The 1,153,433-nt window shown below is 40.0% G+C and overlaps 4 protein-coding genes, 1 long non-coding RNA gene, 2 other non-coding genes and 2 pseudogenes across 28 annotated transcripts; 8 read left to right on the top strand and 1 right to left on the bottom strand.

The window, feature by feature from the left end:
• Window positions 1–6,931: 6,931 nt before the first annotated feature.
• On the top strand, window positions 6,932–413,978 carry ESR1 (estrogen receptor 1). 4 transcript variants are annotated; one of them, XM_061428337.1, is made up of 9 exons: window positions 6,932–7,062; window positions 126,467–126,991; window positions 168,488–168,678; window positions 200,743–200,859; window positions 253,131–253,466; window positions 338,796–338,934; window positions 374,336–374,469; window positions 404,331–404,514; window positions 409,370–413,978. In XM_061428337.1, the coding sequence occupies exons 2-9, from the start codon at window positions 126,537–126,539 to the stop codon at window positions 409,602–409,604; spliced, it is 1,791 nt and encodes a 596-aa protein (XP_061284321.1). In that variant the 5' UTR covers window positions 6,932–7,062; window positions 126,467–126,536; the 3' UTR covers window positions 409,605–413,978. The 4 variants fall into 4 exon arrangements, with proteins under 4 accessions (XP_061284321.1, XP_061284319.1, XP_061284322.1 ...); XM_061428335.1 differs by lacking the exon at window positions 6,932–7,062 and adding an exon at window positions 124,246–124,456; XM_061428338.1 differs by lacking the exon at window positions 6,932–7,062 and adding an exon at window positions 125,266–125,990.
• A 16,466-nt stretch (window positions 413,979–430,444) lies between these two features.
• SYNE1 (spectrin repeat containing nuclear envelope protein 1) lies at window positions 430,445–928,407 on the bottom strand. 19 transcript variants are annotated; one of them, XM_061428348.1, is made up of 146 exons: window positions 927,775–928,407; window positions 917,497–917,771; window positions 838,966–839,027; window positions 817,343–817,438; window positions 812,088–812,171; window positions 805,593–805,685; window positions 804,319–804,497; window positions 800,789–800,985; window positions 797,655–797,764; window positions 793,920–793,970; window positions 790,593–790,700; window positions 787,380–787,517; window positions 786,216–786,380; window positions 771,193–771,305; window positions 770,472–770,640; window positions 764,176–764,272; window positions 763,270–763,472; window positions 761,232–761,396; window positions 760,610–760,762; window positions 759,440–759,583; window positions 756,918–757,091; window positions 753,856–754,014; window positions 753,398–753,562; window positions 751,580–751,714; window positions 746,737–746,895; window positions 746,348–746,556; window positions 745,249–745,357; window positions 743,020–743,184; window positions 741,292–741,459; window positions 739,687–739,857; window positions 738,735–738,875; window positions 734,781–734,941; window positions 732,677–732,827; window positions 729,332–729,559; window positions 728,849–728,947; window positions 726,829–727,016; window positions 726,310–726,433; window positions 723,942–724,108; window positions 721,299–721,452; window positions 718,505–719,133; window positions 715,376–715,555; window positions 713,199–713,349; window positions 712,726–712,884; window positions 711,182–711,364; window positions 707,015–707,116; window positions 704,558–704,761; window positions 703,497–703,704; window positions 702,567–702,679; window positions 700,864–701,069; window positions 699,714–699,869; window positions 695,560–695,851; window positions 694,352–694,524; window positions 691,782–692,091; window positions 689,237–689,401; window positions 686,382–686,738; window positions 681,437–681,573; window positions 681,042–681,219; window positions 680,030–680,212; window positions 677,093–677,236; window positions 676,637–676,792; window positions 674,961–675,125; window positions 673,174–673,346; window positions 672,057–672,210; window positions 669,633–669,776; window positions 668,481–668,645; window positions 664,061–664,378; window positions 662,991–663,146; window positions 662,666–662,836; window positions 661,657–661,983; window positions 660,079–660,231; window positions 659,611–659,778; window positions 655,504–655,680; window positions 653,381–653,527; window positions 648,965–649,090; window positions 647,424–647,600; window positions 646,123–646,388; window positions 641,681–643,841; window positions 639,961–640,298; window positions 639,173–639,317; window positions 638,287–638,505; window positions 637,247–637,506; window positions 635,650–635,815; window positions 635,184–635,339; window positions 630,660–630,812; window positions 629,596–629,778; window positions 628,720–628,857; window positions 624,615–624,800; window positions 622,911–623,033; window positions 622,139–622,321; window positions 619,592–619,735; window positions 614,569–614,763; window positions 613,349–613,489; window positions 606,076–606,243; window positions 605,634–605,795; window positions 596,871–597,077; window positions 595,178–595,351; window positions 590,873–591,064; window positions 583,638–583,772; window positions 582,554–582,663; window positions 576,882–577,038; window positions 572,888–573,019; window positions 572,555–572,710; window positions 571,622–571,831; window positions 565,443–565,544; window positions 560,707–560,826; window positions 558,970–559,170; window positions 556,461–556,634; window positions 555,458–555,589; window positions 554,674–554,870; window positions 553,852–553,984; window positions 553,289–553,471; window positions 551,071–551,220; window positions 549,726–549,902; window positions 549,126–549,281; window positions 543,984–544,139; window positions 540,533–540,703; window positions 538,430–538,563; window positions 537,598–537,802; window positions 535,754–535,936; window positions 535,058–535,204; window positions 532,787–532,941; window positions 531,904–532,051; window positions 530,578–530,672; window positions 526,551–526,785; window positions 524,248–524,442; window positions 519,854–519,979; window positions 516,289–516,444; window positions 504,136–504,294; window positions 500,980–501,146; window positions 481,492–481,654; window positions 470,449–470,636; window positions 469,406–469,556; window positions 465,591–465,773; window positions 465,196–465,333; window positions 459,989–460,180; window positions 458,731–459,064; window positions 456,232–456,300; window positions 454,349–454,491; window positions 452,112–452,238; window positions 451,154–451,365; window positions 447,683–447,883; window positions 446,131–446,259; window positions 444,049–444,261; window positions 441,311–441,403; window positions 439,834–439,892; window positions 430,445–431,425 (listed from the first exon to the last, which is right to left on the bottom strand). In XM_061428348.1, exons 2-146 carry the CDS (start codon window positions 917,561–917,563, stop codon window positions 431,185–431,187), a joined length of 26,481 nt encoding a protein of 8,826 aa, XP_061284332.1. In that variant the 5' UTR covers window positions 917,564–917,771; window positions 927,775–928,407; the 3' UTR covers window positions 430,445–431,184. The 19 variants fall into 19 exon arrangements, with proteins under 19 accessions (XP_061284332.1, XP_061284326.1, XP_061284325.1 ...); XM_061428342.1 differs by lacking the exons at window positions 917,497–917,771; window positions 927,775–928,407 and adding an exon at window positions 914,930–917,479 and having other exon boundaries at window positions 583,638–583,769; window positions 596,871–597,065; XM_061428341.1 differs by lacking the exons at window positions 917,497–917,771; window positions 927,775–928,407 and adding an exon at window positions 914,930–917,479 and having other exon boundaries at window positions 596,871–597,065.
• On the top strand, window positions 438,683–444,206 carry LOC133254197 (uncharacterized). Its single transcript, XR_009738595.1, has 2 exons — window positions 438,683–439,243; window positions 444,014–444,206. It is a non-coding gene; the product is annotated as an uncharacterized LOC133254197 (long non-coding RNA).
• LOC133254196 (ferritin light chain-like) lies at window positions 602,085–602,676 on the top strand (annotated as a pseudogene).
• On the top strand, window positions 888,047–888,118 carry TRNAS-GGA (transfer RNA serine (anticodon GGA)). Its single transcript has one exon. It is a non-coding gene; the product is annotated as a tRNA-Ser (tRNA).
• Window positions 924,316–924,387, top strand: TRNAC-ACA (transfer RNA cysteine (anticodon ACA)). Its single transcript has one exon. It is a non-coding gene; the product is annotated as a tRNA-Cys (tRNA).
• Window positions 928,408–971,183: 42,776 nt separating the features above from the next.
• MYCT1 (MYC target 1) lies at window positions 971,184–989,245 on the top strand. The gene is given in 3 exon segments (XM_061428358.1): window positions 971,184–971,284; window positions 971,286–971,362; window positions 986,624–989,245. Coding segments are annotated over 3 exon segments (690 nt in total). The 3' UTR covers window positions 987,136–989,245.
• Window positions 989,246–995,809: 6,564 nt separating this feature from the next.
• LOC133254377 (mitotic checkpoint protein BUB3-like) lies at window positions 995,810–1,009,663 on the top strand (annotated as a pseudogene).
• A 13,054-nt stretch (window positions 1,009,664–1,022,717) lies between these two features.
• Window positions 1,022,718–1,031,296, top strand: VIP (vasoactive intestinal peptide). The gene is made up of 7 exons (XM_061428359.1): window positions 1,022,718–1,022,912; window positions 1,024,122–1,024,236; window positions 1,026,005–1,026,127; window positions 1,027,052–1,027,156; window positions 1,027,906–1,028,037; window positions 1,028,858–1,028,946; window positions 1,030,446–1,031,296. Exons 2-6 carry the CDS (start codon window positions 1,024,130–1,024,132, stop codon window positions 1,028,901–1,028,903), a joined length of 513 nt encoding a protein of 170 aa, XP_061284343.1. The 5' UTR covers window positions 1,022,718–1,022,912; window positions 1,024,122–1,024,129; the 3' UTR covers window positions 1,028,904–1,028,946; window positions 1,030,446–1,031,296.
• The last annotated feature ends 122,137 nt before the right edge of the window (window positions 1,031,297–1,153,433 follow it).

Raw genomic sequence — 1,153,433 nt, forward strand, 5'->3', positions numbered from 1 at the left:
AAGACCTTAAAGGTATTAGGCCTTGAGGGAAAATAGTTTCTAGTACAGATTTTTATATTGTAGAGGAAGCTTTCCAAACCCCAACAGGCATGTCCTTGGGAGTTGAGACTACTCGGTACCCCTGTGCATAGTTAAGCTGTATGGTTTCTGCTGCTTGGAGAGCAAGGTGAATGTAGGTCTCCTAGGCCACTGGGGATGATGGAGGGTTGGGGAAATGAGGATAAACAGACCTTTATGTCTCTTCTACTCTAGTTGAAATTCACTTGAGTGAAAAAAAAAATGTGTCTGGTGCTGTGTGAATTACTGCCATGGATCTAGGTGGAGAAGACACATTCTCAGGTAACCTGCAATTGACTGCAATCAAGCAGTGGTAGGAAGGACCAGACTGAATTTCATTTCTCTGAGTCTTATCTAGTGTTCAGTGAGAGTGTATTTCAGTTCTGATGCATCAGTTATCATGTTGTCTTACAATTCATCTGTTGAAGTGTCTGTTCCTTCTAGACACAAACTCCTCAAGGTTCTGTCTATCCATCCTTGCCTGGCACACAGGAGGTGCTTCCTCTGGACCTGTTCCTGGAGGGGGAAAGTGCAGGAAATACACAGGGGGGATGCAGAGGTGGGTGAGAACAGGGCAATGGTGGGCAGTCAGGGAGGGCTCCATGGAGAAGGTGTCCTTTGAGATGAACTTTGAAGATGTGATGAGATCATAGCTAACCCAGATGGGGAGGAGGTCATTCCCGGGGAGCAGGGAATGAGGCCGCCTGATCTGAGCTTGAGTCTGGAGAGGTGTGCTGGCACCTGAGTAACAGGGAGATGGGGAGTGAATTGCAACTTAATTTGCATGACGGTGATGGTTAGTGAGGAAGGTAATCTGGTGAAGGAGTATTCAATGGATTAGAAATAGGAGAGGCTGGAGGCAGTCAGAAGAGATAGGATGCCATTGCATTTGTCCAGCTCAGAGTGGAAGAAATCTTGAGTAATAACATGGAGAAGGAGACAGAAGGGAGGGAGGCTAGGGGTATTTGGGAGATAGAGTTTGAAGTTCTTGTAGTCCATAGCTGATCTAGAATAAACCAGTCCAGGAAAGAAATGATGAAAACGGCAAAAAGCAACACTGTCTCACTCTGCTCTCCATCAACTCTTTTTTTCTTTTACAACCTGAAGGCCTTTCAAATTCTTCCTTCCTGTGTCCCCAGGTGAGTAAGCAGATGCTGTTGAACTTGCCCCAGGTGTTGAGAGTCACTGCAAGCCTGCTAAAGCCACCACTGTCTGCCAGAGATGCCAAGGAGGGCAGGGTTCACTTGCTGCTAAGTGGCCCGAATCCTTAGTTTGGGAGAGCTGCTCACTCCTGATGGTCATCTGGTTTAGGAATCAAGGCTTCCCTTTGTTCTGTTTTGCTTCCGCTGTTCTTTCACTGAAGTTGACAAACTTAGTGACAAAAATCTGCTCTGTATTTAAAAATTGTTTTTCTCTGGCACTTGCTCCTTGGCTTTGGGTGACATTTGTGGAGTTCTTTCTTCCCCCTACAGGTTCTCCTAATAGTCCATGAAAATCAACTCCTGGAAGGGCCCACCATCCAAATCCTGGTTCAGACCTTGCTTCCCACCAAGGGGAAGAGTGTGTGAGTTTGTGGAACCAGCAACTGAGATAGATGGAGTTGGGCAGTGGTTAGCGACTGGAGTTTTGGGGAAAGAGGGGAGGCGCAGGGTCTCGTGGGAATGAGGAGAATCACAGATTTTCTTCTCTCAGCAGAGTGACTAGCTTTGCCACTTTATTTTTTATTTACTTGTAAAGATGTATTTATTTTTTGCTGCATTGAGTCTTCGTTATTGGGCGAAGACTTTCTCTAGCTGCAGAGAGCAGGGACTACTCTCTAACTGGGGTGTGCAGGCTTCTCATTACGGTGGCTTCTCTTGTTTGGGTGCAAGGCTCTAGGGCGTGCAGGCGTCAGTGGTGGTGGAGTGCGGGCTTAGTAGTTCAGAGCGTGGGCTCAGTAGTTGCCGCGCATGGACTAAGATGCTCTGAGGCATGTGGGATCTTCCCAAACCAGGGATCAAACCTGTGTCCCCTGCCTTCGGAGGCAGATTCTTAACCACTAGACCACCAGAGCTTTACCACTTTAAATCATGGTATCCTTCAGATGTTACTCCCTTTGTCATCCTTATCAGTATGAAAACCCATTGATTCTCCTAGCAGAAGTCTTTTCAATAATTATTTCTTCATGTGGGATGTTTGTGTCTTGCTATATATCTTTTTCTGTATAAAGAAGAAGCATGTGATTTATGCAGGGAGGTTTTAAAGGCCTTTCTATAGATGAAGTGTAAGGTTTAATTGAATTGCTATCTTTTTGTATACATATTTTCTGCCTAACATCTTTGTTATCTGAAGGAAGTTAGTCCTTTCTTTTTTTTTAAAGAAAGAGACTATCTTTATCCCTGTAAGCTTCAACTGCTGCTGCTGCTAAGTCGCTTCAGTCGTGTCTGACTCTGTGCGACCCCATAGACGGCAGCCCACCAGGCTCCCCCGTCCCTGGGATTCTCCAGGCAAGAACACTGGAGTGGGCTGCCATTTCCTTCGCTGCCAAATCGCTCAGTCCTGTCCGACTCTTAGCGACCCCATGGACTGCAGCCTTCCAGGCTACAGAGTTTCAGTTGGAGTAACTAACACTGGGAAGAGTCACCAGATATTGCTGCTATCATGTTGAAGACAGGACTGCTGTGCATTGTGACTTCTGCTACAAGCTACCACTTGTGATCCAGGATGAGTGTTTTAGTTACAGTTTTTGATGACAAAGAACAGACTCCCTTAAATACCTGGTAATAGGGTTATGGGAGACTTGTGTGACTTCACATCTGCCCAGTGACCAGCGCAGCTGTGGCCGTATCCTGCCATGTGCTCATGGGTCCAGAGCCCCGTATTTGTTGATCTTGGCCATTCTCTGTCTTTACGTAACTTCCTTTCCAAAAAGCCTTTGCTTATGATGGCCTCCAGTCTATCCCAAGACATTCTTCCTCCCTGTGTGTCTCGATAGCTTGGTCTAGATTTCCAAAATTCACATTCCTGAGAGCTTGAACGTGATTGGTTATGTTCATCCTTTCATATTAGGCATGTCCTTGGTCCCTGCCTATCTGAGTTAAATGCCTATCCAATTAGCTCTGATCTGAGGTGGGGACTGAGGGTCCTATGGCTGCAACTTGGTTGTCTAGGCAACAGGAGCTGAGTGCAGGGCAATTTTCCTGAGAGAGATGAGTGAGTGGGTGCTCGGGCACTGACTGGTATCTCAAGGCAAGCAGAGTTTCAACTGTGATTGCTTTCAAGACACAAACAAAATGCAGAGCTGCCTTCATAAATGTGATGGAATCATATTTAAATTGGTGCCCAGAGGAAACATCTTTGCTAATAAGGACAAATAATTTGGGCAATTAACTGTGTAATTGAGTCACAAACTCTGCTATCGTCTGGGGCATCAGACAGAAACACTCCAAATCAAAAACTTGGGTTTTATTTTAACCCGAATCAGCCAGAACACAGCAAAATTTTGCTTGAATGACCCAGACAGATTGCATCAATTTTCTGCTTTACTTTGCTTGTGAAGACCAGGCTGTTAGTGATCACTTCTGGAATGAGAAAAGTACTAAAAAAAAAAAAAACAAAAAAACTTGGAACCTGGAAAGATTCTAGAATTTCCTTGTTCTGTGCTTCTGAATAAATAACATGCCACTATGAAAGAATGTGTGTGTTGATTTTTTAAAAAATAAAGATATTGTGGGTGGTATGATTTCAATGAAATAAAAGGCTTTATTTTTCATTAACAAAATGAGGGAATTAGACTTAAAGGTATGATACTACTGTTTGAATTATGAGATTAAATTTGCGCTGTGTTTGTTTCAATTACATTGTTTCACACTGCTTCACTTACTTTGTTGTTTCTATGTCAATCTGTAGAAACATAATCTTACCCATTCACTGATAACTTCTCAACTTTTCCTTCCAATGATACATGTAAAACATTTGTGTCCTACATGGATGGATCCAGAGATGGTCATACGGAGTGAAGAAAGTCAGACAGAAAAGGAGAACTATTGTATGATATCCCTTATATGTGAAATCTGGAAAGAAATGATACAAATAAGCTTATTTACAAAATAGAACAGATTCACAGACTTAAGAGATTGAATTTATGGTTGCCAGGGGGAAGGATGGGGATGAGATAGTTAGACGGTGGGATGGGCATGTACACGCTGCTGTAGTTAAAAGATAACCAGCAAGGGCCTACTGTGCCAGTACAGGGAACTCTGCTCAATGTGGTATGGCAGCCTGGTTGGAAGGGGTGGTTGAAAGAGAATGGATACATTAATATCTATGGCTGAGTCCCTTTGCTGTATACCTGAAACTATTGCAATATTGTTAATTGGCTATATTCCAATACAGAATAAAAAGTTAAAAAATGTGTGTTCCCAAAGTGTGCTCCTGGGTGCTGGTTTTGATTCTGTAGTGGAGTGTTAAAATTTTGGTGATTGAGTCACACCACCTGAGTTTGAACTGTGACTCCAGCTGTGAAATGTTGGGGTAGGTACTTAATCTTGGTAGCCCATGGTTTCCTCATCTGTAAAATGGGTTTTCAATAGCACTTACCTTGTGGAGTTGTTGTGAAAGTACATAGAATAATGTTGGCCTCTAGTACATACTTGGAAGGCAAAATAGTAAAAGCTATTATTTTCCCAGTTGAGAAAGCACATGTTGGGCTGCAAATAAATGTCAATTATAGTCTTTGAAGGAGGATTGATCCAATTTTTATTTTATCTGAATTGTATATTATACATTTATATTTCTAGTGTGTAGAAAATAATCTATAACTTTTCAGTTCTGAGTTCATTGGATGTCTTATTTTGAGAATTATTGGTCTAAATAATTTTCTTCTTTGTATTGATGTGCACAACTGATTTTGACAGGAAGCTAAATGCTAATTGAAAAGTGTACTTCACACATTCTGGCAAATCAAATAATTGAAAGATTTAATTAATTTAGAGAAAAATGTTTTGCTTTCAGAATGCTCTAAGTCTTCAAAACATTTTAGTAAATAATTTACCTTTTGCCACAAATCATAATAAAAATGATAAAAAGCTAATAAAACTGCCACAATGCATCAATATATATGATGGTTCTTTTTGTGAGTGAATCTTGTTGCCATTTTATGTTTCTTTAGTCAAAATGAAATACTTCACATATTAGCTAAAATATGTCCTGCTCTATGACCAACCTATACAACATATAAAAAGCAGAGACATTGCTTTGCAGACAAAGGTCTGTCTAGTCAAAACTATGTTTTTTCCAGTAGTCATGTATGGATGTGAGAGTTGGACTATAAAGAAAGCTGAGCACTGAAGAATTGATACTTTTGAACTGTGGTATTGGAGAAGACTCTTGAGAGTCCCTTGGACTGCAAGGAGATCCAACCAGTCCATCCTAAAGGAGATCAGTCCTGGGTGTTCATTGGAAGGACTGATGCTGAAGCTGAAACTCCAATAATTTGACCACCTGATGCGAAGAACTGAGTCATTTGAAAAGACCCTGATGCTGGGAAAGATTGAAGGTGGAAGGAGAAGGAGACGACAGAGGATGAGATGGTTGAATGGCATCACCGACGTGATGGACATGAGTTTGAGTAAATTCTGGGAGTTGGTGATGGACAGGGAAGCCTGGCGTGCTGCAGTCCATGGGGTCGCAAAGAATCAGACATGACTGAGCGACTGAACTGAACTGTCCTGCTCTATGTGGAAATTAATCTCAGACAATTTGCATATTCAAATGACTTTACCAGCTAACTCACAAGTATAGAGAAGATAGAAGGCAATCCTGTGTGTGCATGTGCGTGTGTATTCAGTCATGTCTGATTTTTTGTGACCCCATGGATAGTAGCCCACCAGACTCCTCTGTCCATGGGATTTACCAGGTAAGAATACTGGAATGGGTTTCCATTTCCCTCTCCAGGGGATCTTCCTGACCTAGGGATCAAACTCCTGCATCAGCAGGCAGATTCTTTGCCACTGAACCACATGAGGATGACCATTAAGAGCCTTTATTTCAAAATGTTTTAAAGCATGGACTATGAGAATTTTGATTTTCTTTCCTAAGCTGATTTTGAGATGCATGGGTTGCCCTACAGATGTCAACATGCACTTGGAGATTCTAGAAGGCCCAGGAACAAGACAGACTTTTCCTCTTACTTGTCCTCCACCATCCTCACTTGCAGAAAACCAGCCTCCTTCAGATTTGAGTAGAAAAAGCTAACGTGCTTTTAAAAGATCCTTTAAAATACATATTACATATGCAAATGAAAAAAAACCCCTCAAACCCTTAAATGGCTGGATGAAAAGCCAGATGGGTCATGGGATGATCAGATGGCAGAGGAACGGCTTCAGAGGCAGAGAGAAGCTAACCTCAGCAGGACACTGAAGTCAAGAACCTAACTGATCAGGGATCAGTAGTGCAGAGCTGTCGAACCAATGTTGAATGAGAAAGTTACCAAAACGCTCACTGACCATGCATCCTCACTCCTGCTCTGAGCTGTAACAAAATTTATGTGTCCAATGAATGCTTGATTATTATTTTTCCAACCCAAAATGCCTGTCTAGACTTTAACCTTTATTAGTAGTGAAGAGAAAGTGAGCTGGTATTCATTAAAAAAAAAAAAATTCAGGCAGATTAACAGATGACTTATACCCTTGTGAAATGTCTGTCTTGACCCAAGTGCTAGGACAGTGAGAATTAGGCCTGGTGTGGAGAAAGAAAGGCCACCCCCTCCTCTATTTTGTACAGAAGACTTTTCCACTCCTAGTCAAATGGTGGTGCTAGTTCTTTAGTTTTGAGTTTCTGCATTTCCTAATTTCATGGTCATAACAGCCTCTTGTCTACTGCCTCAGAACGGATTTCACCAAAACTGAAAATAAGGGCTCCATGCTCAGAAGTTCCCTAACGGACTCGAAAGGTTAATGTTCCTTTCCCTTGCCCTTCTATAGCATACGAAGACAGTCTTTCAGTGACATTCTTCTCCTCAAGCAGGTACTCCTATTTCTTCTTCTCAGTATATATGTATATATATACTCTTTTTCTTTTTGTTATATGTGCTACTATTTACAAACGTGATGTAACTTTACAGCTTCCCTCTCCTGTGAAAAGATGTTCATTTTTCTCTTAATGCTCCAGGGATATTTTGCAAAGTTTCTGGCAAGTATTAGTATGACGTTGAAATGTTAAGTCTAAACTTGGTACAGTGAAAATCCACTTTTTAAATGATATTCAGCTGAGTCAGAGGGCAACTCGACTACCCTTTTCTTAGCACTCACTGACAGGCTGTCTGCTTGCTCCAGATAACGCCTATTTATTTGATCCAGCTCTAGCTAGAAGGTTTTGGATTATCGAAATGTGGCAGAATTTCAAAAATTATTAATTGGACTGATCACGGGCTAGCGTGAACATGCTACCTGTTTTCGTCATCTTTGGGTGCCGTAACTTCTGTGAGTTGAAACTAAGCAATCTGAATAAGCCATTACTTGTTTCCTGAAGGCAGTCAAGTTTTCTGAAAAGCTACGCCATCTAGCAATCCAAAAGTCAGCCACCCTGTCTTTAAATTGCCTGTGATTTCAGGGCAAGTTCTCTTGGGTCTTTCTGCCTCAGTTTGCTCTCCTGTGGAAGACACTCCTGGGCACTTTTTACAGGGGGTTGGCGTGTACGTAAGTGTCTCCCTGCACCACAGAGTGCTACTTAAATAATGATGTGGCAGTCACAAAAGACAGGGCAGCATACTTTCATTTTGGTTAAAGGCATGCCACATGTTTCAGGAAATGCGTGTTACGTTCTAAGTTCTGTGCTGTGTTAAGAGGGTAACCAGTCTTCGCTCTCCCAGACATGCCCATAGTAGCCAACATAATTAAAAAAAAAAAATCTTAATGTAAGTATTGAGCTTTATCAGGACTTGGGATCATGGCACTGATTTCTGTTCAAAGATGCCAGATTTTTATTGGCTTTCTGGGCCAGATATAACAGACTTGCAAAGTTACTCCATGCACAAGATTGCTGGGAAACTCACCTGGTTTTGAATATTATATATATACACACATATATTTACATACATATGTAGGTATATATATATATATGTTTATTTCACATCTATGATGTATATATGATATATATATTAATGTTGAAAGTGAACTTATGAATATGAGGTTGCAGTGTTTGGATTTTATCTTAAAATACACTGAGAGACAAAAGAAATGAAATTAGATGAATCCTTATGAGATGTAGGCTTCAGAACCTGTTTCTACTCTATATAATCCTTTCCTCTTTCTCCAAAGCAAATGTTTGCTCCAATTTTGTTAATATCCTATGAAGATTGCCCCCTAGGATTTAATGCATGTGACTATACTATTCTAGTGGTTAGATATAACACTTACAGGGTATTAGGTTTCAAAGAAATTAGGAATAAAAATAACATAATCATCAGAGACAACAACATGGAGGGAAAAAAAGCAAAAATTTTGAATATGCATGTAAGTGCCATATATCCTAGCAGATATTATTTCTTAGACTCTTGGAGGTATTTGTTTTATTTTATGGCAATGACAGTCGAGGAAAGGGATTAAAGTTTATGTTCTCAAACTTGCAGCAAGAACGGAGTCAAACAATTATCTTTCATTTCAATTAACTCTGTATCTTTCATTCAGTTTAGGATTTAGAGTTATCGACTCTCTTCCTTTTTGCTAACACCCACTCTCAACCTCTGTACAATGTAAATATTTGCACTTCAGGTCTGCTAAACATTTTCATGTGGTTTTCTGTGGCTTCGCTCAGTATTTGTCCATATTCATTTAGTCCAGTTGATCAGTACAACCGCTGAGACTCAGGGCCTGGTACCTAGGCTTTAGTTTGCCCAAAACAGAGAACAGCACTGGTTCATGGTTGCAGGTTGGCTACAAAGATTAGGCAAATAATTGCCAAAGATAAGGCAAGAATGAGAGTGACCCAGCTCTGAGTAGATCATCCATATTGGTTGTAAAATGTTCATAGCATAAGTTTCCCTCATAGTGGTTGAGAAATGGCCCTGCCCATTCATGTCCATCATGGCTGTGTCTGTCCTTAATCCCCGTGTTGGGCTCCCTGCACAGAGTGTAATAAACTGCTAGTTTTAGAGCAAGGTACTTGTATGTGTTAGTTGCTCAGTCTTTGTGACCCCCATGGATGGTAGCCCGCCAGGCTCCTCTGTCCGTGGGATTCTCCAGGCAAGAATACTGCAGTGGATTGCCATACCCTTCTCCAGAGGATCTTCCCAAGGCAGGGACTGAACCCTGGCCTCCTGCACTGCAGGAAGATTCTTTACCGTTTGAGCTATAGGGAAGTCTTAGCAGGTGGCTTTTGATGAAGGTGATGGTGAGGAAGGTGATCTTGCCTTCTAGGCACCAATTCAGTCGACTTCCTCTGGATCGTTCCCACTGGACCCTGACAAAACCTTGCACATCAGTGAGTTTATCATTCTTTCTAAGGAGTGTAAATTTTTTTTCTTTCTCACTCTGAGATAGAGTCAGAATGCAGAGGCTTGCATTATCCCTGTGTGCGTGCTAAGTCGCTTCAGTTGTGTCTGACTCTATGAGACTCTATGGACTGTGGCCCACCAGGCTCCTCTGTCCATGGGATTCTCCAGGCAAGAATATTTGAGTAGGTTGCCATGCCGTTCCTCAGGGGATCTTCCTGGCCCAGGGATTGAACCTGCATCTCTTACATCTCCTGCATTGGTAGACAGATTCTTTACCACTAGCGCCACCTAGGAAGATCCTTGCATTATCCATTTGCCCCTAAAAATATGTTGCTGGAAAGCATCTGCTTCTGCTCGGGTCTCCCCTAGCAGACCTCTTTGGTGAGGATTCAGATGTTCAGCAATTTTGATTCAAAACCACAGGAGATGGCTGAGTCCAAACCAGCATGCCCATCACTTTCTAGTTGTATGATTTAACCTCTGGCCTCAAATTCCTCATCTGTAAAGTAGGGATAATAGGAGTGGCCCCTGGATTTAATTGTGTGGAGTAAACGAGATTAAACTACTTAATAAACCACTTGTAGTCTTCACATGTTAGAAACTCCATAGGATGAAGTCATTTTTATTCCAAGCCTAGTTACACTGCCTGATAGTAAATGTTGGTGGAATAAATGACTAAACCTCACGGTCAGTATCACAGCCACTAGGAGTTTGCATCCATTGGACCAAACAGGGAACTTGACCTGAAAAAAAAGAACAAAAGCAGTCAGCTGAGCCTACCATGGGTGCAATGCTGCTGTGTCTGTAATAAGCATAAAGTATTGGAAGAGAAGGTACAGAAATCCCTAACATCCTACCCTCCATTATGACTTCTCCTTTGTGACCCTAAGGGTAGTTACATCCATTTGTGATAAGAGGAGTAGGAAAGAAAATGGGCAAATTCTTGCTGAGACAAGGATGAATGAAACTTGGTACAAATGCTTCCCATTCATTTTGCTGTCCGGAGAAGTGTTCGGTTTGGCGGTTGGGCCAAGCCTGAGTCTGTACTTGTGTACAGTTGTACCCTGATTTCTCATTCAACGTGATGCCAGAGACCTGGGGTGATTTCACCCTCTGGCTCTATAACAAACACTTAATGCCCACGAGGCAGTAGGAACAGCAATCGTATTAGTATTTCCCTTTTAGGGAGCTCTGATTTTGTACCAAGCTTTTTATAAGCATGATCACATTTAATCCTTACAACCACTCCACATGGTAAACAACAGTATGGTTCCAGTTTTACAAATGAGGACACCAAGGCTTTGCAAACTTAGGTCATGTGCCCAATGTTAGATGTCTTTACAAAGGACAGTTCTAAGACTTGAAGATAAGCTTCTCTGTTTCCCAAGCCCCCACTTCCAGCCATTCCTTGATAGAACACTCATCTCTAAAGTTTCGGATCCATATGATCCTTGCCGAGGAGATCTAACCAGTCCATCCTAAAGGAAATCAGTCCTGAATGTTCATTGGAAGGACTGATGTTGAAGCTGAAACTCCAATACTTTGGTCACCTGATGCGAAGAGCTGACTCATTGGAAAAGACCCTGATGCTGGGAAAGATTGAAGGCGAGAGGAGAAGGGGATGACAGAGGATGAGATGGTTGGATGGCATCACGGACTCAATGGACATGGTTAGTGATGGACAGGGAGGCCTGGAGTGCTACAGTCCATGGGGTCACAAAGAGTCAGACACGACTGAGTGACTGAACTGAACTGAATTGATCCTTGCCTTGGAGGAGCAAGCTGAGCATCTAGGCTGATAAGAGATAAGAGAACAGTCTTTTGGACTCTGTGGGAGAGGGAAAGGGTGGGATGATTTGGGAGAATGGCATTGAAACATGTATAATATCATATACGAAATGAGTCGCCAGTCCAGGTTTGATGCACGATACTGGATGCTTGGGGCTGGTGCACTGGGACGACCCAGAGGAATGGTATGGGGAGGGAGAAGGGTTCAGGATGGGGAACACATGTATACCTGTGGCAGATTCATTTTGATACATGGCAAAACCAATACAATATTATAAAGTTAAAAAAATTTTTAAAAAAGGAAAAAAATTAAAAAAAAAAGAGATAAAAGCATACACCCTCAGGGTTTCAGTATCTTCATCTGTAAACTGGGAATAATATTATCTGACTCATAGAAGCTTTATGGCTCTTCATGGGGATTAAATTGAATAATGTAAGTAAAAGAACTTTGCAAAAAGTTCAGCCTTTTGAAACATAGGTGTTAGATGCAGAATGCATAAATAATGATTTAGTTACATGTCACCACATGAGTGAGAGTGGCTCTTGTGTGATGCTATGAAATGGGGATGAAAGGTGGGTTCATTTGTGCTCTAAAGGCCTGAGAGTGTGTGCAGTGGTGGAGGTGTGGGTGGAGAGGCTTGGGCCCCGAGGCAGGTGGGAAAGGTTGTAAGTAGGGCAGGCAGAGGGGTGGGGCTTTGGCGGGGTAGTGGCAGACAGGCTGGGAGTCAGCCAGCTCCCTCTCTGTAATCCTGTCCCTGGGGCATCCCAGTAGTCCTTGGGATGCTCTATGACTTGTCTGAGAAGACAAGCGGCCAGGAGCTGCCCTCGCAGTTCTGTTGTAAAAAACCACAAACACTGGTTCAGCTGCACACCTGGCACTTCATTTTACTAAGCCCGGCCATCAGGAGCTTGAATTGGCTTCTCTCTTCTATTTATAGTCATCAGCAACTCTCAGTTCTTTGAGGTTTCCTGCTACGAATGAATGCAGATGGAGGCACAGTCCTCCAGCTTCCCTTTCTCACTACCGTGAAGACAACGCACAGCCCCGGGTGGGAACTGGCAGTCATGAGCGGGGAGAGACAGGCCCTGACAAAAGGACCACCTAGGGAAATGGACAAGTCTATGCACTCACGGCCCCTGGTCTGGGTCCCTGTCCTTTGCTGGGACAGTAGATTGCCAGTGGGGTTTTGGCATTTCTTTTTTCTCTGCTGCTGCTGCTGCTGCTGCTAAGTTGCTTCAGTTGTGTCCGACTCTGTGCGACCCCATAGACGGCAGCCCACCAGGCTCCACTGTCTCTGGGATTCTCCAGGCGAGAACACTGGAGTGGGTTGCCATTTCCTTCTCCAATGCAGGAAAGTGAAAAGTGAAAGTGAAGTCGCTCAGTCGTGTCTGACTCTTCTCGACCACATGGACTGCAGCCTACCAGGCTCCTCCATCCATGGGATTTTCCAGGCAAGAGTACTGGAGTGGGTTGGCATTGCCTTCTCCTTCTTTTTCCTCGGATCCCATCAAACTGTACTCTGACCAAATAACCAGCAGCTGAGCTCTCTAAACACGCTTATTCCCCTAGATTGGTTCAGAAGACCTGAAAGCCCTTTTGCAAATGGATGAACTACATTTCTGAGACCCTTCTTCCCTCTGCTGTTCATAGAAATAGTCTCAGCGGGGTATTTCCTTTTCAGAAGTTCGAAAAAGGCATGAAGAAATCCACAAGAAACTTTGAGTTTATCTCACAGAAAGCTGTCTTTTATACTCTCATCTTTACTTACCATTGGGGCTTCCCTGGTGGCTCAGACGGTAAAGAATCTGTCTGCAGTGCAGGAGACCTGGATTCGATCCCTGGGTCGGGAAGATCCCTTGGAGAAGGGAATGGCTACCCACTCCAGTATTCTTGCCTGGATAATCCCATGGACAGGGGAGCTTGGTGGGCTACAATCCATGGGGTTGCAAGGAGTTGGACACGACTGAGCGACTAACATACACTTACTATAGCCAGTCATCTGTCAACATTCACTTCCTTAAAACCATGTGCTGTAAAGTAAGAGATGATCACATCATATATGACAATCCATTTGACTATATTGCACCTTAAAACTATGTGACAAATATAGATTTCTTTGAAATTTTGAAAATTCTACTTACATCATTTTTTTTTTGCTTATTTTTGTTTCTACAGTCACCATGTGAAATTGGTGGCACTCAAGACAAAAGGACACACACTGCTGCCTCTGCACCTTTTTAGCAAGAAACACAAAGCCCTTCCCCAAAGTCTCTACCCCTGTCCTGCCCCAGGCTTCCCTGCACCAAATTTTACTAAAGGATATTTAGAGATTACTTAGAATCTAATATAGTTCAATTTAACACACACTGTTCAGTTTTGTTTTTCCTGATTTTATTTAAGGAATGAGTAATATTTACAAAGGCCCTGCTGTGGTTTATTAACGTCTGTCCAGAGTCTCTGCTCCCAACCGGACTGAAAGTGTCTTAAGTACAATGACGGGTTTGTGCCCGCCTCACTCTAGCGCCGCGGGGGGACTGGGATGCACTGGATATTGTTGTTTAGTTACTCAGTGGTGTCTGACTCTTTGCTACCCCGTGGACAGTAGCCTGCCAGGCTTCTCTGTCCAAGGGGATTCTCCAGGCAAGAATACCGGAGTGGGTTGCTATTTCCTTCTCTAGGGGATATTCCCAGTCCAGGGATCCAACCTGCATCTTCTGTGTTGGCAAGCAGATTCTTCACCACTGAGTCACTTGGGAAGCCCTGCCCTGGGTGTTGGGGGCACAACTGTGTGTGATAGAGCCTGACCTGTTCCTCGATCCTGGGGTGTTCACTATCAGTTATGGTCACTAAGGCATATGGTAGGATATGTGATTATTACACAGTGACCATCATGTCACATATTACAATATGGCGAAGTAGAATGTGATGAGTGCTTCATGAAAAGTCAACATGTGGTGTGGAAGCAAGGAAGGGAATCTATTTCTGGGGGAGGGGTGATGGGAAGGAGGGATGGAGAGGGAGGAGATGGTTAGAGATGGTTTCACATAGGAAGTAACATTTGCCCATGGCCCTAATAGATGGGTAATGTTTACCTAGGAAGATTTAAGGAAAGACAAGAACATAAGTTAAGCATGGGGATAAAAGATCTGAGGACTCATTAGCCAGCTTGTGGAAACATGGATGAGAAGAGTGCAGGGGAATGGTGTGAGATTATTTTGTAATTGAGAGTTAACTGTCAGACTTCTGGACTGATGGTGTAGATACTCTAGAGTAGGGTTGGAATGAAATGAAAACTTAACCTTAGGAAAATGCTGTGTAAATTGTAATTCTCAGATGAAGAGTGAGCGTGTCGCTCTGGAGGTGATTAAACTAGTTCAAGAGAAAGTGAAAAGTGAAAGTGACTCAGTTGTGTCTGACTCTTTGTGACCCCATGGACTGTATATCCCATGGAATTCTCTAGGCCAGAACACTGGAGTGGGTAGCCTATCCCTTCTCCAGGGGATCTTCCCAACCCAGGAATCAAACTGGGGTCTCCTGCATTGTAGGCGGTTTCTTTACCAGGAAAGCCCCAGTTCAAGACAGGTGTGACACAATTTAAAAAGTCTTGATTGTTTATGGTTGTAAAGAATATTTTTGTTCCCAAAATAACTAGCATAAAAAGAAGTAGGTTAGGATTCAGAAGATATAACTCTGCCACTGATGAGCTGAATAATCTCAGCAAATAACTTGCATGCTCAAGGCTCTGTTTTCCCAACTGTAAAATGGGCATAACAACTACCAAACACTGATTAAAGATGCTCCTAGTGATGCAACGAAGATTAAGTGACAGAACTTGAAAAGTTATATATATGTGTTACTCATATATGTGTAAAATGCTATTAACTTGGAATATTTTTCTAGTGCAATTATTTTATTTAAACAAAATGTAGAATTAGAAGAGTACATGTTTCTATTAGATTAGATTAAGGCTGTTTTAATTTGTTTGTAGTTATTAAATACGTACTTTGTACTAGATGCTGAATAGTTTTTAAAAAAATATTTTATTGTGGTAAGAACACTTAACATGAGCTCTATTTTCTTAACAAATGGAAGGAAGCCCAAAAGGGAGGGATATATGTATATATATGGCTGATTTACTTTGCTGTACAGTAGAAACTAACACAATGTGGTAAAGCAACTCTACTTCAAAATAATTGATTAGCCGTACATACACACGTATCCATACGTATGGCTGAATCCCTTCACTGTTCACCTGAAACTATCCCAGCATGGTTAATTGGCTATACCCCAATACAAAACAGAAAGCTAAGAAATTAATTAAAAAACTGTTGTTAACTATAGATGTTGTTCAATAGATCTCTCAGTTCAGTTCATTTGTTCAGTCACTCAGTCGTGTCCAACTCTTTGCGACCCCATGAACTGCAGCATGCCAGGACTCCCTGTCCATCACCAACTCCCGGAGTCCACCCAAACCCATCTTCCTTAAGTCAGTGATGCCATCCAACCATCTTATCCTCTGTAGTCCCCTTCTCCTCCTGCCCTCAATCTTTCCCAGCATCAGGGTCTTTTCAAATGAGTCACTTCTTTGCATCAGCTGGCCAAAGGATTGGAGTTTCAGCTTCAGCATCAGTCCTTCCAATTAACACCCAGGACTGCTCTCCTTTGGGATGGACTGGTTGGATCTCCTTGCAGTCCAAGGGACTTTCAAGAGTCTTTTCCAGCACCACAGTTCAAAAGCATCAATTTTTCAGCGCTCAACTTTCTTTATAGTCCACCTCTCACATCCATACATAACTACTGGAAAAACCAAAGCCTTGACTAGATGGGCCTTGTTGACAAAGTAATGTCTCTGCTTTTTAATATGCTGTCTAGGTTGGTCATAACTTTCCTTCCAAGAAGTAAGCATCTTAATTTCATGGCTGCAATCACCATCTACAGTGATTTTTGAGCCCAGATAAGTAAAGTCAGACAACAGATCTCTCAGTTCAGTTCAGTTCAGTCTCTCAGTCATGTCCAACTCTTTGGACCCCATGAATCACAGCACGCCAGGCCTCCCTGTCCATCACCAACTCCCGGAGTTCACTCAAACTCATGTCTATCAAGTTGGTGATGCCATCCAGCCATCTCATCCTCTGTTGTCCTCTTTTCCTCCTGCCCCCAATCCCTCCAAGCATCAGAGTCTTCTCCAATGAGTCAACTCTTCGCATGAGGTGAAGTACTGGAGTTTCAGCTTTAGCATCATTCCTTCCAAAGTATACCCAGGAATGATCTCCTTTAGAATGGACTGGTTGGATCTCCTTGCAGTCCAAGGGACTCTCAAGAGTCTTCTCCAATACCACAGTTCAAAAGCATCACTTCTTTGGCACTCAGCTTTCTTCACAATCCAACTCCCACATCCATACATGACCACTGGAAAAACCATGCCTTGATTAGATGGATCTTTGTTGGCAAAGTAATGTTTCTGCTTTTGAATGTGCTATTGGAGGTGATAGAATTCCAGTTGAGCTATTCCAAATCCTGAAAGATGATGCTGTGAAAGTGCTGCACTCAATGTGCCAGCAAATTTGGAAAACTCAGCAGTGGCCACAGGACTGGAAAAGGTCAGTTTTCATTCCAAGCCCAAAGAAAGGCAATGCCAAAGAATGCTCAAACTACCGCACAATTGCACTCATCTTACATGCTAGTAAAGTAATGCTCAAAATTCTCCAAGCCAGGCTTCAGCAATATGTGAACCGTGAACTTCCTGATGTTCAGGCTGGTTTTAGAAAAGGCAGAGGAACCAGAGATCAAATTGCCAATATCCGCTGGATCATTGAAAAAACAAGAGAGTTCCAGAAAAAAAAACATCTATTTCTGCTTTATTGACTCTGCCAAAGCCTTTGACTGTGTGGATCACAATAAACTGTGGAAAATTCTGAAAGAGATGGGAATACCAGACCAGCTGATCTGCCTCTTGAGAAATTTGTATGCAGGTCAGGAAGCAACAGTTAGAACTGGACATGGAACAACAGACTGGTTCCAAATAGGAAAAGGAGTCCATCAAGGCTGTATTTGTCACGCTGCTTATTTATTTATATGTAGAGTACATCATGAGAAATGCTGGACTAGAAGAAACACAAGCTGGAATCAAGATTGCAGGGAGAAATATCAATAACCTCAGATATGCAGATGACACCACCCTTATGACAGAAAGTGAGGAGGAACTAAAAAGCCTCTTGATGAAAGTGAAAGTGGATAGTGAAAAAGTTGGCTTAAAGGTCAACATTCAGAAAACAATGATCATGGCATCCAGTCCCATCACTTCATGGGAAATAGATGGGGAAACAGTGGAAACAGTGTCAGACTATATTTTTGGGGGCTCCAAAATCACTGCAGATGGTGATTGCAGCCATGAAATTAAAAGATGCTTACTCCTTGGAAGGAAAGTTATGACCAACCTAGATAGCATATTCAAAAGCAGAGACATTACTTTGCCAACATAGGTTCGTCTAGTCAAGGCTATGGTTTTTCCTGTGGTCACGTATGGATGTGAGAGCTGGAGTGTGAAGAAGGCTGAGCGCCGAAGAACTGATGCTTTTGAACTGTGGTGTTGGAGAAGACTCTTGAGAGTCCCTTGGACTGCAAGGAGATCCAACCAGTCCATTCTGAAGGAGATCAGCCCTGGGATTTCTTTGGAAGGAATGATGCTAAAGCTGAAACTCCAGTACTTTGGCCACCTCATGTGAAGAGCTGACTCATTGGAAAAGACTCTGATACTGGGAGGGATTGAGGGCAGGCGGAGAAGGGGACGACAGAGGATGAGATGGCTGGATGGCATCACTGACTCGATGGACTGAGTCTGAGTGAACTCTGGGGGTTGGTGATGGACAGAGAGGCCTGGGGTGCTGCGATTCATGGGGTCACAAAGAGTCGGACACAACTGAGCGACTGATCTGATCTGATCTAGGTTGGTCATAACTTTTCTTCCAAGGAGTAAGCGTCTTTGAATTTCATGGCTGCAATCACCATCTGCAGTGATTTTGGAGCCCAAAAAAATAAAGTCTGACACTGTTACCACTGTTTCCCCATCTATTTGCCATGAAGTGATGGGACCAGATGCCATGATCTTAGTGTTCTGAATGTTGAGCTTTAAGCCAACTTTTTCACTCTCCTCTTTCACTTTCATCAACAGGCTCTTTAGTTCCTCTTCACTTTCTGCCATAAGGGGGTGTCATCTGCATATCTGAGGTTATTGATATTTTTCCTGGCAATCTTGATTCCAGCTTATGCTTCCTCCAGCCCAGCGTTTCTCATGATGTACTCTACATATAAGTTAAATAAGCAAGGTGACAATATACAGCCTTGACGTACTCCTTTTCCTATTTGGAACCAGTCTGTTGTTCCATGTCCAGTTCTAACTGTTGCTTCCTGACCTGCATATAGGTTTCTCAAGAGGCAGATCAGGTGGTCTGGTATTCCCATCTCTTGAAGAATTTTCCACAGTTTATTGTGATCCACACAGTCAAAGGCTTTGGCAGAGTCAATAAAGCAGAAATAGATGTTTTTCTGGAACTCTCTTGTTTTTTCAATGATCCAGTGGATGTTGGCAATTTGATCTCTGGTTCCTCTGCCTTTTCTAAAACCAGCTTGAACATCTGGAAGTTCACAGTTCACGTATTCCTGAGCCTGGCTTGGAGAATTTTGAGCATTACTTTACTAGTGTGTGAGATGAGTGCAATTGTGCAGTAGTTTGAGCATTCTTTGGCATGGCCTTTCTTTGGGATTGGAATGAAAACTGACCTTTTCCAGTCCTGTGGCCACTGCTGAGTTTTCCAAATTTGCTGTCATATTGAGTGCAGCACTTTCACAGCATCATCTTTCAGGATTTGAAATAGCTCAACTGGAATTCCATCACCTCCACGAGCTTTGTTTGTAGTGATGCTTTCTAAGGCCCACTTGACTTCACATTCCAGGATGTCTGGCTCTAGGTCAGTGATCATACCATCATGATTATCTTGGTCGTGAAGATCTTTTTTGTACAGTTCTTCTGTGTATTCTTGCCACCTCTTCTTAATAGCTTCTGCTTCTGTTAGGTCCATACCATTTCTGTCCTTTATCAAGCCCATCTTTGCATGAAATATTCCCTTGGTATCTCTAATTTTCTTGAGGAGATCTCTAGCCTTTCCCATTCTGTTGTTTTCCTCTATTTCTTTGCATTGATTGCTGAGGAAGGCTTTCTTATCTCTTCTTGCTATTCTTTGGAACTCTGCATTCAGATGCTTATATCTTTCCTTTTCTTCTTTGTTTTTCACTTCTCTTCTTTTCACAGCTATTTGTAAGGCCTCCCCAGACAGCCATTTTACTCTTTTGTATTTCTTTTCCATGGGGATGGTCTTGATCCCTGTCTCCTGTACAATGTCACGAACCTCATTCCGTAGTTCATCAGGCACTCTATCTGTCAGATCTAGGCCCTTAAATCTATTTCTCACTTCCACTGTATAATCATAAGGGATTTGATTTAGGTCATACCTGAATGGTCTAGTGGTTTTCCCCACTTTCTTCACTTTAAGTCTGAATTTGGCAATGAGGAGTTCATGATCTGAGCCACAGTCAGTTCCCGGTCTTGTTTTTGCTGACTGTATAGAGCTTCTCCATCTTTGTCTGCAAAGAATATAATCAATCTGATTTCGGTGTTGACCATCTGGTGATGTCCGTGTGTAGAGTCTTCTCTTGTGTTGTTGGAAGAGGGTGTTTGCTATGATCAGTGCGTTCTCTTGGCCAAACTCTATTAGCCTTTGCCCTGCTTCATTCCGTATTCCAAGGCTAAATTTGCCTGTTACCCCAGGTGTTTCTTGACTTCCTACTTTTGCATTCCAGTCCCCTATAATGAAAAAGACATCTTTTTTGGGTGTTAGTTCTAAAAGGTCTTGTAGGTCTTCATAGAACCGTTCAACTTCAACTTCTTCAGCATTACTGGTTGGGGCATAGACTTGGATTACTGTGATATTGAATGGTTTGCCTTGGAAACAAACAGAGATCATTCTGTCGTTTTGGAGATTGCATCCAAGTACTGCATTTTGGACTCTTTTGTTGACCATGATGGCTACTCCATTTCTTCTAAGGGATTCCTGCCCACAGTAGTAGATATAATGGTCATCTGAGTTCAATTCACCCATTCCAGTCCATTTTAGTTTGCTGATTCCTGGAATGTCGACATTCACTCTTGCCATCTCCTGTTTGACCACTTCCAATTTGTCCTGATTCATGGACCTGACATTCCAGGTTCCTATGCAATATTGCTCTTTACAGCATCGGACCTTGCTTCTATCACCAGTCACATCCACAGCTGGGTATTGTTTTTGCTTTGGCTCCATCCCTTCATTCTTTCTGGAGTTATTTCTCTATTGATCTCTAGTAGCATATTGGGCACCTACTGACCTGGGGATTTCCTCCTTCAGTATCCTATCATTTTGCCTTTTCATACTGTTCATGGGGTTCTCAAGGCAAGAATACTGAAGTGATTTGCCATTCCCTTCTCCAGTGGACCTCATTCTGTCAGACCTCTCCACCATGACCTGCCCGTCTTGGGTGGCCCCACAGGGCATGGCTTAGTTTCATTGAGTTAGACAAGGCTGTGGTCCTAGTGTGATTAGGTTGACTAGTTTTCTGTGATTATGGTTTCAGTGTGTCTGCCCTGTGATGCCCTCTTGCAACACCTACAGTCTTACTTGGGTTTCTCTTACCTTGGATGTGGGGTATCTCTTCACGGCTGCTCCAGCAAAGCGCAGCCGCTGCTCCTTACCTTGGATGAGGGGTATCTCCTCACTGACACCCCTCCTGACCTTGAACATGGAATAGCTCCTCTAGGCCCTCCTTCGCCTGCGCAGCCACCGCTCCTTGGACGTGGGGTTGCTCCTCTCGGCTGCCGCCCCTGGCCTTGGGCGTGAGGTAGCTCCTCCCGCACGCCACCCCTGACCTTGGATGTGGGTAGCTCCTCTCGGAGGCAAGGATACCAATTAAAAAAAAAAAAAAAAGAAAAGGCAAAGACTTGTTCAGGGTTGGGAGTTGGCGGGGGAAGGCCAAACACACTAAATAATTTAATTTCAGTTACAATAAATCTCAAGTGATAATACTCCACTCCTGAGGATGCTCCCTGGTGGGCAATGTTGGGGCATTTTATTTTAAGCAGAAAAGTACAGGGACAGGGTGACATCATAACATTCAGCATGAGGAACATTGCTCACATTGGTCTGTGGGCCTACCCCTCCAGATTATTTAGCCTTCACAAATCAAGCCAAGAGGTATTTCCAAATTTAGTTTGTGAGGGAAAGGTTTCATAGAAGAATGTTGTTTTCTAGGAAATGAAAAAGCAGAAAGCAAAGTCTCCTGCTTACTATGGCATTCATGTTGCATAAGGAATATTAATAGAGTTGAGTATTAATCATTCAGAGCAGCTCACAAATTATCTATGTTCAGATTACACAGGGCCCTTGCTTCACTTTCTTCTCACCATCTGGGGTCTGTCCATTTGACTCCTCCCTCGGCACTTGGAAGAGAAGCGAAACTGAAGTGCACCAATTTTCCACTTGATAACAGCCATGGTGAAAAGCTCAGTAGGGGAAGGGGTTTATACTGTTAAGCCGAAGAAAGTTTTTGGATTGCTTAAGGCTCCAATTTGTTGATGGGATTTCTAGAATTCACCAACACCGATATTTGAGAATTGAGTACTCTAGACAAGTTTGTAGATTTATGAAAGTGTAACTAACAAGGGCTGTCCTTAAATTTCTTATCCAGCTCTTCAGTTCTAAATTTATTGCCAATTTTGTTTATCAAACTTATTCTCAGAGGAGTGGTATTTGCTAGGGCCACAAGGAAACATCTGTGAGCTTAAACCTTAGAGGCAGATAGCCAATTAGAACATTTGGCATTTAAGGCTTAGATTGCAAAAGAGAAAAATTAATCAAGGAAACCCTTAAAAATATTGAGAAGGCAACTTAAAAAAAGTCTTATCACTGATGAACTGAAGTACTGAGTTCATGTTAATTAAGAAATGTCAGGATTTAATAATGAATCAATGAGGACTGTCATATTATGGCAAGGTTGGATGTTGATGTCAATCTCTGTTGCCAGGATTTATGGCAGATTATATAATAGAATCCTGAGCTCTGTAAGATCAAAGGAAAATGCTGGCTCTCTCTTCATCCATTCTCTTAGGTCAAGCCTACCCAGCAAGAAGCCAAGTTGAGAGTTGAGCAATTATCTGAAGTGGGCAGTAAAGACTGCCAAAACCAGATAATACATAACCAGAAAGTCACCATGGAGGGAAAATGTGGACTGAAAATAGAAGGGAAGGGGGTAAAATGTCAAACAGTTTGGTCAGTGTCCACAGTCCACAGTCACTGGATAACAGCCAACTCCTGGCTTCATGTAATTATCTAGAATGAGTATAAAGACTAGAGTTAAAAAAAAGATGAATTCATTACCAAGGTTGTTGTATATTTGTGCAAAATTTCTCTGTATCTGAATTACTATCTGTGACATGCTGATTTTTGAGTAGTCCCAGGGATTTTACTATTTTAGATTAGTATGTCGAGATGACTGAGGAAGCCCAAGCACTCTATTGTCTTACATGGAGAATACATTTTAGATTAATTGAACGTTATATTTAATTAACCTTTTCCACCTACAGCATAGGCTTACGAACTTTCCATTGAAAACTTTGATTCTCCCTTACCTTTATCATTTCCTTATATGGTAATTTCTGTATCTCCTTGATGTCCATAGAATTTATCAAGGAATAGTACAACCCACTGGAATAGGGTTTGTATTATCTTTGGTTAAAAGATAAAAAATAAAACTACCAAAGTCTTAGATCAATGTCATTTTTTTTCTTCTATTTGAAATGGAAACCATAAACTACTTACTCTGAGCAGATGTTTCCTAGACCTAAAATATAGTTGTCATTCCTTGACCCCTATAAATCTGTCATTGTGTACCTGCTAATCTTGAAAACTCCTTAATTCAACATTAAACTTTCCATTTGTTGTTTTTTTATTGAGAAAAAGTTCATAAATTAGATTCCCTGTTGCTTAGAATTAAGAAAAAACACAGTCAGGCTAGTATTACAGAGAGAAAAACAAGTTATGAAGTTAATATTTTTTCACTCTATCATGTCTTGTACTTTGAAAGCCATCGTATACAGCATTTGGGGAAAAAAAAACACCCAAAAAATAACCCAGGGCCTTTTTTCAATAGCTCAGGCTCATGTTTGAAATTCACAGTGAAAATTGCCCATGGAATATTCTTGAAGTACTGCTAGGGAGACCACTGGAAACCTTATATAAAGTAAAAATTCAAGAAGAATTTTGCATGAAGTAAGGATTAAGAAAGTTGTTTTGTAAATAATATGAACGTGTGTATTAAGTGGCATTGTTAAATTTCTCACTCACTCTGTGTAGGGACTGCTTTTCCTGTCATAGAGCAATGTCTGAATCTCTGTGATATACCCATATAACACAGCCACCAGAGGTTCAAGTCAGCTTCTGGTGAACTCATGTTTGGAGATGCTGTGGGCCAGCATTTTTTGCTCTAATAGCAAAATTGATCTACAAAAACAGAATTCATTCTATGGACCTGAGTTGGTAGGGTGGGTGGTGGTCTATGAATTTCGCGTGATTGCTTGCTCACGGCATCCATGGTAAATATCTTATGCCTTCCTTAGCTTTGTAAAAGACTATGATCAGGGAGTCATGTGCAGATGTGAGAGCTGGTCCATAAAGAAGGCTGAGCACCAAAGAATTGATACTTTCGAACTGTGGTGTTGGAGAAGACTCTTGAGGGTCCCTTAAACAGCAAGGAGATCAAACCAGTCAATCCTAAAAGAACCAACCCTGAATATTCATTGGAAGGACTGATGCTGAAGCTGAAGCTCTAGCACTTTGGCCACCTGATGTGAAGAGCCAACTCACTGGAAAAGAACCTGATGCTGGAAAGATTGAAGGAAGGAGGAAAAGGGGATGACAGAGGACAGCAGATGGTTGGATGGCACCACTGACTCGATGGACATGAGTTTGAGCAAGCTCTAGGACTTGGTGATGGACAGGGAAGCCTGGTGTCCTACACTGCAGTCCTTGGGGTCGCAAAGAGTCAGACACGACTGAGCAACTGAAGAACAACAACGACCAGGAAATTTTGAGCTGAACAGTTACATGAAACATCGATTCACCAAAACTTATTGATAATTGAGACTGCTTTATCTTCAACCACCTTGTTTAATTTATGCAAATAATCAAACCACTTTTAATTATGAAAATGTCTAGAAACCACCCACACAAGCTTTTCCCTCACCGTTAGAAACAAAACGAGGATGCAAACTAGGAGACTTAAGCATACAAACTTCTTCTCATTGTCTAGGATTGTAGCACCACATCTTAGCAAGCTCTTTTTGAGAAAGGATGTAGATATTAATCTGGATTTGGAATCACCACTGAGACATATGTGAATATTTTAGTTTTCTTTCTTTTTTTTTTTCTCTCCTGTCTTCTTCCGTAAATACGTTAGACCTAATTCAGCCATTCGGTTTGAAGGAGGGTTTTTCATTTAGTTTCTCTGATTATCAAATGTGTTTTGCCAGGGGCGGAGCAGTAACTGATCAGGGTAATTGATGTGTTTCTTGAGACCAGGTTCAGGATACAGTCTGTAAGCTACATCCTCTGTATGCACGGTGCGATCCAAGTTTCTTTATGTGTGATCAGGGATGTTAACCAATGTATCTACAATGCTCAGTAGTCCACTTCACATACAGAAAGCCCAAACTTTTTTTTTTAAAAGCTCTTTTATTTTACTCTTCTCCCCCTCAGAGCTCTACCATAGCTACTAGTAAGTAAGAACATTTCCTTATTTGAATTTCACAACCTCCTTTTTCTTTTGCCACTTGTGCTAATAGGAAGCAAAATGAGTGTGTGCTTAAGTGTTTTATAGAAGGATAAAACATTTACAATTTTGTGTTGTTTCAGGTGTATAGAGAATGATCCAGTTATACATGCAAATATATACATCAGTTCAGTTCAGTTCAGTCGCTCAGTCGTGTCCGACTCTTTGTGACCCCATGAATCGCAGCACGCCAGGCCTCCCTGTCCATCACCAACTCCGGGAGTTCACTCAGACTCACGTCCATTGAGTCGGTGATGCCATCCAGCCATCTCATCCTCTGTTGTCCCCTGCTCCTCCTGCCCCCAATCCCTCCCAGCATCAGAGTCTTTTCCTATGAGTCAACTCTTCGAATGAGGTGGCCAAAGTCCTGGAGTTTCAACTTTAGCATCATTCCTTCCAAAGAAATCCCAGGGCTGATCTCCTTCAGAATGGACTGGTTGGATTTCCTTGCAGTCCAAGGGACTCTCAAGAGTCTTCTCCAACACCACAATTCAAATGCATCAATTCTTCGGCACTCAGCTTTCTTCACAGTCCAACTCTCACATCCATACATGACCACTGGAAAAACCATAGCCTTGACTAGATGGACCTTTGTTGGCAAAGTAATGTCTCTGGTTTTCAATATGCTGTCTAGGTTGGTCATAACTTTCCTTCCAAGGAGTAAGCGTCTATTAATTTCATGGCTGCAGTCACGATCTGCAGTGATTTTGGCGCCCCAAAAAATAAAGTCTGCCACTGTTTCCACTGTTTCACCATCTATTATATATATATTCTTTTTCAGGTTCTTTTCCCTTATAGGTTATTGCAAAATACTGAGTTTAGTTCCCTGTGTTATACAGTAGGTCCTCATTGATTATCTGTTTTATATATAGTGGTATGTATATGATACTCTGAAACTCCTAATTTATACCATACCCTTTCCCTGTTGGTAACCATAGTTTTGTTTTCCATGTCTGTAGGTCAGTGTGTGTGTTTAACTTAACCCTAAAATAGGAGAACATCTTCCAAATATAACCTTCATTTATTCAATTACCTACCTCAAAACAGAGACATGATTCTTATATTCTCAGTCATTGAGAATCCTTTCTATTGAATACAGTTATTCAAAGTGTCAATTGGCAAGTTCATAAGGGGAAAAAAAGCTAATATTAGGTGGACAAGTAACCATTTCACTTTATTTGTTATCACCAAGTAATTGCATTGTTTTTTCTTAAAATTTAAAAGAGAAAATTACTGGCTTTCCAGTCCATTCCTCATTTTTTCCATGGAACATTTCTAAACTAGTTAGCAAAACTCTTGAAAAGCTGTGCATACATTACAGTGAAAATACAAATTGCCACCATTGCCTAGAAGCCAATCTGAGAGGCTATTTATTTAGCAGTTTGTGAATCCAGTTCAGTTCAGTTCAGTCGCTCAGTCACATCTGACTTTTTGCAACCCCATGGACTGCAGCACACCAGGCATCCCTGTCCAACACCAACTTCTGGAGTTTACTCAAACTCATGTCCATTGAGTTGGCGATGCCATCCAACAATCTCATCCTCTGTCATCCCCTTCTCCTCCTTCCCCTAATCCCTCCCAGCATCAGGGTCTTTTCCAGAGTCAACTCTTCACATGAGGTGGCCAAAGTATTGGAGCTTCAGCTTCAACATCAGTCCTTCCAATGAACACCCAGGACAGATCTCCTTTAGGATGGACTGGTTGGATTTCCTTGCAGTCCAAGGGACTCTCAAGAGTCTTCTCCAACACCACAGTTCAAAAGCATCAATTCTTCGGAGCTCAGCTTTCTTCACAGTCCAACTCTCACATCCATACATGACCACTGGAAAAACCATAGCCTTGACTAAATGGACCTTGTTGGCAAAGTAATGTCTCTGCTTTTTAATATGCTATCTAGGTTGGTCATAACTTACCTTCCAAGGAGTAAGCATCTTTTAATTTCATGGCTGCAATCACCATCTGCCGTGATTTTGGAGCCCCCAAAAGTAAAGTCTGACACTGTTACCACTGTTTCCCAATCTATTTCCCATGAAGTGATGGGACCAGATGCCATGGTCTTAGTGTTCTGAATGTTGAGCTTTAAGCCAACTTTTTCAGTCTCCTCTTTCACTTTCATCAAGAGGCTCTTTAGTTCCTCTTTATTTTCTGCCATAAGTGTGGTGTCATCTGCATATCTGAGGTGATTGATATTTCTCCTGGCAATCTTGATTCCAGCTTGTGCTTCTTCCAGCCCTGCATTTCTCATGATGTACTCTGCATAGACGTTAAATAAGCAGGGTGATAATATACAGCCTTGACGTATTCCTTTTCCTATTTGGAACCAGTCTGTTGTTCCACGTTCAGTTCTAACTGTTGCTTCCTGGCCAGCATACAGATTTCTCAAGAGCTTGGTCAGATGGTCTGGTATTCCCATCTCTTCTAGAATTTTCCACAGTTTGTTGTGTTCCACACAGTCAAAGGCTTTGGCATAGTCAATAAAGCAGAAATAGATGTTTTTCTGGAACTCTAATCCAGTACTAGCATGTGATATAAAAGATTAAAGCTCTTCAGGTCTGTAAATACCATGCTATCCTTCAAAATGTTTAAAACCACAGGAAGTCTGAGTCAATGGAGTAATACTGGAAGGTTTATTTTTATGTAACCTGCCCAAATTACAAGGGAGGGTTGGGGGGCAGAACCTAGGTTTGTCTGAAAATCAGCTAGAGATGCCAGTGGAGTAAACCCTGATTTCTCCAAGGATCAAACTGGCATATAACTACTCAGTGAGGTCACTTCTTCATTGTAGAACTGGCCTGCTTTAATGACGTATTTCAGGAAAATTTTCCATTAGACCGGCTGTATAGGAAATGGTTTCTTTATTTATAGGAAATGAAGGTTTCTTTATTTCGTGACTAACCAAAATGTTAACATCACCAATGCCAGGCTTGGCCACTGTCCTCAGAAGTGCAGCAGGACTGGTCAGGTCAGTCTTCTGAGAGTGGGGGTGCATTATTGTTCCTGGGTCCATGGAACCTACCGAGCCTGAATGCAAGGGGCTGGCTGTTTAGGTGCTGCTGCTCAGACACTCAATTATGTCAACTTTCTGCGACCTCATGGACTGTAGCTCTCCAGGCTCCTCTGTCCATAGGATTCTCCTGGCAAGAATAGTGGAGTGCCATTTCCTCCTCCAGGGGATCTTCCTGACCCAGGGATCAAACCCGAGTCTCCTGCATCACCTGCATTGGCAGGCAGATTCTTTACCACTAGCCCCATCTGGGAAGTCCACTGCCTATTTAGAAGCCCTGCAAAACCTCCTCTGGCTTTGGAATTCTAGACAGCTCTAGTTCTAATCCTGTATTAAGAGTCTGAGCACCTATGAAGGAACTCTCATGTGAATCAGAGAACTGAGAACAGGATGAACAGCTGGAGTCTCTTACTTCCAATGAGACAGTGCTCATAGCTACTCACCAGCCTAGTGCAGACATCTAGTTTGGAGAACAAGGAGATAGACAATGAGGAGGAAGAAAGAAAAAGGTTTTTAACCAAAAAATGAATCCTCTACTCACCTGGGACTGAAGAAAGTAGAGCTAATGCAAACCATTGGGTATTTGGTTCCTACACAATTTTCAAGGCTATTACTCCTTTCCCTCCCATAGTTTTCCAGATCTTCCCTGGTGGCTCAGATGTTAAAGAATTTGCCCACAATGCAGAAGACCTGGGTTCAGTCCCTGGGTTGGGAAGATCTCCTGTAGAAGCAAATGGCAACCCACTCCAGTATTCTTGCCTGGAGAACTCCATGGACAGAAAAGCCTGGACAGCTACAGTCCATGGGGTTGCAAAGAATTGGACATGACTTAGTGACTAACACACACACACACTCCTTTTCTCAACTGTTGGGTTTCTATACACTTGTCAGTCTCGGAATGATCTTGAATTTCTCTTCACTCTTTGAGGTCCTGGATCAGAAGCTGATTATCCTGAAAAGTCCTGAGAGTGTGCTTTTGCTGGGTCTATGAAAGAGGTCTGAACAAAACCACTGAGGTTCTACAGGCCATGAACCTGGGGCTTGTTATTCTTATATCTTGTGTCTCTTGGGTAATAACACCAAAATCACTCCTCCCCAATTTTTATTGCCTTTCTAGTTGTAAATAACACAGAGCATCAGTGTTTCTCCCTCTCTGAAAGTTATTTGGCTTTATGAACAGTAAATGTTGGTCTTGAAAGAATCTAAAGCCTAAGAATAAAATGCATAAAATATGTTAATAGGTTAGTGTAGTGCCCACACGTGGGGTTGTCTGCTACCATTGTTTCTTTCATTTTTAGAAATTTAAAATTTTTCTTTCTTTATTTTTGGCTGTGCTGGGTATTTGTTGCTGTGTGTGGGTTTTCTCTAGCTGCAGTGCTCCGGCTTCTCATTGCAGTGGCCTCTCGTTGCTGACCACAGGCTCTAAGGCATATGGGCTTCAGTAGTTGTGGTGCTCAGGCTTCGTTGCTCTGCTGTATGTGGAATCTTCCTGGACCAGAGATTGAATCTGTGTCCCCTGCATTGGCAGGCAAATTTCTAACCATTGGACCACCAGGGAAGTCTTCTTTCTTTTTCTTAAAGATCCAACTCTCTAATTTAAATAATCAATTCTTTAAAGGATTATTTCTTTTATGATCTTCTTTGCTCATCCCTGGGGTCAGTCAATCAGGTAATAGTAATATTGACAGCAATACTACCCATTCATGGATTGATCCCTTTTTCTGCCCATCATAGTGTTTGCACCTTACAGAGAATACCTTACTTAGTCATTACAACATCTCTAGGAATGGGTATCATTACCCCCAATTTCTAGGGAGGGCTCACTCAGTAATCAAGTGATTTGCTGAGGGTCACTCAGTTATTAACAAGAGTTGAACTTGGAAAAGTAACTTCAGATCTTGGCCACTATAAACATGAATTTTCAGATGATGCTTGCAGGCAAAGGGCTTCAATACTGAAGGAAGTACAGAGGCAGTATTTTAAAAAGTCCCTTCCCTTGAGAACCTTATAATCCACTGAAATGAGGAGCTCAAATTTGCACTGTAAAATATCTGTTTCCCTATTGCCTGGAAAAAATTCTTATGATTCCTTTTTTTTTTTTTTTTACTGTTTAGAACCCATCCACTCAAGTCAAGAGCTCTGAGTGTGAGCCTTTACAGACTTTGGGCAGTGACTTTTCTGGTTTTCATCAACCATCAGTATGCTTTCCTGCCTGTAAATAACACTTAATGGAGTTGACTGATTGTATCTGGGTCAATTTAACTTAGCAAAAAGACAATAGGCGAGGATTAGTTGACTGGTATCCTCATTTACCAAGTTCAATTCCCATTCTGACTTCTCTCTCATGAGTGAACATGTGTCATCAGATTTGATTTCTAGAGAGGTGAAGGGGGTGTTTGGTCAATAAACCACAGCCATACCATCAAGTTTGCTTTGCTAAGTGAGTTTGAAGTAGGTTAATGGTAAACATTATTTTGGGGTTCCCTGGACACATATGAATTAAAGATGGCAGGAGATTACTCAGATGCATGTATGAAGACTGGCAAAGGGAAGGATAATCCAAAAAATTGATAAATCACACATGAATAACCAAGAATTGAATACAATATAACAATATGTGCTCATTTTCACTATCAAATAAGCTACCTTTATCCTCTCTTCACTCTCCATTTGGGTCAAATTACTTTTCTGCTCTATTTCATTCTTACTGGTATCTATTTGCTATGATTTCTCCTGGTTTTGACTCTATCTTTTGGCTTTAATCTTGTCTCTAAGTAAATTGCAACCCAGTAAATATACTCTAGTATCATTTATTGTAATTCCTGGCTTTATGCCAGGAGCAAAGAGAAGGGACTTCTTTTATTAATTTATCTGTCTGGATATGTGCTAACAAGAGCCCTGAATACACACTTTGATTATGGTTGGTTAAGTCTAAAAGATTCAATTTGGTTCATTCAATTTATTTTGACCTGTCTACATTACAATCTTACACAGCTAATTATAGTAGTTTTCTATTCATATTGTTGACCTGACACACAGTAGCAAGATGGATTAGAATTTTCTATCCAGTATGAAGCTATATGTATACAACAGCAACATGTTCTCATAAGAAGTGAAAATCTTAGTCATATGGAAGTTTGGGTTCTATGATACCAAAGACAGTCAGATGCTGGGAGCTAGAATCAGCTGAGGAAATATTCATTTCCACATTTTCTTCCCATTAAAACATGTAGCCATTGTTTGGGCATCTATTTAAGTTCCCCCGGAGAAATGAATGGTTACTCACACCCATATGCTTGCCTAGAGAATTCCACGGACAGAGGAGCCTTGTGGGCTCAGTCCATGGGGTGGCAAAGAGTTGGACGTGACTGAGCGACTAACACTTTTTTTTTTTTTTTAAGTAGTGATGCTATTGCACACGAAAGTGTAAATAGTTTGGTGCTTTGTCGTTCAGTTGTTAAGTTGTGTCCAACTCTGTGATCCCATTAGCTGATTCCTAAGATGTTGATGTTCACTCCTGCCATCTCTAGCTTGACTACATCCAATTTATCTTGATTCATGGACCTAACATTCCAGGTTCCTAGGCAACGTTTTTCTTTACAGCATCAGACTTTACTTTCACCACTAGACACTCTGCAACTGAGCGCTGTTTCTGCTTTGGCCCAGCCACTTCATTCCTTCGGGAGCTATTACCAATCGCCCTCCACACTTTCTCAGTAGCATACTGGACACCTTCCAGACTAGGGGGCTCATCTTCTGGTGTCGTATCTTTCTGCCTTTTCATACTGTTCATGGGGTTCTCCCAGAAAGAATACTGGAGTGGTTTGCCATTTCTTCCTCCAGTGAACCATGCTTTGTCAGAACTCTCCAGTATGACCTGTGTATCTTGGGTGGCCCTGCACAGCATGGCTCATAGCTTCAGCTGAGTTACACAAGCCTCTTTACCATGACAAGGCAGTGATCCACGAAGAGGATTTTGCTACTAGTTGAGTACTAAAAAGATTTTTAAGAGTTTCTTGAATTTTGCTCAACACAAGTATGTCGAACACAGTTCTTCCAATTGCTTTGGCAATGGAAGAGATTGGCTGGTGTATTTTAAAGAAATCCACCTGTGTTTCTGTTAATCTTTCTTCAATCCCACTGGACCATGGGGACAAGATGTAGCCTGGAATCTTTGTCAGTGTCTTGGGTTGATGTTTACCTTGTTGGCCTGTTAGGGAAGGTTTTCTGGGATAAGAACAGAAAACCTGTTAATGGTTGTCCTTGCCGTGCCATGAGACCTCACTAGCTCCCTTTGCTACAGGCCTGTTTGTCTTAACACCAGTGCCTTCCCCTTACGATTCAGCTGAAATCTTTCTACCCAGGAGGAAAACCAATGGAGAAAGAACAGAGGAAGTGTTTCCAATTTTGAGAGCTCAGATCGAACTAGAGATATCTGCTCTAACTGGAAATCTGAAGAAATAAACTATGAATGTTATTCACTAGTGCCCAGTCCTGTCCAACTCTTTGTGACCCCATGGACTGTAGCCCACCAGGCTCCTTGGAGATCGAACCCACCTCTCTTGCAGCTCCTGCTCCAGCAGGTGGGTTCTTTACCACTGAGCCACCAGGGAAGCCCCCGTACTACATTTTATCTTAGCCAAAAGGCAGAGAGGTGAGAAGTTCAGTAAGGGTAGTATTAAAAAATGACTTTGCTGGTTTTCATAGGAAGGCTTTCTATGTAGCATCTCTGGGCACTGGCTATGTGTGTGATTCATCCTCAAAATTTGAGCATGTGTAGTATTCTCAAATCCTATAGATGCTATTTGAGGGACAAGTTGTTAATTTAGGAGATGCTGGGCTAATGTGTGTGTGCTAAGTTGCTTCAGTTACATTTGACTCTGTGCAACCCTAGGTACTTTAGCCTGCCAGACTCCTCTATCCATAGGATTCTCCAGGCAGTAATACTGGAGTGGGTTGCTGTGCCCTCCTCCAGGGGATCTTCCCAACCTAGGGATTGAGCCGGCCTCTGTTTTGTCTTCCTGCATTGGCAAGCAGGTTCTTTACCACCAGGGCCGCCTGGGAAGCTGCATAATGTTAACAAAACCCTAAAATATAACACAAATTTCCATTTGCAAAAAGCATACTTATTACATGTACATACAGAAAGTATATCTTTTATGGATTAAAATTATGTTGTATCTTGGATTTGGATTAAAATATTTGTATAGTATTTGTGAGAAATTTGTATGCAGGTCAGGAAGCAACAGTTAGAACTGGACATGGAACAACAGACTGGTTCCAAATAGGAAAAGGAGTACATCAAGGCTGTATATTGTCACACTGCTTATTTAACTTATATGCAGAGTACATCATGAGAAACGCTGGACTGGAAGAAACACAAGCTGAAATCAAGATTGCCAGGAGAAATATCAATCACCTCAGATATGCAGATGACACCACCCTTATGGCAGAAAATAAAGAGGAACTAAAAAGCCTCTTGATGAAAGTGAAAGTGGGTAGTGAAAAAGTTGGCTTAAAGCTCAACATTCAGAATACGAAGATCATGGCAACTGGTCCCATCACTTCACGGGAAATAGATGGGGAAACAGTGGAAACAGTGTCACACTTTATTTTTCGGGCTCCAAAATCACTGCAGATGGTGACTGCAGCCATGAAATTAATAGATGCTTACTCCTTGGAAGGAAAGTTATGACCAACCTAGATAGTATATTCAAAAGCAGAGACATTACTTTGCCAATAAAGGTTCGTCTAGTTAAGTCTATGTTTTTCCTGTGGTCATATATGGATGTGAGTTGGACTGTGAAGAAAGCTGAGCTCCGAAGAATTGATGCTTTTGAAGTGTGGTGTTGGAGAAGACTCTTGAGAGTCCCTTGGACTGCAAGGAGATCCAATCAGTCCATTCTAAAGGATATCAGCCCTGGGTGTTCTTTGGAAGGACTGATGCTAAAGCTGAAACTCCAATACTTTGGCCACCTCATGTGAAGAGTTGACTTATTGGAAAGGACTCTGATGCTGGGAGGGATTGAGGGCAGGAGGAGAAGGGGACAAAAGAGGATGAGATGGCTGGATGGCATCACCGAATTGATGGACGTGAGTCTGAGTGAACTCTGGGAGTTGGTGATGGACAGGGAGGCCTGGCGTGCTGTGATTCATGGGGTCACAAAGAGTTGGACACAACTGAGCAACTGATCTGATCCGATAGCATATATACAAAATCTGCACACATATGTATATACACATATGCACAGTATGGATTTTGCAAATTGAAATTATGTTTTATCTTGTAGAATTTATTAAATTAATCAGGTGTTGCAACACGCATTTTGTCTACAACTCTATTTCTCTCCTTAAAAATAATTTCTAAAGGTGAAAATATAGTGTCCAAAGTCAAAGATACTTTTAAGGTTCTTGAAAGGGTACTGCCAGATTTCTCTTATTTCCTTCTGAAATATTATATTTCAGAAACTCTCCTTAAAAACTCCAAGCAAAAATTGTCTTAATCCCACCTAGAAACCAAATTATTATTCTATTCGGTCACATCACTCCTGGACCCTGTCCACAAACTTACCCTGTTATTCATTGTTTCTATTAAGATAATGGATAGAGTTTTATTTCCTATATTTTCTTCTGTTGTTCTGTCATGTGTAGCTTCTATTATTTTTTGTCTTTCTTCTTCCTTTTTTCCTTCTTTTTTGCTTTGCCTACACTCCTTCAGAGAAACCAGTGAATACAGCTTGGTGTGTTCTATGTATTTCTCCATGGTCACACACTATAATATACACTATTGTACAAGGGAATGGTTCCTACTTATCTTAAAATGTGGGTCAGGCTATACATGCATGAGTGTGTATGTGTGTGTGTATTACTCTGTCTTGGTTTTCTCACTCTGAAATACATCTTGGAAATTCTGAGTCTGAGAAAGATCCCTTATTCTTTTCCATAGTTGTATGATGTACGAATTTGCTAAAATTTACTCAGGTATTCTGCTATTAATGGACATTCTGTTGTGAATAGTGTTCAACACATAAAAAATGTTTTTACTACAAGTATCTATAGACACATATTCTTAGCTCTTGGTGGTTTTATTTTTATGGTCTAATTCCCAGAAGTAAAATTACTGGTTCAAAGGATATGTGTATTTTTAAATTTTAATGGGTTTTCCCATATTATTTTCTAAAAATATAACAGCAAATCACATTCCCATTAGCAATGTTTGAGAATATAATTTTCCTCACATTTCCACCAAATCTCCTATTTCTCTACTTCCTAATTTTTGCTAGTCTAAGGAGTAGGCCTTATTAATTTAAATTTTCTAATGAGGTTGAGCATCTATTTATATTATTATGATTCCTATGGATATCCTTATCTATCAATTACCTGTGTATATCCTTGGCCCCTTATATGGTTGCTTTTTTACTTATTAATTTTTAAAGCCTCTTGAATATTATAGATTTTGAAGATTATGTTAGTTAGATCTTTCCCCTTCAACAATTTGTTCTTTGATTTTATTTTTTAATTTTATTCCTCCACAGAATTTTAAAAAATCTTTGATATCACATTTATCTCTCTCTACAGAATCTGGATTGCCTATCTTACTTTACAAGATCTTCCCACCAATTTTCTTAAATTTTCTTCTAATTTAAATTCTAAATTCTATTTTTTCTATTTTTAAATATTTTAGTATTTTCCCATCTGGAATTTATTTTTCTATAAAGCTTGCAGTTCTAACTGTATTTTCTTTTAGATGGATAGCCAATTGTTTAAGCACCACATAGCCAGTGAACTGTCTTTTCTCTAGTAAATTAAATTTTCACATATACTAATATCTGTTTAAAGTTTTTTCTCTGTTTATCTATTGCCAGGCCTTTGATTGCTTTGTATATAACTGCTTTGTGTAATTTGTTTTAATATCTGGCAGGTTAAAGCCTCTCCCCTATATTCTTCTTCTTCTTAATTTGGTCTAGTTTTCAACACTTAGAATTCCATATATATATATATATATATATATATATATGTAGTTCCATATGCATTTTAAAGGAATTTTATTAAAAATAATCAAATAAAAGCAAAGCATACTGGTTTTATGGTTATAATTAACTTAAATATGTGTTCTAATTTTCAGTGATTTTGTGGTCTTTACATTTGTTTAGATCTTGTGTTAGTTTCTTTGACAGGATTAATTTCTTTATACAGGTTTGGCCTCATATCTTTCTTGTTATATTTACTTTTAGAATAAAAGTAATCCAGTAAGAGGAATAAAACTGGAAGGAAATGTATCAAACCATTGACATTAGTTGATCCTGGTGGACTAGGATGAATAATTTTAGCTTCTACCACTTTTATTTCCCAACTTTTCCATGTTAATCATGCGTTATTTTCATAATGGTAAGAAGTCAATAAAATTTATTTTTTGAAAGGAATTGGAATAATAGTGTCTTGGAAAAAATCTCTTTGTTAGAAAGAGTTTTACAAGCTGGAATCAAGATTTCTGGGAGAAATATCAATAACTTCAGATATGCAGATGATACCACCCTTATGGCAGAAAATAAAGAGGAACTAAAGAGCCTCTTGATGAAAGTGAAAGAGGAGAGTGAAAAAGTTGGCTTAAAGCTCAACATTCAGAAAACGAAGATCATGGCATCTGGTCCCATCACTTCATGGGAAATAGATGGGAAACAGTGGAAACAGTGTCAGACTTTATTTTTTTGGGCTCCAAAATCACTGTAGATGATGATTGCAGCCATGAAATTAAAAGACGCTTACTCCTTGGAAGGAAAGTTGTGACCAACCTAGATAGCATATTCAAAAGCAGAGACATTACTTTGCCAACAAAGGTCCATCTAGTCAAGGCTATGGTTTTCCTGTGGTCATGTGTGGATGTGAGAGTCGGACTGTTAAGAAAGCTGAGCTCCGAAGAATTGATGCATTTGAAGTGTGGTGTTGGAGAAGACTCTTGAGAGTCCCTTGGACTGCAAGGAGATCCAACCAGTCCATTCTAAAGGAGATCAGCCCTGGGTGTTCTTTGAAAGGACTGATGCTAAAGCTGAAACTCCAATACTTTGGCCACCTCATGTGAAGAGTTGACTCATTGGAAAAGACTCTGATGCTGGGAGGGATTGAGGGCAGGAGGAGAAGGGAACGAAAGGGGATGAGATGGCTGGATGGCATCACTGACTCAATGGACGTGAGTCTGAGTGAACTCCGGGAGTTGGTGATGGACAGGGAGGCCTGGCACACTGTGATTCATGGGGTCACAAAGAGTCGGACACGACTGAGCGACTGAACTGAATTGAACTGAAGAAAACATTTTCCTTATCATTCACCATCTTAACCGTAGCATCTAACAGGTATCTAGAAGCACTCTGAATATTTGGTGAATGAATGAATTTTATAAAACGTTATAACAAAATGTTGTAACACCACATTTGCAGAAGAAATGAAAATGTATTGGTTTCACAGTATGAAAAGAGAAAATGAAATTCAACAAAAATGTCTTGGTGGTGGTGAGAATATACAAAGATACATCTCCACTTCTATGAATCAGTAATAAGATGTATAGAGGAGGCCAATTCTTTCCAGAGGGTTCTATCTGGAGAGGAAGCATGATATTGATCTCTTTATTCAAAAGATGAGAAACACAACTTTGAATTGCAACTAAAAGTCACATCTCATCATCTTACTGCTACAACACCTGACACAGAGACCAGCACTTAATAAGGGCTTATGGAGTACTAGCAGAGTAATTAAAAATATTGGATTGTTTTTGGTGAGCAAAGAACTGAGCATTATTAGGTTGCTGCTTAGTCGCTCAGTCATGTCTGACTCTTTGCGACCCCATGGACTGTAGCCCACCAGGCTCCTCTGTATATAGGATTTTCCAGGCAAGAATACTGGAATGGGTTGCCATTTCCTTCTCCAATTATTAGGCTTCTCATTTAAAAAACATTCATGAGGTTTCTATCTATTACTAATATATTATACTAGTGAGAAGTATTATTCAAGGACTGGGATAAAAAGTCCTCATCTGTCCTTGCCAGTGGGTTGAATGTGGAGGTGATGGAGTGGTTTTACTATCTAAATGACTGAAAAATAGGTTATGGTGCCCCAAAGACGTTTTTGTTGCTTGCTGACAGTTAGTAGTGTCTGTTTAAAACACATGGTTTTATTGGGCCTTAAAAATATCTTTCAGTTTCGTTCTCATCAGGACAAGAGATGAGCTGAGGAAGGTGGATTGCGGCTCACTATTTTGTTGGAAGATTTCAACTTCATTCCACCTCTCTCCAGATGAGTGCTCTTTGCAGTTTTTCCTTTTCTCTTTCTCATTCTACCATTTTGCTTCCCCCTTCTTCCTTATCTTCAAGCTTCTTTTCTTGTTCCTCATTTTTGGAAGGGTGAAGAAGCAGCCTGAATCAGGATGAGGTGGGAAAAAGAGAAAAGAACCCTAAACTTGCTAGTTCTTCATTCTTCCCTGTGTCACCTTCTTTTAATCAAGCTCTGCCTTTATCTACAGTCTCAGACAATCCAGTTTATAGTATTCAATCTTGCATTCAGTAAGTATTGAGCTCCTACTGTGCCGGGCGGTGTTTTGGAAGCTCAGCTTCAGGAGCGAGCAACATAGACAAAGATCTTGCTTTTATGGAGCTTACATTTTATGGCAGAGGGAAGCAGATGATAAACAATAAGCTTGACAAGTGGGTATAGACATCAGAGGTGGTAAGTACTCTGGCAAAGAGCAAAAAAGGAAGGTAGAGAGTGGAGGGGCTAGGTGGGTGTGGAGGCAGGATGTGGCAAGTTGGTTAAGGTAAACTTCACTGAGAAGGGAGCATTTGGACAAAGACATGGATGAGATAAGGAAGTAAGATAATGAGTATCCAGGGAAGAACTTCCCAGGCAGAGGGAAGAGCTGGTGCTAAGCCTTGAGGAGTAGCATTCTTCATCGGAGGCCAGTGGGCTTGGAGCCCATTAGGGGAGAGAAGGTCAAAGGAGGCAGGAGGGGATGGGGTAGGTAAACTGCTTTTCAACTGGGGAGTGGAAAGAGTAATGCTTTGGATAAATTTAAAGAAAAGCTTTCTTAAATTTATTTTCACATTATCTATAAAACGTACTTTCATGTAAAAACTTGGTTAGCAAGTAGATGGCTAGGTGGTTGACATTTCCTCAGAGCTCTTCTTGATGAAGGTGAAAGAGGAGAGTGAAAATCTGGCTTAAAACTCAACATTCAAAAAACGAAGATCATGGCATCTGGTCCCATCACTTCATGGCAAGTAGATGGGGGGAAAGTGGAAACAGTGACAGGTTTTATTTTCTTGGGCTCCAAAATCCCTGAGGACAGTGACTGCAGGCACAAATTTAAAAGACCTTTGCTCTTTGGAAGAAAGCTATGATAAACCTAGACAGCACATTAAAAAGCAGAGACATCACTTTGCTGACAAAGGTCTGTATAGTTAAAGCTTTTTCCATTAGTCATGAATGGTTGTGAGAGTTGAGCTATAAAGAAGGCTGAGAAAGAATTGATGCTTTTGAATTGTGGTGTTGGAGAAGACTCTTGAGAGTTCCTTGGACTGCAAGGAGATCCAACCAGTCAACCGTAAAGGAAATCAGTCCTGTGTATTCATTGGAAGGACTGATGTTGAAGCTGAAGCTCCAATACTTGGGCCACCTGATGTGAAGAGCTGACTCACTGGAAAAGATCCTGATGCTGGGAAAGAATGAAGGCAGGAGAAGGAGGCGACAGAGGATGAGATGGTTGGCATCACTGACTCGATGGACATGAGTTTGAGCAAATTCCAGGAGCTAGTGAAGGACAGAGAAGCCTGGAGTGCTTCAGTCCTTGGGGTCACAAAGAGTCAGACACAATTTAGCAACTGAACAGCAACAACAAAGCTCCAGGTAAACTTTGTTTTGTAAATTTCTCTTCCGTTTTTATTTACCAATAGAGAGAATTGTAAGGGAGTCACGAAAAACCAAAGCTGTGTTCTCCTAGAGCAGCTCAGATAAAAATATGTTCCAGTTATCACTGAGTTTTGTTCTGTATTTCTCTTTAATGTTTGAGGGGGTAGAAGTACAGGACCTAATGATTGTTTAGAAATGTGACTCAGCTAGTTTCATGACTCAACTGGTAGCTTTCAGGGAGAATATAAGGTCAGAATCTAGTGGTTGATAAGAGTACAGAAGAGAGCACGGATGCACACATGTCCAGCAGGAGGACCAGGGTAACATACCAGAGAAGAGGCAACAGGAAGCATGTCTGAGTAACAGCGTAGGATTTGGCATGATGAGGGGGCAAGTGGTTCATCACAGCTGGAGCTCAGGGTTCTGTGGACAGACTGGGAGGAAGCTGATCACTCGGGGGCTTGTGATGACCCAGGAGGTTACCAAAACTCAAATTAAGAAAAATCAGATACAAGTCTAGAAAGAGCACTCCACCTGGAGTATGAGCGTGAGGGAGTGGATAATTGATGGAGTGAGATTCTTGAGGGGACAGGAGAGATTGGACCATTTAAGTTCTGTGGATATTTTAAAACAGAATTTTCGGCAGCAAAACTGGGACAGACATACCAACCCTTTGGAAATGATGAAGCTAAAATGTTTGGAAAAGAAGTCAGATTATTAACTTGTTTATCGTCTATGCATTGAGTGTTTCTGCTCAGACCTAGGTGGCTGCCCAGTGCTCCGAGTACAAGTCAATGTGGAAAATGCTGGATTCCGACTCCCCTTCATAGAACCCCAGTTCAGCAGACTCAGTGGTTTAGAGTTGGAAATACGGGCTTTTGGTGTATCCATGATAACAGGAATGCACTCTTATTCAAAAGCGATTCATTCCTCCAACGAGTGTTCGTTAGATAAATGTATGTGGCACTGCGGTAGGTTTTCAAGGAGCTAGCTGTATATGCCAGGGATGTTTCACTTTATTTGAAGTGAGTCACAGATGTAAACTAGTCAAGTATAATTCCAGGCAAAGTCTGATTTGCTTTCCAAAAGACAGTGACACATTTGTTTCCTAAGAGATTGGCCTGCCCTGGTGGCATTGGGAGAGTCTTGTTTGGGAGATTGATTATAGTGAGGACCTTGGGAAATAATTGGGAATAACTGAGGCAGAGGAGGGGTACATCTGAGAGGATGGTGACAGCTCTTGAGCAGGAGATGAGTAGCTTTGGGGTGAGCACAGAGGGTGTAGGATGCTAGGAGGGCCGCGAGGAGTGAGGGCTTGTTCTGGAGCAAGTACATGGGCTCTGACTGTGGAAACTTTGACAGACCTGCCTGCTAAGACGTGTTGACTTCCTCTGTAGGTGACAGACTGTCATTAGGGCTCCTCAAACAAGAAAGTGACATGCCAAAGAGCCAGGATTTCCACTGAGTAGTCCCCAGATATAGGGAGGATTAGATTAGAAAGAGCCGGGCCTCAGGAGAAGGCAGGGACGATGCAGAGAAAGAGACAGATGTGGATGAAGACAGAAGAAAGAGCAAAGCTCTGTGAGTTGGGAAAGCCTTTGGTGGAAAAGAGAGAGGACATTTGAACGAGCATGGCTGAGAGGGAAGTGCATTCAGATGAAGCACTGTAGACCCTCCTCCAGTAATAGCTCCGGCACTAACACGCCCAAGTGTCTGTAAATCCCTTTCTGGGCTTGAGCAACTTCAGAGTCTTGCTGTATTGAAATGCAAACCTAGAATTCTCTAAACCCATCACCTTTCCATAAAGCAGTAATATCTCTTACAGGTATTGTGTATCTTTGCATGAAACCACTGAGCCAAAATCCTGTTGAAAATGAATTCGTTATCTGAGTGACATGTCATTTTATAGTTGATGTAAAGGAAGCTTGGGAGGCAGAGTGTTAGGACTTTTAGCAATGTACGTTGCATGACATTTATTATAGGCCATTCTCTACCCTGGAAAGCTCATATAAATGTGGCAGTAATATAAGCTACATGTCACACTAGTGTAGGAACATCTACAAAGTGTTAAAGGTTAGATCGTTCCAGGCTCTCGGTGATAAAGAACTATGCATGTGTGCATGCTCAGTCACTCAGTCGTGTCTGACTCTTTGCAACTCCATGGACTGTAGCCTGCCAGTCTCCTCTGTCCATGGGATTCTCCAGGCAAGAATACTGGAGTGGGTAGCCATTCCCTTCTCCAGGGGATCTTCCCAACACAGTGATCGAATCCACATTTCCTGCATCTCCTGCATTGGTAGGCGGATTCTTTACCACTGAGTTACCTGGGAGACAAAGAACTATGTAGTTCTTTGAAAAGTGCTTTTTTGCATCTTGCCAATATCATACATTTTTGATCTATGGATTAGGAAGGGGATGAGGTTGGGCATAAGGAGCTGTTTAGAGAGAAGCCCTTTAGATTACATAAAATGTAACTAGGAGTTTTTGGCTCAATTCAGAAAATCCACTTCTTGAGAAACTGCTAAAATGACAACAGAGGACTGAGAAAAAGGCACAAATCCATAAGAACAAAGATTACAAGAGAGGAGATAACAGCAAGCTGGAGTGATACATGAAATTCTAGGATGCGAAAGCTGGTAGATGACTGGTAACCCAGAAAGGGATTGGATTTGGAGGCAGCCATTCTCCCTGAAGATGAGGGTTGGGATGGGGCTGAAAATAGAACTCACTGAAAATCTTCAAAAGGAGAAATGAGAGCCACAGATGCCCTTCCAATTTCTGAATCATTTACAGTTTAGTGGAGAAGGTAAAAGTCTTCCTGAAAATAGAGTGAAGGCTGTCACACTGAATGTGAGACCCTCCACCCCTTGCATCTCAGTACTGACAGCAAGGCTTGTGCCATCCAGGCAACAGTTTGTAGGAGCTGTCTCTGAGGAAACAGTCTAAAAGAAAGGACCCTCAGAAACCGACATCAAGAGAAAGGACCCTTGGAAACTGACATTGAGTTTCTATGAAATGGTGAGGTCCCACCTGATTAGAGATGCACATGTAGGAATATGACTTGGATAATCAAGGAACACCAGACAACACTGGTAACATGAGAGATAGACACCCAAATACACAAATAAGTACATACACACACATGCACACACATACTCCAGTTCTGTTGGAAGAACTATGTAGGATGAATAAAGTCTTGTATCTTTCTTGAGCTACTCTATGCCCAGAGGAATGGTTGCATGTTTGTGGCCAAGCTAACTGTAAGACAGAGCTTTGTGAGGCAGAGAAAATCTGGTTGGTTTGAGCAGCATCAGTGCTTGGACTGGTTTCCTCCTGGTCTCTGTACCTGGCTCCTTCTCATCTTTAGATTTAAATCCAGAGTTGTTATGGGTGGTAACACCTGGAACAAATCTATGGATGTTTTTGTAATCCATTTTCCAGGAATCCCATAAAACCTAGGAGAAGGCATTTATTTTGTTATGCTAAAAACGAAATGTTCTGATTTTAAGTATTTTATTCTGTGTTGTCAACAAACGAAATGAGAGAACACATTGGCTGTCATCCTACGCGTTTGCCTCAAACTTTATCATTGTTATTCTGAGCATTTGCGTAATGGATCATATTCAGAATGAAGGATTTAGAAGGATGAGCTTTCATTTTGTGTGTGTGAGCCCATGGAAGGCTTTCTGCCATAAATTTATGGCCATTTCCCACTTCTGGCCACTGATTAAGGAATTGTAGGCTCTTCTCCATGACAATTCTTTGCTGAACAATATTGCTATACCACCATTCGTGTGTTTTGGGGTCACGTGGAGGTGGTACGCTTAATTGGATCCCTCTAGTATTATAAAACTCCAAGAACACAGAATTTATTCAAAAGTCTTGAGTCTTTTTGTTTGCTTTGCCAGGAAACCTTATGGTTATATCCTTTGATTTGGGACTATAGAATTTCTGGGTAAAGTCTCTAGTTCTTAGTTTCCTGGGTAAATTCTTGGGAGTTGGTAAGACTCCCAAGACTACTCTTTATTATACTTTTCCAATTAACAGGGGAAAAGTTATATAAATCTTAGATTTCTAAGACCTTGGGTTATTGCCTCTACTTGTCTATTTCTTATCCACTAATTGTGGCAACATGTCGTGTATAAAACAAATCACAGTTTTACATGTGCATCGAGCATTTCCTATGTGGAAGGCATTATAAAGAGAAAAGCAAAGAAATATAAATTATGAGTATTTGTTGTCTTAGAGTGAGTGTTCTAATTGGGGATATGAGTTGTGAAAAGTAAAATAACAAATCTTTACATAATACACACAGTTGGCAAGCATTATTGACTAATTATATGTCAAAAATATTATAGAATTCAAGGCAAGAGAAATGAACTTAAATTGAGTTGCATAAAGAGAAACTTATGAAAGCATGTAACTGTGTTGGAGGAGTGGATTTGGGTAGCAGGGGAAGGAAGGGTGGAGTAAAAATAAAGAGGTGGAAACCCTTGCAGTATATTTGAAGAACAGAGGGCAAGGAAGTCAGGTATATGCGGGAGGGGCACCCTCAATCCCAACCTTCTGGACCCTTCAGGGTGCTTGTGTCTTAAGAAGCTGAAACCAAATCTGACTCACTTGGGCAGAAAAGTAATTTACAATACTGGACCTTCCAACTCATGAAAATGATACATCTAAAGAAGGCTGAGCACTGAAAAATTGATGCTTTTGAATTGTGGTGTCAGAGAAGACTCTTGAGAGTCCCTTGCACAGCAAGAAGATCAAACCAATCAATACTTAAGGAAATCAACCCTGAGTATTCACTGGAAGGACTGATGCTGAAGCTGAAGCTCCAATACTTTGGCCACCTGATGTGAAGAGCTGACTCATTGGAAAAGACTCTGATGCTGGGAAAGACTGGGGGCAAGAGAGGATAAGATGATTGGATGGCATCATTGATTCAATGGACATGAGTTTGAGCAAACTTCGGAAGATACTGAAGGACAGGAAAGCCTGGTGTGCTGCAGTCCATGGGGTTGCAAAGAGCTGGATACTACTCAGTGACTGAACAGTAACAAATCATTTATTTAGGTCTCATTTAATCTCTCTTTAATATTTACAATTTGAATAGTTTTCTATAAACTAGAAGTTTTAAAATCTTTTAAATCCTTTTAAAATTTATTTTTATTGAGGTATAGTTGAATTGATGAAAGTGAAAGAGGAGACTGAAAAAGTTGACTTAAAGCTCAACATTCAGAAAACGATCATGGCATCTGGTCCTATCACTTCATGGCAAATAGATGGGGAAACAGTGTCAGACTTTATTTTTTTGGACTCCAAAATCACTGCAGATGGTGATTGCAGCCATGAAATTAAAAGACGCTTACTCCTTGGAAGAAAAGTTATGACCAACCTAAATAGCATATTCAAAAGTAGAGACATTACTTTGCCAACAAAGGTCTGTCTAGTCAAGGCTATGGTTTTTCCAGAGGTCATGTATGGATGTAAGAGTTGGACTGTGAAGAAGGCTGAGCACCGAAGAACTGATGCTTTTGAACTGTGGTGTTGGAGAAGACTCTTGAGAGTCCCTTGGACTGCAAGGAGATCCAATCAGTCCATTCTAAACGAGATCAGCCCTGGGTGTTCTTTGGAAGGCTGATGCTAAAGCTGAAACTCCAGTACTTTGGCCACCTCATGCGAAGAGTTGACTCATTGGAAAAGAGTCTGATGCTGGGAGGGATTGGGGGCAGGAGGAAAAGAGGACAACAGAGGATGAGATGGCTGGATGGCATCACCAACTCGATGGATGTGAGTTTGAGTGAACTCCGGGAGTTGGTGTTGGACAGGGAGGCCTAGCGTGCTGTGACTCATGGGGTCGCAAAGAGTCGGACACAACTGAGCGACCAAACTGAACTGAACTGATAGTTGAATTATATTGCTGTGTTAATACTGCTATACAGCAAAGTAACGGTTCTACATATATATATATTTCATATTCTTTTCAATTATGGTTTATCATATTGAATAAAGGATATTGAATATAGTTCCCTGTGTCATACAGTAGAACCTTGTTGTTTATTCATTCTAGATGTACCAGTTTGCATCTGCTAATCTCAGACTCTGACTTCTATCCTCTCCCACCCCACACCCTCTTGGTAACTGTCAGTCTATTCTCTGTGTCCCTGCTTTTGTTTCTGTTCATAGATGGGTTCATTTGTGTTATATTTTAGAGTCCACTTATAAATGATATCATATGGCATTTGTCTTTGTCTTTCTGAGCTACTTCATTTAGTATAATAATCTGTAGATGCATACATGTTGCTGAAAATGGCGCTATTTCATTCTTTTTAATGGCTGAGTAATATTCCAGTGTGTGTGTGTGTGTGTGTGTGTGTGTGTGTGTGTGTGTATGTGTGTATATATATGTATGTATATATATATATGTATATATATATACTATTTATACTTCTTTATCCACTTATCTGTTAGTAGACATTTAGGTTATTTCCGTGTCTTTGTAATGAATTCCTTCTTGATCCTCTGCTTTCCTGCTAGTCTAGTTTTTACATCCTGAGTTTTTGAGGACCCAGACATTGGGCTCCTGCCTTCTCCCTGTTCTTTTTCCTAGAGCCAGGGCCAGGCATGCTGGTCCCCAACTCTGTCACTGGAGCTTCTTTTCCTGCTCCCTTGGAGCCTTGATGCTAACCATCTGCTGGTTCTGCCCTGACTCCTGCTTCTTTCCTTGTTCTGCCTCTCAGATTCTGCCTGCTCATCACTCTTGACAGGAACTCCCTTCCTTGTTTTATTGGCCTGTTCTGGCCTGTTCCCAGGTCCTGCTCTCTCTGATCATCTTCTTTTATTCTGATCCAGCCTTTAATTATCCACACCTGATTTGTCCTCAAGGTCTACCTTCTCAGAGGGACTCAAGTTCCAGCTTCTTCAAGTCCTGTAGCTGGCGCCTGTCTCATGTACATCATCTGAAATCATCACTACTTCCTTTTTGGTATTTCTCGCCTTTCTTGATCTAGATTTGGACTTACTGCATGGATCATTAACAAATAAATATGTGTCTCCACAACTAATCACTTCCAATTTGGAGTTCAGTCTAGTGGATTACAAGGAAATAATAGCTCATATTGAATGACTTGACCTCACCAATAGGAACCAGGATCCCTGTGTTTCATGGACATGTGATAATATGATGTTTATTAGAATAACGTGTGGTACTTAAAACATTCCTACTTGTCTTCCCTGGTGAAATGTTCATCCTAATCTTTTCTTTTATCTCTGAGACCACTTTTACACAATTTTAATAGGTCATTAAATTAAATAGATTCAATTTTCTCTGTCTAGCCAAACTACAAATAGAAGAATCTCTGTATAAAACTAATAATGAAAGACATTTTGCCTGCCTCTTTTCTCTAGAAGGGTGTCTGCATGTCACCCATTAGCGAGGGGCACATTTTTGCTTTGTGCCCCTTTTCTTCTTTCTCTGTTTCAGGGAAATTGATTAGCAGACACAATTGTGGGTGTAGATGTGGTTTTTAATTTTTTTTTTTTTTTTAAGAAAGAATTGGGCTTGGCTGGCACCTGGAACTATGTGGAAATGGAACAGCTCTTGGCAGCATGCACATGGCAGCCTAGCACAGAGTCACACCAGAGGTGGTTTGCGATGTCGTCAGGTCTCTGCATCTTGGAGGCAGTGATTCCTGCCCCCTGTCCACTACAACACCCCCTCTTCCCCCCCACCCGCCTCCACCATCACAGTCTTTGTATAAACTCTCTGGGAGTTTACTCAGGACCAGCGCCTCAGTTAGGACTTAGCCATGATGGAATACTGACTATATTTTAGCTGGACTTCATGGGATGCTGGGCTTCCCAGGTGGCGCAGAGGTAAAAAACCTGCCTGCCAGTGCAGAAGACGCAGGAGACACAGGCTCGACTCCTGGGTTGGGAGGATCCCCTGCAGAAGGAAATGGCAACCCACTCCAGTATTCTTGCCTGGAGAATCCCATGGACAGAGGAGCCTGGCGGGCCACAGTCCATGGGGTTGCAAACAGCTGGACACTGAATACAGGCACACATGGGATACTAGTCAATAATCACTGTGAGATCGACTTGCAGGGTCTTTGGCTTTTAATAATCTTCATCATCTTCCTTCTTCCTTTATCAGGGAGATAACATAAGGTGTCTGTATTACCACTGCCATCATGCAACTTTAAGGATGGGATAGAAGTTAAATCTACAGTTGTGCTTTGATAGGCTATAGTGGGTATCTGTGGAAGATGCTGTTTTCCCACTCATCGGAAAAAGAAATCACCAGTCCTAGTGAAATGGGCCCTCTGTGAACTAGAAGACAGGAAGCAGACTGGTTATGTGGAATTTTGAGCAATGAGAGAGAACCACCCCCTTTATCCAATCATTAGACCAGTGTTATCAACCGGGCTGCTGTTTACTTTGAAAGCGAAAGTGTTAGTCGCTCAGGCTTGTCCGACTCTTTGCAACCTCATGGACCGTAGTCCCCCAGGTTTCTCTGTCCATGGGATCCTCCAGGCAAGAACACTGGAGTGGGTAGCCATTCCCTTCTTCAGGGGAGCTTCGAGACCCAGGAATTGAGCCTGGGCCTCCTGCATTGCAGATTGTTTACTTTGAGCTTTTTCACAATTTCTTTTTAGAAAGATAAAATCTGAAAATGTTTATATATGGTAACATTTTAGAGCAGAGTTTTAGAAAACTATGCTTTTCTAAGATAACATTTTTATTTCAATTATAATTGTCACTCTAAACAGCCAGTCAAGCTCATAGGTAATCAGTCTCATCAGGCAGTTGATTTACATTGTAAAAATATAAGAATCATTAACCTAAATTTAAAAAGTAACTGATATCTCCTTGTTACATATTGTATGTGATACCTTTTGTCAGAGAGGTTAAAAGTGGTTTCACAGCCTTGCCAATAAAATTCCAAAGAAGTAAGAACTTACTTATATTTGCTAATTGAAGTTATTCTGGTTATGATCAAGAAACCCTGGCTGTGTCTCTGATGAAAATAAAAGGATTTTTCACTTTCAAGATTTTCTTAAGGGTAAATAGGGCTCCCTTGATTTTTCTGGTGTGTAGATAATTATACAGGATATATACAACTCATGCTTTTATGCTGCTGCTGCTGCTGCTGCTGCTGTTGCTAAGTCGCTTCAGTTGTGTCTGACTCTGTGCGACCCCATAGACGGCTCCCTAGTGAGTGTTAATTCAATTTGGTTATCTTTTCGGTCTGCTTCTTGCATTTAAAGAGAATTTTTTCGTAGTGCCTTAACCCAGAAAATTAACTCCAATGATAAAAAAAGACTTGGGTTTTCACGGAGGTTAGCAGGGGGCATATTTTGGGAAAAGGATTTTTTTTTTAAAAGGCATCAGACCCAATTTTGCAGACTGTGGCTACTCTAAGCATGACCTGTGATGGACAGTATTAAACATGATACTGAGTTTGAAAGGGATGACTGCCTTTGGATAAGAGAAGAGCTACAAATTTTTGACCTTGTGAGTCTGACGTTCAAGCCCCATCTCCCAAGCCTGTCTGCCCACGTGCCCTGTGCTCCAGTCCACCTCCCTCCTCCTGTGAATGACACCCTTTGTTTCTCTCGTTCCTTCATCTTGGCAGTCTCATCTCCTCTGGACCCGTGAAAAGCCTAGATGAAAACAGCAGAGGACATTCACTTCTGAAGCACACTGTATATTGTGAGGTGTTCCAGGTCCTTGATACATACTGATTCTTGTAATCTTCACAATAACCCAGTGATAGAGGTTCTAGTCATACCCCCATTTTACAGTTGAGGGAGTTGGGACCTTAAGGGACTAAACAGTTTGTCCAAGATCACATGGTTAGCAAGTAGTGGAGCCAGGACTTGTACCCAGGAGTATAACGGAAGAACCCATGTTATTGGTCACCACACTATCGTGCACCTTGAACTCACATCAAATATATAGCACCATCATGGCATAATTAGCCAGCAGCATGTCGATCTCTTTGCTTAATTGTTGCTACTTATGATGAAGAATAGGCACCATTTCCAGTACCTGGAGTCACACACATAGTAGCTGCCCTATAACATTAATTATTGTCATCATTGTCATCCTCTTCATCTACCACTTATTAGGCACATTTATGTGTCAGGCACACTTCACATAAATTAGATTTAACTTTCACAATGATCATAATGAGGTTCATCTTATCCCTATTTTATTGTTGAAAAGACTTTGCCTTTAGGAAGTGGCAGAAATAGGAGTTTAAGAACCCTCTGGTGAGTTCCAGAATTCTTTCCCTTAACCATCGTACATTATATACTCAATAAATTAAGAAAATTAAAAAGGAACTGAATAGGTAAGAAAAAAGTCAACAATGTGACAAGTTTTGCTTCCCCAGGTTTTAGGATTTCTTCCTTACTTGTGTTAGATTCTAGAGCACTCAGATCATGTGTAGCTGTGTCCCTCAAGGTATGGGCGAGGGTGTTCACCCTGGCTTTCTTGGACTCATGATCCTTCTGTCCTCTGGATTCTTCCACCTTACACAATTATTTTCTTCCACACATTCTGTTGATTACATATTCACTTGAGATAGCTGGTTATCCCTTCTATTTTAAAAACTTTAAGGCAGTTTAGTTTCCTACTTAATATGGAACTTTTCAGTTAGACTGTTTTGCTTGTAACACCCTAGTTTAAATCAGTGCAGAAATGCAAATTTTCACTGGTTGTAGGATTAAGAAGTTATTTTGGAGCGTGGGCGTACTTTAAAAAAGACAAACTGGTATTTAAATAACGAAGCATTTCCTTGGGCTTCCTTGGACAGCCAGTTGGCCATGTAAGAAACCTGACTGCTTATGAGAGGGGTGATCACGTACAAGAGAGATGCAGAAAAAGAAGTAGGCACAATCCAAAGTCAAGTTCCATCTTCTTTGTGGTCCAGAGTGGCAGCTATGACTCCAAGGGCCACTGAAAGGCATTTTCCCCTGAAATGACTTCAGATGCCAAGTTGTGACCACCTCAGCAGCTATAACAAGGTTAACCTATGAGAACTGAAAAGGAATTGCCTTGCCTCTAGCTCTCCAAGTCCCACCTGCAGCTTGACGCTCCCCTGGTGTCTGAAGCAGTCTATCACTCCTGCCCTGCCAGGGGAGGACCTCAAGCTGGATGAGAAGGTCTGGGGCTTTTTGCTGCACTTTTGGCAGCTTGCTGCTCTCTATTTAGGGACAAAGCCAAGTCCTAAAAAAAATGAAAAAAAAAAAAAGAAAAGTGTAAACTGAATTGAAGTCTAGCTCTATAGGCCTTGGGAGGATATAACAAAAATTGCCTAAAATAAAAATGTATAAGGCAGACTGTGAACAGACACATTATCACCTTTGGCGGTTATTTCTTTAGAGGAGAGAATCCTAGTTTCCATGATTGTGTTATTTTTGGGATTACTGATAGCTAATAGAACCAATGTAACATCTACAGGATTTTTTTTTTTTTTTTTTTTTTAGAGTTCTGGACTAGGTTTCTTAGCATAATGTGTTGTGATGCTCGTGGTCTCTAATTCTTTTTTGCCAGGCCTATTTTATCAGTCCCCCGGTGTCCCACAGATTTCTCAGGCATTGGAATCCTAGCAACGGATTTTTCATTTAAGTAGGATCATCTTGATCACCAGCCTCCCACAGGTTGGTAAAAGTTTTGTGCTGCTTCCTAGCACTCACAGAGCATCCCTAGAGCATATTTTGTTGAGCCTGCTCTCCCACCAATTTAGCAGAAAAATATAACTTGCTTGTGAGTCTACAATCATGTGTCAAAACTAGATGGCCTTCTCCTCGGCGACAACACTGCCTTAGTGGGGAGCTGGTTTTTGCTGGTTCATTTGTTTGGGAGTTGATTTTCTATAAGGATATGAATAATAGAAAAGCTTTTAACCTTTTAAAATTGGGGAGGCCAAATTAATGGTAGTCTGTTCCATTCCAAGAATTTTCTGATTATTTTTTATTCATTGTCCCTCAAATTTATATATATATATATATAATTCTCAGCAACATGTAATCAAGTGAAAGTTGAAATGTATACTAAATCATACAGAATGAGTTTTTGAAAGATTTCCCCCTAATTCTAAAAGTAGAAATAATATTAAAATTATGTTCCACTTTCCCGTAGAAACAACACTATTAAAAGCTTAGAAAGCAGTTCACTTCGATTAGCTCACTGAAGTCCCAATAATGTTTTGCTGTGGTAACTATTATTATCTCCATTTTATAGACAGAAAAGTGAAGGACACTGAAGTACAGAGACGTTAGGCTCAAAATCTCAACACAAGTAACACTGGGCATCTGAATCCTGGGAAGTTAATTATTAGCCCACGTTGCTAACAACTGATCTGTGTTTAAAGCGGAGAACTTCAAAAGCTTGAAAAAACTGCCCATTTCACCACCATTTATAGATCTGGTGAGACTGAAAGTCACTCAGTTGAGTCTGACTCTGTAACCCCATAGACTGTTGCCCGCCAGGCTCCTCTGTCCACGGGATTCTCCAGGCAAGAATACTGGAGTGGGTTGCCATTCCCTTCTCCAGGGGATCTTCTTGACCTAGAGATTGAACACAGGTCTCAGGCGTGGCAGGAGGATTTTCTACCATCTGAGCCACCAGGGAATGGAAACAATTAAAGCTTAGCTATAGATACATGTATGAAACCATCATGTTGTATACAGTGAACTTGCACATTGTGGTCAATTGTATCTCAATAAAGCTGGTAAAAGACGGAGCTACATTTGCTTTCTGAATTTTCATGTGCATATAACTTTAAAAAAGAGTTTATTTGCACATACAGTTTTGTACCCCACCCATACCTCTCCATGTCAAAAATCATTCTTCCTGACTGTGAAATTTTGCTACATAATGCTCCATTTTATGTAAGTACATAATTTGCATAATTAAATTTCTTATTAAAAGACATATACTTAACTTATATAATAATTTGCATAATTAAATTTCATATGAAAAACATTTGTGCTATTTCTTCAGTGACCCTTTCTGTTTTTTGTGAGTGTATCTATTATAGGTTTGTGGTTTCCATGAGGTTCATATATAAACAACATCTATAAATATAAAGATTTTTTTAAAAATTGATGATCTCAAGTTTGAACACATTCTAACAACTCTGCTTTTTTCCTCTGCCTATCCCAAATTTAATGTTTTTGCCATAATATTTACATCTTTTTGTTTTGTGTTCCCTTAGCTACTTATTGATGATTTTACTATTTTTGTCTTTTTAACCTTCCTGCAAGCTTTATAAGGGATTAATCCATTACTTTTACTGTATGGTTGCCTTGATCAATGAATATTTCCCTTTCTTAATTTTCCCAACTCTACTTGTGGTCTTTTTGTTCTAAGAGAAGTCCCTTTAACTTTCTTTTTAAAAACATCTGTTTATTTTTAGCTGGAAGATAATTGCTTTACGATATTGTATTGGTTTCTGCCCTGGCTTCCCTGATGGCTCAGACAGTAAAGAATCTGCCCAGAGTGCGGGAGACCCAGGTTTGATCCCTGGGTCAGGAAGATCCTCTGGACAAGGGCATGGCAACCCACTCCAGTATTTTTGCCTGGAGAATTCCATGGACAGAGGAGCCTGGTGGGCTACAGTCATGGGGTGGCAAAGAGTCAAACACAACTGAGCAACTAACACTTTCACTTTCTATCATATATCAACATGAATCAGTCACACGCATACATATATCCCCTCCCTCTTAAACGTCCCTCCCACTTCCTACCCAATTCCGCCATAATATTCCAGGGTTTATATGTACCATAACTTCTTTATCCATTCATCTATTGATGGACATCTAGGTTAATTCCATGTCCTAGCTATTGCAAATTTCTTATAAAGCTAGCTCAGTCATACTGAACTGCTTTAGCTTTTGCTTGTCTGTAAACTCTATATTCCTCTTTCAAATCTGAGTGATAGCTTTGTTGGGTAGAGCATTCTTGGCAATACATGTTTTCCTTTTATCACTTTGAATGTATTGTGCCACTGCTCCCTGACGCAATGTTTGCTGCCAAGCCAGGTGATAGTCTTATGGGAGTTCCTTTTCATATGATTGGTTGCTTTTCCCTTGCTGCTTTTAAGATTCTTTATATTTAATTTTGCCATTTTAATTATAATGTATCTTGGTATGGTCCTCTTTGGGTTCATCTTTTTTGGGAGTCCTTGTGCTTCCTGAACAAAGTCTGTTTCTTTTCCCAGGTTAGTGAAGTTTATAGCTATTATTTCTTCCAGTAAGGTCTTTGAGCCTTTCTCTCTTCTCCTTGTGGGACACAAATGTGAACATTAGTATGCTTGATGTTGTCCCAGAGGTCGCTTAAGCTATCTTCATTTTTAAAAATTCTTTTTGCTTTTAAGCTTGGGTGATTTCCAGTACTCTTTCAGTTCATTGATCTGTTCTTTTGTATCATCCAATTTACTACTGACTTCTTCTTGTGCATCTTTAATTTCAGTTAATGTATTTTTTTTTTAGCTCTGTTCAGTTCTTTTCTGCATTTTCTTTGTTGTTTAGTCACCAAGTCGTGTCTGGCTCTTTTGAGACCCCCATGGAGACCCCCAGGCAGACTGTAGCCTGCCAGGCTCCACTGTCCATGGGATTTCCCAGGCAAGAATATTGGAGTGGGTTGCCATTTCCTTCTCCTGGGGATCTTCCTGACCCAGGGATTGAACCTGAGTCTCCTGCATCAGCAGGTGGAGTCTTTGCCACTGAGCCCCCAGGGAAGCCCCTGTGTTTTCTAACTCTTGGTTAAACCTCTCATGGCATTCATTCATTCTCCTGAGTTTGTTGAGCATCTTTATGATTAGTACCTTAAATTATATATTGGGTAGATTGCTTGTCTCCACTTCACTTAGTTCTTCTCTGAGTTTTTGTTTCATTCCTGTGTTTAGGACACATTCCTCTATCTCCTCCTTTACACTAATTCTCTGTGTTTATTTCTATGTAATATGTATGTCAGTTAACAGTACCTGATTTCGTGGAAATGGTCTTATGTAGGAGACATCCTGTCAGGTTCAGCAGCACACATCCCTCTAGTCACCAAAGCTATATGCTCTAGGGGTGTCCCTGTGTGCACTGCAGGGGTCCTTCTGTTGTGGTTGGGCTGCCTGCTGTGGGAGCACTTGTTGGCTGTCAGGCCCTACATCATGTGGTGCCTGCTGGACTGCTGGTAAGTGAGGCTGAGTCCCAGCATGGCTGTTTGCATGGCTTGGGAAATCCTAGGACTGTTACTGGCCTGGTGGTGGGCAAGACTGAGTCCAGGCATGACTGGGTGGGTGGGCAAGACTGGTGTTGGCTTGCTGGTGGGAGGAGGGGCAGCCCCCGGTGCTAGAGGGAAGACTCCAATATGGTGGCTGTTAGCACAAATGTCCTCGCGGTAGAATGAGCCCCCAAAATGGCTGCTTCCAGCTTCTGTGTCACCAGGGGAAGTCCCAGTTACCTCCTGACTGTCTGGATATTCTCTGAGACAAGCAGGTAGGTCTGACTCAAGTTTCTTTCAAATTAGCCTCTGCACTGGGACACAGAATGTGTGTGTGTGTGTGTGTGTGTGAGGTTTTTTGTGTGTCCTTACAGAACGGAGTCTCTCTTTCCTACAGTCCCTTGGCTCTCCCATATTCAAGTCCCACTGGCCTCAAAGCCAGTCATTTAGGGGCTTGTCTTCCCAGTGTAGGACCTGTGGACCTGTGGGCTGGGGAGCCCAATGTCTGGCTCTAACCTCTTGCTTCTTGGGACAAACCTCTGCAATTGTAATCATCTTCCCCTTTTATGGCTGGAGGTGTGGGTCTTGACTATTCTGCAACTCTGCCCCTCCTACCCATTTCATTGTGGATCCTTCTTATATCTTTAGTAGCAGAAAATCTTTTCTGCTAGTCTTCAGGTCATTCTCATAGGCAGTTGTTCTGTAAGTGTTTTTAATTTCAACGTACCTGTGGGAGGATGTAAGCTTAGGGTCTTTCTACTCTGTTGTCTTTGCCAAACCTCAGGATAGGCAAATTTTAAGTTTCTTGATTTGTATTGTCAATTACCCTCCAGAAAGATCGTCTCAAATTACATTAATCCTAGCAGCCAACAAGAGAGCATATTTGCCTGGACACTGGATACTTCTAGGCTATTATTCTCCCTATTCTTCTTATTTAATAGACAAAAAAAAAAAAAAAAAAAGAAAAAAATTTCTCATTTCAGTGTGTATTTTTTTGATTTGCAGAAAGTACAAAAATGAACAAACATTATTTATCCCTTGAACAAATATACATGGTTCAAGTGTTAAACAAACAAAGATTATTATGCAGATTGTGTACCTACAACACCTGCTTTCCAGACATCCATCAGTAACCCTCTCAAGGGGCAGCCACTCTAGCATTTCCTTGAGTAGCCTCCCCAAAATTATTACTCACATATAAGGAAAGGGGGGCTTCGCAGGTGGCTCAGTAGTATAGAATCTGCCTACCAAGCTGGAGACGCAGGAAGGTCAGGAAGATGCCCTGGAGACGCAGGAAGGTCAGGAAGATGCCCTGGAGAAGGAAATGGCAATCCACTTCAGTACTCTTGCCTGGGAAATTCCATGGACAGAGGAGCCTGGCGGGCTACAGTCCACGGGATCGCAAAGAGTCAGACATGACTTAGTGACTAAACAACAACAACCACCAGGAAACGAACATGAGAGCAAACACATGTGTACGTATATATGTGTGCCTATGTTTTCCTCCACAGACAGAAGCACATACCCTACACATTGTTTTTTTCCTTGTTTTTTTTTCACTTAGCATAATATCTTGGAGATTTTTCCATATTAGTAAGTGAAGAACTGCCTTACTACTTTCAATGTCTATATACTATTGCACTATAAGGAAAGAGCTGCAAATATTAACATTTTAAAAATTGTCTATAGGCATTTCTTCTTTTGCAATTGCCTGTCAATATTTTTGGAGGCTTCTGTTATTGTAGTTTTATTATTTTGGTTATTGCTAATGATTTGTAAAACTTCCATGCGTAATATGATTACCAGTCCATTTTCACCAAATGATGCAAATTTTATTTCACATTTCATTGTTGGCCTTTCAGTTTCATTTTGTGATTATGGGTTTTTTTATAGTTTGTTTTGTTTTTTGTTTTGGTGTGGATAGAGAGAATTGTTTTTATATAATCAAATCTATCAATCTTTTTGGTTTTGTTTGTGAATAATTTCCTGGGTGATCAAAACCTCCCACTGTCCCTTGGTTTACTTGAATTCTTTTGACATAGTATCATAGGATTTGAACTAGAAAGACCTAAGAGGTGATGGAGGAAAAATTTCCAGTCAATGCAAAAAAGCCCCAGAGCAATACTGATAGATAAAGGTCTTGCTATGCTTGAATGAATCAGTGACCCCAAACTTACCACCTAACAAAACACATTCCATTGGCCAGCTCTCATAAAACTCTTTATTGAATAAAGTTTTAAGGTCTCTCCTTGAATCTTTTGTCTAATTTTGTCTTAATAAACACAAAACAGATTTATTTTCTCTTCTACATATAGTCATTTTATCATTTTCTCATAATTTATTCCTTTTTATTATTTTTAAAGAATCTATATTTTAGGTGTATTGTTTAAAATCTGCAAGATAATGCTATAAGAAAAAAAACTCCAAATGGTATGGAAGGATTACCTTATGATAATGTATATGTGAGTTTTTACCATCTTAATAATTATTAAGTGTTCAGTTTGCTGGTTTTAAGGGCATTCACATTGTTGTGAAGCAGATCTCTAAAATTTTATCATCCTGTAAAGCAGAAACTCTGTGCACATTAAACAACTTACCTTTCCCCCCTCCACTCAACCCTTGGCAACTATCATTCTACTTTCTGTTTCTATGAATATGACTCCTTTGGACATATAATGTAAGTAGACTCATACAGTTTTTAAATTTTATGATTGGTTTATTTCACTTAGCATAATGCCTTCAAGGTTCATCTGTGTAGTAGCATGTGACAGAATTTCCATCTTTTCTGAGGTCACATAATAGGTCAGTAGGTGCCCAATATGCTACTGGAGATCAGTGGAGAAATAACTCCAGAAAGAATGAAGGGATGGAGCCAAAGCAAAAACAATACCCAGCTGTGGATGTGACTGGTGATAGAAGCAAGGTCCGATGCTGTAAAGAGCAATATTGCATAGGAACTGGAATGTCAGGTCCATGAATCAAGGCAAATTGGAAGTGGTCAAACAAGAGATGGCAAGAGTGAATGTCGACATTCTAGGAATCAGGGAACTAAAATGGACTGGAATGGGTGAATTGAACTCAGATGACCATTATATCTACTACTGTGGGCAGGAATCCCTTAGAAGAAATGGAGTGGCCATCATGGTCAACAAAAGAGTCCAAAATGCAGTACTTGGATGCAATCTCCAAAACGACAGAATGATCTCTGTTCGTTTCCAAGGCAAACCATTCAATATCACAGTAATCCAAGTCTATGCCCCAACCAGTAACACTGAAGAAGCTGAAGTTGAACGGTTCTATGAAGACCTACAAGAGTTTTTAGAACTAACACCCAGAAAATATGTCCTTTTCATTATAGGGGACTGGAATACAAAAGTAGGAAGTCAAGAAACACCTGGAGTAACAGGCAAATTTGGCCTTGGAATATGGAAAGAAGCAGGGCAAAAACTAATAGAGTTTTGCCAAGAGAATGCACTGATCATAACAAACACCCTCTTCCAACAACACAAGAGAAGACTCAACACATGGACATCACCAGATGGTCAACACCGAAATCAGACTGATTATATTCTTTGCAGCCAAAGATGGAGAAGCTCTATACAGTCAGCAAAAACAAGACCGGGAGCTGACTGTGGCTCAGATCATGAACTCCTTATTGCCAAATTCAGACTTAAATTGAAGAAAGTAGGGAAAACCACTAGACCATTCAGGTATGACCTAAACCAAATCCTTTATGATTATACAGTGGAAGTGAGAAATAGATTTAAGGGCCTAGATCTGATAGATAGAGTGCCTGATGAACTATGGAATGAGGTTCGTGACATTGTACAAGAGACAGGGATCAAGACCATCCCCATGGAAAAGAAATGCAAAAAGCAAAATGGCTCTCTGGGGAGGCCTTACAAATAGCTGTGAAAAGAAGAGAAGCGAAAAGCAAAGGAGAAAAGGAAAGATATAAACATATGAATGCAGAGTTCCAAAGAATAGAAAGAAGAGATAAGAAAGCCTTCTTCAATGATCAATGCAAAGAAACAGAGGAAAACAACAGAATGGGAAAGACTAGGGATCTCTTTAAGAAAATCAGAGATACCAAAGGAACATTTCATGCAAAGATGGGCTCGATAAAGGACAGAAATGGTATGGACCTAACAGAAGCAGAAGATATTAAGAAGAGATGGCAAGAATACACAGAAGAACTGTACAAAAAGATCTTCACGACCCAGATAATCACTGGTGTGATCACTGACCTAGAGCCAGACATCCTGGAATGTGAACTCAAGTGGGCCTTAGAAAGCATCACTACGAACAAAGCTAGTGGAGGTGATGGAATTCCAGTTGAGCTATTCCAAATCCTGAAAGATGATGCTGTGAAAGTGCTGCACTCAATATGCCAGCAAATTTGGAAAACTCAGCAGTGGCCACAGGACTGGAAAAGGTCAGTTTTCATTCCAAGCCCAAAGAAAGGCAATGCCAAAGAATGCTCAAACTACCGCACAATTGCACTCATCTCACACGCTAGTAAAGTAATGCTCAAAATTCTCCACGCCAGGCTTCAGCAATATGTGAACCGTGAACTTCCTGATGTTCAAGCTGGTTTTAGAAAAGGCAGAGGAACCAGAGATCAAATTGCCAACATCCGCTGGATCATGGAAAAAGCAAGAGAGTTCCAGAAAAACATCTATTTCTGCTTTATTGACTCTGCCAAAGCCTTTGACTGTGTGAATCACAATAAACTGTGGAAAATACTGAAAGAGATGGGAATACCAGACCACCTGACCTGCCTCTTGAGAAATTTGTATGCAGGTCAGGAAGCAACAGTTAGAACTGGACATGGAACAACAGACTGGTTCCAAATAGGAAAAGGAGTACGTCAAGGCTGTATATTGTCACCCTGCTTATTTAACTTATATTCAGAGTACATCATGAGAAACGCTGGACTGGAAGAAACATAAGCTGGAATCAAGATTGCTGGGAGAAATATCAATCACCTCAGATATGCAGATGATACCACCCTTATGGCAGAAAGTGAAGAGGAACTAAAAAGCCTCTTGATGAAAGTGAAAGAGGAGAGTGAAAAAGTTGGCTTAAAGCTCAACATTCAGTAAATGAAGATCATGGCATCCGTTCCCATCACTTCATGGGAAATAGATGGGGAAACAGTGGAAACAGTGTCAGACTTTATTTTTGGGGGCTCCAAAATCATTGCAGATGGTGACTGCAGCCATGAAATTAAAAGACGCTTACTCCTTGGAAGGAAAGTTATGACCAACCTAGATAGCATATTAAAAAGCAGAGACATTACTTTGCCAACAAAGGTTCGTCTAGTCAAGGCTATGGTTTTTCCAGTGGTCATGTATGGATGTGAGAGTTGGACTGTGAAGAAGGCTGAGCGCCGAAGAATTGATGCCTTTGAATTGTGGTGTTGGAGAAGACTCTTGAGAGTCCCTTGGACTGCAAGGAGATCCAACCAGTCCATTCTGAAGGAGATCAGCCCGGGGATTTCTTTGGAAGGAATGATGCTAAAGCTGAAACTCCAGTACTTTGGCCACCTCATGTGAAGAGTTGACTCACTGGAAAAGACTCTGATACTGGGAGGGATTGGGGGCGGGAGGAGAAGGGGACTACAGGGGATGAGATGGCTGGATGGCATCACTGACTTAATGGCCGTGAGTCTGAGTGAACTCCGGAAGTTGGTGATGGACAGGGAGGCCTGGCGTGCTGGGATTCATGGGGTCGCAGAGAGTCAGACATGACTGAGTGACTGAACTGAACTGAACTGAATATGTCATTGTCTGTCGACACTGCTGCTGCTGCTGCTGCTGCTGCTAAGTCGCTTCAGTCGTGTCCGACTCTGTGCGACCCCATAGATGGCAGCCCATCAGGCTCCACCGCCCCTGGGATTCTCCAGGCAAGAACACTGGAGTGGGTTGCCATTTCCTTCTCCAATGCATGAAGTGAAAAGTCAAAGTGAAGTCGCTTAGTCGTTCCCGACTCTTAGCAACCCCATGGACTGGAGCCTACCAGGCTCCTCCACCCATGGGATTTTCCAGGCAAGAGTACTGGAGTGGGGTGCCATTGCCTTCTCTTTCTGTGGACACTACATTTTGTTTATTCCATTGCATGTGAAAGGATACTCAGATTGCTTCTACCTCTTGGCTATTGTGAATAATGCTGCTATGAACATGGGTGTGCAAATATCCCTTTGAGATCCTGCTTTCAATTACTTTGGATATGTACTCAGAAGTAGGATTTCTAGATCATATAGTAATTCTAACTTTTTTGAACAACTACCATTCTATTTTCTACAGAAGTTACATCGTTTTACAACCCCACCAATGGTGACTAAAGGTTCCAGTATCTCACCAATACTTGATATTTTCTGGCTTTTTGGATAATAATCATCATAGCAGATGTGAGAAGCAATTGTTTTGAACATAACACATCTATCAGAATCTGTTTTGTTTTTTAATAGTGTTCAACTAGCAGTTCTCCAAATTCATGTATTTCATAAAAACAGTATCATAAATTAGAATGGGTCCATGAACATATATTGTTGGAGGACTTTTGTCTTTTATGGGTTAGTTTTACTTTATATATGCCTCACTTATACAATAATTTATATGTGCAGAAACTAAAGTTCAGTGTCTGTGGTCAAAGTGGGCTTGATTTGAATTGGAGTTGATTAAGATGAAATGACATAAGCTTCATATTGACTTGGGAGTTGGTGGTGGCTGAAGAAGGTCCTGGGGCGATGTTGAAACCTGATTTACCTCCTACCTCCGTTAAGTTGGAATATTAGTACTGCTTTCAGCACTCAGCAGGTATTTCCTAGCTTCTTTGAGCAGCAGGACACGTCCCACCATTTTCAAAATCAAGGAATAAAGACTGTTGGTAGAGCTTTCTCTATCCTCAATCCCGTCTAGTATTTCATGTTTTATCTTATTTGTAAGCTGAGGTTTCACTGAGTCCTGGCTTAACTGTCTTGACCTGAGGACTAGGTGATTGGGAGTCAGGTTTCTCAATCTTGGTAATTGTTAAATTTTTTTAACCTTCTAAATAAGGATAAAGATACTTGTACCTTATTCACAGAGTCGTTGTGAGATAAAGTGAGTCTTCACAGAGAGATAAAACATGGAAAGCATTTAGCAAAGTCCTTGGCATGTAAGTTTTACATAAACAGAATGACTGTTGATGTTTCCTGTATCTTGTAACCTTATTGTTAAGGCCAGTCAGCCTTTATTCTCAAGATAAAGGTCCACAACCATGAAGTGTCTCTTTCTTTAGGGTAATTTTGCTAGGTAGGATATCTTCTATTTATCTTCTGTGTAGAAGCTTTTTCTTTCTTGCTTCTCATGAACATGAAGGGATCCCCAGTCCAGTTTTAATTGCATATTATCAAACAAAGTGAGTAAGAGCTGTTTCGTCAGCAGAGTCAGGATTATAAAAGTCTTCAGTGTTGCCCTATGTGATGTATCTCAAGGATTTTTCACTGAGACACTTTCATTTATTCTCAAATGATAAGATGTCCTTATAGACTATAATCCCAAACCTCTTTGATCTCATTGGCCATGAGATCAAAATATGGCCATGCCACAGATTAAAGTAAATTATTTATTTCACCTTGTTGTTCATGCACTGACTTGATTTTTGAACATCTATCTTTATAGGCACCATAGTTCAATTTCTTGTGGCAGAAATCCTTTCCTCCTTATCCTTTCATTTCATCTGTTAACAATCTACCATAATCCCCCATGACGTGGTCCTCATTAGCTGTCTCTTCCCTCCCTTTCTCCTTCTTTCCCTTCATCCCTCTCCTTACCCCCGCTTTCTCCGTTCTCCATTCACACATTATTGTTGAGAAGCTGCTCGGTGCAAAGCACTGTTCTCCTTAAGATGTGGACCTGGGTACAGTCTTTGCTGGTTCTCTCACTGCAGATCTAACAGGTCAGTTGAAATTTATGGCCACATTATCACTAGATTGGGCTTCCCCTGCAGCTCAGCAATAAACAATCTGCCTTTAATGCCAGAGATGCAGAAGACGTGGGTTCCTTCCCTGGGTTGGGAAGATCCCCTGGAGAAGGGCATGGCAACCCACTCTAGTATTCTTGCCTGGGAAATCCCATGGACAGAATAAACCGGCAGGCTACAGCCCATAGCATTGCAAAGAGTTGGACACGATGGAAGTAATATTAGCATGCATGCATGTTTCACTAGGTCTCCTTGTACTTGTTGAAACAAATATTCTCTGAAGATAGATCTATTTTCTGCCTCGTATGGACAGGCTGTGTATTTGTGCCACTCCCCAGGCCCCTAATCCCCTGTACTGTCTCAGAGCTGATAAGATGGTCGCCTACCTCTAAACGCTCTCACCTCGGCCTTCACCTCTCTCTTGAACTTCCTCTTATTCTCCAGCAACTATTCTTCATATTTCGTATGGCCTCCTTAGTTATAAAGGAATAACTTTTGATGATTTTCTATTTTTAAAATGAAGCAAAGTGTCACGGGAACTTGTTTCTGGACTGTGCACGGTTGTAGCTGAGTGAACAGTTCTTTTGTAATTGGATGCCCGAACACTCAGAATTTGGTTCACCCTGAAAATTTCTCTTCAGTCATTTACTTAGCATTTCTACGTCTTTTCCTGAAAGCCTAGGCTTTATTTTGAAAATATCGAGGTCTGTGTTCTGCTTTCAGGTGGGTGAATATGGCTCAAGGTGCAGCAGCGGGTAAGGCTTTCCTCTCCTCTGCCCACTTTGACCACCTGTCACATCCCTAGAGGCCACTGGCAGCAGGCATGCGGCTGCTGCTATGGATTTGCCTGGCTGTGGCTGCGTTTGCCTCCAGCGAGCCGGGTCTCTTTATTGGGAGAAAAGTGTTCCATTTCTGATAGGGGCATGAGAGGTGGTCTGTCGCTCACCGCTGTTCCCTAGCAATCCACAGCAATGTCAATTTTCTCTCCTCTGTGCCCTGGTGGTAATCTTTCCATTATCACAGTCATTTCCTCCTCCTCGTCCCTTTCTCTTCCTTTTTCTCTTCTTACTCCTTTTCCTCCCGGGGCCTTTATCAAAGCTTACCTTTAATGTATCTCACTCTAAAGCCTTCCCATTTTTAGAATAAAATTCATTGAATCCTCTTCTGTGCTCTGACACTTACCTCTCTGGTATAGCACTTATCATTTCATATTATAGCTCTCTCTCTACGCTGCTCCCCCATTCAGGCCAAATGTGGGGTATTATTAATATCATTTCCCTTAAACTTAGCTGAGTAGTCATGCTGAGCAGATAGAGTAGTTATAAGCACTGACTTTGGAACAAGCCTGTGGAAATTGACATCTTATCCCTGCCAGTTCTTAACTGTGTAATCTTGGGCAAATTGTTTAACTTCTCTGTGCCTCAGTTTCTTGACTTACAAACTGGAGACAATAATAGTGATGCTTAGAGTAGTTCCTGCTGTACAGAGCCTCTTGATGAAAGTGAAAGAGGAGAGTGAAGAAGTTGGCTTAAAGCTCAACATTCAGAAAACGAAGATCATGGCATCTGGTCCCATCACTTCATGGCAAATAGATGGGGAAACAGTGTCAGACTTTATTTTTCGGGGCTCCAAAATCACTGCAGATGGTGATTGCAGCCATTAAATTAAAAGACACGTACTCCTTGGAAGGAAAGTTATGACCAACCTAGACAGCATATTAAAAAGCAGAGACATTATTTTGTCAACAAAGGTCCGTCTAGTCAAGGCTATGATTTTTCCAGTGGCCATGTATGGATGTGAGAGGTGGACTATAAAGAAAGCTGAGCACCAAAGAATTGATGCTTTTGAACTGTGGTGTTGGAGAAGACTCTTGAGAGTCCCTTGGACTGCAAGGAGATCCAACCAGTCCATCCTAAAGATCAGTCCTGGTCGTTCATTGGAAGGACTGATGTTGAAGCTGAAACTCCAATACTTTGGCCATCTGATGCAAAGGGCTGACTCATTTGAAAAGACCCTAATGCTGGGAAAGATTGAAGGCAGGAGGAGAAGGGAACTACAGAGGATGAGATGATTGGATGGCACCACCGACTCAATGGACATAGGTTTGGGTGGACTCCAGGAGTTGGTGATGGACAGGGAGGCCTGGCGTGCTGCAGTTCATGGGGTTGCAAAGAGTCGGATACGACTGAGTGACTGAACTGACTGACTGTGTGTTCAATTCAGTTTAATAGAATCATTATAATCAAGTTCACCAGTCATGTATTTAGTGACGGTATCTTTGTTGTATGCTGGTGATCATTACACCTAGAATAGGGCCAAGGATGTGGAGAAGACGATGGCACGCCACTCCAGTACTCTTGCCTGGAAAATCCCATGGGTGGAGGAGCCTGGTAGGCTGCAGTCCATGGGGTCGCAAAGAGTCGGATACGACTGAGCAACTTCACTTTCACTTTTCACTTTCATGCATTGGAGAAGGAAACGGCAACCCACTCCAGTGTTCTTGCCTGGAGAATCCCAGGGACGGGGGAGCCTGGTGGGCTGTCGTCTATGGGGTCGCACAGAGTCGGACATGACTGAAGCAACTTAGCAGCAGCAGCAGCAGCAGCAGGGCCAAGGATGTAGGCATTCAATCAATATTGTTGTGTAAATGCATGAATGTGCTGGGTGTTATAGATACAAAGAAATATAAGTCCTTATTTCTTTCCTTCAGGTCTCACAGACTGGGAATACAGAAAGGACATAAGACAGTAATTGAGTACTGCGTGAATGCACCACTTATCTGTCTATAGGTATTTGGGTTGCTTCTATCTCTTGGTTATTGTGGGGAATGCAAGTATGAACATGGGTATGCTAGTATCTCTATGAGACCCTGCTTTCAATTCTTTTGGATACATACCTAGAGTGGGATTGCTGGATCATATACTAATTCTATATATTTTGCTTCCTTTTAGACATATTCCATTAGGATAATCATGAACAAATTATTGATTCTACTTGAATTCCTGCCTGTGCTTTCTTTTTTAAACAGTGGAAGTGCTGAAGTTAATCAAACTTGTGGCCCTCCAAATACAAGTAGATCAATTGCTGTTCTTGCTGATAGGCTATTGGCTAATTCTTTATTACTCCAGAACACATTATTCAGTTAAAAATATATATATTATTTCGATGAAAAGGGAACAATGATCCCCTCTCCCTTTCTTTTCTCTTGAGAAGTACGTAGATGCAATGTCTGATTGATTTATTTTTTGCCTTTTAAACTTTGTGAGATTTGTATGATGGTAGACATAGTCTACAAAGAGGATGATAATTTAAAATTGTCACTGTACTTCCCTGGTGGTCCAGTGGTTAAGACTCCACACTTCCAGTGCAGGGGGTGAGGATTTGATCCCTGGTAGGAGAACTGAGATTCCACATGCTACGCTGTGTGGCCAAAAATTTAATTTTTTTAAATTAAAAAAAATTGTCCCCGTAACAACTATCCATATACAGGTTCCAATCAATTATTAAATGGTTCATGATGGTTTTGTGTTTTACTGTTGTTGTTCAGTCACTATGTCGTGTCTGACTCTTTGTGACCCCATGGACTGCAACATGCCAGACTTCCCTCCCTTCACTGTCTTCCGGAGTTTGCTCAAATTCTGCCCATTGAGTCAGTGATGCCATCCAACCATCTCATCCTCTGTCGTCCCCTTCTCCTCCTGCTCTCAATCTTTCCCAGCATCTGCATCTTTTCCAATGAGTTGGCTCTTCACATCAGGTGGCCAAAGTGTTGGAGCTTCAGCTGCAGTATCACCCCTTCCAGTGAACATCCAGGGTTGATTTTCTCCAGGATTGACTGGTTTGATCTCCTTGCAGTCCAAGGGACTCTCAATGGTCTTCTCCAGCAATACAGTGTTGTGTTTTATAACAAACACTGAACTGATATGGTAACTCAACTCAAGTGCTACATTCGACGTACATGAATCTGGTTGAGGAAGACTCAAGGTGATGAAAAGTACAAATTTGGGTTACTATATGAATTTGATTTTCAGTTTTATTTTGACTAAAAACATTATTAGAGAAAGCACAATATGTGGCAGATCTTTTCTATATCAAACCTGTATTTAGATGAGGAGTGGGTAGACTAGGTCAAGGACACAGTTTCTGGAGTCTGAGTGTTTGGTGCTGATCCAGTCTCTGCCCCACTTGTGAGCTGTGTGACACTGAGCAAGCTACTCAGAGCCTTGAATTCTCGTGTGTGAACTACAGTTAATAATGGGTTGTTGTGACATTTATTGGAATTAATATATGCAACTTTCTAGATCTATGCGTTATGGAGGAAGTGCTATGTCAGATTTTGCTATTGATTTTCTAGCATTGGCCACAAATTCTTAGGTTGTTCAACATTCCTCATATCTCAGGCATCAATGTTGTCATCTGCAAAAAATAAAAAAAAGTTTTTCTCTTTACTGAATGGCTGTAAAATGTAGACCAACCAAAGGTCTAATCCTTTTAGTCAATTAGTAGTGCATAAATTGAAAGAGTGATGGATGGAACATTTTGTTCCCTGAAAGCTCTTAGATGGTGGATGTGCTAGGAGAGTCAGCAAGCGCATCACAGATATATTCTGGGTGACTGCAAGAGTCTTTAATGAATGAATCACTGAACAGGCAGATGGGCTGTGGGAGGCAAACCCCTAGTAACTTTTTTCTTTTACTACAGAAATATTTCTGAGTGGTAAATACCCAGACTACTATTCATGACTACAGACTTTACATTTTAAAAGTAGTTGCTGTTTTTCTTTTCTGTGTTTTGTTGTATACAGTATCTCATCTGGTCTTTATAGCCATTGTTTCTGAGGATGCATTTGAAGATCCAATGTGATAATGTATGTGATAATGCGTTAAAATTTTTTTCACAGCTTTATAGAGATTTATATTATATTTATATAATTTATGTATATTTCACATAATTTTTATTGTATTTCACATAGTATAAAATTCACTCATTTAAAGTACATACAGTTCAGGAGTTTTTAGTATATTCCATGTTTTATGGCACCACCTAGCACATCCACAATCTAATCTTAGCACATTTTCAATTCCTTTATTTTTCTGTGGAGTTTTATTCTGGACATTTTATATAAATGAAACAGTATAATATCTGATCTTTTGTATCTTATTTCACTTACCATAATGTTTCCAAGGGTCATTCATGGTATAGCATGTATCAGCACTTCATTATTTATATTGACAAATAATATTCCATTGTATGGATAGAGTACATTTTGGTTTTCTACTTGTCAGCTGATAGATGTTTGGGTTTCCACTTTTTGGCTATTGTAAATAATGCCACTATGAATGTTTTTGTACAAGCTTTTTGTGTGGGTATATGTTTTTGATTCTCCTGGGTATGTACCTAAGAATGAAATTGCTGAGTCATGTGGTAGCTCTGTGCTCAGCATTTTGAGGAACTGCCAGATGGTTGCAGAATTTTACATTCCTACTGTATGACGATTCCAATTTATCCACATCCTGATCAACACTTGCTATTGTCTATCTTCTGCATTTTAGCCATCACAACTAATATGAAGTGGTGAAAATGTTTTTTTAATTGAAGAAAGTGATGGGATGGGGGCAAGGTGCTGTGGGTTTCTTCTCTTTACCTCCTTCCCAGGTTTGGGCCAATGTTCTCTAATAACCCTGATGAACATAGAGCTTTCAGTTTTATAGGTAGACTTGCTCTACTTCTAGGTATTTTAAAAGGGATATTTTGTCATTTTCCTTTAGAACCAGCAGAAAGATGTCTCAGATGAAGAACTTTTTCTGGGTTTCCACTGAAAACTTTTTTCATGATCAGCTGTAATTTTACCAAGCTTTTCAAAGAGCTTTTCCCTCAGAGTTAAGAGACAACCATCTTACCTTCTTGAAGTAGAAGCCCTTCCTTTGGAACTCTAACCCTAAAAGCAAGACCTCTCTGACAGGTGCTTTATTTTGGCATCAGATTAGAAGACATGGGATTTGAGAAGCCATTGAAGCAGGTCAGCTCTGGTCTGGAAATCAGGGCTAAATTTTAGGACTACTTTTTTTTTTTTTTTAAATCACATTCTCTCAGTTGGAAAGCAAAAGTCAGAGTTCAAACTGTTCATCCTGCCTCTAGGCAGGATGGAACCAAGATGTGTTCCAGGAACCCAAGAAATTTTGAGAAGAAATCTGGAAAACGAACCCAAGTGGAGAAAAAAATTTGCAGTAGAAACAGGCAATCTAGATGAACTGCAATATATTAGTATAAATGGTCTCAATACCAGTCTTCAGACACTTAAAACAAGGTCCAATAGGCAATTAAGTTTTTAAGGAAGCAGGATAATCTGCTTAGGTGTCAGCAATGAAAGTTATTAGTCATTCATCATACCTGATTCTTTGTGACCCCATGGACTGTAGCTCGCCAGGCTCCTCTGTCCATGGAATTCTCCAGGTAAGAATACTGGAATAGGTTGCTATTTCCTTCTCCAGGGGATCTTCCCAACCCAGGGATAGAGCCCGGGTCTCCCACACTGCAGGCAGATTCTTTACCATCTGAGCCACCAAGGAGTCAACATTAGTGAGCTCAATTTTTGGCTAACCCTGACTTCACCATATGACCGTGGGCAAATTTGCTTGAAATGATGATACTAACTACTTTAGGGAGAGGGTTGGAATTTCTTGTGAGTCATGGTCTATGGGGTCCCAGGTATGAAGCAGGAAGAAGCATAATATTTATTTGTGTAATATTTGTATGTGTTTGGTCCAAATCATACTGGCCATCTGAGAGTTAAAGTCTGATTATTTTAAAGTCACTACTCCTGGATTTTTCTCTCTTCACTTATTCACTTCCAATAACTCAGTTTATCCCTATAGACTGTGTCTAATGTAGACACTAAGACAAAGAGAGTCTTGGAATAAAAGAATGATGATGTACATAGGGTATTTTTATCTGACCTTGATGTTTCATGAAATTATTATTGGATAGCAGAACTGGTAGAATGTACTGAAGGTGTAAATTTAGAAAAAAAATGTAAAGCATTAATATTTAACCCAGGAAATTTATGTGGTACTGGTAAATGTGGTCCAATTTTCAAAATTTATTTTTAATTGGAAGATAATTCCTTTACAGTGTTGTGTTGGTTTCTGTCAAACAATGTGAAATAGCCATAAGTATACATATATTATTAAGAAGAGGTGGCAGGAATACACAGAAGAACTGTACAAAAAGATCTTCACGACCAAGATAATCATGATAGTGTGACCACTTACCTAGAGCCAGACATCCTAGAATGTGAAGTCAAGTGGGCCTTAGAAAGCATCACTACAAACAAAGCTGGTGGAGGTGGTGGAATTCCAGTTGAGCTATTCCAAATCCTGAAAGATGATGCTGTGAAAGTGCTACACTCAATATGCCAGCAAATTTGGAAAACTCAGCAGTGGCCACAGGACTGGAAAAGGTCAGTTTTCATTCCAAGCCCAAAGAAAGGCAATGCCAAAGAATGCTCAAACTACCGCACAATTGCACTCCTCTCACACGCTAGTAAAGTAATGCTCAAAATTCTCTAAGCCAGGCTTCAGCAATACGGGAACCATGAACTTCCAGATGTTCAAGCTGGTTTTAGAAAAGGCAGAGGAGCCAGAGATCAAATTGCCAACATCCGCTGGATCATGGAAAAAAAAAGAGAGTTCCAGAAAAACATGTATTTCTGCTTTATTGACTATGCCAACGCCTTTGACTGTGTGGATCACAATAAACTGTGGGCAATTCTGAAAGAGATGGGAATACCAGACCACCTGACCTGCCTCTTGAGAAATCTGTATGCGGGTCAGGAAGCAACAGTTAGAAATGGACATGGAACAACAGACTGGTTCCAAATAGGAAAAGGAGTACGTCAAGGCTATATATTGTCACCCTGCTTATTTAACTTGTATGCAGAGTACATCACGAGAAACGCTGGGCTGGAAGAAGCAGAAGCTGGAATCAAGATTGCCGGGAGAAATATCAATCACCTCAGATATGCAGATGACATCACCCTTATGGCAGAAAGTGAAGAGGAACTAAAAAGCCTCTTGATGAAAGTGAAAGAGGAGAGTGAAAAAGTTGGCTTAAAGCTCAACATTCAGAAAACGAAGATCATGGCATCTGGTCCCATCACTTCATAGGAAATAGGTGAGGAAACAGTTGGAACAGTGTCAGACTTTATTTTTGGGGGCTCCAAAATCACTGCAGATGGTGATTGCAGCCATGAAATTAAAAGACGCTTACTCCTTGGAAGGAAAGTTATGACCAACCTAGATAGCATATTCGAAAGCAGAGACATTACTTTGCCAACAAAGGTCTGTCTAGTCAAGGCTATGGTTTTTCCTGTGGTCATGTATGGACGTGAGAGTTGGACTGTGAAGAAAGCTGAGTGCTGAAGAATTGATGCTTTTGAACTGTGGTGTTGGAGAAGACTCTTGAGAGTCCCTTGGACTGCAAGGAGATCCAACCAGTCCATTCTGAAGGAGATCAGCCCTGGGTATTCTTTGGAAGGAATGATGCTGAAGCTGAAACTCCAGTACTTTGGCCACCTCATGCAAAGAGTTGACTCATTGGAAAAGACTCTGATGCTGGGAGGGATTGGGGGCAGGAGGAGAAGGGGACTACAGAGGATGAGATGGCTGGATGGCATCACCGACTCGATGGACGTGAGTCTGAGTAAACTCCGGGAGTTGGTGATGGACAGGGAGGCCTGGCGTGCTTCGATTCATGGGGTGGCAAAGAGTTGGACACGACTGAGCAACTGAACTGAACTGATACATATATCCCCTCCCTCTTGAACCTGCGGTTCAATATTTAACAAAGTAATTTTAGTCTTCTCAGAGCAAGCATCCTACGTATACACAAACGATGATATGAGACACAGGTATAACTTCACAATATTTTCCAGAACTCAAGTCTACCAGCCAGTTGGTACAGCACACTAGAGGGAAGATACTTAAGAAAATACTAATAGCATTTCCTTTTGTAGCCCACTCTACAAGGCATGAGACTTGAAAAAGCGTATCATAACAAGGAGATAATTTACTGTAATACTGTTTGAATAGGAATGTGTAATGTGCATTAAGAGGTTCACATGTTCCTGCAGTACCCTTGTAGGTGGCTCTTTATGATTTCTGTCTCTATGCATTCAAACGAAGGAGTTGGCTCGACATTTTGGTAGGCAGATTTTGCCGATATGCAGCATTGGCAGAGGAGAGAGGGATGGTGTTGATGAGGCAGCACTACGGCAACAGTAGCTTTTAGCAGCTACCAGATTTGCTAAAAGCAGCCACATCCAATTAGCAGTAAGTGCCATACACCTGCAGTTACTAGGAATTCAGCCTCTCCAGAGGCTGAATCTTAATATAGCTTTATTTTTTTAATAACAAAAACCTTACTCTCTGGGAGAATAAAGAAAAATCAGCAGTGGCAAAACGGAAGCAGTCTAAAAATGTTATTATTGATTTAGAATATAGAGGGAAATGTACAGATAATGATATTTTCCAAGCTGCTTTGCTTTAAAATATTGTTTTCCTAAAGATTACTTCCAAATTTTGAATTTCCTCTTCATATTAATACTGCAGTTGTTTCCTTAGAAATTTATAATGTTGTTGCAGGTCCCCCATGCATGTTTCCAAAATATTGTCACCAGGATAATAAAAATAACAGTTTCAAATTGCAAAGACAGGAAAAAAAAAAGATGTTCAATTTCTTTTCAAGGTGTCAAATTCACTGCAGTGGAAAAGACAACAATATACTATTAAAAAGCTATTTTAAACATGGTACTTTAAAATGTTTTCAGCATTTATTTCTTTGAACATTTGATATCCCTCCTTTTTTCCTGAAAATGTTTGTTTACATTCAGAAAATATTTCTGCAAGTTCTAACAGTATAATGTTTCTTCTGTGTGCTTCCCTGCTGTCTCTTTTTTAAAGGGTATCATAGGAAAAAAACATCTGTTGAGTTCAGCATTTTCTGGAACTGCTAGATTCTAGTAAGACTAATGGACTAATAAAGTAATTAATTCGTTGCAACTGGAGGGTGTACCTTTCCTTTATTTTCTTAATTCTTTTGACAGTGCCAAGAACACCAAAGTAATCAAATCTAATGTAGGGCATGGTAACTTTTATTTGCTGCTCATACTATGAGATTGACCATAATGAATAAATGAGAATGTTAAACTTGTACCTTTGTAACATACTCATTAACTACTTGACATCTTCAACTGCTGATGCGCTTTAAGATTTAGGATTGCAATAACATGGCAAGAAGGAAATGGCAACCCATTCCAGTGTTCTTGCCTGGAGAATACCAGGGAAGGGGGAGCCTGGTGGGCTGCCGTCTATGGGGTCACACAGAGTCGGACATGACTGAAGCGACTTAGCAGCAGCAACATGGCAAGAAGATCCTGCTATTGCTACTGCTAAGTCGCTTCAGTCGTGTCTGACTCTGTGCAACCCCACAGACGGCGGCCCACCAGGCTCCCCTGTCCCTGGGACTCTCCAGGCAAGAACACTGGAGTGGGTTGCCATTTCCTTCTCCAATGCATGAAAGGGAAAAAGTGAAGTCGCTCAGTTGTGTCCGACTCTTCGCGACCCCATGGTCTGCAGCCTACTAGGCTCCTCCGTCCATGGGATTTTCCAGGCAAGAGTACTGGAGTGGGGTGCCATTCTACAGACTCATTATCTTGGTTTGTACTGCCAACCCCTGAGAATGAGGCAATTTTACATAAATCAGTTTGAAAAAATTATGCAAATAGGAAGTGTTTTTCAAAATCGATTATTTGAGTGAATTTTTATGTTAGTTGCCAAACAATATCATTATTTGAGGTGCATAGATATTGTCATGCATGCATGCATGTTTAAATCGCTTTAGTCATGTCCGACTCTGGAGCCTACGGACTGGAGCCCGGCAGGTTCCTCTGTCCATGAGATTCTCCAGGCAAGAATACTGGAGTGCGCTGCCATACCCTTCTCCAGCAGATCTTCCTGACCTGGGGATTGAACCCACGTCTCTCATGTCTCCTGCATTGGCGGATGGGTTCTTTACCACTAGTGCTGCCTGGGAAGCCCTAGATATTGCCATAGTGTTTATTTTTAAATGTATGCAATTATTTAGTTTGTGTATGTGTGGTTGGACTTTATCAACATGGAATTTCTAAATCTTGCAGTTTCTGGTTTAACCAGTTTTTGTGGGAAATAATGAAAGCACGTGGTCAGTTTAGCCCACCTCCTCCAGTTTCTTCTCTCTTTTGCTCTTATTCGTTTTCCCCTCATCTGCCTTTCTTCTTGCTGTCCTGTTCTTTGAATTATCATATACTGTCAGTGACATCAATCTGCTGCTCTGAGAATATGCAGAATTTTATGATGCTCAAGATTAAATTGATTTTGATAGTGCAGAGGAATCAGAGATTGGGAAGGGATGAGAAAGGGGAGAAATCTGAGATGCTCACAAACCTTCAGAAAACCTTCAGAATTACCTGGAAGAAGAGAAAAATGGAAAAAAAAATCCCTCAAATCAAAACAGTCAAAGGAAATATACATTTTGTTTCATTCCAGGTATGATTTGGAAAAAATGGCAATTAAGGAAGAAAGCCATCTGTGATTTCCAAAGTCTAGGAGGCAAAAAAAAAATCTGTACTTCATGTGAAATGAAACCATCCATTGTGAGCTAGGCAGTTCTATGATTAAGTCTGACTGTCACTGTAGAGAGAATAAAGCTCTCCTTCTTAAGTAATATTTATGAAACAAAGGGCCACTGAAGATGATAAGGGTTTTTCCCCTGAAGTCTAATTAATAAGCCAAAAACTTGATCGATTTCTTTTGTTCAGGCTAGTGGCCATATTACAACAGCACTCAGTCCTCCTTGACCTGACTTGGCACAGTTGCTAAACCCAGTATCCATTTTCAGTCCTTATTTATTTGACTTGTCAGCGGAACTTCACCCAGTTAATCATCCCCTTCATCTGGAGACTTCCCTTCACTCCAGTATACTCCACTGTCCAAATTTTTTTCCTTCTAAACTGACTGCTCTTTCTTAGTATCCTTGGCTTGTTGCTCCTAATTTCTAGTCTCTCAAAGTTGCAGCTCCCCAGGGTCTGGTCCTTGAACTTCTCTTCTTGGTGTCAATCACATTTGGTGTCATGGCTTTAAATACCATCTATCACCTTCTCTCCCCTTGAACTCTAGACTTGTCCCTGCCTACTTGACCACTCCACCTGCATGCCTAAGAGGTTGCTCAAACTTATCATGTCTAAAAACAAACACACCTAAGGCTACTCATCTCACAGTGTGTCCTGTCTTAACTTAGAGCAAATTCTTCCTTCTGATCCTGTGCCAAATATCACGGAGTAATAGTTAACTCCCCTCTTCCACGCTCTCAGTCTAAACACCCGAGAATCCTGTTGCTGTTGTTCAGTCACTCAGTTGTGTCCAACTCATTATGATCCCATGAATGGCAACACTCCAGGCTTCCTTGTCCTTCACTATCTCCCAGAGTTTACTCAAACTCGTGTCCATTGAGTCGGTGATGCCATCCAACCATTTCATCCTCTGTCACCCCCTTCTCCTCCTGCCTTCAATCTTTCCCAGCATCAGGGTCATTTCCAATGAGTTGGCTCTTTGCATCAGGTGGCCAATATACTGGCGCTTCAGCTTCAGCATCAGTCCTTCCGGTGAATATTCAGGGTTAATTTCCTTTAGGATTGACTGGCTTGATGTCCTTTTGGGTTTAGGATAAAAGCATTTCTGAAATATAACCACTTCCTATCACTTTCATGCCCATTGCCTTGGGTCTATCTACCACCATTCTTATCTGGAGTGTTGGAGCAGCCTGGTAACTCATTTCCCTGCTTTTTTCTTTTCTGCTCATAATCTGTCAGTCCTACAACTTAAAACAGAAGTAACATAAGGTCATGACTTTGTTCAAAAGCTCCCAATAATTTCCATTTACACTTAGTAAAAGCCAAATTTGTGTCCCATCCATCCTTACCTCTTTGACTTCTAACTCTTGCTTATTCTGCTTCAGGCATACTGAGGTCAGTATTCCTTGAAAGATCTAGAACTTTGGCATTTGCTGTTTCCTCAATCACATGGCTCACTCTTCATTTTCTTGAGGACATTATCCAAACTTCTCTTGGGGAAAGGCCTTCCCTGACCACCCTATTTGACACTGCAGCCATCTCTGACTTCCTCCTCTTTTCTGCATGTAGTGCACTCTCCTCCTTACTTTATTTTTCCTCTGTATCACCTTCAAACCTACTGTGTACTTTACTGATTTATTTTCCTGTCTCCCTACACTAGACTGTAAGTTCTGGGAGGGCAGGGTTTCGTGTTCTGTCCATTGCTGTATCCCTAGTACTTAGCACAGTGTCAGATACATCGTAGGCATTCAATTAATGTGTTTTGAAAGAATCAAGAATAATAAATTATTATTGGGCAGAATCAGCTAGTGATCTCACAGTATAGTGTGCCTTGATTAGAGGAGAAGTTGGGGGTGTGTGGATGAAGATGCACAGAGCCTACTTGGCTTCAAGGTAAGAGTTCACATCAAAGTGATCTAACCTCCCTATTTGGTGGGTCCTATTTTCTCCTCCTGAGTCAAATCAAAAAGACTCTTGACTAGGCCTTTTACTAGTGCTGAGGCTATTTTAGCATTCCACTAAAAACCATTTAAAATACAAAAACATGGCTGTATTACTTTAACTCTGACCTTAGAAGACTCTCAGTTTTACAACTGTTTAGAGAAAATGTGGAAAGGTTGAATATGTTTGCTGGCCTCGATCTTTTTTATTACTCATCTCTATAAAGAGGCTTTTAGGGACATATTAAAAAGTTTCCATCCCTCTTGTCTCTTGCTTTGCTTCTCATCTTTCTTCAATGCACCCAGATGGTTGAAAGCAAGACCCTGAGAGTCTGGAGGAAGTGTGCTGTGGTCAGAGCAGATGGGGGTGAAGCTGGCCTAGAACCTTGGATCCTGCCCTCAGGTCAGCTACTCAAGTTGTTACTCTTGAACAGAGTGAGCTCACGTTATTACCAAGAACTCACTAAGCTGCTGTTTCCCCAGAAGGAGAAGTTCTCATCTGGAAGCTTCTCTTGTTTGTGTCTTCTCCCACATGTTTCTCTATGTCTGACTAGATCAAAGATGAAAGTTTTGGTTCTGAGATCAGGTGCCACACTAAGGAAGCAAAAAAAGAGATATGCTGGAGTGTGGTGTATTAAACTGAGAAAGTAGGTAGTTTTCTAGACAAACTGAAAGCCAGAAATGACATCATCTTGTAATAACTTTCCTATAATAAGGCAATGGTCTGACCTTGAGGAACCTATTAAAGTCTGCTTCAAAACACAGAGGCCACTTCTAGGGCTAGATGTAGGGTGGTTTTTACCCTCAATTCTATTTGGAAACAAGGCAGTTTATAAACTTTAAGGAAGCTTATAAAACCTTAGGAATAGAAAGCTGTATGCCATCTCTGAAATCATGGAGAGTTTTGAAGTTCAACGTTCACTCCCTGTGAATTCTTCTTCAAAAAATTTCTTTTACCAAAGTATTGTTGGTTTATAATATTGTATTAATTTCTGCTGTATAGCACAGTGAATCCATTTATACCTATATATACATTTTTCATATTCTTTTTATTCTGGTTTATCAGAGATATTGAATATAGTTCTTTGTGCTATACAGTAGGACTTTGCTGTTTATCCATTCTATTATATATAATAACTGGCATCTGCTAATCCCAAACTCTCAGTCCATCTCTCCCCAACCCATCTTCTCCCTTGGCAACCACAAGTCTGTCTCTATGTCTGTGAGTCTGTTTCATAGACAGCTAGTTTGAGTCATGTTTTAGATTCCACATATAAACGATATCATATGGCATGTCTCTCTCTTTATGACTTACTTCACTTAGTGTGAGAATCTCTAGGTTCCTCATGTTGCTTTAAATGGCAGTATTTCATTCTTATTTATGGCTTAGCAGTATTCTTTTGTATATATGTACTACATCCTTTTCCCCCCCATTTATCTCTCTTTTTTTAAATTTATTTTTTAATTTGAGGGAAACTGCTTTACAATGTGTCATTGGTTTCTGCCATATAACAAAGTGAATCAGCCATAATTATACATATATCCCCTCCCTCCCCTCCCCTCATCCCAGCCCTCTAGGTCATCACAGAACATCAGGCTGAGCTCCCTGTGTTATATAGCAACTTTTCACCAGCTATCTATTTCACGTATGGTAGTGTATATATGTTGATGCTATTTTTCTCCATTTGTCTCACTCTCTCCTTCCCCCACAGGCCACAAGTCTGTTCTCTATGTCTTCATCTCTATTCCTTCCCTACAAATGGGTTCACTGATACTATTTTTCTAGATTTCATATATATGCATTAATATGCAACATTAGTTTTTCTCTTTCTGACTTAATTCACTCTGTATCATAGGCTCTAGGCTCATCTACCTCACTAGAACAGACTCAAATTCATTCTTTTTTATGGCTGAGTAATATTCCATTGTATATACATATTACATCTTCTTTATCCATTTAGATTGTTTCCATTTCTTGGCTATTGGAAACAGTGCTGCTATGAAAGTAGGGGGTCATGCTATGTGAATTATTTGTAGTTTCATGTCTTGGCTATTTAGCATTCTGTAGAGATGCCTGGAGAATCCCAGGGACGGGGAGCCTGGTAGGCTGCCGTCTATGGGGTCGCACAGAGTCGGACACGACTGAAGCAACTTAGCAGCAGCAGCAGAAGCCGAGACACCTGCATGATAAAAATAGGGCAGGAATTTTTGGACAGTTTTGTTAGTTATGGGCTGGTTTGTTTTCATGATAGAGGTAGCAAAATAGATGCTAAGAAGCAAGCTACTTTCATTACTATATATGCCTCACAGGGCCTTCTTTCATCAGTGGAGCTCAAAAACAGTCTTATCTCTTCAGTTCTTTTTTATGCATTTCTTTAGTAGTCTTCAACCTGTTTGTTCTTCATAAATTATTCCATAATAATTGAACAGAAACAATAATAATCGTTCATTCAGAATCATAAAATGACAGTATGTTTAAGCTCCAGGGGGCTTAAGAGAAAGTCTAGCCCAATCCTTTATATTATAGAGGAAGAAAAGGGAAGATGGGGGAAGGGGTTGACTCACCCAAGGTCTTACACTGAACTACTGGCAGAATTGGGCGTTATAAAAGCTGTCTATACTAATTTCTCAGCTGTTCTCAATATTAAATCACAAAGAGGTAATTTTTCAAAATGAAAAAAAAATAACATAAGGTTACCTCTCAAAGTAGCCTTTCTGTATTTTTTGATCATATGGAAAAATAAAAACTATTATGTACTTTGGAGTAACAATAGCAACAATGAAAACTCAAAATAAAGCCAGAATATTCCTATGATTTCCATTGCATGAGATAGTATGATTCTATTAATATAATACATTAAAAATCTATTTACAAGTTAGATTCTTTTTATTGTATTTAAATATTCAAATATTTCCTTGGCATGGCCAGGCCTGAGCACCAAGCTATGGAGCTTTGCTCTGCAGAATACCACCCAGTGGCTGGATCTAAACAATGGATATCTTGGGACCCATTTTTGATAAAAATGGCACAACATGTGGTTCCACTTGGTAAATGTTTTTGATGATGTGAATCAGGTGACATACCTAGGTAGGAATGGTCCTTACTCAAGGATCCTTCTCAGTGACGTGCAACCTCATTCCTCCCATCATTAGGATGCTGGGTCCTTCTGGGACCTTTCTTTATCAGAACTGGAAAAGGTTGGTGTAAACCTGAAAATTATAAAATCAATAAAAGTTTAATCAAATGTGTCTGAATCTATGCTACAAGTCAAGCCATGTAGAGTTTACAAAAAGCTGTAACTGAAGCATATATGCCTATGTGTAAACTAAGCTGTGATCAGGGTTCATCGCACCATGTACCATCTAGGAAAGATTGGCACAACTCTCAGTTTGTAAAGACTAATTTCCCTATGTGTTCAACAGACACATATTCCCAGAAATCTTGTTCAGTTACTTCATTCCCTGCAGATCATTGCACTTCCTGCACCTCTTGTCCACTGAGTAGAGTCAGATGGAGAATTTATTCTCTTCCTTTGATTTCTACAAAAGGCCACCCAGGCAAGACCTTGTAGTTAATGCCAGATTTTACCAAAGAAAAAGTTTACAGCACAATAAACAAGCATCTTGAAATAGAATAGAATATTAAGTATCCCTCTTCTTAAGAAGTTCTTGAGCAATTCAGACTTCAACATTCCTGGTGCTCTCAGCTTTCCTATCTTCTTTTCTCCTTATTTCCATCTTGAGAACAATTCCAACCTCTGTAATATTGTGTTTGGGATTGTTATTTTATGAAAATATTCCAGCTCATCATTTGGTTTGTTTTCTGCTTCCTGGTCTTGCTTGAGTCTATGCATTTAAAAAAGCAAAACAACCCAATATGCCACTGAGTTATTTTTTTAAGTGAAGAAAATTTTCCTTCTACAAGGTGCCACGTGTTAAGATTTTATAAATAAATATGTAAATAAGTGATTTTACACAAATATACATGACTACAATTAATATACAGCCCCCCCCCCCCAAATTTCATAGTCCTGATGTTAATTCTAGTCCTGCTTCATTTAGAATTGATGAATGTTTTGGCTCCATGTGGCAAAGGGAAAATGAACTGCTGTATTTTAAATCTGGGTCCTATTCTTTTAATTGCCTAACTTCTACATCTTTAAATCAACCTCCTTTGGGTTTCAAATATTTTCTCTCATTTAGTACATTTCTTTTTTACTTTGATGATGGTGTTCTTTGCTATGCAAAAGCTTTTTACTTTGATGTAAACCCTACTTTTTTTCCCTGCTTTTGTTTCCTTTGCATATGGAGCCAGATCCATGAAACATCACCAGGACTTATGCCAGTGAGGTTCTTTCCTGTATTTTCATTGAGGAAGTTTATGGTTCAAAGTCATTAATTCATTTTGAATTAATTTTGTGTATGGTGCAACATAGTGGTCTAGTTTGCTTGTGGCAGACTCTTTGCTTGTGGCAGTCCAATCTTCCTAACATCAGCAATTGAAGAGAGTATTCTTTCTCTATTGTACATTCTTTATTCATTTATTGTAAATTAATTGTCCATATTAAAAGATGCTTGCTCCTTGGAAGAAAATCTATGACCAACCTAGACAGCATATTAAAAAGCAGAGACATTACTTTGCTAACAAAGGTCTGTCTAGTCAAAGCTATGGTTTTTCCAATAGTCATGTATGGATGTGAGAGTTGGACCATGAAGAAGGCTGAGCACTGAAGAACTGATGCTTTTGAACTGTGATGTTGGAGAAGACTCTTGAGGGTCCCTTGGACAGCAAGGAGATGAAACCAGTCAATCCTGAAGGAAATCAGTCCTGAATATTCATTGGAAGGACTGATGCTGAAGTTGAAGCTCCAATACTTTGGCCAGCTGATGTGAAGAGCTGACCCATTGGTAAAGACCCTGATGCTGGGAAAGATTGAAGGCCAGGAGAAGGGGACAACAGAGGATGAGATGGTTGGCTGGCATCACTGACTCAATGGACAAGGGTTTGAGCAAGCTCTAGGAGATGGTGAAGGACAGGGAAGCCTAGCATTCTGCAGTCCATGGGACTGCAAAGAGTCGGACATGACTGAGCAACTTAACAACAACAATTGCCCACATACGTGTGGGTTTATTTCTGGGCTCTCTATTCTGTTCCATTAGTCTATGAGTCTGTTTTGTGCTAACATTATACTGTTTTGATTACTATGTCACCAGGGAAGCCCAACTATAACTGTATAGTATAGTTAAAAATCAGGATATATGATACCTTCACCTTTGTTCTTTCTAGATATTATTTTGTCTATTCAAAATCATTTGAGGTACCACATAAATTTTAGTTTTAGTTCTGTGAAACATACCTTCGAAATTTTGATAGGAATTGCATTGAATTTCTAGATTTCTTTGTGTAGCATAGACATTTTAACAATATAAATTCTTCTAATCCATGAAAATGAAATTTCTTTCCATTTATTTATATCTTCTTTAATTTCTTTCATCAGAGTCTTCTTATTTTTAGTATACAAATCTTTTCCCTCCTTGATTAGATTTATTTCCAGGTACTTTATTCTTTCTGATGCAATTGTAAATGAGATTTTAAAATTTTTTCTCTTTTTGTTATTTCATTATTAGTGTACAGGAACACCACAAGTTTCTTTATATTGATTTTGTATCCCATGACATTACTGAATTCATTTATTAGTTTTAACAGTTTTTTTTTGTTTTTTTGGGGGGTGGTATCTTTATGGTGTTCTGTGGATAGCATAATGTCATTTTCAAATAGTGGACCCCAGACCAATTAAATTACAATCTCTGCAGGTGATAATCAAATCTTATTAGTTTTTAAAGTTCCCAAGTTTCTTATAATGAGCAGTCAAGGCTGAAAACCACTTCTAAGGTGACTTCCAAGTCAAAAATGATTATAATTCTAACTTAAAGGAATAAGAAATAAATGTCATAAAGACTATTCTTTACTCTTCCATGGATGAGTTTATTCCTCCAGAAATAACCATTTTTTAATTTATCTTTGGAGAATCCATTGGGACATATGTTGTGCATCTTGTGCCAAAACAGCATGGTATTTGCTGAAATATTGCTTTGGACTGCATGCTGCTGCTGCTGCTAAGTCACTTCAGCCGTGTCTGACTCTGTGTGACCCCATAGATGGCAGCCCACCAGGCTCCCCGTCCCTGGAATTCTCCAGGCAAGAACACTGGAGTGGGTTGCCATTTCCTTCTCCAGTGCATGAAAGTGAAAAGTGAAAGTGAAGTCGCTCAGTCGTGTCCGACTCTTAGAGACCCCATGGACTGCAGCCTACCAGGCTCCTCTGTCCCTGGGATTTTCCAGGCAAGAGTACTGGACTGCATAGATTTTCATACATTATTTTATAAGTTAGTTTTGCTGATATGTTACTTGATTTTTGGGGAGTAATGTGGACATCTTTCTTTGCAATCCAGGGGGTTGCTATCACATTTTTTAAAAAAATGGTGAATTCTACCAATTTATTAAAAATAATTTTTATAAACATTTTTAAATTGAAGTATAATTGATTAACAATGTTGTGTTAGTTTCAGGCATACAGCAAAGTGATTCAGTTATACATATACATGTATATATTTTATATATTTGTATTCTTTTTCTGGATTTTTTCCATTGTAGGTTATTACAAGATATTTAATACAGTTCCCTGTACTATATAGTAAGTCCTTGTTGTTTATCTGTTTCACATATAGTAGTGTGTACATGTTAACCCCAAACTCCTAATTTATCTCCCCCACCTCTTTCTCCCTTTGGTAAATTTGTTTTCTATGTCTGTGAGTCTATATCGGTTTTATAAATAAATTTATTTATATCACTTCATTTAATATGATCATCTCTAGGTCCATCCATGTGGTTGCAAATGGGCTATAGCTTTTAAAGTGTGATAAATCTCAAGTCCCAGCTCTTCCATTTACAAATTCTATGACCTTGGACTAATGTCCGTACTTTGCGCCAGTTTTCTCTGTAATTGGGATAATTATAAAACTAACTCCACAGGGTTTTGAGATTTATACAGCCAAAGTTATTTACGTAATTAGCACTCAACAACATTTACTTTCCAAATAACATGGAGTTTTAAAAATATGTTTGATATTGGTTTCTCATTTTGGTATTAATTTCTCATTTAAATGCTTTCTTCTCTGTGCAATCACTCTCTGTGTTTTTCAGTCTTTTAACTCTGTTGAAGCTTACAATGACTAAGTCAAAGATCTCTCTTGGTAAATGTTATATTTGCACTTGAAAATATGTGGGTTATTTTCAAATACTTTTGATATTGATTTCTAACATAATTCCAGTGATAGACCAGATGCTTTATGATTTCAATACCTTTAGACCATGAAATTTTTGCATCATGTTATATGTCCCTGGATATGTTCCAGTGTCTCCTGGTTTATAGAGTATTGGAACTTGAATAGAATTTGTATCCTGCTGTTTTGTGAAAATTGTAAAAATATTATTATGTTGAATTGGTTCATAGTGCTTTTCAGGTCTAGTATCCCTCTACTTTTCTGTCTATTCATTCTACTAATTTTTGAGGGTTTAATATTAAAACTCCAACTAAAAATCTTAATTTATCCACTTAAAAAGTATTGCAATATATTGTGGAACTATATGTAACTTAGTTCTGTATTTTTGAAGTCTCCTGTAAATGTGTTATCATACTTTCAAAATTTAAAAAATAAAAAAGAGAATAGAAAAGATTAGCACTCAAAAATGAGCACTGATAATCTAGTGTTTTAAAACCTGTTTAAAATGTATTTAAATACATTTTGAAATGTTGCTATATATAAAGGTATGCAAATTTGATTTTACTATATTAAAATGGATATGTTAAAGTACATCACAAAATAATACATTAACATATATTTAGCATATAAGTTATTTATGTATTTAATTTTTTTGTGTATTTCTAAAAGCAATTTATTTCCTTAAGTGTTATATATAGTACTTTGGTTCAGTTCAGTTCAGTTCAGTTGCTCGGTCATATCTGACTCTTTGCGACCCCATGGACTGCAGTACGCCAGGCCTCCCTATCCATCACCAACTCCCGGAGCTTATTCAAACTCATGTCCATTGAGTTGGTGATGCCATCCAACCATCTCATCCTCTGTCATCCCCTTCTCCTCCCACCTTCAATTTTTCTCAGCATCAGTGTCTTTTCAAATGAGTCAGCTCTTCGCATCAGCTGGCCAAAGTACTGGAGTTTCATCTTCAACATCAGTCCTTCCAATGACTATTCAGGACTGATTTCCTTTAGGATTGACTGGTTTGATCTCCTTGCTGTCCAAGGGACTCTCAAGTGTCTTCTCCATCACCACAGTTCAAAAGCATCAATTCTTTGGTGCTCAGCTTCCTCTATAGTCCAACTCTCACATCCATGCATGACTACTGGAAAAACCATAGCTTTGACTAGATGGACCTTTGTTGGCAAAGTAATGTCTCTGCTTTCTAATATGCTGTCTAGGTTGGTCATATCTTTTCTTCCAAGGAGCAAGCGTCTTTTAATTTCATGGCTGCAGTCAGCATCTGCAGTGATTTTGGAGCCCAAGAAAATAAAGTCTGTCAGTGTTTCCATATCTATTTGCCATGAAGTGACAAGACTGGATGCTATGATCTTTGTTTTTTGAATGTTGAGTTTTCAGCCACCTTTTTCACTCTCCTCTTTCACTTTCATCAAGAGGCTCTTCAGTTCCTCTTCTTTTTCTGCTATAAGGGTGGTGTCATCTGTGTATGTGAGGTTATTGATATTTCTTGCAGCAATCTTGATTCCAGCTTGTGCTTCAACCAGCCCAGAATTTTGCATGATGCACTCTGCAGAGAAATTAAATAAGCAGGGTGACAGTATACACCCTTGACGTACTCCTTTCCCAATTTGGAACCAGTCTGTTATTCCATGTCTGGAAATAAAGTTACAGATCTAGAAAACAAATGTATGGTTACCAAGGGGTAGGGGAGGTGAAGGGATAGATGGGATGATTGAGACTGACATATACACAGTATATAAAATAGATAACTATTAAAGACATACTGTAGAGCACGGGGAACTCTCCTTAATACTCTGTAATGGTCTATATGGGAAAAGAATCTAAAAAAAGAGTGGATATATGTTTATGTATAACGGATTCACTTTGATGTATACCTGAAACTAATAAAACATTGTAAACCAACTATACTCCAATAAACATTCAAGAAAAATAAATTACCCAAAGCTCAGGTCCCTTTCTAAAACACACCAACCTTCATCCACTCACAAATTCGGCTACAGGGTAAAGAGAAGACACAAATGGATGTCATATCTTGGTTCTGACTTCAAGCAGCTCACAGCTTATGAGGGCCCCAGGGGATGAGACAGAGGATTAAAATATAATGTTAACAATTTGCCTCAGCCTGGAGGAATAGGTAAAGAATTTGGAAGAGAAGTGATTGCCTGGAAGATTAACAGAAATCAGGCCAGTTAAGAGACTGGTAAGGAGAAAGGTGACTGTATGGTTAAGGAGAGGCGAGAAACTGCAGGAAACACAGGCAGTGGCGTATTCCTGGTGCACAAAGCTGACGCTTCCCTCTTTCTTGCTTTGCTGTCAACAGGTCAGATTGGCAAGTAGGGTGACCAACCGACCTGGTTTCCAGCAAGGTGAGACTTTCAATACTAAAATGGGACAGGCTTTGCATATCAGGAAGATTGAGCTGCGTATCTCTGTGTGAGTATCTGCCAGCTGAATCATGTACCTGTTGTTTTGTTTTTGTCTTCCGAGTAACAGAAGAACATGTTAAAGATAGGGCATGGAGAAGAAAGAGAGGGGAGGTATGATTTTTGTGGCTGGGAAGAAGATATCCTCCATGAAGGATAGGGTTAGGCTACGGGGGACTACTTCCCAGCTAAGGACAAAGAGAGGGACCATGGAGAACAGTCTGTGCCCTACACGTGTGAGAAGGAAGAACAGCAGAAGGTTGCTGTGGACCAGTGCTTGGAATGTATACACAGGAGACAGTTAATGGAAGAAATGGAACAGAGGACAAACTTCACTGAAATTTCTTTAAAAATGTGTGGTTTCGGTCATCAGTTCTTTCACCATGGTAGAGACGGTTCTGTAATTATACTCATCAAAGTCTACAGTGTCTGCCATGTGAAGATATTTATCACTCACAGTGAGGGTCATTGAAAGTGATGTTAGGTAAATTCCCCCAAAGTCGTGTTCTATTCATACATACAAGTATCAGTGTCTACTGCATGCTTTTTATTAATCTCAGGGCCAGACAAGAATTAAACCTTAGGACCTAAAAATACTTTAAAATACAGCATTTCATGTAATTCTGAACACATTTACTTTTTTAAAAATTTCCATCTGTAAATCAGAACAATGCTGTTCAGTAGCAGTATAATATGAGTCATATGTGTCACTTAAAATTTTCTAGTTATCAAACTAAAAAGTAAAAAGAAACCAATGAAATTAACTTTGACACTTTTAATCTAACATTTCTAAAATGTCATAATTTCAAACTGTTATCGATCTAAAAATTATTAATGAGATAGATTACATTCTTTTACTTTGTACCAAGTCTTCAAAATTTGGTGTGCGTTTTTCACTTACAGCACATCTCAATTCAAATGCTAAGTTTTTATCAGAAATATTTTACCTGTATGTAAATATCTTAAAATTTACACAGTTGAAAAGGTAGATTAATATACCTAAGTAGTCACAAGCATACTTAAAAGTTTTCCAATGATTGACTTGAATGTCAGTTTTAGAACTAAAGTCACTTGAGTTAATTAAAATGAAAAACAAAACAAAAACAAAAACACCCTTTGTTCCTCAAGTCACAGCAGCTACATTTCAAGTGCTTCCTAGCCCCAAATGGCTAGAAGCTGCTCTACTGGACAGCAAAGGAGGAGAATATATTTAGTAAAAGAATTGGAAAGTGGGGACGTTTTATTACTCTCCATTGTTATGCTTTCGCCGCCCCCCCCGCCCCGCCCCGCCCCGCCCTTTTTAGCTGTTTACAGCTATAAAAGCCAAAAGACTTTCTCCATCTTTTTTGTAAGGTTTAATTCCACGTACTTCCTGTAGATGGCAGCACTTTCTTCCCAAAACTCTAAGGGGGAGGAGTTGCTAGGACCTATCACTCAGATTCTGGCATTTTTCATAGAAAGAGTAAGTTCTTTGGAAAATTCCTTGGTGGCATAGGTTAGACTCTTTTCAGCTCTATTGTCATTCTGCATAGATGGCTGCTGATTATGAAAACAGTCTCTTAGCCTCTAATCTAGAAAATTGCACATTCCTCAAGCTGAGGAAAGAGAAAAGCAGCTTGAAGGTGAAAGGAGAAAGAGATGCAATTACGGGACTTTTATCAAAATGCTTTCATTTGCTCAAATCCATTCTGAAATCAAATTTCAGAAATGGTGGTTCCAAGTGCCGCTTAATAAGACTTTTCTAAGCAGACGAGAGGTAGATTTTGTTTTACAGACTGTTGGTAATGTTAATCTATTTTTTTTTTTGGAATGCATACGTTTCATATTTCTTTTCTATGGAAGACATTCACATCTACTATTAAAAGAACTTAACAAATACCATTTAGATAAAGTTATATATATATCTGTTTAAAGTTCATGGTTTAACATTTTAGCCTCCCTCTCCTCCTTTTCACAATGTGTTCGTGATAATGGACCACGAGATAAGAGGGGTTGGAGACATTCAACTTGAGTTTCTAAGGACTGGTGTGCATTTTTGTATAGCTCATGAGAATCTCCTGGTACAAAAGCCCAGCAAGTTGTGGTATGTTTTTTGATTCTCTTTGAGTGGCATTTAAAAATCATAGCCTCTATTTTCTGTAATTATTACTCGGTCTATTTCTCAAAGAGAATATCAAAGTATGGTTTGAATTAGCTTTATAGGTAGAATATCTGTAGTGTAACTAATATAATGCATGTAATATCTATACTTTTGATTAAAATTTTTATCATTTTTTAAATATGCTCTTTAATTCTCAAATTCTAACATAGCCTGTGAAATGGTAGAATAGAGAAGAAAGCAAGAGGACAGGAAAAGGCAACTTTATTTAGTGATAGGTGCATGTCGGAAGATGTGAAAGATTCATTTGCATGTGTTTGCTTATATTACCTTCTTTAATCTGAATAGCAGTTTTTTATGGGTAAAGAAACTAGACTTGGAGAAGTACCACACTTGTCATTTAGCAAATCTCTAGGTATAGTTCAGAAAACCTGCTGAAATAGTTACCTTTCTTATCTTTTTAGCTGAGACCACATATACAGACTTATTCCCTATGAAGACATCTGAGGAATTAAAACATGGTATCATTTACATAATTTATGTCATCATATATTTCTGATTATCGTTCTACTATTCCATTTCTCCTATTCCGTCTGCTTCCTTAACAGTTTTTCATCTTTTTCAAAATGTAATAATTACCCAAGTTCAGCACTTAGTTTCTTCTTCATTTTTCTTCTTCACTTACCATGTCCAGCCCCATGGCTTCAACTCTCTTTCTATGCATATTAATTTCCAAATTTGGGATTTCATTCTTTCTGTTAGTCAGAATAGGATAATTGCTGAACAAATAGCATCATAAATCTCGGTGGCTTGTTTCTCTCACACACAAGTTTTAATGCAAATATTCCCCACCTGCTGTCCTGTGGCTCCTCACCAAGTGGTGACTCAGAGATCAGTCCTGTCCTGCCCATTTTAGGTCTTGAAGCCCTTTAACAGATTGGTGATGCCTGTGGGCCTCCTCTTACTGATTTTGATCAGAGTACTGTGGTTAAGTAAAATAAAATAAACATTTTTGGGGGGATGTACATCCTGATGTTGACAACTTGCTCCCAAATGTCTCAGGAAAAAAGAATAAATAAGTAGATAGGTAGACAGATGACAGAATGATAGCAGATAGGTGATAGGATGAAAAAGTAAGTCTGATAAATTGTTAACATTTGAGGAATCTAGGTAAATCATACATGGGAATATTTTATATTTTTGTGAAATTTTACTTAAAATCTGAAATAATTTCAAAGTGAAAATATTGTTTAGACCTTATTCCTATAAAACCAAGAAGAAAGGTCCAAACTTTAGTTTGCCTTGTGCTTTTCTGTTTATTAAAGGACTTTATGTAGTGGCAAGCCAGGTTGGCCACTGGTATTTTAGTTAACATCAGAGTATAAGTCTAGGAGTTTCTGAGCCAAGTGGAAAGAATACAGTTCTGCATATTTTGATCCCTTTCTGCTAAGAAGAGAACACTGTTGTGCTTTAAAGTACGGATGTGTGTGCATGCATGCTATGTCGCTTCAGTCATGGCTGACTCTTTACGACCCTGTGGACCATATAACCTGTCAGGGTCTTCTGTCCACTGGGATTCTCCAGGCAAGAAAACTGCAGTGGGTTGTCATGCTCTCCTCCAGGGGATCTTTCTGACTCAGGGACTGAACCCATGTTGGCAGGCAGGTTCTTTACTGCTAGTGTCACCTGGATATCCCCTAATGCACGGATACTGTCTATTAATTTGCATCCCAATCCTGCAGATTCTGAAACATTTTATTATCTTGCTATCCTCTTACACGTTTGGGTAGATTTGAATGTCCAAATTGTCAATGGTTTTCCAAAACGTCATTGGAAAATCTGGTCTTGCAAGTTGACTTGCATGAGGCATCTCTCCAAGCATGTTTTCTTGAACCACAGAAGAAAAGATCTGATCAAATTAGTTTACTAACAAGAGCTTATAGTACTGAATGGAGCCTCTGGGAGGAAGTATCTACTTTCATTTCCTGAAAGTAAATGACTACCATTTTAATCGTTTAACATGTTCTGAAAGTGATGATTACTATTAAAGTAATTCTGATCCTTAGTATCACTGGTCTTGACTGACTGTGTGCATGTAGCCACTGTGTTTACACACACACTCACACACATACACATACACACACAGTGAGGTTACAGTAATGAAGAGATTAAAGTGGAGTAAAGATTCCTATAATTTTAAAAGATCATTTTGATGTCTCCAGGTGTTAGATTTGTTGGAACCAGTCTGACTGTCATTTGCCTTAGAAATCAGGTGCTGTGTCGTAGGAAAAGAGACATCCCTAACTAAAAAACCCTCATATATTTGTCAAGGCTCCAAAGCAAAATAAAATCAAGTTGAAGCTATGTGAACCTTATTAAGGTTAGATCCTCATATAAATCATTTGTCTGTTCAAAACATGTATTAAAATAAATGCCCTTGAAAAGTTTCAGGTTTATTTCTTCGATGCAGTGCTCAAGACTGTTTTAATATACTTGTTCTCAGGTGTTATTTCAAAAGGAATTATAAAGATATAAATTTCTATTGATGAATATTGATTGAACTCTGTAGCCTACTGGGGGTTCCTTTGATGAAAGCCAATTATATTTCGAAGCTAAGATGTGATCAGCTAGTTACTAGCAACTTAAAAATGTTTCAAGGAAATGGTTTGACCTTCAAATTGTTTTTAAAATCTGTTTGCAAAAAAATACAATATATTTGCAATAGTAGATCTCATATAAACGAAATAAGTTTAACTATAAACAACACTAAAGGAAAAAGAATTTAAACCCATGCAAAATCACACCATCTTTATTTTCTTTTGAACTTTTAATTTTGTACTGGAGTGTAGCCAAATAAGAAAGTGATAGCTTCAGGTGGACCGCGAAGGGACTTAGCCATACATATGTATGTATCCATTCTCCTCCAAATCCCTCTACCATCCAGGCTACCACAAAACATTGAGCAGAGTACCTTGTGCTGTACAATAGGTCCTTGTTGGTTATCCATTTAAAATACAGCAGCATGTACAATATGTACATTCCCAAACTCCCTAAAACTATCCGTTTCCCCTGGCAATCATAAGTTCATTTTAAAAGTCTGTGAGTCTCTTTCTGTTTTGTAAAATAAGTTCATTTCCATCATTTCTTTTTAGATTCTACATATAAGGGATGTCATACAATATTTCTCCTTCTCTGTCTGACTTACTTCACTCAGAATAACACTGTCTAGGTCCATCCATGTTGCTTCAAATAGCATTATTTCATTCTTTTTAATGGCTGAGCAATATTCCACTGTATCTGTTACCACATCTTCTTTATCCATTCCTTTGTCAATGGATGTTTAGGTTGCTTCTATGTCTTGGCTGTTGTAAACTGTACTGCAATGAACACTGGGGTACCTGTATCCTTTCGGATCATGTTTTTCTCCAGTTATATTCCCAGGAGTGGGATTGCAGGGTCATATGGTAACTCTATATTTAGTTTTTAAAGGAAACTCCATACTGTTCTCCATGGTGGCCAAAAAATTTAGGTCACAAGCCTATGGAATAATGTTTTCAAATTCACTTCAATAAGGGGACAGAGAAAAACTCTTTATAAAAGCATGGAATGTTAGTTGTTCCCTTCAATTTAAGCAACTCACCCCTGAACCAATGGATTGGCTTGGATTAATTGGAATCTACCTCTGAAGCTAGGATTGTTGGTGCTAAGGGTGGGGGAATACATAATTTAAATTGTGACTCCTTTAAACTGAAGGAAAAGGATTTTGACTTGGCATCAGCAGTTTTCACTGCAAAGAAAACATACATTTTGGACACATTAATCACTATTTGCCATGTTATGTGGAATTTATTGACTTGAAAATTTTGTCCAGAAAACTTAAAGCTATTCTCAATGCCCATTGATTTTTTTCCAATGGCTTTTGATTTCATTGCTAGAAATAATTATGATTCAAACTATTACCTTGATTTAGAATCATTAATGATCCTTTGGAGTTTGCATCACAATATAACCATAAAATGAAGAGACAATGGAGCTGTGCTTGCATGCATTCAAAAAATATTTACTACACTGTAATTACATGCTATGCTTGGTGTTAACTGCTAATGATGCAATGGGCAACAAGTCAGGGTCTTTGGTATTTCAAAATGTATAGTCTAGTGGACCAATAAGTTCCTATTTTCAGTGGTATCAGACAGCATTCTACTGACTTCTTCTTAAGCTTATGCTTGAACACTCTAGTTATAGTAATAAAAAAGTTTAAGTGTTGTGTCTAACTCTTTGTGACCCCATGGACTGTAGCCTACCAGGTTCCTCTGTCCATGGGATTCTCCAGGCAAGAATACTGGAGTGGGCTGCCATTTCCCCTTACTGCCATGCAGATGGCACATTCCATCTCGTTACAGGAAGTAGAGACAAGCCTGTGTTTTGGGCACTAGTGGTATAAATTTGTTTGTCTTGGCTAGGTATTTTGCCAAGAGGTGGTTGAACTCTAGCTAATTGTTATCAGAAGGAACAGTTCAGCACAAATTACCCAGACTTAAACTCTTAGTTTGGGGTAGACGTTCCCCAACATTTAAATGAACAATGCCCAACAGTCTAAGCCTACAAGTTAATTCATTTAGCTGCACTTATGGGTATTTCAGCAGGTAAAGAATCCACCTGCAATGCAGGAGACCCTGGTTCAATTCCTGGGTTGTAAAGATCCACTGGAGAAGGGCTAGGCTACCTGCTCCAGTATTCTTGGTCTTTCCTGGTGGCTCAGCTGGTAAAGAATCCTCCTGCAATGCAGGAGACCTGGGTTTGAACCCTTGGTTGGGAAGATCCTCTAGGGAAGGGAAAAGCTACCCACTCCAGTATTCTGGCCTGGAGAATTCCATGGACTGTATAGCCCATGGGGTCGCAAAGAGCCAGACACTACTGAGTGACTTTCACTTGGTAAACCTGATACTAATAATAGCCTCATCAATGGATAGTTTGTAACACAGACTGTTGCACAGAACTGTCTTTATTTCTCCATGGGTTGTTATAATGGCAGTTGAAATTGTGAGTAATGGAATAGTGGGGAGCATGTAGATTAGATCTATAATTGACAGGCGTGGTGACTGATTGAATGGACTGTGAGTTTCTACTTTGAAAACAATTGAAAGTGGGGGAGGGCATGTGAAAACACAGAGAATCCTGAAGGGAAAACAGACTGAGGTAGGCCGAAGGTAGATTATGAATTCAGCCCGGGATGTGCCAAGTTCGAGGTTTGTCTTTGTCACCTCAGGAGTGCCTATAGCAAAATCCCACAGACTGGGTGGCTTAAACACAGACATTTGTTGGATGGTTCTGGAGACCAGGAAGTCCAAGGTCAAGGTTCTGGCAGATTTGGTTCTTGGTGAAGCCCTCTTCCTGGATTGCTGATGGCCACCAACTTTCTCTGTCTTCACATGACCTCTCTGTGTTCTTCCTCTTCTTATAAGGGCACTGATCCCTTCATGAGGACACCACACTTATGACCTTAACTTCCCAAAGGCCCCACTTCCAAATGTCATCACATTGCCAGGTAAGACTTCAAAAGATGAACTTTCAGAAACATTCAGTCTGTAACAAGGTTTCTTTTCTTTTTTTTTTGTAACAAGGTTTCTATAAAATGTACATGTGAAGATGTCAAATGAGGAGTTGGCTATTTTTGTCTACATTCCCATTAATCAATAGGCTTCAGAGAAAATGAGCTTTTAAGACTCCTTAAAACAACAGAAAAATAAGATCTTAATAAGATATGGTGGCATAATTGGCTATGAAAAGTTTTAAAGAAAAACACTGAAGATAGGTGCCTGGATAAAATAGAAGGGTATAAGGACAGGGGCGTGATAGCTGAGTTAAGATGGAAATTCTTTACCTCAGCAACAAACTCTGATGGTTTGTGAACCTAAATTGTGTGGTGACATTCTAGTAGATCTAGGAAAAGTGACTTCAACATGCTATGGTCTTAATTTTTCCTTTATAAGTAATAAAAATGAAATAGCATCATGGACTTAATGGACATGAGTTTGAACAAGCTCTGGGAGATGGTTAAGTACAGGGAAACCTGGTGTGCTTACAGTCCATGGGGTTACAAAGAATAAGACACACCTGAGCAACTAAATGACAAAGTAATAAAATATTACACATTTGCTATCCTTTTCTAAGAGCTGAAATGAGAGTGTTAATGCAATTAAAATGGAAAAAAAAATCTGTTTTGCTTGGAAGAAATTTCATTATAATTATTTATTAAATTAGAGTATAATGCTCTGGAAATATTTATTATGCAGCATTAAAAATTTAATTATCACTAACAAAGGCAGAATTTTGACTGCATTATAACAGTCCAGTTGTTAAATATAATTGATAACTGTAACTAATATTTCATTTAACTATAACATTTAATTTAATATAAATGTGATGAAATATAATTGATAAGTAAAAAATGTTAAAAGTAAACTATCTGAAGAGTTTTAAAACTGACCAGTTCTTTCTAAGAAGTGATGATGATATGAGATTAATATGTACAAAACAAAGAAGAATTCAACCAATATAGATCGTCTCAGGCAGTGTTTTTTATATTATTGATTAGTTAGTATATAATTTTGCTATTATAAATTAGATCAAATCTATTTTTTTCACAAAGATTCTGCCATGAAAAGTGGAAGTGTTAGTTGCTCAGTCATGTCTGACTCTGGGTCACCCCATGGGTTGTAGCCCACCAGGTTTCTCTCTCCATGGATTTCTCCAGACAAGAATGCTGGAGTGGGTAGCCATGCCCTTCTCCAAGGGATCTTCCTGACCTGGGGATCAAACCCAGGTCTCCTGCATTGCAGATGGACTCTTTACCATCTGAGCCACTGGGGAAATCCAAGATCTCGCCGTAGCGGGAGGCAAAAAAAGGTTAGAGAGATAAAGCTCTAAAAGTTTCTTTGCACCTCAACTTAGATCTGAAGATGATTAACTTGCCTATTTTAGTTGTCTCTCTGAGCTTAAAGAAAGAAAAAAGGAAAAGTGTTCAGATCAAAGGGGGAAAAGTTTGAAGGGGGAAATAAAAGAAGAAACACAAAGGAAGCATCTGGATCAGTTAAAGATGCCAGATATGCACAAGCAGCATGGATTATACTAGAATTTTCTACGGAAGTCTTGTAAATCACTGAGAAATAGTGTACAACTTATTTGCTTAAAATTTTCAGTTAATGTACCTTTGGAGTATTTTGCAGGTAATGATCCTCACTCTCTACCTTATTACAGAGGCAGAGCTGTTTCTCTTTGTCCCATTCTCCATCTGTGATATACTTTTTATTGCTCAAGAGCTATAGAATCATGTCCATGCTATTGTTGTCTGCCTGATGGGAATTCATGTAATTGAAAGCATTTATCCTCTCTTAGTAGAAAAATTGGGCATTTGGAAGTAATGAAATCCCCCACCTTTGACAACAGCCCAGGAAATACTATTCACTCAGCTTTGTTCTAAAGTTTCCATTTTTTCCCAGTATAACCTGTTGAAAATTTAGTCCTGTAAAGAAATAAAGCTGGAATTTCTTGTGGCAGGCTAGCTGTCCACGTTCACGTAGTTACACCTTTGGTTGCTATTTCACCACTGATCAAAAACTAAAATGACATTCTTTGAAAAGAAACATGGAATGACATGAAGAAAATCCAGACTATATTGTAAAGTGAGAAAAAGCAACTCATAGTGCAAAAGTTGAATAAACTCTATTTTTTTGAGCAAGCAACTCTATACAAAACATTTAAGTATATATGTTCAGAGGTTTGCTTAATTAGAGAGTGATTACCTCTGGGGAGTGAGATGAGGAAACATAAGGAAAGATTTTCACTTTTTACATTATACTTTTTACTTTATTTGCTTTTGTATTTTTTGAATTTTTTAAAATGAGCAAGTGTTATGTTGTCATTAAAACCAAAACAACTGACAAAAAAACTCCAGGGAGTAAGAAATTACTTGGAATGGAATTTGTTTAAATAATTAATTTGTCAATACCGCTTGACTATTATTTTCTCTTACTAAATCAAAACTCCCCTGCTTTTCTCAGGAGGTTGCTTTTAAAAGGAAGGTAAATCTTTCTAATTAAATGAACAGCTCAACCTTCCCACCTCCAGCCTAAATTCCTCATTTTGGTTTTGTTAGTGACAAATCCTCCATGCAGATTTTTTTTGAAGGTAAATCAAGGAACGGGGGTGTTCAACAGGGCAGTGAACACCACCAGAGTCAATGGGAAACCATTTTGTAACTGCTGCTTTATCAGACTGGAGCAAGAAGGGAGATGTGGGGCAACAGGAAGCAAAGTCTCAGTAGGAGTCCCAACTGCTTAGCTGTACCGGGCACTGTGACATGCACCCACAAATCATGGAAGAGTGGCTCTTTGAGCTTATGCGCCAGTCTAATCTTAACTGTACCCCCAATTAATAAGGACAAATTAGTTGTTATGAACTTTTGTAGTAACTTTTACATTATATAGAAAGGATGGGTTGTATCTTGTGTGGCCATGTGCAAAACAAACAACCAAACAGAAAGCTAGAGGCTGATCTCTCTTTGGTTTTAACTTTTAAAGACCAGGTTTAGCAAAATACAGGCTTTCCTGGTGGCTCAGATGGTTAAGAATCTGCCTGCAATGGAGGAGACTTGGGTTGGGAAGATCCCTTGGAGAAGAGAATGGCTACCCACTCCAGTATTCTTGACTACAGAATTCCATGGACAGAAGAGCCTAGAGGGCTACAGTTCATGGAGATGACTGAGTGACTAACACTTTCACTTCACTTAGCAAAATATGTGGCCGATTCTCCGACTACTTGCCTAACAGACAGTATCTGCTTTTCAGGGGATTTACAGTAGAGGCCCCCTTTGAGGGAGTTGGGAGAGCAATGAAGCCAGAGAGACAAAAGTGTGAAAAGTGATGATTGCCCCATGATAATCTTCATACAGGCAAGATTCAAAACAGTTCTGCCAACTTGAAAATTCAGATTTGTAAATCAATGACTGCCAACTTTGTATTCTCATCAGATGGACAGTCTTAATGCCCAGTGATTGTAAAGTCACTCAGTTTGTGGTGCTTCATTATGATGGGCCTGGAAAACGAATATACTTTCTCCCCTGTGATGACACTCATTCTCTGGAACAATCCTTTCTCATTCTTCTATAGTAGCAGAAAGTCTTTTGATGAAGATGAATTACCTTTGCTCAAGAGTATGTTTGAAGGCCGCTACTGGGCAGCAACCAGGTGACTCTGGAAAGCTAGGGTTGTTTCCTTGCTTCATGGATCTTGCACAAACAGAAAGTGAGGCATTTTCTCCTTTTCACTGGTTTAGGGGGAGATCCTGCTTGTAAAGCCAAGAACAGAGTTTTCAGATAGAGTCCAATTGTCTTTTAAAAAAAGCTACAGGGATGCCTGGTGTGCTGCAGTCCATGGCGTTGCAAAGAGTTGGACACAACTGGGCAACTGAACAACAGCCACCTCTTATTTTCTCTGTTGGCAAATTATTGGGCTGTGGAGGTTCTAGTTGGAAAACTGATCCCTGGGTCAAGTCCAAAGGGTGAGCTGATTTTGGGGTTGTTATCAGTAGTGTTATGGTGTCGTGTGTGCATGTGTGCTAAGTTGCTTCAGTTGTGTCTGAGTCTTTGTGACCCTATGGACTGTAGCCTGCCAGTCTCCTCTGTCTATGGGATTCTCCAGGCAAGAATATTGGAGTATGTTGCCATGCCGTTCTCCATATGGTGTTATGGCTTTCAAATAAACATACCTAACATCGCTGGTAAAGAGAAAGCTTTCCACAATAAGAACGAGGAACTGATTTAAACACAATGCTTTGCACAAAGTAGGTATCTTATTGGATGGCTCAGTGGGTAAAGAATCTGCCTTCAATGCAGGAAATACAGGAGACGGGTTCAATCCCTGGATTGGGAAGATCCCCTGGAGTGGAAATGGCAACTCCCTCCAATATTCTTGCCTGAAAAATTCCATGTATCTAATAGCTATTTGTGGAGTTGGAATAAGTGAATTAAGCAGGGCTATTATAAGGAACATTGTCATTAGGGAGTTAGAGTAAGTTTCTGGAAAGGTTTGGTCAGTTTTGCATGGTCATGTTGCAATGGCGTTGTGTTGAAACCATTTCACTAGCCGGTAAAATTTATTAGCATCAAGAGGTAGAGACTTCCACTCACTTGTTCTTGTTTTACTTCCGTGAGGTTGCTTTGGTCACTCCGAATGGTGCCATTTTCAGAAGCACAGCATCTCAGAGGAAACAATGAAGTTGGGGTTGGTGGGGATGGTGAGAACAAAGGGCTGTTCTGCAATAATGAATAACTGACATTTTGTTTGAAGTTAAGTTGTGCTGTTTGAGCTTCTCTGCCTCTGAATAAAGCATCATATGCCAAGAACTGGTAATAGTTTCTGGATCACTGGGGTCATGGCTGCGGAGTGGCGGCACTGCATGGTGGTCTTCCTTCAGTTTCTAAAACCGTAGGCTGCTTGTGATGGACTCCCAGCTTAGTGTTTGCACAGTATTAGGAAGGCTGGATTGTCTTTGCTTTTTACCACTAAGGAGCATCTTTGGAGTCTGTGATGATTATAGAGGTTAGAGATGATCAGTTGAGTCTGTCTGTATTTAGGAAAAATGTCTTCCTATCTACATATTTTCAGGTGTTTAATATTTTCAGGTGTAACCAAAAGAAACCAATGTCTCTTTAGACATTTACTGGTACATTAACATAGTTAGCTGATTAGATGGGTAGAAAAAAACCTGAGCCTCAGTGAAGTCACTGGTAACCATTAAATGACTATAGATTGACCCAAACTGCTTTTTTCTTGGTTTGTCACTGACTTCATTTTAATGTCATTTAAATTGACTTTTCCTTCATCTTAACACAGGGAAATAAGTGAAATAATTAGGGTGGATCTTGAGCCAACATCTAGTCCAATGTTATCCCACTGACTTCAGGGAACGTCAAACCTCAAAATGTTACCTGCATGACTACTCTCTAGGCATCCATTTCTGTCACTGGACAAGGCCTGAAGTGTCAGGAGAGGTAAAAGGAAAAGTCAATGTCTACAAAAAGTAGACATTAAAAAGAATGCAATCTCTCATACAGAGCAGACATACCCGAAAACAACAGAACTGCTTATCGGTGGAGAAAAGTGCTAGCAAGTTAAAATAGCCCTGGAGGTTACAACGTAGAGCACCTGGCAAGGGAGGAACAAAATCTCCTGCAAGAGATGGATGTTCAAGGCCTGTTGGCTTAAAGTCTCAAATGACACCAGCACTAGGCAGGCCAAGGGAAGTCAGTCCCAGGCATCTGGTCCACCCTGAAGATGTGCTAAATTTTTATGATTTGGAGAGCAAGGGTGGGGGCAGGGAGTCAGTCACTTAAGAAAGGATATGTAAGGCCCTTAAATTCCAAAAAGGAGGCCAAATGAAGAGGATAAGGGATGGATGGGCATTTTTAGTTGTAAGTAGAGGGGCTCTGGCCTTCCCTTGTGGCTCAGCTGGTAAAGAATCCGCCTGCAGTTTGGGAGACCTGGATTCGATCCCTGGGTTGGGAAGATCCTCTGCAGAAGGGAAAGGCTACCCACTCCAGTATTCTGGCCTGGAGAATTAAATGGACTGTGTAGTCCCTGGGGTCGCAAAGAGTCAGACACGACGGAGCAACTTTCACAGAAGGGTTCTAGACTTTGGTGGCAGGGACGAACAGGTGATGCAAATTCAAGGAAGGAAGCTGGGTCAAAGTGGATTTGGCAGCAGGAATCAGATCCATTATTAGTAGGATGCCTGGAGAACATAGGGGAGGACTGGAGACTAGTTTGGGGAAATAGGCAGTGCCCTGGCTGACAGAAGCCAGCACAAGTAGTTGAAACCCCTACTGAAATATTAGGAAAAGGAGCCCTGGGAATTCAGTTCAGGGTGGAAAGGATTAGTAGGGGCAATACCAATGGTTACTGCAGCAATTTTACGATGAGAAATACCAAAACAGAGTCTTGTCTGTTCTTTGTCCTTCCTATGAACAGACTGGCAGGATTATTTGGCAGCTAAGGCAAACCATAGAGCTGTGGGTGCTGGTGGCTATTAACTGCAGGAGCAACAGCAATGAGTTCTCACTTACACAGATGGAGGGGAAAACGTGTTCTGACCACCGAGTGGGCTTGGCTGGAGAAGGAACTGTATACAGGGAGAAATAGGGAGTCGGGATGATGGATGGGCTAGCAGGTAAGTATTTGGGTTTTATATGAGAGGCAAAACAGTTATAATTTTTTTTTTTTTTTTTTTTTGGAGGATGAGAGTGGCATCTCAGAAAGGTTAATCTAGGCTTGTGGGGAAGCTAGTTTGGGGTATGAAAACCCAGAGAAAATCATGTGCAGCTCTGAGCTTTGTGTTTGTTTTTCCCTTTTATCTCAACTAACGGTGTTGGTGAGGATGAGAGGTGTGGAAACTGTGAAGAAGAGGTGAAACGAGCCCTGATGTGAAGAGCAAGAGGTTGTGGTCAGAATGGTGTTAATATGAGAATGGGCATGTGAAGATCAGGAATCCCTCTGATAAACAGAGGCCAGAGTGATGGGCGACCGTGTCTGCTTAAAATGCATAGTAGCTTATGCAAAGGGCTTCCCTGGTGCCTCAGATGGTAAAGTCTGCCTGTAATGCAGGAGACCCATGTTTGATCCCTGGGTTGAGAAGATTCCCTGGAGGAGGGCATGGCAACCCACTCCAGTATTCTTGCCTGGAAAATCCCCATGGACAGAGGAGCCTGGTGGGCTACAGTCCACGGGGTCTCAAAGAGTCGGACACGACTGAGTGACTAAGCATAGATTATGTAAAATCAGGAAACCCACGTGTTGGCATTCAGCTCCCCAAGACAGGATTCATTCCTGGTCTAATTTTTAAAAATAGTTTCCACTTTCCTCTAACATTCATGGACAACTGTCATTCTTGAATTCTACTTTTTTTGTCATGCAGGTTCCCATTTTTTTTTCCTTTCTTTGTGCACAGTTTATAAAAAAGCAAACACAACCAGTGCAACCCAGTACATTGCTGAGAAAAACCTATTCTTTTTCTTTTTTGAGTTTTGACAGTTCTCATTCCTTCCTTTTCCTCATACGATTCATTGTTTAACCCAGTGATTCTCAACTGGCAGTACATTGGAATCACTCTGATTCTAAAGACAATGCATACAGGCGACTCCCCAAGATTCTGACTTCATTCCCAAGAGGTGGGTTCTGGCCAGGAAAATGATTAAACATCTCCTGTCATGATTCTAAGGTGTAGCCAGGATTGAAAGCCACTGGACTTTCAAGTTTTCTGTTCTTCTGAAAAGGGGAAGCCCAGACTTGGGCAGAAGTCAGATGATTAGGCTGGCATTTGGTGCCATTTACTGTTCATGCTCAGTCCACCCAGTGCCTTCCAGGAGGGCATTTGCCATCAAAATCTTGAGACAAAACCACTGACCCCCCGGTCAGCATGTAACACTTAACAGTCCTAAAAGTGTTTTTGCTACTTTGTGTATATAATCATAGTGCAGTGGACATTTCCAACTGGATACTGTCTCACTTTTTAATGTGATTTTTAATCAAAATCTAATAAGAGAGTTCTTAAATATAAGTGGGTCATAAATATTCAGATTTTGCTTGTCATTGCTGTAGGAAGCAAATACTAGCAAAGCTAAGTCTTTGTATTCTTAAATTTATTTTTGCTTTTAAAGCTAGACATTTTCTTTCAAACTTCCTTTGAAGTAGAATTATATAGGTGAACAAATCCTTGAAGATTATTTTAAATTTATAGAGGAAGAGACTGAGAGCCCAAGAGCCGAAATGATTTCTCTCGGGCACACAGTCACTACGCCAGAACCCCGACGTGCTGGTCCCCAGTCGAGAATGTTCTTCCTCTGATACCCTGTCTTTCCCTTGTTTGCAGTCCTTTGTTTTCATCTATTTCAACATATATTTACTAATTGATATCTGCACAAATTGTGTAGACAGGTCAGAACAACTTTAGGATTTTTTTATTTTAGTGGAGAAAATAAAATGTTTTTCTAATAAATGGTGGCAAATATTTGTTTAAAAAGTATTGTGCAAGAGATACATATTCAGGATAGAATTTAATTTTCCAAATAAAATTTTAGTGGAAACAGCAGAACTCTTAAGAGGAGCTGATATAACTGATTTTATTGTTACTCTGCTTTTCTGTGAGAGTCTGAAGCAGAGGTGAGTAGTATTGAAGAAATAATAACAACTAAAATCCTAAAAGATTAGATACACATGGGCAGATTGTAATATGCTATATAAATGATATTATATGCTATATCATTAACTGTAATATGCTATAGAACTGTAATATGCTATAGAAATGTATATTATAGTCATGTAAATCATAAAAAAACTGAGGACTTGTATTATTGTGTTCAAACCCTTTGTTTTAAAAATGAGGACTTCAAAATTTCCTTGACTGAAGGTCAGTCAACAACCTGTTGGAACTGGAGTTTAAATCAATTCTCCATCCTTCTTGTTTAGGATATGAAAAAATGGAAGGAAGGAATTTATCAGTCACTGTTTTCCTTTTATTATAAAAGTAATATATGTTTGTGTAGAAATATGAATTTAGAAAATATTAAAGATTATAAAGAGGCAAGTATCATATGCATTTTTATAGTCTAATTTCTTCATTTTACATTAAGATTGCAAATCTATTTTTGAACAAATTATTTTTAAGAAAAGTATTATAATTCAATTTATAATTTTGTACTTAGGGATAATGATTTATTTAGCCAGCTCCTCATTAACAGATTTCTTTTTTTAGTCAACTTATAAGTTTTTAATATCTGTTTGTTATTGTAGTGCATATTTTAGATTAGTTCCTTAAGACAAATAATTTTTAAAGTAAAGTATAAATATATATACAGCTCTTGATAAATACTTCCAGATTTCCTTCTAGAAATGCACACACGAATTTAAGTGTGTGGAGTTGCCAATTTCACCACTCTCTATTATTCTGTTTGCCTTCTAGAAGTCAAGCTACCCAGCTGCTATGACTCTCTTCCTGTAATCTAATTATTTAAACACAAGAAGTATATGTGTGAATGAACAATTAAGTCCTGACCAAATGTGGAAAAGTATTAAATGTAAATCCAAGTCAACTGGATTTTCAATATGCCTCTAGTTTCACCACCCTGTCCATGTTCCTCCCAATATCCACTCACTGAAATTTGAAATAAAATTTAATCTTATTTTGTATGACACTTGAGATTTCTGAGCTAGTGGTTTTAACAAACCATGTAACAAACCATGTAAACTGGCTTCTGCTCCAGTGCCATGGCCTTCATTAGTCACCCAATAGCAGCCTACGTGTCACCCTGAGTCCCCCAAGGCCACCACAAAGATGCGGGCTGGGGGAAAGAGCAGAGGGTGGCTGACATCCAGCCGTCATCTGCAACCCAAACCGAAACACCTTTGCACCAGGCTGTGTGTGCCTGGAAGAAGAGGCACATTCTGCCAGTTTCTGCAAAGGAGCTGGCAGCTCCTTGCCCATTGCTCCCTTTCCTGGGGAGATGCTGGTTGTTTTTCTGGCTGGAACAGGAAGGGCATTTTGTTGCCAGGAGCCAAGTTCTTAAATGCCACTGGCCTTTGCAGGGCAATCAGGCAGAGGAAACCCTCTCGGGGCTTCAAGAACCTCGTAAACCCTGAGTGTAGACAACAACCAAAATGGAATGATTCCAGAATTGCCAAACAGAAAGTGGTGTTAGCAATTCTGTACATGTCTGTTTAGAAAGTAATTTCATATCTCCATGTTTTACTTTTTATAGAAGGTATCTGTGACTGTGTGTGTATTTAAACAGTTTTTGAGTCACAGAATAAGCTAGTAGGGCTTTCCTGTATACCCTACGCTCAGGTTCCTTTATTAGTAAGATCTTACATTAATACGGTCAATTTACTATGGTTAAAGAGGCAATACTGATACATTATTATTAACTAAACTCCATACTTTATAACAATTTTCATAATTGTTTCCCAATATCCTCTCTCTATTTCAATATCCAGGTTGCCATATTACATTTGTTGTTATGTCTTAGCTGTGAGAGTTTCTCAGATTTTCCTTGTTTCGGTATTCTTGACAGTTTGGGGGCTTACTGGCCAGGTATTTTGTAAGAATGTTCCTCATTTGGAATTTTTCTGGTGTTTTTCTCATGCCTAAAGGGGGGTTACAGGTTTTGGAGGAAAGAAGATCACAGAGGTGAGATGTTATTCGCCTTACATCTCATCAAGAGTATATACCATCAACATTTATGTTACTTATGACTTGACATTGACCTTGACCATCAGGCTGAGGTGGTTTTTGTCAGGTTTCTTCACTATAAAGTTATCATTTTTCAATACTGTATTCTTGGGAAGAAAATCACTATGCACAACTCATTCTTAGGGAGTTGGGAGTTAACCTCTGCTTCTGGAGGGCAGGATATGTATATAAATTATTGGAAATTCTTCAGCATGGGAAGTTTGTCTATTCTCCCCCATTTATTTTTTCAATCATGTATATCAGTATGGATTCATGGATATTTATTTTATGTTTTGGGTTATAATTCACTACTACATTACTTATTTTGTTGCTCAAATTGTTCCAACTTCAGAGGAAGATATATTTTTAAATATAAAAACACTCTATCAAAGAACTAAGTCAACTTCAGTAATAGGAGAAAAATTTTTTCCCCTTAACTGGTCTCATTTATACCATTCTCTAGCAAATAAAATTTTGATTGCTTATAATATAAAGATTAGTGTTTGTTTTCTAATGTGCTAAGATCAGAGAACATATGACAAGTTTTCAAGGATGAGGTAGGCAATATGTGACTCAATGTGATAAGCAGTACCTTCCCCAGGCCTCTCTCTAAATCTCCGTGGTGACCCTGTGGCTCTTGGGATAAAGGTAACACTCTCAACACGGTTATTCTTGGGCTATGTGATATGGCCACTGTCGCCTCCCTCACTGGGTTCCAGTTGCTAGGGCTTTTTAAAGTTCCTTTAACATATTATCATTCCCATGAAAAAACTTTGGCATATACTCATTTCTCTCTCTCTCTCTCTTTTTAAAAACGTCTCCTATCCCAAAGCCATGCCTTTTGCACAGATTTTCAGTAATATTTATCAGTTGGCTCACACAGTTGTGGTGGCTAGAAAGTCTTAAATTTATGGAGCAGGCTAGCAGTCTGGAAACTCAGACAGGAGTCAATGCTGTTATCTTCAGGTAGAATTTCTTCTCCAGGAAACGCCAGTTTTTGCTCTTTTGACCTTCAACTGATTGGGCGAGACCTACTCACATGATGAAAGGCAATTTTAAGTCACCTGACTATAGATGTTAATCATACCTACAGAATACCTTCACAGAAACACCTAGGCTAGTGTCAGATTCAATCACTGGGAACTGTAACTAACAGACACGTGGACAAGTAAGATCAACCATAACAGGGACTGAGACAGAAAAGTACAATGAGTGGAAAAACATCCTAATGATGGTTCAGTGAGAGGCTGGAATGGGGAAGAGGGAATGGAGGATGCATTTTAATTGGCGTGTTCATGGGGGGTGGGTGATGTCTGAGCCAAGAGATAGAAAAGTAAGGAAGGAAGAGGAATTTGTATTTGTACAAATTCCTAGATGATATTGATGAGGTTACCTTGGGGACCACACTTTGAGAACCACGGGTTTTAAGAGTTCACTTCTTACATTATGCAGTTAATCCTGGGAAGATCCCTTAACATTGCAGAATGTTTTTCCTCGAAATGCCTTCCTCACATGCCCTGAGAGTTTTGTTTGAGGAGGTGAAATCTTGAGAAGGAAGTTTTGAAAGATCCCAGGACTGCTAGGGCTGCTGTCAGAAAAAATAAAGGGCTGCTGCAGATAAGGACCAGGCTTCCCTGGTGGCTCAATGGTAAAGAATTCATCTGCTAAGCAGGAGACACTGGTTCGATCCCTGAGTCAGAAGGAAGTGGCTACCCACTCCAGCATTCTTATCTGGGAAATCCCATGCACAGAGGAGCTTGGCGGGCTACAGTCCATGGGGTCTCAGAAGAATTGGACATGACTGAGTGACTAAACAACAACAATAGGTAAGGACTGGCTTTCTTGGAAATGAAAAGAAACACAAGTTCCATCCACTTTTAATGAGTTATGAGACTGTGATTCTAGGTTATCACTCTGGGCAAGCGACTTAACCCTGTAGGAACTCAGTTCCCAATCGATACAAAGAAGAGGTTATAATGGGCAAGCAAGTCTGAAATGTACTGGGGTGAAATTCTGTGTAGTGAGATTGATTGGGAGGTGTGATTCAGGTCCTTTGTTATCAAATAGTGTATATGTGTTTTGTGCAAAGAAGAGGTTATTCCCATATTAATGTCCTTTTAATTCTCAAGTTTTTTTTTTTTTTTTTTTTTAGAGTGGTGTGTTGCATAGCACTTTATTTTTTAATTGGAGGAAAATTGCTTTACAATGTTGTGTTGGTTTTTGCTATACAACAATGCAAATCAGCCATCAAGTCTTCTTATACTGGAGAAAAGTCTTGGTGCAACAAGGGTTGCAGAGAACCTAGGATTGGACAGACATTCAAGCTTTTCAGTCTCTTCCTTCATGTGGGTTGGCAGCAGGGAAGAGATTGTGGTGCATTAACGTACGTGACCTCTAAGATCTTGTCCAGCCCTTACATCCTGGCTTGTCCCTATAGCCTGCTTACAATGCTCTTGATTTTGACCTAGTTTTATCATTAAAGTCACGAGACTGGTCCAGAGCACAGCTGCTACAGAGAAGTGGCTGGGAGTGGTCCATTTCCTGAGAGAATGTTCCTGATTCTCTGGAGCCAGGATCAATCTCCAAAGTCAGATGTTCTTTGCAAACCCCATGCGCCTGACTCTCCCATCCACTGCGCAGCCAAAAGTTGCCTTTCATGGCCTTGACACAGTTCCACGTGAGCTGCAGGTCAGGAAGCTGGGCTGGAGGGTGGAGGTCCCAGGAGCTTGAGACCTGGAGAAGTCTGGGGCTCTTTTAACTGAATACAACCTTTCTTCATCTCATCCGCACTGGACTTGTTTTAGAGAGCAGTTAATGAAAGAACATGCCCATTTTCTCCCAATTCTGTTTTTAAAACATCAACAACAAACAACCATTTATATACACAAATGTTGCTGAAGGAGACATTTGATATTTTACAAGGGCTAAACCTCTTTATTCAAGGATATAAACTGAACCTCTCAGAGAGCCTTTTGTTGACTTGTTTTAAAAATCTGTAATTTGACATATGAACAGTTATTAAGACATTTTATCCTGGTAGGCATCAAGTGTGTCCTTGAAAAGAAATAGTAGATATGTTGACTTACCTGGATCAGCAAATTTCACTCTTGTTAGTCTCAACTGTTATGGGAGCCTTTTTTTTTTTTTTTTGTATTTATTAAAGCAGTGCGGGGCAGAGTGCATGAGAAGCTTCAGTTCCTTAAAGGAAAATAGATGTTACCATTATGCTGAAAAGCAGGTCTCATGGAATAAGAGAGTATTCACTGTGACTTCAAATTTGTAGGCCAGTTGTTTCTTTGGATGAAATGTGAAGCAAATCTCAAGACTTTCTGATTACTTCAAGTAATAGAGGACCTCTGCTGCTGCTGCTGCTGCTGCTGCTGCTGCTGCTGAGTCACTTCAGTTGTGTCCGACTCTGTGCGACTACTCACCAGTTAATATACCCAGTCCCGTGTGAGGGGCTTCCCTGATGAATCTGCCTGCAATGCAGGAGACCTGGGTTCAATCCCTGGGTCAGGAAGATCCCCTGGAGAAGGAAATGGCAACCCACTCTAGTATTCTTGCCTGAAGAATTTAGTGGACGGAGGAGCCTGGCAGGCTAGAGTCCATGGCGTCGCAAAGAGCTGGATATGACTGAGCGACTAAACACACACACATATACATATTGCCGAGGATAGTGTTTTACGGGGGTAATTTTCAACTGATGGTTAAGACTGCCCATGCTCTCATTTGTTCACTTTGTTAATATCAATATTCGTATTTGAAAAACCTCATCAATTACTTAACTGTAATTGGCAAGGAAGAACACACAAGTCATGGTAAATCTGTTGAGGTACTTGATATGCTTTGGTTCTAGCTAACTTTTGAGAAAGACTCCCATGTGAATGTCAAATCATGTGAGTTTCACATAATATTCCATCTCCTGTCTTTCCCCAGTTCATGCTCGAATAAGTTTGCTATGTGCAGTGGGATAAAGGGCAGTTGGCTTCTTTTTCCTTCCTTACATTACTTTGTGCCGCTTGCCAGTTGAATTTCTGATCTCTCGAGGGTTGAAGGGCTTCCCTAGTGGCTCAGATAGTGAAGAATCTGCCCACAATGCAGGAGACACAGGTTTGAACCCTGGGTTGGGAAGACCCCCTGGAGAAGGGACTGGAAACCCACTCCAGTATTCTTGCTTGGAGAATTCCATGGACAGAAGAGCTTGGTGGGCTACAAGTCCATGGGGTTGCAAAGAGTCAGACACGACTGAGCAGCTAACACTCCCACTTTCAGGGTTGAAAGGGGTGGGTTAGAAGCAGAGGAAAGGGCCAGGAAATACTGTGGTGAGCTGGTGTTGTGATTTCTGGATCTGGCAGGTGTTTGAAGCTCGTGTATGGTGCTTCTGATTAACACCCTGTACCCCAGTTCTGGGGACCTCTCACCTGTGGATCCCTCCATGCAGGTAAGGTCACATTCTCTGGCTGGTAACAGATGGTTCCCCCTCAGCCTTGGGAATCAACATTGCTCTTGTTTCTGAGGTTACCTCTCCACTTTAGGCATTTCTTGTGGGCTAGATACAAATTGAAGCTGCAAGTGGTTCTCTCCTGCCTGTTGCCCATATTAGCTCCATCCTTTGCCTCCATAGACTTTGGGAGCACAGCCCAGTCCCAACACAGCCCGCTTTCCTTGCTTGCTATCAGAGCAGTGAGCCAAGGTCTTTTGTCCCTAAGATTTCCAGTGGATCAGACACATGAGGCCATTGTGTCTGCCAGTTCTCAAGAGATACTTATCTAATCTTTTTTATTTTTTTTTTAAGGTTTTTCTGATGTGGGCCATTTTTAAAGTCTTTGTTGAATTTGTTACAATATTGCTTCTGTTTTATGTTTTGGTTTGGGGGCCAGGAGGCATGTAGCATCTTAGCTTCCTGACCAGGCGCTAATGGAAAGCAAAGCCTTAACCACTGGACCACCAGGGAAGTGGTTTGTTGAATCTTCTAAAGGTGTGTTAAGGCTGCTTTCCCTGGGCTTAAGATGAGGGTGGACACATTCTGCCTCTTCCAGTTTAGGGAGAGGCACAGCAAACCACTTTCTCCCCAAATTCTCCCTTTTCTTGACTCCTTTCATATCTTGATGTGTGATAGGAAAGAGTAAAATCCTCTTTGCTAACTGCTTTGTTTTTCCAAACACTGCTTGGTGACTTAAACTTGCTGTTGGATTGAGCCATCTATTATTCACGGAGCTTGGCTCAACTCTGGGACTAAACAGCTCCATTTTAACATTTTGTTTGTAGATATATGCATAAAAGTGAAAACTGAAAGTGAAAGTTGCTCAGTCATGTCCGACTCTTTGCGACCCCAGGGACTATACAGTCCATGGAATTCTCCAGTCCAGAATAGTGGAGTGGGTAGCCTTTTCCTTCTCCAGGGGATCTTCCCAATCCAGGGATCCAACCCAGGTCTCCCATATGCAGGCAGATTCTTTACCAGCTGAACTACAAGGGAAACCAGATACATTTAACCAAATGAACATGGGGCGGTTTTTTCCTACTGACCATCCAATCACTTAATTCAGTTAATAAAGAGACTGAATTAATGAGGTCAAACTTTGTCCACCAGGAGTCTCCATCGTGTCATCCTGACTTGATTCCTGAACTTAATCTCCACCTTCAAGGAATATCTAACATTGTTTGGCAAAATTGGCCTTATAGTTGGAGTTTCTGGACTCGAATGAAAGACAGTATAGAGTTGGATATCATGAGATTTCCCAAAAGGACCATTAATAATAACTGCTATTTATGATCATGGGGATTTATGGTGATTGAGTAAAACAGTTGCTTCTGGTTATGCACAGAGAAAGCCAGCTGGCTGCTGCTGTGTATACGGTACTGGGCGGCCTCAGAGGCATTCTGTTCATTCCTCTTGACTTTGTCAGCAGTGTGGTAGACCTGGGGTCACTGGGCCACATTGTTACAGATATCCTAAAGGTCATTGAGAGAAGGCCATGGTGGACTGAGCTGAGATGCAAAGATCTCAGAGGTGACTCAGTGCAGCTACCACAAAGAGCCTTTCCTGAGCTGTAAGGCAGGGTGGGGACACTTGAAGACATGTGGTTCCCAGGGCATCTGTCGATCAGAACATCTCTTCTCACCCTATACTTCTTGAGGCAGAGATATTCCATATTTCAGATAGTAATAAACATCTGGTCAATGCTATATAGTCAAAGCTGTGGTTTTTTCTGCAGTCATGTACAGATGTGAGAGTTGGGCCACAAAAAAGGCTGAGTGCCGAAGAATTGATGCTTTTGAACTGTGGTACTGGAGAAGACTCTTGAGAGTCCGTTGGACTGCGAGGAGATCAAACCAGTCAATCCTAAGGAAAATCAACCCTGAATATTGATTGGAAGGACTGATGCTGAAGCTGAAGCTCCAATACTTTGGCTACCTGATGTCAAGAGCTGACTCATTGGAAAAGACCCTGATTGGGAACGATTGAAGGCAGGAGGAGAAGGGGGTGACAGAGGACAAGATGGTTGGATTGCATTATCAACTCAATGGACATAAGTTTGAGCAAACTTTGGGAGATGGTGAAGGACAGGAAAGCCTGGCGTGCTGCAGTCCATAGAGTCCCAAAGAGTCAGACACAACTTAGCAGCTGAACAATAACAACAATGCTGTATAACTCAAAACAACAGGCTTGTTGTTGTTATGCAGTCACTCAGTTGTGTCTGACTCTTCACAACCCCATGGACTGCAGCACATCAGGCTTCCCTGTCCTTCACCATCTCCTGGAGTTTGCTTGAACTCATGTCCATTGAGTCAGTGATGCCATCCAACCATCTCATCCTCTGTTGTTCCCTCTTCCTCCTGCCTTCAATCTTTCCCAGCATTAGGGTCTTTTCCACTGAGTCAGCTCTTGACATCGGGTGGCCAAAATATTGGAGCTTCAGCTTCAGCATCTGTCCTTTAAATGAATATTCAGGCTTGATTTCTTTAAGGTTTGATCTCTGATTTGATCTCCTTGCAATCCAAGGGACTCTCAAGAGTTTTATTCAACACCACAGTTTAAAAGCATCAATTCTTCGGCACTCAGCCTTCTTTATGGTCCAACTCTCAACATGCATAAATGTGCTCAGTTGCTCAGTTGTGTTCAACTCCTGCCATCCAAAGACTGAAGCCCGCCAGGCTCCTCTGTCCATGGGATTCTCCAGGCAAGAAAACTGGAGTGGGTTGCTATTTCCTTCTCCATCCATACATGACGACTGGAAAAACCATAGCTTTGACTCTGTGAACGCTTGTCGGCAAAGTGATGTCTCTGTTTTTTTATAAGAAAAATTTTTGCTTTATATTGGACTATATAGTTCTTCTACAATGTTGTGTTAGTTTCAAATGTGCTGCAAAGTGATTCAGTTATACACATATCTATTCTTTTTCAAATTCTTTTTCTATTTAGGTTATTAGAGAATATTAAGCAGCTCCCTGTGCTATATGCTATTTAATAGTTCCTTGTTGATTATCTATTAGTGTGTATGCGTCAATCCCAAACTCCCAGTCTATTCTTCCCACCCCAACCCTTCATTCCTGCTAACCAAAAATTCATTTTCTATGTCTGTCAGTTTGTGTTTCATTCGCATCATTTTTTTTTTGGATCCACAAATAAGCGATATTATATGATATTTGTCTTTCTCTGACTTACTTCACTTAGTATAACAATCTCCAGACACATCCATGTTGCTGCAAACAGCATTATTTCATGCTTTTTAATGGCTGAGTCTGCATTGTGTGTATGTACCACATCTTCTTTATCCATTTCTCTGTAGATGGAATGTCTTTGCTGTCTAGGTTTGTCATAGCTTTTCTTCCAAGGAGTAAGCATCTTTCAATTTCATGAATGCAGTCACTGATCACAGTGATTTTGGAGCCTAAGAAAATAAAGTCTGTCACTGTTTCCATTGCTTCCCCACCTATTTGCCATGATCAGATCCCATGAACCTAGTTTTTTGAAGGTTGAGTTAATTAATTCATTCATTCATGTATTCTTTTCCAATATATATAATGAGGAGCAAATATGTGCCAGGTGGTAAGCAAAGGACTCACAAGCTTCTCAACATCTAGTAAGAAACACAAAACAGAAACAATATGTGTAATTCAAAGTGACAAATCCTGTAATAGCAGGTCACCTACCTACTCCCCATGAAGAATTAGATCTGGTTCAGATGTTAATTTTAGATCATGTACTTGTGAGATAAAAACATTTTAAAAATATTAGGGGAATACAATGTTATCTTTAATGCTAGGTTGTTTAATTGTCTTTTAATTGATTTCTAAAAATTGGGAATGGAATGTATTTGACTGTGGAAAGAAGTCATATCAAATCTCCTTTGACATTTATGTGATGGATCAGAAAGCTTATGAATACATAGCAATAGAGTTTTCTTCTAATGTAAAAATAACTATTTGGCTTCTTTTGCAAAAATGAAAAATTAGTCATAAGTATAAAACCTCTTTTTTTTTCCATTAAAAATACATTGAAGGTCACAATGTATTCCTGTCTTTTATTGGTACCCACATTCTTCAGATTCACTGGTTGTATTTATTGATAGAACATAACTGGCAAGACTAAAACATGGTTTAAAAAATGGGTGGTTTGTGGTTTGAACTTAATTGATAATCTGTACATAAAGGGATTTCAAATTAGACTGTGAACACATTTGCCATTTGAGTCGCAAGCATTTTAGCTGTATATCAAAGCATCTTCATACCTGATACTTACAGTACTTCAAAATATTTCTTTTTATTTTTGTGAAAGCCACAGTCCTTTTCCTGTCATGGCAGCCAAGATTTTGTCAACAATCTACCACTTATTTACAGAGGTTTAAAATTTGATGAGGAGTATTTACTTGTCTGTACAATGCCTCCGGGGGAGCCGTAGAAGGTAGTTTTAGCAATGAGTCTGAAAACATTGTAAAATAGTTAAAACTGGCATTTCAACAATTCATTCCTCAAACACACTGGATTCATAAGTGAGTCTCTGTTTTTCAAGTTTACATAGCTTGCTTCTGGTGTTAATGCTCTATTCCACACCTAAGGTGCCACTATGCAGAGTTATTTTTCATCCTCAGAGAAGCAGTCCTGATTTGCGCCCAATTTCAATGAGGTTGTGCTAAGCAAACTGTCATTTTGGAATGGCAATAAGCAAGGAAGGCTGCAACAACAACTCTTTATTTCATCTAAAACCTTCTGGTACCACGACCCTGGCTTTTATCATGCTTTCTATTACTTTTAATACATCATTAGCTTTTATTTCTGGGGCCCCTGTAATTGTCAACTACTGGAAAAATAATGGTGGAAGCTGGCAAGAAGAACATGCATTTCCTACATCATTGCATTTAATCTTGCAACGATTCTTTGATCTCAAAAACTTTAATTTGTCCAAATTCACTCAGCCTCTGAGTGGTCAACCTAATATTCAGACTAAAACATATGAAAAGATGCTCATCCTCACTCATAGTAAAAAAAGTACAAATTAAAACTGAACAGAGATATTTTGAGAAATATCACAAGTTCAAAGATCCATCATATATGTGAGGGTGTAGGAGTTCAACCACTTATACAGAGGGCATTTAGGCAACACCTACTAAAATGTTGCTTCCAGGCTTCCCAGGTGGCTCAGTGGTAAAGAATCTGCCTGCCAATTCTGGAGATGTGGGTTTTATTCCTGGGTTGGGATGATCCCCTGGAGAGGGGAATAGCAGCCTGCTCCAGTATTCTTGCCTGGGAAATCCCATGGACAGAAGAGCTTGTGGGGTACAGTCCATGGAGTTGCCAGAGGTTGTACATGACTTAGCAACTAAGCACACACAAGCTAAGATGAATAATGCGCATATTAATCCTATAAGAATTGACTTATGTACAAGATTATTAATTGTAGCATTGTTGACAATTGCAAAAGACTGGGGACAAATTAATTGCCCTGAATGGGGAACTGGCAAAATAAATTATGATTCTTTTAAACAATGGAATATTATGCAGCCATAAAAATGAGGGATATATTTACATAGCAAAACAGGGAGATATATTGTTAATGAAAACAAACATGATACAAAATGGAGTATGTGTTACTATTTTTAAAAAAGGATGTGGAAATGTGTGTGTTCTATATGTATGGAATATCTTTGGAAGGAGTCTTTTAAAAACAGGTAACACCTGTTGCCTCTAGAAAGGGGAAATTGGCAGGTGGCACACAGGGGTGGGAGGAGATTCTGTCAAAATGGTTATGGAAATATCTATTGAAGATTAAAACACTGACTCCATTATGTACTCAAAAATGAAGGAAAAACAAATTTTAAATAAAATAATACCTGTAAAGCACATGCTAGATCCTCAATGAACAGTCATCAGGCTTTACCTTAGGCTTCTAGTAAGATATCAATAAAGAAATCAACTCTAGAGAAAGGCTGTTTTGGGATATCTTCATTGTAGTCAAACCAATCCAAAAGAAAAGTCTCCAAAACTGAGTATTAGCTCATGCTGCACTAGCCCACTGTGAACAGAAATAATCCCCACCCCCACCCCCCCAACAGCCGAGCTTATAGAAAGGCTAAGGCAATCTGATTTCTTTTGCCAACCTCTTTCCTCCACACATACAGACAAAGCCGGGGGAGGGGTGTGGGGTGGCAGATGATGAAACTTCCAAGAATATACACAAAGCTATTATAGCCATTGTGAGGCAACTACAGGCTCAGAGTCATGAGATTCTGGTTGAGTTTCTACAAAAACTTCTTTAAACAATGTGAAGAGTTTGAAACTGGAGTTGCAACTGACCAGTCAGCAAATGCTAGATTACCCAAAATGGTAATCGGGCTGGTGGGCAGAGATGGAAAAGTATGTTAAGTATAGAGTGAAGGGTGAATTTGGGCTGATTGGGAAACATTCATCTGAATGAATGCAGCATTTATTTTCAAGAATAAGCATGTCCAGATTCATGAGCAAGAGCTATATTTAGTTTAATTTTTCTTACGCCCATTCTGAAAAAGCTAAATTACCACGTCAGAAAGAGTCAAAGATCACATTTTACATGAAAGAGAAACCAATGGGAAAGGGACTGTTAGACCTAAATTTTCCCATGTTTTACACAAGCACTCAGAAAATGACCTTATTGCTTTTTATGGTCTTCTGCCTCTAGCATCTCAATGTACTGAGGGAGTAAATTTTAGGTATTTGGAATAGATTCACCTTCAGTTTTCCTTTGGGAAGTAACTGCAATGAAACATATCCTATGAAAGCCACAACTTTGCTCCCAGGCACTGTGTGGGCTTGTTTATTACAGAACATTAGTTGCTTACACAAAAACAAAGACCATCCAGGTGAGAATAAGGACATATCCCTGTTGAAATGTGAAGAACAGTTCATTCAGGCACCCTGGGGGTTAACCAAGAGATAGTTTGGAATTTTTGAAATCCTTGAGAAAGAAAAGGGCAGGATATGCTTTACTTACAGATAGCTCCTCCCAGGCCCTTTTACAATTCTACAAGTAGAGATTTCTCTAGTTTAATAAGATTTACCATTAAAAAAAAATTCAAATACCTGCATGTGAAGTGAGAGTGGAAATTAGTTCAATCAGATACATTCCTGTAAACTACAGGCTGAAGTTAAGACTTTGAACAAGCTAGAATTTGGATGAGATGGGGTTGGGAGAGTGGACAGTTGTACAACTTGAACTCTGGGCACCCTGCTCCAAATCAAGGTCTGAGAAGCTTGTGTTGAAGGAGTGTTGTGACTGGGACTGTTGAAAGGGGAGGCAAGGGAGTTGAGGCCACACATCACATGTGGGAGAGAAAAGAATGACTGGGCAGGATTTTTTTTTTTTTTTCTGAATTCTGATTAAAATTCTGGGTCTCACTGGGGTGATCTATGTTGATTAGGGCTGGTCTCAGAGAAGAGGCAGGCTTGATAGCAGATAGGGAAGAGGTAGATGTTTTAAGGACAGAAAATTGAGAAGGGCAGGATGGAGAACACGGGAAGAAAAAGATAATTTGTACATTTTAGCCGTTCATTAGCATTTGGCATAGAAGTTTGTGGAATTATTTTTTTCTTCACATTTATGTACAAAAGTTGCTGGAAAGTGTCACAAAAAATAATGTCTTTATTTGAGAATCAACGAAAAGTTTGCCACTCTATTTTTCTGAATCCAGTGTTTATAATGTTATACCCAACAATTTTTCCAGTTCTTTTAAGAAGCTTTGGTTTTTAGGAAGGTGAGCACTTTTGGATCATAATGTAATTCCCCTGATGAGTATGACAGCAAAATGGAAAGGTACTTGAGTGTCTTTCAAATTAGATTCTCTTGGAAATTGGAATGTGTCAAATACAGTGAAGCATTTTTTAGGTTAGGGATGCTCTATTTGCAAGTTTGTACAATTTACATGATACAGAAAGGATATAAAGTTTTTCTCCAGCTCCAGTTTTTCTCCAGTTTGATTCAAATGATAGATATATTAATAGGTATCAGGGTCAGACCTTAATAAACTCTATTCTAAGAGTAATGCATGAGAAGTCATTTCTTTATGTTTCACAAGACAAGTTATTTCTCTGAACACAAGTTGTTTCAATATTTTAAGCTTACATTCTCAAACCCCTTCTCCCCATTTCTTTATCAGTGTTTTGAGAATGTGAAGCAATCTTGCTGTGTTTTCCAGAGTTGGAAGATTTTAAGACTCTAAGAATAGCCCACTGAACCACTAAATTACATCTTAATTTGATTATGCAGATCACAGCCCACATAAAAAGAAAGAAGGCACTATCAACATGAAGAGAATAGGGGTGGGGTAGGATGGGTGATACACCCTAAATTTGGAGATCCAGATTCTAGTTCAGGTGTTCTGGACTAGACATTCAACAAAAATGATCTTTCTTTATGGAGACAATTCAGGTTTGGACTTGACAACCCATAAAGGGGCCATTAATTCTAATAGCCTATTTATATAAGATAAGAAATCTGAGTTGTTCTAGAAAATATGAATCTTCTTCCAGATTCTTCTCTAAGCTCTAGTTCTGAATTCTAGCCCTTAAAATCAGTTCTTTGGAATTAAGTTATTGAGGAATTGAGCTGGCAAAGCAAATGTGATATCAGGGAGAGGTTTAAACATTCATTATTAAAATAGTATTTATTGGGGCCAAATATTCATCAGAAATTTACTAAGCAATGGGCTCATGATTTGGAAAAAGACAGTCCCTGTGTGCCTTTTAAAAATTTATAGGTCAGTGGGAGGATACAGAGGAATACACAGGAAATTCCAACAGCATGATAAGAGCAATGACCAGGGATTTTTAGGGAGCAATGGGCATTCACGGTCAGGCACACGGTAGAAAATCAAGGAAGGCTTCCTGGTGGCTGTGATATCTGAAGGGAGACTTAAAGGATGCATAGGAGTAAGTCAGATGAAAAGGAATAGGAGGAAGATTCCAGGTAGAATGAATCAAAAATATGAATATTTAGATTCAGACAGAGTTGAGAGAGTCTGAAAAACTGGAAAATAATTCAGTATGGCAGGAGCGCAATATCTGTGGGAGAGAACTCTGGAGAAAGGAGAATAATAATTCAAGTTCCATTGCTCTTGAGATAGATTACTCTTTCCATAGTATGGTGAATGGACAGTGGTAGAAAAAGTCTGGAGGCATATCTTGGGAGAGAAGATAGTGGCCTGAAAATAATAATAGCAAGAAAATGCAATTGACTCAAAAGAGATCAAGGAGACAGAAATAAAAAAGATTTGTGAGAGATTAAACACAGGCAGGTCAAGGCTGAAGGCTGGATGTTTGTGGCTTGCACAATTACACGAATAGCAATGCTGTCTGCTGAGACAGGAAACAGAGGGAGGAATAGGTCTGGGGAAAAGAAACAGTAATTTTGAACAAAGTGAGCTGCTAATGGCAAGCACATAGTAGGTGCTCAAGAAGTCTTTATTGAATGAATGAACATGCAAGTAAAAATGTCTAAGAGGTATCTGGAATGGCTCCTGGCCAGCAGAGACCTTTTGGTCGGAGATTTCTATTTTAAAGTCTTCAATGTACAGGTGAAACTTAGAACTCTGGGAGTGGTGGAGACCCTTGAAAGGGAGAAGAATAGAGGGGCCAAGGGGGCCTGGAGCTGAACCCAGAGGAATATCAACAACTGTGGGCGGACAGAGGCAGGGATTCTCCTACGGGAGGCTGAGTAGGAGGGGCCGTTACTGCAGGACTAAATACAAAGGCCCTAGAAGTAAGCTCTTTGAGGGCACAGACATTTGTTGTTTATGTTTGGGTGGTGGCTGTGGACTTAATGTTGTCTTCCCTACATTCCTATGGTGAACCTAACCTCCCCTGTGATGGTATCTAGAGACAGAATCTTCAGGGAGTAATTAAGGTTAAATGAGGTCATGGGTGGAACCCTCATCCAACAGGACTGTGGCCTTCTGAGAAGAGAGAGCTCTGACCACGAGGGCAGAAAGCCAGAAAGTGGGTCTTCAATAGACTCGATGAAGGTAGCATTCTGATATTGGACTTCTGGTGACCAGCCCCGTGCGAAAATTAACTCCTGTTGTTTAAGCCATAAGGTCTATGGTCTTTTGTTACGGCAGCCTGAGCTGTCCAAGACAGGACCCAACATCTAGCAATGGTCCTGATAAATAGTAGGTAATCAGTATTTTTTGAGTGAACTGAATAAATGAGTTACTCTTTGGCATGTTCAATAAATATATCGCTCCTTTGAGACAGTAGGATTGTAATTGCGGGTCTTGAGAGATGGGGGAGAGAGTCCACTGGTTATAGCCATGGGTAGCCTGGGATCCTGGGACCTGAGGGAGCTGGTTATCTGGATGAGTGTGGTAACAAAATAGGAAGAAAGACCTGAAAAGATTCAAAATGCAAAAATCACCCCCCCTTTTTAAAAACCACTTGACTAAGGCTGGTTCTGAAATTTTGCCAGGTTTCTGGTTGGTTACTTGATGTGTGTGTGTGTGTGTGTGTGTGTGTGTGTGTCTATAAAGGTCATCCTTAACAGTGCATGATACTATTTGAATCAACTTGAATTTAGGCACAATCTGAATACTTCTCTCCACAGAGAAGTAATACCCTACTCTGGCAATGAGATTCCTCAAGTAAACAATAGATAAAGGGAGGGAGAGGGGCACAGTGTAATAATAATTGGAATAATTGGAATTCTTTCATCACTCATGGCACTTATAGAGAAAGTACTTTCTTAACTGTCTTATGCTACATGTCTTATAGTTAAATTACATTAACGGTTTTCTAAAAAAATATAACATGAAAAGTTACTAAATTTTTTTAAGCTGGTGAATTAAATCTGAACCACTCACTGATTCACAATAAAGAGTAGCCATTCTGCCTAACAACCAAAAATCCAAACTACCCCATTGAGTTTTGGGTAGAAAGACAGGGAATTGTATCTGAGGTCCTGACTTTCATGAGAATTAGGATTTGGGGTTTGATTCTAGGCTTAAAAATTATTAAATTAAAAAAAAATGTAGATGGTCTGTTTAAGAACATGGTAAAGAATCCTGATTTCATTTGGCTCCTCATCATTAACTCGTATCTTGGCAGGCTTATGTAACACCTGATCAAGGAAAGCCTGTTATAGTTAAAAAGGTCCCTGAATAGAGTGTAAGTAAAATTCTGGGGTTTTGAGGGAGCTGATCCCAGGCAGAGGGGTCTGACTGAGAGGATAGCTATGTACCTTGATGCCCTTACAATGCTGTGTGCCCAGCATCACGCTGTTGTGCCAGTGGATGGAAACGGGGTATATTATGTCCTCCGGTATGAAAGAGGTCACGGTCCACATTTTGGGCCAGAAGGTAAAATAAATCTATGATGATAGCAATCATAGCAGTGGTTGCCTGGAGGGGTTGCATGTTGGCTTGAACAAGGCGTCAAGTGAAATTTCCTGAGTTATGGAAATACCGTAGGATTTCATGGAGACGGTTGTCATGTGCGCGTGTCCAAACTCATCAAGATTGAACACACAAGATATGTGCATTTCCCTGCATATCAAATTTACCTCATAAGACAAAAATCAAATGTCAGTTGAAAAAAAAAATCTAGGAGCTAATAAAAAGTCCTTAAATAGTATGAACCATTTTTAAAGGTGGAAACCTAACAGGAAATTCTTTTTCTTCTACTTTAGAAAAAAATAAATGGTGTCAAATAAATGTGCAGAAAAACCTCCTAAACAGAGCATTTTTATCATCAAAATAATGATCAGTTTGAACAGAGCTGGAGCCCCACATCTCAGACTGAAGGAACCATTTCTAGGAGTGGAAGTTATTTTGGAAATATTTCCACATTTAGTTTCTTTCATGTTTCTGTTGGAGGAATAATGTTTTTGTAAATGTAAAAAGCTTTTAATGGAGCTAGAGAAGAAACTTTGTTTGGTCACAGTATTATCTGGTTACGAACTAAAAATTCAGAGCTTTCTCGTGAATTATGCTGCCAAGAATTGCAGGCTTAATCCTCAAGATTGTATGAATTTAAATTTTGACTTTATGGCCTCAGTCAGTATGAGTATACCAAGATAATCATTTAGGAAAAACAGTTTGAAGATGGTAGAACATTACATGGAAAGTTAGCTTTTAGAGAGGGTTTATCCAGATAAGTATAATATTATTTTATCCTTTTAAGTATCTGGATGAATAAATTAGCCAATATTTGGTGACCTAATATGACTAGGCACAGTGCTAGGGACTCAGAAAATACCCAAATAACTCTTTGCAGACCTTGTCCTCAAGGAACTTCTGAGCAGGAGGGGATATATAATCTATATATTAACACAAGGAAGAATGTAACACATGCATGAGAAATATCCCTGGTGTTCAGAGGAGAGGAAATTACCTTTGAATAAAGAATAAAGGAAGGCACTTTTGTTGTGATAGCATTTAGGCTGAATTTTAAAAAAGACCTTCCCCAACAAGCCAGCAAAGCGGGGTTCTAGGCAGAGGGGATGTCATCAGGAAAGCTTTGAGTGCTTGGAGCCTCAAGTTTTTTTTTTTTTTTTACTTTGACTGAAGCACAGGTTACACATCAGGGGGAGATACACTAGACAAGATATTATGGGAAGAAAGGAAGGCCTGAACTCTGGAGGAAGCTGTAATCTGGGTGAAGAATGGAGCCGATCATGAGAAAATGGATCTCAAAACTGTAAAAACCAACAAAATATAAAGCAGCAAGATCTAGGAAGAAGTGTGCAGGGGCAGATGTCCCTAGGAGATCGTTTTGCCAGGTGAGGTAATGCAGGCGGGGCACAGGAGTGTCGGGGGAAGGGATAAATGGCAAAGCTAGAATGCTCAGGCATGCCAAAGGCTACAGAAAGCCTACAGGAGTGCCCTAGGAGTGTCGGGGGAAGGGATAAATGGCAAAGCTAGAATGCTCAGGCATGCCAAAGGCTACAGAAAGCCTACAGGAGTGCCCTAGGCGACTGCAGGGATAATGATGCTAGTCACAGACTGGGGGGTTGGAGAGGAGCCCCATGTCTGGGGGAAGGGAGAATGATGACTCACATTTTCAACGAGCAGGCAATGCCCAGGAGACTGTTGGCAAAGTGGTCTGGAGATGCTCTCGATGGTGGAGCTACAGAAATAGACTTGACCCTAATTCCCCAGCAAATGCCAGGAAGTCAAGGATGGGAGTGTGAGCCTGTGCAGCTGGGGAGGGGAGAGGAGGGAACCAGGCTGCAAGGTTGTTTGCCAGAAGCACTAGAAGAAAACTGGCAAGGTTCGCTGTCCTTTCCCACCCACCATCATCAAGCCTGGGTGATGATTCTTACCAGGAATAGGAAGAGAATATGGGCAAGAGAGTGTTCTGGAAAACTGACTTTATCGGACATCTGGGACTAACTTTGATGGTTAGTTGTAGAATAATCAAAGTCTGTGAAGAGATAATGAGACTTCTTGTCCTTCCTATGTTCAAGGAGAACAGTTGCAAAGTTCTTTCCTCCCTCTTTCTCTCCTTTCTTTCTTCGTTCCCTTTTTTCCTCTCTGTCCTCCCCCTTCTTTCCCTTTCCTCTCCATTCTTTGCACATTCTTGGTTTTTTTTGGACTGGACTAGTGCATGCATGGCCATGGTTGGCCTAAAGGAGGAGTTAATATTCACAGCCATCGACAGCAAAGGGTTCTGTGCTCTAATATTGCAATATTTGGGGACTTTCAAAGCACAAAATACTATTTGTATTATGACATTATTAACATTTTGGTAACTTTTTTAAAAATAACTTTTTACTTCTTCCTTTGTACTGGTCTTAAGAGCCACTCATAAATCTCTCCCTAACTGCATGAGGTACCAGGGCGAGAGACTGGCCACTCCTGGCATTGTGATTAGAACCATTTAATACCCAAGGCAGTGACTAATGTCTGGCAACAAAGGCTCCAGTAGGCGTCACATGTCCTTAGACACTGGGTGAGGGCCACTAGGAGCTCTTTCCCTGTGTGTTAGTACCATGGTCAAGAGAAACGTTGAGAACCTGGAGGCTCTATGTGGGCATCATTGGGAAATAGACTCTCTACCCATGCTCAATGCCTCTACAACCAGAAAGCCTAAAGTCAGTGCCACACAAAGGTACCTACCTTTGTCTTATCTTCCTACTCTGGGACTTTAATGATATATTTTTTTCATGTTTACTGAAAGCAGTCAACTGAGCTATTCGTGGAAAGGTTTGTGGGTTTGGTTAAGGAGGTGGAGGAATATTACATTTCAGTTGGAAACACATCCCTAGAATGCCAAAACATTTATTCCAAAGTCTGGTTTCCTAGTGCAATGGGAGGCACGGCAACAGTGTGTCTGTTCAGAGACAGGGGGATGGTGAGGAGGGACAGGGCGGGCTGGGGCCAGCAAGGCATCTGATCCAAGTGGATCCCAGAAGGCTTTTATTGTTAAATTATATTCTTCAGGAAAAACCACCCGTGTCACATTTTGTAAACTTGATATCCACGCACTTTTGACTGGCATTCTATTTTAGCCATAAGCCTGTGATTTCCAGCAAGCCTGCTTTCCCTCTTGCCTTGGATGGCAGCAGAAAGCGTGGCACACTTGCTAGGCTTCAGGTAGAAACAGCAGAAAGGCTTGGGAGTGTTGGTTCCATCCAATAACACTGACTTGAGTGTGCCACCCTGCTCCCCGTGAGCAGACAGCAAGCCTCTCCTTACTCTCCACTGCCATTCATCCAGCTCTGTGCGGCAGCCCAGCTGCTCTGTCTGCCGGGAGGGGCTGCCAAGTGCCCTGCCTACTGGCTGCTTCCCGATTCCCTGCCATCCCACATGCAAACACATCCCCACACGCTCTGCCTTGCTCACACCCGGAGCCACAGGCACATGGGAGCGCAATCTTCCCTTCCTTCTAACTGTCTCAGCCCTTGACTTCTACAAGCCCATGGAACATTTCTGGAAAGACGCTCTTGATCCAGCAGGGTAGGACTGTTTTGATTTCTCTTTGCAGCTTTAGCATTTTGAGAAAGCAACTCACCTTTCTGACCAGTATCTGTATCCGAGCAGGGAGATAAGGATTTGCTGTTTTCCCTGGGTTTGTGTGTGCATCTCCTTCTGCTTTCAGGACCCGTAGGGTTCTTTGTGTAATTTGCATAGAATTCGGCAGGTTCAGATTTTTCAGAGTCCTCTGAAGTGCTGTGCATGGTGTTTTTTTTTTTTTCTTAAGATGTTTGAAAATTGAAAGTGTGATTTACGGAAACGAAGTCATCTGTAAAAAGATTGCTTTGGAAAGTAATGGTTGCTGGCCATAAAGAGAAATATCTGTGATTCATCTAATGTGTTTTTAACCCTTTCTTTGCTTATAATTCTAGTTATACTTATGGATGCTGAGCTCAGTTTTGGCTTCATAGTAAATCAGCTATATCTGCATATTATCCCCAAATGCTCTGTCTGTTCTTATAAGAATTAGGTAACCATGTACTTATTAGTATAAAGATATCCCCAGATATTACTGTCAGTGATGGCATCTTTGGCATTTATATATGACACAGAAATTTTGTCAGGTATTCCGTCAGGTGTTTGGGATAGCAATTAAAGCCAAGTAGCAGTTGTATCAGAGTTTATTAGACTGGGGACAAGGAAGTTTATTAAAAAGTATAAACTGTCCATGATTATAGGTGCACAATGTATTTACCATAATTTTTAAATATATATTTATACACATACATTATATATATACACATTATATATTATATAATTTATTCTAATATATTATATATACATATATAATGTACTTGAGCAGGTTTAACTTTTAATGCAGTACCAAACTTTTTCCTGTTTCTTTTTCAATCTGGATATTTGAATCTGCATATCCTAGTCCAAAGGAACAGAAAGGCATCACTGACTTTCAAAATTTGTTGCTGAGATCATCAGTACAACATAATTGCTAAAGATGTGGTTAATGACCTGAGGTTCTGTTTTTTTTTATGGAAGGGTCACATTTCATATTCAGTTTTCTGAAGTTCTGGTTGCATAGTCCGTGGAAAGCATGAAGACCCATGTCCTCCTAACGGAAAGGTTTTGGTAAATCGTCATTCACATTAGAATTCCTAATGGACACAAGTACAGTACTGTGGTCCAACACAGACAAAGCGGGCTGGGAGAATCTCGGAAGATCGCGGCTGGAGGCGACCACTTCGGGAGAATTTTTTAGACGAGGGAAACTGAGGTCAGGTAGCACTCTCCTGAAGGCAAAACTCGGCTCTTCCTATACGTACACCTTGAATCTCCGCCCTCTTTCCCCGGATGCCTGCGATCAGTCTCTGCAGCTGCTAAATATAGCTGTCTGCACGGGCAACCGCACACCCTACTCTATCTGCCATATCTCAGTTACAGAGTGGTCCTCCCCAGGGTCATTCTATGTACACACTACGTATTTCCAGCCAACGAGGAGCGTGAATCAAACAGCACGGGAGACAAACAGAGATAGATTGGAGCCTGGCACGGGGCACATAAGGTAGCACGTTAGAGAAAGCTGGCCCCGGGATGAGTCTTCCGAGTTGGTTTGAAACCCGTCTTCTCCGGGCCACCTTTAGGAGATCCCTCGGCGCCCCCGCCCTCCTGCCGTGAAATCCAGCCTCTATCCAGCAGCGGCAAGTAAAGTAAAGTTCAGGGAAGCTGCTCTTTGGGATCGCTCCAAAACGAGTTGCGCGCCTGGAGTGATGTTGAAGGCAACGTCAGGGCCAGGCAGCAGCCCCTGGCCGGGGGCCAGCACCTTTGTCATGCCTTTGAGCTCGGGAGAGCGGTACTTAAAGTTGGAGACCCGAGCCCGCGAGTTGGCAGAGCGCGCTCGCGCAGGGCTGCACTTGCTCGCCTCCGGCCGCCGCCGCGCTCCTCGGGACGGGGCCGGCTCGCTGGGGCCCAGCCGGCGCTCGCGTCGCGGCGGGACATGCGCTGCGCCGCCTCTAACCGCGGGCTGTGCTCTTCTTCCAGGTGGCCGGCCGGCTGCTGAGCCCTCTGCCGCGGGGGGAGACGGTCTGCGGCCGGCCCGCGGCCGCTCATCATGACCATGACCCTGCACACCAAAGCGTCCGGCATGGCCCTGCTGCACCAGATCCAAGCCAACGAGCTGGAGCCCCTGAACCGCCCGCAGCTCAAGATCCCCCTGGAGCGGCCCCTGGGCGAGGTGTACGTGGACAGCAGCAAGCCCGCCGTGTACAACTACCCCGAGGGCGCCGCGTACGACTTCAACGCCGCGGCCCCCGCCTCCGCGCCCGTCTACGGCCAGTCGGGCCTCCCCTACGGCCCCGGGTCCGAGGCGGCGGCGTTCGGCGCCAACGGCCTGGGGGCCTTCCCGCCGCTCAACAGCGTGTCTCCGAGCCCGCTGGTGCTGCTACACCCGCCTCCGCAGCCCCTCTCGCCCTTCCTGCACCCGCACGGCCAACAGGTGCCCTATTACCTGGAGAACGAGTCGAGCGGCTATGCGGTGCGCGAAGCCGGCCCTCCCGCCTACTACAGGTAACCCGCGCCGCCCGCCGCGCCCCGTCGGGGTGGTCGCCGCGCGCCCGGCGGCGGGAGGGAGCGGGGGCGAGGGGCCGCGAGGCGCGGAGGGAGGGGGGCCCGCAGGCCGCGGGGCTGGGCGCCCGGCCGCAGCCGCAGCCCGAGCCGGGGCCGCGCGACCCGAGGGCTAGCGCGCCGCCCGGCCTGGGATCTCGGGTGCATCTCGTGTTCTCGAGAGTCAAGTTCTCTGGCCCAGAAGCTTAAAAAAAAAAAAAAATTTTTTTTTAATTTTTAATTTTTTTCCTTCTCCACCGCCCCCCCCCCCACCCCCATGTCTGCCTGAGACGCAGATCTGAAACCCCGTGTGCTTCCTAATTAAACAAATATTGGAAAACCGTGCAAAGCAGAGGTTTTTTTTAGTTGGGGAGGGGGCCACCCCAGAGCCAATACACGTAAGGTGCTTTGAGTCCCTAGAAAAGGTCCCGCTTTGGTACTTAAGGCTAGAGGTGTTCGGGACTCGCTGAGCTCAGAATGTTATTTATTTATATTTGTAGTAGTATTTAACAATTTTGTTTTACTGTGCGTGCCAAATTTCCCTGCTGCTCGACTTTCGGGTTGGAAATACGCACGCTCTGAGAATGGTGACTATGGTGGTGGCAAAGGTAATTTCCTCGGGGAGCGATTCCTCGCAAGTCTTTCCCGCGTCCCACCTAGGAGGGCTGCGGGGCTGAAACGCGCCCCTCGGAAGACCCTAGAGTTGGATGGGTCTTAAGGAGTTTTCTGATTTCTGAGTTTCCCGGGCTGAGTCCATGTCAGAGCCCAGTGCTGGCAGAAGACTTCTGACATCCCGAGATTTATAAGTGTCCTGTGAGTTTGAAACATGCCACATCGAAGCATGAGTGTTTTGAAATACTTTCCTGCCAGCTAAGTTTCATTTCTGGCCTACGGGGCACAGAATGCCCCCGGGAGTGCTGTGCCCGAGTTCAGCCCGGTTCTGTGCTTTTCCTTCAGGGGAAGAAGCAGATGGTTCAGGGCACACAGGGACACTTTCGTGACTTAGAGGCAAATATGTTGTGTCTTCGTTTTTTTTCTTTTTTTCTTTTCTTTTTCGTAGAGATGACACTTTCCTTCTCCCTTCTTGCTCTCATTTTCCCTTTGACAATTTCTCCCTTCTTTTCCTGGTGGACTCCAAAAGGGCTTAGGCAGGTGATCCTGGGGAATACCAGTGCTCTAGGTGCTGCTGGACAGGGGTGCCCTGGAGTGGGTTGAGAGACCTCAGGGTACCCACGTGGCTGGGCACTGAGTTAGGCACTGCCTGATTGTACACTGGTGTCTGGACCTGCCTGTCATCCTTAACCCAGACCCTTCTATATTGCAAGCTGGGATGATTTTCCATTCAGTGTTCTATTTCCAGAGAGATTTATAGTAGAAGCAGTAGGAGGAAGGTGCCAGGTGGCCCCAGAAAATTTGAAGGGGGGATCATGGGCTATCTGAGCACACCCCACATCCTTTAGCCCCTCAAAAGACTTTAGAACACCCCACAGCCAGGCAGGTCCAGCCTGAGTTATTCCTTAGAAGACTCACTAGGATGAACAAAACTTTCACAAGTTGGTGTCTGTCAAATTCATTTAACTTGTTTTAATTCAGGGTTAAAATGGAAAATGAAAAAGAATTTATTCTGCCTGCTTTTTTTTTTTTTTTTTAAAGTGTTAGAACAAAATCTAACGATTAAGTCTGATTCACACCTTTTAAACTCCTTGATGTGAAGGAAGGCATTGGTATGATGTGAGTTCCATAACCTCCTGGTAGACTCCAGAAACTATTTTCTTTTCCATTTAATTTTCAGTTCTTTTATTGCAAATTAATGCCACTGAATTTCAATGGGCACTAATGAGACTGCTTCTCAGTGGATTATTTACTGCCTTGCCAGTAATTACAAAGTGAGCATGGTCAAATGAAGAGGGGATCACATTTTATTCAAAATTGTTCATCATCCCAGTGGCAAATAATATCCCTATAATATGCCCCATCTTAAACTTTTTGCATTAGATAATATTCTTGTACTTTTAAAAAAAGAAAAAGGGAACTTTCAAAAATAATAAAGATAAAAAACTCTGTATGGGATTCTGGATGGAAATTCATTTTTAGAATAATTTTTTCCTTTGGCATTTATTTTCCATAACATCCTTTTTTTGATGTTTGAATTTTGCCTTTTATTACCCATGGAGGAAAAGAAGACTCTATGAAATAGAATTATTTTAAATAGACAGACGTCACGTAATATTCTCCCCCTCTCAATTTTACTGTTTGAATGACTGGGTGAAAAGAAAAGAGCTGGTTAGATTCTTTTAGGAACCCTTAGTTTTCTTCAATAGTTATCAAAAGTTTTGGGGCCGTAAGCAAGTGTTTTTAGATGGCTTGTCATGATCCAGAGGATCATGAGATTAGTTTAGTGAGTCTAGAACATTTTTTTAAAGGAATGAAATATTAAAAAAAATAGAAAATACTCAAGTGGGTAATGTCTAATAAGAGCAGATTTTGTTCCCTGACTATTTTAATTATCCATGCTTAAGTGTGCTGGCTGTGATTAAAATGTATTTCTTACTCTGGTTTGAGGTAAAGAAGTTTGAAAGCTACTGACCTAAAATGTTGTGGTCAGTAGAAACCAGGTAAGTGCCTGGTTGTTTTATAGACACAAACCAAAAAAACAGTTTTGATTGTTTCTATTTTATTTTTTGCTTACAAATCAGCTGGTGACTTTAGGTCAGTTAGGTTACCCTTTATTACTTAAGTTTATTCTTAACTTTTCCATTTGTAAAATGCTATTGTGTGGATTGTCCAGCTAAATGTCCCACTGGGATGTTCAAAGAATTTATGTGAAGTTCACATCATTTTATCATTAAGATGCTACGGGTGGTTTCTTCTGTTGGCCATAATATGCAGCCATATCTACATATGAAGAAATGTAACAGATAAGACTGCCCTGGGCATATAGTAATGGGAGAAAGATGGTTATATATCCCAACGAATTGTTATTGAAAGGGAATGAATTTGTAAATAGGCAAGCGGTGACCTGCAAAATATGTCTTAGCTAAAATTTCATGATGAAGGCAAGTGGGAGTTACCTTATCCTGGGTTCCTTAGCATGTTTAAACATCTTAGAAGGTTTGAATAAAACTGAAGAAGAAAATTAATTATATCCACTATGTTTTAAAAATTCAAGTGAGGTATATAATACTCCATGCTGGTTTCAGTCTTATCAGTATTCTTAGAGGTGAAATATTGCCCTCTTTTGCAAAAAATTGACCAATATCCAAACTTTTACATCAAAGCCAAAGCCCTAGAAATTTGTCTTCTGGCTGTATGCATATTGTCAGTGCCTAGTTTGTGCATCGGTGAACATTTAAACTATTTTTCAACTTTAAGCAAGGCTCACTTCTAGAGAGAGGTTTGAATGGTTAAGTTTCAAGTTTTCAGTAATTGTTTCTTTGTAGTTAGGTAATATCTTAGCACCCTTTTTTCCTGGTCTTACTTTTTTTCAGTTATTTAAATTGTTACTGTGTACCTGATTATGTGGATCTACGAGTAGTTTAAGGAGCCACATATTGCTTCAAGAATGAATATATTTTAGATTGAAACAGGATCACATCTTAAAACCCCATTTCATTTTCACCTACTCTATGTGGCTTGTACCTGTTTGGTAGAAAGCCCCTGAAAGATAATTGTCACTTATTCTAGTCTTTCTCACACTCAGCTAATTTGGATCTCTGAATTGCTTTTGTGAATGTATTTAAGATGTAAAATTCATAATTTAGGAAAATTCAGGTTCAGCATTTTGGTTTCTTATAAATTTTAAGGATATGAAAGACAGGGGTAAGAAACTGACCATGGCAAGAACCGTAGATACAGGAAAAACTATAAAAGATATCAAACTTTTCAATAAGGGTAAGATAGTAGTACTTTTGTCAAGTGAGCTAGTATATGTAAAAGCAATGCATAAGCTATACAAGCGATTTTATTCACATGTTAATATTTGTTCTGGTGCTTTTATAAGCTCAAAAAATACTGTAGGAAAGAACTGACTTAAATGGTCAGGAGTTTCACTACAAATATAGATTGATGATAATATAAACTCATTTTCTGTGGAAGCCAAATTTAAATAAAATCTTTATTACCATCTGCAACATTTGTTTGCAGTCTGGGTTTTCATAAAGAACATCTATCTTATACATACATTTTTTAAAAAGTCAAAACCCTGATTATGTGAAAATAGTTTTATATAAGGAAGTATATGAATTATATTTTTTCTAAAATGTGTACTCAGCAAAAAAATAATAAATCTAAATCCTTCCAATGACTTCAGTATTATTTTTAATGTAACTTTAGAAGGACCCAGTAGAGAAGGCAGCGGTCTAAGTATGTTCCCTTCTTCTCTAGGTTACATTGAATGGGTAAAAGCAAATTACTCATTTTGTTTAATTCCAAGTCCCAGTTTGCTTATCGAAGAAAGGAAAACTGCCGTAACTGTTTAGAACCAAAATTCATACTCCAAAGAAAGTGCTATGTAAGTCCCCAGAATTCAGCCACTTGAACACAAACCAGCTAAAGTGAAAGTGTAGAGAATTTTATGAAACGGAGGCAGTCCACCAAAATCATCGAGTAGTTTTATTTTACATTTTAAACTCTGCTGATGAGTTAACCTGTAAAGTCAGTTTTTAAGAAGTGTGTCTGAGCTTCCCATACTCTATCTCTAAAACATATTCTCACAGTGTCATCTGAAATCTAAGGATTGAACTGGGCTGGAGGTGACTGCAAACACCTTTATGATATTCTTGACCTCATGAGAGAAGAAACGACTGCCGAGTTCTCATCTTTGAGAATATTAGTAGGCATTATGAGGGGGGGATGTTTAACATAAATCAACAACAGTTTTAATTATGTGTATATGTTTAGACCCTGGTAAAAATACAAAGGCTAGAAAGGCAACTATTTTGGTCCCAATTGACAAAATTTTATCTATTTTAACAAAGTGATAATTTAATCAGAAACACTAGGATTGACTCCACAGACATCAAGAATGATTGAGTAAAAGATTTATTTAGTAAGGTGTAGTAGCTAAGAGCAATGACTCTGGACTCAAACTGCTAGGCACCCAATCTCAGCTCGACAGTGGGCCACCTGTGAGAGCTCAACCAAATTGCCCAGTCCTCAGTTTCTCCCTTTTTTTAAAAAATGAGACAATCAAATTCTCTTCATTTAGGATGATTGTAAAGCTTAAACAAAATACTGCAGACTTTTTAAAAAAAAAATAGTGCCTAATCCATTGTAAACTCTCAGTGACTTAGATCTCAATGCTAGAAGAAAATTATTTCACAATTCTGTAGTCAGTCATTGTTTTGCACCTGGGTTAATGAGGAAGACTAGGATTTTAATCAAAATCGGTGTTTAATATTATGCAAAATAAATCTTATACAAAGTTTAGTTCGATCGTTTCAATTTACTGAGCTTCTGAGATTCTTAAATAGGTTCTTAATAGATACAGTGGTGTGACATGGAAGCCACGATGACGGTGGTGTTGGCAGAGGAAGGAGGGGATGGTGAAGATGATGGCGGTGGGTTAGCAGCAATGAGGTGCTGATGTCAACTTGGGTAGGCAGTGTTTCTAAATGTCCATCATGTAGCCTGGAGATACCTATCCAGACAGAAATCAAACATTTTTAACGTACTTTGCTCATTTCTATGGTGATATAATTTAGATACATAGTCAAAATTTTCCATAATAATACTGTCAATGACACGGATATCCTAAATCTATTAAGTGCCTCTCATTGCCATACAGAAATTCAAAAAGAACAATCCAAACAAGCCTGGATTGCTTTCTTTCTTTGTTTCTCTCCTGAACCTTTTAGGGGAACACAGTGCCTCCTTAGTATGTTCCCATGACATCTCCTTGAATCAAATGTGTCATCTTTCAGGCGGTAGTAGGCAACTCCGTCTTGTCATTTTCTGCTTTCTGAAACTCCGGTGGTTTAGGCTTGAGAAAATTAGAGTCATTCAATGAAACTTAATTAAGAAAATTTCAGAACTAGACATTTCCCAATGAGCCCTCAAAAGTTTCACATGGGGGTCCTTCTTTTTGAGGGTTCCCCCAAAGTATCACCTCCAAGAGGAGCCAGAGACCCCTGAGGGTTTCATGTTCAGAGTTGCAACTTCAGCTTGGCAGCTACAGAGCTGCCTGGCCAGAGGCTCCTGCTCTGTAGTTGAGGTTCTGTCTAGATTGCATCCCTCACCCTCTTTTCCTCTTGTCCCCAGCAGTGGTGGGTGCAGGGACACAACACCTGTCTTGTGTGTGCCTGCGAGGCACTACTTCCTGGGCAGTTTTCTTGGCAAATCAATTCACGACTCACTTCTCTCACATAAAGACTTGGAATTTCTTTTAAGACCCTGAAAGTAAAAGATAATTCTCTTTTGATTCCCTGCAACCAAATAATGTTAGAAATAACCATTTGTGCATTGGCATCCTTTCTCTTTCCTCCACTGATCTTTGTTTTAATAGTCCCTTCTCCTATTTTGTTTCTTTGCTCTGTTTTCTAACGTTCTTCCCTTTAAACATTTCTTGGCTTCTTTTCCGCTATCCAGCTTTCTTTCTCTCTTTTCTGTTTTAGTCACTCCATCTGTGTAGTCCCAGATTTTTCCTTCCATCTTTTCTGGTTTATTTCTTTATTGACCTGTGTCGTCTGTTATTTTAATAAAATTTGGAACAGGGCTCAGCAGAATTCCTCCCTAGCTTAGGAAGGCCGGTGGTGTAAGAATATGCCTTAATAACCTAGTCATGACGTTAAAAGTGGCATTAACAACAGTAATAGTTTCAAAAATGATTTTTTTTTCTTGTCTCTAAGGAGAGATGCTTAACAAAAATTCAGGACAAAAATTTCACTTCCGGCAGCTTATTCATTCATTCATTCATTTGGCTAACTACACACTTGTTCCAAAGTGTGTAAGTTCACCAGAGGCATAGATGGAATAAAACTTGTGTTTATATTCCTAGCAGTTCACACATCAGTGTTAGCACGGAGCAGCCAGGAGCCTTACCGCATGGATGGCTGCAATCCCAGGGCCACAGTCTTCTGCATGTGGATTTGTCAAGGAGGTGACAGAAAGTGCAGCCTTGGCTATTGTCTTCTGGCGGTCTACATTTCAGAAGCCTATATCCACATGAACTTACACTACCCATATACAGCCGATTATAATTTCCCACTTGTCAACAAAAACACTCTTTTTTTTTTTTAACAGTCATAGATCCGTCCATGATTCATTTTACTTGATGTTTTTTTAAGTGTTAGTTTTTTTTTTTTTTTGGCATAAATTTTGCTGTACAACATTGTCAGAAAAGTACTTGATTTTAAAGGCTGTTTTTGTTGTTTTGGTTGCTGAGCTGTTCTTTGCGACCCCATAGACTTTAGTCGTCAGGCTCCTCTGTCCATGGGATTTCCTAGGCAAGATACTGGAGTGGGTTGCCATTTCCTTCTCCAAGGGATCTTTCTGACCCAGGGATTGAACCTACGTCTTTTGCGTCTTATGCATTGCAGGTGGGTTCTTTACCCACTGAGCCACCTGGGAAGCTGCTAGTTTGACTTCTTTTTTTTTTTTTTTTGAAGACCTGTTTCTGCTGGACTATTTCAGGCACTTCAGAGAGAGAAGTGCATTCTAATCTTGCATTCTAATTTGAATGCAAGATTCAATTTAGTTATAATGAGAAGATATTTTCTTCAGTTATCTGACAAAACCTGAGAGGCCTCCAGAAGCTTCTTGGATTTCTAATGGGAAGAACCCCTGAGCTCTGGTCCGAACAGAAAGCCGATCTTATTCATCACAGTATTTCTCTGAGCCCTTAGCAAAGTGCATGGCACATGAAGTGCCTAGAAACGTGGTAGGCGGGAAGTACCAGTTACCCTGATGCCCTCTGGCCTCTTGCAGGGAGAAAGGCCTGTCAGGAAGAGATCTTTAGATGGGATTGGAAGAATGTGAGGAGTTTGAGAATTCCCTTTCCTTCACCAGGCATTTCAAGTTCATTGATTCCCATTATTCATGGACTGCACATTTACAAATTCACCTGCTCACTGACATTTTTTGTCACCTTCCAATCAGTCAGTACTCTCGGGCACTTTCTCGGTCATTCGCAGCAGCACGGGCCATGCACAAAGTAGTGAAAAATTTGAGTCATCCGACATGCACGTTCCCCGCTGAGGTCAAACCAGGCGAGCTCTGCCCGCTTGTTTCAGATCTCAGACTGTAAACAAGTATCCTGGTTGAGGTCTATTTACTGCCACTTTGTGTGTGTTTGCATTTTTGTGCTTTTCATTTAGTGATTTTGCTCTTTAGAAAGCCTAGTGCTGAAGTGCTGTCTAGCGTTCCTAAGTGCAAGAAGGCTGTGACATGCCTTATGGAGAAAGTACAGGTTAGATAAACTTCGCTCAGCATGGGTTATAGTGCGGTTGGCCATGATTTTATTGTCGACAAACCAGCCATGTATGTTAAATAAGATGTCTTTAAACAGAAACACACACAGAGACGAACCAAGGCTGTATATTGTTTGGTTGATGAAAATGTTACAACTAGAGGCTCTCAAGAACCTAACCCTGTATTTCCCCTAGGAGTGATGATTCAGTATCCACTAACTCAATGATTGTAGTGCCTTGATAGAAGGTAACTGCAAGAACTGAAATAAGATTGTATATAATAGAGTGATGAAGGCACTGGTTTGGGAGACAAGCACCTTCTCAATCCCTGTCTAGTTGTAATCTCTGACTCCACATGCCTCAGTTTACTCATCTGTAAAATGACAATCAAAATAGGCCCTACATCTTTTGGTAGTTGGGAAGATTAAACTAGTTCAGAGATGTCAAGGACTTTCAACATGCCCAGCACATAGCCAGCCACAATTTTTTATTACTTCTCTGATGGAGAATTGACTACTCTACACAGAAGAAGGTGAATATGAGAGCTCTTTAAGAGTCTGGAGTGTTTGTAACTTCCCTCTGTGTGTTTGTTTTGCCTTCAAGGGACCAGATTTAACACCCTGTTGCGATTAGAAGTTAAACTTTTCCAACCTAAAGGAAACAGGCAGCTAGGATTTTTCGAAATGCTTAGTATATGCCAGCTACTGTGTGAGCAAAATGAAACCAAGCAGCTGTAGTAAACCCCAAGTAAAAAAAAAAAAAAAGTAAATCAATTAAAAAAAAAAAAAAAGAGCGAAAGACGTAAAATACTCTGGACTGAAGCAATTCCAGAGAGGGAAGTAGTTGAAACTCAGGTAAACATGGGAAAGCTATGATGTATAAGGTAAGGAGAGGCTTTCTCTGTGATCTGGAAAGAAGGATGGAGAGACTAAAGAGGGATAGAAGCCAGAATGTACAGAGTATCTAGAAAAGTTGATTTTCAACCCGGCTGCACATTTGGATCAAGGGTGATTTCAGAATCACCCAGATGATTAAAAAAACTACAGAGACCTGGGCCATATCTCAGCAGTGTTGATGTCTGCTCTGGGAGTGAAGCGGAAATAAGCAATTAAGAGAACAAAACAAAACAGCAAAACTCCATGGGCTTTCCTCTTGGGTAGTCCGCTGATTCACGATCTCCCAGTATTTCTGAAAGCTTTATCACATTTAATCTTCCTAGACCTGTCCATCACAGCGGCCCCAGGCTGTGTTCTGACCCTGAGGAGAACTATTCAGACCCAGGACTGCCTGCTTTCCGAGTCTCCATTTCCCTGAGCCACTTGGGTTTCAGAAGCAGAGAGAGAAAGGAATGCCAAAGAGAAAAATGACAGTAACATTAATTTCTACTCCTCATCTTTCCAAAATAATGTATAAAGCACGCAGTTGCATTAAGACTATGAGGCTGCAGGCTTTTGCCACTGGATATGAAGAGGAAGTTGGGAAACGACCTAAAACAGGGATGTAAATACAGTTGACCCTCAAGCAACACAAGTTTGAACTGCTCATATTCATGCATAGGTGGATGGTTTCAGCATTAAGTTCTATAGTGCTACATAATCTTCTGTTGGCTGAATCCACAGATGCTGAACTAGGCATACAGAAGGAACCACAGATATGGAGGCAGACTATAAGTTATACTAGGAATATTTTTAATTAAATTGCAGTCGATTGGCACCCACAATCCCCATGTTGGTTCAAGAGTCAAGTGTACGTACCTATGCTGATTAGCGGGCATGATTTGGGTTTTTGTCAAAGGTTTAGACAGTTGAAGGTAACTGAAGTCTTTGAACCTTCCCCTCAGTAGGGTTCACTTCTCTTCAGTTCTTCTGATCGTTGCCACACACCCAGACTCTAGCATTGTTGATATAACCTCTAAATATCAATATCAGGATAACTGATTGATTGCGCCAGATTTCCGGTTGTGTTTTTGGAAAGTTCCTCGAACATTTTAATGTGGAGGGCTTAATTAAAACTCTCCCTGTGTACTCCTTTCTGTTGGGAAGTGTTTGCAGAATTCTTTCTGTAGATAGAATTAGAAGACTTATTCATTGATGAGGGAAACGGGCATCCAGGCACCTGACCTTGGCACATCAGCAGTTTGGGTTCAGCTTGGTAAAGTTCCCTTATTGCTCAATCTTCCCTGTGTGACTCTGCCCGGAATCTGCTGAAAGCAAGCCTTTGAAATCACAGAAACATGTATACCTGTAGATCCTCAGGTTAGAAGTGAGCACAGGGCTCCTCTGATGTCCACAAGATGATCTAGGTGCCACATAATGAAGCACCATCTGCCCACAGGCCCAGGGCTCTCTGGTTCTTTGTGTCTGAGGCTCAGTAGTTGAGATCAGTGAGATCAAAGTTGCTTTTCCATAACAAGCTCAACTCTCATGAGAGGAATCTGTGTTTGACATTAGAAAATGCTAGCCAAGATGTCAGGTGGCTGGTGGAAGCATTCACAGGTTCTGGTGTTTTTAAAGTTGGACAACTGTATATTTCACAGAAAGGTGGTACAAGGCATCCATTTGCAGGTCTTGAAAACACACAAAGACGCTCCTTCTCCAAGGCTTTTCACGTCCTTCTCTCCTTTCTCTGCACTCAACCAGCTCTCTGTTATGGCTGTAATAATTCTGTCCAGGTTTTGCAGATTTTGAGCTTACAAACTCAAATTTTCCAGTTTACCCGAGCTTCCTACCCAAAGTATGCATTTGACTGGGTCCTTCCTCTGCTTCAAAGCCTTCAGTAGCTTCTCCTCATCACAGAACACAGGCATGTTCTGTAGCGCAGCGTTCAAAGACCTTGTCATTTGATTCCAACTCATCTCCTCCACTCCACTCAGCTCAGCTCCACTCCATGAAGCTCTTATTCAAAACCAAGTCTGAACAGGCACATTTCCCACTTCTGTTGTTCAGTCATCTCCCTCATGTACCTTTCTTTCTTCTTGTCCCACCTATGTTAGACTGAGGGTACACAAAAGTCAGAGCTCAGTTCCAATGCCTCTTTTGCCAGATGAGTTTCCCCCTTGGCATTCTTTCAGTGTTATTGTGCAGGTGGAGCACCTTCTTGGGTATCTCTATTATGGAAATAACCATGGAATGCCTTTCACTATAGTCGTGGATAGATTTGTCTCCCCTATCTATTTAATTGTTACCAGTTAATTATAGGGGCTTCCCTGGTAGCTTAGGCAGCAAAGAATATGCCTGAAATGCAGGAGAACTGGGTTCAATCCCTGGGTCAGGAAGATTCCCTGGAGAAGGAAATTGGAACACACTCCAGCATTCTTACCTGGAGAAGCTCATGGACAGAGGAGCCTGGTGGGCTACAGTCTATGGGGTTGCAAAGAGCCAGACATGACTGAGCCACTAACATTTCAGACTTCAGAATTAATTATTAATAACAGTAATACTATATGGCAGAAATCAACACAACATGGTAAAGCGATTATCCTTCAATTAAAAAAAAAAAACAAAAAACTGTTCAGTTCAGTTCAGCTCAGTCACTCAGTTGTATCCGACTGTTTGCGACCCCATGGACTGCAGCATGCCAGGCCTCACTGTCCATCACCCACTCCCAGGGGTTGCTCAAATTCAAGTCCATTGAGTCGGTGATGCCATCCAACCATCTCATCCTCTGTTGTCCCCTTCTCCTCCTGCCTTCAATCTTTCCGAGCATCAGGGTCTTTTCAAATGAGTCAGTTCTTCACCTCAGGTGGACAAAGTATTGGAGTTTCAGCTTCAGCATCAGTCCTTCCAATGAATATTCAGGACTAATTTCCCAAGGATGGACTGGTTGGATCTCCTTGCAGTCCAAGGGGGACTCTTAAGAGTCTTCTCCAACACCACAGTTCAAAAGCATCAATTCTTCAGAACTAAGCTTTCTTTATAGTCCAATTCTCACATCCATACATGACCCCTGGAAAAACCATAGCCTGGACTAGATGGACCTTTGTCAGCAAAGTAATGTCTCTGCTTTTTAATATGCTGTCTAGGTCGGTCATAACTTCCTTCCAAGGAGTAAGCCTCTTTGAATTTCATGACTGCAATCACCATCTGCAGTGATTTTGGAGCTGCCTAAAATAAGTCAGCCACTGTTTCCACTGTTTCCCCTTCTATTTGCCATTAGGTGATGGGACCAGATGCCATGATCTTCATTTTCTGAATGTTGAGCTTTAAGCCAACTTTTTTACTTTACTTTTTCACTTTCATCAAGAGGCTCTTTAGTTCCTCTTCACTTTCTGCCATAAGGGTGGTGTCATCTGCATATCTGAGGTGATTGATATTTCTCCTGGCAGTCTTGATTCCAGCTTGTGCTTCATCCAGCCCAGCAGTTCTCATAATGTACTCTGCATATAAGTTAAATAAGCAGGGTGACAATATACAGCTTTGATGTACTCCTCTCCTGATTTGGAACCAGTCTGTTGTTCCATGTCCAGTTCTAACTGTTGCTTCCTGACCTGCATACGGATTTCTCAGAAGGCAGGTTAGGTGGTCTGGTATTTCCATCTCTTTCAGGATTTTCCACAGTTTGTGGTGATCCACACAGTCAAAGGCTTTGGCATAGTCAAGAAAGCAGAAATAGATGTTTTCTGGAACTCTCTTGCTTTTTCGATGATCAAAAAAACTGTTAAATATCCCCCCCAAATGACAATAATATTCAGTCATGTAGTATTAAGTCATTATTAAAATGAAATTATTGTTTTGTTAATTTTATGGATTCAGTTCAGTTCAGTCACTCAGTCCTGTCAGACTCTTTGTGACCCCATGAATCACACAGCATGCCAGGCCTCCCTGTCCATCACCAACTCCCGGAGTTCACTCAAACTCATGTCCATCGAGTCGGTGATGTGATCCATCCATCTCATCCTCTGTTTTCCCCTTCTCCTCCTGCCCCCAATCCCTCCCAGCATCCGGGTCTTTTCAAATGAGTCAGTTCTTCGCATCAGGTGGCCAAAGTATTAGAGTTTCAGCTTCAGCATCAGTCCTTCCAATGAACACCCAGGACTGATCTCCTTTAGGATGGACTGGTTGGATCTCCTTGCAGTCCAAGGGACTCTCAAGAGTCTTCTCCAACATCACAGTTCAAAAGCATCAATTCTTCTGTGCTCAGCTTTCTTCACAGTCCAACTCACATCCATACATGACCACTGGAAAAACCATAGCCTTGACTAGACGGACCTTTGTTGGCAAAGTAATATCTCTGCTTTTCAATGTGCTATCTAGGTTGGTCATAACTCTCCTTCCAAGGAGTAAGTGTCTTTTAATTTCATGGCTGCAATCACCATCTGCAGTGATTTTGGAGCCCCCAAAAATAAAGTCTGACACTGTTTCCACTGTTTCCCCATCTATTTCCCATGAAGTATTGGGACCAGATGCCACGATCTTAGTTTTCTGAATGTTGAGCTTTAAGCCAACTCTTTCACTCTCCTCTTTCACTTTCATCAAGAGGCTTTTGAGTTCCTCTTCACTTTCTGCCATAAGGGTGTTGTCATCTGCATATCTGAGGTGATTGATATTTCTCCCGGCAATCTTGATTCCAGCTTGTGCTTCATCCAGCCCAGTGTTTCTCATGATGTACTCTGCATAGAAGTTAAATAAGCAGGGTGACAATATACAGCCTTGACAGACTCCTTTTCCTATTTTGAACCAGTCTGTTGTTCCATGTCCAGTTCTAACTGTTGCTTCCTGACCTGCATATAGGTTTCTCAAGGGGCAGGTCAGGTGGTCTGGTATTCCCATCTCTTTCAGAGTTTTCCACAGTTTATTGTGATCCACACAGTCAAAGGCTTTGGCATAGTCAATAAAGCAGAAATAGATGTTTTTCTGGAACTCTCTTGCTTTTTCGATGATCCAGCAGATGTTGGCAATTTGATCTCCAGTTCCTCTGCCTTTTCTAAAACCAGCTTGAACATCAGGAAGTTCACGGTTCACGTATTGCTGAAGCCTGGCTTGGAGAATTTTGAGCATTACTTTACTAGTGTGTGAGATGAGTGCATTTGTGCGGTAGTTTGAGCATTCCTTGGCATTGCCTTTCTTTGGGATTGGAATGAAAACTGACCTTTTCCAGTCCTGTGGCCACTGCTGAGTTTTCCACATTTGCTGGCATATTGAGTGCAGCACTTTCATAGCATCATCTTTCAGGATTTGAAATAGCTCAATTGGAATTCTATCACCTCCACTAGCTTTGTTCGTAGTGATGCTTTCTAAGGCCCACTTGACTTCACATTCCAGGATATCTGGCTCTAGGTGAGTGATCACACCATTGTGATTATCTGGATCATGAAGCTCTTTTTTGTACAGTTCTTCTGTGTATTCTTGCCACCTCTTCTTAATATCTTCTGCTTCTCTTAGGTCTATACCATTTCTGTCCTTCATCGAGCCCATCTTTGCATGAAATGTTCCCTTGGTATTTCTAATTTTCTTGAAGAGATCTCTAGTCTTTCCCATTCTGTTGTTTTCCTCTATTTCTTTGCATTGATCGCTGAGGAAGGCTTTCTTATCTCTCCTTGCTATTGTTTGGAACTCTGCACTCAGATGCTTATATCTTTCCTTTTCTCCTTTGCTTTTCACTTCTCTTGTTTTCACAGCTATTTGTAAGGCCTCCCCAGACAGCCATTTTGCTTTTTTGCATTTCTTTTCCATGGGGATGGTCTTGATCCCTGTCTCCTGTACAATGTCATGAACCTCCATCCATAGTTCATCAGGCACTCTGTCAGATCTAGTCCCTTAAATCTATTTCTCACTTCCACTGTATAATCATAAGGGATTTGATTTAGGTCATACCTGAATGGTCTAGTGGTTTTCCCAACTTTCTTCACTTTAAGTCTGAATTTGTCAATAAGGAGTTCATGATCTGAGCCACAGTCAGCTCCTGGTCTTGGTTTTGCTGACTGTATAGGGCTTCTTCATCTTTGGCTGCAAAGAATATAATCAATCTGATTTCGGTGTTGACCATCTGGTGATGTCCATGTGTAGAGTCTTCTCTTGTGTTGTTGGAAGAGGGCGTTTGCTATGACCAGTGTGTTCTCTTGGCAAAACTCTATTACCTTTTGCCCTGCTTCATTCCACACTCCAAGGCCAAATTTTCCTGTTAGTCCAGGTGTTTCTTGACTTCCTACTTTTGCATTCCACTCCCCTATAATGAACAGGACATCTTTTTTGGGTGTTAGTTCTAAAAGGTCTTGTAGGTCTTCATAGAACCGTTCAACTTGAGCTTCTTCAGTATTACTGGTTGGGGCATAGGCTTGGATTACTGTGATATTGAGTGGTTTGCCTTGAAACAAACAGAGATCATTCTGTCATTTTTGAGATTGCATTCAAGTACTGCATTTTGGACTCTTTTGTTGACCATAATGGCTACTCCATTTCTTCTAAGGGATTCCTGCCCACAGTAGTAGATATAATGGTCATCTGAGTTAAATTCACCCATTCCAGTCCATTTTAGTTCGCTGATTCCTAGAATGTCAATGTTCACTCTTGCCATCTCCTGTTTGACCACTTCCAATTTTCCTAGGAACCTGGAATGTCAGGTCCATGAATCAAGGCAAATTTTATGGATTAATTTAGAGTAATTGAATAAAATTAATTAATGTGTATATTCACTCACTCAGCAAGCTTTATCCAGTGTCAACTGTATACTAATCCCTATGGTAGTTACAGAGATTGGACATGTTATCTGTCATTAAGTTGCTCACAGTCAAGTGGGGGAGATGACAAGTGACCAGATGACCAAAAACCAGTGGAGAAAGAATGGTGGTAGAGGAGGGACCACCAGAGGTACTGAGGAGGGGCACTTGGCCAGACGGAGGGCTCGTGTCTCCTGAGGAGGAGATCCAAGAAGGTGTGAAGGAGGGAGGGTTTAGGCAATGACAGAGGGTGGGGGAGGCTGGGAAGAGATGCCGAGTCTGGTTGGCTGGTCCTCCCTAGAGTTCCAGCCTGGTTCCTTGCATGGAATGAATGCTTAGTAATTTACAAAGCCAATCTCTTGAAGGAACCAAAAAGTAAATTGTTAAAAATAGGAGAAATAACTTTAATTACACCAGTGGCTAGTATTTTTCTGACTGTAGTGCACTAGGCACCCTGCTGAAAGCTTTAATGGATGATCTTGTTGAATCCTTATACCAACCATAAGAGGCTGATACTGCTATTATTTCTATTTTATGGAAGAAGAAACTAAGAGAAAGAAAGTGATTGCCCAGGGTCTCATAGCCAAGAATGGAGAAGTTTGTGTGTACTAGCTTCCCTAGTAACTCAGAGGGTAAAGCATTCACCTGCAATGCAGGAGACCTGGGTTTGATCCCTGGATTGGGAAGATCCTCTAGGGGAGGAAAAGGCAACCCACTCCAGCATTCTCACATAGAGAATCTCATGGACGAAGGAGCCTGGCGGGCTACAATCCATGGGGTTGCAGAGTCAGACACGACTGAGCACATGAATTCAGTTGCTCAGTTCTGTCTGACATTTTGTGACCCTCTGGACTGTAGTCTGCCAGACTCCGTTGTCTTCGGGATTCTCCAGGCGAGAATGCTGGAGTGGGTTGGTGTTTCCTCCCCTAGAGGATCTTCCCGATCTCAGGATCAAACTTGTGTCTCTGGTATCTCCTGCATTGGTAGGCAGGTTTTTTACCTCTGAAATACCTGGGCTGAGCCAAAGGAGAATTAAGGATTCCAAATCTAGAAGGTGAATTTTGGAACTCAAGTTTTAACCTGTTCTATTTTGCACAAAAATGGACAGAATGTCTTCTGTCACTGATTGATTTACTTGGCAGTTGATTTGTTGTGTCTTTATATTTAGTTGTGACAATGCTTTAATCTTAGACTATGTCCCAGAGCTGCTGCTTTTAGTTTTATGGGAAATGACTATTTTTATGCTGCTTGCTAAAAGTGTGTTTAAACATTTTTTTCCATTTAGTAGGGGAGTATTTTCCCTTCTGATATCAGAAGGAACCATTAAATAAAATCCCACAAACACTTCCTGATAGCAACCTTGTGCATTTCTCCACGTGAAACATACCCAAGGATTTAAAATCCAGACAAAATTATAGTATTCATTTGGTCCTGTCCTCTCTTTATGTAATTAGAATCATAGAATCACAGTATTTGAAATCTAGGAAGAATTTTAGGTGTGATGGATTCCCACCTCTTTATTTTCCAGTTGAGGAAATTCAAATCTAGAGATGTGACGTGACTTCCCTTAAGTTCCCCAGTTAGTGTGGGCAGAGCCAAGGCGAGAACCTATGTCTGCCTTCTGCCTGCAGCCCACCACTTCATGCTTAACCGCTGGAGGTGTGACCAGCTTCTGTTCACTGAGGACTTCAGGGCCATGCCCTACTCCTTGTAATTCCATCATGGAGAGTAGAAACTGAAGCAAAGTAGAATGAAGGAATGCCTGATGCTGATCATGACAAAACTGTAACAATGGCTTAAGTGAATGTACTAGCCATCCCTGGCTAGACAGGCCATCAGTTCAATTGGTGCTTGGTCCTTGTGAGAATTTTTAATCTTGGTTTGACACTACAGTTTTAAGAATCTGGGAGACTTTTATATTTAGATCATCCTGTCAGTTCTAATAATTATACAATCAGCCCTCTGTATCCTCGGGTTCTGAATCCAATTAACCACCCATGGAACATATTGGGGGAAAAAAAGTCCAGAAAGTTCTCAAAAGCATAACTTGGATTTGCTGTGCACAGGTAACTATTTCCTCGCATTTTATCGTATTCACAACTGTTTATTATAGTAGGTGTTATATATAGTCTAGAGATGATTTAAGGGTCTTTGGTAGCTCAGACCATAAAGAATCTGCCTACAATTCAAGAGACCAAAGTTCGATCCCTAGGTCAGGAAGATCTGCTGGAGAAGGGAATGACAACCCACTCCAGTATGTGCATAGGTTACATGCAAATACTATGCTATTTTATATGAGGGACTTGAGCATTCATGGATTTTAGGTGGGAGTCAGCATGGAGGTGCCCCCAAATCAATCCCCTGTGGTCGAATGTCAAGGGACAACTGTATCTTGTTACTTTGTGATGGAAGATTTCCTTTCTTGTTTTCCATTTTTCTTTTTCCCGAGCTTAAAGGTTCGAGATTACCTTACTGGACTTCTCTGGAGACTTCTGCTGACTCCTTTCAGATTTCTAAAGCAGTTGGATGCTATTTTTGTTCCATAATTACCACAGTGAAAATGGAACTTGAATTATTTCATAATAGATATTTCACCTCAGTATTGGCAAAATTAAAAAATAATTCAATCTGCACTTGATCCAGCAGCCTTGTTACAATAGACAATTTTTATAACAGGGTCCCATGTTGAAAATCTTGTGTCTTCTTTGGGACTAATTGCTAAACCCAATGTGGTTATACACTGTTTACTATTAAATTTTCCCCCCTGTAGTTAATATTGTTCCAGGAAATGAAATGTAAGATTAATAAGAATGGCTATTGATGGAACTGTATGTCCCAAGTATAATTAATGTTCCTGATAAATGTGTTAAAGAGAAGGGCATGGCTGAGGGTTATAACTATACTAAACCAAGATAATTTGAAACCACTTATTCTGTAGAAATTTCTATTTCTCAGGCTGCAATTTATAGCTAAACAAAACTATAATATTTTTTCAATTTATTTTTTAAATTAATTAAAGAACTGTTAAAATTGTCAATTATACTTACATTAGATTCAATGACTTTTTGTTTTCATGGAAAGGATGACTTTTATACATGTGAAAGAAGAAGAGCTTGAGGTGAGAGTAGTTCCTATAGACTTCTTGAGGTTACCTTTCCCATTTTTCTTCTCTCTTTTGTAAAAAATTGTAGACCACAATGTATTTTCTTCCATTTGTAAAAATGCTGTCAGCAGCCTCACGGCAAAAAGACTTTGACTGAGAAGTTGAAGATAAAGCTTCCATAGTGGTTTGTGGAGAGCTTTGGCCCTGCATTCTGATTTCTGGTGGCTCCTCGCAGCCTGGGGATGCTACATACAAAGGATGATTAGGTCAATGGTGACTGTTTCTAAGTCAATATTTCTCCCGAGAATATGATCATTTTAATCTTCTCAAGGTCTACGCTAAAACTCTCTAATTGGATCTACATGAAGGAGAACAGCAGCAGGCGGAGGGAAAGTGAGAATGATCAATTAATGCGAGGCCACACCTGATGGTGCGATGCGAGATCGTGCTCAGCACAGAGCGAGCGTCCCTTCGGTGGCCTAATCCACGTGAATCGGATGGTGCATTAGTCTTTTGAACTCCTAAATAATTTTAGTAAATGAGTGAGCATTAATTTAATGTGAAATCCCATTGGCTCAAGAGTTATAATACATGTTCAAAATTGCCTAATTTTGTCTAAAGCAGTCTTTTGTCTCTTGACAAGAAAAGCATGGTTAAGCCTGTGATGTAACCTTTCCCACTGTCCTGAACTCAACTCTGTCATTGCTGCCAAACTCGTGTATCTCTGCTGCCTGCTCTTAAAAGCTTTGTATTTTGGATTGTCCGGTGTATATAGGGTGCTCAAGTGAATTTGAATTTCAGATAACAAACAGAAAAACTTTTTTAGTATAACTATGTCCCACATGATGTTATACTAAAAGATTCTTTGTTGTTGATCTGAAATTCAGCTTAACTGGGTGTCTTGCATTTTTATTGGGTAAATCTGGCAGCCCTGGCCATGTTGCCTCACTGTTTACTGAGTTTCATTTTTGAAGCCTGAAGGTTATGTTTTATGGCTCTCTCTTCCAACTAGTACACAGATGTCTGCCTGTCTTTTCCTACCAGGAAAGGAGGCAGGCTGATGAGGAATCTGCACATTTAAATAGTTGTCATCATTCTTGATCATAATTAAGGACATAGGTTTACAGTAAACCCAGAATGACATAGCTGTTCATTCTGTTACTCAGAATGATAGAGTACAAGGGAAAATATTACAATACAGTATTACAGCATTATAATTCTTCATGAGGAGAAAACCAAGGATAAGGACCTAGTTTTAAAAAAGAGATCTGTCATCAGAATTATTGATTAGATAACTTTTGTGAGTAATATAGTGAGTGAACTTTTCTTGGTTGTTTGGAGGGAATTCTCTTGTTTTTACAGCATTATGATTCATTTCAGAAAACAGTGGATTAGAAAAATTATTCTTGGAAATTCTTTCCAGAGTGTCAAAGATTTAGAAGAAAAAAATACAGCTTCTATCTAGATAGAGCATTAAACATATCTGCACTCCCTTCTTCTCCATTTCTTCACTTTTTAGCACTTTGGGGTGGCTGACTCACTAGCAGAACTTGAGCTTGGTGGTGGTGGCTTGCTGCATGAGGGACCTCAATGCATGGCTGCAAACCAGCTTGTCGGGATGGCATGTGGCATGGGGACCTCCAGATGCATGGATACTAGGGGGCTTGTAAAGAAATCAAGGCTAAGGGGGGAAAAGAGATGCTTGGGAGGCAGTGAATTGAGGAAGTGATCTAGCCATCTTCTGTGTATGGCTGGATAATTGTATGTGTGTAATTTTCTGGATGGGGGGAGTCCTCTGAAGTCTTTTGGGTGAGACCATGGGGAACAAAGTGTGAGTGAGAAGCCACAAGCCTTTGGAAACATTTTCTTTTACTCTGCCCTAACTCAAGGACATTAAATAGCTCCCAGAGGCACATGCCAAGGCATAGCTGGGGTTGGTGGGGTGGAGTGGGGAGAGTTGGAGCAAGGTTCTCAGCTGCTTGGGAAACTTGTTGCTTGAGCTGGTGGCAGCTGAGGCCACTGGCTAACAGCTGAGTGATTTTGCCCCAACTGGATGTGAGCCAGGTTTGAGCAGAGCACTGGGGATGGGAGGGGAATAAATGGAAGGTTCATTTGATTGTTTCTGCCTCATAGCATGCTTATACTTTGCAGAACTATGGCAGAAGAATCAAGAGTATTTCAGAGCTAAATAGTATGAGTCATAAATACCACTTATAAGGGTAGTAAAGATGTGTAATATTGACTTCCCTCTGACCAATGCCAAGTCTTGCAGGAAGATTGAGCAAGTGGAGTAGAAACTGGGAATTTGAGCCCTTCCCCCAGAGATGTCATATTGCTTCTGACTGCACCTTCTAGAAAAAGCCATCAGAGGGTACTGTCTAGAAACTGAAGGAAGCTCAAGAGGCTGCTGTCTAGAAATGAGAGGAAACTGCAAATGCAAAGGCTAGAACACACCAGCCTGTGCCGGGAGGCCTGAGGCACTGATGTTTCCCAGGAGTTTCAGAGCAGCTGTTTTCTTTTTTCTTCATCTCATAGTGTTTCTTAATTCAATTTTCAGGATCAGGTCATATAAAAATCATCCAAAAATTCTTCTCTGATAAACAATATTCCTCTAATTTATGACTGTTATTTGATTATACAAATGAACCAAGTCTTTAAAAAGCAAATTCTGCCTAATTCTGAGCAGACGTATAGAGCAGATCCCTTCTGGAGAGTCGTTGTCACCTTAGAGCCCCAGCCCTGACCTTCTCAGCCGGAGGTGTTGGGGATCTGTAGTCTGAACTCTGCACGGAAGCCACTGTGGTGGTGAGGATACAGGACAGGCCCTTTGTGACCAGTCTGTAATCCTCAGGTTTGGCCTTCAGGAGTGTTGGGATGTTCTGGAAGGTGTGGGGTGCCTGCAGGCCCAGGGTGTCCATCACGTGATCAGGTAGTCGATGTCAGTGGCCAGCTGCTTGGTGGAGTGCAAGGCCCATCTCCATCTCCTGGGTACTTGAGACCCAGGCTCTAGGCAGCTGTGCTCTATTAACTTTGATGACTTCCTGAGCACCACGCTGGGCCATAGGTCCAAGGAGTATTTAAGTCGCTGTTTGCTATACTGATCGAGAGTCACCAATGTAGCCTGTCTGACATATCTTACTTCACTCTGGTGATGCTGTAGGACCTCCACCTGGGTGCACTGGATGGCTGACTCAGTTTGCCCATTCATTCATTCAGTCAGTATTTATTGGCCCTCTACCCTATGCCAGGCATTATTCTAGGCATTGGGAATAGGCCAGTGAACAAATCAGACCGACCAGGAAAGGTTCCAATATGAAGGCAACACATAAGCCAAGATTTGAAATAGGCAAGGGAATGGTAGCAGGAGAATATCTCAGGGAAGAGCATTTCAGGCTGAGGTCACAGCAGTGAAAAGACCCCGAGGCAGGAGTGTGCCTGCTGTGTATGAGACAGGGAGCCTGGGATGATGAAGTGGAGTACTAGGTCGGAGGTGAGGATGGAGAGGAGTGTAGGTCTCAGAGTGAACAGGGCCTTTGTAGGCCACTGATGGGATGCTGGCTTTTCCTCCAAATGAGTGGGAGATTCATCAGATGATTTCAAAGAGTGGAATGACCTAATCTGAGCTTTTATTGTGACTGTTTTAAAACCTTTACAAAAAGGGAAAAGCACAATGACCCTTCATGTTTTCATCACCCAGCTTTGGCCATTATAATATAGTTTGTCAATATTTCTGTATGCATTTCTAAAGTATGGGGACTGCTTTGTAAAAATGCAACTATACTATGATTATCATATTTAAAAGTTAACAATATTTCTTTAAATATCAAGAATTTGAATTGATTTATATTTTGAAAGTCAAACTGATAGGATTTCCTGACAGCTTTGATGCAGCTTGTGAGAGAGGAGTCAAGGATTAGATAGTAATTAAAATCCTTTTTAGTGTCATACATTTATTGGAATGCTACTATATGTGTACTTCAAACTAGGTCTTTTCAAACTTAATTTATTTTAATTAGAGGCTAATTACTTTACAATATTGTGGTGATTTTTGCCATACATCGACACGAATCAGCCATGGGTGTACATGTGTCCCCATCCCGAACCCCCTTCACCTCCCTCCCCATCCCATCCCTCTGGGTGGTCCCAGGGCACTGGCTTTGAGTGTCCTGTTTCATGCATCAAACTTGGACTGGTGATCTATTTCACAATGGTAATATACATGTTTCAATGCTATTTTCTCAAATCATCCCACCCTCGCCTTCTCCCACAGAGTCCAAAAGTCTGTTCTCTATATCTGTGTCTCTTTTGCTGTCTCACATATAGGGTCATCGTTACCATCTTTCTAAATTCTATATATATATGCATTAATATACTGTATTGGTGCTTTTCTTTCTGACTTCACTCTGTATAACAGGCTCCAGTTTCATCCACTTTATTAAAACTGACTCAAATGTGTTCTTTTTAATAGCTGAGTAATATTCCACTGTGCCTGTGTACCATGATTTTCTTATCCATTCATCTGCCGATGGACATCTAGGTTGCTCCCATGTCCTAGTTATTGTAAACAGTGCTGCAATGAACATTGGGGTACGTGTATCTTTCAATTCTGGTTTCCTTTAAAGATTAACATCAGCATCTGGCTTCAGGATTTTTAGTTTCTTTTTGTAAATATTATCCAATACCATCAATTCTTCAGCTAGAGAAAATATTGGTATTGCTATTTTCAAATGTGGAAAAGTAGCACAGAATTGCTCACTTGTTAAGTGACTTATTCTAAAGTCCCTTAAATGGTGGTTTAGAAAATCCTGGTAAACTGGGAATGACTTACCCAAACTTGAAGTTTCTTTTGCTCTATTATCTCTTCTTCTCTAGAATAAATTTGGGCAATCAGATATATATTTGGACAGATTTCCTAATCTCTCATGGTATTTTAAATTATTTAAAGAGCTGTCATGGATATAGTTCCATGTATTATAACTCAGCTGAATTATTAAATTGAATTTAAAGAAAATCAAAAGATTAATTGGCTGCCTCCTATGTACTGGATGTCATTTACAAGGATTTAAAGGTCTAACAGGCGTGAAACCTTGGAACTGTAATTGTGATCAGTGTAAATGGAGGCAGAGAGAATACCAGGTGTAGAGATAACAGAGGGAAGAAGTGAGTCTGGATGCGATCAGGAGTTCTTCTGGCTCGCAGGGGCTGGGCAAGGGTATTCTTGGCAGAAAACAACACGAGCAAAGGCATGAGAAGAGTGGAGGCATGGCAGGTTCGGAAGTGCACGCAGTTGGCTGCTGAAGTATGCGGTACCTGGCGCGTAGGCAAAGGAGCAGCAGGAGATGAGTCTGGAGACAGGGGTCAAGCTTTTGCAGAGAGCACTTTGCATCTTTTGCCCTCAGTCAAAGAGGTAACAACAGCATCTGAAAACTCCCAAACTCTCTGCAAGTTACAGAATCACTGCTCTCGATGGGATGTTTCCCGTGTACCTGCCCAATCTCGTCCGAGTTTGTCCACGAGACCGATGTCGTCTGTGGCTCTGTCAGTGTCCCATGCGTTCCTGGTGTCTTTGGATGACACTGTCATCAAATGCTGTCACCGCTACACCTCAGAGTGATCTACTGCGTCTTCTCAGAAGTAAGCAAAATATCAACAGCTAAGGAATAGACTGCTCGTTGAGCTTGCATCCTGTAGTGTGGGCATGCTAAGTTGATTCGGTTGAGTCCCACTCTTTCTGACCCTATGAACTGTAGCCCCCCATGTTCTTCTGTCTGTGGGATTCTCCAGGCAAGAATACTGGAGTGGGTTGCCATGCCCTACTCCAGGGGATATTCCCAATTCAAGGAACAAAACTGGGTTTCTCACCTGCATTGGCAGGTGGGTTCTTTATCTCTAGTGCCACCTGGGAAGCTTCCTGTAGAGTGGGTTGGAAAAAATCAAAGTAACCCTGCAGATTTATTTCTAGTTTCCCTTTCTAAGTGAATTCTTAGTCCCTACCCAGAGGTGTTGACATTTCTGGTCACTGATTATGTTGGACAATTTGGCCATTGAGGAAGGTTCTGTGCAAGAGAACCTCTGTTCTTTTTAAACCATATCCGAATTGTCTTCTATTCCAGGATGTTTCATTTGCTTGGGAACTCTCTCTCCAGCCATGTGTGCTAATCTAAACAGAGCCCCAGAAGATGAATTATGTGTCCTTTGTCATTGATTAGTTTAGTTCAGTTTAGTTGCTCAGTTGTGTCTGACTCTTTGCGACCCCATGAACTGCACCATGCCAGGCCTCCCTGTCCATCACCAACTCTCAGAGCCTAACCAAACCCATGTCCATTGAGTTGGTGATACCATCCAACCATCTCATCCTCTGTTGTCCCCTTCTCCTCCTGCCCTCAATCTTTCCCAGCATCAAGGTCTTTTCAAATGAGTCAGCTCTTCGCATCAGGTGGCCAAAGGATTGGAGTTTCAGCTTCAACATCAGTCCTTCCAAAGAACACCCAGGACTGATCTCCTTTAGGATGGACTGGTTGGATCTCCTTGCAGTCCAAGGGACTCTCAAGAGTCTTCTCCAACCCTACAGTTCAAAAGCATCAATTCTTCTGTGCTCAGCTTTCTTCACAGTCCAACTCTCAAATCCATACATGACTAGTGGAAAAACCATAGCCTTGACTAGACGGACCTTTGTTGACAAAATAATGTCTCTGCTTTTTAATATGCTGTCTAGGTTGGTCATAACTTTCCTTCCAAGGAGTAAGCATCTTTTAATTTCATGGCTGCAGTCACCTTCTGCAGTGATTTTGGAGCCCCCAAAATTAAAGTCAGCCACTGTTCCCACTGTCTCCCCATCTGTTTGCAAGAAGTGATGGGACCGGATGCCATGATCTTAGTTTTCGAAATGTTGAACTTTAAGCCAACGTTTTCCCTCTCCTCTTTCACTTTCTTCAAGAGGCTCTTTAGTTCCTCTTCACTTTCTGCCATAAGGGTGGTGTCATCTGCATATCTGAGGTTATTGATATTTCTCCCGGCAATCTTGATTCCAGCTTGTGCTTCTTCCAACACAGCGTTTCTCATGATGTACTCTGCATAGAAGTTAAATAAGCAGGGTGACAGTATACAGCCTTGACGGACTCCTTTTCCTACTTGGAACCGGTCTGTTGTCCTTGATAGCTCACTTATATTTTCTTCTACCCAGGTTCCCACCTCAATCATTGATAGAGGTCAGTGAAATAAGAATATGTCAAATATACAGATGTATTGAATATGTCCCTCTGTTTCTTTGTTTCTCTATTTCTTGTCTTTTTTCCCTCTAGTTTTTTTCCTTCCTGTTTTTTCATCCCTCATATTAGTGAGAAGTGACATTTCTGTGGGCAAGCCACTTTTATAGTTAGACACACAATGGCCATCACTGTCAGCTCTCTGATAGAATGGCTGTTTGTCATCTTTGATCGGTCATGGGACTGAGCACTGAGCAGGCTTAAATACAGTGCTAGGGCCTCTTACCAACTTATCTTTTACACATTTTATTACTCTTGGGAAACAGTTTTGAAAAATGGGCTGTGTACTGGCGAGACCCACTGAAGAAATCCTAGCTGCTTACAGATGTTATTGTTGGTTGGAAACATAGTCACCCAGCGTAGAGGCTGGAAAGCAGTTCAGAAAACACAGTTGAGACTTCTCATTTTACAGAGAAGAAACTGAGACCCAAAGAGGCTGGGGACTTGCTTAAGCCATGCAGCTGTTACTGGAAGCTTTTTATCTAGAACCCGAGAGTTCTGACTCAGGGTAGAATTTTTCCACCACAGTACCCTGCCTCCCTAATTGAAGTTTATTACATTTGCAGCTCTGTGATCCCTAATGACATGCAGATGACATACAGATTCCTAAATAATTTTTGTAAGGAAAACTTTCCATGTGCAACTCTAGACGTGTTTGTGTGGTCTTTTTATGTGATGATATAGTATTGTTCTAGCTCTTGGATGGGGTCATCAGTTTACAATTTATGGAGTATGGATCACATTCAGAAGCAAACCAGAGGCCAGTGGTGGAGCTCCAGGACTGTTTTTGGTGTTTTGTGCCTGGAGTCCTTTTCCCAAAAGTCCTAGGTCTGCTTTCCTAGGAAAAAACCTATCCTTCTTCTCTTCCTTCTATCCCTCTCTCCTTATTCCTTTTGAATCTGTCCTATGTCCTAGGACACTCTGTGGCTGGTAATAAGTAGACACTTTCCCAGTGCAATTGAATGAATGAATGAATGAATGGATGGATTTCTTAATGTTTCTGCCTGTGAGTAGATTAGTCCTCTGCTGACGTAGTGTCCTGTCTTCTGTGGAAATTAGTCTGGGAGTCAGACTTGTTTTAAGGAGTGAAAGTTGCTCAGTCCTGTCCAACTCTTTGAGACCCCATGGACTACAGAGTCCATGGAATTCTCCAGGCCAGAATACTGGAGTGGGTAGCCTTTCCCTTCTCCAGGGGATCTTCCCAACCCAGGAATTGAACCCAGGTCTCCCGCATTGCAGGTGGATTCTTTACCAGCTAAGCCACAAGGGAAGCCCTTGTTTTAGGAAGGTGTGGTGTCAAACCTCTCTCCTTAGTTACCTCCTTCGTGTCACCCGAGTTTCTCGTTCCCTGCTTCTTCTTTGGACTTCTCGTCCTTACTGTTCATTAGCACTTGCAACTGGTTCGTACAAGCAAAGAAGGGAGAGGTGATGAAACTCTGATCACATCGATGGGTGGCACATTAGTAACTGATAAAAGATAAAAACATATTGGCTAAATGGGTTTTCTTCAGGGAATTTTATGCCAGGTTTCTTGTTTCCCATTAGTGTGGAAAATCAACACTTGCTTGTATTGTGGGGGTGAAGATTTTTTTTAAGTGAGTGGGAAAACCTCTTGACATTTTACAGAGAGACTTAAGTTTTGAATGGCAAATGCTAATATTCTTTGTGCATAAAGAGTTTCAGGACTCTTGTATATGAGCACTAATAATACCTCACTTTTTCTTTGTTCGTGAGTTCAAATAGGCATTTTCTGAAATTGTGTTTTTAGGAGATATTAAAACTTTCGTCAAGATGTTCTTCTGTATGACTGTCAGCTCCATTAGCTCTGTTTTCATGGAACTCAACAGAGTTCTCAACCTTTGCACTACAAATTGAATTAGCATTTTCCCTTAAAAAAATGTTACTGGCCTTGTAATAAATAATTGTGGACAATTTCTAATGGGATTGCTATTTTTGAGTTTAGCGATGAGATATGAGGTAATGACTTTGTTCCTAGTTGTGACACTGTTGGCTTGGGTGAGTTGGGGTGGAGTTCTCAAGGATTCTCTTTTCTTTGGGGAGCGGGGCTCTGGGATCAGACTGCCTGGGTCCTTGACACCATCCTTTTCTGATTGGGTGACTTGAGCTAGCTAATCTCTCTGTATCTTGGTTACCTCATTTTAAAAACAACTGCAGTTATAATTGCATTGCTTGGGATAATTTTGAGTGCCAAACTATTTAATTCCATGAAAACACTTAACATAGTGCCTGCCATAACTATCAATGTTGTGTGAAATTTTGCTTGCCTACTCCTCCAGCTCCTCTTGTCTTGCTAGACCAAGGGTCACACTGGGTTTTCCAGAAGTCCAGGGTGTGGTCTGAACTTTTGGCTGAAGCTGAAATAGCAGCTATAACTCTCTCCCTGGATAATTTCATAGTGTTGAAGTGAACTGCATTTATCTCTAGTCATTTTTTAGAAGGAGTTTTCTTTTGTACTGTTTAGGGAAGGACATTATCTGCCTCTATTAACCAGAAGATACAACAAATACAAATAAAAATTATACTTATTAAATGGATAATATGCAGCAAGAGATAGAGTAACTTTTTAGATAAACAGTGTAAATCAGCTAGAGTCTTTTTCTGACAGAGTTGAAAAGACCTATATTTGTCATCAGAAAATAATTTTTAACTGGTGTGTGTATGTGGTCAGTTGCTCAGTTGTGTCCAACACTTTGCGACCCCATGGACTGTAGTCCACCAGGCTCCTCTGTCCATGGGATTTCCCAGGCAAGAATACTGGAGTGGGCTGCCCTTTCCTTCTCTAGGGATCAAACCCATGTCTCTTGTAGCTCCTGATTGGCAGGCAGGTTCCTTACCACTGAGCCACCTGAGAAGCTCCTTTACTTGTCTATCAGAACATAACTACCCCCTATTTTACTAGGCTGCCCAGATGTGACCTAGGACTTATTTAACTCTAGCTTTTCTAAAAATGAGATTCAGGGTTTTTGTTCTCTAGACTCTACCATTTTACATTGACTTGTCTATTCTTTTCAAGAACATATATGTACTGCCATGGAAAAGAAATGGAAATCATATTAAAATCCAAATATAAAATTGCCTAGAGAGTAGAAATACCCATAAGTTCTGGCCAAAGGCATGAACCACCTCTAGTTGATACCCATTTATGCTGATATTTAAAGCAGAGAGAGTTACATAAGAAACCATGTTCTGATTGATTTGTATGTTGGTGCACACACAGGCATCAATACTTGGCTTCTTGTTCTCTTGATACAGCATTCTCGTACTGCAATAGCTGTGTCTCTTGCATGCTGCTGCTGCTGCTAAGTCGCTTCAGTTGTGTCCGACTCTGTGTGACCCCATAGACGGCAGCCCACCAGGCTTTCCCGTCCCTGGGATTCTCCAGGCAAGAACACTGGAGTGGGTTGCCATTTCCTTCTCCAATGCATGAAAGTGAAAAGTGAAAGTGAAGTTGCTCAGTTGTGTCCGACTCTAGCGACCCCATGGACTGGAGCCTACCAGGCTCCTCCGTCCATGGGATTTTCCAGGCAAGGGTACTGGAGTGGGGTGCCATTGCCTTCTCCAGTCTCTTGCATAGTTTTTCTTAATTCTTTACTGATCAATTTGTCCAGTAAATTTTGTTAGATACGTTCTTGCAAAGTACCATACCAAGTGCTTTGGGAGGTGGAGATGAAAATACTTGGGCTTCCCTGGTAGCTCCCACTGGTAAAGAATCTGCCTGCGATGCAGGAGACCCCAGTTTGGGTCCTAGGTTGGGAAGATCCCCTGGAGAAGGGATAGGCTACCCACTCCAGTGTTCTTGGGCTTCACTGGTGGCTCGGATGGTAAAGAATCCACTTGCAGTGTGGGAAACCTGTGTTCAATCCCTGGGTTGGGAAGATGCCCTGGAGGAGGGCATGGCAACCCACTCCAGTATTCTTGCCTGGAGAATCCCCATGGACAGAGGAGCCTGATGATCTACAGTCCATGGGGTTGCAAAGAGCTGGACATGACTGAGTGACTAAGCACAGCACAGCACAGAAAATACTTAGAGTTTCCATATTGTTGAAAAGCTTACAGCCTAGTTGAGAAGGCAAGACATACAATATGAAACATGTAATCCTATTCATTCACAGTCAGCTATCAAATGCTTACTATTAGTTGTCATTACTTGGAGAAGGAAATGACAACCCACTCCAGTGTTCTTGCCTGGAGAATCCCAGGGATGGGGGAGCCTTGTGGGCTGCCATCTATGGGGTCGCACAGAGTCAGACACGACTGAAGCGACTTAGCAGCAGCAGCAGCAGCAGCAGCAGCAGCAGTTGTCATTACTACGCTGGAAACTAGGAAGCAAGGATGATACAATTAGGATCTCTTTCCTGGAGACTCACAGTGAATACATATAATGAGGAGGAAGATTTCAGAATAGTTATGGATGTGATACTCTAGGAGTGTATGTTGATTCTATGGAGAAATTCAGTGGTTGCTACCTGAGAAGGGGCAATTTTCAGTAAGGATATTTTTGCTATTTGGCCAAGATAGGAAGCAGTGTGGACAAAAGCTCAGATGTGTGCTAGTCTGTTTGGGGAAGTGAGACACTTAAAATTAGCTCAGGGAGGAATAGGGAGACTGGACAAGTCAGAATGGCTGATGCTAAGGAACCTGCGTTTCTCCCATAGACCTGGGGTGGGCACTGTTAGTCTAAAGTCTTTTAAGACCGATCATGGACTTACTGGTGAGTCTATTGGTGGCTCAGATGGTAAAGAATCCCCATGCAATGCAGGAGACCTGGGTTCGATCCCTGGATCAGAAAGATTCTCATGGAGAAGGGAATGGCAACCCACTTCAGTACTCTTGCCTGGAGAATTCCATAGACAGAGGAGCCTGGCAGGCTTTAGTCCATGGGTGGCAAAGACAAGACTGAGCAAGTAACACTTCCATTTTTCATGGACTTCAGCATGCCCATGAACACCCCAAAGATTATAAGCAAAATCTGTGTTTCTGGAAATAAGGGTGTTTTCCTGGAGTCCAGCCAGAGGAAGAAGGTTAAGAAGCCTTATGATAGATGCTGAAGAGATGTGATGGATTTCAAATCGAGGTCCATTTTGCTCTTGCTAGGATATGGAGGACAGGGTTGTGTTGTGGGGGTTACAGGCAGCAAGTTGGGAAAACTTTCCAGAAAAGTCACCGTGTCTGCACCTTAACTCAGATGACAGATGTTTGTCAGTCACTTACCTGTGTGTCAGACTGTGCTGAACGTGAGCAGGGAGAAACCACACAGAGTGAGGTCACTGCAGTTCTGCCAAGGAAGACGTTACAGTGTATGGGGTAAGAAAGATAATTAAACAGAGCACAACAAAAGTGTTGGCCCGTTGCCTCAATGATTTATTTATGTACTTGTTCATTCAGCAATTCTTTCTTTGCCAGGCTGTCTTCAAGGCTTTGGGGAAAGGAAGCTCATGTTCAGGGAAGACACATATTATGTTAATGTTAGCATTCGGTTTGGTATTAGGTAGCTGTAAAGAAAAACCAAACCATCATTAGGGTGAGCAGTAATAGGAGGCTTATGTTAGATCAGGAGAGGCTTTCTGAGGTGAGAAACCCTGATGGAGAGAGGAAGTATGTCAGGAAAAGAGTGCTGAGACGTGTATGCGCTTGGTGTTTGTGGAGCAGCAGTGATTTCAGGACTTGGAACTTGGTGAGTGAGAAAAGGAGTGTGAGGAGTCAGTGAGAGTGCAGCTGGGGGACAGAAGGTGCTGGGCCTTTGAATTTTATTCTCGGTATGCTGGGAAGCCATGAGGGTTTTTAATCAGTTCAGTTCAGTTGCTCAGTCTTGTCCAACTCTTTGTGACCCTATGCACTGCAGCACACCAGGCCTCCCTGTCCATCACCAACTCCCGGAATTTACTCAAACTCATGTCCATAGAGTCGGTGATGGCATCCAACCATCTCATCCTCTGTCGTCCCCTTCTCCTCCCACCTTCGATCTTTCCCAGCATCAGGGTCTTTTCCAATGAGTCAGTTCTTCGCATCAGGTGGCTAAAGTATTGGACTTTCAGCTTCAGCATCAGTCCTTCCAATGAATATTCAGGACTGATTTCCTTTAGGATGGACTGGTTGGATCTCCTTGCAGTCCAAGGGACTCCCAACACCACAGTTCAAAAGTGTGATTCTGACTCCACTCTGGATGTGCACGTGTTTTAGCACACCACCGATGCCATGAACTCAGTTTTGACACTCGTTCCCTGGAGGTGACATCAGATCCCATAGGTTAAGGGCTCCGTCTCATGAGATCCCCTCACTTTAAAAGCCGGTCAGAAGCAAGCCCTGGTCATCACCTGTGTTTCTGACCAACTGGCTTTAAATCCTAGTTTCTGCGTGGGTTTGATTAATTTGCTAGAAAGGCTCAAGAACTGAGAGAAACCTTTTGCTTGCTGAATTACTGGTTTATTATAAACATTTGACTCACTAGCTCAATAGCTAGAAGGAAGCGATGCATAGGGCAAGACATGGGGAAGGGGCACAGAGCTCCCATGCCTCTCCAGCTGCCCCACTCTCCCCAAATCTCCATGTGTTCACTTACCCAGAAGCTCTGAACCCTGTTCTTTTGGGGTTTTATGGAGGCTCCATTACATAGACACAACTGATTAAATCATTGGCCACTGGTGATATATACAACCTCCAGACCTTCCCCTTCCCCCTGAATCAGGCGGGTAGAACTGAAAGTTCCACCCCTCTAGGCTTGGCTGGTTCCCCTGGCAAACAACCCCCCTCCTTAGGTGGGGTGCAAAAGTCACTTCACTAACATAACAAGAGACATCTTTGTTGCTTTCATCACTTGGGGTTTTAGGAGCCCGGTGGCCTTGCACAGACCAAATATATATTTCTTATTAAAAAATCACAATATCATAGGAAGTGAAGACCTCTACTATAATTGGGGGAGTTTGGGGTCCATCTAACCTAGCTCATGAGGGTCAGCAAAGCCCCAGGGAGGAAGTTAAGTTTAAACTTTGAACTGGAGGATGAATATGAGTTCTTCAGCAGGTGAGGAAGAGACTGTTCTAGGCAGAGGGAACAGTATGCTTGAATGCCTCAGGTGGATTACTAGCCCAGGGGCCAAGACTGGGAATGCAAGGGTAAGAGCAACCTTTGGGGGAAAGATCCTGACTTCAGTTTTGTACACATTAAGGTTAAGGTTTCTTTGGGTAGATCAGTAGGAGCTGCAGAGTGGGTCGTTAGCATCTAGGTCTGCTGTCCAGGAGAAGAGTATGAGAAGGCAGTTTCGTGTGGCCACACACAGGGCTGAGATACCTACAAAGAGCTGTCAGCTGAGAAGGTGAGGGCTGGAGGCAGAGCTTCAAGGAATATTGACGTTTAGGAGCCTGGTGAGGGAAGGAAATGCATAGTAAATATCAATAGTGGTGGAGTAGTCGCCAGTGAGATCTAAGTTGGTGTCCAGAGAAGTGGTGAAGACTTTACCTGCTGTAAGAATTTAAAGCTAAGCCAATATGAGTTGGGATACATAAAATAAACCTTACGGAATGTGGGGAAGGAAGCTTGGTTTTATCTGATAGCTGAGATGTCTATATGATAGGCAGTGATTATGTGGGGAGCATAGTGTGAGCAGTCTCTCAGAGGTGGGTTTGATAAAATTTTGCTCAGGAAGCTACAAAGAGATCAGTACTGACTGGAGCAGGGAATTCAAGCATTTGGGCTTAATTTTATTTGCTGATGATTTTTTAACTAGAATTTCGCTGGTTTATGACTCCCCTAAAATTATATGTAGAAGTTTGAGAATTTGTTTGTGTGTGTTTTCTAGATAGTTTCAGAATTTTCATTAGATGATCAAACAGGTCCACGAGCCCCCAGAAGGTAATTATTTCTGGGTGTAGGCAATGAGAAGTCATTGAGAGATGAATGTTTTCTTTTATGACAGTTCTTTGGACATTGGTTGGCAGGGTGAGTTTGAGGAATGATGGGAAACTGAAACTGAGACTGTTAGTTGCCCAGGCATGTCTGACTCTTCGCGACCCCATGAACTGTAGCCTGCCAGGATCCTCTACCCATGGGATTTCCCAGGCAAGAATATTGGAGTGAGTTGCCATTTCCCTCTCCAGGGAATCTTCCCGACCCAGGGATGGAGCTCCAGTCTCCTTCATTGCAGGCAATTTTTTTATCTTCTGAGCCGCTAGCGGGAGACAGACATAAATTCTAGTAACCGAGACATGGAGTATTGTTTTCTCAGGCAAGAATGATGAAAACCAGAATGCAAAGAGGCATAGGCCTTGTGTTTTGCAGAAACGATGGACTAAATTTGATTATGGATTAGATGCAGGAGGTACATTTAGCAAATGTTTATTAAGGACCTACTGTGTGTCAGTTAAAATTGGGAGCAAGTGAGACATGGTCCCCACCTTCATGGACCTTCATGGCCTTCACAGGGAGCATATATTTGTCAATAATCACTCAAACATAGGGCTGGAAATTGTGGTAAATGCCATGAAAAGAAAGTTCAGGGAACTTGGCTCACAACAGTGGGAACTTGGTGAGGGAAGCTCACGAAGTTATTCCACTAGCACTCAATTACTCCCACATTTCTAGAGAGTGGGTATTTGTTGGTTCCTTTAATTTAACTTTGCAAAAATATTTCCTTTAGAAACCAAGGCTTTAAATTTTTTTCTTTCAGTGCTTGGCTAATCAGGGGAATAGAGCTTTTGGATGGCTGGTACCATGATTTATGGTTGGAAAATCAACGGTATTTGATTACATTGAGCTTCAAACTTTTCCTTTGATTAATGAAAATCTTCCCGGCAAATTCTTTTTATTAGGCTCTGTTTTTCACTTGGTCCAAGAAAGTGCACTCTCTGACCCCAATATGAATGCCTTCCAACATCTCTCTTAAATCATATCAAATATGTAATATCAGTGGGGCATCCATTTGGAAATATCAGGTTGGCCAAAACGTTTCTTTCCTTTGGTTTTTTAAGTAAAAACAAAAGACACGTATGCCGAATATGTTGCTTTTTTTTCTTTCATCTAAAATGGCTGCCCCCAAATTCATCAGTTCTAATAAAATTTTTTAAAAATGCTCACTGATATGACAGCTGTTGCATTACTGTCTAACAAAATTGTTTCAAATGATATTAAAGAAAACATCTAGAGCTGGCTAAAGGAAAAAAAATTGAACTTTTTAGCCAACCCAACATGTGGTTGTCAAACTGATGTAATAAAAATGGAACTAAATCTAAATCAGTTGGGTTCCCAGTTTCCATAGTTGCAGTGGTGGTGTCTTTTGTTATCTGATGCTCTCCAGCTTCTGCTTTTCCCCTGCCATTACTTTATTCCACTCCTTAGTCATTTATGTGCATCAGAGTTGCAACTTGTTAAGTCACTGATGCGAAACATCCCTCCATGTCTCACTCAAGCATCTACCCTACTTCTTTTCAGAGAATCCTTAAAGGTATTCTGTAGAGCTAAAGAACAGCCACAAGACTGGAAAAAGTCAGTTTTCTTTTCAATCCCAAAGAAAGGCAATGCCAAAGAATGCTCAAACTACTGCACAATTGCACTCATCTAACACACTAGCAAAGTAATGCTCAAACTTCTCCAAGCCAGACTTCAACAGTATGTGAACTGTGAACGTCCAGATGTTTAAGCTGGATTTAGGAAAGGCAGAGGAACCAAAGATCATATTGCCAACATCCGTTGGATCATTGAAAAAGCTAGAGAGTTCCAGAAAAACATCTATTTCTGCTTTATTGACTATGCCAAAGCCTTTGACTGTGTGGATCACCACAAACTCGAAAATTCTGAAAGAGATGGGAATACCAGACCCCCTGACCTGCCTCTTGAGAAATCTGTATGTAGGTCAGGAAGCAATAGTTAGAACTGGACATGGAACAACAGACTGGTTCAAAATAGGAAAAGGAGTACATCAAGGCTGTATGTTGTCATCCTACTTATTTAACTTATATGCAGAGTACTTCATGAGAAACGCTGGGCTGGAAGAAGCACAAGCTGGAATCAAGATTACCGGGAGAAATATCAATCACCTCAGATATGCAGATGACACCACCCTTATGGCAGAAAGTGAAGAGGAACTAAAAAAAGCCTCTTGATGAAAGTGAAAGAGGAGAGTGAAAAAGTTGGCTTAAAGCTCAACATTCAGAAAACGAAGATCATGGCATCTGGTCCCATCACTTCATGGCAAATAGATGGGGAAACAGTGGAAACAGTGTCAGACTTTATTTTTCGGGGCTCCAAAATCACTGCAGATGGTGACTGCAGCCATGAAATAAAAAGACGCTTACTCCTTAGAAGAAAAGTTATGACCAACCTGGATAGCATATTGAAAAGCAGAGGCATTACTTTGCCAACAAAGGTCCGTCTAGTCAAGGCTATGGTTTTTCCAGTGGTCATGTATGGATGTGAGAGTTGGACTGTGAAGAAAGCTGAGCACTGAAGAATTGATGCCTTTGAACTATGGTGTTGGAGAAGACTCTTGAGAGTCCCTTGGACTGCAAGGAGATCAAACCAGTCCATTCTGAAGGAGATCAGCCCTGGGATTTCTTTGGAAGGAATGATGCTAAAGTTGAAACTCCAGTACTTTGGCCACCTCATGCAAAGAGTTGACTCATTGGAAAAGACTCTGATGCTGGGTGGGGGGGGGGGCAGGGGTTGGGGGTAGGAGGAGAAGGGGACGACAGAGGATGAGATGGCTGGATGACATCACTGACTCGATGCACGTTGAGTCTGAGTGAACTCCGGGAGTTGGTGATGGCATGCTGCAATTCATGGGGTCACAAAGAGTTGGACATGACTGAGCGACTGATCTGAACTGAAATGAAAGAGAGTAGTTGATATTGGTCCTATGGAAATAAAAAAGCCCAAGGCAGATAGAGGAAGAAGAAGAAAGATTGCCCTAAGTGTAATAGAAGCACTTGCTACCGGTGAGGTGTGAGGTTAAGAGTTCTGGGTCTGTGATAGCTGCAGTCGGGCAAGACCAGGCAGAGGACAGCCGGAAGAGATGAGTCCAGGATCCGTAAGTAAGCTCATCCCTGGGGACTGTTCTCACCTTGGGTTGGTGCCTGGCCCACTCTTGTGTCTTGGTCTGAGTCCAGACCGGAGACCTCCCACTCTGTGTCTTTCCACTGCAGTTTACCTGGCCAAGTTCATCTGCATTCTGAGGACACAGATCTCTATCTGGATGCAGTTGGGCCAGATGAGCTTGGTTTAACTCAACAGCCTTGACTGTTGCATTTTAAGGTGTGACAGGGCTTCACAGCCTGTGAGAGGACCTCACTTGCCCTTTTACTTGATCTGGATTATATTATTATTATTTTTTTTCATGAAACCCTGGCTTGGGAGTCTTTGTAGAGCAGGGCTGAGCTCAAATGATGACTGACAGTGTTATTCACATGAGTTTCCCAATTGGATAAAAATGTTGCTTAATGGAGAGGAGATGTGGCCAATGTAATATCCCCCTCATCTTCTCCGAAGCCTTCTGATCTCACACCCTATGTCTACAGTGAATTTTCAGTACTCCAGGGCTATCTGAAAGATAAAGTGTAGATGAAAGGCACTTTGCTGACAGCACACCACTGTGCTGGGTCTGGGAAAAATGGGCTTTTGCTCTTACATCTTTTACCAATATTCTTAAAAACAGTATATGCATAGCCTATTATATTGTTTTGAAAATTGTTATATTATCAACTCAGCCATTGATTAATTCATTTGCTATCAATATTTATTGAGTTCCTATTCTGGAAGAGGCTTTGTGCTATGAACACTCAGAGTTCCAACGATGAATAAGACACAGGGAACCTAGTGGACAGCAATGAAGACGAGAATGTACAATTGAAGGAGTGATAATGTTGTAAGTAGCAGAAGAGAAATGAAGGCCGGCTATTGAATTCAAAACAAGGATATATTACCTCCAGTGTATGGGGATTAGGGGTAGCTGATAAGAGAGGAATTCATGCATAGATGATGCTAAGTGAAATAAGCCAGTCACAAAAAGACAAATACTGTGTGATTCTGCTTATGTGAAATATGTAGAGTATCCAATGTATAGAGACAGAATGTAGAATGGTGATTGCCAGGGGCTGGAGAAGAAGAAATGAGTTGTTGTTTAATGGGTAAAGAGTTTCAGTTTTGTGAGATGGAAAATTTCTGGAGATTGGTTGTACACCAATGTGAATATACTTATTGCTGAATAGCACATTTAAAAATGGTTAAGATGATCGATTTTATGTTATGTGTATCTTACCGCTATTTAAAAAAAAAATACAGTGTCTTATTATGCAGGGATGGGTGGAGGATACTTAATACCTTGGAACTTCTGTCCATGCACATACTATTCATTCATTCATTCATCAAATGTGTATTGAATGCTTCCTATGTGTTAGGTGCTAAGCTAGTTATTAATATAGGGCTTAATACTTAAAGCACTTCCCTCATAGCTCAGATGGTAAAGAATCTGCCCGCAATGCGGGAGATCCCGGTTTGATTCCTGGGTTGGGAAGATCTGCTGGAGAAGGGATAGGCTACCAATTCCAGTATTGTTGGGCTTCCTTTGTGGCTCAGCTGGTAAAAATCTGCCTGCAGTGCAGGAGATCTGGATTCAATCCTTGGGCTGAGAAGATCCCCTGGAGAAGGGAAAGGCTACCCACTCCAGTATTCTGGCCTGGAGAATTCCATGGACAGTATAGTCCATGGGGTAGCAAAGAGTTGGACACGACTGAGCGACTTTCACTTTCAGTACTTAAAAAGCTGTATAAGACACCAAGTTTGTGAATGTCACACTTGCTAACCACCCCTTCCCTCTCTAGATGCTAAGCTTCTATAGTGAAATATTCACAACTGCTATCTGCTGACTTGACTTGTGCATGAGATGTGAGTAAATAAACAGTAAAAAGATTTGAGGTTATGTAGGGGGGTGTGGATGGCATGGTGATGAAATGGAAAGAGATGGGTAAGAAATGAACTACAGGCAGTGCTTTCTGAGGATATTAAAAAACAAAGAACTCCTATTTGTGGCTGCCAACCCAAGAGCTAAGTCATTTAGAATGGAAAAAAATTGACTCAACCCAAGGAGCTAGTTGTCTTGTGAATATGGCAAATGTAGTTTGAGGACCACTGCCACAAGATTGTGGACAGTATTAATAAGTGACGAGAGCAGGGAAGGACTGCAAAATTTGAACTAAAAGGAAAGATATGCGTGCTAAGTTTAGTTGTGCCTGACTCTTTGAGACCCCAAGAACAGTAGCCTTCCAGGCTCCTCTGCCCATGGGATTTTCCAGGCAAGAGTACTGGAGTGGGTTGCCATTCCCTTCTCCAGGGGATCTTCCCAACCTGTGATTTGAACCCGGGTCTTCCACATTGCGGCCAGATTCTTTACCATCTGAGTCACCAGGGAAGCCCTAAAAGGAAGGTCAAGGCTTGTGAAAGGAAGGAATGGTGATGGGCAGGGTGGTCTGGTTATTTGGGCAGTCAGTGGAAAGCAGGAAGTGTGAGTTTCCTTAACCAAGAGACCCTGGAAGTTCTATCTTCAGTTCACTTTATCTCATCTTATTTTCTTTTTAAATGTCATAGGCTTCATTCCATTTCTCCTTCAAATAGTTTTCTACTTCTTTTTTTCCCCTATATACCCTGGACAACTGTTCATTCATTTCAAGATAGTATAGAGTGCCAGCCACATACCAGGCACTGTGCTGGGCTCCGGCCACACGCTCCCCAGCCTTCTACCTTTATTCTGTTGTGCATGCCCAGCAAATCCTGGGGTCAGGGTAATTTCTGCTCCTATACTTGGCTCCATGAGCGATACAAACCTAGTCTCATCTACTCCTTTCCTGATCTCGTTTCTCCCTGTCTTCTTCAAGGTATCTTCAGTGAGGCTGTTCCTTCTACCTGTGTCTTTAATCCCGACTGCTTTACTTTTCTTCCTGACTTTATTCTCTTTTCCCTTCCTTGTACCTTCCACCATTCCCTGCCTGCTGGCCCATTCAATCTGCGTGACTTCTCAAGTTCCCTCCAGGGAGAAAATCCTTTCTCATCTTTATATTCTTCAGTGACAACCCTATCTCTTTCTCTTCGCATTTGCATCAAGTTCTCAAAGAAATGGCCCTCATTTATTTTTATTTCCTTACATTCCATCCACTCTCCAGCCACTGGGTTGGCTTGTACTGTCTACTGAGACTCCTTGCCAAGTGTTCTTCATGTCAAATCCAACTTCACTTTATCAGTCTCTCCTTCTTAAAGCTTTCTACTTCTTTAAACTCTTTGCTTCCCCATTTCCTTGGATCTCCCAGAACTTTTGTTTGTACTTTCTCAGTTTCTTTTCTGAGATGTGCTTCCTCCCTAAAAATTTTCAAGGCTGGTGTAATGACTTGTGTTCTTCTGTTCTTCTCATTCTGCATGTTCTTGAAGAGGAATATTGAACATTGACTAGTATGCTCAAGTTATAGCCAAGTCTAAACAACTGATACCTAGGGTTATCTGATAACAGTGACATAAAAATTTGAATTATCTTTCTGCACTTGTTCTTCATGGCTCATTGGTTCATCTGAGTTTCAAATGTTCCTCTTTTTTATGCTTTGTCTCCACTTTCTAAAGACCCTTAGCATGGTCTAGAATTGGAATGAGCATTGGTCTCTAATGGTTCTGAGTTCATTGTGAACCCTTAAAAAGATGAATAAATCTAATAGAAACCAGCTAATTTCATTTTGTCATTTTCTGAATAATATATTCCGGTGTAGGCAGTCCATTTTTTAAGCAGATTTGCAATAAACAATTTCCCCTCAAGGTTAATATAATAGGCAAACACCTTTTGCTGCAACAGACAGTTGCAGAGGTAATGAAAGATTAGCTTACATTATGATTCATTATTTCAAAATGTCAGAATAAAGTGGATCTGCTACATCTTCCAAGCCTCTTATTCTTTAGAGGATAGTGCATGTTTTACTTTTCTAATGTTAATGGATTCACTGGTTTTTTTGTTTTGTTTTGTTTTGTTTTTTCTCCTATTTTTTTCCCCAGGCCAAATTCAGATAATCGACGCCAGGGTGGCAGAGAGAGATTGGCCAGTACCAGTGACAAGGGAAGCATGGCCATGGAATCTGCCAAGGAGACTCGCTACTGTGCAGTGTGCAATGACTATGCCTCAGGCTACCATTACGGAGTTTGGTCTTGCGAGGGCTGTAAGGCCTTCTTCAAGAGAAGTATTCAAGGTAATAGTGTGTTGCAAACAACTCATCCCATTTTTTAATCCTAAGAGGGGAAGCAACAGAGGAAGACATATGATCAGGAAACGCTAATACCTAGTGAGTGCACTAGCATCTATGATAGAAACATGGAGAAGAGATAAGGTCCCAGGAGAAGGAGTTGGCAAATGTCAGGGTAGTTGTGGCTGAGTAATTATGCTTCCTCCATCTGGCAAGATCCCAAGAGTCTTGAGCAACTCTACAGGAAGAGGATTTCAATAGCTGGTTCTCTGAGCCGTTGTCTGTGCCATGATTGGGGGATGGCAAGTGGATCTTTGTGTGTTGTAGGCAGCTAGACTTATGTGATGTTGTGTGATATTAATTATCCATACATAGTTATTTCTCCAACTTGGCTTTGTCTAGATAAGCATTGTGTTCTGATCTCTGCTCCAGACCAATTCTAATTTAACGCATTCTTCTCTTGTTCTTCTTCCACTTCTTTGTTGTCTCAATGGAGAACATGACCTTTTGCTAAAATGAGAAGACTCAGTAATAAGGGATGTATTATTTGTACCAAACAGTTATTAAGTATGCACCCGTAACATTTCATTCATTTCATTCGCAGTGTCTGCTTTGACCCTTTTCTTGTATATCGTTTTCCAAGTGCAGTTTCTCTGATAGACTGCCGGCTACATTTCATTTCTACTCCAGGAGTGTCTATACTTTTGCTATATTGTCTATAGGGGATGCCCTGGGGGTGGGCCACCAATCATTTTTACTACCTAAAATATCTATACGAAAGATCCTTTGAGAAGAACAGAGGTCTGACAGCAGTCTAGCTGGATTAATCTTTTGTCTTAATACTGGACCATTTTTCTCTGTTCTTATTCCTTTACCTTTTCAGCTTAAGCAAAGTTTAGTATATAAGCACTAAGAATATTTCCGATGGAGTTTTTATGTGATTCCCTGTATAGAAACTGAGACTGAAGTAACTTGTTAAAAACCGGACTCTACTAAATTAAGAGGTACTGATTGCAGACACTTTTGAATAGAGAATGAATCACTATTCTCACAGACTTTTTGCAGTAGCTCTTCACTGCCCTAATGTGGGGTGAAAGCTGGGGAATGATACACACTATTTATTTTTCCTTCCATTGCCAGTGGATGGATTTTTTAAAAGGCTATTCATATCTTAATAGAGCAGTGTGTGAGGTCAACTTGGTCCATTTACAAAGCACTTTTTTTGGACAGCTATTACTTTCTACATCTTTTAGAAATCTACTGTAAGGCTTGGACCTTTTTTTGTCAGCATTTTACTAAAATTTATAATATATGCAAGTAAATTTTTATATGAATATACGTATCAACATAGACTATTTAATTTTTACTAGCAGACACTATTTCATTTAGGAAAATTATATCTGTATTTTGGTTTAAGTTAGTATAAATCCTTAAAGGTCTTTTGACAGCCATCTTCATTTGTGGTCCTCCTTTTTATTTACTTTTATATAATCTAAGATATCATATTTTTTATCAGGCATTTAATCTGACATGGAGAAATCATCTGACAGAGGCAGATTTAGTGGATAGGTTCAACTGCAAACTTGGGCAAGTCATTTATCTGAGACTGAGTTCTCTTATCTATAAAAATGATTTAGAAGAGTGGTCAGCAAAGGTTTTCTGCAAAGAACCAGAGAGGAACTATTTCGGCTTTGCAGGTCATGCAGTCTGTAGCAGCTGTGCACCTTTGGCATTGCGGCAAGAAGTCACAGGCGCTATATAAATAAATGGATGTGTGCCAACAAAACTTTATATACACAAACAGGTAACTAAGTACAACTGGCCTGTGGGCCGTAATTCACTGACTCCTGATTTAATGTATGAAAAGAGAAATTGATGATTTCCAAATCTAATGTTTTATCTGTTCATGTTTATTGAGAACTTACTCTGTACCTGTGCTAGATGTTCTGAGAGAAATAAAAATATGTGTAAGACATAATCCATAATCCCACAAAATTTAGAATTTGTTTGGGGAGGAGGCAAAGGTATTTGTTCTCATGAGAGAATTAGAAAGTCGGTATAAAGAGCTATGCTATGATACAGATAGGGAAAACAATACATGAATATAGGGAAAATATTGGCAGTTATAGATGTAAAAAGACTGAGATTGAGGGTAGAAATGACCTTCCTCCAAGGAACAGTGACAGCATTTTCACATAGTTCTTTTTATCACAGAGGTTCAGCATTTAGGATTGTGCCGTGTAACGCCATGTTGCACTTAGTATTGTCTGTAGACATCAAGGCATCAGGACAGAAAACAGAAAAAAGACTGTTAAAGATGGGGGAACCTTATAAGTCATGAAGTCCCCTAATGGATTAGTTTGTTTATCGAATGCCCCTACTAGGCAAAGCACTATGTGAGGTCCTGGAGATATAGTTATAAGCAAGACATAGTCTTTATCCATATAGAGCTTAAAGGTAGTAGAAGAGATGAACAAATAAATCAGCAATTAAATTACAGTATAATAAGTACCAAGACAGGTTGAAATCAGGTCTTATAGGGTCCAAGCTTCACTCATTCCTGGTGGGGGTTTAGTCAGGCTCTCAAAGAATGTTTCCTGTTTTAAAATTGTCTGGAGGATTTTGCAAGTAAGCAAAAAGAAGGGCAGGATGAGTATATGAAAATAGAACTGAGTATGTGAGCAAAGACTAGGAGATAAGATAGAGTTTGGGGAGTTCTGTGAATAAAAATTAACAAAATTAATATACAATTTGATTAAACAAAGGCATTCCTGGGCCATGTATTTATTCTTAGGCTGTGTAAAAACAAAGTAATTTACTTCCTTTTTACTTTTGTGGCATTTCCATCTATTTGATTTGTTTGTGCACATAAAAGGAAAACACCAGAGCAATAGAGTCTTTCTCATCATAGTCTTATTAACTTGGAGCTAAAGAGTTTTGCTGAACTTCTATGACTCTTTATAAATCACACTGGCCCTCAAGCCTATTTAAGGACAGTGAAGGGTCTGACATGATGCAGGTAGAAAGTTCTGAAGATGCTGTAGCTCTCCCTGCTTTTCTTCTTACTTAAGAAAAGAGCTAGAAATGAGTATCCATCAGATTGCTCTAGTGTTCTAAGTGTTTAGTTGAAGAGGTAAAGTGTTTGACTTGAAAACATACAGAGTTTCATCCCCTACTTAGTGTGTGAGCTTGATCACTCAAGACATTTAGTAATGGCTTCCAGTCAAACGTACTTTTTTTTTTAAAGCAAAGTCAAGGACATGACTTAAGGGAGATGGGTGAAATTGGATATTCTGTGAATTTATTAATCATTGCAGGTAGAGAGGCAGTGTTCCTTAAGATGTGTTGTAGGCAGAGACCCTTGGATGAGTTGTATAAACTCATATGTATATATAGATATATATACTAAATAATAAATAAAATAAACTAAATACATATAAATAAATATGAATAACTATTATTATATATAAATATATGAATAACAAACATTATTTATATATAAATAATAAATATATTATATATATAAATAGGTTCAGCAGGCAGGTACTAGGGCTTCCCTGGTGGCTGCAGTGTGGAAGACCCAGGTTCTATCCCTAAGTCAGGAAGATCCCCTGGAGAAGGGCATGGCAACCCACTCCAGTATTCTTGCCTGGAGAATCTATGTGCAGAGGAGCCTGGTGGGCTGCAGTCCATGGGGTCGCAAAGAGTTGGACATGACTGAGCGACTAACACTTTCACTGTCACTTTCAGCAACCAGGTACTTCATCTGAATATTATTTGGAGGAAAAAGGACTCCACAGAACTTGCTGCTTGGTCATAGTATTACAAATAAATGTTATAAAGGCCCATATTATAAATGGTCATGAGGCACAGTGGAGGCTGAAACCTATTATACACCCCTAGCTATGCTGCCACTTTTTCTTTTCTTTCTAAGGGATCTATGGAAGATGCTTAACATGACACCAAATGGACATGGCCCAGGCACACATTGGGGCTTAAAGGTTAGCTAAGGCCAGAAGGACATGGTACCAATTTGCAACACAGCGGGGGTCCCACAAGGACAACAGATATTCTGACCCATCAGGCCTTAGAAAGCTTCAGGGTGAGAGTCCAGCACCCTGGATAGCTCCCTCAGCAGCAGGGGTGAGCAGAGACTGACTTTCCATGGAACCTCAGGCTTGTTCAGCTAGTCTGTGAAAAGATAACTTAGTTCCTTTGTCCTTAGGAACTCACTGTTGTTTGCCCAAGATGGTTTAGTTTTTATGTTTAGTTTCCCATTTCCAGTTGCCTTCTGTCTTGACATGTGCACTCCTGTCTAGAAAAGGCCAGAGGATGGGGTAGAAGTGGAGGCTGCTCTCTTGTTACAGAGCTGTCTTATCTCTGGAGTCCTTTCAGGGATATGGCTCAGAGTTGGTTCTGGCAGTACATTCACACAAAATTCCTGCATTTTTGGTCTCCATATTTCTCCACTTGCCCCTCCACAGTCTAGTCTCCACACTATAGCAGCAGAGGTATTTCAGATGCATTAATCAGGTCACATGCTCTTGTACTTCAAACGCTCACTGCTGTTAAAGTCCAGATCCCTTTCCATGACTTAAAGTACTCTGCATGGTTGTATCCCTGCTCACTTCTCTCCCTATCACTGTAATCCAACCAGGTTGGCCATACTTCTCTTCCCCCAACACACTGCATGCGTTCCTTCTTCAGCACATGTGGTTCCCTTTTATTTTTTTCTTCACTTTCAGCTCTCTACTTGGTTGGCTTCTTATCATTCAATTCCTGTTCAAGATCGTATTCTCAGAGAAGTGTCCCTTGATTATGTCACCAAAAATAACCCTACAAATCTTTGCCTTCAGTGTTTTTTTTGTTTGTTTTTAAAGTACTTTTTCTTTAAGGCCCTTAAACCCTTAATGAACTTTATTTATTTATTTTTCTTAATGAACTTTAAAATTTATTCACTTGATTGATGATTATCTGTCTGCAACAAGTGCCAGGCTTCCCTGATGGCTCAGTGGTAAAGAACCAACCTGCCAATGGAGATGATAAGGGTTCGATCCTAAATCAAGAAGATCCCCTGGAGAAGGGAATGGCTGCCCACTCCAGTATTCTTTCGTGGGAAACCCCATGTTCAGAGGAGCCTGGCGGGCTGCAGTACATGGGGTCACAGAAGAGTCGGACACGACTTAGCAACTGAGCACGCATGCGTGCAGCAGGTGCCATGGTCAAATACTCCTGCCCACACTTGGATGGAAGCTCAGTGAGAGCTGATTTCTGGCCTTGTTTGTTGCAATATCTCCCATGACTATAGTCATGTTGAGCACACATCTGTTAAATAAGAGAATATGGCAAGAAGTCAAAAGAATGACAGATAAAACCTATAGGAAGACCTCAGAAAAGGGAGTTATTTGATTAAGAGAAGTTAGCAAGAGAAGTGTTAATGCAAGTGGTATGTTTGATATAGGCCTGAAAAGAATGGAAGGATTTTCATAGGCATTAAGAAGTTTGGAGAAGAATTCCAGAAATGTGAAATAGCATAAACCAAGAAATGCACAGTGGAAATTGAGTAAATCGACTGTGAAAGAACCAAGGGCTTCTTGTCTTCTCCCTGACTCTTTGCTTTTCCTCTTCATCTCTCTACATGCAGGCATTCCCCAGAGTTTGCAGCCTCTGTTCCTTTCTCCTTCTCATCCGTGTATCTGCCCAGCTTCCTAAGCACTGTCATATATATCTGTTATGGTAGGGGTCTGCAACCCCTGGGCTATGGACCAGTACTACTCCACTCTGCAGGAGGTGAGTGGCGGGTGAGCGGCCAAGCTTCATCTGTATTAACAGTCGCTTCCCATCACTGACATTACCATCTGAGCTCAGGAAAAAAGTTCAGGGAGCCCACTGATTTTGCATTATGGTGAGCTGTATAATTATTTCATTATACATCCCAATGTAATAATAATAGAAATAAAATGCCCAATAAATGTAATGGGTTTGAATCATCCTGAAAATATCCCCCTCCCCTGGTCCATGGTAAAACTGTCTTTCACCAAAATGGTCCTGATGTCAGAAGGTTGAGGGCTGCTGTGTTATGGGTTGTATTGTGTCCCCCCAAAAGATATATTGAAGTTCTAAGCCCCCAGTACCTCAGCATGTCACCTTATTTGGAAATAGGGTCATTGCAGGTACAATTAGTTAAGGTGAGGCTCCACCATACTAGAGTGGGGTGGAGCTGTAATTCAAGAGGACTAGTGTTCTTATTGGAAGAGGAAACTTGGACAGAGATGATGGAGAGAGATATTGAAGTGATGCATCTACAAGCCATGGGATCATCAAGGATTGCTGGCAAATACCAGAAGGCAAGTAATTCTTGCAGGTTTCAGTAGGAGCATGGCTCTGCTGACACCTTGATTTCAGACTGTTAGCCTCCAGAAGTGTGAGGTAACACTTAATGCTGTTTTAACAATTTTGTGTTAGCAACCTTGCTACTTCGTGACTCCTGTGCGTCCCCAACACTAGCTCCTGCTGACCGCCTTTATATCAGTTCCCTCAACAGTCCCCTACGTGTCCAGACTTGGAAGCATGGAGCTTGTTATCCTCATCTTTTCAGTTTGCACTCCTTCCCTGATGGTTCCCATCAGAGGCGTTGTGTAATCCTGTTGAGTCTATCTCTTTAATGTCTATCCATTCAGCTCCCACTACCCAGAGTTTGCCCCATTAACTTTCATCATGATCATTGCAGTAATTTAATTTTTTTCTTCTGCCTTCTCCATTTAACTCATTTACTTCATTTGGTTTCCTCCTTCTAAACCTGTCTGCACACTCACAGTCTATTAACATTAGCAAATCACTAATCATATCAACACTTTGCACAGAATTCTCTAATGACTTTCAGGGCCCACAGAATAATCCTTTGACAACCAAGCATTCAAGGATTTCCACAGTCTTGCCCTAGCCTGTATTTTTAGTTGTTTTAAAGTCACCATTTCTACTTCTGAAATAGACTGTCTAGATTGGGCTACTTGCTGTTACTCAAACATAATCATCCCATTTCTTTGCTGGGACTTTCTTTCCAGATCTACCTGTACAATTTCTTTTTGTCAAAAGTGTTTGTATCAAACCCCTGATGTTAATGCAGAAGTTCTGTCTCTCCTATGACCCTCCATATTATAGTCAACACTTTGTATCTGTGGATTCAACTAACTCCAGATTGAAAATAGTAAAGAAAATTTCCAGAAAGTTCCAAAAAGCAAAACTTGAATTTTTCTTGTGCCAGCTAACTATTTACCTAGTATTGACATTGCATTTACAACTATTTGCATTTACATTATATTGGGTATGATAAGTAATCTGGAGATGATTCAAAAAATACTGGAGGATTTGTGTGGCATATATGCAAATGCTATGGCTATTTTATATAAGGCACTTGAACAGATTTTGGTATCCGAAGGGGTCCTGTAACCAATTTCCCAAGGATACTCTGGGATGACTGTATTTTGTTCCCATTGCCTGGGATGGCAGGTACAGACATATCAGGTTTTATTGCACTTTGATTTAGTGCTCTTTGCAAATACTGTGTTTTTACAAATTGAAGGTTTGTGGCAACCCTACATCAAGTGTCTTATCTGTGCCATTTTTTGAACAGCATTTGCTCACTTTATCTCGCTTTATTACATTTTGGCAATTCTCACAATATTTCAAACTTTTAAATTCTTATTATGTTTGTACAGTGATCTGTGATCAGTGGCCTTAGATGTTACTATTGTAATTTTGGGGGCATCATCAATTGAATCCATATATGATAACTGACTTAATTGATTAATGTCGTGTGTTCTGACTGCTCCAGTGATGACCTGTTCCCTACTCTCTGCCCTTCTGCTTGGGTCTCTCTATTAACTGAGACACAACACTATTAAAATTAGGCTAATTAATAACCATGCAGTGGCCTCTGATTGTTCAAGACGAAGGAAAATTCAATCGATGTTGCAAACTTTGTTGTCTTAAGAAATTGTCACTTTCAGCAGCCACTACCCTGATCAGTAATCAGCCATCAACATTGAGGCAAGACCCTCCACCAGCAAAATGACTGTGACTTGCTGAAGGCTCAGATGATGGTTAGCGTTTTCTAACAATAGAGTATTTTTTAACTGAGGCATGTACATTTTTTAGACATAATACTATTGTACACAATAGAAGACAGTATAGTATAAACATAACTTTTATATGTATTGGGAAACAAAAGCATTTGTGTGACTCCTTTTATTGTGATGATCACTTTATTGCAGTAGTCTGGAACCTGGCCCTTAAAATCTCCAAGGTCTGCTTATGTTTGTGTGTGTGTCTTTCTCTGTCTGTGAGTCTCCCAAAAGCAAGATCCAAATCAAGACTTCATATTACAGGAGTCACTCAATGAATAAATACAAGAATGAAAAGAAGGTTAGGATTAGGAAACACAAAACCATTCCATTTTTTTAAATCATGGGAGAGAGATGACAAAACAGTCTTTAATTAAGATTTATCTGCCAAAGGCATATAGGAGGGACCAGAGAAGGGAGCGACTGAAAAAGCATGAGGATGAATTTGGCTCTTATTCACAAACCTTAGACATACTTCATACTAAATCTCGACGTTGGTATTGTGAAATGGGAAAAGGAATAGCATGAAGAATATTATAAGTGAAAGAATAACCTTATTTTAAGATGATTCAATATGAAATATCTGGAAAAGAAGGAAGTTGAACAAGTTAAAAAACAGAGGGAAAATGATGGTGTCATTACCTGAACTGGGAAGATGAAGAGGAAGGCTGATTAGAAAAAACTAGCCCTCGTGGCACAGTGGTAGAGAACCTGCCTGCCAATGCTGGAGATGTGGGATCGATCCGTCAGTGGAGAAGATCCCCTGCAGAAGGAAATACAACCCACTCCAGTATTCTTGCCTGGGAAATCGCATGGACAGAGGAACCTGGTGAGCTACAGTCCATGGGGTCCCAAGAACAGTTGGGTGTGACTTAGTGACTCAACAAGAGAAAGTTACATTCCAGACATACTGAATTTGACATGATAATTGGATATCCGGATAGAATTATCCAGCAGCTACAGAGACAGAAGCAGTAATCTCTTCTGGTGGGAGTTGGAATCGATTTCCTCAATAAATTTTAAAGAAACTTGATGACATGAATGTTTTAAATACTTCCTCACGGTTGTCCATTAATAATGAAGAAGCAACTCCAGAAACACCCTCTTGATTCTCAGGATAATATGAGTTCCTGGATCTTACCAAAACCTTATAAGAAACATTCTCATTATTAAAAGTTTATGTTCAAGGCCCTTCTAAGTAGAAAAATCACAAATTAGCCCAATAGGACTAAATACTGCTCTCCAGGATCTTCCAGTTTGAGAACATGCTGGTACCAAAACATTAGCTATAAAAATAGTAAACAGCAGGAACAAATATAAGCATTTTTATGATGTTCAAATAAAAAGCAAGTTTTCCCCCACATTATGAATACTGTGGGAGTCCATAGACATCTTTTTTTTTAAATCCAGAAACATGCAGATTTTGCAAGAGAATTAAAACTACTGGGGCCAAAAGGCCAAAGAGTTTTGGTGTGTATACATATGAGTTATCATGTAATTTTCAAATGAAAGCATTTATAGTGAAACTTTCTAAAAGTCTTACCTCCAGCTATGGATAAATTTGCCAGATGCTTGGCTCCTTGTTCTGAACAGAGAAAAAGGAAGGCACAGCCCTAAAATTTAAGACCTAAAAACCTCCTTCAATGAGAATGCCATCCCTATTACCAGTTTTAAGTGCTAGTTACTCTTAAATGCTACAGTATGAAAATTAGAGGTGCGTGCACAAGTGCACGCATGCATTTGAAGACTGGCTCAGAAAAGCAAAATCATAGTCTTTCTACCTGTGAAATAACACTGGATTTTTTTTTTTTTATATCCTTCGGCCAAGAAATCTTTATCTTGGAGATAATTAAGACAAAATGCATTTGACAAATAAAATCAGTATAGAACCCCTATTTCTTGGCAGCTCTTGTGGACACAGCTGAAGCTTTCAGAGGTCTTTAAAAACCATGGCAACAAATGCCTTTGAAAGGTAAGCGAAGGTTCCAAATGTTTTTAATCGCTGGTGTTTTTTATGCTACCACTTCAAGCATTCTTTTTCATCTTTTTGTTCATCTGATTGAAATTAAATTTCCAATTTCCCTACTAAATGGTTCTGTCCTGGTCATGGCATTGACTGTTTCCATTAAAGGAGTAGACTTTATGCCCATATATAGTGATTAAGCTTATCATCAATTCCATTAGAAAGCCTTGTTTATGAGCGGCAATGATTTCACACTAAAATTATAGATAGCCATTAATAGGTACATTTTCAAAGGGCATTAACTAGCCCTCAAAATTATGTGCTACCTCTGCTGTTATAGTTCCTGCTGATGGTGGTCCATGGCCTAATGCTGCCTGAATTTCCCTCTCCTTCATACAAAGTTGCTGTTGACATCTTTAAAACGCTATTTCCTTTCAGGTCCTTTCAGAGAGAATGGCCTGATTCTCTCATGCTCATTCAGAGAAAAGTATACTTTGAGATATGTAGTCTGCTCATTTCTGATCTCTGTATTATACTTTGTCATTTCAGAACTGTGTATATAAGTTATACGATAACCTGCTTGCCTGACTTTTTTGACTGAAAAATAACAACATTCAAGAAAAATCTATTTCATAGATCTGCCATCCACTTTGTAAAGCTTTTTCTTGCAATTATGTTAATTCTCTGCTCATGTGTAAGTTTTAGAGCAGATTTAATGTTTTTGAAGAAAGGAAATGCTTTGCTTGAGAAAGAGTATAGTGGGGGAAGGATTTCTATTATTTTCTTCACATTTTCATCTTCCTTTAGCTGCAATAACAAGAGACTTCATTTTTTCCAGTTGTTAATAAATAAAGGGACAAAGAAGTAAACAATTTAGTTATTAAATTATAATTTCTCTCTGCCATAGGTACTGTTCTCTCTCTTTTCTTTGAGAAAGAGGATGTAGACTTTAAATTTTATCCAAACAAACATATTTATCTGCTTCATTTGGCAGTTTGAAAATCATGTATTAGAAAGTGTGGAGTGAATGAGTAAAGAAATTCTTAAATCGCCCCCCAGGAGTGAGTGGCTAGGTTACATTTATAAATATACATCTTTTTGTGATTCAAATTTAAGCAGAGTGATTTAAAAGAATTCTGCATACACTTTACTGCATTTCATTAAGTGAACTGAAATTCACTTAATGAATTTCACAATATTTTCCTTATACACCAGAGAAGATATTACAATTCGTTGGCATCACTGACTCAATGCACTTGAGTTTGAGCAAGCTCTGGGAGTTGGTGATGGACAGGGAAGCCTGGCGTGCTGCAGTCCATGAGGTTGCAAAGAGTCACACGACTGAGTGACTGAACTGAAAATAATAAAAGTTTATCATTCTTTTGTCCTTTTGACACAGCAGAATTCCTAATGAGAGATTTCATTTGAAAATTATGTAAAAGTGCACTTACCACCAGTGCTAACCAGTGACGCGATGGTTGATTGCAGTCACCTTGGAGATGGTTTTCCTCTCTGTTTTGTTTTTCTGATTGCTAGCATGTTGATCACTCTTCCCGCTACACCAGTGCCTGCAGACCAGCCCCGTGTCTGCTCTCTGGACAGACCTCATCATGTGCAATTCTTCGTACTCGCCTCTTTCTTATCAAGTTAATTTGGTGGATGTCTTCACCAACCCCTTGTGGAAGTTGTTTTCCCTCCGCCTGTGTTATCTGGTACAAGCCATTCTCTCCTCTCTTGCCACCCAACCTGACTTCTAAGAAGTGTCATCTCTCAAAGCAGACTCAATTCTTGCTTTGCCTTAATGCACTCTTCTTAGCTCATGTTTTCTTAGCCTACGGACCTCCCTGTCCAAGTTTCTCACAGCTTCTCCACCCAAGAGGGCTAGCTCTTTGAGCTCAGACACTTAGAACAAGATTTTTTATGCAACAGGTATTTCTTGAATGACCATTTTATTTTAACCCAAAATGCAAAAATATAAATGCCATAGACTCTAGATCCAATTAAAAACTCAGTTTGTACAAAAATGGAAAGATTATAATAATACATACTAAACCACAGAAGCATTAAACTCAGTGCCACAGGAGATGCCTCAAAGCAGTATAAAGAAATAAAGGGGTATCTGAGAAGGTAAGGTTCTGAGTTGAGAGGAAGGCATGGGCACTTTGCACTGGAGTGAACTTGAAAACATTTTGGTGTTTAAATTCGTCCTCTGCATCAGAGGATCAGGCTGAGTTCTACTTCATAGATTTACATTGTGATTGCATGGCTCACGTCTGCATATTTAATACTAAAGAGCATTATATAATATTTTAGGGGAGCATTATATAATATTTTAGGGGAGTATGAGTCTTTTTATTTTTTAAACTTTTTTGAAGTTTATCTGTAGTTTACTTTTAAAATTTTTATTGAAATGTAATTGATTTACAGTTTTATATTAGATTCAGGTGTACAGTAGATTGATTCAGTTATTTATATATATATGCATATATATATATATACACACACACATTCATACATATGGGTTTTTATTATTTGTAACATGTTTTAAAAACATATCCCATGTGTATATCTGTATAGCTGGCATTACCAGTAAGTCTGGCATGTATTCAGAAGTTGATAATACTTTACTCATTTCCAGGATAATGTGCTATTACAGTTTGCTTTTAAAGTTGGACATGGGAGTGATGTTAATAAAAATCTGAAGATGTTCCTCTGTAGTAATATATAACGTAGCTATTATACAGGCAAATGCATTTGATATTTGATGTAGAAGAAAACAATTGGTCCCAAGCTAAGATGTATTTAAGTAAGCTTAACTTAGATTCTGTAATTTTTATGCTTGAAAGCTTCTTTATGTTTTTTCCTGGTTTGAATTTAATGAGATGTTTATGAAAGGGTGTTTTTAAGACTTTCACTTCTAAGCCTTGGCATAAACTTCCCTATGATGTGAACCACTTCCAAGATGTATCCTTTAATTTTTAAAATTGTGACAGTAAACCGGATCTTAGAGAAGAAAAAAAAATGATTTGGTCACCTTTTATCAGTTTTGCACAGGGCATTTAAAGGATTTCAATTCCTCACTCCTCCATTCTTTCTATACAATACTTTATAGTATTGTATAAGATTAGTACTGTTGGTGCAACTGATGTAAAGACATGAGATGATATTAATATGTAAATTTAGATCCCAGAAATGGGGTTTAAAACAAACAAACAAACTCTGCCCCCTGTCTTTGCTGTGTTCCTTCCTGACTCTGCAATCCATGTGAAGACAGGAGGAGCAGACTGGCTGCTAGCTCAGCCCTGGGACTGAGGTACCCTGCTCCTTTTTCTTGCTTTTGTATTTCCTTCCTGATCCAAGTGAATGCATCAGAGTCACAATCCCTGATTTTGGATCCATTTTCCTAGAAATACAAGTACTGCTAAGGGCCCTGTGGACCATTCATGATTCATTAAATGCTTCTTGCTGCTGCTGCTGCTAAGTTGAGTCAGTCGTGTCCGACTCTGTGCGACTCCAGAGACGGCAGCCCAACAGGCTCCTCTGTCCCTGGGATTCTCCAGGCAAGAACACTGGAGTGGGTTGCCATTTCCTTCTCCAATGCATGAAAGTGAAAAGTGAAAGTGAAGTCGCTCAGTCGTATCCAACTTGTAGCGACCCCATGGACTGCAGCCTACCAGGCTCCTCCGTCCATGGGATTCTCCAGGCAAGAGTACTGGAGTGGGGTGCCATTGCCTTCTCCATGCTTCTTGCTGCTGCTGCTGCTGTCACGTCAGTCGTGTCCGACTCTGTGTGACCCCATAGACAGCCATGCTTCTTAGTGAGTCACTTTTTCTGAATATAAGGCAGGATAAAGTCTTGGCATCAGAGCTTTCTTGTAAATACTTCCTTTTGTCTGTGTGTGCGATGTGTGTGTATTCACATACATATGTCCATACACATGGCTGGCTGGCTTAGTCACTAAGTCATGTCTGACTGGTGCAACCGCATGGACTGTAGCCCACCAGGCTTCTCTGTCCATAGGATTTCCCAGGTAAGAATACTGGTGTGGGTTGCCATTTCCTTCCAGGAATCTTCCCGACCCAGGGATCAGACCCAGATCTCCTGCACTGCAGGCAGATTCTTTACCGACTGAGCCATGAGGGAAGCTCTCATGTACATACACATAGGTATATACATAAATATACATATTTACATGCACACATATATAGAGAGGGACAGAAGTACTTAACAGACTTTAGAAGTACTTACACAAAATATTAGCAGTGGCTATCTGTATGACTACATTTTAATCTTTTTGCTAATCTATATTTTAATTTTTCTAATAAGTATCTCTACATGTGTAATAAAAAATGTTTTAAAGATTGATGTTGTAGTCGATTCATTTCCCACTAGTAGAAAATTGTTCCTTCAAAATCGGCTTTGTTTTGGTGACCAATTAAGTAGGGTGAACTGTTACAGAAAAGGCCAATGAGCAGGTTGGAATAGCATTCTTTTAAGAAAATCTTTACAGGTGCAGCCATCATGGGGCTATCTGCCTCATACCTGCCAATGTAGCAGTGGCTCCAGAAGGGTCAGAGAAACGAAGCTATAGTATGGAATTGGAAGCAAACACTTTTCAAATTTATACTTGTTGGATGTGTAAATTATTGGGATCAACTTTCTTTTATGATTTGTTGAATTGGAATGGTCCATTTAAAATCTTACTATGTCCTCAGAGTGATACCAAAGAATATAACCTCTATGAGCACATTCCCAAAGAGTTCTGCCTCTAAACAGGCATTTTGCTCTAAAGTCAAAATGTTCAGTTGCTCAGTTGTGTCTGACTATTTGTGACCCCTTGGACTTTAGCCCACCAGGCTGCTCTGTCCATGGGATTTCCCAGGCAAGAACACTGGAGTGGGTTGTCATTTCCTTCTCCAGGGGATCTTTCCAACCCAAGGATTGAACCTGGATCTCCCACATTCCAGACTTTTTTACCTCTTGAGCCACCAAGGAAGCCCCATTTTGCACTAAAGTAGGAAAAAAAAAATCCACAGTAACCTTTGTATTAATAATTGCTGCTTCAAAATGGGAATTTGGTATGGCACCAAATTAGTAATCAGTTAGAATAGATTTCAAAAAAAGTGATTATACTAAATCTAGCACTTCTTGAAATATCTTCTGTTAAATGAAATGTAGTCCTTCATCTATGTTCTCATTTGTAAGCCATGAGGCTAATTCAGGAATCAGAGAATCAGGAATCAGAGTACCGATTGGCTTAGTAGTTTGGGGCTTACTAACTAGATGACTTTTGTCCTTTACCTTTTTGGACAGAAGAGGCAGCCATGTTCATTTTCAAGTCCAGAGGTGAATTACTTTTGAGTTTAGTTCTTTTCAGAGACATGTTATGACTTTTCTGCATTCTTGGACAGTTAGACTGTAATTCTTGGTTGTTTAAAAAGGTATTTGAATGTGTTTTGTTAAGAGGCTCAACTAAATAGCTATTTCTCTTACATTTTCAGTTGCTTTCTCAAGCCTTAGAATAGTTTCCAGCTCTGACAGTTGGCCTTATGCTGGCTGAAGTGAACTTTTGGATAGGATGAAGTGGATGAAGGATTCTGGATGATTTACACTTGACTGCATAAATGTAGCCTATCATGCTACATAATGTGAAGAGAATTACTTAAGGGTGAAAAAGATTTTTTTTAACTATTAGGAAATGATAGGTTATTACAAATTGGTTTGAAGATACTGTCATTTATATGCTGTCCCTACAAAGTTGAGCTCTCCTGGTCTGGAGACTGAGTTTTTAATAAGAATGGTGGTTCATATTTAATGAGTACCTGCCCTGCACCAGGCTTTATGTTAGGGTTTCATATCAAAGTATTAGTTGCTCAATAGTGCCCGACTCTTTGCAACCCTATGGACTGTGGCCCACCAGGCTCCTCTGTCCATGGAGTTCTCCAGGCAAAGTTTCCGTTTCCTACTCCAAGGGATCGTCTCGACCCAGGAGTCGAACCCAAGTCTTCTGTGTTGCAGGCAAATTCTGTAGGGTTTCATATGTATCATCTCTCCCTGGAGTAGGAAGTGGCAACCCACTCCAGTATTCTTGCTTGGAGAATCCATGGGCAGAGGAGCCTGGTGGGCTACAGGCCAAGGAGTCACAAAGAGTCAGACAGGACTGAGCGACTTAGCACACACAACACACGCATCATCCCATTTAATCCTCCACAAAAGTCTAGGAAATCAACACTAAAATTACTCTTGTTTATAGATGAGGAAACTGAGGTGTATAAGAAACAAAACCAGCATTGAACCCAGCTAGGGGACTGCAGAACTCATTGTGTTATATTAGCCACTGTATTCTTGTGCATCTCCCAAGGGAAGAAATGACTCTAAAGGGGATTCTGAAGGTGAGGATTGTCACTGACCATCACTGGCTTCTTTTCCCACTAGGTTAACAGGTAAGAAAAGCGAGGTAGAGTTGACTGGTGTTAGTCCTGTTTGCCAGGGAAAAATGGAGCTGTATTACTAGCCTCTATCTGCATGCCTGTGTGTGTGATTAGTTATGACTCTTTGCAACCCCATGGACTGTAGCTCACCAGGCTCTTCTATCCATGGGGTTTTCCAGGCAAGAATACTGGGTTAGGTTGCCATTCCCTTTTCCAGGGGATCCTCCCAACCCAGGGATCAAACCCAGGTCTCCTGCATTGCAGGCAGATTCTTTACCGCTGAGCCATCAGGGAGGACCACCCTCTGTGCCTACTTATTTCCTACTGGCATAAGATAAAAGTGAACGATGACGCTATGCTCAATATGGGGAGGGAACCCAAACCCTTTCGGGATAAAGGTTTGTGTCAGCAGAAAGCAAGGGGTGCTAACCCCAGGGAGGAGCAGAAGAGACAGATACTCAGGATGGCTTCAAAACAGGAGCGTCTGCCTGCGGTTTGGGCGTCTGCTACTCATTCTCTGCTGGAGCATCTAAAGAGCAAAACGCAGCTCACAATTAGCCTTTTCCCCATTCTTTATAAAAGAGATGTGATGTTTTCTCTTGCCTAGTGAGGTTCTGGTGGTTAAGTTTATTGCTTGGTGCATGAGTTGCTGAGTAGAGAGAAGTAACCACTGGATGGAAATCGTAGCAGAACCAGAAAAGAAATGAAGATTGTTGACGCCAGGCTGATGTTGGTTAGATATTTAAAAAATATTTTTTCTTTTTTGATTATTAAAAAAAAAACCAATGAATACACAAATACACATAGGTATATGTTACACAGTACATGGTGTATGATGAAAAGTTAAGGTCTTCCTCTGGTCCCATTCCAGAATCCATACTTCCTTTCTTGATAGGTAAACACTGTGTTAACAGCTTCTTCCAAAAATTACTTAAATGTGTGTACACATACACTTACTCACATACTATGTTTTGGTAACATATGTCTGTGCTCAGCTGTGTCTGACTCTTTGCGACCCTATGGACTGTAGCCCACCAGGCTCCTCTGTCCATGGGATTTCGCAGGCAAGACTACTGGAGTGGGTTGCCATTTCTTTCTCCAGGGGATCTTCCTGGCCCAGGGGTCGAACCCATACCTCTTGCACCTCTTGCATTGACAGACAGATTCTTAACCACTGCACTGCCTGGGAAGCCCCTTGCTGACATAAACGGTATTCTACTCTTCACATTATTTGGTGCCTAGTTTTCGTCACTGCATAAGGTATATTGGAGATTTGTCCACCTTACTATGTACTAGTTTCATTTTATTTGAAGGGCTGTGTATTAGTCCATAGTAGTGCCTTCCACTGGCACCGAGTTTTATGATTGATCAAGCATTTGCATATATTATCTTTCTGGGCCTCACAGAAGCCATGAGGGAGGGTATCAGATGGTCCAGAGGGGTTGCCAGGTTCACCCAGGATAGCATGGTGCCTGGGACTCAAGTAGGAGTTCTGTGCTCCTAACACTTTGACATTCCCTAAATATGCTCATATTCCTTCCATTTAGTTCCATGACCACCAGTGGAGGTCAACTCTTGGAAGCTGTAAAAAAAAAAAAAAAAATCTTCAATCTAGAACCTCAATAAGCCAGGTGACAAGGAAATGTAGAAGAAGAAAAGTGTTAGTTGCTCAGTCGTGTCCAATTCTTTGTGATTATAGTCTCCCAGGCTCCTCTATCCATGAGATTTCCCAGGTGAAAATATTGCAGTGGGTTGCCATTTCCTTCTCCAGGGGATCTTCCCAACCCAGGGATCAAACCCAGGCCTCCCGCATTGCAGGCAAATTCTTTACCATCTGAGTCATCAGGGAAGGCTAGACAAGGAAATGCATACCTCATTAAAGTGACAAAAGAGAATAAAAAGTTTAGTACTAGAATGGGCCCCCATGATCAACACATTCGGCCCGTTCGTCATACAGATGAGGATCTGAGGCCAGGACATCAGAGAGCTTGTTCATACCCTACAGCTATGCCATTTCCTTTCCTGAGGCTAGATCTGGAGAGCAGAGGGAAAGGAGATTATTTATTTTTCCAGGCTCTCTCATTCTCATCAGCCACAATGGGGCATGGACAGCAAATAGACCCCTGAGAAATGAGAAAACTTGACAAGCACAGTGAGGTGATTTGTCTAAGAGAATGCTGCCTCCGGGACAGTATGACCAAGTAGACTTTAACTATCTGGATGCCCAGGCAATGTGCATTTTAATACCACTTCTGCTTCCCACTCATGCATTTATGGAGTGTCTAATGTACACATAGCTCTTTGCCAGGTGGCAGGGCTCCTGAAGCATATGGTGAAGAAACTCCCCCATCACGAGGACCATAAAATGCATGAGATTGATTATCTGTGCTATTTTGGGTTAAATTTACCGTGCAAATAAGTACAGTTCAGTACAAAACAATTCTCCTTACGCGTAGGTTGTGTTTTGTTTTATCCAATAACCATCCTGCAAAGGTTCACTGGCAACACAGTGAATGAAAAGCAACATCCATTTATTTCTGTTTGTTAGGAGAAATTGTTATCCGATCTGAGACAGAAGACTAAGTCCAACAGATTGTCTTTTGGTTTACTTCCATGTTTTTGAACTGGACTTCAGTTTTTAAAAAAATGATTGAATTCGTCTGTGAAAGCATGCTAGAAGAGACCTCTGACCATGGATTCAGAAGCTTCTGCTTCTTCTTTGATTGCGTTTGCCAGGATGCCTGAGAGGAACTTCCCCCTGGGCAATCATTTTGGAGGCCTCCTGAAGATGGATGAAACTCCTTCTTTAGCAGTTTGATGGTCGGATGTCTACAAGGGAACATTCAGATATGGCAGCTTGAAGGATATTCCTATTCCACAGCCTACCAGATCTTAGTACACAGTGTTTCCTTTCTCTCCTTAAAGCACCACAATGACCCAGGGACAGGAGGGTAGGACAGTGCACTTTTTCGCGGTTCTAGACATCCCTGATGCTGGGAAAGATTGAGGGCAAGTGGAGAAGGGGGTGACAGAGGACGAGATGATTGGATAGCATCACTTGGCTCAATGGACATGAGTTCCAGCAAGCTCCTGGAGTTAGTTAATGACAGGGAAGCCTGGTGTGCTGCAGTTCATGGGATTGCAAAGAGTCAGACACGACTTAGCAACTGAACAACAAGACATCCAGGACCAGAAGCACAGCTCTGCTCAGGGTCTCTGAGTTTCACCCTCTTGCTCTGATTGCTTGTCTATTTTACTTGCTCTTCAGCTTGAGACCAGAACAGTTTGAAATTGTTTCTACTGCTTTTGGCCACCATTGTGTGGACTTTAAGTGAATGCAAATAGAAAGAAAGCTTAAAGAACTCTCTGGAAACAGTTGAACAGAGCCTAGTGAGTTTCTGGTGGTTAAGTTTATTGCTTGGCCTGTGGCTTGCTGAGGAGAGAAAAGTAGAGGAGAGGTGAGCTGAAGGCAGCCTGGCATGGAACTCTCTGCTTCAGTTGTCGCTCTGGTCTCCTGTTCATTTGATACTTGTCAGTTGTTCCAGGAGAAGCAATTTCAGAAGGTCCTCCTCTGGGCTGTGAAACAACACTTGCTTTTGTGTTGAGCCCTAGGAGGCATTCTGGAAAGTGGTTCATTGTCTCTGGACTATGACAGTGAGCTGGTGGTTATTGATTTCATTATGTTTTTCTTTATTACAGCTGTTGGTTTGATCCTGTGCCAAGGGCTTAAAACAATTGTGGTTTTGCACATCATACGCGAGGCTGGACAAGGAGATGGGTCGTGTTGCTACCCTGGCCGAAATTTTTAGAAGGTTGAGGTCTGACGAAGGCAAATAGATTGAAGAGTTTCCCTTACTTTATTTAGAAAAAGAAACGTTGCGGGACAATTATCTATCTTAGAATTCCTTTAAAAATTGTTTCTTCAAAAAAAAAATTGTTTCTTTTAAAGCTAGACTGAGATATAAATAATGCTTTTATTTAAAAATACTTTCATTAAAAATTAAAAGTAAAATGGCATTTGCAGGTGGTTGTTATCACTGATAAGATACACTAGAATTCATTAGCTATAAAAATATAATTTGGGGATGCGTATGAAGGCATACTGTTTTTATTTGCATGCCATTACATACAGATATTGTTTGTGAAATTTTTCAAATCATGGCACAGTGAATATCCTCACTGGATTTTTAGGAATGTGTTCACTGAGACAGCCAAGTTCTATTCCATTTTGTTTGGCTCATTGCATTGGCTGTAAATCACTAAATATTCCCTTTAATATCTGAGTCAAGCTTTAGTTCCAAACACAATACTTCAGTTGTTTTTTCACAGAATGTAAATTTTTTATTTACTTCCTCAACACTTGACTTCCTACTTTCTCTTTCTCTCTTTATTTTATGCTGGAGTCTGCTGAAAGGTTTCCCAAAAATATTTTTTTTTGTAATGTGTTATAACCTATCAATGAATGCATTTCATGTGATTAAGCTCGCATAGCTTTATCTGTGGAAATATTAGGAATGACAGATTTTATTTAATTTCATTGCTGCTTCTGAGATGCCCTCCCAAAGGCATAATAGTAATACCATGATTACATTAGATAATTATATTTTTATTACAGTGTCAATTGTAACAATAGGCATTCTGATTCAGTAGTTCTTGCATTTTTTCCATTTCTCCAACCCTATTATGGTGTTACTTGGGGAACCAGGATTTGTGAATGACACAGACCTGAATTTCAGCCAGGGTTCCTCCTGCTACCAGCTGAGTGACTTTCAGTAAGTAATCCAGTGTTTTGGAGTCTCAACTTCTGCTTCTATTACATGGGAAGTGCCTTACCTACATCCCCAGTTATGACGCTTAGATGAGATAAAGGGCTGAAGTCACTTAGCACAGCGCCTGGTTCATGGGGAGCACAGCTGGTTCTACTAGTCCTGCCCCCAGTCATGCGGAAGGAAATCTGAAAAGGCCAACTAAAAATACACAACTCTGATTCCTTTTCCTACCCTGCTTGCCTCATGTAGATGCTCTTTACACCTCCAACTTCTCATTTATTTATTTATCTTGTTGGTCTGCAACATGATATACGTTGCGTGTGTACAATACTACATTTCAGCTTCCATACGCACTGCATGTTCTCATCACCAGAAGTTTAGTTTCCATCTGCCACCAAACTGGTGACTCCTTGTACCCATTTTGCCTTCTCCCTTCCCCACTTGCCTGCTGGTAACCACGACTCTATTCTCTATATTTATGTGCTTGTTTTAGTTTAGTTTGGCTTAATTGATTAATGGATGGATATATACTCCACATATGGGTGAGATCAGGTTATATTTGTACTTCTGTCTGAATTATTTCACTTAGCATAATACCCTCAAGGTCTATACATGTTATCACAAATGGCAAGATTTCATCTTTCTATGGCTGAGTAATATTCCATTGTATATATACATCACCTCTTCTTTATACATTCACCCATTAATGGGCACTTAGCTTGTATCCATATCTTGGCTATTATAAATAATACTGCAGTCAGAGAAGAAAAATAAAAGGGATGCAAACTGGAAAATAAGAAGTAAAATTGTCACTGTTTGCAGATGACATGATACTATACATTGAAAATCCTAAAGATGCTAGCAGAAAACTACTAGAGCTCATTAATGCAGGATACAAAATTAGTACACAGAGATATGTTGAATTTCTGTACACTAACAAAGAAATATCAGAAAGAGAAATTAAGGAAACAGTTCCATTTACCATTGTATCAAAAAAAATACCTAGGAATAAATCTGCATAAGGAGACAAAAGACCTGTACTCTGAAAACTGTAAGAGCCTGATGAAAGAAATTGAAGATAACACAACAGATGGAAAGATATGCCATGTTCTTGCTTTGGAAGAATCAATATTGTCAAAATGACTATACTACTCAAGGCAATGTGCAGATTCAATATAATCACTGTCAAATTACCAATAGCTTTTTTTTTTTCAGGTGTACAATAAAAAAATATTAAAATTTGTATGGAAACACAAAACAGCCAGAATAGCCAAAGTAATTTTGAGAAAGAAAAGCAGAGTTGGAGGAATCAGGCTCCCTGACTATACTATAAAACTACAGTAAGAAAAACATTATGGTACTGGCATAATGACAGGCTTATAGATCAATAGAATAGGTTAGAAAGCCCAGAAGCAAACCCACACACCTATGGGTAATTAGTCTACAACAAAGGAGGCAGGAATATACAATGGAGAAAGGACAATCTCTTCAATAAATGGTGCTGGAAAAACTGGACAGACACATGTAAAAGAATTAGAACATTCTCTAACACTGTACACAAAGATAAACTCAAAATGAATTAAAGATCTAAATATAAGGCCAGATACTATATAAAACTCTTAGAGGAAAATATAGGCAGAAATCTTTGATGTAAATTGCAGCAATACCTTTTTGGATCTACCTCCTAGAGCAATGAAAATAAAAATATAAAATAAAAACAAAAAATTGGACCTAGTTAAACTCAAAAGCTTTTGTACAACAAGGGAAAACATAAACAAAATGGAAAGACAACACATAGAATGGGAGAAAATATATGCAAATGATGCAACTGACAAGGGATTAATTTCCAGAATACACAAACAGCTCATGCAGCTCAATATCAAAAAGAACAAAAAACCCAAGCGGAAAAAACAAAACAAACAAACAAACAAAAAAAAACAGGCAGAAGATCTAAATAGACTTTTCTCCATAGAAAACATACAGATGGCCAAAAAGTACATGGTAAGATGCTCAGCATTGTTAATTATAGAAATGCAAATCAAAACTATAATGAGGTATCACCTGACACCTGTCAGAATGGCCATCATCAAAAATCTGCGAACAGTAAATGCTGGAGAGGGTGTGGAGAAAAAGAAACCCTCCTACCTTGTTGGTGGAAATGCAAATTAGTGCAGCCACTATGGAAAACAATATGGAGGTTTCTTAAAAAAACTAAAAATAGAGTTGCAATATGATCTAGCAATCCCAATCCTGGGCATATATCCAGAGAAAATCATAAAAGAGACATACACTTCCATGTTCATTGCAGCACTATTTACAATAGCCAGGACATGGGAGCAACCTAAATGTCCAATAAATGATTGGGTAAAAAAGATGTAGTACATATAAACAATGAACTATTACTTGGCCATAAAATAAAAAGAAATAATGCCATTTGCAGCAACATAGATGTACCTAGGGATTATCATACTAAGTGAAGTAAGTCAGATAGAGGAAGACAAATATATGATACTGCTTATATATAGAATCTTAAAAAAAATAATACAGATGAATGTATTTACAAAATGGAAACAGACTTATAGACTTAGAAAACAAATTTATGGTTAGTAAAGGGGAAAGGTGTTAGGTAGGGATAGATTATGAGGTTGGGATTAACATATATACACTACTATATATAAAATTGATAATCAGCAGGGACCTGCTGTATAGCACAGGGAACTCTACTTAATTCTCTGTAATATGGAAAAAGAATCTGAAAAGGAATAGAATTTTATATATGTATACCTAAATAACTTTGCTATACACCACGAACTAACAACACTATAAATCAACTATATTCCAATATAAAATAAAAATTAAGGAAGTCTTCCTTTTTAAGCTTGAATATAATTCCATTCTATGTATAGTAGTCCCTCCTTATCTGCAATTTTACTTTCCTTGGTTTCAGATACCTCTGTGGTTAACCTTGGTCTGGAAACATTAAACAGAAAGTTCCAGAAATAAACAGTTCCTAAGTTTTAAGTTGTATGTAGTTATGAGTAATGAGATGAACTCTTTTGCTGTCCAGCTTTGTCCTGCTCAGTGATGTGAATCTTCCCTTTATCTAGTGTATCCCACTGTTAGTCGCTCAGTAGTCATCTGGTATATCAGGTTGACTGTCCAGGTACTGTGGTACTTGTATTCGAGTAACTCTAATTGAACCTAATAATGGTACCGAAGAGCAAGGGTATAGGTGCTAGCAATTTGGATATTCTCATACTGAGCCTAATTTATAAATTAAATTTTATCATAGATTTGAATGTATGTAAAAAAAAAAAAAAGCATGGTGTATATACTATCTGTGGTTCAGGCACCCGCTGGGGTTCTTGGAACTTACCCTCTGCGAATGGTGGGAGGAGTGCTGCATATACCACATTTTGTTTATCCATTTGTCTATTAATGGACTTCTGGATTGTTTCTGCTCATCGGTTGCAGTGAATCATGCTTCTGTGAACATGCATGTACAAATATCTCTTTGAGTCTGGTTTTACTTCTTTTGGGCACATACCTGAAAGTAGAATTTCTGGATCACATAACTTCCAGCTTCCTTTTGACTTGCCTCCCAAGCTTCAGTACTGCATTTGTTATAGCTTGCTTGGTAGTTGTTTATTGGTATGCTACTGAAATCGTAAATACAGTGTGTTTAAAATTGTTCTATATCTCTGTTTCCCACCTGCCTCCAAAATCAGATCCTCTTTCTAATTCATAGTTAGAATAGATTTCAAGACATACTGGCAGAAACCATGAGTATCTTTGACTTCTTCCTCCTCTTCTTTAGCCCTAAGAATTTGCAAAGCTATTTCAAACCTCTTCACTCTTCTCTCTGCTTCATCTACTTTACTACTCAGAGATGATTAGTGAATATTTTGGCATGATTTTTTTCCCTTGGTATAACTTTGAATAGTTTTAAATTCTTCATTTTTTAATGAAAATCATACACCCCTGTTTTCATGAAAAACTCTTTTGAACTCTCATTTTGACAACAGATTCCCTGCCAGTCTTCTTTTTCCCTTTGCTGGTAGATCCCAACAACATCAATGTTTGGACTGATTCTTCAGTGCTACCCAGCAACTCTTGTAACACTTCTTTCCTTTGGTCACAGTAAATGAGTGTGTGGGAGACTGCTAAGCAGAGATCAAGCTTCAGTCCTGAGTCAGGGTTGGAGTAGATGGGGATAATACAGGAAGTCAGTATTTTCCTTGGCATGTAAGGGACGGTTAGATTTCTCTTCCTCTGTACACTCATGTCCAAGGGAGTTGGACCATTCATTTCATCCGAGTCATCTAAGTCAAGTGTTATTGCCAAAAGAATTCAATATTGGTTTGGCCTTGCACAGTATTTTTTTTGCAGATACGTTAAATAGAAGACAATAACATTGGTTCTGTTAATTCCTCACTTTTCACTTTCTCATGCATGAGCTTCCTAAGAAGGAGAACACACAGAGCTCCACCAACTGCAGAGAATCCAATCATTATTGCCTCTGGAAAGTAGATATACAGTTCCCCAGTGAAGATCTTGCCCTTTTGGGATGTTGAGCTCTCCACGTATGCATGAGTTCAATCTCTGGAATAAGGAATACTTTGCTTCAAAACCCGTCTGTGCTGCTTGCTTGCTGTGTGGTTTTGAACAGACTTTATAACGTTTATCATGGTTTTGTGTCTGTAAAAGGGAGATGAATATAATCCCTTCCTCATAGAGTTGCTGGGGAATTGAATGAACTAATCCATGTGTATAACAGTGCCTGGTGCGTCATAGTACCAGTCTCCTGCATTGCAGGCGCATTCTTTACTGTCTGAGCCACCAAGGGAGCCCAGTCAGTACCCAAATGGGTCAGTTTTCTTAGTCACTAGGCTGTTTCATCCAGAGAAGGCGATGGCACCCCACTCCAGTACTCTTGCCCGGAAAATCCCATGGTTGGAGGAGCCTGGTAGGCTGCAGTCCATGGGGTCGCTAAGAGTCGGACACGACTGAGTGACTTCACTTTCACTTTTCACTGTCATGCATTGGAGAAGGAAATGGCAACCCGCTCCAGTGTTCTTGCCTGGAGAATCCCAGGGACGGGGAGCCTGGTGGGCTACCATCTGTGGGGTCGCACAGAGTCGGACACGACTGAAGTGACTTAGCAGCAGCAGGCTGTTTCATCAGACGATCTCATGCGTGAGTGTGAAATGAACAAAGTGAGGAGGGGCAGTACCTGGAGGCCCCCTCTCAGGTCTAAGTGGTTGCTTGTTTATATTCAGTGCTTTGAAAATTCATGGTCAAACTCTTATTTTCCCAGTGAAAAATCTCAAAAGTGTATTTTGACATGTTTTCTGTACCTGAACACCTCAAGAAAAATACCATCTTTCACTGATAAAATGAAAAGTTAGAGGCTTCCTTTGGGCCATACATGTATAACATTATGTGATTCCTATCAAATTTGAAACTGTATAAGTGCATGTTGATTCTTAGAAGGAGAAAGAAATACTGACTTTAGCATCTTATTTGGCACCTTAATTTGTGTATGGCTCTTGGATACTTCAGATTTTAATAAATGCTAGTTAATTTTATGCAAATAGCCAGTGAAAGCCTTTAATGAAAAGACTCTAAAGCTAACTAAGCTTTATAGATGTTAGCTAAATTTATGGATTAATCAGGTATAAAAGAACAGGACTTTGAAAATGAAATACTATTTTGTTGGAACCTTCCAATGAGGCTTTTAAATAGGATTAGCTTGATTTGGGCCTTTTTTGCATTTGTTGTTGCTTAAAGACTGGAGATTGTCTTTAATTTGAGAATTCATTTTCATGCCTTAAAAATATGAATAATTAGCTAAATGCTCATATGTGAGATAAAAAATGTTAAGTCCTTATTTCTTACCTTTCACTACCTTCCATACTTGAGTTTTTGCTTGACCTCATCAGAGTCTTCTTGATTTTAATGCATTGCCCCCTGCCTCTCCGCCAGAGTACTGTGTATATCTTATTGAGCTCATTTATTTAAAAAAATCATAAAATAAGAGTTGATATGTAATTTAAAGTTTTCTGGTTATGACTTAAATCCTGCAGCTCACATCATGGATTTGTCCTCTTGCATTTCATATTCTGTGCAAGAGGAACTTTTGGGCTGATTTGGTCATAGGTACACAGAGTTCTTCAGTCTCTTCAGCAAAGACACTGTATGTTTCATTAATGTAGTTGGTGTGAGTATTAAATGAACTCGGTTTCTGTAAGATTTTTCTCTTGCATTATTTTCACAGGCTCGGATAATAGCCTTTAAACAGAAATTTCTTCTTAAACAAACTTAAATAAGTTGCTTTTAAGAACCTTGACCAAATTATACTCACTAGGGAACAAAAAAAATTTTTTTTAATTTAATTTTACTTTTAAACTTTACAATATTGTATTAGTTTTGCCAAATATCGAAATGAATCCTTCACAGGTATACATATGTTCCCCATCCTGAACCCTCCTCCCTTCTCCCTCCCCATACCATCCCTCTGGGTCATCCCAGTGCACAAGCCCCAAGCATCCAGTATCGTGCATCAAACCTGGACTGGCAACTCGTTTCATACATGATATTATACATGTTTCAATGCTATTCTCCCAAATCTCCCCACCCTCTCCCTCTCCAACAGAGTCCATAAGACTGATCTATACATCAGTGTCTCTTTTGCTGTCTCGTACACAGGGTTATTGTTAGCATCTTTCTAAATTCCATATATATGCGTTAGTATACTGTATTGGTGTTTTTCTTTCTGGCTTACTTCACTCTGTATAATAGGCTCCAGTTTCATCCACCTCATTAGAACTGATTCAAATGTATTCTTTTTAATGGCTGAGTAATACTCCATTGTGTATATGTACCACAGCTTTCTTATCCATTCATTTGCTGATGGACATCTAGGTTGCTTCCATGTCCTGGCTATTATAAACAGTGCTGCGATGAACACTGGGGTACACGTGTCTCTTTCCCTTCTGGTTTCCTCAGTGTGTATGCCCAGCAGTGGGATTGCTGGATCATAAGGCAGTTCTATTTCCAGTTTTTTAAGGAATCTCCACACTGTTCTCCATAGTGGCTGTACTAGTTTGCATTCCCACCAACAGTGTAAGAGGGTTCCCTTTTCTCCACACCCTCTCCAGCATTTATTGCTTGTAGACTTGGATCACTGCCATTCTGACTGGCGTGAAATGGTACCTCATAGTGGTTTTGATTTGCATTTCTATGATAATGAGTGATGTTGAGCATCTTTTCGTGTGTTTGTTAGCCATCTGTATGTCTTCTTTGGAGAAATGTCTATTTAGTTCTTTGGCCCATTTTTTGATTGGGTCATTTATTTTTCTGGAGTTGAACTGTAGGAGTTGCTTGTATATTTTTGAGATTAGTTGTTTGTCAGTTGCTTCATTTGCTATTATTTTCTCCCATTCTGAAGGCTGCCTTTTCACCTTGCTAATAGTTTCCTTTGATGTGCAGAAGCTTTTAAGGTTAATTACGTCCCATTTGTTTATTTTTGCTTTTATTTCCAATATTCTGGGAGGTGGATCATAGAGGATCCTGCTGTGATGTATGTCAGAGAGTGTTTTGCCTATATTCTCCTCTAGGAGTTTTATAGTTTCTGGTCTTACGTTTAGATCTTTAATCCATTTTGAGTTTATTTTGTGTATGGTGTTAGAAAGTGTTCTAGTTTCATTCTTTTACAAGTGGTTGACCAGATTTCCCAGCACCACTTGTTAAAGAGATTGTCTTTAATCCATTGTATATTCTTGCCTCCTTTTTCAAAGATAAGGTGTCCATATGTGCGTGGATTTATCTCTGGGCTTTCTATTTTGTTCCATTGATCTATATTTCTGTCTTTGTGCCAGTACCATACTGTCTTGATAACTGTGGCTTTGTAGTAGAGCCTGAAGTCAGGTAGATTGATTCCTCCAGTTCCATTCTTCTTTCTCAAGATAGCTTTGGCTATTCAAGGTTTTTTGTATTTCCATACAAATTGTGAAATTATTTATTCTAGCTATTTGTTTTTCTTTTTTCTGATGTAAGTTGAAGACTGACAAATAGTGGTTAATGGTGTTTGGTTAAGAAAATTTTGTTTTAAATGTATAGATCAAAGACATACTTATTAATTGTTTCTTGTTGCCAATTTGTCAAGTCTAAATTTTAATGTAGTTCAGGCAGGAGAAAACCCAGCTTTGTCACAAAAGGTTGGCATTACAACCATGATTCTATTGTGCCTCTATTTTAATTCTTGTTAAGGAATGGATTTGATTGTACAAATCCAGCATGTTTTGTCTATTAAACACGTTAGTTCAAGAACTTCATTTGGTTTTATAAAGATACGCATCTATGACGACTGGCCAATCCAAACAAGATTTAACCAAGTGACTTCTAACCCAAGTTTTCCCATCTTCTGGCTTGCAAAACATCTGGCTTTTGGGAGGGAAACTGAATCAAAGTAATTTTTTTATTCAAGTGATTGTTGACTTCTAAGCCTTAATATAAACTTATTTTTAAGAGTTAAAATAGGTCAACATGTCCTGCACAAACATCATAGGAGATGAAACACTAAGAGTTTCTTTGATGTGTCAGAAGAATATTAGAGTTTTAATATTTTAAACTTTTAGTTAGAGTTTACATCTACCCAGGTAAATTTTATTTCTAGATCTATTATTTCTTCAATTTGTCCCTGTTAATAGGAAAGATTCTAAAGATAAATAACTATGCGTGGGTATTTGAGACAGTGTGTGGTCTTTTACTGAAGTTAAGAAATTTCAACTCTGTTGACTAGTTTGTTGTTTCATATTATGCAATAGAGGAATGCACATGTTAATTTAATCTGAAGCTTGTTTATACAATGGCTTTTATAATGTATATATAAAGACAGAGAACCAAGTTTTATGAGACCAGTATCTCTTGTCAATTCCCCACTCCACCCTACTCTAATTGGACTGACCCTTAAATTAAATAAAGGACAAAGAGGTCTGTAGTTTCACTACATGTTCTGGCTTGCCCTTAGTAAATGAGAAAATAGAAACTTAAAACAGAATCTGAATTAGAAGGTCACATATACACTTACCTTTTATGTGAATGGAAAACATTTTAAAACTGTACATATCATCTTTTTAGTCTAAATTCAGGTTGTTTTCCAAAGAGGTATAAGAATTTTAGACTTATATAAAAGGACTTCTTTATAAAACTATGCTAATGATACTTTTTGATTTGTAAAATTTAATATTCTGTATATTATCAACCAGACTTCTTTTGATGGGTAGAGGAATGGAGGTGACTTCCAAATCTTAGAGCAGAAACTTCATGTGGCCAGTTGGATATCTTTCCCCAAAACTCAGAGAAGAGGACTGGAATGGCAGTTTAAGTCTGTGAGTCATCTGCATTTAGTGGCGATGGAAGCCAAAGACGTGGGGCAGAATTTTCTGGTGGGAGAATTCAGGGTCACAGGAAGAGAAAAGGTCTGCATGTTGAGCCCCAGGTATCTCTGGATTATTAGGAGGAATAATATAAGGGAGGAAAATCTACAAAGTCTGGAAAGCCCCAGCCTGGGAGGTAAAGAGAGTGCTGGGAGCATTTTTTGTTACAAAAGCCCAGGGGGAAGCATGTTTCAAGAGGAAGGAGGAACTGTCAGATGCTTCTGATGGGTCAAGCGTGGGCTGAAAGTGGCTGTTGAACTCAGCCACTGAAGTCATGGGTGGTTTCTAGGAAGCTACGTTTGTGGAGCAACAAAAGTGGAAAGCAGATTGATGTGACTGAGGCAGGCAGGAGCAAAAGGAGGAAGAAGACCTCTGGTGTAGACATCTGTGAGGAGCTGAGCTTGGAAGGAGGGGCAGGATATCTGATAGAAGTTGGCGAGTGTTGTGGGTTAAGGGGGAACATTTTTGTGAGACAGACCTGCCTGATGTGATAAAAGCCAATGAGAAAGAAGCCTTTGAGTGGGAGAGATTCAGTAAACAAGAGAGAAAAGAAAGAGGATTTAGAGTGAAATAACAGCAGCAACAACAACTAAATATTCATTCAGTGTTTGCCAGACCCAGGGCGCTGGGCTAAAAATTAACTGTGACATGTGTTCTCATAGTATGTATCTTACATTATAATGTATATGACGTTATATAGTGGGTGCCTTTGTGTTTTCTAGATTAGAGCGGGGAAGTGTGATTTAGGGATGTTAACTAACCTGTTCAGCATCCTTCAGCTAGTAAGTGATGGACAAATTTATTAAAGGATAAACTTGGCCACTGCCCCAGTCTGCCATCCCTGACTTAAATTTAGGTGTTTTGTGCTGCATTTGGAGAGCTGCTTAAAGAATCTTTAAATTATATTTTAAAAAAGAGCATTTCGAAACTCTGAAGTTCTAATGACTGTATTGGGACAACAATTTTGATAAGTGACCTGCGTCAAAGAAACCAACCAAACAAACTGTTGTTTATCTACTAGGAAAGCTTAACTTTGTGAATATATATAAAACATTATGCCCCCAAATATAGGCTTTGTGAACCAAAATGGATTTTTGCAAAGAACTCTCAAAGCAAGTGGGAGAGGCGGAAATTCAGTCTAGGAGAGTTTTTTTTTTTTTTTTTTTTTTTTTAACACTTCAAGAAGGACACAAAAAGGACAGTGGGTTGAGGTAGCAACAAGGGAAAGTCAAGTAAGTGATGATGGAAAACCTCCTCTAGACAGCTTCCCTGTAGATTCCCTATAGATTCAGACAAGCTAAATTTCCTGAAATAATACTAATTCTGTCCTCTTGCTTTTCATAGGACATAATGACTACATGTGTCCGGCCACCAACCAGTGCACGATTGATAAAAACAGGAGGAAGAGCTGTCAGGCCTGCCGGCTACGCAAGTGCTATGAAGTGGGCATGATGAAAGGCGGTAGGTACCTTGGACCCAGGGCACCCACCTTCCCACCTGCCATGATGTCCTTGTCCATCACCCACTGCTGGCTGTTTCCATTCTGGTAACTGTGGGAATGGAGTGATTTCTCTTCTAATTAATTTTTTTCCTATTCGTATTTTTCTTTGCAATGAAAGTATTTTATAACACATTTCCTTAAAAAAATTAGAAATGTGAGCATGCCATTTTGTGTTTCATATTTTTAATATACATAATGATGCTTAAAATCAAGATGTGTGGGAGGTGGTGGTGGAAGAAAAGGAAAACTGCTCAATGAGTTTTTCTAGGAATATTTTTCAGTTACTGTTTTAGATTGTTAATGCTAGATCATGATATCTGGGAAGACACCTTCACTTCACTGAGACTTGTATATGTAAAAGCTAAAGAGCTAATTTATAATCTTTCAATCCCTTCATATTCCGTAGGGAATTTGAATTTCAATTGATGGGCAGCTTTCTCCTTTAGAAGTTGAGTTAGCCAGCTGCTCCCATGATCTCAGTGTCTAGCGTGGTGCTGGGGACGATGCAGTGATTTCCAAGCACTAACCATCACTAGGTGGCTGGGACTTGTGCTCGTGTGTTTGTGTCTCTCTGGCTGTGAGTATGTATATGTATGGCTTTCTGTCTCTTCATGTATGCAGTCTTCCAGTTTTCTTGTACAGGAATCCAGTGTCTTGTTCTGGGGGTATTAGGTGCTCCATAAATAGGGTTTCCTCATTGATTTCCTTGTATTCTTTGGAATCTACTTTTGAAGGGTACTTTTAGTCTTGAATAGCCTTCAGAACACCAGGAGAGAACAAAGAGGAAATGTGTAAATAAAAGAATGGGCGCAGCCAGTGTTTTAGGGTAATATAAGGCTTCGTAGGTGGCACTGGTGGTAAAGAGCCCGCCTGCCAATACAGGAGATGAAAGAGACATGGCTTCGATCCCTGGGTGGGGAAGATCCCCTGAAGGAGGAAATGGCAACCCACTCCAGTATTCTTACCTGGAGAATCCCATGGACAGAGGAGCCTGGCGGGCTACAGTCCATGGGGTCTTAGAGTCGGACATGACTGAGCGACTTAGCACAGCATGCGCAAAGAGAGACAGACCTATGATGGTGCTGCCTGCTGAGCATAATGGGGAAAAGCTTTCTGGAGAGGAGGCTTGAGATTAGTTAAGGAGAGCAAAGTTGCCATGACAAAGATTAGTGATTGTGTAAATAGAGGGCAGCTAACCTTTAACTCATTAATACTTGGACAAAGTGGGAGGCAGAGGAAAAACCAGCAATCATGCTTGATGATTATATAATTGAGCTTATAGGCAAAGATTCCTTAGTCAGTGGTCATAAATAAACCTACTGGGTTGAGATTTTTTTTTTTTTTTTGGGGGTTGAGATTTTTGAATACAACATTTGGAATAAATTCTCTTGATGAACAGATGAAATGTTGAATTTACACATTGTGTGAGCTATGACTATATGTCTTGAGAGTCTGAAAAAGCAACTTTAATTCAAAGGGTAATTAATTCCAAGAATTTAACAGTCACATTCAGAAAATGACACTTTGAGTCATAAAGGGATTAAATATTTAAGGAATTCATCTTTCTTTGTATTGTTGGAGAATTAGTCAGGCTTAATTAAACTCACAAAAAGCTTCTTAAAGTAACTTGATAAGTGACAGGAATATAACAGCTACATGTAAAAAGTTTAATTTGAAAGAGTGAGTCCAAGTTTGATATTCTTCTTTGGCAATTACAGGTAGATTAAGCCCAGCCTCTTAAATTCTCTCTAAAAGCTGGAATAATCAACTTGTAAATAGGTCCAAGACATTTTTTTTTCCTTTGAGGGTACCCATACATTGACCCCACTTCATAGAAACAATTCTGTTTTCCTAATTAACATCCAGATACAGTCTGACTGAATAAATATTAATTATTCATACTCATTTTTAATCTAACAAAAAATTTAACATGCAAAGACATAATAAAAATCTCCCCACTGTTTCCAAATGGGACTTTGGATAATTATTGCACATAGCCAATCTAAGTGCATATGCATATTCTTGTACATGTATATTTATGGCTGCAAAATATATACCTGTGTTAGTCTGCTACTATATTAGTTTTCTGAGCCTGCTATAACAAAATCTATAGACTGGTGGCTTAAACGTAGAAATTGATATCTCATGGCTCTGAAGACTGGAAGTCTAAGATGAAGCTGTTGGGAGGTTCAGTTTCACCCTAGACCTTTCCCCTTAGTTGAAGATGGTCCCCTTCTCTTTCTGCCTTCTCTGCGTGTGTATCCCTGGGGGGGGTGTGTGTGTGTGTATTTTCTCTTCTTTGAAGGACACCAGTCATGTTGGATTAGGACCCCATCCTTAGGGCCTCTTTTAACCTTTATTACATCTTTAAAGAGCCTATATCCAAATTTAGTACTGTTTTGAAGTACTAGGGTTAAGGCTTCAATTTGATTTTTTTGAGGACACACAATTCAGTCCATAACAATTTCCCATAAGATTCCTTAGCAGTTGTTAGTAGCCATCTGCATAAAATGAAAACATGTGTCTTTCTGGTGGTTTATCCACGTGTATAAGTTTTATGGCAAGCTTTAAAATTGTAAAACTATAGGCTGTGAGAACATCTCATTTTAATTATGTGTATAGTGCTTGCCATAAAGCAATGTAATTTATATTACATTTAAATTATGGGATAGCACACATAACCTTATAACACCTTATGTAACAACTCCCCAAATCCCACCCAATAAAGACTTAATTTACAGCTGAAAGTACAGTTATAACCAACTATAAAATCAGAAATTACTTGTAAAGAACAGCTGTGACTAAATAAATCTTTACAATGTTTTCCTACCGGTTTCACAAGAATCCAGTTTCTGAACCAGGCTAGAGACCACTTATAATATTGAATCTTAACATATGAAACAAAATGTTTCATTTCAGATAAAAGAGAGAGAACCACAAACTTACCCCTTACTTTTAGAGCAAGGCTGAATGTGTTTATTAAAGTATTCTAGAGATCCAAAAGAGTGCATGGTTTATCTACACAAAGAAATTATTTTAATCTCTTATGATACCTGCTGTACCCTGAAAATCCCAACATCATTGTTAGATTTGGTCCTGAGGCAAATTGGTTCAGTCGGATGCAGGATTTAAGACATGCTTTAGGGGATGCTCTTGCCCATCTTAGTACCAGTGCTGGTTTCCTCATTTTCCTGCCTAGCTTGCATTTTCCTTTTCATCTGTCTCCCTCCTCTTCAACCTTAAGTGGCAGATTAAACGTCTGTTCTTTAGGGAGAGCCTCTCTGTTGCCTTGGGCTTCCCTTGTGGCTCAGCTGGTAAAGAATCTGCCCTCAATGCAGGAGACCTGGATTCGATCCCTGGGTTGGGAAGACCCCCTGGAGTAGGGAAAGGCCACCCACTCCAGTATTCTGGCCTGGAGAATTCCATGGACTGTATAGTCCATGGGGTGGCAAAGAGCTGGACACAACTGAGCAACTTTCACTTTCTTTTTTTCCGCTGGTGCCTCACTCTACATTAGCCCCTTGTGTTCTCCCTCTCATAGCAGACACCTCTTCCCTGAATTCTCATTACTGTTATTGTTCATTGTTCAACATCTGTCCATGAACTCCACAGTGGTGAGGGCTCCTCTCTCTGTCCTGTTTACTGATCTAGCACTAAACAAGCCACAAAGTGAGTGTTCAAGAATTTCCTTCCCCATGAGTTAATGGCATAGTTCATTTAAATAGTTATTAGTTTAGGACTGCTTAGGGGTGAGCTACTACAGAGAGTGTAAAGATGAGTAAACACCCAGTCCCTTACATCAGTATCCTCACTGTACAAAGAGGATGTTTGCTCATCAAGTGACAACTAAAAGTCCTTAGGACAAGTTAAAGACCAGGATGGAAGATAGGATGAGAATGGAAGACCATTGGTCAGTGGAAGCTCAGAGCTTTGGCCAGTCACTACTGGGTTTAGTTCAACCCAGAGTGTTACTCAGACCATCTGACTTCCAAAGTGAATATTATTATCCAAGAACATGGAATTTCTATCTTGGGTTAATGAAAGGGGAAAACTTCAGAGATGGAATTCTTGGTCCAAATACTGGCTTCTCCTCAGACTTGCTGAGCAATCCTGTTACAGTCATTTTTATTGAGTTTCATTATCCTCAGATGTAAAATAAAAATAAACAATTTGTACTTAACAAGTTTCTTGTAAAGATCACAATTTATGTGAAGTATTTATTAAAGTACCACACAAGTGTTAGTGGTTACAGGCAGCCCTCGGAGACTCTGCAGGCTTGGTTCCAGACCACTACGATGAGGTAAATATCACAATAAAGCGAATCACAGAAAAAAATTTTTTTTGGTTTCCCAGTGCATGTAAAAGACATGTCTACACTACACTGTACTCTATTTTGTCTAAAATAATGTGCATACCTAGTTAAGAAATGTTTGTTGTTGTCTGGTTACTAAGTTGGAGAAGGCAATGGCACCCCACTCCAGTACTCTTGCCTGGAAAATCCCATGGACGGAGGAGCCTGGTGGGCTGCAGTCCATGGGGTCGCTAAGAGTCGGACATGACTGAGCGAGTTCACTTTTCACTTTCATGCACTGGAGAAGGAAATGGCAACCCACTCCAGTGTTCTTGCCTGGAGAATCCCAGGGACAGTGGAGCCTGGTGGGCTGCCATCTGTGGGGTCGCACAGAGTCGGGCACAACTGAAGCGACTTAGCAGCAGCAGCAGTTACTAAGTTGCGTCTGACTCTTCTGCAACCCCATAGACTGTAGCCTGTCAGGCATCTTCATCCTTGGGATTTCCCAGGCAGGAATACTGGAGTGGGTTGCCATTTCTTTGTCCAGGGGATCTTCCTGACCAAGATGTCTACTCCATGTCTCCTGCACTGCGGGCAGATTCTTTACCCACTGAGTCACCTGGAAAGCCCAATTAAGAAATACATTAGTGCTAAGAAGAAAAAAACAAAAACAAAAACAAAGCTAACCATCCACTGAGCCTTTCAGTTCAGTTCAGTTCAGTCACTCAGTCATGTCTGACTCTTTGTGACCCCATGGACTGCAGCACGCCAGGCTTCCGTGTCCATCACCAATTCCCGGAGCTTGCTCAAACTCATGTCCATCGAGTTGCTGATGCTATCCAACTGTTTCATCCTCTGTCATTTCCTTCTCCTGCCTTCAGTCTTTCCCAGCTCAGGGTCTTTTCCGATGAGTCATTTCTTCGCATCAGGTGGCCAAAGTATTGGAGCTGCAGCTTCAGCATCAGTCCTGCCAATGAATATTCAGGACTGATTTCCTTTAGGATAGACTGGTTGGATCTGGTGGTCCAAGGGACTCTCAGGAGTCTTCTCCAAGACCACAGTTCAAAAGCATCAATTCTTCAGCGCTCAACTTTCTTCATGGTCCAACTCTCACATCCATATATGACTATTAGAAAAACCATGGCTTTGACTAGATGGACCTTTGTTGGCAAAGTAATGTCTCTGTTTTTTAATGCTGTCTAGGTTGGTCGTAGCTTTTCTTCCAAGGAGCAAGCATCTTTTAATTTCATGGCTGCAATCACCATCTTCAGTGATTTTGGAGCCCCCCCCCCAAAAAAAAATCTCTCACTGTGTCCATTGTTTCCCCATCTATTTGCCATGAAGTGATGGGACCAGATGCCATGATCTTAGTTTTCTGAATGTTGAGTTTTAAGCCAACTTTTTCACTCTCCTCTTTCACTTTCATCAAGAGGCTTTTTAGTTCCTCTTCACTTTCTGCCATAAGGGTGGTGTCATCTGCATATCTGAGGTTATTGATATTTCTCCCAGTAATCTTAATTCCAGTTTGTGCTTCATCCAGCCCAGCATTTCATATGATGTACTCTGTATGTAAGTTAAATAAGCAAGGTGACAATATACAGCCTTGAACTACTCCTTTCCTAAATGGGGACCAGTCTGTTGTTCCATGTCCGGTTCTAACTGTTGCTTCTTGACCTGCATACATATTTCTCAGGAGGCTGGTTGGTGGTCTGGTATTTCCATCTCTTTCAGAATTTTCCACAGTTTGTTGTGCTCCACACAGTCAAAGGCTTTGGCATAGTCAATAAAGCAGAAGTAGATGTTTTTCTAGAACTCTCTTGCTTTTTTATTATCCAGTGGATGTTGGCAATTTGACCTGAGTCTTTAGTGAGCCATAAAAGTAACATCGCAGATCATTGATTACAGTTCACCATGATGAATATAATATTAAAGAAAAAACTTGAAATATTGTGAAAATTACTAAAAAGGAACACAGAGACAGAAAGTGAGTAAATACTGTTGAAAAAATGGCACTAATAGACTTGCTTTTGTTGCCACAAGTCTTTAACTTGTGAAAAATACAGTATCTTCAAAGTATAGCAAGATGAAGTATGCCTGTGTATCTTCCATCCTAAAAATAATCCCTATCACGGATGTGTTTTTTTGGGGGGGGGTGGGTGGCGAGGAAGAGAATGGCAATTTTATCACTAGTACTAGGTATAAATATCTAATTCTTTTGTAGAAAGTAGAACCCTGGCTAAGCTACATCTGCTTTTTCTTTTTGACTTTTTGGTGTCATATGCTGAGTATATCTTCATGAGTGGGATTTGTTTTTTTTTTATCATTTTATGATACCATAGATTTACACAAACTGGCTAAAATTCCTCACATAGACTCAGAAGTGTGTTGGTGTAAGGGTTTTCATTTTTCAGATGAGGAAATTGGCATCCGAAATTAATTGATGTGCAAGACTCATGCACTGCCCATCCTGGTTGTACTTCCTTTTTACATATTAAGAAGAAATTAAAGATGAAGTGATAATTGTCACTAACTGTTTACTTTGGTGACAATGTTGCAGTTTAATTTCGAGAAATACTCCCAAACAATAAATAAATTTAACTAACAGTACAGTCTTAAAGTGAGGAAATAAGATACTAATAATATTGATGGAGAAATGTATGTTATGTGTTTCAGATAACTGAGATGCCGAATGAAGAGCTGGAAAATAAAATGTTTCCTGTTTTTCTGAGCTTAATAATTATAGTTCTGAGTAACTATAATTAGTTTCATTGATAGGATGGGCTTCCAGTCCAGAAAATTAGGTTTCTTTTGATCCTACACTGGCTATTTTTCTTTACCAAAATAGTCAAGTGTTTATTAAAGTTAATGACCAGAGAACCAAATCACTGAATTAAAAATGTAAATGTGAATTTCTCCCTAGGGATAGTCCAACAATTCTTGTGAGAACTGTAGCTGCATGTGAATCCAAGCTTTTTCAGAAGGCAGGGTTGAGAATTCATGTTTAGGAATTGATTTAAGAAAAATGTTAAGGGAAAGCTAATTGCTCTTGACTAAGGAGATTCTGGTTGTTTTAAGAAGCAACTTAGATATTTATGATATTAAAAATATATTTTACTATTTTATATTATGAATAATTAATTCAAGCAAAACTTCTTCCTTATTATCATTTTTCGTTTTCAAACAAAGACATACACTGAATCACATATAGGACCTTCAGTTAAGTTCAGTTCACTCACTTAGTCATGTCTGACTCTTTGTGACCCCATGAATCACAGCATGCCAGGCCTCCCTGTCCATCACCAACTCCCAGAGTTCACTCAAACTCATGTCCATCAAGTCAGTGATGCCATCCAACCATCTCATCCTCTGTCATCCCCTTCTCCTCCTGCCCCCAATCCCTCCCAGCATCAGGGTCTTTTCCAATGAGTCAGTTCTTCACATCAGGTGGCCAAAGTACTGGAGTTTCAGCTTCAGCATCAGTCCTTCCAGTGAACACCCAGGGCTGATCTCCTTTGGGATGGACTGGTTGGATCTCCTTGCAGTCCAAGGGACTCTCAAGAGTCTTCTCCAACACCACAGTTTAAAAGCATCAGTTCTTTGGCGCTCAGCTTTCTTCACAGTCTAACTCTCACATCCATAACATGACCATTGGAAAAACCATAGCCTTGACTAGATGGACCTTTGTTGGCAAAGTAATGTCTCTGCTTTTCAATATGCTATCTAGGATGGTCATAACTTTCCTTCCAAGGAGTAAGTGTCTTTTAATTTCGTGGCTGCAGTCACCATCTGCAGTGATTTTAGAGCTCCCAGAAATAAAGTCTGACACTGTTTACCCATCTATTTCCCATGAAGTGATGGGACCAGATGCCATGATCTTAGTTTTCTGAATGTTGAGCTTTAAGCCAACTTTTTCACTCTCCTCTTTCACTTTCATCAAGAGGCTTTTTAGTTCCTTTTCACTTTCTGCCATAAGGGTGGTGTCATCTGCATATCTAAAGTTATTGATATTTCTCCCAGCAATCTTGATTCCAGCTTGTGGTTCTTCCAGCCCAGCGTTTCTCATGATGTACTCTGCATATAAGTTAAATAAGCAGGGTGACAATGTACAGCCTCGACGGACTCCTTTTCCTATTTGGAACCAGTCTGTTGTTCCATGTCCAGTTCTAACTGATGCTTCCTGACCTGCATACAGTTTTCTCAAGAGGCAGGTCAGGTGGTCTGGTATTCCCATCTCTTCCAGAATTTTCCACAGTTTATTGTGATCCACACAGTCAAAGGCTTTGGCATAGTTAATAAAGCAGAAATAGATGTTTTTCTGGAACTCTCTTGCTTTTCCCATGATCCAGCGGATGTTGGCAATTTGATCTCTGGTTCCTCTGCCTTTTCTAAAACCAGCTTGAACATCTGGAAGTTCACAGTACACGTACTGCTGAAGCCTGGCTTAGAGATGAATAAATTCAGGTGAATGAAACAATATAGCAGGCAGCCCAGGGTGTCCATCCTTCAGATCTTTTAATGTGCTGAGCAACTTTCTTAAAAATTTGGCAGAATATGATGGGATCATCTCATTTCAAAGACTGTTTCCTTACTTATTAGTGATTTCTTCCATCAGAGTTACCAATGACTTTCAATTTGTTAAATCCAGCAGTCAATTCTTAGTCCTCCGCTTGATAGATTAGCAGCATTGGACACAGTAGTTAATTTTCTCCTTAATGTGCTGATTGTACTTACCTCTCAGGACAATGTACTTCCCCCCCCCCCCCACCTGATTTGTCTCTTTCTCTAGATCTTCTCTGAGTGTTTCTCATCTTCTTTCCTGATTCTCAATGTTGGAGTGGCCCAGGATTCAGTCCAGGGAACACTTCTGTTCTCTGTTCGTTCTCACTCCATTTTGGTATTCCCTAGTCCCATGGCTCTAAATACCATGTATATGCTGATGACTGCCCAGTTTATGGGCTTCCCAGGTGGTGCTAGTGGTAAAGAATCTGCCTGACAATTCAGGAGATGTAAAAGACGTAAGTTAGATCCCTGGGTTGGGAAGATTCCCTGGAGGTGGGGATGGCCACCCGCTCCAGTATTCTTGCCTGGAGAATCCCATGGCGAGAGGAGCCTGAAGGGTTTCAGGCCATAGGTCGAAGAGTCAGACACGACTGAAGAGACTCAGCATGCACACGTGTCCAGTTTATACCTTTAGCTCAGACTTTCTCCCAAGTTTATGACTTCTATATACGGTTTCTAATGTGTGTTCCTCACTTGGGTGTCTAATAAATATCTCAAACTCAATTTGTTCAAACCCGAATTTCTTGTCTTTATCCTCCAATGTACTTTATCTGTGATCCTTCTCATCTTAGCTGATAATTTCATCTTTTGAATTGATCAGACCCCCCAAACTGAATTATCCTCAACTCTTTTCTTTCTCCCATACCTCACATTCGGAAAGTTCTGGTGGCTCTGCCTTCAAATATTTTCGGACTCTGACCACTTCTCCCCACCTTTATCGTTGCCACTCTGGTCTGAAATAACATCATGTTTCTCCCACTTTATTGCTGAAGTCCTACTTGATTTTTTCCTTGCTTCCCTGTAGTCTCCCCCCCTCCCCCACTAAAGATATGTTAAAAATGGAAAATAATCCAAGCACTTCTCAGAACCTTGCATTGCTTCCCAGTTCACTCAGCTGATGTCATTACAGAGGCCAGAAGACCCCGTCTCCTCCCTCTTCTTACTTCTTTCACCTTTTTTCCTATTACTCTCTATCCTGCTTCCTCCACTCCAACTTGTGGACATTCTTAAATGCCAGGTGCACTTCTGTCTTGAAGCATTTACTCTAATTTTTCCTTCTCCCTGGAATGCCATGCCCCCAAATGTTTGTGCACCTAACTCTAACCTCTCTCAAATTCTGCTGCATTATCAATTTATCAGTGAGATTTATCCTGCCCATTGTATTGATAGTTTGTTTCATCCACACATCCTGCAGTTCTCTCAGTTTTCCCACGTCCCCATCCTGCATTTCCACCTTTTAATACATCACATAATTAATTTCAGATGATTTATTATTTGATATCTGTCTCTATAAAACAGGCTCCAGATGGGAGCTTACAAACAAATCAAACATGCTTGTTTGTTCACTGATGACATTTCAAACACTTAGGTCAGTGCCTGCATCTAATAGACAATCAAGAAATAGTTGTAGCATACACGACTTATTAGAGTGAACGAGCACAACTGAAAGTGCATTGTTAAGTGTTGAGCTGTGAATAGGTTGAGTGTTAGGAGTCCTGTTTTTCTAATTAAGAACATATGCTTGGAAATTAAAACCTGTATAGGAGTTAGCTTTTATTGCAAAGCAGAACCTCACCTCAGTACCTCAATGGCAGTACAACAAGAAGCATCTCTTACTCACATGTCAAGGACATGGCCTAGATGCTGGCATTGGCTGGGTTCCCTCCAAGGTCTGGAGGTCAGCTGGCTGTTTTGGCTGGAGCACCTGGAATGACTCAGTTTTGCTTCACATGTCTCCCATTCTCCAGCAGGCTTGTCCGGGCATGTCCTCATGGTAGGTCTGAGGCATGGAAGAGAACAAGCCTCAGACCGCAAGCCCATTCCAAGCTTTTGCTTGCATTATCCATTGATGTCCAAGGCCCCAAGCCAGTCAGACGGCTGGGTCTTTGGCTTCGTGAGAGAGGCTTTCAGAGTTGTGTGGCAAAGGCTACAAAATTGGAACCATTTTTGTAATCTTATCACAACCAGAAATATGAACTTTTCAGATTTTGGACTCAAAAATAGAGAATCACGAACTCTTACACTTGGAAGGGACCTATGGTTCATTTATTCTTCTTCCATACTCAGTGTAGGAACCCTCATCTAGCATTGCTGACAGCTGTGTTGGGGTGCTGAATGCAGATGTCAATTTTGTGTTCACACCCCATACACATGATGAGTGGACACAATAGGGGGAAAAAAAAAAAACAACGCAGGAGTAGATATGAGCCAGTAATTCTGGAAAAATAGGGGCTTGTTTTATATATGCCATATTTCACTAATTCATTTAGATCTAGGTTTGGACTTCCCTCGTAACTCAGATGGTAACGAATCTGCCTGCAATGCAGGAGACCTGGGTTCAATCCCTGGGTCAGCAAGATCTGCTGGAGAAGGAAATGGCAACCCACTCCAGTGTTCTCTCTGGAAAATTCTGTGAACAGAGGAGGCTGGCAGGCTATCATCCATGGGGTTGTAAAGAATCAGACAAGACTGAGCAACTAACACTTTCACTTTTGTTTTTAAAGGACAGAAAGAGGGATCTTCATTTACCTTTTCAAGGATAACCATGTCTCACCTTGCTGCTGCTGCTAAGTCGCTTCAGTCGTGTCCGACTCTGTGTGACCCCATAGACGGCAGCCCACCAGGCTTCCCGTCCCTGGGATTCTCCAGGCAAGAACACTGGAGTGGGTTGCCATTTCCTTCTCCAGTGGATGAAAGTGAAAAGTGAAAGTGAAGTCGCTCAGTCGTGTCCGACTCCAGCGACCCCATGGACTGCAGCCTACCAGGCTTCTCCGTCCATGGGAGTTTCCAGGCAAAAGTACTGGAGTGGGGTGCCATTGCCTTCTCCGGTCTCACCTTGAATGAGACATAATTCAAAGACATGCTGACAGATATTTACAAAAATTCCAGAACTGGGTCATTCTTATATATTCCTATAATTTGCTTTTGCAAAAGCAAATCATTCTTGAGATGATGTAAGGACCCTTTCTGTGGATAGAACTTACAAGATGCAGAACTTTGGGGGCAGTAATTGTATGAATAAATTGCTACTTTTCAAGTTCTGTAAACCTAAAACCTCATAAATGTTCATGTGTTTACTTTTTATTTCAGTGATTGTGATTAGGATAATAAATGGTGCTTAGGGCTGAAAGAACTTAAAGATCACCTAGTCCATCGCTTTGTTTTTCAGCTCATTGTTCTTATCCAAGTTACACAGCTAGGTAGCTGCTCAGACTGGAGCCAAGACTCCTGACACCTAGTTCATGGCTCTTTTCATTGTCTAGCACTACCTCGCTGACCTAGAGGACTTAGAGCATCATGAAAAAAGACACATGCATGAGTAAGATACTAATATTACACAGACCAAAATTATGACTTAGGAAACCTTACTGTGGGCCCCAAATCCTGTTCTTCTTCAACAAAAATATTAACACATTTGGCTTAATTGCACAACAGAAGCACCAAAATAAATTTATATGGAGAGTGTGCTGGTTATTTGAAAAAGAATTACTTAATATTTAATTACTTCCTATTGCTTAATATAATTTTAAAAGGACATTTTCTCCTTCAGGCCAAGGGTTTTCACTGTTTTGAGATAACAACGGCAATATTTGTTGAAAGCCCATCTGTTTTCTTTTTAAAAATATTTAGACTATTCTAGTATAAAAAATGTTAATTTTGCCAAGTAAAAAGGAGGGCTGGCTAAGGGTCCAGTCTGAACCTGGTTCTTTCAAGGACTCTTGGGCAGATCATTTAATTTTTCTGAACTCAATTTTCACTTGTGAAAAATAGGAGCTTAGCACTGAGTGGTCCCTAGAGCATCTTTTGAACCTTAAATTTTATATTTTATGAAGACGGAGTCAGAATCTAAAGCTAAAGTTATGTATACGAGTGTCCCATTATGAAGAACATATTGGGAAGTAGCTATCATATCAATATTTATATTTCAAGCTAAATTTTCAAAGTAGCTAACAACTGGAAAAACCGGTTGGAATGGACAAAGCTATTCTCTTCATTGATTAGCATGAAAAGTGAATGTCTTCAGAGTGAAGAGTGTGATCAAAATGAGTGTGATGTTCTAGTGATAGGCGCAGATGGCTATAACATCACTACATCAAACAGATCAAGAATAAAGTTTGTTGAGATAGATAGGGCTTTGAGGAGATACTAACCTCTTTTTTTGGTATTCAGTTCAGTTCAGTTCAGTCGCTCAGTCATGTCTGACTCTGTGACCCCACGGACTGCAGCACACCAGGCCTTCCTGTCCATCATCAACTCCCGGAGTTTACCCCAAATCATGTCCATTGAGTCGGTGATGCCATCCAACCATCTCATCCTCTGTCGTCCCATTCTCCTCCTGCCCTCAATCTTTCCCCCAGCATCAGGGTCTTTTCAAATAAGTCAGCTCTTTGCATCAGGTGGCCAAAGTACTGGAGTTTCAGCTTCAACATCAGTCCTTCCAAAGAGCACTCAGGACTGATCTCTAGAGATGTATTAATTGTAGTTGGGCTTCCCCGGTGACACTGGTGGTAAAGAATCTGCCTGCCAATGCAGAGGTGGGTTCAGTCCTTGGGTTGGGCAGATCCCCTGGAGAAGAGAATGGCAACTCACTCCAGTATTCTTGCTGAGAAATCCCATGGAAAAGGAGGCTGGTGGGCTATAATCCATGGGGTCACAAAGAGTCAGACGTGACTGAGCAGCTAAACAGCAACAACAAAGTTATGCTTAAGACTTGAGTTCCAAGAGCTGGTGAAACTTTACAGTGCCTGCTTTGTGGAACAGAGAAAGGAAGAAGCTGAAAAGATAGTGTTTTGAGAAGTTCCTGATTAGATACCAGACAAATGAGTCTGGTGATTTTGGCTTGGAAAATTATCTAGTAGGTATAAACCAACACACACGAGATGAGATGTCTTAGAAATCTTGAAAATATATGCCAACCCTAAAAGAGATTTAAAGGTAAAGTGATGAGACATGTGGAAAGAAAGGTTCTGATTACATCTGGAGACAACACATGGTTTAGTTTAAGCTTGACTGAGCAAATAAAAGTAGTGAGAAATATGAAAATTATACTTAGGGGTTTGTATCTTTAAAAGTTTGCTAAGACTAGTTACTGTTGTATTTATTTTATATTAAATTTTTGGCAGTCCTACTTAGAAAATTTTTTTTTATATATTTTATTTATTTTTTAAATTAATTTTATTTTATTTTTAAACTTTACATAATTGTATTAGTTTTGCCAAATATCAAAATGAATCCACCACAGGTATACATGTGTTCCCCATCCTGAACCCTCCTCCCTCCTCCTTCCCCATACCATCCCTCTGGGTCGTCCCAGTGCACCAGCCCCAAGCATCCAGTATCGTGCATTGAACCTGGACTGAAAATTTTATATAACAAATGTCAGGCCAACTCCAAACTTCTTGCCAAATCATTTAAAATAAGGGTAACCTTTATTGAGCATTTACCGTGTGGGGGTGTTTGGAGACACAAGGGTAAAACACAATCGCTTAACACAGTGTCTAGGCAACCTTTTGATGCAAAGAGACCTTTCACTTAAAAGGTGACCAACCCTCTTCCTTACCTCAAAAGACCTGAAATTTAAGTTGGCCTAAATATTCCTGCTGTCTCAGTTATCCACCAGTTCCAACCTTAGTGATATCTATTATACTTTGTACTCCCAGGAATCAAGCTCAAGTTTGCTGGCTGACCTTTTGTATTTTGTGTTTTCAACTTCTGGCTGATATTCATGGGGATATGTCCTATTGCCAAGCTAAGTCCTGTCCATCCTATATTTATTTCCATCTCTTTGTGGGTCCCAGTCTCACAGAAAACATTCCTGTATGAATCCATTAACTGTGTCATCAGGCTCTCCCAAGAATCAAAGGCATGAATTATATTTTGGTAAGTAAAAGTTGGTACACAAAAGTTTAGCTTTTATTTTTCATATATGATGTTTATGTCTTTAGCTTTTAAAATCAGTCTCCTTGGCTTCAAAATTTAGCTCTGCCTGGAAATTAGTGACCATGAATGAGATACTTAACCTCTCTAGACCTCAGCGGACCATAATAATACCTACCTAAGATGGTTGTGCAAGAATTAATCTGTAGCTTTTATTATTGTATCTGGCCTGTAGTGAGCCCTCCATATAAGTTGGTTGCAACAGTAATAAGAGTACACTCAAAGTCAGAGTTTTCACCACCATGAGTTGCTGTTATAATGATGAGCTGCACTTCTTAGAAAAGATCAATAAAAACTGCTAGAGAATCAAGAAGGGCTTCATGCCCAACATGCAGGTTGAAGGAGTTTGCTGTGTGAATGATGCTTTGGAAAAATTAATGTTTGAAGAATTAAGGAATGCCTGTCGAGATGGTGGTGTTGGTACCTTTCTGCCAGCCATGAAACAAATTGGCACTGTGGCTGCCCCGCCTGGTATTGTTCATCGATCCATTGGTCTTCCTGATGTCCATTCAGCTTATGGGTTTGCTATTAGGAATAAGGCAGCCTTTAATATGAATGACCCTGAAGCAGTGGTATCTCCAGATGGTGTTGGATTTGACGTTAACTGTGGTGTCTGCTTGCTGAGAACCAATTTAGACGAAAGTGATGTTCAGCCTGGGAAGGAGAAACTCGTCTAAGCTATTTTGACCACAGTCCTGTTGGGGTGGGGTCAAAAGGTGTCATCCCAATGAATGCCAAAGACTTGGAGGAAGCCTTGGAGATGGGTATAGACTAATTCCTGAGAGAAGGCTATGCCTGGGCGGAGGACAAGGAGCATTGTGACGAGTACAGAAGGATGCTGCAAGCTGACCCCAATAAAGTCTCAGCGAGGACTAAGAAAAGAAGCCTTCCCCAGTTGGGGACTCTGGGAGCAGGCAACCACTATGTAGAAATCCAACTTGTTGCTGAGATTTTCAGTGAGTCTGTTGCTAAGAAAATGAGCATCAGCCATAAGAGACAGATGTGTGTGATGATCAAAAGTGGAAGCAGAAGCTTGGGCCACTAAGCCAGAGATGCTGTCATAGCTATGGGAAAAGCTATGAAGAGAGAGAGGATTATAGTCAATGATCATCAGTTGGCTTGTGCTCAAATTGCTTCCCCAAAGGGTCAGGACTACCTGAAGGCAATGGCAGCAGCTGAGAAAGAAAATCAGTCCTGCGTGTTCATTGGAAAGACTGATGCTGAAGCTGAAGCTCCAATACTTTGGCCACCTGGTGTGAAGAGCTGACTCCTTAGAAAAGACCCTGATGCTAGGAAAGATTGAAGGCAGGAAGAGAAGGGAATGACGGAGGATGAGATGGCTGGATGGCATCACCAACTCAATGGACAAGAGTTTAAGAAAGCTCTGGGAGGTGGTGATGGACAGGGAAGCCTGGCATGCTGCAGTCCATGGGCAAAGAGTTGGACACAACTGAGCAACTGAACTGAACTAAGAACCATGCCTGGGTCAACTGCTCTTCCATGACTTTCTTAACCTGTCAGGCTTTTGTCAAGGTCTTCAATGCAACCCCTGATGACTTGGACCTACATGTGATCTATGATGTTTCTCACAATATTGCCAAAGTAGAACAACATATAGTGGATGGGAAGGTGCGGACTCAGTACACAGGAAGGGGTCCACCTAAGCCTTCCCTCCTCACCATCCCCTCACTGCAGTTGATTACCAGCTCACTGGACAACCAGTGCTCATTGGTGGCACCATGGGAGCCTGCAGCTGTGTTCTTACTGGCACTGAGCAGGCCATGACTGAGACCTTTAGAACAACTTGTCATGGAGTGGGCCTTGCATTGTCCCAAGCAAATTCAAGACATAATTTAGATTTCCAGGATGTCTTAGACAAATTGGCAGATGTGGGAATTGCAATCCAAGTTGGCTCGCCCAGGCTGGTCACTGAAGAGGCACCTGAGTTCTCTACGAGCGTGACAGATGTGGTGAACACCTGCCATGATCCTGGAGTCAACAAGAAGGCCATTAATCTGAGGCCAATTGCTGTTCTCAAAGGATAGAATGCTGACTGCCACCACCGGACACCGCTGATCCTCACTGAAGTGGAAATGGACAAAAACACTCTTCAGACATTGGACTTGAGACCTGACAGGCTCCAGGGTGTGCTGCTCTAGCTGCCTGTTTTAGAATGGCTGGTGGGGCGGCTTCCAATTCTGGAGTCAATGTTGTAAACTTTCCTTCTGGAAGGAGTCACGTTGCCCCCATCTGGAAAGGAAGGCATATGCTTCCTCTCTGATTATCCCACAGATTTTTAGGAAAATCTGTTAGTGGGTGGGGCTAAATCAAAAAAATTGCCTTACTCAGTCACACAAGTCTTTCTTCACCAGAATGAAATTCTTTACATCAACCTCTTTTTCCGGCCCGAGAGGTGTTGTGAAGGCCATACCGTGAAATAGAAAGAGTTTGGAATGTTTCTTTTTTCTCTGTTTGTCACTTTGTTCACTTATCCACTCTTTCACCCCCTTGCCCTGCACTGAGAAAACCCTTAAAAACCATTTTTACTTGGTGCATACAAATGGGCTAAAGCAGGATGTTGAACAGATGGATAATGGTACAAGTTATAGAGGGGGGATGTGTGTGGAGATGTAGGGATGTTAACCTAACCCTAACCCAAAAGAGAAAATCACTCTTCCTAGACTTGTTACCTTTGTCTTTCTAAATAGAAGGCAGAGTTTTGACTTACCTGTAACAGTGGCATCAGCTGGTGTCTGTCATTAATTAGGCCTGGTCAGGGAGACTTTTCTTGAATAATAACTTGCACGGCTGCATCAGAGAACCCCCACAAAATACTGAGTATCTTTACATTTGTGACTGACATTATTATAAAACATCAAATGGCCACAACTGTGATGCTAATGGTTACTCTGTGTTGACAGGTTGACTAGTCTTGTGCTACCTAATCAGATGAGGTGCTATGTACTGTAATGCTCGAAGATGTTAAAGTTATAGGCTACTAAGGCCACAATTGAGTCCAAACACTAAAACAAAAAAACCTAATAAAGTTGTAATACATTGCCTATATGTCATCCTTAATATTTTATAGCTTAGGACAGTTAGTATTTCTACTTGATTCACTTTGGTCAGTGGTCCTGTTTTCTGATTTTCTCCCTGGTTACTTTCAGAGATGTACCTTAAAGATATTCTTTTCTAACACTTATTCCTCAAAGCCTGGCATGCTGAAGTCCATGCAGTCACAAAGAGTCAGACTTGACTGAGTGACTGAACTGAACTGATCTCTTAACTTATAATAGACCTCCCCTTCCCACTGGAGTATCTTCTAAATGCAGAGTATCTTCTAGAGGCTGGAATAAAGCTGACTTCCTCTGAAAAACATGTGACATGAAATAGCATGTCTTTACTCTGAAAACTCAGTGACTTTAATGATTTTGATGGTAGAGTTTGAAAGTTATCAACAAGTTGGTAATATTAATGCAACAATTTATAATTATTAATTGTATAGTATATAATCACTTACGCCTCTGGGTTGGACCAGTGACCACTATGCACAGGTGACTTAAGGATGCAGGTTACCTGTGAACACTGGAGGGCATTTGAAGATGAGAAACAGGCTTCTGGCAGGTGCTAGGTTCTCTAGAGATGAGGCAACACTGAGTATCTGTGTGGACTCCGTCTAACTGGGCTTTCCCGGTGATGTCATCTAGCAAAGTCCACTGTCCAAACTGCGATGTCAGTGTAAGAAATGCTGTTGACCATCCTAGGTGCATATGTTACGTCCTATTGGATGCTTTGAAAGTCACTCTTTGGGGAGGGGGTGGGGAGCAAATGAGGAAGAGAAATAAAGAGGAATGGTTTGTGCCATGGTGTTTCTGTATTATAAGCTTTTCTTATATGTAGCATTTCTCCCGGACTTGGCCCTTTTAATGACCTTGGGAAGTAATGGTTAATATTTTGAGTTCAAAAAGAAAACTGTAAACATTGTTTTCCTTGTTCTAAAGATGTTATTTTCCCAAAAAGCCATTTTAAAATGAATGTTCAAACGAAGTTGAAAAGATAGAGTACACTCAGTTTTTGCCTTATCTACTTAATCTAATCTCCATATAAAATGCAATTCCACTATACTATTATGATTAAGAATTATTTAGTAATCAATTATTATGTATTTAGTTCACTTTGGAAAATCAGTGATATGTAAAATGTAGTCGCCTCACCCCAAGGAACCTGTAATTTAACCTCCTGTCCACCTTGGCATTCACAGCTCTTATCTTCTCAGTTCAGTTCAGTCACTCAGTCATGTCCAACTCTTTGTGGACCCCAAGGACTACAGCACCAACTCCTGGAGTTTGCTCAGACTCATGTCCATCAAGTCGGTGATGCCATCCAGCCATCTCAACCTCTTGTCATCCCCTTCTCCTCCTGCCCTCAATCTTTCCCAGCATCAGGGTTTTTTCATATGAATCAGTTCTTTGCATCAGGAGGCCAAAGTATCGGAGTTTCAGCTTCAGCATCAGTCCTTCCAATGAATATTCAGGACTGATTTCCTTTAGGATTACTTCTTTGATCTCTTTGCAGTCCAAGGGACTCTCAAGAGTCTTCTCCAGCACCACGGTTAAAAAGCATCAGTTCTTTGGCTCTCAGCTTTCTTTATGGTCCAACTCTCACATCCATACATGACTACTGGAAAAACCATAGCTTTGACTATACAGACCTTTGTTGGTAAAGTCATGTCTCTACTTTTTAATATGCTGTCTAGGTTTGTCATAGCTTTCTTCCAAGGAGCAAGCATCTTTTAATTTCATGACTGCAGTCACCATCTTTAGTGATTCTGGAGCCCAAGTAAATAAAGTCTGTCCCTGTTTCCATTGTTTCCCCATATGTTTGTCTTGAAGTGATGGGACCAGATGCCATGATCTTTGTTTTTTGAATGTTGAGTTTTAAGCCAGCTTTTTCACTCTCCTCTTTCACTTTCATCAAGAGGTTCTTTAGTTCCTCTTAGCTTTCTGCCATAAGGGTTACCTTCTGAATCACATCTATTTTTTAAAATTTATTTTGATGTATTTCTTGGAGAATAATTGCTCTACAATGCTGTGTTGGTTTCTGCCTTACGAAAATATGAATTAGCCATAAATATACATATGTCCCCTCCTTTTGTGTCTCCATCTCACCCGCCTCCATCCCACCCCTCTGGTCATCAGAGAGCACTGAGCTGAGCCCCTTGTGTTGTACAGCAACTTCCCACTGGCTTTCTGTTTTACAGTAATTTATATATTTCAATGCTATTTTCCCAATTTGTTCCATCCTCTCCTTCCCCTACTGTGTCCATAAGTCTGTTCTCTATGTCTGCATCTCTATTCCCGCCCTGCAAATAGATTCATCAGTACCATTTTTCTAATTTCATGTTATTATACGATAGTTGTTTTTCTCTTCCTGACTTTCTTCCCTCTAACAGGCTCTATGTTCGTCCACCTGTGATCTGCTGTCAGAATTCTGGTGTTAAGCCAGGTACTGAACATCTTGAATCTTGCCAGTCTAAGGACAAGCTGAATACAGTGGTGGGCAGTCAGTTCCAACTGCAGGAGACCGGTTTCTGCCATCTTGGCACTTGACTGCTGCTTGGCCTCACTGCCTTTGACTTGAACATATGTTTACTTCATTGTCTACCTTCTGCCTCCTCACTTTCATTTTGACTCTTTGGCATAATCCCATCGACATAAAGCTTTGATTTTTGACTACTAGGTCACTTATCTGACTGATCATTTCTCATTGCTTGAATCATGTCTAGACTTTGCTGTCACTTAGCCATGGTTATGCATGCCACTCAGCCCTGGCCTCAATACTGTCTTGGAATCTTCTCCGGAGTGGCAGACTGTCCATGCCCCTTAGCTTTGGACCCTTTTTGATTGTGCTGTTCCCCAGTAGCCAGCCAGCTGCCTGGCACTGCACTTAATGTATCTTTGTTTATTAAACACTTAATTGAATAAGATATAGATTTCATCTTCTAGGTGCCAGGTTGAGTTGAGCCAAAAATACGTTCATCTCATATCTATGTGTGTGCTTAGTCACTCAGTTGTGTCTGACTCTTGTGACCCCATAGACTGTAACCTGCCAGGCTCCTCTATTCATGGGATTCTTCAGGCAAGAACACTGGAGTGGGTTGCCATTTCCTTCTCCAAGGGATCTTCCCAACCCAGAAATCGAATCCTGGTCTCCTGCATTGCAGGCATATCTATGCAGTTGGCTTTTTAATTTCTGGAAGCAGAGACTGTCATATTCTTGTTTCATTTGTAGCACAGTGACATCTTATAAATAGTTGTTATCGATGGTGAGTTTAATGATAATGGAAAAAGGAGGAGAGGTGGTTTATCTTAGTGCTTAGATAAGTCATTCTCTTGGCATTAGTCTGTTGTTCAGATCCCTAAGCATGACTGAAGTAACACCACTAATCATAAGGACCTTTCCTTCCCCTTCTTTCTCTCTCTCTCTTTTTGCCTAGTGCACAGACCTGTGAAAATTATTATGTAATTTTAGGCATAAAAATAATGACACCAAATATTATTTATTTGAAATTATCATGACAAATATATAAAACTATACATTGATTAAGTCAAAGAAAATAAATTTTTAGGAAGTAAAAAGAAGCCATTTACAAGTTTATTAAGTTACAATTTCCTCATTATGGGATTATTTTGGTAGTATTCAGTATCACAGGTATGAACTATTTTGTTGCTTGTTAAAACTTTTTATTGTTGTTTAGTTGCCAAGTTGTGACCCCATAGACTGTAGGCCACCAGGCTCCGCTGTCCATGGGAATTCCCAGGCAAGAATATTGGAGTGGATTGTCATTTCCTTCTCCAGGGGATCTTCCCAACCCAGGAGTTGAACCCATGTCTTCTGCATTGCAAGCCAATTCTTTACCTATGAGCCACCAGGAAACTTTTTATAGATATTTGTCTTGAGAAGTTCTAGGTATAGCATCTTTACTGTTGGATAATCCCTGTTTTTCCTTTAGCCAATACTTTTATGTTCATTATTTTGTTCCTTGAGGATTCAAAGTATACATTTTGCTATACATGGGAATTTTCTATAAAATATTAGTTATAGTATGTTGGCTTCATAATGAGATTTCCAGGTATTCTTTCTTGCAGGCAGATGTTAACTATATTTAAAACAAACAAACAAAAACAACCAGACTATATTTATGCACATTTTTATTGTCTCCCTCTCTCTTTCTCTTTCTCAATATGGTTTCAATTCATTAAATGAAAGATTTCTTTAAAAATAAGTTTTAAGCCTTTTCTTAATAATAATTGATTTTGGAATAACTTAGCTATGTTTGCTCCAGGGCTTCAGTTCACCACTTATTTACTCCAGCCCTTCCCAAAATTAAATGTTGCACATGTGGAACTGATTCCCTTCAAATGGATGTGCTGTTTACTCCCAAAGCAATGTCAGTTTTTGGCTTTTAGTAATGGTAATGGGTCAGAAAAGTACCCATCCACGTCTGTCAGATAATCGACATTATTGAAATGTAAGCCGCTGGGAAGGTAGGGAAGTAAGTACTCAGTGACTTATTTATTTAAATTAAGAGAAAACTTAGAGAATCATCTGATACAAAGATGGATTTCCCTGATAGCTAGTTGGTAAATAATTCGTCTGCAATGCAGGAAACCCAGGTTCTATTCCTGGGTCGGGAAGATCCCCTGGAGAAGGGAAAGGCTACTCACGCCACTATTCCTGGGCTTCCCTGGTGGCTCAGCTGGTAAAGAATCTGCCTGCAATGTGGGAGACTGGGTTCTATCCCTAGGTTGGGAAGATCTCCTGGAGAAGGGAAAGGCTACCCACTCCGACATTCTGGCCTGGGGAATTCCATGGACTGTATAGTCCATGGGGTCGCAAAGAGTCGGACACAACAGAGTGACTGTCACTTTCACTGATACAAAGACAAATAACAAGACAAACCAAACAGTTAAACTCTAGTAAGATAAATTTCAAACATACTAAGAATATTAAAAGAATAAGATTCAGTTGGTCCTTTGTATTGTGGGTTCCACATCCACAGATTCAACCAACTGTGGATGAAAAATATTTGGGAAAAAAATTCAGAAATTTCCAAAAAGCCAAAAGCATACAATTTTATTTTGTTTGCATTTGGATAATCACATTGTCCCAGAGCTACTAACTGAATAATACATTATTTCCCCATTGATTTGTAAAACTATTTCCTTTTTATATAAAGATCCTGCTCTGATTCTGAGAATCTGATTCTGAGAATCTATTCTGAGCTCTCTTTGCTATTTCTTTCCTCTGCTTGTCAATAAAATGATAGTTTTAATAACTATAACTTTATAACTGTTTTCACTTTTTGATTCTTCTGGAAGAAACTTTGTTCTACTTCAAAACTGTTTTGGCTATTTATGGCCACTTTTGCTTCCAAAGGAATTTTAAAATCAACTTTTAACGAAATCGCATAATTATGAATTAATTTAGGGAATTTTGACATCTTTATGACATCTTCTCACCCATTGACATATAATTAATTCTCCATTTATTTTAGATATTTTAAAATGATTTTTGATAAAATTTTAAAATTCTCTCCAAAAGATCTTACATATTAAAAAAATTTACTCCTAGCTATTTCATGCTAGTTATATTTTAAAGATGTATCTTTTTAAGCATTTTTCTTTATCTTATTGTTTTAGACATTAATTTTTAAAAAATTTACAAATTCAGAGTTGCATTGCTTATTCATGTAAAGATTTCTCATGTTATTAAGTATCCTTCAACATAAGATTTTTGGGGTCTCTGCATTAATATTCCAAAGTAGATATGCTATAATTTAATTATTTCCCTGATTATTGGTGTTTACATTGTTTCTCAGTTCAGTTCAGTTCAGTCGCTCAGTCGTATCCAACTCTTGTGACCCATGAATCACAGCATGCCAGGCCTCCCTCCATCACCAACTCCCGAATTCACCCAGACTCACGTCCATCAAGTCAGTGATGCCATCCAGCCATCTCATCCTCTGTCGTCCCCTTTTCCTCCTGCCCCCAATCCCTCCCAGCATCAGAGTCTTTTCCAAGGAGTCAACTCTTCTCATGAGGTGGCCAAAGTACTGGAGTCTCAGCTTTAGCATCATTCCTTCCAAAGAAATCCCAGGGCTGATCTCCTTCACAATGGATTGGTTGGATCTCCTTGTAGTCCAAGGGACTCTCAAGAGTCTTCTCCAACACCACATTTCAAAAGCATCAATTCTTTGGTGCTTAGCCTTCTTCACAGTCCAACTCTCACATCCATACAAGACCACAGGAAAAACCATAGCCTTGACTAGACGGACCTTTGTTGGCAAAGTAATGTCTCTGCTTTTGAATATGCTATCTAGGTTGGTCATAAGTTTCCTTCCAAGGAGTAAGCATCTTTGAATTTCATGGCTGCAGTCATCATCTGCAGTGATTTTGGAGCCCAAAAAAATAAAGTCTGACACTGTTTCCACTGTTTCCCCATCTGTTTCCCATGAAGTGATGGAACTGGATGCCATGATCTTCGTTTTCTAAATATTGAGCTTTAAGCCAACTTTTTCACTCTCCATTTTCACTTTCATCAAGAGGCTTTTTAGTTCCTCTTCACTTTCTGCCATAAGGGTGGTGTCACATTTGCAATTTTAAACAAGACTATAAACAACTTTCTTGATAAATCTTTGCACCCCACAATAATTATTTATTTAGGATTCATTCCTAGGACTCAAATTGCTGAGTTAAAAGGTATGCTCTTTTTCTTTGATTTTTGTTATAGTTAAAATCATCCAGCAGTGTTGGTTCAGAAATCATAATATCACATAAAAGAACATGGTATGAATTACAAAATAAAATATATTTATTGATGTGGACTGTGTCATGAAGAGAGCAAATTATAAATGATATTTAAGTATTTTATTTTACTTATGCTTATATTGAGCAATAAAAAGGAGAGTAAATAAGTGAATGAATACATGATTCTGGAAGGGTACTCAACAAGAAGCTAGTAATAGCCTTGGGTAAGGGAATTTGCAGGTTTTTATTTTCTACTTTTTTCTTCTCTTTCTTATTTTCAGCAATGCACATGAATTATTTATAAATAAAATAATTTTAAATTTTGATATCTTCATGTAGGTTTAGTGGAATAATATTTCTCCTTCATTTCTTTAATATTTGAGAGGTTTTCTTCATGGAAATTTTTTTTTCTTCATAGCAATTTTTAAAATGTGTTTCTTTTGCTCTTTTAAGAATGAGGTTGACCAGCTGTATTACTATAACAACCGTGTACATTATGATCATGGTCTTTAGTTGCTAAATTTCACAACTCTAATTATTTTATTCCCCATTAGACACTTAACTATATTTTAAGCGAGCTCAGAAGTATCATGGAATGAATTCATTCAACATCAGCATTATAATATTGAAATGTCAATGACCAATGGCTGTTTTGTATGTGTATATTAATATACTTCTTGGTTACAAAGGTAGCCACTATTACAAGTGAAAAGAATACATGAAATCCACTACTGCCTACTCTTTCCCCCTCTTTGCTTAAAACTGAAGCACAAATGACTAGTGTGATTCACTCATGAGGTACTTCATAAAGCTGTAGAGAAATAAGTTAATTTTTCCATTCCTTATCAGAATGTTTTCAATCCCTCTTGAAGGTAAACAACACAAAGAGATTTCGTGAACAATAAAAGCTTTCCAACAATTGAGAGAAAAGTTGTTCTGAGACAATAGCATGTGCCCCATCCTTTTATTTGAATGTGTTTTCTTAAGGCAATTACTGGCAGTTTGATGATTTTATGTTGAGAGTTATCTTTTTCTCAGCAAGGCATCACAGTAGCATCAGGTTTTCTTTCAGAGAGATTTGTAACTGACACCTGGTAGTTCATTCTGGCTGCTTGCTTCACGTTCGCTAAGCAGCACACCCCATTCTGAAAGATTGCAACGCTGAAATATGTTTATTTGGGCACCTTCTGCAGTCAAGGTAATTCACCCCATCTGCAAAGAATAAAATGGAAAAAGGCAACCCAATCTGTGTGACCTTAAGCTTTGACTGAAACCTAAGAGATGGGTTAGCTTATCTGAGGAGAGCTTGGTGTTAAAGACACCAAGGTTATGGGCTCGATCCCATTACGGGGTGGTGAAACTCAAAGGAAAAGCTCCATTGCCTTGACACAGACTCCTTAGGGCTCTGCTAGCCATTCAGAGTGGAGCAAAGGAGTGTGGATTTTTTTTTTAATTAATCATGTCATAATTGTTTTTTTTAAGTCCCTCAGTTGTGTCCAACTCTTTGCTACCCCATGGACTATACAGTCCATGGAATTCTCTAGGCCTGAATACTGGAGTGGGTAGCCTTTCCCTTCATGATTTAGGGAGTTTCCAACTTGAAGCTTCTTCCAGCCCAGCGTTTCTCATGATGTACTCTGCATAGAAGTTAAATAAGCAGGGTGACAATATACAGCCTTGACGGACTCCTCTTCGTGTTTGGAACCAGTCTGTTGTTCCATATCCAGTTCTAACTGTTGCTTCCTCACCTGCATATAGGTTTCTCAAGAGGGAGGTCAGGTGGTCTGGTATTCCCATCTCTTTCAGAATTTTCCACAGTTTATTGTGATCCCTACAGTCAAAGGCTTTGGTGTAGTCAATAAAACAGAAATAGATGTTTTTCTGGAACTCTCTTGCTTTTTCGATGATCCAGCAGATGTTGGCAATTTGATCTCTGGTTCCTCTGCCTTTTCTAAAACCAGCTTGAACATCTGGAAGTTCACGGTTCACGTATTGCTGAAGCCTGGCTTGGAGAATTTTGAGCATTACTTTACTAGCATGTGAGATAAATGCAATTATGTGATAGTTTGAGCATTCCTTGGCATTGCCTTTCTTTGGGATTGGAATGAAAACTGACCTTTTCCAGTCCTGTGGCCACTGCTGAGTTTTCCAAATTTGCTGGCATATTGAGTGCAGCACTTTCACAGCATCATCTTTCAGGATTTTAAAGAGCTCCACTGGAATTCCATCACCTCCACTAGCTTTGTTCGTAATGATGCTTTCTAAGGCCCACTTGACTTCACATTCCAGGATGTCTGGCTCTAGGTGAGTGATCACACCATCTTGATTTTCTGGGTCATGAAGCTCTTTTTTGTACAGTTCTTCTGTGTATTCTTGCCACCTCTTCTTAGTATCTTCTGCTTCTGTTAGGTCCATACCATTTCTGTCCTTTATTGAGCCCATCTTTGCATGAAATGTTCCCTTGGTATCTCTGATTTTCTTGAAGAGATCTCTAGTCTTTCCCATTCTGTTGTTTTCCTCTATTTCTTTGCATTGATCGCTGAAGAAGGCTTTATCTCTTCTTGCTATTCTTTAGAACTCTGCATTCAGATGCTTATATCTTTCCTTTTCTCCTTTGCTTTTTGCTTGTCTTCTTTTCACAGCTATTTGTAAGGCCTCCTCAAACAGCAATTTTTCTTTTTTGCATTTCTTTTCCATGGGGATGGTCTTGATCCCTGTCTCCTATACAATGTCACGAACCTCAATCCATAGTTCATCAGGCACTCTATCTATCAGATCTAGTCCCTTAAATCTGTTTCTCACTTCCACTGTATAATCATAAGGGATTTGATTTAGGTCATACCTGAATGGTCTAGTGGTCTTCCCTACTTTGTGGAATCAAGATTGCCTGGAGAAGTATCAATAACCTCAGATATGCAGATGACACCACCCTTATGGCAGAAAGTGAAGAGGAACTAAAAAGCTTCTTGATGAAAGTGAAAAAGGAGAGTGAAAAAGTTGGCTTAAAGCTCTACATTCAGAAAACAAAGATCATGGCATCTGGTCCCATCACTTCATGGGAAATAGATGGGGAAACAGTGGAAACAGTGTCAGACTTTATTTTTTTGGGCTCCAAAATCACTGCAGATGGTGATTGCAGCCATTAAATTAAAAGACGCTTACTCCTTGGAAGGAAAGTTATGACCAACCTAGACAGCATATTGAAAAGCAGAGACATTACTTTGCCGTCCGTCTAGTCAAGGCTATGGTTTTTCCAGTGGTCATGTATGGATGTGAGAGTTGGACTGTGAAGAAAGTTGAGTGCCGAAGAATTGATGCTTTTGAGCTGTGGTGTTGGAAAACACTCTTGAGAGTCCCTTGGACTGCAAGGAGATCCAACCAGTCTGTTCTAAAGGAGATCAGCCCTGGGTGTCCTTTGGAAGGAATGATGCTAAAGCTGAGACTCCAGTACTTTGGCCACCTCATGCGAAGAGTTGACTCATTGGAAAAGACTCTGATGCTGGGGGCAGGGGGGGTTGGGGGCAGGAGAAAAAGGGGACGACAGAGGATGAGATGGCTGGATGGCATCACCGACTCAATAGACGTGAGTCTGAGTGAAGTCCGGGAGTTGGTGATGGACAGGGAGGCTTGGCATGCTGCGATTCATGGGGTCACAAAGAGTTGGACACGACTGAGCGACTGAACTGAACAAGTTGAAGCTGGTTGTGGGATCAGGGAAGAGGACTAACTGAGGCTGGAAGAGAGGACCTAGAGTGCCTTGGGCCAGGGCACAGTGGAGGGGTAAGGAAAGCTACATAGGTTTCAGGAAGTGGATGTCAGTCCAGGCACTGTATTTAGTGGGTGAAGCAAAGAAAAGTGAGTTCAGCCACCAGGAATGTTTTCAGATGGAGTCACGGCATAAGCTGGTGTCAGGTCTGCCTGTAAGGAAGATAACCATGGCAGGTAAGGGCCAAGGTCCATGCTGGAAGATGCACTGGCAGTTGGCATAAATGGTTCGCCAGCCACCACTGAGTTCAGGGCTGAGGCTCGCTTCTGAAATGCTTGGGCAGAAGCCTGACATCTAGAATGTGATCAATCAAACCACCAGGGAGTAATGTAAGTGAGGAATAGAGGACGTTTGGTGAACTATACACCTGTCTTCTAAGGTCTTGGATGTGGATGTGGAATATATGCTGCTCTGTGTCTGGGAGCCCGATTTCACCACAAGCTTCATCAGACTGGCAGGTAGAAGTTCTGACGCACTGTCTCTGCCTGCAGTGGCTGGCTCGGGGCCAGGGAGAAACTGAACTGTAGGTGTGGGCCACAAACAAATCCAGCTGTGAGATGCTATGGAGGAGGAGACAGAGGACAAGAGAGGGGGTTGTGACCAGGTGTCATGACTGCAGAAACTAGGTGGAGAGAATGTTCCATTGGCAGTAACATCCTTTTCATCTCTGACATAGTTCCCAAAGGATTTCATGCAGACTGTTCAGGTATAAATTTCTGCAAAGATGGAAATGTTCAGTTCTGTCCATTTTGGTAGTCGCTAGCTACATGTAGGGGCTTCCCTGGTGGCTCAGACCATAAAGAATCTTCCTGCAATGCAGAAGACCCCTATTTGATCCCTGGGTTGGGAAGATCCCCTGGAGAAGGAAATGCTACACTTTCCAGTATTTTTGCCTAGGAAATCCCATGGACAGAGGAGCCTGGCGAGCTACAGTCCATGGGGTTGCAAAGAGTCAGACACAACTGAGTGAGCAACACATTAGCACACAGCTGAATGTAGCTGTTGAGTACTTGAAATGTTGCTAGCATGACTGAGGAACTTTTTAATTCAAGTTCAGTGTAGAGGGCAACATGTAGCTAGTGGCTGCTGGATTGGACAGAGCAGATTTAGATGCTAGGGTAAGTAGTAACAAACCCTATACTTAGAAGAGCAAACTGATAATTATAAATAAATGAGCAGGGCAAAGCCCAAATGGTTCTTTCCCTTTGGCCTTGGCTGTGCACCCAACCCCAAATAAGTAGCATTCATTTTTAAAATTTTTAGACTGTAAACTCATCTGTCTATAGTGATCAAATTCATCTTGTGGAGATTCTGCACAGAGAAGGTATTGAATTCATTTTCTAGACCTGTATTGTACCACAGTTGGTCTTTCTGTAATATGGTGATTAAAAATCATATTGGTATTTATCATAAGCAATAGGTAGTTAATGTATCAATTTCCAGATATTCCTGTCCAGTGGTATAGTCGTTTTCCAAGTAGTTTCCGGAGCAGACAACTCAAATCTATTCAAGTACAGGAAGAAAATAATGTGTTTTTTTTGTTCTCATTGCTGCTGCTGCTAAGTCGCTTCAGTTGTGTCTGACTCTGTGCGACCCCATAGACGGCAGCCCACCAGGCTTCTCTGTCCCTGGGATTCTCCAGGAAAGAATACTGGAATGGGTTGCCATTTCCTTCTCCATTGGTGTCCAATTGGTCTCATTAAGAAACTTGTATTTCAGCTTGTATGTTTTAGTCCCATAATATGTTAGTACAGTGGTATGTGCCTGCCTGCTCAGTCGTGTCCAACTCTGCGATCCCATGGACTGTAGCCCCCCAGGCTTTTCTGTCCATGGGATTTCACAGGCAAGAATACTGGAACCAGTTGCTATTTCCTCCTCCAGGGGATCTTCCTGACTCAGGAATCGAACCCGAATCTTCTGTGTCTCTGTAATTAAAATATATACATCCATTAGGGCTCCTTGCTCAAGTATTTTTTCCTAATAGAGATATGTGGTCAAAAAAATACACAGCTCTCTGCTCAACAGTATATCCTATAGACAAAACTAGTCCTGAGGCTAAACAATATGATTGAATATTGTTTAGGATCCATATTGCTGGATCCTAAACTCAGATATTTTGATAACAGAGTAACAGGGAAAGTATAGTTATGGAAAGCTTTTCTTTATAGGTTTTTCAATAACTCTGTTAACCAATTCCCTGATAGCTCAGTTGGTAAATAATCCACCTGCAATGCAGGAGACCCCAGTTTGATTCCTGGGTCAGGAAGATCCTCTAGAGAAGGGATAGGCTACCCACTCTAGTAATCTGGCCTGGAGAATTCTGTGGACTGTGTAGTCCATGGGGTTGAAATAATTGGACACGACTGAGCGACTTTCACTTCAATATTAACCGATTCACTTATTTTAAGTTTCATAGCTCTTTTATGCTCAGTGAATTTTCCTGTTTCTTCCCATGTCTGTATCTCTCCAAGGTTTCATTTCCTGTATCTTTATAGTGACCTCTAACAATATCTGAAAATCAATCAGAGGCTTTAAAATTGTTTCATCTCACTTTATAACCTGCTCTGACTTGGAAAGGACCTCTGTCACAGCTGCCTCCACAAGTGGTGTAAAATGAATAGTGTCACAAACTAGTCCTGGGAGCATCTTCTTCCTTAAGCATAGGTATCATTCTGATTTTGAGATAGCAATCTGTGCTTCTACTGCCTCTTTCCAAACCAATTAGGTGAGACACTCTGAGAGAGGCTACCAGAATTGTTTTCAAAACTCCCCACGTGATTCTAATACATGCTGTCTGTTTTCCTCTAGCACTGTTAAGCACCATCAGATATTGCATAGTTTTTGCACACGTGTTTACTGCGTAACCCAATAGTTACCCACTAATCACTTGTGGCCATCTAAACTTTGATGAATTAAAATTAAATAATGTTACAAATACCTCAGTTGCACCAGCCACATTCATGAGTGGCTAGTGGCTACCATATTGTCCAGCCCAGCAACATAACATTTCCACGATCACAGAGAAGTCCACTGAGTGAAGTTACCAACTGGGAAATGTCAGATTGGAGAAGTGAAGGAGGGAGCATACGATGCAATAGAAATACCAACCTTTCTGGGTGGTTGGTAGATGCTGGATCTTATACTACATTTGGAGCTTAGTTTATGAATCCCTTAATTTTTAGATTCAGTTGAAATGAGTTTTAGTTAATTTAAGTGAAGTACTGGTTTGATTTTATATGATTTGCTTAGCCTTGGAATTGGAAGTTTTAGTCACTCGGTCGTGTCTGACTGTTAGCGACCCTATGGGCTCACCAGGCTCTTCGGTCCATGGACTTCTCCAGCCAAGAATACTGGAGTGGGTATCCATTCCCTTCTTTCTCCGGGGGATTTTCCTGACCCAGGGATTGAACCTGTGTCTCTTGCATTGCAGGCAGACTCTTTACCATGTGAGCTACCAGGGATTCCAGTTGCTTAGCCTATCTTTGTTTAACTTATCTCCCTTGTTAGAGTGCTTTTAGCAGCATCTCAGTTAATCGCTGTCTCAGTTTTTGTTGCGTGTGTCATTTAGAAACAGTTGAATCACAGAAGTTATCCCCTCTGAAATCTGTATTGTTTTACGGAAAAGGTTAACAGCTGGTGAAAATAGCCCCAAGGTTTCTAATCCCACCAAAGGAAAATATGGTGCCAGTCACTGCCTTGTACTGTGACATTTGTGAAATCTAGGGATGGATTACTTGAAATCCCAATTTCAAATTACTTGAAATCCTATTCATGACCCGATGCTTCTATTCACACCATTGTGTAGATTTTCACCAGTATCTTGTGTTTCACTTTGTATACCCTCCTGCTGTTTCTCGGACACTTTCAAAAAGTCCCTTCCTTGCATATAAACAGAACACATCAGTCCATTAATGGAGCTCATTATGCTCATTTGTCTTTGCCAAGAACTCTTGGAAATGATCGCAAATGACTATGTAATTATAATTAAGATCACAGAGATGCATTCACTTTATTTTTAACAAGTTCATTCTGTTAAGTTTCACCCTATTTCAAATAATGACATTTGCTGGTACAAAGAAGAATTATTAAAATAACAGTTTAACTCATATTTTTGGTGGATAAGCTGGTTATTATATTTGATAATTGTAATGAGTAGCTGATAGTATGTAGGTAATAAATCGAGGGAGTTTATTCTCTTAGAATACCTATGAACAGCTTCTTCTGATAGGACCTGGTAACCAAAGTGATCTCTTTTTCCCATTTTTATCCACTTATCTTCAGTTTTAATTTTGTTCTCTCAAAGACGGCTGAGTCCTTCCAGTGTGATATTTTAGAAATTGTAACACTGTGAATAAGAATAACATATATCAGATCTTCTTTTCACTTACTGAGCTAAAAATTATAAGCATCACTCAATTACCAGAAAATTCTTTTAACAATCAGGTCCTTAGTTCAAAAATGATTCCTTTTTAAAAGTTGTGATAATCTTGTAATTTTCGAAGTAGCATCTTTAGAAACCCCCCATCTGCCCATTATTCTCCTTGTTTCCATTTAGGATATTTCATCAAAACTTAAATTTTTCTTTCTCCTGCTGCATGTGGTCTTTATGTGCTTTCACTGTGAAAAAATAAAATCTTTAGTTTCAGGAGCTCTGTGTTCTATTCCTTCACTTTAAAATCATGGGAAAAATAACTGTCATTTCCTTATCCCTGTCTTCAATTCCCTCATCATTTTCAAAGAGCCAATTTTCTCTCTTTTTTTCCTGTCTACTTTAAGGAACTTTTTGCTTTGCTCCATTCTCTGCAATTCAGGGCTCACAATTTCTTTGAGCTTCTCAGATTATCCTCTGTCCTTCCTTGTGTATACTTTTTTTTTTAATTAAAAAAATCCCTTCAACCTTCTTTGGACTTCATCATATGTACATTGCCATATTGAAAATTCATCTGCTTATTGACCAAAATTAACTTTCTGTCCTGCTTAATCATATTGGATGTGTATCTTCCAATATGAGTTAAAAAATCATCGTGTATCATGAAAGAATTTTCTGGCATATTCATATTATTGCATAATATGCAATGAAGTCAAAGTAAAATAACTCATAATGAATATTCTATCAAGAAACAATCATCGGAATCTGCATATCCTGAGGACTGAATCAACAAGCCCATAAGACAAATCATCATGACATTTGACAAATCATAGCAGTATTGGAGATGATATAATGAGACTCTAATGCTGGAAAAGGTTGAAGGCAGGAGAAGAAGGGGATGACAGAGGACAAGATGGTTGGATGGCATTACCAATTCACTGGACGTGAGTTTGAGTGAGCTCTGGGAGATGATGAGGCACAGAGAGGCCTGGCATGCTGCAGTCCCTGGGATCACAAAGAGTTGGACATGACTGAGTGACTAAATAACAACAATAGTGAGTAAAAGGACATGGACATTGAGATGAACAGTCTTGAGTTCTAATTTTTTGTCAGTTCCTAATTGTGTGCCTTTGGGTAAAGCCATCGTTACCTCCCTGAGCTCTTTCATTTGTAAAATCAGAATTAATATCTCAGATGCTCCAATGTGTATCTGAGTGCTGTGTAAAATGTCCTCTAGAGAACATAGTATAATTGCCCTCTGTAATGATAATTCTCTTCCTTCCAGAAAATGGACACTTCTGTTTCGAAATCAGGATAGGTGAACTTCAGCCTAGATAAAACCATTTCATTGTCATGACTTCCCTGGTGGCTCAGATGGTAAAGCTTCTACGTAAAATGCAGGAGACTTAGGTTCAATCCCTGGGTTGGGAAGATCTCCTGAAGAAGGAAATGGCAACCCACTCCAGTATTCTTGCCTGGAAAATCCCATGGACAGAGGAGCCTGGTAGGCTACAGTCCAAGGGGTTGCAAACAGACACGACTGAGCGACTTCACTTTCACTTTCATTGTGTAAATGTACTACAGGAGTAGCTACACTCCCTTTCATCTACCAGCTAAAGCCTTGGTATCAGCTCTTAAGAAAGTATTAGATGGAATATCCCATATGATCAAATCTCAAATAAATATTCTTTCTAGTTTTAAAAGTATCTCTTATTCAAGTTACAAAGCATGTCTATCACCTGACTTGAAATAATTTCTTCTACTTTTTCTCTAGTCAGACCATACAGGCAGTCATCACTACCTTAATGGTTTGTTGTTGGTTCCACCTTAATGGTTTGTTGTTGTTCTCCCTTCACTATCTCCTGGAGTTTGCTCAAACTCATGTCTATTGAACTGGTGATGTTATCCAACTATCATCATCCTCTGTCGCTCCCTTCTCCTCCTGTCTTTAATCTTTCCCAGAGTCAGGGTCTTTTCCAATGAGTCGGTTCTTTGCATCAGGTGGCCAAAGTATTGGAACTTCAACTTCAGCATCAATCCTTCCCATGAATATTCAGGACTGATTTCCTTTAGGATTGACTGATTTAATCTCCTCCAGCACCACAATTCTAAAGCATCAATTCTTCAGAGTGCAACCTTCTTTATGGTCCAGCTCTCACATCTGTACATGACTACAGGGAAAACCATTGCTTTGACTATACATACCTCTGTCGGCTAAGTGATACCTCTACTTTTTAATACCCTATCTAGCTTTGTCATAGCTTTCCTTAGTTCCTTTCAAGGAACTTAATGATTATGTAAGCCTTTTCTGGAAGACTGGAGGCCCTAGCCATGATATTTCCATGATAGACCTAAAAGTCCACGTGTTCAATTTTGATAACTTCTTTCTTAACTGAATCAAAGCCCTGCCAGCTTAAATAGGATAACTTCAGATTGTTTACTGAAAATTCTGGAATCACAATAAAAATATATTCACATATACTATAACCATTTCCAAAAGTAGAGTAAGCTTGAAAGAAGTATACACTTATCAGTTGTCAAGAATCAAAGAATTTGATGAAGTTGATTGTCTGTGTGGCACTACCCTTCATGAGAAAGAGCAGAAGTCCCCCTGTGTTCCCTCCAAAAGGGACAATATGCTTCTGGAGAAGCCCTTTCCTTACTGAGAAAGCTTGGAAATCTTCTATTAATTTTTCACCTATATCTTCCTTTGAAATATATCCCGATTACCTATAGTATCTTGAGCTACAAATAGTGCCTAGGAACTTTTCTCTGAAGTTGCAGCAGTAGGGTTTTTTTTTTTCCCCAATTTGGGCTACAATCTTCATTCTGATGCTCAACCCTTTATCCTTTATAAAAACTTTTAATTTGTGCTAACCATGGGCAAAAGGACTGGTGTTTAGAAATGATACAAGTGCAAATATGGACAAGGCCAGGGAACTGCCTAACTGTCCTCACAAAGTGTCAGGACTTCAAAGAATCACATGATGAAATGGACCTCGTTCTACAAGTTAGATTTATGATGGTTCTGTTAACCATGCTTGATGAATTATCCAAGTCTTCAGCTCTTTGTACAGATTTTTTTTTTTTTTAAGTTTGCACATGTATCTTATCTGGGTTTAAGAGTCTTTTGGCCAGCTTATTTTGGAATTTCTTCTACTATCCCAACTACTAAGTTTTTGCATTCTAACTGAGGACTTCATTCTTTTTCTCTCTCTTCTTCTATTCCCAGCTGTGAAAATCTAGGTTATGTAGGAAACCAATAGTTATGCCAGGTTGCTAAGTATCTTCCCACTGAAGGACAAGTATTCTGGAGAAGCATATATTTAGCATTTGATAGTTGATAAACAAGCTTGCTTAAGATATTTTCAATAGAATTTCAGCTCTGGCAATTGAAAGCAAAGGATACAGTTGATATTTGGTGAAGCAAACAGATGTGAACACACTTCCTGCATCGAGATGCATTAATTTTTTCCCCTGAAAAGTGGATAAGAGCTTGTGAGAGTAAATAATAGAATTCAAATCATATGGGGCAAAGTATTTTATATTCAGGAATAAATCACAGCAAAATAAATTTGTTACTTTGTTTGGATTGAATGCTGCTGCTGCTGTCACTTTAGTCATGTCCGACTGTGCGACCCCATAGACAGCAGCCCACCAGGCTCCCCCGTCCCTGGGATTCTCCAGGCAAGAACACTAGAGTGGGTTGCCATTTCCTTCTTCAAAGCAGGAAAGTGAAAAGTGCAAGTGAAGTTGCTCAGTCATGTCTGACTCTTTGTGACCCCATGGACTGCAGCCTACCAGGCTCCTCTGCCCAGGGGATTTTCCAGGCAAGAGTACTGGAGTGTGGATTGAATGAAGAGTTGCTAATACTGAAATACGGTCTAAGAAAAGGAAAATGGAGATTCTATAGAGGAGAGCCTGACCCGGGATGATGCTTCTACCCTCAGTGGAATGTTGTCTTCTTTGAAAGGCTTTGGTTCGGGTCAGTACATGAGACATTCATTGATCATTACCTAGGAAAGCTAGTTTATTTACAAGGCACAGAGTTAAGTCTGGTGGGAAATACAAAGAACTAGGTACAGTCCTTATCATTAAGAAGCTTTCAACTTGTGGCATGTTTCAGAGAGAGAGACTTCTGGCTTTGGGCAGTAAGCACCTCCTTTGGCTTAAGTATGGTGAGAAAGACTTGCTCCTGTTATACCAGTGATAAGAAATAAATATTTCCTTTTGCTATTGTTCAGTCACTAAGTTGTGTCCGATTCTTTATGACTTCATAGACTGCAGGACACCAAGCTCCTCTGTCCTTCACTATCTCCTGGAATTTGTTCCAGTTCATGTCCTTTTGCTGAGCTCTCTATTAATGTGGTGGTAGAATTTTGTGATCCTTAAGGCTGCTGAGAATTCTGTTGTCTCCTCCTCTAACATTAGTACTTGTTCAGATCAACATTTTAGGAAAGGACCCCAAGTGCTATCTGTTAGCTACCAGGTTAAGTAATAAATTCATCATTTAGGATATATTTGTTCAGTTCAGTCACTCAGTCGAGTCTGACTCTTTGCAACCCCATGGATTGCGGCACACCAGCTTCTCTGTCCATCATCAATTCCTGGAGTTTACTCAAACTCATGTCCATTGAGTTGGTGATGCCATCCAACCATCGCATCCTCTGTCGTCCCCTTCTCCTCCCACCTTCAATTGTTCCCAGCATCAGCGTCTTTTCAAATGAGTCAGTTCTTCGAATCAGGTGGCCAAAGTATTGGAGCTTCAGCATCAATCCTTCCAATGAATATTCAGGACTGATTTCCTTTAGGATAGACTGGTTGGATTTCCTTGCTGTCCAAGGGACTCTCAAGAGTCTTCTCCAACAGCACAGTTCAAAAGCATCAATTCTTTGGTGCTCAGCCTTCTTTATAGTCCAACTCTCACATCCATACATCACTACTGGAAAAACCATAGCTTTGACTATACAGACCTTTGTTGGCAAAGTAATGTCTCTGCTTTTTAATATGCTGTCTAGGTTGGCCATAACTTTCCTTCCAAGGAGCAAGCGTCTTTTAATTTCATGGCTGCAGTCATCATCTGCAGTGATTTTGGAGCACAAGAAAATTAAGTCTGCTACTGTTAACATTGTTTCCCCATATATTTGCCATGAAGTGATGAATGTTGAGTTTTATGCCAACTTTTTCACTCTTCTCTTTCACCCTCATCAAGAGGCTCTTTAGTTCTTCACTTTCTGCCATAAGGGTGATGTCATCTGCATATCTGAGTTATTGATTGATATTTCTCCCAGCAAACTTGATTCCAGTCTGTGCTTCATCCATTCTGGCATTTCTCATGATGTGCTCTGCATTTAAGTGAAATAAGCAGGGTGACAATATACAGCCTTGACGGACTCCTTTTCCTATTTGGAACCAGTCTGTTGTTCCATGTCCAGTTCTAACTGTTGCTTCCTGACCTGCATACAGATTTCTCAAAAGGCAGGTCAGGTGGTCTGGTATTCCCATCTTTTTCAGAATTTTCCACAGTTTATTGTGATCCACACAGTCAAAGGCTCTGGAATAGTCAATAAAGCAGAAGTAGATGTTTTTCTGGAACTCTCTTGCTTTTCCCATGATCCAGTGGATGTTGACAATTTGATCTCTGGTTCCTCTGCCTTTTCTAAATCCAGCTTGAACATCTGGAAGTTCACAGTTCACGTACTGTTGAAGCCTGGCTTGGAGAATTTTGAGCATCACTTTGCTAGCTCAATTTTGAGCTCACTTTGTGAGGTGGTTTGAGCATTCTTTGGCATCCTTTCTTTGGGATTGGAATGAAAACTGATGTTTTCCGGTCCTGGAAACTGCTGAGTTTTCCAAATTTGCTGACATATTGAGTGCAGCACTTTCACAGCATCATATTTTAGGATTTGCAATAGCTCAACTGGAATTCTATCCCCTCCACTAGCTTTGTTCATAGTGATGCTTCCTAAGGCATCACCAGTCTATGCCCAACCAGTAATGCTGAAGAAGCTGAAGTTGAACAGTTCTATGAAGACCTACAAGACCTTCTAGAACTAACACCCTAAAAAAATGTCCTTTTCATTATAAGGGACTGGAATGCAAAAGTAGGAAGTCAAGAGATACCTAGAGTAACAGGCAAATTTGGCCTTGGAGTACAGATGAAGCAGGGCAAAGGCTAACAGAGTTTTGCCAAAAGAATGCATTGGTCATAGCAAATACTCTCTTTCAACAACACAATAGTAGACTCTACACATGGACATTACCAGATGGTGAATACTGAAATCAGATTGATTATATTCTTTGCAGCCAAAGATAGAGAAACTCTATACAGTCGGCAAAAACAAGACCAGGAGCTGAGCTATGGCTCAGATCATGAACTCCTTATTGCCAAATTCAGACTTAAATGGAAGGAAGTAGGGAAAACCATTAGACCATTCAGGTATGACCTAAGTTAAATCCCTTATGATTATACAGTGGAAGTGACAAATAGATTCAAGGGATTAGATCTGATAGAGTGCCTGATGAACTATGGATGGAGGTTCATGACATTGTATAGGAAGCAGTGATCAAGACCATCCCAAGAAAAAGAAATACAAAAAGGCAAAATGGTTGTCTGAGGAGGCCTTAAAATAGCTGAGAAAAGGAGATAAGTGAAAGGCAAAGGAGAAAAGGAAAGAAATATCCATTTGAATGCAGAGTTCCAAAGAATAGCAAGAAGAGATAACGATATATTTATTGAGCCCCTGGTTTGCCCAGCTCTGGGCTGTTTGGCGTATCAAAGATTTCCAATATATTTAAGGTGATAGAGTTCACAAATGAGTTTATAGAAAGGAATAGACCCTTTTTAGCCTCAGGAAATATGATATGCACCCACTGGAGGATTTGTGAAATCACCAGTGAGGGTGAACTAGTTTGTTGATCCAATCATAGGATTGTTGTAAGATGACTGTCCCACTGGCAAGCACTTCTTGTCCAAGAGAATGTAATTGGGTGGTGGTGACTCAAGCGAGGCTGGGAAGACTTCCCCACGACCAAATTAAAGACAACGGGAACTCTACTTGTACCCAGCTCTGCACAGATCAGCATGAGACAGAGGACACCTATGGGGGAGGTGGGGAGACAAATTGTTTCTTTTTACAAGTTGAAGAAGGAAAACTGCAGGTCTGAGTAGCAGCCCTGCTAAGAAATGGGAGAAAAGCAAAGAGCTTCACAGGCTAAACCTTGGTGTCTTATTTATTCCTCTTGGCTACAGAATGCCTGCCAGCAGGAGACTCATCACTAAGATATTACAGGGAAATGAAGCCAGGCAAGAAAAATATGTATTGCTTTTCTCCTCACCCCATAAATTTTGTTATTAATAAATCAGATTCTTATAGAACAGCCTGCCACAGCTGTCTGTCTAGAAACAAGGTTTTATTAGCTGCATTTTTATTAAAATGCACAGTAGTTTTATGGGTGAACATTATGCTTTTAAGTCAAAATGGATGTCATTGAGAACACATGTGATCGGGACTTTCTCCATACACTTGGTTTTGTGGCTGGGATAAGGCAGCGTGATTTGACGTGCAACGAAAGGTATGGCAACCTTGATTGACTTCCCTTTCTTGGCAGTCTCTGCCTAGACCTTTGGGAAAATTCCAAAACAGTGCAATTCTTATATGAGGGCTACCTCTCTGGTCACTCCAGCTTCCAAAAGGGACATTTTAAAACCAATTCTACAACATGTCAGAGCAGGAAAAATGCAATCCGTTTTTAAGTTCAATTTCATCAAAGTAAATTTGATAAATTGTCAAATATCATCAAAGCCAGTTATGGTTTTCCAAGATGATTTGGTGAAGAGGGAGACATACTCTCTCCCCACTTGCTTTGCAGGAGGATTCCTTGTAAAAACAGTAGCATGTATGGGTTTTGTTTTCCAGATTGTAAATGTAAATACATGGTAATTGCAGAGAAGAATCACAGTGTACTTCTACCGTTGGTGTTTGTGAAGTGCTTTTCAGGCAGATAGCTCCAGCTTAACAGGGCAAAAACGTGTGTTGTTGTAAACTTCTGGGCACACACTCTGCAATGGAGCAGGCATGACCAGGCAGGGCTGACAGCATATTAATTAAGTTTTCTTCCATTGTAGAGCTGCAGCTGCTCCCTTCCGTCATTGCTGAGTCCTTACTGTCATAGCAGAGAAGAACCTCGCTCTATGGGACCTGGGAAGAAGGGTGAAGACTGGGATGGGGTAGCATGATTAACCACCATGGTGGGCTCTGATTACTCTTACGCAAATGAAATAATTAGAACAGGTACAAGTGGAGTCCTAGCTTAGAAGGAAAGGGGGGGAAATATGCTCTTTGCACCCACAGGAGGAAACACTGCTCATCTGTGCACAAGTTTACTCATCAAGGACAATTAGCCCACAATAGTTATTCACCCCAAAGGAGCCTACTGTTAGTAGAACTTGCCAGTTTATTTGAATTTGGGTGCTGGCAGACAGCGCCTTGGGATACTGTGATTCCTCCTGAGTACTGCAGTTTGTTAAGTTGATAGGCCCCTGGTCTGGAAGAGAAGGACAAAATGAGTTGGTGCACAGCACTTGGGACAGTTGAGGTTAACTGGTGGTGGTGACGGTAGTATAGTGGGAAAGTTGGAATTCACTACTTTCAAGGAAAACTGAACTAATTAACCAATCTTGTCTGAGTCATGTACATAACCCTCTCTCCACTACTGACAGAGTTATCCCAAAGTTATATAAGATAATGAAAAAAAAAAAAAAACAATGTGGGGAGGAGACAGAAGAATCAAGTCATGAGCTTAGACTGATCCCTACTTACTTGTTTTATTTAGCAATTTATTTAAGACTTTTGTTACTTAAATCGATTATAGAAAGTAAGTTGCCTTAATAGAAAGACCTATTTTTAAAACTGCTATAATAAAATTGCAACAACTGATGGTGGCCAAGATGTTTTAATATATCAAACTTGTGCTTTTAACATATTCAATGTGATTCTAGGTCATGCCAAGACTCATTTATGTATTCCACCAACACATCTATTGAAGTCTAGTAGATAATTATCTCTAATGACAGATACAGTCTCTGCCTTCATGTGGTTTGTAATTCAGTCATCATTGCTGCTTTGTTGTGAGGGTTATATGTCTTTAACAGGAGACTCTTAGAATTTTAACTTGTGCTAACACTGAACATAACTAACTCACTCTCTCTCTCTCATCTCTCTCTCTCTCTTTAGAGTGAAAGTGTAGTGGCCTGAAGTGACTTAGCATAGCATAGCATAGCATAGTGGCTCAGTCATGTCCAATTCTCTGCGACCTCATGGACTGTAGCCTGCCAGGCTCCTCTGTCTGTGGAATTCTCCAGGGAAGAATACTGGAGTGGGTTGCCCTTCCCTTCTCTAGGGCATCTTCCTAACCCAAGGATTGAACCTGGGCCTCCTGCATTGCAGGCAGACTGTTTACCATCTGAACCACCTGGGAAGCCCTATGTATATTTTAGAAACAGATAAAAACTACAACAGTGTTAAATTTATGTGCCCAATTACAAAGCTTATTCTGCATCCTGAAAACTTTTTAAGCAGCAAAGATATAACCTTTGTAGTTTTATTTATTTATTTATTTTTGGATATTCTGGAATTTATTTGTAAGCTAGGCAATAAGTTACTCTCATTAACACAGATTAACACAGATCAATACCCCCATAGTTTTAATTTATAGGCCAGTGTATCTGACAGCCTTAAAATTTCCTATTGATCAGCTCCATGGTCTTCTGCATGTACAATGCTATCATGAATGCAGAATTGTACTTTGACTCAAGCTCTTGGGTAAGATGATTCAGCTGTCCTCCTTTAACATAGCAATCTGAATGGCAGTGACTCGTTATTCCAGACAATCAAGGGGAAGTATAAAATTAAATTTCATATGATATAAAAACTGTTCTTGCTCAGGGTTTTGCACTTGACTTTTAAAAACTAAACTTTTCACTTTAGATCAGTTGTAAATTTACAGAATGCCTGCAAAGATGGCACAGGGAGTGCTCAGATGCTCTACACCCCGTTTCCTCTTTGACTGAGGGCTTGTGTTACTGTACAGTACTTTTATCACCATGAAGAAACAACATGGATATTTTATCATTAGCTGAAGTTTGTAATTATTTAGATTTCCTAAGTGATTACCTAATACTTTTCACCTGTTCTGGGCTCCCATCAGGATACATTGTATTTCGTATTTGTGCTTTCTTAGGCTGTCCTTGGCTGTGACATGTTCTGAGACTTTGTTTTTGATTACCCTGCCCGTTTTGAGGATCACTGGTCAGATATTTTGTGGAATATCTCTCAATTTGGATTTGTCTGATGCTTTTCTCATGGTTAGACTGGGGTTAATGAGTTTTGGGGAGGGAGACCACAGATGTAAAATGCCATTGCCATCACATCATTTCAAGGGCACACACAATCAGTATGGGTTATCGCGGTTAATGTTGACACTGATCATCTGCCTCGAGGCAGGATTTGTCGGCTTTCTATACTGTAAAGTTATTATTTTCTTCACCTTTTCCAAACATTTTGCTTTGGAAGGAAGTCCCTATCTACAGCTCATACTTAAAGAATGTGGGTTATGCCTTAAGGTATAACTTAAAAAGAGAGTACTAACATTAGTGGAGTCATCTATTCTCCATTAATTTATTTATTCAATCATGTATTTATGTTAGTGTAGATTCATGGATGTTTATGCTTTGGGGTGTAATCCACCTCATTTATTTTGCTTCTCACGTTGTTCCAGCCTTGGCACTGGCAAGTTTATGAGTTAAAAAAAGTATTCTTTTGACATATACATCATTATGCAATTTTTTTTTTATTTCTGAGCAAGTTCTTCCTTCTCTGTCACTACAAGATGGTTCAGACTCATTTTGTATATTTCCTGCTCCAGACCTAGAATAAGCCATTTTTCCATGGAGACATGGTTGTCTTATTGGGAACCAAGATCTGGGCAATAGATGTACTTGCTGTTCCTGGGAATATTGTTATTTCTAGAGCCTCTAAGCTGACAGTGTATGGAGATATATGTTTTTATACTACCCCAGGTGTATACACCTATTTATAAATATTTTATTTATGTTTTTTATGCAGCTTAACATCTGTATCTATTAACTTCACCATTGAATACACACTGATGTCTCCAACTCTAATGAATTGTAGCATGAATCATTCTAAACTTCTCTTACCTTCCACTTCTTACTCCAACAGTGTGAAACCTGGCTCTCACCTTGTGCCATTCAATTACTTCATTAATTCCAATATGCCTAACAGTGGTTTCACAGTTGTTATAACATTTAAAGGTAAAAGGAGCTATACATAAATTCCATACTCTAGTTAGTAAAGTTATAACAATTAAGGAAATTTTTATGGCCCAGAATATAGTCTGCCTTGGTGAATATTCCACTGGAGCTTGAGAATAATGTGTATTCATTTATTAGTTGGTGGAGTCTTCTATAAATATCTATTAGATCAAGTTGATTGATAGTCTTTTTGAGGTCAATTCCATTCATATTGATTTTCTGCATACTTAATCAGTTACTGACAAGGAGATAATGATGTTTCCAACTGTAACAGTAGATTTATCTGCTTTGCTTTTCAGCTCTAACCTTATTGCCTCCCTAAAGAAGTATCTTAAAAAATGGATATGATATATGAAACATATAATATATGTTTTAAACCTTAGATATCAGGCAGTGTGGGGCAGTGTTTCATGAGAAAGGGAAATAAATGAGATTAGTCCTGCTGCTGCTCCAGCTTCCTACCTAGAGAGAAATTCAAAGCCATAGCCAGGGAGGGGGAACTCAGGTATAATCAAACACAGAAATTAAAACATGATGGTTATCCAATGAATGACAAAGGAAAGAAAAACTATAAGAAGGAAGGAGCTAGAGCCAGTAGGCTGGGGTAGGGTCCAAGATTGACTATGGAGGAAATGAGCTTTTACTTGGGATTTGGTGGCCAATGTAAGAGGAGTAGAAATTGCTCATGGTGGTGATATTGGAAAGTATTATAAAAGTGGCATGGCCCAACCCTATTTCATTAAAAAAATAAAAAGTTTGTGGGGGGATTTGTAAAGAGAGCTTGGAAAAGCGCTTTAGGATTATTTGTGGAAATACATAAGTCAGTGTCATGTTTGGTTTTATTCCATAGGTTAGTGGCTTTTTAAATTTAAAATGCAACCAGTAAACTCCTTTAAAAATAAGTTATTTCTCAAATATATATATATGCTGTTGCTGTTGCTAAGTCGCTTCAGTCGTGTCCGACTCTGTGTGACCCCATAGACGGCAGCTCACCAGGCTCCCCCATCCCTGGGATTCTCCAGGCAAGAACACTGGAGTGGGCTGCCATTTCCTTCTCCAATGTACAAAAATGAAAAGCGAAGTCGCTCAGTCGTGTCCGATTCTTCATGACCCCATGGACTGAAGCCTACCAGGCTCCTCTGCCCATGGGATTTTCCAGGCATGAGTACTGGAGTGGGGTGCCATTGCCTTCTCCGAATATATATATATATATATACATACATATATATAAGCAACTGCTTTAGACTGATGGTGGGAGTGGGACAACCAGAAGCCCAACCACACTGCCTCTGATACCTGCTTAGAATTGCCAAGAGTTTTCAGAGAACAGTTAAACCACTCGAGGTTTTGAGAGCTTTCGATGGGCAATAAAAGGATATAGTATGTGTGTAAGGGAGATTAATTAACTGAAAGTTGATTTGATTGGAAGGGAGATTGAAGGTAGGCAAGGAGACAATTTAGAAGCTGCTGCATCAATCTAGGCAAAAAAGGAGAAAGGCGTGAACTAGGGTGGTGGCAGTGAAGACAGAGAGAAGGGGGGTAACAGAAGTCACCGTCCAGCTCAGTCAATGGAGGCAAAATGGGCTGCTTCCATTGTTGGCATGCATCTTTGTAAGTCCCACAGTTGAGCAGTGGGAACCAAGGGAGTGCCTGGGAGACTCTGATATCTCTCCCCATTGTTAGATATGTGAGGAAATACAGGTAGGGGTGATATGCTGGATACTAAAAGAGGAAGAGAAATAGCATTAAGCAGCTTTAAATGAACTAGGTAATTCATAGCCTCTATGTGTATCATCTTTTTGTCTTTTCATACTGTTCATGAGAGTTGGTGATGGACAGGTAAGCCTGGTCTGTTGCAGTCCATGGGATCGAAAAGAGTCAGACATGACTAAGTGACTGAACTGAACTGAAGTGTATCATTGATGGTGATATATCAATGATACACTTAGAGGCTATGATAATAATAATCTGTAATTGCATAATTCACCTGGGTTGAAATCTCTGTGATGCCCTTGGTATGACTTTGGGGCATGATAGTTACTGTAAATGTCTTTCTTCTGTTAAATGGGGACTCTAACAGTGCCTACTTTACAGGCTTCATTCCTAGTATTTGAAAGGAAAGCATTCAAATTGATGCAGGGGAGTTTCTCTGGCTGAAGTTTCATTAGTTATTAACATTATTTAATTCTTAACTAATCACCACTTCTGTTTTCTTCAACATGTTGAGTTAGAAAGCTTTTAGCGTGTTTCTCTGTCTGGCTTTTTAATACCTCATGAATAATGTGAAATTATTGAGAAACAAAAGAAAGGTGATTATGCAAATGCTTGAAATATTTAATAATACATTAAAGTAGTCTTGGGAAATTGGAGAAATAGCTTTACTGAAGTTATAGTAGCTTTTTGTAGAGGCAGAAGGTATTAAGGAGAAAAAAGATCATTTCAGGAAAAGAAAATTTAAAAAGCAGAATGCATTAGAAGCAAATGACCTAATAAATTCAATTAAGTAATGAATATTCAGATAGCATTCATTTTCCTGAGATATAATGGCCAAGCCAAAGAGTTTAAAGAATGAAAAAAAAAAAGGGTGATTGAGTAAACTCTAAAGTGTTAGAAGTAAGCCTTTCAAAACTCCTAGTTAGACACATTAGGACAGACATTTTTATTTTAGGGCCAGGGTGTAATTGTTTAAGCAGTGAATATGTCTTCAGACCTTTTCTCCCTGCCAGGACTTTACCGCTACACTGCCTTATGATGAACTTCCCCAAGCTCGGGCAGTCTTAAAATCCTTAGGGATCTTAAAGAGTGCCCTGGGCATCATCTTTCTCCCTTTCATTCCAATGATCTGTGCTTATTAGTTTAATAAATTCTCTTCAATTAATGCTTCTTTGTGGATTAGAATCACTCAAATTCACATTAAGTACTGCTATGTGAAAGTTTTATACTTGGCTTTGAAATCCTTAACAACAGTGCAACAAAGATATTAAAGAAAGGCTTAACCCAAGGGCATGCAGTTCAAAGTGGTGGCATTTCACATGTATGGTGGGCTTGCTGGACAAGAGAGTTTGTATCTCAAGCCTGAAGGTAATCCTTGAATTTTGCAAGTTAAAAATTTTTTTAAAGGAATGTAAAGAAATTTGCTGTGATATAACTCTTGTCTAATCAGTGACACAACTTGAGATCTAATAATGTTTGTCCACTAGCAAATCTGTTAACATGACATCTGTATTGCATTGCTAAATATTTTGTTCAGTCATTCTGGGAAGTGACATTTTGGGGTGCTGAATACATCTGCTTATATGGTGCTACAAGCCAAAGTGCTATCTGTTACAAATAAACATCTCAACTGTTAAGGAGTTTGTTTAATATTTGCACGATCTAAGCTAGTTGGTTTTTTTCCTCTCTGCTTTGTGAACTTTTTAAAAAATACCAAAATGGTTGAAATAACTTAGACAAGGGAAATGAGCTTAAGTAAAATACTTATTAATCTATGTTGTCTGGAAAAATCCTTGGTAGGGAACATAGAACGAGTTTTTTAACTTTATTTGGATTTCAGTTATGCATGCCACGCATATACCCTGTCGCTATATGTAATTAGGAACTGGCTGTATATTCCATTGTGACACAGGTTGTAATTATTGGTTGTGATCTGCAATTCTCATTTAACCTAGGTTAAAATAGAGCTGGAAATTTGTCCATTTTTCACCTATTGCACTCAATTCCAGTTTGAAATTTTTTAAACTACTGTAAATACGCATTATTTTCATTGGCATGTCACAGCTAATATGACCATTACTGCTTCCAAGTAGACACGGCGGCTTTCCTCTTTGACTTGTGCCCTGGGATCCGATCTTTGTGGTCAGGCACACAATATGTACAGCTTCCTAATTTTGCTCTGTTTGTACATCTTATAGAGCCTTTGACATTTGAAAAATATAGAGCATCTAGGGGTAAATTTAAGAAAATATTTGTCAATGCTAACTGAATCTACCTTACCATATTTGACTCTTTGATAATTTTATAAATATTCAGCTCTCATCTCCACCTCTCCAGTTGTGTTTAATTGTTCTGCATACCAAGTCTGTGGTCATTTTTGACTTGTGTTCAACAATGTGAATCAAATATTTGAGACTCAAAGAGGTGTGGTGGTTCAGCTCACTGCTGTAATAGTGCTGTACCTAAACCATCTGAAGAGTCTGCTTCTAAATTTCTCCAAGAAAGGAAATCTCATGTATTGGCCCAAATGTAACATTGTCTCCTAAAGATACCTTCTTTGTCTCCTCTTCTTAGCTTCACTTCCTCTCTTCCATTGCGTTTTGGGCAGTTCATTCATTCATTCCACAAATAATAGAACTTTTGATTCATGTCTTTCTCCCTCCAAGCCAAAAACTTCATGGAGGATAACATAATCTGTCTTCGTTTAGCATTGCATCATCTGTGAATATACATTGTTAGTATTGAACAAATGTTCACAAAATGAATACTTTAATAAGCAATTTCTAATAACTGTCACTTTTAGAAGCTAAATTGAATTTAAAATTATTCTAGAAAACAGATTCGTCTGTAGTATGACTGCTGGGACCTTTTAAAGTGTGGGGAATACTGTGTTTTGTTTTCCTTAATTTACCTTGTGTCTATTTGTCTTTATCTTGGAAATATTTTAAAATGAAGATAAATTGCAATGATAACAGAAAGCATCAACTTCATTTTTAAAAAGTAAAATGCATGTGTATAGTCATAACTTGATTACTTAGGTAACTTTGTTTCGTCTTAGCGTGAACAAAATCACCTTTATTTCTTCTTTGTTCAGATCACTTGCCTTTATCTTTCCATGTAGATCTGATATTAAAAGATTGTATTGTTTACATCTGTTTACATTCTCTATCTGTTTACATTCTCTCTCTCTTTCTAAAGTTATAGAGAGGAAGTCAAAGAGTATTTGAGTTATACGCATACACTGCCTAATATTGAAGAACAAAGCATTTTTTCACCCTAGTTGCCACCCAAAGTAGGTAAATAACAATGAGCATCATCCTCTCAAAAGTCTGACCTCAAAGTTTCTAAGAAATATGAATCTCTAGGAATTCTTTGCTTTTGATCTTCCTTTCCTGTTTTTCATCCAAGGCCACTGGTCTTACATTCTAACAGGGAAATCGTGGAGTCCTACACTCTCAGGAGAGAAAGTGCATTGAAAGTCATGTAGTACAAATACTGGGTAACTGAATGCCTTTGGTAACACCCTGTAAAGTCTTCATCTAGCCTATTCTTGGAAACCTCCAGTGATCCAGCACATCCTTTCCTGTGGCAGCAGATTCTATCTTTGCTGTCAGCGTTGAGTCTTTGTAGTGATCTCTGGCTTCTCATGATTTCCACATATTTCTTCTATTTTACTCTTTGGACTCGTAAAAAGCAAGTTGAACCCATCTCTCTTAGTCAGTTTAGGGTGCCGGAATAGAAATATCACAGACTTCATGGTTTAAACAGCAGACATTTCTCACAGTTCTGGAGCTCGGGAACTCCAAGCTTGCCAGCAGGTCTGGTGTCTGATGAGTGCCTGCATTCTGGCTTGTAGACAGCTGTCTTCTCATACCCTTACAGGGTGGAGAGAGCAAGTTGGAACCCTGGCCTCTATATATAAGGGCACTAATCCCATTCGTAAAGGCTCTACCCTCGTGACCTAATGACCTCCCAAAGGCTCATACCTTTGGGATGGTATTCAAAGTGTGAAAACCATCACACTGGGGATTAGATGTCAACATATGGATTTGGAGGGGAAACAGACATTCAGACCACAATGCCATTTTATAAGGTACAGCCCATGTGAAGGTGACACTCATGTTTCCTCTAAGTCTTTTTTCTCTTTGGCTAACCCCTCTTGGTTCCTCGGTGGTTCTCTGTGTGACCTGATTTCGCATCTCCTCAGCATCCTCGTTACTCTGAATGGGTTTGTTTTGCTTGTCTCTGCAGCATCCAGCACTGCGTGATAGTCCAGGTGCGCTCTGATGCGCTGAGAGTAGGCTGTGTTTCGCTTCCTTAATTCAGATATTATACTCACATTAGCACATCTAGTGATGAAAAGAATTGACCAAGGACAGCAACTGGCCAAATGCAATGATTACTCTCACTTGACCTATTTTATTTCTTTTTTGTTTTGTTTGTTTAGTCACTAAGTGATGTCTGACTCTTTTGCAACCCCATGGACTGTAGCCCTCCAAGCTCCTCTGTCCATGGGATTTCCCAGGCAAGAATACTGGAGTGGGTTGCCATTTCCTTCACCAGGGGATCTTCCTGATCCAGAGACTGAACCCATGTCTCCTGCATTGGCAGGTGGATTCTTTACCGCTGAGCCACCAGGGAAGCCCATTTTACTTGTAGATGTTCTTAAATTTGTCAACTGTGTGGGATACAATTTTGAAACTCTGGTAACTGGGGAAAAAACACAAACTTCATTTAGAAGCTTGGATCTTGGATCATACTTAATAGAGAATGGTCTTGGACCAGTTCATGAATCTTTCTAAAGGAGCAGTTTTCTGACATTTACCTTACAAGGTTATTGTGAGGACTAAATTAGTTGTAAAATGCATACATGTAAAGTGTATTTAAAGTGTTTAAGCACATGGTGAGTGATCAGTGTATGTTAGTGATAATAATCTTTTATGATTGTTACTTATTCCAAGAGTTCTGAGAAATGCTTATTTTGATACTGAACAAATAAGGAAGGGTCTGTGGCATCATTATATTTTTAATATCATGTAACATATCTAATCTAGATCTACAAGAATAAAAGCTATGCATAAAAACTCACCAGTGAACATTTGTCCAAACTCCTTGACAGAACAAAATAGAGCAAAATTCTGACATTAGTTATTCATTTGTTTTGGAATCAGAGGACAGGTGATCTGTTACAAAGAATTTTACTTCTCATGTCTTAAATATTAAAAATAATTGTGTTAGATTTTTACCAAAATAATTATTTCTTTTATACAAATCTAAGAAATGTTGCTTTCTGGTCTATTTTGGAGAGATTAAGAGTTTTTGAAAATATGGACCCTTGTGTTCACTTTTGTCCTTTAAAATATTTGTTTCTGCTGATGCATTTTAGTACTACAGCCTGGTGTTTTCTAGGTTAAGATGCTGAACCAAGACTCAAAGAATCTCTGGAGTCTCTCTCCTCCTTTAATTAGTTAGAGGGAACCACAGCTGGTAAATCTTTGGGGGAAGACTATTTTCAACTCTTTTAAAACTTTAATATTAGGAAAATAGAAAGACATTTGTGACATCTTAGAACCTAGTCAACAAGTTGAGGCTCTTGGGTTGATTACTCAGGTGATGAGGTACAGCTTAGTAGCAGTAAAAGACTGACTCAATAAAAGACTGACTCTGTGGAGGCTTGAGACTGTCAGATACATTTTGGATAAATCATTCCTCTTTAGTGTCTTCCATTAAGAGGTCTACTTGGGTGATAAGGACATTTATTAAATATTTTATAAAGATGCTTTTTAAATTTGCTGTTGAAAGAATATTCATAGCAGGAGCAATCTTTAATATGTCATATTTCAAGAGTAGCTAATTAATATGTTGTCTTTTTTTATAGCATCTGTTACACACACACACACACACATCCCGCAATGGTTTGTAAGAGCAGCTTGTACTGGCTTACAAAAGCCTATTGTTAAATTTGTAGGAGTTTTGTACACTGCTTGATCTCAGACAAGAAGCTTGAAATTTGCCATGGTGGGAGTCGTTACACCATGGAAATTGGTGAATGCTACAAATCAAAGCCTTTTTTTCCCTCTCGTGGACAGCTGGTTGTTAAACACTTAGAAGCACAACTGTGTCCCAAACTATTTCCTTAAATAAAATAAAAGGCTGTTAGCATTAAAAATGGTTTTCATGTGAAAGTTTATATGAGCAAAAGAATAAGCTATTTTTGTGTGTGTGTTCTCAGGGATACGGAAAGACCGAAGAGGAGGGAGAATGTTGAAGCACAAGCGCCAGAGAGATGATGGGGAGGGCAGGAACGAAGCGGTGCCCTCTGGAGACATGAGAGCTGCCAACCTTTGGCCAAGCCCCATCATGATTAAACACACTAAGAAGAACAGCCCGGTGTTGTCCCTGACAGCTGACCAGATGATCAGTGCCTTGCTGGAGGCTGAGCCCCCCATAATCTATTCTGAGTATGACCCTACCAGACCTTTCAGTGAGGCTTCAATGATGGGCTTGCTGACCAACCTTGCAGACAGGGAGCTGGTACACATGATCAACTGGGCAAAGAGGGTGCCAGGTAAGAAGACCAAGCTTGACTTTTATTTTGAAGAGCCATTCACTATTCATGAACAGGTTGCCATACATACCATGGGAGAGATAGTGGGACACAATAGCTTGTTATCTAGTTGATTTCAAGGTTATATCAGAACTGATTAATTTTCAGTAACTATACACTCTTAATTCTCCTGGAAATTAGGAAATAGTGTTTTGAAATAAAAATCTAGATGATTAAAGTCTTTAATCTGACATTATTTTTTTAACCCATCAATATTCACCCCACAAATCTGGGGTGAACACTACATAATAAATGCATTTAATATTATATGTTCACTGTGGCAGAAAATTTTAACACTAAATGATCTATGTCATATAAAATTTTAATGTTGAGGACTTTTGTTCAAAACACCTAAATTGTGAATCATCAATTTTGCTTTACAAGATTTTATTTTCAGGTATTTATGAGCTAAAGAAATAATAAGTTTTTTTTTTTTTTTTTTACTGAATGCCAAATATTCATTTAACCATCTATTAACATTTTAGGAACAAGGTAATGCAATAGAAAAATCAATTAGGTTCTCATCCCTGAGGGGAGCTTGTGGAAAGATAACAGTGGGTGAAGTTATACTTGATTCTTCAGCTGATATTTTCAGAACTGGTGTTCTTATAAAACATGACTGTTGCTCTATGTTCAGGCGGAAGAACTCTAGTTATTATGGAAACAAGACTAAAAATGACCTCCTCCATACCCCATAATATCCATTCAGGAGCTAACATAGATGAATCAAGGCAAGAGGAAGTTAAATCTTCTTTTCTGGGCATATAGATCAAATAAGTAATGAATTTAGATAGTGACTATCTTGTGAGTTTTCTTTTAGTTCAGTTCAGTTCAGTTCAGTCACTCAGTCGTGTCCGACTCTTTGCGACCCCATGAATCACAGCACGCCAGGCCTCCATGTCCATCACCAACTCCCAGAGTTCACTCAAACTCATGTCCATCGAGTTGGTGATGCCATCCAGCCATCTCATCCTCTGTCATCCCCTTCTCTTCCTGCCCCCAATCCCTCCCAGCATCAGGGTCTTTTCTAATGAGTCAACTCTTTGCATGAGGTGGCCAAAGTATTGGAGTTTCAGCCTCAGCATCAGTCCTTCCAATGAACACCCAGGACTGGTCTCCTTTAGGATGGACTGGTTTCTTTTAGTACATGAACTTATTATCTATGAAGCATGTTTTTTTTTTTATTATTAAACAAAATAAATGAGTTTTGTACTTACATTTTAGAGATTATAGGCCAAGTGAATATATATCTGGCCTTAGATTTGCATTTATTAACATGTAAGCATCTCATCCTTTGAATAAGGAGCCAGCAATGTTGTGATCCAAACTGGATAGAAGGCATCTATTTAGGTGGCAGAAGTTGGGTTACATGGAAACATGGGGATTCACAGGCATATTTAGATTTTGAGTCAGTCCAACTGGCAAATAAAGACTCCCAGCCATGTTTGGAATTAAGAGTTTTAATGAGCACTTCTCTACCTTAATATTTCTTTGTGAGGCAGATCCATAAAGTAAATATTGGAATTTAAATGTAATGTGGTTATTGGTTTTCTCTTTATATTTATTATTGCTTTCATTTTGTAGAAAGGTACTTCAGGAGAAGAACACAGACAAACAACTAATGGTCATATCCCTGAGAGCCAACTCTGAGTTGCTCTTAAGTTTTATTGTTGTATATAAGCCTGTAGTTTTGCTAATGAGTTTTGGTAATGTTAGTTCCAGAGCACTGCTGAAGTCAAATATATATCTTTCATACTTAGCAGTAGATTTCCATCTTGACATTTTTATAAATTTAAAAATTTGAAGGACACTTGAAACAATGGGTTCAGTTCAGTTCAGTCACTCAGTCTTTGCGACCCCATGAAGTGCAGCATGCCAGGCCTCCCTGTCCATCACCAACTCCCGGAGTTCACTCAGACTCACGTCCATCGAGTCATTGATGCCATCCAGCCATCTCATCCTCTGTCGTCCCCTTCTCCTCCTGTCCCCAATCACTCCAAGCATCAGTCTTTTCCAATGAGTCAACTCTTCGCATGAGGTGGCCAAAATCTTGGAGTTTCAGCTTTAGCATCATTCCTTCCAAAGAACACCCAGGGCTGATCTCCTTCAGAATGGACTGGTTTGATCTCCTTGCAGTCCAAGGGACTCTCAAGAGTCTTCTCCAACACCACAAAAAGTTCAAAAGCATCAATTCTTCAGCAATCAACTTTCTTCACAATCCAACTCTCACATCCATACATGACTACTGGAAAAACCATAGCCTTGACTAGATGGACCTTTGTTGGCAAAGTAATGTCTCTGCTTTGTAATATGTTATCTAGGTTGGTCATAACTTTCCTTCTAAGGAGTAAGCGTCTTTTAATTTCATGGCTGCAGTTACCATCTGCAGTGATTTTGGAGCCCAAAAAAATAAAGTCTGACAATGTTTCCCCATCTATTTCCCATGAAGTGATGGGACCAGATGCCATGATCTTCGTTTTCTGAAAGTTGAGCTTTAAGCCAACTTTTTCACTCTTCTCTTTCACTTTCATCAAGAGATTTTTAGTTCCTCTTCACTTTCTTCCATAAGGGTGGTATCATCTGCATATCTGAGGTGATGGATATTTCTCCTGGCAATCTTGATTCCAGCTTGTGCTTCTTCCAGTCCAGTGTTTCTCAATATGTACTCTGCATAGAAGTTAAATAAGCAGGGTGACAATATACAGCCTTGACATACTCCTTTTCCTATTTGGAACTAGTCTGTTGTTCCATGTCCAGTTCTAACTGTTGCTTCCTGACCTGCATATAGGTTTCTCAAGAGGCAGGTGGTCTGGTATTCCCATCTCTTTCAGTATTTTCCAGTTTATTGTGATCCACATAGTCAAAGGCTTTGGCATAGTCAAGAAAGCAGAAATAGATGTTTTTCTGGAACTCTCTTGCTTTTTCGATGATCCAGCAGATGTTGGCAATTTGATCTCTGGCTCCTCTGCCTTTTCTAAAACCAGCCTGAACATCAGGAAGTTCACGGTTCACGTATTGCTGAAGCCTGGCTTGGAGAATTCTGAGCATTACTTTACTAGCATGTGAGATGAGTGCAATTGTGCGGTAGTTTGAGCATTCTTTGGCATTGCCTTTCTTTGGGATTGGAATGAAAACTGACCTTTTCCAGTCCTGTGGCCACTGCTGAGTTTTCCAAATTTGCTGGCATATTGAGTGCAGCACTTTCATAGCATCATCTTTCAGGATTTGAAAGAACTCAACTGGAATTCCATCACCTCCACTAGATTTGTTCATAGTGACCCTTTCTAAGGCCCACTCAACTTCACATTCCAGGAAGTCTGGCTCTAGATGAGTGATCACACCATCGTGATTATCTGGGTCATGAAGATCTTTTTTGTACAGATCTTCTGTGTATTCCTGCCGCCTCTTCTTAATATCTTCTGCTTCTGTTGGGTCCATACCATTTCTGTCCTTTATCGAGCCCATCTTTGCATGAAATGTTCCCTTGGTATCTCTAATTTTCTTGAAGAGATCTCTAGTCTTTCCCATTCTGTTGTTTTCCTCTATTTCTTTGCATTGATCACTGAGAAAGGCTTTCTTATCTCTTCTTGCTATTCTTTGGAACTCTGCATTCAGATGCTTATATCTTTCCTTTTCTCCTTTGCTTTTCACTTCTCTTTTTTTCACAGCTATTTGTAAGGCCTCCCCAGACAGCCATTTTGCTTTTTTGCATTTCTTTTCCATGGGGATGGTCTTGATCCCTGTCTCCTGTACAATGTCACGAACCTCATTCCATAGTTCATCAGGCACTCTATCTATCAGATCTAGGCCCTTAAATCTATTTCTCATTTCCACTGTATAATCATAAGGGATTTGATTTAGGTCATACCTGAATGGTCTAGTGGTTTTCCCTACTTTCTTCAATTTAAGTCTGAATTTGGCAATAAGGAGTTCATGATCTGAGCCACAGTCAGCTCCAGGTCTTCTTTTTGTTGACTGTATAGAGCTTCTCCATCTTTGACTGCAAAGAAGATAATCAATCTGATTTCGGTGTTGACCGTCTGGTGATGTCCGTGTGTAGAGTCTTCTCTTGTGTTGTTGGAAGAGGGTGTTTGCTATGACCAGTGCATTTTCTTGGCAAAACTCTATTAGTCTTTGCCCTGCTTCATTCCATATTCCAAGACCAAATTTGCCTGTTACTCCAGTGTTTCTTCAGAGAAGGCAATGGCACCCCACTCCAGTACTCTTGCCTGGAAAATCCATGGATGGAGGAGCCTGGTAGGCTCCAGTCCATGGGGTTGCTAAGAGTTGGGAACAACTAAGCAACTTCACTTTGACTTTTCACTTTCATGCTTTGGAGAAGGAAATGGCAAACCACTCCAGTGTTCTTGCCTGGAGAATCCCAGGGACGGTCGAGCCTGATGGGCTGCCGTCTATGGGGTCGCACAGAGTCGGACACGCCTGAAGCGACTTAGCAGCAGCCAGGTGTTTCTTGACTTCCTACTTTTGCATTCCAGTCCCCTATAATGAAAAGGACATCTTTTTTGGGTATTAGTTCTAAAATGTCTTGTAGGTCTTTATAGAACCGTTCAACTTGAGCTTCTTCAGCGTTACTGATTGGGGCATAGACTTGGATTACTGTGATATTGAATGGTTTGCCTTGGAAACGAACAGAGATCATTCTGTTGTTTTTGAGATTGCATCCAAGTACTGCATTTTGGACTCTTTTGTTGACCATGATGGCTACTCCATTTCTTCTAAGGGATTCCTGCCCGCAGTAGTAGATATAATGGTCATCTGAGTTAAATTCACCCATTCCAGTCCATTTTAGTTCACTGATTCCTAGAATGCCGACGTTCACTCTTGCCATCTCTTGTTTGACCACTTCCAATTTGCCTTGATTCATGGACCTGACATCCAGGTTCCTATGCAATATTGCTCTTTACAGCATTGGACCTTGCTTCTGTCACCAGTCACATCCTCTACTGGGTATTGTTTTTGCTTTGGCTCTATCCCTTCATTCTTTCTGGGGTTATTTCTCCACTGATCTCCAGTAGCATATTGGGCCCCTACTGACTTGGGGAGTTCCTCTTTCAGTATCCTATCATTTTGCCTTTTCATACTGTTCATGGGGTTCTCAAGGCAAGAATACTGAAGTGGTTTGCCATTCCCTTCTCCATTGGACCACTTTCTGTCAGAAGGATGTGTTCCAGAAACAATGGGAATTAAAATTCAAATACAAAACCAGTGGGAGAAGGGCATGGTAACTCACACCAGTATTCTTGCCTAGAGAATCCCATGGACAGAGGAGCCTGGTGGGAAACCATCCCTAGGGTTGCAAAGAGTCCGACATGACTGAAGCAATAGCACGCATGCACATTACTAATGAATGAAGAATTCATGGCAATAATCATCTGTGAAAGTGAAAGTGTTAGTCACTCAGACGTGTCCAACTCTTTGAGACCCCGTGGTCTGTAACCCACCATGCTCCTCTGTCTATGGAATTCTCCAGACAAGAATATTGGAGTGGATTTCTATTCCCTTCCCTAGGGGATCTTCCCAACCCAGGGATTGAACCCGGGTCTCCCGCATTGCAGGCAGATTCTTATAACGTTTTAGAATCTTCTGTATTTAGGAATAAAATGGAGATGGAAACCAAGGGAAGGAAAATATGTCCATGCTTAGCCATTCCACTGTTAAACCCCAGAACTAAACACATTTATGGTAATGGGAAGTACAGAAAAACCACTTTATAACTTGATTTGTTTAGGAGACCTGAACGTTTCCAAAGTCCTTGGGCCAAACTATGTCTTTTTATTTGATGATTTAAAAAAAAAGAATTATAAAGGTGAAAATGAAATTATATATATGCTATGGTGATAAGATGAAAAATGAGGGAAAAATAGTCTTCTGGAATCATCTTTGAAGATGATTGTCAAGTTTTTCAGAGAATTTGACAAAGTCACATTTTGAAAAGTTTTTTTACATCCAGATACCATCTGTCATTAAAAAAAAAAAAAGCCAACTCACACGAGAAATCTGAAATCTAATATAGACAATACTATGTTTATATGGTCATAGTTTGAGATTAACAATAATATTAATCTAATATAGATTTACCTTATATAGATATACTTTTTGCCTGAGTATAAAGAGCAGTAGGAAAGCCAATTGTAGAGGTACCTGGAATTAGCTCTATGATACCTGCATGGAACATGTGGATATCCTCAGACGGCTATCAGTATAACAGATTGTGAAGTGACTTCATTTTTCAAATTTTCAGCGTTAATTGAGTATAGTTGACAGATGTAATATTTAAAGTATATGTTACAGTCATTTGATAGACATTGTAAAAGAATTCCCTACATCTAGTTAACTAAATATCCATCATTTTACCAATTTACCTTTTCTTTCTCTAATGAGACCCTTAAGTTCTTTCTTGGCAAATCAGTTATACAGTACAGTGTTTTATACTAGATCCTCAGACTTTTTTCATTATATAGCTGAGAAGTTATACTCTTATCAGTCTTTATTTGTCTCATCCTCCAAACCCTGGCAACCACTTGTATATTCTCTTTCTATGAATTTGACTTTTGTTTTTAGATTCCATGTATAAGTGATACCATGCAATATTTATCTTTTTCTCACTGGCTTGTTTTTAATCATAATACCCTCAAGGTCTGTTCATACTGTCGCAAATTGCAGGATTTCTTTCTTTCTCGTGGCTGAATAACATTCCATTTTGTATATTGTTGTAGATACAGATTTATCAGATCTTTTTCCATTCATCTGTTGATGGTCACTTAGTTTGTTTCTGTATCTTGGATACATGAGAGTACAAATACTTATTCTGATATTCTGTTTTCAAACCTTTTGGATGTATATTTAGAATTGGGATTGCTGGATCATATGGTAGTTCTGTTTTATTTTGGCAGGAGTAGGGATCTCTTCACTGTTTTCCACAGTGGTTGCACCAGATTACAGTCTCGCCAACAGTTTACAAGGATTCCCTCATCTCCAGATCCTTACCAACACTTATTATTTGCTGTCTGTTTGATGATAACCAGTGTAATAGGTATGAGGTGATATCTCGTTGTGATTTTGATTTTCATTTCCCTGATGATTGCTTGAGGACCTTTTCATGTATCCATTGGCAATTGTATATCTTCTTTGGAAAAAAAGGTCTATTCAGTTCCTCTGCCCATTTTTTAATGAGACTGGGTTTTTTCTTTCTTTTGCTGTTGAGATATATGTGTTCTTCATATACTTTGGATATTAACCTTTTGTCCAATAACATGATGTGCAAATATTTTCTCCCATTTGGTAGGCTGCCTCTTTGTTTTGTTGGTGGGCTCCTTTGCTATGCAACAGCTTCTTAATTTGATGAAGTCTCACTTATTTTTGCTTTTGTTGTTTTGCAAATAGAGACAATTTTATTTCTTCCTTTTTCAATTTGCATGTCATTTATTTCCTTTTCTTGCCTAATTACTATGTTAGGACTCCCAGTAAGTACTATGTTAATCAGGAGTCTTGAGACTGGATACCTTTGTCTTGTTGCTGATTTTAGACGGAAAAACTTTCTGTCTCTCACTGTTTGGCATGATACTAGCTGTGGACTTTTTATATATGACTTTTATTATGTTGAGGTATGTTTTCTCTATACCCATTTTATTGAGAGTTTTTATTAGGAATGGATGTTGAATTTTGCAAATGCTTTTTCTCTATTGTTTATATGGTCATATACTTTTTCTTCTTCATTTTGTTAATGTTCTATATTGATTGATTTGCAGATGTTGAACCGCCTTTTTATCCCTGAAATAAGTCCCACTTGATCATGGTGTGTGATTCTTTTAATATGTTGTTGAATTTGGTGTGCTACTGTTTTGTTGAGAGCTTTTGCATCTATGTGTATCAGGAATATTGGCCTGTAATTTTCTTTTCTTGTAGTGTCCTTGTCTAGTTTTGGTATCAGGGTAATTATGGCTTTATAAAATGATTTTGGGCATATTTTCTCTTCTTCCATTTTTTGAAACAATTTGAAATTCTTCTTTAAGTGTTTGGTAGAATTCACCAGTGAAGCAATCTGAGCTTGTCTTTGTTGGTATGTTTTTGATTACTGACTCTATCTCCTTACTAGTGATGGTCTGTTAGAATTTTCTGTTTTCATGATTCAGTCTTGGTAGCTTGTATATTTCCAGAAATTTATCAGCTTTTTTCCTGTTTGTCCAGCTTGTTGGCATATAACGATTCATAGTAGTTTCTTATGATCCTTTGTATTTGTGTTATATCAGTTATAATATTCTTCCTTTTCTGATTTTTTTTTTCTTGGTAAGTCTAGCTAAAAATTTGTCTGTTTTGTAGATATTTAAAAGAAAACTGTCTCTTAGTTTCAGTGATCTATTCTGGTGACTTTTTAATCTTGACTTCATATTTCCAATCTAATCTTTGTTATTTCCTTCCTTCTACTAACTTTTGACTTAGTTTGTTTTTCTTTTCTGCTTCCTTGCAGTATTAAATTTGTTGTTAATTTGAGCACCATTTTTTTCTTCAATGTAATGAGCACTTTTCTTTTTTTCCTAATGCAGCTGTAAACTTCCTTGTTAGACTGCCCTTCTGCATTTTGTAAGTTTTGGTTTTTATTTCAATTTTTATTTGTGTCCAAGTATTTTTTATTTCTTTTTTGATTTTTCTTTGACTCATCTGTGGTTCAGAAGCATGTTGTTTAATTTCCAAATATTTGTGAATTTTACAGTTTTCTTCTTGTACTTAATTTCTAGTTTCATATCATTGTGGTTGGGAAAGATACTTTATATTTCAGTCTTCTTAAATTTATTGTCTTGTTTTGTGGTCTAACATATGATTTATCCTGGAGAATGTTCCATGTGTGCTTGAGAAAAATGTTTTCTGCTGCTACCAGAAGTTCATCTGGTCTAATATGCAGTTTATACAGTTTAAGTCCAGTGTTTTCCTTATTGATTTTCTGTGTGGGTGACCTATCCTTTGTTTAAAGTGGAGTATTGAAGCCCCCTACTGTTATTGGATTGCTGCCCACTTTCTTAAGGTCTGTTAATATTTGTTTTATGTGTCTAGGTGGTCCTATGTTGGTTGCATAAATGTTTGCAAATATTATTGTATATCATCTTATTGGATTAACCCCTTTGTCATTTTAAAATGATTTTTTGTCTCTCTGTAAAGTCTTTTGCTTGAATTCTATTAATATTTGTCTGATATAAGTGTAGCTGTCCCATTTCCTTTTGGTTTCCACTTGTATGCCGTATCATCTTCCTATCATTTCACTTTCAAGCTGCGTGTCCTTAAACCTGAAGAGAGTAACTTGTAAGTAGCATATAGTTGGATCTTGTTTTATGATCCATTCAGCCTTTTGTCTGTCTTTTCGTTGGAAAAGGTAGTCCACTTACATTTAAAGGAATCATTGACAGACATTTACTTATTACCGTTTTGTTGATTTTTTTCTGACTGTTTTGAATTTCTCTGTTTCTTTTTCCTTCTTGTGCTCTTTTCCTTTGTGTCTTGGTGGTGTTCTTTAATGGTGTGCTTAGGTTTCTTTCTTATGATCTTTTGTGTATTTAGTACAGGTTTTTGCTTTGTAGTTACCATGAAACTTATATAACAACTTATAAGCCTATTTTAAGTTGTTAACAACTTCCAAAGCTATATATTTTTACTCTTCTTCAGTTTTATGGTTGAAGTTGTAATTTATATATTTTTACCTTGGGTATTCATTAGCAAATTACTGAAGTTATAGTGTTTCTTTTTTACCATTTTTCATACTAGATTTAAAAGTTAGTAAACACCTACCATGGTTACACATTTGGAGTATTCTGAATTTAACTCTATATTTACCTTATTATTGAGATTTATATTTTCTTTTTTTAACTGAAGGATAATTAATTGAAGGATTGTTGATTTACAGTGTTTCCAGCGTAATGTGATTCAGTTGTGTATGTGTATCTATCTATCCTATCTGTCAGATTCTTTTCCACTATAGGTTATTATGTTGAATATAGTTTCCTGTGCTATGCAGTAGGTCCTTGTTTATCTGTTTCTTAGATTTATACTTTGATATGTTTTCCTGTTACTAATTAACATCCTTTCATTTAAGGAATACCTTTAACATTTCTTTAAAGGCTAGTCTAGTGATGAGTCCCTTCGATTTTTGCTTATCTGGTAAACTCTTGATCTCTCCTTCAATACTGAAGGAAAACGGCTAGGTAGAGTATTCTTGGTTGGTGTTCTTTTTTTTTTCTTCAGTTCACTTCAGTCCAGTCGCTCAGTCATGTCTGACTCTTTGTGACCCCATGAACTGCAGCACGCCAGGCCTCCCTGTCCATCACCAACTCCATAGTTTACCCAAACTCATGTCTGTTGAGTCGGTGATGCCATCCAACCATCTCATCCTCTGTCGTTCCCTTCTTCTCTTGCCCTCGATCTATTTTTTCTTCAACACTCTGAATATATGATGCCCTGTAAAGTTTCTGTTGAAATATTGCTGATAGTCTTACCTATCTTGTATGTAACAAGTTGTTTTTTCTCTCGGTTCTTTTAAGATTATCTCCTTGTTTTTAACTTTTAATACTTTAATTTTAATGTGTCATGCTGTGAGTCTCCTTGGGCTCATCTTATTTGAAACTCTTTGAGAAGCCCAGATCTGGATATCTGTTTCTTTCTCCAGGTTAGGGAAATTTTCAGTGATTATTTCTTTAGCTTTCTACTCTTTTCACTTTCCTTTTTTTCTGAGACTTCTGTAATGTGAATGTTGGTTTACTTGATGTTGTCCTTATATAAATTCCTTAAACCATCTTCACTCTTTTTCATGTTTTTTTTTTTTTTTTTACTCTTCTGATTGGATGACTTCCACTACCCTGTTTTTTAATTTGCTGATCCTTTCTTCTGCTTGATCTAGCTGATATTGAACCCTTCTATTGAATTTTTCACTGTAGTTATTAATAGTGTATTCTTTTGTACTGTGGTTTCTGTTTTGTACTTATATTTCCTGTGTCTTTGTTGAATTTCTCACTTTCTTCTTGCCTTGTTCTTCTGATCTTGGTACACATCTTTGTGATCATAACTTTCAACTCTTTATTAGGTAAATCACTTATCTCCATTTAGTTAAAGTCTGTTTCTGAGATTTTATCTTGTTCTTTTGTTTGGAACATATTCCTCTGATTTTTCATTTTCCTTGACTCCCTTCATTGGTTTCTTTGCCTTAGATAAAACAATTACCTCTCCCAGTCTTGACAGAGTGATCTCATGTTGGAGATGAACCTTACTGATCAGCCTAGCCTGAGCTCTTGGTTGTCTCTCAGACCTTTGTGATTTTTCCAAGGTGACTTCTTTGTTTTAGAGGCTCCCAGTAGTTGAGAGTATGCCAAGACCTGTCAGTATCTGAAAGGGAAGGATCTCGGTGAGCATGTAGATACAAACTGATTAGAGCTGGACCTTCAGGTCCCAGCTTTTAATGTATACAAACAGATCTCTTTTAGGGGAAGACTGAGTGGTGGGATTTTGTTTGCTTCTTCTGTGCTGAGCCTTGGAAGGATAACCTCTTAAGAACCCTTTGTTTGCTAAAGACCTGTGGGGCTGATAAGTGCAAGCTCTGCTGGACACTACAGCCAGATGATAAAGTTATGTTTTCCTTAGGTGGCATCTGCAAAAGCTAGCATACCAAGTATATGTACAAGCTCCTTCCAGAGATATATTAGTGATTTGGAACAGGTTACAAGGAGAATGCAGAGATGGTATGTAATGCCTTCCCGGTTTCTGGGGGAGAATCAGTTATTCTCTGCTGCTGCTGCTGCTAAGTCACTTCAGTTGTGTCCGACTCTGTGCGACCCCAGAGACGACAGCCCAACAGGCTCCCCCGTCCCTGGGATTCTCCAGGCAAGAACACTGGAGTGGGTTGCCATTTCCTTCTCTAGTGCATGAAAGTGAAAAGTGAAAGGGAAGTCGCTCAGTCGTGTCCGACTCTAGCGACCCCATGGACTGCAGCCTTCCAGGCTCCTCCATCCATGGGATTTTCCAGGCAAAAGTACTGGAGTGGGGTGCCATTGCCTTCTCCCAGTCATTCTCTAGATGGTGCTAAACTAGAAACCTGACTCTCAGATAGCAGCTCTTAAGGTATGCAGATGGGCCTTTTTCAGGAAAAACTCGGAGATGAATGTATCTGTTTGCTTCTTTTGTACTGGACCCTGAGAAGATTGTGAGTCCTAGTGAGCCCATTAAGAACAATTTGTTTGCTTTAGTATTGTGAGTGTGGTAGATATAAGCCCTGTTGGCTTTCAGAGCAGTGTGTTTTGGGGGCATATCCCTGGGGTGCTAGATATTAGGATCAACCCTTCCCTCCTCAGGGAGAAGCTAGGAGTGGTGAGTTCCCTCCTAATTGTACAGTGCTGTACAAATTTTGAGTGTGTTTATGGTAAGAATATGTCTCAGTCTTTCCTACCCATTTAAATGTGAGTATTTTTTCATTTACCCAAAGTGAAGGAATCACTCAACTAGTTTCTGGATTTCTTTTAGGGGAAATCACTCTGCGTGTAATGGAGATATGTCCATGGGAGGTTATGAGTTCAAGGGTCTCCTACATCTCCATCTTGGACCATACCCCCCGTTGACTTCATTTTGCATGATGAATTTTAATTAAAAAAACAGTCAATTCATTGGACTATTTTATTCTAGAAGTATACTTTAGTAATAAAATACTGTCTGAATTTTCAAATGTTGGTGATTTTAAGTTGAATTTCCCTTTATCTTAATATCTAGGGCTTATTTTTGACTTGCAATGTCTCTCTACTCAGACTCAAGATATGAAGAGCATTATGATACATCATGCAAGGATGATAATCAAGTTCCTATCTGTAAAGTACTTATAGTTAACCTAGCTAAAGATCACATCATGACATTAATTTTTTTCCTCTCTGCAATTTAAGAAAGCAGCAGCAAGGAGAATGATAAAAACCTACCTACCTACTGCACTCCAGCAAGTTATGTTTTTTCATAACACATGTTACATACCTGCTCTTACTATAGAGAATGATTTTTCTCTTTATCGTTTCCACTGAATTTGTTAATCTTTAAGAAGCCCTTGGGTTTCCCAGGTGGTGCTAGTGGTAAAGAACCCACGTGCAAGGCAAGAAGCATAATGAGATGCGGGTTCAGTCCCGAGTCAGGAAGATCCCCTGGAGGAGGGCATGGCAGCCCACTCCAGTATTGTTGCCTGGAGAATCCCATGGACAGAGGAACCTGGCAGGGTGCGCTCCACAGGGTCTCAAAGAGTTGGACCCGACTGAAAGCAACTTAGCATATATGCAGGCAAGAAGCACTTTACATAATCTATCTGTGGATGGAGAATTAGTTTTAAGAGATTGTTAAATCTCAATTTATTATTATCATATACATGGTGAAATGTCAGCAAATGCAACATCATTATCTGAAGGTCAAAAAGGAAAAGAAGTATGACTGCAAAGTGGTTATGTTTTTAATTTCTGTGTCACACTCATTTGCATCTTTGACTGGCTGATTCTTAGTTTCAGTGTGAATCAAGTACATTTGATTTTTACCCCCAGAAGCTTGACTTGCACCATGAAACCATTCATTTGACTTATAAAAAATTATACATTTTCCAAAATTCACTATAATTTTGAATACCTGAAGGGCAATTTCATACTTCATGTTTATGTTCTAGTTCTGTCTAGTGGATATTTGGACAAATATCTAGCCCTGGGCTCTTCACTGCCTTTTAAAGGCTGATGAGTAGAAGCCTGACAGTCTCACTGACCCACAGGGACATCTGGGAGGGTTATGAGGATGCTGAGGGTTATGAGGAAGCTGCTGGCCCAGGAAGAATAATACAAAGGACATATGTCGACAGTTGAGCTCAATTTCATGGGAAACATATTACATTACCCACTTATTCTTTCTTTCAGTGGCAAACTAGATGACTTTTCTCCTCCTTTCCTGCCCAAGGCCCTTTCTACTCAATAACTAGAGAGTCCCCACCTCCTTCTGAGCCCTGACTCCCCATCATTTGGCTGTGCATTCCTTTCTTCTTCTGTTTGGTCCCAGGGGAAGGGGAGAGCTTCACTTTTTCTGGGTACACCCCCCATGAGCCCCAACCACAGGATTGTCTCTGGGGGTGCAAGTTTGTCTTAGCTGTGCCAGGGCTCAAGGCTGTGTCTGCCCCTGTGTTTACTAGGAGTCTAGTAATTAGCTTCCTGGACTGTAACTCATCCTCCTCACTCAAATTAGAAATGAACTGAGCTCAGAACATTCTTGTTGAGTGACTTAATAAATGAATGAATGAATGATGCTCTTTGAAATCCCTGATTTTTAAGAAATCTCTAAGCCCTGTTAGAATTCAGTTTTTCCACAAAGTCGATGCGATTTTTAAGGTAAGGGTGTTACTCTTTTTTTCCTTCCTTCAGAAACCACCTGCTGTTCTGACAGTCCTCTCACAGCTGCCTTCATGAGTCTCATTCCCAACCCTTCTTTTTAAAAAAATTAATGTATTTATTTTAATTGGAGGCTAATTATTTTACAATATTGTAGTTATTTTTGCCATACATTGACATGAATTAGCCATGGGTATATATGAGGGCCAAGAGCAGTATCCACAGGCATGGACAGAGCTTAGGCTGAGGACTTTAACAGGCTTCCTTGGCCAGCAGCAAGGTAGTTTCACTTCATGAGAGTGTAATTTAAACCTTAAAATGGATATGGCCAAGAGGAGAGCACAATACCTCAGTCTGGAAATTGGGAGCATCTTTAAGGGACACGTTTCTATTCTGGGAGGTGGATTCCAGGGACTTGGCAATCCTACCCTGTATTCTGATTCCCAACCTGTAATCAGACCAGTGGATCCTACTCTAAAGCTGTCCTAGTTTTTCAGCCTGTTTCAGCGTGGCACAGTGATGAATGATAACTTGGAAGTGACTTGGAAGCATAGGTGATGTCCCAGAGAGGCAACAGATACTTAGGTTTAAGGGTAAGATTTGTGGTTTAGATTTTGCAGCCTTTCTATAATAAGAGCCTTAGTATTTGGGTTAGAAACCCCCGCAGGAACGGTGGCAGCCCCCTGGGAGCTTTCACTGGAGTGTTCCATTTCCAAGTCAGTCTTGCCCAGGCTTTCACTGCTCCTCTGGAAGCTCTGGTTGAAATCCAAGGAAAGCAACTACTTACTTCATTTTTTTTCTTTCGCTTGAAACTTTGAAACCCCATAGAAGCTTGTTGGCCCAGATGCAGTTAAACCTTTAAAATCCTTTTCTCATCTTGAGAGTATATGGGGAAAACGCTCCATCTGGGCTTCTTTGCCCTGCCCTCCTCAGGGTTCTGTTTCATTGAGTCTGGGCTGGGACCCCTGGGTTCTCAAGCCACCCTATGGGGAGCTGTTGGCCTTTGGCTCTGCTACTTCTGGGGGAAATTTGGCATGGAGAATGTCAGGTTTTTTTTGTATCTATGGTTGGGAAGATGCCCTGGAGAAGGGAATGGCTCTGCACTCCAGTATTCTTACCTGGAGAATTCCCTGGACAGAGCTGCCTTGCAGGCTACAGCCCGTGGGGTCGCAGACTGAAGTGACTTAGCACACACACATACACACATATATATATGTGCTAAACAGATGTAATGCTGTTGAAATGTGTTGAAACAGGTGGAATTGTATCCCCCCAAAATATGTGTGGAAATTCTAACCCCTGTATCTCAGAATGTGCTCTTATTTGGAAATAGGGTCTTATAGGGTAGATAAAATTCAAGTGAGTTCATTAGAGTGAGCCTGAATACTTTTAAAAAGAGGAAATTTGGGAGAGAGACACACACAGCGGGAAGGTGATGTGAAGGCTCACAGAGAAAAGATGGCCTTGTAATTGGAGTGATGCATCTCCAGGCTAAGGAAAACCACAGACTGTCCGTAAACACCAAAGGCAGATGAGGTCAGAAAGGACCCTCCTTTAGAGCCCTCTGAGAGAGCAGCGCCCTGTCACCTTGATTTCAGACTCATTTCTGTTGTTATTTTATAGTTTGTATGAAAGTCCTAGCAATTGATTACCAAACATTTATTGATTCTTGGCTGTGCTAGGTCTTCATTGCTCGTGGGCTTTTTCTCTAGCTGTGACAAGTGGAAGCTACTCTCTACTTGCCGTCCACAGGCTTCTCATTGTGGTGGCTCCTCTTGTTAGGGAACAAGGACCCCAGGGCAAGTGGACTTCAGTAGCTGTGGCTCCCGGGCTCTAGAGCACAGGCTCAGTAGCTGCGGTACGTGGGCTTAGTCGCTCCTCAGCATGTGGGATCTTTGCAGACCAAGGATCGAACCCATGTCTCCTGTATAGGCCGGTGGATTCTTTACCACTGAGCCACTAGGGAAGCCCACCAACAGATATAAAAATAAAAAAGCCTGACTTTTAAGGCAAAAGAAAGAAGGACTTTTTGATTTAAAAGGATGTTGGGCTCATCTGATGGAGGCTTGGCTAATCATTTACTCTGTAGATTCTCTCCTTTGCCTGTCCAAGTGGTTCCCTGAACTTCTGACCTGGAAGTTGGTTTAGAGCTTCAACAGTTCTGTGCACCTACCTGGCAAATGCCTGGTAAAAATTTTTAACCAACAAAAGAATGTTTTCGTCTGTTCCTTTGGTAGTTTCCCTTTTTGCATTTATGTCTTCGATCCATTTGAATTCGTCCTGGTTTACACTGTGAGGTGTGCTCTAACATTTTTCTACACGTGGCCACACAGCTGTTTCGATTCCATTCATTGAACCACCTCCTACAGAAGTATTGTTAAGACTTCTTTTCTTGACCTTCCAAGTTTACTGTTTGTTAAAGAGCTTTTATTATTTATTTTTTTAAGCACTTTTAAAGTAGAGTGATAGATATGACCCCTTAGTTTACATGTTTCATTGTTTTTCCCCCAGTTCTGAAATTAAAAACACAAAGGACTTATTCACAAGCTAAAAATTTTGCTTAATTTATATTAGCTGAATATATAATGTGATTTGTGTATCTTGTGCAGATATATGTTGTAACATTCCATTGATTTTATAAATAAGGAGGAAAAGTTCATGAGATGTGACACATTTAGAAAAGATTACTGCTGATAAGAGGTAATCAATAGAATTATCATTTAATATTCACAGGACAGAAAAATTGTTCCCAGGAGAGAAAAAGAAGGCTGCACCAAGCTTCCCTTCTCTCTGGGGAAGGTGTTGCCCAGATTCTCCAGTACTGGGCCCTGAGCGCTTTGCTGCTTTTAACCAACTTGAAAAGCTAGTCTCCTCAGAGCCTCAGCTATTAATTTTTAGGCTCATGATTCCAGATTTCTTTCTGGAGGTTGGGACACCTAAATATTCAGTTCCCACTTTCAAATGCCCACATTGCTACCAATATATCTAAAATCAAACTAGTCATTTTCTCTTTCTGCCCTTGTAACAAACTCATTTGTTTCTCTTAATCCTCCCCATTTCTGCCAGGGGCTCCAGCCTTCTTCTCCATCTAACTTTGAATCCTGTTTGTGTCTGGTACTTCTTCACTGTGGATTATCACTTCTTCATCCTCAGCATCTCTAGATTTTGGCTCTGTTTTCATTCCACTGTCACCACCCTGGTCCGCATCCCCATTGTTTTGCAAGCCCAAATTACTATCATATCCTCCTAGCTGGTCTGTTTTTGATTCCAACCTCTCCTCCCTTCAATTCCTCCTGCTCGTCCCTGCCAGAGTAATTTCTATAAATCATCATTTCAAAATGCTCCACTCCCTGTGTTAGTTTCACAATGGCTGCCATAACAATGTTTCACAAACTGGATGGCTTAAAATGCTAGAAATCGATCCTCTCACAGTTCTAGAGGCCGCATGTCTGAAATCAAGATGTTAACAGTGTTGTGCTCTCTCTGAAGGCAGGGCAGCTCTTTCCTGGCATCTTCTTGGCTTCTAGAGGCTTCCGGCAACCCTTGACATCCCTTTGTTTACAGTACTTCTCTGCAATCTCTGTCCCTCGATTGTCACAAGATGTTCTTCTCGTGTGTCTGTAGCCAAGCTTCCCTCTTCTTATAAGGACACCTGGGCCCACCCTAATCCAGTGTGATCTCACCCTACTTGATTAAATCTGCAAAGACTATTTTTGAATAAGATCACATTCATAGGTTCTGGGTGAATATGTGTTTCAGGGGAGACAACTATTCAATTAAAAATTTGGCAGTAGACTTGACTGTCTAACTTAATAATGGCTTTAACAGAAAAGTGATGGTGTCCCTTGAAATTTAAAATGCAGAATTAGACTATGCCTCAGGACGCCAGATCCCAGGTTAATCTTTTACAGAGCCTTGGGAAGACCCACTGGCTCTCTCTCATCTTGTTTGATTTCTACTTTCCAACCCAATCTCCCTGCCTCACACTTCCTGCCAGTTTCTGCTCCACACGGTATATTCATTTTATTTTTCTTCTGCTTGAATACCTGCGTCTCCCTCTGTCTGTTTCAGTTCTATGCTCATTTTCCCCCCAAAGGGACATTTCAACTTCTACTTCCTTTCTGAAACTTCAAACTAGCTTAACCAGCATAATCTCGGATCGAGTTGGCCATCACAGGGTAACCAATCCATGGTCCAGGGTGCCTTGTCAGATGTATATACATCAACTAAATCAACCAGGGTCTAAAGCACAGTAAGAGCTTTTAAACTGTATTCTTATTTCACTAGTAGTAGATTTGAGGCTGGATCATTCATTTAATACTATGGTTGGATTTCCTCTTTTAAATGGAAAGTTGAAGTTTTTGTTGGCCACTGTCTCTTTTTGTCTAGGGAACTTTGTCAGAGGAAAAGTATTTTTACAATCTGGGTTGACTGGCTAAAGCCATGAACTTGTTCTTTAAGGGTTGTATATGTGCAAAATGAATGTATATTAAATTAATCATATTTTAACTGTAGGAAGTGTGTCTCACTTGTATAAAACCGGCTATAGGTACAGATACGTGAAGTGAGCCTTCCTTTGACAGACAAGTGTTTTCCTTTTTGTTGAAATACGCTTCTTCAGAAATTGAGATTTCTCAGTGTTCTGATCATTTGCTGTGTTCTCAGAAAGACCCTGAAACAGTACGTCTTCTCCAAGATACATGCGGTAACTTCCTGGGTTGAGAGCACTTATCTTTTGGCTTAATCGGTTCTCTATCTAGAACCCCAGAATCCATTTATTCCTTTGTTGCTGTTGTTCAGTTGCTAAATCGTGTTTGCCTCTTTGTGACCCCATGCGCTGTAGCCCTCCAGGCTCCTCTGTCCTTGGGAGTTCCCAGGCAAGAATACTGGAGTGGGCTGCCATTTCCTTCTCCAGGGGATCTTCCCAGTCCAGGGATTGAACCCATGTCTCCTGCATTGGCAGGCAGATTCTTTACTACTGAGCCACCTGGGAAGCTCCCTGCCCTTTTTCATTCCTAACAGGGGTGTTTTTAGAGCCACTGTGGGCTTAGCCTCTGTGCCCTGAGCATCACCATGCCAAACGAAAGTTTCAACTTCCCTACTACCCAGTGGAAGTTATACCTCAGTGATGTAAGATGTTAGTTTTCTTTAGGGGATTGAAGACTAGAAAACTGCAAAAAGGGGAGAAAAATCAGTATTGGCTCCAATGAAATCTAAGGAGGTGGAGCCATCAGCAATGATGAGAATCTTGGAAGCAGTAGGGGAGTAGAATTAAAAGAATTCACCTATTTCCTACATAACTCTGCTGCTGCTAAGTTGCTTCAGTTGTGTCCGACTCTGTGCCATCCCATAGATGGTAGCCCACCGGGCTCCCCCATCCCTGGGATTCTCCAGGCAAGAATACTGGAGTGGGTTGCCATTTCCTTCTCCAACCTAGTTTAACAAGCTAGTTGTTTTAAAATGCATATGCAAAAAGAACCGGTTTTATAGTTTCCAAGGAAAAGAAAATTTCATTTTAACCAGTTTTCTCCAGAGTGTAAAGAATATCAGGGCCATCCTGTGTCAAAAAGTTATCTTTCCTTTCTGTAGTCTTAGTTTTATAGCTAAAATATAGACCAAATAATGCTCAAATTGACTCTGATATCAGGGGTATTTCAGCTGATAAAAATTTTGGACTGTCCCTGTGGTGGGAAGTGAGGTCTGAAGAGTTAAGGGAATTTGAAGGACTGGGGGAAGCTTGGTCCTTGGCAGCCCTGAGAAACAGGAGTACTCAGAAGGGAATTCTTTAGGATGTTCAGGAGTGGGGGAAACTTGGTTCCCTTTCCACCTGAGAGATAAGCTTCCTTAGAAAGGGATTCTTTAGAATGTTAGGACAGTTTTTGATCCTTCAGGCTTTTGAATAAGAAGAAAGACCTGGACCAAAGGGAACCTTAGAATCCTTTCCTAGAGATCATGTAGATATGAAAGGTCACATAGAGGTCATCTAGGAAATCTGATGGAGAGGGACAGAGAGGGACAGGAGACAGGGAGGCAACAGAACGTAAGGAAATTCTGAGTCCTTTTCCTTCTTTTGAAAAAACCTAGTGTGCCACTCAGAGGCCATTTTTGGGGGGTCCCCCGTTTGTATTGGAGCCAGGCCTTCCGGAGGGTCAAAAGTCTCCAGTTTATGAGAATGTAGCCAAGGGTTGAGTATGAGAGAGCCTCCTGGGATGTAACAGAACCCACTCATAGCCTATCTACCATAGAATGGGAGTACTGAGAGTCACTGGCAGACAGAAAGGCATCCCTTTTTCCCCAGTGGTCTCTCCGTGTGACAGAGGGCACAGAATGGTCGAGCAGCCCAACAGTCATATCCAACAGTGAGAGGACATAACTCTATATAACCAATAATTTCTAGGCATGTCTCAATAAGTAGATTTGAAATTTGTTTCATGCCACCACTCTGTTATTTCATGGGAACCAGAGAGCTCTAATCAATAGATTTATGCTGCAGTCTTTATGTTAGACTATAGTCTAACCAGATTATTTGGGACACAATTATTCTCTCTCTCTCTCCTTATCTCCTCACACCCATATCTCTCAAACATTCATGTTAAGCGTTTCTCTTGCCAGCGTGAAAATAAATCCAGTGCCTATGGCAAGTACTTAAACATTGCAGTAGGTTGGAAAGTATTGGTATTAATCTAGCGATATTATATTAGCACTTATTTATAGCATGTTGTAAAGCCTAGTGACCTCTTAACTTTGGGGCTGAATGAACGACTGTCAGTAATGCCTAACGTGACAAACGACCTTCAGAGTCTTGGCATGGATGAAACAGCTTGATGCTGATCTCTGGACTACTGGAATCCAGAATGAAAGTTTGGTGGGTGTAGGGAGTTTGAATTGAATATCAAGAATAGACAGAGGTATTTGCTAAGGAGGTAGAGGGCTTCCCTGGTGACTCAGAGGGTAAAGAATCTGCTTACAATGCAAGCAGACCCAGATTCAATCCCTGGGTTGGGAAGATTCCCCAGAGAAGGAAATGGCAACCTGCTTCAGTATTCTTGCCTGGAGAATCCCATGAACACAGGAGCCTGGCAGGCTACAGTCTTATCGGATCGCAAAGAGTCGGACATGACTGAATGACTAAGCAGCAGCAGATACAGAAATGTGTTCCTTTTCTCTAATCAAATACTTTATTTCCCAGAGAAGGCAGTGTAACTGTTCTCTTAAGGTGATTCATAGTCATTAGGTAAATAGATGCTCGCTCTATACCTTGCTGCTACACAGAGGGTTCGGTTCAGTTTAGTTCAGTCCTTCAGTCGTGTCCAACTCTTTGCGATCCCATGAATCGCAGCATGCCAGGCCTCCCCGTCCATCACCAACTCCTGGAGTTCACTCAAACTCACGTCCATTGAGTCGGTGATGCTATCCAGCCATCTCACCCTCTGTCGTCCCCTTCTCCTCTTGCCCCCAATCCCTCCCACATCAGAGTCTTTTCCAATGAGTCAACTCTTCGCATGAGGTGGCCAAAGTACTGGAGTTTCAGCTTTAGCATCATTCCTTCCAAAGAACACCCAGGACTGATCTCCTTTAGGATGGACTGGTTGGATCTCCTCGCAGTCCAAGGGACTCTCAGGAGTCTTCTCCAACACCACAGTTCAAAAGCATCAATTCTTCGGCACTCAGCCTTCTTCACAGAGGGTGGAAATTAACAAAAGTGCTGTGGTAAAGTCCTTTTACTACTTGTGGTATTTTTAACATTAATAGTAAGGTTGATCCAATCTTGGGCTTATTTATATTTGATTTTTAACCTCACCTGAGCCACCACAAGCAGCTTAGTGTTAGTTCATCTTCTACAAAAGGATAAGTGACAAAATTAGCTGTTCCTGTTGGGAACCCCTGGTTCCCGGAAATCTTAGAGGTTCGATTCTGTTGCCTTGGTTACTCAACTGTTCCATGCAGGTTGCTCAACTTCATATGGGTACTTCTCTGAGGAACATTCTCCTTTGGAAGTCAGTTGCTGATGTGTTAAAATCTAATTTCTGCTTAAAAATTCTTGAGTCGAATTCACCATGATTTAGTTCAAAAAACAAATGGCCTTGTGGTTTTGGTCTAGGATTTTTCACCTAGTTGTACCTGGCAGAACCCCTAGCACAATAATATGAAAAATTAGAAGTGTGTTTGCTAAATGAAATCTAATAAAATGGAAGCAGTGCTCTTCTTTAGAGTGAACTGAGCTGTCTCTTTATGGTACAGCATGTGTTTATCATGTGGTCATTTTATAAACTTGAAATCTACTAAAATGGTGGGCAGTTTCTTTCTCTGGAGGGTATTAAAAGTGTATCTTCATAGAATAGCATGTCATGTAATAACATTTGGTTCTTTTTTACCCGATAAAGATGTTTGCTAAATTTGCTTAGGTGATTTGAAAGGCGTTTTTGAAAATTAGTGGATAAATGCCATGAACTTGAAAAATTGTTCAAGACCTTGAACTGTGGCCTTGAATATATGCATTTAAGTTGTATCTGGAGGGGTTTTTCTTCTTGTATCGATGAGGCAGAAATGGGATATAATCAGTTTTGTTTTTTTTTAGTTTATTGCTAAGCACAATTCAGAGGTATAAACTGGAAGAGGTATACCCTTCTTGTGTAGATCTGAAGTTCCCCAAACTATGATCCAGAAAAATGCTATCTTTAGATTGGATCTGTGAGAGTAATAGGCTCCACTGAGACTGATGATGAAAGATCTCAGATTTAAAAGGTTTACAAATGTGTAGCTATATAATCAATTAGCGTCAAACAAATGTGTATCAAAACACGTGACACACAATCTCATGAAATCAGAATGATCTACCTAAATGTCTTTTACTTTTCCGTCCTAATAACAGACCACTTTGGTTGAATCTTTAGTGTAAAAGTGACTGTTAGAACTGTAACATGGGACAATAGCCTTGTTAATCGTTTTCTGATTTGTCTTGATTATAGTAAATAGAACTTACGGTATCCTAGAAGCTACATTTTTATAAAAGATGTAGATTCTGAAGATGGGTAGTGGTGATGGTTGCACAGCAGTGTATTTAATGTCACCGAACGGTACACGTAAACATAGGTAAGTGGTAAATTTTATGTTGAGTATATTCGGCAACAATAAAAGAAGAGGTATAATACTTTTTGTAGGAAATATGAAATGGAAAGAGGCATTGCATGGCAAAAAGGTAATAGAGAAAAATGATACTAAATTCAGAGATCATTTGTCTTATTCATAACTTTGCATTTGGTTTTTAAATAATCATACAAGCACATTGTAAAAAAGATAAATTAATAAACCAATGAAGTGAAGTGCAATAGTGAACTGGAACAGTTTATATATTAGGCTCTTATAGAGTCTTCTAGAATAAGAGCACAGTTTTATTCGTTTTACAGTGATTTAATGAGTTCCTCCTTTATGTTCTAGGTGTGGGAATATTCTAGAGAGCTAAAGTGACAAAATCCCTGCTTTCAAAGAGCTTCTCTTTCACTCTTCTAGCTGTCACATGAGGAATGTGAATGCAGTTATTATGGTTTGCCCATTTTCCAGATGAAGAAGAAGTGGAGCTGACTTTATCAGTTTACCTGTTACAGAACAGTAGCCAACTAGGTGTCAGGCTCTGTTCTAAGCAGTTAACTGATATTAAAAGCTGAGTGATTTATTGTCCCCATTTTATAGGAGAGGAAACTGAGGGACAGAGAGGTAAATAAAGTTTAGTATTAGGGAAACAGCATTCTGGAATACTTTCCTGTGTGAAATTCTTAGAATAGGCTAAAAAAGTGATTATACAGTTTTAAAAAGTTGTACCATTTATCACTATTAGATTAAAAGAAAAACACCTTCTACTCCTCCTTCTGCTATTTAAGACATAGATATCATCAAGAGGGTTTGTATTAATATAATCAAAACTAATTGAGATTTGACTTTTCTTTGCCTTTGTTTTGTTTTTACATGTTACAATTAAGCAAAAAAAAAAAAAAATTCCTGAGTTATATCAGCTTCTGCCAGTTTTTCTGAGTTAATATTAACTGAGATTTTGGCTACATTTAAATGTGTTAAATTATCCTACAAGCTTGAAATATTGCAATTATTTACATGAAATTGGAAAGACTATGGGGTAAAAAAATAGTATCTATTTTAGAATAAATTCCTTTCAAATATAATTTTCTTTTTAGGATTAGAATCAACCACATATAACAGAAACCCTCCAGGTAATAGTGGCCTAATACACAAAGTTTATTTTTGTCTCACATAAAATAAATCTGGACTTCTTTACCAGTAGTATGGCAGCTCCAGAGTCAAAATTACCCCAACTCTTTCTGACTTTCTTTTTAGTCTAGCCTAGCCCAGGGCTTCCATTCAAGGTCAACTCTTAGTCCAGTGTGGCTACTGGAGCTTCAACCATCACAGCTGCAGTTGTGCCGACTCTCTGTGACAATGGACTAGCCCTCTAGGCTCCTCTGTCCAGGCCCACACGTCTCTTGGATCTCCTGCATTGGCAGGCAGATTCTTTACCACTTATGCCACCTGGGAAACCCCATAGGCAAGTGGGAGAGGGAAAAGTCAGTAATGTCACACTTCACTGAAACAGTTCCCTTTAAGGAGGTCTTGGAAGTCTTACCCAGCCCTTCCTCTTAGATCATATTGATGGCAACTTAGGCTCCATCTGCCTGCAAGAGACATTGGGAAATGTAATCTTTAAGCTACGCACATTGTGCCTGGAATAAAATCTGAGTCCTGTTAGTAATAGTAAGAGTTGAGTGGATATTTGGTAGACAAGTAGCAGCAGTCCCTATTATGAGTTATCTTCATATAATTTGAGAATTGGACATCCTCTTTAATGAATATTTTGACTTGCTGAGCATGAATATGTAACACAGACAGATCATCATTTTAAAAAAGAATCAGAATGTGAAAAAACAAAATTCATATGAAAGCCATATTGAGGAAAAGCTAATACTGAGTGTTTACCTAAGCATTGGGTAAACTGTTGTCACAATATTCCTATCTGTTACATACTATGATTGTGGCCATGTTAAAAAAAAGAAATATAAGCATCAAGATGATAAATAGCTTTTCCAAGCAGCATAAGCTAAGAAGTGGTAGAGCTTTGGGAAATCCGATTCCTAACAGTATATCTTCAATGCCATTGCTTCATTTTGTCAATCAGGATGTTGAAGTATTTCAGGACAGTGCAACTGGTCGTCATGAGCATTGATGATCATTCTATGGTCTGGTGAGAAATTCTGACCATTCAAATGATTTGACTACTGGGATTCTGTACCCCTGTGATTGTACTCTATGCATATTTTTAAAAATATGGGCAGTAGTTCAAAATACACACACTCACATTTACCCCAGAGAATGGTTCTTGAAAGATTTCCTGTATGTGAGGGAATGTTCTGAGCACAAATAGTGAACGGATATTACATCCTTGTCCTCAGAGGGCTTAAGATGCTGAGCCCTCGGATGCTGGGTCCCAGAACTCGGCGTCGGTGCTGGCTGAGAGCCAGCATCTGAAGTTTTTAGTTTTTGCATCACTTCTGCTTTTGCTTGTCTTTGAGATTCAAAGATGATACATTTGAAGTAGAGTTCTACGTCTTCCATTGGAGGAGGCAAAGTTTCTGCACCCGCATATGTGTGTGTGTGTGTTTGTAGAGTGTGTGTATGGTTAGAGAAATTTCAGGCATTTGCAAGGAGTGCTGCCATTCGCAAGGAGAGTGGCATGGAGTGGAGAGAAGGGTGAGGAGGGGCCAAAACGGGCATCTCCCTGGGCTCCAGAACCACTCACCTAATTATATGAATGCAAACACCCCCCAGTGTATGAGCTGGTCATCTCAGGACAGAAATTTTCAGCAGGAAATGCCCCCCTTCAGACCACACCTTTTCGGGGGTAGAACTTGGCTTCTTCTTCCATCTTTGTTTAAATCATCCCATTAATCAACTGTAGTGAAAGCTCCCTTAGTCATCTGTGAAAGTATAAACTCTTCATTGTTAGGAATCACTGGTGTGGCATACGTCTTTTTCTACTCATGAACAAATGCAAACTCAAAAGCTGATTTTTCTCATGACTTAAAAAAAAAATGTTTCTTTTGCTAAACAGTCACAGCCTCTTTTCTTTTGTCACCCCACCCCACTAATCATCCTTTCTCAGTCTCTGTACTCCAACATGTCTCAGGAGAGTCATGGCCCGTGCTTTGCCATGGGTGACTCCTGTCTAGGAACCAGCTTTTGAGAGACCTGCAGTTCTCAGAGGTCTACACATTATTGATCTGAGCATATTTTTATTACTAAGCATTTTGTAAATCGACACTCACTAAAAAGAGATTAATGTGTGTGCTTAGGGAAGGCGGATTGCAGATAGGTCTTCAAAGTCTACTGATGTTCCAGTGGAGTCCTGCATTTTAAAATGTGGAGAAATGCTAATGAACCCAGAGTAAGGTTGGAAATGGCAACTACTAGTTTACTCATAATTTTGTTCGTTTAGCGATTGTCGTTGAGTATGCTACAGGCCCGGCACTGTTCCGGGTGCTTACAGTCTAGTAGAGAGACAGAAGAAGCCCAACAGGGTGAACAAGCTATATGTGGAAGGTGACAGTGGGCAAAGGAAATGGAGACAGGGGAGCAGACAGTGAGATAGAAGGAGGAGGTGGCATGATTTTCCTCAGGCTGGTTGTAGAGTGTGAGAGAAAGAACAGTGTCAAGAATGGGTGCAGTTATTTTGGCCTGAATAATTGGAAGGTGGGGTTTCCAGCAACTGATGTGGAGAAGTCTACAGGTAGACATTTTCTGGGGGAAAAAAAATCAGTTCAGTTTTGAGGTGTTTTCAGACAGTTCAAGCAGAGATGTCCTGGGGTTTGGAAGTGATTCTAGACTTGATATAATGTCATGAGTCCTCAGCATAGAGCTGATTGAAGTCACCAAGAGTGTGAGTATACAAACAGAGAAGGAGACTAACGTTTTCATCTTCATCTTATGCATCTACTTTATTGTTAGATTATGTCACTTTTTCTTAACATCTAGAAATTTTCCAACATCTGAAAAAAAGTGGAGAAAATGGTACGGTTCCCTCCAATACACTTGTGAATATATGTGTATTTAAAAAAAAAAACAAAAATAAAACTTCAGATCTTATATTTTTGCACCCATAAATATTAACACCTTAGTGTATATCTCTACTAGGGAAAGACTTTTAAAAGTAGAGTGCTATATCATAACTATATTTAACAGGCAAAAATGATAATTTTTTAATATTGAATTCCTAGTTTTTGCCAGCCATCCCCAAAATGTCCCTTTACAGTTGCTTTGTTCCAGTCAGGATCCAATGTCCAAACCATGCATTTGGTCGGTATGATCCTCTAATTTTTTCCTCACCATTTATTTATGGAAAAAAAAAAACAAAAACAGGAAATATATCCTGTAAAGTGTTCTACAGTTTTGAGGCAGTCAGCTGAATCTTTACTATGACATTTAGCATAATCTCCTCTACTTTCTTCATTATCTGTTACCTTTTAATTGGACCTTAAGGCTTGATTAGATTCTTGTTCAGTATTTATAAGAAAAGAATGAAATTGCATCAGGAGGTGATAAGATCTGAAAACATCACTTTTAGAGCTGTTAATATTAATCAGCAATTCTAATATTAACAGTTTGTCTGTTATTAAGTTTCCTGTCAGCCTTTCATCCTAATAGTTTTGGTTACCACTAGTTGCCTAGATTCATCAAGGTTGAAAAGAAAGATCATTTTAACAAGGTTGAAAAAAAAAGGACACCAAAGGCCGAGGCCTTGGGACACTCAGACAGCAGGTCAGAGTGAAGGGAAGGACCTGGCCAAGGACATGGAGATGGAGTCCTCTGTGGCATCTTGAAGACAAATGAAGAAAATACAGGAAGTGATCAATTATATCACTCTTAGGTCAAGTACGCAGAGAATCGATAACTGGTCATTGGAATTAGCAACGTGGAGGTCACTGGTGGTCTTCTCAGGAGTTTTATAGAGTGCTCGGGGTGAAGGCCACTTGGAGTGAGTTCATGGAAACTGGGAGGAAAGGAATTGCAAACAGGAGAGAGGAGAGGGAGAGGCCCCCTCTTGGGAAGCTCCAGGAACAGAATTTCTGTGGTTGCTTGACACCGAAGTGGGCTACCTCAGCTTATACCAGATCCATACTGTGTTCCCTGTGAGGACACCCCACAGCCTCTTGAAATGGCTTTGCTGCTCTGATATCCTTCTTCCTGCTTTGATGTGATCGCAACCTTTAGCACCTATCTTCAGGTGCAATGTAGGGCTCTTAGTTGATCAAATTACTTTCCAAATAGTATCTTGTACTATAGCAATCTAGCAAGAATTAAACTGATTGAGTTTTCTTTCCCTTCATTTCAGTTCAGTGGCTCAGTCATGTCTGACTTTTTGCGACCCCATGAATCGTAGCACACCAGGCCTCCATGTCCATCACCAACTCACGGAGTTCACTTAAACTCATATCCATTGAGTCAGTGATGCCATCCAGCCATCTCATCCTCTATCATCCCCTTCTCTTCCTAACCCCCAATCCCTCCCAGCATCAGAGTCTTTTCCAATGAGTCAACTCTTCTCATGAGGTGGCCAAAGTACTGGAGTTTCAGCTTTAGCATCATTCCTTCCAAAGAACACCCAGGACTGATCTCCTTTAGGATGGACTGGTTGGATCTCCTTGCAGTCCAAGAGACTCTCAAGAGTCTTCTCCAACACCACAGCTCAAAAGCATCAATTTTTTGCACTCAGCTTTCTTCATAGTTCAACTCTCACATCCATACATGACCACTGGAAAAACCATAGCCTTGACTAGACGGACCTTTGTTGGCAAAGTAATGTCTCTGCTTTTCAATATGCTATCTAGGTTGGTCATAACTTTTCTTCCAAGGAGTAAGAGTCTTTTAATTTCATGGCTGCAATCACCATCTGCAGTGATTTTGGAGCCCGAAAAATAAAGTCTGACACTGTTTCCACTGTTTCCCCATCTATTTCCCATGAAGTGATGGGACCAGATGCCATGATCTTCGTTTTCTGAAAGTTGAGCTTTTAGCCAACTTTTACCCTCTCCTCTTTCACTTTCAAGAGGCTTTTGAGTTCCTCTTCACTTTCTGCCATAAGGGTGTTGTCATCTGCATATCTGAGGTGATTGATATTTCTCCCAGCAATCTTGATTACAGCTTATGCTTCTTCCAGCCCAGCGTTTCTCATGATGTACTCTGCATATAAGTTAAATAAGCATGGTGACAATATACAGCCTTGATGTACTCCTTTTCCTATTTGGAACCAGTCTGTTGTTCCATGTCCAGTTCTAACTGTTGCTTCCTGACCTGCACACAGGTTTCTCAAGAGGCAGATCAGGTGGTCTGGTATTCCCATCTCTTGAAGAATTTTCTACAGTTTATTGTGATTCATATAGTCAAAGGCTTTGGCATAGTCAATAAAGCAGAAATACATGTTTTTCTGGAACTCTCTTGATTTTTCGATGATCCAGCAGATGTTGGCAATTTGATCTCTGGTTCCTCTGCCCTTTCTAAAACCAGCTTGAACATCTGGAAGTTCACAGTTCACGTATTGCTGAAGCCTGGCTTGGAGAATTTTGAGCATTACTTTACTAGCATGTGAGATGAGTGCAATTGTGTGGTAGTTTGAGCATTCTTTGGCATTGCCTTTCTTTGGGATTGGAATGAAAACTGACCTTTTCCAGTCCTGTGGCCACTGCTGAGTTTTCCACATTTGCTGGCATATTGAGTGCAGCACTTTCACAGCATCATCTTTCAGGATTTGAAAGAGCTCAACTGGAATTCCATCACCTTCACTAGCTTTGTTCGTAGTGATGCTTTCTAAGGCCCACTTGACTTCACATTCCAAGATGTCTGGCTCTAGGTGAGTGATCACACCAACGTGATTATCTGGATCATGAAGCTCTTTTTTGTACAGTTCTTCTGTGTATTCTTGCCACCTCTTCTTAATATCTTCTGTTAGGTCCATACCATTTCTGTCCTTTATTGAGCCCATCTTTACATGAAATGTTCCCTTGGTATCTCTGATTTTCTTGAAGAGATCTCTAGTCTTTCCCATTCTGTTGTTTTCCTCTATTTCTTTGCATTGATTGCTGAGGAAGGCTTTCTTATCTCTTCTTGCTATTCTTTGGAACTCTGCATTCAGATGCTTATATCTTTCCTTTTCTCCTTTGCTTTTCGCTTCTCTTCTTTTCACAGGTATTTGTAAAGCCTCCCCAGACAACCATTTTGCTTTTTTGCATTTCTTTTCCATGGGGATGGTCTTGATCCCTGTCTCCTGTACAATGTCATGAACCTCATTCCATAGTTCATCAGGCACTCTATCTATCAGATCTAGTCCCTTAAATCTATTTCTCACTTCCACTGTGTAGTCATAAGGGATTTGATTTAGGTCATACCTGAATGGTCTTGGTTTTCCCTACTTTCTTCAATTTAAGTCTGAATTTGGCAATAAGGAACTCATGATCTGAGCCACAGTCAGCTCCAGGTCTTGTTGTTTTGCTGACCTCATAGAGCTTCTCCATCTTTGGCTGCAAAGAATATAATCAATCTGATTTCGGTGTTGACCATCTGGTGATGTCTGTGTGTAGAGTCTTCTCTTGTGTTGTTGGAAGAGGGTGTTTGCTATGACCAGTGCGTTCTCTTGGCAAAACTCTATTAGCCTTTGCCCTGCTTCATTCTTACTCCAAGGCTAAATTTACCTGTTACTCCAGGTGTTTCTTGACTTCCTACTTTTGCATTCCAGTCTCCTATGATGAATAGGACATCTTTTTTGGGTGTTAGTTCTAAAAGGTCTTGTAGGTCTTCATAGAACCGTTCAACTTGAGCTTCTTCAGTGTTACTGGTTGAGGCATAGGCTTGGATTACCATGATATTGAATGGTTTGCCTTGGAAATGAACAGAGATCATTCTGTCATTTTTGAGATTGCATCCAAGTACTGCATTTTGGACTCTTTTGTTGACCATAATGGCTACTCCATTTCTTCTAAGGGATTCCTGCCCGCAGTAGTAGATATAATGGTCATCTGAGTTAAATTCACTCATTCCAGTCCATTTTAGTTCGCTAATTCCTAGAATGTCGACGTTCACTCTCGCCATCTCTTGTTTGACCACTTCCAATTTGCCTTGATTCAGGGACCTAACATTCCAGGTTCCTATGTAGTATTGCTCTTTACAGCATCGGACCTTGCTTCTATCACCAGTCACATCCACAACTGGGTATTGTTTTTGCTTTGGCTCCATCCCTTCATTCTTTCTGGAGTTATTTCTCCACTGATCTCCTGTAGCATATTGGGCACCTATCGACCCGGGGAGTTCCTCTTTCAGTATCCTATCATTTTGGCTTTTCATACTGTTCATGGGGTTCTCAAGGCAAGAATAGTGAAGTGGGTTGTCACTCCCTTCTCCAGTGGACCACATTCTGTCAGACCTCTCCACCATGACCCGCTCATCTTAGGTGGCCCCACATGGCATGGCTTAGTTTCATTGAGTTAGACAAGGCTGTGGTCCATGTGATCAGATTGGCTAGTTTTCTGTGATTATGTTTTCAGTGTGTCTGCCCTCTGATGCCCTCTTGCAACACCTACCGTCTTACTTGGGTTTTTCTTACCTTGGATGTGGGGTATCTCTTCACGGCTGCTCCAGCAAAGTGCAGCCGCTGCTCCTTACCTTGGATGAGGGGTATCTCACAGCTGTCCCTCCTGACCTTAAATGTGGAGTAGCTCCTCTCGGCCCTCTTGCGCCTGCGCAGCCGCCGCTCCTTCAACATGGGGTTGCTCCTCTCGGCAGAAGAAAAGAAACCTGAAACAAGCAAAAGAAAAAGCCTAAAACATTTTAATGCCAAGAACCCTGAAATAATCCAGTCAATGCTTAAGACAAAGCACTTCACATTTATGATAAATAAAAATTCTGCAGCACGCATGCTCAAAAGCAGCTGCTAATGTAACTTTATTGTCTTTACTAAATCAAACCAGTAAAGTTTTACCCAGGGGACTCTTTGAGGCTACAGGATTTATTATTAGAAGGCAAAGGACAGGGTTTTAAATGAAGCTACATGATGATTTTCAATTTTCTGCAAGAGAAGATATGCGGAGAGCTTATTCTACCTCTAAACAGGAAAAAAAAAATGAGCATAGATAATTTTACTGTATATCTGTATTATTGACGAACTCTGTCATCACAAAATCATGTGACATTGGGAAGCATATCAAAATGGAGCTGGACAAATGATCCGTAGATTTGAGCAGAGAATTTGGGCAAAGCTTTTAGCTACTTACTGATAGTATTTGCCCAACAGTCCTTTCAGAGGTGGTCAGAAGCAGCCTGTCTGAAGCTGGTTGTTCGGTGGTGAAGCATTCAAACTTGTTGGTTAGACAGGTCCTGGATTAAAATCAATCTGTGCTCCTGAATAGCTGATTAACCTTGTTTGAATCAGTCTCTCAAAACTTCTATCATCTGTACTAGTATACCTGTTATAGGTTTGGAAGGGGTTGGAAGGATGGAAACAATACATATATTTAGTTTGGTACCATCATCTCAGGAACTACACATCAGAAACAAGTTTCTGCTGGTTTGCCATTTCCCTGCCATCACCAGCTACAGTGATACAGAGAATATTTGTTGTCATTCGTCGCTCAGTTGTGTCCAACTCTCTGTAACCCCACGGCTGCAGCACGCCGGGTTTCCTGTCCTTCACCGTCTCTTGGAGTTTGCTCGAAATCATGTTTGGACTCGTGTCCATTGAGTCGGTAATGCCACCCAACCATCTCATTCTCTGTCACTCTCTTCTCTTGCCCTCAATCTTTCCCAGCATCAAGATCTTTTCCAGCGAGTCGGCTCTTCACATCAGGTGGTCAAAAGTATTGAAATATTTCTTCTTTAAAAATTTTACTGATGTTTGATTGATTTACAAATGTAACACAGTTTCTGCTGTATAGCAAAGTGATTCAGTTATACATAAATAAACACATAGATATTCTTTTTCATATTCATTTCCATTATCCTTTGTCACAGGCTATGGAGTTTAATTCCCTGTGCTATATAATAGGACCTTGTTTATCCATCCCATATATAATAGTTTGCATCTGCTAATCCCAAACTCTCAATTCTTCCCTACCTCACCCCCCTCCCACTGGGGACCACAAATCTATTCTCTACATCTGTGCGTTTGTTTCTCTTTTGTAGGTATGTTCGTTTGTGTTGTATTCTGGATTCTACATTTTTAGCTCTTATGGGATGCAATGTGAGTTAGATACATTCGCTTGCAGCCTCTAACACTCTGAACATTGGAAAAGACTCTGATGCTGGGAGGGATTGGGGGCAGGAGGAGAAGGGGACGACAGAGGATGAGATAGCCGGATGGCATTACTGACTTGATGGATGTGAGTCTGAGTGAACTCCAGGAGTTGGTGATGGACAGGGAGGCCTGGTGTGCTGTGATTCATGGGGTCGCAAAGAGTTGGACACGACTGAGCGACTGAAGTGAACTGAACTGAACACACTGAACACACATATCAATTTAAACTAGTAATTTTATGTGATAAGACAAAAAGTGTGTAAATACCCTGCAAAGAAGATAACTACTTTACAGATACAGTTTAATTTTTTCATACTAAACAGAGTAGCTCATTACTTATGAAATTGTTAGGACTCTTGATAACATGCAATCAATGCTATCCATTTAGAAATAAATGTTGTTTTGCCAATCACTGGGTTGATGTTAACCTAGCAATTAAATCATACACTGTTGTAGTAATTTTCATACTAATATGGAGAACTTTCTTTGTTTAGGAGTAATAGATCCTATTCTCTATTTTCTTAATTATGTGGTACACGCTGGCCTGCTGAAGAAAATCTAAGTGATGAAAAAGTTTATAAATTAAGAAGCAAAAGATGTGTTGTTTTTTCTAAAACCACTCTCCAGTAGATAAACATTGTTAAATAGTGTTATGAAACTCTCTCCAGATATTTTCTATGCATTTTCACACATATACACACCTAATTAATTTTTATACAGTTGAGATCATGTACCATCTGATCTGCAACTTGCTGTTTTTCACTTAATATACTGTGACTGTCTTTCCAAACCGTGGCCTGTATCTCTAATTTTTTTTAAACTGCTATAGTTTTTAAGACTTTTAATATCTTCATATACTTGTGTGTGTGTAAATTGATTGCTTACTTATATCTTTGTTTATTTTTTCTTGTTTCTGTTGCTGTTTAGTTACTGAGTCATGGTGTGACTCTTTGCGACTCCATGGACTGTAACCCGGCTCCTCTGTCCATGAGGTTTCCCAGACAAAAATACTGGAGTGGGTTGCCATTTTCTTTCCAGGGGATCTTTCTAACCCAGGGACCGAACCCGAGTCTACTATGTCTCCTGCATTGACAGGTGGATGTTTTACCACTGAGCCACCAGGGAAGCTGTTTCTTTCTTTGTCGTTGTTGTTTAGCCACTAAGCCATGCCTGACTCTTTGTGACCCTGCGGACTGCAACATGCCAGGTTTCCCTGTCCGTCACCATCTCCCAGAGCTTGCACAAACTCCTGTCCATTGAGTTGATGATGCTATCCAACAATCTTATCCTCTGTCATCCCCTTCTCTTCCTGCTGCCCTCAATCTTTCCCAGCATCAGGGTCTTTTCCAGTGAGTCAACTCTCTGCATCAGATGGCCAAAGCATTGGAGCTTCAGCTTCAGCATCAGTTCTTCTGATGAATATACAGGGTTGATTTTCTTCAGGATTGACTAGTTTGATCTCCTGCTGTCCAAGGGACTCTCAAGAGTCTTCTCTAGCACCACAGTTTGAAAGCATCAGTTCTTTGGTGCTCAGCTTTCTTTATGGCCCAACTCTCACATCCATACATGACTACTAGAAAAACCATAGCTTTGACTATACAGAGCTTTGTCAGCAAAGTGATGTCTCTTCTTTTTAATACGCTGTTTAGGTTTGTTATCGCTTTGCTAGGTTCAAATTATTTCTCCCTCAGAACTTTGAAGATACTGCCCAAGTGTGTTTTAGAATCTGTTGCTGCTAATGAGAAATTTGGATGTCAGTCTGAGTCATTTCTTTTATATCACTTGACTTTTCCTTCTAGGAAACTATTATTTATCCTCTGAATGATGAAAATTTTCTGTCTCTAGATATGAGTATTTCTTTTGTTTAAGTTCTGTAAATCTTCAAAAGGTCTTTGAAATAAGGTCTCATCTTCAACTTGGAAAAAAATTTCTATTATGTTTTTTTTTTCTTCCCCTTACTGTCTGTCTTCTCTTTTGAATGCCTTTTTGATAGATATTGGATTCTGTCTTGGAGGTTATCTCATATTTTTAATATCTGTGTTTTCTTTTTACACTACATTCAGAATACTCTTTCACCTTGGCATACCACCTGTTAGATCTTTAGTCATGTCAATTTTATTAGAAATCTATCTTTGAATTTTTAATTTCAGTTATGGTTAACTATATTTTTAATTTCTAAGAATTTGTTGCTTGTATTCTACTTTTCCCTGAAACCTGCTTTTATATCCCACAATATCTGGAAAGGATTTATTCATAGGTAAGTAAGAGTACACTCTGAGTGCAGATATAATGGGGCAAGCATTTTATTAGTTTCCCTACCAATGTCCAAAAGTTATCGTGTCCCTCCAGATCCTTCTGTCTCTTTTTCTCTCTGTCTCGCCATCATCACTCTTTGTACTGGGACTAGTGGACTTCCGTTTGATGCTTTCCTCCCTCAAATCTTCATTGTCAGTACTGCTTTGCATTCCCTTATTTAGAGTGAGGTGAGAAAAACAGAGACTATGAAGGGAGATGACTTCAGTCCACTGCACTCCTTTTTCACTGTAGTCTTCGCCCATTTTATGAATGAAGCAACCTGTTTCAGATCTCTCTGAGGACAGAGAAGTCAATTTTAAAAGTACTGTTTTATTCCCAGAATCATCTCTATTTTATTTTTCATGCCTCATTAATTTCATCTGTTTGTCTTAGGTCCTCTCTTTTTTTGCTCTTGCTTTTCCTCAAACATCTGGTGGTCCATGGTGGTCTGTTTGTTGTGTTCCCATTTATTAGTTGGAGTCAGGGTTGGAACAGGCGGCTGGTCAGTGACTTCACTGCAGTTGTGGGAATCTGTTCCCCCACTGCACCTCTCCCCATTCTGGGCAAGCTGATCTGGTTCTGGGTCAGTGGATGGAGCATTTCCTCTTGTAGGCATACTTCAGGCTGATGGATGGGAACCTAGCAGGGAGACAGGCTGGAAAAATATCAAGTTAGAGAAGACTTCCTCCATGCATGGTCCTGGGCAGAGCTGCCTGCTTGATTTATTTTTTCTTCTTCCTGTCTACAGTTGATACTCTAGTTTCTTAGTCTTTCTCTGGTATCAAAACCTCTGGCAGGAATGTTCTTCAAACAAATCACCCACATATTTAGCAAACAGAGCTCAGTCTTTGGGTGGAGGCTTAAAGGCTCAGGTTTATTGGGTGAGAGGCAAGAAGAATATGGTTTTCCAAGATGTTCTGAATGCAGTTCTTAATGAACTATTCTGATAATTGCTCCAGGGTGCTTAGCATTTGTGAACTTCTAGCTCTCAGCAAGAGCCCCATTAGCTCTGGTGTGTTCAGTTCAGTTCAGTTCAGTCTCTCAATCGTGTCTGACTCTTTGCGACCCCATGAACCACAGCATGCCAGGCCTCCCTGTCCATCACCAACTCCCAGAGCCCACCCAAACCCATGTCCATTGAGTCGGTGATGCCATCCAACCATCTCATCCTCTGTCTTCCCCTTCACCTCCTTCCCTCTATCCCTCCCAGCATCAAGGTCTTTTCCAATGAGTCAGTTCTTCCCATCAGGTGGCCAAAGTATTGGAATTTCAGCTTCAACATCAGTTCTTCCAATGAACACCCAGGACTGATCTCCTTTAGGATGGACTGGTTGGATCTCCTTGCAGTCCAAGGGACTCTCAAGAGTCTTCTCCAACACCACAGTTCAAAAGTATCAATTCTTCTGCCCTCAGCTTTTTTTATAGTCCATCTCTCACATCCATACATGACCACAGGAAAAACCATAGGCTTGACTAGACGGACCTTTGTTGGCAAAGTAATGTCTCTGCTTTTGAATATGCTGTCTAGGTTGGTCATAACTTTCCTTCCAAGGAGCAAGCATTACCTCTGCTCTAATTTCTGTTCCAGTGCCTCTCACCTGCTTCTGACCTTGGAGAGAGGGCTCTGTCCCTTCCCCTGAACTGGAACCCCTTCTGATCTATTTTAAATAAGATTTTGCATTTTTACAGATTCATGAACTTTACTATTATAGCTTATTAGTGTTTGGGTCCAGATTCAAACCTTTATAATTCTGTAATTTAAAAAATCAGCTTTCATTTTCCTATGGAAGGAAGGAACAGACTGAAATGATGTTCTTCTGTATATTCCAAAATGTTTTGGAATGTTTTTCTAAATGAGTCATTCAGGTGTACAGCAGGCATGAGTCCCTGCAAAAGAGTGTGTACATGCAAGTGTGAACACACACACACACACCACCACCACCATTTCTCCATGTCTCCTCTCATCTCACCTTGCCAGGAGGCACAGGCAACTGAGGGGTGGCTGATGGTGGTAACTGCCATTTGCACTGCCAGTGGTGTGGTAGGAATTGTGCACGAGCCAGCCGTATGGACAATAGGAGTAACAAGTCATCAGGAAATGACTTTCTCTCCCACTTACCTCTTGTTTTGCACCTGACAACTCCCCCAAACAGTCATGAAAGCATTTGTGGTTGACTTGCTTAGCCTGTGTCCACTGGGAGCCACAAAAGCCTTAGAGAGTTTATTTCAGGATGCTGGAACTCATGAAATGCAATGAAACTCATGGCCTCTTCCAACTCCTCAAATCCTGTTATATCCCTCTTCGTAAGGGGTCCTTTCCCTCCCCACTTGACTCGCCTTTTGAAACATAGCCTAGTTTTCCCTAACTTTACTTTACTCATTGTCACCCTTGTGGATCTCCTCCTTTCTGGAGACAGTGCTATGGCACAGTCCCCGTAGTCTTGGACTCTTACACTAGTCTCTGCTGACCTTCTGCCTTCTAGTTGCTTCTCCTTCCCATGATTTCTGTCTTTGCCTCCACAGAAGCCCTTCTAATTCATGGCTCTGATGATGACCAGATGAGACCCTTTGCAAAGAGGACATCCCTGTCCCATACCCTTTTCATCCCGTGCAGGCTTACCACATGCTTGGCCTTCAGTCATTCAGGTTAGTGAGGATCAAGGGCACAGAGCTGGCACAGGATGGAGATTAATGAGGGTGTGCATTCTTCTGTTGCTATCCCTGCTCTATGCCTTCTTCACCACCGGCCCCTTGCACCTCCATCTTCCTATCACAACATGCCTGGCCAAGGACACTGATAAATGAGAAGCCCTCTCATGAACAAATGTCTATTTTATAGAAACAGACACAAATCTGTAAGGATCCAAATCCCTCTGGGGCTTCTTCTTTCTAGGCTCCTGAAGATAAGCCTAGTGATGGAGCAATCCCAGCCTTGGAACTTAGCTGAAGTGGGCTTCTTTCTCTCCTACTGTAGAAAGCAGAGCTGAGATAACGAAAGATGTTACCTCAGGCTGCTGTGGAATTCCTTGAATTTTTATTTTAAAGAGAATCATTCACAGTTTATTGCTAGTAACTGATTACATGGGGAAACCCTGGACGGCTGACCAGGCAACTCTGCACTTGAAGAAATGAAACGTCACACTTAGCAAGGTGGTCAGTCTTGTGCAGTGGCTCATCCACGCTTTCTGTTCTGCACAGCAGGGTGATTTCCTATCCTGCTGAACTCACTCCTTTTTCCTTTTCCTATATCTTTTCCACACCATCGTCTCCCTTTCAAGTGTGCACATGTGCATGCATGTTTAATCTATCAGTCTTGTCTGACTCTTTGTGACCTCATAGACTGTAGCCCGCCAGGCTCCACTGTCCTTGGGATTTTTCAGGCAAGAATACTGGAGTGGGTTGTCATTTCCTTCTCCAGGGGATCTTCCCAATCCAGGGATCGAACCTGTGTCTCCTGCATTGGCAGGCAGATTCTTTATCCACTGAGTCATCAGGGAAGCCATTAAGTGCACATAAGATGCTTCTAAACAAGCTGAAATGCTACTTTTTCCATGACATTCCTCACCCCTGTCCCAATTAAAAAAAACTTTTATCCATCTAGTTGTTTGTTTACATTTTTATTATAATATAGAATTTTATCAGAATTTTTAGTGGATATGCTTTATTTCTTTCAGACTCAGTGTATTTCATTCATTTTTGTACTCTCCATAGTGTCTAGCATACTACCTTTTACACCATAGATGAACAGTAGATATTGTGGAATGGATTTATATTAAATTGGCATCATTTGTTTGTCCTGGATGGTAGAGGTTTTAATCCAGAGGAGAATGTCTGTAGCTAATTTTTAATTGTTACTAGTAATCTACATATGGCACTAGTGGTAAAGAATCTGCCTGCAGTATAGGAGTCACAAGAGACCCGGGTTCGACCCCCGGATCAGAAAGATTCCCTGGAGGAGGGCATGGTGACACACTCCAGTGTTCTTGCCCGGAGAATTCCATGGACAGAGGAGCCTGGAGGGCTACAGTTCATAGGGTCACAAAGAGTCGGATATGACTGAAGCGACTGAGCATGCATGGAAAAATAGATAGTAATAACAACAATAAAATCTCATTTAATCCTTAGGACAACTTGGTGAAGTAGGTATTTATTTTCATTTTACTGAAAAGGAAACAGGCCTGGAGAAGTTCAGTAACTTGCCAAGGATACACTGCTGGTAGGAAAGAGTAGAGCCACTGTGTTCTGTGTTTGGGTGTGCACTAGTTTATTATTGTCTGAATTGTAAACAAACTAAAGAATATAGCTGGATTTTCAGTCTACTCCCATTTTGATAGCTTGGCTCACCGTACTATGAGGCCAAAAAGGGGGACTTTCCCCGGGTGACTTTCTGCACTGAGAGTTTGGGATGCCCAAAGCTGTTACTATGCTGTCCATGTATATCATCATTTCCTGGGTACGCATCGTGTTAGATGCTGGAGTTAAGAAAGTCGTGTAAGTTACCACAATTTGCCAGATGCTTTTGGAAATAAACACAAGTTCATCAGAGGGCCAGTGAGTGTGTCTTGTTGGTAGAAAGTAAAGCTTCATGTACTGTAAACACTCCGTGAATGTTTTCAGGGGAGAGAAAGTGTTAGTCACTCAGTCGTGTCTGACTCTTTGCAACACCATGGACTGTTAGCCCGCCAGGCTCCTCTGTCCATGGAATTCTCCAGGCAAAAATACTGGAGTGGGTTGCCATTTCCTTCTCCAGGGGAGCTTCCCAACCCAGGGATCAAACATGGGTCTCCTGCATTGCAGACAAAATCTTTACCATCTGAGACCAGGGTGAGGCAGGACAGGAAAACCTGGCTTTCTAGATTCACAGATGGTTCATAGACCCTTCCCATCTTTGTAATTCCCTCTATTTCCTGTCAGATACCTAGCAGAGTTATTTACTTGCTTTGTTTTGTTTGAATTTTCATTATTGAATGAAAGCAGAAGTTGGCAAACTTTTCTTGTAAAGGGCCAGATCATAAGTGCTTTCAGCTTTGTGGGCTGTTCAGTCTCTGTCACTCCCACTCAACTATGCCACAGACAGGAAAGCAACCGAGACAATCTGTGGACAAGGGGGCATGCCCTTGGTCAAATCTGACTTGATTGGGGAAAATGAGGGGATCGGCCTGGGTTGTGGCTTTTTCACCCCTGATTTGAAATGTGCTGTGTTTCTGGGATGCTTCCATGTTTGAGTCTGTGTTCTTTGCATTTTTCTAAAATTTCTTTGCATTTTTCTAAAATTTACCATGCAGGAAATAACTAAATTGATGACACAACTATCTAATTTCATCATTGAGATAATACCGACTCACACGTATTGAGTGTTTGCTAGTGGCAGGCACTTTGTGAAGCACTTTACAGGCTTCATATTATTTATAAAGCAAGTACTATTATTGTCTTCATTTACAGCCAAGAATAAGCAGCCTGGGTGGCTCAAATGGTAAACCATCTGCCTACAATGTGGGAGACCTGGGTTCGATCCCTGGGTTGGGAAGATCCTCTGGAGAAGGAAATGGCAACCCATTCCAGTACTCTTGCCTGGGAAATCTCATGGACAGAGGAGCTTGGTATGCTACAGTCCATGGGGTCGCAAAGAGTTGGACATGACTGAGCGACTTTGCTTTTGCTTTCACAACCAAGAAAACTGAGTCACAGAGCGCCTGCCAGGGGTTACATGTCGCCAGTCTGTTGATAGAGGCGGTCTGATTACAGGATTCATGAGCATCAATGCAGGAATCTGTATGCAGGTCAGGAAGCAACAGTTAGAACTGGACATGGAACAACAGACTGGTTCCAAATAGGAAAAGGAGTATGTCAAGGCTGTGTATTGTCACCCTGCTTATTTAACTTCTATGCAGAGTACATCATAAGAAACACTGGACTGGAAGAAACACAAGCTGGAATCAAGATTGCCGGGAGAAATATTAATAACCTCAGATATGCAGATGACACCACCCTTATGGCAGAAAGTGAAGAGGAACTCAAAAGCCTCTTGATGAAAGTGAAAGTAGAGACTCAAAAAGTTGGCTTAAAGCTCAACACTCAGAAAACGAAGATCATGGCATCTGGTCCCATCACTTCATGGGAAATAGATGGGGAAACAGTGGAAACAGTGTCAGGCTTTATTTTTCTGGGCTCCAAAATCACTGCAGATGGTGATTGCAGCCATGAAATTAAAAGACGCTTACTCCTTGGAAGGAAAGCTATCTAGCATATTCAAAAGCAGAGACATTACTTTGGCAACAAAGGTCCGTCTAATCAAGGCTATGGTTTTTCCTGTGGTCATGTACGGATGTGAGAGTTGGACTGTGAAGAAGGCTGAGCGCTGAAGAATTGATGCTTTTGAACTGTGGTGTTGGAGAAGACTCTTGAGAGTCCCTTGGACTTCAAGGAGGTCCAACCAGTCCATTCTGAAGATCAGCCCTGGGATTTCTTTGGAAGGAATGATGCTAAAGCTGAAACTCCAGTACTTTGGCCACCTCATGCGAAGAGTTGACTCATTGGAAAAGACCCTGATGCTGGGAGGGATTGGGGGCAGGAGGAGAAGGGGATGACAGAGGATGAGATGGCTGGATAGCATCACTGACTCAATGGACGTGAGTCTGAGTGAACTCCGGGAGTTGGTGATGGACAGGGAGGCCTGGCGTGCTGCAATTCATGGGGTTGCAGAGAGTCGGACACGACTGAGTGACTGAACTGAACTGAACTGAATGCAAATAACAATAATACTAAACTGAGAGGGAAAAGCATGGGACTTAACCGTTGGAAATGGGGTTTATATTCCAACTGGGTTCCGTGGCAAATTACGTTAGGGCCGAGCCTTCGTTTCCCCACCAATAAAAGGGGAACACTAATAGAAATTGTTCTTCTAACCTTAGAGACTCCTGGGAGGATAAGAAAGTATGTGAATGTTTTATAAACTGTAAACACTGTACCATTGTTAGTTACTAGTCTGTTATTTGGATAATTCTTAGTCTTTTTTATTGAAATATTAGCTTCAAGTGTACAGCAAAGTGATTTGGTTATAATATGTATTTATCTGTATTCTTTTGGGGATTCTTTTCCATTATAGTTTATTACAAGATATTGAATATAGTTCCCTGTGCTAATCAGTAATCTTTGTTATCTGTTTTATATATAATAGTAAGCATCTATTAATCCTATACTCCCAATTTATCCCTTTCCTCCCCCTACCGCCTCCCCCTCCACCGACCCTCCCCTGCAGAGAAAGACAAATACAATATCATTTACATGTGAAATCTAAAGAATTGTACAGATGGACTTATTTGCAAAACAGAAACAGACCCACAGACATAGAAAACAATCTTAGTCTTTTTTTTTTTTTAATGTGTAATAGCAAGTAAAGGTTTTTAAGAAAAGCTGTGAAATTCTTGAACTGTAAGGTTATCAGGGTGTTGACACCTAAAGCAGTCTTCATTGATTTTCTCCTTGATCTCTCCCAGCCCTGGAGCACTTACCTTTTCTAGGTGTCTGTGGTTATGCATCTAGCCTCCTCTCTGCTGTAAAGGAAAGCTGTACCATTCATTCTTTTTTAAAAAAAATTTTATTGGAGTATAGTTGCTTTACCATGTTGTGTTAGTTTCTGCTGTACAGCAAAGTGAACCCTCTATACATATGTCCCCTCTTTTTGGATTTCCTTCCTATTTAGATCACCACGGAGCATTGAGTAGAGTCCCCTGTGCTATGTAGTAGGTTCTCATTAGTTATTGCTTTTATGCATAGTAGTGTCAGACACGACTGAGCAACTTCACTTTCACTTTTCACTTTCATGCATTGGAGAAGGAAATGGCAACCCACTCCAATGTTCTTGCATGGAGAATCCCAGGGACGGGGGAGCCTGGTGGGCTGCCATCTATGGGGTTGCACAGAGTCGGACACGACTGAAGCGACTTAGCAGCAGCAGCAGCAGTGTGTATCCATGCTATGCATGCTAAGTAGCGTTAGTTGTGTCCTACTCTGTGAGATGCTATGGACTGTAACCTGCCAGGCTCCTCTGTCCATGGGATTCTCCAGGGAAGAATCCTGAAGTGGGTTGCCATGCCCTTTTCCAGAGGATATGTCAGTCCCAATCCCCCAGTTCATCCCACCCTCTTCTTCCCCTCTTGGTGTCCATACGTTTGTCCTCTACATCTGTTTCTGTTTCTACTGTGCATTCTTTCACTCCTTTTCTCTGTTGAGAAAGATTAAACTTTTTTCAAAGAGCATTTCCTAGATCACTTAGACTGGGTGGATGTAGGGTGTGTAGAGTGAGGCTGGAATGCAAAGAACGAGGTTCAAGGGCACAAAATATAGTTATGTTTTTATGGAGTTGAAATGTGTGATTCTCAGATAGCCATGTCTTGTTAAAGATTGTCTTGGCTGATGCAGTTCTGAGGCTTCTCTTTCCCAGTGCCTCCATCCCTCCTCCAGCCTCTGGCCAGATGTTAGTAGCTGACTCATGGGGATGCATGCATGCTACATTGCTTTAGTCATGTCCAGCTCTGTGTGATCCTGTGGACTGTAGCCTGCCAGGCTTCCCTGTCCATGGAGTTCTCCAGGCAAGAATACTAGAGTGGGTTGCCATTTCCTTCTCCAGGGGATCTTCCCGACCCAGAGATTGAACCCAGTCTCTTACGTTGCAGGCAGATTCTTTACCATCTGAGCCATCAGGGAAGCCCTGACTCACAGGGATGGAATGGTACATATCTCTCCATCTGGAAAAAAACAAACATACAAAGTAAAAGCGTTGGTATAATCTTAAATGCTACACCTTTTCCCACCCAAGCAAATCCTTCACAATATTGTGCTTAGTAAATCCCCCTTTAGTTTTCCTCAGGTCCCTTATCAGCTCTTTATGGAACAAATGTCCGTATCAATTTATTGTATTGGTCAAGAGTCTCCAGAGAAATCGGAGAGGGCGATGGCACCCCACTCCAGTGCTCTTGCCTGGAAAATCCCATGGACAGAGGAGCCTGGTAGGCTGCAGTCCATGGGGTCGCTAGAGTTGGACACGACTGAGCGACTTCACTTTCACTTTTCACTTTCATGCATTGGAGAAGGAAATGGCAACCCACTCCAGTGTTCTTGCCTGGAGAATCCCAGGGACGGGGAGCCTGGTGGGCTGCCGTCTATGGGGTCACACAGAGTCGGACACGACTGAAGCGACTTAGCAGCAGCAGCAGCAGCTCCAGAGAAATGAACCAATAGGATTTAGGTATCTTTCTATCTGTGTATCCATCATCCTATCATTTTGCCTTTTCGTACTGTTCATGGTGTTCTCAAGGCAAGAATACTGAAGTGGTTTGCCATTCCCTTCTCCAATGGACCACATTCTGTCAGACCTCCCCACCATGACCTGCTCATCTTTGGTTGCCCACGGGCATGGCTTAGTTTCACTGAGTTAGACAAGGCTGTGGTCCTAGTGTGATTAGGTTGACTAGTTTTCTGTGATTATGGTTTCAGTGTGTCTGCCCTCTGATGCCCTCTTGCAACACCTACTGTCTTACTTGGGTTTCTCTTACTTTGGACGTGGGGTATCTCTTCACGGCTGCTCCAGCAAAGCGCAGCTGCTGCTCCTTACCTTGGATGAGGGGTATCTTCTCACCGCCGCCCCTCCTGACCTTGAATGTGGAATAGCTCCTCTCGGCCCTCCTGCGCCCGTGTAGCCACCGTTCCTGGGACGTGGGGTTGCTGCTTCCGGCTGCCGCCCCTGACCTTGGGTGTGGGGTGGCTCCTCCCAGCCGCTGCCCCTGGCATGAACAGTATGAAAAGGCAAAATGATGGGATACTGAAAGAGGAACTCCCTAGGTCAGTAGGTGCCCTATATGCTACAGGAGATGACTGGAGAAATAACTCTAGAAAGAATGAAGGGATGGAGCCAAAGCAAAAACAATACCCAGCTGTGGATGTGACTGGTGATAGAAGCAAGGTCCGATGCTGTAAAGAGCAATATTGCATAGGAACCTGGAATGTCAGGTCCATGAATCAAAGCAAATTGGAAGTGGTCAAACAGGAGATGTCAAGAGTGAACATCGACATTCTAGGAATCAGCAAACTAAAATGGACTGGAATGGTGAATTTAACTCAGATGACCATTATATCTACTACTGCGGGCAGGAATCCCTTAGAAGAAATGGAGTAGCCGTCATGATCAACAAAAGAGTCCAAAATGCAGTACTTGGATGCAATCTCAAAAATGACAGAATGATCTCTGTTCGTTTCCAAGGCAAACCATTCAATATCACAGTAATCCAAGTCTATGCCCCAACGAGTAACACTGAAGAAGCTGAAGTTGAACGGTTCTATGAAGACCTACAAGACCTTTTAGAACTAACACCCAAAAAAGATGTCCTTTTCATTATAGGGGACTGGAATGCAAAAGTAGGAAGTCAAGAAACACCTGGAGTAACAGGCAAATTTGGCCTTGGAATATGGAATGAAGCAGGGCAAAGGCTAATAGAGTTTTGCCAAGAGAACACACTGGTCATAGCAAACACCCTCTTCCAACGACACAAGAGAAGATTCTACACACAGACATAACCAGATGGTCAACAGTGATATCAGATTGATTATATTCTTTGCAGCCAAAGATGGAGAAGCTCTATACAGTCAGCAAAAAGAAGACCTGGAGCTGACTGTGGCTCAGATCATGAACTCCTTATTGCCAAATTCAGACTTAAATTGAAGAAAGTAGGTCTACTACTAGACCATTCAGGTATGACCTAAATCAAATCCCTTATGATTATACACTGAAAGTGAGAAATAGATTTAAGAGACTAGATCTGATAGATAGAGTGCTTGATGAACTATGGACTGAGGTTTGTGACATTGTACAGGAGACAGGGATCAAGACCATCCCCATGGAAAAGAAATGCAAAAAAGCAAAATGGCTGTCTGCAGAGGCCTTACAAATAGCTGTGAAAAGAAGAGAAGCAAAAAAGCAAAGGAGAAAAGGAAAGATATAAGCATCTGGATGCAGAGTTCCAAAGAATAGCAAGAAGAGATAAGAAAGCCTTCCTCAGCGATCAATGCAAAGAAATAGAGGAAAACAACAGAATGGGAAAGACTAGAGATCTCTTCAAGAAAATTAGAGATACCAAGGGAACATTTCATGCAAAGATGGGCTCGATAAAGGACAGAAATGGTATGGACCTAACAGAAGCAGAAGATATTAAGAAGAGGTGGCAAGAATACACAGAAGAACTGTACAAAAAGGTCTTCATGACCAAGATAATCACGATGGTATGATTACTCACCCAGAGCCAGACATTCTGGAATGTGAAGTCAAGTGGGCCTTAGAAAGCATCACTACAAACAAAGGTAGTGGAGGTGATGGAATTCCAGTTGAGCTCTTTCAAATCCTGAAAGATGATGCTGTGAAAGTGCTGCACTCAATATGCCAGCAAATTTGGAAAGCTCAGCAGTAGCCACAGGACTGGAAAAGATCAGTTTTATTTCCAATCCCAAAGAAAGGCAATGCCAAAGAATGCTCAAACTACCGCACAATTGCACTCATCTCACACGCTGGTAAAGTAATGCTCAAAATTCTCCGAGCCAGGCTTCAGCAATACGTGAACTGTGAACTTCCAGATGTTCAAGCTGGTTTTAGAAAAGGCAGAGGAACCAGAGATCAAATTGCCAACATCCGCTGGATCATGGGAAAAGCAAGAGAGTTCCAGAAAAACATCTATTTCTGCTTTATTGACTATGCCAAAGCCTTTGACTGTGTGGGTCACAATATACTGTGGAAAATTCTGAAAGAGATGGGAATACCAGACCACCTGACCTGCCTCTTGAGAAACCTATATGCAGGTCAGGAAGCAACAGTTAGAACTGGACATGGAACAACAGACTGGTTCCAAATTGGAAAAGGAGTATGTCAAGGCTGTATATTGTCACCTTGCTTATTTAACTTATATGCAGAGTACATCATGACAAATGCTGGGCTGGAGGAAGCACAAGCTGGAATCAAGATTGCCAGGAGAAATATCAATCACCTCAGATATGCAGATGACACCACCCTTATGGCAGAAAGTGAAGAGGAACTAAAAAGCCTCCTGATGAAAGTGAAAGAGGAGAGTGAAAAAGTTGGCTTAAAGCTCAACATTCAGAAAACGAAGATCATGGCATCTGGTCCCATCACTTCATGGGAAATAGATGGGGAAACAGTGGAAACAGTGTCAGACTTTATTTTTGGGGCTCCAAAATCACTGCAGATGGTGATTGCAGCCATGAAATTAAAAGACGCTTACTCCTTGGAAGAAAAGTTATGACCAACCTAGATAGTATATTGAAAACCAGAGACATTACTTTGCCAACAAAGGTCTGTCTAGTCAAGGCTATAGATTTTCCAGTGGTCATGTATGGATGTGAGAGTTGGACTGTGAAGAAAGCTGAGCGCTGAATAATTGATGCTTTTGAACTGTGGTGTTGGAGAAGACTCTTGAGAGTCCCTTGAACTACAAGGAGATCTAACCAGTCCATTCTAAAGGAGATCAGACCTGGGTGTTCTTTGGAAGGAATGATGCTAAAGCTGAAACTCCAGTACTTTGGCCACCTCATGCGAAGAGTTGACTCATTGGAAAAGACTCTGATGCTGGGAGGGATTGGGGGCAGGAGGAGAAGGGGACGACAGAGGATGAGATGGCTGGATGGCATCACTGACTCGATGGGTGTGAGTTTGAGTGAACTCCGGGAGTTGGTGATGGACAGGGAGGCCTGGCGTGCAAAGAGTCGGACACAACTGAGCGACTGAACTGAACTGAACTGAACTGATCCATCATCCATGGGCTTCCCTGGTGGCTCAGATGGTAAAGAATCTGCCTGCAGTGTGGAAGACTTGGGTTCAATCCCTGAGTTGGGATGTTCCCCTGGAAGTGGGCATGGCAACCCACTCCAGTATTTTTGCTTGGAGAATTCCATGGATAGAGGAGTCTGTCCTACTACAGTCAATGGGGTTGCAAAGAATCAGACAAGACTGAGTGACTAAGCCCATCCATTGTCTATCTACCTATATACAGAGTGATACTTATTTTTAAATAATTGACTTTTGGGATTGTGGATGCTGGCAACTCCTGTAGTGCAGGCCAGCATAGTGGAAACTCAGGGAGGGTTGCAGTCTTGAGACAGAATGCCGTCTGTCAAGACCTTGCTCTTGTCTCTAGCTGATTGTGGACAAAGGCCTTCCAGGATAATCTAGAGGATAATCTGCTGTACTTAATTTTAAGTGGAGTCGCTCAGTCGTGTCCAACTCTTTGCGACCCCATGGACTATAGCCTACCAGGCTCCTCTGTCCATGGGATTTTCCAGGCAATAGTACTGGAGCGGGCTGCCATTTCCTTCTCCAGAGGATCTTCCCAACCCAGGGACAATGAAAAAACTTCACTCTTAAAAAAAAATGGGGAAAAAAGACAATGTACAGAAGTGCCTGCTTCTTGCCTGCTATTTGATAGCATTATAACTTTGTTTTCACCTATACTGTTCTGTTCTGCTTACGAGAAATCTTGGCCGAGTTCAGTTATTGTCTATGTTAGTTTCAAAATAAATAATAAGTTTATCAACCAGTTCCATTTTCATAGATGAGAGGAGTTTAACACAACAGTAAGCAAACAATTAACGTTTGCACAGAGACTTGATTTAATTGACCGCTAACTATGGCACCATAATTAGTTATAGAACCCTTCTTTTCTCTTATCTGAATTCTTTCTTTTAATGACCATAAAGTTGGAAGAGCATGATCTGATTGAAAAATTTTTTTATTATTATTTATTGAAAAATAAGAGGAGACAATGTTAACAAATGCTTTCCTAGTTATTGCAGAATAATAAACTGGTAACAGGATGTCCAATGGGAATTTACCCATTCTTAGATTTTTTGGGGGGTGGGGGAGGGGTTTCCCAATGGCTCAGTGTAAAGAATCCACATATAATGTAGAAGACGTGGGTTTGATCCCTGGGTTTGGAAGCCCCTGGAGGAGGAAATAGCACCCCACTCCAGTATTCTTAAGGCGGGAGGAGAAGGTGATGACAGAGGATGAGATGGTTGGATGGCATCATCAACTCAATGGACATGAGTTTGAGTAAATTCCGGGAGTTGGTGATGTATAGGGAGGCCTGGCGTGCTGCAGTCCATGGGGTCACAAAGAGTCAGACACAACTGAGTGACTGAACACACACAAGCACAGATTTTTTTTCTTTTTGTTCCCTCAGCATTTATAATGCATTCATAATGCATTCATTTATGCCACAACATAGCCTCTATAAATTCTGATAAATCTGGTCCAAAGTGCAAATTTGTTTCTTGAAATGTAACACCACATCAATTTAAAAGATTCTTTAGATTTTTACAAAGTGTGAAATTTATTCAAATATAATTTACATAGGTATTTTAATGTCTGTTTGATAATGGTTGCAGTGAAGCTCTTCATAGGTGTGTTAGGTAACATTTACATTAAGAGCTCTCTGCTGAAAATGTCATTAAAGTCTGCCTCTAAAAGCTATGATGGGGGCTATAGGTCCTGGTAAAAGTAACACAATATGCAATACCATTCTGTACACAATTCAAGCTTTTAATAAGCTTTTAAAATGTGTGCCCTTTCTGAGGTAAATAGACAATATGGATGCAGCGTGAATAACCATGAGAACTAGAAATGGACATAATCAAATATAATATCTCTGAAGAATAGAACTAGGAGGTTTTCACTTTTAATTTTGTACCTTCTGCACTCTTTGCATATTTCTGCATGCATAACTCCAACAATAATAGTTCCAACAGTAATAGCTAAAGGTTTGTCTTTTCAAATGTACAGTTGAGTGGAAAATAAAAGGCAATAATTTGAGACATAAAATTATGAAACTGTTCCAAGTGATTTTTATGTGAATGAAATTTCCACCCTTTTAAATGGCTCCAAAAAAGTCTAAAGCTTTCCCATCTTTTCCGCTAGCTTTATTAAGATATAATTGACATACAACATAGGGTAAGTTAAAAATACATAATGTGATGACTTGATACATGTATCTATTGTGAAATAATTACAACAATAAGGTTAATTAACACTTGTTGCCTTACATAATTACAATTTTTGTGGCGAGTACATTTAAGATCTATTGTCTTAGCAACTTTCAAGTATTGCTAACTGTAATCAGCATACTGTACATTAGATTCCTCGGAACTTATTCATCTTATAACTGGAAAATAATATTCTTCGACCAGTATTTCTTGATTTCCTCTACTCCTCAGCCCTGGTAGCCATTATTCTATTCTCTGTTTCTGAGTTCAACTTTTTCAGATTCCATGTGTAAGTGAAATCATACAGTATTTGTCTTTCCCTGACTTTTTTCATTTAATGTAATGCCTTCAAAATCCATCCAGTTTGTTGGATGTGTAGGTTTTTTCCCTTTTTCTGGCTAAATAGTATTCATATATATGGGTATATTTTTGTATATATACAAATATATGTTATTTAATCCATTTGAGTTAACTCTTCTGAGTGGTGTAAGATAGGGGTCCAGTTTTATTCTTTTGCACGTGGCAATCCAGTTTCCCAGAGCCATTAATCAAAGAACCATCCTTTCTTGGCTCCCTTGTCAATTTTAGTTGACATATATGCATAGATCCATTTCTTGGCTCCCAGTGCTATTCCATTGGTCTGTATGTCTGTTTTCATGCCAGTACCCTACCGTTTTGATTACCATAGATTTGTAATATGGTTTGAAACCATGAAGTATGATGCCTCCAACTTTGCTCTTATATCTTGGGATTGCTTGGGCTCTTTTGTGGTTCCATGTGAATTTTAGGATTCTTTGCTATGTTTTTGTAAAAAATGCCGTTGGCACATTGATAGGAATTGCATTGACTCTCTAGATGTTTGGGGGATACTATGGACATTTTAACACAGTATTATGATACATGAGAAAACAACTCTCTCTGCAGAAAGAACAGTAACAAAACTTGCCTGGCACAACTATGGTTCTGGATAGAGGAAAGGAAAATATCTTCCTTGTGAAATGATAACCACAAGCTGGCCCTCATGTGAGTGTTCAGCTAGGACTATAGTCCAGATGAACCACAAACAGACTGTGTTCTTTAATGTGGACCCAGGTTGATAGTGACCACAGGGCACTGGGAAAAGGAAACACAAATCCTCATGGGGGAATGGAATTTCAAGTTGGGCCTCAAAGAATTCCCACTAAAATGTTTCAAAGAATATGCACCCACACTCAGAAATCACCAAACACCCACCCCTGCCAAAAACAAACCACTATGAGTAAGCCATCAGGGGAAAAGAAAGACAGACAATAGAATTGGACTCAGAGACTTCAAATGTTGGAGATTTAGACACTTAATACAAAAGATATATGTTTAAGAAGTAAAGGGGCATTGAAAATATTTGCAAATAGTAAGAAGTTATAAAAATGATGATGCATATTTTAAAATAGAATAAAATAGCTTTTGGAAATAAAGATAATAATTATAGTGAAATAATTGCTGCTGCTGCTGCTGCGTCACTTCAGTCATGTCCGACTCTGTGCGACCCCAGAGATGACAGCCCACCAGGCTCCTCCGTCCCTGGGATTCTCCAGGCAAGAACACTGGAGTGGGTTGCCATTTCCTTCTCCAATGCATGAAAGTGAAAAGTGAAAGTGAAGTCGCTCAGTCGTGTCTGACTCTTAGCGACCCCATGTATTGCAGCCTACCAGGCTCCTCTGTCCATGGGATTTTCCAGGCAAGAGTACTGGAGTGGGGTGCCATTGCCTTCTCCAGAAATAATTGCTAGATGGGCTAAACAGTAGAAGGGCTATAGTAGACATTTAGTGAACTGAAAAATACATTCAGATAGTTGATCAGGAATGAAATTTAAGGAGATAAATAGATGACAGGTATGAACTTCAACTTAAGAGACATGGAGAACAGAATATGAAGGTGTAATAAATTCTAACAATGATTAGAGGAGATAGTGAAGGGAATGGAAACATATAATATTCAAGAAATATAATGGCTGGTAAGTGTCCAGAAATGTTAAAATCACTAATCTTCGGATTCAGAAACCTACAGTTTGCCACCTTAAGGAATAAAATTCTAGAAAGAGTGTTTGATATACAAGAAGAAATCATAAATAAAATATTAAGAAGAGTTGACTCATTGGAAAAGACTCTGATGCTGGGAGGGATTGGGGGCAAGAGGAGAAGGGGACGACAGAGGATGAGATGGCTGTATGGCATCACTGACTCATTGGACGTGAATCTCAGTGAACTCCGGGAGTTGGTGATGGACAGGGAGGCCTGGCGTGCTGCGATTCATGGGGTCGCAAAGAGTCAGACACAACTGAGCGACTGATCTGATCTGATCTGAGTAAATAAAAATAAGCATGGACTAATTAAGCAATGATAATGTCTAATTTGAAGGTTAAGTATAACTAAAATATGGAACCATAATAATATCTAAGTTGGAATGATGGGATTTGAAGTGGTCTATGAACCCCATGTCCCTGGTATCTCTTTTATGTCCAGGTTTCCTCTTCTTATAAGGAGAGGGGTCAGATCGGATTAGGTCCCATCCTAGTGGCCCCATTTTAACTTAATCACCACTTTAAAAGCATTATATCCCAAAGTAGTCATACTCTGAAGGACTTGCGCTCAGGACTAAAGCATAGGATTTTTGGGAGGGCTACCTCTCAGCCTGTAGCCACACAACTTTTGCAGTAAAATCCCATCTTCTGAAACAGGAAGAGACCAAAGTTATTTTGGAGGATTGAACTTGGCTATTTAACCTAAGATGATTTTTGAGAATATGGATATTAAATATGTCAGTTCTCTTTTTTGATTTTATTAACGATGTTGAAGCTGAAACTCCAATACTTTGGCCACCTGATGTGAAGAGCTGACTCATTTGAAAAGACCCTGATGCTGGGAGAGATTGAGGGCAGGAGGAGAAGGGGACGACAGAGGATGAGATGGTTGGATGGCATCACCGACTCAATGGATATGCGTTTGAGTGAACTCTGGAAGTTGGTGATGGACAGGGAGGCCTGGCGTGCTGCGATTCATGGGGTCACAAAGAGTCAGACACGACTGAGCAACTGAACTGGACTGAACTGAATGACTAGACATGTTTTTAAAATTCAAGAAAATAAGCAATAGTCTTATAATCATAACTCAGTTATGTGCTTCTTACTTTAGTCTTATAAAACTATCATTTCTAAGGAATAACATCATGAAAAATAGTATTTTAATTTATTTTCAAGCCTGTATGGTGACTCACATTAAGAAAGCAGATTGTGAAACCTCCTTTCAGGAGCAACTGATAATTAAATTAATTAATAATTCCAAACTTCTTGATAATAATCTGTTTAAACCACAGTGAATACTCCTCTTCTTCAGTATTGTTTGCAATATTGCATTTCTTGATTAATCTGGGTTTATTTCTAAATAATGGAACATAAATCTTGGACACATTTGCTTTCTAAATACCAAATCGCACGTGGAATTAAAGCTTACTGAGCTTTTAGGGCTGTACTTTCAACAAGCATAATCCAGAATCTCTGTTTGCTGCTGGTTTTTCAGTAAGAAATTTTTTGTGATATAATGAGAAGGGATTAATTGCTCAGTCCTGTCTGACTCTTTGTGACCCCATGGACGGTAGCCCGCCAGCTTCCTCTGTCCTTGGGATTTTTCAGGCAAGAATACTGGAGTGGGTTGCCATTTCTTTCTCCAGGGGATCTTCCCAACCCAGGGATCAAACCTATGTCTCCTGTTTTGGCAGGCAGATTCTTTACCACTGAGCCACCAATGAAGCCCTTTGTTGGGTAATAGAGTGGGTCATCTAAGAACTGTAAAAATAATCAGAAGGACAGATTTCCCAAGTTGTATAATGTTATTGCCTAGTTCATTGCACATGATTTTTTTAATGACAGCCATTTTACTCAATATTTGCGTGTCAGTAGTTGAAAGATTGAGGACTTCCCTGGTGGCTCAGACGGTAAAGCGTCTGCCTACAGTGTGAGAGACCCAGGTTCGATCCCTGGGTTGGGAAGATCCTCTGGAGAAGGAAATGGCAACCCACTCCAGTACTCTTGCCTGGAAAATCCCATGGATGGAGGAGCCTGGTAGGCTACAGTCCATGGGGTTGCAAAGAGTCAGACACGACTGAGTGACTTCACTTCACTTCAGTTGAAAGATTGAGACAAGCAGTGAATTTTTGGTTGTCACATTTTGGAAGGGTTCTTAGGAAAAATAATAGCTCTTTGGTTGGTTAGTAAGTGATGGGTTTCCTAGAATATATTGCTTGCTAATTTTATTAGACAAGCAAATAAATTCAAATGGTCAGCTAAATTCCAATTTGTATTCTTCTTCTAAAAGTCCTCCCCTTTTGCATTCTTGGATTTTGACACTCCTACACACAAGTTACTTGTTAGAGTGTTCAAAAGAAATTGTTGCAATTAATTTCCTGGTCTCTTCTCTCTTTGGTGTGTCACTATAATGCTTTGAATAATTTTCAGTGTCTGGCATTTGTCAAGGACAATTTCTTGTCTTGGAGGAGGGGAAGAAAAAATGAAGGAAAGAATGTATGTTCTTTCTTAAACAGGAGACAAAAATCATTTTTGTCTAAATAGCCTAAAGCATTTTGCTAGATAGGTGACAAAAAACAGATAACTATTTGGCCTAGTCAATTAGAAAAGATCTCTTTGGGATAGTCATGAAGGGCAGAATTAGACCAGCAGTTGGTAATATCTGACATGTCTAGGTTATCTTGCCCAAAAGAAATTCAGATAGATGAGCTTTGCAAACTGGAGCCATCTGAAGTTTTAAAATGGCTGCAGGTGTCTTAGTAGGAGACTCATTTTATTTTCTAATGATTAGAAAGAATGACCAGACCATAAACTCTAGGGTTATGCTTGGTCTCTCATGTCCTGCACAGGATGTTCTGAGCAGTTTCTATTTGTAATTGTACCGAGGGTCTACTCTTCCTGTTCACTCTGTATTGCATTTTAAGGTTTAGAGGTGTTCTATCTTTCCTTGCTTCTTTACAAACTTGTTTTATTTTTTCTTCCATACTGCCGTTCCTAAAGTAATGACAAATTTTCAGGAGTGGGTAAGAATGGAAAGAAATGATAAAACTATTGATCTGGAGGAGTTTCTTATTCATGGCCTTGTTCACTTAATAATCAATACCTAGCACCCAGGAGGTATTTGGTCAGTTTTTGTAGGGTTGGATTGAATTCTTTACAGAGTAAACGACAATAATGAAAATAGTATTACAGAAGCTTTTCATCTAAGGGAAACATCAAGACTAAAATTTCTATATATCCTTCTTCTTTTGGATCATGAGCTTTACCTTGTAAAACAAACTACATTTAAATGTAACACTTTCCTTAGTGACAGATCAAGGCCAACAGAATGAACTTGAGAAATATGTGTTGAATGTTTATTTAAAAGTCTGTTGTGAAGTATAAACCTAAGAATATAAGATTGTTCTTTTGTTCACATAAAGTTATTGCTGCTCTAGCTTGAGTAGGTTCAACTATATTGACCTTAAAAATTCAGATGTGTGAAAATTTAGTATCTCTTGCTTTCTTGGCAGACCTTTGCCCAACTTGGCTTCTCAGCAGCTTATCCATCTGCATTAGGGTCAACCTTTCATGTTCATAATGACCATGTTTTCCTCAGAAGGGTTGTATGTCTTTGGTCAAATGTAAACATCAACACTAAGAAGTTCTTCGGTGTTTCCAGGCAAATCAGATGTGTCTTCATCCTGTATATACTGTTAAACTTGAGTTTAACATTATGGAGATTCTTTTCATATGATACTAATATATTTACATAGATAATCCCATTTAATCCATTCACTTCGTGTTTCATTCAGCCAACAGGCATTCACTGGTTGCCTGCTGTGTAGAAATTGAGGAAGAGAAATACGATTAAGGCAGGGTCTCTGGAAGACCTCCCAGCTTAATGGACAGGCTAACATGTACTGGGTGTTCATTGGAAGGACTGATGGTGAAGCTGAAACTCCAATACTTTGGCCACCTGATGCGAAGAGCTGACTTATTTGAAAAGTCCATGTCATGTATGAAACGAGATGCCAGTCCAGGTTCAATGCACAATGCTGGATGCTTGGGACTGGTGCACTGGGACGACCCAGAGGGATGGTATGGGGAGGGAGGAGGGAGGAGGGTTCAGGATGGATTTTCTTTTAAAAAAAATAAAATAAAATAAAGAGAGGAAAAAATAAAAATAAAAAATTTATATGTATAACTGATTCACTTTGCTGTACAGCAGAAACTAACACAACATTGTAAAGCAACTATACTCCAATAAAAATTGATTTAAAGCAAAAAAAAAATAATAAATAAACATGGAGGTCTTAGGAAAAAAAAAAAAAAGAAAAGTCCCTGATGCTGGGAAAGATTGAGGGCAGAAGGAGAAGGGGATGACAAAGGACGAGATGGTTGGTGGCATTACTGACTCAATGGACATGGGTTTGGGTGGACTCTGGGAGTTGGTGATGGACAGGGAGGCCTGGTGTGTTGTGGTTCATGGGGTCGCAAAGAGTTGGACACAACTGAGCAACTGAACTGAACTGAACTGACCATGTACACACCAGAAACAAAGAGCAGGTGAGGGCTGGAACTCAGAAGCCGTGGAGACCTGGGTCAAATCCCACTCTAACTTTGCTCCAGGGGATGTTACATGACTTTTATTTAGGAGCCTCTGTTTCCTTATTGGTAAAACAGGCTTTACATATAAAATGCTTATCTTAGTGAAAAGCATTTAGGAAGTGTTCATAGAATAGTCTAGAGCAATGCTTATCCAATAGAAATGTAACCTAAGCCACATATGTAACTTAAATTTTTCTAGTAGCCACATTAAAAAGGTGAAGAGGCATCAGTGAAATTAATTTTAATGATATCTTTTATTTAATTCACTATGTCCAAAATATTCAGTCATGTCCAACTCTTTGGAACCCCATGGATCATAGCCTGCCAGGCTCCTCTGTCCATTGGGTTCTCCAGGCAAGAATACTGGAGTGGGTTGCCATGCCCTCCTCCAGGGGATCTTCCTGACCCAGGGACTGAGTCTTCTGTGTTGGCAGATGGGTTCTTTACCACTAGTGCCATCTGCTGCTGCTGCTAAGTCGCTTCAGTCGTGTCCGACTCTGTGTGACCCCATAGACGGCAGCCCACCAGGCTCCCCAGTCCCTGGGATTCTCCAGGCAAGAACACTGGAGTGGGTTGCCATTTCCTTCTCCAATGCAGGAAAGTGAAAAGTGAAAGTGAAGTCGCTCAGTCGTGTCTGACTCCTAGCGACCCCATGGACTGCAGCCCACCAGGCTCCTCCGTCCATGGGATTTTCCAGGCAAGAGAACTGGAGTGGGATGCCATTGCCTTCTCCAAGTACCACCTGGGAAACCCTTTATTTAATTCAGTATGTCCAAAATATTAGCTTTTCAACGTGCCATTAGTATAAAATATTATGAATCAGCTAGTTTGCATTCTTTGTTTTGTCTTTGAAATATGCTTTGAATTTTACACTTTTAGCATGGATGTTAACTTTTCATTGAGGGTATTTGAATCTGTATTTAGATTTCATAAATTTTAGGGTGGAAAAAAGTAGATTTACGTACCCAAGTAGATCCAAATAAAAGGTTTTTGCAAACTGAATTGAGCATCAGTTTTAAAATTGAGTCCAATTAAGATTAAGTTAAAAATTGTGGTCCTTATTCACACTAACCACGTTTTAAGTGCTCAACAACCTTAGGGGGCCAGTGGATATCATACCAGGTAGTGTAGTTCAAGCATGACAACTCAGTAAGATGAGTGCTATAGCAGAGGCATGAGCAAAGTGCTCTAGGGAGTTAAGGAAGGAATCTGTGAAGTGGATCTTGAAAACCCAATAGAAACTTACCAAGAAGAGAGGAGGAGGGAGAACACTTCCATCTGATCTCTTGGAAACATGTGAAGTAGCAACAGTAGACTCATTTAATCGTTTAACAGCGAGTCATCGAACACACATCATATGAGATGCAGGGGCTAGGTGTCGGGGCTTCAGTTAGCTAGACATGGCCCTTGAGCTTAAAGAGCTTAGAGATTAACTATGATTCTTGGGCCTGTTTTTCAGAGAGATAGATGTGGGTGTCATTTTGGGTGTGCCAAAATGCCTAGCCTCTGTAGCTCAGATTTCTAGCTTATCACCTTCAAAGGATCCTTATGAATAGGACTTTTTCGAGCTGTAAGCAAATTTACTTTGTTTATTCATTTCCAGTGAAAAAAGCTGTTTTGTTGTTGTTTTATTATGGCTTGTAATTGGTATGGCCTGTACTGAAGGTTTCCTGTGGCATCTAGCTCTAGTAGTCGTTTGCTTGTTGGCATTTCAACTGTCAGCTGTTGGGTTGAGCTAAATCTCATTCCTGTCTTTGGCTCTTTTAATACCTGGGCAGTGGTGGGAGTGGTTGCTGTTCTGTTAGCTGTGTCTGGGATATTGGACCTATCCCTGAAACAAACAGAAGATGACTTAGATTCAGATGAATCCTTTCTGCTGCTAGTGAAGACCCTCATAGAGTCTTCAGCACATTACTTAATTTTGCAACTCTGAGTCCTTAGTATGGATCAAGTCAACTCTCAAATTTGCAGATTTCTATCCAGTTGACTGTGTAGATTTTGCCTGTTGCTTTGTCTTCAACTTTCCCTGAACATTCGGCAAAACAAACAAAGACACCAGCAAAACAGACAAGAAACAGCTTGGTAATTCTAGAAAGATTCTCAAGAAAAACTATTTTCTACAAGATAATTGTCTACTCCTTAGAATATTCAGTAAAGGAGACTTCCATGGCATCCCTGATTATGTTTTTCAGTATCTCATAATCCTTCTGGTTACAGGAAGCTTTTTCTAAAATCTAATCCGTATGTCCATTTTCTCATTGGATGTCTTTAATAAGGCTGCTACTGCTAAGTCACTTCAGTCGTGTCCAACTCTGTGGGACCCCATAGACAGCAGCCTACCAGGCTCCCCCGTCCATGGGATTTTCCAGGCAAGAGTACTGGAGTGGGTTGCCATTGCCTTCTCCCTTAATAAGCCTTAATAAGGCTACTTCCCATCAGTAATAGAGCTCTCTTATCTTCTGAGAAATGGGCTGAGATGACATTCAAAACCAACTGTGAGAAATTAAAATATCTAAGTAGAATTCAATTTGGGAATCAAAACACTAGAAATAGCAAATTTGGTAATTGATTTTGGCATTGAAAACTAGGCTAAAGACAGCAGTTATAGCATCTATGTGTACAAATGCAAAGTTTTTTTTAAATTTTATTTTATTTTTAAACTTTACAAATTGTATTAGTTTTGCAAAATATCAAAATGAATCCGCCACAGGTATACATGTGTTCCCCATCCCGAACCCTCCTCCCTCCTCCCTCCCCATACCATCCCTCTGGGTCGTCCCAGTGCACCAGCCCCAAGCATCCAGTATTGTGCATCGAACCTGGACTGGCAACTCGTTTCATACATGATATTATACATGTTTCAATGCCATTCTCCCAAATCTTCCCACCCTCTCCCTCTCCAACAGAGTCCATAAGACTGTTCTATACATCAGTGTCTCTTTTGCTGTCTCGTACACAGGGTTATTGTTAGCATCTTTCTAAATTCCATATATATGCATTAGTATACTGTATTGGTGTTTTTCTTTCTGGCTTACTTCTCTCTGTATAATAGGCTCCAGTTTCATCCACCTCATTAGAACTGATTCAAATGAATTCTTTTTAATGGCTGAGTAATACTCCATTGTGTATATGTACCACAGCTTTCTTATCCATTCATCTGCTGATGGGCATCTAGGTTGCTTCCATGTCCTGGCTATTATAAACAGTGCTGCGATGAACATTGGGGTACACGTGTCTCTTTCCCTTCTGGTTTCCTCAGTGTGTATGCCCAGCAGTGGGATTGCTGGATCATAAGGCAGTTCTATTTCCAGTTTTTTAAGGAATCTCCACACTGTTCTCCATAGTGGCTGTACTAGTTTGCATTCCCACCAACAGTGTAAGAGGGTTCCCTTTTCTCCACACCCTCTCCAGCATTTATTGCTTGTAGACTTTTGGATCGCAGCCATTCTGACTGGTGTGAAATGGTACCTCATAGTGGTTTTGATTTGCATTTCTCTGATAATGAGTGATGTTGAGCATCTTTTCATGTGTTTGTTAGCCATCTGTATGTCTTCTTTGGAGGAATGTCTGTTTAGTTCTTTGGCAAATGCAAAGTTTTTTACACAAAGTAATTTTGACCTCTGTTGCTAAGCTCCAGCCATGCTTGAGCAGACGGTCAGATTCAGAACCTGTTGTCCACTCTTGGTTGTAATAATTTGAGCACTGAGGGGCTATGATTTTCAAGTATTGTTTCTATGATTAAAAATGATTTAAAATAGATAAATTGCACATTTCATGGGCTAAGTAGTTATTTTTAGAAAATCTATTTTTGAATACCTTGTTAGGTATAATGTAAAAGGCAAAAAATTAAAGTGCATGTGGGTATTATATTTTAGAAATGTAAGAGTCCCTACTTACCTTTTCTTCACTCCTTCATTAATCCACCAGTTCTCCTGGCAGCTATGAAAGTAAAAATGTCTATTGCTCAGTCATGTCTCTTTGGGACCCCATGGACTGTAGCCTGCCACGCTCCTCTGTCCATGGAATTCTCCAGGCAAGAATACTGGAGTGCTTTGTTATTTCTTTCTCTAGGGGATCTTCCCAACCCAGGATCGAACCCAGGTTGTAACCCAGTGGTTATGGCCATATTTTAAATGATTTTCTTGTGTCTTTCCCAGCAAACTCAGAGTGCTGACTTCCAGCTTTGGAAGATTAAGAATATAGGTCATTTATTCTATCCCTTCTCCCTTCCCCTTTCTCCACCCATCGATTTTTGTTTCATGCACAAGTATGTGCGCATGAGCTTGTGTGTGTGTGTGTTTGTTATATGCCTGCTCTTGAGTTTATTTTGTCTAGAAGATAGTTCAGGAAGAAGATAGGTCAGAGTTGCTGCCTGCCCATCTTCCTTATAGGGAAGGATTCTCATGCTGGAAACCTTGACCTTTTCCAGGAAGATCACTTACATTTCCTCGAAGATTGTTTCTCATCCTTCAGGCTAAATACTGGTGGGCTTTGTTGTGAGCAGTGGCCCAAGGATTTCAGATCTCTGCTGGGCTTCTGTTACCCTGCTTCATCTCATCCCACCCATCAGTCATTTGTCTTCCAGGAAATCTGTGAAAAGTGTTTGGTTGGTTAATATTATATTCCTCCAGTTGGCAGCACTTTTAAGAATGTGTCCCCCCCTGTATATCATTATCATTTTAATAGGCTCTTGGATTATTAGTATTAATTACAAAAACTATACCATATCTGTCTTTTAAGCATCTATTTCTTTGTTACTTGGGTGTCTCATAAATGCATATAGTAATTCTTTCCCTAAATAATGTGAAGAATGGAAATAAATGACTATATTCTTTGCTTGCTGTGCTGTGCTGGGTCACTCTGTCTTGTCTGACTCTTTGTGACCTCATGGACTGTAGCCCGCCAGACTCTTCTGTCCATGGGGATTCTCCAGGCAAGAATACTAGAGTGGATTGCCATGCCCTCCTCCAGGGGATCTTCCCAACCCAGGGATTGAACCCAGATCTCCCACATTACAGGCTGATTCTTTAGCGTCTGGGCCAGCAGGGAAGCCTAAGGATACTGGAGTGGGTAGCCTTCTCCGTATCTTCCTGACCCAGGAATCGAATTGGGGTCTCCTGCATTGCAGGCAGATTCTTTACCAGCTAACCTACCAGGGAAGCCCTCTTTGCTTGCTACTTGGGTTTAATTGTGAGGTCAATACAATTAAAGGCTCCAACTTCAAATAGTTGTAAAGAATATGCTTATATTTATATATGAATTTCCAAATATAATCTCTGGTCTCCTCTTTTTATTTTCTGGTGAGCACCAGAAACCGTGTGTGTGTGTGTGTGTGTGCGCGCACGCGCGTGCACGCTAAGTTGCTTCAGTTGTGTTTGACTCTTTGTAACCCTGTGGACTGTAGCCTGCCAGGCTCCTCTGTCCCTGGGATTCTCCAGGCAAGAATACTGAAGTGGGTTGCCATGCCCTCCTCTAGGGGATCTTCAAGACCCAGGGATCAAACCCATGTCTCATTATGTCTCCTACATTGGCAGGAGGATTCTTCACTACTAGTGCAACCTAGGAAGCCCACAAGAAATCCTAGGCACATATATACTCAATAAAAAGTTGTTAAATTAAGATGGAAAATAGTCCTCCCAATAAAGTGAAAGCAAAGCACAAGAGCCCGCTAAAGTCCTAACACACTCCTCAAGCTGCTGATCCAGGACCTGTGGGTTTTAAACTCCATCGCACTTATTATCTCATGTGCGACAGCAAGCAGCTTCAAAAGCCCTCCATCAAAAGTGAGTCCAGGAAACTATGTCAAAATAAGTAAAGAGGCTTTCTTGTTTTCTCTTTATGCAGTAAAGTACACTGTGACCAGTAGTGGAAAGCTTACTAAATCACATTTAAAAAAAATCTTTGTAACCAGGAGAGAGGTGCTCATTGAGAAAGAGGCAAGAGAGAGAACAGGAGAGAGACAGATTCATTAAGCCTGCCCATTTTTTGCTTAGGGTACATTTATTTGAGAATTTATCATTGAAAGGATCAATTTCCCCACTTTCCAAGGCAGGTTTCTTACCTTGACTTAAAATGAGTCTTTATAAATACTATTTAAATAATGTAATTTTCCCAGATGCAAAGAAGAAATCTTTAGGCCTTTCACGTGCCCTCACATACCCTCAGCATTTCACAAACTCCAGCATGGGGTCTTGTTGAGGGGATACACAAGTAGAGAAGGCACAGATGGGCACACGCTCGGAAGCTACAGTGTGCTCATGCATCACCTTCTGTGTTCTCAAGGTCAACATCTGCATGAAAATTAGCCCTTAGCAGCAGGGGTGTTTGCTCTAGATACCTAACTCCTGAGTCTGTCAAAGGATTTTTGACTTCCCATGCTGGAAAAGGAAATAACTCTTACCCTACTGATCAGCCTAACTGCTTGTCTTTCTTCCTTCTGACCATCTATCATCCATCCATCCATCCAGGATTTTTTGAGCACTTATGTGCCAGAGAAGGCAATGGCAACCCACTCCAGTGCTCTTGCCTGGAGAATCCCATGGATGGAGGAGCCTAGTGGGCTGCAGTCCATGGAGTTGCTAGGAGTCAGACATGACTGAGCGACTTCACTTTCACTTTTCACTTTCATGCATTGGAGAAGGAAATGGCAACCCACTCCAGTGCTCTTGCCTGGAGAATCTCAGGGACGGGGGAGCTTGGTGGGCTGCCGTCTATGGAGTCACACAGAGTCGGACACGACTGAAGTGACTTAGCAGCAGCAGTAGCAGTATGTGCCAGAAGGAGCCTAGGAAATAGAAAAGAGAATTGTATACACCTCTTCTAGGTGCATAAGCTCATAATTAACAGTTTCAAATGGGAAATGCTGTAAGGTTATGATTTCAAATGTATGTCTATTATTTGATGAGAGCATTTTGAAGTTCAGCATTGAAATTCTAAATATATTGTGCTCTTAATTTAATTTTTTTGGTCAAACCTTCACAAACTGAATCATCCATACTGTTACTTTATTGGATTTATTTCACCTAACTGGCAAGAATTGTAGGGGAAACTGAATACCTTCGCAACAAAATTACTTGCATGGCAAACTGATTCTCTCACCTTGAATCCTAGTGAGTACTAAGACTATTAATAAGCTCCTACTTAATGAATGATTACCAGACACTGGACAGTATTTAAACACTTTCTATTTATTGGCTTGTTTCTTCATCATGGCAACGCTATGAGGAAGAGGGTTTTTTTTTTATTCTCTTCTTTTCAGATGAAGAAACTGAGGCATGGAAAAGTTAAGTAGCTCTCTCAAAGTTTCTCCACTATGAAGTTGATGAGTCAATATTCTAGAGGTCACATTCTCAAGTGCTCACATCTGTGTCACACTGAATATTATCTACTCTACTGAAGTTTCCTCTGGGGAAAGACATTGCCTATCAAGCATATTAATATCTTCTCATAAACAGCTCATCGTATTAGTCCTTGCAGTATGCTTGAACCAATGTACTTGTCTATAAAAAATGAGGACATCATGACTGCTGGCCATGGTTACCACAGTGGTTACCACAGAATTGCATTAAAATTTCTCTGCACAGTATTGAGATGCTTCTTAGTTTGACTACACTCCCCTGGACAAATACTTCCTTCTCTCAGCACATACCCTCTGCTTTAGCCATAGCAGCCACCTCTCTGTCATCTAAATGTGTTACACTCATGCCCAGGCGCGAGTCTCTGCTTGTGTGGTTTCCATGTTGCTTCTTCTGCCCCATTGTCTTCATTTGCGTCTTCATGTTTTCATTTACGTCTCCATCATATCTGATGGGCTGCACCAACCCCCTCCGCTGAGTACACCCCTTCTCCATTGCTTTTCCGCTCCTCGAAATGCTTTAAGCTTGTAGGTTGTGCCTCAAGACTGGGTACCAAGTCTTGCAGTGCCTCATTTTGATCCTAAGAGACCATGTTACATATATAACTCTTTATAGATCATTTACTTTCTAGCAGTTGAATAATGAACGTGTCTGTAGAGGCAAAATTAGAACTTTGGAGTCTATCCCAATATGCAAAATAAAGTGCACTAATTTCAGTCCCTAATACATGCCTTGAACATAACAGATCGTCAGTGAATATTTGGGGGAATCACATTTGTTGTATTGGTTTTTGTGAACAAATCTCATAAGTGTCACAGTTGGAGTAAAGCACAGAGAAGCTGATCCTTTGAATCATCTTAAACAGGTGGGAAGCCACTGTCTCCTTAGTAAAGACGAAGGAGATTTGAGTGACAAGAAGGTTTTAAGCCCATCCGAAGGTATTTATTCTAATACTTGATCCCAGCTAGCCAAATGGAACAAATAATCTTCCATAAGCAGGCGCTTTTTCTCCCTACCTAATGCCCTTCCTCGTCCCGGCCAAAGGAAGAGCAAGATGGTAACATAAAACAAGAAGACAATGTGAAGAGCATCTCCCTGTTTATTGTTTTGCCCAATCTTAGTTAATAGGACTAGATTTGATCATTCTTTGGGGACAATCAGTATTAATATATATTTGGTTCCTTAGTTTTCTCATAATATACTCATTTATTTTTTTGCCCACTCAATTAACATATAATTACCAATCAACCAGTAAATGAAAAGATCTGTGGTAGCCCATTCAAGAAATAGATATTGAGACATCAAATGTCTGTAAACCCAAACTGTTGTGCTCAAATTCGACAATTGTTTTTTGTTAGTAACCTTAGGAAACTTAGAATGCTTTTACACTCTGATCCAAAAAAAAAAAAAGTTGTTTTCTTCTTTTCAGTCTTAGTCCCAGTGTTGTACAATGAGACAGAGGACATAAAGTATCCCAGGGGGTTAACACTGTAGCTCGTAAGAACTTCAAATGGACAAGTATAACCCATTACAAGCTCTAATACTGATGCATCAGAAGAAAAATGTCCCCTGAGAAGTAATGTGCAGAATACCTATGATTGCTGGAAGCTGATTGATCCAGGAATTTAAGTTATTTCTCAACAAACTATCGTTCCATTGTCTGCCCCCTTCTTGACACTGGCTGTGCTTTTAGCAGGGCAAAAGTGATTTGAAATTTTTGTTAGAATTCAAAATTCAAATCAAGCTCACTTTGCTAAAAGTCCATTGGATGGAGTAGCAGAAGAGAAAAACATAGAAATAAAAGAAAAGGGAATGGAAAAACTTTAGAAATGCTACCACCATCCTGAAAAGATTAACAAACAGGCCACTGAAAGCCAGGGGGAGGAAAAGGGCACTTGGAGGTGTTCCTGAAGTCTTCTGTAAGTGTTGAGGGGATCCCAGCCCTCCTTGGTATTTGCTAGGATTTTGTTGTTAGGAAGAGTATTTGCTTTCAGATTATTGCTTTCATATTTTCTGTGTAGTTAAGAGTGTTCTTTTTCTCGTTGTTATTTCTCTGAGTCATTCCAAAAGGGAGGTAGTAAATGGCTAGGCAAATTATATGTGTAAACATGCTATTTACATATAGCCACAAAGATATTGAGGCCTAGCCCAAGAGACTCTACCATTAGGATATTATAGTTGCCAATAAAATCAGCACTGTGTTTTTTAATTGATTCCTAGACCCTTGCAAGGGGAATTCCCTGGTGGTTCAGTTGTAAAGAATCAACCTGCCAATGCAGAAGATGTGAGTTCCATCCCTGGGTTGGGAAGATCTCCTAGAAAAGGAAATGGCAACCCACTCCAATATTCTTGCCTGGGAAATCCCATGGACAGAGGAGCCTGGCAGGCTGCAGTCCATGGGGTTGCAAAGAGTTGGACACGACTTAGTGACCAAACAACAGCAACAAGACCCTTGCAAACGTTTACTCAGAATCTTTTAGAATGTTAGTTTTGTGAAAAGCACTGTTCTGGGTTCTTTGGGGGAAACAAAGATGAGTGAGCCTGTATCTTCCTCTCCAGTAAGTTCATGCATTAGAGGGGTGGTATCTTCTAAAACTGGACAAAGGCTGACAGAAAGGATGAAAAACCTGATGTAAAATGAAAATCAGTTACATTTTTCTGAAGGCATGTCATTAATCACCACAGTTTTGCAAACTTCAGATAAAGATGACATCATTGGTCTACTTAGCCAAATATGATCAATTCTCCATATACTGAGAACTGTTTTTATGTCTTCATGTTTTTATGACTAAGAACTGTTATGCTTCCTGCCAGCTCACATTCTGAAGTTTAGGTATTCTTCACATTCTCATTGTATTTCAAGCAGAATCCTATCACACACCTGCATGTGTTTCAGATAATTTGGCCTCACTCTCAGTTTCTAGTCCTAAAATTTGAATTTTATTGGTGTCTAAGATGCCTTGGACAGAATATTAGAAGTCCTTCAAAGTGGACTGGGTGGCCATTTCTTACCTCATTTGTCCTGGCCACCCCTTACAATGGTTGTGGCAAAGTTAATGACCAAGTGGGTGGTCCTGTCCCCCTGGCCAATTCTCAGCTGGCCAGTTACATTTGGAGAAAAGCTCACATATCTGAGATGTCTCTATAAGAGATATGAAAGTTGAAGAGCATGTATTTTTGAGGTTTTGCCTATTTTGTGTATAACTTCATGGTCAGTTTTACTCTCTTAAAAATAAATAGAATGTGCTTTTTGATATCTCAAAGTCATTTTATAATTCACTAAATTGCCTCTTTATTTTAAGACCTGTCATTTACCTGTACTCTTCAAATCCTGATAAATTTTTCACAGACATTCTTTAGTTAAGTAAGTGTATAAATGGTTTCCCTTAGTATTAATAGCATATAAAGTAAGTCACTGAATGTGAGTCATTAAGGCCAATTCCTGTACATGCTTTTAAGTAGCAGTTTGTTTTTGTGTTTAATAGATCCATATGGACAGAGGAGCTTGTTAGGCTATAGTCCATGGGGTTGCAAAAGAGTCAGATATGACTTAGCAACTAAACAACATCTGTATTATAACTTGTTTCCTTATCTCTTTGTCTCTTATGCACATAGCATTCCAATAGTTTATAATCTTGCTCTTCAATAATGTTTTGAGAGCATTCCAAGAAAAGTGGAGGAAGAAAGAGAACTTCCCTGCTGTAATGTGATGTGCTTGAAATTATTAGCAGCCTCTGTGTATCTGGGAAGTGACTCACTGCAATCACTCCCCTACCAGGGGTTCTTAACCCAGGGTCCATGGGCCCACAGAGTTCTTAAAAAGAACTGAATGTCAGTATTGTTTTGTTGTTGAGTCCTTAAGTCGTGTCTGACTCTTTTGTGACTCCACAGACTGTAGCCTGCCAGGCTCCTCTGTCCATGGGATTTCCCAGGCAAGAATACTGGAGTGGGTTGCCATTGCCTTCTCCAGGGGAGCTTCCTAACCCAGGAATCAAACCCACTTCTCCTGCATTGGCAGGCAAATTCTTTACCATCCAGCTACTTGGGAAGCCCAATTTCAGTATAACAGGTTTTATTTTGTGATTTTTAAAATATCTTCTTTTATGTATTTAGAACTCTATTCTGAGAAGAGTCCATGGACTTCATCAGACTTCTAAATTGAGCAAAATGTTTAAGAATCTTGTCGTAAATGTATTTCAACCTACAAATTTAGATGATGGAATGCATGGGCATGGTGTAAAAAGAAAATATGTCATAATATTTGTGGCACATTTTTTATCATTCAAAAGGAACCAAAGCAATGATAGCTACTATTTATTTGTCAACGGCCAGTATTTTCCAGACAATGTCAAATATTTTAGTTTTAACCAAAACATACTGTAGGGATAGTATCATTCTCATTTTCTAGGTGAATTAAGTGAAGCCCAGAGCAATTCAGTTATTGAAACAATACATTAAAAGCAGACATTATGCTAGGTATAAGGGATGAAATAATTCACATAAAGTCACATCACTGGGAAGTGGCGAAGCTGAGCTCAACAAAGCCTATTGCCCCCACTCCCGCATCTCACGTTGCATCTTCATAGTTCTAATTCTGCCTTGGAAAAGTAAAAAGTCCTATTGAAACACACAGACCTCTAAGAAAGTAGCCAACAGATATTTTTTTCCTTTGTATAAATACGAAACATAATTAAATTATCCTGCAGAATATTAGTAATTCTGCATATACTTTTCTTCGTTCTAGCATTGCCTGAGCAAACCAGATCCAATTAGCAGTTGGAATAAGCTCGTTCTCTTTTAGGACCATCACTAGTCTGTCATCATGAGACGGAATGGTATGTCGTTTTCAGCGTTGGTATCTGTATAGCTGTGAATCCAAGAAAACCTTTCTACTCCTCTGCCTCACGAAATGGTCATAAACCTTGCCTCTGATTTGGCTCATGTGCCGTTGGTTTGTGTATGGTGGGGAGGGAAAGGTATGGAGGAGTGGTTTTGAATTTTTTAGTGATCCCATGATTTTCTCTTTGTCACCTGGAACAGTTAGAACAAGAGATTTTACAGTCTTGAAGACAGATTATATTTTCCTTGTGGAGTGTTATCCATGTTTATGATGATAAACACAATTTTTTGGAATCAAAAGAGCCACTCCATGCTCTTGTCCAACTCTGGCTCAACTCTTCTTTGTGTATTGGCGGCTGATTTGAGAAGCTGATCTTGACACCAACAGCAGTTGAAAATATGATGAAGAGTTTTAGCCCATTATAACCTAGAGGATACCCTAACTGCTTCATAGGTGGTAGGAAGAGAAAAAGGGAAAAAAATCCTTTCTTTGGGTTTATGACAGGGGGTTATAGATTGGACATCTGACTAATCCAGACTTAGTGGGCATGGATATTCTCTTTAATTTTAATTTGTAAAAATAAAGACAACATCTCCATAAAAGTGCTTCCCAGCTGGCTCAGTGGTAAAGAATCCACCTGTAATGCAGGAGACACAGGTTCAATCCCATGGACAGAGGGAGGAGCCTGGCAGGCTGCAGTCTGTGAGGTCACAAAAGAGTCGGACATGACTTAGCAACTAAACAACAGTCTCCACAAGAAGAAGAAATAGTTATGTTCAAAATATGTTTAGTTCCAAGAATTCAAAATAGACAAAGCAATTTCGAGTTTCATTTTCCTCAAACATCATTCCAGATTGATACCTTGGTTGCCAGGTGTGTAAGAAAGAAACCATCCGCATCAGCTCTGCCTGCTCCCCTCTGGGATGAGCAGTGGATGGCTCCAAGGCTGGTGGCGGTCAGACCATCTGTCTAGTCCCCAGAGAGGAAGCTGGTGCCGGGTCTGCTGGGAGGCAGGAGGTGACAAGATTGCATAGGCCGGGACTGCATTTGCAGTCTAAGCAGACTTTCCTAGGGTCCTGGGGGAGGGAGAACACAGCTGCAGTGGCTCCTTGAGGCTGGGGTCCTGTCTGCCCTCAGGATTCCCTTGGGATTAAAGAAAAAGACCACATGTGATCTTTTCATGCTCATCTCCTAATGGGAGAAAGTGAATGGAAGTATTGCCTCTCAGCCAGCCATGACCAGGCAGCAGTGTATTTTATGCTGTTTTCGAATTTGTATTATTGAAAGTATTTTGAGAAAAAGTCAAAAGCATGGCCAGAGTTGTTTTTTTTTTTTTTTCCAGAATCAGTAAATAACAGATGTTTATTTTTCCCTTTCTGGACATCTGTTTAACAACTTTGGATATAATGAGTACAAAGAAAAGAAAGCATATGCCAGTCCCATGCTGATTTTTATTTTCTTTTTTAAAGTTATCAAGTCATTGTTTTCAATATAGGGGAACAAACAGCTATCTTTTTGATGCACTGGCATTTTTCATGGCATCTTGGTGTCCTTTTCTCTGCACATCCTTTCTAATCAATACTATCAATCACATGATTTCACTTCTCACCTACTTTTTAATAAAACCCAAATTTATGATTTCAGGCTGCACCAGGCTTCTAAGCCTCAGACTCTTATTTCAGCAATCCACTAGACTTGATCCTTTCCTGGTGGCTCAGCAGTAAAGAATCTACCTGCAATGCAGGAGATGCAGGAGACCAGAGTTCGATCCCTGGGTCAGGAAGATCCCTTGGAGGAGGAAATGGCAACCCACTCCAGGATTCTTGCCTGAGAAATCCCATGGACAATCCCATGGAGACTGGCAGGCTATAGTCCATGGGGTCACAAAGAGTCAGACACAACTGAGAGACTGCCCACCAGTAGATTTTTCCACATGGTTGCGCCTTATGAAGCTTAGACTAAGTATGTTCCACCTGGCGCTTTACTGCCTTCCCCTGTGAACCTCCTCTTCCTTCTGTCTGCCCATCACATGGCCAACTCCACTATCTTGATCCTCCGGAGATGCTGGGCCCCTCCTCTCCCTCTTTTCATCTCATCAGTTGCTAATTCGTTTTATTCACCTTCCTTAGTATCTTCTCAGTGGGTCTCTTTCAGTTCATTCTCGTGGAATGAAGTCTTAACGAGTGAGGAAGACTCTTATTTTTAAAATCCTCCAGTGGCTCTTCTTTGCACCAGAGTGAAGCCTAAGCTCCGTGGCAACCATGTGGCCCTGTCTTCCTTCTCCAGCCCCATTTCTGACCACACCGCCCTCTCCTCTGTGCCCCGGCTTATCTGGTCTAGGGACACTTCCAGGAATGTTCCACCCCCTCTAGTGCCTCCGTAGGTTTGCCTCCCCTTTATCAAGTATGCCATCAAGACCTGAATCAGAAATACGAGGAAGGCTTGCCACTATGGATTAGCTGCCAGTCCTGTTGTGTCCAATGAACCCTTATTTTTAAAATCCTTATTTTTATTTTTAAAATACTCTTATTTTTAAAATCCTCCCTTGGCTCTTCTTTGCACCAGAGTGAAGCCTTAGCTCCGTGGCAACCATGTGGCCCTGTCTTCCTTCTCCAGCCCCGTTTCTGACCACACCGCCCTCTCCTCTGTGCCCCGGCTTATCTGGTCTAGGGACACTTCCAGGAATGTTCCACCCCCTCTAGTGCCTCTGTAGGTTTGCCTCCCCTTTATCAAGTATGCCATCAAGACCTGAATCAGAAATACGAGGAAGGCTTGCCACTATGGATTAGCTGCCAGTCCTGTTGTGTCCAGTGAACCCTGGACAGCCCTCTAATGTGATCTTAGATATTACTTTTGTATTTTATTTTTAACCATTTTATAATTGAGGTATAGTTAATTTACAAAGTTGTATTAGTTTCAGGTGTATAATAGCAAAGTGATCCAGTTTTATTCATATATTTATGTATAAATATTTATGCACATATATACTCTTTTTCAGATTCTTTTCCATTATAGATTGTTACAAGATATTGAATATAGTTCCTAGTTAAGTCCTTATTGTTTATCTATTTTATATATAGTAGTGATTGCAATCTTTTTAAAAATTGGACCGTCTTTCCTTTTAGCTTTGATGTCAGAGACCAAGACATTAAAATTTTTGTCCATAACATTAATATTGTGCCTGATACATGGTAGATGTTCAAAAAAGTGAAGAGATTCATTTTTCTGTAAATAATTTATGCTTGTAAGTACTCCAGAAATACTCTATGTGCAATGTGCATTGTTGTGTTTTTTTTTTTTTTTTTTTTTTAGTGGTTGGATTGGGTATTTAAATTTCACTTCTTGCTCCTTAAAAATGGGATTTGCGCAAAGATTTTATGGACGTTTTAAGACGTAAGCAACACTGTACTCAAAAGGACAGTTGCCCAATTAAAGGGAAAGATACATTTCTATTTTAATCCATGATCATGTTTAGACTTATTTGTAGAGATTGGAAGGTCTAACAGGTAAATTCTCCAGGTATTCTTCTTGTCTCTTTAGCGCGTTCTCTCTCCCTTTGTCTCGGTCTCTGTTTCTCTCACAATTCCTCCCGCTCTGCTTTCTGCCTATTCCACAGCAATTATTTCAGTCTCCTGCCTTTGCTACCATGACACTTTGTCATCTCCCTCTCGCCCCTAGAGACTAGTTCCCCTTCTTCTTCCCTGAGATACTGGATACCTTCTTACAGGAAGTCCTTCAGATTGCTATCCCTACTACTGGAAGATAATTCACTTCCGCTCATTATCTCATTCATTGACTTGTCTCCCCACCCCACTCCGATTCATTGGAGAAATGTTTATTAAGGGCCTTTTCTCACAGACACTGCATGAAGTACTGCAGGTAAAATGTCATCAAGACATAGTCCCTGTGTTCGATCTATTTCCATTCTGGTGAGTGATGCTAAAGAGCACAGGCATTCACACAGATAAGAGCAGCCCTAGGAATAAAAACTTAATCTCGATGCTGTGAGCACTGAAGTCCTTGGAAGAGTGTGCTGGGAGGAGGGGAAAGTGTATGCAGTAGCCCAAGGAGTAGCCTTCTCTCCAACCTCCAGAGATTAAGGTGTCTGAGTCTCAGATATTTTCCTATGTTTTAGTACTCGGCACCTGCTGTTATTATCATGTTCATTTTCTTTGCTTCCCCTGTAGACTAGGAGCTTTTTGAGAATGAGAACATTGTCCCATCTCTGTACCCACAGTACCCAGCCTCCTGCCAGGTTTATATATATTGGAGATGCTCAAGAAATATTTGGTGAATATTGAGCATAACCAGGTAAGAGGTAAACTATTACAGTTTCTTATTGCTGTGGGTTGAACTGCATCTTCCCCAAAAGATATGCTAAAGTCCTCACCCCCAGCACCTGTCAATATGACTTTATTTGAAAATAGTATTTTCAGATGGAATCAAGTTAGGATGGAGTCCTACTTGATTAATGTGGACCCTAATCTTATAAGACTGGTGTCCTTATAAAAAGAAAAAAGACACAGAGACAAACAGAGAAAACCATGTGATGGTGGGGGAAAGATGGGAGTGACCCGTCTTCAGGCCAAGGAATGCTAAGGATTGCCAGCAACACCAGAAGCTGAGAGAAAGGCCTGGAACACTGCTGCCCCAGAGTCTTCAGAGGGAGCACAGCCCTGCTGCAACTTTGATTTCAATTTCTTGTTTCCAGAACTCTAGTTTTCTGTGTTTTGATTTTAAGCCACCCAGTTTGTGGAACCGTGTAATTGCAGCCTTAGAAAACCAATGCAGCTTCTCTTTACTTTCACTGGAAAATACTATTGTAGTTCCTGTTGTAAACCTTAGGCAGTCAACATTATTGATGAGACCCAATACCAAGCCATGGGCTGTATTGAGTTAGCATAAACATGAAATCACTCTTGCTTTGAAGGTAACTGGTATTTAGAGAATCTCTCTTTCAGGTTTTCTTAGTTACCCACTTTATTTATAGACTGATTATTTAATGGAGTGGCAAGAACGGCTATGCCACTTGCCATAGGATCCACCGTGGATGAAGGGAATATAGTCTCTGACTTTCTATCTCCTTTTGGCCTCTCTGAACACTGGTGTAGCTAAGGTCAGTGTTCATTGACTTCAGATATGGCGTGGAAGACACTGAAATCCGTTCTTTCCCCTTTTTGTTGCTTGTTCTCTCTGGGGCTGAAATTTGTGTAGGATAATGGAAAGACGTGGGCTGTGGGCACTTTGAGAAGACCGGAGGAGAGGGAGCAATCTTGTCTAAATAAATCCCCCCCACATGCTTGTGAGACCCTCAGGCCTCCACATCGCCAGACTTGCAGCCCTGCCTCTTCTTGTTATGGGGCCCTGGACCTTGGCCTCTGATTTCTCAGCAGAGGTATTCTCCTGTGAATTGATACTCAGCAGTTCTTTTACTTCTTGAAGATTTGGGCTTGCAAAACTCCCATTCTAACCTTCCAACTTAAAGCAAAGGGAGAATAAGCCTTTTTTTTTTTTGCTCCTAATTCATTCATTCTAGAACTAGATGTCCTTGGGTAATTGGCAACAACAGGTGTTCCTCTAGCTTTTAAATCAAGTGTGTACGTGTGTATATGTATGAGGAAACACCCCCCTACAATGATCAGGGTCAATTTGGGTTTCACTGAGGGATTTGAGCAGGGTGGATGTAGAAGGAAATCATCATTTTTCATTTGTTTGGGGGCCTTGCCCTTAAAAGGAGATTGTCTGCTTCCCTCTCAGTCTTTGTATTGATGACATTTGTAGTGTTTACTGGGAGCCCACGGTTATCCGGAAAACTCAGACTGATGACAGTAGTATTTGAAATGCTTCTGTAGGTCTGCTTCGAGGTAGACAGGAAAAAAATGTATGTTCCAAGGTACAAGTGCTTGTTGACTTTTAAACGCAGCCAGCCCGTGCTCTTTGTCAGGGAACTCAGAATTGCTCCACAGCGCTGCCCTTCCTGTCCATTTGACAAGCATGTCAAAGGACAGTCTTAAGTACTTTATAGTTTATTAATTTTTTTCCTTCTTTAGTTTGCCATCTCCTCTCAGAAACTGGAAAATAATTTCTTTGACTCCGCCCCCTCCACCTTTCTCATTTAAGCTGAAATTGATTTCTTTCTGAGCTTGGAAGGGAAAAAAAAAAATTAAGCTGTAGTTAATACAATTGCTTGGCTGAATAAAAATAAAAGACCAGTTTACTTTCAAGCTGTGCTGTATCAGAGTAAAAAGCTGTTTTGTCCCTCCGAGGAGGATTTCGATATGAGAGAGTGCAAAATTTTATGGCATCACTATAGGATATGGTTTTGTAGCCAATACAAGAGGTAATAGAATTGTTTACTTGGAGGATGCGGGGGATGGGATTTTTGTGTGTGTTGGGAAAATTGGGAAGCTAGGAGACACTCTTAAATCCATCAGCTTCTCCAGAACTCTTCTCAAATGCTTATTGTCATGACAACCATCTCTTCATGAACCGAAGCTTCGAGTATAATACAGATGGGATTGGTAACAAGGTAGAGCCGCCATCTGCTTTGTTTTCTCTGAGGGACGTTTTTTTTTTTTTTGATCCCCAAGTATAATCCTCATATCTGAAAGTCTTGACTTATTTTTCTTTCTAGAGTCAGATATAGTTGTGAGATTAATTCTTTTCTCCTGATGAACAACTTATCATCACATACTTTACTTATTGTTAAAAATATGAAAAAAAAAAAAAGGATAATTATTGTCTTTGGATATTCTGTCTCAGTGAGTAATCTACTCATTGTATGTAAGATATTTTCAGAGGAAAGACAATCTTCTGCATTTAGCCTTTCCCTCATGTGTGCATTGTAAGAGAGACATCTGGGAAATATCTCAGGTCCTTCCAAGCGAGCTCTCTGTGGGTTCTCTTTCACTTAGATAAAAATGGGGAAGACGTGTAATAGAATAACCACAAACAGCACGGTTTGTTTTCCTTTTGGAGGTACCATAAACAGAAGCTTTGAATCTGTGCGTATAAAAAGAATTCTCAGCGTAAGATGCATTCAGCTCTGTTGTCCTGTTCTGGAGGAAGTAATAATTATGTCATAGTGTCTTCATCATGTATGTTAGCTTAAACACAGAACCCTTGTCAGGCTGCAGAGTCAAAATTGGAAAGTTCATGGATTTATATAGATACCTTGACTTCCATCAGGCTTCCCTGGTGGCTCAGTGGTAAAGAATCCACCTGCAATGCAAGAGATGCCAGTTCGATCCCTGGGTCGGAAGGATCCCCTGCAGGAGGAAATGTCAACCCACTCCAGTATTCTTGCCTGGCGAATGCATGGACAGAGGAGCCTGGTGGGCTGCAGTCCATGGGGTCACAAAGAGTCAGATATTGCTGAAGTGGCTGAGCATGCACACGACTTGCATCATCTCTAATTCTTTCAATGTATGGCAATCTATCTGAGTAAGGGGTGTCTGAAGGATGCACTAGTTTGAAAAGGCAGTACCTTTGTTTACCCTAAAATCTCTGGACTGAATTCTTTAATCTTTACTCAAATTAATTTGGCTGTCAACTATGCTGAATGTGACATATTTAAAAAATATCAACTTTGTCACATTCAATTCTTCACTTCCTACTGGTTTTTACTGCCTGGCATTGCCTTGAGAACACGACTTATTTCCCAAGGCAGGCAGTTACCGCAGGGTAAGATCCATTCTGTCTACCCCAAGGTGAATAAGGGGCAGTGCAGTGTGGTTTTCTGAGTTCAATAGAAAATCATCAGCCATTTATTTTGGGGGTGCACAAAGACAGCTGCATTCTGGATTTGCTAAACATCTTGAAATGCTTTGCATATAAAAAAACCCCAAACGTGCTTTTTTCCCCATTTTTTTCCACATACGTATTTTAGGAGAAATATAATCCACATGCTCTTGTTCCCTCCACTTTTAAATCATGAAAATATTGTTTCATAAGAGCCATTTGATGTCCAGGAAGTCTTTCATTCTTTTTATTAGTTTTTTTTTTTTTTTACATATAAACAGAAAAAAATAAACAAAAAACACAATGTGCATGACTTAGGATGTACACAAAGTGCTCAGTTGAATTTCAAAGTTCTAAATCTACAATATCTTAGAGCCTATCCCTTTTCTTGGTGCTTTGCAAAAGCAGTCTTCCCTTCTATTGGATTGGAAGTTCCAGAATGTCAGGATAAAGTAGGGAAGAGAACAAATGTTCATTGAGAAGCAACTGTGGTACTCGGGAACATCTGCTAACTCCTTAATATTAACAGTAGCCCCCAGTGGCCATTTTACAGTTGGGAAGAGCTTTCAGAGACCTTAAATAACTGGCTGTGTGCCAAGGAAGAATTTTAAGCTAGGTCTGTGACTTTTCACTTTATACCCTTAATTAGTTATGTCCTCCTCATTCTGTTGCAGAGCATTGAGGAGGTATAACTTCCAGAAAGTCCCGTCTTGGGAGGTGACTTGGAAATAACTAATAACCAGGCCTGAGGATAAGGATAACCTCTGGAAAGCGGCCACTTGGTATTGGCAAGGTGGATGTTTAGGACAGTGTTTGCATAAGGGCTTTGGATACATGATATTGTGCCAGATAGGCCTGGGCACCTTGTTTTTATTATAGAGGAGGAAAGCCAGAATACACATGGGATGGGAAGTGGGGCAGGCTCGGTAGGAGGCCCATTTCTTGCACTGTGATTCAGTATCAAAGTGATACTCGATTACTTCTTATTTTGTAACCGTGGTACGTATTTGGTAAGTGTGGTACATGACATTACTTAAATGGCTTAAACTCTTTTCTTTGAAAAGAATTTTTCAATGCTTACATCTTAAAGTATATAGGGTGAGGATCACAATTCTAATGAATCCTTCCATAATGAGGCCACATATAAAAGAGAAACCAAAATTTTATTTGGAGGGGGAAGATTATAGTCAGTGATACCGTGGGGTACATGATTCATAGTGTGGCATTAAGTTACTATCTTCTGGAGAAAAGGAAAAATAAAATTACAAAATGAAGGACGTGAAGACTGCTTAGGGTTTGACCTAGGATCTAGGTTCTTCTGATATTATCTGTTCTATCCCAGAAATCCTGTTTTATTCAATGTGGAGCTGTTTTGTGCTACAATCTCATGTTCCATTACTTCCTTTCTTTCTTTTTAACCTTATATTATTTTGGCATCAAGGGGAAAAGAGATGAATTATTTAAATCTTCTTTCATTGAGATAGGGCAATACAGAAAGAATGCAATGGGCAATTTTATAACTGACATTTTGGAGAACATTGGGGTCATCATATGACTGAGAACATGATTAATTTTTTGAAGGTCAGGACACTAATATTTTTTCCAGTGGATTTACTAAGGGAACCAACCACCTGGTTTCAAGTTTGGAGAGAACTGCTCCCCAGGAAAAAGTTGCTTTTTTCTTTCAGGGAGATTCTACTTTGTTTTGCATCTAAATAGAGTGTATCCCATGGAAATAAGAAATATAATTACTGTAGCATTCTTTTTTCTTTTTTCTCATGCCTCTACTGAAGAGCCACGCTGGTTTATCTTTTATACAACCGCAGTGCAGAACTTAACCGGCATTCATATCACATTAGTCATTTTGCCTTAGGCTCTCAGCACTTTCAATGTCTTGCCACACCCGGTAAGAGTGGGTAAGGCTTTAAATGTTTCTTGTGTGCCAAGGCAAATTAAGCAATTAGTATGGCACTCCTTAGCAGAGTGGGGAAGAGGATCTTATGAAGCCCAAGGGAGGGGATGGGGGAGACATGCCACGAGCTCTTTTCACAGTCAAAACTCAGTTAAAAATCTTGGAGCAAGAACAGTTACTTTGCAACCAAGAAAGAAGGCAGGAATATCTTTACTTGGTGATGAGGCTGGAAATAATAAGCTGGTTGACTGTACAGAGAGAGTTTTTTTTTCCTCTGAAAGAAGGCTCCCTCAGCTTCATCAGATCTATGTCCACATAGCAAGTGGGAAACGGGACTTGAGGCATTTCTGTTTCCAGTATATCCTATCTGTGGGTACTCTACAACTAGACCTGCGAGTGCAGACTAGAGGAAAAGGCCCTTGTTCACTGTCTTTTGAAATTTCATTTCATAAAATGAGATTTCCTTGCATATGACTTCACCTGCTCTCAATCAACCATTGTTATTACTCTTGACACGTGCATCTGTCCCACTGGTGTGGACTCCATAGCCCCAGGGGGCCCTTGTCACTGTCACTAAGATAAGGGTCCCCAAGTGACGGGTGTGAATCATAAGTGTCAACTGTAAGGAGCTCTGTCACTGACTCCTCTGTTTATATCCCGTAGATGCTACAAGCTCGCATTCATATTGGTAACACTTTCGAGTGTTCAAGAAAGGGATAGAAACCAATGCAGTACTCTAAAGCAATTATCCTTCAATTCAAAATAAAGAAATTGAAAAAAGCGACAGTAAAGCTCTTGGTATTCTACTACTTTTAAAAAAAGGCATTGTTGGATGTCTCTAAGTTATGATAGGAGATTTCGCTGAAGTTGCATATTAGATTATTCTTCCTTTTATAAGGAAAACAAGCCAAAGGATCAAAACTTGATGTCTATAGATAGTTGTTGTTTAGTCGCTGAGTCGTGTTCAACTCTTTTGAGCCCTGATGGACTATAGCCCACCAGGCTCCTCTGTCCATGGGATTTCCCAGACAAGAATACTGGAGTGGGTTTCCATTTCCTTTTCCAGGGGGTCTTTTCCAACCCAGGAACTGAACCTGCATTTCCTGCATTGGCAGGCAGATTCTTTACCCCTGAGCCACCTGGGAAGCCCCTTTAGATAAGTTGGCCCAGTACAATTTTGTGTGGGATTTATTAACATTATTTTTCTTCACTGGATATGAATTTAGAGTACTCAAGGACATTCATTCTACACCAAAAGAACATTTAGCTTCTGTGTGGTTAAAATAATATTGAGGTCAGTATATTGGAAGAAAGGAGACACTCCATCCAGTAACCCTCTTTGAAATCCCTCACGTTCATTGGGAAGGTTAATTGACAGTCCTTGCACACTTCCTGCAACCCTGCCCCTGGAACTTGCAGAGGATCCTTTGCAAGAGACACAGTAACCCTTGTCTGCAGGCAATATGCACAGCTGGGAAAGATAATTAAATCAACTATTTCTTTTTGAGAGATCTACATCATTTCAACAGAAGGACCCAGCAATTCTGCTGGATTCAGGCTGAACACTATTACTAGCAGACATACTTCAGACAGATTTCATAATCACCAGACTTCTGTGGTACAAATGATTATGGTGAGCTTCTGAGGCTCCCCAAAGGCCACTAAAACTGTCTGACTTAAATAGCACTGAATTTTTGATGTGAGAATTAGAAAGTATGGTTCAGTTTAATCTGTAAGGTTGGATACCAGAAAATGCTCCTTTGGTTTCCCAAAGTTGAGTGGTTCAATGGCTCCCATTCTCTTGTGAGATGGCCCCTAAATCTCATCCTGTGTGATTACTGGGGGCTCATGGAGGGTATCGAATAACATGGGTTGGGTTTCATTATGGGTGACATTATCACATGATTATTTTCCCCCACATCAATTATGGAATGTCATGAGAAAAGAGAAAATACCTTTTGAACGTTAACATTTCTGAAAGTGAGTTGGATTTACCGGGTAAATTTTTTTTTTTAATGTAAAATAGATAGCCAATGGGAATTTGCTGTATGGCTCAGGAAACCCAAACAGGGGCTCTGTATCAACCTAGAGGGGTGGGATGGGGAGGGAGGTGGGATGGAAGTTCAAAAGGGAGGGGATATATGTATACCTATGGCTGATTCATGTTGAGGTTTGACAGGAAGCAACAAAATTCTGTAGAGGAATTACCCTTCAATTAAAAAAAAAACAAACAAAAACTCCGAGAATTTACCCAGAAGATTGGGGTGAACTTTCGAAGAATTAAAACTTCCGTGTGAGCTTTCCTTTTAAGCATTGCTCACTAGAGTTCATTTATCCCATTAAATGTTGGGTACTGATAAAAAGTAGCCAACAGTATTCTTGTCTGGAAAATTCCATGGACGGAGGAGCCTGGTTGGCTACTGTCCACGGGGTCGCAAAATGTCAGACACGACTGAGCGACTTCACTGATAAAAAGAAGCATTCCTTGCTGCCCCAGACAGAGCTTCTTCCTAGCAAGTCTAGTCTATTTTGACCCAGTGCACACTGTGGGTGCAAGATTGCAGGGTGTAGGGGTTTGTTCCCCAGAGTCCTGAAACCCAGTCACAGTTTTTTAATCTTTTAGTTTTTCTTGTGAACAAGAAAGGCCCATATTCTCTCTGGTTACAAATCATAAATGAGTGAAACCCACTTTTTCCAGGGAGAAGACTTGGACTTGGCGTGGCTGAAATGATGTAGCAGAAGGGGTAATAAATGGAGACTTTAAAAAGGCATAATTTGATAGAATCATGCATTTTGTGCTTCTAATGAGTACATGGTCTAGCAGAATTTACAGATATATGCATAATTAATGTGAATATAGTATAAGATAATGACCTGTTAGAAGCACATGAAAAGATGTGCAATATCATTAATTTTTAGGGAAATGCTAATTCAAATCATAGTGCCAGTGTGAAACTTCTGTATATCTACTAGAATGACTAAAATGAAAAAGACTGCCCATATCAATTACTGGCTAAAGAGGTAGAGTAACTTACTCTCATCTATTGCTATTGACTGGGGGCAGGGGGAGGGGGAGCGGGGAGGCTTCCCAGGCGGCCCTAGTGGTAAGGAACCTAAGAGATGTGGGTTCGATCCCTGGGTTGGGAAGATCCCCTGGAGGAGGGCATGGCAACCCACTCCAGTATTCTTGCCTGGAGAATCCCATGGACAGAGGAACCTGGCAGACTACAGACTACAGTCCATAGGGTTGCACAGAGTTGGACATGCACTGCTGTTGGGGATGTAAAATGGAAGAATCACTTCTGAAAACAGTTTAACAGTTTCTTAAAAAGTTAAACATATACCTATCCCATACCTTCTACATACTCCAGTCATAGTACATTTAATATTTACCCAGAAGAAATGAACGCATACGTTCATACAAAAAAATTGCGCATAGACTGCTCACGGCAGTTTTATTTGTAATAACCCAAAGTAAACAAACCAAATGTCCAATGAAAAGATAACAAAATTGTATTTACTGATTGGCTGTATCCATACAATGAAATATTCAGCAACGAAAAGAGTCACCTACAGTGCTTCTATATTCAACAACATAGGGAAGTCTCAAAACAATCATGCTGAGTTAAAGAAGTCAGGCAAAAAGGTGAGAGCCTCTTGGGAATTAAATAGATAGAGTAGTGGTGGACATATAGATTGGAGAAAAAGAATTTTATCGTTATTTGAAAGATAAAATTTATGAGGCTTGGTTATGGAATAGTGGCTAGAGGGTCTTTCTCTAGTTTGGGTTTTTCTCTATGGAGCATCATCTATTTAGTGGTAAGGATTTCATGAAAGAGAATACTTAAGTATGAAAGAAATGGTGAGTTAATTGTTGAGTGCTGATTCTTTTAACTAACATCCCCAAGAGGAAACATTGAGTAGGCAAAACATCAATACTGCTGCTTAAAGAAAATGAGTTACACTTTGGCTTTTTAGTAAATACAAGCATAGATGACTAATAGAAGTATAATATTAGTGAGAAAAGAATAAAGAAGACAAAAAAAAATGGAAATCCTAGACCCAGTCTCATGGATGAGAGAGAACAAAAGAGCTGAGGGCAGAGAGGGAGAGGAAAGAGATGTGATGGGATGTCCCCGGGCAAAAGCATAGGGAACTGATTTGGAAAGCAGCAGACTTTATGGACATCTCGCTTATGCAATGCCCCGGTCACTCACTCTGGCATGTCTTAATGTGTGTGGTTAGGTTTATTTAGCCACTTGATCCAAAGTCTATAATCACTTGCAGCTCACAAGATGTGGTGGCCCTTGTGGTCAAGGACAAAGGTTCTGGAGACTATTCCTGTCTCTGACCTCAACAGGTATCTAAGCTCTCTGAACGTTTGTTTCCTATCTGTAAAATGGTATCCCCGTGGGTTCCTATCTCTAGAAATTATTGTATTAGTAAATACTTTTAAAAATTGGCGTGGTGGTACTTAGCATTGCTTCTAACCCATAGTGGAGGTTCAATGAATTAATCTTCCTCTTCTTTCTCCCTCTTCTCCTTCTCCTCCTCCTCCTCTTTCTCATTATTAGTAGGCATCCACCATATTGTCAGTGATGATTGGAAAAAGCTTTACTCTCCAATAAGCCATTAGAAAACAAGAAATCAGAATTTCCTTTTTTTCTTTTCATCTGATTCTTTCTCTCCCAAGTGATTTATGTACATATGCTATTTTATTAGTCTTTCTTTTACATGGTGTGAAAAAAAGAGCATGACTTAGTGATGCAGCAAAGAAGTAGAAATTGAGTGACTTTGGTCCTGCCTGTTCTTCAATACCTATTTGGTTTAGTGCAAGTAATTTAAATTTCTTACACCTAAATATCTTCAACTAAAACAGAAATGAAGTATAATAATCACATAAGGCTATTAGAAATGCCTAAGTAAAAAGCATACATATGTAAATACCATTTAAGTTCAGAACTTTATAGAAAGCTAAGTGGGTTACATCAGATCAGATCAGATCAGTCGCTCAGTTGTGTCTGACTCTTTGCGACCCCATGAATCGCAGCACGCCAGGCCTCCCTGTCCATCACCAACTCCCGGACTTCACTCAGACTCACGTCCATTGAGTCAGTGATGCCATCCAGCCATCTCATCCTCTGTCGTCCCCTTCTCCTCCTGCCCCTAATCCCTCCCAGCATCAGAGTCTTTTCCAATGAGTCAGCTCTTCGCATGAGGTGGCCAAAGTACTGGAGTTTCAGCTTTAGCATCATTCCTTCCAAAGAAATCCCAGGGCTGATCTCCTTCAGAATGGACTGGTTGGATCTCCTTGCAGTCCAAGGGACTCTCAAGAGTCTTCTCCAACACCACAGTTCAAAAGCATCAATTCTTCGGTGCTCAGCCTTCTTCACAGTCCAACTCTCACATCCATACATGACCACAGGAAAAACCATAGCCTTGACTAGACGAACCTTTGTTGGCAAAGTAATGTCTCTGCTTTTGAATATGCTATCTAGGTTGGTTACATAAGTTAGTATATTTTTGTAAAGGTAACACTAAGAAAATGCCACATTAATGTTCATTGATATACAATGCTTAAAAAATAGTTGTTTGATTTTCCTAAGTGTGCTTCTAGTTTATGTTTTAACATCTTATGAAAAATAGACCCTAACCATTCAAATCCCTGGTTGCATTCATTTCACCAGCAATTCCTTTTCATTTGAGTCAGGGGAGATTTCTTGTCTCATTTCAGGATTTGTGGATCTGGCCCTCCATGATCAAGTCCACCTTTTGGAATGTGCCTGGCTAGAGATCCTCATGATTGGTCTTGTCTGGCGCTCCATGGAGCATCCAGGGAAGCTCCTATTTGCTCCTAACCTTCTCCTGGACAGGTGAGTGACCTAGCTGTAGCTTGGGGAAAGTACATCCCTGAGAATCACCAGTTTTATACTGAATACTTGTTTATTCAGCATTCCATGAAACTTCCAAGAACTTTATCAGATATGTTTACAAATGGGTGAATTCGAGTGAGGTAGGGTAATTGAGTTCGCAGATAACTAAGGTTAACTGTCTGCCTGATGCCTCTGCAGGTTAGCTTTATCATTTCTAACATAGACATATGGATATTGTATATGTGTTTATAATATACATATATGGATTTACGTATACACATGTATTTGCTTGTATTTATAACATTATGAGGGTTTCTCAGGGGCTGCTAGGTAAAGAACCCGCCTACAAGTGCAGAAGGCCTAACAGACATGAGTTCAATCCCTGGGTTGGGAAGACCCCCTGGAGATGGCATGGCATGGCAACCCACTCCAGTATTCTTGCCTGGAGAATCTCATGGACAGAGGAGCCTGGTAGGCTGCAGTCCATAGCGTCGCACAGAGTCAGACACGACTGAAGTGACTTAGCGCGCATGCACATAACATTATGAACTGTCATTTTCTAACTCCGTCTTCACCTTGTGTTATATTAAAAAATGATGAGTAACTTTCCTGTAATTAAAATCTTTTTTTGGTTCATGTACATCCAAACCACAATAGTCTTTTCATTTCCTCTTCCAATTTTTCCATCATTAAATGAGGAAATTTGATCATAGTTCCAAAGGCCACTTCCAGTTTTATGAATTCATAAAAGTTAACTTGCTTAAATTTGAAAACGGAGAATTCAGTTTTCAAATGTGCTACCTTGTTTTATGTGTTTTATTTGGGTTGACTCGGAATGTGAGTCATTGTTCTTACGCAGTCATTACTTAGAGTAATTGGATTTAGGCATTATTTAACAGCAGCTACCCCTGACAGAGTTCCTACCCAGCACCAACTGCTGTGCTGACGGCTTTACAAACATGATCTCATGTAATCATCACGGCACTCCTGGGAAGCCTTATCACTCCCATTTTACCAGAAAGGAAGCTAAGTTTCAGACACATTCTGTAACTTGGGAAAGCATGGAACGAGCTGATGGTGGAGCCAGGATTGGAATTCAGGATCTGTCTGGCTCTGGCATAACACGTTGCCACGTGTTCTTCACATTCCCTCCTCATCAGTGATGCCATCTTTGGTCTGATGCTGTGACCTTTTCTTTCCAGGTATACCTTGTCTTTATGGATGCCATAAACATGTGAATGGGAAAGAGCCATTTTCTAAAGTTTCTTACTGACTTTGTATGCCTCTGCTCAGCAGTCCAAGGTCGCCAGGTTGCTCTCAATGCATCTCTGTGCTTTCCTTCCTTTCGGGGAACCAGACTGCCTCCCATCTCCTGTCATGCTCCGGCTTCCTTCCTTATACCTGCCAAACCCCCTGGAGCAGACTTCTGGCAACATTGATTTAACTCTGGAGAATTGCATAAGTATTGGTTACCATTTCATCATTTTGTATTATTATAGCTTTTAAAAAACAGTGATGATGCTATTCAAGAAGCAACTCGCTCTTTCCATTGAATATAATCCCATAGCACAATTTTTTGAAATGACTGAGGATGGCCACTGGTCCTGTTCCATAGAGCTCCTCATGCAGTGTCTGTCTACCTTAAAGGATGTCTCTGCAGTGCTTCTCACTTCTCCCATCTTCCTTTTCTTTCCTTTCCCTTCTCTTCTCTTCTCAAGTCTCCGTTCCACTTCTTTTCTCCTTCTTCCTTTGCTTTCCTCTTACCTTATTTTTTCACCTCTCTCTTCCTTCTTTTCTCCCTCCTCCTCTTCCTCCTTCTTCTTCTACTCTTAAAAAAGTTTTTTTTTTTCACCTGTTACAGTCATGTGGTTCTGTGACTGAATTATAATAAATTTGCAAATGCAAATCACAGACCGCGTATAATGTTTCCCCGCTATAGACTGGAAGGTATCTTGAAGGTTGAGGATTTGGGGGACATTCATGACTGAAGTGATCTGCCTCATGATTTCATGGTGACTACCTCGTCCGTGTTTATCTTCTTGGGTACACACTTCCTAAAAGCAATCATCAATTGTTGCATTTTAGGTGTGAAAGTGTTTTTGACATCACTTCATCCCAATGAACTCACTTTGCCATGAGGTGATATGCCTAGTTTTATCATGCACCTGCTTATCTCTCTTTTCTGCATATTCTCACTGTGGTTAATTTTCTCCCCTGTCTCTGATTGCAGTGTGAGTGACTAAGAGTTCTCATCTCTCTCCACTCCTACTTTCTCTTTCCAGATGTGCAGTTCCTACTACCTCTAGACCAGGATTTCTCAGCTTCTGCACTATTGACATTTTTGGTTGGATTGTTCTCTCTTGTGAGGAACTATCCTGTGTGTTTTAGGATGTTTAGGCGCATCCCTGGACTTGACCTGCTAGTTGCTGTCATAGCAGCATTCCTTTCCCTGGAGATAACAGCCCCAAACGTCTCTGCATGTGTGCTAAGTTGCTCAGTCGTGTCTGACTCTCTGGACCCCATGGACCACAGCCTACCAGGCTGTGGTAGGCTTGCCTGTGATTTCCCAGGCAAGAATACTGGAGTGGGTTTTTGTTTCCTTCTTCAAGAGCTCTCCCCAACCCAGGGATTGAACTCTTGTCTCTTATGTCTCCTGCACTGGCAGGTGGTTTCTTTGCCACTCGTGCCACCTGGGAAGCCCATCTAGACATTTCTAAATGTCCCCTGTGTGTGGCAGGAGAGGAGGCACAGAATTGTCCCTGGTTGAGAACCACTACTCTAGATTTTCCCATTTCAATATCCTTTAAACTCTTCAGACTCACAAGAACTCTCCCTGAATCGTCCTTATAAGCTTGTTCCTATTCTTTATTGCTTTCTATTAGTGGCATCAACATTCACCTAGACACTGAAGTTGTCAAGTTCAAATTAACCATGGATTCCACTCCCCCAACCCCCACCAGATTATCCAGTTAATTGTCAAGTCTTTCCTTCTCTGTTTCTGAAATCCACACTCCCCTTTGTCTCCATACCTCCCCTAGCACAGGTCCAAATCAGCCCTCCCTGAAGTGTGGCCTGGCCACCACTATGTCTCTTTCTCAGCCATCAGCCCTCTTTCCTTCAGTCTCTTCCCAGTGGGCTGCCAGACACTTCTTTGTAAGGCACAGCTGCGATCCTGATGCTTCCTGACTCAGCTTTCATTGGCTTTCTCTCTTCTTTAGAAAGTACTCTCTAGACTTTTTACCTTGGTAATCATGAATTCCTGTTGCACGTGTCATAGACACGAACATCTGCAGAGCCGGGCCAGTGACGTAATGGGGAAAGCCAGTGATTATGAGTCCGAAAAGGAGTTCTGGGGATTTAAGTGAGCCAGGTGAGCTCTTGTCCAGGCTGAAAACACCTGGACCCTGACTTCAGCCTGAGAGCCACGAACTTAATTTCACTCTTCAAGTATTTTTTTCCACTGCTTCTGAAAGGCCCTGGGCCTTTAGAATTGTCAGAATCTTGGGACCTTCTTTAAGGCTTTCTTTAGTTGCCACTCTTCTGGAGAAACCTTCCTTTAGAGTCTCTCCTTTTCAGCCAGAAAGTAGCCTTTCCTTTGTCTTAAGTTCTCACTAGGTTTGATTTCTGCTCCTCTTCTTCTCCTTCTGCCTGTAAGTTGTGATCATATGTCTTAACTTCTCTTCAAGCTCATGAACTGCTTGTGGGCAGGAACCAGATCTTGTTTGTCTTTTTTGCTCCCTCCAGTGAATAAAATCTTCATGATCCCCAATAAGTGTCTGTTAATTTCACTGGCCAAGGCCCCTCGGGTGGCTCATGTCAGAGTCAGGAGAAACCACATCTTCTGATGGTCGTTTCGACCGTTCACGTCATCATACTCGCTCACCTCTTGTTCAGAGCTACTCAGCAATTCCTGGCTTAGTCCCTCCTAGACTTTGAAGAAATTAAGATACATATGTTTTGAGAGGATTTTAAAAATTACTAAATGCATTTGGTTCATGCTTACACTTCTGCTTTTATTCCGCAGACCTGTTAAATTCTGAATGAGGATAAAAAAAGGATCTTACTTTTCTTCCATCACTAGACCCACCATCGAGTAAAATCCTCAAGATCTACATACATTTACATATATGTTACTGACTAGAAAAATATATAAGTAAATATAAATTATATGTGCACATGTGCTCAGTTGCTCAGTTGTGACTGAGACTCTTTGAGACCCCATGGACTGTAGCCCACCAGGCTCCTCTGTCCATGGAATTTTCCAGGCAAGAATACTGGAGCAGGTTGTCATTTCCTACTCCAGGAGATCTTCCTGACCCAGGGATTGAATCTAAGTCTCCTGTGTTTTCTACATTGGCAGGTGGATTCTTTACCACTGCACCACCCCCTGGGAAGCCTCATGAGTTATATAAATAATTAGTACTAAATATGTTAAAAATTATGGCCTATAGTATAAAAGTTTCTATACTTTTCTATTTATCATGTACCTAAATATGAAAAAAATTTCAATATTATTAAATTATTCCCTTGGTATTAGAAGATAACTCCTTTTGATGACATTGATATAGTCATAACAGTAAACAATATTGTAACCAGTAACTCACTTGAAATTTTATACATCTGGAAGATGGCTTTTGAGTGAAAGCTGAGAACACTGTTTATGTTTTTGACTTGCAGGCTCCCAACCCCTCCGATAACATTCAGCTCTCTGATTAGACTCAGTCATCCTGATCTCCCTTTTGTCCTTTTCCAATCCTTTCGCACATTGTAAACACTTTTTGGTAACAAGCTGTAGAAATCCATGAGTTTCAAAACCAAGTGTTCGAGAGCTGATAAGCGATGAGTGTTCAGTTCAGTTCAGTTCAGTCACTCAGTCATGCCCGACTCTTTGCGACCCCATGAATCGCAGCATGCCAGGCCTCCCTGTCCATCACCAACTCCTGGAGTTCACTCAGACTCACATCCATTGAGTCAGTGATGCCATCCAGCCATCTCCTCCTCTGTTGTCCCCTTCTCCTCCTGCCCCTAATCCCTCCCAGCGTCAGAGTCTTTTCCAATGAGTCAGCTCTTCGCATGAGGTGGCCAAAGTACTGGAGTTTCAGCTAAGATGAGTGTTAGCTTCATCATTTTTGTTTTCTCTCAAGCTTGGTGATACCACCTTTGCAAAGTCAATCTTCCTTGGGTGCTTACATCTTCACAGACACAGGGACAAGTGAAAGCCAGAAGTCCCAGGGAGTCTCGTCACCCTTGGATTACCAATGTTGCTAACTGGAGACAGGGATTTATCGCCATAGATCGTATTGATGTCCTGTTTTCTCAAACCTTCTTTGCAAATCCAGGCATTTGTGCTTTCCAAGGCTATCAAGAGGGTAGAATGTACCCCGGTCTTTCCTTGTATTACTCCAATGTTAGCACTGGTAAGTGGGGATTAGTGATTATAGGAGTATAAAAATCTGCTGGGTTGTCATCTCATGTTTGTGAGCAGAGGACATATTTCCTATCTTGCATCCATTTAAAGAGTTATTGCTTGATTTACTTCCTGATGACAGGCCATGATATCTTGATTCTGGTAGTTTGTAACTTTCCTGGTAGTCATATGCTCGAAGGCTAATTTTATCCTTGCCATGCTTAGCCTATCCACAATTTCCAGTTCTTCCCCCATAGTCTGCAGGAGTGAGTTCCAAACACTTAATGCAGTCATCTCTTTCTGTGAAAACTAAGAAATAAAGCTTATTATAAGGTATTAATAGAGAACCCAGTAATCTCTCTTTGTGTGTGTGTGTGTGTGTGTGTGTTTTACAAGAGGAGAGTTAAAGATAATAAGAACGCCTGTGAAAGTCATCAGGAAATGGAGAAAACTCATTTTCCATTCTAGCACCTAATCCTTTGGTGTGTTTTGGCACCAGAAAACACAAAATATGTCCTCTGTGTCAACTAGGAATGCGCCTCCTCATTGAGTCCTGTTTGAGCGCTCAACCTGGAAAAATAGAGACCAAAAACAGAAGCAAAAGCTTCAAGATATGTCATTCCTTGTGGGATCTCTTTGTTTTCGCAGGAGCAAAGTTTACTATCGCTGGAAGACAGATGTGATGTTAGAGGAAACAATGTGAATTGCCAGTTCAGTAAGACCATCCAGTTTGCAGAGCACTGTCTAATTCTGTTTTGCTGGCGCCATCCGTGCTAACAAATTCTGAGAAATATTTGTGGATTTCTCAGGGAGGCCAAAGCACTCTCTTTCAATTCCTATTCACTCTCAGGGAAAAAAAAAAAAAAACCCTATTCATCCATTTAAAAAGCAGAGTTTAATCCGACAAGCAGAATATTCTCTCTACCAAGTGTCTGGCCAGAAGGTTGTTGATCTGGCTGTTTCCATCACTCCTGAATCAAGAGGCTCTGCCTGTAGGAAATAATACTGGACAACAGAAAGTTCTTTGACTTGTAGGCATGGAATAGGAATAAGTTCTCTTCCTTAAGAGAAAAACAGGTTGCTGCCCTGGGAGAGGATATTTTGCTTCTTCTACTAAATAGCTGACTGTTTTCAGACCATAAATTCATTTTAAATAGAAAAACAAGCCATTTCTAGAAGCAAGAACATGCTCGAGTTATTTATTGTCAATATTTCAGAAAACAAAGCATGCAAATGAAACAGTGCTCCCAGCAACTTTTTTTTTTTTTTTTTGGCCTTTTAAAATTTTTTCCTGTGTAAAACTTGATGTAAATGCTTTGCAGATTTTTTTTTTTTTAAACTTGGAAGAGTGAAAAAAGAAAGTTCTGGAATAAGCTGATAAATTCAGAATGTAATTTGTTTAAAGGTTTCTTGGGTATAAAGAGGAGGACCTCTCTTTATACTCCTGTTTTAAGATTTCTCTTCTCTGAAAAATGTGTCCTCTACTGAAGGGGGATGTTGTAGTAGCAGAGGTAGCAAGTGGGTGGGGATGGCGGAGTGGTCGACTTAGCAGCAAAGTGAGTCCTGGGTTAGGGTTTTGGTTACTCCAGTGGCTTTGCTGGATTCCCTCATAACTTTCCAGGTGTGCAGTGGTTTGCATGCCTGTTTGGCCCATTCAGATCTCAAGGACTTAGTTCATAAATTTTTTTTTTTTTTTTTGCTCTACCTTGTAGAATTGGATGAAGAAAGAAAGGAAGCCAACATTTATGTAACTTCTTTAATCTGTACAGTAGTGTGTCTGGTTATCTTTTATATTGTAGTTTGTTCATGATATGAGAATACAGGGAGCAAGGGTTTTTACCGGTTTATATTCTGGCTCTGTATCCATTGGTTCTTTCCAGTTATGAGTCCTTCATTTACTCAACAGCAGATGCCACCAGGTTGACTTGTAAAAGTCTTTGGCGTAGCATTCTGACAAACTCTGGAAATATGAAACTGTAAACTGCAGAGAGAAAAATGGAGGCCAAAAGAAGAGAGAAATTAGAAAGGAATCAAAATATCTATTGGACTAAATCTCAGTTGCATTATACACTTTAGGTGGGTCAATTATGTGATATGTGAGTTATATCAATAAAAATATTAAACAAACACACATATTGGAGTTTTAGAAAAAATCAATTTTTCCAACAGGACCTTCAGTCATGAGAGCACATGGTAGGGGTTCTACTGGAGAAAGGTGAAAAACAGAATATTCAAATCATGATTGCTCCTTAAAAACAGAAGCACTTGAACAGAACAGTGTTATAAGCCTGCTAAGCCACAAGTCTTTAACTCCTCAAGAGGAATAAACCTAAAAAGAGCAAAGATCTGTTTAATATAAAATCGCTACAGAGGAAAAGGCAAAATTCCAGCCAAAGAATTAATCCTGTGTAAGAGGCTTGCTTTGACTTCTCTTATGTGTTTACCTACCACATTGTTTTTGTATTTGCCATATGTTGTTAACAGTTAACCATTGCTGATTGATCTAAAATGTGATCAGCATAACGTTTTTGACAGTTTAGTTCTAAAATATCTTGATGTTATTTAAGTCACACATGCTTCTTAGAGGTAATCATGTAATCCCCCTATCATATCTGTTTTAATCTCAGCTGCCTTTCTATAGTTGGCATTGAAAAGATCCTCATTTATTTGAATGAATGCAGTTAAAATCCAGTGACAAAAAGAGATAACACAGCTTCAACTCTGTTAGTTAGGAGTCAGTTTAAGTCAACTCAGTAGATACTTGTTGAGTTTGACCATGTCTCTAGGGTTCTGTCTGACACTGGAGGGTATGGAAAAAATGTGTAAGAGGCAGATCTGGCCTCAAGGAATTCACTGTCTGGTGGAGGAGTAATATTGGTGTACAAATGAATACAAGCAAAAGCAAGATGTTGTAAGCAAACCTCCACCACATCCCACATCATCCCTGTCTAGTTTATCCTCCTTCATCACTTTCTCTTTTCAACTGAGAGGTAAGTGACATGACATTGCATTGTATAGCATATGCATACAACATATGATTTGATATAAGTATATATTATAAAATGTTCACCATAATAAGTCTAGTTAACATTCCATCACCACAAATAGTTACAGTTTTTTTCCTATGATGAGAAATTTTACGTTCTACTCTCTTACCAACTTTCAACTATACAATAAAGTTTTATTAACGATAGTCACCATACTGTACATCGCTGTGCTTAGTCACTCAGTAGTGTCTGACTCTTTGCGACCCCATAGACTGTAGCCCACGTGGCTCTTCTGTCCATGAGATTCTCCAGGTAAGAATACTGGAGTGGGTTGCCATGCCCTCCTCCAGGGATCTTTCCAACCGAGGGATGGAACCCAGGTCTCCCATATTACAGGCGGATTCTTTAACATCTGAACCATCAGGGAACCTCAGGGATGGAATGCTGTACATTACCATCCCCAGAACTTATTTATCTTATAACTAAAAGTTTGTACCTTTTACCGTCTTCACTCAATTTGCCCACTCCCCACTTCTGGCAAATACCGATTTGTTCTCTGTATTGTTGAGCTTGGCAGATTTTTTTTTTTTTTAAATAAGATTCCACTGTGATGTGTCTCTCACTGTCTGACTTATTTCATTTAGCATAATGCCCTCAAAGTCCATCCATGTTATCACAAATGGTGGAATTGGATTTCCTCCTTTTTGTGGCTAAATAATATTTCATTATATATATACACGCACACACACACACACACACACACACATACTTTTTCTTTATCTGTTCATCCATTGATGGACACGTAGTTACTTCTGTATTTTGGCTATTGTAAATAATGCTACAATGAACATGGAGGTGCAGATATCTTTTCAAAGTGGTGTTTTCATTTTCTTTGGATAAATGCCCAGAAGAGGAATTAGTTGATCATATGGTAGTTCCATTTTTAAATTTCTGAGGAAACTCCATCCTGTGTTCCATAGTGGCTGCACCAATTTACATTCTCACTAACAGTGCACAAGAGGGTTCTCTCTTCTCCACAGCCTCACCAACACTTGTTATTCCTTCTCTTTTGGATAATAGCCGTTCTGACAGGTGTGAGATGGTAGCTCCAGGTTCTGATTTGTATTTCCCTGTCAGTTCATGGTGTTTGAGCGCCTTTTCATACACGTGTAGGGATATCTTCTTTGAGAAAATGTCTGTTTAGATCTTCTTCCTATTTTTAAATCAGATTTGTTTTTTTGCTATTGAATCGTATGAGTTGTTTACACATTTTGGATATTAACTCCATATCAGATATGTGATATGCAAATATTTTCTGCTGTTTGGTAGGTTGCTTTTTCATTTCGTTAATGGTTTTCATTGCTGTATGAAAGCTTTTTAAGTTGGCCCAGTCTCTCTTGTTTAGTTTTGCTTTTGCTGCCTTTGCTCTGGTGTCAAATCCAAAAAAAAATATTGCCAAGACCAATATCAAGGAGCTTACCACCTATGTTTGTACTTTCAGGTCTTATGTTCAAGTCTTTAATCCATTTTGAATTAATTTCTGTGTATGGTATAAGGTAGTGGTCCAGTTTAATTCTTTAGCATGTGGTTGTTCAGTTTTCTTAACACCATTGATTAAAGAGTGTCCTTTTCCTATTGTGTGTTGTTGGCTCCTTTGTCAGATTAATTGCCTGCATACGTGTGGGTTTGCTTCTGCACTGTCTCTTCTGTTCCCTTCATCTATGTGTCTGTTTTTATGCCAATACCGTACTATCTTGGTTACTATGGGTTTATAGTATAGTTTTAAATCGGGAAACATGATGCCTCCAGCTTTGTTCTTTCTCAAGATTGTTTTGGCTGCTTGGGATTTTTTTGTGGTTCAATACAAATTTTTGGACTGTTTGTTCTCTTTCTGTGAAAAATGCCATTGGAACTTTTATAGGGATTTCATTGCATCTGTGGATTGCTTTAGGTATTATGGACATTTTAACAGTATTAATTCTTCCAATCCATGAGCATGGATACGTTTCAACTTATTTGTGTCATCTTCAGTTTTATTCATCAGTGTCATAATTTTCAGTCCTTCACTTCCTTGGCTAAATTTAGTCATAGATATTTTATTGTTTTTGTTGCAATTGTAAATGGGATTATTTTCTTAATATCTCTTTCTAAATAGTTTAGGTCAACATAGAAGCTCAACTGATATATTGAGTTTGAAGATTGCAACTTTACAGAATTCATTTATTCTAACAGTTTTTTGGTCTTTAGGGTCTTCTAAATATAATATCAGGCTTCCCTGGTGGCTCAGATGATAAAGAATCTGCCTACAGTGTTGGAGACCCGGGTTCGACCCCTGGGTCAGGAAGATCCCCTGGAGAAGGGAATGGCTACCCACTCCAGTATTCTTCGGGATTATCATGTAATCTGAAAATAGTGTTATTCTTACTTCTTCCTTCCTGATTTGAATACTTTTTATTTCTTTTCCTTGTCTAATTGCTCTGGCAAGGACTTCCAATACTACCTTGTATAAAAGTGACGAAAGCATCCTTTTCTTATTACTGATCCTAGAGGAAAAGCTTCCACTTTTTCACCATTGGGTATGATTTTAGCTGTGGGCTTATTATGGGTGGCCTTTACTATGCTGAGATACTGCACCTACTTTGTTGAGAGGTTTAATCATAAATGAATATTGAATTTTATCAAAAGCTTTTCCTGCATTTATTGAGACGATCATGTAATTTGTGTCCTTCATTTTTTAATTATTTTATTTTTTAACTTTACAATATTGTATTGGTTTTGCCATATATCAACATGACTCTGCCACAGGTATACACGTGTTCCCCATCCTGAACCCTCCTACCTCCTCCCTCCCCATACCATCCCTCTGGGTCGTCCCTGTGCACCAGCCCCAAGCATCCAGTATCTTGCTTTGTGAATGTTGAACCGTTCTTGCATCCCTGGAATAAATCGCACTTGATCATGGTATATGATTCTTTTAATATGTTATTGAACTTGGTTTGCTAACATTTTGCTGAGGACTTTTGCATCTCTGTTCATCAGAGATCTAGCCTTGTAATTTTCTTTTCTTGAGTGTCTTTGGTTTGGGTACCAGAATGAAACTGGTCTTATAAAGTGAATTTGGAATTATTCCCTCCTCTTATATTTTTTGAAAGAGTTTGTGAGAATTTGGTATTAATCTGTCTTTAAATGCTTGGTAGAATTCACCAGTGAAGCCATCTGGTCCCATACCTCTGTTGGGATGTTTTTGATTACTGATTTATTCTCCTTAGTAGTAATTAATTTGCTCAGATTTACTATTTCTTCATGATTCAATGTTGGTACACTGTATACTTCTAGGAGTTTATCCATTTCTTCCAGATTGTCCTACTTGTTGGCATGTAATTATCCGCAGTAATCTCTTATGATTCTCCGTTTATCTGTTGTATCAGTTGTACCTCTATCACTGCCTAACAACTATGAATTCTAAGGGGAAAATCAAACCCTGATTTGCACTTACATTTATAAACTGATTCATTCTTGACATTTCCATGCCATTTTAACTCTACTCATTTTACATTTATCTTGCCTAAAAATGCATCCTAATATAGATAGCTCTAAAAGATCATTCCATATATTTGTCCTTTGGGACTGGTAGGAGGGCAACATGTGGTTTTAGCAGAGATTTGTCAAGTCTCTGTGCTTGATAATCACAATTTACACATTTTTGAAATATTACTTATGATAAGGTATTAATACTGCTAGGATATTTTTCTATGATTACAGCTTTTAGTTTTATGACTGGCTAAGGATTTAGAATTTTACTTCAAAGCAAATGAAGTTAGTATGCCTATTTCCATTTCTTAAAGTTGTAATTGTTTTTATCATTAGTGTCATGGTTATATGCCCTTATGATCTATAATTGAGTTCCAGTCTCTTCTTTGGTATTATTGACTTCTCCCTATGGGCTCCTAATCCAAAGATTAAGGGTTGTATTTCTCTTGTGATTCTTCAAGAGACACTTCTAAATCATTTTATATTCTTATTCATTATTTTTACCTGTGTTTCTATTTTATCAAACACAAGAGAGATGAAAAGCTCACTGTCAGTATTTTCTTTGGTCTTTTGCCACGGTAGAGCATCAGTTGCTTAATCTGCTATATATTGTGGGCTTCCCTGGTGGTTCAGATGATAAAAAAAAAATCTGCCTGCAATGCAGGAGACCCTAGTTCGACCCCTGGGTCGGGAAGTTCCCCTGAAGGGAATGCCTACACCCACTCCAGTCTTCTCTCTTGGAGAAGCCCATGAACAGAGAAGCCTGATGGGGTCGCAAAGAGTCAGACATGACTGGCGACAAACACCGCAGCAATATTGACCACTCTCCACTGGGACAGATTCTAAGATCGATCATGACTTCATCATTGGAAAATATGATGCCACGGACATATTACGATAATAAGGAAAGGTTACTCAAATCCCTGATAAGAAAGGGGCTTCTTCTGCATCTCCAGGTTTGATAGGACAAACTTAATACTGTGTGAAGTGGAGCCAGTGCCTGGTCCCTCTTAGCCTTTGAAGAGAGCAAAGCCTGAGGGAGAGCTTAATTTAGTGTGGGTGTGGTGGGAATTTTGGGGAATGAAGAAAGTTTCAACATATGTGGTCCTAGGAATTGAAAGGGTGGCTATGCTGTTGATATAAGACTGAAAAAGAATAGGTGTTGGAGAAATCTGATGAATTTTTCCTTATATATGTTGGACTTAAGATACAGGGAGGGTATACTGAAGGCTGTGTCCTTCAGAAAATTGGAGCTCAGAATAGAGATGGAGATTAAAAGCTGGAGATAAAAGATTTGAATCATCTCCTTAGTTGAAAGTGTGGAATGCATGAGACAAGTAGGCAAAATACTGGAGAAAGTAGTATCCAAAAGGTTGAGGAAAGACTTCTTAAAATGCTCAGCTTTAAGAGTTATAAGCGAAAAAGAATCCTAGCCTGGGGTTTGAAGCAGAGTTGTTTTAGAGGTAGGAGCCCAAAGTCTCTGATTCCAAGGGAAGGATGGCTTTCCAAAAAGGTTTTTAAATTTATTGCATTGAGTTGGACTAAGTAGTTTCTGATGATTTAGAAAATTTTTTTCTCTAGGTTGATGGTTACTTCCACCTTATAATTTATTTTGTATATTTATCTTTTTTTAGAACTTAGGTCAGCTAGTGGTTTCCCCATTTTGTCAATTCTTTTCCCCTTATTTTTTTTTTATTAGTTCTGCTGGTTTTCTACTTTCTAATTCAGTTATATTTTTAGATTACTGAGACCTTCCTTTTGCTTCCAGTCAGTTAACCTTGTAATTCTTTCTCTAGCTCTTTGAGTTGATATTTAACTCATTTATTTTCATTTCATAATATAGGTAATTAATGCAAAGAATTTTCCCAGAGCTCTAGTTTTGCCTTAATTATGTATAGATTCTGATATACTTACTCACATTTTTCTTAAGTAACTTTTAAATAATTTCTTCTTAATTTTTTTTTGTGTGGAAATGCTGTTGTCAAGAAGTTGGGTGGCAGTCTGACTTACTTTCCTTTATTAGGGATTTGGACTTTTATCTGAATGCTTAGATAAAGTTTGTTTTTTCATAGACTTAAATTTCAGTAGTATTTATTAAGATATATTTATTAAGTTTTATTAAGATACAGCCTCTTAATGGTCTCTGTGTTGACCATTTTAAGTTACTTATCCCAGGTACATGGTATGTCTTTTTGAATACATTGATTGAAATCTTATTTTACTTCTCAACTCTTGATTTATAGTTTTGAGTAACTTTTGCTATATTGCTTTTTCAGGGGCTCATTTATACATACAATGGGAATCCTTTACTGTACTCTATAATTAAGACTTTATTCTAAATATTTTTATTCTTTTTTTTTACTCTTTATCTTTCCATCCTTTATTCCCCTCACTGTGCTGTCCATGGTGTCTATTTCCTGTTATACCCTCCTTAATTTAGTCTATCTTTCTGAATGTTTTTCTTTTATTTTAAAATTTATTTTCAAAATGTCTCAGTTCTTGTTTATTTTTTTTCTGTTGCCTGATCCTATCATTTCTGCATTTTCTGTTTCTGAAATGTGCAACTCTTCCAAAGCTTTGATTATTGTCTCCAGTAGTTTTAATTTATCCTTAAAGATTAGGCTATAGTTTTCATCTGCTTTGTGGATACCAGTACCTAAATGTGCTGAATTGTCAAAGCAGACCCCAATGAATCGTAGATCTCAATCACACCAAGTTTTTACTAACAACTAGCAAAGATACACGGAGAAGGCAATGGCACCCCGCTCTGGTACTCTTGCCTGGAAAATCCCATGGACAGAGGAGCCTGGTGGGCTGCAGTCCATGGGGTCGCTACGAGTCAGATACGACTGAGCGACTTCACTTTCCCTTTTCACTTTCATGCATCAGAGAAGGAAACGGCAACCCACTCCAGTGTTCTTCCCTGGAGAATCCCAGGGACGGGGAGCCTGGTGGGCTGCCGTCTATGGGGTCACACAGAGTCGGACATGACTGAAGCGACTTCGCAAGAGCAGCAGCAGCAAAGATGCATGTTAAAAATGGGCATTAAACAAACATATCATCATCCTTCATTAGAAGGACTCTGAACCATCAGATGGAGCTTTCAAAAGACCCTTTTTCTTTTCTAAAATGTGTTGTAAATTTTGGAGCAATAGATGATTGCTATATGCATGGTAGAAGTTCACTCAGGAGAAGTCATTTAGATTTCAGGTTACTCGGTTTTTATATTTTGTTAGGCAGATAGAAAGCCTATGAGATTAACTTCTATTCTCTAGTAGCTGCCTCGCATAAAATTGAAAACTCCAGATTTTTTGTTTAGCCATGAGAAATTTAGACAGACTTGATTTATCTGGTTTAAAACATCCCTAGATAAGAACTTCCCATGCTATCTTTCTGCTGTTCAGTCCCATCAGAATGTTTACAAGAAGGTTTAGTTCAGTTCAGTCACTCAGTCCTGTCCAACTCTTTGTTACCCTATGGACTGCAGCACATCAGGCTTCCCTGTCCATCACTGACTCCCAGAGCTTGCTCAAACTCATGTCCATCAAGTCAGTGATGCCATCCAACAATCTCATCCTCTGTCATCCCCTTCTCCTCCTGCCTTCAATCTTTCCCAGCATCAGCATCTTTTCTAATGAGTCAGTTCTTCACACCTGGGGCCAAAGGATTGCAGCTTCAGCCTCAGCATCAGTCCTTCCAATGAATATTCAGGACTGATTTCCTTTAGGATTGACTGATTTGACCTCCTTGGAGTCCGAGGTACTTTCAAAAGTCTTCTCCAGCACCACAGTTTAGTTAATCAATATGAAAAACCCAAGTCAATTTGCATATACCAGCAATAAATATAAAATATAATTATATAGATATATAATTATATAAGCATTTAATATAATTATATATACTTTTTACAGTAATAATAGGATGTTTAATGTATTTTGGAATAAATTTCATTGAGAGATTTCAGGAGTTTTATAGACATAATTAGAAAATTCTGTTGAAATATACTGAAAACATAAAGCATTGAAACAATATACCATGTTTATGGCTAGGAAGATCCATTATTGAAAATATACCAGTTCTCCACAAATTATTATTATTATTATTAACTAAGTTATTAATTAAGTGAATTTATAATCAAAATTTCAAGTTACTTCTAAAATTTATATGGTAGAGGTCAAAGACCAAGTATAGCTAAATGTTTCTGAAGACTGAATTAAGGTGGGGGAGATTGGGTTAAAAATTATAATAATTGAGTTACAAAGTCATAAAGCTATTATAATTAAGACAATGTGGTACTGGCATGAAAATAAGCACACTGACTAATGAAATAGAAAAGGGTGTTCAGAAACTGACATTTATGAAAAATTGACATCAGATAGAGCATTGAGATTGGGAGGGAAAGCAAGAAAGCATTAATTGTTCTGAGACAATTGGTCATTTACACAGGAAAAAAAAAAAAGAAGGAAATCTGATTTGATTTCATAGCATGTGAACAAAAGAATTCCAGATGAATGAAGGATTTAATTGAGAGATAACATTTAAAGTTTTCTAGGAAAATGTAGGAAAATATCTATTTCAGATTTGAGAGTGAACTTGAGAACTCAAGAAGGACAGTCCTAAGTGTTCTGTCTAAGCAGGGCACAAAAACTACTATTGCTGGAAGAAATATTGCAATGTTGATCTCTCTAAAATGAGCAACTTTAAAAAGAAAATAAAAATAAGGTGGGTTGCTGGAGAAATGGGTATTTATTTTTTCAATATGTTTTACCAAACATATATGATCAAAATTCTGTTGTCTGAATCAAATATTAGGCTGAAAATGAAGTCAGGAAACAGAGAATAACCTAACAGCCCAGAATGAGCACCCCTTTACATCCATCACCAGCTCAGTCAGGAACCTGCGCCACTCTTCAGTTTTCTGAAATGTGAAATGGAAATCCTTGTGAAGGACCCTCACAGATGCATTTAGAAATGTATGTTCAGAAAATGGAATTGAAATGTTTTAGTAAGAGTCATGGGCTCAATCCTTGAAATAGATGATGGTTGAATTTCCTATAGTATGTAATTACAACACAATAAGACTCAAAAGCAGCTTCTATAAAAGGTGGGTGGAAGAGAAGCAGCCTGCTTCTAGGGCTTCATTAGCTTCTGCCGACTGGAGCTCTCCAGGCTATGGGGAGGAACCCTGTTTACCTTGGTTCAGAATCAATTTTAACCATCACTGAGGCCCTGGGGGTCAGAGTGCAGCACGGAGCCCTTGGGAATACACCAGGCCAGGAAAGAAAAGATGAAAATGGTTTTTGAAAAGCCCCGAGACGGGCTGCAGTTTTGTGGACCAGTTATTCCCAGAACAATGTGTTGTAGTGCCAGTCACTGATGAAATGATACTTAGACCCCTACTTTAGTTTCTTCAAGAAGTTTCTGGTAAATTAGAGCAATGCCATTGGCCTGATTTAGGCTATTCTGTCTAAATATAATTTCTACATATTCTGCAGCCCTGGGAATATTTAATAAGGGGAGAGAGGCAGCAAAAAAGAAAGGATCATAAAAACAAATGAACAACAGAATAAGAAACAAAACCTTGCCCTTTATGGTAAGGATGCTGAGAAAGACGCACTTATCCGTAAAGGACATGTAGATAATTTCTCATTTCTCTCCTGAGAATGCTAGCACACATTGCTCTGGTTGGAGTAGAATAGGTTCATCTGGCCTTTGAGGTCACACTGATGATGTTGTGCCTTGCTGTTAATGAAACTTTGTGAATTATTCTTAATTTTTATTTCAGTTTCTAATAAGCATTCATGAGCTATAACCTTTCCATCTCCTAGATTGCATGCTTCAAAAAAAATCCTTAGAACCATGCTTCTAGAAAATAAGGTTATGTTTTAAGTAATAATTATAATTCTACAGTGTGTCATACTTGTGGTTTCTAATGTGCTAACCTCCACATTCTCTCATTATCCCTGAAATAGCTCTTTGAGGATATTAAGATAGGCATTATAATGTTCACCTTTCCTCTGGGAAAATGAGGTTTATAGCTGTTAATGTATCTACTTACCGTTGTAAGGCTCTCTAGTGGCAGGAATCAAAACTCCTTACTCCAGCGTCAGTGTTTTTTGGTTGTTGTTCAGTCGCTCAGTCGTGTCTGATTCTTTGTGACCCCACGAACTGCAGCATGCCAGGCTTCCCTGTCCTTCGCCATTTCCCGGAGTTTGCTCAAACTTATGTCCATTGAGTTGATGATGCCATCCAACCATCTCATCTTCTGTCACTCCCTTCTCCTCTTGCCCTCAATCTTTCTTAGCATCAGGGTCTTTTCCAGTGAGTCAACTCTTCATATCAGGTGGCCAAAGTATTGGAGCTTCAGCTTCAGCATTAGGCTTTCCGATGTATTTTCAGGGTTGATTTCCTTTAGGATTGACTGGTTTGATCTCCTTGCTGTCCAAGGGATTCTCAAGAGTCTTCTGTAGCATCATATGGTGCCAGAATGTTTTTTCACTCTACTATTAATGATCTAGATTAATAAGATCAACATTTACCTGGGAATTAGAAATATAAGATACAACCCTGTCCTCTGATAGCGTATAATCTATTAGAGGTGTGGGGTGTAGTAGGACAGTTACATGAATATATATGGCTTAACATGAGTCAGTAACAAGTAGCTAAGTGCCAAATGAGGCTTCCCTGGTAAAGAATCTGCCTGCAATGCAGGTAACCCGGGGAGTCCCTTCTGGTATGTAAACTGGCCTGTAGGTGGAAAGTGTGAGAAACCTCCCCCAAGCCTGAGTTAGGAGAATCCCCTGGATCCCCTGGAGAAGGGAACAGCTACCCACTCATAGAGGAGGTAAGTGCTGTCTATGGGTATACACTTAGTTCAGAACTCATCTTGAGAGAACCGCTAGTGGGGAGTGGTAGATGGAGAAGCAGAAGGGATAGGTGCTGTAGGAAGATGCATGGTTCACTCCCCAGGAACAGGAAGAAGATGGAAGTGCAGTGGAACCTTCGGTCCACGAATTTGGTGCCAAGCTCCCGCGTCTTAGTCCCAGAGCTGACATGATGTCCTTGACACTGAACAAACCTTTGGAACCTGTTGAAAAGAGAGTTGTAGGAATTCGTGAAGTTTCAGAGCAACAGAAGCTTCTCCAGGCTCATGTTCAGATACATTGGTTCGAGGGGAGTCACAGAAAGGGAGGTCCCTCTGGGAAGGGTTGGATGTGGGCAGGGGTGCAGCAGAGATAAAGACATGTAAAAGTGAGCCTAACTGGAGAAGGGGATGGTCGGGGGTGGGGTGGGGCGTTGCTATTCAGTGTGCTGTTTGAGAGCCCAGGCTCTGGAGCTAGGTTGCAGGTTGACCACCCACCAACTGTGACTTTGGGTAGTCACTTAACTTCTCTGTGCTTCAGTTTCTTTCCATGGAGTTTTTGGGGTTTTTTTTTGTTTTTTGTTTTTAGATTTATTCATTTACTTGTTTGTTTATTTTGGCTGCACTGGGTCTTGGTTGCTGCACTCGGGCTTTCTCTGGTTGTGGTGAGTGGGGACTGCTCTCTAGCTGCTGTACACGGGCTCCTCATTGCAGTGGCTTCTCTTGTTGCAGAGCATGGGCTCTAGGCACGTGGGCTTTGGTAGTTGTGGCTCATGGGCTTAGTTGCTCTGCAGCATGTAGTGTCTTCCTGGAACGGGGATTGAACTGGTACCTCTGTGTTGCAAGGTAAACTCTTAACTGCTAGACCACTTAGGGAAGCCGTCCATGGAGTTTTATAAGGATTCAAGGTGGGAATGCCAAGTTTTTAGACCACGTTTATTATCACATGGTGAGAATGTGATTGTTAGGACTCGTAGTTGAGGTAAGTTACAACGTGGTCCAACCTAGGAGACTTCATTGGCGCCAAGAGTAGCTGTATTTTAAGACGTTTCATCACCAAAAGTGAAGCTTAGTATTATAATTAAAGGGCTGAGTGAACCCTTTTACTTTCTCATAGAGGTTAGTAAGTGTACAAAAGGTTGATTCTGTGAAGTATGATTTTGGAGACTTATCTTGTTTGCACTTGGAACTGAAGTAACATTTAAGACCTAGGGCACTGCTTTTCAAATTGCCCTCTGTGGGTCTTTCCAAGGAGGTAACTAAGAATTTGCCTTGGAGGAAGGAAGATGTGGTCTCCAGGGCACCTAGAGTTCTTCCAAAGAAGATGCACTTTGTTCTGCCTTATAATTGAAGTTCCACATAGTATTTCATATAAGAAGTTTGAATACTATTGATTCACTCCAGCCTCCTTGTTTAAAGTGAAGTCGCTCAGTCATGTCCGACTCTTTGTGACCCCATGGACTGTGGCCTACCAGGGTCCTCTGTCATGGGATTTCCCAGGCCAGAATATTGGAGTGGGTTACCATTTGCCTAAGGTTATACAGCCAGCTACTGCCAGAGGGTGGCCAGAAACACAAGGCCACTCTTTCTGGTACCGTGCTTGTCATTAGTTATATAATGCTACCTATTGCGTAATCAAAAGAAAACTTCAAAAAGAAATCAGCACCTATATGTAAGAGCTACACAAAACAACTCCAATCAAGAGCGCGTTAGTATTAGGACTTCCCTGGTAGTCCAGTGGTTAAGACTCTGCGCTTCTACTACCAGGGGCATGGGTTCAATCACTGGTGGAGGAACTAAGATGCTATATGCCACGTGGCATGGCCAAAATGTTTTTTCAAAAACTAGCATTTAACTCCACGCATACATATCCCAGCACGCTGGAAACAGCTCTCAGTGTCAATTTGTTGTTGTTGTTCAGTCACTCAGCTGCATCCGACTCTTTGTGACCCAAGAACTGTAGCCTGCCAGGCTCCTCTGTCCATGGGATTCCCCAGACAAGAATACAGGATTGAGTTGCCATTTCCTTCTCCATGGGATCTTCTCAAGCCAGGGATCAAACCTGCATCTCCTGCCTTGGCAGGCAGATTCTTTACTACTGAACCACATGAGTTCAGGGTCCATTCAGATCAGATCAGATCAGATCAGTTGCTCAGTTGTGTCCTACTCTTTGTGAGCCCATGAATCGCAGCACGCCAGGCCTCCCTGTCCATCACCAACTCCCAGAGTTCACTGAGACTCACGTCCATCAAGTCAGCAATGCCATCCAGCCGTCTCATCCTCTGTTGTCCCCTTCTCCTCCTGCCCCCAATCCCTCCCAGCATTAGAGTCTTTTCCAATGAGTCAACTTTTCACATGAGGTGGCCAAAGTACTGGAGTTTCAGCTTTAGCATCAGTCCTTCCAAAGAAATCCCAGGGCTGATCTCCTTCAGAATGGACTGGTTGGATCTCCTTGCAGTCCATTACCCTTCTTCAAATTAATGTTTTCTATCTGTATTTTTATTTGGCTAAACCTTAGATTGAAATACATGAAATGAAGTTAGAAAGTAGAAATTATATGGTGAAGTCAAGGCAAAGATCATCTGTAATAAAAGAAAAGATAAAATTTTTAAAATGAAGTAAACCAAAGAGCTCCACGTGAGTTGTCAACATTAAAGAAAGATGAATTGTATCAAACAGGATTGGTTCCAATGTGGGCTAAGAAGTACCACCGCCACCTCCTGTAGACTGTTAATGGGCTGAGTTTGTGAACTGGCTACCAGGGAAAACCATTGTTCTCCTAACAGTTGTAGGTTCAATTTTAGCGTGAAAAAGACTGGAACTTCTAAGAGGAAGGCAGTGTTCTGGCCACCTCTGATTCTCCTTTTTCAATTCCAGTTTCTTGGATTATTTGGCACAGTGCTTGGTCTGTGTAGATCTGCCTTATTGGGTTGCAAAGCCAGAATACTTTTTCCTAGCCTTAAAAACAACCATTAAAATGACTACCTTAATTCTTATCCTGATGAAAAACACTTGAAAATTTTCTCTTCTAAAATTAGAGTCTGGGTTATCTCAAAACATCTTGTCACTTGGGCCTCAGTCCAGATGTCACCGCCTGGAGAACAAGCTAGCTGGAGGTGGCCCTCTGCTATACTATCCCACTGCTCCCTGGTTTAGTTCCTGTGAAGGCACTTCTCACAGTTGGAATTATCCTGCCCATTATTTACTTCTCTTTATCTGCCTTTACCATGTGAATGGAAGCTCTTGGAAAGTGGGGACTTTGACTAACTTGCAGAGTGCCTGGGATCTAAGTAAGAGCTTGATAAATCCTAATGAAATGACTCCAGAATCCCCATGAGAATTCCTAGGTCATTAGTTTAGTTCTTGGCTTGTGTATTGAATATGTGTCATTTGTCTTAAAGGATAGTGAACAGATTAAGGTTTTCCATATAAGAAAGGCGAGGCCCTATAGCTCAGGGATTAGAGCACTGGTTTTGTAAACCAGGAGTTGCGAGTAAAAGACAGGATAAGAAAGGAATTGCTTTTTCTTCGGACATTTCAATGGCCGATTATGTTGCATTTAATTTCTGCACCATAAAGCAGCATTTGGTGGTGCATTTTGGTTTGGTTTTTTGTGTGTATGTGTGTGTGCTGCAATTAGAATGGTGAGGATAAGAAATATGAATTTTATATTCTTCTTGCCAAGAATCTGCTGCAATTCAGGAGACTTCGGTTCAATTCCTGGCTCGGGAAGATCTGCTGGAGAAGGGATAGGCATCCCACTCCAGTATTCTTGGGCTTCCCTTGTGGCTCAGCCAGTAAGGAATCCACCTGCAATGTGGGAGACCTGGGTTCAATCCCAGGGTTGGGAAGATCCCCGGGAGAAGGGAAAGGCTACTCACTCCAGTATTCTGGCCTAGAGAATTCCATGGACTGTATAGCCCGTGGGGTCACAAAGAATTAGACATGATTGAGAAGGCAATGGCACCCCACTCCAGTACTCTTGCCTGGAAAATCCCATGGATGGAGGAGCCTGGTAGGCTGTAGTCCATGGGGTCGCTAAGAGTCGGACAGGACTGAGCGACTTCCCTTTCACTTTTCACTTTCATGCATTGGAGAAGGAAATGGCAACCCACTCCAGTGTTCCTGCCTGGAGAATCCCAGGGACCGGGGAGCCTGGTGGACTTCTGTCTATGGGGTCGCACAGAGTCGGACACGACTGAAGCGACTTAGCCGTAGCAGCAGTAGAGCAACTTTCACTTTCACTTCATAGAGACTTGGGGCTTCCCTGGTGGCTTGGATGGTAAAGACTGTGCCTGCAATGCAGGAGACCTGGGTTTGATCCCTGGCTCAGGAAGCTCCCCTGGAGAAGGGAATGGCTACTCACACCAGTATTCTTGCCTGGAAAATCCCATGGAAAGAGGAGACTGGTGGGCTACAGTCCGTGGAGTCATAAAGAATCAGACATGGCTGAGCAATAACACTTTCACTTTCTTTTCATAGAGACTTGAGGAAATAATACCCCCGTGAGTCTGGTCTTTGAAAAACACAAATCTTGGTCACTCTTCTCTTAAGTTATCCTCGGAATTCTCTTAAAACTGCAATGGCCTCTCTTGGCCTGGGGCTGAAGATCACCCTCCTGCTCGAAGCCTGAAGGCCTTGTTTCTATGGCTGCCTCTTTAGTCTCCTCAGGACCACTGTGCTTGGGATCACAGTGAGTCCAGCATTCCAAAGTGCTGACCTTCTTTTTAGTGTTTCAAACTCATCAAGCACTTTGTTTTCGCTTCCTAAACCTATGTACACTTCTCTCTCTTTGATTCACTCTTCCCAAAGTTTTTCCTGACTAATTCCAAGTTCTGTAGGTTTCAGATTAAGTGTTACCTATTCAAAAAGGTCTTCTCTGAGACCCACCTTTCCTCTGAGTTAAGGCAGTCAGTCCTCTTGTCGCTGTCTCATAAGACCCTATACTCTTCCTTCTTGGAACTGATTGCAATTACTAGTTTTATTTTGTTGTTGCTGTTGTAGTTGTGTGTGTGTATGCACTTAATACCTGTCTACCTTACTAAATTGTACACTGCAGAAGCACAATGTTTCGCTTATTGTTAAACCCTCAACACTCAGCTCAGTGCACGGAGCATAGTAGATTCTGATGTAGTAAATATTCACTGAATGAATAAAGGAATGAATACATTTGATCTTTGAGTTCCTAGCACTGAATCCGACATATATAATAGACTTAAAAAATAGTGTATGACTAAAATCAAGTTAATGAAGAAGTGTTTATCATACACAAAGAAACAATTATTGGTTTATCAAAAATAGAAACCCTGCTCTCATACAAACCACATGTTCTCTGTTAATTTGTTTGCCTTCATTTCAATTAAATAAATCTGTTCATTGAAGTACATGCAAGAAAAACTACCTAACTTCTTTGTGTAATTACAGCGGTTCCAAATGAAAAGTGGATAACCAGGGAATTCTTCCCGATGTTTTACATACTTGATGTGGACGTCTTAAAAGATTTAAAAGATTGATCGACTCTCTTTTCAATAGGATATTTGAATAGACACAACCATTAGAGAATTTTCTTCTAGGAACTTACTTTAGCTCTTAAACTGTATACACTGAACAAGCAAACTCAAGTGGATCATTATCTATAGAAGTACAGAATTCCATCTCCCTTTGGGAAACCATTCAAACCCAGAAGTGTGTTTTACACATTCTGACAGAAGCACCTATAATAGCCAAGTGTAACCTTCTTTCTTGCTATGTTAGTACCCAAAAGTATATGAAAAGAGTGCACGTTAAGGCTTTTTCTGTTTATTAGAAAACATCTCTTGGCTTCAAAACTCTTTTGACTATCAACCTACTAATGTGAGAAAAGTAAATAAGCAACGAATTCCATAGAGTCTTACTCCTGTGTGAGAGGTGGCTTAATAAAGATAATTGGATATTAGATGACTAAGTGTGTGACGCTAATATACAGACACATCTTTCAGATAGGCCATTATAATGTTCCCTGTGTAATTTTCATGACTACCATTTGCACCAGTATGAATAGAAAGGGTCTGGATCTTTCTGGGTGAGTAATAGGCATGTCAATTATCTGTACTCTGTTTCCAGGATTAGAGGAAGGCTCACAGTGACTCTTTTGAGGCTGAAGTCCCCCCTTAATGACTGAAATGAAGGGAGAGGAGAGTCCTCTTGGCCTTGTGTCAGGGCATGATGTTGAGGGGGTGGGGTGGGGTGAGGAGCATGGGTAGAGTCTTCCTTCTGTAAAAGATTGGATATATGGTTAGATATGTGTGGCTGGCCAGTCATTCTAAGACTTCAGTCATCAATGAGTTAATGTCTCAGCAAGGCAAGTCTCTGAATGACAATGACTTTTCTCTTTTTAAAAATATTTATTTATTTGACTGCATGGGATCTTAATTGCAGCACATGGAATCTTTGTTGTGGCACAAAGGGCTCCGGAGCTCATGGGCTTGGTTTCTCCGTAGCATATGGGATCTTAGTTCCCCAACCAGGGGTCGAACCTGCGTCCCCTGCATTGGAAGGTGGATTCTTAACCACTGGACCACAAGGGGAATCCTAAAGAATTATTTTTTTCTTGAGCTGAATGTATCCTCCGGACACTGCTTGAAAGAAAGCCTCGTTGATTTTAATGAGCGTGGACTTCCTTATGCTGAAAGAATCTTTTTGGCATTTTTCCCAATTTATTGGAAGTCCATTTACTGGGCACCAAGGTTGACTGGCTTCTCTTAGTAGATCCTGTATGTTTCTAAGGAAATCAGCAATAGCAGCAAAGCTTAATATGGATTGAAACTGAGAAAAGCAGAGTCCTGAAAACCTTCTTCCTACTGTTAACCTCTCCTGCTTCTTCAGGAAGGTCTACTTGCAGTGTGCCTTCTGAGAACTTTACGTTTCTAGGATGTTCCCAAATAGTCCCATGCATTTAATCCTCCACCTCTCCATGAAGACAGCACTGGCTTTCAGTCTCATAGCAACTCTCCTCAAGGTAATGGACCACTTGAAATCCAGTTCTTTCAAATGAGTCATAGAACATAGTTTTTATCTTTGTTTTCTCAGAGTAACTCTAAGAAGATGATGCATTGGCCATATTCTTAAAATTTCCCCTATTGGTTTTTATCGTATTCCGCTTTTCCTTTCTCTGCCTAAACACTAGCCTTTCTAAGAGGAATGACGTTTTTGCTAGTTATCATTATGTGTTCTTAGCTTATTTGCCTTGACATATAGCCTGTGATCGGTAAAGTACACTCACATATAAAGCACGGACTTTGATCCAAAGCCACGTGGGTTACATGTTCTCAGGTGCACAGAGGGGTGGCTGAGCCCTGAGAGAGATATGCTCTCCTTCTAGTGAGTTTGTTCAGCACATCCTTGCAGACATCAGATTATTGCTTTTGTTCAGAATCATTTTCAGAAGAAAAGCCTTCAAACCAAGGAGGTCTTTGAAAAGTCAGAAACAAATGAGTCCTGGGTAATTTTTCAAAACACTCAGACCTTCGGTCAACTCTAATTGACCAGTGACCAGTCGCTTAATACTGGGCTTTGTTATAACGATAGGAACCTTGATCTCAGTGTTCATAAGATTCTTGTTGTTGTTGTTTAGTTTGCTAAGCTGTGTCTGATTCTTTGAGATTCCATGGACTTTAGCCCACTAGGCTCCTCTGTCCATGGGATTTCCCAGGCAAGAATTCTGCAATGGGTTGCCATTTCCTTCTCCGGGGGATCTTCCTGATCCAGGGATTAAACCCAAGTCTCCTGCTTGACAGGCAGATTCTCTACCACTGAGCCACCTGGGAAGTCCTTGTAAGATTCTACATTTCAGTTATTTGGTTTCTTCACTCCTTGAGTGGATGTCACCAGCAGTATCATATTTTGGAGGCTCCCTCTCCAGGAATACAGCCCCTGGAGCCTCAAATTTCTCCATCCCTTATGCCACATACTCATCAACCTCTTTCCTAACGATACCAGCTAGAAGTGTCTGGTTTCGCTAAAGCAAGATGTCACAGAGATGCACTCTTTATATCCCTTTGGTCAGTTATTAGTAGTCGCCGTGTCTCAGAAGAGCACATCTTTGCATCCTAAGTATTTGTGTGTCAGTGGTTGTGTCCCGAGTGGCTTGGAGCACAGAGGATGCATCTGTGCATCTATTCTGTGTCATGGGGTAGAGGCTAAATATTGTCACGGTTCTCCCTAAAATGTCTGCTGTTCAACACAGTGAAAATCTGTTTCTTACTCAGGTTGCCATCAATGCAGGCATCTTCCTTGGCGGGTGACCTTCCAACTCAAGGCCCCAGGGCCTTTCTGACCTCAGGCTCTGCCCTCTACTAGGTCTGTGGACTGCTGTGTATTCAGGCAGTAGGTGGGACAGGGACTGGAGAGGCATGTCTGTTTCTTTTCTCTCCACTTTATCACAGAAGTGGTCCCAGTTGCTTCCCCACACTTTTCACCAGCCAAAACCCAGTCCCATGTCCACTTTAACTTCCAGGGAACATTGGGAAATGTTTGTATGTCTAGGAGGAAGCCCAGGAGGGAAAGGAAATGTGTTGTGATCAATTCAGCAATCTTTCACTTCTGGTCACCAAATATCTACTCCCCCATACCCAAAATTCACACTGTTCCTCTCCAAGAGAGAGAATTCAGAGCTGCCTCCAGCCACGTGCTTGGTTCCAAGTCAGTCCTGCACACTGATTTCTCAGGAATGTGTGGTCCCCTCTGTCCAGCACAGATATGGCTTATCCTGGTTTGGTAACCTTGATCCACAAATATATTCATTATCGCACGGTGCAGTAGGGGCGAAAGAACAGCAATTAAAAGTCAATTGAGAAACAAAGAAGTAGGAATATCCTGTGTCATTTGTCAGACAATAGTCGATACCGAGACTGCAAAAAACCAAGAGCTTTATTTCACATCTTAAGAACTGCAATTCAGGAGATACGGATTCAGATAAAGCGGAGAGCGTTCTGGGGAAGAGAGTCAGGAATTTCTAAAGGCAGAAGTCACAAGAAAAGAAGTATTTATTTTTAAGGGATAGGCTGTCATGAGTTGCTTCAGAATAAGAATCTGATAAACATTTTGAGTTTCTGGCAAAGGTTCTGGATATCTTCCTTAGGATAGTGAGTAGTCAAATGTCAGGTTCCATCCAGGCTGAGATGTGCTCAAGTTCCACTTCCTTAGTGGCCTCCTGGCTCCATTGGTCTCTTAGCAATACTGGCTCCATTTTGATTTTCTTGTCACATACTCTTTCATACCAGTCATAACATCGTACTGGATAGAATGTGTATGCATACTAAGTCACTTCAGTCGTGTCTGACTCTTTGTAATGCTATGGGCTATAGCGTACCAGGCTCCTCTGTCCGTGGGATTCTCCAGGCAGCAATACTGGAGTGGATTGCCATGCCCTCCTCCAGGGAATCTTCTTGACCCTTTGATCAAGCCCATGTCTCTTAGGTCCTCCTGCACTGGCAGATGGTTCTTTACCACCAGTGCCACCTGGGAAGCCCACTAGACAGAATGTGGAGGTTTCTACTCTGAGGAGCCTGCAAGGAGTTTCTTTAATTAGTTCCTAAATTTGCTATCTGGGGAGAAGGAACTTTCCATTCTTCGAGAACCCTGACTTCACCTTCTGGGAGGTTCTTTCTTTCCATCCTACACACTGGCTACAGCTGAATGAGCGCGGGACTGCTTCTCCTTCCAGTGTGCTCTGCCCTGTTCATAGCACATCCTGTTGGCACATGTTCCGAGTCTTCCTGAGTCCTTTCTCCATCTCCTGTCTGAATGAAGAGCACTTCAAGGACCTCTACAGGGCAGAGCTAGAGGTTAGAGGGATCCCGAGTCCCTGCATGGGAAGTTCGTTTACCAAGGAAGATGCTTACATTGGACAATGACCTGAGACGGGAATGCACTTCTATTGTGTTGAGCAGCCTAAATTTTAGGGTTAGAGACTTGAACAATCAAAGGCTTTTGTTTATTAGTTCAGACTTGTGATTTCTTTGGTAGTACAGTTGTCTTAAAAAAAAAGAAGAAGAAGAAGAGTAGGCTTCTGTTCCATTTGCCCTTGTCAGTTTCATCTGCTTGTAACCACACCCGAAGTCTTTCCTCGACACATTTCTCAAGTCTGATGTTCTCATTTGCTTCTTTGTCCTTTGGCCTCTCATGATTTACTGGTGACAGCCTTGAGGCTATTTGAAACCACAGGCTTGGATAAAGAGGTAAGACCCACTTGATGTCACCCTTTACCACCTGAGGTGCTTTAAACACTCTAAAATCTAAACCTTGTAAATCAAAAAGTCTTACAGGGCCTTCCAAATACAGAATGCTTTTTGACTTCGCCTCTTTAATATTTCATAGCCAGGAACATTTGGTTTTTCCAAATTTGTAAGACTGTTTATCATTGGGATTTCCCCATTTCCTTCAGTTTCTGCTTCAGAACCACTTCATTCTTGCCTGAGTTCACTTCTTTTTTGTATGGACAGCCATATACCATTACTTGGACTCCTTCTATCCACTTCTCCAGGTGAGTGGTCTGCCTTCCAAGTTCTTTCAGACCATGGTTTTACCTGATAATTTGCTGACAGGGCTCTCTAGCTTGCTCTATCTGTTTCTTATTACTCAGTATCAAGGGGGTGCTATGCTATGCTAAGTCGCTTCAGTCGTGTCCGACTCTGTGCGACCCCATAGACGGCAGCCCACCAGGCTCCCCCGTCCCTGGGATTCTCCAGGCAAGAACACTGGAGTGGGCTGCCATTTCCTTCTCTAATGCATGAAAGTGAAAAGTGAAAGTGAAGTCGCTCAGTTGTGTCTGACTCTTAGCAACCCCATGGATTGCAGCCTAACAGGCTCCACCGTCCATGGGATTTTCCAAGCAAGAGTACTGGAGTGGGGTGCCATTGCCTTCTCAGATCAAGGGGGTAAATATTTCTATATCTATACCTCACTTCCAGGGCCAATTTCATTATTGATCCTCAGAAACCAACCACTATATCAAACAATAATATATTAATGACTTACTATTTCTTATTCAACCTACAGTCCACTGTGAGTATATACTCATTCAGGCACACAGAATTTAAGTAACTGGTTCAAGGTGACATAATTGGTAAATAATGGTCTCAAGATTTGGACCTGGCAGTCAGATTCCACAGTCTTAGCCACTTTCCTCTCAAGTAATCAGCTTTAAGATATGGCCATTCAAATGTTGTATCTCTCAAGATACCTTACAATTTGCCATCTTCAGTATTGTGTTCCATACATCAAAGCGTTGTATATGCAAACCTCTTGATCATACAAATATTTATGGAGTCATAGCATGTCAGAGCATGTGCTGAGAGATTTTGTAGCATCAAAGATACAGAAACTCTTTATTTTGTTATTGGAGTATAATTGCTTTACAATGTTGTGTTAGCATCTGCTGTACAATGAAGTGAACATATATCCCCTCCCTGTTGGAGCTCCCTCCTACCCCACCACCCCCACCCATCTAGGTCATCACAGAGCACCAGGCTGAGCTCTCTCTGCTTTACAGCAGGTTCCACTAGCTGTCTTACACGTGATAATGTATACATGTCAACCCTAATCTCCCAGTTCGTCCCACCCTCTTTCCCCTACTAGGCCCACATGTTCCTTCTCTACGTCTGCATCTCTATTCCTGTGCTAGAGGTAAGTTCATCTGTGCCGTCTTTCTAGATTCTACATATATAAGTTCAGTTCAGTTGCTCAGTCGTGTCCGACTCTTTGCGACCCCATGAATTGCAGCACGCCAGGCCTCCCTGTCCATCACCATCTCCTGGAGTTCACCCAAACTCATGTCCATTGAGTTGGTGATGCCATCCAACCATCTCATCCTCTGTCATCCCCTTCTCCTCCTGCCTCCAATCCCTCCCAGCATCAGAGTCTTTTCCAGTGAGTCAGCTCTTCGCATGAGGTGGCCAAAGTATGGGAGTTTCAGCTGTAGCATCATTCATTCCAAAGAACACCCAGAACTGATCTCCTTTAGATGGACTTGTTGGATCTCCTTGAAGTCCAAGGGACTCTCAAGAGTTTTCTCCAACACCACAGTTCAAAAGCATCAATTCTTCAGCGCTCAGCTTTCTTCACAGTCCAACTCTCATATCCATACATGACTACTGGAAAAACCATAGCCTTGACTAGGGGACCTTTTGATATTCAGCAGCATCTTAATTTGTAGCCTTTTTCTAACCATGTTGTAATTTTTCAGGATAGCTAAATTGAATGTCTTATGTTGATCTCCTGGGTTTTCTGTCTCCATCTATCAATGTTCATTTATACAGAGAGGCTACAGGGTGGGCTTCCCTAGTGGCTCAGTGGTAACGAATCTGCCTGCCAATGCAAAAGACGAGGGTTCAATCCCTGGGTCGAGAATAACCCTTGGAGAAGGAAATTCCAATCCATTCCAGTGTTCTTGCCTGAGAAATCCCATGGATACAGGAGCCTGATGGGCTACAGTCCAAGGAGTCGCACAAGAGTCAGACATGACTTAGCAACTAAACAACAATAACAACAAAGTCCAAGGGATAGCTTTACATTTTAAGATTACTTTTGAAGATATGCAAGTGCAGGTTTGAGCTGTATATCCTCATTAGAGCTCTTTATTTCACCTGTGGAGGAATGAGTACTTAAGGGCTTCCATAAAACGGGCATTCATTTCTGTAGAGGAGAACCTCCCATGAACAAATGCGCTTTCCAAACCTGTTTCTTTCCCCATAACTTAAGTGCACATGGACTGCATTGGGAGAGGGTAAGGAGAAGAATGAGGTTTTCCATCAAGGCAATTCTGAGGTGCTCTGAACAGCAGACTGTGTGACGAGGAGAGTTCGTCACTGCAGGCTGATGTGTCTCAAAGTGGGAGTCATGGGCTGGTCTGCTTGGTAAACTACTCGTGATCTATGCCTGAAGCTGGGCTCCTTTTAAAAAATATATCTTGTTCTTTAAAAGCCCACATGTCTCTCTGGCTTAGGCATACCTCAGGGATTTCGACTAATCCTGTCTTACTGTAGTCAGGTTACCTCCAGATTCTTAGCAATCACCCCATCGCTGCACCATTGACTCATCTGTTCCTCTGATATTGAGTTAACTGTGCTAGTCTAATTGGCTCCTCAAAGTTAGTGCAGGGTGTGTCGTGAGGGTTTGAAAATGAATCACCGACCCCAATGTGTCATGACCTCCGTGGATAGTAAATGATACCTTTGTGTGAGGCAGGTGACGAGCGTCTGTTAACCTTCCAAATCCATGTGGATTTGTACCTGATCTTAGGGTGAGAAATCAGCTGTTCACTAGCTCACTCAGCAAACCTTTTCACCTGGTGGCAATGCCGATGGGAGACCCTCACATACCATGTAATCAGTCATTTCCATGCAGCTGACATTCTAGTGATTCACTGAAAATATCATCAGGGCTCTCAGAGTACATGCTTTTTATTTATTACACAAATAAAGGATTGGCTAAAGCTTTTAAACCAAATGAAGTTTTTCCACTGAAAGACAGTGGGTTCATTCTTATGGAGACATCAACGTCAAGTTTTTCCAGACTCTTAGAGCACGGCTTAGAAAACTGCAGCTTCACTGCAATGAATGTTCCCCCAGGAGCCTCAGAGTTGACACTCACACCAGCCCACATGAAGCACTTCTGTTGGCTTGGAAGGTTAGACCCAGGGTCCTTCTATCAAATTGTCTCAGTGATTTATATTTAGTGTATGCTCCCTCCATGTCCTCTAAAAGAAAATGTGCATGTGCATGCAAACACGTGCAAATACACACACACAGATACACATTAAGAACTGAAGTGAGAGTCGTGGGTGTGCGCCATGGCTGAGGGCTTGGTCCTAAAGTGTGCTGAAGTGCCAGCATTGTGCTGTGGCCAGGTAATAACTGCTGCTTAGAAATGCCAGGATAGCATCCGATGAGAAGAGGCTGAAAAGAATACACTCTCACTGGCAGAGTGAAGAACAAACTCCTCATGAGAAAATGTAGGAGACTGTTGTAAGGGGATGAGAAGGAAAGAGGATTGTTAAGACTCCACTATCTCCGTTTCTGAACTGAACTTTTGCTCACAGCAGGCAAACACAGGCTCCCTCCCACACTGAGAAGCCGTCCCCTGCCGGTGTGCAGTCTGTTAAGTAAACAAAGACTTTATACTGAGAAAGGAACATTTCTCTATTTTGGCTATGAGTTGTTATTTTTAAAGTTTAGCCTCCAAACATGTCTCCCTCTCCTTGTTTATTTTTTCACTAGAAAGAAAAAAAAAAAAATCAGCTACAGGACAGGAAAGCTCACTTGTAGATTAAGGCCACTTTAGGTTTAAGGCTCACTTGGGCTTGAGGCCCACTCACCTTTTGGGGTAACACCAGCTCATTCCTCCCGTGGAGCAATATATCTTTTCAAGATTCCCCTCTGCTAATGTCGAGCTCTCACGCACCCAGATTTCCACAAAGCAGAAGGCACTTTGGGAATTGTTTCCTGGATACTTCAGGTAAAAAGGCCAGGCTCTACCCTGATATCTATGACTCTACCTATTTATCATTGTCTGTAGCTAAGACTTAAATATGGCCCCTATGGTGTGCTACATGCCATTTAAGTACTTTACATAAAAACTCATTTACCTTTAACTGAGAACTTTATGACAATTGCTTCAATATTGGTGTGGGTTAAATTCGGAGAGACTGTTATTCGATGTAATACACCTCTTCTGGGGAATATACCCTGTATTGCACTCATCTTTTTCCTTGTCTGTCTTGACTCTGTTTTGAATCTCTTTATTTAAAATTTATATTGAAGTAAAGTTGATATACAATATTGCATTAGTTTCTGGTGTATAGCAAGTGATCCAGTTATATATATACACATATATATTCATTTTCAGATTATTTTCCATTATAGTTTATTGCAGGATATTGAATGTTTTTATACTATACTGTGCTATACAGTAAGATCTGGGTTTTTATTGTATATATAGTAGTATGTATCTGCTAATCCCAAACTTCTAATTTATCTCACCCCCTCCATCCCAATCTCTATATTAACAAGGTCCATGGTTTTCCTCCCTGTACCCTAATGTTAACACAAAGCCTCATATATAATGGGCCCTCAATAAGTCATTTTGAATGTGTCTAGACATAAACATAAGTATAGACATTGCATGAAATGTCTGTAACAGCACAGTACTTGAAATCAAACTAAAAGTCAAACAACAAAAAACTGATTAAAGAAATAAAACCATTTTGTTTGGTGAAAAAACTGTGCCGCTGTTAAAAACAATTGATGAAGAACTCTAAAGTATATCCATTAAAAACAAAATAAAGTGCTGGACAAGGTGTTAACTGTTCATGTTTTAAATTTTTATATATGTTACAAACATAGGTTTGCATATGCATAAAATATCTTAGCTTCTTCCTATGCCCCAAGCTCATCATGCCCCCAATTCAGTTAATGAATAACTAGATGAATGCATTCCTTTCAGATGTATCATCTCTGCATTTAGTTTCTGTACCAATCCTATTGAAAAATATACTAATACTTTCTTTTGAAGATATTGCATGTTTTGAACCTTTGAAAGTGAAAAATGAAAGTGAAGTCGGTCAGTCATGTCTGACTCTTTGCGTCCCCACGGACTGTAGCCCACCAGGCTCCTCCATCCATAGGATTTTCCAGGCAAGAGTATTGGAGTGGGTTGCCGTCTCCTTCTCCAGAGGATCTTCCTGACCCAGGGATCGAACCCAGGTCTCCCACATTGTAGGCAGACACTTTACTGTCTGGGCTGCCAGGGAACTTCCCTTTGGGTTTGCTTATTTAATAGTTACAACTACTAATGTTAGATCCGTGACACCAAAGCTTTGTTGTACAGGGAAGATGCTTAAACTTCTTATAATGATGTAAGATGTCTTTCATCTTCTTTCCTAGACTACTGCCCTGTCTCCTCCTCCCGCCAGATTTTTTCACACTGTTCCTCCTTTCCACGTTTGGGAGCTCTTCCACTGATGCTTTCATACCTCAACCCAGTGAGATCCTACGTTTTCTTAAAGTGTCCACTCAATGTCCACTCATTAAAGATAAATGACATCTTCACCTGTCATCCTAGGCAACATTAATGGTTTCCACACAGCTACAGCTCATGGTTTTCATAGTTGGTCCTGTATCTCCAAATCATTTTAATACATTTATTAATACAAATTGTATTATCTCAAGGTCATGAGCATATTGATATTAGAAGCCCTATTTTTATTCTTATTATTATCACAACAACTAGAATATCATAGGCGATTGATAAATATTTATTAGAAAAAATGTTTTTACCTGAATTAAAATCATGTTTAATTATCCATAGGTTGAAGAACTTCATATTTAACATAACAGATTTGGGGACTGAATAAGACATCTTTTCTAAGAATTTGAAATGGAAGTCTTTTTATGGATGGAAAATCTTTTTCCATCTTGCCTTCTAGAATTCAAGTGAATGTTCATGCTCCATGAAGAGAATGGGCTGTGGTTTTTTGTTACAGATTTGGAATCAGTAGATTTTTATGAATGTGAACCTTATCATGTCTTCTGGAATTTTTTTGTGCTTTAATATTTTTGTCTGTGTGTGTTTTCATAGGAACCAGGGAAAATGTGTGGAAGGCATGGTGGAGATCTTTGACATGTTGCTGGCTACTTCGTCTCGGTTCCGTATGATGAATCTCCAGGGAGAAGAGTTTGTGTGCCTCAAATCCATCATCTTGCTTAATTCTGGTGAGTGAATCACATGGGAAAATTTAATGCCAAGTTACTGGAAGAAACATTTATTTGTATTTTTCAACCAGATACAAGCTACCTATTACAAAGGCATAATCACAAATTGAAAACAGCAACTGATGTACATTTAAATTAGCTATCTTTTTGGCACTAGGGATAAAAAATCTGCCTGCCAATGCAGGAGGTGCAAGAGATGCAATTTTGATTCCTCTGTCAGGAAGATCTCCTGGAGGGGGAAATGGCCATCCACTCCAGTATTGTCTGGAAAATCCCAAGGACAGAGGAGCCTTAGTGGGCTAGAGTCCATGGGGTCGCAAAGAGGCTGGCACAGGTGAGCATGGACACATCTTCTTTGTAGATGACTTATGGAGGCAAAACCATGCTGATCAAATAAGATGAATGAAAGCAAAAATTCAACATTGAATCAGGTGGCCTTGTTGAAATAGTAGCATCCTTCCACAGATATGAGTTTATTTATTTATATTTTATTAAAGTGACACATGTATATGGACATAAGTCTGTTGTTAGTTGTATGTGTCAGAAAGTAAGTAGAGTGGTTGACCCTGTTAGGATACTGTGACCAGTTCCAAGCTTCAGATCATAAGGAAAGAGACTTATTTGAGACAGACTGTGTTTCTGGTCAAAACTGATTAGCTGAAAAATACCATTGACTCAGAGATAGAAAAACCTAATTCTAAAACCAAGGAACATGGAATTTGGTATGTTGGTCCAGCTAAAAGAGTGGTTTTCATTTGATCCATGGTATCCAATTCAACTGTCCTTTCCTATTTATTCATTTGAGAAATATTAGCTGAGAGTGGCATCCTTTTTTTTTTTTTTTTTTTCGCTAGTGAGGTTGGCTGTTGCATAATGAGTCACTCCAGGTCATCCAGATGGAAACTATGGCTCAGCCTGAATTAGCACCCTGACTCGTCCCAGCCTCTTCAGCAGTCAAATCTAAGCACTTGATCTCCAGCCTATAACACCTGATGCTTGACAATGGGGTGTCAGCTGCACAGTTTAGATGCCCTTAACCTTGACCTTAGCCCCCTAGCCCCAGGCCTGCCTCCTGCTGGAGACCTCATTCTCACACAGAAATCACAGCTACCTTGAAGCCCTGGACCTGATTTTAGATTTAGCTTCTTACACCCTTCGATATGGTCTCAAATTTCCCAGTAGCTGAACTAGAGTCTTTGTTGATCCCCATTTGGGGAGAATTGGCACTTGCTTGTCTTTTGAGGTGTTTTGCTGATGAATGTCAATCCCTTCCCACCTCCCCTGACAATTTTCCACTTCTCCCCACCAGTGCTTGTAACCTGTATTGCTTAATGGTTCTGATAGTAATCATTCTCCCTTATCAACTGATAAATGGAAATCTGTACCGTTACACTAGGCAAGGACTGAATTGCAGGATGAAGTTGTGTGAAAAATAATGGCGTCTCTACTAAGGAAGTGATTACCACGGCATTCAAGTTTCAGTTTCCACTCACATGCATTGTGCTTTTCATTTGAGTCATTTGTCCTGTTGGTTGAAGGGTCCAGAGCCCACAATGGCTCTTTATTGGAGGAGAGTTCTGGGAGCAGTGCCACTCGGCTGCACCGTGCCAGGTCCCGAACCTGCTCCTTCTTCTCTGGAGGGCTGGCACGCGCCGACGGCTCTCGTGTGAACAATCTGTTAATTTCAGGGAAGGCAGGCCTATAAAGTGCTGGGACTTTTTTCCCTACTTTTACCAGGAAATAATACCCTGGACAGGAAGTGAAATTAACCAGAGTCATATAATCAATGGAAGTAGATGCTCTGACCTTGATGATCAAAAATATTTCCTTCAGATGTGTATCTTATTTTCCTGCATTACTGGTCTGTGCCTGTGAGAGGGTGTATTTTTTTTTCATATTATATAATAGAAAAGGGGGAACTTTTGCCATCAAAATATTGGATTTATAGGCCTGAGTCTTTTAAATCCCAGAGGGAAAAACTTTCAGCTCTCACAAGAAAGTCTTTTATGAAAAGACTGGCACTGGCATCTCAAAAACAGTACTTCTTGCCACAGAATTTGGACCTTCACCTGCTGCCTCCTGACACCAGTTAAACTTGCTGCCTCCATCCTTGTTCCTTCAGCTCTTTCTCAGGATATTCTGTGAGCTGCCTTGCACCGGGAGGGCTGGAATGCTATTTTGGAGAAACAAGGCACCACCTCAGTGACAGTTTATGGTTGTCTTTTTTTGAGACGCCAGTAGCTCATCTTTTCTCTCAAGAGCAGTACTGCTGGCTCATGGGCTGTAGCAAAACAGAAGCTGTCTCTCAACCTGGGAAAAGTGAAATCACTCTTTCCACCCCCAGAGTGATTTCTGTTTTGGAAAAGTGGATCTGCCTGCTGAGCACAGCTCCCGACGTCTCACATTGTTCCTGAAAAAAACAGAATCGAAAAGGACTTGACTGCAAAACACAGGGGTGTGGCACTCCGGGCCTTTTCAGAGCAGTGATCAGTGATACGAGGGTCACCACGATCAACACCTTTTTCCAACTACTGGAGGTGTGGGCTTTTCTTAAAACCCAACCACGCCATAGCTCGGATCAGGGGCCATTCTTCACCTGTTGTGAGACAAACTACGAAGTGACGCTAATTCCTGGACTCTCTGACAGAAGGCAAGCTAGAAATGATTCAGGACAACTGTGCTAGAAGATGCTTTCTTGATACTTGGGAAACAAAACCTCAGTGTGTAGAGAAACCTGGCGTTTCGTGTTGAGCCCTTGTCACTAAAGTCTGAGAAGGGTGTGTTTACATTGGCCTTGACTTTGGCACAGAGGCACAGGGGGAGTTGAATGGTTGTTATGAGGACCTGCTAGGAATGTGTTTCTGGAAGCCTTGACAAGGTCTCCCAGGTGCCAACGTTTCCATGAGAAGGCCTCCTCACAGCTATTTGGGAGTGGGAGATTTTCATCATTTCTGCGACAGAAGAATTTATTCCTTTGCTTGCAAAAGTCTCCAGTCATCCACAGGACAAGCAGTTTTTCCACTCTCCACCAAAGGACAGAGGCCTTTCTGGTTAATCTGAAGATGTCTTCGCCCAATCAGTATTAGCGTCAAGGGATTCTGAGAGCCAGCTGGACAGGGTTCAAGGTAGGACAAATGCAAATAGGGCAGATGAACTCAGGGTAAAAGGCTGTTGAGGGAGCAGCAGTGGAAGAGGAGGATGGAGCTGGAGCTACATCGGGGAGGAGGTTCTGGGCCCATTTACAGTATTCCTGCTATCCTGTGGGACTTTAGTTCTTTTTTGTAATTCCAGTATTTCAAATTCTTCAAGCCCAGTTCAGATCTTACTTCATTCAGGAAATCTTGCTATGACCCCGTCCGTAATGAGTTTTTCTTCCCTAGACTGTTTTAGTTCTTAGAGCTAATACCTCACATCTAGCATTTAGTCAGTTGGTTGGCTGATTTCATTCATTGATTCAGTCATTTCATTCATTCATTCAAGAACTCATCAGTGATGGAATTCCCACTGTGAACTTTACACCAAGTATACGAAGATGTATAGGGCTTCTCTGGTAGCTCAGTTGGTAAAGGATCTGCCTGCAATGCAGTAGATGGGGTTTGATTCCCTGGGTTGGGAAGATCCCCTAGAGGAGGGAATGGCAACCCACTCCAATGTTCTTACCTGGAGAATCCCATGGACAGAGGAGCCTGGTGGGCCACAGTCTATGGGATCACAAGAGTTGGACAGGACTTAGCAACTACACCACCACCAAATGAAAATGGATGACATGGTTTTTTGCTTTTGGTTTTCCAGTTGTTTTTTTTTTTAACCCAGGTGGAGTCTTTACGCATGTGTACTAATTTCTCTATAAATCATTAATGTCTTTTTGTATTCCTCAGAGCCTGTAAACTGCCAATAAGTATTATACTGTCAAGTCACTTAATAGATGCTTGTTTGCTGGGTGTGACCAGAGGGACCTAAAAAGTTCCCATTTTTCCTGTGCTGTGCCCACCATGATGAAACATGTCATCCTTTTCAGTTTATTAAAGATCTAGATAATGGGAAAAATAATGTCTGTCTCCTCAGGTTTTTGTGAGATCTAGGGGAAACTGTGTATAAAGTGTGTAATGCAGGGACTTCCCTGGTGGTCTGGTAGTTGAGAGCCCACCTTCCAATGCAGGGGACACAGGTTCGATCCCTGGTGGGGGAACTAGGATTCTGCATGCTGCAGAGCAGCTAAGTCCATGCCACAACTAGAGAAGCCCGTGTGCAGCAGCGAAGACTCAGCATAGCCTAAATAAATAAAAAGTGTGTAATGCACTTCCTGGAACATAGTAGGTCCTCAGTCAGTGACAGTTGTCATCATCACTTATGAGAATCTCCGACTTAAAAGGAGTCAGCTCATGCCTCTTTTCAACATAATTAAGTTCTTTGGGGCTTCCCAGGTGGCACCAGTGGTAAAGAACCCACCTGCCAATGCAGGAGACATAAGAAACAAGAATGCGATCGCTGGGTTGGCAAGATCCCCTGGAGGAGGGCTTGGCCAACCACTCCAGTATTGTTGCCTAGACAATCCCATGGATAGAGGCACCTGGTGGGCTACAGTACATAGCATTGCAAAGAGACACGACTGAAGTGACTTAGCATGCAGAAGTGCTTTTAGTTTAAAAGCCTCCCTCTCACTAGGCTTAAAAAAATATGCAAGGACAGGAGGGTAATAACAGTAGAGTTTGCAGCTGTTCTGAGGCTTTGTTACTTGTGCTATTTAATTTTATTTAGAGAAAATTTAGAGCAAGATTTATCTGATAGATAATAATGGATTGTTATTTAATTTTGGCTAACCTTCATGAAAACTGGTGGTGTCCCTATTCCGTGTCGGTTGACTGCTTCTTTGCATCCTCTCTCCCCACATATGTGATCCTCACAAAGCCTTCAGAACCCGCTCCCATTCAGAACACCACCTTTTTAGGGAATTTTTCAAGACTTGGAAAAATTCAAGAGTCAAAGCTCAATATGTATAAATCTACAGTCCCTGATAAATGTTGGATTTGGCTTGCAAATTCAGTTTAATAATTATTTCTATCCATTTTCTTAACTTTCTTCTGACCACCATTCTTTATATGTCTCAATAATTCTGAAGAGCCTCACCTACTTTTCTCCCTGGTAACTTTATCCAGCTGGCTCCCTGGAGAGCCTGTCAGACCCCTGACTCCAGCTCCTCTGCCTTCTCTGTGTTACAGTGGATCTCTTTTCCTCTCCTGATGCACGAACTAACTCTAGTTACTCCAATTCTGTGTCTGCTGGATCCCCGTGGTATCTTTGGCAGGCCTGTTGGTTACTCCTGGACAATCTCCTGTTATAGAAACATACCCTTCATTACCTGTTCATCCAAAATTGATCTTCAGACATTTCTCTTTCAATTGATGGAATATTAGAGAGCAGAAAAGAGCCAAAACCATAGGGACTTAAAACCCAAAGCAAAAAATAAAAGGAAAGTGAAAAGCCGAAAAGGAAGAATTATGACAACATCTCTAAAGTGTGTATCTTGGTGTTCATCTAAAGAAAAAAGGGTGTGGAATATCACACAAGTGCGTATATGTTAAGCATAAGCATAAAAATGGGGCCAGCTCCTGTGCGTCACTCAGCTCTTTGTTAATGTGGCACACCTTGTCGTCTTGATGACTTGATGAAACATCTGGTGCTGAAGGTGATGACATTTGCTTTGTATATGTTTACCAGAGGCTGCGCTCTGCTCAAAGAAGCGTTTATAATCATGATTAATTACAACAGGCTCCCATCTCACAGAATATTTCGTCTTTCCAGACCCGAATACTTTGCACTCCTTCTGTTAATTATTAGACATTAGGACACTTAAGAAACATACTGGCTGTAAATATTAAGGATCATTATTTCTTTAACTGTTAAAGTTCTCCGATAGGAACAAGCCTTGGAATCTCATATAGATGCATTGTCAGTATGCCAATGGCTGCCACAGTGGAGAAGATTTGATTATATTGTCTCTTGAGTTCTTTGTAATGCCAAACTTCCTGTCCAGGGAGCCTGCCTATTGTCTTGTCGTAATTTTGAGATAAATGGCTCTTTATAGTTATTAAGTTGTTCACTGTCTTCTTGCTGGCTGATGGATTCTGTTGGCAGTAGATTCAACTCTTGAGCCTTTCCTTGCTCCCACCTTCTGGTGTGGCCTTAAGCCTCATGGTCTCGGTTAATTTCTTTCTTTTTTTTTTTTTTACTGTTTATTTTTATTTATTTATTTGGCTACACAGGGCTTTAGTTGCATCCTGTAAGATCTTCAGCATGCAGATGCTTAGTTGCAACATGTAGGATCTAGTTCCCTGATCAGGGATGGAACCTGGGTCCCCTACATTGCGAGCATGAGTCTTATCCACTGGACCACCAGGGAAGTCCTTGCCTTCATTAATTTCTTGAACACTTGGTGTGCCATGGACTTTGTCTTAGAAAGGCCAGTCATTCAAGAGAAGCAACACTGCCACTTAGCAGATAAGGGATGCCATTTCATAAGCCACTTCCCTGAGACATATCTGTACAATGGATATAATGATACCTAACAGACAGGTAGGTATCATTATTCAGACAAATTGAATTATTCTAACAAATTCAGACTTAAATTGAAGAAAGTAGAGAAAACCACTAGACCATTCAGGTATGACCTAAATCAAATCCCTTATAATTATACAGTGGAAGTGAGAAATAGATTTAAGGGCCTAGATCTGATAGATAGAGTGCCTGATGAACTATGGAATGAGGTTCGTGACATTGTACAGGAGACAGGGATCAAGACCATCCCTATGGAAAAGAAATGCAAAAAAGCAAAATGGCTGTCTGCGGAGGCCTTACAAATAGCTGTGAAAAGAAGAGAAGTGAAAAGCAAAGGAGCAAAGGAAAGATATAAGCATCTGAATGCAGAGTTCCAAAGAATAGCAAGAAAAGATAAGAAAGCCTTCTTCAGTGATCAATGCAAAAAAATAGAGGAAAACAACAGAATGGGAAAGACTAGAGATCTCTTCAAGAAAATTAGAGATACCAAGGGAACATTTCATGCAAAGATGGGCACAATAAAGGACAGAAATGGTATGGACCTAACAGAAGCAGAAGATATTAAGAAGAGATGGCAAGACTACACAGAAGAACTGTACAAAAGAGATCTTCACGCCCCAGATAATCACGACGGTGTGATCACCGACCTAGAGCCAGACATCCTGGAATGTGAAGTCAAGTGGGCCTTAGAAAGCATCACTATGAACAAAGCTAGTGGAGGTGATGGAATTCCAATTGAGCTCTTTCAAATCCTGAAAGATGATGCTGTGAAAGTGCTGCACTCAATATGCCAGCAAATTTGGAAAACTCAGCAGTGGCCACAGGACTGGAAAAGGTCAGTTTTCATTCCAATCCCAAAGAAAGGCAATGCCAAAGATTGCTCAAACTACTGCACAATTGCACTCATCTCACATGCTAGTAAAGTAATGCTCAAAATTCTCCAAGCCAGGCTTCAGCAATACGTGAACCGTGAACTTCCTGATGTTCAGGCTGGTTTTAGAAAAGGCAGAGGAACCAGAGATCAAATTGCCAATATCCGCTGGATCATTGAAAAATCAAGAGAGTTCCAGAAAAACATCTATTTCTGCTTTATTGACTATGCCAAAGCCTTTGACTGTGTGGATCACAATAAACTGTGGAAAATACTGAAAGAGATGGGAATACCAGACCACCTGATCTGCCTCTTGAGAAATTTGTATGCAGGTCAGGAAGCAACAGTTAGAACTAGACATGGATCAACAGACTGGTTCCAAATAGGAAAAGGAGTACGTCAAGGCTGTATATTGTCACCCTGCTTATTTAACTTCTATGCAGAGTACATCATGAGAAACGCTGGACTGGAAGAAACACAAGCTGGAATCAAGATTGCCGGGAGAAATATCAATCACCTCAGATATGCAGATGATACCACCCTTATGGCAGAAAGTGAAGAGGAACTAAAAAGCCTCTTGATGAAAGTGAAAGTGGAGAGTGAAAAAGTTGGCTTAAGAACAGTCTTATGGACTCTATGGGAGAGGGAGAGGGTGGGAAGATGTGGGAGAATGGCATTGAAACATGTAAAATATCATGTATGAAACGAGATGCCAGTCCAGGTTCGATGCACGATACTGGATGCTTGGGGCTGGTGCACTGGGACGATCCAGAGGGAGGGTATGGGGAGGGAGGAGGGAGGAGGGTTCAGGATGGGGAACACATGTATACCTGTGGTGGATTCATTTTGATATTTGGCAAAACTAATATGATTATGTAAAGTTTAAAAATAAAATAAAATTTAAAAAATAATAAAAAATTTAAAAAATAAAACCAAAAAAAAATCAACGTTCAGAAAACGAAGATCATGGCATCGGGTCCCATCACTTCATGGGAAATAGATGGGGAAACAGTGGAAACAGTGTCAGACTTCATTTTTTGGGGGCTCCAAAATCACTGCAGATGGTGACTACAGCCATGAAATTAAAAGACACTTACTCCTTGGAAGGAAAGTTATGTCCAACCTAGATAGCATATTCAAAAGCAGAGACATTACTTTGCCAACAAAGGTTCGTCTAGTCAAGGCTATGGTTTTTTCCTGTGGTCATGTATGGATGTGAGAGTTGGACTGTGAAGAAGGCTGAGCGCTGAAGAATTGATGCCTTTGAACTGTAGTGTTGGAGAAGACTCTTGAAAGTCCCTTGGACTGCAAGGAGATCCAACCAGTCCATTCTGAAGGAGGTCAGCCCTGGGCTTTCTTTGGAAGGAATGATGCTAAAGCTGAAACTCCAGTACTTTGGCCACCTCATGCGAAGAGTTGACTCATTGGAAAAGACTCTGATGCTGGGAGGGATTGGGGGCAGGAGGAGAAGGGGACGACAGAGGATGAGATAGCTGGATGGCATCACTGACTCGATGGACGTGAGTCTGAGTGAACTCCAGGAGTTGGTGATGGACAGGGAGGCCTGGCGTGCTGCCATTCATGGGGTCGCAAAGAGTCGGACACAACTGAGCGACTGAACTGAACTGAACAGACGGGAGTGCTGTGACTATTGAAACTATGCCCGCCTGGCACATCATAGGTCAGTTTGTAGACTCGCCAAATACAAAAACTGTAACCATGTTGTTCTTCAGTTCAGTCATTCATTTGTGTCTGACTCTTTGCAACCTAATGGACTGCAGCATACCAAGCTTCCCTATTCATCACCAATGCCTGGTGCAAGCTCAAACTCATGTCCATCGAGTTGGTGATGCCATCCAACCATCTCATCCTCTCTTGTCCCCTTCTCCTCCTGCATTCAATCTTTCTCAGCATCAGGGTCTTTTCAAATGAGTCAGTTCTTCACATCCTGTGGCCAAAGTGTTGGAGCTTCAGCATCAGTACTTCCAATGAATATTCAGGACTGATTTTGTTCAGGATTGACTGGTTTGATCTCCTTGCAGTCCAAGGGACTCTCAAGAGTCTTCTGCAACACCACAGTTCAAAAGCATCAATTCTTTGGCACTCAGCTTTCTTTATGGTCCAACTTTCACATCAATACATGACTACTGGAAAAGCCCTAGCTTTGACTAGATGGACCTTTGTTGACAAAGTAATGTCTCTGCTTTTTAATATGCTGTCTAGGTTGGTCATAGCTTTTCTTCCAAGGAGCAAGTGTCTTTTAATTTCGTGACTCAGTCACCATCTGCAGTGATTTTGGAGCCCAAGAAAATAGTCTGTCATTGTTTCCATTTTTTTTTTCTCCATCTATTTGCCATGTAGTGATAGGACCGGATGCCACGATCTTAGTTTTTTTAAATGTTGAGTTTCAAGCCAGCTTTTTCACTCTCCTCTTTTACTTTCATAAGGAGACTCACTTCCTCTTCACTTTCTGCCATAAGGGTGGTGTCATCTGCATATCTGAGGTTATGGATATTTCTCCCGACAATCTTGATTCCAGCTTGTGTTTCATCCAGCCCAGCATTTCGCATGATGTATTCTGCATATAAGTTAAAGAAGCAGGGTGACAATATACATCTTGACATACTCCTCTCCCAATTTGGAACCAGTCTATGTCCAGTTCTAACTGTTGCTTCTTGACCTGTATACATATTTCTCCAGAGGCACATAAGGTGGTCTGGTATTCCTGTCTCTTGAAGAATTTTCCACAGTTTGTTGTGATCCACACAGTCAAAGGCTTTGGCATTTGTAGAAATAGATGTTTTTCTGGAATTCTTTTGCTTTTTCTATGATCCAACGGATGTTGGCAATTTGATCTCTGGTTCCTCTGCCTTTTCTAAATCCAGCTTGAACATCTGGAAGTTCTCAGTTCATGTACTGTTGAAGCCTGGCTTGGAGAATTTTGAGCATTACTTTGCTACTGTGTGAGATGAGTGCAATTGTGCGGTAGTTTGAGCATTCTTTGGCATTGCCTGTCTTTGGGATTGGAATGAAAACTGAGCTTTTTCAGTCCTGTGGCCACTGCTGAGTTTTCCAAATTTGCTGGCATATTGAGTGCAGCACTTTCACAGCATCATCTTTTAGGATTTGAAAGAGCTCAACTGGAATTCCATCACTTCCATTAGCTTTGTTTGTAGTGATGCTTACTAAAGCCCACTTGACTTTACATTCCAGGATGTCTGTCTCTAGGTGAGTGATCACATCATCATGCTTATCTAGGTCATTTGTATATTTTTTCTGTGTTTTCTTGTCACCTCTTCTTAATATCTTCTACTTCTGTTAGGACCATACCATTTCTCTCCTTTATTGTGCCCATCTTTTCATGAAATGTTCCCTTGGTGTCTCTAATCGGACACAATTTTAAAAGGCTAAGAGGCAATTTAGTACCTTTGAGAATCCACATTTAATTCTCAGAGGTGTGTGGAAATTAGTTTGAAAACTACTGCTATAGATAAAAAATGTTACCTAATTAAACTGGTTCTCTGGTATATTTTAAAATGAACCAGTTTGCAAACCATGAGGGAAAACTGCTCAAAAGGGTGCTTAGCACTGGGGACAGAAATTGTGGGCCTGTCTTTCACAGGCTGGTTTGGGCAGGGGACACAGGCAGTTAACAGATCATTTCCATGTCAGGAGATAAGGGGATGTCATGATGAAAGGAAGCAGAGTGATGCAGAGACAGATAGCAGGGTCCTTACCTAAGAAGGAGGCTTCAGCTTTAGATTGAGTTGGACTTGGCTGGAGGCAGAAGAAAGGCATGGGGTTGGGGGGACTTCCGGCTGCATCATTAAACTAACATGAAGCCACTGGACTGCTCTTCCCTGGTTGCCTCAACTATAAAATATGTATAATAATTCCAGGAGCTTCCCCGGTGGCTAAGACCCTGCACTCCCAATGCAGAGGGCCCAGGTTTGACCCCTGGTCAGAGACCTAGATCCTACATGCTGCAACTGAGAGTTAGCATGCTTCAAATAAGACCCAGTGCAGCCAAATAAATAAATATTTTTTAAAAGGCATAAAAATTCTAAACAGTCCTATTAACCCTATAGGTTTGTTATGATATAACAAGATAGCTTTAAAACATGAGCTAATATCATCATTACTAATATAATCTGTTACTTTTAATAGGGAAAACATTATGTAACCTAATACTGTACAGGGATTTTGGTGTTCAGGATCTCCCTGTTCTAATCATAGGATGAGAATTACACTTAGGCCCTATATTTGGAAGGGCCTTAAGTGTCCTCTGTCTGCCCTCATGCCTGGAACACTGAACTGTAAATCTAAACTGTGTCAACACTTGAACTGAGGGAAACCATGAGGAAACAACAATAAACCCCTACTCATTTATTGAGCTCAGAAGGAAAATGCAGTATTGTTTTTTAGTAGAGTTTTCTTTCCCTACATGTTACTCATTGAACAAGTAAAAGCCAAAATGGAATATATATGTTTCCTTAAATCTTTCTATGGAAATCCAGACTATAAAGTTTTCAGTCTAAACCAGACATCCCTACACTTAGTTGGAAGACCTACCTCTGGGCCTTGACGTTCATGCATGGGTTACATCCACCTGCTTCACTTGATTTGAAAGAAAGATGGAAAAACAAACTCTCTGCTCTTCTTTGGAGTCCTGGTCCTTGAACACTGCATCAGCCTCAGCTTTCTTCAGTGATTTCCTGCAGGGAGTGGGTGGCTACTCTTTCCTGAAGGAAGTGGATGGTTACTCTTTCCTGCAGGGAGTGGATGGCTACTTTTGTATGTTGGGGTAGCTTGAGGGTTGCCTCAGTTCTAATTTCTCTGAGTTTTTAACTTTATATCTACTTTTCTTTCCATTTTTCTTCTAATGGAATAAAGACAGAGATCTCCTGGAGATGGAAATGGCAACCAACTCTAGTATTCTTGCCTAGGGAATTCCATGGACAGAGCAGCATGGCAGGCTACAGTCCACGGGGTCCCAAAGAGTCATACATGGCTGAGAGACTAACACGTTCACTTTCATTGATTTATAAGCTACTGTATATTAGGGTCTGCCCAGATGGCGCTAGTGGTAAAGAATCTGCCTGCCAGTGCAGGAGAAGTAAGAGATGTGGTTTCGATTCCTGGGTTGGGAAGATCCTTTGGAGAAGGGCATGGCAACTCATTCCAGCATTTTTGCCTGGAGAATTTCATGGACAGAGGAGCCTGGCAGGCTATAGTCCTTAGGGTCAGTCGCACAGAGGCACAGAATCGGACACAACTGAAGTGACAGCACCACACATATACTAGCTTGCGTTTCTCTGGTAGATAAGCGGTAAACAGCCTTCCCGCCAATGCAGGAAATGAAGGTTCGATCCGTACGTGAGGAAGACCCCTTCAATTCAGTTTAGCCGCTGAGGCGTGTCGGACTCTTTGCAAGCCCATGGACTGCAGCACACCAGGCTTCCCTGCCCATCACCAACTCCCAGAACTTGCTCAAACTCATGTCCATCGAGTCAGTGATGCCATCCAGCCATCTCTTCCTCTCTTGTCCCCTTATCCTTCTGCCTTCAGTCTTTCCCAGCATCAGGGTCTTTTCCATTGAGTCAGTTCTTCACACCCCATGGCCAAAGTGTAGGAACTTCAGCTTCAGCATCAGTCCTTCCAATGAATATTCAGGACTGGTTTTCTTCAGGATGACTGGTTTTATCTCCTTGTAGTCCAAGGAACTCTCAAGAGTCTTCTGCAACACCACAGGTCAAAAGCATCAATTCTACAGTGCTTAGCTTTCTTTATGGTCCAACTTTCACAATACATGACTACTGGAGAAACCCTAGTTTTGACTAGATGGACCTTTGTTAGCAAAGTAATGTCTCTGCTTTTTAATATGCTGTCTAGGTTGGTCATAGCTTTTCTTCCAAGGAGCAAGCTTCTTTTAGTTTCATGGCTGTAGTCACCATATGCAGTGATTTTGGAGCCCAAGAAAATAAAATTTGTCACCGTTTCCACTGTTTCCTCATATATTTGCCATGAAGTGATGGGACCAGATGCCATGATCTTAGTATTTTGAATGTTGAGTTTAAGCCACCTTTTTCACTCTCATCAAGAGGCTCTTTAGTTTTTCTTCACTTTCTGCCATAAGGGTGGTGTCATCTGCATATCTGAGGTTACTGATATTTCTCCCGGCAATCTTCATTCCAGCTTGTGCTTCATCCAGCCTGGCATTTCACATGATGTACTCTGCATATGAGTTAAATAAGCAGGGTGACAATATACAGCCTTGATGTACTCCTTTCCGTATTTGGAACTAGTCTGTTGTATGATGTCTGGTTCTAACTGTTGCTTCTTGATCTGCATAAAGATTTCTTAAGAGGCAGGTCAGCTGGTCTGATATTCCCATCTCTTTAAGAATTTTCCACAGTTTGTTGTGATCCACATAGTCAAAGGCTTTGGCATAGTCAATAAAGCAGAAATAGATGTTTTTCTAGAGCTTGCTTTCTTTTTCTGTGATCCAACAGATGTTGACAATTTGATCTCTTTGCCTTTTCTAAATCCAGCTTGAACATCTGGAAGTTCATGGTTCATGTATTTGTTGAAGCCTGGGTTGGAGAATTTTGAGCATTACTTTACTAGCGTGTGAGATGAGTGCAATTGTGCGGTAGTTTGAGCATTCTTTGGCATTGCCTTTCTTTGGGATTGGAATGAAAACTGAGCTTTTTCAGTCCTGTGGCCACTGCTGAGTTTTCCAAATTTGCTGGCATATTGAGTGCAGCACTTTCACAGCATCATCTTTTAGGATTTGAAAGAGCTCAACTGGAATTCCATCACCTCTGCTAGCTTTCTGAGTAGTGATGCTTCCTAAGGCCTACTTAACATTACATTCCAGGATGTCTGGCTTTAGGTGATTATGATTATCTGGGTCATGAAGATCTTTTTTGTATAGTTCTTCTGTGTATTCTTGCCACCTCTTCTTAATATCTTCTGCTTCTGTTGGGTCCATACCATTTCTGTCCTGTATCGAGCCCATCTTTGCATGACACGTTCCCTTGGTATCTCTAATTTTCTTGAAGAGATCTCTAGTCTTTCCCATTCTATTGTTTTCCTCTATTTCTTTGCATTAATTGATGAGGAAGGCTTTCTTATGTCTGCTTGCTATTCTTTGGAACTCTGCATTCAGATGGCTAGGTATATCTTTCCTTTTTTCCTTTGCCTTTAGCTTCTCTTCTTTTCTTGGCTATTTGTAAGGCCTCCTCAGACAATCCATTTGCCTTTTTGCCTTTCTTTTTCTTGGGGGTGGTCTTGATCCCTGTCTCCTGTACAATGTCACGAACCTCTGTCCATAATTCTTCAGGCACTCTGTCTTTCAGATCTAATAATCCCTTGTATCTATTTGTCACTTCCACTGTATAATTGGAAGGGATTTTATTTAGGTCATACCTGAATGGTCTAGTGGTTTTCCCTACTTTCTTCAACTTAAGTCTGAATTTGACCATAAGGAGTTCAAGATCTGAGCTACAGAAAGCTCCAGATCTTGTTTTGGCTGACTGTATAGAGCTTCTCCATCTTTGGCTACAAAGAACATGACCAGTCTGATTCCGGTATTGACCATCTGGTGATGGCCATGTGTAGAGTCTTCTCTTGTGTTGTTGGAAGAGGGTGTTCACTATGACCAATGTGTTCTCTTGGCAAAACTCTGTTAGCCTTCCCTTCTTCATTTTGTACTCCAAGGCCAAACTTCCCTGTTATACCAGGTACCTCTTGACTTCCTACTTTTGCATTCCAGTCCTCTATGATGAAAAGGACATCTTTTTTGGTATTAGTTCTGGAAGGTCTTGTAGATCTTCATAGAACCATTCAGCTTCTTTGGCATTAGTAGAAGAGTATAAGGTTCATTAAATCTTTTCATACATATTGCCTACTGCCCAGAAAGCTTTATTAAATTACACATTTATATAAATGTAACCTTATCATGTATGCAGAAGACAGAAGTGGGGTGTCTCCTGGAACAGCAAAGACAGTAGACAGCTTGCTCCCCTCAAGCTACTGCCCTCAGCTGTGAAAACCCCCAGGCAGGAGTTTCTACACAGAGCATATTATAAACGTCATATTGCAAACACCCCAAGCTCACTCCTTTTGAAGCAATTTATCGTATCAGAGAATGTGGTCATATTTTACAATCTATTATGTATGTAGTTGTTTGTTACATCATTTTTCAATTTTATGACTTGCACAGACACTGTGCTGGTGAACTGCTCTTATTCCAGGCAGTCAGGATGCACAGAGGGCTGGCATTTAGTTTCTTACCTTCTGTCTTTGATCCCTTTGCCACTGTTTTTATTGAGGGATATTTACAAACAGAGAGCCAAGAGGTTGAATGGCTGTAAGTTTAACCTCCCTTTAAAATCTCATCTCTGGAAGGAGAACCTGGTCTCCCAAAGCTTTCATGTGCTCTGGGTTCTGGGTTTGTGTGATTGACATGACTTTTCCTTGTCAATAACCAGCTCAGACGAACAGCTTACCATGTGACCCCGCGGCTGCTCTGTGCTTAGTTGCTCAGTTGTGTCTGACTCTTTGCAACTCCATGGACTGTAGCCTGCCAGGCTCCTCTGTCTATGGAGATTCTCCAAGTAAGAATACAGAGTGGGTTGCCATGCCCTCCTCCAGGGGATCTTCCCAACCCAGGGATCAAACCCAGGTCTCCCGCATTGCAGGCAGTTTCTTTACCATCTAGGCCACCAGGAAAGCCCCTCTAGCTGTGCCCTTCTCTAGTGATCAAGAAACTGCTGGTTCCAGGAATGCCCTGTCTGATCTCATGGATCCCAAGGACTAAGTGTAATCTAGTCTCCAGTTCTTACAACTGGAAGCAGTCAGATAATGGGCTGTTGGGCCAAGGAGCTAAGCATGACTGCAGGAGGGGGCACTGGCAGCAACAATTTGTTTCGTCTTTAAAATTGTCAGCAACAGTACTAATAAATTCAATCCAGAATGCAAAATTCATCTTCATCTAGATGGCGAAGCATCTGCTCTTACTTATTTTGGTAGAGCAGATGTTACTCTTTAAGTGGGAGAATATAACCTTCACACTCAGTGAAAGCCAGGCACTCAGCTCCTTCTAGTAAGACCTTAATGCTCTGCTTCCTTTGCAATTTAGCTTGCCAATCCTGGAGGAAGATGGGCTACCAGTCTTTTGAGGCTAATCTTTTTTTGTACTTAGATAAGTAACTCAGGTTACTGATGACATGTTGGAGGTATTTCCAACTAAGAAAATTTTTCTCAGAAGCTTTAGTAACAAATTTGTTAGTTCCATTTTCTGCCAAAATGGCAAACTTAGAAGTTTCAGAAACGTGAACAGCCTTACCGATGATAGAAATAGTATGAAAATAGTAACAAGGAATGTCTCTACAGCAAGCTCCTTAGTCCTTGGGAGATCCATTCGTCAGCTTGGGTTTCCCTCCCATCAGTCCAGGCATTGGCAAAGCTTGTGAAATAATGGAAGTGAAAGACACTTTGATTTTGTATTTGCAATAGCATTTTCTTTCACCAGATTATGAAAGGCATGCATGCCCAAGGCAGGGAACTTGGAAAATACAGAAAAGCCACCAAGAAAAATAATCTCCCAAGTAATCCGTTTCACCACACAAAGGTGACCGTTGGTAACATCTTGATAAACATTCGTAATTAAAGAGGCAGAGGCCTCAGTCCATCAGCACCTCTGCTCAGCCATCTTGCACCTAATGTTTTGAAATTCTGGAGTGCTCCTAAATCATCCCAGGGGAATTGTTAGTTTTCTCAAGTATCTCTGGAGGCGAGACTGTTGTTGGCAGTCATTTCCAGTTTTTCACAAACTGGAAGTTAGGAAATTCTTTGTGTGGCCTTTGACCACTGGCCAGGAATGAGGAGTATTGGAGTGTTAGTTCCAGCTTTGCCATTTATACCCACAGGGTGACCTCTGGCAAGTCCAGCCTTATGTTCTATCTGAAAACCCCCCCAGCAACAGCATCCACCAGCCCCAGCTCTCTGAGCCTTTGTTTCCCAGCAAGTAAAATAATGAGTGGATCAGTAGGGGGCCTTTTTACATTAAAAATAATTTCTTTTTGGTCGTCCAGTGGTTAAGACTTCCCGCTTCCAACACAAAGGTCATGGGTTCCATCTCTGATTAGGGAACTAAGATCCCACATGCTGTGCAGTGCAGACCAAGAAAAAAATATAGAAAGAAAAGAAAAAAATATTTAAAGAACGTCTATATTTGTTTATCTGAGTCAATTTGCTGTGCAGCAGAGATTGGCATAACATTGTAAATCAACTATACTTCAATTTTAAAAATTAATAAAAATATTTCTTTATTTAAAGAATGTCTATATGTGTTTACCTGAGTCACTTTGCTGTGCAGCAGAGATTGGCATAACATTATAAATCAACTATACTTCAATTTTAAAAATTAATAAAAATATTTTTTTGTAAAATTTATTTTTTAGAGCAGTTTTCGGTTCATAGCAAAGCCGGGGGAAGGTACAGATTCCCCATGTAACCCCATCCCCACCCCACCCCCAGCTGCCTTCACTATCAAAATCCCGTACCAGAGATGTATCAATGATTTGTTTGAATTGATAAACTTATGTTTACATACCTTTATCACCTAAAGCTTGTAGTTTAATTTAAGGGTCCCTTTCACATGCACGTGCTTGGTGTTCTGCATTCTGTGGGTTTTGAAAAATGTAAAATGACATGTATCCTTCAGTACAGTAATGTACGGAGTGGTCTCCATATTGTATGATATTTAAGACATTGAGGACATTCTGCCCTAAAAATCCTCTGTGCTCTATTCATCCCACCCATTTCCATAACTCCTATAAACCACTAATATCTTTTACTGTCTTCTTAGTTTCATCTTTTGCAGAATGTCATATAGTTGGAATCATACATCATGTAGTCTTTTCAGATTATCTTCTTACACGTAGTAATATGAATTTAAGATTCTTCCATGTCTTTTGATGCCTTGATAGCTCATTTCTTTATAGCCCTGAATAATCTTCCATTGTCTGGATTTACCACAGTTTATCCACTTACCTTCCCTGGTGGCTCAGAGGTTAAAGTGTCTGCCTGGAATGTGGGAGACGCGGGTTCGATCCCTGGGTCAGGAAGATCCCCTGGAGAAGGAAATGGCAACCCACTCCAGTATTCTTGCCTGGAGAATCCCATGGAGGGAGGAGCCTGGTAGACTACAGTCCATGGGGTCACAAAGAGTCGGACACGACTGAGGGACTTCACTTTCAAATCCACTTACCTACTATAGGACATCTTGCCTCCAAGCTTTGGCAGTTACGGGTAATGGTGCCATAAATGTCCACGTGAAGGTTTTGTGTAGACATAAATGTTCAACTCATTTTGGTAACTATCAAGGAGCATGATTGATGGCTTATATACAAAGAGTATGTTTAGTAAAAATTGGCCAAATTGTCTTCCAAAGTGGCTACACCATTTTTCATCTCTTCCAGCCATGAGTGAGAGTTTCTGCTACTCCGCATCCTCGCCAGCATTTGCTATGTCGGCATTTAGATTTTGGTCCTTCTAATAGGTGTGTAGGTGCATCTCCCTGTTGTTCTCATCAATTCTCTACCTGATGCGAAGAGCTGACTCATTGGAAAAGACCCTGATGCTGGGAAAGATTGAGGGCAAGAAGAGAAGGGGGGCAACAGAGCATGAGACGGTTGGATGGCATCACCGACTCAATGGACATGAGTTTGAGCAACCTCTTGGAGATAGTGAAGGACAGGGAAGCCTGGCATGCTGCAGTTCATGGGGTTGTAAAGTGGCGGACACAACTGAGCGACTGAACGACAGCAACAACAATTGACATATGATGTGAAGGGTCTTTTTATTGGCCTATCTTCTATCTCTTCTTTGGTGAGGTCTCTGTCCAGGTCTTTTGCCCAGTTTTTAATTGGGTCATTGATTTTCTCTTTCTTGAGTTTCAAGTTCTTATTTATTTTGCTAAGAGTCCTCTAGTAGATGTGTCTTTTGCAAATATTTTCTCCCAGTCTGTGGCTTGTCTTCTCATGGTCCTGAGATCAGTGGTTTGTAAACCTTCTGCTCGAGCCCTGTGTGTCAGAAGGAGCCTCCGGTCATCAAAGGATCGGGGCGTGAATCAGAGAGGGAGAGGCTGAGGGACCAACCTCTAGTCTCCACTTTCCCATTTCTTCTGCTTTAATCAGAGAGATTTGACTTCATTCAGTTTATATGTGAAGGTTTCACAGGAAGTTCACTCTTTTAAAAGGATTTTGTTCCTCCAAATGGTGCGAAAAACCATGAAACTTAAGTTAAATCCACAATTCTAGAATTCTGTGTCTCCTTTTTTACGATGTAATACATCCTCTCACAAGGCTGTGTTAAGGAGAAACGAGACAGACCTGTCACAGTCATGCGACACTTTTTCAACACAATTTTCATCTAATGCAGAGCTCTCTTGAAATGATGGAACTGATACATCTGAAGAATAGGTATCATCTACATGTCCACTTATCTTTCTGAAACAGTAATTTTGGACAGTAATTATCTTTTTCAAAATAATCAGTGAGAAGTGTCAGCCATTTCACCATTTTCATTCTCTGTCTAGGAAAAGGGGAGAGAATATATCTGCATCTCTGTGGCTCTGAAGATAAACATGCAAACCCAAACCAGAAGGGGTGGCCTTTACAATCACACAAGAAGGTGTCACTTCACAGTGACCAGCGTAGATCATCACAGGATTTTTAAACAGTGCTGTTCAACTCAGAATGACAAGAACATGTGCATTCAACGTGCTGTATATTCTTAGATCATATATCGCCTTTTTTTGGCTTTGCGGTTAAGTCAGATGAATGTTTAATGATGTTTTATAAACATTTGTATTCACGCTAACCCTGTTTATTGCTTTGACAGAGGAGGGCGGCATGTTCTTTATTTTGTTTATGTATTGCCTTTGTTCCACAAAGGATTTGAAATGGCCTACTGAATTTCATGTGATGCAAAATGAGGAAGGCAGTAATTGACACAATCTGAAAAAAGGGGAAATAATGTGAAGAAAATAATAAATTCAGGAGTCAGATTAGCACACAGCAGTCCAGCTGTACAGTTCCTAGGAGTGGGCCACAAATTTGGCTCTCAGCTTCTTCGCTGGGCCAAAGCAGAGAGAACACATTCCATTATAAGGTCTACCGGCTTTTAATAAAAATAAAATAAAATAGACTAGTTGTTCAATGTAAAAACTCTCCTTTAGGCAAATCTCTACAAGGTCTATTTATTACAACCTGATAAGGATGCTGCAGCTGAGAATTTGAGTGTCCTCTTCTCTTGCCATGCTCTCCTCCAGAGGATCGTCCTGACCCAGGGATCGAACCCACGTCTCTTATGTCTCCTGCATTGGTAGATGGATTCTTTACCACTAGCATCACCTGGGAATTCCTCTGATAAGAAAGTAGGGTGCCGATATATATGAGGTTGCCAATTAGGGGAAGATCCATTTATTTTGATCATCAGCTGGGCAGTTGTTAGGGGTAAATACCTCCTATGAAATATGTTAACTGTGCATAGCGTCTGATAGGATGAGCTCAAGCCCTGACCATTATACTAACCAGAGTGGAGATTGAGGGCAGGGTTGAGGCATTGGGAGTTGGGAGGATTCCACATGTGGAGCCGGAAGTACTCAAATGCTGGCTCATTTCATGATGTACCAGATCAGGAGTGTAGTCTCTACTTTGCCTGTCTCGTGCAGACACCCAGGTGTGCTCTGTGCTCTGCTGCAGTGGAATAAATCACCTCAAAATTTAATGGCTAAGAGAAGAGAAAAAAGGGTTTGGATTGTCTCAATCATGGATTTGGATAGAGCACAGAGGGCATGCACTGTTCCTTCTTCATCATGTCTGGGGCCTCAGGTGAGGGTCATCCACTAACAGTAATTTGATAGTCATTGGCTAGAGACATCTTAAAGGTCTTTGCTCACATGCTGCCTACTGATGCTGGCTGTTGGCTGGCGCGTCAGCCAACAGTCAGCTGTGGTGCTTATCTGTGGCCTTGGCTTCTTCGTGGCCTGTTGCACTGTGCCTCTTACAAGGAAGGCAGTGAGGGCTCCAGAAGCAAGTGTCAGTTGACAGGCAGAAGCTGTATGCCTTATATGACAAGCATATTGTACCTTGGAAGCCAGGCACTGTCATCTATCCCATTCTATTGATTGCAAGCAAGTCATGGGTCCACCCAGCCTCCAGGGAGGGGCATAACTCACACATCTCCATGACAGGAGTGCCAAGATCACATTCTGGAAACCCATGTTGGATGGGAGATATCATTGTGATCATTTTTGGAAAATAAATCTGCCCCCATGTGTGTAAAGAGCTGCTTCCAGCTCTGTGCTATTGCTCCATTGTCTTTGAAATGGCAAGTGACAAAAGGTGAGATGCAGGGAAACAAATCCATCCAGACTGCTTTAACCTACGTTTTCTGGGGAAAAAAAAAGAAACCCTCAAGACCTTTTGAGACCAGGCCAGCTCACCTGGACTAGGAGTTCCACATGGAACCGGTGAACAAACTCCATTGTATTAGACAGGCCACCCGTTTTCCATCAAGTTATCTCTTCTGACTGTCTTCTTCTTGATCTCACAAAGGTAGTAATTGACTGAGGAATAGGAAAATCAGAAACCTGGCTGTTTCTTCATATATTACAGACATAACTAACAAAAAGGAGGCCCCTAAGCAACATAGGGCTTCCCTGATGGCTCAGATGCTAAAGAATCTGCCTGAAATGCAAGAGACAGGGCTTTGATCCTTGGGTCAGCAATATAGATTCATAATGGCTTCATCCTAAAAGGTATAAAGCTAGGGGGCTATTTATTACAAAAAGTAAAGACGGTGATTTTATGTATAGGAGTGAGACACGTGGATACCAGTAAAATTATTTTATTTTTCTTTTAACATTGTATTTATTTTGGCTGTGTTAGGTCTTCGTTGCTGTGCATAGGAGCACAGGCTCTAGGCGAGGGCTTTAGTGCTTGCGGCACATCGACTCAGTAGTTACGACTCATGGGCTCTGGAGCATAGGCTCAACTGTTGTGGTGCACAGGTGTAGTTGCCCTGAGGCATGCAGGATCTTCCCGGATCAGGGATTGAACCCATGTTCCCTGCAATGGTGAATTCTTAACCACTGGACCACCAGGAAAGTCCTAAAAAAAATTTTTTTTTAAATACACTTTTGGGATTTCTTTTCAGGTCAATTAAATCAAGTCATCAGTTTCACCACCTGAAATCATTTAGAGGTTTGTCCTTTGAGTCAGCTTGAAGGCATATAAGTGGATATCTATTAGATTTCACTAAAAATTACGCTAAATTGATAAATGTCACTGAATCATTCGTGAATGAGTCCATAGTCATCTGTGCCACGGGACTACTTGTGGGTGTTATAGCGATGCCAAAATGAAAGGACTGCTGTGGTCCCTGTTGTGCTGTGAAGAGAATACTTATCTTCACTGTGAGACCTCACTATGAGACCACTTAGACGATGATTGGAGGAGTGTGTGATCTTACAAAGACTAGAGTAATAGTAAACATTTGCTCAAGGACTGGGAGTTATGAAAAGTTCTTCACCTTTTAGTAAATAATCACACAGTGCTAGAAGGATGGACGTTTCCTGCCTCTGGACAAATATTGCTCAAGGCAATACTCTTTTTGTTCAGTTCATGAAATGAGAAGTCAGTTCCTGCATGGTACTCTGCAGTCTTTGAAACCTTAATAATGTTGGGAGCAGCATCTTTGAGTGATGACTAAACATTATGATGTCCTGGGCTTCCCTCTTGATTCTTTGAACTTATTGGTTGCTATGAATTATGTTAGTATTCAGAAGGAATGGTTAGCATGACAGGAGATGATAAGGTGGTTCTAGAATCTACATCATTCTTTCTATGACAAAATGTGGCAATATTGGCATTTGGGAAGAGAAATGATTTATATTGCCACATTTTGTTATAATTTATAACTATGCAACCTAAGGACTTCCCTGGTGGCTCAGTCAGTAAAGAATCTGCCTGCAATGTAGGAGACCCAGGTTCGATTCCTGGGTCGGGAAGATCCACTAGAGAAGGAAATGGCAACCCACTCCAGTATTCCTGCCTGGAGAATCCCATGGACAAAGGAGTCTGGTGGGCTACAGTCCACGGGATCGCAAAGAGTCAGACCTGACTGAGTGACTAACACTTTCAGTTTCATGCAACCTAAGGCCTTAGGAATGCAGAAAATGGCAACAAAAGGAGGTGTACCAAGCATCACTTTGACTTTGTCTGATTTATACAGTTTATTCATTGATACAGTCAGTAAGTCATAAAATACTTCTCATCTTGCCTTAGAGTAGAACAACTATAACAAATAGTTTCCAAAATGTATAATGTTGCAAACACATGAAGGTTTGTTCTTGTTTACTTAATATCACTGGGTGCTTGAATAGGTTAGTGCCAGAGCCTTCTTCCATGTGGTTGTACAAGGACTCTGCAATATTAATTGGGTGACTTCCATGGTCATCTTAAGAGTTATCTCCATTCTAATCAACCCAGCCAGAAAGGGGAGAGAAGCATAGGGGACCACAACATGGCGAGGAAGTTGGAAAGGAAATTCTCAAAGTAGTTTCAGCATTGGGATAAGACACTTTTCACTGAAGATATAGTCCGTGTTTCTAAGAGTTTACATAGTAGTGGCCATAAAAGAGCAAATCATGGTAATCATGTGATTCTTAATCCTAGCTAGGCATCAGACTCCTCAGTGGGGAGTTTTTAAGAAGCACAGATACAAGAGCTCGAATTCCAGCTTTTGGTCAGCAGATTTGGCTGGAACCTGAACAGCCACATCTTGGAAAACCCCACAGAAGAGACTGAGAGACAGCCATGCTTGGGAATCACAAACTCTGGAGATAAATCTCTTAGAATTGCCAGGAACTTCAAATGAAAACCTATTATATAGCACAGGGAACTCTGCACAGTGCTCTGTGGTGACTGAAACTGGGAAGGAAACCCAAAACAGAAGGGATGTATGTATATCTGTTTCACTTTGCTGTACAGCAGAAACTAATACAACATTGTAAAGCAACTATATGCTAATAAAAATTAATTTAAAAATAAAATAAAACTGTGCTTAAGGAAAAAGCCATTAAATATACAATTAAGCTTGAATGCAGGGAAAAAAAAAAAAGGAATTGCCAGGAACCAACACCAGTCCAATAAAACATGCATATTCCTTTGACTAGCCTAGAATGAAATAAATAATAGTCTATACATGTATATCTTTTTTAAAAAATATAATTTCAGATAATTTCAAAATAGTCATAAAGGAGGGATAATATTAAACTAATTTAAAATAAAATGCTGTATATTTCAATGCGGATGCCCAGGCTTGACTACAGTACAAAAACTGATAAAGTAGTAAAATGCTTACATGTATTTATAATGCATAGGCTTCCCAGGTGGCACCAGTGGTAAAGAAACTGCCTGCCAATGCCTGAGACATAAGAGATATAGGTCTGATCCCTGAGTCAGGAAGATGCCCTGGAGGAGGGCATGGCAACCCACTCCAGTATTCTTGCCTAGAGAATCCCATGGACAGAGGAGCCTGGTGGGCTATAGTCCATGGGGTCACAGAGAGTGGGAGACGTCTGAGTGACTAACACTTTCACTTTTATGCATGTGTGCATGTGTGTGCTCAGTTGTGTAAAGTAATTATCCTCTAATCAGAAATGTTAAAAAAGGAAAACTCTGCCACAGAACATACACACACACTCACATACACACACACAAAGAAACTGGAACTCAAAATCTTTGATGGTTAATGCATCTGTAATGATGGATGGTATCTATTTTGGTGAAGTGAATTTCTAACTTTAAATATGAAATTATCTGCCCTTTAAAAAAGAAAGAGAAAAGAAGTCCTTCATTCTGTGGGACTGTCCCACATATTGTAGGATATCCAGCACAGCCCTTCTCACTAACTAGCTTCAGCCACCACGAGCCATCCAACATCCTACAGGACCCACAGTGCCAGGAGGAGGAGCAGCCATCAGACGTGATGCCTAAAACGAATGTGGCACTCGTGAAACTGTCCACTGAGAAGGCACTTAAGAGCAAACATACCAGTTTGACTGTGGGAGCCATGCGCAGCAGCACACCTAAGAGTCTGATCTGCAGAGGAGTCACTGAGTCCTTCATGTGCTGAGTCCTCCCAAAAGTTCCTTTTTAATTCCAGCAGAGCAGCAGCTTTCAGGTCTAGACCACTTACAGCTGGGGGTTTCTTTTTTCCTTTGAGCCGTTCCCTTTGCTTTTCTGGTCGAGCTGCTGTGGACACAGGGACCCTCCCAGGGTCCACTGTCATATTCGTCCTTCTAGAAAAGAAAAGGAAAAAACAAGTGGCCTTACTTGAAGACTTTGCTCTGAAGCATCAGCGTCTTCCTTCCTCACTTCTCCGAGAACAGCTGGATGCGCCCCCCACCCGGTGGAGGTCAGCGCCCGGGCGTGTGTTCCCCGGGTCCTGTTCGTGTTTCCTCTGGATACAGCCACGTGCAGGTGTGCACCGCCGTCTCCATATCTGCATTCTTCCAGCTTCCCGAAGAGAAGACTGCACCATCTGGGAAAGTGATGAAGGGGCAACAAGGGTGTTCCTGCGGGACGGAGTGGAAAAGAGGAAGGAAGGAAGGAAGGAAGGGAGTGTCTGAGCAGAGCAAGAGGAGGAAGGAGAGCGCAGAAGCTCGAGGCAGTGAGAGCCAGAGAAAGGCTGAGCTCTCTTCTCTACCGCGTGTCCAGGCACTTCTGCTCCCCCTTCCTTTCTACCACCAGATTTTTCTCCATAGAGTCTTCCCGAGACTCCCAGTGTTTGGCCGCAGGATTCAGAATACGTAGAAGCTCGGATTTGCCAACAGCGCTTCGAGCCTGGATAATGACATACAGATTGTTTTTTCCATCTTGGGGATTTGGAGCAGCCTGGGGAGTTGCAAAAGCCTGCCTTGTTGTAAGACTTTCTGAAGGCCCGCACTGTCTGATCACTGGCTCTGTGCTGCTGGGAACAGAGGCACAGCTGTCCAGGGTGGCAGGGACCACCTGGGGTAAGAAAAGTACCAGAAGCCCTAGTTTGGCTCTTGCCAGAGCACCTGAAGCCTTCTGGGAATTAGGATTTCTGTTGTTTCTCTCCACTGGCCCCTTAGGAGCAATAGATAACAAACTGGGACCACTTGGTTTTTTGTTTTTTTTTCCTTGCCAGAAAAGCCCAGAAAGAAGATGGCTGCTGTTGTCGATTATTGGCATTCCAGCAGGACTGTATGTTTATTTCTAAGTATATTCGCACAGCTAGGAAGCATCTGCTGACAAGGATGAGATGATAAGCTGTGTTGGTGCCAAAACAGGACTAGAAAAACAAGCTTGTTCTGAGAATGGCAGGTATCCGGAAAGTCAGTTAAGAAAAGCAACCCTCCACAGGCAGTAGCTGCTCTTACGACATTAACACCTAAGAGAAGGCTTGGAATCCCTGTCTCCTAGCGCAGTGCACGCACACTTCTCAGGGAGAGCAGGCTGGAGGGAGGACGAGTACAGGAGGGGGAACCAGCAGTGGGAGGTGGGCTGCACTTCCAGGAGCCTGCGTGCCAAGGCTCTGGCCTCCGCTGGCGAGGGGAGGGTGCCACGCGGGGTCTCAACACGTCCGCAGCTCTGTACCAGCCGCTCTCACCCCGGGCGCACAAGCAGGACGAGCAGGTGCAGAGGCGTGGAAGCTCCTCCGTCCTGTGGTTTCCTTGAACAAGAATGGGATGATTGGTGAGTGAAGCCAGCATCCTGGGTGGTAACAACAAAAAAAAAGGAAATTGGTAGAAAATGCATCATCCAAGTTGGATTCAGTTAGCTCTGTGGCCTGGGCAGGTTCCCAGGGTATTCCAGCCAGACGGCAGGGCTTCTGAGAGACACCAGGCTAGAATGTGTGTGTGATGACATAAGGGCAGGGAGAGGCAGGGCCGTGGGGCTCAGCAGGGGCTGTCCCGGGCCCCCCAACCCACTGGTGCACACCTCCCTGGCCACCCGTTACCTCCGGGTCCACCCCAAGGCACTGGACATGTGCCCTTTTTTCTAATGAGCACAACCTTTCTCTATCAGAAGCCCACAGGGAACATAAGTAATCCAGCAATTTCTTTCTCGTCCCACTGCCTGTCCACTGCTTACTTATGCTGGGCTCTGTTTCCTTTGGACAAGAACGCCTCCGGGTACCAAGAGCTACATTATTCTACAGCCTGTAAGCCAGGAGCCTGGCCGTTCTGGTTTTGTTGTTGCTGTATTTGTTTTGAATATTAGCTGTTTCCCATTCTGGGCAGTTACAACTGTGTTTACTATGAGTTCCTCTGTGTGGGCGTTTTCCCCATTTTCATCCTACAGGCTGCGGCGTGAGCAGTAACTCATCACTGCGCCACCAGCACAGAGTCGGGGATTCATAAACTGGGGGGCCTTTAACTTGAAAATACCCAGTGAGGATGGGGGGAGGGGAGAAGAAGAAATATATTTATGGGAGGGCCAGTGGACTAATAAGACCGAAAATAATGTTGTTAAATAGATGTATGCTAAGTCACTTCAGTTGTGTCCGACTCTGTGCGACCCCATAGACGGCAGCCCACCAGGCTCCCCCGTCCCTGGGATTCTCCAGGCAAGAACACTGGAGTGGGTTGCCATTTCCTTCTCCAGTGCATGAAAGTGAAAAGTGAAAGTGTAGTCACTCAGTCGTGTCCGACTCTTATCGACCCCATGGACCGCAGCCCACCAGGCTCCTCTGTCCACGGGATTTTCCAGGCAAGAATATTGGAGTGGGGTGCCATTGCCTTCGTCATCTGCTCCCTTCAAGGGGCTGTGCTTTGAGCAGGACAAGTTGGCTTCTGCAGTGCTCACTTGATAGAGCATCCATCGCTGCAGTCTCGAGACAAAACTGCTCCATCCTGCCTTCCGTTTGCTTTCAATACTTCTCACCTCTTATCACTCACCTTCCTTGTCTCCTGAACTCCCAACTTGAAGCGTCTGGATTCTTTCAGTTGCAAGTCACAGAAATCCAACTCACACTATCTTAAGCAAACAGGAAATTTATGGATCTGTGTGTTTAAAAGGATATGATGGAAGCTTTAAGGTCAGATGGAAGAAGTAGGGACGAGGACCTTATGAGGGGAACCGCGACTTCTCCCCTCCCTCCCTGCCCCCTCCCCCATCCACGAAACTATCACCTCTGCCCGTTGTTTTTTGGCTCCACTCAGCAGGGGGAGCCTCTCCTACTGGGAAGGTGGCACTTACAAGCCCCATATCCTCATCCTCCAAGCACCTCCCCCCTAGAGGAAGGAATTTGCATCCACAGCTTCCGTATTTGTTGTTGTTGTTGTGCTTAGTTGTGTCCAACTCTTGGCAACCCTGTGGACTGTAGCCCACCAGGCTCTTCAGTCCATGGAATTCTCCAGGCAAGACCACTGGAGTGGGTTGCCATGCCCTTCTCCAGGGGATCTTCCCCACCTAGGGATCAAACCTGCGTCTCCGACATTGCAGGCAGATTCTTTACCATCTTAACCAAGGAAGCCATATACAAGCTCAGAAAAAGCTCTGATTTTCCAGTGCGAGGCTAATGCTATCCAAAGGAATCGAGTGACCCGATTGTCTAATTTTAGTCTGAAGACTACCTGTGGCTCCAAGAGCAGGGGTTTACTACCAGAAGAAAGGCAAGAGGGCACACTTGGCGATGAAAAACAGCACTTCCCAGGGTCCTTTCGCCCTTCCTATCATAAACCTTTCAGCTGAGCCTGAAAAGTACGAAGGCTCCAAGCCTGACCTGAAGTGTAGCAGCAGATTAAGTCCTACCTGCAAATGTTACCTGTCAATCACTTAGTAAATCCCTTTTACTCACTCTGTGCATCTCACCTAGGGTGTCACGTGTCTTCTGAGAGTTTCCATTATAAGACTGGATGTGGAGTCGGCACATTGGGGTTATTCTCAACTCTGCTCTGTCCCGTTGAGTTCACTCCACAAGTTAATACAGTTTTTTTGCACTTTGGTTTCTTCGTGTGAAATGGAGCGATAATGCTGCCTTCCTGGAGCTGTCATCAGCGTTAACAGGATAGTTAGCACTGGCGAAAGGCCTGTCAGAGAAGAGATGGCTGGTATGACTGTCACGGCCCCAAAGCAAGCAGAGCCTTTCTAGGAAATCTTGATGACAAACCCTGGAAACTGGCTCACACACAGGAGGTGACATGAGTTTCCTAGACACATGCTCTCAGACACGTATATTCATGAGGAGTTTGCATAGTTGCCTGGACCAAACAGATCCTCCACTTCTCAGTGGTTGGGCGTGGAGGGTGGGGGCTTCAGAGGCGCACTGTCTCAGTATCACCCCTTATCCTCTTTGAGTTTCTCTCTCTCTTTCTCTGCACATTCAGGAGTGTACACATTTCTGTCCAGCACTCTGAGGTCTCTGGAAGAGAAGGACCACATCCACCGCGTCCTGGACAAGATCACAGACACCTTGATCCATCTGATGGCCAAAGCAGGCCTGACTCTGCAGCAGCAGCACCGGCGTCTGGCCCAACTCCTCCTCATCCTCTCTCACTTCAGGCACATGAGGTGAGGCCTCCTTGGGTTTCTCTCGCAGCAAAGATGTAAGGGAATCCAGCCCCCAACCTGTGTGGCAGCAGGCCCAGGAAGGGCTGACGCCTGCGTACAGATAACACACTTGGGGCAGTTCTGGGCCCACGACGAGCGTGAACACCATGGGAGGATGGAGGAGGGAGGCCCCGAATCTGTCTGGGGTGTGGGCGGGCGTCAGAGAAGGCTTCGCAGGGGGAGCGCTAACTCATGCTCAGTTTGGAGCCCATGCAGCATCTTACGCGGGGGGCACAGTGTGCGGCGTGCAGGTCAGGGGAAGGGTTGTTCTTTGGTTGTTCACTTTGTCCCTGCCAGTCATGGGCAGTCTGTGAGCACACTTGTCCTCAGAAGGCACTGGGCACATCTGTTACAGCTCCTGTGTCACACTCTTCTTACTTACAGGTGTAAATTCTAAATGAGACACTCTGGGTCCAAACCCTCATGGATGGTCAACCTCGACTCTTCTAGCCCTCTCAAACCATTTTTGTCGCCCTCTTTGCCATGATCCAAGTCCGAGCCCCCATCATTTCCTCCTAGATGTCTGTCCCAGCTGCCTAACCTATCTCTCCAGATTTAATTTCAGATCCATTAACAGCCTTTCTGATCTACTCTCCATGGTAGAGCCAGTGTGATCATTCTGATACCAAATCTGATCGCACTGTTTTCCTACTTAAAGCCTTGAAGTGGCTTCCCATTGCTTTTAGATGAAAATATAAAGCCATTTATTTTGCTTCCATTACTTCTTATCCTCTGCTGCTGCTGCTACTATTCTTTAGTTGTTAAGTCGTCTCCAACTCTTTGCAACTCCAGGGACTGTAGCCCACCAGCCTCCTCTGTCCATGAGATTTCCCAGGCAAGAATACTGGAGTGGGTTGCCATTTCCTTCTCCAATGCATGAAAGTGAAAGTGAAGTCGCTCAGTTGTGTCCGACTCTTAGCGACCCCATGGACTGCAGCCTACCAGGCTCCTCAGTCCATGGGATTTCCCAGGCAAGAATACTGGACTGGGGTGCCATTGCCTTCTCCAGGAGATCTTCCTGGCCCAGGGATGAAACCTAAGACTCCTTCTTGGCAGGCAGATTCTTTACCACTGAGCCGCCTGGGAAGCCCCTCTTATATTGTAGCCTTACTTGTAGGACTTCCTGGGAGTCTAGGCTCTGGCTCTGATCAGCTGTTCTCTGAGTCAACGGGGAGGTGCTGCAGGCTGCGGGTTGGCTGCACAGCTATTTTACTTCCTCTGGACTCACACACCTGAAGGTCAGGTGATGGAAGCTCGCACAGCTGGAGGCTCTGCACCAAGCTGCAGGCCTGAAGGTCAGCTGGGTGACTAACCCGAGCGCCTTTTGTCCTCCTTGTACCAACAGGAGAGCTGGGACATGTTCTTCTCATACTCATGGCAGAGGCACCAGAGGGCGAGTCAGTTTGGTGAAGCACATTTTAATCTTTTAGTTCAGTCCATGTCCACGAACATCCCATTGGGCGAGCAAGTCATAGAATAACACCCAAAGTCAAGGATCATGAACACAGGGCACAGAGAGTGAATCTTCCTGGACAGTAAGCTAGCCTATCGTAGCTTAGATACGATTCCTTGCAGGAAGCATCTCCTGACCCTTAACATGTAGATGGGATTTACAGCCTGTTCTTCCAGATTGTTATTGCCCATTTTATTATCTTTCAGTACCATTAGACTACAAATGTAAACTCTGTGAGACAGTTCTCACAACCTGTTTTGCTTACTCTGTGGACCCAGTACCCCGAAGCATGGGGCTTGGCACGGAGTAACTATTCAATAAATATTTTCTATAGGAGATAAGGAAGGTTGATAGCAGAGGAAATAGAGGCTTTCTGCACCACAAGGCAAAAATGGCCTTGTTTCTATTCTAAATGGCTGGCCAGGGACTTAGTGGGTACTGTTCCCTTGAGCAGAACTTACCCCTCAGGGAACAGATGAAGAAAGTATTAGATTCTTTACTCCAGAAAGACCACAACAATAAAGTGATGATACACCTGCATGATGACGTCCCTATGACCTTGGGCTTACTTCAGGCCTCCAGGAATGAAAAAGAGATTCTGTTTCTCAGTGTCTGGAAAGAGATTAATTTTTTAAGGGGTCTTCAAACCTTGAAAAACTGTGAGTCAGGTGGCGAGAAGTTCATCCCATCAGAGTCCCAGGTGGCTCCTTTTCTGGAGCTAACTCCACAAGTTGTTCGCTTCTTGAGAAAATAAATGTATCTTTCTTTTGTTGTAACCCACTCAGTGCCATGTATGAAGTCTTAGATGCAGTATATGCACATAACTTCATTACTGAGTGAAGGAGTTGTCACTCATGAAGGAACAGACAAATTACGTGAGGTTTTCCCCGTGAATTTGAAATTCAAAAATGATGGCTCTCACTTGTCAAAGTGACTGCAGTCTGTGTTCCCAGGGGTCCCCGAGAATACTGCATTTGGAGTATACATTTTCAGTCCTTTCCCGTTCATTTCTTTTGATGAATATTACACAGAGGGGAGAGGGGGATGGATCAGAATAACATAAGCCTCTACCAAATTTCCTGGCTGAGAAAGTAGCCTTCCCCTTGAAGAAAAATATATTAGCTTTACTCTGAGCTAGGAATTCGATGGAGAAACTGTGTATCACAGATGAAGGATTTTTTTGTTGGTGGTGGTGGTTGGAATTGCTGAATTTTCAGATCCATTAACTGCTTGTCAGCATCAGGAAGCCTCATTAGTTAATACCAAAGTATATTTGCACTGAATATACAAGCCTTGCTAGTTTTACTGGCAACAGGTGGCCAAGTGCAATGGCAGTGGGAGTTTCTGTTTGAATTGTGTGAAGGGCTGAAGAGAAGTTGCTGTTCTGTTGCAAGCTTTGAGCTGGCTTGCAGACTCCCTCTCTCTCTCTCTCTCTCTCTCTCTCTCTCTCTCTCTCTCTCTCTCACACACACACACACACACACACACCAACACTGACAACAATATTGTGGTGCCTCATTACAGCCAATCTAAATTACAGAACTCTGTTGTGTTAAGCTTGGCCCCGACCATATGCTGTCATGCAGAGCATTTAACACCAGATTTCATCTCACGGTAAATGTGATTCATCGGGTTGCAAGAGAAAGACAGTGTCAGATCCAGGGGCATTTAACTTTAACAGCATTTTAAATTAAAACAAACAAACCAGAAAAAAAAAAAACAAACCCACAGAATCCCACTTAAAAAATGTAATTTTGGTGGCTGTTATACGGCCCGAATTGCTCTGAAGCCTGATTGTTTTCATGGCACGTCTCCAAGAAGGGTTGACTTTCCCCTGCCTGAAAATGCAAGTAATTTTTAGGAGGCTCTTGGTCTGCCTACTTACGATACATGATTCTTTTAAAAGAAATTTCAAGCTAGATAATCGTGTTTGGGTTTTTTTTTTTTTTTTTCTCCTGCTGGTGGTGTGGTGGAAGAGACAGGCAGAAGTGTGGCTGGTGGAGCAGGACAGTAGGGGAGAGTGGTCAAAGGAGAAATGCCATTTGCCTGCATTTCCCTGTCTATCCCGTATTTTCCGAGGATCTACCGTGTTCTTGCCACTGTCCTAGGCCTAACAGGGTGGACAAACTGCTACCCCTCATGGAACTTGCACTGTGTGTGTTAGGTCTGCGTGTGTATGTGCTTATGTGTCTGTGCTTGTGCTTAGGGAACAAGAATTAAAATACAGGGACTTCCCTGGTGGTCCAGTGGTTAAGAATCTGCCTTGCAGTGCAGGGGACAAGGGTTCGAATCCCAGTCAGGGAACTAAGATCCCTCATGCCGCGAAGCTACTGAGCCCGTGTGCCACAACTAGAGAGTCTGCACACCAGAACCAAAGATCTGCATGCCGCAACTAAGACCCAAGGCAGACAAGTAAAGGTGTTTTAAAAAGAATAAAAATACATATGTTCATAAATACATACATAGAAGGGTTTCAGGTTGATATGCGCGCTGGCAGGTAAACGGAGTGAGGTTGAAAGAGGATGGCTAAAGCCGCAGGGCCTTGAGCCCCCTGCCCTTGGGGTCTTGGCAGGTCTCTCAGAACGGGTGACACCCAGAGATCTGGGAGAAGTGCCTCCAGGCGGGGGCGGGGAAGAACCAGTGCAGGTACCCTGAGTCTAAGCATAAAGAACTTGGTGCCTTTAAGGGGCAGCATGAAAACTTGGCTGGCTCAAGGTATGGGTTAGGGAGGAGGGACAAAGTCTGAGAGGTGGGTGGAAGGCATGTCAGTCGAGCCTTGCACAGCACAGCCAGAAATTTAGATTTTATTCTGAGTTAAATGAGAAGCAGCTGGACAGTTGTGAGCAAGGGAATTTCTTGAACTGTTTTGCGTATTTGAGAAGTTCCTTCCTGGACCTTCTTGGCAGTCTTAGTGTTTAAGACTCCACGGTTCCAATGCAGGGGGCCTGGGTTTAATCTCTGGTCGGGGTACTAAGATCCCACATGCCAAGCGATGTGCGCCCACCCCGCCCCCATTAAAAAAACCTTTTTCCTGCTTGGTGGCTGGCAACCCACTCCAGTATTCTTGCCTGAGAAATCCCATGGACAGAGGAGCCTGGCAAGCTACAGTCCATGGGGTTGCAAAGAGTCACACGACTTAGCGACTAAATGACAACAACAAACACAGCTTCTCTTTTTAGATGTAGCGGTGATAGAGGAGAGAAAGCCACCTGTGTAGTGAACCCTAAACTGGCTCTTGAAGCAGGAAGAAAGGTTGGCATATCAGTGTCCTGGGGCTTTTCATAGTTGCCCTTCCTCAGCGTTTCAGCCGTCCTGAGTCTGAGGCTGGTCTGAGCGGTCCTGTCTGTGTCTCCCCTCCTGCAGCAACAAAGGCATGGAGCATCTATACAGCATGAAGTGCAAGAACGTGGTGCCTCTCTACGACCTGCTGCTGGAGATGCTGGATGCCCACCGCCTGCACGCCCCAGCCAACTTCGGGAGCGCACCTCCGGAGGACGTGAATCAGAGCCAGCTGGCCCCCACTGGCTGCACTTCATCGCATTCCTTGCAAACATATTACATCACTGGGGAGGCAGAGAATTTCCCCAGCACAGTCTGAGAGTTCCCCCGCTCCCTGCCAAGGTTCTGAGAATCCCTGTTGCACTTTACCCACATCATGCATCACTCTAGCCGAATTCTGCCCCTGCACACACTCTTGGCATGCACCCACCACGGGCTTTCTGATGTGGATGGCCATTCATTCGCTCACTCAGTTCTACGTGGCACGCCTTGTTTTGGGAACAGCCAAAGGGATTCCAGGGCTCATTTCTTTGTTACCGTTCTCTCTCTCTCTCTGCCTTTGCTACCTTACTCAGCACGAGGATTCACCTAGCGCTTCATGACTGAGCTCGGTCTCCCAGCTGGGTTCAGATGACTGTGCACTTTAGCTATTTGTGACCCGGGCCTGGAGAGTGGACATTTCACCTCCGTGAACGTGAAGCACTTTTTAATGGATCTGAGCATCAGCCACAGGAAAGAACTGAAAGTGGCTCCTTTAATTGCTGACTTGGAGAAAGTGAGGCCCAGGGTTCATTATAATGTCCTCTTGTATTCCTATAGGTCCATATCATTTTATTAAAGCTTTTGCTCTGTTGTATAGCTGTAGCAGAATATTCAGTGATTGTCCACCCACTTCCCCTATAGGAATACAAGATGCACACAGGGAAGGAAGGCCCCTAATTGTCAAGACTTTGTCAGCTTAGTACACTGCACCTTCAAATTTGCTAAATGCTTTACCATTGAGAGCACTAAATATATATACGTCATGGGTTCCAATTAATTCTGGCTTCCCATGGATCCATGGAAAGCAGCAGAGTTGATCCCAGTTAAATAACCTCCACATCCACCAGTTTAGATAGATACTTGTCTTTTGTTTTCATTTTCATTTTATAAAAGAAAGCCTCACCTCCCCCTGCTTCCCCCCCACCTCCCCACCCCCCTCCAACTCCAGGACTTGCAGTAAATGGGCTTCAGGACCTGTTCTAGTGTGATCTCACTCCTACCAGCAGAGGGCGCTCTACGTGGCTCTTCCTGGTGTGTCGCTTTCAAGGTGAATTCCTAGTGCCTAGGCTGCGAAAATCTGGCCTGGAAAATCCCATAGACTGAGGAGCCTGGTAGGCCACAGACCATGGGGTCGCAAAGAGTCAGACACGACTGAGCGACTTCACTTTCACTTTCAGGCTGCGACCAAGGGCAAAGGAGCAGGCACTCTGGTAACACGTTTAGCCCCGGGGCACTGGGCTTAATAGTAAACGTGCATGATTCTCGTAGGGGCTAGAGACCAAAGAGGTAAACAGGGCAGAAACTGGATAAAACTGTGAGGCTCAGGGTGGCCCTGCCACAGGCTGCAGCCACTTAGGAGTGCTACAGGCTGACCCCACAGTGTAGTACGGGGCTGCCCTGGGGTCCATGGAGGGCTGTCCTCCTCCTCCTCCTCCCTTCTGTGCTCCCAGTGACCCTGGTTGGTGGCAAGTGCTCCCTGGGGGAGGAGGGTCAGGATTGGAGCTTTCTGAACTCAGGCTGCCTGGGGCCTGGTCAGACCACATCTGCCCTTCGTTGTATGCAGCTCATGCAAAAATCAGGGTTTAGCCTCGAGGGTTGGGGGAGGGGAACAAAACTTCTCCAGACTCTATTTCATTGAACTTCCTAAGCCAAGAGAGAAAGACTAGAATTGGGCCAAAGGAATCCATTGGACCTATAGGCTAAACAAGAAAAGCTCACTCCAATCACAGGGCAGACTTCCCTGGGTCTTTGCTTCTCTAAAGCAATTATGAATTAGTTCCCCTTCTCAGCTATAAAGAAAGTTTGGTTTCCTCTGGTGACCACATACTCTGTAACTCGAACCCTGTTGATAGGCAATGGGTTAGTCAACAAACCCAGCCAAGCTTCTAGGGCTTCTCTTGGGATGCCTGTTTCAAAAGTGGATTTCACTCATCTGATTACCCAGTAAGTGATCACCAAAGGGCCGGGAACCTGGGAAGGCCAAAAAAAAAGTTTTTTCACAAGTGCATCTAAATTTGGGGCCGATTTTATGTGTCTGCAGTAAGAATGTTTAGAACATAATTCTTTTGTTGTTTTTGTTTAAGAAGCACCTTATATAGTATAATATATATTTTTTTGAAATTGCAATGCTTGTTTATCAGACAACTGAATGTAGTGATTCTGTTTTGGATTTAATTTGACTGGGTTAACACATTCAAAGCCAACAAAAAATATGTTTACTTTTTTTGTATTACTACCTTGTCATGTAGTCATTGATGCCTAAGGCCTGGTGATTATTCATTTAAATGATGATCACATTTTCATATCAACTTTTATATCCACAGTAGATGAAATAGCACTAATCCAGATGCCTATTGTTGGATATTGAATGATAGACAATCATATGTAGCAGAGATTATGCCTGAAAAGGAAAATTATTCAGGGCAGCTAATTTTGCTTTACCAAAATATAAGTAGTAATATTTTTGGACAGTAGCTAATGGGTCAGTGGGTTCTTTTTAATGTTTATACTTAGATTTTCTTTTAAAAAAATAAAAACAAACAAAAAAAATCTAGGATTCTAGATGATGTAATACCAGCTAAATCCAAACAATAATCCAGCGGAGGGTTTTACATTATTCACATAAGATGTTTGTATTCATGTAAAGACACTATTACATTTGAAATGGGCAGAGAGCACCAGATGGTTGGTATGTTAGCCTGGGAGTTTCAAGTAATTTTAGAAATCTCTTGTTCTTATATGAAGTGCCACTAATGGAGAGCTGATACTTTGCAGCTGATGTTACTCGGATGTAGGGAATATGCTGTATTTTCCCCCCCTACTCTGATACAGTTTAAAGTTTGAAAGACATGGTCAGAGAGGGAGTGGATGGGTTAGAATAGAGTGGGGAAATGGGTTTGGGCATTTTAAGAATGAAAAATATCGTGATAAGAGTCCTGAAAGCATTTTGAGGCAGATCAGCACTGGCACTTGGGGCATACACCAGGACTCAGTATTTCACTTGTGTCCTGTTAACCACAAATAACTAGCTGTATGTGACAGCTGATCCTATAACGGCAGCTTGATTTCCGGGGCAGAACTAGAGGCATGTGCAGTACAGTCCAAGAAATAGCTAGTGGTCTGTGTTTCTTTTAGCCATTGCCTAGCTCCAGGCTTGCAGTAATGATTCTGTAATGCTGTCACGCAACCATCAGAGAGGTTAGTTCATCCAAAGAGAAGACCCTAGGTAGGTTGCAAAACCCAGCCCTTGAGGAAGTGTAGTCATTGATTCAATTTCCCTATTAACCTTGCAACTATGTTTAACCATGCCATAGCCCATGCCTTTTGAGGGCTGAACAAATAAGGGGCTAACTGATAATCCAACTTCTGATCCCATTACAATATTCTTGCTTTAAAATCTTTATACGCTGAAATGGCTATTGGTTTAGGCCACTGGTTTAGACTATCCCTACATGAAACTAATCCCAAATCCCTTCCTAGTCACACTCCCCACCTCTGAGATGGACTGTGGGTACTGGGAGTCATCACTAGGACCATAGTTAACGTCTGATATTCACAGGCAGATTTGCTTCCGGAAACTAGTTGTTAGAAACACATGTAGAGTCATATGTAGCTTCTGAGATAACCGTGATTCTCTTGGGTTCAAGTCTTGGGATGATGACCCAGATGACACTGCACAGTTCCTGGGTGAACTCCCTGAAAACTTACTGTCAACTGGAGCAAATGACTTTAAGTGCCGTCCCACACATCCACCTTTTCATTAGTGTTATTTCTCTGTTTTTAACTGCAGTTCCTTTCCATTTGGATTAAAGTGAATGTGGCCTCCTTCTAAGTCACTGAAAATTGTTTTCTAAGTAACTGCTGCCTCTATTATGGCACTTCAAGTTTGCACTGTCTTTCAGAGATTCAAGAAAAATTTCTATTCTTTTTTTTTTTTTTTGCATCCAAATGTGCCTGAACTTTTAAAATGTGTAAATGCTGCCATGTTTCAAACCCATCTTCAGTGTGTTTTTACAGAGCTGTGTACCCTGGAAACCACATACAGCCCCATGAACAGGTGCCTGAGGCACAGACCCCTTTGCATTCACAGAGAGGTCATTGGTCATAGAGACTTGAATTAATAAGTGACATTATGCCAGTTTATGTTCTCTCACGGTTTATAAACAGCGCTTTTTGTGCACTACGTATTTTTCAGTGTAGAGCTCTTGTTTTTTCGGGGAAAAGCTCAAATGCCAAATTGTGTTTGATGGATTAATACGCCGATGCATACTATTATTGATGTGATTCTGTTTTGTTGCAGCTTCGCTTTGTTTAATGAAACACACTTGTAAACCTCTTTTGCACCTTAAAAAAAATGAATCCAGTGGGATGCTCAAGCACCTTAAACAATTTTCTCTACCTATTTGATGTTCAAATAAAGAATTAAATGAAAGCCTTTTGTTTGTTTTTGTGTCAGCCCCCTTCTTGCTGGTGGTTTAGCGCTGGCTGCCCAAGATCAGAGTGGTGACATGCATCGTCAGAGTGCAGTGAATTCAGGTGATCAGTCTGATGCCAGGCTCCCCTCCAACCCCCACCGACCTCCCACCCCAGGCACAGAAGGGAACGTGTGGTCCTTGGAGTCAGGCAGACCTGGCCGCACTTCTTGGCTCCGGCACATACAAGTTTTATGACCATTGGTCATGAATTTTCAGAGCCTCTGCTTCCTCATCAGCAAAGTGATAACAGTAACACCTAAATCACAGACAATTGTGAAGATTATATGAGATGCTCATGAAAATAGTAGTTCTTTTTTTTCTTAACTATGTTGACACATGTACACCCATGGCTGATTCATGTCAATGTATGGCAAAACCCACTACAATATTGTAAAGTAATTAGCCTCCAATTAAAATAAATAAATTAATTTTTAAAACTGGTAGTTATTTTCTAAGGCCTAATCCCAACCCCTTCCATGTGGGGAAGTAGAAGGCTTCAGAGTAGTTATGAGGGGGTTCCCATGTGGCGCTAGTGGTAGAGAGCTTGCCCGCTACAGGTTTGATCTCTGGGTAGGGAAGATCCCCTGGAGAAGGAGATGGCAGCCCATTCCAGTATTTTTGCCTGGAGAATCCCATGGACAGAGGAGCCTGGTGGGCTACAATCCGTGGGGCTACAGAGTTGGATGTGACTGAGCACTGCGTGAATGCATCTGAAACTTACATAATTGTTCAGAAGCCTCGCCCCCATCATGCACCCAAAGCAGAGGACTGGTTCACCCCAACCCCATCCCACCTCTGGTTTCCATTTCAGGACCTTCTTCCCTTTGAAGAGCTACCTGCATGTTCTCTTTTCCCCATTGTTTCTGTGATTTAACTGGTGAACTGGGGAGATCTGCACACGGGGGTCTGCAGCTGGGTTAGTCCATTGGAAACCTTGCTCTGCTATTTATGATGCCAACTTGGGCAAGGTAATTTCCCCGTGCCTCAGCTTCTTCATCTGTAAAGACGGACAATAGTACCACTTGCCTGGAAGTGTTGCTGAGAAGACTACATGGGTTAATTCACAGAGAACACTAAAGGATAGCAGCTGGCATTGCTTCTTCCCCCTTTCCCGAATCTTCTCCAACTGCGTGTCTGCGCTCACCTCTTTATTAGGATGAGTATAATTTTTCACATTGTTTGTCATTTGGATTCCAAAAAGCTTGTGTTCTGTCATCCCTGGGCAAGTTCTTCAATCCTGGTTTTCATTGGCTTCCTTATATCTAAAATATAAATAAGAACAATACCCATTCTACAGGGCTATTCAGTTCAGTTCAGTCGCTCAGTTGTGTCCAACTCTTTGCGACCCCATGGACTGCAGCACACCAGGCTTCTCTGTCCATCATCAACTCCCGGAGCTTGCTCAAACTCATGTCCATCAAGCTGGTGATGCCATCCAACCATCTCATCTGTCATCCCCTTCCCCTCCTGCTTTCAATCTTTCCCAGCATCAGGGTCTTTTCTAATGAGTCCGTTCTTCACATCAGGTGGCTGAAGTATTGGAGCTTCGGCTTCAACATCAGTCCTTGCAGTGAATCTTCAGGACAGGGCTATTATGAAGATCAAAAGAGATAAATGTCTCAAGTGTTGGTATAGGACCTGCCCATAGTAAGCTCTCAATACATGTTAGGCGTAATTATGTAACTGTTATTATGCTCTGTGAGCATTTACATTTAGTGGGACCATTGATAGGTTTAGATTTACATTTACCACTTTGTTATTGCTTTGACTATGTCTCCTGTCTTTTTCATTGTTCTATTCCTCCTTACTGGCCCTTCCTTTGTTTTGGTGAAATAAATATCTTTAGGGTATCATTTATATTTATCTGTTGATTTTTTTTTTTTTTTACTACTCTAAAGTTATTTTCTTAGTGGTTGCTTTTATAGCATGCATTGTAACTTTTCACAGTCTATTTTAGATTAATACTAACTTAAATTTGATAAAATGAAAATCTTTGCTTCAACATACTGTAGCTCCATTCTCTCCCTTCTTCATATTATTATTGTCATATGTATCTAGATATTATAAACCCAGTAATGTTATATTTATTGGCTTGTACAACTTTATATCTTTTAAAGAAGCTAAGACAAAAATGAGAAAATATATATATTTATAGGCTTTCTAATATTAATCCAAGGGCTTCCCATGTAGCTAAGTTGGTAAAGCATCTGTCTGCAGTGTGGGAGACCTGGGTTCAATTTTTGGGTCTGGAAGTTCCCCTGGAGGAGGAAATAGCAACCCACTCCAGTATTCTTGCCTGGAGAATCCCATGGATAGAGGAGCCTGGTAGGCTACAGTTCATGGGATTGCAAGAGTCAGACATGACTGAGCACTTTTTAAAATATTAATCCACATATTCACCATTTTCAGCACTCTTCATTTCTTCCCGCAGATTTGAGTCACATGTCTGGTATCATTTTTCCTCAGCCTGAAGGAATTCTTAAGAGTATTTCTTCTAGGGCAAGTCTACTAGTAATGAATTCACTGTCTGGCAATGTATTTATTTCACCTTCATATTTGAAAGACGATTTTTCTGAATGTAGAATTCCTGGTCATCAGTTTTGTTTCCAGTATGTTGACTATATCATTCCACTGCCTCCTGGCCTCCATTGCTTATTCTGTATCTGATGAATAGAAAGAAAAATTCCCATGGAATTTTAAGGCAAATGTGACTCTTAGCAATATGGCACTTTGGACAGGATGCTTCATGTCCTGTCCTTCGAGTTCTGGCAAGACATGTCCTCCTCTCTGACTAATAGGTGGCCCTTGAGTAGGACAGTGTGACAATCATTTCTTCTCTTCATGCCCCCGGAACTCAGTGTGAGTGTTCCTGGTCTCTGAGGTCATCCAGGTACCCTTCCTGCCCCCGTTTTCTGCCGGTGAGCTGAAGAGTGATGTTCCTCTGTCCCTTGGCACCAGGAAAGGCTCTATCTAGCTGATGACCCGAGACGTTGAAGTTGGAGGCAGAGGCACCCTCACTGGCAGCAAACCCTGTTTCAGGGTGACGGTACCTGGGCCAGGCTCATCCCCTTCTCCTGTCCCCAGAGCAGCTTCTAGCTCACAGCCTGGGAATGGGATCACAGGCTCTGGGCTAGGCACTTGGTTTCTGCATAGAACTGACAAAAATAGGCGCTTTCATCCCAACTAGATGAAATTGAGGGGGGGGAAGAACGGAAACAAAATGAACAAAGAACAACAAAAACAAAAAAACTGGAGCAGGGAAACATTGAGAGTAAACATTTTAAAAAGTGATTTTCAGTCAGGGTGGGATGTCCTCAAGGGGCCAGAGGAGCAGAGGGAGGGACTCCAAAGCTGCCAGCTGGCTCTGGACCCTTCTTGGTCGAGAGCCAGTCTCCCAGAAGGCCCCAGGGCAGACAGCGTTCTGAGCGCCTTCCAGACTCAACTCTCCGAGAGGCCCCTAGGCAGCTCTACAACCTGTCAGCAGATGCCTTCTTGCGGAGAAGTCAATGAGTGTGGGGAAGGCCCATGAAAGCTTTGTGAGCTGGTAAACATTTTATGGGCTGCAGGAATTCAGGCTCAGTGGGGTGTACGCTGTCCAGATTCCTGAGTATACCCAGATTTACAACCAGAAAACCCATGTGTCAACTCCCAGGGCCCCAAGACCACAGGCTGGAGGGGAGAAGGGTGGGACAAGGGGACAACATGGTCATCGGGGGCATCATGCCGTGGCCTCTGGGAGCTGCTCTGCGGGCCCTCCCAGGCCCTTGAGGACACCAGGTGCAGGTGGGTCTCCGCGGCTCAACCAGGCTAAGGTGCCACTTTGTTCAAAACAAGGGAAGGGCTGAAGGTGCCAACCTGGGGCTGCTAGATGCTTCACGAAGATGGGACTAAAATCTAGAGCTAATGACCCATTCATTCATCTTTGAATTTATTATTAAATATTCAGAAACAGTCCTTAACAATCCTTACAAGCCAAAGAATGCAAAAAACGAACCAAACAAAAAACAGTATGTAAGGAAAAGCAAGTTTATGAAAACACAGGAGGTTTAGATAGAGAAACCGGTTTTCAGTATTTAGCAGTGTAGAAGCAGGTACCAACTGCTTCTAGCCAAGGATCACAGAACCAGAGTTCATGAAGCATAAAGACCTGGACCCTGAAAAGGCAGGTGAATCCAGGCTTAGTCCTATGGGAAAAGCTGCTGAGCCTTGGCCTTGGCCTTGGTTTAAAAAAGTGAAGGGGAGCCTGTATCAGAGTTTAAAGCTATATGGAGATCTCCCCATTTATTTTCTATGATTGCTTAGAGGCAGAAAGATAAAAGAAATAGCCTTACAAACATCCTGAGTCCGGTTTCAGATAAAGTGTTCTGAAAGGTGAGTCTTTTTATTCCCTGACCCCCCGCCCCAACCTCTCTGTGACCTTGGAGACACAAGTTCACAACAGTTGCCAGGGCAGTATAGACCTCTGGGTAACACAAGGACCATCAAAAGAAGACACTGCTTGGTACAGTCCCCAGGGAAACGATGCCAGGAGCTCAATGAGCCAATAAAGAGGAGCTAAAAACGCTGAACACACAAAGTTTATCACCTGTTAAACTATGTCACCATCCTGGTACCATACTTCCCATACTTCATCCCTGCTGAGCTCTGGGAAGCCACGTATGCACTCTCTCTGCCAACGGGAAGTACCCAGCCCTGAGAAACAAGCTCTGCAGAGGGGCCCGAAGCCTCAATTTCTCACGTCGGCACCCACAGCTGAGGGAACAGCGAGGACCGTTGACCTGGCAGGCGCCCCAACTGGGACTTTGAACATGCAATTTCTGAGAGGCCAAAGGATTTGCAGAACCCTCTGTGCCTATTACTCATGAAACAAAGATGCCATTTTCATTCCAAAGACGAACATGAAAGCGCTGGCCCCACCTCACCCCCCACAAAATCCAACAAAAAAAATTTTGAGGGAGAAAACGAAAGATTTCTTCATGGCTGCCACGGAAGTGGTTTCAGCAGAATTCCCCAGGGGCAGCCAGACTGAGGGGAGGGATCTAGTGCTGAGCTGAGTCGGTGGAGACGTCCTTCAGAGAAGTCATGTCAGGAGAAGGAGTCTGAAAATCTCTGGGTGGCGCTTTAGTGCCGCCCTCTCACTGACAACTCCACCACAACGGTGTTTGTCTCAAGGAACAAAACTCTTTTTGTAAAGAGCCAGAGAGTAAGTGTCCTACTTAATGAGGCTGGCAAAGTTTTCATGTGTCTTTTTTCATTTTACAACCCTTAAAAAATATGAAACCCAGGACTTCCCTAGTGCTCCAATGGTTAAGACTCCGCCCTTCCAATACAGGGGGCATAGGTTTGATCTCTCTTCAAGCAACTAACACAGGGAACTTGTGGTGTGGTCAAAAAAAAAAAAAGTTAAAAAAATGGACCCCCATTCTTAGGTCAAGGGCCTATAAAAACAGGCCACAACCTGTAAGTGGCCAACCAGTTTGCCTTGGTCTATAGGTTGTGACCTTTGTCAGGCATCTTCAGGGTCCAGGTCCCCTCACCCCCATCCAGCTAGGAAGATGGCAAGAGTCTGGGGAGGTGAGGTCCTGAGGGAACTACACCTGGCGAGGCAGCAGGGGTGGGGATGACAGCTCAGAAATGAAAATCCAGGAGATGCTCATCTTCCTGCTTATTGATTCCCGGGTATCAGCAGGGCTTTCAAGTTCCTAAGAGTCCTTCTCCTTCCAAAAAAGGTTAAAAATGAGTGTGGGAAGAAAATATGGAAAGCTCTTCTCAAAAACCATTTCTGAAATCAATTAGAAGCTGGAATAAACAACAATGAACTGTCCAGCATTATCGTTCCTTAGTACTTGCCTTGCAGTGTGCAGCCCTTACATTGCTGTAGATAATCGTAACAAACCCCAGGCAGTGGGTACTATTATTATCCCATCTTACAGAGGAAGAAACTAAGGAACAGAAAGGTTAAGTAACTTCCTCAGGTTACAGGGCTAGGAAACTGCTGAACTGTGGGTTGAGCCCAGGTATTTTGGCTCTGGAGTCTCTGCTACAGGTAGACCCTTTCTAGGAAGGGGTTTGTGTTTTATTATCAATTTCTTATTCCGATCACAGACTCAATGGGGGTGGGGGAAGAAGACGAGGGGCTGAGCTTCACTCAAACCTGGTTTTCAGTGGCAGAATCTGTCAGGAGAGTAGGAGCAGATTGCAAGGAACAAGGAGAGCAGGGTGAATCCGTGGCACCTGCGCTGGTAGACGCTGCCTGTGACTTCCGGGGCTTCCGCCTCCATTCCTTCTGTGATCAGGCTGCCCCAGATGGATTCACCTGCAAGCAAGGTGACTTCTGCAGGTGGAGTAAATTTAGGAAGTGGAGGTTTGTCCTGAACAAGAGTACCATTTGGAGGACATCTCTCCCGAGAAGGCTCTTCTCCGAGGATTCAGCAAGTCTCCCGGTCTGGGAGCCTCCTCATCTCCAATCAGGGGCTTGCACCACCTCTGCTCATGAGTCCTGGAACCAAGAATAAATCCAGGATGACCACCTGGAGTGGAGTCAGCCATTAAGATTCTGCCGCTTTTGATACATGACCTGTCACAATTTATTTTGGGCGTATCAAAAAAAATTTAATTAAAAAGCAAATCAATGTCTCATCATGAAAGAACAGAATTACCTTTTTCTTGTCTTTTAAAATTATTATTAGTGCAGCAATTTTGAATCTCAAAAACAAATCACGCTCTTTGTCACAAGTTAAATAATGTGTTGAAAATTGTTTCTTCCCCTAAGACTCTATTCACAATGTTAAGTTTTGAATTTTATATATAACTTTCTAAACTTTTCCCTTGCCTTTAAAAATTATCAGTTCTCTTTCTACTAAAGTAGGGGCATGTTCATCTGTAGTAACATGGAAGGACCTGGATATTATCATACTAAGTGAAGTAAGTCTGAAAAAGACAAATATCATATGATATTGCTTGTATGTGGAATCGAAAAACTGAATGATACAAATGAACTTATTTACAAAACAGAAATAGACTTGTAGACTTACAGAGTGAATTTATGCACCGCCCTCCTCAGGGGGTAAGGGCGGGTAGGGATTAGATTGGGAGTTTGGGACTGATGAGTACACACTGCTATATTTAAAATAGACAACCAATAAGAATATACTATACAGAACAGGGAACTCAATATTCTGTAACAACCTAACTGGGAAAATAATTTGAAAAAGAATAGATACCTGTGTATGTACAACTGAATCAGTTTGCTGTATACCTGAAACTTATACAACATTGTTAATCAAATATACTCAAATATAAAATTAAAAAAAAATTTTCAATGGGGATATTAAAGAAACCATTCTATATCTTTTTTTTTTTTTTTTTAATTTAAGAATATATGACAAGACTTCCATGGTGGTCCAAAGGATAAGAATATGCCTGCCAATGTAGAGAACACAGATTCAATCCCTGGTCCGGAAAGGTCCCACATGTCTGGAAGTATCTAAGCCCACCCACTGTAGCTACCGAAGCCCACGTGCCCTAGAGCCCGTGCTCTGCAACAAAAGAATCCACCTCAGTGAGAAGCTTCATACCGCAACTGGAAAGCAGGCCCTGTTCCGCAACTGCAGAAAGCCCCACAAAGGCCCAGTGCAGCCAAAAATAAATAAATACAAATTTAAAAAATAATAATAAATGCTTAGACATCTTCCCTAACAAATATAGATTGATCTCATTGAAAAAAGTAGTTGCATTATAGACAACACTTTATGTATGCGCTATAGTTTATTCAACAAACCCCATGCTGACTGATGTTTAGTTGCTAAAAACTAGTGATAATAGACTAGTTCTTGTTCCTGACCAGCACTGGGACAATTATCTATTTATCTGGAAAATAACAAAGTGGTTCTTTGCTTCACAGCAACTACAAAAATAATTCCAGATAGATTAGAGACCTACTTTTAGAGAATACATGCAAAAATCTGCATAATCTCACAGTGGAAAAGGCCATCTTAATATACAATAGCCAGAATCTTGGAAGGAAGAAGAACATGTCAGATTTGATGACATAAAAATTGATACTTCCTGTGTGACTAAAGGAACTGTACGTATAAATGATATGAATTACAGGGCTAATTTTCTAATATGCAAAGAGTTCCTTGGAAATAGTATTAAAAAGTTTTTTTAAAAAAGCAGCAGAGAAACAGAGAATAAACTGGAACAATGGTCGGTCATACAACCTGGTCATGAAAATGCACACTTTACAAACAGCAAGCTGAGACTTCCCTGGCAATCCCGTGGTTAAGACTTCGAATTACCAAGACAGGGAACATGGGTTCAGTCCCTGGTTGGAGAACTAAGATTCCACATGCCACAGGGCACTGCCAAAAAAGAAGAGTGAAATAATAATAAAGAAGAAAAGAGCTAATGCTGCCTCAATCATGCAATATTTTAGAAAACGGATAACATCTAGTCCAGATCTTCAGAACTTGTTTACACAAGGGAATCACCCAGAGAGCTTCAGACAGACACTGATAGCTGGAGACCCATGATTTAACTGGTTTGGGGTGATGCCTGGGGTTCTACATTGTAAAAGTTCCCTCAAAAAGTATAATGTACAAGAATTGATGCTTTTGAACTGTGGTGTTGGAGAAGACTCTTGAGAGTCCCTTGGACTCCAAGGAGATCCAACCAGTCCATTCTAAAGGAGATCAGTCCTGGGTGTTCTTTGGAAGGAATGATGCTAAAGCTGAAACTCCAGTACTTTGGCCACCTCATGCGAAGAGTTGACTCATTGGAAAAAACTCTGATGCTGGGAGGGATTGGGGACAGGCGAAGAAGGGGACGACAGAGGATGAGATGGCTGGATGGCATCACCGACTCGATAGACATGAGTTTGAGTGAACTCCGGGAGTTGGTGATGGACAGGGAGGCCTGGCGTGCTGCAATTCATGGGGTCTCAAAGAGTCAGACATGACTGAGTGACTGAACTGAACTGAATTGAGCAGATTCTGAACATTAATAATTTGGAGTGAATTCCCATAATTTGGAAGACACCGCTCTAGATTTAGAGAGGATCTCTAAAAAGGGTCCTCTTCTCTAATTTGGGTGGGATTGAAAATCATTACCACTTTTCAGAACATAATCTGGCAGAATTTATTAAAATTTATTAAAGTTTAGAATATTCATACCTTTTTGATTCAGTAATTCCACCTTGAACAGTACATCTTGGGGAAATAAAAGCAGCATTATACAAAAGAGAGGATGCATATACCTGCAAGCATGATTACCGCAGCATTGTTAAACAGCAAAAATCTGAAAGGAAACAACAGTTGAAAAAAAAGACTCTGAGAGGTCCAATGCAGAGAAAATAGATACATTATGTATTGATATGTCTGTGGAATATTGGTAAGTGAAAAATGCAAGTCACAGAACAATAAAAATAGATCCAGTTTTTTTTTTATTTTATTTTTAAACTGTACATAATTGTATTAGTTTTGCCAAATATCAAAATGAATCCGCCACAGGTATACATGTGTTCCCCATCCTGAACTCTCCTCCCTCCTCCCTCCCCATACCATCCCTCTGAGTCGTCCCAGTGCACTAGCCCCAAGCATCCAGTATCGTGCATCGAACCTGGACTGGCATCTCGTTTCATACATGATATTTTACATGTTTCAATGCCATTCTCCCAAATCTTCCCACCCTCTCCCTCTCCCACAGAGTCCATAAGACTGTTCTATACATCAGTGTCTCTTTTGCTGTCTCGTACACAGGGTTATTGTTACCATCTTTCTAAATTCCATATATATGCGTTAGTATACTGTATTGGTGTTTTTCCTTCTGGCTTACTTCATTCTGTATAATAGGCTCCAGTTTCATCCACCTCATTAGAACTGATTCAAATGTTTTCTTTTTAATGGCTGAGTAATACTCCATTGTGTATATGTACCACAGCTTTCTTATCCATTCATCTGCTGATGGGCATCTAGGTTGCTTCCATGTCCTGGCTATTATAAACAGTGCTGCGATGAACATTGGGGTACACGTGTCTCTTTCCCTTCTGGTTTCCTCAGTGTGTATGCCCAGCAGTGGGATTGCTGGATCATAAGGCAGTTCTATTTCCAGTTTTTAAAGGAATCTCCACACCGTTCTCCATAGTGGCTGTACTAGTTTGCATTCCCACCAACAGTGTAAGAGGGTTCCCTTTTCTCCACACCCTCTCCAGCATTTATTATTTATAGACTTTTGGATTGCAGCCATTCTGACTGGTGTGAAATGGTACCTCATAGTGGTTTTGATTTGCATTTCTCTGATAATGAGTGATGTTGAGCATCTTTTCATGTGTTTGTTAGCCCTCTGTATGTCTTCTTTGGAGAAATGTCTATTTAGTTCTTTGGCCCATTTTTTGATTGGGTCATTTATTTTTCTGGAGTTGAGCTGTAGGAGTTGCTTGTATATTTTTGAGATTAGTTGTTTGTCAGTTGCTTCATTTGCTATTATTTTCTCACATTCTGAAGGCTGTCTTTTCACCTTGCTAATAGTTTCCTTTGATGTGCAGAAGCTTTTAAGGTTAATTAGGTCCCATTTGTTTATTTTTGCTTTTATTTCCAATATTCTGGGAGGTGGGTCAACTCAAAATGGATTAAAGATCTAAACGTAAGACCAGAAACTATAAAACTCCTAGAGGAGAACATAGGCAAAACACTCTCTGACAGTTTTAAAAAACATATGTGTATGCTGTTTGAATGAGAAAATCAAAAGACATAGAAAAGTCACATCAAGCTGGGAGATGATTAAGAGGGAGAGAGTAAACTTTCCTTTGGAAAACAAAAGAATCTTTCGTCATTCAAATAGTTGCTCTTTTAAAACAGCCTTTAAAATAGATACATATAAAAAAGAGACAGAAATGGGATGTATTCTAAGATGTATTAAAACTTACAACAAACTAGTATATTCTACTATACTTAATAATGAATTAATATTTATACTATTATATCATTATTAATATTATTATATATCTTATATTTATATATAGTTGCATATATACATTATTACTACATTCAGTTATACTATATACTGCTCTTAATATAACTATATGCTGCTAATACAATTAACTACATACTGCTAATATAATTAAGACTGCAATGGAAAAGTAGATCAAGATCACAAGACAGAGTCCAGAATTAAAAAATCCAGTTTTATACAGAAACCTATTATTGGATGAAGTTGACATTACAAGTCAGTGGGAGAGGTTGTTTACATAGCGTGGTGTTGTGGCAGCTGGCGAGAGTTAAAGGGTCCCAAGACAAGGAAATCCAGGGCAGTGGTGGCTTGGAAGCCCAGCTCTAGAGTCAACAGTGGGCAGAAGTTTCCAGGTGACTCTGATGCTGCTGATCTGGCATATAACAGTCAGTCGTGTCCGACTCTTTGTAACCCCACGGATTGTAGCCCATCAGGCTTCTCTGTCCATGGAATTCTCCTGGCAAGAACACTGGAGTGAGTTGCCATTCTCTTCTCCAGGGATCTTCCTGACCCAGGGATTGAACCCAGGTCTCCTGCATTGCAGGCAGATTCTTTACCATTTGAGCTACAGGGAAGTCTTGCTGACCTGGACCACACTGGAAACACCACTGGCCTGGACAGACTGCTTGTAGCATGATGCATCCCTACTGTTTCTGGTCAACCTGTAAACCCCACAAGGAGGCATGGCATCGGGGGTGGGAGTGTGCTGTGCCCAGTGGTTTGGGGTTGGGGTAACGGTCTGGACCTGTCCTCGGTGTCGGCAGCTGTTTGGCAGCTTCACTTTCTGTGTCCAACCACTCACTGCCTCAAGAATGTGTCCAGCAGGATGTAAGCTTGGGCTGGGAACATGCATCCGTGAGGCCCTGATGTGAGGATTCCTCTGGGAGATTCGGATTTCTTCTAGACCACCTATGGCATCAGATGCAGGCATCTGTGCAGCTGACCCAGGACTTTCTTTTCCTGATACAACTGGGCCTTCTACATTCTATTATGATCCTGCTTCTGTATTAGGTAACAGGTAAAAAAGAGAAAACAAAATTGCATCTGAGTCCTTTTACTATGACCATATTTTAGAAAGATTATGTCCAAGTCCCACTGGCATCCTTGGTTCCCCAGATTAAATGTTCCTCGTTGTTCGGCCTGTGTTACGGCATATCGCCCTGTTTTTTGTCAGCCAATTTTCAACTTTCCAACTTCCTTAGCATTCCAAGATGCTCCTGCTTTACCACAGAGTTCAAGTGAATTCCTCTGCTTCCCACCTTCTACCCAATAGCAGACAGAACTCCCCCTCTGTCTGAGAAGCCTTCAGCTGCCCTGCAGAGAACAGGCTCCCAGAAGTGCCCCCACCAATGTTCCCAGTTCCTTCACTTGCTCATCTGAATGAGGAGGGTTCTCCGCGAGTTTATGCCCCTCTGTGATAGTCCCAAATAGATTTCTGGCGGATATTTTAAAACTCTGAGGGGCAGGTCAGTGAGTAGCCAGAAACTGAAGAATAAAAGTCATTCCTTTTAGGTTTCATCATCTCTGGGTTACTTGAGGTACAACAATCGGTCACAGTTATCACAATATATTATTAAATCTAAAATTGAAATGGCCACGCTGGGTGAAGCACCTTCTCTCGCCACCCAAATTAACATCTTGGTGCTGCATCGGACTAAGCCGAAAATTGCGTGTGTGTGCTTGCAAACCACGCTGCCTCCACGTCCATGGACTCTTTCAAAAAATACCGCTCTATAACATCACCCAGGAGACAGAGATGACCGAGGAGAGGAAACTGTATGCCAGAACCTGAAGACAGACCGAACCAGACTTAATTTCCCTTTTCTCTTCCAAATTAGAGATTGCTTCTGTTTGGTTCCCTTCTAGTGTCCTCATTTATCCTTTATCCCAAAATTCAGGACAGAATCAGTGGAGGAAAATACAGATGCTCTTGTATGTCAAAGGCCCAGGGATGGCATTTTAATGGGTAATGAAACAGGAAGGGATGAGGGCTCAGCTGCAACTTGACTCCGGAAGAGTTTGAAGCATCTTTGCCACCCACACCGGGCATTTAATACATACTTGTGATGTGAATGTGTGTTGCTATGCCTGGGGATTTGGGGTTCTATTCAGCATATCTTCTGAGAAAGTTTTATTTCTGTCTAACTCCCTAGGGGCATATTTGGTGATGGTGGACTGGTGGGCGGGGGCAGGGAACCCAGCTATTGGGACTGCTCTCTGGTCCATCCAGAGCAGCTAGAGACCCTGCTTTTCTAGTCTTTTCTATCGGCTCTCATAAATCTATTCCCTCCACCTTTCTTTGCTTTATGATCTCTTAAGTGGCTTGCCAATAAAGTTTTGTAGCTCTAATTTCTTAATATTTGGCCCTAGGGCACAGGCTATAAATCTGTCTGCCCCTATCTGTCTTTTGACAGTAAATCTCGGCCCTCAGCTTGCTGAACTGCCCATCCAAGACTTCTGAAGGCATCTCTTCTCAGTTCTTACAAAAACAAGGGGAGCTGAGCTGCCCCATTTCCAGGAGGCAACATTCCTGCTCCCTGGGCACAGTTTCCACAAAAACCTTTCAGTGAGTCACTACTTTTACTTTCTAACTCTTTATTTTTCCTCCTCTTCATCCTAGGTTTATGGGTTTTCTCTTCCCTCAGTTTTTCTAACATTTTCCATTTGTGCAAACTTCATTACCAAGATATTAATCCTACCCTTCATCTCTTCACCAGGCCCTTCCTCACTCACCACTTGGGTAGGGCGACATGACTCCCTGCCTCTGGGCCACAGCAGGGCTCTGGACAATCCCTACTCTGGAAGTCAGAGCCTCTTTAACAGCCAACAGTGTCCTTTTAGTCCCTTAATATTCTTCCAAAGCCCCTTTCTCATCCACAAAGCCTTTGGTGACCATCTCTCTCTCTGCTGCCAGGGAAGCTGCTGGGACAGGCGAGGATGCTCCAAATGGTACCCTGTGTCCTCTCCTTCATTAGGCATGGAGACCGTGTGAGCTCTAGACAGAAATCCTAGTCTTATCTGTGGCTGGCTTGGTCCTTGCTAGACGGGTCATGTTGCCATCTGGGGGAAGACAGCACTTCATGGTTTTAAAGTTTACTTTCACAGGGGATTCCCACTTCTGTCCTTTTCCAATGTCCTTTCCTCTAAGTCTTGAAAATATTTAATAGAAATGCTCATGATGCTTTCCATTCAGTGTTTCACAGGGGTTTTAGAAAGGCAGAAATGGGACTTGAAGACTTGTCTTAGTCAAAGCTACATCACTTTCCCAGCCACATTTAGCATCTGACCCTTCGGTGATGGGAATGAGTAGTTAAGTCAGTTAACTGCCATGTGGAGAAGTGACTCTGAAGGCTTGGGCTGGCCTCCACCATGACTGATGCGTCCTTGTGTGGTGATTTCCATAGCTGGCGACACATGTCTCTTCAAAGCCCAGACTGCTCTAGAAACCAGCCCAGGGCCTCCAGGTACCCGGAGCCCGGGTGACTGGGAAGTGAGGGAAGAGCCCAACTGAAGAGGAACCACCTCAGATGAGGGCACAGAGCATCCTTCAACTCCAGTGTCCACCACTGCTCACAGCCTTCCCAGAAGCAGAAAGACAGAAATCGTGACACACAGGTGTGTGTCTTCTTCAGAAAAGAACATCTCACCTCTGATCTGTTCCCTAAGCAGGAAAGAAGGAATAACTTGACAATATAGAGCAGGAGTACACCATGGGAGGTAAGTTCAGTCCAGGGAAGTCAGTCTAACAGTGATCTGCAAAGGCAACAGGGAGGTGGCTTGTGAGCCGAGTCTTGTGAGGCAGGAAAGAATGAGTAGAGAGAACAAAAAGTTGGAGCTAAGATGGTATAGAGGAGTGCTTTTCAACAGTTAGTAGGACTTTAAAAAAAAACCAACAACAACAACAAAAAAAATGGGCTTCTTTCATAGCTCAGCTGGTAAAGAATCCGCCTGCAATGCAGGAGGCCTGGGTTTAATCCCTGGGTTGGGAAGATCCCCTGGAGAAGGGCACGGCTACCCACTCCAGTATTCTGGCCTGGAGAACCCCAAGGACTGTATAGTCCATGGGTTCGCAAATAGTTGGACACGACTGAGCGACTTTCACTTCACAGGATTAAAAACCATCTCAGGCTTCTGTCAGCATCCAGGCTGGACCCCCCAGAGACTTCATTAGAAGGTCTGCTGTGAGCCCAGAAATCAGAAAGCCTAAAAAAAACCTCTGAACCCCTAGGTAAGAAGGCACTCAGGCTATGAACAATATGAAAACTATGGAAGGAAATTCCAGGTAATTCTGAGTGCCTCAGTCGGGTTTAAATTCCCAGTGTAGAGCAGGATTTGTAAACTAAGTAACTGTGGGAGTTAGGCTGGTACAGGTAATGAGGGAGGCTCACAGGCCATTTGCGCAAGTGTAATAACTGTCTCCTCTTGTTCTTCAAAGGAAGTGGTCATGTCACTCCAGCCATTACTGTCATGTGGGAATATGTGTCCAGGACATGTGAGCTTTCCACTTGCAAGAGAAGCCAGAAACTTGGATTTTAAATAAATCTTCCTCCTTTGATTACTCAACAGTGGATTAAATGACCACGAGCACCAAACAGCTCCATGAGAGCCACGAGTTGGCAAGATGAGATGGACAGAATAAAATCTGACTGTCTGAGGATTTGAATGATAAACTAAAATTATATTTCCTCCGCTAGATGATGAAAACAAGATTCTGGAGCAAAGAAGGGTCTGAATGGAAGCGTGCTTCAGGGATATTCCCGTGGTTTTTTGGTAAACCTTGGGATAGAATGGAGAAGGGGCCTCAGTCAGGAGATTACAGGTGGTTCCTCCAATTGTGCAGGGAGAACAGAAAAGAAAGGAGAATAGGAAAGGTATGAAAGATGCTGGGAGGCACCTGGGAGACAGCTGGGAGATGTGACTGGCTGTGGAAGGAGAAGGGAGAAGTTATCCAGAGTTCTGTCTAAATATGCACTACCTCTGTTCATCCTTTATTCCTTTTTTTTTTTTTTTAACATATGCTTATGTTTCAGCTTCATTTATTCTACAAAAGAAAGATAACTCAGGTTGTATTCTGGAGAAGGCAATGGCAACCCACTCCAATATTCTTGCCTGGAAAATCCCATGGATGGAGGAGCCTGGTAGGCTGCAGTCCATAGGGTCGCTAGGAGTCGGACATGACTGAGTGACTTCACTTTCATGCATTGGAGAAGGAAATGGCAACCCACTCCAGTATTCTTGCCTGGAGAATCCCAGGGATGGGGAAGCCTGGTGGGCTGCCGTCTATGGGGTCGCACAGAGTTGGACACGACTGAAGCAACTTAGCAGCAGCAGCAGCAAGTTGCATTCTGAGAAGTGCCTGCTTAATAGGGAAATTCAGAGTCATTTCTTTCAGAAGGAAAAAAAAGCACAGACAAAATATTTCATAGTATCTGTAATAAATGCAAATAAATTGATACAAACAAAACTTGGCTTTAGCAAACTGTACATACATAAATATCATTTCTTTTACTATAACATTCAACTTTTTTTTCACATAAAGCCTTCCATGATTTTTATTTATTACATCCAATGTTTCTTTATACCTTTAAAAAAAAGTGCCTTTTAGATTTACAGCTTGTGCTTCTAATGCAAGGTTAGAACATCATGCCCCCAAAGAAAACAAGGTAAAAAGGAAGCTGCCATATAAGCTCTTAAAAACTGTATGTTACAGGGTCTTCAAATCTCTTCAGCACTGGTTGGCTGGTAGATTGTTCGATGCCAACGTGGTGCTCAGGTAGCATCACTTGTTGAACGGATGGAGCAGCACTGTGGGAAAGCTGCCTAGATGGTCTCCGGAAGTCCCTGGGCACACACAGGATGGGCCAAGGGCCCAGAGTCCACGTGTCCAGGGAGCGGTGGAAATCTTGACTCTCTTGAGTGCTGAGGCTCAACCAGAATTTCTTCCCAGCTTCTGTCCTCTATGTGCCCTCCCCCATCACCATTTACCGTCGCCTCCGAAGCTGCGATTTGCACACATGGGAGGGGGAGGTGGGCGTCAGCTGCCATACGGAGGGCGTCCGCCAAGACTCACGTCCTTTCTTTGCTCTTTTGGGATTGCCCTGGGCCAAATTCCTCCTTAGGCGACCAACAGCAAGCTGCAGAAAGCATCTGCTTGGTTCAGAGAGGAGGAGGGCCGTTGGTGTATCTGAGCATGGGGTGGAATGATCGGGCAAAATTGTTGGAGAGGGCACAACTGTAGTCTTCCTCCGACATGGGGACTAGGCAGGCCAGCCCAATGAGAAGCAGCAGGAGGAGCTGAAGAGGAAGAGCCGCTCGGAGGACTCTGAACAGGAAGGCTCGGCCGGACCGGGCTGGCCGAGGCTCAGAAAGGGAGGAATCGGAGCCACCTCTTATGGACCTGAGAGAAGAATCGACATCAATAACTCAAGTATCCCCAGTGTTGGGTGGATGCTGCTGTATGCTTCCTCCCCTTTGGTTAGGCTGAACACAACCCAACCTGGCAGTTAGCTGCCAGCCTTCTGCAGTAAACCCAGGTGACCTACCCACCACCAAATGAAGAGTTGTTTGGAAACTGCACTGATGGAAAGCAGACATTTAGTCGGTTAAAGGTAACTAACTGGGTTCAAATTCCACCCCTCGATTTGGCAAAACCTTTTCCAACAAAAATAATTGCTCTACACACACTCCACCAGCATAAGTTAAGTAGACCCGGGATAATTAAAATGTAGATGTTTGATGCAGCACATTTTTGGTGTAAGAATATCAAGAGCAACATTAGGCACAATTAGTGGCTGTCGGGATGACACAAGGTCTTCCTCCCGTCTAGCTGTCCTGGACGTGCCAGAGTCCGTGTAGCAAGGACAAGGACAGCTGCAGTCGTTTTGCACAGACCCACAGAGTTGAATTAACCTTAGAGTATACCCTGGTTTCATCTTGCACTGAGTCAGCGACTGGCCTAATATTAGCAGATTCCAAGGCTGTAAGAGTAAGTGTGGCAGTGGAGTCAGTCTACACAACGCAGGTGCTGAATGATACTGAATCCAGGGTGATCCTTCTGTCACTGGCTCCATGAATTTGGGAAACAGACACACTATTTCTGAAGACAGATTGTGCCTTGAAAGCTCCTTCTAGACCCAATGTTCCACATTTTCCTATCTTCTTAAATTTCCCCATCTACTTTTGAAACAGTGCATTAGAGATGAAGCATGAACTTCAGAATTCATAAGAAAGACTGCCTGTGAAACACTGAATATGGAAATAGGCTCTGGGTGGGGGGTACTGCTTTCTCTTTGTAAGCATCCATTAATGTTTTGGTTACTAGTGCAGAAGAGGAGGAAAGCAATGTTATTTACAAGAGGAATTGTGTACACACACACACACAACATTGCAGAAGCAGAAAGAACAGATGTACCAAGGAGACTCATTCCCCACACCTAGTCTGAATTCTCTAATGGTTTGATGGTAAGGGCATTGATTGTGAGACCACAGGAGAGGGATACAGGTATGAACACTGTATTGGTCACTCTGTATGCTTATCTCATGAGAAAACACAGTCTCCAGCTACCTTGAAAAGAAAAGTGAAAGTCGCTCAGTCATGTCCGACTCTTTGAGACCCCAGGGATTATACAGTCCATGGAATTCTCCAGGCCAGAATACTGGAGTGGATAACCTTTCCCTTCTCTAGGGGATCTCCCCAACCCAGGGATCGAACCCAGGTCTCCCTCATTGCAGGCAGATTCTTTGCCAGCTGAGCTACAAGAGAAGCCCAAGAACACTGGAGTGGGTAGCCTATCCTTTATCCAGCAAATCTCGACCCAGGAATTGAACCGAGGTCTCCTGCATCTCAGGCGGATTCTTTACCAACTGAGCTATCAGAGCTACCTTATTAGCCACTAATTTCGGAAGCCAGATTACACTGGTATCAGTGAGGAGTGGCACCAAAGAAAATGTTAAGATAAAAAACAGAAGTAATCCCCTTAAAAGGGAACAGAGGGACTACTCAAAACTCTTTCAATAAATTCACAAAGAAATATGTGAAACAAACAGTCTAGACCAGCCCCGTAGAAGCTCTGAGCAGCCGTGTACTATCCTGGGTTTCTATTGCAGCTCTCAGAGCGTGATTGAAAAAAACAGACCCCTGGCCTAAATTGGGACTGGGTTCTTTTCCGGTCTACAAACCTTGAACAACTGACTTCACCTCTATGCTACAACCTCTTCTTCAAATCCTTCAAATTAGACTAGACAGGCTTCCAACTTGCAAGCTCCGTGTTTTATGCACTTTATGTCTTCCAGTAATTGGTGAATGTAAAGAGGTTACCAACTGGGAGGCCACAAGAGTTCAATCACCATCTAGTGGTCAAATTGATTAACTGCCCTCTGCTAGGACCAATGCTCAGAAACACTGTTTTGTGAAGATGCGCTATGTGCGTGCACGCTCAGTCTCCTCTGGCTCTTTGTGACCCCATAGACTGTAGCCCACCAAGCCCCTTTGTACATGGGATTTCCCAGGCACAAGAACACTGGACCGGCTTGCCATTACCTTCTCCAGGGGATCTTCCTGACCCAGGGCATAAAAGAAGTCTGTCACATATCTATTAATTAGAACTTTCTCTAGCTACCTAACTGTAAAATATTCGTCCTGAGATAAAGCCTTAGAGTAGGTAATCCATCTTCTGATTTTGTAGATAAATAACTAACAAAAGTTCACATTTACTCTTCTAACTGCTGGATAACAGAAGCATTTGTCTCTCACTTCATCCCCACAGCAGTCCTTGGTGTTCCTGTCCCACCTTGATTTTATAGCCGACGTAAAGGAGGCACAGAGGTTAGGCAACCCACTCGAGGTTACACAGCTAGCATGGCATAGAATGAAAATTTCAACTCTGGTATTCTAACTTTTAGAACTTAGGCTTTATAAATAGAGTAAATCACGTGCCCCAGTTGACAATTAAAGGAGGAGCTGTATGGACTTCCCTGGTGATCCAGTGGTTAAGACTCTGCCTTCCAATGCAGGGGACACAGGTTCGATCACTGGTCAGGGACCTAAGGTTCCACATGCCTTAAGGTGCAGCCAAAAAGTAAAAAATATAAAAAAGGAAGAGCTCCAACAGCATGTCTCTGTAATATTTTGCTGTTTGGTGGCATGAATGAAGGCCATCCAGGTCATATTTACGTCATGGGTATCTCCCATGTAGAGGCAAAGAAGGCAATATCTTAAAATACTTGGAGATGAGTGGTTTCCTCATGTCTAGAATAAATGCTTTTAATCATAAAGCCTCACAGCTTTACAGAGACCACCAAGTCAGGATATGGACACAGGGACATTCTATTTTGAGGCAGCTGTACAACTGTGGGCAAGTAATTTAATCTCTCTGGCCTTCAGTTTTCTCATTTGCAAAGATGAGAGTGCATTAATCTCCTAAAAACTTCTTGGTTCTGACAGTTTATGAATTCAGTGGTTTAAAGTGTCTGGAGAAGGATGAGACAGTCACCCATGAGCTCTGGACTGAATGATCTGAAAATAGGCCCTGGTGAACAACACTCTCCACCTGTCAGCTATCTGATGACTTAAAAACAAAAGAGAGCTCCATGTTTCTTATTATTCAGTATCTGAATAAAATGAGGGAGATTTCAAACTGACTTTTTTCTTTAGGAGACACTTCAGGACATTAGTGATGGGCAGATTCATGCATATCATTAAGAATCTGACTGACAGAGCTGAACAGCCTGTTTGTCAATTATTAGCTTCTTTGAACAATTAAGCCAAAGATCGAGATCAAAACAAGGGCTACACATTGACTAGTCCACTCCTGAGAAAAGCAAGACAAGGTCACCATCTTTGGATGACAGGCTCAGATGCCGCAGTCTACTGAAGGACATGGCACATTTAACAGCATCAGAGCATTCTGTATCAACATTTAATTAGTGCAAGCTTTCTAATGTTGAAGAATGCCAGCCTGGGTAGAAATAATGGGCTAAGATGGGGACAAAGAGAACACACAGTGCTTAGTGATTTTCCATGCAGTTGACTGCTCTTGGAAATGTCCAGTTGGTCTACTGAAAACAATGCCGCCCGCGTGGGGCAATTACTAAGGTTTCAACAGTCCCAAAGTTCTCTCTCCTTAGGATGAACCTGTCCCTTCTAGTATTAATACTAGCAGGTTAATGATACCAAGTAAGTGAGTACTTTTAATATTTAATCTATTAATCTAAATTCAATTAAGTTTCAAGAGTCTTGGGGAATCTGACAGGAGGAAGAACAAAAATCTCTCACTCATCCCTCTCCAAGGGCCTTACTCTACAAACAGATGTGGTGGAGGCTGAGTTGACAGAGGAAAAACTAAATCTGTAAGCTTGCTTAAGGAACTTAATCAATGGAGATATTTCGGGTAACCTTGTCCTGCAAAAACATGCTTATTCTCTACAAGTAAACATTTATTTTATAATTTTTCTTACTCCCCTCACTCATTCAAATTTGAGGGTAAAAAAACTGCCTAGGCATTGTTTCATCTCTTTCCCAAAATATGTGTAGTTGTGGGCACTCTGGCCACGGAATTCTCCAGGCCAGAATACTGGAGTGGGTAGCCCTTCCCTTCTCCAGGGGATTCTCCCAACCCAGGAATCGAACCCAGGTCTCCTGCATGGCAGGCAGATTTTTTACTAGCTGAGCCACTAGGGAAGCCCATGCCTATGAACACACCACAGCAAAGAAAGTCTCAGAAGGGCTGTGAGAAGCCTAAGGAGTGAGTGTGCATGTGGGGTGCAACTCATCTCAAAAATTTTACATCACCAAGGAAATAAAATGAGTTAATTCTGTGCATATGTCACTGAAACACAAATGAAAAGACACTTTCGACTCATCTTGTAACTTGTGAGCAAACACCGGCAGCAGAGGAATAGAAAATTTTGTGAGGAAATATCAGGTTGTCCGTGATCTTTTCTGTTCTTGTGTGAGTGATCTTTATTCCCTGGGTATGTGGTTCAGAAGACAAATTTTCAGAATCAACTTAGGGTTTGTCTCCCCTTATTCTAAAATGAATATCCTGGCTGGTCCAAAGCTATCTCAGGCAGCCCACGGTAGCCCCAGCCCTGGAACCGCTGTTTCAAGTAAGCCTCTCAGGAGGTGGTGCATTGGTAAAGAATCGCCTGCCAATGCAGGAGATGCGGGTTTAATCCCTGAATTGGGAAGATCCCTTAGAGAGGAAAATGGCAACCCATTCTGGTATCCTTGTCTGGGAAACCCCATGGACAGAGGAGGCTGGTGGGCTATAGAGTCCATGGGGTTGCAAAGAGTCGGACATGACTTAGTGACTGAGCACATATGCACACGCACGCACACACCCACACACACACCCATTAAGAGCCTGCAGTTGGGTGGAGTGGTTAACAAGCTAGGATTCAAAGTAAGAGAGACCTGGTTTCAAATTCTATATCTTCATGCCTCTATTTCCGGATATCCTTGTCTATAAAATTGGGAATGAACATGTTGGGAGGATTAAATAAGGAAATGAGATAACAGATATATAACGCTTAGCATGGTCCTTAGAATACACTAAATGCTAAATAAATGTCATCAACTTATCATTCTTATCTGTATGATTAAAGCAAGGATGTGCTGACTCACACCCTCAGGGATATTGCTAGATTCAGCCTTTTCTTCCAGGGAAATAGCCCTGATTTATAGCAGTACTTTCAAAGAGGTGATATATTTTTCCAAAGTGTCTTAGTTGTTCCCAGGAAACACTGGGAATGCAGACCTCAAAATATACAAGAAACACAGTGGAGCCTGCCCTATAACTAACTGTCCTGTGCCAGGGTGTCCGGCCGCCTCGGGGGCAAGGTTGTTTTAGGCTGAGGCCTTTGAGAGCTTTGAGTAAATAAATCCCCAAAGGAGGACAGAAAAGACCTGCAAAAAAAATTCCACAAGAAATTGAAGTGTTTACAGTGAGGCCCTCATGTACGTGTGAAAACCCCACTGTGCCTGCTTAAATGCTCCCTCGAACACATTTTAAAATGAGGTCTTTTTTCCCCTCTGTTTCAGTGTTTCAGCCAGTCATTCGCCCCTTATTCTGTCTCAGCTCTTTGTGTAGAAGGTGCCAAAGACTAAAGAGGCCCAGGGAAGATTTACATGTTACAATTCTCAGCTTTGGAATGAAGTCATCATTTCCCTCTATGCAGACTACGGAGGAGTTTTTCCTTTGCCTTGCAGGAAATTGGAGTAAAATCTTCCCACGTGTGAACTTCAACTAATCTATAGTAGAATTTTGAACATTAATTGGCTCTCAGGTTAGATAATTTCACATCAAAACTGGAGAAAAAGTGTCAGCTGGGCCATCATAAACATGGCTTCAAAAAGCCATGCATCTTAAGTATGTTTAATCTCAAAAATTCTGAATAGTTATTAGGAATGTATGCTTTCAAATGTTTTGAATATTAAAGAGTCTTGATTTAGGGGATCCCTAGATTCTGACATATCACTATTCTTTTATGACACGAACCATATTGTATTAATTTTGTGGGTCCTGGGCCTAAATGTAGTAGGTGTATGGTAAACACTGGTATCAGTCCATTGTTAGCCCTAGAATATCATGTAAGAGAACAGAGGACAATGGCTCTAGAATCAATCTGAAATATACAGCAGGCAAACAACTGATATTCTTAATATCTGACTTTAAACCACAAAAAGAATATAAGAACCCTCCCTTCAAACAAATACCCAGCTTCTTTCAAGTCAGCCTCTTTGCTCTCAGAAAGAATACATGCCTAAAATTTTCCCATCACAGATGGCTGCGGTCAACGTTCTCAACTGTTTGTGCTTGGGCAATAACCTTTGAAGTTTGCTGGGCCAGTGCAAGATCAAACGCGAGGTAATCTCCAGTCCAATGTAAAGGAACACCGTGACAGCCTGGATTGTGAGAGAAGTTAATTCTTTCCCAGCAGACTCTCCATGTTATTGTCCACGTGGCTGCACCCCAAAGAGAGGTGCCAAGGAGTTAAGGATCCAAGAATGTTCAACCACAATCCGCCTGCCAAGGTGTTTGCCAACGTTTGCCATTCAGGTGAGGATCATTTGTATTTCAGGTCCTGTAAGCAGCAAAGTGGACACCGTGCTGTGTGCTCAGAAAGATGTTAATCAACAGTGCTGGACAGAGCAGAGCTGAAGGCACCTTGCGGATGTCACACTGAGAACGTGGCTGCCCCAGCTGCAAAGCCCCATTAGGAAATGTGTCGAAGCCCTTGCTGCCCTGAGAAATGAGGCCTTTGACATTTCATAAGGCCGGGTGGCTGTCTGAAAGAACAGGGGAAATTGGGAACCAAAGGGTGGTTGCTACCAGTATGGATACTACTAATAACATAAGAGCTTTTCCCCTTCTCATCACCATCATTTACGTCAACTACAGAGTGTGTCTCTGGTATCCTTAAAGGAACTGTGGGGACAGGATGCCCCGTCTCTGTCCATGACACATCAGTAATTTGTGGCGAGAAGATGGACTTCATGAAACAGTGATCTCTCTACAGTACATGATGTCTTTTTTTATAGGGGGCTAAGAAAACATCAGCGCACCTGGAGAAGCCCATCGTGATCTTCAAAAATCCCCATGAGTTTTTCTCCATTCATGTTTTATTATTGATATTTTGTTACAGACCACCCCCCCCCAAAAAAAAGCCCCACAAAACTGTCATCAAACCAAACCAAAGGGAAAGAAAAAAAAAAAAGCAAAACATAGTGAAGGGAAGCTTAAAACCAGAAAGCAGATCATGATCTGTTCTATACTACACAGCTGAGTGAAAACGACTAGAAGCAAAGGCTGGTCCCTTTAGCACACAGCTGGAAAGCTAACACTCTGACTCAGGGCCTGTTTGTGCTTCCTCATCCCCCACCCTCCTTCCAGGAACTGAGATTCCAGCTCAGTGGTGAGACAAACCACTTTTAAAAGTGAACTTCTGGCGACTGGAATGAAGAGTCAGCTTCCACGGACAGTATTTTCAAAAAGTTGTCTGGGGAAATGTGAACTGATTAGTGAAAGGGCCGGGGGCACAGACGTCACACCGACAACAAAGAAGGCAAAGCATCACTAACTGCAGAGACAGGGACTGTTGGAAGCCAGGCGTAAAGCAGAGCGGCAGCTGTGAGGAGGCTATCTGGAGGTCCCCGGGCGGGGGGGAGACTGACTGCTCGTTTCCAGAGGGAAAGAGCTAGCCAAGTGTCAGGAAGGTAAGTGTGTGTGCTGGCTGAAGAGGAGTTTTAGGAGAAGCAGAAGAGAGAAGGTGCCTATAAATTTTAAGTGATATCAGATTAGGACTTGCCATGTTGAGACTCCAAAACCCACCATCTGGATAAAACACGAAAATAAAATAAAAAGCTGGGGGTGTTAGTAGATTTTATTCAGATTTGTGGGTTCTGGGGATGGTAAAATAATTCATTGATCTATACCTATCTTATTGTAAAATCTAGAAATAAAGAGGATGATAAAATTCTGCCATGAATCAAATGGCACTGTGCCATCAGTGACGTTGAATCTTTATGAGGACACAGAATAAACATCATTGGATGAAAAGTACTGGATGGCCTATGTATAGTTAAACAAAATTTTGGTAGGGTCCAAATATTTTACGCTCTGAGATTTTCTCGTACTTTCCACTTAGAAAATTCTCTCTCAATTTATTAGGAAAGGGTGTGGACTGAAAAGAGTAGTTTCTCAACTACCCTGAGGCAGACCAAATAGAGGCCTGACTAAATCATGGACAATTTTCATCATCCTCTTGGAGTTCTAGAACAGTGTGGAAACCAGGAGAATAAGGTACCTGCTATGTGGACTGTTGACAGAGGGTCCAGGCTGTGAGAGACTACATTTGCCTCGTGGCTGTTTGCAATGAACAGGGGTAAAGAAAGAAGAATGTTCAGTCCAGGCAAATAAAGACGAGCTACTGATGAAAACTAAAAGTGCAGCAAAGGAAATATAAACCAAATGCAATGATCGGTACCCACGAATCAAGGAAACTGGCTTTTCTTTGGTTGAAGAAGCAAAATCAATGTTCAAAATCTATATTACTCATCACTGAAGAAACATGGATGGTGGTTTGGCATGCATATCACAGAGGGTACATTTCCCCCCTTTTTGTGGTAAAAACATAAATGACTACACCACCGAAAGATCTCTGCATATTTAATTACAATGAATATAAACTGCAATATGTTACGTTACGGATTTCAAATATACTTTACATGTTTTTTCATCTTCCAGTACACTGGAACAATATTACAATTCTTGGCAGGTAGGTCAAAAATAATGATGAAGTGAGACTGTTCTGTGTATAGTGATGAAGACTCAATAAGTTAAATACTCAAATAAAGGCTAAAATTTGACTTGAAAAGCCAGTATTCCTTCACATTCTTAAACTAGGATCTACAGGAAACTAGTGAATGTAGTAAAAATTAAAAAAAAATTCTAAAAAGATAATAACATTAATCAGCATAGAATTTAAGTGTTTATAACAAAAAATACAAATGAAATCAATATTTCTAAAAAGTAAAGAAATGGAATGATAATCAAAATGAATATAATCATAAAGCCAGACCAAAAAAAAAAAAGAAAAAAAACAAAACGAAAAACGAGCCTCTAATTACACAGAGAAATCAAGGTAGAGAGGGTAGCAGGGGCCAAAACTGGTCTTTTCTTCCTCACTGTGTGCCAGGGAGACAGCCCCATAACAGGCCTTGTGCGTGAGTTTTCTTGAGCTGGTGCCACTCTGGGGGCAATACAGTCACAGAAAACCTTCAAGACCACCTTCAGGAGATTCTCTGCTTGAGAGTCAGCAGAACCCCCGTTGGTCTTATAAACTCAATGGTCTCGTGAGGTGCTCGGTTTTGTCCACCTCTGCCTGAGACGCCCCTCTATGTGGAGCCGACCTTTCTGAGGTGGACTATGGCGGTGGTGGTTTGAAGGGAGGGGCCGCCAAAGGGACAAGGGGCACCGCTGTATTAGAAATGGCCCTTGGAGCAAGAAAAATAATTTGTCTCCCTGCTTATGAACCGCAACGTTGAACCCTGATTCTTCTGAAAAACGGAACTGTTCTTTTCGCTCCTGAGTGCTTGTGGAGAGGGTTCAAGGCAGGACTGAGGAAACGGAGCTCTTCCGTGTCACAGAGTGACAACCCCACGCTGCCTGAGGACCCCTGCTCTGCAAGGGGAGAGCCCTTGGACCCTGCGTCAGGTACAAAGGCCGTCGCGCCCCCGTGTTCCCTCCCTTGGGCCAACTGAAAGTAACCCGTGGGAAGTTACCGTTTTCTGTCTGTTTGGGGTACTTCTTCCCGAGGTAGGACTCACAGATCCTGAGGTGTCCAGTTCGTCAGCAGAAGACCAGGAAGACAGATCCTACGTGAGAAACAGATGCTCTTAATGATGTCACGTCCCAGAGCCATGGTGGCTTTGCGATCTGCAAAGTATTTCCCACCCCATCCCCATCTTTGGGAAAAAGAGAAGGGGAGGAATAGAAATGCAGACGTAGAAAAGACATGTGTGGACATGGCGGGGAGTGGGGGCCACAATGGATGAACTGGGAGATTAGGATTGACATAAATACATGACCATGTGTAAAACAGAGCTAGTGGGACTCTGCCTTATAGCACAGGGAGCTCAGCTCAGCGCTCTGTGGTGACCTAGAGGAGTGGGGTGGGGGTGGAGAGTGGGAGGGAGGTCCCCGAACGAGGGGATGTATGTACGCGTATAGCTGATTCATTTAGTCGGACAGCAGAAACTAACAACACTGTAAAGCAACTATACCCCAGTTTAAAAAACAAACAAAAAATAGAATCGGACAGTTGCAGTAAAAGCAGAACCTAATTCTTCTACTGTGTTGGGCTTTCCTGGTTGTAGTTTGGGCTTTCCAGAAAATAGAGGTATTTATTTATTTAATAGCTATGTTTTAATAGCTAGGTATTTAAGAGCTCTGTCATTACTGGGTCACTTGAAGCTTTGTCATCTCACACGCTAGTAAAGTAATGCTCAAAATTCTCCAAGCCAGGCTTCAGCAATACATGAACCGTGAACTTCCAGATGTTCAAGCTGGTTTTAGAAAAGGCAGAGGAACCAGAGATCAAATTGCCAACATCCGCTGGATCATCAAAAAAGCAAGAGAGTTCCAGAAAAACATCTATTTCTGCTTTCTTGACTATGCCAAAGCCTTTGACTGTGTGGATCACAATAAACTGTGGAAAATTTTAAAAGAGATGGGAATATCAGAGCACCTGACCTGCCTCTTGAGAAACCTATATGCAGGTCAGGAAGCAACAGTTAGATCTGGACATGGAACAGACTGGTTCCAAATAGGAAAAGGAGTCCGTCAAGGCTGTATATTTGTCACCCTACTTATTTAACTTATATGCAGAATACATCATGAGAAATGCTGGGCTGGAAGAAGCACAAGCTGGAATCAAGATTGCTGGGAGAAATATCAATTACCTCAGGTATGCAGATGACACCACCCTTGTGGCAGAAAGTGAAGAGGAACTAAAAAGCCTCTTGATGAAAAGTGAAAGAGGAGAGGGAAAAAACTGGCTTAAAGCTCAACATTCAGAAAACGAAGATCATGGCATCTGGTCCCATCACTTCATTGGGAAATAGATGGGGAAACAGTGGAAACAGTGTCAGACTTTATTTTTTTGGGCTCCAAAATCACTGCCGATGGTGACTGCAGTCATGAAATTAAAAGACGCTTACTCCTTGGAAGGAAAGTTATGACCAACCTAGACAGCATAGTAAAAAGCAGAGACATTACTTTGCCAACAAAGGTCTGTCTAGTCAAGGCTATGGTTTTTCCAGTGGTCATGTATGGATGTGAGAGTTGGACTGTGAAGAAAGCTGAGTGCCAAAGAATTGATGCTTTTGAACTGTGATGTTGGAGAAGACTCTTGAGAGTCCCTTGGACTGCAAGGAGATCCAACCAGTCCATCCTAAAGGAGATTGGTCCTGGGTGTTCATTGGAAGGACTGATGCTGAAGCTGAAACTCCAATACTTTAGCCACCTCATGAGAAGAATTGACTCATTGGAAAAGACCCTGATGCTGGGAGGGATTGGGGGCAGGCAAAGAAGGGGATGACAGAGGATGAGATGGCTGGATGGCATCACTGACTCAATGGAAGTGAGTCTGAGTGAACTCCGGGAGTTGGTGATGGACAGGGAGGCCTGGCGCGCTCCGATTCATGGGGTCGCAAAGAGTTGGACACGACTGAGCGACTGAACTGAACTGAAGCTTTATCATTTCTCAGTGACGGGAATGGACTGACATGAAGTGGGTGATGGAATCTGCCTTAGAGCTGCAGGATATTCAGGCTGGAGAGACAGCACATTGGTCATCCAACAGCCACCCTTTTTAGCATCAGAGAAACTGTACTGTTTCTGGCACCTGCTGTTACTGGGAGTAGATATTTCTTTCACCTACAGCGTGTTTGTGTGTTCATGACAGGATTTCACAAGTGAATGTCTGAAGTCTTACCTGCAAAAGCATTTCTTAAAACCAACAATATTACTACGATGCAGTAGATTTACCAATAAATAAAGAGATAAACAAACAAGTAAATAGATAAATAAAAGCTAGTAGAGAACACTTCTTATGACTTAACTGTCATCTATGTCGGGAGAATTCATGCCTTCTAAGGTCTGAATACGAAACTCACGTGTGCCAGTGGCTTGTGACCTCCTGTAGCTGTGTTACTGAAAGCACATGCATTCTTAAATAAACTGGGTAAAATAAAATGCCACAATTGTGGTGCTAACAGGGTCAGCAGTAATGGTTACAAGAGGATTTTCGGATGTAACAGAATCAAAAGTAGTGTCCTGTTAACGAAAGTTTTCGAGTCGCTTTTTTATTTTGAGCCAGATTTGTAAGAGCAGTGATTGAAAGAAAAGACACTCTATTCTGACAAGTACTCCATTCAGAGTCTTTCTGAAATGGATAAAGATGGTGCTTGTTTGGTCTCCTGCAGGAAATTCGACACAATGATGTCTGTTGAGAGCTTACCTGCTGACTGCTTGACATGTCTAATAACTTCTCCAGCTCCTTGATATGACGACTGACCTCCTTCAAGAGAAGTTTGAGTCGATTTCCAATCACGTGGACTTTTTCTTTGGCTTCTAAACAGTCTGTGCCTTCAGCATTCACCAACAGTTGGCAAGACATGTCTTGCAGTGAGGCCACTTTGAGTTGAGATTCCAACAGCTCATGTCTTATTTGCTAAGAATATAATAAAAAATATTTTTCTGAGAATTTCTGATACTTGGAGAAAGTGCCTATGTGCAGGAGGACATCACTTTAACTCAGTGGACAATTATACCTAAGCATCACACGAGGAAGGATATAGCAGCAATGACCTTTGGGAATCAGGGACATATGTTCTAATCCTACCTCTCCCAAAAAGCATCCTATAAAATCCTTGAACCTTTCTGATCTGTTTTCTCATTTGGTGGTGGTTTTTTTTTCAGTCACTAAGTTCAACTCTTTGTGACCCTCACGGACTGCAACATGCCCCCCCTGTCCTTCACTATCTCCTGGAGTTTGTTTAAATACACGTCTGTTGAGTCTGTGATGCTATCTAACTGTCTCATCTTCTGCCACCCCCTTCTCCTCCTGCCCTCAGTCTTTCCTAGCATCAGTCTCTTTTCCAATCAGTTGGCTCGTCAAATCAGATGGCCAAAATATCTGAGCTTCAGCTTTATCATCAGTCCTTCCAATGAGTATTCAGGGTTGATTTCCTTTAGGTAAAATGGTGATATTAATTCCTGCCTGGTCCACAGTATTATTGGAATAATACTGCATATTATTCAAGTCACCAATATTCACCACTGCATATTGGTGAATGCATGTCAAATTATTTAAAATATAAAGTATTATGCAAATGATCCATAAAATAATCATTTAAAAAGAAAAGTAAAACTAACATAAATGCAGAAAAACTCAGCTTGGTTGAGGTATACTCTGATATCTATTTGAGATTTTTAAAAAAGGTATACGGGTGATTCATCACTCACAACTTAATGTCTGAGGTCAAAAGTCTGGTGAAAATGTAGCTGCATAGCTATTTCCTCTGGGTTTCTAAGACCTTTATAGTACTGAACTAAAAGCTGCCAATTCTGTTGGTTAGGTCACTGTGAGTGTTAAATGTTAAGAAATAGCATTTTAAAAATACAGAAAGTGACAAAGTGCAAATTATTTTCTCCTAATGGAACTCAAATATGCTTCCTTATCTTCCATAAAATCACTTAAGTATATGGCACATTATATTGTCCGAAGTTCTTTGCATAAGAATCTACACAAAAATCTTGCAAATATCCTTTTGAATTTAGTACTAGAAAAAGTTTCCTATTCCTTGAAAACTAGTATATTTCCTTTTTGTCAGGTAATGAAAATCGTTTAACTTACCATGTTTCCCTTGTCTTAGATTTCAGAAAACTTGATACTGAAGTTGAATCTACATACTTAATTCTTCTTAAAAATCTTTAATGGTCTCTATTTTAATAGATTCTCTATTTTAATAGATTTAATGTCCTTTTATTATCAGTTATCCGAAATAGTATTGTGACATAGATTCAATATATAAAGTTTAAATTAGAAATAAATTGTAAATAAGAATAGAACTGCCTTGATAAAATGAGGCTAATTAAGATGAAGACCATCTGAGGACTTCCCTGGTGGTACAACAGTTAAGACTTTGCCTTCCAATGCAGGGGATGTGGGTTTGATTCCTGGTCAGGGAGCTAAGATTCCACATGCCTAGTGGCCAAAAAACCAAAAACATTAAACAAAAGCAAGATTGTAACAAATTCAATTAAGACTTTAAAAAAATGTCTTAGAAAAAAAACTTTTTACAAAAGTCTATTAAAAAATTAGCTTAAAAAAAACAAAGATGAAGACAGATTTTTAGATGAGCAACGGCTTTAGAACAAGATTCTAAAGCCAGCATATGCCATCTTCTATGCACATGCTTGCTTCACAGAGATGAGAAATCATGAGGGGTAAAAAAGACTAAGAGACTACAACATAAAAGGTAAACAAGCACAACCAACTATAACATAAGCAGAGGCTGTCCAAGCCCACATATCTCACCTTAAGCTGTTTGTGATGGTCCTGAAGTATTTCTGTATCAAGGTTAGAATCAATGGGGACAATTTCATTTTTCCTTCTGTCGATGTTCTCCAGCATAAGCAGCAAACCGTGACTCATTTCATGAAAATCCTATGGAAAAAATAAAATATGGAGCATAAAATCGTCTTGAATGAGACATTTTTCTTTCTCTCACAGCTTAAATACCCATGCATTACAATTCCTACCATTGGTTTTCAGATCTTATACACAACTCTTTTCTAAGCAAGGCACTGAAGTTATTGTAATTATCTGAGTTCAAGTTCTTACCAAAAAACATCTAATTTATTACTCTAGGGAAAAATTAGACATAAGGAAAACTGGCATCAAATACTGAGTTCCTAGGGCTCTAACACAGATTGGAGACAAGAACTCTCTTCCTCTTTCTTCCTCCTGTATTCAAATTTTTCTAACATTAAAAAGAAATAATTATTTGGCTGTGCTGGGTCTTAGTTGTGGCATATGGGATCTAGCTCATTGACTAGGGATTGAACCCAGGACCCCTGGACTGGGAGCACGGGGTCTTAGCCACTGGACCACCAGGGATGGCCCCAAATCTTTCCATCTTTGAAGGCCTAAATTCAATCCCTTCTCTCCACACATCCATGTGTTCATTTAATCAAGGTATGGTTATGGAAGATCTCCATGGTGGGAGATGCTAAACTAGAGATGGGGGAAGCCACAGCTTGGGTACCTGCTTCAAGCAGCTATTACTCTTGGGGGCAACTACAATCCTGGAATACAGGCTTCTCATCCTGCTCAGATTATAACCCAAACTCCTGGCCCTGCCCACAAAGCCCTGCATGATCTGTCTCCTGACCACCTCCTGGATCTTTCTTGGCCATTTGTCTCCGATCACACTGGCCTCTGGCCTCCTTCTGTCCTTGAAGATGCTAAGCCCTTTCCTGCTTCTGAGACTTGCCACTTGCTTGACCTCCTTCATGGCAACATCCTTCTGGTGTCAGCTCAAACATTCATACGACTTCCCTGCTCACCATTCCAAAGTGCTTTCATTCGGTTACCCTTATCATATCTGGAAGTAGCTTGGTTAAGCACTTATTTGCACTTTTGTTGTCCATCTTGCCCAACAAAAGCAAAGGCTGGGCTGTCTCCTGCCTGCTTAGTGCGGTGTCTGTCATGTGTGTAAACACTGGGCAAGTAACTGTGTCCGAATGAATGGGTAAACATTTGTAATGCTCACTTGGGTGTCTCCTAATGTGCTCAGAACATATCTGTTGAATGAATACATGAATGAGTCAAAGGAGGAATGGTGAGGCTGAGATAAATTGATGGGAATAGTCTCTTGCAAATTCTAAAGGACATGGGGTTTTTCAACTCTGGGTCATATGTACACATTCTCCAGTAAAATGAAAACTGGGCACAAAGTTACCTCACATGAATACTGACTTTGGGAAGTAACTGCGTCCCTCTAGTGATCTTGATAAATTGAGTTACAGACTCAGCCACACTGGAAGTGTTGGATTCTGGAACGTGGCCTGCCCAAAGCCCCACAGACCTGGCACTGCATGAGCGCGTCCTGGAGAAGACCCCGCCACTCCTCCAGCAGGGAGCACACGCGTTCCCACCGCCCGTTCATCTGGGACAAGCGGTCCTGAAGATCCTGGCTCTCCTCCCGGCCAGGCTGAGTGAACTCGGAGCTGCACAGATGGATGGACAGGATGATGGCTTTGCGCTGGTCCACAGCTTTCTGGAGCTCCTGCAAAGAGAAAGGAGAACAATCAAACAAGGAAAACAACAATAAAAACGTTAAAGAGATATAGTCTGAGACCTCTGGAAATGCTTCACCCAAATTAAAAAGATCCATTAATTAACACTGGCCTTATAGCAAGATGGCTAAGGTACACACCCCTGGGGACCACACTGGAGCTAAAAGAATTGGATCAGATATAGACTTACTGACATAAATGGATCTTAAGAAAATACAGTTGTTAAGTGAAAGAGTCATAAACAGATTGCTATAGGCTACAAAACAGCACTTATGCAATTTAAAATTTATTGTGCACATACAAATCCACATTTTTCAGGAATACATGTGAAAAAAGAAGATTAAAACTTTGGAATGGTTGCTATGGGTTTGAGGAATGGGGATTAAGAAACAGTGGGAGAAAAGGGATAGATAAATAAAATTAAGGAACTTTTCAGGAAGCAAAGATGATCCTGGGCAGTGAACTAAAGAGTAGGATGAAGTCAGCCCCTACCATGGGAGTCCAACAACAAACCAACCAAAACAAACCAAACACAGCATCGTCCAACAGTTCTGAGCAGCAGGAAATGTGCTCTTAGTTCCAGCGTACAAATTCAATTTCAGTAGACTAATGCTACTCATTGGGCTCCAGTATCACTGTGGACAGTGACTGCAGCCATGAAATTAAAAGACACTTGCTCCTTGGAAGGAAAGCTACAGCAAACCTAGACAACATATTAAAAAGCAGAGATATCACTTTCCTGACAAAGGTCCATATAGTCAAAGCTGTGGTTTTTCCAGTTAGTCTTGTTTGGATGTGAGAGTTGGACCACAAAGAAGTCTGAGTGCTAAAGAACTGATGCTTTCAAATTGTGGTACTGGAGAAGACTCTTGAGAGTCCCTTGGACTGCAAGAAGATCAAACCAGTTAATCCTAAAAGAAATCAACCCTGAATATTCATTAAAAGGACTGATGCTGAAGTTGAAGCTCCAATACTTTGGCCACCTGATGTGAAGAGCCAACTCACTGGAAAAGACTGAGAAGGATTAAGGGCAGGAGGAGAAGGATTAAGGGCAGGAGGAGAAGAGGGTGACAGAGGATGAGACGGCTGGATGGCATCATAGACTCAATGGACATGAGTTTGAGCAAACTCTGGGAAATAGTGAAGGATGGGGAAGCCTGGAGTGCTGCAGTCCATGGGGTCTGCTTCTGTAAAGAAGCAGACATGACTTAGCTGCTGAAAACAATGTTACTCAAAGTTGTGCGCATAGGTATGAAATGCACCGCTTGGTAAGAAAGCAGATTCCTAGGCCCTGGCCTCCAGCTGTTCTGACATCACAGGCACCGACAGTCAGTGGTCCACAGCCTGAGAACACTGCCTCTGCCACAGGCCAGACTTTTTGAGATGATAAAGAGAATAAATAGTATTTGATCAGCTAACAAATTTAGCTTGGTTTCACAAAAAACAGAACAAAAACAAACAAGTGACTGATGTGTTACTGTGTGTATTTCCCCCAAATCTAGAACTAAATTTCAAGAACTTGAGTACAAGCTTATACATTAATCACTGAATATATTGGTACTGTCTAAATGTTCCCAGATCAAAGTAGAGTCAATGACCCTATAGATCACATCGACCCAGGCTACATTTTCTTATAATTCTCACCATTTGTTATGTTTCCAACTTGTCTTAATTTTCACTTTTAAGTGGATTCTTAATATGCCATGATATAGAATCAACCACAAAAAAGCACAAAAATCTGCAAATATTGTAGAAAGTACTAGGTTATTCCACATATTTATCCTCAGAAAACAGATAGGAAAGATAGGGGAGGGATGGATAAGAGGGTGGCTTTTTCTTATCACATAGGCTGACTTTCAAGGTCTCAACTTTTCCACCCTGATCTCACTTAGGCCTCAGATTCTGGCCAATGTTTGCTTCATCAACCTTTTAAGGAACTGATTACAATGCAACACTGCCTTACATTTTCCTGGAGAGACACTCAAGTAATTTAAGCACTCTAAAAAAAAAAAAAAAAAAAGTAATCCAGAGAATATAAATTGCATTTCCCATCTGATGCTTCATCTTGAAATTGATGGAGCTGGTACAGAGGCTACTCTATAAGAAGTCTGAGCAGTGGTCGGGAAGACTCATTTCACTGTTTGAAAATTTAAAACAAAATAACAGCTAAAACAAGGCAGAAAAACATCAGTCCCAAAGAAAACCAGCACACACAGAAACCAGGGAGACACAAAGACAGTGTGTTTTGCTTAATCCTTGAGTCTAGAGGGCCCAGTAGCTACATCTGAAGAAAAGCACAGCTTGACGTTCTCCAAACAAAAAGGCAGGACCAAGAGAGCTATTAAGAGGACACTGAGCTCTCCATCCACAGTATGCTTACAAAAGTCTCCACACATGCATCTCAGTGCATCTCAATAGCTGGGCTGAAGAGGATTTTTACGATCTAGAGAGGGAGTTAGAGAAGGTTATCTTCTGTACTACATCCAACAAGGTCAAAATCAAATGGAAATGTCAGGTGTTGTAGCAGGATTACTCCGCAGGTTTTGTTTAGCTGGATTCATTACACTGAAAATTGCTTCTGCCGCTATGGTAACCTAGTTCAGAAGTTCTGCTGATTCCAGGGTGACAAGTGGCTTCCTTAGGTCTCTACAAACTCATATGTATACCATCTAGGACAGGCTTCCTCTCCAGCTCTAGATAGACTTGTAGGGCCCTGGCCATAGCTGTGTTTGCCTTAAAAGAGGTTAACTAGGTCCCAGAGGTACCTGGAGGTTTTATGCAATTTTAACTGGTCATTAAATCATGATTATTTTCATGAGGGGCTTCCCTGGTGGCTCAGATGGTAAAGAATCCACTTGCAATGCAAGAGACATGCATTGGATCCCTGGGTCTGGAAAATCCCCTGGAGAAGGGAATGGCTACCCACTCCAGTATTCTTTTCTGGAAAATTCCACAGACAGAGCAGCCTATGGGCTACAGTCCATGGGGTCTCAAAGAGTTGGATGTGACTGAGCGACTAAAACATATACACATTTTTATGGGGCTGGGTCTGCAATTCAGTCCAGCTCTCAACTCTTCCAAGCCTTCCTAGGAACACTCTGACTCGGGATGGCTGGAGAAACATCTGTGTCCACTTCCACCAACCACTGGCCCACTGCTATGTCAGTGTGTAACAGCCAGGGCTGGTGTTTTTCATCTGACCGGGCATTCCACGTGGCCGCTTTCTGTCTGGCACCATGGAAAAGGCCGAGAGCAGCTACCTTCAGCTTCTGGATTTGGAGCGCGATGGACTGGATATCGGTGCTGAGCTGTAGGCGCTGAAGCTGTTCCAGGTCGCCCTCCGTCTCCCTAAGCCAGGTCAGAACGCTATTCAGATCTGAGTCCAACTGCTGCCTCCTCTGGGGCTTCTGTTTCATCCTCAGCTCCTTGCTCAGGGCCTCTGCCTGGATGAGTTCCCAGCGGTCAATCACGCCTGGCAAGACAGGACATGCACACGAGAGTGAGGGGCTTTCCTCCACATGGAATGTTTAGGAAATGCTTGAAACCGACATGGGCGCTAACTCTAAAACAGAAAAGAAAGTAATGCCACTGGGCATTTCCATTGCTGTCAGCTGTAAGTAACAGGATAGTGGCTGTATTTTTCTTATCTGCATTTTTAACAATGATGGGGAAGAAAAAAATCAGCTACATAAGATTTAACACTGTAAAGAGATTTATGAAGTGATAGCATTAAAGTGAGTGAACATCGGGACTTCCCTGGTGGTCCAGTGGCTAGGACTCCCTGTTCCCAATGCAGGGTGGCCTGAGTTCGATCCCTGGTCAGGGAACTAGATCCCGCATGCTGCAACTAAGACCCGGGGTAGCCAAAATAAATACATACAGAGATATTAAACAACAACAACAATAAAGTTGGTGAAGATAACTTTCAGTTCTTGGTTTCTTTCTGCAATAGAGCTCTGAGAGCACTGGGCATATATCTAGAAGATTCCTGACTAGCGATTCAAAGATGATGCTTTAAAATAAATGGGACATGGGGAAAAACCACTGTGATATTTTTCACCTTCTTGTTCTGTCCCCAGAGATCCTTGTAACCTGAAGGAAAGTTCTCAGGACAGAATAGTATAGATTGAGGTAAGCAACACAGTGGAACTCAGAGGCATCAGAGTGTTTTGAGATCTTCTATTTCACTCTGTCCTGAATAGAGCACAACATACTCACCAGCTGTTTGGGTTTCAGTGCTATTCAAGTTAACAAAGCCAGGAAAATGGTCCTCTTCCTCGGTCAGCTTGTGCTCCAGTCTTTTCACTGAGTCTATGCTGCCACTGCATTCACCCAGCAGTTTCATCTGTTTAGACACAGAAAAGAGGCTCCCTTGTCACAAAATTCTCAAGCTGTCATGAGTGCAAGAGATCCTGGGGAAAATATCTTTGGAGTTCCTCAAAAGAGACAGTGGCTAAGTGCTACCTTTCTGTAAAGAGTAAGCTGCTCTTAGCTTCCCTGATGGCTCAGTGGTAAAGAATCTGCCTGCCAATTCAGGAGACATGGGTTTCATCTCTCATCTGGGAGGATCCCACATGCTATGGAGCAACTAAACCTCAAGCATCACAAGTAAGCCCGTGCTCTAGACTCTGTACTCCATGAGAGAAGCCACCGCAATGAGAAACCCTTGCACCCTAACTAGAGAGTAGCCCTGTTTGCCACAACTAGAGAAAAGCCTGTGCAGCAATGAAGACCCCGCACAGCCAAAAAAAAAAAAAAGAGTAAGCTGCTCTGCTGGAAACAAAAAAGTCAAGTTCAAAAACATGCTTCTAAAACATGTGACATGTTCATATTTACACAAAGCAATGCCTTGAAGATATACTTGGCACACATGGTTTTACACAAGTCCTCCCAATTTCTTTTAAAATTTATGAATCAAAACAGACTAAATCGATCTGGGATTTAACACTCAGAGCCCTCAGCTGGCAATATAACATATTGTCTTTGGCAAGCTGCTCCCTTTTTCTTAAACTGAAGTGTGGGAACAGTGATATTACCACAAATCTCACAGGGGCATCTATTTGCATTAAGTAATTAAAATGCTTAAAAGAATAAAACAATATTAACACCAGCTGTTTCATGAGAAAATCTAAGAAATGCTTAATAGATACTAAGGGAATAAATCTGACATCAAAAGAAAAGCTTCCAACTCCATATTTAATATTCACATATTCAAAGACTAAAGGAACAAATCATTTCAAGGCATGCCTGTTACACGTGATCATAACGTTTTCTTTCAAAGCCTTTACCAAATCATGTTGCTCTTAAGTTACTTTGATTGCTTTTGATTGGTGTTAAGTATAATCTCAGTTGATTTCAGCACGCTCATTGTGAAACTGTATTATATTTTTTAAAAGGAGGTTTCACTATAATAGAAGTCAGGATAAGAGGCCAAATTGAACAGGAAGTAAACTCATGATTAATTAATTACTCTTCTGTGACTGTGAGGATGTTAACGTCAGCATAAAAGGTTCTCTTCCCTGGTTTCAAAAAAGCAGTACGTGTGAATTGTCATTAGGCTTAGGGAAATTAATTTTTCTTGCCTTTTACGAGGGGTGTGAAGAGACATGACAGAAGGCCTTGAAGAGATTTACTTTCAAATCTTCTTGCTTAAGTATGCGTAAGAACACAGGTAATTCTCTGAGTATTTCTCTGGGAAGTTATTCTGTCAGTAACTTGAGCAGAGCAAAGCTATTACATACTTTACAAAGAGCTTTAAAAATGGAACTGGTAATACACACAATCTCTTGCCATCTTCTCTCCAAATCTTGTTAGTCAGAATTGTTTTCCCCAGAATGAGAAAACAAACAAGAGAATACAAAAATCCCAGGGTCATCAAGTGACTCAAAAGACACCCAGGAAAAGAACTAAACCTATTCCATGTCAGCAATATACCAGCTGCTCCGAGCATAACCTTGGTCAGAAAAATCATTAACTGAATTTGAAAGAATGCCTAGTTACCTTCCAGGGCCAAAGCAATCTGTGGAAAGATTTCACAAGAGATCTGGATTCGATCCCCTGGATCAGGAAGATCCCCTGGAGAAGGGATCTTCTACCCACTCCAGTATTCTTGCCTGGAGAATCCCATGGACAGAGGAGCCTGGCGGGCTACAGTCCACAGTGTCAAAAAAAAGAGTCTGACACGACCGACTGACTGACTAACACTTTCACTTTCAGTTCTCTGTGTAAAGGAACAGGCTGGTTCTTAAGGTAGATCAGGGGGCTGAGCACAGACCACTTTTGCACCAAAGGTAACCTGCTAACAGGGCTTTGTTTTGCACACACATCTATGAGTTCAAGAGCAGTTTGGTACGCGGAGAGCGGACACAGACCTCATGCCACAAACAGATGGTTCTTTGTCACACAGCTGTGATCACCAGGTACGTATGAGGATCAAGAAGGGCCCGGATACTCACGTAGCCCCTGTAGCCGGAGTCTAGCTCTGGTCCTGTGGGCATTTTGCTGTGGATGATATTCTCTGTTTGCTGCATCTGAAAGCGGCTGTCATCCAAGGCTTTGCCCAGCTGTTGGATCTGTGACTCCAAGGCACCAGGGTCCCCTGCAGCGTCAACCATGAGAATCTCAATAAGCTTGACATTCAAGGAGATGGTTAAGAAATTCTACAGGCAGGGCAGCAGAGAGATGGCATGTGTGTGGGTGATCATAAGGCACATTTAGTACTGACATGCTGGTGGGTTAGGAGTTCAAATGACTAGACTGATGAATGTGCTTGACCAGGAGTCCAAGCTGACTGGGTGCTGCCCCAGGGGCCACACAGTAGGTTCTCACAGCCTGTGAGTCTGCTTCCTCTTAAACTGCACACTGTGAGTTGGGGAGGGCCATTCTCAAAACCTCAGGTGGTCCCTTCTGCTCCCCGATAACTGGGAGTTATCAGTTACGTCTCAGGCTCCCTCTGCAGTCACTTATCAAACAGAAAGTCACACCATCTTATTTTCCTCTCTGCATCTCAGGAGAAGATGGTGCCCCTGAAGTCTCAAGTGGCTGCACCCTTCACTTAAAGCAAGACTTCACGTGAGCTGAGAAAAGGTATGTGTGGAGGAGCCACGCTAGCAATGACTTCATTTTGTCTGAAACTTGAAACAAAACCAGGAGAAAGTGAAAATTTTAGCATTTCCATCCAGGCGTGCTCCCACTCTGAGCTTAGAACTCCTGGCTTACCTTTGAGAGACGTGATGTTGTTTTGGAAATTTGTGTGTGTGTGTGCGGTACAGTCTTTGAACTCAACAAGAATATGATCGTCAGAGTGAAGCTAGCGCAGGGTGAAAGCACAGTAAACATTAGTAAGCTTTATTAATTCTCTTTTGGAAAGAAAGCCTTCTAAATACACCTGGAAGAAGTCTCTCACTGGGAATCACTCAGGTAGTCACCATTTTAGCAATGAGACTTTATTTTTCATCCTTTTGCTTTTTTATAGAAACGTTAAGTGTAAACTAATAATCTCACGAGTCAACACCCTATCACCAGGGTCCAACCCTGTTCTCTCCATTGTCCTCCAGATTACAGACTCTGAACTACAGTTCGTCTACAGCGAGAGTCTAATTTTTTGGAGCTGAATACCTGACTCATCCTTTGTCTTTTATGGGCCCCCAGAGATCAGGAAGATAAACAGTGGGCCTATAAGCTAGTGAACTTGGGACAGAATCCCTGAGCCCTGACTCCCCAGCCAGTGATGGGTCTGCAATTCCTCCTTGAAGTCATAAAGTCAGAGCTGTTACAACCAAGCAGGGAGCTAGAGCACCAATGCTAAGACTAGTGTTTCCATCTATTTTCTGCCATTAATAGGCATCATAGTTCATACTTACTGAGAGTGACTACCATTTCACAAGTTGAATGGTTATTTTACCGCACTTGATTACTGGAGCTATGGGCTTCCCTGGTGGCTCAGGCAGTAAAGAATCTGCCTGCAATGTGGGAGACTCAGGTTTAATCCCTGGGAAGACCCAGGGAAGATCCTCTGGAGGAGGGAATGGCTACCCACTCCTGTATTCTTGCTTGGAGAATTCCATGGAGAGAGGAGCCTGGCAGGCTACAGGCCATGGGGTCACAAAGAGTTGGACATGACTGAGTGACCAACATTTCCACTTTCACTGAAGTTTTACTCTTGGTGTGGATCAACCAAGTGGTTTGGGTTTTTGTTTCTGAGACGGCAGTCAGAGAAGAAGTTTCTGCCTTAACATGCTTGTGGCACAGAGCTGTGAGAGGGCGGGTAAAGGTGCTCAGAGAGGAGAAGGCTGGTTACAGGTGAGCAGGGGAGGTCTGCTTTGGCTTTGGTGCCTACCAGAGGAATTTCTGATTGCACTTTCTGTGAGTTTAACATAGGCCTCGGGACTTTCAGGGATCACTACATCTGCAAAAAGAGCACAGTCTAAGTTGACAGCTAAGGTCTGCAAACCTGGATCCCCTGATGGCAAGAAAATAACTTTCCTAGAGGGAAAAAAGGAAATTAATCATTCTGGGCCGATAATTCTTGAACATACAGAGAAGTCTGAGTCCGACCACCAAAGGGTTCCTGAAATAAATCATAATAAAGGCTCTCATTGATGGAGAGTGTTTTATGAGCCAGGCGATGTTCTGGGCACTCGTTTATCCTCACAGAAACCCTACAGGGTGTGTGGAAGTGTTATTCTCATTTTATTGATGAAAAAAACTGAGGCCCAGGGGAATTGTTACTCAGTCAAGTTTCTACCGCTAGTAGCGGCATAACTGGAATTGCAATCCATACAGGTTCTAGAGCGGTGCTGTCCAACAGAAATAACATACATTGTTTTAAAGAGTCTAAGAGCCACAATGACAAGTCAAGGGATGAAAATACATTCAATACTTAATTTTACTAAATCAATGAATCTAAAGTATAACATGTAATCAACATAAGTACTATTATTAATATTTTACACACTTGCTTTGTGCTAAGTCTTTGAATTCTGTGTGTTTGTGTAAGGGCACTGGACGCAGCAAATATCCATCTGCACAGTCACATTTCAGTGCTCAGCTGTCATGTGTGGCTGAGGGACTGCATATTGAGTATTTCTGCTTTAGATGCAAAATGCTTAGTTATTAGGCTGTACTGTAAAAACAAAATAGAAACGAGAGAAATCATTTTCTTTTTGTACAGCATCAGCCTCTTGGGAATCCAAATGTGAACCATCACACAAAGAAAAAGCAGAAATTGTCTTTTAGGGAATGTGTGAGATGCGTTTATACGGGCTACAAATCGGCCTATGGTTATTTATTCTATGTCGACTCACCTTTCTTAAAATGCTCCTCTTTCTCTGTCCACCTCTTCACTATAGGTGCTTCCTGAGGCTTCATATGTCTTGATTCCCTTTGTACACTCTTCCTGTGTGGTCTCCTTTCTTTCCTTGGGGACCACTGACATGTGGATAACTATCTAGTCTACATTTCTGGTTCCTGACCCATGTAGCCATCCATTGCTGGCTTTTTCCGGTGGGATAGGCCATAGCATCTCAAGTTCAGGACGTGCCCAGAGGAACTCACTGCCTCCTGCTCTCTCACTGCCCTGCCCCGGTGGCTCCACAGCCACCCAGAACATTCTCTCCTACTCGTGGTCCTCAGAGCCTAGGACCACCTGCTTCTTTTACCAAGATGTTCACACCAGAAAAATCACTTCAGCCGCAATCCAATCAGCCATCAGTCACGCAGGAGCCGTCTCATGATTTCTCATAGCTTTCATCTATTCCCAGCGCTGCTTCCTTAGTTCAGGCCATAACCACATCTGTGTCCTGGACTGTAAAGTGATTCCATCTGGACTTTCTTTCAATGTGCCCTTCTCTAGATATTGCTGAGACAGGTTCTTTGAAAACAGACATCAGATCACATTGCCTCCCTCCTTAGAGCCCTGCTGTGACTGTCTAGGGTCTTCACGGTAAAACTGCTTTTCATGATAAACAGGTTGCTGTATGACCAGGCCCTGGTTCATCTTTCCATCTCCTCTTTGTTCACTCTCCACCTCTCAATCTACAGCCCTGTCATTCTAGACAAACTCCAGGTGACTGAAAGTGCTGAGGCTGGTCATAAAGCTGAGATGGGCGTCCTCTCTTTTCTTCCTCTGGACACTGTCACATCCTCCTGGCTGACTTCTACTCATCCTGCAGGTCTCAGCACAGGTCTCTTCTCTAAAGCCTTTCTCCAAAGCTCCGGCTCAGCCACCCCCGGGCTGTTTTCACATCACCTTGTGTACCCTGCTACTCCAGTGCCAAACATTTCACACAGGTGTTTCTTATTTGTCTGTGTTCCACCCTAGAGTGTTAGGGCTTCCTTGGTAGCTCAGAAGTAAAGAATTTGCCTGCAATACAGGGGATGCAGATTCGACCTCTGGATTGGGAAGTCCCCTGGAGCAGGAAATGGCAACCCACTCCAGTATTCTTGCCTGGAGAATCCCACGGACAGAGGAGTCTGGTGGGCTCCAGTCCATGGGATCAAAAAGAGTCGGACACGACTTAGCGACTGAACCACCTCCACACTATACCACACTACCACCCTAGAACGTAAGCTCTTTGAAAAGAAAAGGAACTGTGTATTTCCAGTACTTATAAAGCGCCAGTCATGTAGTAAGAATGTAAGCATATGTGGGATAAATCAGTGGTCATACCAATTTTGCATTTGTGAACCATGTTAATATCCAATTACGCCATTGAGTCCAAGTTCCCTTGATGGGAGAAGGAAGATGATTCTGCTTAGCTATGGGTTTTCAGGACAGTATCCATTCCTTCATATTTTCTTTCAAGCTAGCATACACATAGGAGGAGCTCTTTCCTACCTGATAAGCCAACAGCTCCCCTGAGGTAGAAATCTTTATCTTCCGGACCCTCTTCGTCCTCAGACGGCAGAGTTCTGGACACCGCGGACTCCAGGTCACGGCTGAGGTCATAGTCATGGTCCCATTCCAGGGGGATGGAGTCCACACTGGCGGGGGTGTCTCGTCCAGACCTCTCACTCCGGAGGGGCTGGGCGAGTGAGAGGGAGGGGTTGGAGGAAGGCTGCGGGGAGAGCACGCCGTCCGTGGAGGTGTCCCGCCAGTGGAGGTCTGACAGAGTTCCAACCTCATCCAGTTCCAGCTCCCGGTCAGAGAGGTCGTGCTCATCATCTGGGAGCTAGAAACGCAGCCAAGACAGCCCTGTTACTGCAGCGGTCAGCTGGTCCCCTCCCCACTCTGTGCTCTGCCTCTCATCAATGTTCAGCACGCAAGCCTAGCTGGACCACACCCCTGTCTTAGTAGGGTTAATTTTAAACTTCCTATCATCGAATAATAAATAAGTATCTTCTGAGCACTTTTCAAAATGCCTTATACGTGAATCTAGTAAATTCTCAATTTTATCGCTGGTAAAATGGAGATAATATTAAGACCTACTTCAAAAAATTGACAGAAGATTAAATAAGATACTGTAAATAAAGATAACTTAGTATCTAACCTGCAACACAGTAAGTACTGAATGGCACAGATCAGGAGCCAAAGGGAATCACTGATAACACCTTAGCTTTTTACATAAAACCCTGGGCCTTTTACACCTTGTATTCCAGATAGAAAATACACTTTATCACAGAAGATGACAAATATTCTAATAATAACATCTTGACAATGAGCTATGATTATGGTAGCAATTAGGGAAAAGGAAAAGAAAAATAAATTCAGCTAAACAACCACATCAATTGGGCCACTGTTTAACACTGCTCACCTTTATCCCCTTGTTTCCTCTAGAAGCTTCTTGATCTTCCATGGAAGATATGTGCCAAGTACTCTTCTAAGCTCTTTATATGCATGTACGTGTATATATATATATATAAATACAAATATATAAATAGATATATATATTTATATATGAACTCATATCATGCCCAAAGCAATCCTTTCTATGAGATAGGTACAGTTATTAAGCCAGGTTTACATTAACGAAACTAAGGCAAGCCATATGAAGCACTCTGGCTCCAGAGTCCAGTACCCACTAAACGATGCTACTTGATCTCACATTATTAATTCTCTTTAGACTTCATGACCATGAAAAAACAGTGTCACGTACAGGCAGGCGAATCAGTTTCTTATGGTATCTTTCCACGCGTCCAAAGACCTCCTGACAGTAACGTCGGAGCTCATCCAGCTCTTCCTCAATGACGGCCGCATCCAAGGGCTCACTCTTCTCTATCAGCTGTTCTCCTTGGGCGATTATCTGTTCAATCTTATTGTGGTTCAATGAGATTTCCTGCTGGAAGGCCTAGGGAGCATACCTCTCATGTTAATTTTTCATGACTCACATAAACATGAAGTAACTCTAAGATACATATTAAGAAAAACCATGTAGGGGATATTTAGTTTACCGTAGACAAAGACAAGCCAAGAGGCTATTACTTTCTAAAGTAAGCTATAAAATTTTGAAATCAGAACAGGAAGTAGAAATGGAATTGTTAGAATTCCATGACCAGAGAGGCGCCTTTGCCTAATAAAATTTACCACCATGGACAGTGTGGGTAAGAGAATCATAGGAAAAAACATTCAAACCCATCATAAAGTTGAGAGCACTGGCTGTCCCTGATGAAAAGTAATGGCAAGCAATAGAGAGCCACCAGAGTTAATTTAGCATTTTAAAGAATTCTATTCAATATTTAAATTTTAGATTTTCCAAGATGTCAAACATGAGTAAGAAAAACCATCCAAAATCACAATATCACAAATTCTTCTCAGATGATTTGACTATTTCAGGACATAAGTAGGAAAAACTGTAATTATTTGAAAAACAGGTAATTCTGGATTCCTTAGGCTTATTTTATATGATTCAAAACAGATAAGCCTCAGGGAACATGTTTCAAGGGATAAATTTTAATTCAACACAAGAATAAACTCTGGAATAGTTGAAATTTCCCAATAATAAAAAGAATGCCAAGGGAGAAAGAGGGCGGTTATAAATGCTATGATCCTGCCAGAGTCCAGATAGAAAAGATTCAACTACCACTTGGTAGAAATTTCCTGCTAAAGCTTTTAAATAGGTATTTCTACCTGTGAAACAACTTGGGAGAGTTGAGGTGAAGGGGAAGGATGGAGAGGCTGGTCTATTAAATAAAATACTGGGGCTATTTTATGATTTTTTTATTCTGAGAATCTAGAAGTAAAGGTAATTTCCTTGCTTTATTATGACAACTTTAAAGTCACAGGCACCATGAGTGGTAGTTTAGTTGTTAAGTCCTGTCTGACTCTTGCGACCTCATGCACTGGAGCCAACCAGGCCTCTCTGCCCATGGGATTTTCCAGGCAAGAATACTGGAGTGGGTTGCCATTTCCTTCTCTAAGGCAACATGACTATTCTTATAAAAAAAGTCTACTTATTCTCTTATCTTGGGATGAAAATTTCATAAGCTTCATTGCATATTATTCAAGATATTAAACATTCTTCCTTTGAGGGAATCCTCATATCTAATATATAACCCTCCCCATGTAAAATGCTTCACTCTCCTTTTTCACTTTTATCAAGAGGCTCTTTAGTTACTCTTCACTTAATGCCATAAGGGTGGTATCATCAGTGTATCTGAAGTTTTTGATATTTCAGGTTAGTGAAAGTTAGTGAAAGAGGAGAGTGAAAAAGCTGGCCTAAAAATCAACATTCAAAAAACTAAGATAATGGCATCTGGTCCTATCAGTCAGTTCAGTTCAGTCGCTCAGTCGTGTCTGACTCTTTGCGACCCCATGAATCGCAGCACGCCAGGCCTCCCTGTCCATCACCAACTCCTGGAGTTCACCCAAACCCATGTCCATTGAGTCGGTGATGCAATCCACCATCTCATCCTCTGTCGTCGCCTTCTCCTCCTGCCCCCAATCCCTCCCACCATCAGGGTCTTTTCCAATGAGTCAACTCTTCGCATGAGGTAGCCAAAGTATTGGAGTTTCAGTTGCAGCATCAGTCCTTCCAAAGAACACCCAGGACTGATCTCCTTTAGAATGGACTGGTTGGATCTCCTTGCAGTCCAAGGGACTCTCAAGAGTCTTCTCCAACACCACAGCTCAAAAGCATCAATTCTTTGGTGCTCAGCTTTCTTTACAGTCCAACTCTCACATCCATACATGACCACTGGAAAAACCATAGCCTTGACCAGACGGACCTTTGTCAGCAAAGTAATGTCTCTGCTTTTCAATATGCTATCTAGGTTGGTCATAACTTGCCTTCCAAGGAGTGAGACTTTTAATTTCATGCCTGCAGTCACCATCTTCAGTGATTTTGGAGTCTGACACTGTTTCCACTGTTTCCCCATCTATTTCCTATGAAGTGATGGGACCAGATGCCATGATCTTAGTTTTCTGAATGTTGACTTTTAAGCCAACTTTTTCACTCTCCTCTTTCACTTTCATCAAGAGGCTTTTTAGCTCCTCTTCACTTTCTGCCATAAGGGTGGTGTCATCTGCATATCTGAAGTGACTGATATTTCTCCTGGAAATCTTGAGTCCAGCTTGTGCTTCTTCCAGCCCAGCGTTTCTCATGATGTACTCTGCATAGAAGTTAAATAAGCAGGGTGACAATATACAGCCTTGATATACTCCTTTTCCTATTTGGAACCAGTCTGTTGTTCCATGTCCAGTTCTAACTGTTGCTTCCTGACCTGCATATAGGTTTCTCAAGAGGTATGTCAGGTGGTCTGGTATTCCCACCTCTTGAAGAATTTCCACAGTTTATTGTTATCCACATAGTCAAAGACTTTGGCATACTCAATGAAGCAGAAATAGATTTTTTTTCTGGAACTCTCTTGCTTATTTGATGATCCAATGGATGTTGGCAATTTGATCTCTGGTTCCTCTGCCTTTTCTAAAATCAGCTTGAATATCTGGAAGTTCACGGTTCACGTATTGTGCCTGGCTTGGAGAATTTTGAGCATTACTTTACTAGCGTGTGAGATGAGTGCAATTGTGTGGTAGTTTGAGCATTCTTTGGCATTGCCTTTCTTTGGGATTGGAATGAAAACTGACCTTTTCCAGTCCTGTGGCCACTGCTGAGTTTTCCACATTTGCTGGCATATTGAGTGCAGCACTTTCACAGCATCATCTTTCAGGATTTGAAATAGCTCAACTGGAATTCTATCACCTCCACTAGCTTTCTGAGTAGTGATGCTTTCTAAGGACCACTTGACTTCACATTCCAAAATGTCTGGTTCTAGGTGAGTGATCACACCATCGTGATTATCTTGGTTGTGAAGCTGTTTTTTGTACAGTTCTGTGTATCCTTGCCACGTCTTCTTAATATCTTCTGCTTCTGTTAGGTCCATACCATTTCTGTCCTTTATTGAGCCCATCTTTGCACGAAATGTTCCCTTGGTATCTCTAATTTTCTTAAAGAGATCTCTAGTCTTTCCCATTCTGTTGTTTTCCTGTATTTTGTTGCATTGATCCCTGAAGAAGGCTTTCTTATCTCTCCTTGCTATTCTTTGGAACTCTGCATTCAGATGCTTATATCTTTCCTTTTCTCCTTTGCTTTTCACTTCTCTTCTTTTCACAGCTATTTGTAAGGCCTCCTCAGACAGCCATTTTGCTTTTTTCCATTTCTTTTCCATGGGGATGGTCTTGATCCCTGTCTCCTGTACAGTGTCATGAACCTCCATCCATAGTTCAACAGGTTCTCTGTCTATCAGATCTAGGTCCTTAAATCTATTTCTCACTTCCATTGTATAATCATAAGGGATTTGATTTAGGTCATACCTGAATGGTCTAGTGGTTTTCCCTACTTTCTTCAATTTAAGTCTGAATTTGGCAATAAAGGAGTTCATGATCTGAGCCACAGTCAGCTCCCAGTCTTGTTTTTTCTGACTGATATAGAGCTTCTCCATCTTTGGCTGCAAAGAATATAATCAATCTGATTTCGATGTTGACCATCTGGTGATGTCCATGTGTAGAGTCTTTTGTGTTGTTGAAAGAGGGTGGTTCTATCACTTCATGGCAAATAGATGGGGAAACAATGGAAACAGTGACAGACTTTTTTTTCTTGGGCTCCAGAATTGCTGCAGATGGCGAATGTAGCCATGAAATTAAAAGACGCTTGCTCCTTGGAAGAAAAGCTATGACCGACCTAGACATCATATTAAAAAGCAGAGACATTACTTTGCCAACAAAGGTCCATCTAGTCAATGCTATGGTTTTTCCAGTAGTCATGTATGGATGTGAGAGTTGGACTATAAAGAAAGCTGAGCACCGAAGAATTGACGCTTTTGAACTATGGTGTTGGCGAAGACTCTTTAGAGTCCCTTGGACTGCAAGAAGATCCAACCAGTCAATCCTAAAGGAAATCAGTCCTGAATATTCATTGGAAGGACTGACGCTGAAGCTGAAACTCCAATAGTTTGGCCACTTGATGTGAAGAACTGATTCATTTGAAAAGACCCTGATGCTGGGAAAGATTGAAGGCAGGAGAAGGGGATAACAGAGGATGAGATGGTTGGAGGGCATCACGGAGTCAATGGACATGAGTTTGAGCAAGCTCCGGGATTTGGTTATGGACAGGGAAGCCTGCCGTGCTTCATTCCATGGGGTTGCAAAGAGTCGGACATGACTGAGCGACTGAACTGAACTGATGTAAAATGTTTAACTAACCACTGGTTTTTAATTATATATGAAACATACCAAATATACTTAAACATTAATTTGGCACCTAGGAATGCAGTCTGTGCGGAATGAAGTTTCAATATAAGAAAGTTGAACTGGTCTGGATCATGGGAGTCAAACTATCTGAAAGTGCTTGAAACCAACAGAAAAAACCACCATCAAAAATGAAAACGACAGCCTTGCAAATCAAGTTCATACTTAAAGTTTACATGTTAAGGGGAGTTGTATCTCCTGATAATGCTCTTTATTTCATTTTTAATATTTTTCTGTTTTCTGAATTTCTTTTCAGTCAAGAAGATCTACGTTTTAAAAAAGCAAAGATTCTCATATGTAAAATACATAGCCAATGGGAATTTGCTGTATGACTCAGGGAACTCAAACAGGGGCTCTGTAGCAACCTAGAGGGGTGGGGTGGGGAGGGAGCTGGGAGGGAGGTTCAAGAGGGACATATGTATACCTATGGATGATTCACACTGATATTTAGCATAAAACAACAAAATTCTGTAAAGCAATTATCTTTCAATTAAAAACCAAATAAATGTTTTAAAAAAGAACAGTTCTTTAGTATGCTCTTCACAGAAGTATCTATAAATCATTTCCTCTTCAGACTCTCTGCATACCAATTTGAAAAAAAAATCACTATTATTCTATTACCTTGAGCTGCTTTATTTTAGCTTGAACGTCACACTCAGAGAAGTGCTCGATGTTGGTGAGCTGCAGATCCATCTCCGTCAGCCACACCAGAATGCTGTCCCGTGCCGTCTCGAACTCCTCCCGCTGGCCAATGAAATGCTGGAGAGAAAAGAACACAAGTGAAAAAGCCACAGACATGCTGAGATGGAACCGCCAATTCCAGCCTCCTCCTGGGAAGTCATTTCCTCAATGGGCAAAGAGAACACCACAATGTTTTACCAAATAAATCATATGCTAGATACCCGTCTTGTCATCCCCGTCTTACAAAGTCACTGAGATTATGTCCTAACACTCTACTCAAATGGCCCCACTCTGTCCTCCTGGCCTCTAAGCTACAGAGGAGGCGCAGCATGGACCTTGAGTCTGCGCAGGATGGAGGTGACGCGCTTCTGCAGGTTGTCCCATCTCTGGTTGCCTTTGTGAACCGTCTGTTTGAGGCTGCCGGCCGCGTCCGTGCGGTTCTCTCTGGCCAGGCGGCGGTACTGCTTGTTGATCAGCTCCAGCTGGGTCAGGCTCTCATGGACCTGTCGCTGGAAAGCCTATGACCACAAAGAAGCACATCAGCCGGGGAGATCTGAGGAGTGCTCTCAGCAAGGGTGTCTGGGCGTCCCGTTGTGATGTTAGACAGAATGGGAGGTTAACTCTTCCCCTCAAACAGGAAAAGACATTTGGTAACCAGCATAAACTTTCCCTTGTTAAAGAAAACTCATGTTACCCATGTGGCTTAAGAAAGGGAGTTGATCAAACAAAAATACAAAAGAAAATGGCAACCAGTAATAAATATTTGTATAAATACAAATCCGTATATGATACACATATAGAATATGTACATACACATGTAGAACATACACATGTAGAACATACACATATTCATATGATACGTGCATATGAAATGTGCACACATACCTATATATGCATATACAAATGACAGCCCACTCCAGTATTCTTGCCTGGAGAATTCCATGGACAGAGGAGCATGGTGGGCTTCATTCAGTCCATGGGGTCACAGAGAGCTGGACACGGCTGAGCGACTATCACACACTCTCGCTCAGTCGTGTCTGACTCTTTACGACCCCATGGACTGTAGCCTACCAGCATCCTCCCATGGGATTTCCCAGGCAAGAGTACTGGAGTGGGTTGCCACTGCCTTCTCCAGAGGATCTTCCCCACTCAGGGATCAAACCCGGGTCTCCCGCATTGTAGGCAGAAGCTTTACCGTCTGAGCCACCAGGGAAGTCCTATCACACACTCACTCACATATATAACACACATGATATACATATGTAATATAGCTTTTAAAATAATAGCCTAAGAACACTTTCCCATAAAGCAAACTCATTACAAAAATATGTTGTTGCTTAGTCACTAAGTCATGTCCTATTCTTGCGACCTCATGGACTATAGTCCGCCAGGCTCCTCTGTCCATGGGATTTCTCAGGCAAGAATACAGGAGTGGGTTGCCATTTCCTTCTCCTATGGATCTTCCCAACTGAGGGATTAAACCTGTGTTCCTGCATTAGCAAGCGAGTCCTTTACTACTGAGCCACCAGGGAAGCCCACAAAAATATGCATGTATGCTGAAACGTGAGTTTAAAATGTTCCAAGTTTCTGATGTCAATACTGAGAAAAAAACATCTATCATAAAACTGCTTCTTTTATTTATAAAATATGTTATTTCCTAAGAAATCCAGAAATTGCCTCAATTCTGGTGTTCTCTTTAAAAAAAATAAAACTACTTTTTGCAGAATGTCTGAATGTCTTTTAATTGCAAGCTATTACTGACTTTTAAGAACAACAGCTTAGTAAAACAGAAGTAACATTACAAAGAAAAAAGTTTCGAACATACTCTATTGTTTTTTGCTGTGCCCACGAATGATTTGGTTTGTATGAAACGTTTTAAAGCTGATGTGACACCTTACAGAGTATTACAGAGTAGAGTCTATGTACTTTGGAGGTTACCCCATGCACGCCTTACAGTTTCTGCAGGTAAAGTACTTCTTTTTCTCTGCAATATAGCCTAACCCTAGCAATAAGAGTCACTTGGCCAAAATAAAATGAAGCTTTTACATTTCAAACTTAGGTGTGTGATTTATGACCAACTTTTATTCTGGCATTGGATAGAAAATTGTGTGACTAATTGAAATGCACTCATCGAAATCCCAAACTTTTGCTTCCTTTGGCTCATCACACTGTTTACATGCTACCAAACTCCTGCCTCTGAGATGGCTTTCCTTCTGAGAGTCGTTTTAAGAGCCGTCATCTGAGTGAATTCAACCATCTATTTTATAAAACTTCAAATTATTTCCCCAGAAAAGGAAATAGTAAGGAAAGTTCAGCTTTTGCAATTACTGGAAGTCACAGAATATATGTTCTCACTGAGGTGAAGGTGGGCATAACAGGTGGGGACCCCAGCACCCCTACATCTGTCCCCAATGTTTGTGAAATTGAACAGGCAAAAATTGCCCTCAAAATTTCATTTTTGTAATTTATTTTTCTCTTAAGAAAATTAACTACAAAGATAAATAATAAAATCAATCATTATATCTAGCTAGTTGTATAAATAGCATTTATATTTATAAATAGCATATATATATAATGCTATATTTATACAGCATTATATGAATAGCTAGTTATATAAATAGCATTATAAGCTTAACTATATGGCTAACCTTTGTCATAAAGTCTTGAGTCTAAAATAGCATCATAAAAGATCTTACATAATCTTCTTTGTAGTGGAAGCCGATTATAGAAGGTTTAACCTTTATGAAGCTGTGAGTAATAAGATGCAGTACAAGAATATTTCCACTAGCACTGGTTCACACCAGGATAATCTGAAATCTACTGCATAGTTTATTGTGGCTTTTTACTAGAATTTTACTAAGGAAAAGCCTTTTAGATAGGAATTCTTTTCCCCCTGAGATTTAGTGGAATAGTTATATATAGGTCCATATTCAGACAGCAGAATAACTCTTGTTTATTTCACAAGTATTTGAACACTTGTATAGCTTGTGTAGCTATCCATCTATGACTCTTAGATTTTAAACCCTACAAGAACAAAAACCAAACTTCACATTTACTATAACAGGTCTCAAAAAAAAAAAAAAAAAAAAAAAAAGGCTGGTTAATTGCTATTACAAGGTAAAAATGAATCCAGCTGAATTTGGTTGGAATTTTTAGTCTTATTTTAAAATATCTCAGGGAGCTTGGGGCAGACTTGGCAACCAAGAATGATTTTTGTAAGATAACATGCATCGGAACTGTTCACGGTTAATATATATGAGAACACAACTGCCAATCAATGGATATTGACTGGCAAAGAAACTTCAAATTAAAAAATGGTCAACTTTAGGGACCAGTCCTCGGTGAAAATGAGAGGCAGTTGAGAACTGGGGTTTCCTATCACAGTGATAGAGCAGATGTGAGACTGCCCACACAGGCAAGGAACTAGAATCAGTTACTGAATGATTGCTTTCTTGATGAATATGATTATACTGCTGCTATTTTTCTCTATAAATTTGAAAAATCTTAGTGACTCAATGGTGCTGTTCCTCATTTATAATTACAGTTGGTTTATGATTTAAAATATTTGATCAATTCTGGAGTCAATTCCATTTATCAATGATTAAAAGATAAGAGGAGACTGGTGGGCTACAGTCCATAGGGTCGCAAAGAGTTGGACATGACTAAAGCAACTTAGCATGCACTTACACACACACACACACGAACACACACATATACATGTATATGTATACATACACACACAGTCCAGTTAAGTGAAAAAAATCAAGAAAATATATTGAACACACACACACATATTATAGTTGTTATAGTATGGAATGGCATCATATTTGAGTCTTAGAAGCTTGATTATAAAGCACTGTGAAGTTAAAAGAATGCCAAGATCATTTTTGGGGAATCATGATTCCTGTTTTCTAACAGAGTTTCCCTTCATTACTACTTTATTTGTAATTCTTGATAATTTTAAAGTAAAAACTTCCTTTGTCTTCTTTACATATCATGATGTAATAAGAAAGATGACCAGAAAGTCATCACCTAGCTGTCTGAACAAATAGTATGTGGGCAAACAGTTTGTTTGGGTCTTGAGACACCAGAGACCAGCTGGCTACTCTCATAGCAAAATAAAGATGAAATATTTGGCATTGAAAATCACCTCAAATTTCTTTAGTTCCTCCTTGGCAACTGTATAGAGCACCCCGGAAGAGCTGGGAAAGGCAGCTGTCCTTTCTGAGATCTTGAGCCAATCTTCAAAATGAGAAAAGTCATCCAGAAACTTCTGCCACAATCGCCATGTCTCTTCAATTCTGAGACAGAAAGGAAAGAACAGAATCTGATTGTTTGAGACTGTTTATGCTCCAGAGCCCTGTCCGATGCCTGCAACCAGGATTAAGAGTGCCCAAAACGAGCAGCTGCTGTGCCAAGCAGTAACTAACTGTGCCTTGAGTCAAATTCGCCCAGACTGAAAAAGAAACAACTGTTTGACTGAAATGAAACAGCTGTGTGAGTGTGTGTGTGTGTGTTTAAACACACGTCCTGCAGCTCTGGGTTTGGAACAAGTCAAACTGAATCTGATAAGCACATGGTATGAACTGTTCTGGATATGTGCAAGGAAGTTTAAAAGTGTAACACTCTGCTCTCAGTGCACACTCATCCTGAGGTTCCCTGGACTAAAACTAAGGTATGAAAATTCATTGAACGTCATTCACCCTCATCAAAATCAACCAATGATGGCAAGACAAATATTAAGCTTTCAGGAGGTCCCCAGAGAGCATGAAGATTCTGTGCCTCAAGTAATTGTGGTCACTTTCTAACACATCACTAATTTTTTACCACCTTGAATTTCAAAAGGCTTCAAGAGAAGTCCTTTTGTTTTATTACTTCCTTTTTAATGAAAGAAAGTTACTTTTTTACACCATGGATTATATAACATAATACTTGTTCAGCAAGGGCATGTTTTAATTTTTCTAATTTTATTTAAACTGTTAGGTCAGGTGTCACTTGGCTTGTTATATTTATAAGTGACCTTTATACCTACTTATGTTTCTAACTGAACGTAGATGACAAGTTTGGGAAACTGAGGCTATATTTGGACATTGCAACCAAAAGGAAATGGTGAACAGCAGATACCCTGGATAAATTTATTTATTGATTTTTTTGTCCTTCCTCTGTTTCAGCTGTGTGCACATCCCCACTTACTTGAGCCTCCTTTCCATGGACATGGCACAGATGTTTCTCCATCGGCGGTCCAGGTTTCGCGTAGCCTGCTGGATGGAATCGCACTCGGCGTCTGTAGCGCAGGCATCACAGTCATGGAGAAGGACCTCGCACAGGTTGAGCACAGAGGCCACTCCTGTGCTGTGTTTCTCGATGTCTCTCTGAAGCTCCTGCGGGGAAGGAGACGTGCTTTATTCAAACACTTGTTTACCAACGGGAAGAAACTGCAGCAGTATTCACTGACTCAGAAATGGTTAGGCAAAACCTTGACAAGTATTTCATTTCATTGAATGCACGAAGCTTCTTCAACTTCCTTTATGAAATACTGCAAGCTCAAAAGTATGAGAAAATGAGTCTCGAAATATTTGGCCTATGTGAGCCATGCCAAAATATCAACTGAACAAGTAAGACCACATCAACTGTGCAGAGTAAAATGAGCTTCTTTAGTGGCTGAACAACGAATCTTGCCCCAGTTTTTACTTCACAGATATATCACTTCCATTCCAATCCATAGATCAATCAAAGGAGTACGTGTGCTCCTGTTAAGAGCCGGCACTCACTTTGATCTCCAAGGATCTGCAAACTGTTTTAAACAGTTAATTCCACCATCATTAAAAGGTACCATGGTTTAAGGGACCTTGGTTTTCTACCATGTATGACATCATTATCAGCAGCTTCCTCAATGACCAAATTTAAATGTAGGACAGAAGGAAGATATGAAATAGGATGATAAAGTTCAATTCTATAATACTTTATGTTTTAGGGCCAGCAATTCCTGTGATAAATCCTATATAACTGAAAGCGGTTGTGCAAGAGATTTGAAAGAACAGTTTAGTGAAATAGAAATATTTGACTGAATTTATTTTCTTGTGTCTAGTTTATGAAATTTCCAAAGTTAATCAATGGCACTGTTATTGCATTCAACAGTAAGCTACAGTTTGTGAAGAAGACATTGGGATCTGGTGTTAAGGAGAAAAGCAGGAAGAAGAATCTACATACAAGAATATAAATCCCAGTTACCTGAATAAGTTGAGGAATGATCAAGAGAAAAAAAAATAGGCAAATTCAAGAACTGTATAAGAGAAAAGGAAAATACCTTGAGGACCTGAATGAATAGGACAAGCAAAACATTGCACCAGTCGGCCTCCTTTGTAATAATGGAATACTTTGAGTAAATTGAGTTAAAAGCTCAACAGAAAAATAATGTATATTTTGTTACACTCTGTGCAGTTAATATGGTAGAATGGAAGACTTGATATGGTAGAACTCTGGGCAAATTCAGTGCCTTAAACAAGAAAGATAAACATTAATCTGTTGATGGCTACTTAGGTTGCTTACATGCATTCACTTGTAAACAATGCTGCAATAAACACAGGAGTGGAGATATCTTTTCAAGATAGTGATTTTAGTTCCTTCAGATATATACCCCAAAAGTGGAACCGTTAGAACACATGGTAGATCCAGTTTTACTTTTTTGAGGAACATCTATACTCTCTTCCATAGTGGCTACACCAATTTACATTCCCACCAACAGTACCTAAGGGTTCCATTTTCTCTAAATCCTTGCCAGTACTTTTTAATCTCTTGTCTTTTGATAATAGCCATCCAACAGGTGTGAGGTGATATCTCACTGTGTTTTTTATTTGCATTTCTACCATGATTAGTAGGATCTTTACAAGTACCTGTTGGCAATTTGACTATAATCTTTTAAAAAATGCTTGTTCAGGTCCTTTGCTCATTTTTAAATTGGATAATTTTTTTTTTTTTTTTTTTGCTATTGAGGTGTATATATGAGTTTCTTGTGCATCTTAGATACTAACTCTTGATCAGATATGTGGTTCGAAAATATTTTCTCTCATTCCTAGGTTGCCCTTGCATTTGGTTGATCTGACTTTTGCTGTGCAGAAGCTTCAGAGTTTGATTTAGTCTTACCTGTTTCATTATTGCTTTTGTTGGCTGAACTTCCAAAAGTCATCGCTAAGACCAATGTTAAGGAGCCTTTTCCCTATGTCTTCCTCTGGGTTGCAAGTCTTAAATTTAAGCCTTTAATCCATTTCAAATTAATTTGTCTATGTCGTGTAAGATAGAGGTCCAGTTTAACTCTTTTGCATGTGAATATCCAGTTTTCCCAACACAATTTTTTGAAGAAACTATCTTTTCTCCATTGAGTATCCTTATTAGTTAAATATTAGTGGACTGCACATGTAGGTTTATTTCTGGGCTCTCTATTCTGTTCCATTGGTCTGTGTGTTTGTTTTTAATGCCAGTACCATACTTTTTTTTATTACAAAAGCTTTGTAATATTAACTTGAAATCCTAAAGTGTGATGCCTCCAGGTTTGTTCTTACTCAGGACTGCTTTGGTTATTAGGGATCTTTTTGGTTCCATGACTTTCAGGATTTTTTTTTTTCTCTATTTCTGTAACAAGTGCCATTGGAATCTTCACAAGGATTGCATTTAATCTACAGATAGCTTTGTATGCACATTTTAGCAATATTAATTCTTCCAACCCATGGGATATCTTTCCATTTGTTTGTGTCTTATTCAGTGTCTTTCATCAGTGTCTTACAGTGTCAGAGTACATATCTTTCATCTCCTTAGTTGAATTTATTCCTCAAGCATTTCATTGTTTTTGATGTCATTGTAAATGGACTTTTTCTCTTTATTTTAGAGATACTTCATTGTTAAGTGTTCGGAAACACAATGATTTCTGTATGTTGAATTTGTATGCTACACCTTTCCTGAATTTATTAGTTGTAAAAGGTTTCTGGAGGAGTGTTTAGGATTTTTCTATGTGTAAGACCATGCCACATGCAAACAGAGACAATTTTACACCCTCCTTTCTGATCTGGATGCCTTTTATTTCCTTTCTTGCCCAGTTTCTCTGACGAGGCTTTCCAGTGCCACGTTGAATAGAACTGGTGAGAGTGGGCACCCTTGTCTTGTTTTCACCTTTCATCCCTGAGTATGATGTTAGCTTTGGGTATGTCACATATGCCCTTTATCATGCTGACGTCCATTCTCTCTATACCCAGTTTGTTGAGCGTTATCATTTGAATTTTGTCAGTGGTTTCCCTGCATCTATTGTGATGATCCTACAATTTTTATTTCATTTTAGTAATGCAATGTATTATATTTACTGATTTGCATATGTTGAAACATTCTTGCACTCTAGGAATGAATCCAACTTAATTACAGTGTATAATCTTTTAAAGTGCTGCTGAATTTGGTTTGTCAGTACTTTATTGAGAGTTTTTGCATCTATATTCATCAGGCATATTGGTTGATAGTTTTCCTGTGGTGTCCTTATCTGGTTTTGGTATTTGCTGGACTCATAACATGAGTTTGAGAGCATTCTTTTCCCTTCAATTTTTTGAAAGAGTGAGATGAAATGGCTGTAAATGTCTGGTAGATTTCACTTGTGATACCAGGTCATAGAAATGTCCAGTCTTGGACATTTCTTTGTTTGGAGGTTTTTGATTATTGATTCCACCTCCTTATTCATTATTGCTCTGTTCAGATTTTCTATTTCTTCAAGACCCATTCTTGGTAGATTGTATGCTTCTAGGAATTAGCCATTTTTCCTAGATTGTCTAATTTTTTGTCTTATAACTGCTCATAGTAGTCTTTTATGATCTTTGATATTTCTCGTAATGTTTCCATTTTCATTTATAATTTTTAAAATAACTTATTTTGGTCCCTATATTTTTTTCTTGGTTCAGCTCAGTTCAGTTCAGTCGCTCAGTCGTGTCCAACTCTTTGCGACCCCATGAATCACAGCACACCAGGCCTCCCTGTCCATCACCAACTCCCGGAGTTCACCCAAACCCATGTGCATCAAGTCAGTGATGCCATCCAGCCATCTCATCCTCTGTCATCCCCTTTTCCTCCTGTCCTCAATCCCTCCCAGCATCAGGGTCTTTTCCAATGAGTCAACTCTTCGCATGAGTATTGGAGTATTGGAGTTTCAGCCTCAGCATCAGTCCTTCCAATGAACACCCAGGACTGGTTTCCTTTAGGATGGACTGGTTGGATCTCCTTGCAGTCCAAGGGACTCTCAAGAGTCTTCTCCAGCACCACAGCTCAAAAGTATCAATTCTTCGGTGCTCAGCTTTCTTCACAGTCCAACTCTCATATCCATACATGACCACTGGAAAAACCATAGCCTTGACTAGACGGACCTTTGTTGGCAAAGTAATATATCTGTTTTTAATATGCTATCTAGGTTGGTTATAACTTTCCTTCCAAGGAGTGAGCATCTTTTAATTTCATGGCTGCAATCACCATCTGCAGTGATTTTGGAGCCCAGAAAAATAAAGTCTGACACTGTTTCCACTGTTTCCCCATCTATTTCCCAATGACGTGATGGGACCAGATGCCATGATCTTCGTTTTCTGAATGTTGATCTTTAAGCCAACTTTTTCCCTCTCCTCTTTCACTTTCATCAAGAGGCTTTTTAGTTCCTCTTCACTTTCTGCCATAAGGGTGGTGTCATCTGTATATCTGAGGTGATTGATACTTCTCCTGGCAATTTTGATTCCAGCTTGTGCTTCTTCCAGCCCAGCGTTTCTCATGATATACTTTGCATAGAAGTTAAATAAGCATGGTGACAATATACAGCCTTGATGTACTCCTTTTCCTATTTGGAACCAGTCTGTTGTTCCATGTCCAGTTCTAACTGTTGCTTCCTGACCTGCATAAAGGTTTCTCAAGAGGCAGGTCAGGTGGTCTGGTATTCCCATCTCTTTTCAGAATTTTCCACAGTTTATTGTGATCCACGCAGTCAAAGGTTTTGGCATAGTCAATAAAGCAGAAATAGATGTTTTTCTGAAACTCTCTTGCTTTTTCGATGATCCAGCAGATATTCTAGCTAAAATTTGTTGTCAATTTTGTTTATAGTGCCGGAGAACCAACTCAGTTTTGTTACTCTTTTGTATTGTTTTTTTATTCTTTATTTCATTATTTCTGATCTACTCTTTATTATTTCTTCTTTTCTGTCAACTTTGGGCTTAGCTTGTATTTATTTTTCTAGTTCCTTGAGTTGAGTTAGGTTGTTTATTTGAGATCTTTATTTCTTAATAGAGGTGTTTATCTCTACAAACTTTTCTCCTAGAACTGCTTTTGCTATATCCCTTAAGTTTTGGTGTGTTGTGTTTCCTTTTTTGTTTATCTTCAGATGTTTTTAATTTCTCTTTTGATTTTTTCTTTGATCCACTGGTTAAGAGTGTGTTGTTTAATTTCCATATATTTGTCAATTTTCTAGCTTTCTTCCTGTGATTAATTTTTTAATTAATTAATTTTAATTGGAGGCGAAATTACTTCACAATATTGTGGTGGTTTTTGCCATACATCAACCTGAACCAGCCATGGATGTCTAATCTCATATTGTGGTTGGAAAGACACTTGATGTAATTTACACTTTCTTGTATTTATTGAGACTTGTTTTGTGGTCTAACATATAATCTATCCTGGAAAATGTTCCATGCTCTGAGGTTGGGGTGGGGCAGGGTGTGCTACTGGTTGGGCCCTACAATCAGCTCTGATTGTATGAGGTCACAAGCTACGTTTACTGGCAGGGCAGTGTTACTGGTTGGACTCATGACTGGGCAGGGCTATAGGCTGGTCTCTGCAATTGCTCTTGATGGGGTCTCAGCCTGTGCTCCCAGACTGGAGGGTGATGCTGGAGGGACTCTGTTCAGGTGAGGCTTCAGGCTGTGCTCTGTGATGATGCAAAGCTGCGGCCTTGGAATTGGGCAGGCCCATAAACAAGGCTTTGCCATCAGGTAGGCCCCTGGCTGTGCTCCCCTGTTGGGCAAGATTACTGGCCAGACTCTCTGATTAAGAGAGCCCTCCAGCTGAATCCCACAGTGAGTGGGTCTAGAGACTGTGTTTCATGGTCAAGCTGGGTTGTTGTCTAGGCTTTCTTGATAAGAAAGCCTTGTTGGGTGGGGCCATAGCCTAGGTTTCAGGCTGTGTTGAGCAATCAGACAAGTCCCTCAGTTGGACTCCACCACTGAGTAGGGATTGTAGGTTGGGCTGAGGCTGTCCAGGGTCACTGTTCAGGCTCCCTGGCTATGCAAGGCCAGAGGCTATGCCCAACAGTTGGTAGGGCTACTGGCTTGGCTTCCTGCCCAAGCAGGGCTGTTGGATGGGCTCCATGGCTGCCTGGGTTCTCTGGCCAGGCTTCCTGGTGGGGTCGGGTGGAGACAGTGTTCAGCTGTTGGGTGGGGCTGGGCATCTGCCTCCCTGCCTAGGCCGAGAAAGATCAAGGCCAGTTGTCTGGGGACCCAAATCAGGTAAAGCTGCCAAGTGAGTCTACAGGCTAGACAGGGCCACTGGCTGGGCTCTGCTGATGAGCAGAGGTGCTGGCTAGGATCTCTCTTTGGGTGCAGCTGCAAGCAGGAATGCAGTTCCACCGAGACCTGAGTGTGGGTGCTGTAAGCCCCCATGCCTTCTCCATCTTATCAGATTCCCTAAAGATGGGCCCTACAGATTTCTTCCCTGTGAAGTGAGACCCCACTGGGCCTCCTGGGAAGCATCACACAGTCCTGCGGAAGCTGGACGTCCACCTGGGACATTCTCTTTTTCCACTGGAAAAACCACAGGCCTGGGCGGTCCCCTTGGTACAGAGCTGTGCCAGCCTGGGGAGGGTGATGGGGGCAGAGTGCAGCCACTCCTGTCATCTTCTAATGTGGGCCTTCCCAGTCTCTGTGGTCCAGTGGGTGCCACAGCCTCAGCCTGGGTTCTGGGGTTCTCACAGGGGTGCTCTGTCTATGGATGGTTGCTTGTTGGTCTTCTTGTGATGGGGACTTGAGTCAGGAATGGCTTAGGCCACCATCTTGATAACATCACTCCTCTATATGCTTTTGAGTCTATCTCAGACAGCAGAGATTCAAGAGTGGAATCCAGCACCGGTGTGTGAAACCCAGACTCTGACACATGGCTGGGAGCCCAGCGTTGACACCTCTGATCGACCCAGTCATGGGGGCCCTCCATAGTTTGGTGAGATTTACTTCCAGGTGCTTGGCCAGGTTCCCACAGTAACTATTGGAGAAAAGTCTCCATGTGCTTCTGCTCAAAAGTTTTTGTTCAAATCAACATTAAAAAATAAAGCTTGAGGGATTTTATAATTATATAAGAAACCAAACACAGATCACAATTTTAGTCTCAGCTTTAACTTCCATTGGTAACGGTCTCCAATTGCCCCACAGTGTCTCCGGATTCATTATTTTTCATTTATAACACAGAGAAATCTGACAAAACATCCTCTGAAGCCACCTCAAGCCTTATATACTTCTGCCCAATTAAATTTGTAAGTACATTGGCAGTAAGAATTAAGTAAGAATTAAGTACATTGGCAAGACAGACATATAGAAACTCCACATAGGAAAATGGAAGAAAATCTGTTCATTTAAATATTTGTCAGAATTTTTCCCCTTTGGAGACAGAGTACTTTTTCTGTTTTTTTAAAGCATGGATCCAATATGCTATATATACATTTTTTTTTTTAACAAAATCTATGGTCAAATATTTTCCATAAAGGAAACTAGTAAATATGATATGATTAAAGTAAAATCTGCTAAGCACCCACTTTGTGCTGGACATTGTGCTAAGTGCTTTTCTTGCTAACCGGTAATAACACTGTGAGTCATGTACTCTGATTCTTAGCATCCTATCTGTAAGGAAGTTGAGGGTTAAAAGAGTTCATTGCTTTGCTCCAAGTCACACAAAAAAGTGGTAAGGCCAATATCTGAATCCAGAAAGTCTTTACTTTTAACTGTTAGTGTACAGTTGTTTATCTTTTTGCCTTTAAACTTTAGAAGTCTATATGAACATTTATTAATATATTAAAAATCTACTGATCCTTTAATTAAGTAATGCCCTTTTCATATCAGATTCTTCACCAGAAATAACCATTTCCATCTCTTGTAGCTCAGTTTTCTGGTTTTTATTTCTGTTTTTCTAAGTAACATGTTTATATTAGTATTTCTTGATTTTTAAATGTTAGACATTATCAGTGAGTCTACAGTAGGGAAGGAATAAACTTCTACATGACTCACCAGGCTCCAATTATTGGTTTAGCACCTCTTATAGCTAAAGCAATAATCATTTCTTTGCAAGATTACAGTTCTTTAATATTTTTCACACTTGAGCTACAAAATACGTTATGGTTATATTTCTTTTCTTACACAACTTTTTGTTTTCTAAAATCAATAGTTCTTCATTTCTCTCTCTCTCTCTCTCTCTCTCCCTTGCTCTCTTTTTCTCTTTAGAATTTGTATTGCTAATTTACATTGCATTCTTTCTCTTATGGTGCTAATAAAGCTCCTTCCAAGAATTCCTCGTTGCCAGGGGGAAGGATGGGAAGATGGAGGTAGGGAGTTTGGGATGGACATGTACATACTACTATATTTAAAATGGGTAACCAACAAGGACCTACTGATAGCACAGGAAACTCTGCTCAATATTATGTGGCAGCTTGGATGGGAGAGGAGTTTCGGGGAGAGTGAATACATGTATAAGTATCGCTGAGTCCCTTTGCTGTTCATCTGAAACTATCACATTGTTAATCAGCTATATCCCAATACAAAATAATTAAAAAAAAAAAAAACAAAAAACTCCTTCCAGTATGGTTAAGTCCATCAGGTCCCCTAGTTCAGCTGTTTTCTTCCTTGGAGACGTCCCTTTTAGGGTGCACAGACTCCCTACTCCTGTCTGGACAGGTTCTTGCTAGAAGACAGAACCACTGTCATCTGGGACTTTCCTTTACCATCACCCTGGGGATTTCCTTCTTTCTCTTCTGAATATTATTTTTCCTCTCATTTCACTATACGTAGCATATCCTTCATTAGATTCTTGTGAATGTGTGCAGAGAAGGCTAACTATTTTATATATTAAGTGGCAGATATAATATTCTAAATCATAAACTATCTTCTAACTTGTAGAAGGCATTCTGCCATTGTATACTAGCTGCCATCATGGTTTTGGAGAAATCAAACTTTTTCATCTTGGAAACCTTAAAATCTCTTTATCCATCTTCTGAAGTTTTGTAATAGCTTTGCTTTGTGTTAATTTTCCAGGGCGCTTGTAGGGTTTGTGCTCTAGAAGTGTTTAGTTTTCATTTTGGGAATTTTTTTCCTGCTTTACTCCTTTGATCATTTCTTCCTTTCCACTTTATTTGGGAGAGGGAGAGGGCTTTTACAGCATAACTGAATTGGATTTTGAAACTCTTGCACGAATCCTGGCTGCAGGCTTAACCGGATGCAGTGTGGTGGGAGTCAGACCATTTGGTACAGTCTTCCACTTATTCCCTCTATTTTTAATAGAGTGGTTCAAGCACTGATGGCATCCTGTATTATCAAATTAAAGGTCCCTCTGGTTTGCCTGACTAGCTGGGCTTAGGCGGGATCTGCTCACTGAACCACTCCTTTTTCTGACCTTCGAGCAATCTTCCCTTTAAAGCCCTGCAGACTTGATAGTTCCACTTCCCGAGCGAGACTTCTGGGAACTCCGTCTGCAGCAGGAAGCAGCTGTCTTCCTCCTCCATTCTGCTAGCACCATCGCTATTTTATCTACTATCCATCTTCCAAATTCTCTTGGATGTCTGTCAGCTCTATTATCTTCTGTTTTTTTTTTTGCTGTTTAGGGTTTTGACCTTTTATCCCCTTTGCTATCACTTTATTGGGGTTTTAGTAACAGGTAGAACTGTAAATGCATATCATCAATTTACCATTTTTAACTAGATACTGTTTTGGTTTTCTCACATTTGCTAAATCACAATACTGGCCATTAGCATTTCAACTCTTATCACTTGTCTATATCATTACCATGTTCTCCAGGAAAATGTGGGAAAAACTTGAGGCAAACCACAACCCCCAGGGTTACTCATTAGAGTCCTTCAGAGGATTTTAATCTTACAAGTGAAAAATATCCTGCTAACAATTTCTTACAAAAGAAATGCTAATTTAAATATCAAAGTAACCCCAACTCCTAAAAACTGTATTTTAATATCTATTCTCTTTGGTTTAAATAGTTTATAAAGTACATAAAACATTTCATAGGACTGAAGAAATAGGTATATTTATACATTTTGTAAAATTAAGGAACTTGAATAAAATGGCTTAATGTAATGGAAATAACTGAGATCGGTAGAATTTTCAAAGATAATTTAAAAGCATGAAATAGCAATACATCTTATGGGGGATATATGGCGTTGATTACTGACAGCTGGAGTCTACTATGCTGTATAAGAATCAGCAAGGACAGTGGGAAGTGAAAATCCGTTCTGCATGTATTTTTCAGGGTTACCCTCTTTTGCTTTGTTGGGTTGGGTATGGTGCTGTGTTTGCTGTACACGTGAAGATGACATTATAGTCTGTGGTCTGTAGGTCATGCAATCCTCCTTGCAAAATTAAATTATTTAGACTCTAGAAACTCGATAAGCATGCACTGTGATCTCTCTCAAAAACACTGTGTGCAGAACATAGAAAAGGGCTCCTAAGACTATGGCTGCGGGTTAATGACTCACAAATAAATAAACAAAGCTGTTAGCACTGTTCTGGATATATCACTGCAGCTCAACCCAAGCTTCCACCTTAGGATGGCTTCTTGGAGGACCGGTGACATTAACCCTATGATGGTAGATCTACTTAAGAGTCAACTTTGTGAGGACTTCCCTGGTTTTCTAGTGGCTAAAACTCTGTGTGCAGGGGGGCCTGGCTTCGATCCCTGGTCAGGGAACTAGATCCCACATGTTACAACTAAAGGTTCCACATGCTGCAACTAAGACCCAGCACAAGTAAATACATATTTTTTTTTTAAAAAGAGTCAACTCTGTGAGGAGATGGAATGTATTTGCCCCAAACACCTGTCTAGCCAGTGCCTCCCCTTTCTCACCAATCCTGCCCAGCTTCTTCCAGATTTCCCATCCCAATTCACCATCTCACACTCATGTCTCTATTCTGCCCAGAAGGACCAATTTTCAAGAACCTATTGATTCTTTCCTTCTATTGTTTTACACTTTACCTGCTGCTCGTTAAGCTTTTTCTGTATTTCTTCTGAGTCACAGGAATCGTAGACGATGGGTTTGGCCAGCTCTGACTCGATGTGGGCTAACCACGTCCTCAGACTGCTCATGTTCTTATCCAGCTGTTGTACTGCAACCAGAGTCTCCTTCAGCTTCTTTACCCTGTAGGCAGAAAAGGAGAGATGTCAACTTCAGGGAGAGGCCTCACTCATGCTTCCCTCAGGAACAGAAGCCAGAGCTGGGTCTAAACCCAGAGTCCAGCCTGGTTCAGCCACCTACTGTCTGTGTGATTGTGGGCGGTGGCATAGCCCTTCTGTGTCTCTGTTTGCTTGTCTATAAAATAGAGAAGAAGTCACAGTATTTATGAGATTCAAATTAGGTGAATAACGATGGTGCCAGTACATGGGAAACATTAAAAAGAATATTAGCCATGGTTATCCTCAACACAACTATAATGATACAACAGTTACAGAAACCTCATGTGACTTCATCAATAATATAATCTATACTACGTACTTTCACAAATAATATAATGTATACTTCTACCAAGAATAACTGGGAGAAAAAGTTAACATTTCCAATGATTTGTCACTAAACAGATCACATCTCCATGGTTCCGATCACTTCAGCTCCTCTGGGATGTGTTTCAGCAACACTGTAGCAGAAACTTAGTTCAAAGAAGAAAACACACTTAAGAAGGCAATGGCACCCCACTCCAGTACACTTGCCTGGAAAATCCCATGGATGGAGGAGCCTGGTGGGCTGCAGTCCATGGGGTCGCTAGGAGTCGGACACGACTGAGCGACCTCACTTTCATTTTTCACTTTCATGCACTGGAGAAGGAAATGGCAACCCACTCCAGTGTTCTTGCCTGGAGAATCCCAGGGACGGGGGAGCCTGGTGTGCTGCCATCTCTGGGGTCACACAGAGTCGGACACGACTGAAGTGACTTAGCATAGCATGCAATTTGAGTTTTCATGATGCCAGATCATGTCAAAGGTAACTAAGGGCCTACTGGATTGTCAAATGGCAGAAGGCAGGTGCCAGATCTACTGTTATCCAGTCTTCTACCTTCAGAGCCTAATTCGGTCCACTACTCACCATGGCAGTGATGGCACGCGTGCTCAATTGTGTCCGACTCTTTGCAACCCCTTGTACTGTAGCCCAGCAGGCTCCTCTGTCCATGGAATTTTCCAGGCAAGAATACTGGAGTGGGTTGCCACTTCCTACTCCAGGGGATATTCCCAACCCAAGGATTGAACCTGATTCTTTATGGCTTTGCCACAAGAAGCCCAGTATTCACTACATGGCATGCCTAAAAAACAACCATAACAAAATGCTGTTTTCCCATTCTTTCCAGGAAGGAGTAAAAACTCATTTCTTTAAGATTGCCATTTCTCTAACAATAACATGTGAACACTTTAGAAGTAAGGTGCCAGAAAGACAAAATAAATGATTTGATTATTTTCTTAATGTAATGTACAATCTGATCAGAAATCTGGCATGGAAGCAATGAAATATAACAATATGGTAAGAATTAAACAAAAGAAACGAACCAGGTTTCTGGCTAATACATAAGGAGTGATCAATTCTGTCTTGCCATGTTCAGTAATTATTCATTCATTCACCACTTGTTCATTTCTTTATTCCTCCTACAAACATGTATAGTGCTAGGTAAACACTGACAATTAAAGTTTCATCCTTGCCATTGAGGAGCTTAGACTTTGATGAAAAAGAGAAAATGAAGAAATGATATGTGAGCTGCATCTTGAGAGGCAGATACAAGCCAAGCAGAATGCTTCTGGCTTCCGAAACATAAAGAAGAAAAGTTTGAGATTCTGAAGGCGAAGAGTGTCACAGCACCCAGGAGATTGGGGGTGAAAGAACGGGGGAAAGAAAAAGAAAAGAGATGAGATGTGCTAAGATACAAGACTGATGGGTGGATGAGAGTAAGATTATAAGACTCCCATAGTGACATGATAATGAATTTGTCTGTAGTTTTAAAGATTAATAAGAACTTTTTCCAAGATCTATTTGTGGACTGTTAAGATCAGTTCTGATTTTGAGTGCAGAAGTTTGAGGCAAGGCTGTCGGAAGAGTCCGTTTAGGAAGTAAATAAAGTAATTGAAGTGGTTTACGTCAAAAGCCTACTTTCAAACAGCGGGGGTTAGAGGCAAGGACTGGATTGCTAAATTCACAAATCCTCATGATGTGAGACAGAAAGAGCTAGAAATGATGTCTTTTCCAACTGAATGATTAGATGGATGCTGGTACCTCAGAGGATACATGATGAGGAGCAAGCTCTAGGGATTAATGGGGCACAAAGTTTAGGATATGATGAGTCTGGAAATAATAATTCTTAGGTTCAGAAAAGACAACAGAATGTAGTGCACTGATTTACATACTGTGGCATAGAGTTGAAGCTCAATGAAAGGATGTGTTTCATTCTGAAAGGGGATGGACTAAGAAGAATGAACTTTAAAAGGTTAAAGGAGGAGGAATCATAGGTAAAGAAAAAATAATTAGAAAGGAAGGAGGTGAAGCAGGTAAGTGTAGCAAAAAACTAAAGGCAGGAAAAGTTTCAAGAAAGAACTTGTGGACTGGGGAATAAGAATGATGGTACTTAAGGGTACAAAGTTGTCACAAGCAGTAATAAGCCACATGGATTGAATGCATAGTAAAATGAATATAAATAACAAGAGCATACTATAATTTCATACTGTGATAAATATGACAAATACAACGGCCACATTATAAATTATCGATGTATCAAAGTAACACGTTGTACACCTTAGAATTACAATGTTGTATATCAAGTACATTCAATTAGAAATAATTTTTAAGTAGTGTCATATATACATGTAAGTGAATCACTTTACACTTGAAACTAACATAATATTGTAAATTTACTAATTAAAAAAGAAGAATTAAAAAACAAAAAGCAGTATTATGCCATGGTTATCAGGTGTTTAGAAACCCAGCGTGCCACGTAAAGTGATCTTAAAAGATGATAAATATTTATTAGTGTGCAGCTTAATGGATATGTCTGCATGTTTCCAAATTTTATGTTACACAAACTAGCTACAAAATTACTTTAGAGTCACTAAGAGTTATCTTAAAATTAAAAAAAAAAAAAGAAAAAAATTAAAAAAAGGAACTGTTGGTCAGGATATGATCTAAAGGCCCTCTTCATTAGAGTTCACCCGGTTTCCCTCATGAAAGTGCAGCTCCCTAGACCCCAACACTGTCCTATGGAGCTAGAACCTCAGGAGATATGGCCAGGGAATTTCCATTTTTAAGAAGCAAGCCTGAGGTATTGCTAAATTGTGGAACCACAGGTCTGCTTAGTCAAAGGCAGAGCAGGACAGCATGATGAGGCCTAAAAAGAGCCTTTAGAAGAGGTCTGCTGGCCCCAGATGAGTAGTTTAGCAAGCACCGTGGAACCAGAACACGGGCGGCATCTGGCTTCAGAAATACCTTATGATAAAAGAGGATTGTTAATCATTTTAAGAAAGCAGGCAGGGGAGTTGAGTAAATATGGTACAAAACAGGTAGAATTCTCTGGCTAAAAGAAAAAATTTGATTTTTTGTTCTGTTTAATGCAGTTGAAGGCCTGGAATCACTTCAGAATGTTTTTAGGCAGAGAAAAAGGAACTCATGAGATAAGAGCCAAAGACAGAAGAAAAAGGCAGAAAATGATACATGAATATAGATGATGGAGCGAGGATGCATAGGAGCAGGGTTAAGGGGAAAAGGGTATGGATAGATAAATGAGTTTTGAAAGGAATTTCCCAGTGAGGGCAGAGTGTGAGCAGGAGTTTGGGAGGAACACAGATAGCACTTTTTAACTCTGTTAATACCAAGTAATAGCAGCAAAAAGCCATTATTGAGCCCCTGTTGATGGGCTGACACGGCTGCATGTATGTACATGGAATGCTCTGAAAAGAAAGGGGATGGCGAAGGGGAGCACATGATCAATGATTTCTGATGCAGCCCTTACTTGAAATTCAATTTTGCTTTTAGACCATAAGCTTTTTAAAAAATATATTGTAGACTTTTTTGTTCAGGAAATGTGGTCACCTTACTGACGCTGCTTATAATAGAAACAAATGGCCCATAAGCAAAATACTTCCATTTCCAAGGTGTCAATCTGGCTCAACCAAAGAAGTATCTGCTTGGAAAAAATGTCAAGAGCGGTATGTCTTTTAAAACTCTAGAGATGTGATAGGGATTTCTCTGGCAGTACAGTGGTTAAGATTCTCTTGATTCTACTGTAGGGGCCACAAGTTCGATCTCTGGTTGGGAAGCTAAGATGCCGCATGCCGAGCAGAACAAAGGAACAGCAACAACAACAACTCTAGGGATGTGATATGTTTCAGGTAGGTATCTGCAACAGAATGTTCTCAAAGATGGATAACCCTCACTCAGAATGACCAAATCTCTCTATCGTAGTACTCCCAGATGGTAAAGAAGAGATTCTCAAGCTAGAATTGGTCACTTAGGGTGTTTTCCTGCCACACAGGCCAAAGCTAACTCTCTCCCCACCTCCTCGCTTCCATGACTCTCCAGATAAATCTGATAGGCTTCTCTAGTCAGGAGCCACCTTTCTGAAGAAACTCTCATAACCAAACTATGTTGAGAATTTTTATTCACTTTTAATTGCTTAGAATAGATATCATCACTTCTGTTAACATTTTCTGTAAATCAATGTTTCTCTTGCAAATGAAAATCTAGTCATGACACCTTCACTTTTCCTTTAGAATGCTTAAAAGGATTTTCACTATGCTCAGTTCTTGATAGTATCTATATTTCATTAATTATAATAAAACCCCTTATGTGTGAATAACATTTTCAGTGTGTAAAGGCATGTTACCTTACATTGTTTTAAAAAATGTGTATTTAAAAATTATATTCATATTCTGCAATATATTCAACTGATAGGGAACAGAAAACTTGCATTACAATATATTTCTCATGACTTATAATTCCATTCAAGATAAGACTTTCTCTAATTAGCCTTCTAAGTATAATTTGTACCTGTCTTGAGAGCATTTGAAAACATTAGCCTTGAACAATAATTCCAAGGACTTTTACACACAACCCACTCACATTTCTCTCGTACGTCAGACAAAATTCACCTGAAGGTCAGTTAGAGAAGCTACTGGGTATAAAGTTCAGGGTGCATATCCTACCAACAATGATCATGGCACAGGCTTGGGGTTTAACATGACCTTGGCCATCCTGCCTCAGTGTCCCATATGGAAAGGACAGTCTACAACCAATAAAGCCACTGGAATAGGACTGAAGAGTGGCTCATTGATCTGAGATGTCTGTCCTGGTTTTACCCCAGTGAAGAACGTCCTCCCAGGAACCTCTCCCACTGGACCAGCTTCCTGTCTTCAGATCTGGTAGGATGTGAATGCTGACCATGCTTTGGGATGGGGCTTTACAATAAACTTACAACAGCATCAGGCTTTTGTGTGGAGCTAAAGGCTTCGAGTTGGTGATGGACAGGGAGGCCTGGCGTGCTGCGATTCATGGGGTGGCAAAGAGTCGGACACGACTGAGTGACTGAACTGAACTGAAAGGCTTCGAGAGTACCTCACTCAGGGCCTGCTTCCTTCTTACTCTTGTTCAAACTCTCTGTTGTTATTTATGCCCATGTTCTTCCTTCCCATGGGAAATTCTCTGGAAAGCTAGAACGGTGAATTTCCACTCTGAGTGTTCTCTTTCCATTTTTGGCTGCCATACTAAGCTCAGTACCTTGCACAAAGCTGGGTTCTATTTAAATATCTACTTTCCCTGATGGCTCAGAGGGTAAAGAATCTGCCTGAAATGCAGGAAGACACAGGAGATACAGGTTCAATCTTTGAGTCAGGAAGATCCCCTGGAGAAGGAAATGGCAACCCATTCTAGTATTCTTGCCTGAAAATTCCCATGGACAGAGGAGTCTGGTGGGCTACTGTCTAACCAGTCACAAAGAATTGGACATGAATGAGTGACTAAGCAAACAAGCAAACATTAATAATTGGTATTCTAACTAAAATATTTTTATTTTGTTAACATATTTTATTTGACATTAAATGTATACTTAAATTTTCTTCTAGATCATTTGCTAATGATATATTTGTTAAGGACAAAAATTAATTGATTTTCTTGGTTCAAAATTCACTTACAAAAATGATCCAAGACACAAAGGCTATGAATAAACACTGTTCCACCGGATATTACCTACAGTAGCCAAATAATTTACAGATCAGTAATCCTGTATAGTATTGAAGGAGTTCCAGTAGTCAGAGCAGTTGGTGCAGTATGTGAAGGGCATCGTGACATGGAAATGCTTGTTCATATAGTCCATTAAGGACAAGTTCCTCTTTCAAATGAATGTGTAAATCTTAGTATAGTCAGGGAGGGTGAACGCTTAAGTGGGTCTCCCTTCCCATTTTTAAAAAAGTGCACTTTACCACAAAGAGCAAAATACATTGTGTGTGCAAGTGTTGAGGGGGGAAGGGGTGCTGATGTGAGCTGAGAGGAGGTGGGGGATAAAGTCCCCATATATCACCTTCAAGCTATTAAAGTTGATATTGGTGGGACAGGGATCATTCTTTTTTCAGAGAAATGTCCCACTTTTTTTCCCCCATTATTTCTTTAAAGGCAACTTTGACTAAAGTATCAACAATAGTTTTATTTATCTATCACTGTAAGAAGTTTGAGCAACATTCTTTTTGGTAGCATCCAGGATTATAATTCAAAATAAGTGTTTACAGATGTCATTTGTCTGGGTAAGTTTAGCAAACCTGGTCTATCTCTAAGTCCCTGCACCTGGTTCCTCTTTCAGAGTCTCCTGTGCTTCCTGAGTATTTGATCTTTCTTGAGAAGGGTTCTAATACCAATTCCAGTTGTACGGCTTCTTAATATTGCCACATGACTACACACACATATGCATATATACATACACATTTCTTATATACCTCACTACTTTCCTTCAGACAAATTTAGTAAATACATACACCAAAACCAACAAAAAATTCATGTGCTCAATATATCAGAACCAAAAGTACCATTAATAAATTCTATTCATCAATAGGGGTTTATATGGGGGATGTTATGGTACCAAAAAAATGTTGAAAAATAAAGTGAAAATTCCTGATGTAATGTTATTCTAACTGAATAAAATCATTAGGTAAATATCTACATTATGCACTAAATTACCATTTTAGACACGCATTTCCCCATTTGCACATATGTTTGAAAACCTTTATACTAGTCAGTGACCAAAACCTACTGACATACCTAAAGACAAACGACTTTCTCTCACACACACAACCCTCCAGGCTGCTGAAGCATGAGAGATTATTTTATTTCATAAAGGGAACACTTTCGGTTACAAAGCTGTGAACTGGCCATGACTGAATTTTAGTTTTAGCAGCAGCTGTCCTTTAAATAACAGATGACGGACTGACGGGATCTTTCCACTGGACCTTTTTTCTGAATCCCGTTCCTGTGTCTCAGACTCTCTACTGTAACCATACCCCTCATGTGACGATTCTAATCCAGAGACAACTGGATGCCGAGCCATGACAAAGCCCATTAACCTTTCCATCTAGCTTCACGGGCCAGTAGAGGGACAAGAAAAACCAACAAATAACTCTTAGGGAGTCCATGGCCAACAACCTCCTAACACCAGTCAGCCCCACTTCACACTGGCAAAAACAATTATGGATTAAAACGCCAGCATCCATCCTGTCGCCCCCACGTAACAAGTAAGCTATGCCCAGGGGAAGAAACTCAAGGAGGTGCCTGCCTTGCGACATTGCAGTTACAGTCCGGGAGGTCTGCATCCGCACAGCCATCGTCTGCCATCCTTGGGCCACAAGAATCTTCCGCCACCACCATGAAGTATCCACTTGCAAAAGTTAGCTTTGCAGAGCAAAAGGCTGAATCTTGCGCGGGGATGAAAGGTTCCCTGATCTGTGTATGGAAGTATGAAAATGCTCCCTCCAGACAAATGTTGGTAAGTCTCTGCCTGATAATATGACACTGAGCAGTGAGTGACAAGTGGTCATGCTTCTAAATAAAACCTACATTCATTAACATGTGCCAGGCTTGATCTCCTGGAATGTAGGCCACGAGGGTAAGAAGGGGAAAGGCTCAGGGTAATCTGGAAGGAGGGGGAGGCTCCAGGTCTAAAGAAAGAAGGGAGCAGAAATAAGACTGGCTGCAGACACATCGCCATTCTGGAAGGACCTTCCCCCTTTTCTAGCAGGCAGTCTGTTAAGTTGGAAAAGATATTTGAAAAGACAAATGACCCAAACACAAACAAGCAAAACCGCCACAAGTACAGCAAACTGTAGTAGCAAAAAGGAGCAACTTCTATTTTTCTTCAGTTTGCTTGCCAGCTAAGTGATGTAAGTAGGAGTTTAAGGGGTTGTTTGGGAAGATGGGATGGGCAAGAAATTCTGCTGAAAAGTGAATGGTCTTCACCTTTGAATAGACAATTTGAGCAGGAAAAGGAATGAAGAAATACTATTCTCTACTTACCTCAAACTTTGTCCTTTTAAAAATAATGATATAAAGTGACAAAAATAACATGTTCATTTTAAGGTAATTAAAAAAATATGTTCATATGCTTTGTGGAATTTCAGTTAACTTGGGGGGGGGGTTGGAATTGCAAGAATTTCTAAATTTTCTGCACTGATTCTATATAAACTTCATAATTTAAGCTTTTAAAGAAAATAAGCTCCCAAGTGATTCATTACTGATAATTAAAAAAAGAAATGTGACCAATGCTGCCTGCTTTAAATCCTTTGAGGATTTTAAAGTACATACGCACAAATGACTTATGAATAAATAAACGGGCAATAAACATTTGCTAAGCTTTTTTTTAAGGCCAATATGATGAATTTTAACTAATATAAAACAAAGCACTTGGTTCTGGTTATATGAGTTGATTGCTTTAAAAATAGTAATATATTTTCTCTATAAAAGAAACAAACCTGAATTTTTACGTTAAAAAAAAAATCCAGAAAACTTCGTTAAAAATAAAATTATTTTTAAAATGCTATTAAAGATATAATATTTTTATTCTTTATAAAAAAATCACTTCACTGATATATTATTTTCATCAAGATGGAAAATATTGGTTGTAATTCAATAATAGAAGGTAAATTTGCTTTTTCTTGATTACTAGCAACATTTAAAAAAACTGATTAATTCCCTTTTACTATATTTGCGTTTTTCCATGGGTTATTTTTTTTTCCATGTTCACTATTCTTAGCACAATATATTTATTCCAATGAACTAAATATAAGGCAAGGCTTTACAGACACAGTTATTGTAGTAGCAAAAAATGACAATAATATAAATTTTCGTCGTAGGGAAAATATTAGATAAATCACATTATATAAAACTATGGAGTGATCTAAAAGAATAAGATTGGCACATATAGTATATGATAGTATACCTGATCCTTTCCCCTGTGTTGTCTCACTGGAGAAGTGGCAGTTATTTTTAATGAACACTTTGAAAATGAGGAATCCGGGACTCAGAGAGGTTATACAGTAAGCCCTAGGTCACACAGCCAGAGCAAGGTGAACTAAAGCTAAGTGAAAGTGAAGTCGCTCAGTCGTGTCCAACTCTTTGCGACCCCATGGACTGTAGCCTACCAGGCTCCTCCGTCCATGGGATTTTCCAGGCAAGAGTACTGGAGTGCATTGCCATCTCCTTCTCCAGGGGATCTTCCCGACCCAGGAATTGAACCCGGGTCTCCCACATTGTAGGCAGACGCTTTAACCTCTGAGCCACCAACTAGGATGGTGTCATTTCTGAGCTTGCTGCATCAAAGCATTTCTGATTCTGGCTTGACTTTGCTGAATGGATCACCATGAGGTAATACCAGCCACAAATTCCAAGAATTACTTTTTCTTTTCCTTCTTCTTCTAGTTTGGGCAGAGCTCCCACTGGACTGAAATCCCTAGTGGGGGCAGCTGCTTCAACTTTGCAAAGCCCTCCTTATTCTCCATGAGCCTCTAAACTCCCTCTAGGATGAGAGATGACATTTATTGACTGAGCGCTTCACTCTGCTAAGTGGTTTACAGGTACCACCTCATTTAATCCTCCTGATAGCCTTTTACACCATATAATTGAAGTACTGAGAGGATGAGTAATTCGTCAAATATCACAGTGCAGGTGAAGCAGAAACATTTTATAATTCAGGCAAGTGAAGCCCCAAGCCCAGGCTCTGCTATATTACTATCTGTATGTAGGGTACTTTTCATATGCTGTGTCTCAGGCTCTCAGCTCAGCAAAATACTGGAGAGACTACTATATGCAAAGGACTACATTAGGTTCTGGGGTTACTGTGGTCATCAAGTTTGATACACTGACATTTCAACAGAGGAAAGAAACTTTCAATAATCTTCAAAATGGGATATTTATTATAAACAAGGGAACTGCTACGGACTGTGTACAGAAAGCCTAGATAAGAAGGGCTTGATCTAATCTGGAGAAAAGGAAGAACATGAAGAATTAGGAGCTGGCCGGTCCAGAGAGAGAGAGAGCAGGAAGATGAAACAGAAGAGGGGAGGCTCTCAGGTGAGGAGCCCTGTATCCTTGCTTTATCACTCTTATGTTTGGGGAATCATTTTCTTTTTCATCTTTATGTCCCCAGAGGGGTGTCTGGAAACTGTGCCTGGCTACCTGCTTTGGTAATAAGATGTTACTGAAATCTACTGTGTTTCTCTACACACTGCCTAAGGCTGCTTTTGGGATTTATTGGCAGAGGGCTTTGTCAGAGGCTGTTCAGCACACAAAGCCTTGAATATTAGTCATTTAGTAATCCAGTCCTGAGAGAGTTTGCCAGCTTCTGCCATGTAGCAATATGCAGAGGAACTATTAATACTTCATACACTTTTGTATACAGAGGGCATTCCATAGTTTTTAAAAATTGTATTTGTTTTTCCTGTTTTTGAGATCCATGAATTATGATAAAGTGGACATGATCAAGCAGGAGATGGCAAGAGTGAACATCGACATCTTAGGAATCAGTAAACTAAAATGGATGGGAACAGGCGAATTTAATTCAGATGACCATTACATCTATTACTATGGGCAAGCTGCTGCTGCTGCTAAGTCGCTTAGTCGTGTCCAGCTCTGTGCGACCCCATAGACGGGCAGCGCACCAGGTTCCCCCATCCCTGGGATTCTCCAGGCAAGAACACTGGAGTAGGTTGCCATTTCCTTCTCCAATGCAGGAAAGTGAAAAGTGAAAGTGAAGTCGCTCAGTCGTGTCCGACTTGTCGCGACCCCATGGACTGCAGCCTACCAGGCTCCTCTGTCCATGGAATTTTCCAGGCAAAAGTACTGGAGTGGGGTGCCATTGCCTTCTCTGCTATGGGCAGGAATCACCTAGAAAAAATGATGTGGCCCTCGTAGTCAACAAAAGAGTGCAAAATTCAGTGCTTGGGTGCAATCTCAAAAACAACAGAACGATTTTAGTTTGGTTCCAAGGCAAATCATTCAGTACCACAAGTAATCCAAGTCTGTACCCCAAACACAAATGCTGAAGAAGCTTAAGTTGACTGGTTCTATGAAGACCTACAAGACCTTCTAGAATGACACCAAAAACAACATCGTTTTCTTCATAGGGGATTGGAATGCAAAAGTAGGAAGTCAAAGATACCTGGAGTAACAGGCAAGTTTGGTCTTGGAGTACAAAATGAAGCAGGGCAAAGAGTTTTGTCAAGAGAACACATTGGTCATAGCAAACATCCTCTTCCAATAATACAAGAGACGTCTCTACACATGGACATCACCAGATGGTCAATACCAAAATGAAACTGACTATATTCTTTGCAGTTAAAGATGGAGAAATTCTATATAGTCAGCAAGAACAAGACCCGGAGCTGACTGTGGCTCAGCTCCTTATTGTAAAATTCAGGCTTAAATTGAAGAAAGTAGGAAAAACCACTATGTGATTCAGGTATGACCTAAATCAAATTCCTTATGATTATACAGTGGAGGCAACAAATAGATTCAAGGGATGAGATCTGATAGAAAGAGTGCCTGAAGAACTATGGACAGAGGTTCGTGACATTGTAAAGGAGGTGACCAAAATGACTGCAAAGAAAAAGAAATGCAAAGCAAAGTGGAGGCCTTACAAATAGCTGAAAAAGAAGAGAAGCGAAAGGTAAGGGAGAAAGGGAAAGATATACCCAACTGAATGCAGAGTCCTAGAGAACAGCAAGGAGAGATAAGAAGGTCTTCTTAAATGAACAGTGCAAAGAAATAGAGGAAAACAATAGAAAAGGAAACTAGCGATCTCTTCTAGAAAATTGGAGGTATCAAGGGAATATTTCATGCACGGATGGGCACAATAAAGGACAGAAACAGTATGGACCTAACAAAAACAAAAGAGCTTAAGAAGAGGTGGTAAGAATACACAGAATAAATTTACAAAAATGATCTTAATGACCCAGATAACCATGAAGGTGTGGTCACTCACCTAGAGCCAGACATCCTGGAGTCTGAAGTCAAGTGGGCCTTAGGAAGCATCACTACAAACAAGGCTAGTGGAGGTGATGGAATTCCAGCTGTGCTACTTAAACTTCTAAGATAGAATGCTGTAAAAATGCTGCATTTGACATGTAAGAAAATTTGGAAAACTCAGCAATGAGTGGCCACAGGACTGGAAAAGGTCAGTCTGCATTCTAATCTCAAAGAATGGCAGTGCCAAAGAATGTTCTAACTACCGAACAATTGTGCTCATTTTACATGCTAGTAAGCTTATGCTCAAAATCCTTCAAGCTGGGCTTCAGCATTATGTGAACTGAGAACTTCCAGATGTACAAGCTGGGTTTAGAAAAGGCAGAGGAAACAGAGGTCAAATTGCCAACATCTGCTGGATCATAGAGAAATCAGGGGAATTCTAGAAAAACATTTACTTCTGCTTCGTCGACTACATTAAAGCCTTTAATGGTGTGGATCATAACAAACTGTTGAAAATTCTTAAAGAGATGGGAATACCAGACCACCTCACCTGTCTCCTGAGAAATCTGTATGCAGGTCAAAAAGCAACAGTTAAAACTGGACATGGAACAATGGACTGGTTCAAAATTGGGAAAGGAGTACGACAAGGCTGTATATTGCTGTCCTGTTTATTTAACTTATGTGCAGAGTACATCATGTGAAATGCTAGGCTGGATGAATCACAAAATGGAATTAAGATTGCCAGGAGAAATATCAACAACCTCAGATATGCAGATAATACCACTCTAGTGGCAGAAAGTGAAAAGGAACTCAAGAGACTCTTGTTGAGGGTGAATGAGGAAGTGAAAAAGATGGCTTAAAACTCATCATTCAAAGAACTAAGATAATGGCACCTTGTTTCATCACTTCATGGCAAATAGAAAGGGAAAAGATGGAACTACTGAGAGATTTTATTTTCTTGGGCTCTAAAATCACTGCTGGTGGTGACTACAGGCATGAAATTAAAAGACACTTTCTCCTTGGAAGGAAAGCTATGACAAACCTAGATTTCCTATTAAAAAGCAGAGACATTACTTTGCCAACAAAGGTCCATATAGTCAGAGCTATGATTTTTTTCAGTAGTGATGTACATATGTGAGAGTTGGACAGTAAAGAAGGCTGAGTGCTGAAGAATTTAATGCTTAGGAACTTTGGTGCTGGAGAAGACTCTTGAGAGTCCCTTCGACAGCAAGGAAATCAAACCAATCAATCCTAAATGAAATCAACCCTGAATATTCACTGGGAGGACTGATGTTGAAGCTTCAATCCTTTGGCTACCTGATTCGAAGAGCCAATTCATTGGAAAAGACCTTGATGTTGGGAAAGATTGATGGCAAAAGGAGAAGCAAGCAAGAGAGGATGAGATGGTTGGATGGCATCACGGACTCAACGGATGTGATTTTGAACAAACTCGGAGATAGTGAAGGACTGTCGGGTGTGTTGCAGTTCATGGGATCACAAAGAGTTGGACACAACTTAGTGACTGAGCAACAACAATGACGGAAAATGCAGAGTTCTGTGAAAAAAAATCACTGAATTGAATACTTTTGACAGATAAGTTGTATGGTATGTGAATTATATCTCAATAAAGCTATTATTAAAATAATAACTTTACTGGATTCCCTGGTAACTCGGATGGTAAAGAATCCGCCTGCAATGCAGGAGACCTGGGTTTGATCCCTAGCTTGGAAAGATCCCCTCAAATAGGAAATGGCAAGCCACTCCAGTATTCTTGCCTGAGAAATCCCATGGACAGAGGAGCCTGGAGGGCAACTGTCCATAGGATCTCAAAGAGTTGGGGGACTAACAATTTCATTATTAAAGTAACACATAACTAATCTGTGCTTTGTTTTGGTAATGAGTATTTTAGGTTTGGTGGGGAAAGAAGAATATCTTTCTATTAGGGAGTCCAGTTAACTAAAAAAAGAAAGGTCATCACAACAGAGTAAACAACTTGAATCTGACCTTCCTAGACACCAAGATGGGAAACACTGAATAAAGCATTTTCTATTTATTAGAAGCTCTGAACAACTAAGGCTACAGGATGTTTTCTGTCAGTCCAGGCTCTGGAAAACTGCCATTTGGGTTTTTGCATAGGGTTCAGAAATGAGAGCTAGACTCCTTGAAGACAGTGTTACAGAAATTATCAGTTACACTGATGACTGTTAATTATGTTGACTCTTAATTAAAGGTGAAAGCTCAGAAATGCTTTTGTCTAGGCTAGCACTGACCAACAGAGCTTTCTAGGATGATGAAAATGTTCTGTGTCTGCAGTATCCAGTAAGGTAGCCACTATCCTCGTGTGGTTTCTGAGCACTGGAAATGTTCCTGTGCAACTGATCATAATTAAAATTAAATTCTAAATGAATTGTATTCCATTTCAGCTCATTTAAATAGCCATTAAATAGCATGTAAGCCAGTCACTGTTACATTGGACTGAGTAGGACTAGAAAGCATACTGGAACCTTATCCATTGAGCCCTAAAAATAACTGCAAAATTTTTGTTATCTTAAAAAGCTGACAATGCTTGGTAACAGTCGAAAAATTCAATGCAAAACACATCTACTGTGCACTTAGAGTGGTCTAAGCTAGCTAATCAATTAGTAATAGGAAGCTGACTCAAAGTTATGGATTCTATTCGTACATAACAGGTTATTATCTATGAATCTTCTTTCTTTCTTTTCTTCCCCCCATTTCCTGTTAGCTGGAAAGCTGTTCACCTGAAAATATGATCATCTTCAATAACAACTTCTCTATTCCCCAAAAAGCACCAAAACAACATAAAAATATCAAAAGACAAGTTATGTTCTGCTTTAATGAATCAATGTTAAAAAATTTTTTTGGAAGAGGGAGGCGGACAGAATGAGACTGAATCATAGGAACTTAGTATTTCAACTGGCAGGTCACAGTTGAAGATGGGTGTGGGAGATGGGCATCTAGCCTGTGCACTAGTGAAATGCCAGTAAACCAAACAATGGAAAGAAAGCAAATGTGATGGCTGAGAGCCATTTAGGAGATACTCCAAGAACTATGAATTCAGCGTGGCATTAAACCTCAGGACAAACCAACAGTCAGTATGTCATACCGTCCGTGTTGGAATGAGACAATTAGAAATGGACAATATGTATTACATCTGTGTATCAGTCATGCCCGACTCTTAGCAACCCCATGGACTGCAGCCCACCAGGCTCCTCTGTCCATGAGGTTCTCCAGGCAAGAATACTGGAGTGGGTTGCCATTTCCTACCCTAGGGGATCTTCCCAACCCAGGGATTGAACCCACGTCTCTTGAGTCTCCTGCATCACAGGCGGATACTTTACTGGGCCACCTAGGAAGCCTGTATTCAATTGATTCAAATTTACTAATATGTCTTTGGAAGAATAAACTAAGTAATATCTAAAAAATTCTTGACTGAATAAACTATACAGAGGACTTCCTAAGCACTCCAGTGGTTAAGACTCTTCCCTTCTAATGCAGGGGTGAACGTTCAATTCCCGGTAGGGGAACTAAGATCCCACAGGCCATATCACGTGGCCAAAAATACCCCCAAAAACAAAAATGAACAAACAAAAACTAGACAGAAAAGTTATAAATAAGCATGACTTTGAGGAGTAAACACCTAGCTCATTTTATACAATGTTGGCTAACAGCTGGGCATACACTAAACTAATTGCTTGTGATTAAATTATATTAAAAATTTTTTTGATTTCATGCAGCCCCATATTCCACAGCATTGAAGCACTAAAAATTGGAAAAGAATATTGACTACTTTAACTGGATTACATGGCAATGCAAATCAATCTTTGAGTCATAATCCGACCAAAAAAAAATCCAGGGATGTTTACCAAGTAGGTGGCTTCCCAAAGAAGGGTATTTTTTAGCACAAAGGCTTCAGATCTTCCCTCTGAAACAAGGTTTGGTTATCAGTGCCTGAGAAGTGAGGCTAAACATGGTATTGAGGTTCTAAAATCTACATATGCCTAAATATTTCAAGTAGTTTAAGCTGAACCGTTAAGTTTCCATCTCTTTATATACTTTTATCAGGGCATTTAGTGAGTCATTTTACTTGATTTCTTTGCATGTCTATATGCCCACTTGAAGAAAGGGGCCTCTGTCTTTGTATCCCCGAAATCTCTCACGGTCACTATCAGTCCTTTACAAATAGAACCAGAAAGTTCGGTTATAGAAATAAATTGTTGTCATTGTTCAGCCACTAAATCAGTCTGACTCTTGAGACCCCGTGGACTGTAGCCTGTCAAGCTCCTCTGTCCATGGGATTTCCCAGGCAAGAATACTGGGGTGGGTTGCCACTTCTTCTTCAAGGGATCTTCCTGACCCAGGGATTGAACTCACGTCTCCTACATTGGCAGGTGGGTTCTTTATCACTAAGGCACCAGGAAAGCCTGTAGAAATAAATAACAACCTAATTTCCTTTTAATTGCATTCTCTGGAACAGGGACAAAGAAGTCACAAACTTGGCAGGCAGAACTGTGCAGGGCATGGGCTGCAGAGTCAAAGAATGCAGACTCTGCCACTCAGTATGTGCACGACCAGGAGCAAGCCTGAGCCTCAGCATTCCACACCTGGAAAATGGGTATAACAATAATACCCATCTCAAAGGATGCTGTAAACACACAAGAAGATGCACATGAAGCCTGTAGCATGGTCACTGGGACAAGCTAAAGGTTCAGTGTTAGCTATTAGAGTCCTACTGTCTAACATTTTAAAACCTGGTTAACGCTTGTTCCCTTTTTATTATATTATTACTAAAACTATAGCCTCATTTGCTTCATAAATTAGACGCTTTTTGAGAACTCCCTTATAGAAAAAAGCCTAAACTAAATGTTTTCAAAATCAACATATGGAATTGTCATGCCCATATGCAGTCTTTACGGGCGCACAGTATTCAAAAGGCACTATTTCACATCTACCTTCATGGCTAGGGAAAATAATCCAGATTTTTTATAAAGTGTATTGTGGGATGGCTCCAAAACAACTGTGAATCAGAAGCATTTGTGACATTCTAACTTTCCTAACTGCTATAAAGAAGACTGTCCATTCAAATATTCATTCATACATTCCTGCAAATATTTACTGAGTCCAAACTGTGTTCAGGCACTGTTTTTGGTGCTAGTGACAGCCAGTGAACAGAACGGACAAAGACGCCTGCCCTCATGGAGGCTATAGTCCCACACGAAGCAAAGTTTACTTCAAATCAAGCATCTATCCAGCTTTTCCCTTTACAAATAACCCTTATGTCAAGTAACATAATAGTTCATTCAGGCATATCAGATTTTTATACTGCTAGTAAAGTTTCTCAGATTTTTTTTTTCTTTTGGACTTTTATATTTCTCTCACTCTGCCTTCCAGAGAAGGCAATGGCACCCCACTCAAGAGGTTGCCTGGAAAATCCCATGGACGGAGGAACCTGGTAGGCTGCAGTCCATGGGGTCACGAAGAGTCGGACATGACTGAGCGACTTCACTTTCACTTTTCATGCATTGGAGAAGGAAATGGCAACCCACTCCAGTGTTCTTGCCTGAAGAATCCCAGGGATGGGGGAGCCTGGTGGGCTGCCGTCTATGGGGTTGCACAGAGTCGGACACGACTGAAATGACTTAGCAGCAGCAGCGGAACTCTGCCTTCTGAAATGGAGCAGAACCCTATGGTCCTTCCACCCCCCACCTCCCACCCATGTCCTCTGCCTGCCTTTCGTCTTTGGAAAACCTTAGTCAAAGAATAAGTTTAATCAGAGAAGTAAGAAATATAGAAACAAAGGAAAACACTCAGAGGAGACTAAATAATAATAATGTGGTCATTAAGCATAGTCAAGGACCTTTAGTCCTTTCTCAAGGGCTATAGATAATATTCTGAGCCATATCCTGTGAGCTGTCTTATAGATACCAAAACACCAGGTGGAAAAGTTAACTACATGATGACCAGACTGTACCCAGAACATGAGTTGTCACAATTCTGAGAACTGGCCACAAAGAAATGGGAACAAATGGACCTTGGAACTGAAGATTAGCTGTACCTAAAACAATCAAAATGACACTGGTCAGACCACCGATGACCAATCTGAAGATGACTGTCAGAGCTGACTGTGCTGTTTCTGCATGTAGCCCCCTCCTTCTGTCTATAAAAGCTCTTGCCCCCCGGTTGCTGTGTGTGTGTGTATGTGTGTGTGTGGTGGTGGTGGGGGGAGTTGGCCTTTGGACAGATGTCCACCCCTCTCCCCAAGTTGGCGGCATCTGAAATAAAGCAAACTTTCCTCTTCACCAACCTGGCCTGTTTATTGCCTTTTGAGCAGTGAGCAGCTGTACCCCACCTCGTCCTTTCAGTAACATTTCCACAACAAAAACTGATGTAATATTCCTCTCAGACACGAAGCAGACACTTACAGATATCACTAAAGCTAAGTACAAAATACAGTAATGCAGCAGGTTATTTTTGCACCTAAGCAAGTGACAATAATTAGCTTCATTCCCACATCTTACTAAGAAGAAATATTGTAGGAATATAATTTTATATATTTTATAAATACATATAATATATAAATACACACTGTATGTATAATATAATACAATATAATACATATATGTATATATATTTTTTGCCACTTCAGACAAACACACCCTCCACAGATACTTGTCAGCAGTTTCACTCTCTTTCTTATAGGAAGTTGAGTACTATGAAGCCTCAGAATAAAGACTCTTCCCTCAGGGACAGATTTTGTTTGGATATGACTTTCTCTCTTTTAGTGAAATGAAAACACCACTGAATTTATGAGCAAGAAGGGGAATTTTAAAGTTAATGAAAGTGACATTTATGAGACAAGCATGAACTAAGGTGGTGGGATGAGGAACGCAGAGATTTATCGGATGACTTGCAGCTGCAATGGAAGGTGGCCTGAATGTGCTGAGATTCTGCACATGTGTCCTGTTGACAGGGGTCCTTTTTACCTGGCTGCCATGAGGTCCAGAAGGTGCTGCCACCGGTCATTGATCTTGCCAAGCTTGTACTCAATCTCAGACGCTTTGCTTTCATGGCTGGCTCGAGCCAGCCGTTCTCCCATTTGCTGGAGCTGTATTTTGTTCTCTTGGGCAATTGCAATTTCCTCTTGATAATCCTGTGTAATAAATAGCAATCACAGAGGTCAGAAAGCATGTTCTTGATGTATTCAGCCTAGCTCTACTAGAAACAGGGTAATTACAGTTTTCTACGGCTTGGAAATAGTTTGGGCATAGGGAACACTATGTGAATATGAGTCCTAGTACACAGGAATTAATGGTACCTGCTATTTTCAGTATTTAGGCAAAGTCCAGATTTTCAGTACATAGGCAAAGTCCAGATTGAATTTTTATATAGATCTTTTTAAAGGGAATAGATGTTCTTAAGGGGCAGGGGGAGGCTTTCTTTTTACTTAAAATAGGCATTAAAAAAATGTAAGTATATACATAGAAACAAAAGACAAAACTTGAAGAATTTCAATGCTGGGAAGTTATACCTTATTGCTGTAATCACCAACCACATGTTCTATTTAGAATCAATCCTCCTACACGTTAACTGCCAAGAGGCTTATAGATGTGTCTGCATGTATGTATATCTAAATATATATGTGTGTGTGCCCGTGTGTGTGAATGTCAATTGTTACTTGGCAGAATGTTTTAAAAGATTACTACTTTCATTTTAAGGAGCTATCTTCTATACAGTGTAAAATGCTGATTTTACAACCCATAAATCATTGACATAAGTCTCAAGAATAATGACCTTTAGTCTTAGAGGATCAATGGGCCTCAAATCTCCCTCATTTACCCAGTTTCTATAGGAGCTCCTCCGAAAGACTGTTTTAGGTAAGAAGGACAGGCTCTCAGTACGGTCTACAGTAAGGTCACTGAGATAGACCACTGAACAGTATGATTAAAGGGATGATAAAGGCCATCTCCTCTTGACCCCTATCTGTCCCCTCTTCCCTCCCCCCCAGCCTCTGGACCAATGGTCCTCTGAGTTTCTTGCCATAGTGACAGCATCCAAAATTTAGAATCAACTTTTTCATTTTTGGTTTAAGCTTCTGTTAGGCAGGCAGCAAATATTTTCTCATGAAAATAATATACAAACACAGGTATTATAAGGATATGGGTATTTTAGCCTTCTATTGCTCTAAAATTACCTTGGGAACAGGGCTACCTTTTCAAGTCAGTAAAAAGGGCCCCCAAAGAACAGGAGGAGCCAGTGAAACTTCATTCTATTCAGGGTTGAATGCTGTCCTCAGACTCAGTACCCCACCCACTCACCTTTCTATGTTACTTCAACCTTGTGGGAGTCAAAGACCAATGAAATAAATGCTTGTTAATAGTTACAATATGCCATTACAAATTTGAGATTATTTTACTGAGAAACGTTTAATTCAATGGAATTACTCCAACCCTAGAACAGTATTTATAGTAAAAGAATCTGCCTAGGTTGTTTTTTAAAGCAAAATGTTGAGTGTTAAGGCCAGTAGGTACCCACATCATAGTTACAGTCTGTTTATTAATTTCTTTATCCTAAGTTGAAAAAATTACCAAGACTATTATTTTTCTTTACAAAAGAGACACCACATAGTGCAAGCTCATGAAAACGTTTTTAGAGTCCATAATTATATATATATATACAAAATGGTATAGTCCATATTTTAAAGGTTACTAAACAGTATAACAAAATCATCTGTGTGTCAAGGTACAGTTTTTCTAAATTTTAAATTACGCTTGCATTTTGCTCAAGAGACGGTTTTTTCCATACCCCCCAAAACATGGATCTTAAATTTCATGATAAAATCAATTGGAGTATAAATACGCTTGGTCAAAATTTATTCTATAGCAACTTTCACTATAAAACCTATAAAATCATGTCTAATAGAACGTTCTCTGACACCCATAAACCAGCAAAGGGTAGAACTGTTACAGACGCTTAAATGAAATATGTATTGTCTCAGTCCACATTTTAAAGCTTTACAATATTAAATACATTGGGTTAATCAAAAAGTTCTTTTGGGTTTTTCCATAAGATGTTCTATTGGGCTATTCGGACCCAATAGAAATGCTGATGCTTAGAACTTGCACTTTTAAGTGTAAACCTATAAAGTTATTAATATCACATCTTGGCTTCAGAGTTTTTGTTTTTCTGTATATGTGCCTGTGCACACCCATAGAGAAAAAAAAAAATACAATTCCGAAAGACAACATATAATATATATAACTTCATAGACAAAGGGAATTTTTCCTAATACTTATTTATATATTTTTTAAGAATGAGTGAAGCTATTGTCCATTTATTCAATAAATAATGGCTGAGTACTTCTGAGAAGTCAGGAGCTACAGCAGTGAACAAAACTGACGAAGTTCCTGTTCCCATAAAGCTTACAGGCCAGTGGGGCTTCCAGGGTAGACAGATAACAAACAAGTAAATCAGGAACATGTACTGTATTTCAGATGGCAATATGTGCTTAAGAGAAATATAAAATTTAAATGATTAATTGTTCAAATGCAGTGTGGAAACACCACTGGAACCATCAAAAACCTTTTAAAATGCTATTAAATCTGACCAATCCTATATAGACATTAAAAACATTCTGGATGCATTTGAACATAAAAATATACTCTCATCATCATATATACCTTGAAATTAATATGAAGCTAAAATGCCCAGAAAAGTCCTCATTTCTGTAACTGTCTATAAATCATGTTTTATAGAGAAAATGCCAGTTTAATGGATCCTAGGAATTTTTTCTTTTAGTTCCTCTCTAGTGATTTTTACCTCTTTAAAAACAAACAATAAATCAATTATACTCTGATTAAAAACAAAGAAAACTAATACACATAAATAATTCCTACTGAACAGGCAGATAAAATCCAAAAACTGAGCGTTATCTATCAGCAGACAATCTATTTCATCACAAACTGAAAATATTCAATATAATTTATATGTCAAAGAAGCCTTTCCAGGCACATTAATTTTATGTCAAGAAGTGTTTGTAACAGAGTGCTCCTTTGTCGGGAAAGTAACCAGGAGTGAGGCCATCTTCGTACCAACGCCTAAACACTAGAAGAGTAAAACACACGTAGCCACACATCTGTTACCTTCCTGAGCTTCTCAATCATTTCTTCAATGAGAATGTCTCCATTCTGAGAGACCTTGCTTTCCATCTGAGTCAGCCATTCGCAAAGCTCCTTGTTCTTTTCACTGAAGACGGCCCACTCGTTCAGCCTCTCACTTACTTGCTGTCGCCTTAAGGAGAGCTGAAAAGTTCAAAGTGGGAGAAAACGCAACAGGATAATCAGAGTGGAACTCATAGCCTGAGGGAAGAAGCAAACGAAGTTTGTTGGGTGGCCTAAGACAAGCACTGGTCGTGCATCTCTTTAGGCCACTGTTCCCGGAGGCTCAGGCCCAGGACACTGCTCTAGCCTAGTGAGTTTCACAACCAGGATTTGCTATTAAGTATGAGTGGGAGACACTGAATCCTCTACTTCCCTCCCAAGAGCCACATGCCCGTTCTCTTATAAAAGGTTCTGAACAATCCAGTTTCTCACTATAGTTGGTTCTGTAGCTATGATACGGGATTACTGAATGTACTATAACTAAAAATATATACATAAACAAGAAAGAAGAAAAGAATAAGAAAAGGGGGAAGGGGATGGGCAGGAAAAAAAGAAAAGACAAAAGAAGGAAGGAAAAGGGAAAAGAAAGAAAAATAGGGAAGAAAGGAAGGAAGGAAAGTTGAGCGTCAGGTGTCTAAAGAGGGTGGACCAAGGGACACAGTGGGAGAGCTCAGTTCCTGATCAGCTCTATCCTGATCACTTTACTTTGAGCAAATTCTTTTATATCCCTGCTGGTTTTCTTTTTTATTTATGTATCCTTGTTTCTTTTTCATATAACAGCCTTACTGAGATGTAATTTCCACACCATACAATTTGTCTGTTTATAAAGTGTACAACTCAGTGGTTTTTTCGTTTATTAACAGAGTTTTACAACTACCAGCACAATCAATGTTGTAAGATTGTCATCAGTACAACACCCGGCCCCTGTCCCACTCCGTACCCATCAGAACTCACTCCCTTGCCTACCCCAGCATCTTCCTCCCAACCTTAATCTACTTTCTAGCAAATTTGGAAAACTCAGCAGTGGCCACAGGACTGGAAAAGGTCATTTTCATTCCAATCCCAAAGAACGCTCAAACTACCGCACAATTGCACTCATCTCACACACTAGAAAAGTAATGCTCAAAATTCTCCAAGCCAGGCTTCAGCAATACGTGAACCATGAACTTCCAGATGTTCAAGCTGGTTTTAGAAAAGGCAGAGGAACCAGAGATCAAATTGCCAACATCTGCTGGATCATTGAAAAAGCAAGAGAGTTCCAGAAAAACATCTATTTCTGCTTTCTTGACTATGCCAAAGCCTTTGACTGTGTGGATCACAAAAAACTGTGGAGAATTCTGAAAGAGACGGGAATACCAGACCACCTGACCTGCCTCTTGAGAATCCTATTTGCAGGTCAGGAAGCAATACTTAGAACTGGACATGGAACAACAGACTGGTTCCAAACACGAAAAGGAGTACGTCAAGGCTGTATATTGTCACTCTGCTTATTTAACTTCTATGCAGAGTACATCATGAGAAACGCTGGGCTGGAAGAAGCACAAGCTGGAATCAAGATTGCTGGGAGAAATATCAATCACCTCAGATATACAGATGACACCACCCTAATGGCAGAAAGTGAAGAGGAACTAAAAACCTCTTGATGAAAGTGAAAGAGGAGAGTGAAAAATTTGGCTTCAAGCTCAACATTCAGAAAATGAAGATCATGGCATCTGGTCCCATCACTTCATGGGAAATAGATGGGGAAACAGTGGAAACAGTGTCAGACTTTATTTTTGGGGGCTCCAAAATCACTCCAGATGGTGACTGCAGCCATGAAATTAAAAGACGCTTACTCCTTGGAAGGCAAGTTATGACCAACCTAGATAGCATATTCAAAAGCAGAGACATTACTTTGCCAACAAAGGTCTGTCTAGTCAAGGCTATGGTTGGTTCTTCCAGTGGTCATGTATGGATGTGAGAGTTGGACTGTGAAGAAAGCTGAGTGCCGAAGAACTGATGCTTTTGAACTGTGGTGCTGGAGAAGACTCTTGAGAGTCCCTTGGACTGCAAGGAGATCCAACCAGTCCATTCTAAACGAGATCAGCCCTGGGTGTTCTTTGGAAGGAATGATGCTAAAGCTGAAACTCCAGTACTTTGGCCACCTCATGCGAAGAGTTGACTCATTGGAAAAGGCTCTGATGCTGGGAGGGATTGAGGGCAGGAGGAGAAGGGGATGACAGAGGATGAGATGGCTGGATGGCATTACCGACTCGATGGACATGAATTTGGGTGAACTCCGGGGGTTGGTGATGGACAGGGAGGCCTGGCGTGCTGCGATTCATGGGGTTGCTAAGAGTCAGACAGGACTGAGCGACTGAACTGAACTGAACTGAACTGATAGCACATTTTTGGGGATTCCCTTGTTGCTCAGATGATAAAGAATCTGCCTGCAATGCAGGAGACCTGGGTTCGATCCATGCGTTGGGAAGATCCCCTGGAGGAGGCCATGGCAACCCACTCCAGTATTCTTGTCTGCAGAATCTCCATGGACAGAGAAGCCTGGCAGGCTACAGTCCATGGTGTCACAAAGAGCTGGACACGACTGAGTGACTAAAGCACAGCACGTAGCACATTTTATTTTTCAATTCGTCTACCAATGAACATGTGAGTTGTGTCTGCTTTTGGGCTGTTATGAATAACACTGCTATGAACATTTGAGTGCAAGTGTTTGTCTGGACATAAATTTCATTTCTTTGGGGGTGTATACCCAGAAGTAGACTTGCTGAGTTGTACAGTAACACTACAGATTGTTTTCTAAATGCCTATACCATTTTACATTCCCACTCTCAGTAGGGCTCCAATTTCTTCACATCCTCACCAATATCTGTTATTATCTGTCTTTTGGATTACAGGCATCCTAGTGGATATAAAGTGATATTTCACTGTGGTTTTGATTTGCATTTCCCTGAAGGCTAATGATATGGAGAATCTTTTCATATTCTTGACCATTCGTATGACTTCTTTGGAGAACTGTCTGGTCAAATTCCATGCCCATTTCTTAATTTTTTTTTTTTATTACTGACTTTTTTTTGTTCCTTATACATTGTAGATACAATGGATTTATTTTCTTATTTTTAGGACTAGAATGATCCTTTTGAGAATTCTAAACTTTTCTGACTTCATAATACTCTTGTCTTTGCAGTACCGGCTAAGATACTATGGAATGCTTCTAGTTGAGTTAAACTGCATGTTAGTAAAATACAATGTTATTTGAGTGGCAAGAAGATGATCCACTTTAGCAGACATTCCGTACAGTCAAGTTGATAATGCTAGACTTCTGCCATTCATCTCACTGCATTAAACACTTACCTCTCAATTTTCCTTTTTACACTAACATTTTATTATGAAAAACATCAGACATACAGAAAAGTTGAAGGAATTGTGTGGTAAACAGCTATGACATATTCCGTAGACTAAAACTGTTCACATTTTGCTACATTTTGCTTTAATACCTATATGCCATTTTTCCATAGATTTATTTTACTTTTCAATGATTATTTAATGAATTTTCTTTTTCAAATGAATGTGAAAATATTTCTAAGGTGTTACACACTTCCTAGTTAGCAGTTCTGTGAGGGCTGGCTCTGTTATTGATTAGGTAAATAATATTCAAGGTTCCTTACAGCCCCAAATCTCTGTGATTCTGTCTCTTAGAAAAGAATGGGAGCTAATCACATGAAAAAGAATAAAATACCTAGGAATAAACCTTCATAAGGAAGCAAAAGATCTGTACTCTGAAAATTGTAAGATGCTGATGGAGATTGAAGACTATACAAAGAGATGCAAAAAAAATACTGTGTTCTTGGATTGGAAGAATCAATATTGTTAAAATCACCATACTATTCAACACAATTGACAGAGTCAATGTAATCTGTATCAAATCACCAATGGCAGGAACAAAAAATTTCAAAATTTGTATGGAAACACAAAAGACTGAACAGTCAAAGAAATCTTGAGAAACAAAAACAAAGCTGAAAGAATCAGGCCGTCTGACTTCAGACTATACTACAAAGCTACAGTAATGAAAACAGTATGGTACTGGCACAAAAACAGGCACATGGTTCAATGAAAGCCCAGAAATAAACCCATGCACCTATGGTCAATTAATCTACAACAGAGGAGGCAAGAATATACAGTGGAGAAAAGACAGTTTTTCAATAAATGTTGATGGGAAAATTGGGCAGCTACATGGAATGAAATTAGAACATTCTCTAACACTGTCTACAAAAATCAACTCAAAATGGATTAAAGACCTAAATGTAAAACTAAATACTATAAAAACACCTGGAGGAAAACACAGGTGGAACACTTACTGACATAAATTCCAGCAATATTTTTTTTGATCCATCTCATAGAGTAATGGAAATAAAAACAAAAATAAACAAATGGGACCTAACTAAACTTAAGAGCTTTTGCACAGCAAAGAAAACCATAAACAAAATGAAAAGGCAACCTACAGAACAGAAGAAAATATTTGTAAACAAGGCAACTGACAAGGGATTCATTTCCAAAATATACGACCAGCTCACACAGCTCAATTAAAAAAAAAAAAAGAAAGAAAGAAACTCAATCAACAAATGAGCAGAAGATCTAAATAGACATTTCTCTACAGAAGACATACAGATGACTGACAGGCATATGAAAAATGTTCCATATCACTAATTGTTAGAGAAAGGCAAATTAAAACTTCAATGAGGTAACAACTCATACTTGTCAGAATGACTATCATCAAAAAGTTCACAAATAATAAATGCTAGAGAAAGCATGGAAAAGGATCCTTCCTACACTGCTGGTGGGAATGTAAATTGGTATAGCCACTACGGAGAACAGTATGGAGGTTCTTTCAAAACTAAAAACCGAGTTGTTGTATGATCCTGCAACTCTACTTCTGGGCATAGATGTAATTCGAAAAGATAAATGTACCCCTATGTCCAAAGCAGCACTATTTAGAATAGCCAAGACATAGAAGCAACCTAAGCGTTCATCAACAGATGAATTATTCTTAGCCATAAAAGATAATCAAATAATGACTTTGAAGTAACATGAATGGGTTTAGAGATTATCATATTAAGTGAAGTAAGTCACAGAAAGGAAAATATTATATGATACCACTTATATGTGGAATCTAAAAAAAAATAACATAAATGATTTTATTTACAGAACAAAAGTAGATTAACAGACATAGAAAACAAACTTATGGTTACCAAAGGAAACAGTGACTGAGGGCAGGGAACTAACATATAAACAGTACTATATATAAAATAGATAACTGACAATGCCCTACTGTATAGCACACAGAACTATATTCAATCTTATAATAACTGATAATGGAAAATAATCTGAAAATTATATATACACACACACACACACACACATATTCTGAATCACTGTCCTGAAAACCTGAAACTAACACAACACTGTAAATTAACTATATTTCCATTTAAAAAACAGTTGAACAAAGATACTGAAGAAGTTTTCTCAAAAAAAAAAAAAAAAAAAAAAGTTGGAAATTAGACTATAAGCCCAGGATATTCATGCCAGGTCCAGCTTAGTGATCTGCCTAGAGAGCAAACCCCACAACCTGCCATAATTTTTGAAATGTTACCATTAGAAATTCACTCTTTTGAGTTAACATGATATTTTAAAATAAAAATTTCTCTGGGTAGAGGTGACACGGATGAATCTATTAAGTATTTCCCCATTGGTATAATTCAGTTTACCATTAATTTTTCCTCAAGGCAGAACAACAGTGCATTTACTTGTGGGTATTGATGGGAATGGAAAAAAGAAAACACAGATTAAAAGTTTTAGACACAAATTTCACCTATATCAAGTTCTACCAAGACAGTCCTGAAGAGCACGATTCCTCCAGCACCATTTTCCTCTCAACCTCTGACAGCAGAGTGTATTTCCATCTGCTGGAATGCTAAGATTTTGAACTTTCTGGTGTATATAACTTTCTTTTTCATTCACAGAATATCAGAATCATACTAATATTACAATTTTTGCTTTGACTGCTATCCAAGCTGAAACTATATTTTCATAGTTGAAAATGCCCAAAGGAACTGTTTTCCATACAAAGTTAGAAATCCCTGCCCTTCAGACTTCAGACGATGTGTAGCTCTGCTATGTGTAGTGCCTCTGAGTCTTCCCTCATATCCTGGCCATGGGCAAGAATAAATTCTAGGGCTTTTAGCAACAACACTTCAGGGAAGACAATCACACAACAGAAAATATTATCTACCTCTTTGAGAGGTAGCTATTAGGTTAAAAGAGGATAATACCTACCCTCTTTTCAGAGACAGGGAGAGAGGAGGTTAGACACATTTGAGGGCCACGTTGACCAGTAAAGCTTGAGTTTTTGATACATGTTGCAATATAATGTTATGATCAAATACCAGAGGCAGATGAGATTCAAAAACAATCTCTATCACTTACTACAGATTATGACCAGGGCAAGATTATTCATCTTTCTTAAGCTTTATTTTCACTGTTTGTAAATTAATCTTCCATTTGTCCCAAATTTCACTAAATGTCTATGGTTTGCAGTAAACATGTGTCTGCTATATGAAATGTCTTATGTACTGGAACACTGGAGGCTCATAATAAAATCTATTCTTCAAAGAAGAAAATAATTCAAGAAAGTGACCAGTAGATCTTAAAGAGCTAACAAAAGTTAAATGCTCAGTCACTTCAGTCGTGTCCAATTCTTTGCAACACCATGGATCATAGACCACCAAGCTCCTCTGTCCATGAGATTTTCCGAGCAAGAATACTAGAGTGGGTTGCCATGCCCTCCTCTGGGGGATCTTCCCAATCCTGGGATTGAACCCAAGTCTCCAGCGTCTCCTGCACTGCAGGTGGATACTTTACCACGTGAGCCCTCAGAGAAGCCCAACAAAAGTTAAGTCTACTTAACTACTGTTACTACTAGTAGTACAACTATATACGAAATTTGCGTTTTAACACTTTTTTCTCTTTGACATGCATGTATTCATGAAGCAGCTTGAATACATGTTTCTAGTTTTTTCACACACCATGCAAGTGTTATTTTCATTTTACTTGCTTAGACAGAATAGCAGTTGAAAGAAGGAACAGGTAGGCCATAAACACTGGTTACAAACTGGTGCCAAAAGCTTTTCAAAAGATTTACATTAATAATGGGGACAGCATTTTCCTTTTGGTTTTTCCTTTGAGCTCAGTGGAAGCCCTCAACTTATTTATCAGTTTAGCACATATTTGTGTTTTCTCAAGGGTTTAAACACATTGCACTGCCAACAGCTGACAAACACCAGCTAAAACCTCCAGAGCGGGAGGCAGCTGAACAGGAAACACATCCTCTTCTGCTTCAGATATTTTTACCATGACAATCTGAAAGAACACCGAGCAATGACAATGATGATATATTTAAATCTCAGCTGGAATTACACACAGCTCTACAAACCAAGGCAGGAATGAAAGCAAACAGAAGCCATGACTATCCACAGGCACAACAGTCCTTTCCGGGGCTCTACTTGAAGGCAGGACACTTTTCCGTTACCTCAACTCTGCAGTGGTCACGCACAGGGCGGCCCTCTCCTCCTCGTCTGGAGCCCCAGTCAGATCGTACTTCTCACCAGTTGCTTTCATTGGAATGTGAACACACTACTTGGTCTTTAACAAGGGGATTATGCCTTGCTTCACTTAAGTTTTTAACTTTTTAAAATGAGACATAGGCACAAGCTCATTTCCTTTTGTGGTTGCATGCTTGACAGAAGTTCTCCGGAAATACTAACTCAAGAAGTAGTAACTGGTCTACACTTCTCCTTCCGGCTATATCCTGGCAACTTTGGTATGAATACACATGACTAAACTTTTGCTGATTTAATTGTTTGTGTGCTGTGCTCAGCCACTCAGTCGTGTCTGACTCTTGCAAACCCATAGACTCTAGGCTGCCAGACTCCTCTGTCCATGGGATTCTCCAGGCAAGAATACTGGAGTGGGTAGCCATTTCCTTCTCCAGGGGATCTTCCCAACCCAAGAATCAAACCTGGGTCTCCTGCATTGCAAGTAGACACTTTATTGACTGAGCTACAAGGGAATCTTTAGACTGAAGCAATGTGAGAAGGGCATGCTTCAGCTTCAGGCCTTAAGATGTTCAATATAGAAGGTTTCTAGAAACACTGTTTCTGCTTCCTCTTTTTTTTTTTTTTTACTTGTCTTAGTCTACTCACAGGTGCAAGGTATTAGTCTCTTCACAGAATGTTATATGATCAACAGGCACTTTCAAAATGTATTTTTAAACAGACTGTTGCCTAGCTATATGTAAGTCTGCTGAGTAATTTTACAACATAACTTTTATGTTAAGTTAATTTTACAACCTAACTTTTATGTTTTATGTTTTAAGATTATATAAATCTTAAAGGAAATCAGTCTGAATATTCATTGGAAGGACTGATGTTGAAGCTGAAACTCCAATACTTTGGCCACCTGATGCAAAGAGCTGACTCATTTGAAAAGACCCTGATGCTGGGAAAGATTGAAGGCAGGAAGAGAAGGGGATGACAGAGGATAAGATGGTTGGATGGCATCACCGACTCAATAGACATGGGTTTGGGTAGACTCCGGGAGTTGGTGATGGACAGGGAGGCCTGGCATGCTGCGGTTCATGGGGTCGCAAAGAGTTGGAAACGACTAAGCGACTGAACTGAACTGAACCGAGAACACTTAAGATATACTCTGCTAGCAACTTTAAAGTATATAATCTGGTCTGTTGACTATAGTCCCCGTGCTGGACATTAAATCCCTGGAACTTGCTCAGCTTGTAACTGGAAGTGAGCATCCTCTATACATGATGGTATTCCTACATAGTACTGGTCTTCCTAAGCCAAGAAGTATTACATACTCATAATCTTCGCACCCTCCAAAATATTCAGAAACCTTGTCATTATTCTACATTTAGAGGAACGTAAGAAATAAAATAAATGTCCTAAAATCCTATCTTGATAATCAACAGTATAAATGAACACTCAGCTGTTCTAGGTACTGGAGATGCAAAGAAAAGGTTTGTCCTCAAGAGCTTCAGAGTCTTCAAATCAAATTTCAAACATAAAAAGAAAATGAGAAGAAGGGAGGAACAAAGGAACAGTGTGCTGTCACACGATGGCATAGATGAAAAGGTAGTTGGGAGTTCAGAGAAAAGACAGAGGTCTCAGCATCTCAAACAGTGGCATCACAGGAGTGTTGGAATTCAAGAGAAGAGGATAGATTAGAAAATCAAAAAAGAAGGAATGAATACTCTAGGCAGGAAGTTTAGGCAAGAAGAATGGCCTGAGCAAGATCTTGGGGTAGAGGATTTCATGGTAGGTTTGGGAAGGTGATGGGAGCCGGTATTTAAAGTGTTCTCTCTCTGAAAGCTTCACAGACCTCAAATAGCTAGAGAAATGGATCTAGTCTAATTCATTTCACATGATCTACTAAAAAGTACTGAGTCAGCAAGCAGTGCTAGACTTGTCTCAGTTTTAAGAAAAATGGATGAATAAAGCTCACAAGGGTAACTTAACATTGCTGTGATCATTCTCAAATGACTATATCCACCAAATATCTTTTATTTATATATGCTATGATACAATCTTTACATTAAAAAGTATACACTAATTTACTAGATGGTATAGATTCTGGATTGAAAACTCAAAAAAGAATAAAGTGTGACGAATATCAACACACTCCATTTAAGTTCCTCACTGGGTTCAATGAGAACGTACAATCCTGGGAAAAGTGACTAAATGAATTTTGAATGCAAATCATTGACATGCTTAACGATAATCATCTCTTACAATTCTTTCTTTTAAAAGCACATACACACACACACACGTGTGCACGTGTGCATTTGCCAAGTGTGCTCCAGAATTTTTCTCCAGTTCATCCTTCCCACAGCTACTTCTCTCCAGCCAGGAGTGTTGGAATAGAGCAGGTTCTCTTTCTGCTCTATTCCTGTACCTTTTTCAAGCCCCAAACTTGTCTAACACCTCCACTTTTCCCCCTACACCAAGCCGTCTTTTCCACTCTGATCTCAGCACTCAATTCAAGATTCATCCAGTTCAATAAGCACTTCCTTTATCTTCTGTGATCCACACTGTCCTTAGTTTGCTTACATTTTTGTATATTGTTTTACTTATACCTGGTTTTCCTCTTCACTGTATAAGTTCTTTTTAACGGATTTTAGTCTCAGCTCAATGATAAACTACACAGTAGGGACATCTACTCTAGCTTGTGAAATTCTCAATAATTAATGTGACTGATTCGTTTAACAAATATGCATCATAACCTATTTTGTGCCAGGCAAGGCAATGAAGGTGCAGTAAGGAACCCTACAGACATGGTTCCCGCTCCCTGAAACGTATGATCTCAAGGCCGTAAGTCAGAGCCATTCTTCACTTAGGGGCTCTATTATTCCTATTTGCCTTGAGTGTCCACTCCTTGTCACTCCACCAATCTTTCAGTTTCATTTCCAAACCAAAACCCATTCTGGGATCTCTTTTAAGGTATTGTGCACACAGAATGTGGGCTTCCCAGGGGCACTAGTGGGAAAGAACCCGCTTGCCAATGCAGATGATGTAGAACATGCAGGTTCGATCCCTGGGTCAGGAAGATCCCCTGGAGGAGGGCATGGCAGCCCACTGCAGTGTTCTTGCCTGGAGAACTCCATGGACAGAGGAGCCTGGTAAACTATAGTCCATAGGGTTGCAAAGAGTTGGACACAACTGAAGTGACTTACCCTGCATGCACTTTGAATGCACTTACTAAATGAGTCAAGTATGGCTAAAAATGTCATATACCCATGAATTGTGAGGAAACAACTATCATAAATCAAGAGCAATCAGATCAGATCAGATCAGTTGCTCAGTCGTGTCCAACTTTTTGCGACCCCATGAATCGCAGCACACCAGGCCTCCCTGTCCATCACCAACTCCCGGAGTTCACTCAGACTCATGTCCATCGAGTCAGTGATGCCATCCAACCATCTCACCCTCTGTCGTCCCCTTCTCCTCCTGCCCCCAATCCCTCCCAGCATCAGAGTCTTTTCCAATGAGTCAACTCTTTGCATGAGGTGGCCAAAGTACTGGAGTTTCAGCTTTACCATCATTCCTTCCAAAGAAATCCCAGGGCGGATCTCCTTCAGAATGGACTGGTTGGATCTCCTTGCAGTCCGAGGGACTCGCAAGAGTCTTCTCCAATACCACAGTTCAAAAGTATCAATTCTTCGGCACTCAGCCTTCTTCACAGTCCAACTCTCACATCCATACATGACCCCAGGAAAAACCATAGCCTTGACTAGACGGACCTTTGTTGGCAAAGTAATGTCTCTGCTTTTGAATATGCTATCTAGGTTGGTCATAACTTTCCTTCCAAGGAGTGAGTGTCTTTTAATTTCATGGCTGCAGTCACCATCTGCAGTGATTTTGGAGCCCCCCAAAATAAAGTCTGACACTGTTTCCAATGTTAAATGTACAAAACCGAGCTTCCCCAGTTGCTCAGCAGTAAAGAACCTTCCTGTATGCAGGAGATATGGGTTTGATCTCTGGGTCAGGAATATTGCCTGGAGAAGGCAATATTGGAGGCAATACTGGAAACCCACTCCAGTATTCTTGCCAGGAAAATCCCATGGACAGAGGAGGCTGGTGGACCACGATCCATGGGGTTGCAAAGAGTTGGACACGACTGAAGTGACTGAGCATGCATACACATACAAACCACTCATAGCATCAGCTAAAACTGCAAATAAAACCATGCTTTTTTACCTGTTGTAAGTATGAAAGGGACCACCAATACCTACCTAGCAAAACCACATCCATGTACCACATAACTGTACTTCCTTTTCAAAATATTTTGACAGTCAGTAAAAGAAAGAGCAAGAGAATCCAGTTTGGATACATTTAAAATAGAGTGTTAAGATATAATTGTCTAAATTTGAAGCATTGTCATAATAAGCCCAGAGTTTTCCTCTATCCAAGTGGGACAGGTCCAAATGTGGACACAGCCACAGACATTTCAAACCATCTTCTAGTTTGCAGCCTTTCTGAGCGGATGCTGAGTGTCTAGAGTTTGTCTCACCTGGTGGCATAGTTCTTCCCACTGCCTCTGCAGAAGCTCCATGCGTTCGTTAAGGATGGAGATATCATCTGCACTGATGTAAGCACAGAGAGCCTTCTTCAGCAGTGTCAGCTGTGCCAAGTCATCTGTCCAGCTCCCAACTGTGTTTTCCAATTCCTAGATTTTTTTTTTAAAGAAAAGCACAAAACTTGAATACTCATGGGCATCTATCATCACCAATTTCTCAAGTGTATTTGAAATCCCTCTTAATGTCTCTGGGCTTCCAGGTGGCATCTGGGAATGCAGCAGATATGAGGCTTGGGTTTGATCCCCTGGAGGAGGGCACATCAACCCTGTACTCTTGCCTGGAGAATCCCAGGGACAGAGAAGTCTGGCAGGCTACAGTCCATAGGGTTGCAAAGAGTTGGACACAATGAAAGTGACTTGTCACTGGCACTTGATGTCACTGCCTTTCCATTCCATTCTATTTGAACACCCAAACTGTTTATCTATTGGGTTGGTCAAAAAGTTCATTCAGGTTTTTCCATCAGATGTTATGAAAAAAACTGAATGAACTTTTTGGCCAACTCAACACTTTTCTTCCTACATAATCTGATAATTTGCCAGGTTCTTCTGATATAGTACCAGGTTGCTTGCAGAATCTTTCCTAACTGGAAATGGAGATCTATTTTCCACTTCACTGACCACTTCTGATTGTCTTTCCTAGTTCAAGTTTCATCACCATATTGATCTTACTTTTTTTTTTTTTTAATTTTATTTTATTTTTAAACTTTACAATATTGTATTGGTTTTGCCAAATATCGAAAGGAATCCGCCACAGGTATACATGTGTTCCCCATCCTGAACCCTCCTCCCTCCTCCCTCCCCATACCATCCCTCTGGGTCGTCCCAGTGCACCAGCCCCAAGCATCCAGTATCGTGATCTTACTTATTTTTAAATCAGCTTAATAAAATCCTTTACCTTTGTCTCAAGTGACGGATCATGTTTGTGAAATACTTTTTAAAAATCCAAACTACTAGATTTAACTCTCATCTTCAAACACTATCAATTGCTACAGACTTATTGATACATTGTAGCTAAAAAGATGTATTGCTGGTATTACTTGATTTAAAATAATGGGCTGAATATGTTTACTGCAGAAGAAGAGAGATCATTCAGCTACTGGTAAAATACGTATTTTGTCCTTTCGGGGAACAATTTCAGGAAAAAAAAATCCATATAATAATATTTGAATGTTTTTTCAACAGTTTTTGCAATGCTTTGAACAGATGACTAGTTTTAAAATTTGTATAGCTCTTGCTTTTTGCCAGCTGTTGATGTTTTTAGATTCCAGCTAATTTTGTTCATGAATAGAATATTTCACATGGCTTTTACCTTCTCTTTTGTCTCATTAAACAGGAGACAAGTTTCCAAAGGCAAAAGGCAATTAACGATAGTCTGAGGCTAACTTCTCAGGCAATTTAAGCAAACTAGGTTTTAGCCAGAATTTTCTAGGTAATTGCTTTGTTTTGCTGCTAAGGTGGTTTGGGGGAGAGAGTAGCAGGAAGCTGGACCGAAATGCATCCTTCTAATCTCCAAACTTAATAGCAGGGCATGTTTGTAACTGCTGTGTATTTTGGGACACAAGGTCCCATGGTAACAGTGTTTGGCTGAAAGACCAAACCATCCGGGAGTATTAAATATGCAGCATTTCTGTTTATATCTGTAGTCATATTAAACTGCCATATCACTGTAAAGATTTTCTTCTTTTTATACCAATTTCCAACTCCACCCCAAACTCAAATATCAGATTTGGTGTATGGGTTTAAAAAAGAAACACCAGCACCAGGGCCCAACTATCACAGACTCACGGACTCCATTTTAGATGTTTGTGTGATAAAAATATAGCCTTTGGATTCAGGAAACTCTGATAATTACCAACTTTGAAAAGTTATTAAATTTCTAGCTGCTTCGTTTTCCACATCTGCAGAAGGGAAATAACAGACTGTCCTTAGGAGCTTGTGTTCATGCCAATGCAGATAACACTGGCCAGCTATGGGCACACAGGGGCCCACTAAACGCCCATTCCTGCCTCTTGAAAGTTTTCTTTAATCATTTGTCATAGATTCACAGTCAAAGACTTAAATATTTTTTAATCTTTGCATAGTACTGACTTTACATCTCTAGATAATATTTCACTCCCTTATCATCCATGACATAAAGTACACTACCTTTCTTTTTCCTAAATCTGCCTCTTTTCAGTTTCAAAGATCATCTTCACATTTTAATACTGAAGAAAAATTCTTATATCTACTCTTTTAATGATTTCTGGACTTCTCTAAAAATTAATCTTTCTTGGGACCTCCCTGGTGGTCCAGTGGCTAAGACTCTGAGCTCTCAAAGCAGGGGACCTGGGTTCGATCCCCGGTCAGTGAACTAGATTCTACATGCCTCAACTAGAGATCCTGTGTGCTGCAACTAAGATCTGGTGCAGCCAAAAAGAAATCTTTTTTCTTTTTTTAATTAATCTTTCTTAAAGGCTTCTAAATCATTTATATCTGTGTGAAGTTTTAAACAAAGTCACTCCAGTGCAGTAATTTACAAATGACTTGGAGAACATGAGGACATGTTTCATTGGAGGGAAAAAGCATCTTTAAAGATAACTTTATTTTGATCTGCATATTGCTCAGCAGAGAACTGCTGTCTTGGCACTTGACTTAGCTACTCAGGAGTGAATGGAACAAATCCTACAGACACTAAATCATGTTGGTCTCACTGAGTGCCCCGTGCAGGGAGCAGCCTGTTTTAGCTACTGATTGGCTTCCAAGTGCCATTTGAGGTGTTGATCACAATCTCTAAATTGATAGGGCCCTGAAGATACAAAGGACTGTGTGACTCAATGCAGTAAGTGAAATCAGCTAATATAGTTCCTGGTTTTTCTAACAGAAAAGAGCCTAGAGGGCAGGTTGTGTTTCTCCAAGGACTGCGGTCTACAGAATTTCCATGTCGCCGAGCCTCACTCTTCTACATGTGAACTAGACTCTTCTGCTGAATGACTGTCCAGTGTGGACGGTTTAGAAGGATTGTCTTTATTGCTCTTAATCTACATTTTAACTGTCTTTTAATATTGTGTTTTACATTTTCATTGACTCACTCATGGTAATCCATAAACTAGTCTATAATTTCATCAACTGCAATAAATCAATAAGCAAGTTTCACCAGAGTTGTCTGCCCTAATGCAAGATACCAGAAACTTGCACCTACAGGTAGACAATTACAGAAGCTCAACTGAATTATGCTTTCAAAGGCATCACACTAGAAGCACAAGAAAGTGGAAGTGTTAGTCACTCAGTTGTGTCTAACTCTTTGTGGCCCCATGGATCATAGCCTGCCAGGCTCTGTCCATGGAACCCTCAAGGCAAGAATACTGGAGTGGGTAGCCATTTGCTTCTCCAAGGCATCTTCCCAAATCAGGGATCGAACCCTGGTCTCCTGCATTGCAGGCAGATGCTTTAACATCTGAGCCACCAGGGAAGCCCAGAAGCACAGGTAGGTGACAGTTAAAAGCTTAGTCCAGTGGTTTACCTTGCAGCACATCTGCTCCGCATGGAGCTCTTCGTGATGATCTGGGAGAGGCTGAGAAAGCCTCTTTTTGAAAGTTCGTAGTTTCTCCAGAGAATCAGCTATTCCGTTCTCACATTTTTCCCAGTCCTAGAATGGCCAGAGAAAGAAATTTTAAGGAATAAGAAGTTAGGAAACAAGAAAAACTCTCTTCTCAACTCCCAGACAATGGATTAAAGTTACACTGATGAGTACTGCAAAGGCGTCCACATCCATAGCCATGGGCATCAGTAACAGAAGAGCTGAGTTCTAAACTTTTCTCATTATCTGCGTGGCTTCAAGCAGGTGAGGTGTTATGTCTCAGTGTTCCTTACAAAAACCGAAATAACACAAACTCTCAAAAACTGTGGGAGAATGCAAGGAAATAAGAGGTGTCGAGATGTCAAGGACAAAAACAGAATATTATCAGTTTTCGAAAATGTTTTTGCATCCAAATCTGTCTACGGAGGTAAGAGTATAAACACACTACTTTGCCTCTCTCCTAAGCCCACCCATAACTGCACTCATGTCTCTATTATCTCAACACACTATAAGGGGTAGAAAAGAGGATATGGAATCTCTTTCAGGGTGAAAATACATATTAGGTAAGAGAAGTGATATGAAATGTAAAGGTAATATAAACCTGGCTCTGATTCAATTCAATACATAAACAGTATGAACTAAAGCAAAAAATGTAGACCAAGAGAGAGAATTCAACAATTTTATTTTTTATTTTTTTTTTTGAATTCAACAATTTTAAATGTACACCTTATATGTCAGTACGCATCAGTACTCTGAAGGAGAATGTAACAGGTAAAGAGGTAGAGTATTGGGACTTCCCTGGTAGTCTAGGGGATAAGACTCTATACTCCCAATGCAAGGGGCCCAGGTTTGATTCCTGGTCAGGAACTAGATCTTGCATGCCACAGCTAAATATCCGCATGCTGCAACAAAGATTGAAGATCTAGCAACTAAGACCCAGAGAAACCAAATAAATTAATTAATTAAAAAAAAACAGGTAAGAACATGGCGGTAAGGAATGTGGTAGATTATTGTTGCTGCTGCTGCTAAGTCTCGTCAGTTGTGTCCGACTCTGTGCGACCCCATAGACGGCAGCCCACCAGGCTGCCCCGTCCCTGGGATTCTCCAGGCAAGAATACTGGAGTGGGTTGCCATTTCCTTCTCCAATGCATGAAAGTGAAAAGTGAAAGTGAAGTCGCTCAGTCGTGTCCGACTCTTAGCGACCCCATGGACTGCAGCCTACTAGGCTCCCCCGTCCTTGGGATTTTCCAGGCAAGAGTACTGGAGTGGGGTGCCATTGCCTTCTCCTAGGTGCTGACAAAAGAAAGCATACATGCTGTGGTTGTGTTTCAGAATATTACACACCAAAGGTAACAAAGGTTACCTCTAGGAAAGATACTAGGATTTGGATTTGAGTGGTAGTGTCACGTAGGGAAAATTTAATTTTTTTTTACTCTCTGTACTTCAGTTCTTACCTGAATTTTTTTTCAGACACATGACTTCTTGGGTAATTAAAAAAAAGGAGAGTAAAAGAAAACAAAAAAGTAAAAAAAAAAGAGAGAGAGAGCAACCATGATGGAGACCTGATTCTTTACAGCACCCTATCTACAAATAGCCCACATCTGGGGTCTCTGTGCCCATTAAATTCAACTCAACAAATCTCCTTCAGTTTGTCTGATACTCTACACTCCTGGCCTTCCCTCCCTCTCCCACAACTTAAATTACTGAGTTCCAGAGAAGGCAATGGCACCCCACTCCAGTACTCTTGCCTGGAAAATCCCATGGACAGAGGAGCCTGGTAGGCTGCAGTCCTTGGGGTCGCTAAGAGTCGGACACAACTGAGTGACTTCACTTTCACTTTTCACTTTCATGCATTGGAGAAGGAAATGGCAACCCACTCCAATGTTCTTGCCTGGAGAATCCCATGGACGGCAGAGCCTGGTGGGCTGCCGTCTATGGGGTCACACAGAGTCGGACATGACTGAAGTGACTTAGCAGCAGCAGCAGCAGAGACAACTTGAGTTGTTTTTAGTCATCAGCCTAGTGCCAAATCCTGCTACATTTCTCTTCACATTATTCTTTGGACTATCTTTCATCACCAGTCTCTTCCTGTCTGAGTTCTTTCTATCTTTTCTCCTGATGCCTTATTTTCACCACAGCAACACACAGTTGCTATTTCAACTCTCTTCTTTGAGACATAATGGCCACCTTACCTCCTTGCTCATAATGTCTTTTGGTTTCTAAATGAACTGACAGTTTGGCCCAAACTTTTCATTTAAAAAAAAAAAATTCCTTCAGGGAACTTCCTAGAGTATATAACCACATTCCTTCTTCCCATTCACCAGAAAGAACAAAAACAAAACCCAAAAGTCCCAGCTGTCTGTTTTTGGACAGAATTGTTCCAATTCCCCTTTATTAAAATATCTTGGTGTTCCCAGGCTATGCTTTGTTCATCAATGCTAAACACAGTTAGGGCAGATAACAGACTCTCTTTCTGCTTAAGCTGAACAACATTCTCAATTAAATCATCTCACACGCTGAAATCTCTCAACATGTGGGCAAGGAATGTTCACTGATCTAAAAAGAGAAAAGGTCAGCTTTTATCCTTTATAACGGAATTAAGAGGTAATTGTGAAGGTGCTTAACACACAGGCATAGAACTATGATGACTGTGTTTCTGGCGTATTTACTCAGCATTCAGTTAAAAGCGAAAATAGGTAAGCATCATGGCTGTGGTGAAAAGATACAGTAAAATGAGACTGTATAAACATTAGAATTCAGCCCCATAAATTCCTTCCCAGGCAAACAGGATCTAATGTATGATCCAAAAATAAAAAATACAACTTTAACAAGAGAATAGGGATTCCCCTTTCCAAAGATGGATTAGATTCTAAAGCTATAACCAAGAGTTTTACTAAATGAATTACAAGGAAGTAACTAAATGTTATGGTCTGCAAACATTTATCAAAGCAGATATTTTATATGCCAACGAATAACAGACAAAGCAAATGAAATGACTCAGACATCTCATCTTAGTCAGTCTTAGAAATGTGTCCAAAAGTCAATCACAAATAAAGAAAAAATATATGATTAACATGCTCTGTACAGAATGATTTACAATGTTTTTAATCCTTTCCTGAAAGCCAAAAAAGAAGAAAAAAGAATTAGGCATATTGTATTACTGATGAATTGCAGTGTGTGCAAATAATGATTCTCTAACATATGTTGGGTGGCATTTTTGATTCATTGCTTCCTGCACAGAAGGTAATATATTATTCAATAAGATTCAGTAGAAAAAAAATGAGTGTGCAAACATTAAGTATTCAGAGAAAAAAAAGCAAAATGTGTTTTATTAACTTTATTATTATTACCTTTGATCCAAAAACAGACAGGCCAAATTTAATAAATGACCTCATTAAAGTGCTGGTGATTATCAATGTATATTAAACTTTGGTATTTAGTCATGTTTGGTTTCAAAATGTTAATAATATCAACAATAATTACCATCATTTGTTGAGTACTCAGTATGTACCAAGTATTTTGATACATAATTCACTTTCATTATTTCATTAAATCTTCAGAACACCTTATGAAAGAGATGTGATCATACCCACTCTACAAATTAGGAAACTGAGGCTTTGAGAAGTTGAGTTTGCCAGGCTACCTCGTTTCTTATGGTTTTAACTTGGGTTTATCTGAGTTTAGAGCCCCATACCTTCATTCAACTGCTGATTTAATTGTGTCTTATGCAAAGAATTGGAAAGTGAGGGAGAAAAGCACATTGTGGGAGGTCTGATAAATCTACATTCCCCTAAACTTTCTGTATGATCAGCATGCTGTCTGTATCCAACTACAGGCTTAATATACCTCCTGGAGATTTTATCTTACAGCAACTTGCTTGAATAAGCTAAGATCAAATCAAGAGTGTCTTCTTGGATAGTTTTTCCCTTGCAATAAAAGAAGAGATATCAATCTTGAAAACCACTTTAGAGTCTTAGATTAGGGAGTGGAATCTGCTCTTTGCATTCTTGTATGGATTTATAAAGTTATCTCATGGCTTCTGGCTTAGCACTGACCATGAATCAAGAGTTCATCACTTGGACGGTCTTATTAGATTTAAAACTACTTTGTTGGGGGATTTTCCTGAAAGACAAACTGCTGAAGATTGGGAAACTTTTCCCGTTGAGGCAAGACAGGACAAAGTCTTAAACGAGACACAGGGGACAAAACACTGCAAGGTCTGATGTAATGATCAGCATTATTTGAGTCACAGGATAATGACATTGAGGAAGCAGCACAACTATTACAAGGGCATTTTAAACCACATGAGGCCCATAGGAGGGAAGAGCCGAACTTACCTGCAGCAAGCCGGCCAGTTTTTTCTTCTGCTCCTCCAGACACACACTTGCTGACTTCCATTTCTCTTGGATCTCAGCGAGTTCGGCCTGCAGGGTGGCCTCAGCCCCACTGTCGGCTGAAAGCAGAAGCTGCTTGCCAGCCTCCATGGTGAGGATGTAGCTGCCTTGTTGCCGCAGGAACACTTTTTCTTTGAACTGAAAGGAACCGGAGATTTTTGACTTTCTCATTCTTCTCTTTACCATATCCCCGTTATAAGTGTTTTTAAATAATCCTAAATTTCTACATCCATAACATGCCTTTTTCCCCCCAAAGCTTTACTGACCCTATACTTTGGGCCCAAGTGAAGGAACATATAAATAAATGAGAATTCCACAGACAGGGCTTAGTTTCTGTTGCCAACTTTTAAACAGTCATGATGCAACAGGAAGACTTCTCTATGCTGCTGCTGCTGCTAAGTTGCTTCAGTCGTGTCTAACTCTGTGCGACCCCATAGACGGCAGCCCACCAGGCTCCCCCGTCCCTGGGATTCTCCGGGCAAGAATACTGGAGTGGGTTGCCATTTCCTTCTCCAATGCATGAAAGTGAAAAGTGAAAGTGAAGTCGCTTAGAGTCATGTCCGACTCTTAGCGACCCCATGGACTGCAGCCCACCAGGGTCCTCCGTCCATGGGATTTTCCAGGCAAGAGTACTGGAGTGGGGTGACTTCTCTATGAAGTTGACTTCTCTATGAGGCTAATGCAAAGAGACACAGAGGGATGTCTGACCCACTTGGAGGGCACAGCGAGGCTTTTTCAAGAGGCAAAAGCTTCATGAGTCTTGAAAGACACAGGGATACAACCAGATGAAGAAGGATCTGGTGTGATGAGGCCACAGGAGTCAGGGAGAGAACACCTTCCACACAGAGAAATAAGGATGGGCAAACTCACTCAACAGGATAAATTATGAGGAGTCAGGACACTAGACTCAGTTGTCAGTGGCTAGAATGTAGGATGTCTATAAGTGAGTGGTGTTAGATAAGGCAAGACCAGACCTTGAAGAGAAGACTGATTTTTATAGTAAAAGTGACTGAGATTCATGGAAGAGTATTAAGCCATCAGGTAGAAAATGGAGTGGAAGAAGGTCATATATCAGATACCCTAAGACACATTAGGGTTTCTCTGGTGGTTCAGTGGTGAAGAAAGTGCCTGCCAATGCAGGAGATGCAGGTTTGATCCCTGGGTCGGGACGATCCCCTGGAGAAGGAAACGGCAATCCACTCCAGTATTCTTGCCTAGAGAATTCTATGGACAAAGGAGCCTGGTGAACCACAGTACAGGAGTTGCAAGAGAGTGAGTCAGCATGATTTAGAGACTAAACAACAATAACAAAGATAGGTTAGGAAGCGCTTGCCTATTTAGGGAAGAAATCATGACCACCTAATCTAAGGCAGTGGCAGTGGGGATGAAGACTTGAGGGCTATAAGATGCAAGAAGCATGAGAAAAAAGGAGAGTAGAGCTCTAGAAGGACTCTAGGGTTGCTGATGGATATAGACCAGTGATGACCTTTCCTTGGTTTGGACACATGGAGTGGATTGATAGAGAGTGGTTGTTTAGGGATCATAGATGCTATTGGAACCCACCAAGTATATTATGTCTGTGATGCAGATAAAGCTAAAAGGTGGCTGGATGCATGAGTTGGAGGCTCAGGAGGTGAATGTGACCACAAGAACCAAAGTGACCCTTCTTTCCTGGTAGGGAGCAGTGGAAGCCATGTGTAGAGATGGGGTTTCCCAGCGAAGCGAGGAGGAGACAGGAAGCAGAGAATGACCTTTAAGAAAGAGGAGCCCACGAAATATACTGGGAGGGACCGATGACAGGATGAGGAGGTCTCTATTTAAAAGGCTGGAGTTCCAAACTCCTAGGTGGTGAAAGTAAGGGGAATGGACAAACAGCCCACCCAGGGCTGATCCTTTCACCTTTTCTGGAATATTTAAGGTTCATGTTTAAACGGCTCATGAGTAAAATATGTATTATCAGTGCCAGGTTTTCCTGTCCTTGCCACTGCATTTCCATCCACGCTGGGACTCACTGAGCTGCTGAGAGGGTGTTGGGGGTGAAGTGCAGGCAGTCTTTGAAGAAGCTGGGACTTTCACTGTTAAATATGGACTCTGTAATGGATCATTTTGTATATTTCTGCGGACATTTGAGAACAATGCTTGTTGTCATTCCAGTGTCACTCTAGAATCCTGAAGAACCGGGGTTAGGGTAAAGCATGCAGTGAACACACAGAAGAGGTTTAAAAATAGCCTGCTTTCCACCTTACCTGCACTTGATCAAAGAGGGCCCTTGCCTGCTGCAGTGGTATCTGGACACTCCCCAGACCACTCACGGGCAGACAGGACACCTCCACCAGCCATTTACGGAGCTTTTCCGCCATCTCCCTGTAGCGCTGCCACTGGTGGATCTGGCTGTCAATGATGCCCCGCCTCTGCTGGGCCCGGCGGATCACCCCCTGCCACTGATTACTGAGGAGGGTCAATTTCAGGTTGAACTCATCCCTGGTGAAGAAATAATTACATAAGGAAAACCACTGTTATCCTGATGAAAGTGTTGTAAAAGTGTAAGCTGCTCAGTCGTGTCCAGCTCTTTGCCACCACATGGACTGTAGCCCACCAGGCTCCTCTGTCCATGGAATTCTCCAGGCAAGAGTACTGGAGTGTGTAGCCATTCCCTTCTCCAGGGGATCTTCCTGACTCAGGGATCAAACCCAGGCCTCTCGCACAGAAGGCAGATTCTTTACCATCTGAACCACCAGGGAAGCCCTATCTAGGATAGAGGTCTTCATATATCATGCTGTGATCTACTGTCAGCTCTACTGAATGTAATTTAAAAAATTAATAAGCAGTTAAACTATCAGTCCACCAGGACTTCCCTGGTGGCTCAGATGGTAAAGCGTCTGCCTACAATACGGGAGACCCGGGTTCAATCCCTGGGTTGGGAAGATCTCCTGGAGAAGGAAATGGCTACCCACTTCAGTACTCTTGCCTGGAAAATCCCATGGACGGAGGAGCCTGGTTGGCTACAGTCCATGGGGTTGCAAAGAGTCAGACACAACTGAGCGACTTCACTTTCACTTTATTAGTTTGCAAACAGTCAGTGTGTCAGAACAGGTGGACATATCTGTAAGCTCACTGTCATTCACTCTGAGTGCATGAGAGGGGATAGAACATAAGACAGCAGCTTCAGTGGAAACGACCCCCTGGACACGCCCAGCACAACGTATGCAGCACGTGGCAGCATCTTAAGTATGCCACTGCAGGAGAAAGTGAGGAGACCAGCTTATTTACAACCTCTGTCCCCAGCTACAATTATAAACCACTTTGGATGAACAAAACTGCGTTATTTTAGCTAGAATCATAAACCACTTAGATAAAATTATGTTGTTTAAAAATACTTGAAAAACTGTACTCCATAAACTCTCACTCTTCCCTCACAATAGACAGCCCTAATCTTTAGCAAATTATTTCACATTCTAAACCATCCCTTCTACATTTTAAGCCCACTTTACCTGTTCTTAGAAAAATGTAAACTATCTAATCATCATTTTTGAATAAAGGTTGTCCATATACTTAGAGACATTAAATCTTATTTAAGCTTTCTCAATATCAGGCTGACTAATCTCAGAACTTTCAGTTGCTTCTTCCTACCTCTGTGTTTCCTAACTTTAAAAAATGTTGGTAGTTTTTTTTTTTTAAATTATGTTTCTTTAGCAGCCAACTGTGGCTCTAGAACTGGTTTGTCCAGTATCAAATAGACTGGGTTTCTTTGTAGATAATAGTGCTAGTCACACATTTTAGTACTAAAGTGTAACATTACTTGCTCTTTCTCTATTTTACTCATTTTGCTTTTCTTTCCTCTTGCGGATGGGTTCTAATCTGAATTAGATTTATTATTCTGGACTCCTATATTCTTGATATATTACCTAGGGCTACTATAAGCTTTGGTTTCCCTGATGGCTCAGACAGTAAAGAACCCGCCAGCCAATGCAGGAGATTTAAGAGACATGGGTTCCATTTCTGGGTAGGGATGATCCCGTGGAAAACAGACTACGCACTCCAGTATTCTTGCCTGGAGAACTCCATGGACAGAGGAGCCTGGAGGGCTACAGTCCACAGGGTCACAAAGAATTGGACATGACTGAGCAACTAACACACACACTAAAAACTTTGATTTTGTAACCAAATGTGTTATTCAGTGCTTCTGTTTTTGAAGGAAAATTCTGATGTTTATAATCTATTTGCAATAGAACTAAATATGATGAATTTAAAAAGTAATAACAGTTAAACTATCAGTGTTTGCAAACAGTGAGTGTATCAGAATAGGTGGATGTATCTGTAAGGTCAAATATGATGAATTAGGTTCATGACACTTCCTTAAAAGATGCAAGCATCCGTCATCTCTGACAATGTCTAACTCCAGGCCTTGAGGATGGTCTGTAAGAGTACCATACATACTGTTTCCCTATCAGCTAGCATTCAGGGTCTCTCTGGAGCCTCATCTTCACTTTGTAGAACCAAGCTGTCTGGAGCTATCTGACAGCATGAGGAACTACTCAAAACATGACACTGGGCTCAGTGCTGAACCTGAACTCTCAAAACCAAACGTATAAACAAACCTTTAAAACACAATACATTGGTAATCTAGGACCTCTCTTATCTATCAACATGCTCTCATCTGAATTTTTTTTTTTTCCCACTAGCAACGTTCAAAATTATCCTCAGGTCCAATCCTCATATTTTTATCTCCTTGGTGTTTTTCTCTGCTAACATTTAAAATTTAATAGATGTTGGCTTGCACATGAATTTTAAATTTTATTTTACTTAATGATGTGAGCTTTTATAATATTGTCACAGAGAAGGGAGGATAAAGCAAAAGATAAGTTGATTGCATTTGAATATGTCTTATTCTAAAGGCCTTAAATTCTTAGTTAAGCCCACATTTAAGTTTGGCTTCCCTAGAATAAATATGGCATCAAATTTTGTTGTTCCAAGTTTAACCATGAAAATCTTTCATGTACTTCCAAAGAAATATCCACTTAAGACTAAAATTGGTTCCAAAACATGAAAAAAAAACCCAACACACTCTTAATCAAAATAATGACCTGTTTTCTATTTTGTGGGGGCGGGGGGGAACTAAGTTAATTATAATCACAACTAGACTCTTTAGAGTCTGTTGGACTGCAAGGAGATCCAATCAGTCTGTTCTGAAGGAGATCAGTCCTGGGTGTTCTTTGGAAGGACTGATGCTAAAGCTGAAACTCCAATACTTTGGCCACCTCATGCAAAGAGCTGACTCATTGGAAAAGACTCTGATGCTGGGAGCGATTAGGGGCAGGAGGAAAAGGGGACGACAGAGGATGAGATGGCTGGATGGCATCACCGACTCAATGGACAAGAGTTTGGGTGAACTCCAGGAGTTGGTGATGGACAGGGAGGCCTGGCATGCTGCAATTCATGGGGTTGCAAAGAGTCAGACATGACTGAGCGCCTGAAGTGAACTGAACTGAACTGGTCCTAATTATGGAAAAGACATACAAATGTGACTAAAAAAACGAGGTTTGTATTCCAAATATCACCATAGAAAATTGATTGGGTAGAGTAAATATTGTTCCTAAGAAAGGTAACACAAGACGAAGCTGCCAATTCACATACCATAAATTTAAAAAGGGGCTAGATTTTACTCTGCATTTTTAATACAGAGATACTTTGCTAAGCAATAAAGAGAAAGCAGGGTTTCAGACTGAGTGTAATCTGACTTAAGGTAGCAAACCATTTCCAAATCATGGTAAGGGAAACCTGGCTTTTCCTGAGTAAAAACCAGGTACATGAGGGCTAGGCTTGATTCTGTTGCTACTTAGTTATGTGACCTTGGTCAAATGAGTTCACGTTTCTGGGCCTCAATTTTTCATTTGTAAGTAAGAGAGATGGACTAGTGACCTCTGTGCTCCTCTGAGGAATAAAATTTCTGCAACTGTATGAGAATATTACCAGCATCTGTTGACACATCACTGACACAATTCATTCTGATCTATTTTAATTCCAGCCTCCTCCAGACCACTAGCAAAGATTGGCTAGTGACTTCCAACTACTCTATGTCCTTCATATAACACAACAGAGGTTCTTTAAAAAGATTCAATACTCAGTCATTTCAGCGGTTCAGACAAGTCCTTCCTCTAATTACTGAGGGTCCTTTGTGGGACACTTACTTTAGGCATATGTTCTCTAATCTGCTCAAAGAAAATGACTAATTTACTGGAACCTGTCTTTATGATACAATATCAAAGATCCTACCTGTCATCAACTTGACCTTGTTCTAGAAGGTGCTGTCCATCAAAAATGATTGAGTGCAAAATCTGCTGACGGCTGAACATCTCTGCTTGAAACAACTGTTATTTAAAAAAGAAAAACATAATTTAGAGTTCCTAATTTTACTGACCAGTTCTCCAAAAACTTTCCAAAAATTCTGGTTTAAGCAAGACTATGAAAAACACTTCCAGATGAATCAGGCTGTATTAATATAAAAAATCCTGCAAGGTAAGAACATTTTAAAAACTATCCGTTAAGATAAACTTAAAGATACAGTTTAGTTTTTGTTTACTAAGACTGTGACTAAAAGTATAATTATGTTTCCCTTCTTTCTTTCAAAATCACCCAATAAAGTTAGTTAACACATAATGTGTATTCTGGTTTATTTTATATGCAGAATACGGTCCATTCTTAGACAGAATAGTTCTAAAACCTTTTAAAAAGTTGAAGAATGGAAAAAATCCACCATTTTTAATAAACTCACTGTTTTTCAATTTAGCTAAGTCAATAAAATTGTTTCACCACTAAGACTTTCAAATTTTCACTGTTTTTTAAACAGGTTTATTAAGATAGAATTCTGTATCATATAATTCACCTGATTAAAGTGTGCAATAATTTTTCTCATATTTACAGTTATACAACTATCACCACAATCAATTTTAGACTATTTTCACAATCCCCTCCCAAAGCTCCATACTCATTAGCAAGTTTCCAGCTTTTAGCTTTTCTCTGCCCTAGGAATCCTGGATCTCCATTTGTGTGTATTTCATAAACACACGGAGCAACTTAGTTACACTAGAAAACAGCAAAATAGAGACTAACAGCAAATTTATTAATTTGCTTTCCGGATCTAATTCACTCTAGATGTTTCTTGAGAAAGAATTATAATGCAATTTGATCAGGAAGTACACTGGGAGATGTTTGGTAGCTTGATTTTCTAGTATAAAACATGTATGTGCTTTTTAAAGAACTCACAATTTTAATTTATTAGAGATTTTTGACCAAAGTGTAATCTCTAAGCAACTAGCCTCAGAAATATTATTGTAGTCTGTAACTCAACTTGGAAATTACCTTACCATAATTCTGACATGATACCTTGCAGGATATTGAAGCCTGTCCCATGCTTATAACCAATCACATTTTTGGGATTAAGATATCAAAACTTCAAGCTTAAAAAAGACGACAAAAACACTGCATGCATTTGAGCAGACTCGGCGCACAGTACAGGTCTTTCTTCCACATGGCATTTTTTGCAGCATCTTCCAAAGGCCTAACTGTTTTATCAGCCAAAACAGTACTGGCATAACTTACCTCATGTGCTCTCTGCTGCTCCAAAAGATGCTGATAATTGCCTGAAATCTCTACTGCTAACTTTTGTTCCGTTTGAACTAGGAATTCCATCCATGTTTCACATTTTTCCAAGAAAGTCTGATGTTGTAGCAAAAATGACTGTAACTTACTGACAGAACGAAAGAAAAAGAATGACAATGTTGCTGCTTTTTTCTTATGCCTGTAGCACATAAAACTAGATTAAATATTCTCTGCCTCCAGTTTTAATTTGACCTCTACAAAGCTCTCCCATGAGGTAGTAAGTGTTTTAAAACATAAAAGGAAAACTGAAGAAAAATGTTTTAATGATAAAATTATATATCTTTTACATATTCTTATATAAAGGGCTTCCCTGGTGGCTCAGAGGGTAAAGCATATATAAAAGCTTTATTTTTTGATAAAAACAAGATTAAACATTCCTCAGTACATTCAACATGAGAAGCCGTATCACAATTTGAGTTGCCCACTTTTAGTTCAAATTTTGTTATCACTGGAAAGACCTAGAATGTATGCTATGCTATGCTAAATCGCTTCAGTCGTGCCTGACTCTGCGACTCCATAGACGGCAGCCCACCAGGCTCCCCCGTCCCTGGGATTCTCCAGGCAAGAACACTGGAGTGGGTTGCCATTTCCTTCTCCAATGCATGAAAGAGAAAAGTGAAAGTGAAGTCGCTCAGTCGTGTCCGACTCTTAGCGACCCCATGGACTGCAGCCTACCAGGCTCCTCCGTCCATGGGATTTTCCAGGCAAGAGTACTGGAGTGGGGTGCCATTGCCTTCTCCACTAGAATGTATAAATATACACAAATCATGAACTATCTGTACAGATATTTCAGAATAGCCAAAACATCTCTGGGTTACGCTACCTGAATCTTTCCGTAGTCTGGGAGGAGATCAGAGACCAGTGCCGATTGAGATTCTGCATCCTTTTGATTTCTTTATCGTTCAGGGGCAGCCTGTATCCAAGCTCATTCAGACGGTCTAAATCTGGGACCATGCTACTGAATTTCAGCATCTGTCCCTGGAAAGCAAGATGCAAAAGTAGGTTTAGCACCACGGTCAGAAAAGGCAGAGGACTTTCAGAGTGGACAGTGAACTTCTGATTTCTGGGAGAAGCTGGTCTTTGGTCTCCTCTGTGTTTCTAGGCACCCACTTGCCATCTCCAGAGTCGCACAGAAAGCAAAACGGCCCCTCCCCATCAGCTTTCAGTGCTGCTGCTGCTATTGCTGCATGGCTACTCGCTGTCCTTTATTGAACGCTTAGTAGTTTATATGTGTTATTTACTTCCCTCATTTACTCAGCAGTAATACTTGCTTGAACTGAAAAAGGATGAAAATTGTGTTGATGACTGAAAAAACTTATTTCCTACCCTTTATATGTCATTTATCTGTGTTAATCTGCTCCACTGTTATTTCATAATAATAATAATAGTTATAGCAGTAATAGTTAACATTTATTGAGCCCTTATAAACCAAGCACTGTTGCAAGAGCTTTATAGATAATAACTCATTTTATCCTCATAACAATTCCATAAGGTAAGAACCACTACTATTCCTGATTTACAACAAGAAATATGAGGCACAGACCCTTTAAGGAAATTGCTTAAGACCACCCAGCTCGTGAGAGAGCCAGATAAGCAACATTTGATGGGTTCTCCCTGGATACAACACAAACTCACTTAAGCTCTGAAATTACCATGTGTCATCTCAAGAGCTTCAGCTTTAGTTTCTTGACCCCAGCCCCAAACTTGGTGAGACTCAACTGAGAAAGCAGTTTATGCTTTCTGGTCTCTTTTGTCCCTCCACACACAGGACAAAGCTGCCTGTCCTGCCTTTTCCTGTGGGCATTCTTAACTCCATCGAGGAAACTGGCTATAGGAAGAAGAAAAGGTCAGGCCACCTTTGGCTGTGAGTGTTTCCACTTTATGTGCTCTGAAAAAAGGCTCATCACCCTGAGAGGGAATAAACCTTTCCAACTGTCAAAGCCAAAAGCAACCTGCTAGATGCCAGAATTTCCACGGGTACGTATCAGCAGTGAACAAAACTGACACGGTGCTCACAGAGTGTAAGACACTATTTCAGTAGTGGAGAGAACAGTAGTCAGTTAATCGCACGAGCGTCATTAGAAGATACGACGAAACTGAAGAAAAAGAACAGTGGGTCTGACAGTGTGTTGCTGGGTAGCCTGGTCATGGACAGAAGGGGAGGCTTTCTGAGAGCGCCATTGAACAAAAGGACCAGGAGCTGATTCCTTCTGGTGGGCACGGAGCTGGTGGGGATAAGGAATGAATTCCAGGAAGAAGGAAGCCAGGGCACATCTTGCCCAGAGACGCTGGGAAACAGCAGCTCCCAAGTGGCTGGAGAGTGACAGGGACAGTGGTGAAGATGAGTTCCTTCGGAGGGTGGAAGCTGGGTATTTCTGGTCTTGATACTTCACCACATCTTTATCCTGAGAGCAATGGGAACCCATAGAGGGTTTAAGCAGAGGGGTAATATAATAATAAAAATGGGCATGTCTATTGTATTATTTTACTTACTTTAATATAGTTCATAATTAAGTGAATCCCTGCAAAAGGAAAAGACCATTGTAGCATTATGGGTTGGAGGGAGAGAGGGAGACTCAAGGAGGCCTGTGGAGGTTGAAGCTTGGTCTTGGCCTCTGAGAGACTGGCAACTTGACTGGGAGCGGATGAAGGCAGCGATGAAAGGTTTAAGAACATGGACAGAGGTCATGGACTAGGTGTGAGGAGGGACCAGAGGGAGGAGGGAGAAGAGTGAGATAGACATAGCACTGCTCCTGGGGTCCCCCATCACAGGCCATGACATCGGCTGTGGTCACAGACATCACTCCTCTCAAGAGAAAAGGAAAGCAGAGCTGGCAAGAATTCTCTTGGGAACAAACGGCAGGCCTATGTCAGGAGTTCTGAGTTACCCTTAAGATTCTGAGCATATAAACCTGGGGGACTTTCCTGGCACACCAGTGATTAAGACTCTGTGACTTCACTGTAGGGGGCATGGGCTCGATTCCCTGGTAGAGGAAGTACAATTTTAAACAATTAAAATGCATGTGCTTGGCCAAAATAAAAAAAGCAGCAGCAGCAGAAGCTAGATCTGGGATGAGGATCTGAACACACTTACCTTCAGCTCCTCCATCCTTTCCTGGATGGTCGAGAGGTCAGAGGAGTGGCTAGGGTCCTGCCCTTGTAATATTTCTTCAGCTTCTACTATCCAGGTCTCCAAAGCTTCTAAACTCTTGGTAAAGGTTTCATAGTCAAGAACGCCAGCCTTTGTTTCACAAAAGAAAATTGGTATTTAGAAATCTAGTGAAAGGGCAAGTGGATGTTAAAATTATTTTTCATATTCTTGCATCAAATTGCCATTCTCCAGATGTCATTTCTAAAAAGACAAGGTTGCCATGATTTACACTTTCTTCTTTGTATTAATGTAATTTTCCTAAAGCTTAGAATTACTTCTATGTACCATTAATTAACCAATTAAAGTTTTTTTAAAATACATTATCAAGAGAGATATATTGATTCTTACAAAAGCTTATGTAAACATGAGTGTTAACATTAAAGTTATTTAACATTTATTAATTGAACATATTTTACCAAGGGAAAAAATCACTGATTTTAGGGCAGAATTACATGGTAAAGAACAGGGCAAGACTCCCAGCTTTCCTTGACCCCACTGGAACTTTTAAATTTGTTTATTTTTAAATTTTTTGATCTTGAAGGAAGCATTGTTTGATGATGAGAGTTCTCCTTTTCCTATTTATGGCCAGGTTTTACAGGATGCCTAATTCATAACACCCGCTGAATATAAGCTCTGTACCTGTAACACAGTCTGCTGTTTGCAGAGAGCCTGTTCGAGAGCATGTAATTGTTGCCTCAAAGACAGCCAATCGGATTGAATGGCTGATGCTGCCGAAGCGTCCACTTGTTGCTTGAGTTGCCCTCCCAGCTCATGAAGAACTACAAGAGAATCCTGAATCGGCCCCAATCCTTTGAGGAGGTCCTATAGAAGACGAAAATATGCTCATCATGAAACAACAGGTTAAGTGTACTCATTATTGTAAACAATTACAGACACTCATTCTTATTTGTTCAATTATTACACTAAATAACCTCCCCCTGTAGAGGGGGGAAAAAAATCAAAAACTGAATTCCATTTTTAAAAACGTGTGTATTAACATAAAAAAGTGCTATTTTGATTATAAAAGCCACATAGGTTCCTTATAAGACATAGAGGAAATGCAGAAAAACTTACATAAAGAAGAAAAAAAATTATCTACAAGTATAGCCCATAACTAGAAATATTTTGGCAGTTTTTCTTTTCTTTCCCCTTGCCTCTTCATGTAATTGATATCAAGTTGAAAATCCAGTGCTACATTTTACCTTCTAGGACTTAACATTAGACACACAAGGGGAAGCTGTATGTGTGGTCACACCACCGTGGTTACAGTACCCCACCCCTGGCCGGTGGGCTCAGAAGCCTGGGCACGGCTCTGTGAGCAGCAGCAAGAGTGGATTCCATCCTTTTCCGCAGCATCTCTTGCCTCCATGCTTTGTGGGACCCTTGTATATACTCCAAATTATAAGCTGGTGGAAATTCCCTGTTTCAGTTCCATCTACCACTTAGGGATGACAACTGACTGGTTCTTCTACCTGTTGCTGATGACTCACAGATAGATGGAAAGAGCAGAGCCTGCCTGGGGACTTCAGTGAGAGGGGAAAAACAAAGGGCAACTTTAATCCTGACAGAGAGATCAGAAAATTCACAGCCATCATTTGGCGCCCTTGACTGTAAAACAAGTATCTCTCAACTCAGGAGGACTGAATATGGAAAATGACAAATCTCATAAAGATGAGCTATGTGGAAAGAAAAAAAAAAAAAAACACTGAATTAACTTTACGGTAAAACTTAAACTCTAGCTTTCAAGGGATTATTCATTTTTTGTGTGAAGGCCTTAGAACGAGTTAAACTTTTATTTATGTGTCTTTTATAACCTGCCTAATTCTAATAAACTGATTTGGGAAAGTTTATAAGAAGGTCTTTGAAATAAGTTCATTAAAATAAAGACAAATGGGGCAAACAGTAAGAGGCATGTGATAAGTGAAACAAGAGAAGAATAATTCCTGAAAACTTTAAGTAGGTTATTGGCAGCTGCAGTGAAAAAGAGAAATATTAAAAAGCTATTAAAAAGAAGTATACTCCTCATAAATCAGGAGAGAAAGACTTCTTCTTACCATTAAGTTCTTAGAAGAAATTATTGTGTTGAGGCTTACATAAGAGATAATGGCCCTAACTGGACGATATCTTTTAACAGTGGATTTTTAAAAGATGTAACATTACTTTTCATACTGTCATTTCTTATATTGACCAACTCTGTAAAAACAGAGATCCTTAAGTCTTTCACATGGACTGTATTCCATTAGGAAAAATGGGAAAATGACTCTTTAAAAAGAAAGCAATGTGAGGGGATCTCTTTAACTCTGATACATGTGCAACTGTGTTCTGAAAACCTAGCAGGCTCTCTGATATTTGAAACAATTATTTTTGGAAAGCTGTCCCACATAGAGCCATAACAAAAGCTTACACACAGCAGCACTCGCCCTGTTAAACTTGAGAAGTCTAAGCCTGGCAAGTTGAGAACTTGCGATAGTTCTTGAACATACATTGCAATCTTGGATCCAGGTGGCAACTTCGTCATCACCGATGTCCTTGTCAGTGGCTGCCTTCAAGAACTCGTTGGTTCGTCCCTCCTGCTGTTGAACTGTAGCAGCACACTGTTTGAAGTAGTCCTTGTATCTCTGCCAAAGCTGAAGTAGGGCCTTGCTGGCACGCAGCTGCTCGGCAATCTCTTCCAGCAAGTTATTCCATCTGGAAACGACAGCCAACACTCATGGGTTGATTCCCACCTCTCACCAAATGCTGTTATTTGCTATTTTATTTTTCATGATCCTGGTTCATGTGAATATGGAAATAATGCAGATGTCTCATTTCTATTTAACGTAATAAAAAGTAACATTTCACAGTCATATTTCAAGGGTAGATAGTAGAAAAGGGGTCAATCTTGGGGTATACTGCAGTTATAATTCCTTTCCAAATGTCTTCACTGCATTTGTGTGTGTGTGTGTGTGTGTGTGTGTGTGTGTGTGTGTGCAGTCATAGCCCACCAGGCTCCTATGTCCATGTAATTTCCCAGGCAAGAATACTGGAGTGGGCTGCCATTTCCTTCTCCAAGGGATCTTCCTGACCCAGGGATTGAACCCAGGTCTCCCATACTATAGGCAGATTTTTTTTTTTTTTTTACCAATGAGTCACCTGAGAAGCCCCATCTTCACTACATTTGTTTCTCCTTAAATTCATTTTGTGAAAATAAAAACATTAATAGAATAGAGCCTATAAGGCTCAAGTTCAAAATGCTAGGGTTTAATTATATGATTATTTATAATTAGATTGTGATATAAATAATGAGCAACAGTGTAAAACCAGCATATTCCATACCTCATGTTGACTTCTTTTAGTGTATTAGTAAGAGTTTCTGTCACAGGTGGGTGACACTCTTTTAGAAGTTGGTTGGTCACAGAGCCAAATTTCTGCAAGCTCTTTTCCTGTTTTTCTAGATCATCTTGAAGATTCTGCCCAAAGAAAAGGCCACAGATGACACGACAGGGTCTAAAAATGCTAATGATCAAATTTTGAAGTAATATAGCTGCTTTCATACAATATGAAAATATGCACACACAAATACATAAACTGTGACTTTTGCCCCAATGTTTCGTAAGTTTCCTTTAGATAATCATTTTTCCTTTTTAATGAGTTTGTTCTTGTGGGTGTGAGGAGGGACTCTTAACAATTGAGCCTCGGAGTGGGATGGGTAATTCTGCCAGGAAAGTTCACACAGGGAACCCCTGTTCATCATCCAGGAGGAAGCCGTGGGGCTGGTGGGTGTGCAACCTGGCACACCGTGGTTCTCTTTGCTGCTCAAGATAAAAATCCAGATCTATATTCTATCACTTACCGAGAGCTGCTCTGTCAGAAACTTCTGATAATGACAGTTTAAGATATCATAGCTTTTCTGCACGCGTGCATGCTCAGTTGCTTTGTCGTGACAGTCTGACTATTTGCGACCCTGTGGACTGTAGTCCGGCAGGTTCCTCTGTCCGTGGGATTCTCCAGGCAAGAATACTGAAGTGGGTTGCCATGCCCTACTCCAGGGGATCTTCTCCACCCAAGGATCAAACCCGAGTCTCCTGTGTCACCAGAATTGCAGGCAAATTCTTTACCCACTGAGCTGCCCAGGAAGCCCCATAGCTTTTCTGAGTACCATCTAAGTTCTAGCTCTGAGTGTTCTTCCTTGCAAAGTAAGCCTATAACCGCCAAGGTTATAGGCTTGGTGGAGTCTTCTACCAAGAACCGGTGAAGAAGGATATTTCCCAGGAAATGCTGAAGTAACAGATACAGTTCTTAGTAAAACTCCTCAGGTAAACCAGGCTGCAAAAATCCACCCCTACCTGACACTGCTTTCTGGCTGCCATCAAATCAAAACACATGAGGAATAGACCCCGCGTCCTTTCATATCTTAAGGTAGAAGAGGTGAAACACAGAGTAGGCTAAATTAAAAGGTATTTCTCCTCAAGGGTTTAAAATGTGTTTTTAAACTTACTAGTCTCAAAATAAGTTGTAATGATTTTTAGTATTTACAATAATTATTTAAGGTTTCATATAACTATATATAACTCATTTTATCCTTCCTGCCTCCTGCCTCTCCTGAAAAAAGGGCATTCTCTCAGCAAGTCTGCACCTCAGATCAGCAACATATAGACTTTGATTGCCAAGTGAGGGATGTGAGCCGAGGTAAGGAGGGTCCATGCTGGGCTCTTGCTGACCCCTCATCCCTTAGGCCTGCCATGCCCATGCCACTGGCTGCACTATTCACCCCGGGAGAAAGATCAGTAGCAGGTGAAGAGTGCCCAGTGCCCAGGAACATAGGGGATGAGGGTAGCAATCAACTGAGGGCAGTGGCCCGAGTGAGATTGTGCTCTTTAAGTCCAACAACAGCCATGTCCTTCTGGATGAAGGAAATGATAATAGACACACAGGAAACAACGCAGCAAGTGCTAGAAAACGGGGATGACGTGTACGCGTTGCAGAGACCACTGACATTCTGCTGAATGCAAAGAAAATAATGGTTTAAAATTTTACTCTTTTGCTATTTTTCTTTCTGTGTTCTTTTAAATCCCTTAGAATATGTTTAGAAAAGCAGGATTAAAAAAAGAGATAAGGGAAGACATAAAAGGCAGTGATAATAGATACAGAAGATGGATTTGGGAATAAAGTCATTTGATAAAATACATCCATCAGGATATTTATATAATTTAAAAACTCATTTAGTTATATACCAGCTATTCCAAAATCTGGTATCCACAGGCAAGTTTGATTATGTAACAAATAAAGCAAGTAAAATTAATTTTGAATATTTTGAAAATAATTAAATGCAAACAATATAGACCAACATTCCAGCACGATGTTTGAATTTGTTCACTTTTTAAAAAAATTTTCTCTAATTAAAAAGAATGCTAAGGATGAGGTCAATTCACTCCTTACCTGAAGATTGTCCACCTGAACTTGCACAGCTTCTAAAGAGCCAGTGAGTAGACAGAATCGAGAAAGAGAGTATCGGGACTCCATGAGGCAACTGTTTATCTCATCAAATGCCACTTTATGGTGGCTCCACTGGTCAAGCACGGATTTCAACAGGATCTTGAGTTGGCCAACCTTTCAGAAGAGACAGAGACTTCTTATAATTGCATACTATTTTACATGATAAAATATATATTCCTTTGATGGAAAAGGCATTAACATTTAAGAACTTCACTGGGGTTTCAGGCATTGCAAGTAAACTCAAATTTAAAAAATTATACATTAAAACAAAAAGTTATAAAATAGGTTTTTAAAGTAAAAATGTAGCAATGTTGAAATTTAAGCCTTTCATACGTGTGATCACATAGTCTAAATTAAAATGCTTAAAAGGTTACTCATATAACCTTGACCTATATTATCAGTTCAGTTCAGTTGCTCAGTGGTGTCCGACTCTTTGCAACCCCATGGACTGCAGCACGCCAGGCTTCCCTGTCTATCGTCAACTCCTGGAGCTTGCTTAAACTCAAGTCCATTGAGTCGGTGATGTCATCCAACCACCTCATCCTCTGTCATTACCTTTTCCCCCTGCCTTCAATCTTACCCAATATCAGGGTCTTTTCAAATGAGTCAGTTCTTTGCATCAGGTGGCCAAAGTATTGGAGCTTCAGCATCAGTCCTTCCAATGAATATTCAGGACTGATTTCCTTTAGGATTGACCAGTTTGATCTCCTTGCAGTCCAAGGGACTCTCAAGAGTCTTCTCCAACACCACAGTTCAAAAGCATCAATTCTTTTGTGCTCAGCTTTCTTTATGGTCCAACTTTCACATCCATACAGGATTACTGGAAAAATGACAGCTTTGACTAGATGGACCTTTGTTGGCAAAGTAATGTGTCTGCTTTTTAATATGCCGTCTCGGTTGGTCATAGGTTTTCTTCCAAGGAGCAAGTGTTTTTTAATTTCATGGCTGCAGTCACCATCTGCAGTGATTTTGGAGCCCAAGAAATAAAGTCTTGTTACTGTTTCCACTGTTTTCCAATCTATTTGCCATGAAATGATGGACTGGATGACATGATCTTTGTTTTCTAAATGCTGAGTTTTAAGCCAGCTTTTTCACTCTCCTCTTTTACTTTCATTAAGAGGCTCTTTAGTTCCTCTTCACTTTTTGCCATAAGGGTGGTGTCTTCTGCATATCTGAGGTTATTCATGTTTCTCCCCGCAATCTCAATTCCAGCTTGTGCTTCATCCAGTCCGCACTTTGGCATGATGTACTCTGCACATAATTAAATAAGCAGGGTGACAATATACAGACTTGACGTCCTCCTTTTTTGATGTGGAACCAATCTGTGGTTTCATGTCAGGTTCTAACTCTTGCTTCTTGACCTGAATACAGATTTCTCAGGAGGCACGTAAGGTGGTCTGATATTCCCATCTCTTGAAGAATTTTCCACAGTTTGTAGTGATCCGCACAGTCAAAGGCTTTGGTGTAGTCAATAAAGCAGATGTTTTTCTGGAACTCTCTTGCTTTTTCGATGATCCAATGGATGTTGGCAATTTGACCTCTGGTTCCTCTGCCTTTTCTAAAACCAGCTTGAACATCTGGAAGTTCTCAGTTCATGTACTGTTGAAGCCTCACTTGGAGAATTTTGAGCATTACTTGGCTAGTGTGTGAGATGAATGCAATTGTGTGGTAGCTTGAGCATTCTTTGGCATTGCCTTTCTTTGGGATTGGAATGAAAACTGACCTTTTCCAGTCCTGTGGCCACTGCTGAGGTTTCCAAATTTGCTGGCATATTGAGTGCAGCACTTTCACCGCATCATCTTTTAGGATTTAAAATAGGTCAACTGGAATTCCATCACCTCCACTAGCTTTGTTCGTAGTGATGCCTCCTAAGGCCCACTTGAATTCACATTCTAGGATGTCTGGCTCTAGGTGAGTGATCACACCATCATGGTTACGTGAGTCATGAAGATCTTTTTTGTATGGTTCTTCAGTGTATTCTTGTATGGTTTGTATAGGTGTATTCTTTGTATAGTTCTCGTCTTAATATCTTCTGCTTCTGTTGGGTATATACTGTTTCTGTCTTTATTATGCCCATCTTTGCATGAAATGTTCCCTTGGTATCTCTAATTTTCTTAAAGAGATCTCTAGTCTTCCCCATTGTATTGTTTTCCTCTATATCTTTGCAGTGATCACTGAGGAAGGTTTTCTTATCTCTCCTTGCTATTCTTTGGAACTTTGCATTCAGATGAGTGTGTCTTTCCTTTTCTCCTTTGCCTTTCACTTCTCTTCTTTTCTCAGCTATTTGTAGGGCCTCCTCAGACAACCATTTTGCCTTTTTGTATATTTTTTTCTTGGGGATGGTTTTGGTCACCACCTCCTGTACAATGTGACAAACCTCCATTCATAGTTCTTCAGGCACTCTATCAGATCTAATCCCTGTATCTATTTGTCACTTCCACTGTATAATTATAAGGGATTTGATTTAGATCACATGTGAATGGTCTAATGGATTTCCCTACTTTCTTCAATTTAAGTCTGAATTTTCTAATAAGGAGTTCATGATCTGAGCTTATATTTATATGTATATATGTATATATTTATAATTATAATATGTATATATATTATTTATATAATATATATATGTGATAAAAGATCAATATATTTAGTACCACCATTTAGGAAACATATTAACTGAGTGTTTTAAATTCATTACCCATTTTATCCTGGTAACAACCTTTGAGGTAGATGGAATCTTAACTCATCTTACAGATGAGGAAACTGAGGGCTGAAAGGCTGACTTAGACCTAGCTGTTCGCTTCACAGACAGGGACAGAGGTCAGCTTCTAGTCTATCCTGAAATGGGGCCGACAAGATTGCTGCTGGACTGGAGGTGGGTCTGAGAGAAAGAGAGGAATGAACGACTCCAAGGGTTCCAGCCCATGCTGCTGGAAGGGTAGAGCTGTCATGAACCGAGACGGCAAAAGTGTGCATTTGAGGGGGACTGATGGGAGTTGATTCACGCAGGAAGTTTGAGATGTCTACTGGCCATATGAATGGAGATGTTGATAGAGGACTTCCCTCTGTGTCTGTCTCTGACTGAGTTTAGGGGAGAAGTTCAACCTGAGTATACACGTTTGAGAACCACCTGTGCCTAAATGGTATCGATAGACCCCGAATAGATAAGATTATTGAGAAAGGAATGTCCATAATACTGTTAATTATAGGAAACAGCTGAAGCTAGACTCTTTTTGAAAGGTTAACAAAGTGGACTTAACAGTATAAATACATGCTGTTTAGATTCAGCGATTATTTTTTCAGTTACTTTATGAAAATCAAAGCCCATGTCACATTCACATTTGGACACAAGATGGTAAGTGCGGTCTTGGAGCCAACTCTCCACAAGCAACATTACCATGTGGTCTAAATTTGCCCAAGTTTGGTTGAGCTCCTGAAGCGTGCTCCTGACAATGCCAGAGACTTCTTCTTTCTTGTTCTGAACCAAAGCAAGTCCATTCTGCTCAATTTTCTCTACCTCTTTCTCTTTTGCTTTAATCAAGTCTTCCAGATCCTGAAAGATGAAGAAATAATCATTTTAAATTATTCCATTATGGAACTCTGGGGTGCACTGAAATTGAGCCATGCTAGTCTCATATCCAAAAAAACCTTTTACTAATCCAAAAAGCTTATTATTCTCAGGAGAGGGTCGCCAGAACGATACTTCTTCCTACCTTTAAATTTTAAAAATTCTCTTCTCATTCCATGAGAGGTGAGTGTAACTTAAAAAATATAAAATTTGATTATATAATAGATAAGGAAATGGCAATGTGGAACTTTTTTCAACAAGCTACAAGGAAAGAAATATATGTTGGAAATGCTTAACATGATTTACATCCTTAAATTCATTTATCTTGCTATTGGAAAAGTCTCACAGTCCTAGCCCCTGGAATGAAATGGAATAGAATGGTGCTCTGGACCCCAGTATCTGGGATTTAGCCCCACTTCTGTGACCATTAAGCTGAGTCACTTTGTGCAAGTGAGAAACTTCCATAGGGTCTCAGTTTCTTCATATGAAAAAAAACAGAGTCTCCATTAACCTCTCTTTCTCCCTAAAATACTCTGATTCGAGTGATTCAGAAAGGTTGTGTGGGCTTTTTTTCATGAGTCAAATCCTCATCTTCCTTAGGATTTGCATTTATAATGGTCAGCATGAAATGTCCGGGCTTTCCTGGTAGCTCAATTGGTAAAGAATCGGCCTACAGTGTAGGAGACTGCCTGCAGTGTAGGAGATCCTGGTTCAGTCCCTGGGTCAGGAAGATCCCCTGGAGAAGGAAATAGCAACCCAGTCCAGTATTCTTGCCTGCGAAGTTTCATGAACAGAGGAGCCTGGTGGGCTACAGTCCACGGGTTCACAAGAATCAGACACAACTTAGCGACTAACACATCACCACCACCGCCACCATGAAATGTTCTAAAAAAAAAATGAGATGATGATATAGAGATCATACTTAACCATAATCCTAACTCATGTTTTAAGTTCATTAGAAAATTTTGAAAGCACCTTGAGACAGGTTGAGATTGCTGTTGCTGCTGCTAAGTGGCTTCAGTCCTGTCCGACTCTGTGCGACCCCAGAGACGGCAGCCCACCAGGCTCCCCCATCCCTGGGATTCTCCAGGCAAGAACACTGGAGCGGGTTGCCATTACCTTTTCCAATGCGTGAAAGTGAAGTCGCTCAGTCCTGTCCGACTACTAGCGACCCCATGGACTGCAGCCTACCAGGCTCCTCCATCCATGGGATTTTCCAGGCAAGAGTGGAGTGGGTTGCCATTGCCTTCTCTGCTTGAGACTGCTATCAACATTTTATGGATGAACAAGAGAGATTTAAGTCATACAACCTGTCTCAGGTCACAGAAAGGCCAGAAGCAGAGTTAGAACCCAAGACTTTTGAGCCTACTGACTCCCAGCCCAGTGCTGAAGGTGGGTCATTGGACAGGAATCAAGGAGAAGGTGTAAACCTATGTTGGGGTGAGGTGAGCAGCTGTAGTATATGGAGACCTGGTTATATGATCATATTCAAAAGTACATCCCCAGAGCTAGGTATGCAGATGTGTAGGCCTTGGGGCTCGGAATGAAGAAAACCAAAAAATATTTTAAGCTTGGATAATGTCTCAATTCTGTGAAAAAGATTTCCACCTCCCTGTCACGATCCACACATGGATCACTCCATCAGTCTTGGTATGGGTACGGGCAGGGTAACGTCCTGCTCTCTGTTTTCCTTTAATGTGCCCCTTTGGTTTTTGTTTCTGTGTGGTCCAATCCTTTCATCACTCTCTGTGTGTCTGTGTGTGTGTGCTCGGTTGCTCAGTCACGTCCAGCTCTTTGCAACCTCACAATGGACTGTAGCCCACCAGACTCCCCTGTCCATGGAATTTTTCAGGCAAGAATACTACAGCAGGTTGCCATGCCCTCCTCCAGGGGATATTCCTGACTCAGGGATTGAACCTAAGTCTCCTACGTCTCCTGCACTGGCAGGTGGATTCTTTAGCACCGTGTCACCTGGGAAGCCCTCGACCTTATGTACAAAATAGGAATAATAATACATTTGGCTCACCTCAAAGAGATAACATTGGATAAATATATCTATGAAATCCTTTTGAAGCTGTTAAAAACTAGGCAAATGTAAGAGTATTATTTTATTTAGCCATTTGGTATTTTGCCTTGCTTCAGTGCAAATTTATTTATTTATCTCTCCTTAATTATTAGGAAGCTATTTTTGTCTTGATGTATTAATTATAAGTTCTTGCAGTCAGTAGCCTAAAGAGATAATTTTTGTTTTTAATAACTGGTCCTTTATTTATGATTTATAGTTTTGCCAGTCTGTTGACAGCTTTGATAATTAACCTGAGAATGAACATAATGATTAGTAGGGTTACAGGTCCTATATACACTGAAGAAAACATAATCAACTTTACTATTTAAGGATTTTTTTTCTCTGCTTCTCTAAAGGATTACATAACCAAATAATCCTTCCAACATGTCTTTAGTATTATTCTAAAATTCAGCCACTGGAATTAAACTTATTCTCATTTATCCATAGATGTTAGTTTTTTAAGTGAGCAATATTAAATAAATTATGCATTGCTTAGAAACACATCTCAAAAGTGTCCTGCACATTTATGTTGGCATAAAAGCACAACCCAGGAGAGAAACAGGAATGAAATATATATTTTGTGCAAAACAAAGGTATGTTTTCATTTCTCTCCAGTAATAATTAAAAGATGATTCTGTTTCTGATCAATGAAGAGAAAAGCCAAAACTAACATTTTTTGCTATAATAAATCATTCTTAACTTGGGTTAATTCAGAAATATCAGTTTTTAGGTTGGTTTGAGTTCATAAATTACTCCTGGAAAAGTAAAAAAATATCCAAGACCTTTTAAACAAAATAAAGCTTGAATCCAGTCACCAATATAAGTATGCTGGCTTGAATTCTATACTTTGGTCCAGAGGAACAATTTCTCAAGAATGACAATAAATTTTCACCATGGTTTGTGGTGCTGTCAAATGGAACCTGCCAGTTAGGCTATCGTGATTTATCTGTGAAACCCCAAAATAACTGTGGGCTACTTTAATTCTGTTGTTGCTATTTTATTTTTTTTAATGACTTTTCACTTGAAATCATAAATTGGCATCGGAGTGAAGTCCTTTCAACCACACATGAAACTTTCTTTCTGACACTGCCTGGTGTGACCCTCTGGGAGACTAAAATTTGGGTCGGAAAAGGAGTAAAACTTGGTCAAGTTTCTGCTATATTTTCCATCTAGCAATCTCCTCTCTCTCTCTGTTAAACAGAAGACATTACATAAAAGGAAAATGGAAAATGGCAGAAGAAAAGTACATTAAGGAGAACAAAAAAAAATAGCAAGAAAGAAAAAAATAAACGAGGAGAAGGAAGAAGGAAAAATAAAGGAAAAGGAAAGCTAACCTATAATTTCAGTCTTTTCATAGTCAAGTTCCTCAGGAACTGGGAAGCACTCATCTTTCTCATATTCATTCTGAAATTATGTTTTAGTTTTAATAAAAACACTTTAGTTGAGGAAGTCATTCTTCAAAGTAAAATTCTGAAATTCTGGCTTCCTTGTACATTTTGGAATTGATAGCCTAAGTTAAAAACACTACTGGACCCTGGAAAATTGGAAAGGCAATGAGACTAGCTAATGCCTGTTTCTGGTCTTCCATCTTTTACACAACCACCTTATTTTGCAGGGAGAGGGGTGAGTGGGGGTGTGGGGCATGCCACAAGGTATGTGCGATTTTAGTTCCTTGACCAGGGACTGAACCAGTCAGTGTCCCCTGCAGTGGGACCACTGAACCACCAAGGAGGTCCCTACACACCCATCTAACGATGTGAAGTTCTTGGTTTTTTTTTTTTTTTCAAACTATTTCTCTGCATGATAGTTTCCTTTGCCATTTTCATGCACCCTCAAAATTGCACTTCATTAGCTTGTCAGCCCAGTACAAAAGCCCGTGCTCTTTTCTGAACCAAAAGGCTTTGATTGAGAGCTTAAATATATCTCTTTACATATACCCCCTGAAAAAAAAAAAAACATTGTTTCAAGGGAAGATCATTAGGAAAGGCCTTTCTTTTTGAAAGCTGAAATAGAAAAACACATTTGGGGTAAGGAGCATTTCTGTAGAATTGCTTCACAGTTTAGTCTTCAACTATCCTTAGGAAATACTAGAGAGAACCATCATAGCCAATCTGTAACACATAAATTACTGAATTGTTTTTTAATTACAGCATTAACTGTAATAGCTTACGTTTCTTTCATATAAACAAGAACCCCTAAGGAAATATTAAGGAGTCCCAAGTCATTGGAAAACATTTAGTTAACCCACTCCACCTGAACCAACATCTTTATCACTAACTGTGGAATAAGCAGGCGCTGTCTGGTCTTTCTGATGGGACTCAGTAGGGGGGCAACACTGTCCCCTGGGAAGCACTGGCTCACTGGAGTTGAGCCAGAATTCAATCAAGCCTCTAATGCTGACTTCCATTTATACAGGAAAGACAGGTGAGAGAAGAGCTTCTTAAGGAGGTGTGTGTGCGTGCTCAGTCGCTTCAGTCCTACCCGATACTCTTTGTGACCCCAAGGACTGTAGCCTGCCCTGCTCCTTTGTCCATGGAATTTTCCAAGCAAGAAAACTAGAGTGGGTTGCTACTTCCTACTCCAGGGGAATCTTCCGACCCAGGGATCAAATCTGTGTCTCTTGTGTCTCCTGTCTTGGCAGGTGGATTCTTTGCCATTGTGCTACCTGGCAAGCCCGAATGATCAGTATGGGGGGTTAGAACCATTCTCTATTCATAAATTCAAATTTATAAAAACAGGTGGAAAAAAATCTAATAGGTGTCAAAACATTATAATTCATGTAATCAGAGAAATTTGTTACCAAATGCAGCATTTTTTAATATGTAACTCTCAATTGTCATGACTTGCAAATTTGCCATATGCCATCAAACTGTGAAGGGTGCTTGTCCGCCACTCAGACAAGTTACCTGACAGTCTTTCATTGCGTTCTGAACTGAAGCCTGGTCTCCAATGCGATGTTGTTGTTTCATTCTCTTTTCCTGGGTTTCAAACCACGTTTTCAGACATTGTACGTTATTTTCATATTCTGACCAAGATTCCAATAAGCCTTCCAACAACTGAATCTGAACAAACATAACAAAATTTGCAATTTTGTTTTAGAATCCCATTACTGGCAGATCACTATTTCCTCCAGATTAAGAATTCTTAAAAAAAAAAAAAAAGTTCATTGTATCTGTGATTAAGAATGAATGTTAAAGAGTGTAAATCAATGACTATTATTGGTAAACAAGTAAAGAACTTAAGTCAACTTTGAAGCAAAGGAAAAAGATATTAAGACCTTAAATAAAGGAAAATGATATGAAATATTCAAAGAGAAGAGAGTACAGGGACAAAATAATGAACAAGGTTGAAGAACACTTAAAATGAGAACCTCCAGGATCTATCCCTTCAGAAGCAGTCCTATGCCCAGTGGAGCCATGCTACTTTGTGGAATGAGTTTTCTCTACCAAGTATACCTGTTCTTGGAGTTTTCATGAAACACAGACAACAAGGAACGCTTGGCTCACCTTCTCAGTGACCAGACCCTGCAGGATTTGCCAGCTTTTATTCATTGCTCCAAGTCGCTCAGCAAAATCAGTCTTGTCGCTGCGTTTACTTTCCACATCCTGACTGCTGATCTGTAGCACAGACTGATTCACAAAATCAACAGTCAGCTGCTTACAGTTAATGTCGATCTGAAAACCCTGAAAAGGGAGAGGAGAAAATAAGAAAATAAGGTTATATGTATACATTTCTTATATGATTTTATACATATCAGCTTCCTTGATAGCTCAGTTGGTAAAGAATCCACCTGCAATGCAAGAGACGCTGGTTCAATTCCTGGGTTGGAAAGATCCGCTGGAGAAGGGATAGGCTACCCATTTCAGTATTCTTGGGCTTCCCTTGTGGCTCAGCTGGTAAAGAATCCACCTGCAATGCGGGAGACCTGGGTTTGATCCCTGGGTTGGGAAGATCCCCTGGAGAAGGGAAACGCTACCCACTCCAGTATTCTGGCCGAGAACTCCATGGACCATATAGCCCATGTGGTTGCAAAGAGTTGGACGTGACTTTCACTTTTTTATATTTTACCAGGAGTTAGAAAGCCTTAAGCAAGCTTAAGATGAATATTATCACTTCCATGATTTTAGTTCCAATGGCACAGTCTGTATATATTAATATGTCTATTATTTTCAGAAGTTGAATATATATGTAAATATGTAACATATGAATATACTGAATATAAATTGATTTATACATTTTGAGTGTATAAATATATAGAATTTAAATTTGTGAAAATTTGGAACATATAGATATACTGAGTATAAATATGTGTGTGTGTGTTAGTTGCTCAGTGGTGTCTGACGTTTTGCGACCCCATGGACTGTAGCCTACCAGGCTCCTCTGTCCATGGAATTCTCCAGGTGAAAATACTGAAATGGGTTGCCATGCCCTTCTCCAAAGGATATTCCCGACCCAGGGATTGAACCCAGGTCTCCTACATTGCAGACAGATTCTTTACCATCTAGGCCATCAGGGAAAACCTGAGTATAAATATAGATATTTTTTAGGAAGAGTAAGTAGAATTGGACAAACTACATATCCTACTATATAATATATATAAATTATAGTATTTATTTTTATGACTTCTTAATATGACACAAAATCTTATTCACAATTTTGTCCTAATACCAGACAATGCTCCTATGCCTATAACGAGGGAGGCAGTTTTCTTACTGTTGGAAACCTCTCTGGTCACTGTGTATGAAGCATACGCTTTCAGACCTGATTTCTCTAACTTGAGTTTTTGAGTTTCTTCCAAAAAAGCAGTCCTAAAGCACAAGAAGCCAGAAACAAACAAGAATGTTTAATTACCTTATATTTCTGAAGGTACTCATGAATTGTCTTGTAACCGATGGAATTTTTAATATTCTCTTCATCCTTTTGAATAACACTTTCCATAAGAGAAATCCAAGTCATGACTTCGGAAATGGCGTGGCGAGAAGGTAGTTTATCCATTTGGAGCTGCCCACGTCAGAGATAGAACGAGTCACAATGTTAAAATTCAAACCGATTTCTGTTAACTTAAAATTCTATTAATTCCTAAAGTACCAACAGAATAACACTTCTTAATGACATTTTTGGATATTAACCTCGTTAGAAGCTGGAAATTAAACGTCAGGCGAACACTGAACAGTAAAAGTCCTCTTATGTTCACTTGACATCGAATACTATAAACACTGCATAAACACTACCTAATTAATCAAAACACCAGCAAGAAGAAAATATTTTTCTTATTTTATAGCTAGTTTTATGAGTATTAAAAAACGTAACTACAAAACATTCAACAGATGTATTTTATTAATTATCTTGTAAAATCTCTGTGTATTACGACTCAGGAATGTTCAACGAAGAAAGAAAAATACCACCACACGACAAACTATCATTTTCTAGATTTTTGGCACTCTGATATTTGTTCCGAAGAGTATAGCCAATTTCCTCCGTCTTTCACTAAAATATACTTAGAATCCTGAATCTTCCTTAACGTGTCAAACATTTATGCAAATACTTAGAAGGACCGGGGGGGGGACAAAAGCAATCATTTAAAATACTTATGGACTTCTAGGCAGTGCAGAAAGATAGAGAAGTCAATGTGAGTTGTTTCCTGCCCTCTAGAAATGTTCAGCCGCTGATTAGGAGGGATGAGACATTTATATGAAACACACCGCTTACATAGTGATGAATCTCAAAGAGAGATACAGATAAAATAGCTGGGAGGTCAGGGCTAAGAAGCATATTTCCAGATAAGTTAACTGCTTACTTTTCCTTATTCTATTTGTTGCATGTCAGCTCTATTGTCGGTAAGATTATAGGTCTTTTACGTATACTATTGGGCTTCCCTTCTGGCTCAGCTGGTAAAGAATCTGCCTGCAGTACGGGAGACCTGGGTTCGATCCCTGAAGAAGGGAACGGCTATCCACTCCAGTATTCTGGCCTGGAGGAATTCCATGGACTGTATAGTCCATGGGGTCGCAAAGAGTCAGACACAACTGAGCGACTTTCACTTTCACATATACTATTATTAAATCTTCGTAACTACTTACTTTTTGAGAGAGGCATAGTCACCCTCATTTTATATATGAGAAAACAAATAATTTAAACATGGACAGACAAGGATTCTAACACACACAACACAATAAAGAAGCCATTGGAAGACAGGGAATTTATAGATTGGGCATTGGTAGAATCATTTACTCTTTTCTTTTTGTGGGGCATGGGGCACATTGATTTACTATGTTGTGTTACCTTCGGCTAAAAAGCAGAGTCAGTTATACAGATAACACATTCACTCTTTTTTAGATTCTTTCCATACAGGTCATTACAGAATATTGAGTGAGGTTCCCTGTCTTATACCATAGGTTCTTTTTTTTTTTTCTTTTAAATTTTATTTTATTTTTAAACTTTACATAATTGTATTAGTTTTGCCAAATATCAAAATGAATCCGCCACAGGCATACATGTGTTCCCCATCCTGAACCCTCCTCCCTCCTCCCTCCCCACACCATCCCTCTGGGTCGTCCCAGTGCACCAGCCCCAAGCATCCAGTATCGCGCATCGAACCTGGACTGGCAACTCATTTCTTACATGATATTCTACATGTTTCAATGTCACTCTCCCAAATCTTCCCACCCTCTCCCTCTCCCACAGAGTCCATAAGACTGTTCTATACATCAGTGTCTCTTTTGCTATCTCGTACACCAGGTTATTGTTACCATCTTTCTAAATTCCATATATATGCGTTAGTATACTGTATTTATGTTTTTCCTTCTGGCTTACTTCACTCTGTATAATAGGCTCCAGTTTCATCCACCTCATTAGAACTGATTCAAATGTATTCTTTTTAATGGCTGAGTTTTTGATTATCTATTTTATGTATAGCAATATTAACATGCAATATAAGGGAAGACATAAAAGACAGGGTGTCCAAGATACAGCTGATTTAAATTTGTGAGCAAAAGCAGATAAATGTACTTTTCCATCTAATACCACTTACATCAGTTATGAACAATTCAACTGATGATTATTTTTGTACCTGGTGAAGCTTTTCCTGTACGGCCGGAATATTTGTCAGCAGGTCATTCCACTGGCCATCAATGTGGGACAGCTCAGAACGCAAGGCAGCTGTGTCCACTTTCTTTAATCGAAGAAGCTGATTTCCAGTGCTCAGAACAGATGATTTTAGCGTGGACTTGGCATCCACCTCTTTGGAAAACTCCTAGAAGTACCAGCAGTCAAATCAGGATGAAGTAGCCAGACCTTACATTTACGGAAAGAGGCTAACTTATCACATAAAGTTTTTTCTTTCCTTTTTGAAGCAGAGTAGCGATTAAGCACTCTGAGGAAAATAAAAGCAACAGACCCTTGCCCTGAATGAAAGCCAACCTCCCTTAGACACTACTCTAAAGAGGCAATGTGGAGGCTTAGTATTTTGCAGAATTACTGAACACACAGAGTTAACAATGACAAGTTCTCTATAGCTTGATTTACTAACTACATCCATTGACAGCTGCTTTTTTTACTGGTGTTAAGTCAGGTTTTACCTAAAGGCCTGAAAACAGTAAAACTGAATCAAATGCTTTAGATTCTTAAGCTTACCAGAAAGCCATTCAGGTGATCACGGACCATTTCCAGTTCTTGTGGGACTGTCACAGATTGCTGAGTCCAAAATTCCAGCCTGTCTTTTGCAGACTGTAACCAGTGGATTAGATCTGCAGATTCACTTTGATATCTGTAAGGATAATAATAAGCCTATTAAGTAAACATCCAATCCTGACTTTGTGCTAACCTATGTTATTCACCAATGCTAATTTTACAAGGAGACAGGTCAGGATTTGGGAGAATCATGCCTTGGGCTGACACTCTCAAATTCCCTTCTCTTCATATCCATACCTTAAGTAGGTCAGTCTCTCCATTTCAGTTTTCCCATCTCTAAGCTAAAAATAAAAAAAATATCTTTCTCCTACTCTTTCACACTGAGGCTACCTACTGAGAAAATATTAGATGATTGTTAAAGTTCTTACATAAAGGTGGCATAAAAACAAGGATTTCATAATATAAAATCAACCTTCCACCTCTCTTGACTACCTTCTATTGCCCTCAAGGAAAACTCTATCTTTTCAAAACACACTCTCTCTTCCTTCTCTCCTTCTAAGATTTACTGTGACCACCCATGTACATCGATAGGCAGGGGAGATGACAGCTCAAAGGTTAGATGTATTGCATAATGCCTGCCTCCCTCACCCTTTTTTAAGCACATGTTTATACAATTACGCAAGAATCTAATTGGAAGCTTTGTGTTTGCCTTTCTTTTCCAAACTCTGTGGTATGTTCCTTGAGGGACCACATCTTTTTCAACTCGGAGGCCCAACAGCCTTATAAACACTGCAGCAGTAATTTAAAAATTTGCTGAAGTATTACCTGGTCCAGTGTTTCAATATTGTTTCCAATCTGTGAAGTTCCTTAGACACTTTGTTGGTATCACTTAACCAGTGCTCTCCAAGTTGATTGAGCTGGCTTTCCAGATCTGAACAGCTAACAGATATCAGAAGTCGTTTTCCATCATCTATTACCTGATATAATTTGGGCTGGTATTCATTAAGGCTGGATTTCAAATGCTAAAATGATTGAAAATACTGGGTCAAAGTTCAGATAATGCAATTTTTCACCCTAAAGATTATAATTTCTCCATAATGTTCCCCTTACCCATTAGTCAAATTTCAACTGTTTACACTGAAGTTTCTACTTCATGATGTTTCTATATCTAAGTATATAACTTTGGGGGTACTTAAAACTATTGACATATCATTATTTTAAGAATAGTGTAACACCAACAAAAAAATACAAAGTAATGCTTGGTGGAGGATGAATTTTCAAAAAGAGCTCTCTCTCATTAAATTTAAGAAAAAAGGGTGGGGGGCTTTTTGATTCTCTATCATAAAACAACCATCTGTAATTATTTCAAGACAGTGAGACTTCAGCCTAACAAGTGGAAAACACTTGCTGAAGGCTACATTTCCAAAAGGGGCTCTCATTTAAAAAAAGAAAAAGCTCTTTTTATGTTCTATTATGAAACAAACACTGAAAGTCAAAGTACTTAACAAAATATTGGATTGAAAGTTTGAGTAGATCTGTTAAAACCACGGGAAAGCTTCAAAAAGCGATGTGGCAACTTCTTACACCACACTGTCATCTGGACGCTGACCTGGTAGAGTGCGATCCGGTCGATAAGCCTGTCTTCGCTCTCCTCCACCAAACCCACGCTTGGGGTGCTGCTCTCCACCACCTCCAGCTGCCGGCTAAGCTCCCAGTGCTCCTTCTCCAGTTGGGACCATGTCTAGAAACACGACGTCAGTGTGTGAGCTGAAGACCCTCATTAAGGAACAGCATCCTTTCTGCGTCCTCACACGCACCTGACGGAGTCCTTCAAAGACATGTCAGAGGTGCCTGCATTGGGGCTTTGCTCTGGGAAGCAAAAGATGGCTTTGAAGGAAGTCATCAGAAAGTCACCCTGCAAAGCACTGTGCACAGCTCCCACATCTGCAGCTAAGCAGCTGTAAGACCTGGGAAAATTACTGCACATCTCTGAACCTCACTTTCAACATTAAAAGAAATGGTGATGATACTAACAGTCTTGTCCATTGTGAGGCTTAAATAGAATAATATATGCAGCACATCTGAACACAGTGGGCATCTGAAATGCATGGTTTCATCCTTCCCCGCAGTGAGGATAAACCAATGACTTAAGTGAAAGGAACAAGCTTGTTAACTTCCCAGAGTAAGTGAACTAAATACTTCACATGTGCAGATAAAAAACTGACACAGACAGTTAAGAAATATGAATATACAGTACAGACAGTCTATTAAGAAGAAATTTCAAATCACTTATTCTAAAATTATTTTATTTAAAACTAGAAAAAATATTTTTTTAATCATGTGAAGTCTTCTTCAATAATTTATACCAAAGGCAAGTCTATCAAGACTGTAAATATTACCATGCCCGTTCTGGAATCAGTCTTCTTCTGACTGAACTTACAGAAAGGCACAGCCTTTACCTAAATGTAAACAGGAAACACGAGGGGCACACACAACATATGATGCCCAGTCTGTGATGTCTCCGGGTCATAAGAAACAAATCACAGGAATGAGGACATCTCGCCTGCCGGGTCTGCCATGCAGCCGGAGCGTGCTGAAGAGGAGGGTCTCACCTCGAGGATGTACTCCAGCTCCACACCCCTCTTGTGAGCCCCTTTGAGCACGGCAGAAGCCTGCGCCATCAGGTCTGTGTGGAACTGAGTTTCCCGTGGGACTGCAAAGCTGATGATCTTTCTGAAGAGGGTTTCGGTCAAGATCATGTGAGATTCCAGACCCTGAAAGTATTCCTGCAATTTTTCAGATAGAAAGGGGTCAGCAACTCATGCGTTTACTACCTAACGATAAAAACCACTTCAAACCCGGAAGCTGCTGGAGCTCAGCCAATCCCTGGGCAACAGTGGTCCTCCCCTGCTGGCCTCCACTCACCCAGGCACCCACAGCCGCGTGCAGGGACGGGGGAGCTCTAGTCTCCTGACTGGCCTCTCCTGGCCCCTCACTCAAAGCACCTACACAATGCTGAGCTGCAGGTACTCTGGCCCCCAAACAGAACCCATCACACATGAGCAGCTGCTAAAAAACTCATCGGCCCTCTCAGCTCCTAATCCCCATATCACCTGGGTGGACACTCGCTTCTGCCACCACATAGTCCGGCCTCCCTTGGCCCTGGGACACATCAGCGCCTATCCCCCACCTTCAGCCGCTGTTCACGTTCTGCTTCCTGCAATGCCCACCCCTGACAATGTCACGACTTTCCTTCCTCCAGGGTGGGGCTGGAGCTCTGTTCTTTTGAATTCTCAGAGCATCTGTTGTACTTTATACTCAATGCCAAGCTTAACTGGACACACACTGATTGGCATCAATATATTTAAATTTCCCTCATAAAATGCCTACACGCAGTAGAACTGTAGGCCTTGCTGCTGCTGCTGCTGCTGCTAAGTCACTTCAGTCGTGTCTGACTCTGTGTGACTCCATAGACGGCAGCCCACCAGGCCCCACCGTCCCTGGGATTCTCCAGGCAAGAACACTGGAGTGGGTTGCCATTTCCTCCTCCAGTACATGAAAGTGAAAAGTGAAAGTGAAGTCAGTCAGTCGTGTCTGACTCTTAGCAACCCCATGGACTGCAGCCTACCAGGCTCCTCTGCCCATAGGATTCTCCAAGCAAGAGTACTGGAGTGGGTTGACATTGCCTTCTCCGGCACAGCCCTACAAATGCATTTCAAAATGTTACTTTCTATACGGAAATGTCCCCAGAGGATGTGTGCTAAATTACTTCAGTTGTGTCCGACTCTTTGTGACCCTATGGACCGTAGCCCACCAGGCTCCTCTGTCCATCGGATTCTCCAGGCAAGAATACTAGAGTGGATTTCCATGCCCTCCTCCAGGGGATCTTCCCGACCCAGGGATCAAACTCACATCCTTTATGCCTCCTGTATTGGCAGGCAGGTTCTTTATGAGTGCCACCTGGGAAGCTCCCCCAGAGGATAGGAGAGGGCTATCCCATTTCCTGTTCCCAGCACCAAGGATGGAACTACGACTGGGAATTAAAAACATCAGCTAATGCTGAGTGTGTACTATGTGCTAGACAATATAAACACTCCAGTGAGTAACTTGTTGAATCCTTATCACAGCCCTAAGAGGTAGGTAGTTTTAATTTCCCATTTTCAGACTCTGAGCCACTCACGCAGAGCTCTCCCTCAGAAAATGGTCTGGTCAAGAGGAACTAGAACCATTATTTTTAACGGACAGTTATGATATCATAGAATCTCCAAGTTGGAAGAGAACCTGGAGGTCACTTAGCCCAACATTCGCAGAAAGCTGATACTTGTTTCACAACTCTGTCTCCCCCGACAGCCTTGGACGGACTTCTGGCCAGGAGGGCTATCTGTTTAATGGCAGCCTATCCTTTTAGAGTTCTTCATCTATTGAGCTTTATTTCTTTGTTATTTATACTCATTGATCCCAATTTCCCCTCTGGAATAACTCAGGATGATATTTTATTGCTATGGTCAAAGATTTGAGAAAAACCAGCTGCTGACTTTAAAGCACTGTTTTCAAAGCCAAATGATAAGGCTTTAATAAATCACGAAGTTCTGGACAAAAACCTCTGGGAAAAATAGCACGAAGTGAAGTTCTCTGCCCCCACCCCCAAACCTAAATCTACCTTTATAAGTCACCAAAGAGCTACATAAAGGTAGAATGTTAACCATCTATAATCCAAGGGAATTTTAAAAGTTTCCCTATGAGAAATTTCCACTGTCTGGGAAGTTGAGTCTTTGAAGTGGCAAAACCTGTATTTTTGTAATGTTACTAATAATGCAAGTTGTGTTTCTGAATTAAACAGGCATTCCGTGGACAGAGGAGCCTGACAGTCTATGGTCCATGGGGTCACAAAGTGTTGGACATGACGGCACACACGCATACTAAGCATCTTTTATGAAGGGAACAGGGTCTAACCTGAGATTGGTTATCGTATATACTGGGGGAACAATCTCAGGGCTACCAAGTTTGGTTATGTAGTAACAGCACTTGTTGTGCCCAGGAGGAAACTCATGAGGACTATGGCAACCAGAAGAGCACGTATTTAAGGACATTTTCTGTTTTTTGTTTTTTTTTTTATATAACCTTATGTTTATCAAGTAGTTGTTGGATTTCCTCTTTGGAAGACACAATAATTTTCTGGTCTCCTGCTGTCTTCTCTCGTCCTGTTTCCAGTAGGTCGGCCAGATCCTGCAAGGCTCTTTCGTACTGACTCTTGAGGGCAAGATTCTGGTTCAGCCCGCTCCGCCGGGAGCCAATAGTCATCATGAGTTCATCATACATGTCCTAAGAAACAGATAAAACTCATGTTCAATTCAAACTCACTCTACACGGGGTACATCTGACACCTGTCCTCACAGAATGTCAATAATTGATGGAGGTTTAAAATGCTGAAAAGCTGTTCTTGCAGCTAAGGGACATGTCATGGAGAATGCAGTTCTAATTTTTAATCACACTCTCAAATTTTCTAATTTTGAAGTAACTGAATAAAGTATCCTTAACATTGGGTCTGCTTAAGTAATAATCAGATCTGAGACTATTCCTTAAATAAAGAGCTACAGAAACATCAGTTTCAAGTGAGCAGAAAGACTTTAAAACTTAAAAAGGCAATGTTTTCTGGTGGGGTTTTTTTGCCAAATGTGGTGGAGTAAATAAATAACTATTTAACTGGAAAGACATTTTAGCGGACGATGATACACCAAAAACAAAATTTATTTGAGCCATATGGACCTGATTAATGTATCATATTAAGGTTGAGTAAGCCAAAATGGCTCAATCTGGAAAAGTTCAACTTTAATGCCTATTTACAGCTATGACGCTTGACTCTTACACCTGACATTTGAGTGCTGTCGGAAAACTATCTCAAAAGGACAGAGTGGGGGCCATGGGCTCATCACATTATGAAATCTTAGATAATGGAATGAGACAGTTGAAATAAAAATGTTCTTTTAAAATAAGAGGTATTTTATTTTCTCAAAAGAATTTGTGACCCTGTATTGGACTCAAGAGTGGAGAAAAACTAATACATGCACATTTTTTTCTTAATATAAATTACCTGTGTTATCAGATGCTACACTTTGTTGGCTTTACTATCTCATTATCTTCCTACCAATCTGATACCAGCTATCTGCCTAGGTGCCAGATTTAAAAACACCAATTCAAAGTGTTATTCTCTTCTCCTGGAAGATGCTGGGGAAGTTGGTTTGGATTTCAGCTACCTTCTAGCTTAATTTTTTGTTGTTCTGGAATTGAAACAATGTCTCTTTTCCATTCAACCATGTATGAAATATAAACTATAATTTTGAACACTTGAGAAAATACACGTTCTAAAAGGTATCAGCTTAAATATTTTTTCCTTAAAACCTGTTTTTGGCTACAGTACAATACAGGGTTTTCTAGATACCTAATAAGATTGCCAATTAATAAATTTTCTGGAGTAGAAAGCAATAGGCCACAAATAAATTATACCAAAGTGCTTAACAATCAGAATAATAATAACACACAAAAAAATCTTAGAAGCATATGACTACGAGAAAAATACAAGAAAAGACCTAAAGATCTGACACAAAGTTCTCCAACAAATAGCCCACACAGACTACCCTTCAGTCAATCTAAATATGTGTCCATTTATTTTATTGTACTAAATATTTATGATAAATGTTTTAGAAAATGTTCTAAGAGTTACTTGGGAAAAAATTAGGGCCTAAATGACATGAACTTTACAGAAAACCTGACGAAAATGGAGAAAATAGTTTTTATTTTTTCTTGACTTCCAATTAGGATGTACCATTGAAGCTGAATGCCATTAGTAGAAAACCGTACCTGGAGTTTGGAGAGTTCTTGCATGGAAGGCTGCTCAATCTGCAACTTGTCAGCACGCCTTTTTAATTCAATGATTCCCGCATCTAATTCCTTTAGCCCATCTTCAGCCTGCTGTATTGCCTATGGAGGATTTATGACTTGTCATTAAAACTCCCATAAACAATTTCCCATGCATAATACGATTATCGTGGCTTCTTACTTGTTCCTCCCTTCTCCACCTAAAACATTTCCCATGCAACATAAAAACGATGTTGCTCTATTATCTAGACAAGGGAAGAAGGCAATTTATTATACTACAGATCAGATGTTTTCAAGGTAAGGAGGTTGGAAAGGCTTAATGTGGAGGGTTGAGAGAACAACGGCTTCCTTGAACAAATAAGGGAAATGGTGAACAGCAACCTGAAGAAGAAGCATGATTTTAAGACAAAGTTAGAAAAAGGGCATTTGCCTAAGATGTTCTAGGGGATCACGTTCTGCTTTTCTGAAATGCAGTTTTGAGCATCTTTGGAGAGAGATTCAGTGAGGAAAAGGGAAAGTACATTACAGCATGGTCAGGGAGAGCTTACTCATTGTAAAGCAGAAGGACAAGCAATAAAGCATGAAGGTGACCGCTAGAGCTGAGCCTTGTCTTCCCAGAGTGAGGTCTACTGAAGCAGGACAAGACCTCAACCTGGCCTTCAAGGAGCTTCCAGTCTGCTTAGGAAGCTGGAGGAAAGAGAAGAAAATGAAACAAGGCTAAATACAGTTAGGTACTAAACTTGCTTCTGCTTCTCCCTATGAGAGGACTTGGGAGCAGGCAGTGAATTCTGGAACAGTCAGGGAAGGCTTTTGGAAGACAAGCAACCTCAGCTGCCTTTGAAGGAGGAAAATAACAGGGACTCCAGATGGCAGATAAAACACATGTGTCCTATTTTCTATCTCCTGGGTCGCCAATATTTTGTTTGCTTGTTTTCTGGTGTGTTTCCCCCCCAGTAAATCTACAAGAGCAAGGAAACAGGAACGAAGATGATACCAACAAAAGTTTGCAAGCTGAAAATCAGAAGGATACACGGGAATTGACTTAGGGAATCTGAGAAAGCTGAATTCTAAGCTGGCAGGGGTTCTTCATCACCAGATTAAAGCAGAAGGAATCTCAGGAACTCCGGGAAATGCAGGATGAGTACTAAATATAATTCGTGGGTTGGTGGAAAGATGTTTGAAGAATACTCAGATTCTCAGACCCTCTTCCTCACTTCACATTGGATCTTTCCATTTTCTGAAGAAGGTATTGGATTGCTCGAAAAGTTTGTTCAGGTACTTCCATTACAATGCACTTTTTGGCCAACCCAATAAGACAGATAGTCTCTGGACTGAGGGGCACCAGACGCTTGAGTCCTTGACCGCAAACAAGGGGATGAAGTGACCAAATGCCCAATGATTGCTGAATGTGGATCTCCTGCAACCCCTAGAGTGCTGAAGCCTTGTCTCTATTTTCCAGACAGAAGAGGGTGGGTGGGACAAAATGAAAAGATCCGAACAAAACTGAGACAAGGATTCTCCAACAAATGGCCCACATAGATCATCCTTCAATAAGTCTCAAAATCATCAAGCCCCATCCATTCATGAAGCTCCCATTCAGCTGATTACTCCCTCATCCTAAATGTGAAGAGACAGCATGTTCATGTATCCTAGAAAAGCCTCTAACATGAAAGATAGAAACTAAAATAAGCAAACAAATAAAAGCAACCTTGAGGAAAATAGATTATGCAGGAAAAACAAACAAGCAAAAACCTTAAAGTCTCCCAAAATATCTTCAACTCCCAAATCATTAATTTACCTAGAGAGATTACAGAAGACAATGCATCGATTTAAAAAAGAATAAGATACTACTACCAAAGAACACATCATTTGGAGAACCAAAAAGAGCTCTAGGAAGATGAAATGCATGAGAGTAGAAATTAAAAAGTCAATAGAAAAGTTTGGAGCTGAAACTGAAAATGTCTTCCGAAAGCAGAACGAAAAAACAAGGAGCGAAACATCCCTTTGATAAGAAAGTTAGAAGACTGGACCAGAACATCCAACATGTGCCTAAAAGGATTTTGAGAAAGGGAGACAGATAAAACAGAAGGATGCAAAATATTTCAGTACTCTCATAAAATGTTTCAGAATGGAAGGATGAAGTTGCCACATCAAAAGAGCCCACTGAGTTCTCAGCCCAGAGGATAAAACAGACTCTCTCCAAGGCATGTCATCATGAAATTTCAGAACACTGAGACCTTTGGGAATCAGAACAATTTTACATTCCTCAAGCCAACATTGGAAGCTAAGAAACAATACAGGAGAAGCCTCAAAACTCTAAAGAGTCCACCAAGAATTCTATAAAGAGCCAAGTTATCAATAGTATGTGAGTACAGTACTAGAACACTTTGAGACATGGAAAAATTGAAAAATATATCTAGCATGCATCCATTCTTAGCAAGGATGTACACTGATAAAACAAGGAAGCAAGACAATAAGGAGAAAGATGTGGTTTGGACTCAGGGAAGACAAGACCCAACAGAAGGGAGAGGTGAAGGGGATTCTCAGAACGACAGTAAAAGGGAGATCCCAGGAGACAGCTGCACACCAGGGTTCAGACACAGGTCTGTGATAGGTTGGAATGACGTGACTCAGAACACGAACATATCCCCTTGCCTTCTGCCACTGTTACCTCCTCAACCCAAGGAGGGTAGGAATGGAATTAGCACTTTTTACAGTTTTATAATAATAATCCATTTATTCAATGAAATAACTGAGTAATTTTTTATCTTTGAAATTGACATTGGTTATGTTGGCCAATAGTACAGGTGTTACTTGTAATGATACCTATCCTAAATTTCACATTAGAAATTCAAAACAAAGCATTCTTTGGGCTGCTCAAATTTTTTTTACATCAGGTAACATTACAAGCCAAAACATAAAAATTAAGGTCCTTTCAAGTAGGAGATGGAGAAGGCATTGGCACCCCACTCCAGTACTCTTGCCTGGAAAATCCATGGACAGAGGAGCCTGGTGGGCTGCAGTCCATGGGGTTGCTAAGAGTTGGACATGACTGAGCCACTTCACTTTCACTTTTCACTTTCATGCATTGAAGAAGGAAATGGCAACCTATTCCAGTGTTCCCAGGGACGGGGAAGCCTGGTGGGCTGCCGACTATGGGATCACACAGAGTCGGACACGACTGAAGTGACTTAGCAGCAGCAGCAGCAGCAAGTAGGAGATACGACATGAATGAATTATTTTTCAATTTGGGAAAAATGAGGGATCTCTTTAAAAAGAAAAACAGGTGAAATTATGGTAAAGAAAGATACATATTCAGACATAATTTTGCACATTATTTTAAATGGTGAAAGAGAAAAAGAGAGATCTCCTATAGAGAAATATTTGGGGTGATTTCTATGGTATGTATTTATGATAGTATGATCACAATTAACACTTTTACTATTGACAGATATAACCAATGTAAATTCCAAAGATAAAAATATATTTCTTGATTATTTAATTGAACAAATGGTGATTTCTATTTCAGGGGATTTCTTAGGGCCTACCCATAGAACCATTAGCAGTCTGCTAGAATTAAGGTATGCCATTCTATTAAAACACATGTTTTCATAATGACTTAGCTTGTGAAATGGGATATTCTTTGTGGCATCCTTGCCATTTCTTGTCTCCTCCCTGTTTTCACTGCCACTGTGACAGTTTGAATTCTTATTCCTTCTCAGAGCAGCTATGGGAGGCCTCAGGAGGATACCCTGCTTCCTGACCCTGGAGTTGCCATGCCAACCACCTGGAAGCAGGAGGTGACACTGCCACTCATCCTCACCCTATAAACATCCCAAGTGACTTTCCGCTGCCAATGGTCTCTGAGGTGGGTGTAAGTACTCAGAAATGAGTAAGAAGGTCTGAGAGAGAAACACTATGTCTTTCATTTATATTCAACCACATGCATTTTAAATGATCATTTGCATGTATACTTTATGACACAGTACCCACTTATAATTTATAAATAAGTAAATATACATACATTGTGGTGTGTGCCTATTGTTTTAACCAATGAAGCAGGAAATCAATAAAGCTGACCATTCATTCGTGGAACAAGCCCCAATTTTCTGACATTCAATAGGCTCCACAGGTTGCCTCAGATTTTCTCTTCCCATTTTTACTTCCCCTCAGTCACTTTGGTTCATTGTTAAGTCAGCCAAACAGGATCACTTGCTTTTCTCCCAAAGTGTCCTGAATGATCTAACATTTATGCCTCTGTTCTTCTGCTCTTTGCTAGACTATCTTTCTTCCCAATCTCTGTGTGTCCAAACTTCTAAGTCCAGTTCGAATTTCCCTTTACAAAATTTCTCCTTGATCCTACGGCTGGCTGGAGGTAATCCACCCATTTTCTAAATATCCACAGCGCTTCATCTGTACCACTACCAGGATGGTCTGACTGCCTATCAAAAGTCATTGAGGTTCACGTCTAGTCTCACACGCCTTCAGGTCAGCATCTGTCACTGACACCTTTTCCTCTCTCACATTTCCTGGCTGCACAGAAGTAAGTGGCAGAGTCAGTGTAATCTGATGTAAACCTGGTACTTAAAAACAACACCAATGACAAGCAAAAAATGCCACAGTAAGTCATCATATTCCATCAGCTATACGGAATTTCACAGTAAACCAGATACACTCATTGTGCTTGCTCTTATGGAAAAAGCTGCAGCCGTAAATACCTCTATTTGCTCTGCCACAGGTTGTTCAAACATTTTCGCCAGCTTCTGCAGAATGATGTATTTGTGGTCAGCCAGTGATGTAACTAGCACCTTCAGATCATTCTAAGGAGGAAAGCAATAGGAAGACTTAATATGAGTAATGGGAAACTTAAAATGGTTATAAATATAACACACATTCTCAGAAATAATATATAGCTGTAGGAATTGAATTGTTTCCAGAAGAAACAACATTATCTTATGGGAAGATAAAAGGAACTGGTAACAATTTATACAAGTGCTGAAACTGACTTTTGAAGAATTTTACAAAGCATTTCCAACTCAACACAGATGAAGAAGACAAAGTTTACAAATAAAAAATAATACTGGTAACTTTAATCTTGTTATTTCTGTAATAAGTGAGCACATTTAAACAGAAATATGGCAGCAGAGCATTGCACTAAAGACCTCTACATGTAGATGTTTTCTTGTTTGGGGGAAAAATATTATTCTTAAGAATAATTATGATCCCGTTTTTCCTTTTTCCTCTCCTTCCCTCTCTGCCCTCACTTCCTTCTTCCTCCTATTTTCAAAGAATTTGCACAAGCTTATTAAAAGCCATCCAAAAGTTTAGAAAATATGCATTATTTACAGTGGCCAAAGACATATGAAAAGACAACACAAAAAGCTCTTAGCTAAGCCTATTCATAAACATTACTCATTTAAATGACCAAATATGCTTATCTTGAGTTAACTTTGTACAGAAAGGAGGTAACTATCAGAATTTTGACACTCAGTTCTAAAAGGAATAATAAACTGGAAAAAAATATGAATTATACATTTTTACATTTTTCTCCTGAAATATCAACAAATATATTCTATTTTTTATTAGTTAAAAATGTCTCTGATGGTCTGGTTGCTCATCATAGTGTGAAGTTCAGCTCATCACATTTTCTCCACTGGGAACTGACAGCATGTGCATATGTCACCAAGATGCAAAAATTCTGTCTCAGGAGAATGATAATCACATCAAGGAAGAAAGTCTTTAAGGATACATGGAAGCATTACAATACAAAATGCAAGGCTAAAGCAAATTAGTAGGTGAATTATGCAGTTTAAAAAAAAAAAGAAAGAAAAGTAAAGAAACTGAACATGATATTTAGAGAAAAGCTATGCTGCTAAGTCACTTCAGTCATGTCGACTCTGTGTGACCCCATAGATGGCAGCCCACCAGGCTCCCCCGTCCCTGGGATTCTCCAGGCAAGAAAACTGGAGTGGGCTGCCATTTCCTTCTCCAATGGAGGAGAAAAGCTATACTATCCTGCTAAGTCTGACTCTGTGCAACCCCATAGATGGCAGCCCACCAGGCTCCCCCACCCCTAAGAGGCAATAATTATCTCAAAGTGAAAGCTGCTCAGTGTCCGACTCTTCATGACCCCATGGACTATACAGTCCATGGAATTCTCCAGGCCAGAATACTGGAGTGGGTAGCCTTTCCCTTCTCCAGGGGATCTTCCCAACCCAGGGATTGAACCCAGGTTTCCCGCATTGCAGGCAGATTCTTTACCAGCTGAGTCACAAGGGAAGTCCAAGAATACTGAAGTGGGCAGCCTGTCCCTTCTCCAGCGGATCTTCCTGACCCAGGAATTGAACTGGGGCCTCATGCATTGAAAGCAGATGAGCTATCAAGGAAGCCCAAACCAACACTCAAACCTATCTGCAAGCCTAGCTGCAGACTAAATGAGAAACTGTAACAAAAGCACTGAAGAAATGCTGCCAGAAACAAGGGTTGTGCTTATGAGTTATGGTAATGCTTGTGTCATTCAGCAGTGTTGAGGGCCAGCTCACATGGGCCATTAGAACCATGACACAGTTATCTGTTTGCATGCACAAGAAGAGATGTTCTCATTCACTTGAACAGATTCAAAAGAAATCAAGTTCCTGTTATCTACATGCATGTTAGAAAAACATTAGTTCAGTTACTCTAAATGAGAAGATAAGTACAAATAACATGAGTCAAGAAATGAAGAGGGTGTTTGTATTATCTGTACATCAATTTCACATTTTTAAGAGCATATTTTCTGTCTTGCTAACATATTCTCCTCCAGGTAACAGAGAAGAAAGTTCACATTTCTGAAAGCTGCAATAATTACTAGAAGAGATTAGCCAAGCAGACAGTAAAGCAGAGAACAGGGCTGATTTAAAGGTTACTAAATAAAAGACCTTATTTTATCTTATTTATTTATTTTTTGGCCATGCTATGTGGTATGTGGGATGTTAGTTCCCTGAACCCATGCCTGCTGCACTGGGAGTCTGGAGTCTTGTTCACTGGGCCACCAAGGAAGTCGCTAAATAAAAGACTTTAAGAGAAGGAAATGGCAACCCACTCCAGTATTCTTGCCTGGGGAATGCTGCAGACAAAGAAGCCTGGAGGGCTACAGTTGATGGTGTCGAAAAGAGTCAGACATGAATTAGTGACTAATCAACAACAAATTGTCTGGATAGAATAGTTTGATCATAAACATATTCTATTTAAGATTGAAAAATAATTTGTGTTATAATACAAAATAATTATTTACAAAAATAAAAGACTTTAAGAGGTGCTTATAGCCACATGGATGTTCATATTTTATTAAAAATAAAAATCCAAAGGCTTTAACCATTTCTTAATACCACACTTGTGATGTGTGTTCAGTTGCTCAGTCATGTTCAACTCTTTGTGGCCACATGGACTATAGCCTGCAAATCTCCTCTTTCCATGGAATTTTCCAGACAAGAATACTGGAATGGGTTGCCATTTCCTATGCCAAGGGATCTTCCTGAACCAAGGATCAAACATGGTCTCCTGCATCTCCTGCATTGGTAGGGGGATTCTGTACCACAGAGCCACCTGGGAAGCCCTACAATTGTGATATAGCAGGTAATTAAGGTATCTATATACTACACATATAATAGACATCACAATTGTTTTCCTACAGTTACTGGAATTACTTGGAGAGCATGAAAAGGCAGCCTTCTAGCTGTTTAAGAAACAGATCCAAAGAAAGTCTCGAATTTTAAAAGCATTTGTACTGCCCTGATCATTTAATAAGAAATTCTTTTCGTATTTTTTCTTTTTAACTAACTTGAAATATTCATTTATAAAAGTGTCCAGAAAATGTATTTTGGTTTAAGTCCACAAAAAAGCTTTTAAAATATATAAGAGGTGATAAATAACTGTGATTACTTGTAGATAACATATATCTACATAACACCTACCCATTCTTTCAGATTGTCTGTTGGGTATAGGGTAATACTATCAGTCTTGCAAAAGCTAATGCTCAAAAGTTAACTGGGAAATCAAGGTTACAGCTCCAATAAGCACTGAATGGTGATAGTGTATCAGGTGCTCAGTGCAAAGTAAAATAAAATGACTTGAGACTGGTCTTTTGGCTTCCCATGTGGCTCAATGGTAAAGAATCTGCCTGCCAATTAAGGGGATGTGGACTCGATCCTCAAATCGGGAGAATCCTCTGGAGAAGGAAACAGCAACCCACTCCATTATTCTTGCCTGGAAAATTCCATGGACTGAGGAGCTGTAGTCCATGGGATCTCAGAGTTGGACATGACTTAGCATCTAAGCACACACGCACAACTTGACTTTTAATTATATTAACATTCGAAGTCTTTCTCCCAATTAAATTGGAGCACAAACATTTTGAAACACCAGTGTTTGTTTGTGAGCTGGCCACCAACAAGTAGAAACTCGTTGGCAGAAGAAAAATGGAGAACGTGATTGAAACAGAATTTCAAGATGACTTGTTCTTCTCTTGGTCCTCTACCCAAAATAAGTTCCAGAGTATTCACTTAGTTCATCTTTTACTGTGTCTGTGATTACCAGGAACTATTTAAAAGTACCAAAGACACAGTGAATGCAATTTGAGAAAGGGAAACATGGGCCCTAGGGATTTGCACTTTTAACCCACCTCAGTCATGGCCAATAGACTAGAAAGCTGTTAAAACTCAGTGCGTTCTTTTATGCAAGAGGAATTTTAGAATAATGAAACAAGTTTCTATAAGTTGCACACCAGTTTCGCTGATTTTAGACATACACTGTGTACACGTACATGCAATCAGATCTTGCATTCAAGACAAAGTACTCAAAGAATCAATGCCAGGTTTTCAGATTCCAAGGGAAATGTTCCTTCCTTTCTGTATACTATACAACACAAGGGATACAGATGCAATGATCCAATGCAGGTCATTTTTCTAAGCCACAGATTTGAGATGATTCACCTGAGTATCTTCATTCTACCTGATAGGGTTGCCCCAGCAGTGGTCCTGCCAGCAACCCAGTCCTGCCCAATGGTCAAGAGCACTGCTCCACCTGTCCTCACTGTTGGCCAGTGCCCACCCTCCCCCAACCCCGGAGTTCCTCAGTTGTCCCCCTTTCCCATGTTCCCCCAGAATCAAACAATCAACAAATGCTCCCCTACTCATCTTGCCTTCCAAATATATCTTGACTAGGTTTTCTCTTCTCCATCTCCCTTGCCATCACCCTAACAATATAAAATACACAAATAATCTCTGAGTCAAATCCTGGTTTTAATTCTCAATGGTTAGATAAACTTGAGGCAATGGTAACCCACTCCAGTACTCTTGCCTGGAAAATCCCATGGACGGAGGAGCCTGGTAGGCTGCAGTCCATGGGGTCACTAAGAGTCGGACACAACTGAGCGACTTCACTTTCACTTTTCACTTCCATGCATTGGAAAAGGAAATGGCAACCCACTCCAGTGTTCTTGCCTGAAGAATCCCAGGGACAGGGGTAACCCCAGTGGACTGCCATCCATGGGGTCACACAGAGTCGAACACAACTGAAGCGACTTAGCAGCAGATAAACTTGGACAAATATTTAACTTTTTCATTGGTTTCAGATCTGTATCTAGTATCATAAGTACTACTATTAACAGCAACATGGTAATAAAACATGCTGAGTGTTTACTATGTTTCAGATACTTTGCAAAGTATTTGACACATTTTAACTCATTTTATCTACACAAAGCCCTAAAAGGCAGTTAATATGGACATGATTTAATAGTTGAGGACACTTAAGTTAGAGAAGGAGCTAAGGTTATACTGCATCAGGTGATAAAACTATCATACTATTATTATGTCAGTAATACACATGCAAATTTTTTTGTGAATAGAATAATGATACATAAATGCCTACAAATGTTTACAGATTTAAGAAGGCAAACTGCAGGAAGGCAGGGATAATTTGTCCCTCTAGATGGATATCTAGAAAATTCCAGTTCCTGGCTAATGGTAGATTTACTTGACATTTTATAGTACTTTTTTTCCTGAAAATCAAAATTTAACATCAAATGCTTGGCTCTAAATACATGTATTGCATAAATCTATTTTATAAATCTTCTATGTTTGCTAAAAATAAAGTTCAATTAAGCCTTGATTATTCCTCAAAGATGCTTTTTATTAGAAATGAAAATCAACCCTAAAGTTTATCAGTGGCTTTTACATTTGTTGAAGTTCGTAGTCCTAAGAAAAGTCGCTTAAGCACACAATTACTCAGTTGGTAGTGAAACTCCAGTCTGGGGCTAAAAGACAGTAGGTCTATGGAGCGAAGACTGGGAAGTAACAGAATGCATTTTTAACACAGATAGAAGTAATCAGGGCACGGCCACTTTCAGTGGCCCCCACCGGTATTATGTATCTAGGGTTGATTCTGTGTTACAGCACTTCCTGTATGCTTCTTTGGTCTTATGAGATGGTTGGATGGCATCACCAACTCTACGGACATGAGTTTGAATAAGCTCTGGGAGTTGGTGATGGACATGGAAGCCTGGCGTGCTGCAATCCATGGGGTCACCAAGAGTCAGACACGACTGAATGACTGAACTGAAAAGAACTGAACATCAACTGGAAATTAGCATTATAATGTGCCAGAAATATGGTTTTTACTGGTTGAATTTAAAGTTCTATTCAGTCCTCAGTCTGATTGGCTAGTTTCCTCAATGAAAAGCATAAAACATTTTGTTTTCTGTTCCTTGAATTCAATCTTGAATTCCTTGAATTGTTTTTCTGTAATGGTCATGCATTTTGTACCTTTGAAAAAAAGTAGGTCTAGATCATATCTCAGTAAGATCCTGTTTATTGTTGAATGTAGCTGGAAGATGGTGAAACACCTCTTGATAATGCCTTACCTGGAAATTTAGTATCTGCTGAAGTCTTTCCTTCATCTGATGACATCGCTGATTTACTACTGAGTCTAGCAAAGATAACCTGCCCAAGAGACAACCCAAAGTGTCTTCAATAACATCTCGGTTATCACCATTCTCCGGAAAGGCTTGGGAAAACAAGTTCTTGTTCTTATCCATTTCTTCGGACATTTCCTTAATATCTTTGGCAAGAGTCTGGGATTGATAAGAAAGTACATGTCAATGTTTAGATCTATGAATTTATATATGAGTCATTTCTTCAAAGACAGCCCATTACATTTCTCTTACTATTCAGTGATAATTATATCCAAGGCAAGATGGGACCACTTTCATACACTTCTATAAACATTAGGCAAGTTACTGCTGGAGAGATTTTTCTCAGAAACTTTATATCATTCACTAATAATAAAATATAATATTAATATTTGGTGAAAATATGAGTTTTCTAAAGTGCTATTTAGAAATTCATAATTATTATTTTTAGTCTGTTTTTCAAATATATTTATATATAATTCATATATTTCTATATCAAAGAATATTTGCGATATAGAACAAGGCTTCTACAGACTCTTCAGTGTTTTCTGCCTCCTACATACACAAAAAAAAGGATAAAAATTCAAAGCCTATGAGGGAGGGGATGTACGTATAATTATGATTGATTTGCATTGTTGTAGGGCAAAAACCAATACAACATTGTAAAAAAATTTAATTGTAAATCAAAAAACAAAAATACAAAAACTAAGTATCTTTCAGAGCTTGTTCTACTTAGGCAATTCTTTTCTGCTGCTTGGAAATACACATTTGTACCTTAGTAGAACTGTTTTATGCTTCACCTTCTTTATACATAACATTAATTATCCAATGTCAGCATTTTAAGTGCTTTGTAACATACCTGCAGACACAAGCTGCCACGCTTACCTCTTGGTTAAAGATGCAAGTTTCCGTCTCTTCTGGTAAAAGGGCTGTGGCAACAAATAACCGTTCCTCTACATCATCCAGCCAGGTAGAGGTGGCCGAGACCCCATCATACAACTTCTGCTCCAAGTCAATGTTCTGCTTCTTTGTCCCTCCACCCTGAGAAACAAAAGGGAAGGACAAAGAAGTCATTAGAGCATTTTGAGGAGTCAAAGAAAGATACCAGGATGAGATGCAGGGGTCCAGGGGCTCTGCCTTTCCAGTCTCAACAGCTCAGCTCAGGGGATGGGGAACCTCATGGGGTCCCAGATCCACACACCAAGCACACAGCCCCACCTGGGATGAAACCTCCTCGAAGACCTGGTTCAATCCATCCAGCAAAGACGTCACCGCAGATTTATCCTGGGCCTGCCCGTCGCCTTTGTACAGTGGCACGCCAGACAGGAGCCGATTGGGCCTGCTGTAGAGCTGGAGGCAGACAGGAGAGCTTCTTTAGGACCAGACGTACTCTGTCCAGGTGTTCTCATTTAGACATGCACACTGCAACAGATGCTGGAACAACTGTGTTTATGGAAACCTCTGCTAGAGAAAGACGACCTCTCCAACACACTATGTCCACTCAACATGGCAACCAGATTCAGCAGTGGCAATGTTTCCCGTGACGGACCAAAAAAGGAAAGAAAACAGTGGGGAAACTGCCTGAATTCTCATTATAGCCTTCCTCTCAACTTATCTTGGTTTTAACACTTCTTGTTTTAGTCGATCAGTTATGTCTGACTCTTTTGCAACCTGATGGAGTGCAGCCTGCCAGACTCCTCTGTCTGTTGGATTCTCCAGGCATGAATACTGGAGTGGGTTGCCATTCTCTTCTCCAGGGGATCTTCTCGACCCAGAGATCGAACCTGGGTCTCTTGCATTGGCCGGTGGGTTCTTTAGCACTGAGCCACCTGGGAAGCCCTGGTTTTAACACTGCTTATGATAACTAGGGGCTCTCCAGGTGGCACTAGTGGTTAAAAAAACCCCATTTGACAGTACAGTAGACATAAGATGCTGCGTTCAATCCCTGTGTCAGGAAGATCCGCTGGAGAGGGGCATGGCAACCCACTCCAGTATTATTGCCTGGAGAATTCCTTGGAAAGAGAAGCCTGGTGTGCTATCATCCATAGGGTCATAAACAGTCAGACACAACTGAAGCGACTCAGCACACACGCACGCACACATGCATGATAAAAGAATGCACCCGAAGTACTGTAACTAGATTGATCCCGTGGCTCTCATGATTCCTTTACTTCCCCCCTAAACTCTAGGTGGCTTCCCTGGTGGCTCAGATGATCCCTGGGTTGGGAAGATGCCCTGGAGAAGGGAATGACTACCCATTCCAGTACTCCTGCCAGGATAATCCCATGGACAGAGGAGCGTGGTGGGCTACAGTCCATGGAGTCACAAAGAGTTGGACATAACTGAAGCGAAAGAGCATAATGTCTCCCCAGTAAGGACCATGCTATGACCTAGCACTCAAACTCTTAAATGATGTTTCCAATCAAACTCAGTGCCCTATAGTTTTTTAGATCATCTCATCCTCATCTTGGAGAAGGCAATGGCACCCCACTCCAGTACTCTTGCCTGGAAAATCCCATGGACGGAGGATCATGGTAGGCTGCAGTCCATGGGGTCGCTAAGAGTCGGACACGACTGAGTGACTTCACTTTGACTTTTCACTTTCATGCATTGGAGGAGGAAATGGCAACCCACTCCAGTGTTCTTGCCTGGAGAATCCCATGGACAGAGGAGCCTGGTGGGCTTCCATCTATGGGGTCACACAGAGTCAGACACGACTGAAGCGACTTAGCAGCAGCAGCAGCATCCTCATCTTACTTTTCAGCTTGATTACTCATTATCCTCTAAACACACCAGCTTCATTCCCCACTGTGGCTGGAATGCCCACCACCCAACATCTCTCTGTAATCCACTGTCTTAAATTCCACATCACCCCTACAGCTGCTTCCCACTTTTTAATAAATTTTGTTTCCTTTTTAATCCCTGCTTATGGAGCCTCCCTGGCTGCTTAATTTTTCAGAAATGTAGAACACAGTTTCTTAGTTGTGTTACAGTACCTAGGAGCAGGAAGTCATACCTCATCCTGAAGCCAGGTGGGGTGTTCTGCACAGAGATGCTAAATGCAGTGAAGGTGAGCAAAGAAACAATGCTCTGAGAGAGGGAGATGCCTTTCAACCTAGTCTACATGAGGCCAGAAAAAGTAAATAAATAAAAGTGCCTGCTTTTACAATTGAGAATAGTACTACACCATCCAGTGTACAAACTGCCAGCAAGGTAATATGAGAAAGGAGGAAGTTTGGAGTTAAACACACCTATGTCCCCATCCCAGATCTGCCTCTTCTTAGTCATGAGACCCTGAGGAATCTTCTAATCTTCCCAAGATTTGGGTGTATGGGTGGTTCAGTGATAGAATTCTTGCCTGCCATGCAGGATGCCCAGTCTCATTTCCCAGCCCACGCAGCCACAGGGTCCCCGGTTTTTATTCTGGGCTTCCCAGTTGGTGCTAGTGGTAAAAAACCTATCTGCCAATGCAGGAGACATGGGTTCAATTCCAAGGTCCATAAGACCTCTAGAGGAGGCTATGACAATCTACTTCAGTGTTCTTGCCTGGAAAATCCCATGTGCAGAGGCGCCTGGTGGGCTGCAGTCCATGGGGTCACAAAGAGTTGGACACGACTGAGTGACCAACACTTTTACTTGACTTAGAAAAATCAGAAAAGGCTGCAGTCCCAGATGCAGGACTGTAGTGTTCCTCATAAACAAAGGAAAGGGGAAATCCTACAACATGCATAGTGCTGTAAAGCCCAGGAGAACTGTATCAGAAACTGGGAACTCAAGCCATGAGTCTGAGCAATGTTTGATCGGGGGTGTGAAGAAGCGTTCTTTCAAAGAGAGGTAGCAAGTCCAGGCAAAAGGTACAGGGACCTGTGTACCAGGTGGAGTCTGTCTCTAGGACAATGGCCTCTGGGAAGGGAGGGCTTCCTACTCCCCAGGACCAGAGCTGGTGACATTCCTGTGAAGGTGTTAGTCATTCAGTCATGTCTGACTCTTTGTGACCCCATGGACTGTAGCCCATCAGGTTCCTCTGTACATGGAATTCTCCAGGCAAGACATTCCTGTAGATGGTAGCAAAGAAGACTCCTGGACAGGGAGTGAGAAGGTATGAAATGCCCAAAATTTTGTACAAGGAAACAGAAATGAATGGCTCTGTAGGATTTATACAGGGTTCCCAGCAGATGTGGGGGACACATTCTGACCTCTAGACCGGCCCCCTGCAGGTCAATGGAGCAAGGTGCACCCGTCCGAGTTCCTGCTTCATCACCTCCTGCCTTCCCCTCTTCTGGTGCTCTGTAACTACTGATAGCCTTTCTCTCCCCAGCTCAGTCTCTCCCAGCTCCTAAGCTAATCCTGGCCAGATCAGTGACAACAGCAGCTCCCAAGATTGCCAGTAAAGGTCCTAGAATGTAGTCTGATGATGCTACCACTGGGGAGTTGGCCAGTGCAGAGCTGACCTGGGATCTGGGACAAGGCTTCTATCTTCACCACCCTACTGTACCACAGGTGTGGTGAGCATCATAGCCTTCCCCTATTAGATTTTTAAGGGGTGGATTCCTCTGACTCTCTGCTGTTCTCTGGCTTCTGCTTAGGCTGAACTAATAGCTGTTATCTGTCTGGAACCTTGTGTTGCTATACTTAATTCCACTGGACTTGGCTTGCTTGGTGGAATCAAGTCCAGCATCACACAAGGACCCGCCCATCTTGGGAACCGGCCTATAGAGGGTCGGTGACCACTGTAACTGACTCTGAATTCCCTTCCTTTAGCTCCACCGAGGTCCCAGTATGTTTCCCATTAAGATCTTCTGAAATGATTAAATACTGGAAGTAGCAATGGAAAATAAGATAACATGATAATTTACTGACAGATTCGTAACATTTCTTCTGGCCTGGATGTGTATATCCTTAGTTTTCAAAGCTGTGGGAAACAAAAGCGGAGGCGGGGCATTGATATTTAATGGTTTCTGCTAATGAGTCATCAGATATTAATCTTCTCTGAGAACAGTATCTAGCAGTCACATAAATGTCTACATATAAATATATAATTATAAAGGGATATGTGAAACAGGCTTGTTAAGAGTGTAGGATGAGTTGTTTGTTTTCTGTCTTCTTTTTGAATTGATAATGAAATATGGATTGCTGCAGTTACATTCATTCCCATAGCATAAGCTGCAAATCTTCTCTGTTAGTTAATATGGAAAAGCAAAATGTTCAGTACCATTTGCTCTTGTTCCTGCTCCAGAACATTCTGAAGTAGTTTCTGCTTGGTGCTAAATTCTTGATGTAGGCTTTCCCATTTCATTCTCATCTGGTCTTCAGCAGGTGATTTCTCCCCTTCCATCCCCAACTCCTGGGATAACACATCAGGTTTTTCGCTATTAGAAGAATAAATAATCTAAGTTTACAATGTGCATAAAAAGGCAATAAGTTCTAGGTAATTTATTACATGCACTAGATCTGGCCTCTACAATTGGAACCAGGTTATCTCAGACATTGGCTTACACTTTAAAAATATAAATTAAAATGGAAAACTTGAGACTAATAGTAAAACAAGTATATTCTTACTGATCTTAAAATTGAACCATGAGGACAATAAATTAAAAAAAAACTGAAAATAGCTCAGCATTAAAGATAAAAATAATTGTAACTTTTAGAATATGATATGATAGCATATGATCAGAGCAGTAGCCTTTGACAAAGAGCCCATAAATTTAAAAACCCTAACAATATTGCCTAGTCTATTGAGAGTTTTTACCCTGAGTCTAAAGAAAATACTACAGACCAGGTTTCAGGACATGGAGCAGGAGCACAGAAGGTGGAAGGAAGGCACGGCAGTATCATCCTTAAAGAGGCAACAGTGTGGCCTCTGTGATGACTGTGGGTTTGGAGGTAAGACAGATCAGGGTTCCATTACAGAATGTTAGATCTGTAACTTTGAGCAATTTGCTTCATTTCTCAGAGCCCCAACTGTCTCATCTTTAAAATGAAGGTCGTACTTACCATGCAGAAGTATGAAAATTAAATTTAGAGAAGAGACGAATAATGCCTCTGACCCTATCTGATAAAAACAGCCACTAAATCAGGGGGGCCTGACGCTGATGGTAATGGCAATGATAAGAACCTGGGAGACTCTAGACTCAGTAGGTCCTAGTTTGTATGTAGGGGTTTTGAAGTCCTAACTAGAATCATGTCATCCAAAAGCCGTATTATGCTAGAGAGTAATTGTTATTTTGATGGAAACTTTTGATCAGTTGAAGGAAAAAAAATAAAAACCTTATTGGCAGAATATTACCCACTACACCAAAGCCAACTCATTTCAGATTAAGTATTGAATGCAATGGTTTCTTCAAGTAAGTTTGTTGAAGAAAGCCTTAAAAAAGGATCTATAAGGCTATGAGGCAAGAGTTCTACTTCTAGGATGTATCTTAGAGAATCTTTCTCACCTACACACTTAAAGAGATGTGAGAAAGTTAAGTTCAGCAGTACTAGTAAGGACTTCCCTGGCACTCCAGTGGTTAAGACTCTGTGCTTCCACTAGAGGGGGTGCAGGCTTCATCCCTGGGGGGAACTAAGGCCCAACAGGTCGCAGGAAATGATCAAAAATTAAAATAAAAAATGCCAGGAAAAGCAAAAAAAAAAAAAAAAAGGCAATAGTGTAAAGGCCCATCAAGAAAAAAACAGGTGAGTTGTTATTATCACAAGATAAAATACTCTGAAGCAGTTAAAATGAAAAAACTAGATCTATATGTATCAACATGCATTGATCTAAAAAAGTAATACTAAGTTAAAAAATAAAACGGATACTTCTAATTTTGTTGGTTATATTAGTCTCTGGATTTGCTGCTTTATAAAAATCTTTTAAAATAAAAAAAGCTTTAAAATTCTTTTCCCTGGTGGCTCAGTGGTAAAGAATCCGCCTGCCAATGCAGGAGACGGGGGTTCAATCCTTGGTCTGGGAAGATCCCACGTGCCATGGACTAACTAAGCCCATGGGCCAACTAAGCCCATGAGCCACAACTATTGCTCTAGAGCCCAGGAACCACGAGAGAAGCCACCGCAGTGAGAAGCCTACGCACAGAAACTAGAGAGGAGCCCCTGCTCGCTGCAACTAGAGGAAAGCCCAAGCAGCAACAGAGACCCATCACAGCCAAAAATAAATAATTAAATAAAAATCACTTTCAAAAATTCTTCTGAAATTACATTTCTTTATTGTGTTCTTTTGAGATGGTAGACTATCGTAACACTTTAAATTCATTCATGTTTATATAACAATTTAGTATTTGAAACCAGAGGATATTTAATATCTATATAGTCTTATATTCAATCACTGACACATAAAATGCCACAAGCAGATCAGTTTTAAATTAGAACAAGCTTTTCTTTTCATAGAAAATATCCTTCCTTTCCTTTGATATTTTTATTGATTAATTTCCAGTTGAATTTCCTTAGTACTCTTGGAAGTACCCTTCAATTCTCCAGTACATCACAAAGTGGTGGTGGAGATGATTTACTTGCTCAGTTGTGTCCGACTCTTGCGACCCCGTGGACTGTAGCCCACCAGGCTCCTCTGCCCATGGGATTCTCCAGGCAAGAGTACTGGAGTGGGTTGCCATTCTCTTCTCCAGGGGATCTTCCCGACCCAGGAAACAAACCTGGGTCTCCTGCATTGCAGGCAGATTCTTTACCAACTGAGCCACCAGGGAAGTCCCACATCACAAAGTACTTCTTTATTCAATGAATCGGTAACCATGAAGCAAGTCACGCCGCTCCCAAAGGGATTTTTACATAAACCAATTCACAGTTGCTAGTCTTAGAAAATCAGCTAATAAGTTGACGGCTGAATATATACTCTTTTCTCCACAAATGTTATTCTGTTCTTTTAAAAATATATACATGTTTTTCTTTTAGCTTCTGGATATTATTCAATTTATGTTTGTTTGTTTGCTTGGTATATTTACCCGAGGCTTGAAAGGCATGACTGAACTGTAATCAACTAGATTTAAAGATTTTTCTAAAGAATTTGCATAAAAATTAAAGAATTTATAAGCAGTCATTAGACTAAATCTTACACAGAGAGCCAGTACTGAACCGCAGATTTCTCTTTAAAATAGTCTTAGATTTGAAAGAGCAATTTATAGTTGTTTGTCTTTCATCTGGGCCCTTTCCAAAGCTAAAGGCCAAGGAAAGAAAAAAAAAAAAAAAATATGGCAAGAAAGCTGCAGAAGGTTCTTACAGCTGCTTTTCATGACTCTACGTATGAGGAGGAAGCAACGTGTGGACGGGTTCTTTGTAAAAATAGAGTTTGGTAAAAATATTCAGAAAACCATGAGGGGTGAGTAAACATCTTAGAAGAAGCAGAAACAGGAAAGGCAGAGTGGCAGCAAGTCTCGACTTAGTGACCATGGAAGAAACAGAGTTCCTCATTTTAGATTTTTTTTTTAAATTAATTTTATTTTATTTTTAAACTTTACAAATTGTATTAGTTTTGCCAAATATCAAAATGAATCCACCACAGGTATACATGTGTTCCCCATCCTGAACCCTCCTCCCTCCTCCCTTCTACATGCTATGGTCTTCTCAGCATTTCTAAGCGTGACCGTAACAGAAGAATTTTTAAAATTCCATTATATTTTAACACAATTTTTACAGTATTAGGGTTATTTTTATGGAGTTCCTGATTATAGATGTTATAATCTTATTCATCTCTATTCTTTTAAATTGACTATTAGCTGTTATCAATATTTTTTATTCCTTTTTCCCCCCTTGAATATCTTCCTCTTTCCTAGATGTAGAGACATATATAGTCAACACTTTTGTCATATGTCAGCAACGTTATGTCAGCATTAATTAAATTTAAAAAAAAAAGAAAAGGAAAGAAACTCCCCAAAGCTGACCTTACTAAAGTTATTTTTGATCATCTACATCTAGTCTGGGTCTTACCCGTACATATACTATATACTCAATTTTATATCACATTTGTTACTTGATATCACAAACTGTTATTGATATTGCTACGTAATTTTTGTTAAGATTATATAGGCAAAAATATTTTCTTAGGCTTTTTTTTTTTTACTAATAGGAATTTCTGTCTTTCTATATGGTATTATAAATAGTATTTCCAAAATCACCTTTATAATATGCATTTCCTCCAAACAAACGCTCAGAACTGAGATCACTGGAGTCCACGGGATTAAAGCTATTTGAGACACGGTGGTTGTCAAAGGATGCTACTACCAAATTTCAACCTTTGATACTGCACAAACACAGAGGTTTTGCTGAAACGTTTTTTAATGTTTTAGATTTTAAAGATAGTTCTCCTATGTATCTTTTCAATTGACTTTCACAGTGTTCACAGCCTTTCTGTGATGATGGCAGTCAATTATTAGTCTCATTCTACTGGTGAGCAAATGAAGTCTCGGGGTTGAGTTCCTTTTCCAGGGTTACACATGTAGAACCAGAATAAAACCCAGACCTGCCTCAACACAGGCACACTTGCACTCTGCTTCAGTTTCTTTTCCTTCCTACCTTTTAAACCAGACTCTTCAACTTGAAAATTCTCCCCTTTCTTTAAATTTTCTTTCAACACTTTACTTTCCTGCATGTAAGACTTTCAGTCTCACTCCAAACCAGGGCTCAAAGCTCAATGACTTTATATATAGAAATTATAGAAATAGATCATCAAGAAAAGTTCCCTGGTGGACTAGTGAAAAGGACTCCAGGCTTTTCACTCAGGCTTTCCAAATTCAATCCCTGGTTGGGAAACTAAGATCCCACAAGCCTCATGGTGCCATCAAATTAAAAAAAAAAAAAAAAAAAAAGTCAAGATACTTACAAGACACATACATTTATTTTTCAGAATGATATTAGAGGAAGATAGATAAGCTCTTGTAAGGAAAATGTTTTGCAGTTAGGTAAAATCATTCAGTCATAAACATCATGAATCTAGTTTTATAATGCATTTATTATTTGACTTTCAAAAATGTACTATTAAATAAGCATCATCCCTGATCAGATATGCTACAGAAAGGAAATGGAAGTCAGCCATTGTAATTACTAGTTATGCTGCTTAACTAAATGTTCAAAATACAAGATTTACAAGTAAAAATGAAATGATTAAATTTTTTCAAAAGATGTTCAAAATAAAATTTTAAGGAAGATGTTTACTTTTATTATTGTTTTGTCCACAGGGTATGTGAGATCTTAGTTCCCTGACCAGGGATTGAACACAGGCCCTTGGAAGTGAGAGCTGGAGTCCTAACCACTGGACCATTTTTCAAATGTCAGGACAACAGCAGTAAGAAGAGAATAGCAGACTGTCATCAGAGAAATGTAAAGCAAAACCACAGTGAGGCACCACCTCACACCTGTCGGAAGAGCCGTCATCAAAAAGACCATACGTAGCAAATGTTGCTGAGGATGCGGAGAAAAGAGAATCATGGACACTGTTGGGGGGAATGTAAATTAGTGTAGCCACTATGAAAGACAATATGGAGGTTTCTCAAAAAGCTAAAAACAGAACTGCAATAGACTCAGCAATTCCACTCCTGGGTATATATTTGGAGAAAATAAATTCTAATTAAAAAATATACATGTACCTTAATGTTCAGATAAAGCAACCTAAGTGTCCATTAACAGATGAATAGTTAAAGAAGATGTGATGTGTGTACACACACACACACACACACACGGAAAACTACTCAGCCATAAAAAAGAATGAAAAATGCTTCTATTTGCAGCAATACAGATAGACTTGGAGGGTATTATGCTTAGTGAAATAAGTCAGACAGAGAAAGACAAATACTGTATGATATCACTTAAATATGGAATCTAAGAAATAAAACAAACTGGTGAATTAACAAAAAAAAACCCCAAAGAATGAAAGAAACATACCCAACACCACCAGAGGTCTCTGCAGCTGAGTGTTGCGTTAGAATTTCCTCTCCAAGGCTGGCTACTGACTGCAGGAGGCTCTTCTGCTCTGCCAATTCCTGTTCCAACTCCTGCTCAAGGAAAAGGAAAAATAAAAACATCTTTGTTACTTTATGATTATTGTCTCCAAACACAGTTGTATGTCTAGAAAATCCTCAGACAACTTTGGTACAATAGTATGTTTTTAAGTTAGCACATTCATAAAAGGTGCGGCTTAGGTAACTGTTCAGAGGTGCCTCCAAGTCCCCCGTAGCTTTCTTTGGCTTTGATAAAATAATGTCTAAATAATCTTGGGGGGGGGCGTGGTGCTGGTAAAAATAAAGAGAAAAGAAAATTTTGCTTGGCAATGGCGCCCCCAAGTGGTCCAAAATGCACTTTCACTTTTCAAAATCTAATACTGCCCTGTTCAAGCTGAAAGAGATAGAGAGAGCAACAGCTCTCTTCAATTTCCCACTTGCTTGATAAACTGGATCACCACTGGACTCAGTTTTATTTTTTCACTATTGGTGAAAACGTCTCTACTCTTTGAGAAATATTTTAATATGCCATATCCATAAAGTGAAGGTACTAATGAGATGTCATTCTTTGAGTAATCAAAAGATGTCATTCTTTGAGTAATCAAAGCTCATTTGCTTCATAGGCAGTAATTTGCAATCCTGTTTTGTGATGGCATCTACTTGAGAGTTGAAAGCAAATTTCATTAAAAAAAAATGCAACTTTTTGCATATTTACCAATCCTCAGAGGCCTTCTTGGGGCTTTTATTATATATAATAGACTCAAATTGGGGCAAGCTAGAAATAGAGGGCAGATTATAATTGAGTTACACTATTTTAAAACTAAGCTTTTCTTAGAGAACCAACTTTAAAATGACCAGTTTTCCCAGTGGTCACAAGTAAATGGAAACAGCCAGGTTCTGCTTCTGTCCAAAATGAAGATACAAGGGCCCTCTGTCTTCAGCACAGAAGGAACTTGTCCTTCTAAAACATTTCTCTCAAGGTGCATGCTTGGCTGATCTGCAGGCAAAAGAGGCGGGAAGTGCGTTACTTTTTGTTGCTGGAGGCTGCTCTGTCGCTGGTGGGTCCATGCGCTCCGAGCTTGAGCCAGCCATTCCTGAACCCCGGGGCTCTGAGTGGCAGCCAGGTCAGCATCGCTCTCCTCCTTCTCCTGGGCTGTCCCCTGCTTTTAATGAGGGAGAAATCAAGAGTCATACTACCCACAGGAAGATCTTAACCAAAACAGAGTGATGGCTCCTTTAGTGTGGTCTGAATAATAAAACCAAAGTGACTCCATTTGGATGTGAAACCACATTTTTTTAAAAAAAATGGTAACACAAAACCCATGGAATTTATTATGGCATTTGCAGGAAGGAGAACAATAAATAGATTATTATACTCAGAAATATTAAGGGAGGGGGGGAACTGCCATGTCGAGGCTAGGCTTTTTAGCTGACTGATGTGGTCAGCAGACATTATTCTGGAATTTCTTCCACAAGAATATAACTCTAGGTCTTACTCCCTTTCCTATCCCCACCAGGACTAGACTCCACTGCCATCTGTTGCCACTCTGGCTTCAACAGAGTGTGGCTAAAGGAGAAAGCCAAAGTAACTACCTATTACCTGGGCAGGGGTTTATTATTCCTGCTAGACTATTCCGATGGAATTTAACAGGCCCTAAAATACTGCATGGGCTTCCCTGGTGGCTCAGTGGTAAAGAATCTGCCTGCCAATGCAAGAGACGTAGGAGACGTGGGATCAATCCCTAGGTCAGGCAGATCCCCTAGAAAAGGAGATGGCAACCCACTCCGGTATTCTTGCCTGGACAATCTCATGGACAGAGGAGCCTGGTGGGCTACGGTCCATAAGTTGCAAAAGAGTTGGACAGGACTAAACAACAAACAAAATATTTTGTATTAGAATGGAATTAGTTCTGAGTGAGCACCTTTCTACTAACATGTATTTATATGCCAAAGGATAAATTACACCGTGTTGGTAAGACGCATTCACTAAGTGCTTATCAGCCCCCACTGTGTGTCAAGCACTGTTTGGGGCACTGGTGGGAATTGGAGGGGATTTATTTGGCTCAGAAGCCAGACAAAGGCCCTGCTGGGATGACAGACAATAAATAGACAAGATAAACTGGGATGGTGATAAGATAAACTGGGATGGTGATAAGACAAAGAATGTGAAACTAGAGAACGGAGTGGAAAGTGGAGGGGGCGGTTTCTTAGGCTGGGTAGCAAGGCATCTTCAGAGGTGACAGCTGTTTTGTGTGTTGCCAAAGACGGGGGCTTCCCTGCTGGCTCAGATGGTAAAGAATCTGCTTGCAATGCAGGAAACCCAGGTTCGATTCTTGGGTTGAGAAATCCCCTGGAGGAGGGCATGGCAACCCACTCCAGTACTCTTTTTTGGAGAATCCCATGGACAGAGGAGTCTGGCGGGCTACAGTCCACAGGGGTCACAAAGAATCAGACACGACTGAGACATGACTGATATTGACTGACTGAAAGATGGGGTAGGGGCCTCTAGGCCTATGGAACCACTGGAGCAAAGGCCAGAGGGGCAAGAAACTTGGTGTCTCAGAGACAGTAGAGGAGGGGCAAGTATGATTGGAGCACAGGGAGGGGCTGGGGGCAGGCACATAGGAAGGGAACGTTCTTGGGGGTGCTTGCATGGAGGCATCTACTGAACCGCTGCCCCCCTGGCCTCTGTTCTCTGCCAAAAAAAAAAAAATCTGACCTCAGCATGGGGTTCAGCCACAACAGCTCACCCCGCCTGACTGCCCACGGGACCCTTCCTTTCTTTTTCTTTCCAGAATTTTACACTAACTCTTACAGAGAAATAGATGGGGTCTGTTTCCCTCTGTCTTACTTAATAGAATCTCACGGTGAAACTAAAATGTTTGAGATCATTTGGTATCCGCACTTGAGGCGCAGTGAAGGCAACAGTGAAACCTACAGGTACCATTCATATTTATACTTCATTCCTTCCCGGATTCTGAACCACCTCAGCTCACAGGTGCTTTCTTCCCTTGAAGATGACCCAGCTCCCCAGTAGAAGAATGTGCTTCAGATAGAACAGTGGTAGCGCCGTTGGTCTAAAACATGCTACCTGCATTTTGCAGGATCTTCAGAATAGATGACAAGTGTTCAGTAGGCTCCCCACCCTCCCAGGAGCACCTCTTTCAGGCAAGCAGTGATTTTCCTGAAGGCGGGATGTTTGGGGTGGTCGGGCATTCCTCCAGGATCGAAGCCCACACGTTTCTGCATGATGCAGAGTTTTCCCATCTGAGGATGCTTCATTGACCCAGAATAAGCTCTGAGATGTGCTGGCTTTTCCAGGCAAGGATGAAACAAAAGTCAAAAGGAATCTGTAGAGGATGACCCCAAAGAAGTCAGTGGGATAAACTGAAAGCTGTCCCTAGTCAGAGACCCGGTGACAAAACAGTGGCCTTAGCCATGACCTGCTGACTCTCTTTTGTGAATTCCTCTCTGCCTTGCCCTTCAGTAAAGGTTTGCTTTCACAGCCCAGCCTGGAGACTCCCGTGGAAACTTCTCAGGGCTCTAACTCACCCTTCTCTGCAGGTTTACTACAGTTGACTGAGAGCTCTGATTTCAAATTCCTCATACCAAGGAAAGAGACCAATTGTACTTGGGAAAATAATAATTGAAATGTCAGGTCTACAGGGCGGCTTAACCACATTTACATGCATAGACACATAGTTAGATTCTAAAACAAGTTCTAAGAAAGGGACTCCTATTTGACTAATTGAATCCACAGCTTTAGAAAAAAGGAAATTTAGCAGCATCAAAAGCATATGACTAGTATGTATTTTCTCTGTGGTTAGGTTTGGTTTCTCAGTTAATGAATTTTTCTCTGGTTGATTTCACTGTTTTGAAACCTAACCCTTGGACCACAGGAAGCAAAAAATGATTAAGGAATAGATCAAATTTCATTCTCTTTCCCCTTGAGATACGAAGGTACTGACCTAAGGAATAAAATAATGGTAATTACACTCTCTGAGGTCTGATAACAGTTTTCTGACCTATCTAGGGAATAGGAAATAGGGTGGCTTTTATTTTCCACCAGGCTCCTGCTTGGGTGGGGCTATGTAAGCTGTTTATTTTGGAAATACTAGAAGAATAACCATTTTTGCCAGGAACATTCCTTGGAAGATTAGTGAGGATTGGAGAATGCTAAACATTATATAAAACACTTCTTTAGAAAGCATTTTGTTATTTATATAGGATGAACTCTCTGCTCCTTGGATGAACAATAACGTGTGAAAATGACAAATTTATTACAAATGAAGATATCATGTAATTCAAGAGGTATTATAGGCCTGTGTCAAAGAGAAGGACAACAGAGAATGAGATGGTTGGATGGCATCACCGACTTACGAGTTGGAGCAAGCTCTGGGAGTCGGTGATGGACAGGGAAGCCTGACACGCTGCAGTCCATGGGGTCGCAAAGAGTTGGACTCGACTGAGCGACTGAACTGATAGAGAAGTAAACAATTTTGGGCCAGGGTGGAGGGGATTCGCTGGAGTGGATTATTCGCTGATACACGGCATTCGTGTGTGTGTGTGTGTGTGTGTGTGTGCTCAGTCACTCTGTCGTATCGACTCTTTGTGACTCCACGGACCGCAGCCTGCCAGGTTCCTCTGCCCATGGAATTTTCCAGGCAAGGATACTGGAGTGGGTAGCCATTTCCCACTGCAGGGAATCTTCTCAACAGGGATCAAGCCCACAACTCTTGTGTCTCCTACATTGGCAGGTGGATTCTTCACCACTGAGCCACCAGGGAAACCCCTTATTCTGGGTTTACCTGGTATCATTCTGGCACATTTCAAAAACATACAGTTAGTATTTTAATTGAGAATAACTTTAATTCATGTTTTAACAGAGGAAAATTTGAAATCGCCTATCTAAAAATAAAACCTCTATATTTCCACTTGTTTTGGTACCACTCAGGTTTTAAAGTGTTGAGATTTCATATATTTTATATTTTGTTCATGTTTTAGATGGAAATGTATTGCATATTATTTCTCTAACTTTTAATTTATATATAGGAAAGTTATGAATTCCATTTTAATTTTTTTAATAAATTTTTTTTTTTACTAAAATATTCCATTGCTTTTAATAGTTTTCTGTTGGCTAGGTTTGATGTTCCAGATCATATAATCATATGATTAGCAAATAACTGAAAATACATAGTTTAATCCAGAAAAAAATCATTACACTGAGAAAGTAGAAGCAATCACAGTGAATGTGCATTAAGCTCTCACCATACTGTCTGTGCTATGTCCCCTGCCAGCATCTCTACTCAAGTACAGTTGCTCCCCTCCCTCCTGACACTGGTTCCAAGACCATTCCCCTGCCCCTTGGATCTTATTTTCTCCCTTCTACACAAGAAGACTTTTGCTGCAGTCTCACTTCTTTTTCATCAATTTTTCCTCTACTGAGTTGTTTCTGTCCCCCTGCAAACATGTCATTATTCTTCTGATTTTAAAATGGAATGAATTTCTTCTAACCCGCTTCTTATAGCTTATTCCATTCCTTTGCTCCCATGACAGCGAAACCCCTGTTTCCTGCCCTCTTCCTCTCTAACTCCTCTCTCCATTCTCGCTTCCATTTCAGAGTGATTTTTGCCCTCACTATTTCACTGAAATAGTTGTAGCTGGGGTCATAGAAGACCTGCGTGTTGCCAGATCCAGTGGTCAGTTCCCAGTTCTCATCTTACCTCACTTACCCTCAAGTGTCTCCCAAACCCAAATCTTGGTCTTCTTCCCACCTCACTGGTATTTCCTTCTTTCTCTTTTTTTTGTGGGTTCCTCCCCATCTTCCTAACTTTTCACACTGGAAAGCCCCAGGGCTTGCTCCTCTTTATCTCTCCTCACTCCCTTGGTGATCTCATGGGCTCTCATGCCTTTAAAGACCATCTAGGGACTTCCCTTCAGTCCAGGGGTTAAGACCCGGAGCTCCCAATGCAGGGGTATGAGTTCGATCCCTGGTGGGGGGACTAAGACATGACTTACGGCACGAACAACAACAGAGAACCTCTAGAGGGTGACAGTTCAGTCTAGATCTGTCTGCTGAATCCCAACAGCTGACTGACACTGGATAGGCATCTTAAACCTAGCCTGTCCAAAACGAAACCAGTGGCCTAATTAGTTCTCCTTCCCCAAGTTCTGTTCCTCGAGAGTTTTCATTTTCCTAATTATCCACAACCTGATAAGTTCTCATCCCCTCTAACCTCCTAACCGGTCTCTCAGCTTCCACCCTGGTCCCCCATGTAGTTATATCTGGTCTTGTCACGCTTCTGTCCCCAAACACTCCAGTGGTTTCTCATTTTCCCCAGAGAAAAAGCCAAAGTTCACACGGTGCCTACAAGGTCCTTTGCAGCCTAGGCCCTTGTTATCCCTCTAGCCTCTCACCTTGTTCACTCCACTCCAGTTGCTGGGCTCCTTGAAAAACCAGGTAGGAGCCCACCTGGGAGCCTCTGCCCTTGCTTCCCCCTCTCCAAGCCTGGAATTCTCTTCCTCCATGTCTACACAGCTCACTCCTTCAAACGTAAGATGAGGGAGGCTTCGCTGGTCACCCTGTTTAAACCTGCAGATCCACCCAGTCCCAACTTTCTTTATTATCTGCCTTATACTATTTCACCTACAGCTCTTATCATCTTCTAACTTAGCATATAATAACACACCTTAATTTTATATTACTATCTGTCTCCCCCAAACATAATCTCTTGAAGATGGACTATAGAAAGTGAAGTCACTCAGTCGTGTCTGACTCTTTGCAACCCCATGGACTGTAGCCTATCAGGCTCCTCCGTCCCCATGGGATTTTCCAGGCAAGAGTGCTGGAGTGGATTGCCTTCTCCAGGGGATCTTCCCAACCCAGGAATCGAACCCAGGTCTCCCACATTGCAGGCAAATGCTTTACCGTCTGAGCCACCAGGGAAGCCCTGAAAATGGACTATATAGAAATATAAATATACAGATAGATTTTGCCCTTGCTCCTTCACTCTAACATATAGAATAGTGGCTGGCACACAGTAGCTTCGCAATAAACATTTGCTTAATATTTGTGTAAGATAATAATTCTAATATGTAGAGATGAAAAACAAATAAAATCAAAATATTAGACACTACTAGTATGCAAGGCGCATGGGGAGAAATCTGAGTGAATGTGTTATGAGTTTCTTATGTTGATCTGGAACAAGAATGAAATAATAACTTAGAATTTATTAGGTAGGCATGATAAAAAGTAGAGACAAAAAACAAAGGAAAGCATTCAACCACCTAGAAGCAAAAGTTAAAATGGAGAAAGAAGAATAGAAAGAGCAGGACAAAATAGAAAAAAAAAAAGCAAGAATAAAATTTCAAACATATCAATAATCACAAAGAATTTAAATAGATTAAACCTGCTATTTAAAAGTCAGAGGTTTTCTGATTAGATGTGCTTAGAACCAACAAAATACACCTAAATGTTCTTTATATGAAACAAATCTAAAAAATAAGGACTCAGAAAGGGTTAAATCAACAGAAAAGTGAAAGATATACCAGGCAAATATTATACAAAAAAAAGCTCTAAATCACTATAAGGAAACATGAAGGGCACTGCATGATAGTAAAAATGTTCAATTCGCCTGGAATACATGCCAAGTCTAAACTTGTGGGCACTAAATAAAATAGTCTATCTGAAAAATAGAACATAGGAGATATAAAGGAGAAATATAACACTGCCACAGGGTATCTTAATCTATGATTTAATCTATGTTTAATCTATATTTAAACATTTTCTTTTCAATGATACAGCTGCTAGCATTTGGTAATTATTTTCATTTTCTTTTCCTATGCTGCAATTTCCAGGTCTCTGGATTCAAACAACTCTTACAAAGCCTATTTGGAAACCTATGCCAGGGACTTCCCTGGTGGTCCAGTGGCTGAGACTCAGAGCACCTGATTCAGGGGACCTGGGTTCGATGCCTGGTCAGGGAACTAGGTCCCACATGCCACAACTAAAGACCCTACACATCCCAACGAAGACTGAAGATCCTGAGTGCTACAGTTAAGACTCAGAGCGGCCAAATGAATAAATATTAAAAACAAACAAACAAAAAACTACGCCAGAATGTGTGTGAAGCAGGTACGTACATAAGTATGTGCTGTTTCCCAGCCATCCCCTTCATGTGTCCCGTGCTCAGAGGGCAGACCAGTCTTGTGCAAAGATGAGCCTCTCTGTAGCGCCACACTCATGGCGTGGCTGGAGCCTCACCTGGATGTGGAGTTGCCTGTCCTGCAGCGCCCTCTGCAGCTCCAGGAGGCTCCCCTTGAGGGTTCTCAGCTTCACCGCCAGCTGCTCGGCCTCGTCCTTTGTGTGAGCCTTGCCCTCCAGCAGCAGGTTTTCATTGTGGACCGAGAGCTCTGATAAGGCCACCACCTTCTGCTCTATTTCCACCAGCATATTCTAGGACAACAGAAATGAAGTTGAAACTGACACAGCCTGGGCGCCTCTGCAAAGACCGCGTCTCACAGAGAAACCCACTGCTTCATTAAGTCTTTCATCAAAACAACATGCCTCCAGGCTTGTCTTTATTCCCCCTAGTTTTCATACAACCTTCAAGAGTGTATATAGGTTTTAACAATTCTTTGAGCCTCCTAATTTTTCTCTTATTTAAGATTAGATATTATTTAAAAAAAAAAAAAAAAAAACATATGGGAAGCACATTTTATATAGCCAACAGATAAGGAGAAAAGACCAGGCCTTAGCATTACCCCCATTATGACTGTTCTATTATTTTACTGTTAGAGGTGGCTCCATGGTAAAAGAATCCACCTGCCAATGCAGGAGATGCAGGAGATCCAGGTTCAGTCCTTGGCTTGGGAAGACCCCCCTGGAGGAGGACATGGCAATCCACTCCAGTATTCTTGCCTGGAGAATCCTAGGGAGCCAAGAGCCTGAGGGCTACAGTCCAGGGGGTCATAGAGTTGGACACGACTGAGTGACTGAGCATGTATGTAACGCATGCACACACATTATGCTTGTGGCTAATAATAGTGAAGACATCACATGATCGACTCTCTGTGTCAATTTAATAAGGACTGTTTTTTTTCAAAGAAAAATGTTTTGAAAGGGAGTGGTCCCAGACTAGTGCTCTTTTACTTGCTTTTTATTATTTTTGTCTTTTTTTTTTTGGCCATGTCACCTGGCATGCGGGATCCTAGATACTCAATCAGGGACTGAACACGTGCCCCCTCCATTGGAAGGGTGGACTCTCAACCACTGGACCACCAGGGAAGTTCCCCTGTTTTTATCTTTTATATAACGCATTTTTAACTTCACATTTCTGAAAGTTTTCCTAAGAATTTCACATTCACTTTCTAGTGTTACAAGGTTTTTTTCCTAAAATGGAGGCTAAATCCAGGAAAGAAGTGAAAATAATCTCCCCACTTCCCAAGTAAGATTTAAAACAAAAACCAAAAAACAGAAAAACTAAAAAAGTCAACCAAAACAAATAACAACCATATTATTTTCTACAGAAACTGTTCTGTTTTTCTATACCTTAAGTCTGAACTCTTTGAAATGTACTTTCAAATTTATATTGAATTATTTATTAATAAGAAAAGATTGTACAAAACCAGAATCACTACCATCAGCTTCTAAGAACATAAGTGAGATCCCAAAACCTAGAACTAAAAGGAAGAGTGAAACTTTTCATGAAATGGGCCTTAAAGGATCATTTCTTGAGGATTACTTTTGAGGAACTAATATTATTCTGTGCAGGACTGCCTTTTCCATTAGGCAAGGCTGTCACAGAACTGAAGGCCCCTAACACATCAAGGGGCCCAAGAAAATGTCTTTCGTTTAAAATCAGAGGAAAAAATGATGATGATAATAATTAATATGTAATGATATCACCTCAGGCTTCGGGAAGATCCCCTGGAGGAGGGCATGGCAACTCCCTCCAGTATTCTTGCGTGGAGAATCCCATGGACAGAAGAGCCTGGTGGGCTACAGTCCACAGGGTCGCAAAGAGTGGGACATGACTGAAGCAACTTATCATGCACCCATGATAAACGACCCTGGATTATATTAGCCTTTGTACCCAAAGCAGTTACAAAATACAAATATAACTTTTAGTATTTCTATAGAGGAAGAGAGGTTCATGGAAACAAAGTACCCTGGGCCCCAAAAGTCATAACAGGACCCTAATTCCATATAATAGCCACAGCTATGATTATACTACTGGCTCAGATGCCAGATTTATTTGCATGAGGAATGTGTGATTTCATAGGCTCTGAGTTTTGAAAAATATTGCCAAAGTACCACTTCAATACTTTGTAAGAGTCCTGAAATATATTATCTCAGCTATGCATCTTATGTATAACTATAAAAATAGAGATATCAAAAAGGAAGAGGTGGGAGTAATGATGAAACATAATTTTGAAATGCTAGTACATGTGGTAATTTCAAGTGCTAGAAGGCAATGCTAAAAATACGTGTCTCTTTTCAGAAAAGTAACTTTAGAAAAGATGATAAAAGAAATAGAAAACAGTCGCACATGGCTCTCTATTCTCTACCATCAAGGCAGAAATGCTTTGAAGACACATAAATAAATTGTCCACAGACTTCCCTGGTGGTCCAGGGACTAAGACTCTGTGCTCCCAATGCAGGGGGCCCAGGTTTGATCCTTGATCCGGGAGCTAGATCCCACATGGTGCAACTAAGACACAGCATGGCCAAGTAAATAAATAAAATAGTTTAAAAGTTTAAAATTATAAGTTGTAAAAAGAATTTAAAAACCTAAATTATAATAATTAATATTAAAAAATCTCAATCATAAGGGATGACCAGAATGATATACTATGTATTAAGAAAAGAGATGGCATTCATAACTAATAGCTGTGCATATTTCCTTCAGTCCCACATGTATGAAGTCATGTACACTGATATTTAACCTTGCAGATTAGACTGTTCTAGAGACTTGCTGGTTAAATGAAAAAGCTTTTAAAACAAACTTCACCCACCCGTAGTGTAAAGTCTACTATGATGATACTCTTTGAAGTCAATGACTGGTACATGGGAGTTCAGCATCTATTCTCTATGCTTTATATGTGTGCTTGAATGTTTCCATAATAAGGAGGTAAGAAAATAATATTACAGTAAAAACTTTGATGTCATTACCTCTTACATTAATTGCTAAAGACCGCACGTTGAGGAAGGAAATTCTCTGCCCCAGAAGACAACCTTCCCATGTTGAGTCTGGCTGCCTATAACTACAGTTTTGCCAAGTTTTCCAAATAATATTTCTGAATTAAAACCAAAATTGCAACGGCCCACCTATTCTGTTGTTTATCCACAGTCACTGATACTAATTCTGTGCATTAGGTACTTATATTCCTTATTAGCCACCGAAATGGACTCTGTTGGAGAGGGAGAGGGTGGGAAGATTTGGGAGAATGGCACTGAAACATGTATAATATCATGTATGAAACGAGTTTCCAGTCCAAGTTCGATGCACGATACTGGATGCTTGGGGCTGGTGCACTGGGACGACCCAGAGGGATGGTATGGGGAGGGAGGAGGGAGGAGGGTTCAGGATGGGGAACACATGTATACCTGTGGCAGATTCATTTTGATATTTGGCAAAACTAATACAATATTGTAAAGTTTCCAAAAATAAAATAAAATTTAAAAAAATAAATAAATAAATCTGCCATGAGTTCGAGCAGGCTCCGAGAGATGGTGAAGGACAGGAAACCTGGCATGCTGCAGTCCATGGGGCCGCGAAGAGTCGGACGCGACTGAGTGACTGAAAAACACCAAATCTTTACAAAAATGTCCTTCAGGAAGCTGAAAATTTTCTAAAGAGTAGATACTGTTGGTAAAATTTTCAAAAGATTAAGCCCACATCTGGATTTAATTTAAGCTTTTATAAGATATTGTTTTTCTCCTAAATATGTAAAGTATATGGATTGTGAAAAATCACATATCCATGCCCCAGTTTGTTACCATTATACTTTTCTGTAGTTAAAAAAAATGTCTTGTGGGACCTTCCCTGGTGGGCCAGCAGTTAAGAATTAGCCTTGCAATGCAGGGGATGTGGGTTTGATCCCTGGTCAAGTGTGCGTGCATGTGTACTCAGTCATGTCTGACTCTTTGCAACCCCATGGACTGTAGCCCGCCAGGCTCCTCTGTCCATGGGATTATCCTGGCAAGAATACTGGAGTGAGTTGCCATTTTCTCCTCCAGGGGATCTTCCCAACCTAGGGATCGACCCTGTATCTCCTGTCGCTCAGGCATTGGCAGGCAGATTCTTTACCACTGAGCTACCTGGGAAGCCCCCTGAGATCCCTGGTCAGGGAATTAAAATCTCACGTGCTAAGGAGCAACTAAGGCCATGTGCTATAATTACACAGCCCACATGTTCCGGACCCCATGCACCACAACCAGAGAACCTGTACTCCCTGACGAAAGATTCTGCATGCTGCAACTAAGACTCGACACAGCCAATAACAGATACATTTTTAAAAGTCTGCCTAATAATGTTGGCATACTCCTTTGAGACCATTTTTGTACCTGGCAGTCCACTAACTGGGCCTCCATGTCCATGGGCTCCTTGGGTGACCCCAGGGCAATGTCCAGAGTGGCCTTCGTGCTCAAGAGCCAGTGGTCCAGCTGATCAGCTTCACAGCGATACCTGTTCAGGGCTTGTTCCTGTCTCTGTTCCTCCAGCTGATCGTTGAGTTTCTCCTGAGGAATTAAGTAGGATGGAACACAGATCATCCGAGGCAAAATCACCAGGACTCAACACACAGAGCAATGGTTCCCAGCCTTGACTGCACACCAGAACCACCTGTGAAACTTCAAAAACAATCCCCGGTGTTTAGACCGCGGTACAGACCGGTAAATCAGAATTTCAGGAGGTGAGCCTCAGGATTGGTATTTTTTAAAAACTCCTACAATGACTGTATGCCTGGACTTACTGTTCTTAAATAATACACCTACAGAACAAGGCAGATAATGTGGATGACAGAAACTGGTCAATGGTGTAAGACAGTAGGTAACTTGACTTCAAAGTTTGGGAAACTGTAGGGTGTAGTGGGGACCATGGCAACTGAAGAACATACTTGGTGCATCGAAAAGGGTAGAACCATGCAGTTTCAGGCAACTGATCTCCTACAGGAAGGAGTGGCCCAGTGCTGTCACTTTCTAGAGCAAAGGCAAAACTTCAAAAAATTTGGATAGGTCTCTGAGGATTCTTTACTGATGGCAAATAATCCATATTTTTTTTAAAAATCCAAGCCAATCACTTCATTTCACAACTCCACATGGGTTTCACAGAGTGACTGGGGACAATATCAATGAATTAAAAGGTTAATTATTAAGACACTATAAAGTATTTTATTTTAAAAGTTATTTTATTAAGAATCCATTATTTTTAATCAATTTTTATTAAATTGTTTAGAGATTAGAGTAGAAACATTGATTTAAAATTTCTCCAAAATAGGAAAATATATGGATACATGATTTGATCAGCTTTAAAATAGATAAAACTGGAAATATCCTGGGTCCCTAACAATAGGACAAAGGTTCATTGAATTATGGTATAATCTGCAGCTAAATAAAATAATGTTAAGCGGATAGCAATAACTGATTTCGTGCTAGAGAAGCTGCCAGACCCTAGAGATACAAGAACACAGACACTTCATAGGATCAACAATATGAACATCATACGTGTTTAAGGCCAGGAAAGGTAAGAGAACAGCAACAACAAAAGGAAAATAACTTATTTTTAACACGTATGGTAGTGTAACTAAAATTTATCTATTGAGTATTAAAGTTAACATGAGAACCAGAACTGCAAGAATATTCTCATGAATTAACGTGCTTGAATTGGCTTCCAGTGACTAAGGATTTATTTTTCACAGCATTAGCAATGCTAGTCATAAAAATGGTCTTATTTAAACATAGCAAACTATTATGCAAACCTTCTACAATTATTCCCCACAAAGCTCATGTCTACCCAGTACTGGCTCTCCACTGCCTCAGTTCTGCAGGCCTGAAATGAGTCAGAAACGGGTGAAAAGACACATTCATGGCTCCACACTGACTCAGGGCTCTATTCACGAGGCCGTGCACACACAATATACCAGCTTCTTTTGAGTGGGAAACAATAGACATGTCATCACGTAAGTAGCTGAACATACTTGTCAACCCAACCTCAGGAGTTAATCTGGACGTGAGGGGCACCCCCAGGGTGGCCTGTTACCTCCAGAAGCTGCCGCTTCCCGGATGCCTTCATCTTGATGGTGGACATTCGCTCCGCCAAGACGGTGAGCGTGGACTGCAGGGCCAGCTGCTCTGCCGGCTCGGACTCCGGGGACTCAGACACCAGCTCATCTGCGAGGGCCGACTGCAGCTCGCTGATCTCCTCTTGGAGCATGAGGATCTCATCCATCAGAGCCTGAGGGAAAGACTGTGGAATCACACTCCTGTGTGCAGTTTTTTGCACTGAGGAATCATGGCACTTAGCCAAGCTCACTTGGAAGTCATTTAACCAACAAATAGGGGGCCTTTTAACCTAAGTTTCAAAATGACATTGCCAGACTGAAAGTCAGGAAGTTTCTGACTTTAAGATCATCTGCATCAGTAACTTAAAGTTAATTAATCTGGGCAAATCAATTAACCCGGCTTTCAACAGGCTCGTCTGTAATCTGACGGGGCGCGGGGGGGTGGTATGTGCAATTAATTCTGAGTCCACAATTCTGTGTTGAAAATAAAATTCATCACTTTCTTCCTCAACGTGACTCCTCCCACTCCAAATTTCCCTGAGTCTGGAACAAGGCTACATTTTAATCGCAAACTCATATCATACAGGCAGGAAGAATCTGTCACCTGCTTCTACGCCGTTGCCCTCCCCTTACTTTTCTCCTCTCCCTAGGTCTAAAATTTGAAGCTTCTCAGGGCTACTTTCTAGACCCTGTTTTCTCTCTTCACAATCTCTCCCAGGCCTTGTCCATTGCCAAGGCTTTAATTCCTTTCTCCCACTACAAGACACTTAGGTAGAAGAACAAAATCTCCCACTCCAAAAGGTCTCTGGCATGCAGATTATTTTGAGTTGAGAACAATCAAGGCCCAAAAGACTCAGGAAAAAACTCTGGCCTAACTACCTAAAGAATCTATCTCGGAGACATTTGCAAAGAATAGGAGTGGGTGTGGTGAGGGAAATTTAAGGAGTCCAGTTTGCATCCCTGTGTCTCTGAATGGCCCGGCTAACACACGCTTCCCAAGCATTTGCTTGGTGTCTCCTCGGGCAGTTCATTTCTGTGTTAGACAAGAGCCCACTCTCAGACTCTGGAAGGGGTCCCCCTTCCTGCAACACAACTGCCTTCACCTCCAAAACATCTTGTTTGTCTCCTCTGCTCCCAACTAAGTCACAACCATTTCCTTATCTGAACTGCTCTCATAAATCTACTGGGTGGAGTATCTGCTTAAACCCCTTTAAAAAGATAAATCAGATCCTCTCACTCCCTTGCTTTACAATACTTTGTGGCTTCTTGCCTATGAAATAAAATCCAAACTCCTTACAGTATTCATGCATTCTCACACCTGGCTGCCCCCGGTACCGGGCTTCCTTCTTGCTCACTGCATCCCTGCCTTCAATCACTCCAAGATCCCCAATGCTTTCTGCCTCAGGGCCTTTGCACATCCTATTCCCTCGAGGTTTGGAATGCTCTTCTCCTCACTCTCCTGAGATGGGTCTCTTCCTCCATGGAGCCTTAGGTTAACTGTCTCATTTTCAGAGAGGCCTTTCATGACTGCTGCTGCTGCTGCTGCTGCTAAGTCGCTTCAGTCGTGTCCGACTCTGTGCAACCCCATAGACAGCAGCCCACCAGGCTCTCCCGTCCCTGGGATGCTCCAGGCAAGAACACTGGAGTGGGTTGCCACTTCCTTCTCCAATGCAGGAAAGTGAAAAGTGAAAGTGAAGTCACTCGGTTGGGTCCGACTCGTTGCGACCCCATGGACTGCAGCCTACCAGGCTCCTCCATCCATGGGATTTTCCAGGCAAGAGTACTGGAGTGGGGTGCTACTGCCTTCATGACTACTCATTCAAAAACAAAACAAATCTCTATTGCTGTCTTTGAATAGCATCTTATTTCCTGTTTAACAGTCACCACAATTATACACTGTATTTCTCATTTTTTGTATTTTATGATTCGCTCTTTAGCTGGAATCTTGTTTTTTTTTTTTTTTTTTTTATTTCATTTTTGTGGCTGTGCCATGCAGCTTCCCCGACCAGGGATGGAACCCGTGCTCTCTGCAGTGAAATCACAGAGTCCTAACCACTGGGATGCCAGGGAAGTCCTTAGCTAGAATCTTGACAGGAGAAATTCTTATTTGGGATTTCAATGATGCATTAAAAAAAAAAAAAAAAAGCCCCTCCACAGGAGCGACAATCATGACCCAAGTGAAGAATCACTGATTTTATAGTTGCCAATATTTCATAGTTTGCAGTATACCCCTACTTGCATGATTCCCATCTCTTCCGCAGACTTCGCTGTGAGCCAAGCGCCTCCTCAGAGTGGGCTGTCAAGAGATGTTAAAACCAAAAAACAGACCCTCTTTTTTCCCTAATATCAGGATGTTTTCATGTCCAATCCCCGTTTAAGTAAACTATGATACTGAAGTATGTATATACATCTAGAAAAGTGCAGGCAGTAAGTGTGCAGTTCTGTGAATTCTCACAAACTGTAGCTCCTCATGCTCCTGCACCCAGACTGAGAAAGTGAGCATTCCCAGGACTCTACAATCCCCTTGGACTTCATCCTGTTACAGCCTTTCTGCTTTCCAGAGGTTACCACGGGGCGGCCTTGCAAAGCCACAGATGCTTCTGTCTGGTTTTGAGCTCTCCAGAAATAGAGTCACTCCTGATGTACTGTCCTGTGTCTGGCCTCTCTCATACCCTCCACGATTGTGACTATGCAGGCAGAAGGAGATGACCCTTTTCAGGGTTGCATTGCATTCCACTGTCTCCTGGTTTGAGGGTCTTGTCCATTTAAGCCTTTCTAGTGGTATCTCACACAGCTTTAATCCATTTCCCTGATGACTTCCCTGGTGGCTCAGATGGTAAAGAATCTTCCTGCTATGCAGGAGGCCCGGTTTTGATCCTTGGGTCGGGAAAATCCCCTGAAGAAGGGAATGGCAGCCCACTCAGGTATTCTTGCCTGGAGAATTCCTTGGACAGAGGAGCCTGGTAGGCTACTGTCCATGGGGTCACAAAGAGTCGGGCATGTAGTGTGAGGGGGTTTCTGGCTTCTAGTTCTGTTCCACTGACTCATGTGGTGTTTTTGCTAATATAACACTCTCATAATTATTATAGTTTTATGTCTCACTCTCATTTTTCAATTTTATTCATCTTCTTCAAGGCTGTCTTGGTGGTTCTTAACTCTTTTCATTTTCAATATATATTTTTTCATACATTTACAATATATTTTAGAATTATCTTATCAATCTCTACCAAAGAACTTGCTAGGATATTTTCATAGGATTGTAATAAATTTACAGACTATTATTGCTTGTTATACATTCAAAATGCTTTTCATCCAGTAAGTTATTTTCTCCTATTTTATAATCATTTTTGGTATTTGATTGCCAAAAATATAAAATTCATATCATTTGGTCTGTTTTAAGTGCTTCTCTATAACTAGTCTGACCTATTGTCCTTTTTTCTGCACTGATTCTCTGTACAAGATGAGCCCCCTTTGCTAATGCACACCACATCCACTCTCACTCTCTCATTCTATGCCTTTCCTCACATGTTTAATAGTGCCTCCTACCCACTCCTGTTACTATTCCAAACTTTCAAAATCCTTGTTTTCCCAACAGATCTGTTAGAGTCTCCTTTCATTTACCTCCCACCACTGTAACACACAATCATCTCACTGGGTTATGTATAACGTGCTGGTAATTCACTTCACCCCCTAAATCATATGTTCATGAAAAAGTCTATTTCAGCTGTGAACACAGTAGGCACTCTGCATATCTAGTTGAATTAATTCCAATTCATTATAGACAAAACAGGTATCTGAATCATAAAACAACCAGAAAAAAAAAAAATCTTCCTCACTCATTTAATCTCAGTGGATTTACCAATAAGGTATAGAGTGACGTGAACTACTTCCTTTTCAAACTCACAATGTTGTAAGCAGCTATCCGAATGTCCTGAAGTAAGGGATAAAGGAATTAGGAATCCTAGAACTGCTAATTTCCATACTGTTAGAGTCAAGCCTCTCTGTCCATGCTTCAGTTTACTCTCAAGGGAGAGTGGATATTTTGGGGAAGGTTGTTAAGTTTTAACTTCAAGACCCACTAGGCAAACTTACCAGGAGATGGGATTTCCTTTTGTGGTGATGTAAATGTTTTGAAACCAGATAGAGGGGGGCGATTGTATAACCTTGTAAAAGAACTAAAAGTCATTGAACTGTACACTTTAAAATGGTTAATTTCATGTGATGTGAACTTCAATCTAAAAACCAAAAAAATCCAGCAGTTCAATATGTCTTTGATCTGTAACTCTTTTCAACTGGTGGCCAGCTGCTTCCTTTCCTACAGCACCTGACTCAAAACTAAGGAGAGGAGATGAAATGTTCCTCTTTGTGTTTCTAACTTGTGTTTACAAGGAGGGCATGTGTATGACCAGTCTGGCTTAAAGTACCTTGGGCTTTTCTAAACTGACTCTGGGGCGAACACGGAGTGCACGTCTGGTTCAACAAGAAAGGAGAACATGAATTTCATTGTGACTTTCATAACTGTCTACACCAGCTCAGTCCATCTCAAACTTTGAGCAGTTACATATATTAAAGAAACAGAACCAAAATAACCTCAGAGCTCTGCCTCCAAACTACCACTGGGCTCGGGTAGCAAAGATAACATACACCCACAAAGGGTTAGCTGCCCATGATAATGAAGGTCCCGTAACACGCAGAACAGCCACAAGTCAGCTCATGAACTGCACTGATGTCTCCAAATTAAACCTATTGTTCAATTTCAAGAGGGTACGAGGAAAGGCACAAGACGCCACCCAAATTCGGTAGATTTAGACAGGTGTTTAGAGGAAAATCATAGGAATTAGAATAGCTCTTTAAAGAAACATTACTTACTTCCCAGAGCATGTTGGGGAGAAGAAAAAAACTGAAGTATTTTTATTAACCTTTAGAAAGTACGAAAATCATATTGGCCCCTTTTACCCACATTCTTTATTTTAAAAGAGTAATTCTCAAAGTGTGCTCAACAGTCCCACAGATCTGTCTCTTGCTTCAACAGTGATTGGACAGAACAGATCCAGGGTTGTCCCTTTCCCCAGCCTCAGACCACCCTCCAACCTTTTTTCCAGTCGCAACCTTTAGCATCAGCCACTCAGCTGTCCACGATCACCGGGACCAGCCACCATTTGTTGAGCTTAACTCCTTATTAACGATCAACCATGAGCTCTCAGATTCGTCAGAATTATTCCACTGAGGTGGAGGCCGCCGTCAACTGCCTGGTTAACATGCATCTGCGGGTCTCCTACACCTCCCTTTCTCTGGGCTTCTATTTCGACCGTGACGATGTGGCTCTGGAGGGTATGGGCCACCTTTTTCTGCAAATTGGCCAAGGAGAAGGGCGAGGGTGCAAAGCATCTCTTGAAAATGCAAAATCAGTATGGCATCCGTGACCTCTTTCTGGACGTGTGGAAGCCGTCTCAAGATGAGTGGGGTAAAACCCAGGATGCTAGGGAAGCTGCCCTTCTCACAGAGAAGAACCTGAGCCAGGCCCTTTGGGATCTGCATGGCCTGGGTTCTGCCCGTGCAGACCCCCACATCTGTGACTTGCTGGAGAACCACTTTCTAGATGAGGAGGTGAAACTCATCAAGAACACGGGTGACCACCTGACCACTTCTGCAGGCTGGCTGGTCCCCAGGCTGGGTTGGGCAAATACGTCTTCGAAAGGCTCACTCTCAAGCACGACTAGGAACTTCTGGAGACCAGTGGCCATTGAGAAGTCCCCGTAACGTCAGGGCTGCCTGAAACCCCTCTCTGCAGCCACTAGGCAGCTTTTTAACACTCAGGAGCCCTCTCTCAAGCCTTGGACCAAATGGAAACGATAAAGTGTTTTTGCAGCATCAAAAAAAAAAAAAAAAACTAGAGTAATTCTATCATATCTTAGGATTTTTAAAGTATCATTCCAGAAGCCAGAAACCAATTTAGGTATTAGGATACCATTAGCTTTCCATGTAGGCAGCACTGTCCCAGAATTTGCAGAATTTAGGTACAGACAGCAAAAGTTAGCAAAAGTAGGTCAGATGGAAAATGTTAGATTTGTGGTGATACAAGAAATTATACATTATTTATATTTCCTTCCCTCTCCTTAGAGCATTAATATACTTGTTAAGTTCAAATGATGGGTAAGCACTGAATTAGAATTACATCTCCTCAGTGCTATAATTGTTAGCATCACCACTCTCAATTTAGAAAGGGATGAAAATCATGTGGTTGGCCTTAATGACAAGAAAAGTCACAGGATAGTTTCTAATTTATAATGCTTAGCATTAATGTGCAATTTTGAGTTTTTGCCATTAGATCCCTTAAACAAAATAATAATTCTGTACATTCAGTTTGTGTGTGTTTTCATACTAATGCCTGAGAGGCAGGGTGATGCTGGTGATTGAGAGTTAATTTGCATCTTAATTCTGAACTCTGGAAGGTCAAGGCAGACCACCAGGATCCTACTTTCTGTTAGTAAGTGCTGTGGGACCCAGTGAAGGGTCTTTGGGAGCTGTGGTCTGTCACCTGGAACACAAGAATGATGAGCCCTGAACAAACACAGTGATCAGAAAGTACCTGAAAGTAGAGAGAGTCAAATTTTGTAAACTGGGACGCTGACTAAGCCTGTGACACTTAGATTCACTCTAATCAAGCCTTTGGACAACTTCTCCTCAATCTTTTTTGTGCGTGCATGATAAGTTGCTTCAGTCATGTCTGACTCTGTGCAACCCTACGGACTGCTTCCTTCCAGGCTCTTCTGTCCATGGGATTCTCCAGGCAAGAATACTAGAACGGGTTGCCGTGCCCTCCTCCAAGGGATCTTCCTGACCCAGGGATGAAATCCATGTCTCTCACGTCAATCAGGTTCTTTACCACTAGCGCCACCTGGAAAACTCCCTAATCCTTTTTGGTTGCTTAAAAGAAGCTGTAATCAAATGCATGGATGTTCTCTGGCTAGTACAGGTACAGTGAAGGGTTGGAGAGGTGAGGGGCAGACAGAGCCCTGGGAAGCACACTGGGGCCACCCAGAGAGGCCCCTCAGGTGACAATGAAGTGGATGTTGACAATTACAAAACCGAGGTATCAGTTAAAAGGACTGTGGTGCTCAGGGGAACACAGCATGGTAGTAACAGAGACCTAAGTCCCTGACAGTCCTTGTGATCGGCTTGATCCAAGCAAACAAAGGTTAGTTTTAATTTCGTATTTTTATAGCACCCTCCCCAAGCCAAATGGACTGTGGGTGATTTTAAGATAGCAGAAAGACCCACAGACGGTCATTTTACCAAAACAAGGCCTGTAAAAATGGATCCTGCACACTCTGATGTCTATCTTAAGAAGCTATGAGAATGTCAAAAACCTGAAACCACTATTTCTCAATACTGTCTCTAGATGAATTGTTTCCACTTTTGTGTTAATACTTCAAGGCCCTTTATTGTAAAATAGTACAATTTTATCTTGGACTATACATATAAACAGGCAATGTATGCCAAGGTTACTGTGGGTTCCAAAACTATAATGATGTTAAGTAAAGACAGAGTACACAGTTTCATTCTTAGAGCTGACAAATTTCCCAGTCTTTATTTGATAGACACATATATCATACCATGCTTTCACAGCTCTAAATTAGCATCTAAAAGTATCTCTGTTTCCCTCTGCCTTTGATAGGGTTGTTTTATGCTTCTGAGATCTGGTCAGGGCAGGCAGCATTTTCCTGCGCCGTGGTGATCGAATATTTAGGTGACTGTAAAGATACTGATACCCCTCAGTATCTTGGACTCAGTTAAGTGTTAATAGTAATCTGATAATATTGCTAAAGCATTATTAACCTATGCACTTAGCATGCATTATAAAGTGATGCATTTCTAACAGTATCTGAGCTAGGTTAATGTAATCATCTCAACTCTGTTTCTCACCTAAAACTGAAGCATCATCCAATATATCTTTTTCCTTTTTTTCCCAGTGTACCTTTTAATAAATGATTTAAGTCTGGGACAACCACAGGATTATAACTTGGAAACCCTTTTTCTTCAACTGCTTCTTTGCCCGCTGAAGTCTCAGAGCTATTCTAAGTGATAAGAAGGTACCGGGTATACACTCAGTTGCTCAGTCATGTCTGACTCTTTGTGACCCAAAGACTGTAGCCCACCAGGCTTCTCTGTCCATAAGATTCTCCAGCAAGAGTACTGAAGTGCATTGCCATGCCCTCCTCCAGGGACACACTGGCTAAGTTTCTTTAAACAACTCACTAGAAGTCCAGTGGTTAGGACTCTGTGCTTCCACTGCAGGGGGCACGGGTTTGACCCCTGGTCAGGAAACTGAGATCCCATAGGCTGGGCAGTGCAGCCAAAAAGGATAAATTCATTAATTTAATTAAAAAAAAAAAAACAAAACAGTACCCAGAGAGGGTAGATGTGGGGTGCCTTTTATTCTTATGATAATAGTTCAAAATGAAATAAAAATAATGTGGCAACAATAAGGAAAGACAGTTTATGTAATAATAAATGTGAAAAAGCAACACCAATGCCTGAATTTCTTTCTTCCCCTCTTGGATCCCTTCCTGAAGCAATGATGGAAACAAAACCACCACTTGGAATCTTGCTGACTCTGTAACAGTTGATACAGTGAAACATGCCAGCATGCTCTCTTATGCACCGGCTTGAGCAGTCAGTCATAAATAAGGGTGCACCAGTTTGATCAAGCAGGAAGCTGAAGTCGTGGCTGTTCTTACCTGATGTTCGGCCATCTGGCTCTCGGGACTCCTGCCCTGCTCCAGACTCTCACTGAGTTTCATCTCGATGGCCTCCATTTTCGTGGAGATGGACTGGAGGGAGTCCTGGTACTTCTGCTGGCGTTCCAAGGCTTCATAGAGTGTGCGCTGCTTCTCGCTGATCTAAAGAAGAAAAGGGATATTACCAAATGTTTCCCACCCCTTATCTTCTAGATTACGACATTTCTTTCCTCACTGCTTTACCTCTGTGACCCAACTGAGGCTATTCAACTGTACACGGGATGTGTAAGCATTAGGCACTAATTTCATAAGACAATCGCTAAGGAAATCTGGTGTCTTGCGTGTGTGCACAGTTGTGTCCGACTCTTTGCGACCCTAGGACTGCAGCCCGCCAGGCTCCTCTGTCTCATGGGCTAAATAATCCCACATCTGGCAGACTTACCACATTCTTTAAGGTTTCCCAAGAGCGCTGCAGATCGTCCAGCTTCGCAGTAGCGGAAGGCTCCAGTCCCGGTTCATAGAGCTCTTGGGGTGGCAGCGTGCTGGGGGGAACCTTGGCAGCATCGGTCTGTAACCTCTCAGGAGATAAGGCTTGGTAATAAGCGATGTCCTGTGGGAGCAAGGTACAGTGTTAGATGCAAGAGGAGGACAAAACTTAGGTCACTGTGCTTGTCATGCAGAGGAAAGTTTTAGGATTCATACCTGGCCCCGGGGGCTACAACCATCAAAGTTAGTAAACTCTTGTGATAAGAAGGTCATATCAAAGCACACTGTTGTTGCTTTCAAATGTTGATTCATATAAAAAGCAATTTACCAATATTTCAAGTTACCAAAACTCATTCCTATTTTATATTTGGCAAAATTAAAATACAAAGAATTTAACTGGTATACACACTTCAAGACTGATTAACCAGAAAAAAAGGAGAATCTAAATGATGTATTTCCTGAAATGTTGATGAATATGTTGATCAGTTTTGAATAACTTTTAAAAACCTTTGATTTAAACACATTTAAATCTCTGAAAAGTTTTTTTTCAGGTATAGCCAGATTTTCAATATTTGAGTTCTTTATTCACAGAAATTAATTTAAATATGTTAGATACGTTATTTAAATATGTCTTAATTAAACATGTTAATAAATAAATTACTTAAATTATAAATATATTAATATTTAATAAGGGAAAAGGTAATGGGGAGGCTAAAACTACTCTAAGAAACAAATAATAAAGAGGTTTTCTTCTATTCAATTCCTGGAAGAACACAAGAAAGAAAGTGGATGCTGAAACAGGAGGCTTTTGAATTTTTTATATCTTGGGCAATAAGTAACATGACATGTTTTATTAGTATTGATAATAGAATTTACTATATCAAGATACATAATTCATATGCTTTTAATTGTTTTTATGGTTGTGTATCTATATATTTATAGAAATTGAAGGGAGTACTGTTTATATTGTGGAAAATACTATTATAAATTTCACTACTTCACAGATGTACTGTTTAAGATGAAAAACCTGAGCCTTTTTGATGATGTCTTGGTAAAAAGTACTGAAGGCCCCAGATACCTGGGAAAAACCAAGGCAACAGCAGGAAGGAGCCTGGTGTCTTGGGGTCAATACTAGGGCAGAAGCAGGGTCATATAGTAGAATGAGTTCAGACAGCAGTCTGACACTGGAGGAGTCAGGACACCTGAGACCCCAGGTGAAATTCACCTTCTAAGTAGCTAGAGAACTGGATCCTCGTAGCTCAGTTAGTAAATCATCTGCCTGCAATGCAGGACACCCAGGTTCGATTCCTGAGTTGGGAAGATCCCTGGAGAAGGAAATGGCAACCCACTCCAGTATTCTTGCCTGGAGAATCCCATAGACAGAGGAGCCTGGTGGGCTACAGTCCAGGGGGTCACAAGAATCTGACAGGACTGAGCAACTAAACCACCACCACCACCATAGAATTGGAGCAAGTCACTCACATCTTGTGCATGGACTCCCTCATCTGCACAACCCTGGGTGGATTCGAGGATTAAATAAAGTGATATCTGAGTGGCCATGAGACCCTCTACCATCTTCTTATTGCTGAGGCCTCCAGGTAAGTCCTCCACATTTACTGATGACACTGGAGCATGGAGACTGGTTCCTTTTCATCCCTAACCCTGTCACTCATCTCGAGCAGATCATCTTGGTATTTTCAAATCCCTGACAACCTTATATCCATCCATCCTCGCCCACTTGCCCTCCTTGAACATGACAGGCTGTCATCACTGAACTGATTCACCCTGAGTACATTTCTGACTAAGTGATACAAACCATTCTCTTGCCAACAGCTGTGTTTCCTTTGCCCCTTTAAGTTCTGCTTCAAACACTTGGAAAACCCCAACTATGACTCAATCCAACTTTTCCTTACAGAATGCATGTGTGTGCACACATGTACACACAGACACAAACTGGGATATTTCTGCAACTTCTCAAATTTTCAAAGGTCTGTCTATATTCAGACTCACCTCTATTTCACTCTTTCTAGTCCTCTTGAGTAAAGACAATCCTCTTACCTGCCCCTACAACCTCATCCACCTTCCCTTTCTCAAGGATTTTGGTTCATTAATATCTACTCCATCTCCACTGACTTTCCCCTTAGCATATAAATAAATCTTTTCCGTCTGAAAACACCTACACACAGCCTTCTTTGGTTTTTTCCTTTTAGGGTATCATATATTAAAAGTTCTACAAATCATAACATAATGACTCATTACACATAAATACAATTTGCACACACATTTGTAACCATCATTTTCTCCCTTTTGCTTCATAATTCAGTTCCCGAAGATGGTAGTTTACACTTAATATGTTCACCCGTCCACTTCTAAATACCCAACTGAGCCTTGATTTTAGTGAGGCCACTAAAAGCGCTCTGGCCATAATCATCAGTGGCTGTTTTCTGTGATATAAAATGATTATTTTTCGAATCTTCTCTTGCCTGGTTTCTCACTGGAATTCAGTACCACTGATCATCCCTTCTTGGAAAAGACTTTCCTTTTACCCTCTCTGCTCTCCTCCGACCTCTCTCGTCATTCAGTCTTTCTCTTTTGTTTCGTGCACTCATTCTTAAACACTGCTATATTTATGAGCTCCAGACTCACATAATGAGTTGTACAAGTTGATCCCCTTGTCTCTTCAAATTCAATACTTGAAAAAACAAAACAAACAAACCAACCAAAAAAACACACGGAGGATAAGAAATGGATTTAGGAAAAATGACGTTTTGTCCATCTTTCAGTGAATGGACGAAGTTTTATCCATCTTTCTAATCACCTCACTTGGGATTTATTCTCCATTCCTTCTCTCCCTGACCACGACTGCGCATGTAAGGATGAAGTTCTACACCTTTGCCACAGCACAGGTTGGGTTCAAGTTCAAGTTCACGCTATAGCAATAACTTCGTAACTCTCAGGTTGCAAACTGTCAGCCTGAAGGTTGCCTCTAGCCTGCATATATTTAGCTTGGCTTATACAGTGTTTTAAATTGTTTTGAATTTCTCTTCAACCAGAAAGGGAGCTTTTGTAAGAATCCTGATTCATGGCTTCCTCTGCAAACCGGAAGCCAGGTAAGACAGGATTCCACATTCACATGTGCACGGTAATTCTAAGAGAGGAAAGGCTGCCTAGGTCACGTGGGGAGGCTCTGTCAGGGCCCCACAGCCCCCCGGCTGTTTCTTTCATTTACATCACCAGTAAATGACTGGTGATCAGTCATCAGTCTGAATGACTGGACCAGACACCAGAGTGTGTAAACTTTTGTCCCTCACTCACTTCCCTGGCTCTAGATTTGTCCATCACCATCCTCCTGTCTACACTGATACTGAAGAATCTGTTCTAAAGCTCACTTCTGTGCAGAGCTTCTAGTTAAATTCCTTCAGTGGTTAACTATTAGCTCCTGGACAAAGTTCAGATTCTTTCGTGTGGCATCAGGGTGTGTTTCCTATATCCCCCTCAGCTTCATTTCTCCCCCCATCTCCTTCGCCAAATCTATGCTTCTCCCATTATTCTGATGTTATTTGCAGTTGCTTTGCTAGGCCGTTTTCCTTCCTGCTGCCTGAAAAAACTTCCTATATGTGCTTCTTTCTGCCTGAAAGACTTCTCCTCACTCTAGAGCACTCCAACTGCACCTGACTTATACTACTTTAAAACTAAAGGGGGGAGTCCTCGACCCACTGAACTCCAGCCTTGTTTAGGTACTTACCCTGCGTCCTTCCTTCACATTCTGCTTCCCACCCTCAGAGCACTTGTCCCACTCCATGGTCACCGTGTGCCTGCTCTCACACAGACTGTGAGTTCCTTAAAAACTGTGCAAGTGTCTGAATCTGAGCATACCATGGAGTGTTTGGCAAATAACAGGCAGGTATATACATTCATTGGGCTTCCCTGGTGGCTCAGTGATAAAGAATCCACCTGGAATGCAGGAGACTTGGGTTTAACCCTTGGGTCAGGAAGATTCCCTAGAGAAGGAAATGGCAAGCCACTCCAGTGGAGAATCCCATGGACAGAGGAGCCTGGTGGGCCACAGTCCATACGGTCACGAAGAGCCAGACATATCTTAGCAACTAAACAACAATAACATATACATTCATAAAAAAACTGTATATGTAAAAGCACTTTTTTTTTTTTTTTTGCTGCACTGCATGGCATTTAAGATCTTCTAACCTTCTCAACCGGGAATCAAACCCGTATCTTCTACATTGGAAATGCAGAATGTTAACCACTGACCACCAGGGACGTTCTCTAAAAAGACTTCTTTAAACTCTATTATTTTGCTTACATGGATGGTATTAATAGTACTATGAGTGTCCACAAGGAAAAGCAAATAGTTGCTTTGATGCAAAAATTTTAAATACTCTATTATAAATAATGAAAGCCCAAAAGAATAAAATAAAATAAATTTGTTACAAAAAAAAATCTGTTTTCTGGCTTCTGTGTCTCAAATTTCTTAAAATAATTTGAAAATATCACCTTTTATAGATTAATAATTTGCATCTATTTGAGGACTACATAGATTTAATAAAATAAATTCATCAGTTCTATAAGTAACTACTAAATATTTGTTATAGTGAGGAAATCATCCCTAGAAATATCTCTTGTTGGTTACGCGTCTACATTAAAGGAGTTATTATCTAGCAGATTCCTATGGAATTAAATTTGGAAACTACTACATTTTGATTCCTTTTCCAGGCTAAAATGTGCTTTCAGAATCCATATCACATTTAACTTTCACAATGTGGTGAATTAAGTAGCACTTCTTCCCATTACAAATGAGGGACTTTCCAGGTACATGCAGCTTAGCAGAAGAGCTAGGATCCATCCCCAGCTTTTAAACTGGAGACAGGGATTCTACTTACTACAATACTGCTCTTTTCAAACTTGTACTTTCCTCAACTCTTCCGAGGAGGAGCCCAAGTCTTGGCTTGCTTTTAATAGGATCAAGAATCCTGCAGCAAAGTCTGGGGATGTCTCATTATTTCTCTCCTCAAGTAAACTAAACCGCTATCACATTTCAGCTAATAACTACAGTCAGAGACAGAACACACTGACTGTGGGGAGATCAGTTAGTTATATAATGGAGATCTACTTACAGAGTAGCAAGCACACAGTCTTTTTTTTTTAACAGCTGCGATTTTATAAAGCAGTTATATTTGGCCCTTCCTAGAAACAGCTGTGTACATTCTGTGCGGTGTTTTGAGTCTGCAAACTGGAACTTATGGGAATTCTAAACGCTTTCCTCAGCTTCAAGAGAAAGTTTTGTAAATGCAGGCTCACTGGCCATGTTGCAGTATTTGTTCATTTTCCTCTGACTTACATCACTCGATGAGAATTGCATGTGGCTGGAATGACGGGGTCAATTTGTTTGAATAACACCAAGCATAACACTTTTGCTTTCTAACAACTTCCTGGGAGTAAAGTTGTCTGACATGAAAGAAATAAAGATCTTTTTCCCCTAATTTATATAATTTATACAATACTATGTCAGGTTAATATTAAAATTTAAATCAAAGTTTTCCTGTGATCTGGGAGGGGGGTCAACATGGGATTAAGACAAAGCATAATTTTGCTCATAATTTGGAGATTTGATTGAGCTTGACAGTTAAAGCAACTGTAATGAAAATGCTTGCATACAACATCATTTACAGAAGACTTTCACCTGTACAAGGAAAGACACTTCATAAGATGCAGCACTGAGATTTATTATTTTAGAAGAGGGATATTCTTTCCATAGTGGTAGTCCAACAGTCAGTGTTCATTGTTCAACTTGGAAACTTTAAGAACATTAAACCCATCATATAGGATACATTTTCTTACACAATAAAAAGCTGACTCTAGCCATATTTCTATGATTCTAATGACATCTGCGGCCACAGGGAAGAACACATCGTCAAAGAATGAGTAATTCATATTTTAAAATCAGAATTTGGAGAACAGTTTCCCAAATCCTCCAGAATACTGTGAACTTCTCCTTTTTTAAAATTTCCCCTAACACTTATGTTATTATTCAACTTATGGCCACTTTTCTAACTCAACTATAAGGTGCTTGAAAGCAGGGGCCACTGCTGTTTCATCCTTTATTATATCTCTGGATCCTAGCACAAGATTTCATGCCAAGCAAGCTAGCTAGCTGATAATGAATGAACTGATACTTTTCTTAGAGCTCCATAGATTTTTACCAAGAGAATTGTTTTATCGAAAGATTTCATTGCTTTATTTTCCTTGTTTGGAGGGAGGTGGGCTCTCTATATCACAGAAATCCTATTTTGAATGCTTCTGCTTTAAAATAAAAGAATATGATTGGTTTGTAATATAGCTTATAGAACATTTGCTCTGGTCAATGCTTCTCCCTTGATAATAAATTTCAGCTTTTTTGAACACAAGTAATTTCATAGTAAAGCAATTAAAAAAATTTTTTTGGTTCTTTGGCTAAAGTAAAAAAGAGAAAGCATTATTCAATATGCATTAAACAATTCTGATTATTATAAAAACATCCTTTTGATTTCTATCCAATATTTTTCATGAAAATTTTTGAGATATTTAATTTAGTATGATCTATATTTAATGGAATGTACACTCAAAAGGCACCTCATAATGAGAAGCTGTTGTCCCCATTTTATATAAAATAAAACTTAAGGTTATCGACAGATAAGAAAACTCAAAACACAGATCTAGTTAGGCACTAATGTATATACTGACAGATGGCCTTTAAATTGGTTGGCAACTAGTAAATAATGAAGAAGTCTTTGTTATATTATATGGTGAAGATAAATTTTCCATCTTCAAAATCCGAGCTGGCAAGTGTCAAAACTTTGTTCAATGAATGTTAACAACAGCAATAGAATCATGTTATTTTACAAAGGTGACATGAACATTTCATTTTCTATTAGGATGCAGTACTCCATTACAAACAGCTGTTAGATGCTAAAGCCATAATGCCTTAAAACAGGCCCTTCTGCAGCTCTCGTTTCTGTGACCTAATTTTTGCTCATCTCATCTCAGGAGCCCAGGAGAGATGGTAGGTTAAGCCAGCATGGGTCTCACATGATAATCACAGTTTATGCAACTGTCGCACCTAATGGTGTGATTCTCAAAGTCTACGAGCCGTACCCACAGTCTAGTAAGAACAGAGGATGGAGTCCTGCATCCGTTCAGAGATCTGAGCTAGAGGGATGCCAAGTGGGCAGTACCTGGTTAACAGAGGCATCTGTATTAGCCACAGGTGAAGGGGAGCGGCAAGCAGGCGGAGAGGAGATCTCACTGTTGGTTCCCTCCTCCCCAGACTCCTCAGTGACAGGTGACAGCAAAGTGTGACAGCGACCTGCAGTCATCTGTCACATAGAATGTGACCCAAAGGACACGAAAATCGGTTAGTTATATTAACAAAACACCTGACCAGGCACGGGTTAAAACAGAGATAACCATACAACAAAAGTTAGAGTTACTGAGATCTCAATTTACAAATTCTGTGTTACTATTTGAAAGTTTTGTCCTCAAGTGACTATGACACTAGGGACCATTGTAAACACACGTGGGTAGGGGATACATGTCACATTATGCAGTTTCATTGCCAATTAAATATTTCTTTAACTTATGTTCCTTTTCTTGATTGTCTGTATCTTTATAAATAATGGTTAAAAATCACAAAGCATACAAATGAAAGAACGGTCTATGAATTAAGGCTTGGTCTTTTGTAGGTATTTCAAATTCCAACTATTCTAGTGAGACAAATGTACCCAAAGTAATATATCACAAAAAGAGGTCAGGTTTGGTTATATACTACCGAAGACACAGTACATATGTGTGAAAATATAAGTGCTGGAAAACAGTGAATTAAGAGGATAATGAACTCATTTAGGATGCACAGTGATGGGGGAAATAACATTGCAGATAGAAATGAATGGAATTTATTTTAATCCAAAGATAACTGTTGGATTTTCTATTATCTTATTCTTCTAATAATAGTTTTTCTTCGATATATTATGAAACATTTATACAACAGAATAAGCAATCACACCTAGCCACCCAGCACATTACCAGGAAAAACATACACACATAAATATATGTAGCCTGATTCTCCCATTCCCCCAGAAAACTAGAAAACTGTGCAAAGGAATTTTTTTGACGCTCAGAGCCTCTGAGCATTATTGCTAAATTATAAACAAATGCAGGGCTGACCTTCAGCACATTAAGTAATTAAGGAGTCTCAAACAGCTTCGTTTCAACTGCCACTGTTTACAGTGTCAAAGACTGGCCTCGGCCCAAATGTAGTCAGAGAGTTAAGGGGACTGTTCCTCAGTTCATATCTGCAAGATCTCTAATACCAAGCCCCCTGAAAGGAGCTCAGGCCACTAGCCAGGGGACAGAAGGAAGAGAGCGCACTGGCAAGCCGGCCTTGACCCTTACTCACCATGACCACAGAGGGGTGGGCCGAGGTCGCGGGGAGGAGCTCCCCGTCCAAGTCCTCCGTCCCCTCCGCCAGCCCCTCCACCTCGGTCACCGTCAGCAGCATGGTGGCGTGCTTGGCTTTCATGGTCAGCATCTTGCACTTGGAGTTCAAAGAGGCGATCTGCTCTTGGTAGCCCTTGATTTTCTGAGCCAGCTCCTGAGGAAACATTTCCCCCCCGCCTTGGGGTGTCACAGCAGCATCAGAAGGAAACAGAGCTAGAAGCGTTCATCTTCCTCCGGGGCTGGCCAATGAAATCACAGAGCCGCGCCAGACCGAGCGGCGGGGAGGCAGGATGTGGACGGTGCGAGCGCGGAGCCTGCCTGCCGCGCGCCCCGAGCCAGACCACAGCGCGGCGGGGCCGGGAGGGGCGGTGGGGACCGCGCGGCGGGAGGCACGGAGCCAGGCGGCAGGGATTCTAATCCCAGAGATGCTCAGGGCTGGCCTGGCATTTGGGTAACGTTAAAGACTGGCAACTTTCTTTAAAATGCCTGAGGAATCTGAAATTGCCAGATGGTTCATGCCATGGAAATTAGGTCATGTGATGACTAAAACTGCCAAAAATGCAATGCTGGGTTCTTACCATCTCGAATATGTCAAACAGAGCAGTCATTTGTGACAGACGAGTCATAAAGTAAACTGCTCCTGAATTCCTGTGACCCTGGCGAGTTGTTTTTTGCAGATAAGCTAAAGACTACTTAGGAAATCCTTATTTTTGATGCATTTTCCTCCCCAAAGAAAATTTTGTGCATTCATGAAAATTTCCCTCATGTACTCTATTATGCCTCTAATGTTTCTGATGCCTCAAACTAGAGCTTTGAACTTGAAGTTCTGTTCCGTTATAATGTCTTTTGATTTCCTTTGTTAGTCAAAAAAATTGTTTTGAGGTTTTAAAATTTTTACAAGGAGCTAATTGAAAATGTATTCTGAATAGCACATAGCTCTTAAAAAACAAATATTATACTATTAAACTTCTAAAATAATCTAAAATGGTAATCCTAAAATGTTAAATTTATACTTTCTTTACTTCAAAGATTAAAAAATGAACATGTAAGCATTCTTTTTTTTTTTTACATTCATGTTAACAAAAATATTAATCCTCAAAGTACAAAATCTCTGCTTTTTTTTCTATTCCTTTTATTTGGCTTCTTCACTTGAAAAGCTGTCTTTAGTGTTTGTACAGTACACATTTTGTGAGTCTTTACAATGTGTGTGTATACACTCAAAGGAGAGCTTTGAACCTGACATTCAAACTACAGCTTTGAACTTGAAGTTCAGAAACAAAATAACAATAACAAAATGATACACGTGTATATATATACATGTGTATATGTATGAAAAGCGAAGTCACTCAGTCGTGTCTGACTCTTTGCGACCCCATGGACTGTAACCTACCAGGCTCCTCTGTCCATGGGATTTTCCGGGCAAGCGTACTGGAGTGGGGTGCCATTGCCTTCTGTGTGTATATGTATATGAACACACAGACACACCATTTTGTGACTGTTGTCACGTTGTGTTTCCCCTCCCAACCAAAACCGACTGTGTCGGTGTAAGGGAAAACAATCCAGCAGAATTCAGCTAGCAGCCTGTCCTCTTGACTTCTAGTAGAAAGTACAGGGATTTTTTAATCTAGGATTTAAAAAGTAGAAATCATCACTTCTTTACCTTTCAGGGTTGCAGATACTTAGTTAAACCTAATAGGATTTTTTTTTTTTTTTGGGCCTAGTCACACAGCTTGATGGATCTTAGTTCCCTGGATTGAACCCGGGCCCATGGCATTGAAACCACCAAGGCCTAGCCACCAGACTGCCAGGAAACTCCCCTAATAGGATTTTTAAATAGCTATTTATCACATATGCTTTAGTGCCTAACATATGAATACTCTGTAATAACTAGTAAACATGCATGTTTGGAAGTCATCTGCCAGCTCACTGGACTCCTTGAATTCTATATTTTCAGCTAAAATTTTGTGCATTCATGAAAATTTCCCTCATATACTCCACTGAGCCTTCATACCACGGCTGCCCATCTGGTAAAATTGAGGACTCTGTGAGAAACAGAGTTAGTCTCAGTCCTTCCCCCATTCATGCCCACAGGGATGGTCACGTCGCCTATGGCAGTACCCTGCTTAGCACACTGATAGCAAATGCCCGTTTTCTAAATCTCAAATTATTGGGTATAAAACTCATCTGAGTTGCTTGTTAGCAATGCAGTTCTGATCTAGGCTCCAAAAGATTTTGATTTATTAGGCCTATGAAAATCTGCCTTTTATCATTAGTCCATGAGACTCCCTTGAAGAAATAGTTCTCTAGAACCTTCTTCTGTAAAAAGAGACCTGCCGGTATCCCAGGAGCTTTGTGGGTTGGGGGTCAAATTCGCTAAATTAAAATGGAGCATGGATGGGTTAATGAGTTCTCCACACTCAGGAAGCATATGTATGTGTAGTTTTAACTGAGTATTTCTGAAGATCAAGACAAGGGATGAGTGTACAAGTGGGAACTCGGGTACAGTGGCTGCTCTGAGGGAAGGTGCCCTCTGGGCAACCACCTGCGCCCAGGAGCATGGCTTCTGTGTCACATGGAAAGCAGCTCTGAGAGTCTTTCCTATGCTTTAAAAGTGACAGGATCACTGTTTTTTTTTTAATTAAATGTAACATTTGAAAAATTACAGGGAAAAAAGTGAATTCCCTAGAAATAAACAAATGATTAGTCATCTTTATGAGTTAAAGTTAAGTATATGGAAACTAGCCTCACCTCAAGATGAAAATCCATTAAACACACACATAAAAAAACAGGAAAAAACATTCTCTCAGAATTCCCTGTTATAAATCGGGCTTCCCCAAGGACTCCCCCCACCCCCACCTCCACCCCGACTGCCCTCCACCGCACTTTCCTTCCTGTGTTTGTTTTACACAAACAATGAGCCTGATGCAGGACTCTGTCATTATAAACATGCAAATGCACTCTAAATCACATGCCAAGACTAGCACAGGTCTGCACTAATGTTTAGAACTGGGAGAAGAAGACTCGACAAAATGAACAGATCATTGAACAGGAGCCAGAGGACAGTCTATGGCTGACTCTGCTGAGAGCTGGCAAGTCATGTATTCTCCTACACCATCATTCTTTTTTTTTTTTTTTTCAGTCTTAGCTCCCTAAGCAGGGACTGAACTTGTACCCCCTGCAGTGGAAGCTCTGAGTCTTAACCACTGGACCACCAGGGAAGTCCCCAAAATGTACCAGATTAGAATCTGTTTTCTATCAGCTACTACATCTGGAAGCTTAAGAAGTCATTCTAAAAAATTAATTTCTGTTTTCTTATCAGTAAAATGAAGACAATTCACACCCACACAAATTCTTAAGCTCATCGGGTTTTTATGAAAGATAATCTGGAAAACACTGTAAACTGTCTTAAAACACATAAAACAACAAAAAATCTATAGTAATGATAATTATTGTCATTCCAGATAGATTAAAAAAAAGTATTTTCTGTGCTGTGGTTGAAAAGTTGTTGCAACAAAATTCTGGATCTTATGATGTGGGATTAAAAGTAGTTTCAGAATAAATGTGTATTATGAAGTCTAATGGAGAAGGCAATGGCACCCCACTCCAGTACTCTTGCCTGGAAAATCCCATGGACCGAGGAGCCTGGTGGGCTGCTGTCTATGAGGTCGCACAGAGTCGGACACGACTGAAGCGACTTAGCATGAAGTCTAATGTATGCCTTATATATAGTTTTCACGTATTTGCAAAACATCTTTTCATTTAACCAGTGATAGAAGAGAAATGAATAGTTAACATAGATGATTATCTACAGTGTAGGAGTAAATGGACGTAGGATATTTATTTACATTATTTTATAAATCATACATGAATGTGATGCATTGGCTGTGACAAGAAGTTAAAGAACTGCATTTGCCAAGGCGGGGGGAGTGAGATTTTCCAACAATTATTTAACAACAATTGCTAAAAATTCAACAACTGAATCTTATGAGAACCTTACTATGATATTTGGTTTGGGCTCTTATGAGAACACAGTTTAAATAGAGTAGATGGAAGGATAAGCTAAATGTCTATCCTTGGCACAGAGAAAGAAGACACACCCTCCTCTAGTAACTTTCCAAAATTCATGATGCTGTAATCAGCCACCAAGGAAAGAGTCATTGTGACCTATACAGGATTTAACAAGTCAGGAAAGGAAAGTCACTGCTCTCCTGAAGGAACTGAAACACTCGAGGTATATGATCTCTGAGACCAGGTTTGCACAAAGGTGTTCAAGTCCTCAAGGTCATTCATTATGACCTTGTATGCCAAAGATACAAGGAAGGAGGCATATCTAAAAATGAAAAAGCTGCTGAGTCATAACACAGTAATCATCAAAACCAACAATATGAGCCTTTCACTGATTTTGGGAAAAGGAGGTGAAATGACCTATATGTGAAAGAGCAATGATTTTCTCTTTAACATGAAATATCCCTTCTTTTTAATGAGGGCCATCAAAGCAGCAAGGCTTTGAGCGTTGCTGTTCCTTATAATCTGTAAACACAGGGAGTACAGGGACTTCTCTGGCAGTCCAGTGGTTAAGATTCCACACTTCCAGTGCAGGAGACACAGGTTCAATCTCTGGTCGGGGAATTAAGATCCCATATGCAGCATGGAGAGGCCAAATGAATAAATAAATAAAGAAAGAAGACAGGGAGGATAGTGTGTTTTGGTGTATGAATTGTGAGAATTCTGATGGAAGCAGTCAGTGGGTCATGGTGGAGACAGACATGTCATGAATGTTGGATCAAGAGGTTTTGGAATTAAGTGGAGGACTCATGCTACTGGGTCTTAGAGAACATCAGCAAAAATAGCACTCAAAATGCAAAGACAGCCAAAGAAGCTCTCCAAGAACCCAACATGTTATGCCCCAACATGTTATGTTAAAAACCAATCACATATTCTCATCACGCCAGGGCCTTGCCCTTGAACTTGGCTTGTCTTACCTCATGCCGAGAAATCTGGGCTTGCAGTTCCTGGATGTTGCTGGTGGCCACAGGCTTATCCTCAATCTCTCTGTGAGCTCCTTCTATGAGTTCCTGGAGGTGCTGCATTTCTTGCTCATATTGTTCATATTGCACCACAGCCTCCTTTGAAGGAAAAAACAAAAGCACAGACGATTATCTGTTGATACCAATAACTGTGTGTGTGCCTCTGTGCTGCTTCTGACAAACTCTGGTGTTAATGTCTATTTACCCATGAGTCAAGGGAGCAAAAAAATGATGGGGAAAATTCCTAGATGATTCAAATTCCCAGTTTTCTGCTGATGTTTCAGAGCCTTCTCTCTAAAACATTTTGTCAAGATTATTGATGGACTGAACATAGTGGTGCTGGAGAAGACTCTTGAGAGTCTTGAAAGTGAAGTCGCTCAGTCGTGTCCGACTCTTTGCGACCCTATGGACTGCAGCCTACCAGGCTCCTCCGTCCATGGAATTTTCCAGGCAAGAGTACTGGAGTGGGCTGCCATTTCCTTCTCCAGAGGATCTTCCCAACCCAGGATCGAACCCGGGTTTCCTGCGTTGCAGGCAGACACTTTACTGTCTGAGCCACCTTTGGCCGAACATAGTGGTTCTGGAGAAGACTCTTGAGAGTCCCTTGGACAGCAAGGAGATCAAACCAGTTAATCTCAAAGGAAATCAGTCCTGAGTATTCATCTGACGGACTGAAACTGAAGCTGAAGCTCCAAATACTTTGACCACCTGATGCGAAGAACTGACTCACTGGAAAAGACCCTGAAGCTGGGAAAGATTGAAGGCAGGAAGAGAAGGGAACAACAGAGGATGAGATGGTTGGATGGCACAACCAACTTGATGGACATGAGTTTGAGCAAGCTCCAGGAGTTGGTGATGGACAGGGAAGTCTGGCATGCTGCAGTCCATGGGGTGGCAAAGAGTCAGACACAACTGAGCGACTGAAGCAAACTGAACTGAAGTGGTTAGATCCTCCTTCTTCTCTTTATTGTCTTAAAGATGACAATGTTATGGTCCAGAACATGGTAGAAAAGTAGTACAAAAAACATGATTACTTCATTTTTCTGTGAAGGAAATTCTGTGAGGGACTCAGCTAAGTGCTGGAATAGGAGATAGAAAAAATGAATGAAGTATGTCATTTGTAGCAACAAAGGTAGAGATTGTCTAGAGGTTGTCATACTGAATGAAGTAAGTCAGACAAAAACAAATATTATATGAGATCACTTATATGTAGAATCTAAAAAAAAATGGTACAAATAATGAACTTATTCACAAAGCAGAGAGTCACAAATGTAGAAAATAAACCTGTGGTTATGAAGGAGGGAAAGATGGGGGATAAACTGGGAGCCTGGGATTGCAGATTCGTTACCATCTGAGTCACCAGGGAAGCCCATGCATAAAATAGATAGCTAATAAGGACCTGGGGCTTCCTTGGTGGCTCAGATGGTAAGAATCTCCCTTCAGTGCAGGAGACCCAGGTTTGATCCCTGGGTCAGGAAGATCCCCTGGAGAAGAGAATGGCTACCCACTCCAGTATTATTGCCTGTAGAATCCCATGGACAGAGGAGCCTGTTGGGCCAAAGTCCCTGGGGTCACAAAAGTTGGACATGACTGAGCAACTAACACTTTCACTTTCACACAAGGACCTACTGCATAGCACAGGGAACTCCACTCAATACTCTATAATGACCTACATGGAAAAGGAATCTAAAACATGTGGATATTGTATAACTGATTCACTTTACTAGACAACTAAAACTAACACAACATTGTAAATCAACTATACTCCAATACAATATAAAAAATCAACAAAGTGTGACTTCTACACTCAGCAATTTACTGTCTAACAAATCATAAGATAATGCAAGAAGAGTTGACCAAATAGACCATTAGTGGTTTAATGAGAGGGCATGTATACAATTTTTGGATAAAGTAGGTGAAATACTAATTGAAAGCAGATATGAGATAGTTTCATTTCTTCGATATGCGATAGTTTCATTTCTTCCTAGTAAATAATCGGTCTCTTAGGTGAAGGGACTAAGAGTTATAGCTGGGAGTACTTCTCAGGCAATAAAATAAGCTGAATAAGCTGAAATATGAAGAAAAAACAAAAAAAACTCTGTAGTATGCCTTAGCAGTAAAATCTTATTACAAAGTTCTAAATGATTTTCAGATGAATAATAACAAAAATATATGATTGAATATAAAATTAACCTTTACAAGTTGTTTTTCATTATATATATATATATATATATATATATATATATGCTTCTTAAAGATAGTTTTCACCAAAAGATATTTTTAATAGATCTTGCCCCAGGCATTTGTGGGTGATCTAAATGATAGCATTTCGTGTCCCTATTTTATATAATCACAACAAGCTGTCAGAGTTAACACTCTGGATGTGTTCTGATGGCTGAGCCCACGCAAGCGCTAAGAAAAGCAGCCCATGACTCATTTGCTGCTGCTCTGCCGGCGGTGTGGGAACCGCCTGCAGAGGCCGGCTGGCCCGGCTGCACATGCCTGCATGATGTTGCACTGCTGGATGGCCGTGTGCTGGAGCCGGCTGGCCTCCTCCTGCAGGTGCAGAGCCGCGTGGCAGAGCGGCAGGCTGGCGACCACGTCCTCGGGGATCCGGAGCGCGCTCTGACGGACCTGCACTGCGTGGACTTTTGGCTTGAGTGACTCCATCTCAGACAGCAAATGCTGAAAGTGCAAGTTCACATTCTAAATTTTAAAATTCTATACTTATACAATTTGATATCAATTTATTTATATAAGGTGTATGTAGGTATAAAATATACATTTTTCCTGGGTGGTCCAGTGGTTAAGAATCCACCTTCCAATGCAGGGGACTCAGGTTCGATCCCTGGTCAGGGAACCAGGATCCCACATGCTGGGGGCAACTGTGCCCACATGCCACAACTCGAGAAGCCCATGTGCCTCAACTCCTGAGCCCATGTGCTCTGGAGTCTGTGCTCTATAACAAGAGAGGCCCACACACCACAACAAAGATCCAGAACAGCCAAAATGAAAAAAAAAAAATTTTTTCCCCATTTAAAAGATATATTCTAAAATATTTTTAAATTTTACATTTTAATAGTTTATTTCAAAAGCAAGAGATATTAACTAAATTACAGGTCTGTCCAAAGTTATAAAAACTTTCCCAGGAATATTTTTTTTAATACTGCATACAGTGCTCAGACAATAAGTTTAGAAATCACTTTTCCTAACTATCCTTTCTTTTTCAAAAATATAGCTCCCCCCTCATTTCCCCTGAATTATTTTTGCTTGCCTGTCGGTGAGAGAGTTGCTCCTTGAGACTTAGACGTCCAACTTCTGGAGAAGTCAGGGTTGTCTGGGCTTGCTCCAAAGCAACTTGTAAGTTTCTGAGCTCTGCTTCAAATTTTTTCATATCCTGCAGAGTAAGAGTGACATCAATGTTGACATATAAGCACTTGAAGTCCAAAGTCATAGGTGGAGACTACTATCATGTAAACAGGCAGTGAAACAAGAGGGAAGGGGGAGGGGTACCACCATTAAAACAATGACATAGCCATAGGACATGACAAAAACTGATTCGAACCAACTAGGTCCAAGATGGCAGAAGATTCACTTCCAGTAGCCCTTGAGCACACACACCCAGCTAGTGTGCTAGGTAATACACTAGCATCTAAATGACATAACTAGCTAGATGCTAGGTAATACACTAGCATCTAAATGACACCTGCACCAGCACCAGAACAGTTTTGAGGTCAATCATAAGTTAAAAAATGGGTGGTGGCCCAGTTCCTGGAAATCCCCATTCTTTCCCCCCAAAATAATTGGAATAATCCTCCCACTCATTAGCCTATGAAACTTCCCAGCCCATAAAAATGAACCACAATATTTCAGGGCTCTCTCTCACCTTCTAAGATGGCCCATGCTCTGTGTAGTGTGTTTCTCTCTAAATAAATCCACTTCTTACCTATAACTTTATCTCTCACTGAATTCTTTCTGCCTCAAGACATCCAAGAACCTCAGATTCAGGAATAGCATGACCCCCTATAGGGCCTTCTGGGGCAGACCCTTCCCCTTATACCCTCTATTTTAGCTCCTCTTTGAAGTACCCAGATAATAGTATCTGATGTAAATTCCCTGACTTGTTTTACAGGTGTTAAAATCTCCCACCAAATGGATGGTGTTAACTACTTGATGACTAAGAGCACACAGCCCCAGGCGTCCTGGGGCTTAAGGACTGATAAGGTTAAGCCACCACCCTGTCACCCCACCATCAGCCAATCAGAGAATTGTGCATGAGCTGATCACAGATGCTTCAAAACTCCTTCCTCATTTGGCCTTAACAATGCTTTGCTGAAACCCTTCGAGATGTTGTGGGTTTTTTGGACATGAGCCATCTGCTTCCTTGCGCGGCCCTGTAATAAACCTTTGTCTGCTTCAAACTCGAACGTATGGTATTGTGTGACCTCACCATGCATCAGGCATAAGAGGGTAACATTCATAGTCAAGAAGGCTCATTAGAGGTGAGCATCTACCTGCACTTCCTGCCACCATTTGTTTTTACTTTAAAAATATATCTATGTATTTTATTTTATTTTATGGTCACAGCATCCCCCCACAGCAAGGGGGATCTTGTCTCCCCTGCCAGGGATCAAACCCATGTCCTTTGCATTGGCAGCACAGAGTCTTAACCACTGAACTGCTAAGGACGTGCCATTGTTGTTTTTAATGATGTGTGTGCTCAGTCGCCCAGTCATGTCGGACTCTTTGCGACCTCCTGGACTATAGTCTGCCAGGCTCTTCTGTCCATAGAATTTTCCAGGCAAGAATACTGAAGTGGGTTGCCACTTCTTATTCCAGGGAATCTTCCCAACCCAGGGATCGAAACTGCATCTCTTGTGTCTCCTGCATTGCCAGGAGAATTCTTTACCACTGTGCCACCTGGGAAGCCCATAATGATAGACTTTTCCATTTAAATCATCTTTTTTCTTTTTTTTACCTTGGCAGCATCGTGGAGACTCTGTAAACGAATTTTGATCACCTGTCGCAGCTCCTCAGTCTCCCGTCCCAGGTCTGCCACTTGCTGAGACATTGTTTCTGTATGGTACACACTATCGAGGTACTGTAATTTCTCGGTCATTGCTTCCAGATCATTGTGAATATCTTCAGATTCTTCTAGCATGGTCTAGAGTGAATTATCAACATCCAGGACATTGATAGGTAGGTAAAGAGGTAATCTACAGTATGGTATAAAGACCGTCAGATTGGGAAAGGGATAAGGAGATTTGATTTACATTTCCCCGTGCACACTGTGTAGGTTGTGTATTTTATTCTGTTTAAACTTCACAGCCCTGTGCCCGCTTCCCACTTCCTGTCACCCCCTTTGCAGAGAAAAAGAAATCAAAGTTCAGGAGCTGTAAACAATCTGTTGAGGCCATATGTGTTGAACCATAAGGCTAGTGCTCAGTCTGCCACCCCAAGCTACTCAGGACAGGAATATTCTAGCAGTGGTGATGCTCTGAGGCATTGGGTTATCTTCATCAGCTCACTGGCCTCTCTTTTCTCATATTCAACTAAAGAGCTGCTTTTCAGCTCTCATATTCTATAGCTAAGCTCTAAGCATATATGGATCTAAGATACGAAAATAAGACTCAAATGCTTGAAGTGAGACAAAGGGGTAGAAATTATTTGGGATTAAACAAAGCCCTTGGCATTCAGGGCAGCATCATCTATTGAGACTAACAATCATATGAGTGGAATAATAAGCATATAATATGCATTGTATGAGTAGAGTGAGAGAGAAGAAAGGGTTAAGGATGCCGGAAATGAGAGGTGCTATTACCTGTACGAGGGTTGGGAGAAGGCTTCCTGGAAAGTCACATCTGAGCTAAGTCAGAGAATGTTTGTATTTGTACAGATGGAGAGGAAAAGGAAAGACCTTTTATGCTGACGGGACAGCATAAGCAAAGGCACAGAGGTGAGTGGGCACAAAACATGCAGTTCCTGGGGCATGCGATGTGTAAAGAGGAGAAACGGGAGGTGGGACATTACTCTTTGGCAATAGATCCCTTTTTTAAAAAGTAAAGTACATTGTTTTCTTTTGCAATATCATATACACATATTATATAGCATATATAATAAAGCTTTAAAAATATTGAAAAATAAAGAAGATAAAATATTCCGCAATCCCATACCCTGGGGATGACTTTAAGTAAAGGATAACTGCTGTTCAATTTGGGTATAATTTTAGGTGATTGAGATCATAAGATACCTACAATTTCCTATCTTTTTCGCCTGGCATTAAAACACATACATTTTCTGTGCATTGTTTTTAGATAAACTCAAGGCAGTTTTCATTAATTCTTAAGGCAGGCAGACATGCTAGAACTCCCTAGAACATTGTGTATAGGCTGAGTTCTCTCCTGAGCATCTGTGTGAGGTCACCACCGACACCTGACCTCTGTCCCCCTGTGCCCTTGATGCACCCAACCCAGCCACCTGCCCAAGTCAGAAAAACCTGCCAACCATCCTGGGCTCCTCTCTCTTTTACCCAAATCCAGAAGCCTCCAAGTCCAGAATTCTCGCTAGGTAAAGCCCCTTGATTTTTGTCCTCTCAGCCTCCTAAGTGAGACTTTGTCACTGTCTACTGGGTTATTGAAACCACTGTCTATGTTGTCTTACCTTCATCAATCTGTCTTCCACAGGCTTCTAAGTCATCTTTCTTAAACTCTAAGTCTGAGCTTGTCACTTGCCTGCAGAATGTCTGTCAAAGGCTTAGAGTGACTTCAGGAGAAAGGTCAAGAACTCCATAGGCTCTCATGACCTGTCATTGTCTTCTCTTATCTCTCTGGCCTCTTTCCAGCTCTCAGCAAAGCCCCTCCTGAGTGCACCAAGCAGAGCACCCCTCCCTCTTTCTGCTGGGATTTTCCAGAGCATTTTAGGCTGTGTGTCTTTCAGGACTCAGCTCAGAGTCACCTTTTCCTTCCTTGTGCTGCTCTCTGCTAAGTCGTTTCAGTCGTGTCCAACTCTTTGTGACCCCCAAGGACTGTAGCTTGCCAGGCTCTGCTGTTCATGGGATTCTCCAGGCAAGAATACTGGAGTGGGTTGCCATGCCCTCCTCCAGGTAATCTTCCAAACCCAGCAATTGAGCCCACATCTCTTGCATCTCCTGCACTGGCAGGTAGGTTCTTTCCAACTAGTGCCACCCGGGATGCCCAGTTTCTTTCCTTCCTTAATCTAACCTGTCTCCTGGTGCTTAGTCACTCAGTCATGTCTCTCTGCGGCCCGCTGGACTGTAGCCCACCAGGCTCCTCTGTCCATGAGATTTTCCAGGCAAGAATACTAGAGTTGGGTGCCATTTCCTATTCCAGGGGATCCTCCCAACCCAGGGAGTGAATCTGTGTCTCCTGGGTCTCCCACATTGGCAGGAGGATTCTTTACCACCTGGGAACCCCCTCTATCTCTTTTCTCCCTTCAATTATCAACTCCCTGGGGCAAGGCAGGGAATATTCTTTGTATTCCAATGCCTAACAAAATTCCTAGCTTTGGAAAGCACTCTATAAACGTTTATTAAATAAATAAATGAATGAGAACAGGGGCTATTTTTAAAAACTAAAAAGAAAACCTTCATGGTCAATTAAAACCTTCATGGTCTACATTATATCTTATTAAATCCAAAAATTTATTCAGAAAACCTTTTTTAACATTACTTAAGTTTTGTTTAAAATTTCAGTATAGTTATTAATACTCATATAAAAAATGTCCTACATTTTGGATTACAGAGCAGCAGTGTTTTGATGAGCATGATACATTTTCCAACTGTTTTTCAAAGAGATTTTACCAAGTTACCAACAGTGTCTGAGAGCTCTCGCTTCCTTAAATATGAGCTTTTAAATAATGGTGTTAACTTGACAATGAAAATGCTTTAAGTTTGCATTCTAGATCTCTAATGAGTATTTTTCCATTGTCTACAACCAGTTGTAACTTACGTCTTGTCTGTTAATGCATAATGCAGATCCTCAAACAGAACAACTCTGCAATTGTTTAAGAAAGACTTCTTGAGAGGAGAGTGCAAGATTGATTAGAGAAGAACGATAAATACAGGGAGACTAATTAGGAGCCCATTAAAGCATTCCCAGAAGGGGAAAATGAGGTTTTGATCTAGAACTCTGTCAACACAAATGGAAAAGGGGATGTATTTAAAAGACACGAGTATACATAAATCAGAACAAAAAAGAAAATCTAACATACTTGAGGATATCCATGTAACTTAAACAAGGACCATTTTGTATTTGATGGCCTGATAACTGGGCTAAAAGATACCTGTATCTAACTCAAGCCTAAATTTAAAAAGATGAAATAATTTCCTGGATGATATGGCCAAGAGAAAACTTCAGAGGAAGTGAAGTCATGCAGCCTCCATGTGGTGTGGACTTATTCCAGCTGGCCCCTACTTCCTGCAGGAGGTCAGTTCCCTGCAACCAGGCGGAAGCGCTGGAAGGAGGAGGCATGAGATTCAGGCTCTGACCGAGCCCACAGGTGCCAGGCGTTGTGCTTGATGATTGCACATATGTTAAACCATTTGATCCTCGTGACAACTCTGCAATATGCATATTATTTACATCTCCATCTTACTGATGAGAAGACTGGATTCTAAAAGGCAAAGTAGTTTGCTCCAAAGTACACAGCCCTAAGTGGCAGGACTTGGTTTTCCCATCAGTCTGAGTCTAGAGCTTGTGATCTTTCCACCTGTCCCTGCATCTCTTCCTAAGGGTAGAATTTCCCACCATATCCCTGTGTACAATTGTTTCAAAGAAGGTGCAAAAAAAAAAAAAAAAAAAGATACTACATGGATGATCATTTTTGGTCTTGGGGAATGGAAAATTTAGAGGTGATAGAGGATATTTATTTACTTATTCATGGGTAGCTGCTTTTTTTTTTTTTTTCAATCCCCAGGACAAGTTGTTAAAGCTACCTTGGCTTTCATTTTTCTTGGCATCTTCAATAATTTTTCATCACATTCTTCCAAATTTTCTGTCAATCTAGCCACTTAAATCAAATTACCCTCTTAGTTACCTTTTGAAAACTATTTTTGCTAAAGTTACCTGATGTGAAATGTATTGTTCTCGAAGCTGGCTTGCAGAATTCCATGCAATCTTTCCATGTACCAAGATTTTGGTTTTCTCAATCCACCTTAAAATTAACTCAAGTATTTCATTGTATTCTTCTAGATGGGATGCTGCCTGAAAAATAAATCATTACCAGTCAGATAAAAAATGGATACTCTGCTTCTTGAGCTAGAAATCAGTCTTCTATTTCTCTTTGGATACAACAATCCTGGCAGTTGATCATTATAATATCTATGATATCTAAAGGTATCATGAAAAATAATTTCCTTATTGAAAACCTATTAAAGACTTCCCAGTGATGTTAGGATGAAGTCCAATTTCCTAATATGCTTGAATAATCTGTCTTTAAAAAAAATCTCCACTTTCATCTCTTATTACTCTGTATAGCTCTCTCTCCCCTTTTTCATACTCTACCTTCACTGAGTAAGGAGGTGGTAGGTGGGGATTATAACTTTCAATATCATAATTTACTGGTTGCAAATTCTGATTTAACTCATATTTGACTGCAGAAAAACAACATACTCAATTTGCAAAAGTTCAGTCTATACTCACAATTATGATGAAGCGTGACCTGAACCAATTCAGTAAAGATTAAGTAAAGACAAACCTATATATATTCATAAAAAAGTCCATTTATATGAACACCTTTGTGAATGAATTTATAATATGGTTTGATATGAAGTCAGGTTTACATGTATAAATAAATCTTAGGAATACAGGCATGATATGAGATAAACTACACTTAAATTACTCTTATTGTTGATATTATTTTTTCACTTATTTTTAAAAGCAAAAAACAGAAAATTGAATTTCGGCCATAGAGAATGTTGATTGCCAGTCTGGAGAGCATACTTGATTGAGCTTGGAGAGCTGGTTCTCAGCCTGTCTGATGGTCTGCTGGTGAAGTTCAGTCAGTTTTCCTATCTTCTTGGCCAGTGGTTTACCTAGCTGGCCATTCTGTTCAGAAAATTTTTGCACTGCTTTATCCAGTTCCATTAATTTTAAGTGACAGCCATCTAATTCCTCTCCTAGCACCTGGATGGTCATCAAAAAGAAAGCACATTAGACTACTGAAAATAAATCTTCCCAGATTTTCTGTAATCAGAAGGATTGTATTTTAAATGATTTTTGTAAAAGCCAAATACTGTAAAGAAAAATTCTACTATGATCTGCTCATTTCTGTTTCTTTGGTTGGAAAGGAAGAGCAGGATGTTTTGTAACTGGTGTTTATTTCCTAGGAGGTTGAGAGAGCTAAAATTTTCCTTCTGTCCCACCCAAAAAGGATTAGTCACTTCACTTATTGGCACAGTGAGAACACAGATTTAAGTACCAAGAACATCCTTCATTTTGAAATGTATATATGTACTTAAGTTACTCAGCCATCATTTAGGCTTTGACACTCTTCCCTCTTACCTACATATACATGCATATTTATGAATTCAGTTTTACTATGATAATACATTATACTATTATATTTATAAAATTTCTTTGTGCTGTGCTTAGTCGCTTAGTCGTGTCCAACTCTTTCAGGAATACTGGAGTGGATTGCCATGCCCTCCCCCAGGGGACCTTCCCAACCCAGGGATCAAACCCAAGTCTCCTGCATTGCCAAGTGGATTCTTTACTGACTGAGACACCAGAGAAGCCTAAGAATACTGGAGGGGGTAGCCTATCCAGACTCCAGAAGGGTCTCCAGGAAATCTTCCCAGTCCAGGAATTGAACTGGGGTCTCCTGCATTGCAGGCAAATTCTTCACAAACTGAGCTATAAACCGCCTGCCTTTATTGTCTGGTTTTGATGAAGCCTGATAAGAAAGGTTTTATTTATTTTTTAATATCTTCAAAATAAACTAATGCACCCAAAATATTTTAAGGCATTGAATAGCACCCCTTATATTTCCACTTTCCCTTCCTTACCTTTTGGTCAGTTTTAGCTTGAACTAAATTATCTGTCTTTGCTCTCAGCTTGGTTAGAATAGTTGTGAGATCTCTGGCTATCTTCTGAATTTGCTGGCTGAATTCCTGACTCATGGCCTTGCTCTGTTCAACTTCTTTTACTTTGTCCTGGATCTAAACAATCAATAAAAACAGGAAAACCAATCATGGTTAAAACTGAATAATTAATACTAATAACTTCAATTTTCAGATGTTGCCGAAAGGCATTATTGGTCATCGGTGCTGCTTTGGTATCCATGTACTCCTCAAACCAGCCATGTGCAGTTACAAGCTCTCATGGTGTTCCTTGCAGCCTTACTTCCTGCTATTTTTATGTATTCACTGCGCTTTCTGCTGCTATTTCAGCAAAGGAACTAGCAACACATGTACAATGATTCACTCATTAAATGTTTACAGATAGCAGTGTAGATAGCTGAGTTTGAATTCTATCTTCTCCATTTACTGTGTGATCCTAAACACACAAATTCTTCTAAGCCTTTTTCTTCATAAAACGGAAAACGCTTCCAGATAACTGGAGGCACACATATTTTCTTCTGTGCACCTTTTCATGAGTAGCTGTTAATGACCTGTTAACTCTTTTTCTAACTTCCAATTACCATCTTATAGTGTGACCCTGAGCATATCCAGTGGAAAGGAAAATGAAAAAATAACAGCTAATATTTATACATTTCCAATGGCTTTAATTTAATGTGATTACAAACATTTATATTTTGCTCATAATGTTGAAGAGAAGATGGTAAAGAAATATTTCCTTTACACAAATGAAAGGCCTTTAAAAATATCTTTAAGTCTTGGGGATGTAATATATAGTAGCATGGGGATTGTAGTTAACATTCCTATGTTGTATACTTGAAGGTTGTTAAGAGAGTAGTTCTTAAAAGTTTTCATCACATGAAAAAATTTTACAACTATATGTAGTTTTGAATACTGACTAGATTTACTGTGCTGCTCATTTTGTAATATATTGTTGTTGTTCAGTCACTCAGTCGTGTCTGATTTTTTGCAACATCATGGACTGCAGCACGCCAGGCTTCCCTGTCCTTCACCAACTCCTGAAGCCTGCTCAAACTCATGTCCATTGACTTGGTGATGCCATCCAACCATCTCATCCTCCATCGTGGCCGTCAATCTTTCTCAGAATCAGGTTCTTTTCCAATGAGTCAGTTCTTCGCCTCAGGTGGCCAAAGTATTGGAGCTTTAGCTTCAGCATCAGTCTTTCCAATGAATATTCAGGACTGATTTCCTTTAGGATGGACAGGTTGGATCTCCTTGCAGTCCAAGGGACTCTCAAGAGTCTTCTCCAACACCACAGTACAAAAGCATCGATTCTTCAGCGCTGAGCCTCCTTTATGGTCTAACTCTCACATCCATACATGACTACTGGAAAAACCATAGCTTTGACTAGATGGACTTTTGTTGGCAAAATAATGTCTCTGCTTTTTAATATCCTGTCTAGGTTGTCATAGCTTTGATAGCTTACAGTGAACAGTATCGGATTCCTGATCTCCAAAGAAGAATTAATTTCGGAACCAGAGACCAGGCTTGATCACTCAAGAGCTTTTGTGTAGCAGAGTTTTATTAAAGTAAAAAGGGACAGAGAAAGGTTCGGACATAGACATCAGAAGTGGGACGGAGAGTGCCCCCTTCACTAGTGTTAGCAAGGGAGTTATATACTTTTTAAATTACTTATTCAGTTCAGTTCAGTTCAATTGCTTAGTCATGTCTGACTCTTTGAGAGCCCATGAATCGCAGCATGCCAGGCCTCCCTGTCCATCACCAACTCCCAGAGTTTACCCAAACTCATGTCCATCGAGTCGGTGATGCCATCCAGCCATCTCATCCTCTCTCATCCCCTTCTCCTCCTGCCCTCAATCCCTCCCAACATCAGGGTCTTTTCCAATGAGTCAACTCTTTGCATGAGGTGGCCAAAGTATTGGAGTTTCAGCTTCAGCATCAGTCCTTCCAATGAACACCCAGGACTGATCTCCTTTAGGTTGGACTGGTTGGATCTCCTTGCAGTTATTACAATAAATCAAAAAAATACCTCAAGTTTTAAAACTTGACCAGACCCACTCCCACAATTTAAATTTTAGTATAACAGGGTTAGAACTTAACAATAGAAAGATCCTACTAGACCCACTCCCATAATTTACATTTTAAGATTTCAGGATTAGTCAGAAGGTTTTCAGGAAGGAGAAACTGTCCTCAAGCAGGATACATTGTTGTATAATCCCTAGTACACAATAAACTGAGTTGTTTGTTGTATAATCATCAGTTCTAGGCTTAAAGAAGAAGAAGAAGAAAAAAAAACATTTTATGTGACTAAGACTAAGGAATGTAGAGAAAAAAAAATTAAGTTTGTCCTTTCCTCCTCCTCCTTGAGAACCCCAGGCCCCTTTCTCCTCCTCCAGGACCCCAGACTTCTTATCAGTTTGCCTAAGAATTGACTCTCTCAGCTTTTCTTCCAAGGAACAAGCATCTTTTAATTTCATGGTTGCAGTCACCATCTGCAGTGATTTTGGAGCCCAAGAAAATAAAGTCTCTCACTGTTTCTATTTTTTCCCCATCTATTTGCCATGAAATGATGGGACCAGATACCATGATCTTTGTTTTTTTGAATGTTGAGTTTTAAGCCAGCTTTTTCACTGTCCTCTTTCACCTTCATCAAGAGGCTCTTTAATTCCTCTTTCTGCCATAAGGGTGGTACCATCTGCATATCTAAGGTTATTGATGTCTTTCTCAGCAATCTTGATTCCAGCTTGTGCTTCATCCAGCCTACCCTTTCGCATGATGTACTCAGCATATAAGTTAAATAAGCAAGTCTACTCCTTTCCCAATCCGGAACCAGTTTTTGTTCTCTGTCCAGTTCTAACTGTTGCTTCTTGACCTGAATACAGATTTTTCAGAAGGCAGGTAAGGTGGTCTGGTATTCCCATCTTTTTAAGAATTCTCCAGTTTGTTGTGATGCACACAGTCAAAGGCTTTAGCATAATCAATGAGGCAGAAGTAGATGTTTTGTCAAATCAGATCTCCTTTGTGGTTGTTGTTCAGTTATGAAGTCCTGTCTGACTCTTTGTGACCCCAAGGACTGCATCACGCCAGGGTTCCCTGTCATTCACCATCACCTGGAGCTTGCTCAAACTCATGTCCATCGAGTTGGTGATGCCATTCAGCCATCTCACCCTCTGTCGCCCCCTTCTCTTTCTGCCCTCAATCTTTCCTAGCATCAGGGTCCTTTCCAGTGAGTTGGCTCTTCACATCATGTGGCCAAAGTAAAATCTCCTCAGTAGCAAGGAAATATATCAAGAAATGAATACCTTTTTTTAAAATTTCATTATTTTAAGTTGAGTGCTAACATAAATGGAATGCATGTGAATAATTTTATAATAGGGAAATTTATCCAGAGGGGTTAAAAAAAATGAGATTTGAACTTCTTTTTTTAAGATCTGAACTTGACAAGTCATCCTTCCTGACAAACCCTCCAAAGTCTAAGAAGAAAAACCAAATAAGTAAATTAAATATTTAAAACAGAAAATAGCATTTTAATTTAGGTCAAATGCATGATACAATAGAATTGGATTTTGATGAGAATTTTTAAACACATTGCATCATACACTGGCAAGTTCAAAAGGCGCAGCACACTTGCATGATGTTACAGTTTCCATAGTGCAATACTACTTTCCATTTTGTGTAGCAGTTTAGAACTATCTTCTCTTTTTTCTACTGACCAGTTTTAACTAAATTGCTTTAACGTTGGGCCACCAAGAAGGTCTTAAAACCCATTATGTTTGCATACAGATACTGCTGAAGCTATTTTCATGAAATACATGGAAGTGTGTCCTCTTTATGAGGTCTAATATAAAAATCTCCCTGTTCTAAGTATTATGAATGGCTATGTATCACTTTCCTTAAAAAGAAAAGATTTAAAATATATATATATATATACATGTATTATGTTTCATTCCCTTCCTTGATTATTTGGAAGTTAGACTGACAGACCTTTCTCTAGATAAAATACAGGACCTTACAGCATGAATTTTGGATAAAAATCTCATTCCTGATTCTACTTTATTTTTAACTGTTTTCCTTTTATTCAAATATCTTCATCTACTACATCGTGCTGAACCACTGAACTAAAATAACAAATAGAAGAGTGCCTGGCAGACTCTGGGTACTCAATAAATATTTGTTGAATACATGAAATATATCTTGCTTTCTTTGTTTCTTTGAGTAATTATTTTTGGGGGGAAAGGTTAAGGAAATCATATAAATTATCTTTAATGTTTGACATTATTGTTTACATTTAATATCATTTCATATGCTTCTCACCTATGAATAAAACCTTTAATTTAATATTATTGTTTAATACTGATCTGTTTTTTAACTCTGTTTCCATGAAGACATGACTGAAAATCCTGCACTGTTACACAAGAGTACTGAGACAATAAAGAATGGAAAGCTACTCTTTCTTGACTGTAGGTTTACCTGATCATGGGTAGTTCCTAAGTCCAAAGCCACTTCAGCTAGCTGAAGGGAGAGTTCAGAAGGTAATATAGTATAAAGACCAAGGTACTTATTCTTCTGTTCTTCAGCCATTTTTTCAACATTCTGTTGGTGATTTATGGCTTCTGTTAGGAGAATCTGAAGGAAATATCAACATAGGAAATTTCTAGGAGCCAGATAAGGAAATTGATGGTTCCTCAAAATTGGATTAAGTGTAAAATTAGAGAAACACATTTACAAAAAACAAACATTTCCTTAGTCTCTAAATAAGAAGCATGTCCACTTTATATGGAACAAAAGAATGTCCAATGAACTAACACTAAGAGCCTTTCACGTAAAACATTTCTAAAAGATTTCACTTTAATATCTCATTGAATATAAACAAGAATATCTGATTAAAATCAGCACTGTTTTTTTAAATGATGAGTCTAGGGAATTAATTTTGTACCTTAAGTTCTTCAAGTTGAGCATCTATTTCTATTGTTGGATTCCCCAAGTATTCCTTCGTTTCCTGAACCCAAGATTTTACTGAACTGATGTGTGTCTCTACCACTTCTCGTTCCTTGAGCTCTTGCTTTACTATCTTCCCGTTCTTCTTGACTTTCTCCTGCATGCTTTAGAAACATTAAGGGGAGAAAGCAGACATGGATTGAAATGAAAGGAAACCTCCAGTACATGACATCATATTGTCAAAAACAGACGTTAAAAAGTAAAACCTTCTATTTTTTTCCAAGTAAAGACACTTCCCCCAAACTGCCAGATAATTTTCAGTAACATTTAAACTGACTTTAAATACAACAAGAATACACTTAATGTGAAGTGAATGATTTATTCCTGGAAAATGGAGAGCTGACATACTCCCATGCCACTACACTGCAATCCATTTTCCTGTCTAAAATAACCTGGAGATTGTCTGATTTTTTTAAATTTCCTCTTTGGAAATCTACTTATATGGTACAGAATCATCAGCCCTAAAAATTAATGTATAATTGGAATATTTGTGCCTATTAGAGACTAGCCTTTAAATAAAGAATCAAATTTTGGATATTGTATGACTAATAATGCTCAGCATCCAAATTATAAGTCTTTATTTGAATTGACATAATTTGGTTGCAAAGTCTGAATAAGTGGAGTCAGATTATCCTGAATTCATCTATAATTGAAGGGGTGAATGTGGGATACATATGAGTGATATATTACTAGGGCCTGGCAACCCCCTTCAGTCTTCTTGCCTGGAGAATCCCCACGGACAGAGGAGCCTGGTGAGCTACTGTCCATGGTGTCGCAAAGAGTCAGACATGACTGAGCAAGTAAGCACACATAATATTAGTCAATTCAGGAGTTGAACTATACAGTGACATTTCCTCTCTGGTCCAATAAGTAAATCCAGCTGGTTATATATCATTAAGATTAACTTTCTCTACATTCACTATCAGTAAATAACTCTTATTTACCTGGACTTTGGTATCATCCTTGCTCTAATGTCTCTGTTATCCAATTTAGCCACTGAGTAATCAAGATTTATCAAAACCAAATCTCAATATCTCCCAACTGTTAACCTTTCAAGCTTCATCTCTCATGAATTACCCCATCACCCAAGAGTTCCTTAAAAGTGCTTACTACCAAGCTGGCTTACTTGCTGTTCCCTTGTCTTCAGAACTCTCCTCCTACCTCATTGGCTGGTTCAAACCTGCTTAGTTTTCAACTTAAATATCCCTTCTGAGGGGAAGCCTGATTTGACTCCTCTCCTAGGTTAATTGCCTCTGCTTTGATTTCACTTAGCTCCCTTTAAATACTTCACCTAAATGTATCTTTAGCTGTCTACCTCTGCTGCTTGACTGCAAACTGCCTGAAGGTAGAGATTGAATCTGTGTGCTTCATCACTACATTTCTAATATGACTCGATATGTGCTAGATAGCAAGGATGATAGGAACAGATCCCCATGTCTTTAAGGTGGCATGGTGGAGCTCCCCCAAGACTCCATTTGCCCCTTTGGGTCATGGCCATGTTTAGAAACAGAGAATGAGGGCAGGTGTATAGTTACTTCAGGCACCGGTCCTGCATGGCTGTGATCTCCTGCACCGTGGGTGGCTCTCCCCCAGGGGATGGTGTGACTCCATCCTGGAGCATGCTCAGCGCTTGCTGCCGCAGCATCCCTAAGGCCAACTGTTGCCCTTCCAGCTCCAGGATGAATGTGTCATGGTATTCAAGAAGAGTTACGAGTTCTGCTTTTGAGGCCTTCTCTGCTGAGCTTCCCGGTAATTTATCTTGCAGCTGATCAATCACTTCAGAGGCTTTTTTAACCTGATGACAAATGCACACACTATGAAGTTCAAAAGTAAATAAAATGAAAAAGAGAGGACTATTCCAACAAATGCCACATTTGACACTAAAACACTGATGCACAGTAGAGACGATGGTGTCAACTCTAAACCTTGGGAAGCTAAAACATGAACAATTCTCTTAACATGGAAGAAAAGACCACTTCTATTATTCTGGGTTTCAAGATTTAATCTCAAAATAATGTTAGGGCAATCAGGGACTTCATAACATAGAAAAGGGTTTAATTTTATTTTTTACTAAACAGATAAGAGAAAGACTCTTCTCAATATTTATGTTAACATGAATATGTGTCTTTGAGTCACAAAGGAAGATGTGGCTTAAAACATTGAACCTTGTTTAAAAAATAGAAGATATTAAATATGATTTGAGAAATGAGTTAAATTTCTTCCTTATTTCATGGAAAGACAAAGTGTTTTGCGCTTTTTCAGGGCCAGGAAAGAAAATTTCACCAGGAACCCCACAAATGGGGCAAAATCGGCTTGCTCTCCTCTCAATATGCAATTGCTTGGTTTCTTTCTTTCTTATTAAAATAAATGGGCCTGGACTTGGGACCGAATTGCACACTGCATTATGTATTTTATTTCATGATTTGGTTTTCAAGTCATGGAGATAGAGATTTTTTTTAAAAAGGCTTTTTACTTTCATAAAGCCAATTTCAAAAAGGGGACAAAACATTGCTTTCAAGATACATTCTCATCAGTGAGGAGACACTACTTTGAGCCCATCAGTAATGGTGATTACCTTATTGTTAAAGCTCGTCCACTCATCCACTGCATCTTCCAGTAACTTCTCCTGGTCCTGGGCCACAGCGCGGAGCCGCGTCCAACGCTGCCAGACAGCTGTTGTTGACCTGCTTATGGCTGCTTTGCTGGCATCATTTCCGGTTCTTTCCAGTTCTGAAGCTTCACCCTCTAAAGCCACGATTTTCTCATGGAAAGAGTTTATTACTGACACTAAAGCCTGGAGTGGGAACAGGAGAAAAGAAGTTGAAGGGAGAGATGATTTTTTTCAAAAACTCAACAGATTTTGGTAAAGTCCAAAATCACCTGCAAAAGAAAATGTTCCTACATACATTTATTTTCCTCTGTTAATTCTTACTTTTACATTTAATTTGTAATTGAGTTAGGCGTGAGTTTTCTAAAGCAGTACGGTGAATACTTATTAAAAAGTTGACATGCTATCTATCTGAATGACATTATCCCATTTTTTTAAATTAGCAAAAGTATAAGTGAACAGAATTTAATATTTAAGTATGTCACATTCAACTTTATATTGCTGTGATATATGAGTGAAACTCAAGTTGTTAACTTTTGAATTTCATTTGAAGTAATCTAAGTTACATCAGAAAGTATTTACTGAAATCTACTGTGTCACATCTTATCAGAAGCAAATTTCTCTGAATATACCTTTCTAAAGCTAGCTATGCTTTTCCAGTGGAATGCTAAATGAGTGACAGCACTTAATTAAGTTAAAATTGCTCTGAAATGTGGTTAAACACATCCTTTTTTTGTTTAAGAAGCCCTCGTGGGAACGAGGATTTATTGACTTGTTTCTTGAACTACCATAGTGCAAAGACCTGTTACAGCTACAATGACAAGAGTATTAAAAACAACAACAGCAAACTAACCTTATGTTCTGACAATTTTTCTTCTGCTTCGTGACTGGAAGAAGTCTTCAATAAAGAAAACTCAGACAATTTCTTTTCAGCTTCATTCATCAATTCGATAACCTCTTCCCTTGCTTTCTGATAATCCTGCCATTGAGCTGCACATCTTGAAAAAAATCCAACAAAAGTCAAGAGACAACTTAAAATCACACATTTCTATGCAAGAGCTCTGAGGTCAACATGTCTAGGGATACTCAAGAGAATGAATTTACATGATAATCTACATCCTTGGGCTCCTGCTCCTTCTTAGTTGCTCAGTCATGTCTGACTCTTTGTGACCCCATGGACTGTAACCCACCAGGCTCCTCTGTCTGTGGGATTTCCCAGGCAAGAATACTGGAGTGAGTTACCATTCCCTTCTCCGGAGGATCTTCCCAACCCAGGGATCAAACCCCAGTCTCCTGCATTGCAGGCAGATTCCTTACCATCTAAGCCTTCAGTGAAACCCTGGTGTACCTCCTTCATGTGTTAGTCGCTCAGTCATTCTGACTCTTTGCGACCCCACAGACTGTAGCCCAGCAGGCTTTTCTGTCCATGGAACTCTCCAGGCAAGAATACTGGAGTGCATAGCCCTTCCCTTCTCCAGGAGATCTTCCCGACCCAGAGATCAAACCCAGGTCTCCTGCATTGCAGGCAGATTCTTTATCATTTGAGCCACCAGGGAAGCCCATGTACATCCTTTATGGATTCAAATTTTCCATGTGAAAACCCATTTCACTAGAGTATAAAAAACAAAGTAATTTCTGTACCTCTGCAAGAGCTCTAACTGGGCATGTGAATCCTGCATTATCGTCTGGCTCTTCTCTTCCAGGGAGGCCATTTTCTGTGCTAGGTCCTCTTTTCCAGTCGGCTTGATGAGTGGGTCCAGGTTGGCTACCAGGCCTTGAAGCTCTTCCAGATTGCTGTGGAACTGATCCTCTGCACTAAAAAATTCCATGTGGCTTTTGAGACTCTCCTCCGCACTCTCCACATCTAGGCCATTGCCTGTCAGTTGTAACATTTCATGAGCATCCTCAAGCCAGTCGTTAGCAGCTTGAAACACTTGATAGAACCTTTGACACTGACTGTATATTTGAGTCAAGGTAGTCTGAAAAACAGCAAGAGCAAACACAATAAGTGCTCGTTTGCGATGTGTTTCCCGAAAATAGTTTACACCTTCCATTTCTTTTCAGATCTCAGTCTCATGGTGGTATGTCTGCAAGTGAATTGATAAGCTGGTGACATTTGTTTTTTATTAATCTCTGCTTTCCCTCCAGCTCTTCTTGTTATAATTTTATCATCTCAGTTAAAATAAACAAGAAAGATCATAGAACAGAAATTTATGATGGTTCTGAAATGTCCTCTCTCTAAAGAAAAAGTATAATGCTTAGCAATATGTGGCAGAATGAATATTCACCAAAGTGAAATAATGCCTTAGGTAGGATGTGTGTTCTCAGTCACATTTGACTCTTTGCACTCCCATGGACTGTAGCCCACCAGACTCTTCTGCACATGTAATTTTCCAGACAAGAATACTGGAGTGGGTTGCCATTTCCTCCTCCAGAATCTTCCCGATCCAGGGAGTGAACCCACATCTCTAGCATCTCCTTGCAATGGCAGGCAGATTCTTCACCTCTGTGCCACCTGGGAAGACCCAGTTCCTCAGGTAGGAAGGAGTATAACAATACCAGTGGGAATGTAAGCTGGTATAACCACTATGGAAAACAGTGTGGAAAACTCCTCAAGAAATCAACCACCAATATGATCCAGCAATCTCACTCCTGGGTATCTATCCAAAGAAAACAAAATCATTACCTCAAAGAGAAATCTGCACTTTCATGTTCATACCAGAGCTATTTACAATAGTCAAGGTATAGAAATAACCTAAGTGTCCATCCACAGATGAATGAATTTAAAAAAAATACACATCTTGGAATATTTTGGCTGGTTGAAATTCCATAGAATCAGAAGGACTGAGAACAGATGTGGGGAAAATGGGCCAAGGTATTAAAGCAGGTAAACTTTTGGGCAGGCTAAGGTCCGTAGGGTCGTACAGAGTTGGACATAACTGAAGCAATTTAGCACCCACTTTATTATTTATTACCTCTCCAAAAGGAGAGGGAGAACCAAGGTGTTCCTGTGTTAAAACGAAAGTCATATTAACATGGAAATCACTTGAAATGAATACCATGAACATAAAAACTCACACCTGTTTGCTACTATTCTTAGTTGCTCTCTTCATGCCTGACTCTTTGCAGCCCCATGGACTGTAGCCCACCAGGCTCCTCTGTCCATGGGGATTCTCCAGGCAAGAATGCTGAAGTGGGTTGGCATGCCCTCCTCTAGGGGAATCTTCCCAACCCAGGGATCAAACCCAGGTCTCCCGCCTTGCAGGCAGATTCTTTACCAGGTGAGCTGCCAGGGAAGCCCCACACCTGTTTACAAAGAAGCAAAGTGAGAAAAATGGAGCAGAAGCCCCATGGCACCCACCTGTCTGGTGCGGAGAGCTTCCTGCAGGGCCCCATCCAGCTCTGAGAGCTCAGCCAGCGTGCGCTGTAGGTCGGCGGAGATCAGCTCCTTGGCTCTCGTGAATTTCTCCTTCTCCTTGTTACTCAGCGCATTCATTATCCTCAGGCTGGACTGCACCTCTTCCTGATGGATCTGGACCTTTCTGATCTCCTCTTGGATGTCCCGCAGGTTCGGGTCCAGGCACAGTGGTCCACTCAGGGCTGCCTCCACGCTCCGCAGCCACTCCAGGGAGCGGCTCAGCTCTGTCTGCAAGTCTCTACTCTGCACCATGCGGCTCTCACACTCCGTCACTGTCGCGCCAATGGCAGAGGTGAGCAGTTTTAACTCCTCCTGCCAGGCCTGGAGCTGATGCTTGGCTTTCTCATAAGCTGCGGGGTCGAGATGTGAAATGAGATCTTCGAGATGCCTGGTGACACGTTTTAGGAGAATCCCGGAGTTCTGGAGGCTTCCCGCCAGGGAGTGATACACTTTGAGCTTCTCCTCTGCGGGCAGTGTCTCCTCGTTCACCTTGGACTGCTCCATCCTCACAGCCTCTAGCTGTTTCTCTAGCTGGAGGCACATCTTCTCGTGTTCCTGGTAAGCACTGGTGGTGTCTTCTAAGAAGCTCACCCTCTGTTCTGTCTGTCGCTTCAGCCTGTGGTACAGGGTGATGAGCTGTGGCATCTTGTCCGGTTGCCATGGCTGCCCGGTGCTGCGAAAACTTTCTTTCTTCTGGTTCAGTTCATCCACGGCTTCGGTGAGGCCTGCCACCTCGCCCCCCAGAGCTCGCCAGCCATCCTGAAGAGACATAGCCTCTTCGACGCTCAGGTGGCCAGGGATTTGGCTCATCCTGGAGAACTGGTCTTCTAGGTCACGCAGAGACTGGCTTGTCAACTCGATCAAGGAGGCGTATTCTTTCCGAGCCAGCATCGCCTCTTGGACTTTATAGAACTTGTCTTTAGCCAAGTCAACGATCACATTAAACTGCAGGGGCAGTGCATGGAGCTTTTCGTCAAGGTAGGAATGGTCCACTTCATTCAGCGTGGGCAGGATGGCCTGTCCAGTTCTCTGAAGGGAAAGTAGGAGGTTTTCATATTCTGGAGACTGTTCGAGAATGTGTTGGTATTTGGCCAGCTGTGTGTGCAGCTCAGCAGTCTCATTCATTAGATTGATCTCAGGAAAAGTAATGATATCTGCTTGTTTGAGCCAGTGACAGGCTTTATCAAAATCTTCCTTAAAATGCTTCCTAGAAACCAGATTTTTCTCCAGCTCTTGTAGCCGATGGCTGCACTTTTGTAAAACGGTGTCATAGACGCTCTGCAATTCCTGGAGCTTCCCTAGTATCTCACTCTTTTCCTGCTCTGTGACTCCTTTCATTAACTCGCGACCCTGGGCCCAAAGTCCAGTGACCTCGTTTTGGTAAGTCTTGAGGCTGGCTTGTGCACTCTTACATGTTTTCACCTGTTTGCTCACGTCATCCGGTAGCAGGCAGATATGTTCACGGAACATTATCTTGTGCTCGTGTTGCTGAATCTGGCTGGTCGCCTGGAACACCGCCATGAGAAACTGGGTTTTCTCGGACAAAGCCTTGTTTAAGTACTTTCGTCTTTGGCCCACTAAGTCGCTGAGACTGCTCACGTGCCTTTGTGCATCAGACAGTGCCTTCTGGATTATCTGCCTCTCATTGAGGCCAAGATCAGCCATCACCCTGTCAGCATCCTTCGTGAGAGACTTCAAGAGCATCTGTTTGGCCTCCAGTTCGCTGCAAATGGCAAGGTGATCCATGAGCAGGTTCTGAGCCATGTCAGGTGGGGGGCTCTGCTTAAGGGCCTCGGCGATGTTGGGCTGTTGCTCTTCTGCCCACTCCATCAGCTCCTGAAACCTGGACTGAACCACACTGAGCTCCTCCAGGTTGGTGATGGACACTTGGATTTTTCTTTTAACGAGGTCCTCTAGCTGAAACCAGCGTTGTTCAAGGTGACTCGTCTGTTCTTTGACTAATTCTTTGTCATCTAAATTCAGATGTTCTATCATTTTCTGCTTTTGCTCTTTCAGATCTTCAATGGCCTTCTTTCTCTCCTGCAATGCCAGGGCCAACTTTTTCAAAGCTTCCAGGTGAACAGCTGTACTCTCTGCATCAGATCTATATTAAAGCACATAAAGTCAAGTTAATTTTAGTCCATATCTGTGCTTCTTTGTATCATGTTAAATTGCACATTACCATCTTCTTTAAGTGGGTGTTCTTAGCTTAGAGTTACTCAATTCATGGCTTATTGACAGAGATTCTATAGTTACTATGAAATATAGTGTTAGTAACTCAGTTGTGTCCAACTCTTTGTGGCCCCATGAACTGTAGCCCACAAGGCTCCCCTATTCATGGGATTCTCCAAGCAAGAATACTGGAGTGGGTTGCCATTTCCTTCTCCATTATGGAATATAAGACCCATATATTTCCATAGCAGAAGTTGAACCAAGATAGTTTGCCTGGATACTTCTCTGCTCTTCATCTTTTAGCTACGGCTGCCCTCTCATCACATCTGACATGTACTTATAGCTTCTTCCTCTGGCTCTCATCAACAGAACAGCATTTGCATGGTAACAAGACCCCTTGATGATTTGTGGAAACACAAAATACTGAGAAACACTGATCTACTGCATTCGTGACAATGGCACTGAAAGGCATTAAGTGATCTGTGATTTCTGTGCTTTCCTGAGAGAAGTTCCAGCAATCAGTGGTAGACAATATGCCATGTGGAATCCCATGGACAGAGGAGCCTGGTAGGCTGCAGTCCATGGGGTCGGGAATAGTCGAGTTGGACACGACTTCACTTTCACTTTCACTTTTCACTTTCATGCATTGGAGAAGGAAATGGCAACCCACTCCAATGTTCTTGCCTGGAGAATCCCAGGAACGGGGGAGCCTGGTGGGCTGCCGTCTATGGGGTCGCACAGGATCGGACACGACTGAGGCGACTTAGCAGCAGCAGCAGCAGCAAGCTATAAACAATGACTCTAACAGCTGCTCATTGGTATAACTCAGATATTTTTTATATATCATTAGAAGCTTTGAAAGTAAGTGTGAAATGCAAAGAATTTTCATTCTGTTGACTACAAGACACATATGAGAAAAACTGAATCTTAGAATCTTTTTCACTTACAAAACAATATTAGTTCTGAAGTATGAGGAAGAGTGTTGGGAGAGTATATGATGACTTCCATTTGAGACATATTGTACTGCTCTTAGTCACCCAGTTCTGTCTGACACTTTGCAACCCTATGGACGGTAGCCTGCCAGGCTCCTCTGTCCATGGGGATTCTCCAGGCAAGAATACTGGAGTGGGTTGCCATGGACATATGAAGTCTGTCATGTTAATGGGTTAACCAGACCCGGGTGCTACTGTCAGTCTGAAATACAGGCTTTTGCTGACACTGGATTTATCCCAAAGACTAATAAAATGTTGAGCATCAAGAAAATGTAAACACATCAGAAAGTAGTGTACTTCCCCTAAAACAGAAATCCACATAAACAAAAAACCCAAGATTGAATTACACCTAAAATATGTTTTCAGTTTTAATTGCTACAAATTACTAAATCTGGGCAGAAAAAGTACAGATTTTAATAAATCATAGTGATCAGAATTACACAAAGATTTCTATATATGACTCTGTGTATGTGGGTGGGGGGTGGTGAGGGAATCCTTTTCAAAGAAAAAGTTAAGAGGTGTTCAGTTGCTATAAAATCAAATAGTGTTAGTCGCTTAGTCATGTCTGATTCTGTGATTCTATAGACTGCAGCTTTCCAGGCTCCTCTGTCCGTGGATTTCCCAGGCAAGAATACTGGAGTGGGTAGCCATTTCCTTCTCCAGGGGATCTTCCCAGCCCAGGGATTAAACCCAGGTCTCCTGTATTGCAGGCAGACTTTTGACCATCTGAGCCATCAGATTATTCACTAAGTTCTAGAATACCACAAGTACAAGAAAAAACTAGACTAAATTACACAGAATGTGTTACTTCACAGAACTGGCAAGAAACCTATGGAACTTCTTTCAAGAAGGATTCGTGTCCTCAATTTACAGAGTCCCATATCAGGTAATTAAAACTAGAAATATTCTTGGGATGTACTTTAAAGTCAAAGTGTAATAGCCCTGAAATATTCCTTGAGGTCACAGGTAGAATCGGTGCTGTTTTCAAACATTTTCCTTTTATCCACTGCTTAAAGTAATATTGGGTGAGGAAAATCGTGATTCTGTGTGCATATGATCACACTAGACTCTTAATAATGTTTTATCAGTATTTAAATTTGATTTATGTATCCATGATAGAAAATGGATGTTTAAAATGTAAGAAAGATACTTTTGATTTTTATAGAAATTAAGGAATTTCTGGCTTAGCATTTTGGTGACCCACTAGAGAACCACTGTTACCTGGCTAAGTTATCCCATTCTGTAGTAAATTTTTCTAAGAACCCTTCGACAACATTCATACGGTCGTGGTAATCTCGTGTTCTCTGGAGATCTTCTTCTCTTTGCAAGCACAGATTGTTGGACTGAAGGCACAGATCCAGCCACTGGTCATTTAAATGACTTATTTCCTTGTGTTCAGGGGACTCTTGCTTCTTGGTCAACTCATCCACTTTCTCTGTAATAGTGTTCACTGATGCCTGTTTGCACTGTAGCTTCTTAACAAAATCCTAAAGGATAACAACAATAAAATAAACAATACATTATAACCCACTCCCCAAATAAATACAGATTGAAGCACAGATACAATACCTCTGAACACTTTAAGTAACTGAAGTATGTATACTGAGGGACAAAGAGAAAGCCATCACGCTTTCTCATAAACACATATTTCCAAGTATATAAGAGTCAAAGGGAAACTGTGGTATCTTCTTGCGTTACTTCAGAAAGTAAAAAGAAAAACTGATAAATGTGGAACAATATTGTAGTCACTAAGAGAAAAAGTTAACATTTTATCTTAAAGTGTATCCTTAGTTTTCTAAACAATTTTAAGGTTCATGGTTTTCAAAAAAAATCTAATTTATCTCCAGGAGATATATCTTCTGCTGGAGACAACATTCCAGCAGAAAATATAAATTACTGATTATCACAGGGAAAATATAAATCTTAAAGTTTGTTAAAAGTCTGGTACGATTTCCATTCAGGTTAATTTAATAATTTTCTGTTGCATTTTAAATATATAAATATTTTATTACATTTAAGTTCGCTATGTTAATACATATATATTACATATTATATTCATTTATTTATTGGCTATGCAATGTGGCTTGTAAGATCTTAGTTTCCTGACCAGGGACTAAACCCAGGACCCAGCAGTGAAAGCACCGAATCCTAACCACTGAAGTGCCTAAATATACATTTAATAAATTGATACATTTACAGTCCTACAGCTTTAGCAATTTTTGTGATGAGAAGCTAATAAATAGTAAGGCTCTGTGTTTGTTTAATGATACAGCCTTCTGGTTCTGCCAGCTGAACTATAGTTGCTTTGTTCATAAACAAGCTACAGAGTGAATGTCCTTCAAAGCAAGTAGCCAATGGGAGCTCCAAAAAAATATCTGAATGTTGACTTTCTGACCTGTACTCGTCTGGTACCAAATGAAAGTGGTTCTAATTCCGTCTTATTCTTTAACTATGTGTAAGGATTGGCTGACACACACCCATGCTGTTGCCTCTGTTTCCCCTGGAGACACGTGAATTCCTACCTTTACTTGAGACACCATGTTCTGTGCGATGTTTAGCTCCAGTTCTGAGTGCCTCCTCTTCATATTCTGCAGCTGCTGATCGGCATCCTGGAGGTAAATCCAGAGCTCAGCCTTCATGTGCTTGATCTCCTCCCAGCCCTGAGTTAGGTTCTGTGCCTGGGCAAGCCTTTGTTCAATCTGGAGGAAACACAGAGGCAAAAGTCAGCGGCAACAGGCAGAAACATTTATGTTCAGTGAATCAGCCTGTCCATGTACGCAGACCAATACTTGGGTACACACACAAACACACACACACAGTGATAAATCCCCCCCAAATTATTTGCTCCAAGAAAAACAGATTTTATGTTTCTGTTTTCTAAAGACTTTCAGCGTCGAAGACTTATGCCATATGATTTCAATCAATACTGTGAGGCTTTAGAAGTTCTATCAATTATTTAGGTCAGAAGCTGCCCTTGATGGTTTCTCACATTGGGCATTGCAGTAGACACATCTGTTTGACAGACTCATCAATGTGGTCTTGGGGTTAACTAGAAAAGACTTATATTGTTCTCTATTGCACATTAGCTGATACCTCTTATAGAACACTGAGTTATTAATGTTTTGGATATATGTTTAGATCTGCTTCACTGGTTTTTGAAATCATGCAACTTTTTTCAATAAACCATGTCTGTAAAAAATATAAAAGCTATATCATCTTTCTTAAAGATATAAAAACATACTTGCTCTAGTAATACAGTAAAATATAAAAGTAAAAAAAATGCTATTTTAATTATTTATATTATAGTTATTTACCTTAATTTCTTTTTTCCTTTAGAATATTTTACTCTTCTGGAATATTTAATCAATTAAATACCAAAACCGGGTCTTTTTTTTTTTTTTTTTTTTTAATCCAAACACATTGAGTTGCAGAATTTAAGGCAGCAGCAGAAGGCACATGACCTCTATGGAGCCATCTATCTGCTGTGCACAGGTACTGCTGGTTCATCACAACCCTGTCCAAAAAGCCCAAATACAGCTTCAGGGTCCTTATCAACACCACCCTCAGCCACTGTCGCTGACTTAGAAGGGTCTTGACAGATGTTTGCTATCCTAAGAGAATGCAAGGGTCAGGAGTCCCTTTCATACTAAGTATGACCCTTCATACATATGTATGAAGTCCCTTTCATACATTCTTTAGGTCACACTAAGTATGACCTAAAGAAAAATGATGGAAAAGAACAACAACAACAAAATGATCAGAAAAAAGAAGAATGCTAATTGAAGAGAAAAGAGAAGAGGAAAGAGGCACAAATGTTCAGCAGTTCAGTGGGACTAAATATTTCAGTTCTAATTCAGAGGCGTCAGTATCACAGTGTGCCTATTTTTCTGTGACTCAGTTGAAATTCAATACATACTTATTATAATGCCTGAAGGAGCATTATAGCAAGAATAATCCAAGGAGAATTTTTTTTCACATCTAATTTAGCAGCAGCAACATGCAAGCAAGAGAATATGATCAAACAGACATAGCCCATGTCACTTTTGTTTTTTTAACTTTTTACCATTTGTTCTGTTTGTTGAATGTCTTTTGCTGTGGTTTTCACTGAAGAGTTTGACAGGTCACACATGGAGCAAAGGAGATCTAGATAGGTCCTTGCTTGTTCCTGCAAAGCTCTGAAGTGTTTGACCTCAAAAAAAAAAAAAAAAAAATTATCAGAGTGCAAGAGAGGCATGCTATATTTAGATAGCAAATATTTGTACATTTGCGGTATTTTGTTGACATTTCAAAAATAATCTTGGTATACTCAGTGTTTTCACCATTGTTATAAATGGCATATATTTAAGTACTCAAAAGAAAGCTTTCAAAGCACACTGGCAGGGAGCCATTTGTCCACCAGCCATTTCTTATTCTAATTAGTCTGTAAGTTCTGGGAAAGGGGAACACCCAAGAAACATCCACAATTGTTTCAGATTCTCTGTTTACATTCTAGCTTGTTTTCAATTTCAGAGAATCAATAGACTACTCTGGTCTCTTTCTTAACATGTTTTTGCATATTCTGTAGACATAAAAGGTTATTGTGCATTTGTAGGTTTCACTGGAGTTTGGTGAAAATGCACACGGCTGGGCTCTTTTTCTCTGCAGAAAATTCACAGTGTTTTCCCTTTTCATAAGCCCAAGAAAGGCATCTCCAGGGGAATCCTTGAATTACACACAGAAGCACAGAGAAATGTGTTTCTTTGAAGATGTTTAGAGGCCCTGCAGGTTCTGTTTCAGATGCTAAGCATACAGCAGTCTCCAAAACAAAACTGCTGCTCCAGTGGAGCTTACACGAGAAAGACAGATAATACATAAACACAGAAACAAATATGCAGTGCAATGTTTGGTAGTGATAAAATAAACACCATGGAGTAAGGTAAGGGTTCAGTCCAGTTCAGTTCAGTTCAGTCGCTCAGTCATGTCCGACTCTGTGACCCCATGAACCACAGCACACCAGGCCTCCCTGTCCATCACCAACTCCCGGAGTCCACCCAAACCCATGTCTATTGTGTCAGTGATGCCATCCAACCATCTCATCCTCTGTCGTCCCCTTCTCCTGCCCTCAATCTTTCCCAGCATCAGGGTCTTTTCAAATGAGTCAGCTTTCCACATCAAGTGGCCAAGGTAAGGATAGGGAAGTATTAATATAATGAAGAAGCACTGTTACTTTGGGATGAATGTACCCCCAAGACCTCTCTGAAAAAGAGCCTTGAGTTGTAGAGGGAGCAAGTCATGCCATGGGGTAAGAGCATTCCAGGCAGTCGGGGGTGATGGGTAATAGCAAGTGCAAAGCTCCAGGCTAAAGCAGAGGGACCTAGGTAGGAGCAGAGTTTAAAAGATAGGCAAGGGCCAAAGCATGGAGGACCTCACGGGGACACTGACCATACATCCCAATTTGCAGAGTTTATATTTTTATGCCTTCTCAACTGTGGCACTATTGACATCTGAAGACAAATCATTCTTTGCTGTGGGACTGTCCTGTGCATGGCAAGATGTTCAACAGCATCCCTGGCTGATACCAGGAACATCCCCACCAGTCATAGTTATGACAACCAAAACTGTCTTCAGAGACTGTTTTAAATTTCCCCTGGGCAATAAAATCACCTCTCCTTTTTGGTTGAGAACCACCAGTCTAATCTCAACTGCAATTATGAAAAGTGGCCTCCTTATTAGCAAATATTCATTTTTGGAAAACAAATTATTCAACCAAAGTATTCACTGACTGTAGTAAGAAATTTGGAATTTATTCTAAGTGTGATTGAAAGGTGGGCTTCCCAGGTGGCTCAGTGGGTAAAGAATCTGCTTGCCAATGCAGGAGTTGTAAGTTCAAATAGTTTTATATTTGTACCCTTTCCTGGGTCAGGAAGATCCCCTGGAGAAGGGCAAGGCAACCTACTCCAGTATTCTTGCCTGGAGAATCCCATGGACAGAGGAGCCTGGTGGGTTACAGTCCACAGGGTCTCAAAGAGTTGGACACAATCGAAGCAACTGAACATGCACACATGTGACCGGAAGGTATTTGGAGAAATGTTCCAAGACAGGTTTAAAAAAATCATGCTTACTATGGAGTAAAGGGCGACAGGAGCAGTGGAAGTAGGTAACCAGTTTTTAGGCTACTTTAGGAGTCAGATGAAAATTGATGATGGCCTGATGGAAGGTGGTGGATAGCAGAAGTGGTGATAAGTGGTTCTTACTACATCTTTGTGATAAATGGGGAAGGAGGTATAGACTGCAATTTGTATAGGATAAAGTAGACCTGCAGAAACATTAGGTGATTTTCCAAAATCATAGTTAATAAGACAGCCTAATTTTTTGACCTTTACCTTAGTGTCTTTTTCTCTGAGCTGTGTGGATTGCCCAGGTACATCATTCTCATGTAGATGTAATAAGCATAGATCAATTTCCCATTAAGTTAAAAGCAACACCTAAAGTTTTATTTGTTATACAAATTGACTGGTATTTCACTTCCCATTAGCATCATTAGCTGCTAACCTAAAGCGCCCCACCATGTACCTGTGACTCAGAGAACATTATCTGTCCCAAACAGCTTTTGGATATAAGAAGAGAACAAGATATCAGGATTTTTATTTTATAAATGTATTTACTTTAAAAAGAATAGTAATTTATTTTAAAATTTACAGAGTTTGCCTGATTCTAAAAGCATTGGAAGCAACTTGTTGATTATCAATGACAAAACAGTTTCAGAAGATTTTTGCTAAAATCAACTTCAAGGGCAAATCTGATAGTGAAAGTGTTAGTAGCTCAGTCATGTCTGACTCTTTGCGACCCCATGGACGAAAAGAACCTAGCCTGGCAGGTTCCCCTGTCCATGGATTTCTCCAGGTAAGAATACTGGAGTGGGTTGCCATTTCCTTCTTCAGGGGATCTTCCTAACCCAGGGATTGAACCCAGGTCTCTCACACTGCAGGAAGATTCTTTACCATTTGAGCTACCTGGGAAGCCAAATCTGATAGGACTTTTTCTTATTCTCCCAAATTCACATGTCATGCCTCATAAAAACAGATGACATTCTTATGGAATCCAATCAGTGTCATTGACTAGTGGTGGTGGGGGCTACGTTATCATTACATATGTATTGAGTGTTTACCATGTGGGAGGCCCTGGCGGGTACACAGTGTGTCTGGGATCACGACCAAAGTCAACTGCAGACCATCGAAGCAGCTGATTTGGTGTTCCAATACCTCTCACTCTCTTCTCTGGCTGTTTTCTGAAGAGGGCAGCCTATTTTGAGAAATAGTGCAGAAAGGGCAGGAAGCAAAAACCAAACTGTACAGTCATTGAATCTGGGCCCCTAGAAGGATCAGTGTCTTCCTGCAATCATGGCTAATGCAGGGAGACGTAGAAACTTCTTGTTCTAGGAAAGGTTCATTGGATTAATACTATTTTACCCCCTCTCTTTTAATTCTTTTTTTGGGAACAAAGGAGAAAAATCAAGCTTTGGTCTGGATTGTTCTGAATAAACTAGACTGGAAACAAACAGCCATAAGATAATAAATGGCCTAAGAAACTCAGAATCTAATGAAAAGGCAGAATGCAGACAATTTTTAATTCATTTCTTGATTCAAGGAAAGTCTAGATTTGTTTGTCCAGATTCTGTCCAGATTTGTCCAGATTCTATTCTTTACAAGGTATAATAGGTGCATTTCTGTGAATCATTTCATGACTTAAATAATGTAAATTATTTAAGCCAAAAGGCATATTTTGGAGGGATATAAACTGAACAAATTCTCTTTGTGGACTAAATGAACAAGCATATTATTTTAATCTCAGTTTGAGGTAAAAAATTGAATTTTTACCATTATTTCATATCTGGCAGCAATAACCTTTATAATTAAATACCTTTGAAATATTTTCTTTGAACCACATAGAAAAGTTGCTTAGTTCAAAAGTTTTAAAAACATATCTCAAATATTCTGATGAAATCTCAGCAGCAACATTTTAAGCATGTAGATGTCAAATTAATATGCCACAGAATCCTTTACATGACAATATTTCATTCAGCATTCATTCGATAATTATTTAACAAGCAACTTGTTCTGTGCCAAAAAAGGTGAAGAGGCTAATTTTGCTTTTCTCTTAGCAAATCGGGTACATTATGGCATGGCATTTGAATTTCTTCATAACCTTCAGTCCTATAATCACTTAGGACATTAAGGCACAGAGAAATTCAATGGTTTATCCATAGTGACCCTACTGAGTAGGTACCTTTTGGGCACAGTGCCCATGCTCTATTTATTCTACCAGACTGATCCTTTGTTGTGTGTTCATCTTCCTGGCTAGAATGTGAACTTGACTAGGATCAAGTTCAGATCTTATTTATATTTTGATATTTAGCACAATTTGCACACAAGTACTTAACATGTTTCCACCAAATGAATGAATCACAGTGTAATATAAACTTTCAGGAATCACAAACTACCTGCTTGACAGCTTCTGCCCTGCTAAGAGGAGGATTCGCGCCTGGCTTTAAATCTGGCTGAACCGCAGAAAGCCAGGCCTGGCACTGCTGAAGGGTGTCTTGTCGACTAACGTGCTTCTGAAGTTCGTGTTCCAAACTCTGGTACACCTGAGACAGAATGATCAAGCTGCAGTTGTGAGAGCTGTTTTATATTACTGTAAATATCAGTAGAAGCAAATGAAACAAATCCACCATAAATGGATCCCCCTTCGCCATGCTCCCTGACATCAGACACACATCGATGGAGTTTGCATATGTTCCAAAACATTGCAAAGCATGTGGGCCATGCCCCAGTTTCTAACTTCTCAACCCATGCATTACAACACTAATATCCTGATTATGGAAAGGGAAGGTGGGAAGAGTTACTATAACAGTAGAAATGTGTTAAAATGTATAGAATCTTTGAAGTAAATTGGTCAAAACTAAACCAAAAGCTTTTTCAGCTTCTCCTGATTGTATAAAATTGCCCTTTTTGTTTAAATGAGGAACTAAAAGTAACAATAAACTGCCAGTTTATGAAAAGATAACCAATATCTCTCATCTGAAATGCTTCCTCTTTAGGGGTAGGGTAAATTGGAACTAAATTATAACACAGGGGAGGGAAGAGTTTGATGCCCTCATTTCATTCAGAAGCAATATTCCAGGACAACAATAACCCAAAATAATCCAAAATTATATACCCAGAAAAATCCAACATTTTCTAATATGTCATTTCAATTAATAGTTCCTCAACCAGCCAAACAATTTTCATTTTATCCATAAAGACGTGTTGAGAAACTTACATGTTTCCTTGAAACCAACGTAAATATACCTATGATGGTTTTTTGAGCAAGTTACTCATCAAAAAAAAAAAAAAAAAGGAAAGAAAAGAATATGAGGTTGACTGACTTTTCTTTGGTTATTGAGACAACAGAAGCAGTAACTGAATTCTGCTTTTCTCTTTCATGTATTAAATTAATCATTTTATCTGCTATTGGGAATATCCCTTATTTTTATTTTAAGCAAAACTAAAAAGAAAAAGGTATTTTGTTTTCTTTAACATTTTTTCAAACTTAAATTTAAGGCTCTGACTCTGTTCTTAGAATTTCACCTGCTTTTTAAACTTTTATTTCTAAAATATGTTTGTCTTTCAAACATTCACCACCTTTAAAAAAAAATTGAGCTATATCCCTAATGCACAAAAAAAGCCTGCTACAAAGACGGTGTTCAATAAATCTCTGTTGAGTGAGTGAATGAATAAGCTCGCCAGAAAGTTTCATGCTGTCATTTTCCTTGTCTCATTCCCCTTTCCCCCTTCGTCATCTTCTGTAGTTATTGTTAGATTCCTTTATCCCTCTTTTTTTTTTTTTAAATAAACAGTTTGAAAGTGAATTTTCCAAGTCTAGGGATCAACTAATATCCCACATTTTTTAATTAGCACAGTGAACACAAATAATTTTCCCTGTGTCACTTATGTTTTTCTAGTTCTTACTCAATAGCCCAGCAACAAAAATACGTGGACTTTTCTCAGTGTCATTTATAAATTCTAGAATAATAAAAAGTAACCCACTAATTTTACTTAGTTGCTGTTAAAAAAGGCAATTCTTATGTATCTTAGAGTTATATCTATAACATTAATGATTCCATTTTATTGGAAGAATACCCACTGAAGTATACTTCAAAATTGGTACTTGCTTCTTTTCTCAATTTCTATACGAATACACAGAAATACTGACTTAGAGTAGCACCTCAGTTACAAAGGGTTAAAAAGAAAATAATTATTGTGAGACTTACAGAACAAACTTATTTTGGTGTTATAGAATAAATGGCAAATTAGAAGTATTGATGGTGTGCAAATAAAAACAAAAAATATTAAATTTTTTTTCATAATCAATTCATGGAATAAAGGGATTGCGTAAAACCAAATGTCTGAAATTCACTACTTCATCACATTAATCAAATATATAATATTTTATTTCTGTGTACACATAGACTGGGAAATCCATCCAAAGGGTGAAGCATAAACACTATTTTAAAAAACCTTCAGCCTGCACAGCCTTTCTCCTTAATTCTTCATCATTCTCGAATGTTCCAGCAGCACTTACCCTCTGGGCTGTACTGCAGATGGCTGAGTAACTGTCCTTCGTGCCCTGCAGGTGAGCGTGTACATTTTGTTTAAGTTTCGCTTGAAGGTGATCTGCACATTGGCTGATCAAATTGTCACCTTTAGTTTTAAGGTCATTCAAACGGTCTTCAAAACCAGCAATTTCTTCCATCATTGCCTTCAAAAATGAAACAAATACGCAGTTCTCATTATTCCATTTTTAGTCTTTAAATATTCTATTCACCAAACAGAAAGTTTAAGATCAATTATCTCACTGTTTAATATGTTTTTAAAAGAGTTTTGCAATTTGTCCTGGTATCAACGCAATGAAATAAATGTCTCGGTGTCTTCATATCCACAAATTAAATAAAAAATGTATACTTTCAGGTTTCCTCCAATAATGGACTCAGTTACACAGAATGATGAAGTAACCTTTAAGAGTGAATTCACAAGACTGACCTCAGTTAGAGATCTGCTCCACGGAAATATTACCAGTGAAAAAGATGTCCATACATTTTTTAACTCTAAAAATTATAATTCTGGTATAAATTATATCTGTGTGTTGTGCTTAGTCGCTCAGTCATGTCTGATGCTTTGCAGCCCGCTAGCTCCTCTGTCCATGGGGATTCTCTAGGCAAGATACTGGAGTGGGTTGCCATGCCCTCCTCCAGGGGCTTTTCCCAACCCAGGGATCGAAATCAGTTCTTCAGCATTGCAGGAAGATTCTCTACTGTCTGAACCACCAGGGAAGCCCTAATTTATGTCTAAAATAGCCTAATTATATTTTAATTTAATTAACTAATGTCTAATTTATCTAATAATATGATATCTGATTTACATAATAGCTTAATGTCTAAACTGTGTAAGATCTAATTTACATTTAATATTTATATTGATAAAAGTAAAAACATTTACCACTTAACAGACTTATATGCAGAGTACATCATGAGAAACGCTGGACTGGAAGAAACACAAGCTGGAGTCAAGATTGCCGGGAGAAATATCAATAACCTCAGATATGCAGATGACACCACCCTTATGGCAGAAAGTGAAGAGGAACTAAAAAGCCTCTTGATGAAAGTGAGAGTGGAGAGTGAAAAATCTGGCTTAAAGCTCAACATTCAGAAAACAAAGATCATGGCATCCGGTCTCACCACTTCATGGGAAATAGATGGGGAAACAGTGGAAACAGTGTCAGACTTTATTTTTCTAGGCTCCAAAATCACTACAGATGGTGACTGCAGCCATGAAATTAAAAGACGCTTACTCCTTGGAAGGAAACTTATGAACAACCTAGATAGCATATTCAAAAGCAGAGACACTACTTTGCCAACAAAGGTTTGTCTAGTCAAGGCTATGGTTTTTCCTGTGGTCATGTATGGATGTAAGAGTTGCTCTGTGAAGAAGGCTGAGCGCTGAAGAATTGATGCTTTTGAACTGTGGTGTTGGAGAAGACTCTTGAGAGTCCCTTGGACTGCAAGGAGATCCAACCAGTTCATTCTGAAGGAGATCAGCCTTGGGATTTCTTTGGAAGGAATGATGCTAAAGCTGAAACTCCAGTACTTTGGCCACCTCATGCGAAGAGCTGACTCATTGGAAAAGACTCTGATGCTGGGAGGGATTGGGGGCAGGAGGAGAAGGGGACGACAGAGGATGAGATGGCTGGATGGCATCACTGACTCGATGGACGTGAGTCTCAGTGAACTCTGGGAGTTGGTGATGGACAGGGAGGCCTGGCGTGCTGCGGTTCATGGGGTTGCAAAGAGTCAGACACGACTGAGTGACTGAACTGAACTGATCAGATCTGATAGCCCAGGGACTGTATATAAGCCCTGATAAATATTTATCATTATTATTGTTTTACAGATGAGGAGGCTGAAGCACAGAGAGATCATAAAACTTGTTCAAGGTCACACAAGTAGTAAATGGCAGAGCCTTGGCTTTGGACCCGTGTCTGCCTGTGTTCTCTAGTGAGCTTTCTCAGAGAGGGGGACTTAGAGAGGAGGACCCAACTTTTTCAAGTCAGGTTCCAACTTCCTTACTGCAATACAATGCTAGTGACTGGGGACACATTACAACACAAAGTTTCCTAGGCTGACACATCGATACCTAAGGGAAACCATGGTCCTCCAGCAGTGCAGGGTTCACCACTTTTTTCCTCAGTGGTGCTGGGTTAACAGTTATTATACATGCCATATTGAAAAGAACCAATTTATCTTCAAGCTGGAATGGAACCACTACATCATATGGTCACTGAGGCTATTTACTCAGTACCAAATACACTATATCATGTCATTACTTTTCTGTTCGCATTTGCTAAATAAAATTTTCTCCTACCGATCTTGAAACCTGGAATGGTTAACTGGTTTTCCTAGGACACAATAGTAGATGTTGACCAGATTACAACCAAAATTCAGTTTCCCATTAAGCTTACTAAAATAGCTTCATAAAGTTGTGAGCATATGATATCTGTCATTTGGCACATATGATTACTAAAAATACATATTAATAAAGATATGAACATCCCATATAGGTACTGTACTTTGTGGTCTACAAAAGACTTTCAGATATGTTATCTTCTCTGATGACCACAGTGGCTATGTAACGGGACTGATGTCATTATCATCCTTTACAGAAGAAAAAAAGGAGGCTCAGACAGGCTACGTGCCCCTAACTAGCAAGAAGAGACTTTGGCTAGAATTTAGACTCTTTGACTACTATTTCTGTATCCTATCTTTGGCTGTACTTTTCTAGAATAAAGATAACTTATCTGATAAATTACTCCATATAGATTATATTCTGAAATTTAAAAAAAACAACTATTAGCTGGGAAATATGCTACAATGTGTTCAGAAGTTGAATGCCAGGATTCAGCTGTTGTCCAGTCACTTAAATATTAAATTGAGCTGTTCTCAACTATCAGGCATTCTTGGGACTCAGACCTGAGTCTTTAAGTACAGTCATTATGATCCAGAGATTACCCCCGTGCAGGGAGCAGGAGCTCCGCCCATGGCAAAGGTCATGAGGAAGGAGGCTTGGCATATGCAAAGGCGGGATCAAGCCTCAGGAGTCCCCCTGGAAATTCTCGAGCATCTACCCCCAAAACCAGAGTCTGCCTACTTTCTGCTTTGTGCTCTCACCTACACCTCTGACTTTACAGGGGGGCTGTCCCCCACTACCTCTCTCTGAAAAAAAAGAGTTAACTTACAGCTCCAGTTACTAAAGTTCCTAGGTGTGATAGTGTTTCACCCTATAAACTCCTTTGGAAGTCCTCTAGCCTGCCTGAATAGGTTTTTCCGGCCACATGTGATTGCTCAGAGCCTCCCAACTGTGAGAGGCATGAGATGTTCTAAACTGTCTAAATACAGATTCCTTTGAGCAGTTAAAAGATTGATCAGAAATTGTATTGGTGAAGGGTTTTTCACTTGTTGGGCCAATGTTTGCTGCTAAGTCTCCATATCCCTTACCTGCTGTGTCCCTGGCAGTGTTTGTAACCTTGGACTCTTGAGTTTATTCTTTGTCTTGTTATAGCCCATCACACCTTTGCTCTGTAGGAATGCAACTTTATCTAATGCTTTTGGAGGGTGGCGCTTGACTAATCACCTTTAGAGAAAAATAAGTTTTCTGAAGAAAGAGTCTTAAAATGTTAACAGGCCTCTGGGCCAGAAGATGATGCAAATCACCTAAACTTTTGCATATGATAAGTTTGCAGGAAGAAAGCCTGGCTTACTGCATGACTCTACCCCTTCCCCCATTATCCTCTATGCATAATTTAAGGTATAAAAACTACTTTGAAAAATAAAGTGCAGGCTTTGTTCACCAAAACTTGGTCTCCCCATGTCGTTCTTTCTCTCACCTTCTGGCTGAATTATTCAGCCTCTTTTCTCCACTGAATTTCCTCACTGAGCTATCCTTATTTAACCACTCTGTATATCCTTAATTAACGTTTAATTAAGCAATTGTTTCCTGATCCTCACCGACGCCGTCTCCCCTTCGAAACCCCTGGATCCACCGGGGCTGGACCCCGGCACCCCCGCCCCCCAACACACACACAGCACGCCTGTCAAAGCCACCCTGTGTTCTTCAGCTCCTTAGAGATCAAGCCTACCTTGTGGCGGGCCAGTTGCTGGGTAATTGTCTCAAGGCTGCTTGTCTCCATGAGGTCGGGCGCCACCAGCCTTCCTGACATTTGCAGCAGCCACTTTTCTACTTCCTGGAGCTCACTGTTGTAATCTTCGTGGTCTCTGACTTTTGCCTCAAGACTGCAGACGTGCTCCTGTGAAGCCAGGTGCCTGTTAGAAGTGACTTTCCAGCCAAAAATCTACTCAAAACTTTAACATTTTAAAAATCCCAGGGCAACTCATAGAGTAGGTAGACTTAACACATCAGAAAATTACTAGGGACAGAAAACACACACACACACACGGAGTTGCTATGCCATTTAAAAATGCCCACCTGAATGAAAAGGAAAAATACTGATCCATACCAGTGCTACATTTTCTGACAGATAAAATGCAGTCAGGACTCCCTTTGTGGCAAACACCACAATTTTATTCTACTTCTGATCTTTGCATACCTTTGCTGCACTGCAGAGATCCTGGTAATCGCTTTGAAGCTGATCGATTTTGTCCTTTAAAGTAACATCTTGCACCAGCTCCAAGAGGGCTTCACCTTTCTCTCTCACCGATTTTACTGATGGTTCGTGGGACAGCACTGTTTGTTGAAGTGACTTGAATTACAAAGGAAAAAACAAGAGCCAGCTCATTCATGTGATCAAGGAGAATACAGACACATGCATTGCCATATATAAGATGATTATCTCAAACAAAGATCTACTATATATTTTATAAATCAATAAATGTAAAATAATAAAGAGAAAATGACTTTTATGGCTAATACAGTTTTTTTCAGAGTAAAAGCAACACATCGAATAGTCCTCACACATGCAGAGAAAAGTATAGAAAAGAATTGTATTTGGGTGAATTTAACATAATGCATATTGCTGGCTTCCACCTCATTCCTTTCAGCAGAGAAATAAATCTTAATGTTATATGAAGGGAGAGAAGTGTTATCTTTTGATTTTGAATCGTAAACTCAATTGTAGCTTGAGTTGGATGTGAGGTTTGGGAGACAAATTCCAGTTGCAACGTTGCTGTGACAGCCTTAAAGTGCTATTTAAATATATCAAGAACTCAGGGAGAAGAAAAAAAGGAGAAGCAGTTGTGCTTCTTACATTACACTTTCAAAGGCACACTGTCAGGCTTGGCAGAAAAGCCAAGGGCAGAAATAGACATATTGGCTGGAGGAGGAAAAAGCTTCCACCAGGAAAAACTTTGAGGTAAGACGTCACACTGTAATTCTTAAAGACCATTGCTAAACAATTTGGGTCAAATTTTAAAAGCAGACTATCCCATGTATAAGCTTTAATAATTGTTTCACAAATTTGAGCAGGTGAAATGTTTATATCTACAGCATGTATAGCAATATCTATATCACCATTTATTTTTTCAAAAATTAATTTCTAAAATGTTTTACCTACAGTTGGTTAATTAGAATTTATTTTCTTAGGAGTATGAAGTCTCATTTGGAATTTACCATAGATGTGCTTATAGGCTTTTGGTACCAAAAGATGAAGGAGAGACTCTAGATAAAACAGAGAAAATCTACAGGTGTGAGATCCTGATGCCAGAAAGTTTATCTGAAGGATCCATGTACCTGGATCACACTGTCCGAATAGGTCTCCATCCACTGATACAACCTTTGAATACCAGACAAACATAGTACCTGAATGGACAAATAAGTCTGGCGTAGTGTATGTGCTTAGTCGCTTCAGTCGTGTCCAACTCTTTGCGACCCTATGGACTGTAGCCTGTCAGGCTCCTCTGTCTATGGGATTCTCCAGGCAAGACTACTAAAGTGGGTTGTCATGCCCTTCTCCAGGGGATCTTCCCGACCCAGGGACTGAATGTGTGCTGCTTATGTCTCCTGCATTGGCAGGCAGCTTCCTTATAAATCTGCACGCCCCTCACCAGTAGAACAGGCATGCTAAGGACCTCTCCCAGTACCCGCTAAGGGTGACACACACCAGAAATCATGTGCCTCCAATTCAGTCCTACGTGACCTCCTCACGAATCTGTCAGTAACAACACACTACCTTGTATTTAGATAACTGAGCTTTTTTCTCATATAACTCCATTTTGGGTTCTTCAGGACCATGTAGAATATCTCGGTATTCTGCTATCCACTGAGTTAGTGCTTTGTATTTATCCGAGAATTCCTTCGTCAAATGAAGGCCTTTCTCCAGGGTCATGTGCTCCTTCCGCACAGTGCTGGTCAGTTCCTTCAACCGCTCCACGTGGTCGTGGATCTCTTTTCTTAACGTCTCTGCCTCACTATCTTCCAAGTATTTAAGAGCCCTCTCGCCTTTCTCTCGGGCTGATTTGAGCAAGCTCTGGCCTTTCTCCATGTCTTTCAGCAAACCCTGAGAAACAATGGGAAGAAATGTAATACAAACAAACAAACAAATAAACAAATTCAAATTGGTTGGCATTATGCCTTCCCTTTAAAGAAAAGCCTTGCAAGTCCCATTCTTGAGTTCACCAATTTCCCCTTACCATATGTTTTTGAAGTTTATAATCAGATTTGGCCCACCAGCAATCAGGATGGAAGATTATAATCAGATTTGAAGTTTATAATCAGATTTGGCCCACCAGCAAAGAGAAGCCTCTTTACTTCAACATAGGTCTTTTAAAATCTCGATTAACACATCATTTCCAAATCAGAGACTTACGGAAGAACTTGATGCTTTTCTCATCCTTAACAGAGCTCCTAGAGTTCTGAGTTAAAACACGACTAAGGCACAGTGTCATGAGTTAAGAGATTTTTTTTTTCAATATTTAGTGTTAAACTGGAATTTAGTTAAGAATTTCGTGCACAGTCGTGTGTAAGTCATTGGGATAACATCACATCATAAGCAAATGGAAGGCAATCTTGGCTTAAAACGATCTTAACTTGGAATTTAGAATGAAATGAGGAACCAGGGATCACCAACCATACTGGGCAGGGATGAACATACATGCTCCCAGTTCTACATGGGAAATGGGAACCTCTCAGTGAAAGAAGAATGAACAGTTGGCAGACAACTTTGATATTTGCATGCCTACCTCCAGCGTCTTCATCTTTTTCCCCATCATCGCTTTATCTACTTTATCAATTTTGGCAGCCACATTCTTGAAGTTTTTATGAGTAGAGCTGTACCAATCAGAATAGGAACTTAAGGATAACTCTGATTCCTCCAAACTCTGGATCTCCTCTTCCAGGAATTTTATTTGTTCCTTTGAAAGAAGAGACAACATGGAATAAGTGAATTAAAGACCTGTACCTGTGCCTTTCTTGATGAACATGTGTCTTCACTGGAAGTTAGTGAAAGGAAGAATGTCTGGGTTGTGAAGTCTGCTGGCCTACAATGAACCAGGGTGGCCCGCTCACCAGCACTTGGAGGAGCAGCGCTTGGTATTTGGACGTCAGCTGCGTGGCCTGGCAGCCCATTCGGCTGCTCACGTGGCTCTCGTCCAGGATCTCCTGTGCTCTGGCTCCCACTTCCTCAACTTCATCTCTGTATGCGGTGATTTCTTCATGCCACTTCTGAAATGACACCGTGTAGGAGTGGAAAGTTCAATCTGAGGGATTCTTAAGTAAGACAAATATTTTGTTTAGCCCCTAAGTCCCTAAGTCATGACCCCATGGACTGTAGCCAGCCAGGGTCGTCATGGAATTTTCCAGGCAAGAATACTGGAGTGGGTTGCCATTTCCTTCTCCAAGGATCTTCCCGACCTAGGGATTGAACCCATGTCTCCTGCATTGGCAGGCGAATTCGGTACCACTGAGCCACCTGGGAAGCCCTGAGACATATATATATATATATATATATATGTATCTTCTTACTAGAAAATGATTTCTATGATTTATTCTTACTAGAAAATGATTTCTATGAATGATTTCTATATAATTTTGAAAACACATCATGTATAACCTTCATAAAAATTATAATAACATTATAAAACTGCACATGAGTTTGAATGCTTTTCTGTCTGTATTACACATATTTTTTATATCTTTTGTTGTACTTAGATAAATTTTAAAACAGATGAATAAGGAAAATGAATTCCAAAGACCTAAGCGTAATTTTGATCATGTGCACTGAATTTGCATTAAAAATGTAGTACATTAGAGCAATTTCAAGACAGAACCATAAACTTAAATTATTGCAACACTAGCATTCATGTATCTTTACCAAGCAAGGTAATAAAGTGTGGGAAAAATATACGATACTTCATTAAACTATATTCTATTATCAATAAAATAGACTACCTTAGGATTCTAATAAATAATTTCTCACAGAAGAATACTCCATTGTAATTTATATCAAATTTCTTGCAAGTAGAAAGAGATTCTGCAAAATCTAAACCTTGGACCAAAATTTATTAAATAGTTGAAGAGACAAACTATGCAAGGCAACTGCTCCTCTGACAAACATCAGGAATTCCCACCAATAGTACCTTCATCTGATGTAACTGCATCTCCTTGGCGGCTCGGCTAGACTGACGTGCGGTTCTGAGACTCACTTTCTCCTCCATTGTTTTCAGCCACTCATCTACCTGCTGAAACTTTTGTTCCACCAGTCTCAATTTGTTGACCACGTTATTGAACTGAGTTCGGGTCTCCGACAGCCTCTGCTGGTAAGCCTGCCAGTCCTGCCGGAGGGACTCTAGAGCCCGGTCCTCTGTCTGTGGGATGCCTGACGGTATCACCTCCTCTCTGGTGTGCAGTGCTGAATTCAGCAGGGCCTGCCCCTCTGCGCAGCGCACCTGGAGCTCCTGCAGGGGATAGGCATGGCCGTCACACCTTGTTCACATTTGACACCCACACAGGTGACTATGTCTCACTCAAGCCAACTGCGCCCTTTTGAACTTCACGTAGGAAAGAACAAGCTGATTCCGACAAAAAATGTGTACCTAACACTGAACCCTGTTTCCCAAGTCAAGAGAGAGATTCTGAAATAAATGCTTCCAGTTAAAACAGTCAAACTGCACACACACACACACACACACACACACACACAGATACACACATAGCGAGAAGTATTTTTCTCAGTCATGTTGGAAACAACCTCTGAAATCTGGCTTTTTAGCTTGGAGGCAAAAGCACTGTGATGAAAGGATTATTGTTTAGTCTAATAACCTAGGAGTTTTGTGGCCCCTAATCTGTTTAAAGAGCTTAAGTCTTCTTGCTTGACATTGAATTTGATACTGAATGGGATCAGAGCTCCACTTTTAGCTGAGAAAAGAACAATAGACCTTCTTTCTGCTACGGAGGGATTCTTTGTTGAAGCTGTTCTAGGGAATGTGATGGTTAAGAGAAGTTGGCCCTGGAGGGTACAGGGCATATAAACCTGCAAGGCTGAATTATCACACCTGCCCATCAGTTATGTGCATGCATGCTAAGTCACTTCAGTGGTGTCTGACTCTTTGCCACCCCATAGACTGCAGCCCACCAGGCTCTTCTGTCCTTGGGATTCTCCAGGCAAGAATACTAGAGTGGGTTGTAATGCCCTCTCTCAGGGGATCTTCCCAACCCAGGAATGGAATTCATGTCTCTTATGTGTCCTGCACTGGCAGGAGGGTTCTTTACCACTAGCAGCCCCTGGGAAGCCCCCACCCCTCAGGCACTTCTAGGTACAAACGTATTTCCCTCCATCAAAGCATAGTCCCAGAAATGCACCCTACAAATTCTGTATGAACCAAGTTTTTAAGAGCATCAGCTATTTTTGATAGAAAAATCATAACCTTAAAGGTGTTAGCAAAACACTATATCCTTGTGTTACTTGATCTGATCATCTAAGGTTGAAAGGGGCCAGGTCAAATCCCACCAAGAGTGTTAAAAGCACTCTCACATTTATTTAGAATACAATATTATTTTTAAAAAATCTTTACTACTAATGAAATTGCTGATATCTGACCATTTTTATCTACAGAAATAGTGATCTTCTGTAGTTCAGATTATAGATGCACTTTCCTCAGCTATGATATCACTACAAAAATGTTGTAATTGGAAAAGAAGGGCAATTTATATGGTAAAATATTAATCAAAATAACCACAAATTTTATTCAAAATTATAAAAAATTAAAGCTAATTTTATACAATCTCTTTCCTTAATTCAGGAGTTGACAAACTTTTTATGTAAAGGGCTGGATAGTAAATATTTTAGGCTTTATGGGCCACAATCTCTGCTGAAGCTACTTAACTATGTAATCTTGCCATCTGCGGCATCAAAGTAGCCATAGATGCTACATAGATGAACAGGTGTGTCTATGTTTCAATTTAAAGAACAGGTTCCGGGATACAGTATACTGATCTGTGCCCTAGTTAATCTCAATATACCACCCTTTCCCTATTTTATAGCAGTTTTCAGTATTCTACAAATCACTACTGTATTAGAGAAATTCTTATATATCCCACATTTCAAGGATTTATCTGAGGGGGAAATATGGTTCAATATATATATTTTAAATTTATTTAGTTTTATTTTTTGGCTGTGCTCTGCAGCATGGGGGATCTTAGTTCCCTGACCAGGGATCAAACCCATAGGCCCTGCAGTGGAAGCGTGGAGTCTTAACCACTGGACCACCAGGGAAGTCCCCAAAGGTACTAGTTTAGAATCTGGTCTCAATATTTTAAAAGCTCAATGTACTATGATCCAAATTAAACTGTCGGTGACTACAAAAGGAGCCTGGTGGACTGTAGCCTGCTAGGCTCCTCTATCCATGGAATTCTCCAGGCAAGAATACTGGAGTGGGTTGCTATTTCCTTCTCTAGGGGATCTTCCTGACTCAGGGACTGAACCCATGTCTCTTATGTCTCCTGCATTGGCAGGAGGGTTCTTTTTACCACTAGTGCCACCTGGGAAGCCCAAATACAAAATAATTTTAAATGTGGTCCACACTGCTGGCAGACCCCCCATCACTAAGCCAGCTGTGGGACATTAGGACCCGGAAGGAGTTCTGCCGTGCAGGTGGAATGTCACCGTTCTGCACCACCTGTTTTGGCCTCTAGTGTCTCCCTTCCTTTATAACATTTGTGGTGACTCAAAATAAGACAGTGTCAGTAAGAATTAATACACGGTGAAATGAGGGGTTGGAGTCTGGTTTTGGTTTGGGCCAGAATAACACTGACTGAAGTGAGATATTTTCTTCCAGAACAGGAGACATATCTGCTGATGACAAGTGACTTCTTGGCCCAGTTTCTCCACAGAAGTCTGGAGAGCTTGGTATCTGCTTGCCAAGAAAGTCTGCAGTGAATGCTGGGAGAGGTCACAGACAGAAAAGAAAGCCCATTTGGCTAAGATAAATTATAACAGCTAAACCTAAGAGACCTGGATATGCTACTATTAAAAATAAAATGGGTGAGATCCTTAAAGAAGCTAATGAAACTGTGAGCCTTCCAACTTCTGCTGCTGCTGCTGCTAAATCGCTTCAGTCGTGTCCGACTCTGTGTGACCCCATAGATGGCAGCCCACCAGGCTCCCCCGTCCCTGAGGTTCTCCAGGCAAGAACACTGGAGTGGGTTGCCATTTCCTTCTCCAATGCATGAAAGTGAAAAGTGAAAGAAGTCTCTCAGTCGTGTCCGACTCTTCGCGACTCCATGGACTGTAGCCTACCAGGCTCCTCTGTCCATGGGATTTTCCAGGCAGGAGTACTGGAGTGGGGTGCCATTGCCTTATCCCTTCCAACTTCTACTATATATTTATTTCACGAATGGACTACTGTTCAAGTAAGATTTTTCTCCCATCTCGTTTAATCCTTCCTCAGAACAATGCTGTAGAGAAAACTGAGGCAGGGAAGCTCTTCTCTGCCCAAAGTCATCCAGGACCAGGTCTCACCGTGAATCGGAGTCTGAACTTCCTAATCCCAACCCTGCACTCCTGCCATTATTCAATTCTCCCTGAGAGCCATTGAAATAGGCCAGAAATGTTATATGTCAATGACCATCTCAGTCCTGCTTTTCCACCTTGTTCGAGCAGTGGGTAGATCTTGCCCAATCCTGAACCAGTTCCAGTGAGGGCTGACAGCGCTAAGTTCCAACACGGAGCTGTCTTGTTGGCCTTTCTCTCCATTCTCTACTATGTGTCTGGTCTCCCCTTCTTGGGAACACCCTGTTGGCTACCTATTGCTGCAGGTAAGATTAGGGGCTCTTTCTGATGCTTCCATAACATCCCCAATAATAGAGTCATTCTATTATTGTCCTCATCATATTGTTTGTAATGATCCATCAATGGGTCTGAACTTCTTTAGAATGCAAGTTTTTTGAAAGTAGGAGTACTATTTTAATTATCTTTACCTGCAGTAGCAATAAATCAGTGGGTTAGGACCACTTAGTCCATGAGGTTTGCCATCTCGCCCTGAATCACAGCCTGCAGGCCCGAGTACTGGTACTTTTCTTACCTCCTTGAATTCCTTCTTCTAGGTCCCTGACCCTAGGCCTGTATCCTCAGCAGTGTGGGTGATTTGGGTTAAAACCAAAGGGCCTACGATGGTGCCACCGATTTGAATTTGAGAAGTGTCACATGCTGTTGACTCCTGCAGCTGTGTCCCACATCTAATTCAGTCCTTTAGGGAGAAACAGGCAGGTGGGCCTGTTAACACCATAAATTAGACCACTAGCCATTCCTATCAGAGGCCACCCTATAGCTGGACAAAGTTCTCAAGTCCCAGTCCTGCTCAGTCTGAATGACCTACCAAATGATTTCGACTAGCATACTCTACTGAGGTCCCAGAACACTCTAGATCAGACCTTACTAGGATGCCCCTTAATATATATCAGCTATTTATAGGCTTTAAGGTCATAGTGACTTCTCACTTAAAATAATGGTTCCATATTCAGAACGAAAAGTCCTTTGTTTTACGATGAAGCAGACTTTACCTGAAGGTCCCGCAGGGCCGTCTCGTGAGTGTGCGCATCACCTTCAAGAACTGAGTACCGATCAAGCTTATCTTGCTCTTTCTCAAGCCAAGCTTCAAATGCCTTCAAGTCTCTCTGATACTCTTGGTGCAAGCGAACTAGTTTTTCCGACTTGGTTACTGCTTCCTGTTGTTAGCATTTAAGATGATTAAGATGGGAAAACATTACTACAGTCTGCAGTTTACACGGACTGTTAAGAATTCACTTTTGGAATATTAGAAAAGCATGATTGTTAAATCATTAAAACATGAATCATTTCCTAGAAGAATAAAATGTCAAGATTTATGTAAAGAAAAAAACATTATGTGAGTAAAAAAGTGAAAGTCAAAGTCACACAGTCATTTCTGACTCTTTGCCATCCCATGACTGTAGCCTGTCTGGCTCCACTGTCCATGGACTTCTCCAGGCAAGACTACTGGTGTGGGTTGCCATTTCCTTCACCAGGAGATCAAACCCAGGTCTCCTGCAATGCAGGCAGATTCTTTACCAACTGAGCCACCAGAAGGGGTGTTAAAGATCATTTCGTTGAATTAACTTCTTGACCTTTGAATTCTTATGAAATGTAAAATGGATATTCAAAAAAATGAATTAAATTTATTCGTCATAAAAATACATCTTTGCTAATGAAGAAAACTGAAGTTTTCATATTGTTCCTTGAGTGAGAATTTGGATTCACTGTAGATTCAATTTTCCATGTACTCTCATAATGTAGGCTGTGCTCTGTAAAGTTCTTTTTATTTTCTTTGTGAGATTTAAGCAAAGAATGATAAATATTATTGGCAATTTTTTCCTGCTTTAGAAAGTTTTCATCACCAGACACATGAAAATATTTATGATTCTTCCTTATGAAGCTCTCCTCAATTTTTTTTCAGTAGGTACATTTGGAGGACTTTTTAGTTGAGAACTATTCATATACTAACAATATACTAACAATAGTTGAGGATTTTTGTTTGCTTTGTCAGTAGGGTACTCTAAGTATTAAAATTCATTTTGCTTTTTTTGTCCTATTTGCTTTCACAAGCCTGTCGTTCCCCCAAACTAATAAGTCTTTAATAAGCACAACTCCAAACACCCCTCTTTCAGTGGGTCTGCGTGGAACACGGTGAGCCGTACCTTGGTCCGCTCTCTGATGGCTCCATATCGTTCCTGCAGGTCCTGGAATTCTAACTGGGTGACATAGTGCTCCGTCATGCCAGCCCCTTTCACCTCAATGGTCTCCAGTAAGCTGCTGTGACTCAGCACTTCCTCGTTTAATAACTAGAGAACATTTAAAAAAAAAAAATAAAGGAATTACTGCGTATATCATCACATGGACGTTAACTTGTAAAATTAGTATATTTTAACTGCATAGCTGACAAGTGATCTCAGGTTATCTATCTGTCAGTCTACACTCTACCCACCATCTATCTCTATATAGATATATGAATGATGTGTGTAATTGATATCTGGCCCAGAACTCTATCTGAATGGACTTGGAAATCTCAAATTTAATTTGTCCAAAAATTGGCTCCTGAACACTACTCCATTCCCATCCATCCCCAGCCACCACCAAACCTCCTTCCACTCGGTCTTCTTGTCAAACAGTAAATGCTACCTACCGTTCTCACCCAGCTGGTCACCTGAGAACACTGGAGTCACCCTTTGTCCCTCCATCCATGGTGAGATCCTGCTGGTTCTACCTCTTCACTGTATCCTGACATGTGTCCTCCTGTCTCCTGCAAGCCCCCTGGCCCCTGCTGCTATCATCTTTCCCTTGGACGTCTGTAATACCCTCTAGGCAGATTCCCTGCCCCCGGTCCCTGCACTCTGCCTTTGTCCACCCTCCACACAGCAGCTTGAGTGATAAAAGGCTTTAAGATTCTAAAGGGGATCGTTTTGCTCTCCAGTTCAAAACACTGATTATCTTCCCCAGGCTACGGGGAACCAGTGCGAAATCCACAGGCTTGGATCCTTGTAAGAGCATGGGATCTGGTCCCTGCCACTTCTACCACGTCACCTGGACACCCACTCATTGAGTCTCTGCTCCAGGAACAGCCAGCCTTTCTTGCAGTTCCCTTTTATCCAAACCAGGTTCTCTCCTCCCCAGGGACTACGGACATGTGGATTATCCCATCTGAAATCCTCCTTTCCCACCTCCTCCCCAACCTGATTTCTCTGCACTGAATTCCTGAGGGCATCATCTCCATCTCCTCTTTCAAGAGGCCTTTCCTGTCCCTCCCCACCCCCGACTCCTTGATGTCCTTATCAACCCAATCCCGATGACTCTCTCTCATCACTCGCAGTGTTTTCTTCATATCACTCATCACCAGTTATAATCATTTACTTATTCAGTCATTCTCGAATGAGTCCATGTGCAACCTCCAGAGTGAAACCTTGGTCTGTTTTATTTACCTAGAATCAAGCACAACGCCTGCGTGTAACAAGTTCTCCATAGGTATTTGTTGACTAGATGAATAATGTAATAAATTAAGTAATCATCATCATAATACTATGAAGTCAATAATTATAATTATATGAATTTTCAGATCAAACAGCAGACCCAGAAATGTTAAATGGCTTGGCATAGGTCATGCAAGGCCATTTAGTTATTCAGCTAACCTTTACTCAGCATTTGTTCTGTGTCAGAGAGCCACATGCATAGGATAAGAAGAAAATTGAGCAACTTTATCCACTGAGAGAGAGAGCAGTGTAAGTATAGAGTCTATAAAATTCATCAAGAGATGAGAAAGACAGAGAACAGAAGAACTAATTAAGCCTCCAGTGGTGGTGGTTCAGAGCAAAGATCGGGGCTTCTGAACTAATTCAGAAGGTTAAGTACAGGGTTGCTAGGTACAAGGGTAGAGCTAAGGTTTTCTGTGAAAAACGGAAGATGTGACAGAAAAAAAGTTTTACTTCCTAAGGATGAAGATATCAAAAGCTATTTGTAGTTGTTGTCTAGCTGCCAAGTCATGTCTGACTCTTTTGCGTCCCCATGGAGAGTAGGTCACCAGGCTCATCTGTCCATGGGATTTTCCAAGCAAGAATACAGGAGTGGGTTGACACTTCTTCTCAAGGGGATCTTCCCAATCCAGGGATTGAATATACATCTCCTGCCTTGGCAGGTGGATTCTTCACCACTGAGTCACTAGGGAAGCCTGATTAAAACATATTACAAGGTGCCAAACTTTAAATAGTTCATAAAACATAGGTCTATGAAGTTTTCCTGGAAAGGGACATTTTCACTCACTAATGAAATAGCCACAAACAACAGTTTAAGAAGCCATTAGAAATTACAGTAAACTCCCCCAACAGAGTTCGCCTGTGTGGACGGCCCTAGCCTATAGATGGGCATGTTTTGTATGTGTGTAGTTGCTCAGTCGTGTCTGACTCTTTGCGACCCCATGGACGGTAGCCTCCCAGGCACCTCTGTCCATGGGGATTCTCCCAGGCAAGAATACTGGAGTGGGTTGCCATTTCCCTCTCCAGAATGTTTCTGTATAGCCGTGGCAATTCCGAAGCACAGGCAGAGGACGAATAGAATGTGGAACCCAGCCCCACCTTGGCCTTCCCGAGAGCTGCTGTTTTCTCCCGCAGTTCCGCGTGCTGCCTCTCGGACGCGTTCAGGCTGGCCTCCACGCCGTCCATCCAACTGCAAAACTGTCGAACATCATCCTGGTAACTTGTCCACTTAGAAAGAGCTCCTTCAAGTTGACTGGAAGGTAATTGAAAGGTCAGTAATCTACAGTGAGAAGCCGTCTGCATGCAGTCTGTCTGATCTCTATCACGTGTCTGCTCTGTCCACTTCCCCAGCAGGAAGCCCATAGATCAGGTCAGGGCAGGCTTGAGGGGGACTGAATGGTCACGGCTTATCAAATCCAAGCCTGGGTCTCTGGAAAGCACAACTTTGAAAAGCAAAGGATGGTGAAGCCCAGGCTGACCCATCTCCTGTCCCAGGAGAAGTGGGACAGGGCATACAACTTGGAGTCAGTAACCAAGTCACGTGAGACACAGGAAGAGGTCTGAAGGCATAAGGAGAGATGCCCCAAGCAAGGCTTTTCTTGAGCCAAGACTCAAGAAAATAAGAGTATCAATATTTTATTCCATCAGAGGAGAGAAACAAAAAAGGAATAAAAGACAGGAAACTGACTCATGGTTTCTCCAAGGGTAATTTTCAGAGACACTCTGTCTACACTGGCTCCCGCAGTGCCTTTTGGGGGAGTAAATTTCAGCTCCCTTTACGGACTGCCCTCTTTTCCTCATGGCTCTTTCCCGCCACCCACTGGTGTGTTCTGGGGCTACTTCCCAAGGAAACAGTTTAGTTTTAACTAATACATCTTCACATGATTAAACATTTATTTATCCTGTGGTTTTCTAAGCAGTGAACACCAACATGAAGAAACATATAGTTATAGTTACATAAAAACACAGACACAGTACTGTCAGTCAACGTAAATGCAAGGTTGCACCTGCCACTTTCTTTTCTTCCAAGAAGAAAAAAGAAAAGAAGGGAAGGAGGGAATGAAGGAAGGAAGGAGGCAAAAAATAAGGGAGCAGGGCAATAGAGAGAGTGAAAGAGACACAAAGAGAGGATAGGGGGAACCCTGTACAGTGTGTTACTGAGCTATTCTATAGATATTTTAGCAATGACTTGCAGTAGCCCTTTGGCTTCACTAACCTTTTACAACGAATTGCTGCAGACAAAAGTGACGCCCACATATCCTTCACACTCGCCAGCTGCTGCTGAATGGCAGGGATGCCTTCCGGGGAGGTGTTCTGAAGGACAGATTCTCCTCTGGTCACTATCATCTTCATCTGGATCTCTTTTTCCTGTTTCACTGATAACAGAGCCTGTAAAAGCCCATACAGAAGTCCTTTGTTATCTGTATGTTTAACATCGCTAGCTTTAAATATTTCAGAGTCCCTGTGGATAGCAGATGACCTGCCGTCGTGTTGAGCCCTGGATCTCTTGGGCTGATCAGGAGGCCAGGAGAGTCACTGGCTGGTGGTATCAGGAACCAGTAACCAGTTACCAGTCACCCACTGGTCTCCAAGTGGCCTTGGCCTTTCAGATCTTTATTATTCTCTGAATGAATAATCCCTGATTTCCACTGAAGTTTAAGTTCACTGTTTTTTAATAAGCAAAAAATAGACAACAATAGGATTCCTAAATTCTCAAAGGTCACAGGATGAAGAGCTCTATGCATGTTAAGGTCTCTCATACAACAAACTGAAAGAAATAGATAAATTCATAGTCTATATTAAATTTATACATTTCAAGTTCTTCACAAGCACTCTTCTTTTTCTATATAAGAAAGATGCTTGAATTCAAAGTTATAAAACTGGTGTTTATCACCTAAAAGGTAAAACTTCATCTCTCTCCCTCATCTGGAGCTTGCCCATCTCTGCAGATTCAGTTTCAGCCACTCCTGGCCATCAGCTTCTGCCGCAGCAGAAAGGAAGTGCTAGCAGCGACTCACACACCACACCATTGGCTTTCTTCAGCTTTTGCTCATTGGGTTCCATCCTCAAGTCTCAGGTTTTCTGAGAAATCTGCTCCAACTCTCAACACCATCTGTCCTTGCCCAGCTCTGGTCCTCTATGTGCCCACAGCTCCATCAGCATGCCCCATCTGCTATTACTGTCTCCTGTGCCTCAGCCTCTAGCCTCAGACTATAAAATCCTGAGGACATACTTTATTCATTTTTCAACCCTTGGTATCAAGACAGAGCACCAGTCTCCTAGAAGACACTCAGCATATAAATGGCAGGTGAATGAATGAAGAATGATTGCCTTACTACAAACGTAAACTCATATTGAACGAATTTCTTATGACGGGAGAAGAATGGACTAACTGATACAAGCAGGCAAGTTAATTGAACAAGATGGGAAATGTTTCTGATAAACATTTCTGATAAAATGTTTCATTGAAGTATCTTCTTAGAATAGATATGTCTGAAATCATTTGAAACTAGCCTATTCACTGGCTATATCAAGCACGTAACCACCTTTGGGTTGTTATTTCTTTTTTTGTAAAGTATTGATGGGCAAGTCTATCTGGGCTCAAATGATTCAGGAATGCTTAGGCAAGGCCTCCCTGTGTCAACAGGATCATATCAGCAGAGTATTCTTGGACTTCTTTTTTTCTTTTTAATATTTTATTATGTATTCATTTATTTGGCTGCATAGAGTCTTAGTTGCGGCATGCGGACTGTTTCGTTACAGCACACATATTCTCTAGTTGTGGTGTGCGGGCCTTTAGACGCTCCACGGCACGTGGAATCTTAGTTCCCTGACTAGGAATCCAACCAGTGACCTCTGCATCGCAAAGCAGATTCCTAACCACTGGACCAGCAGAGAAGTCCCCATTCTTGGGCTTCTTATCACACCAGGCAGATGGAGAGTTGAGAAATTTTGAGAAAAACAAATTCTGTAAATCAGAGACATTTCCTGTAAAAGACACACCTCAAGCTTGAGCATCCTGCTGTCCAGCACACTCTTGTCCGAGGTCGGGTGGCAGTAAGAGTCCAACATGTGGACCGTGTCCGTCATCCAGTCCTGCAGGTCTTTAATTCCCAGGGAGAACTGATTGTGTTCCGCAACAATCCTATCCAGTCTTGACACTTTCTCCTAGAAGTGACAGAGACCGTCATCCAGCTGTCCCTTCCATAGAGGCTTCACAGCCTACAGCTATGCAGACTGTAAAGCTAACCCCTGGTCTAAATAACTGTGATCAGCCATAGGTTTGTATTCTGCATAGATACGATAAAGGCTGTACTAATCTGTGAGATGGGAAATAGCTTTCTAAAGAGTAAAAATATGAGAATAATCGGGTCAAGAAGCAGAAAGATTACAATGACAATTTACTGCCCCTCAACTTACTTGCTACTCTTCTTTATGACAACTGAGGATACTTTTCAGAAATTTCATTAATTTATTCCTCACACCTTGTCTGGGAAACCCACTGAAGTAGTTTCTGCTTTCAGATCATCATATTTGGGTCAATACCACATACCCACATGACCTACATGATAGCCAATTCAAAAAAAAAACAGTTATCTGAGATTTTGTAATATCCCTAAATTGGGACCATAAATGTGGTTTTATTTATTAATTAAAGCTAACATCCAACACAATGAAGATTTTATGAATATTAATTTTTAGCACATAAAGCATTTGAATATCTGTTGATTTTTTGGTACCTAAATAAATACAAAGCAATATAAAGATGGTCTTAATTTACTCTAGATTTTCTGAATTTATGCCAGATTTTCTAAAAACAAAAAAAGTAACAAAAATAGGTGTAAACATAGTCTCTTCACTCCCAGGCTAATACTATATGACTGTCTCAATGATGTTTTATTGGGGATGCAAACAGCAGGCCAGGAGTAAGCCCACACTCAAACAGGTGAAGCCAAGTTCCAGCAGGTTCCCTACATTCTCAGATCTGAAATGCAAAAGAGAAATATAGGGAACAAATGTCACAAGGCCATAAAATTCAAGGTGGTCTGGCCCTTCACAATTCAGGATGTGTCTGCTGAATGCTCTAAGTGAGGTCACTGTCGGATCCCATTTACTTTTTTCTAAGTTGTTAGAAAAGAGCTTTCCTCTGTGATGGGAATCACTGCCAATTTTGAGCTCTGCTCCAGAATCTGAACTGAAGCTCTCAATCAACGCATCTTTGATGACTATGTAATAAATATAAATAATTGAGACAAATGAAAACAAAAAGTACTATCCTTAAAACTCACTCTTGTTGAGTCCACTAAAATTTAAAAACAGCTTCAAATTTCTGTTTTTTTGGAAAGTAATTTAATCTGTGTCTCTTTAGACCTAGTACGCTGAAGTCTGCCTTCTATTTATGCTTTGAGTCTTCAAAATAAGAGCTCTGGGAACCATTTCAGGATTAAAGGGAATACTTGGTGTAACCATAGAGATAGAAAGTCTCTTGGATGTTTGAAACCTCCCTTGCTGTTTTCAGACAAGCACGTTGAGATGACGCAGCACACATGTTTGGCCAGGGTTGCAAGGCTAGGAAGAGCACTTACACGCCTCAGCCCTGCCCCCGGGGCCCCGGGACTCCCGGGCCCCAGCTCTGCCACCAGGACGCACACTCACACACAGCACATGGCAGGCGTTACCTTTGTTACATTGCTTAGCGCTAGATACTGAGAAGACAGCTGCGACACCCGGTGCATAAAGCTCCTGCTGGCCGCCTGGCCCTCCCACAGCTGCTGAGCTTTCTCTTTCAGCCTGCGGAGCTGAGGCTCGTAGCAGTTTATTTCCTCAAGGACAGACTGAAAAGCACAAGCAAGTCACTATTAAGAGGCTGGGGAAGAGCACACAGCAGACAAAGCTTTGGCCTCAAGACCGCGGAAACAAGCACTGGAGAGTAATAGACGTGGCCCAAAGGCGTTATTATTTCCAAGCTACACACAGTGTAGGGCTCCAGGACCGGCCAAATTACACCTCAAAGGAAAGCCGGAGCTCTGAACTCAGGAAAGGGTGCACCCAATCTCAAGACAGCATCATCTAACTTCAGGGTGCCCCCCTGCCTCTGATCTGAAGGAGGATCAGACCGGCCAGGGGTTCATTACCTGCAGCTTCTGCTGTTCTCGTCTCTTGGCTGGCAGATCATACAGGCGATTGGTGCTTTCATGAACCATCTTCTCGGTCTTACTCAGCCAGTCCTGTACAGGCTCAGCACTTACTTCAAAGTCCTTCATTTGGATCTTTAGATTCTATGAGGTTTTAGATAGTGTTAGGGACCAAAAAAAAAAAAAATGTTAATAGTAAGTGTAGAGTCTTTTAATTTCCTCATTCATAAAATAGAAATGTGGTGATGTAGACTAAACACATTAATACATGCTAAGCGGGCACTTACAACAGCACCTGATAAATGTTCACCTTCACTGTTTTGGCAGCTCTAGCCTCTCTCTTGAACATCACACTTATGTTCGCTGTTATTTTCCTGGCCATTACCCACTGGTTATCTTGCAGGCCCATCAAATTTAATATCTATTAAACTGAATGAATTTTTCTCTCTTCCCCAACCACTTTTTCTACCATATTCAAGACTCCCCTAATGGCATCATCATTCAAGCTATCTTCCAAATGAGAAACTAAAGACTTAAACTTAACTTCTTCTTCCTCGAGCCCCTTGTTAAATCAGTTATCAAATCCTGCCATGTTTTCTCTTAGAGAGAAATCCTTCATCCATTATCAATTCTTTAATTCAGGCCCTTGTCTCTTTCATCTGGACCATTTTGAAAAGCTTTCTCTGGTCTTCCAGCTACTTACTATTTACCATTCTGGTCTACACTATGGCCACAGAGTTAAGATATTTGTCTCTGAAAGACCAGTAGATTCTTCATTCAGCTTTTTTCAATCTTAGAATTAAGCCCTAGTGTCCTAAAACATTCATTGTGTGTAATGAACTAAAAGGGGCTTCCCTCATAGCTCAGTTGGTAAATCATCTGCCTGTAATGCAGGAGACCCGGGTCCGATTCCTGGGTCGGAAAGATCCCCTGGAGAAGGAAATGGCAACCCACTCTAATATTCTTGCCTGGAGAATCCCATGGACAGAGGAGCCTGACAGGCTACAGTCCACAGGATCACAAGAGTTGGACACAACTTAGCGACTAAACCGCCACCGATGAACTAATGTCTCTTCTATGCATCTAGAATGGTATGGGTCATGTTGCATCCTTGGGAAAATCGAGAAAATAAGTGCTGTTCTGAGGTTCAGAAAAGGAATCCTATCCAAGAGTCAAGGTCAAATGGTTTAGTACGCAAGACATTCTACTATCAGGTCCTAATCTTCATCCTTGGTCTTACGTTTGTTGCTCTTCCCACATTTCATTTGAATGCCAAACATCTCAAAGCCTCCTACTAACAGTTGACACTTAACAACACCCTGGCCCTGCACATTCACTCCCTTCTAACTGAAATGCACGGTGGCCTCGGCAAATTCAAAGAATGTTTAGTTTCCAGATTCAGTTAGAATGTCACCTTTCTGGACACCTTCCTTGATTTCTCCACACAGAGTCAGTTTCATCCTTCTTTGAGTGATTCCCACATCCTGAGTATACCTCTATTGCAACCATCTCTTTTCATATTGTTTCTCCCTAAGGAGAAGAAAAGGTTAACACTTTCATATTCCTAACATAGTGCTTGGCACATAGTAAGTGTTACTATGTGTGTTATTGTGTGTATTCTTAATATAAGTGAAGGAAGAAAGGCAGGAAGACAGTAAGGAAGGAAAGGAGATAGGCAGAAAGGAAGGAAGAAGAGAAGGAAAGAAAGAAGGAAGAAAAATAAGAAAAGCAGGAAGGCAAGCAATCCCTGACCTACTGGACATTTCTTGAATTAGGTAACCTCATTATCTATACTATATGCACTGCTTTTGACAGGAGATGCTCAGGCCACACTGCACTAATGATCCCTGCAGGGTTGACAGTGAATTTCTAGGCACTGCAAAATGGTTCTCTAATCTGTGTCAGATGCTCAACCGTGTCCAACTCTTCGCAACCCCATGGACTGTAGCCTACCAGGCACTTCTGTCCATGGGATTTTACAGGCAAGAATATTGGAGTGGGTTACCATTTCCTTCTCCAAGGGATCTTCCCAACCCACGGATTGAACCTATATCTCCTGTCGCTTCTTCACTGCAGGCAGACTCTTTACCACTTGAGCCATCTGGGCCTCTGCAAAATGGTTATTACTCTCTATTACATGGAGGATGCCTGCCACGAAACGATAGCCACTATTACAGTCGAGAACTACAATGGTCTCTGGTTAGTTAAGAATTGAGGAAACATGCATTTTCTCTTTCCAGATATTAATTCTCTATTATTAGTTTTCCATCCTTCATTGATTATGGCCATAATTAAATTAAGGCTCTCTTCTGCTAGGAAACATTTTAAAAGGAAGAAAAAAAATACTTGCCATGATGCTTAACTTTCCTCTAAGAGAAGAGTTGGTACACAAAACAGATTATTTCAAGAAAAAAAAAATAATTGCATTGTGGGGTAATTATGATTATAATAAATTCAAGTTATGTTATCCCTAGGTAAAATCAAATTGTTTTGTCTCTCTGCATACTGAACTCATAAAATCTACTATTCAGTACTTGGTATCTGCATTAGTTATAACACACTGTCTCATCCATAGCATTTTGCAGCCTTGCATGGATATTTCTGTTCAGTTCTCCTAGAACAACTTTCACAAATGAGGGACTTCAAGTAAAGATTAAATGATATTGCCTAAAACTAAAACCAGTTGTTCCTGATGGGCTGGTGCATAGGCAAGCCTGTGATAACTGCCTCTATCGTGCAAGAAGCTATTACATTCCTCAGTGAGGCTCACACTTCAACTAGCTGATTCTTAAAGTTATCCAGTTATCCCATCATATTCAGAGAGGGATGACCAAAATCTCTGACAAGGATATCTAGATGTACTGGATATAATACGCTGGATTTTAACAACAACAACAAACAACACAGAACGTGTCCACATGGTTGGCTATCATATACCTCCAGAGCTGATTCCTTTTGGTGGAGATTTGAATGAAAATTTTTCCAATCTTCTTTTGCAGTTGCAATTTTGGCCTGAATGCTGCTAGCTTTCTCTTTGGTCAACAGAGTACACAAAAGTTCTCCTTTAGAAAGCATCGTGTTTAGCTTGTGCTGTCCATTTTCACTTTCTGAGAAAAATTCCTTAAAGAAGAGATTAGGTACAATAAAAAGCTCTATACATTAAAATACATGAATTTCCTACTTATTTCTCAACAAAATCAAAGAAAAGAAATAAACAATTTTGTTGCATATATTAATTGACTAAGATTCTTTTACCCTATTTGTACAATAATACTCTTAGGCATTAGTGTATTATGTATGCATTGTATCTAATAATAATCTTATGTAACTGTTACAGGTATTGTGAAAATTAATGAGAAAATCTGCCTAGCATGCTCAAGCACAATGTTTCTCACATACAAAGAGCTTTTATTATCTCCTAAATCCCTATTAATATATAAAAATAGCATGCATTTAGATGAATGGACTAGTTTCTTTTCACTTACGCTTCAATTGTTTCAAGCAGGGATTTACCTGAAATCTGAGTTTCTTAGGCAAAACTTTAAGAGGCTTATAATAAGATCTAGAAGTCAGTGATGCATACTCAGTCACTTAGTCATGTCCGACTCTTTGGGACCCCACAGACAGTAGACCACCAGGCTCCTTTGTCCATGGACTTCTCCAGGCAGGACTACTGAAGTGGGTTGCCAAAAACCTCCTCTAGGGGATCTTCCTGACTGTGGGATTGAACCGAGTCTCCTGCACTGGCAGGTGGATTCTTCACCTCTGAGTCACCTGGAGACACTGTGATTACATGTTTTCTTTTTTGACCATATGGCTTGTGAGTTTTGGTTCCCTGACCATGGACTGAACCATGCATGTCCCCTGTAGTAGAAGCACAGAGTCCTAACCACTGGACCACTAGAGAATTTTCAGCACCATTATTAGAATTAATTGATCACACTCTTACCTGTATTTTCTGAAGACTCGTTGAAACTTCATTGATATTTTGAGGTATGTCAAAGCACTTAGCAGTTGTGATCTTTGCATTAACCAACCACTGTTGGAAATCCTTGAAGGCTCTCAGAAATCTTTGCTGTAAAATCTGTTCTTTATTCTGACAGCCCTTGGATGCTTGCAAACAAAGACTGGAACCATGATTTGAAGCATTTAACGGGAGAAAAAAAGTGATAAAGTAGATCAAAATAATGTTCAAGAAAATCAACAGCCCTTAATATACACTCACACCATTTGATAATATATTTAAAGATTAATTTATATTATTACTGAACTCACAACTTAAACAAACCTCTGACTTCTTATTTGTGTAAAAATATTTTGAATGCCCGTAAGGTTTATGCTCACCAATTATACTCTTTAATCAAGCCAGAAACTTTTCCGCTGTATGTACTCAGGTCTCTGGAAAATCGACAAAGTTCATTCAGTTGAGACTTGAGATTTTCCGTCTGAGGCTCTGCTTTTTGTAGAGCATCCAGTATCTCCTACCAGGAAATAACCAGGCAGAGGAGCAGGTGCTTAAACTGGGCAATTTCCACATCCTTGTATGATACACGCATAAATCACATAATAAATTATTAGTGGAGGGAGAACCAACACAGTAGATTCAGTAATGAGATGAGGCCTATTTTCAGGATTCCCACTGGCAGATGATAGCACTTGGGTATTTTGCATCGTTTTCTAGGAAGAGCTAAGTTCTCAAGTATCCAGCGTTGCCCGATAGTCAAATGATCAAGTGGTCAAGTAACTTAAAGTGGAACGAGGAACAGAAAAACAAGAATAGCCTAAATTGTTCAAAAACATTCTGACTATGCCATTGGAAGATGTGCATGGGTATATACTGTTTAAAGGTGAAGAGAAATCATTTCAAAGCAAAGCAATAGTAACCTTGGATTAGAAAATACATGTAGCAACTGAATTTATGTAGTATATATACAGTTAACTTTTACATTAAGAATTTCTTATATATCAGAGGTCTAATTTAACTAATAATTTATTCCTTTCATAGTTTCATTCATCTAGTCATCAAATATCTGCTAAATATCTGGTATCTATCAATCATTTTGCTGGATTCTGGCACTCTCAAAACAACGAAAGGTGTGATTTTTGTACTTGAAGAGCTCACAATTTAATAGATAAGAGAGAGACGTGATTAATCACAATATTATAAATCTGAAATCCAAAACAAAGTGTTGGGACTTGACAAGGACACCTCTGAAACCACATGGTCTACTGAGTTACACAAGGTGCTTTGCAATCAGAGTTTTCTTATAGCATTGTCACAAGGAACACGTGAGATCTTCAGTGTCAAATCCTTAGCACAGTTCCTGGCACATCAAGTGCCTAATTAGTAAAGAGAGCAGGCTATTTAAGTGGGACTATGTAGATAATATTATCTCCAAGTTAAAAAAAAATATTAAAGAGGAGGGGCAAGAAGATGAGTAACTACTCAAATAGCTGTTGCTGTTACTATTACTGTTCTCAGAGATATTTATCAAGACACAGCCTAGATTTGTAGGAAAACCAGGCCTCTCAACAAAGTAGGTCTGTGTTGTATTTCTCGTCCTAGAAAATGGCACCACTGTCCTCCCACTGATCTGAATCAGAAAACTTCTCACTCTACACAAGATGAACGAGGTCTGATCTATTGTATGTCTTAACTCTTAATCAGCTCTCTTTCCCTCTGCTTCTTGACTCTCAGCGCCCCGTCTACTCTCGAATGGCACAGTGTTCTCTGATTGTGAATCCCGTTCTCCAGTTGTTGCCTGTGTTTTCTCATTCGTTAGTAATTCTGGATCTTGATACTGTTCCTCTACCTTTCCCATCTGGTCAATTTGTAATCAAGCCTCAACACTCAGCTCAAATCAGGGCTCCTCTAAGGATTCTCTGCTCTCTGTCCCACCTCTTAGGGGATTATCTTGAGGACACACAGCACTGTGTCTGCACTCATCACCAGCCAGCGTCCCCACTAGTCTTGAACTTATTGGCTTTTCCACCTAGACCGTGATTCTCAGAGGAGGGATGAAGTTCCCTTGGTTTGAAAATTCTTTCTAGGTTAGTGGCTGGACTTCAGAGGAGTATACGATGTTTTTATTTATGAAATTCACAAATAATTAGAAAGTTTCTCTCCAAAACTCCAAACACTAGTAACTACTATTTTATACCACATTAAACCTTTTATTTAAGGGAAAATGTTATAAGAACTAAAGAAATTTACCACATACCAAAAAAGTAAAAAGAACCAGAGATTCAAAACAGTCATTTATAAATTAGATGATATGAAAAGTGAAAAGCTTTTGACTAAAAACTTATACTAAAAAAAAAAAAAAAAAATCATCTCCCCTGGTGGCTCAGAAGGTAAAGCGTCTACCTGCAGTGTGGGAGACCTGGGTTCTATCCCCATGTTGGGAAGATCCCCTGGAGAAGGAAATGGCAACCCACTCCAGTATTCTTGCCTGGAAAATTCCATGGACAGAGAAGCCTTGTAGGCTACAGTCCACGGGGTCACAAAGAGTCGGACATGACTGAGCAACTTGACTACACTAAACTTAACATAAATTAAAGCATTTTGGCAGTCTTTCATTTTATAAATATCAGGTTGTATAATTCTGTTTCAGTTAAGTCTTAAAATGTATTTTTTCCCCCTTAGAGGTTCTATAGGTTAATAAAATTGTTAAATCTATAAGGTTAATAACCTTGGAAATTAAAAAAAAATATGAGTTTTGCAAACATAGTGAATAAGATACTTTGCAACATGATTTAACATAGTTTATAGATGATGATCCATTTTAATTTTTTAAAGATTTCTTGAGTCTCATCATTTAATTGTGGAATAGAGAATAAACACTTGTGGAATTTTATGTCTATTACTGTGATTTTCAACAGTGACAAACCCCGCCTCCAACAAACAGCAAAACAATATCAAAGAACCCTGGCAAATCCATTATTTTGTAAAATGTCCTATGCATCCATCGTCATGGAAATATTATCATTATTTTTTAAAATTAAAAGCTTTTCTTAGCTTTATTGAAATGCAATCGATAAGCAACATTGTATAAATTTTAGGTGTACAACATGTTGATAAGGTACATTTATATATTGTAAATGATTATCACTAGATCATTAGCTCACACCTCCATCCCATCACATAATTACCATTTCCATTTTTGTGTGTGTTGAGAAAATTTATTATCTGTTTTTATCTTTTATTTTTTCCTGGTTTTATTGGGATATAATTGACATATAGCACTGTATAAGTTTAAGGTATACAGCATAATGTTATCTGTTTTGATATTAAAACATCATTATTAAAAATAAAAGGAAATCTGAATATTGGGAGGTGATATAGTATTATCATCTAAATTATGAACTTTGGAGCCAAATCTGGAAGGAGATTTAAGCGAAGGGCTGGCAATTTTGGATTACCAGCACAAATAATAATCTATATTGTCTTCTTGAGATTCCAAGAAATGCTAATAATGTTTTAACATTAGTATAAATGTGCCAAACCTGTACTCTTTTAAATAGAAAATTTAAAAGGCCACTCTCAGGTAAAATCCAGGGAGAAATGTTATCTTAGTTTACCATGCACCTGTCTACCAAAAATAGAAGAGGAGAGTCTTAACTTTTTCTCTTGAATTTAAGTCAAGGTACTATATACAAGTTATGTAAAATCAGTATGGAAGTTCGAGGTTGTTTTTCTTGCTCAGTGATTCTGAATAAATTAAGTAGTTCCAGTATGTTTTTCTTTTTCTTAATTTTCTGAATTACATTCCTATGACCACCTAAGGCATATCTCTATGTATTGGCTACTACAATATTTTGAAAAGTGATTGGATATTTCTTTAAATTATGTACAACTCAAAATGTTGGTGTTTTGTATGGATCACAAGTGCAGCATTCCTTAGTTATTTCTGTTTGTCACAAGTGTTAAAGAACAACGTAGGTATTGCATGAAAACATTATGACCTTTTTCTCTTCATTTAAACAAACTTCAAGGTAACTGGACTTCTAAAGCAAAAAAAAAAAGTCCATATTCTCTTTACATTATCATGTGCATTTTTTATAGGTTTCACCTATTACTTTCATTAGTAGTATGAATAAAAAAATGATAGCTCAAAACAGTAATTCAATCTAAATATAACCAAATCTTTCTTTTAAAAAAAATTCATCATATTAATGGAAGAGAAAGAAAAGGAACACAAAAGAACTAAAGCATAATAATTCATTTTTTTATACCAGAGTGAATAATATTGACCACATGGGACAACGTACTGACTTCCTTCTCCCTGTTTTACAGAACTTTCTGTGCTTTATTCTGGAGCTTAAGCCTAAAGGATAGGAAACGCGAGAAAACAAAATCCTAGAAACATTATAAATTAAATAGTATAAGAGATGATTATGAAGTTTTATTTTGTGGGTGCTATATTTGTTTCAGATACTTGACTTAAGACAGTGTTGGAAATACTGCAAGACTTTCTTACTGGCTGGAGATATTTTGAAATCAATAACATAAATAGAAACAGAGAAGTTTACTAAACTTCCTTTTAAGGACATCCATGATTCAGAGCACTCTAAAACTGCACATATCGAAAGGCTTTCTGAGATATTATTTAAGTTTAAAGAAAGAAAGAAGATTTCAAGCTTCTGCCCATTTTTCACTCTTCCTTTTATGCTTTCCTTCCTCACATTCTGAAAGGACAGCTATTAGTTAAAAAAAAGAAAAGTCCACAAGGCAACTGGTGAGCATGACTAGGAGTTCTGTTAACGGATTAATTCAAACACAGCTGTCAAATCCACACACAGGAGAGCTAATCAGGGTGAAAACTATTAGCTGTATTTTAGGAGATTACCAAACATTTTTTTCAAAGCTATGAATTCAATCATTTAATTGTTGGAAGTAATTCCCTGGCAGGAAAACAGCTCTGACTCTCTATTTATGCCTCTACCCACAGGCCACTTTTTTCAGACTGAGTAGCTGAAAACAACATTACAAACTCTTACATCATAAAAATGAAAGTAAAATATTCCCACTATCCATAAACGCTTCTTATGGTAAAAAGAAAGAAAACCTCTTTCTCCCTTATGTCTATATTTTTACAGTACTTTGACTTATGAAAAAAGGAAATGGAGCAGCTTTACAAATTTAATTAGATTCATACTTATTTTTCCAAGTATGAATGTTGCATGTTTTTAGGTAGCAAGGAATTTTTTGTTGTTGTTGTTTAGCAATAAAGAAAGGCAAACAAACATTTTAGCATAACCCCCCAGCAGACACAGGAAGCCAGCTTACCCGGCCCTTCTGCCAGCATTCCACCAGCTCCTTATCTGTGTTCTTGCCTTCCAGGAGGGCTAACTGCTGAGTCCAGCTTGTCAGGAGGGCACTGAACTGTTCAAGGGCCTGCTCCAGCTGAGCCACTTGGCCTGAGAACTCCTGCTCCGAAAGGGCCATTTGGCTAACCAGGTTCTCCAAGCTGGTCTGTGTTTGGAAAACGCTGTCTTCCCACTGCTTCCAGTCCGCACGCAGGGCCTGCATCTCCGTGTCCAAGAGCTCACAGCCACTGGCAGTCGTGTTCCGTTTCACGGCAGGGGCCAGAGACTCTACTCTGCTTAGGCGGCTTGCACCAATCTCTCTGGAATCCATCAGCTCCTGTAATGGAATATCACCATGGCAACCGAGGAGGCTCTGAGTCACTTGGCCTTCAAGTTTCCAAATGTGTACAGAGGGGGACCCTGTCCTGCTAGGAAGTTTTAGCAAGTGTGCCACAAGGAACCGGATTCAATTCATCCGCCCCCTCCTAAGTTATTATAGTAGAAAATTATCATTGTGAGCGTCAAGGTTTGTGGTGAAGTAAATTGAGGAATCTGCAACATCCTGAAACAGACTAAAGGGGAACCCTGAAATCCGGCGTTGTTGGAATATGTGAAACTATTTTGATAGTGATTTGAATGTTTGCCTGTGGCGTATTACTCAGATAAATGAGTGAATCTTATTTTTCCCTAAGTTGACATCAAGACAAGTGAACAAGGATTGCCCTTGTTCTTGTTCTTGTTCTGTCCTCTGCTCGTCTCTACCCCATTTCCATCTTCTTCCCCGAGGTGGTGGCTTAAACAACACTTCTCTTCCATTAGGAATCAAGCTAACTCATCACAACAAAAGAATAAGCCCTCCTCAATTTCAAATACTTCAGTATGTTAATATTTTCATATGACATATTTTAAGTATGAAATAGTTCAGTATGCAGGTTTCCCTGATAGCTCAGTTGGTAAAGAATCCGCCTGCAATCCAGGACACCTTGGTTCGATCCCTGGGTTGGGAAGATCTCCTGGAGAAGGAAACAGCTACCCACTCCAGTTTTCTGGCCTGGAGATTTCCATTAACTGTATAGTCCATGGGGTCCCAGAGAACTGGACACAGCTGAGTGACTTTCCCACTCCAGTTCTTGCCTGGAGAATCCCAGGGACGGGGGAGCCTGGTGGGCTGCTGTCTACGGGGTCGCACAGAGTCGGACAGGACTGAAGTGACTTAGCAGCAGCAGCAGAGCAACTTTCACTTTTACTTTCACTTTCAGCATGTTAACTAAATATTTTTATAGTAACTAAAATAAATCATTCACAGACATACTTAAGCTGAAAGCTCAAAACAACCTTTACACAGTATTGATTTATTACTATTCTTTTTACTTTTGAGAACCTCACTAGAAATTCAACAATTTAACTGCAACTTTTAGGTTTAAAGCACACAAATACCCCAAAAGATAACAAGACAAACTTATGTATTGCTAATTAGGTAAAATAGTGGTATTTCTTGCTAAGAATAGATTTCTCTACAGAATCTATTCTGATGTTTATATATTTATGTATCCATTATTTTTGTTAATTTTAATACAAATTTATGACTTAGCTCCTGGATAATGCTTTAGGCACATGATCTAATTTAGTCTTCAAAATGACTCTGTGAGGCAGGTACTATTGTTACTCTGATTTTTACTGATGAAGAAAGAGGTTGAGGCTTGAGGACATCAAGTAACTTGCCCTAAGAAAAGCAGCAGGGTTAAAGTGTAGCATCAGGGTCTGATTCTAGAGCCTGAACTCGTGAGCTAGGGTTAGATTTGCTGTATGATTTTATAAGCATCAGTTTGTGCATCCTCATTCCCTCCCACACGTCAAGTTCCTTGAGGGTTGTAGAACCTTCATTGAATAAATGGATGAATGGGTGAATGAATGGAGGAACAAAATCAAAATATTAGTGAAGAATATAGCAAAGCATTTTAAGGAATCACGCAGGTAATAAGAATTTTAGAAGTGGCTTTCTGTGGTTATCTCATTTAAAATCTGTGCAGTTGTAGTAAGATTTAAATAAGATAATACTTTCTGAACATTTAAGAGTAAACTTTCAAAATGTAGTTATTGTTGCTGTCATCAACGAGTATTTTTATGTTCTGATTTCCAGGTGTCAGAACACAATCCCAGTCTTGTATTCCTGACCACATTTATACTACGTATTTCAATGTTTCCTCATGTACAATTAAACAATTGAAAATATCACCATTTCCTGGTTCTCAGATTAAAATCTATTACTTCCACATAGAGGAAATGAATGCAATTTAATATTCAAGTAAATAGAAATATATTTGTTCCAGCTCCCTCAGATATGTGAACTTTTTTTTTGTTTTAAAGTAGACCTTATAAACAGGAACCTATTTTAATGCCCTTAAAATTACTGTTTTCTACTATGTTGTCATACTGTTGGCTAAGAAAGCAGAATAAAACAAGTGAATTATTCAAATACTTTTAACCAAGTTACTTTATAAACTTTTCTTCCACTGTGCTAGAAAATGGTATCTGGTTTTGTCAGCCCACCAATCTGGTGCATATTTTGTAGGCCTTGATGCTACAGTAATAATAAGCACATTTGCACACAGAAGCATCCATGGACAGTGGTCCATTTTCCTCACAAGTGTACCATGTTTTGAATTTCCTTTTTTCTCCTACCTATATTTTTGATTCATGAGGTACAAGGTAATAAATGCCAACAAATAGAAAACAGGAATAAAATATTTTAAATAATCTTATCCACAGAATCTTCATCACAGAAATGTGATACCCAAGAACCAATGCAGTTATACCATCCATCTATTTTCTGACCTTAATTTTAGATAATTTTTTCTGGGTGGCTGGTGAATCTCCTGACATATCTGACCACCGATGAAGTTCTTCCTTTGCTGAATGGAGCCAATCCGTGAATTCTTGGACTGCGTCTAAATACATGAGATGGTCTTTCACAATCTCTTCTACTTTCCTCATTTTCTCCTGGTAGAGAAAGAAGAGTACTTTAACAGTAATCATTATTCAGACAAGGCAGCAGGTGTCTTAATGATCTTAAAAGATTCTTTTCTTATTTTTGAATTTTCTCTATGTCTAATATCTCAAAGTGAAAAAAATCAAATCTTAATTCTACTGAAAGACTGTGAAGAAGCAATCATTTTCCTTTAAGTTTTACTTGGTCTAGCTTAGAATAAAAATCTATGCTTAATGAATGTTGACTAACATCCCTCACTAATAATCCACTTAATTATTACTATTATTATAACTGTTCTTATTGTTCAAGAAATTATTTGTGTTGCCTTTGTGTACAGTATTCTGCTCAGCACTTAAAATAAATTTGCTCATTTAATCCTCATGACAGCTATGTGATGTAGATAATATTATTTAACTGTATTATGAGAAAGGACCTTTAGAGGTTACAGAAGTTAAGTAACATGCCCAAAGTCATACATCCGAAAAAGCATCAAAGCCAGAATTCAAATTTCTAGGTCTTTTTAACTGAAGTCATAGCTCTTAATCATTACCAAAATAAAAATTAAGATAAACTAACAACTGACCTGCCTCTTGAGAAACCTATATGCAGGTCAGGAAGCAACAGTTGGAACTGAACATGGAACAACAGACTGGCTCCAAATAGGAAAAAGAGTACATCAAGGCTGTATATTGTCACCCTGCTTATTTAACTTATATGCAGAGTACATCATGAGAAACTTTGGGCTGGAAGAAGCACAAGCTGGAATCAAGATTGCCGGGAGAAATATCAATAACCTCAGATATGCAGATGACACCACCCTTATGGCAGAAAGTGAAGAGGAATTAAAAAGCCTATTGACGAGAGTGAAAGAAGAGAGTGAAAAAGTTGGCTTAAAGCTCAACATTCAGAAAACGAAGATCATGGCATCTGGTCCCATCACTTCATGGGAAATAGATGGGCAAACAGTGGAAACAGTGTCAGACTTTATTTTTCTAGGCTCCAAAATCACTGCAGATGGTGACTGCAGCCATGAAATTAAAAGACGCTTACTCCTTGGAAGGAAAGTTATGACCAACCTAGATAGCATACTGAAAAGCAGAGATATTACTTTGCCAACAAAGGTCCGTCTAGTCAAGGCTATGGTTTTTCCAGTGTTCATGTATGGATGTGAGAGTTGGACTGTGAAGAAGGCTGAGTGCCGAAGAATTGATGCTTTTGAACTGTGATGTTGGAGAAGACTCTTGAGAGTCCCTTGGACTGCAAAGAGATCCAACCAGTCCATTCTGAAGGAGATCAGCCCTGGGATTTCTTTGGAAGGAATGATGGTGAAGCTGAAACTCCAGTACTTTGGCCACCTCATGTGAAGAGTTGACTCGTTGGAAAAGACTCTGATGCTGGGAGGGATTGGGGACAGGAGGAGAAGGGGACGACAGAGGATGAGATGGCTGGATGGCATCACTGACTCGATGGACGTGAGTCTCAGTGAACTCTGGGAGTTGGTGATGGACAGGGAGGCCTGGCGTGCTGCGATTCACGGGGTCGCAAAGAGTCGGACATGACTGAGCGACTGAACTGAACTGAACTGAACACATATGTTAAAAACTGTAGTACTAATAATACAAGAGTTCCCTAAAGGAAGCCAAGAGAAGGAAAAAACCTTCTCCCTTATTTTCTTTAACATTCTCACATATATGCAATAGAAAAGTCATGGAGGAAAGTAATGATTCAGAGAAAGAATTGAGAGAAAATCTTCATATTACATGAAGGAGCCAATTTCTTGGAGAACAGAAAAATGAGGGTTTTACTAAAATGAGAAATAGAATACTTGGTACATGACTTAAATCTGGGAGGTAAATAGACTTGCACCTAACGTAACAAATATAAGTGGCAGCAAAAGCAAAAGAACTCGAAACTGACAACTGAGTCTCAGAGAGTCTTACAAAGAAAAGAAATGGGTTGATTAACATTCTGAGTGGAGAAGGATGAAGAACAAATAAACAATAATCCCAAAATTGCATAGAGAGAAAAATTCATGGGCATCCATTGGTGAGAAATGACCCTTTATGTAATATACCTGTTCACTAAAGATATAGTTTCATTTTTTATTTCTATTTTTAAAATTTTTAATTGGAGGATAATGGCTTTACAATGTTATGTTGGTTTCTGCTATACAACAAAGCGAATAAGCTGTATATATATGTGTGTATATATACATATATACACATAACGTGTACATATATACATAATGTATATATATTATATATATATATATATATATCCCCTCCCTCTTCAGCCTCCCTCACAACCTCCACACCAATTCCCCTAAAATTTAACCTACAGTGTATTCTTTACCTGAACCTTGACGTTTTTCCTTTGCTATAAAGCACTAACCTTGGAAACGGTCAGTATGTCATTAAACTGTGTTTTCAGTTCCTCTTGAGCCGTATCCGTGAGAGCCTCATCCTCAGTCTTCTGGTAGAGCTCCCTGGCCTTTGCTGTGAGTCGCTGCAGGGCTCCGGCATGGTCTTCTGCCTCTGATACAATGGACTGAAAGTGATCCAGGAGGGAAAACTTCTCTTTCAGACCAGGCTGTGGTTGCAAGGGATGTTCTACTTTTTGATCCACCGATTCCATCCACTGCTCCAACTGGTTTTTCCACTCTAGATAGTCATTCCACTGGCTAATCACAGATTCTAAAGTGCTAGAATCAATGTCACATATTACAAAAGTAAGTTATCATCACATCTCTACTAAAAACCAACCATGAGGGCATTGCACCCATGTAAGCTCTTTTACCGAATGGTATTGTAAGTGATGAAAACAGTGTTTTCAAGTGAAGGGGAAACACAGCTGACCTACAACACAGCTTCTTCCAAATAAAAATAAATTTATCCCCAAATTTGAAGATGTCTTAGTCACATATGCATCTGGAGATTTGTCTTCCAGATGCTAATTGCCCTAAATGAATAGACACATATACATGTTACATTGTCAAAACATCAGCCAGGGGGCACCAGTTAAATTTTATTTAATATACATTAATTCTGTATTTTCTTGGATTTGGTTTATCCTATTAAAGATAATGGAATTCAAAATGTGAAGTATTCTTTTGGGTAAATGACATAATTAGATTGATTTTTTCACTTGCAGATATAATATATAATGTTTAGCGCTTCTGTGTTGAATGTGTGAAGGGATGAAGGCTCAGTGTGCTAATAGTATTAGAAATATAGTCGCCGAAGTTAATAGTCAAGTCAATAGTTCTCCCAATAGTCAACTAAAAGGCTCTTTAGACTGGCATTTTTAAAATACCTCCAACATTTAGCTTTACAAACTATTCTAACTCATCTTCAGTGACCCCTCCCACTCTCCCTTGCATATAATTCTATGACCCTGAAGTTATATCTGTGGTGAATGTACTTCCAAATTGTTTCTTTTGCTCAAAATCTCCCCTTTGCACCAATATATACCTTATCATATATGCCTTAAAGCCCTATTCTTTCTGCAAATAATTTTCTGGAAAGTCCAAATCCATCTCACTTCTCCAGAAGCCATCCAAGCCCTACTCTTTTCCACAGTCCACAGCATCTTAGGAACACAATCTGAGTCAGAGGCTTGGTTGTTTTATTTTTTTTTTTTTTGGAATGTATCCTACCCTAGGTTTTGAGCACCGAGAGAGCAAAAACTACTTTGTTTCATTATTTTAGCACAATAATTTGAGCACTGCCACTGCTCAAAACGCAGTTTCCAAAGTTAATTCCTTGCTGAAAGAGAAGAATCAAGGATTTAAATCTGCTTCCTGTATTTAACATCTTATTCTAACATCTCGAAAATATTCACCCGTATTGCTATTCACTTTTATGAAGTTGGCCTGTTACCAAGCATTGGGGAGTTTAGTTCATGCCCCAGCAGTCTGATCTATAGAATAATAGAACTATGGAATCTGATTTTTTTTTTCTTTGCTGACCATTATGAGTTGTGATGAAGATTCAAAATCCTGCTGACTCTGTGGAGTTACCACCTACCCTCCAGATGCAAAGTAAACAAAGCACATTTTTAGCTGTCACCGTGGTTCACTGTTTACACTGCAGTGAGTAACTGGAGTGTTATTTTGTTTTGCGATGAGCTCTAATCTTCTGTTCATCTATTTATGAAGATCATTTTGAGCACACACTTCTGCGATTGAACAGTACATATAACCTTCAGAATGTGACTTCTGGAATGTGTGTTAGTATAATACTGACTGAAAGTCATTTGTCCAACCAGCCAGTCAGATTATTTGTCGATCCTCTGAGAAGAGGGAGGAAGATGAAAGTCTTTGAATCATAAATATAACACAACAACAAAACCTTGTGTAACAATTAGAATCTTCTCTGTTTTCTCATCAGCATCTGATGCAATGGGGTCGTGTAGTCTGGCTGTTGCCCATGTGAAGGTGTTCACACATAGCAGGAGGTTGGTCCCCTGGCCTTACTCTAAATGTCAGGATAGAGTGGGGTGATCACATACTCTCCCAACATCTCTGTAAGCCCACTGCTAGGGATATTACTTCAGTTGAGAAAAAGATTTGTATGTAAGCTCAAAAGTTGCCAATGACTTAACTTTCCTTGAAAAGCAAAAAGTTATTAAAGTTGTTAAAGTTATTAAAGACGTATTCTTTTTTTGATGAATTTAGAGGCGGTATCTGATTAAGCCCATGTGTGCCAGAATCCATGAGAGATGTTATGGGAGATGTAAATATTACACACACACACACACACACACACACAAAGCAAGCAAGCAAACAAAACCAGCCATTGCAGTTATAGAAAATTCAATCAGGCAGAGACAGGCATCCATACAACCATCTAAAATAACACGCTTGGTAACTCTCTTACAAGATACCTTCAGCTCTACTCCATCATTTTACTAAGTCACTGGGTTTGACTCAGGCAAAGACACACTAAAAATGGGCTCTGTACCTCTGGGCATGGACGGAGGAGTCCACGATGTTAGCCCACACGTCTTTAAGGGTCTGTAGCTGAGTCTGGATCACCTTCTGACCCTCCTTGTTGCTACTTCTCAAGGCCTGTTCCCCTTTGCCAATGGCCATGTTCAATTTAACTTCCCCTTCACCTTTCATCAGGAGAATTTCCTGTGAAGGAAGAATGAATAATCATCAGCAGGATTACTAAAACCTTCTGATGTGTTGTTTCCCATGAGAATCAAGCTAAGGCATACCTTACCTTAAAATGGAGCAACAACAACAATATCAAACTCTGGACCCTATGGCCCTATAACACCTTACTTAAATATAAAGTCCGGGAGTCTGGAAGTCAGAGACCAACTCTGATTTAAGTTCTTGGAAAACTCTGGACCACAAGCCTAGAAGTGGAACTTTATTGAATTTTGCATCAGAGTAAAGAGAAGTCATTTTGAAAACAAAGACACTCTTGTCCAAAACTTGACAGATCCCTATTTCTATTGCCTGGGTAATTTCTGCCTTTCAAAGGAAACTTCACGGACTGCAGGCTAGTCTGTGGCCTCCTCCGTACTTCATCAGGGTCCCTCCATACAGGCTGTACTGAAAGTAATAATTTACAGGTTGATCTCTTCCACTAACTGGGAACTCCTGGAAAGCAAGAACTAATTTTTGTCTCTATATTCCAATCAACTTGCGTGGTGCTTGGAGTAGAGTAGGTATTCATAATATTTGCTAAAAATGTTTACTAAAATTTAAAAAAACAATTATTTTAAAGCTATCAGAACAAAAATATTCCTTGACAGAAGAGGAAAACAATCCCTCCAAATCCTTTTTTTGCTCATTTTCTTCATTTTGCCCACGTAATCCTGAGGAGGCTCACAGTTGAACGATGAGGACCTAACTCAAACACCTGTGTGTGTGTGTGTGTGTGTGTGTGTGTGTGTTAATTACTCAGTCATGTCCGACTCTTTGTGACCCTACAGACTGTAGCCCACCAGGCTCCTCTATCCATGGGATTTCCCAGACAAAACTACTGGAGTGGGTAGCCATTCCCTTCTCCAGGGGATCTTCCCCACCCAGGGGTTAAATCCAGGTCTCTTGCATTGCAGGCAGATTCTTTACAGTCTGAGCCACCAGGGACACCCCAAACACCTGTGAGTCTAATCCAACAGTCTTCGGAAGGCCTCAGGCTGGCGCCCCACGTACCTGCACTTGTAACAGCCGTCTCTCCAAGGCGTCTTTGCTCCCCACAGTGCTCTCTGCACTGGCCAGTCTGTCCTGCATGTCCTTCACCCAGGACCACATGCTCTGCAGCGCCTCCTCCAGGGCCTCGTGCTCCTGCAGGGCCACCTGGCAGCTCCGGAGCTTCTCCTTGGTCATCCGGAGTAAGTTCTGATAGCTTGTGAGGAGCTGGGAACACAGGCGGCTTTCTTTCCCAGCACCGTGGCCTTCTTCACTGAGAAGCTGCCCTCTCTGGGACAGCTTGTCCAGAGACTCTCTAAAGAAAACAGGGGAAAAAAAAAAAAGAATTCTGTCAGGAGCACAGGGGAGTGACACATGATTGTTGACATTGGAGCAGCCACCAGACCAGAGCGCACAGCTGACATGCCTTTCAGTGATGGTGCTGGGTACCCTCAGAGGCCTGGCTACCTGGCTCTCTGTGGTTTATCTGAATGCAGTCACTTCCCATCGAGGGATCTCATTCAGTCTGTGCTATCTATGCCTGGATCCCAGCCCTGTGTATTGTCAGGGATTCACTTCAGGAAATGGCCCAGGCCTGTCTCTCCGGGCTGATCTCTGACTTTTCTTCATTCCTAGTTAATGCTCTAATCATAAACAGTTCCCTGAAATTCCCTAAGCACTCCACCCTGCTGTATACACACGAAGACTCCTCCTTCATAACCACTCTTCAATTTCTTTTCTAAGAGGCCCTTCAAATCTCAGTGCAGGCCTTACATCCCCAGGAAGCATGATGCGGACTCCCCTTCTGGTGCCCTCTTTCCGCCTTTCTCTCACCTCATACACCCTGTCTGTCTCCATCCACAAGGCTTTCACCTTCTAGAAGCCATGGTAATTACATTCATCTCATATCCCCAGCATCCAGCACAATGTTTGGCAGAGATAAAGTGCCAAAGAAAGCTTCTTTCAAAAGGCCATCTTATGAATACTTATGGGTTTCTTTGTTGTATCTTGGGAACTCTGCTCATCTCAGTTTGAGGTTATGTTAATTAAGTCAAGGGAAAACATGATCTTCTATGGCTAGGTCGGCTTTATGCTGTTTTACAGATTTCTGAATCAGCCTATCTCTCAGGAAATGCCTGGGATATCAGAAGGGAGACTGTTGATGCTGTCACACAAGCTGTTGTGAATGTCAGAAAAGGACAGGAAACCCATTTCCTACCTCGTCTTTTTCTTTTGCTTGAGCAGCTATTATCTAAACAGAATCCTGTGTGCTTCAATGAGATATATAAGACTTAGACAACATTACATATACTTTAAAGTACATCTCTTATACTTGTAATACTGGGAAAAATTGGAGGTGGGAGGAGAAGGGGACAACAGAGGATGAGATGGTTGGATGGCATCACTGACTCAGTGGACACTAGTTTGAGTAAGCTCCGGGAGTTGGTGATGGACAGGGAAGCCTGGCATGCTGCAGTTCATGGGTTGCAAAGAGTCAGACACAACTAAGTGACTGAACTGAACTGATACTTGTAATCTGCATGAGACATGAAGGTAAGACATGAAGACGGTTTAAACAATGACTTTAGTTAAATAATAATTCAAGAGGACAGATATCACATGTTACCACAAGAAGAACTGCTTAATAGACAATAAAAATCAATGATTCTTAAGTCTGAGGTTCTTTTTAAAAATACAGGGCATTCCCCTAAGATATGCAAAGTACTTGCAGAATATTATGATGAAAAAAAAATCCAAAGGACTGGGAAGAGCAAGTGGCCAGCAAGTGAAAGAAGTCAGGTGACTCAGCTGGAGAAGCTGGGATACCAGCGGAGCACATTAGGACTGTCTAGAGAAGCTGCCAGGTGGAAAGCAGATGGGAGCAAATACACCTAGTGTCCAAGCATCTGGTCCTGGAATATCAGAGTAACAGCTCAAGAAGAATATCAAATGTTTAAAAGGAGGACAGAAATAGGTCTGGCCGTGTTATATTGTACCTAGACAAGAGTCAAGATTTAAATTCACCATTGGGTTGGGGTGAGTTTCAATTTATAATTGAATCACTACTGGGTTCAATTTATAAAAAATTGAAATTGAGCAGGACTCTGTGAGGCCTTCCCAGATACTAAAGCCCTTCTGTGTCCCTTGTCTCTTGTTTGCAGAAAAGCTGTAGTCTCCCAGGTCTCCCCTGAGTTGCAAAAAAGCAGACTCAAACGGTTAACAATTAGGACAACAGTCACAGAATATTTAGCTTCTCCCTGAAGGATATAAATAACAAAGTCTGATTCACATTCTTGAGTTGTTTTGCAGACACTAAAATGGCCACCAGAGGGAAAAAGCTAACTGCCCGGGTAGCTCAGCTGTTAAAGAATCTGCCTGTGATGCAGGAGACCCCAGTTTGTTTCCTGGGCTGGGAAATTCCCCTGGCAAAGGAATAGGCTACCCACTCCAGTATTCCTGGGCCTCCCTGGTGGCTAAGATGGAAAGAATCCTCCTGCAGTGCAGGAAACCGGGGTTTGATCTCTGCATTGGGAAGATCCCCTGGAGAAGAAAATGGCAACCCACTCCAGAATTCTTGCCTAGAGAATCCCCATGGACAGAGGAGCCTGGTGGGCTACAGTCCATGGGGTCACAGAGTTGCACACGGCTGAGCACCTAAGCACAGCACATGATGACCAGACTGTAGTCATGACATAAGATGCTCTGTCTTGAGCAATACTGAATATGTGGCTTGCACAATTCCAGGAACTGACTTCAAGGTACTGATAACAAACTGACCTTAGAACTGAAGATTAACTGTGCTTAAAACAATCAAGATGATGCTGACCAGACCACTAAATGACCAGTTTCAAGATGATTCTCAAAGCTAACTGTTTTGTTCTGCTTGTAGTCTCTGCCTGCCCACCCTTCAAGTTTTCCTTTAAAATCTGTTCTCTAATCAGCAGTGGGGATTGGTTCTTTGGGACATGAGTCCACCTTCTTGCCAGAATTTCCAGGTGCCTCAATAAAGCCATCTTTCCTTTTATTCAATACTTGTCTCTCATTCTTAGATTCTTGAGTATGAGCAGCTTAACCTGAATTCAGTAACAAAATCAACAACGTGTTTGCCCCATGGTAAAGGTTCACAGCTGCTGCTAAGTCCCTTCAGTCGTGTCTGACTCTGTGCGACCCCGTAGATGGCAGCCCACCAAGCTCTGCCATCCCTGGGATTCTCCAGGCAAGAACACTGGAGTGGGTTGCCATTTCCTTCTCCAATGCATGAAAGTGAAAAGTAAAAGTGAAGTCGCTCAGTCGTGTCCAACTCTTCGCGACTCCATGGACTGAAGCCTACCAGGCTCCTCCATCCATGGGATTTTCCAGGCAAGAGTACTGGAGTCGGGTGCCATCGCCTTCTCCAAAAGGTTCACAGAGGTAGGACCAAAGCAACAGTCAGACAGAGTTTTGGGCCAAGCTTCCCTCCCCTAGTGAAAAGTGTTCTGTCTTCCAGTGCAACAATTTCAATGAAGCAATTGAAAATGCCAGTGGTGTAGTGTGAATTGAGGGAGCAAAGCCATGAAAGTGGAGTCCAAAGCACAGGCCAGAGAACTGCCTGAGAAGGAACCGGAAACATTTGCTCAGTTGACAAGCAATGAGAAGACAAATACTGCAGTGAAGAAAATGAATCTCTAGGGCAGTCAGACTTCATGACAATACCTTTTGCTTTACTAACAATATTATGAGGATATGGTGGATTGGAAATAATCTTGGAGGCTGAAGTGTGTGAGAAATATATGGAAATTGGGGTCTATAGTGTTATTTTGTAAATGAAGGGTATTTTTATAATCACCTTATATCCTTATAATAACCTCTGGGAGGAAAATGTATTTATTATTATTCTCAATGTTTAAAAGCTAATATCAAGAAATACAGGAAATGAGTGGCCTGTCCAATTTGTTGAACAAAGGGAGATATAACTGCAGTGGAGCTCAGCTCTTTACCTCCAACCCAATACTCTCTCCAGATCACCACACTGCCATGGAAACACTATACAATCATTTGTGTACTAGGTATAGAAGCATCACCACCCCAACTAACCATCTAACCAGCCAACAAACAACCCGAATAACCAACCAACCAACCAACCAGACAAGCAAACATTTGCTAGTAAGAAAAGCATCTATTCCACTTCCGCATCCTACCTTGCAGCCAACAGTTCTCCCAGAAACATTTCAATTTTATGGACTTCGTTTTTCTTCTCAGGAATGTGTTGCTTGCTCTCTCCTAAGTTTTCTGTACTTAATCTTTCTTCCATTTCATGGATCCATAAGTTCAGTTTTCTGTGCTGATCTTCAAAGCTAAAGAAAAGAACAAAACACGTTAGATAAATTCTTATATGTTCATTATAATAAATAAATTATAATATTGAGGTCAACAATGTCTATGGCAATTAAGACCTCATGGATTTCCAAGCAGAGTAGAAAATTTGACAATAATCCCATTCAAATAATCACTTATTTCAGTAACAAAATGACAAATTCTGGACATTTTTCTTGAGATCCAAGCAGAAAAAGAAGCACTCTATCTTGATAATTATAGCTGGTAATTAAGATTACATTTCCATGCCTGTGTGCACTTAACTTTACATCTTACTACAAAGACCCTGAATTGGGGCCAGTGGAAAAATGGGGCCGTGGAAGCCCTTGGAACAGGAAGGAAAGTCATCTCTGGGTCTTTGTATCTTACGGGCATTTGAATATGGCACAAGACTCTAGGGTTCTTAAGTTTTAAAAAAACACTGTAAATTCTCTAAGAAACCTTGACAAAAGTCAGGCAAATACCTCCAACCAAAAAAAGGCATTTTGATTATACTGACATCTTTCCTTTCTTAGCAACAGAATATTTTTTCTAATTTTATATCCAGCCCTGTTGATATAGCTTCCTGATTGGAATCTTGATTCAGAGAAATATAATAAGTGTTTTCTGCCATAATTCCAACCTCACTGAAGTAGACACAGTGAGGAAAGGACTTGGATAATCAAAAATTCGGGTGTCAAAATTCTAATATCTAGAGTTAGCCAAACAGACAAAAAGTACATACATTTATGTCATTCATAATCATTAGTGAATATAATGCCTTTCTTTTTCTGTATAGAAAATAAAGCCAAATGATACCATCAGAGTTTGAGCAATCAGTTATTGTCCTAGTATGAACATGTACTTAAAGTCAAAACATTATAATTTAAACTCACAATTTTAAATATTTTTGTTTATTCCCAATGCCTCTTTACTTTAAATCACTGAAGAAATAGTCCGTGCATGATGAAATCTATACCTGTTGAAAAAACTTACCTCCCAAGTTCCAAAGCACAGTCTTGTAGCGTCTGTCTGTCTTTCAGGCACTGTTTCAGAAATGCCTGAAACTCTTCATTAGCTTTTGTAACTTGTTCCTGAATGCTACTGACAATTTGTTTAGATAAATGTGCATACAAAGTTTGTCCTTCTCGGGTCACCGCATCAAGCTTGCTCTGTCCATCACTGACCGAGTCCAGAATGTTCTGTTTCGGGAAACAAAGGTAATACAAAGCATTTGCTATTATTCAAAGATCCTACTGCATAGGAGGATTAATCACAACTCTGACCTGAGAAAGTAAAGCAAGAGAAGAAAAACAGCTCAAAGGAAGAAGGCTTTTAATAAGCTTCAGTGAGAATGATGTATATAATTGGATACAGTCAAGACTGAGAATGGAGGATGGTGCCAGCCAGTCACTGGAACCGCTGAGGACCAACTGCAAGCAACATCGAGCTGGAAAGAAGGATGCTCTCATCAAGGTCTGTTCTCAGTCAGTCCCTCTCCATTCTCACCATCTCAACCTGGTTCAGCCTCCACTTCTTCAAACGGTTAATGTGACATCTTTCAATTGGTTAATTGTCTCCACCCTGCCTCCTTGTCTGACTCACACTGCACACAAGATCCTGTGCTCAGATCCCTGCTTTTCTTGGTATGCACCTCTTCCTTGGAAGATCATATACATGGGCATGGCTTCAACTGAGCAAAAAAAGTCCAGAACCACTATGCTGGTCTTGCCTCCACTCTGAGCTCCACAGAGGTATTTGTGACTGTCACTCAGACTTTGCTTCATGGAGATCCTCTGCATTTCAAGCTTTAAAGAACCCAGCTCCACATCTGAATTCACCATGCCTCCAGCAAAACCAGCTTCCTGTATTATAATGATCTTCCTCCCTGGCTGCTAATGAGTTATCTACATAATTCCCATCACATCACCCATTAAGCCACAAAATCCTTATATTCCTCATTAATGTTTTCCCCCATTAATTTTTTAAAAAAATATTTTTATAATACTTAACACAGTGCTTTGCTCAAATTAACCATTTGAAAAACTTGGCCAAAACTTAATTTGAACTTAGGCTCCTGACAATCATTCTTAATGTTGCTGCACAGTGGCCCTCCCTTACCAAAATTTATACATTTTTCATTGTCTGTCACACCTTTAAAACCTACAATATCTATTGCTTTTATTTGAATATATCCTAGCTCCAAATTCAGATGCTAGGTTATTAAAAAAAACACAAGCCATGTCTTCTGTTTAAAACTTCTTCATGACAATGATGTAAAATAGATACAATTATTTATGCTTTTACTGCCATAAAAACTAAAATTAGGTTTAGTTCTGAATGACTGCCGAAGAATGAGTAATAGACTAACAAAGAGAGGAATGGGATCTAGAAATTCTGAAATTTTAACTTTTTAAAAAATTTATATATTTTCAACATATTTCAATATTTTATATATTATCAAGGGATAATTGCTTTACAATATTGGTTTGATTTCTGCCTTACATCAACATGAATGATTCTAACATTTTTATCAACTTACTTTTCATACTTCCTATCTCTTTTTGACCCAAGAAATCTAATTCTGTTAGGGAAGAAGAAAAGTGAGAAGAAAAGAAGGTTTGGGGAAATAGATGGTTTAGGTCTGACCTGAAGGCACTTGAAGGCAATTTAGGAAAAAGTAGCGCCAGCTTGCATACCTGAAGATCACGGAGCTTTGCCTCCAGAACCTTGCTGTCCCCAGTTCTATCTGATGATTCCTTTGCTGCTGCCTTTATTCCAGAAAACCATTCTTGGAATAACTGCATAGACTCTATGGAAAGTAACAAAAATAAGGAACACATAGAAAACATTCAAAGAGCTTCCAGGATAACCACAATGAATTACTTCTGGTGATCAGCCCATTACATCCTGCCTTACAACACGTTCCAGAAAGAAAACAATATTAATAATAGTATAGAATATAATACAGTATGACCTACAACCGTGACGTCTCATGGTAGAACTGAGAAATTACCTGAGACGTAAGACTGAAAAGAAATTTGTATTCCTGACATATTTGATTTCCCATTGTGTGTTTTTTTTCTCTTGGTGAAGAAAGATAATTGCCTGACTATGTAAGAGTAAGCAGTGCTCTTGAGGTGTTAAAGCCATTTCTACAGCAAAGGGAGGAACCATCTGCCCTGCCCGCCATGCTGACTTAGAGCGTCACACATCGACACCAAAGCAGAGGCACAGCAGTGCTGGAGGCCAATCAGGGACATAAATGACCCAACAGTTCCCTGAATTACAGTCCTGCTGTTTTATAGGCTCTCCTAATATCCAAGCTTACTGTGTCATTTCCTCAGAGCAGTGGGAGTCATTTTCCACACAAAGGAGCTCTACTTAGAAAATCCACATGAAGTTCAGATTCATCAAGATGGCAGACTCCTACTTTCTTAGGGATAAAGAAGAAGAATCCTGCCAACAGTGAGAGCCCAACCACAATAATTTTCTTGCTCAAATCTCAATGCAGACACACATTTAAAATGCTACTCTTGTGGAAAGTTTTCTGGCCGTTTCTAGGCAGCATTTGGTTTGGACTATGTCTTGTAAACAAACTACTCATGCTAGGGCCTGTCGGAACTCACCATTGAAGTGTTTTTCCAGAGAATCCTGAAGGCTGGCCTGTGTCTTGGAGCAGGACTGGCTCACAGCCTCGTGTCTCTTTATCAGCCCCGTCATCGCACTGCCCAGGCTCCCCAGCTCCACTGAGTGGTACTTGCGGCACAAGCTATTGAGATTTTCCTGGGTCATACTGATGTTGCTTTGCTGACTCTGAAGTTCTTTTTGTATGTCCTAAGAATAAAAGTATGCCATGAAGGATATTCATTACATTCAAGAGAAATATCTCATCTACCGCACTCTGGAATGTTTTTTGGAAAGTGACGTTGTTGAAATCCAGTCAATAATGTATACAATTTTGTCTACACCTGTAAACAGCTGTTGAGAGATAGGTAGGATTTGGGTTATAGTCTAGGATTTAAAACAAACTGAAAAGATCTTCTGTGGATTCCAGCCCAGAATCTTGGGTTTAGTTGGTTGATTAGAAACTATTAATAGAGTCAGCCTCCTGCATTCACATTTTTCCCTGGGTTACTTGGCCTTTGTTTTAGGATCACAGGCCATACCAAAAGCACCAGTAGCAAATTTTAGAAGTATATGTCCTTAGTCTCAAGAACAGTAAGAAAATATGCTAAAAGAGCACAAACTACATATATCATTTTCTCAACCATTTTTAAAACATAGATCCTTCTCAGTACGAAAGCAGTCATGCTGACCAATAAAAATAATTAAGTGATGAAAAACTATTAGGCATTCAAGTTTGAAAATTTGTAGAAATTCAAACAGTTCTTCTATAGGCTCCCACCTTTTTACTAAAAAATATGTATTATATATTAACAAGTACAATCTTTGAGCAGGCCCTATAGCAATGCATGCTTTCCATTTTTAGAATATTCGTGTTTAGTTTCTTACCACCTGCATTCAATTCTCCATCTGTTACTTTGCTGTCTCCTATATCATGAATTAGTTGGTTTGGTGCTAATATGGGTAACATAACAGAGGTTACATTTATATTATAGTCACTGAAAAGCAGGAGAATTAATATTACTATTGAAAGGTAAAGACTTAGTGATAGTTTATGACTTACCTTCACTTTTTTCAGCCCTTCACAAGTCTCCGTTTGGGCACAGTTCATCAACGATTCTTCTAATTTTGTCAGCCAGGTTGCCGTGTCATTAATAAACTTCTCCACTTGTGCACTCTGAGCAGTGAATTCTTTCAAGGTTCCTTTTGCTTCTTCAGTAATTTCTTTGGCATGCTCCAGTTTCTGCCTTAAGTCAGCTTCTATAAACTAAAACATAAAGTGAGATTTCATTAAAATCTGTAAAGACCAGAGCCCTTGTTCAGTAGGGATTCCGTTCATGCACAGCTTAACAGTAAAAATCACAGAAGCCTCACCAAGGATGCTAATTCAACTTTTTTAAGAGGAAAATCAGTGGTTTCAAGTTGCCAAATATCTTGAGTAATGGGGAAATGGAAACAGTGAGGATTATAGTTAATACTGGGTTTTTAAAGTGGAAGTTTTGACTGAGATTCCAGGAAATCCACAAGATCTCATTTCAAAACAGAACTAGACCTACACAGAGCTACCAAGTTGGTGACCAAAAACCTGCTCTTCATTCTCCCAGGGAAACACATATTTTTCACCCTGAGGTAGTTTGAACAAACACCACTTTGGGATTCTATCATGAAGCCATGTCCTCTCCCGTTTAAAATATTCACTGAAGTTAATTCTTCTCTCCTCCCTGGATGACTGATTTTGGGAAGCCCTGGACTTTCCCACACATAACAATAAAAGGGTTTATAATCCTGGTCAACTGCAAAGCAGTTTCAACTCCACACTGAGAACATCAGGCTGATTTAATAATCAAAACTTTGAAGGTAAACTTAGAGATTTTTTTCTTATCCTCTATTCAGACCTGTTGCAAACATGAAGCCTCCAGCGGAAAAAGGGGCCAGGTGCCTTTTTTTGTCTTTCTTCCCTACTCCTCCACTTTGAACAGCCTTTGACACCTGCAGGCTGGGACAGGCAGGACAGTGGTGACCACCGCTGGGAGCTGGCCTCTCTGCTTTCTGGGCTGGGTGAGTTCACATTCACTCCTGTCACAGGCCTCATATGGGGCTTTCTGAGGCTCCCCTCACTGCTGCCCCCTTCTGCTGAAGTTCCCCAGAGACAGGCAACACATTCCTCTCAGGTTCTGTACTTCCTCCTTATGCAGCCTTGGGATCTCTAACTCCCTGCTGCTGAGGCCTGTTCATCATCCAGAAAGCCTCTTAAGCCTGCAGAAATTCTCTGCAGGACCCTGAGATGCCCACACTGAAGCTCTTCTCTTTCATCATTCACTTCCGGGCCAGAGGTCACACACTGGCATTTCACCCCAGATGACTCTGAGATGTAGGCCACTGAAAACAATCATGTATCCTTGGCAAATACATCAGCAGTCAGCCAGCCTGTCTCCCGCCCTTAAGGTTTTTTGTGGGGGATTAGATACTAGTCTCCTGTGTCTGCCAACTGCACAGGGCACGTGTCATGCTCTCCAGACAGTATCAGTGAAATCCTTTCCATTTTGAGGTAAGGTGCAGGGACCTCCACATCTCCTCCATGGGCATGGGTAGGAGTGTGTGTGTGTGCATGTGTGTGTGAAAGAGAGAAAACAGAGCACAACAGTAGCTCTCTCTCAAAACCCTGCCTCCATCTTCACTCTGCCAAAATCCAACTGTTGTCCGTTTATGCCCTTGATAAGCACAAGCTCTCCGATTTAATTTTGCTGATTATCAGCACCCCTTTTGCCTATTCTTGCTTCAGGTGAAGCATCTAACCTTCTGGTACAAGTATATCATCCACCGATATAACTAACTGATAGATAAAACGGTCTTGGGCCAGAGCAAAAGAATAGGTGGTCAAACAAGGTTGATGGGTTAGTAAGAAACAGTAGAAAAAGGAGAAAGGCAATATAGGAAGAGAGAAAATGTAGAGAAAATGAAAGCAGCAACAAATAGCTTAGAGTAATGAGTTAGAACCGCTGGCCCTGAGAACTGGTGCTGGCTGTGCCCAAGCTCCCTCACTGAAGCATCCCTGGTTCCTGGTCAAACCCCGTCTGCCTGGCCTGCCTCCAGTACCTGTGGATTTATGCCATCTAAAGAGCCTTGAGGAATGAAGGGAGACATTGTGATGGTAATCCCTCCAAATGCAATTATTCAGTAAGAAGGATTAGAAAAATATGAATTAGGATATCAATATTCATAAACATGGTTTCTGTTTCTGTCTAGACTTAAAATGGTCCTTGAGGAAAGCTGAATGCTATGACTTCCAAAATTTAGTAAGGAAAAAAAGAACTAATCTTATTATAATATTTGGGTTGGAACTAGCACTAGGAATTCTAAAGATGCTATATTTTAACTCTCATGTCTGATAAGGTCTATGTGTCTGCTTGGAATTATGACAGTGATAACAATAAGAATATACACACACATATACATGCACTTTTTTGAGAATTTATATTAATAGCATATAGAGTTATTACAAACTTGATGGAGTGCTTACCTGAAGGTCTGGAGGTGTTTCTGGATTTTTAGTTAATTCTTTAAGATCATTAACTTTAGAATGAAGTTCTTCTAATCTCAAAGCTTTCTTTTTAACTTCAGACTGCCAGGTAAAAGACAAAGGGGAAAAACATAACTTATCAACTAATTACATGTCATACAACGAATGACATGTTTTACTTGGCATTTCATGATTTCAAGCATTAACTCTGTCAAAAAGACCCAACTTTAACCCAGGGTAAAGACAAAACAAAAACCAAAATTCTGCTCCATTTTCTGAGGATTCTCATTATTTGTGAATGTGGAAAAATATCACCATTAACTTTCACTGGGAATGTGAGGGAGTATGCGGAACTTTCTTCCCACCCTCTTTTATTGGGGAAAATAAAAACTTCTGGAAAAAATTAAACACTAACCGAAAGTCTTGAGTCAGAAGGAATTTTCAGCAGACCAACTGTCGTTTACTTATTAGCATTAATATCATTGGCTACTATGGCAGCATTTAAGTCTTAGAGAAGCATTTCAGGAGTGCCTCTTCATTACTGTAGACTATATGCAATATAGTATGTATTACATATATATCAAGTCGCTCAGTCGTGTCCGACTCTTAGTGACCCCACGGACTGCAGCCTACCAGGCTCCTCCATCCATAGGATTTTCCAGGCAAGAGTACTGGAGTGGGGTGCCATTGTCTTCTCCGATAATGTAATATGTATGTAATATAATATGTATAATATATGTAATACAGTCTACAGTAATTGAAGAAATGCTTCAATTAGAAATTTCAAGGGTGTTAAAACAGAATTCAGGTTAATTAAGAATTGACATCTAACATTTTGCCTTTTGCCTTCTTTTTTTTCTCCCGTCAACACTAACACAAGAAGAAGAAAGAATAACCAGAGATGATCATGGAACAAATTAGATGCTTGGAAACTTCATTATTTATCTGGACCCACGAAAGTGAAAGTATTATCTGCTCAGTCGTGTCCGACTCTTTGCGATCCCATGGACTGTAGCCTCTCAGGCGCCACTCTCCATGGAATTCTCCAGGCAATGGACCCCTGAAGGAACATATAGTAAAGTGTCCCTTTCAACTGAAATGTGGTGTTGTGGTGCTTTGTAGACACTAACAAACCTCCTGACGTCTTCAATCTAGAAAGCAGTTTTTTCACCCAGGAAGAAATTTCCTGTCAGGCCCACTGGCCTTCCCCAGGAGCAGCCTGGGCAATGAAGGGGTCACACACACACACCTCCCCTTCATTTCCTGCACTGCAGCAACAAAACTGTTAGGCACCGAGCTGAATCCAGTTCACTAATCCTATTAACTGGTGCACCACAGACAGTAACATAAAAAACTGATCTCTGTGAGTGACCAGATCTGACGCTGTGAATGTGGCTGATGCCCACTGGCTCCCTGTATCCCAGAGGTGAGCAGCAGGAGCGTCCTCCAGACTCATTGAACAACTGGCCCTGACTTATAGCATTTACCACCATTTTGAGCTACAACATGATGCCATAGCACAAGGAGCTGGAAGTACCATGTAGTTGCACATATTCTACAGTATTTTCATCATACAATGAATGTCAGTTACTTCAGAACCGAGATAATTGCTGAAAAGTAATGAGGAAGTGATAAGTTTTGCGAATTTATTGCTTTCATTTTTAATACAGTGTCTTTACTAATATCAGTTCAGTTCAGTCGCTCAGTTGTGTCTAACTCTTCGTGACCCCATGGACTGCAGCATGCCAGGCTTCCCTGTCCATCACCAACTGCCGGAGCCTAGTTAAACTCATGTCCATCGTGTCGGTGATGCCATCCAAGCATCTCATCTTCTGTCGTCCCCTTCTCCTCCTGCCCTCAATCTTTCCCAGCATCAGGGTCTTTTGCAATGAGTCAGTTCTTTGCATCAGGTGGCCAAAGTATAGGAGTTTCAGCTTCAGCATCAGTCTTTCCAATGAACATTCAGGACTGATGTCCTTTAGGATGGACTGGTTGGATCTCCTTGCAGTCCAAGGGACTCTCAAGAGTCTTCTCCAACACCACAGTTCAAAAGCATCAATTCTTCAGTGTTCAGCTTTCTTTATAGTACATACATGACTACTGGAAAAACCATAGCTTTGACTACATGGACCTTTGTTGGCAAAGTAATATCTCTGCTTTTTAATATGCTGTCTAGGTTGGTCATAACTTTTCTTCCAAGGAGCAAGTGTCTGTTAATTTCATGGCTGCAGTCACCATCTGCAGTGAATTTGGAGCCCAAGAAAAGAAAGTCTCTCACTGTTTCCATTGTTTCCCCATCTATTTGCCATGAAGTGATGGGACCGGATGCTATGATCTTTGTTTTCTGAATGCTGAGTTTTAAGCCAACTTTTTCACTCTCCTCTTTCACTTTCATGAAGAAGCTCTTTAGTTCTTCACTGTCTGCCATAAAGGTGGTGTCATCTGCGTATCTGAGGTTGATATAGCTATTTACAATTTAACTTTTTTATATTTAGTTATTTGGCAGCACAGGCATCTTAATTGCTGCACATGGGATCTTTGTTGCGTCATGTAGAATCTTTCCTTGCGGTGCATGGACTCTCTAGTTGTGGCCTGAAGGCTCACTATTGGCAGCATATGGGCTCCAGAACACTCAGGCTCAGTAGTTCTGGCTCTTGGGCTTAGCTGCTCCGCAGCATTTGGGATCTTATAATAGTTCTCCGATTAGGGATCAAACCTATGTCTCCTGCATTGCAAGGCAGAACCTTAACTACTGGACCAGCAGAGAAGTCCCTACATCTTAATTTTAAATAATGATTGTGTTTAGCACTGGCTTGCAAAATTCCTGAAAATGTAACAGTTGACTTTTGTGAGCTGGTGCAAGCTGTACTCTAGCACACACCACTGTTTGAGCTGTTGCATTAATTTAACATCGAAGATAACACCTAAACAGGCTGTGCGATCCCTCTCCTGACTGTACTTTTAGTCTGAATCATTTCTGCTATTTGTTTGGTTTTAGAAATAGGGATAATCTATAAAATGTTCTTGGGGTCAAAGACAGGTGATAACTTAGGACATACAGATGATTCAACTACATTTCATTCAGACTGCAGTCACTTTTCATGTGTCTGTCAAGGTCCAAGCATGTGCCAGGCCCTGGGCTGCAGTCCTGAGGACAGAATGTGGACTTCTCTTCTCTCACCAAGGGCGCAGTCAGTCCCATGCTTTGTGAGGCAGGTTACCTCTGATTACTCTATTTCCTTTTACCTTGCTTCATTTTTCATCATGGCCCAGTTACTTCTTGACAGTTTACATAAGATATGTGTTGTAATGCAAATACTGTGAATACCATGAGGGCAGTAACTTTGTTTTAGTAGTAAATTCTTAATGTCTAAAACAGTGCCTGTCATATTTTAGGCACTCATTGGGAATCTGATGAAGGGATGAATACATGAATGCAGGAAATGGGAATAAAATGAGTTATTAAATTGATGACCAGAACTTTAGAAGCCTACTTTCCATGGAAGCCTGTGACACTCCAGTCTCCACTTTTCTTCTATATCTGAAAAGCCAGTGGAAGAATCTAGCACCTAACGTAAGTGATCGGGGCGTGGTGACTGTTCAGTTAACATTTTGTTTGAATGAAGAAAGAATACATAATAAATATTATTAGGTTACAAACACTTTTCATCTGATTCTCTGATAGGAAGGTGCCATAATCTCAGAAGAATGGGACAAAATATAGATTCTATGAATCTTTACTAGTCTATTAATACTTTAAGTAAAAGAGCCCCAATTAAGAAATGGTAAAGACACACAAAAGAAAACCCCTCTCGTATCAGTAGTCTATTCAACATTCAAGGAAACAGCAAATGATAATTAACAGTTTTATTACACTCATATCTGTCTTGAAAGGAAGAATTAACTTTTTCTCCCCAGTGGTCTGTTTTCTTTTTTTAAAAATTGAAGTACAGTTGATTTACAATGTCGTGTTAGTTTCAAGTGTACAACAAAGTGATTCAGTTGTACATTCATATGTATCTATTTTTAAGATTACTTTCTCATATAGGTTATTACAAAATATTGAGTATAGTAGGTGTCCTGAAAGCAATTACAAAAGACAGTTTTTTTCATATTCTGGTCAATGATGTACCATGAGCTCACATAGGAAGGTTGTAATCATTTTACCTCAAATTCTTTCAGGAATTCTTCTGCTCTAAGGCTGTCATTCAGGTTGCTGATGCTTTCGGTCAGCTGTGGAACAGAATGGTTTGACCATCCGTCGATCTCATCTTTACTTGTAAGTATGTCATCCCAGATAGACAGGCTCACCCTCAACCTGTCCATGTTCTCCTCAATCTTCTCTGATATCTGGGATAGAAAAGAAAGACCTTATCATTAAATCCAAAGCTTTAAGATGCTCTCTGGTCACTGAAGTAATAAATATGCCTGTGCTTCATTCCTATTCTGACAGAAAAACAGAGGTTTGTGAAAATTTGTTGTTGTTGTTGTTACTTGCAATGCTGAGATATAAAAGTGTGCATAATTAGACTTGGATATATTTATAGAATAAGTAAATACATAAGAGAGCAACACACTCTGCATGGTTAAAGTATTACTGTTTGACAATTTAACGATTCTTGTTATACTAAGAATGCCATTTTATTTTTTATTTTTTGGCCGTGCCATGTGACATACAGGATCTTAGTTCTCCCCATGCCCCTTGTATTGGAAGTGCAGAGTCTTAACCCTGGGACCACGAGGGAAGTCCTAAGAATGCCATTTTTTAAAAGTGTAGGCAGATAAAGTTTTCCCAAGTCCTTAAATTATCTCATTATAATATGCAAATATCAATATCTAACCTCAGTAATTTAGCTTAAGTGAGGGAACCCACTATAGCTTAAACTTATGAACCTAGATACTAAAATAACAGGGCAGGGGTAACAGAATCACAGGATTTATGTACTGGAAAGCAATGTAAACATGTATAGACTGAGATGTAGAGCTCCAGAGAAATCAAGTATCTTTTCGTATAGCACAGGCACACGGCTAACAAATGACAGCAGAGCTCCAGAGAAATCAAGTATCTTTTCGTATAGCACAGGCACACGGCTAACAAATGACAGCAAGAACTAAAAGCCAAGGACGTAAATTCCAGTGTTTTTCATGCACAATCACAGTCTTATTACTTTTTTTATTATGGTTTAATATCCTGAAAGATGTTTATAAATTATTCTTCTATTTTATCCATGACCCCAGAGTGTGTAAAAGAAAAACAAAGTTATTAATATGTTATGATTGAAGCTATTATGTGAAATTCTAGAAAATCTGCCAATAAGTTTTAACAAAACAAATAAATTTTTAACGATGTATAAATTCTATGTAAACTATTTTCCTTTAGGGCATGATTTTGGATTTAGTATTAAAAGTTAACAATCAAAGTCACATTTCTAAATAATCCTTTGCCTAAAAAATGTGATTGCAAAATGTAAATATTTAAATTATTCATCTTCCCCCGGTAGCTCAGCAGTAAATGCAGGAACCCCGGCTTCAATCCCTGGGTTGGGAAGATCCTCTGGAGGAAGGCATGGCAACCCACTCCAGTATTCTTGCCTGGTGAATCCCATGGCCAGAGGAGCCTGGCGGGCTACAATGCATAGGGTCATAGAGCTGGACATGACTGAAATGACCACACACACAAACTATTCATAGAATCGAGGGGATGAGCTTACATCTAGCCATTTGTCCACTGTGCTTTCCATGTCTGTTTTCACCACGATGAAATCACCACTGTGAATTTTTTTCAGCTCAGACAGCAACTGTTTTCCTTTACTGGTAAAGTTATCCAAATCTTTCTGTTTATTACACATTTCATTCTTGGCAGCTTCATGCTGTGGACATAAATGTTTCCTTAGTTAATAAAACAGCCAGTAATAAGTCAAGAATTTAGAATCATTTGCCTTTAAGAAATTTAATTTGTGGTTGACCTTATGCAGAAACCAGTGATAATAATGAAAAAAATATATAATTTTCTCGAATTGCTAGGATCCTAGGATATAAGTACTCATAAAAAATAAAGGTTGAGTTTGTCAGCATGAATTAGCTATCTCTAAATATACTTTGAAGAGTTGAAAAGAGAATGCATTATGAGTAAAAAACAAATCTACTAAAAATTCTAAAAAATAAATATGTTATGAATTATTACCTTTGATAAAGCCCACTTAAGGTCTTCCTGATCTTTTACAGTAGTTCTGGTTGCAATCACATTGCTGGCATTTTCTAGGACTTTTGTTATGGCTGACTTCAAATTCTGATACTCTCTCATTAAATCAATAAGTCCACAGCATTGACCCTGGCTGTAATAATTAAGAAAATACATCATTTATTGTCACATATCAGTATTGAGAAGAGTTCCCTGTGATTGACCTGATACATAACTGTATAGCTGTATTCTGATAAGTGGTAGAATGAAGGGAAAACCATATTTTTACTGAACTGAGGCCAAAAGCATTCTGGTCAGTCTGACAACTCTAGTGTCCAAAATGTTCTCCACGAATGAAGAATCCACACAGCCATTAGCCATAGCCATTAAAACAAAGTCTGCTAAATTAAAAAAAGTTTTCTTCAAATGAACTTACTTACAAAACAGAAAGAAACTCACAGAAAACGAATTTAAGGTTGCTGGGGGAAGGGATAGTTAGGATGTTTGGGAAGGTCATGTACACGCTGCTATATTCAAAATCGATAACCAGCAAGGAACTCTACTATAGCACATGGGACTCTACTCGATGTTGTATGGCAGCCTGGATGGGAAGGGGTTTGGGGGAGAATGGATACATGTGTATGTACGGCTGAGTCCCTACACTGTTCACCTGAAACTATCACAACATTGTTAATCTGCTATGCCCCAGTACGAAATAAAAATATTTAGGTTTGAAAAAAGCTTATAGTCTAGTAAGGAACTCAGACATCAATAAAATAATTCCAAAAAGTAAAAAAAAATTTGCTAATTAAAAAAATTTTTTTCTAGGATTTAATTACTTCCTAGTTATATGTTGTAGGGAAGAAAACCCATCTGCCTCCCTGCGACAGAAAAAGACAAAACACAAAACAAAGAAAAAATACTTCTCAATAATTAAAGTTCACATGAGATTTTCTTTTCCATTTAAATTATGCAAATTTTCATTGACTATGAGTCCCCTGAGAATGGCTAAAATATGAAATAGTTTTTGTTTAAAAGACTAAAATGCCTTTGAGCAAACAATTTTTCATCTAGGTATGTTTCCAAAGAAAAAGGTGTGCACTAAGATTTGGGTTCAATTCTATTCTTTAAACCATTATTTATAATAGAAGAAAAATTAGAAATAACCCCAAAGTTAAAAATGGGCCAATAACTGAATAAATTGTGATACATTCTTGTAATTGAATACCATGCAACCTCTACCAAATCACAATTTAGAGAATGTTTAATAACACAGAATAAAGTTTGTGCAGCAGGATTATATTTTTTAAAGTCTACATTAATAGTCTACAGTATAATAAAAAATTAGGTACACATAAAAAATAAACATTTACAGATGCTTTTGTAGTAATTCAAACTGGGAAGATCCTAAATATCTATCAACTGGTGAAAAAATCAACTTCAGTACACTTAGTAAATGGAATATCATTCAGCTGTTAAAAAAAAGAATGCACTTTATGGATACACATCACAATGTACTTGTGCTAAGTAAAAGAAGGTATTTAACCAAGTGTAGTAAAAACTGATGTACACACGAAAAGTGAGCATGAGTGTTTAGAGATGCTTTATTTATAATCATTCAAACTGGAAAGAATCCATTTATGTGTGATTCTAAGAAAGAAGACACTACAGAGACAGAAATCTGATCAACAGTTGCCAGGGGTTGGAAGTGAGGAAGGGATTGATTACAATGAGACATGTGGGCATATTTCAGGTGTTGTAACTCCTACCATTTGATAGTTGTGATATTTATACAACTATATGAGTTTGTTAAACTCCTGTAGTTTAAGGGTATACACTTAGGGTGAATTTTACTGTATGTAAATCATACCTCAATTATAAACAAATATAACAAAACAAAAAAAAAAAATCAGTGGTTAAGACTCTCCTACTGGTACCCTGTAAATGTTGACGATTCTTATTTCCAAGTATCGAATTTCACATGTAATTGCTGTCTCAAGAAAATGTCCTCAATAAAATTCTGTAGGACTAAATTTTTAATGTTATTAAAGAGACAGCAAATACCTAAGATGGCAAAAGATATTAAACTCTTGATCAGACCAACTCAAATCAATGGGCAGTGGCCCAATCACAAAATAAATAGGAAGTTAGAAATAAAAACTGAGAAGTTTTTTACTTACTTTTCATGAATTAGTTTTTTGGTATCATTCCAGGTGACCTCTAAGCGGTTTATCTCCTTGTCAACCTCAGGTGCAAAGGCTACGTCTTTCTGAGCAATTTGCTTAGCTTTATCTTTCAACCAACATAATTCATGCTCATGAGAATTCAATTCATCTTCTAACTGATTGAAGACTCTCAACCTGCAAATTAAAATGTTATTTTACTATTAGTTTACTACAAGTGTTGAACTACTATTTCCTTTCTTTAAATAAGGGCTTCCCTGGTGACTCAGACAGCAAAGAATCCGCTTGCAGTGCGGGAGACCTGGGTTTGATCCCTGGGTTGGGAAGATCCCCTGGAGAAGGGATAGGCTACCCACTCCAGCGTTCTGGTCTAGAGAATTCCAAGGACAGAGGAGCCTCGCAGGCTAAGTCCATGGAGTTACAAAGAGTCGGACACAACTGAGTGACTTTCACTTCCATAAATAAAGCATGCATATCAATAGCTAGAAAAGCTTTTAACACAGCAATTTATGTATATCAATGAATAAAGATGCTTTTACAGTTAATTTTGCATAATTCAGACTTTAACTTAGAAAACATTTGAAGTCATTTTTACCATTGACCTTCAAACTTCTATTAAGTTTGTATTCATTTTCTATTTTCTTTTAATGATATAAGAATTTCAAGACCAGGGCCAACATTTGAAGTAAAGTAGTTGAGTACTTATCACAAGGTCATTGGTAAGAAATTCTTCCATGCTGTGAGGTTTGATTCATATTAAAGTAATATTTAAAAATCACAGTCATTTCACTCAAAATAAAAATAAGTTTTACTGAGCTCTACAATAAGTATGTTTTTAAAACTTTACCTATTTTTTTTTTTTAAGATTACAACTAGAAAGGGTTTTTTGGGTCCTTAATATTTGAGTATTTGTAAACAGTGGCCACATAGAGGCAGCCATTGACTCTTTTAATTTTTGCAGTTTGGTATAGAGATGATTGTGTGCATTATCCCATTTAATTCCCCAAAGTGGCTGCTGCTGCTGCTAAGTCGCTTCAGTCGTGTCCGACTCTGTGCGACCCCATAGATGGCAGCCCACCAGGCTCCCCCGTCCCTGGGATTCTCCAGGCAAGAACACTGGAGCGGGTTGCCATTTCCTTCTCCAATGCAGGAAAGTGAAAAGTGAAAGTGAAGTTGCTCAGTCGTGTCGGACTCTTAGCGACCTCATGGACTGCAGCCTACCAGCCTCCTCCATCCATGGGATTTTCCAGGCAAGAGTACTGGAGTGGGGTGAACAAAGTGGCTAGGAACAGGTATTATCGATAGTTCCATTTCATAAGACAGCCAATTTGTTCAAGGTCACCCAGTAATACCTAGGCATGGTATGACTGGTATTTAAAAAATGATCTAGTCCAGGCAACATTTTCCGTAGCCTCTGTACAACTTCAGTGAGTTTAGCATTGTGTGTACTGAAGTGGCCCTTGAAACCAACCCAGGGCAACTTGAGCAATTTTAGGATCTCCTGGTCAGCTTGGCCTGAGCAGGCTAGAGCGGGCCATACAGCACCAATCCTATTGCACATTTCCTGGGTGAATTCTTTGCTCCTTTGTCACACATGGCTCTTCCTTCTATCCCTACTCTGGAGGCCATTTTTCCTTTCCAAATCTTATTTCCTTTTGTAAATTTGTTGTTAAACTAGTCAGATAGCTTATTGCCCATGAGGAATACAACCTCAGTAGTCATTATCACCTAACCAATGCCTTTAGCTTAATGTTTGATTCTGGTTAAAAGGAAGCAAATGGCAATGATCTTGACAGGGTCAATCGAATCCTCATCAATTATGGATGTCTTGGTATGACTCATCCCTGCTGTTTATTTGCCCCCTGAAAAAATGGAAGAGAAAGTGATGCTGAGACGAGTGGGGAGAAGTTCTAGTAAGAAGGGAAAATAGGATTGCAAGGAAGCCTACAGTAAAATATTACTTAGAAAATTTACTATAAAAAATACCTTTGACCTCTTAGCTTCTCTATTAAACTTTCCTGACAAAACAACCAGCTTTGCTTAAATCTACTTCTCTGCCTTCTCCATACTTATAAGCAAACTGTTAAAAGTAGTTGGGGAGAACCACTCTGCCAGGCTGATTGGTTCCACTTTAAGTGAACGAATATAAATCTCAAATGGCAGCGTATCACTTACCAAGTGCCAGAGGCTTCCTCTCCATTTCTTGCTGCATTTTCTACCCACAGTTTCCTCTCACTCACTGTCAACCAACGAATTCACTCCAGTACTTTCTCATAGGCTAGAAGCCACTGGGAAAAATTCCCTCGTATTTTACCACCAAAATACAAATCCACTTCACTTCCTTTCTCCTCAGCTTGTCATTCTTGCTAAAGAAGATGGGTCACTTCTTCTATCAGCTAAAAACTGCTTAAAAATAGATAATATGATCAATATACTCTGTTGTAAATAAGATCTCAAAATGGCTTATATATAGCTCTTGCTGCTGCTGCTCCTGTCACTTCAGTCGTGTCCAACTCTGTGCGACCCCATAGACGGCAGTCCACCAGGCTCCCCCGTCCCTGGGATTCTCCAGGCAAGAACACTGGAGTGGGTTGCCATTTTAGGAAAGTCTTTAAGGAAAACAAAGACATTTTAGTACTTCTTAAGTGCTAAAATAGTCATTAATTTTATCCTACGGTGGCTAAGCCAGTAAAGAATCCGCATGCGAATCAAGAGACCTGGGTTCGATCCCTGGGTTGGGAAGATCCTCTGGAGAAGGGAACGGCTACCCACTCCAGTATTCTTGCCTGAAAAATTCCATGGACAGAGAAGCCTGTCAGGCTATAGTCCAGGGGGTTGCAAAGAGTCAGACACGACTGAGCGACTTTCATTCACTCATTCACATATATACAAGCCCTGTGGCATGTGGGAATCTTAGTTCCCTGATCAGGGATCAAATCTGTGTCCCCTGCAGTGGAAGTGTGGAGTCTTAACCACTGGACCACCAGGGAAGTCCCCTCAAAATATTTTAAAAACAAGTAACTAAACATAGTACTATTACAGTTTTGCACAAGATTTAATTCCAGAACAAACGAAAAGCAAAGGAATTAACTCTTGGCGATCGACTTCCAGGCAGTTGCCATTCACCTCTGTTGAAGTGCTTGTCGGGTTAGATCTTTCAGCCTCTCTTTGTCAGTCCTTTCTTCAATGTCCTCGATGCTTTTCAGCAGCTCCTCTTTCTGATCTCGGAAGGCCTTCTTCAATACTGCCAGGGCATCTGCCTCACTCTGCTTGGTTCCCAGAAGGTTCTGGATCCTCTCTAATTCCACGCTGAGGTGATCTGAGGTGGCTCTGCAGGATGTTCTCTGCTCAGAACCTCCACTTTTGAGATGGTACTGGGCTTTGGTAAGAAGGCCGTCGAGACTGATGGCAGCAGATTCTAGTGTTTTCACATTTCGAATAGCATCGTTTAGGTCTCTTTCTAATAAGTCAGACTGTTTCTTATTCATACTGTGGGTTGATTCCACTGTTTGCCTCAGTTGGTGGAGACTCTCTGACAGAGAGGCGTGGCTCTGTAGGAATTCGGCCAGCTGGGACAGGGCATGCTGCCGCCTCTCCACGACCTGGCTGGCCTCCTCAAACAGCTGCAAGCAGTCCTCCGCCTTGCCCTGGAGAAGATGAAGGTCCTCGGCACGGCCCAGGGCTCCCAGCTTTGCCAGGTGACCCTGCAGACTCTGCAGTTCTCCCTTTTTGCTCTCTACTTCCGCCGCGTGGTCCTGAAAGAGCAGAGAGAGTTAGTAATTTCCCAGATGCAGTGTGCTTGACTCATACAGATACAAATTTGTGATGTCAAGATACATTTTAAATGCAACGGATGGCACAGTACTTAAAGGTCAACTACGGTGAATCTTGTAGAAACATTCTTAAAATTTCTCCTGTTTTGTTTATCTATATATTTCACATAAAACACAACTCTCATTTGGAAATAATTCATTCCACAGAAAATAATTACTCCATGGATAGAAACAGTTAGAAGGAATTATATATGGATTTCCCAGGTAGTTCAGTGGTAAAGAATCTGCCTGTCAATGCAGGAGTCATGGGTTCAATCCCAGAGTAGGGAAGATCCCCTGGAGAAGGAAATGTCAAACCTCTCCAGTATTCTTGCCTGGGAAATACCATGAACAGAGGAGCCTGGTGGGCTACAGTCCATGGGGGTCACAAAAAAGTCCTACATGACTTAGCGACTAAACAACAACAAATATATATGTGTGTGCATATAAATACATCATACATATATACTTTTAAAATCATCCAAATTTTCAATTTTTTTTTAAACTATATGTGCACGCTGCATGCTAAGTCATTTCAGCTGTATCTGACTCTTTGCGACCCCATGGACTGTAGCCTGCCAGATTTCTCTGTCCATGGGATTCTTCAGACAAGAATACTGGAGTGGGTGCCATGCCCTCTTCCATGGGGTCTTCCTGACCCAGGGATTGAACCCACGCCTTTTAGGTCTCCTGCATTGGCAAGTGGGTTCTTTACCACTGTCACCACCTGGGAAGCTATTTACCTATACATATATGCAGAATATAACTAAAATATTTACAGAATTAGCTCTACTTTAGAACTAATTCATTAGATTTTATTTAGAATTACTAATTTATGGAATTACCTCTATGATCTATGATTCATATTATATTAAGTTGGCCAAAAAGTTCATTCAGGTTTTTTCATAATGAACTTTTTGGCCAACACTTTAAATTTACATTTTATATATTATAATAATTCACTTATATGCAAATTATAATGTTTATGTATTAGAGCTAAGCTCTATTATATATAACACATATATTTACATTTTACATATAATAGTAATATACTTATATACAAATTATAGTATTTATAATTATAATAAAAGCTAATATCAACAATTTATAGGGAAGGAGTATAGGAATAGATGAACATTAAGGCCTGTTCTCCTTAGCTTGACTACTAAACTTTCGAGGGCTTTTTTGAGCATTTACACTAGAAAATGTACAAATTCCCTCTCTGCCCCTTTGTGAGATAAATATTTTTAAAGCCTCTGGCCAATTTTTCAACTCAGAATATCTTTCTCAGGGACTGGGGGAGCCATTTCTTTGAAATGTAAATCATTGAGGAAGATAGCACCCCTGTCTTGTAACAGGAAGGTAAGATAAAGTACTTTTCCTTCGGGTAAAACCAATTAGCAAACCCACCATAGAGTTGCTGCTGCTGCCGCTGCTGCTAAGTCGCTCAGTCGTGTCTGACTCTGTGCGACCCCACAGACGGCAGCCCACCAGGCTCCCCTGTCCCTGGGATTCTCCAGGCAAGAATACTGGAGTGGGGTGCCATTGCCTTCTCCGACCATAGAGTTAGCACTCAACAAATATTAAATGTTTTATTACTAAATGTTGTTATAAACTTATTGTATAGCTTATATCCAACTATCCCAATGCTCGATGGTCAGAATCTTATTAAATATTTTATTTTTTGATGCCTCAACAGCTGTTTTACATGGAAAATAAATCATGAATTTTAAATAACTTTCAAGCTAAAGGGTAATTCAGAAAAACTCTATCATTAAAGCATCAGAATTCAGTATTAATTTTCAGGACTGTAACAAAGCAAAGTAGAAGCTTAAAAATGAACATTCTCATATCATTCACTCTAGAAATCATTTGCTCTACTTTGAAGGAGCAGTCTCTTAAGGTGGTTGCCTATTTTATCTGAAGTGGCTTTACGTGTTTAATTTGTCTGCATAACATGTTGCCTGGGACCATATACTCAATTATTAAAACATTTGCATATTAATAAGAAGCTAAATTGTTGCCAGTGTTCTTTAATGTTACATCCCTTTATAATTCAAGAACTCTATTTTATGAATAAATTCTTCTTCAATCTTAACAAACTTTACCTTGTGCCGTGTAAGAGCTGCTTGATGGTCCATTATGCTTATCTCAGAAGTAGTTTGTAATTCACTGAGGAACAGCTTAATCCAGACAGAAAAGGAAAGCAGCAGTTCATCAAATTGCTGGTGTTCGGCGACCACAGACTGAAGGAAGTTAATCCTATGTACAGAAAAGTGTTAATGTTAAAATGCCCCGCATCTGGACAGAAAAAATTAATGACATGTTTCTAATCAAGGGCAAAAGCAATGCTGTCATACATGGCCAGACCAGAACTCTTGACGTTTTCTACTTCTCAAGCCCCATTTCTCTCCCAATTTTCCCCATCTCAGTTGACGTCCTCACCATCCACCCGGATGATTCTACGGGTCAGTCTTCATCCCCTTGTCTTTACCACCACGTCTGATCTGTGTTGATCTTGCCAGCACCCCGTCACGGTATGTTCTGTGCTCTTCTCTCCATTTCTACACCCTGGCCTAAATCTCTTCATCTCTTGCCTCTACCAGCCTCCCACACCAGCGTCCTTCCTGCCACCATGGCCTCCCTACTATCCACTTTGTAGGTAACAACCAGAAATTATCTTAATATAATCAGAACATCCCTGCCAAGCTTAAACATGGGGGCAATTTCCTGTTGCATACAAGAAGGCAAAACTCCAAGGCTCCTTACTGTGGTCTGCAAGGGATCCCAGGTAATCAACTTCTCTGACCTCATGTGATACAGCACTGCCCCATGCTTCACTCACCTCTGTTTCCTCAGTATCCCAGCTCATTACTGTCTAAGAGCCTCTGCCCTTTTTTGCTCCCTCTGCCTGTACGCTTTGTCCCCAAAGTACCGCGAACATGCTTTGTACATAGTATTCAGATCTTAATCTGATGTCAAGTCCCCTGAGAGGCTTTGCTTGGCCACCCAATCTACAGCCCCTCCCATGTCATCCTATTTTGTTGTCTTCATATTACTGAACACCACTTGAAATGGTCTTGTTCATTCTTTTGATTAATGATCTATTTATCTTCCCCCTCACCCAATAAGACATAGGTCTTGCTTTGCTTACTGCTATAAACTCAGTACCTAGAAAAGTACCTGGGATAGGATCAGGGATCAATCATTGCTTGTGTAATGAATGAATTAGGTCAACAAACAATAGGCGATCTGACTTCAGAGCCCAAGGCTGGCATTAAGGATAACCTTAGGACTTCCATAATGGTACAGTGGATAAGAATTTGCCTGCCAATGCAGGGGACATGCTTTTGATCCCTGGTCCGAGATAATTCCATCTGCTGTGAAGCAACTAAATCTGTGCACCACAATTAACTGAGCCTGAGCTCAAGAGCCCAAGAGCCACAATAAGAGAAGCCACCGCAATGAGAAGACTGCACATGGCATCTAGAGAGTAGCCCCAGCTCACTGCAACTAGAGAAAAGCCTTCATGCAGCAAAGAACACCCAGCACAACCAAGATTAGGCAATTAACTAATATTAAAAAAGAATAACACTTTAATAAAATACACTTGTTATGATGGCTCATATCCAAAGTTCAACTCTTTAAATAGACTTTCATGCTTTAATCCTTACAAAATCTTCTACATGTTATCTTTACATGCATAGAGTATATTTTGAATGCTTTCATACATTTGTATCATTTGTAAAATCCTTTTACTTTTCTTCTGGGAGGGCTGGGGAGGGCAGATCCTCCTCTATTTTGTAGAAAGTTACTCATCTTTCAAGAGTTTGGCACCAAAAACCTTCTGTCAGCCTTTCATGAACCCATTCAAATGTCCTTTCTCTTGGCTTCTGTAATATCCTGTGCTTCCCTCCCATTGGGTTTCTTGTTATTCCCACGCTGATCTATAATACTTGCCCTCAGGTTTTACTGATTTTTATGGTTTCAGTGTCTGATAGGTTGTCTCATACTCAACAGGTATGCAATAAACATTTGCTAACTGAATATATGAATGAATAGACAACAGAACAAATACAAGCTCCACAGAGTTAAAGAGCGGAACTCTGTTTACATTGCTAACCTCAGCACATGGAAGAGTGTGCTACTCATTAAAACTCAGTAAATATTTGCTGAAAAAATAAATTAAAAATTGACTAAAAAGGTTAACTGCTTTTTTCCACATTACATGGGTAATCAATACCAATTTAAGACAAAAAATTGTTTTTTGGCATATTAGAAATATGTAGATGTCAACTGTTAACCATCCAGTCAGTTAAGATTTAATCCATGTTGTCTCCTTTTAATATGATAATAATAATTTTCCTGTTCTCTATAATACTGGAATGGAATGGGAAAAATACATATCCTCTGTTGAGAAATATCATGTGAGGTAAAATTTTATTTACCATTTTTTTCCTATATATATAAACAACTTGAGCAATAATAATTAAAACATGAGTAATCCTACTCTCTTTAATATCGTTCAACTAATTTGATCATTTGCCTTGATTGCAAGACTAAAATTTTGAATTGAGGGTCATCTGAAATACTAGTTTTAAGCACTTTGATTTATAAATTATGATTAGTTTTCTTCTCTTTATGCTCAAATAATGGGGTTAAGTAAAAGTAAACAAAACTAAGCTTTCTTAATTTATATGCTCACTGTTTTAAAAAAATGAGCAATACTAGAAGTTTGTTTGAACCCCAACCTTTTGCTAATTATCTGGGGCAAATCTCTCCATCTCTCATCCAACTGGTCCAATTGTAGTTTCATCATTTTCACATCATCTTTGGAGGCCACTGAGAAGAGGGATTCCTTTAGCTGCAATAGGTTGCTATAGATGGAAGCCTGGGACACAACTTCATTTTGCAGCACCTGAGAAAAAAAGAATGGATTACAGATTTCATCCTAACAAGACTGACCAGGAAGGACCACATGACACAGGTAGTTGTCGTCCAAAGGCTTTGTGTTCTTGAAAAATGGAGGTCATTAGGACCAGGCTAAGAAGAGTTTTTATCCCTTGATTTAGAATTGGATCCACTTAACCTCTAATGCAAGGCTTCCCAGGTAGCTCAGGGGTAAAGAATCTATGTGCCAATGCAGGAGACACCAGAGACAAGGGTTCGATCCCCGGGTTGGGAAAAATCCCTTGGAGAAGGATATGGCAACCTACTCCAGCATTCTTGCCTGGAAAATCCCATGGACAGAGGACTACAGTCCATGGGGCCCCAAAGAATCGGACGTGACTCAGCTACTGAGGACACAGCACAACCTCTAATGCAATGTTAAAAATGCTTCTGAAACCCAAATTAGTTTTCCAACAGTCTGAGTTATATTAAGTTAGGCAAATTTAGAAGCTGTAGAATTTCTTTCAGAATAAAGAAACTGAGTAGGTGAAAAGAATCAAAGAATAACTACTGCTGAGGAGAAACAATGCATATCTAACAGTGACAGAGGTGCAAGTCTAGGAACTGGGAACACGGTGAGTCTCTGGGTTTAGAGATGACATTAGGCCAAAGCAGGGAGCTTAAAGGCTCTTCATTTTATTTTCATACAACAGAACAGGAGGCACTATATGGACAGCTGTAGCGTGGCACACAGATGATGCTCTTTCTGCTTTGTAGGGAGGTCACATGTGCGATAAAAGAAAAATTGCTAAAGGTATCAGAGGAAGGACTGTCTACAGAAGCCAGGAAAGATAATAAAGCAGAATCTGAGTAAGTTGAAGGACATGAGGCCAGGAGGTTGGAATGTACAAGGAAGGTTCAGACTGGGGCAGGGAGCAGCTTAGTTGACACAGTTCCTGTATGTGGGCCTGCAGCCCCTTTTGTAGGTCTTTAACTTGAATAGACCTGTTTTCCATTTAGAGACACGTAAGAATACTTTTTGATATGGGCAGATAATTTTATGAACAGGAGCAATGACTTTCCCTCTTAGATTTCCCCACACTCTAATTGTAAGAAGATAAACACCAGATTGTGGATTGTGGATTACCCAGACAGGACAGTCACCAGAGACTTCTGAACAGGGACTTTTGGAGAGATTAGTACAGAACTACTGCCTGCATTAATAAACTGAGTTTAATAAACTAGAAAGGCAAGAGAACCAAGAGCATGGGAAACCCTCAAAGTCAAAGTAGGAGAACATCTGAAGTTGGGGGAATAGGACCAGAAGCTACAGACGTGCACTGATGGAATTTTTAGAGGAGAAATTACGAAAAGTAAAAGAATCCATTTTCCTCTTAAGTGTTTTATAAAAGGGGAAGGGAGAAAGTTGGGGTGCAAATCTGTTACACAATAAATCTCTTTGTTGAAGCAATTTTGCTTGTTGAATTTTCTGGCACAGATAGCATCACTTAAAGCAAGTTATTAATCTCCAGAAATCAGTAGCATTGTCTGTAGTTTCCATAATACTGAGAGATTCTTTAAAGTTTAAAAAGTTGGCTTCTTAAAAGATGTAATAAGCTAGAATTCTTTGTCTTTCTATTTCCTGTACTTTGGTTATTCACTTTTTGGTGTCTTGCTTGAAAATAATCACTACTGTGACTTCTTTCTACATTGTATTACTTCTCTCTCTCTCTTTTTTTTAAACTTATCCCAAATTTATACAAATACAAAAGTATAAAGAATATAGCTATTATCCAACTTCAAAAACTATTCACTGAGGGATTTCCCTGGTTAGGACTCTGTGTTTCCATTGCAGGGGGCATGAGTTTGATCCCTGTCTGGGGAATTAAGATCCCACATGCAGTTCAGTGCAGCCAAAAAAAAATTACTCACTGAGAATCAACTTTGTTTCATCTATGTTTCCACCCACTTCTCCTTCAACTGCCCTGCCAGATAATTTATATTCAAGTGCCAGACATTATGCTACAGGATTTTCTATTATACTGTGGAAATTGGTCATCACAAAGTTCACCATGACTTTGTCTTTCAGGTCAGGGCTGTTCTTCTCTTCAGGATCACGAAATAAAAACAAGAAGCTAAGTTGGAGACAGGGTTTGGTTCTTGATTTTGTTTTTACAATGCCACCATGACAAACAGCATTTCATTCTCCTCACACTTCCTTGAACTTGCCTGTATTGACTGAAGTTCACTCTCCACCTTGACTCTGTCTGCAGAAATGTCGGCTTCTGGTGAACTGGCTATAGCTTCACACCGCTCTAACCAAGTCAAAAAGGTTGACAGTTCTTTCTCTAACCTATGGAAAGTGGAGATAAGAAACAAAGTCTTGCGAAATTATCATACTTGAAAACTAAACCTTTCTGAAGTCGGGGAGTTCAGTAACTATGATAAATACCACAGTGTTGGTTGATTTTTTCTGGGTGTGAAAGTCCAAAAACCCCTCCTTTTGTATTTGCGTATGAACTTGCTCATGTGCTTATATCTGTGCTGTGTGTAAAGACAGACATGCATCCTTTCCACAACTAGGGGACTTCATCTTATAATGAAGATCGGTGTCTTCCCATGGTAGGCACATGAGTTGAGGAGTTTTACGTGTGGGATGATTGCCTTCATCCCTCAAAGTTCAGAATTTTCCACTAAAGAGTAGCTATTGATACCCTGGCTGCCAACGGGAGAAGGAAGGCTGCTCACCTCTGCCAGCGGGCCAGCAGCTTCTCCAGCTCTGTCTGTCTCTCCTTTGCCCGACCCAGCAAACCCTCATAGCTCCGTTGCACGGTTGCAGCCTCCTGAATGGAGGCGTCTCTGTTGGATACCTTCCGAGCGCTGGCTGACAGGGCAGCCACCGTGCTGGTCAGCGATTCCAGGGCCTGACAGAGATCCTGACGCGAGGGCGAAAGAGTGCAATAAAGTCCCAGCATCAAGGAAGGAGACCCATATTTTCCCTTGAGACCAGTTATCACCAAACATTTCCCCAATGTCACAATAAACAGTTGTGGTACTAAAAAATGTCTCTGTGTGTGATTTACAGCAAGACAGAGTGACAATTACTTCATAAATGCAGAAGTCAAAGATGAGATTGGAAACTATTCCCCAAATAAGAAATTGTCCCTGTCTATTGGGATAATTTTAACTTTCCCTTAAGGATTTAGGTAATATGTGAAAATTGTTATTCATGATACAGCACAAGTATTTAAAAACACTATTCCTGCTTTACTAAGAGGTACATGCAACATGCTGTGATTTTCTTTAAAAATATCTATGGGAAGTTATGACTGACATAGCTGACGTCAAGAATCCATGATAACAACAATTAAGGTAACTGAGAATGTGGCAGATGTGTTATGCACATTACGTACATTAACTCATTTACTCTTCAGAAGAACCCTAAGAGGTATGCCCTTTCATTAGCCCCATTTTATAGGTCAAAACGTCAAGACAGAGAAAAACAACTTGGTTTAGGAAATCCAAATGGTTAAAAAAAAAAAAATGCATTATTCTCTCTGGTACTCCAACTGTTAATTTAGTTATCTATTAAAACAATTCCATCAAATCCGATTTTCCTACTTTTCCTCATTTGGGGGTTATTTCTTAAGAAATTGTATAAGTAACAAAATAATGTACTTCTTACCATAAAAATTCAAATGATATAAATTCCACTTGCCATTCCAGCTGTGTTTTTGTCAACTGTTTGTTATTACTGCATCCCCTTCTCTGCGTTTACATATATGTTTTCATGCATGCACACATGATGAGGACTGTATGTATACATATATGTGCTACACATACATACACACATATATATATTTGTTGGACATGAATTTGAGCAAAGTCTGGGAGACAGTGAAGGACAGAAGAGCCTGGGGTGCTGCAGTCCATGAGGTCACAGTCAGACGTACTTAGCGACTGAACAACAGCAGCATATTTTTTGTGTTAACGAGCACGCTTCTTTCGAGTATTTCTTTGCCATGTTCCCTTGCTTTGCTCCTTCCACTAAATTCTGCCAGAAGCATCTGTTGCTTTGCGACATATCTCACAGTGGGGGGCTTCCCCGGTGGCTCAGACCATAAAGAATCTGCCTGCAATGCAGGAGACCTGGGTTTGATCCCTGGGTCGGGAAGATTCCCCTGGAGAAGGAAATGGCAACCCACTCCAGTATTCTTGCCTGGGAAATCCCATGAATGGAGGAGCCTGGGAGGCTATAGCCTGTGGGGTTGCAAAGAGTCAGACATGACTGAGCGACTTCACTTTCACAGTGATTACCAGTTCAGGGACCAGACCAAAAAAGCTAGCCATTGAGGAAAAGATCAGTGAGTACATAGTCTTTGCATATCTGAGTGTATTGGGTTAAAATCTGAAATCTGCTATGCAAATATATGCATATTTTTCTGTACATTTCATTTTTTATAATGTTGGCAAAAGGTAACAGGATTTATTAAAGCTATGAATCTGAAAAAGTTACATGTTTTAATTATGAGAAAAATATATCTTAAATGACTACTTTTTAACAAACATTTTTAATGAAAACTTATTTGTATAGTTATATTTCTTGTAGTATATGAAGTGAATATATTTGATCATATTATTTCTCAAGTAATATACAATTTTTTTTCCAATTTAACTGTCATAGAAATATTTACTGTTTTCTTTTCAAACAGGAATCATCACATTTCTGAGCAGACAAATAAGAAGAAATGTTGAAACATGCTATTACCATATGTTCTTGGAGAACTTTGTATGTTTCTGTAGCTGAAGAACATATTTTAACTGGATCAGCAAGTTTATCTTCAAATTCAGACACAGACTGCTGGATCTAAAACATTGGTAAAATATGAAAATATGGTGGGTAAGACATACTTCAAGGCAGAAAAGGTTGCTGGGGAAACAGCATGCTTATCTTTTTGAGATAACTTTCAATGTGATGATAAAATAAATTAAAAAAAAAAAACCCAAATCAATGTATCCCACTATATGAAAGAAATCTAATTAAGCCATAAGATCTTTCTGAACACAATATATAATGACATTTTTATATTCTCCCCAGAAAGGTTACATACAAATTATACACTCAAGCATCACTGACAACTTGGTAAGGAACTGGCAAATTGTGTCTTTTTCCCTCATTCCATTATTTCTGGGTGATTTATAAAATGCAATGTGAAATAGGTAACTTTAGCATGCATGGGCCAATTCTTACCTTTTTAAGATTCTCTTCAAACTTCTGCTGCTGAGATAAATGTCCCAGGATTATTCCTTGCAGACTCTGTGCATGCTCTCGGAGCTCTTCCCAGTATCTTCTTATTTGTGTTAACTTGGCTTTGATGCGAGCAGATTCTCCAGTGGTAACAAACTGAGCAAAAGACTGAGCTTCTTCTTCTAGTCCTGTAATGCTGCTGATCTTACTTTCTATTTCCTTAATCATGACCTAATATTTAAAACAAGAAAAATGACAAGGTAGGCTGAGCAAGCTTGCCTTCCTGAAATGATACAATCATCTGCAGAGAGAAAATCAGCAGAATTTTCCTTAACTGGCATTGCAACATATTTGCGCCATTGTAGAGCAGCTACAAACACACACCATGGGTTCCCTGACCTAGTTTGGAAAGGATAGGCAGACAAAGTCGGAAAGACACACGCTGACAGTGGGCGCGCTCTCTGGCTGGAGAGTAAGGAGAAACACCCACCCTGATTGAAGTGAAAGCAGCAGGAATGTGTCCCAGGAACTCTTACTGTCTGTTTGAAGATTCAGAAAGTTCTTTTCTTATTCTGTGAGTTGAGAATTTTGACCAATTGGCCTGGGAAGCAGTATGTTCCCAAACTCATAGGAATGCTAACATTGACATACATTTAATTTTCCTAGAATGTAGTTTAGTTTTTCATATTTTACCAAGCTAAAAAATTTTTCTGCTTCTGCTTCAACCCAGTCTTTTAAAGTTTATCAACTAATCTTTATGCCAATAATGTCCAAATTCGGAATATATTAGGGTCACCTGGCCCCATCCTCAGGGACTCAGACTCACTGGGTCTAAGGTGAGGCCCACTTTGCAGCTGTACAACTTCTGGGGTGATACACTGCTGCTGACCCAGGGAATCCACTCTGGGAATCACTGCTTTATTCACTAGCTAGGGACTTGACAGTCAAGAACCTACAGACTATGATTTCTGTTTGGGGCAGGAGGACATTTTATCTATTAGCCAATACAGAAAGAGTACTGAGAATTGCAAAAGAACTCAGTGTGTGTATGTGTGTGTGTGTGTTGCGGACAGAAGTTTCTTATAAACATAGATGTTTATTTATGTATAAGAGAAAAACTATTTCTCTGAGAAAAAATCCAAATAATTCAATCAAAATAAAGCCAAATAATTTGACAAGTTTCAACCCAAATAATTTAAATAGAAAATACTGTTATCCCAGAAAAATATATGACTTCTGTCCAGGTGAAGCAACAGAGTAAGAATAACTTCTGTCTAGAGAAGACAGTCAGAAATAACTGGCATCAGATTAATGCCAGGGATACATCATTTATTTGTTTGTATTTTTATGTTTGTGATTAAAGTGATATAGCTAATGGACGCTTGTTGTTTGAGCATTGATACAATCTTTGTTTTGCTGTCTTTTAAGATGATTTTTCTGGAAAAGTTACTCAAAAATTCAACAAATATACTTTGAATTTTTTATGTGCTAATAGTTGTAGTAGGCTCTTCCAACACCTTAGTGAAATAATCTTAGTAAAGATCAAAATTTTTGGTTTTCAGCATAACACATGCCATTAACAAATTCATAGATGCTAACTATATAATAATGCTGCTGGGTTGTGGCAGAAAAAATTCCAGTCCAAGAAGAGAAGATGGAAGATGAACCCACTGAATGTTCTTATCATTTTAGAGTTATCAATTAGGAATGAATAAGAAATTAGTCAATCTGGAACAGCATGTAATAAAGAACAAAAATGAGATTATAGGTATCTTCATGGTAACATGCAAATGCATTATTAATTTTAATCCTAAAACTGTTTTAAAGTGAAAATACTATGACAAGTGTTAACATATTTTGAATATTTCCTATAAGCCAGTCTTCTGTTTGGAAATAGAGCATGAACTTACGATTCCACTGTACAATGAATTCAACTCTATCTTTGCTTATTTCTAGCAAATATATTTTTTCCTGTTATTCGTATTCATTTTTAGATAGTTTTCAAAGTGCCATATCAGAATATTAAAATGTATTTCTAGCTTGATGGCATGGCAATCCACAGATGAATGCTTATACACTTTAAAATACATGATTATTTTGTTTCTTAAAGAGTAACAATGTGATACTTTTGATTACTGATGTATTTCAGAAGTTGTGGAATTAAGGTTTCAAAAATAGAAAAGTGAATTTAGAGAAAGGATAAACTAGTTAAAAGGGTTTATGTCAAAGTTTTTTGAAAGAAAAATTTTGAGATGAAACTATTTAAATGGACTATTGTTTGTTTTCTTAGAATTTAGTGGAAATGATTAAATGGCATCTTTACAAACAGTTTTAAAAATTAAACATATTTCTTGGATATTCTTTAATGGTTGGGTATCTGTTTTTCCTGGTGTATCACGCAGGACATAAGCTAGACTGCAGACACCAAACTCCGTATGCCCTTGACTGCAGAAGGTGTTTGACAGGCAGTCTGTCCGGCATGTAATCTTAGCTAAACCATATTGCACCTCCCACCATGCACATGGCAATGACTTCTTCTGAGTCATAATGTGAAACGTTCCCTCACCTTGTTATTCATTTTACTATATTTAATCGAATGAAATGGCAGAGGGTTTTCCCGTTCCAAAAAAATGAGCTGAGACAGAAAAAGAAGTGGCTGGAGTTTGAAAATGTGTTGTGTAAAAATAGCACAAAAGAAAGAGAAATGAACACTCAGAATTCATTTCTTTCAGCTCATTTTTTTTTTTGGTACGCTATTTGAATGAAGTAGATGATGATAGCTTATACACGTGGTTATCTGAGAACTGTGGGACAGCATTCAGATCATCTTGGTCCATGCCCCCAAAGGCGTCATAAATGCCAGCGTTAAAGCAATGGAATCTGATTGCTTCACCTAAAGAAAGCAATTTCTTGAACCCTTCTTTGTGGTTGGTGAGGGTAAATGCTACCAATACTTAAGCTAGACATTTAGACTTGTTCTTACATAGTAAGGTTGTAGATGATGAATATATTTCATGGCATATAAACCCATCAACAGGGGACTCTAATGGCGCTAATTCAAAATCAAGGAAAAGAATAATGTAACCATAAAAACATTTTAATGATATTGCACACAAGAATGACTTTGAATGCATAAGTCAGTCAGTATTAATACATAATTCCATCTATTAAGCATTGCCCAGTATCAGTCAAGACCTCTTAGCTCAGCATTTTGTGTAAATTTAATTTTAATAGAGTCACATAGCAATGAACGATTTGTCCTGGGGTCAGATAGCATTTGACGAAACATAAGAAAGGTGCTCTTAAAAGCTAGAGATGGATTATAAATGTAACTTGTGAGCAGGTCACCTTAATTTGGTTGATTTGTGTATCCATGGCAGATGATGACGTCTCCAAGGCATTGAGTTCTTTTTCTTTCTCAGTTATCCAGACGGACAGGGTCTCAAAGTTAGTGCCAAAATGATCCCACTTGTTTTTCACCATTTCCATGGTTTTAATACTAAAATTAACCAAATTAAGTAAATAAAATGCAGTATTTTAATAGAGAAAAATACATCTCCCTTTAAATCACCAAGTGAAAGGATAGTGAAGACATCTGTGACCACATCGAAGCTGAAACTATTAGAACAGGGGAAAAAAATGCACCTTTGATGTGAATTAGTCAGTCCTCAAGTCTTCCTGTCTCCTCTGAGAATGAGGTAGCACTACTCTGTATTACGAACGGAACTGTGCTTTGAAGAAAATACTGCTGGGTTCAAACGGTTTGAATCCAGGTATAATCTAGTTAAACACTGCATGTGACAAGTAGTTGCCAAGGCTTATTTAGTAAAATAAGCCAAAGCTTATTTTATTTATTTTAGTAAATTGCCCGCCTTGATTACAGAGCACATAAGGTTTTTAACAGTCCCACTTTTGTCAATATGGTCCTTTTGCTCTTAGAGGAGAGATGTTTAGTGATGCTTTATACTCAAAGATCTTTCTAAAATACATCTCTATGAATCAAGATAGAGCTTGTAGTCTGAATCTCATGCTGTCATGCAGGAACTGTTTCTATTATTAGAGTGAAGCCTGCAATCTACTATCTATCACAATTTCAGCTATTCTTAGAGTCTGGATGATCTTGATTCCAAAAGACTTTATAAATTCTTGTACATGAGCACCCTAACTGCTTTTAGACAACTTGGGCTTTATTTGTAATAAATCTAGTGAATAAAATTCCAGCTATAGGTTCCCAGTTTATATTAATTATGTATATATAACCATGTGGTAATTATACATATCTAAGCAAGAGATTATGGCTTTCAGTTTAGAAAAAGACTAGAATAAGAGGATATCATTCAACTATTAAGTCCTTGGGTTAAAAAAAAGAATTTCCCTGTTTACCAAAAGGCACTTGAAGACATCAGGAAAATACAATGGCATCAATGATTGTCAAATTCAATAATATTGCAATCTCAAATGTATACCCTGGATATACCTATGTTCTCATCAGCACAGGTAATGCAAGCTATATATTGCAACTTTTTAATGAAATACAGATTCAAAAGGATATTTCTAATATAGATAGATGTAGCTTCCTTTCTAATAAACTGTTTTACTATTTCTACCCAATAGATAATATTTAAAGTTTTAAGTCACAATTTAAGTAAATTATTTAACAAATTTTAAAGTTTAGATAAATGTAAAATATTAAGATATTCATAGTATTAAAAACAAATTTTGCATTTTAAAGCCCATCTTAGAAATTATGCCCTATACCTTAAAAACAATATGTGTTGGTGATATGCCACTAAATAACCTTTCAAATAGAACTGTTAAGCCATATTATTTTGGTTATTGGCCATATGTTTATCCCCTCCAAATTTGTGTGTGTGTCTGTTTTGTACATAACAGGATACCACAGGCCAAACTATAATTTCTTTTAGATATTTAAACATTAAATCTTTAAAAATAAAATATATTTTTGAAGTTAATTTTTGGAAATAGCATACAATCAGTGACAATTTGAATATTGAGGCACTGTAAGTAAACTCTGTGAGCTTCTTGGAGTTGGAGATGCTTGGTCTATGTGTTTAGACCTAGAATCTACACAACCAAAAATCTACCCTTCCCTCTAACTTATGAGAGCAGAATAACACAGTAAAAAAAATTATTTTAAATATTGGTTCTTTTTTGAGATTCTCCTTTCCAGTGTATGAAGGCCACTTGAATTTTATAGATATGGCTTTCTCATGAACAGAATCAGTTTACAATGCAAAAACCACGTCCCTCACTTATAGATGCTGGATTCTCTATTGCCGATGCTTTCTTTTGAACTGCAAGTTGCTTCCTCAAAACATGCTGAAATACACAAACACTTTGATTTTAAAAGAATGTTTTGAATACAATATACAGGAAAGAGCGTTATGAAACAATCTCAGAGAAGAAAGTCTAGGACTTGTCAAGCACATACTCTTCTTCAAGGGTGTCTTCTAATTTTTTAACTTGCTCCTTGATTGACTTGGCCTGCTGCTGAAGCAGCTGCTTATTCTTGGGCCCAAGTGGGATCTCTGAAGCTTCCTTCACAAGATTCTCAGCCTGGACTGCAATACCTTCTGTTCGTTTAGAAAACTCCTAAAAAAAGATATTATAATTGTAAAGGCAGCCTCTTCTGTTAAACTCTGCCCTCAAATAAACTGAACATACAGTCTCACCAGAATAGATGGAGAGATGAATAGATAGATTCAAACATGTATGAATAATGGCATATGATACTTTCAGCAATAAAACAGACATTTTCATTATGGCCAAAATAGACATTTTGTTAAATTATTTTCTTTTTATATAAGTGAAACCACAACCAGCCCTTCATAGTTAGAGAACGACTTTCATATTTATCCAACAATTCCCCAAAAAACGTTGACTCAATGGTCACCTGGTTTGTGTTTACTGTTTAAAATTCTTAGCTGCATGATAATAATTAACTTGTGCATGCCTATATCAGCTTATTGCAGGCTAGTTAGGCCATGGTCAACAGTGACTGGAGAAGGCAATGGCAACCCACTCCAGTACTCTTGCCTGGAAAATCCCATGGACGGAGGAGCCTGGTGGGCTGCAGTCCATAGGGTCGCTAAGAGTCAGACATGACTTAGTGACTTCACTTTCACTTTTCACTTTCATGCATTGGAGAAGGAAATGGCAACCCACTCCAGTGTTCTTGCCTGGACAATCCCAGGGATGGGGGAGCCTGGTGGGCTGATGTCTATGGGGTTGCACAGAGTTGGACACAACTGAAGCGACTTAGCAGCAGCAGCAGTAGCAGCAACAGTGATTGCTTTTTTTTTTTTTCAGTCATAAAGATAACAGACCTCTAGACCACTGCCTATAAGTACTTGTTTGTTTAACTGAAGAATATTTTGGTCATTACAGAGTATCATTGATCTTTAAAGAAACATTTTGTTAACTAGCTTTCTGAAAAGAGCTATAAACTGATCTTGATGCTGTTAAATCTTATCTACCATATATCCACATACTACACAAGGGAAAGAAGAAAAATTTTGAACCAGTCAAACCTGAACTAGGATTCTGGATTTGCTAATTACTAGTTGTTTGACTTTGACAAATTATTTTTCAGGCTCTTTTATATAAAATGCAGATAGTAAACTGTTCTCACTAAGGTCACTGTTAGCATTTCACTAGCAACTTCATTTTTAAGTACCTGGCACTCTGACAGGCACCTATTATCATTTTTTTAATGTCCATCACATAAAATTGAGGACAAAACCATTTATGAAGTTCACACACTGATTTTCAATAATAGTGAACCGCCTTAATTCAAAAATTAACTTAATATATTTGAGGTATCAGTAAATTTTAGTTGTCTCAATTTTGCCAGGTAAATGTATTGAATACTGAATTAGGAAAGGTAATCCCAGAGACAATTTTGAGTAACTTAGCATCTCATTTCTTCTCCTGGATTATATCAGAGAAGGTTTACATTTTGATCATAAACTCCTCTCTCTTAAATAGGTAATGTAAATGATTTTGTAAAATAAAACTTATGATAGCTGCCTTTTCTTACATAGCATCTCTCAGAATTATTACAAAATGCAATATATGATAGTTACTACATAATACTATTGCATCTTCATGTTTGAAAGATTTAACGTCCTCATAGAAATTATCAACATTACTTCAGAGAAGTACCCTGCAATTTGAAAGAATAAAAGATCAGTAAGTACAGCTTCCTTATGACAGAGAGATTTATAATATCCTAAAATACAGTATGTACTATCACAACATTAAATTCTGTGGTTATAAGCATTTATTAAATTATTAAATGCTATCACTATATGTGAACTCAGAGTCATTGCAGATTCAACTGTGAAACTGTGAATAACAGCAGAACCCCATGAATAAAATCAGAAGTGTAAAATAGTGTTTTTTCCTCCTGGTGTTTTTCAGAACCCAGAAAAAAATGGAGAAGGCAGAGTTATGTTTGAAAATGCTTATATACATTCCAAAGAATTGATGCTTTCAACTTGTGGTGCTGAAGACTTTTGAGAGTCCCTTGGACTGCAAGGAGATCAAACCAGTCAATCTTAAAGGAAATCAACTCTGAATATTCATTGGAAGGACTGATGCTGAAGCTGAAGCTTGAATATTTTGGCCACCTGATGCAAAGAGCTAATTCATTGGAAAAGACCATGATGTTGGGAAAGATTGAAGGCAAAAGGAGAAGAGAGTGGCAAAGGATGAGATGGTGAGACAACATCATGAACTCAGTAGACATAAATTTGAGCAAATTCTGGGAGACAGTAAAAGACAGAGGAGACTGGCATGCTGCAGTCCATGGGGTTTCAAAGAGTCAGATAGGACTTAGCAACTGAACAACAACAAAAATACACATTCAATCTAAGAGCATTCTGTGGGAGCTACACATGGGGAAAGCACAGTGCAGAGGAATCCGGAGCACAGAAGGATGCTGATAAAAACCAAGTTAAATAAAACTAGAATACTCTCATAAGGCTTTATCTCTAAATCCCAAGAAGACATGAGTGGTGGCAGGAAGCAGCAGGAGAGAATGGATTCTGACATCAGCTAGGTCTTCAGCCATATAACTCCTAGGTGTTTGAGCCACATAACTCTGAATTCCCATTTCCTCGTCAGTAAAACCTTGTTATGAAGACTAAACACGATATTGCTATAAACACGTGGCAGACAGAAAACCCTCAAGTTCCTCAGTATAGCCACTCAAGGATTACAACAGGTATGAAAGCTGTATTAACAAGTAAACAAAGAAACAGAGAACAATCATTCCAGCTGTCATATGCGTGTGCAGCAGCATATAGAAACAACCAGTAAAGCAGATCAGTTTTTTTAATGAAAATATGACACAGTTATATATGAGGTTATGGGCTCTAGACTCAGAGCTCTTGAGCTTGAATCCCAGCCTCACCAATTAGTAATTCCAAGATCTAGGATAAATTCAGTAACAATTTTGTACCCTGTATCTTCTCATTTATACAATGTGATTAATAATGGTACCTATCTCTAAGGACTGTTGTGGTGATTAAAGAAAATGATAGCCATCAACTAATTAGATCAGCAAATAGTAAATGTGACTTGTTCATCTTCTTCTACTAACAGCTAACCCAATTTCCTGTCTTGCTACCATTATCTCTGTCAGGCTCAGAACCTTGGGTATCATCCTCTCTTCTTTCACTCTGTTCCTTTTATATCTGTCCTTATATATCCATTGCCATCCCCATTACCCTAATTCACGTTCCTATTCATGTACACAAGCAATGAATGACTTTATAATTAGAACCCATGACTGCAGACTTATACCCTTTCAAAGTTCTACACCAGATTAAAAACTCATCTCCCTAAAGTACAGCTCTTCTGGTCATGTGACTCTTTCTTACAAAACTTTAAGGGTAGAGAGTAATGCTAGAGACCTTCAATAATCTTTGTGATGCAGTGCAGATTTCCTTTAAAACTTCACTTCTCTGTTTGTACTTTACAACAGCGAATTCCCATTTCTCACTCTTTAATACTTCATGGTGTTTCCTGTTACAGGAATGCTGGTTTTCTGCCCCAAACTCTGCTTTTCTGTATCTTCTCTGCCCCTCAAAGTTCAGTTAAAAATATCACTGCCTTCAGAAAGAGGTTTTAGAACTTTCTCCATCTACTAGGAAACTAATAATTTTCCACTTTAATGAAAACTTTCTCTTACATCTTGATGTTTAAATCTTATTTATGTTTTCATTCCCCAGAGTGACTTGACCAATGTATTGAAGAGTGAACCACAAAGAATAAGAATTGACTAAATGAATAATTACAATAATTAATGACACGATGAAGCAGAAACAGCTTTTCATGGGAATTAAGGGTACCAAAGGACTATATGGTCTTGCCAATATACCTTTGTCTGTTCCAATTCTGAAGATAAGCTTTCCAAACTGCTAAAACTCAAGAAGCGCTCATGGCTGGAACCTGTTTGAAAAAGGTATCTGACCACTGTCTCTTTGTTTGTTTCAAATCTCTCCCATTTTCTTAATGTGACCTGAATTTGAAAAAATAACAATATATCATGTTATGAATTATCAGAATGCCTCACAAAATACAGTCACATTTTCATTCATTTGTTAGGCTGTGAACTTCCAGTTAACTCTCAGTTCCACTGTCAAACGACTACACTGACTAAAGATCATCCTTACATCTTCTATAAGAATTTCCCTTCTTGAGTCTCAGTTTACCTACAAAAAGGATATGTGGCCCAGGACTCGAAATTTTCTATCTGCTACAAAGCCCTATGAATCCAAGGATATTACTTAATGTAGGTATGGGACAAAGGAAAGAAACTCTTCAATGTGTCTCAAGAAAATAAAGGATAAAGGGAAGATAGAAGAGAGAAGGGAGAGACACAAGGAAGGAGGGAGAAAGAAGAGACACGGAAATAGTAGTGGGCAGTCAATAGGTGGAAGTAAAAATCCAAGAACACATTAACTTGTATGTGTTAAGGGCACAACAAATCATAAAGATGTGACTGTTGGACTGTCCAGAAAAGTGAAATTATCCAGCAACAAATTTCTGGATTCAGACAAGAGTGGATTCAAACCCTAGCTTTATTATCGATTTTCAGGGAAGATCCTCAAATTCTCTATTTTTAAGCATCCACTCTTGAAAAATGTGTTAATTACAGTACCCATCTCACAAAGCTGATGCTATGATTAAAAGAGATCACTCATGGAAGTGTTTAACAGAACGTTGGCACATCAGAGGCAGGAAATATAAATGTTTGCTCCCGCTAGTAGGAGAGGTAACTTATGACCCGGAAGTTAATGCAGCCTATAATGTAACTTCCGGTCTCCTACCTGGATGCGGCGCTCCTGTTTCTCCCGACTGTGCTCCACACTGTCCAGGGTGCTCTCCAGCTTCTGCAGCTCCTCTTGGACTCGCCCAGGCAGCCCACCTTCTCCCTTCTGAGCCTGCGTGATCTGTTGTTGCACGTCCTTCTTCTTTGCATTGATTCTCTTTGTCTTTTGCTGGAACCATTTGTTCAACAGATGGATAGAAATGTTAACTCTCTTAAGCAACTAAGTAGGGACATAAACACCCACGCTATAATGGAGGTACAGAAAGGTAAAATCTCCTGAGCAGGAACCTAAACTGCATTTTAAACGTAAGATGGATAGTTAAGATGGTAATGAAGGCTCTGTGATAGTCAAAGATGGGCATTATTTATAAATATTTTATATTTTTTAATGGGAAACAACATAATTAATTTGGCCTGAGTGTTTTGTGTGCAGATTTAGATAACATGTAATATTTCGTGCAATACCCCAGATGGAATCTGGCAAAACTATTCATTTGACATAATTCTCCTTGAAGAACTATATTCTGCCTAAAAACACAAAGCCCCAATTCCAATTTTTAAAAATCAATCATGTTCTACAAATGCTAATATGAAGAGATTTAAGCCCAAGGTATATTCAGTATTATTAATATGCTAAGATATCTGAGGAAAGATGTGTTTTAAAATAAATATTTTATTGAGGTATGATGTACAAAAATGGTACACAGATCTCAAAATACAACTTTGAATTTTCACAGAGTAAACACACCATATAACTAAGCAGTTGGTTCAAGAAATGAAGAGTTTTAATATTAACATATTACTGTGAATATCTATAATTTCATATTTCTCTGATTTAAAGTAAACTGAAACCCAAACAACACTTTCACCAGAGATTGAGAACAATATGGCACTAAGCATTTTTTGAAGTCTAAAGGCTGCTCTTTTACAACTACTTCAATGCAACTTCCATTTCGATATATTGTTACATAGACAACTACTTAACATTTTCCTATACATTAAGTTAGCTAAAATTCTGCCATTAGATTAATTTGAATCATACTTTCACTTCTGTTGAATTTGACAAGTAAAGCTGATTAAAATTGTTAAATATCAATACATGTACCAGCTTCTTTAGCTTCAGTTTTAATCCTTTGTGGGAGCACACTCTTTAGAAAGGACTGGTACTTCATGTTAGTTATAATTTCCCAAAGCAGGATGTATTCAAAGTTGTAAACTGAAGATCAAAGATTGTAACATAATAAATAGTCATCTCAAATATGAGATAGTTTGTTTATGCTTTCCTTCTCTATTAAGAAAAGGATAATTTAGTGTTTTATGAAAGTTTTCATAGCTAAATCAATTTTCCTTCCACAATATTCCTTGAGCATTTTGGTATCATCAAATCACACCGGCTAAGAATTTTTCTTGCAAGATATTCTGAAATATTTACTATTTAATAAAGAGAACAGAAGTGCCAAGTTCTTTAACTATTCGACTGAGTTCCTTCCCAAGCTCCCCATCTTCCCCGCTCAAGTCAGTGGAGAGCCTTACTCTTTATCTCTCTGGTTCTCAGTAACTAATCGACTTTGCATAAATGCCCCAGAGTAAAAAGGCATTCTACCTGGTGATGAAGGAGTAGTTGTTGTGCTTCAAACAAATTTTCAGTGTCCAAGATCTTCTCGGCTTCTTCCTGGACTTCTTTAGAGCCAGTGATTAACTCTTCCAGGGAACTTTTGACTATTTCTTTGTACTGGACACAGTCTCCAAAGTTGCTTAACATCTTTTCAACCTAGATTTTCATGAAAATCAATCAAACTGTTAGATTAGGATAGAGAATTTCAGATCTTTCAGAATCAGGGAACTATGTCAGCCAAATGATTATTTTTTCTATGCAAGTTTATAAACAATTTCAAGAAATCCTGATACCTATTTGCTGTACTTTACATTCTTACATTATCTTCCCAAATACAAAGTCATCAGATTCGTAGGACAACTTGGTCAGTAAAAATATTATTGCTAAGGGTAAATGTGGCCTTGTGCGTGCATGCTAAGTTGCTTCAGTCGTGTCCAACTCTGCGACCCTATGGACTGTACCCTGCCAGGCTCCACTGTACATGGGATTTTCCAGGGAAGAATTCTGGAGTGGGTTGCCATGCCCTCCTCCAGGGAATCTTCCTGATTCGGGGATCAAACCCTCATCTCCCGAAGCTTCTGCATTGCCGGAGGATTCTTTACTGCTGAGCCACCAGGGAAGCCAAATGTGGCCTTACTAGAAATGAAATAGATGGTCTTGTATAGTATACAAAGGACTATAAACATTGAAATGTATATAAAGAAGTTTAAAGTGAGTAGATCTTGCCTAAAAGAGACTTTACTAGCCTGCTGGCTCAACATGAACGTGTTGCTATTATTAGCTATCAGTTACTTGGGCTTCCCAGGTGGCTCAGTGGTAAAAGAATCCTCCTGACAGTGCAGGAGATGCAAGAGATGCAGTTTCAATCCCTGGGACAAGAAGATCCCTTGGAATAGGAAACGGAAACCTACTCAAGTATTCTTGTCTGGAAAATTCCCTGGACAGAGGAGCCTGGCGGGCTACAGTCCATGGGGTCCCAAAGAGTTGGAGATAACCGAGCACAGCACAGCATCAGTTATTTACTCTGTTCCAGGCACTGTACAGGCTTCTTTGTGGCTCAGCTGGTAAGGAATCTGCCAGCAATCAGGAAACCTGGGTCCGATCCCTGGGTTGGGAAGATCCCCTGGAGAAGGGAAAGGCTACCCAAAACTCCAGTATTCTGGCCCGGAGAATTCCAGGGACTATATAATCCATGGGGTTGCAAAGAGTCGAACATGACTGAGCAACTTTCACTTCACTTCAGGCACTGTACTAAGTGCTTTACATACAGTATTGCATTCAATTCTTGAAGTTAACTTTTGGGGTATTTTTATCCATTTTAAGCTCATGGTTAAGTAGGAAATGGGGTATCAGAGTTAAACTCTACCAGTGGGCTTGTCTGACTCTCAAACCTGGGTTCTTAACCTCTGTAATTTACCTGAAACTGACCATGAAATAATGCTTCTAGTGAAAGTATGGATTTAGAAGCTTTGCACTTTAAACATAGATGGTGAACCTGAACTATTAGTAACATATCCAGTAATGGCACAGACTACAAAGCAAAGATTCTGCTCATCTTCCCCACCAATCTTCATATACATAGGTGTTTGTTATAACCATTTGGTTTAAACAATTAATACACATTTTAAATAAAATTATTTGTTAAACTGAAACCCAAAGGAACCTTCCAGACTCTTCAGCCAGAGCTTCTGTTTAGCGTGTGAATAAATAGCTTACCTCTGACAACAAAGTCCCGAGAGCCTTGAAAGAACTAGATAATTTTGCCAGCTCATCTCCTTGCTTTTGGGCTTCATCCTCAGAAGAAACTTCAATCAGAATTTTAAGCCTGGATTTCAGCCAGCTGAGAGTCTCCCCTTTTTTGGTAATACCACTTCTGATCTCCTGGAATGAAAGAACACTTTTGATGAGCAAAATAAAACTGTGAATCATAACTTTCCAGCACGAAAGAACTCAACCTAAGAAGGTTTGTAACACGGAGGTAGAGAAGCCAGAAATTCATTCACCAACACAGTGCCTACTTATTTCACTTTTTGTTCACGTCTTTAACCGAAGTCTATGAATGCTAGAAGGAGCTGTTTCCTCAATGCCAAAACCCGATGTGTAAAATCAGTGTTCTCTACACCAAAAAATTCCCTCTGTAACTATCTACATATTTACAGATATTTCCTTGATCACAACAAAGATGCTTCCAAAAGTACTGTAGAATATGTGACACCAGAACTGGAAATTATAACATATACTTTTTCACCTTATTTTCTGTGAGCTGGAAGGAACGGTGTATTTTTTTGAAAAAAAAAAAAAAGTGACAGAGTCCTTTTTTAAATTAGTGGGTTTCTTTTATTGAAGAATTTATTTGGTGAATATTATTATGGATGCTCTAAAGATTTATGGTATTAGTGGTAAAGAATCCACTTGCCAGTGCAGGAGACACAAGAGATGCGGGTTTGATCCCTGGGTCGGCAAGGCTCCCTGGAGTAGGAAATGGCATCCCACTCCAGTATTCTTGCCTGAAAAGTGCCACAGACAGAGAACCCTTGTGGGATACAGTCCATGGCGCCACAGAGTCAGACACAACTGAGCAGCTGAGCACAAAGATTTATTTTAACTTCATTAGCTCATATTTTATGTTTTACTTTGGTTGGTTTTTGTAAGTCAATACCCCAGATAGTAAGGTGCACAAACAGGAGCTCAGCTCTAAACCAGGAAGAGAAGACTGACTGGCTAAGATGATACCAGAAAGACCCTAGGCATCAGCATTTGTAGGACTGGGGACCAGGGGAATGGTGCCTGGGGCTGCCTCTCCCTCCTGCACCTGCTTTGGGTAGCTAAGAGCTGTGGACTCTGACTGCTTGTGTTGCTACAAGAGGGTCTTACAGGGCCAGTACCTACAGAGGAAATAGTTGGTTTTAGAAGCAAATGCTTTCTTCATTCCGAGATGTGAACTTTTTGGTACTATAACAGCAACCAAGAGCAAACATAGACATCCGTCTACAGACGGACATGGTATTGTTGAGTACTTTTAGCATGTCAAGGGATTATCAATTTAATAGGGAAAAAATGAAAATCAGAGGATGGGAATAGAAGGGAAATGCATTCTTATCAGGGCTTCACTGGTGGCTCAGCAGTAAAGAACCCGCCTGCCAATGCAGGAGACTCAGGTTCAATTCCTGGGTGGGGAAGATTCCTTGGAGAAGGAAATGGCAACCCACTCCAGTATTCTTGCCTGGGAAATCCCATGGATATAGAAGCTTGGTGGTCTAAGGTCCATGGGGTCGCAAGACTCAGCGACTAAACAACACAACATATTCTCATGAACAACTCTGTGACTTGCAGTGGTTCGAAATACCAAAAGATAAATAACATGGACAACAGCATGTGTCTACAAAGCCAAGAGCCAAGATAAGAGGGAGAGGGTTGCTGTGTGCCATTCATAGACTGCAAACTGGATTCAGGCCTGAGGTTCTGTCACCCTGGCTAGGTTTATCAGGCAGTACCCATGCTCACAGGGACTGATCCAACCCAGGATGCCAGTGACATAGAAACGATGCTTAGAGACCATGCCCAGTTCTCTCATCTTCCGTAACCCAGCTTTTGAGTGGCTGAAAATGTACAAAAACCTGCAGTGTTCTTGTTTTCCATGACTGTTCTTGATCTCCACTGTGTTGTACGCCCACGCATACAATTTTCCTCGCAAGATTCCCCATTAGCTAAAGAGGCATTAGAAGCACCACTGAGCATGACTAAATCTCAGAGCTAACAATGATTCCATAGAGAACACCCCTACCTACAGCTCTCCACAGTAACAGGGGGAGACTTATTTTAAGACAATTTTCAGGAAGTCAATCGTTTTATAGAAAGAAAACAAGACATCAGTTGGACTGTTGCCATTATTTTTTTTTATTAATAGTTATTTTCTAGTAACAAAAAAAGTGGCCCAGAACTTACCTCCAGAGCACGTTTAACTTCTCCTTGATTAGCAGTATCAATGGTCTCATTCTTAATCCCCTTTAACTGGGTCTCCTTTGCAGATATCCAAGAGGAGAACTCAGAAATTCTGAAATAACAGATATTTTCTTATTAAAGGGAGAAAATATCCCCAGGGTTAGAATACATTTTCTATTTTGAGTTTATGCATGGACATTTGATAATCAACTGATGAGAAAATGGGTTAACACGTTTCTTTCAACTCATTAGCAAACTGATTAACAAATTTCCCGGCAATGGTTCCTGCCACATGAAGCTCAAGGCAGGAGAGGCTACCCCTGGGCTCAGTCACTTGAACCAAAGGGGAAGCAGAGCAGATGGAGCTCAGCGGTGGAGGAAAATGCATCTCAGAGTCTGGGCACATGGAAGTGAGGAAGGTACACCTGAAGTCTGTCCTCATGTGTCTCCACTAGAGACAGAAACCCAAAGAGGCAGAAGTCCCTTTGGCGGGGACATGAGGAAATGAGAGTGAAAGAGATTGCCTAATTCTGATTCAAAGAGACAACATCTGGGTCACCTGGAAGTAATGTGTTTCACTCTTGTTTCTGACTGAAAGGGAAAGGGAAAGTCAGTCCTGTCTGACTCTTTGCAACCCCATGGACTGTATAGTCCATGGAATTCTCCAGGCCAGAATACTGGAGTGGGTAGCCGTTCCCTTCTCCAGGGGATCTTCCCAACCCAGGGATCGAACCCAGGTCTCCCACATTGCAGGTGGATTCTCTACCAGCAGAACCACAAGGGAAGCCCAAGAATACTGGAGTGGGTAGCCTATCCCTTCTCCAGGGGAACTTCCTGACCCAGGAATCAAAATGGGGTCTCCTGCATTGCAGGCAGATTCTTTGCCAGCTGAGTGACCAGGGAAGCCCCGTTTCAGTTTTCTAACTGAAACTCATTCTTTAAATTCAATGAAGCATTTTTGTACAAGAGCATGTACACAATCCATACCATCTGATTTTCTTCATTGCGTAAGACGAAACATTTCATGACTTGTTTTGCAACGATGTCGGAATTAAAATAATTATGAAAGACCACGTCCTTCGGGGGAGCCACCCACAACTACCTGCTCGTGTAATCCTTCCACTTGTCTGGGTCTCCCACCAGCTTCACGTAGGTCCGGTCAATAGCAGCTCTGAGCTCCTTGAGGGTCACGTGACAGGTCTCAGGTGTGTTCCGGACTGCATCCCGGACTGGAAGTTTCAGACACAGTTCTTCAATGAGCTGTAACCTTTTCTCACAGAGATGGTGAGGGCCCTTGTCACTGAAGAAGATCTAGTGAGCAATAAACATTTATATGATCTCTGTGAGAATCCACACAATACTGCCATATTTTCATGGCTGATTCCCATCTAGTCTAGCAGTATAAAGTATATACGCTACTGAGTGTTTTCAGACCCAAATGGAAGCATCAGTGATATACTTGAAGGGACACCGGGACTCCCTGGGACGTACCCTGTGTTCTTTGATGATTTTTTCGCTGCCTTCCTGGGGCACCAGCTTGGTCTCTCGGTCCAGCTCAGCTCTGCACTCTTCCACAGAAGCTAAGAACCTGTTCTTCTCCACCTCAATCTTCAGATGAAGCAAATGATATGGAGCCTCTGCTTGAAGATCCTGCATGCCATAGGAAGAATCCGGAAAATAGGATACCATTCCTGATCATGTACCTTTCCCACTGAAGTGGCAGAAAATATGAGATAGTTCCTCTTCCAGGGGATCTTCCCAACCCAGGGATTGAACCTGTCTCTCTGACCTTTCCTGCATTGGCAGGCATATCTTTAACCACTGAGACATCTGGATAGCTTAGCACAAATGTGACTTAATCCCTTATCATCAGCATTGAGACTCTGTGCTTTGTACTTTTCCAAGTACCAGGACCACAGCCAAGCTTTTCAGCCTGCTGTGAGTTGGGTGTTTCCACAGTGATTATCCTATTTAACTTTAATAGCCCTATATGGTATTAATATTCCTATTTTAAAGATCAGACCCTTGAGGCTCAAGGTTAAGTAGAAAAGCTGGATTTGATTCTAAATCACATACTGATTCCATATTCCCTCTCCCTGGCATGTGTCCTTTTAAATTTTGTCAACAGCCCTATGTGGTAGGAAGGACAGATATTATGTTCACTACACAGGGGTTGAGGGGGTGCGCAAGGAAACCTTATTAGTGAAAAAGCCAGGATTAAGCAGCCCACGGCTCTGACCACCTATCATCTCCTCTTTTCCGTGGAGCATACACTAAGAAAACACAAGCCAGCCAGCACACGAACAATGGCACCCTGACAATGGGAAATGTTTTACATTCTTCTTTAATACAAGTATAAGCTTCATCATTCCCTTTAGTTGTACAATTTATTTTTAGCCTACTTGTCTCCTATGGCATTTAAAAGATTAACATAAAACACTGAAATAACTGATGAGAGAAATGAGTTAAGGCTTTGGAAAGACTAGGACAGATTATATCTCAGAGAGTTGAATGTATGTGTGTGTGTGTCTATGTAAAATAAAATACAGCCTTCAATTATAGTCTCTTCCACAGTACATTTTTGATAATGTTAAACCTCAAAGACATCTTTAAAAGCTTGGATTTCTGTAAGCATCTATTTTAAAAAATTCAAATTTAGCAAGTAAAAAGGTATTTATTTCTTTTTTATTTTTATTGAAGCATAACTGATTTACTTCATGGGAAATATATGGGGAAACAATGGAAACAGTGTCAGACTTTATTTTCTGGGGCTCCAAAATCACTGCAGATGGTGACTGCAGCCATGAAATTAAAAGACGCTTACTCCTTGGATGGAAAGTTATGACCAAACTAGATAGCATATTCAAAAGCAGAGACATTACTTTGCCAACAAAGGTCCATCTAGTCAAGGCTATGGTTTTTTCCTGTGGTCATGTATGGATGTGAGAGTTGAAATATGAAGAAGGCTGAGCACCAAAGAATTGATGCTTTTGAACTGTGGTGTTGGAAAAGACTCTTGACAGTCCTTTGGATTGCAAGGAGATCCAACCAGTCCATTCTGAAGGAGATCAGCCCTGGGATTTCTTTGGAAGGAATGATGCTAAAGCTGAAACTCCAGTCCTTTGGCCACCTCATGTGAAGAGTTGACTCATTGGAAAAGACTCTGATGCTGGGAGGGATTGGGGGCAGGAGGAGAAGGGGACGACAGAGGATGAGACGGCTGGATGGCATCATTGACTTGATGGACATGAGTCTGAGTGAACTCCGGGAGTTGGTGATGGACAGGGAGGCCTGGCGTGCTGCGATTCAAGGGGTCGCAAAGAGTCGGACACGACTGAGCGACTGAACTGAACTGAACTGATTTACAATGTCAGGTGTACAGCAAAGTGATTCAATTATAATACATATATATATATAAATATATACACATATATATATGTTCAGATTATTTCCCTTATGGGTTATTACAAAATATTGATTATAGTTCCTTGTACTATATAGAAGGTTCTTGTTGGTTATCTATTTTAAAAGGTATTTCTTTAATTGTGTTTTTCTTATGCAAAGGGCTGAAATTTTTAGCCTATGTTACTGAGGTTAGAAAACAAAATCCAGAAAGTGACACAACCTGATGGAGAGTGATCCAGTCTAGATCTCATGACTCCTTCAGCTAACACATATGAAATTCACCACTCAGTATTTCCTTAGAGCATCACTTGTGAGTCTGCTGCTAGCATAGCTTCCTCCAGTCTGCCCCAAGGATGACACCTTCAAAGGGTCCCGTCACCTACAGCTGCTTCCCCTGACGTGCAGATTCTGAAGTCGGCTTCCATGCGACAAGCCCACGCAAGACGCTCCAGTCACACTGAGCCCAGTGGAACCCGCGTGCCCCTGGCACACCCTCCAGCTTGCTTTCTTCCTCCCTGCTGCCCCCAGATCTCTGCCGCTTTTTAAGGCCCTAGCTCAAAACTAATTACCTGCCTTATTCTTGTCTGCTGTCCAAATGGTCCACTTCTCTCTTTCAAAGCTTTCATCAATGTATTACTTACACTTTTTGGAACTTATTATATATTGTACTTTTATTATTTTGCAACTAATTATCTTCCTTACTGGACTCTAAGCTCTCTGGGGGAAAGGATTATGGTTTGTTCATCACTGAATCCTTAACCAATAAATTGTTTTCATTTATATGTTTCAGATAATAAAAAACTAAACCAGATGGCAAAATCCTTGAAAACCTCCAACATATACGTGTGTGTATATATATACACACACACACATCTATATGTATATATCAGATCAGATCAGATCAGTCGCTCAGTCGTGTCCGACTCTTTGCGACCCCATGAATCGCAGCACGCCAGGCCTCCCTGTCCATCATCAACTCCCGGAGTTCACTGAGACTCACGTCCATCGAGTCAGTGATGCCATCCAGCCATCTCATCCTCTGTCGTCCCCTTCTCCTCTTGCCCCCAATCCCTCCCAGCATCAGAGTCTTTTCCAATGAGTCAACTCTTTGCATGAGGTGGTCAAAGTACTGGAGTTTCAGCTTTAGCATCATTCCTTCCAAAGAAATCCCAGGGCTGATCTCCTTCAGAATGGACTGGTTGGATCTCCTTGCAGTCCAAGGGACTCTCAAGAGTCTTTTCCAACACCACAGTTCAAAAGCATCAGTTCTTCGGTGCTCAGCCTTCTTCACAGTCCAACTCTCACATCCATACATGACCATATATGTATATACCTATCTATATATAGTACATAATTGCAGACTTTATATACAAATATATATAATATATAGGACTTCACTGGTGGCTCAGATGGTAAAGAATCTGCCTGCAATGCAGGAGACCTGGGTTCTATCCCTGGGTCAGGAAGATCCCCTGGAGAAGGAAGTGGCTACCCACTCCAGTATTCTTGCCTGGAGAATTCCATGGACAGAGGAGCCTGGTGGGCTACAGTCCATGGGGTCACAAGAGTCAGACACGAGTGAGCAACTAAACACTTTCACACTTTCATACATAATGTATATATATGATGTTTTCATATGAAATATGAATACAGAATATATATTTCATATATATATGATGTATTTCATACACCACGCTACTGAAATTGTAAGAAACATTTCTTGTCATTTCAATAGCGTATCTAACATAACTAAGATGGGAAGAGTTTATGAAATGTCGCTAAAAAAGTTAAATGCCTTGATGTTCCCATCCCCAAAAATAATCAGGAAAAGAAAGCATACTCTTATGTAATATAATGACATTGATAATACTTAAAAATAGGAAAAGCGGGACTTCCGTGGTGGTCCAGTGGCTAAAGACTTTGCCTGCCAATGCAGGGGATATGGGTTCAACCCCTGGTCCAGAGGATCCCCTGTGCCACTAGGCAATAAGCTCGTGTGCCACAATTACTGAGCCAGAGGGCCCTAGTGCCTGAGCACTTCAACAAGAGAAGCCGCTGCAGTGAGAAGTGCGTGCACTGCCAACTAGAGAGTAGCGCCTGCTCACCGCAACTTGGGAAAGCCCACATGCAGCAAAGAAGATCCAGTGCAACCACACGTAAAATAAATTTTAAAAAATCTTTAAAGCTGTGGTACATATACACAATGGAGTATTACTCAGCCATTAAAAAGAATACATTTGAATCAGTTCTAATGAGGTGGATGAAACTGGAGCCTATTATACAGAGTGAAGTAAGCCAGAAAGAAAAACACCAGTACAGTATACTAATGCATATATATGGAATTTAGAAAGATGGTAACGATAACCCTGTATGCAAGACAGCAAAAGAGACACACATGTATAGAACAGTCTTTTGCACTCTGTGGGAGAGGGTGAGGGTGGGATGATTTGGGAGAATGGCATTGAAACATATATGTTATCATATGTGAAACGAATCACCAGTCTAGGTTTGATGCATGATACAGGATGCTTGGGGCTGGTGCACTGGGATGACCCAGAGGGATGGTATGGGGAGGGAGGTGGCGGGGAGGGTTCAGGATGGGGAACGCGTGTACACCCATGGTGGATTCATGTCGATGTATGGCAAAACCAATACAATATTGTAAAGTAATTAGCCTCCAATTAAAATAAATACATTTATATTAAAAAATTTTTAAAAAGCAGAGACAAAAGAAAATTTAAAAAAAATCTTTAAGAAAACAGGAAAAGCAAAATTCTATCATATTCCTGTTTTATTCAAGCTCAGCTTTTATTAAAAGCTATGATAACTTTCCCTGGTTTCTAAATTTCTCTGACCATTGAACCCTCACGCCCTCATGTTCTCTTCCCTCGTCCATGATACACGACCTTCCCGTGTGGTCCCAACTCACCTTCCACTGTTTGTGGAGCTTTCTGACGGCTTCCTGCAGGCCCCGCTGCTCCTGCTCAGGCAGAATGTCAGTGAGCTCGTCACACGCTTTCAGGAAAGCATTGAGCACCCTCTGGTCCAGCTGACTGAAAAACTCCTGGCATGGAGAAGGGGCAGAGTGGTCATGAGTGTCAGGCAGAATAAAAGGCAGCATCAGACACCAGTGAAGTAGTCACGCTTCTAAACAAGCCTCTTAGCCAGCTGCTGCCCTCTTCAAACCTTCTGGGTGACTACCATTTTGTTTTCAGGAACAGACTAAAATTATCCACAGTGATGAATCAGAAGCCATTGAATCTGAAATTCAACTAGGACTTTTTTATTTTTTAGAAAAAAGTCTTTCCAGTTTTTAAATTTGATAGAATATTCTAGAAAGTCAATGGGAGATCCTAAAAACTTGATCCCACAGGGACAGAGTTTTAGTTCCTCTTTGGTAAAAGTCAGAAGAGTGGAGTGGAAGCCAGGACTAAACCTCACAATCCCTCACTGCAGTGTGTTCCAGGCCTTGCTGGCTCATTATGAGCCGTTTCTGCATTCACACCAAGCACACAAACTGTGGACTGAATTGTGTTGCCCCCTCTTCACCATCCCATCCCATCAAAGTCATATGTTGAAGCCCTAACCTGCGGTGTGATGATATCTGAGGGTGGGCCTCTCATGAAGGAATCAGTGCCCTTTTTCAAGGTGAGACATTGAAGATCTTCCCCTTTACCTATCTCTGCCATGTGAGGACACAGTGAGGTAACCAACTGCATATCAGGAAGAGTCCTCGCCAGAACCCAGCCAGGCTACTACCCTTATCTCAGACTTAGTTTTCAGAACTAAGAAAATAAATTCCTATTGCTTAAGCCACTCAACCTGTCTTTATTTATTTTTTTTTTATGGTAGCCTGGGCAGATGAATACAACACCTGCACAAATATACATGGCTAAATCTCACAAAGTCTTAGGATTATGTATGCTGGGAAGCCGCAGTGATTCAAAAGAAAGAACAGCAGAGTAGGGGTGTATAAATTTGAATGAGATGTTGGATGGTCATAGACATCAAACCTAAATCCATCAGCTGCATCACAAATGCATTGCATTCATCATTTGAGAGTGTGGCTTGCATAAATATCCACTGAAATTTCAGGAAAAAAGTATATATTGTCAGAGGGAATCATCTCCATACACCATTTAAGAGATTACTCATATTCTCAATACTGATATAATTTAAATGAGTATGATTAACAAGGAGATGGCTTCACAATACAGGCTCAAGTTGTAGATCAGCTATCAAACTTCAAGTGACATGGTACCTATTCCATGTGTGAGATGGCAGAATTATGATATAAGCACAAAGACTTAGCCATCCCCCTAAACTTCTTTCTTAGAAAGTATATGTTGGTCATGAAAGAGTGTTTCAGCTAAATAATGAATTAGTAGTTTGGAGAGTCTGAATTATCTCTCCCATGGTTATCTGCTACTCCAGGGGCTCAAGAATGGGCAATTATAGGGCAGCTTATCAACTGCTTCTGAGGTTCTTTTTGCTGTCATTTCTTCAGGTCTTTTATCTAACAAGTTCCTTCTCCTGGCTCATTTCCCCTCTACCCTCCCTTTCTCCCCTTCCTTCTTCCCTTCCTCCTCCTCCCCCTCCATTTTCTTTTTCTTCCCTCTCTCTCTGTCTCTCTCTTCCGGTCTCTCTCTCCTTCTCTGTATTAGAACATTACACTCGTTTTAGTTTTCATCCAAGATGGCCTGCTCATGTCCTCACATCCTCAAGGGCCCACGTGGGAGGCACTCACGGTGTGTCTCTTCAGCAGGTCTTCCGGGTCCCCCTTTTCCTCCAGGCCCTCCTGAGCGACCCTGAGCACCTTCTCCAACTCAGCTCGAGACTCCTCAAACTTCTTCATCAAGCGGCTGTTGGTTTCCACATGTTTCTTCCAATCTCCAGTTTTCTTTACCATATTCTTGATTAAAAAATAATCATCATCATAATGGGATATTGATCTCTAGTCGTTGAAAAAGTCATTTGTTAAAGTATACTGTTTCTTTCAAAAAACACTTGGAGGGAATATATGTCATTATGATGAGAATAATCAATCCTTCTAAATATTAATTAATAACAGAGGAAGAAGTAAAATGATTGGTTTCCAACCTCAGTAGATGAGCTGTTTGTCAAGAGTGAAGACGTGAAATGGGGTAATTAAAGTCTTGTTGGAATGTTCCTCATCCCCGTCTCTAAGGCAGGCAGTGAACCTACCTGAAAAGCAACATGCGTATCTGCAATCTTTCTCTGTAGCTTCGTCTGGTCAAAATGCTTTAACACGTTGCTCAAGGTCACAAACTTCTGAACACTCTGACTGCCTTTCTCAATTTGAGTCATGGCTTTCTTACAGCTTTCTTGACAAGCCAACAGTTCCTACAAGAAAAGGGAACTCACAACATAGTATTTAAAAGGGCAAGAAAGAATGACAGTAACCATTACAAAACATTAACAGCATTATATAGCTTTTAGGCTTTTAATCAGCAATAAGTAAAACCAAAAGTATGGAGAGGTGGTGCTTTTCAGAAGAGCACAATTTTAAGCAATCACTGAAGTCAGTGCCTTTTATATAAGGCATTTAAATGTCACGCTGAGGTTTCTTAAATCTTTTACATTTCATGCCTACCTTATTAATATCAAGAGGATGACAAAGCATCAAAATTGTTATCTGTGTGGTGCATGCCTTCCTTCTACCAACCAACAGGTCCATAATTTATTATACAAAACAATAATGAAATCAATCTACATATCAGGCTATAATCTGCCTCAATAAATTTAATACCAGTGCATATTATACTTTACAGAGTTAGTTGAAGCAGTATATATAATTTGTATATTCTAAAATATACAACATTTGAATTCTTAAGGTTCACAAACTATCAACCTCATTAATAAAATGGTGGACCCCAGGTTGGTTGGTGGATTAGTTGCTAAATTATGTCTGACTCTTGCATGGACTGTAGCCTACCAGGCTCCTCTGTCCATGGGATTTCCCAGGCAAGAATACTGGAGTGGGTTGCCATTTCCTTCTCCAAGGCATCTTCTCAACCCAGGTCTCCTGCATTGTAGGCAGATTCTTGCATTACAGGTGGATTCTTTACCAACTGAGTTACCAAGTGGACCCCAGATTCTAACACAAAAGACAGCAGACTAGTGGGCCTGGGAATACTTGGCAGTTGTCACGCATTTGCAGATGAGAAGCAATGGTGACTCATAGGCCTTTTCACCTGACTATATCCTGGGATCCTGGCAATTTCTGCCTTAGACAGCATGGAAATTATTCAGCTCCATGGCAAGCAGTCATTTTTTTGACTTGAATCTATACCATTTGCACTTCAGCATCCTTGATTACTTTGAAGAAATAGTTCAAACTGGTAATATGGATACCAGTTTGGGTAACTTAGATGCAAATATTAAGAGCAAGATTTCTGTTTTATTTGGGGAAGACAGAGTAAGGATATAATTGTTCATTTTGAACATTTAGGAAGTAAGAGAGTAACATATGTTAGAAAAATCTTGAAGTGAAAGTGAAAGTTGAGCAGTTGTATTTGACTCTTTGTGACCCTGTGGTCTATACAGTCAATGGAATTCTCCAGGCCAGAATACTGGAGTGGGTAGCCTTTCCCTTCTCCAGGGGATCTTCCCAACCCAGGGACCAAACCCAGGTCTCCCACATTGCAGATAGATTCTTTACTAGGTGAGCCACCAGGGAAGCCCAAGAATACCAGAGTGGGTAGCCTGTCCCTTCTCCAGCAGATCTTCCTGACCCAGGAATCAAACCGGGGTCTCCTGCATTACAGGTGGATTCTTTACCAAGTGAGCTATCAGGCAAGCCCTAGAAAAATCTTACTCATATTTTATCATTAAAAATAGTAAACACAATTTTAATTGTGAAAGGATTATTTGATGGAGACATATAGCAATTTGGGAACACATGAAATGGCACTATGATTTCAAAATGAAAGACAATCTTTAACCAATGAGAACCCATTAGAATAGGGTTTGGTGGTATAATCATTGCGTGTGTGCTCAGTCGCTCAGTCGTGTCCGACTCTGCAACCCCATGGAATGCAGCCCACCAGGCTTCTCTGTCCATGTAACTTTCCAGGCAAGAACACTGGAATGGGTTGCCATTTCCATCTCCAGGGGAATCTTCCTGGATCAAGGATTAAACCCACGTCTCTTGCATCTCCTGCATTGGCATCATCACTGTGATTTATCATTACTAATAATAATAATGTTAATTGCTACCAGTTATAGAGTATGTGCCCTAATGTGTTAGTCCTATTATAGAATATTTAATGTAATCTCTACAGCAAGTTCTCAACTTAGGTACCACCACTCCCATTTCAATGTGAGAAAATAAAGCTAATCAAGGCTTTGTAATTTGCTGTATCAGATCTGAATACCTGTCTGACTCACTTCAGATGTTCTCTGCTCTTTCTGCTAAGTGATGCTGCCTTCCTTTCATGAGTCTATTTTGATGAATACAGTGGCAAACCTTTTGCCCATCAGTTTCACCCTCTGTTGCTTAAGTTCATTTATAATAAACCAACTAAATAAGCCAATTAACTGTCACACTCAGTAGGAGGCTGTTCTGCATACAGATTTGCTTGCTAAAACTGAGACAAAGAAGAATGATTCTCACTCCAAATACATTTCCAGAATGCTATGGTCATGTCGATCGGTCTAATCCTAGAGCCGCGAAAAGATCCCATAAGGCAGATGATAGACACTGGACAGAAATGGAATGCAATTATTTATTTCTGTACATACCTAAATATATACAATTTAAAATTTATCTATACAATTTTTATCTACATAAATATGCAGTTATGCCTAAGTCGCTTCAGTCATGTCTGACCCTCTGTGACCCGTGGATTGTAGTCTGCCAGGCTCCTCTGTCCATGGAATTCTCCAGGCAAGAATACTGGAGTGGGTTGCCATGCCCTCCTCCAGGGGATCTTCCTAGCCCAGGGATCGAACCCACATCTCCTTGGCTTCTGCATTGGCAGATGGATTCTTTACCACTGAGCCACCAGGGAAGCCCCTATGTAAATATACCTATATATAAATATATAGAGAGATATAACATTTTTTATTCTATCTATAGTGCATAGGCTTTTCATCTTTGGCCATGCGATTTTGTTTTGAGTTGCCAGTACTATTCTATTAAAAGTTTTCTTCTCTTATCACTGAATTTCTATCATTATATGCACCTCAGTGTTACTACCTATGCATTCAATTAACTAGGTCTCCCGAAAGAAAAATTTCCTTACCTGATGTTTCTGTTTAAAAAGAGGACTAGATTGTGCCTCATGTTCAAGAACTGTCATAATTTCATCGATTTTCCCAAGTGAGTCATAAAAGGCCGTCATCTGCTTTTCTAATTCCTCCAACGGTACCAACAGCTGCTGAGACTCAGAAAGGAGTGGGGAGTAACAGTCTTTGACCTTTAAAAAAACAAAGCCACAAATTGCATCGAAGGCCATGAAAGACCATAAGCTCAGGGCACTATTCATAGCTCTCAGGAATGTTTTCTTCATTATGAGGTCGTTTTGTGCTTACAGATCTCCGGAGATACTCTTTAATGATATTTCCTGTGTATTGTTAAATTTTGATGTAAAAAAAAGCACTACCATTGTACCACTGAGACAAGTAAATGCTACGGAGCTTTCTTATGAAAATACATCTATAGGATGTATTTGCTCATTTGGATAGGTCTTGCTCATGTAAATTATGTCAGTGAGCCAGATGGCATCAAATTCCATTTTATGAACTCTGCAACCCATCTTCACATTGGGCTCAAAATCTGACCTAAGACAGTCGTGAATGACCATTATCTAAGCCGACTTGGACTTTCCAACTTCATTTCTAAGAACTCCACTACTTGACCCCTTAACTCTAGACAAACTTACAAACTTGTTGATGCGTTCCTCCCAGGGAGGTCCTGTGCCTCTCCTAACCTCCTTCAAGCTCCATGCTTAGCCTCTCTTTCCCCATTGATATCCCACTCACACCAAGCACTCCTGTCATATACAAATTTATTCACAAAGGTTCTCAGGCTGGTTCTCCCTCATCTGAATTGGCCCAGCTCTCATCTGTTACTTCTCTTTTTTTTAATGTTATTAATTCATACACCTGCATTGTCTTTATCTTCATGATGAGCTCCTGAAGATGAAGATCTCCATCAAAGTTCTGCTTTGTCATATTTGTTGGAATCCAGGAACTCATACAATCTTGCAAGAACTTCATGCCCCCCTCGTTTTATTTAGAGTTGCTCCCAAAGTATTATGGGTTGACCAAAATACCATTTGCATTTTCCCTAAGGTGGTATGAAAAAACCCGAATGGACTTTTTGGTCAACCCAATGCTTTTGGAAACCAAGGAAAGGAAATTAAGTATCTGTTAGTAGATCATTTATTTTTTTCTTTACCTTGTCATTATTCTCATGCTCTTGGATATACCAAATGAAGGAGAAACTCATAGAAAGCAAGCCACTGTCCTGTTGCCACAGGACTCTGTTAAAATTACTGAACAAAATACAGAGAATCTGCTGACATGTGTAATAATTGGTATATATTCTAAATCTTCTCAGGACACAAAAGGAATCTTACCAAGATGCTATATCTAACAGCAGTTAAGAAAGTGTGATGACTTACCTGTGTCTAAAGGAGCAATTTGCTTTCTCAGAAGTTGCCCTAAATCACTAAACCCAAGCTAGGCTGAGATGTGCCAGCCCAAGACACAGCTCTAAAGGCTGCTTGAAGGTTATCTAATTGATAATGTTGACTCCAAATTGTACCAAATCCTTATAAATAATCTTGAATATTTGAAAGGATTTAAAATTACCATTCTAGTATATACCAGTTTGACAAAATTTTCTCTTCTTTCTATGGCCTTGATTCTTCCTATTTCTACCTGTCTCATTTATTCCTTTTTAAAATGAATTCTCCACAGTTGATTTTTCATATTTTCATATTGGTCTTTCTCTTTCTAAATTTCCTTTTCTAATTAATAGGGTTTTCTGTCTTATTTCCCTTTGTTTTCCAATTCTTCATTACAAAATTTTCTCTTCACTTACATAATCACTCCTTTTTTTTTTTTTAAGGAAAAAACCAGGTATTAATTACCCAGTTTAAATGGACTTTGAGAACAATATCATCTTTATAAAATGCAACTTTAGATAGATAAAAATCCTAATGAAACTTCCAAAGCTGTTAAGGAAAACCCCTCAATAGAATAGAAATGACTTATGGGTCATTTCATATTCTTTGAGTTTTCTGCACAGAAGTGGCATAAATGTATGTATCCTAAGTCCAAAGTGAACTCTGTGAGATGAAGAGGGAAGAATTTCACTATTTTGTGGCTGTGCAAGTGAAAAGAAATGGTGTAATAAAGACCGTGTAAGTATGTCCAATATCAATACACCCCAATACAAGAGGATGCTGGAATTCTTTCTCACTTAAATATATGATGTCTTCCTCCTCCTCTTCTTCTCCCCTTGTGTCCCATTTCATCACTTCTCACTGGTCCTCTGATCTTCCAGAGGAGGCTTATCTTCCTATTAAAATACACGTACTAGTACTTCTACATGAAAGAGGCAAGGCTTCAGTTATCATCTCCATAGTTTCATTTTTTAAAGCTCACGACAAAGTTACTAGACGAAGAATCCCAATAAGAAATAAACACAGGATCTGCTAACAAGTGAATGAGTTGTCTTCAGTGACAGAAAAGTAAGACGAGCAGAAAGTGATGTTGGTCCTGAATGGAGTTTCATGCTTTAAAAATATTTTCCCACCTTGGTTAGTTGTTCTTTGAGCCCAGACATGGTTGCAAACATTTCATTAGCTTCTTCTTGAGAGATCTCTTTGGTAATGAGGTGCGCTGTCTTTGTTATCATCTTATACTGAGCATCCATCACAGGCACCCTCTGTTCAATATCCTACATGAATCATTGAAACAGCTATGTTAACACATGATACATTTACTCTTAATTTCAAGATTTGACAAATGGATACAGATCAATATGTACTGAATAAAACTCTATACTTGTAATAATCTTCTGGAGAGTCCAATGATTACTTTCCTTCATTACTAATATATGATATATTGATATAAGAAAATAAATAGAAATAAATATAAGAAAATACATAAAATGAATAGAATTTAACAAATAAATTTCCTTAAATATCACCATAAATCCTTAGGTTAACATAAAGATAAGCAGAAGTGATCTTTACACTTTCAAGATACATATTAATGTAATCTGTAAACATTATATCAGGTAAATGCATGTTAACAATTTGGGGCAATTCTGATTTTAAAAATGAAACAACTTACTTCTTTAAAATAAGTAACATTGCAAAAATTTATAAATTAGAGATAATAATGAAAACTTAATAGTCTTCTCACACCAGAGCCAACACCCCTACCACCACAAGGCTCTGCTAAAATTACTTAAACAAAATTAATATTTTTCCTGTGTGTATTTACACCTACTTTTATTTTTACAAAAAAAGGATGATGCTTTGTTTTGCTTTTCTTACTTAATGATATATTGGAAAAGTCTTTCCATATCATTAAATATTCTTCCACTGCTTCATTTTTGAGAGCTGCAGGGTATTCAAAATATATAAATAGCACAATTCATTTAGTAAATCCTTTATTGTTGGAGGCATTTACGTAGAGGTATCTCCAGACACCTGTTTTTCCCTAGTACTTTATAATTCGGTTGTAGAAAATGAAAATTTCTACTAAAAAACTATTTTGAAGTTACTCTATGGTCAATACACATCTTAAAAAATTTAGATAGCTTTTTTATGAGACCAGAAATCAGGATATGCATACATGTCACAGTGATGCCAAGGAGACACAGAAACAGTTCTTGTAATGACCTAAGTAGCTTCACTGATCTTTCTTTACACAATAGAATAGGTTTTTCACTTTATGTTCCAGAAAACCAGCTCACCTCCAAGTCTTGAATTAATAACTTGACATTCATAAAAGAGACTTCTAAGGGCTCTGAAAGTTTCCTATGGGCTTCAGTTGCAAAATCAGACAAGATAGTAACACAATCGTTGTATTCTTTCTTCATTCTGTCCAACTCATCAGCTCGAGCATACTGTTCAGAAAAGGGAGTGGGGCAACACAGAAAACCATTAAGCCAAGACTCAAGAAGCTTGTTTAACTTTCATTTCTACATACTATCTGGAATTTTTAGGTGGTAGGAAAGACTCTGATTCCTGATTCTTATTTTAGATATACTTGAAGTTAGTCAAATTACTGTGAAAAGAAGAAAGGAACTAGCCTAGAAGCAACAAATTATGATTTAAAGCATGAATCATTCCATGTAAGTAAGCTCCATATGTCAACATAATCCTTAATCAAACTATACATTTCTGTTATGTTCCTCCATTACAAATTGGAAAGAATAAAGGACCAGATAGAAACATAACAGTTCTAAACACATCTGTACTCTGCCTTAATAAGCCCATGCTATAACAGTAAAGAGTCTCTAAACAGACTGTTTATCACGACATTTATGACACACCCATCCATGTTCTAGGCAGAAACATATTTGAAAAACATACTTGCTTGACTTCCATAAACAACTCCCTCCATCGCCCATTTAGCAGTAGTAATTGCTGTTTGAGATCACGGGAAACCATCTCATCACACGTTTCGATTAAAAAATTGCCAGCATCATTCATGGCCGTGTGCTGCTGTATCCAATGAGGCAAATTTCGGAAAAAATCCTAAACAAGAAACAATGCACACTCGTGTAAATCATAAACCAAAGGTTAGTAGATGATATGAAAGTAACCAGACCATGAGAAATCCCTTGGTTCTAGAATTTGTGCAAATTTTAAGGTGAATTTTAACTCTCTTTCAAAACGGAAATTTTTAACAAAAAAGTTCAAAAATGTGAACTAGAAATTGTGCCTTTTCACAAGAACATGTGTGCCACATATTTTGCTGAAAACAAAACAACATGATGACCACATTCTGTTATTCCTATTTTGCAGATGAAAAAGCTGAATTTCTGTGAATGTAAGGGACTTGTGCCTCTATTCTTCAGGCTAGTAAATACCAGTGCCAGAGTTATATAAAAGGTATAATATTTTAGGGAATATATAGCTTTAGGGAATATATATATATATATATCTTTCTCAAGAAAGATTTTACTGATTACTTTTAATTTTAAAATCAAATTTTAAAATCTGAATACAGTCCATGAAGATAATTAACAATCATGAAGATAAACTCTTCAAGGAAAATTTTTAAAAAGTCATTATCTGGGCCAAGAATACATAATATAATGACATCCTTCCTTATTTAGGGTTACACATTTGATGATGGAGCAGCTTCCACTGGATTTCAAATTGTGTGCGTGTCCACACACACACATATGCACCATGGTGAAAACCAAGAACACCATAATTCAAAATCGATTTCACAAGTCATGTGTGGGAGGACTTCCTACATAAACCAGTGAGAACACTTCTGTTTCTGGTGGTTATACCCCCTTGGATGAAATTATCACATATGACATCTGCTAGGGCACTGCCAGTCTAATCAGAAAAGCCAAAATCTGTGTGGGTTACAGTTGGTCAGGTACACGAAAGCACTTAATCTATATGAAATATAGAATGGGAAACATATAAAAATTATACATCTGCTTGTATAACATAATAATCAAAGAACCAAACTTGAATGGCAAGCAGTAATTCTGATATAAGTGCTATACCTCTCAATGGAGGTCTGGCATTTTAATGTTTTACATAAAAGTTGTTTTTCCATGAGAAAATACCAGACTCCCATTGAGAAGTATATATATGGAAATCAGTCCATTTCATGTGATATTTTAATGTAAGTGATATTAAAGACAGCAATTCTTGCACACACCTGTAACTGGAGGAAAGAAAATCACTCCTACCCAGAAGAAGACCTTGAATGACAGTGGATAAAATCCAAAAACAAACTTCCAGAGAGACAAACATGTGGTGACCCATCTGTTGAATCTGTATAATGCCATCACACAGATTTAGGGCTACGTTAGCCAAAATTGTTTTAAATGATCAGCATTCAGTCGCTCAGTCTTATCCAACTCTTTCCGACCCCATGGACTGTAGCCCACCAGGCTCCTCTGTCCATGGAATTTTCCAGGAAAGAATACTGGAATGGGTTGCCATTTCTTTCGCTAGAGGATCTTCCTGACCCAGAGATCGAAACCGGGTCTCCTGCGTCTCCTGCGTTAGCAGGTGAATTCCTGGGAAGCCCAAAGTTGTTTTCATCCTCTCTTAAATTAGGAAATCCAGAGGCTGCGCCCTTTAAGTCATAGACCTTATTGTGCGTATAGCGCCCTCTGCTGCCCACTGGGTTTGGCTGCCCCTCCATCAGTTACGGCTCTCTGAATGCAAAAGTCCAATACTGTCTTAATGTTAAGCTTTAAAAGCAGAACATTTCTTGGTCTAAAATAATTTACTAACCTGAAAGTGCAGCGTTAAGGCAAAGTCAGGATTTGTGTGACATGTATGCAAACACACAACACTCCCTAGAGAAGTTTGCTGTGAAAGTCACCTATTTCCAAATTCGCCTGTGCTTGTTAGTTGTAAGTAGCAGTCTTACCTTTTTGGCATGTTCTGACTGATTGAGCATTTTTTCAGCATCCTCGAGCCAAGCCTGAAGACTAGCCACGGTATTGCCGTATCGGTCCCAGTTGGCAATGACTTCCTCTAGCATGCTTCGCACACTCCTGACTTCCACGGAGAGGTTCCTCCACTGGGCAGTGGTTTCATTCATGAATTTCATCACATTCTCAGCTTCTTCCACTGAAACAGATAAGTTATAATCCCTGTTTTATATTTTAAATCCACCACACCTTTTTTCTAGGGTCTATTTGGAGGGCATTCATGATTCTTCTTAGGATTTTAAATTTAACAGATGTAATGTTAGAATCACATTCAGCTAATGTTGGGGATACCTTATATCTTATTCATAGATATTTATAAAAATTAAAGACAATGAATATTTAAAATTTCTGATAAATGGTATATATTAATAATAGATGGCATAGATTTGTTTGCATTTTATATGCATTCAGATAGACACATATATAGTACAATCATAAATGCTATAGTTCATTTTCAGCAAATATGAGAAATATATCTGCAAAATGAAAAAGACATATTTTACAATTGTGTCTTTCCACAAACTTAAGTTTTCATTCATTTTATTATAATATTCAGGTTGGTCCAATTTTGCCTTTAACAATTGGAATTTAAAATAGGTTTGACCATTACAATTTAGAAAGTGAAAACTTATTTTCCTTTCTCTTAGAAAATCACACACACACACACACACACACACAGGAAAGGCATAACACAAAGTCAAGGGAACTGAATCCAATATGACTTTTCAGGCCAATGGCATGGTCACACAACGATTCTGCAGAGAAAAACTGGTTTAATCGTACAGATACACGTAGGTTCTAATTCTACTGTATTCAATACTACAACAAATTCTGTGTTTTACCTGAACCATCAGCTTTGACATACATCTCAGCTGTCTGTTTCAAGATCTGGTATGTCACTTCATATTGTTCAAAGAACTTGCTATTTTCTATAAAAGACTAGAAAAAAGAGGGAATGGTTAGGTGATAACTAATATAGGCTTATGCAGACATGCCAAATTCAATCTTCTGCAGTGCAGGTATGTGGCTATGTTACCCAAATTTACCAACCTCACTTTTCTTCAAAACATCGACTTAATTCAACTACCATAAATAAATAACCTGATTATTCCTGAGAATATAACTTTATTCCTCACTTTTGCTTCTAATTCACCCCTAGATTGAGAAAATATTGAGATTGAGAAAAAGTGTAAACTTCTTTTCCACCCAAGGGTTTGTTTTTAGAAGAGACAGAAGCTTCTCCAGAGTATGTGGGGCTAACATTTAGAAAGCACTAAATTTGGAACAACATTTGAAAGTGTCCCACTGGGTCTTAGCTGTGGGATTCTGTTGCTCTTTGAACAATAATTCTGGTGGATGATGATTCTGAGGTATCTCAGAGTATAAATAACTGGCACAAGGCACACTTTCTTGAAAAGTAAATACAAAAATATTTCCAAGTAGAAAATTGCTAAATAATCATACATCCTATCCATGTTATCCATCTTCTCATATTTTTATTAATCCTTCTCCAGGGGATCTTCCCGACCCAGGGATTGAACCCGGGTCTCCTGCATTGCAGGCAGATGCTTTTTGACCTCTGAGCCACCAGGGAAGCCTCAGCAGAAAAATTAAAGATAAAATACATCTATATCTAATACAGTGGTGGTTTAGTTGCTAAGTCATGTTCAACTCTTGCAACCCTGTGGACTAGCCCGCTAGGCTCCTCTGTCCATGGGATTCTCCAGGCAAGAATCCTGGAGTGGACTGCCATTTCCTTCTCTGAGGATGTTCCCAACCCAGGGACTGAACCCACATCTCCTGCATTGCAGGTGGATTCTTTACTGCTGAGCTACCAGGGAGCCCTTATATCTAAAACATCTGTATGCAATTTATGTATGCATTAGAGTTACTATAAGCAAATGGAGACTAATGGAGGACACACAGGTGATTTTTATTATTGCTAACTCCAGGAAATATGAAATAATTCCTGTTTCAAAAATTATTCCTACTTTTCTAAAAGTAGAAAATTAAAGCAATTATAGATAACAACATATTACCAAAGGCTTCTTAATTCCTTTTAATAGTGTAATTAGTTCCTATGATTTAAACTCAGTAAAATACTTTGTGTCACTACTATAGAATATAAAATTGGTCTTCAAAAACTAGCTGAAGTTCTGAATAGGATGCTGATGAACGCTTAATGTGGAGATGCAAAATGCTTGTGAGCAGATGCAAAACTATTCATACAACAATTTCATAGGCGTCCCTAGATTTTATTCATAGAAATTTATAGCATTTCATGACTATATTTAAAAAGTTACATATAATACATTTCATACCATTTTATGTTTGAATTTACTACATAGTAACTATTCTTCATGGGTATATTGAATAAAGCTGCGAATTATCTGGAATGAGGGATTCCCTGATGAATACCTTACCCAATAAGTGAAATAGGCTTTCTTGTTTTTGTTGAGAATTGGTTAGCTCATTATTTAGCCTTATGTCCTATTCCCTTAACCTCTGCCTGCTCCCCAAATGGAGAAAGAGTAATTTAATGGAATTTAAACTTTGAATAATTTCACAAATAAGTAGGTCCTGATTTCATCAAACATGGATGATTACACCTAATTTTCAAGACCTGGTAAGAAACTGAAGAAACAAATATATTCAGCAAAGTTTTAAAAAATAGTCTCCATTTAGTTTGGACCCAATTTCAAGGAGCTAATGGGAAAACAATTGCTCAAAGTGTCAAATAAATGGAAAGCAGTGCCTACATCGGACATTAAAACATACACATGCTTTTGCTAGAGTGATTTACAAATTCATTATAAATGAACAAGAGAGAAAAGTTATTTCCAGTTTAATTTTTGGTATGGGTGGGGAGAAGAATGTTTTAAGAATATTATAAATGTAGAAATTCATTAAAGTACTTTTGAGTTTTCCTTAAGGACAAAGACATCACTTTGCTGACAAAGGTCATGTGGTCAAAGCTATAGTCTTTCCAGTAGTCATGTACGGATGTGAGAATTTGACCATAAAGAAGGCTGAGCAGTGACAAATTAATGCTTTCAAAGACTCTTGAGAATCCCTTGGACTGCAAGGAGATCACATCAGTCAATCCTAAAGGAAATCAACCCTGAATATTCACTGGAAGGACTGATGCTGAAGTTGAAGCTCCAACACTTTGGCCACCTGATTTGAAGAGTCAATTAACTGGGAAAAAAACCCTGATGCTGGGAAAGACTGAAGGCAGGAGGAGAAGGGGGCAGCAGAGGATGAGATGGTTAGACAGCATCACCGACTCAATGGACATGAGTTTAAGCAAGCTCTGGGAGACAGTGAAGGACAGAGAAGCCTGGCATGCTGCAGTCCATGGGGTTGCAAAGAGTTGGACATGACTTAGCTACTGAACAACTAGGAGGAAAACTAAATAATAAATTTTTGAGGAGGAAGCCTTATTTGTTATTTTAGTTTTAAAACTGTTTCACTTACTTCTGCCCTTTCTTTCTGAGTCCTAAGTAACTCCACTTAGTAACATGAATTATTTTGTCTATTAGAATCACTTCAGCAGGAGGACTGCTAACTCCCTTTTTCGCTGTGAGCCATCTAGACCAAGTCTTCAGAAGAATGCCAAATTAAGCACAAATGTGTGTTTAAAATACCAGTGATGGGGTTAGTTTATTATTTTTTTTAATACAGCTTACATTTGGAAATCAAGTTCAACAAATAAGCTGTGTTGGTCAAAGGACTTTTAAAGTTGATGGCACTTCAAGAAAAGGAAGCTATTTCTTTATGCTGCAAAATTCAAAGAATTGGAAGGGAGTAAATTTCTACTATGAAAAGAGAAATATAATAACTACAAAGCTCGTGAATTTCACTCAAAGAGAGCTAAACCAGACAATTTAAGGTTTTAAAAAATCAACTGAGATGTGAGAAGTACTTTCTTTAGAACTGCCTATTGACTTTAATAAAATCATTACAAATATCAGACTAAATGTTCATATTGCATAGGCTGCATTCACTTTATCTACACTTCCAAGAGCTTTTCTTCTATGTGAAAGTGAAATACTGTCTTATTTCTTTCACTATAAAATTGGAGCGTGTGTTAAGTAACACAGTTATGTCATGAACAGTTCTGACATCACGATCCAAACCAATCATCTTCTTATTTACATTACAGTATGTAATCTCTTACCAGGATCCTGTGGCCTAATTTAGTCAACAAGCATTCATGAAGTATTAATATTTTCTAAGAATTCTTTGAGCATTTAGGGGCTGTGTACCTAAGTGCCTCTTAAAAGAGGCACTTTTTAAAGGAGGAAACACATTCTTTAGTTTCCCAACTCTTAAAAAAAGTATCTTTTTTTTCTTGCAGATAAATAGAATAGAATTGAGAATTCGGATGAAGGAAAAGATAACCATGGAAATCTTATATCCCAAATATTACTTTGCTTATTTGATGATGTAGCGGCATATGGCTCATTACAATAATGTTTTTTTAGAAACCAAGTAAAGGATTATATTTAAGAAACTGATTTTATGTTTTTTTTTTTTTTAAATCTTCATGCACTTTGAAACAGTCTCTTCTAAAGAGAATGATTTTCCCGAAAACTCCAGAAGAATGAGAGAAGCTCTGTGGCATGTGAGATAGAAGGAAAAAAATGAAGTGTCAGTCTTTGTTCCTTAGAAGAATTCTTGTTATTGTTAAAATTTTGGAAAAGAGTATGTCTTCTAGACATTAAGTTATGTATAAGGTCACATAGGTAGTGAGGAGCTGAGTCCTGATCCAACACAATCCTGTGTCACTGGTGGCCACATTGAATAATCCAGTGTGTCCCAAAAATCTCCCCAAGAATCCAACCACACCCTGCCTCAATACCATGCTGCCTATTATAGTATAAGAGTAACTAACAGGCTTCAGCATGGAAATGTTAAATGTTGTCAATTACGGACCAACATTAAATGGAACTGATGTTTATGTGAATGACATTCTTTAGTTCACTGAGCTACAGAATATCATTTCAATTATTTGGACTTTCCAGCTTTTAAAAAAAATTTTTTTCCCAACCAATTTGTTAGAAAGTAAAGTTCAGTGCATGCTAAGTCACTTCAGTCACGTCTGACTCTTTGTGACCCTAAGGACTATAGTCAACCAGGCTCCTCTGTCTGTGGGATGCTCCGGGCAAGAATACTAGAGTGGGTTGCCATGCCCTCCTCCAGGGGATCTTCCTGACTCAGGGCTTGAACCCACACCTCTGATGTCTCTTGCATTGGCAGGCGCATTCTTTCCCACTAGTGTCACCTGGGAATTCTCATAAAATTCATAAACACAAAGGCTTTTGATGCAGAAAGATGTGGATTCAAATCCAGATTCCACTTCTTATTAACTATGCCACTTGGAGCATGAGACTTGAACATTCAAAAGTCCCATTTCATCAATGAAACAATGTGAGAACACCGAGCCCATAGGGTCATCTTTGAGATGGAAGATGGCACATATAAAGCACTTGGCACGTGGAAAATATCCAACATCCTCTAATTATTCAAACTACTGAACTATGAATATCTTAAACCTCTTTTGGAATAGCTTAGGTGATAAATACATATCTTTCATCAGGGAACAAGAATATCAGGAAGTATTCATTAAAGCCCGCTATATTTATAGAGTTATTAGCAATCTTACAAATAATTTTGCGAGTCACATTACAAAACAGTTTAAAATTATCAGCTCAGTGAATGTCTATTTATGAAGTAGGTAGAAAGTACTGATTTTTTTTATCATTAATCATAATTCTTTAGCTACATATGCTTCATGTGAGAAGTTCAAAGAGAATTATTAACATCTTTGTGTTGGAACATTAACCTGGTGAAACAGTCTCATTAGGCATTTCAATCTAATCGGCTGTCCTTAAATAGCGAGAACAAAGATGGATCCTGAATAATTATCTACTGAGCTCAGAGTATATCATTTGACATGACTAAACCAGAAAATATACATGTATATCTGTATTTAATATTTGTAGGACTAATGTAAATGCTCAAAGTTAAAAAGAAAATCAGATTTCTCATTACTTTCCAAAATCATTCAAAATGAATAAGGGAACAACATATTGTCACATATTTCACATTTTTGGACAAATGTTTCCTAGAAAATTATAGTAAATCTAGAGAAATATTTTTATTGCAAACTTGTTAAAATTTTTTAAATGCATGTTATTCATTTAGCATGTAGAAAATAACATTAAAATGTAGCAAAATATATTATGGTTCTAGCATACTTCAGTAAAAATGTGATTCAATAAATATTCAGTCATGTTGGTAACAGAACCACTGAGACTAGTCAGGTTAGAAATGGGCTTATATTTTAAATGAATTAATTTATCGGTTAGAACTTCTAAATATATACAAATGAAACAAAGGACTGAGATGTTCTATTGATTTTGTGAGCATATCTGTGTTGCTAATTAATTGAGGAGCATCTTGAAGAGAAATAAACTCCTGTTAATAATTCTAATTCTCTGATTACATGTAAATGGAAACTACAGTAGGGCCTACTTCCCTCATTAATGCAGGGCTACTCGTCTATGTACATACAGGATTATCTATACTGATAGCCCAAAGTAGAAAATACTCTTCAAAAATTAAGTTCTTACAGGCTCACAGACAAAATTTTACTTTTCCTAGGCGCACACAGGAAGTAATGAAACTCACAGCATGGCCATAAACAAGGCATGCTTGAACTAATCTAAAAAAAAAAAAAAAATTAGTTCCCACTGAACAATTGAGAATTGTCCTAAACTACTCATGATTGGATTTTAGAAAGCTTAAAATGTTTAAGTATTTTAAGTCAGCTTCAGTAGTGAGCTCACAATCAGTTGTATGCAATACAAAAACTTCCTTTTTTTAAGCAAGAAAGCTCATCAAAATTGGTTCAACATGATTAAAGCTGCAAAACATTTTATACTCCAAAGAATACAGGTGTATATTTCAGATTGCTGTGAAAAGCTCACAGATTTACACTAAACCCATTTTACACACTGGTAACTTAAGGTTTAAATTCAAGATAAAAGTAACAATGTCCAATAAACTGGAAGGTATTAGATACTAAACCCAGGGGACCTCTGACCTCTGTCAGAGCCGCAGGGAGACTTACGATGTAGTTTTGCAGAAGTAGCTCCACTGAATCTCTCCCCCCATACTTGATGATCCAAGACTTCAGCTTTGACTCTGCAAGAACCAGCAGTGAGAGCAGACGGTACTTTAATTCTAGAAATTCCATTTTCATTAAGTGTAGCTCTGATGTGGAGGAAACAAAATGAAACCTAGAAACAAAACACCAGAGAATTTACAGAATGTAACTAATAGTAACAGAATGGGGCTTACTTAACCTGTTACACCTCAGTATTAAATAAAATGCAGGCACAAGGTCTTCTAAACTCTGGCTGATCAATTACTCTCAGGAAAGCTGGTTTGGTTTCTAGCTCTGGGTTTAAAGGCAAATCACGATTGATTGAAGTCTTTGATTTAGTTCTTTCTCCTGCCAAGATCGCTCTCATCTGTTTCTTTTAGAAGCTGTTTTTGCAATATTACATAATGTTCCTCACAGTACTGAATAAAAATACAGCCTCTGAAGAAACCATTTCTGTGATTTTTCAGGCTGTGGGTACATGCTGGTTTACTCTTTTTAACTAATCATGTATTAGAACGTTGGCATTCTCAGCATATGCTATGGGAACCCAGTTTTTATGTACCAAATGCAAGCATCTAGGTACAAAAAAAAAAAAAACAAATTAACTCAGAAAGAAAAGACATGGGAAAAAAGCATCCACCGAGCCTTTTAACTACACTTCATTCAAAATTAGACATTCTCTTACCTCTCGGCCATGTCCTCTAATTGATCAGGTGGCACTGGGATCCCGTTCACAGACCTGGTCCGGTAGATTTCATGGAATGCTCTTTTGTGGGCATCTGTGTTTTGAAGCAGATCCTAAGATACAATTTTTTAAAAAAAATAAAAAATGAAGAAACATGTTCACAGGAAGCTAAGAAGCATAATTTTCAGCCTGCACGGATGAGTCAATGTATTCAACAATTTGATGGTGCTGCCACAGCCATACGCGGCTTGCTGCAGAGAACAGGCTTTTACCTTGTACAGGAGCCTGGGTGCTTGTCCATAAAGCCCTGTGCTAGAGCCGTAGCTAATAATTATGGCATCTTTTAAACACACATGACACTTGCACAGCAATGCATTCAGACATTTTAAAGGCACATGGTCCAAAGGAAGATGTAGTTAGTGCTATAAACGATAAATGTTAGCATTTTTCTCTTTCCCTGATTTTGAATCTATTGGTTTTCCAAAGCTTAAAACTAGGTACAACTAGTTTAACCCTTTAAAGGTAAAACTAAAAATGTTAAATTCTCTATTTTATTCTGAGTGTGTGCAGGCTACCCTAAAGTCATGCTTGCTTGCCATCTTAAAGTAAATCAATTGCATTACAACATATTATGAAAACACTCTTATGGTTAGAAGATTTCAAACAAGCACAGGGAATGTCCCATAGATATCACAGTGGGAAGAGTAAATGTGATGTTTATAAAGATTCTGTCTAGATTGTACAGAACTCCAAAAACTTTTCATAATGTATTTAGATTTGTTTTCTGAGTTTTTCATTGTCAGAAGATATATTTATATGAAGATTCACATGTCCTTCACAATTCCTAGCTAATTTCTCACATAAAAGCAAAGAAGGAGAGAGGTGAAAGCAGATTCATGCCATATTTTCTAGAGCTTAGGTGGTTTCTCAATAGCAGAGTAAATAGCCAACAGATTGTCACTCACTAAAAAATAAGATACGTTAACCTACCAGAATGAATTAGAAAAATCAACACTCTTTTGGGACTTCCCTGATGGTCCAGTGGCTAAGACTCTGCACACCCAATGCAGGGGGCCTGGGTTCAATCTTTGGTCAGAGAACTAAATCCCTATTGCAACAACTAAAGGTCCTGCATATCACACCAGAGACCAAAGATCCTACGTGCTGCAACTAAGACCTGATGTGCCAAATAAAAACATATATATATATTTTTTAATTAATTAACTAATAGTGTTTCACACTAAGATTTAGTAGATTAATCAGAGAAAATAGAAGCAAGAAAACAGCCTAAAACATAAGACACTTGATAGGTACAAATGAATGCTTTCATATATAAATTAAGATGCTAAAGTCATATGTGTTTGTTAACATAAAGGATTAATTTTCTTTTCGTTCAGAGGATGTTATTTGTTACATTGTAAAAAAAAGTTCCAGCCCCAAACTATTTCTATCTTGATATGTACTTGCTATTATCACCTTCTGAGATGCTTTGAGTCTGTAGGTAATGGCACAGATATTCACAAGTTCCCTGTTCCCAGTGGGAGGGCACCACAGACATCTCAGAGCTGATCACAGAGAACAGCGGACCATCCTAGAGTAGCTATTGCCTTGAGTATTTCAATCACTTGTCTGCCTCCTTCTTAACCTGTAGACACAGTTCTATAGCTTATATCTTGACCAAAACTCCCCCAAATGACTTCAGGGCAAGTTTAGAGCCACCACCACTCCCACCTCTTATTTGTTCTGTGTGACTACATGTTAATGTATGGGTGGGAGTCTGTGACTCTATTGGAATTTCCAAATGTCCAGTTGTCTTCCAAGAAGCTTTCCCTGTTGTAGTTTTCTATATCTAATGACTTGAAAAAAATCTTGACAAGAAATCAAAACAAACAAAAACATTTTTACATGTGACAAAAGAATACAGATGCTGTAATGCTGCTGGGTCCTCTGAAAGGCTGTCTCACTACAAAGCAACCAGATGCTGAGCACAGCGTATGACTTTAGTTCACTAGTGGGCTCACAGGAAGTAAGTGAAACCTTTAAGTCTCCCATTTTCAGTAAAACATGACCCAAAACTGAATCACAGACCTATGAACAAAATCATTGAAAAAGCTGATTGTCCACCTCATTAGAACTGATTCAAATGTATTCTTTTTAATGGCTGAGTAATACTCCATTGTGTATATGTACCACAGCTGGTGCACTGGGATGACCCAGAGGGATGGTATGGGGAGGGAGGTGGAAGGGGTTCAGGTTGGGGAACACATGTACACCTGTGGCAGATTCATGTTGATGTATGGCAAAACCAATACAGCATTGTAAAGTAATTAGCCTCCTATTAAAATAAATAAATTTATATATATATAAAAAAGCTGATTGTCCTGGACAAATATCAACACCATGCAAGTCTTGGAACTTGAATAATGTGAGAAATATTGAAGGTGAGAACTCAACATTTAGCCAGAACCCTCGAAGAGAGCTGATGTGTCCCTGGTTGGCAGCAAATGCAAACACAAAAGGAAGAATGCAAATATCGCCAAACACAGGAGACACGCTACCATGAGTGAGAAGCAGCAGAAACAATACATTCACAGTGTTAGAAAAATGTGAGTAATTTAACACTTGACAATAACAGTTTGCAAGTTAGAAGAGTAGGACCCGGTTAAAGTGTTCCTAATTCCTTATATGGATTAAAAGGAGGTCAAGACATTGATTTTCAATTTCATTAAGTATCTATGGTATAATTTCAAGGACAATCACGTTACACAACTACAGTTTATAACTTGAAGACAGTTTGAGGGAAAACATGGTATAAGAAAAATAGGCAAGCAAATCAACAACGACAACAAAACCCCTCAATCAAACATTTTAAAGCAATTTTCCTCTAATTAAAAAAAATTTTTTTTAATTCCTTTCATCAACTTATAAACAGGAAGAATGCAGGGGAAAAAGAAAGAAAGAAAAAGTAGCGCAAATAGAAGGAAATGGTAGAAACAAATTCAGATGTATCAGTAATTATAAATAAATTTGAATGGATCATAAGGCAGTTCTATTTCCAGTTTTTTAAGGAATCTCCACACTGTTCTCCATAGTGGCTGTACTAGTTTGCATTCCCACCAACAGTGTGAGAGGGTTCCCTTTTCTCCACACCCTCTCCAGCATTTATTATTTGTAGACTTTTGGTACATATACACAATGGAGTATTACTCAGCCATTAAAAAGAATACATTTGAATCAGTTCTAATGAGGTGGATGAAACTGGAGCCTATTATACAGAGTGAAGTAAGCCAGAAGGAAAAACATCAATATAGTATACTAACGCATATATATGGAATTTAGAAAGATGGTAACAATAACCCGGTGTACGAGACAGCAAAAGAGACACTGATGTATAGAACAGTCTTATGGACTCTGTGGGAGAGGGAGAGGGTGGGAAGATTTGGGAGAATGGCATTGAAACATGTAAAATATCATGTAAGAAACGAGTTGCCAGTCCAGGTTTGATGCACGATACTGGATGCTTGGGGCTAGTGCACTGGGACGACCCAGAGGGATGGTATGGGGAGGGAGGAGGGAGGAGGGTTCAGGATGGGGAACACATGTATACCTGTGGCGGATGCATTTTGATATTTGGCAAAACTAATACAATTATGTAAAGTTTAAAAATAAAATAAAATTAAAAAATAAAAATAAAAAAATAAAAGCTGAAAATAAATAAATAAATGTGAATGGAATACATATTTGCTTATGGAAAGTGAGAGATTGTCAGATTAGACAAACAGAACTATCTGCTTTTTAAAAGAGATGTTCCTGAACACTAAGAACAAGGATAGGTTGAAATTAATACAACAGAAAACAACAAGCCAGGCAAATTCTAATAAAAGAAGTCTCATATGTGTGCATCAATATCAGACAAATAGACTCCAGAACAGAAGTCTTTACAAGTTATTAACTGCTTAATTAATTATTGTTTTCTTGGGCTCCAAAATCACTGTGGATGGTGACTGCAGCCATGAAATTAAAAGATGCTTCCTACTTGGAAGAAAAGCTATGACAAACCTAGACAACATATTAAAAAGCAGAGCCAACAATTTTGCTCTAAAATTAATTGTATATCCTAGAATTTTGTTTGAGAATTAATTGTATATCCTAACAAGTATCTATTGAATAAAACTAGACTTCCCATAAATCTATTGAAAATTTGATCATCCCATGCAGTTCAGTTCAGTTCAGTTGCTCAGTCGTGTCTGACTCTTTGTGACCCCATGGACTGCAGCACGCCAGGCCTCCCTGTCCATCACCAATTCCCAGAGTTTACTCAAACTCATGTCCATTGAGTCAGTGATGCCATCCAACCATATCATCCTCTGTTATCTCCTTCTCCTCCAGCCTTCAACCTTTCCCAGCATCAGTTCAGTTCAGTTCAGTTGCTCAGTCATGTCCGACTCTTTGTGACCCCATGAATTGTAGCACGCCAGGCCTCCCTGTCCATCACCATCTCCTGGAGTTTACTCAAACTCATGTCCATAGAGTCAGTGATGCCATCCAGCCATCTCATCCTCTGTCGTCCCCTTTTCCTCCTGCCCCCAATCCCTCCCAGCATCAGAGTCTTTTCCAATGAGTCAAATCAATTTTTTGGCGCTCAGCTTTCTTCATAGTCCAACTCTCGCATCCATACGTGACCACTGGAAAAACCATAGCCTTGACTAAACGGACCTTTGTTGGCAAAGTAATGTCTCTGCTTTTCAATATGCTATCTAGGTTGGTCATAACTTTTCTTCCAAGGAGTAAGCGTCAGGGTCTTTTCAAATGAGTCAGTTCTTCCCATCAGGTGGCCAAAGTACTGGAGTTTCAGCTTTAGCGTCATTCCTTCCAAAGAACACCGAGGGCTGATGTCTTTTAGAATGGACTGGTTGGGTCTGCTTGCAGTCCAAGGGACTCTCAAGAGTCTTCTCCAACACCACACTTCAAAAGCATCAATTCTTCAGCACTCAGCTCTTTTTCTTTTTTTTAAACTTTACAATATTGTATTGGTTTTGCCAAATATCAAAATGAATCCGCCACAGGTATACCCGCGTTCCCCATCCTGAACCCTCCACCCTCCTCCCTCCCCTCCCCTGCCTCTGGGTCATCCCAGTGCACCAGCCCCAAGCATCCAGTACCGTGCATTGAGCCTGGACTGGCGACTCATTTCATACATGATATTATACATGTTTCAATGCTATTTTCCCAAATCTCCCCACCCTCTCCCTCTCCCACAGAGTCCATAAGACTGATCTATACATTGGTGTCTCTTTTGCTGTCTCATACACAGGGTTATTGTTTCCATCTTTCTAAATTCCATATATATGCGTTAGTATACTGTATTGGTGTTTTTCTTTCTGGCTTACTTCACTCTGTATAATAGGTTCCAGTTTCATCCATCTCATTAGAACTGATTCAAATGTATTCTTTTTAATGGCTAATACTCCATTGTGTATATGTACCACAGCTTTCTTATCCATTCATCTGCTGATGGGCATCTAGGTTGCTTCCATGTCCTGGCTATTATAAACAGTGCTGCGATGAACACTGGGGTACACGTGTCTCTTTCCCTTCTGGTTTCCTCAGTGTGTATGCCCAGCAGTGGGATTGCTGGATCATAAGGCAGTTCTATTTCCAGTTTTTTAAGGAATCTCCACACTGTTCTCCATAGTGGCTGTACTAGTTTGCATTCCCACCAACAGTGCAAGAGAGTTCCCTTCTCTCCACACCCTCTCCAGCATTTATTGCTTGTAGACTTATGGATTGCAGCCATTCTGACTGGCGTGAAATGGTACCTCATAGTGGTTTTGATTTGCATTTCTCTGATAATGAGTGATGTTGAGCATCTTTTCATGTGTTTGTTAGCCATCTGTATGTCTTCTTTGGAGAAATGTCTATTTAGTTCTTTGGCCCATTTTTTGATTGGGTCATTTATTTTTCTGGAGTTGAGCTGTAGGAGTTGCTTGTATATTTTTGAGATTAGTTGTTTGTCAGTTGCTTCATTTGCTATTATTTTCTCCCATTCTGAAGGCTGCCTTTTCACCTTGCTAATAGTTTCCTTTGTTGTGCAGAAGCTTTTAAGTTTAATTAGGTCCCATTTGTTTATTTTTGCTTTTATTTCCAATATTCTGGGAGGTGGGTCATAGAGGATCCTGCTGTGATGTATGTCGGAGAGTGTTTTGCCTATGTTCTCCTCTAGGAGTTTTATAGTTTCTGGTCTTACATTGAGATCTTTAATCCATTTTGAGTTTATTTTTGTGTATGGTGTTAGAAAGTGGTCTAGTTTCATTCTTTTACAAGTGGTTGACCAGTTTTCCCAGCACCACTTGTTAAAGAGGTTGTCTTTAATCCATTGTATATTCTTGCCTCCTTTGTCAAAGATAAGGTGTCCATATGTGCGTGGATTTATCTCTGGGCTTTCTATTTTGTTCCATTGATCAATATTTCTGTCTTTGTTCCAGTACCATACTGTCTTGATAACTGTGGCTTTGTAATAGATCCTGAAGTCAGGCAGGTTGATTCCTCCAGTTCCATTCTTCTTTCTCAAGATAGCTTTGGCTATTCAAGGTTTTTTGTATTTCCATACAAATTGTGAAATTATTTATTCTAGCTCTGTGAAGAATACCCACTCACACCTATGGATAGATCAACTAAACAGAAAATTAACAAGGAAACACAAACGTTAAACGATACAATAGACCAGTTAGACCTAATTGATATCTATAGGACATTTCATCCCAAAACAGTGAATTTCACCTTTTTCTCAAGCGCACGTGGAACCTTCTCCAGGATAGATCACATCCTGGGCCATAAAGCTAGCCTTGCTAAATTCAAAAAAATAGAAATCATTCCAAGCATCTTTTCTGACCACAATGCAGTAAGATTAGATCTCAATTACAGGAGAAAAACTATTAAAAATTCCAACATATGGAGGATGAACAACACCCTGCTGAATAACCAACAAATCACAGAAGAAATAAAAAAAGAAAGCACTCAGCTCTTTTTATAGTTCAACTCTCACATCCATACATGACCACTGGAAAAACCATTAGCTTTGACTAGACGGACATTTGTTGGCAAAGTAATGTCTCTGCTTTTTAATAAGCTGTCTAGGTTGGTCATAGTTTTTCTTCCAAGGAGCAAGCATCTTTTAATTTCATGGCTGTAGTCACCATCTGCAGTGATTTTGGAGCCCCCAAAATAAAGTCTGTCACTGTTTCTACTGTTCCCCCAGCTATTTGCCATGAAGTGATGGGACCAGATGCCATGATCTTTGGTTTTCTGAATGTTGAGCTTTAAGCCAGCTTTTTCACTCTCCTCTTTCACTTTCAACAAGAGGCTCTTTAGTTCTTCTTTGCTTTCTGCCATAAGGGTGGTGTCATCTGCATATCTAAGGTTATTGATATTTCTCCCAGCAATCTTCATTCCAGCTTGTGCTTCATCCAGCCCAGAGTTTCTTATGATGTACTCTGCATATAAGTTAAATAAGCAGGGTGACAATATACAGCCTTGACGTACTCCTTTCCTGATTTGGAACCAGTCTGTTGTTCCATGTCCAGTTCTAACTGTTGCTTCTTGACCTGCATACAGATTTCTCAGGAGGCAGGTCAGGTGATCTGTTATTCCCATCTCTTTCAGAATTTTCCAGTTTGTTGTGATCCACACAGTCAAAAGATTTGGCATAGTCAGTAAGCAGAAGTAGATGTTTTTCTGGAACTCTTTCGCTTTTTCTATGATCCAGCAGATGTTGGCAATTTGATCTCTGGTTCCTCTGCCTTTTATAAATCCAGCTTGAACATCTGGAAGTTCATGGTTCATGTACTGTTGAAGCCTGGCTTGGAGAATTTTGAGCATGACTTAACTACTGTGTGAGATGAGTGCAATTATGGGGTAGTTTGAGCATTCTTTGGCATTGCCTTTCTTTGGGATTGGAATGAAAACTGACCTTTTCCAGGCCTGTGGCCAACTGCTGAGTTTTCCAAATTTGCTGGCATATTGAGTGCAGCACTTTCACAGCATCATCTTTCAGGATTTGAAATAGCTAAACTGGAATTCCATCACCTCCACTAGCTTTGTTCATAGTGATGCTTTCTAAGGCCCACTTGACTTCACATTTCAGGATGTCTGGCTCTAGGTGAGTGATCACACCATCGTGATTATCTGTGTCATGAAGATCTTTTTTGTATGTGTATTCTTGCCACCTCTTCTTAATATCTTCTGCTTCTGTTAGGTCCATACCATTTCTGTCCTTTATTGTGCCCATCTTTGCATGAAATGTTCCCTTGGTATCTCTAATTTTCTTGAAGAGATCTCTAGTCTTTCCCATTCTGTTGTTTTCCTCTATTTCTTTGCATTGATCGCTGACAAAGGCTTTCTTAACTCTCCTTGATAGTCTTTGGAACTCTGCATTCAAATGGGTGTATCTTCCCTTTTCTCCTTTGTCTTTCGCTTTTCTTCTTTCATAGCTGTTTGTAAGGCCTCCTCAGACAGCCATTTTGCCTTTTTGCATTTCTGTTTCATGGGGATGGTCTTGATCACTGCCTCCTGTACAATATCATGAACCTTCATCCATAGATCTTCAGGCACTCTTGTCTATCAGATCTAATCCTTCAATCTATTTGTCACTTCCACTGTACAGTCATAATGGATTTGATTTAGATCATACCTGAATGATCTAGTGGTTTTCCCTACTTTCTTCAATTTAAGTCTGAATTTGGCAATAAGGGGTTCATGATCTGAGCCACAGTCAGCTCCTGGTCTTGTTTTTGCTGACTGTATAGAGTTTCTCCATCTTTGGCTGTAAAGAATATAATCAATCTGATTATGGTGTTGACCATCTGGTGATGTCCATGTGTAGAGTCTTCTCATATGTTGTTGGAAGAGGGTATTTGCTATGACCAGTGCAATCTCTTGGCAAAACTCTGTTAGCCTTTGTCCTGCTTCATACTGTACTCCAAGGCCAAACTTGCACATTACTCCAGGTATTTCTTGAGTTACTACTTTTGCATTACAGTCTTCTATAATGAAAGGGACATCTTTTTGGGTGTTAGTTCTAGAAGGTCTTGTAGGTCTTCACAGAACCATTCAGCTTCAGCATCTTCAGCATTATCAGTCAGGGCATAGACTTGGATTACTGTGATATTGAATGGTTTGCCTTAGAAATGAACAGAGATCATTCCCACAGAAGAGCATCCCACTATGCTTCTTTATATTGCTAATCTAGATACTGTTAAGTTCCCATCACTTCATAGCAAATAGATGGGGAAAAGTGGAAACTGACAGGTTTTCTTTTCTTTTCTTTTCTGCAGATGGTGACTGCAGCCATGAAATTAAAAGATGTTTGCTTGTTGGAAGAAAAGCTATGACAAACCTAAACAGTGTATTAAAAAGCAGAGATATCACTTTACTGACAAAGGTCCATATAGTCAAATCTATGGGTTTTTCAGTACTCATGTGTGGATGTGAGACCTGAAACATCAAGAAGGCCGAGAAACAAAGAACTGATGCTTTCCATCTGTGTTGCTGGATAATAATTTTTGAGAGTCTCTTGGATTGCAAGGAAATCAAACTAGTCAATTTTAAAGGATATCAATGCTGAATATTCATTGGAAGGACTGATGCTGTAAGTGAAGCTCCCATACTTTGGCCACCTTATGTGAAGAGTTGATTTACTGGAAAAGACCCTGATGCTAGGAAAGATAGAGGGCAAGGGGAGATAGGGGCAACAGAGGATAAGATGGTTGGATAGCATCACTGACTCAATGGACACGAGTTTGAGCAAACTCTGGGAGATAGTGAAGGACAGGGAAGCCTGCTGTGCTGCAGTTTATGTGGTCACAGAGAGTCGGACATGACTTGGTGACTGAACAACAGTAAGTATAAGCACTGAAGCTTACTTAATACAGGGTTCCTTCAGGGCTCAGCTCTTGACTAATTTTCTGTCTGTACTTATTTATTTAATCTAAGTCTCCAAGCTTTTAACATCCCTTTATATATCAAGGACTCTGACTATTTGGCCCCCTCCTGTCTCTTATCTCCCGCTACCCACTCCGCATATTTACTGGGGCGTGAAACAGTCTCACACTTACCTTCCCCCAGACTGAACTCCATCTTTCCTCCCAAACCTGCTTCATTGCCTTTCCATCTCAACTGATGGAAACTCCACTTTTCCAACTGCTTGGTTGAAAAATCATAGTGTCATTTATGACTCCCCTTCCTTCATAATCAATATCTAATGCTAAAAATTCTCTTTGTTCTGCCCTTGAAATATACTCAGAATCTATTTCTTACCATCTATATAGCTATGACCTTTGTTCAAGCCACTCTACCTGGATCATTGAAATTGTTTCTCTCACTTCTCCCCTCTTTGACTAGTCATATCCTCACACAGCACCAGAATGCTGCTGTTAAAAGAGTGATTCTGTCATTTCTCTGGTAAGAAAGTAGATGGGAAAAGATCATTAGGATATAACAGAGAAAATTAAGGCTGCTCAAAGTGCATTTAAGGAATGTGACAAAGTGCATAGAAATAAAACTGGGGGAAATGGAGGCTTCACTACAGGCACAAGAATATTTTGAATAATTTTGTGTCAATAATTTTGAAAACTTAGTCCAAGGAACAAATTCTCAGAAAGTATGATTAGCATTATTGACCCAATTACAATTTTGAAAGCCTGAATATTTATAAAACCATTTTTAGAGGCTTTTTTTTTTTAACAAGAGTAAAAAATAAACAATAATCATTGCTCTTACAGAGTTGAGATTACACTGTAGGAGATCAAGCAATAAATAAGATAAATCATGAAATTAGCATTTGAGATGAAGATAATGCTAAAGAGAAAAACTGAATAGGGAATGGGAAAAGGATGTTGTCCTTTCAAAGAGGTGGCCAAGAAAGGATTGACTAAAAGGTGACCTTTCAGTAAAGGCCCAAGGAGATGAGGAAGAATGCCTGGAAAATATCAGGCAGAGAGACAAGAACATTCCAGAAATGCTGGCAAGGGCAAAGGCCTCTGAGTAGGAACACGCTTGCATGTTCGAGGTTCTCTTTTCAGTGTGGTTTCACAGACTCCCCTGCTTAAAATTGCAACACCGCCTTACCTTCCTTGTCCTTCTATCTTTTATTCTAGTATAAAATGCCTTTATTTATCATATTTACTATTTCTTAATTGCCTCCTCCTATGAAAAGGCAAGTTATATTAGGGTAGAAGTTTTGTCTGTTTTACTTATGGGTATATCACAAATGCCTACAACACTACTTTACACATAGAAAGAGTTCAATAAATATTTGTTGAAAGAGAAGGAAAGACCATTTTAGGACCATATGGTCCTGTTCAAAATTACCATAAAATATCTGGTTTATGCCAAAAGGCCCTTGATAATTGGTCATATCTGGTCCTATCCAAAATGTCCATAGAGACATTTGGTCCACATCAAAAGGTCCTTGATATTTGGCCCTGTCCTAAACTATTTGTTCCATGAACCAAATACACTCATGGACATTTTGGACCAAATGTGGGCTAACTGAAAACACTGGAAAGAACAGGAAAAAAAATTAAGAAACCAAATGGATAAAGTAGTTCAGAGTCTAAAATGCTTCCAGTAAAGGTAAAATGAGGACTGAAAACTGACCACTGAGGGAGGAACAAAAAGCACCCTCATGAACCTGCCATGGCTAGATGGGCAAGGGAAAACACGATTGGAATGGGTTCTAGAAAGGATGAGATTTCAGATAGTACTTTCAAAGAACTTCACTTTGTAAAAGAAAGAAAACAATGGACAGTAGTTCACTATATACATTATCCAGGATATGGGAGCAACCTGAATGTTCATCAACAGAGGAATCGATAAAGATGCAGTGCATATATATGATGGGATTTACTCTCTGCCTCTGCTGTGAAAAGGAACAAAACTGGGTCATTTGTAGAGATGTAGAGGGACCTAAAGACTGCCATACAGAGTGAAGAAAGCCAAAAAGAGAAAAACAAATACCGTATATTCATGCATATATGTAGAATCTGAAAAAATTGGGATAGATGATCTTATCTACAAAGCAGAAAATAGAGATACAGATGTAAAGAGCAAACATATAGATACCAAGGGGGAAGGGAAGGAATGGGATGAATTGGGAGATTGTGATTGACATATATACACTATTGAGTCTCTGCATAAGATTGATAGCTAATGAGAACCTACTGTATAGCACAGGGAACTGTATCCATTAGTCTGTGATGACCCGAGTGGGAAGGAAATCTAAAGAAGAGGGGATACATGCATATGTATAGCGGATCCACTTTGCTGTACAGAAACTAACACAACATTGTAAAGCAACTATACCCCAATAATTTTTTTTTTAATGGACAATAGCTGAAAGGAAGGGTACAGTTAAGAAAGAGGGTATTAAGAATAATGACACTATATTTCATGTGGGTGGGAAAAATCCAGCAGAGAAAGAGAGAGAAAAAATAAAGAAGCAAAGTACTACAGGAATTATCTTCTGGAACAGAGCTGGGAGGATGGGATCCACTGTACACGTGGAGGGGCTGGCCTTAGCTCGGAGCACAGATGGTTCATCCATAGTAACAGGAGAGGAGACGGAGTATTCGGTCACAGATGCGTGTAGGTGGGTTGATGTGGTCGTGGGAGCTTGCGGAAATTCTTTTTTGACTGCTTCTATTTTCTCAGAGAAATAGGAAGCGGTGTCATCAGCTAAGAGTAAGGATGAAGGAGGAGGTGTGGAAGGTTTGAGGAGAAAAGGTATAAAATAGTTGTCCCAGAAATGCAGAGGGAAGAGAGTCCAAAAATGCCTTTGGAGTGCCAGGGAGCATTAAAGGCCCACTTGGGTTAGTCAGCGTGCCTGAGGGTGTGTTTATCTCCAACCACAGTCAACTGCATGAACGTAGGCAGGAGTTGGGCTGAGAGCTGGCTTTAACCAAAAAGTCACCTGGTGGATCAGATGGTAAAGAATCTGCCTGCAATGCAGGAAACCTGGGTTCAATCCCTGGCTCAGGAAATCCCCTGGAGAAGGGAATGAAAACCCACTCCAATATTCCTGCCCAGAGAATTCCATGGACAGAGGAGCCTGATGGGCTATAGTCCACGGGGTTGCAAAGAGTTGGACATGACTGAGCAACTAACACTTTCACTTTTTCTTGTTTAACCAGGAGAGAAGAACAAAGTGAGACCTGGTTGTTGGTTTATCTTCCACATATACAGTTAACCCCCACCATGACTCAGTAAATGAGATACACAAATTCAATTGCACAAAATGCAGGGTTGCATTAATGAGATGTTAGTGAAAAACACAGCATTTTAAGTTAGGACTGTACTATTACAAGACACAGAGGAAGAGTATTAGAACTTACGCAAAGCACAAAACATGCAATGAGAAAATAAAGTCGCAAATGGCTGAGAGATCAAGGCCTAATCCCACCACTTTCTAAGGCCACTAGTAACCCCTCCCCCCACCCTGATCCTCACTTTTTTTTTAATTTAATTTAATTTTATTTTTTAACTTTACAATATTGTATTGGTTTTGCCATATATCAACATGAATCCACCACAGGTATACACGTGTTCCCCAACCTGAACACGTGTATCCTGTTCTCCCTCCTCCCTCCCCATACCATCCCTCTGGGTCGTCCCAGTGCACCAGCCCCAAGCATCCAGTATCGTGCATCAAACCTGGACTGGCGACTCATTTCATATATGATATTATACATGTTTCAATGCCATTCTCCCAAAGCATCCCACCCTCTCCCTCTCCTTACTTCTTAAGCACCAGGACGTAAGAACTTGGTGACTTGGTTTGCCTTCCTGTGAGAATGGAGGAGGAAACGAGGTCTGGAGCCAATGGCCAATTACACTATTATGTAAATACACACTGTCTATGGCCTTATATTTTCAAAGACAACAATACAGCACGAGAAATAACAAAAGTAAATGCAGATGAAAAAATAACACAGAGCTACTGGAAAACAACTCGGGAAATGAATCTACTGGGATTGTCATAACAAGTACAGAAGAGGGAAATGCAAATCAAAGAATTTCTAGGAAAATGGGGACATCTCCAAACCAGAATGAATGGGTGCCTGGGAGACCTGAGTCAGCGCAAGTCCCAGACTATACTAGTGAAACAAGGGTATTATCAGTTAGCTGTTAATAAATAATAAATTGTAACCTGCTGAAGCTCCAATACCTTGACCACCTGATGCAAAGAGCTGACTCACTGGAAAAGATCCTGATACTGGGAAAGATTGAGGGTAAGAGAAGGGGGTGACAGAGGATAAGATGATTGGATGGCATCATTGATTCAATGGACATGAGTTTGAGCAAGCTCCAGGAAATGGTGAAGGACAGGGAAGCCTGGCGTGCTGTAGACAGTGGAGTCACAAAGAGTCAGACACGACTTAGCAACTGATCAACAGCAAGCTACCTTCACTGACCAGGTTTGCTTTAATAAAATTTGTAGGTCCTCCAACTATCACACAACCTTAACAAAAAGATGTTGGCCAAGCTGAATTTAGGAACTTGGAGTCAGCTGTGTCCAGTTTGAGCTCCAGCTGGTTAAGACTGGTTAGGTCCACTGACCCTCCATCTGACCATGGGTGAGTGTCCGCATGGTGACCTTTTGAAGTCAGAGGGCCCAAAACTCCACCCTCTGATCACACTGATGCCACATTTTCGGAACATGGAGCCCATGAAGAGGTCTGTGCCTTAGTTACATCTGCACAGAATGAGGATCACCTCACCCGTTTCTTATCTCCAGTGACCTTTCCCATGTTCAGCTTTATCCCATAAATACTCAGAACCCCTCACCTTCAGGGAGATGGACTGAAATTTGTTCTCTCTCTCCTCAACTGGCTGCCTTGTGAATAAACCCTTTCTCTGCTGCAAATCTTAGTGTCTCAGCCTTTGGCTCGCTGAGTAATGGGCAAACAAACCTGATTTGGTAACACTAGGACCGTTACGCTGGAAGGTTTTCCAGCCAGAGTATTTACCTTGTGTTGCTCACGTTTCCGTTGTATTGTGTTGGCTGTTTCCTCGTGAACCTGCTGAATGGTTATTTCCTCTCTTAGGGCCACCTCTGCTCTGTATAACCAGGCCCCTATGGTACCCAGAGGTGCAGGAAGAGACTTGTCAAGTTGTATATGCCAATCGAAGAGCTGAAATACAAAGTAGAAGGACAGTGTCTCAACACAGAAAAAGACAATTCCTAAAACTCCCCCAAATGATTTTAAAGCCTACAAAATGCTGTAAGTTATTAATTTTGGGTTAATTTAATACATATCAAGTAAGAAAATATCTGTGTCCTAATCTAATGTTTTGAAAAGTTCAGAACACAGCTACTTTCCTTCAAAATCTCCCACATAATGAGAACAGGTCCAGAAAAATCAGAGTCATCTAGACATCTCGGGAGGAAAATGAGAATTAGGATTCTTTCTACAATAATGTAATTCTCTAATGATTTCATCATTTCTCCCACTTATCCGATTCTCAGGTACTGCTTCACAGCTTCTTGGAATGGTGGGGGGATGGGTTGGGATCTAACTTATTCTTTCATAGAGCTTAATGGGAAAAGTTGGATTATAAAAGTGAAAATGGAATAAGTATAAGGCAAATATTCCCATGAGGGATAGAAGTTTCAGAGGTTTTGAAATCTCGGACTTAATGTTTGCAAAAGATTAAAATGAAAGCTACAGAGCAATGTTCCTTCAAGTTCAAGACCAGGTAAGCAGATACGCTTAAATTAAAGAATATAAAAATAAACGTGAATACAGGAAGATAATTGACTGTTGATGAAATCCGGTTATGGAATTTGGAGAAGGTGAGGCCTCATTCTTGGGGAGTTACTTCTAAAAACCCAGGATTAAATTGTAAAAAAGGAGAAGTAACCCAGGTGGTCTTCCAGGATTTCAGTGGGTTGTCTGGTCTATGGTGATATTACAATAAGACAGGCTAAGCAGGGAAAGAGTTGTTAAACAGGCACTTCCACTAACTTAGAGGAAAACTTGACAAGAGGACAAAGACCATCCCACTGGTAAAACCTCCAACCACAGACAGAGGCATGAGGACCTGGTGTAACATCATTGTGAAGAAGGAGATGATAGAAAGTATTCCCAACTAACTTAAGTCCTGATGAAATGAATTATCAGAGGACTTACCCTGGAGGACACTCTATCCCAGGCCTGTTTTACCAATGCTTGGTCAAGTGACAGTTTACCATCTCTATGTAACGGTTGCAATAAGTGTTCAATCTGTTTCCTCTTCATTTCATATTGAACTCTGAAATGCTTAAATGACTAAGAGAGGAAAAATAGCAAGAACAGGGCAGTCAGTCAAAAAAAGCAAAAGCAAAGGAAACCATGTTTCCTAAATAACAATCCTTTATATTTGGATAACGTTCAGTAAATGTTGCTGATAATAATAATGACAATCGTGATACAGCCAGCATTCATCTAGCCCTGATGATGACCCTGGCCCCTCGCTCAGTGCCTTCTGCACATTAGCGTCTCTGGCTTCCCATCATGCTACAACTTAGACAAGCCCGTTATTACTACCACAGTAAGCCCAGAGGTGACTTGGCAGACACAAGTAGTAGAGACAGGACTCAAGGCCAGGATTTCTCATTCCTAGGTAAATAATCTACAAGCCAGTCCCTGCTCATGATGAAATAATAAACAAGAGTATAAATCTATGTTCATAATCAAAATTGTTGTTTTACTTTAAAGTACCAGTTTACAAGTAGAAATTGTATACATCCAACAACAACAAAAAAACCCAGAATTAGTGGTATCCTAATTTATATTTAAGTAAATTTGTATAAAGAGGTTTACTTTATGTAATAACCTTTTGCTTTAATTTTATGATGTTAAAATACTAAATATTGTATCTTTCTTTTGTCACAGTATGGTTAACATAAATTTGTAACAGGTAGACTTAACTGTAAGTCTAATATTAATATAACCTAAGAAAGGTTAGTGATTTTAATGAAAGCCCTACATTTTACATTACACTGCTGCTGCTGCTAAGTCACTTCAGTTGTGTCCAACTCTTCGCGACCCCATGGACTGCAGCCCACCAGGCTCCTCCGTCCATGGGATTTTCCAGGCAAGAGTACTGGAGTGGGGTGCCATCGCCTTCTCTGTACATTACATTAACCCGCTCTAAAATATGTTTCAAAGTCTACATATGAATTGAAAATGTCACTGAATGTGCATTTAATGTCTTTAACATTAAAAATAATAAGGAACATGAGGATAGCCCCCATAGAATCTAACAGATAGCACATTTGAAAGAACTTCTAAGTCACTAAGCACACAAACATGTAAATTCACATGAAGAACACTTGGGGGAGATGGTGAATACATATTTACCACAAACTTTACCTACCATTCACTATAACTTAAGGCAATTTTAAAGTACCAAAACATATAATCAGTCTTAAATTTTATTCTACAGAATTCTACATACAGAAAAACTGGAAAATGCACTATTAATTGATAAGTACAAACATTAGATTCTGATTACATAATAAACATACAAATGAAAGAAAACGTTCCCTATGTGGTCTAACCCTATTTAAGAGACTGATCTGAAAGGGATGCTTCTGTTTTGTACTTTTCTGATACTTAGATTTCCTCTTATAAATTAACTTCTGTACCATGGTAACTTTATAACTTGGAATTTATTTTTTGATAATTTATGCTAAAACTGAAGCTCACTAATGGACTAAATAAGGACATTCATTCTGTTCTTGCATTTATAGCCTCAATTTACTGATTTAATCATTTTAATGTTCCCAGAAAATTATCTTTTGAGGGAAAAAAATTATAATGAGCTTCAGCAAAAGGAACACATATATAAGAATGTATTTATTGCATTTCCAAGTCCATCAAATATAATATTGATGAAACCATCCATCTAAATTCAGGCACACTTTATAGATATGATTATATAAAATCACACACTAATTCCAACAGCTAAATCTTTTATCATCTGCCGTTTCACATCTCTTACATCATTCACCTTTTTTTTTGTAGCAAAAATTGTCAAAATACATTGTAGATTAGAATATACCATAGTTCTGCCACCGAAATGCAATGATATTTTAAGCAGGAGAAAATGTCAGTGCTACGCAGAGTAAGTCACAATTCAATGAAAAAAACAAAACTTGTTAAAGGATTTTGGAAGTGGAAATTGGAAGCTGAAATCTAATTGATGACAGTGTGATGAAACTGGGAGAAAGAGCAACCGCAACAGCAGCAACACTGAACTCAACCTGAACGCAGCAGTGCTGAGTGAGGCAGGTAGCAGGAGAAACCGATCTTACTAAGGGACCTACGCCAACTCTTCATGCTGCAATTTTTATTTAATTCAGCTTATCCTATAGAAAATTTCAATTTGCCACTGAAGTCATATTTTGGTGGAATTTCTTGTGAGGTAACATCTGTAAGGTCATGTGTTACATAAAAACAATGGCCAGATTTTTGTGTTTTGGGTCGTCTACAAGACTGAGTTCTGGGAAAGTGATGAAGCCTCACAACTGTATATAACGTGACACATACAATTTAAAACTACCAACTCCAGCTCTGGGTGTATATCCGAAGCAAATGAAAACAACGTATCAAAGAGATAGACACGCACCCTCATGTTTATTGCAGCATTGTCACCACAGTCAATTGATAGAAACAATTTAAGTGCCCATTAAGGGAAGAATTGGCAAAGAAGATGCGGTGTGTATATATAATGGCATATTATTCAGCCTTGAGAAAAACGGACAGCCTGCCATAAGGGGCAACATGGGTGAAACTTAAAGATGCTGCACTAAGCAAGATAAGGTAGAGAAAAACAAAGACTGTATAATATCATTTATATATGGAATCTAAAAAGTCAAACTCCTAAAAACAGAGAGCAAAAGGATGGTTACCAGGGGGTAGAGGGTGGAGGGGACAGGGTGGATATTTAAGTATACAAACTGGAAAAGTTTAGGGTACATAAGTCCTAGTTCCAAATGCACAGTAAAGTGAATATGGACAATAGTATTGCATTACAATCATCAAAATTGCTAAGAGACTGGAACTTAAACATCTCACCCACTAAAAGTAAATGATAATAATGTCACATGTTAGAGGTGCTAATTATTGTTACAATGGCAAACATATTACAATATATAAATGCATTAAATTTTAAAAACTACCTATTTACATAGAAACATGATTAAAAAATTATATGTAAACTTAAGATAATGCACATTATTTTTAAAAGATATTTCTCATTAACATCACTTGAAAGATTAAACATAGATTAAATGACATATGTGGCTCTTACTCATGAAAGGCTTTTAAGAAAAGTGAAATATCTCTTCCATACATTACCTGATATTTATCCTGCAAACTTGAGTCTGTCATCTGTGCCCTTGTCAAATCTCTTTCAAATTGTTCTATCCAAACTTTCATCTCCTTCAAAATTAGCCTGTCTTCTCTCTAGAAACCACAAGACATTACAATTTTATTAGTAACTGTGCATTTACTTAATTGCTGATTAATGCCTCACTGATCCTAGGATACACTGAATATTTAATAAGCTCCAAAAGTCTCTGAAAAACTTTCTCCTTCCCTGCCCTCACCTTTTCCGGAGAATAAGAAGCAAAAATTAATTCTATAAAAAATCTTAATTATCATACTGAATACTGAAATTATCTACCTCCGTTGTTCTTCTCAAGAAACATTAATTTAATTAAGAAACTATGCTCCCGAGGAAATGTGCTAAGCACAAAAATACTCAGAAAAAGCAGTGGCTTGGAATGGGAGTGGAAATAGGCCTGTGGTTGCGTCTTAACCCAAGGCCACTGATAACCCAGAGGACTGATCAAGATAAGATTAATTTTGACTGAATTAAAGGAGCTACAGTCAGAGTAACATTGAATTACTTGTTACATTATGTTTAAAAACATTATGCGATAATATAACATAAGCCCCATGAGGGCAGAAAGCACATTTATCTTGCTCAATATGGCATTGCCAAACCCTGGCAACATGAAACCTATACGATATGTACCAGATCATCTGCTGAATGAATTCATTCATTCACATCTCAAAAATGAAAAAGAACTGGAGAGTTACATACGTGTTTCCACAAATAGTAAGAGCTATTCTAGCACTGATGTAGTGAAAACATCCTAAACTGTCATTAAGACTTCTTATGAGGTAAGAATGCCAGAATAATCACAGACACATTTAACATGACTTTTTGGCACTTAACTTTCCATTACAACATCTCATCTGATGATCACAGCCCTATAACAGGTTGAAATGGCTGTCTGCAGACAGGTGAAATGGCAGAGGAGAAAGTGCTGGCTACGGAGGCAGGTGAAACTGGTTTCAGACTCTGGTCCTGACGTGTATTAGCTCTGTGAATTCAGATGCAATGCTTTAAAATCCTCTCTTCTGTTGCACCATCATCTGGGTGGTCATGGCACCCCCTTTACATGATTTTGAGGAGAATCAGAGATTCTTTGTCAGCACCTCCAGAGCAGAGGTCGCCACAAGTACTATCGTGGTCTGTGTCCTCTTTCTCTTCTGGCGTTACAAAGACAACCGTCTTCTGCCTGGAAGAGTTTCCCCTGGGTGATGACTTCCTCAGAGCTCAGCTCAGGTGCACCCTTCTCTAAGAACCTTTTTTCTGATCCACGGGTCTGAGTTATGAGTTTCTCTTTTGCCAGTGGTGCTCAAACTTTAGTGAACACTAGAATCACCTGGAGAAGGCAATGGCACCCCACTCCAGTACTCTTGCCTGGAAAATCCCATGGGCGGAGGAGCCTGGTGGGCTGCAGTCCATGGGGTTGCGAAGAGTCAGACACAACTGAGCAACTTCACTTTCACTTTTTACTTTCATGTATTGGAGAAGGCAATGGCAACCCACTCCAGTGTTCTTGCCTGGAGAATCCCAGGGACAGGGGAGCCTGGTGGGCTGCCGTCTATGGGGTCGCACAGAGTCGGACACAACTGAAGCGACTTAGCAGCAGCAGCAGAATCACCTGGAGAGCTTGTGAAGGAGATGCCTGGGCACAGCATCAGGTTTTCTGGCTTAGTGTATCTTGAGAATGTATATTTATTACAAGTTCCCAGGTGAACCTGATGCTACTGGCTTAGGGACCACATGTTGAGAACATTTTTCTATGATCTTGCAACAACCTGAGCTCAAATATTCACCCAAAATACATTATATTTCATTGTCTCACCTCCCTCCTCCATCCAGCATTTCAAACCACATATGTATCTTTTTTTCTCCAGACTAACATAGCAGTCTGGCACCTGGTGTCACTTGATAGATAATTGTGGAATAAATGACTGATTGGTAACATAGTTAGAGGACAAAATGGAATAGGAGGACTCCAAAGTCTCCGCACTTCCCATGATGGCTCTTCTGAATGAACAAGGGAATGGTATCAAGGCGCATGTTCTGTTATTGGTTGACTTTCATGCCCACAACAGCACTAATGACATATTTTCTGAGCTCAGAGGAACACAAAGCTCTTGTTCTACCTTCAAGGAACCTGAGCCCAATATGACCACTGGTGGAGCTCACCAAAGTGAGCATGGGACTTTGACTCTCCAAAGACAGGCTCATCATAAGCTTTTCCTCACCAATTGAAATTATTTCACAAAATCATCTGAGAGAAAAAAAATATGTTCTTAAAATAACTTTACTAGAGTATGTTCAACAAATGACTTTTTCTTCTGGTGTGGAAGTGCAAATTGCAATAAGGTAAAAAGGATGCAGCTCTGTATACACTTAGCATTCTCCTTTTAAAGGAAAATGAAACATTTAGATTTAGATTTCAAAACTCATTTGGTTTAGTGGGTTTTCTTCAATTGGTAACTCCCACACACATTCAAAGACATGGAGGTCTATCTGTCTAGAGACCATCTAAGCGCCAAATAACCAAACTGTTAGCATTCTCACTACTTTTGCTTTTCTCTCTCACTCACTCACTCAGATGCATGCATTATATGTTTGGTAGTGTACTTATATATACTTAAAATCATGCTTCATGAAGCAGGAAATAAAAATTTTTACTTCTAATTTTTTTATCCCAGTGTTGGCACAAAGTCTATTGTGTTGATAAATCTTTAACTTCAGGCGTAGGTAAAAAAATGGAAGTAACTTGGATATGGGAAAGAATTCTTAATCATGAATTCCACAAATATTTTTTGAGCACTCACCGTGTTCCATGAACTTTACTACACCATGTTACTCAATATTGAGCAGAAGGGTTGTGGTGAAACTCAGGGTTACAAGCTAATTGAACACTTACCTTTTTCAATTAATTATTTCCTATTAATACTTTAAAATGAAAAAAATAAAGCTTTAACTTAATTTTTATTTTCCATGTCACACATAAATAAATAATAGTTATTTTAATTTTTCCTTTTGTTAGTGCTATTATTATTAAAAAGAAATTAATGCCATCTTATAATTAGAGATTAGTGGGAAAGTCCATGGGAGTAGCTTAGATTGTAACTAATATTTAAGAATACACATATTATTTTTCTACTAGAAAGGAAAAGAAAATAACAGAATTAAGGTATTAAAATAAATGTATATAAAAAGATAAATACATGCAAAGGGATGGCTAACAACCTATATAGAATGCAGAATGTTTGAAAGAAGTCACTAATTCAAGATGACTTAAATCTTACCTTAAGAATTTGGATAGAATTTGTAAAAGATGGGAAACTTGGAAGTATTTCCTAACAACATGAAAAGATAACATATAGAAAAATAACATAAATCATGGACAAAAATTATATAGGAAACACAAAAAATGAAAAGGCATCTGTCTATAAATAAATAGGCAACAATTTGAAGGGTATAGTTATTTTAAGACATTTTCACAACTTTTGATAGTATCAAACTGTTTGAATCAAATAAGGCAATGAAGAATTCTGGCATTTGGTGGTTTTGCTTTAATTTTTAATAGTCATATGTGACTATATATATACTATACATATGTCTTAAAATGGTAAATATTTTGAAGGGAGAACAATGTAAAGAAAAGGTATATGGATTCACATTTTTCTCTGTATTGTCATGATATACGTCTGTGTATTCCTACACAACTAAGACTGAGCTGTGGTTCTGAAAACAGTCAGTGACATTTGTTGAGATTGGGGAAGGAATGAGTGAATAAATAATTGAAAGTTTGAGAAATGAGAGCGATAAACCAGTGGATCTATTGCATTTATTAATAATTTAGCACTAATTATCCAAGGAATACTTTTTTTTTTTTTTCCCCAAGCATCCAGCATCGTGCATTGAACCTGGACTGGCATCTCGTTTCATACATGACATTTCACATGTTTCAATGCCATTCATTGCCAAGGAATACTTTTAAGGAAAAAGTTCTTTATCAATTTTACTGACTGAAGTAAGAAAAACATGGCACTATTTCCAATCAGAAAATCAGATTTAAAATAGTATCTATAAAATAACTAATTTAAATACATTCATAAAGGGGATATAAGAATCAAAAAGAAGGGAAAATGAAAGCCTGATAGATATGTTGATGCCAGTATTTTTTAAAATGAATTTTAAAAACGATTTACTAAAACTTGAGTACAAAAGTAGTGTGGACTTCAAGGGGTGACATCAACCCTAATGTGTATAGTCTATAAAATCTTCAAGGTTCATTAGACAGAATGAGAGGGCCACTAAGTTGCATTAAACAAAAGTAAGTCATACATCATAAAAATAATGATTTTCTATTTAAAATATTCATATTTAGATGTTCATACTCTACATTACCCATCATTTAAAAAAGGGTAACACTTATAACACGCTTTCCTCAAAATTATTTTTTGAAACTCTCTTGAAGCATCTCTGTTTTAGGAAAGAGATGGAAGTTTTTAAAAGAAAAATCAGAATTTTTCTTCTAGAGAATGAGATTAATTGCTTAACAATAAAGCTCTTTAGTCAAGTATATTAACAAGTTTAAAGCAGGAGTGTATTACAAATCTCTGAGGATTTTTACATTAAATCCTTGCTCATGAGCATTAACATAAGTATCTCCCTTTATTTCTCAGACATTACCAGCCACTATGTTTACTGATCTGGAGAGATGATTAATGTTAGAGAAATTAAAACAGTACAAGATTAGACATCTGGTCAGAAATAAATCCAACTGGCCAATATAAGAACTTAGATATGACAATCAGATGGAAAACTGATTTTCTCTGGGCCCTGTGAGGGAGTTCTAATAGACCTCCGTATAGCTTCTTATTCACAGAGCACCATCCATACCCAATCACATTCTCAAAACTCAGAAAACACCAAATGAATACCACGCACACGACTCAGTCCACACTGGAGTTTGCAAGGAGAGCCTTTCGTGTTTAGTGGTGCTTCTTAGGAACATTATTTTGCCTATTGTAGAATAAGTTACTCTGGTGATCAATATTTGTTCCTTCCAAGCTTGGCAAGGAACAAAGAAAACAGTTTCTTGAAACCACAGTTTTTAAAATAACTAACATAGTTCTATCAAATACCAGATTAACTTCACCCAAGTTACCTAGGAAATACCAGTTACTGCTGTTTCATTTAATTCTTTTACAAAGATTTCTATTACTGCAAAACCTTTTCCTACTTGAAAACTTTGGGGTATGTTCCTCTGATCTTTTCCTTCCTTAGATCTGTTTCTAAGAAACACAGTGCATTTTTTCGTTTGTTTGTTTTCCTTGTTTCTGTTCATTATAATCTTAAACCTCTCTGAAAACCCTAGCTAAGACTTGAACAGTAAATCCTAGTTGAGACCTGAATGGTAAAGATGAGAGATTGTTTTTAACGTGTCTTGAAAGTTCATTTATTACTTTCCCTGATGTCACTTTGCCTAATAAATAGTTTTAAATTCAGTAGTAAATCCACCTCTCTCTCTAAAAACAAAAAAAAAACCCAAAACCTAATAGAGTACTTTTAAAAAATAGGAGAATGTAACACGCATTGTTGTTAAGGACAGAATATAGGCATTCTGGTATGCTGGCTAGAGTGTAAAATGAGACATCCTCCTGAGAGGATTTGACAAAACTCTGCATGCTCTTTAGTCTAGGAATTCCTCTTTAAGAAAGAGTTGTAGAACAGTTCTTATGGAAGTATTTATATAATAGCAAAAAATCAGAAATTTTCAACAATCAATATTGGATAAATTACCGTCCACCTTTATGAAGTTCTAGAGAGAATGGCATGAGAAAGGTGTTGTATCACTGAGGAAATAAAATTATATGTATACTATGATTCTATGTTCTAAAATTTTATTTATTTACTTGTTTTTGACTGTACTGGGTCTTCACTGCCATGCGGGCTTTTCTTTAGCTGTGGAGAGTAGGACTCCTCTCTGGTGGCGATGTGTGGGCTTCTCATCGTGGTGACGTCTCTTGCTGCGGAGCACAGGCTCTAGGGAAGCCCGGCTTCGGTAGTTGTGGTGTGAGGGCTCAGTAGTTTCGGTTTCCCAGACTCTACAGCGCAGACTCGATAGTGGTGGCGCATGGGCTTACCACCACCTGGTAAGCTGCTACTCATTGTGAACATACGGAAGTCACATGTGGGATCTCCTCAGACCAGGGATTGAACCTGGTCCCTTGCATTGGCTGGCAGATTCTTTATCACTGAGCTACCAGGAAAGCCCCAGGATTCTATTTTTGTTAAATATACTATATGTCTACATATACAGGGAACTCACACCAAAGTATTAATTTTTTTAAGAATAGATTCTCTACAGAAGGTTAAGTACAAATAATTTTCTTTTCCTTTTCCCCCCAATTTTTGTTTTTCTTTATTTACGTCAACAAATATATGTCATTTGAGTACTATGAAAAATATGTTATTCAAACTACTGAGTGGCTGAAAAATCTAAGCACAGTGAATAATTAGAACTTTCCTAAGTCTGCTTGACTTCCATATGTTTACAATGAGTAGCAACTTACATGGTGGTGGTGGTTTAGTCACTAAGTCATGTCCCACTCTTTGCGATCCCACGGACTGTAGCCCACCAGGCTCCTCTGCCCATGGAACTCTCCAGGCAAGAATACTGGAGTGGGTTGCCATTCCCTTCTCCAAGCAACTTACATAATAAATCTAAAAGTCAAAATTGGGGTTTTATCAGATTGAACAGAAGAAGGAAACTCAGGATGTAAATGCATAGATAATATGATGATACAAAAATAATTCAGTGGTCAAATTGCTAAAATAAAGTTTTTCAACACTCTTATCTTTCATAGATTTCAATTCATATTATATGTATTATACATCCAGCAGTTATTATTAATAATGCTTTCTCTGATTCAGCCAACACATCAGATAAATTTTTCCCTCTAATTTCCTCCCAAGTGTGGGTGATATCAATCTAGTGTGTTATCAATGCTCACAGAAAACCAAATACTTACATCATTCTCTTGCCCATCAGAGCCTGTACTGTGGATGTCAGGATACTGCTTCAGAAACTGGGCCACATAGGTCATAATAGACTTCTCATCTGGTTTATCCACGTCAACATCTAAAAAAATCAAACCCAAATATGAGAAATTAATAAACATTTTAAAAGATATTAAGAATATAAACTTTGAAATCTAGCTAATATACCAAAATACAGTGTTCTAAATGCAGAAGAAAGACAGAATATTATTTAGAGATGGAGAGAGGGAAAACCAGTTTAGTCTGGATAATATACAGTGGAAATTTTATGACTCAGAAAGCTGACACATTTTAGCCAAGAGCTGTTGGGAAAGTAGTATGTGTTTCGTTTAAATAACTTCAACACTCATCAGAAATATGAGATATATATATATAATTATGCATAGATTTTGTCTAGTTACTAAAATACCAATAATATGTACATTACAGAATCAGACTAAATGGGTAGTAAAACAAGTTACAGGCACAGCACTGAACAATAAATGACTATATAGTTTGTATACTATACATGATCACGCATTAATTTATTTCAGAAAAGAGGGAGATGCCTTATGTCCAAGTCCTTACACAGCTTCTCCATTGTGAAGCCTTCTGTCTAAGCCACTGTACATTGAACAATTAAGTACTCTTTAAGTACTTAATTTGAGAGCTGAAAAGATCTCAGTCACTGTCATTTTTAAGTATATAGATGTTTATCTAAAATATCAGTAAAAATCAAACAAGGATATTTATACAGATTTAATAATTACAAAATCAGGGTAAGATTGGATACATTTGGAGATTTCAAATACGATATATACACTTATAGAGCAACAACAACAACAAAAAACTGAACAACCAGAAACCATGAAAATCAAAATATAAAACTTCCCTAATATTTTGTATTCTTTCTTGTGATTTGAAATATAATTTATAGGGATTATCAGTGTAGGATTTAAGAAGTGGTACAACTCAAAAGACTTAAAAGTAAACAAAGATAATGTATTCTGGAATTCATGAGATGATTCAAAGGGGATTTTAGAAATAATAAGATCACTGATGTGGAGAATGCACGTGAAGAGTAAAACTTTCATAAAGTGTAAAAGTGGAAAGAAAACAACATTTAATACATGATTTACTACAGTACCTGCTTTTAGTATACATGGGACTAAATCATAAAACAATCGTTATTGATTGATATTGATATTTGGTCTATTTAATCTATATTCCTACAAGTTTATACATTCAAATTGGCTAAAAATTTGGGAGGGGGGAGTTCTCATTAGGAAAATAATTACTTTATATCTGGGTTAGGCTTGCATTTGGGCAAACTCAATTTCTGATCATCAAAGAAAACATTAAGACCCTCTGGCCTAGTGAATCTGAAAGAACCATTTATACCTTCTCCTATTCCACTATAGGAAGAAGTTCAGCTCTGATGTATTCTCTGAAGCTGAGGGTTAGGATGTTTGTGGTCTTTCCCCTTGAACTGAGGTGTGTCCTGGATACTAGTGGCTTGGCACATGTGTGTGTGTGTGTGTGTACAGAAACAAGGTGGAGAGCCCTTGGCAACCCTAGTGAAACTGGGTAGGGGAGCAGGCAAGAAGGGGAAACAGGGTCACGAAAATGACAAGGGATCTCCATGCTGGCCATCATCACATGGAAGCCAAGAAGGCAGACAGTGTTTTGAGAGCCAGAAATATTCATTCTGAAATCAAGAATCCGCCTGCCAATGCAGGAGGCCTCAGTTCGATCCCTGGGTCAGGAACATCCCCTGGAGAAGGGAAAGGCAACCCACTCCAGTATGAATGCCCAGGAAGTCCCAAGGACAGAGGAGCCTGGTGGGCTGTAGTCCACGGGGTCGTAAAGAGCTGGACACAAAGACGCAGCGGTGCTGGGAGCAGGAGCTCCGCCCGTGGCAAAGGTCATGAGGAAGGAGGCTCGGCACACGCAAAGGCGGGATCGAGCCGCAGGAGTCCCCCTGGAAATCCTCGAGCACCTACCCCCAAAACCAGAGTCTGCCTACTTTCTGCTTTGTGCTCTCACCTACACCTCTGACTTTACAGGGGGCTGCCCCCCACTACCTCTCTCTGAAAAAGAGTTAACTTACAGCTCCAGTTAATAATTCCTGGGTGTGACAGTGTTTCAACCTACAAACTCCTTTGGAAGTCCTCTAGCCTGCCTGAATAGGTTTTTCTGGCCACATGTGATTGCTCAGAGCCTCCCAACTGTGAGAGGCATGAGATGTTCTAAACTGTCTAAACACAGATTCCTTTGAGTAGTTAAAAGATTGATTAGAAATTGTATTGGTGAAGGGTTTTTCACTTGTTGGGCCAATGTTTGCTGCTAAGTCTCCATATCCCTTACCTGCTGTGTCCCTGGCAGTGTATTGATTAATATAATTGGTGTTAAGTAGTAGCTTTAACGTTTGTAACCTTGGACCCTTGAGTTAATTCTCTTTCTTGTTATAGCCCACCACACCTTTGCTCTGTAGAAATGCAACTTTATCTAATGCTTTTGGAGGGTGGCGCCTGACTATTCACCTTTAGAGAAAAATAAGTTTTCTGAAGAAAGGGTCTTAAAATGTTAACAGGCCTCCGGGCCAGAAGATGATGCAAATCACCTAAACTTTTGCATATGATAAGTTTGCAGGAAGAAAGCCTGGCTTACTGCATGACTCTACCCCTTCCCCCATTATCCTCTATACATAACTTAAGGTATAAAAATTACTTTCGAAAATAAAGTGCGGGCCTTGTTCACCGAAGCTTGGTCTCCCCATGTCGTTCTTTCTCTCACCTTCTGGCTGAATTATTCAGCCTCTTTTCTCCACTAAATTTTCTCACTGAACTATCCTTATTTAACCACTCTTTATATCTTTAATTAACATTTAAATAAGCTGTTGTTTCCTGATCGCCGATGCCATCTCCCCTTTGAATTCCCTGGATCCACCAGGGCTGGACCCCGGCACAGCGGCACATATTTCTCCAAAAGAAAATCTGTGCAGAAAGATACCGTTCCTTCTCACTTTCCAAGGTTTTCTGAGCTCTCGGACGCATCTATCATTTCTGGGTTTAGGATGCAGCCCTCCTGAGTTGAGGGACACAAATGCCAGAGTCACTCTACATGCCTTCAGGGTCCAGGAGCCGTGGGATCCCCAGCTCCGTTTCAGCAATGGTGAAAGCCTCCTCCAGGTTTTCTCGGTTAGGCCTGCCTTTCACCTTCTCCAGGTCCACTAGTTCCGGCCGAATAGCGTGGATGACAGAATGAAAGGCCACTCCACTTCTCCAACTCCGGCCGAAGTCTTTTACTTCTATTCCACTCTGCCTTTAAAAAAAAATGATAACGTCACTTTCTAAATAGGTAATGCACGCTTCCTCAAAGACTCAATCCAACCTCCTCCACAATGGGTGATGTACGATCAGCGATAGCAGTTACCTGGTCTTCAGGAAAAATAAGCAAAACAAAAATTTTAGTGGAAAATTCTGGTTCCATATTTAAGAGTTTTCTGATTTCTGATATAGCTCTATATCAGTTAACTGGTTTTGAGAAAACAAATAATCAAAATTTTTAGCGGATAACAAGATGTGTGTGTGTTCAGTCGATAACGTGTCCAACTCTTTGCAACCCCATGGACTGCCTCACCGGAAACGAGTTAAGAAGTAGAAATTCTGGTTCCATACTTAAGAGTTTTCTGGATTAGAGCTTTTAGGCGTTTGAAAGCCTCAATGTAAAGCACATTTTTCAACTGAGAGAAAAAATACCTAACAAAGGAAAAAAAAGGAACATTTTAAAAACACCCCAATTGATAATAATTCACCTCTGTGTATTTTTTTAAGAAGCCTCTAACACATTTCTAATGACAATGACAAGCAGCCTGTGTTTATACGCACAGATCATATCAGACAAATATAATGTGGTTGAACCACATTAAATGTGGTAGAATGAACAAAATGCAGAGGGATGTGGTCATCTCTCTAAATTAGCCACAAAAAAGCCTATACTCCACACAAGTACCAGCAAGATTAATTTACCCTACCAATCAAACTGTTTGATCAAACTGTGTTTTAAATTCTTCTTTTTAGAATTGCCTTGAGGGCAAAGCACTGGTGACAAATCTTTGCTCTTTCATAGTGGGTTTAATTCAAAGCCAATTATTATAGTTAAGAAGAGATTCAAGTTGGTGGTAATATTTTGTTGTTGAAAACAGAAGCGAGGCAAGTTCACAATGAATAATTTTTTTTCTTCATGTAACTTATCAACTATAAAGGCAGTTTCAAAAGTGTTGCACATATGTCTTTGAACAACATTTTTGATTAAGTCTAGAGCGTTTAATGGCACCCCACTCCAGTACTCTTGCCTGGAAAATCCCATGGGCAGAGGAGCCTGGTAGGCTGCAGTCCACGGAGTTGCTAAGAGTCGGACACGACTGAGCAACTTCACTTTCACTTTTCACTTTCCTGCATTGGAGAAGGAAATGGCAACCCACTCCAGTGTTCTTGCCTGGAGAAGCCCAGGGATGGGGGAGCCTGGTGGGCTGCCGTCTATGGGGTCGCGCAGAGTTGGACACGACTGAAGTGACTTAACAGCTTAGCAGCAGAGTGTTTAAAGGTGATCAGCGAATTAGGTAACATTCAATAGATAAATACTCTGGTAATTTCTTTTTAGAAAATTAGCCTCATTATAGTTGTTTCTAAATAAAGCAGAAATAATACCACTCAATTCTTTTTATTTATTATATTCTTAAAATTTCCACAAACTATAAAATACCATATATCTTACTGAAACATTGATTAATATAAAAAGTTGGTAAAGTGAAAGTGAAGTCGCTCAGTCGTGTTCGATTCTTTGATACCCCGTGGACTGTAGCCCACCAGGCTCCTCTATCCATGGGATTCTCAAAGCAAGAATACTGGAGTGGGTTGCCATTTCCTTCTCCAGGGGATCTTCCTGACCCAGCGATCGAACCCAGGTCTCCTGCATTGCAGGCAGATGCTTTAACCTCTGAGCCACCAGGGAAGCCTAAAAAGTTGGTAAATGCCCTTAAATTTTTTTCTCTGCAAACTTAAGAGTTCGCTTAAAATCTTGTTTTGCCAGCACACACTCAGCTTGCATAATTAAATGCCATGTGGATCAACAGACAACAGACTATCATACTGACATTACCACAAAGTTTTATCATGATAGCATCATGATATATGTCACAGCATATATGTGATCACCATCCTCTCCTACTCAGGACATCTCTTCTCCCTACTCCATTAACCTTAAAATAGATCAGTGATGCCCACTGTGGATGGAATGTAAAGAGCATGCCAGCAATGTAGGACAGGCTTTCCATTTCATCCCTACTACAGTCCCAAGAGCCACAAAGCTTTGCTTTCAGAAATATTTTTGATTGCAACTTGAATCATCAAAATATACCCCCAATTAGAAAACAACCAACACACTTGAAAAGTTAAACAAAACTATATAAACTAGTAACACTAATTATATCTTCTCTATGTTTATTTTTTTTGCTCCTTATTTTTGCTTTCAAACGCTTTAAAAATAGAACTCCCTATGTTTAGTGCCTCAGTGTTTCATAATGATAAGTACTTGTTTACAACTATTTTCCAGAAGTAGAGCATAAAATTCAGATTAGATTTAGGCATGAAAAGCAAAATAGAAAGTGAGTCAACTTTATATTTCATTAGGAAAATCTTACAAAAACACAACTTCTATGTGAATAGATCTTATTACTGACCACATCTGACTGCAAAATGTTGGTATGATCAATTGAAAACTCTACTGAAACTGCTATCAGACGGTACTTTGTGAGAGTAGGAATTTTATATCCAGTGTTAATGCATATGGCCTTCCTGGTAGCTCAGTGGAAAAGAATCTTCCTGCAATGCAGAAGATGCAGGTCTGATCCCTAGAGAAGGAAATAGCTATTCATGCCAGTATTCTTGACTGTGAAATCCCATGGACAGAGGAGGCTGGGGGGCTACAGTCCATGGGGTCACCAAAGAACTGGACATAACTTAGTGACTAAACAATAACAACATTATCCCATATATGCACACACATGTAAATTTATTATGCTCTGAGGCAAACAAAACTAGAAGCAAATTCCCCGTCCATAAGCTGGAGTTGACAAAATAATCTACATTCCAGACAAAAGATGAGATCAAAGGAAACATTGAAAAATAAAATTGCTGGCAAGTTTCAGGACATAAAAACAAATTATAATTATTTCAGAATGTGGACTTTAGTTCATAATATTACTGAATAGCACGTAGTAGTCTCATGAAGAGATAATCACGTTTAAACCTCTAATTTATTTGTGGAAAGATTATTCAATAGCAGCAGAAAATCCAAACAATGACCTAAATAGAATTAGTCCTCATGCTAATCAGAGTGTAGGGATTAAACAACTTAATCGGGTCCCATCACACGAGTGAAGAAGGAATTAGCTTTATTAGAGCATTTTTCTAGAGTATCAGGGGTGCTTTCTGTCTACATTTTAACTCAAGACGAGAATGAAAGGAGACCTGAAGCCAAGCCAGTCATTCATATGTCTCCACAAATTTTGCAACCACTGCAATGAGTACTGAGTCATAAACTAACTTCAGTTTTTCAAGGGTTTCTTTAAACAAACCCCTGCTAGGAACTTACTTGGTGACTATGTACTGGACCCAGTTCAATAGCGCCTTCTTAGCGTTTCCTTGGATCTTGGTGGCCACCTTCCGTTTGCTCGGGGGGCTGGCGGTCTCAGAGCTGACCATGCTGTCCACGGAGGACGTGCTGCTGGACAGAGCCTGCAGCTGAGGCAGGTTGCTGGTCAACTCCTCGATCTGCGTGTGCAAGTCAGCAAAACATCAGCATTATCCCGGTTCTCTCATCGGATGTTTTACTTTTCCAGCTTGATGGGTCTTAACATCCTTAACACCCCCTGACCATGTAGGCTCTTAAAGGACACGATTGATGCCTTGCTCCTCTGTCCACTTCCTACCACATCTAAAATGGGACCTTGGACCCAGTAATGAACAGTTGTCAAATACATGCATGAATGAATAAAAACAAAACCTAATGGTTTTCCAGACTCATAGAATGTACACATCAAGAGTGAACTCTGTTATTTTAGATTGAAGTATATGCAATGTTAAGTGCAAAATAGCTAGCTAGTGGGAGGCTGCTGTGTAGGGCAGGGAGCTCAGTTCGGTGTCCTGTGATGACCTGAATGGGTGGGATATGGGACTGAGAGGAAAGCCCAAAAGGGAGGGGACATATGTATACATATGGCTGATCCGCTTCATTGTGCAGCAAAACTAACACAACATTGTAAAGCAACTATTCTCTGTAGAGTTGTATACCTCTGTATAGTGGTATAAAAGTATTATACCACTCTGAAGAGGGGTGCTTGTTAAGGCGGAGGCTATTTATGCATGTTGTGGGTGTAGGGGGTACAAGGGAAATCTCTGTCCTCTTTGCTCAATTTTTCTGTGAACCTAAAACTGCTCTAAAAAATAAAGTATTTTTCTTTAAAAACTAACCTATTGGCTAAAAGAATTATCCTGGATAGATTAGCATGTTAATTTCTCCCTTCAATATTTAAAAGGAGTATAGAACCTCTTCCTTCCAGAGGACAACGTAAAATTTCCTGAAGTCTTTCTACACCAATATTTCATCTCCATCATGTCCTGACCACTTTTCAGATTGGGTATCTAGGCCAGAGTTCTTTGGGGACTTCCATCTATAACACTTTAACAGAGGATAAAGGACCTTTTCCTGCTCGCAAAAAAAATAATATACATGTGAAGGTCACATTTCTGGTAACTTGAGGATTAACCACAGAAGTATGGAAAATGAGGGCATCTTCATTATGGAAATGCACCACTATCTCCATCCATGACATTCTATTAACTGAAAAGGGAGATGAAGGACAGTACCTGGAAATACAGGATAATGGTCCACATCAATCCGAGAACAATGGAGGGTCGACCATCAGCTATATCAGTGGAGTTAATGTTGACTAATTTAATCTGTTCAAAAAGAAAAAGTGTACTAGTAATGTACTAGAAGATTATAGACCATTTCATTATGCAATAAGGAGCACTTTATTAGACATCAATAACATCTGGTCATGCCTGTGCAGTGGTACACAAGAGTAAGTAAGGTGAGACATAAAAAACAAACAAGCATATGGTTTCAGTGGGAATTCCACAAGCATTCATTAGGTGCACACAATCAACACAACTACAGAATGAATTTCAAAAACTAGTTTGAAGTTGAAAAAAAAAATATGACATCATGCAAGGAATTACTAACAAAATACCAGACAGGGAAAAAAAAAAGGGTTATTCTTTACATTCAGAGGTTGACTGGAACGTAAAAGAAACTGTGAGGGGTATTTTAAGAAGATGCACTTACTTTGAAGTTTGTTACCAAATTGCATGAAACTTATGTTCTCTTTTACCTATAAAAGTCAGGAGTTAAAAATTCTAAAATTTGTACTAACCGGTGATCCTCTGTACATGGACTGACATGAAAAACAAAGGGAGAAGATGATACATATACATAAATAGTCTTTCCAAATCCATGTTATTTGTTCAGAGTGGGTAAAAAATGTAGGTGGTGAAGGCAGAGCATAATTTGCAGAATACATTTTAAAGACAAAGGAAAGCCAAGAAAGAGTAAAGCAGAAAGTGATTGTGGGGCTCAGTTCCCTGCTTTGGGGCACTGACAACCGAAAAGCATTTAGGATTAATCTGCTTACAGTTGTCCTCACTTATTCATTTTAATGACTTCCCAACTATGAGAAATGTGACTTCCTAAGTCTCGGGAAAATGGACTCGTATGGTAGGCCCAGCTTAGTCAGTCTACAGAATAGAACTGACAACTGCTCCTCGTCCTCTTCACAACCACTGAACAAATTAGAAAAAAATAAAGTACTCCTTAGATTCCAGTTCAATAATTCTCAGCAGGATTTAATAAGGTGTGCTATTAATGATAAAATTCAGGAGTTTGTAAATGGTTTATCTTCTTAAATTATCAGAAGCAAAAATATCCCACAAATACTTTACTCTTGACTAATTAAAGTTATTAGTTAGGTATAAGAAGAGTAAGGTAAAGGCTAGCACAAAAGTCACTGTAAATAATTTGAGACATACCCATGGGATTTTGCTTCACTGGTGAAGTTCATTCATCAAGTTCAGAAAGAAAATAAAGAAAAAGGAGAATTCCCATAGATTACAAGCATAGGTGTTTATTTCTTTAAAACCTAGCACATAAGATATGTAGTACTTTTTTATTGTATTAATAATAATAAAAGATTAAACTATAAATAATATCTCTTTAATCTTTTATGGCAGAACCTATTGCAATCTCTTATATTCATTTTAACTGTTTTGTTTTACACCCTCTCCAGAATTTTCTCCACATCATTTTAGTATCTGTGGGCCACAAATTTATAACATATGCTAATAACCACAAGATTAATGCATTTAACAGAAGACAAATTTTTTCTTTTTCCTTACATATTATTCTTTTTAAAATACAATTGAATATATAAGTTGTATTTCCTACCTCAACCCAGTTCCAATTATACTATGACATTTACATATTCAGCTTACTATAGAATCTAAAGATCTTTTGCTCAACTTGTGAAGAAAGAATGTTTTTCAAAATTATTTTTTTTCTCTTAAAAACTGTTCCATAATGGGTTTGAGGAGCACAGGTTTTATGTTTGTTTTACCTCCTCTACCTTGAAAAATCCTACAAAATGTACAATAAACTTAATAATCTAAGATTGTAGGACAGGCAACAGAGAGACATCCAAAGAGACTAAAGAATTCCAGAGACCAGAAAGGATGAATCACACAAATGACCCCTCAATGGAGAAAAACTCATGGAAAGTAGTGATGAATCTATTCCTCAGTCATACAAGTCTTATTAAATACTAACATATCCCTTTTTATGTAAACTAGTGGAAAATAAACAGAACGGTAGGGTTTTCTTCAAAAAAAACTTGAAGAGTGTCTTTGTTATTCTGTAAATCAAGCTAGAACCCAAGTACTAAAAAAATTTATCATGTAAAGAAAAAATCTAAATGGGGAACAAAGCAAATATAAACATTAAAGAAAAATTCTTGAAAATATGTTTGAAATATAAGTTCTTAAATTATAAAGAACAAAAATAAACAGTAAGAGGGAGGGAACCAAATAATTTTCAAAAACTCCTTCTATCCCATAGTCAATTATTTTGTGAGCCAATGGGGTAAATAAATACAAGAAAAAGAAGCCCAAACCATGTATTTGAGGAAGATTTTTAAAAATTAAAACAAAAAAATAAATAAAAATTAAAATTAAAACAGGTTTTGAGATTTGTGGAGACAAAAAATACTTGGCATTTTTGTCCTAATACTCAAATGTATTACTTTTTGCCCTTAACAAATATAATATTCAAAATCTGAATTCTCTACTTTCTAAAATTTACTTAGGTTTGTTCTGTGAAAATGGAGATGGTACAAAGAAGTTTTCTGTGAAAATAAGACTTTTTGGTTTTCTTTATAAATGATGCCTTTCATATTGAAAGGGAAAGTCGCTCAGTCACGTTGGACTCTGCAGCCCCATGGACTGTAGTCCATGGAATTCTCCAGGCCAGAATATTGGAGTAGGTAGCCTTTCCTTTCTCCAGGGGATCTTCCCAACCCAGGGATCGAACCCAGGTCTCCCACATTGTAGGCAGATTCTTTAATGTGCTGAGCCACAAGGGGAGCCCAAGAATACTGGAGTGGGTGGCCTATCCCTTCTCCAATGGATCTTCACTGACCCAGGAATCGAACCAGGGTCTACTGCATTTTTCTCCAAGCCATTAATTAGTAAAAAGAATTTTGTTCCGCATTCTAGTCAAAGAATATACATCAGAACGAGAAGAGCGGACATGCTCGCCCTGTCGATGAATACACACCAGAACAAAGAAGGACACTATTGTTATATCAGTAAAATAGACGTCAGAATGATTTGGAAAACTCTAACTATTCCGTTAACTGAGGCTTCGTCCAGCTTTCCATGAAAAACTCGTTGAGCAAGAGAAGGAAGAAGAGAAACACTCCATTAGGATGATGTTAGAGTGACCTGGAAAAAATGTTTCCAGCAAGTTTCCAACAAGAAACTAAGATTTTTTTTTTGCACATCGCAGTGCCTAGACTCTCTGTTTGGCGTGAAGTCAGCACACCTGACTGAGCTTTATCCTGACTCACTGCACTATCGACTCATCAAAATGTAGATTGTTTAAGAGCCAGAATATAGTTTTCTTTAATTTTTTATTTTTCCAGAGTTCCTATTTTACAAAAGTATTCAGTTATGCACTTGTGGAGTAAATGAATTAATTTAGTGCATAAAGAAGTAAATAATTGAATTATTATTTTTTCCAGAAGTATCTGGATATCATTCATAAAGCTGATTTTGGTACTGCCAAACACAGACTTCTTGAATTTCCACAAGTTAGAAAAGACTAAATCTAAAAGGAGTAGTGCAACCCTTTTGGCGGGAAATATGTCAACACCTAACAAAACAAAGCATACACTTATGTTTTGATCCAGCAATCATATTTCTAAAAATTTACCCAGAAGATGCACTTCCAATAATATGAAAGTACTTATGCACAGTTATTAACAGCATCATTGATTCTGTTTGAAAAATGCTAGAAACAAGCTAAATGCTCATTCATAAAAGAGTGGTTGAATGAACTCTGCCATATCCAGACAATGGAATAGTATGTAGCTGTGAAAATGAATGAGGACGATCTCTATGAATTGATTTGAGCAATTTCCATGGCATAATGGAAAACGAAAACGGTAAAGTACAATTGGTTTATCTCTAGAATGCTACCCTCATGTAAGGAAGAAGGTGGTATATGAAAATACACCTGCTCATTTCTCGCAAAAGAAATATAGAAAAGATAAATCAGAAACTAGAGAGACTGGTGAACAAGAGATGAGAAAAGAAGCGAAAGGAAGGGGAGTGGGTATGGAGAAGTAGGGATGAGGACGAAATGCCACTTCTCTAAGTATAAATTTTACCTTGAATCATAGTAATGTCTCATTCTCTAAAATAAAAAAGTCAACTATGGCATGTGCGTGGTGGTTACCCAAAGTGGAATATAACTCTATTAGTGAAGTGGAAGTTGCTCAGTCATGTCTAACTCTTTGTGTCCCCGTGGACTATATAGTTCATGGAATTCTCCAGGCCAGAATACTGGAGTGGATTGCTGTTCCCTTCTCCAGGGGATTTTCCCAATCCAGGAATTGAACCCAGGTCTCCCACACTGCAGGCGGATTCTTTACCAGCCGAGCCACTGGGGAAGCATAACTCTATTACATAATTCTATTACAAATTAATAACATAATCACACTGAAAGGGATGTGGAGAACAGAAGTAATCTAAGGAAATTTGGACAACAGTCTTTTGACTGGATATTGTAATGCCGAAGATGGAAAGAACTGTACACAAATACTGTTCTTCAGTTAGTACCCAGTTAGTTATTATACAGATCTGTTATTTATACAATTTGGGTTAATAAAAGTAGCTCTGAATCTACTTTGTGTATATATATTAGGGGTGAAAAAGGAAAGAATATATTGTAGATGAGAGCCAGGTTTCTCGTTGTAAGAGAAAACAGAAAAGAATCAGCATGAAATGGATCTTGAGGTGTTGGACTGAAATCAGAAGTGTCAGTTTGAAGTAATGGTTTACACACACCTATAACAGGACAAACTAAACAGAGAGAGAGAGAGAGAGAGAGAAACATAGATATCTGTGTATACCCAGATCAGTAGACATACATATCTCTAGATCTGTATGTGGGCCTGGGGCAATGAAACCTCAGTAGCAATGAGCACACACGGCACCTAAATCTTGATTTCTAAATGCTATTCACTAATGAAAGGAACAAAGCCGCATTAGGAAGTGGTTGATTCCAGGACGGGGGTAGGGGAAATATAAGATAAACCTGAAAAAGCTTTAGTTCTAGAAAATAAGGAAATGCTTATAGAAGAATGGGCCCATGTCAAAAGAGTACAGGAGTCAGCATGAAGGAACTCCTAATGGTCAAAGGTAGAAAAATTTGAGCAAAAAATAATAATAACAACAACAATAATAGTACTCATATTGGATTAAAACTATAGAATAAAATAAATATATATGAGTCCACAATGAAGTAAATAAGCAATTGAATAAATAAATGGGGAAGAAGAAAGGTTGTCTTTTTCTTACCTAACAATTCCAATTAATAAGTATAAAAGAAATGAGGGAAAAACAAAATCATCATCAGGTGAACAGCACGGAAGTATTACTGAAGGCAGCTGATACTAAAATCAGTGAGCAAAAGTTTGAGGAGAAGCAGAATATTAGCATAATCTCAATTATCTTCCCTAAGTTATTTCTCAATTATAAATGGAAAAGTAGTGGGTTTACCATAAAAAACTCAGTCTGTGACTTTATCAAGTAGTTGAGGGTAGGATCACCAGCAATAAGCCATGATAGAATCCTGTCCCTTCTAATATGATATACTGAGAAGAATATATCATTTCCTTGGAATTCTTGTCAAAAGTGAATAATCTCAATCTAATCATGAGAAAATATCATACAAACCAAACTGAGAGACATTCTGAAAAATAACTGCCTTGCAGTTATCATCAAGATCATGAGAGACACAGAAACACAAAGTGGTAGAATGGAAAAGACAAAGGAGCCACAGCTGAACACAAGCTGTGTTACTGGATTGTACCCGGAATAGAAATAAGACACTGGAGAAAAAAATGATGAAGTGAGATTAGTTTGTATGCTTTACTTGACAGTATCACATCAATTTTAATTTTCTTATTTGATAGCTTTACTGTTACGTATATGCTACATATGCTACATATATGTTATACATATTATACAAATGCATACGTGACCAATAGACTAGTGTTTCCTATGTACTGCGTGTGTGTGTGTGCTCAGTCACGTTTGACTCTTTCAGACTCCAAGAACTCTTCATGTCCCTGCTAGGCTCTTCTTGTCCATGGAGTTTTTCCAGGCAAGAATACTGGAGTGGGTTGCCATTTCCTCCTCCAGGGGATCTTCCTGACCCAGGGATTGAACCCGAATCTCTTGATTCTCTTGCACTGGCAGGCCAATTCTTTACTCATGCAACACCTGGGAAGCCCTACATATATGTACCATGTATATAAATAAGTTTTTCACATCAGAGAAAGCTGACCAAAGTACAGACATGACATCTCGGTGCCTTTTTTTGCTACTTCTGCAAGTCTAAAATGATTTTATAATAATACCGCACTTTTATGTTATATAGATTGCATGCAGTATTTCTACCCCCAAAATCAACATTGAAAATATTAGTATGCCCACGCCTTCTTCTTTTGTCTCTGTTTCTCTTACCTTCCTTCCTTCAAGGAACTTCAGTGCTGTGCCAATGTTTGCCACGGCATGAATTCTCTTCATCCGGCGCCCTTGTTCACATGGCTATGAAAGGGAGAAAGACAAGAATAAATAAAAATGCACACATTCAAATGATAGTTATAAAAAGCTATTTAAGTGGATTCAAAACATACTTGAAGAATATTTGAGAACAGCCAACATTACTCAATTTCTATAAAGGTTAGCCAATACCTACAGGAGCAATATCCCCATAGCACTTAGAAGGTGTATAATTAAAAAACATTCATTCTCGGCTTATGAATGCACTTACCCTTAAGGTTTCTGTATGCCTAAGGTTAGAAATTCACAAAATTCCTATGCTGTCTATTGAGACTGTTCCCCCTCTAAGTTAGGAAGCACTTTTATGAAAAGTCCTCTTGGTGCATGTAAGGGGGCAGGAGAAACATGGGAAATCTCTCTCCTTTCTTCTCAATTTTGTCATAAACCTAAAACTGCTTTGAAAAATAAAGTCTTGAGAAAAGTACTGTTGGTCAACTCACATTTTCTTTCAGTCATATCGACATGAAAGTCACTGACAGTGATATTTCTCAGTATGAACAACCAAATGCCTGGTGCATATGCATGCATGCCAAATCACCTCAGTCAGGCCTGACTCTTTGCAACCCTGCGGACTATAGCTTGCCAGGCTCCTCTGTCCATGGGATTCTGCATGAAAGAATACTGGACTGAGTTGCCATTTCCTACTCTAGGGGATCTTCCCAACCCAGGAATCGAGCCCATGTCTCTTGTGTCTCCTGCACTGGCAGGCGGGCTCTTTACCACTAGTGCCACCTGGGAAGCCCACATGCCTTATATGAGCCAAGGTTAAAAAGAAGGGATGCGAGAAAGAAAACGTTCTGCACAAAACAGTATGATCTGGTACAAGGATACGAAGTTACTTGCATTTAACTTAGCGAAATGTAATAAATTAATACATAGTTTAATAAATATGATAAAATAATAAGTGACTTCTATGTGCCACTGTTCATTTTAAAACTCAAAATAATTTCATTGAAGTTAGTAGCTTTACATTTACAGGGCCTGAGAAGATAACAAAGTCCATGACTGCAGAGCTGATAGACTGGTCTCTTCTCCGTGACACCAAAACTCTATAAACAATTTCCAGTTAGAGCTCAAAACCAAGTATCTTTTCATTTCCAGTTAGTAACATAACAGGTGATTTCTATGATATGATTTTAAACAAATATTTAAATAGAAAATATACTTAACTTTTTAAAAAAATTTAGTCTTTTCTTGCATGGCCCACTTAGTTATTTAATTAATTATCTTTTAAAATATAAAAAGCATCTAGGAACCTACAATTAAAGCCAAGTCAGGACCCAGAAATTAAGAACGAATGCCAGATCCCTCAACATAACCCTTCATCTCATCCTCCTGCCTTCCTACACCATGGCAACTATCTCATATTTGCATCAATTTTAACACAATTGACCTGCCATTAACTAACACAATGATCCTCCCTACCAGGCTACAAGCTCTTTGAGGGCACCAACCATACCTCATTTATCTTTGTTCTCCTTAGAGGGCAAAAGGCAGTGCTTTATCCATAATAGCGACTCCAGATATGTTAGCTGGACAGTCAATAGATAATGCTAAACCCAGTTACACAAGTTCTACTATAAATATACGATTGATGCTTAACAAAGTCATCTGACGGACACAGGTGATGATCCCAATTTCCTAAGAATGCCCACTGTGTACTTTTAAGTGGCTTTTTAGACTCTTCTTGAATGCAGAGTGTTAAGGAGTCTTTAAAAGCACTATACAGAAGATTAACAAAATAGATAAGAAATAAATTTCTCTGCAGTCCTTAAGCTTTATTCATATTGCTTTTACTATTTAAAATTTTTCAATGGCAATTCTTCACATTCTTTAAAAAAACCTGAGTATAAAATTAAATTTAGTATTCCTATCTTTATGTGTGATTAAAGATATATAATCATGGATCCATTCAAAGAGTAAATGTTCTAAAATAATAATTAAGTGATGTAGAGAAATCCAAGGATAATAATTCCAAAAAACTTAAATTCCCTAGTACCTGAAATAAAATCACAGATAAGAGAGTCACAGTAGGTTATTAAAAGAAACTAAGATATTGAGATTTTTCTCTTACATTGAGATGCTGATGATAAGAGAATATTAAAGTATTTGGCTGCATTTCCCAGAAGATCATGGTCAAAGCCAGAGTCCTAGGCTATCTGAATCATGGTGTTAAGTATAGTGTTCTTAATAGAGCTCTTCGTATGAGATAATTATAGAGTTCCTGAATTCTGCTAACACTCCTGAGGGAAATGCTTTTGTTCACATTCTCCTTTTGAAAGCTCTACAAGAATGCCTCAGATACTCAGCCCCTTAAATGATGCTTTTCATCTTAATGTGGTCCTGGATCAAAATGCCCACCTGTACAAAATTTAAATAATGATCACCAAGATTTATTTATAATTTCAGAGTAATTTCCTTTTATGCAATTCAGAATTTTGAAGGGCTTAATAAAAATAAATAATGAAAGGGACTTCCCTGGAAGTCCAGTGGTTAAGACACCACGCTTCTACTGCCAGGGACATGGATTTGATCCCTAGTCTGGGATCTAAAATCCTGCATGCTGCATGGCACAGCCAAATAAATAAATTAATTAATTTTGTTTTTGTTCAGTCACTAAGTCATGTCCGACTCTTTGCAACCCCATGACCTGCAGCATGCCAGGCTTCCCTGTCCCTCACTATCATCTCCTAGAGTTTGCTCAGACTCATGTCCATAGAGTCAGGGGTGCCATCCAACCATCTCATCCTCTGTTGTCCCCTTCTCCTCTTGCTCTCAATCTTTCCCAACAACAGGGTCTTTTCCAATAATTTGGCTCTTTGCATCAGGTGGCCAAAGCATTGGAGCTTCAGCTTCTGCAACAGTCCTTCCAATGAAAATTCAGGGTTGATTTCCTTTAGGATTGACTGGTTTGATCTCCTTGCAGTCCCAGGGACTCTCAAGAGTCTTCTCTAGCAGCACAGTTTGAAAGCATCAATTGTTCAGCACTCAGCCTTCTTTACTGTCCAACTCTCATACCCATACATGAAAAACTATAGCTTTGACTAGATGGACCTTTGTCGTCAAAGTGATGTGTCTGCTTTTTAATACACTGTTAAGGTTTGTCACAGCTATTGTTCCAAGGAACAAGTGACTTTTTAATTTCATGGCTGCAGTCACTGCCTGCAGTGATTTTAGAGTCCAGGAAAAGGAAATGTGACACTGTTTCCACATTTTCCCCATCTATCTGCCATAAAGTGATAAGACTGGATGCTATGATCTTTTTTTGAATGTTGAAATTTAAACCAGAAACTGTATTTCTATGTCCCAGTTTCCTCTATGTTAAATAAGAACGCTGAGATTCTTTCTGAAATTGCTTCTAGCTTCAAGATTCTAAAATTCTTACCATGGCACTTACCAGGGCACTTAAACAGAAGTAGAATTATTATGTCAAAATGTATACTTTCTCTAGATTCATTTAGCTTGGCAGTTAATGCCCATCAAGGTTTCTGTATACTGTTGGTCAAGTAGAGTGGCACAATTATAATGATACTTTGAATGAGACACTTCTTAAATCTTGTTTGAATTATAATGAAGTTTCCTTCATATAAGTAAATAGCTTAATTCAGGAGGACACATAAAGATGGCTAGTTACACCTGACCATCAAGAGGTAAATGTTTCAGTTCAATGACTCTCACATCCTAATGCTAATCCAGCTTATTTAGCTCATGCATACATCTGTTGATTCCAAATTGGATTGTCACATGTGTCTTGTTTGAGATGATCCCAGGTAGCAAGAGTGAGGATGCATGGAGAGTGAGAGAAGGAAGGAGGAAAAATTAATTAACAATAATCTATAATAGTTTGGTGTGCTGTTGAGGGTCTCCTCAGTGGGCAACTGGGGCTCAGCTCTGCTGAGGATCCAATGGAGCACTCCCTGATGTGTGAAATAAGCCTGAAATTGTCCCTCCTACAAATGGCAGACTGGAGTTTTTATTCACAGACTCCCATCCCCTTTGAAACCATTAACTTTCCCACACTTCGGGGTTGCCTTGTGCAATCTGTGGCTTTGATAAAAGCCCTGGGGGCAGAAATTCAGACAGGTGTTGCCAGAGCTTGAGCTGAGATGCTGATGGAGGGTGTGGGTCTGCCGTGGCTAAATCAGAGGTGAGCTGAGATGGCTCACCAGAAGCCTCTGCTGTAATATGAATGCAAGTAGATAATGACTTACACAAAAATCATCAGTTTGTATTTTTCAACAAACAACTATCTTACATTTATAAAAGCTATGCTGAAGACTCCTACATGAAATTAACTGGAAATTTATGACCAGGCAAAAACACTTTAAAAACCTCAATTATCCAAGAAACGATGATCGAGCAGCTCTTTGTAAAGATGCAACAGATTAAGAAAAAATGAGTACCTCTAATTTTGGACACTATGTCTAGTGTGTTATACAATATTCTGAAGATTATTTCCTGAGCTCCTTTTAAAAATTATGGGAAATGTCACATAAATAATTTATGTTTGCAAACTACTTCTCTACTATTCCAAAATGAAAAAAAAAAAAAAACATAAGCCAGAAAGAACTAAATATTTTATTATTTTAGTAATGCAGAAAAAGACATTTTATAGGTCAGTGGCAATTTGTTTTTCACTCTGCTAGTTCTGCTGAACATAAAATCAAATGGTTCTGAACACGCTGTTCCCATTACAAACAACTGATGATGGAGAATGGCCACCAATGGATGAAAAATGCCGTGTTGCTTTCAAGCTTAATTTTCAATACTATGGAAACAACTGGACCAACAATACTTTCCAAATGGAAAGTAAGCACTTAAAATGTGTTAGATATTAATTTCCAACTTATCTTCCTGGATACCGTACAGATGCCGCAGTTAACCGGAACTGATTATTGATGAAGCTCTTTACCTTTACTTGTAAGTTGCTACTACTATACATAATGTTTTAAAGCCACTACAGGTGTCCGGGAACAAGAAAGAAAATGTATTCCTTGCTCCCATAAGTGACCGATAGACTAGTGTTTCCTATGTATTACCAACTACAAAAGAGAAAAATTTTTACATGGGTAACATCCTTTACGCTCCCCAATCTACACTCCCCAAATTCCAAATGGGAATAATTTGACAAATCTGGTCACAGAAAACATCCTTACCAGTTTCTGCCCAGACAGGACTTCCAGCAGAGCAAGTAGCTTCACACCATCTTTCATGTCTTCAAAAAGATCATCTACCACCATTGGGGGTTTCCGCTATAAAATTTAAAAAATGAGTTAATGCAAAAAATGCTTCTCTCACTTTTTGGCAGACATTTAGTACTCACTGCGGTGAAATCTGGTGAAAAGTGTCTAAATGTCCAAGTCCTTTATTAAGGATGTGATTGGCAAACAATTTTGATAGAAGCAAAGAGAAAAATGACCTTTGGAGATAAACTTAACATTTAAAAAGCCTCCTGTTTGGGTTTTTATATACACACCAATGTTGTTTAGAAAGGGAGTGTTTTTTAAAATTTTCTTCCTTTCATTCTTTATTTATTTTTGGCTGCTCCAGAGCTTGGTTGCTACTCCATGGGCTTTTTCTAGTTATGGTGAGCGGGGGCTACTCTCTAGTTCTGGTGCTGGGCTTCTAACTGTGATGGCTTCTCTTGTTGCAGAGCAGGGCTCTAGGGTGCTCGGGCTTCAGCAGTTGTGGCCCATGGGCTTAGCTGCTCTGCACCACATGGAATCTTCCAACACCAGGGATCAGACCTGTCTCCCCTGCATTGGCAGGTGGATTCTTAACCACTGGACCACCATGGGAAGTCCATAGAGAAGGAGTGTTGACAAGAGAGAGATGGTGTGGGATACAGGAGGAAAAGAGGGTGCTATTAACATAAAAGATAAGAGAGGGGTTAAAACAGGATGTAAGCAGGGAACAGGAGGTACCCCAGATAAACTGGAGCAGCTTCCTTGCCTGAGTGAGAACACTGCTGGACTGAGGCAGGTGCCAAGTTTCTACGAACATTCTCTCCAAGGTAACCTCGTTAGCTCAGGGACCTGCTGGGGGGACACTGTTAGCTCAGCCAGAGTGGCAGATTGACTCTCCTGTGGGTTAGCTGGACACAACCGTTCTGTTTCACAAGCTGGCAAATCCTGCAAATCCTCTCTCACTGTGTGGCACTGAACCCAAAGGATTGTAAGCTCAAGAGTACAGGCTGATCAGGGCAAATCTACACCACTACTGGAAAAATAAGCCCATACTTAATTCACAGGGAATTTTTATTATTTTACAAAGGTTATCGTAATACCTGGGCTTCCCTGATGGCTCAGATGGTAAAGAATCTGCCTGCAATGCAGGAGACCTAGGTTTGATCCCCGAGTCAAGAAGATCTCCTGAAGGAGGGCATGGCAACTCATTCCAGTATTCTTGCCTGGAGAATCTCATGGACAGAGGAGTCTGGAGGGCTTCAGTCCACAGGGTCGCAAAGAGTTGGACACAACTGAAGTGATTTAGCACATACACATATACTAGAGTTTATGAAATCTTGGATTAAGGTATCTTTTGGCTCAGAAGGAAGCAAAAAAGTGGTGCTTAAGGTTGATGGTCAACAGAAGTTAGGTGACCTCAGATTTCTCACAGAAGATGAATTTCAAAGAAGTCTATAGCTGATTCATGCTCTGTAATTTTCTAATTCTCCCTGATCATGTTAAAAGCCTAATGCTGTATACCTGACTGTCAATTGTCTTTCTTTCTTTTCTAGAAAGATTTTTTCAGAGATATTTAATCACCAAATGTTTTATTGAAACATGATTTTTTCTCTACCCACTGATAATGGCATATTTATATTTCTCTTATGACTGCATGAATTACTGGCTCTGAATGGTACAATTCTAATTTTAAATGCATTTTTCTCTTATAAAATGAATAGCTGAATACATTATGTTCTCATGCTGTGAAATACATGTTCAAAAATAACAGAGTTTTCATTGTCAAGCTTTGTCTTTTAAGTTCCACTATTCACACTGCTTACTATTTATACAGCAAAAACGTAATAGTGACTTTATATGCTAAGCACTTAAATAAAATTATTAGGAATAAAATGAGCCTTTCTTAATGAAAAATATTCAATATGATAACAGTCAAAATTGTGGAGTTGGTGATGGACAGGGAAGCCTGGCGTGCTGCGGTTCATGGGGTCACAAAGAGTTGGACACGACTGAGTGACTGAACTGAACTGAACTAATATATCATCATTAAAAATATGGTCTATTTGTCTTTTAAAATGTCCATCTGTATCCTAATAATAACAGTGAAATAACGAGGGGAAAAGTTAATAAACACATGATACATTCTGCAAGCAAATACAAATGGGGGTTTTCATATATTGTGTTAACTGCAAACATACTTTAAAAATTAAACAAGGCAGGGAATTTTCATGAAATAATAAAGATTCCAAGAAGTTGGACACCAAAAATAAAAGATAAATTGCATCCATCCATTATGCCTTTAAACATACACAGGTGGTGGCTCAGGCGGTAATGCATCTACCTGCAGTGCGGGAGACCTGGGTTCAATCCCTGGATTGGGAAGATCCCCTGGAGAAGGCAATGGCAACCCACTCCAGTACTCTTGCCTAGAAAATTACATGGATAGAGGAGCCTGGTGGGCTACAGTCCATTGGGTCGCAAAGAGTCGGACACGACTGAGCGACTTCACTTTCTGTTACTTTGAAGAACATTTCCTTTTTTTGCCATGTCACAAGACATGTAAGATCTTAGTTCCCCAACCAGGATTTGAACTCGGGCCCCTGTAGTGGATGTGCGGAGTCCTAACCACTGAACCCCCAGGGAAGTCCCTGAAGAACACTTTGTCTTCACCCCGCCTCTGCCCCTCATTTGTGTTCTCCTGCATCCCTACCTGTCCTCCACATGCTCCCTGCCCCTTTTGCCACTCCTAGAAGCGGCCTCCAGACCAGCACTGACCTCTGAACAATCAGTGACCCCTCATCCCACCGCACTGGGCCTTGTTGGCACCAGCAGTGGTGGTGGTTGAGGCCTTATTGGCCTCTCCTTGAGCTGCTTCTCCCCAAGCCCTTTTGATCAGCCTGCCTGGTTCACAGGCCTCTTCTACTTCTCTCTCGCTCTCCTTTCTTCCTGACTGTGGCCATTCACCAAACCCAATCCCAACTCCTCTGTTGTTTAAAAAATTGTCTGGACAGACATGATTCTTGAATCCTTCTTTCCAGGTAAGTGTTCTCTACTAAACACTGTCGAGCACAAGGCAGGCACTCAACAAATATTGCTGGCTGACTGAATGAATGAATGAATAAAGTTTTCTTAAAAAAATGATCTTTGCCCTATGCCCATACTAATGGTTCTCAAAATGAGGTGCATATATGATGAGTAAAGAAAAATTATCTCCAGCTTCTTGGCAATCCAAGACTACAATGCAATGCATAGAAGCATCTTGTTTCTGAGCATTTTATTCACAGTAGGAACTCATTAAAAACTTGTTGAAGAAATGAATGAAGTTTCTAGCCTGTACATGGGGAAAAAAAAAGAAAAACGGCAGGTGGTTTTTATCTCAAGAACATAGATACCTAGAATACTCTCACTTTCCTACTTTCCCATTTAGCAAATTCCTGGTCAGTTATATGACACAGTCAGTCTTACATTATCTTTTCCAGTTTTCCAACTGGAATTAAATCACTTCTTTTATGTTAGTGAATGGTTCAGATTATAATAATCATACTACATTACAGTTAGTTATTCACAAGTCTGTGTCCTCAGGAATTCAGATCATGGACTTCTGGAGGACAAGGAAGTTGAATATATGTTTATATACATAATAACAAGAACAGTGCCTCTTGTTAGATAGATAGACAGATATCTCAACAGAGATATGTGATGCTTATCTGCAAGTTACCTTTTGGAATCTTGGAGAGAGAACAATATGAAGCAAAATAAGGACATGAAGCAAAATTTTCTTTTTCTATAGGATGTATGAGTCGCTTCTGAAAATTTTTTCACCAGTATCTTCTTACACAAAGTAAAGAGATGCAGTCTGATGACTATTAGCAGACTAATTAGAAACTGGACAAAATATTTTTCTTTAAAATAAAAATGTTTATGTTATTTATAATATTCAACTATTATATTTTCAATACACAGAATTATAGAACCTAGTATGTAATAAATTCTTGACTTAATACCTCAACCAGTAAAAGAGGAAACAAACAAACCTTTGACTGCAAAGAGCTGACAAAAATGAATCCCAGAAAATGATCTCCATATTTCTACAAGTTCTATCCAATTTTACATAATGTACATGCTGTGTAAGATCACTTTATTTATCAAAAGACGTTACCAAAGATTATACTACAATAAGAAGTCCTAGCAATTATTGGACAAATTTTGCTCTCCCATTTTGTATGAAGTACCATTTATCTATAGTGAATGGGGACCTTTACTATCATGACAACAGTGCATTTACTTTTTGAAACAATCTTTTAACAGGAAACCTCTCACCTAAAATGCCTCTCTTGTCATATATATAAGTATTAACAGCATCAATCTGATTTCTTTGTAGGATTCAGGTCATGGTGCTAGAGGCCAAAAAGAAGAGATAGAAATGAGGGTAATTCACTGGAGCCTGACTTAATGGAAAATAGAGATAATGTGGTTTGTTCCGATGGCTTGACAATGTACAGTTTCAAGCACTAGACAGAAATCTACCAGGCACATTTTAAGACCATAGCTATCTATTTTTTATTAAGATAAAATTACAATAAGCTCTTAGTTTTGTATAGTGATTGGAAATACTATACTCTTTGCTCTGGAAATCACCTTTAGATATACTACAGATTCTCATGATGAATCTCAAAGAATGGAATGTACTGACTGAGGGGAGAGGGAGATGGAGAAAACAAAAAAAGAGAAAGAGGTACTTGGCTTCTGTGGCTACTCCCTTCTAGAAGCTCTCCTCAGACTAGGCTTAAGCCCTAAGTTTTGGCTGTCAGAGGATTGTCTAAAGTCTCTGAAACTCAGGGAAAAGGCACATCCTGGCTGTGCCCTCGGTAGTTAACTCATGAGTGGAACAGACCTCACAGAGTATTTTTCTCTAATTTTTTCCTCCACCTCCTTTATTTTTGTGGCCCCTTTAATGTCATACAATGAGATCTATTCCTTTACTCTTAGAACTTAAAGAAAGGAAACCAAATATTTCTCCTTCAACTTTATGAGATCTGAGAGAACACAGGGATCTTTGGCATAACTTTTACTGAGCATTCCTATATTGGGGAAAAATAACCGACTCTCTGTCACTGTGTATATGAGAATAACTTGTGATCGTTTACTAGCCTATAAGTGCTGCTGCTGCTGCTGCTGTCCCGTCAGTCGTGTCCGACTCTGTGCGACCCCATAGCCGGCAGCCCACCAGGCTCCCCCGTCCCTGGGATTCTCCAGGCAAGAACACTGGAGCGGATTGCCATTGCCTTCTCCAATGCATGAAAGTGTAAAGTGAAAGTGAAGTCGCTCAGTCGTGTCCAACTCATAGCGACCCCATGGACCGCAGTCTACCAGGCTCCTCCATCCATGGGACTCTCCAGGCAAGAGTATTGGAGTGGGGTGCCATTGCCTTCTAGTACATGTTTAATCCTTATCGACCATTACTTTCATATTTTCACTCATATAGGAAGATCATATTTGCTATGCCACATGTTGATTTTATGTCCCTAGAAAATTGCCTTGGGTTCGATCCCTGGGTTGGGAAGATCCCCTGGAGAAGGGAAAGGCTACCCATTCCAGTATTCTGGCCTGGAGAATTCCATGTTTGGCATAGTCCATGGGGTTGCAGAGTCAGACATGACTGAGTGACTTTCACTTTCAGAAAGTTGCAATACTGAAGAGAAAAAGGAATATGAGAATAATTTTGAGGAAAAAAGGCATAACTACTTGTTATGAAATGAAAATTTAAGGAATTCTCACATTTTTAAAACTATATAGAAATCATAATTGCCATCGTGACAGGTATGAGGTGATATTTCATCATGATTTTGATTTGCATTTCCTTGATTAGCGATCTTGAGCATTTTGTCACATGCTTGCTGGCAATGTGTATGTCTTCTTTGGGAAACATCTATTCAGATCCTCTGCCCATTTTTCAATCATGTTGTTTTTTGGATATTGAGTTGTATGAGTTCTTTGTATATTTTGGATATTAATCCCGTCTCAAAAATGTCATTTGCAAGTATCTTCTCCCACTCAGTAGTTGATCTTTTCACTTTGTTGATCATTTCCTTCACTATACAAAAGATTTTTAGTTTGATATTTAACTTATAAGCAGAGTACATCATGAGAAACGCTGGACTGGAAGAAACACAAGCTGGAATCAAGATTGCCGGGAGAAATATCAATAACCTCAGATATGCAGATGACACCACCCTTATGGCAGAAAGTGAAGAGGAACTAAAAAGCCTCTTGATGAAAGTGAAAGAGGAGAGTGAAAAAATTGGCTTAAAGCTCAACATTCAGAAAACGAAGATCATGGCATCCGGTCCCATCACTTCATGGGAAATAGATGGGGAAACAGTGGAAACAGTGTCAGACTTTATTTTTTGGGCTCCAAAATCACTGCAGATGGTGACTGCAGCCATGAAATTAAGACGCTTACTCCTTGGAAGGAAAGTTATGACCAACCTAGACAGCATATTCAAAAGCAGAGACATTACTTTGCCAACAAAGGTCTGGCTAGTCAAGGCTATGGTTTTTCCTGTGGTCATGTATGGATGTGAGAGTTGGACTGTGAAGAAGGCTGAGCGCCGAAGAATTGATGCTTTTGAACTGTGGTGTTGGAGAAGACTCTTGAGAGTCCCCTGGACTGCAAGGAGATCCAACCAGTCCATTCTGAAGGAGATCAGCCCTGGGATTTCTTTGGAAGGAATGATGCTAAAGCTGAAACTCCAGTACCTTGGCCACATCATGCAAAGAGTTGACTCACTGGAAAAGACCCTAATGCTGGGAGGAATTAGGGGCAGGAGGAGAAGGGGACGCCAGAGGATGAGATGGCTGGATGGCATCACTGACTCGATGGACGTGAGTCTGAGTGAACTCCGGGAGTTGGTGATGGACAGGGAGGCCTGGCGTGCTGAGATTCATGGGGTCGCAGAGTCGGACACGACTGAGCGACTGAACTGAACTGAACTGAACTGATAGTCCAGTTTGTTTATTTTTGCTTTTGTCTCCCTTGTCCAAGGAGACATAGCAAAAAAAAAAAAAAACCTACTAAGAATGATGTCAGTGGGTGGATTGCCTATGTTTTCTTCTAGAAATCTTATGATTTCAAGTTTTACATTTAGGCTTTTAATCCATTTTGGATTTATTTTCATGTATGACATGAGAAAGTAGTCCAATTTGATTTTGTTGCATGTAGCTGTCCAGTTTTCTCAGAACTATTTATTGAAGTAGCTGTCATGCTTCCATTGTATATCCTTACCTCCTTTATCATAGTTTAATTTCCTATAGAAATGTGCATTCATTTATGGGCTCTGTGTGTGTGTATGTGTCAATTGCTAGGTCATGTCCAACTCTTGCAGCATGCCAGCCTCCCCTGTCCTTCACTGTGTCCCAGAGTTTGCTCAAATTCATGGGCTGTCTATTATGTTCTATTAATCTATGTGTGTGTTTTTGTGCCAGTACCATACTGTTTTGATTACTGTAGAAGGCAATGGCACCCCACTCCAGTACTCTTGCCTGGAAAATCCCATGGACGGAGGAGCCTGGTAGGCTGCAGTCCATGGGGTCGCTAAGAGTCGGACACGACTGAGCGACTTCACTTTCACTTTTCACTGTCATGCATTGGAGAAGGCAATGGCAACCCACTCCAGTGTTCTTGCCTGGAGAATCCCAGGGACAGCGGAGCCTGGTGGGCTGCCGTCTATGGGGTCGCACAGAGTCAGACACGACTGAAGCGACTTAGCAGCAGCAGCTTTGCAGTATAGTTTGAAATCAGAGAGCATGATGCCTCCAGTTTTGTTCTTTCTCAGGATTATTTGGACTATTCAGAGTCTTTTGTCTTTCAATATACATCTTAGAATTATTTATTCTAGTTTGTGCCCATCAAGAGATGAATTAAGATATGGTAAATATACAATGGAATATTACTCAGCCATAAAAAATAATGATTTTTTTTTTCCATTAGGACAACATGGATGGATCCAGAGAGTATTATGTTGAGTGAAATAAATCAGACAGAGAAAGACAGATACTGTATGATTTCATTTATAAGTGAAATCTAAAAAAAAAAAACAAAAACAAATGAGCAAACATAACAAAACAGAAACAGATTCATAGATATACAGAACAAACAGGTGGCTGCAAGAGGGAAGGGGGTTTTTGGAAGGAGAAAAATAGGTGAGGGAGCATAAGAGGTACAAACTTCTATTTACAAAATAAATGAGTCATAGGTGTGAAATGTACAGTGTGAGGAAAACAGTCGATAACTGTATAATGTCTTTTTATGGTTACAATAACTAGATTATTGCAGTGACCATTTTGAAATGTATAGAAATACTGAGGCATATGTGTATACATATACATTGGAATAGACACAAATCAGCCCCACTCACACCATGTCCCCCTGTGGCCATGTCTGTGCATTTAATAATATAAAACTTACAGCATTTTACTTTAAACTCCTAAATACATATCTCAGGCTTTAAAATTTGTGATTTCTACATATCTAGCGATACCAATAAAACTGAACTGGAAAAGACCTAAACGAAAAGTCTGGAGCACAGATAATGCTTCGCTCCAGTTGAAACACACATGCTGCCGGGCACGATCAGGCTTGCTGACCATGATGTGTAATGACGGCCTGAGATATTCCCCAGATGGCCTTCTGTGCAGTATATAAAGACGTCTGAAAGCAAAGGCTGGATCTCAAGGTGTATTCTGTGTACCTCGACACTTCTGTTTACACAAAGGCTTCTCACTTCTACAGCGAGTGAGATGAATCACTCCTGCCTCTGGTTTACATGAGTTCCAGGTGGGAGCTATATGACAGGCTGAGAAACGGCATGGGGCGACATCCCATCCCAGGACCAGTCGAGCATGTTCACATGCTCTGCCGGTTATCTGATGGGCAGGGGCAATAAACTCAACAACAGGAACAGAGAGGAGAGTGGGAAGGGAAGTGAGGTTGACCTGCAGATATGGAGCAAGTTACCCCCCAATGGTTGGCAAGAAGCCCACCACACAAAACTGTCTAAAAATGCAGAAACAGCTGGACTAGATGAGTAAAACTGTGATTATAACCACTGACAAGAGCCAGAGAAAATTCATTCAACATCTAAAAGGTTCTGTCATCTTATTCAGAAAATCTAATTAGACATTACCAATATCTCCAGAAACAAAGTGAAGTAATTAAAAAAAAGTTATGCATAATCTGTTTATCCTTCTCTCCCTTTATAACAGTACTATTGTGATTATTTTCCACCTCTGTTTGGCAAAAATGAGAAGATGGTTCCCATTCTTTACTGCTTCCTATGACAGATAGCATAAATATTTCCATTTCCTTAATTATTTAATTCGATTTGGAATAAATATCCCAAAGGCAGTAACTTTGCCCTCCGGCTCAACTTTAAATCTGCTTGAAAAACTGCTCTTAACAACTTTCATGTGTAATCTTTCTTTTTCATTATATAGTTTAAAAGAAGCATACTCCTCAAGTTATTTGTTTTATTCAGGATGAAGCTGGATTTACCCTTTACCCATCTCTGTTCATACTCCATAGCTGATTCATCAACAAATTGTTGACTTTATTTTCAAAATTCACCCAGAATCCAGCCATTTCTTACCACCTCCACAGCAATGACCTTGGTCCAAGCCAGTCCTCTCTCACCCGAATGACCCAACAATCTCCTACCTTATCTCCTTCCTTCATCCTGTGTCTTCTTCAGTCTATTCTCAACAGAAGACCTATTTTCTTTCTCTCCCGTCCTTCTCCCCAAATGTGATAAAAGCATCACAGTGAAAGGGTTACTCCTCTTGTTTTGTTCACTGTTGCAGTCTCAGTATCTAGAATCTCGCTAAGCATATCAAATAACATTTTAAAATATTTATCGAATAAATGTATTAAGAAAAAATATTTCTAAAAGAGGGAACTTTGATAAACATTATCAAAACGTCTGGCAATCTGCATAAACTTTGCTATGTCTACATCTCTGTTATTAACAAATTAATGTTAATGTTAGTTTCTCGGTCATGTCCGATGCTTTGCAATCCCATGGACTGTAGCCCTCCAGGCTCCTCTGTCCATGGAATTCTCCAAGCAAGAATATTGGAGTGGGTTGCCATTCCCTTCTTCAGGGGATCTTCCCAACCCAGGGACAGAACCCTGGGCTTCCACATTGCGGACACATTCTTTACTGTCTGAGCCACCAGGGAAGCCCAAAACGTTGGTTGCTCAGTCATATCCAACTCTTAATAAATGCCATTTATTTTGAAATGACAATTTTCTTTTTAATCTTTTAGTTGCATATTTGGAAACAATTCATTAGTATGTTTAGGATTACCAAACTAGTTTTACAAAATCAACTAAAGAATTGTTTCTGGGGTGTATTATTACATTTACTTTTTCCTCTTTGTCTTTTTAATCTCATCTTAGTTCATTAATAGTCTCACCAAAGTGAGTACAAGAAACCGAAGGATCAAATTTCAATTTTGAACATTTCCATATTATCTTTTAATACCAGTGGTGGAAAGACAACTGAAAAAGAACAGAAGCAGCCACTGAGGTGATATTTTATGTCTGTGAGGATGTCGATCAAAGTCATTACTAGTATGGATTATTGAAAAGCGTGGAGTGTCAAAAGTGTTCCTTTAAAAGGAGTCCATGTATTTGACTTGGTCTCAAAATGTGCTCTTAACTGAACCTATTATGGGTTGAACTGTGTGCTCCCTCCATGATACATGGAAGTCTAAACCCCAGGTACCTGGGGATGTGGTTTTATTTGGAAGTGGGATCTTCAGAGAAGTGATCAAGATAAAATGAGGTCATGGCGGGGAGGGGTCCTAATCCGATATGACCAATGTCCTTATATAAAGGGGAAATTTGGACAGTCACACAGGCACAGGGGCAAAGATTGGACTAATGCAGCTGCAAACTAAGGAATCCCATATACTCCAGGCCACCACCTGAGGCGAGGAAGAGTCAAAGAATTCTGCCCAGAGTCTCAGAGGGTGGCATGGCTGCCTAACCTTGAGGGCGGTGAGATAATAAATTTCTCATTTGAAGGTACCCAGTAGGTTGCACTTTGTTATGGCAAACTCACACAGAATGTAAATAATGTTAATGGTGCTTTTTTCCCAGCTCATCTAAAAAGCAAGGAGATGCTCGTGACTGAGGTCATCCGAGAGTTGGTACTTAGAGTGTTCAGTTCTTATCCTTCACAGCTCCTTAGATCTAAGGCTGGCAGACGTGGAGTGGGTTGTTTATTGCATCCTGAAAGAGATGCTCCTTTTATAGAAACACGAAACAATGGCTGTTTCAGACCTATCTTTTTTCCCAAAGGACTTAGTGTCAAACCATATATTTATTTCAAAGCCATATATTATAAAGAATGAATCCAAGGTATTTAAATATAGATATTCTATTCCATTTGACAAATTTACAGAAAAGTGAAACTATAACCATTTGATGACAGAGTGTAGCCAATGTTAATTTTAAGATTATTTATACTATCTTTTTCTAATTAAAAGTAAAACTTCGGGAGAGATATTTTTGGAAAACACATCTTTAAACTGGCATCTTTGGGGGCCAATGTGACACTATACAATAGCTTTTGAATCTTGCTTAAAATTTAGAAATTCACCATGATAGATACATTTTAAAATGTGAAAGAACACATTTATTTAGTTCTTTTTTTAAATTTCTTTTTCATTGGAGGATAACTGCTTTACAATATTGTTCTGGCTTCTGCCATACATTAACACGAATCAGCCGTAAGTTTACATGCGCCCCTTCCCTTTTAAACCTCCCCCTCCTCCCTATCCCATTCTGCCCTTCCAGGCTGTCACAGAGCACCAAGTCGAGTTCCCTGCTATACAGCAACTTCCCAATTCATACGATAAGGTACATGTAATGTAAGGTAATGCATATGTATATGACAATGTATATGCTTCAGTGCTACTCTCTCAATTCTTCCCATCCTCTCCTTCCCCCGCTGTGTCCAAAGTCTGTTCTTTGCATCTGTGTCTCTATTCCCCTTCCGCAAATAGGTTCATCAGTACAATTTTTGTAGATTCCGTATACATGCGTTAATACACGGTATCTGTTTTTCTTTATCTGACTTACTTCACTCTGTATAGCACATTTTAACTGTCAGTTTAAAAAATGTTTTTCATAAATTCATCTGCTCAGAAAGGTAGACTATTGTGTTAGACCTAAAAAACCTGCATGCAGTCTTCAGGTGGGAATCCCCTCAAATTCAAGTCCACCCCACTCTGTGCTTCTCTCTCCCCCATCTCAAACTTGGGCACATCCACACCCTCCTTCCCATCACCACTCTGGCCTCAGAGATGGGGACTTTGGTGGAAGTATTCTTTATCTCTGTGGAAATATCCACCCTCTACCTGTGCTCCAGATTTTGTCCCCACCATGCCTCCTCAGGACACTTGTGTCTTAAAATAATCTTGTCTTCTTTCTTTATCAGCCTATCCCTCTCCACCAGTTCTTGAGCTTTCCCTTCCATAAACACACGCTTAGGACCACTCTTTATTGAAACAGCTCTTACCCGATCCTATGTTCTACTTTAGCTAATACTCCTGAACATGTAATACACACTCAGATCCTAACATCTTCCCCTCTCGTTTACTCACCAGTTTGCTAGAGTTGGGTTTATGCCATGACTTGGTCACTCCCAGTGATGGCTAATGACTTCCAAATTGCCAAATCAAATGGGTCCATCTCTACCAAGTTAATTTCTCCATCTGTAGTTGAACCCATTAGCTTTTCCCCAAAGTCTCTTATATTCTCTTTGTAAATGATCCTAATCATTTGTTCAAGACAGAAATTTAGAAGTCATTCTTGACTCCTTCTCCCCCAACCTTCCCAGGAATGACTCGATAGTATTAAATCCACCCCTGGATAACACTTTTCAATGTATCCACTTTTCTCCATCCCCCCAGCACTGTTTCAGTCCAGTGTATCTCATCTGACTTACTGCAAGTTCACTGCAACTTCACTTTTACTTGTTTATATGAGAGGGTGTGGGGAAATGAGAGAGGGGGCGGGAGAGAGAGATGAGCGGGAGAAGAAAGGAAGGAGGGAGGGAGAAAGACAGAGAGAACGATACTGAAAGAGGGGTTTAGCCCAGAGTGACCATTTGTTTTTCCTAAGATTCTTTAATGTGTCCCAGTGCCCATAACACAGCATCCGAACCCGTTTAACGACTGACCTTCAATTGAGTTTAGTTCTCTCTGTCGCCAGCCCATCTCTGAAACCTGTATTTGCAGGTATTCTGAGCTTCCTCCATTTCCTTTACTGTACCAAGCTCTTTCTTACTCTAAACTTTTGAAAACATTAGCTCCTTTACCTATCCAATCTCAAGACATTTCTCAGGTTCCAGATGTTTCTTCCTCTGAAAACCTGAGGCCCTCCATTGGGTTACTTGAGTGGTTGGTTGCAATTGCCCTGTGCTCCCTAACACCCTTGACTTCCCCACTCATGGGATTTCACTCACACACACACACCTGTAATTGCTGTCTCTTCTGCTACATATCAGTTCCATGATAGCATGGATTATAGCTGTTTTTGTTCACCATGCTGCTGCTGCTAAGTTGCTTCAGTCGTGTCCGACTCTGCGACCCCAGAGATGGCAGCCCACCAGGCTCCCCTGTTCCTGGGATTCTCCAGGCAAAAACACTGGAGTGGGTTGCCATTTCCTTCTCCAATGCATGAAACTGAAAAGTGAAAGTGAAGTCACTCAGTCGTGTCCAACTCCTAGGGACCCCATGGACTGCAGCCTACCAGGCTCCTCCATCCATGGGATTTTCCAGGCAAGAGTACTGGAGTGGGGTGCCATTGCCTTTGTTTACCATAGTACCCACAATCTGTAGTACATAAGCGGTGCTTGATAAGTATTTGCTACATGAATTGTTCATCAAATGAAGCATGGGCATATAACACAGTGATTAGTGCCCAAACTTTGTAGTCCTGGGACTGAAATCTAGTTTTCCACCTACTTGTTATATGACTTTGAGCTTATTAACTAACTCTAAGTTTTGGGTTCACAATCTATAATGTGGTGAAAATAATACTTACATTTGATTATTGTTGTGAGATTTAAATAAAAGATAAAGTACCTAAGGCACAGTAACTGGCACATGGATAAGAGTTCAATGAACAGCGGCCCTGTAATTTAGAAAGATATTTAGCAATGAGTGGTGATAGCTAGCACCGAATCAAGATCTAACTTTGAAAAACTATTACATGTATTGATATTGGGCTAATTAAAAAACAAATACCCTACCTTCTTTCACTGACAGAGCAGACAGAACAGAAAGAGTCAGGTTTCTTCTTAAAAAGGAAGAAAATTATAGGGCCCATGTTTAAATGTGAAACTCCCTTCCTGAAAGGAATTACCAGGTATATGAAATAAACAGAATTCACTAACATCTGCTAATGTTATATCACACTGTATCGACAATTTGTGACTCACAATGCTTAGCATAATCACAGAAGCATAAAGTGTTCAATTTGAAAACAGCGAATATTTTTAAAAAACTGATAACTGTATCCACAAGTTTGAACAATCTACATAAAATTATCATGTTTTTTTCTTACTTTTAATAAAAGTGTTTTTTTGGGAAAAGCATGTTTTTTGAAAACAGATTGCTCTCTCATTTGCACCCTATCACTTCATACTGTTGTCAAAATATTTATAAAGAATTGTTGCAATCGAATACAATGTCATCCATGAAAGAGATTATTCTTTTATTTAATTAGCAGAATTACTTTACTTATTTGCAACTGAGAAAAGCAGCCTAGAACAAAACTGAAAGAAAAAGCCTCCCCAAATTCATGTCCATGAAGCATCTTTTGAACATCTCCCATGTAGCCAAGACTAAATGACCATAGGACAGAAGAGGAAATTTTCTTGCTTCTCAATTCAACATTACAGCTCTTAAACCTGTCACCACCTGTTTTTGGAAAAGGTCAAATTCCAAAAAAGATTTTGAGAAAACAGATACAATCGTTTTTTTCCAATTTATTGAAATATAATTGACACACGAAGCTTTCTTTCTGAATAAGAAGTCTGGTAAATTGTCCTTTAAAATAAAAGCTTTATTTATTTTTGTTTAGTTTGCTTAAACAAACTATAAAACTTTGCCTTTTAAAGAAGGAACTATAGTAGTAAGACATTATCACAGAATTTAGGGTGAGATGGTTTATCATGCTAGTTTAAATCCATAAAAATCCTCATGACTTATATACAATCTCTCAGGCAATAGAGATCCTACAAAATATTTACAACTTGCATTCTAGAAAAAAGTTGAAACTTTTCTTTTTCCTGCCAATTTAGCACCTTTGTCCTTTCTCATTTTTAGAGAACTGGGAACTGAATCAGTCAACACACTGATCTTGAACTTCCCAGTCTCCAGAATTGCAAGAAATACATTTTCCTGGTTTAAGCCACATAGTCTATGGCCACAGTTGACTAACAGCGGGTCTAAGCCGGCTGCATATTTACTGGACAAAGTAAATGAACACAAACAGTACACCAAACCGGACTCAATCTGACCCAACAGATTACAAAACACCAGGTTGTTTCAAGGCTGACAGCAATTAGGGCTCCATCCTTGGAGCAGACTGTCAGTTACAGGACAAACCACTGGCCTTTGGTATTTAATAAGCAAGAAGGAAGAAGAAAAGTTGGCTCCTGAATCTCTAGAGGATAAGAAAAGACCTCGAGGCAGATCAAATTGCCTCTCTGTGGTTCCTTCTCTAATGAGAAGCATTTTTATTCTAAGTATGGTTTGGGGCCTGCTCTATGACTGAAAACCAGAGGCTAGGGAAGATATCTTTGTATCATTAAAAGGTAAAACAGATAGCTATGGGAACCTACCATATAGCAAAGGGAGATCAGCCCAGTGCTCTGTGACCTAGGCAGATGGGGTGTGAGGAGTGGGGGAGGAGATTCAAGGGACGAGGGTCTATGTAAACATATGGTTGATTCACTTTGTTGTATAGCAGAAATTAGCACAACACTGTAAAGCAACTATACCCCAGTTTTAAAAAATAAAATAAAGCGGGGGAAAAAAGGGTAAGTAGGAGCTGAGGACCAAAAATCTAAGAAGCTGCTTTCACAAGAGACTTAATAAGACTCTGGGCATAATACATGCTTCTGTGGAACCCAGGTAACTAAGGTGTGTGTGTCTGTGTGTCTGTACAGGTGCGTGTTGTCCACATCTGGGGTGACAGACTGATGGACACACTCCAGCATCACACAATGGCTTTGGGAGCAAGCCTTCTCACAGAGACAACAGGCAAAGTGACACAATGTCAAGAAAGTGAAAGTGAAAGTCGCTCAGTCATGTCCGACTCTTTGCGACCCCATGGACTATACAGTCCATGGAATTCTCCAGGCCAGAATACTGGAGTGGGTAGCCTTTCTCTTCTCCAGGGGATCTTCCCAACCCAGGGATCAAACCCAGGTCTCCCACATTGCAGGCAGATTCTTTACTGGCTGAGCCACCAGGGAAGCCCTACAATGTCCAGAGGCCAGATCAAAGATACGAACCTGATCCTGCTTCTGTTGCAAGAAAGGCATTAGTCTCAGAAGCAAGTGAACACATTGCATTGGAGAGGGAAAAATGTGCTTCCATTTAAATTTGGGTGGATATGTAAATGTGATTTCAACCATACTGTGAAGCCTAGGTTGCATTTTTTTTTTTTTTTTTTTTACAGAGAAGGGATACAGAGAGAAATAGAGATGGAAATGGGGATAAAACAGGGACCGGGGATTGAGATACAGATGGAAGGGAGTTGGGTGGAGGTGCGATGGAGGCGGAGATAGGGTGGGAGAGATGGAGGTGACACAGGAATGGGAGCAGGGTGGGAGGGAGAATGAGTGAGAAACAAGCCTGGAACAGGAAACTCAGATAGGAGGAAACTCAGATAGGGATAAAGGTGAGCAGAGGGTGGGGACGACAGAGAGGGGTGAACAAGCAACCATGGGATCAGCTGCCAAGACAGTCACAGACATAAACATGCACTCTGCAGCCCTCCTAAAACTCTCAAGTGTCAAAGCAGGGTCATGGGGTCAGATTTGATTTTCAAAATGTTTTCTGACTATGAATGAATCAGAAAAAGGAAAATATTTTCCAAAGCAGTTGTGGTTTTGGCAAGATACTATGCAGTCACTATAGATAAGTTCTGGATAACAAGTATGGGCATCACTGTTTCAGTTGTCAAGAGACAGGAAAACAAAAAATAACAAGAACAGAGGAGAAAACAACAACAAAATTTCTATGGCAGTAAGTTTCTAATGGAGCAGTTGTGGAGATAGCAATTTTCTGGGTCTTTCCAAATGATACCATCAACATAAAATGGTGTAAAGTAGGGAAACCAAGTGGATTTCAGGCTTACATCTGCATTAAAACCTCAGCAGCACCAACAACCAGGTATATGATGAAGTTCACTATAAAATAACCTGGGTTAAGCACCTAGCACAGTGCCAGAAATTAATTGTTATTTTTCCTCATGTGATTGATGTCTTTACTAGTCTCATAAAGTAAGGAAAGATAACGACTCTTTGCTGTTGCTGTTTTATTAAGCAAACGGTGCTTAGTGTTGTGCCCAGAGCTATTGCGGTTTCTTTTTTTAATTTGAGTAAGTTGCTTTACAATGTTGTGTTAGCTTCTGCTGTACAACGAAGTGTATCAGCTATGTGTATACATATGTCCCCTCCTTCTTGAACCTCCCTCCCACCTCACCCTCACGCCATCCCTCTAGGTCACCACTGAGCACCGAGTTGAGCTCCCTGGGCTATATGGCGGCTTCCCACCAGCTATTTACTTACACATGATAGTGTATATGTGTGAATTCCAACCTCCCAGTTCACCCCACCCCTCCGCCCCTTCCCCGTGTCCACATGTCTGTTTTCTATACTACTACTAAGTCGCTTCAGTCGTGTCCGACTCTGTGTGACCCCACAGACGGCAGCCCACCACGCTCCCCCATCCCTGGGATTCTCCAGGCAAGAATACTGGAGTGGGTTGCCATCTCCTTCTCCAATGCATGAAAGTGAAAGTGAAGTCGCTCAGCTGTGTCCAATCCTAGTGACCCCGTGGACAGCAGCCCACCAGACTCCTCTGTCGGCATTTCTATTCCTGCCCTGCAAATGGGTTCATCTGCACCATTTTTCTAGATTCCACATACACGCATTAATATATAATATTTATTTTTCTCTTTCTGACTTATTCTGTATAACCTGTATACTCTAGGTCCATCCACCCCTCTACCAATGACCTAAATGTGTTTCTTTTTATGGCTAAGTAATACTCCACTGTGAATTCCAATAATTAGCACATCTTAGAGATTTCACAGCATTGCTGGGAAGGTGAGATATGAAATAGTATTAAATCACTTAAGACACACTGAACTTCTCCACCTGCTGCAGGTTCTGGAGGAGTGCTGAGATTTCAGATTCCACCAAACCAGAGGCAGGTATAGCAGAGAGGACACAGGGATGGTGCTGGGAGATGGTTGCCAGGGAAACTACTTATATTCTGGAGCATTTGCTGAGGCCCACCTCACTGTTTCACACGTGGTCAGAAATGACTTCACGAATGAGAAAGCTTTGCACTAAACATTAAAGGCAGGACTTAGATATTTAGACAGGAAATAGTAGGAGCAAGGTCTCCTAGCAGGACTAAGAAAAAGAATGGAAAAGGATACACACTGGTATTCCAATACCCATTTAGCACAACAATATGCAAAGCAATTTGAAACCATGAAAAAATGGTGATAAAAGTAAAGTAGAAAATGAGCTCCTGGCCTACAATCTCTCTGCAAAGGCCCTTTGTATACTGTGTGCCATGGCACACATTCTCATTTTAACTTCTTTTTAAGAATTCAGTATGTAAATAAGTATATCCCAGGAATTCTGCTTTAAAATCTCCCACAAAGATATTCAACTCCATTAAAAAATAAGTATGAAAATAATTAAAAACTTTTTCACCACTCAGATTTAAAAATACTGCTAATCTTAAAGATGATTAATAGTGTGAGGAAAGAGGCATTCTCATAAGTTCTTGGTTATTTATTAAATTTATAAATGTGCATGTGCTGTGGTCTACTCAGTCATGTCAGATTCTTTGCAACACCATGGACTGTGGCCCTCCAGGCTCCTCTGTCCATGGAGATTCTCCAGGTAAGAATATTGGAGTGGGTTGCCATGCCCTCCTCCGAGGGATCTTCCCAACCCAGGTATCGAACCCAGTTCTCCCACACTGCAGGCAGATTCTTTACCACCTGAGCCACAAGGGATGCCCATGAATACTGCAGTGGGGAGCCCACCCCTTCTCCAAGGGACCTTCCCAACACAGTTATCAAACCCAGTTCTCCGACACTGCAGGCGGATTCTTTACTGTCTGAGCCATGAGGGATGCCCATGATTACTAGAGTGGGGAGCCCATCCCTTCTCCAGGGGATCTTCCCAATCCAGGAATTGAATAAGGGTCTCCTGCATGGCAGGCAGATTCTCCACCAGTTGAGCTACCAGGGAAGCCCATAAATGTGTATACTTGTGGACTATCCACCTATTTCTAGAAATTTATTCTAGAAAGTAGAAAAAAATAACACAAGTGTACAGATATATACATGGCCAAGGACTTTTAGTGTGGTACTTTATATAATATTAACCAATTGGCAACAACCTAAGTGATCATTAATAGGCAACTATTATAGCTAGTTTGTAATTATACTTTTATTATATTTATTTATTATATTTATTTATATATATATATATACTATATATATATAAATACTATAATAAAAACCATTATACTTTTATTATATTTATAATAAAAATGTTATTCAACCATTAAAATGTATCTATGACTCTGTATCTATTGACATGGGAGGATGTGCTGAGTGAAGTCAGGCATCCAGAACAGTATCCTCTAGAGGCATTTACATGAAATTATGCATGTCCATGTGAAGGGAAACAGTGATCAATACTTCAGTAACGGTTGCATCAGGACTGTGGGATTTAAGGTGATTTTTACTTTCATTGGGCTTCCCTGGTAGCTCAGATGGTAAAGAGTTCACTGGCAGTGCAGGAGACTCAGGTTCGATCACTGGGTTGGGAAGGTCCCCTGGAGAAGGGAATGGCTACCCATTCCAGTATTCTTGCCTGGAGAATTCCATGGACAGAAGAGCCTGACAAGGGTCCATGGATCCATGGAAAGAAGAGCCTGATAGGAGTCCATGGGGTCGCAAAGAGTCAGACATGACTGAACGACTAACACTTACTTTCATTTTTTTCTAAGGACTATTATCAAAATGATTTACAACGAGCACATAACCATTTCACAATATGAAAAAACAATAACTCTATTTTTAGTTTGGAAAAGCAAGAATTTTGCAAAAGATTACCAGTCTCTAGTGTAAGTAATGGCCATGGAGAGATGGCACCCTCCTAAGCCTGAGAAAATGGGCCCCAAAGTTCTTCAGTGCCTTGTCACAGGGCAGGTTCTGGGTGCAGCCACTGGGCCAGAGAATTCCCATCTTACCAAGAGGTTTTTGGAGAGAGATCCTAGAGAAGACAAGCCTATTGAATCCTGTATCTAGACATGTTATGCTAGTCTCCAGTTTTTGCTGGACTGTGAGCTTCCCAAGGCCTGGGAAAGTGTTTTGCAATTTTCTTTCCTGTCTCCAAAGCCTAGCAAAGACATACAGTAAGCAGTAAATGTGTACCATACCACTGAAATTAGTTGTGTTTTGCTTCTGAACAATAAAAGAAGCTTTGGGGGAAGTCCCCAGTCAAAAATTGCTCATATTAATAGGATTATACCTTGAACACTACAGGTAGCACCTCAGCAAAGATCCTCTAACTGAACACAGAAAATCATTGTATCATTGACATTATTTTTACAAATGCAATGTTTTTTGGTTCACACAGTTGTTCATCAACATTATAAGAGATTAATTTTATTGTAATGTACCTACCTGCGAATTTCTTTTACATTAGTATTTATGTTCAAAATAATCACAATGAATGAATACATAGTTGCCTGACACCATCCAACATCAGTAGGCATAATCTCAGAATGATTAGTCTTTGTAGTGTCCTGACCCCATAATTACTTTTCTATAAAAGCACTTGAGAGGGGAGTCTAGACACCATTACAATCTCTTCAGATAAAATTCTCTGCTCAGGGTAGACCACTCATTGTTTCTTTCTGTTCCAAACAGAAACAAATACAAACAAAAATCTAGCATGAATTCTCCTTCTGGTATGGCACACAGGTTAGTACAGAAGAAAGAAGTGGATGAAATGTTCCATCAGGATTCATGGAAATGACATGAAGTAACTGCTCTTTACTCTGGTTATCTGTTGATTATCTAAAGGCAAGGTTAGCAAATGCCACACGTAGGTGACAATCAAATTCATAGGACTGCCAACACTGACTAGTTAAGAGTGACAACGATCGTGGTAGTGCTATTTTATGCTGTGAATTTAATAATTTATTGGCTCAAACTAAATAAACATAGAACTCTGGGGAGTTTTATTTACCTTGGCCAGATGAGAGTTGATCCATTTTGTGAAAGTACGTTTTTGTACTATCTCTTGCTCATCTAGAAGAAAAAGAATTTATCTGGTTAGATAACAAGTCAGAAAGTTGTATCATGAAAAAATTCACAGTCACACAATTCTAGAAATGATTATTATATATAATATATATGCTATATATAAGGCAGATTCTTTATCAACTGAGCTATCAGGGAAGCCCTAATTATCTATAATAATATATATAGATTATTTTATCTTGTAATTCATCTTGCCAATTATTATCTTGAAGGAAAAATCAATAAGGCTCCAAATATATTAAGGAATTTGACTATTTTTTAAAAAAATCATCAGCAAATGCTTTAAAATTTGCGAAATTTTAGCCATATGTTTACTCAGATGTTAAAGCATCTGCCTGCAATGCGGGAGACCTGGGTTCAATCCCTGGGTCGGGAAGATCCTCTGGAGAAGGAAATGGCAACCCAGTCCAGTATTCTTGCCTGGAGAATCCCATGGATGGAGGAGCGTGGTGTGCTACAGTCCACGGGGTCGCAAAGAGTCGGACACGACTGAGCGACTTCACTTTTCACTCACTTTATTTTCATTCACTTACTGAAAACTCATTGAATAATTAAACTCAATAAGCTGTTAAAAAAAAAATTCACAGAGACCAATTAACTTCTATGGGATGCAGACAGATAAACAGGACATGGTCTCTACCACAATGACTCTAAAGGTAAATATCCAGAAGACAACATAGGCAGTATGCTCTTTGGCACTGGTCTTAGTAACATATTTTTAATACTCATTCTCAGGCAAGGGAAAGAAAAGCAAAAGCGAACAAATGGGACTATATCAAACTGCAGAGTTTTTACACAGTGAAGGAAACTATCAAAAAAACAGAAAGGCTGCCTACAGAATGGGAGAAGATATTTGCAAATGATGTATCCCGTAAGATGTTAATATCCAAAATATACAAAGAACTCATATCACTCAACATCAAAAAAAAAAATCCAGCTGAAAAGTGGGCCGAGGATCTGAATACATATTTTTCCAAAGAAGACATATGCATGGCCAACAGGTATGTGACAAGATGCTCAACATCACTAATTATCAGGGAAAAGCAAATCAAACCACAATGAGATATTATCTCACACCTATTATATACACAAAAAACAACAAATAAGAAGCATTGGAGAAAATAACAAGGATGTAGAGAAAATGAAACCCTATGCACTATTGGAAGGAATATAAATTAGTGCAGCTACTATGGAAAACAATATAGAAATTCCTCAAAGAATTTAAAAACAGAACTACTATACAATCCAGCAATTCTGCTCCTGGATATTTAGAAAATATCACTATTTAGAAAAGATATATGCACCCTTATATTCACTGTAGCATCATTTACAATACCCAAGCTATGGAAACAAGCTAAGTGCTCATCAATAGATGAATGGATAAAAAACAAAGAACATGATGTGGTATAAACCCATATTTATATTAGTCAGCCATTAAAAAGAATGATTTCTTGCCATTTGCAACAATGTGGATGAATCTAGAAGGTATTATGCTAAATGAAATAAGTGAGAAAAAAAATAAATACTGTATGATTTACTTATATGTGAAATCTAAGAATTAAAAACAAATCATAGAGACAGAGAACAAACAGGTGATTGCTTAGAGGCATTGAGGGGAGGAAAGAAATAGGAGAGTGAGATTAAGAGGTACAAACTTTCAGCTGCAAAATTATGAGTCACAGGTATGAAATGTACAGGGTGGGGAATATAGTTAATTACTATGTAATATCTTTGTATGGAGACAGTTGGTAACTAGACTTATTGTGGTGATCACTTCGAAATGTATGAAAATAGTGAATCACTGTGTTGTGTAACAGGAACTAGCATAGTACTTATACTTTTCAACTATACTTCAAAAACAAACAAAGCCATCAGATCAGATCAGATCAGTCGCTCAGTCGTGTCCGACTCTTTGCGACCCCATGAATCTCAGCACGCCAGGCCTCCCTGTCCATCACCAACTCCCGGAGTTCACTCAAACTCACATCCATCAAGTCGATGATGCCATCCAGACATCTCATCCTCTGTCGTCTCCTTCTCCTCCTGCCCCCAATCCCTCCCAGCATCAGAGTCTTTTCCAATGAGTCAACTCTTCACATGAGGTGGCCAAAGTACTGGAGTTTCAGCTTTAGCATCATTCCTTCCAAAGAAATCCCAGGGCTGATCTCCTTCAGAATGGACTGGTTGGATCTCCTTGCAGTCCAGGGGACTCTCAAGAGTCTTCTCCAACACCACAGTTCAAAAGCATCAATTCTTCGGCACTCAGCCTTCTTCACAGTCCAACTCTCACATCCATACATGACCACAGGAAAAACCATAGCCTTGACTAGACAAACCTTTGTTGGCAAAGTAATGTCTCTGCTTTTGAACATGCTATCTAGGTTGGTCATAACTTTCCTTCCAAGGAGTAAGCGTCTTTTAATTTCATGGCTGCAATCACCATCTGCAGTGATTTTGGAGCCCCAAAAATAAAGTCTGACACTGTTTCCACTGTTTCCCCATCTATTTCCCATGAAGTGATGGGACCGGATGCCATGATCTTCATTTTCTGAATGTTGAGCTTTAAGCCAACTTTTTCACTCTCCTCTTTCACCTTCATCAAGAGGCTTTTTAGTTCCTCTTCACTTTCTGCCATAAGGGTGGTGTCATCTGCATATCTGAGGTGATTGATATTTCTCCCGGCAATCTTGATTCCAGCTTGTATTTCTTCCAGCCCAGCATTTCTCATGATGTACTCTGCATATAAGTTAAATAAACAGGGTGACAATATACAGCCTTGATGTACTCCTTTTCCTATTTGGAACCAGTCTGTTGTTCCATGTCCAGTTCTAACTGTTGCTTCCTGACCTGCATACAGATTTCTCAGGAGGCAGGTCAGGTGATCTGGTATTCCCATCTCTTTCAGAATTTTCCACAGTTGATTGTGATCCACACAGTCAAAGGCTTTGGCATAGTCAATAAAGCAGAAATAGATGTTTTTCTGGAACTCTCTTGCTTTTTTGATGATCCAGTGGATGTTGGCAATTTGATCTCTGGTTCCTCTGCCTTTTCTAAAACCAGCTTGAACATCAGGAAGTTCACGGTTCACATATTGCTGAAGCCTGGCTTGGAGAATTTTAAGCATTACTTTATTAGCGTGTGAGATGACTGCAAAGTCATAGAAAAAGAAATCAGATTTGTGGTTAGCAGAGTGGTGGTGGAGGAGGGGAACTGTATGAAGGTGGTCAAAAGGTGTGACTTCCAGTTAAAAGATAAATTAAGTACTTTATTATTGCTACAATGCAATGAACAATGCACTACAGTAATATACAACATGATAAATACAATTGACACTGCTATATGTTATATATGAAAGTGGTTTAAAGACCATAAATCCTAAGAGTTCTCATCACAAGGAAAACAATTTGTTTTTTCAATTTCTTTAACTTTGTGTCTATATGACATGAGGGATATTCACTAAACTTACTGTGATAATCATTTCATGGTGTGTGTAAGTCAAATCATTACACTCTACACCTTAAACTTGTATGGTGCTTCATGTCCATTATATCTCAATAAAACTGGAAGAAAAAGGTAGGCAAGTCAAAATAGAAAAAAAAAATTATAATAAAAGTAAATATTTAGAGGTGGAGAGAAACAAGAAAAGGAAAGTATATAGTGAAGGGTACAGTAGTGTACCAAGATAGAAGCATTTCGGGGACTCCATCCCATGGGGAGTGGGGTGAACATACTATAGGGTAACCTCCAAGAACTCCCACATCCTAGAGTCCATAACCTTTGTGTGAACAACTGCAGCCAGAACCTGTGAACTGCTTCTAATCAACAGAAGACAGCAAAGGGGATGGCATGCCACACCCATGAACGTGTTACTTCATGTAAGACTCCTTCTGAGCTGACTGGAGCGAGAGACTCTCCTTTTGGCGTAAACAACCAAACAGCCAAGATGTGACCCATCCCTGGAGAGGGTCCTGGAGCAGAGAACTGCAGGCTGCCTCTGGAAGTAGTGGGTGAGGGCGGCAGCCTCCAGCCAAGAGCCCAGAAGAAGCTCCATCACACACAAGGAAATGAATTCTGGATGGGTTTGAAAGTGGATTCTTCCTTATTCAGGCTCCGGACGAGAGTGCGGCCCAGCTAGCATCCTGACTGCGGACTCATGAGACCATGAGCAGATGGCACAGCTATCTGCACAGACTCCTGACCCATAAGAATCTGGAGATAATAAATGAACATCGTTTTAAATTGCTGAGTTTGGTAACTTGTTATGCAATAAAGGAAAACTAATATACAAATAAAAACAGGTCTGCTTCAAGAAGGCTTTTTAATTAGAGATATATGGAGATGAGTGCCAGGGGACTTCCCAGGTGGTCCACTGGTTGGGAGTCTGCATTCCAATATAGGAGGCATGGGTTCATTTCCTGCTTGGGGAACTAGGATCCCCCATGCCAGTGGCAACTGAACCCATGCACCTCAATCACAGAGCCCACGTGCTCTGGAGGCCTTGGGCTGCAATGAGAGATGCCGCAGCTAAGACCTGAAGCAGCCCCAAATACTAAATAAAATAGATAAAATAGTTTTTAAATGATTGAAATGGCATAACCGCTTTCAAGGAAAAGGTGAATTCTATTCTCTACACCAATATCTATTGAGTGTCAACTGTTTGCTATAAACTGATTGTTGTAAGGAAAACAGATGAAAAAGATATCACCTCAATTCCTCACCTTTTAAAGGTGATGCTCAAAGAAATGTAATATCAACTAGCTAGAAAGGTAGATTTCATCTCTGGAGCTGACCTCTCCTGGGCTTCAGGTCAGAATCCTGGACTGCCTGGTAGAATATAAACCTCTGAGGACATTAACTTTGTTCCCAATGCCCACAAATGTGACATATAAATCCTACTGAATGAATAAAGAAAATACAAAGCAGTCTTTAAATTTAGAGAAAATATGGATATATTCATAAAATTTAAAGAAACCACTATTTGTAATCACATTAAACATGCACTTTTAACTTTCAAGTACCTACCGGAAACAAACCCAAATAATAATAATGGTTAAGTCTTCCTATGTATCTGGCACTTGTTTCCCTATCTATTTATAGATCATATTATATTTAAATTAATTATTATGTCTTGTGTAATAAATATTTATTAACTCTTTGAATTCTTATAACAAATCTACAAGAGGAACTACTTTAATGTCCATTTTACAAATAAGAAAACTGGGGGAATTCCCTGATGCTCCAGTGGTTAAAAATCCACACTTCCACGACAGGGAGCACAGGTCTGCAAGCCGCTGGCGTGACCAAAAACCAAAAAGAAAGAAAACCAACGTACACAGAGGTTAAGCATTTTCAGCAAGGTCACTCAGTGGCAATGCCAAGTTTAAGACGCCACAAGTTTCTGAAATAAGAAGAAAAAAGAAGGGAGGGAGGGAAGGGAGGAAGGAGGGAAGATAAAAGTAGCAGGTTTGAGAGGGAAGATTATGAGAATTCACGCCCACTGCAAATGCATCATGAGATATCTGGATGGAACAGCAGCATCAGCACAGAGGAGAGATGAGATGAGAAGCCAGGTTAGGAGGTGGGTGCCCCCCGATAGGAACATGCACTGCGCTCTGATTCAGGACCAACTTTTGGTCTAGGTGAGTGTTACTGAGCAGATGCAGCTCCAAATCCCCTCTCCTAGGGCTTGAACTTGATTCCTTTCTAAAAGCCACACTGTGAGGATTAAAAAAAAAACCACAAAACTAGTTATGAAAATTCTCTAGGTCCTTCAACCCTGTGGCTTCCATCACTGCCTCTGTTTCAATAACAGCTGGTCCTCAGGAGTTAGAGAGATGTCTACCTAGGACACCTGCTGGCTGCACACGGCCCTGGGTAATGTTATGTGTGATAATCCCCAAATCCCACGGCAATATCCCTCTCTAAAAAATGAGTGAAAAATAAAGAGAGCTAGCTCTGATATTCAATTTCTGTATTTCTTGGCCCATCTATATATTTCCTCAGTACTAGGCTGTTTCAGGGCAAGATCATGACACGTGCAGACATGGGCCTAATGCAGCAAAGGTGATTACATCTGACTATTCAGAAACTGTCACCTGACTATAGTCAATAGCTTTTTTCCTGATGAGTCATAGTAACAAAGACTGGCTGATTTCTCACAACCATGGTTTGTCCTAAGTGACTTACACATGAAGCTGGAAGCTCAGAGACCACAGAAAAAGGTGACCTGCGTTACTGAGAGACTTTGCAATCAATCACGAAAAATTTGCTGCCTAGAAGTAGGTTAACTGTATTTTCATTTTACCATATTAATAAATTTATTCTATATAAATATGTTATGTAAAACTGTACACACAACCCAACCATCAGCAGCTGTTAACTAGCATTACCAAATTTAAAAAAAATTAACATAAATGCCAATATCCTCTTAACAGATGGTATCTTTTAAAATGTTAACAGTAATTAAAATTAGCATATTTCAGTATATATAACAAATTTGTCCATCAGAATTTATTTCTGAGATACACAGCATTGCATTCATGGGTATGCACATAAAGATGAACATTTTTATCACAGTTATGAACAATCATAAACAGCAAAATACTGGATTTCTAGGTATATCCATTCTTAATCAATGTCATCTTTAATACAGAAATACCAAGAAGAAAGACTGTTTGAATAGATACAGTTGTTAAGTCTGACACTGCCATCTCTGACAAAAACATTAGGGTATCATATATTAATACATTCACAGTTTGTAATAAGTTATGATTAACTTTTTTAGTTTTTGCAGACTCTAATTATACTCTTTGGATGCTTTAAGGACAATGATGTCTAAGTCTCCTAAGAGTAAATATGTTAATTTAAAACAAACCAAATATTTAAAATAATATTGTTCCTAATTGCAACTAATAAAGTGTTTTCATCATTTCTGATGCAGATATATTCACCTCGACAAAGTTGGAAAGCAATTTATAAATAGAAATAAGCAGGTTGAATTTCTCAACACAATCAATATGGCTACAAAGGAAAAAACAACAAAAAGATATGATGGCAACATAACCATTATTCATTTAATAAAAGCCTCAATTCAGTGATCTAAATTAAAATTTTAGTTGTTTTGGGATCAAAATTACATGATCCAAAGTATTGATTTATAGTTAATAAAATTATCACTAGTTTTGTTATATAATATGGGTAGGGTCTAAGTTATATCGAATATTTCAACAGAATGAAAAAGTTTAAAATTACCCAATGTTTAGATTTTAAATTAAACATACACATGAAAAGGGGCTTCCCTGGTAGCTCAGCTGGGAAAGAATCTGCCTGAAACACAGGAGACCCCAATTCGATTCCTGCCTGGGAAGATCCACTGGAGACGGGAACGGCTACACACTCCAGTATTCTAACCTGGAAAATTTCATAGACTGTATACTCCATGGGTCGTAAAGAGTTGGACATGACTGAGTGACTTTCACTTCACTTTCACTTATACATGAAAAAAATTATAGGACCATGCTATCAGTTCAGTTCAGTTGCTCAGTCGTGTCCGACTCTTTGCCACCCCATGAATCACAGCATGCCAGGCCTCCCTGTCCATCACCAACTCCCGGAGTTCACCCAAACTCATGTCCATCAAGTCGTTGATGCTATCCAGCCATCTCATCCTCTGTTGTCCCCTTCTCCTCCTGCCCCCAATCCCTCCCAACATTAGGGTCTTTCCCAGTGAGTCAACTCTTCACATGAGATGGCCAAAGTATTAGAGTTTCAGCTTCAGCATCAGTCCTTCCAGTGAATATTCAGGACTGATTTCCTTTAGGATGGACTGGTTGGATCTTCTTGCAGTCCAAGGGACTTTCAAGAGTCTTCTCCAACACCACAGTTCAAAAGCATCAATTCTTTGGCACTCAGCTTTCTTCACAGTCCAAATCTCACATCCATACATGACGACTGGAAAAACAATAGCCTTGACTAGACAGACCTTTGTTGACAAAGTAATGTCTCTGCTTTTCAATATGCTGTCTAGGTTGGTCATAACTTTCCTTCCAAGGAGTAAGCGTCTTTTAATTTCATGGCTGAAATCACCATCTGCAGTGATTTTGGAGCCCCCCAAAATAAAGTCTGACACTGTTTCCACTGTTTCCCCATCTATTTCCCATGAAGTAATAGGACCAGATGCCATGATCTTCGTTTTCTGAATGTTGAGCTTTAAGCCACTCTCCTCTTTCACTTTCATCAAGAGGCTCTTTAGTTCCTCTTCACTTTCTGCCATAAGGGTGGTGTCATCTGCATATCTGACGTTATTGATATTTCTTCCGGCAATCTTGATTCCAGCTTGTGCTTCTTCCAGTCCAGCGTTTCTCATGATGTACTCTGCATTAAATTAAATAAGCAGGGTGACAATATACAGCCTTGATGTACTCCTTTTCCTATTTGGAACCAGTCTGTTGTTCCATGTCCAGTTCTAACTGTTGCTTCCTGACCTGCCTACAGGTTTCTCAAGAGTCAGGTCAGGTGGTCTGGTATTCCCATCTCTTGAAGAATTTTCCACAGTTTATTGTGATCCACACAGTCAAAGGCTTTGGCATAGTCAATAAAGCAGAAATACATGTTTTTCTGGAGCTCTCTTGCTTTTTTGATGATCCAGCGGATGTTGGCAATTTGATCTCTGGTTCTTCTGCCTTTCCTAAAACCAGCTTGAACATCAGGAAGTTCATGGTTCACATATTGCTGAAGCCTGGCTTGAAGAATTTTGAGCATTACTTTACTAGCATGTGAGATGAGTGCAATTGTGCGGTAGTTTGAGCATTCTTTGGCATTGCCTTTCTTTGGGATTGGAATGAAAACTGACCTTTTCCAGTCCTGTGGCCACTGCTGAGTTTTCCAAATTTGCTGGCATATTGAGTGCAGCACTTTCACAGCATCATCTTTCAGGATTTGAAATAGCTCAACTGGAATTCCATCACCTCCAGTAGCTTTGTTTGTAGTTTGTTCTTAGTAGTTCTAAGGCCCATTTGACTTTACATTCCCGGATGTCTGGCTCTAAGTGAGTGATCACACCATCGTGATTTTCTTGGTCAGGAAGATCTTTTTTGTACAGTTCTTCTGTGTATTCTTGCCAGCTCTTCTTAATATCTTCTGCTTCCATTAGGTGCATCCCATTTCTGTCCTTCCTTGTGCCCATCTTTGCATGAAATGTTCCCTTGGTATCTAATTTTCTTGAAGAGATCTCTAGTCTTTCCCATTCTATTCTCCTGTGTTTCTTTGCATTGATTGCTGAGGAAGGCTTTGCTATCTCTCCTTGCTATTTTTTTGAACTCTGCATTCAAATGCTTATATCTTTCCTTTTCTCCTTTGCTTTTTGCTTCTCTTCTTTTCACAGCTACTTGTAAGGCCTCCTCAGACAGCCATTTTGCTTTTTTGCATTTCTTTTCCATGGGGATGGTCTTGATCCCTGTCTCCTGTACAATGTCACGAACCTCCGTCCATAGTTCATCAGGCACTCTTTCTATCAGATCTAGGCCCTTAAATCTATTTCTCACTTCCACTGTATAATCATAAGGGATTTGATTTAGGTCATACCTGAATGGTCTAGTGGTTTTCCCTACTTTCTTCAATTTAAGTCTGAATTTGGCATTAAGGAGTTTATGATCTGAGCCACAGTCTGCTCCAGGTCTTGTTTTTGCTGACTGTATAGAGCTTCTCCATCTTCGGCTGCAAAGAATGTAATCAATCTGATTATGGTGTTGACCATCTGGTGATGTCCATGTGTAGAGTCTTCTCTTGTGTTGTTGGACAAAGGTGTTTGCTATGACCAGGCTATAGCTGATTACCAAATATGTCCACAAATTCCTGCCACTCTGGTCAGCACACCCTTTGCAACATGGTTTTGCTGTTCCTCCTATCAGGATAGAGAGAAAGCTTCCCCACCCTGAGCGAGTCTGGCTGGGCTTCCCTGGTGGCTCAGTGGTAAAGAACCCACCTACCAATGAGGAGATGTGGGACTGATCCCTAGGTCAAGAAGATCCCCTGGAGAAGGAAATGGCAATGCATTCCAGTATTCTTGCCTGGGAAATCCCATGAACAGAGAAGTCTGGTGGGCTACAGTCCACGGTGTCACAAAAGAGTCAGACACGAGCAACTCAACAACAACAACAGAGTCTAGGCTGGGCCTTCAGACTTGCTTTGATCAATAACATGGCTAAAGTGATCTCATTCAACTTCAGAGGCTGGGCTTTAAAAGGTCTTGAAGCTCCATCATGGCTCTCTATGAACTCTGTCCTGGTGGTGATACAGCAACCTAGAGGAACAAAGACACTTGGAGGACACCTAAAGCACCCAGGGTGACAGCCAGAACCAACTGCCAGACACGTGAACAAGGGGACTTGCCAGCCCTGCTGATTTTCCCGCTAAACGTAGCCAAGTGAATGTTTCCAGGCACAGTCAACAGAGGAAATGCCTAGCCCACCCACGGGACCAGCGGAAACCATATGTATTATTGCGTTAACTCTCTAAATCCCGATGGTGGTTTAGCAAAGGCTAATTGAAACAGAAATTGTTGCTGGAGGTCAGTGGTGCTTTAAAAGAAATCTAAAACATGTGGCCTTGGGATGAGGTGGGGAAGGAGGCTGAAGGTCACAAAGAGACTCTTGGTCAAGGCTGAAAGAACAGTGAGGAAACTGCCAACTGGGACTGGAAGGAGAACTACACATATTTTATGCATTTATATTCTGTCATTGGAAGTAACTTGAACTTTTGCAACTGGCTAGGGGGATTTTCCTATAGAAAGCTGTTAACTGGCTTTTTTTAACTGCACATTATAAGGTCCTGGGGTCGCAAAGAATCAGACGTGACTGAGCAACTGAACTGAACCGATAAGGTCCTGGAAGAAAGGGAGATGAACCAAAGAAGAAATTATTAAGTTTGCAAACAGAATTTAGAGGAAACATAGAAAGCCTTTGATATGGTGCAGTGGAAAAAACTATTGTTCTGTCATTGTCAGTCTCTCATGGAAAAAGATTTGCAAAGCAAAAAATAGCTTCAGGATAACAGTAAATCAAGAATGTGACTGTAAGACCATTGTGAAGAACTTGGAAAGATTTAAGGCAGTGCTTGGTTGATGATCCCAACCAGACAAACCAGCTTCTGAGAAACTTAAGGGCACTGCCAACTGCAGTGGCCCGTGATGCAAAGTTTAATTCAGACTTTGGGTTTGGAGGGCACAGGATAAACTCCAAGCAGATTTAGGGAAAGCCAACAAATCTGTTAAGCAAAAATGCCACCCGTTGGAACTAAAGGGACCGGCTAATTCAAAATGAAGAGAAGATTTTGGAACCACAAATTTATATGGCTAAGAAGAAGCTGAGAAGACTATCAGCCACAAACATAAGCCACTTCTTATCAAAAAGACAGGGAATGACCCTTGTTCTTGAATGAAAGGGACGGGCCACCTGTGTCTGGCTGGATTTCAGGATAACTTCAGAGCATGACTACCATCTCCTTTCCATTATTCCCTTTTCTGAACAGAAGCATCTGTTGCAATGGTCCCTCCCTGTCTCAAGACTGCATGTTGGATGAATGGGAAGCAGTAACCTCTCTTTTCAGAGAAGGAAATGGCACCCCACTCGGGTACTCTTGCCTGGAAAATCCCACGGATGGAGGAGCCTGGAAGGCTGCAGTCTGTGGGGTCGCTAAGAGACACGACTGAGCGACTTCACTTTCACTTTTCACTTTCATGCATTGGAGAAGGAAATGGCAACCCATTCCAATGTTCTTGCCTGGAGAATCCCAGGGATGGGGGAGCCTGATGGGCTGCCATCTATGGGGTCGCACAGAGTCGGACATGACTGAAGTGACTTAGCAGCAGCAGCAGCAGCAGCAGCAGCAACCTCTCTTTTTAGTTTCCAGGCCTAGGGATTGAGAGGAATTGCATCTGAGGAGGCTCACCTGTGTCTGGACCAGATGAAGATCACATGACACTGGAGTTGGAGCTTGCTGACATAATTGGATGACATTTTGTATTTCTTGAGAGGGGGTGAGTGCATTCTGATGTAGAAAGAATATAAATCATAGTGACTAGAGCACAGATTTTAAATTATGGACACAAACGTCTCCAGTTCCAAAATACATCCTCTTTTGCAATGTGACTTTGTCCTTCCTCCCTTCAAGGGCAGAATTGATTTCCTCTCTCCTTGAATCTGATCTTGCATTGTATTGACTTTGATCAATAATGCAGCATAAATGACTTTATGTCATATGATTCTAGGGCTTAAGAAGTCTTATAGTTTTATTTTAGCTGTCTTGTATCTCTGTCCTAAAGTCACCAAGCAAAGCAAGTGGTCTATATGGCAGGATGAGAGTCCAGGTGGAGAACAACTGAAAGGCCCTATTCAATAGCAGAACCAACTGCCAGGCGTGGGGTGAAGCCGTCTTGGACCTCCTTTTTGGCCAACCCTGCAGATGAACACAGGCCAGGTAAAACCAGCAAACTGAGACCTATCTAAGGCTTCAGAGTTGATGCATCTGTTAACTCCTCCTTCCCACACCCCCAAATAAACCTGCTTACAAATTCATCCTGGGACGAAAGCGTTTCCCCCATCACTATATCCCTAGAAAGTAACCCACTGCCTGGCACATTGTCTCATGTATGCACTCCTCAGAAAACCATTCATTTTTAAACTATAAACTAACCAGCCAACCCACAGATCATGAGAAATGATGAATTATGACTGTTCAAGCCTCAAAGTTTTGGAGTGGTTTCTAACATAGCAAAAGCATTTACTTGTGTGACAGATACACACACACACACACACACACCTCCTTCAGAAGACCCTTCTGTCTTCTGTAATAAAAGACCCTTCTGTCTTCTAGACTTGCTTCATTAGCTCCATCTGCTGGGTCTTTGGTTTTCTGATCAGATGAGCCATGCAGAGAAAAGTGGCAAGGAACAAGGGCATCCAAAGTTACTCTACACAAGTTCAGCATAGACAAAAGGGGACAGAGAAGGAGAGGAGAAGAGAGCTAATGAAAGAGTGAGATTGAGGAAAAAGATGAGTACCGGGAATTTTTAAGGATCTTTGCTTATACTGAGTGCTCTAATCACTGCTTCAATTTTTTCGAGCACATGTTGGTAAAGATAAACTGCTCTGAAGATTTCTGGAAGTGGAGCTGTATGTCACATATATGTAAAAGCAGTGACTAGATTAAAAGAGCCCAGTTTTATTAAAGTTACATTTGCAAAATTTAGTATCATCTGAGTTTAAATCTAAGGCACAAGGGATGAGAAAAATATAATTATCTTGGTTCCCAAGTTAGAAATTCCTCAGCCTCTTCACTATTGACAGTTGGGGCAGGATAAGTACTTGTTCTGAGAGGCTGTCCCATGTATTATAGGATGTTTAGCAGCATCCTTTGGCTCTACTCATTAGCTGCCAAGAGCACTCCTCTCTCTCTCCACCCAACAAGTTGTGACAATAAAAAACATCTTCACATTGTCAAAACTCTACTGGGGAAAAATTACCCCAGAGAATCACTGGCCTAAGCTGTGTCCTTTGCATTTATGTGTATGAAGTGATATGAACATTTGAAAATTTTATATTGGTTTCAATTGAATTATTATAGTCTAATTAACTACACCCAAAAGTCAGGATCATATTGGGTTATTCCCACAGTTTATACATTTATTTAGACAAAAATTAAGCCTGAGATATATTTAAGAAATGGCAGAATGCAGTAAATCTAGCATATTTGCTAAAAGGATTACATGATTTTTCCAATATGAATACAATATCCTACTATGTCTGCAGTACTATCATTCAAATCTGGAAAATCTGGTCATACGTGATGGGAGTGGGTGTGTATATATCCTGATATTGTGTTTGATTTATTTAACTTTTCTAAACCTTTTTAAGTTTTTTTTTTTCAGAATTGTAGAAAATAACACAAAAAGGAAGGTAATTTTTCAGCTTCAGTTGGTTTTTGTTAGTTAAAAATATAGTCTGAAACATTCATTATAACATTTTAATTTTATCACTGTCAGGCAAGGAAACTCATAGCATATGTCAGTCAGCAATAAGAAAAATGTTTAAGTATTTAGAGAATTTTCATATATTTGTTTGAGAGGCAGTTAAATAAGTTTTCTAAGGACCCCTAGATCAGACAGTATGCCAGGAAGTAGCCCAAGGCTGTGGGTTAGTCTCTAAGGACAAGCAATGGGGAAAGGAAATGCATTCTTATCGTGAGGAATTTTAATTAGGTATGTATGGGGGTGTGATGGAGAGAAGGTAACAGATACATCAGCTCTGAACCTTAAAGAGGCCTCCGTTTCAAATATTTTTTAGTAAAAATCACTTGGTGGGGAAGAAAAACCCATCGAGAAAGGCTGTTTATAATCTTTCTTTATCCTACTTAATGTTTAAATTCATACTTTTCTTTGCATAAATATTAATGTCTCTGATTACAAAGTGCTGTCACCGTCCCTGATTGGGGATGATACACACCGAGTAGCATGCCTACCAGATTGTATTTCTAAACCCCAAAAGATTCTGAATTTGAAAACAACGAAGCTTAGACTTCTGCACAAAGGACTGTACCATGATAGAGATGTGTCCTACAGAGGAGTAATGATAGCACTAAAGAGAACATAAGCAGTAGATATAATAAGAGATCGAAAACAACAAAGTTCATATGGCCATCCGTCCTGGGGCTTCTTTCAATATCTTCTAGTTCCAAACAAAGACAATAAATGTGAATAGTTCTGGCAGAAATTTGGTGCCTTTCTCTACCATTTTTCTTCCTCTGTTTGTGGGTATAAACATTGCAAAAGAAGATAATCACATGGCAAATTAATAAACATACCTTATATTTTTACAACCTGAATTTACTCTTGTCTTCGTGTATACTTCTCATTTAAATTCACACAAGTAGCCTGGCCACACAGACAGAGGAGGTATCATTAGTCCAGATGGAATTAAGGCATTGAAGCATGGTGGGGTTAAGAAATATGCCGGAAATCTAGAACCTAGAATGTGGGTAAGAAAGTTATAGAAGCATGGCCAGAGTTTAGGAAGACTGACTCCTAATTTCGATCCATTCACTGATTGTTTGGCTCATGTATTTAATAAATGTCAGTATGCCCCTCTTGTGTACCAGCATCCACCTCTGACCAACTATGGGTTCAATCAGAGAGGATGGATGTCGCTGTGGTTCCTTACGGTCCAGTAAGGAGGACAAGATTCAAAAGGAAGTACATCATAGCCCAAGTTCTGTACATGCAGCGCAAAGTAAGAATAGGGGCATGGAATATGCGAGTAGATAAAAAAAGACCACAGTGAAGGAAATTAAAGGCAACATGAATGTGGAAAAAAATAAAAGCCAGTCCTTACAGTTTGCATCTAATGGGAAAATTCTGCTTCTATATCTAAGATGTTTCCTGATAAGTGAAATATAAAGGAAAGTGACAAAGCAAAGTAAGGACAAGTGATCACGATGAAGCCTTATTTCCAATTAGCACAGGACCTGTGAAAAGACCTTCAAGTTGGCCCTGGATGAACTTCCCATTGTAAAAAGGGGCCTGTCTCCTGGTTTTGGAAGAACGTTACCATAACTTTGAAATTGTATCCTGTTGTGAGCACTTAGCAACACCAGCACAGTAGGAGAAAAGTGAATATTAAAAAATGTCCTGAAGTATTATCTTCAGACAAACACTTTGCTGCTGCTGCTGCTAAGTCACATCAGTCATGTCTGACTCTGTGCGACCCCATAGACGGCAGCCCACCAGGCTCCTCTGTCCCTGGGATTCTCCACTTTACTTTAACATTAAATTGCACTACTGTTTCAAAAAAAACACAGTTTTTAATTCTGAGTAGGGAATAGTAGTTGACCAAAGTGCTCATATATTTTACATCTAATACTTAGTCTAGGCTTTTAAAAAACATATCGCTCTCCCAAATATATATGACTTTTCCCCAAAATAGTGCCTTCAAAGTCTGCTTGTTTGTTTTCCATTAAATTACTACTCTTCATTTTAAACGGGTTTAGGGTTACAATCACATACTTTGGGACTTTTATTTTAAACACTACTAACTTTATTTTCTCTTTTCATCCTGTGATCTAAATTGTCCTTTTCTTTTATTTTCAAGCCAAGCACAGACACAAACATTTGACACAACTGTGTTTATCTTCTACTTTATACTGCACGTCTTCTTAAGAAGCCGTGCAGCCTACCAGGCTCCTCTGTAGGGATTTTCCAGGCAACAGTACTGGAGTGGGGTGCCATTGCCTTCTCCCACAATTTTAATGTGAAAATCCCTAAATATGAAAAGGAGATGAAATGATTTAAAATAGGAGCTGAAAAGAGTAAAATTGAAAAAGAAGATCAAAGCACAGAGTTTGAGGAGCAGATGCTAGAAATTCAGCCCCCACATAACATTCAATGAGCCCTTGGGAAGACGTGCATTCAGTGTTCAAGTCACACACAGACACCAGATGGTGCTGGAACTTTCTGTTGCTTCTGGACCAGGGTGACACCAGTGACCTTCACCGTAAAGGAAGATTCCCCATCACGGAACCTGTGACCACCCTGCCAGCAGCAGGGGCGTCTACGTGAGACAGCAGCTGGTGAGTGTCACAAGCGGGTTCTGGGTGTCAGCCCAACCTCACTATATAAAAAAAACCTCAAGTTTATTTTTATAGCAAGCTATGGCTTTAGTCATGTACACATGTGAGAGATGGGCCATAAAGAAGGCTGAGCATGGAAGAATTGATGCTTTCGAACTGTGGTGCTAGAAAAGACTCTTGAGAGTCCCTTGGACTGCAAGGAGATCAAACCAGTCAATCTTAAAGGAAATCAACCGTGAATATTCATTGGAAGGACTGATACTGAAGCTGAAGTTCCAATACTTTGGCCACTTGATGCAAAGAGCCAGCTTACTAGAAAAGACCCTGATCCTACAAATGATTTCCCTTCCCCATCTGTATATTTGTATCTGCTGCAATATCATCATTTATCAGGGTCCAGATAACAGGGAAAACAGACTATAGAAGGATTTTTGTCAGTAGAAAGTGCTTTGGGGGATGTGCTCTCAAAAACAACACTTTGAAGGTGTGGGGGAAGCAGGATTGGGCAGTGAGAGATGCTGACCTGAGATGCAGAGAGCTGAGGTAGTGCTTCAGGGGTGCCCTACATGGAGGCAAGGGCCGCGACCCTGTACCCGTTGGCTGGGTGTGAGCTGCCCTGCACAGGGGCACAACTCAGTTGAGGCAAATCCCTGGGACTGAGGACACATCCTTCCTGAGGACTGAGCCTTCAGTGGGTAGCACTCTGGGCAGCTGGGGGAATCAGGGCCCCAGAACTGAAGAGCAGCGCCCGGGCTGCTCCTGCCAGCTTGTGCTATTAATATATCAGCTACACTGTTAGCTACTAAGTTTGCAGAACCTCTGCTTTCAAACAACAAAGAGAATAAAGCTCCCGTCAGTTGTGTTTCATGGCAGACACAATGAATACAGAGGGAGGCAGCATTTGCTTTCATATCTGTTTGACACCAGAGTCAAACCCTTTATCGCTATGGGATGCTGTTTTCTCTATTTGTCTCTAAATGAACATCATTTCCAAGTCCCACTGTCGAACCTTTCTAAGGACTGAATTAGCAGTGTGGCAGCAATGAGAACCATGCGAAGACTGGCAAAGGGCCACACCTCTCATGAGACAGCCAATTACATGGAGGTCTCCAAACCATCTCAGATGTCTGTTTTTCTAACAGTTTGAATGGTTGCTCAGTGATCCCAATGGTTTCTCTAGCCAACCAATCAAGGCTGGATCTGCCTTTCTCCCCTCTAAGTCTGCCTGCCTGCCTAGGTACCTTTACTACTTCTCCGACCAGACAACTCCAACAACTAGCCCTGCCCTCTGTCTGGCTCCATATCACTGTCCAACTGTCTGATTTCTTCTTCCACAGATAATCTCTCTCCCAGCTCTTAAACCCAGCACTGACCAGGAACCAGGTGACTGGGTAAAGAAGATGTGGTACATACATATAATGGAATATTATTCAGCCATAAAGAAGAATGAAATAATGCCATTTGCAGCAGCAGGGATGAACCTAAAGATTCCCTGTCACACTCAGTGAAGTAAGCCAGATAAAGACAAGTGTGATATGATGTCACTTATATGTGGAATCTAAAAAAATAAGTGATACAAATGAACTTGTATACAAAATAGAAACAGACTCACAGACATAGAAAACAAACTTATGGTTACCAAAGGGGAAAGGTGGGGGTGGGGGATAAATTAGTAGTTTGGGATTAAAATATATAGACTACTATATATAGATGACCAAAAGGACTTGCTATATAGCACAGGGAACTATAATCAATATTTTATAATAAGCTATAGGGGAAAAGAATCTGAAAAAGAATATACATATATGTATATATATCTTAATCACTTTTCTGTATACCTGAAACTAACACATTGTAAATTTATTATATTTCAAGTTCTTAAAAAAAGAAGTTGCCAAATAGTGGCATGTGGGCAAGAATCTGGGCTGAAAATGGGCTTTCTTTCACCAGCAACATTCTAAGAAAACATTTTAATTTGAATATTTTTTAGGTGTGACTTCACATTTCCTAGTTTCCCATAGATCCATTACTCTAGATTTCCTTAAACCAGCCACATCTCAAATCACCTGAAGGTAAATGAGTTTAAAACATGTAGAAAAGAGAAAGTCTTGACTTCCATATATTCACAGATGGGAAGGGAGGTAAGGAGGGAACCCGATGAGAAATCACAGGAAGAGGCAATAAGCAGAACAAAGACTCTCCCAATTTAAAAAGAGGCTATTGCAATGTTCTGATATGGTTATTTTAATTATCTTCTTGGGGAAAGTAGAAGAGATTTCGGTTCACTTTTTCTACCCCACCATCCAGTATTTTAAATTAGTATAAATTTAAATAAGTTTACTATTTCAACTGAACTATTTCAAGGAAACTCAGAGCAATCAGAACTAAATAAAAGTTATTTGTTAGAAATGTAAAGATATAAATACAGGAAATGTATATTTTGATAACTGTATATAAAGTCTAAGATTTTGGTGTTTTTATATATAGCCAAGCACCAGATCCCAAGTTTCAATCAGCTATAAAACATCCTGGTACATTTTATATAAAAGTTTGGAAATCACCAAAGCACATATAAACAGCAATTAATTGGTATATTTCATGTAGCCAAGTATTAGCATAAGACTTGACATTGTATCTACATTTGTTTCCTAGTAAGGAAAATGGCTCAGCTATCTAAGAGTGTTTTTGAGGGTCACCACGTAGGAACAGTTGTTGGGAGTCCAGAAGCAAAGTTGGACGCCTATTTGGTTATCATCCTCGAGTATCTATACACAATGGAAAGGAGGTGAATTTTGAGTCATCCTCATATTTTATAAGAAGTCTGAAAACAATAAAATTAAAAATAAGATGAAAAAAAAAAAAAAATAAGATGAAAAAACTCCATTAGGTTCACATAAAAACACGAAATGTCAGGGACTTTAAAACTTAGAATTAAAAGACAATAACTGGAAGTTGAAAAAAAATTAAGTCATAACAGACTATGACAAATTTTTGACCTGAAATTAAGGCTTCAAGAATAACTTTTGTTCATGAATTTGAGAAAGATATTTAGCTCTGTCATAAATGGCACTTATGACACTGATGTCTTAACTTTCAAGAAGCATAAAAATACTTACCTATGAATCATCTATATTTCTATTCTAAAATTTGGCTTGTATCTTAGTACTCCTAGAAAAATTGCACAGTTCAGGCTTTCACTATAAATAATGGTTTTAGGTTTTCCAAAATCATGAGCATAAGTCAGTAGTATTCATTTTACTTCTTTGATTTTCAGGTTCAGATAAGATAGGAAGAAAACGATGCTTAATTTAGAGTTGCTTTAAAATCTACTTTACATAACCCCAATATTCTCTACCAAGGATTCAGACTGAAATATTATTAGAAGATAGAGTGCACACACACACACACACACACACACACACACACACAGAAGGACAACAACAACAAAAAGTACCTTTTATCACACCAGGAGTCTTGAAGGTTGTTTTTATCATATTCCACCTTTTATGGTGGCTTTTGGGAGTTGTCCTAATTCAATCAGTATCTAAACTAAACACAGCTTTCACCAAGGGAACTTCCAGCTCCCCCAGAACCTCTCCCCTCAAGTATCCCTATAGCAACCCCTCTATAAAAGCATATTATTCTCCTCTCATTCCTTAGCCTCACCCCCTGCTTACTGACCAAATGCACCGCTCCCTAATGCCAACATTTCAACAAAGACAGTTTTCACATTGATTAATAAAAAGTGCTTCAGATGCATTTTCAAGAGGAAAAAAATGACACCTTTTTCAGCCTGTGTTTAGAATTCAGGCATTCTTATGTTGAAAAAAAAAATCATTCAATGCATTCAAAGTCCCCAGTTTTAACCTTAGATATATATGTAAAGTTTTAATTTCAGAATTTGAGAGAAAGAAATTTGTAGACCAATAATACACTGGCATTTAATTTCTCATATTCATATTTACACAGCATATAATCTGGTTTACTTCTAATTTGTTCTTTGAATTTGCTGGATTTTTTCCAAGTGCCATTGTGGGACACATATTAAAAGTTATAATTACTATATTAGAAATATACTTTATAGCCAATTACCAAGGGAATCACACTGTTTTTTTAAAAAATATATATGCAAATAATATTGGAGAGATTTTACATTATCTTACATAAATATCAGTTAAAGAAAAAGCCAATCCAGAAAAAAAAACTATACAATATATAAGTGCAAGAATCCACAAAGAGTATTTTTAAAATTCCATGTTATGCTTCCTACATATGCTTTACAGGCTAAATTAAAATAATTCTTTGGCCAAGGATTTCAAGGCAAAATAGAATCAGCTGCAGCCATACTCATGCCCATTAAACAACACTACAAAATTATTAATAATAACACTGTCTTCATGTTTCTGTCTTGTTTAGAGTAAGCAATGTTTACTGTGAGATAAAACTTAATCCCCAAAATTTGTTTATATAGAATGCTATTTCCATGACTTATAGAAAAAAAATCCTTGCAGTTCAGTAGTGGCAAAATGGAATAATTATTTTCCCCAGAAGTCAACTTTGGACTCTGGAAGTGAAACAGACTTGATTTGGAATCCTAACATCCACACTTACTGTGAGACCTTAAAAAGGTGACTCGGCCAATTTATGCCTCAGTTGACTTATGTGTGTTAGTTGCTCAGTTGTGTCTGACTCTTTGTGACCCCATGGACTGTAACTTGCCAGGCTCCCCTATCCATGGAATTCTCCAGGCAAGAATACTGGAATGGGTGACCATTCCCTTCTCCAGGGGATCTTCCCAACCCAGGGAATGAATCCCGGCCTCTCGCATGGCAGGCAGATTCTTTACTGTCTGAGCCACCAGGGAAGTCCTGACTCATACGTAAAATGGGGATAAAAAGAGTAACACAAACCCCACAGAATCACTGTAATGATTTGACTGCACACATGATTTATTGTACACAAATTACGTGCAAGGCAATGACTAGGTATATTAGTGACTTGGGAGGTGAAGGTGAGGCAAAGGTAGCCAAGGAGAACTTGTAAACTTAGCCCCTTCATATCCCGTAAAAGTATTTCCCCCTCCCAACAGCATGGCTGTGTCTGTGTGCATGGGCATGTATGTAAGGGGAAGAACATCATGCATACATAGTAACCTCCATTTAGTTTATTGCTTGAAAAGCTTGAATCTGTGGGGCACGTGGAAAGACAGTTTACCACTAAGACCACTGAGATAAGAGCGAAAAGGCACTTCAGTTGCTACAACCTAAGGGTCCATCTGAAAATAAATGGATAAAGAATAGGAGACTAGCAGGCTACAGTCCATGGGGTCTCAAAGAGCTGGACACAAATGAAGCAACTTAGCACACACACACACATAGGGGAGAGGGAAGGAGGGAGGGTCAGTAGAGGAGTAGGGGAGTAAAAGGAACAAACTATTAGGTAGAAAGTGAGCTACAAAGATACATTGTACCACACAGGGATTATAGCCAATATTATAGAATAACGATAAATGTAGTGCAACCTTTAAAATTATGAATCACTATATTGTACACCTGTAACTTATATGATATTGTATATCAACTACGCTTAGATTTCTAAAAAGTTATTTAACAGAGGTAAAGGCAACAGTCAAAGCTGTGGGCAAGATAAAGATGCTGGTTTGTTTGAGAATAATGTGTTCCCTCTGCTCACTCTGGAGCAAGCAAGGAGCATGACCTTCCTTTCTATTGTAAGTTCGCACTGTCAAGGGCAATTTTACTTCTTTTCAGGAAGAAACAATATCAACATGGAGAAAAAAAATATCCACATTAAAAAATAGCAACAATAAAGAAGTTGTGATAGGAAGGAGGTGAGAAAGGGTCAGAGGAACACAGAGCAGGAAAATATAGATTCAGAGGTAATTTGAGTCCAATCCACCACCTTTCAAATTATATTAAAAACATGGTTGAAACAGCATTTTTGGCAGTACATTTCCAATTCACGACACTCTAGGATAAGGCTTAGTGGAATTATCAAGAGTGTGGATGCCAAATGGACATCAGGCAGGAAGAGAAACCACAGGCTCATTTTCAGCAAGGTGTCCTTACAGCATCGCATCACGTAGAGCTTGGCCTGACTCAAATATTAATTTCACAAACAAATGCAGCTATAAGAGAGACTCTTCGTCATCTAAGGTTATAATCTTAGTGGTAGAAAACCAATCTCTTGGATTTTTGTGGCACTATAAAGTAACCTGTGGTTTACTGCACATTATTTTAAATATTAACCAAACCATGCTAATTCTTTTTGCCTTTTCATTGTGTTCATTGTGTTCATGGACACGAATCTGAGCAAACTCCAGGAGATAGTGAAGGACAGGGAAGCCTGGCGTGCTGCAGTTCAAGGGACTGCAAAGAGTCGGACACGACTGAGCGACGGAACAAAAATGTTAACTCTTCATCAATGGAACAGATTTTCCCTTTCTTTTATAATAAGATAAAAGTGTACATTCTTTTGTTGTCCTGAAACTCATGGTTTTCTTTAATACCGAGGACCTTTATCAGTGCATTGTTCTACAAGCCTTAGTGAAGTATATACAACAGGTACTTTGAATGCTTCTGTTGAATTCTTTGTCTCCCTTTTTACCATTCCTCGAAGCAGAAGCAACAGAGAAGAATAAAAGAATATTTTTTCATTGGTCATGATCTTTAGTCTGAAATCTCCTGTTATCCCAGTGTCAAACAGTTATTATAACAGTCGCCTTGAATATATAGATATTTCTGCAAAATCCAAGACTTTAGATGTCTTTACTGAATGGTCAAGAAATAGCTTCCTTCTTGTTTTCTGGGAACAAAAAAAAAAAGGAGGGAGATCTGACTCCTTTACAAAGATAACCTTGGTTATAGAAAAGAAACATATTGATGAGGAAACCAAAAGATTCATCTTACCAATTATTAAAATAAAATAAATAGCTAAATTAATTAAAATATTGTGATACCAGATAAGGAACAAACCACAGAATGGAATGGAATACATAATCCTGAAAGACACTCTAGGCTCATTTGAAAATGAGAATAATGACCTAGCCTTCAGGAATGATTATTTAGGTTAAGGGAAAAGTAGAGGGCAAATTAAACAGAAAAGTCCACTTACAGCCTCACTTTGCCCCCAGAAATTTACAAATGGGTTAGGGAATTAAAGAAAATAAAATAACTATAACAATTACCTATCAATATCTATGTTTACCAAATGAAGAAACATATTCTAGGCCCAAAAGTAATGATATTCTAGGTCTAAATATCTAAAAAAAGTAAAGATATTCTAGGACTAAAAGAAGAGGGAGAGATTTCATTGCATAAAAACAAAAATTGGATACTCGAGAAAGCATAACCATAATTAAAAGTAAAGAGTATATGCAGAAATATTTGCCAAAAATATAATAGCAAAAATTTTAAATAAAATCAATGGAAAAAAACTTTAAATCCTATTACGCTGTTAAGCAAAGATATGAACCAGCTATTCTTGGGCTTCCCTTGTGGCTCAGGTGGTAAAGAATCTGCCTGCAATGCAGGAGACCTGGATTCAATCCCTATGTTGGGAAGATCCCCTGGAGAAGGGAAAGGCTACCCACTCTAGTATTCTGACCTGGAAATTCTATGGACTGTATAGTCCATGGGGTCACAAAGAGTCCGACACAACCGAGCAACTTTCACTTCACATAAACCAGCAATTCACAAAGTGGCTTTTAAACTATGTGAAATAAGGTTTGCGATTACTTGAAAAGTGGAGATTACAACAGTGAGATAAGCATGAATTCCAGGGGTAATTTTTAAACAGGAAGATATTGAGTTGTAAAGAGCTCCTATTTTTGAAAGCTAATATTTTCAATTATTATAATAAAGCTTAAGCAACATTAATAAATTAGCTATTTATTTCCCATAGTCTCAGTATTATGGGAGATCAGTGGTTCTCAAAGTGCCTTCACAGCATCACCTGCTGCTGCTGCTGCTAAGTCGCTTCAGTTGTGTTCAACTCTGTGCAACCCCATAGACGGCACCCCACCAGGCTCCCCCGTCCCTGGGATTCTCCAGGCAAGAACACTGGAGTGGGTTGCCATTTCCTTCTCCAATGCATGAAAGTGAAAAGTCAAAGTGAAGTCACTCAGTCGTGTCCGACTCTTAGCGACCCCATGGACTGCACCGTACCAGGCTCCTCCATCCATGGGATTTTCCCAGGCAGCATCACCTAGGAACTTGTTAGAAATACACACAGTCCAGCTGTAACCCAGACCTATAGAATCAGATCAGCAACCTGGTTGGTTGCCATGTCCTCTTCCAGGGAACTTCCCGACGCAGGGATTGAACCAGATCTCTCATATCTCTCCCGCATTGGCAGGCAGGTTCTTTACCACTAGCACCACCTGGGAAGCCCCCAGCACAGTACCCAAAGGATACAAAACAGTGCTTGGCATAGTATAGCCATATTGTCAAATAAAAATTTAAAAACAAATAACTTCTAAAAGGGAAAAGATCACATTCAAGGTTTTTTAAAATAATAATTACACTATCAAAAATGACACTAAATTGTATATCTATAATAGAAATGTAGGTTAGTAAGAGAAGTCAGGAATGATAAGAATAGGAGACAAGAAAGAATATACACAGGCTGCATCCAGAATATTCTCATATACTCTGACAGTATTTGAGCCACACGTAATTCAAGGAACTTCTTAGAGGTAAGCCTAGCAGTGCAAATTCTTATGCTCAACAATTTGGGAATAGAAAACTCATTATGATGATAGCAAAGATTGTGCTCACTTTGTTTTCTATGCTAATAAAGCAGCCGTTGGAGACATGGCTTGAAGCCCTACTTTGAAAGATAAATAACCCTTTATTAATTTATAAGTGAGGCAAATGTGATCTGAGCCTGTCATCAAAATGTGTTTTTAGTGAGTTCAGTCTATTAATTTTCACTCTTCTGATTTACCATTTTGTTACTGAAATAATTTAAAAACAAAAAGTGTAAGTCTAGTAATTGCTTCAGTGTTGTCTAGACCCTGTCTGACAACTCCACTAAATTCTTCAATTATTTTGTTGTTAACAATAACTAAATAAATTTTCATGAAGTCACAGCAAGTGGAAAATACAGTCTTGCAGTTTCTAGTTTTAGCCACTCTTGCTCAAGACTAAATGAAATAAAAATTCAAGTATTATTTATTATTTTCTCTGTATTGTGCAGGTATTTGATTTTTTAAAATGTTAAAATATTTTTTGTTATGCTTTCAAAAATCTTTTGAATACTTGCCTATAAAATGTTGACTCTCTCAGATTTCAAATGTCTGCTCTTCCATCTCTGTGTATAATTTTTTTTTTAGCTCCTTTCATAAGAACAGATTAACCAGGGAGCTAGTTACCTGTGCATTTGGGGTCAAGTAGATGAGGGAGTCATGGGGGCCCACGAAAAACAAGACTGTGGAAGAATGAAGTTGTCAATTTGAACCTCTTGGGGAAACCAACCTTAGCATCACTAGGAAATGGATTGACACCATATTGAATCTTGAGTGTTTCCTCACAGTAAAAGAAATAGCCCCGGGTCCTTTTCTTCCTTCAAGGCTAACATGTTCGGGATGGGCAGGTGTGTTCCATCTGCTCCCACCAGAAAGTCAGACTCCCAGACTATAATTGTTCCTTCAGTCAGAGACAACTGAAAAAGATGGAATTCATTTCCTCCTGCTGTTAGGTAGGAAGTTAGGCATGAGCAAAGAGGCGCGGCCTACCGGAAAAAGATTCAAACTGATCTCTTAAACCCCATACCAAACATGCCCCAATGTGGCTCATGAGAGCTACATTACAAAATAACCACAGAGATTCTGCGTCCTAGGCACAGTGGATACAAACTAGCCAGAGGGACTTCTCCAGCTCCTGCCTATGTGCTGGTGACGCACAGCTGTGTCCTCAGTGACCTTAGGCAGCCAGGAGCCTATTAAGGGTTCATAAATATTCTATACCTGCATGCATCTGATTATAACAGACTGAATTATGGGAAAGACATGCGCAATAGAGCCTATTGTTACATAACTGGGAACTGTCCGTGAAAACCCTCAGTCCACACTCACGTAGACAAATATGTAAAAGCCCTGTCTTGAAGCCCTGTGTACTCAACATTCTGGGCCCAGCGCTTCTCTTGGCGTGGCCCACCACTCCCTTGAGGTGTTCTTTCTGTTCTTTCTTCAATAAACTTGATTTGCTACAGGTAAGACCTCAGATTCATTTTTATGTCCTTACCAAGAACCAAGGCCCACGAGGAAGGGTCCTCTTCGACTCCCCCTATCTGGTAACACTACACATTTATCAAGAACTGTCTAGGATATTTCAGTCCCTAGTAGCAAGGAAAGAAACCTTGCCAGTGGTGCCCACATCCCTAAAAAGGAAAACAAACCAACTCCCTCCCCACAGCAGTATAAGAGCCTCCCAGGATCCTCCCCACAATCAGGCCCGGATCTGGAGGGATTTGAGTGTGATCTCTCTGCCCAGTCTCAGGAAGGGATGAACAAGGGGATTTTCGTCCCTTTGGTTTGTAAACTAGGAGACGCGAAGGGTCTCACTCAGAAATCAAATTGTTTCTTTAATCTGCTTCTTAATCTGGACTTTTTGGACCCATGTAGGAATACAGAGTTTTTTTGTTTTTTCTTTTTTTCAACTGACAATTTATCTCAACTATGTGCTCAGAAGCTCAGTCATGTCTGAGTCTTTGTGACACATGGACTGTAGCCCACCAGGCTCCTCTGATCATGGGATTTCCCAGGCAAGAATACAGGAATGGGGATTTTCCTGAGCCAGGGATCAAACTCAAACCCGTGTCTCTTACATCTTCTGCACTGGCAGATGGGTTCTTTACCACTAGTGCCACCTGGGAAGCCCTTATCTCAGCTACCTAGTTGCAGTAAATTTAGCCAGGAAGTGTTACCTTATAATGTCTTCAGTTTGGGGGTTCCTCTTAACCCAAGATACTAATGGAAATGTGTTTTCTTGTCTTCTGAGATTGCTTAAGAATGGGAAACAAAGTAGTCATTACTATTTTTGCTTTTTTAATAGCCTGGGCAATAAACTCCAGGTTAGAAATGGCATTTTAGAAAAGCAAACCAAAAGAAGAAAGAAAAACACATCATGAAGAAACAAAAAAGGCCCGAGATTTCTTAAAGAATGGATCATATACACGTGTGTGTGCAGCATCTCAGAGGTTAAACGCTGTACACATAAAGTCCTTTGGAGGCATTTCATAAGAGCTGCAGTATAAGGGAAGAATATGTATTTAATTTTCATATGTATATACTTTTTTACTCTAACAAAAGAACAAAGCATGCGTGTTCCCTTCTTATGAAAACCAGTGTGATCTAGATCTAACTTATTTGCAAAATTTGGGACTGTGATGCGTCCACAGGAGGGAAGAAGGGAAACAGTTCTTGGACACACAACTGTCTGATTATATCCGTATCTGTCTTGGACCAATTACTATGACAGAAGGGTATTTTCTCTGCTAGAGAGAATATCAGTGCTTTATTTTCTTAAATAATGTAAAAAGGAAAACATAACCTGTGATCCTACTCACTTTTAAATTTGTTTCCTCCTTACTTGCTAGGTGCAACTGACTTGTTATTTTTAATGGATTTTTGAAAAAAATATTCAATGCTAGGCTTTTCTTCATAACAGATTTTTCACAATGCCCTTGGGAAAGGCTATCATATTTGTAGGTACAATCACAAAACTCTCCTCAGTAACTTCCTGAATAAGGCAGGATGGGGACGGAGGGTACCTTCAAAATCACAATCTCGGACTGGCTTTTTGCTTTAAGCATCTGAGAAGGTAAACAGAAATCGATATTTTTTAAAATAAAATGTCTACATCCTAAGTGACATTCTTTAAAAGTGTCTGAGTGATATTTCCATTGTCATTACAATACTTAGGATTTTACTGTAATAGATATAACAATTAAGGTCTATTTTTACTAACATAAGGGGCTTCCCTGGTGGCTCAGATGGTAAAGAATCTGCCTGCAACACAGGAGACCCAGGTTCAATCCCTGGAGAAGGGAATGGCTACCCACTCCAGTATTCTCTGGAGAATTCTATGGACAGAGGAGCCTGGCAGGCTATAGTCCATGGGGTCACAAAGAGTCAGACACGAATTAGCAACTAACACTAACATAAAATGAAATTTCTACAAGCCAGTGTTTGTTCATATTTTTGCCAATTTTGTCAATTGATGATCCCTTCTTCTCATTTCCCGGTTAAAGGTGAGGTCGATTAATTATACATATCCACAACACACAGTGATCTACCTAGCTGTTAGAACAATTCAGTTCAGTTGCAGATGACTTGTTTCTTGTAAAACAATTTATTTCATATGCCTTTACAAGAGGAATTGCTCAGACAGGAATGGCTTAAAAACAAATAAACAGAATGAGAGAACTGCTAGAATAAAAGAATTCTAGAATCGAGCACTGTGTATGAGTTAGCTCATGTCTGTGACCTGCCCAGAGTCACAGAACCAGTTAGCCACAGAGAGTCAGAGATGATGCTCTTCACTGACTGATACCCCAGAGCTCTTTCCTCTACAGTCAGAAACATGAGCCGAAGGAAAAGTCTTTCCCTAAGAACAGCTTATTACAAAGCATATTAAACATATTAAAAAGCAGAGACATTGTTTTGCCAACAAAGGTCCATCTAGTCAAAGCTATGGTTTATCCGGTAATCATATATGGATGTGAGAGTGGGACTATAAAGAAAGCTGAGCACTGAAGAATTGATGCTTTGGAACTGTGGTGTTGGAGAAGACTCTTGAGAGTCCCTTGGATTGCAAGGAGATCCCAAAGGAAATCTGTCCTGAATATTCATTGGAAGGACTGATGTTGACAATCCCAAAGAAAGGCAATGCCTACCGCACAATTGCACTCATCTCACACACTAGTAAAGTAATGCTCAAAATTCTCCAAGCCAGGCTTCAGCAATATGTGAACCGTGAACTTCCTGATGTTCAAGCTGGTTTTAGAAAAGGCAGAGGAACCAGAGATCAAATTGCCAACATCCGCTGGATCATGGAAAAAGCAAGAGAGTTCCAGAAAAACATCTATTTCTGCTTTCTTGACTATGCCAAAGCCTTTGACTGTGTGGATCACAATAAACTGTGGAAAATTCTGAAAGACATGGGAATACCAGACCACCTGACCTGCCTCTTGAGAAATTTGTATGCAGGTCAGGAAGCAACAGTTAGAACTGGACATGGAACAACAGACTGGTTCCAAATAGGAAAAGGAGTTCGTCAAGGCTGTATATTGTCACCCTGCTTATTTAACTTGTATGCAGAGTACATCATGAGAAACGCTGGACTGGAAGAAGCACAAGCTGGAATCAAGATTGCCAGGAGAAATATCAATAACCTCAGATATGCAGATGACACCACCCTTATGGCAGAAAGTGAAGAGGAACTAAAAAGCCTCTTGATGAAGGTGAAAGTGGAGAGTGAAAAAGTTGGCTTAAAGCTCAACGTTCAGAAAACAAAGATCATGGCATCTGGTCCCACCACTTCATGGGAAATAGATAGGGAAACAGTGGAAACAGTGTCAGACTTTATTGTTCTGGGCTCCAAAATCACTACAGATGGTGACTGCAGCCATGAAATTAAAAGATGCTTACTCCTTGGAAGGAAAGTTATGACCAACCTAGATAGCATATTGAAAAGCAGAGACATTACTTTGCCAACAAAGGTTCATCTAGTCAAAGCTATGGTTTTTCCTGTGATCATGTATGGATGTGAGAGTTGGACTCTGAAGAAGGCTGAGCGCCGAAGAATGGATGCTTTAGAAGTGTGGTGTTGGAGAAGACTCTTGAGAGTCCCTTGGACTGCAAGGAGATCCAACCAGTCCATTCTGAAGGAGATCAGCCCTGGGATTTCTTTGGAAGGAATGATGCTAAAGCTGAAACTCCAGTCCTTTGGCCACCTCATGCGAAGAGTTGACTCATTGGAAAAGACTCTGATGCCGGGAGGGATTGGGGGCAGGAGGAGAAGGGGATGACAGAGGATGAGATGGATGGATGGCATCACTGACTCGATGGACATGAGTCTCAGTGAACTCCAGGAGTTGGTGATGGACAGGGAGGCCTGGCGTGCTGCGATTCATGGGGTTGCAAAGAGTCGGACACAACTGAGCGACTGATGTGATCTGATGTTGAAGCTGAAACTCCAATAGTTTGGCCACCTGTTGCAAAGAACTGACTCTCTGGCAAAGACCCTGATGCTGGGAAAGATTGAAGGCAGGAGGAGAAGGGGATGACAAAGGATGAGATGGTTGGATCGCATCACCAACTCGATGGAGATGAGCTTAAGCAAGATCCAGGAGTTGGTGATGGACAGGGAAGCCTGGCATGCTGCAGTCCATGGGGTCACAAAGAATCGGACACGACTGAGCAACTGAACTGAAAACTGAAGGACAGCTCGCTTTCTGTCAGGCGTAGAGGAGTTCACTTAAAAAAGGAGCAGAGCAGAGGTAAAGAGAATCAAGTAATGAAACGCCCAAAATTATAAACTAAAACTGATTCTATGATATTTGCTCATTGGTGTTTTGTGTTAAATGGATTCTGTATGTCTTCCAGGTCACCTGGCCTCCTAGGGTAGGCAGGAAGTACACCAGTGAAACCTATCTCAGCCACAGATTCTGAAGCAGGAGGATGTCTTTGGTCTAATAAACACTTCAGGGATGAAAACACCTCCTGGGAAGGGTAGGCATTTTGTCATTCACACCTCACTGTCAATTGCTCTAATTAGACAACACCTTGCTCAGTAGCCTCTGGCAATGAGAAATAAGGGATGGGGGAAAAGACAGGAATAGTTTTCTAAGGGTGAGGCACTTAGAGGTGTTTTAGGTACCTAAACTAGAGAGAGAGGATGAAAAAGGTGGGAATCTATTTCTCACAGTTCCCCTTCCCTTGCATAGGCCTGAACTATCATTGTCCAATTTTGAACATGAAAATAAATCTTTGGGAAGTTTTTAGAAAGCTCATTCTCAAAAAATGTTAAGCACGTAATCTTGGGATTTTCACAAATAATAATTTCTCTTTATGAATTTGCTGAGGATTTACCTATAAAAACTCATTATCCTAGTGCTCTAATACATGTGTTTGAAAGTCAGGTCAATCATTAAAAAAAAAACAACTGATTAAGATTAGCAAACTAATTGTGATAATAGCACCCACTTATCCTAAAATAACATTTATCCCAGAAGGCTAACTTCTATTACTAAGAAACAGAATGGGTTCATTTTCAAACACGTTTTCAGACTAGCACTGAAGCTCTGTTTCCCCTAACGGAACCACAGATTATTTTAAATTTACACACATACACCAAGGTAAAACTTTAACAATATTTATTCAAGCCCTGAGTCATCTCTTTACCAGTTACAGCTTCTCAGTAACAAATGACAAGAAGGTCCAGGCATGCAAGAATCTCCTGATTATGACCTGCAAAAGTGGACATGGATACCAGTTTATAACTACAACCTGAGCCACAAAACAGGGGAAGAATGAAAAAGAGGGACAAATCTACTATGTTTTATATGTCATAGTTACATACATCTTCTATATCATATATATATATATATACATATGTATATTTGTTGATGACATTGGAGAGTGTCAAAAAAAATGTGTGGTGTCCCCAAGCTCTCAGTCTTGCTTGAGAACAGCTCAGGTGAGGCTTAGCCACACTCCTCATGTGACTCTTATCCAAATGAAGTTTAAAATCCAGTGCATTAGATTCTTAAAATATCTGTATAATTATGTCATTATGTTAATTGCTGGTAATAGTCAAGAGAGCAGTGATATTTTATCCCAAGTGGCTCAGTGGTAAAGAATCCGCCTGCCAATGTAGGAGACGCAGGAGACACAGGTTCAGAATTCCCTGGAGGAGAAAATGGCAACCCACTCCAGTATTCTTGCCTGGGAAATCCCATGGACAGAGGAGCCTGGCAGGCTACAGTCCATGGGGTTGCAGAGTCGGCCAGGACTGAGCACCTAACCACACATAGATCAGCCATGATCTAAAATGTCTCTCGATTTTTAGAGTCCAATGTCATGGGAACAAGCATGATCTTTGGAATCAGAACCATGTAGGTTTCCCACCATTTATGAGCTGTGTGACCAGAGCAAGTTTCTTAACCTATCTGGGCATCAGTTTCCTTAGCTTTAAAATGGAGGAAGTAGCAACAGCTACCTCACAGGGTGGCTGAGAGCAACATGTGAGTAAATCAAACAGCAAAGTGCCTGGAATACAATGAGTACTTAATCTATGGTAAACATTATTATTATTATTACCCTACATGTGAGCAACCTGATGTTAGTTTAATCTCTTTAAAAATACCCAGTTTAGACAAAATTTCTCTTATAAGTCCTGTAGCACTATCAGCAGTGTTCTGAGAAACAACTTTTGCATAATCCACCAAATAAGAACAAAGTGGACCTTGACTAATCCACAAACATGCCTGTGCATGCCTTTCTGGTAGCCAGTCAGTCAGCTATGTAATTGTTCCTTCTGTGATTTCTTTTTCCTTTCTTTTTTAAATGTGTACCAACCCATCTTTCTTCACTAATGTTAAATCTAATCTGCTTGCTGTGTGCAGTTTGCAGTATGTATTTCTATTCTATAGCTTTAGGAAATACCCAAAATAAATAAAAATTGTTATGCATATGAGGATTCTCAGGTGGTCCACATCAGGCCACAAGTTAGGGTGCCCCAGCTCACACACACCACAGACACAGAATAACTGATTAGGAGGCATTTAAGAGAAACCTACATGCAGGTCAGGAAGGAACAGTTAGAACTGGACATGGAACAACAGACTGGTTCCAAATAGGAAAAGGAGTACGTCAAGGCTGTATATTGTCACCCTGCTTATTTAACTTACATGCAGAGTACATCATGAGAAACGCTGGGCTGGAAGAAGCACAAGCTGGAATCAAGATTGCCGGGAGAAATATCAATAACCTCAGATATGCAGATGACACCACCCTTATGGCAGAAAGTGAAGAGGAACTCAAAAGCCTCTTGATGAAAGTGAAAGGGGAGAGTGAAAAAGTTGGCTCAACATTCAGAAAACAAAGATCATGGCATCTGGTCCCATCACTTCATGAGAAATAGATGGGGAAACAGTGGAAACAGTGTCAGACTTTGTTTTTTGGGGCTCCAAAATCACTGCAGATGGTGACTGCAGCAATGAAATTAAAACACGCTTACTCCTTGGAAGGAAAGTTATGACCAATCTAGACAGCATATTAAAAAGCGGAGACATTACTTTGCCAACAAAGGTCCATCTAGTCAAGGCTATGGTTTTGCCAGTGGTCATGTATAGATGTAAGAGTTGGACTGTGAAGAAAGCTGAGCACTGAAGAATTGATGCTTTTGAACTGTGGTGTTGGAGAAGACCCTTGAGAGTCCCTTGGACTGCAAGGAGATCCAACCAGTCCATTCTAAAGGAGATCAGTCCTGGTGTTCTTTGGAAGGACTGATGCTGAAACTGAAACTCCAATACTTTGGCCACCTCATGGGAAGAGTTGACTCATTGGAAAAGACCCTGATGCTGGGAGGGATTGGGGGCAGGAGAAGGGGATGACAGAGGATGAGATGGCTGGATAGCATCACTGACTTGATGGACATGAGTTTGGGTGAACTCCAGGAGTTGGCGATGGACAGGGAGGCCTGGCGTGCTGTGATTCATGGGGTCACAAAGAGTCGGACACGACTGAGCGACTGAACTGAACTGAATGGCAGAAATATTAGCACATACACTAGTCTTGATTTTTGAGTTCTGTTAGGCAGAGGACAACACTTTTCTATAGATTATGTTATTTTTGTTTGTTTCAATCAATTAATTTCCAAGAGTTCATTATATGCTAAGTTCTTGATGACTAATCCTTTGTAACTTGGTATGCTCATGCTTCTACACCTAGTCATTTCTCCATAAAAATAACTTGAAAGGTATTTAAATTTGTCAGAGCTAACTAAAGAATCATTACTACAAAATGGAGGTTATCCCCAAAAAACACAGGTATTTCCAAGTACACAGTGACAAACAGACCAAAGGGCTTTCAAAACTTCAAATAGAGGGACCTCCCTCGTGGTCCAGTGGCTAAAACTCCAAGTTTCCAATGCGGAGGGACCCAGGTTCAAGCCCTAGTCAGGGAACTAGATCTCACATGCCATACCTAAGCTCTGGTGCAGCCAAATGAATAAATAAAATTAAATAAATGTCTAAAAAAAACTTTGATTGGATACTTTGGATCATAACAGGTATAAAAATAGATAGTCAGATTCTTGACCTTCCTATCGAAATGAACTAGAGGAACTGCAGAAATTATCTTATTGTCTTCCAAAGCTGACTGTCAAATAATCAGTGAGAAAATCTGGGTTTGTCTCTGGGATTCCCCAAATCTAATTCCTATTTAGTCCAATTATATTAAAGACTAATGGATAACACTCAAAGCAAGCAGAGGAAATGGAGATACAATTTAACTTAATAATTGAGCATTAACAAAAGATCTATGGCAAACAGATTGTGAGCAATGCAAATATGTTTTATACTAATCATTTTCATACAAAAAGGGCTTTTAAAAACAAATTGAGGATACATAAAATGCCAGCTTTAAACTGTCAATCATCACTTTCCATACATTAAAAAAGTATTCTCTTGTCTTTAAAGTAAATCAAGCATTGACTAAGATTGGAGAAGAAAACGGCAACCCACTCCAGTACTCTTGCCTAGAAAATCCCATGGACGGAGGAGCTTGATGCAGGCTGCTGTCCATGGGGTCACAAAGAGTCGGGCAAGACTGAGCGACTTCACTTTCACTTTCACTTGACTAAGATGGCTATTCACAATCACAGGGGATAATGAAATGCTTTCTTTTTTTTTTTTTTTTTTGAGAATAAAACCTGTTGTAAGTGGTTCAACAATAGGAAGGATTTTTTTTTTCATGTATTTATTTTTAATTGGAAGATAACAGCTTTGCAATTTGTGTTGGTTTCTGCCATTCATCAACATGAATCAGCCATACATATGTCCCCTCCCTCTTGGACCTCCTTCCCACCTCCCACCCCATCCCACCTCTCTAGGTTGTCACAAAGTACTGGTTTGAGCTCCCTGAGTCATACATCAAATATCCACTGGCTATCTATTTTACATATGGTAATGTATATGTTCAATAATAGGAAGGATTTTCTTGGGAGCTGTAAGGAATGTTAGAAAAGTCACACAGCTAAGCTAGAATGCCATGTCTGCAGGCAGAAACAGGGGCACAGCCACACACATTTTGAGAAAGGCGGTGTATGCTGCTGCTGGTAAAGAAAATTCATCAAGATCCATGAAAATGGCTGAGTCTACAAATGATATGGTTGTGATATTTTAGATCACAATCATTTTCTAACACTGAAATGTTTCATTATAACAATTTTTCAGACCAGCTTTAGAGTGAAGAACTCCAGTCCCTGGTATCACATCTCATTCTTACAGATGTGAGTGGCTTTTTTTTTTTTTTTTTGGCTTTACAAAGCAATAGGGCAATATATATATATATAACTTATTTATTTTTTAACACTGTACAGTATCCACTTACAAGAAGACTAGAAGGCCTCACATAGACAGCAAACGACTGAAACAAACAGTTCTTGGAATAAGCCTCACTTTTTCTTTTACTTCTTGCATTTTCCTTCCCTGAATATACTAACTATAATGTGAAACAGGGTTGGTGTGGCTGTGGGTACACATATGTGTGTCTGTGTATGCCTGTGTATTTGTAAAGTGTCATCCTTTCTATTACACATAGACAGCAGAAACAGTTATTTGCTATCATCAGCAGCAAAACCATAGCAAACATTTTATTAATACTTATTTTATCATATTTCCCTTTTCTGGCCATGCTGCACAGCATGTGGAATTTTAGTTTCCCAACCAGGGATTGAACCCATGTCCTCTGCAGTGGAAGGGCAGCGTCTTAACCACTGGATGGTTAGGGAAGTCCCAGAGGTTTTTAGTCTTCACTTCCAATATTCTGACTTTGATTTCATGGTTCCCTACTTTGAAGGTTTGAGGCTGGTCAGCCCTGAGAAGTCTATAGCCTTGCTTTCCGACTAATTTTCAAAATGAATAATTTTGACCTCTAAGCAGTATGAATAGATCTCTTCTATAAAATGTATGTATTATTCATAAAACAATATTTTATGTCACTGTCACTACTAATTGCACAAACATTTTTAAACAGTAAGAGGCACATTTTATTTCTAGGTTATCCACTTAAAAACCTCTGAAGTCTTTAGAAATGGGTATTATTTAATATTCTGATTTGTTTCAGAAGACATTTGACTGCACACGCCTAAAACTGAGAAATGTAAATCTACAAATATAACGATGCTTCACGGCCGCTTCTCACTAAATAGGCTCCATCAGTTGAAATTTAGAAACATAAGAATATTCTCTTTTTTCACCATTTTGAGGAAGATTGCATCTTCTGAATAAGACAACAGTATTTCTAATCCTCCATGCTCTTGTAGAACCTTGCTACTACTACTCCATGAGGAGATAAAGAGTACTTTTCCTCCCCGGGACAGTGGGAGGGCCTATAGGACCTGCTCTGACAAAGAGGAGGGCTTCCCTGGTGGCTTAGACAGTGAAGAATCTGCCTGCAATACAGGAGACCTGGGTTCGATCCCTGGGTCAGGAAGATCCCCTGGAGGAAGGACAAACATCCAGTGACAAACAGGATGTATCTGGGCTGTGACTTCTGAGTCTGGGTCTTAGAGGCAAAAAGGTTTTTCCCTGGCTCTCTCTCCTGCCCTTGGAACCCGGACCCTATATTCAGAGGTTGATCAGGCCACATGCAGAAGCCACAGGCAGGTGCTCCAGCTAAAGTCTCAGCCAAGAGCCAACCAGCTCCCAGATGTGCTCAGAGAGCTTCGTGATGGGTCCAACCTCCAGGTTTCAAGTCTTCTGGCTGAAGACCCAGACATGGTGAAGGACAGACAGGCCATCCCTCCCAAGGCCTGTCCAAATTTCTAATCGACCAAGTGCCTGGGCATAATGTTCTCTGCTACAAAGCTTCTGTAGCCTGTTACAGAGCCACGGATAACTAGGATGCCCGTGTGTGTAGCATTCAGAATGTGCGAAAGGCTATTTGGCACCTAACTCAGGGCATGCATTAACATCTATGTCACTTTTCTCTTAGCTGTTTAAACAATGTGTCAGTTTCTTCATTGACCAGTTTCTCTTCACTTGGTAAACTTGACTAAAATCTACCCTTGCAAAGCCAGTCACAAAGTAACTGTTTGAAAAGCTGTCCCAGGAGGCCTCAGGAGCCACTGATGGGTGAACCCAAGGGTGCAAAGAATCGCCTGCCTGAGACTGTCCCCCAAGTGGCGCTCGTGATGAACTGAATTCCTGGCTAGCTGCCGATGGGCCTAGTGATGTAGCACTTTTGGGCACACAGGGACAGGGCAGGGAGAGTCTGAGAGGGCTCTTCCATGAGCGACCATGTTCAACCAGTGCCTCCAGCTGACTGAATTCCCAGTCGGTCCTCCACGAGAGAGGCTAGATCGCTGCAGGCATCTCTGAGCCTACAAGGGATCGTGCCATTCCACAAACACTTCTGAGTGCTCACTGCGTCTTAAGAGGAGCTAGGGCAACTTCAGGGCAGGAGATGATCGTGTAAACACACGGGTACGGCGTGATGAGTCCCAAAACTAAGCCTCTCTCCCGGCCCCAGTTCTCAAATTCAGTCACCTTTGACAGCTTTCATTCCTTCTGTCTGCAGGCCACTCCTATTTCATTTGTAGTTCAAACACCTCCTCACTTTCTCTCGATGTTTCTTAACAGGGCACAGTGTCCACCAGCCTAAGCCTCATTTGGGGTCCCTGTGGATATCAAGACCACAGGGCCACTTCAGACTCACAGAATCAGAATCACTGCCTGGGTGTAGATATGCACAGATGCTGCAGCTGATTCTCATGTATCTCTTCCAGTCTTCCCTGATTCCTCGTTTTTGCTGTCTGCGTCACACTACTCACTAACACAAGATTAATTTTTCAGAGCATATCTCTTGACAACATCATTCCCCTGCCACCTTAAAATGGGTTACCACTGCTTAGCAGGGTTCGTACTTCATATCCCAGGACTCAAAGCTTTTTCCAACCTGGCCTCAACCTACTTTCTGGTTAGGTCACCAATAACCCACATAGAGCTGGTTGCACTGCACTGCGGCTTCCTTCTGCCAATCTGTACCCGCTCCACACTTTCTGAATACAGACTGGGCTTGTCTTTCTGGCTGCCTGCTGACTCTATCTTTTTTCAAGTTGGCTCTGCCACTTTGGACACCTCCAGCTTCTCTGTTGCACCTGGTAAAACTCCTCTTCTTCAGCTCCAAGTTCAAAGGCAAGCTCTCCCATGATACCACACCTGGGCATTCTCTTTCCTTTCTCTCAAAATCTGTAGCCCCTTGTCTTAAATACTTTCATAGTAGGTCTCACATCCTTCTTTGTATTAATAACATCAACACTAACCTATTCTTCCACATTAGCTAGCCCTGCTCACTCCATAGAAGTGTTTAAAGATCTTTGCGTGTGTATATGTGTGTGTGTGTACAGACACACACACAGAGACTGCTAAATTTAAAAAGAAAGATCAAATTTATAATTTATGATGGTCCTGACAGCTGCAAATATGAAGTTATCTCAGCAGGAAATTCAAAAGGAAATCATGTTATATCACCTTGTGATGATTTATTCTATTAATGTCTAGCTTCAAAGGGCTTTTGAAATGTAAATGGCTATCTTGACTCATAAATAATATAAATCATATAGCACAAAATGTAATTTAAAGTTGGAATCAGTCTAAAAAGATACTTTTATTTATTAATTTCTAGAAAATTATACTTCTTTTCTTGACAAACTATGACTCATCATATAAATACTTAATAACCCCAAATACAAAGGTTATACTTTCCTTTCTGCACAAGTATGCCTACATCGGTTCTTTGCACTTCAAACACGACTGGCCACTTATATTGCTGCCTTTTAAACATTTGCTGACAGTCATAATTCTGCAGTGCAAATGTATTTCATTATTTCCAAACACTTTGTGGGAGGTGGAATCATTCAATATTTTAAATGTTTTTAACCAGATCATTGTATCTAGATTTGTTTTGCTATAAATATGGACAAAATCATGGAGGGCTATAAAAATTTAATTAGTACTTTCATTAGAGTAGAAGACTTTTGAAGTGTTACAAATCTTATCATACATTTTATAACTATTTTATTGATAACAATAAATAAGTCGTGCCCCAGTGGCTCAGTGGATAAAGACTCCGTCTGCAATGCAGGAGACGTGGGTTGGATCTCTGGTTGGGAAGACTTGCCAGATGAAGAAATGATAAGCTACTCGTGTATTCTTGCCTGGGAAATCCCATGGACTGAGGAGCTTGGTGGGCTACAATCCAAAGAGTCAGACATGACTGAGTGACTACACACGAATGCTAGTAACACATTTACCAATCTAAAAGTTATTTTTCACTAAAAAGGAATATATTAACATTTATTATGAATTATCTGTACTTAAATTCTAAATAGTGGTCCTCAGTAGAGAACCAGAATGAGCCAGGGCTTCCAGTACATCATGGTCTCATGGTCATATCCTAGAATCAAGGAAGCTTAGAGGGGATGAGTCTGTAGGACCATCACAACTGACATTATTTCTCATGGCCCCAAGCCATAGATAGAGACTTGTGACATTTCTTTGTTTTTCAGTTGCTAAGCTGTGTCTGACTCTTTGGGACTCCATGGACTGCAGCACACCAGGCTTCCCTGTCCTTCACCATCTCCTGGAGTTTGCTCAAACTCATGTCCATTGAGTCAATGATGCCATACAACCATCTCATCCTCTTCTCCTCCCACCCTCAATCTTTCCCAGCATCAGGGTCTTTTCCAATGAGTGGTCTCTTTGCATCAGTGGCCAAAGTATTGGAGCTTCAGCTTCAGCATCAGTCCTCCCAATAAATATTCAGGGTTGATTTCCTTTAAGATTGACTGGTTTGATCTCCTTGCTGTCCAAGGGACTTTCTACCATTACTAGTTGAATGACCTTGAGCAAATTCCCTAACTGCTATAAGTCTCCATTTCCTTAATTCTAAAATGATGATAATAATAGTACCTCCCAGCTTCCTAAGGTTATTGTGAGGGTTGTGTAAAATAATATAAAATCTATAAGTATTATATACTTTATCTACAACAATCCCAATATGTGGTCTTAAAGCCTATATCAGAAAAATTGGGGAACCAGGGAATTCTGGACCTCAGAGCTAAGAAACAGGCTATATCTATTTTTACAGGTTCCAGAAATTTTCTTCTTTCAAATCCCAACTACCAGCCTCCAACCCTAGGACACAGAGAGCCTTCCAGTCTAGAATCCGTGATTCGTGCTCTTCTCATGGAAGATGGTGGTTATTGAAACCTGCACAGCTCTTGCAGGAGAGCACTAGGTCCTATTCGCCATTTGTTCCTCTCCGTGACTGAATTTATGAGGTTCTTTCCTGAGAGCAGACATGGATGGATTAGACAATGTATGAGCCCTGGGGCAAAGAGTGAAGACACAGGAATGGATTGGAGGTCAGGTGTCATCAAGAACATGTTTCCACTACTCAAAACTTCCTTGAAAATAGACATGACCACTTAACGAAGGAGAAAAACAGAAAACATGCTCTGTGTAGGGGAATAAAAGCAGGGATGAAAAAGAAAGAAAGAAAGAAAGAACACCTAATGTCTTATCTTTCTCAGTAAAAGCAAAATCCACGAATGTTCCAGCTGAGCAACTGATAACTTGTTAGGCTGAACCAGGTGAAATTGCTAATTTTGTGGATCTAAAACAGTCAAATGAAGGCAACTTCATAGGCTGATACACTTAGCCTGTGCTAGCCATCTCCTATGAAAATTGCATCTCTTTAGGCCTAGAGTCATCCTAGGAGGTGAGATGCCCAGACTAAGAGGTAAGTGGACACTGAGACGGACTGAGAGAAGCACAGGCTCTGGACTCCCATCTCATTCTTCCCAGACTCAGTCCTGAGCCAGGAAAGCCTGGCAGAGCCACCAGGACCATCCGGACCAGCGTTCATTCTCTTTCTCCCAGTCCTTTCAGGTTCAACATAAATTCAGGTTAACTTACTTAGGTGCCCATCTAATGCAATAGCTGATGTTTACTGAACATGCTGATTGCTATTCTGGGCAGTTGACACTTGATAAACATTTAATCCTTACAATAAATCAAGAAGCCTATCCTTTTCATGATACACATATTATACAGGAGCAAACAAAGATAGAGAGAAGTTACATAACTGGTACAAGGTTGCACAGCTAGGATGCAGAGGAGAGAATCACGTTCCAGCAGGAGGCCCACAGAGCCATTTTCTCAGTGAAAGTATAAATTTAAAATCCCACAGATAACACGCTAGATTTCTCCACCAGAGGACAAGGCAGGCCCGTGTGCTTTAGATTTTTTGTAGTACATAATAGGGAACTAGGCCTGATTCAAACAAACAAACAAACAGGAGTAATACAGTACAATCGTATAACGGCCACAGACTGTGTAATTGACATACAGAAGTACAAATAAAAGCACTCTATTAAAATGCCCTAAAGCTACATTCTGCCAACCGCTTTTTCTGTGTGAAGCTGTGTGATGGATGTACGTGTGTATAGGACAGCATGACTGCCTAAGAGTTATGAACATAAGCTCTAAAGCCAGACTGCCTGGTTTCAAATTCTGGCTCTGGCATTCACTAGCTTTCAGATTTTTGGCAAATTATTAAACTCTATTATACCTCAATATCCTCATGGCTAAACTGGGAATGTGTTAATAAAAGTTTTCTTTGGGGTGGTTTTAAGGTTGTTGTGAGATTTAAATAAGATTACCCATATGAGGCACTTACAACAGTGCTTGGTACGAAGTTTCAATAAAGGCAGTGAGAGAGAGGAAGGAAAATGAGACCACGGATAAAATCATATTATACTTGACCTAACCTTTTCTACTTAATTTATCTTGATGCCAATGAATATTAACAGCTTCTTGGTTAGCCTCACAATTTTAATAAACTGTTAAATATGGGTGCTAAGTTGCTTCAGTTGTATCCAACTCTTTGTGATCCAATGGACTGTAGCCCACCAGGCTCCTCTGTCCATGGGATTCTCCAGGCAAGAATACTGGAATGGGTTGCCATGCCCTCTTCAAGGGGATCTTCCCAACCCAGGGATTGAACCCACATCTCTTGTGTCTCTTACATTGGTAGGTGGGTTCTTTACCACTAGTGCTACCACAATGTAATATTTATATGGGCTTCCCTGGTGGCTCAGATGGTAAAGAATCTGCCTGCAATGCAGGAAACCTAGGTTCAATCCCTGGGTTGGGAATATCCCCTGGAGAAGAGAATGGCTACGCATTCCAGTATTCTTACCTGAAGAATCCCATAAGCAGAGGAGTCTAGAGGGCTATAGCCCACGGGATTGCAAAAAGTTGGACACGACTGAGCAACTAACACTTTTACTTTCTTTCAATATTTATATATGCTCACACACTCTTAACATATGTAGAGATTACTTTGGGGATAAAAGTACATACACTTTCACAACTTCACATTACATCAAAACAAATCTTCCTCATTTTTAAAATAGATTCATGATATTTCATGGTATGGATACATTTTACTATTTATTAGGAGCTCCCTATGGGAGAAATTAGGATGTATAAATGTATATATTAGGATACATATATATTAGGATATATATATATATATATAGCAAAAATTCCATAATCATCAGTTCTGTAATATAGCTTTGCATACAAGTATGTGTAGATCCAGGGGATGAAATCCTAGAAGCAAAATTGCTGATTAGATGTTTTAACACATCTTTACTTGGAGGTGTGTTGCCTAAGTGCGGATATTTCTTTTCTGTTTTTAATTGACAATTTTATTTATTTATGGCTGCGCTGGGTCTTCGTTGTCGCGCAGTCTTCTCTCTAATGCAGCAAGCAGGGGCTACTGTTTAGTTGCAGTATGTGGGCTTCTCATTGCGGAGGCTTCTCATGTTGCAGAGCACAGGCTCTCGGTCGTGCAAGCTTCAGTAGTTGCGACACCTGGGCTCAAGAGTTGCAGCTCCCAGACTCTAGAGCACAAGCTCAGTAGTTGCAGCACACAGGTTTAGCTGTTCCTCGGCACGTGGGATCTTCCCAGACCTGGGATTGAATCTGTGACTCCTGCATTGGCAAGTGGATTATTCACCACTGAGCCAGCAGGAAGGCCTCATCACTTACTTTTATAAAAGATGCCTACTTTAAAAAAATTTTTTTTAAGATTTATTAGTTTTGCCTGTGCTGCTTCTTCTTGCTATGCACAGGCTTTCTCTGGCTCTCTCAGTGGGGATTACTCTCCAGTGTGGTGCCTGGACTTCTCATTGCAGCGGCTTCTCTTGTTGTGGAGCATAAACTCGAGGCACCCGGGCTCAGCAGCTGCATCCGACAGGCTTAGTTGCTCCACAGTAGGTAGAATCTTCCTGGACCAGGGATTGAACCCCTATCCCTTGCATTGGCAAGTGGATTCTTAACCAGTAGACCACCAGGGAGCCCAATGCCTACTTCTTAAGAGGCCCATGCCTTGCTTGAGCTCTGCATAAGTGTGTGTTGGTTCTCAAAGTCCTTCTCAATGATCCAAATGTCACTATTCTGGTGGATATTTTTGGAGGGTGGGGGGTAGGGTTGGATTATGACTAGTATTTTCAAGGTTATTAAAGTTAACATTTTTCCCATCGGTTTTACATTCTTTTTTGTTGCCTTTGATAAGTCTCAGGGAGAGATATAAAAAAGAATCCTTCTTCACAGTCTTTTACCAGAACACCTACACTATTATTCTCAAGGCTGCCCAATGTTGCATTGAATGGCTATATTTTATAAGATATTTAGGTTGTTTCAAATTTTCATGGTGTTAGATATCATTGTAAAGAAGGAGCATTTCAAAAGACCAGGATGAGAGAAGATCCAATTCAGTTACACCAAATAAAGACTGGCAGAAAAGCAGAGGATGCCTGAAAAATAATGCAAAAGGTACTAACTGGTGCTACTTTTAAGGGGTAAGCTATTCAGGCAGAAAGGAGTATAAAGGGAACTTTATCCCTTGGGCAAGTTCCTCTTGTTTAATATCTTCTTCTTTTTTCCTCCCCACATCCTCTCTCATACAAGATCTGCTGTGGCAATATTGCTGTGAGAGATTAGAACACCTCTCTCAATCAACGTGTAAGATGCTAAGTTACCAGGGCTCCATTAGCAATTACAGAAATGTTTTTTAGGTTAGATTTACCATCTGGAAGAAATTCCTTTTATGCCACATGGAGCTCAGCTCCCATAAATTATGATTATGGGGACACTGCAGCAATTTAGAGTTACCCTGAATAAAAGAAGCAAACTAATTTGGGTTTGCCTGTGTTGTTTTGTTTAGGACTAATGATAGCAACCAGTCAGTCTTAAGGGAAATCAACCCTGAATACTCATTGGAAGGACTGATGCTGAAGCTGAAGCTCCAGTGTTTTGGTCATCTGGTGTGAAAAGCTGACTCATTGGAACAGTCCCTGATGCTGGGAAAGATTGAAGGCAGAAGGAAAGAGGGCATCAGAGGACGAGATGGCTGGATGGCATCACCAATGCAATGGATGTAAACTTGGGCTAACCTCGCCAAGATGGCAAGAGACAGAGAGGCATGGTGTGCTGCAGTCCATGGGGTTGCAAAGGGTCGGACACGCCTGGGTGACTGAACAACAACAACGATAGCAACATTTTACTGGTCGCCTATCTTAAATGCAAGTTCAGTTCAGTTCAGTCACTCAGTTGTGTCTGACTCTTTGCAACCCCATGGACCACAGCACGCCAGGCTTCCCTGTCCATCACCAACTCCCAGAGTTTACCCAAACTCATGTCCATTGAGTCAGTGATGCCATCCAACCATCTCATCCTCTGTCATCCCCTTCTCCTCCTGCCTTTAATCTTTCCCAGCATCAGGGTCTTTTCAAATGAGTCAGCTCTTTGCATCAGGTGGCCAAAGTATTGGAGTTTCAGCTTCAACATCAGTCTTTCCAATGAACACTCAGGACTGATCTCCTTTAGGATGGGCTGGAAACGCAAATGCCACAACAATTTTTAAATGCTTCACTTTAATCCTTTAACGACCTACAGACAACCAGTCTAGTTGGCTGTCAAGACTCTGTGACTCCAACTATCCACCCACTGCTCTAGATATAGATGCTTCAAGCCAGATTGAGTGCTAAAGGCAGAGAGCAGAGAAGAAAACATCAGTTTCAGCAATACAAATCACAGGAACTTTTCAATAACTGCTATGTTGAGACTCTGCACTGAGAAATAAAAGCAAAGAAATGTATCATATGATCTGTTCCTTGAAGAGTCTTCCACTGGTGGCGCTAGTGGTAAAGAACCTGCCTGACAATGCAAGAGACATAAGAGATGCAGGTTCGATCCCTGGGTTGGGAAGATCCCCTGGAGGAGGAGACGGCAACCCACTCAAGTAGTCTCACCTGAAGAAGCCCACGGACAGAGAAGCCTGGCGGGCTACAGTCCATAGCGTGGCAAAGAGTCAGACACGACTGAAGGGACTTAGCATAAGCACCACTGTACCAGATTAAATAGATCACTTCCATATATGATGACTATTTACAATACATAAAATATTCTAAAATTGAAATTATCTATGGCATAGTATCACACAGAAAACCGGGAGTTATTCTATAGGTTCTCTTGTTTGAATTGCTTTATGGCTTCATTCTCTGAGTTGATACAAATTGGACCGCCAATAAGAATCCTGACCAGTGGTTGACAGGGTTGGAGGGCAAGCATGGTCAAGATGAGACTTGAGGAAGGAAAAAGCATCCTCTCAGGGGGTCATTACAGATGATGGGGAGAGTGGGTTATAGCAGACAGACCAGAGTATCAGCCGAGCTCCTGGACAACATGCGGGCCTTGGCTTCCTCCTACTGCAGTTCTGGTAAATTTTAGGGGGGTCAGGGGAGATACGCAGGCAAGTTTTAAACAAGCTCCCTCCCTACTCTACATCCACATAGGCCTGGGGCAGGGTGGGGGGCATTGTCCTGGAAAGATTCCTCCAGCTGGGCCCCTGGAAGGGTGGCCACCTTTAAGAACATCTGAGACGGCCGACATCCTTCTACAGCCACATAGTAAACAGAGTTACTCAGCTATTCTAATAGACAGCGAAAGCAAAACTGGGAAAGCCCAGAGTTTTTAAATGTTTCAATTTCAGTCCTTTTTAAGAGATATTTGGAATATTTTATAGCCATTCTGTGGTGTTATTGAAGGAAGATGTAATAAAGAGATGGTTTATTAATAGCTTTAGTATTCTAAAAAAAAGGCAACTAGTAATCTCAGAAAACCATTTCCTATCAGGAAATTTAATATAAATCTAGCTGATTTCAAATTCTTAGCTTTTACGGGCTTTAAATAAAAACCCATTAATATGAAAACTTTTCATCCTCTTACTAGAAAATCAATCACAGAAATGAATTTGGGTATCAAATGGATCTAAACAGACAGAGGTGCATGATATAAATTATAATTTGAAAGGTACAAGAATAGAACTGAAGGGGGACTTTTTGCAGGAGAAGTCTGCAGTCAACATTTTATCCACCAATTCAGATTGCTATTAATTTTTGACAGCTTTGAGTCAAACAAGAATCATGTTCCCAACCCTAAGGGATGTCAGGGGGACAGCAAAGGGCCAGTGTGACAATCCAGTGTGGTTTTCCTAACTAAACATGAAGTACAGTTATTCACCTGGAACATTAACTCAAAATAGAATAAAGGGCTTAGCAAATCTTAATTGAATCCATTATTTTTTCCCTTGCACAACTTTCATATTTAAACAGTTTGCTTGCTAGTTTGAACCTACAGTCTTTATATATAAAAGTATGTTTCACTTACCATGGGAATGAGAACTAATAAATTTTATTTTTTATCACCAATAAATTTGCAAATTGTGTTCATTTTAAAATAGTCACCTGAAGATATAACAAGCAAGATCTAAGATTGCAAGAAAACTCAAGAAACTGATGGGGCAAATCCATCAGTTCCAAATAGGTCATAGCACATGACCTATTCTGACATGTTAAATGGCGGCTCAAACGGTAAAGGATCTGCCTGCAACGTGGGAGACCTGGGTTCAATCCCTGGGTCGGGAAAATACCCTGGAGGAGGAAATGGCAACCCACCCCAGAATTCTTGTCTGGAGAATCCCATGGACAGAGAAGCCTGGCGGGAGTCCACAGGGCCACCAAGAGTCAGACACGACTGAGCAACTAACACTTTCACTTTCACTATAATTAGAGATGTAACTTCTCTTCACAACACAAAAAAGTCCTAAATCCAAAAAGTCATGAGCCTCCTATACATACTACAGTCACAACTTTTCCTAAAAATAAATCCTGTAAGGTTTCCTGTTACCAGGTGCATAACAGTCATACCTTTGCCAGTATGGTCCTGTCTTTCCTGTTGATGAGCTGTCTATCATTTATCTCTAATGTGCGTCTTTTCCTCCAGCTCAATCACTAGACGCCTCCTAGCTTATCTTAAGGTTTCCCACTGTCCACGCTGTTCTCGAGCTGTGGCTACGCCCCACCTCCCCCTGAACAATCGCATTCCTTCATCCTTTCAAACTCAGCTCACATTCTAACTTTTTCATGAAGAATGTTAAGGTCTCCCACTTGATCACGGCCGCCCCACCCCCATACAGTTCTAGAGGCGAGAGCACTCATTTGTGCCTCTCTTCACAATCATCCACCCTGCTCTGCTTTATATAAGTATTTGGGTTATCTTTTCTACAGACTTATCAACCTCTGAGGGTCAGGGACTGAGTTTTTCCTGTCTTAGCATCTTCTACCTTGAATAGAGTTGGACCCAGAGAAGGTGTCAACAGAATAATATAATGTAATATCTTAGAAAATAAAACATCTGATTAAAATAGTATCATGAAGAGCATACCATAATAAAAAGTATAATATAACGAAACATGCTAAGAAATGACACATCTTAATCACTTATATGTGGAATCAAAAAAAAGATACAAACAAACTTATTTACAAAACAGAAATAGACTCACAGACAGAAAACAAACTTATGGTTACCAAGAGGAAAGGGAGTGGGATAAATTTGAAATCTGGGATTCACAAATACACACTATTATACACAAAACAGATAAGCAACAAGATCTACTGCTTAGCCCAGGGAACTATATATAATATCTTGTAATAACGTATAATGGGGCTTCCCTGGTGGCTTAGAGGTTAAAGCGTCTGCCTGGAATGCAGGAGACCTGGGTTCGATCCCTGGGTAGGGAAGATCCCCTGGAGAAGGAAATGGCAACCCACTCCAGTACTCTTGCCTGGAGGAGCCTGGTAGCGATCGCAAAGAGTCAACACGACTGAGCGACTTCACTTCACTTCTACTTCAACAACGTATAATGGAAAAGAATCTGAGTCACTTTCCTGTACACACGAAACACATATAGTATATCAACTATACTTCAATTTTTTAAAAAATTAAAAAGAAATTATACACTTTGAAGACCCACAGAGAAAGGAAAACATCCAAGGTGCCCCAAGCCTATGATCCAAGCACATTGCCAAGAACTCAGGTCAAGTCTAAGAGAGTCTCTGAAGCCGGACAGACTTTGATTTAAATGTCAATGCTGCCACTTGCAAAACACGTGATTTTGAACAATCTATCTAGAGTTTCTGGGCCTTTATTTTCTTCTTTATTAAGCAGGGATTAGAGACGCCTGCTTCTGGAGTGGCGAAACTTATATTTGATCGCTCTGTGAGCACCTGGATGTGTTCACGGCACATATAACATAGGGTTCCTCAAACACGAAGGTCAGAAGGCAACTGCGCTGGGTCCATAAGCCAAACTCCCCATCAAGAAGCACCCACTCACCTTGTCATTCACTTTTTTTTAACCAACATTTCAGATCAGAAACACACGCATTTCCTCCCCCCATTCCCATTCTGTTCAATTCCTATTTATTTGGATTCCAGAGAGACTTATGTGACTGAATACAGGGATTTTTCAGAAGAGCCAAAGATCCATAGAGGAGATCTGATGGTTATGCCCGTTGTATGTGGGACCTGGGCCATTAGAAAGGATTGGCTGTCAGGCTGGTGAAGGGATTTAAAATGATATTATGCAAAGAGTGGATGGGGGATGGGAGTGCCGGGCTGTAAAAGAGGTGCCAAGGACACCAGGGTCACCTCAGGTTCAGCAGGTGCAACTGGACAAGGTGTGGCCCAAAGGGATAAAACTAGGACATCCAAAAGGTTACAAAATAGATTTCTGTTTGGTACACATAAAGAACTTGTTTTGGACTCTTTGGTCTGTACAAAGATGCAATGTGCTGCCTTACAGGAAGGGATACTGGTCTGGGAAAAGGTTAGATTATTCTATCTTTAGAATTTATTTTAACACTGATATTAAATAAATCTATGAAACATTTAGGGAACTTCTTTTCGTCTGATGCCACACAATATATAACATAGCAAACACGGGAATTCCCTGGTGGTCCAGGGATTAGGACTCTGTGCATCCACTGCAGAGGGCATGAGTTCAATCCCTGGTCAGAGAACTAAGATCCTGCATGCTGCCTGGCATGGCCTACATACACACACACACACACACACACACACACACACACACACATAGAGCAGAAACAGTTATTATTTTACATTACTGAATTCCATAGCAAATTTACTGAAAATCCTCTAAAAAAGAGTCACTACATAAATACCCCTTTAGATGTCATGTCTCCATCTATTACCATCAATTCCATAGTGTCTTGTGCTTAAAAAAAAAAAAAACAAAACTCTTCCAAGGAATTTTTAATACATCAACCTCCACTTCCTTCTCAGTCTCTCTCAAGCCTAATCCAGTCAAACTTTTATTCAATGAAAACACTCTTGTCAGAGCCACATCTACACCTTACCAAGACCAGCAATTCATTCAGATTACATGATGTCTCAGCACACAGGCATTGCTAGGTACCCCCCTAGTCTTAAAACTCTATCAGGCTTAAATTCCAAGTCATCCTCTTCTCTTGATTGTTTAGTTGTCGTTGTTTTTTTCCCCTTACTTGCCTTTCCAGTTTCCACCGCTGTCTCCTCCTGAAAATTTATAAAATTTATGAAACATTTAGGGAACTTCTTTTCATCTGATGCCACACAACATATAACCTAGCAAACATGGGAATTCCCTGGTGGTGCAGGGGTTAGGACTCTGTGCACCCACTGCAGGGGGCTGAACTTCAAATATTGGAGAGGACCAACTGAGCAGTGATCACTTCATTCTCCCCTGACATTCTTCTTTCAGTAGCTCTCATCCAGCAAGACATCATCCATATGCTCCTGAATCATCAACATCCATCCCCAGCCTTGAATTCTCCCCCGAGTTCCAGCCTGTTTGGTAAAACTGCTTTATAGACTTCTCCACTGGATCTCCCAACATCTCACCGTGAACAGTTCTAAGGCACAGCACTTGATTCCATACCTCTTCTTCTTTTTTTAATTATTATTTATTCCTATTGAAAATACTATCACCTGTGTGCAAATCCAGTTCATATGCCATTGCCATGCTCCTGGCTCTGCCAGATCAATACCTTCCACTCAAGACTATAGAGATGACTTTTGTCCATGATCTGCCCCTACTCCCCATCTTCACAATGGGAGATGTTTATAGTGGGATATAATTTTCAGTTTTTTCTTTTTTTAGACATAATTCTTTTTCTTATTTTTGGCCACACCACATGGCTTGCAGGAACTTATTTCCTTAAACAGGGATCAAATCCAGGCCCATGGCAGTGAAAGTGCTGAGTCTTGACCACTAAACTGCAAGGGAATTCCTCATGCCTCATCTTCTAAATCCCAGACACACTGAACACATTTGTTCCATGGTGCTTTATATTTGGGCTTATATGACCTGGAATGCCGTCCTCATTCCAAGACTCCATCCCTCTTGTTTGGGTCTCTGATCAAATGTTATCCCTTACACATGGCTTTGCTGGCAACCCTAGTTGAAAAAGTGTTGCATAAGTTTATTAAATGGTTAGTGAATGAATAAATGAGCAATCACTGATCTCTTTTTATCATAATACTTAAAAATGCTGCCACTAGCTATTCCAAAATGCCTTGCCAGAAACTATATATTCTTTCTCGAATTTGGAAACACAGGAACAGAAATCTGTTAACAGAGCTGTTGTGGGAAAATCTACTTGGCTCTTTATCTGCCCCTACAGGGAACTCTGGAAACTCAATAAAGAGGGTGTGACGGCAGCCGCTAACCCAGAGTCGAGGTTTCAACAAAGCCTGAGACTTCAAGGCCACAGCTGCCTCATCTATAAAGATGTCACTGTTGGGTCTACGCTCTTTACAGCCCCATCCAGTTCTAAAATTCTATGCTTTCACGTTTCAAATACCCTGTGTCCTAAGTAAGTAATCGGGGATGTTGGCCTGACACACATCTGTACATGGGAATGAGATGAAGGCTGAGCCCAGTGCTCTAATCAAGACCATCACAGGTAGAAGGCTGAAGTTGATCTTCTTCACTATTCCTTGCACTTCTCTCTCAAAAAGGTGTGAAAGGTGTACCTAGAGCAAATGACAATCAAAACCAGAAAATTAGAACTTCCCTAGAGAAGAATGAATTGTCTAAGGCCAACTTGGCATGATGGGATATTTTTCAATTATTTTCTCATTTTAAAAATCTTATAGTATTGTTTTAACTTGATTCTCTGTCTAGAATTCTAATTATTTAAATTAGAATACATATGGTAACTGCAAGTATTAATACTGCAAGTTAATACTGTTGAATTATACTCAAAGGGTTTCCCCGGTGGCTCAGTGAGAAAAGAATCCACCTACAAAGCAGAAGACAGATGAGCCGTAGGTTCGATTCCTAGGTCAGGAAGATCCCCTGGAGTAGGAAATGTCAACCCACTCCAGTATTCTGCCTGGAAAATCCCATGGACAAAGGAGCCTGACTGGCTAGAGTCCAGACCCCAAAGAGTCAGACAAGACTTAATGATTAAACCACCACTATACTCAAGGCAAATGTAAGCAGAGTGAAAGGAAAGGCTACAGGAAGCATGCTTTTTATAGGATTGTTTCATGGACATCATCTTAACTATGGGATGTATAAAACAAAGTTTTCAAAAATTAATTGGAAAAGAGATCTTCCTTCCTATTATCTTCCCTTCCTGTTGAATTTAACAACCTTAAGTAAAGTTGGCATTACAGACTTTCTAATATACAGGAATACTGCTTTATTTCATAACAAACTGGTTCTCTATAAAGGTGCAGACAAAGGAACAGGCAAAGACTGCTCAAAATCTATGCCAGGAACATGACTGCTTCATATGCCCAAGGAAATGTGGATGTCAAACTGGTAGATGAAATAAAGTTCAATAAAACTATTCTTACCATATTCCTAAATCACAGATATTTATTTAATAATATGGAATTTTTCCCTTTTTTGGTCATGCTGCCTAGCTTGTGGGGTCTTAGTTCTCTAACCAGGCATTGAACCCAGGCCCTCTGCAGTGAAAGTGTGGAGTCCCAACCACTGGACTGATAGGGAATCCCCTAGATGGCTTTTCTTAAATTGAATGTGGAATGGTGGATTTTTGTTTTCATGCACTAATCTGGATGATCTTTTAGTAAACCAACAGACATTTAAATTTTTTGCAAAATGATGTTTTTCCACCAAGCATAGGTAGGCAAATTTACCTTTAAATGTCAAATAGACGTGTATCTTAACAGTAACTAAAACTCTGTAAAGCCTTTTCCTTTTTGTCTCAAACTTTACACCTTATGAAATGTGTTTTAGCAAGTGCAAGATAAATACTTGCTGAATTGGATCTGATTGCCCAGTCCAGATACCTGTGATGCTAGGACTGAGTGAGTATAAGCTCTTTAAAGACCATATTATTGACTGTCATCCAATTGTAGAGTGTATGTCTAATGAGAAAATAGCCACAGGTGAGGAATTCTTTCTTTCACTGTAAATATTATGAATATATTCATAAGAAAAAGATCAAAATACATGCTTGAATACGTAGTACACATCGCAGTCAAATGGAAGGTTTTTTTCTCCTTTAGAAAAACTCCCTTTTTCTTTCATAGTCCCTGTGACAGCTATGGTATTGAGGATCATTTACTTTGAAAATGATAAAGATTCTTTTACGTTTGTGTGTGTGCTCAGTTGCTCAGTCGTGTCCAACTCTTTGGGACCCTGTGATCTGTAGCCCACAAGGTTCCTCTATCCATGTAACTTTTGCAGGCAATACTGGAGCAGGTTGCCGTTTCCTACTCCAGGGGATCTTCCTGACCCAAGGATAAAACCCGGAGATCTCTTGCGGCCTCCTGCACTGGCAGGCAGATACTTCATCACTAGCACCACCTGAGAAGCCCCAGTTCTTTTGTGTGTGTTAGCCGCCCTGCTGTGTTTCAGCTCTCTGCAACCCCGTGGACTGTAGCCCGCCAGGCTCTGCTGTCCATGGGATTCTCCAGGCAAGAATACTGGAGCGGGCTGCATTTCCTTCTCCAGGGGATCTTCCCGACCAACCCAGGGATCTAACCCACATCTCTTATGTCTCCTGCATTGGCAGGTGAGTTCTTTACCATCTGAGTCACCAGCAAAGCCCAATTCTTTCATATATATATTAATTCATTTTTCTTTGAGACTAGGAATTAATCCATGAATTCCCACTAATTTGGTAGCAGAGTCACTGAGCTAATGAAGTGGTAGCAAATACACTTCCTTTTTATTGTACTTAAACAAGGTAAGAGAGAGAAAGTGTTTCCAGGGGCTTAGGGAGTAAAAAGCTGAGGTTTGGAAACTCAAACTCAGAAACTGAATACATACATTAGAATATTAAAATCATTCTTTTTAAAATAATTACATTAATTAACTCACATTTGCCTTTTTTTTTTTCTTCCCACAAGCCCCATGGTCTCTTAGCAATATCTCCTGAAATAAATACGGTTTCAGTTTCAGGATTTTCAAAATAACATCATGGTATACTCCTAATTTTCAAGGTTAAAAGAAAGCTTACTACTTGTACAACACAAGAGGAAGGGGCAATGTAGCAATTACTCATGACTGTTGGCAGCTAATAACAGCCTGTAAGAGTCTAGATGAATCTATTATTTTTATGCAGAAAAAGAATCAGGTAGACAGAGCATCAATAATATGTACACATATACTCATAACATGTTGTTGTTGTTTTTTTTTCGTGAACGCATTATTTAAAGACACATGCCCCTCCTTTACTCCACGACATCCCCCTAGGCCAGAGCAGCTTCCAGGCACCAACACTTTTGGGTCCAGAATCGCTTGTCCTGCTCCACTGACCAACAAGGGTATTTTATGACATAAGTAATGGTACTGTTCTTCATCTAGCTGCTCTTCCTTGCTAACCCAGACGTTTTGTTGCTGTTCACATGTGTTGTCCCAGAGAGAAGCAGAATAGTTAGTAACTTCAAGTGATGTCATTCTCTTTTGTAAGAGGTCAGAGGCCTCATCTATGTTGTCCACATTATTCAGAAAACAAACTGAGAACAAACAGGGGATTTGATTTTCAACCATCACATGAGATAAAGAACCAACACAGTTTGCTGGAAACTGTGGGAAAAAGCAGGAAAGTTTACTGCTCCTTTAATAATTTCAATAATGAAAATTCATAGGGCAGGAAAACTATCATTTTGACTTTATTTAAAGCTCTAAGTACAGGCTTTTGTGAGTCTCTCAAAGCATCATAAATTTTAGAGTGGAGAACCCACTGGCTGATAAATGCTCTACAAGCCTGCCAAAGAAAACATCATTGTGACTTGTTCTAATAAGTGCTTGAAACACAGAGGAAGGATTTGTTCTAAAATCCTATTTGGATCTTCTTATCTGATGGCATTAGGTTATCGCACATCCACACCTTTCCAGAACGCCTCCCACTTCCCTCTCTTGACATACTGAGCAATCCTACATGGGTAACACTTTCAGATCAAAGAACTAAAAATAACTTTGTCCTTAATGTTCTTAATGTCAATATGAAATGGTGGATCTCATTGAAATGCACCTCTCTGGGAGGCTCTAGATATGTTAGTAAACCAACAGACATTAGAATTGAACACGCTTTCCCATTAAGAATATAGAGCTAAATTTATTTTTAAACATAAAATAGATATGCATCTTGGAATCAGGGCTGTAGACATTATCTACCGTGGCCAGATACATCAGTGTTTTCTCTCTTACTTTGCAGATAAAGATGAATAAACTGCAAAAACATTGCCTAAAAGCTTGGTTAATTCCTTCGGTAAAAATCTTCAAACTATTGATTATAAAACTGATCATTTATACAACTGAGTTTCTACTGCTGGTCTAGGGCAAGAATTAAAATCCATTTGTCGGGTTCACTTGAGTCAAGTGTATTCACAGGTATTATTTTATTCATACCAATAGGTCTTCTATTGCTTACTCATCCTAAGAAAGCAATGACAAGCATTAACTTGTCTATTTGTTCTATAGCCTTGAAGGTTAGTCACAGGTACTCTAGTCAGATGCTAGAAGTCAACAGATGAGTATTAAATACCTGGAATGATATCAGATAGGTTAAAAGTAAAAGATAACATAAGTGGACACATAAGAACTACTGGGATAATGAAGAACGCTACTTGAATTGAACCTCAAAATAATGTGGGACTTGAAAAGATTCAGTCAACTATTTGAAATGTCTCTCTTAGTGGCAGCAAGAGCCAGCAAAGCTCAGTCACGTTGGGACTGATCATTATATTAAGTGTAGTAGCAGTTGACAAGCCCTGAAATTGGCATATAGGAACAGAGGTGAAGAGTTGAACCATAAAAGGACAGCTCTGATGTGGCAAAAAAAAAAACCTTTGAAAAGATGACAAAGCAAGACAACAGATGGCGAGAGGCTACAAGGAGCAGCTGCCACCACTGCAGCGACAAGGGACTGATCATCCAAACAAATCTCACCTTTGCATAGTTTTCTTTTAGACACAGGACAATAAAGTGTACTATCCAAATAAAAATTTGTATGTAAGTGGCTAGTAAATGGCAATAATTGTGTGGGGTTTTTTTGTTGTTTTTTTCTTTTAGTTTCCTAGTTAAAAACAAAAACAAAAAACCCCCCAAACAGAAACCTTTTTTCAGTGTCCTCTATCTTCTCTGAAAAATAAGAGGCAAAATTTTAGGATTAGTGAAACTGTGGACTTTTCTCCCTTGTAGTGGAAGTGTTTATGTGCTGGCAATAGTTTTTTGGGGTTTTATTTATTTATTTATTTTTTTAAAGCAGCAAATAGATGTGCTGAAAATCTGTCTCTGCATTTTCCTGCTGACTAATGACACTCTATCTACCATGATCGGTTTTTTCCTTTTTTCTTGGCCTTGACCTCAGGCAGTCTAAATTCTCAATTTCTCAGAGAAATTGAGAGATGGGACGAAATTGGAATCACTGGAGAAAAGTTTTTCTCTAGATAGCTCTTTATTTCATGAGGGAAAAAAGTAATCGTGAAGTTCTCAGATAGTCTGAGTATGAATCTATGCACCATAAAATTAAAAAGCTCTTACTTAAAGGTAGCTACGCTAAAAATGAGATTTCAATCCATAACTAAATGTCCAGTGAGGGCAGGAACAAATAATTTTCTTCTTTTCTTGATGGAAACTATGCTTTCACTTTACACTGTAATTATACTGCCTTCAAGTTGCAAACCTAAAATTAGATATTTGGGGAAGGTCACCTTCCAAATCTAAGGAGGCACCAAAGAGAACCTAAGAATGAGAAAAACACTGTTATTCTGACATGCGGAAGCTTCGTTCATTCAACTGAGTACAGGGTATATTCTAATGATTTAGAACCAAGTAAGGAAGCATTTACTTATACCAAAAGTGGGAACATTGGTAGAAGTTCAACAGGCAGTTATATGCTTAAAAATAGGAAGAAGAGAAGCCTCTGCTAACAGTTGAGAGAATTTATGGATGATAGTGCTAGTTGTCAGAACCTTGAACAATAGTAGACCTAGCTGGGTACAGGGTTAACTTAATTGAAGAAACCGAGGCTCACCTAAATTGGGCGTTAATCCTTAACCTTGGGCTGATCAATACATTTGAGGTAAACCAAAGAAGAAGCAACATGTTAAGGTCAACTTTCAACAAGCAATGCCACTGAGAAGCAAATGGTAGGAGCAAGTGAAGCAGATGAAAGACATCAGCCTAAGGCAGATGAGAAACCACAGCTTGATAAGGATGCAGATGCTTTCCTTTTCCAAAGAACAGAGGATCCTGGTAGGATCTGGCTCTGCTAAATACCTAAAGAGTAACAATGACCTTCAGGCCACAGGCCGAGGGCACCATGAACCCCTGTGGACAAGATGACAAGTCATGATCTGAAATGATTTGAAAGTCACTGCTGCTGCTGTTGTTAAGTCGCTTCAGTCGTGTCCAACTCTGTACGACCCCATAGACGGTAGCCCACCAGGCTCCCCCGTCCCTGGGATTCTCCAGGTAAGAACACTGGAGTGTGTTGCCATTTCCTTCTCCAATGCGTGAAAGTGAAAAGTGAAAGTGAAGTCTCTCAGTCGTGTCCGACTCTTCGTGACCCCATGGACTGCAGCCTACCAGGCTCCTCCGTCCGTGGGATTTGCCAGGCAAAAGTACTGGAGTGGGTTGCCACTGCCTTCTCCTAAAGTCACTAGATTTAGCAACAGTTCCGGTAGGGATAAAAATGAAACAGCACTGAGAGAAACGGCTCATATGATGAGGTCTAAGCTCTGGGCAATTGAGAATATCTAAACAAAGAGTGAGGCTGGTAGGGAGGTGGGTGGGGTACATATTCCTTACTGATTCCATCCTGACAATCAGTCACAGGGTGTATGCAAAAGGCTACAGAGGCTTTGTAAATTCACCCCCAGGGTTCCCCAGCCACTCTGTTTATCCAGATGTTCTTTGTCCTGGGTTGTCCTGACCCCCAATTGTCCACTCATATTATGTTCCTTCAGTTGATGCCAAAGTCTGGTGCTCAGCAACCAGGAAATAAGACACTCAGTGCATCATCTCCACCCTCCACTCCCACCAGCCTGACTCCTTCAACCCTCAGCGGGAGAAAAACTTGGACGCTCTGCATGAAGTGAAGAAGGAAGGCAATGTTAATTAGTACTTTCCATGGCTCTCGGTGACTTGCTTCCTCCTTTAAAAACAGACTGCAACTGGTTGTGCGCACTTCTGTTATTTTCAGTTCTTTCTGGGACAAACAGAATATAAATAAACAAATTTTTTTTTTGTTTCTTTATTTTGTTTCTGAATCTGAAACCAGATTCAGAGGTGCTTCCTTTTTTTGGTTAATATCTATCAAGTTTTAAGTAGCTACTATTCAGAGATAGATATAGAGAAGTGAGGGAGGCCAGGAAGAGGCTTAATGAGTCCTACCATAGGAGCTAACTTGGAGAGAGAGGCACCCCTTTTTGGGGCCACTAACCATGAGCTGAAGAACACAACAGGAGCAATTGTGAGACAGGACAGAACAGAGAAGCAGTGGCCGGGGCCAGCCGGGGACGATGATCTGTGTATGTCAGACTAAAGGAACTGCCCTGCAGGTGAAATGAGCCCTGGAAGGAATACAAGGCAAGACTGCAGCATCTCGGCCCTGATCGTTTTCCTGACTTCTCACAGCTTCTTCTTCCCACTCACAGCATAAAACTGAGAGCTGAGCAGTTGTCTGGGTGATTTAAGGCAAAGGAAAATAAAACTCCACTACCTCAGTTGGAGATTTTTTTTTTTTTTTGCCCTGCATCCTTAGTTTCAAGGTTATATTCTGCAATATCGGGACTAAATTCAGTGTTATTATAAGACAGGTAGTGCTGTTTTGCACATGTTTGTATTATTTTGAATAAAATGCTGCTGATGGCACTGACCTTCACCTTATGGGAATCAGTCTGATCAAAGGAAAGGATACATCAGCTCCTGACATAAATCTCCTTTCAGAAGCACCCATTTAAGTTAGATGCGGATACCAGAAGAGCAAAACTCTTCTTCTGGGTTAGGCAGTTTGATTATATCTGAAGAAAAATGTTTGGGAACATCATGTGAAAATATTTCACAGTAATGGGGTATTACACCAACTTATATTCAAACTTTAATTCACTGATAATGATCATTAGATTTTTACCATCTTATTCTTTGGAAAACTTGTTCACTAAAATAATTACAACTGATTCTTAAAAGGCATAAAACTGTCTCACAATTAGTCCATGCTTCTTTTTCATTCTGCCAGGCATACGGGATCTCAGCTCCCCGACCAGGGATCAAACCCACGTCTCCTGCATTGGAAGTGTGGAGTTTTAACCCTTGGACCGCCAGGGAAGCCTCTAGTCTATGTTTTGTAAAGTAAAATCCAATACAGAAAGAATAGCGTCGTATGTTAAAGGATTATTATTCTTACCTACAATAGTGAAAAGCGAGACACCAACAGAGGATGAGTTGAACCAGCAATGGCACACATCTAAAATGGAATATTGGCGGGAGGTGGGAGAGAGGTTCAAGAGGGAGGGGACAGGCGTATACCTATGGTTGGTGCATGCTGGTGTATGGCAGGATCCAACACAGTCTTGTAGAGCAATCATCTTCCCATTAAAAATAAAATAAAATGGAATATTATTTAGCTATTCAGTGTCAATGTAGACATATACTTATTGATGTGTGGAGAAATATACAATATATTGCTCCATTAAAAAAAAACTACAAAGAATAAAGAGTATTCATAGCGTTTAGCCATTTGTCGTCATTTATAGGGTGTGTGCACTGAAAAACATTTAGAAGGAGACCTACCAGAACACTTGGACACATCTAGCTGTCATCTTCTATCAGGCATCTACTCATCTACCTGGGTGTACTGGAGATATTATCACTTTGTTGTTTATATTTTTCTATGCTGGTTGAATCTTAACAAACATATTATTTGTATAATCTGAGAAAGTTAAGCTGTCTAAATTTTGGAAAAATATTATAGGCCTATCTAATTTTTGTTTTAATCTCACTGATAAAATGCTGAAAACAATCACTGTAGTTGATGAAGAATTTTTTTTTTAGAGTACAGCAATCTTACTAGCTTTCCACTTGGACTTATTTCTTTCAGCTCACGTGGCTAAAAAAGTAGTGATAAGATCTCTGTATTTTCTAGACATCACATTTTTCTATGATAAGTTATTAAGTAGCCAACCAGCAGTGAAGATGTTTTTGAAAAATAGACTCATGTTTCCTCTCTCAAACCAGAAACAAAAGCCACTGGCTATTTTCAAAGCACTAATTGCTCTTGAAATGTAAAGGCATTGATAATGTGACCCACATAGAAGCCATTTGAGATAACGGGAAATATTTATCTTTAACAAACACATAAAAGCCCTCATTAATGTGTAGCTGGTTATGAAACATTAGTGCCAAGAAGAACTGCATTACAACACGCGAATGCAGTGGTTTGAACTTAAGGCTGATTGGATTTTTCCCTTGTAAAACTCCCTTTCTTAGGCATCAATAACTAAGCCAATTAAAACCAACATCAGGTTGGAACCACACATAGCTTTATGGGTAGAAAGGCTTTCTTTATACTTTGGAGCATAGGAACAATTTTGCTTTTCTAAATGCAGATGTTTAAAGACATTTTTATAGTTACGATTAAGGCTTGGAGCTTTTTACTTATTTAAAAAGTATTTTAGATCATTCTTGGGGAAGGCAATGGCACCCCACTCCAGTACTCTCGCCTGGAAAATCCCATGGACAGAAGAGCGTGGTAGGTTGCAGTCTATGGGGTCGCTCAGAGTCGGACACGACTGAGCGACTTCACTTTCACTTTTCACTTTCATGCATTGGAGAAGGAAATGGCAACCCACTCCAGTGTTCTTACCTGGAGAATCCCAGGGACGGGGGAGCCTGGTGGGCTGCCGTCTTAGGGGTCGCACAGAGTCGAACACGACTGAAGTGACTTACAGCAGCTTAGATCATTCTTGGAGCTATACGCATTCTTTAGAGTAATGCTTGGTTTTTTAAATAAAATGGGCAGAGTATGCCATTCAACTAGTCCATACCTTCCCCATAAGTTCGGGAAAGTAATGATTAACAATTACTATTCCTATAAGTCTTGGACGTGGAACCACAGCCAGCTTTCCCTGGTAGAACGAGGACTAAGGCAAGGTTACAAGTCTGTGGCATAAATGCACTGCAGATGCGTGCGGGGAAGGAAGCGAGCATCCTTCACCCCTCCGTCCTCCCCGTCTGTGACTTGGCAGTTCCTGGAGGGAAGGAGCCACAGTTTGTTTTCCACAAACCAACATTCCATCTGGAGCGTGGCAAGAAGGGGCACTCATTGGCAGTTCTGTCAGACTGTGGCCTAGTTCCCAAAACCTGGCATGAGAATTAACATGAGGAAGGACCAGTACCCAAGACGGAGCACAAGAACCGCGGTAGCTAGGGAGACTCCTGGGGCCCATGCCTGGCATCAGCCCAGGAGGAACCTCAACCAACCTCCAAGGGGTGCTCTGCCCCCTGTCCAGAGTGACTTGTGCCAGTTGTGATTACAAGCAGGTCACTAGCTTTGCATCCTGGAAGGGCCAGGATACGGATGTCAGTTTCACAGTAAGATCCTCTATGCTTAACAAAGGATCTGGAACACAGGAAGTACTGAATTATGTTTGCCATAGGAATGGAATATCTGCTGAATGGCCATCCTTTACTGCATTTTACAAACAAAAGATCACACAAATGCAAAGCAACTAGTATGACAAAGCTTTCAGAAGAAAAAGCATTCTTGAGAGTAACATTACTTTCAAAACTACAGCCCATGGTTAATATTTGCTAGTTCAAGTCAGTAGTACCCACAGAGGAATCTATTGCAACAGCCTTATAGAAACAATAGTTTAAAATCAAGTGATGAGCTAAAGACCTCTCTTTCTGTCCCTCTGACTCTATGTCTCTCTCTTCAAAGGCTCACTGGAGAGGAGGTGAATTTACTAATGTAACATCCATTCAGCAGATGCTTGCTGAACATTTACTATATTTTGCAAAGCTGAGAAAGACATTAGTTATGCCCCCAACAGCACCAAGTATTTGTAAAAAGTGCTCTAATTAGAGGTAAATATAAAGTGCATGGTTTTATGTGAAGTAAACACACATTAAATATCAGCTTTGCTTTTCAACTCAGAACAAAGCTAAAGAGACAATGCTTATTAATGGGTCATATGATTTTATCATGAGAAGAAAATTCATAAAATTTCATAATTCTGGAGACAGTCAGATAATCTAAGGTTCAAGTCCTATTTTGTCTTAACTAAATGCATGATTTTGTACAAATCACTTAATCTTTAGGAATCTCAGTTACTTATCTTTAAAAATTAGAGGTAGACAAGATCTTTTAAGATTTTTCCCTCAAAAATTTTATAACCCTTTCAGGATATTTAGCTTTCAATCTTGAGTGTCACCTAGAAAATCTTTAAAAATGAAGATTTTTTTTATAGGCAATGTTAAATAAACAAAGTGATATTTTTAATATAACTGGTCATCTTCCAAATATTTATAGATACTTATGTGGTCATTGCTATCATCATGTTAAACTCAAAAAGTATCACCAAGACTGAATGCTGTCATGAAACTATTCTTTCTAAAATTATAAAGTTTCAAAAGAAGAAAATATATAAGGTTTAAAATTTATCAGAAATACCGTTCTTTTTTTGTCTGTCTGATTATTGTTGAGGTGGTGAGCTATTATTTTGAAAAGGAGCCATTTTATCACAAAGATGAGACACATGTATTTCATAGAAAATAGACATTATAAAACCAAATAGAAAATCTTAACAAGTGCTATATGTAAATGGGCAAAAGATCTAAATAGACATTTCTCCAAAGAAGACATACAGATGGCTAACTGGCACATGAAAAGATGTCCATCATTAACTATTATTAGAGAATTACAAATCAAAACTACAGTGAGGTACCAATTCACACTGGTCAGAAGAGCCATCATTAAAAAGTCTACAAATAACAAATGCTGAGGAGGGTGTAGAGATAAAGGAACCCTCCTACACTGTTGGTGGGAATGTAAATTGGTGTAGCCACTATGGAAATGGAGCTTCCTCAAAAAACTAAAAACAGAGCTACAGGTGATCCAGCAATCCCATTCCTGGGCATATATCTAGATAAAACTACAATTTGAAAAAAAAAATACATGCACACCTATATTCATAGCAGCACTGTTTACAACAGCCAAAACATGGGAACAACCTAAATGTCCCTCAACAGATGAATGGAGAAATAATGGGTCTAAGGGTTAAATACACTGGGGACCTGGGAGCCTTCCCATCACTTACAATCTTATCTTTCTGGGTTCAAAACAGCTTATCAAAAAATGATTCATGGACACTTAGTGAATTAAAGCTTGCTGACACATTTCCTCAAAAGGAAACATCATTTGGATTATTAATACACAGTGGAATAAACTCAGCCATCAAAAAAGAATGAAATAATGCCATTTGCAGCAACATGGATGGATCTAGAGATCATCATTCTAAGTGAACTAAGTCCGAAAGAGAAAGATAAGCACCATATGATATCACTTATGTGTGGAATCTAAACTATGATACAAATGAATGTATCTAATGAAACAGAAACAGACTCACAGATATAAAGAACAGACTTATGGTTTCCCAGGGGAGTCGGGGAGGGATGGATTGGGAGTTTGGGATTAGCAGATGCAAACTATTGTATACAGAATGAATAAACGACAAGGCCCTACCGTATAGCACAAGGAACTATATTCAGTATCCTGCAATAAACCTTAATGGAAAAGAATATGGAAAATAATTTTTTTAAAAAGAGTGTTATTTGTTTACAATGTGTCTCCAGTCTGATTTAGATATGTTTTACACTAATTTATTAAATTCACTAGTTATACATAGGTATTTTCCCACCACAATTATGAAAATAAAGAAGTATCACAACATCAGAACATGAAATTATCTCAGAATATCTTACTCTCACTGCATGAGATCTATGAATTTGGCAATGCTTTCAAACAACATGTTTTCACGCCTTTTGACTTGTAAACACAAGAGCCATGCGCTCGTTAGGGAATTTTCACAACTTTACTGAATAAGATGAAGTCAAGAGACAAGAAATTTTCACCAAATCTTTCTACAAACCCTATATCCCATTTCTTACAAATCTCACTGTAGTGCTACTAACTGTAGAACAGAGAAATTAAAGGGATATAATTAGCACGAAAATATCTAGAAACAAGAAATTTATTGCTAGTTTCTCATCATGATTATTCAGGACAACCCAAATGTTTCTGGTAGAAAACTGGATATTAAAATAATTAATAACCAAAACGATCTTTCCTTTTGAGGAAATACATCAGCAAGCATCAATTCACTAAGTGGTCATGAATCATCTTTTTGATAAGTTATTTTGAACCCAGAAAGATAAGATTGTAAGTGATGGGAAGTATGTTTAACTCACAGATGTTTAACTGTGAGTTATGTTTAACCCCGGGATGTTTAACTCACAGATCAGTTGACTGACTGTCTCTCGTGCTCAAGGACCAGCTTGGTGTTCTGGTCAAGGGAGAGTTGAGATGAGGATGAGAGAAAGAGTCCTCCTTTTATAGGCTGTTCCAAATACAATTTTGAGATAGCTAAAGGATGTCTTTGACTTTTTCTTTCCTCTTCTCTTGACCCTCTTCCACCTCTTAATTTTACTTCGCAATGGCCCTAATATCCTCAGGGTCCCACGTCCGGTCTCCTACCAGTGCTGGCCTCATGGGGGTGGACTGAGTACTCTCTGGGGTCCTGCACTCAGACGGCCCCACACATGGCTTAAAGCTCTGCTGCATATTAGCTATTCTTAATAACTGTTGAATGAGGGTCCCACATTTTTATTTATAATAGACCAAAACAAAACCAAAAATTAAGTAGCCAGTCTTGTCTCCTATCCATAAGGATGCAGTGATCATTAGCAACTATGCAAAAGAATAATCTTGAAGGAATATGCACTAATGTATGAAAAGCAGGTTACCCCTCAATTTTCTCAGACACTGGAGTTGCTCAAATATCTACTTATGACCTTAGCTTACCCTTTCCATGCTTCAGTTCAGTTCAGTTCAGTCACTCAGTCGTGTTCGATTCTTTGCAACCCCATGAATTGCACCACGCCAGGCCTCCCTGTCCATCACCAACTCCCAGAGTTCACTCAAACTCACATCCATTGAGTCGGGGATCCCATCCAGCCATCTCATCCTCTGTCGTCCCCTTCTCCTCCTGCCCCCAATCCCTCCCAGCATCAGGGTCTTTTCCAATGAGTTAACTCTTCGCATGAGGTGGCCAAAGTACTGGAGTTTCAGCTTTAGCATCATTCCTTCCAAAGAACACCCAGGACTGATCTCCTTTAGAATGGACTGGTTGGATCTCTTTGCAGTCCAAGGGACTCGCAAGAGTCTTCTCCAACAGCACAGTCCATGCTTAAGAACTCTGTTATTTCATCTGTAGAATAAGTACATCAAACTATAAATGCTAGGTCCCTTCTCGAAACAACCACACCAGTTCTATATAAATCTAAGGACCTGAGCTTGCAAGAATAAGGTGTTGTCAACATGCAGAGCAAAAGATTACATGAAAATAATTCAGACCGTTAAATGGTCTGCTAGTCTGGTCAACGTACTTAATTACATCTGAGCGTTTTGTGGAAATTTAATTTAGTCATTCATTATTTTATCAAACATATACTCACCCATCATATCTATCACCCAGTTTATAAATTCCTTGTTAATTATCATGTCACTCCAGTAGACTCTAGCCCCATGAAGATAGGACCCCCATGTTATCATATTCACATCTGTTGTCAGAGGACTTGGACATAGCAGATGCTCAAAAACTATTTGTTAAATGCAGGCATGAACAACTGAGGATTTACTACATGTCAAGTTTTATGGTCAGTGCTGGAGATCCAAAATTGACTAAGACAAGATCCCTAATCTCAGGACTATTCTAATGGGACACAGAGAGAAAGAAACAAACCATGACAGCCTGATATAATCGATAATTTAACAGAAACATATTGAAAGTAGAGGACAAGGAGGAGTCCTTTCACTTTGGCTGGTGGTACTGGAAGACGTGTCACAGAGGAGACAGCATGTGAGCTGAATCATGGAGCCTGAGCAGAGTCTAGATAAATAAAAAAGAAAAAGGGAAGAGAGAGACAGAGAAAGAGAACATGCAAAGACAGGGAAGTGAGATGGAAGGCACATGAGGAGAACTAGAAGTGGTTCAGGGCGATGGAAACGACATCATCAATGGAGAGTGGAAACAAAGAGAAGTGAAAAGGAGCCACATATGGAGATCCATTTTGAATAATAAAGTGTAGGCTTTTATCTGTATTTTTTTACCAAGTATTTCTTTAAGTCATTGTTGAATTTGTTATAACATTGCCTCCGCTGTTTATGTTCTGGTTTTTTGGCCGCAGAGGCACGTGGGATCTTCGCTCCCTAACCAAGGATCAAACTCACAGCCCCTGCACTGGAAAGCAAAGTCTTAACCACTGGACCACCAGGGAAGTCCAAAGTCACTGTAGGCTTTTAAACAGGGCAAAAGACCCACTTGGAGTTGTACTTTGAATGATCTCTGTCATCAAAATATCTAGGGTACAGTGGAGTTTAGCTCCCAGATTTCTGGGTAAGAATTCTATTTTATTCTGTTCAATACTAGAGCAATGAATGCTCATATCAACCACAATGGGATAAAATGAGATAATTTTTGAGAACTCTCAAAGAAGTAAAGAAGATGAAAATCTGACCATGAGTATGTAATTAGTGTAATTCTTGGCAACATGAACACCATGGCTCATAAAGTAATAGCATCAGTAACAACAACAACAAAAAACTCACAAGATAAGTCCTGAAAACAAGTCATCAGTATAATAAAGAATAAACAGATAAAAGAGATTCAAAATGTCATGTGAACAATGTTGGTGACACATGTGAGGAGAAGGGAAGCAAAAGAATGGAGAACAACTGTATAGTTGAAGCTGAGTGATTTTTTAAAAACATGGGTGGAGACCAATGTTTACTAAACATGAGAGATTAATATCAGTAGAGGAAGGAAGTTGTTTGTTTTTACTCCAAGAGGTCATTACAAACAATGGGGGGAAAAAAGAACACAGGTTACCCTAGAAACCATTTAAAAAATACTAAAGCAGACTTCACTACATCCAAGGAATTAAAAACATTGCATAAAAACATTTGTCTTTGACCCTGCTTGAGGCAGATGTCAATTCCTTCATTTCCCTGTGATTTACATTCATTGATTTGAGTAAGACAAACAGAAAATTACTATTTGCCTTTCCTTAGAATCACGGCAAAACTAAATAGATTCTTACATATAACTTCTAAACTAAATAAATGCTTGATTAACTGAATCCTATGATTAACAGTTGCTTAATTAAATTACAAAATGCCATGCAAAGATCAGGAAATATGTATTTAGGTGTGAATAACATAAAAAAATATGTCAACATTTCCATTAGCTCCAATTAGAAGGAAAATATAAGAGAAAAATAATAACCTAGGGTGTGTGAATTATTTTTGTAAGGCTCTTAGGATATACGAGGAACTTACCACATGACATTTAAAGTCTAGCATTTTTCCCTTTATCAGTATCTATTACCTAAATTATACATTCATAAAAGTTTTCAGTTCAAGGACATCTGAACTTTTCTTACAGAGGGCAACACACGACCCCAGGTCTGACTCGACACAGGAAGGGTTAAATAGCTACCAGCACAGTGCTGAAAGAATTTCTCTAAATGCAAACATGGGTTTCCCAAATTCAGTTACAGCATTTGGGGGAAGGGCTTCCCAAGTGGCTCAGTGGTAAAGAAGCTGCCTGCCAAGCAGGAGACAACGGTTCAATCCCTGAGTCAGGAAGATCCCCTCGAGAAGGAAATGGCAACCCACTCCAGTATTCTTGCCTGGAAAATCCCGTGGACAGAGGAGCCTGGTGAGCTACAGTCCACGGAGTCGCAGAGTTAGACATGACTTAGTGATCAAATAACAACAACAGACCACTATTGAATGAAACAGCTATGCAAGTTCTCTGCCTTTGCCTTGGGGAAGTGGGGCAAGACCGCAAGACTTAGCAACTAAATAACAACAACCTACCACCTCAGTCTTGGTGGAAAATCCCAGAACCATCACAGTGTTTCAAATAATGCAAACACCCCTAAAATCATATTTTCATTAAGTCCTAGAGGAGCTAACTCAACCATGACCAAAGCAATGAAAAGAGATGACACCAAATCCATAAAGACTTTCTCCAAAACATGAGGGGAATGCTATTAGTTTTGTTATGTGGAATGAATCTAGAAAGATAATGCCAAGGGAGGCAAGTGGAGATTAGGAGTGGAGGAGGCGTGCTGAGACATAAGAGTCACACACAGGCATCCAAAACGGCATCAGTGGGTGCACCATTCTCACGAGGACAATCCTTCAGTTTACAGCAGGGCCGCCAACTCCACAAGGATGGAGAGCTGATTAGAGTCTGAGTGAGAGCTATTTTATCCTTAGGATGCAATTTTAATTGGGCTCAACATCAATACAGAATTAGATTTCCTTAATACTTAAGGAATTGCTCGTATCCCAACTTCACTTTCACTTTTCACTTTCATGCATTGGAGAAGGAAATGGCAACCCACTCCAGTGTTCTTGCCTGGACAATCCCAGGGACAGCAGAGCCTGGTGGGCTGCCGTTTATAGGGTCGCACAGAGTCAGACACGACTGAAGCAACTTAGCAGCAGCAGCAGCAGCAACTATGGGCAACACACAGGACCATTCTCTTATTCTTCCAGAACAGATTTTGAAACTGTATGCATATGTCCTTGTACCACCTCGGGCTCAATATTTATGTATAAAAAACACACAATCTTTTTATATTCTATAAACAATGAATCCTGCACATGCTAAGAACTTTAATGGTGAGAACACGGTTGATCACTCCCTCCTTGAACTCTCTCCTTTAGGCTTCTGTCTTCTTTCTTCTGATCACGTAGGCTGCAGCTCTCCGTCTCATATGTGGGTCTTTCCTCAACCCCCAATGCTGGATGTTCTATTTCTCTAACCTCTTTTCTATCTGTTCTTGCTCCCTGGGTGGTATCAGCCCATCTCACAGCTTTAAAACCTATGGGTGCCTATGATTTCCAAATGTTTTTTTCCCAGCTGTGTCTTCACTCTTGATCTCTACAGTCATCAACATTCAATTACTGTCCTGAATGTCCACCAGCCATCTAAAATGTTTTTAGATTGATTCACTGGCATGAATTTGACCTAATTTCTGCCTTCAAGGTGGTTTGTCCTCTGAGTGGGTGGATTAGACACTACATGTGACTTTCTTGATGTTCTTTCTCAGCCTTCTTCCCAACAGTCTTATGCCTTTCCTCATTTCCAAATGAAAAACAAAGGGGCTACCCTGCACTCTTCTCTCTCACAGACTACCTCCAAACCATCAGCAAAATCTTTCTGCTTTACTTTCAAACTATATCTAGATTTTCACCACTTCTCTATCCACTGTTTAATATCTAGGCGAAACCATTCTTATCTCTTCTGACTTACGAGAGTTGACCCTCCAGGTCGCCCTGCTTCCACTACTGAAAATCAGTATGATGTTAAGTATTCGTATTATATGCTCTCAAACAATACTTACGAAGCATCCATATTATGAAGTGCTCTGTGCTAATCAACGTATCAGGCACTGGCAGGAATTTGACCTAATTTCTGCCTTCAAGGTATTTATCCTCTGAGTGGGTGGATTAGAAACGACACGTGCCATAATGCAAAGCAGTACCAACAATGGACATAAGAGTGCAACAAGGTATTTAGAAAGAGGGGAGAGAGTTTCCAATTGTATTGGCAGTAAGGTCTTCATTGCGGACGCTGTATTTAGATTGGGCCTTGAAGATAAGTGGAGTTTTCAGTGTAGTCTTTTACAACGCTGTCCCAGCTGGAGACAGAAAAATCATACATCTTGAGAGCACTGCTAGTGTCATCTGACAGACATCTGGGGCCAGGTAGGGATTCAGAGGGGACAAATGCCAGACAGTTAAGATGGAATTAGAATAGGATGCCAAGCCAAGAAGTTGGGATTTGATAGGGAGACCAAGAGTCTAGGAAGAATTTCATCATGAATGTAACAAAATTAGTAGTATGTTAACGAGAATTAATTTGGAGGCAAAGTGTAGGAATATTTTATGTTTTATTGGTAAGCCTTCGAAACCCTTATGTTTAAAGGCCTGCCACACACTGTATCAATAGCAAGAAAGTGCACCCATACCCCATGTCAAATACACTTTATACATAAATAATGTTTGAATTGGCTGGATTTACATTTGACTAGTTCACATAATTTTAGCATTTCCAGTGGTCATGTATGGATGTGAGAGTTGGACTGTGAAGAAAGCTGAGCGCCGAAGAATTGATGCTTTTGAACTGTGGTGTTGGAGAAGACTGTGTTGCGAGTCCCTTGGACTGCAAGGAAATCCAACCAGTCCATTCTAAAGGAGATCAGTCCTGCGTGTTCATTGGAAGGACTGATGCTGAGGCTGGAACTCCAATACTTTGGCCACCTCATACGAAGAGTTGACTCATTGGAAAAGACCCTGATGCTGGGAGGGATTGGGGGCAGGAGAAGGGGATGACAGAGGATGAGATGGCTGGATGGTATCACTGACTTGATGCACATGAGTTTAGGTGAACTCTGGGAGTTGGTGATGGACAGGGAGGCCTGGCATGCTGCGATGAGTTGCAAAGAGTCAGACACGACAGCGACTGAACTGAACTGAACTGAACTGAAATCCTTGCTAATTTTGACTTAGCAGTTTACTTTTTCTATTTGAGAGTCAATATTTTTACAAGCCTTTAAAAATCCTGAAGGCCCCAGGCACTTTCACCATAATACATAGTGGATAAAAAGGCTCTGCAAAAGGAAAGGCTTTCAGGACAGGGCATTATACAAATGTAAACACTTTCATGGAGAAATGTGTTTAAAGCACTATAGTTACAAAAACCATGTACATATCTGAGGAGTCAATATAGTCACCCACTCAGGCTGGACATGTGTCCTTAAAATGATTTTATGGTCAAAACCCAATTCTGATTAAAACTCAGAAAAAAGATTTTTTAAAAGGAGGCAAATAAAGTAGGATCCAATTTAAATGGTTTCTTCCTTTGTTTTAACATATGTTTTGACTAATTTCATTTTCAGTTCTTTAATTTAGAGATCATGATTTATCTATTCATTCATCAAATAGTTATTGAACTAATATGTTCCGATATATCCCTGTTTTGTGACAAGTTTTGTGTTATATTTAAATTTGAGATGCTACCATATAATATCCATTATAGGAAGAAAAAGATTAAAAGGAGAAGTTCAACCTAGATGTGATAAATGGATCTTTGACACTACTTTGTACTTTAATAAGAAGAGTCATTAAGTCAGAGTAACAAAGTATAAAACTTAATCTTCAAGGCACTATAAAAAATCAGAATCGTTACAAGATGACAAACTTTTACACTCTACCCAATGTTTAATGTTGTCAAAAGAAAATCAGTTATTCTACTTTTCAGTCATCTTCTTTTTTTAAGTCTGAGGTCTTTTATTTTTAACAGTAAAACGAACAAAGACAGTATCTGTAGGAAATACTATATGTAGCCAAAAAAGTTTAACATTGCTCCTAAAAACAATTTTAGGGGAAGGTCATGATTATGTTTTTTGAACAGTTAGTGAATTTCAGAGCTACATCTCCAAGAGTATGTGTTTACTCCCTTTCTTATTTGTTTCTCTTTGAATTTATTCACTATGTTTAAAAATCAAAGCTTAGGGTCTTCCCTGTGGCTCAGCGGTGGAGTCCACCTGCCAATGCAGGAGACATGGGTTTGAGGTTTGATCTCTGGTCTGGAAAGATCCCACATTTCGTGGAGCACCTAATAAGCCTGTGCACCACAACCATCGAGCTTGTGTTCCAGACCCCAGGAAGTGCAACGACTGAGTCCGTGGGCAGCAGCTACTGAAATCTGAGCACCCTAGAGCCCGTGCTCTACAAGAGAAGCCACTGCGATGAGAACCCCATGCTCTGCAACAAGAGAGCAGTACCCACGCTCCGAAACTAGAGAAAAGCCCTCGTGACAAAAAAGACCCAGCATAGCCAAAAAAAAAAAAAAAAATCAAAGTTTAACCTTACAATCAAGAATCCGTCTTTTTAATTGATCTCCGTGTGACACTCTAGCATGCCCATCTGGTCTTCTCTGGCATTTACCTCTTGCTCTTCCAAGTTGCATGAATGCTACCCTGCCTTGAAATAATCAACACTGATACTTTGTATAAAAATCTTTCTAGATGATCTTCAAATGAAAACAATGTAATTGATAAAAGTCAGTCAGCAAACCCTTTTAAAGCAAACATTATGCAGAAGCCCTAGAGAAAATGACAAAAGCCTTAACCTCTTGTCACTCTCTTAAAGAAATTTATGATCTGAACAGTTCAACATTTACTTTTTCAGATGTGATTATAAACTAAAGTAGCTTCCCAGGTGGCACTAGTGGTAAAGAACCCACCTGCCAATGCAAGAGATGTAAGAGACGCAGGTTCAATCCCTGAGTTGGGAAGATCGGGCTTCCCTTGTAGCTCAGTCGGTAAAGAATCTGCCTGCAATGCAGGAGACCCGGGTTTGATTCCTGCATTGGGAAGATCCTCTGGAGAAGGAAATGGCAAAAAACTCCAGTATTCTTGCCTGGAGAATCCAATGGACAGAGGAGTCTGGCAGGCTACAGTCTATGCGGTCACAAGAGTCAGAAATGACTTAGCAACTAACCCACCACCACAAACTAACGTGACTCCATCAGCCACCTGTTAAACAGATTCCCTTGGTCAGCCTTTAGGCTTCCCGGGAGGTTCAGTGGTAAAGAATCCTCCTGCCAATGCAGGAGACATGGGTTCAATCCCTGGGTCAGGAAGATCCCCTGGAGAACTAAATGGCAACCCACTCCAGTATTCTTGCCTGGGAAATCCCACGGACAGAGGAACCTGGCATGCCACAGTCCATGGGATTGCAAAGAGTCAGACATGACTTAGCAACTAAACAACACAGTAAGTCTTTTAAGAGCAGAAAATGTATGTACATATTATGCGCAATTAAAATTTAATGCCCTATACTATGCCAGTGTCTACTATTTTCTTTTATTTAAATATTAAAATGCTTATATTTAAATTGATGAAAGTTACATAAGCATTCATTTTTCTTAACAGCAAATGAAACTCTGCATTGCAGTCTGTCTGCTTATCCATAATTCAGGATCCCAGCCTAAAACATTAAGCCCAAACAAGCACAAATATTGGCAAAGGTGAAATATTGAAATGCTACAGTAGGAGCATAAATTATTATGTCACAATCTGTGCATGTGCTTTAATTTCCTAGCACTGGAAACAAAAACTAAGACAAAAAAAAAAAAAACAGACAACAATTATAAATGTAAACTAAATAAGTAAGAGAGAAAAGCCAAGGTGTCATTATTCAAATCTCCACACTTTTTATTCGTTATTTATGGAGCTGATATGACAATAAAATCCAAGAAGGGGGGAAAAAAAACCCTTAGTTATGTGGATTATCTATCCAGGCAAAGTAATGAGGATTCTAGAAGAATGTTCTTATGGAACTGAACTTTGAAAATATTAATAGTAACTCTGATTCTATTTAAGTTAATAGAAATAAAAGAGTATATAATAAAAGAGTCGTGTCACACTCTTTGCAATCCCATGAACTGCAGCCCGCCAGGCTCTTCTGCCCATGGGATTCTCCAGGCAAGAATATTGAAGTGGGTAGCCATTCTCTTCTCCAGGGGATCTTCCTAACCCAGGGATTGAACCAGGGCCTCCCACACTGCAGGCCGATGCTTTACCATCTGAGACACCAGAGAAGCCCAATAGAAATTTACTTTTCCTCAAAGAAATTTCACTCATTTGTCTTAATTATCTGGGCAATAATGGCGGCCCCTCGTTTATTAGGATCTTGGTCATTGGTTTGGAGATTCTAACAGGCAAGAACAGTTACTCAATACCCTTGGCAGAAGACGGGTCTCCTCCATCAGAGGAGGCTGACTCTTCTCTGGGCTCAGAGCAACAGTAAGAAATAGTGAGAGCTAAGCTGAGGAGGAAACCTCTCTGGCTGAATCAGCAGAATTAACCCAGGAGATCCGTAGGTTAGCAGAGAAGTCCTCCTGATCAACTTTCCTTCCACCTCTGCCGTTTGGCTTCCACTAATGCAGGTTCGATGGGTAGCATCTTGTAGCTAAGCAGACCTTACATTTCCCTGTTGCCAATTAACCTATTTTATGAAGCACTTGATGCTAACAGTTAATGATACCTAGTGCAAAGGAATTTTCTCTCCTGAATTGTAAGGTTTACTGTGCTAAATGTGTCAGGTACCCTTAAGACATGTTATAACTCTTATACTACAAAGAAAAAAAATTATACAGCAAGTACAGTCCATTATGTAATAAAATGACTAGCTTTATACAGTATAGAATATATTAAAAAGTTAACATTCCTCCCCAAATTTGCATGATGAGCCCAATGTGTGACAAACCGTTAGGCTCAATCTTCTCATCCAATTTTCTTCTGACTACTGGGACAATTTGTCATGTGACAGTGTTCGCAGTTTTAAAAGCACTTTTTGTCTGTTATCTCACTGAGCTTGACAACAATCTTGAGAGAGCTAAGCAAGGTAAAAACACTCCACCTTTTGCAAGTGGGGGTCCCTAAACGCAGATGTGAATTAGGACATTTATCATCACAGGCCTAAGGTGGGGTGAGGGTGGGGCTCCAGGACTTTCCCATACTTCACTCACCTCTCAAGAAAAACCACTTAGGTCCCCACCCACAAGAACAAACAAAACACTGAGGCATCAGTACCCTTCTCTCTCCTCTCACCCCTAAACATTACCTTAATTAAATATTTTTAGTGAAGCACAGTCACTATACAATATTATATATTATACGCATATAATATAGTGACTCACAATTTTTAAAGGTGATACTCCATCTTCCAGATGGGAGGGACTGGCTGTGGGGAAAACTGGGTCTTGCTCTGGTGGGCAGGGCCATGCTCCATAAATCCAATTTTCTGCTGCTGGGTGGGGCTGTGCTCTCTCCCTGTAGTTTGGCCTGAGGCAGTCCAGTTCTGCAATCTGCAGACTCTGAAGTGAAGTCGCTCAGTGTCCGACTCTGCGATCCCATGGACTATAGTCTACCAGGCTCCTCTGTCCATGCAATTCTCCAGGCAAGAATACTGGAGTGGGTTGCCATTTCCTTTTCCAGGGGATCTTCCCGACCCAGGGATCGAACCCAGGTCTCCTGCATTGCAGGCAGATGCTTTACCATCTGAGCTACCAGGGAAATCCCTGCAGACTCTATGGTAGGGCTAATGGTGATCTCCTTCAAGAGGACTTATGCCAACACACCACGCCTCCCAAGACCACTGCTGCCATGCCCCTGACCCCCGTGGCAGCCAACTGTCGACTCCATCGATAGCTATCATAAAACACTGGCTAATTTCCAGGTGGGCTACAATACATCCTTGTAGATTACTTATTTTATACATAAGTTTGTACCTTTTACTCTCCTGGCCCTATACTGCCCCTCCCCTCTGCCTTCTCCCCACTGGTATCCACTAGTTTGCTCTCTATATCTATGAGTCTGCTTTTTTTTTGTTATATTCATAGTCTGTTGTAGTTTTTTTAGATCCCACATGTAAGTAATATCCTATAGCATTTGTCTTTCTCTGTGTGATTTATTTCACTTAGCATAATGCCCTCTAAGTTCATTCTTGTTGCTGTACTACAAAAAGTAAATAAAATAAAACACTGAGGCATGTATTTTTCTCTCCTCTCATCCCCAACCACTACCTTAATAAAAGAACTTTCATTCAAACCAAAGTAAGTATAAAGAGAAGCGTGTTCATAGGACCATGATCTAATTCTGAATTAAGTGTTTTGAAATTTACTGTCTACAACTTTCCACTGTTGTCAGTATGTATCTTATCCAGAGAAATTTCACATTTAATCACTCAAAGGATAATCTGCTTTATTACCTAATTATCTTCCTCACACTTTTGCTTATCAATCCATCATTTTGAAGCTGAGGTTACTGAGGCACAAAATGGTTCAGTCCTTTGCACACAGGCGAACATAGACAGTGGACTGGAACTCCAAGTTCAGTGTTCCATCCGCCCAAGAAAAGATACACAACTTAAACTGCAGATCCTTGGCACTGGACAGACCCAATCGGAGGTTTTTTAAGCCTGTGGAGGAGTTTTCTGCACATACTAAGCAATGATCAGTCCTTCATCCACCCAGGTTCTTTCCAGCAGGACAAGTGGGATTTTTCAATAATCAATGTGAAACAAGTACCACCTGCACTGACGCAGCACAAATCAGCCCAGGCAGACAAATGCGGGTGGGGGCCACACAACTGCATCTGACTGCTTCAGTCAGATTGCCCATCTCTGTTCAGGCAAGAAGAACATTCAGCTCCACTGATCACCTGATTTTCTATAACTGGAAGCGTGTACCAGGTCATGAACACCCAGATGTAGTAGTTCAGTCTGTATTTGAAAGTCAAAAGTGCCCAACTGGAAATAACCACAATGCACATTAAATGCATTATAAGCAAGGAAAGTCGGGCTTTCCCACTTAATGTGATGGCTATGGTGCCAAGCCACATGCTCACTGGCTGGAGACACTAGGAAACCTAAAAGCCAAGCTACTGCATTATGTTCAAGCTCCCTTGACAAAGATTAGAGCAAAACCGTGCTAAGTATGGATATTTTTATATCCTGAAAATAGCCACGTGAAGCCTGAGAGAAGAGATGACTGTGACAAAGAAGCAATATTTTTATATATGCGTCCATGATTTTTTTTTGTGATTCCAGGAATACACGTATTAAAGAAAATTCAGAATTAGAAATTCATCTATCAGGTTCCATAACATTTCACTGCTAACTCTCTTCTATAAAACAGTTCACTGTCCGAGAAGAACACAGGTAAGGGACATGGTTCCAGTCCATCCAGGCTACTAGTCACTGACCTCATCTCATCACACGACCCCTCTGGATCTCTTTGTCTCTTTTTACTGACAGACTTTCTAAATATCTAAGAGCTTTCTCCCTGGAATAAGGGAACCACTTGACTACGGCACACAGTTATCTGCTCACCACTGTCATGATATCCTTATCAGGGCCTTGTCATGCCGCTGCGTCTTCATCTCTTATTGAAGGATAGGTTGCCTATAACTCGGAATTCCCATATGGACACTGGATTAAGAGCCATTAAGGTCACGCTCACCCAGACACAAAACCAAAACAGGAGCTTTGTCTTTTTTTCTACTTAAAGAAGACGGCATCTTAAAATAGCGTGGATACTAGTTTGAAAACATTAGGATAAAAGCCATCATTGTTATCCCCTCGCTGTAGTTTCATAAAACTGAATAAAAAGGCAAGCAGATTTGGAAAGAATCTGAGATAAGTCAGTATTGCAAATTTAGAGCCTCTAATAAAATAAAACAAAAAACCCTCGAAGCGTTTTTTTACCTTGCAGCCTCTGCATCACGTTGGCGATGTCCCGAGGGGCCCGCGAGGCTGCCCTGGAGGCGGCCATGGCTGCCCCTTGGAGACTCTGTGTCCGGCCGGGTGTGTCCCTAGACCACTCCAGAAAACATACTTGAAGTTCTCCGGTTCTTTCAAGTGACAGACGATTGCCAAGTCCCAGGCACTCACAGCAGTCCGGGAGGAAATCTCCCAGAGATCCAACCACTTCTTTTTCTTCTCTTGCTTTAAGACTGTCTTCTCAGGATGAACTCAGGATTCTGAAAACCAAATAGAAAAAAAAAGGTTCAATATTTTTCAAAATATCAATATAGGTCACACAAGTGCAAAAAGTAGAACTATGCTTATTTAATTTGAAGAGATGATTCATTACCAAGTGAAATGACTAATGTAAAAATACTTAAAAATCTATAAAGTGGTAGGCAAATATGAGGGCTTCCCAGGTGGCTCGGGGCTAAAGAATCTTGCCAATGCAGGAGATGCAAGACGCGCAGGTTCAATCCCTGAGTTGGGACGATCCCCTGGAGTAGGAAATGGCAAGCCACTCCAGTATTCTTGCCAGGAAAATTCCATAAACAGAGGAGTCTGGCAAGCTACAGTCCATGGGGTGTCAAAGAGTTGAACCCTACTGAGCACAGCATAGCACAGGCCAAATGTGAGAAATTCCCATGATGCTTGATAAAATAAACAAACACTTGAAACATACACAATAAATTTGTCTGCTAAAAGGAGAAGTGCTCACGTTTTTCTATGTTTTCTTTTTAAACTAGTCTTTTTTTCACCAACCTATGAAAATAAAAGTACTTTTACCCAAAACACCAAGCATTTCTCAATATTCACAAGTTCTCTTATCTGGGTTGTTTTAGCCGGTTTTGCACGCCTTCTCTGCTCTGTTGTGTCTGTACACTTTTCAGGAATGAGATCAGATCTTAGCTCCTAAAATTTGATGAACTGAAACAGGATAAATATAAAATTTCCTGTTCAATTGCTAAGTCCTGTCTGATTCTTTGTGACCCTGTGAACTGCAGCACTCCAGGCCTCCCTGTTGAGTTTGAGACTCTGTCATTTAAAGAGACAAACGGGTTTGATTTCGTTTTTTCCTCCCCATAGAAAGATTCTAAAGTAAACTGTAAGGCCGTGGTGGGGTTGAGGGCTAAGCAAGAGAGGACATTTTTCTTCTAACCTCTTCCTGAATTCTCTGCTTTGGTCAAGTCTAATTCATCATGTTGGACTGGGGAAGCAAAACAGAAGTAGGAGAGCAGCTGATGAAATCTTGACATTGAGACACGTGCTTTGAACAAGGATTTCCTCACCCTGTTGCTGCTGCTGCTAAGTTGCGTCAGTCGTGTCCGACTCTGTGAGATCCCAGAGACAGCAGCCCACCAGGCTCCCTAGTCCCTGGGATTTTCCAGTCAAGAATACTGGAGCAAGTTGCCATTTCCTTCTCCAACGCATGCATGCATGCTAAGTCGCTTCAGTCGTGTCTGACTCCGTGCGACCCTATGGACAGCAGCCCACCAGGCTCCTCTGTCCACAGGATTTTCCAGGTAAGAATACTGGAGTGGGTTGCCATTTCCTTCTCCCTTCCTAACCCTAGGGTTGACAGAAGAAGAGGTCTTGCCATGAATAGGACAATTAATGACAGAAAGAGAAGGAGCGTGAAAAATGTACACAGAGAAAGAAATTTAACCAAGACGCCAAACCAAGGGGGCCGATGTGAGCATGACACTTTTACAATTCATACTCATCTCTGGGCTGTGATGATGAAGGTGAAGAAAGGAAATAGGGTGAGTCAGGGGAGAAGGGCAATAGCAAAACTGTAAAGAAAACAGTTCCTCTGTGTGGGGCAGTCCACTTTTAGCAAGAAAATAGGAAGAGTCTGTGAGGGCAATCAAACATCATAACATGAATGTGTGGTCATAAAACCAGCAATATTTATGAAGAATTGGTTAAGTAATACACTGTAATTACAGATTACAACAGATTTTTAAAATAGCATTAATACTAGCATATACTGGTACCTGGCTGAATTGTATGAATAAGCTGAGAGCATCGTTTTTAGACTACCACCTTAAAAAGGATATAAAACACCCTACCCTGCTGCTACCTTGCACATTTCTGGGGCCAGAAAGAGTGTACTGGCCCCTTAACAAGTTCGGGGGCTGCGATGCAGTGAACAGCATTACCTCGTAAGAAGGTAAAGACAGATTTCTCTTGGCTACTTGCAAAGATACTGGAAGTAGGACCCAATATTTGACAGCTTCTGAGCTAGAGAGGTACCTGTGTGTGGGCAGCTCCCCCAGGGATTCTTAGAGAAGAAATAATTACTACCAGCCAGCCCTCATCCATCAAGATCTTAGTCCTGCTGGAGCTGTGTGCCCATTAGTAGCCTCCATGTCCTAGGGAAAAGCACTCCACAAGCCCACATACCAAAGCTACCTTAATTTGAAGACTGATGGACAGTGAGCAATGCCTGAAGGATCTTACAAATGGCTTTCCTAAACTGTTACAAATTAAGGTTCTCCAAATACAAGATCATAACTTTCTGAAGTCTAGCTAGCTAGCTACAGATATACTAGGTAGAAATGAGGGAAGAAATTCATTTTAATTTAGCTACCCAATGCCAGACCCTGCTCAGCACTGGATTTCACAGATGATTAAGACAAGGCCCCTACCATCAATCAAGAATTAGAGAATTAAAAGGGATTTCTTCATGCCATTGCCTTACAGATCACCATGCTCCTAGCTCTTCTAAATCATGTTCATCTTCTCAGTGGAGTAATACTGAAATAGTTCCCTCTCTCCCTCCCTCCCTCTTTCTGTCTCTGTCTTTATTTTGATACCACATTGAACTCAAAGCAAAGTTTAAAGTGAAGAGGAACTAACGAGCCTCTTGATGAGGTGAAAGAGGAGAGTGAAAAAGCTGGCTTAAAACTCAACATTCAAAAAACTAAGATCATGGCATCCAGTCCCATCACTTCTTGACAAACAGAAGGGGAAAAAGTGGAAACAGTGACAGACTTTCTTTTCCTGGGCTCCAAAATCACAGTGGACCATGACTGCAGCCATGAAATTAAAAGACGCTTGCTCCTTGGAAGAAAAGCTATGACAAACCTAGACAGTGTATTAAAAAGCAGAGACATCACTTTGCCAACAAAGGTCCATATAGTCAAAGCTATGGTTTCTCTGGTAGTCATGTAGGCATGTGAGAGTTGGACCATAAAGAAGGCTGAGTGATGAAGAATTGATGCTTTTGAACTGTGGTGTTGGAGAAGACTCTTGGGAGTCCCTTGGACTGCAAGGAGATCCAACCAGTCCATCCTAAAGGAAATCGACTCTGAATATTCATTGGAAAGACTGATGCTGAAGTTGAAGCTCCAATACTTTGGCCACCTGATGCAAAGAACTGACTCAATGGAAAAGACCCTGATGCTGGGAAAGACTGAGAGCAAGAGGAGAAGGGGATGACAGAGGATGAGATGGTTGGATGGCATCACTGATTCAATGGACATTACTTTGAGCAAACTCCAGGAGATAGGGAAAGACAAGGAAGCCTGGCATGCTGCAGTTCGTGGGGTCACAAAGAGTTGGACATGACTTAGCAACTGAACAACAACATTAAGCTCAGAATTTCTCTGTTTGAGTCCATCTTTAGTTCATGTACCTGGTGTTATTTCCACAGTATAACTAATACATTCTGAGTGCCAGAGTTCAGTGCTAGATAAACAGGATGAATACAAAACGTAACCTATTGTTTGAGAAGCTTAGAATATAGAAAAGATAATTCAACAAAAAATCATGGCTAAGTGCAAATACAGAAATAAGGGATATAAAGCATAGGCAGTATACCAATTTGCAGGTTCTGAGAGTGTCCTGGGAGGGAACAGCTTCTGCCCTGAGCCTGGTAAAGGTGTTAGAGTTAATCAGGTGAAAAACATGGGATGCATTCCAGGCAGAATGAATAACTTGAGCAAAGGCATGGACACATGAAACAGCTTGACCAACAGACAGATAGTGAGGGACTCGACCAGGTGACATTCTGGGGCTGAAGCTGGAGAAGGAGGGAGCAGCCAGATGGCTGAGTGTTCTGCTCAGAAGTAGGTTCTGAGTCCCCAGGAGGCAACAGGAAACGCTGAGGGATTTTAAGCTGGAAGTGATCATGTGCAATTTAGATTATTCTAGCTACATTTTTAAAGGGTGTATTTGAGGTTAACAACACAAAGCTCCAGGAAGATCAGTTAGGAAAGCATCTTAGGGACCCAGCTGAAACATATGAGAGACTGTACAGGATAGTGAATGAATGGAGAGTAAAATCCAAAACATCTTAAGAAGGCAGGATATGCAGGACTTGGTGATTGGTGGGGGAGGGGAGATGGGAAGTGGGAAGTGGGGTCCTCAGGGGATCTTGAGGACTCTCAGGGTTCTGACTTGAGATTCTGTGTGGGCCATGGGCTGAGTTCAGCACTAGAGTGGCTGTGCAAGTTATTATTTCCCCAAACTCTGCCTTTCATACCCTCACATTCTTGCTAAGCAGTTTCTTGATGACTCCTTCACACTCTCAGCTAATGTAACCCAAAGGCTTCCTGGACCCAGGACCCACACTGCGTGTGAAGCCACACCTAGACGCAGCACACTTTCAGCAACTCCCTCCATTTCTTCTGCATCAACAATCCACACTCTGATAAGAGCGATTCATCTTATATACCTTATATCCCAATGAGTCTCATCTCCCTCTAACCAGGCTGTGAACCTTTTGCAGGCACAGAGATCACAACTATTATTGCTTTGACATCCTAACCATTGATATCAACTACATCCCTGAACACATCCTAGCCCCTAAAACATATTTCTGTTTTATTGAACAATGTTCACATTACTTTACCTCTGCAGGGCAACCCCCAGAAAACTCGTTCCTCCCTACAGTAAAAGATGTTGATGCAACATCCTTCCCTTTTTAGGCATGAGATTAAATATTTTGCTTTCATCATTCATGTACACACATTATTTCCTACTTTGTGAAATTCTGATATTCTTGCTTTTTACTGATACTTAAATTTAAAGAGGAAAATATGCCCCTTTAATTTGATAAGAAATTTCAAATGAATCAAACAATGATCATAAAAGGAGGTTTTACAAGATATGTGCTCGGGAGGTTAGAAGATGTGAGTTTAAACTTAGCTTTGCTCTGATTGGGCTTCCCTGGTGGCTGACTGTAAAGAGTCTGCCTGCAAGGCAGCAGACCTGGGTTCTGTCTCTGGGTTGGGAAGATCCCCTGGAGAAGAGAATGGCAACCTATCCAGTATTCTTGCCTGGAGAATTTCTGGGACAGAGGAAACAATCCATGGGATCGCATAGAGTCGGGAACAATTGAGTGACTAACACTTTGTTCTGACAATCAGGATGATTCTGAGCCGGTTCTGTGTGGGGAGGTTCTCAGCAATGTCCTCAACAACCCCCTGACATGTGGAGGATGGTCTGCAGAAAGGCACAGACTCTGGACTAAAAAGACATGGAAGTGACTCTTAATTCTGCCTCTTCCTGCCCATGTGGGCATGACCTACAGAACCAGAACATCAGAGGAAGATCCGGCACCATCAGTGAGCTCACTACCCCCAGGGTAATTAACAGTTTTTAACTGGGTGCAATATACTGTATCGGGTAGAGGAGGAAGAGGTGGAAAGGGACGGGAAGAGAGAATTAGAGAGACATCGATGGGTCATGGACCAATGAATAGTCCTGAGACCGTCTCCAAATCCTCTCCAGAGAAGGAACTAAGATTACAAAGTGGCAAGCAACATCCACTACACCTAGCAGAGAGGTGAGATTCCTGTATTGATTATTTCATACAGAAATGCATTGAGAATTCACATGTAAAGGACACACTGCTACTGGGTAAACATCAGTAAACAAGATAGATAAGCCCCCTTAGAGTTTGTGTACCAGAGGGAAAGATGATATAAACAGCATTATAACAAAGTAGGTCATGTATTGTAATGGAAAAATGCAGGGTACTGTGGGAGCAAAGAGAACATCCAATCAATACCATCTGCTGCATTTATCGTGTGGGCTGCAGAGGGAATTTAGACGATCTACTGTCTGGGATCCTCCTGTCTGAACAATGGGCTCTTCTTAACCCTGAGACCTGTGAAAAGCACAGGAGTGAATCATCACAACCTGACTTTTCCAGTCAAACAGAGTGGAATGGACTTTTCTGTCCATTCTAAGCAGAATGGACAACTGACTGCTAAAGCAGTCTCCTGTTGGTGCTCTTAAAAAAGAATTCCGTATCATCCCTGAATATCCACTGGAAGGACTGATGCTGAAGCTGAAGTTCCAATACTTTGGCCATCTGATAAGACAAGCCAGCTCATTAGAAAAGACCCTGATGCTGGGAAAGATTAAAGGCAAAAAGAGAAGGGGGTATGCAGAGGATGAGATGGCTAGATAGCATCACCAACTCAGTGGATGTGAATTTGATCAAACTCGGGGAGACAGACAAGGACAGGGGAGCCTGGCCTGCTGAAATTCATGGCGTCACAAAGAGTCGAGCACGACGGTGACTGAACAACAACACTAGAAGAAACACTGCTAAGCCACAAGACTATATCTTTAGAAAATGTAACAAGTTTTTAAGTATTAGGAAACTACAGCAGAAAGTTACAACCTCTGAAACAACCAGAAATGATATGGCTCATTTCTAGGCAAAGAAGATGAACTGAGACCATAAAACATACACAGATTCACATCTGTATGTAGCACTTCATTAGCTGTCTCAATATGTACAACAGCACTTCTGTTAATACTTCCCTGGTGGCTCAGATGGTAAAGCGTCTGTCTACAACGCAGGAGACCCAGGTTCGATCCCTGGGTTGGGAAGATCCCCTGGAGAAGGAAATGGCAGTCCACTTCAGTACTATTGCCTGGAAAATTCCATGGACAGAGGAGCCTGGTAGGCTACAGTCCATGGGGTTGCAGAGAGTTGCACACGACTGAGCAACTTCACTTTCATTCCTGTTAAAATCCACTATTAAAAAATTTTGAAACCTAATAAATACATTTCAACACCCCCTTCTATCAGTCCTTAGCCGGAGTGAGTCACATAGTGTCTAATTTTACATTTAATTATTGTTTTTCTCTATGCATCCTTTAGTTATGGTACTAATTAATGAATACTAAGACAGCTAAATGGCTGGGGAAAAGAGGGATATCCTGTAGTCACTACAAATATATTACAACATCTGTGTACTGGCTATCAGTGTGTAGTGCTGGTAATTATTCACTGTTATGAACATTACACCTCCCCCCAAAAGAATCCACCTGCCAATATCAGGAGAGGTGGGTTTGATCCCTGGGTTGGGAAGATCTCTGGAGAAGGAAATGGCAACCCACTCCACTATTCTTGCCTGGAGAATCCCATGGACAGAGGAGTCCATTAAGTTGCAAAGAATCAGACGTGACCAAGCACCCACAATTCATGAATGTTACAGGGTAACAAACAAAAATTGGTCCTGTCCTTGGAAGAACAAATGTGCATGACAGATACTGTATCGTAATTGAACTTTCTTCGGTTCGCCTGGAGTGTAAATCCTGCCCAGGGATATCTGCTCCCCTTCCTCCCCAGCTTGGCTAGAGTCTAGACTGCACTCTGTGCCAAACAAAAGTTCTCACTGGTTTAGACCACAAGGAAGGACACATTTAACACTTTTAAGAGAAGATATGGACTTCCCTGGTGGCTCAGATGGTAAAGCATCTGTCTAACAATGGGGGAGACCTGGGTTCAATCCCTGGATCAGGAAGATTCCCTGGAGAAGGAAATGGCAACCCACTCCAGTACTCTTGCCTAGAAAATCCCATGGACCGAGGAGCCTGGTGCAGGCTACTGTCCATGAGGTTGCAAAGAGTCGGACACGACTGAGCGATTTCACTCACTTCACTTAAGAGAAGATAAGCAGATTTCCTCAAAGAGGCGTCTTGGGTTCAGACCACAGGGTGCGGCTGCAGTCTCTAGGCTGGGGCCGCCTGCCCTGCAGGAGAAGTTGTCACCAACCTTGCCCAGTCATGGGCTTCTCACATCCGGTTTCAGTGACACCTCCCTTCACCTCCAAGTAGCTGTGTGGGCTGCATAATTATCAGAAATCAGGTCCTACAGCAGCACCCTCCCCACTAAACACAGCAATGCTTGAACATTTTTAAACAGCAAACTACCTTTTCCCAATCCTTACTCCTTTGCAGAGAAGAATCAAGTGGGGGAAAAAAAATCTTACAACAAAAAAGAAATAAACCATTTTATGAAGAAATCATTAGTTAAGACAGATAAAAGTGAAGCTCTAATGTAATAACTGAGCAAGTATTTCCAAAGGCTAGCAATATTATTATCTGAGTCAGTTTGAGACTGTGGCTTTTATCTTCTGTGTGAAATAAATATATTCAGTTAGCATTGATTGGGCACTTTTGTTCTCAATTTGCCACAAAGTAATAAACAGACTCAAAAATGCAAGACAAAATAGCAATGTTGTTTTATGACATCTTTCTGGTGATGTCAGGAACTTTTTATCCATCCTATTAATCTTTTTCCTCATGGAGAACAGCAAGCCTCTCCAAGAAGAATCCTCATGACTCATGGTTAAGTCAGCATTTTATACAGATGGGGGTCATATTAACAACCTTTGCTTAGTCGAAAATTATCATACTTTCTCTTGCACAAGTCTGGCTCTTGCATACAAATGCTTTCTTTGGAAAAGTGGATCTCAGATGAAGACAAAAATAGACAAGCATTAAGGAAGAGGGAGGGAAAAAAAATCATTCATTTTGAACTTTCTTAACATGCACAGAAAAATTTCAGATGCATACAGGTTTTCTACCCCCAACCGAAAAGCTCAGAAATGAACATTCTGGGATGCTAAACCTCACAGCTGGTGTCTCCCCACTGCCCCGAACGCCCTCACCCCTCCAGTCCACCCCCCTCAGCCGGCACCCCTGCTGAACCTGACCCTATTTATGAAAAAGGGCCTGAACTTGAAGCCCTTCAGATCTGTTATCCCAGATAGCCCTCCAAACCCCGTTTCTCAACCGGCTTTCTTTCCCTGATGGCTACTAGCTGCTTTATTTTACATTATTTTCGTGCCCTTTGCCATACACCTGCCACTCGGCGAACCACCATTTCACAGAACTCCCTCTGGCAGTGATGCAAAAAATCTGTCTGAAACGTGTCTTTCTGGAAAGGAGATGAAAGTTATCTTGCCCTCTAGCGTAGGCTCCGCCTGCCTGCCATCGCAGGCGACAGCTGGAGTAGTCTGAAGCCCCGGCCTCCTTGGTTCTTCAAGCCCCCGGGGCTGCACTACCCATGTCCCCTCCCCCAGCCCTTCCTAAAATAGTCAGTGGAGGAAGGGAGGCTCCTGGAATTTGTTCAACGCCCTACATCTCCCATCTGATAGTAGCAGCAGCCCCGACCATCGCAACAAGAGGGCGGCTGCCTTTTGCTTCTGCGTCTCTGGACCCCGGGAGAAGTGCCACAAGCGGAAATGTCAAGTCGGGGTTGGGGGGCGGATATTAATAGGGATATGTACGTAGGAGATGCTGGCAGTACGCCCCCCACCTCCGTATCTCCCTGAGTACCACACACGTACACACACCACCGCCACCATCACCACCTTCTCCCTCCCGTTAAGCACGCACGACCCGAACCTGCAAGTGAAAACTTGCTTACAATCTGTCTGCAATTTGTTCGGCTGGCACCCAAAGCCTCTCTCTTACCTTCTCTCTCTCGGGCTCGTCCAGGTGCCGGGCAGCGCAGCGAGCGAACCCGCGGCGGCCGGGCGCGCTGGGGGCCGGCGGCGGTGGCGGGAGCCGGAGCGCGCGGCTGCGGGGCTTTGCGGGGCGCCGGGCGGCCCCGGTGACCGAGGACAGCACGCCGGGGGCCAGCTCCCGGGCCGGTGGCGGATCGCCCGCCGCCGCGCTCCCGGGCCGCTCGCACGCTCACTCACTCCTGCGCCCAGCCGCTCGGCGACTCTGCCCTCCCTCGGCGAGCGGGTCCTCCTTCCGGGTGCACCCGAGGAGGGGGGGTTCAGGCCTCTCCCCAAGACCCGCCACCCCCCAACACCGCCCCCCCGCACTGGGGTTCGGCTAGGGAAGGTCGGGGAGGTTCCCGACGCGGCCCGTGCGCCGCCACGCCCCTCCCCGCGCCCGGCGCCCGGCGCCCGGGATGCGCTGGTCCCCGGCACCGCTGGGGGCAGGCGCCCAGGCTCTCTCCCCGGCTTCCCCTACCTCCTGGAGATGCTCGGCCGCCTCCAGCGTCTTGCTGTAGCGGCAAAGGCTTTCCGCGGCTCTCTTCCTCGGGGAGCCTTTCCACCAGGTCCACCTCCCGGGGGGTCGAGGAGGAAAGAAATGGCCGAGAGCGCCGGGAAGGAGATGCTCTGCCCCAGCTGCTAACTTTTGCCTGGGATTTCCACCGCCCGGCTGACCTTTCAGGGCAGAACCTATCTTGAAAGGCTGGGGAGGTTCGCTGATGGTCCCAGGAAGGAAGTGATGCGGTTCACTGAGGACATTTCTCTGGCTCCTTTTCAATCAACTTTCGAAAAAGATCCTAACGGCTGACCTCTTCCGTAGCATGCAATTTAAGGAGACGGGTCAGACTATATAGGCTTTTGTTCTTGTGGTTTATAAAGCTTCGATTTCCGGAGGAGACATCCGACCTCTTGATATTTCTTCTTGGTTATTCGTCAAGATGACGCTGGAGAACTGCCTTCAGGTTCTTTCCTCGCGCTCTCGGCGAGTCTGTCATCACAAGTCCTTCTCAAGGTGTCGAGGAGATCTGGGGTTGCCGGGTAGCCTCCTGAAGAATGTATTTTGTTGTGGTTTTATGGTCTCCAAGCAAAGTCAAACACAGCCTCTCTTTACCAACAAGGAAGCCCAGGTCCAAGAGGACTGCAGGCAACAAATAATTACAGCTATGTTGCAAGAATCTTAAAAATAATAATTACTCTCAAATTTTCAATCTGAACAAATCGTTTTTTCCATTAGCTACGTTTGCAGAATGGGAGGCTGGAGCTTTTCAGTGGACAAAGTTTTTCTCTGCCGTCTGCCTTTCCCTAGCTCACTGCCAACACGCCACTCTTTAGCTTTGCATTTTCTTCAAAGGCCTTTCTTTCTGGATTCTAACAAAATAATAATATCTGAAATGAATCTAGTGAGTTAATCTGATGTGTTTCCTTGTGTTTACATATGTTAGAGACCAAGGAATGAATCTCTAATTGCAGAAACTGGTTGTGGCAGGGAGTCGGGCCTGGAGAGGGTGGTGTTGGGGGTCACTCTGAACATATCCTCTGCCTCAGGGTGACACTCCGCATGGCTGCCTAGAACACCTTGTCGAGGTGACCCACCATAGCCTAGTCATACAGTTACCACCCTCTGCCTGCATATGACTGGACTGAGATCCAAGCTGCAGACCTGTCACTCAGGAGGAGAGGGTGAGAGGGCAGCTGAGCTCTTCCTTGCAGTCTGTGCTTTCATCTAACCAACTCACTCACCAACTGAAACTCCTTCCCTAGACTTAGCTGCCCTTCTCCCAGGAGCAGACAGGCAGGAGCCTAGGGCTTTCTGGCTGGCATTGGTTGCCTGATGAACTGAATGTCCACTCTCAGCTCATTTTTATCCTCCACCGAAGGACTTAAGCACATCATCGACTTTTGGAAAAGGCTTGTCTTTTTTCATAAACCCCAGGGAAGTGTGTTGTAGCTTCATTATTCGACTGTATTGTTCAAACACCTACCATATCCTGAATATTGTCCTAACTGTTGGAGCCACAATGGTGAACAAAACCAAACCTGGCTCCTGCCTTCACTGAGCTTCCAGTATAATCAGGAAGAGAGACATTGATCAAAAAAACATGCAAATAATTATAAAACCCCAGCTTCCAAAAGAAGGCAAGTACTTTGAGAGCCTCCAATGAAAGGAATCAATTTAGTTTAAAGATCAGGAAGACTTTGCTAAGGAAGTGACTTTTGAACTGTGAGCTGCAGGAAAAGAAACTTGGACTAAGAGGAAGGCAGATAGACTGGGGTCTAGAGTAACACTCCAGGGCAAAGGATCCATGGAAGAAAAGCACATGGTGCTTTTGAAGAAGTGAAAACCCATGGGACTGCAGAAGAGAAAGCAAGGGAGGGAACAGGAGCTTCAGTGGAAAATGGGCCCCCTGAGACTCAAAACAAAGCGAAGGGCAGATTGTGGACGTCTTAAAAACCAGCCCAAAGAGATGGATCATTAGGGGAAGTCTTTACAGTGCTCGAAGTGGTGCAATGTGATAACACTTAAGTCTTGAAGCTTTTCCTTTGGCTACAATATGGAAAACAGATTAGAAGTGGGGCCAAAATGCGTAAAGGTGGACCAGTTAGGAAGTTGTATAGTAATCTTTTAAAAAGATCATAGCCCTCATCATTACGGTGATGGTGGTGGTGAAAGTGCATGGGTTCAAGGGATGTTTAATGGATAAAAAGAGTGTGAGACATAAGGTCGTCTGTGGCAGAAGGAAATCATAATAGTATAAAGTCTTGGATTTTGAAACAAGAAAGGCCTAAGCTTAAGTCTCAACTCTGTCATTAACTACCTGTGTGAATTTTAGCTAGTAATTTAACCTCTCACAAGCTCAGATTTTACAAACTCATAATCAGGATTATAACAGCGTATCTCATTCATAGGGCTGTTGTGGGGAGTAAATGAGCTAATATTGGCAAGATTTCATAGTTCAGAGCCTGGTGCGATCAGAAAGTACAGTATAGCTAATGTCATTTTTATAGTTATAGTTATTATTGCCATGATTCTAAACATTTAGATGTTTCTAAAGTTGGCAAATAAAGAAAATACCGACTCTGCTTTACAACAGGCTGATTGAACTGATTGCAACTAGAACACCAGTTTCTGAGAGCAGCAAAATAGAACCCATGGGGCCATCACAGGCTGAGAGACAGCAGTCTGAATAGCAACCTGATTTCCTCCTCCATGGAGCTCAAGGTCTGTCCTCTTCATCTGTCTATTCTTCAGACCCTCCAAGTTTACACAGAATCTTACTCCTAAGCATCATGGCAACAGGACCAACTATATCTCTTCTCTGCATTAATAGGAGGTGGAAAAGAACAGCAAAAAAGTGCCAACTGGTTTCAGTTCAGCATTATCCCAATGGGCGCATCACTGTGTTCCCTGTATTTGTAAAATAAACCCCAATGGCCATATGAAATAAACAGTGAATCCTTTATATGGCTATCCTTTCCCTTTTATGTAATTGTGTTAATACCATGGCAAAGATTTACCACAATTAAATGTGTTGTCGATTTATTGAAAGCAGCAACCCAGGGTCTTACCAGAGGTGCATCTTTCAGAGATCTGCACAAGTGAAATTCAGTAAGCGGGCCTCTTCTTCCACCTGCTTCCATTAGTCTCAAGTCCCTTCAAAACAAACTTCTATGCACAGTGCAGGGAAACACTAAACAAAATGGCTCTTGCTTCTTAGAGGTAAAGGGGCTTTGCCTTGTCTTGACGCCGTCAGTAATGGTCTGCTTGGCTTAGGGAGCTCCTCAGTGGTAATTGCCTCTGTGGAGTTAGTCTAAGAGTTAGACTCTGTGGAGTCTGCTAAGGAGAGGGGAAGGGCAGACAGGGAAGGAGGAAGGGGTTTACCTGAAGGAAAGCTCAGAAGGATGTGGGGTTCAAAGAACTAGGATTCAACCAAATCCGCCAAAATGTCCCTCTGCAGTTCTCAACAGGGCCTTCACTTTCACTTGAGAGGCCTAGCAAGGCTTTGAACTCACTTTACATTATAAATTTGCAAGCTGCAGCAAATTTAAGTCTGTCTGATTTTTTGCTCTTCCAGCATTGTAATAACTGCAAGGGTAAGAGTTCTAGAAGCTACCTGGCCTCTGACCATGCCTTGATCTAAGATTGTAAAGTTTCTAAACTTATCTTTTTCTTTTCTTTATGGTCTTCATTGTCAGAAGTAACTGACCCATCCCATAGTTCTCCTAATTCTCTTTCCTACTATAATATTCCACAACAGTAGCCATATTGGTCTCCAAATTCTTATCTTCAGTAGGCCCTTAATTTCAAATGTAAACTTCTTCCCCCCTCCTTGTGATGTCTCTTTAGAATTCTTTTGTGCAGTGGAATCATATCATACTTCATCCCTGTATGTGAACCCAGGCAGGTCAACTAATCAGTCTGAGATTCTCATCTTTGAAGGTCTGGACCATGGCATGGCATGAAATAGTATGTCAGCCAGGATTCATTAAAGTAAAGTCAAAGCAGCTTGAGGTTTTGAAACAGGGATTTAGTTGTTCAAAATTTTTGCTAAGGCTGGATGAGGTGAAGTTGCTCAGTCGTGTCTGACTCTTTGTGATCTCATGGACTGTAGCCTACCAGGCTCCTCTGTCCATAGAATTTTCCAGGCAAGAGTACCAGAGTGGCTTGCCATTTCCTTCTTGTTTTGTCTTTCATTGCACCTGCCATGAAAGACCTCGGTGACTCACTGCTGCCACCTAGAGGTCAAGGTGCTGCAGCAAATGGCTAGCGGCATCACAACTGCCTCTGCTCTGACTCCTGGTGGTGGAGCTTGGTGTCAGTCACTGTAGAACTACTGTCATAGCTGCTGGAGGGCCAATTTCTCCACGTTCCATTTGCCTTCCAAGTCTCATGTGAGAGCATGGGCAGAATGTATGTTTCATCCACCCCACCCTTCCCCAGGAAAGAGCCTGGGAAATGTAATCCCTATACTTCCAATCTCTGAGATGCAGGGCGAGTGCATAGAATGGACAGCAAAGATTGTTTTCCAACAAACAATATTCAGTACAAACACAGACTCGGAAAGAAAAGCAAACTTATATTTAAATTATAACTCATAGGAACTCCAGTTTAAAACACTGAGTCTTTTAAATCTGTTAACTCTCATATTGATAGTATTTTAGAATTTCAAGAGCTACAATTTTAAGACTGTTCTTTTAAAAGAACACAAAAAATAGCATATCTGATGAATTTTAAGATGACATCTACCCAGTGTAAGCTTGTCACTTTCTCCCCATTGTTCCTTCAAGAGCTGTTCTTCTTAAACCAGTGTTGTCTTTCCCCTGCTTTAACTCCCATGATCATGGCCTTGATTTTGTCACTATCAATAATAACAATCATTTGATACTGATAATCTCAATGTTAACACTCCACTCTCTGACTGCTTCCTCTTTTGTTTTCAGCCCATTTACTTTTCTGCTTCAATTCCAGGAGTTTCTCAGCTAAATAGGACTTATTGCCCCTGATAAGGCCACTGCCAGTCCTTATGATGACTTTGTGTTAGAGAGGGAGCCTTCCTCAAGATGTTTCAGGTCATTCTTTTGTAGACTGTTATAATAGGCCATTTGGTAAGAAGTAATACCATTACTGTCTGCAGATGACATGATACGATAGATAGAAAATCCTAAAGAGACCACCAAAACACTATTAGAGCCAGTTACATGCCAAAGAATCAAACTGGAATGCCATTTGCACATCCTATACAAAAATAAACTCAAAATGGATTGAAGACCTAAATGTAAGACCCGAAACCATAAAACTTCTAAAAGAAAAAGAAGCAGTAAGCTCTTTGACATTTCCCTTCGTCGTATTTTCGAAGATACCTCTCCTCAGGCAAGAGGAACAAAAGCAAAAATAAATGGGGCTGCATTTAACTAAAAAGCATTTGCACAGGGAAGGAAACTGTCAACAAAGCAAAAAGCTTGTCTACCGGATGAGAGAAGATACTTGCAGCGTGATTTACAGTAACCAAGATATGGAAGCAACCTAAGTGTCTGTGGATAGATAAATATATAAATATATATTTGTAAATATAAAATACATACACACACGATTATTCAGTCATAGAAAAGAAAGAAATCCTGCCATTAGAAACAGCATGAATGGACCTAGAAGGTATTAACCTAAGTGAAATAAGTCAGACGAAGAAAAACAAATGCTGTGTGATTTCACTTGTATGCAGAACCTAAAATACCGAAACAAAGGAATAAACATAGCAAAGCAGAGTAGACTCAACAGAGAACAAACAAATGGTTGCTAGAGGAAAGGGAGGTTAGAGGATGAGCGAAAATAGGGGAAGGAGATTAAGAAGTACAGACTTCCAGCTACAAAATGAATGCGTCACAAGGATGAGAGGTACGGCTGGAGGCATATAGTCAATTTTATTGTAATATCTTTGTGGGGGGTAGCAAAACTTAGCAAATAGGGTAACTTGGAGAAGGAAATGGCAACCCACTTCAGTGTTCTTGCCTGGAGAATCCCAGGGACGGGGGAGTCTGGTGGGCTGCCGTCTATGGGGTCGCACAGAGTCAGACACAACTGAAGCGACTTAGCAGCAGCAGCATAGGGTAACCAAACATATCGAAGTGATCATTTTGTAATGCATAGAAATATCGAATCATTATGCTGTGTACCTGAAACTTACATAGTGCTGTAGATAATCTTATTTCAATTTTTTAAAAGTATATAGGACTTCCCTGCTGGTTCAGTGGCTAGGAATCAGCCTGCCGATGCAGGGGACATGGGTTTGATCCCTGTTGTAAGAAGATTCCACGTGCCACAGGGCAAGTAAGTCCATGCACCACAACTGCTGAGTCCGTCCACACGAGAGCCTGTGATCTGCAACAAGAGAAGCACCACAATGAGAAGCCAAGCACCGTGACTAGAGAGTAGCCCCTACTCACCGCAACTAGAGAAAGCGCACACAGAGAAAAAAGACCCAGTGCAGCCAAAAATAAAAATAAATCTAAAACAGTAAAAATAAATAAATAAATTCGTAAACACTGGGAAGCAATGAATCAAAATGCCAATTATGGTTATAAGTGAGGAGTAGGGATTATGGGTGACTGTTGTTGTTGTTGTTTTCACTTTATTTTGTATGTGTTTTTGTTATCAGAAGGGCTTCCCAGGTGGCACTGGTGGTAAAGAACCTGCGTGTCAATGCCGGAGATGTAAGAGACATGGGTTTGATCCCTGGGTCAGGAAGATCTCCTGGAGGAGGACATGGCAACCCACTCCAGTATTCTTGCCCAGAGGATCCCATGGACAGAGGAGTCGGGTGGAATACAGTCCATAGGGTCACAAAGTGTTGATGTGAAGCAACTTAGCACGCAGTTATCAGAAATGAGCATATATTGCTTGAAAAACTAGAAAGAAAATGACAAATGTCATAAAAGACACTTTTTAAACAAAGCAAGACATTTGAGTACCATCTGCCAGATAATTATTATAATAAATATACAAATAATATTTCAAATATGAATAGCATCCAGTTAGTCATATGTGGTAGCTTGTGACTATTGATCCTACCATTTTTTTTTCGTTGTCCACCCCTTTTATGTTTATCCCTCTTGAAATGATTTCAATTTCTTATTTTCCTTCCATTTATCCTTAACTACCTTTCCTCTCACTTTCTCCTACTCGCTTGGCTGAACCATGCACCTCTGCCTGTTTGGTGCCAGCACTCAGAATGCTGAGTATGGCTGGAGAAAAATCCAGTCATACTAACTGTTCTATGCATTTATGATCACAGAACCACATACCCCTGACTACTCTGCTTCTCTGATCAACACATTCTCCCACTTCCCTATACAAATTTCATGCATTTCCCATTTCCACAGACTTCCAACAGTCTTCCCCACATCTAAGTTTTCAACTGTCAACATTTCTTCTTCTTTCTCTTGAACATCTTAAGCAATCCAGAGAATTTCCATAGCTTCCACTGACATCTGCACTATTTGCATCAGTGACTTATATAATATTCAAACTTGTCTGCTATTGTTACACAAGAGTTCTTCAAGCTCCTCAATAATGCAGTTCCTCCACTTACATACTCAATCCATCCTTCTTGCCAACAATACTTTCCTCTCTTCCCAGAATCATTTTTTTTTCTTTACTTGTTCTTTCTCATCAATATGGAAACATGCTGCTATTTATCTCAAACTAAAAAAAAAAAGGACAAAAAAACCCCTCTTGATTACCATTTGAACTCTAAATACTACCCATTTCTTTCTTTATTTTCAAGGGTTGGCTGTGCTCACTGTTGGCCAATTCTCTCCCCCAACTTGCTGTGAGTTACCTACCTTATCTGGTTTACTAATCACTTCTTTTCTATGTAAGATTTTAAACATTTCTCACTCTACCTTGAACTTTCTATCCTTCTTTCCACTTTATGTTTTTCTTCCAGCACTTAACACCAACATTGTGTGTATATTCCCTTACTTATCTAGTTTATTTTCTGTCTAACTGCTACAAAGGCATAAATTTTGTCTATGAACTCTTATATTCCTAGCTTTTAAAACAGATGAATAAAAGGTAGCTCAGTAAGTATTTGCAGAATAAATAAATGAATAATATATCAATCTCACTATACATTATGAAATTCTACAAATCATCAACTATACTGTTACAATATTATCAGTTTACATTTGGAAAATCGTTACCCAAACCTCCAGGGTATCTAGGTCTTCAGTGGGCCATCAGCACAGAATAACCTCATGTTTCAAATGTTGATTTTCTTTCTTTTCAACCCTCCATTCCATCTTTTCTTTTCTTTTTTGAAGTAGAACAAAAAGTGCTACTCCAAAGCACTCTGGTCACTGTACGTTTGGCTCTATTTGGATATATAGTTTTATGCCTGCCATGGCTCCTGATAAGTAGACATCTCTGAAATCCCCTGATAAATTCACTTCAACTTTGTGCTTTTTTTGCATATTTCCCTTGGGTTTCTGTCAAGGTCTAGTCATATTGGAGTCTTTTCTTTGTCTTATACTGTGATGGTTTAGTCGCTAAGTCGTGTCTGACTCTTGTGACCCCATGGACTGTAGCCCGCCAGGCTCCTCTGTCCATGGGATTTTCCAGGCAAGAATACTGGAGTGGGTTGCCGTTTCCTTCTCCAGGGGATCTTCCCAACCCAGGAATTGAACCCAGATCTGCATTGCAGGCAGATTCTTTACCAACTGAGTTATGAGGGAAACCCCCATGTCTTATATTAAGATCATCTATTTTTGTCCTTATTCCCTTCTTTTTCAAAAAAGTATTAACATTTTCTGGATACGTGAAAAAATAATTTCATAGGCGGCCCCCATTCTTTCTCACTGTTGATAGTGACTTTCCTAAGCACTGTTTTGAATGGAGCTTTTGTTTACAAGATAACTGTGCCAGTAATGACATCAGGTTGTAGATGGGTTTGCAGTGGGGAAAGATTATGTGGATTGAAGAACTTCTTAATTGGATTCCTACAAAGAGTGTTCCAGAATGGCTGAATGAGCTCACTGTTACACACAGTTTTATTGGCTTCTTGGAAATACTTCAAGGAGCCTTGGAGAAAGGAACAGAGAGAATTACTTGTGAATTTCTTCTTCCTGGTTTATTTCACTATCCATGCCCATTTACAACTGAAAAATTTGTGAGAAATCATCAAAATCAAGTCTCCATGTGATCATGTTTCACATTATGATGCAAGCAGCAGAAAACCAAACTGAAACTGACAAAACCCATAAAGAAGATTTACTAGCTCCTGAAAGTCTGAAAAATGGGTTTCAGGATTCACCCAAAGTTTCCATCAAGGATTTGGTTTCTTTTCCTCTCTTCTGCTGCCCACATGTTGTCTTCACCCTAAGGCTGATCCCCCGGAGGGTTGTAGACTAACTCTTACAAAATATTAGACTACACACATCTTGGTTCATCCATTAGAAAATAACACACTTATGTCTGTCTAAACGTTTGAGGCGAAGTTTCTAAAACCCACCCCAAATGGGCTGCTGCTGCTGCTGCTAAGTCGCTTCAGTCGTGTCCTACTCTGTGCGGCCCCAGGGACTGCAGCCTACCAGGCTTCTCCGTCCATGGGATTCTCCAGGCAAGAACACTGGAGTGGGTTGCCATTTCCTTCTCCAAATGGGCTGGCTTAGGTTATATGCCTAACATTCTCATCCCAACCAACTTCTGTGGCCAAGAAGAATAAAATGTTCTCATTTCACCAACGAGGACCCATACTGGGTATTAAATGTGACAAAATATTTTCCCAAAGCCAGTGGTCTACATGAACAAAATGTAGATATCTGCATTTGTCAGAGTCCGTACGAGGATCAGAAGTCACACATTAGATTAGGATAATTTGAGGTGAGATATATTGGTTTTTGTTTTCAATTCAAAAGGCTAGATAATGAAGCTGTGCAGTAGAACCGTAAGGCCTCGCACAGAAATTTGGGGAGAGCAACCGCAGAGCCATTACTGATCCTGAAGCCAAAGAAAGAGGGGAGGGAACGTGGAAGGAGGATCTTGTGGAAGACAGTGTGTTGAAAGGAATAGTGAGCGGTTAGGAGCACACGTAACTTCAGAGGAAGTGGAGAGGGAGTAAGGGGAACTAAGGCTCCAGTATTCTTGTGTTTTCCTGTTTCTGCTGGGGCTTCCCATTGTCCAAACCAGACCAGCTCCCCCGTCCCTGGGATTCTCCAGGCAAGAACACCGGAGTGGGTTGCCATTTCCTTCTCCAACGCATGAAAGTGAAAAGTGAAAGTGAAGTCGCTCAGTCGGGTCCGACTCTTAGCGACTCCACGGACTGCAGCCTACCAGGCTCCTCCGTCCATGGGAGTTTCCAGGCAAGAGTACTGGAGTGGGGTGCCATTGCCTTCTCCGGTGGACCAACTACTTTTCCTAATTAATCACATTTATTGTCATCATGGTCTTCCCTTGTGGTTCAGCTGGTAAAGAATCCACCTGCAATGAGGGAGACCCAGGTTTGATCCCTGGGTTGGGAAGATCCCCTGGAGAGGAAAAGTCTACCCACTCCAGGCCTGGAGAATTCCATGGACTGTATAGTCCATGGGTCACAAAGAGTTGGACACAACTGAGCTACTTCCCGCCCCCCCCATATTGTCATCATAGTATCAACAACTACAGAAAGAATATTAGCTAATTGATGAGATATACAAGAGAAGACTCTACATATGGATATCACCAGAAGGTCAACATTGAAATCAGATTGATTATATTCTTTGCAGCCAAAGATGGAGAAGCTCTATGCAGTCAGCAAAAACAAGACCGGGAGCTGACTGTGGCTCAGATCATGAACTCCTTATTGCCAAATTCAGACTTAAATTGAAGAAAGTGGGGAAAACCACTAGACCATTCAGGTATGACCTAAATCAAATCCCTTATGATTATACAGTGGAAGTGAGAAATAGATTTAAGGGACTATATCTGATAGATAGAGTGCCTGATGAACTATGGATGGAGGTTCGTGACATTGTACAGAAGACAAAGATCAAGACCATCCCCATGGAAAAGAAATGCAAAAAAGCAAAATGGCTGTCAGAGGAGGCCTTACAAATAGCTGTGAAAGAAGAGAAGCCAAAAGCAAAGGAGACAAGGAAACATATACTCATTTGAATGCAGAGTTCCAAAGAATAGCAAGAAGAAATAAGAAAGCGTTCCTCAGTGATCAGTGCAAAGAAATAGAGGAAAACAATAGAATGGGAAAGACTAGAGATCTCTTCAGGAAAATTAGAGATTCCAAGGGAACATTTCATGCAAAGATGGGCACAATAAAGGACAGAAATGGTATGGACCTAACAGAAGCAGAAGATATTAAGAAGAGATGGCAAGAATACACAGAAAAACTATACAAAAAAGATCTTCACGACCTAGATAATCACAATGGTGTGATCACTCACCTAGAGCCAGACATCCTGGAATGCAAAGTCAAGTGGGCCTTAGGAAGCATCACTAAGAAGAAAGCTAGTGCAGGTGATGGAATTCCAGTTGAGCTATTTCAAGTCCTGAAAGATGATGCTGTGAAAGTGCTGCACTCAATATGCCAGCAAATTTGGAAAACTCAGCAGTGGCCACAGGACTGGAAAAGGTCAGTTTTCATTCCAATCCCAAAGAAAGGCAATGCCAAAGAATGCTCAAACTACTGCACAATTGCACTCATCTCACATGCTAGTAAAGTAATGCTCAAAATTCTCCAAGCCAGGCTTCAGCAATATGTGAACCGTGAACTTCCTGATGTTCAAGCTGGTTTTAGAAAAGGCAGAAGAACCAGAGATCAAATTGCCAGCATCTGCTGTATCATGGAAAAAGCAAGAGAGTTCCAGAAAAACATCTATTTCTGCTTTATTGATTATGCCAAAGTCTTTGACTGTGTGGATCACAATAAACTGTGGAAAATTCTGAAAGAGATGGGAATACCAGACCACCTGACATGCCTCTTGAGAAACCTGTATGCACGCCAAGAAGCAACAGTTAGAACTGGACATGGAACAACAGATTGGTTCCAAATAGGAAAAGGAGTACGTCAAGGCTGTATATTGTTACCCTGCTTATTTAACTTATATGCAGAGTACGTCATGAGAAACGCTGGGCTGGAAGAAGCACAAGCTGGAATCAAGATTGCTGGGAGAAATATCAATCACCTCAGATATGCAGATGACACCACCCCTATGGCAGAAAGTGAAGCAGAACTAAAGAGCCTCTTGATGAAAGTGAAAGAGGAGAGTGAAATATTAGCTTAAAGCTCAACATCAAAAAACTAAGATCATGGCATCTGGTCCCATTACTTCATGGCAGATAGATGGGGAAACAGTGGAAACAGTGAGAGACTTTATTTCTTTGGGCTTCAAAATCACTGTAGATGGTGATTGCAGCCATGAAATTAAAAGACGCTTACTCCTTGGAAGGAAAGTTATGACCAACCTAAACAGCATATTAAAAAGCAGAGACATTACTTTGTCAACAAAGGTCCATCTAGTCATGGCTATGTTTTTTCCAGTAGTCATGTATGGGTGTGAGAGTTGGACTATAAAGAAAGCTGAGAGCTGAAGAATTGATGCTTTTGAACTGTGGTATAGGAGAAGGCTCTTGAGAGTCCCTTGGACTGCGAGGAGATCCAACCAGTCCATCCTAAAGGAGATCAGTCCTGAGTGTTCATTGGAAAGATTGATGTTGAAGCTGAAACTCCAATACTTTGGCCATCCGATGCAAAGAACTGACTCAATGGAAAAGACCCTGATGCTCGGAAGGATTTAAGGTAGGAGGAAAAGGGCATGACAGAGGATGAGATGGTTGGATGGCATCACCAACTCGATGGACATGAGTTTGCCTAAGCTCCAGGAGTTGATGATGGACAGGGAGGCCTGGAGTGCTGCGGTTCATGGGGTCGCAAAGAGTCAAACACGCCTGAGTGACTGAACTGAACTGAACTGAGACATATTGCATGACTTCTAGGAAAGTTTTCTAGACAAAAGTATTTGGCACATGAAAGATTATCATGTGGATGAGAGAGACCTTCTATTACCTATCTTTTGTGAACATAAAATAAGAGGAAATGAATTTACTTTTAGCATGAAATATTTAGATTAAATAGAGGAAGAACTTTTGACAGTAGGATCTGTTAAATCCTGAAGTTTTTGCCCCTGAATTTTTTTTTGAGCACAGTTTTGTGATTCCTCTGCCTACGGTTTAAGATAAAACTGGCAACCAACAGGGCCTACAAATGGATATAAATTTAATTTTCCTTTCCAGGCAGAGCTACAAGGTGTCCCAGGGTGACTATTACTGTGACGGTTTTTGGACCAGTGGATTATATTTCCGTCTCTGTCTAGATTGGCTATAAGAAATTCAGGTGGCCAAGGCATTGCAATGCATAGCAGGGACGTCAGATTTCTTTCCAGCCTTCACGTGGTGTGACAGGGACACGAGCATAGAATGAGAGGCAAGATCAGAAAAGGCAGGGCTCAAAATGTAGGAAGATAAGCAGAGTTAGGGCCCAGAACATTCATTCTTTCAATATTTACTAAGTGCCTACTATGTACAGGCCAGGCAATGTTCCTTGTGCTGATTAGAGCAGTGAACAAAACAGAAAGCGTTTTTTCTTTCATACAACAGTTATCTTCTAGATAGGGAAGGAGACAAAAAATATGCACAAAAATATATGCAGTATTGTATAATGATAAATATGATGGAGAAAAATATGAAATAGAAAAGATAAAAATTGTACTCAGTAAATGGCTGAAATTTTAGTTAGGGTGGTCAAGAAAGAGAGCTCTAAAAGTGTAACTTGTGAGAAAAGTCCTGAAAGAAGCGAATCAAGAAGTGATTGCATAACTGGGAAAAGCATGCCAAGGAGAGCAGAGAGCAAGTGCAAAGGCCCCGAGGTTAAAACTTGTTGTTCTGTTCCAGGGATAGGTAGGAAGCTGGAGTTTTCAGAGTGCTGAGAATGAAAGGGAGAGCCATGGGAGGGGAGGCCAGAGAAACAGTGAGCAGTGGTGGAGGATTGAGCCTCCATTTAGTGGAGGATCCTTTAGTCCTGGTTAGTCATTTCAGGGATTTTGCTGTTACTCTGAGCAATGTGGAAATTCACTGGAGAGTTCTGAGCATAAGAATGAAAGTGAAAGTGTTAGTCGCTCAGTCGTGTCTGACTCTTTGGGACCACGTGGACTGTAGCCCCCCACCCTCCTCTGTCCATGGAATTCTCCCAGCAAGAATGCTGGAGTGGGTTGCCATTCCTTTCTCCAGGGGATCTTCTTGACCCAGGGATTGAACCCAAGTCTCTTGCACTACAGACAGATTCTTTACCGTCCGAACCACCAGAGTATAAGAATAGCACGATATAACTTGTATTTTAGGAAAACTCTGGCTACTGTGTTATCAAAGGCAAAAGCAGAAAAGCCAATCAGGAGGCCATTGAATTAGAAGAGGTGAGAGATGTTGTTGCCTGCATCAGCATGGTGACAGTGTGAGTGGTGAGCAGTGATTAGATTCTGAATGCATTTTGAAGGGAAAGATTTTGAAATTTATTCACAGACTGGCTATAGCTCATGAGAGAAAAGTCATTAAGACATTAAAAGTAGCAGAGTGTGGGACTTCCCTGGTGGTGCAGTGGATGAGAATCTGCCTGCCAGCAAAGGGGACATGGGGCCCATCCCTGGTCCAGGAAGATTCCACATGTGGTGGAGGAAATAAGCCCATGCCCCACAACTACTGAGCCCTAACTTTAGAGTCTGTGAGCTGTAACTACCAAGCCTGTGTGCTGCAACTACGGAAGCCCACGTGCCTAGAGCCTGTGCTCCACAATGCAGAGTAGCCCCTGCTATAAAGAGTAGCCCCTAGCCCCACTTACTGCAACTAGAGAAGCCCTGCGTAGAGCAACAAAGACCCAGCATGGCCAAAAATAAATAAAATTATTAAAAAAAAATATAAAAGACCAGCAGAGTGCTTCCAAAGGATTCTGTAAAAAACATGAATTCTTACAGGCCTGAAATTGAAAGCGGGCCATTCTCCTGGAACAATAAACAAGCAAAACTCTGGGCCAATTGGGATGGATGGAATAGCAAAATTTCTTAATCCCGGATGAGATTGAGAGTGAATTAAGGTGAGGCCGGAATGTCTGGGAAAAAGCAATTGGCAGGTCTACACCAGGTGACCAACACAGGCTTAGGCAGAGAGGCTTGAGAGATGCCTAGAAATGTGAACCGTGGTCATTTTGGCTTCAATAGACTGAGTTGGAGAAGGAAATGGCAACCCACTCCAGTATTCTTGCCTGGAAAATCCCATGGACAGAGGAGCCTGGTGGGCTACAGTCCATGGGTCGCCAAGAGTCGGACATGACTGGGCACCTAAACAACAACAGGACTCTGAGTATTGGGCAGTAACTTGATCATCGTAAAACAAGGAAGCAATTCATTGGTTCTGAAAGAGATCTGGGTACAGAGAATCAAACACATCACGAGGACAACCCAGGCTGGAGCTGGAGCAACATTATACCCAATGTGATGCTTAGATATTGAGCTCTTGTCCTAATGCTCTTTGTATTGTCTCTGCTAAGCCAGGGCTGATGTTGGGATAAATCCGACTGGAGAGTAAAGCAGATGTCATGACTGGAAGCCAAGCAAGTTAAAAACCAGAGGCTTATCGCTCTCAAAGACTCAAGTGTTAGCAGGACTGGAAGGTCAGGGATAAACTACAGAAGGATTTTTGTCCTTCTGCTGCTTTGGCTGCTGTTCCCATGACTTTCTGCTGGTGCACTCAGTCTGGTCATCATGTATATCATGGAAGTGGCTCCCTGGGACTTCTCTGGGTAGGGTTCCTCCTACCCCTGACTGTTACTGAGATTGGAGAAAAGAAGTACATTTCCTCATAGAGGAGCACAGACTGTGAAAGCTGTGGAAGTAAAAACTTATTTGACCTGTGAAGAAATGGTGAGGAATGATACTTCACTGAAACAAGGGGACAGTGAAAAGTGAATCCAGGAAGAATGCCTTTGAAAACCAAGGTGAGAAATCCCTATGGGTGTCATTAGCGCTTTGCGAGGAAGAGAGTAACAGTATGAATGCTGCAGTTTAAAACGCATTAACAGGTTCGCCCGGCATCGCGGAGCCGCGGAGTCAAGATGGAGGAGTACGCACGCGAGCCCTGCCCCTGGCGCATCGTGGACGACTGCGGTGGGGCCTTAAAAAAAATAAAAAATAAAAAAATAAAACGCATTAACAAAACACCACAGACTGCATGGCTTAAACAGCAGAGCGCATTTCCAAGATTAATGTGCCTGCAGGGCTGGTTTCTATGCTATGCTATGCTAAGTCACGTCAGTAGTGTCCGACTCTGTGTGACCCCATAGATGGCAGCCCATCAGGCTCCCCCGTCCCTGGGATTCTCCAGGCAAGAACACTGGAGTGGGTTGCCATTTCCTTCTCCAATGCATGAAAGTGAAAAGTGAAAGCGAAGTCGCTCAGTCGTGTCCGACTCTTAGCAACCCCATTCTACTGAAACCTCTTTCCTTGGTTTGCAGACAGTTGTCTTCTTGCTGTGTCCCCACATGCACACTCATCCTTGGTGGCTCTTCCTCTTCTTATAAGGACACTTACAACCTCATTTAACCTTCATTGCTTCTTTAAAGGTCATATTTCCAAATATAGTCCCATTTTTTAGGGCTTCAATATACGAACTTTGGGGTGATACAATTCAGTCCATAATAGAGGATTATGAAAACAGAGGCAAGGACATGTGTTAGCTGCTTCATTGTGTCTGACTCTTTGCAACTCCATGGAGTGTAGCTTGCCAAGCTCCTCTGTCCATGGAATTCTCCAGGCAAGAAAACAGGAGTGGGTTGCCACTTCCTTCTCCAGAGAGAAGAATAGTGTTGTAAGTTTCTTGCTGTTTGTTCAGTCTTCAAGTAGTGTCCAACTCTTCATGACCCCATAAACTGCAGCATGTCAGACTTCCCTGCCCCTCACCATCTCCCAAAGTTGCCCAAGTTCATGTCCAGTACATCAATGATGCCATCCAACTATCTCATCCTCTGTTACTTCTGCCTTCAATCTTTCCCAGCATCAGGGTTTTTTCCAGTGAGTCAGCTGTTTGCATCAGGTGCCCAAAATATTGATGCTTCAGCATCAGTCCTTCCAATGAGTATTCAAGATTGATTTCCTTTAAGATTGACTAGCTTGACTTCTTTGCTGTCCAAGGGACTCTCAAGAGTCGTCTCCAGCACCGAAGTTCAAAAGTGGGAGGAAATTGGGATCTGAACCAAAATAATCATAGTGGAAAGGAAAAGAAGATGGATAGGAAAGTCATTTCATAGATAAAGGCTACAATGACTAAGCAATTGATTGGCTATAGAGACCAAGAGAGGGGAATCAATGATAAATCACAAGTGTTGAGGCTCTGTGACAAGGAGAATGATAATGTCCTTAAGCAAAAACACAGCCTCTTTATATTAAAACGTGTATTTTCCTCTTTCACTTTGTCCTTCTGTTATTTTCTCTAGAAACCACCTCCACCCCATTATCTTTCTCTGCTTCCCATCTCCTCAAATTGACTACAGCAGCAGAAATTCTGACATTCCCTATGAGGTTAATCTTCCTTGACAATGCCAGGAAACAAATCCTTCATGTCGCTTCTACCTGTCTCTTTCCTGCCCCTCTTCCTACATTTTCAGGCATTGCAGTTGTTTCTTGATTGCTTTGCTTGTTTACAAGTTCATCTCTTTTTCTTGGTTAATCTTCTTCCCTTCCATCTCTGCTGTCATTTCTTATTAGCTTTCAGTTACTGTCCTCGAGAATCATTCTGTCCAAGCTATTGCTTGTAAAGTGATCATAGTGTCCATGTAAAGAAATCATTTGAAAGGAGAGAAACATAATGCAAATAAAGAAGCATTCTTTTATAAAGTATAAATTGTACTTTTGGAGCTAAATTTTCCAAAGTGATGCTGACTGAAATATGAATGCTGCTAAGTCACTTCAGTCGTGTCCGACTCTGTGCGACCCCATAGACGGCAGCCCACCAGGCTCTGCCGTCCCTGGGATTCTCCAGGCAAGAACAGTGGAGTGGGTTGCTATTTCCTTCTCCAATGCACGAAAGTGAAAAGTGAAAGCGAAGTCACTCAGTCGTGTCTGACTCTCAGCGACCCCATGGACTGCAGCCCACCAGGCTCCTCCATCTATGGGACTCTCCAGGCAAAATATGAATAGGTTAGTACAAAGTCAGAAATGAGGAAACTCAGACAGGATATTATAAGAATGAAAGCTTAGAAAAATTTGTGAAAAGTTGTTAGAAAATAGATTACAATGGAAATTATTTTCCTTGAAGGTATTTTTCTAAGTTTTTGAGATGTATATAATAGTAATGTTTTCCAAATATTATTATATCTGAATAATCTTAGGATCTTACTAAAAGTATGGGGTTTTATTGGACTCCCAGCCTCCTACATTTTGATTTTCTAGATCTAAGATAAGGCACGAAAATTAATGCTTTACATAAATTCAGCAAGTCTGGACGCATAGCCAGGTTCAGAGCCAATTTGAGAGAAGAACGACTATCCTCTGGTGTCTGACATAAGACCTGAATACTGGTTCAGGTACATCAATGCTGGCTTTGATATGACAAGTTTAGAAACTACTGTAATTTCTTCTTACAAAAAATGGCTGATAAGATATTCTGTTGACTTTGCTATTTGAAGTCCACAAAATGGAACAATCTACAGGCAACTCTAGGAAAGAAATGTCATGATAATACAGTGAAAGATGAAATCCCTGCCCCTAAATGGAAACAAGACAACAAAACCTAAAAAGCTGCTGCATCTGGGTAAAAATACCTTCTCGTTATATTTAGAAAACACTGATCACAGTAGACAGATGGAACTACTTCTTAGCTTATATACTGTATGTCAGGTGCTGAAGATAAAATAAATCAATAAATAAGCTTCAACTTCATCTCTAAGGCAATCAAACCACTTCTACCTCTATTATATAGGAATTTAAATTAGAAATTACTGTTAATAATAAGGCTTCCCTGGTAGCTCAGCTGGTAAAGAATCTGCCTGCAGTGTAGGAGACCTGGGTTTGATACCTAGGTTGGGAAGATCCTCTGGAGAAGGCAAAGGCTACCCATTCCAATATTCTTGGGCTTCCCTAGTGGCTCAGCTGGTAACAAATCCCCCTGCAATACGGGAGATCTGGGTTTAATCCTTGGGTTGGGAAGATGCCCCGGAGAAGGGAAAGGCTGCCCACTCCAGTATTCTAGCCTGGAGAATTTCATGGACTGTATAGCCCAGGGGGTTGCAAAGAGTTTGACACGATTGAGCGACTTTCACTTTCACTTAGCAGGCTTCCCTAGTGGCTTGGTTGGTAAAGAATCTGCCTGCAATGCAGGACACCTGGGTTTTATCTCTGGGTTGGGAAGATCCCCTGGAGAAGGGAAAGGCTACCCACTCCAGTATTCTTACCTGGAGAATTCCATGGACAGAGGAGCCTGGCAGACTACACTCCTTAGGATCGCAAAGAATAGGACATGACTGTGAGACTAATTTTCACTTTCATTGATAATAAATCTTACAAATAATTTTAACTTTCCTAATTGCACAAAAATATATGCCAACCTATTAACACTTAGCAAATTAAAAACTAAATGTGTAAATGAATATTGTGTTATTAAAAGAAAATTTGCTGTGTCAAGCATCTATAAAGAGTAATCCAAATAATTATTCTTATACTGCACATGATTCAGCCAGGATATCTGATTCCATTGAAGGTAACCTCCCAAATCACCCTACAATCTGAAGGTACACATCTCCTCCCTTGTTATTTAAAGCAAAACAGAAAGAAATTCAAATCCTCTGAAGTATTACTTCCTTTTATTTTTCCCTCCCCAGAACCATCAAGTTGAAACACTTACAGCTATACTTAATTTGTATTTATCTCCGTATCTTTAAATGATGTGTTTATAATGCCGCTTCTTGATTTTGACATACTAAGCATTATCTTCATGGAGGACTTCATTATATGCTGGGACACCTCTGCTGTCCACACAGAACTGGAGAAACTCACCATGTGGAAACTACACCCCCTCAGAGGTGCTCTGAGCACAGAAACAAGTGTTTTCTTTGGGGGAGGCTCAGAGAATGGCATCTCCACCCCCACTTACAGGAGATGCAAAAACGTCAGCCTGCACTCGGAAGAGGAGAGACACAGGCACAGAAAAGAAGCCACATGAAGATGGAGGCAGAGATTGGAGGGATGTGGCCACAAGCCTAGGGATGCTGGGAGCCCCCAGAAGCTAGAAGAGGCAGGAAGGATTCTCCCCTGGAGCCTCTTGAGGAAGCAGGACACTGACCTTGAGCTCAGACTTCTGTTCTCCAGAACTAGTACTAGTGCTCAGCCACTCAGTTGTGTCCAACCCTTTGCAACCCCATGGACTGTAGCCTGCCAGGCTCCTCTGTCCATGGAATTTTCCAGGCAAGAGTCCTGGAGGGGGTTGCTATTTCCTACTCCAGGGGATCCTCTCAACTGGGGGAGGATGAATGTCTGTTGTTTAAACCCCCAGTTTGGGATATTTTGTTATAGCTGCCCCAGGCCACTTACCCACTGATAACACTCTCACATTCATTTCCGTGTCCTGTCTCCCCAGGTATGTAAATCCTCTCTCCAGCAACAGGAAACAAGATTCCCATCACCCTCGTTAAATTCATTCATTAGCTTAACAAAATAACCGAGGAGACTCACTATAGTACAACCTGCCCCATGGTAGGCTGGGCTAGAAGCAGCAGCATCTCTCTCTGGAAGAGATGTTTTGATATGCCTCCTATCACTGGGCTTCTAGACACTTTACCAGTGAGGCAAGTTCTTGAACATCTAGAACATTTATCTGCCTTGTGTTCGTAATTAGTGCATATTACTTGGGAATTTAGATTACTTATAGCTTCCTGCTCACCAAGGCAGATTAGAATAATATTAGGAGAGTAATGGGTCTTCCTGATATTCTGTGGAATGTTGAAATGATTGATGCTCCCCTGGACTATATTATGATAGCTGGACAATGGATATAATCCATTAAAAGTATACTTTGGGGAACTTCCCTGGTAATCCAGTGGCTAAGACTCCACACTCCCAATGCAGGGGGGCCCATGTTTGATCCCTGGTCAGGGAACTAGATCCCACATGTGGCAACTAAGAGTTTACAAGCTGCAACTAAAGATCCTATATGTGGAAAACAAAGAAATAATAGTAATAAAAAGTATACTTTGGCCTCTGGCATATAAATGCAAATTGCTTTCAATTTCCCTTGAAAACAAGAATGATTGCCAGGTCAGTAACTTCATAAGTACCAAAAGGCTTTTTTATCAGCTCCAGCAGAGATACCACATCTGGAAATGCAGCTGTAATTGGTTTCACTGTTTGATTAAAGTTGCTGTAATCTACTGTTATTCTCTGTAACCCATCTGGCTTTTGCTCATATGTTAAATGAGGATATGGAAGACTCACTAGCCTTTCATCTCTCAAGTTTCTGATGGAGACACTTGCCTCGACAATTCCTCAGGTATGTGACATTGCCTATTGTTCACTCTCTTGGAGGAAGGTGGGGGAGAAGGGGAAACAATTCAGTTCTAGGGGTTTCCAGTCTGCCTTTTCTTCCAGAATGAACTTTTCTCCATGCATCAGGGAGTTAAAATATCTATCTGGTATTAATTTTATCTGTTTCCACTGGACATTTTAGGACTAAGAAAATAACTATGAGATAATATTTGTAGGTTTAAATATGTCATTAGGAAATGTCTTGAACATATACAGGAGAGAGAAGTACCATATGCCTGTCCCAAGTCTAGAAGACAGACATGGACAAGACCATTACAGACTCTGCAAGTCCCTTATCTGAAAATGTACTAGGTATTTGGCGGTCACCCAGAATCAGGACAGAATCCGATTGCTTGTGGAAGGTCTGGCTATTCCCCTGTCTCCAGTAATCCTGCTAAACAGCCTTGAGTCTCTGAAGAAACCTCAGGCAGAGTCACAGTTTTCATCTGGGGTCAATTTATATGACCCTTTCTCAAAGAAACCCCTTCAATCTAAACTCTCTTTGTAAAGTGGTTTGGGTGTGAAAATTAATTAAGAGGCTGTGAATATCCACATTGGCCATTTGAATTCTGTTTCTGCCAAATTACACCTAAATTTTTCTTCCTATAGAAACTTGTTCATTCTGTATGTCATTTTCCCAAAGAATTTTGAAACTGGTTTCTTGTAGACTCTGAGGTCATAAAAGAGAAATCTGATAAAACCTGAGTCAGTTTGAGTCCATCCATCACCCTTCAGTCTTCCAGAAATGTGTTGGAATCTCTCTTATACTAAAGATACTCTCCCTTATTATCTGTCTCATTTTGTAGTTATTCCTTTTTCATGCTTTATTTTTTAATTTCATTGGAGTGCCAAATGGATGAGAGGCAAATAAGTGCGCTACGTGCTGTCTTGAACCAGACGCTTCTTTTCATGTTATATTAACAAGATTCTATGTGTGGTTTGATACATTTTGTTATGAAAAAATTTCAAACAAATATAAAAGCAAGGAACTCCCAATATACCCACCACCTGATTTTAAGAATCTTTAAGATTTTGCTTTATCCAAACTTTTAACATGTCTAAAAATACTTTGATAAAGTATTTTAAAGCAAATCTTAGGTATTGAATTGTTTCATCCTTCCATACTTCAGTATCCATCTCTTAAATTTTTAAAAAATATTTTATTTATTTACTTGGCTGCAGCGGGTCTTAGCTGTGGCACGTGGGACCTTCGTTCCTCCATGTGGGATCATTAGTTCTGCATGAGGGATACAGTTTCCCACACAAGGATCCAATCTGGGCCCCTTGCGCTGATATCCTTTTCTCTTTTTTAAACTCAGGATTCAAACACGATCTACACAATGTATTTAATTATTGAATTGCTTAAGTCGATTTCTATCTGGAGCAACTGCCCTGCTCCTCCCTCTTGATTTCTCCTGCCATTATTTCTTACCGAAACTAGGTCAACTGTCTTGCATCATGCCTGGCATCCTGGATTTATCTCTTTACTTCTTTGTAGTGTCGTAGTTCATGCAAGTGGAGATTGGGTCCAAAGTTTTGATTAAGTTCAGGAACACTTTCAGGTTACAAATTTTTCATCAGTGCTGTTGTGTGCTTGACATCCCCTCATGTATGGAGACACATGATGTCTGGCTGTCCTTTTTGTGAAGTTAAAAATGACTGGTGGGGGTTTCAGGCAGAAAGCTGGCACTGACAATAATAAAATAGAAAAGTTGGAAACACCAGATGCTGTAAGCCCATCCTATCACCTCTGGCAACCTGCCTCTGCTGCATTTTATTTGATGGAAAATTACACTCGTGTATTTAAGGTTTGATAATTCTCTGCTTTTACCAATAAAACCTAATTCTAATAACCTGGGGGGGAAAATGATTGGTGGGCTCAGATGACAAAACCTGATACTTTTACAGTAATATTTCATTTTAATCTCTCTTTTGATGGGTTTACTCAATGATGACATTTATTTTTTCACTAAGCATTGCAAAATGGTGCTTTAAAAAAAAAAAAACACTTGATCATTTCTTTTACATTTCATAGCTGGGGTTCTTCTGTAAGAAAGCCTTTGCTTGCTCAATTGGAGTTACCCAGATATATAGTTCATTCAGGAAACACAAAACAAATAGTTATTTTCTCTGAGTTTCCAATTTTCAGAGAAAAATCTTCATGCTCTGATTAACCTCCAGTGGTCGTTATCAACTTGTTTCTGTAAAAACTATTTTTCTCTCAATTTCTGTAATTGTCACGAAGGTTTTTTTCTCTGAAAGAATCATTGTTTGAGAGAGTATTCAAAGTGTCACATGGACAGGTACTTTTATATCTTGTGTGTTGTTTATTTCTAGTTTTATTTTTTATTTTTTTAACACTTTGTCCAAATATGATAAACATTTAAACTGTTCATTTTTATCGCTTTTGACAAATGCCTATGTAAAGACATTTTTTATGATCAAGTTAAAAAATGGTTTAATTATGCCCTACAAACTCCTGTGTCCCTTGGTAATCCATCTTTCCCTCCCCAGGCAACCACTGTTTTACTTTCAGTTATCACAAATTTGTTGGCATCTTGTAGAATTTTGTAGAAATGAAATCATATGATATGCATCCTTTAGTGCCTGGCTTCTTTTACAAAGCAAACAAAGCATAGTGATTCTACAATTCATTCATATTGTTGCTTTTATCAATAATTTGTTACTTTATATTTCTAATTATCATGCTAGTATATGAATATGTTGCTTCCCTGGTGGCTAAGACATTAAAGAATCTGCCCGCAGTGCAGGAGACCTGGGTTCGATCCCTGTGTTGGGAAGATGCCCTGGATACCCACCCCAGTGTTCTTGCCTGGAGAATCTTATCTGGGTCATTAAGACCTTTTTTGTATAGTATTTCCGTGTATTCTTGCCACCTCTTCTTAATCTCTTCTGCTTGTTTTCTTTAAGAGATCTCTAGTCTTTCAATTGCTTTCTTCTAATTCTTGGCATTCTTCACTAAAGAAGGCCTTCTTATCTCTCCCTGCTATTTTCTGGAATTCTGCATTCAGTTGGTTATATCTTTCCCTTTCTCCCTTGCTTTTTGCTTTACTCTTGGGTAAATACTTAAGAATAGGAAAATTTTTTCATCATAGGTATATTTTTGTAGGTATATGGCTCAGACAGTAAAGCATCTGCCTGCAATGTGGGAGACTGGGATTTGATCCCTGGGATGGGAAGATCCCCTGGAGAAGGAAATGGCAACCCACTCCAGTACTGTTGCCTGGAAAATTCCATGGACTGAGGAGCCTGGTAGGCGACAGTCCATGGGGTCGCAAAGAGTTGGACACAACTGAGCAACTTCACTTTCATATCATATTTGTAGTACTTAATCGGATGGTGGATAGATTTCACAATAGAACCTTAACATGGCTGACTTTCCTAATTAATGTCCTTATCAATATGAATATATGAATTTATTAAGCTAACAAAGTAAAATATACCTGAAAGACAATTATTTATTTTTAGTTTTTTTTTTTTTTTTTGACCATGCCACTTGGCTTGGATCTTAACTCCACTTATGGGATCTTAGTTCCCTAACCAAGGATCAAACCTGGGTCACCAGCAGTGGAAGCCCAAAGTCCTGACCACTGGACCACCAAGGAATTCCAATAGAATTACCTACTTTTAGACACAGACTGCTTTTAAGTGTCAAAGGCCTGGGGTTGTGATTGTTTTGTTCATCACTGCATCTTCAATACCTAGCACTGTTTATGGTACAATCTGGGTATTCAGTATATATACACAATAATAATAGGTTTTATTATTGCCTTATATAGTCTGACTTTAGGCTCTTTAGAATCAGATGGAAATTGATTCCTGAGTCTGAAGCCTCTGGGCTATCTCACAATTTCTTAAGCTCCTCACCTTGTTTCTTTTTTTATCCAACATATTTCTATTACTCAGTGAACTCCGGGAGTTGGTGATGGACAGGGAGGCCTGGCGTTCTGCGATTCATAGGGTCGCGAAGAGTCGGACATGACTGAGCGACTGATCTGATCTGATCTGATTTCTATTTCTTCTGGCTGTTAAGCCCCAGTATGCTATGAAAGAGGTGACTTGCTTCCTCTTCCAAAATCCTGCTTAATTTCAAGCACTTAATGTTATCCCCATGGAATAATACATGGACAGTGCCTGAGATCTTTCCCTCGTGGTGATATTTTATCTTTTTGATTTGTTCGTTTTCTATTTAAAACATTTGACCACAGTGACCTGTGACAGTTCTGCTCTCCATTACTGTGTCAGTCTTCATGCATGCTGCTCTTGCAGTTGGAACTTGTGTCTTTTCTGGGTTGCCTCTTTCTGATGAAGGATCTCAGAGGATGCACATTTTGGTTGTCAGAGCTAAACTACTCTCCATATGTACTACATAGTGAATCTGGAGGGATTAAGGATCAATTTACCGAACGCATTTTGTTTTTCACAAAACAGCAGCACATCAGTGTAGAGTGATTTGTTTAAGGCTGAAAGGACACCAGGAGAAGATATTCTTCACCAATTTTGCCACTTTTTTTCTCTTGAATCTTTTAGATATATGGGCTTCTCTAGCACAAGAAAAATCATTTTATAGAAAAGCTGTTTCCTCCCAGTCATGTAGTGAGAGATGATTTTTCCTTCCTTATATGATTATGTCATCATGCTTCACACTCCTTTCTGGTACATTTCCAAGAGGAACTATTTTTCCCTTTTCTACCCGGTATGTCTGTATCCTTTCTCGTTTACCCTCTCTCCTTTTTCCATTTCATACCAGTTCGTATTCTCATTATCCTCTTCCTGACTCACTGATTCTTTTGTGCTTATATATTTTCCTGTCCTAGCTTGGTCATTTCCCTCCTATCCTGTGATTACCACAAACCTAAACATTTTTGGTATGAAGATTCTGATATGAACTGAGGCCTTTTAAGACACTTTTTCTAGCAAATAAAACCTCACACTTTATTCAAAGGTGTGATTTTTGTGTATAACTATTAACAACTTTGCTCTCTTCCCAGTTCTTAATTGAAAACAATGATAACTACCATAATTAAGTCCCTAAGCCTTCCTCAGTGATCAATGCAAAGAAATGGAGGAAAACAATAGAATGGGAAAGACTAGATATCTCTTCAAGAAAATTAGAGATAGCAAGGAAACATTTCAAGCACAGATGGGCTCGATAAAGGACAGAAATGGTATGGACCTAACAGAAGCAGAAGATATTAAGAAGAGGTGGCAAGAATACACAGAAGAACTGTACAAAAAGATCTTCATGACCAAGATAATCATCATGGTGTGATCACTCACCTAGAGCCAGACATCCTGGAATGTGAAGTCAAGTGGGCCTTAGGAAGCATCGTTATGAACAAAGCTAGTGTAGGTGATGGAATTCCAGTTGAGCTATTTCACATCCTAAAAGATGATGCTGAAAGTGCTGAACTCAATATGCCAGCAAATTTGGAAAACTCAGCAGTGGCCACAGGACTGGAAAAGGTCAGTTTTCATTCCAATCGCTAAGAAAAGCAATGTCAAAGAATGTTCAAACTACCACGCAATTGTACTCAGCTCACATGCTAGTAAAGTAATGCTCAAAATTCTCCAAGCCAGGTTTCAACAATATGTGAACCATGAACTTCCACATGTTCAAGCTGGTTTTAGACAAGGCAGAAGAACCAGAGATGAAATTGCCAGCATCTGCTGGATCATTGAATAGGCAAGAGAGTTCCATAAAAACATCTATTTCTGTTTTATTGACTATGCCAAAGCCTTTGACTGTGTGGATCACAACAACTGTGGAAAATTCTTCACAAGATGGGAATACCAGACCACCTGAACTGCTTCTGAGAAATCTGTAAGCAGGTAAGGAAGCAACAGTTAGAACTGGACATGGAACAACAGACTGGTTCCAAATAGGAAAAGGAGTACATCAGTTCAGTTCAGTTCAGTTCAGTCGCTCAGTCGTGTCCGACTCTTTGCGACCCCATGAATGGCAGCACGCCAGGCCTCCCTGTCCATCACCAGCTCCCAGAGTTCACCCAGACTCACATCCATCAAGTCAGTGATGCCATCCAGCCATCTCATCCTCTGTCGTCCCCTTCTCCTCTTGCCCCCAATCCCTCCCAGCATCAGAGTCTTTTCCAATGAGTCAACTCTTCGCATGAGGTGGCCAAAGGACTGGATTTTCAGCTTTAGCATCATTCCTTCCAAAGAAATCCCAGGGCTGATCTCCTTCAGAATGGACTGGTTGGATCTCCTTGCAGTCCAAGGGACTCTCAAGAGTCTTCTCCAACACCACAGTTCAAAAGCATCAATTCTTCGGTGCTCAGCCTTCTTTACAGTCCAGCTCTCACATCCATACATGACCACAGGAAAAACCATAGCCTTGACTAGACGAACCTTTGTTGGCAAAGTAATGTCTCTGCTTTTGAATATGCTATCTAGGTTGGTCATAACTTTCCTTCCAAGGAGTAAGTGTCTTTTAATTTCATGGCTGCAGTCACCATCTGCAGTGATTTTGGAGCCCAGAAAAATAAAGTCTGACACTGTTTCACTGTTTCCCCATCTATTTCCCATGAAGTGATGGGACCGGATGCCATGATCTTCGTTTTCTGAATGTTGAGCTTTAAGCCAACTTTTTCACTCTCCACTTTCACTTTCATCAAGAGGCTTTTTAGTTCCTCTTCACTTTCTGCTATAAGGGTGGTGTCATCTGCATATCTGAGGTTATTGATATTTCTCCCGGCAATCTTGATTCCAGCTTGTGCTTCTTGCAGTCCAGCGTTTCTCATGATGTACTCCGCATATCAGTTAAATAAGCAGGGTGACAATATACAGCCTTGACGAACTCCTTTTCCTATTTGGAATCAGTCTATTGTTCCATGTCCAGTTCTAACTGTTGCTTCCTGACCTGTATACAAATTTCTCAAGAGGCAGATCAGGTGGTCTGGTATTCCCATCTCTTTCAGAATTTTCCACAGTTTATTGTGATCCACACAGTCAAAGGCTTTGGCGTAGTCAATAAAGCAGAAATAGATGCTTTTCTGGAACTCTTTTGCTTTTTCCATGATCCAGTGGATGTTGGCAATCTGATCTCTGGTTCCTCTGCCTTTTCTAAAACCAGCTTGAACATCTGGAAGTTCACGGTTCACATATTGCTGAAGCCTGGCTTGGAGAATTTTGAGCATTACTTTACTAGCGTGTGAAATGAGTGCAATTGTGCAGTAGTTTGAGCATTCTTTGGCATTGCCTTTCTTTGGGATTGGAATGAAAACTGACCTTTTCCAGTCCTGTGGCCACTGCTGAGTTTTCCAAATTTGCTGGCATATTGACTGCGGCACTTTCACAGCATCATCTTTCAGGATTTGGAATAGCTCAACTGGAATTCCATCACCTCCACTAGCTTTGTTTGTAGTGATGCTTTCTAAGGCCCACTTGACTTCACATTCCAGAATGTCTAGCTCTAGGTCAGCGATCACACCATGGTGATTATCTGGGTCGTGAAGATCTTTTTTGTACAGTTCTTCTGTGAATTCTTGCCACCTCTTCTTAATATCTTCTGCTTTTGTTAGGTCCATACCATTTCTGTCCTTTATTGAGCCCATCTTTGCATGAAATGTTCCTTTGGTATCTCTGATTTTCTTGAAGAGATCCTTAATCTTTCCCATTCTGTTGTTTTCCTCTATTTCTTTGCATTGATCACTGAAGAAGGCTTTCTTATCTCTTCTTGCTATTCTTTGGAACTCTGCATTCAGATGTTTATATCTTTCCTTTTCTCCTTTGCTTTTTGCTTGTCTTCTTTTCACAGCTATTTGTAAGGCCTCCCCAGACAGCCATTTTGCTTTTTTGCATTCCTTTTCCATGGGGATGTTCTTGATCCCTGTCTCCTGTACAATGTCACGAACCTCCATCCATAGTTCATCAGGCACTCTATCTATCAGATCTAGGCCCTTAAGTCTATTTCTCACTTCTACTGTATAATCATAAGGGATTTGATTTAGGTCATACCTGAATGGTCTAGTGGTTTTCCCTACTTTCTTCACTTTAAGTCTGAATTTGGCAATAAGGAGTTCATGGTCTGAGCCACAGTCAGCTCCTGGTCTTGTTTTTGCTGACTGTATAGAGCTTCTCCATCTTTGGCTGCAAAGAATATAATCAATCTGATTTCGGTGATGACCATCTGGTGATGTCCATGTGTAGAGTCTTCTCTTGTGTTGTTGGATGAGGGTGTTTGTTATGACCAGTACATTTTCTTGGCAAAACTCTATTAGTCTTTGCCCTGCTTCATTCCGTATTCCAAGGCCAAATTTGCCTGTTACTCCAGGTGTTTCTTGACTTCCTACTTTTGCATTCCAGTCCCCTATAATGAAAAGGACATCCTTTTTGGGTGTTAGTTCTAAAAGGTCTTGTAGGTCTTCATAGAACCGTTCAATTTCAGCTTCTTCAGCGTTACTGGTTGGGGCATAGACTTGGATTACTGTGATATTGAATGGTTTGCCTTGGAAATGAACAGAGATCATTCTGTCGTTTTTGAGATTGCATCCAAGTACTGCATTTCAGACTCTTTTGTTGACCATGATGGCCACTCCATTTCTTCTGAGGGATTCCTGCCCGCAGTAGTAGATATAATGTTCATCTGAGTTAAATTCACCCATTTCAGTCTATTTCAGTTCACTGATTCCTAGAATGTCGACGTTCACTCTTGCCATCTCTTGTTTAACCACTCCCAATTTGCCTTGATTCATGGACCTGACATTCCAGGTTCCTATGCAATATTGCTCTTTACAGCATTGGACCTTGCTTCTATCACCAGTCACATCCACAGCTGGGTATTCTTTTTGCTTTGACTCCATCCCTTCATTCTTTCTGGGGTTATTTCTCCACTGATCTCCAGTAGCATATTGGGCACCTAGTGACCTGGGGAGTTCCTCTTTCAGTATCCTATCATTTTGCCTTTTCATACTGTTCATGGGGTTCTCAAGGCAAGAATACTGAAGTGGTTTGCCATTCCCTTCTCCAGTGGACCACATTCTGTCAGATCTCTCCACCATGACCCGCCCGTGGGTTGCCCCATGGGCATGGCTTAGTTTCATTGAGTTAGACAAGGCTGTGGTCCTATTGTGATTAGATTGACTAGTTTTCTGTGAGTATGATTTCAGTGTGTTTGCCCTCTGATGCCCTCTTGCAATACCTACCATCTTACTTGGGTTTCTCCTACCTTGGGCGTAGGGTATCTCTTCATGGCTGCTCCAGCAAAGCGCAGCCATTGCTCCTCATCACTTCATAGCAATTAGATGGGGAAAAGTGGAAACAGTGAGAGACTTTATTTTGGGGGGCTCCAAAATCACTGCAGATAGTGACTTCAGCCATGAAATTAAAAGATGCTTACTCCTTGGAAGAAAAGTTATGACCAACTTAGACAACCTATTAAAAAGCAGAGACATTACTTTGCCAACAAAGGTCCATCTAATCAAAGCTATGGTTTTTCCGGTAGTCATGTATGGATTTGAGAATTGGACTATAAAGAAAGCTGAGCACCGAAGAATTGATGCTTTTGAACTGTGGTGTTGAAGAAGACTCTTGAGAGTCCTTTGGACTGCAAGGAGATCCAACCAGTCCATCCTAAAGGAAATCAGTCCTGATGTTGCAGAAACCAGTACTCTAGACACCAAGCACACACTCAGAGAGCTGGAGATCTCAGATTTATTATGCCGGTGGGCCCAGAGGAGTTAACACTCCAAGCTCTGAGCCTGAAACAAAGGTATTACAGGGTTTTTATAGATAGACTGTAGTGGGCAACACTAGATGTTAATAGGCTGGTTTAAACTAAGGGTTTTTGCGTGCTCAGGAACAGCAGTCAAGATGGGGAGAGAGATGCCTGGCCTTTATACAGACAGCCATGATTAAGCAAGTTCACAGGGGCCAGATGATTGCAAAGAGCAGGACAAGAGTGAGTGAGATAAACTCCAGTTCCTAGTATTCCAAGTCCCCGCTTTCTGAGATTATGTGACCTAAGTGATCTAGACTTTGCAAGGGGCAAGCTGAGTTACAGAGACAGAAGGAGAAGGTTATGTAAAATTTAACTTTTTCTCTTCACTGGATATTCATTGGAAGGACTGATGCTGAAGCTGAAAGTCCAATGCTTTGACCACCTGATGCAAAGAACTGACTCATTAGAAAAGACCCTGATGCTGGGAGGGATTGGGGGCAGGAGGAAGAAGGGGACAACAGAGGATGAGATGGCTGGATGGCATCACCGACTCAATGGACTTGAGTTTGAGTAAACTCTGGGAGTTGGTGATGGATGGGGAGGCCTGACGACTCAATACATGGGGTCGCAAAGAGTTGGACACGACTTAGCGACTGAACTGAACTGATATGTCAGGTACTGTTTAATCACTTTCCATACATTATTTCTAATATTTTCAAACTTTTTACTCGATAAGGTTATGTTGTGCACATAAAGGATGAAAGGTTCAAACAGTAACAATAATATATCCAAGATCACTCAGCAGAGGTAATATTAGAACTCAAAATTATCTGACACCAAGTTTTGTGTTCTTCTCATGAGATTATATAATCTTTAAAACTAGGTTTTTAGGAACCTAAATGGTAGAAGCATATTTCTATCTCATCACTTCTTTATAAAACTTGAATAACCTCAAAGACATTTAAAAATAGTACAAGTTTCATGGAAACTTTCTTCTGAACTGTAGGCCAACACAGTCCAATAAAGCCTTCTGTGATGATGGACATCTATATCCATGGTGTCCAATGTGGCAGCTGCTAGCCACATGTAGCTTGAGCACGTGAAATGTGACTAGTATGCTGATGCAACTGACAAGGGATTAATCTCCAAAATTCACAAACAGTTTGTGCAGCTCAGTGTTAAAAAAACACCAGTCAGAATAGCCACCGTCAAGAAGTCTACAAACAATTAATGCTGGAGAGTTTGTCGAGAAAAGGGAACCTTCCTAACATTGTTAGTGGAAATGTAAACTGGTGTGGCCACTATGGAGAACAGTATGGAGGTTCCTTTAAAAATTAAAAATAAACCTATCCTATGATCCAGTGATATCTGGGCAGACATCCAGAGAAAAATATGGTTCAAAAGGATACATGTACCTCATTGTTAATTACAGAGCTGTTTACAATAGCCAAGACATGGAAGCAACCTAAATGTCCACTGACAGATGAATGGATAAAGAAGATGTGGTACATATATATACCAGCCACTGGTATATATCAGCCACTGAAAAGAATGAAATAATGGCGTTTCCAGCAACATGGATGGACCTGGAGATTATCATACTAAGTGAGATAGACAGAGAAAGACAAATATCATATGCTTATATGTGAAATTAAAAAAAAAAAGAATACAAATGAACTTATTTACAAAACAGAAACAGACTAACAGACTAACTAAGTCATGGACTTAGATAACGAATTTATGGTTAAGAGCGGGGGTGGGTGACTGGAGGGGAGATAGACTAGGAGTTTGGGGTTAACATACACACACTGCTGTATTGAAAAGAGATAACCAACAAAGGCTTATTGTATAACACAGAGAACTCTGCTCAATGTTCTGTAATGACCTAAATGGGAATGTAGTTTGAAAAAGAATGGATACACATATGTTATAACTGAATCACTTTGCTGTATACCTGAACCTCATTCAACACTGTTAATCAATTATAATCCAATATAAAAATTAAAATTAAACAAAGAAATGTGGCTTGTATAACTGATAAGCTGAATTTATAACTTAATCTTAAATCATTTATATTTAGTTTTAAAGAGCCAAATGTGACTACCACATTAGATAGGGTAGCTATAGGATATACAAGCTTTCCTACAGTTGTTTCCTATTGTAGTAGTTTTACAGCATTGTTTTCCCACTTTTAGATCTTCCTGTTCCTTTTAGCCACTTTGAAATCACTGTAGAAGGGCAAAATAAATTATTAGAGTCTTTGATTATAATCATGGTCATGGGTATTAGTGGAAATTATGTTTAAATTTTAATTCCTAAGAACAATACTATGTCATCACAATACATCTTTGCTCTTGCCTAGCTTCTTTACAATGAATGTTAATAACTTAACACTTTTGTCTTTAACTGAGACTTAATTAGCTTCAATGTGTAATGTAAAGGTTTTCTTTAACACTACTAATTCATGGCAGGTTTTTTTTCTCTTTTTTTTACTCCATGGCATCATCTCTTGCTCTCTTTATGCTTTGTACTCATGCATTTAGTATTTAAAGCTGAAAAAGGCTGAGGTTATGTACTCTACACAGTGGATATCATCTCTATGCCATGCAATTTATATATCAAAACATTAAAGAAAAACTCAAAATGAATTGGGAGTAAGATGTTATTCACACACATTTTTTAAAAGATGCTGTTCACAAAACATATCTGCTTGGGAACTTCCTTGATACATGTATCTGTGCATGTGTGTGGGTACATATATATTTATATATTTATATCTGCCTAACAAACCAAAACACACAATGAAATCTGTTTGTAGTACATAAAAACAAAATTATGTAAAGATGTAATGTGGACCCATATAGTATGTATCCATCTTATTTTTACAATAACATTTATTGTTTGATTTTTTTTGTATTATAAATCATTATCTCACCAAAAGTAATCCTCTAAAGGCTCCTTTAATAATGAACTCCCATGTTTTATTAAAAAGAGATTATATAATATTTGTGGAGTATATCCATTGCCTACATATAATACATCTGAAATTATTTTGATAAGGGCCAATTTGGGATATAGTAACGAGCAAACCAGAGTTGTTTCAAGGAAAAGTTTATACTTGGGAGTGTATAACACAATCTCAGCTACAAAATGAAAGTCTCTGGGCATTGAGAACTTTGAATGTATAGGCATTTGTTGTCCACTAATGTAAGCTGTGCATAATTTAAAAAAAAATCACTTTCAGGGACATACAATTCTACTGATTACACATAGATTTTTCAAGGACATTTCTCCACTGTTTCCTCCCCTGGAATTCTTCCCTTAGGGTGTGAACCAAGTAAGAGGAAATGAGCCTTTAATAAAACTTAAAAACAACTACTCCAGTTCCAGCTCGCTTTTTGTTTTCAAAAATTTCATGACCTATAAAAGATAGGGGGAAGAGGTGGTGGAAGCAAATGTCAGAGGAAAAATAATAGTTATTTAGAGTATTATATTTCTCTTAATTTAATAGCACCATTTCAAAGCTTAGACACACTTTATTTATAACCAAAAAGTACATTTTGTAGAGAATGCTGCTGAGAATACTTTCTGCTGGACAATTCATTCCAGCTGGTTAGCCATAAGCTTCTATGTGTCATGAATTCTCCTGGAACAGGTAAATGTGATAGAGGTATTTTACCCACATGTGGGATAACACCAACTATCTTTCTCCTTTTTTGCGTAAGTACATTATCTTCAAGTAAAATTTATTTTAAATTATTCAAAATTATAAAATCATGCTACTGTCACATGTAAGAAACAACAGCAAATTATGTTCAAGATTTAATATTCACCAAAAAATACTACCATTGTTTTCCATTTCTACAAGACATGTATTTTTTTGTCATTGTATATAAAATAATTTCTACTAAAATGTGTATTTAGATATTGAGGAGACCCATTTGAGGCTTCCCTGGTGGCTCAGATGATAAAGAATCTGCCTGTAATGCAGGAGACCTGGGTTCGATCACTGAGTCGTTAGAAATCCCCTTGAGAAGGAAATGCCTACCCACTCCAGTATTCTTGCCTGGTGCCTGGTGGGCTATATCCCATGGGGGTCACAAAGACCTATTTTGGTACTCTTGAAGTCCACTACTACTGTTTCATTTTAACTTTTTTATCTCCTTGATAAATAGGCTGACAGTTAGAGAACTCAGTATAATAAGTCACTATAATTAGGAAATTATCACCATAAAATTAGCTAAAATAAGAACTAGAATAGTTCTTAGAGATTTTCTAATACAAGTCATTTTATAAGACATTAAGAATAGAATTTGTATAGGTCAGGCACTAATTATAGTTACCATATATTGACCTTGGGATCTGAACGTTTTAAACAAGGCCTTTCATTAAATCACTTGTCAGTTCTAGGATGAATATTATAATCACCTCAATTAATATACAAGGAAATTCAACTTCAGAGACCTAGGAAAGAATGGAAAAAAATGAAAGAAAGAAATCAATAGGCAAAAACAAGAGAGGTAAACATCTGTTATGCATGATAAGCAAGAAGAAATTAAATTTCTAATTATGATTAAAAATGATTTGAAAGATAAAATTGAAGCTCTCTTGCTTTCTGAGTATTCCATTATAAAACCTTTTTGGTCTCAGACAACTGATTTTCATGTAAAATAAATGTATAGAGCAAACAAAGTTTAAGTATGTGGTGGTTGTTCGGTCACTAAATCATGTCCACTTGGGACCCCATGGACTGCAGCACGCAGCTCCTCTGCTCTCCATTATCTCACAGAGTCTGCTCAGATTCGTGCCCATTGAGTTGGTGACACTATCTAACCATTTCATTCTCTGCTGTTCCCTTTTACTTTCAATCTTTCCCAGGATCAGAGTCTTTTCCAGTGAGTTAGCTCTTTGCATCCGGTGGCCAAAATTTTGGAGCTCCAGCATCAGTCCTTCCAGTGAATATTCAGGGTTGATTTCCTTTAGGATTGACTGGCTTGATCTCCTTGCAGTCCAAGGGACTCTCAAGAGTCTCCAGCACCACAGTATGAAAGCATCAATTCTTTAGTGGTCAGCCTTTTTGTAAAAATTACTATGGCATTAAAATCCTCTCAGTATAATAGAGGGGATTTTTCCTTGTTACATTAACAGATTTAACAATATTATTATTAATAAAATCTTGCATTTTTATTTGCCAAATGCACATGGCATATCATACTTTGTAAAGTTATAGGTTTTTCTTTTACTAACCAAATTTTGCATAGCCTGTCAACATTTCTTGAAGTTACATTCATATCCATTCTCTTATTTAATGGCTCAGCAGGTAAAGAATCCACCTGCAATGCAGGAGACACAGGAGATCTGGTTCCATCCTAATTCCTGGGTCAGAGAGATCCCCTGGAGGAGGAAATGGCAACCCACTCCAGTATTCTTGCCTGGAGAATCCCATGGACAGAGGAGCCTGGCGGGCAACAGTCAATAGGGTCGCAAAGAGTCGGACATGACTTAAGCAGCTTAGCAGCAGCATACAAGAGAAGTAACTAAAGCAAAGATAATGAATCAGTTGTAAAGGCTCCCAGAGATGTCTCAATGATAAAGATTTATCTGAAGCACTCAATCACCAGAACAGCTGTCATCTAAGGGAGGATGATGTTGGCTTTAGCCCTCCTAACTTCAGTGTCCAAGCCTGTTCATGAATATGCATGTATCATTAGCACAAAATTTCCCCAGTTTTGCTGTTCAGGGAGACACTGCTTTAGGGAAGATCCTCTGTGTTCTCCTTAGTTGCTGGAAGTAATAAATCCTTCCTTTTCCTGCTCTTTGGCTTGGTTATATCTTGTGGCCTGACCAAGGGGTAAACCCAGTTTTTAGGTGACAAGACGGCTGTAGCTCTGTGAAATCCTGTAAATGCTAGAATTCATCAGCTTTGCTCTGGAACACAGACTCCCAGACTAGGTGCTCTAGTTTTCCCCAGAAACTATATAGAATCACTTTAGAAAAGAACAGCCCTTTTTGCAGGATGGAGGAGTAGGGGAGTAGTGGTGGAGTAGGAATTGGGAGGTGGTAGAACCTGCTTATCTGGTTTTCAGGTATTCTTAGGTTGGGGGACTTGTTGGGAAATTGGTATTGAACTGCAAAAATGTATTTACAGTCAATCAACTTATTTTGATTCCCACATCTCTTGTATTTTTACTCAAACCAAGCATTTTTGCATCCCAAGATTCTCTGAGGTTTGATGAGACAGAAACTTGATTCCTGGAGGCCTCATCTAGTATTTCTGTCCTATTTCATTAGCAACCACTTCATAGTTCATTTCAATCTTTCACAAAGTTTGGAAATTCTTTTCCCTTCTTTTTGGATCGTTGTAGACTCAAACGCAGTTGTAAGAAATCATAAAGAAGGATCCCATGTACACTTTACCAAGTATTTCCCAATGGTAGAGCATTATAATCAGGATATTAACATTAATACAATCCATTGATCTTATTTAGATGTTCCCAGTTTTACATGCATTCATGTGTATGTGAGTGTGTGTATGTGTGAGTGTGAGTGTGAGTGTGAGTGTGTGTGTGCTTATTCCTTTGCGATTCCCTCAAGATTCATCCAACCTGCATGTTGCAATGATTTGTTCCCCCTTTTTGCTGGTTTCTAACATACTGGGAATTTGCGCATCAACTTATTAAATGTAAGTTTAGAGAGCCATGGAGAATAGGAAAATTTTTAGTTTTAATAAGAAAGAAATTGGTTTCTAAAATTTAAGATAAATTTTTGCCATCAATCCTAAAAGTTTTAGAATGAGTTTTTGAATGATGGCATTGCTCAAGAATGAACACTGATAATTGCAGGAGTCTGTATTATTGCAATAAAAGCAAGTCATGCCATGTTAAATTAGTTTTATTATTAAAATATGTCTAGGTTGTAAGACCTTCAATATTAACAGTGATTGTATCGATCCAAGATCTGTCATCCATCAAGGATCCATTTCTGAATTCTCTATTCTGCATAATTGGTTGGCTATTCTACTCCTGCACGGATGTGACAGTTGGACCATAAGAAAGGCTGAACACTGAAGAACTGATGCTTTTCAACTGTGGTGTTGGAGAAGACTCTTGAGAGTCCCTTGGACTGCAAGGAGATCCAACCAGTCCATCCTAAAGGAAATCAGTCCTGAATATTCATTGGAAGGACTGATGCTGAAGCTGAAGCTCCAGTACTTAGGCCACCTGATGCGAAGAACTGACTCATCAGAAAAGACCCTGACACGACTGAGCTACTAAACAACCACAACAACATTCTACCCTCAAATCAAAATTTTACTGTACTGAATACAGCACATTATAATGAGCCACAGTATCTTTTAAAAAAATATTAGCTATTATTTATTTATTTAAAATTCTGGTCACACCCCATGGCATGTGGGATCTGATTTCCCTGACCAGAGATCAAACCCACAACTCCTGTAATGCAGAAGGAGGAGGAAGGTAATCTTAAGCACTGGACCACAGAGGAAGTCTATCATAATATCTTTATATGTCCCCTAAGCTAATTTTTCTTCTTAAGTGTCTTGGCAGTTTTTAGCCCTTTGGTCCTTCATATATATTTTAGAATAAATTTGCCATATTTTATTAAAGAATGCCCTTAGGAATTTTTAAGGAATTAAAAAACATGTCTGAAAAATACATGTATGTTGAAAATTAACATCGTTTCCGTATTGATTACTCCATCTATGAATATGTTGTATCACCACATTTTAAAAGATTTCCTTCACATCCTTCAATAAATGCTATCATTTTTCATATAAATTTTTCACAATTGTTTTTCTTTTCTGCATTTTGTTGCTATTAATAACTTGTCTTTTGTAGTTTTAGTTTTTTAGTTTGTGGTAATGTAGACAATCATACAATCTATATAAAAATATAGTTTCATTTCTATCTTTCCAATTCTCTTACATCATATATTTATTTCTTTTTCTTATGGTATTGGCAAGTCTGTGCAGTCCAATGTTGAATGCAGATATTGATAGTGATCAGATTCGTCTTGTTTCTAAAGGGAATGTTTTAAAGGAATTATAAAGGGTGTGCTTTAGTATTTCTTCATAATTTTAACTGAATTTTTTCTTAGTTCATACTACATTTAAAGTTAAAAAGAGTTTCTTTCTTTTCTTTATACTATGTCATCAATATCTTTATCCCTTTTTTGGACAAGTGAGTCATCTGAATATTTTAGCTCATTTTGTACCTTTTACTTAGAGACTGTATTTTCCTACAGACTTTTAGTTCTGTCTTGATTTTTATCCCAATACTCCAATAATTTAGAACTTATTGTTATTATTTTCATAATATAAACATTTGGGTTGACCCACATATTTGCCAGTTTTTATATCAAATCTGCTCTCTAGAATGATTTTCTTTCTTTCTGATCTTTATTCTTTGGTAATTCTTAGAATAATAAAACCACTCAATTTCTGTTTTAAACTATCTGTAGTTTAATTCTATCTTTGAAAAATGGGTTCACAGTATATCAGTTGCTTGGGTACACAGGTTATTTTTTCTCTTGAAATATCTCTTGAAGATATTATTTCATTGTTTCTGGTTTCCACTGGGATGTCCAAAATACTTTTGAAACTGAGGATTAGATTCATTAAACTATAACTTGCTTGTCTAATAAACAGTAAATTATAACCTACCTTCACTAACCAACCTCACCTTAATTGTTCTTGCAAACTGTATACCGTCCAGCTTCACACAGCTTCTTAGAGAGTATGTCACAAGAGTCCTTTAACTGTCCCAGATGGATAACACCTCTAATGTGTGGGCCAGAATACTGATTGCCTAAGTTGTTTTTCAGCAACTTGGAACTAGTTCTAGCCCAGCTCAAGTTAATCTAGACCACTCACCATTCAACTGGACCTATGTAAATGTCCAGTGGATAAAGACAGAGGGCCAAAAACTCCACCCTCGGGTTACATTAATGCTGCTATTTTCTGAACATGTTGCATCCTAGGTAATGTAGATAGACTTGTAGAGAGCAGCAATTACTTCACTTTTTCCTGCCTTCAGTCACCTTCCCCTGAACCTCTGACTACTCTGTACTCTGCCTGTAAATATCCCAAGCCCCTCACCTTTGGGGAGGTGGATTTGAAGTTTGTTTTCACATCTACTTGCTTGGCTGCCTCTTGAAAAAACCTTTGCTGTGCATTTGGCTTGCTGCACATCAGACAAGCCTGGTTTAGTAACACTTTCATCTTCGGATTCCTTGGAATTATTTCATCACCTTATTAAACAAATATTTAATATGAGCTTGTTATTAAGCCTGTTGTGCTCTTAATAACATTGTATGTGTGTATACATATACAACATAATAAGTGTGTATGCTCAGTCATGTCTGACTCTTCGCAACCCCATGGACTGTAGCCCACCAGGCTCCTCTGTCCAAGGAATTCAACAGGCAAGAATACTGGAGTGGGGTGCCATTTCCTTCTCCAGGGGATCATCCTCACCCAGGGATCAAATCTGTGTCTCCTGCGTCTCTTGCATTACAGGCACATTCTTTACAGTCTCAGCCACCTCTGTAAGGAAGAACAAGCTTCCAAATGTGTTGTACGACTACTGGGGAATCCAGATCTAAAGACCGATCTTATGAAATAACAAACAGTAGAAGAAAAGACTTAACAATTTTTTATAGATAAAAAACAATTTCCTGTTTTGTCATTACAAACCATGATATTTGAAAATGGCATAGACATAAATACTCACTTCTGTAGATCTCTGCCAAGAAAAATATGAATCTTTTACAAAGCAAATTATATGCACAGATAAGAGCAAAAGTTACACACATCTGTCTACAGAAAAGAAAAATATTCCTAGGTCATAAAGTGCTAGAAAATAAATTTCTTCAGAGTTTTTTTTTTTTCCTTCAGAGTTTTGACTGGCTTCTGAACATCTGCAAAAGTGAAAACTGGGAGAAAATCTAGATAATTAAACATGAAACAATGAAAGGAAGTCTCAAACTGTATCCCAGCCTTGAGATGGAGTGAGCCCAGCTTCCGCACAGAAGGCATTTCCACCAAACCAGACTCATCTACTCCACTCATCTGGTTTGTTGTTTTAGATCAAATGCAGTCTATATAACTCTTTACAAAAATATATCCATGTTTGTAATTAGTGTGTATTGAATCAGGTAGCCTATAATACAACATGTGCACTTAAAAATAATGAAGGGACTTCCCTGGTGGTCCAGTGGCTAAGGCTAAGCCTACATGCTCCCAATGCAGGGGGACCTGGGTTCAATCCCTGGTCAGGGAAGTAGATCACACATGTCACAATTAAGAGTTTGCATGCTGTAACTAGAGATCAAATAAATAAATACTTTAAAAAACTAACGATTGACAAATCCCATAAGAATTTAGAATTCAGAAGTATTTCAACATATTTTCATCCTGATTATGTTTTTCCAGAAATAATTTTTTAATTTTATGTTTTTATAATTCTGTCAAAAATATTGAAAAGTAAAGGTAACTATTAAAATGTGAGTCCCTTTTTTTTTGTTTTTCCTAAGCAAAAAGATGAGTATCTTACTTATTCAATTATATGGAAATAAACCTTAGCAAGAATATTATAGAGATGATGACTTTTCATATTTGCACAGTGGAGTCTCTAAATTTTCTATAACATTCCATTATTCTCCTTTAGGTGGCTATATTTTAATTTCAAATGCATTTAAAACTGATGCAAATATATAAAAATTTTTTTCCAGTTACTTTTTTTTTTTTTTAAAATATAAATTTATTTATTTTAATCAGAGGTTAATTACTTTACAATATTGTACTGGTTTTGATGAGCAGAAACAACCTAATTTTAGAGAATCAGGACTGTAAAAATTTATACGGGATCAACTTCATATTATGGTTTTTCAGATTTTCCTAGAGCTACTTAGGAATATATGACAGTTTTCATGAAGATGATTATTGCTTCACACTAAATCATATTGTGATGACAATTGGGATGAATGAGAATTATACAAGAGTTAATGCTAGAGTTGATCAAAGATGGAGGAAACCAGATTCTTAACAGTTTAGTGGTTATAAGTGGTATGGCACTGTTATTCCTTCTTCCAATGCCTTCCCAATGCTCAGAGAACCCAGTCTAAGTAGTAAAACTTGTGAAGACTCTTGAAATTTTAACTAACTTATGTTTCCTGAGATGTCTCATGTAATTCTTTCTCAAAGCCCACTTACCCACTTTCTGGATAGTGATATCCAGAATAGCCACAGTGTTGTCATAACTCCTCTCTTTGTTGATGTTGCTTTCTGTCTTATTCTTTCTCCAATTGGTACAATTATTTTCATACCGTCATACACAGTACCAAAGTCATCACTTCATCATGAAGAAAAACATAGTTATCCTCGTACTCCTCACAAAGTAATGCTTAACATTCCGTTGTAATTAAATGTTTACATTTAGGTTTCCCCTAATTGGTTTTAAATAGGGCCCATCAATATAGAAAGGTTTTTTTTTTCTCATACTTACACGCCACTTTAAATTAAAAAATTAAATATAGATTACATTTTAGAGGTATTTATGAAAAAAAGAATTCTCTTTTCAAAATCAATATGCAAAATAGAGCCAAAGAATTGGAATTTTAGTAAGTGAGAATTATAAAAAACAGGTATTGGATAAAATTAATTGCTTTGGAACAGACTATGGATTTCTGAAGAGTTCCCCCACTCCCAACTTACTATATAAATATAGTTTTTAAACTATATTATAGTGTTTAAACATTGGAAGGCAGTCTTATTTTTTTTCAGTCTATTTCTTTATTCAACACAAATTTAACCCAAAGTGTTGTAGCTGAGAGTTTAAAATCATCCTCCACATGTCAGTAGGAGATGAGGAAAGGACAGAAAAGGAGTCTCATGTCCCCAAAGCAGTTTGGAGGTGGGGGAAAGGTGGGTACTTAGCAACTGAGCTGAGGAAATGACGAGAAGGAAATTGTTTTGTGTCTCAGGAACTGTGTGGAATTCCAAGATAAGAAAAACAGTTGCTAATTTGAGTATAAAAGCAGGAAACATGAAACATTTATTTCCTTTCATGCAAACACAAGTATATGAGAGGTTGTGTGAAAATTATTTTTCTCCTGCCGAACTACAAAGACACAGATTCAAAGTTCTTCTGGACACACTGGCTTTTCTTCTCTCTTCTCTTCTTTGTGGATATTATGGCTAATAACACAACAAGTTTAGGGAGCCCATGGCCAGAAAACTTTTGGGGTAAGATTTTCTTTAGCTGTTTTTAATTTAAAATTAGAATGTGGAGAAATGTACTGCCTAGAGGTGATTAAAACCTTGGAAATCCCTGAGCCATTTTGCTTACTCTAAATTGACAACCTAATGTTTTCATAGATTTAGTACAAAAAGATTTGTTCATGTAAAATGTCTGTAATGTGGGCTGTGAAATCATTCAAGTAGGATCTGGGCAACAAGATTTTGGCTGGTGTTACAAAATAATAAAAAAATAATAGGAAATGATAATTAGAAAATAAGAATAAAATGAAAAAAAATGAAAGTCATTGCTGTTTGGAAAATACTAATGTGGATTTTGTTGGAAAATTGTTTTGTCTTATGTTTATACAGATTATGTATCTTATTTAATGAAACTAAGAATTTCTACAGAGATTAATTTTAACTTACCTTGTCAGTGTTATACTCTTTAATTTCCAAAGTGAATCTAAATAATAAATGTACTGAAGGAATGTGATGACATGATCAAATAAAAAAAAATCATATTATGAAATTAGAGGGAAAAACTGTAACAGAACAAGTTAAGTGGAAATAACATCACAAATAACATTATAAGAAAGCTTCAGTTCAGTTCAGTTCAGTTCAGTCACTCAGTCGTGTCCGACTCTTTGCGACCCCATGAATCGCAGCACGCCAGGCCTCCCTGTCCATCACCAACTCCCGGGGTTCACTCAGACTCACGTCCATCGAGTCAGTGATGCCATCCAGCCATAAAGAAAGTTTATCACAGGGAAAAAGGGAACAGTACAAAAGTAGTTTTTGGCTGGGTTCAGACACAACTTCTAGTCAATCAGCTGCAACAGAACGGAGCTGAGGTAAGATCCATGTCTTCCAAGGCTGCAGACTCCGGGAAGAAGGGCTGAGACATGAAATTGTTGCAAGTACTTGGGTTTAGGGAAATTTAAAAAATAAAGGGAGAAGTCGGGTTAAATCCAGAAAAAAAATTTAAAGGAGATAATGGAGTTCGTGAAGAGATCACTTCCCCACGGGAACTATTTAACACTTTCTGCTGTGATTCCAAAGTATGTTTGGGGAGCTCTCAGGTGAAAGATGGGCAGGGGTGCTGCCTGCCCCTAACCACCTACCTGGTTTTCCGCCATCACAGAAACTTTCATGGAGGGAATGAATTCTGTTTTTACCATCAACATTTATGTTCATTTCATGTCTGAAAATGAGAGATATTAGTAGATATCCTATTGTAATTCTCAAAGAATTAAGAAAAAGAAAGTAAATTATACTTGCATATTGTAAAGAATGGCTTTTGGTAATGTTATTGTACTTTACACCAAAAGACAAGTCTGAATTGTGAGAGTGTTAGTAATATGGGTTTCTTACAATACAGTTTGCTGTCCTCCTTTATAGAGAAAGTGAATGTACCAAACAGATGCTAAAAAATAGTGAGAATGTGTTTACACTAAATTCATCATTGCAAAAATGATATATAAATTATTGAAAAGTAATTCTTCCTGCAAAATTACCAAATCAATGTTTTTTTCAGATCAAAGTCAAATTTTCAAGACAATGTAAATGTTTAAGGGAAAAAATAATTATCCACTGATTAAAACGTGGAGCATAATCATAAAATGACCCCAGTGAAAAACAAAATATTTAGAGGCAATTTGCCAATCTTACGATAATACTTTTTTAGTATAGAAATCTATGCTTGAGAAAGAATTCAAACTTATTGTTCCAAAGATAGTTCTGAGTGTTTCTTTATCTTACTTGGTGAATACAATGGAAAATAGATGGATATAATGAAAACCAGGAAAGGGAGTGTTACATTGATAAGCATTAACCAAGCTAAACAGATATGTTATGCAGATATAATATTATAATGTTTGATGATGTGGGGGAAATATATAGAAGATCCCATTATTTCTTCTGGGGTAAAAAAAAAAAATATATATATATATATATTAAGTGTAAAATGCAAAAATGTGGATCTATGAAATGTAAACATTTTCTAAAATATAAATGTTGACCTTTAAAATTTTTATCTCCCTTTTCTGTCTAAATTGATATCTATCGTGTCCACTGTCTCCACAAAAAATGTTATTTGAAAATCCTGTAAAGTGCAGTGCAATGCATTGTCTATTGCTTCCAAAATGCTTTTTGGCATTTTGAATTCAGAAGATAGGGAAAGAACAGTTTAGAAAAGCAAAACTTATACATCAAACCATACAAATTTCCCAGACTTTTGCTAAGGCTGCATAAAAAATTGCTTTCCAAATGTAATTTCCCTGGTTAACTTTAAAGAATATTGAAAAATTCGATAAAGATACCAGGTTATTACCAACAATGATAGTTTACATTTTATTGATAATCACCTATAAAATTTACTAAATGTCGTACAAACATGACAGTAATTAATGCAAAGGCGATTGATAAAATTGGCCTGACAACACAGCTGAAGACTTGCATTTCCCACTTTTGCCTTCTTTGATGCATTTCCCTTCCCTATAAACAGTCCCAATGAAAGCAACAGGCAACATAACCTGTTAAAGTTTGCTGCACTCTGCTTTAATGAAATTGTAGACAAGTGTCATTAAACTTGGTTAGTCTTTTCGTATTTATAGTTCTAAATAAGACCATTTGGTTATACTTTTTGCCTTACCATGTGTGGTTTTGGCTAGTATTGTGAAAAATTAGAGAATTTATGGGTTTAGGAATTTGCCTTTATTCACCTGATTTAATCTTCATCAAATCTATAATATCTGTCCTAAAGAAGATTACACTTTTGGAGGAGATTATGTGCTCATACATATGCAAACATATGTATACAACATATGTCTATATTGCTATGGAATAACACAAGATGATATTCAGTAAAATGGCAATGAATGAGTTAGAAAAATGAAAGTGTTAGTCCCTAAGTTGTGTCCAACTCTTTGTGATGCCATGGACTATAGTCTGCCAGACTCCTCTTACCATGGCAAGAATACTAGAGTGGGTAGCCATTCTCTTCTCCAGGGGATCTTCCCGACCCAGGGATTGAATCCAGGTCTTCTGCATTGCAGGCAGATTCTTTGCTGTCTGAACCACCTGATCCCTAAATCCTTTTTAGAAAAAAAAGTGAGGCCTTACCTGTTTCTATAAATCAGACAAGGTTCACATAGGGAGACAATTCTAGGAAGAACATTGTAGTCCTTCATATTTCTTATAGTATCTTATTAAATCATTCTTTCATCTGTTTATCTATCCAGTTCATTAGTTTACTCAGAAGCACTGACTGACCACTCTTTATATATTAGACAATGTGCCTAGTGTTTGTGAGATAAATATGGCATGGTTGGAGAATTTCAGGAAATTCAGGAAAAAATCTTATCAGCAAATATACAGAAGTTAAAAATACACAAGCCGAGTTTGCAGAGAACTGAATGACTTGAAAGAGATTTGTGTAGTTTTGGCTGTTACTGTAAAAGTTTAGCCGGGAGAAGGGAATGGCTACCCACTCCAGTATTATAGTCTACTGTAAAAGTTTGCCTGGAGAATTCCATGTACAGAGACCTGATTAACCTTGACCTTCCCTAGTGGCTCAGAAGTAAAGAATCTTTCTGTAATGCAGGAGATCTGATTTAACCTAATTATTTTTAATTTAGCTACTTCAAGCTTCCCCACTTCCCCCTTTACTTTCCTCTACAGCTGGAAAGGGGATGAGACAGGACTGGGAACTCTACACTATCGAGTGTGTTGGAACGAGAGGGCTGTTGGTTCTTGGTCAAGTTCTGGTCTCTGTTGACTCTACTGATGTATATTTCTCATCTGCTTTAGGGGCATTGCCCTTTTTTCTTGCCTTTACTGCTGAAGATTATTACCATAAAATCCGATGATCTGGGCAACATTTGCTAATGGCACAATTTTTCCTTTCTGGTCTATTGGCTCTTTTCCATCTGTCTCAGCTGGCACAGAACAATGTTGAATGCTCTCCCGTAACCTTGGACCTGAGGGCATTTGGGCTGTATATAAGACCCTTAGATCTGGATATACTAAGTCAATACTTTCTCATCCCTACTCTGCTTTTCAGGGACCCAGAGTTTCTCAGAGGAGTTTACCATCTTTCCCATCTGGATCCCAAGAAGTTGAAAATGGATACCAATTTCTCTGGGATTCCCTAAATGAATCTGTAGCTCATTCACAGGCAGAAATGGAGTAATGGCCCCTTATTCAGGACCCTCACTGGTCACATGTATGCATAGCCCTTTTTCGGTCTCCAAAACTTCTCCTCTTCACACTGCTTCTGAAAATTTACTTGTTACAGATTGAATATTTAAGTCCCTTCCCCCATTTAATGTTGAATCCTTAACCCCCTAATGCAATGTTATTTGGAGATAGGGCCTTTGAAGCGTAATTGGGATCAAATTAGAAGGTGGGTCCCCCATGATGGGGTTAATGGCTTTATAAGAGGAGAAAGAGATAACTGTTCTTTCCCATCTGTGTGCTAGCACTGAGATGAGGGTGTGGGCTCTCACCAGAACCTGGTCATGCTGGCACCTGGATGCTGGGCATCCTGGTTCCCAGAACTGTGAGAAATAAATGTCTCTTGTTGAAGCCACCCAGTCTGTGGTATTTAAACAGCAGCCCAAGTTGACCTGGGCATGACTCATGGACCACAGTTTATTTTTCCAGCACTGTTCATTATCAGATCAGATCAGTCGCTCAATCGTGTCCGACTCTTTGCAACCCCATAAATCGCAGCACGCCAGGCCTCCCTGTCCATCACCAACTCCCGGAGTTCACTGAGACTCACGTCCATCACGTCAGTGATGCCATCCAGCCATCTCATCCTCTGTCATCCCCTTCTCCTCTTGCCCCCAGTCCCTCCCAGCATCAGAGTCTTTTCCAATGAGTCAACTCTTCGCATGAGGTGGCCAAAGGACTGGAGTTTCAGCTTTAGCATCATTCCTTCCAAAGAAATCCCAGGGCTGATCTCCTTCAGAATGGACTGGTTGGATCTCCTTGCAGTCCAGGGGACTCTCAAGAGTCTTCTCCAACACCACAGTTCAAAAGCATCAATTCTTCTGCACTCAGCCTTCTTCACAGTCCAACTCTCACATCCATACATGACCACAGGAAAAACCATAGCCTTGACTAGACAAACCTTTGTTGGCAAAGTAATGTCTCTGCTTTTGAATATGCTATCTAGGTTGGTCATAACTTTCCTTCCAAGGAGGAAGCGTCTTTTAATTTCATGGCTGCAGTCACCATCTGTAGTGATTTTGGAGCCCAGAAAAATAAAGTCTGACACTGTTTCCACTATTTCCCCATCTATTTCCCATGAAGTGATGGAACCGGATGCCATGATCTTCGTTTTCTGAATGTTGAGCTTTAAGCCCACTTTTTCACTCTCCACTTCACTTTCATCAAGAGGCTTTTTAGTTCCTCTTCACTTTCTGCCATAAGGGTGGTGTCATCTACATATCTGAGGTTATTGATATTTCTCCCGGCAATCTTGATTCCAGCTTGTGTTTCTTCCAGTCCAGCGTATCTCATGATGTACTCTGCATACAAGTTAAATAAGCAGGATGACAATATACAGCCTTGACGAACTCCTTTTCCTATTTGGAACCAGTCTGTTGTTCCATGTCCAGTTCTAACTGTTGCTTCCTGACCTGCATGCAAATTTCTCAAGAGGCAGATCAGGGGGCCTGGTATTCCCATCTCTTGAAGAATTGTCCACAGTTTATTGTAATCCACACAGTCAAAGGCTTTGGCATAGTCAATAAAGCAGAAATAGATGAAAGGTATGTTCTTCAGTCTTTTAGGCGCTCAGTATTTTGAAATTGCAACAAACAAACAAAAAACCCAAAACACTCTTGTGTCTTTTACAATGTCTACTGATTGGAGTAAAACAATTTGTTTTCAAGGCTATCTTCTATTTTAAGTATTTAATAATCCTGTTAGTAATTCTGAGCACCAGTTTTTTTCTTTTTTTTCTGTGCATCTTTGATAACAGCCCTAATCCTCTCCAAGATAACTGAAGAGATGGAGGATTGTTAATTGATTTCTTGGGCAATCAAGTGCTGTCAAGGGCAGCAAACCTTGGTTAATAGCTGAAAACTTTATTTCATAACCTGAGAAAAATATGTCACTTAGGGATCTACCCCAGGAGATGGAAGAAGGTTGTTTCTAGAGAGGTTGAGGAGGGAGAAAGCTTATGGGCTGGGCATGCTCCCCAACAATGTTTTTTATATTCCCTCTTCCCAAATAGTAAACAAATACTATGTTTCAAATGTGTATTTTTAATTTGTATTTTAAAAACTCTTGGACATCTATGCAACATTTCATATTAACAGCCTGATAATTACTTGCTTTATATCAGTTACCTAGGAAGTTTGATTGACAAGGGTTTATAAATTCTTGTCTTTAAAACTGCTGTATCTCAGTTCCACAGACAGAAGTTTCATGATTCATCTCTCACTGAACTCCATGCTCAGAGATTGGCTCAGTAGGATGAGGCAGAGCCTAGAAGAATGTAATTTTTTAATAGGTTCCTGACTTTAGAACTTCTGCATTTATGTTAATGATAGAAATTTGCTTATAGTAGTCTTTGCTTACAATAGCCTTGTCAGATTCTGGTATCAATGTTAGGCAGGTTTCCTAAAACAGGTTAGGAAGTGAAAAAGTTCTATTATTTGGAAAAAATTGTGTAAGCGTGGCATTGTTTATTGTTTAAATGTTTGAAAGAATTCACCAGTGTAATTATCTGTAGTATTTTTAATAAGAAGGTTTTAAGTGAAAAGTCAGTGTGTTTAACAATATTGGATAATTCAGATTTCCTACTGATCATTTGATTACTTTAGGGCAGTTTGTGTCTTGTAGGAATTTGCCCATTTGAATTAAATTTCTAAATGTGTTGCCTTAAAGTTGTTCATGACCTTCTCTCATATACTTTTCTAATATTTATTATGAAAGAAATATACAGAAAAAAATTGAAGAATTTTGCAGTGAATATCCATATACTTACTCCTAGATTATACTATTAACATTTTTATAATATTCATTTTATCAACCAATCTTAGTTTATATTTCCAAGAAAATTGAAGATATCAGTTTGCTTTCCCCTAATTAAATTAGCATTTATAGTATTAAAAAGAATTTAATATTTTTTATTTTTTTTCTTTCAAAGTCAAATGTACATCAATAAAATGTGAAAATGATCAAAAAATGAAGTGCATGGATCATAACTGAATATTTGCTGAATTTTGATAAAGACATACACACCTGAGTAACCCAAAGCCCAGTAAAGATATAGAACATTATCTCCAACCTGAAAAATTCCCTAATGATAATGACACTTCTTAGTCAACCCTGTTTACATCATCCCCAGAGGAAATCACTAGTATGTATTTATTGAAAAAATACCCATGTATAAGTGGACCTGTGCAGTTCAAACCTGTGTTATTCAAGGGTTAACTGTTGGTCTACCCTGTTCCTTCTGAACATAGTTTAACTTACCTACTACTCTAAGAGTACTGTTGAATAATTATATTCATAGTATGACTTATGCTTTATTCTTTTGATCAAATCTATTTCCAAATCTCCCAGATTTTTCATTTGTCTCACAATCCCGTTAGTCTAGTTTCTAGTAACCTAGAAAGAAAAAAAGAAAACCAACGGGGGCAGTTAGACATCAGAGGTGGGACAGGATGACCCTTAAATAGGGTGGTTAGGGTAGCTCTCAATGAGAAGGTGACATGTGGGTGAAGACCTGAAGTCACCCGTGTGAACAGCTGAGTAGAGTTTCAGGAATAGGTTACAATTTGCACAGGGCTCTAAGTCAGGAGCACAGATGACGTGTTTAAGGAATGGCAAAGAGGGCAGTGTGGATGGAGATGAATGAGCCAGTGGAAGAGTAGGAAGGAGGACAGATGACAGGGAACAGATCAAGGTGGAACTTCAAGGCGATTTGGGAGAGTTTACATTTTATTATACTCTGGGAGAAATGAATGATTTAGAGCAAAAGAGTGATGTGATTTGACTAACACTTTAGAAGGCTCACTCTGGCTACTGTACTGAGAACTGAGCAAGGAGAGAAGCAGGAACCAGAGAGAAGGCTATAGTAATGGTCCAAGTCACAGATGATGGTGACTTGGATCAGGAAGGTAGCAGAGCAGATAATGAGAAGCTGAATTCTGGATACGTTCTGACAATAGACCCAATAGGATTTTCTGGGAGATGAGATACACATAGGAAATGCTTGCTCTTGTTTAAATTAACAATTTTTGCCAAAATCTTATTGTCTGAACAATCCGGCTATATTCTCTAGGGTACCAAGAACAGCACAGTCTACTAGCAGTCTAATAGCTAAGCTTAATGATTCTTAAGATTGCAAAGGATTTTGTGAATTGATCAATGTTCTATTGTCAAAGATAAAATCACTTCAGATATTAGAACAATTCAACTCAAGGCCACTAGGTGGTGACGTTTACTAAATTTTGATAGTAGTGGCCAGAATTTTAGGTACGGATTAGATTTATCGAAAACCAGATTCAATATTAGAATCTTAGAATTGAAAGGCACTATCGTGACCATTATTATTAGGCTAGGAAGAGTCAAATGACACAGGAAACCTATACATCCATTAGTAATAATAGCTGTCATTCTTTGAGGACCAATGTGCCAGCCCCTTAGTAGGTATATAGACATAAGTTATAAAATAGGATAACACTTAAGTTATATGCCATGCTTTACTAATGTTAGAGTTTGTTCCTTTTTTCCTTTAAAGGGAGATCTGTCATTTTTAAAGCAATCATTTGTTCTTTTTAGTTGCATTATAATTGTTACTTGATGTAAAATTGTTTCCCCTTGATTTTACATTTTCAAAGTTTCTAATTTCTTCTTGAAATGAAGTTTATGCTAATTTTGGCTATAGATTAATCTTTTAGAACACGTTGTCTGAAGAGGCTGTGGTGGAAGGGCTCACAGGGCATATGCACGGAGACGATGTAAAGGAACTCTTGTAAACTTTAAATGCTTTTATGGGATTTTAAGATTTTAGCTTCATTTAGTGGAAATAAAGTAAGTATGTCTAATCTCATCTATTATACATGCTTATATACTGAGATATTCAGAATCCTCCGTCAGACTCTAGTGGTTACACAGGTTTAGACCCTAAAGCAAGAGCATGCTTGGTCAAAAAGTTTGCTTGGGTTTTCTGTAATATCTTATGGAAAAACTCAAATGAACTTTTTGGCCAACCCAATACTTTGCAGACTTTAATATTTATTTTCTCACTTTATGTCATACCTGAGTGACTGCAACAGTCCCCTGACAGGTGTTGGTTGTCAATATTCAATTATTAAAATAAAATAAATATTTTATTTATGTGCAGTGGGTGGCTCAGATGGTAAAGAATTTGCTTGCAATGTGGGAGACCTGGGTTTAATCCCTGGGTTGGGAAGATCCCCTGGAGGAGGATATGTGAAGTCACTCCAGTATTCTTGCCTGGAGAAGCCCATGGACAGAGGAGTCTGGTGGGCTATAGTCCATGGGATCACAAAATCGGACACGGCTGAGCGACTAACAGACACACACATCTATAGCATAAATCTTCTTGTTCAGTTGCTAAGTCATGTCTGACTCTTTGTGACCCCATGAACTGCAGCACACCAGATTTCCCTGTCCTTCACCATCTCCCAAGATCTGCTCAAACTCGTGTCCATTTAGTTGGTGAAGCCATCCAACCATCTCATCCTTTGTCACTCCCTTCTCCTGTCCTCAGTCTTTCCCAGCATCAGGGTCTTTTCCAGTGAGTTGGCTGTTCATGTCAGGTGGCCAAAGTATTTATTGGAGCTTCAGCTTAAGCATCAGTCCTTCCAATGAATATTCAGGGTTGATTTCCTTTAGGATTGAGTGGTTTGATCTCCTTGCTGTCCAAGGGACTCTCAAGAGTCTTCTTCAGCACCACAATTTGAAAGCATGACTCTGTTTCAATATAAAAAAACTAAGAGTTTGAGCTGAGGCAAGAGTTCGTTTTAGTTGAAACATTATATCTCTGATTCTATATCTGAAGTTGTTGATATTTAAAATTCTCCAGTGGAGGTTGTTGATTCAGAAATGTAATTGCAGAATACATAACACTGCTTTACCACATTTCCTCCAAGTATTTTTATCTGTAACTGGCTACCAAATCTGGCATTAAATCAATACAATCTTACGCATTTCAAATTTTTCATTTCAGATTAATATTTTCTTACAACACACCAAAGATAAAGAGCTTTTCCCTAATTGAGGTTGTTTGACAATTAAGGGATGTAATAGACTTAATAGTGTCCAAGACCCTATATTAAATTAATCAAATTAGAAATGCATATTACTGTTTACCAAAATAATGAAATAAAAATAGGGTTGCATTTTGTAAACTGTATTCATTCCAACATCAAAATTTTCTTAATCTTAGTTTTAGTGAAACCTTTCTAACTTAGAATGATAGAAGTTCATATTTAGAAGGAGCTTACAGTTTACCAACTAAGTCTCAACTTAATGCATTATTTTTCTACTCAAAGACACAATAACATTAAAATGAATCATAGTATATCTCTCATTTATCTATTCTAAATAGAAGGACAGAATTTCTGAGTGACTTTATTCATAGTCTTTGATTAAAGTGTTTATCATGGTAATCCACTTATGGATCCTCTGGAGCATAAACTACTTAATGCATAAACTCTTCCAGAGACAACTGACCACTTAATAATGCACAATAAATTATTCAAATGATGTGCAATACACCTCACAAAAACAAAGATTGCTAAACCTCACTGAAATATAGTAAAATTAGGTATTTTTCTTAACAAAAGAACCGAATTTAGTAAAATTTCTGGATTCACATACTTATTTGGAAGAAGACAAAGGACTGGGTTTTATGAAGTATTTGAGTAGTTTATGATTTTTACTTAGTACTCTTACAAGAACAATTAAAACATTTTTCAGTGAAATCCAGAATTTAGATAGCTATTATAAACAACACAAAACTTCAAGGAAAGATGTAATGATTATAATACAAATTAAAATTTTATCTAGTAAATCTATTCTCTGATAAACTACTGTTGCATAAAATGGCAAAGGCAAGTAAATATAAAGTAAGCAGATGATAGAATTTCTAAAACATTAAAATTTGATCTGATTATCAAATTACTACTATAAAATAACATTATTATTTAGATTTTAGGAGCAAGAACTTCTAAGCCTCAGTTTATCACCATTATGCTGCTCAATGTCTTATCTCTAGGACATTAGATGGTATGATACTATGGAATAATTTTTATATTCTTTTCACTTTGAGACTCCCACAATCAGATTCTTTCTTATTCTTACTATAGCTTCCCAGATTAAGCCATTGTTGTTGTATGTTCGAATCACTGTTTCCCTCTCCTCCCTGCTTATTTGTTTTCAGTCTACCGCAGATATCAACACCAGCTCCATCTTTATCCTTCCTATGGGTAACTGCTCAAGCCTCTTCTTTGCCCACAGGGAAGAGGTTGAACTTCTTGGAGAAGTACTCAGGGCCTTCCATCATCTGACCCCCAACCTACTGTGCGTAAAGTGGCCAATGACCCACTCACTGTCCCATCTAAAGGGCCTTTTTCTTACTTTAAGTCTTCTAGAATGTTAACTCTGCTACAGACTATTTTCTTCCCAGCTCTCTCTGTACTTAGCAGTACTTGGTATCTAGTGGGTGCTTTATACGTGAACAAATGAATTGATAAATTTCTCTGGGGCTCCTGGTTGCTAATCACTTCTCCCTAAAAGTCTCTTCTCACTTTGATTCAGTGCTAGTAACCTTTCTTATCTCTATGGGCCATCCTAATTAGCCCTTCTGTGTTTCCCCGGTGTTGACCTCCGCCACCTGTTAAATTCTGGTTTTCCTGGAAGTTTGTTCTCAACTCTCTTCTATAAACACATTTGTTTCTTTTAGTAGAAGTACGTTCCTTGGATAGTTGAACTCTCTTGCAGCATGAAGATTCCGAATTTTGCATCCTTTTAAACTCCATATTTATTTAACCCTGAATTCCCTAATACACACTCCAGGGACATGCAAACTCAACATCTTCCTACTATCAGTTCCAGCCCCAGTTCTGCAGTCTCACATTACTTCCCTATTTGGACAAACGGTACTAGTAAGCACCTGTCCACCCCCATTTGCCCACACCAGAGCCTGAGAGTCATTCTAGGTTCATCCTTCCCTCAGGGTAGCAAAATGTGGTGTTTTTACTGGTTGACTGTGTGTGCATGTGTGCATGTGTGTGTGTGTTTGGTTGGTTGCTTTTTGCTGGTTGACTTTAATTTTTAGAGAGTGGAGTTGGGAGGAATTGCATGTCCTTTGTTTTAAATTTTCTTTTGTTTTGAAGGATCCTCCAGTTTCCCTTCAGTCTTGCCTCCTTCCTTCTTCATTGTGTGGTTTCCAAAAAGCACCTTTTTCTTTCTTTTTTTTAAACAACTTTATTGAGATATAGTCAATTAGAGCATACAATTAAATGGTTTTGTTATAGGAGTTGTGTGACCACCACAGCATCAGATTTAAGAAGATTTTGTCCTTCAAAAAAGCGCTTCCCTGATGGAGAAGGGCTAGGCTGCCCACTCCAGTATTCTTAGGCTTCCTCTGTGGCTCAGTTGGTAAAGAATCTGCCTACAATGCAGGAGACCTGGGTTCGATCCCTGGGTTGGGAAGATCCCTTGGAGAAGCAAAAGGCTACCCACTCCAGAATTCTGACCTGAAGAATTCCATGGACTGTATAGTCCATGGGGTCTCAAAGAGTTGGACACAGCTGAGCAACTTTCACCTTCACTTCTGTCCTTCAAAAAGAAACCCTGTCCCTACTTAGAGGTCCCTCCCATTCCCTTCCACTTACCCCCTTGCCTTAGACCATCACCAATCTACTTTCTTTCTATGTAGTTTGTGTCTTCTGGACATTTCCTGTGAGTAGAATCATAAAATGCGTGATCCTTTTGTGATAGGACTCTTCCTCACGGCAAGGATTACTTTCCAAGACTGCCTCTTCCCATTCCTATAAGTCCCTTTCCTGGTCAGCATGCTCATGGACCAAAATACCTTTTCATTTTATTTTTATAGTATTTCCAGAATTGCCCTTCTTCTCCATGACAACGTGGTGGAAGTATAGGAGATAATTTATTGATTTCTAATTTCCATCATTTATTTTTTAGATAAATTGAAGTTTGGATATTTGTTGTCTTCTAATTATGCTGAAGGCATGGTTTTGTATATTTTTATTTGGTCATCTTGTTGTCCTCTATTGTTTTTCAGAAGAAACTTTGGAAAATCCTGATTTACATGGCCTTTTTGTGTTGGCAGCCCAGATTTTCTATAATTCCCTTTTTGAGTTCCAAATATTTGGGGGCACTGATAGTTACAAGTTAATTTGGAATTTCACTGTATTATTAATAAGGCTAATTTTAGGTTCTGACTGTGCTTATTGCTTTTTCCAGATAAAGCCTAACTCTATAAAACTCCATTCTCAAGAGATTTCACTTTAAGGCCATGACTCAATATTAGACGAGAGACAATTTTGAAGAACAATCCTGAGTCTAGAAGATCTGTCATAAATCATCTTGTATTTCAGAAGTCATCTTCCTGTTATAAAGAATTCATTGCCTAGATTTGACATAAAGAGTTGCTTTAGACATTTTGATACAAGCATTTGTGATAACTGTAAACATTGGACATAACAAATATGGTCTTTCTACAGGAGAAAAACATGACAATATAAGATAGAAAGATGCTAAAATAGATCCAAAAATTAAGGAACAATGAATATCCTTTTTTAATTATTAATATGGGCTTGTTTTGTTATTTCTATATTATAGATTTGGTGCATACTGTCATAGACCATATTAACAAACTGGAGAGAACTTTAGTTATCATAAAATCTAACTCCTTCATTTGAAGAAAGTAATAAAATAAGTGAGTCTAAATAAATTTTTATAAAAATCACACAGAATGTTAGGAATAGAACTGAGTTTGGAACCCTGAATCAATTAGCTTTTTCTGTGTAACAATCCACCCCATTTACTTAGCTCACAATTCTGTGGGTGGGCAACTTGGGCTGGGGTCAGCTTGATGGATTTTCTGCTGGTCTTTTTTCATGAACCATACTCAGTTGGTAGGTTCACTGTATTTAAAATTCAGCACATACTGAGTTTTCCAAATAGAAAATTCTAAAATTATATCCAGGTATCAGGGGAAAATATACTGAAATGTATGGAATTTGTGTGAGAACAACAGATTTTAGGATAGTGTGAAAATCAATATGGGTTGTGGGTTAGATCATGGGTGTGTGTGTCTGTGTGTGGTGGATGATAAGGGTGGAGGGGTCTTCTAATATTCAGCATGTCTTTCCAGTTAATGCAGGGCTCTGCTACCCAGTTTTATTCAAGAATATGTTTTTAGTTCACAAAAAGAAGCAATAAGGTATCTGGGAAAGGCATTTTTCCCTCCTTACAACAGGAAATCTGGACAAGTTCTGTGAATTGGAGGATACTGGTATATAGCAGAGATTCTATGGAGGTTCAGGGGATAGGAATTTCGTGATCACAAGGGCACGATAAGAGCATGAACCTGCTTGGGGACCAAGAAAGAGCTCAGCAGTCTGTATAGCTCATGTCATCAATGAGTCAAAGATAAAGGTGACAGTCCAGGAGTTCTGGAAATAAGACATAAATCAGTCAGCCCCCCAGATGGTTCTAGCCCAGCACTTCCTGTCTCAGAATGAGAACGGATGTGAGGCATCATGCAGCCTTCAGGGTGGGATACACTGGTGGGGGATTTGAAAGCAGACAGAGGAAAAGACAAAGTCAATGTGACTATGAAATTCTTTATCGATTTTTGGCACGTTGGTTACTACTGTAATTCAAAAGGAAGTAATCTTTGGATTATATTTGCAACTATAAAAATTTATGAGCTAAATAAAGAAGAGACTTTTTTCAAAATATGAGACTTTTTAATTACTTATTTCTTAAAGATAATAAAATATTGTAAGCAATGTGGAATGCTACAGCTAAAAAGATGTCATTTTACATCCTTTATTGTTTTTCTTTGATAAATGGAAGCCTATCGGCTTCATTTATTTATACCCACCCAACACCATCTTCTATCTCCCAAATGCAAAATCTAAGTTAATCAAATATTCCATAGTCCTCATTTGCATTTTGCCTGTATATTTAGTTGAACACCTATCTGTAAATCATATTACCTATTTGTTTTCTTTGTTTTAGAGGATGTGATAATGTCCTTCACGGTATCCGTGGCAACGGTACTTGTAATCGGAGGATTTATTTGGGCTTTGTCTGTCTGTCTGTCCCGAAGAAGGGCCAGCGCCCCCATCTCGCAGTGGAGTTCAAGCTGGCGATCCAGATCTTCATATACCCACGGCCTCAACAGAAATGGATTTTACCGCCACAGTGGCTGTGAACGTCGAAGCAACCTCAGCTTGGCAAGCCTCACTTTCCAGCGACAAGCTTCCCTGGAACAAGCCAATTCCTTTCCAAGAAAATCAAGCTTCAGGGGCTCAACTTTCCACCCCTTTCTGCAATGCCCACCACTTCCTGTGGAAACTGAGAGTCAGCTGGTGACTTTCCCTTCATCCACTACCTCCTCCAGCATCAACACTTCCCACAGCCTGGGCCGTCCGGATTTCCACTGGTCCAGTAACAGTCTTCGGCTTGGCGTTTCAACACCACCCCCGCCTGCCTATGAGTCCATCATAAAGGCTTTCTCGGACTCCTGAGTAGGGTGCTTCTGTTTTTGTTTTTCTTTTCTTGTTTTGTATTGAAGGGAAATTACAAATAGGCAGAACAGAATTTTGAGGACATGGCCCAAATGCCTAATGAGTTTCCAAGCTGAAATATGCACACACAATTTGGACATCACAATGTAAAACAGATTTCCTTTTTTTTTTTTTTTTTTGTCTCACACGAAAAAATAATATTTTTCCAAATAGTTATATATTTATGTATTTTGTATTCAACATGGGAATTTTGAAAGATAGTGATTCTTGGCTAAGAATCAACTGATACAGTATATATGTCTTTTAGACTAAAACAAAAACTTTGGATTTTTGTGGTTTACAATCTTCACTCAATGTCCAATGTGACTATAAAGGTGGGAAAAATTACTGTGTAACTTAAAAAAATTCCTGTCTTAAGGGATTTTAATTTAACTTTCTTTAGAAAGACAAGTGAATCATTTGACAATCTTGGATTTTTAGTGATTTTATGGACATAAAATGATGGAACATAGGAGATTCTAAAGTTCCTTGATTTCACTCATTTGTGACAAGTGAGGAAATCAAGCAAAGGAAGCTGAACTCAGTGAGTGTTACAGAATAGTGCAATTCTGACACTTATTTTTCCCCCAACTCCTTTTGTTCTTTTCCCAAGAATAGTTATCCTCTTCACTGAGGCAAAATCCTTGGATTTACTCACTTGATGATTTGACCTTTCTTTACTGTTTTCATTGTATTGTTATAAAAACAATAGCAAATCCAATTCATTTGATCTAAAAACAAACTCTAGTACCGAGTTTACATTTTTCTTAAGGGATAAACTTTATTTCTTACATTTAAATCTAGCAATGGGGAAAGCTTGTTACCTAAGGATTTTCTGTAACTTCAAAGATAAATAAAGGAGGGCTAGTAGAGAGAAAGTCTGTTTATCCAAATTAGATGTTACAGCCACGAAGAATCTTCCTTCCTGGATGGACCCATCAGTCATCATCTTTTATTTACTTCTCTGTGGAACCTCAGCTTCTGTGAAGAGTCTTTGTACAGATGAAACTGTGCCAACCGGTCTTTGGTGCAGATAATTATTTAAGGAGTCCATCTCCACAAGAAGCCACCCTTTTAAAGGGAGAGCTTCAGTGGCCAGAGATGATTGGCTGGTCTTTTTCATTTAAGGACATGAGTTCCCAGAATTATTACTCAAAAGACCTGGAGTTTGTTTCTGATATAGTGAATATTTAGCTTATGTTGCTATTTCTTCTCTGAACACTAGGATTTTCTGTGAAGAAAAATAATCTCATGATAGTTTCTGCAATGCAGCAGTCCCAGCTAATGGTGTCTGAATATGACTCAATACTGTAATAGATATTTACACAATAAAAGATTCTGTATAGTATTTTCTTTATTTTTTTTTTTTAGCTTACATTTTGCACTGTTCCTCAAGGACAGTTATACTTAATGATGTCTATAGTAAATGTCTATAAATAGATGCTTTCTAATGCAATATACCTGAAAGGAGGAAGGAGGAGGGAAGGGAGGGATAGAGGAAGGAAGGAAGGAAAGAGAAAAAAGCTCAAAAGATAGCAAATTTGTTGTAAGTTTTTTTTTTTATAAAAACTTAGTTATAGCCACATAAAATTTTAAGAGATCTGTGTTTGTTGCTGTTCAGTCGCTAAGTTGTGTCCAAGTCTGTGGGACCCCATGGACTACAGCATACCAGGCCTCCCTGTCCCTCACTATCTCCTGGAGTTTGCTGGAAATCATGTCCATAGAGTCAGTGATGCCATTCAATTCTATCTTTGCTTGTATGCCATTTTTAATGTCTAATATGCGAGGTAAGCAAAGTATATGGTTTTTGTGTAGAATTTGTTGAGACTGAAAACTGCTTCATCTCTCTCAAATAACGAAAATGAGAGCAGAAATCCTCTGGTGTATTTAACCATCTGAAAGAATTATTACCTCTTCCCTCACCAAGTTATGAAATAATCAAAATGAGTATGTTGTAAATGTGCAATGTATAAAACATGAAATTAAAACAAAAACTGGAGGCTTTTTCTTAATGTAATTATTTTATTTGAAATATTTAGTTGATTATGAAATAAAATTAAACTGATGTCAATTTTGATTCAGTTTATTTATTGAATAGCCTGTGACTGTTTCCTATTTATTTGGTATTTTAACTCAATCAAGATCATTCTTTAAAAAATGGGGAAAAAAATCATTCTTTATAAACTATTTTAGAGACACAACCTTGTTTTATCTAATAATGTGTAACAGAAAAGGGGTATGATCACAAAGAAAAAAACAGAATTTTTAATGAATTAATATAGATGAACAGTAAGTTGTTAAAAACATGAATTTAGATTCTTATCTTACTAGATAAACAATTCCAGAATTGTTTAATTAATTTTTTTAGAGAATAAACTTTTTGAGATATAATTTACTTTTAACATTATGTTAGTTTTAAGTGTACAACATAGGGATTTTATATATGTATGTACTGCAAAACGATCACCATAGTCCACTCTAATTAACATCTGCAGCCACATTTAGTTACTTGTGATAAGAACTTTGAGGATCTACTCTCAGTTCAGTTCAGTTCAGTCGCTCAGTCGTGTCTGACTCTTTGCGACCCCATGGACAGCAGCACACCAGGCCTCCCTGTCCATCACCAACTCCCGGAGCTTACTCAAACTCCTATCCATTCTGTCAGTAATGTCATCCAACCATCTCAATCTCTGTCATCCCCTTCTCCACTCACCTTCTAACTTTCCCAGCATCAGGGTCTTTTCCAATGAGTTGGTTCTTCGTATCAGGTGGCCAAAGTATTGGAGTTTCAGCTTCAGCATCAGTCCTTCCAATGAATATTCAGGACTGACTTCCTTTAGGATTGACTGGTTGGGTATATCCATCTTTATAATGTATATGATCTATTTTCAGCAACTTTCAAATATACAATACGGTACAATTAACTATAGTCACAATGTGGTACATTACATATCCAGGGTTTGTTTATTTCACAACTAGATGTTTATGCCTTTTTTGACAAGCTTCACCCTTTTGATCTCCACTTCCCTCCCCACCATGTCTGGCTCTCTGTTCTCTGATACCAGTAGACAGTCTTATTGGTTTATTTGGAATTTTGCCTAATGTATATATTGCCTAGTCTTGAAACAACTAGAAATAAACTTTCTGAAATTAAGAAAAAGAACCCTAGTAATGCATGAAAATCACAAGAAAAAGAAACAACTGCAGAGCTACAAAAGTGTCTAATTTTAGTGCAGATAGTATCTGATTTACACATAAGAAAGAAAAAAAATCAAGTTAGAAATTACCAAAATTAACTAGCTACTGGGTGTCGGGAACAAAAGAAGGAATAGATTGCCTATCTTTCATTGTGAGAGTGCAGGACATGCTCTTTTGGCTGGCAAATTCTCTACTAGTCTGAAAACCAAATTCCTTTCCCTGACTACCTACCCATGTGATTATAGCAGGAACTATCACCACATCCAATGTAACCTCATTGACTGGTCTTGAAGGCATCTGATCAAACCAATCCTGTGGTCCTTTGCAAAAGATTTTGTGGTAGGGGTCCTGAGAGAGATCAGTATCTCTTAGATGGTTAACATTGTAAGAAGTAAGATGTAAAAGCTTTTTTCCTACCATGTGATAGGAAAGAAATTAAACTGATCCACAGAGAGAAATTAAAAAATGGCATAGTCAACGGATCTGAAATCTTTAGTTTTTGTAGCTCCTGAAGGCTGGACACATTCCTTGCCTTCATAAGGCAAGAGTAATGAAGTCTTTCCTGGATTCAACTGAATACTATAATAGCTTTCTAGCAAATTCTCATTTTTCTATAGATCAAATTGAGTTAGACTACAATCACTCGCTGAAAAGGTTTCTAACAAAACAGAAATTTAATATATACTGCTTTATTTCTGAAGCTGATAAATTAAGAAATATGGGCATAAGTGTATTATGAGAAATTTTATTAGCAGCTGCTGGTAAAATTAGAGTATCTATTTTAGAAAAATAGGCAAAGAACAGATAAATGATAGAAAACAAAGGAAATAATGAAAAGTGAAAGTGTCAGATATCAGATTTAAAATAAAATATCAACAAAATGAATTTAATAAATCGACATAAATATTATTAAAATCTATTCTTTTCAAAATTAACACAAATGAGATAAATACACAAAATAATAGCTTCAATTGGATCAAAAAATTCCATCTGTAAGCCAGTTGTAAATCTTGCCTAAAATGAAGTGATTCAGAAAAACTGAAAGTAAAGACAGGGACTTCCCTGGTGGTCCAGTGGTTAAGAATTTACCTTCCAATGCAGGGGACACAGCTTCTGTCCCTGATTGGGGAACTGAGATCCCACATGCTCTGGGGCAGCTAAGCCTACGTGGCTCAACTACTGAGTCCACGCTTAGAGTTTTGCGGCCACAAGGCTAGAGAGAGCCCACGGATGCCACAATGAAGAGGGTGCTGAAATGAAGACCCAGCACACACACATACACAAAAGGTAAAGGCAAAAATATAATACAGTATACCTATTATCAACATCAGAAAAAGTTATGTGAATAGAATAAAGAGTATCACTTCATAACATTAAAAACTATAATCCCAATGAGGATATAAATTATCTTAAAACTTAGGTAGCAAGTATTAATAGCAAACTACCAGAAATGTCTTCATAAAGCAAACTAAAAACACACTGAGGGATATAAAGAAGTATTTGAATATATGTGAGGGACATGCCTTAATTATAGCTAGGAAGCCTCAATATTTTAAGATATTTTATACCTAAATTAATTTATACATTCAACCTATTTCAGTCAGAATCCTTCTGTAAGGGTTTATGCTTTGCTTTTTGTATCTGCTTTTGTTTGTATTTTAACTTAGATGAAGATGGAAGTCATGTTGGAAATAAAACTTGAGACAAAGTCATCAAGACTCTGACAAAGAAGAGTAATGAGAAAGAATTTGGGCTGTTAGATATTAAAATACTCTTATAGCTTAAGTAATCATTCAACAAAAAATTTGGAAGAGAATTAATGTACAAATCAACTTAATACAATAAATGATACAGAAATAGAACAAAGTAGGTATGGAAAATTACTTAAGTTGAGGGTAGAATTTCTAATAAGTGAAAAAACTGATTCACAAATGTTTTGGGGAAAACTAGATGGTGAAAGGGAAAAATATCTCTCTCGTGTATCTTAAAATAAGTTTAAAATGAATAATAAATGTAACCATTAAAATAAAGGTGTATAATAAAAATAGAAAAATATTTTAAAAAATATTTACATGGAAATAATTTTTCTGAGTGAGTTTGGATAGTGGGTAATCAGATTTATTTTAGATTTTGAAGTTAAATTTTTTAAAATAAATCTTGCTATTTACAATTTATACTTGGAGTCAACTTTATGAGATTTAATTCATATATAGTTAGATTCATTGCATTTTAAGTGCTGAATCTGATCCATTTTGAAATAGGTAGATACCCATGTTAAGGGCTTACCTGGTAGTTCAGCTGGTAAAGAATCTGCCTGTAATGCAAGAGACCCCTGTTCAATTCCTGGGTCAGGAAGATCCGATGGAGAAGAGATAGGCTACCCACTCCAGCATTCTTAGGCTTCCCTGGTGGCTCAGGTGGTAAAGACTCTTCGCGCAATGTGTGAGACCTGAGTTTGATTCCCTGGGTTGGGAAGATTCCCTGGAGGAGGGCATGACAACCCACTCCAGTATTCTTGCCTGGAGAATCCCCATGGACAGAGGAGCCTGGTGGGCTACAGTCCATGGGGTCACAAAGAGCTGGACACAACTGAGCAACTAAGCAGACACACAACACAGGCACTCATATCATCGTCACAATATTCAGGATACGTAACACTGGGAATTCTCTGGAGGTCAGTGGTTAGGGCTCTGTGTTTCCACTGTAGGGGGCACCAGATTGATCCCTGGTCTGTTGGAAAGCTCAAGTTCCACATGATGCATGGCTTGGCCAAAAGGAAGAAAAAAAAAAGAGAGAGAGATAACAGCTCCATCATCACAAAATGTTCTCTTATACTCCTTCCCAATCAATCTTCATTTTCTAATATCACCTTTTAACATACGTCGGCTTCCCTGGTGGCTCAGATGGTAAAGCATCAGCCTGCAATCAGGAGACCTGGATTCTATCCTTGTGTTGGGAAGATCCCCTGGAGAAGGGAATGGCAACCCACTCCAGTATTCTTGCCTGGGAAATCCCATGAACAGAAAAGCCTGGTGGGCTACAGTCTATGGGATCATAAAGAGTCAGACATGACTGAGCAACCAACACTTAAACATACTTAGATGTACTTCCTATCATTATGGATTAGGTTTATTTGTCTCCAAGTTCTCTACAAATGAAATCAGACAATAGGTGCTATTTTGCCTCTGGTTTCTTTCTCTCAAGGTAAGTATTTGAAATTTATCCATGTTGTTGTATATTTCAAAGATTCATTTTTAATTTTTTTTTACTTTTTTTAGGGATTCGTTATTTAATAGATGAATAATATTCCATTGAATGCATATACTATGACTTGTTTATTTGCTAGCCTAGTCAGCATTTATGGCTTCCCTGGTGGCGCAGCACTAAAGAATCCTCCTGACAATGCAGGAGCTGCAGGAGATGGGGGTTTAATCTCTGTGTCGAGAAGATCCCCTGGAAGAGGAAATGGCAACCCACTCCAGTATTCTTGCCTGGAAAGCCCCATGGACAGAGGAACGTGGTGGGCTATAGTCCATGGGATCACAAAGAGCTGGCCAAGACTGAACAGCTGAGCTCACACACATCCACCCTGAAGTCAGAAAGATCTCTGACCTAGTTTGTTCCTACTGTGTAATAACTGTGCCGAGCCCTGTAGTTGCCTTGACACCCCTGAACCATGAACTCTCTCCTCAACTTGGTGAGACCAGTGTGCTGTGCTTAGCATTCCTTCTTCCTGCTCTGCAATACATCTTCCAAAAAAAATAGGAGTGATTGTCAGGCTTCCCTCATATGTTTAAAAACTGCCTGTAGCCAAGTATGCTCAATTTTATAGCTTGTTTGTTGTCAGAAGATTAATCTTATGCCTTTTATCTATTTTGACTGGAGGTGGAAATCTCTGAAAACCTTTTTTTTAAGAAAATTAAAAAAAGATGAAACATTACCTGAGTAGAGGATGCTCTTAAACCCTATTAAAAGACAAATTATGAACTGTGAGTAAGAGCTTTAGTATGGATTGAATGTTCTACTGTTTAATTTAGAAAAATAATATCTTAGTAAAAAATGCACAATGGATCAGGTCTTTTGCAAAATAAAGATATAAAAATGGCTAAAATGGCCTTGAAATTTACTTTTCTGGAGTGGACTTTGGCCATATAAATACTCTTTGAGGATTAGACAATCGTTTGCCCTAGAAAAGTAATCCTAGCTATTATAAAATTTTATGTTGTAATTTACTTCCTCAAAGACCTGATGATTATTAAACTAAAGCCTCCACTGACTAGACAGCATAAAAACAAGAAAGTGAAAGTGAAGTTGCTCAGTTGTGTCCGACTTTTTGCGACACCATGGACTGTAGCTTACCAGGCTCCTCCATCCCTGGGATTTTCCAGGCAGTAGTACTGGAGTGGGTGGCCATTTCCTTCTCCAGGGGATCTTCCGGACCCAGGGATCGAACTCGGGTATTCTGCATTGCAGACCAGACACTTTACCCTCTGAGCCATCAGGGAAGTCCATAAAAACAAGCCCCTTTCCCAAATCCAAGCCCACTTACATCTCCACTGAACTAAAAATGTGCTCTTGACCTAGAGGTTCCTCAGTCATCATTTAACTAGTGAGATGAGCTGGGATTTGAATTTACAGTCAGAGAGGAAGTGAGTGAAAGTTAAAATTCTCACTGCACACTGTACTATGTATACTATACTGGGAAAATAAACCCAAATCTCTGAACTCAGATACAGGTCACGTTCTGCAAATGCTCAAGCAGAAAAGCCTGGTGTTCTACAGCAAAATAGGTATTAAACAGGGATTAAAAATAAATTGCAGGACCTAGAATTAGAGGTCATGGAGAAGTAAAAGATGAAGTGGATAGTATAAATCTGTTAGTGTTGGTTATTCAGTCGTGTCTGATTCTATGTGACCCCAAGGACTATAGCCTGCCAGGCTCCTCTGTCCATGGGATTCTTCAGGCAAGAACACTAGAGTGGGTTGCCATTACCTTCTCCAGGGGATCTTCCTAACCCAGAGATTGAACCCACATCTCCTGTGTCTCTTGCATTGGCAGGCGGGTTCTTTACCACTAGCGCCACCTGGGAAGCCTGTGTAAATCTGACCAGGGTGAATAAACAAAGTGGAAGGAGAAAAAGGAAAGCAGACTACCAGAGAAACATGACTGAAGTGGGAAGACAAGAGAAAACGGGAATCCTTCCTGTTTTCCCCACAGCTCTCTAGTCCTCTGGTTTCCAGCTCTTTCTGAGATTTATTTTGTGGTCTTGAGTTCCACCTGTACTGGACAAGTGTTTCACTTGCTTGGCTAACATATGTGTCCCTTTTTGCTTACCTAATTTTCTTAGAGGAACCATTCTTCATTTTACATGGCCTTATGATAACTCTCAGTTATCATATCCCACCTGTCCCTATGCCCTCCACCCTGCTTACCAAAATGAAGGTACTTCCATGGTGGTCCAGTGGTTAAGATTTCATCTCTCAAGGCAGAGGTTGCAGATTCCACCCCTGGTCAGGAAGCTAAGATCTCATATGCTTCATGGCCAAAAAAACAAAACATAATACAGAAGCAGTACTATAAAAATTCAACAAGGACCTTTAAAAAATGGTCCACATCAAATAGATCTTATAAAAAAAAAAAGTGGAGAAAATGTCCCTCTTTAAATCAATATTTGACTAGTGCTTTTAGTTTAATTCCCTCTTTCCTTCTTAATAATTTCACTGTTTCAAGTACTCCTTGTCTTTCTGGCATTAATACTTCCAAATTAAATTGAGATCATTGGAAATTAGACTCAAATACTGATCTGTATGAAAAATTTGGAATGGGAGATCTCAGGAAACATATAAATGAGCCAGGGAAGCAGGAGACGGTAGAAAGAAAAGGAGTGGGTTTTCCAATACAAATCTCAGCTAGTCTTATGGACAGAACTAGCATGGTCCTTCAGTGGGGTCCCTAATTGAAGCAAAGGGTTAGACAGTGGTTAGGGTTAGGGCTAGGGTTAGGGTTGAGCTTCCCTAGTGGCTCAGTTGGTAACGAATCTGCCTGCAGTGCAGGAGACCCAGGTTCGATCCCTGGGTCAGGAAGATCCCCTGGAGAACGGAATGGCAATCCACTCCAGTATTCTTGCCTGGAGAATTACATGAACAGAGAAGCCTGGTGGTCTATTGTCTATATGGTCACTGAGAGTCAGACACGACTGAGCCACTAACACTAGGGTTAGAGTAAAGTGTGCTCTGAATGAGGCAATATAAAGGTATGCCTTGTAAATGGGCTTTTTCCCTGGCAGGGAGTTAGCTGCCAGTCAGGTCAAATTGGGCTTTGTCGAACTCTAAATGGACAAAGATTCTCTCCTTGCCTAAATTCTACTCAGGCTCCCCCCACTGCTCTTCTCAAATAGACTTTGACTTTTGGGCTTCCGTTTTTGTCTCTGCATAGTCCAAATTTAGCAAGACTTCTGCTAAGGCAGTTTACCCGTATTCCTCCACTCTTGATATTCGATCACTGTTGGTACCTAATCAGGTTCCTCCTCCTCCACCACCCCCCAGGTAATGTTTGGTCTTCTGGCCTGTCTTAACTAAGAATCTCAATAGGCCAATCTAGCCAGTTTCCCCTCATAACTGTGATGTTTCCTCTTAGTAATTTTCCACCCACTGAATCCTACACTGTTCCTTGACTATAAATTGTGAGTATTCGTTATTATATTCAGCGTTGAGCCTAGTTCTCCAGTGAGGTCTCTTCTCCCCTATGCTAATAGCTTTTCTGAATAAAATTTTCTGTTACCACTTTACTGTCCAGCTCTGTTTCAGATCAGATCAGTCGCTCAGTCGTGTCCAACTCCTTGTGACCCCATGAATCGCAGCACACCAGGCCTCCCTGTCCATCACCAACTCCCGGAGTTCACTGAGACTCACATCCATTACTCTTTGACAAAACCCACTTTGACTTCTCCAGGGACTGTTAGGCTATTGATCTTCATTGCTAGTGTGATTGCAAAGGCTGCTGATGTTCAAGCTACGACAGAACTGGCATGAAGGAGACGGGAGTAGGTAAGTTAAAAATGCCACACAGTTCAGTGTTCTTACCAAGATTGTGCTGTTTTTCCTGAATAAATACTCCTTGAGTTGTTGCAAGTATTTAGCCCAATTTCCAGAGCATTGAAAAAGTTCATAATTTTGATCAGTGTCCTCTTCGTTTTTATGAAGGAGAAAATTTTCAGAGGTCTTCATTCCATTCACTTCAAAAATGCTTCTGCTTATCTTGGAATTTAGACAATAGTGCTGTAAAAATCTAAGGTCATAGGTTCTAAAAATTAGAAACAGCCTATCATTTCTTCACCCAAATTCTGTAGTGATGCCCCTGCCACTGCTTTTCTTATGATATGAAAGGATAGGTGAGAGTTAACCATCCTTTGGGAGTAGTTGGCTGATTTTAATGGCAACCCTTTCTCAGCCATGAATCTCTTGTGAGTTAAAACAGAATGGCGTTTGTTTCTAATGAAGTAAGTTAGAAAGAAAAACACCAATACTGTGTATTGACATGTATATATGGAATTTAGAAAGATGGTAGCGACGATCCTATATGCAAGACAGCAAAAGAGACACAGATTTAAAGAACAAACTTTCGGACTCTGTGGGAGAAGGCAAGGGTGGGATGATTTGAGAGAATAGCATTGAGACCTGTATGTTACCATGTGTGAAACTGATGACGAGTCCAAGATCGATGCATGATGCAGGGCACTCAAAGCCAGGGCACTGGGACAACCCAGAGGGATGGGATGGGGAGGGAGGTGGGAGAGGGGTTCAGGACAGGGGGACATATGATTCATGTCAACGTATGGCAAAAACCACCACAAGATTGTGAAGTAATTAGCCTTCAATTAAAATCAATAAATTAAAAAAAAAAACCAAAAACAGAATGGGGAGTTAATGTTGAATGGGAACAGAGTTTCAGTTTAGGAAATGAAAAATTCAGGAGATGAATGATGGTGAGAGCTGCACCACAGTGTGGATATACGCAGTTCCACTGAACCGTGCAGTTAAATACGGTTGAGGGAGTGAGTGAGTGAAAGTCACTCAATCGTGTCTGACTCTTTGCAACCCCATTGACTATACAGTCCATGGGATTCTCCAGGCCAGACTAATGGAATGGGTAGCCTTTCCCACCTGTAGGGGATCTTCCCAACCCAGGGATCAAACCCAGGTCTCACACATTGCAGACAGATTCTTTACCAGCTGAGTCATCGGGCAAGTCCAAGAATACTGGAGTGGACAGCCTATTCCTTCTCCAGAGGATTTTCCCAGGAATCAAACCGGGGACTTCTGCATTGCAGGCAGATTCTTTAGTATAAAGCATTATGAAACTTTCACCACAATAAAAAATAAATTAAAAAAAAAAAAGAATATGCAATGCCAATTGTTGGCTAAAAGACACTTCACATTATATTGCAGTTTCAAAATCTGGACCATTTTCCCAAGGTTCTCTTTCAGTCCTCCAACTTTTCTGCTAAATCCACAATTTCATTTAACCTATTTCTTCTGGACAACTATAGAATTCTATAGTTCAATCCCTTTCCCCAAAGGTCTTTGAATGAGGAGATGTTCATGTGCAATCAACATCAAGATCAAAGGTGCTGCTTGAGATAATTTCAGTCTTTATGTTTAGACACTTCTGTTCACCTCACTGGAAGGAAGCACAGCCATCCAGTGGCGGAAGTAGGTGATGAGACTTGTGTGCAGGGATTTTTTTTTTTATTCTGAGTTCTACCTTGAAGTGTGTGCTTTTCCATTGTTTTTTTCCTCTCTGAATTTCTCATTAGATGAGACAACTTTAGTAACATTCCCCACATGCTTTGACATCTTTTTTTTTTTGAGGCAAATGTTTCATCCTATTAGGTTAATTCGCCCCGAAGGTATTTGCATAAGCGGTGTGGGTCTGGCCTTTTGACGTTATCTTCCTGAATGATCTCTGACTGCTCACTCAGGCCTGTTGTATTGTAGATGCAGGGTCTGGCCTCACTGAATCTCGTGCTATCTTTACCAAATCAAATCTGTAAAGTTCACTTGCAATGTAACGTATTGTTTTTGAGTCATCTTGACATTTTTACTTCATAAGTGTAAACTGAAAACTGCATTTACTGGAAATTTGCTTTTAAAAATAAAACAACACAGGCCAGATCCCTGATCTACAGCTGCTTTATAAAATTAGGCAACGCTTATGAGATAATGTTCCTCAAAGAAATTTTTAAAACAAAATTTATATCTAACATTTTTAAAATGCATGAAGAGTATGACTATGTTCAATAGGAACAGAAAATATACAAGGAACAGTATGAGTTATTATGATCGAATCTGGTTTTTTAAAAGGGAGTCAGAGAGCATTATCAAATGTTAAAGGGCTGACAATATTTAGCAGTATTAAAAAAACTGACAGAGAAGTTTCTCTTTATTTCCAAAGTTAAAAATGCTATACATAAGTAAGGTTTTTGGTACATTTAGCCTATATTTAAAAGCCAATGCATATCGATTTTAATTAATATTTAGAACCTTTGGAAAATTCGTAATAAATGACATCTTATTTTGTAGTAATATTGAAAATTGAAATTTTCCTAGAGGATAATTTTTATTAATGACTTAAAGAGTCTTGAGCTAATTCTTATTGTTGAATGGGACCACAATACAATCAATTTCATCATTTTGTTTTTCTTAACCATTTAGAGATACCCAGATATATTGGCATTTAGAGGAGAACAAAATGGTTAAATGGAAGTGAAGAGGAACTTTGAGTAGCTTACCTCATATAGACTAATATTAAGAATTTGGGGCAGTTATAAAAGGTATTTGGATAACTCAGTAATTTGAATATAGAGTCTATATGGATGTCCCTGGTGGCTCAGAAGATAAAGAAACTGTCTGCAATGCAGGAGACCTGGGTTCGATCCCTGGGTCAGGAAGATCCCCTGGAGAAGGGAATGGCAACCTACTCCAGTATTCTTGTCTGGAGCATTCCATGGACACAGGAGTCTGGCAGGCTACAGTCCATGGGGTCAGAAAGAGTCAGACATGACTGAGCGACTAACACACGGATACACACACACACGTTTGGTGACATTAGTTTTAGTGTGACACTAGGAGATTATTGTAAATTTTAATAGGTGTGAAAATGTTATCGTGATTTTGTAGAAACGGATGTTTGCATTTCAGAGATGCACGCTAAAAGGTGAAAACTGTAACGTCTGAGGGAAGTCGGGAGGAGATGGCGGTGAAGTCACTTCTGAGAGAAGCCCATGAGTTCAGTCTGAACCACCCGCTAAGGATGATGTCTCCTTGGTGAAGTTCAGTCCCAGGACCAGCTTCTGCTCGTCTCCTCCCGGAATTCAGCGATGCATCTCTGCGATGTTCTGGTTGTTCGGCTCAAGTACCAGCATCCAGGGCTGTCTGGGATGTGTGTTCAACTGCCGGGGTCCAGCCCCAGCTGATCCAGGGTATTCAAAGGAGAGACGGCATCGGCGAGGATCAGGAAACAACTGCTTAATTAAATGTTAATTAAGGATATAAAAAGTAATAGAATGAGGATAGCTCAGTGAGGAAATTCAATGGAGAAAAGAGGCTGAAATAAGGATAGCTCAGTAGGAAAATTCAGTGAAGAAAAGAGGCTGAATAATTCAGCCAGAAGGTAAGAGAAAGAACGACATGGGGAGACCAAGTTTTGGTGAACAAGGCCCACACTTTATTTTCCAAAGTAGTTTTTATACCTTAAGTTATGCATAGAGGATAAAGGGGGAAGGGGTAGAGTCATGCAGTAAGCCAGGCTTTCTTCCTGCAAACTTATCATATGCAAAAGTTTAGGTGATTTACATCATCTTCTGGCCCGGAGGCCTGTTAACATTTTAAGCAACTTATTTTTCTGTAAAGGTGATTATTCTAAAGTCAGGCGCCAGCCTCCAAAAAGCATTGGATAGAGTTGCATTCCTATAGGGCAAAGGTGAGGTGGGCTCAATCAAGAAAAGAATTAACTCAAGGGTCCAAGGTTACAAACATTGAGGCTACTACTTCCATTTCTATACACCCATTATATCAATCAATACACTGCCAAGGACACAGTAGGTAAGGGGTATGGAGACTTAGCAGCAAACATTGGCCCAATAAGGGAAAAACCCTCCACCAATACAATTTCTAATCAATCTTTTAACTACTCAAAGGAATCTGTGTTTAGACAGTTTAGAACATCTCCTGCCTCTCACAGTTGGGAGGCTCTGAACAATCACATGTGGCCGGAAAAACCTATTCAGGCAGGCTAGAGGACTTCCAAAGGAGTTTGTAGGTTGAAACACTGTCACACCCAGGAATTGTTAACTGGAGCTGTAAGCTAACTCTTTTTTCAGAGAGAGGTGTGGGGGACAGCCCCCCGTAAAGTCAGAGGTGTAGGTGAGAGCACAAAGCAGAAAGTAGGCAGACTCTGGTTTTGGGGGTAGATGCTCGAGAATTTCCAAGGGGACTCCTGAGGCTCAATCCTGCCTTTGCATATGCCAAGCCTCCTTCCTCATGACCTTTGCCACGTGTGGAGCTAGCTCCCCGCATCTCCCCCTTTTTTATTTCTTAAAACAGCCAGATGCAGCTCAGTCGCGAGCTTCTGAATGTTCTGCCGAAGAATCCTGACAATACAAGGAAGAATGATTATGAGAAGCAAAATTAAAGCACTAGCAGCGATGTATCCAAGGATATTAGACAGAATGTTTTTTCCTGAAATGAAGTTAGAGAAAGTGTGAAAAAAGTCATTAGCTGCTCCAGTGGTGGTAAAATCCAGTCGAGAGTGTTCCAGGGTCTGTATTTGATTATGAAGTTTCCCTAAGTCCAGGCCAATGTCAGAGCTGTTCCAAACACCTGAGATATGATTTTTGATTTTTTCCCATTCATAATCTGTCTCGTTTACCTTTAAAGATGTCACGCATATCCATCGGTAATCAGCGTGGCATGACAGAGTCATTTTCACTTTTAAAGCCTGTAACTCTGTCCCAATATGCATTATTGCCTCTTCCAAGGCATCTACTCTCATCTCTAATTTCCTATCTATAGATTCCTGTGTTGCTAGAGTTAGAGAAACATTTTTAGACATGGTATCAACATATTGGGCAGTATGCACTTGTTGAGTCAATGATATTGCTGCTGCAATAACAGAAGTAATTGCTGCTATCAAAGCTGATATTCCTAAAATAAGTAAGCCCACAAATCGCCATTGTTGCATTAAATCTTGTAGTTGTAACACGGCAAGGCCGTAATTGTCATACCAGTGGCTAGTCACTGTCACAGGTATCATGAGATAGGGTGGGCGTTGTAACACCACAAAAGAGCAAACATTATATTGAGGAGTCAAACAAGATGAAAGCACACATTGTTCACAAGTTACTATATTAGGTCCACCAGTGAAAGTCATATGTACATTAAGTTTTCCAGAATCTTTGGTAAAGAGAAAAACTTAAGGAGCGGGTAGACAAGCCAAAACAGAATAAGTAGAATTATTTTCAGGTTGGAGTTCGCGCTGCAACAGCCTCATCAGTCTCACTGGGATCTCGATGTTTATCTTGCCTCCCCTTCCTGCAGGCTCCTCTTTTGTGATCGAAGCAATGGGGGAACTGGATGTCTGGGGGTCTGCAACATGGCGAATCAGCCTGTCCCGGATCTAAATTGGAGAATCTGCATCCTGTGGAAAAATACAAGCACATCCTCCACCGCTAGTTAATAATGGGTCAGGACCCTTCCATTGTCCTGAGAGGAGGTCCTTCCATTTGACTAATGGTTTTGCATTCAATTGCTCTGGGCACCAGTGGCGAAGCATTGCAGTAGTTCCGGCTGAAATCTGTATTTAAAATATTTATTATGAAAAGACCATGTTGAAAGATTTGATGGGGAGAACTGTACTTAAACTCCCCTTCTTTTAGTTTTTGAATTTGGATTTTTAATGTTTGATGCGCTCTTTCAACAATGGCCTGTCCCTGGGGATTATAAGGGATGACAGTATTATGTTTAATTTGAAACTTAATACAAAATTCCTGAAAAGACTTAGAAGTGTAAGCAGGAGCATTGTCAGTTTTCAAAGCTTTTGGCAGGCCCAAATATGAAAAACAAGTAAAGAGATGTTGTATCACATCTTTAACCGCCTCTCCGGTACGAGCACTTGCAATAATAACGTGAGAAAAGGTATCTACAGTTACATGAACAAAGGACCGTTTTCCAAATGAAGAGACATGAGTTACATCCATTTGCCAGAGTACATTAGGTTTGAGACCGTGAGGATTAACTCCCATAGGTAGACTATCATAAACAGTGGGGCAGTGTAGGCAAGAATACAGTATCTCTCGGGCAGTCTCTCTGGGAATCTGGAATTGATATCTTAAAGCAGTAGCATATTGATGATGAAGTAAGTGAGAGGCTTTGGCCTCCTCAATCACAGTACCACTGTATTTCTGGTTAACAAGTCAGCCAAATCATTAAACGCATTTTAAGGGCCGGGCAATCTGGAATGAGCCCAAATGTGTCCAATTAAAAATATTTATTTCTTTTCCAAATTTGTTGCTGTAATTTAGTTAACAAATGAAATATGGTAGTTTTATTTTCAGGCAAAACCACAATTTCAATATGTGGAAACAACCTGACAATATACTGAGAATCCAAATAAAGGTTAAATTCCTCATCTGCAAACATAGCAAAAGCCTCTATGACTGCTGTTATTTCAGCTCTTTGAGCTGAAGTTTCCTGTGTTTCTAAAACCTTTTGGTGATTTTTAGTAACTATGGAGGCTTTACCGTTTGCTGACCCGTCAGTAAAAACCATATGAGCATTTGGAATAGGAGATTGTTTACATGTGACAGGAAAAATAACTGGATGTCTGGATATAAAATTCAGCAAAACATGTGAAGGTAAATGATGCAAAAATTTGACCAGAATAGTTTCCTGTAGCAATCTGCCAATTTTCAAACACTAGAAGAGCATCAAGTTGTTCCTTATTATATGGAATTACAATTTCTGATGTCTCTTTACCAAATAATTCAATGCTCCGCTTTTTTCCTTTAATATCAAAGTAGCTGTCAATCCTGGATAAGAAGCCACTACTTTTTTAGTTTGAGCGGGAAGATGGACCCACTCTAGGGGGCCATTTTGCCATAAAACCAATTTTTTGTCTGGCCACCCCAATTACACCTATGGGGGTTTTATGGCAAAGGAATTGTCAAGCAGTTGTCAAATTAATTTTTTAAAATATTTTTAAATTTACATTTTAACAACATAAATTTAGAGATATGTTAATTTAGATCTAATGTTTAGTTTAGGTCTCTGTATAAATTTAAATAATAAATGTATAACCTCCTTATCTCATTTTGATATACAGATATACCTAAATGCAAAATGTATTTATATATGTATTTATATATGGCAACAAGTATAAACTTATTGACATAATCAATATACTTGAATTAATCTTCACAATTAATACATTAATTAATATATATTACAGCAATACAACATGTACACAGCTAATACCAACCAACACAAACCAACATACTGTAATAATACATGTCACTCATATATAATATAATCATACAGTATATAGAACATATATCATCACAGCACATCAATCCATGCCAATTAATATCAGCCACACACACATTATATTACTGCAATATATATTTAATTATAGAGTATATATATATAATATGCATATATAATATACATATTAATTTGTATACAAATTAATTAAGTATAAATCTATAAATAGAATTAGGTATACCTTTGTTATGTTTTATTTATACCCATACCTAATTAGGCAAACTGTAATTAGGCAAATATATTTATATTATGTATTTATAACAATATATAAAGTATTGTTAATTGTACCTCCTGTTGATAACTAAGAAATTGAGAAAACCCTTCTCTGAGTATCTCCTATTTGAGACAGCACGTCCCTCCCCCATAGGGTAAAGGGGAGGGTAGGAACTACATAGGGTTGGAAAGTTCCACAGGTATCCTCAAACTGCCAATCTAACATTTTTGAACTTTTAACTACTGTGGGGGCTTGAGGGCAAAAGAAACAAAATTTGACCCCTGAAATCTATCAGGGCAACTTGCCAATTATCACTATTTTGTAAAAGACTTGCAGTTGATCCTTATTGAGTGAAATTATTATATTTGCTACTCCTTTTCTAAAAAGTTCCACACTTCTTTTTTCCTCCTTTTATAATTAATTGTGCCACCAAGCTGGGATAAGATAAAACTATTTTTCTTGGGGTCACTGGTAGATGGAACCAATGGGCCTTTTTGTCACAAGCACCCTGTAGGTGTATGTTTTATGGCAAGAATAATTTAATCTCATCTTTTGGTAATATTAATCCTAATTAACTGATCATTTAAAGTCTCATCTACTTTAACAAGAGCCAACTCTGTCTCATTAGTCAACTTTCTCTTAGAACTGGAATTAGGATCGCTTTTAAAGCAATCAAATAAAGGCTTTATATCTGCAGTAGTCAGTTTTAAATGTGGCGTATCCAATTAATGTCCCTAATAATTTTTGGAAATCATTTAAAGTTAGTAAACAATCTCTCTGCAGCTTCAAAGGGGCATTATCAGTTTTTAAAACTTTTGGCAGACCTAAATATGAGAAGCAAGTAAAGAGGTGTCGCACAACATCTTTATAAGCTTCTCCAGTTATTGTTTTGTAACCTAAATCTGGTCTATAGCTTTTTAGATGACAAGCAACCATCTAATCTTTGCTTGAATACTTCCAGCAATGGGGAACTTACTATTCTTCAAGGTTTTAAACTCTCCCTCACCTTTTCCTCTACAGCATTCCCACCCTGCATACCACTTTCTCTAATCCCACCAACTCATTTTCAGTAGTATGTGTTGGCCAGGAGCTGGGTCAGTCTTTCCCGGAAATGTTAAGAGACATCTGTTCCTGTGTCTAATAGCCCTGACATTTTATTTTCTTGAATTAAAAAAAAAATTTAAAGGCCTAGAAGCTGTAATGTCCTGTACCCAAAAGGCTAGATCACTAGATCTAAACGTTCTGTAGCTCTTAGCTTGAGAAGTCAAGGTTTTTCCTGTCTGATAAGGTAAAAGCAAAAACTGTGTTATTCTTTGACCTTTATTAATTTGCACAGTTTTGGTAGGCGGCGAGATCAAAACTTTAATTTCTCCAATATAATCAGAATCTACTACATCATACACCACCGAAGTTTCTTGAAAAGAAAGCGAGCTACGCCCTAGCACAAGTCCTACAATGCCTTCAGGTAGGGGGCCAGCCACTCCCATTGGAATCGGAGCAACCAGCACGTCAGGGGTTAATACTGTTGCTAAATCCCCTTACCGTTCTGCTTGGTCATAAGAGAAACACTTCTTATTTGTAGAATCCTTTTCTATTACGATTATTTTTCTTTCCTTTTTTCTTTTTCACTTTTTTCTTTTTATTTTTCTCTCTCTTTTTTTTTTTTTTTGCTTGGGTGAGGCCCCCCTGAGGGGTTTTTCTGCAAGGAGCGGGCTCTGTATATTGTGTATTCTTTAAAAGCCCCTTTGTTTAAAAGAATTTTTTTAAAAATCTTTTCCAGCCTTAGGCAATGCTCTGGGAGGCTTTGGATGTAAACTGGGGGATTCCTAGGCCCTGGGAGATGCAAGTGGAGGTGGGGTAGTTGCCTTAAATCAGAAATTGTTGGACAAATTTTTAAAGGTTTGTGTAGAGGGGGAGGAGGCTCATCAGGGCGCCTGGCCGCTGCGTCCTGTAAGCCCTCTCCTTCCTCGGGAGGTAGAGCACAGTCTCCCTCCTTTCCTCGGTCAAGGGCAGAAAATATGATCTGCGCAGAAGGTGGAGACCCACTACCATCCACTGCTATAGCCTCTCCCATAGGCTATCCCACAGCCTCATGATGAGGGTCCAGAACATTTTTAATCATATTTATAGGATAAGTTTTTAGTTGTTTTTTACCTTCACCCAAGTATCTAAATTAACAGTAGCCTCTTTAACAGTTTCAAGATTACTTGTATAAAGAGTTGCCATTCTTAGATTCAGTGTTACCCATGTCAGAAAATTAAGTATAATAGAAGATAAAGCTTTTAGCTTTTAAAAGATCAGGTTTTCCTTTGGCCTTTTAACTTCAGAAACCGTTTTCTCTCTCTAAGTCTAACTCTTTAACACTTTCAACACTTCCCACTCCTCTTGCCCTGTCTATTCTACAGGGGGGTCCGTGGCACCCTGAGTGGGGTCCTAGCCGTCCCGAACACTGGAAGAACAATAGGGCTGATGATCCAGATTGTTCCGAGGGAGGAGCAGTAGGGCTGATGACCCAAACTGTTCCGAGGGGGAACAAGAGGGCTGAAAACCCAGACTGTTCCGATAAGGGGGGGGCAATAGGGCTGATGACTCTAATTGCTGGGAGCTTACCTTCGAATAGCCTGTCTCGGGCGCCACCTGCCGGGGTCCAGCCCCAGCTGATCCAGGGTATTCGAAGGAGAGATGGCGAGGATCAGGAAACAACTGCTTAATAAAACGTTAATTAAGGATATAAAAAGTAATAGAATGAGGATAGCTCAGTGAGGAAATTCAATGGAGAAAAGAGGCTGAAATAAGGATAGCTCAGTAGGAAAATTCAGTGAAGAAAAGAGGCTGAATAATTCAGCCAGAAGGTAAGAGAAAGAATGACATGAGGAGACCAAGTTTCGGTGAACAAGGCCCACACTTTATTTTCCAAAGTAGTTTTTATACCTTAAGTTATGCATAGAGGATAAAGGGGGAAGGGGTAGAGTCATGCAGTAAGCCAGGCTTTCTTCCTGCAAACTTATCATATGCAAAAGTTTAGGTGATTTACATCATCTTCTGGCCCGGAGGCCTGTTAACATTTTAAGCAACTTATTTTTCTGTAAAGGTGATTATTCTAAAGTCAGGCGCCAGCCTCCAAAAAGCATTGGATAGAGTTGCATTCCTATAGGGCAAAGGTGAGGTGGGCTCAATCAAGAAAAGAATTAACTCAAGGGTCCAAGGTTACAAACATTGAGGCTACTACTTCCATTTCTATACACCCATTATATCAATCAATACACTGCCAAGGACACAGTAGGTAAGGGGTATGGAGACTTAGCAGCAAACATTGGCCCAATAAGGGAAAAACCCTCCACCAATACAATTTCTAATCAATCTTTTAACTACTCAAAGGAATCTGTGTTTAGACAGTTTAGAACATCTCCTGCCTCTCACAGTTGGGAGGCTCTGAACAATCACATGTGGCCGGAAAAACCTATTCAGGCAGGCTAGAGGACTTCCAAAGGAGTTTGTAGGTTGAAACACTGTCACACCCAGGAATTGTTAACTGGAGCTGTAAGCTAACTCTTTTTTCAGAGAGAGGTGTGGGGGACAGCCCCCCGTAAAGTCAGAGGTGTAGGTGAGAGCACAAAGCAGAAAGTAGGCAGACTCTGGTTTTGGGGGTAGATGCTCGAGAATTTCCAAGGGGACTCCTGAGGCTCGAACCCGCCTTTGCGTATGCCAAGCCTCCTTCCTCATGACCTTTGCCACGGGCGGAGCTCACTCCCCGCATTCAACGATCCAAAACACACTTTGAGTGGAGGACTAAACCCTCGATTGAAAATGCATGATTCCAACACTGATCAAGAAAATCTTGTTGGAACACATGATGCCCCATCAGATGCAGTGAATTCTGTCCAGAAATGATGGTGGTGGTCACTGGGCATTGGGATCAGACAGTTAATCTGTGGAACCCCAGAACTCCTTGCAGTGCTAGAACCTTCTCTCTGTCTGAAGATGGCTGACTGTGAGCAAGATGGGCAGTAAAGTATTAACGTGGGCTCCCAGAACATGGATTCCATGTGACAGTGCTAGATGTCCAACCCGAAGTACCAGGCTCACTGCTTTGAGCATTTTCAAATAAGCAGAATTATGTATTTAGCTCTTTTGAAGAGTGGCTGTTGAATACCTCCTGCTGAGCCCTGAGGTACAGTTGAAGCTTGTTTTCAAGTATCCAAGGCTGAAAGAAAAGAATACCGAGCAGATTTATCCAGTCAATGCCATTCGTTTTAACAACATCAACAATGTACTTGCCATGGGTGGTTCTGATGGATTTGTAAATACATCGGGTCCATAGATACCCCTTCAGCATGAATCAGTTGTCTTCAGTAATGACGAGACTATATTTGCAATCTCATCATCTCCAATATATAAGATGGATGACATAAGATGTCCTGAAGATGGTCTCTCATTTGCCAAGTGACAGATATAAGAACAAAACCTAAGTCTACCTAATCATCTCCTGAAACTGGTTTCTCTACAGAAAACTCTTCTGCTTCCTACAGATACATGTGTATCTCCTGGGTGTGTTAGAGCCATTGTTTTTGATACGTTATTTAGTATGAATTTCTCTGTTTTCTGTCTGACATAAAGCTTGTCTGTATGTCTTTTCATACTGACTTTGTGTAGAATGAAGAGTCTTTATGTGCTTTGTATGTTAATGACTCTAAAATACTTTTAATAGAAGAAAACTAAAGAAGCAAATATGACAAAATTTTAAAATCTAGGCAATGGATATATAAAGGAGTGTTCATGATACTATTTTCTCTACTCATCTATACATTTGATTGTTTCAATAATAAAAATTTAAAACATGTTCCTTAACTAAAAAATGTTTTAGCAATTGAGATTTTGCAACATGTAAATCAACATCTTATTACCATTTTTTTGTTTTTTCCCTAAATTTTCTAAAGCCTTTTAAAACTAAAATATAAATCAGAATTAAATATTTGATTAATTGCATGTTTTGAAGGAAATTGCAAATAAAGGGACATAACAGTTAATTTAAGAAAACTTTTCTACATTTTCCTTTGTTCTGTCTTTTTTCTTCCTTCTTTCTACTGTCATAAAATTTTTATAAAAGGTTTTAAACAAGGTAACATAGATAAGAAGTATATGACAATGTTAGGGCTAAAAAGAAGTAAAATAGAGCCAGTAATGAGATTAGTGCTCAAATGAGAAAGCCTTACATCCTAAACACTTATCAGCAAAGGGCCATGGATTTGGTTTTTAGCTTTATAGATGAACATTTAAAAACAGAAACATAAGTAGTCATATCATTCAGAGTGCTCATAAAATAAAGGCAAATTATTCACAAAGAAGAGGCACAGTAATTTCTGATTTGAAGTTTATCCTAAACAGGATCTATGTGATGAAATGAACAAAGCCTTAAGCAATATGCTTAGGATAGCTACTGCAGAGTTTTATGAGAATGTATCTTAATTTAGGCAATTGTCCTTATAACAAAAAATAATCACTTAAAATAAAACCATAGGGGAAATGCCATAGTATCATCCAGATAAATGGCATCTTAGAGATCTTGGAAGGCAATGGCACCCCACTCCAGTACTCTTGCCTGGAAAATCCCATGGATGGAGGAGCCTGGAAGGCTGCAGTCCATGGCGTCACTGAGGGTCAGACACGACTGAGCGACTTCACTCACTTCACTTTAGAGATCTTGAGAGATGTTGGAGTATCTGGAACAAATCTTTTTAAACAGTTTCAAAAGCCCAAAGGGAGTTGATCAATAAACATTAAAAGAAAAGTTGTAGGGATCCTGTAAGTTGTGTACATAAGCAGGTGTGAGTGGGCATTAATGCATTTTTCTGAGGACAGGATTTGTAACTTTTATCAGAAGGATCTTTGCTCCAGGAAAGACTGAGAACCACTGATTTACAGAAGTAAAGAAACTGCAAATCCATTATGGATATCTTTTTCTTTAAAAAAAAATTTATTTATTTTCTTATTTTTGAATAGGTTGAATCTAACTTGAGGCATGCAGGCTCAGTAGCTGTGATGTGTGGGCTTAGTTGCCCAGAAGTATATGGGATCTTAGTTCTCTGACCAGGGATTAAACCCATGTTTCCTGCATTAGAAGGCAGACTCTTAGCCACTCGACCACCAAAGAAGTCCATGGATACCTTTTTATTAATAAGCTTTTCAAAAATATATATGATAATGGGTTTGGAGATTGTGCTCTCTACTTCTCAGAATGAAAAAAATTCAGCATGTCCCCTAAAAAAAGAAAACATATGTCCCATGAGTCAGTTCAATAGAGCAGACTTGTGCGTGCATGCTAAGTCGCTTCAGTCGTGTCCGACTCTTTGCAACCATATAGACTGTAGTCTGCCAGGGTTCTCTGCCCATGGGATTCTCCAGGCAAGAATACTGGAGTGGATTGCCAGTCTTTCCTTCAGGGGAATCTTCCTGACCCAGGGATCGAACTCATGCCTCTTATGTCTCCTGTATTGGCAAATGAATTCTTTGCCACTAGCACCACTGACTGGACCCCTTATAAAATCTGAGGCGCTGATTTAGAACTGATTGGAAGAGAAATCCGCTTCATATATGCTCAGAAGTAAGGCCAAGTGTATTTTCAAGAAAGATAAAGATTTTTATAGAAAATAATTTTGCGTATACTCCAAATGAAATGAAAAAAAGTTCAGTCAGTGTGTTGATAAGCATAACATGAATATTTTCAAAGCCAGTGTAATCAGGAGCTTATCTTGAACATTACAAAAGAAATGTTGAATAAATCACCCATAGACAGTCTGGCTTTGAGTGATGCAGTTTCCTGGAACAATATACTAACGGAAATTGCTTGCAAAATGTATTCCTCTGCAAATGAATGAGATACCTTGCCGAACGGTATTGTTAGCTTTAAAGAAATTAAAAGTTTTGTTTCTAGCAATAGCCAGTCAGGCCAGAAGTTTCCTAAGATCTTGTTTCAATCATAAGTATAAATATTTATTGTGTATTTTGTGTGTGGATACAACTTAAATTTTCATATATATTTTATATATTAAGTATGTTGTAAAGATATATAGTGATAGTGAAGTCGCTCAGTCATGTCTGACTCTTTTCGACCCCATGAACTATAGACTGCTAGGCTCCTCCATCCATGGGATTTTCCAGGCAAGAATACTGGAGTGGGTTGCCATTTCCTTCTCCAGGGGATCTTCCCAACCCAGGGACAGAATCTGGGTCTCCCACATTGCAGACAGACTTTTTACTCTCTGAGCCACCAGGGAACCCTGATAAAAGATATATAGTCAATACATATTTTCATTTATGTATATTTATATATAAAATATATATTAAATCTTAAGCTGTACTCACACACAAAAGATGCATAATAAATTTTTATATTTGTAATCTAGCCAAGACCTTAAGACTGTATATATATTAAAGCTATATAAATATAGTCTTAATGTTTTTCTTAAAATAAAATATAATTCATATATATTTAATATAAATAATATATATTATGTTTATATAATTTATATATTATATAAGCATAGTATGAAAGTATATAAATATATGTGTGTATATTCTAATATGGACTTCCCTGGTGGCTCAGACGGTAAAGCATCTGTCTATAATGTGGGAGACCTGGGTTCGATCCCTGGGTTGGGAAGATCCCCTGGAGAAGGAAATGGCAATCCATTTCAATACTATTGCCTGGAAAATCCTATGGACAGAGGAGCCTGGTAGGCTACAGTCCATGGGGTTGCAAAGAGTCGGAAATGACTTCACTTTCACTTTCATATTCTAATATATTTTTCTTAATACATAAAATATACAAAATATATGGGACTTCTCAGGTGGCACTAGTGGTAAAATAACCCTCCTGTCAATACAGGAGACACGAGAGACGTGATACAAGAGACAAATACTTTAAAAGAATATGCCTTTCCACTGTGTGTGTCTAGATGAGGAGCAACATATCTATTGCACTCAAAATGCTATTCAATTATTAAAGAACAAGATAATAGGGAAAATCCCCTGGAGCAGCAAATAGCAACCCACTCCAGTATTCTTGTGTGGAAAATTCCATGGACAGAGGGGCCTGCCAAGCCACAGTCCATGGGGTCACGAAGAGTTGGACATGACTGAGCACACAAGCATGTTCTTCAAGAGCATTTGTATGGTGATCATTCTATTTAAGGTTGCACAGCTGAGAGAAGTTGAGAGCTGCTAGCAGAATAGCTGGACATCTCCTGTTAGTCAGCTACTGTTTAAGTATTGTTGCATTTGTATGTAATTAAGAGCATCCACTTAAATGTTTTATTCTTCATCCTTTCAAATTTCTCCAGCCAGCTGTATGACTGTTTACACCAGAGTTGACACAGCAATTCTACTCCAGGGTTTTATCCCAGTGAAGCTATTTAAGGAAAGCCAAAGAGCTATATACGTTCATGAAGATATCCAGCATGTCTTTCTTTATAAGAGAATATAAGAAAATATTGGGAAGAACCCACCTCTCCCACCTCCCAGAGATGCTGTATTAAGGGGGATGTCTGTGTACGCCCAGTTGCTTAGTTGTGTCTGACTCTGAGACCCCATGGACTATAGCCCCGTCCATGGAATTTTCCAGACAAGAATACTGGAGGTGGCTGCCATTTCCTCCTCCAGGGGATCTTCCCAACTCAGGGATCAAACCTGCATCTCTTGCATCTCCTGCATTGGCAGGTGGATTCTTTACCACTAGTGCCACCATATCCACAAAGTGCAATATTATAAAAATATTATGAAGTTATAAAAATTTGTAAAATCATGAAAACATCTGACTAAGCATCAACAAAGGATAGCAAAATACTAAGATATAGACATATACTTAACAACTGTTATACATTCAACAACTAAAAACATATATGTATAAAAACGTGAAAGAAATGGAAATAGTCATTGTGTAATGGGATTATAAATATTTTTCATTCTTTCCTTAATCTTGTGATTTTTATTTCATAAATATTTGAAAATTCCTTGACAAATTCCAGGGTTTTCATTAGAGTTTTTGAGGATTTCATTAGTCACTAATGGACTTCCTATCTATTAAATACTAGGTCCTCCACTCATTAGTAGGACAATATTGTGCCAATTAATTAATTCCTCTAGATGGCATTTTCTTTTCCCTGCTGAAGATGGAGAAAATAACACTTAGCTCATAGTATTGTTTGGATCAAATGATACTGTACTTAATACAATGTCTCCTATTAGACTGTATGTGCTGTGTTGTGCTTAATTGCTCAGTCATGTCCAACTCTTTGTGACCTCATGGACTGTTGCCTGCCAGGCTCCTCTGTCCATGGGGATTCTCCAGGCAAGAATACTGGCATAGGTTGCCATGCCCTCCTCCAGGGGAATCTTCCCAACCCAGGGATCAAACCCAGGTCTCCTGCATTGCAGGCAGATTCTTTACTGTCTGAGATGCCAGGGAAGCCCACTACACAGTATATGTTTAAAAAACAAAACAAAACAAAAAGAAACTAATAAGCAGGGACTTCCCTGGTGGTCCAGTGACTGAGAATCCACCGCCTTCCAATGCAGGGGATGTTGGTTTGATCCCTGGTCAGGGAACTAAGATTCTACATGTCCCATAGCATGCCACAGCTAGAAAGTCTCCCACACCATAATGAAGACCCAGAGCAACCAAAAACAAACAAAAGAGAGAAAGAAAGAAAGAAAGAGGCAAATTCAGTTACCATTTTATGAAGTGTTTAGCATTTTGCACTAACGTGTGAGACATTTAAGTAAACTACTCTGCTTCAAAAGAAGCTGAAGTTTAGTCATTTTAAACAAGTGGGCGTCTCTCAGAGGAAATCATTTTCAGAGTGAGGTGTCTTATTGGGAAGGAAGAACAAAACGACAAATATTCTTCATCTTTGAAAAGCTAGTACTTTATATAAAAATGAAAGCATATTTAGTCATATTTGATTTACAGATATATTTTTCCGTTAGCCATAAACACCTTTTTTAGAAGAAAAGTTTTAGGGATGCAAGGTTAGTTTTGAAAAGCTCTTTATAGGTTAAGGCTGTCAGGAGAGTTAAAAAAAAATTGTTTTTTAAAGATTTTCTATTTCCTATATCTTTCTTTTCTAATAAGCCACCCACCATCTTCACTTTCACCTCTCTTACCCCAGAAAAGGAGACAAGCAAGCAGGCAATTATCCTCCAACTCAGAGGCACTACCTTTAGACTATCTAATATTGTATAGTTTTTGTAATACACTTGATATTTCTCTAGTTTAAGATTCTCCACATTTAGTGACTGTCTTGTTTAATTTATTCCAATTATTTATCTTGCTGTTTATTTAATTACTATTTTACAAACTACTGACATTTTCTAGGTCCTCCAAATTGGTTTCTAAGAATGAGGGAAATATGCAATATTAAAGCTATTTAGGCAAAGCTAAGATAGAGCCAGACATCCTGGAATGTGAAGTCAAGTGGGCCTTAGAAAGCATCACTACGAACAAAGCTATTGGAGGTGATAGAATTCCAGTTGAGCTATTCCAAATCCTGAAAGATGATGCTGTGAAAGTGCTGCACTCAATATGCCAGCAAATTTGGAAAACTCAGCAGTGGCCACAGGACTGGAAAAGGTCAGTTTTCATTCCAATCCCAAAGAAAGGCAATGCCAAAGAATGCTCAAACTACCGCACAATTGCACTCATCTCACACGCTAGTAAAGTAATGCTCAAAATTCTCCAAGCCAGGCTTCAGCAAAATGTGAACCGTGAACTTCCTGATGTTCAAGCTGGTTTTAGAAAAGGCAGAGGAACCAGAAATCACATTGCCAACATCCGCTGTATCATGGGAAAAGCAAAAGAGTTCCAGAAAAACATCTATTTCTGCTTTATGGACTATGCCAAAGCTTTTAACTGTGTGGATCACAAAAAAACTGTAGAAAATTCTGAAAGAGATGGGAATACCAGACCACCTGATCTGCCTCTTGAGAACTTTGTATGCAGGTCAGGAAGCAACAGTTAGAACTGGACATGGTTCCAAATAGGAAACCAACCAACAGACTGGTTCTAAATAGGAAAAGGACTACGTCAAGGCTGTATATTGTCATCCTGTTTATTTAACTTATATGCAGAGTACATCATGGGAAACGCTGGACTGGAAGAAACACAAGCTGGAATCAAGATTGCAGGGAGAAATATCAATCACCTCAGATATGCAGATGACACCACCCTTATGGCAGAAAGTGAAGAGGAACTAAAAAGCCTCTTGATGAAAGTGAAAGTGGAGAGTGAAAAAATTGGCTTAAAACTCAACATTCAGAAAACAAAGATCATGGCATCCAGTCCCATCACTTCATGGGAAATAGATGGGGAAATAGTGGAAACAGTGTCAGACTTTATTTTTCTGGGCTCCAAAATCACTGCAGATGGTGATTGCAGCCATGAAATTAAAAGACGCTTCCTCCTTGGAAGGAAAGTTATGACCAACCTAGATAGCATATTCAAAAGCAGAGATATTACTCTGCCAACAAATGTTCGTCTAGTCAAGGCTATGGTTTTTCCTGTGGTCATGTATGGATGTGAGAGTTGGACTGTGAAGAAGGCTGAGCTCCAAAGAATTGATGCTTTTGAACTGTGGTGTTGGAGAAGACTCTTGAGAGTCCCTTAGACTGCAAGGAGATCCAACCAGTCCATTCTGAAGGAGATCAGTCCTGGGATTTCTTTGGAAGGAATGATGCTGAAGCTGAAACTCCAGTACTTTGGGCACCTCATGCGAAGAGTTGACTCATTGGAAAAGACTCTGATGCTGGGAGGGATTGGGGGCAAGAGGAGAAGGGGACAACAGAGGATGAGATGGCTGGATGGCATCACTGACTCAATGGACGTTTGTCTGAGTGATCTCCGGGAGTTGGTGATGGACAGGGAGGCCTGGCGTGCTGCAATTCATGGGGTTGCAAAGAGTTGGACATGACTGAGGGACTGATCTGATCTGAAGATGTATTTTTCTCAATTTGGCTTTATAAAGCATTTAGCTTCTCCATACCCATATTAGTTTAGTAACTTAAGCCAGCTATTTGACTGATGCCACTTGGATTAACAAAAGTTGTTTGTTGTTCAGTTAGTAAGTCGTGTCCAACTCTTTTCGACCCCATGGACTGCAGCATGACAGGTTTCTCTGTCCTTCGCTATCTCCTGGTGTTTGCGCAAACTCATGTCTATTGTGTCACATAACAATGTTGAGAGGGAGATTTTTGAGAGACCCTGGCCATTTTTTATACTCTAAATTAAAATTTCTGGATGAATTGATTTTGGGGGAATCTTTGTAAAGACAGAAGTCCTTATACATTTGAAACCTACTATCTCTTAGAAGAAGCTACAATTGATGAGAGCATCCAATTTCTAACTCTTATTTTTATAAATGATTAGAGCAGTTTCTCTCCTTATTAGATCCCAAGGACTCTGTTTTTTTCCTTTCTTCTTTTGGACAGGAAATCTGCTTTAGTATCCTCTGGAACTAGAACACTAGTTTCAGCAGACTGACATTCTGGTCTTTCTATACCCAGTAAGTTATCTGTTATAGCAGACAAAGCAAATAGAAGCTCATATCATCCCCCTACCTACTGGTGCTCCTTTTCCATAAGATGAAGTTCCATACCAATTTCTCATGTATGTCATACCTCCAGCTCTTCTAAAATGTATTATTGTTTTATTTTTATACATGGAATATTTATCCCTCTTTTTCTCCATTAGTTTTTAAGCCAAAGCACATGCCCTCAATAAATCTCTGCTTTGATATCATGCTCTCAGAAATACCTGCTCTGCCTTTCATAAACCTTATAATTATGTACTCAGTGTCTCTATTTTCCACTGATCTTTGCTCCCCTTGAGAGCTAAGATAGGAAACAGAGTTTGGCTTTTCAACTCTGTGTCCCTAAATGAAATAGAAACTGATGCCTCTTTTGGATATCGAAGCCCGACAATCTCTCACAACAAACTGGCAGATAAGATAAAGCACTATCTTACATTCTTTTTACCTAAAAATTATGGTTTTATGAGTCAGAAATTAGAACATCAGTCTCTCAGCCTGGGAAGTACAGAGAAATGACTACAGATACAGGATATTAGAATGATGATTAACTAAAAAATAAAGTTTATCAAATAGCCACATCTCCTGCTTCCTAGACAGTGAGAGTCTATTTCCTGAGGACCAGGCGCCAGGAGCCCTGGGAGGTGGAGGCTGTGATGGCCTCAGATGTCCTTCCCAGGACCACTGCGCTGCTCACCACAGAGACCCCACCAGGGTTTGGTGTTTGGCTTCTGGCAGTACAATGACCTTTCTTCCTGATATGTGTCACAATAGATCCAGCCTCTTTTCCTGGAGGGACCTGAGTAACAGCAAGGGTCTGAAAGGGCTTCTTGTTTATCTCTGTTTCACAACCTTCAAAAACTAATTGTTCACCAGTCCGGCAGACATGCTCAGGGCTAGAGTGACCTTTCTATGAGCTTCCACAATGATTATTCCAAGGATTCTCTCAACTTAAATTTAATATATTAGAACTTTAAAAACAAGAAAGCTTTCTAAAGTTTTGTTGTTGTTGTTGTTCAGTTGCTCAGTTATAATCCAACTCTTTGTGACCCCATGGACTGCAGCACACCAGGCTTCCGTGTCTTTCACTATCTCCTGGAGTTTGCTTAAACTCATGTCCATTGAGTCAGTGATCCCATCCAACCATCTCATCCTCTGTTGCCCACTTATCCTCTGACCCTCCATCTTACCCAGCATCAGGGTCTTTTCCAATGAGTTAGCTTTTCCATCATGTGGCCAAAGTATTGGAGCTTCAGCTTCAGCATCAGTCTTTCCGATGAATAGTCAGGATTGATTTCTTTTCGGATTGACTGGTTTGATCTCCTTGCTATCCAGGGACTCTCAAGAGTCTTCTCTAGCACCACAGTTTGAAAGTCTCTATTCTTTGACACTCAGTCTTCTTTATAGTCCAACTCTCACATCTGTACATGACTACTGGAAAAACCATAGCTTTGACTATACAGACCTTTGTTGACCAAGTAAAAGTCTCTGCTTTTTAATATGCTGTCTAGATTTGTCATAGCTTTTTTTCCAAGGAGCAAGCATCTTTTAGCTTTGGGGCTGCACTCACCATCTGCAGTGATTTTGGAGTCCAAGGAAATAAAATATGTCACTGAAAAAGTGGAAACAGTGACAGATCTTATTTCCTGCAGCTATTGAATCCTAAATTTCAATGTCTCCAGTTACTCTTTGAAGCGTGACGTTGAGATACGGTCTGAGCAGGACACACATGGCTCTCTCCAAAGGTTAGATGAACAGAGTTTCATGAAGATATTAGAGTTTAATAAGGATTGAGGAGAATTTAGTAAATACGTTGAGAACTAATGAGGTGGCAAAGGACCCATGGAATAGCCTCAGCCCCTGAACTTTTGGCACCTGTAGGGCTGCAGGAGAGGGGCCACTGTGCAGATTCTGGGTCTTGAGAGAGGAATGTAGTCTCTTCCAAACCATGGCTTATGGAGAATAAATATTCAGAACATTTCTTTCTCTAATCTTCAGTCCCTTAGTTTTCTACTAGTGTCTCCCTTTGGCTAAGTCCAACCAGAAGCCAGAGGACCACAGAGCATAGTAGAGCAGAGAACAGATGCAAAGGGGCAACTGGAGAGTGTTCAGTAGAGGGAGGCATTCGATATATGCATAAATTATGCATATAACACGTAGGCATTTACATACAAACATATTATCCAAGAAAGTGAAAGTGAAAGTCACTCAGTTGTGTGTGACTCTTTGCAACCCATGGACTGTAGCCTGCCAGGCTCCTCTGTCCATGGAATTCTCCAGGCCAGAATCCTGGAGTGGGTAACCGTTCCCTTCTCAGGGGATCTTTCCAACCCAGGGATCGAACCCAGGTCTCCTGCATTACAGGCAGATTCTTTACCATCTGAGCCACCAGGGAAGCCGTATTATCCATAGTGTATATTAAAAGTATATATATATACACACACATATATACACATGCATATATTTCCCAGTAAAATTATTGAAATGTAAAGGATTTAAGAATGCTAAGTTTAACACAACTTCTTAAACATCTTCCTTAACACGAGGCTCTAGGCCAGATGTCCACAAAGCTTGTTTGTGAAGGATCAAATAGTAAACATTTTAGGTCTTGCAGGCTATACGGTCTCTGTCATAACTATGCAGCTTGGCCACTGTATCACAAAAGCAGCCTCAGATAATACATATTTGACAAGCATTTCCGTGTTCCAATAAAACTTCATTGATGAGCACTGAAATTTTGTTTCATATAATTTTCAAATGTAACAAAGCATTTTTCTTCTTTTAATATTTTTCAGCCTTTTAAAAATGTACTTTCAGGCACTGAAATGAGTCTGTGTGTGCCTGTTGTTCTTTTCATAATATCATTTTCATTAAAAGTCTTAGGTAGGAAATAAGTTCTGCTAGAGATGTGGGAACATTGTGGAAAGATATGCCAAAGGAGGGGGGAAAGCAGATTTAAACAGTAAATTCGTATTTATAGTTTTGTGTTTACTGAATTTTATAGTAACAAAGTGTTCAGGATAAACTCAGCTACAGTATTTTTTCACATGGTTATTTTTCTGGAAAATTCCATAATTTAGCTGGATAAAAGACCTCTGGTTTACATCTATTTCCTTCAAGAAAAGAGAGAGAAAAAAAAAACCACCACACATTTTAAAAAAATCTAATCTGTGATTTAAGACTTATGAACCTGCAGATGGTGCTATGATCCCATTTTGAAATTCAGTTCTGCTTTCTATTAGTTTGAATTCATAGGAGAAAATGCAATTCTTTGATTTAGTTTACTTTTATTCAGAGGTATTAAGGTTGAATTAATTTTATTTTGTGTTTTATTATTATAATTTATTGTTATAATTGGAGAGACTGTCTTCACCATTGGAAAACCACTGTGGGTACTCTGTGTGAATGCTAAGTGCTCGCTTAGACCAAGTAATAAACAAACTTTTATGTCTTACTTTTAGTTTTTTTCTGCTTACCTTCAGCATTGGATTTCCTGTGACTCTCAATAAACATATTTTGCTGTTGCTGTTCTTAAATAAAATTGCTTCCCTGGGAATTAGGTGACGAAAAGCTAAAGATAAAAAGATTCCATATGAGAATAATGTCAACCTCTAGCTTGTAACCATCAGGTAAAAAAAGATTTCCTGGAATTAAGCCACAGGAACTCTGGCTTAAGTCAGAGCTGTCAACTGGGAAACAAATTTCCAGACATTTTGAAATTTAATTCATTTAATTTTTCTTGTAACTGGGTTAGAAAATATGATGAAGCATAGCAGGATATTCTTTTACTGGATTTGAATGAAGCAAATAGATACTGAAATCATAAAGTAGAAGGAAAGGGGGCTTAAGAGCTGTTACCCCTTCCCTCAGGAACTTACAAAGAAAAATGTAAAAATACATATCCTGGCCATTTTTTTAAGTAAAAGGAAGGATAGCATTTTACTTTGTTGTCCATGAAGTTGTTCAGGCTTCTGTATTTTTTACCTTAAACTCTGATTGAATGTATGCTAGGCTACTTTGAATTAGAAACCCACAAATAGAAATTAAGTATCTGTCAAAGTACTCCATAAAGGCTTTCCAACCAGTTCTTTGAAATCACCTGTCAAGTGATAAGTTGGAAATGTTATAAACTCTATGGATGTTGGTATATGTTCAGGGATACATAAAATTCCACATGGGGCAAGAACTTAAAAAATTGATGAGCATGACTTTTAAAAAGAAAGAAAAAAAATGACCCTTTGAGGCTATCTAATATGATAATTTATTAAGTTTTTTTGGATCATTTGAGATCATGTATGTGAAAATACATTAGGAATGATGACATTTTCTACCAATATGAAACAGCAGTACTGCTACTATTCTATGCAATAGTGTCCATATCACACTGTCTTAGAGGCTTTTTGAAAATTTACCCAGGGATTAGTCTCAACATAAGGAAAATGTAATAATAGAAAGAATATGGAAATCTATTTCTGGTGCTTTTACAATTAAGATAGATCTCAGAAAAGATTAAGTCAGAGTCTATATGAATAGTATAAAAATAAAAAGGCTTTAGGGCAATTGATGACTTGTAATAAAGGAGAATTATACATTGGTAAGCCCATGAGCCTAAGTATTTGTTGCTTTCTGCATCTGTTCCTACACATAAAATTCTTATTTTCTAAAGGCATTCCCAGTGGCCCTGGGCATAATACTAATCAGTCTTTTATTTCATTACTACTAATTAGAGATTAAAATATTTCACATGAAGCTCAGTACCCTTTTCTGTTTAAAGAAAAGTAAATTTCCTCTTTATATCTTACATCTTGAAGTTACTCACTCTAAATTTATATAAATCAAGTATAATGACAATTTAATAAGAATTTCAAGTCCTATTCATCCCATGAGAGTACTACTGTGACGTCTTTCCGAGAGCTGTGTGATTGCTCAGCCCAACGCATAAGCCCTATAAAATGATGGGCTTGAAATGCTGGTCAGGGTAGAGTGAGAAGCAGTTGCTGGCAATAGTAGCCAACCTCAGCCAGCACCAAGTTCTGGTTCAGCTGTAAGGGCAAGAGAACTCGTGAAGACTGTCGACTCCCAGGACTTCAACACCTGAGACAGCTCTCATAATCTCAACAGAAAGCTCTCAAAGAACACTATTCGGCAAAGTAAGTGAAAACTTTACTTTTCTTCTTTTTTTCTCCCCCTTACTCTGGAACTTTTCTCGGGATATATTGAGTTTTTATTTCTCTTGAAAAATAACTTTACAGTGTTCCTTCTTTACAACAATAAAAATGCAAGTTTCTCAAGTCATCTGGTTAAGTATAGAAATGCCTCAACTTCTCACATATGAATGGGTTTTCTGAATTCTTTAGTTGGAAATGCTTTACTCTGTTTTTTCACTCAATGCCAACTTTAAAATAATGCCTTCAAGTAGGGTTTTTTTTTTTGGCTTGTTTATAAATTTTTAACTGAAAGTTCAGTGGGTACATATGTATTGAAAGTTTCAACTTGTTACTTAGTGCTGTTCTTTCCATTTAATTTGTTAATTATGTGAACTTACAAAACATTTATTTTCTTCTGAGTTTAAATGCTGTGAGTCTTACAAACAGCACAAGAAACAGGCATCAAACTCTGAAGTTTCTATCTGCACCCTATTTACAAATGAAATGTGTAAGTCAATTAGATGTAAAAATATACAAGCTTTGCATTTGTTATATTTTTCCTCCTATGGCAGAAATTATTTTGGTGGTAATATGAACCTCAGTGATTTTTTGGTATTAATTTACACTATTAATTGAATTAGTTTGTTCAGACCCAAACTCCTTAAGGAGATTAAGCTCCCAGTAAAATTTATAATTAAAAGAGGAAAAATGTATACACAAAATAATTTTACTGATCTGTATCTATGTATTGGTATACATGTACCTATATACACAAATTATTAAATAGGTGACACTCCACTTTTCCATTACTCAGGTACTAAAAACTTAGAGTAGAAGAAGAAATGTCAGTTTCTTGAAGCTGCTTCATAGTTAGAAAATATATTAAACATGGATGTTACAACTCTGTTATGAGAAAATTGCCATTATGGTTGTTTCCAGTACTATAAAAGTATTGCATTCAATCTTGTGCCTAGTGAGAGAGAGGCAGAAGTTGAAAGGATCCTAATCTTTATCTAAGCACTGTTCACACACCCAAAAACCTTCTTAATTTAAAAAGTAATCATACTGCAGTTAAACACTTCCTGTAAGATATAAATTGCTTTTTCTAAACTCTTCATGAGTCCTCAGGAATTACTGCTAGACACACAGAGTTAGCTTTCAGGCACAGCTGTGGTTGGAAAAACTTACAGCTGTGATTGTCTCCCCTTCCAGGTCCTGCAATGGAAACAAGAAGTAAGCCCCAGCTTCTTGTGTTCCTGACGCTGTTCAGCGTGCTCTTCTCCCAGACCTTGGCGTGGCCTCTTTTTGGAGCACCTTCGGCTCTGAGGTAGGCTTTCTTTCAATTCAGACAGTTGAACATTCTTCCTCCATGTAAATGGGAATTTCTGATATGTTATTTCAGACAGCTCAATTTTGTAAACTATGTATTTTTATTAAAATCTGTTGGTTGACTTGTTAAGCAAGTTTTTTCAACTTTAGGGCAACATGATTGTTCTGAGTTTTGGAATTCACTCTCAGGGCCAGAAAGACAGTGTCGATGACTAGTTTTATAGGTAAGAGGGATCACATTTCCAAGCAAGGCAGAAAGAGGACTTGGATTTCCTTTCATTCAAACCAGTTTCAGTTGAGTAATTAGCTGTTCTCACTGTCACCTCAGTTCAGTTCAGTTTCTGATAGAAAAATATGTGTCTAGCTGCCCACTTCATTTGAGTTCATTTTTCAAGATCAATCAGCAAATAATCATGAACAGTTGATTAGTGGAATATGTATAAAATCATGTTGGACAGACTATCTAGGCAGAATCAATTTGTCAATGTTAAAAATTGTGAGATAATTAATCTACTGAGTTACCCTTCCCCAATGAGTGAATTTTAAGGTACTTAGTTTTTACCACAAATTCTTCGTTTTACTGCTCTCTACATTGCATTTCATATTTCAAATTCATATAATACAACTCACCTCTAAAGCTTTATTTGAAATAAATTTATGCTAAAGAAGGAAACAGTAAAAGGAAACTACATTAGCTTTATTTTTCTTTCCAGTTTACATGTCTTTGCTTATTTTCTCATTTCCAATTCTTTGTTCAAGGTAGGCATATGCTCAATAGAATGAATAATCTCTTAGCTGTTAGTGGTTTTCTGTGAAATTTGCTTAAAGTCAGATTGTATGTTGCTTTGATAATTAAATAGAACTAGTCTGTCGGAATAGTTATGAGATGAATAATCTCAAGAATGCTGAAGCTTACATTAATTGCTAAACTTCATTCTTAAAGAGGGCTGCTTGCTCCTAACTACCAAGAACTGCCTCACCCAAAGATACACAAGTGCCCAGCAGCCAACACAGTCTTAATAGAGTAACAGTGAAAACATGCACACGCATGATTTTAACAGTGTGCTGGTGTTCAAAACGTGCATGCACCCACATAGTCCATGCATAGGCAGGACTATTCTCGGCCTTCCAGTAAAGCATTGGATAGCCTTCATTAAAATTGTGCTATTACATAACATTGAAAACAAAATTCACTGAGTTTGAATGACTATTCAGAGACAGAGAGAGTCTTTGGACTTGGTCAATATATAGAAATGCACCACACCAAAGTGAATCTTTGAAATAAAATTTATGGACTCAGAGAAAGAAAAATAGTTAATACTCAGATCTTGAGAAATGTTGAGACACATGATATTGGCCGTCAAGAAATATGTGAATTGCTTGCAATTTTCATATTGAATATAAAGAAATTTCCAAAGTTTCTATTTTGTGTAAGATCTTTCTACCTGTGTACTTTGCAAAGTGAAGCTACTTATTGCCAAAGAAGTGTACTTTGCTTAATGTTCTGAAATTCTGAACTAAGTAGCTCTAACTTCTGTTATATACAGCTTGTAAAAGTTGTATGGCATCTGTTTTATAGAATAAACAAGAATTTTACTATTTACACTTTCATAAACTATAGAAGTCATTAATTCAACTTTGCCATCCACATATTATGAGTGGGTGATATTTCCTAAGATTTTGAGTATCTTATCTCAAATGACTATAAAACTGTAAGCACCAGCTTCTGAGAAAAGATTGTATTTTACTTTACCCTTTCCTACCAGGATGGGGGACAGAATACCATTTGAAGGAGCAAATGAACCTGATCAAGTTTCATTAAAAGCAGACACTGACATTTTACAAGATGCGCTGGCTGAAAATGACACACCTTATTATGATGTATCCAGGTGAGTTCATTTTTACTGAGTTTTATTTTAGCAAATACTTTTTTGAAATCTAAACATTTTATTTTTGTGTCACCATGAAGCTATTCTCATAGCATTGCACTATGAGTTTCCATATGTCGTGGCTTCATGCAGCCTGATTTATTGAAACTCTTAATGCTTGCATGATTTGTACTTGTAGAGATTGTAACAGGCCAAGCTAAGCAAGTCATCCACCTATATTCTGTTGCATACATTTTTAACATCAGAAATTATGTCAACAGTAGTAAAACTACAACATTTGAGATTCCGTGATGGAAAAAGTTCTAAGGCTAGAGTTTCACTTCTATGCAAAGAAAGGGTGTCTAATAATAAAAGCTATTCATTTCATAGAATATTGTCCAGAGCAACATTCCAGTATAGACAGAGTAACTCTATCCAGAAGGCAAAGCATGAAGTATAATTCATTTGGATGGAAAATTTGGTTTATAGATTTTTAGAGTCTATCTTAAGAGATTTTGTTTACAACCTTTTGGCAGAAGAAATAGCAAAAGGGATAATAAGGTTTGCTAAAATCAAAATAATTTCCCCTTGCATATATCTTTATTCAGAGTAGAAGAAATAAATCACCATGAATAAATAGAAAATAAATATATCTTCCCACCAATATTTTTTAGAAAAGAATTAGTTTTACAGATTCTATCAGGAAGCATTAATATTGAGATATGTTCCTTAAAAAGCTAACTTCTTCAATTTTTCAAAATTTGGGGCTGGAAATAAGTCACTAGAATATATTATTTATTCAGTTGTTTAGAAACTTCCTTTTGGACTTAAGTGTGAATGAGAAGCTATCAAATAAGTTGATGTTTCCTTTTTATTTAATGAGCCAAAATAATCTTTTAGCAAACTATTTACAAAATAATGACTATCATTTTTTCCTTGTTTCAGAAATGTCAGACATGCTGATGGAGTTTTTACCAGTGACTATAGTAGACTCTTGGGTCAACTTTCTGCCAAAAAGTACCTTGAGTCCCTTATTGGAAAACGAGTTAGGTAAAGAGAATTTATTACTATTAAAAAGCATGTTATGGTTATTAAATTAGACAATTATATCTTCACTGTAAGCAACTTATTTATTTTATTCAAAACTGATAACTCAATAATGTTTAATTTCATTATAAAATAATTTATATGCTTCAATAAAATATACTAGACCCATAGATTAAGAAAATAAGGTTTCCTAGTAATATCATATTCATAGGCTCCAGACACACTTATTTTTCTTAAATAATAATCATTTATAAATTGGCAAACAAACTGAACTAGACACAGTAAAAACAAAATAAGACGTATTCTAAACTGAAGCAAATTGTAAGACCAGCTATAGCGTTTGTATTTTACTTCCTGCTCAAGCTAAGCATTGGAAGATTTTGTCTTTAAATGGTTAATAACTGAATTTTATATGGCATTACTTAAATTGGCATCTCTTCATGAAGAAGAATTCATTCATGTCTTTAAGAAGTGTTTACTTTTAAAGAACTCTTTCTTCCAATGGAAGAACACAATTTCAATTAGTCCCTCATTTTTTTTTTATAAATTATTTGCTCAGTTAGGACAGAACGTCTAAAGGCACCCTAGTGAAGGTCAAAGTACATTGGATTATTCCATGCTCCCCCATCCTTAGGCTTAGAGGCTTTTTTCTTTCAGTTTTTTGGTGATAGAAAATGAGCTGGGTGTTGGAATTCCTTTTTATCTGACTCCAAGAAATTATTGTTTGACTTCCTTATCCTCATGTTTCTTAGCAATAGCATCTCAGAAGACCAGGGACCAATCAAACGCCACTCAGATGCTGTCTTCACTGACAACTACACACGCCTTCGAAAACAAATGGCTGTGAAGAAATACCTGAACTCAATTCTAAATGGAAAGCGAAGGTAAAGAAATGAGAACTTGCTAACATGGGAAATTATAACGGACTTTCCAAATAGTAGTTGCATATGGAGACATATCTCCCTCTCTACCTTTGAAGCAGTAATTCTCAACCTTAGCTAACATTAGATTACCCTGGAGAATATAAAAAATACTGATGTCTGACCCTAACCCAAAACCAATTGCCAGGAAATTAGTGTCCCTAGGCATGTGGCTGTGGACACTGGTATTTTTTGAGTTCCCCAGTTGATGCTAATGTGCCTCCAGGGTTAAAAATGATGACTGTAGAGACATCTAGTCTGGGTCTAAGAAAAGGTTTTATCAAAAGTGCTGCTTTTTAAAACATGTGAAGGACAGTTAACTGGCAATTTGTTACCACACGGAATTCCCTTTTTACCTGAAAATTCAATTATCTGTATTTTACCAAATTAAACCATGAATTATTTTGTCTTCTCGGATTCAGTAAAACCTGTCTTTCCATGGTATGTAAATATTGGAACACAATTTATAGGAAATATGATCTTTTCTCTCTTTTATTCCAGTTATTTTTATTTAGATGGGGAGTATGCAAGACAATTCTGTTTGGGTGAGATCAAGCAAGATGGATCTCTTTGCCCACCAGATTATAATTCTTTAGGAAAGCTTTTAGACAATTTAAGACTGAAGAGCCAGTCAAAGGTAATGACTCACCTGAAACAGAAGTGTTTAGCCCCCAGAGCACTTAACTGAGTACCTTGTACAGTCTAGGCCATTCTTCACCTTTTCTTTAGAAGCTTTCTCATCCAAGAGCCTTCACAAGCACAATTCTCTCTTTCTGGTCTGCAGCAGTGAAGGAGAGTCTCCTGACTTTCTTGAAGAGTTAGAAAAATGATGAGAAAGCTCTTTGGAGCAAAGCTGCTGACAACTTCCCAGTGGTGAGTATATCTGTGTGTTCTTACATGCTAGTAGGAATCATCTCAGTATTTAAGTAGGTAGGACTCACTTGGTAAAAAACATCATAATGTTCTCCCAGTGAGACCTTATCTAAGAAGGACGCTTCTACCTAAGTGGATCATAGCTTAGTAGAGCTTGAAACCATTCATACAGTGTTCTGATAGCGTGAAAGAGACAGTTCACAATGAGTAAACAGTTCAGTACCTCCTACTAGCTCAGACTCATTCCTGTCATTTTGAAGAAATATTGAAAAAAGAGACTGAATCATACTACTGAGAAAAACTGGCTTTCTCTTTGATAGTAAAGCCATGTTGCTGTTATTAAAGTCCAGTCTCACAATTGACTGTTAGCATCTCATTTAAGTATAAGGAAATACTACCAAATTAAAGTGTGGCTTGTTACTGTGAAAATAACAAGACACCCTGGGTCTCATTATATTTCTTTTTTTTTAAACTTTTTATTTTACATTGGGGTATAGCCAATTAACAAAGTTGTGACAGCTTCAGGTGAACAGCAGATATTGTAGTTCTTGAAACATAATAAACTTCATGGAGTAAAAGTCAAATTTAGCTTATTTTATCTATAAAGTGAGTGCAGATACTACGACTCTAGTAATATCCACTGTAAAACCTTTTTGGAGTAGAGAAAACACAAATAGATTTTTTTTTCCTTTGCTAAGTTGACAAGGTTGTCATCAAAATTGTTTTTGTGTGAACATGGACACAAGGCATATTTCTTTCCTGAGTGACATTAATGTTTACAGTAGCTCATAAAATATTTTTATAATGCTTGGCAAGTCTTTGAAGAAATTTCGTAGCATCACTATATCAAGTTGTCACAATTTTTCTCTAAAGGACTTTGAGGACAAACTTTTGGTTTTGTGTATTCTACAGTTTCTGTAACATCTGTTCAACTCTGCTACTGTAGCATGAAAAATCCCTGTAAGAGAGATATGTGGTCAAGGGTGTTGCAGGTGCCCTTTCCTCATCATGCACAGACATTTCAGAGAAACAAACTCCTCGAATGCTCAAAAAAGAGAGTAACATACAGATTCTCAAAGAAGTTTATCAAATAAGACTTTTCCATTAAATTAAGAAATACAATAGGCACTGAAATATAACAGAGGATTCATTACTCTGTCCCTTTAAGAGATTCCATCCTCCATTTTTTGCTATTTTGAATGGGTGACATTGGACAAATTCTTTTAACAGGAAGTTTTGCTGGTCAGCCAATTGTGAAAATTACAAATAAGTAATTATTTATGACTAGTTAAAGAACCCCTTCACATTCCAGCTCCCTTCCCAACAATAAGTTCTTCTGGAAGAGTTCCTCTTGATATTCCAAAATGTGATCCCCTCTCAAAAGCTGCTGATCAAGTGCAAAGATAAATATTTATTAAATGAGTGGATCAGTAAATGAAAGTCAGAGGCTGTAAATAAAAATGATTTTATGCTTAAAACACAAATTCTTTCTTTTTCAGAATTCTTGAAGGAAAACAATAAGTGAAGTAATTTTATTTTGAGTTCTACATAAGTAATTCAAGAAAACTACTTCAATATCAAAACCAAATAAAATACATTGTGTTGTGAATGTTGTGATTTATTTTACTCTGATGTAATAACTGTGATGTTTACATTGTAAATATTATTTGTGAGTTCTGAAATTTGTCTTTAACTCATGAGAATTCTGTGATTTCATGTGCTGTGTATCCTTTCTAATAAAAATATATTTAATGATAAGTAAATACTAGGTTAATTCCAATTATATGAGGCTTTTTGGAAGGATAGTAATCGAGCAAAATTGATGTGTTTATTTATAGGACATACTTAACTATGCAGAAGAGTGGAGCTGATAATTAGCACATCTAAATTTGAATGTTGAGCAGATAGAATGCTGTGTTAAATAAACTTCAGAGTATTTAAGAGAATGCCAAAAGCAAAGATAAAAAAATTATTTAAAAAAAAGATTTTCAGAAAATGTTGTGTGTTTCCATGTTCTTAGGCAGCATTCATTTTGAATGAGATTTTTAAATCTTTCAAATTTGAATGTCTAATTGCCAAATACTCTTCTGATTGAATGCTTCAGTTAAGGAGAATGGCCTCTATTTCTGACACTGAACTTTTCCTTTATGCTTGTGTTAAGTATGTGTAACGTGTAAACTGAACAGAACACTTGTTTTTCAGTGATAAATATTTTTTCCATTGTCTCTCAGATAATGCTTAGGTCATATCAGCTTTCTTCAGTGAAAGTACATTTGGAGAAACAACTATTTTTCCAAAATGATTGTAAGAAATTAAATATAGAAAATAAAGACCTTTGATTATCATTGCAGGCACTTTCTGTTGTTTTGATTCTTTATACTGTTTTGATTCTTTGCAGCAATTTGTTGTAGCTCCAAAGTTCCAGGAACTAAATAGTTCTTGTGATGTTTAGGGTAGAATTATATTTGACTTTGAGTGTGTTCTAAAATAACTATGACTTAAGTAAGAGAGAAATTTCTTTCTAATACAAGGCCAGAAGTAAAATGTCAAGGGTTAGCATGATGGTTCTGCTCCATGAGTCCCTCAGTAAGCTAAACCCCTTCTAGCTCACCCCTCATTTTCTAGGACATAGCCCTTTTCCTCATTATCCAAAATTGCAGCTAGGGTTCCAGCCATCACACTTGCATTTTAGGCAGCAGGACGGACGAAGAGGCATTGAAGAAAAGGGAAAAAAGAGTGCATGCTGATTCTCTCTTAAACCGATATCTTACATTAACATTCCCTGAGTAGGACATAGTGTTATAGTCAGAGTCATTTGCAAAAGACGCTGGGAATTTTTTTTTTTCTGGAAGATCATGTGCTCAGTGAAAAAACCAAGGTTCTATAACTATAAATCCCTCCTCTATAACTCTATAAACTCTAAAACTAGAACTCCTCCTCCTTGGAGGAGGGCATGGCAATCCACTCCAGTATTCTTGCCTGGAGAATTCCGTGGACAGGGAAGCTGGTGGGTTATAGTCCATGGGGTTGCAAAGAGTCAGACATGACTGAGCTACTAAACAGCAACAACAACAATAACTATAAAAACCCAAAAAAATGATTTAAAAAAATGAATAGGTCCATGTAGGGATTTTTTAAAATCCCAGGCTACGCATCTTAAATTCTCACCAAAAAGACTTAAAGAAATGACAAGGAAAATCAGGTTAAGTAGAATCAGGTAGCTCCTAACTATTAATGAAGAATCATCATCATTACAGGCAAAACCTTGCTCAGTTTCATTTGCTACAATTAGAACAAATGGCTACATGAGGAGAGACTAGTCTAGAATTACTAGTAATTGGAAAATAGTTTATACAAATTGAAATGAATTGGACTAACTGTACCTTTCCTTCATATCTGATTTCACAAATTATAGATCTTTATTAAGTGACTTATCTATGCAAAACACTCACTGCAGTGAAAACAGAAAACTTCTAGATACTATTTGCACACAAGAAGCTTATAAAGATCAAAGTTGGGCATCATTAAAGTGCAATTTGAATGTGAATCTAGAGTTTTATTTTATTTATGTATTTTCTTGGCCATGCCACACAGCATGTGGGATCTTAGTTCACTGACCAGGGATCAAACCCAGGCCCTTGGCAGTGAAAACGTGGAGTCCTAAACACTGGGCTGCCAGGGAATTCCCTAAAGAGTTTTGATTTTATCTCATTAATATGAATATTCTCAATTGACTCCCTATTCCTTCAAGAAACACCCCCATTCCTTCTCAATTGACTCCCTATTCCTTCAAGAGACATCAGTGACTGTGATGTACCAGGAGGATATCTGGGAAATGAGTGTTCTAGGCAGAAGCAAGATCAAGAGCAAGTGAGGGAATAGTCTGGCACATCTGAACAGCAAGGAAGGCAGGATGCCCCAAACAGTATGAGCTGGACAAGGACTGAGGAAGAGACAAGGTCAAAGATTTTACCAAGGACTAGAACTTGTGATGCTTCCTTGGTGGCTCAGTCGGTAAAGAATCTGCCTGCAATGTGGGAGACCTGGATTCGATCCCTGAGTTGGGAAGATCTCCTGGAGGAGAGAATGGCAACTTACGCCAGTACTCTTGCCTGGAGAATCCCCAAGGACAGAGGAGCCTGCGAGAGTACAGTCCATGGGGTGGGAAAGAGTCGGACATGACTGAGCGACTAAGCACACAGCACAGAACTTGTGAGGCCTCACAGGCCACTGTTAAGGGCTTGAGGAGTGAGAGGAAGAGACAATGCAGAATTTCGGATTTTCTGAAATGCATGTTGTCACGATCAATCTGACTGCTGTACTGGGAAGCGGGAGAAAGGGGGCTAAGGACTGAAGATGGAGACACATGAGGAGACTGCTGCTATGAATCGTGGGAAAGACAATATGGCTACCAGGGCACCAGTAGTGCAGGTGGTGAGGAGTGGTCTGAACACATTTCAAAAGGAGAATCAAGCTTTTCACTGATAAATGGAAGATATGAAAGAGAAAAGTCCAGAATGATTCCAAGATAAATGACTTGAGCAACTTGAAGGATGAGGTTTTCATTAAGTGAGATGAAGAACACTGTGGGTAAGGGGGTTCCTGGGGAAGATGAGGTCTGTTTTGATGGGTTAAATCTGATGTTGTGTAGAGTTGGGGAGAACTGTGAGGAGTTGAGGAGACACTGGGTTGGAGATAAATTACTGAGAGTCTTCAGTGTGTAGATGGGATTTAAAGACACAAAAGAGTGAGATCACCCAGGGACTGAATGTGGCTAGAGAAGAATCTCGACACCTGAAACCCCTGAGTGTATTCATTCACTGGGGCTGGCATCACAAAGCACCCCATACGGAGCCTCAAGCAGAAGAAGTGTATTGTTTCTGGAGGTTAGAAGTCAGGGGTCAAGCTGTTGGTGGGGTTGGTTCCTTCTAAGCACGGTGATGGAGAACTGAATCCTCTTTCCTGGCTTCTGGTGGTTTCCTGGCAGTCTCTGCTTGTGGAAGTGTTACCTCAATCTCTGGCTTAATCTTCTCATGGGGTTCTCCCTGTGTGTTGTGTGTCTTCAAATTTCCCCTTTTTTTTTTTTTTTTAACGAGGACACCAGTCATATGGGATCAGAATCCTTCCCAATGAACTCACTTTAATTTGGCTACTTCTATAAAAACCAGTCTCTGAGGAAGTTCACTTTCTGAGGCTCTGGTGATTAGGACTGCAACATATGGATTTGGGGGACACAATTGAACCCATGGGCTTCCCAGGTGGCTCAGTGGTGAAGAATCTGCCTGCCACTGCAGGAGCTGTGGGATATGCGGGTTCGATCCCTGGGTTGGGAAGATCCCCTGGAGTAGGAAATGGCAACCAGCTCCAGTATTCTTGCCTGGAGAATTTCATAGACAGAGGAGCCTGGCAGGCTACAGTCCATGGGGTCACAGTCAGACATGACTGAACACACAACAATTGAACCATAGCACTGAGACTTGCCAACATTAATAGTTTGGGTTATTGAGGAATAAATGGGGTTCAGTTCAGTTCAGTCGCTCAGTCGTGTCTGACTCTTTGCGACCCCATGAATCGCAGCACGCCAGGCCTCCCTGTCCATCACCAACTCCTCGAGTTCACTCAGACTCATGTCCATCGAGTCAGTGATGCCATCCAGCCATCTCATCCTCCGTCGTCCCCTTCTCCTCCTGCCCCCAATCCCTCCCAGCATCAGAGTCTTTTCCAATGAGTCAACTCTTCACATGAGGTGGCCAAAGTACTGGAGTTTCAGCTTTAGCATCATTCCTTCCAAAGAAATCCCAGGGCTGATCTCCTTCAGAATGGACTGGTTGGATCTCCTTGCAGTCCAAGGGACTCTCAAGAGTCTTCTCCAACACCACAGTTCAAAAGCATCAATTCTTCGGCGCTCAGCTTTCTTCACAGTCCAACTCTCACATCCATACATGACTACTGGAAAAACCATAGCCTTGACTAGATGGACCTTTGCTGGCAAAGTAATGTCTCTGCTTTTCAATATGCTATCTAGGTTGGTCATAACTTTTCTTCCAAGGAGTAAGCGTCTTTTAATTTCATGGCTGAAATCACCATCTGCGTGATTTTGGAGCCCAGAAAAATAAAGTCTGACACTGTGTCCACTGTTTCCCCATCTGTTTCCCATGAAGTGATGAGACCAGATGCCATGATCTTCATTTTCTGAATGTTGAGCTTTAAGCCAACTTTTTCACTCTCCTCTTTCACTTTCATCAAGAAGCTTTTTAGTTCCTCTTCAGTTTCTGCCATAAGGGTGGTGTCATCTGCATATATGAGGTGATTGATATTTCTTCCGGCAATCTTGATTCCAGCTTGTGCTTTTTCCAGCCCAGCATTTCTCATGATGTACTCTGCATATAAGTTAAATAAGCAGGGTGACAATATACAGCTTGACATACTCCTTTTCCTATTTGGAACCAGTCTGTTGTTCCATGTCCAGTTCTAACTGTTGCTTACTGACCTACATACAAATTTCTCAAAAGGCAGGTCAGGTGGTCTGGTATTCCCATCTCTTTCAGAATTTTCCACGGTTTATTGTGATCCACACAGTCAAAGGCTTTGGCATAATCAATAAAGAAGAAATAGATGCTTTTCTGGAACTCTCTTGCTTTTTTGATGATCCAGTAAATGTTGGCAATTTGATCTCTGGTTCCTCTGCCTTTTCTAAAACCAGCTTGAACAACTGGAAGTTCACAGTTCACATATTGTTGAAGCCTGGCTTGGAGAATTTTGAGCATTACTTTACTAGCGTGTGAGATGAGTGCAACTGTGTGGTAGTTTGAGCATTCTTTGGCATTGCCTTTCTTTGGGATTGGAATGAAAATGGAATGAAATTGGAATGACCTTTTCCAGTCCTGTGGCCACTGGTGAGTTTTCCAAATTTGCTGGCATATTGAGTGCAGCACTTTCACAGCATCATCTTTCAGGATTTGAAATAAATGGGGTAAAAAGGACTAAAAAGAAAAGCTAGTGAAACGGACCATATGGTTCTTGCCCCCACCACACACAGACCATGTCTTCTGTCTGTCTTTTGTTTGTGGAAAACTTTAGTCAAAGAATAAGTTTAATCAGAGAAGTGAGAAATGTGGAAACAAAGGAAAACAGTGAAAGGAGACTAATTAATAATAATGTAGTCATGAAGCGTAGTCAGGGACCTTTAGTCCTTTCTCGAGAGCTGTGGATAATATTCTGAGCCATATCCTGAGAGCTGTCTTATAGATACTAATACACCAGGTGGAGAAGTTAACTACATGATGATCAGACTATACCAGGACATGAGCTGCCACCATTCCGAGAACTGGCTGCAAAGAAATGGGAACAAATGGATCCTGGGAGGGAAGATTCAGTTCAGTTCAGCTCAGTCTCTCAGTCATGTCCAACTCTTTGCAACCCCATGAATCGCAGTGAAGATTAGCTGTGCCTAAAACAGCCATGCTGATGCTGGTAAGACCACTGACGATCAATTCAAAGATGACTTAGAGATGCTTGTGCTGTTTCTGCATGTAGAGCCTCTCCCCCAGTTTGTCTGTTAAAGCTCTCACTCCTTGCTTGTCATTGTGGGGGAGTCAGCCTTTGAACAGATATCTGCCACCCTCCCCCACCAATTGCCAGCATCTGAAATAAGCAAACTTTCCTTCCCTCCAACTGGCATATTTATTGGCTTTTGAGCGGGGAGTAACTGGATCCACACATACCTTTCGGTAACACTAGTAAAATAGGAAAAAGAATAGAGTAATTCTGGAAAACAAGTGAAGAAAATGGTTCAAGGAAGAAAGCACCCTTAACAGATTTAAATGCCGTTATTATGTAAAATAAGATTCATTTATTGATTTCTTAAGCAAGTATATCTAAGGAATCTGCTACGTGCCCACCACTGTTCTTGATTCTGATGATTTATCAGCGAAAAAAACAGACATAAATTCTTGCCCCCATGGAGCTTACATTCTATTAAGCAAAAGATCTGATAAATCAAATAGATAAGTAAAATACATGTTATGTTAGAAAATGATATATGCTGAGGAGAAAAAAGTAATGCAAGGAAAGAGAATATGAAGTGTTCAAGAAGAAGTTTAAAATTTCCCTTGAGATTCCTAGAGAAATTCTTACAGAAAGGTAAATTTGAGATACACTTAGAGAAGTGAGGAAATCAGCTGTGAGTTTCTATGAGAAGATCATCCTCAGTTCAGTTCAGTTCAGTTTCTCAGTCGTGTCCGACTCTTAGTGACCCCATGGACCACAGCACGCCAGGTCTCCCTGTCCATTACCAACTCCTGGAGTTTACTCAAACTCATGTCCATTGAGTCGGTGATGCCATCCAACCATCTCATCCTCTGTCATCCCCTTCTCCTTCTGCCTTCAATCTTTCCCAGCATCAGGGTCTTTTCAAATGAGTCAGTTATTTTCATCAGGTGGCCAAAGTATTGGAGTTTCAGCTTCAACATCAGTCCTTCCAATGAACACTCAGGACTGATCTCCTTTAGGATGGACTAGTTGGATCTCCTTGCAATCCAAGGGACTCTCAAGAGTCTTCTCCAACACCACAGTTCAAAAGCATCAATTCTTCGGCACTCAGCTTTCTTTATAGTCCATCTCTCACATCCATATATGACTACTGGAAAAACCATAGCATTGACGAGACAGACCTTTGTTGGCAAAGTGATGTCTCTGCTTTTTAATACGCTGTCTAGGTTGGTTATAACTTTCCTTCCAAGGAGTAAGGGTCTTTTAATTTCATGGCTGCAATCAACATCTGCTGTGATTTTGGAGCCCCCCAAAATAAAGTCTGTCATTGTTTCCCCATCTATTTCCCATGAAGTGATGGGACCAGATGCTATGATCTTAGTTTTCTGAATGTTGAGTTTTAAGCCAACTTTTTCACTCTCCTCTTTCACTTTCATCAAGAGGCTCTTTAGTTCTTCTTCATTTTCTGCCATAAGGGTGGTGTCATCTGCATATCTGAGGTGATTGATATTTCTCCCGGCAATCTTAATTCCAGCTTGTGCTTCTTTCAGCCCAGTGTGTCTCATGCTGTACTCCGCATATAAGTTAAATAGGCAGGGTGACAATATACAGCCTTGACGTACTCCTTTTTCCGTTTGGAACCAGTCTGTTGTTCCATGTCCAGTTCTAACTGTTGCTTCCTGACCTGCATACAGATTTCTCAAGAGGCAAGTCAGGTGGTCTGGTATCCCCATATCTTTAAGACTTTTCCACAGTTTGCTGTGGTCCATATGGTCAAAGGCTTTGGCATAGTCAATAAAGCAGAAATAGATGTTTTTCTGGAACTCTCTTGCTTTTCCAATGATCCATCGGATGTTGGCAATTTCTCTGGTTCCTCTGCCTTTTCTAAAACCAGCTTGAACATCTGGAAGTTCACGGTTCACATATTGCTGAAGCCTGGCTTGGAGAATTTTGAGCATTATTTTGCTAGCATGTGAGATGAGTGCAATTGTGTGGTAGTTTGAGGATTCCTAGAGGAGGGAATTCCAGGTGCAAAAGCCCCGGCATGAAGAGCAATCCTAATACAGTGAGGAACAGACAGGAGGCCAATTTGGCAGAAGTGGACAGAATGGTTAAGAGAGGATGGAAGAAACATAGTCGTTACGAGGAACCAGGCCACAGAGGACACTATAGGTCATTGCAAAACTTTGGCTTTTATTTTGGATGAGATGAAAAGCCATTAGCGAACTGTCACCAGTGACCTTCACAATAATAGTCCTGGTCCACTGATGAAGGTGAAAGTCAGGTCAGAAAGGGCCCAAGAGAATATGGAGGAAGGATCTATACCGTGAATATCTATAACTCCTAGAGTTGTTTTCCTGCATAGAGGAGCAAAGAAAAGAGGAGAAACTTGGTGGGGGAAAAAAAGAGGTCAAATAATTTTCTTTAAAAATTTTTATATTTACTTCGGTTGCATTGGGTCCTCATTGCTGGTTGCAATGAGCCAGGGCTGTACTCTAGTTGCAGTGTGTAGGTTTGTCATTGCGGTAACTTCTCTTGTTTTGAAATTATTTTGAAAGTTTAATAAAAGTTAAAGAGCTTTTCTCAGAAATACACACTCTTTGTGTGCATTCAGAGAATTCCCTGAATGTTACAGGCCCACGCATGGAATTTTAGGAGGCTCCTTGATTGGTCTTTAAGAAGCTCCACTCTAGTTGTTGAGTCCTGGTTGGAGTCACTGCAAATGGGGAAATGGTATGGAGATAATCGTTATTGTGCTCAGTCATGTCTGACTCTTTGCAGCCCCATAAACTGTAACTCTCCATGTTCCTCTCTGCATGCAATTTTCCAGGCAAGAATACTGGAGTGGGTTGCCACTCCCTACTCCAGGGGATCTTTCTGACCCAGTGATTGAACTCTTGTCTCTTGCATCTCTTACATTGGCAGGCGGATTTGTTACCACTAGCGCCATCGGGGAGGCCCCATTAAAGTTATCCGACAGACAGATGATAAGGATTTGAGCTAGACTGGTAGTAATGAGAAACAAAAGGAAATGGTAGAGATAGCTAACAGCAGGGCCTTTTCTAAGGACTTCACATTGTTAAATCATATCAAGTCTAGAAGGCATGTATCTTCAACCCATTTTTTTTAGATAAGGGAGCTAAAACACAAAGGAGAAGCAGACTCTTAGCCCTGGAAGCTCATGTGGAAGTATTCCATGCAGTCCCCTAATGGGTCATTACTATTATGTTGTTTTTTTGTTATAGAAACCCTCTGAAACACTGACCCTCTAATGGGTCTTATTTAAGACCCCAGAAAGACTAAATGACTTTTCCAATATACCATAATTATTTAGTGGCAGAGCAGGGACTAGACCTCAGATGCTTTCTTCATTTTACTCTTTCACACCCAGTACTGAAATTGGCAAAATTCAATGCATAGTACATGGATTCCCTTAAAGGCCCCTGCAGTCTCAGTCCCATCTCTGTAGAGGCTGCCCTGCCCTCCTAAAGGATCTCAGAGGCCAGACAGGTAAGAGGCCAGAGAGCTCACCTCACCAGTGAGGCTTTTCCAGACATGGTATATTCTGCTTCTCTTTTGCTCAAGAAGCATGGAGGATACCCGACCCCTCTATGTTTTAGCAGCCGTGCTGAATTGCAGCTTTTCCGTGAGGGTGGAGCACTGTCTGCCTTTATGGTCCCACCCTGCTGGTGCCTCGTGCATACTCAGATTTTCCTCATCTCTAGCCTTTCAGAAGCCTGGCCCTGCAATCCAGCCTCAGCTAGTTCTTTGCTGAAACGTTCCTGGAACTGCCCTGTACTCTTGCTTATCTCATCTTCAACACGTGGACAATATGATAATGTCTCAGATGGGCCTTATCTGAGCACATCACCTTTGCCTTCCTTTTCCCTTTGGTATTCCAGCTCTCTCTTTGGTACTTGATCTCTTTCTGGACTTGCACAGAACTTGCTACAGGTCACAAGGATTTCATCAGCGATCACTAGTCCCATTCCAAGCAGCTTATGTTATTTTATTTCTCTATTCAATTCTCACTTTCCAATTGTTCCTTCCCTTCCTTCTCTCTCTGTTCCCTGCATGTTCTTTACTATTGCAAACTAATACTTTCCTGAGTAGTCACATATAGTTGAAATCTCTGGGGGTTCTGGGTTATGCTGTGTTTCAAAAGATAGGCCAGGGTGGAAAATGCCTATCATTGAACATACCAGTTTATTGCTCTTGAAATGATACAAATAGTTTTTATTGCAAAAGTTTCTAAGAAGACAATCTTTAAAGAAGTTATCTCTTGACTTAAAAAGGACTTTCAGTATATTAAACAACACTGAATTCAGTGCTTGATCTTTGCATGGAATCCTTACCATGGCTTTGAAGCTGGTGACTTGGGGAGCAGAGAAACTTTCATTTTTGTCCTGGCTTACATTTATAAATTAATGTTGCTAATGCACAATTAAAAACATGAGGTGGCCAAAGTATTGGAGTTTCAGCCTCAGCATCAGTCCTTCCAATGAACACCCAGGACTAGTTAGGGGAACATAATTGAGTCCATAACACCATTATTGGCAAGTCAAAAGCAAGAGCAGGAAACACTGTGGAGTGCCTTTCTTATAATGTTTTCTATAACCAAATGTCTGTATTAGGAAAAAAAACAATCTTCAATATGATTGAAACATATCAGTTTGTCACAATGTATCAGCATATAATAATAACAAACTGTGTCTTTATTATTATGCTGTCTTTGTTATAGAAAACCTCTGAAACTTTTAGTGTGATCTTATCCTAGAAAAATCTTCACTTTTGTTATTATGATTATTTGTTATTATTTTAGAAATATCTAAATATTGTGAAAAATAAGAAACAACTTACAATTTGGGAATTTCTTAAAGAATTCCTGTCCAATTCTAGTTGATCTTTCCTGCACATGAAAGATTAATATCTTCAGAAATTTGGAAACGTTACAGCTGAGGGCAAAATTGTGCATGGACTGGCACCAATGCACATATATAGGAGTTTATACACAGGATTGCTGACCACCCACGCTTGCTGCATGCATGCATGCATGCTCAGTCATGTCTGACTCTTTGCGACCCCATGGATAGTAGCCCGCCAGGCTCCTCTGTCCATGGAATTTCCCAGGCAAAAATACTGGAGTGGGATGCCATTTCCTACTCCAACGTATACTTGCTACAGAACACTGGAACACCTAGATGCCTTGAAGGAAGAAAATTTGTGGGTTTTTCGCTTTAAAAAAATGGAAAATAAAAACTGTCTGGGGAGAACTAGGATGGTTAATGTGGGAGATGATGCCCCAGAATTAAGTCTTGTTTCTTCTGGGCCACTCAGAGTTGCATCCTGCTCAGCTCAGCCTGGAAAGAAACCTGCCTTCAAAGAGCTTCATCCACTCACAGCAACTCAATTCAGACATATGTTTATAACATATATATACATTTATATATATTATATTATAATTTCTGGGTATGATAAATTTCAAATATCTAGTTTTCTAAAACCCTGTAAGAGTTAAAGTGACTCTATAGTCTAGATCCAACCAGTCCATCCTAAAGGAGATCAGTCCTGAGTGTTCATTGGAAGGACTGATATTGAAGCTGAAACTCCAATACTTTGGCCATCTGATGTGAAGGGTTGACTCATTTGAAAAGACCCTGATGCTTGGAAAGATTGAGGGCAGGAGGAGAAGGGGACGACAGAGGATGAGATGGTTGGATAGCATCACAGACTCAATGGACATGGGTTTGGGTGGACTCCGGGAGGTGGTGATGGACAGGGAGGGCTGGTGTGCTGCAGTTCATGGGGTCGCACAGAGTTGGACACTACTGAAGTGACTTAGCAGTAGCAGCAGCAGTAAGCAAGGTTACTTATTTTCTTCCATAAATTTTTATGTAAAAAAGTATACATTACTATTATATTACTATGAAAGTGAAAGCAAAAGCCACTCAGTCATGTCTGACTCTTTGTAACCCCATTGACTATTAAGCCCATGGAATTCTCCAAGCCAGAATACTAGAGTGGGTAGCCTTTCCCTTCTCCAGGGTATCTTCCCAACCCAGGTATCAAACCCAGGTCTTCTGCATTGCAGGCAGATTCTTTACCAGCTGAGCCACCGGGGATGCCCTTATATTACTATATACCATAGTATATACTATACTATCAATATTAAAACAGTATAACATTAATTACTGTTACATTACTACATACTATTGTATGTAAAATACTCTATAGTAATAATAATAGCACAAACATGCACATTCTGTTTCTGGGTTTTAGAAACTATGCTAACAGGATATCTCAAGGACATAAGGACTAAAATGTCTATAATAATATCTATGAATTCCTGAGAACATTTGGAGCTGCAAATTTTAGTAGAACTAAACTTTTAGAAAAAGACACTCCAATTATTTATTTGCCTATTCTTGTCTGATGCTCCACACTCAGATGGTACCCCCTCGGGTTAACCGATAGCAGCTGCAATTGTTTAAAAGGAGAGAGAGGGAAAGACACATAAAAAGCATCTGCCTTTTGACTGTCCTTTGTTAACAGCTTTCTCTCCCTGTCTGTGAGAGAGAAAACATTTCCTGTGTCTTTCTCTTTTGCCTTCTGTAATTGCAAGTCGCTTGCAAGATTCATCTCCTTTTATACTTTAACATTTTTCATTTTTCCGCCACACAATTGTGCTTTTTCTTTTTTTCTTCTTTCTTGGAAATTCGCCCTGGTTTCATAATTTTGTTCCTTTTCGCTTTGCCCTTCTGTTCTCTATAGACTTGTGGATTCATTCACTTGGGCATCTTGCTCTCCTGCTTGCCTTGCGAGCATGCGTGTGTGCTCAATTGCTTCAGTTGTGTCTGACTCTTTGCGACCCTATGGAGTGTGGCCCACCAGTTTTCTCTGTCCATGGTATTCTCCAGGCAAGAATATTGCAGTGGGTTGCCATGCCCTCCTCCAGGGGATCTTCCTCACCCAGGGATCAAACCTGCATCTTCTGGATTGCCTGCAGATTCTTTACTGCTGAGGCACCAGGGAAGCTCCTCCTGCTTGCCTTACCTACACATTAATCTCATTTGTTCCAGTAACAGAATATTAACAAAGCTCTCCCAAGATTTCGTTTTGTCTCTTAGTTTTTCTTTCCATTGGACCTTACACACAGGTGACACTTATTAAAATAGATTTCCTAATTTATATTCTATTTATCTTTCCAGTTAAAAAATATAGCATCTTCAAGCTAGAAGTTGCATTTGCATATAAGGTTATAATTTACTCCTGGGGAAATAACTATGTCATTATTCTTAGTTTTTATTTATACCTGGAAGACATTTCCTTCTTACCTTGACACTTTACATAGATGAAGAACCTCAGCTGTGTCTTTATAGATGAGTAGAGAATGGGATAGAGGTTTGGAGGAGCAAACATATTCTCAAAAAAGAGAATTTATCAGAGATGAGTAAGTTTGAAATTGTGTGCAGGTAGTGAAAATAAGGGCAATGAATACAACTGAGAAAATTCCTGTTTTAAGATCTCAGTTCCTGTTAAGCAGCTGGTAAGAAAATATACCTGTATCAACACAACATTGTAAAGAAATTATCCTCCAGTTAAAATAGATAAATTAAATATATATATACGTGCAAAGTAGAAGAAAAATGGTAAATAAAAGGTAATAGCAAAAGTTGGCTTCCATGAAGGGGCTACTATAGTAATCTTATTTTAAAGCATTATGATGCTACTACATAATGTTTTTTTAAAGTGAAATATGAGTATCTTATTTCCCAAATTTTACATGGATCATATTCATTTAATGAATCATAGGTGAAAAGGTAAATTCGCGTTTATGTCATGCTTCCCACTTTCTTTGGGGGAGTAATGCACACATATCGATGGTAATAGATGTATTTGAACAAACAGTAGAGCAGAAGCAGCATATTTGTGCAGCATCCCATGGCTCTCAGTGGGGTACTCATGACAGAGGCTAAATAGGAGAGACTTGTCTTAATGGATAATGTTCATCAAGACAGGTGACCAACACTTTCCACACATTAGCTTGAATAAACCAGGAAGTCAGTGTCATCACTCATGTGTTTGTGATTAGCAAAATTGCTGATTAATGCCACTTCTTGAGTCCATATTATGAGAAAGAAAACATGACTCTGAAGAGATGGGTGACTAGCAAATAACATGTCCTGGTTTTCCAGCAGGGTAAATACTAGTCCACGTGTTTGGGTGGCTGTTTTAGGGACCTCTCTTCTCTATAACTTCTGATATCACTATACATCCTCATTGGCACCCAGGAACTCATTCTTGGGTCTGACAATGAAGCGTTGGTCTATGACTATGAAAAAGAAGAGTATCAGAATGTAACTAAGAGCCAGAGCCTGTTATAGAATCATAGTGAACTTCACACCAGAGCAACCTAAGTGCCCACACTGAAACTGAGCATGTGAATCAGGGGTTGCTGCATAAATAATAATAAACTGCCTACTTTATTATTTGGGCTTCCCTGTGGCTCAGACAGTAAAGAATCCACCTGCAATGCTGGAGACCTGAGTTTGATCTCTGGGTTGGGAAGATCCCCAAGAGGAGGGCATGACAACCCACGCCACTGTTCTTGCCTGGAGAGTCCCCATGGAATGTAGCCTGGTGGGCTACACTCTGTGAGGTCACAAAGAGTCAGACACAACTGAGCAATGAAGCACACTTCACTATATCCACTTTAAAGTTTTGAGTTCCTATAAGAAAGATCAGAGTCCAGCTTACCTCACAGACTCAAGGAGTCCTGAGGATATCATCTGGATTCCTAAACATAATTTTAGCTTCAGGATATTGAAATGAATGCTCAGGAACTGTCATGCACATCTACCTCTGCAGGCAAGCTGAGAAGCAAGATAAACTTTTCCAGGAAGCAAGCACTGAGGGGTCTAAGGTGGGAGACTGTTTGCATAGGGCTCCTTCCCAAGGGCTGCTCTGAAACTCAAGAGCTGCCTGGCTCAGGGCTTGTATTTGGTCTCTCTTGGCCCAGTGACCTTTCTCTGGTCCATTTGCCAGCACGAGGCTGGCACTTCTGCTCAGAAGAAGGTTGAATGGCCCCAAGAGCCGACCTTCAACTCTGGTCAACAATTTACTCCTGCTCCCACGACAACTTGCAAAGATTCTTTGCTAACTATTTCTACCCACAGGCCAACAGAACCAGAAATAGCTGTTTCAGTTTAACTAAAACACAGGGAATATTGACTCTCAGTGTTTATTTTTTTCTGAAACATAGCTACAAGAGTCCGCACAAATAGATCTCTATTCCGTGCTTCCATTTCCCATATTTCTTTAGCTATTCCTCACTTATGCTCAAAATGCTGGTGAAGATTTCATAGAATAGGATTTAGGGAAAATAAAATTATTAGTGAAAGTGATTCATGTGTGAAACATAATTCATTTCAGATAAAAGAAATCCAATCCCAATTCTAACTGTGAGTCAGAGCACAAAAAATAGTTTCAGAATTTGAGATTATTCAATATGAGCTAATCCTGCCCTAAATCATTTTAATAAGATTATTTTAATTCATAAATTATTACTAGAGCCAAAATTAAAATAAAGAAATGTTATTAGATATATGTAATGAATAGAATATTAAATGTTCTAAATATATGCTTTATTATAGTCAAAACCCGGTGTTCTCAGTAGTAGCATAGCATACCAGAGGCAAAACAAATTCCAAATTCCCTACTCCAAAGAAATAAAGTAGAAATTAGTTAACTTTATATGTTTAGAACTGCGTTTCTATTTCTATTGCTACTATAAAAACTTTTCCTTTGTTGATCTTCTCAGACATTTAATGACAGTCTTAAAAAAAACAAAACAAAACAACAAAATCGTAAAACTTGTGGTCCAACAAGAAGGGAAATTAGAAAATTTAAAGGCTTTGGGAAAATTGTGGTGATAATTGGATTCTCGGAGCCACTGCTAGTCTCTCTACATGTCCTTAATACTCTGAGACACTTCTCGAGAGTATTGGATTATGTAAACTATTTCCCACATCTGTTGACTCAAAAGGTCATAGTCTACAAACTATAGCCAAATTTCTGGGTCTTCATAGCCAAGAAGAGGTGGAATTGGGCATGGCTCAGATGGGCAGGGGTTTGTGGGAATGGGAAAGTTGTGGGGATCACAGCTTACTGCCTAGATTCTTACTGTACCCTGACACAGATCAACTGATCCCACTGTTCCTAGAGTGATCTCAACAGTTTGAATGGAATGGCTACCTTCCCACATACAAGAGGTTTGACTTGTTATCTCAGATTAGCCGGCTGTAAGTGAAGCTTATGAACCTCTGACTTGGAAGTTCACTTTCTTGGAAGTCAGGCTGGAGTACATGCAGGACTCACTGAGAAGTCATTCACAGGGACACTGAGAAATGCCCACAAGAAATCCTGGGAAGTAACCTACTGGGGATGCTGGGAAATGCCCACAGGGGATGTTGCTGAAACTGGCTGGGGGTGAACTCCACTGGGTATCATACTGGCTTAGCCTAACACTGCAATGACCAAAGGAAAGAAACCACACCCCATCCAGGGAAAAAATACCTTCCTTCTGCAGTGTTCCTTCCAGTGCCCTCCAACTCCAGTATCTCAAGCAGAGCAATACACACTGCTTTTGGAATTGAAAGGCAAGAAATTCACAACTAGTACAGGTATTCACCCAGGAGAGAGTCATCATCTTTCTATTCTCTTCTAAATTCATGTGAAAGTAAGAAAACCAATAAAAATGATAGAAAAATTTACTTAATGTCTCTTTCAATGAATCTTTTATGTTTTATTCATAATGTTTGAAAAATATCCTTAGAATAAACTATATTGGAAAAAAATAAAGGCAGTAGCAGAAGTCAATAAAGTAGAAAATAAGAAAATAATAAAGGACTATAAGAGCTGTGTAATCTTTCTTGTTATTTGAAAATATTAATGAAATTTTAAGAAACCTCTAGTTGTGCTAATCCAGAAAAGAAGAAATAAGATCAAAGTCACATACAAAATATTAGGCATGAAAAGGAGAAATTGTGTATAGAAAAGTGATTAAAAATAAAAGAATAAAATAGGGAGAGCAACTTCTATGTCAATAAATTTGAAATTATAAGTGCAATGGACACACTTCTACAAAAATATGATTTTATCAAAATATATTTAGGTAAGATTAGAAGAATAAATAACCTTTGCAACTATTAAATAAATTTTTTAAAAGTTAACATTGCTGTGGACTGAGTGTGTCACATTCAAATTCATGTTGAAGCCCTAGTTCCCAGTGTGGTGATATTTGGAGATGGGATCCTTCATAGGAAACTGGGGTTACATGGGGTTGTGAGGTTTGGTGGCTTCATGATGGGATTAGTGACCTTTTAAGAAGAAATACAGAAAGATTGCTCTCTCTCTTTCCCTGCCATGTGAGGACCCAGCAAGAAGGTCACGTACAAGCCAGGTGCTCGCTGGACGTGTGGGCCAGTTGATTTGGATTTCTAGTCTAGAGAGCTGTAGTGAAATACGTTCCTGTTGTTTAAGCCACCTGTTCTCTGGTATTTGTTGTGGCAGGCCCAGATGAGTTAGACAAACATAACTTCATAAAGGAAACCCCAGACCCAGTGTCTTACATATTTGAATTCAATCAAAGTTTCAAGAGACAGATCAGTCCAATCTTAAATCAATTTCCAGAAAATTTAAAAATGATCCACTATTAAACTTATTCTATGAAGTCATAGCTTTTGATAACAAAACTAGATTTAAAAAAAAAAGCAAAAACAAAAACAACACACATGGAAAAGGGAACACTACAGGCCATGTTTGAATACAGATGAAAAATCCCAAACCAAATACTAGCAAAACACATTCATTTGTGTTTAAGAAGATAACACAAATCAATTAAGCTGGGTTTATCCCAGAAATGTAAGAATGTTTTAATATTAACCTGAGGGTGCTATTCACCACATTAACAAGTTAAAGCAGCTAAAACCATATAATAAGCGGCAACTATAAACATTTGATAAGTTCCAGTACCTATTTATGATTTTTTTTAATTTAGCAAAATAGAAACATATAACTTGATGAAGGTTATATACCCCAAGCCTACACTACATCATTCTCAATGGCAAAGCATTAGAATAACCTCTTTTTAAATTAGGAACATATTAGAGATGTTCAAAATCATTGTTTTTATTCAACTTCATATTGTAGGCCTTAGAACAAAAAAGACAATAAAAATAAACTCTTATACATGTCCAGCTACACATTTGTACATGAATGTAGAGCAGCACTGTTTGTAATAGTTTCAGCTGGAAAGAACTAATAATGATACACATTAAGTTCAGATACTCTTTAACTTTACTTCCTTAGAATCCTTGTATATTTAAATCTACTTAAAAAAATCGGGGTACAGTTGCTTTACAATGTTTTAGTTTCTGCTGTACAATGACGTGAATCTGCTATATGCATACATATATCCCCTCCCTCCTGAGCCTCCCTTCCCCTTGCGCCTTTTCTACCTCTCTAGGTCATCACGGAGCACCAAGCCAAGCTCCCTGCACTATACGGCAGGTTCCCGCGAGCCATCGATGTTATATATGAGTGCACGTGAATCAATGCCAATCTCCCAAATTATCTCGCCCCTTCTCCCCCCACAATGTGTCCACACATCCATTCTCTATGTTTGCATCTCAATTCCTGCCCTACAAATAGGTTCATCTGTGCCTTTTTCCTAGATTCCACATATACTCATTAATCTACTCTTCTGGCTGCGTACAAATTATGTTATCTTCCTTGTTTGAAAAGGAGAGATTATTTCTTTTGGGAATGCACAGTGCTTAGCCCCAAAATCAATACATTCTAAAATATTTTTAAAAAATAAATAGCAAATTAGTGAATGAATAGCAGTAATAATTACCTATAGAAAAGTTAGTATTTTCACATTTTATGTAACATATATATTTTATAGTTTATGCTTGGAAAACTATCATGTATCATTTGAAGTCAAACTTATTTTTAAATGTTTATACTTAATGTTTTTTTTGTGCTGGTGTTTAGTTTCACATAATCCTCATCTGTATCTTTGTAAAGTTGAGAATGAATATAATATAGATATTTTGAATGGAATTAAGTATAAACTTTCTTGAATATCTTTGGTCCTTTACAGATACACAATTTATAAAGTTGCTCACAAAGGAAAACATAATGATCCCTACGAGGAGAATAAATATTGCAGATCATAAGTAATTATACTCTCAAATGCTCATGGAATTGGTTTATCACATTCATGCCTAGCAATGCACTCACTAAAATTTCCAATACACCCTCCATGCCAGCAAACAATTATAATGTTTCCAACATAAAAATTTAATGTTAGGAACTTATGTGATTTTAGTTGACTTACTGTAGGAAGGCTTCATGTAATTCATGTACAATTGAGATATGGTACAGAGTCCAAGAAGATAAGAAAATAGAATGCTCTTGGGATGGTTTTGATTTTCAGTGGGTAGCACAAGCCAAGCTGAAACCACAATTTAAATTGTGAAGCAATTGAATGTTAGGTTCTTCGTAGAGTTGCCCTAGCAGGGGCAATCTTTCTCTTCTGGGTCACAGGGCAGAATGTAATAGGGATAATTTTGAACTCTACTTAAAATCCCATGATCTGAAACACTATCATATTTTTAAATATAATCTCTTAATTCATCCCTAGGAGTTAGAGCTATGTCTTCATGAGTGATAATGAATGCTTACATAAAATCTGCGGAAATTTAATGGAAGTCTTCAGGCCCAGCACTGAGCTGATACACTGATGTCATTTGTTTTTTATTTGGTCTGGAACTAAATTAAATCTTCCCAGTGGCTCAGCAGGAAAGAATCTGCCTGCAATGCAGGAAACACAGGAGACACAGGTTCAATCCTAGAGTTGGGAAGATCCGCTAGACTCCTACCTTTCTTTTTTTTAAAATTTTATTTTATTTTTCAACTTTACAACATTGTACCGGTTCCACCACACATCAAAATGAACCTGCCACAGGTACACATGTGCTCCCCATCCTGAACCCTCCTCCCCGCCCCGCCCCATACCATCCCTCCAGGTCGTCCCAGTGCACCAGCCCCAAGCATCCAGCACCATGCATCGAACCTGGACCGGCAACTTGCCCCACACATGATATTATACATGTTTCAATGCCATTTTCCCAAATCATCCCACCCTCTCCCTCTCCCACAGAGTCCAAAAGACTGTTCTATATATTGGTGTCTCTTTTGCTGTCTCGTATACAGGGTTATACAGCCTTGACGTACTCCTTTTCCTATTTGGAACCAGTCTGTTGTTCCATATCCAGTTCTAACTGTTGCTTCCTGACCTGCATACAAATTTCTCAAGAGGCAGATCAGGTGGTCTGGTATTCCCATCTCTTTCAGAATTTTCCACAGTTGATTGTGATCCACACAGTCAAAGGCTTTGGTATAGTCAATAAAGCAGAAATAGATGTTTTTCTCTTGCTTTTTCCATGATCCAGCGGATGTTGGCAAATTGATCTCTGGTTCCTCTGCCTTTTCTAAAACCAGCTTGAACATCAGGAAGTTCACGGTTCACATATTGCTGAAGCCTGGCTTGGAGAATTTTGAGCATTACTTTACTAGTGTGTGAGATGAGTGCAATTGTGTGGTAGTTTGAGCATTCTTTGGCATTGCCTTTCTTTGGGATTGGAATGAAAACTGACCTTTTCCAGTCCTGTGGCCACTGCTGAGTTTTCCAAATTTGTTGGCATATTGAGTGCAGCACTTTTGCAGCATCATCTTTCAGGATTTGAAATAGCTCAACTGGAATTCCATCACCTCCACTAGCTTTGTTCGTAGTGATGCTTTCTAAGGCCCACCTGACTTCATATTCCAGGATGCATGGCTCTAGGTCAGTGATCACACCATCGTGATTATCTGGGTCGTGAAGATCTTTTTGTACAGTTCTTCTGTGTATTCTTGCCATCTCTTCTTAATATCTTCTGCTTCTGTTAGGTCCATACCATTTATGTCCTTTATCAAGTCCATCTTTGCATGAAATGTTCCTTTGGTATCTCTGATTTTCTTGAAGAGATCTCTAGTCTTTCCCATTCTGTTGTTTTCTTCTATTTCTTTGCACTGATTGCTGAAGAAGGCTTTCTTATCTCTTCTTGCTATTCTTTGAAACTCTGCATTCAGATGTTTATATCTTTCCTTTTCTCCTTTGCTTTTCGCTTCTCTTCTTTTCACAGCTATTTGTAAGGCCTCCCCAGACAGCCATTTTGCTTTTTTGCATTTCTTTTCCATGGGGATGGTCTTGATCCCTGTCTCCTCAAAATAGGAAAAGGAGTACGTCAAGGCTGTATATTGTCACCCTGATTATTTAACTTATATGCAGAGTACATCATGAGAAACGCTGGACTGGAAGAAACACAAGCTGGAATCAAGATTGCCAGGAGAAATATCAATCACCTCATATATGCAGATGACACCACCCTTATGGCAGAAAGCAAAGAGGAACTAAAAAGCCTCTTGATGAAAGTGAAAGTGGAGAGTGAAAAAGTTGGCTTAAAGCTCAACATTCAGAAAACGAAGATCATGGCATCCAGTCCCATCACTTCATGGTAAATAGATGGGGAAACAGTGGAAAAAGTGTCAGACTTTATTTTGGGGGGCTTCAAAATCACTGCAGATGGTGACTGCAGCCATGAAATTAAAAGACGCTTACTCCTTGGAAGGAAAGTTATGACCAACCTAGATAACATATTCAAAAGCAGAGACATTACTTTGCCAACAAAGGTTCGTCTAGTCAAGGCTATGGTTTTCCCTGTGGTCATATATGGATGTGAGAGTTGGACTGTGAAGAAGGCTGAGCACCGAAGAATTGATGCTTTCAACCAGTCCATTCTGAAGGAGATCAGCCCTGGGATTTCTTTGGAAGGAATGATGCTAAAGCTGAAACTCCAGTACTTTGGCCACCTCATGTGAAGAGTTGACTCATTGGAAAAGACTCTGATGCCGGGAGGGATTGGGGGCAGGAGGAGAAGGGGATGACAGAGGATAGATGGCTGGATGGCATCACTGACTTGATGTACGTGAATCTCGGTGAACTCCAGGAGTTGGTGATGGACAGGGAGGCCTGGCGTGCTGAGATTCATGGGGTCGCAAAGAGTCGGACACGACTGAGCGACTGATCTGATCTGATCTGATACAGGGTTATTGTTACCATCTTTCTAAATTCCATATATATGCGTAGTATACTGTATTGGTGTTTTTGACCCCTACCTTTCTACAGAGATTGGGAAATTGAGGCACTGTTTCCCTCCATGATTACATTTCAAAGGAAGGGTTCCCAGGTCCTTATTAAATCCTGGGTTTAAACTCATTCCTGGAAATTAAATTGAATTGTCAGACCCACGAAAAACTTTGATTCTGTCTCTGAAATCAGATTCTAGAAAAGAAAGAAGGATTGTTACATTAAAATGTAAGCTTTATGATAGTAGAGTTTCTTGTTTAATCTGTTTTGCTCACTTTGTATCCCCAGGGCCTAGAAAAGTATCTGGCATAGTTGTTCAGTAAATACTCTTGTGAGAGAAAAGAAAGAAGAAAGGAAGGGAAGGGACGAAAGGAGCAAAATACACGTATTAATAAATTTCTTTAATGCAAACCACCCACCTACTTAGCCCTTCCACTGATCTGTCTGGTTGCCTACCTCCAGTGCTTCAGTTCTCTGCCCAAACTTCCTAATTTCTACAGTTAAAACTTTCCCAAATGACTTGTCCTTCTCTTGGAAGATCTGGCTTCCCATTTTTAAAAAGCACTTCCAGTATCCAGTTATCTAACAAGGATGAGTCAAGCATTAGATTTGTCCTGCTAACCAAGCCATTTTGAAAAATATGCTCCAGTGAAGACAAGCAATTTAACATTTCATTAAGATGGACTAAGTGATTGACCCATTTAGTTAAACATTTCGGTGAAATTAGTTATAGATGTTAAAATTCCAAGCAATCTAAGAGCATTTGGAGAACAAGGAAAGGCCATAGGTAGTAGGACACAGCTAAACCCAAAAATATTTAAGAGAGTAAAACACTTTTAAAAATCAGAAAATTGTATTTTTAGATGTAAATTTAGTGAATTAGTCTTTTGTTTGTCTTTTTATAAGCAGAGCCATCCTTTAAACAACCCTAGCATTTGAAGATCTTTCATGTTTAAGGGGTGGATGGAAGGTAGTTTGGCCAACTTCTCAGCTTTGGTCATAGAAAGTCTACAAAGCTAATGGCACACATTCATTCTTTTGGCACGCAAAACAGAATATTATCTTCTGCCGAGGATACTGCCAAAATGATGCTCAATTGTATCATGTCAAAGAAAAACTGCACAAAATAGAATTAAACAGGCCTGGGAGACTTTATTTAAGACCGTGGCAATAGGGGAGAGAGACTGAACTCTGCTGAAACATAAAGTGAGAGAGTTCTTCAGCACTGAAGTGAGCTGGTGGAAAAAGACTGCAGGACTTCAGGAGATTGATCAATGTGAGTAGGCCATCTATGTTTGCTAATAGATGCTCATCGAAGTTCGGCTCCTACTTTTCCACTGAGATTGGGAAACGGAGGCACTGTGTCCTTCCATGATGGCATTGCAAAGGAATGACTCCCAGGTCCTTATTAAGCTTTAGGTTTAAACCCATTCCTGGGTTGTAAAACTGGTCAGAGGCTAAAAGATCTGTCTACATTTTAAAGTGGTGGAGGCAGAAGGCAACACAGATAATTTGAAATGAAAACTGAGGAAAGGGACTTTTAGAGTGCACAGTCAGGAAGAAATCTGTCTGAAATTTAGTCATACTGAAAAAACATTAAGGTTGTCTCAGTCAGTTAGTAATCACAAATAACTTATATAAAGCCCTCCTGTCTCTTCATTTCTCTTCACTGTTCTGTGTGCTGTGCTTGTGCTTAGTCATTCATTCATGTCCGATTCTTTGAGACACAATGGACCGTAGCCCACCAGGCACCTCTGTCCGTAGGAATTATCCAGGTAAGAATACTGGAGTGGGTTGTCATGCCCTTCTCCGGGGGATCTTCCCAACCCAGGGATCAAATCCAGGTCTCCCTCATTGCAGGCAGATTCTTTACCATCTGAGCCACAAGGGAAGCCAAGAAATCACCCTTCTGAGAGATGTGTGATTGATCATTCATTCACTGAACAATTTTTCCTTAAATACCTATCCTATGCCTTGAGCCTGTGTAGAGAATGGGGAACATGGGCTTGAGGTACAGGGAGAAAACAGACAAGAGATAATCATGCATATAAATGTAAGTTATAAGTAAGGCAATTTCCATCCATAAAGACATATTGTGCTCTGGGAATCTGTAACAGGGGGATTGCTCGTAGTCTCGGTGGCAAAGAAGAATTCCCTCAGTGTGTGATATTTGAGCTGAGACCAGAAGGACAAGTAAGACTCAGTGAGAAAGGACAGAAATCCAGGACGAATCATGGACCACTGGAAAGGCTCTGAGAACAGAGCTGGAGGAGGGCTGGGAAAGAGGAATAAAAGGAGAAGAAAACAAGTCCAGGGTGGCTGCAGAAGACATTGTCAGCAAACACAGCCCAAGAGGAAATGAGACAGAGGCCTGTGAGCAGCACTAATAGCTGTCGCTCCATTTGTTAAGGATTTACTGTGGTCAAAGAATGCCAAGACCCAATAACAAAGGATCTCCCATGTTCTGCGGCTTCATCTGTTATCCAGAGGTGCAGTTCAGAGCATCCACACCTAGAACCAACTTCTCTGTCTCTCTAGCAACAGGATGCCATTCAACTTGCTTTGCTGTCTTATAAAACTTCTCCAAAATGTCTCACTAATAGATAGAGGGACTTCCGTGGCAGTCCAGTGGTTAAAACTTCCACTGCAGGGGACACAGATTGTATACACACAAATATGCAAATCTTATACATACATACAGTTCCCTGTATGCTACAGCATACAACAACAAAAATAATCAGAGAGAGAGTAATGTCAGCCTTAAAAGGCTAAATTATTATCACACACGTGTCAAAGTTAAGTTCCTAACCGGGGATGTGCACTTTTGCATAAATCACAGTCAGACATTCTCCTCTAGTTTCCATTTTCTGCTTTGGCTCTGAGGCATCTCTTCCATCCTGTTGCATCTACATGATCTGGCTTTCTGACACTCCTAAAAGGCAGATTACCAATACTGAAATGTTAAGCCTAGTCCATTACTTCATGTCAAGAAGATGATTTCAAGTTATATTTTTCAAAAGCATGGTGAGGTTCTTGTAATGGTATACATGTGACCCATAACATGTGCTGAACCAAAGCATGCAATAATACAAAGAAATACAAATATTTCGAGCAATTATTCAGTCACCTTTTCTAGATTACAGACTGATGCTTGGAACATAGGAGCCTCAAGAACTGAAAGAGTTTTGCTGAGCCTCAGTCTTTATGTAGAGCACTTAACACAGCTCCTAATATATAATGGGCATGCAATAATGGTAGCTTTTTTATCATTATCGTTTTTGTTAACTGTGATCTTAATGCTCACAGTATTCCCCTTAACCTTACTTAAAAGTCAGATGTAAAAATTTTCTGAAGACAAGTGAAAGATGTACATTCTGTTGAAAACATACCAAACTTCCAGCTGGTCTGTCTGAAAATATCATATTAAGTAAGCACCACAAGCTGAGGAGATAAAAATGTCCATAGGGTAACAAGCAAAACTTTACTCCAAGACTAAAACTCATATAAACTCACTCCCCAGGTTTTGATTACATGGGATTAGGTTACTGAGAAAAGTAGCTCAGCGCTGGCTTACTCTTTGTGACTCCATGCACTGTAGCCCACCAGGCTCTTCTGTCCATGGGATTTTCCAGGCAAGAATACTGGAGTGGGTTGCCATGATCTCCTCCAGGGGATCTTCCCAATACAGGGTTTGAACCCAGGTCTCCTGAATTGTAGGCAGATTCTTTACCATCTAAGCCATCAAAGAAACACAGTCTTTCCCTTTTCCTTTCCTGAAATAGGAAGTCTAGAACCTTTAATAAATAATCATGATCCTTGCTGAGTTGTGGCAATTTAACCAAGATTTCTGTGGAGTTGGATCAACTTATTATTTCCCATTTTCAATCAAGATTCAGGTACAATTTGAAAACATTCATCGAAAAAGCAAGAGAGCTCCAGAAAAACAAATGCTTCTGCTTTATTGACTATGCCAAAGCCTTTGACTGTGTGGATCACAACAGTGATCTGTGGAAAATTCTTCAAGAGGTGGGAATACCAAACCACCTCACCTGCCTCCTGAGAAATCTGTATGCAGGTCAAGAAGCAACAGTTAGAACTGGACATGGAACACAGACTGGTTTCAAATTGGGAAAGGAGTATCAGTCAAGGCTGTATATTGTCACCCTGCTTATTTAACTTCTATGCAGAGCACATCATGCAAAATGCTGGGCTGGGTGAAGCACAAGCTGGAATCAAGATTGCCAGGAGAAATATCAATAATCTCAGATATTCAGATGATACCACCCTTATGGCAGAAAGCAAAGAAGAACTACAGCCTCTTGATAAAAGTGAAAGAGGAGGGTGAAAAGTTGGTTTAAAACTCAACATTCAGAATACTAAGATCATGGCATCCTGTCCCATCACTTCATGGCAAATAGATGGGGAAAAAGTGGAAACAGTGACAGACTTTATTTACTTGGACTCTAAAATCACTGCAGATGATAACTGCAGCTATGAAATTAAAAGATACTTGCTCCTTGGAAGAAAAGCTAGGTTGATCATAGACAGCATATTAAAAAGCAGAGACATTACTTTGCCAACAAAGTTCTGCCTAGTCAAAGCTATGGTTTTTCCAGTGGTCATGTATGGATATGAGAGTTGGACTATAAAGAAAGCTGAGTGCAGAAGAATTGATGCTTTTGAACTGTGGTGTTGGAGAAGACTCTTGAGAGTCCCTTGGACTGCAAGGAGATCCAATCAGTCCATTCTAAAGGAGATCAGTCCTGGGATTCCTTTGGAAGGAATGATGCTAAAGCTGAAACTCCAGTACTTGGGCCACCTCATGCAAAGAGTTGACTCATTGGAAAAGACTCTGATGCTAGGAGGGATTAGGGGCAGGAGGAGAAGAGGATTACAGAAGATGAGATGGTTGGATGGCATTACCAACTCAATGGACCTGAGTTTGGTGATGGACAGGGAGGCCTGGTGTGCTGCAGTCCATAGGGTCGCAAAGAGTGGGACACGAGCGAGGGACTTAACTGAACTGCTATGGTCATTCTAGCTCTCATTCTAGAAAACCTCCTGGGGAAAACAGCAAACAGAGTAGCTAGATACTAAGTATAGATGATTTTAGAAAATGAAAGGATTCAAGTGTGTTTTGGGCCATTTCCCAAAGTTGTGGCATGAAAATCACGAATCTTCTGCAACACAGGTTGCTTGAGACTGACCAACTGTGCTCCCTGAATGCACAGAATTGAAGAGAATTGAACCTACAGAATTTTTAGGAATTTAGTTGTGGGTCATAAGAAGCCTTGAAACTCACCTAATGGTCTTACCTTAGGTATTGAATCTCTGTTCTAGCAGGAGCAACCTAGCTTAATACCTGTCTGTGTCTATTGGTAGATTCTTTAATTTCTCTAAATTAGCATTATTATTCCACCAATCTTCAATTTATCCATCTGTCCATCCATTTGCTCATATATTTAATCACTTACTCACTTGTTCACCATTAATTCAGCAAACCTTTTTGGAACATCTATCTACCATATAATTGGCGGGGTGGGTGGTAAACTGTGAAAATAAATATAAATAAAACATAGTCTCTGTCCTGAAACATTTCACATTTGCATTCAGGAACTTACAAAAATTGGTTTCTAGTTCATCTTTTTCTTCCACTCACAATTTGTTTTGCCCTCCCTCTCCTCTTTCTTTGACCTTGACCTCCTTTCCCACACTGGTCACTGAGGACTCTAGTCTCCTATCACTTTTTCCCTTTGGTCTCCCATGCCAATTTATGTGTACTAATAATCAACTAAACTTCAGTGGTTCTAACACCTTTCCCCTCCCACATACCGAAATATGCCTGATATTAGAACAATACTCTGATTTCCCTTTGGGAGAATTATCTTTACTCCATTGAATACAGTCTATTTTTTGTCTTACTAAATGCAGTCTGTCAGTCAAGGTACTTGGCTGTTCCTTAGCCAAAGAGTGAGCAAGTGACTGAAGTTAGACTGATTAGTTGTTCTTCCTGGAATTTGTATCACTAACAGATTGAGAAGAGGATTGAAGGTAGAGCTGAAAAGTATAGAGGCAGCAAGTCTGAGACCAGACTACCTACAGGTGCCCACAGCTACCCTGGTTCTTGCCCAGATCTCCTGTTTCCCTCTTGAATATGGGGGCCCTCACTCCCTCCCTACCCCTGTGCTGATTGCTCCAGTGAGTTTCTTTTCTGTTGAATCACATGAGCTGCTGTGTGTAGTTCCCAGGCAGAAAACCCTAAATGGTGTGCCCTCTGCCTGTGAGATCTCTGGGTCTCTAAGGATTGTGTGCAGCATCTTGCCTCCAGCATTTTCGTGGAAACCCTGGGAAGTATCTCCTATGTGCTCACCACTCAATGCTTTCAAAGTACCTCGAAGGTGGTACCTTGGGGGTGATGGGTCCCACTGCCTCCTAAAGCTGACCTCTACTGCTCAGCTAAGCTCTTTATGTGTCAAAGATGGCTCCTCTGATCTCCTGTGACCTTCATTATTGAAGCTATGCTGTGTTCTTTGCCAACAGGGGTGTAATTTTACTGACAGTGCTGTTTGCTATGTGGATTTAAGAGGGGTGCTGCGTCTTTGCCCAGTATCTTAGAGATACTTAAAGAAAATAACACTTGCTATTTTCACTTAAATTTCTTGTCTAGAGGACTGAGACAGGAATCCATGGGAGCTGGGCCTTGGAGAAACAATAATTAAATAAAAGTTTATGTCATTACACTGTGGTCCCGGTAATTAAAACTGTTCTTTGTGAACTAAACTTGTTTTCTTTGATCGTACACTGAGAGGTTTTGAAATGATTACAGAAACAAACACCTGCTCACCTAAATAATGCATTTGAGTCTCACTGAATATTTGCGTCACTGTCTAAAATATTTAGCTGTTTAAAAGGTCAGGAGGGAAACACTCATGAATTACGTGATTGTATTTGGAATCTTTCCTCTTCTATGATACTGAGTAATAGCCACTCCTTTTAGTTTCCAGGTGTGTCAATCGGAGTCGTCTGGAACATTGCATTCTCTATCCCAATTGCCTCATATATTCTAGATCATCATCCAGTTTATTTGCTTTCTATAAAAGTATAATTAATCACTTCTGATTACTTTCCTATCTTTTGTTCCATGCAAGAAAAACAATCCATTTTATGGTTGTTGTACTACACAAATTTAAGCAATTATAAAATGTACAGTGTGTTTATTTTTGTTTAATATTTGTTTCTTTATCTAGTTGGCTGTGTCAGGTCTTAGCTGTGGCTGTAAGGATCTATGCAGTGGCATGTAGGACCTATCAGAGATCCAACCCGTGTCTCACCTTGCAAAGCCAATTCTTAACCACTGGACCACAAGGGAAGTCTTTATGATATTTTTAGATTTTTTTAAAATACAAAATCTCATATTCTTTATCTCTCACAGTTCGCCTAGTGGAGAACGTCAGATGGTTTTCTGTGTCACTTGTTCAAATGTTTTAACTTCTGCCTGAAATTATTGATTGTTCTTTGTGGCTCAACTGGTAAAGAATCTGCCTGCAATGCGGGAGATCTGGGTTCATTCCAGGGGTTGGGTAGATCCCCTGGAGAAGGGAACGGCTATGCACTCCAGTATTCTGGCCTAGAGAATTCCATAGACTGTATAGTCCATGCATGGGGTTGCACAGAGTTGGACATGACTGAGCAACTTTCACTTTCACCATCAGTAGAGAATTTCCATTATTCATTCTTATTTTCCTATTGATTTTTAATTTTCAATTTTTTCAATTTCATTCAGTTTCTGTTGGTCTTTGACCAGTAAAGTATTTATTATAAACTTAGAAGTATAGTATTAATAGTAAGTAATACTCCATAGATGCGAAGAGTTGACTCATTGGAAAAGACCTGATGCTGGGAGAGATTGAGGGCAGGAAGAGAAGGGGATGACAGAGGATGAGATGGCTGGATGGCATCACTGACTCAATGGACATGAGTTTGAGTGAAATCTGTGAGTTGGTGATGGACAGGGAGGCCTGGTGTGCTGCGATTCATGGGGTCGCAAAGTCAGACATGACTGAGCAACTGAACTGAACTGAATACTCCATAGACTGCAACTCCATTAATCACCTCGTGCTCATTATTTTCAGGCAAGAGTCCAACACCATGACTTAAAGCATGAGAAAAATCAACTCTTACCTTTCAAGTGCCAAGACAGAGTTGAGCAGACAAATTATCATATATAAAATTATTGATAAGCATATTGAAATGCCCCAATTCAATCCCCTGCGAAGAACAAACTGTAGGTGTGAGGGAATTATGAGCTGGGGGAAACCAACGAAGATTGAAGTAGCCTGGTGTTGGCAATGTGGAATTGGTACCAATGTTACGAGGACCCACCCTGATCACCACAGTCACCCACTGCCCAGTCACTGTGAGGGTTGACTTCTGACCTTACAGTTGTACCTTTTGTCTGATAATTGCCCTTGGTTGAATGGGTGCTGCCTCTTAAAGTCCAGTTCTTAAAGGAAAGTCAGAGGTTCAGTCCAGTCATGTCCAACTCTTTGCGACCCCATGGACTGCAGCACAGCAGGCTTCCCTGTCCATCACCAACTCCCCGAGCTTGCTAAAACTCATGTCCATCGAGTCAGTGATACCATCCAACCATCTCATCCTCTGTCATCCCCTTCTCCTCCTGCCTTCAATCTTTCCCAGCATCAGGGTCTTTTCCAATGAACCACTTCTTTGCATCAGGAGGCCAAAGTATTGGAGCTTCAGTTTCAGCATCAGTCCTTCCAATGAATATTCAGGACTGATTTCTTTTAGCACTGACTGGTTTGATTTCCTTGCAGTCCAAGGGACTTTTAAGAGTCTTCTCCAATACCCCAGTTCAAAAGCATAAATTTTAGGCAATCAGCTTTCTGTATAGTCCAACCCTCACATCCATACATGACTACTGGAAAAACCATAGCTTTTACTACATAGGCCTTTGTTGGCAAAGTAATGTCTCTGCTTTCTAATATGCTGTCTAGGTTGGTCATAGCTTTTCTCCCAAGGGGCAAGCCTCTTTTTATTTCATGGCTGCAGTAACCATCTACAGCGATTTTGGAGCCCAAGAAAATAAAGTCTCTCACTGTTTCCATTGCTTCCCCATCTATTTCCCATGAAGTGATGGGACCAGATGCTATGATCTTAGTTTTCTAAATGTTAAGTTTTAAACCAACTTTTTCACTCTCCTCTTGCACTTTCATCAAGAGGCTCTTCAGTTCCTCTTCACTTTCTGCCATAAGGGTGGTGTCATCTGTGTATCTAAGGTTATTGATATTTCTCTTGGCAATCTTGATTCCAGTTTTTGCTTCCATCCCAGCATTTCACATGATGTACTCTGCATAAAAGTTAAATAAGCAGGGTGACAATATACAGCCTTGACATACTCCTTTCCCTATTTGGAACCAGTCTGTTGTTCCATATCCAATTCTAACTGTTGCTTTTTGACCTGCATAAAGATTTCTCAGGAGGCAAGTAAGGTGGCCTGGTATTCTCATCTCTTGAAGAATTTTCCAAAGTTTGTTGTGATATACAGTCTAAGGCTTTGGTGTAATCAATAAAGCAGATATAGATGTTTTTCTGGAAATCTTTTGTTTTTTCACTGATCCAACGGATGCTGGCAATTTGATCTCTGGTTCCTTTGCCTTTTTTAAATCCAGCTTGAACATCTGGAAGTTCACAGTTCATGTACTGCTGAAGCTTGGCTTGGAGAATTTTGAGCATTACTTTGCTAGCGTGTGAGATGAGGGCAATCATGCAGTAGTTTGATCACTGCCTTTCTTTGGGATTGGTATGAAAACTGACCTTTTCCAGTCCTGTGGCCACTGCTGAGTTTTCCAAATTTGCTGGCATATTGAGTGCAGCACTTTCACAGCATCATCTTTTAGGATTTGAGATAGCACAACTGGAATCCCATCACCTCCAACTAGCTTTGTTCATAGTGATGCTTCCTAAGGCCCACTTGACTTCACATCCAGGATGTCTGGCTCTCACTGAGTGATCACACCATCGTGGTTATCTTGGTCATGAAGATCTTTTTTGTACAGTTCTTCTGTGTATTCTTGCCACCTCTTCTTAATATCTTCTGCTTCTGTTAGGTCCATACCATTTCTGTCCTTTGTCCAGCCCATCTTTGCATGAAATGTTCCTTTGGTATTTCAGATGTTAATGACTGATTAACCTCTGAGATAGAGGTTAATGACTTCTGATAGAGATCAGAGGTTAATGACTGATTGATCCAAGAAGACAAAAAGCCACCTTCTTTGTCTTAAGGAGCAACAAATGCTGGGTTATCATTTCTGTGTTAGAGCCCCTCATGAGAGCAGGTAGAATGAGGCCCATTTCCAGCCAAGCTGACCACCTTGTTTAGCTTTCTTCCCATTCTGCTTTCCTCACCCCCTTCCCCTAGAGCTCTCCTTGGCACATCACCCTCACAGGAATCCCTCTCATGAGGTTTGATTTGAAGAAACTCTACCAAAGATAACTGGTATCAGAAGCGAACCTGGGAAGCAAGCTCTAAGAATGAAATCTGGAGGCCGACCAATTCCTGGCCAGAAGGCAGTCAGGGCATTGTTCCTGGTGGAAGGCAGACTTTGAGAGTGCTAGCATGCTATAGCAGAGGGATTGCTAACACTTCCACCAGTGGTTAAATGGGGTAGGAAGTAGATGGAAGGCTGTACACTAGTTGGTCAAATGTCTCTAGCATTTCAGAACTTCAAGAGAGAAGTAACTCAAGGCTGTAGAACTGGATGGCTCTTAATAAATGCCACTGATGCATTGAAGAGGGCATCAATACAGAAAAAAACATGAGCATTGGGAGCATCTTGAGATGCAATGATGGAAACTCTCATCTCCTGTAGACAGGCAGCACACAGAGCTGGATACCAGATACTTGATTTCATTGGAAGAAAGACACATTTTCCAAGACCTAATTCTGAACCTAGACTGTTCTTCCAAACCAAAGCTCCACTCTAACAGAGAAGAACAGAGATTTGAGGCTTGTGATGAGGTTACTCTTAAGGATCTTGACTTTCCTGTTTCCTCTTGAGCCTTTTATTGAAAACAATGCAGAGATCTTAAAGAAAACACTGCACAGGATAATCAATGGTTGTCTTACTGTGGATCTGCCCTTCCACGCGCACCAGGTAAGAAACCAGGGTTGGTAGAATATCCACCTGCCCCTACTGGGCAGTGATGGGCTTGCAAAAGAAGACACAGAACCTCACCTGCACATGTTGACAGGAACCATAAGAGCAGTCTTTCCCGAGACAGATTCTCTTCTAAGGCAGCCAAGGAAGCAAATTAACCAATAAAGGAAGCTAAATTTCACAGGGAAATTAATGTCTCTGTTAGATTGCATATGAGCTCTATTCTGGTACAATGTTCTGTGGCTTATATGTTTTTCTACACTTTAAAAATGTTTCCCGTTAACAGCTACTTCATTTGAACAATGATCAGTTCAGTTCAGTCACTCAGTCATGTCTGACCCTTTGCAACCCCATGGACTGCAACCCATGGACTGCAACCAGGCCTCCCTGTCCATCACCAACTCATGGAGCTTAATCAAACTCAGGGCCACTGAGTTGGTGATGCCATCCAACCATCTCGTCCTCTGTCATCCCCTTCTCCTCCTGCCTTCAATCTTTCCCAGCATCAGGGTCTTTTCAAATGAGTCAGTTCTTCGAATCAGGTGGCCAAAGGATTGGAGTTGCAGCTTCAGCATCAGTCCTTCCAATGAATATTCAGGACTGATTTCCTTTAAGACAGACTGGTTTGATCTCCTTGCAGTCCAAGGGACTCTCAAGAGTCTTCTCCAACACCACAGTTCAAAAGCATCAATTCTTTGGCACTCAGCTTTCTTTATAGTCCAACTCTCACATCCATACATGATTACTGGAAAAACCATGGCTTTGACTAGATGGATCTTTATTGGCAAAGCAATGTCTCTGCTTTTTAATATGCTGCCTAGGTTGGTCATAGCTTTTCTCCCATTGAGCAAGTGTCTTTGAATTTCATGGCTGCAATCACCATCTATGGTGATTTTGGAGCCCAAGAAAATAAAGTCCGTCACCATTTCCACTGTTTCCCCATCTATTTATCATGGAGTGATGGAACCAGATGCCATGATCTTAGTTTTCTGAGTGTTGAGCTTTAACTCAACTTTTTCACTCTCCTCTTTCACTTTTATCAAGAAACTCTTTAGTTCTTTGCTTTCTGCCATAAGGGTAGTGTCATCTGCATATCTGAGGTTATTGATATTTCTCCCAGCAATCTTGATTCCAGCTTGTGCTTCATCCAGCCTGGCATTTTGCATGATGTATTCTGCATATAAGTTTAATAAGCAGGGTGACAATATACAGCCTTGACATACTCCTTTTTGATTTGGAACCAGTCTGTTGCTCCATGCCCAGTTCTAACTGTTGCTTCTTGACCTGCATACAGATTTCTCAGGAGGCAGGTCAGGTGGTCTGGTGTTTCCATCTCTTGAAGAATTTTCCACAGTTTGTTGTAATCCACACAGTCAAAGGCTTTGGTATCTGAACAATGATAGTGTTTACTTTATGGTTTCTGAGACAGCTATGTGAAACCATGGGTTATTCTGTGGCTAATCGCATTCTTCTTAATAAAAAACAAAACTATACTTCATAACTTGCATACTTATATAATCTAGCTACATTTTTATTATTGGCACCAGAAGAATAGTATTTTTGAGCTCTTTTTTGTTCCAAATCCGTGCTTAACATTTTGTGTTACTTCATCTATAAGGAAGGTCTTATTTTTGTGCCTATTTTAGAGGTGAAGGAACTGAACCACTGAGGGATAAGTTAAACTGCCCCAAATAACCCTGCTTAGTACCTTTCGGTCAGAGGGCAAACCCAAGCAGCCCTCCCCCAAGTTGTGCTTTTATTTATTTATTTTTTGACATTTAAATTTTATTTTATTTTTAAACTTTACAATATTGTGTTAGTTTTGCCAAATATCGAAATGAATCCGCCACAGGTATACATGTGTTCCCCATCCTGAACCCTACTCCCTCCTCCCTCCTCCCTCCCCATACCATCCCTCTGGGTCGTCCCAGTGCACCAGCCCCAAGCATCCAGTATCGTGCATCGAACCTGGACTGGCGACTCGTTTCACACATGATATTATACGTGCCTCAATGCCATTCTCCCGAATCTTCCCACCCTCTCCAAGTTGTGCTTTTAAATTTTACTTTGGTCAAGTTGTTTTATTGTGCCTCTGTTGCTGTTGTTTAGCCACTGAGTCATGTCTCACTCTTTTGTGACCCCATGGATTGTAGCCCACCAGGCTTCTCTGTCCATGGGATTCTCCAGGCAAGAATACTGGAGTAGGTTGCCATTTTCTTCTCCAGTTGTTCCTATAATTTCAGTCATTTCTTTTGTGTCATCTTTCATAGCCACACCCTCTTTTTTATTGGCGCTTTTTTAAAAAGCCTTTTTATTTTATATGGAGTACAGCTGATTAACAATGTTGTGATAGTTTCATTTGAATAGCAAACGGACTAAGCCATACATATACATGGATCCACTCTACCCCAAACTGCCCTCCCATCCAGGCTGCTGCACAGCATTGAGCAGAGTTCACCCTTCTATACAGTGGGTCTTTGTTGGTTATCCATTCTAAATATAGCAATGTGTACATGTTGCTCCCAAACTCCCCAACTATCCCTTCCTCCCTTTTATCCATGTTCTGGCTTTCATACTCTGTCCTTTCTTTCATAGCTTTTTAATCACTAGTGAAGTTTATTATAACTGAACAGAAAAACACAAGTGGATATTTCTTGAGTGCTTATCAATGGTAACAAAACACTCACATTAAAATGCCATTTTGTATGTATAAAGGTAAGAAAAGTTCTCATAGGTTTGTCTGTATGAATGTTCTAATTTGAACTGCAAAGCAGCAATGAGCTGAAGTTCATTTTAAAAAATAGTCATAGACTTGGGGAAAATAATATGAATATGAAGAATTGTCTCTTTCCATGAGGCAGAGTCATAATTGAAAATAGGCTTGGTAAATATCATCTATCTATATTGCTGCTGCTGCTAAGTCATTTCAGTCGTGTCCAACTGTGCAACCCCATAGATGGCAGCCCACCAAGCTCCCCTATCTCTGGGATTCTCCAGGCAAGAACACTGCATCTATATTGAGTAAGGAATAAATCCTGTGTATATGCAGTTTATGAGGAATGTATAGTGAGATTGTTTCAGCCAATTCTTCATATATAATTACCATTCTATATATATTGCTAAATCCAAATGAAACGAACAGCCATGCATCTCACAAGGTAATGTTTAGAACTGGCTGTTTCTAACAATCCATTCACTACTCACAAGAGTCCATTCAACTCACAAAGTCAAAGATATGTGAAATTGTATGCTCACCATTTTATTTTGGAAAATTTGAATGTTATCCAGAGAGTTGATCTTTAAATAAGAAAAGAGAGGAGAAAAGAGGATTTGCTGGTGAAAATTTTATAACTTCAATGTTTAGCCTAAGAATTTTTTTTTCTTTGTGGAGGAGAATGCTTTAAACAGTTTTGGGAAAAGATGAAACCTCCAGGGCACGGGCATTACCAGGAGTCAAGGGAAAAATGATCAAACTGTTTTGTAACAGAGTGATTTGATTTTAGTTGATAGCTTGGGAGAGAGAGAAAAAGAGAGAAGCAATGTAAGTGAGAGAAAGAATTAATGAATCTGGGCAGTACTCAGAGAGCAGCAGGCAGAACAGAAATTTGAGTTGGTCAAATAGAGGACTTTCAGGAACTTGAATGGCTGTGTTGAAGTTGTATTGGTATGTTGACTATTCCCCACCTTGCACTGGATTATTAGAATGTCTGTTCAATTTCTAATGGTCCAGGGGACAGTTTGGAGGGAGGGGTCATATGTAGCATTATTAAGACAAATTTCATAATTGATTCAATGTATTGCCCCAACAGGGTCAGAACTTCTGAGATGGTGAGATGACTCATAATTGAAACTGATTTGAGCAGCGCGGGAGAGTGAAGCCCTGGTTCACTGCACATTTTACCTGTTACCAACTTACACTCCAGCAGAATTAGGAGAAATTTTAGGGGAAATTGGGACTTTGAAAGGAAATACATTGCAATCGGAAGAGAAGACAAGGCAACTTTACCTACATTTCAAAGACTGGGGAGTCTTCAACTGTCATCTTGTTAAATGAACACTCAAGGTGGATAAAATGGGAGGGGGGTGGAGAATAGTGTTTAATTGGAAAAGAATAGCAAATCCAAATACTTAGTCAATGTGCTGCATGTGACTATCTCATTTTCAGTCACTTAAAACTGACTCTTTGCAATCCCATGGACTGTAGCCCGCCAGGCTTCTCTGTCCATGGCATTTTTCCAGGGAAGAATACTGGAGTGGGTAACCATTCCCTTCTCCAGGGGTCTTCCCAGCCCCAGGGATGGAATCTGGGTCTCCTGCATCACAGGCAGATTCTTTATTGTCTGAGCCACCAGGGAAGGCCTTAACTAATAACTAAAATAAGTATAGAATAGAGTTGAAATTCTTCTCCTAGTGAATCCTTTTTAATAGATTCTACCACCCTTATAGCCCCCTCAAGGCTCTCAACATGAACATTGTTATGCTGTAAAATGAAGAGCATCTTCTTTCCAAAGATCCTGACTTCTCAAAGGGAGACATTCTACCTAAGTGTCTGTCAATGGATACATAGATAAAGAAATTGAAGTATATATATTTATATTCAATGATATATTATTCAGCCTTAACAAGGACAAATATTCTGCCTGTAGCAAAAATATGAATGGAATTGGAGCACATTATGTTAAGTGAAATAAACCAGACACAGAAAGAAAAAACCTGCTTGATCTCACTTGTACTTGGAACATAAAAAAATGAAATGCATAGAAGCAGAGAGTAAGCTCTCCTATGAAAATAGCACTGATACCGACACTGTATATAAACCAATTGCAAGGATACATTCGTAATAGCATCTTATCTTACTTAAGGATTATTTTTCAAATTAGCAAGTAAGGTCAAAATAGTATTAAGTCAAAATTCCTCTTCAAAAAAAGAAATACCTGAAACTGCTCATAATGTGCATTATACATTGTTCATTATATTTATATATTTATACACAAACCTATGTGTGTGTACTCAGTCATCCAGTTATTTAGGGTCTTTGGAACCCTATGAACTGTAGCCCACCAGGCTCTTCTGTCTGTGGGATTTTCCAGGCGAGAATCCTGGAGTGGGCTGCCGTTTCCCCCTCCAAGGATCTTCCCAACCCAGAAATCAAACCCGTGCCTCTTGCATCCCCCATATTGGCAGGAGGATTCTTTACTATTGAGCTACCTGGGAAGCCCCACACAAACCAAATCTAAATATTAATTTATCCATATACAGTATACTACAACATAGAGAACCTATGTTAAATATATTGGGCAATATTTTAAATTGGAAAAAAGAGATAATACATATAATTGAATTTGTGTAAACCATACTGTAAAGCTCTATGTATGCATATTTTAAAAATCATTGAAGATATGCTTTTTTCTGATAAAAGTATCCTGGAATGAACAAGTTTGAAAGAAAAGTACAAGGAGTGATTTTCACAATCAATACTTTTATAGAAATGTAATGAAGTGGGCTGGGTTGGGGGTGGGGAGGAGCTTTTAGACACAATTACCTTTGAAAAATTGTATGAAAAAAGTGATTCCATAACCTGTTACTACGAAATTTTATTCTTCTCCAAACTCTGACTCAACACCATAACATTTCTGCTCTTTAAGACTCATTCCAAGGATTCTGTTCATAATGTGTTAGGTTAACCATTTTAAATTCTCCATCCCTGTCCCAAATGTCAGTGAACTAATCTGGCAGTAACTGACTTCCCTCAGAGATGAGTGCTAGTTTTCAGGCTCCAGCTAAGTCAGAAATACAGAGATGTAAGCATGACCCTTTATGAGGTTCTTCTTCCCCAGTTCATAGTGAAAAATAAGGGTAAAAAAATTGAGTCTCAAAATAGAGGAATTTAGGTTCTAAAGGAACAAACTGTTCTGTTTTTGCAGGGTCTTAATTCCCCTAACCTGGGCCCTCAGCAGTGAAAGTCCTAACTGTTGGTGTGTGCTAAGTTGCTTCAGTAATGCCTGATTCTTTGCAACCCTGACTCCACAGACTGTAGCCCACCAGGCTCCTCTGCCATGGGATTCTCCAGGCAAGAATACTGGAGTGGGTTGCCGTGCCTTTCTTTGGGGGATCTTCCTGGCCCAGGGATCGAACTCTCATCTCTTACATTGCAGACAGGTTCTTTACCACTAACTCTTGGACCGCCAGGGAATTTCCAACAAAGTTTTTTTTTTAATCTTTTTAATTAAAAAATATTTATTTATTTATTTATAAACAAAGTTTTAATTCATAATACTTCTTGGTCTTTGACCTTAAAAATGCAAATTTTTTCTTACCCTATCATAACTATTCGTGTTAATAAATTTTAACATATGCTGTTTTCACCAAAAAATATATATATATTTTAAAGGATTTGTAGTAGATTTAAAAGTCTAGCATAAAGCTAGGCAATGAGAGTGACATGCCTGTTTTACTCAGAGTTGCTAATAGGGCCACATACTCAGCACTTGTGAAAGCAAGTTGTAACTTCAAGATGCTTGGGTGTGAGTGTTGGAATCACAGTTGGAAAATGGGAGCTGGAGGTGGATGTGGGGGTTGAAGGACAGTTTTTGAGCTTTTGTTTCTCAGTGGATTTTTTTTATAAGATGGCTGTTAACCTCTGGAAGAACCCAATGCTTGGTGCAGACTCTCAGTCCTGCTTAATAAGCAGCTAGCCTTGAAAGGCCTACGTTTCTTAAGATTTCTCTGCAGAATTAGACATTTTCAGAGAGACCACAGTATTTCCTGGGAACTTTCTGAGATGATCTGTGGTCATGTGACTCTGTGATAGGATCTGTGGTCATGTGACTGCCAGTTATGTTTGTTATGTCTTATTGTGGGAAATGGCTTGTGTTTGCCTTGTGCTGAAAACAGGAGTGTCACTCCACCCACCATCCACTGGCCCAGAGAATCTCCCCTCTTAGATTTCCTCAGGGATTTGAGCCTGGATCCTGCTCAGCAGTAGTGTCTATTTGATCAAAGAGGAATCCAGATGTGAGTTCTAGTCTCCTCTAACAAGAATATGTTTCAGGGGCAAGAAAATATATTGTCCCCCAAACTAAGAATTCTTTCCCTTGTCTCAAAAGTATGATGCCTTTGTAGATGTTAGATGGATCCCTATTCAAAAGAATTCTCAAGCTAAGGGGTATTATTTGGGTTCAGGCTTAAATGATTCAGAAATGACAGAAAATTCTTATTGTATTCCTTCAATTCTCTACAGGATTCAAAAAGGATAAGCATTTATATTGAGCATTCACTCTGGACTTACAGGGTCTTAGGGAGCTTACTTTCTTGCATGTTGTTCATTGAGCCTGCACATAGCTAACCTGTTGCCCACCCAGGCCACCGTCTAAGACCAGCAGCTTGGATTTAAAAATCTAAATGTCAAAAATCGGAATAGGACACAAGCAACTGTGTTGTGTGTCACTTGTTTGCTAGGGTAACTTGGCAAATGACATTGGGAAATTGGTTTAAAAAACACACAGTATATATATTTTTCTTTCTTAAGAATTCAAGAGGAGATGTGAAATAAATCATTTGGAGAACATGATCATTTTATGAAAGTGTTCATCTTTGCCCGCTTACCCAGACACATGCTCCTTTGTATGCAGAAGATATGTACTTGGATTCGCCCTGCTCTGCAAGGAAGGAAAGATTCCTTATCCACAGCCCCGAGGAACATTTTCCCCAAGAGGTGCTGCCTGCAACACTTAAATTTAATGAGAGAGAGCCGGCGAGTCTATAACCTGCACCACATACCCTGTGCCAAGAGGAACCCTTGTCATTTGTACATGAAGGATGCTTTTGTTAATTATTATTACTCTGTGTTGATTCCACTTCTATTTAATCCTCAGAGAAAACCAGCTCATCATCCCACTGTCCCTCTGGTCAAATTGTCACACAATTATCTTAGAAAATCAACAACATATTATATTTGATATTATTAACATATATCAAACAGCTGCATTTCCATACAGAATGTGCCTCTTGTCACTTAAACACCCTCAGGGACATCACATGTACTGTGTGCTTAGTCGCTCAGTTGTGTCCAATTCTTTGCGACCCCATGGACTGTAGCCCACCAGGCTCCTCTGTCAATGGGGATTCTCCAGACAAGAATACTAGAGTAGGTTTCCATGCCCTCCTCCAGGGGATCTTCCCAACCCAGGGACTGAACCAGGTCTCCCGCATTGCAGGGGGATTCTTTGCCAACTGAGCCACCAGGGAAGTCCATGAATACTGGAGTGAGTAGCCTATCCCTTCTCCCAGGGGATATTCCTGACCCAGGAAATGAACAGGGGTCTCCTACATTGCAGGTGGATTCTTTACCAACTGAGCTACCAGGGAAGCCCTAGGGACAGCATCCATGGAATACGAATTCGATATTATGTGTTGGGCCTTTCACTTCCATTTCTCTGACATTGTTTCTGAAATGAGGTTCTTTTTCTGAAAGCTGCTGTATTTATTCTCTTAGTCGTATATTTGCTGCAATCTTTATTCCTGGTTGTTTTTCCTAAATGCTTGTAGACGTTTAATCTATCGCTAAATAATATAATGCTTTCTTTTGAACATGGGCTTTCCAGGTGGAGCTAGTGGTAAAGAATCTGCCTGCCAATGCAAGAGATGCAAGAGATTCAATCCCTGGGTTGAATCCACTCCAGTGTTTTGCCTGGAAAATTTCATGAACAGAGGAGCCTGGCAGGTTGCAGTCCATGGTTTGCAAAGAGTCAGACGTGACTGGGCAACTGCGCATACACAAATACTACTTTTGAACATGGTGGTTTTACATACTTTAAATTCCGAAGCCCTTACAGACTTTTTAGATGTATTTTCTGAGGTAGACATGAGCACCTTGAACTTTCATAATTTCACCTACTTACTTCCTCCCCACTTGGTAGTCAGCAAATAAATTCTCAATATAAATCTGTTAATATATTAATGTGTAATTTGAGAAATAAAATTGTGGGAATGAAAATAAGAAAATTCAGAGGGTAGATAATTGTGAGTCTCAGTACGTTTGTGAGTTGGTGAAGTAGGGGTCCCTCAAATATTGTCCCATTTGTTAGAATGCTTTTACTGAAGAGTCATTTGAAAATGGTCACACTTCTCTATGTAACAATGACACAATTCTTTAACATTGTTCAATATAAAAACAAAAATGCCTCTGTTTCATTAAGTTGTTGGTTAAAAAAAAAAAAAAAGGTAGTAAAAATCTCAAAGAGGGAAGCAATCACTGACAATTGGAAATATTAAGTAAAATGATAGAATCATTCATTTTATGAATGAGGGCTTTCAAAGAAGCCCCAGAGTGAGTGAGTGAAGTCGCTCAGTCGTGTCCGACTCTTTGCGACCCCATGGACTGTAGCCTACCAGGCTCCTCCCTTCATGGGATTCTCCAGGCAAGAGTACTGGAGTGGGTTACCATTTCCTTCCCCAGGGGATCTTCCTGACCCAGGGATCGAACCTGGGTCTCCCACATTCCAGGCAGATGCTTTAACCTCTGAGCCACCAGGGAAGCCCTAAACAAGCCCCAAAGAAGCTCCAAAGAAGCCCCAACTCCTCCTTAAATAACCTTACCTTCCTCCCTCCCCACATGGCTAATTTTTATGAAGAGTCATCTCTACCTTCTCTTTTTCTTTGAGAACATTTATTCTTTAACTCTTTCCAGTATTGTTTTGCCCCTTCTTACCAACTACAATCATTCTTATGCTAATTTCCCAGTAACAGCCCCAAAGTGAAATCCAGTCCAAACCTCTTAGTGGAGATCCGTCCTCACCTTCCAAGCCACTCTTCAGCTTATGACACTGAATAATCTATATTCTCTCAAATCTCCTACTTCCTTGGAATCTAAGACACCATTCTCTCATGTCTTCGTATTTCTAAAATTACTAGTTCTTAGTCTCTCTGGACAGTCTTTGCTCTTGAAAGTGGGAGTGAAAGTCCCTCAGTTGTGTCTGACTCTTTGCGACCCCATGGATTTTACAGTCCATGGAATTCTCCAGGCCAGCATACTGGAGTGGGTAGCCGTTCCCTTCAGGGATCGAATCCAGGTCTCCTGCACTGCAGGCGGATTCTTTACCAAATGAGCCACCAGGGAAGCCTTGCTCTTGAATTTAACCTAACTGAGGTAGAAACAATACCTTATAAATCACAACGTAATTCATCATGTCTGGTATGTTGCTAGCTAGCAACATAGGTGTCTAATATTCTTTAAAGGAATGGATTTTAAAAAATTGATTAAATTAGAAATGAAAGAAAATTAGCATTATGTAGCCCATTCTTGAGTTATGAAAACAGATCAATGAAAGTTCAGTGACTTGTACCTGGTCACAGAGTCAATCAATGACAAAAGTGGAATAAGAAATAATGTAAATCCTGCATTCTCTTATTTATACCATATGCTGAGTATTTCTTCCCTAGCAAGAGTCCATAGTCTATACAGTTCAAGTCCCGGCCAGTTTATCTAAAAACCTATAGACATTTAGGAATGGAAAGAACTTAAAGGAGCTCTACTACCCACATCATTCCTTATTCATATAAATACGCAAATAGCATACCACTAAAATGCCTAGTTTATACTGCCACTGTGAATTGTCTTTTTAATTATTCCTCCGAATGCCTTTTTGTTCTTTTGCTTGAATAATTTCCAAACTGAATCTGTTTTGCTAATCTTACTGCTCTCATTTGACAAATAAGTCACAAATTGCTCAGCCAGTTTGGCAAACAGCAAAAGGGTTACAGTGAATCAGAGAATGATGTTTGTCCCTAAAGCCATTGAGTCACTCTAGGATCATGTCTTAAGGAATATTAGAATCCTAGAATCTTCTGACTGAAAGGGACCAGATAGGTCATCTCTGAACTTTCCCTAAAGCAGCAATTCTTTCCTGATTGATGATCATTTACTCTGTAATAACCTAGTCCTGAACTTCTGTTTCATTTATTCTTGTCTCTCTCAGCAGGAGGAGACTGTGGTGAATTTAATATCACATACATACTGTTTCTTCTCCAGATGTCAGACAGAGAATACATCACCACATATTATTAGGTTTTTTTTTAATTCAACAATAACACTTGAAATTATTTTCTAAGATATAGTATGGTTTTATAAAAGAATTTGATTTCTACTATTTTCCAATCTCTTTTGTAGAAAGAAAACAGTGTCAGAACAAGCACCTTAATAAAATTTCAACAGATGTTTTACAGCTTTTTATTTAAAGGTCCATTTCTCTGCTGATTAATATTAGTGTCTAATACTTTTACTTACTTTACTCCAGGGAAGACTTACATGAGTTTTAATCTAAGAAATTTACAGGAATTTAAACTTTACATCTCATTTAATTTTCATAATAACCCTATGAAGAAGGTGACATAACATACCCATCTTACCAATAAATTAAATCAGACGCAAAAGTTAAATAACTTGCCCAAGTGGCTGATCTAGGATTTAATTCAGGCAGTCTGTCTCCAGAAGCCATGCTTTTAACCACCAGTTCTATGCAACCTCTGCTGTTTACACTGATATATGAGCTTAACATTTCTGAAAGTCAGTAGAAAAAAAAGAAAAACACTAATTTATTTGCATAATAATGAATGTTTGTGTGTCAGAGTAATAATATCACAACACAAACACGCCAAAAAATGCACTTATTTCAACTGTCTAAAACCACAGTTACACATCAATAAATGTTTGGAGGAAATACCTGGAAAGAAGAACAGCTGGGTCATAGATAGGGTTATGTCAATATTTTCTTTTCAGTTCATTTATTTCTATTTTAACTTCAATTTACATGAAATGGAAAAGCAAAAATTAAAAAAAACACAAATTTTTCTATTGGTTGGCTTATTTTCATTAAAGTTTATGAAGGAAATATTTTGAATAAGCAATCCTTTGGGGGGCTCAGAAAATCAAGATATAACTTCAACAGTAAGAGCACTATTTAGTGAATTGTAGATACCAAAGATTTAATTCTAATGAGGTAGGACAGGTAATATTTTTCTCTCCATCTTATTTATAAATTAATTCATTATTTCTCATTAACCTGAGGATTACCACTTTTAATTTTTTCCATTCAATCATAACACAAAAACATCTAAAGCTACAGAAGAGTTTGAAAAAAGAATTTGATTTCTACTATTTTCTAATCTCTTTAGGTTAAATTGAAAATATTTACAATGGAGATTATTCAATTTTTAGAGTTTACAAAATACCTCTTAATTTGATAGCAGAATCATGAGATTATTTTCTAAATAAGTGTATTCACCAAGTCTGAACACTTTTTAGTGCTTTGTTGTTTTTCAGTCGCCCAGTCGTGTCCAGCTCTTTGCAACCCCATGGACTGCAGCACAGCAAGCCTCCCTGTCCCTCACCATCTCCCGAAGTTTGCCCAAGTTCATGTCCATTGAATCAGTGATGCCGTCCAGCCATCTCATTCTCTGATGCCCTCTTTTCCTTCTGCCCTCAGTCTTTCCCAGTATCAGGGACTAGTCCAGTGAGTTGTCTCTGTGCATCAGATGACCAAAACAAAGGAATTGATATCATCCCTGAGTTAGTATGGCTACTCACTCTAGTAATCTTGCCTAGAGAATTCCATAGACAAAGAAGCCTGGCAGGCTACAGTCCATGGAGTCACAGAGAGTTGGACACAACTGGTGTGACTAACACTTTCAACACTGAATTAGTTCATCAATTATAAATATAAGAAAACACTAGTGCACTGGGACGACCCAGAGGGATGGTATGGGGAGGGAGGAGGGAGGAGGGTTCAGGATGGGGAACACATGTATACCTGTGGCGGATTCATTTTGATATTTGGCAAAACTAATACAATTATGTAAAGTTTAAAAATAAAATTAAAAAAAAAAAGAAAACACTAAGGAAAATAGTCTTAATTAGAGGCCAACTTGACCCTTGCAACAGACCACAATGGAAAAAGCAAAATTTTAATTCATTAGAGGAAAATGCTATACATTGACTTGATATGCAGATTTAAAATTTCATTACAGCCAAGAGAAGACTGAGTTCTGATTGCCCTATGAGCTACTGCCAGTGAATTAGATCTATGAAATTGATAATAGAAGTCTTTTCTTTCATTTTTAACTTTCTTATTGATAAAACTTAAATCATGATCATGAGTACTGAACCAAAACATTATACATGGTACTTTAAAAGCATTTTAAAGACAGAAAATTGTCTTATGTGAAATCTGGAAGTAGTTACTGAAAAATTAACTTTTCTGAGTTTGGCATTTCCTTCACTGTCATCTGATTTACACTCTTCTGTTGAGAAATTATCCATTGTTTTGTCGTTATTCCTTTGAAGATAATTTATTCTTTCCCTTTGTAGAAAATTTATTGCCGTTTCTTGCTTCTGAGTTTTTCTTTTGTTTTCTTGTTTAAAATACAAAAATCTTCTGTTCAGCCCTTGGAATAGTCCTTATATAAAATATATATATATGTATATATATATATATATCAATTCAGTTCAATCACTCAGTCGTGTCCAGGTCTTTGTGATCCTATGGACTGCAGCATGCCAGGCTTCCTTGTCCATCATCAGTTCCCAGAGCTTACTCAAACTCATATCCATCGACTCGGTGATGCTATCCAATCATCTCATCCTCTGTTGACCCCTTCTTCTCCTGCTTTCAATCTTTCCCAGCATCAGGGTCTTTTCAAATGAGTCAGTTCTTCGTATCAGGTGGCCAAAGTATTGGAGTCACAGCTTCAACATCAGTCCTTCCAATGAATATTCAGGACTGATTTCCTTCAGGACTGACTGGTTAGACCTCCTTGCAGACTAAGGGACTCTCAAGAGTCTTCTCCAACACCACAGTTCAAAAGCATCAGTTCTTCAGCACTCAGATTTCTTATGATCCAGTTCTTACATCCATACATGACTACTGGAAAAACCATAGCTTTGACTAGCTGGACCTTTGTTGGCAAAGTAATGTCTCTGCTTTTTAATATGCTGTCTAGGTTGGTCATAACTTTCCTTCCAAGGAGCAAGTGTCTTTTAATTTCATGGCTGCAGTCACCATCTATGGTGATTTTGGAGCCCCCAAAATAAAGTCTGTCACTGTTTCCACTGTTTCCCCATCTATTTCCCATGAAGTGATGGGACCAGATGCCATGATGTTAGTTTTCTGAATGTTGAGCTTTAAGCCAATTTTTTCACTCTCCTCTTTCACTTTCATCAAGAGGCTCTTAAGTTCTTCTTTGCATTCTGCCGTAAGGTGGTGTCATCTGAGTATCTGAGGTTGTTGATATTTTCCCAGCAATCTTGATTCCAGCTTGTGCTTCATCCAGCCTGGCATTTTGCATGATGTACTCTGCATATAAGTTAAATAAGCAGGGTGACAATATATAGCTTTGACGTACTCCTTTCCCAATTTGGAACCAGTCTGTTTTTCCATGTCCAGTTCTAACTGTTGCTTCCTGACCTGCACACAGGTTTCTCAGGAGGCAGGTAATGTGGTTTGGTATTCCCATCTCTTGAAGAACTTTCCACAGTTTGTTGTGATCCACAGAGTCAAAGGCTTTAGTGTAGTCAATGAAGCAGAGGTAGATGCTTTTCTGGAATTCTCTTGCTTTTTCTATGACCCAGTGGATGTTGGCAATTTGATCTCTGGTTCCTTTGACTTTTCTAAGTCCAGCTTGAACATCTGGAAGTACACTGTTGAAGCCTAGCTTGGAGAATTTTAAGCATTACTTTGCTAGCGTGTAAGATGAGTGCAATTGTGTGGCAGTTTGAGCATTCTTTGGCATTGCCTTTATTTGGGATTAGAATGAAAACTGATCTTTTCCAGTCCTGTGGCCACTGCTGAGTTTTCCAAATTTGCTGGCATATTGAGTGCAACACTTTCACAGCATCATATTTTAGGATTTGAAATAGCTCAACTGGAATTCCATCACCTCCACTAGCGTTGTTTGTAGTGATGCTTTGCAAGGCCCACTTGACATCACATTCCAGGATGTCTGGCTCTAGGTGAGTGATAACACCATCATGATTATCTGAGTCATGAAGATCTTTTTGTATAGTTCTTCTGAGTATTCTTGCCACCTCTTCTTTATGTCTTCTGCTTCCACTAGGTCTATCCCATTTCTCTCCTTCCTTGTGCCCATCTTTGCATGAAATTTTCCCTTGGTATCTCTAATTTTCTTGAAGAGATCTCTAGTCTTTCCTATTCTAATGTTTTCCTCCATTTCTTTGCATTGATCCCTAAACATGGCTTTCTTATCTGTCCTTGCTACTCTTTGGAACTCTACATTCAAATGGGTATATCTTTCCTTTTCTCCTTTGCCTTTCACTTCTCTTTTCTCAGCTACTTGTAAAAATACACACACACACACACACACACACACACATACACACACATATACATGTATATATGGGGTTTCCCTGGTGGCTTCATGGTAAAGAATCTGTCTGCCAATGCAGGGGATACATGAGTTCCATCCCTGTGTTGGGAAGGAAATGGTAACCCACTCCAGTATTCTTGCCTGGGAAATCCCATGGACAGAGGAGCCTGGTGGGTCACAGCCCATGGTGTTGCAAAGAGTCAAACATGACTTCAGACTAAAACAATAATAGTGACATGTAATACATATAACTTCTGATTCTCCTTAGAATTTCATAAATTTTCATTGCTCTTGGGCTTAATCTCCAGATTTCTGTGTCTCATAACTCATGGAATCCAAAATTCACGTTAACCCATGTTGGCATGTGGCCTCCAGGAAAGCTTACTTCACTGCCCCATTTTATTTTACCTCTCAGACTTTCCTTTTCACTTAGTTTTTGACCTTTGGAGATTTACCACTGTTTTTCAGCTCATTTATGTATTCAAATGATTTTTTAAAAATACTTTATCCAGTAATTTGAGTTTTCTGGTTTATTTCTTTCAGCAGGAGAGTTAGTGAAATATGTAGTATGCTAACCTGCTAGAAACAGACATGGTTTAAGTTTCTTGATCTCTTTAACTACAAACATCTTTATGGTTGATAAACTCAGTCTCTTACATGACCATCATGTTATCACTGTCTGAAAATTTAAATTCCAATATTCCATTCTCTTAGTGAAAACTTCCTATCCTCTTATTTCTCCTCTTCTTCAGTTGCCTGGACTCTTACTATCCGTTCAGTTCTCTGTGTTCTTGCAACTTATCTTTCCCATTTCATATCTTCCTCCCCAGACTTAACCTATGTCCAGTCACTTGGACATCCTCTGAGCAATGCGTTCATCTCTGTGATATCCGTCTTTGTCTAGTCTACAAATTTCAATCTCTGGGCTAGTCCTGCTCTCCACCGGTTCTGCTTCCACACTCATGTGAATGAAAAATGATTGGAGAACACACTGAGATTGTGTAAGTGGAATCTCATAATTTACAATCATTGGCTCAAATTGAGTTACTTCCCAACTCCTTTCACAGAGTCCTCAGTGACTGATAATACCTACACCGCCATTGTGAAGCGGTCCATTTTACCTCCACCCTTATATGTCTCAGCAGAGAACTTTATTTTGAATTTTACAGGGAAATGTAGTCAACTTCCAGCTCTTCTCATTGTATGCTTTTTAAAGCCACAATCATTCTCAACAGTGAAGATATGTTTCCTCCTGTTCATATTTAAATCTCACTATCTGTGCTATGGAACACTGTGCCTTCCATTTCTCCAGCAGTGGTCCTGTATTATTCTATTAGTCGTTAACACTCTCTCTCTATGCCGTCTGACTCCGTTTACATGTTTCTTTAAGATTCTACTCCCTTAAAATATGTTTCTTGCCTCAATATCTCCCTCACACATTACTATATGTCACATTCTTCTTCCCCCAGTCCCCTCCATGAAAGCAAAGCAATATTTTCATGTCTTACTTTCTACTCATTCATCTATGCTGTTCGAGCTGCTATCTTCACATCCTCATACTGCTATGCCTTGTGATAAGTTAGCAGATGACTGACTAATTTTCAAATCTAACTGCTGTTTTTTTAGTCAATTATTTTTATATTTTGAAGATTTGGCATTCTTGTATCTTGGTTTCATCACATATTTCTTTCTCTGAAAACTTTTCCTTAGCTTCCTTTATTGGTTTCTATTTTACTACCCACACCCTAAACTTGATATTCTTGAAGAGTTTCATGCTGTACTCTTCTATTTTAATTCTATAGCCTCTCTCTGGTTGATGTTATCAACTGCCTTATTGTAAACTAAATTTTAGTAAATCAATGACTCCCCAGTTTAATTCCCTGGTCTACACATCTCTGCAGATCTTCTGACCCACATATTTAATGTCCTGCTATGCATTTTCACCTGTATATTTTATGTTCACGTCAAAGCCAACGACATACCCTACGTATCCAGAAGAAAGATGAAGAATAAATGGATTTCTATGAATAAATAAAAATGCTGAATATTTGGGGTTGTAAGTGAGTTGTTCAGATGGTAAAGAATCTGCCTGCAATGCAGGAGACCTGGGTTTGATCCCTGGTTCAGGAACATCCCCTGGAGAGGAGAATGATACTCACTCCAGTATTCTTGCCTGGAGAATATCATGGACAGAGAAGCCTGGCGGACTATAATCTATGGGGTAGCAGACTCAGACATGACCAAACACATACACACACACACATGTGCACAAACACACACGTGTGCACATGCACACACATACCCTTGCCTTTCTAGAATGAAACCATCCAATGTGACTCATTTTTGTGTACCACAGAGATAGCATCTAAGCAATCTAGCCTTTATTGTCTGGACTCTTGGAAGTGCTTTTAAATGAGCTCAGATAAAAAAACATTGCCAATGATTGGCAAGAACTGGATGCTAGCCAGACATAGACACTAAGCAGACCTCTCAACAAAGATCATGTTCAACCTTTTCATGACATTATTATCAATAGTTCACTTCAATCACATTTAGATTCATGATCTCTCCTTGTTATTATTTAATTACAAGGGTACATTATTTGTTGAGTAACACTTCACATAAACAAATGCCACAGAAGCCCATAAAAGTCTTTTAAATGAAAATTTAACTTTTATATGAGATTCACTTTCAAAACAAATATTCATATTTGACTCTTGTTTTCAAGGTAAATTGTACACTGATTTTACAAATGGATTCCCAAATAAAAGAAATGTGCTCCCCCACACAGAACAAAAATGATATTTCAAAATACTATTATTTTTGGTTAAAATTCCTACATATCTAAGATTTTTCAAGAGAATAATGGAAATTTACCACAGAGCAGCATACTTAAAATGGTGAAATACTGATAACAGAATAGAAGGATTGATGAAATAAAGTTGAGAAAGTAAGACAAATACACACAAACTAAATATATAATGAAGGTAGAATGTCAAAACGGTAGGTGGAGTATTTAATAAATGTGGGAAGCAATTACTCTTCTGTCCCTACCTCATACCATAAAGGAAAATAATTGCCAGAGGATTAAATCATTCAAGTACAAATAAACAAAGCCACATGCATGAAAATGGATGAATCTCACAAATAGAATGGTGAGGCGGAAAAAGCAACTCATAGAAGCATACATGCAATTCTATTTATAGAAAACTTAAAGGTAAGCAAAACTAAACTATTGCTTAGGGATTCATATATGTATGATACAATAATAAAAAAACAAGGGAGTGCTTAACACAAAACCCCAATATAGTTGTTACCTTGGAGATTGGATGGGGTCAGAGGGAGAGGATGCTGTGATCAGGAAGTGTTGGTGCCAGAGAGGGCTTTGAAGGTGCTAATGGGTACAAAAAGATTTTGTCTTTATTACTGTTGCTATTTAAATTATTACATGTATGTTATATACACTCTCAAAAGTTGGAGAAATTTATAAAACAAGATAAAATGCCGATCAAAAACAATATAAGGAATCCATTTATACGAGTTTTGTTTGCTGTTGTTTAGTCGTTAAATAGTGTCTGACTCATTTGCAACCCCATGGACTGTAGCATGCCAGGCTCCTCTGTCTATGGGATTTCCCAGGCAAGAATCAGATCAGATTAGATCAGTCGCTTAGTTGTGTCTGACTCTTTGCCACCCCATGAATCGCAGCACGCCAGGCCTCCCTGTCCATCACCAGCTCCCAGAGTTCCCTGAGACTCACGTCCATCGAGTCAGTGATGCCATCCAGCCAGTGATGCCATCCAGCCATCTCATCCTCTGTCGTCCCCTTCTCCTCCTGCCCCCAATCCCTCCCAGCATCAGAGTCTTTTCCAATGAGTCAACTCTTCGCATGAGGTGGCCAAAGCCCTGGAGTTTCAGCTTTAGCATCATTCCTTCCAAAGAAATCCCAGGGCTGATCTCCTTCAGAATGGCCTGGTTGGATCTCCTTGCAGTCCAAGGGACTCTCAAAAGTCTTCTCCAACACCACAGTTCAAAAGCATCAATTCTTCGGCGCTCAGCTTTCTTCACAGTCCAACTCTCACATCCATACATGACCACAGGAAAAACCATAGCCTTGACTAGACGGACCTTTGTTGGCAAAGTAATGTCTCTGCTTTTGAATATGCTATCTAGGTTGGTCATAACTTTCCTTCCAAGGAGTAAGCATCTTTTAATTTCATGGCTGCAGTCACCATCTGCAGTGATTTTGGAGCCCAGAAAAATAAAGTCTGACACTGTTTCCACTATTTCCCCATCTATTTCCCATGAAGTGGTGGGACCAGATGCCATGATCTTCGTTTTCTGAATGTTGAGCTTTAAGCCAACTTTTTCACTCTCCACTTTCACCTTCATCAAGAGGCTTTTTAGTTCCTCTTCACTTTCTGCCATAAGTGTGGTGTCATCTGCATATCTGAGGTGATTGATATTTCTCCCGGCAATCTTGATTCCAGTTTGTGTTTCTTCCAGTCCAGCGTTTCTCATGATGTACTCTGCATATAAGTTAAATAAACAGGGTGACAATATACAGCCTTGACGAACTCCTTTTCCTATTTGGAACCAGTCTGTTGTTCCATGTCCAGTTCTAACTGTCGCTTCCTGACCTGCATACAGATTTCTCAAGAGACAGGTCAGGTGGTCTGGTATTCCCATGTCTTTCAGAATTTTCCACAGTTTATTGTGATCCACACAGTCAAAGGCTTTGGCACAGTCAATAAAGCAGAAATAGATGCTTTTCTGGAACTCTCTTGCTTTTTCCATGATCCAGCAGATGTTGGAAATTTAATCTCTGGTTCCTCTGCCTTTTCTAAAACCAGCTTGAACATCAGGAAGTTCACGGTTCACATATTGCTGACGCCTGGCTTGGAGAATTTTGAGCATTACTTTACTAGCGTGTGAGATGAGTGCAATTGTGTGGTAGTTTGAGCATTCTTTGGCATTGCCTTTCTTTGGGATTGGAATGAAAACTGACCTTTTCCAGTCCTGTGGCCACTGCTGAGTTTTCCAAATTTGCTGGCATATTGAGTGCAGCACTTTCACAGCATCATCTTTCAGGATTTGAAAGAGCTCAACTGGAATTCCATCACCTCCACTAGCTTTGTTCATAGTGATGCTTTCTAAGGCCCACTTGACTTCACATTCCAAGATGTCTGGCTCTAGGTCAGTGATCACACCATCGTGATTATCTGGGTCGTGAAGATCTTTTCTGTACACTTCTTCTGTGTATTCTTGCCACCTCTTCTTAATATCTTCTGCTTCTGTTAGGTCCATACCATTTCTGTCCTTTATTGAGCTCATCTTTGCATGAAATGTTCCTTTGGTATCTCTGATTTTCTTGAAGAGATCCCTAGTCTTTCCCATTCTGTTGTTTTCCTCTATTTCTTTGCATTGATCGCTGAAGAAGGCTTTCTTATCTCTTCTTGCTATTCTTTGGAACTCTGCATTCCAAAGATGTTTATATCTTTCTTCTTCTCCTTTGCTTTTCGCTTCTCTTCTTTTCACAGCTATTTGTAAGGCCTCCCCAGACAGCCATTTTGCTTTTTTGCATTTCTTTTCTATGGGAATGGTCTTGATCCCTGTCTCCTGTACAATGTCACGAACCTCATTCCATAGTTCATCAGGCACTCTATCTATCAGATCTAGGCCTTTAAATCTATTTCTCACTTCTACTGTATAATCATAAGGGATTTGATTTACGTCATACCTGAATGGTCTAGTGGTTTTCCCTACTTTCTTCCATTTAAGTCTGAATTTGGCAATAAGGAGTTCATGGTCTGAGCCACAGTCAGCTCCTGGTCTTGTTTTTGCTGACTGTATACAGCTTCTCCATCTTTGGCTGCAAAGAATATAGTCAATCTGATTTCAGTGTTGACCATCTAGTGATGTCCATGTATAGAGTCTTCTCTTGTGTTGTTGGATGAGGGTGTTTGTTATGACCAGTGCATTTTCTTGGCAAAACTCTATTAGTCTTTGCCCTGCTTCATTCCGTATTCCAAGGCCAAATTTGCCTGTTACTCCAGGTGTTTCTTGACTTCCTACTTTTGCATTCCAGTCCCCTATAATGAAAAGGACATCCTTTTTGGGTGTTAGTTCTAAAAGGTCTTGTAGGTCTTCATAGAACCGTTCAACTTCAGCTTCTTCAGCATTACTGGTTGGGGCATAGACTTGGATTACTGTGATACTGAATGGTTTGCCTTAGAAACGAACAGAGATCATTCTGTCGTTTTTGAGATTGCATCCAAGTACTGCATTTCGGACTCTTTTGTTGACCATGATGGCCACTCCATTTCTTCTGAGGGATTCCTGCCCTCAGTAGTAGAATATTTGTAGCCAAAAAAGAACAAATCATGCCACTTGGTTAGGTTGCCACTGGGAGGTGTTGAGTGCATAAAGATGCAGATAAGTGTGTAAAACATCATCCTGTTTTTTAAAAGAAGGATGTGTCCTAGGTTTTCACCATGAAAACTTGTACTGCTGCTGCTGCTGCTGCTAAGTCGCTTCAGTCGTGTCTGACTCTGTGCGACCCCATAGACGGCAGCCCACCAGGCTCCTCCATCCTTGGGGTTCTCCAGGCAAGAACACTGGAGTGGGTTGCCATGTCCGTCTCCAATGCATGAAAGTGAAAGGTGAAAACTTGTACAGGGAAGTATAAAGTTGGTGGGACACAGAAAGGAGAAAAGGAAGAGGGAGCCAAGTGAAAATGGAGAAATTTATGACCACCTACAGTCAAGAAGCACAAGCTGTAGTCAAGATTGCCGGGAGAAATATCAATAACCTCAGATATGCTGATGACACCACCCTTATGGCAGAAAGCAAAGAAGAACTAATGTGCCTCTTATTGAAAACGTTGGCTTAAAGTTCAATATTCAGAAAACTAAGATCATGGCGTCTGGTCCCATCACTTCATGGCGAATAGATGGGGAAACAGTGGAAATGGTGACAGACTTTATTTTCTTGGGCTCAAAAATCACTGCAGATGGTGATTGCAGCCATGAAATTAAAAGACGCTTACTCCTTGGAAGGAAAGTTATGACTAACCTAGACAGCATATTAAAAAGCAGAGATGTTACTTTGTCGACAAAGGTCCGTCTAGTCAAGGCTATGGTTTTTCCAGTGGTCATGCATGAATGTGAGAGTTGGCCTGTGAAGAAAGCTGAGCACTGATGAATTGATGCTTTTGAACTGTGGTGTTGGAGAAGACTCTTGAGAGTCCCTTGGACTGCAAGGAGATCCAACCAGTCTATTCTAAAGGAGATCAGTCCTGAGTGTTCATTGGAAGGACTGATGTTGAAGCTGAAACTCCAACACTTTGGCCACCTTATATGAAGAGCTGACTCATTTGAAAAGACCCTGATGCTGGGAGGGATTGAAGGCAGGAGGAGAAGGGGACAACAGAGGATGAGACAGTTGGATGACATCACTGACTCAATGGACATGAGTTTGAGTAAACTCCAGGAGTTGGTGATGGGCAGGGAGGCCTGGCATGCTGTAGTCCATGGGGTTGCAAAGAGTCACACACGACTGAGCGACTGAACTGAACTGAACTCAACAGTCATTTCTACCAGGTGTATAGGCCCATTTATATAAAGTTACATGCAAGTGTATGCAGTAAAAAATTTAATTAGAAGACACCCTCTAATACAAAATTATCTCCAGTGTCTGAATTTGGAAGTGCTATGTGATTTAGCTGGTCAAAATCAACTCCTCTATTTACTCTGTTCACATGGAAGACCTCTACCAAAGAGAAGAGGGTGGCAGAGGATGAGATGGTCGGATAGCATCACCAACTCAAAGGACGTGAGCTTGAGCAAGCTCCGGGAGATCGTGAAGAACAAGGTGTGCTGCCGTCCAAGGGGTCGGAAAAAGTCAGACATGACTTAGTAACCAAACAACAACAACCTGTAAGACCATGGAGAAGTACTTTGTGATAAGTAACAGTAGAAGGTAAATAAGTGTGTTTCTCAATCTTGATTTCAAGGGATATACTTTTCAACTTCTTTCTTCATTAGAATCATTTTATTAATTTATGCTCCAGAAGTACCACTAAAGAATCTGACACTGAGAAGGAACTTGGGGATAGGAAGGAAGGACATTCTGTTATTAATTGACCAAAAGAAGAGAATTTTGAAGAAAGGCCCCACGCTGCCCTTTTCTCTAAGAAGAAGTCATATTTTTCAATAAAACATGAACAAGGAGAAATAAATTGTCTACAATAATGTAACAATTCTGGGGGAAAAGGAAAAAAAGAAGGATGAAAAATCACAGTACTAATATTTGCCCTGGAAATAAGTCCAGTATACACAATGCAATATTCCAGAGCAAAAATGTTATCCATTTACAGGGAAATAAAGCACAGTATCACAGCTGTGACAAGGGATCACAATTAATTTTGCCAAAATGCAACTAATGGGAAATATTACCAAGAAAGAAAACAGAATATGAAAAAGATTTTATAGTCAAGGTCATGATGTGAACTAAAAAATAGCAACATTGAACATTCAAAGTGCTTTTGACTTTGTAGAAAATCAATCATAAGAAGTCAGCACTTACAGTCTGGTGAAATTTTTAAACTTTAAAGATTAAAAAAAACTTTTTTCAAGCTTTCATGCAAAGGAAATTTACTTTCAAGGTCATTAAAATTATGACCCTGTTGGACTTCATTGCAAATGTCAATGTTAGTTCAAAGTCTGGTATCTAAAAGGAAAAAGATCTTAACCAAGAGACTCAGCAATGTATTCTGGGTATGGAAAAGCAATAGGAACCCAAGAATTCCTTCTCTAAAATACATAGACATTTAATCCAAAATTCCAAACCTAAATGATATGGACCAAGGTTAAAAACAAACAAACAAATGGATGCCTTTGATAACCACTGAAATTATGTCCTCATTATTGAACAAAATCACTAAAGTGCATAGTTATTGCTTCAAATAGTAAAATAATGATCTTAGAAGCAGAAAATGTATTACTGAATAGTCTGAATAACTAGAGAAAATTTTGGAATAAAATGTTTAAATAATAAAACAAAATTTTCTTAAACATAAAAATAATTAGGGTTTCAGATTCTGAAATTTAACTAATAACCTAAGAGAAGACAAGGAGAAGGAAATGGCAACCCACTCCAGAATTCTTGCCTAGAGAATTCCATGGACAGAGGAGCCAGGTGGGCTACAGTCCATGAGGTCTCAAAGAGTCAGATATGACTGAGTGACAACACTAACTTCTCTACTAAAAGCAGACATATGACTTTGAGTTTACACCTTATCTTTTTTAGAAGAGATTAGAAAGCAATGTAAAGATAAAATATAAACATACAATTATGTCATTGGAAAAATAAATGGAATTTGACTTAATCATTACGAAGACAAAAATAAATAAAAATTATATGCAGAGTACATCATGAGAAATGCTGTGCTGGAGGAAGCACAAGCTGGAATCAAGATTGCTGGGAGAAATATCAATAACCTCAGATATGCAGACGACACCACCCTTATGGCAGAAAGTGAAGAAAAACTAAAGAGCCTCTTGATGAAAGTAAAAGAGGAGAGTGAAAAAGTTGGCTTAAAGCTCAACATTCAGAAAACTAACATCATAGCATCTGGTCCCATGACTTCATGGCAAATAGATGGGGAAACAGTGGAAACAGTGGCTGACTTTATTTTTCTGGGCTCCAAAATCACTGCAGATGGTGACTGTAGCCATGAAATTAAAAGATGCTTACTCCTTGGAAGGAAAGTTATGACCAATCTAGACAGCATATTCAAAAGCAGAGACATTACTTTGCCAACAAAGGTCCGTCTAGTCAAGGCTATGGTTTTTCTAGTGGTCGTGTATGAATGTGAGAGTTGGACTATAAAGAAAGCTGAGCACTGAAGAATTGATGCTTTTGAACTGTGGTGTTGGAGAAGACTCTTGAGAGTCCCTTGGACTGCAAGGATATCCAACTAGTCCATCTTAAAGGAGATCAGTCTTGGGTGTTCCTTGGAAGGACTGATGTTGAAGCTGAAACTCCAATACTTTGGCCACCTGATGCGAAGAGCTGACTCATTTGAAAAGACTCTGATGCTGGGAGAGATTGAAGGCAGGAGGAGAAGGGGATGACAGAGGATGAGATGATTGGATGGCATCACCGACTTGATGGACATGGGTTTGGGTGGACTCCAGGAGTTGGTGATGGACAGGGAGGCCTGGCGTGCTGCGATTCATGGGGTCACAAAGAGTCGGACACGACTGAGCGACTGAACTGAACTGAACTGAATAAAGTCAATTCTTAAAGATGACTAAGAGGAAGATTTAAAATAAGCATTTAGAAAGTGCATGAAGTAAGTTTAATTACTGACATTAATATAGATATTTTTTAAACCATAGAAACGTGGAAAAATATTTGTAATACAGCATTAAATGAAAGAGCAAGTTGGTAAATTGTATGTGGGTTATAACTGCATATAGACAAACCAGCACAGAAACAAATATAAATAGAAAAAGGCACATCATAATGTGAAATTACAGGTATATGCTTTACTTATCCATGAAACTTAAATAAAATTAAAAGAACTTAAAAACAACACTCAATGTTATTGTCATGTTATATCAAAGTGAGATTTAAATTTTTAAATTTGTCAAAATTCAGTTTGAAGACACAGTGCATATTGCCACTTCTAAGAGAAGTGGCTACAGGGGAAAAAAATTGCCTTCTTTATCAATATTAAAAGCATGTAGAGAATAACTCACTGTCTTATATATTTACATTAGAAGATAGATGTTTGGTGAGTCTATACCATATATCCATGAAGGATATTTTTGCAGGAGGGTAAATAGATCTCTTAAATCTGGAAGGGCTTCTAACTCAATATACACTATGTGCGGTTTGTAGAAGTAAAAACAAAAGGTCTGTATGTGACATTTGCAGATACTAAAAATGATACTTAAAAACAAACATGATTTTCCCACTGGAGAAGGAGGGCTTGCTGGTAAAATAAGAGCATTGCTTTCAGAATCCTCTTCTGATTCTGATCCTCTAGGCCAGCCTCCATGATTAGTCTGCTTTTGCCAAAGTCAGATATATTACTGAACTTAAGGTAATCCAAGATTGAAAATCACTGGGCCCCAAGATATTAGAGATGATGGGAAAACTTAGCATTTAGGAAAAATGAGAACATCTACAGATATTGAAGAAGACTTTAAATTACGGTATTTACTCATTTTGTTCATGATCTTTATTTTTTTTAAATCAATCTTTCTTTCCCTCCACCTTTCTCAAGCATCTTCCATTCCCAAAAGGTTGTCCTACTCTCTGTAGTCCAAACAAACCACCACATCCAGCATCCACATCTTTGTTCACAGTGTCTTTTCCGTTTTCCATCTCCCACGTCTCCAACCATCAAAATGTCAGTAACTCTACGAAGCCCACGTTAAGCCACAGTCACTCAGGGTGGGATGCCAGTCACCCTTCTGCTCTCAGCTGCTATAACCCTTGTTCAATGTGTTCATGTATTAGTGTGAAGTTCACTAAAAGTACTTTCTTTTCTAATCATTTCTAGTTTAAAATTTGTTCTGAAGTGTACCCTGTTGTTGTTGTTGAGTCCTCTGGTCAAAACTAAGGAACACACACAAGGGCTTTCACTTGTTGAAAAATACTTTGTTGACTTTCCTTTTAAAAAAAAACTAAAAATAAGGAGTAGTCCTCACTTCACTCTCCATGTTAAACAAATGGAGCCTTCTTCGCTATTGTGTGTGTATTTAGTTGGCTTTGATTCCCGCTTGGATTCCTCCTTTCTACTTTCAGTAGCATTAGTCAGAAGCATTGTGCAGGTGGCTGTATATTCTCGTGGACCAGCAAAAAGGGTGCTCTACTTGTACAATTGTGTGCCTGGGGTCACATACATCCTTTAATAAATCTGAGGGCCATGGCTTTATAAAGAGCCTTTGAATTTCCCAGCTTCAAGTCTCCCTTCTAATCATTTAAGGCAATTGGAATTCTCCTTCTGGGCATTTCAGAGACTATTATAAACCGTTACTATCTACAGGCCTTTTGGACTCTCAAGCACTTATAGCTCTCCCCTTTATCTTTGAAAGGAGGCAAACACCTCTGTTGTCACAATCTGCTCCGCACAGAGTGATGGAGGTGGCCACTTTTTTCTTCTGAGAGTATTGCATTGTCATTTGATCTGCCCAAGGTTTGAGATGTGGTGTTTGTAATCTGAACTTCCAGGAGCCAGCAAATACAATTAAATAATTCTGGTGAAACCAATCACAGAGATCTGGGCTGTGACATTTACTTCATCATTTAATTACATACAGAAAGAAACATTAATAGAAGAAGTTAAGATTTTAATCAAACAAATATGCAAATATGGAAAACATTCCTCACATTCCCCAGCATGCTCCATCTTTATTTTTGCCTCTGTCTTTGCTTTTGTCATTTCTCTACTGATAGCCTGGAAATATTTTCCCATATCTGTTCCATTATACAAATTACAAAATCTTATTTTCTAACATAATTTTAAAAAATTTTCTGAAGTCAGTAACCTGAGACACTTGACTTTTAAAAAAATTTTTAATTTATCTTAATTGGAAGATAATTAGTTTACAATATTGTTATGTTTTTTGCCATACATCAACATGAATCCGCATAGGTAGACATGTGTCTTCCCAATCCTGAATTGCCCCTCCCACTTCTGTCTCCACCCTATCCCTCTGGGTTGTTCCAGAGCATTGGCTTTGGGTGCCCCACTTCATACAACTTGCATTGGTCATCTGTTTTACATATGGTAATGTACATGTTTCAGTGCTATTCTCCCAAATCACTTGACTTTTGACTGTATCTTTTTTTTCTCTAGTAGTTTCATTCACATGTCTTCTATCTCTAAATAGTTGCTAAGCATCTGAAGGGTAAGAATCATGAAGGAATAATCCACAATCCTTTCTCTTTATTATACATACAAAGAAACTGGAGACCAGAAAACTTAAATTCATTCAATTTACTTATTCAGTAAATGTTTGAGCATTCGTGCTGTGCCTGACACTTTGCTAAGTGCTAGATATACAATGCAGAGTGATAACTAACAGCAGTCCTGTTGCCATGGCTTCAGTCAAGTGGAGGGATTCAGCCACTCATCAAATGATCACTTAAAAGGTGAAATTTATGGGGGAGAATGGATACATGTATATGAATGGCTGGGTTGCTTTGCTATGTACCTGAAACTATCATAACATTGTTAATTGGCTATATTTCAATATAAAATAAAAAGTTTACATAAAAAACTGAAATTTATAGATACGATAAGCCTCCTGAGGAGAGGTATGTGAAAGTGTGACTGTTGCTCAGTCATGTCCAACTCTTTGTAACCGCATGGACTATATAGTCTGTGGAATTCTCCAGGCCAGAATACTGGAGTGGGTAGCCTTTCCCTTCTCCAAAGGATCTTCCCAACCCAAGGATCAAACCCAGGTCTCCCACATTGTAGGTGGATTCTTTACCAGCTGAGCCACAAGGGAAGCCCAAGAATACTGGAGTGGATAGCCTATCTCTTCTCCTGTGGATCTTCCCAAACTGAATCAAACTGGGGTCTCCTGCACTGCAGGCAGATTCTTTACCAACTGAGCTATCAGGAAAGTCTGAGGAGAGGTGTAAGTTTATATAAAAAGATATAACCAGGGCAATGATCATTTCATAGGTTCTATCATCAGTTAGAGCATAAATCATAGCACAGATCTACTTCATAGACCCATTCCCTAGACTGTCCACTATATTGTGTGTGCTAGAGAAATTTCTCCTAACCAGTTGATTGATCTTCTGTCCAGGTGATCTAGTGTTGAAAATATCAGCTGTATATAAATCTGAAGACTGAGGCCAGTTGTCACTCTAGCCATGGTTTCATATGACTGCTTTTCTGCACTCTTGAAACCAGTTCTGAGCAGACCTGTAGAAGCTGTCATTTACACTGAATTTTGCCAGCATGGCACAGGTCAGTTAATCAGACCCCTAGCTGCTGTGTCCTGTGACTACGCTTTTAACACTGGGACTTCAGAGTCAGCCAAAACATGCTTAACCATGACCTGGTGCTTGAAATTGCAATTGAACATCACAGCTACATGGATTTTTGGGGAATACAGGAATATTTCAAGTGTTGAGAAGATCCCTCTTAAGGCAGCATGTCCCATGTTTAGTGAGTTCTTTAGAATGGTAATGATTTTTTTACTAGGGTGGGGAGAATACTGGTTTAAGGTATACGTACATCCTGAGAATTAAAACTTGGTACCATTTGCTAATTGGTATTGAATACCCACTCCAGTATTCTTGCCTGGAGAATCCCATGGTCAGAGAAGCCTGGGGGGCTGTAGTGCATGGGTTCGCAGAGAGTCGAACATGACTGAGTGACTAACACCTATTCTACTACACTGAGATACATGACCACGATAATGGAAATGTGATGCAAAATACATGCATACACATGTATATGATAGTCCAGGTTTCCATCTTGTCAGTGATGGTGTACTTGACAATGTCAAGTCGCAGGAAAAAAATATCCAAAGTTTGCTCTGTGTATTAAAATATCCATTTAAAAATAGTTAGAAACAGCCACCAAACACCTGTAAGCATATGTGCTTATGCAAGCAGTTCTCTTTGGTCTGGAAAATATTCAAGCTACTGCTCTGTTTCATAAGTAACAGCAATTTGTGACAATCATGGAACGCTGGGCATCATCAACTTGCATTGTTATCTGCAGCACAATTTAATGAGCAAGCCTTAGTTTGATTACGGGCCAGTGCCTGCTACCTTAACTGCTCTCTTCCAGTTTGAGGACTAAATTTTATCTCATCATGTTAATATATTTGAGAAAATACCTAAACATTCTCAAGTGTTTTGCTTGCCATATTATACCTTCCCATCAAGAAAATCATATTACAGTGCTTGACGTCAGCTTAAAAATGTTCTCAAATGAGTTAAATAACAATTTCTGGACATAATAATACCTTGACTTCATTTTGGATATGATTTTCTAATCTACAGTGTTGTTTATATCAAGTGAATATGAGACTGTATTGATGACTATGATTTCAAAATACTTTGTAGGTTTTTCTGTGGTGTGTATATGTATATATGTATGTGTGAGAGATGTTTCAGAATGAGCGGTTATACTTTAGAAATTAAGCTTTTATCAGATATATCAGTTCAGTTCAGTTCAATTGCTCAGTCCTATCTGACACTGCGACCTCATGGACAGCAGCAGCACAGGCCTCCCTATCCATCACCAACTCCCAGAGTTCACTCAAACTCATGTCCACTGAGTTGGTGATGCCATCCAACCATCTCACCCTCTGTCATCCCCTTCTCCTCCTGCCCTCAATCTTTCCCAGCATCAGGGTCTTTTCAAATGAGTCAGCTCTTCCCATCAGGTGGCCAAAGTATTGGAGTTTCAGCTTCAGCATCTGCCCTTCCAAGGAATATTCAGGACTGATTTCCTGTAGGATGGACTACTTGAATCTCCTTGCAGTCCAAGGAACTCTAAGAGTCTTCTCCAACACCACAGTTCAAAGGCATCAATTCTTCAGTGCCCAGCTTTCTTTATAGTCCAACTCCATACATGACTACTGGAAAAACCATAGCTTTGACTAGATGGACTTTTGTTGGCAAAGTAATGTTTCTGCTTTTTAATATGCTGTCTAGGTTGAAGGCAGGAGGAAAAAGGGACAACAGATGGTTGGATGGCATCACTGACTCAGTGGACTTGAGTTTGAGTAAACTCTGGGAGTTGGTGATGGACAGGGGGCCTGGCGTGCTGCAGTCCATGGGGTTGCAAAGAGTCGGACCCAACTGAGTGACTGAGGTCGGTCAAAACTTTTCTTCCAAGGAGCAAGTGTCTTTTAATTTCATGGCTGCAGTCACCATCTGCAGTGATTTTGGAACCTCAAAATATAAAGTCTCCCACTGTTTCCACTGTTTCCCCATCTATTTGCCATGAAGTGATGGGACCGGATGCCATGATCTTAGTTTTTTGAATGTTGAGCTTTAAGCCAACTTTTTCACTCTCCTCTTTCACTTTCATCAAGAGGCTCTTCAGTTCCTCTTCACTTTCTGCCATAAGGATGGTGTCATCTGCATATCTGAGGTTATTGATATTTCTCCTGGCAATCTTGATTCCAGCTTGTGCTTCATCCAGCCCAGCATTTCTCATGATGTACTCTGCATATAAGTTAAATAAACAGGGTGACAATATACAGCTTGACATACTCCTTTCCCAATTTGGAACCAGTCTGTTGTTCCCTGTACAGTTCTAACTGTTGCTTCCTGACCTGCATATAGATTTCTCAACAGGCAGGTCAGGTGGTCTGGTATTCCCATCTCTTTCAGAATTTGCCAGTTTGTTGTGGTCCACACAGTCAAAGGCTTTGGCATAGTCAATAAAGCAGAAATAGATGTTTTTCTGGAACTCTCTTGCTTTTTTTGATGATCCAGCAGATGTTGGCAATTTGATATCTGGTTCCTTTGCCTTTTCTAAATCCAGCTTGAACATCTGGAAGTTCACAATTCATGTATTGTTGAAGCCTGGCTTGGAGAATTTTGCACGTTACTTTACTAGCGTGTAAGATGAGTGCAATTGTGCGGTAGTTTGAGCATTCTTTGGCATTGCCTTTCTTTGGGATTGGAATGAAAACTGACCTTTTCCAGTCCTGTGGCCACTGCTGAGTTTTCTAAATTTGCTGGCATATTGTGTGCAACACTTTCATAGCATCATCTTTTAGGATTTGAAATAGCTCAACTGGAATTCCATCACCTCCACTAGCTTTGTTTATAGTGATGCTTCGTAAGGCCCACTTGACTTCACATTCCAGGATGTCTGGCTCTAGGAGAGTGATCACACCATTGTGATTATCTGGGTCATGAAGATCTTTTTTACAGTTCTTCTGTGTATTCCTGCCACCTCTTCTTAATATCTTCTGCTTCCATTAGGTGCATCCCATTCCTGTCCTTCCTTGTGGCCATCTTTGCATGAAATGTTCCCTTGGTATCTTTAATTTTCTTGAAGAGATTTCTAGTCTTTCCCATTCTATTGGTTTGGTTTAGTCACTAAGTCGTGTCCGACTCTTGCGATCCCATGGACTATAGCCCTCCAGGCTCCTCTGTCCATGGGATTCTCCAGGCAAGAATACTGGAGTGGGTTGCCATTTCCTTCTCCAGTTCCCATTCTATTGCTTTCCTCTATTTCTTTGCATTGATCCCTGAGGAAGGCTTGCTTATCTCTCCTTGCTATTCTTTGGAACTCTGCATTCAAATGGGTATATCTTTCCTTTTCTCCTTTGCCCTTCACTTCTCTTCTATTCACAGCTATTTGTAAGTCCTCCTCAGACAACCATTTTGCCTTTTTGCATTTCTTTTCTTTGGGGATGGTCCTGATCCCTGTCTCCTATACAATGTCACGCACCTCATTCCATAGCTCTTCAGGCAGTCTGTCTATCAGGTCTAATCTCTTGAATCTATTTCTCACTTCCACTGTATATTTGTAAGGGATTTGATTTAGGTCATACCTAAATGGTCTAGTGGTTTTCCTTACTTTCTTCAATTTAAGTCTGAATTTGGCAATAAGGAGGTCATGGTCTGAGCCACAGTCAGCTCCTGGTCTTTTCTTTTTTGCTGACTGTATAGAGCTTCTCCATCTTCAGCTGCAAAGAATATAATCAATCTGATTCTGGTATTGACCATCTGGTGATGTCCATGTGTAGAGTCTTCTCTTGTGTTGTTGGAGAAGAGGGTGTTTGCTATGACCAGTGCATTCTCTTGGCAGGACTCTATTAGCCTTTGCCCTGCTTCATTCTGTACCCCAAGGCTAAATTTGCCTGTTACTCCAGGTATCTCTTGACTCCCTACTTTTGATTCCAGTCCCCTATTATGAAAAGGACATCTCTTTTGGGTGTTAGTTCTAGAAGGTCTTGTAGGTCTTCATAGAACCATTCAACGTCAGCTTATTCAGCATTACTGGTCAAGGCATAGTCTTGGATTACTGTGATATTGAATGGTTTGCCTTGGAAACGAATGGAGATCATTCTGTTGTTTTTGAGATTGCATCCAAGTACTGCATTTCAGACTTTTTTGTTGACTATGATGGCTACTCCATTTCTTCTAAGGGATTCTTGCCCACGGTAGTAGATATAATGGTCATCTGAGTTAAATTCACCCATTCCAGTCCATTTTAGTTTGCTGATTCCTAAAATGTCAACGTTCACTCTTGCCATCTCCTGTTTGACCACTTCCAATTTGCCTTGATTTGTGGACCTAACATTCCAGGTTCCTATGCAATATTGCTCTTTACAGCATCAGACTTTACTTCCACCACCAGTCACATCCACAACTGTGTGTTGTTTGGTTCCATCTCTTCATTCTTTCTGGAGTTATTTCTCCACTGATCTCCAGTAGCATATTGGGCACCTATTGACTTAAGGAGTTCATCTTTCATTCAGTGTCCTATCTTTTTGCCCTTTCATACTTTCATGGGGTTCTTATGTGTATGATGTACACACACGAAAAAAAGGGGTCCGTCTTTCTTCCTTCCTCCCTTTCCTCTTTCCTTCCCCTTTTTGCAGGTGGATATTCAACCAACACTGGTTGTTGAAGAGACTGCCCTGTGTGTGTGTTCTTTTCTCCTTTGTCAATGATTAGTTAACTGTGTTTGTGGGTTTATATCTAGGATCGTTATTGCATTCCATTGGCGCATATAATCTATCTTTATGCTGGTATCACGGAGAAGGCAATGGCACCCCACTCCAGTACTCCTGCCTGGAAAATCCCATGGATGGAGAGACCTGGTAGGCTGCAGTCCATGGGGTCGCTGAGGGTCAGACATGACTTGAGCGACTTCACTTTCACTTTTCACTTTCATGCATTGGAGAAGGAAATGGCAACCCACTCCAGTGTTCTTGCCTGGAGAATCCCAGGGATGGGGGAGCCTGGTGGGCTGCCGTCTATGGGGTCACACAGAGTCGCACATGACTGAAGTGACTTAGCAGCAGCAGCATGCTGGTATCATACTGCAGCTTTGTAATTTATTTGAAGTCAGGAAGTATGATGCCTCTAGTTAGGTTCTTTCAGCAGATCACTTTGGCTATTGTGGGTCTTTTGAGTTTCTATATGTATTGTGGACTTCTTTTTCTATTCATGTAAAATACTGAACTTCTACAACTCAGTAGCAGAAAAGCAAATAATTCAGTTTTTAAAATAAACAAAGGATGTTGTGATATTTTTCATCTATATCCTTTGTCATATCCTTTATAATAAACTAGTAAATCAGTAAATGTAGGTAAGTTTCTGTGAGTTCTGTGAGTTGCTCTAGCAAATTAATTGAACCAGAAGAGGGCGTTATGGGAAGCTCTGATTTGTAGCCAAATCAGACAAAAGCTGTGGGTAACCTTGGAACTCTATTACGTACAAATGCATTTAAATGGAGTGGGAGCAGTTTTGTGGGACTAAGAACTTAACCTGTGGAATCTAACACTATCTCCAAGTCTACAGTGTTGAAATTGAGTCAAATTGTAGGACACCAGGCGGGTGCCACAGAGTTGCCTGGAGTGGGGGGAAAACCACCTCAGATTTGATAACTAGCAGTGTCAGAAGTGAAGTGTCCTGTGTGAGTGTGTCAGTAAGTAAAAATAGAGATGCACAGGAAAGAAAGACACAGAAGGGAAGAACTGGATTTTTGCCCTACACAGATGGAAAACTGGGTAGGATTTTTGCTAGTTAAACTTGAATGACATGTCTCCAAAGAAGACATATACATGGTACAAGAATATATGAAAAATACTCAGTGTCATTCATTACCAGGAAAATGTCAATCAAAACCACAGTACAATATTGCATCACACTTATAGGACAGCCATTCTTAGGAAAACAAAACAAAGCAAACGATAGACAAAATAACAAGTGTTGGTAAGATTGTTAAGAGATTCTTACACTGTTGTTGTTCAGTCACTGAATCGTGTCTGACTCTTTACGACCCCATGGCCTGTGGTGTGCCTGGCTTCCCTGTCCTTCACTCTCTGGTATAACACTTAAGGGAAACAGTGCAGAGATTCATCAAAAATTAAAAGCAGAACTACCATGTGACCCAGTAATCCTGTTTCCGGTTGTGTCTCCTGAAGTCAGGATCAGTAAGAGATGTATGCATGCATTACAGTGATATTCACAATAGCCAAAATATAGAAACAACCCAAGTATCTGTTGGCAGAATGGATAAAGAAAATGGTTTATGTATATACAAATAAAATGTTGTATACACACACACAGCCTTAAAAAGGAAGGAAATCCTGCCATCTGTGGCAACATGCATGGATGTTGAGGGTGTTAAGTAAAACAAGCCAGTCATGAAAGAACAAGCTGCATGCTTTCCACTTATATAACTCAAACAGTCAAATGCATAGAAGCAGAAAACAATAGTGGGTGCCAGGGTCTGTGGACTGAGAGTATTACAGAGCTGTTCAATAGGTATAAAGTTTCAGTTATGCTAGGTAAGTAACGTCTAGAAATCTGCTGCACAGCATAGAGCCTATAGAGAACAATATAGTATTGTGTGCTTCAAAATTTAAAAGAGGAGATCTCTTGTTGTCTTCTCACCCTGTGTGTGTGTGTGTGTGTGTGTGTGTGTGTGTTAGTCGCTCAGTCATGTCTGACTCTTTGCAACCCCACGGACTACAGCCTGCCAGGCTTCCCTGTCCATGGGATTCTCCAGACAAGAGATCAAATCAGTCAATCCTAAAGGAAATCAACACTGAATATTCATTGGAAGGACTAACGTTGAAGCTAATGCTCCAGTACTTTGGCCATCTGATGTGAATGACCAACTCTTTGGGAAAGACCCTGATGCTTAGAAAGATTGAGGGCAGAAGCAGGCGACAAGGATGAGATGGTTGGAAGGCATCATCGACTCAATGGACATGAGTTTGAGCAAACTCCCGGAGACAATGGAGTTCAGGGAAGCCTGGTGTGCTGCAGTTCATGGGGTTGCAAAGAATCGGACATGACTTAGCAACTGAACAACAATAAAGATTTTTTGCATATCCATTATACCTTTATAAGGTTGTTAAAAAATCAATAAGTTCTTATACATGGTCCCCGCCAAGAAGGAGTGAAGCCTAGAAACTTAATCAAGTAAGGCTGAGTAGACACTATTTCTGGCTTCAGACAAGACAAGATGTCTAGGTTGATTGGGAGAGAGGGTAGTAACTAGAAAGACATATGAAAGGCAGTAAGAGGTTGTCTGGGTAAAGCATCAGAATCAAGGAAATCCAGGACAAGGCTAATAGGGCATATTCTGGAGAAAAAGACAATGAAAGCAGATAGTCACATCAGCAAGGATTGATCAGAGTAGTTTTTGTCTCAAGTTTAAATTCTAGAAACAATAAACAGGAGGATTTTGACCTTTTCAGTTTGGCTCTTGATGGAAAAATTTTCTATTTGAAGAGGCTGTCAAATACTGATTGTTTTCACTGGTATTCTGTTCACTCTCACGTTATTAATAGGGATAACTAGAAGGGTATCAGGAGAAGGCAATGGCACCCCACTCCAGTACTCTTGCCTGGAAAGTCCCATGGACGGAGGAGCCTGGTAGGCTGCAGTCCATGGCGTCGCTGAGGGTCAGACATGACTGAGTGACTTCACTTTCATTTTTCACTTTCATGCATTGGAGAAGGAAATGGCAAGCCACTCCAGTGTTCTTGCCTGGAGAATCCCAGGGACAGGGGAGCCTGGTGGTTTGCCATCTATGGGGTCGCACAGAGTCAGACATGGCTGAAGTGACTTAGCAGAAGGGTATCACCAGATCTAACACACAAAAAATGGACTCAAAAGAGAATTATAAGAGGTAGCTGAAAAAAATATGAGAAATTCATTGAATTTTTCCTAAGGTGACACAAATGTAATATTTGAAAAATTGTTTCATATGAATATTGGCTGAATTTTTACTGTTAACTGACTTCTATCTGGTTGTATAACTCAAAAAGTGCTTATATATTACCTTGTTGTTGTTGTTTAGTAACTAAGTCGCGTCTGATTCTTTGCGATCCCATGGGCTCCAGTAGGCCAGTCTTCCCTGTCCTTCACTATCTGCCTGAGTGTGCTCATTGTGTCCACTGAATTGGTGATGCCAACCAACCATCTCATTCTCTATCACCCCCTTCTCCTCTTGCCCTCAATCTTTCCCAGCATCAGCAGATTGTAAACCTAGCAGGTTGAAAAGAAAGCGATATGCCTTATCTTATATAACTTGTACCTTCCATCTTACTTAACACTTTGAATTGTATTGCATTGGCTGAATCAATTAAATTTGCTAAATTTAATATTTAGCATATACATCATTAACTAAGATTACTAGTAATATCTAAATGCAGTGTAAAATCATTCACACCATGCTACTTGCATTTCATGTGACTGTACCTGGTTTACTGAGGCAATAGCTCAGTAGGATATAAACATGAACATTTTCTTTTTCACCATTCACTGCCTTTAACAAAATCCTGTGTAATAGCCTTTTTCCATGACATCATGGCATGTCTAAGGTTTCAGTTTCAAACAATTGAAGGTTACTCCCCTTTCCGATCAAGGAGAAAACAGGTGTGAGGATGACACAAAGTCTGATCTTTCTTCCCATCCTTCTTTACCAGGGCCTTGAAGTGGATAGCATAGGGGTGGACGAGGGTGGAGGTACTCGCACTTCCATTAGTTACACACTTTCTTCTTTCTCTTGGGGATCTAACTCTTCTGGGGCCGTGGTAGAAAGGAGAATGGGGTAACCAAAGAATCTTCACATTTGTCTAACCTGGCCATGTATTGGTGATGAAGAGGCAACTCTGGCCCCATGTTGGCTCCATCAAGTTACCAAGTTGGCTCGATCAAGTTACCCGGGTCTCCTTCTGGTGCAAACTATTTTTTTGGCTGCTGGTGGTATCCACACCTTGGAGCATCCCTACTAATCATATGGATGGTATTCTTAGAGGATCTATAGAAACTTCCCAGTGAGACACAAACTCTTCTTATAGCACCACCAATGGCTAGGCCCACTCACATTGAGGCTCTATCTTGCTTAGTGCATAAATGTCCAAGGTGGGACATGTTCTGTCTTCTCCCCTAAATTCATGTTCCTATATAAGAATACAGGAATCCTGAAGTTCTCTTTCACATGTCTGAGGACAGTGGAGACCTGCAAGGGGGTGATGGGGTTGCCTCCATCTTCTCCCCTGGCACAATAGAGCAGGGCTCTTCTTGCCATCTTCTTATGAATCCTTCAGGTAAGTGCTATTCTCAGAAATCTTTAAATGAAAATCAAACACCTGTGTTTCCTTCATTCTTACCCACAAGCTCCAAAAACAGGTAGTAGGCTCCCCCCACCTTCCCCGCTTTCCTGGAGTCAGCATTCCTAAAGGGAGAGTTAACCTTTCTCCTGGAAGTCTTGTTTTTGCAAGTCCTCATAGATAATCATGAAAAAGCTAAAAGAAACTTTTTCTGATTTTTGCACTTTACAGATACTGTTCTTAGAACTGAATAGATTCCTTTTACCTATCTCCATATATTTTTACTCTAAATCTATATTAAATAATAAAGCTATAATTTAAAAAGACAAGCTATAATCTACTTGTAGCAATGAGAAAAATTATTATAACAAGGAATTCTTGGCTTTAGATATCAGAGTGAATTCCTATTTTGAAGTTTACAATCTGACTAAAAGTCATTAAGATTTTTTACATGTAGAAATAGTGAAGAAAATAGTTTAAAAAGTTGTGTGTATAAATTAGTTCTAAATGCCTTTTAGAAAAAGGAAAAATTTTGCATTATGGCATAGTTATTAAATGTATGGAAATTTGAGTCAGAAGTATCTGGGTCCAGTTTACTAACTGTGTCCTTGAGCACGTCATGCCACTTTCCTAAGCTGTTTCCTCTATAAAATGGGCACAACAATCTCTAACTTGTATGATTATTATAGGAACCGAAGCAGACAATGTGCATAGATGTGTAAGAAGCTCTTAATAACAGTAGTTACCTTTGTTATTATGGTGAAAAACTTACCTTCTATGCTTGGTTTGTGAAAAGGCAGAATAACACAAGGATAGAGAGAAGATCTTCTAATAACTCTTCCAAATGCAGATATTTCTTTTTGAGAAAGATAAGATAATTCCTTTGCTTCAAGTTAACAACTTTTCTTTTAAGGACTACTGATTTTATTTATTTAGTACAGAATCCCAGGAGTGAAACTGCTGGGTTGAAGGATATATATATATTCAAAATTTTTTTAATTGGGGTACAGTTGCTTTACAATATTGTGCCAGTTTCTACTGTATGATGAAGTGAATCAGCTATATGTATACATATATCCCCTCCGTCTTGGACCTCCCTCCCACCCATCTAGGTCATCACAGAGCAAAGAGCTGAGCTTCCTGTGCTACACAGCAGCCTTCCACTAGCTATCTATTTGCTTCATCCAAAGAGATATCAGGATAAGATAAATATACAAAATGTCTCTGAAACAACAACAATAAGTCTGAAATGGTATGGTCCATTAAGTCATTTGCTTTACATAACAGATGTATAGTCTTTTAGGTGAGAAATCAGGAACAAAGTTCACTGCTGAGGAGTTTGATACAATTTCAGTCCCAAAGGTATTGATATGGAAAACAAGTTTTAGATATGCTAAAACTCACAGCTTTAAGACCAAGGTCTACCCTAAGCGGTATGGGCTTATGTGGATTGGCATTACACATCAAAACATGATGTGGGTATAAAACTATATATTTTCTAGGATCCTTTCAGGATAGTCAAATCTCTATGACTAAGTGAGTGGAATTCTGCTGTTCCAAATTTAAGTTTCATTTTTGTCCATCGTTTTCCTAAAGACAAGATCATCTCATCCAATCTCCAAATCTGAAGAACTATAAAATGTTTTTTCCCAGTCAGAGAAGACCCACTTAGAACTCTAGGATTTTGTGTCCCTGCTCTATCTAAATGAGTATTTTCAGTATCACTTAATTAGCCTTTCCTATCTATTCCTGTCTGGAAAATATAACAAAAAGAACATTCTGACTCTCTATATTCCTTATTTTTACTTCCTAATAAGACAAATCCTTTGTCATATGTAGGACCCTACTACTCTAGAAAACGTGTGTGTTGTTAGTCACTTAGTCCTGCTCAACTCTGCTCGCCATATTCCTCTGTCCATGGTATTCTCCAAGCAAGAAGATTGGAGTGAGTTGCCATCCCCTTCTCCAGGAGATCTTCCCCACCCAGGGATTAAACCTGGTCTCCTGCATTGCAGGTGGATTCTTTACTGTTTGAGCCACCAGGGAAGCCCCAATTTACTGATCTTCAATAACAAAGAGAAAAATTTCTTTGGTAAGTTGTGATACCCCTTTCATTAATTCACTTCACAAAGTGAAAAGATTAATACAGTAATTGAGCTCTGTTTTGAATTCAGAATGACCCAATTTATTCAACGTGAGAAACAATTTAGACAAAAGAAGACGAATGTACTTGCAAGTGGAGAACCCCATGCATATTAATAATGATAAGCATGATGGTTAACACTTGCTGGTTTGGGCACTTGCTATACAATAGGCAGCGTTCTGGGCACTTTGCACATGTCCATTCAGTGGGTCCCTAGAAGTGGACACTAATCATGTCCTCATTTTATAGTGAGAAAACTAAGAAATAGAAATTTCAGTTGTTTACTCAGATTTGCCCAGCTGGTGAGTAATACAGACAATATATTGAAAGAGATGAGATTAGTGGAAATATTTTGCCTATCACCCTGAGTTGTTAACATTTTTTAATTGCACAATGTACTTTCAAATGTCGTGATAATAATTCATGATAGCAAGTATGCTGTAAAATAAAATGCTTTAAAAATTATAAGAAATTTAAAAGGTTAAATAAATAACACATAATATATGTATTAAAGCGATGGAAGGAAACTAAATATATTTACAATAAACAATGTTTAGGGTGTATGTGATTAGGATGTTGTGAGAGTACTCAATCTTCCCCTTTATAGAATCAGGGGAAATTCTGGCTTTAAGAGTCTCTGATTTCTACAAGCTCATTTGATTCAAGAGAAACAATGGTGTTTAGAAATCGCCACTTGTATATAATTCTCTACTCCTACTAGATAACCATCCCCACCCTACCCGCAACTCCAGGTTTTAAACTTGACCCTAATCATCCCTCCCCTCCAATTATTTTAGAAAATCGGAAAGTGAGTAGCCAATCTGGACCACTTTTCAAAACAGACTACTATTTGGATTAAATTTGTGTAAAAGGTTTATAACACTAACCAACATCAATTTCACAGCACTCAAGCATGAGAACTTAAAATGACAGCAATGCAAATGAGGGAGCAGCAGGCAACTGCAGAATGTTCCCAAGGAGAGAAGAGGGGCACAAGCTTGAGGCAAAGATGCAAGTAAGCTAGAGTCACAGTCATAAAACCAAGCAGGACCCTGTGGGGCCCTCAGGACCCACATTCCCTTACCTTCTCCCATTTCTTATTTGTAGGAAATAAGTTTCATTCAACTTCCTTGACCTTCCCAGAGCTCCAAAGGGCATATTCAAACAATTGCTTATCCAGGAAGGGAGGGAATGCTTCAGAGGAGAAGCACTTAAGAAATAATAGTGTAGTCTTGGGACAGGATCCCAGTTCTTCCTCCAGGAAGATACAAACATCTTTGAGTTCTCCTGCGGAGACTGAGGTCCTCACCAAGGTGGAGGATGGTCATTTTGAGCTGAGCACAGGATTCCTGGAGCACCACTCTGTTACCTCACCACCAAACAATCAGGAGGAAGTCAGCACACAGTGGAAGATAATTAAGACTCTGATTGCTTTGGTTTCCCGGGTAGCACCAGTGGTAAAGAATCCACCTGCAATGAAGGAAACATAAGAGACATGGGTCCCTGGGTGGGGAAGATTCCCTACAGAAGAAAATGGCAACACACTCCAGAAAATCCCCATGGATGGAGGAGCTTGGTTGGCTAGAGTCCCTAGCCTCACTAAGAATCGGACTCCACTGAGTGGGTTGCCATTTTCCTCCTCCAGGGGATCTTTCTGACCCAGGGATCAAACCCAAGTCTCCTGTGTCTCCTGCATTGCAAGCAGATTATTTATCTGCTGAGTCATCCGGAAGCCCACCGAGAACTCTGACTCCCCTCCCCAACTGATACGCCCTTTTAAAACTTTCACAGTGGAGCAGAATCTTTGGAGTTGGTTTTTGGACATAAGAATGTCATCTCTCCAGGTTGCCCATTTCCCAAATAAAGTCGTCTTTCCTTTCCAACCAGTGAGCAGCAAGCAACCAAACCTTAGTTTGCTAACATGACTAACAAAATAGTAGGAAAATAGTGGACTGATACATAAATGTATCTATACAACAATATTTATAATTGATGATGACGAATCAACTTTTTTATCATTTCTGTGGTTCTGAAGGGATTATCCTAACTTTTGAATGTGAAATCTAGTTCATTGTAATGTAGCCATTGACCAAGCCAATTCTATTCAAACAAAGGCATTTAATTTAAAATAGCTAAGTGTGAGCTTTGCAGCAATAATGTATTCATCAAATCAAAGTTTGTTTGCAATTATTACAGGAATATTAACTGAGATGACCCAGAATCTCTTCTAGTTAATGTTGTAGTCAAATTATCTTTAAAATGTTTTCATTCTGAAAATTATTTTATCTGTAAATAAAAAATAAATTTCTCACTTTATAATAACATAAGTTATAAACACTGAAATGTCCCTCATAAACCTTATTCAAATTATGGACATATTTATAAACCAAAGTTATAGTTTTAAAAATCATTTGTATTTTTAACCAAGAAATTTTTAAAATATCTTTTTCATAAATACATGACAAACTATGTTCACATATGGGACACACTTCCTCCGATGCATGCTATTAAGTTTTTATGAAAACCAGTATTTACACAGATATGAAGTACTACAATGATTCACACATGCCATATTTATTGATTTATAAATTATAGGTCAATCACAGATTGGAGGACCAGCTGCTGATTGTATGCAATTTCCAGTGTCTTGGCCTCTCAGGAACATTTACAGAAATATCAGTGTTATCACTAGAGTGGCGCATGCACTCATGCTCAGTTACTAAGTCACATCCCACTCTTAGCCCACCAGGCTCCTCTGTCTGTGGGATTCTCTAGGCAAGAATACTGGAGTGGGTTGCCATTCCCTTCTCCAGGGGGCCTTCTCTACCCAGGAATGGAACCCAGGTCTCCTGCATTGTAGACGGATTCTTCACCGCCTGAGCTATCAGGGAAGCACTCCCTGGTAACTGTGCTCTAATCTACAGAGAAAAATAATCAAATTAAGTTTTACCTTATCAGTTCAGTTCAGTCACTCAGTCGTGTCCAACTCTTTGCTACCCCATGAACCACAGCCTGCCAGGCCTTCCTGTCCATCACCAACTCCCGGAGTCCACCCAAACCCATGTCCATTGAGTTGGTGATGCCATCCAACCATCTCATCCTCTGTTGTCCCCTTCTCCTCCTGCCCTCAATCTTTCCCAACATCAGGGTCTTTTCCAATGAGTCAGCTCTTCGCATCAGGTGGCCAAAATATTGGAGTTTCAGCTTCAACATCAGTCCTTTCAATGAACACCCAGGACTGATCTCCTTTAGGATGGACTGGTTGGATCTCCTTGCAGTCCAAGGGACTCTCAAGAGTCTTCTCCAACACCACAGTTCAAAGGCATCAATACTTCTGCGCTCAGCTTTCTTTATAGTCCAACTCTCACATCCATACATGACCACTGGAAAAATCATAGCCTTGACTAGACGGACCTTTGTTGGCAAAGTAATGTCTCTGCTTTTTAATATGCTGTCTAGGTTGGTCATAACTTTCCTCCAAGGAGTAAGCATCTATATATTTGTGGAAATAAACTACTTGCAGCGCACCGTATTAGTACGTTACCAAACTGAGATTAAGAATTGCTGTTTGAGATTATACTCATTCTCTATTCAGTTTCTTGCCATCAATTTTCTTTTAAAAACAAGGCAGGATTCAGCTTATGCTTGCTATGTGAAGTTATTAAGTACGATGAAACAAATGAGTGCATGTATATTAAAATATATATTTGAAACTCAAGGAGATTACTAGTCCATGCTCAGCTAGAATTGGAAACATAGTTTTGTCCATTTCAATTCCTTAACTTTTCTCTAAAATCTGTTGATTAATAAATCTTAGAAATAAAAGCAAAATTTACTGGATTATGTAAGGCTTGAAATTCTTACAAACTCAAAAAACATTCACAGTTATTAAAAAGTTTAAAAAAATCATAAAATGATTTCTATAATATCTTCACTAAAATTTCCAAAAATTAGCATTTTACCATGTTTGCTTTAGGCTCTCTCTGTATATATGTTCTATATTATATGTAAAATGTACATATATAAATTTGTTCAGAACCTTTTAAGAGTGGAGAGATTTCCCTTTACACTTCAGTTCTTCAATTTGTTTTCTCTTAAAGCAAAAACACTATCTTATATAACTGCCTAACAATGATAAAAATCAGGAAATTAATTTTGGATATAATACTATGATATCATGTACAGGGTTTATTCAAATTTCACTAATTTTCTTATTAATGTTCTTTATAAAAAAGATAAAATGTATTTTTGCATGTGTGCAAAATCTAATCCAAGATTCACCTTTAAATTTAATTGTCATAAAAAAATTTAATTGTCATGCATTTTCAGTCTCCTTTGATCTGGGATCTTTTCCTTAGTCTTTCATGACCATTCTGTCTTAATAACACAGGCCATTTATTATAAAGCATTTTGCCCACTTCGTGATTTTCTAATGTTTCCTTATGATTAGATTTATGTGTTTTTGAGAAGCAATACCACAAAAGTGAGATTGTATATTTAGTGCATCACATCAGGGTGGAAGTTATATCTGTTTTCCACATTACTGTTCCTCTTGATCTCCTGGTTATGGTGGCATCTGTTAGGTTTTTTCACTGTAAAGTCACTATTTTTACTTCATAATTAAGAAGTATCATAGGGAAGAGACACTTTAAGACCATGTAAGTATCCTGTTTCTTATCAAATTTATATCTTCCAGCTTGGGATTCCACTGAAGTTTTTTGCCTGAAACAGTTACCATCATGGTGGTTGCCAAATAATCGCTCTTGCATTTATGTTTCCTTCAACATATATTCAGTTCAGTCACTCAGTCATGTCCGACTGTTTGTGACCCCATGGACTGCAGCACGCCACGCCTCCCTGTCCATCACCAATTCCTGGAGCTTGCTCAAACTCATGTCTATCAAGTTGGCGATGCCATCCAACCATCTCATCTTCTGTCATCCCCTTTACCTCCTACCTTGAATCTTTCCTAGCATCAGGGTCTTTTCCAAGGAGTCAATTCTTTGCATTATGTGGCCAAAGTATTAGCCTCCCTCAGTTCTTATTAAATAGAAACCACTGCTAACCACAGATGTCTCTGCAGCAGAGATTTTGACAGAATCTTAACTCTTAGTTGTTGGGCAGGTGAGTCGTGCTTCTGATACCTATTAGCATCTTTCCATAGTTTAGTTTCAAATATGCAAAGTTGTTTCAGGGTCACAGTATACTTAATTGAAGATAATAAGGGATGCTCATAATTAGATAAAAAGCTACTGACGTCATTGGGTACAACCTTTGTTAATCAGCAGTTTCCTGTGTATAAATGGCTTGGAAATTGGAAATTATTCAGGAAATTGCTAAAAAATGACAGAATGGCTTCATAGTTTAATGTCAAGTAGTTTAAGCAATTCTACTGGAGACATACAAAACCCAGAGATCAATGCTAAATTGCACAATTGAGTTATATGCTTCAATGTCTAAAATCTATTCTAGTAGAGGAGATTGGGACTTAGTCATGAAGTACCTAGGAGGACGAAAGAAAATTTATTTTAAAAGAAAAAAACACCTTATTACAAAAATGATTATATCTGGGAAAGAGAGTTGACACTGTGACAGATATAAAGCCTTAAAATCCTAGATTGAGAATCTATTTCAGTGGCAAAATAGTCAATTAACTATTGAGTGAAGGCAAGATTATCATAAATTCTAAAATGTTAGTGTCAGCATTTCTGAATTAAGCATGGTAAACCTCAGGTAAATTCTGGACCATGGCAACTAAACCTAAAGTTGGATTTTTTGTCAACTTTTCTTGGATTGCTCAATTATAAAGTGGAGATCTTCTTAATGTTTAGACAGGTCTCACTTATTCATTTTAACAGAGATGCACTTATTGCAAGAGAAAGATATAAATTGTGACATACAAACACAAAATATTTAAGACAAGCAGAAAGAACTAGAAGTTCCTGATTCAAGAACTAAGATGAGTCTATGATATAACCTATTAAAGAAATATTTCAGAAAGGACATCCTTACGCTCTTTCCACTATATATGTCTAAGTGAAAGTGAAAGTGTTAGTTCTCAGTCATGTTTGACTCTGAGACTCTATGTACTGTAGCCTGTCAGGCTCCTCTGTTCATAAAATTCTCCAGGCAAGAATACTGGAGTGGGTAGCCATTTCCTTCTCCAGGGGATCTTTCCAGCCCAGGGATCGAGCCCCGTCTCCTGCATTGCAAGCAGATTATTTATCACTGGGCACTAGACATGTTTAATTCCCAAACAAATTGGGAACATAGGTCAGAATTACACCTGGTGGTAGGAGATAAATGTTAAGAGATATAAACCTGAGTTTGACTTGGGGTTTATGTACAGTTCCTGTTACACCTTCTTATGGGAGGAGAGTATAGAGTTCTTAGAGAAAAAACATAGAGGCTAGTTAATTACCTCCAAACGTGTGAATTACCCCAAAATTAGTGAATAAAAAAAAAAAAACCAGATACACATATGTAGAGAACAAACTGGTGATTACAAGTCAAAAGAGGGAAGGATAAAGGGCCATAGAGGTAGGTTATTAAGAGGCACAAACTACTATGTATAAAATAAGCTACAAAGATATATAAAACAGGGAATATAGATAGTATTATATAATAACTATAAGTGGAGTACAACCTTTAAAAATTTGAATGACTGTATTGTACACCTGTAACTTTTATTGTAAACAAACCATACTTTGATAAAATTTTTTAAAAAAGAAGAAAAGGCAAAATGGGAAAGAGACTCGAGATAAACTTCACACCCTCAGACACGATGTCTTCCTGTCATCATTAAATCTTCAGTTAGGACTGTTAACCTCACAAAAGGCCTTACATGTATTGATTTCCTATGAAAAAATGTAAAAAGATTAAGATCTATGTCTGGGCTGACATGAACAAAACAAGGCAAGCCACGTGCATGAGGGAGTCTGGTGCAGAAGAGAGGGCTAACTCTGAGAAATTGAGGCTAATAAGAGAATGGCTTTGAACTTCTAAAGACAATCTGAAGATGCCTGACTTTGAGAGCAACAAGAGGGCACCAGCTGACGTCTAGGTTATAAAAGCTGCTGCTGCTGCTAAGTCGCTTCCGTTGTGTCCGACTCTGTGCAATCCCCTAGAAGGCTGCCCACCAGGCTTCCCCGTCCCTGGGATTGTCCAGGCAAGAATACTGGAGTGGGTTGCCATTTCCTTCTCCAGTGCATGAAAGTGAAAAGTGAAAGTGAAGTCACTCAGTCGTGTCCAACTCTGTGCGACCCCATGGACTGCAGCCCATCAGGCTCCTCCATCCATGGGATTTTCCAGGCAAGAGTACCGGAGTGGGGTGCCATGGCCTTCTCTGCAGTGCCATTTTAATCATGTGATCCCAATGTCAATCAGTTTGCAATAGGGAAAACTACAATGCTTAGCAAATGAAAACTTCTGAAGGCAGAAAAATAAAAGACTATAATATCTTTCTTTTAGAGATAGAAAATATATTTTTCTTCCAGTTGTTTTTAAACAGAGGGTAGAATACATGAAGGAAACCAGTCAGCCTTCCCTCAGCCTTTCCTGCAAAACTCTTCACCCTCTCAGCTTTTGTGGTTTTAGAAAATAACTCCATGTCTAAGGCCTTGAGTTCAGCAGATCTTTTTATGTCAATCTTGAAGATTTTCTCTCTAGTTCACGATCATATTTTATTTGCAACACTTCTCAAACTCTAGATCATTCTGTATAAAAAGCAAAGACAAATATTGCCATGGTATACATGCCTTTATTCCATAACCTCTGGGTTTTTTTTCTTTTTTGGCTTTATCTACTTGTTCTCGTTTCTCTATTAAGTAATACTTTTAACAGTTGAGAAAGATTATTCAACTCAGTGGTTTCCTATTTGGTTTATAAATTTATATTACATGTTATATGTTTATTTGCCAGGTCACTTTATATCTCAAACATCTTATATTCAAAGTTCTTCTTTTTTCTTCAGGTATTCTGACAAGCAGAATTCCTTTAACATATTATTAATTTAATTTTCTAAAATTATCATTTTCTGCTTTGTCAGATTAGAGATATGTTTTTGAAACCAGAAATATTTTGCATATTCTGGATGGGAGACCAGAGTTTTTATTAAAACATGATCATTTTCTCTCTCTCAAAAGTCTGTAGATTTGAAATGTTCCTAAAGAGAGAACAATTTTTTCTATGATTCTTCATTTTTCTATGTTATCACGAATCAAGTGGTAAGAGCAAAACACAACGTGAGAACATATAGCATTTTATGAGATAAATTCCAAAGCAACATCAAATAAAGTTATCAATGAGTAATGAAATAGAAAGAGAGATATATGGATCTGTAGTTGCTATTCACAGACTCAGAAATCTAATCACCACAATTTAACTGAAACAAATCCAACTTAATGAGTCATTTCGTATCCCCTGGAGATTATAGTACTTAAATATTTAAAAGCAAGTAGCCTCAGCATCTCTACACTCTTTTTTTTTTTGCTCCCTGGAGTCCTGGGAGAATCAAATATCAATTCTTTTCTTGCCTAAAGTACTGGAAAATTATAACTCTATAAAGTAATTCCATTTCTTGTACTTCCTCCATGGTAGTTCATTGGCCTACTGAGGAGCTTATAGCATTTTTCAAAGGTAAACTCTTAAAGGACAAAAATAAATCCTTTACAATATCTAGCACATGCAAATCCCAGGAAAGTACACAGTAAATAGATTAACATGAAAACTTCTTAATAAGCTGGTCCTTATTTTCTATGCAGACCACTGTTATGAAAATATTGTATGATTTTTGAAATTATTTATAGCCAGAATATTTTATTTTTACTCATATGTTAGTCATTCAGTCATGTCTGACTATTTGCAATCCCATAGGCTGTAGCCTGCTAGGCTCCTGTGTCCATGGGATTCTCCAGGCAAGAATATTGGATTGGGTTGCCATTTCCTTCTCAGGGTATCTTCCTAACCCGAGGATTGAACCTGGGTCTCCTGCATTATAGGCAGATTCTTTACCACCTGAGCCACCAGGAAAGCCATTTTACCCATGATGTACAGCTAAATCTACATGTAACTAAATCTAATTATTATAAAATAATCTAAATTATTGACTTAAGTAATGAAATTACTAGCTAAATGTGTTTTGAAAATAATTCTAATTTCTTTTACTTGCATATTTAGATCATTTTGGTGGAAAACACATGGCTATATTGGAAGAGGAACATATGGTGAAAGAGGAGAGTGAAAAATGTGGCTTAAAGCTCAACATTCAGAAAACTAAGATCATGGCATCTGGTCCCATCACTTAGTGGGAAATAGATGGGGAAACAGTGGAAACAGTGTCAGACTCTATTTTGGGGGGCTCCAAAATCACTGCAGATGGTGATTGCAGCCATGAAATAAAAAGATGCTTACTCCTTGGAAGGAAAGTTATGACCAACCTAGACAGCATATTAAAAAGCAGAGACATTTACTTTGCCAACAAAGGTCTGTCTAGTCAAGGCTATGGTTTTTCCAGTGGTCATGTATAGATGTGAGAGTTGGACTGTGAAGAGAGCTGAGTGCAGAAGAACTGATGCTTTTGAACTGTGGTGTTGGAGAAGACTCTTGAGAGTCCCTTGGACTGCAAGGAGATCCAACCAGTCCATCCTAAAGGAGGTCAGTCCTAGGTGTTCATTGGAAGGACTGATGTTGAAGCTGAAACTCCAATACTTTGGCAACCTGATGCGAAGAGCTGATTCATTTGAAAAGACCCTGATTCTGGGAAAGATTGAGGGAAGGAGGAGAAGGAGATGACAGAAGATGAGATGGTTGGATGGCATCACTGACTCAATGGACATGGGTTTGGGTAGACTCCAGGAGTTGGTGACGAGCAGGGAAGCCTGGCATGCTGCGGTTCGTTGGGTTGCAAAGAGTCGGACACAACTGAGTGACTGAACTGAACTGAACTGATGTTGGAAGAGGAAATTTCTACTGAGATACTAACAGCAATCGGGTTTAGTGACCAGTAGGATTTGGGAAGAAGGTTCGATTTTGCCAGGAAGGAAGCCAGGTAAGAGGGAGAAAGCACAGGAACTGGTGAAACAAAGAACTTGAATAGGTCAAGAATTTAGGCAAAGGGATTAACCTTTGCAAACAGGGTCCTCTGCTTCTCTGAGAGGAGAAGATGGACTCAGATACACTCAGTTTGGAGAAGGAGAGGAGAGGCTTGAGGTTGTTGAATCTGTTTACTGTAAATAACCTTGAACTTCATAAAATCTCAATAAATCACTGGCAAGGAATAAAGGGATAATAGTAGAGTTGGAGGGCTTAAAAAAGAGGAAGGTTAGGAAGAGCGGTGGAGGTAAGTCAACAGACAGACTCTTAGAGAAAAAAATGTTCAGCATACTAAAGGTCCAGCTAAGTGTGCAAGTGTTAATGTCACTCAGTTGTGTCAGACTCTTTGTGATCCCATGGACTATAGCCCACCAGGCTCCTGTGTCCATGGAATTCTCCAGGCAAGAATACTGGAGTGGGTTGCCATTTCCTTCTCCAGAGGATCTTCCATATGCAGGGTCCAACATTTGTTTCCTACATTGCAGGCATATTCTTTACCATCTGAGCCACCAGGGCTGACAAGTTTGCAAAGCATGACTTAAATATTCAGTACAGTGTTGTGACTTGAACGCTTAGCTCTTATAAATGTACCCAAAAGTAGAAACGGAGGTTCTAACCCAAGACCAGGGATTACCATGTTGGTTGTAATAAAATGGACACATACATAGACTTTCAGTGGTACTCAACTTATGTAGCAACCTGCTGTGGGTACTTGGTCATGGGTATGGAATGAGTGAATGAAGAAAGAAATGAATAAATTTATGCATTGCATATGTTGCTTTCTGTCTTGGAATTCACTATGAGTATGGCAACAATACCATGTTGCTTTGGGGTTTTTGTTGAAAATGGCTATATAGAAAGATGTGCTAACATTTTGCAGAATTGATGGACATCTGGAAAGACATAGTGACTATTTATTAATGGAAAAGTTCTAAAAACAAGTATGTGTGGTTGCAATTTTTGGAAATGACTAAAAACTTTCTTGTAGTTAGAACTTCTTCCAATTTTTTTTCATCTAGGAATAATAATGATCCTGTGTACTATTTCCGGGCACTATTCTAAGCATTTTGCATACAGGATTTCATTTAATTTTTCAATAACCCTAAAAGGTAGGTGTGATATTCTCCTCCATTTTATAGGTGAGAAAACTGAAGATTAATTAGGAAACTCAAATTCATGTATCAGGAAAATGAAGGAGCTATGTTTCAAATCTGGATCATCTGACTTTCAAGCCTCCATACCTAGGAACTATGTTAAATATATATTTACATACTTTATTAATTTGGAATTTTGAAATTTAAAAGGTCATTAGGGGACAAGACTATAGATGGTCACCAGAAACAACTTACAAGGTTGTCACAAATATCCTCCAAATTGAGAAAGGCTAGCTTTTCAAGAAGGTAATAGAAAAGGAAAGGAATTTTATTGGGTATATAGAGAGGCAACATGAGTCATGATTCCTTGTAAGGGATCTTTCCCCTTGCTTTCTGCAATGCAGGAGACTCAGGTTTGATACCTGGGTTGGGAAGATCCCCTGGAGAAGGAAATGGCAACCCACTCCAACATTCTTGCCTGGAGAATCCCATGGACAGAGGAGCCTGGCGGGCTACAGTCCATAGAGTCACAAGAGTCAGAAACGTAAGTCCTGATTCCTTGTGAGGGATCTTTCCCCTGGCTTTAGAAATCTGGAATGCACCGGGGTCAGGCATATGAGAGGATGTGCCAAGGTCTCCTCAAATTCATGGCATAAATTTCCCACAAGATTTGTACCATCATTTTATCCTCTAGGCAGTAATTTGAGTATTGTGAAGACATGGAAAATTATCTTTTTTTGTTGGAACATAAAGTTAGTATAGTTTTAAGCTAAAATTTGGGATTAAATTGTTTTCAACCTTCCAAGGATCTTATGTTGTGTTCTGTCTCCCAAAGAAGAGTATTTACTTTCTTCTACCATTAAATGTATCTATCGAAAAATGTTAAAAGTGCTCTTTGAAGGCAATGAATACAGGTAGTAAATTTATCTGGAAATTAAAGGTAAAAAATACTCTGTTTAGGAAGAAGATTTGGGAAGCCACAAAGAATTTCAAAACATATGGAGGTTATAGTTTCTTTATCTCTGCTTCCTGATAGTTAGAATGATCTGTGAATTGGAAGGACTTCAGTGTGCATTATAGGGAAGGGAGTACCCAGTCCAGGTCATTGGAATAATGAATTTGCCATCAGTACTCTGTACTGAGAATACAAATGCAGAATAAGAGGCTAAGATGTAATTGCTGACAAATATGCTGTGTGTATTGAAAACCAGAAAATTTGCAGCTGCCACCCAGACTTCCCCATTGTGTGAATTGACAATGAGCCACAAAAGGGACATGAGGTAAATGTAGGGTGTGTGCCGCAAGCCATTTTGATGAAATATTTGGGGGACAATTTAATATGTAATATCAGCTGGTAAAAGAGACCAGCTGCCTCTTTAGAAGGATGACTCAGGCTAAGAACTCTAACTCCTATTTCATAATGAAAGATCGCCAATACATAAACCTTCATTTGAGGGGATAAAAAAGTGCTGGGTTTGAAGGCATAATGGGTATGCCTTGTAAACTTCCAAAGATTCCAAGGAACAATTCTGAATCTAGTCGAAGTTAAAATTTACTTGGAAATCAGGTACACGGAAACTTTCTTAGGTGACTTATCTTTATTCCTAAGTTTTTTTATGGCTTCCCAGGTGGCTCTAGTGGTAAAATATCTCCCTACCAACGCAGGAGATGCAGGAGATACAGGTTCGATCCCTGGGTTGGGAAGATCCCCTGGAGAAGGAAATGGCAGCACAGTTCAGTATTTTTTCTTGGGAAATCTCATAAAACATCTAATCCTTATTGCACATCATGTTGCACAAACACCAACCTTCCACTGGGACTCTGCTTGGGTCTAAAGTATTTCTACCCTACCTAGCATAGGTCACTATGTTAGCAGAAACAGAATTCACAATCTCCCAAAATATCTCTGATAGAATTGAAGGATCTTTACAGCTATTACCATTTCTAAATCAAGTGTGTTCAAAAGTGGCCATAGTGGCTGAGATTCTTTTCATTTAGTTGTCAAGCTCCCCAAAAGAATTTACCTCTCCTTCCCCTCCGTGTCGCTCTCATTAGCTCAGGATTCCTGTTACTCTCCTTATTAGTCATGCGTTATATTTCTGTCCAGCCTTTTTCTTAATGCAGAGTGTAAGTTTCCTTCCTTTCTTCCTCTCTCCCACTTTTAACTTCTGTTCCATTCTATTTATACCTTTTTTTTTTTTTTCCGGAGTAACCAAATTAATCCTCATGAAAATTTTGGAACTTGAATTCTAGTCTTCCCATGTGGAAAGTGCTCTGTATATGATTGCCTCCTACTTGCCACCAATAATAGAATAAGTAAAACTCTGTATAAGTTGACTAGTACATATCTGTAATTAAATATCTTCCAATTTCATTAAATTTAAAAGAGGAGACAGAGAAAGAACAAGAGAGTCAGTGAGAGTGCCTCAAGGCTGGCAAATATAACTAAAAAAAGATAAATTCTGAGAATCAAAAAGATTATTTAATGTAAAAGTTTATGGGGGAAATAAGGAAATTAATAAGAACTACCAAAAAGTCAGTTAGTAAATAGATTCTGAGATATGCTTGTTTTTTTCCTTAACATACAAATGAAATAATTAGTGGTTCCCTTAATAATTTATAGATTTGTAAAAGTCTACTCTAAGAAAAAGTTGGAGAGAAAATTCATTTAGAGAAAGTAATTTAGAGTCAAGTAAAAATTGTGAAATAAACTAGATGTCTCTTAAGCTTGCTCTTGCAGGCAAAATTGGCTTTAATTCAATACCTAGTTGAATCTGTACTACTGAGTAGGTAGAGTCCATGGCAACCAGGTCATATGGAAAATCTACTCACCATCCCCTGAGGCAGAGATTGTTGTTCTCCAATGACTTTGTTACCCTTTGGAGCAAAGGTTGGCTCCATTGTTATACCCAAATTATATGGCATCCTATAAAGGGATCTTTTAGCTACATCTGTCATGAGAACAATTCAATCTGCTTTTTCTGCCTCTCCTCATTTGATGTCCTGTACTTAAATATGTACCTCAGATCCTAGAGAGGACCTCCCACATTCACTCATTAATCGATTAATTCAACAAACACTTGTAATACTTAGTATATACCAGATACTAGACCATTTGTTATAAAAGAAAGATGAAGAGGTGTCTAATAAATGGTTGCCTACATAAATGATTCAAATGTCTTAGATGACCTTATGCCTTTTTGACCTTCTGCCACCAAACCCACTGCATCCTGCCGAGGTGACACCTCTCCCAAACTTCTACCCCTCCTGCAAAACAAACCCATTCTGTATCTTAAAGCCCTTGGATAATGGATGTCAATAAGCATTGGAGCCAAGTTGAATACATATCCATTTGTTGCTATTTCCTGAGAACATGTAACTTCCAAGAGAGCTCCAGAAAAACATCTGCTTTATTGACTATGCTAAAGCCTTTGACTCTGTGGATCACAATAAACTGTGGAAAATTCTTAAAGAGATGGGAATACCAGACCACCTTACCTGCCTCTTGAAAAGTCTGTATGCAGATCAAGAAGTAACAGCTAGAACTGGACATGGAACAACAGACTGGTTCCAAATTGGGAAAGGAGTACTTCAAGGCTGTATATTGTCACCCAGCTTATTTAACTTATATGCAGAGTACATCATGTAAAATGTTGGGCTGGATAAAGCACGAGCTGGAACCAAGATTGCTGGGAGAAATATCAGTACCCTCAGATATGCAGATGGTACCACCCTTATGGCAGAAAGTGAAGAGAAACTAAAAAGCCTCTTGATGAAAGTGAAAGAGGAGAGTGAAAAAGTTGGCTTAAAACTCAACATTTAGAAAAATCTCAACAGCATCCGGTTCCATCACCTCATGGCAAATAGTTGGGGAGACAATGGAAACAGTGAGAGACTTTATTTTCTTGGGCTCCAAAATCACTGCAGATGGTGACTACAGCCATGAAATTAAAAGACACTTGCTTCTTGGAAGAAAAGCTATGACCAACCTAGACAGCATATTAAAAAGCAGTGACATTACTTTGCTGACAAAGGTCTGTCTAGTCAAAGCTATGGTTTGTCCAGTAGTCATGTATAGATGTGAGAGCTGGACTATAAAGAAAGCTGAGCACCAAAGAACTGATACTTTTGTACTGTGGCATTGGAGAAGACTCTTGAGAGTCACTTGGACTGCAAGGAGATCCAACCAGTCCGTCCTAAAGGAAATCAGCCCTGAATATTCATTGGAAGGATTTCAATATTTGTTGAAGCTGAAACTCTAATATTTTGGCCACCTGATGTGAAGAACTGACTCACTGGAAAAGACCCTGATGCTGGGAAAGATTGAAGTCTGGAGGAGAAGGGGACAACAGAAGGTGAGATGGTTGGATGGGATCATCGACTTGATGGATATGAGTTTGAGCAAGCTCCAGGAGATGGTGAAGGGCAGGGAAGTCTTGTGTGCTGCAGTCCATGGGGTCACAAAGAGTCAGACACAACTAAGTGATGAACTGAACTGAAAATGCCATGGAAATCTAAGAAAATAATAAGTGGGCAAGACACAAATGTGAAAAATTTTCCCACTCTGCTCCTTTTAATACTTAACAATGATACCATAGGGTATACTCCATTCCACCAATATTTAGTTTTGTCTCTATTTTAAGTTTAATTTATATACTGAGTTTTTTTTCTGACAAATGTATTTTAAGTTCATTGGAAAAAATAAGAAAATAAACAAAATCAGAAAAAATTACCATTTGACTTTATTTTTCTACAGTCATAAATACTATTAACAACTTGCTGCACTTGCTTATAAACATTAAAAAGTGGGATTTTTTTTAACAAAATAGTGGTTATTTTTGTTATTTGTTGTATCATTTTACATTTATTATAATATTTCCCAAATCATTAAGTAATCTTTTAAGTGCAATTTTAATAGGATAAAATTCAATGTGATAGGCACTGCAAAACTGGCTAATTCCATTTCCTCATTAAATGTTCCATTACAAAGTATTCTGTGGTGAACTTCCTTTAGATATATATTTGCATAAATATAGTACTATCAACTTCAGTTGCCTGCCTGATGCTATCTTATTCTTTAATAAAAGATTCCTGAGCCACAATAGATGCATTGAAAATACCCTAGCCCTGCCTGAAATTCTCTAGCAGCTTGGGATGTCACAGGACCCAGTGCTGGACAAGATATAAGCAGACTTGTACTGGGTAGGATGGCCAGATAAAAGCAACCCAAATTAGGATGTCACATGCCTTTGGTCCTTCATTTTCTCCTTTCTTTCTGCCTGGAATATGGTTTGATACCCAGAGATATATCAGCCAGCTTACAAGCCTGAAAGCAGGAGCCACACCATAATGAAAATGAAGCCCAATCCTTGATGGATGATCTTGCATCAGCTCTCAACAGAGTATCCCTAAACACCTGTTACCTGAGAAACATCAAATTTTTCAAATTTAATTTTGCTGAAAATTCCCCCAAATAACTATGTTTTCATTATCTTCCTTGAATGGGGGCTCAATAGAATACAAATCTTTTATAGAGTTTGCCATTGAAAAGTGTGTTCACTTACAACTTAATTATAAAAGAAGGAAGCCAAAGATGATCAAAAGATTTAAATAGATGAAAGAAAGAGAAAGGAAGAAGGAAGGAGGAATAAAAAAGAAAGAAAAGGAAAAGAAGGTAGGTGAATTGCTCATAACCACATAAGAACATATGAAGATGGAACATTTCAACCTCATTGTGAAAATGACAGTTGCTCAGTCATGTCTTAGTCTTTGTGACTCACAAACTGTATCCCACCAGTCTCCTCTGTCCACAGAATTCTACAGGCAAAAATACTGGAGTGGGTAGCCACTCCCTTCTCTTGGAGATCTTCCCGATTCAGGGATCAAACCTGGGTCTCAATCTCATTAGGAAAATACAAAATAAAATCACAATATAAAACAACAAATTTCAGTCTTCATCCATTTGAAAGTAATTATACAGTGTTCTTACAGTCTTTTAGGAATAGGTTAAAACCATTAACTATAATTTTTTCTTAAGATATATGGTTCTTCTATTCTCAGTTATTAATGTTAATGGGTGTATTTTATAATGTGGGTCCTCCAGAAGTAATTCTATTTTGTTGTTGCCTTTAGATAAAGGAATGTTCCAAAACTTAGGTCCTGGCTAACTGGTACTCACTTAGGGGATTAACCTTTTTGATTTACAAATACATAATTATGCCATCTTTCCCAAACTCCAGCTTCCATTTCTCCCTGACTGTCCAGGCAGCAGGTCAAATCCTTTCCACCAAATGGTCTCCTCTTCCTCAATTTCTAACTTCCATAAAAGGCAACACAATTCTCCCTGTCACCCAGACTTAGAAACCTGATAGCCATACCAAGCAAGAGTCCAACTCCTATCATTTCTAGCACCACAATGTCTCTGAAACTATCTAAATCTGATTCCTGTAAGTAACATTCTCATTCTGTACATAGCATCTCACGTCACTTGTTTCCTATTACTGAAGAATTGATCTCTGGTTGTAGATGTATTTTTCATCCTATAGAGAATTTTCCTAAGAGATATTTCTTAGTATCTTGTCAACTCCAAGTCAGTTTCTTCTGAACATGGTTGATTATAACTCAAAATGAAGTCAGAATGTAGAGTATGAAACCAATACAGAGCAACCACAAGTCAAATGTCATGTCAAAGAGCTTATATAGCATATGTTGTGTGCCTGATCCTGTTTATTGTTGTTGTTTGTTTGAGTTTTTCCATTTTTGTTAAGGGAGCTTTGGTTAAAGCTGTTAAATTGTGAGCTGGTTCTGGATGACAGAAAAAATATGGCAAAAGAGCAGTAAGTGTTGGAAAATGAGCTGGAAATACCTGCTTGCGGTATGTTGTAGAAGATGTTGAAAGTCATACTAGAGAATGTGGACTTATTTCTACATATAGATTTAAAATGTAAGTCAGAAGTTATGGAGTCAAACATTTAATAGTAATTGTTTATTTTATACATGGAGAAATATATTTCCATTTGAAAAAGGCATCATTTTACTGCATAGAACTAGGCATCAAGTTATTTAGAAAAATGAAATCTCAGAATTAATATTGAAAGCATAACAATAAACATAATGTTTTTATTTTCAAAAGATTTATCTATTAAAACTATAAAACACTGATGAAAGAAATCAAAGAGGACACTAATAGATGGAGAAATATACCATGTTCATGGATTGGAAGAAACAATATAGTGAAAATGAGTATACTACCCAAAGCAATCTATAGATTCAATTCAATCCCTATCAAGCTACCAGTGGTATTTTTCACAGAGCTAGAACAAATAATTTCACAATTTGTATGGAAATACAAAAAACCTCGAATAGCCAAAGCAATCTTGAGAAAGAAGAATGGAACTGGAGGAATCAACCCGCCTGACTTCAGGCTCTACTACAAAGTCACAGTCATCAAGACAGTATGGTACTGGCACAAAGACAGAAATATAGATCAATGGAACAAAATAGAAAGCCCAGGGATAAACCCACGCACCTATGGACACCTTATCTTTGACAAAGGAGGCAAGAATATACAATGGAGAAAAGACAATCTCTTTAACAAGTGGTGCTGGGAAAACTGGTCAACCACTTGTAAAAGAATGAAACTAGAACACTTTCTAACACCATACACAAAAATAAACTCAAAATGGATTAAAGATCTAAATGTAAGACCAGAAACTACAACTCCTAGAGGAGAACATAGGCAAAACACTCTCCAACATACATCACATCAGGATCCTCTATGACCCACCTCCCAGAATATTGGAAATAAAAGCAAAAATAAACAAATGGGATCTAATTAAAATTAAAAAGCTTCTGCACAACAGAAGAAACTATAAGCAAGGTGAAAAGACAGCCTTCATAATGGGAGATAATAATAGCAAATGAAGCAACTGACAAACAACTAATCTCAAAAATATACAAGCAACTTCTGCAGCTCAATTCCAGAAAAATAAATGACCCAATCAAAAAATGGGCCAAAGAACTAAATAGACATTTCTCCAAAGAAGACATACAGATGGCTAACAAACACATGAAAAGATGCTCAACATCACTCATTATCAGAGAAATGCAAATCAAAACCACCATGAGGTACCATTTCACACCAGTCAGAATGGCTGTGATCCAAAAGTCTACAAGCAATAAATGCTGGAGAGGATGTAGAGAAAAGGGAACCCTCTTACACTGTTGGTGGGAATGCAAACTAGTACAGCTACTATGGAGAACAGTGTGGAGACTCCTTAAAAAACTGGAAATAGAACTGCCTTATGACCCAGCAATCCTACTGCTGAGCATACACACTGAGGAAACCAGAACTGAAAGAGACACATGTACCCCAATGTTCATCGTAGCACTGTTTATAATAGCCAGGACATGGAAGCAACCTAGATGTCCATCAGCAGATGAATGGATAAGAAACCAGTGGTACATATACACAATGGAGTATTACTCAGCCATTAAAAAGAATACATTTGAATCAGTTCTAATGAGGTGGATGAAACTGGAGCCAATTATACAGAGTGAAGTAAGCCAGAAAGAAAAACACCAATACAGTATACTAACGCATATATATGGAATTTAGAAAGATGGTAACGACAACCCTGTATGCGAGACAGCAAAAGAGACACAGATGTATAGAACAGTCTTTTGGACTCTGTGGTGGTGGGGGGATGATTTGGGAGAATGTCATTGAAACATGTATAATATCATATAAGAAATGAATCGCCAGTCCAGGTTCGATGCAGGATACAGGAAACTTGGGGCTGGTGCACTGGGATGACCCAGAGGGATGGTATGGGGAAGGAGGTGGGAGGGGGGTTCAGGATGGGGAACACGTGTACACCCGTGGCAGATGCATGTTGATGTATGGCAAAACCAATACAATATTGTAAAGTAAAAAAAAAAATAATATAAAAAAATAAAAAAAGATTTATCTATTACAAAATTAATTTGCCAGCTTATTTTTACATGCACACTCCACAGTGATACTGTCCTATATTCAGAGTTCATGGATAAAATTTGTGTACACAGATCTTTGCGTACCTGAACATAGCTTCCAGATGTCATGTGCATGGGGAAAACCTCAGAATTTCATTTTTGTTGGACTTTTCATGTGAACTTCACATGGAGTTACATAAACTTCTGCCTCTGATTCAACGTATTATTTGCTTGTCAACTGAAGGATGTTTTTAATTCTCTAGGTTTATGTATGAATTCATTGTTATGGAGTGCATTTATCTTGGTTTCTCTGTTTAGTCTCATCTAAGAATTCTGCATTGCCCTATAGACTGTAAGATATCATTCTTCAAGGATATGAAGGGTGAGGCATTCTACTGCTCAGCTTTCTTCAGCTTTCTAGTAATTTCCCAGGCACACTTAGCACACCAGTTAATTGTTCTACATTCCAGTATCTTCTGTCATTTATTATGACTGCACCAACTTTAGCATACTATTAAAATATTCACTATTGCAAAATCATGATTGTAGTTATGATTTCTAATATCTATGACTATTATGGTCAAGTTGGCTTTTATCAGAACCCTTTGGCTCATTGCTGAGAGTTTCCGTCATCTGCTAAGAGTTTTTTAATATATTAAACTTAAAAAACAGTTACTGAGCACTTACTTTCTGTCAAGAATTTGACTAGAGCAAAGAGAATTCAAAAACAAGACACAAACATTTACCTCAGAAAGGATGAAATATAGTAAGACAAAGGTCTTTTCTTAAATAATTATGTGAAACAAAACAAAAGTTGCATGCTTGCATATTCAGTCATGTCCAGCTCTTTGTAACCCTATGGACTGTAGCCCGCCAGGCTCCTCTGTCCGTGGAATTTTCCAGGCAATAATACTGGAGTGGATTGTCATTTCCTCCTCCAGGGCGTCTTCTGGACCCAGAGACTGAATCTGCATCTCCTGCTTTGGTTGGCAGATTCTTTACCATTGAGATACCTGGGAAGCCAAACAAAAATTACCACTTGATTACTTTTTTCTTTTTTGCTATAGACTTGGGAAATTATTGGTTGTTTATTTTCTATGGAGAAATACTATAAGAAAACAGAGATCACTATCTGAATTCATCTGTCTTGATGATCTAATGAAATATAAAAAATAGAGCGAATTAAAACTAGAATTTATAATTTTAGAATTTCAAAGTTACTTTTACATGAATTATCTCACTTGTTCTTTACAAATCCTTTAAGTTAAAAAACAAAGCAAAACTCCACAGTTCTTTTCCTACCTAGTTTACTAATCAGACGAAAGTACTCACAGGGGTCAATATTACATGTCTGGAGATGTAGACATGTAGTATAATCCTCCAAGTCATTTTATTTCTGACTGAGGTTTTTGTTCCAAGAGATTATATAAGAATTGGTAGTTATACATGACAGACATTTAATAAATATATGTTATGTGTATGTTAGTCTTTCAGTTGTGTCCAATCCTTTGTGACCCCACTGACTATAGTCCACCATGAAATTCTCCAGGCAAGAATATTAGAGTGGATAGCCACTCCCTTCTCCAGGGGATCTTCCCAACCCAGGATCGAACTCACGTCTCCTTCGTCTCCTGCATTGGCAAATGGGTTCTTTTCCACTAGAGCTACCTGGGAAGCCCCAAGTATATATTGAATGAATAATGTATTTTTGATACTTGATGACCCAAATTTGATCCAATCTAAGATGCTTACATGAGGTCTACCTCATTGAAAGGTTTCTCATCCATAATCCATAAAAGTAGGTCAAATTGAGTGCAATAAAGGGTGAAAGTTTCAGGGGGAAAATCTTTAAACTGTATTGTACATTCAGATTGAATTAAAGTTTCACTAGAAAATCATAATTAGATTCATCTTACAGTAGCAAAAATACTTAAGTATTTATAGAATGTGCTTATCAGGGTTATTAATATTTTACAACACAATCCTGCCATACTATTCTTTCTTCTTTTTCCTTTGCAATCAATAATGAACGGACATTTTATATCATAATGTTAGGTTTTAGAAAATTGGAAATATACTTCCAATATTTATACATTATCCAATGTGTATAAAATATCATCTGGTTTTAAAGTCAATCTCTCCTAGGATTTTTATTTAGCATAGCTTCCATATCTGTTAATTCCATTGGTGACTCAGAATTCTTTCTCCTTCTACCAAATATCAGTTACCAAGCCTTATTTATTTTCCAGTCCTGTCAGCTCTTTTCCTATTAAATTGAAGAATCTGAGAAGCTACGGAAGGAATTACAATTACCACCTTAGAGGATTTGTGTCAAGATGAATGAAATTATAGACAGAAAAGTGCTTTGAACTTTCACAAGAAATGTGCTACAATAAATTTAAAGTTTTATTCATTCCACTAAAGTAGCGCCATTTTATACTTTGTCAGAAATTAGAATGTGGTATAAAATCTTCCAGCCAACTGCCCCTGAAATATGAGTATCACGTTCATTTCTTATGACCGAGATATATTTGTATTCTGAGTTTTAACAACTGATAATCACTAACTCAATGGACATGAGTTTGGATAAACTCCAGGAGTTGGTGATGGACAAGGAGGCCTGGCTGCTGAGGTTCATGGGGTCACAAAGAGTCGGACATGACTGAGCGACTGAACTGAACTGAATCTTCACTTGGTCACAAACTGTAATAGCCTGTGTCTTAATAAGGACTTTCTAGGTGTATGTGATGGATGGACTATTATGTACTCAAAAACATTGTGCCCGTGGCTAAAGTTGGTTATGGGACAGACTTTATCAATGGCTCATGATGCCCATTTCTACAAGCAGGGGAAGGATAAAGAGCTGCAGTGTGTAGATAAAGATGTAGAAGGTGGCCACTTCTTCTGTCAGTCAGCCTTGGCCATTTAAGGGACACTCCTTGAGAGTTAGAGAGTTCCAAATCTCTTTTTCTTGGCAAAGAAACTTTGTAGAGAATTTTTCAAAAGTCTAGATGGTATATTTACCAAGATTGTGGATCAGTTTAATATTTCTATAGCCCTCAGGTTACTATGTAAAATACATGAACAATTATAGGTTAAGTGTGATATCCTCATATCGTAAGTGATATTGCCAAATATGGTTGCCTAATGTTACATATGATTACGTTGATGTTTAGTTGCTAAGTCATATCTGTCTCTGCAAGCCAAAGAACTATAGCCTTCCAGGCTCTCTGTCCATGGGACTTCCCAGGCAAGAATACTAGAGAGGGTTACCATTTCCTCCTCCAGGGGATCTTCCCAACCCAGAGATTGAATCTATGTCTCTTTCTTTGGCAGGTAGATTCTTTACCACCAAGCCATCAGGGAAACCATTAAGGATGAGGTAAAAGCATGTTCACAAATGCTACAGGCTCATAAAGAAAACTTCACAAAAGAATTGAGATTTTTATGTGGTATTAAGTATTCAAAGGTAGAAATGAACAGTGAAAGGGCATTCTAAGCTGCTAAGTAACAAGCCAAATGAAGCACAGATGGGAGATTATGTAGTGAAACAATGAATATAGGAGAAATCCAGGAAGTTAGACTGATGTCAGGAGCAGAAAATATTCAGGATTCAGAGTGGACTTTACCCAATAAGTAATGTGGAAACTCTAAGAATTATAACAGCAAACGTTATTATGAAAGGTATATTTTAAGATTCATCTGGCAATTGAGTGTGCAGTGTATCAGTGAAGACAAATTAGAAGAATATCATTGTAATTAAAACTTGGTGATAAGAATTTGAATTATGGCAGTTGGTAAAATCTGTATAAGCAGAATTTGACAATAGCTTATCCTTCATACATCCTTGAATAAATGATGCAATTACAAAGGAATTAGTAAGTATACGAACTAAACAAAAATGATTGAGATTTAAGAACTAGTATAAATATATGCACCCTAGAAAAGTAAACATTACCATTTACTACTAAGGAAAAATATGCCAACCATTCATTTCTACATTTTGTATTCTTAATAATATCACATGATCCTAACTAAATAAAATATAGCAGTTAATTTTCCTAATTAACTTATTTGATTTAAAATTTTTAACTATACTCTTCTCTCTTCTATAACTATTTAAAGATTCAAATAAGAAGATTACATCCAATTAAAAAGTGAATTCAGTTTAAAATATTAAAAAAATATAGACATAAGTTATTTTACATCTAGTGAAATAAAATATGATATTGTATTATAAATGGAGAAATATAAAGTAATATATATGTGTGTAACTATATATGGGGGCTTTCCAGGTGACTCAGTGGTAAGGAGTCCACCTGCCAAGCAGGAGACTCCAGTTCGAGCCCTGGATTGGGAAGATTCCCTGGAGAAGGAAAAGACAACTCAATCCAAAAGTTAAAAAAAGAAAAAAAATTCTTGGCTGGGAAATCCATGGACAGAGGAGCCTGGTGGGCCACAGTCCTCAGAGTCTCAAAGAGTCAACCACCACTTAGCGACTAAAACAACTGTGATAGAAAGCTACATCAAAATGTCAACACTCTTTGTATTTAAATATGTTGGAACCAGAAGGATTTTTTTCATCTTTTTCTTTTTTTTCCAAAATGTCTATAATGACAGTGGTTTTGTTTTGTAACCAAATGGAAACACATGTATTAAAAAGGAAGTTCTAGATAATTTTTATAAAGTTCACATTGCTCCTGATTCTTCTGGGATCAGTTTAAATCAACTTGTCTACTCAATGCCAATTCTCTCACAGTTCTAAGTGCTTTACATGAAATTCAAAAATTGAAGTGCAGGGTTCTAATATATTAACTGAAGTTTGAAATGGCATTTAGATAATTAATTGGCAGAGAAGAACACGGGGAAGAATGTATTGAATTACTTAGATAAGGCAGTAGCATGCATACATAAGACTTGTCAAAAGAATAACACAGGAACCTCATTTCATTAAATCCACTCTATACGTTGAGTGAAAAAAATCAGTTGTTCTGATGCAATAAACATTGTATTTACATCTCAATAGTTTGAAGCACGAATATCCAATGCATTGTGCAGTTCTTAAGGACTCAACCATATTCTTTAAAGTACTTCCTTCATAAGAGGTATATTATGTAATAGTAGAACACATCCACATTTGCTACAAAAATTCAATAAAACAAGCTAATAATCTTCTAAAATATTTATCTACTTGAGTGAATTAACTAAGTACACAATGAAAATTACTTCAGTTCTCCACAGCTATTTGCCCATGTGGTGTGTTCTCTGCACAGATTTCACAAATGCTTCTGGGAGGTGCAGGCTGCATTCCAGATGCACTGAATGAAGACTATTGTACTGACCTAAATGTATAGATGAAGACTCCACAAAGTAATAAGCAAGGTAAAGCATAATACTGAAGTACCTTGATTACATGCCTCTTTTAGTCACAGTTGTATATTTTCCTTGGGGAATAACTCTTGAAAGAATTTGAGAGCCAAACTGAAATTAAAGTATATGGCCAAAAATCACAAACAGCAAGGTCAAAAGACAGATGACAGATTTCAAAAATTAATTTGGCTTCCCAGGTGGTGCTAGTGGTAAAGATACCTCCTGCCAATGCAGGAAATATAAGAGACGTGGGTTCAGTCCCTGGGTCAGGAAGATCCCCTGGAGACGGAAATGGCAACCCACTCCAGTATTCTTACCTGGAGTTTCCCACTGACAGAGGAGCCTGGTGGGCTACAGTCCATGGGTTGCAAAGAGTCAGACATGATTGAAGCAACAGCATGCATGCAATATACGTTATAATAAAGGTCTATATTCCTAATACATAAATAACCTAAAATATGAGAAAAAGCATCAAAACTAATGAAATGTCAATCAAAATCCTAGCAGGAATTTTAATGGAAAATATCAATATGATTCTAAATATATATACAAAAGTCCAGGAAATAGCCAAAATCATCCTGAAGAAAATAAAGTTGGAAAATTTGCACTGCCATAAATCAAAATTAGTAGTAATAAATTAACAATATTAAAATGAGATAGTACTGATGAAAAGCTCTAGACCAATTAAACAAAATAGAAAGACACTCATATATATATGAAAACTTGATTTTTGTTAAAGGCAGAGTTGCAAAGCAATAGGGAAAGAATGGTGTTTTTCAATAAATAGTGCTGTTCTAAATGTAAACTCAGAGAAGGCAATGGCACCCTACTCCAGTACTTTTGCCTGGAAAATCCCATGGATGGAGGAGCCTGGTAGCCTGTAGTCCTGGCGTCGCTAAGAGTCGGACATGACTGAGTGACTTCACTTTCACTTTTCACTTTCATGCATTGGAGAAGGAAATGGCAACCCACTCCAGTGTTCTTGCCTGGAGAATCCCAGGGATGGGGGAGCTTGGTGGGCTGCCTTCTATGGGGTCGCACAGAGTCGGACATGACTGAAGCAACATAGCAAATGTAAACTGAGAAAAAAAGAATCTTGACCACTAAGATGATATTTTACATAAAATACAAATATAAATTCCATATGTAAAAGAGAAAATAATAAAGCTTCTGGAAAATATTATAAAAAACTGTATATATGACCTTGGGGTTATCAAACATTTCTTAATCAGAACACAAAAATCATAAAATAAGATATAGATAAATTAAGATTCATTAAAATTAACTTTTTCTGTTCACCAAGTGATAACATTAAGTGAGAAATTATAGCCTGGGAATAGATACATGCAATTTATATATTAAAAAAGCACTGCTTTGCATATATAAGAACATTTGCAAACCAATAAGAAAGAAACATAAAATACAGTAGGAAAATAGACTAACTGGTTGGACATCCCCCCTCGGAAAGAGGAATTGGTCTCATCTTTATTTTTCAGTAGGTAAATGAAAATTAAAATCACAATAAAATGCCACTACACTTTCACTTCAGTTCAGTTCAGTTGCTCAGTCGTGTCCGACTCTTTGAGACCCCATGGACTGCAGCACGCCAGGCCTCCCTGTCCATCACCAATTCTGGGAGTTTACTCGAACTCTGTCCATTGAGTCATTGATGCCATCCAACCATCTCATCCTCTGTCATCCCCTTCTCCTCCTGCCTTCAATCTTTCTCAGCATCAGGGTCTTTTCAAATAAGTCAGTTCTTCGCATCAGGTGGCCAAAGTACTGGAGTTTCAGCTTCTGCATCTTTCCTTCCAATGAATATTCAGGACTGATCTCCTTTAGGATGAACTGGTTGGATCACCTTGCAGTTCAGGGGACTCTTGCTTTCACTAGAGTGGCTAAAATTTAATGACTGATTATAACCATTGTCGGAGAAGGCAATGGCACCCCACTCCAGTACTCTTGCCTGGAAAATCCCATGGATGGAGGAGCCTGGTAGGCTGTAGTCCATGGGGTCGCTGAGTTGGACACGACTGAGCGACTTCACTTTCACTTTTCATTTTCATGCATTGGAGAAGGAAATGGCAACCCACTCCAGTGTTCTTGCCTGGAGAATCCCAGGGACGGAGGAGCCTGGTGGGCTGCCATCTATGGGGTCGCACAGAGTCGGACACAACTGAAGCAACTTAGCTTAGCATAACCATTGTAAAATAATAGAACTCTCATATATGGCTGGTGGGAGTGTAAATTGGTACAACCTTTAAGAAAGTGTTTACTCATATCTATCAAACCTGAATATATACAGGAGTATATATTCTATGGACTTCCCTGGTGGCTCAGTGGTAAAAGGTCTACCTGCAAAGCAGGAGACACAGGTTTGATCCCTGGGTCAGAAAGATCCCTTGGAAAAGGAAATGGCAACCCACTCCAGTATTCTTGCCTGGAGAACCCCATGGATAAAGGAGCCTGGTGGGCTACAGACCATGGAATCTCAAAAGAGCTGGATACAACTAAACAACAACATGTCCTATGCCTCAGCAAATCTATAATCCACTCCTGATAGACAACCAGTAGAAGTGTGTATGCACATTAAAAGTTATGAACAAGAACATTTGCACAGTCTCAAACCTGAAAAAAGTCTAAATATCTATAAACGGTAGAATGGATAAATAAAATATGGTATGTTCACTCAATAGAAAGCTAAACAGCAATGAAAAGAACTGTTTCTATTTGAGACAATGTAAAGAATCTTATAAACCTAATATTTTTAAAAATAAGCCAGATACAAAAGCAAAACAAAACAAAAACAAAAAACAACCATACTACATGGCTCCATTTATTAGAGCCAAAAATAAACAAAAGTAATATATGATATTAGAGGCCATGAGAGTGGTCACTGCTGGATTGGTAAGAAGCTGTAGTTGGCATAGAGCACTGGGGCTTGAAATGCTGGTAATTTCAATTCCTGATCTAGGTGTTGGTCACATGAGATTTACTTTATGGTAAGTAATAAATATTAAATTGTTTACAAATTTCTGATTATATTTCCTGTCAATAAAATTTATTTTTTAATATAATTTATTTTAAAGCAATTACTCTCCAGCGCCCTCTCCAGTGCCCACGTTCACACACTTTCTTTTTTCTGTATATCCAGTTTCAAAACTGGCACATCTACTCTTGTTCAAATACCTATGCCCAACTGAAAATGTATTATCCTAGTCTCAAAAAAAGACACAAAAAGTCATGTCCAGTTGCTGAAATGTGCTCTGAGTTTAAGATCTCTGGAGGCTGTGAAGTTCTCTTGGTGGGTTTCAAATGTGGCTCCTTATGGTCCAGCAAGTGATACATTGGTCTAGCTTAGTGATGAAGATGATCATCCCAACAAGCTCACAAAGCCACAGTAAAGGATAAACAACAGCACCATCACCAAAAAAGGGTCCATGTGAAAGATAGAGAAGTGGAAGGGCCATGGAGAGTGGAGTGGTCTGAGGTGTGTATCCCGGTGGGAGGAAGAGAAGTGATTTCCTGCTCTGTATTAGAATGAAGTCCTCAGGGGACAGCCTGATTTTGAGGACCTTCCTGTCACACCTGAAGGAAGCAGAGAGAAGACTCCTTTTCTGAAACTGCATTGCTTTGGCACCTCTCTTCCTGTTGGTGTATTTGAAGGGATGATGATTGTCTTTGCTTAGGACCATGTATGGTTCTCTTTTCAGATGCTGGAACTTACTGGCAGTGTTGCTGTTGCTAAGTCACTTCCATCATGTCCTACTCTCTGTGATGCCATGGACTTTAGCCCACCAGGCTAGTCTGTCCATGGGATTCTCCAGGCAAGAATACTGAAGTGTGTTGCCATTTCCTTCTCCAGAAGATCTTCCCAAACCATGGATCAAACCTGCATCTCTTATGTCTCCTGCATTTGTAGGCAGGTTCTTAACCACAAAAGCCACTGGCAATAAACTCCCTTAAAATTCCAACTCAGTGCTAAACCATTATTCATCCCACAAATATTTACTAGCTGTATATAGTTTTCCAGATATTATAATTATACTAGATATTATTATATTATATTATGATAATAGATAATATTATACTATTTTACCAGATATTATGCTTGGGGTACATAAGGGAGCACAACAAACACAAATCCTTAGCTTCAAGGAGATTAAATTCTAGTGGGAGCAGCAGGCTGACAACAATGCTTTACCATCTGAGCCACCAGGGAAGCCCTAACAAGGAACACAATAATTACTAAATGTGAACTTCAGAAAGTAATTAGTGCTGGTAAATAAAGAAGTTGAGCTTGATTTATTAGGGAAAGGAAGACTAGGACCAGAGGACAGAGAAATAACAGAAGGAGAGTTGGCAAAATTTTAATATTTGTATGATCAGGGGAAGCCATTTTGCGAAAGTAAGATTTGAGCAAGGACTTGTGGGAAAGAGACAGTCAGCCAAACAAATACCTAAGGCAAGATAATTCAAAGGGGTGGAAAATAAAGAAAATTCCCTCAGAGGTCTAAGGAATATAAATTGAAAGGATTTTTTGGTTTGGTTTTTGTTTTGTTTCTAATTCTGACTCAATGGACTATTCAAATGATTCCTTCTTTTCTGAATTTCAGACTCTATTTTGCAATTGTTTAACATATGTCGTATTTTATATTTCACATCCAACTCAGGTTTACTGCTGAAAACATTTGGAATTATAATAGGATCTTATTATAACCACATTCAGTTCAGTTCATGTCTGAACTTCAGTTCATATCTCAGTCATGTCTGAATCTTTGTGACCCCATGGATTGAAGCAGACAGGCTTCCCTGTCCATCACCAACTCCAAGAGTTTACTCAAACCCTGTCCATTGAGTCAGTGATACCATCCAACCATCTCATCCTCTGTGGTCCCCTTCTCCCCCTGCCTTCAATCTTTCTCAGCATCAGGGTCTTTTCCAATGAGTCAGTTCTTCGCATCAAGTGGCCAAAGTACTGGAGTTTCAGATTCAGCATCAGTCCTTCCAAAGAATGTTCAGGACTGATTTCCTTTAGGATGGACTTGTTGGATCTCCTTGCAGTCCAAGGGACTCTCAAGTGTCTTCTCCAACATCACAGTTCAAAAGCATGAGTTCTTCGGTGCTCAGCTTTCTTTATAGTCCAACTCTCACAACCATACATGACTACTGGAAAAACCATAGCTTTAACCAGGTGGACCTTTGTTGGCAAAGTAATGTCTCTGCTTTTTAATATGCTGTCTAGGTTGGTCATAACTTGCCTTCCAAGGAGCAAGTGTCTTTTAATTTCATGGCTGCCATCACCATCTGCAGTGATTTTGGAGCCCAAAAACATAGTCTCTCACTGTTTCCATTGCTTCTCCATCTATTTCCCATGAAGTGATGAGACTGGATGCCATGATCTTAATATTCTGAATGTCGAGTTTTAAGCCAGCTTTTTCACTCTCCTCTTTCACTTTCATCAAGAGGCTCTTTAGTTCTTCTTCACTTTCTGCCATAAGGGTGGTGTCATCTGCATATCTGAGGTTATTGATATTTCTCCCAGCAATCTTGATTCCAGCTTGTGCTTCATCCAGCCCAGTGTTTCTCATGATGTACTCTGTGTATAAGTTAAATAAGCAGGGTTACAGTATACAGCCTTGACATACTCCTTTCCTGATTTGGAACCAGTCTATTGTTCCACGTCCAGTTCTAACTGTTGCTTCCTGACCTGCATACAGATTTCTCAGGAGACAGGTCAGGTGGTCTGGTATTCCCATCTCTTTAAGAATTTTTCACAGTTTGTAGTGATCCACACAGTCAAAGGCTTTGGCATAGTCAATAAAGCAGAAATATATGTTTTTCTGGAACTCTCTTGCTTTTTTGATGATCCAGCGGATGTTGGCAATTTGATCTCTGGTTCCTCTACCTAACTGGAAGTTCATGGTTCATGTACTGTTGAAGCCTGGCGTGGAGAATTTTGAGCATTACTTTGCTAACATGTGAGATGAGTGCAACTGTGCGGTAGTCTGAGCATTCTTTGGCATAATCACATTATATTAACTGAAATAATCATAAAGATTTTATCACATTATTTGTCATATAGGAAAGATTCAAAACGGTTAACTATTAAATATTAATACTATTAATCAAAAGAATTGCTTTGGGGAAGATGAAAATAATTGAAAAAAGACCATAAATATTTTAAGTATAGACTTTATAATTCTTAGCTTCTGATGAGTTATTAAACTCCACAAGTAATCTTAGCATCATTTATTTATAGTTTTAAGATGTAAGGAAGAGAAAACCAGAGACATAGTGGGCCAATCAGGAGACCAATTGTTGAGAAGAAAGCATATAAATATACTTGATATACAGTATCATTAAAATGTATGTCTGCATTTTAATTATAACAATAGTCAATAAATCTACCAAAACTTTATGAATACCGTGGTGCCAGGCAATGTACTTCATTTTACAAAAGGTCTGGATTAAGGATCCAACTTCCTTTCAGTGACGAGAGCACTGTTGCTCATTCTGCTGACAATGAAATATTATGCAATTAGTGTCAAGGACTGTTTGAGTGGAGAGAAGGGTGAGCTGCATAATTAGAAGCTAATTACAGGGAGAGATCCAGGCTGCAGATATTTGTAGAATATTTCTTTTCTGATAAAATGCAGAATATTATGTGACATTATGGTAATAAGCTGATTTCTAGGATGAAATGGGGCAGCAAACGATTGTTATTCTAAATTAAGAGGAAGTGCTCCCTGTGTCCATTATTTCATACTTAAATTTCACATTCTTTTGTAATCAACCAAAATACAAATGATTTTGCCACCTGTGTGTCCAAGAAGAGCTGAGAAGGATCGATAGGAAGCTATTTTCCACCTGAAAGAAGAGGGAATTTGCAGACTCTTTATGAACTGTTTTCTGATTCTTCAGGTTTGTAATAAACAAATTTTTGTCCACAAAATGAAAACGTAGAATCAGAAACTGAGTAATACAGCTTGTATTTTCTTTCCTATATTCAATGACTCAGTCTCTGCTCAGTGAGTCTAAAATATCTCAAAAGGTATGAAAACAACCATGCTTCCTCTCCAAGAAGGTCATAGAATCAAGGACAGAATCTCTAGCAGGAAAGTTAGAATAAATGGATCTTGAATACCAAAACAGATGGGAGGGGGCTCAGAAATGTTTTCATTACTGTTAGTAAGTCCAGGTCCCAGTCAGAAGGTTTAGAAGCTGACTGTGATGCATAGGATTATAGCTGATTACTGCACATTCCAAATCAAAAATCAAATGCCATCATTTAACACGAAGTGTGAAAACAGACAGAAAACATGAAGTTCAGGCTGCCCCAGCATAACTTATTTGAATAGTCACGAAAAATACAAACCTAAAATGTACTGAAATAACAATATTAAAGGGGCTTCCCTTGTGGCTCAGTGGCTAAAGAATCTGCCTGCAATGCCTGAGATGCAGGAGGCTTAGGTTTGATCCCTGGGTCAGGAAGATCCCCTGGAGGAAGACATGGCAACTTATCCCAGTATTCTTGCCTGGAGAATCCCATGAACATAGAAGCCTAGTGGCTACAGTCCATAGGGTCACAAAGAGTCAGAGGTGACTGAGCACACAAACAACCATATTATAAATTCACTTTTATGCAGTACTTTGTAGTTTGCAAGCTGCCTTCATGCACATGATTACTTTCCCCAGTATCTTGTGAGTTATCTCAGGAGCTGAGACTTTAACTCATTCATCTTGTAACCTTCAGGCCTCCCAAGTTCCCTGGGTGCCCAGCTGGTACCAGTTGTAGTCAGGAAGCCCTCTTCTTCCTAAGTGTTGGTCCCAACTCTATAAAGCTCTCCAATTAACTTCTAATTTTTTTCTTTTTTATTGAGGTATAATTGCTTTACTATATTGTGTTATTTTCTGCAGTACAGCAAAGTGAATCAGCTATCAGCTGTATGTACACATGTATCCCCTTTCTCTTAGACCTCCTTCCCACTGCCTCCACAATCCCACCCCTCTGGGTCATCACAGAGCACTGAACTGAGCTCTCTGTGCTGTAAGAAAGGTCCCATTAGCTGTCATATGTCAATGCTACTCTTCCAGTTCATCCCACCCTCCCTTCCCCTCCGTGTCTACATGTCCATTCTCTCCTTCTTTGTCTCTAATCCTGCAATGGAAATAGGTTCATCTGCACCATTTTTCTAGATTCCACATATCTAAATTTAATAATCCCAGTCATTTACTCTTTTTTCCCAGCCAAGGATGTGAACATACTTCCTTCAGTTACTCCCTCTGTGAATCCATAATCCTATGCATTTGAATTTTTCACCTCTCTAATACATGACTGGTGATTCTTCATGTCAAGTCCTATTAAATTAACTCGTGTGGTTTCTCTTTCTTGACAGAATCCTGGCTGATAAAGGAAAGAGGATTCAAATACGGTCCAGAACTGGAATAGGGCATTGGTTGAGTTCATCACTTTGAAATTTTACCACCTGTACCCTTTACATCCAGATCTTTGTACACAAATAATTTTTTTAAACTTTTTTCTTCTTTAAATGGGCATTCCATTGGGATCTTGCTGAAAAGTTGAATCAGCTTCCATATCCCACTCTTCCAACTGGTGAATACATTAGAGCTGCTAATAATGATCATTAGAAATTTCCTGATGCTGGCTAATTTTCTTGGAAATAGATGCCTTTGGCTTTAGTTTTTACCCCTTCATTTTGAGAATGACATGCCAGAGCTGATAGAAGAAAGAGAAATAAGTGAAGGAACTAAGACAAATATTTCCTTTAGTCTATTTCCTTGATGAAAAGGAAAAGAAATACATTAAACTGAGAGTCCGAGCCCAGTCATCAACTGCCCTGTGGGAGAAATGTCAGGTATTATTGGTCTTTTGCTTTTTGAGGTTTTATTAAGCACTCTGAGAAACTTAGGTCTCTTTGTGTTGAAATGGAACAATCACATCAAATGTTGAAGCAGCTCTTTAAAGAAAGTGTTTCAAACATTTTGAAAAAATGTTTCTAAGGAGTCAATTTCTGAAGCTAGCTGATTTAGTTTGTTTTGACCTAAAAACAAGCAACCACTATAGAGACTAAGATACGGTAGCACACTCTTTTAAAGAACTCTGTTTGGTTGCTAAGTCAAATAATTCCCAAATCTTATCCATCAGCAACCTCCTAGTTAAACCTGTGTTTCGTTAGAAAGGCTCAGCTTTGTCAATTTAGTAGGTCTTCTTGCCGTATTCCTTCTTTTGCTATTACAACCAACAATTCTTTTTAGAAAGATTTTCCTTCTTACTGACATTTTCAAATAAAATCTTGAAAAATCTTCAAATCACTACTTTCTAAAAAGAAAATAAACCTCTGGAAATCATTTAACTTCCTCATTTTTCCAGGTCCAAGTCTGGCACCATCCTTCTCTCATTCAGTAAATGCTTTTGATCCCCACTATGTGCCGAGTCCTGTGTTCCTGTGCCAAGCATTGCAAATAGACAACTTGAATCCAGAGCCTGCCCTCAAGGAGCTGTTTCTTCAGGTGAATAAATGTTTATGATATAAGATTTGATATGGTAACTAGCAAAAGAAGGAAACAGAGAGCGATGAAAATCCAGGAAAGGCCACACTGATCTCAATTGAAGAGGGTCAGAAATAGAAAACATGACATTTAGATTTGATTCAATGCTGAAAAATTTCATCACACTGCCGGGTGGGTGGCATGTTAACTATAACAGAATAGACTAGAATTAAATGAATCAAGACTTGAATTAGATATACCCACAAAATAGGAAACAAACTTCAGGAAATGAATTTAGCTATAGCTTCTCATACTTTAAGTATGCTCCAACAGTAACAATTGACAAACAGCAGTGTTGAATACGACGTTAACTTAAACCAAGCAGCATTGGCAGGGTTAAAATATTTGTTTGCTCCATGGCCCCACATCCCCATTATGCTATATTTAAAACAAAATTTGCGTTTAATTTCCGTTTTAATTTTATCTCTATCTGAAACACAAACGGCATTGATAAATCACACAGAAGTTAAGTTTGAGCTAGAAAGACATAACCAAGCTCAGCATTGTAGCAAATGAAACTGCTCTTGAGAAGAAAAGGGCAGTCTTGTCACAGGACAATCTGTTTCAAAAATCAGGACATTTATGCTAAATTGTGTCCAATTCCGTGGGGCACCACCCAGCTGAAATTCAGCCAGGCCACCTGATTCCTTCTTCCACTGGTAAAGACCATGTCATATGAACCAGCTGCCATGGATATGGTTCAGAAATCTGTCCCTAAAAAGAACTCTGGGCCATCTGTGCTTATAGTTCTAGCAATAGAATGTTCTCCAAATCATAAACCTTCATCCAATAACCTCACATCAAGACCTTCTCCAACATGAGATTTCAAGAGCAGAACTCACTGGCATTCCTGTATTCCATTGAGAAGGTACCTGATTTGAAGAAAAGGGGGGAATTTAACATTGTAAATTCCTTGAGAATAGCAGTGTATCTTTTCACCTTAATTTTGCTAGAGTCAGGCACTGTGCTTGACAAAAAGAATGTATATTGAATTTTACTGAAGCAGCTTGTAGGGTGCCAAGCATAGTTTAGCAAGTTTCACAAGGTTATCCCTTGATGGAAAGAATAGTTTTTACGATCCTAAAGAAAGATAAGGAAATTTAGGCTCATTGGTTTAGTAATTTACCCAAGTTGACGTACATAGTGACAGATCCAAGATTTAGACACAGAATGACTTTATTCTACACCTCTATTTAGCAAATTTCACCATTTCATTTTTTTTCTTTTTCTTTTTTTTTTGGTCTTTTTGTTTTGCTTTAGAACTTCAGCTTTGATTGTGATGTGTTTTTCTTGAGCAAACCTCTGATACAAGTTCTCTATGGCTCATAAGAGAAAGGTAAAATGACTAATTAAGTGAGGCTGAAAGAGCAGTGAGATTTTTAGAAAATTTATATTTAGAAGAGAGAATGTGAAAGCAACTACAGAGAGTTTGAAACACAAGAAAGAGTCAAACCAGGCAGGAAATATATATTTGATGAACTTCAGAGAATTGGCAGAATATACTAAAGAAAACAAATAAAAAGAATGTTTATTTTATTTTGATTTAAAAAAAACGAAAAGAAAAGCTTTGCCAAAGCCATCATTTTCTCTTCAACATCAGGCAGTTGGTAGATGGAGAAGGAAATGGTAACCCACTCCAGTGTTCTTGCCTGGAGAATCCCAGGGATGGGGGAGCCTGGAGGGCTTCCATCTATGGAGTCGCACAGAGTCGGACATGACTGAAGTGACTTAACAGCAGCAGCAGCAGCAGCAGCAGATGTCAGAAACTGCAAATATACTTAAAGACATTGATGCAAAAGATGAGACTAGCATTCTCATACTAATGTGCTGGTGAGGAAATACCAGGGCTGACCCTGACCACGGGTCCTTTTGGTGTTTGTCCACTGAAGCTCTGCTCTTAAGAACAGCATCAGATAAGAGACATGATTAGTGAAGATGACAGAGATATTTTGAAATGCAGTCTGAATCCAAGCATATATCCTATGACTCTACATACATGTATGTATTAATGGAGACAAGACTTGAAAATCTCCCAGGCAGACAAAACCATTTCAGCCATGTAAGCAAAGCTAAATCCAGCTTATTTCATGGACATAATGGAAAGTTAACGAGTTATTAATGCCTCTGATAATCATAAACAAGTCTCCTGTTCACAATTTGGTCCTCACTCAGTGAAATCGTCATATAAAGTAAAGCTATCTGAATTTTCTTTTATATATATATATATATATATATACACATATATCTTTTGTAGAGTATAAACAGAATACTGCATGATATATATAAAATATAAAATATACTTATATATGAGATACTCTGTAATGTCCTATATATTATGTATATAGCTGATAACATAATACAAGGATAAATGTAAAAAAGGAAGTTACTAAAAATATGTTAAAATTTTTTGATATAGGGACTTCCCTGGTGGTCCAATGGTTAGAATCCACCTGCCAATGCAGGGGACGTGGGTTCAATCCCTGGTCAGGGAACTAAGATTCCACCTGCCATGGGGCAACTAAGACCCAATACAAACACATAAATAAATACTAAAAAAAATTTTTTTGATATAGAAGTTGGAATACAAGTCAAGTGATCAAATCATCTAAGAAAAATAGTAATATAGGTTTTTGGGGGTTTTTTGTTTTTATAAAAATGTTTGGTGAACAGCATACTCACCTTTGGTCTTTGTTTATTGAAATCACCTACATATATTTTTGTAATTGCCAACATTTGTTTCGATTTTTTTCTCAACTGCTGTTTTCTTTCAGCCCCTTGGAGAAACTATTTAGGAGAATGGGCAGCTTCTTGTTTAAATTTTTGCAGGCCCTTTTGATAACATATGATGATGGCAGAACTTGGCCTCAAGTTATCTTCCAAACAGGAGCTTTCCCAAATAGGCACTAACAGAAACCTCAGTGATCTTTGGAATGGTAAAACTGCATGAATCATCATTGTAGGAAAATTGGACTTAGGCACCTGTGCAGTCCATTTTTCAGAGGATCAATTCCACCTCAGTGCATACATATGCAATGAAGCCGTGTATGTTCAGTTGCCCAGTCGTGTCCAACTCTTTGCAACCCCATAGACTGCAGCATGCTAGGCCTCTCAAGTTCACATTCATTGAGTCGGTGATGCCATCCGGCTGTCTCATCCTCTGATGCCTCTTCTGCTCTCAATCCTTCCCAGCATCAGGGATTTTCCAATGAGTTGGTTGTTCACATCAGATGACCAAAATCCTGGAGCTTCAGCGTCAGTCACGTATAGGTCCAGTTATTAACACTTAATCAAGTCAAGTAAAAATTTCCTATGATTTAGTAGTTAATGGTAACCATATTTATTTGAAACTCTATGTAGTTTATAAAGATCAAGAGCATGAGTAATAAAATTTACCCATATAAAAAATGAGTGTCCAAAATCCATTGCAGTTTTGCACTCAGAATGAAGATTCATATGAAATAGTGCACTCCACACAGAAGACTACTTCAAGGTTGCTTTTCCATAGTTAGTATTTCAACCCCCATTACTAACAATGGATGAATTTCCTAGAGGCCATCTGTCCTCTGCATGCAAAGATAGAGATTCCCTGAACTTTTATGAGAAATACCTGACTCAATTTGAATCATATTGAAGCTGGTAAAACAGATTGTCCATAAGAAGATGAAGATATTTTCTGAAGAATATATGAAAAAAATGACTTACACTGGGGTGTATTTTATCTCATAATGTAACAATATAATATTATTTGTTCATAAGTAGTAGAGTAGTAATCTTGAAGTTTTCCCAAATCGTTGATGTTCTCAACTGAAAAATTATGCAAGATGAATACTTTAAAAGTCAGTTGAGAAGTTTTATATAGCTCTCTGCATATAAATCTCATCCTTCACTATTTACATCAAATAAATATGTGGCAACTTTGCAAATTTCAAAGCATCCTTTCAAATTTCAAAATATGTGACAACTTTGCAAATTTCAAAGCATCCTTTGCACCTCAAAGGAGCTCTGTACCCAGAGTCTCTAAACCAAATGTGTGGCATTTAATTTGTCGAATGGCAGACTTAGGCTCCAGCAGCAAACACCAGAACCCTAAATCCTGGAGGGTGACAGTTGTACCAGACCTATCCCTTTACAGGTACTAGCATGGCACCTGGATATGAAAGTCACTCAGTCGTGTCTGACTCTTTGCAACCCAATGGACTGCATAGTCCATGGAATTCTCCAGGCCAGAATACTGGAGTGGGTAACCTTTCCCTTCTCCAGGGGATCTTCCCAACCCAGGGATTGAACCCAGGTCTCCTGCATTGCAGGCAGATTCTTTATCAGCTGAGCCACAAGGGGAGCCCAAAAATACTGGAGTGGGTAGCCTATCCCTTCTCCAGCAGATCTTCCCGACCCAGGAATCAAACCGGGGTCTCCGGCATTGCAAGCAGATTCTTTACCAACTGAGCTATGAAGGAAAGGCAACTCAAAAGCACCGAACTTTTAAAAGGCTTCTCAGTAGCATTTTCCTTGGGCATGTGATTTTTCCCCTACTTGAACACTGATGGAAAACACTATGAAGTTCTCCATAATGCATTCAATAAAGGACCTTTAGAATAAATTTTTAAATGTAAGATTTTGAAACTTCAACTTCATTATTAGTGGGTGTCATGTAAAAAGTAAACAATTGTATTTACACTAAGTTGCAAATTTAATACACTTTGATTTATTTTAAAGCTATATTGACCACCTACTATATCCAGGTGTCACATGGCTGAGGAAAATGCTATGGAGAAACCTTTTAAAAGCTCTGTGTTTTTGAACTGCCTTTCCTTTAGACTTCCCAGAATCCTCATGCCAATTAAATGTACACTCCACTAGTATCATTAGGGCTAATAAAACATTGTGCAGAAATTGATTTGATGAGTACAATATATTCTAAAGTGCCCTAAGTTTCAGTTATATCAGGGGAAGAAATGACTTCATAGAACATTGTGGACTATGGAGGAAAATTCAGAAGATTACTTCACTCACTGAAATGTGGACTTTATGATGTCCCTTTCCTTGGGTTGACCCTTGCTTATGACACGTTATATCTCCATGATGTTGGTATTCATGAGACTGTCAGCTGGTAACTCTTGCAAGAGTTGTTTGCATCAAGTACAATGACCAAAGTGTTTTCGTTGTCTTTTTGCTAAAGAGCTGATGCACAGGCGATAAATCAAGCAAATCATTGGATTATCATCATCAGTCCAACTTGTTCATATGTGGATGGAATAGATTCTCTCATTATTCCAAATATTTTTCAAATATTTAATTCTGGATAGTGGAAAAAATTGAATATTTTTGAACTTTTTCTTTTATTCTTATTCTTTCATTTTGACCAGGCTTAAGAAAGCAGAAACGCAATTTTCTAGTCTTACTTCAAATAATCCCTTAGGATTCATTTCTCCAACAACACCTTCCAAATCATCGTTAAATCCATAGCTAACAGAAACAAAGACAAAATTAGTGAGCAAAACGATAGCCAAGCCTATGATATAGCACAAAAATTTCTTAGAGAGATGTTTTTCAGTCATGATGTCATGTCTGACTCTTTGCAACCCCATGGATTATAGCCCACCAGGCTCATCTGTCCATGGGATTTCCCAGGCAAGAATACTGGAGTGGGTTGCCATTTCCTTCTCCAGGGAATCTTCCCAACCAAGCAATCAAGCTCATGTCTCCTGAATCGGCAGTTGGATTCTTAACCACTGGCCACCAAGGAAGCCCATAAATTCTTAAATACTCCCTTATAAAATGAATTGTTCTGTTGTGATATATTGGTCTAGAAACTAAATCTACTTAGAAAGAAGCTTTGGAATTTACCTTGATGATTGGACTAATTAGATGTAAGTTAATACAATGGAAATTATTATAAACAGGGCCTCTGGAGACAATAAACACCCCTTTGTAAGGATTTCCTACTTTGTAAGGGAGTCAAGGAGGCCACAGTTGTGAGAGAATAAACTCCACTCCACACTGTTCTCTATCAGCAAGTATATATGTATTCACAGCAAATAAATACATAAGTATATATAGTGAAGACATAAACAGCAAATATATAAAAATACATATACAGCAAATATATATATGTATAAATATATACATATACTGCAAATATATGTTTTTATATATGTATAGCATATATATTGGAGAAGGCGATGGCACCCCGCTCCAGTACTCTTGCCTGGAAAATCCCATGGATGGAGGAGCCTGGTAGGCTGCAGTCCATGGGGTCGCGAAGAGTCGGACACGACTGAGCAACTTCACTTTGACTTTTCACTTTCATGCATTGGAGAAGGAAATGGCAACCCACTCCAGTGTTCTTGCCTGGAGAATCCCAGGGACCGGGGAGCCTGGTGGGCTGCCATCTCTGGGGTCGCACAGAGTCGGACACGACTGAAGTGACTTAGCAGCAGCAGCAGCATATATATACAGAAATAATATAGAAATAATATTAATAAATAATAAATAAATTAATAAATAATAATTATATAGAAATAATAAATAATAAAGAAAATATATATAAAAAGAAATAATGCCAAATAAAAGGAAGGGCTAAATGAAGGAAAGATTCATTCCTTTAGCTTAACGGATTTGCATACTCTTCTTATAGGGTTAAAACTATTAAATATGTTGCTCCTTAAGAATCTGATTGCATAAACTTGTTTAATTTTAGACTTCCTGTATCGTACTTCAACACATCTTAGAAAAAAGTGACTTTAGATTTGAATTCAACTGTGTCAACAAATGTCATATTTATAAGTCACTACCATGGGAACTGTGAGTTGGGCACATCCCATTAAATTTCTCTTTGTTTCTTCTATTACCAAATGGAAAGACAGAATACATGCCAAAGTAATCTAGACCAAAAAGAAGTTCTCTCTAGGAAACAAAGCTGGAGAGGGGGAAAAATAGTGTTCCAATGGAGAATCTGATTAAATGAAAGCAGCCAGTGCTGACAGAAGCACAGGGGATAACATCATGGCTATTTTGATCCAGGGAGTATTGACCATGGGGAGAAAAGGGATTTACTCTTATTTGACAAAGTCTAAAGTTTTCTAGGTCACCACATATCCAGTTTTAGCAAAGTGACTTTTGGATCTCATACAACTATATAATTTATCTTTTGGCTGAAGTTAATATAATAAACTAGGAGGCCTTTTAAGGACCAGGTTGACCCTGACTTGGATGTATTTATTTTCCATATCTTGTTCAATGAGAAAACTATTTCAGGATTAGACAGCCTTAAAAATAACAGAAGGGACATTTTCACAAGAACCTATACATTAGGTGGGGGGCGGGGAGAAGGGGTAATCATTTTCAGGTGTCTTTTCTCTCCAACACTTGATTACACTCATTATGTTTTGATGTTAGACTTTCACACTGGCCAGCATTTGCAGGGAAAAGGAAAGAAAGGCTAAAGAGACAGGTCACAAACACCACTGATTAGATGGGATGAATAATGTATTAAAATATGATGAAGTCAATATCTCTAGATTGGGGAATTAGGGATATGCAACTCTGATCTGGAGCATCACAAGAAAAATTGTTCTGAGTTAGTGTCAAAATGTATAGGGAAACCCCTCACCAGACTACAGTAAATGATGACATTTGGAAAAACCACTCTCTGAATTATCTAATTTAAAAAAAAAATGGTGAATAACTTTTAAAAAATCAAGTTCTTCCTTTTTTTTAGTGTCATTTAAACATTATTTGGTGTTGGAGAAGACTCTTGAGAGTCCCCTGGACTGCAAGGAGATCCAACCAGTGCATTCTAAAGGAGATCAGTCCTGAGTGTTCATTGGAAGGACTGATGCTAAAGCTGAAACTCCAAGACTTTGGCCACCTCATGTGAAGAGTTGACTCATTGGAAAAGACTCTGATGTTGGGAGGGATTGGGGGCAGGAGGAGAAGGGGACAACGGAGGATGAGATGGCTGGATGGCATCACTGACTCGATGGACAAGAGTTTGGGTGAACTCCGGGAGTTGGTGATGGACAGGGAGGCCTGCTGCTGCTACTGCTAAGTCACAGTCGTGTCCGACTCTGTGCGACCCCACAGACAGCAGCCCACCGGGCTTCCCCGTCCCTGGGATTCTCCAGGCAAAAACACTGGCGTGGGTTGCCATTTCCCTCTCCAATGCATGAAAGTGAAAAGTGAAAGCGAAGTTGCTCAGTCATGTCCGACTCTGTGCTGCAATTCATGGGGTGGCAAAGAGTCGGACACGACTGAGCGACTGAACTGAACTGAACTGATGCATTATTTATTGGTGATTCACCCTTAAAGGACTCAGTTTAAGATGAATAGCATTAAGATTACATTATGTGAACTATAGTGTATTCAACTACAATTATATACTCATTTATCTTTGTTTGTGGTTAATCTCTTAAAGCCTTACATAGGCTTGATCAGAAATGTTTAATCATTCATAAATAAGTTATTTGTTTGTTTTCATTTTTAGGTTTTTATTAAAGCTGTACAGGCACATAGTCAAATAGTTTTGTAAAGTTATTCAAGCATATATTTTAATGAGTCAAGTAGTTCTTCATAAATATGTTTTGGGGAAGGTGAACTCAATGAATTAGATCCCCTTTCAAGGGAAACGCTGTTGTTTAGTTGCTAAGTAGTGCCTGACTGTTTTGTGACCCCATGGACTGTAGCCTGCCGGGCCCCTCTGTCCATGGGGATTTCCAGGCAAGAATACTGGAGTGTGGTGCTATTTTCTTTTCCAGGGGATCTTCCTAGCACAGGGATCATACCTGAATCTCCTGAGTCTCCTGGATTGGGGGTGGATTCTTTACCATCTGAGCCACCATGGAAGCCCTTCAAGTGGTATACTTTAAGGGATAATAGACAATGTGGACGAATGGGAGATGATGGCAAAGATTGCAAGGCTTTAGCTTCTTGGTTAAAATACCCACCATATTCATTTTAAAATCTCTTATAAACATTCATATTTACATGAGTTGATATGTGGATCATCTGTCTTTATACAACTAAGAAGAATAATGCTTGAGTTAAAATAAGTAAATTTAAATTCTGAACAAATTTTGCCAAATTTTGATGAACTGCTATATAACTTGCTTTTTATTTTCAAACACAGTTTAAATTTCTTCTTATTTATAATCCAACAACTTAATTTTCTTCTGAAACTATTCTTTCTCCTTGATTTAAAAATCTGATTTTTTTTCACTTATTTCAACATTTCATTTGCATTACCTGTCAAAATTCTCAAATGATGAATTAACCTTTTAGTTCTTTATCTGCTCTCTTCCCCCTGCCAACCCAGTGTTTCCACGATGTCTCCCAAAATACCCACGATGTCTCCAAAAATAGGTTTTGAAGACAGTTATTTAGTTCAACACATTTGTAACAAAGTCATTGAGATCTATTTATGAGTTCAAATCAAATACTGAAATGTTCTGTTCTGGCTAAACAAATAGGTGGTGAGATGGAAGATAAGATATGTATTTATTATAATCCTCAAATAGTTTAATGCTAAACTTGTTATATTTGCTATTAATTAGCTTTAATTGAGGTCATTTAATTTCTTTATTTGGTAGATAAAATACAGAATTACTAGATACCAGACCATATTGGAATTCATTCTGTATCTGTTACCACACTCTTCAAGTTTCCACTTGAAAGGTCATTTAGAAGCTGTGATAGAATGCTTTTTAACCCATCTATAGTAAAATTAAAATTCAATGAGTTTTTAAATTGTTCAGTTCAGTTCAGTCACTCAGTCATGTCTGACTCTGCGACCCCATGGACTGCAGAAACCATAGCCTTGACTAGATGGACCTTTGTTGGCAAAGTAATGTCTCTGCTTTATAACATGCTGTTTAGGTTAGTCATAACTTTTCTTCCAAGGAGTAAGAGTCTTTTTATTTCATGGCTGCAGTCACCATCTGCAGTGATTTTGGAGCCCCCCCAAAATAAAGTCTGCTACTGTTTCCACTGTTTCTCCATCTATTTGCCATGAAGTGATGGGACTGGACTGAACTGATAGGACCGGACGCCACAATCTTAGGTTTCTGAATGTTGAGCTTTAAGCCAACTTTGTCTCTCTCCTCTTTCACTTTCATCAAGAGGCTCTTTAGTTCTTCTTCACTTTCTGCCATAAGAGTTGCTGCTGCTAAGTCACTTCAGTTGTGTCTGACTCTGTGTGACCCCATAGACGGCAGCCACCAGGCTCCCCCATCCCTGGGATTCTCCAGGCAAGAACACTGGAGTGGGTTGCCATTTCCTTCTCCAATGCAGGAAAGTGAAAAGTGAAAGTGAAGTCGCTCAGTCATGTCGGACTCTTAGCGACCCCATGGACTGCAACCTACCAGGCTCCTCCATCCCTGGGATTTTCCAGGCAAGAGTACTGGAGTGGGGTGCCATTGCCTTCTCCTGCCATAAGAGTAGTGAACTGAATTTAAATCGTAAGTGACTCTTAAGGGGTATCCCAGGTGGTTCAGTGGTAAAGAATCTGCCTGCCAATGCAGGAGATGAAGGAGACTTGGGTTCAATTCCTGGTCAGGAAGGCCCCCTACGGTAGGAAACCCACTCCAGTATTCTTGCCTGGTGGGCTATAATCCATGGGGTAACAAAGAGTCGAACACCACTTAGTGACTGAGCATGGGCAAGTGACTATTAAACTATGAATTCAGCTCTAGAGAGAGTTTTATTTTGGTTTGTCATTATGTATGACTTCTGTTGGGATAATTATCCTTGGGACTAGGTCTTCACTGAACTTGTTTGCTGTTCTGTTCTATGTGCCTATAGCTATGTCTGTCCCTGATTCATCACTCAATACCTTTGGGAGGAAAAAACCAAAAATCAGAAGGTATTTATCACTTTTTATGCAGATTTTTTTTTTTTTCCGGAATATGGTAGGCTCTTGCCAACATAACATTCATCAGTTCCGTTCAGTTCAGTCATTCAGTCGTGTCCGACTCTTTGCGACCCCATGAACCACAGCACACCAGGCCTCCCTGCCCATCACCAACTCCTGGAGTCCACCCAAACCCATGTCCATTGAGTCAATGATGCCATCCAACCACCTCATCCTCTGTCGTCCCCTTCTCCTCATGCCCTCAATCTTTCCCAGCACCAGAGTCTTTTCCAATAAGTCAGCTCCTCGCATCAGGTGGCCAAAGTATTGGAGTTTCAGCTTCAACATCAGTCCTTACATTGAACACCCAAGACTGATCTCCTTTAGGATGGACTGGTTGGATTTCCTGGCAGTCCAAGGGACTCTCAAGAGTCTTCTCCAACACCACACTTCAAAAGCATCAATTCTTCGGCACTCAGCTTTCTTTATAGTCCAACTCTCACATCCATACATGACCACAGGAAAAACCATAGCCTTGACTAGATGGACCTTTGTTGACAAAGTAATGTCTCTGCTTTTGAATGTGCTATCTAGGTTGGTCATAACTTTCCTTCCAAGGAGTAAGTGTCTTTTAATTTCATGGCTGCAGTCACCATCTGCAGTGATTTTGGAGCCCAGAAAAATAAAGTCAGCCACTGTTTCCACTGTTTCCCCATATATTTGCCATGAAGTGATGGGACCAGATGCCATGATCTTTGAAGCTTTCCTTTTCACTCTCCACTTTCACTTTCATCAAGAGGCTTTTTAGTTCCTCCTCACTTTCTGCCATAAGGGTGGTGTCATCTGCATATCTCTCTTGGTTATTGATATTTCTCCCGCAACTTTTGATTCAGTTTGTGCCAGTGTTTTCTCTAGTATGATGTTCTGCATATAAGTTAAATAAGCACAGTGACCATGATGTACTCCTTGATTTGAACAGTCTGATCTTCATGTCCATTTCTGACTGTTGCTTCCTGGTCCTGCACTACTTGATTTCCATCAAGGAGGCAGGTCAGTTGCCATGGTCTGAGTCAGAGGTGGCCATCTTTTCAGCTTTAGCATTTTCCTGAATTTGCTGTTGGAACTCTCACAGTCAATTGACTTAACCAGTAAAGCTAGATAAAAGCTTTCGATGATCTGAGGTGGTTGGCTTTAATTTTCCCGGCAATCTTGATTCCAGCTTGTGTTTCTTCCAGTCCAGCATTTCTCATGATGTACTCTGCATATAAGTTAAATAAGCACGGTGACAATATACAGCCTTGATGTACTCCTTTTCCTATTTGGAACCAGTCTGTTGTTCCATGTCCAGTTCTAACTGTTGCTTCCTGGCCTGCATACAGATTTCTCAAGAGGCAGGTCAGGTGGTCTGGTATTCCCATCTCTTTCAGAATTTTCCAGTTTATTGTGATCCACACAGTCAAAGGCTTTGGCATAGTCAAGAAAGCAGAAATAAATGTTTTTCTGGAACTCTCTTGCTTTTTCGATGATCCAGCGGATGTTGGCAATTTGTTCTCTGGTTCCTCTGCCTTTTCTAAAGCCAGCTTGAACGTCAGGAAGTTCATGGTTCATGTATTGCTGAAGCCTGGCTTGGAGAATTTTAAGCATTACTTTACTAACGTGTGAGATGAGTGCAATTGTGTGGTAGTTTGAGCATTCTTTGGCATTGCCTTTCTTTGGGATTGGAATGAAAACTGACCTTTTCCAGTCCTATGGCCACTGCTGAGTTTTCCAAATTGGCTGGCATATTGAGTGCAGCACTTTCACAGCATCATCTTTCAGGATTTGGAATAGCTCAACTGGAATTCCATCACCTCCACTAGCTTTGTTCATAGTGATGCTTTCTAAGGCCCACTTGACTTCACATTCCAGGATGTCTGGCTCTAGGTCAGTGATCACACCATCGTGATTATCTGGGTCGTGAAAACCTTTTTTGTACAGTTCTTCTGTGTATTCTTGCCACCTCTTCTTAATATCTTCTGCTTCTGTTAGGTCCATACCATTTCTGTCCTTTATCGAGCCCATCTTTATTACTGTACCTCAAAATTATGCAAAGGCCTTACTTCTCCTTCTAAGACCACTTGCATTATACCTAAGAATATCTACATTTAAAATATTTTAATATATATTTCAACAAAGACTTATATTCCTGGCACTGTGCTGGGCACTTCACATGTATTTTCTCACACCAAAATATGTGCTGTACAATGTACCTTAAGAGTAATAATTAATCCTATATTTATTGAAAGGGGAAGATTTTCAAAATTTTTTATTACATGAAAAATTTAATTCCATAATAAGGGTTTTTGTTTTGTTTTGTTTTAGTTTTTTCCCTTTATTGAGCTATAGCTGCCATATAATATTGTAAAAGTTTAAGATATACAAAGTTAAGATCTGATACCAATCTATACTGCAAAATGATTACCACAATATGACACCACCTTTATGGCAGAAAGTGAAGAGGAACTAAAAAGCCTCTTGATGAAAGTGAAAGAGGAGAGTGAAAAAGTTGGCTTAAAGCTCAAAATTCAGAAAACAAAGATCATGGTATCTGGCCCCATCACTTCATGGCAAATAGATAGGGAAACAGTGGAAACAGTGGCTGACTTTAGTTTTCTGGCCTCCAAAATCACTGCAGATGGTGACTGCAGCCATGAAATTAAAAGACACTTACTCCTTGGAAGGAAAGTTATGACAACCTAGACAGCATATTAAAAAGCAGAGACATTACTTTGTCAACAAAGGTC

This window comes from Bos javanicus, chromosome 9 (assembly GCF_032452875.1).
Source record: "Bos javanicus breed banteng chromosome 9, ARS-OSU_banteng_1.0, whole genome shotgun sequence".
Classification (NCBI taxonomy): Eukaryota; Metazoa; Chordata; class Mammalia; order Artiodactyla; family Bovidae; genus Bos; species Bos javanicus.

Excerpts from the sequence above, each read along its gene's own strand:
- ESR1 (XM_061428337.1), top strand. The coding sequence starts at position 126,537 with ATGACCATGACCCTGCACACCAAAGCGTCCGGCATGGCCCTGCTGCAC. Across the intron at positions 253,467-338,795 it reads CTGGGCAAAGAGGGTGCCAG|GATTTGTGGATCTGGCCCTC; the intron begins GTAAGAAGACCA and ends GTCTCATTTCAG. Across the intron at positions 338,935-374,335 it reads CCTAACCTTCTCCTGGACAG|GAACCAGGGAAAATGTGTGG; the intron begins GTGAGTGACCTA and ends GTGTTTTCATAG.
- SYNE1 (XM_061428339.1), bottom strand. The coding sequence starts at position 915,146 with ATGGGATCGCAGAGTCGGACACTGAGCGACTTCACTTCAGAGTCTGCA. Across the intron at positions 535,937-537,597 it reads CCTGGATCCAAGATTGCAAT|GACCTCCTCAAAGGATTGGG; the intron begins GTATGTTCAAGA and ends CGTCTTCTATAG. Across the intron at positions 441,404-444,048 it reads ACATGTCAAGCAGTCAGCAG|GATCTGTCTTCCTGGTCTTC; the intron begins GTAAGCTCTCAA and ends TTTCTCACGTAG.
- VIP (XM_061428359.1), top strand. The coding sequence starts at position 1,024,130 with ATGGAAACAAGAAGTAAGCCCCAGCTTCTTGTGTTCCTGACGCTGTTC. Across the intron at positions 1,024,237-1,026,004 it reads GGAGCACCTTCGGCTCTGAG|GATGGGGGACAGAATACCAT; the intron begins GTAGGCTTTCTT and ends CTTTCCTACCAG. Across the intron at positions 1,026,128-1,027,051 it reads CCTTATTATGATGTATCCAG|AAATGTCAGACATGCTGATG; the intron begins GTGAGTTCATTT and ends TCCTTGTTTCAG.